This window comes from Hemitrygon akajei, chromosome 30 (genome assembly GCF_048418815.1).
Source record: "Hemitrygon akajei chromosome 30, sHemAka1.3, whole genome shotgun sequence".
NCBI classification, from domain to species: Eukaryota; Metazoa; Chordata; class Chondrichthyes; order Myliobatiformes; family Dasyatidae; genus Hemitrygon; species Hemitrygon akajei.
Window position 1 is genome coordinate 2,268,925 of NC_133153.1, and position 950,933 is coordinate 3,219,857.

Here is a 950,933-nt window from a genome sequence, read left to right on the forward strand (position 1 = left end):
TTGCACTGGTAGCTCATTCCATACTCTCACAACCCTCTGAATGAAGAAGTTTCCCCTCAAGTTCACCTTGAACTTTTCACCTTTCACCCTTAACCAATGACGCATGACCTCTGTTCATAGTCCCACCCAATGTCAGTGCAAAAACCTACTTGTGGTTACCCTATCTATACCCCTCATAATTTTGTATACCTCTATCAAATCTCTGAATCTTCTACATTCCAAGGAATAAAGTCATAACCTATTCAGTCTTTCCTTATCTTGTAACTTAAGTCCTCCAGACCTGGCAATATCATTATAAATTTTCTTTGTACTCTTTCAACCTTATTTATATCTTTCCTGTACATAGGTGACCAAAACTACACAAACTGCAACAAATTAGGCTTCACCAATGTCTTATACAATTTCAATATAACATCCCATCTCCTGTACTCAGTGCATTGATTTATGAAGGCTAATGTGCTAAAAGCTTTCTGTATGACCCTATTTACCTGTGACACCACTTTCGACAACTATGAACCTGTATTTCCAGATCCCTTTGTTCTACCACAGTCGTCAATGCCCTACTATTCACTGTGTGGGAACTACCCTGATTGGTCCTACTGGAAATGCAACACCTTGCACTTGTTTAGATTAAATTCCATCTGCTATTTTTCAGTCCACTTTTCCAGATGGTCCAGATCCCATGCAAGCCATGATAGCTTTCTTATCTGTCTAAAGTTACAGAGAAAGGCTGAACAAGTTAGGTTTTTATTCTTTGGAGTGTAAAAGGTTGAGGGGGGACTTGATAGAGGTATTTTAAATTATGAGGGGGATCGATAGAGTTGACGTGGATAGGCTTTTTCCATTGAGAGTAGGGGAGATTCAAACAAGAGGACATGAGTTGAGGGTTAAGGGGCAAAAGTTTAGGGGTAACACGAGGGGGAACCTCTTTATTCAGAGAGTGGTAGCTGTGTGGAAGGAGCTTCCAGTAGAAGTGGTAGAGGCAGGTTCGGTATTGTCATTTAAAGTAAAATTGGATAGGTATATGGACAGGAAAGGAATGGAGGGTTGTGGGCTGAGTGCAGGTCGGTGGGACTAGGTGAGAGTAAGTGTTCGGCATGGACTAGAGGGGCTGAGATGGCTGTTTCTATGCTGTAATTGTTATATGGTTAAATACAGTCTTGGTGTGATTTGCAAATTTGCAGATTCACTTAATCACATTATCATTAAGACTGTTGATATAGACAACAAACAATAAAGGGCCCAGCACTCCACTAGTTACAGGCCTTCAGTCAGAGAGACAACTATCTACTCCCACTCTCTGGCTTCTCCCACAAAGCCAATGTCTAATGCAATTTACTACCTCCTCTTGAAAGCAGCACGACTGAATTTTCTTGACCAATCTCCCATACAGAAACTTGTCAAATGCCTTGCTAAAGTTCATGTAGACAGCATCCACTGCCTTGCCTTCATCAGCATTCCTGGTAACTTGCTCCAAAAACTCTACAAGATTGGTTAGACATGACCAACTATGCTGACTACCCTTAATCAGTCCATGTCTATCCATATACTCATATATGAGGGAGTTATGAGAAATATAGGGTAGCCAGGAAGGAGCTAAAGAAAGGACTTAGGAGAGCTGAAAGGGGGCATGAGAAGGCCTTGGCATGTAGGATTAAGGAGAACCCCAAGGTGTTCTATGCGTATGTGAAGAATAGGAGGATGACAAGAACGAAGGTGGGACCACTAAAGGATAAAGAGGGCAACATGTGCCTGGAAGCAGAGGAGGTTGGGGAGGTCCTAAATGAATACTTTGCTTCAGTATTCACAAGTGAAAAGGATCTTGATCAGGATGAGATCGAAGTAGAGCGTGCCTGTGTGCTGGACAATGTGGAGATTAAGGAAGAAGAAGTGCTGGATCTTCTTAAAAACATTAAGATTGATAAATCCCCAGGGCCGGATATGATACACCCCAGGTTGTTGTGGGAATTGAGAGAAGAGATCGCAGGAGCATTAGCTATGATCTTTGAATCTTCTTTGGCTGCAGGGGAAGTGCCGAAGGACTGGAGAATGGCAAATGTAGTTCCCTTGTTTAAAAAAGGTAATGGGGAGAAACCTGGGAACTACAGACCGGCGAGTCTTACGTCGGTGGTATGCAAACTACTGGAAAGGATTCTTAAGGGTAGGATCCATGAGCATTTGGAGAAGTACAGTCTACTCATGGATAGTCAACATGGCTTTGTGAAGGGAAGATCATGCCTCATGAGCCTGATTGAGTTTTTTGAAGAGGTAACAAAAGAAATTGATGAGGGTAGGGCAGTGGATGTGGTCTACATGGACTTTAGCAAAACAGTTGACAAGGTCCCTCATGAGAGACTCATTCAGAAAGTCATGAGGCATGGGATAAGTGGAATCTTGGCTGTTTGGATAAAAAGTTGGCTTAAAGGAAGAAAGCAGAGGGTAGTTGTGGAAGGAAAGTATTCTGCCTGAAGGTCGGTGACTAGTGGAGCGTCACAGGGATCTGTCCTGGGACCCCTGCTATTTGTGATTTTTATAAATGACCTGGACGTAGAGGCGGAAGGATGGGTGAGTAAGTTTGCGGATGACATGAAGATTGGAGGAGTTATGGATGGAGCTGTAGGTTGTTGAAGGTTACAAGAGGATATAGACAGGCTGAAGAGTTGGGCAGAAAAACGGCAGATGGAGTTCAATCCGGACAAGTGTGACGTAATGCATTTTGGAAGGACAAACCAGAAGACTGAGTACAGGATTAATGGTCAGTTACTTAAGAGTGTGGATGAACAAAGGGACCTTGGGGTTCAAATCCATACATCCCTCAAGGTCGCTGCGCAGGTTGATAGGGTAGTTAAGAAGGCCTATGGGATGCTAGGCTTCATTAACAGGGGGATTGAGTTCAAGAGTAGAGAGGTTATGTTGCAACTCTACGAATCTCTGGTGAGACTGCACTTAGAGTATTGTTTTCAGTTCTGGTCACCTCATTATAGGAAAGATGTGGAAGCTATGGAGAGGGTGCAGAGGAAATTTAGCAGGATGTTGCCTGGTTTGGAGAACAAGTCATATGAAGCAAGGTTAGCAGAGCTGGGACTTTTCTCTTTGGAGCGTAGAAGAATGATAGAGGTCTACAAGATTATGAGAGGCATAGATAGGGTGGATAGTCAGTACCTGTTTCACAGGGCACCAATAGCAAACACTAGAGGGTATATGTACAAAATTAAGGGAGGGAAGTTTAGGGGAGACATCAGGGGTAAGTTTTTTACACAGAGGGTTGTGAGTGCCTAGAATGACTTGGCAGGGATGGTGGTGGAGGCTAAAACATTAGGGGTATTTAAGAGCCTCTTGGACAGGTACATGTATGAAAGAAAATTGGAGGGTTATGGGGTAGTGTGGGTTTATATAACCATATAACAATTACAGCACAGAAACAGGCCATCTCAGCCCTTCTAGTCTGTGCCGAACGCTTACTCTCACCTAGTCCCACTGACCTGCACTCAGCCCACAACCCTCCATTCCTTTCCTGTCCATATACCTATCCAATTTTACTTTAAATGACAATACCGAACCTGCCTCTACCACTTCTACTGGAAGCTCGTTCCACACAGTTACCACTCTCTGAGTAAAGAAATTCCCCCTCGTGTTACCCTTAAACTTTTGACCCCTAACTCTCAACTCATGTCCTCTTGTTTGAATCTCCCCTACTCTCAATGGAAAAAGCCTATCCACATCAACTCTATCTATCCCCCTCATAATTTTAAATACCTCTATCAAATACTTTTTAGTACTTTTTTTTAAGGATTATATGGGTCAGTGCAACATGGAGGGCTGAAGGGCCTGTACTGTGCAGTAGTGTTCTATGGTTCTATGGTTCTATATCTGGTCCCTTAGAATACTTTCCTATAACATTCTGATATCAGGCTCACCAATCTACAACTTCTTGATTTGTATGTAGAGCCTTTAGTAAACAGCAGAACAACATTGGCTATCCTCCAATCCTCTGGTACCTCACAGATTGCTAAGAATGATTCAAGTATATCTACTAAGACCCTGGCAATTTCTGCACTTCCCTCCTGCAGGATTTGAGGGGAAACGTTGTTTGGCCCTGGGGATTTATCCACCATAATTTGCCTCAGGACAGCAAACACTACCTCCTCTGTAATACGTATAGAGCCCATGAAGTTGATGCCACTTTGCCTCACTTCTATAGACTCTGTGTCCACCTCCTCAGAAAATACAGATAGAAAAATGAACTTAAAAACAGAAGAGAATCTGCAGATGTTGGAAATTCAAAGCAAATTAATTTAAGATCTCCCCCATTTTGTTTGGCTCTATACAAAGATTATAATTCTGATCTTCTAGAGGACCATTTTTGTCCCTTGCAATTCATTTGCTCTTAACATATCTGTAAAATCCCTTAGGATTCTTCTCCACTTTGTCTGCTAAGATAACTTCATGCCTCCTTTTAGCCCTCCTGATTTATTTCTTAAACGTTATGATTTCTTAAGTGTGGTCTTGCATTTCTTATACTCCATAAGCACCCTATTTGTTCCTACCTGCCTACACCTGCACCTCAATATCTCTTAAAAACCAAAGTTCCCTAAATCTGTTTTTTATGCCTTTTACTCTGACAAGCACATACAAGCTTTGTATTCTGAACACTTCACTTTTGGAGGCCTCCCACTAATGAATTACACCTTTGCCAAGAAACAGTCCTGCACTTGCACACAATCCACACTTGCCAGATCCTTTGATACCATCAAAATTGGTCTTTCTCCAATTTAGAATCTCAACCCGCAGACCAGATCTATCTTTTTGCATACTTACTTTGAAATTAATGGCACTGTGATCACTAGATGCAAAGTGTTCTCCTACACCAACTTCTCTCACCTGCTTTGTCTCATTCCCTAATAGCAGATCAAGTATATCACACTCTCTTGTACTGACTAAGGAAACTTTCCTGAACATGTTTGGCAAATTCTTTCCCATCTAGTCCTTTTACAGTATGGGAGTCCCAGTCAATGCTGAAAAGTTAAAATCACCTACTATAACAATGTTATGTTTCTTACAATGGTCTGTAATCTTATTACAAATTCCTCTAAATCCCTCAGACTGTTGGGTAATCTGTAACACAGCTCCATTAATGACGTCATCCATTTCTTATTTCTCAGTTCTACACATAATGCCTCCTAGACAAGTTCTCCAGTTTATTCTGACTGAGCACTGCTGTGACATTTTCCCTGACTGGTAACGCCAGCCCTTCTCCTTTAACTGCTCCTGCTCTGAAACTCCAGAATAATAAGCTGCCCGTCCTGCCCTCCTGAAACCAAGTCTCACTAATGGCTGCAATATCATAACTCCAGGCATTGATCTATGCCCTGAGCTCATCTGCCTTTCCTATGATACTTCTTGCATTGAAATATATGCAGCTCACTGAAGAGCAACACAAGAACCTCCTTACAGCATGGCGGGGAGGGAGATGAATCCCTTTCTCTCTAGTGCCACCTCTTCCTGTACTTTGGTCTATGGGAAAGACCCTGCCAGTAAGTTGTGTTCACTGATCTGCCTCATCAATGGTTACTCCTAAGGCCACTGTGAAAACAGGTTGAGAATGTATAGAAAAACATAGAAACATAGAAAACGTAGAAAACATAGAAAACGTACAGCACAACACAGGCCCTTCGGCCCACAAAGTTGTGCCAAACATGTCCCTACCTTAGAAATTACTAGGCTTACCTACAGCCCTCTATTTTTCTAAGCTCCATGTACCTATCCTAAAGTCTCTTAAAAGACCCTATCGTATCCGCCTCCACCACCATTACTGGCAGACCATTCCACACACTCACACTCTGAGTAAAAAATTTATCCCTGACATCTCCTCTGTACCTACTCCCCAGCACCTTAAACTTGTGTCCTCTTGTGGCAACCATTTCAGCCCTGGGAAAAAGCCTCTGACTATCCACATGATCAATGCCTCTCATCATCTTATACACCTCTATCAGGTCACCTCTCATCCTCCGTTGCTCTGAGGAGAAAAGGCCGAGTTCATTCAACCTATCCTCATAATGCATGCTCCCCAATCCAAGCAACATCCTTGTAAATCTCCTCTTCACCCTTTCTATGGCTTCCACATCCTTCCTGTAGTGAGGTGACCAGAACTGAACACAGTACTCCAAGTGGGGTCCTATATAGCTGCAACATTACCTGTCGGCTCCTAAATTCAATTCCATGATTGATAAAGGCCAATACACCGTATGCCTTCTTAACCACAGAGTCAATCTGCACGGCTGCTTTGAGCATCCTATGGACTTGGACCAGAAGATCCCTCTGAACCTCCACACTGCTGAGAGTCTTACCATTAATACTATATTCTGCCATCATATTTGACCTACCAAAATGAACCACCTCACACTTATCTGGGTTGAACTCCATCTGCCACTTCTCAGCCCAGTTTTGCATCTTATCAATGTCCCGCTGTAACCTCTGACAGCCCTCCACACTATCCACAACACCTTCAACCTTTGTGTCATCAGCAAACTTACTAACCCATCCCTCCACTTCCTCATCCAGGTCATTTATAAAAATCACAAAGAGTAAGGGTCCCAGAACAGATCCCTGAGGCATACCACTGGTGACTGACCTCCAAGCAGAATATGACCTGTCTACAACGGGTAGACGGTATGTTGTCTTGGATGATCAGAGCAATAAGTCTCCAGCTAAATCAACTTTTTTTTGCATCGCAAACATTGCTGATGGCACCTCACCCTACATGCTTAAGACTTGCAGGTGTGTCACTGATGGCTGGGTGAAGAGACAAACCAAGGTAGAACATACAAGGTAAATGGTAGGGCACTGAGGAGTGCAGTAGAACAGAGGGATCTAGGAATACAGATACAAAATTTCCTAAAAGTGGCGTCACAGGTAGATAGGGTAATAAAGAGAGCTTTTGGTACTTTGGCCTTTATAAATCAAAGTATTGAGTATAAGAGTTGGAATGTTATGGTGAGGTTGTATAAGGCATTGGTGAGGCCAAATTTGGAGTATTGTGTACAGTTTTGGTCACCGAATTATAGGAAGGGTATTAATAAGGTTGAAAGAGTGCAGAGAAGGTTTATAAGGATGTTGCCATGACTTGAGAAACTGAGTTACAGAGAAAGATTGAATAGGTTAGGACTTTATTCCCTGGAGTGTAGAAGAGTGAGGGGAGACTTGATAGAGGTATATAAAATTATGATGGGTATAGACAGAGTGAATGCAAGCAGGCTTTTTCCACTGAGGCTGGGGGAGAAAAAAAAAACAGAGGACATGAGTTAAGGGTGAAGGGGGAAAAGTTTAAAGGGAACATTGGGGGAGGGGGCTTCTTCACATAGAGAGTGGTGGGAGTGTGGAATGAGCTGCCTGATGAAGTGGTAAATGTGGGCTCACTTTTAACATTTAAGAAAACCTTGGACAGGTTCATGGATGAGATGTGTATAGAGGGATATGGGCCAGGTGCATTTCAGTAGGACTAGGTAGAAAAATGGTACGGCACAGCCAAAAAACCTGTTTCTGTGTTGTGTTGTAAAGTTCCAAGAATAAGAGGTTTTATTTTCGATCTGTTGATGAAAAGACTCGTTTAGCTCTCCTCCTGCTTACTGAGTGTGACAAACCTCCAGACAACAGGAAGGAAATCTAGAAGCAGTGATTCACCACTCTCACCTCAAGTCCCTAGCCATCACTCGAACCACGTGTGCTTGGAATGGATTTATCCATCTGTCTAGCTTGAGAAAATGGGGAAAGCTCTTGAGCATGAGCAGAATGTAGAGGTTGATCGGTTTTTGATTAGTAAGGGTGTGAAAGGTTACAGGGAGACGGGAGAAGAATGTATTTGAGAGGGAAAATGAATCAGTCATGTTCAAATGTCAGAACAGACTTGATGGGGCTTAATTCTGCACTTGTCTTGTGATCTGATGGTCTTATTCATTGCATGTTTGTTTTCACAAATAAAAATGATCTGTTGATGCCTTCTCCCTATCTATGAAACCATTTCAGCTGCAGCGAATAATTACTATGTTACAGCTTAATAGAATACTGCTCTTCAATGCTTTTATGTGCTATGTAGCAGCTTTTACAGCTGGCTAGTTTTACAATGAATCCTCCTGAGCTGATACCATGAATGCAGATCTAGTCAATTTCCAACTGAATTAGTGTTCCATTTAGTGAATGTTAAACCAGAATGACAAACGCTGTTGTACCATTTTGGTTTGGAAGTTTTTTACCAAATAAAATTCATTTTGGTGCAAAGCATCTGCAGGAAACTACGAGAGCAGGGAACGAAAGATAATCTGGGTGCATCAATACCAACTTCCTTTCATAAACTCTTTTTTTGATATTAGGAGATAGAAAATTTTCAATGCAAAATACTTCATGCTTTGACAAAGCATACTGTTAGAGAATATCCTTGCTTTTATCCAGACACATTTTTACTGTCCAAAATCTCTGTTTCTTTAACTGCATGTTTCCAATACCAGTGCATTATAAAAGCAGCAATATAGTCACATAAAAACAGCAAGGGCTACTTTGATGTATTTGAAGTTGAACTCATTCTTTGGCAATCTCATGGAGACAAACTCTTAAATGTTAATAATGAAAGTGACTAAGTGCTGAGACACAGTATGAACTTAAGCAGATTGTAGTCTCTCACAATGAGACACATTAGATAGACCTGAGGGTACCTATGCCATAAACTTCTATAATTCAATTCACTTCCTCTGCAAGTTGCTCCCAATCCTGATGTGGTAATATAATCTGAGTTTCTTCACGAGTGGAATGAAATCAAAGAATACCCTACCAAACTGCACTGGGGGCGGGTTGGGGTGGGGGGGGGGGGAGGAGAGAACCTCAACATGGGGTGCAGGAGTTCAGCCAGAGCATTGAAACATGGCCAGGAAATGCTGGCTCTTTCAATCGTGGATGCCAACAGTCAATCAACAATTTAAAACCGTTGTCCTTTTGGGTATATGGCACCTTAAGGTCTAATCAATTTTATCCCATAGGAGAGTGAAAAGAAATTTGGTATAATTTCAACAACAATATTGACAATTTTAGAGAGAAGTTGCCAATCTGTCCAAAAGCATTAATAAATTATAGACTGAAATCCATAATTAAATAAGATTAAGACTCATATAAATGCTAGAAAACAGTAAAAATTATTTAAGGGGTGAAGGGAGCTGTTTATGGAACCCATGCAAAACAGGAACAGCCCCATTGGCCCACAATATTTGTATCAACTCTGATGCCAAATTAAACAAATCACACCTGCTTGCACTGCCTGTTCATGGGTCAAAGAGTTGTTAAAATGTTGCTATTATATCCGCTTCCGCTATGCTCGCTGGCGGCACTTTCTGGGCACCGGCCACTCTGTGGGTAAACAGATTTGTTGATACAAGGACTACCACTTAGTGATAATGATTTCTTGGGCACAGAGAGAATTTGTATTTATTGGCTAGTTCACAAGCATGTGAATTTACACAACTGAATACCTGTGTACACACCTACCAAGTCTCCCTGACCTACCATGAACAGTCAAAGAATAGAAAAGGTAATACTCGGCAAAAAGTCTATCTTGGCCAGGTATTCCTCATGGCCCCAAAATGATCTCCACGTGTCCAACGTGGGGTCCTCCACATCCATGATGGTTGGTCTCCAGAGAGCTGTTGCTGCCTGTGCTCCCGAATTCCTTCCCTTATCAGATCAATCTCTGATGTTTCAGTTTTGTTGGAACAAGATCATCTCATTCTCATTAGATGTGGCCTAGGGCTACAAGCAATATTGTTTTATGGCCTTTGCCTTCAATTTTGTGCCTGGGGTGACTTCTTTAGTTCGATTCAACTCTGACTGATTCAAACTGGTCACCCAGACACTGGGCCCAAATGATGAGATTACTTCTGGAAACCTTCCATTTTACACAATAAACAGCTTCTTGTCTGAGAATGGTCTCAGGTTTAGTGGATCATTTGTAGAAACTTCTTGTGTCCAGGTACAATAGTTCTGATTAAGTTATTGCAGAGCAAGAATCAGTTCATCAAACAGTTCACAAAATGGCAGCTGCAAGTGCAGTCTCACAAAATGGCTGCATCCATTCCTATTCACTGATTGTGGTTCCTTCTAGCCGACATCTACCTCCACTTGATCCAAAGATATTTCATTATCCTCTTTTCATTCTGTTGACTGCCATGGACCCCCAATAGGTGTGCTACACTCACATCATACAAGTGTAAAAGCAACATTTTGTTGATGATGAGAGGCATTGATCATGTCAGAGTCTTTTTCCCAGGGCTGAAATGGTTGCCACAAGAGGACACAGGTTTAAGGTGCTGGGGACTAGGTACAGAGGAGATGTCAAGGATAAGTTTTTTACTCAGAGAGTGGTGAGTACGTGGAATGCAGACATCCCAACTCTCCTGGAAGTTCCAGGAATCTCCCACATATTGATAGTGGCTCCCTGACGCCCGCAAGTTATATACAATATCCCGGAAATCAATTTTTTTGAGAGCGAGAGAGAGAGAGAGAGAGTGAACAAGTGAGAGAGAGAGCGAGAGAGAGAGAGAGAGACAGACAGACAGACAGAGAGAGTGAACAAGTGAGAGAGAGAGCGAGACATGGCAAGAGTGTTCCAAAAAAAGAAAATATAAAATGTACTTCACCCCAGACTACACTAAAGTGTACCCCTGCCTAATAGGGGTCAAAAATAATGACAGTGTTACTCGCTCCACTGATTGCAACAGTGACTTTTCTATTGCCCATGGTGGGTTAAAATGTAAAAGACATGTTGAGGTGAGTTTAACAGCTGTCATTCATCATTAGCATAGCTAATGTTATTTAAACTAGCTGGCTAGCTGCTAAGGAGCTACTCTATTCCAGACATCCCACCTCTCCCGGGAGTCTCCCACAAATTGATGGTGCTACCTCCCTGAAATGAGTTTTTGCAGGGTGGGATGGGTGGGATGTCTGGAATGGGCTGCCAGCAGCAGTGGTGGAGGGCCTTTTAAGAGACTTTTAGATAGGTGCATGGAGCTTAGTAAAATAGAGGGCTATAGGTAAGCCTAGTAATTTCTAAGGTAGGGACATGTTCCACACAACTTTGTGGGCAAAGGGCCTGTATTGTGCTGTGGGTTTTCTATGTTTCTACTGAATTCACACACTTATCTCTTCCGTTTTATGAGAGCGTCATCCTCTAACTTTCACATAATTTAAGCCTTCCACCTTTTAAGTTGATATACATTAAGCATTGCAGTTATCAACATACATAAAATTAGAAAGCAGTACTAATCTCATTCCTGGATGCATTTGAACACTTGATCCCCAATTCCAAAACTTAGTCCAAAAATCTGAGTCACTCAATACTTCATTTGCCTTACCAGCATGTGTTTTAATTACATTAATGTGTTTCGTCCAGTGATGCCTCTCTCATGCCTCCTTCATGGAGCGTGTCATCTGCAGTCAAGTGAGGAATCAGTGTCAACTCAGTAACAACATAGCCCCACAAATATTTATCCATTTCAGTGTGTAGGATCATGGGGTTCTCCTTCATTACTGTGTCTGCTGCTATCTGAGACAAAGTTCATCCTCCAGTAGCCAGATCTAAAGTCACGTGTCTAATTGTGACAGTGACTTCCCAAAAGGAACTGATTCCATCCCTTGGTATAATTCATGGCCACTGTTGCTATGTAATATGTATGCCCCACCAATGCATATCGCAAGAAAGACTGATTATTCACTGGCAAAAAAAGACGATGCATAATTTCTCTAAGTACAGAAAGCCCAATTCATATGTTTCTGTCTTGTCAGTTCTTCTGGGTCTCAGTGGTCTCTCCCTTGATGGCATCTTGATCAATCTATCCTTTTCCGAGTACCATTCATAACAATAGCATGTGTTGCTGCGTTACTTAAGAATATCCAAGTCTTTTCATGCTTGCCCACACTGTGAACCCTTCTCACTCTACTCCCCTCGTACAATATTCTCTTGTGTACAATTAAAAATGAGCGAAGCATCCCTTGGAAAATACTTGGTTGTTACTACCCCAATAGATGTATCTCATGTGAATACTCACGAGTGTGATCCCACAGAACTGTAATCTTACCGCAGCCATTACTACCTGATGGCTGCTCAATAATTGGACCAAAAAGCTGACTAATTATTATTCCCTCTTGGATACTTGAATATGTTACCCCTAGAATTTTGTACAAGATCTGTACTTTTGTCCATGCACATCAGACCATTCACACTGGCATAATACAAATTTAAGTCTCTCTCTAGTCCTCCTTTTCTTCACCTTGCATTGCCCAAATCCACTGAGAAAACTTGTTTTTGATCACTAAGTGTTCTCCAAGTAACAACATCACCGTTGACATATTTGTTCACTGTAATGGTTCTGGAACAAAACCGACAACAGGCCCCATTCATTGTTAATTTCATTGCAACAAGATACATCATTACCTTCATTTTGGGTTAAATGTAATCTTGGGTTTAAAGGATAATACTTTTCTTTAGCCCTTCCAGAGCACTTCCAGGTTCCTTCTGCTTACCCCCTTATTATCTTGATACAAGTAGTCCCTTGGGGTCATTTGCTAGTGCATCCTAACCCACCCTCCTCTCCCCCGCCCCCCCCCCCCCCCACCCCCGGTGTGGTTCTCCAGTATGCCAGACATCTGTAAGTGTCAGGGAGCAGGAGTGAGCACCATTGCTATTACAAAGGAAAAAATGCTAGGCAGACTCAAAGGTCTTATGTTGGATAAGTCACTTGGACCAGATGGACTACATTGCAGAGTCCTGAGAGAGGTTGCTGAAGAGATAACGGATGCATCGGTCATGACCTGTCAAGAATCACTTGATTCTGGCATGGTCCTGCAGGACTGGAAGATTGTAAATATCACTCCACTCTTTAAGGAAGGGAGGAAGGGAAAAGAAAGGAAATAATAGGCCAGTTAGCCTAACTTCAGTGGTTAGGAAAGTGTTGGAGTCTATTATTAAGGATGAAGTTTTGGGGTACTTGGAGACTGAGTCAAAGTCGGCATGGTTTTTGTAAAGGGAAATCTTGCCTGACAAATCTGTTAGAACGTTTCAAGGAAGTAACAAGCAGGGTGGACAAAGAAGAGGCAGTGAATATCCTTTACTTAGATTTTCAGAAGACATTTGATAAGGTGCCACACAAGGCAGCTTAACAAGATAAAATCCTATGGCATTACAAGAAAGATACTGGCATGGATAGGTGGAATGGCTGACAGGCAGGAGTGGGAATAAAAGTGGTCTTTCCTGGTTGGCTGCCGGTGACTGGTGATGTTCCTCAGGGGTTAGTATTGGGACCACTACTTTCCACATTGTTTGTCAATGATTTGGATAATGGAATTGATGGCTTTGTGGCAAATTTTGCAGATGACACCAAGATAGGTGGAGGGTTAGGCAGTGCTGAGGAAGCAAAGCGATTATAGCAGGACTTGGACAAAGTGGAAGAATGGGTAAAAAAGTGGCAGATAGAATACAATGTTGGGAAATGCATGATAATGTATTTTGGTAAAAGGAACAATAGTGCAGACTATTATCTAAATGGGGAGAAAGTTCAAACATCAGAGGTGTAGAGGGACTTAGGAGTCCTTGTGCAAGACTCCCAGAAGGCTAATTTCTAGGTTGAGTCTGCAGTAAAGAAGGCAAAAGCGATGGCATTTATTTCAAGGGAACAGAATATAAAAGCAAGGAGATAATGCTGAGACTTTATAAGGCACTAGTCAGGCCTCACTTGGAGTATTCTCAATAGTTTTGTGCCCCATAGCTCAGAAAGGATGTGTTGTCATTAGAGAGAGTCCAGAGGAGGTTCATGAGGATGATTCCAGGAATGAAGGGGTTGACATATGAGGAGCGTTTGACTGCTTTGGGCCTGTACTCACTGTAAGTTAGAGGAATGCATGGGGATCTCATTGAAACCTACCAAATGTTGAAAGCAACCCACCAATTTAACCCTTGCCTAATCACAGGACAAGTTATAGTGACCAATTAACTGGTGCATCTTTGGACTGTGGCTGAAAACTGGAGCACCCAGAGGAAACCCACATGAAGAACATATAAACTTTCATGAGAACACTGAAATTGAACTCTGAACTCTGACTCAGAGCTGTAATAATGTCACGCTAACTGCTATGCTAGCGAGGAGCCCTATCTGCCTCCCGATCTGTTCCTCAGTCTACAGAGTAGTCCCAATAGAGGGATTTCTCCCTTCCTGTTTGACCTCCACCCACACTCAGTAGACAATTCATGATCTCCTCCTTCTTCTGCAGCTGTGATACTATTTCTGATTATTAATGCCATTCCCCACTTCTTACCCCTCCCCCTGTCCTTTTTGTCACCAATTAAGCCCAGAACAATCAGAAGCCATTCCTGCCCTTGTGACAACAAAGGCTTCCTAATTAGCTGCATGAGCACTTTTCTGCTATCTTTACATTCTATAACGGTCTAGTCCCAACTGCTCAACAGACGACACCATCGCCACCACCCTCCACCTGGACAAAAAAGACACTTACGTTCGAATGCTGTTCATAGACTTCAGTTCAGCATTCAACACAATCATTCCTCAGCACCTGATTGGAAAGCTGAGCCTACTGGGCCTGAACACCTCCCTCTGCAGCTGAGTCCTAGACTTCCTGACTGGGAGACCTCAGTCAGTCCGGATCGGGAGCAGCATCTCCAACACCATCACACTGAGCACGGGGGGGTCCCCAGGGTTGTGTGCTCAATCCATTGCTGTTCACTCTGCTGACCCACGACTGTGCAGCAATACACAGCTTGAATCACATTGTCAAGTTTGCCGATGACACGACTGTGGTGGGTCTAATCAGCAAGAATGATGAGTCAGCATACAGAGAGGAGGTGCAGCGGCTAACGGACTGGTGCAGAGCCAGCAACCTGTCTCTGAAAGTAAACAAAAGAGATGGTTGTTGACTTTAGGAGAGCATGGAGTGACCACTCTCCACTGAACATTGACAGCTCCTCCATTGAGATCATTAAGAGCACCAAATTTCTTGGTGTTCACCAGGCAGAGAATCTCACCTGGTCCCTCAACACCAGCTCCATGGCCAAGAAAGCCCAGCAGCGTCTCTACTTTCTACGAAGGCTGAGGAAAGTCCATCTCCCAACCCCCATCCTCATCACATTCTACAGGGGTTGTATTGAGAGCATCCTGAGCAGCTGCATCACTGCATGGTTCAGGAATTGCACCATCTCGGATCGCAAGACCCTGCAGCGGATAGTGAGGTCAGCTGAGAAGATCATCAGGGTCTCTCTTCCCACCATTACAGTCATTTACACCACACGCTGCACCCGCAAAGCTAACAGTATTGTGAAGGACTCCTCCACCCCCGCACCCCTCACACAAACTCTTCTCCCTCCTGCTATTTGGCAAAAGGTACCAAAGCATTTGGGCTCTCATGACCAGACTGTGCAACAGTTTCTTCCACCAAGCCATAGACTCCTCAATACCTAGAGTATTATCATTAATTATTATATTGTAATTTGTCCTCTACTGTGCCTATTGTCTTGTTTATTAATTAATAATTAATGAATTAATGATTGTACTGCCCGACACTATTTTGTGCACTTTATGTAGCCCTGTGCAGGTCTGTAGTCTAGAATAGTTTTTGTGTTGTTTTACGTAGTCTGGTGTAGTCTTGAATTGTCTCACATAGTCTAGTGTAGTTTTGTGTTGTTTCATGTAGCACCAGGGTCCTGGAGGAACGTTGTTTCATCTTTACTGTGTACTGTACCAGCAGTTTATAGTCAAAATGACAATAAAAAGCGACTTGACTTGACTTGATTTTAGCTTCATAAGTGTTACATATGCTTCCCTTTTCTTCCTGACTAAATTCAGGACTCTCAAATCATGCAAGGTTCCCTCACCTTCCTGCTGATCCTGAACTCTGATCACTAAACAACTCCTAAATTCCAACATGGACTTGCTCAACAGCATCAACTGCCAGTCCATGCCCCTGAGCTTCCGTGCTACCTTGTCATAATCTGACTCCCACAAGATCCTTGAGTTATGGTCATGATTCCCAAAATGTTTACCTGCTATCAGCTCTGTCAGCTGCCCTGGCTCATATTCCAAAAGGAGGTCCAGGATGTTCCCTCCTCCAATTGGACTCTTCACATACTGTTTCAAGACCTTCTCTTGGAATCACTGAAGAAATCACATCCCATCTAAGCTTTTCATGTGATGGACAAGTTAAAGATCCCACTACAAAAACCCTGCTGTTTCTGCATATTTTCATAAATTGTCTACATATCTGTTCTACCATCTGTTAGTGACTATTAGGAGAGCTGTAGTATAACCCCATTAGAATAATGGCATCTATCCTGTTTCTGAGCTTCACCCAAATTGCCTGTGTGGATAAGCCCACCAGTAACAAGGGTTATTAAGGACATCCTGAAAGCTAAAAAGAGGGCGTTTAGAGATGGAAATAGGGAGGAGCTGAAGACAATACAGAGGGACCTGAAAGCCAAGATCAGGGAGGCTAAAGACAGGTATAGGAGGAAGCTTGAATGGAAACTCCAGCAGAACAACATGAGAGAGGTCTGGAGTGGGATGAGGACCATCACTGGGTTCCGGCAAACTAGCAACAGAGGAGCTGAAGGCAGTGTGGACAGGGCCAACGAACTTAACCTGTTCTTCAATAGATCTGACACTGTGGCCCCTGCCCATCCCCCACATGATTCATCTGTTGTCGGCCCCCAACCAACACATACTCCACTCCTACCCCTCCTCACAGCCCCCCACACTGCTCTCATGACTACACCCCTCCCTCACCTGAAACCACCACGGTGGGCTTCACAGCTGAACAGTTGAGAAGACAGCTGAAATGTCTCCACCCAAGCAAGGCTGCAGGCCCGGATGGTGTCAGCCCCAGGGTGCTCAGAGCCTGTGGCCCCCAGCTATGTGGAGTACTTCACCATGTCTTCAACCTGAGCCTGAGTCTCCAGAGGGTTCCCGTGCTGTGGAAAATGTCCTGCCTCGTTCCTGTACCGAAGACACCGCGCCCCAGTGGCTCCAATGACTACAGACCAGTGGCATTGACCTCCCACATCATGAAGACCCTGGAGAGACTTGTTCTAGAGCAGCTCCGGCCTATGGTTAGGCCACACTTAGACCCCCTCCAGTTCGCCTACCGGCCCCGACTAGGAGTTGAGGATGCCATCGTCTACCTGCTGAACCGTGTCTACACCCACCTGGACAAGCCGACGAGCACTGTGAGGGTCATGTTTTTTGACTTCTCCAGTGCGTTCAATACCATCCGCCCTGCTCTGCTGGGTGAGAAGCTGACAGTGATGCAGGTAATCCCTGGTGTCATGGATTATTGATTACCTGACTGGCAGACCACAGTACGTGCGCTTGCAACACTGTGTGTCAGACAGAGTGGTCGGCAGCACTGGGGCTCCACAGGGGACTGTCCTGTCTCCCTTTCTCTTCACCATCTACACCTCGGACTTCAGCTACTGCACGGAGTCTTGCCATCTTCAGAAGTTTTCTGATGACTCTGCCATAGTTGGATACATCAGCAATGGAGATGAGGCTGCGTACAGGGCTACGGTGGGAAACTTTGTCACATGGTGTGAGCAGAATCATCTGCAGCTTAATGTGAAAAAGACTAAGGAGCTGGTGGTGGACCTGAGGAGGGCTAAGGCACACCCGGTGACCCCTGTTTCCATCCAAGGGGTCAGTGTGGACATAGTGGAGGATTACAAATACCTGGGGATATGAATGGACAATAAACTGGACTGGTCAAAGAACACTGAGGCTGTCTACAAGAAGGGTCAGAGCCGTCTCTACTTCCTGAGGAGACTGAGGTCCTTTAACATCTGCCGGATGATGCTGAGGATGTTCTACGAGGCTGTGGTGGTCAGTGCTATCATGTTTGCTGTTGTGTGTTGGGGCAGCAGGCTGAGGGTAGCAGACACCAACAGAATCAACAAACTCATTCGTAAGGCCAGTGATGTTGTGGGTGTGGAACTGGACTTTCTGACGGTGGTGTCTGAAAAGAGGATGCTGTCCAAGTTGCATGCCATCTTGGACAATGTCTTCCATCCACTCCATAATGTACTGGTTAGGCACAGGAGTACATTCAGCCAGAGACTCATTCCACCGAGATGTAACACTGAGCATCATAGGAAGTCATTCCTACCCGTGACCATCAAACTTTACAACTCCTCCCTGGGAGTGTCAGACACCCTGAGCCAATAGGCTGGTCCTGGACTTATTTCCACTTGGCATGATTAAGTTATTTTTATTTAATTATTTATGGTTTTATATTGCTATATTTCTACACTATTCTTGGTTGGTGCGGCTGTAGTGAAACCTAATTTCCCTCGGGATCAATAAAGTATGTCTGTCTGTCTGTCAGTATGTTCTCTCTGAGTACTGTTATAAGACCATCAGACATAGGATCTGAATTAGGCCATTCAGCCCATTGAGTCCACTGATCCTTAATCCCATTCAACCCCATACACCTGCCCTCTCAGCAAATCCCTTAATGCTCCGAGCAATCGGGAATCTATTAACTTCCGCTTTGAATATACTCACAGACTTGGCCTCCACCACAGTTTGTGGCAAAGCATTCCAGAGAACCACCATTCTTTGGCTAAAAAAATTCTTCCTTACTGCTGTTCAACAAGGTCACACATCAATATTGAGGCTGTGCTGTCTAGTTCTGAATACTCAAACAAAAGGAAACATCCTCTCCATATTCATCTTATCTAGTTCTTTCAACATTCAGGTGATTTCAATGTGATTCCCACACATTCTTCTAAATTCCATTGAATACAGGCCCAATGCTGCCAAATGCTCCTCATATCTTAATCCTTTCATTCCTGGAATCATCCTCGTGAACCTCCTCTGGACTCTCTCCAATGACAATACAACCTTTCTGAGATATGGGGCCCAAAACTGTTGACAATACTCCAAATGTAGCCTGACTAGTGTCTTATAAAGTTTCAGTATTATCTCCTTGCTTTTATATTCTATTCCTCTTGAAATGAATGTCAAGATCGCATTTGCCTTCTTTACAATAGACTCAACCTGTGAATTAACCTTCTGGGAATCTTGCACAAGATCCTTTGCACTTCAGATGTTTGAATATTCTCCCCATTTAGATAATAGTCTGCACTATTGTTCATATACCATGGAGAACATTCCGACAGGCCGTATCACTGTCTGGTATGGGGGGTGGGGGCTACTGCACAGGACTGAAAGAAGCTGCAGAGGGTTATAAATTTAGTCAGCTCCATCTTGGGTACTAGCCTACAAAATACCCAGGATATCTTTAGGGAGCGGTGTCTCAGAAAGGCAGCGTCCATTATTAAGGATCTCCAGCACCCAGGGCATGCCCTTTTCTCACTGTTACAGACAGACAGACAGACAGACAGACATACTTTATTGATCCCGAGGGAAATTAGGTTTCGTTACAGTCGCACCTACCGAGAATAGAGTAGAAATATAGCAATATAAAACCATAAATAATTAAATAATAATAAGTAAATTATGCCAAGTGGAAATAAGTCTAGGACCAGCCTATTGGCTCAGGGTGTCTGGCACTCCGAGGGAAGAGTTGTAAAGTTTGATGGCCACAGGTAGGAATGACTTCCTATGACGCTCAATGTTACATCTCGGTGGAATGAGTCTCTGGCTAATGAGTACTCCTGTGCCTAACAAGTACATTATGGAGTGGATGGGAGACATTGTCCAAGATGGCATGGAACTTGGACAGCATCCTTTTTTCAGACACCACCGTCAGAGAGTCCAGTTCCACCCCCACAACATCACTGGCCTTACGAATGAGTTTGTTGATTCTGTTGGTGTCTGCTAACCTCAGCCTGCTGCCCCAGCACACAACAGCAATCATGATAGCATTGGCCACCACAGACTCGTAGAACATCCTCAGCATCGTCCGGCAGATGTTAAAGGACCTCAGTCTCCTCAGGAAGTAGAGACGGCTCTGACCCTTCTTGTAGACAGCCTCAGTGTTCTTTAACCAGTCCAGGTTATTGCCCATTCGTATCCCTAGGTATTTGTAATCCTCCACTATGTCCACACTGACCCCTTGGATAGAAACAGGGGTCACCGGTGCCTTAGCCCTCCTCAGGTCCACCACCAGCTCCTTAGTCTTTTTCACATTAAGCTGCAGATAATTCTGCTCGCACCATGTGACAAAGTTTCCCACCGTAGCCCTGTACGCAGCCTCATCTCCATTGCTGATGCATCCAACTATGGCAGAGTCATCAGAAAACTTCTGAAGATGGCAAGACTCTGTGCAGTAGTTGAAGTCCGAGGTGTAGATGGTTACCATCAATTAGGAGGTACAGAAGCCTGAAGGCATACACTCATCGACTCAGGAACAGCTTCTTCCCCTCTGCTATCCGATTCCTAAATGGACATTGAAGCTTTGGACACTACCTCACTTTAAAAATATATATTATTTCTGTTTTTTTCATGATTTTTAATCTATTCAATATACATATAATGTAATTAATTTACTTCATTATTATTTTTTTCTTCTATTGCATTAAACTGCTGCCACTAAGTTAACAAATTTCACGACACATGCTAGTGATAATAAATCTGATTCTGATATTACCAAAATACAATTTCATACGTTTCCCAACACTGTATTCCATCTGCCACTTTTTTACCCATTCTTCTAATTTGTCCAAGTCCTGCTGCAATCTCATTGTTTCCTTTGCACCTCCTACCGCTCTACCTGTCTTTATATCATTTGCAAACTTTACCACAAAGCCATCAATTCCATTATCTAAATTACTGACAAACAATGTGAAAAGTACTGACCTCTGAGGAACACTAGTCACAGGCAGCCAACCAGAAAAGGACTCTATTCCCTCTTGCCGCCTCCTGCCTGTCAACCATTCCTCTATCTATGCCAGTAGATTTCCTGGAACACCATGGGATATTATCTTGTTAAGCAACCTCATGTGAGGTACCTTATGTTATCAAAAGCCTTCTGAAAATCTAGGTGAATGACATCCACCGCCTCTCCTTTGTCCATTCTGCTTGTTACTTCCTTGAAACACTCTTAACAGATTTGTCAGGCAAGATTTCCCTGAACAGAAACCATGCTGACCTTGACTTATCATTAGTCTCCATGTACCTGAAACCTCATCCTTAATAATGAACTCCAAACACATTCCCAACCACTGAGGTGAGATTAACTGGTCTATATTTCCTCTCTTTTGTCTATCCCCTTCTTAAAGGGTGAAGTGACATTTTCATTTTCCAGTCCTCAGAGAACATGCCAAGATCAAGTGATTCTTGAAAGATCATGACCAATGCATCTGTTATATCTTTAGCAACCTCTCTCAGGGCTCCGGGACTGATCCACTTTAAGACCTTTGAGTTTGCCTGGCACATTTTTTCCTTTGCAATAGCAATGCCACTCACTCCTGCTCTCTACATTCACGAACCCCTGGCACACTGCTAGTGTCTTCCACAGGGAAGATTGATGCAAAGTACCTATTAAGTTCATCTGCAATTTCTTTGTTTCCCCTTTAGTACATCACCAGCATCATTTTTCCGGTGGTCCAATATCAACTCTCACCTCACTTTTACTCTATATAAATGAAAACACTTTTCGTATCCTGCTTCATATTATTTGCTAGTTTGCCCTCATATTTCATCTTTACCCTTATAGTTTTTTTAGTTGCCTTTTGTTGGATTTTAAAAGCTTCCAAATCATCTAACTTCCCACTCACTTTTGCTACCATCTTTGTCCTTTCCTTGGCTTTTATGCAGTCCTTAATTTCACTTGTCAGCCATGGTTGCCAACCACTGCAATTTGAGAACTTCTTCTGTGGGACATATCTAACCTGCGCCTTGTGAACTATTCCAAGAAACTTCAGCCACATTTGTTCTGCCGTCATCCCCACAAGTATCCCCTTTCAATCCACCTGAGCAAGTCTCCCATGCCTCTGTAATTCCCTTTATTCCATTGTGATAGTGATACATGTGACTTATGCTTCTCCCTCTCAAATTGCAGTTTGAATTCAATCATATTATGATCACTGCCTCCTAAGGGTTCCTTTACATTAAGCTGACTAATAAAATCTGGATTATTACACAACACCCAATCTAAGATGGCCTTTCCCCTAGTAGGCTCGAAGACAAGCTGTTCTAAAAAGCCATCTCGTAGGCATTCAATCAATTCCCTCTCTTGTGATCCAACACCAACTTGATTTTCCCAAACCCCTTGCATATTGAAGTCCCCCATTACTATTGCAACATTACCCTTATTATATGCCCTTTGGTTCCCTTTGCAATCTCAACCCCACATCTTGGCTACTATTTGGAGGTCTACATATGATTCCCATAATGTTTTTTTAACCCTTGCAGTTTCTTAACTCCGTCCACAAAGGTTCAACATTCTCTGACCCTATGTCACCTCTTTCTAAAGATGTAATTCCATCTCTTTAGAACCAACAGAACCACACCACTGCCTATCCCTTCATGCCTGTCCTTTCGATACAAAGAATATCCTTTGATGTTAAACTCCCACCTATGACTGTGGTGAGCCATGGCTCAGTGATGTTCACAAAGTCATACCAACCAATCTCTAATTGCACCACAAGTTCATCTACCTTATTCTGAGTGCTAATTACATTTAAATACAGCATCTTCAGTCCTGCCCATCATCATGTTACACCCATCATCTACTTGTAAACCTGCTCACTCATCCTCAGCTCTATCATACTGGTTCCCATCCTCCTGCCATATTAGTTTATACCATTCCCAACAACTCATCAGCAAACCTGCCCGCAAGGATGTTGGTCCCCTTCGGATTCAAGTGCAACCCAACCCTTTTGGACAGATCACACCTGCTCCAGAAGAGGTTCTAATGATCGCCTTCTATCTGTAGTGCAATCTCCAACTCCTTTGCCTTAATCTAAACAACAAAAAATCTAAACATTGAACTGCCAGACTTATTTGTCAAATAACCAAAGGCAACAACATCCTAATTCATTGAGGCATATAGTTAAATGACAATAAACTTGACTTGAGTTGACTTGAATTCCATTTATCAATAATATTGATATTTCACTGCTTCTTCAAAACTTCAAATTAGACAGACAAGACCTCCCACCAGCAAAGCCCTGCCTTTCCAAGTATAGATTAACTCTCTTCCTCCATTTTTGTTCTATTAGTGCTCCTCAATTAAACTCACATGCCTGTAATTACCTGGTGAATCCCTTCTGTCGTTCAAAGTTCAAAGGTGAAGTTTAATGTCAGAGAAATGTAAACAATATACTGTACATCCTGAAATGCTTTTTCTTCGCAAAACATCCATGAAAACAGAGAAGTTCCCCAAAGAATGAACGACAGTTAAATGCAAAAACCCCAAAGTCCCCATCTCCCAACGAAACCCACCCCCCCCCCCCCCCCCCCACTGCATCGGTACAGTCACCAAGCCCAAGCATGTGCTAAGCAATAGCAAAGACACAGACCAAAGTTACCCCAAAAGCTTGGCACATCATCCAAATTCGACAACCCACAGGTTCTCTCTCTCCCTGTGTACAGTTCTGGTCACCGAATTATAGGAAAGATATCAATAAATTAGAGAGAGTGCAGAGACGATTTACTAGGATGTTACCTGGGTTTCAGCACTTAAGTTACAGAGAAAGGTTGAACAAGTTAGGTCTCTATTCATTGGAGCGTAGAAGGTTGAGGGGGGATTTGATCGAGGTATTTAAAATGTTGAGAGGGATAGATAGAGTTGACGTGAATAGGCTGTTTCCATTGAGAGTAGGGGAGATTCAAACGAGAGGACATGATTTAAGAGTTAGGGGGCAAAAGTTTAAGGGAAACACGAGGGGGTATTTCTTTACTCAGAGAGTGATAGCTGTGTGGAATGAGCTTCCTGTAGAAGTAGTAGAGGCCAGTTCAGTTGTGTCATTTAAGGTAAAATTGGATAGGTATATGGACAGGAAAGGAGTGGAGGGTTATGAGCTGAGTGCGGGTAGGTGGGACTAGGTGAGATTAAGAGTTCGGCACGGACTAGGAGGGCCGGAATGGCCTGTTTCCGTGCTGTGATTGTTATATGGTTATATGGTTATATGATTTTTACAGAAAGCAGGAGGCATAACAACAACCCGCTGGTTTACGATCTTAAAAGTTTGTTTTGTTGCTTTTTTTGAGCTCTGTGTCCGAAGATTGCAAAGACTTCAGGTCTTTGGGCCCACAGCAAAAGATTTTCTGGCCTCCCTGACGTCACTTGAGTCTCCGGCCGTGACACCGACCCTCGATCCGCCCGTCTCCAGAGCACCGAGATCTTAGGCTTCCAAACACGATTGAGATTCTCAGGCCAAACCCTTGGCATGTCGAATAGCGGTCAGTCATGGAACCCTGAGAATGGGTCCCGTTCCTGCAAAGAACCGAAGCCTGCGTGTAACTCCAGGTCAGGGTCTTCAAAAGAACCCTGAAAGGAAAAAAATAAAGATATTAAAAGTAGAAATAGAGCTGTTTCCAAAGATGCAAGCAAAGGAAAACCTGAAAAAATCACATTTTTTGTTGCCCAGTCACCTGGCATCTCCCCTGTTGTCAAAGACTTCAAATTTTCTGTGGTGGCCATAATACATAGCAGAATTAGGCCATAATGGCAGAATTTTTATTTATTCCTCTTAACCTCATTCAGAATCAGAATTAGGTGTATTATCATTGACATGTGTCGTGAAATTTGTTAACTTAGCAGCAGCTCAGGGGTGTCAAACTCATTTTAGGTCACGGGCCGGATTGAGCAAAATGCAGCTTCATGCGGGCCGGATCAGTCGGACGCGTGTGAACGCAGCTTTCGTTGCCTCCGTTTTTTCAGCCTGCTCTCATGTGTCTCAGTCTCTGCTATAACTACAAAGTGTTTCACTTTACAAATTCCGTTTCTTATGAAGAAGACTGCCGAGCAAGACTGCCGAATAAACACTAAAAACCCTGAAAACCTGGTACCGGAATAAACTCAGCATTAGCCATATCATACGCCATAGGCGCTTCGATTACTGGGGCCAGCTTTAATAGTAATTAGATATTATCTTGCGGGCCAAAGATAATTCCACTGCGGGCCGTATTTGGCCCGCGGGCCTTGAGTTTGACATATATGCAATACATAATCTAGAACGAATAAATAAATAAATAAATCTATCGATCACAGTATACATTTATTGAACAGATTAAAAAAATTGCAAGAACAGAAATACTCACGTTTGAACACGGGACAGTGGGATGATGTAATGGTCTTGTGAGTGGGATGATGAAATTGTCTCATGACCGTGGGGTGATGTTATGTCACATGTTGGCATGTTCCAAACAGTATTTATACCAGGCCACGGTCTGTGATGCAGTTCTCATTTTTATTTTTGTGCAACGTTGTTGTTGCCAGTCGGAGGTGTGGATGCTCCACTGGCTTTGTATGTTGCACGTTTATTTTTCCCTTACAGTCCAGTATCGGGGAGTGAAGGCATTACTGGAGTTATCCGAGTTCAAAGGATTGGATAAAGTTAATGTTGTTCAGCATTTTGGGGAATGATGGACCTTTGTGGTTTCATTCAGGAATTGTGGCATGCACATTTGAGTTAAACCCCTGCAAAGTTGGGAAGGTTTGTGCAGTGACCACCCTCCAGTCAAAAGATCAGTTCCTTTTATTTCCTCGTGACTTCTTCGAACAAGGCATCTCTGGGCAGATTGTCGTTACTTCAAAGGAATCATTGTTTTGGGGAAGTCCCTCCTTACTGACTGTATAAATCACATGGACTTTTTGAATTTATCTCTTTAAGTCTGTGCTTGGATGAGAACTCGTTAAGAACAGTTTTTAAGTTTGACTGTTTGTTAGATATTGCTGCCTAACTGTTACTTCCAGTTAAGTTAGTCGTTTGTTTACTTTTCTAAGTTTTAAGCAGAGGTTAATAAATCTCGGGATTTGTTTATAAACCTTGTCTCAGATTCATATTCATTGCTGCTGCATTCGTAACAATATATTAAAAAAAAGTGAGATAGTGTTCACGGGTTCAATGTCCATTTAGGAATCAGATGGCAGAGGGGAAGAAGCTGTTCCTGAATCACTGAGTGTGTGCCTTCAGGCTTCTATACCTCCTACCTGATGGTAACAGTGAGAAAAGGAAATGCCCTGGGTGCCCGAGGTCCTTAATAATGGACACTGTCTTTCTGAGACACCACTCCTTGAAGATGTCCTGGATACTTTGTAGGCTAGTACCCAAGATAGAGCTGACTAAATTCACAACCCTCTGCAGCCTCTTTCGGTCCTGTGCAGTAGCCCCCCATCACCCCCCATACCAGACAGTGATGCAGCTTGTCAGAATGCTCTCTCTGTCTTGCCTTCTTTATAACTGCATCGATACGTTAAGTCCTCAGAGATCCTGACACCCAGGAACTTGAAACTGCTCACTCTCTCCACCTCTGATCCCTCTATAAGGATTGGTATGTGTTCCTTCCTGAAGTCCACAACGTCTTATTGAAATTGAGTGCAAGGTTGTTGCTGCGTCACCACTTCACGAGTTGGCATATCTTGCACCTGTATGCCCTCTCATCTCCATCTGAGATTCTACCAACAATGATAGTATCATCAGCAAATTTATAGATGGTATTTGAGCTATGCCTAGCCACACAGTCATAGGTATAGAGAGAGTAGAGCAGTGGACTAAGCACACACCCCTGAGGTGCACCAGCGTTGATCATCAGCGAGGAGGAGATATCCTCTGGCCTTTTCTCTGTAACCCTTGACACCTTTACTAATCAGGAACCTATCAAACGTCATTTTAAATATATCCAATGATTTAGCCTCTATAACAGTATGCGGTAATGAATTCCTCAGATTCACCACTCTCAACCTAAACAAATTCCTCATCTTTGTTTGAAAGGAACATCTCTCTGTTCTAAGGCTGCACCCTTTGTTCTGAGACTCACCCTCTCCATCTATGCCTTTCAATAATTGATAGGTTTCAATGAGATCCCCACTTATTCTTCTAAACTCCAGAGAGTACAGAGCTAGAGTATTCAAATACTCCTCATACATTAACCTTTTCATTCCCAAAATTACTTTCATGAACCTCCTCTGGGCCTTCTCAATGTCAGCACATCTGAGATAGCGGGCCCAAAATGCCCAAGTGTGGTCATTATAAAGCCTCAGCATTACATCCTTGCTTTATATTCTTGTTCTCTGAAATGATTGTAAATGAATGCTAACATTGCATTTGTCTTCCTTACCAGCAACTGCAAGTTGACCAGGAAACATGCATAAGGACTCCCTTTGCACCTGTTTTCTTAATTTTATCCCCATTTATGGAGTACAAGAAATACAAGAGAACATTTAAGAAAGAAATCAGGAGGGTTAAAATAAGGTACAAGGTTGCTTGAGAAGACAAAGTGAAGGAGAGTCCAAAGGGATTCTACAGATATGTTAAGAGCACAAGCAGAGAGAGAGTGACAAATTCTGGTAGATCAGAATGATAATCTATTTATGGAGCCAAAAGAGATAGGGGAAATCTTAAATGGGTTTTTGCATCTGTATTTACTCAGAACATGGATACAGAGTGTAGTGTTCTCGTACAGGTGTAGGAACTCTGAACTAAACACCGAGGTAAACCGTAGTCAATGAGGGCACGATCACAGTAAGATTTACCATTTACTGTTCACTCTTCCACATTAACGTATGGTGAAAACTGTTGATAAAACAATACAAAATATATACAGTATTTGTTTCCTTCTTGGCATCACATTTACATCATAAGTACTTGTAAAAGTAAAACTACAACAAACTATATTACATTAGAGTCTCATTAAAGTACAACATACAGTCAGAATCTACCTACGCCATCAACTGGCTTTAAATACACTTCACACAAACTATCCAACAACGCTTTCAATAGCACAAGAAAATAAACTTTATCAACCGTCATTACTTTTAACAGAATCAGCATTAACGTTTTTACTTCAACATATCCTATGAACTTACGGTATTGCTTCTATGATGTTTCTTAGTGCATAGAATGAAAACTTTTCTCGCGCTGATCCTGCACATACAAGCCCCCTCCTTCCCGTTTCTCCAAACCGGTATTTCCCACAAGACGTGGCGAAACCAGGTGTGATGTCTTCGCATGCCGCGTTACATCCCAGATAATGAATTTACTTTCAACAACATTAACTTTAACTAGAAAACAATTACAAACGAATTACTAAAGCGAAAATGTAATACTAAACAAATGCCTTAAGGCAACACACAGGGACCTGGGTTTCAGACCGAAATGTCAACTTTTCTTTCTCCAGTCCTGATGAAGGGTTTCAGCCTGAAATGTCCTTCCTTCCATAGGTGCTGCCTGATCTGCTGAGCTCCACCAGCATTTTGTGTCTGTTGCTCAGATTTTTAGTATCTCCAAATTTTCTGCTGTTTGTGAACAGATTATAGAGGAGGTGTTTTCTGCTGTGAGGCAAATTAAGGTGGCTAAATCCCCAGGGCCAGATAGGGTGTTTCCCTGGACCCCGTGGGAGTCAAGTGCAGAAATTGCAGGGGCCCTAGCACAGATATTTAAGTCATCCTTAGCAACAGATGAGGTACCAGAAGATTGGAGTGTTGTTTAAGAAAGGCCCTAAAAATTAACCAGGAAATTATAGGCTGGTGAGCCTGACATCAGTAATGGGAAAGTTATTGGAAGGTATTCTGAGTGACTGAATATATGAGTATTAAGATGCATGTGAACTGATTAGGGATATTCAGTATGGGTTTATGCATGGTAGATTGTGTCTAACCAATCTTATGAATTTTTCAAAGAAGTTACCAGGAAAGTTGATGAAGGCAAGGCAGTGTCTACATGGACTTTAGAAAAGCATTTGACAAGGTTCCACATGGGACATTGGTTAAGAAGTTTCAGTTGCTTGGCATTCAAAATGAGGTAGCAAATTGGCCTTGTGGGAGAAGCTAGATAATGGTAGTAGATGGTTGCCTTTCTGACTGGAGGCCCATGATGAGTGGAATGCCACAGGGATTGTTGCTGAGTCCATTGTTGTTTGTCATCTATATCAACGATGTGGGTGATAATAAGACATAGGAGCAGAATTCAGCCATTTGGTGGATTGAGTCTGCTCCACCATTCAATCATTCTCCACCCCAGCCTTCTCCCCATAACTGGTAAAGCTGTGTCCAATCAAGAACCTATCAATCTCCACCTTAAATACACCCAATGACCTGGCCTCCACAACTGCCTGTGGTAACAAATTCCACAAATTCATCACCCTCTGGCTGAAGAAATTTCTCTGTTTTAAGTGGACGTCACTCTATCCTGAAGCTATGCTCTTTTGTCTCAAACTCCCCAACCATGGGTAATATCTTTTCTACATCTACTCTGTCTCGGCCCTTCAACATTCAAAAGGTTTCAATGAGATCCCCCTCATCCTTCTAAATTCCAGTGAGTATAGGCCCAGAGCCATCAAATGTTACTCATATGATAACCCTTCAGTTCTGGGAATCATCCTTGTGAACCTCTACTGAACCCTCTCCAATGCCAACACATTTTCTTAGATACAGAGTCCAAAACTGTTCACAATACTCAAGGTAAGGCCTCACCAGTGCCTTCTAAAGTATCACATCCCTGCTCTTACCTTATAGGCGTCTTGAAATGAATTTTCCAACATTGTTTCCTTTGCCACTTTCTTGCCCATTCTAGAGTCTTCCTGTTTCCTCAGCTCTACCTGCACCTCCACCAATCTTCATATCATCTGAAAACTTGGCAACAAAGCCATCTATTCCATCATCTAAATCATTGATATACAACATAAAAGAAGCGGTCCCAACACCGATCCCTGCGGAACACCACCAGACACTGGCAGCCAACCAGAAAGGATTCTTTTAGTCCCAGTCACTGCTTCCTACTAATCAGCCAATGCTCTAACCATGCTAGTAACTTTCCTGTAATACCATGGGCTCTTACCTTGGTAAGCAGCCTCGTGTGTCACCTTGTCAAAAGCCTTCTGCAAGTCCAAATATACAACATTCACTGCATTCCCTTTACCTATCCTATTGTAACCTCCTCAAAGAATTCCAACAGGTTCCCCAGGTAGGATTTTCCATTAAGGAACCCATGCTGACTTTGTCCTACGTCACCAAGTACTCCTTAACCTCATCCTTAACAATTGACTCCAACATCTTCCTGACCATTGTGATCAGGCTAACTGGTCTATAATTTCCTTTCTGCTTCCTTTCTTAAAGAGCGGGGTGACATTTGCAATTTTCCAGACCTCTGGCACCATGCCAAAGCCCAATGATCTTGAAGGATCATTACTAATGCCTCCACAATCTCTACTACTACCTCTTTCAGAACCCTAGGATACAGTTCCTCTGGTCTGGGTGACTAGGATACAGTTCCTTTAGGTCTTTCAGCTTTTTGAGCAACTTCTGCCTTGTAGTAGTAACTGCGCTCACTTCTCATCCCTCACACCCTTCAATATCTGGCACACTGCTAGTGTCTTCCACAGCGAAGACTGACGCAGAATACTCATTTGGTTTACTTGTCATCTCCTTGGCCCCCGTTGTTATTTCTTGAGCCTCATTTTCTAGTGGCCCTATATCCATTCTCAATTCTATATATATACACATGGTTTTTTCTATCCACCATGATGTTGTTTGCTAGCTTGCTTTCACATTTTATCTTTTCCCTCCTAATCATTATTTTAGTTGTTTTCTGCAGGTTTTAAAAGTTTCCCAATCCCTCTCTTCCCACTCATTTTTGCTTTGTTGTATGCCCTCTTTTGCTTTTACATTAGCTTTGACTTCCCTTTTGAGGCATGGTTGTACTATTTTTCCAATTTAGTATTTCTTAGTTTTTGGAATACATCTATCCTGCACATTCCTCACTGCTTTGCTGTCATCACTGCCAGCATTTCCTTCCAATTTATTTTGGTCCACTCCTCTTTCATACCACTGTAATTTCCTTTACTCAACTGAAATACTGTAACATCAGACTGAACTTTCTCCATATCAAATTTCAAGTTGAACTCAATCATATTGTGGTCACTGCCTCCAAAGGGTTCTTTTACCTTAAGCTCCCTATTTGCCTCTGGTTCATTACATAACACCGGATCTAGTATAGCTGATCCCCTAGTAGGCTCAGACAAACTGCTCTAAAAAGCCACCTTGTAGGCATTCAACAAATTCATGCTGAGATCAATTACCAACCTGATTTTCCATATCTACTTGCATTTTAAAATCTGCCATGACTATCATAACATTGCCCTTTTAGTCTCCTTGGGAGCAACTCATCCCTTTTGTAGCTCTCCCCAGAAGAGATGAGATCCCAATGGTCCAAGAACCTGAAACCCTGCCCCCTGCGCCAACTTCTCAGCAACACATTTATCTAATGTGGTAACGTGGTTAACCAGATCAGCAATTCTGTGGATGACACCAAGATTAGGGGTGTAGTGGACAGTGAGGAAGACTCAAATTGGAGCGAGATCTGGATCTGTTGGAAAAATGGTCTGAAAATGGCAGATGGAATTTAATGCAGATATGTGTGGGGTGTTGCACGTCAGTAGGACCAAGCAGGGTAGGTCTGACACAGAACAGTAGGTCACTGAGGTGTGCTGGAAAACAAAATGATCTGGGAATACAGGTCCATAATTAATTGAAAATGGAATCACAGGTAGATAGAGGTGCAAAGAAAGCTTTTGGCACACTGGTCTTCATAAATCAAAGCACTGAGCAAAGGAGATGAATGTTAAAAAAAGTAGTAAAAAGAAAGGGAAAGAAAGGGAAGATCATGTCTCACGAGCCTGATAGAGTTTTTTGAAGAGGTAACAAAATAAATTGATGAGGGTAGGGCAGTGGATGTGGTCTACATGGACTTTAGCAAAACATTTGACAGGGTCCCTCATAAGAGACTCATCCAGAAAGTCTTGAGGCATAGGATAAGTGGAGCCTTGGCTGTTTGGATAAAAAATTGGCTTAAAGGAAGAAAGCAGAGGGTAGTTGTGGAAGGAAAGTATTCTGCCTGGAGGTAGGTGACTAGTGGAGTGCCACAGGGATCTGTCCTGGGACCCATGCTATTTGTGATTTTTATAAATGACCTCGATGTAGAGGCAGAAGGATGGCTGAGTAAGTTTGCAGATGACACGAAGATTGGAGGAGTTGTGGATGGAGCTGTAGGTTGTTGAAGGTTACAAGAGGATATAGACAGGCTGCAGAGTTGGGCAGAAAAATGGCAGATGGAGTTCAATCTGAACAAGTGTGAGGTGATGCATTTTGGAAGGACAAACCAGAAGACTGAGTACAGGATTAATGGTGTGGATGAACAAAGAGACCTTGGGGTTCAAATCCATACATCCCTCAAGGTCGCTGCACAGGTTGATAGGGTAGTTAAGAAGGCCTATGGGATGCTAGGCTTCATTAACAGGGGGATTGAGTTCAAGAGTAGAGAGGACATGTTGCAACTCTACAAATCTCTGGTGAGACTGCACTTAGAGTATTGTGTTCAATTCTGGTCACCTCATTATAGGAAGGACGTGGAAGTTATGGAGAGGGTGCAGAGGAGATTTAGCAGGATGTTGCCTAGTTTGGAGAACAAGTCATATGAAGCAAGGTTAGCAGAGCTTGGAGTTTTCTCTTTGGAGTGTAGAAGAATGAGAGGGGACTTGATGAGAGGCATAGATAGGGTGGATAGTCAGTACCTGTTTCACAGGGCACCAATAGCAAACACCAGAGGGCATATGTACAAAATTAAGGGAGGGAAGTTTAGGGGAGACATCAGGGGTAAGTTTCTTACACAGAGGATTGTGAGTGCCTGGAATGACTTGCCAGGGATGGTGGTGGAGGCTAAAACATTAAGGGTATTTAAAAGCCTCTTGGACAGGCACATGGATGAAAGAAAAATGGAGGGTTATGTGGTATTGTGGGTTTAGTACTGTTTTTTTAAGGATTATATGGGTCGGCACAACATGTAGGGCTGAAGGACCTGTACTGTGCTGTAGTGTTCTATGGTTATGTTGAAGTTGTACAAAGCAGGCTTAATGTGGAGTATTATGTGCGACTTTGGTCAGCTATCTATAAAAAAGATGTAAAAATGTTGAAAGAGTACAGAGAAAATTTACAATGATGTTGCTGGGACTGAAGGAACTGACTTGGAAGGAAGGTTTGTTAGGTTTGGACTTTTTACCTTCTTATGTAGAAGATTGAGAGTAGGTATACAAAAATATGTGAGGTATAGATACAGTAAATGCAAGCAGGCTTTTTCCACTGAGGTTGGGTGGGACTACCACTAGAGGTAATTGGTTAAGCGTAAAAGGTGAAAGGTTTAAGGGGAACATGAGGGAAAACTTCTTCACACAGAGGGTTTACGAGCTTAAGGAACAAACTGCCAGTGCAAGTGGTGCATGCAAGCTTAATTTTAACATTCAAGAGAAGTTTAGGTCAGTATATGGATGGTAAAGGGTATGGAGAGCTGTGGTCTCGCTGCAGGTCAATGTGAGTGGGCAATTTAAGTGGTTTGGCACAGACTAGATGAGTTGAATGGCCTGTTTTGTGCTGAACTTTTACATGACTATTTTGAAAATAGTCTGCACTTTTATTCTGCTACCAATGAGCCTGACTTTACACTTCCCTACACTGTATTTCACCTGCCACTTCCTTGCCCATTATTCTAATCTGTTTAAGTCCTTCTGCAGCCTGTTTCTTCAACACTGCCACCCCGCCATCCATGATGGTCACCAAATCATCAATTTCCTCATCCAAATTACTGGCATATAACCTGAAAAAAACAATCCCAATGTGGACCCCCATGGAAAAATCACCAGTCACCGGCAGCCAATCAGAAAAGACCCCCTTTATTCCCCCCTCTACCTCCTGCCAGTCAATATTCTGTCATAAGAGCATGGGCTCTTATGTTATTTAGCAGTCTCATGTGCAGCACTTTATCAAAGATCTTCTGAAAATCTAAGTAAACAATATCTACTGACTTTCCTTTGTCCATCCTGCCTGTTACTTTCTCAGTGAATTTTAACATATTTGTCAGATTTATCTTAAAGAAACCATGCTGACTTTGGTCTATCTGTCTCCAAGTACCCCTAAACCTCATGGTCCCATGGTAACTTAGAAGTTAGCATGATACTATTGCAGATTGTGGTTTTGGAGTTCAATTCCAGTGCCATTTTGTAAGGAGTTTGTCTGTTCTCCCTGTGTATAGTTTCCAGCAGGTGCTGTGGTTTACTCCCACAGTCCAAAGATGTACCGAATTGGTCATTATAACGTGGCCTGTGATTAGACTAGGGATCATTGGTGGGTTGCTGGGCAGCATTGCTCATTGGGCCGGAAGGGCCTGTTCCACACTATATCTCTAAATAAAAAAAAGAGTCCCAACATCTTCCCAGCCACTGAACAGGCTAATTGGCCTATCATTTCCTTTCTTTTATGTCCCACCCTTAAAGTGTGGTGTGGCATTTGCAAAATTTCAGTTCTCCTGTGAATCCAAAGTTTTGAAAGATCTCTACTAATGCCTTCACAATCTTTTGAGCTACCTCTTTCAGAACCCTGGAGTGTAGTCCTTCTGGTCCAGTTGACTTACCTTCAGACCTTTTAGGTTCCTAAGCACCTTTTCCTTAGTAATAGCAATATACGCACACTTCTGCCCAACACTTTTAAATCATTGTCACAGTGCTGACACAAAATACTCAAGTTCATACACCATTTCGTTGTCCCCCATTACTCCCTCTTCAGCATCATTTTCTGGTGGTCCGATACCTCCCACCTCTCTTTTACAGTTTATATATCTAAAAAAACTTTGCTATCCTTTTTGATATTATTGGCTAGCACAGCCACATTTCATCTTTTGTCTCCTGTTGCTTTTTTGTTTCCTTCTGTTCATTTTTAAAAATCTTCTCAATCCTTTAACCACCAACTAATTTTTGCTGCATTATGTACACTCATTTCCTTTTATGCTGTTTTTGACTTTCCTTCTCAGCCATGGTTGCTTTGCCCTCCCACTAGAATACTACTCCTTGAAGATCTATTTGTCCTACACCTTTCAAATTGCTCCCAGAAATGCCAGCAGTTGCTGTTTTGCCATCATCCCTACTAGTGTCCACTTCCAATCAACTTTGGCCGGCAATTCTCTCATGCCTCTATAATTCCCTTTACTCCACTCTAAAGCTGATAAATCTGTTCTAGATTCTTTCTCTCAAACTGCAGGGAGAATTCTATCATATTATGATCACTGCCTCTAAAGGGTTCCTTGATCTTAAGTTCTCTAATCAAATCAGATTCAGTACATAACACCCAATCCAGAATTGCCTTTTCCCTAGTGGGTTCAACCACAAGCTACTCTAAAAAGCCATCTTGTAGGCATTCTACAAATTCCCTCTCTTGGAATCCAGCACCAACATGATTTTCCAAATCTGTCTGCATATTGAAATCCCATGACTATCATAATATTGCCCTTTTGACATGCCTTTTCCATCTCCCACAGTAATTTGTACCTTATTTCCTGTCTACTGTTTTGAAGCCTATATACAACTCACAAGTTTCTTAACTCTACCAACAAGTATTCTACAGCTTCTGATCCAGTTACCTCTTTCTAAGGATTTGATTTAATTTTTTACCAACAGAGCCACGCTCTGCTTGTCCTTTTGATACATTGTGCACTTTTGGATGTTAAGCTCCCAACCATAAGCCATGACTCAGTGATGTCCACATCATCATTTCTGCCCATCTTTAACGGCACTATATGATGCTAAGTCCCAGCATCTCATTCCTCATCTCTCACAGCAACTTGGAGATGCATCCCACAAATCCCCTCGTGTCATCTAATATCTCCTTTGTATACATGGTCTAGAATATCCAAATGCTCCAACATGCAGAGTGACTTAGCCATTTACTGTATATTCAGAATTAGCTTGCCTATAGAAAACAGAGTGTTAATGGGACTTATTCTGGCTGGAGGCCTGTGACTCATGCTGTTTTGTAGGGACCCCAAAATGATTTGGAAGAAAATGTGGATGCCTGGGTTAGCAAATTCATTAAGACATAAGGTTGGTGGTATTATGGATATGGTAGGGTCTGAAATAATTGGGGAAGTTGAAATATGCTGTTACTATAATCCCTATAACTCTTACATTTCTAATTTGCCCCTCTTATCTCCTGATGGATCTTGAGCCACTAGCAGTATATAGAACATATCTCAGCAGTGACCATCCAATATTTCTCCACATCTGTGCTCATTGAAGAGTTGTCAAAACCCTCATTACTGATGGTCTCCAAAAATCAATATTACAACATCCCCACCTCCTCAGCAAGACACAAAGTGCCAGAGGAACTCAACAGGTCAGGCAGCATCTATGGAGGAAAATGCAGTCGATGCTTCAGGTTGAGATTCATTTGAGCTGGACCCTTTATCAGTCTTGGCCTAAAACGTTGACTTTCCATCCCCCCCCAATAAAAACACGCCTGACCCACTGAGTTCCTTCTACAGTTTGTGGGTTGCTCATGATTCCAGCATCTGCAGTCTCATGTCTCTTTTACATCCTCCCCTATCAAACATTAAGTGCCCTCACCATTGCATTCTGAGTTGTTACTACTCCCTTTTTGGAATTACCTTCCTCAATCTGGTGGAAGCATAATCTTTGAACGTTATAAAGCACAAGGAGATACTACTATTTTTTGACAGTAGATTGGAAAACAAAGTAATATGTTATAAATTTTCATCTTTGTTATTTTGTTTTCCAATCTATTATAAAACTATAAAAGCAAGCTGATTTGATAGAGTAATTGTACCTCAGGAGTAATTCATATTTATCCAGGCACACAAAAATAAATGTTCTGTAACCAAAGTTCAAAACAAATCTTAGACATCAGAGTCAATTTTTCAAAGCTGAATGTCCAAATAAAATTGGTAATGAATTACACAAAGCAAGGAAAATTTTATAATCAGTAAGTTTATTAGATACAGAAGGAAAAATTCTGATATTTACATAGTGCAAGTATAACATGTTAATTATGGAATTATGTACATTAAATGAAATGACATATGCTGGTCACACAAGCAAAAATACACATTATCCTTCATATTTCCAATTATCAAATTTCTGCAATTGCCTATTTTGAATTAGATTCCAAATGAAAACAATAAAATAGAAATCAAACTAGCATACAGGAAGAGGCACATTAAAGAATATTAACAGTCTGTTTTCAGAGCCTCTCAGGAGAAAATACAAATGTACAATTTAGCCTACAGCATAGATCAGACAAATGTTACGATTTTCATTCTTTATAAATCAAGGATCAGGTCACTTTACACAGTTGGACACATTTGGAATTCATGTAGTACTGAGTGCTAGAAGTCTAATAAATCCTATACTCACCCAACATAAGCTGTCCCAGGAATTTAACCAAACAGAAACATATCCTTTGCTATTCAAAATAAGATCAATGTACATGAAAAAAACTGGTTCCTACTAAGTGATAACAGCAACAATCACAAAGCTATCAACACTATTAGTACAATACAGCCTGAAATACAATGAATATTATGTTAGCTTTTTACCACCAACTTGATGGACCATCTTTGTTTATGTGTTAATACAAAGTTGAACCTAAACCCGCTCAGGGCACCTGCTTACAATAGAAAGGTGTTAAATTATAAACTAAGATAACAATCTTTGAAAGTCTTTTTGCATAATATATTATTCTTTATCATGAATTAAATACTAAAGATTATTTGAAAGTTGCCATTGTTCTGTATATGAATAGTTCTATTTTGGGTAAAAATTTACAAATGGAATTATGAAACAAAAAAGATAAGTATGTGAACTCTATAAAGATTAAAAAATAATTTCTTAAAGTTTTCTAGCACCAGATGTTGCTATATAGATCAAGTTGTGCACAACCTACTGGTGCCACAAGGAAGTACCAACTTCTGAACATCAAAATAATGCATTACTGTGGAATATTAAATATTGTATAACATCACCATACACCAGCAGAGTTCTTCCATCATTTCCATGAAGCAACAAAGTTTTCATTGTGAAAGTATTTTAAGTTTTTGCATATGAGAGTAGGTGAAAAATTCTCCCGTCAAAGTCCTGTACCATTTTGAATGAGATGTATTCTTCCATTTAATTTGGTTTCTATAAGCCACTATAAAAGTTTGTTCAAATGTGCAAGTTTTAGTGCTGCACAGTCTGTCAAAGGAAAACACTTTTAGACACCACCTGTCATTAAAGAAAACTTGCATTTAGTTGATGTGCATGACATAAATCCTGAAACTTCAATTTGAGCAAAAAATGCAAACAAAATTTAATTTCTTTACACCTAGACTTGCAACTAAAAGGTTTACTTTGTCAGTGTACAGATAGAGCTGAAGGTCTGATCTTAAAATGATTTTTATGACATATTTAAACTACTTTGCCCCTATATATTTGTATTTTATGACATCAACCTGCAACCAATATAGCACAACACAGATTTCCCATCACAATCATGATGCAATTAAAAGGATAGAGGTCTCATTTGCATTATCAAGTGCAGCTGATGAACACATTTAAGCTTAGGTGGATCTGTCTATGTTACCTTTGAACATTGGACCAATTTACAACTTAAAAATATACAAAAGAATCCCATTGCCTTTATTACCATGAAGAAGCTGCATTGAAGGAATAATTTACTGCTGTAAGCAACAGTGCAAGTAAAGTTTATAACTATGCAAATAGTCAAAAATGGTATTTAAAGAATACCTATCATGCAATCCAGAATTGCAAGCCTGATGCTACATAAAGGAACCATAATTAAGACAGAACAGCTATTGTACACTTGATGTTGTGTAAATGTGTTGTACAAGGTAACAAAATTTCACCTGTTCATGTCAATTAAAATGAACTAGTTTCTAGTATATCCCATGCACACACATGGCCAGCTGTCATATTATTTTCCAGGTTCCAGTCCAAAACATTTTGGATGGCAGCAAAGTAGTAATATCCATATAGAAAAGGCCAATAAAGAGCTGTATAACATCCATTTTATCAACTTTCCCTGAAATCAATTATACAATGCTGATATAAGGAAATTCATATTAGGTCCAAGAAATGCTTTTAAAAAACACAAGTAACATTAATTTCATTAGATAGAGGTATGGTTACATGCATCCATCAATTAGGTGCCACATATTGCACAATGCAGATCACAAATCACAGTTGTGCAATGAGTATATCTCTTAGAAACATCACCATTTTGCTGTTTAAATTGTGTAGAGATTTTTTTAAAAATATCAGTCAAATTATTTTCTGATATAAAACTACTGTCACACAAGAGACTGGATTTCTTGTAAACAAAACTGCTGGCTTTTTCCTCCTGTCAACATATTTTACATTTTCTCCAAAGATTCAGAAAAAACTTTCATAAACCATCTAGAAAAACATTTCATGTTTGACAAAGACACTGAGGTTAGGGTCAGTAGAGGACAGATTTTGAAAAGACAGAATTTTTCAATATGTGACTTTATGATCTATCCGTACAAGTGAAATTGAATTAAGTTATAAACAGCAGACTTTTACTATTTGTTCCTATACATGTTCCTGAGGTCAGTGATGTTTTGTTTACAGTAACTGGGATAGACTCAATGATTGCTCAAAAAAACTACAGTTAGGTATTAATATTAATGATCATCTTTATAATTTGATCCAATTAAGTGCTAACAATGGTTAAGTTGGTAGGTGGGGATATATATATTTACCAAGTCCAAAGGAGAAATAAATCCAACAGAAAATGCCAAATATTGAAGAATATTTTTAAGCATTTTATGTCTAATGCCTTTGGTTTCTAAATTTGCACATCATATTCTTACTGTTTGAAATAAATTTATACTTTCCACTACATTTGAACCCATTTTAAACAAAGCATTACCATTAGTGGGATTAAAATACTTTTAACAGTTACATTTGCTTGTGTATTTTTGTAATTTCATGAGTTTACCAGAAAACAACCAATCTGCTGGTCTGGGGCTGCAATTATTAGATGTCTCTCTCTGCTTCTCCAGGTTGAGAGCCCTCACTCTCTGCGATCGCATCTGCTTGCTCCACCATTTCGTGTTCTTCTGCATCACATTGCCCACTGTGATCTTCCTCTGTACCATCAATATTTTTGCTAAGCTGCAAAGTTTCCAGTGTCTTCTGTGCTTCTGATACCCAATCATCAATTCTACTGCTAAGTGTTACCACAATAGCAACAGGTTCAGGGATATCATCTTCTTCCTCCTCGTCCTCCTCATCCTCCTCTTCATCATCATCTCCCTCCTCCTCAAGCATGTCTGGTACAAGAGTACTTGTGGTGCTAATCATGGAGGAATTAAGAACATCCCTGCAGCTGCCATCAAGTGACCCAGTCTCAGTACTTTGCTGAGAGGCCCACTCTAACATATCATCAGCTTTTCCATCTTCCTTGTCTGAACCAGTGGGCTTTGTTGGATGAGATATCTGACCCATAGAGGAAGTACTTGCTGTTCCCAAGACAGTTTTGTTAGCATTGTGAGAAACTGCCGGAAAACCTGTGGACTTCTGCAGGACGATAGTTGCACTTGGTATGGTTTTCTCTATCTCAGAACCATCAGCTGCATCAGTAGCCTCCACCATGTTCCGCCAGTTTGTTTCTTAAAAACAAATACATTTTATGATTAAAGATTAACATTAGATAACAAAACGAAAAATACAAGTCCCAAATGTAGAGAAATAAATAATTTTAGAATTAGATCAATCTTTAGATTATGTAGCTTTAACGTACAGTCCATCAGGGACAAACAGGTTGCTCTATGGATGCTGTGGATAGTGGGATATAGATCAGTTGTAGATATGGGTAAAGAAATGGCAGATGGAATTTAACCAGTCAAATGTGAAGTGTTGCACTTTAGTCAAACAAATGTAAAGAAACAGTACACTGTTAAGGGGAAGGCCTTAACAACATTGATGAGCAGAGGGACATTGGGAAAGAAGCTTATAGCTCCCTGAAAGTAGTTACACAGGTTGATAGGGTGGTTAATAAGGCATATGACATGCTTATCTTTATTAGTTGAGGCATTGAGTTCAAAGTCAGTAAGTTTTTTGCAGTTTCATAAAACTCTAGTTAGGCTACATCTAGTGTACTGCATACAGTTCTGGCCACCTAGTATAGGAAGGTTCTTAAGGCTTTGGAGATGGTGCAGAAGAGGGTTACCAAGATGCTGCTTGGATTAGAGGGCAGGTGCTGTACTTGAATAGGGGCCATCACATTGGCTATCTCATTGCACAAGAGTTTTGCTAATACTTCCAAGTTGGCAAAATAATCTGAAGAGTAGTCACTCACCATATTCCTTCTCGTTTACTTCGGAAATAGGCTCAGATATCACACTACAAAATGAAATGGCACTCGCTGCAGAAGGGTTACGAGAATGGCCCATGTGTGGAACTTTCCTGGTGTGCTTCAGTGCCTCCTCAGCTTGTTCCTGCTCCAAGGCTGTTACCATATCACGGTAAGCTTTACGGGCCTCCTCTGTTAATGCCACCAGTTTATTAAACAAATTCTAAGCAAAAAAAAAATCACACAATTGTTCATTTGAAATTGCAATAATAATGCTTACTGATAAAAGTGGTAACAGGAAAATAAGTAGGATATATCAAACCAATGTCCTTGGCTGCTGTACTGTCTGTGTACAAAATGTGCTCTGATGGCTGAAGATGGTATTTATGGAAGCTTTATATCAGAAGTACTGGAGGCTCAAAAGTTAATACAGGTCAGCAAAGACAGCAATTAACAGGTGTGTGGAGTTACTGAAGGACAATATACATCCAAACTTATGGATGAAGATACAAGGGGGAAATTGTAGTAAAAGTTTAACATACAAAATTACAGCACAGTACAAGCCCTTCTGTCCATGATGTTGCTCAACCTTTTAACCAACTAAGATCAATCTAACCCTATAATCTTACATGCCCCTTCATTTTCCTATTGCCCATGTATCTATCTTAAGAGTCTCTTAAGTGTCCCTTATATATCTGCCTCCACCACCACCTGTGGCAGAATGTTCCATGTACCCACTGCTCTAAGTGTAAAGGACTTGGGTCTGACATCCACCACCTTAAAATGATGCATCCTTGTATTAGCCATCTCTTCCCAGGGAAAAAGTCTGGATCTATGAGTCCTATCATATTATATGCCTCTATCGAGTCTCCTTTCATCCACCTTCAATCCAGAGAGAAAAGTCCTAGCTCATGTAGCCTATCCTCATTTGACATGCCCTCTAATCCAGGTAGTATTCTGGTTAAATCTTTTCTGCACCCTCTCTAAAAGCTTCCAACATTCTTCCTATAATGAGGAGATCAGGACTGAATGTAATATTCCAAGTGTGGTCTAACTTTTACAGACCTGTATAACATTATCTCGTAGTACTTGAACTTAAGTCCCTGACTAATGAAGGCCAACACATCATATGCCTTTCTCAACAACCCTATCAACTTGCCAGGTAACTTTGAGGGATCTATGGACATGGAACCCAAGATCCCTCCGTTCCTCCACACTGCCAAGCAGCCTGCCTTTAACTCTGTATTCTGCCAAATTTGACCTTCTAAAGTGAATCACTTCACACTTTCCTGGGTTGAACACCATGTGCCACTTCTCAGCCTAGCTCTGCATCCTATCAATGTCCCGTTGTAACCCACGACAGCTCTCCACGCTGTTCACAACTCCACCAACTGTTGTGTCATCTGCAAACTTCACTGGGCAAACCAATTCTGAATCCACACAGTCAAGTTTCCTGGATCCCATGCCTCCTGACTTTCTGAATAAGCCCACCATGGGGAACCTTACTAACGACTTACTAAAATTAATATACACCATATCCACTGCTCCACCTTCAATGTGCTTTTTCACATACTCAAATGATTCAGTCAGACTCAGGAGACATGACCTGTCCCTCACAAAGCCATGGTGTCTATCCCTACACACTCAATGCTTAAAAACAACTTATTTCCCTCTGCCACCAGATTTCAGAGTGGACAATGAATCGGTGTACACTACCTCACAATTATTTTTTACTCTCTTTGTAAAGTACTATTTAATACACATTTTTATTGTATGGATTTTTATGTTTTGTACTGCACTGTTGGTACATGACACATTTATTATATTTTTCATTTAGCGATACAGAGCAGAATAGGCCCTCCTGGCCCTTCACGCTGACCGCCCAAAAACCCCGATTAATCCCAACTTAATCATGGGATAATTTACCTACCCCGTATGTCTTTGGACTATGGGAGGAAATTGGAGGACCTGTAGAAAACCCACACATTCCACAGAGTGGACGTACAGAGTCTCCTGACAGAGGATGCCAGGACTGAACTCTGAATTCTGATGCCCCGAGCTCCAATAGCATCACGCTAACTACCATGGCACTTTACATTTCAGTGACATTAACTTGATTCTGCTTCCTCATCAGACTACGCTTCACCAAATACTGAAAAATCCTGTCTCTTAAGATTCTCTTCCAATTCTCCACCATTGAAGTAAGACACAATGGTTTATAATTCCCATGGTTATCCCAACTCCCTTTCTAACATATAAACGTAGAAAGCCCACAGCACAATACAGGCCCTTTGGCCCACAATACTGTACCGAACATGTACTTACTTTAGAAATTACCAATGGTTACCCATAGCGCTTTATTTTTCTAAGCTCGATGTACCTATCCAGAAGTCTATTAAAAGACTCTTTCGTATCTGTCTCCACCACTGTCGCTGGCAGCCCATTCCATGCACTCGCCACTCTCTACGTAAAAAACTTACCCCTGACATCTCCTCTGTACCTACTTCTAAAAGCACCTTAAAATTGTGTCCTCTCATGCTAGCCATTTCAGCTCTAGGAAAATGCCAATTTCCCTTGGGATCAATAAAGTATGTCTGTCTGTCTGCCTGTGACTATCCACACGATCAATGCCTCTCATCATCTTATATGCCTCTAACAGGTCACTTCTCATCCTCCGTCGCTCCAAGGAGAAAAGGTCGGGTTCATTCAACTTATTCTCATAAGGCATGCTCCCCAATCCAGGCTACATCCTTGTAAATCTCCTCTGCACCCTTTCTATAGTTTTCACATCTTTCCTATAGTGAGGTGACCAGAACTGAGCACAATACTTCAAGTGGGGTCTGACCAGGGTCCTATACAACTGTAACATTACCTCTCGGCTCTTAAACTCAATCCCAATGCATCGTATGTCTTCTTAACCAGAGTCAACCTGCACAGTAGCTTTGAGTGTCCTATGAACTTGGACCCCAAGATCCCTCTGATCCTCCACACTGCCAAGAGTCTTACTTTTAATACTATATTCTGCCATCATATTTGACCTACCAAAATGAACCACTTCACACTTATCTGGGTTGAACTCCATCTGCCACTTCTCAGCCCAGTTTTGCATCCTATCAATGTCCTGCTGTAACCTCTGACAGCCCTCCACACAATGCCCAACCTTTGTGTCATCAGCAAATTTACTAACCCATCCCCCCACTTTCTCATCCAGGACATTTATAAAAATCACAAAGAGAAGGGGGTCTCAGAACAGATCCCTGAGGCATACCACTAGTTACCGACCTCCATGTAGAAAATAACCCATCTACAACCACTGTTTGCCTTCTGTGAGCAAGCCAGTTCTGGATCCACAAAGCAAGGTCCCCTTGGATCCCATGCCTCCTTACTCTCTCAGTAAGTCTTGCATGGCATGTCTTGCTGAAATCCATATACACTACATCTACTGCTCTTCCTTCATCAATGTGTTTAGTCACATCCTCAAAAAATCCAATCAGGCTCGTAAGGCACTACCTGCCTTTGACAAAGCCATGCTGACTATTCCTAATCATAGTATGCCTCTCCAAATGTTCATAAATCCTGCCTCTCAGGTTCTTCTCCATCAACTGCCAACCACTGAAGTAAGACTCAGTGGTGTATAATTTCCTGGGTTATCTCTACTCCCTTTCTTGAATAAGGGAACAACATCTGTAACTCTCCAATCCTCTAGAACCTCTCCCATCCCCTTTGATGATGCAAAGTTCATTGCTAGAGGCTCAGCAATCTCCTTCCTCACTTCCCACAGTAGCCTGGGGTACATCCCGTCCAGTCCCAGTGACTTATCCAACTTGATGCTTTCCAAAAGCTCCAGCACATCACCTTTCTTAATGTCTATATGCTCAAGCTTTTCAATGCACTGTAAATCATCTCTACAATCGCTAAGATCCTTTGCCATAGTGAATACTGAAGCAAAACATTCATCAAGTACCTCTGCTATCTTTCCGGTTCCATACACACTTTTCCACTGTCACACTTGATTGGTCCTATTCTCTCACATCTTATCCTCTTGCTCTTCACATACTTGAAGAATATCTTGGGGTTTTCTTTAATCCTGCTCCCAAAGGCCTTCTCATTGTCCCTTCTGGCTCTCCTAATTTCATTTTATTCTCCTTCCTGCTAGCCTTATCATCTTCTCTATCTATCATTACATAGTTTGTTGAACCTTTCGTAAGCTTTTCTTTTCTTCTTGTCTAGATTTTCAACAGCCTTTGTACACCATGGTTCCTTTACCCTACTATCCTTTCCCGTCTCATTGGAACGTACCTAGGCAGAACGCTACGCAAATATCCCCTTAACTTCTGCCACATTTATAACCATATAACAATTACAGCACGGAAACAGGCCATCTCTGCCCTTCTAGTCCGTGCCGAACGCTTGCTCTCACCTAATCCCACTGACCCACACTCAGCCCATAACCCTCCATTCCTTTCCTGTCCATATACCTATCCAATTTTGCTTTAAATGACAATACTGAACCTGCCTCTACCACTTCTACTGGAAGCTCATTCCACACAACTACCACTCTGAGTAAAGAAATTTCCCCTCATATTACCCTTAAACTTTTGCCCCCTAAGTCTCAACTCACTTCTTGTTTGACTCTCCCCTACTCTCAATGGAAAAAGCCTATCCACGTCAACTCTATCTATCCCCCTCATAATTTTAAATACCTTGATCAGGTCCCCCCTCAACCCTCTGTGCTCCAAAGAATAAAGACCTAACTTGTTCAATCCTTCCCTGTAACTTAGGTGCTGAAACCTAGGTAACATTATAGTAAATCTTCACTGTACTCTCTCTATTTTGTTGACATCTTTCCTATAATTCGGTGACCAGAACTGTACACAATACTCCAAATTCGGCCTTAGCAATGCCTTGTACAATTTTAACATTATATCCCAACTCCTATACTCAATGCTCTGATTTATAAAGGCCAACATACCAAAAGCTTTCTTCTCCACCCTATCCACATGAGATTCCACCTTCAGGGAACTATGCACCATTATTCCTAGATCATTCTGTTCTACTGCATTCTTCAATGCCCTACCATTTACCATGTATGTCCTATTTGGATTATTCCTACCAAAATGTAGCACCTCACATTTATCAGCATTAAACTCCATCTGCCATTGTTCAGCCCACTCTTCTAACTGGCCTAAATCTCTCTGCAAACTTTGAAAACCTACTTCATTATCCATAACGCCACCTACCTTAGTATCATCTGCATACTTACTAATCCAATTTCTGCCATATGTTCTGCCTGAGAACATCTGTCCCCAATTTATGCTTCCAAGTTCCTGCCTGATAGCTTCATATTTCCCCTTACTCCAATTACAGTTGGCCCTCCTTATCCGCAGATTCAACCAACCAAGAATCGCAAAAACCCGGAAGTGCTCTTCCAGCACTTGTTGTTCGAGCATGTACAGACTTTTTTCCTTGTCGCTATTCCCTAAACAATGCAGTATAACAACCATTTTACATAGCATTTACATTGTATTAGGTATTATAAGTAATCTAGAGATGATATAAAATATATGGGAGGATGTGCATGGGTTATCGTGCATCAGGATCGAAAAAAAATGGAAGTTCTCTTACTAAGTAAGTCAGAACAGGTACATCTGGTATTATTTAGCGTCAGTTTAGTCCAATGTTTGTCTTAGTATATAATATATATTTTACCTTTCTATGCATACTAAACACTTAAGAACGTATACTTCAGCGCCAGGCTCGGGAACGGAAGTTCTCGGGACTCGGGACAGATCGCTCCTGAGTGCGCTCTCCACCGTGCCGGGTTGATGTGGAGGATCAAACACCCAAAACCCAATAATTAAACCACTGCATTGCTTAGTAATAATTGTAGCTTTCATCTGGGCAGAGCCTTTCTCGCTTTATCCTTTAAAATTGTTCCGATCGTTGACCAATGTAGCCTAACGCTTTTCCAGTGACTGATGGCATTTCACCTCTTTCCGATCGTTTTATTATTTCCGCTTTATTTTCAATCGTGATCGTGATTATTTTCATGAACAGAAACACTGCGCATTCATAGCTCTGGCACCAGGTCCTAATGTCCACAGCATTGAGCAGGTTAAATAAGGTCTGGGGTTCCACTGGGTCCTAAGGTCCACCGCATTAAGACAGGTTGAATAAGGGACTTGAGCATCTGCAAATTTTGGTATACGCGAGGGGTCCCGGAACCAATCCCCCGCGGATAAGGAGGGCCAACTGTAAATGCTTTCACGACTTGTCTGTTCCTATCCCTCTCCAAAGCGATGGTAAAGGAGACAGAATTGTGATCACTCTCTTCAAAATGCTCTCCCATTGAGAGATCTGACACCTGACCAGGTTCATTTCCGAATACCAGATCAAGCACAGCCTCTCCTCTTGTAGGCTTATCTACAGATTGCGTCAGGAAACTTTTCTGAACACACCTACCAAACTCCACCTCCTCTAAACCCCTAAGCTCTAGGGAGATGCCAATCAATATTTGGGAAACTAAAATCTCCCACAACAACCCTGTTGTTATTATTATACCTATCCAGAATCTGTCCCCCTATCTGCTCCTTGATTTCCCTGTTACTATTGGGTGGTCTATAAAAAACACCCAGTAGAGTTATTTACCCCTTCCTGTTTCTAAGTTCCACCCACAGAGACTCAGTAGATAATTCCTCCATGACTTTCTCCTTTTCTGCAGCCATGACACCATCTCTGATCAGCAGTGCCACACCCCCAGCTCTTCCGCCTCCTTCCCTGTCCTTTCTGAAACATTCAAAGCCTGGCACTCTAAGTAACCATTCCTGCCCCTGAGTCATCCAAGTCTCTGATTTCAAGGTCACAACATAATAGCTTCTAGTACTGATCTGCGCTTTAAGCTTATCTGCTTTGTTTATGATGCTTCTTGTGTTAAGACACATCTCAAACCATCGGTCTGAGCACATCCCTTCTCTATCACCTGCCTATCTTCCCTCTTGCACTGTCTCCGAGCTTCCTCTATTTGTGAGCCAACTGCTCCTTCCTCTGTCTCTGCAGTTCATTTCCCACCCCACAGCAATTCTAGATTAAACTCTCCCCAGTAGCCTTAGCAAACCTCCCTGCCAGGATATTGGTCCCCCTCAGATTCAAGTGCAACCCATCCTTTTTGTAAAGGTCACACCTGCCGCAGAAGAGGTCCCAATGATCCAGAAATCTGAATCCCTGCCCACTGCTCCAATCCCTCAGCCACGCATTTATCCTCCACCTAACTCTATTCCTATACTCACTGTCATGTGGCACAGGCAGTAATCCTGAGATTACTACCTTGATGTCCTGCTTCTCAACTTCCTTCCTAACTCCCGATATTGTGTTTTCAGGACCTCCAATCTTTTCTTCCTATGTCCTTGCTACCAATATGTACCATGACCTCTGGCTGTTCACCTTCTGCTTCAGGATATCAGAAACATCCCGGACCCTAGCACATGGGAGGCAAACTACCATCTGTGTTTCTTTCCTGTGTCCACAGAATCACCTGTCTGACCCTCTAATTAGAGAGTCCCCTATCACTACTGACTTATTCTTTTCCCTACCCTGAGCCACAGGGTCAGACTGCGCCAGAGGCACGGCCAATGTTGCTTCCCCCAGGTAGGCTGTTCCCCACCCCCCCCACCCCATCAGGACTCAAACAGGAATACTTATTGTTAAGGGGGACAGGCACAGGGGTATTCTCTAGTATCTGTTACCCACTTATCTGTCTCCCAAGTCTCCTTGAAAACTACTTGCCTATAGCTCCTCTCTAGCACCTCCTCATTTTCCATGACCAGACAAAGGTCATTGAGCTGCACCTCCAGTTCCCAAACCTGTTCCCCAAGGAGCTGCAGCTTGACGCACCTAGTGCAGATGTAGCCGTCTGGAAGGCTCGGAGTCTCCTGGACTTCCCATATCTGACACCCAGTACAGACATTCTGTACTTCATGTTTCTATTCCTCACTGGAAATTTACCTCGCTTTGACCCCTTATCACCAAAGTCCGAATGAGCCAAAGCCCTACTACTCTGCCACAGAGCACTCCGTCGATGACCGCTTCACTAGGCAGTGTCTCCCTTTTATGCCCGAACATTCCCTGCTATTTAACTCATGATTGGTGCTCCGGTTAAAGCCGCTTTAGAAATTGTAGAGAAAATAAACTTCCAAATATGTTTCCGTACAGAACACAACCAAAACATATGCATCAATGTAGCTGTCTCGGTTTTACATCTGTCACACTAACAACATTAGAAAACATTTCAGACAGTCTCTCCTTTGTTAAATAGTAACGATGTACAATTTTAAATTGAATTAGAGTGATTGGCACAGATTGAAGAAGAGTTAACCAACTTCAAAATCCGCAACCAATCTTTTGTTATCAGGGTCATGTTAAGCTCTCTCTCCCAACCTTGTTTTATTTGGTATAGTCCCTCAATATATTCATGGTATTTCTCCATCAGACCAACATGTAATTGCATTTGTTACATTATTGGCCAGAAGGGCTATTTTGTTGAAATGGAGATATTTCTGCTCCTACTTTGATACAATGGCTCTCTCAGGTGATGTTATGCCTTAATTCAGAGAAAATCAGAAGATGAATTTTCAATCCTCGATTTGATTTTGAGAAAAGGTGGGGTTCATTCGCCCGCTACTTCCATTTGATTTGAGTTTAATATGGTTTCCTTCCAATTTTTTTTGTGGATTTGAGTTGGCGGATTGATTTTTTTTTTCTGTGGAAGCTTGTAAGATGTATAGGGGTTGTGCTCCCATTGGATTTTTTTTTTTGTTTTCTTTCCAGTTAGTAGGGGTATTTTTTGATTAGTAAGAGGGGTTCTTTTTTTTTCCTTCTTTTTCTTTCCAAAAAAAAATTAACACTTTATTTTCTCTATTATTGACATATTGCTTAGGTTTGTTAATCAATTATTTGCTAATTTAATTCTTTATTGTATATAATGACATATTGACTTAATGTATCTTTTTTGTTAATCTCCAAAAATAATTAATAAGAAGATTTTAAAATGAAAATGAAATCCTTCTTGGTAAAGTTCATGTTGACGCCACTGATAGACAACATACAATGGATTTCTTAATTTTTTGAACAATCATCTGGTTCTATTCCTGTGGTCAGTGAGGACACAAAGATCACAGCAATTTTTTCCCCTCATCCAGAACTCTCAAAATCACGGATGATAAAAATTTTGGCAAAATTACAAGTGGAGTCTGGAGAGATTACGAAAATAACTTTGTTATTTGTTTCTTTCTTTACTGGATGAAATAGTTTTGCTCCAAAGTAGAGAGGGTTGGATTGTATAATACAGGAACATTATCCTGAGAATTAGTTTATTAGCCCTTGGGAAACAGCAATACATTGGAAAAAAATTCAAATATTTTCAAGTTTTGATAGGTATTCCAGCCTAATGAGAACCAAGTTGCAAATTTGGAATGGCAGTAGTATCACAGTCGATGACTATTTCAAGTCAAGTCACTTTTATTGTCATTTCGACCATAACTGCTGGTACAGTACATAGTAAAAATGAGACAATGTTTTTCAGGACCATGATGTTACATGACACAGTACAAAAACTAGACTGAACTATGTAAAAAAAAACAACACAGAGAAAGCTACACTAGACTACAGACCTACACAGCACTGCATAAAGTGCACAAAAACAGTGCAGGCATTACAATAAATAATAAACAGGTCAATAGGACAAGGTGTCAGGCCAGGCTTCGGGTATTGAGGAGTCTGATAGCCTGGGGGAAGAAACTGTTACACAGTCTGGTCGTGAGAGCCCGAATGCTTTGGAGCCTTTTCACAGACGGCAGGAGGGAGAAGAGATTGCATGAGAGGGGTGCATGGGGTCCTTCATAATGCTGTTTCCTTTGCGGATGCAGCGTGTAGTGTAAATGTCCGTGATGGCAGGAAGAGAGACCCCGATGATCTTCTCAGCTGACCTCACTATCCGCTGCAGGGTCTTGCGATCCGAGATGGTGCAATTTCTGAACCAGGCAGTGATGCAGCTGCTCAGGATGCTCTCAATACAACCCCTGTAGAATGTGATGAGGATGGGGGGTGGGAGATGGATTTTCCTCAGCCTTCGCAGAAAGTAGAGATACTGCTGGGCTTTCTTTGCTATGGAGCTGGTGTTGAGGGACCAGGTGAGATTCTCCGTCAGGTGAACACCAAGAAACTTGGTGCTCTTTACCATCTCTACTGAGGAGCCGTCAATGTTCAGTGGGGAGTGGTCGCTCCGTGCCCTCCTGAAGTCAACAACCATTTCTTTTGTTTTGTTCACATTAAGAGACAGGTTGTTGGCTCTGTACCAGTCCGTTAGCCGCTGCACCTCCTCTTTGTAAGCTGACTCGCTCTTGCTGATGAGACCCACCATGGTCGTGTCATCGGCGTACTTGATGATATGGTTTGAGCTGTGTGTTGCAGTACAATGATGGGTCAGCAGAGTGAACAGCAGTGGACTGAGCACGCAGTCTTGGGGAGGCCCCGTGCTCAATGTGATGGTGTTGGAGATGCTGCTCCCGATCCGGACTGACTGAGGTCTCCCAGTCAGGAAGTCTAGGATCCAGTTGCAGAGGGAGGTGTTCAGGCCCAATAGGCTCAGCTTTCCAATCAGTTTCTGAGGGATGATTGTGTTGAATGCTGAACTGAAGTCTATGAACAGCAATCGAACGTACGTGTCTTTTTTGTCCAGGTGGGTTAGGGCCAGGTGGAGGGTGGTGGCAATGGCGTCATCTGTTCACAAACTGCAGGGGGTCCAGTGAGGGTGGCAGCAGGGTCTTGATATGCCTCATGACGAGTCTCTCGAAACACTTCATGATGATGGATGTAAGTGCAACGGGATGGTAGTCATTTAGGCAGGACGCTGAAGACTTCTTCGGCACGGGGACGACAGTGGCGGCCTTGAAGCATGTTGGAATGTGCATTTTAATAATTAATTTGGAAACTAGAGTTAAAGGAATGAGAAATTGGCTAAAGAAGAAACTGTATATTGATAAATGTTGACAGCTGAAGGGAGACAAGAGAGGAAGTGGATGGTTTTTGGCCAGTATACAATCAGTGGCTGAGGGCCAGTTTGTGTGTTTAAGTGGCCTGAAAAAAATGTTAAGTACCTTCCATGATCTACACTGTTAACCACTTTTATGTTTCATTCTATCTTCAAACACTAACATCAGAAATGTATTTCTATCACCCTTGATCCTTTTCATGGCTCGAAAAAACCTTCATGAAATGTCAAAACCTTACTGGGAGTACAATGAGAATGGCAGATCAAAAGCCAATTCTCCAATTGTAGGCAACCTCTGGAACTATTCTTAATGAAAGTGAATCGTCAAGATAACAGAAAAACTTCAGATTAGAGAAATGTTCAAGCAGATGTTTTAAACAATGTGCATTTCAATATAGTTAAATATTCATGTTTCAATATTCTGAATATTCATTTAGTTACACTAAAAAACTTCAATGACTTTTTCTCTCCCCTACTGGGGCAGTCTTTTTTTACCTCCTTTGCATGCTTCAGTAATTTACTGTGAAGTGTTTCACAGCATTATTAATAGAAGAAATCAGATCAAGAAATCATTTTTTATGTTTTACAAAGAATTTGTTACACACAATACAGTGTTACTGAAGATAAAGGAAAGCAATTTGTAAGACTGTTGAGGGGAACTGCGATAGCCTACCTTGATAAAATGGTCTCGTGGCCTTGTTCCTATTTTTGTCCCTTTTAAATGTGATCTTACTTATTGCTGAGTGCACCTGGTACAACTGAGCTTCTCATTTTATAATCAACTATTGGAATTATGAGAAAAGATAAAATCATGGAAACCCAACAATCCCATTGCTCCACACCATGGAATTGACTCACCTGATTCCAGGATTGAATGGCTTGTAATATGAGCAGCATTTGATAGCTCCGGAACTGCATTCACTAGAATTCAAAAGAATGAGGGCTGACCTAATTGAAACCTATCAAATGGTGAAAGGCCTTGATAAGGGTGGATGTGGAGAGGATGTTCCCTATAGTGGGAGAGTCCAAGACCAGAGGACACAGCCTCAGAATAGAGGGGTGTCCTTTTAGAATGGAGATGAGGAGGAATTTCTTTAGCCAGAAAATGGTGAATCTGTGGAATTCACTGCCACAGGCAGCAGTTGTGGCCTAGTCTTTATGTATATTTAATGCAGAGGTTGATAGGTTCTTGATTGGTCGAGGCATGAATGGATAAGGGGGGAACGATAGGAGATTGGGGCTGAGAGGAAAAATGGATCAGCCATGACAGAATGGCAGAGCAGATTCGATGGGCCAAATGGCCTAATTCTGCTCCTACATCTTATGGTCTGGAAAAAGGACATGGCACTTTGTTGTTTTACTTTCAGCCACTTAAGTGGGCACTGCTTACATCAGGAGACATCAAGGGCAGCACAGTGGTGCAGTTAGTGGAGCTGCTGCCTCAAAGTACCAGAGACCCAGGAATAATCCTGGTATCAGGTGCTGTCGATGTCCTTGTTAACCATGTGGTTTTTGTCCAGATGCTCTGGCTTCCTCTCACATCCCAAAGATGTGGGCTAGTGGGTTCGTTAATTGCTGCAAGATGTTGTCACTAGGTAGGTAAACTTTGACAGGAAATTGGAGTAGGTGGTTTACAGGTACAGGCATGTCTGGCAAGTAGGAGCTTTTCCAAAAGCAAGATCGTGTTCAAGATCGACACGTTCCTGTTAAAGGGAAGGGCAAGGCTGGAAGGAATGCAAAACCTTGGATGCTCCTGTCAGAGGGGGAAAAAAAAGAGGCATGGGTCAGGTACAGGCAGCTTGGTTCAAATGAATCCCAGGAGTACCGGGGACACGCGAGAACAGAGGATGCACGAGTATTTATCACGGAGGAAATCAGAAGCGCAAAAAGTAGACACGAGATAACTCTGGCAGAGAAGACCATGAAGAAACTTCAGAAGAGATTGTTGTACATTAAAGGAAAAGAACAACTGGAGAGAGAATGAGACCCCTCAGAGACCAAAGTGGTAATATGCATGTGGAGTCATAGGAAATAGACAAGGTCCTCAATGAACACAAACAAAATGCTGGTGGAACACAGCAGGCCAGGCAGCATCTATAAGAAGCACTGTCGACGTTTCGGGCCGAGACCCTTTGTCAGGACTAACTGAAAGGCGAGATACCAATGAAGGTCCTCAATGAATATTTCTCCTCTATTCTTATGGAAGAAATTCATAATTCTTATGGATTAAAGGCAAGCCGACTTTGGAATATGACATGGTTGATTGGGGAGATCTTGGGGATAGTTAGCACTAAGCTGAGGAGGTGCTGGATGTAAGATTAGATAAATCTTCAGGGCCTGAGCAGGTATATCATAGTCCTGTAGCAGGGACTATGGGAAGCTAGAGAAGAAATTGGGGGAGCTCTGGCTGAGATATACGCATCATCTTCAGTCACAGGAGAGGTACCACAAACCTGGAGAATGTCAAATGTAGTGTCTTTATTAAAGTGCAACAAAGAAAAATCTGGTAAATACTAATCAAGTCTAACATCTGTAGCACATAAGTTATTGGATGGCATTCTGAGAGATTAGAAATATTAAAAGATGGGCTGATTAGGGATAGACAGTTTGGCTGTGGGTGGGATATCACGACTCATGAATAAGGAAGTCTTTTTTTACTTAAGTAATCAAGGTCATTGACAATAGGGCAGTAGATAATGTCCATATGGACTTCAGTAAGGCCTTTGATAAGGTTACAGATGGTAGGCTGCTATGGAAAGTTAGAGCGCATGGGATTGTTCCTTTTGGTAAAAGGAACAATAGTGCGGACTATTATGTGAATGCGGAGAAGGTTCAAACTTCAGTGCTGCAGAGGGACATAGGAGTCCTTGTGCAAGACTCCCAGAAGATTGATTTACAGTTTGAGTTTGTGGTAAAGGCGGCAAATGGAGTGGTGACATTTATTTATTTCAAGGGGAACAGAATATAAAAGCAAGGATATAATGCTGAGGCTTTATAAGACAGGCCGCACTTAACAACAGTTGTCAACGGTTTTGGGCCCCATACCTCAGAAAAGATGAGTTGTCATTGGAGAGAGTCCAGAGGAGGTTCACAAGAATGATTCCAGGAATGAAGAGGTTAACATTTGTTAAACCCTGGGAAAGGTTTCAGTACTATTATAATGGTCTTTCTGTAGAAACAATATTTGGGTTATGGTTAGAGATAGCAGATGCTTTGAAATGTGAGCTGGTCTGTTGTTTGGGGGAGATGATGAGAGAAGACGCTGGAGAGAACTGGTTGGCGAGATTGACTGAGGATCGGTGAATTGGGCTCCAACTGGTGTATATTTGACTGGTTAATTATAATGGGCTCTTTTTGGTTTTTTTTTCTTTTCTAACCTTTAATTAAGATTCATAAATAAGATTCTTCTAATTGTATGCAGTGTGCTGTCTGTTGTTTCTTGGCACTGAGTTGTAATAGAGTTGCAAATTACACAGCATCCACACAAACCAGGGCTTGGGTGGGAGAGCTGTCTCAATCTCAAGGGTTTGGTGGGGCTGGAGTGTGTCTTCCTTAGACTTACGCAGCCAAGGAAACCAGCGGGGTTTAACATATGAGGAGTGTTTGGTAGCTTTGGGCTTGTACTCACTGGAATTTAGAACACGTGGGGATCTCATTGAAATCTACCAAGTGTTGAAAGGACTAGGTAGGCTGGTGGTGGAGACTGTTTCCTATGGTGGGGATATCCAGAACTAGAGGGCATCGCCTCAAAATTGAAGGGGTGACCTTTCAGAACAGAGGAGGAATTTTTTTTTTGCCAGAGAGTAATCTGTGGAATGCTCTGCCATAGACTGTGGTGGAGGCCAAGTCCTTGAGTATACATAAGGTGGAAGTTGATAGTTTCCTGATCGGTTCAAGTTGTATTATTTATCATCTTATATCAATAATTTGAATGAGAATGCACAAGGTATAATTAAGTAGCTTTTCAGTATGTTTTAGGATTATAATATATGGGTCTCTGACAACGGTGCCAGAGGTAGACAGAGGTGAGGGCAGCATTTGGCACGCTGGCCTTCAGCTGAGTGAAGCTGGGACGTTGCAGTTACAGAAGATATTGGTAAATAGCATTTGGTTTACAGGTTTCCCCCACTATCCAAAGTTAAAGCTTTCCTATGAAACTGTTTGTAAGCCGAAATGTCGTAAAGCGAAGAAGCAATTACCATTAATTTATATGGGAAAATTTTTTGAGCATTCCCAGTTCCAAAAAATAACCTACCAAATCATACCAAATAACACATAAAACCTAAAATTACACTAACATATAGTAAAAGCAGGAATTATATGATAAATATACAGCCTATATAAAGTAGAAATATTGTATGTACGGTGTAGTTTCACTTATCAAAATCGGGAAAGTCCTGACGAAGGGTCTCCGCCAGAAATGTTGACAGTGCTTCTTCCTATAGATGCTGTCTGGCCTGCTGCGTTTCACCAGCATTTTGTGTGTGTTGCTTGAATTTCCAGCATCTGCAGATTTCCTTGTGACAGTGAGCCAAAATCGATTTGGAGAGAAAAAAAAAATCTGCACGTACACGCATGTGCACGCAACTGCCCGCACAAGGCTTCACGGTCATGGTAGTCTTTCTCAGGGTAAACACACGTATAAAACGGGCGTCTTTTTTTTGTAAAAGCAAAAATCCTCTTTGGTTAGCGAAAATGGGTACTAATGTAGGTTTTTGTGACAGCGAGCTATCGTAAAGCGAAAGTTCGAAAAACGGGGGCCACCTGTATTGTGTTCTTTTTGCTCACCATGCTACAAGAATGATTGAATTATGCTGGGAAGAATGCAAATTAGGATGCTGCCAAGATTTGAAGGACTGAGTGATGGAGAATGACCAAGCAGGCTAGGACTTATCTCTTTGTTGCTGAGAAGAATGAGGACTGATCTTGTAGAGGTGCATGGATAGGGTGAATGCACAGAGTCTTTCTCTCAGGCTTTGGAAATCCAGAATTAGAGGGTACAAGTTTAAGGTAAGAGGGGACAGATTCAATAGGAACCAGAGTGGCATGCTTTCACCCAGAGTTGGTCTGTTTCTGAAATGAGGTGACACAAGCAATGATAAGGCAAGTACATAAACATTTAAAAGGCACTTTGACAAGTACAAAAGTCTAAAGGGATATAGTTAAGACCAAACATAGACAAATGCAACTAACTTGATGGGCATCTTGGTTGGCATGGACTAGTTGGGTCAAAAGCCCCATCTCCACACTATATACCTTAATAAGAGGAGTAGAGTAAGGATATCTGAGGTGCAAGTTTTCTACAGAGAGTAGTGATTATCTGGAACAAGATGCAGAGGAGAAAAAAATAATGTTTTAAAGGCATGTGACAAATACTCAGAATGACCGAGAGACAGGCACATGGGATTAGAGTAGATAGGCATCACAGTTGGCATGTACGAGATGGGCTAAAGGAGGTGGTTTTGCAATGAATATATAATTCTGTATTTTAACCTAATATACAATTAAAAAAATTAGTAACTTACTGATCATTCCAAATATTGATAAAAAAAATACATGAAAACAATGCTATTTTAACTTAGTGTATAGTCTGCTAATTCTACTGCTGTTTCACAGTAAATATAATTTTTCCGTTTAACTGTTCAATTAGTAGAAGCATGCTGCAACACTGATACATAAATGGCAATTATCAAGCACTAGGTTGCCATCCATTAGAACTGAGGTGCATTGCATATACAGTATTTTATGTCCATATTGAAATGGAAATCTATGGGACCAAGTCCAACAACATACCTCAGCACCACTGTAGTTGAAAATCCCCACAACACTAACAGGAACAAGTTTATTCACGCAACGACCAAGAGCTTTACGTCCAAGAGCAAAGACAAAAGGAATTTCCTGTTCCCGTGCCATAGCAATCACATTGTATAAAGCTTCATCCAGTCCACCTGAAAGAAGAATGGGACCATGAATTAAGCGAAGTGTTACTCCAGTTAGCAGCTGTAATGACTGTGAAACTGAGAGCAAATGCCAATATTATTCTGTAAAATCTGCATTAATTTCTGACATCTGAATGCAGGCAATGAAGCACAGAAATTCACTAATTGCTGTCAGTAATATCCTGTTCCTCCACAGACTTCATTATTCAACAAACTGACTTGCCCAGAACTTAAGGTTTTCATGTATTCACATTTAAAACTACAGAAAATATTTAGCCTTACTAAATGAGATGAAACTTTTTAAACAGCTTACTTAAGACAATTATTTCTTCATTATCCATGTTCCAGAAAATTTTAACGTGCCAATTTACTTCGAACATTTGCAAGTTCCAGTAACATACTTTTCTCTACATTTGTTTTTTTACTTTCCACCAGTGTGTACACTTAAACTATTTACTTCCTTACTTGCTGTCCAAGAATCACATTTGTTACAAAGCCAGTTTGATAGCAAAACCTACGCTCTATGCTATGGATATCCAGGCTGAAAATCAGATACCTAGGCCCCATACTGTGGACATCTAGACTGAAAACCAGATACCACAGAACCCACTTAATATTTATGGGCAGATCTTGATGTTGCTAACTGAAAATTCCCAGTCTTTATTTCAGCATTAGATAATTACAACACCAAAAAAGAAAATACAATTGATCAAAAATGCTGGTAAAAGTCAGGTCAGGCAGCATCTCTGGAAAGAGAAACATTGAATGTTTCAAGCCCAGGACTTGTAGTTTTATCTATAACATGATTTAATGATGTCTCATATACCTTTAGACTGAATTTTCTCACAATTTGGAGAGATGATTACACACTTAATCTTTTTTAGTTTCATGTGCTTGGTTACTTCTCGTAGACCCATGACAAGTCTTCTCTTCATTTTAGCTTTGATTGGATCTTTCTGGTAAACACGTTCTTGAAAGCGAACAAGTTCTTGCAGTAGCAAAGTCACACATTCGTCGATATCTTTACTGAGCACTTGATTACAATATCTGGTGCAGGGAAAAATTTAAACAGTGTAAAAGAAAGGTATTTTTTGCCATAATTAAAAAAAAAATTGATAGCATGGCTACTTAGAAAACATAACCAAGTAACTTTGGGATACGATAGTTTACTCTGTAATACTGAAATTAATATGTATTTAATATCCAGAATCATCCAATGTTTGCGCCTTTGGATTCAGCTGGTAGTCTAATTGAACAGAATCATTAAAACACTGCAACAAGGCAACAGGTCTTTTAGCCACTTAGTCCATGTCGAACTATTATTCTTTCTAGTCACATTGACCTGCACCTGGACCATAGCCCTCCATACCCCTCCCATCCATGTACTTATCCAATGAGCCTTCTGATTCTCTGTTGGCCATCAAAATCTATATTTGACCATTTATTCATTCTCATCAAAAGTTAGTAATAAAAATGACTGTTTTAGTTGGAAGAAGATCAAACATACACATCTTCATTTGATCCCACTGGTCATCAATAAGTAACCCGATACACTACAAATTATTTTGTAAGGAAACTACCTTTGCCCATAATTATTTTCAATTAGCTTTCTTGTGAAACAAATATTCAACTAAACAGAGTACTATGCACCAGACTAGACATGCCCAGGCATTATCCCTGAAGAAGATGGCAGATTTTGCTATTGACATTTTTTTTTGGGGAGAAGGAAGTCGGAGGATCAGAACGGGAGTGCAGCGGGAGCCATTTTGATTTTTTTTTCTTCTTCTCATTGGAGTTAAGAGAGTCGGGACTGCGCAGGCGTGTGACGTTGGGCAGTGAAGCGGGGAAGATTTAAAAAAGACACAGTCTTATACAGCGGGCAGCGGAGTGAGCCGGGAGCAGAGTGTAGGCTTAAGGGTTTTGGCTCAACGGGCTTAGATGGAAGCGGGCGAGGCAAGGTAGGTTTAGGTTTCAGTTGTTCCAGTTATTTGAGGAAAGGGGAAGTATGAGTGTGAGGGCAGCTTGTTGTTCTCGGTGTCAGATGTGGGAGGTCCTGGAGTCTCCTAGCCTCCTGGACGTCCATATCTGAGCCAGGTGTGCCGAGCTGCAGCTCCTAAGGGACCGTGTTAGGGAACTGGAGCTACAGCTCCATGACCTTCGTCTGGTCAGGGAGAGTGAGGAGTTACAGGCAGGTGGTCACACCGGGGCCATGGGAGGCAGACAGGTGGGTCACGGTTAGGAGGGGGAAGGGGAAGAGTCAGGTACTAGAGAGTACTCCAGTGGCTGTACCCCTTGACAATAAGTACCCCTGTTTGAGTACTGCTGGGGGGGGGGGGGGGGGGGGGGGGAGAGAGAGAGAGAACAGCCTACCTGGGGGAAGCAACGTGGCCGTGCCTCTGGCACAGACTCCGGCCCTGTAGCTCGGAAGGGTAGAGAAAGGAAGAAAAAGGCAGTAGTAATAGGGGACTCGATAGTTAGGCGATTCTGTGGGCGCAATCAGGAGACCGGACGGTAGTTTGCCTCCCTGGTGCCAGGGTCCGGGATGTTTCTGATCGCATCCAAGATATCCTGAAGTGGAAGGGTGAGGAGCCAGAGGTCGTGGTACATATAGGTACCAATGACATAGGTAGAAAAAGGAAAGCGGTCCTGAAAGAATTTAGGGAGTTAGGAAGGCAGCTGAGCAGGACCGCAAAGGTAGTAATCTCGGGATTACTGCCTGTGCCACGTGACAGTGAGAGTAGGAATGGAATGAGGTGGAGGATAAATGCGTGGCTGAGGGATTGGAGCAGGGGGCAGGGATTCAAGTTTCTGGATCATTGGGACCTCTTTTAGGGCAGATGTGACCTCTACAAAAAGGACGGGTTACATTTGAATCCTAGGGGGACCAATATCCTGGCGGGAAGGTTAAATAGAGCTGTTAGGGAGGGTTTAAACTAATTTGGCAGGGGGATGGGAACCGGAATGAAATAGATCTAAGGTAGTGAGCAGTAAGGATGTCAGGAAGGACAGGCAGGCGATGGAGCAAATTTGCAGCCATTGGGATGAGTTGCAGTGTAATCAATGCAAAAAGTACCAAATACTGGACTTAAGATGTTATACTTAAATGCACGCAGCATAAGGAATAAGGTGGATGATCTTGTCGTACAGCTACAGATTAGCAGGTATGATATTGTGGCCATCACTGAGACGTGGCTAAAGGATGAGTGTATCTGGGATCTGAACATCCAAGGATACACGGTGTATTGGAAGGATAGGCAGGTAGGTAGAGGGGGTGGCGTGTCTTTAATGGTAAGAAATGATATTAAATCATTAGAAAGAATTGACATAGGATCGGAAGGTACAGAATCTTTATGGGTTGAGCTAAAAAATTGCAGGGGTAAAAAGACCCTGATGGCAGTTACCTACAGGCCTCCAAACAGTTGCAGTGATGTGGACTACAAATTACAACAGGAAATAGAAAAGGCTTGCCAGAAGGGCAGTGTTATGATAATTGTAGGGGATTTTAACATGCAAGTGGATTGGGAAAATCAGGTCGGCACTGGATCTCAGGAGAGAGAATTTGTAGAATGTCTACGAGATGGCTTTTTAGAACAGCTTGTCGTTGAGCCCACTAGGGGATCGGCTGTACTGGATTGGGTATTGTGTAATGAACCAGAGATGATTAGAGAGATGGAAGTGAAGGAATCCTTAGGAGGTAGTGATCATAACATGATTGAGTTAATTGTGAAATTTGAGAAAGAGAAGCTGAAATCCAATGTCGGTATTTCAGTGGAGTAATGGAAATTACAGTGGCATGAGAGAGGAACTGGCCAAGGTTGACTGGAAACGGACACTAGCAGGAAGGACGGCACAGCAGCAGTGGCTGGAGTTTATGCAAGAAGTGAGGAAGGTGCAAGACAGATATATTCCAAAGAAGAAGAAATTTTCGAATGGAAAAAGGATACAACCGTGGCTGACAAGAGAAGTCAAAGCCAAAGTAAAAGCAAAGCAGAGGGCATACAAGGAAGCAAAAATTAGTGGGAAGACAGAGGATTGGGAAGTTTTTAAAAGCTTACAAAAGGAAACTAAGAAGGTCATTAAGAGGGAAAAGATGAACTATGAAAGGAAGCTAGCAAATAATATCAAAGAGGATACTAAAAGCTTTTTCAAGTATATAAAGAGTAAAAGACAGGTGAGAGTAGATATAGAACCGATAGAAAATGATGCCGGAGAAATTGTAATAGGAGATAAGGAGATGGCAGAGGAACTGAACGAGTATTTTGCATCAGTCTTCGCTGAGGAAGACTTCAACAATATACCGGATATTCAAGGGTGTCAGGGAAGAGAAATATGAGCAATCACAATTACGACAGAGAAAGTACTCAGGAAGCTGAATAGTCTAAGGGTAGATAAATCTCCTGGACCAGATGGAATGCACCCTTGTGTTCTGAAGGAAGTAGCTGTGGAGATTGCGGAGGCATTAACAATGATCTTTCAAAAGTCGATAGATTCTGGCCTGGTTCCGGAGGACTGGAAGATTGCAAATGTCACTCCGCTATTTAAGAAGGGGGCAAGGAAGCAAAAAGGAAATTATAGACCTGTTAGTTTGACATTGGTGGTTGGGAAGTTGTTGGAGTCGATTGTCAAGGATGAGGTTAGAGAGTACCTGGAGGAATATGACAAGATAGGCAGAACTCAGCATGGTTTCCTTAAAGGAAAATCCTGCCTGACAAACCCAGTGCAATTTTTTGAGGAAATTACAAGTAGGCTAGACAAGGGAGATGCAGTAGATGTTGTGTATTTGGATTTTCAGAAGGCCTTTGACAAGGTGCCGCACATGAGGCTGCTAAACAAGATAAGAGCCCATGGAATTACAGGAAAGTTACATACGTGGATAGAGCGTTGGTTGATTGGCAGGAAACAGAGAGTGGGAATAAAGGGATCCCATTCTGGTTGGCTGCCGGTTACCAGCCGCTTCTTTTTACGTTGTATATCAACGATTTGTATTATGGAATAGATGGCTTTGTGGCTAAGTTTGCTGATGATACAAAGATAAGTGGAGGGGTTGGTAGTGCTGAGGAAACAGTCTGCAGAGAGGCTTGGATAGATTGGGGGAATGGGCAAAGAAGTGGCAAATGAATTACAATGTCGGAAAGTGTACAGTCATGCACTTTGGTAGAAGAAATAAACGTGCAGACTATTATTTTAAATGGGGAGAGAATTCAAAGTTCTGAGATGCAACGGGACTTTGATAGATAGGTAACTGAGTATTCAGGGCATCACAGGTTATGGTGAGAAGGCGGGGGAATGGGCCTAAAGGGGAGATTGGATCAGCTCATGATGAAATGGCAGAGCAGACTCGATGGGCCGAATGGCTGACTTCTGCTCCTTTGTCTTATGGAAATGTCAGTTAAATTTGATTACAGCACCCAGCTGGAAGCCCGAGAAGAGTTTATTCGTCATATATACTGGTAAAGTACTGGATCCTTTTTTAAGGTACATATAATTATTAAGTTTACAGATTACACAAAAACTGGTGTTATGCATAGTGAGGAGGGCTGTCTAAAGCTTCACAGGATAAAGATCAGTTGGAAATTTGGGAGGAGCACTAACATACAAAAGAGAGTTGATATATTTGGGAAGTCAAATAAATTTAAGACATTATTTTTGAACAGAAATCTGAAAATCAAAGTCCATAGATTCCTACAACTGGCAACAGGAAGATAAGGTTGTGGAGGTGTATGGCATAGGTCAGGGCTGAAGAGAGAAGTTTTGGCTATCCTACTATCACTGGTTAGAACACATGGAGGATTGTGCAGAGTTCTGGCCACCACACTATTGAAATAATGTGATTGTGATGGAGTGTGCAAGGGAGATTCATCAGGACATTGTCTAGGCTGGAGGACTTCAGTCATGGGGAAGAAAGTGGATCAGTGGGCTTGTTTTCCCTGGAGTGAAGGGAAATTCAAAGGTGATCTGACAGAAGTTTACAAAGATTACGAAAGGCATGGGCAGGAAAGATGGTCAGAACCTTTTGCTCACTGTGGAGTTATCAAAACTAGAAGTATGGATTTAAGGTGAAATTTTAGGGCCAAGGTTCTTTTTTAAACACAGAATAGCTGACAGATGGAAGATTCTGTCTGGGGTGGTGGTGGAGTCAGGTAAATTCACCAGACTTTAAAGGCATTTAACAGACACTTAAATAGACAAGTCATAGAAGGATATGGTCCTAATGAATTTCATTATACTACAAACTAATCATTTTTCAGTCCAGTAGTTCAATTTATGACAAGGCTCCGTAATAGGCTTAGATGCAGCAGAAGTGTTATCTGTAACGTACCACCTCTGCAAGCAGTTATGATTCTAAAATACAACTCATTCCAGTATCATTGATATCCACCCTACGATTTAAGATACCTAAGCACGTAGCACAGAACAGAGCTACATTTCCATTCCAGATTTGTGAATTACAACTCCAATCACTTGAGGTGAACCCAAAAAGAATATAAATAATCAACATATCCAATGATTAAATGAGATTTTCACTTTTCTATATGGTTCTCTCTATCTCTCCCATCCATGCCTTTCATAGTCTATACATCCTTCTGTCTGATCACCATTCAGTCCTGCTCCCAAGGAAAAACAAGATGGAGGGCCTTAACCAGAAACATTGACTGTCTACTTCCTCCCACAGATGCTGCCTCACCTGCTGAGTTCCTCTAGAGTTTTTTTCACTCAGCCTCCTTATTTTAAGATAAATCCAAGTTTTCATAACATTTCAAATAAGAGACAATTTTGATAAATTCTTCTGAAATACTTACTCTCGAAAGCGCCTACTATGAATTTTTGTGATTGTTGAAGATGCCATTGGACTGCCAACTCCAGAACTGACTGGGGAGCCTTGTGAAACTGGTGTCATACTGTACGGAGAATTCTGGCTTGCAGGAGACAGAGATGTATCACTGGTAACACTCAAACCAATATCTAGAAATAAGAATATTTAAATACAACATTTAAGTTCATCACAAAGTTCAATTCAGCAATAGGCCTATTATGCTTCTTGTTCACAGATTAGTACCTGGGTACATAGACATCCACACCCAGTTTTGAAAATAACTGTGAATGTCAAGTTTTTGCCTATAGTTAGGAGGTTACTTTGACATTAATTTCAAAGTGTACTACTGAACTGATCTTTCATTCAGGCTTTTCATCTAAAAGGATTATTTACCGATACCTTGTGGATTTATTCTTTAATGGCCAAGACTAATTAAGCTATTGAACTTCATGCTACAACATACAATCAGTTATGCCCTCAACCTTGACTTAAAAGTATAGGTCATTAAATGAACAATTGTACAATAGTTTGGGCAGTAGAAATGGTTCTTAAGGCTGCCACCTCACTGGCTTGCCATCATTTTTGGAGAGAAAGGTTCATTTTCTTTATTTTGGAAGTTATCTTTACAATTCTGTGATCCAGCTCTCAAATTTATTGCCAGATGAAAAGGACTTCTTTTCTACGTTGGAGTCAAAGCCTGTATGGAGACCAATTATTCTTATTTAATAATGAATAGTTAATGACAGACCAAGAACTGAACATATGATGTGAGCTTTTATTTATTTTGAAGTAAAATAAAAATAAGTGGAATCCAAAATTAAGTCTTGTATTTATGCACTACTGCAGAGAAAGATCACTTTACAAAATATGGTTCAAATTCCAACCAATTACCAGGTTTAGAGAATGAAGTGATTTTCCTTTTAATTTCAATGACTGACTGAAGCAATTCTTCAGAAAAGTTATCGGAAAATATTAAGTTTTTAATAGGCTACCAGATGGATAAAAGTTTCTTTATAGAAAAAGTTAAAATTTGGTTTAGTTATTTTTTTAAACCAAACAAAATAACTTTCAAAGATTCAATGGCGTAGCAACTGCTAATAAAAACCTCCTTCACATCTACTCATCAGGCATATATATGTGAACCAATCAGACAAGTGCAACATCATTCAATAATAATTGCTGTTGGTCAAAATGTTTATTTGAGGACAGCTTAAGAAAAAAATAATGTAGCACCATTATAAAATTTCCTATTGCCTAGACATAGCATTCAATAATTGAACAGCTCTCAATTCAGTTTGCCTGACTGCAAAGAGATGAGCCAGATTCAGATTTTTTTTCTGATTCAGATTTATTTATCGTATGAACATGAAAACAGAATAAAAAGTGTTGTTTGCATTAATGGCACCCTGAAGTCCAGGCTCGAACTTCAGGTGCACTGACTCACTGACCCTCTTGCCTCCTGCTTTCATGGATTTCTAATCCTGGGACCCTCTGAACTGTGACAGACCAACATCCAAGGATGTCCTTTGTCACCCATTCACACCGTTCTCCTTTGAGTGCAGAGCTGATGCATAGACTCCAGATATCCTTCATCCTAACCATAGAATTACAGAGGAGATTTACTAGCATGTTGCCTGGATTGGGGAGCATGCCTTATGAGAATAGGTTGAGTGAACTCAGCCATTTCTCCCTGGAGTGGCGGAGGATGAGAGGTGACCTGATAGAGATGTAGAAGATAATGAGAGGCATTGATCTTATCAGAGGCTTTTTCCCAGGGCTGAAATGGCTAGCATGAGAGGGCACAGTTTTAAGGTGCTTGCAAGCAGATACAGATGAGATTTTATTTTTACATGGAGAGTGGAATGGGCTGCCGGCGGCAGTGGTGGAGGCAGGAACGATAGGGTCTTTTAAGAGACTCCTGGATAGGTACATGGAGCTTAGAAAAATAGAGGGCTATGGGCAAGCCTAGGTAGTTCTAAAGGAAGGACATGTTTGGCGCAGCTTTGTGGGCCAAAGGGCCTGTATTGTGCTGTAGGTTTTCTATGTTTCTATCCCACCATTGTTGGCCTTCGAATGTGGGGTGGAGGCTCGGCTCCAGATTGTCCTTCAACAGCCGTTCACATCATTGGCTTTCGAGCACGGAGCAGAAACCTAAACCCCTGATGTCCTTTGACTCAAGCTTCTGGTCAAAATGTGAACATTGGACAATTTCTAACACTCAAAAAGCAACTACATATTGTGGAAGGCATTTAAATACCAGTAAAAATGGCAGTGGTGCATGGAAATGTACCCAAAGAGATATCTAACCACAAAAAAGCAAAAGATCAAAGAAAATATTAATTCACTCCATTTGTAAGGACTTGCCTTCTTGAGAAACCACTTCCTGTGTTAATTTTGGTTCCTCCTGAAAACTTAGCTGCACATCACCTTGTTCTTCTGACCCCACAATTGTTGGCTCTATCGAAAATCTGTTTTTCTTTTCCTCTCTTTCCTTCAGTATAATCTGTGTGCAGTGAAATAAAAAGAATTTTATCATGCTGTTTGGAAAATGAAGCAGAACTGCAATTTAAAATTGCAGTATTAAATAGGGAACTAAAACATTTATTTATCACTATTTTAAACACATAAATTCATTTAAAAAAGTTTTGCATTTTTCTATTTAAACCTTTGCATTTGTTTGTTGAAACAAAGGATGGCCAAGCCTTCACTGAAAGCTACAGCTTAGTCAAAAATGGAATTTGTACTGGTTTGTCTTGGACTTTACTTCCCTCAGAAAGATGGGTCACTCAGTTTTCATAAGCCATCTCAAAAATACACTAATCTGCAGATCCATATTCAAACATTATTTAAGGAAAATATATAACTAGTAATTAGTAAATATATAAATATTTAGGAGTCAGCCAATATAACTCTCATTCATAACAGTGTTTGTCTTTATTTATCAAAGCCAAATTACATTAAAAACTTAAGGTGGAATTGATGCTGCTGGTGATGGTGCTTGAGTTAATTTTTCATCCTCAATTTTATGAAATCTGTTCCAGATTATGGTTACACTTCACCAAAACTAAAATTTCCAAAGTCAAGACTAAGACTTAATTCTTTCACCATGCATTAATTATACAGGAATACTATTTTTTCTAAAGCGTAGTTTCCTCAAAATTTTGTTGTGATTATCATAGACCACTTGAAGCTGAACACAAATATAATGCATTTAATTGCATAATATTGCTGTCACTTGGGAATAGCTCAACTAAGCTAAAAATGTTTTTTTTGATGGTTTTTATTTGTACTCAATGTCTGAGACTTTTTGCTTAGGTGTCCAACAATAATCAGCCAGCACTGATGGATTCCAGTTGCCTTGATGCTCCATGACTGCAATGTTCTGGTGAAACTTTTCATCATGCTTGTCAATGAGAGCATCAAGATTTGCAGGAAAAGTCTAAATGGGAATGCAACAAAAGCCCAGGCTTTGTCTTGGTCACTAATTTTACACACTAAGTAGAGCTCATAGGCTTTCTTAATAATGCTCTGTCTTTGAGATTTAAGCGTACACTCACCACTAATAACAGAAAATATCATGGCTGTTGCAACATTGGCAAGACATTTTGCTATTACAAATATTCCTAAAAACACAACTATTTTATTATAATGAGTACACACAATATGCTATGCACAGAGCATTAGTGTGCATCAATGTGACTGAAAACCAATATACATGTAAATGTTCTGCATAGAACAGTGCATGCATGATGCTTCAAAGGCCTGTCCTCCCATGCAGCATCCGCCCTGCCTAGGCATACCTGGACAAGATACAAAACACTTCAGCTTACACTGTGGACATTTCATTTGACTTGAAATTTGAAGTAAGGAAAAGAAGCAATTACAACAAAATAGTGCATAATTGGAAAATTTCATGGTGATTTTCACCATCAGTAGCCCAAAATCCACAAGAGACATGCAAAAGTATTCAGGAAGCAAAACCTTTGTTGTCTTGTGTTATCTGATCAAGTAGCTACCTTTTTAAGAGCAGTTGGACGTTTTGTTTTTGGAATCTCCCTTTCTTTTCCTCTTTTTATCCTTGGGGCACCAGAATCCAATGGATTATGAAATCCAATAAATTGCTGATTAGGTAAATTTTTCATGCTTCCACAATCTTTGACAGAAAGAAGTGCTGTTGTACCAACTGCAAAATGAAGAATAAAACTTTTATTAGCAGAATATTAGCAGGGCACCATGGTAGTGCAGCAGTTAGAGAAATGCTATTGGGCCATTAGAATTGGCAGTTCAGTTCTGGTACTGGCTATAAGGAGTTTGTATGTTCTTCCTGTGACTGCGTGGGATTGCTCCGGCTGCTCCGGTTTCCTCCCACATTCCAAAGACATACCAATTAGTAGGTTAACTGGTCATTGTAAATTGTCCTGTGATTTAGGGTTAGGGTCAGCTCATTAGGCTGGAAGGACCTCTTCTGTGCTGTATCTCTAAATAAATGAATGTATCAATGCTAAGAATTAGGAGAGAGATCTCAGGACTGAAAGATCAATATCTGTGAAATGATTTTATCAAATATTTAGGAAAACGATCGTAAAACAATGGAAGTTAAGATACCTGGGAATGTGATTCAGTTAAAAGTCAGCACAATGTCACGGGCCGAAGGGTCCTATGTTCTATGTGACCGAAGGGTACTGTGCTGTAATGTTCTATGTGATCTGTTACCTGGACCTTATGGCTTTCAATCTGGTCCTTTCTTACATCATTTACACCAATTGATATTGGATACTGATACTGGCTCACTAGAACTCCTTAATTTTTGTAATGACAGCTGAGAAACATGGTTAGGGTTTATTCTAGATCTAATTTATGTCAAGGGTAGTGGAAGTGTTCATTCCCTATCAAGGTATTTGACTGTCATCAGCAGTAACATCAATAATATATCCAGTTTACAGGCAAAATTGGCACACAAGTAGTACAACAATGAAGTTTACCTGAGTATGTCAGTGGTTTTGTATTAGTCATTTGCCTGGCTTTCATGGCTTGTTGCTGCTTCTCTAGTGCAGCTAACATGTCACCAAGATCCAGCTGCACAGGAGCTTTACTCTTTCTCCCTGCTGCCTTATTCAGAGCCTCCTTGAGAAAATGCAAAACATGAAAAAGACCACAGCATAAAATACCTCTGACATTAAATGAATGCTTTGGGATACACAAATGTATTATTTCTTTCATGAAGTTAATGAGGTAATTTAAAAAAAATATATACAACCTTAATATGAGCTCCATCACAGTGCAAGACATTTATAACCACAAAGTTAATCCAGCAGAGTGATATGAGTTACCTGATTCAAGTTACCTAATCAAATGGGATTAAGTTATGGGTGCCAAAATTTATCCAATTAAGTAAATCATGAGCTGCATTTCAATGTTTTCTAACTTAAGCTTTGGCTGTTGCATCATTTAAAACATCCGAGTAAGTATACCTTCAACCTTTAAAGAAACTTCTAAAAAGTTACTGACCTGGAGTTTTTTTTGCTCCATGCTAATCTCTGAATACTCCCGAGCAGTGGCGAGCGCTGCAGCCAATGCTTTTTTCCTTTGACTTTTAGCACGTTTTGGAATAGCTGTAGTTATTGGAATTGGTGTCTGCACTATATTGATTGGAGAGGTTTCTGGGAGATCACCCAACTAGGGAAATGCAAAATTAACAAACAATAATAAACATCAAAATTCCTCATTTATTTCATGGATTAGAAAGCAGTAAAATACCATCACCAATCTTCTACAAAATGGTAGATGTTTCTGCCCCACTTTGATTTCAGAATCAGAATCAGCATGTGTCGTGAAATTTGTTAGTTTAGCAGCAGTAGCACAATGCAATATACAATATAGAAAGAAAAAAAAGTAAATCAGTTACAGGACACGTACACAGCAAGTTACAGTAAATATGCCTATTGAATAGATTAAAATAGTGCAAATACAGAAATAACACAGTATATTTAAAAAAAAAGTGAGGTAGTGCTCATGGGTTTAATGTCTATTAAGGAATCATATGGCAGAGGGGAAGAAGCTGTTTCTGAATCACTGAGCCTTCAGGCTTCTGTACCTCCTTCCTGAGAGTAGCAATGAGAAGAGGGCATGCCCTGGGTGAAGGGAATCTTATTAAGGAGGCTAGTACCCAGGATGGAGCTGACGAATTTTACAACTTTTTGTAGCTTATTTCGGTGCTATGCAATATTGCCCCCATACCAGACAGTGATGCATCCTGTCAGAATGCTCTCCACAGTACATCTAAAGAAGCTTTTGAGGGTCTTAGGTGACAAACCAATCTCTTCAAACTGCTAATGAAATATAACTACTGCCTTGCCTTCTTTATAGATGTATCAGTACGTTAGGACCAGGTTAGATCCTCAGAGATCTTGACACCCAGGAACTTAAAACTGTTCACTCTTTCCGCCTCTGATCCCTCTATTAGGATTGGTGTGTGGTGTGCTCCCTCACCTTACTCTTCCTGAAGCCCACAATCAACTCTTCTGTCTTACTGATTTTGAGTGCAAGGTTGTTGCTGCGAAACCACTCTATTAGTTGGCATAACTTGTTCCTGTATGCTCTCTCATCTCCATCTGAGGTTCTACCAACAATGGTTGTATCAGCAAATTGATAGATGGTATTTGAGCTATGCCTAGCTGCACGATCATGGGTACAGAGGAAGTAGAGCAGCAGGCTAAGCACACATCCCTGAGATGCGTCAATATTGACTGTCAGCGAGGAAGAGATATTACCACCAATCAGTACAAATTGTGGTCTTCCAGTTAGGAAGTCGAGGATCCAAGTGCAGAGGGAGATAGAGGCCCAGGTTCAACAAACAGGACTGTGGGAATGGTATTAAACACTGAGCTATAGTCAATGAACAGCATTCTGATATGGGGGTATGTATTGTCCAGGTGATCCAAGGCTGCGTGAAGAGTCATTGAGATGGCGTATGCCATAGACCTACTGTGGCGATTGGCAAATTGCAGTGGGTCCTTGCTGAGGCAGTTCATTCTAGCCATGACCAACCTCTCAAAGCATTTCATCACCAATGCTACTGGGTGATCATCATTAAGGCAGCTCATACTACTCTTTTTAGGCACTGGTATACCTGTTGCCTTTTTGAAGACATTCAAATTTTAGTGAAGACATATAAATATTCCAATTTAATATTTGCTGAATATAATGGGAAACAGATCTAAACCATAAACTCACCCCCAATGGCTTTTTAGTGAGTTGACAAACGGAAGAGCTTTTATTCTGAGCATTATCAAGGCCAACAGTTTTGCCTTTAGAAACCCCAGCTCCACTAATCAACTCTGGAAACTCACTGTCATCCTATTGAGAAAAGTTAAAGACCATGAATATAAATCATGGTACTAGAGGCAGTTAATGAACAGTAATCATTTGATATTTCTCCAAGCATTGTTTTATGTTGTTTTTCACAACAGCATATTTGTCTGACATTATATTATTTAATAGAAACCCTGTAGAGCAAGCCAAATGACAATATCAGACTACACAACATACAGAAGGTTTTTTGAACATTGAAAAACTTCTTTTGGATTCAATTACATATGAAAACAGGCTGCTTCAAGGTATTACAAACCAATACCTCTCTCCACATCAATTCACCAGGACTAATCAGTACCTTTAATTGAAGACATCAATCCTTGTACCAGGCCAGGAACTGAAACTTGCTTTACATAGCAAATAACCACACCACAAAGCATTACATTTAATATGCTGCCAAAATTGTAATTCTAACAAAAATAATCAAACTTATTTAGCTGCATTAATGCAATTATGTACAAAACTTAGAATACCTTAAAATATAATGAGTCAGGATTCTGATCAGCTCTGGTCTTTTGCCCATTGGCGAACTGCAGTGTTTCAGGAGACTGTCTGGCAGTCCAATCGCAATTCTTCTGATGGGTTGGTGTTCTCTCTGATGACAGATCCTGCACCCTTCCTCTGAAGCAATCCTGCATATCAAAACTTATCAACTTGTAAACAGCTCACATTTCCCAAAGGTTCATAATTTGTAGGATTATTCAAATTCAAGTAGTTCCAGAAATTCTGTTGTAACCGACTGTACTACATTTGGGCCATGCCAACATTTCCTGTTCTGCTTTGACCACTCATAATAAAATTTACCTTCACTGAGCACCATTTCCCAAAAGTGTTGACAACAACATCTGGCAACTCACTGCCTTCACTAAAACCTGAAAATAAGGAAGCTATCTCATTTCCAAGGTTCAGCATGCAAAATTAAGAACCATTCAATATTTTCTATATACAAGAGACTTGGTGCCAAAGTACAGTAACATGTTCCAAACTAAGCGTCTATACTAATGCCATTTATCAGCACTTGATTTATGACCTACTGCACCTTGGTGATTTAGGAGCTTGGCTACATGCTTTTTGAATGTTTTAAGACTAGCTGCCAGTAATAGTCCTACATGTAAGGAATTGCACATTCCTTAAAGATTAACTTAATTTGTCATGTGTACATCTAAACCTACATTAATATGTGTTGTTTGCATCACATGTGCTGGGGGTAGCCCCCAAGTGTCGCCATACTTGTGCCAACATAGTATGCTGCCAAACTACTAACCGATATGTCCTTTTGGAAGGTGGGATGAAACCCATATAGTCATGAGGAGAAAGTACAAACTCCTTACAGATGGTGGCATGAACAAAACCGTTTCATCTGATCACTGTTGCTATAAAGCCATAATGCCCACACACTCCGTTAAAAGTTCCTCAGATCTCATTTAATCTGCTTCTCTCTTCCATAATGGATATGGACCAAATACAAATGAGCTAGGATAGGTATTGTAGGCTTAATTAGTTCAATACAACATTATGAGGCAAAGGGCCTGTTGATGTGCTGTACCGTCTCATGTTTCCCTGAAATAGTTCCCCACACTTCTGCTGTGGGAGAAAAAAATATTATTTATACCCTTGAAAATTTTCCACATCTGTAATTAGTTTTCTTCTCAGTATCCTCCAAGGAAAACCAATACAACCTGTAGCCTAACATGCAAGCTCCATAACTGAGAAAATTTATTGGGAGGGATGGAAAAGATGAAAAAGGGCAAGGAAAAATGCTGCAGCCTCCATCTCTTATACTGAGCAACATGTGCAAGAGCTAAGCACAACTTAAAAAAAATATTGCACTTTGCAAACGGAAAATTGAAGATGAATGTAGAAGTATTTGAACAGATAAGAATTTGAATAGATATGATCTTTTTATGATGCCTCCATTTCTCTAATTCTTAAAAAAGATAAAGACCCCACTGAATGTGCATCCTATCGGCCTATATCCTTGCTGAATATGGATTCCAAGATTTTTACAAAAATTTTGGCCACTAGATTAGAAAATATTACCTCAAATTATCTCTGAAGACCAGACCGGATTTATTAAAAACCATTATTTATCTTTTAACATTAGAAAATTAATTAATATAATTTATATTCCTTCATCTAAAATACCAGAATGTGTCATTTCCTTAGATGCTGAAAAAGCATTCGATAGAGTTGAATGGCCATATTTATTTAATACGTTGCAGAATTTTAATTTTAGCTTGAAATTTATATCATGGATTAAATTAATATATTATAAACCTTTGGCTTCGGCTCTTACCAATAATCAGAGATCTCCTTTTTTGCTTTGGAACCTTCAGCCATTGCCATTCGTGAATCACCTAATATTTTTGGTATTACCCGTAGGGAAGGGACTTACAAGTTATCATTACACGCTGATGATTTGTTACTATACATATCTGACCCTAAGAGATCTATTCCTGCTATTTTATCCTAACTTGCTCAGTTTAGTAACTTTTCTGGCTACAAATTGAATTTTAATAAGAGTGAACTATTTCCATTAAATATGCAAGTTTCAATCTATAAACACTTACCATTTAAAGTTGTCACAGATCATTTTACTTATTTGGGTATTAAAATTACCAAGAAACATAAGGATTTATTTAAAGTTAATTTTTTTTTTACCTTTAATTGACCAAATCAAGCAACTTGTTACCAGGTGGTCCCCATTATCTTTGTCATTGGTTGGTCGAATTAATGCTATCAAGGTGATAGTATTACCCAAATTTTTATATTTATTCCAAGCATTACCAATTTTTATTCCTAAATTTTTTTTTATATTATTGACTCCAAAATATCCTCGTATGTGTGGCAGAATAAAAATCCTAGATTAAGTAAAAAATATTTACAGTAGCCTAAGAAGGAAGGAGGTTTGGCTTTGCCAAACCTAAGATTTTACTATTGGGCAGTTAATATTCGATATTTAATATTTTGGACACAAGAATCGATTATAGCACCTTGCCCACAATGGGTAAATTTGGAATGTAAATCTGTACAAGACTTCTCATTGTTTTCTACTTTAGGATCTTCGCTTCCTTTTGCTTTATCTAAATTGAATAAACAAATAACTAATCCTATAGTTAAACATACATTACGAATATGGTTTCAATTTCGTAAATTCTTCGGCTTGAATAAGTTTATCTTATCAAGCCCTATTATATCTAATGTTTTTTTTCAGCCCTCTTTTTATGAATCAAGCCTTTGTATTATGGAAAACAAAAGGTATAACATGTTTTCGTTACCTATTTTTAGATAACAGTTTTATGTCCTTTGAACAGCTATCCAATAAATATAATTTGCCTAAAACTCATTTTTTTTAGATACTGGCAAGTTAGAAATTTCTTGAATAATATGTTACAGTCTTTTCCGAAATTATGTCCAATGGACATTACGGAAATTTTTTTAGCTCTGAATCCTTGCCAGTAGCTATCATTTATAATATGATCATGAAAATACAGCCAGGAGTATCAGAAAAAATTAAGAAGGAATGGGAAAAAGAACTTCACTGTCTTATACCCACTGAGCAGTGGGAGAAAATTTTACAATTAGTCAATTCTTCTTCTATTTGTGCTAAACGTGCCCTAATACAATTTAAGGTTGTACATAGGGCTCACATGTCCAAGGATAAACTCGCTCGATTTTATTCTCATGTTAATCGAACCTGTGACAGATGTCATTCTGAAGTTGCTTCACTGACCCATATGTTTTGGTCTTGCCCCGTTTGGAAAATTATTGGAAAGGTATTTTCGGTACTATTTCAACAGTTCTGAATATCAAATTGCAACCGCATCCTATTACTACAATTTTTGGTTTACCAATGGTGGATAATAGTTGTTTATCCCCCTCAGCCTGGCGGATGATTGCACTTGTTACATTGATGGCTAGAAGATCTATCCTATTGAACTGGAAAGAAATTAATCCTCCAACTATATTTCAGTGGTTTTCTCAAACTATTTCTTTTTTGAGTTTAGAAAAAATTAGAAGTGTTGTCTTTGACCCTTCAGTTAAATTTGAAGAGACCATTTATTCAACATTTTCATATGAGCTAAACTGACTTTTCCTAAGCTTTACTTTTATTATCTTTAATTATTTGGATGGAGGTGCGGAGTTATTGACGCTACTGTGTATATTTGACATAATGCAATGGACCATGTTGGTTAGGTTTTTTTCTTTTTTGGGGGGGGGGGGTTTCTTATTTACTCCATTTTTTGTAACTACTATGAGTTTGGGAGGTTATTATATATGGATTATCATCTATTTGTATTTATACCTTAACTTATTAATTATGTACCCTCAAGCTCTTTGTATTCATGTTTCATTTATGTTTGTTTAAAATTAATAAAAATATTTAAAAAGAAGAAAGAATAGATAAACATAGAACATAGAATAGTACAGCACATTACAGGCCCTTTGGACCACAATGTTGTGCTGACCCTTAAACCCTGCCTCCCACATAACCCCCCACCTTAACTTCCTTTATATACCTGCCCAGGAATTTCCCCATGGGGATGAATAAAGTATCTATCTATCTATCTATCTATCTATCAGTAGTCTCTTAAATTTCACTAGTGTATCTGCCTCCACCAGACTCAGGCAGTGCATTCCACACACCAATCACTCTCTGAGTAAAAAACGTTCCTCTAATATCCCTCTTAAACTTCCCTCCCCTTACCTTAAAGCCATGTCCTTTTGTACTGAGCAGTGGTGCCCTGAGGATGAGGCACTGGCTATCCACTCTATCTGTTCCTCTTAATATCTGTCATGTCTCCTCTCATCTTCCTCCTCTCCAGAGAGTAAAGCCCTAGCTCCCTTAATGACTGTTTAAATAGATTACTAAGAGATGAAGTGTTGATCTTTTTCTCCCTTCCCAAATACTGTTTGACCTGCTGAGTATTGCCAGTATTTTATGTTTATCATAAGATTTGCTCTTGTGAAAGTTTTCTTTAATCCTTGTTTAACTTTTTAATAAAACAAACAAAATCCAATCTCAATTTACATAAGAATAAATATCTGAAAGAACTTGGTTCCAATGGCATTGGAGATCTTATATTTAATGCAGCACTGAACTCATGTCAGTACAGATTTTGCATATTACATGAAGTGTACAATTTTCCAAATATTAGTGTAACATTTTAAACTTGGATGAATCAAATTCAGAACAACTGTTAAAAAGTTCAAGTTTAAAGTAAATTGTATTATTAAAGTACATATATGTCCACATAACCCTGAGAGTCGTCTTCTTGTGGCATACACAGTGAATCTATAGAATAGTAACTATAACAGGATCATCAACATCAACCACAGTGTAGAAGACAACAAACTATGCAAAGGCAAATATAAATAAATAACAATAAAACACAAGAACATGAGATAAGGAGATAAAGAATTCTTAAAAATGATATCATTGGTTGTGTGAACGATTTCAATGATGGTGCAAGTGTAGTTATCCCCTTCTATTTAAGCGCCAAATGGTTGAGGGGGTACTAAACTATTGTTAAGCCTGATGGTGTGAGTCTTGAGATTCTTGTACCTTCTACCTGAAGACAGCAGTGAGGAGAGAGCATGTCCTGGATGGTGGGGATCTCTGATGATGGATGCTGCTTTCTCATGACAGCATTTCAACTGTTAGGAGGGCTTTAGCCGTGCTGATTGTGAATTTACATACGTACCTGTGTGTTTCGAGGATCTGCTGCCCTTCCACTTCTGCAAGAAATGGTCTGGAATCTGTCCATCCCAAACCGCTGTGGTGCTTGGGAAGCTATACTTGCCCAGCTGGGGCTTCCTGAAGAAAAGACCATTCCATTTCTATTAACAACTGCCATAGTACTTCACTTAAATGACGAACACATCAACATAAACACCTATTAACTGACATGTATAGGAACTCTCAGAGGAAGTACCTAAGTTCAAACTTAGCTTCACACAAATAGAAAGGAGAAAAGTTGACTTCAATATTAAGTGCAACTGCCAAAGTCTGAACACAAACCTAAGTAGGCTATATTGTGAGCCAAGTAGGCAACATTGTGACATCTTATCAAATATTCCTTTACCGAAAAATGTAATCCACATTCCATTCACGTTGCTGAAACAAATTAAGATTTGTTTTGGTATTCAACTGGCCCAAATAAAGTGGAGCAGTAATCAAAAGCTGGAAGTCATTTAATACAATTTGCTCACAGAGATGGGTCCGATCACCTTGTCAAATCAAATGTATCAGAGCAATAAATGCAGTCCTGTCAGTATCAATTACCCAAGAACAAAGTTTGAAAAACCTGTAACATCATGCTCTGCCCAAACAACATCATGTTTCTAATCCTGATTATCAGTAGGGTTTACAAAGCCAAGTTAAACCACTGTGTCTGTTAGTGTCAGTTCTTTCTTCTTGTTGATCTGTCAGTACAAATTGTTTGACAATGAAGGATCAAGGGATACAAGGCAGGAGACGATCACCTTTGGACTTAATAAAAGATACAAGCAAGAGTCTGCAAGGCATACTATTGTTTTTACATTAGTGACAGAATGGTAGCATCGTGAACAGTTCTGGTCACTGAATTATAGGAAAGATGTCAACAAAATAGAGAGTACAGAGATTTACTAGAATGTTACCTGGGTTTCAGCACCTAAGTTACAGGGAAAGGTTGAACAAGTTAGGTCTTTATTCTTTGGAGCGTAGAAGGTTGAGGGGGGGCTTGATTGAGGTATTTAAAATTATGAGGGGGATAGGTAGAATTGACGTGGATAGGCTTTTTCCATTGAGAGTAGAGGAGATTCAAACAAGAGAACATGAATTGAGAGTTAAGGGGCAAAAGTTTAGGGGTAACACGAAGGGGAACTTCTTTACTCAGTGGTAGTTGTGTGGAACGAACTTCCAGTAGAAGTGGTAGAGGCAGGTTCGATATTGTCATTTAAAAAAAAATTGGATAGGTATATAGACAGGAAAGGAATGGAGGGTTATGGGCTGAGTGCAGGTCAGTGGGACTAGGTAAGAATAAGCGTTCGACATGGACTAGAAGGGCTGAGATGGCCTGTTTCCGTGCTGTGGTTGTTATATGGTTATATTAAATGAGTTTTATTCATAAGATGTACATAAAAACATACAGTGAAATGCATCACTTGTGTCAAAAATGTGGTAAGCCTATGCTTACAACAAAAATCTACTGCAATCAAAAGTAATTACCTGTGATCCCTGTTGAATCTTCTGCCTGAAATTAGAAAAAAATAATTTAACAAAACTCTGCATATCTAGATTTACCATCTTCTGGTAGAATATAATTCATATTCTTGGTTCAGATGAGAAGTGTTCAACCCGAAATATTAACAGCTACTCTCCTGAATTTGCTGTCTGACCTGCTGAGTTTTCATTATTTGATTTTATATGCTTTTAAATTTTTGCAAACTGATCTTTGGCTTCATGCACATAACAGATTTTCCTATAATTAGTGGAGACAGAAGCCAGATCTATGTGCTACTCATCCTTTCTATATATTTCAGCTTATCATACTGTTACAGCTTTACAAATCAAATGAACAGTGATCTCAGATGAACTGTATTCAACTACTTTCACCTTGAAAAATGTACATTCCCTCTGGGTAGAAAAGCATCTCAATTATCTCATCAGACAAATTGTACTTGCCAATTTAACTACAGCTAGAGATGTAGCCATAGACATAGCTGGAATCAGAGTGCAGATTCTTTTCAATTTAATTTTCAGCTTGGAAAGTGGGAAGACAAGTGTCTTAAATATTTTAAAGCTAACAAACTCATTAAAAATATTAAATGTTTTTACATCAGAGGCATGTGATATCTAAAACTGGCTGGCTTATAGACTTTGACACAAAGTAAAATTCTGACCAAACTTTGCCTTTAGTCAAAGGCTAAATGTTCTGGGGTAAGATCTCAAGAATACACACCAAAGCCCTGGGACACATGGCCATTCAACTATGGGATGTGAAGAGTGATTAAGGCCAGCTGTCCATAAATGGCACAGGCACAGCAGTGGGCTTTCATCGGTGTGATTCATCCCAACATTTTAAACCATCCATGCAGTACATTCTTTCTCCACCTCACAATCCCTCATGAAATCTGTAATCTTAATCATTTTGATATCTACCCTGATGATTGGTGTTCAGCAAGGAATGTATAAGATGTATATGTATAATGTATAAGACCTCCAATGTATATCAATGATTTGAACAGTAGATGTGTAGATTAGCAAGTTTGCAGATGACTCCAAGATTGGTGAAGTTATGGAGGGTATAAAGGGCAATCAAGGCAGGATATAGATCAGTTTCACATATGGACTGAGAAGTGGCAGAGTGCGGCAAGCATAAGCTAAGAAAAAAGATGAGGTCCTGAAATGAGCAAGGTAGGAAGTGAGAAAAACAGGACCTCAAGGGTAGTAACCTCTGAATTGCTGCCTGCGACACGCACCAGTAAGATGATTTGGCAGATGCACGTATAGTTGAGGAATTGGTGTAGAGGACCTGGCTCAGGGTTTCATATCTCTGGATCATTGGCACCTAGTTTGGTAGGAAATGGGCACCAGACTGATAACTCAGAGAATGGCGCAGTTGGTGTCCAGGTAGATGCAGCTTGTAAACAGATTGTGAGGAAGTTTATAGGGCAAAATTGCAGTCAGTCAGATGAGATGAATTATGTCTATTTTAATGCAAGTAGTATCATGAACAAGACTACTGAACTTAGAGCATGGCTCAGTACACGGTACTACAAAGTTGTGGCTATGACTGAGCAATGGTTGCCACAAAGGCCAGAATAGTTGCTGGAAGTTTCAGGGTTTAAATGTTTCAAAAGGGTAAAAGAGGTGGGGGAGTAGTATTGCTAATTAGTCTAAGCATCATAGCTGCACTAAGGATGCTGTGAACGGATTGTCTTCTGAGTCACTGTGGAAGGAAGACAGAAACAGGAAGAGAGTAATCCTTTCATTGGGAGTATTCTGTAGACACCCCATTAGCAACAGAGACACTGAGGAACAGACTGGAAGGCAGAATGTGGAAAGATGCAAAAATACAGGGCTGTTGTCATGGTTGACTTCAATTTCCCTAATAAATGATTAGTACCTCCTTAGTGCAAAAGGTTTAAATGAGCCAGAATTTATTTGGTGTGTACAGGAAGAACTCCCAACACAATATGAAGACAGGTTGACTAGAGGAGAGGCTATACTGGTCAGGTGACAGATCACAAAGTGGGAGAGTATTCTGCAGAAAATCACAACTCCCTGACTACTACCATAGCCTCGGAGAGGAATATGAGCAAACTGTATAGGAAAATATTTAACATGGATTGGGAAATTATGATGCCTTATCAGGAACTTGTGAAACATCAGTTAAGAGGAAAATAGAAACTTACATAAGGTTTAGGAAGCACAGATCAGACAGAATTCTAGAGTTACCAGTAAGGAGCTTAAGAATGAACTCAAGGAGCAAGGCAACATGAAAAGGCGTTGATGACCTAGGAAAATCTCAAAGTGTTCCACACATATGGCAAGAGTGAGGATGGCCGATCAGTATAGCAGAGGAAACGTGCCTGGAGTCAGAAAATGTAGGGGAGATCTGTAATGAATACTTTGCTTCAACATTCATTGGTGAGAGGGACCTTGATGTTTCTAAGGACAGCATAAAACAGGCTGATATGTTGATGTTAAGAAAGAGGATGTGCTAGAATTCTTGAAAAATTAGGATAGACAATTTCCTGGGGCAGGACAGGGGATACCACAAGTTACTATGGGAAGCAAGGGGAAAGATTGCTGCCCCTTTGGCTCTGATCTTTGCATCTTCACTGGCTACAGGAGTAGTACCAGATGACTGGAGGGCGAGTCTTCATTTGATGCAACTTTTGGGTGTATCTTACGGATTTTTGGCTGCTGATCGTGAAAGTCACCATGAAATCCTATCACACAGCTTTTTTTTTTTAAAAATAGCCAATATTTCTTATTTCAATTCATAATTCATCAGAGTAAGTGATGCCAAGATTAAGGAAGTGCAGTTTTACTGGTCCACAATTCAAACAGGTCATCAATGACAGGCAATTCGAAGAACTTCTTATGGGATCAGAGAAAATTACATGTATTTTGCATGGATGTTTCAGAGAAAATCCAAGAATGTTAATGAAAATTTCCTTGGCAACTACAGAGCACCAAATTACATGCAGCTAGTTGACAACACGTTTCAGGAATACAAAACCATAAAATGCAACATGCCATAAAAGATTTGTTTTCTACATTTCCATTTAGACTTATTCCCTGCAAATCCTGGCGCTGTCAGTGATGAGCATGGTGAAAGCTTTCACCAGGACACTAAGGTCATGGAGAAACTATCAGGGCAACTGGAATCCTCAATGCCAGCTGATTATTGTTGGGACTCAAGCGAGAAGCTTCAGACACAAACTACAAATGAAAATCATCAACAAAACATTTTAACTTAGTTGAACCAAGTGTCAGCACTATATTGCAATTAAACATTTTCAATAGAAGTTAATTCTTTGTTTCTCCAGATTCTTATGTGATACAAGAGCAAGAGTATAAGACGTGAGAGAATAGGACCATTCAACTGCAACAGTAGAAAAGTGTGTATGGAACTGGAGAAGATAGCAGAGGTACTTAATGAATATTTTGCTTCAGTATTCACTACGAGAAAGGATCTTGGCGATTGCAGGGATGACTTATAGCAGATTGAAAAACTGAAATACAGACATTAAAAAAAGGATGTGCTAGAGCTTTTGGAAAGGATCAAGTTGGATAAGTCTCCAGGACCAGATGAGATGTACCCAGGGCTACTGTGGGAGGTGAGGGAGGAGATTGCTAAGCCTCTGATGATGATCTTTGCATCATCAATGAGGACGGGAGAGCTTTCAGAGGATTGGAGGGTGCAGATGTTGCTCCCTTATTCAAGAAAGGGAGTAGAATTAGTCCAGGAAATTATAGACCAGTGAGTCTTCAGTGGTTGGTAAGTTGATGGAAAAGATCCTGAGAGGCAGGATTTATAAACATTTGGAGAGGTATAATATGATTAGGAATAGTCAGCATGGCTTTGTAAAGGTGCCTTACCCAGCCTGACTGAATTTTTTGAGGATGTGACTAAACACATTGATAAAGGTAGAGCAGTAGATGTAGTGTATATGAATTTCAGCATGGCACTTGATAAGGTACCCCATGCAAGTTTTATTGAGAAAGTAAGGAGGCATGGGATCCAAGGGGAACTTGCTTTATGGATCCAGAATTGGCTTGCTCTCAGAAGGCAAAGGGTGGTTGTAGACAGGTCATATTCTGCATGGAGGTCAGTGACCAGTGGAGTGTCTCAGGGATCTGTTCTGGGACCCTATTCTTCGTGATTTTTATAAATGACCTGGATGAGGAAGTGGAGGGATGGGTTAGTAAATGTGTTGATGACACAAAAGTTGGGGGTGTTGTGGATAGTGTGGAGGGCTGTCAGAGGTTACAGTGGGACATTGATACGATGCAAAACTGGGTTGAGAAGTGGCAGATGGAGTTCAACCCAGATAAGTGTGAAGTGGTTCATTTTGGTAGGTCAAATATGATGGTAGAATATAGTATTAATGGTAAGATTCTTGGCAGTGTGGAGGTTCAGAGGGATCTTGGGGTCGGAGTCAATAGGATGCTCAAAGCAGCTGTGCAAGTTGACTATATGATTAAGAAGGCATACGGTGCATTTTATTTCATCAACTTTGGGATTGAGTTTAAGAGCCGAGAGGTAATGTTACCGCTACATAGGACTCTGGTCAGACCCCACTTGGGAGTACTGTGCTCAGTTCTGGTCACCTCACCGCAGGAAGGATGCGTACACAGGAGATGGTACACAGAAATGGTACACAGGAGATTTACAAGGATGTTGCCTGGATTGGGGAGCATGCCTTACAAGAATAGGTTGAGTGAACTTGGCCTTTTCTCCTTGAAGTGACAGAGGTGATAGAGGTGTATAAGATGATGAGATGCACTGATTGTGTGGATAGTTCCAGGGTGTTAGTGGTTAACACGATAGGACACAGTTTTAAGGTGCTTGGAAGTAGGTACAGAGGAAATGTCAGAGGTAAGTTGTTTTTTTTCACGCAGAGAGTGGTGAATGTGTGGAATGGGCTACTGGCTCTGTGTAACCCTAGGTAATTTCTAAGGTAAGGACAGATCTGGCATAGCGTTGTGGGCTGAAGGGCCTGTATTGTGCTGTAGTTTTTCTATGTTTCTATACAAATTATATTTGTGTTCAGCTTCAATCAGTCTAGCATGACCACAAAAAAACTTCTGAGGAAGCAACACTTCTGGAAAAAAAAACTTGTCCAGTGTTATTGGAGAAGACTCTCAAAGACGTGGCTTTGTGAGGGGCAGGTCACACACGTCACTGAATTCTTTGAGGATGTGTCAAAACACAGTGATAAATGTAGAGCAGTGTCCGTGGTGTATCGTATGGTGTTTGATAAGGTTCCCAGTTGCTGGCTCATTCAGAAAGTCAGAAAGCATGGGATCCAGGGAAACTGGACTATGTACATACACAATTAACTTGCCTATAGAAGGCAGAGGGTGGTTGGAGATGGAGTGTATTCTGCCGGGAGGTTGGGACCAATGGCATTCTGAACGGATCTTTTCTGGGATACCTGGTAAGTTTGCAGACGACATGAAGGTGGAATTATGGATAGGTCAAGGATGTTGCAGGTGGTAGCGGGATATTAACAGAATGCAATACTGGGTTTAGCAGTGGCAGATGAAGTTTTACCCAGAAAAGTGTGAAGTGATTCACTTTGGAAGGTCCAATCTGAAGGCAGAATACAGGATTAAGAGGAGGATTCTTAGGAGTGTGGAGGAAAGGGGAATCTTGGGTTTCACACCCATAGATCCCTCAAGGTTGCCCTGCAAGATGACAGGATTATTAAGGAGCTACCTTCGTTAGTCTCATGATTGAGTTCAAGAGTTGGAGGTAATGTTGCAGCTCTACAAAATGCTGCTTAGACCACACTTGGAATGTTGTGTTCAGTTCTGGTTGTTTCATTGTAGAAAGGATATGGAAGCTTCAGAGAAGTTGCAGTGGAAATTTACCAGGATACTTCTGGACAATGGAACAAGTCTTATGCAGGCAGTTGAGCAAACAAAGTGAACTCTTTGCAGTGAACTAGGATGAGAGGTGACTTGATAGAAGTGTATATGTGTTGCCCTTAAGGCATTTGTTTAGCTTTATTACATTTTCGCTTTAGTAATTCATTTGTAATTATTTTCTAGTTAAAGTTAAGGTCGTTGTAAGTAAATTCGTTGTCTGTGATGTATCGCGACATGCGATGATGTCACACCCGGTTTTGCCGCGTCTTGTGGGAAAATACTGGTTTGGAGAAACGGGAAGGCGGGGGCTTGTGTGTGCAGGATCAGTGCGAGAAAAGTTTTCATTCTATGCACAGAAGTAACGCCGTAAGTTCTTAAGATAATCGATATGTTGAAGTAAAAATGTTAACGCTGATTCTGTTAAAAGTAATGATGGTTGATAAAGTTTATTTTCTTGTGCTATTGAAAGCATTGTTGGATAGTTTGTGTGAAGTGTACTTAAAGCCAGTTGATGGCATAGGTAGATTCTGACTGTATGTTATACTTTAATGAGGCTTTAATGTAATATAGTTTGTTGTAGTTTTACTTTTACAAGTATTTATGATGTAAATGTGATGCCAAGAAGGAAACAAATACTGTATATATTTTGTATTGTTTTATCAACAATTTTCACCATACATTAATGTGGAAGAGTGAACAGTAAAAGATTAATCTTACTGCGATTGTGCCCTCATTGACTACGGTTTACCCTGATGTTTAGTTCAGAGTTCCTACACCTGCACGAGAACATTACATTGAAAAAGCAGCATTACCAGGTGCTTCGACAAGTGGTATGATGGTATCGCGATACGGCGTCAAGTCATTGCCATCCAGCGCCAGGAGCAGTAGGGCATCAGTAAATAAGGCTGCCCTCGCAAGAGCTAAAGCAGAAACCGCCAAGGTGTCAAGGTGTCATCATACGTCGAACAGGAAGCAAAATTGAAAATTGAAAACCAAAGGGAAGAGGCTGCCAGAGAAGCTGAAAACCAGTTGGCAAAGGTAAGGATAGAAACAGAGTTAGAAGTGCTGGCGCTATGCCGAGAAGCTGATGCTGCCAGGGTGGAAGCAGAAATATTAGAAAGTGCTGAAGAAATGCACGTTCTAGATGAAGTAAACTCTACTTCAGAAAGGACCAGACTGGAACGCACTAACGAATACGCCCGATCTCAAATGGACCCGAAGATTTGTTCTTCCTCTCCATACTTATTTTCTAACGTCCCATTTCATGAGGAGTCAAAGGGAAGTCCAAATGCATCGCATCCATCTGAGGAAGACAATCTACGCTTGCAACTTTGCAATGACATTGAGAATGAAAGGGCTGACGACAAATACTTCTCGACACCAAACTTGCCAGATTTGGTGAGAGAAGAGGCAAAAGCTGAAGTCAGAACAGCAAATCCCATAAAGAACGTACACGCTCAGTCATATGCCCGCCAACATATTCCCCCAGCCAGTATGCCACTGGCAGTTGAACCCATGGCACAGTATTTAGCACGACGAGATCTCGTCACTTCAGGACTATATCAGTTTGATGATAAGCCTAAAAATTACCGTGCATGGTACTCCTTATTCGCCAACGCTATCGGCGGAGTCCAGCTCAAAGCAACGCAAGAGGTGGATCGTATGACAAAATGGCTGAGAAAAGAATCATGTGAACAGGTGAGATGCATACGTTCAGTGTACATCAACAACCCCAAGCTAGCGCTATTTCGATGGCTGGAAAATTTTCCTAGGGTGTCAGCCAAGGACCACACTAAATTAAGAGAACTCGGAGATTTACTCATGGAGATTGAAGGCACTAAAGAAGATGGCTATTTAACTGGCCTGTCATATCTAGATACTTCATACGGAATTAGACCAATCGTGGATAAACTTCCATTTGGGCTGCAGGAAAGGTGGGTGTCTGTTGGCTCAGAGTACAAGAAAGAGAACGGTGGTTGATTTCCTCCCTTTAAGTATTTCACTAGGTTTGTGTGCAAGGAGGTGAAGAAGCGAAACGACCCTAGCTTCATGAGTCAAGGTAGCAGTACAATTCACACCAAGTCAGTCAAATCCACTTCGAATAATTTTAACATCAATAAACCTGTCTCAGTGCGTAAAACTGAAGTCTCAACAACAATGACCCTAGCAAGAATTGTCCATTGCACAACAAACCCCACCCCCTCAAAAAATGCAGAACGTTTAGAAAAAAACCCTTTGATGAGAGAATGGCCCTTCTCAAGGAGAAAAAAGTATGTTTTAAATGCTGTTCCTCTACCTCTCACCTCGCTAGAGAGTGCAAATTCCCCGTGAAGTGCTTGGAATGCAACAACACTAATCACGATGGGGCATCCCGGCCCGTAACCGCAAACCGACAAAGCTCCTTCACCCTCACAAGAGGACGGCGGGGAGGGAGAGGATCATTCCAAGACAACTGTTGTCAGCTTGAGCTGCACAGAAGTTTGCAGTCAAGGTCAGTCATGCCATTCTTGATCTGCCTCACTAAGGTATACCCTAAGGGAGCCAAAGACAAGGCCATCAAAGCCTATGTAATTCTGGACGACCAGAGCAATTGCTCACTAGTCAGACCAGAGTTCTTTGACTTGTTCAACGTATTCAGTACCCATACTACCTTAGAACTTGCTCAGGCAGCGTAGAAACATACGGCAGGCAGGAAGGCAGAAGACTTAATAAACACAAAGTACACTGCAGATGCTGTGGTCAAATCAAGACATACAAAAAAGCTGGATGAACTCAGCAGGACTGGCAGCATCCGTTGAAAGAAGCAGTCAACGTTTCGGGTCAAGAACCTTCGTCAGGACACAAGGGTCCTGACGACGGGTCTCGACCCGAAACATTGACTGCTTCTTTCAACAGATGCTGCCTGACCTGCTGAGTTCAACCAGCTTTTTTGTAAGGCAGAAGGCTTCCAGCTCGAGTCGCTGGATGGTAAAGTTGTCATCTGTCTCCCTCCACTCGTAGAGTGCAATGAAATTTTGAATAACCGCATCGAGATTCCGACGCTAAGCGCTGTGCTACACCAGCTGCACCTCCACCACATTGCCAAGCACATCCCAGAACTAGATCCAAAAGCAGAAATACTCGGAAGAGACGTTTCTCAGGGTGCACAAGGTCAGGCAGCAGGTCAATGGGCCACACGACGCCCCCTTTGCCCAACGCCTGGATCTGGGCTGGGTGGTGATAGGAGAGGTATGCCTTGGCAAAGTACACAAACCAACAGTTAACACACTCAAGACCAACGTGCTAGAGAGTGCCCGCCATTTAATTTTTCAACCTTGCACAAGCTTCATGTGTATCAAGGAAGCACGACAAGGCTTCAACAAGTGTAGTAAAGTAACCGACAAGACACTGGGACAGTCAGTCTTTGCTCAAACTGAGCATGATAATAAACTTGCTCCATCAGCACAAGACGCCATCTTCTTAAAAATAATGGACACCAAGGTCTTCAGAGACGAAGCAAGTAACTGGGTTGCCCCACTACCTTTCAGAGAACCACACCAGCGCTTGCCAAACAACAAAGAGCAGGTAGTCAAGCGGTTCACGTCTTTGCAATGAACCCTGAAAAGGAAACCCGAGATGCAGCAACAATACGTAGCATTCATGGAGAAGATCTTCGCTAATGGATACGCTGAAGTAGCACCTCCACTGAGAGAAGGCAAGGAGTGCTGGTACCTCCCAACGTTTGGGGTTTACCACCCTCAAAAGCCCAATCAGATCAGGGTGGTCTTTGACTCTAGTGCTGAGTGCGCTGGTATCTCCCCTCAATGACATGCTTCTCACAGGCCCTGACCTTAACAATATCCTCCTCGGGGTCCTGCTGCGCTTCTGGAAAGAGAAGGTCGCAATCCTAGCGGACATCCAGCAGATGTTCCATTGCTTCTTAGTACAGGAAGACCATCGCAACTTCCTCCGTTTCTTATGGCATAAGGACAATGACATCAACAAGGAGGTCATTGAGTACCAGATGAAAGTCCATGTTTTCAGCAATAGTCCATCACCTGTCGTGGCCATCTATGGGCTGCCAAGAGCCATCAGGAGCACGGTGATGACATCGTTAAGTTTGTGGAAAGGCGCTTCTACATCGATGACGGCTTTATATCGCTACAGAAAGAAGACGAAGCAATCGACCTGCTCTGATGAACACAAGCCTCACTCGCTGAGTCAAACCTCTGCATGCACAAGTTCGCATCAAACTGTCAGGCAGTCATGGAAGCCTTTCCACACAATGACTGTGCTCCGGCAATCAAGGACCAAGATCTAGATGGAGAAACCATACCCACGAAAAGGAGCTTGGGCCTCCTTTGGAAGATTACAACTGACACATTCACGTTCTCCGTGCCAACAGTGATCAAGCCATTCACCCGCCTTGGAGTTCTCTCCACTGTCAACAGTGTTTTCGATCCCTTGGGTCTACTGGCGCCGGTTACGATCCAGGGAAGAACCCTTCTCAGGGAACTTACCTCTGAGCCCTCTGACTGGGATACTCCTCTACCAGAACACAAACTAAGCAGATGGGAGGCTTGGAGAGATTCACTTCAAAACAGCTTCATATCCCACATAGGTACACTGCAACCTCACTCACCGAGGCTGCGCACAGAGAATTGTGCGTGTTTTTGGATGCATCAACCAAGGCCATCGATGCTGTGGCTTACTTGAAAGTAATTGAGAAGGATAGTCAAGTTGAAGTAGGATTTGTAACTGGTAAGGCGAAGCTCGCTCCTCAGTTCAAGCCAACAATCCCAAGGATTGAACTGTGCGCAGCTGTCCTAGCTGTGGAAGTGGCGGATCTTATCCAGGATGAGCTAGAGCTGGATGACACCAAGTTCTACATAGATAGCAAAGTAGTGCTTGGTTATATTTATAATGAATCTAAACGTTTCTATGTGTATGTTCATAATAGAGTTCAACGTATCCGCCTGTCTTCAAAGCCTGAACAATGGCATTGTGTACGTACAGAGGATAACCCTGCAGACAATACATCGAGATCCTTACCTGCATCCCGTCTGGCACAGACTTCCTGGTTCACCGGACCCCCCTTCCTGTTTCAGACACCAACGGAAAAAACTCAAACGAGTGAGACATTTGAGCTGATTGAACCCAAAAGAGACTCGGAAATTCGGCCGCAAATACAAACAGGAGTCACCTACCTCGAAGAATCAATCTGTACCACTGAACGCTTTAAGCGGTTCTCCACTTTGAATTCCTTAGTGAGAGGACTTGTGTTCCTCATTCACATGGCCAGATTCCACAAACACTCATCCTGAAATAGTAAATGGAAGGGATGGCACAAATGTAACTTACCTCGCACTGCAGACGAATTGGCCCAGGCAAAGGACATCATCCTTAAAGCAACTCAAAGAGCAGCTTTTGCAAGGGAGTTTTTGGCCCTCCAAGCTAATAAGCCAATTCCAAAGGACAGCCCTTTGAGGAAACTCAACCCGATCCTGAAGAACGATCTCATTTGCATTGGAGGCCGGTTAATACACTCTCACCTTTCAGCTGCAGAAAAGAGCCCAGTAATCCTGCCCAAAGACAGCCACGTGTTCTTACTGCTCACGCGCCATCACCATGAACAGGTAAGGCATCAGGGCCATCACCTGACAGAGGGAGCAATAAGGGCAGCGAGACTGTGGATCTTGGGAGGCAAAACACTGATCAATTCAGTACTCCACACATGTGTAACCTGCAAGAAACTGCGAGGGAAGCTGGAAGTTCAATGTATGGCGGACCTCCCACCAGAACGCCTCAATGCCTGCCCTCCTTTTACATATGTGGGGCTCGATGTATTTGGTCCCTGGACTATCATCACTAGACATACCAGAGGACAGGCAGAGAGCAAACGGTGGGCCATCATGTTCAGCTGCATGAGTTCAAGAGCGGTGCACATTGAGGTCATCGAATCTTTGGATACATCCAGCTGCATTAATGCTCTCAGGCGCTTCTTTGCACTAAGAGGCCCTGCAAAACAGTTAAGGTCTGATTGCGGCACAAACTTCGTTGGAGCTCAGGATGGACAAAACTGTGCAAAGGTACCTCAGTGAGCAGGGATGCAACTGGGAGTTCAACACACCACACGCCTCTCACACGCAAGGCTCATGGGAGCGGATGATTGGTATCGCCAGAACGATCCTTGATTCAATGTTTCTGCAGCAACGCACCTGACTGACCCACGAAGTACTGTGTACACTAATGGCAGAGGTCACAGCCATTATAAATGGACGACCACTCCTACCTGTCTCTTCTGACCTGGAAAGCCCCTTCATACTCTCGCCATCAATGCTCCTTACGCAGAAGGCAGGAGCTCCCCCTCCACCTGGGGACTTCTTGGACAAAGACTTGTACACAAAGCAATGGAGACAGGTTCAGGCTCTCGCAAATCAGTTCTAGTCCCGTTGGAGACATGAATATCTATTTTTGTTGCAACACAGACAAAAGTGGACAGAACCTCGCAGGAATCTTCAAGTTGGAGATTTAGTCCTGCTTAGGGACAAGCAGATCGCCCGCAACTGCTGGCTAATGGCCAGAATCACTGCCACATTCCCTGGTAGGGATGGACATGTCAGGAAGGTTGAGTTGAAAACTTCTGACCAAAGTGATGTGAAAACTTACCAAAGGCCAGTTGCAGAAGTCATTCTACTTCTACCTAAAGACTGATTTAGAGACTGAAGTTTTGTATCACGTTCATAGTGACCTTACAAAGGTCAGGCGGGGAGTGTGTTGCCCTTAAGGCATTTGTTTAGCTTTATTACATTTTCATTTTAGTAATTCATTTGTAATTATTTTCTAGTTAAAAGTTGTTGAAAGTAAATTTGTTGTCTGTGATGTACGATGACGTCACACCTGGTTTCGCCGCGTCTTGTGGGAAAATACCGGTTTGGAGAAACAGGAAGGCGGGGGCTTGTGTGTGCAAGATCAGTGAGAAAAAAAGATTTCATTTTACACACTAAGAAACATCATAGAAGCAATGCCGTAAGTTCCTAAGATAATCGATATGTTGAAGTAAAAATGTTAACGCTGATTCTGTTAAAAGTAATGACGGTTGATAAAGTTTATTTTCTTGTGCTATTGAAAGTGTTGTTGGATAGTTTGTGTGAAGTGTATTTAAAGCCAGTTGATGGCGTAGGTAGATTCTGACTGTATGTTATACTTTAATGAGGCTTTAATGTAATATAGTTTGTTGTAGTTTTACTTTTACAAGTATTTATGATGTAAATGTGATGCCAAGAAGGAAACAAATACTGATGTATTTTGTATTGTTTTATCAACAGTTTTCACCATACGTTAATGTGGAAGAGTGAACAGTAAATGGTAAATCTTACTGTGATCGTGCCCTCATTGACTACGGTTTACCTCGGTGTTTAGTTCAGAGTTCCTACACCTGCACAAGAACACTACAGTACAAGACAATAAGGAACATAGACTGAGTAGATAGCCAGACATTTTCTCGTCAGGGCAAAAATTACAAATACAAGGGGGCATAATTTTAAGGTGATTTGAGAAAAATATCTGGGATGTCAGAGCTAAGTTTTTTAAAAAATACAGCGGTGAGCACGTGGAATTATGGTAGAGGCAGATACATTAGGCACATGGATGATAGAAAATGTGCGCCTATATAGGAAGGAAGGGCTAGACTGATCTTAGAGCAGAATCAGAATCAGGTTTATTATCACTGGCATGTGATGCGAAATTTGTTAACTTAGCAGTTGTTCAATGCAATACATAATATAGAAGAAAAAAAATGATAATAAGTAAGTAAATTCTGCATAAGTCATACTCTGCATGGAGGTCGGACACCAGTGGTGTGCCTCAGTGATCTGTTCTGGAACCCTTATTCTTCGTGATTTTTGTAAATGACCTGGATGAGGAAGTGGAGGGATGGGTTAGTAAGTTTGCTGATGACACAAAGGTTGGAGGTGTTGAGAATAGTGTGGAGGGCTGTCAGAGGTTACAGTGGGACATTGATAGGATGCAAAACTGGGCTGAGAAGTGGCAGATGGAGTTCAATCCAGGTAAGTGTGAAGTAGTTCATTTTGGTAGGTCAAATATGATGGCAGAATATAGTATTAATGGTAAGACTCTTGGCAGTGTGGAAGATCAGAAGGATCTTGGGGTCCGAGTCCACAGGACATTCAAAGCTGTTGTGCAGATTGACTCTGTGGTTAAGAAGGCGTATGGTGTATTGGCCTTCATCAATCGTGGAATTGAATTTAGGAGCCGAGAGGTAATGTTGCAGCTATATAGGAACCTGGTCAGAGCCCACTTGGAGTACTGTGCTCAGTTCTGGTTTCCTCACTACAGGAAGGATGTGGAAGCCATAGAAAGGGTGCAGAGGAGATTTACAAGGATGTGGCCTGGATTGGGGAGCATGCCTTATGAGAATAGGTTGAGTGAACTCGGCCTTTTCTCCTCGGAGCGACAGAAGATGAGAGGTGACTTGATAGATGTGTATAAGATGATGACAGGCATTGATCGTGTGGGTAGTCAGAGGCTTTTTCCCAGCTGAAATGGTTACCACAAGAGGACACAGGTTTAAAGTGCTGAGGAATAGGTACAGAGGAGATGTCAGGGGTAAGTTTTTTTACTCAGAGTGGTGAGTGCGTGGAATGGGCTGCCGGCAACGGTAGTGGAGGTGGATACAATAGGGTCTTTTAAGAGACTTTTGGATAGGTACATGGAGCTTAGAAAATTAAAGGGCTATAGGTAGGACTAGTAATTCCTAAGGTAGGGACACATTTGGCACAACTTTGTGGGCTGTAGGTTTTCTATGTTTCTATGTAAATCATCTACAGTACATGTATATTGAATAGATTAAAAATCATGCAAAAACAGAAAACAGTGTATATTTAAAAAAGTGAGATAGTGTCCAAGGGTTCAATTCCCATTTAGGAATCAGATGGCAGAGGGGAATAAGCTGTTCCTGAATTGCTGAGTGTATGCCTTCAGGCTTCTGTACCTCCTTCTTGATGGTAACAGTGAGAAAAGGACATGCTCTGGGTGCTGGAGGTCCTTAATAATGGACGCTGCCTTTCTGAGACACCACTCCTTGAAAATGTCCTGGGTACTTTGCAGAGGGTTGTAAATTTAGTCAGCTCCATCTTGGGTACCAGCCTACAGCTTCTTTCAGTCCTGTGCAGTAGCCCCTCCCCCCATACCAGACAATGATGCAGCCTGTCAGAATACTCTCAACAATACATCTATATAAGTTTTTGAGTGCATCTGTTGACATACCAAATCTCTTCAAACTCCTAATGAAGTACAGTCACTGTCTTGCCTTCTTTATAACTGCATCAATACGTTGGGACCAGGTTAGATCCTCAGAGATGTTGACATGCAGGAACTTGAAACTGCTCACTCTCTCCACTTCTGATCCCTCTATGAGGTTTATTTTAGCATAACATGGTGGTGTGAAGGGCCTGTACTATGCTGCAATGTTCAACCCTCCCCAACAGCTGTAGCAAGCCTGTCTGCAAGGACATTGGTCCCCTTCAAATTCAGGTGTAACCAACCATTTGGAAAGGTCATACTTTCCCCATAAGAGATCTCAGTGATAAATCATAAACCCTGCCCCTTGCTTCAATTCCTCAGTGACATGTTCATCTACCAAATCGTCCTTTTTATTTCCAAACAAGAGAAAATTTGCGGATGTCGGAAATCCAAGCAACACACACAAAATGCTGGAGGGTGCTTGTCTTCCTGAAGGGTTTCGGCCCAAAACGTTGACAGTGTTCTTATCCAAGATGCTGCCTGGAGTTCCTCCAGCATTTTGTATTTTGCATCTTTTTTCATTTATTGATATACCGCATAGAATAGGCCCTTCTGACCCTTCGAGCTGGGTCTGCCCAGCAATCCCTGTTTTAATCCTAGCCCAATCATGGGACAACTTACAATGTCCAATTAACCTACCAACCTGTATGTCTTTGGACTGTGGGAGGAAACCAGATCTTCAGATGTCTCTTTCACATCCACAGAATCTCATGTCTGCTCCATTAACTATTGAATCCCTAATCACCCTGAACCACATAGGCAGACTCAGCACCAGAGACCTGTGGCTTTCCCCGGTAGGTCATCCTCCACAACAGTATCCCAAGCAGTATACTAGTTATTCAGGCAAACCACCACAGGCTGCAGTATTTTCCTGTACCCGTTTCCTCACCTGACAGTCACACAGCTACTTGCCTTCTGCAACTTATTAGTGACTTTCTCTCGAGATCTCATCTATCTCCTTCTCATTCTCTCCCATGAGCCATAGGTCATTCAGCTGCAACTTGTTCTGGAAGGAGCAGCAAGCAGATCCCAGATTCACACCACTGATCGTGGACCTGTTCTCACTATATTAGCTACTTACTAATAGGCAAAGAATGAAAGAAACTTACCAAAAACCCAACTTATTATTTGTCTCTTTTCACTGAAGCTGCTAAGAGCCAAAGCCTCAAACCCTCCACTCTAATATGTTCTATGTACACTCTGAGTGTCGTGTTCAGTTCCAGTCACCCCATTAGAGGAAGGATGTGAAGATTGTGGAATAGATGCAGCAGTTTACTAGGATGCTGCCTGGATCAGAGGGCATGAGCTTTTAGGACAGCTTGAACAAACTTGGGCTGTTCTCTTTTGAGCATAAGAGGCTCTGAGGGGAAGTGATAGAGGTTTATAAAATAATAATAGGAATAGATAGGGTAGACAGTCAGAATCTGCTCCTCTGGGTTGGAACATCAAACACCACAGGAAATGCTTTTAAGATTTTGTGGGTGCTGGGATATGGAGAAAGAGGGGATGAGGCATTTAATAGTGACATGAGGGGAAGGCTTTTTTGACAAATGCAGAGTGGTATGGTAGCAGTTGAACCAGGTAGCTTGGTGCAGTTTAAGAAACTAATAGATATGTAGATGTATGAATATTAGAGGAATGGAAGGATATCGATGATACAGGAAGAGGATAACATTTAGTATAAATCGCTTCAAGGTACAAACAATATCATGGGCCAAATGGCCTGTCCAATGGTGTACTGTTCTAAGTTACAGAAAACCTCCTATTTATTCAATTACAATTTTATCTGGTGAGTTTTGACCACAATCGACCTGAGCCTTTTCACCTTTTTGCCTCACTTAGTTTTTTTGTTCCCAAGCTCAAATCCTACTCTGACCATTCTTGCATCCTTATCTTTGGTATCTCAAGTACCTTCAGCCCTCTCCCATCTCCTTTCAATGTAAAGCCTTTACATTGTTATCCAAAAGCAGTGCATCAGCTTCCACATACAGAAAACAACCAACTCCACCTCAACCTTCCTCTGGAGTATTGTACTGTTTCACTGCTGAACAAGTAGAAGTTTCTTCCAGTTCTCTTGGGAACAAAGTTCCATCCTTTATATACCAGAACTATTTTTCATTTTTTCTACTTTTGTAAAATGGAAGTTATTTAACCTCCAGTATCTATGTCTGAACTTGCCCACCACACCCATTATCCCCTTGTATCCCCCAACACTGACTATGGTGAATCAATTTTAAATTTTCACATTTTTATTTTCAAATCTCTCCAACCACTCGCCATCTCATCCTTAAATGTGCTTTAACTCTACAAACCGAGCTATCAACATTCCTTTAGGTTTCTTGACCATTTTGCTGTAGACCATGTGCCAGGTACCAAGCTCTGAAAATGTTCTCTCTAAATACTTTTAAACACCCCACTTTGATCAAAGATCAGAACTAAACAGATCCATGTCAAATTCTGTTTCATAAGCTTCCATGGAATACTTGGTCACTTTACAAGATAAAGATGGTATAGATATAGAATATAGCACAATTATCACATCAATGGAGCAAGTATAAATGGAATTTACTATTTTCCCCCATTCAACCTTTAGTCTTTTCTCCAGCAAACTTTTGATGTCTTATTGAACACAAAAGCTTTAGCACCACTTATTCCCCCCTTAGTTGCTATTTCACATTTCATGTAATTATATAATTAATATAGAATTATATTGCAATATTATAATACTGTAATTATATTACATTGCTGTTTTGTAAAGTCATATCAAGAAATGTAACCAGTCATACCAAAACAGTATTAAGAAAATCTAAATGGCAATTCCTCAAACAATTTTTCATCTCCTTTTTGATCCATCAAGCATGTGATACAAACTGTTATTAGCACTTTCTACTCTAACACATTTCAATGTAAGTTCATTTTGACTAACAATATAGATTGACATACTTTAATGTTGTTGCCTTCTGTATTCCGAGTTGTAGCTGTTGTAGTCTGACTGTGACTGTGCTTGGGACTGCAATAGCCACTATCACTGTCAATATCAGCTTCACTCGCTCCTTGCTCACTTGAAGACTCAGCAGCAGGGTGAGATGCTCTTCTTCTTCTGACTTTAGATTTCCAGAGCAAGGGGCTGGCCCTCTCAGAGAGAGACTTATTAGCTACATCTCCAGGGAAGTCTTTGAACGACAGAATGAAATTAAAAAAAAACATATTTAACTGTAAATAATTAAGATATAAATTATAACTATCAAATGCTACAAATTCCAATAGCATTTATTACACACACACAAAGGGATTTGTGAGTCCTCGTGTAAGATTCCTTAAAGATTAACTTGCAGGTCGAGTTGGTGGTAATGAAGGCAAATGCAATGTCAACATTCAGTTCGAGAGGACTAAAATATAAAAGCAAGGATGTAATGCTGAGGCTTTATAAGGCGTTCGTCAGACCACAATTGGAGTATTGTGAGCAGTCTTGTGCCCCTTATCTAAGAAAAGATGTGCTGGCATTGAAGAGGGTCCAGAAGAGGTTCACAAGAATGGTACTGGAAATGAAAGTGTTAACATACATGGAGCATTTGATGCCTCTGGGCCTCTACTCACTGGAGTTTTGAAGAACGGTGGTGGTGGGGGAAATCGTACTGAAACTTAACAAATGTTGAAAGACCGAGATAGAGTGCATGTGGAAGGGACATTTCCTATAGTGGAGGAGTGCAGAACCCGAGGACCCAGCCTCAGAATAGAGGGACGTCCATTTAGAACTGAGATAAGGAAGAATTTATTTAGTCGGAAGGTAGTGAATCTGTGAAATTCATTGCCACAGAAGGCTATGGAGGCAATGTGGCCCATCAAGTCCACTCTGTCATTTTATCATGGCTGATCCATTTTGCTTCTCGGCCCCAATCTCCTGCCTTGTCCCTGTATCCCTACATGCCCTGACTAATCAACCTCTGCCAGAAATATCCCCAATGACCTGGCCTCCACAGCTGCCTGTGGCAACAAATTCTACAGAGATACCATTTCCTGGCTAAAGAAATTCCTCATCTCCATCTAAAAGGGTGCCTCTCTATCCTGAGGCTGTGTCTCTTATCCAAGACTCCCCCACCATATGAAACGTCTTCTCCCAAGAGGTCTTTTACCTTAAGCTCTCCAATCAATCTGGTTCATTACACAACACCCAATCCAGAACAGCTGATCCCCAAGCAGGTTCAATCATGAGCTGGTCGAAAAGGCCATCTTGTAGGCACTCTAGAAATTTCCCCTCTTGGGATCCAGCACCGACCTGATTTTCCCAATCTATCTGCATATTGAAATCCCCCATGACTATTGTAACACTGCACTTTTGGAATGAATTTTCAATCTCCTGTTGTAATTTGTACACCATATCCTGACCACTGTTTGGGGCTCTGTATGTAACTCCTAATAGGAATTTTTTTTTAATCCTTGGAGTTCCTTAGCTCTTCCTATAATGACACAGCAGCTTCCAACCATAAGTAATGACTTTCTATCTATCTATCTATCTATCTATCTATCTATCTATTTATTTATTTATTTATTGCCAACAGAGCCATGCCACCCCCACTGCTGACCTCTCTATCCTTTTGATACAATATGCATCCTTGGATGTTAAGCTCTCAGTTACAATCTTCTTTTAGCCACGATTCAGTGATACCCTCAAGGTCATACCTGCCAATTTGTAACTGTGCCACAAGATCACCTACTTTATTCGGCATACAGTGCCTAGTCAAATATTAACACCTTTAGTCCTGGATTGGGCAGTATATATTTAAAGTGGAGGTTGAAGGTCAGGATGCTAAAGGTTATGGAGAGAATGCAGGAAAATGCAGTTGAGAGGAATTAAAAGTCAGCCATGATGAAATGGTGGTGCAGAGTCGATAGGTAAATGGTCTAATTCTGCTCACATCTTGTGGACCTAAAACTATACTTGGGAAGGATGAATGCACATTTGTCTTAATTCAGCACTGACAATAAGGTTTGTTCTTCCACTAAGACTTACACAATAAACATCCAAATACCCCTCAATGAATTTATTTAAGCATCCACAAATAAAAATAACTGACAAAGGATGTGAAGGACTGCATAAAAGCCAAGGAAAGGGCATATAGTAAGCAGAAGTGAGTGGGAAGCTTTTAAAATCCACCAAAAGGAAACTAAGGAAATTATAAGGGAAAAGATGAAATATAGGGCAGATGAGCCAATAATACAAAGCAGGATTCCAAACGTGTTTATTCCAGTTATATAATGAGTAACACGGAGGACCATTGGAAAATGATGTTGGTGAGGTAGTAGTGGGGGTAAAGAACTAGCAGATGAACTTAATAGGTACTTTGCATCTGTCTTCACTATGGAAGACACTACCAGTGTGCCAGAGGTCCCTGAGTGTCAGGGAGCAGGAGTGAGTGCCATTGCTCTTACAAAAGGAAAAAGTGCTAGGCAAACTGAAAGGGCTGAAGGTGGATAAGTCACCTGGACCAGATGGACAACATCCCAGAGTCCTGAGAGAGGTTGCTGAAGAGATAACTGATGCATTGGTCATGATCTTTCAAGAAGCATTTGATTTTAGCATGGCCATTGAGGATGGAAGATTGCAACTGTCACTCCAGTCGAAGAGGGAGGAAGGCAAAAGAAAGTTAATTATAAGCCAGTTAGCCTAACCTCAGTGGTTGGGAAAGTGTTGGAGTCTACATTAAGGATGAGATTTCATGGTACTTGGAGATGAATGACAAAATACGTCAAAGTCAGCATGGCTTTTGTCTGACAAATCTGTTAAGAGTTCTTTGAGGAAGTAAAAGACAAAGTGGACTAAGGAGAGGCAGTGGATGTCAATTATTTGGATTTTCAGAAGCCGTTCGATAAGGTGTCACACGAGGTTGCTGAACAAGGTAAAATCCTATTGCTTTACAGTTAAGATAGAAGCATGGATGGGTGGAATGGCTGACAGGCAGGAGGCAGCAAGCAAGAATAAAAGGGGGCATTTTCTGGTTAGCAGCCAGTGAATATTGATGCTCCTCAGGGGTCAGTATTGGGACCGCTGCTTTTCATATTGTTTATCAATGATTCAGATAATGGAATTAATTGCTTTGAGGCAAAGTTTGCAGATGATTCAAAGATAGGTGGAAGGGTGGGTAATGCTGAGGAAGCAATGTGATTGCAGCAGGACTTAGAAAAATTAGAAAAATGGGCAAAAAAGTGGCTGATGAAATACAGTGTTGGGAAATGCATGATAATGCAATTTTGGTAAAAGGAACAATAATGCAGACTATTATCTAAATGTGGAGAAGCTTCAAACATCAGGTGAAGAGGGACTGAGGAGTCCTCGTGCAAGACTCCCAGAAGATCAATTTACAGATTGAGCCTGTGGTAAAGACAACAAATGCAACGTTAGAAACATAGAAAACCTACAGCACAATGCAGGCCCTTCGGCCCACCTATCCAGGATTCTCTTAAAAGAATCTATCTTATTCGCCTCCACCACCATTACTGGCAGCCCATTCCACGCACTCACGACTCTGAGTAAAAAACTTACCCGACATCTCCTCTGTACCTACTTCCAAGCACCTTAAACCTGTGCCCTCTTGTGGCAGCCATTTCAGCCCTGGGGAAAAAGCCTCTGACTATCCACACAATCAATGCCTCTCATCATCTTATACACCTCTATCAGGTCACCTCCCATCCTCTGTCACTCCAAGGAGAAAAGGCCGAGTTCACTCAACCTGCTTTCATAAGGCTTGCTCCCAACCCAGGCAAAATCCTTGTAAATCTCCTATGTCACAGCGGCTTTGAGCATCCTATTTACTCCGACCCCAAGATCCCTCTGATCCACCACACTGCCAAGTAATATTATTTTCTGCCAACATACTTGACCTACCAAAATGAACCACTTCATGCTTATCTGGGTTGAACTCTATCTGCCAATTCTCAGCCCAGTTTTGCATCCTATCAGTGTCCTTCTGTAACCTCTGACAGCCCTCCACACTATCCACAACACCTCCAACCTTTGTGTCATCAGCAAACTTACTAACCCATTCCTCCATTTCGTCATCCAGGTCATTTATAAAAATCATGAAGAGTAAGGGTCCCAGAACATATTCTTGAGGCACACCACTGGTCACTGACCTCCATGCAGAATATGACCTACCAACAACCACTTTTTGCTTTCTGTGGGCAAGCCAATTCTGGATCCACAAAGCAATGTCCCCTTGGATCCCATGCCTCCTTACTTTCTCAATAAGTCTTGCATGGGGTACCTTATCAATTGCCTTGCTGAAATCCATATACATCTACTGTGCTACCTCTATCAATATGTTTAGTCCCATCCTCAAAAAATTCAATCAGGCTCATAATACATGAACTGCCTTTGCCAAAGCCACGCTGACTATTCCTAATCATATTATGCCTCTCCAAATGTCCATAAATCCTGCCTCTCAGGATCTTCTCCATCAACTTACCAACCACTGAGGTAAGAGTCACTGGTCTATAATTTCCTGGGCTATCTCTACTCCCTTTCTTGAGTAAGGGAACAACATCTGCAAACCTCCAATCCTCTGGAACCTCTCCCGTCCCCTTTGATGATGCAATGATCATTGCCAGAGGCTCAGCAATCTCCTCCCTTGCCTCCCACAGTAGCCTGGGGTACATCACATCCGGTCTCGGTGACTTATCCAACTTGATGCTTTCCAAAAGCTCCAGCACATCCTTTCTTAATATCTACTTGCTCAAGCTTTTCAGTCCGCTGCAAGTCAGCACTACAATCACCAAGATCCTTTTCATATAACCATATAACAATTACAGCACAGAAAAAGGCCATCTCGGCCCTTCTAGTCCGTGCCGAATGCTTACTCTCACCTAGTCCTACTTGACCTGCACTCAGCCCATAACCCTCCATTCCTTTCCTGTCCATATACCTATCCGATTTTACTTTAAATGACAATACCGAACCTGCCTCTACCACTTCTACTGGAAGCTCGTTCCACACAGCTACCACTCTCTGAGTAAAGAAATTCCCCCTCGTGTTACCCTTAAACTTTTGCCCAACTCTCAACTCATGTCCTCTTGTTTGAATCTCCCCTACTCTCAAAGGCCTTACTGAAGTCCATACAGACAACATCCACTGCTTTACCCTCGTCAACTTTCCTCGTAATCTCTTCAAAATTTTCAATAAGATTTGTCAAACATGACCTTCCACGCACAAATCCATGTTGACTGTTCCTAATCAGACCCTGCCTATCCAGATAATTATATATACCATCTCTAAGAATACCTTCCATTAATTTACTGACAGGCCTATAATTGATAGGTTTACTCTGAGAACCCTTTTTAAACAATGGAACCACATGAGCAATACGCCAATCCTCCGGCACCATACCCGTTTCTAATGACATTTGAAATATTTCTGTCAGAGCCCCTGCTATTTCTACACTAACCTCCCTCAAGGTCCTAGGGAATATCCTGTCAGGACCTGGAGATTTATCCACTTTTATATTCCTTAAAAACGCCAGTACTTCTTCCTCTTTAATTGTCAATAGTTTCCATAACTTCCCTACTTGTTTCCTTTATCTTACAGAATTCAATATCCTTCTCTTTAGTTAATACCGAAGAAAAGAAATTGTTCAAAATCTCCCCCATCTCTTTCGGCTCCACACATAGCTGTTCACTCTGATTCGCTAAGAGACTAATTTTATCCCCCACTATCCTTTTACTATTAATATAACTGTAGAAACCCTTCGGATTTATTTTCACCTTACTTGCCAAAGCAACCTTGCATCTTCTTTTAGCTTTTCTAATTTCTTTCTTAAGATTCTTCTTACATTTTTTATATTCCTTGAGCAGCTCATTTACTCCATGCTGCCTATATTTATTGTAGATATCTCTCTTTTTTCTAACCAAGTTTCCAATATCCCTTGAAAACCATGGTTCTCTCAAACTTTTAACCTTTCCTTTCAACCTAACAGGAACATAAAGATTCTGTACCCTCAAAATTTCACCTTTAAATGACCTCCATTTCTCTATTACATCCTTCCCATAAAATAAATTGTCCCAATCCACTCCAAAATCCTTTCACATCTCCTGAAAGTTAACCCTTCTCCAATCAAAAATCTCAACCCTGGGTCCAGTCCTACCCTTCTCCATAATTATATTGGAACTAATGGCATTGTGATCACTGGACCCGAAGTACTCCCCAACACATACCTCCGTCACCTGACCTATCTCATTCCCTAACAGGATATCCAACACTGCCCCTTCTCTAGTCGGTACCTCTATGTATTGCTGCAAAAAACTATCCTGCACACATTTTACAAACTCCAAACCATCCATCCCTTTTACAGTACGGGCTTCCCATCTAAGTGTGGAAAATTAAAATCTCCCACAATCACAACCCTGTGCCTACTACAAATATCTATCTCCTTGCAAATTTGCTCCTCCACTTCTCGCTCCCCATTAGGTGGTCTATAATATACCCCTATAAGTGTTACTACAGCTTTCCCATTCCTCAATTCCACTCAAATAGCCTCCCTAGACGAGCCCTCTAATCTATCCTGCCTGAGCACTGCTGTAATATTTTCTCTGACAAGCAAAGCAACACCTCCCCCTCTTGTCCCTCCAATTCTATCTCACCTGAAGCACTGAAATCCAGGAATATTTAGTTGCCAATCACACCCCTCCTGCAACCATGTTTCACTAATAGCTACAACATCATATTTCCAGGTATCAATCCACGCTCTAAGCTCATCCACCTTTCTTACATTGCTCCTAGCATTAAAGTAAATGCATTTAAAAAAATTTCCACCTCTTCCTCTCTGTTTATCTCTAACAGTACAAAAAACTTTACTGTCTTCTTTCTCTTCCTTCTCCCATACATCTGTTCCTATACTCTGGTTCCCCTCCCCCCTCATATCTAGTTTAAATCCACTGGAGCCTCTCTAGCAAACCTACCTGCAAGAGTATTTGTCCCCCTCCAGTTCAGATGTAAACTGTCCTGCCGGAACAGGTCCCATCTTCCCTGGAAAACTGCTCAATTATCTATAAATCTGAAGCCCTCCCTCCTGCACCATGTCTTCAGCCACGTGTTGATCTGCACTATCTTACTATTTCTAAACCCACCTGCACATGGCACTGGTAGCAATCCTGAGATTGCTATCCTGGAGGTCCTGTCCTTTAACTTGGCACTTAGCTCCCTAAACTCACCTTTCAGGACCTCCTCACTCTTCCTACCCACATCATTGGTCCCTACATGGACCACGGCATCCGGCTGCTCACCCTTCCTCTTGAGAATACTGAGAACTCGATCCGAGATATCGCGGACCCTGGCACCAGGGAGGCAACAGACCATCCAGGATTCTCGATCTCTTCCACAGAACCTCCTATCTGTCCCCCCTATCGAATCCCCTATCACTACTGCTCTCCTCTTTTCCCTCTTTCCCTTCTGAGCTGAGGGTCTGTAACCAGAGAGCTGTGCCTGTCCCATGACAGCACTTTCCTCACCTGGTCAGAGGTCACACCACCTGCCAGGCAACATCCCAACTAATCAATGCACACCTAACCATTTGCCACCTTAATTGGATTAACCTGTCTAGCACCAAACCGTTGGCCCCCTGACCTATAGAAGGTGCTACATGTGCTTGACTCGCTCTCTTTTGCCATCCTCGAAGGACCACCCTGCTTTACTCCAGGTAAGGTGTGCACTGAATAGGGTTGTGGGAGCGTTTATTGTTGTCCCTTTAGCAAAGAGCCGTGCTTGCCCAAAGCCGGGGGCGGGGGGGGGGGGGGGGGGCCAAGTATTGTAGTTACTTTTCCCGCTTGTATGTGTACCTGTACTCCGTTCCCATACTGTTTTCCCGTGTATTGTACTGTAGACCCAACTTTTCCCACACTCCTCTATTCTAAGCGCGTTTGTACTGTAGCTGCTTGTGTTGTTCCCAAGTTTTTTCTCCCCTTGTAAATAAACTCCTTATTGTTAAAACTGTGTGTCCAGAGCTCTTGCCTTGAGACCCAAAGAACCTTTCTCATTTCCATCACAACAGGGTCCAGTCTCGGTGCCAGAGACACAACCACTGTAACTTGTCCCTGGTAGGTCGTCCCCACCAACAGTATACAAAACAGTATACTTATTATTGATGGGAATGGCCACAGGGGTGCTCTGCTCTTCCCGTCTACTCCCTTCCGTCTCCTGACAGTCACCCAACTATCTGTCTCCTGATTCCTAGGGGTGACTATCTCCCTGAAACTCCTGTCTATTTCTGCCTCTGCCTCCCGAATGATCTGAAGTTCATCCAGCTCCAGTTCCCTAACACGGTTTGTCAGGAGCTGCAGCTGGATGCACCTATTGCAGGTGTAGTCATCAGGGACAGCTGTGCTCGCCCTGACTTCCCACATACTGCAAACGGAGCACTCAACTGCCCTAACTGCTGCCTCCATTACCTACTCCTACTCTAATTAGATTAATTAAAGGAGCTTACCCGGCCTTACCTCACCTGGAGTGAAGCTCGTACTCAGCCTCTGCTCGCTTTTTAAATTCTCCCGCTGCCTCACGCGCTTGCGCAGTCTAGCCTCTTTGCCGCGATCAGTTAAAAACAAACAGCTTCTCTCCTAGCTTCTTTTACCTCTTCCCTCTCCGCCTTTTGCTGCAACTTTTCCATAGTGAATACTGGAGCAAAGTACCTCTGCTATTTCCTCTGGTTCCATACACACTTTCCCACTATCACATTTGATTGGTCCTATTCTTTCATGTCTTATCCTCTTGCTTTTCAGATAATTGTAGAACGCCTTGGGGTTTTTCTTAATCCTGCCTGCCATGGCCCCTTCTTGGTCTCCTAATTTCCTTCTTAAGCTCCTTCCTGTTAGCCTTATAATCTAATGTTAGATCTCTAACATTACCTAGCTCTCTGAACTTATTGTAAGCTTGACTAGATTTACTACAGCCCTTGTACACCACGGTTTCTGTACCCTACCATAACCTCCCTGTATCATTGGAACGTACCTATTCAGAACTCCACACAAATATCCCCTGAACATTTGCCATATTTCTTCCGTACCTTTCCCTGAGAACATCTGTGTCCAATTTAAGCTTCCAATTCCCTTTACTCCAATAAAATGCTTTTCTAACTTGTCTGTTGCTATCTCTCTCCAACGCTATTGTAAAGGAGATACAATTCTGATCACTATCTCCAAAATGCTCTCCACTGAGAGACTGGACACCTGACCAGGCTCATTTCCCAATACCTGATCAAGTACAGTCTCTCCTCTTGTAGGCTTATCTACGTATTGTGTCAAGAAACCTTCCTGAACACACCTAACAAACTCCACCACATCTAAACCCCTTGCTCTAGGGGTTTAATCGATATTTGGGAAATTAAAATCTCCCATCACGACAACTCTTATTATTACATCTTTCCAGGATCTGTTTCCCTATGCCCATCTGCTCCTTGATATCCTTGTTACTATTGGGCAGCCTAAAAAAACACCCAGTAGAGCATTTCAGGATGTATACTGTACACATTAACTTGTACTTTTGGAACTTTGAACTTTTGTCATTGGAGAGAGTCCAGAAGAGGCTCACGAGGATGATTCTGGGAATCAGTAGTTTAACATAGGAGGAGTGCTTGGCAACTCTGGAATTTAGAAGAATGTGGGGGGGATCTCATTGCAACCTACTGAATGTTGAAAGGACGAGATAAAGTGGATGTGGAGAAGATTTTTCCTATGGTAAGGTATCCAGAACTCGAGGGCACAGCTTCAAAATTGAGGGGTGACCTTTTAGAACAGAGGTAAGGAGGATTTTTTTTTGCTAGAGTGTAGTGAATCTGGAATACTCTGTCACAGACTGCAGTGGAGGCAAAGTCTGTGCGTATATTTAAGGCGGAAGTTGATCGTTTCTTGATCAGTCAGGGCATCAAAGGATATGACGAAAAGGCAGGTGTATGGGTTTCTGCGGGATCTAGGATCAGCCATGATGGAATGGTGGAGCATATTCGATGGGCTGAATGGCCTAATTCTGCTCCTAAGTCTTATGGTCTTATGTGCAAAACTGCACAGAGTATTTCATGCATTTATTAGCAAAAAGAAACAATTTGACAAATGAATTTATGGAATTGTAACTAAAATCATAATTGATAATTTAACAGATGTATATTACTGCTAGACTATATCAGAAATACACTAACACACCAGTATGTTCTACAGTTTGATTTGGTAATGTCATTTATAATACCTGGCAAACAAAATGTAACTTGAAATACTGTACTAACAGCTAAATAGCAATGTTTAAATCAAAACTTAGTTTGATATACAAATTCGTTTGCCATGATATCTTGGTAAATGGTTGGAAGCAGCGGTGAAGGGTGGTGCTGATCGCTACTCCAATTCCAACCAACTTCATTGCATGGGGATTCTTGGAATCAAAGTCCAATTCAGGTTACTTTATGAGATTCTAAAAGACCATTATATAGTATTAAAAATATTAAAACTGTATTAATAGCATTTACACTCAAGACCAAAAAGACCCTGTTCTGTTCTGTTAAACATACTACCAAAACTTAAAGTTTCATTCAAAATTAGCTACACATTGGAAAAAGCTGCCCTCCATAAACAGATTTACAACAGTATCCAGGATAAAGGCATTTTGATGCAATCCAAATAAATCAAAACAAAAAATTCAAAGCAAGAACACTTGAAGGAAATTTCAATTTGGTTAAATTGTTTAGAGCCTGGTATTCTAGAAATAATACAATTTTGTTTGAAATTATAATAACTAGACAGTACCTGTCTGCTGGCTGGCGTCAACCAGCAAAACAATTTTTGATCTATTTTCAGGACCAGAGGCACTGCTTTCCTTCTGAACAGCCACACTTCTAACCAGAGGTTTGCTGGTTCGCAAAATCTGTACAAATATAAGAAATGGGAAGTACTGGCATCTTTGTAAGTAGAAAGACAATCATTTAGCTACCCAACAATAATTTTATTGTTCAAATGTCTAAATTACACAGTTTAGGACAATGCTAGTTAGAATCTGAAATCTATCAAAGATGAGATAACCTTAGATGGATTTGAAGTAGAATCCTACAAATGGTAATATCCAAAATTAAGGGAGGGATGCAAAAACTATAATGGTGTATATGTTTAATATACATCATTTTGGCCTCGTGTAAAACTACACATACAACTAAAAATACAAGCAGAGCCTTTCAAAACTCTGTAGCAGGCTTGAGATATCACAGGTCGTTAGACATTTGGTAAAGCTCAATGAAAATGAGTGAGGTTTGAATGGAGTGGGCTGGGCAGGGACGTGTATTGAGCCAGGCTCTCTGGCTTGAAAGTGGAGTGGGGTTGAAGAAAGAGAAGAGAGCAGTGGTAATAAGGAATTCAATAACAGGGCACAGACGTGAAATTCTGTGGACCTGAGACACCCAGATGGTATGTTGCCTCTGAAGTTGCCAGGGTCAGCAACATCTCAGATCGAGTCTACAGCATTTTAAAGGGAGAAAATGAGCAGCCAGAATTTGTGGTATTATCTTGGTACTAATGATATAGGTAGAAAAAACAATGGAGTTCTAAAGAGTTATTGGGAGTTAGGTAGGAAGCAAAAAGGACCTCAAGGGTAGTTTTTTTCTGCATTGCTGCCTGTGCCCATACCATGTGTCAGGGCTAGTATCGCACAATTTGGCAGATGTATGTGTGGCTGAGGAATTGATGTGGAGAGGGGCAATTTTCTAGTGATCTAGATTTCTAGATCACTGGAATCTCTTCTGGAAAGGTATTAACTGCACATAAAGGACAGGTTACATCTGAACTTGAAAGGGACCAATGTCCTAGCAGGGAGGATTTAAATTAGTTTGGCAGGTCAATGGGAATCAGACAGATAGATCAGAGGATGAGGCTGTTAGCATGCAGGTAAATATAGTATGAAAAGAGACTGAGAGATGGGACAGCAAGGCAAAATTGCAGTCTGTAGGAAGGTTGACTGAAATGTGTCCATTTTCATGCAAGTATCAGGAACAAGGGTGGTGAATTTAGAGAACAGGAATGAAAATATTATATAGTGGCCATTACAGAGACTTGGCCTTCACAAGGGCAGGAATGGCTGTTTTTCATGTTTTGGGGAGTAAATGTGGCTAAGGAGTTTGTGTAGGAAGGAGGGCATAAGATATTTGGATCACTGGGCTCACTTTCAAGGAAGGTGGGACCTGTACAGAACGGACAGTTTGCACTCAAACTGGCGGTGGACAAATATTCTGACAGGAAGGTCAGTTAATGTTGCACGGTGGGGTTTAAACTAGAGTTGCAGGGTGATGGGAACTGGAGTGCCAGAATAGTTAGTGGAGAGATTCTGGAGGCAGATTTAGGAAGACCTCAAAGTTAAGAATCAAAAGATTGAGCATGGTGCGACTAGAGTCCCAAGCTACTTATATTTCAATGCAAGGTATTGTTGGAAAGGCGGATACTAGTGCTGAAGATGAGGTAGCTGATTTACAAACAGAGGAAATGTGTAGTGAGGAGAGGCTGTTGATAAGGCAAAATTGCAGTCAACAGGATGAGTTGCAATGTAAAAGGTAGACAAAATTAAGAACATAGAATAGTAAAGCACATTACAAGCCCTTCAGCCCACAATGTTGTGCCAACCCTCAAACCCTGCCTCCTATATAACCCCTCACCTTAAATCCCTCCATATTCCTGTCTAGTAGTCTCTCAAACTTCTCTAGTGTATCTGCCTCCACTACTGACTCAGGCAGTGCATTCCACACACCAACCACTCTGCGTGAAAAACCTTCCTTTAATATCCCCCTTGAACTTCCCTCCCCTTACCTTAAAGCCACGTCCTCTTGTACTGAGCAGTGGTGCCCTGAGGAAGAGGCGCTGCCTGTCCACTGTCTGTTCCTCTTAATATCTTGTACACCTTTATCATGTCTCCTCTCATCATCCTCCTCTCCAAAGAGTAAAGCCCTAGCTCCCTTAATCTCTGATCATAATCCATACTCTCTAAACCAGGCAGCATCCTGGTAAATCTCCTCTGTACCCTTTCCAGTGCTTCCACATCCTTCCTATAGTGAGGCGACCAGAACTGGACACAGTACTCCAAGTGTGGCTTAACCAGAGTTTAATAGCGCTGTATCATTACATCGCGTCTCTTAAACCCTATCCCTCAACTTATGAAAACTAACACCCCATAAGCTTTCTTAACTACCCTATCTGCCTGTGAGGCAACTTTCAGGGATCTGTGGACATGTACCCCCAGATCCCTCTGCTCCTCCACACTACCAAGTATCCTGCCATTTTACTTTATACATTTTTACTTTAAGGGTGAATACAGGACTAAAAGGTGTTGGGCTTGAATACACGCTGTATACGGAATAAGGTAGATGAATTTGCAGAACAGTTGCAGATTGGCAGATATGATGTTGGAGGCATCACTGCATCATGGCCGAAAGATTATAGTTGGGAGCTTAATGTCCAAGGATACACATTACTAAAAGGACAAGCAGGAAGGCATAGGGAGTGGTATTGCTCTGTTGGTAAAAAATGAAATTAAATTATTAGAAGAGGTGACATAGGGTCAGAAGGTGTTGAATCATTGTGAATAGAGCAAAGAAACTGCAAAGGTAAAAAGCCCCTTATGGAAGTTGTATACAGATCCCCAAATGGTAGTAAGGACGTGGCCAACAAGTTATAACAAGAGATAGAAAATGCATGCCAAAAGGGCAATGTTATACTAGTCAGATAGATTAGGAAAATCAGGTTGGTAGTGGATTCCAGGAAGGGGAATCTCTGGAGTGCCTACAAGATGGTTTTCTTTAAGAGCAGCTCATGGTTGAGCCCACTAGAAGATCAGCTATTTTGGATTGGGTGTTATGCAATGAACCAAAATTGATTAAAGAGCTTAGCATTAAAGAACCCTTGTGGGAAAGTGATTCACCTTGAAATTTGAGCAGAAGCTAAAGTCAGATGCATCAGTATTAGAACATAGAAAATCTACAGTACATTACAGGCTCTTTTGGTCCACAATGTTGTGCGGACAATGTAACCTACTCTAGAAGCTACCTAGAATTACCCGACTGCGTAGCCCTCTATTTTTCTGAGCTCTATATACTATCGGAGACTCTTAAGAGGCCCTACTGTATCCGCCTCTAGCATCTTTGCTGGCAGTATATTCCATGCACTCACCACTCTGCTTGAATTATAATGTTAAGTATTAGAATGGGTAAAGGGAATCTCAGAGGCATGAGAGAGGTGTTGGCCAGAATTGATTGGAAACAAACACTGGCAGGATGATGGCAGAGATTTCTGGAAGCAATTCAAAAGGCACAGGATATATACATCCCAAGGAAGAACTCTGATGGGAAGATGACACAACTCTGGCTAATAAGAGAAATCAAAGCCAACATAAAAGCCAAAGAGGGGGCAAAAACTAGTGGGAAGTTAGAGGATTAGGAAGCTTTTAAAAACCAGTGAGCAACTAAAAGTTATTAAGGTAAAGATGAAAAACAAAAGTAAGCCAGCCAATAATATTAAAGTGGATACCAGAAGTTTGTTCAGATACATAATGGACACCAAACCACTGGAAAACCATGCTGGACAGGTAGTCATGGGGAACATCGAGATGGTGGATGAACTGAATTTGTATTTTGCATCAGTCTTCACTGTGGAAGACATTAGCTGTGTGGTGGAAGTTCCAGGTACCAGGGGTCATGAAGTGTGTGAAGTTACCATTATTAGAGAAAAGGTTCCTGGGAAACTGAATCTGAAGGTAGATAAGTTACCTGGACCAGACGGTGTACACCCCAGAGTTCTGAAAGAGGTGCCTGAAGAGATCCAGAGGCATGATCTTTCAAGAATCACTAGATTGTGGAGTGAGGCGAGGGAGGCAGAAGGAAAAAAACTATAGGCCTTTTAGTCTGACCTCAGCAGTTGGGAAGATGTTGGAGTCGATTGTTAAGGATACTTGGAGGCACATGATAAAATAGGCCACAATCAGCATGGTTTCCTCAAGCGAAAAATCTTGCCTGATAAATGTGTTGAAATTCTTTGAAAAAATAATAATAAGCAGGATAGACAAAAGGGAAATTGGTTAATGCTGTGTCCTTGGATTTTCAGAAGACCTTTGATTAGGTGTCATATATGAAGCTGCTTAACAAGCTACGAGTTCTTGGTATTACAAAAAAGATTCTAGCATGGATAAAGCAGTAGTTGATTGACAGGAGGCGAACAGTGGGAATAAAGGGAGCCTTTTCTGGTTGACTGCCAGTGACTAGTGGGGTTCCACAGGGGTCTGTGTTGGGACCAATTCTTTTCACGTCATATGTCAATTATCTGGATGATAGAATTAATGGCTTTGTTGCAAAGTTTGCAGATGATATGAAGATAGGCAGAGGGGCAGGTAGTTTTGAGGAAGTAGAGAAGCTACAGAAGGACAGATTAGGAGAATGGACAAAGAAATGGCAGAATAGTGTCAGGAAGTGTATGGTCATGCACTTTGGTAGAAGAAATCAAAGGTTTGACAACTTTCTAAATGGAGAGAAAGTACTAAAAACTGAGGCGCAAAGAGACTTGAAAGTCCTTGTGAAGTTTGAGTCTGGTGAGGAAGGCAAATGAACTGTCAGCATCCATTTTAAGAGGACTAGAATATAAAAGCAAGGATGTAATGTTGAGACTTTATTAAGTACTGGTGAGGCTTCACTTGGGAGCATTGTGAGCCATTATGGGCCCCTTATCTTAGAAAGGATGTGCTGAAATTGGAGAATGTTCAACTGAGGTTCACGAAAATGATTCCAAGATTTTTGTGCACTTTATGCAGTCCAGTGTAGATCTGTAGTCTAGTGTAGCTTTCTCTGTGTTGTTTTTTTTTATTACGTAGTTCAGTCTAGTTTTTTGTAGTGTCATGTGTCATGACCCCAGCCCCCTCCTTTGTGAGAATCGCAAGAGCCCTAGTCAAGGGGGGGGTCAAATGACCCAAGAGGGGGAGAGACGTGCTGGAGAGACACAGGAAAATGGGAGAGAGAGGGAGACGTGTGGAAGACCACGTTCCCCCGGGAAGCAGAATAAAGTGACTCTGACTATTGTCTCATGAATACCACGTGTAAAGCCCTCGGGCAAAGTGGGCTGGTTGAGAGAGAGATTGACACAGGCGATCCCGTGAGGAAGTATAAAGGAGGGTCTGGGGGGGGAGGACCCCTTCAGACGCACCAGAAGACACGCTAGAGATCCTGTGACAGCGTTTTGATAGCGACAGCCGGTGGTGGGGTTCGTGTGCGTCTTTTCCTTGCCTGGGATTGGCGACCCCACAACGGAAGAACGGCTTAGCTACAGGGGAGGCCACCGATGAGCGTTCATTCCCCCAACGAGGCTCCGACAAACCGAACTCCTCCAGGTTGGAAAACTGGTCAGGTAACTCTTTCATCCCCCCTCTCTCTCTCTTTCTAACAAAAGTGCATCAACGCGACACCACAACGACGGCAGCTGGTGGAACTGCAGTGACCGCAAAAGACTTTTAGATATCCAGTAAACAATATATATCTACATTACCCCTAGACAACGATAGAGCTTATTTCTGATTGATTATTACTATACCTGTGCTTTAGATTGAGTTGTGACGACGTATATGATCTGAATGTTTTGTATTAACCATACGTTTGTGCCTCTTTATAAATAAAAACGAATGAAAATAGTAGCATCAGGCTTCAGTGGACCCATCTATCTTTGCTGGTAAATTACCCGGTTACTGGGGAACGTAACAAGTGGGTTGCTCGTCCCGGATTTGAAACAAAAGGGGAGGGTCAGTGAATCGGGCTGTAAGTCCAAACTTAAATCTGGTTACGCAGGTAGCCAGACAGGAAACCAGCAAAGATGGATGTGGGTGAATTTATGAGAAATCCGACTGTAGAGGCGCTAGGGACGGCTACCAAATCAGACTTGGTAAATCTGGCAAAGGGGTTAGGCCTCGCAGAGGTGAGGTCATCAATGAAAAAGCAGGAAGTGCGAGGGGTCATAAATCAGTATTACATTGAAAAGGAGGTGTTTGCAGCTGAGGATTTGGAAAATATCCCCGAAAAGAGATTAGCGAGTGGGACAGATCAGGTAGAGTTGGAGAAAGTAAGGTTGGACCATGATCTTAAAGTAAAGCAGCTAGAAGCAGCTGAAAAGGCTGAGGAAAGAGCTGAAAGGGAAAAGGAACGAGTTGCAAAAGAAAAGGCTGAGGAAAGGGAGCAGGTGTTCAAACTAAAGGAATTAGAGATGAAACGGGGTCATGAGCTCCAGCTAAAGCAGCTAGAAGCAGAAGCAGAAGAGAAAGAGAAACAAAGGAGCCATGAATTGGAGCTGGACAGGTGAAAGCAAGAGTGAAGAGCTCAAGGGCAAGAGAGAGAGGAGGGGTTTGATGTTAGTCCGGCGTTGAGGTTGGTCCCCCCCTTCGAGGAGACGGATGTTGATAGTTATTTCTTGCTTTTTGAAAAGGTGGCAGTGAATCAGAAGTGGCCCAGAGAGCAGTGGGTGGCATTGTTACAAAGTGTGTTACGAGGGAAAGCACAGCGGGCATATGCCGCGTTGCCCCCAGAAGGGGAAGGGAATTATGATCAAGTAAAGGAGGCCATTCTCCGACGTTACGAGTTAGTACCTGAGGCGTATAGACAAAGGTTCCGAAATTTAAGAAAAGGATGGAATCAAACGTGTACCGAGCTAGCCCATGAGAAGGGTGTGCTCTTGGACCGTTGGTGCACCGCGGAAAAGGTGGCCGAGAATTATGGGCACCTCAGGGTTTTTGATTGAGGAATTTAAAGGTTGTGTTCCGGAAGAGATCCGGATGTATTTGAATGAGAGGTCGAATCAGTCCATCTCAGAAATTGCTAGGTTCGCAGATGAATATGCCCTAAACCACAAGACAAAGTTTTCCTTGCCAAAAAGTTACCAGAGAGACCGTGGGAACGGTAGAGAAAGCCCGCCGGCTGAGGCGGAGATCCCGCTGGGAGCTAGTGGTAAAATTGAGGAGGAGAGGCAAGACAGCAGGAGAGGTCCTGGCTTGACCTGTTTTAATTGTGGAAAGGTGGGTCATATTGCATCTAAATGCTTTGCTCCGAGAAAGGAGCCAGAGAGAGGGAAAGCAGCGATCCCTATCGGGTGTGCAGTGGTAATCAGAAAATCGACAAGAGGGTCCCAGGGGAGCAGAGAGCGCGAGGGGTCGGAGATTTATATGTCACACGGAACCGTGTCTGTGAGGAAGGGGGACCCGCCGATTCCCGTACGGATTTGGAGAGACAAGGGGGCGGAGCTATCATTAATTAGCCGTAACGTATTACAATTCGGATCTCCGACGGGCGAGGTAGCCCTGAGAGGAATAGGAAAAGGGACAGAAAGGGTGTCTTTGCGTAGGGTCATTTTGGATTGTGAGCTGGTGTATGGATCAGTTGAAATGGGGGGTGCCATCAGAATTCCCGAGAACGGACGTGGATGTCCTCCCTGGGAACGATTTAGCAGGAGGAAAAGTTTGGTCGGCCATGACTATGACCCGCCGACCGGTGCGTGTTGAGGCCCCGCCCATAGAGTCCCCGAGCTATCCCGCATGCGCGGACACTCGCAGCCTGTCGAGAGCGGCAGCTGAGAACGGGAGCAGTTTAAAATTGGCCAGTTTTGATTTGGCCCAGACGTCTTTACCGACCCTGTGCCACGAGGGTTTCGAGGGTGGTAAAACGAGGAATAGTAACGTAAAAGGGGGTAAGGGAGAGAAGGTAGATCTTCCCTTAATGAAGAAAAAGGTCCTAGAGGTAGGAAATAAAGATGAGAAACAGATAAAGCTGTTAAAAGGTCCAGGGTTGGACATGGATGATCTGTCTGGTTTGGCAGGACTGTTTGAAGAAGTTGAAAATTCTAAAGGTGTTCCCGATAATGAAATGAGGGCAGTCCTAGATGAAAAGGATGCCATTACCTTGAAGAAGTCTGCTGGGTTGGCAGATGGGGTTGTTTCAGCCCGCGGGGTTGAGTTTACTCCGGAAGTGAGTTGCCCAGAGAGTAACTGGGAGGATCAGGGGAATTTAGAATTTGAAAAGGGTACGGGTATTGAAAGCCTGGAAGAGGCCAATGCCCCATTTGAGTGTGTCCAAGATGGGGATGCACGTGGACCTGAACCTAGTCACGGAGCTCAGAAAAAGTCTGAGGTATTTGACTCAGCTGGACGAGACGGTCGTCCTTTTGGAGCAGATAGACTTGGTTCGGAAAAAAAAGGGTTAACCTTGGGAAGTGTGAGTTCCCAGATGGTTGTGCTGAAGGGGGTGTTCAGAGTTAATGTGGAGTTTACGAATGGGGAGATAACTGTTGTTGTGGAGGAGAACGGTAAATCTGTAGTTCCCAAATTGAATGAAAAAAAGTTAAAGTCTAGATTGATGCCTGCGCATCGATTACAGGTTGATTTGGAATGTAAGGGTGCCTCACACGCTATTGTTATTCAAGAAAGCGCTGTGAAGAAGCCAAAATTTAAATGCGGCCGGAGAAAAAAGTTCGAACCGAAACACATCAGCCTGCATGGTCTTGACAAAAGGGTTAACTACCTGTGTAGCATTAAAGAATTGGGTGGAAATTCCCATGATGGACTAGGTTGGGGACACGGAGTTAAGAGAATAACCCTCGTGGAAAGGAAAGGTGGGACAGTACCTCGCCAAATTACTCAAGTTCCCCACGGGGAGACTCTCCGGAAAAGAGGCGATGGTTAATAGAAAATGCCATTTTTAAACAGCAATGCCAGTTGTACGGGTTTGCGCCAAAGCCTGTGAATAATAAAGACAACCCCTTTGGAGACCTGCCGGTGAAATAACACGACTGAAACGATTAGTATTTGTATAAACTTTTGTAGATGCACCTAAGCTAAGATCACACCTCCTTAGTTTTGTTGCTGAAGAAAATAAATAAATAGGTGGTTATTGAGCTGAAGTTTGATGCTACCAGACTTTAGTACGGTACGCGATGTTAAGATATTAAAGAAAGGGACACTGTAATTGTTACCTGTTTAGATACTGACTTGAATGTATAACGGTAGTACTCTGTGAAGAGAGGAGCTTGTGTATTGTGTTAGAAAAAAAAATCCTATAAGACTCTGTACCAACTTGTTTTTAACCGCTGGTAAAAAACTTTTAAGAGGGGAGGTGTCATGACCCCAGCCCCCTCCTTTGTGAGAATTGCAAGAGCCCTAGTCAAGGGGGGGTCAAATGACCCAAGAGGGGGAGAGACGTGCTGGAGAGACACAGGAAAATGGGAGAGAGAGGGAGACGTGCGGAAGACCACGTTCCCCCGGGAAGCAGAATAAAGTGACTCTGACTATTGTCTCATGAAGACCACGTGTAAAGCCCTTGGGCAAAGTGGGCTGGTTGAGAGAGAGAGATTGACACCGGCGATCCCGTGAGGAAGTATAAAGGAGGGTCTGGGGGGGAGGACCCCTTCAGATGCACCAGAAGACACGCTAGAGATCCTGTGACAGCGTTTTGATAGCGACAGCCGGTGGTGGGGTTCGTGTGCGTCTTTTCCTTGCCTGGGATTGGCGACCCCACAACGGAAGAACGGCTTAGCTACAGGGGAGGCCACCGATGAGCGTTCATTCCCCCAACGAGGCTCCGACAAACCGAACTCCTCCAGGTTGGAAAACCGGTCGGGTAACTCTTTCATCCCCCCCCCTCTCTTTCTAACAGAAGTGCACCAACGCAACACCACAACGACGGCAGCTGGTGGAACTGCAGTGACCACAAAAGACTTTTAGATATCCAGTTAACAATATATATCTACATTACCCCTAGACAACGATAGAGCTTATTTCTGATTGATTATTACTATACCTGTGCTTTAGATTGAGTTGTGACGACGTATATGATCTGAATGTTTTGTATTAACCATACGTTTATGCCCCTTTATAAATAAAAACATTTGAAAATAGTAGCATCAGGCTTCAGTGAACCCATCTATCTTTGCTGGTAAATTACCCGGTTACTGGGGAACGTAACACATGTAACACCATGGTCCTGAAAAACTTTGTCTCAATTTTACTATGCACTGTGCCAGCAGTTATGGTCGAAATGACAATAAAAGTTGACTTGACTTGAATGGTTTGTTATATGAAGAGTGTTTGATGGTTCTAAGCCTACATTCACTGGAATTCAGAAGAATGAGGGGTGACCTCATTGAAACCTATCGAATGGTGAAAGAAATTGATCAAGTGGATGTGGAGAGGATGTTTCCTGTGCTGGGAGAATCTAAGGCCAGAGGACACAGCCTCAGAATAGAGGGAAAGTCCTTCTAGAATGGAGGAGAAATTTCTTTAGCCAGAGACTGATGAATCTGGAATTCTTTGCCACAGGTAGCTGGGGAGGCTAAGTGTTTATATTTAAGGGAGAAGTTGATAGATTCTTTACTGGTCAGGGCATGAAGAGATACAGGGAGAAGGTATAAAATTGGGGCTGAGAGGGAAGTTGGATCAGCCCTGATGAAATGGCTGAACGATGGGCCAAATGGCATAATTCTGCTCCAATAGCTTATGGTCTTCTGGTTTCAATGGAGACAGAAGGAGGTAAAAAAGTGCAGAGGTGTCATTGATAATCAGGGATAGTATTACAGCTGCAGAAAGTGAAGACATCCTGGAGGGACTGTCTACTTAGTCAGTGTAGATGGAAGTTTGAAACAAGAAGGGAGCTATCACTATCAGGAGTATTCTATAGACACCCCAAGAACAACAGGGCTGCTGAATGGGTGATTTCAAAATTTCGAACATTGATTAGCATATCCTCAGTGCAAAAGTTATAGATAAGGTGAATTTGTTAGGTATGTTCGAAGAGAATTGCTGACTCAATATGTTGACAGGCCGACTGGAAGAGAGGCCATATTGGATCTAGTGCAAGGTCAGATGAGTGAGCATTTCAGAGACAGTGACCACAAATCCTTGACCTTTACCAGAGATGGCCTTAGAGAGATAGGAGCAGATGGTATGGGTAAGTATTAATTAAGGAAGGGTGAATTACAACACAATTAAACGGGAACCTGGAAGCTTAAATTGGGAATGGATGCACAATAGGAATGTGGAGGTTGTTTTGGGAGCACTTGCACAAGTTCTGGGTAGGTCTGTCTCATGAAGGCAGGGAAAGGATGGCATGGTAAAGGAAACATGGTTGATTAGAGATATGGAACATCTTAGCAAGAGAAAGAAGCGAAGCATACTTAAGCTTGAGGAAGCAGAGATCAGACAGCTCTCTGGATAGTTACAACGTAACCAAGAAGCAGAGTTAGGAGAGCTTGAGGAGGGCACAAGAAGGGTTTTGGCAAGTAGAATCAAGGAAAACCAAGGTGTTCTATATTTAAAGTACAGGAAGACGACGAGAGTGAGGGTAGGACTGATCAGGGATAATAGAGGAAACATGAATGTCGAATCAGATAGTTAAGGAGGTCCTTAAGGTAAACTTTGCTTCAGTATTCACCACTGAGAGGGCCCTTGATGTTTGTGAGGACGTGTAAAACAGCCTGATATGTTAGAGTATATTGACATTAAGTGAATGCACTGGCGCTTTTGAAAAACATTAGGATAGGCAAGTCTGAGGCCAGATGGGAAATACCCCAGGTTACTAAGGGAAGTGAATGCTGCACTTCAGGCAATGATCAATGTGTCCTCACAGACCACATGAATAGCACCAGATGATTGGAGGGGACAGATGTTAATCTTTTGCTCACAAAATGAGTATGGATAACCCTGAAGATTTATAAACCAATGAATCTTATTTCAGTGGCGGCCAAATTATTGGAGAAGATTCTTAGAGACAGGATTTACGAGCATTGGGAGAAGCATAACATGATTAGGGATAGCCAACATGACTTTGAGAGGGGTGGGTCATGCATCACAAGCCTGATTGAGGATGCGACAACACACATTGATGAAGGCAGAACAGTAGATTTGGTGTACATTAATTTTAGTAAGACGCCTGAACAGGTTCCCCATTGTAGGTTCATTCAGAAAGTCAGGAGGCATGAAATCCAGTAAAACCAGGCTGTGGATTCAGAATTGGCTTGCCCATAGAAAGCAGAGGATGGTTACTGGTGTAGCATATACTGCTCGGCAGTCAATGACTGGTGGTGTTCTGCAGACGTGTTCTGCGACCACTCACTTTGGGATATTTATAAATGACTTGGATGAGGAAGTGGAAAGGCAAGTTAGCAATTTTATAGATGACACTGTTGATCCTACTGTTTAATTTTAATTGTCATTTTTCTGCAGTTCACCAATTAACTGTTTGTATTTTAAGTAGCCTTTATATATGCATGGTAATTTAACATGCCTCTACTTCCTGTACAAAGTGTAATTTTAAAAGCTTCTCTGTACTTCAGTAGGAGAATAACTGTTTGCTCATTGGTTAATTTTACTGCAATACTGAATAAGTATATTCAGTTAAGTATAGTGGTTGCCTCTTATCTATGGACTTGAACGGAATAATCTTATCTCTGGGTACAAAAGTAGTTATTTTATGTTAGGCGCCATCTTTAGTTCCTCTCTTCAAGTAGAAAGACCCCTGTCACTGTTATATTCTGTTTGTTCTAACAATTTCTAATAAAATGATCATGAAGCAACAAGTTTCATGACTCGCTCCTGACTTCTAAAAGACCATCGGATTTAAGCACCAGAATCCAACATGAAGGTTAGTGGTGTTATGGATACTGTAGAAAGTTGTCATTGGATACAATTGACAGGATGCAGACCTGGGCTGAGAAGTGACAGATGAAATGAATTGAATTGACTTTATTTCTTGCATCCTTCACATACACCAGGAGTAAAAATATTTACATTACATCTCCATCTAAATGTGCAATATGCAATCATAATTTATCATAAATAGAACAGTCAATGTAACATAGAAATGCATTCAAATCAGCATGAGTTAATCAGTCTGATGGCCCGGTGGAAGAAGCTGTCCTGGAGCCTCTTGGTCCTGGGCTTTCATGCTGCTATACTGTTTCCCGGATGGTAGCAGCTGGAGTAGAGTAGATTGTGGTTTGGTTAACTCGGGCCCCCAAGGATCCTTCGGACCCTTTTTTCACACCTGTCTCTGTAAATGTCCTGAATCATGGAAAGTCAACAACTACAGATGTGCTGGTTGTCCACATCACTCTCTGCAGAATCCTGCTATTAAGGGAGGCACAGTTCCCAAACCAGGCAGTGATGCAGCCAGCCAAGATGCTCTCAATTGTGCCCCTGTAGAAATAGGATTTGGGGGACCATACCAAATTTCCTCAACCATCTGAAGTAAAAGAGACACTGTTGTGCTTTCTTCACCACACAGCCGGTATGTACAGATCACGTGAGGTCCTCGGTGATGTGAATGCCGACAAACTTGAAAGCTGTTCATCCTCTCAACCCCAAATCCATTGATGTCAAAAGGACTGTCTCCACTCCTCCTGTAGTCCAAAACCAGCTCCTTTGTTTTCGTGACATTGAGGGAGAGGTTGTTTTCTTGACAACACTGTCAGGGTGAAGACTTCTTCTCTGTAGGCTGCCTCTTTATTAACTGAGATGAGGAGAGGCTGAACAAAGGATAAGAGATGACTTGATAAAGGCATAGACTGAGTGGAGAGCCAGAGACTCCACTCCACCCCAAGGTCATATTGGAGGAGAGTCTTGGGGGGTGGGGGGGATGTCAGAGTTGTATTTTTTTTTAAAAACAGAGCACTTGGTAGTGAAATGCCCTGCTGGGAGTGCTGGTAGAGAAGTGAATGATAGGAAAATGGAGGGCTATGTAGGAGATCTTAGAGTAGATTAAAAAGTCAGTACAAGATTATGAGCTAAAAGGCCTGTACTGTTCTGTAATGTTCTATGTTCCATATGGCAAGAAAGGCTTAGAATTGGCATGGTGTTTTGTTCCTTGATCAGATAACTTTGTCAAAAGTTCATAAACAAAAGACATTTGAGTACTTACAAACTATTAAGTAGCAAGTGAACAACTAGGGACAAAAAGATGAAGTAGCTTTTGAACAATGTATGCAAAACATAAATGGAAGCACTGTCATTTTGGCCTGTTGAAAATGGAAGTTAGGTGTTTGTTGATAATTTGAGATGTCCACCTATGTACTTACAGAAGCCATGTAATTTTTCTCATTTTTCTAACTCACTCAAGAACATGCAATAGAACCACTTGAGCTATTTTTCTTCTCAAAATCTAAGGAAAATAGTTAACATTTCCCAGAGTGATGACAAATAAATGCTACAAGACGGACATAAACATAATGCCTTGTTGCCCACCATGACACTGAACCCTGCTTCCACTGTTTCTGTCTCACAGTTTACTTCTTTGGCAAGGAGTCTCCACCCCATACCGATGACCCCTTCTCCCGTCTTCAGCCCTCTTCCTGGACACCCCACGCTGGTCTTCCGTCTGCTCTGGACTTTTTCAGTCCCAACTGCTGATGAGACGTCAATTGTTTTGACTTCAGCACTCCACTCTCCAATTCTGACCTCAATCCTACTGAATGCTGTGCTCTCCATTCCCTCCGCACTAACTGTAACATCACTGTCAAACCCGCAGATAAAGGGGAGGGGGGGGGATGTAGTAGACTGGCAGACTGACTGCTGCCTTGCTGAGGCCCAGAGACAACTCTCACACACCTGCTTGAACAGGATCCCACTAAAGAACACCAGGCCATTGTCTTCTACACCATCACTGACCTTATTAGCTCTGGCCATCTCCATCCACTGCCACCAACCTCATAGTTCCAACACCCTTCACCTCCCATTTCAACCTCCTACCCAAGATCCACAATGCTGCTTGTCCAGGTAGATACATTGATTCAGCTTCTTTCTGTCCCACTGAACTCATAACTGCATACCTCAACTTTGTTTTATCCCCCCCAGTTCAGTCCCTTCCCACCGACATCCATAATACCTCACACGCTCTTGATCTTTCAATAATGTTGAGTTTCCTGACCCTCACCATTTTATTCTCACTATGGATATCCAGTCCCTATACACCTCCATCCCCACTAGGAAGGCCTCAAAGCACTGTTTCTTTCTGGATACCAGACCCAACCAGTTCCCCTCCACCACCACTCTCTTCCGTCCACTGGAACTTGGCCTCACTCTCAATAATTTCTCCTTTGGCTCCTTCCATTTCCTTCAAACAAAAGGTGTAGCCATGGGCACTCACGTGGGTCCCAGCTGTGCCTGCCTTTTTGTCAGCTATGTGAAACAGTGTATGTTCCAAGCCTGCACTGTTCTCTGTCCCCCCATTTTCCCTATGCTACACTGACGACAGCATTGCTGCTGCTTCCTGCACCCATGTGGAGCTCACTGACTTCATCAACTTTCCCTCCAACTTCCACCCTGTCCTCAAAATTAGCTGGTCCATTTCCCTTTCTGAATCTCACTGTCTCCATCTCTGAAGACAGCTTAACCCACGGACTCTCACAGTTACCTGGAGAATACCAGGTAGGAAGTTCAATTGTTAGGTATTAATATTGAAGTAGTAAAATGGATTCAGCAGTGGCTGGATGGGAGATGCCAGAGAGTAGTGGTGGATAACTGTTTGTCAGGTTGGAGGCCAGTGACTAGTGGTGTGCCTCAGGGATCTGTACTGGGTCCAATGTTGTTTGTCATATACATTAATGATCTGGATGATGGGGTGGTAAATTGGATTAGTAAGTATGCAGATGATACTAAGGTATGTGGCGTTGTGGATAATGAAGTAGGTTTTCAAAGCTTGCAGAGAGATTTAGGCCAGTGAGAAGAGTGGGCTGAACAATGGCAGATGGAGTTTACTGCTGATAAGTGTGAGGTGCTACATTTTGGTAGGAATAATCCAAATAGGACATACATGGTAAATGGTAGGGCACTGAAGAATGCAGTGGAACAGAGTGATCTAGGAATAATGGTGTATAGTTCCCTGAAAGTGGAATCTCATGTGGATAGGGTGGTGAAGAAAGCTTTTGGTATGTTGGCCTTTATAAATCAGAGCATTGAGTATAGGAGTTGGGATGTAATGTTAAAATTGTAACAGGCATTGGTAAGGCCGAATTTGGAGTATTGTGTACAGTTCTGGTCACCGAATTATAGGAAAGATGTCAACAAAATAGAGAGAGTACAGAGAAGATTTACTAGAATGTTACCTGGGTTTCAGCACCTAAGTTACAGGAAAAGGTTAAACAAGTTAGGTCTTTATTCTTTGGAGCGTAGAAGGTCGAGGGGGGACTTGATAGAGGTATTTAAAATTATGAGGGGGATAGATAGAGTCAACGTGGATAGGCTTTTTCCATTGACAGTAGGGGAGATTCAAACAAGAGGACATGAGTTGAGAGTTAGGGGGCAAAACTTTAAGAGTAACATGAGGGGGAATTTCTTTACTCAGAGAGTGGTAGCTATGTGGAACGAGCTTCCAGTAGAAGTGGTAGAGGCAGGTTCGGTATTGTCATTTAAAGTAAAATTGGATAGGTATATGGACAGGAAAGGAATGGAGGGCTATGGGCTGAGTGCGGGTCAGTGGGACTAGGTGAGAGAAAGCGTTCAGCACGGACTAGGAGGGCCGAGATGGCCTGTTTCCATGCTGTAATTGTTATATGGTTAATACCTCCTCCAGCCCTGTTACTTGTAAAAACACCGTCCCCTTCTCTCAATTCTTCAGCCCTGTATATCTTTCACCAATTAACTTCCCAGCTCTTTACTCCATCCCTCCCCCTCCTGGTTTCACCTAAACCTTGTGTTTCTCTCTCCCTTCCCCCCAACTTTTAAATCTACTTATCTTCTTTTCTCCAGTCCTACTAAAGGGTCTTGACCCAAAATGTCGACTGCTTTTTCCACGGTTGCTGCTCGGCCTGCTGAGTTCCTCCAGCATTTTGTGCGAATTGCTTGGATATCCAGCATTTGCAGATTTTCTCTTATCTGTGATTTGTTTATATATTAAAGAAAATCGTATTTTAGTAAAGTGACGAGAAAATCTGCGGATGCTGGAAATCCAAGCAACACACACACACACAAAATGCTGGATGAGCTCAGCAGGCCAGGCAGCATGTTTGGAAAAGAATAAACAGTTGACATTTCAGGCCAACCCTTCATCAGGACTGGGGAAAAAAGATGAGAAGTTAAAGCAAGGAGGTGGGGGAGGAGGTAAATTGCACTACTTAGTATGTTACATACCCCGTGGGTATCTTGTGACTGTCTTATGACCATGATGTAATTGAGTATCTGGTGAGCACGATGTAGTGGTCTTGTGATGATGGGGTGATGTAATTTCCTGCCAGTGAGAGGTCATGTGATGGCCTGTTCCCACAGGTATAAAACGGGAAAGCCTTGCTGTGACGCAGGTCAGTTTGTTGTTTGATTCGTCAGTTACTCTGTTATGCTGCGTATTCGTCTCATGACGCAGTTTCGTTTTAAAGCGGAGTTTTACTTTCTATTGTAAGTTGTGCCGGCAGTTTTTAAAACCACTGCCAGTTGTGATTTGGTTTCTACCTTTGCAATTCAGTTGGAGAGTGAAGATTTACCGAAGTGCGGGAACCCGAAGGATCGAGTAAAGTTGGTGTCATCGGCAGTAATACAGGATCGACCTTATTGAATCCTCGTTCAGAAGGTAGTAACCTGCATTGTGAAAGCAGAAAGGGCTGGGCGCAGCGTTGTTCACCAAGGAAAAGGTCAGTTCCTTTAAGCCGTTTTTATTTCCTTCGTCATAAATCCTTCAGGCAAGGCATATTTCGGTCGGGATCAGTAGTAACGTCACGTCGTCAAGGAATTCGTTACTTCAGGAAAGTCTCTCCTAATTGACTGTGTAAATCATTTGGACTTTTGCATTTACCACTTTCAAGAACTGTGTTCGCATTTATCACTTTAAGAACTGTTTGAGTTGCCGTATAGCAGTTAACTTCCGGTTAAGTTAGCCGTTTGTTTACTTTTCATTAGTTGTTGAGCTGAGTTTAAATAAATGTTTCTTTGTTTATAGAAAACCTGTCTCAATTCTATATTCATTGTTGCCGTATCATAACAAGTAAAATGATACAATTTTGAGAAAATCTGTTAGAATTATTAAATTATGGATTACTCATTCTCAATCCAATAGAAACGTCAGTTCAATATCTTTATCATGGCTGCTACAAATTTTAAGTGATGTTAACAAGCCACGATAATCACAAATGTAATATGTATATCAAATTATTTTATTAGAAACACAAGTTTCTAATGGAACTGTGTCCTTGTCATTTTTAATCAGCATTTACACAAATTCAATTGCTGGGATGCAAAAGGGAAAAGAGTTATATACATGGATTTTTAATGTATTCCACCTTTGTTCATTCATCACATAAAGCACATATTTTTATTGTTTTGATTCCACACAATGCTAATAAGCACACAGCAGAACAAGGAAACGAAAGAGCCAATGCGTCAGGTTACGGGTGTCAACTCAAGTAGAATGGAGCAAAGAAAAATGCAGAGGTTATGTCTGTGAGAGGGTACAGACCAAAGATAATTACTGATTCAGAAGCAAACATTCAGAGTCTGAACAGGGAAGTTAAATAAATTGAAACAAACAAGTGCAAACACATTTGACATGAAAACAAAAAGGAAAATCAACTGATTTTTAAAAAAAAATCAACACTAAACCAGTATTGGTTACTACACTATAGGACAGGGTAGAGCAGGTGCAGAGAAGATTCAGAGTATGTTGCCTGGAATGGAGTATTTCAGTTACAAGGAGAGACAGGGGTAGAGAAGGTGGAGATCATGGTTGAAGTATTCAAAGTAATGAGTATAGACCAGAAGGTAACTTGCCCCCTTCAAGGTAGATAAAATGGGAGAACACAAATTTAGGGAAAGAACAAAATATTGAAAGGGAATCTAAGGATTACATTTTTTCCACCAAAGAGTGACCACAAGATCAGGCCACTAGTGCTATTGAGTCAGCTCTGCCGTTCCTTAATGGCTGATTTATTATTCCTCTCAACCCCATTCTTAGGCCTTCTCCCATAACCTTTGATTCCCTGACTAATCAAGAACTCATCAACTCCTGCTTTAAATATACTTAATGACGAGGCCTCCACAGCCATTCATGTCAATGAATTCTGCAAAGTGGGAATCTATGTTTTTTTTTAAGAACATAGATGACCATATTATAAATACTGAGCCAGTTATTCTGTTGCTTTATCGGGAAATACGAACCATCCAGGAAGATAGTAAGGAATGAGGTAAATGGACAGGTATTACAAATCGTTCAGCGAGAAAGGTGGAGATGGAAGATAGACTGGGGTGCTAGAAACAGATTAGTCCTTTTGGAATGCACAATCTGCATGTCTAGTTGTGGAATCTCATTCAGTTCAGCAGAAATTATGGTGAATAGTCTGTTTGGGTGGTAAGGTGGTGATACATACCTACAAAAGGTGGTGTAAGGCATTCCTTCTTCTCTGTTGGCCTGCAGGTCACCCTTGTGCAAGGTGTAACACCTGCTTAAGCCCATCTCATCACCACCCCCCCCCCCCGCCAAACCTCGATCAGGGTCACTTGAAGCCATGGGAGCAAGTGGTAGGTATGCAGCCACTGATACCAGCCAGACAATCTCTGAAGAGTATTGACAATGGCTGGGATCACCCATCTTGTAAAGACACTGCCCAGAAGGCAACGACAAGCCAATTCTGAGAAAAATTTGCCAAGAACAATCATGGAAAGACATATGTCATATGACACGACACACAATCAACAAATGGCTCAAAGACAAGAGAAACTATCTTTGTTTAGGTTTGGAGAGGGGATGAGGACAAATGCAGGAATCATACAGAGTGACAGTGAGAACCCCATTAACAATAAAGGAAACAGGAATACATCTTAAATGTTCTGGTATGGAAATCATCATAGCAGATGCAATAGAGAAACTGCGAGTACAGAATCTGAAGAAAGAAGTTATGGTTGAGATAGCTTTGGAAGTTGTTGCGCTCAGGTTATTACCATATTCAAGACCAAGAGCACAAGAAAAAGGAAAGTCTAAGAGGGACAATGGGGAAGAACAGAGTGGAAATTAGTAAAAGGTCATGAAAAGGAAGTTCAGAGTCCGAATAAATATCACTGCCATATATTGTGAAATTTATTGTTTGCAGTCACACATTGTAAAATATAATAATGAAAACTATAAATCTCAGTAATCTTACTTCACTAAGATCCTGAGAGGCATGATTTATGAACATTTGGAGAAGCATAATATGATTAGGAATAGTCAGCATGGCTTTGTCAAAGGCAGGTCATGCCTTACGAGCCTGATTGAATTTTTTGAGGATGTGACTAAACACATTGATGAAAGTAGAGCAGTAGATTTCAGATTCAGTAGAGCATATAGATTTCAGCAAGGCATTTGATAAGGTACACCATGCAAGGCTTATTGAGAAAGTAAGGAGGCATGGGATCCAAGGGGACATTGCTTTATGGATCCAGAACTGGCTTGCCAACCTAAGGCAAAGAGTGGGTGCAGATAGTCATATTCTACAAGGAGGTCGGTAAACAGTGGTGTGCCTCAGGTATCTGTTCTGAGACCCCTTCTCTTTGTGCTTTTTATAATTGACCTGGATGAGAAAGTGGAGGGATGGGTTAGTAAATTTGCTGATGACACAAAGGTTGGGGGTGTTGTGGGGCTGTCAGATTACAGCAGGACATCGATAGGATGCAAAAGTGGGCTGAGAAGTGGCAGATGGAGTTCAACCCAGACAAGTGTGAGGTGGTTCATATTTGTAGGTCAAATATGATGGCAAAATATAGTATTAATGGTAAGACTCTTGACAGTGTGGAAGATCAGAGGGATCTTGGGGTCTGAGTCCATAGGACACTCAAAGCTGCTGTGCAGGTTGACTCTGTGGTTAAGAAGGAATACAGTGCATTGGCCTTCATCAATCATGGAATTGAGTTTAGGAGCCGAGAGGTAATGTTGCAGCTATATAGGACCCTGGTCAGTCTGCACTTGGAGTACTGTGCTCAGTTCTGGTCACCTCACTACAGGAAAGATGCATTAACTATAGAAAGAGTGCAGAGGAGATTTGCAAAGATGTTGCCTGGATTGGGAGGCATGCCTTAGAAGAATAGGCTGAATGAAGTTGGCCTTTTCTCCTTGGAGCGATGGACGTTGAGAGGTGACCTGATAGAGGGTATAAGAGTATGAGAGGCATTGATTGTGTTGATAGTCAGATCCTTTTTTCCCAGGGCTGAAATGGCTAGCACGAGAGGGCACAGTTTTAAGGTGCTTGGAAGTAGGTACAGAGGAGATGTAAGGGGTAAATTTTTTACTCAGAGAGTAGTGAGTGCGTAGAATGGGTTGCCGGCGACGGTGGTGGAGGCAGATACGATAGGCTCTTTTAACAGACTCTTAGATCGGTACGTGGACCTTAGAAAAATAGAGGGTGATGTGTAATCCTAGGTAATTTCTAAGCGAAGGACATATTCGGCACAGCCCTGTGGGCCAAAGAGCCTGTATTGTGCTGTGGTTTTCCAAGTTCAGTTGCAGGAAAAAGTTCGGTATTCTGTCTTATAAAAGTCATAAAGTACTCATATAACATGGTCTGACCTGCATCCAAGTCACTATGATAGACAATCACTATCTGACTAATAACACTTGTAACAATTGTACATCTTCACGTCAATACTGAGTAGACCATTTAAACAATCAGTCTGGGTTCGCAGAAGTATGTAAACCTCTGTGGTAGTGCCTTCTACAAGAGCTATTTGGAGTCATGTATTCCAATGAAATGAGATTAGAGGTGTGGGTTGTCGAGTTGCCCTTCCCTATATAAAAAAGACACACAAAGTCAGGTTACCGACAGAGCCAGCTCTTCACAAGAAAGATCATTTTATGTGCACCATGTCTTGATCAAAACAACTTCAGAGGACCTTAGAATACGAATTGTAGAGATGCAGTGCGGCATTTCGGAAAACCTGAGTTTTCAGCAGTCCACAGCAAGAGCAATTCTCTACAAATGGAGAAAATTCAGTACTGTTGCTACTTTCCCTAGGAGTAGGCATGGTGCAAACATCACAACAAGAGTACAATGTGCAATGCTGAAGGAGGTGGAAAAAGAACCCAAGGCTAACAACCAAAGACCTGCAGAAATCTCGAGAGCATGAAGTCTCTGCTCATGTGTCCATTATAAGAAAATCTAAACAAGAATGGTTTTTATGGAAAAACACCACAGAGGAAACCACTACACTTCAAAAAAAAACATCGCTGCACATCTCAAGTTTGCAAAAGACCACCTGATCTGGCACAATGCTTCTGGGACAATGTTCTGTGGACGGATGAGACAAAAGTTGAACTTTTTGGCAGAAATGCACGCCATGTTTGGAGGAAAAAGGACACTGCCCATCATTACCAAAGCCTCATCCTAAAAGTGAAGCATGGTAGAAGGAGCATCATGGTTTAAAAATAAGAAAATTTCTGCTTTGGAATAGCCAAGTCAGAGTCCAGACCTTAACTCAATTGAGATGCTGTGGCGTGACCTGAAGAGGGCTGCTCATGCAAGGTAGCCCAAAAATATTAATGAACTGAAACTGTTTTGTATGGCTGAATGTTCTAAAATTCCTCCTCACCATTGTGCAAGTCTGATCAGCAGCTACAGGAGGTTATTGGTGGAGGTTATTGCTGTGGAGGTTCTACCAGTTATTAAATATAAGGGTTCACATACTTTTTCCAGCCTGGGCAGTGAATGACTAAACAATGTGTTTAATAAAGAAATGAAAAATACAATTGTTTGTGTTATTAGTTCAGGTAGATTGTGTCTATATTGTAACTTAGATGAAGATCAGACCACATTTTATGAGTAACTCATAATGCAGAAAAGAAGATTATAAAGGATCCACAAGCTTTCTCAACTGTTTATAAATACAGAAAAATCAAATTAAATAAACAGTACAAAAAAGGGGGAAAAAGTACTGAAATAGTGTTAATAGTTCATTGTCCATTCAGAAATCTGATGGTGGATGGGAAGAAGCCGTTTCTGGAATGTTGAGTGTGTCTCTTCAGGCTCCTGTACCACCTCTTTCATGGTAGCAATGAGAAAAGTTCATGTCCTGGCTGATGGGAGTCCTTAATGATAGATGCTGCCATTTTGAGGCATTGCCTTTTGAAGATGACCTCGATGCTGGGGAAGCTAGTGCCCGTGATTTCCTGATGAAGGGTCTCAGCCCGAAACGTTGGCTACTCTTTTCTCATGGATGCTGCCTGACCTGCTGAGTTCTTCCAGCATTGTGTACGTATTCTAGTGCCCGTGATGCAGCTTGCTAAGTTTACAACCTGCTGTAGATTTTCCCATTCCTGTGCAGGTGCCCCTCCATACCTGTTAAAATACATTCCACTGTACGTCTATGGAAACAAGCTAGTGTTTTTGGTGACATACCAATTGTCCTTAAACTCCAAATTAAATACAGCTGCCATTGTGCCTTCTTTGCAATTGCATCAATATGTTGGGCCCAGGAAAGATCTTCAGAGATGCTGACACTCAGGAGCTTGAAACTGTTCACACTTTCCACTGCAGATCCCTCTACTTCCCCCCCCCTTCCCGAAGTCCACATCAATTCCTTGCATAGTCACTAATGTAGGAGAAAATAAGGGGTTGCTGAAATGGGTATATATTGTGTCGAATAAAGAGCAGCCATAGCTTGATCTAGAAGACTTATCACAACTATACCAGTGGCTTGGAAAAATTGAATGGTTAAGTTATTCAATGTATAAATGCTTTTAGCTAGAGTGGCAGTGGAGGAGAACAAGCCAGTTAAGTAATGAAGGTCATAGTGTAGGATGGTCGTATAAAGGGACTGGATGAAGGCGAGGGTGTGGGGCTGGGACGAGACTGGAAACTGTCAGAAGCAGAAGACATCAGCGATGTCATGGTTCACAGTGCAAAGGTACTGGAAGAAAGGAGGTAGAAGTCAAGAGAGGAAGAAACAAGTCATACAATGGTGCTAGAAAATTTGTAAACCCTTAAGAATATTCTCTATTTCTGCATAAATATAAAGTAAAATATGATCAGATCTTCACATGGCCTAAAACTAGATAAAGCGAACCCAATTAAATAACACAAAACACACACGAAATGCTGGTGGAACACAGCAGGCCAGGCAGCATCTATAGGGAGAAGCACTGTCGACGTTTCGGGCTGAGACCCTTTGTCAGGACCACTGTCGATGTTTTGGGCCGAGACCCTTCTTCAGGTAAATTACACAAAAAACAATATACTTGTTCATTTATTTATTAAGAAAAATGATCCAATATTACTTATATTTGTTGGAAAAGGTATGTGATTCTCTGGTGTAATGCCTTCTGCAAAGCTATTTGGAGTCAGGTGTTCCAATCAGTGAGATGAGATTGGAGGTGAGGGTTGTATAGGTACCCTGCCCTATATTATACCGCGCACGCACACGTTATTGACACGATTATTGCTCTTCAAGAAAAATCTGTTTGCATGCACCATCCCTTGATCAAAACAACTTTGAGGGCCTAAGAAGAAGAATTGTAGAGATGCACGAAGCTGGAAAAGGCTACAGAAGCATTTCTAAAGACCTGAGTTTTCATCTGTCTACAATAAGAAAAATTGTCTACAAATTAGAGATATTCAGTACTGTTGCTACTCTCCCTAGGAGTGGACATCCTGCAAAGATCACACCAAAAGCACAACATGCAATGCTGAAGGAGGTGCAAAAGACAAATCTCTTGAATTATCTTAAGTCTCTGCTCATGTGTAAGAAAAATGCTGAACAATAATGGGGCTCATGGAATGACACCACAGAGGAAATTACTGCTGTCCAAAAAAAAATTGATGCACATCTTAAGTTTGTAAAGACCATCAGGAGGATGTTCAACAATGCTTCTGGAACAATGGTCTGTGGACAGATGAGACAAAAGTTTAAATTTTTGGCAGAAATGCACACCACTATGTCTGGAGGAAAATGGGCATTGTACACCAACATCAAACCTCATCCCAATTGTGAAACAGAGTGGAAACATGATTTTGGGTTGCTTTGCTGCCTTAAGACCCAGACAGTTTGCAATTGTTGAGGGAGTAATGAATTAAAAATTGTATCAAGACATTTTACAGGAAAACGTCAGGCTAGAAGTCCGTCACCTGAAGCTTAATAGAAGTCCGATAACGCAACAACCAAAAATCTGAAAGACGAGAGTAAATCAACAACAGATTGGTTTAAAAAGAAGAAAATTCATGTTTTGGAATGGCCGAGTTAAAGTTTTGACCTCAATCCTATAGAAATGTTGTGGAAGGACATGATGCAAGTAGTTCATTCAAGGAAGCCCACCAACCAGAGTTGAAGCAGTTTTTTAAGGAGGAATGACCTAAAATTCCTCCAAGTTGATCTGTAGGACAAATCAACAGCTACCGGAAATGTTTGGTTGAAGTTATTGCTATACAAGGGGGTCACACCAGTAACTGAAACCAAAAGTTCGCTTGTTTTTTCCAACAAATATGTGACATTGGATAATTTTACCTCAATAAATAAATGAACAAGTATAATATTTTTGTGTTATTTCATTGGGTTCTCTTTTTCTAGTTTTAGGACTTGTGTGAAGATCTGATCACATTTTACATCATATTTATGCAGAAATAAGAGAAAATTCTTCAGGGTTCACGAACTTTCTAGCATCACTGTTGCTTTGAACCCAGACAGGAAACATTTCTATTGAAGCAAAAGTTGAAATCAGCAGGGCAGATGGAATGAACTGATGTTGACAGAAGACGGTGGTACTGAGATGAACAAAGTCTCCACAAATATGCCTGTACCTTTGTGTTAACTTCTTTCATTGCTTCTATTTCCCCCCTTATAACAATTATTTAAAACTTTGCCAGTTATCTAGACAACTCGTTTCAACATGATCCCTCCATTCTCTCCAGCCCTCTCCCTCCCTGCAATTTAGTTTCTTTGTTTTTCAGTCCACCATGTACGAATGTCATTTCTGTTCATCTCTCCATAGTTAGGTGCCTTATCTGCAGTGTTTCCAGCATTTATTGAATTCTTGGTGATTTCTAGCACCTGGGATATTTCCATCCTCCAGAGAGCTGCATTACTGCAGATACAGTGCTCAGTTATACAAGTCAACAACAACAAGATCCTCAAAACATTGTGTCACAACAGGTCTTTCAACAAAGAAATCAAATCTTTTAGAATAAACCCACACTATTTTGAAATGGAACAATTAATATGATTGACTCAGTAAATATTAAAAGCTAGAAATGCTGCACATCCCTACCTTTGGCAAAGACCCTCTGTTGACTCTGCTTCTTTGAGTTGTAGTTGGGCAGACAGGTCCAGCAGGAACAGATCTTTCACTACATTCAGATACTGAATTCACCATATTGGTTGGCTGGAAGGATGCAGCATATGGAGTTGGAAAAGGATAAAACCCCATCATTGGTGTACATGGTGCTGGCATGAACTGATAGTAAGCATAATCCGTAGAAACAGGAGGCTGTGGAGTTGGCAATATTGGATAAGCAAAGTATGATCCTGTTGAGCTTGGATTTGCTTGAGGCCATCGAATATCACCATTATACACAGGCAACTGCCTGTCAAAAAAAAAACATTAGAAGTTTATAAATATCTGAGAAGACTTCTCCAATCAGCCCACCCCACTTCTGACTAACGCGAGTCCTGACGAAGGGTCTCCGTCTGAAACGTTGACAGTGCTTCTCCCTATAGATGCTGCATGGCCTGCTGTGTTCCACCAGCACTTTGTGTGTGTTGCTTGAATTTCCAACATCTACAGGTTTCCTCGTTTGCTTTTTAACCCCACTTCTGCCTAGTGTTCAGTGAATTGTTTCAGCAAAGTATATAATTTTACAATAACTTCATGAAACTACAATTACCAAACAGCTATCAGTTCATCCCCAAGTGCAAGACCAGTACAGCTGCTGCCTCAAAAACCCTAGTATTTGGGTTAAGCAATGACCTCTCTGTGATTGTATGGATTCCTGTTATGTTCATTTCCTACTGCTCCAGTTTCCACTCACATAAAGAACAAACAAACTGGAAACACAAGGAAATCTGCAGATGCTGGAAATTCAAACAACACACACAAAATGCTGGTGGAACACAGCAGGCCAGGCAGCATCTATAAGGAGAAGCACTGTCGACGTTTCGGGCTGAGACCCTTCGTCAGGACTAACTGAAAGGAAAGATAGTAAGAGATTTGAAAGTAGTTGGGGGAGGGGGAAAAGCAAAATGATAGAAGACCGGAGGGGGTGGGATGAAGCTAAGAGCTGGAAAAGGAAAAGGATCATGGGACGGGAAGCCTCGGGAGAAAGAAAGGGGGAGGGGGGAGCACAAGAGGGAGATGGAGAACAGGCAGAGCAATGGGCAGAGAGAGAGGGAAAAAAACAAACAACTAAATATGTCAGGGATGGGGTAAGAAGGGGAGGAGGGGCATTAATGGAAGTTAGGGAAGTCAATGTTCATGCCATCAGGTTGGAGGCTACCCAGCCGTTGTTCTTCCAACCTGAGTTTGGATTCATTTTGACAGTAGAGGAGGCCATGGATAGACATATCAGAATGGGAATGGGATGTGGAATTAAAATGTGTGGCCACTGGGAGATCCTGCTTTCTCTGGCAGACCAAGCTTAGGTGTTCAGCGAAATGGTCTTCCAGTCTGCGTCGGGTCTCACCAATATATAAAAGGCCACACCAGGAGAACCGGATGCAGTATACCACACCAGCCGACTCACAGGTGAAGTGTCGCCTCACCTGGAAGGACTGTCTGGGGCCCTGAATGGTGGTGAGGGAGGAAGTGTAAGGGCAGGTGTAGCACTTGTTCCGCGTACAAGGATAAGTGCCAGGAGGGAGATCAGTGAGAAGGGATGGGGGGGACGAGTGGACAAGGGAGTCGCGTAAGGGAGCGATCTCTACGGAAAGCAGAAGGGGGGGGGGGGGAGGGAAAGATGTGTTTGGTAGTGGGATCCTGTTGGAGCTGGTGTAAGTTACGGAGAATTATACGTTGGACCTGGAGGCTGGTGAGGTGGTAGGTAAGGACAAGGGGAACCCTATCCCGAGTGGGGTGGCGAGCGGATGGGGTGAGGGCAGATGAGCGGGAAATGGGAGAGATGCGATTGAGAGCAGGGTTGATGGCGGAAAAAGGGAAGCCCCTTTGTTTAAAAAAGGAAGACATCTCCTTCGTCCTGGAATGAAAAGCCTCCTGGAAAGTTCAGTGACCACAGTAAATTCCCCCATGTGTAGATCAATGATAGCAGGTGATGAGTAGGACTATGAGAATGGCACTTCCAAATGTCACAGTATAGAAACAAGCCCATCACACCAACCACTGGGAACCTATCAGTACTAATCCCATCCTAATATTGACACCCATACTTGTGTCTTAGCAATTCAAGTACTTTTCTTGATATTACTTAAATGCAAACTGCAATACAGCTTCCTCCAGTCTCTCCAACAGTGAGGCCCAGATGCAACTCTCTGGGTGGGAAAAAATCCCCCTCAGGTTCCCTCCAAATCTCTCAACCTTTACCTTAAATCTAAGTCCTCTAGCTTATTTTCCTTTACTAAGGGGAAATGTTTGCTGCACTCTATGCTTTTGAACTTTGCACACCACAAACACATCCCCACTTAACCACCATCGCTCCAGTGAGAAATTGCTCCATCCCAGGCAACATCCTGATGAATTTCTTCTCTACATATCCTTCCTCGAGTATGATAACTAGAAATGTGCTCAGTACTCCAGCAGAGATCTAACCAAGGCAAGATTAGTTAAAAAACAAAATGGTGATTGTGGTTGCCATGAACTCACTAGGTGTTAGAGCCTATTTCCTTGTGGTAATGAGGACGATTTCTCTATTCTTTCTTATTATCTTATCCAAACTCGAAGTGGGGTGGGGGGGGGGGGGTACCTAAAATCAGAGCACCTTCGCTTTTTGCTTGCCTACGCAAGGTAATCAATGACTTGCTGCACTTCATCGGTCAAATCCAGATGTTGCACAGTTCAAATATGTCACTACCACATAATGATGCTTGAACTTTTAAGAAACTCCACTTATGCTCTAAGTCACCTATTCTTCATTTCAATTGCTCCCTTATTGCTATTCTTGAAGGATGTTGTTATACAGATCAACTTTGGAGCTTTAACAAAATTCACGAGTCTACCACTAACCTACAGTCCATTTCAATTCAATAAGGAACAATTGGAACACAACAAATGCCACCTTCCTCGCAGAAAACATAGGTTGGTAATATCCTGCAGTCAATGGGAACTGGAAGGATTAAGTGCACAAATTAGATTCTGAGGTTATAGAAAAATGTGACACAGAAACAGGACAGCTCAGCTCATCGAGTCCACACCACACTTACACAATAAAACACTGCAAATGCAATGTTAGCATTGATTTCAAGAGGAATAGAACATAAAAACAAGGAGATAATGCTGAGCTTTAATAAAACTAGTCAGCATGTCTCTGTTTTGATTCTACGGATCTATGTTTACATTTTTGCTCCCAGACTGTTATTGTATTGCTTGATTTTTTATATGCCTGCAACCTTCTATGCGCTAACAATTGATAATGGTTAATTCACTTAAATTTGTGAGCTGGAATGTAAAGGGATTGAATCATCCTGTTAAAAGAAGGAAGGTCTTCTTGCATATTAAACAACTCAAAGCTGACAGTGCTTTCCTTCAAGAAACTCATATTCGTAGTTTTGATAATTCTCGGCTTCTGTCAAAGTGGGCAGGTCAGCATTTTCATTCATCCTTTGCTGCCAAAGCTAGGGGGGGGTCTCCATCCTTATTAATTCAAATATTCCTTTTGAACTCCATAATAAGATATCTGATACAAATGGCCATTTTATTATTGTTTCTGGTAAATTATACAATACTAAAGTTGTACTAGCAAACCTGTATGCTCCCAATTTCGATGATGTTAATTTTTTTGAACGTTTTTTCTCCTCACTACCAGATTTAAACTCATACTCTCTCATACTGGGTGGCGATTTCAATTGCTGGTTAGATCCTAATTTGGATCGATCGTCCTCTGTTACTAGACTACTTACTAAATCTGCCTTAGCTATTCACTCTTTTCTCTCTAACTATGGTATCTCTGATATATGGCGTTTCCTTCATCCTACTGAGAGACTATTCTTTTTTTTCACATGTTCACCATACCTTTACTAGAATTGACTACTTTTTACTCGATAATCAACTTATCCCATTTGTCTATTCTTGTGACTATCAGAGTATACTCATTTCTGACCATGCCCCAATTACTTTGTCTTTAAATTTTCCTGGTCTCCCTCAGAGGAATAAACACTGGCGTTTTGACTTGACTTTATTATCGGATGATGATTTTCTAAAATTTATTAAGGATCAGATAACCTTTTATTTTAACACCAATACATCATCTGAAATGTCATCCCAGATTGTCTGGGATGCCATGAAAGCATATTTGAGGGGTCAAATAATCTCCTATACAGCAAATCTTAATAGAAAGTCCTGTGCAGATCGATTAGACCTCATTAATCAGATTAAAGAATTGGATCAACTGTATGCTCAAACTAAGAATCCTGAATTATATAAGAAGCGTGTAGAACTTCAAACTAAATTTAATCTTCTGTCTACTCAACCTGTCGAACGCCAACTTCTTGAAAGTAAGAGTTGCTTCTATATTCATGGTGACAAATCTGGTAAATTTCTAGCCAATCAGCTGAGACGTTCCAAAGCCAAACAACATATTACAAAGATCCGGAAGGAGAATGGAGACTTTACATCGGATCACTTAGAAATCAATGACGCATTTAAAAATTTCTATTCTCGACTTTATTCCTCTGAATCTTTGAATGGCAATATCTCTGTTGATCATTTTTTAAATAATCTGAATATTCCTTCGCTTTCATCTGATTTTAAAGCCAAACTTAATGCGCCTATATCATCAGAAGAAATATCTTTTGCAATTTCTGCATTGTCTTCAGGGAAATGTCCTGGACCTGATGGGTTCCCCGTAGAATTTTATAAATCATTCTCTTCACTTCTTTCTCCTCAGTTATTCTCAGTATTATCTGACTCGTTTAATTACGGTAAATTGCCACCCTCTTTTAATGAGGCATCTATTATTCTTTTATTAAAAAAGGGTAAAGACCCAACAGAGTGTTCCTCGTATAGGCCGATCTCTTTGCTTAATGTTGATGTTAAAATCTTGGCCAAAGTTTTGGCTTATAGATTAGAAACTGTTATTCCCTCTATTATTTCTGATGATCAAACTGGTTTTATTAAAAACCGTCTCCCTTTTTTAAACATTCGGCATTTATTTAACATTTTATATTCACCTTCAACTGGGATTCCTGAATGTGTTATTTCCCTCGATGCGGAGAAAGCATTTGATCGTATAGAGTGGAACTACCTTTTTGGAGTTTTAGAAAAATTTGACTTCGGTCAAAGTTTTATCTCTTGGATCAAATTGCTGTATTTGTGTCCTACTGCCTCTGTTTTGACTAATTTTCAGAAATCCCAGTTATTTAACCTCAAACATGGCACCCGCCAGGGATGCCCTTTAAGTCCCTTTCTCTTTGATTTGGCTATAGAACCTTTGGCGATAGCATTCCGAAATTGTCCTGAATTGACCGGGATTTGGAGAGGGGGTGTTGAGCATACAGTTTCTCTTTATGCTGATGACTTATTACTTTTTCTTTCAAATCCGTCTACATCCTTACCTCCAATGTTTTCACTTCTTGATCAGTTTAGCCAGTTCTCTGGCTATAAACTTAATCTACATAAGAGCGAACTTTTCCCAATTAATAAAGAAGCACAAGAATTAACATTTCGTGATCTCCCTTTTAAAGTAGTTCATAATCAATTTACTTATCTTGGGATTACAGTCACAAGGAAGTTTAAAGATCTCTTTCGTGAAAATTTTGACAATCTTTCATATACTATAAAACAGAGTCTGTTACAATGGTCACCTCTATCTATGTCTTTGGTAGGTCGTATCAATGTTGTTAAAATGTATGTTCTCCCTAAACTCTTATATTTATTTCAATCAATCCCAATTTTTATTCCTAAATTTTTTTTTGATTCCTTAGACTCTATTATTTTGTCATATCTGTGGAAGAATAAGCGCTCTAGAATTAATAAAGTTTATCTCCAAAAATCTAAAAAAGAGGGTGGCATGGCTTTACCTAACTTTTGTTTATATTATTGGGCAGCCAATATACGTTGTGCTACCTTTTGGTCTTTTTTCCACGGCCAACCCGAGTGCCCTAATTGGGTGGCAATGGAGTTGAGTTCCACTAAAGATTTATCTATCTCTGCACTTCTTGGCTCTGTACTCCCTAGTAGTTTGTCCAGATTAATTGTTAATCCTCTTGTTAGACACACTTTGCGTATATGGGCTCAGTTTAGGAAGTTTTATGGTTTCCATGGTTTTTCCTTTTCTAGCCCTATCTTACATAATCACCTTTTTTTACCTACTACGTATGATTCAGCATTCCATGATTGGTATAGGAAGGGCATTAGACATTTTGAAGATCTTATTGATAATCGCTTCGCATCTTTTCAACAGCTCTCTGCTAAGTTTAATCTGCCCAATGCTCATTTTTTTAGATATCTCCAAATTAGACACTTTATTAATCCTTTAATTCCTAACTTCCCTGAAATGCCTGAGAAAAATGTTATGGATTTCTTTCTTTCTATTGATCCAATAGGTAAAGGTTTTATATCATTTATTCGCGATAAATTAGCATCTTTACGGCGTGCCCCTGTGGATAAAATTAGAATGGCTTGGGAGCATGATTTAAATATCTCCTTATCTGATGAGACTTGGGACTCGATTCTCAAATCGGTTAATTCAACTTCTCTTTGTGCTCGCCATTGCCTTTTACAGTTTAAGATTGTTCATAGAGCCCATATGTCTAAATCTAAACTATCTCGATTTTACCCTAACATTAGTCCTCTCTGTGATAAATGCAAAAGGGGCGAGGCCTCTCTCATTCATATGTACTGGTTTTGTCCTAGCTTGGAGAAATTTTGGAAAGATGTCTTCATAACGTTATCTTATATTCTGAATCACCACCTAGAACCTAACCCTTTAATTGCTTTGTTCGGTTTTTTGGGTGAGACAGATTTACGTCTGAGTTCGACTAAGTGTCGAATATTATCTTTTGCATCTCTCCTGGCTAGACGTTTAATCCTCCTTAGATAGAGGGATGTTGCCCCGCCCACGCATGCTCAATGGCTTAATGATATTATGTCCTGCTTAGACCTTGAAAAAATTCATTATTCAGTTCTTAATTCGGATACAAAGTTCCATAAGGTCTGGGGACCTTTTATTGAGTACTTTCATAACCTTCCTCTTAACTAAGGTTTTGTTTTCAGTCCCTTGCTTTCAGCTCCTTTTCTGTTGGTAGTAGGCATTAATATCTTCTGTTGCTAAGTGTATTTACAGTTTTGGGGGTTTGAATGTCCTGATTTATACTCTCTAGATTGTGTTGTGGTTGGTCTGGAGTTCTTTTTTGTTGCGGGGCTTGGGGAGGATACTAATTTTCCATATCTTCAATTTGGGTGCTTTCTCAATTATCTTCTTTTGTATTATATTATTGTATGTTTATTTTTGCACTGCATTAATGTTCTTCATTTTGATCTGGGTTTTTTTTCATCTGTAGCGATGTAGAAAATGTATAAAAAAACTAATAAAAATAAATAAATAAAACTAGTCAGGTCACACTTGAGAGTATTATCAACAGTTTTGGGCTCCATATTTCAGAAAGCATGTGTTGTCATTGGAAAGTCCAGAGGAAGTTCAAGAGGATGATTCTGGGAAAGAAGAGGTCAACATATGAGGAGCGCTTGGCAGCTTTGGGCCTGTACTCATAGAACACGGAAATCTAGGGCACATTACAGGCCCTTTGGCCCACAATGTTGTGCCAACCATGTAATCTACACCAGAAACTGCCTAGAATTTCCCTACCACATAGTCTAGTATTTTTCTAAGCTCCATGTCTCTTAAAAGATCCTGTTGCATCCACCTCTACCACTGTCACTAGAAGTGCATTCCACACATTCACCACTCCGAATGAAAATCTTACCTCTGACATCCCCCCCCGTACCTACTTCCAAGCGTCTTAAAACTATCTTCCTCATGTTAGCCATTTCAGCCTTGGAAAAAGCCTGTGGCTATCCACATGATCAATGCCTCTCATCATCTCATACACCTCTATCTGGTCACCTCTCATCCTACGATGCTACAAGGAGAAAAGGCCAACTTCACTCAACCTATTCTCATGAGGCTTGCTCTCCAGTCCAGGCAACACCCTTGTAAATCTCCTCTGCATGTTCTCTATAGTATGCACATTCTTCCTGTAGTGAGGTGACTAGAACTGGACACAGTATTCCAAGTGGGGAGTAACTAAGGTCTTGTATAGCTGTGACACTACCTCTCAGCTCCTCAACTCAATTCCATAGTTGATGAATGCCAACACATCATATGCCTTCTTAAGAACACTGTCAACCTATACGGTAGCTTTGAGTGTCCTATGGACATGAACCTCCCTGACCTACCAAAATGAACCTCTTCACACTTATCTGGGTTGAACTGCATCTGTCACTTCTCAGCCCAGTTTTTAAAATTTTTTATTATCAGTCTGGTTCCAATTCACTAGAATTTAGAAGAATGCACTGGGATTTCATTGAAACCTACCGAATTTTGAAAGGACTAGATAAGGTGGATGTGGAGAGGATGTTTCCTGTGGTGGGGGTATCCAGAATGAGAGGGCACAACCTCAAAACTGAGTGGTTTTTAGCCAGAGAATAGTGAATCTGTGGAATGCTCTGGCACAGACTGCGGTTGAGGCCAAATCCATGGGTATATTTAAGCCAGAAGTTGATTGTTTCTTGATCAGTCAGGGCATCAAAAGATATGGCGAGAAGGCAGATGGATGGTGTTGAGTGGGATCTGGCATCAGCCATGATAGAATGGTGGAGCAGACTCAATGGGTTGAATTGCCTAATTCTGCTCCTTTGTCTTGTAGTCTTATAACCATATAACACAGAACAATTACAGCACGGAAACAGGCCATCTCGGCCCTTCTAGTCCATGCCGAACGCTTACTCTCACCTAGTCCCACCTACCTGCACTCAGCCCATAACCCTCCATTCCTTTCCTGTCCATATACCTATCCAGTAGTCTAAATTAAACCATAGGAGCAGAATTAGGCCATCTGGTCCATCAAGTCTGTTCCACCATCCCATCATGGATGATTTATTATACTTCTCAATGCTATTCTGCTACCTTCTCCCTGTAAGCTTTGACGCTGACTAATCAAGAACCTATCAACCTCTGCTTTATATATACTTAATAACATTAATGCATTCTTTCTCATTTCTATGAGCCCTTCCTTTTTTTAACCACTCAACACACATTAGGGGGAATTTATGAGTACTAATTAACCTCCTAAACCACACCCCTTGTGTAAGGAAACCAAAACACAGGAAACTAAATCGCAGTGGTCTCAGGAAGCACTGAAAATTTCACACTAACACACTGGAATTCATAAATGCAACCAGGTTACTGAAGTTGAGGCAACCACCGCAACACTGTGCTGCCCAAACTAGTGCAGATTCAGAAGTATTAGCAACCACCAGTTCTCCTGCCTGGGTTCTCACCTCCTTGTTTGGTACCTTTTTTATCTGCATTTCAGGCAGAGATTTTGGAAATTACCATTCACTATGTTTTGGTTCCAAATCCACAATGGCTCAAAAATTGTCATATACAATGACAACTTAAAACATAGTTAATGCTTCCCCTAAAATAAGCCTGCTATTGCATACACGACTATACAGGAATATCAAATTACAGATGCAGTTGAAGGCTAAAAATAAAGCACAGTGGATAATTGCAAACAAATCTATTTGTTGGGCCTATTGTAAAAACAAGCCGTGCCAATCCAGCTCCCCATCTTAAACACCTTTAAAATATTTACATAACATTTTAAAAAGAACCCCATTTCATTTCTTAAGGACACATTGAAAACAGTTTAAAATCAAACTACAAGCAAGAATTACACATACAAGTTACAGATTAATTGGTGATTAAGTTCAGGTTAAATTGGGGTTATTGGGTTGCAGGGCAGTGCGGCTCAAAAGGCTGACAAGGCTTCGCCGTACTGTTTCTCTAAATAAAAAATGAATAAATAAAGCAAGAAAAATACTGAGGAGAGGTGCAGCCAAGAAATCAATACTCTACATTGAATCATAATTACCACAAAATAACTTGTATACTGCTTTACTTTGTGAAGACTAAAATTTTAGGTAAATCCAGTTTATGAAACTTACTGCAGCAGATCACCAACCATGAGAAAACATGAACCTCCCCGCATATAGTACAGCCTGCTGCCCAGACTGCAAGTTCTGAAGAACTTAAAATAAGCATTCCCAACCATTGTCTGGGGATGGTAGAAGAGCAGTGGAGCTCATGATAGCAAATGCGGATAATTCCCAAGGAATTTCACAGAGGAAAATTGCTGATTAGAAAGCCACGATAAGCTAGTTTGATTAAGGTTTGAAAAATGGAAGCCAAGAGAACAAGAGGGAGCAGCTGCACCTCATTTACCATCTCTCCCACTCCACTGTACACCACCCAAACACCCTCAGACTCACCATCTCACCTTTTCAATATCTCTTACCATCTCCCCCACACAATGTCCTGGTTTTGCTCCTTCCCAGCCTCTCATCTGCCTCATTCCTCCCCCCCCCACACCCAACTGCTCTTCCTCTTATCATCCTTCATTAATCAATTTTCTCTCCCACTCCATCTTTCAATTTTGCTCACATTATCAAAAAGCCACAAGAAACAAGAGGTCTGAGGTAATATGGGGACCAAAATGGAGCTCATGTTGATGTTGGGGGCCAACATCAAGATTTACTGATATGCACACCAGTTGGTAAATTCAACTCAAAAATGGCTTAACAGTAAGAGATAGGGGGTTGTTTCTAGGGTTAGATGCAAGTGACAAGAAGCGCTGCATAGAGAACAATGCTGGGACCTAGAGTTATTTGTAATGTACGATAGAAAGATAAGCAAGCTTGTTGACTGAGATATATAAATCTATGACGGGTAGTGTAGAAAGAAAGAAAGAAACTTTTTTGAACATCAGTTAGACAAAATTGAAGAATATAGATTTAGGAGTTACACAGCAAAGAGGGGATCTTTGGGGGGGGGGGGGGGGCAGTGTGGTCCTTTTTTACCAAGAGAGCTAAATATACCTTGAATACACTGCATGAGTGGTGGTAGCAAAGTATTTAAATATATGAGAACACTTATTTCAGAAGCTGTGGGCAAAACTCTGGAAGAAGAAATTTATGAAGAGCCTACAGCCTACTGATTAGTGGGACAGGGCGGGCTGAATGGTCTGTTTCTATGCTGTATAACATCACAAATGACTCAAGATATCTAAATGTAGCCATCCTTGCCTTCAGAAGCCAACACATCGCCTGCAATTCCCTATTTGGGGTGGGTATCTTAACTACAGAATATAATCCTCTTCAGTTTGCGTATAAGGAGAAGGTGGGAGTGGAGGATGCTATCACGTATTTGCTGCACAAATCCCTCTCTCACCTGGATGGGGTCAGTGGTGCTGTGAGGATTACATTCCTGGACTTCTCTAGTGCCTTTAACACCATCCAGCCCAAAATCTTAAGGCACAAACTAACGGAGATGGGAGTAGACTCTCACATGGTGGATTGGATAGTGGACTACTTGACAGATAGACCTCAGTATGTGCGGTTGGGAGACTGTAGGTCTGACACGGTGGTCAGCAGCACAGGAGCGCCACAGGGGACCGTGCTCTCTCCGGTCCTGTTCACCCTGTACACATCAGACTTCCAATATAACTCAGAGTCCTGCCATGTGCAGAAGTTCGCTGATGACACGGCCATAGTGGGGTGTGTCAGGAATGGACAGGAGGAAGAGTATAGGAAACTGATACAGGACTTTGTGATATGGTGCAACTCAAACTACCTGCGTCTCAATATCACCAAGACCAAGAAGATGGTGGTGGACTTTAGGAGATCTAGGCCTCATATGGAGCCAGTGATCATTAATGGAGAATGTGTGGAGCAGGTTAAGACCTACAAGTATCTGGGAGTACAGTTAGACGAGAAGCTAGACTGGACTGCCAACACAGATGCCTTGTGCAGGAAGGCACAGAGTCGACTGTACTTCCTTAGAAGGTTGGCGTCATTCAATGTTTGTAGTGAGATGCTGAAGATGTTCTATAGGTCAGTTGTGGAGAGCGCCCTCTTCTTTGTGGTGGCGTGTTGGGGAGGCAGCATTAAGAAGAGGGACGCCTCACGTCTTAATAAGCTGGTAAGGAAGGCTCTGTCGTGGGCAAAGTACTGGAGAGTATTACATCGGTAGCAGAGCGAAGGGCGCTGAGTAGGCTACGGTCAATTATGGAAAACCCTGAACATCCTCTACATAGCACCATCCGGAGACAGAGAAGCAGTTTCAGCGACAGGTTGCTATCGATGCAATGCTCCTCAGACAGGATGAAGAGATCAATACTCCCCAATGCCATTCGGCTTTACAATTCAACCGCCAGGAGTAAGATAGGTTAAAGTGCCGGGGTTAGGACTCAATGTATTTAAGTAAACTACTTAAGAACTTTTTAAAAGCTATTATTAATGCTTTTTGAGAGGGTGATTTTAGATGCATATCATATTTTTACTGAGTTAAGTATTGTATGTAATTAGTTTTGCTACAATAAGTGTATGGGACATTGGAAAAAATGTTGAATTTCCCCATGGGGATGAATAAAGTATCTATCTATCTATCTAATGAAGTTACTCTAAATAAAGGAGCAGCAATATTATTGAATCACAGAAACAAGAGCAATGGGCCCTTCAAGCTCATTGTCTTTTTGCCTGCCTAATTACCCCATTTGCCTACTATACATTAGGTCTGTATCCTTCTACGATTATCTATTTCAGTGCAAGTCTAAGTGCTTCCAAAACATAACTGTATCTGATTCCACCAGTGCCTGACTGTGAATTCCAGATTTGAACCTCTCCTCCTCCAGGTCCCCCTTAAATCATTTTCCACTCACCTTAAACTTAGGTCCTTTTGTTTTTGATATTCCTACCATGGGAAAAGGACATTTCTGCCTCATAATCTGATAACTTGATCTGGTTACCCCCTTAGTCTCCTTTGCTCCACAGAAAATGAGCTGAATTAATCCAATATTGGGAATTAGAATTTGCTGGGATGAGATACTGCTTAAATAGGATTTTAAGATGCAGCTGCTTCAGCTCTCTGTGGCGCATGTAAATGGTACAAGCTGATCAACTTCAAGAAACTGAACTACATTCAGGTGTGGGCAGCAATACATTTAGAGACAATTTTATCTCTGAAGGCTCCTTTCATGAATGCAGGCTCAGATCCAAGCATTCTAATGGGGGGGGGGGGGGGGGGGGGTGGTAAACAGCCAGACGTTATGGTATCTATACTGGTACCGATGACATAGATAAGAAAAGGAATAAGGTCCTGAAGAAGAAGTATAGGGAGCTAGATTGAAGATGTTTCAAAAGGGTTTGGGAAGAAGGTAGATGAGGTGGGGAAAATGGAATTGCAAATCACGGATTATATCACAATTGCAAAAAAGGGGGGATATTGTGGAGGGATTGTCTGCTGAGTCAATGTGGATGGAAGTCAGAAACAGGCAGCAATCTCTCTGTTGGTAGTGGTCCGACAACACCTTGACCTCATAGCAAAAGAGACATTGAAGAACAGATCAAGAGGCAACTAAAAAAGTTGTTCCCATGGGGAATTTCATCTTACTTAATTCTGATTGGCAACTCCTACATGCAGAAGGTCCAGATGGGGCAGAGTTTGTTAGGTATATCCAGGAAGGATCTCTGACTCAATATGTAGACAGGCTGACTGGAGGAGAAGCCCTACTGGATTTGGTGCAAGGCAATAAACCTGATCAGGTGTCATATCTCTCAGTGGGAAAGTGTTTTGGAGACAGTGAATACAACTACCTGATCTTTTGTATAGCATTGGAAAAGGATAGGAGCAGACATTATGGAAACATTTTAATTAAAGAGGGAAATTATGCTTTTAGGCAGGAACTTGGGAGCATAATTTAGGTATGGATACACTCAGGTATATGTAAATGTAGAACATTGTTTAAAGAGCATGTGGCTCTGGAAAGGTTTGTCACATTGATGCGGGGAAAGGAGGGTGAAGGAACCACGGTTGACAAGAAATATGAAACATCTAGTCAAGAGGAAAAAAGTTTATTTCAAGTACAGGAAACAAGGATCAGACAGAGCTCTAGAGAGTTACAAGGTAGCCAGGAAGGGGCTGAAGAATGGACAAGAAGGGGGCATGGAAAGGCCCTGAAGAATAGGATTAAGAAAAACCTGAAGGCTTTCTACATAAAGGTGACAAACAGGAGGATGACTTGAGTGAGGGAAGGACTCAGGATCATGGAAAAAGAGGAAACGTGTTTGCAGATGGAGGAGGCAAGGGAGGTCCTAAAATGAAGTCTTTGCTTCAATATTCACCACTGAGAGGATCCTGGATGCTTATGAAGACAGCATAAAACAGACCAATGTGCTCGAACTTGTTGACGTCAAGAGAGAGGATGTGCTGGAACTTTTGAAAAACATTAGATCACAAGACCACGAGACACAGGATCATTCAGCACAAAGTCTGCTCTGCCATTTGATCATGGCTGATTTATTGTCCTTCTCAACCCCATTTTCCTGCCTTCTCCCTGTAACCTTTCATCCCCTTACTAATCAAAAAAACAATCAATTACTGCTTAAAAATACCAATGCCTTGGTCTGCATGGACATCTCTAGCAATGAATTCCACAGATTCATCACCTTCTGGCTAATAGAATTCCTCATCACTGTTTTAAAGAGATGTTCTTGTTTTCTGAGGCTGTGCCTTCTGTTCTTTGACACCCCACTATTGGGATCACCCTCTCAACATCCACTCAAGGACTTTCAACAGGTTTCAATAAGACCCCTCCCCATTATTCTAAACTCCTGCGAGTACAGGACCAGAGCCCCATAAATCACTCCTCAAACATCAACATTTTCATTCCCGGGATCATTCTTGTGAATCTCCCCGAATCCTCTCAAATTCTTTATTAGACAAGGGGCCAAACTGCTAAAAATACTCCAGATGTGGTCAGATCAATACTTAACAAAGCCTCAGCTTATATATCTTTGCTTTTATACAATCATAATCAGAGAAAAATACAGCACAGGCCCTTCGACCCACCTAGTCTGTGCTAAAACATTTAAACTGCCTACCCTTATCAACCTGCACCAAGACCAGAGCCCTCCATACCTCTGCCATTTATGCACCTATTCAAACATTTCTTAAATGTTGAAATTGAACTTGCCTGCACCACTTGCGCTGACAGCTCGTTCCACACTCACAATCCTGAAAGTTTCCTCTCATGTTCCCCATAAACTTTTCACTTTCAACCTAAACCTATGACCTCAAGTTTCCTCAGTGGAAAATGTCTGCTTGCATTTACCTGATCTATACCACTCAATTTTACATATCTTTATCAAATCTTCCCTCAATCTTCCACATTCCAAAAAATAAAGTCCTAACCTATTCAATGTTTCCTTATAACTTGGGTCTCTCAGTCCTGGCAATGTCCTTGTAAATTTTCTCTGTACTCATTCAACCTTATTTTCATCTTTCAGTTTAAGATGGCATTACTGAAGGTGAGTGACAGCTTACTGGTAGGCCAAAAGGCAACAAATTTAATGAAAAATATTATTAACAACATCTTTTCTGAAAAATTGTAGTAAACCATCACCACAAACAATGAAGAAGTGAGCTAAGATGAAGCTGGTTGGAGAGGTGAGCCATGTTGGCACATTGCAAACCCCAACATGCTCACAGATGGAGTTAGAGTGAGTAATTTGGAGAGGAGTAGTCAAGGCAGAGGTATTTCGATGCCCATCCAACTAACCCTGATGCAAAGTTGATCATTCTAAGTGCCAAGCCAATTTGGCGAGGTTGAGAATGGCTTCCAGCTGGGTGGCAAGGTCTAGGGCCAGACTGTTTCGCTGCAGCAGGGCCAGGGTCCTAATGCGATGGATGAGCCACTGGTTGGAGAACTTAAACACCAGCCCAGATAGACTGGAAATGCAGGGTGTCAAGACCAGAGGTGAGGGTCGGGCCAATTCCGCACATTGGCTGTGGCTGCCCCAGCTGCTGTGCTTTGTGGCTGCAAGCTTCGCAGCAATTTACCCCACAAATATGATGCTTTGGGCCTACCCAGGGAATTTGGATCAAAGGACTCAATTTGATTCGGAATGCTGTTGCTCACTTCCATTGCTTGCACGATTTGTGTTTGTTTCTCTTTCCCTGTGCATTTGGGGGTGTTGAACTTTACTTTTTTTTTAAATTGGGTTCTTCCGAGTTTCTTGCTTTGTGGGTGCCTGTAAGCAGACAATTCTCAAGGTTTATAATTGATAAATACATTGATAATAAATGTACCTTGAATCTTTCCTGCAGGTAGGTGACCAAAACTGCACACAAAACTCCAAATTAGGCCTCACCAATGTCTAATAACACTTCAACATAACATTCTAATCTTCTACGCTCAAATTATGAAGGCCAAAAGCTTTCTTTACTACACTATCCACCTGTGTTGTCACTCTCAATGAATTAGGGACCAATATTCCCAGATTCCTTGGTTTGACAGCACTCCTCTGTCCCATTATTCACTGTCCAAGACCTAACCTGGTTGGTCCTACCTAAGTGCAACACTTCACACTTGTCTACATTAGATTCACTGAGCTTATTTCAGAAGGCAAAACTGCAGTCAATAAACAATAGTCTGACATAGGTATTTTTACTATCCAGCTGCCCTGGAGATGAGTGTGGGGCCAGGGAGATGGTGTCTGCAGCAGACCTTTTCTGGCAATAGGCAAATTACACTGGATTGAGGTTGTATGAAAAGCTGGAGTTGAGGCATATCATGACCAGTCTCACCAAGCATTTCATGATGGTAAATGTCAGAACCACTGGGCGATAGACATCAAGGAACTTTATTTTGTTTCTTTTGTGTACTGGGATAATTAGCGTCTTCTTAAAGCAGGAGGGAACAACAGCTGGAAATAGGGAGAGATTAAAAATATCCCAAGAAAATCAAAGGTCACTGGCCTCAATGACTTCAGGCCAGTTGCAGTCACATCAGCCAAAGACTTTTGAAAGGCTGGTCAAGTCATTTCTCAAATCCATAACTCAAAATTGTCTAGATCTGCTATGGTTCACCTACAAAGCCAACAGGTCCACTGATGAAGTACAGACAATGGTCCGGACTCCTTGCTACAGTATAGATTACAAGCAGTTAATCTGATCAAACCCCTCCCAACCCTCCTCCACCCCCCAACATGAGGTTGTTTTGAGAGTCTTGGCAAGCACATCCCACTCAGCACTGGAGTGCCAAAGGGGCATGTTCTCTCCCCTCTCCTATTTTAGCTATACAACAATGATTGTGTCACCAATGATCCACCAGTTAAATGGATAAATTTATGGATAACACCACTGTCAAGGGACTAATCACTAGGGGTGATGGATAAAAGAACCACCAGGAAGTAAATAAACAAGTGTCGTGGTGCAATCACAACAACTTGGAGCTGAATGCCCTTAAAACTGAGGTGATGCATATCGATTTCAGGAGAAATGTACCTCCATGCAATCCACTCATTACCAACACTATGGTGAGCACCATTTCAGCAATCAGGGTTCCGGGCATCATTATTTCACAGGACCCCACATGGGAGAACCAGATCACCTCTATTAATAATAAGGTTTGGTACAGGATGTACTTCTCGCAGCAGTTGCTAAAATTCCATCTTGTCCAGAACATACAGGTGTAATTCTACTCAACCATCATAGAGAGCATCTTCACATCAGCCATTACAGTCTTGTTTTTTGCAAAATACTCTCAGTAAACTGGAATGTATCTCAGCATCATTCCGTCTTCCTCAAAAAAAAACAGGAGCCACCCCAGTTCCTCTGCCCAACTGCCAAGACGTTCAATACAATGTGCATCCTTAAATGTTGAGCTCCCACCTTTTCCCATAAAGTCTTGCTAAGGTTTATCTGCCAGATTTTCTTTCCATTAAGAAACACAACTTACTACTGATAAAGTCAAAACACATTGATAACTGAATGCAAATAATCTTGGGCTTGGTCAGTGAAAATGACATTTAAAACTGGCAATATACAGAAGGAGATGTAAAGTGGTTTATTATCCTCAAATGTACTGAGGTAAAGTGAAAGACTTATATTCCATAGAACCATAGAACATTACAGCACAGAAACAGGCCTTTTGGCTCTTCTTGGCTGTGCTGAACCATTTTTCTGCTTAGTCCCACTGACCTGCACCTGGCCCATATTCCTCCATACACCTCTCATCCATGTACCTGTCCAAGTTTTCCTTAAATGTTAAAAGTGAGCTCACATTTACTACTTCATCTGGCAGCTTATTCCACACTCGCACCACTCTGTGTGAAAAAGCCCCCCCCCCCCAATGTTCCCTTTAAACTTTTCCCCCTTCACCCTTAACGTGTGTCCTCTCGTTTTTTTTTCTCCCTTAGCCTCAGTGGAAAAAGCCTGCTTGCATTCACTCTATCTATACCCATCATAATTTTATATACCTCTATCAAGTCTCCCCTCATTCTTCTACACTCTAGGGAATAAAGTCCTAACCTAACCTATTCCTAACCTAAGTAAATGGCAGGATACTTGGTAGCGTGAAGGAGCAGAGAGATCTGGGGATACATGTCCACAGATCCCTGAAATTTGCCTCAAAGGTAGATAGGGTAGTTAAGAAAGATTATGGGGTGTTAGCTTTCATAAGTCAAGGGATAGAGTTTAAGAGACGCGATGTAATGATGCAGCTCTATAAAACTCTAGTTAGGCCATACTTGGAGTACTGTGTCCAGTGCTGGTCACCTCAGTATAGGAAGGATGTGGAAGCATTGGAAAGGGTACAGAGGAGATTTACCAGGATGCTGCCTGGTTTAGAGAGTATGGATTATGATCAGAGATTAAGGGAGCTAGGGCTTTACTCTCTGGAGAGGAGGAGGATGAGAGGAGACATGATAGAGGTGTACAAGATATTGAGGAATAAACAGCCAGCACCTCTTCCCCCGGGGCACCACTGCTCAGTACATGGCTTTAAGGTAAGGGGAGGGAAGTTCAAGGGGGATATTAGATTAAGGTTATTCACTCAGAGAGTGGTTGGTGCGTGGAATGCACTGCCTGAGTCAGTGGTGGAGGCAGATACACTAGTGAAATTTAAGAGACTACTAGACAGGTATATGGAGGAATTTAAGGTGGGGGGTTATATGGGAGGCAGGGTTTGAGGGTCGGCACAACATTGTGGGCCGAAGAGCCTGTAATGTGCTGTACTATTCCATGTTCTAGTCAACCTTTCTCTGTAACTCAGCTTCTCAAGTCCCGGCAGCATCCTTGTAAACCTTCTCTGCACTCGTTCAACCTTATTAATATCCTTCCTGTAATTCGGTGACCAAAACTGCACACAATACTCCAAATTCGGCCTCATCAATGCCTTATACAACCTCACCATAACATTCCAACACTTATACTCAGTACTTTGATTTATAAAGGCCAATGCACCAAAAGCTCTCTTTACTACCTGTGACTCCACTTTTAGGGAATTTTGTATCAGTATTCCTAGATTCCTCTGTTCTACTGCGCTCCTCAGTGCCCTACCATTTACCTTGAATGTTCTACCTTCGTTTTTCCTTCCAAAGTGCAATACCTCACACTTGTCTGTATTAAACTCCATCTGCCTTTTTTCAGCCCATTTTTCCAGCTGGTCCAGAACCCTCTGCAAGCTTTGAAAACCTTCCTCACTGTCCACTACACCTCCAATCTTTGTATCATCAGCAAATTTGCTGATCCAATTTACCACATCAACATCCAGATCATTAATATAGATGACAAATAATAATGGACCCAGCACTGATCCCTGTGGCACACCACTAGTCACAGGCCTCCACTCAGAGAAGCAATCCTCCACTACCACTCTCTGACTTCTCCCATTGAGCCAACGTCCAATCCAATTTACCACATCACTATGTGTACTTAGCGACTGAATCTTCCTAACCTCCCATGCGGGACCTTGTCAAAGGCCTTACTGAAGTCCATGTAGACAACATCTACTGCCTTCCCTTCATCCACTTTCCTTGTAACCTCCTCGAAAAACTCTTAATAGATTTGTTAAACATGACCTACCACAAACAAAGCTATGTTGACTCTCCCTGTCTATCCAAATACTTGTAGATTCCATCTCTTAGGACTCCTTCCAATATTTACCTACTACCGACGTCAAACTTACTGGCCTATAATTTCCCGGATTACTTTTAGAATCTTTTTTAAACAATGGAACAACATGAGCTATCCTCCAATCCTCCGGGACCTCACCCGTAGATACTGACATTTTAAATATATCTGCCAGGGCCCCTACAACTTCAACACTAGTCTCCTTCAAGGTCCGAGGGAATACCCTGTCAGGTCCAGGGGATTCATCTACTCTGATTTGCCTCAAGACAGCAAGCACCTCCTCCTCTTCAAACTGTATAGGTTCCATGACCTCACTACTTGTTTGCCTTATTTCCATGCCAGTTTCCTTAGTAAATACAGATGCAAAAAACCCATTTAAGATCTCCCCCTTTTATTTTGGTTCCATACATAGCCTACCACTCTGATCTTCAAGAGGACCAATTTTATCCCTTACTATCCTTTTCCATGTGATTCATACTGCACATCTCCTTATAATACATTCCAGTAATACAAGAGAAAACAATAAAAATTCAGAGTAAAATGTTACAATAAGAGAATGTACAGTACAGGTAGAAAATAAAGTGCATGGCCATTTTGTCAAATCTTTGCTGAGAAACATCATGGACTCCATCTCTGAGAAAAATCGGTCACTGAAGATAATATGTATGGGATTGTTCACGTCAGATTGAATTTGCTAGGAAATCCTCAATTCAGCTGAACCACACAAAAAAAAATCAAATGACTATGGTTATCTCAAAAACTATTATTTTAGATGATTATATGCCACTAATATATTCCAAAAGAACTGCCACAACCATAAAAATCCAATTTTCATTGGGTCCACAGCCCTGGGGTTGCATGATATACATTTTTTCAAACCTCAGCAAACTGAGTTAGCTTCACAGCCTGATATCCCTTCTCAACTCCCTTTTACAATGGCATAACAGTGGCATTTTCTGATGCTTTTTTTAAAAAAAAATGCTGGCCAGTTTAGAGAACCAAGTTACATTTATTCAAATGGGTTCATATGAATCTTTCAATTTGTTTGGACTTTGGCTATCTATAGTTTTCTAAATGATGCATCACAATCAAGGTATAATGCTGCAAAGAAACTGACTTTTCAACTCGAGTTTTTTGATCAGCAATTCTTAATGAAAATTCACAAGTGTATTGGATCCCAACTCACCTATTATTAACTTGATTTTCTTGAACAAAGGGATAGCAGGTTATCAAGTAGCTTGGAATAGGTGGACCTTCAACACCACAACCACTTCCATCACTTTGGAGTGCCATAGAAACAGTCGCCTCAATACCCTTCTTTTGGGGTATGAATGGCTCTACCTCTGCTGACAGCTGGATATCCTAAATGAAATGGTAAAAAAAAGCCATTATTTTTACAAATACAATATTAAAGACATGCACACATACTATAGAAGCTAATTCCATATAATACATTCTACTTTTCAAATAAAATTTATAATAGTATTATATTTTGTTATATAAAACAATCAAATATATTACAGCCTTCATATGAAAATCATTAGCAGACAGTAAACAAAGTAGTATTCAACTCTATGAATATTCCCTGCAGGCACATCAATCTGCAAGATTAAGGTATCTTAAAAAAAAAGTTTTGTATCTGTCATAGGTTAGTTTAATTGAAGGTTGACCATAAAATGCAGTAAAGCATTTAGAAAAACAGACTTGCAGAAGATAAACCATTCGATTGACTCAGGTGATGTCACAAATATCTGCAATTTGATCTTCATTCCTTCTAGTTAGATGAAAATCAGATATGTTCACAAGACAAACGACAAATTCAGAATCAGAATTAGGTTTAATATTAAAAAAAAAGTATGAGGTAGTGATCATGGGTTCAATGCCCGTTCAGAAATCTGAAGACAAAGGGGAAGAAGCTGCTCCTAAAATCATTGAGTGCGTCTTACGGCTCCTGAATCTCTTCCCTGATAACAATGAGAAAAGGGCATGTCCTGAGTGATGCACGTCTTTAATGATAGAAGCCACCTCCTTGAAGCATCACTCCTTGAAAAAGTCCTGGATGCTGGAGAAGCTAGTGCCCACAATGGAGTAAAATGAGTTCATAACTTTCCGCAGCTGATTTCAATCCTGTGCAGTGACGCAGTGACACCCTCATACCAGATGGTGATGCAACCAGTTAGAATGCTCTCCATGGTACATCTGTAGAAATTTGAAATAAATTGAATTGACTTTATTTCTTACAACCTTCATACATGAGTAGATCCTTACATTACGTCTCCGTCTGAAAGTGCAATTTAGAGCAATTTTTAATAAACAGTATGTACAACAGGACAGTCAATATAGATAGAAATACAATTTTATCAGCCTGATGGAAGCTGTCTCGGAGCACGTTGCTCCTGGCTTTTATGCTGTTGGTATCGTTTCTCGGATAGAAGCAGCTGGAATAAATTGTGTTTGGGGTGACTCGGTTCCCCAATGATCCTTCGGGCCCTTTTTACACACCTGTCTGTAAATGTCCTGAACAGTGGGGAGTTCACATCTACAGATGCACTGGGCTGCTCACACCAATCTCTGCAGAGTCCTGCACTTGAGGGAAGTACAGTTCCCATACCAGGCAGTGGTGCAGCCAGCCAGGATGCCCCCAATTGTGCCCCTGTAGAAAGTCCTTAGGATTTGGGTATTCATGCCAAACTTCTTCAACCATCTGAGGTGAAAGAGGTGCTGTTGTGCTTTCACCATATATGGACCACGTGAGATCCACGGTGATGTGAATGCCAAGGAACTTAAAGCCGTTCGCCTTCTGAACCCCAGAAGTCAATAGGGGTTAGCCTGTCTCCATTCCTCCTGTAGTGTACAATCGGTTCCTTTATTTTTGCAACAATGAGGGAGAGGTTGTTCTCTTGACACATCTGTGTCACAATGATGACTTCTTCCCTGTTTGCTGCCTCATTATTATTTGCTTATACAAACATCCCCAACATGTACCAGGCAGAGCCCCGCCCCCACCTCAGTTACTCAGACCACATCTCTGTTATGCTAATCCCAGCATACACACTGCTTGTCAGGCACTCCAGACCAGTTCAGAAGCAGGTGAAACCCTGGCCAGCAGGAGCCATCTCTGCTCTTCAAGACTGCCTTGAGCACACTGACTGACATATGTTCAGGGAGGCTGCAATCGATGGCGACTCTACCAACTTCGAGAGTACACAATCAGTGACCAGCTAAATCAGCAAGTGCATTGATTATGTTACTCTGTCCAAGACACGCGCTAACCAGAAGCCATGGATGACCGCAGAGGAGCGTGCACTGCTGAGGACCTGCGACTCCGCCTTCAGAGCAGGTGACAAGGCAGCTCTAACAACAGCGAGGGCCAAACTGTCCCGAGTCATCAGAGGGGCAAAGCGTGCACACGCCCAGCTAATCCAGGACAGCAGCGACACATGGCACATGTGGAAGGGCATCCAGGACATCAATTATAGGATAACATCACCTCACTGTGCAGGTGATGCCTCCCTTCCCAATGCACTGAATAACTTCTACACCCAGTTTGAGGCGAAAAATGACGTGGTGGTGAGGAAGTCCACCCCTCCAACAAATGACCAGGTGCTGTATCTCACCGTGGATAATGTGAGAAGAACCCTGTGCAGTGTCAACCCACGGAAGGCTGCTGGACCAGACAACATCCCTGGTAAGAGTGTTCAGAAGATGTGCAGACCAGCTAGCAGATGTTCTCACTGACATCTTTAACATCTCCCTGAGCAGCACCACTGTTCCAATGTGCTTCAAGGCCGTCACCATCGTCCCCATGCCGAAGAAGTCTTCAGTGTCCTGCCTAAATGACTACCGTCCCGTTGCACTTACATCCATCATCATGAAGTGTTTCAAGAGGCTCATCATGAGGCATATCAAGACCCTCCTCACTGGACCCCCTGCAGTTTGTGTACCGTCCCAACCGCTCACCATTGCCACCACCCTCCACCTGGCCCTAACCCACCTAGACAAATCAGATACATACGTTCGGATGTTATTCATACAGTTCAGTTCAGCATTCAACACAATAATCCCTCAGAAACTGATTGGAAAGCTGAGCCTATTGGGCTTGAACACCTCCCTCTGCAACTGGATCCTAGACTTCCTGACTGGGAGACCTCAGTCAGTCCAGATCGGGAGCAGCAGCTCCAACACCATCACACTGAGCACGGGGCTCCCCAGGGCTGCGTGCTCAGTCCACTGCTGTTCACTCTGCTGACCCACGACTGTGCTGCAACACACAGCTCGAACCACGTCATCAAATTTGCCAATGACATGACCGTGGTGGGTCTCATCAGCAAGAACGACAAGTCAGCTTACAGATAGGAGGTGCAGCGGCTAACGGACTGGTGCAGAGCCAACAACCTGTCTCTTAATGTGAACAAAAGAGATGGTTGTTGACTTTAGGAGGGCATGGAGCGACCACTCCCCGCTGAACATAGACAGCTCCTCGGTAGAGATCGTTAAGAGCACCAAATTTCTTGGTGTTCACCTGGCGGAGAAACTCACCTTGTCCCTTAACACCAGCTCCATAGCAAAGAAAGCCCAGCAGCGTCTCTACTTTTTGCGAAGGCTGAGGAAAGTCCATCTCCCACTCCCCCATCCTCATCACAATCTACAAGGGTTGTATTGAGAGCATCCTGAGCAGCTGCATCACTGCCTGGTTTGGAATTGCACCATCTCGGATTGCAAGACCCTGCGGTGAATGGTGAGGTCAGCTGAGATCATCATCGGGGTCTCTCTTCCCACCATCACGGAAATTTACACTACACGCTGCATCCGCAAAGGAAACAGCATTATGAAGGACCCCACGCACCCCTCATACAATCTCTTCTCCCTCCTGCTGTCTGGGAAAGGGCTCCGAAGCATTCGGGCTTTGACGACCAGACTATGTAACAGTTTCTTCCTCCAAGCTATCAGACTCCTCAATACCCAGAGCCTGGACTGACATCTTGCCCTATTGTCCTGTTTATTATTTATTGTAATGCCTGCACTGTTTTTGTGCACTTTACGCAGTCCTGTGTAGGTCTGTAGTCTAGTGTAGATTTTTCTGTTTTTTTTTTAATGTAGTTCAGTCTAGTTTTTGTACTGTGTTATGTAACACCAAGTTCCTGAAAAACGTTGTCTCTTTTTTCTTTCTTTTTCAATCTTTTTATTAGTATTAAAAATATTATGAACAAAATACAGTTAATATATTAATAAAGGGATTACAAACATACAAATTCCCATTACACAAGGAATACATAAGCAATGAATACAGTATAAATAAGTTTTCCCAAAACATGAACCATATAGTATATATATGAACAAGGTAAATCTAGATATTTCATAATATATAATATACAAAAAAAAGAAAAAGAAAAAAAAATATGCAAAGTTACTAACCTACTAATCTAATATCTAAGGAAAAAAAGAAAGCAAAAAAAAACTAAAGAAAAAGAGAAAAAAAAAAGGCTGTTTATAGTATCTCACAAGAATACATAAACATCAATGTCGTCAACTCCGATCCTCTCAACATACATACAATTAAAGCTGAAAAAACCAATAAGCTTGGCACAGGGCCATATTACATCATATGAAAATATTGAATAAATGGTCTCCATATCTTTTCAAATTTAATATAAGTATCAAATACAGCACTTCTAATTTTTTCTAAATTTAGACATAACATAGTTTGAGAAAGCCAATGAAATACCGTGGGAGGATTAATTTCCTTCCAATTCAACAAAATAGATCTTCTAGCCATCAAAGTGAGAAAAGCAATCATTCGACAGGCGGAAGGAGATAAATGGAGTGAGTCCATCATCGGTAAACCAAAAATTGCGGTAATAGGATGGGGTTGTAAATCAATGTTCAGTACCACAGAGATAATATCAAAAATATCTTTCCAATATTTTTTCAAAAGCGGACAGGACCAAAACATATGAGTTAAAGACGCGATTTCTAATTGACATCTGTCACAAATAGGGTTTATATAAGAATAAAAATGAGCTAATTTATCCTTGGACATATGGGCCCTATGTACAACCTTAAATTGTATTAATGAATGTTTGGCACATATAGATGATGTATTAACTAATTGAAGAATTCTATCCCAATTCTCAATAGGAATAATAAGATTGAGCTCTCTTTCCCAATCATTTTTGGTCTTATCAAAGGGCACTGAACGTATCTTCATAATTATATTACAAAGTTTTGATATAAGCCCTTTTTGAAAAGGGTTTAATTCAAACAAACTCTCCAAAATATCTGAAGACACAAAATTTGGAAACGTAGGAAGTACCGTACTTAAAAAATGCCTAACCTGTAAGTATCTAAAAAAATGAAATCTAGGCAAATTATATTTATTAGATAATTGCTCAAAAGACATAAAACAATTGTCCAAAAATAAGTCGGAAAATCTTAATAAACCCTTAGTTTTCCAAGCCGAAAAAGCTTGATCTATAATTGAGGGGTGGAAAAAACAATTAGCTACAATAGGACTATTTAAAACAAATTGAGTCAACCCAAAAAATTTCCGAAATTGAAACCATATACGTAAGGTATATTTAACTATCAGGTTGTCAATTCGTTTCGGCAATTTAGAAAGAGCAAAAGGGAGAGATGTCCCTAAAATAGAACCCAGAGCATAACCTGATACCGATTTAGTTTCCAAACTCACCCAATGAGGGCCAAAAGGACCATCCCATTCTTTCAACCAACATAACAAATATCTAATATTAACTGCCCAATAATAAAATCTGAAATTGGGTAATGCCAACCCACCTTCCTTCTTTGTCTTCTGTAAGTATGTTTTACCTAACCTGGGATTTTTATTCTGCCATATATATGAGGAAATTTTTGAATCAACATTAGTAAAAAAGGATTTCGGAATAAAAATTGGTACCGCTTGAAAAATATATAAAAATTTAGGTAAAATAACCATCTTAATAGCATTAATCCTACCTATCAGAGATAAAGATAATGGTGACCACTTAGTAAACAAGCCTTTAATCTGATCAATTAAGGGTAGAAAATTAAACCCAAATAATTCTTTATGGTTTTTTGTGATTTTAATCCCTAAGTAAGTAAAAGAATCATTAACTAATTTAAAAGGTAAAATACCATAGCTTGGGACCTGTCTATTCAAAGGAAACAATTCACTCTTATTAAGATTTAACTTATACCCAGAAAAGTCACTAAATTGAGCCAACAATGATAAGACTGCTGGAATAGATTTCTCAGGGTTAGAGATGAATAATAATAAATCAACTGCGTACAAAGATACCTTATGAATATCTGTTCCACGATTAATACCCAAAATATCCTGTGATTCTCTGATGGCATTTGCCAAAGGTTCTAAAGCGATGTTAAATAGTAATGGACTAAGAGGACAACCTTGTCTAGTGCCCCGAAATAAACGAAAAAATGGAGATCTTTGATTATTAGTAAACACTGAGGCTACTGGAGTTTGATAAATCAGTTTAATCCAAGAAATAAAGGTCGGACTGAAATTAAACTTCTCCAGCACATAAAATAAGTAAGGCCATTCAACTCTATCAAATGCTTTCTCCGCATCTAATGAAATAACACATTCTGAAGTGTTATGTGAAGGAGTATAAACAATATTCAGTAATCTCCTAACATTGAAAAAAGAATAGCGATTTTTAATAAAACCGGTTTGGTCTTCCGAAATAATTTGGGGTAATACCTTCTCCAACCTGGAAGCCAGTAACTTGGAAAAGATCTTAGAATCCACATTCAATAAAGATATTGGTCTATAAGATGCACAGTCAGTAGGGTCTTTATCTTTCTTCAATATTAAGGAAATGGAAGCTCTATAAAAAGATTGTGGCAAATTCCCCAATCTAATTGCTTCTTCAAAAACCTTGCATAGCCAAGGAGAGAGAGTAGCAGAAAAACATTTTAAAAATTCTACTGTATACCCATCTGGACCTGGTGCTTTCCCAGAATTCATTGAGGAAATAACCCCTTTAATTTCCGCATCCGTGAACGGAGTATCTAATACTGAAAGATCATCGGATGATAATTTTGGAAAATTCAATTTCCCAAGAAAATCACACATGGTATTATGATCCTGAGGGAATTCAGATTGATACAGGGAGGTATAAAAGTCTTGAAAAGACTTATTTATCTCATCATGGTTAACTGTCAAATCCCCATTCTGCTGACGAACCTTAGTGATTTGACGTTTAACCCAAACATTCTTCAGCTGACCAGCTAACAGTTTTCCCGATTTATCACTATGTATATAGAAATCAGATCTGGTTTTCATTAATTGATTTTCAATCGAAGATGTAAGTAATAAACTATGTTCCATTTGAAGTTCAACCCTTTGTTTGTAAAGCTCCCTACTAGGAGCAGTCGAATATTTCTTGTCAATCTCTTTAATTTTATCAACCAATAAAAGAGTTTCCTTCTTAATGCGTTTTCTCAGACCATCAGAGTAAGAGATAATCTGTCCACGTATATACGCTTTAAAGGTGTCCCAAAGTATTCTGCAAGAAATATCTTCCGTGGAATTAGTTGAAAAGAAGAAATCGATCTGCTCCTTCATAAATTTAATAAAGTCCGGCTCTTGCAATAAGGTAGAGTCAAATCGCCATTGTCTAGCACTTAAAGCTGTATCCGTAAAATTAATAGAAAGTTTTAATGGAGCATGGTCAGAAATAGCTATAATATCATAATTACAACCAATTACCGATGGAATAAAACAAGAGTCAATAAAAAAATAATCAATTCTCGAATAGGAGTGATAAACATGTGAGAAAAAGGAAAACTTCTTATCATTAGGATGACGAAATCTCCAGATATCAAAAACTCCATTATCAGTCAAAAAGGAGTTAATACAAGTGGCCGACTTATTGGGTAAAGTCTGAATAGATGTAGATTTGTCCATCAAAGGATTTAGACAACAATTAAAGTCACCACCCATTATTAACTTATATTCATTTAAATTAGGTAAAGAAGTAAATAAGGACTTAAAAAAGTCAGGACAATCCACATTTGGAGCATAAACATTAACCATAGCAACCTTTTTATTACAAAGTAAACCCGTAATTAACAAAAATCTACCATTCGGATCCGAAAGGATATCATGTTGAACAAATGCAATAGAGGAGTCAATAAAAATTGAAACTCCCTTAACTTTGGCATTCGAATTCGAATGATACTGTTGACCCCGCCAAGACCTAAAAAAGCGATATTTGTCCTCCTTCCTCACATGAGTTTCTTGTACAAAAATGATATGAGCATTAAGTCTTTGGAATACTTTGAAAATCTTCTTTCATTTAATCGGATGGTTTAAACCATTAGTATTCCAAGACACAAAGTTAATGGTTTGAGCCATGGTTCTAAAGTCATCCCTTTGGTATAGAAAGGGTTAACCATATTATAAACTCATGCACCCGGAAGAGGAACAAAAATAAAGAGCGGACCCGGAAGTGACGACATCGTAGACATATCTGTAGTTCAAGAACAGCCCGAGTGAAAAAACTAAAACAAATAGATAAAAGAAAAAGAAAAAAGGAAAACAGACCAACCCCCACCCCCACATGAAAAAGAAAAAAAAGCCAAAATATGGCTAAAAAAAGGAAAAAATGAGACTAAATCTACCCCCATATCAGCGGCAGATCACTCCGTGTTTAAAGGATATATGAAAAAAAAACCACCCCAACTTTAAGAATTATGATCGCAATACTAAAATCTGCGCTTCTTAATATGCTTAGTTGCAAAAAAAAAAAGAGTATAATCACTAAAAGTTTATAAATCGGGTTATAACCCAAACAAATCAAGAAGTATTTAAACTATGATAAGCGATGCATTATAGGAAGAAGACGAAAAAAGAAACAATAACGCCATCTTAAACAAAACCAAGAATATTTTGCAAAAAACTACCATCTTGATAATTAAAAAAAATTCCCTTTGAAAGGTTAAAAATATACCTTCAAGGGAACAAAAATAGTAGTCAAAAATATAGTATAGTGGTTAAAGTGTATGAGACAGAGCGATTAATATAACGAAAGCACACTTTAACTTAAATATGAAGTATAGGATAACCCTACACCAATAGCCAGAGACTAACCCTGGTTTAAGGAATCGAAAACCATCTTTCACGATCAGAATCACTCATTTATTAGAGAGTAGTGTCTATATCAGTAGGGAAGTTCTCCTCCAAATACTTTTTCGCTTCAAAAGTAGAAAGGAAAACCTGGCGAGGAGCGTTCGGCGGGGAGATCCTGAGCTTCGCCGGGTATAAGAGCGCAGGTTTTAGATTTTTCTCATAACATTCAGACATCAGAAGTTTAAAAAGAAGCCTTTTCTTCATAATTTCAGAACTAAAATCTTCCACCAAACGGAAATAGTAATTTTGAAATTTAATCATCCCAGCCCTCCGAGCCTCACGAATGAGTTGTTCTTTGTCATGTACGTAGTGAAACCGGACAATTACCACCGGGGGTTTGGCTGAAGCACTCGATGAACGACTCCAAATTCTATGTGCTCGGTCAAGTACCGGGGGGTTCTCTGGAAAGGCCGACGGAAATGCATCTTTTAAAAATTGAGCAAACTATTTCGAAGGATCGCCTTTTTCTATGCCATCTGGGAGACCAAGTATGCGTAGGTTCTGTCTTCTGGACCGATTCTCCAAATCGACACTCTTGGCTTTAAGTGTTTCCACCAGTTTAATGGTCGAAATTAAATCCTGTTGCAATTTTTCAATTGTCAAATCTCGTTTCCGAGCTTCTTCTTGCAGAGACGCGATAAGAACTTGTTGCTGGTTAATTACTGAATCCGTCTTAACCATATAATCTTGAAAAGCCTTTATATCTTGTTTAAAAGCTTGATGTTGTTCATCAAATTTTCTATCCAAAACCTCCATAAGCAGTTCATAAGTTAACTCAGTGCGTTGCGGTTGAGCTTGCTTCTTTCCATTACCGTTCGGGTTACGCCCCGGTTCTCGTCCTTTGGATCTAAGAGCCATTTCTGTTTGCATATCTTCAAGAATTCACAATAAAATCTTAACGATAAGCCCGAGAAAGTAGCAAGAATCTTTTGGTGTAGGTAACAATAAGTTGAATAAGGGTGATCAAAGGTTAAAAAAAGTAAAGGTTATGGAGCGGATCTGAAACAGTACTCACTCCATGAGCGTCTCCCGCTGACCCGTCTCATTTTTACTATGTACTGTACCAGCAGTTATGGTCGAAATGACAATAAAAGTGACTTGACTTGAGATTAGGCCAATCAGTGTAGCATTGTCAGCAAATTTAATTAACAGATTGGAGCTGTGGGTGGCGACACAGTGATGGGTTTACAGAGTAAAGGAGGGGGCTTAGGACACAGCCCAGAAGGGTACCTGTGTTGAGTGTCTGAGGGGCAGAGGTGAGGGAGCCCATTCTTACCACCTGCTGGCAATTTGATAGGACACAGCTGCACAAGGCAGGGTGAAGGCAGAGGTCTCTGAGCTTCTTGTCAAGCCTGGAGGGAATTATGGTGTTGAATGCTGAACTGTAGTTCAAGAACAGCATTCATATACAAGCATCCCTCTTCTCCAGATGTGTAAGGACAGTGTGTAGAATTGTGGCTACTGAATCATCTGTTGATCTCTTGTTTCAGTGGGCAAGTTGATGGGGGTCCAGTGTGGGTAGTAGCTTGCTGCAGATGTAGTCCTTGACCAGCCTCTCAAAGCATTTGCTTATTATTGAGGTGAGTGCGACAGAATGCCAGTTATTCAGATGTTACCTTGGTCTTTTTAGGTACAGGGACAATGGTGGATGTTTTGAAGCAGGAGAGCACTCTACCCTGGGAGAGGGAGAAATTAAAAATGTCAGTAAACACACCTGCCAATTGTGCCGCGCACATCCTGAGTACGCGCCCTGGGATGCCATCCGGTCCTACAGCTTTGCAACTGTCCACTCGTCAGAAACAGCTGCGTACCTCAGCCTCAGATGACCAAGGTGCAGGTCGCTTTGGCGGCTCTTCTCAGGGGCTCAGTGTTGGTGACATTGAGTGTAAAAAAAGATTTAGCTCATCTGGGAGAGAGGCAGCGATGTTAGCAGCAATATTGCACTTAGCTTTGAAGTCTGCGATGGTGTGCAGAACTTGCAATAAGCTGCGTGTCTTGTTGGTGGAAAGTCGTGTCTGGATCTTGTCCCTGTAAGGTCCTTTAGTGACAAACCAAATCTCCTCAAACTCCAAATGAAATATAACTGCTGTCATTCCTTCTTTGTAACTGCATCTGTTGAGCCCAGGATAGATACTCAGATGCCGACACCCAGGAAATTGAAATTCCTCACCAATTCCACTTCTGATCCCTTGATTAGGTCTGGTGAGTGTTCCTTCATCTTACTCTTTCTGAAGTCCCACTCAATTCTTTGGTCTTAGTGACATTAAGTGTAAAGTTGCTGTTATAACACCACCCAACTAGCTGATCTATCTTGCTCCTGTGCGCCTTCTAGTCACCATCTGAAATTCTGCCAACAACAATTGTGTCATCAACAAATTTATGGATGGCATCTAAGCTGTGCTTAGCCACACAGCCATGGGTGTAGAGTAGAGCAGAGCAGTGGGAGAAAAACACATCCTTGAGGTGCGCGAGTGTTGATTATCAGCAACATGACAACATGTTATTTCCAATCTCCACAGACAGATCTTCCAGTGAGGAAGTACAAGATCTAATTACAAAGAGAGGTACAGAGACCCAGGTTTTGGAGCCTTTTGACCAGAACCGTAGAAATGATTGTGTTAAGTGCTAAGCTGTAATCAATAAACAGCAGCTTGATGCAAGTATTAGTATTGTCCAGGTGATCCAAAACCAAAGCCCGCATCTGCTGTGGACCTACTGTGGTAACAGGCAAATTGTCGTGGGTCCAGGTCACTGCATAGGCAGGAATTGATTCTAGGGCTGACCAACTTCTCAAAGCACTTCATCGCCATAGATGTGAATGCTTTGAGAAGTTGGTTATGGGTAGAATTAACTCCTGCCTAAGGAGTTCAAATATCACAAATATACTAAAATATCACAAATTTGTTTTTAATTTGTTTAAAAAATCTGAAACACCAAGATAACTATACACTACCTCTTTTACTTCTTTAAATGAGAGAACATTCTCAAGTTCCCAGCCCAATAAGCCAACACTCAATAATGCCCAGAAATACTCCATGTATGCACAAGCAGATGCATCTCCAACACAATATTTACAGAACTCAACTCAATCTCATCTTGATGATCTTACCAACTAATGTCAATTAAGGTCTAATTGCATCCTTCAAAATTCAAACAGTTCTACAAGTTCCATCTAAAATGGCATTAAAGACACCAATGCAGGGCATGCAATTGATATCCTGCTACTTTTAACCCACTATGAAGCCCTGTTCAACATTAATTATCAGAGATGATGACATGTTCTACACCAGAATTAAGGACTTCAAAGTATTAAGACTACATTGATAATTTCCTCCTGACCATGTGCCACCAACTCAGATTGCTGTTTTCTGCAAGTTAGCCAGGGGATAACCACAAGACAGTAGCAGAATTAAGACACTTGACCCATCGATTCTGCTCCACCATTCCATCATAGTTGATCCAATTTTCTTCCCAGCCCCAATCACCTGACTTCTCCCATATCCCTTCATATCCTGACCAATTAAGAATCTATCAACCTCTGCCTTAAAAATACATGAAGACTTAGCCTCCACAGCTGCCTGTGGCAAAGAATTCCACAGATTCACCACTTTGGCTAAAGAAATTTCTCCTCATCTCCGTTCTAAAGGATGTCCTTAATCTGAGGCTCTGGTCTTACACTCTCCCATCACTGGAAACATCCTCTCCACAGCAGCTATCAAGACCTTTCACCATTTGATAGGTTTCAATGAAGTCAACATTCATTCTTCTGAATTCTGGTGAATAAAGGCACACAGCCATCAACTGCTCTTCATGTGACGAGCCATTGAATCCTGGAATCATTTTCGCAAACCTCATGTTGAGCATAGAAAAACAAGAAATTTGACAGCTATCTTACACCTTTGCAATGTGGGAGCAAAGTACAGCACTTGGAGGAAACCCACACATTCAGAAATAATATAAAAAAATTCTGGCAGCAGCAGGAGGAATTGAAACTGATCTCACAGCTGGCATGATATTAACTGCTTCGCTAATGTGCTGCCATGATGACCAAGTCATGATTCAAACTCTTGAAGGTTTAAGCAGAGATCCAGCCTATCACCTGGATTGCCAATTACTCCTGTTCTCCATCAATGAATTCCCACAGCAATCAACTGGTATGGCATGAATATCTGCAGACTTCAAGCTCTCCATTGCACCAATGCCAGACTAAACATGGCACACATATGCCCATCCAAATAAATGTAACACATGAAGTTGAAGAGGGTATATACATCAAGAGCTTGATGAAGTACAATGTAATAATGTCATCACAATTGAAGGCCATGGAATTAAAGGGGTTGCAGCAGTATAAACAGCAAACAGAGTGATAACAAATTGCTGTTGATCAGACTGGAAGCTATTGTACAATGAAGAGCTCAGAAATGGGACATACTAATGACCTGATGTATAGGACACAATTTCCAAATCTGCAGAAAACACCAAACATGGAAGCATAATGAGAGGATAATAAGACACTTGAAGATATAAGCAGGCTGTCAATACGTAGCAGAAAAATATAATGCCGAGAAATGCAAATCATTACATTTTGGTATGAAGAATAAAATACAATAATAATTTAGGAAACAATTCCAAAATTAGTGGAAGAACAGAAAGACCATGGTACATAGTCTGAGAGTTGCATGGCAGATAGAAAACCAAATGCAATACACTGCAGTTTATTAACAGATAGAGATACACAGGCAAGGAAGCTTGATAAAACACTGCTTCAGTAACAACTGCATTTGTATGACCAGTTCTGGAAATGACATATTGGAAAAGATGTAAATGGCTCTAGTCTAGATGGCACAGTAGACATTTACTATGTATTCAAAGATGTGCGACTTCAATAATACACATAAAAAGCTGCAGGTCATTAGACTTTGAACAGAAATAGTTCAGAAGATCATATCAAGATATTAAGACAATGAAGAGACTAACAATAGGTGAAGAAAAGTATTCCTATGGCAGTGAGGTCAAGAACAAGAGGACAAAATGAAAGTGATTAGTGCAAGAATCAAAATAAGTGAGTTGCGCTTTTTTTTAAAAAAGAGAGCACAGCAAGTAGTGAAGATCTGAAATGCAGTGAGGTAGATTAAACTAGAATTCAAAAGGGAATTGGATAATTACCTGAATTGGAAAATTCTACTTGGCAATGGGGAGAGGCGGGAGATTGTTTTGACTCAGTGAAACAATCCTCCTTCCATGCTGCAACCTCTAATTCTGTGAAATCAGGTTTGGGAAAAAAGGCAAGTGATTGTTCTTAGAGTTTTAAAATTGATTTTAAGATAGAAAGACAGTATTTATTATGCAAAATATATTTATGCATTATGTTTTGTTAGAAAGGGTTCTTGTTTTCAAACAGTAACAGTGACAGCTTTGTTAAGGTTATATGAGTACAACAGACTGCTTGTTGAGAATCCACTTACTCACTCCCACCACTACTCTGCATTCAACCATACCATAGTGCTGATAACCCAGCTCTCAAGACTGCACCCAGTACAGAACTGGAAAATGTGGTTCTGGACCAGATGATCAATGAAGACATGCTCCATTATTTGTAAACATACAGTTCCAAGAAGAATTCTGTGAACTCTTTGCTATTACCTGGCTTTCTGCATTAATTACTCATAAAATGTGGACTGATCTTCATCCAAAGTATAATAATAGACAAACACAATCTGCTTAAACTAGTAACACAAACAACTTTACTTTTCATGTAGCTTTATTGAAGCGTTGTGCAACATCCATGTGGTCTTTTGCAAACTTGAGACATGCAGCAAATGTTTTTTGGGAGACCAGTGGTTTCCTCTGTGGTGTGCTTCCATGAACACCATTCTTGTTCAGTGTTTTTCTTATGGTGGACACATGAATAGAGACTTCAGCCAGTGCTAGAGATATCTGCAGGTCTTTTGCCGTTACCCTTGGGTTCTTTTTTCACCTCCTTCAGCATTGCACATTGTGTTCTTGTGATCTTTGCAGGACACTACTCCTAAGGAGAACAGCAACAGTACTGAATTTTCTCCATTTGTATACAATTTCTCTTACTGTGGACTGATGAAAACTCCGGTCTTTAGAAATGTGTTTGTAGCCTTTTCCAGCTTCACGCATGTCTACAATTCTTCTTCAAAGGTCCAGTGAGGTTGTTTTGATCAAGGCATGGTGTGCATAAACAGGTATTTCTTGAGAACAGCAGGCTCTATCAGTAACGTGACTTAGTGTGTCATTTTTTTTTAAAAATCGGGCACTGCACCTCTACAACCTTCTCTTCCGATCTCTCCTCATTGATTGCAACTGACTTCAAACAGTGTTTTTAGAAAGACAACATCTGAGGTTCACATACTTTAGTTTGCATACGAAAGAAACAAAAAGTGCATTGAACACAAATTCGGACATGAGAGATTCTAGTTTTATTCAAGCCAGAAAATCTGCCAAAATTGCAAATCGTAAAATAAGAGATCAGAAACAGGCCATTTGGCCCAACTGGTCCATGTTGACTAAGATGCCCCATTCAATCTAATCTCATAAGTGTGGTATTGTAGCATTGCTGTTAACACAACTCTCTACAGTGCCAGCAACCAGAATATTGATCAGTTCCCATCATTGTCTGCAAGCAGTTTGCATATTCTCCCCATCATTGCATGGGTTTCCTCCTACATTAGGCACTGTACCACATGGCAGCAGGGATTGGTACTGGTTTCTTTACTGTTTGCTATATGCATTTACTAGATATTAATGTACAGGTACTATTTGAGTTTACAGATGACAAAAATTGGTAACATTCTGCATCATGTGAAGGATCGTGTCAGGCTTCAGAAACATAGTCATCAGCTGGGGAAAAAAAAAGAAATCACACAAAGCAATGGTGAACTGAACCAAATTCTGTTAAATATCATGTTCCATTTTGGGAAATCATACACAGCCCCAGGGAATACTAATAAACAGAAAGGACTAGATTTGCATCCACAGATCTCTGAAGACAGCATGACAGGTAGATTGGCTAGAAAATATTGCATTTGGGATGCCAGCTTTCATTGCATGGTGTATGAAACAAGAAAGATGTGGTGTATTTGTATAATATTAGCAAGGCAGTTTTATTCACCACAGCATAGAAATGATGCTACTGCTCTGAACAAAGGATGTCCTTTGATATTAACCATGTGTATTGGTGCCCTAAGGAAAAGGCACTAGCTGTCTGCTGCATCTATCACTCTCAGAATTTTATTGACCTCTATCAAGTCACCTCTCATTCTCCTTCACTCCAAAGAGAAAAGACCTAGCTCACGCAACCTTGCCATACCAGAAGTAATTTGAGTCTGAAATACACAGTTTGAGAGGGTGGTTGAGGCAGAAGTGCTGAACGTTTAAGAAACATCTGGATGTGAAGACATTGAAGGCTGTTGACCAGTCTTTCTCAACCTTTTTGCCCTGGAGAAACCCTTGAAAGAATTGTCAGGTCTCAGGGAACCCCTGTGTAACAATTATTATATCTACAGCTCACAGTACATTAGTGTGATCAGTAGTTTGTCAATATAATAATCCCAAAATAATTGTCAATGTTCCTTTGAGTAGAGAATAAATTTTTAGCCAACCTTTCTTGAAAAAACAGGTAGTTAAGCTTTACTTCCCTTTCTTGAAATTAATCTTTCTTTCCCTTTCATAAATTTTAAATCATAAGGCAAACATAATAAATTTCTGTGAAATAATTAGGTTAAGCCAAAATGGGATTTATTTTTTCCAGGTCTGCTTGTAGATTTAATTTAAAATAAAGGTTGTAAATTGATTTTAATTAATGCTACATGAAAATTTATTGACAAAGTTACTAAAAACCATAAACCAATGCAATATGAACAAAATATAGCTCAAGACAATTCTATACAAGACTTTAAAAAAAAAATTCTGACTAAGTGACATAATCAGGCTCAAATATAGGCTTGGCATGTAAAACCCGTGCTTTTTTTTAACTGCACAGATATTCAATTCTCGGTCAAACTTGGGATAAGCACACATGGATTCCAACTTCAACTGAAATAAGACTATTTCTAACCTCGCTCTTGATGCTTGTTAAACTGCAAAAATTTACGAAAAATATGTAAACTACAATACAATTCACTTCCAAACTACACAATCCATCTTGTGTAATATTTATAACAACAGCAAAGTAGCACGCCAGCATGCGTAAAAGTCGTGGCATGTAGAATGAAAATTTTCCCTCCAATATAACCATATAACAATTACAGCATGGAAATAGGCCATCTCGGCCCTTCTAGTCCGTGCCGAACGCTTACTCTCACTGACCTACACTCAGCCCCTAACCCTCCATTCCTTTTCTGTCCATATACCTATCCAATTTTACTTTAAATGACAAAATCGAACCTGCCTCTACCACTTCTACTGGAAGCTCATTCCACACAGCTACCACTCTCTGAGTAAAGAAATTCCCCCTCACATTACCCCTAAACTTTTGCCCCCTAACTCTCAAATCATGTCCTCTTGTTCGAATCTCTCCTACTCTCAATGGAAAAAGCCTATCCGCGTCAACTCTATCTATCCCCCTCATAATTTTAAATACCTCTATCAAGTACCCCCTCAACCTTCTATGCTCCAAAGAATAAAGACCTAACTTGTTCAACCTTTCCCTGTAACTTAGGTGCTGAAACCTAGGTAACATTCTAGTAAATCTCCTCTGTACTCTCTCTATTTTGTTGACATCTTTCCTATAATTCGTTGACCAGAACTGTATACAATACTCCAAATTCGGCCTTACCAATGCCTTGTACAATTTTAACATTACATCCCAACTCCTATACTCAATGCTCTGATTTATAAAGGCCAGCATACCAAAAGCTTTCTTCACCACTCTATCCACATGAGATTCCACCTTCAGGGAACTATGCACCATTATTCCCTAGATCATTCTGTTCTACTGCATTCTTCAATGCCCTACCATAGGCATTCCTCAATGCCTAACTACATTGGTAGTTTGTTTGCTCACATTTGTCAGTCGGCAGCATGCAAGGGGAGGTTGATGAAGTAATTTGGGAGGACAGGCCGATATCATAACCCAAGTTGGGCAAGTCCATTCAGTGCTTGGAAAATGCAGTTCATTCTCCCCATCAGCCTACCATCCTCCACTCTGTACAGTGTAGTTCTTACCAATTATCAATGGCCTCCGCTATCTCACATCAAATAATTGAGAATAGGCTCAACCAAATACAGTCCTACTGCACACTCCCATACTGGGCTGAGAGACCCCCTACGAGATTACGAATGGGGCTGCTCAATCACCGTCTACCATTGCAAGCACTAGCATTGTGCGAAGTTCAAAAAACTATATTTTTAAAAATTATGATCCCTCACAGAACCCCTGGTGACCTCTCATGGAACCCTAGGGGTCTGCAGAACCCGAGTGAGAAATGCTGTTATAGACCAGTGCTGGGCAATGGTATTGGTGTAGGTGGCTACATGAATAGCATGTACAGAGTGGGCTGAATGATCTGCAATGTGCTGCATGACTGATTTTTAAGTGCAACCCACTTCCCAACAACGAGTGGAAAAACAAAGTTTATCTGTTGTTCTATTTTAATAACTATAATTTGTTCTTGCGGCATTAACTGCAACAAAAGAGTATTCAAAAGAAACATTAGAGTGAGCTGCAGCTGCCAAAAAACAATGACTAGTTCATAAATTACAAAGTGAGCAAATTTTCAAACATCTTTACAAAGTTTGATTATAGACAAAAAAAGGCACAAATGTAGTGAATAAATAATGAAAATTATTTTTGAAAATTACAATTTCTATGTCGTTTATGTGTGTCCCATGCAAAAAGAACCACAGATAAAATTAGCATTTTAAGTCATTAGCTGTTCCAACAGCAGCCTTCACACAAATTCCATTCAACAATCCATCCGATCTGTTTTTCCCTATATTTCCTGCGGAACTAGAACAGATCCACATTTCCTTCTGAAATTATTTCAGGCTAACATTCACTAATCAACAAGTACATTGAAAAAAATCTTGCTTTCTCAGTGAAAGCCCATACATTCGTGTTTCTACTGAATATTAAATTAACACAAGAGTATTCATTAGAGTTCAGTTTTTTTAAACCTGAAATAGTGGGCTTTCATTGAAAATCTTTAATGAAAATAGTGAAAAAATCCTATCAATCAGGAAAGTAAAATCAAGCAGCAGTGGCATTTTAAAGCATTTCTATGGGAACCATCACAACCAACATGAGTAAGAACATTTCTTCAGAATAATGGAGCTGCTGCACTTCGTTGGATCTATTCACTGTTTCAGTCATTCACTGTTGAATGAAGATATGTTTATCCAACAGAAATTGACAATGATCTCAAAAATCATTCTCCAAACTAACTTCAGACATTAGATAATTTTAGATTTAAGAATCTGAGACCTATGATGTTACCGTTTCAATTCTGACGGTAAATTTTAGCCATCTGCCATTAAATGCAGGTGTCTAGTGCAAAAATATTCAAATTCAGAATCTCAGATGGAGACGAGAGGGTGCACAGGAGTAAGATATACAAGCTAGTAGAGTGGCGTCGCAGCAACAACCCTGCACTCAACGTCAGTAGGACCAAAGAGTTGATTGTGGACTTCAGAAAGGGTAGAACAAGGGAACACAAACCAATCCTCAGAGGATCAGAATTAGAGTGAACAACTTCAAGATCTAGGGCATACATGTCAAACTCAAGGCCTGCGGGCCAAATCCGGCCTGCTGTGGAATTATCTTTGGCCCATGAGATAATATCTAATTACTATTAAAGCTGGCCCCAGTAATCGAAGCGCCTATGGCGTATGATATGGCTAATGCTGAGTTTATTCCGGTACCAGGTTTTCAGGGTTTTTAGTGTTTATTTGGCAGTCTTGCTCGGCAGTCTTCTTCATAAGAAACGGAATTTGTAAAGTGAAACACTTTGTAGTTATAGCAGAGACTGAGACACATGAGAGCAGGCTGAAAAAACGGAGGCAACGAAAGCTGCGTTCACACGCGTCCGACTGATCCGGCCCGCATGAAGCTGCATTTTGCTCAATCCGGCCCGTGACCTAAAATGAGTTTGACACCCCTGATCTAGGGTGTCAAGATCTCTGAGGATCTAACATGGTCCCAATGTATCGATACACCAATAAAGGCAAGACGGTGCTTGTATTTCATTCGGAGCTTGAGGAGATTTGCTTTGTCACCTAAGACACTTGAAAACTTCTACAGATGTACCATGGAGAACATTCTGACTGGCTGCATCACTGTCTGGTGTGGGGGGCAGGGGCTGCTGCACAGGATCAATAGAAGCTAAAGGAAGTTGTAAAATTAGTCAGCTCCATCATGAGTACTAGCCTCCGTAGTATCCAAGACATCAAGGATCAGTGCCTCTGAAAGGCAGCGCCCATTATCAAGTACCCTCATCACCCAGGAGGGAGGTACAGTCGCCTGAAGCCTCAATGATTCAGGAACAGCTTCTGCCCCACTGCCACCCAATTTCTAAATGGACATTGAGCTATTGTTCATGGGTTCACTTTGTTTAATAGATATACACACATTTTTTTATTCATGTGTGTGTATGTATGTGTGTGTATATATATATATATATATATATATACACACACACACACACACACACACACACACACACACACACACACAAAAATACAAATAGATTTAACCTTTTTCCTATATTATCATATATTGCATTGTACTGTTATCAGTAAGGTAACAAATTTCACGACATACGCCAATGATATTAACCCCATTCTGAATCTAATTTATGTGCATTGATCTAAGTTGCAAATTACTTATTTCCCGCAGTAAAATCTATTTTGTGTTGTAAAGTTAAAAAAAGAGTAACAAACAAAACCAATCAAACACACCAAGGTTACCAAAAAGGCAACATATCAACAATGTTATGTACTTTTCAGTTAAAATGAAATTCAATGAGATCTTTCATTAACTATTATAAATGGAACAATTCAATACTTTTGCATAAACTGTTGATTTCTTAGGAGCAAATAGAATATTATGAACAAACAGGTGACAATGTCTAGGGGGAACTAAATATTATTTTACCTGCTATTTACAAAACAATCCTTCCAGTTTCCTATTAAAGTTGGCTAATTCACTATATTCTAGCACATGCTGGCACACTGGAATACTAGTTTCTGTAAATGAAACAAAACAAAAAGAAAAACATTAGTGCTTTCTGAGATGATAGTTTGGCACTTATACAAAGTAACTTGTAATTTAAAATCTCTTCAAAATTTCAGTTTCTAGAAAAAACCTTATTTTCTGCACAGTAATCTCTGGCAATTATTAATGAATATTTGAGATAATTTAGATAACTTGATGGGCCAAATGTCTTAATTCTGCTCCAATCTCAGTCTTATAATTTAAAATATTGATTTTTGGAAAAATTTCTTCGCCAGAGAGTGAACCTGGGGAGTTCTCATCCACAAAAGGCTGGAGACCAGTATCATAAAATAGATTGAAGTACACTGGACTGTGGTTAATTGGTACACATGGGGAACCAAGGCAGCTGTCCTAATTAGTCAAAGTTAAAAAGGTACAAGACTGTTAACTGAGTGACATTGTGTATTTAAATAAAATACTGAACAAATTAGAACACTACCAATGCTATAAAACTGTTACTTTTAGAGGAATTCATCCAGTGAACACCGCTGTGTTCTTCTGATTGACTGTAAATGAACAAAATCAATGCAGCCACGAACAACTGCCTTCGTTGATTGCATTCTCCAGATCTTCATTTGTATTATAACATCCAAAATGACTGTTGATACCTTCAAATTCTTTGTAGTTCCTAACCTGAAGTGGTGAAATCGTTTCATTTTAACTTCTGCGTTTCTGGCATCTCCAAGCCTGGACACTTGAAACCATAATGAGGAAAAGAGTTTGGAATTGCCTAACTTCTCATTACTTGCCAACTATCATGACAAAAGTCATTGGTTTTTGAATACAAACATATGCAACTGACACTATTTAAAAACTGCTCACTCCGAGCACAGCGTCATGTCGAACAGCCAAACAAGTTCACGCAACTCGTCAGAAAGTGTTCAGCAACAGTCTCCTGTCCTAATTAAGTAGCACAGTGCCCCAAATAATCCAAGGGAATCCAGTTATTTTCTCAATTAGATTTTATTCTTTAAGACTTGTCCCAAATAAGCAGATGCCTCAATAAACCAGAATTCACTGTATTTGTTAATACTTGACGGATTAGGAGTGACACCAAGGTTGCTGCTGAAGTTGATGATCAGCCAGGATTACATTGAACAATGGTGAGGTCTACTCTTGCTCCCATTTCCTACATTTCTATGTCACACACAGGATTTTTTTTAAAATCATGCTTTTGAAATAGCAATTCACAACAGTATTTTCGAGCAAAATTAAGATGCTCTAACTATACATTTTACACAATGGACACTGAACCCTTGGACACTACCTCATTTTAAAAAAATATAGTATTTCTGCTTTTTTGCATGATTTTAATATACTCAATATACATATACCGAATAAGATTTATGTATTTATTATTTTTTAGGCCTGTTAAATTAAGCTAATCTCATCTGTCCATATCCCTCTATTCATGTGCCTATTTAATGAATATTAAACATCACTATCATAATTAATATTTCAGATATGTATGTAAAAAAACTTAACTGCACATCCCCTTTGAACTGTTTCCCCTTTCACAGTAAAACCGCATCCCCTCGTGTTTGACATTTTTACCTGGGGAAAAATGCTGTCTACAGCCCTCTCGTAGTTTTATATATCTCTACTCAGCCTTTTGAGGATTTTGAGTAAATAATTAAAGTTTTACCATCCTCATTACTCTTGAGCCAGGCAACATCCTGGAAAACCTCCTGTGCACCATCTCCAAAGCTTACATATCTTTCCAGGAACAAGAAAAAAATTGAACACAATGCTCCAAACACAACTGAGCCAAAGTATTAGCATACACCCTATCCTCGTTATATGCGTCTTAGACTATGCGGAGCACCGCTTTCCCGCCAATACAAGTCAGGTACGCACGCCTCACAGTCTCACTCCCGCCAGTCTCACATTGGTTTTGGCAAGGTGTAGATCTTGCACTCTTAAACTGCTGTTGGTTTTACCTACGATGCAGTGATTTTGTGCTTGAAATAATTAACAATGCCTCCTAAGTGTCTGATGTCATGTCCTGGGCCATCAGCCAAGTGGCAGAGAACCGCTTTAACACTTGGAAAAAAAAATTGGAAATTATAAACAGTGCAGCATCAGCTGAAGGTAACACAGCTCTGGGACACTATCACCGGGAACAGAATCTTGCCTTTAAAGTTCTTTTGTTGCTTGACAATGTGCCAGCCCACCCTAAACATTTAGATAACATTCATCCTAACATAACAGTGTGTTTCCTGCCACCTAACAAAACATCGCTGATTCAGCTACTCGACCAAGGTGTGATCCATATTCAAGGGGTATTTTGTTTAATGGCGAACTATCTCTCAGATGCTGCAAGCAACAGATGATTTTGAAAATCACGGGAGTTTGAAAATCAACGGTGAGGGAATGTTGAAGTTGGAACACTTGCCACAAATGGCGATGGACATGGACCCAAATTTAGAATGGAGTCAGCATTTCAGTCGTTCTCCGCCATCAACCCTTCTTCCTTACAAGCAAACTTATGCTGAAAAACAAAATGCTGCCAAGCAAACAACCCTCACCACTTTATTCAAACCGGCGTCATTTCCTGCTGCCGGCAGTTCTAAGAGTTCTGTGAGTCTTCCTTCACCCTTTGCTGTGCTTGATATGATCCTGACACCACAACACCCACTCATCTCCCAGAGCGAACACACCTGCCACTGTCAGTGAGTACTGTACACCCTAGTATGTTAACTTTCAACTTACACTGAATATTATTATTACTTTATTGTCGCTAAACAATTGATACTAGAGTGTACAATCGTCACAGTGATATTTGATTCTGCGCTTCATGCTCCCTGGAGTACAAATCAATAATAAATATAATAAAAATTTAAATTATAAGTCATAAATAGAAAATAGAAAAGGGAAAGAAAGGTAGTGCAAAAAAAAACCCGAGAGACAGGTCCAGATATTTGGAAGGTATGGCTCAGATGAGGGTCAGGATCCATTCAGCAGTCTTATCACAGTTGTAAAGAAGCTGTTCCCAAATCTGGCCGTACGAGTCTTCAAGCTCCTGAACCTTCTCCCAGAGGGAAGTGGGACAAAAAGTGTGTTGGTTGGGTGGGTTGTGTCCTTGATTATCCTGGCAGCACTGCTCCGACAGCATGCAGTGTAAAGTGAGTCCAAGGACGGAAGATTGGTTTGTGTGATGTGCTGGGCTATGTTCACAATCTTCTGCAGCTTCTTCCAGTCTTGGACAAGACAACTTCCATACCAGGTTGTGATGCACCCCAGAAGAATGCTTTATATGGTGCATCTATAAAAATTAGTGAGGGTTTTAGGGGACATTACCTTAAATTGATAAAATATAATATAAATGCTGCCTTGTGGTACTGCTTTTGTGTCGTACTGGTATGAAAATGTGAATAAATTACAGATAAAACATATTTAGGAAGTCCTCTGGAACATACCCCTAGTTTCTCTATTTAAATAATTATTCACATTATGCGTCGACTGCAAGAAACGTACCCCCCACATATAGCGAGGATAGGGTGTAGCTGCAAAGTATCCTGGTGACTGATACTCAACGCCCAGACTGATGAAAGCAAGCCAAATGTCCTCTTTACAACTCTACCTACATTATTTTCTTTCAGGGAGTGATGGTTTTTGCACACCAAGATGCCTTGTGCAACAAAAATCTTGGGTGAATTATGTTGTTCAAAGCAGTCTTCAGGAGGACTTCAGAGAATGGCTTTCTAGACTTCAGAGAATGGCTTTCTAGAACATAAAAAGAACGTCCTGTGCACTGAGAGATAAAATTAGTGATCATGTAGTTAGGGATCATCCTGGAAAGAGTTTCTCATACAAATGGAGGGTGCAATAGTTTGATTGAAAACTAGTGTATTATGCCGAAACAATGGAGACTACAATGGGTGAGGGAGGATTTGGATAGGGTCGACTGGGAACACAGGCTATAAGGTGGGACGATTGAGGTACAGTGGAAGACTTGCAAAGAAGTTTTTCACGATCCTCAAAAGTATATTCCAGTTAAAAGGACAGTAAGGGTGGGCATAGCTAGCCTTGGATAACTAAGGAAATAAAAGGCGGCATCAAACTAAAAGCTTGTTCACACAAAGTGGCCAAGAGCAGCAGGATTCTGGAAGATTGGGAAAATTTTTAAAAAGCAATAAAGAATCATTAAGCGAGCAATAAAGAAAGTGAAGCTAGATTATGAAAATAAACTACCATAAAATTTAAAAATGGGTAGTAATGTTTTTATAGTTACATAAAACAGAAAAGGGTAGCTAAAGTGAACATCGGTCCCTTGGAGTTCGAGAAGGGGGAATTGATATTGGGTAACGAGGAAAAGGCAGTGGCTTTGAATGACTATTTTGTGTTTAACTTCAGTGGTTCAAGGTATAGTATAGTTATAGTAGAAACTTTGGCGATAATTTACCAAAATTCTCTTGATTCTGGGCAGGTTCCAGAAGATTGGAAGATGACAAATGTCACACCACTGCTCATAAAAGCATGTATGCAAAAGGCAGGTAACTGTCGTCATTGGAGACTCTATAGTCAGGGGAGAAGACAGGAAATTTTGTGGACATGAGAAGGACACCTGCATGATTTGTTGCGTCCCAAGTGCCAGGGAGTCTCTGACTTGGTGCATGACATCCTGGTACGAGAGGGAAAGCAACCAGAAGTCATAATACATGTTGGTACCAATGACATAGGCAGGAAGAGGGATGAGGTCCTGAAGTGAGTTTTGGGAACTAGGCAGAAGGCTGAAGAACAGGACCTCAAGGGTGGCGTTCTCAGTATTGCTGCCAGTACTACGTGATAGTGATGGTAGTGTGTGGAATGAGCTTCCAGTAGAAGTAGTAGAGGCAGGTTCGGTATTGTCATTTAAAGCAAAATTGAATAGGTTTATGGACAGGAAAGGAATGGAGGGTTATGGGCTGAGTGCGGGTCAGTGAGACTAGGTGGGAGTAAGCACTCGGCACGGACTAGAAGGGCCGAGATGTCCTGCTTCTGTGCTGTAATTGTTATATGGTTATGTAACAAGTGCAGTAGACAGAGGAGAACAGAGGGACGTTATTTACTTGGATTTCCAGAAGGTGTTCGATAAGGTGCTGCATAAATGAATTACCCACGTTAAGAATGCATAGAGTTGGGGGTGATGTATTAGTATGGATAGAGGATTGGTTAACTAATAGGAAGCAGAGAGTTGGGATACACAGGTGTTACTCTAGTTGGCAATCAGTGTACCGCAGGGATTGGTGCTGGGCCAGCAACTGTTCATGATATACATTAACGATCCAGAAAAGGGGACCAAATGTAGTGTATCCAAGGTTGCTGATGATACTAAATTGAGTGGAAATGCAAATTTGCAGAAGATACACAGAGTCTGCAGAGAGATGTATATAGGTTACATGAGTGGGCAAGGGTCTGGCAGATGGAGTACAATGTTGGTAAATGTGAGGGCATCCATTCTGGATTGTGGAGCGCAATCAGGGCACAGTGAGACACGTAGGACACTGCATCCCGATTTATCTCCAGCCATCTCGACTCCGTCTTGCAACTGGATACAGATAGGTCGGGACGAGAGAGTGAGGCTGACGATTTGCGCAACTCTCCCTCACTTTAATCCAAGTCAAGCGCAAGTCACGACTCCAAACCCATTCCGCTAAAAAGCTTCAAGTCCTGTAGCGATGGGCGAATGGCAAAGCAGCAGGTGTGGATGCACTGGAAGCTGTAGTCACAAACCTGCACACAGGTGGCCCAGGGCATTGGGTCGTTCTCCGCTGGAATGCAGCGGCAGTGGAGCTCGGCAGCCCCCTGGGTGTCTGAGCAGTCCTCTTTAGGAATCACTCTGCTCACCTCCATGGAGGAAGGGGCTAGAAAAGGTGCCTCAAACTGGCAGGGATCCCACTCAGCGGTCTAACTACAAAGAAGACAAAAGTGAAGGTGCTCAACCTTAGCACGTGGAACGTGCGAACTCTGCTTGACATCACTAAGGCTGTCAGACCAGAAAGAAGAACAGCACTGTTCACCAAAGAACTCGCCCGCTATAACGTGGACATTGCAGCACTTAGCAAAACACGCCTAGCAGACAAAGGCCAGCTTACAGAACGTGGTGGTGGGTACACCTTCTTCTGGAGCGGTTGCAGCAGCACTGAACGACGAGAGGCTGGCGTTGGATTTGCCATCCGATCCCACCTCGCTCATAAACTTGCCAAGCTTCCAGAGGGCATCAACGATCGCCTGATGACGCTTCGGCTCCCACTTGACAATAAGAGGAGTGCAACGCTGATCAGCGCATATGCCCCAACAATGACCAACCCAGATGACATCAAAGATAAGTTCTATGAAGAACTTGACGCCCTCATAGCAGCAGTCCCACAGTCAGAGCTTATTGTCCTCGGGGACTTTAACACCAGAGTGGGGACAGATTACCAGACCTGGGAAGGGATTCTTGGAAGACATGGTATTGGCAAGTGTAACAGCAATGGCCTGCTGCTCCTCAAGACATGCGCTACGCATGACCTTGTCATCACCAACACCCTATTCCGCCTCCCTACCCGTAACAAGACATCTTGGATGCATCCACGCTCTAGGCACTGGCATCTGATCGACTATGTCATCACCAGAAAGAGGGACTGGCAAGACGTGAGAGTGACAAAGGCCATGTGTGGTGCCGACTGCTGGACGGATCGTCGACTCAGTGTCCAAGTTTAAACTTCGCATCCTGCCTGTGAGAAGATCCCAAGGTCAGAAGACTGCAAAGAGGCTCAATGTCTCCAAGCTGAAGAGCAGCGTAGTTGCAGAAGAATTTCATGAAGACCTAGATAGGAGGCTGCTTGACACACCCCGGGATGACCACACCAGCATTGAAGAGCAGTGGACGGCTTTCAGAGATGCAGTCTACTCTATCGCTCTCGAACACCTCGGACCAGCAATCCGTAGACATCAAGACTGGTTCGATGAGAACGATGAGGAGATACAGGCACTGTTGTCAGAGAAACACCAACTGTTCAGAGCGCACCAGAACGATCCCACATCACAAGCAAAGATAGATGCCTTCGCCAGTGCAAGACGGAAAGTGCAGAAGAAACTCCGTGAGATGCAGGATGTCTGGTTCAGCAATAAGGCCGATGAGATCCAGCGCTATGCAGACAGTCACGACACCAAGCATTTCTACAACGCTTTGTAAGGCTATGTATGGACCTCAGTCCTCCGGCTCCCCCCCCCTCCTCAGTGCAATTGGGTCTCGGCTGCTGACAGAGAAAAAGCGGATTTTGGAGAGAAGGGCTGAACACTTCAACCAGGTCCTCAACCGCCCTGTCGAAATCAATGATGAGGCCATTGCTCGCCTACCTCAGGTGGAGATCAACCTGGACCTTGACAACCTCCCCACAGAAGTAGTAGTCAGAAAAGCCATCAGGCAACTTTCTTGTAGCAAAGCACCAGGATCAGATGCAATCCCTGCTGAAGTCTACAAAGCAGGAGGCCCATTCATGATGCAGAAGGTGACTGAGCTCTTCCAGTCTATGTGGAACGAAGGAAAGGTCCCGCAACAGTTGAAAGATGCCAGCATAGTCCACATCTACAAGAGGAAAGGCAACCGCCAGTCTTGTGACAATCACTGAGGTATCTCCCTCCTGTCCATAGCTGGGAAGATCTTGGCTCGCGTCCTGCTTAATCGCCTTCTTCAACACCTTGAGCAAGGTCTCCTCCCAGAAAGCCAATGTGGCTTCCGTGCAGAGTGTGGAACTGTCGACATGATATTTGCTGCACGCCAACTCCTGGAAAAATGTCAAGAGCAGCACAGCGACCTCTTCATGACTTTCATCGATCTGACCAAGGCATTTGATACGGTCAGCAGAGATGGCTTATGGAAGATAATGGAGAAGTTTGGCTGCCCTAGCAGATTCATCACGATGGTTCAGCAGTTCCACGATGGCATGATGGTGACGAATCAGAAGCCTTCCCAGTGACGAACGGTGTGAAGCAAGGATGCATTCTCGCCCCTACACTCTTTAGCATGGTCTTCTCTGCTATGCTGAATGATGCCTTCCGCGATTGTCAGGATGGTATACACGTCAGATACAGGACTGGCGGTGGGCTATTCAACCTCAGGCGTCTACAAGCTGTTACAAAGGTAAAGGAGACCATCGTCAGAGACCTCTTATTCGCTGATGACTGCGCCCTCAACGCCAGCACAGAGCAGAAGATGCAGCGAGAAATGGACTGCTTCTCACGAGCCTGTGACAACTTTGAACTTACAATCAGCACCAAAAAGACCGAAGTTATGTACCAGCCCACACCCGGAAAGCCCTACCAGGAACCACACATCACAGTAAAGGCACAGAAGCTACTCGCAGTCGACAGCTTTACTTATCTGGGCAGTACTCTATCACGAGCTGTGAACATAGATGCAGAGATCAGCAACAGAATTGCCAAAGCCAGTGCCACCTTTGGGAGACTCTGTGAGAATATATGGGAGCGGAGAGGACTCAGCCTTACTACCAAGCTGAAGGTCTACCAAGCAGTGGTTCTCACCACCCTCCTCTATGCCAGCGAGACCTGGACTGTCTACAGCAGACATGCTAAACAGCTCAACCACTTCCACTTGAGCTGCCTCTGCAGACTTCTCCACTTACGATGGCAGGACAAAGTCCCATACATGGAGGTTCTGGAGCGGGCTAGCACCCACAGCGCCTACACCCTCCTACAGAAAGCCCAAGCCAGATGGGCTGACCATGTCGTCAGGATGTCTGACAGTCGACTACCAAAACAGCTGCTATATGGAGAGCTGAGCCAGGGCAAGCGCTCAGTTGGAGGGCAGAAGAAACGTTTCAAAGACTGCCTCAAAGTGTCCCTCAAAGACCTCAACATCGATCCCAGTAGCTGGGAATCGCTTGCTCTGGACCACCCAACCTGGTGGAGCAGGGCCACTAAAGGAGCGTATGTAGCAGAAATCAGACGTACTGCAGAGGTTCAAAGGAAATGCGCCGCATGCAAGGCTTGAGCTACCTCCACTTCCACTGCAGCACCTACCCTCATGGGTCTCACATGTGGGCAAGCTTTCAGGGTCCGGATTGGCCTCACCAGTCACCTCCGGACCCACAGTCACAAACCCTCCACCTGACAGAAGTCGTGGTCGTCTTTGACTCCGAAGGACGAACAACAACATTCTCTGCGGGTCAGAATTGGTCAAAGACCTCCACTCAGAATAACACCTCCACATCTCAACTGTCTTTTATGGAAAAGCCAATTTAAAATCCAATCTACCAAGTGACAATGGATCCCATGATCAAAATCTTTTGGATCAGCCTACAATGAAGGACTTTTTAAAAAAATGCCTTGCTCGTCACTCAACAACATCAACTACCGTATCTTCAATTATCCTCATACTTCTTTAAAATACTCAATTTTATAAGTGATGATCTGGCCCACTCAAAATATGTTCTTCCAACTTTAAAGCATTTACTACAGCAAGTTTTCCTCAGAACTGATTCTAACTGACAAAGTCCTCTGATATTAACACCAACTGCTAACTAGTTTAGTTGCAGTGGCAGCCAATCGACATTTATCCCACAAAACACTCTGTAAATAATTTAAATGATCATTTAAGCGAAGCTTGGAAGAGTTTATGATATCATATAATATTTCACAAGCTCTAAATTCTGCTGTTTCCTGGCAAAAACTTTTCTCTCTTCCTGTTTCAAACTTGGATCAATCAGTTATGAATTCAAGCTGCAGAATGAAATTCTGATCCTATACCCTAGTTTCAATGTCCTACTGGGAGAGTGACACATTGACTGATACAAGAAAAATCTAGGACATTTGTAGGTGTCGCAGAAGCTAGAAAGTGGAAGTAGATGGTTGCCTCTCTTGACTGGAGGCCTGACTAGTGGTGTGCTACAGGGATCAAAGCTCAGTTCATTGTTGTTTGTCATCTATAATCAACAACCTGAATGATGTGGTAAACTGGATCAGCAAATTTGCAGGTGTCACCAAGACTGGGGACAGCAAGGAAGATCACCAAGCTTGTCGTGGAATCTGAACCCGCTAGAAAATTTGAATGAAAAATAGCAGAAGGAATTTAATGCAGACATGTCAAGCATTGTACTCTGGGGGGAACAAACCAGGATAGCATTTACAGTAGAGCACTCAAAGTGCATTAGCACAGAGGGATATGGAAATACAGGTCCATAGTTCCTTGAAAGTAGCATCAGAAGATCGTAAAAAAAGCTTTTGGCACATTGGCCTTCAAATGTCAATGCATTGCGTAGAAACTTCTTCACTCAGAGCATCATGAGTGTGGAATGAGCTGAAATGGTGGAATGCAAGTTCACTTTCAATATTCAAAAGAAATTTGGATAGGTACATGGATGGGAGGGCTTTGGTTCAGGTGCAAGTCAATGGTACAAGGCAGATTAACAGTTCAGGATAGACAAGGTTCTGTGCTGCAGTGTCAACACTACAGGCTCTAAGAAAAGGTGTATATTCCCAAGAAGATGAATGGATTTTGCCTGGTAAATAAATAGCTTTCAATCAATATAATTACAACAAATTACCTGATAATTTATCTCAACACCATCTCAAAAGACCTGAACAGCAATAAATAAAGTAGGGACATATGAGCTGAATTGGCTAGAGCAGATTGGGGAAAAAATGGACTATAACATCTGCCAGCAGATGAACAATTTCAAATATTTCAAGACTTCAATATTTTCAATGAGATATACTATGTAAAATCTCACATTTGTACCTAACTGGTGCGGTCAAAGGTAAAATTAGATCATTTGACAATTCTGCTCAAAGTAAATAGACTTGCATGATGTGAAAGCGATATTCAAATATCACGACAAAACTAAAATACAAAACTGTTACAGCCTGAGTAACGAGGACCACAAGCATAGCAATATCAAAACATTTAACTACGGAAGCATTCTTCAACAGAGGCACTGATTGTAGCAGTCTTCAAAGACACCAATTCCAACGTGGAGTGCAGCAATAAACATGGCAGCATGATACAAGAGATTTAACAGACAATGGACATCATAGAATCATTACAAAGTACAGCACAGAAACCGGTTCTTTCAGCCAGCTTCATTCATGCCGATTGTGATGCACATCCATGCTAATGCCAGTTGCCAGAATTAGGTCTGCTTTCCTCAAAACTTCACAGGCAGAATCCTCACCATCTAGGGAATGCTCCCTTCTCATTACTACTGGTGAGGAGATATTCAGAAACTGCTTTTTTTTCCTATTCCGATGTAGTACACATTTGGTAGTGCCAATACTTTTGTTATTCGTAGGGTTTTTTTGCACTATACTGCCACAAAACAACAAATTTCACACTATAAAAGACAGTGACAAGTCTGATTCTGAAACTTTGCGGTAGAATCTGCCTCCACATCCTCCTCCAACAGCTCATTTCAGTTATTCATCACCTTACAAAAAAAAACTTACCCCACAGATCCTCACATCCTTCCTGTGAGGTGGAGGCCATGTGCCTTCTTCATCATCCTATTTATTTGTGTTACTACTTTCAGGGAGATATTTACTTGAACCCAAGACACCTCAGTACACCAGTCCAGTCAGTTACTATGTATTTTCTTGCATCTGAACCCACACCCCCACCCAAAGTTCAACACTTGACACTCATCTAGATTGAACTCTCAACAATTACTTCTCCACCTGACTTTGCAAGTGTGCTGCAACCTTTGGCAACTTCCCCAATATCTACAAATCTGCCAGTTTTTTCTTATTGCCTACAAATCAGCCCACCTACATTTTCATCCATATCATTCATACGCATTCACAAACAGCAGAAGTCCAAACACTGATCCTGGCAGAACATCATAGACCAGTTCTGAGATCTTTCATTAATAATTTAGCATCAGGACACTGAGGAAAAACTATGATTAGTTTATCAGTTTTGTGAAGAGGAAATGTTTACAAATGCAATGTGTCTAGCGACAGCAGAAATCACCATGCCTCTAGCCAAGCAGGACCAAAAACCAGCCGTTAAAACACTGACCGCAAAACTCCAGCAGATGGTTGTCAAAATCCACAAGGTTCACTAACACCACTTAGGAAAAGGAAATCTGCTGTCCTAATCTGGTTCTCATAGTTTGACACTTAAATGCACTCTGAAATCAATACCAAAGCAACGCTGTCTAAATTCAAAACAATTTAAAAAAACTATTAACATCAGCACAGTTCCAATACTGACATCTACCCAGTAAAGTGGAAATCTGCCCAGGGTACTTCCAGTTGGCAAAAAGCAGAATAAATTCATTCCAACAAATTACCAATTAGTCTCCTCCCAAAAATCAAAGCAATGGAAGATGCTGGCAACAGCCAAACAACATAGTATAACAGTACAGCATAGGAACAAGCCCTTCACAATGTTGAGCCAAACTATTTAAATCGAATAAATAAATGCCTACCTACAACTAATCCATTCTAACTATACAACACCCATATCCTTCCATTCTCTCCACATTCATGTGCCGATCCAAGAGCCTCTTAAACCTCTATTCCACAGGTCTGTCAGGTGTTCCCTCACTCAGGAAACAGACCAAGCCAACCCATCCTCTTCCCATGACCACTAATCCAAAGAGCATGATAAAACTCATCATACTCTCTCCAAAACACTAACATCCTTCCCATAATGGGGTGACCAAAACTGAATGCAATCAGCCAAGTCAGTTTTACAATGCTACAACCACATTTCCTGACTCTTGAACTCAATGCCTCTTGGACTATGGATAGAGTCCAAGATCCCTCTGTAAGTGAACACTTATTAACTCTATACTGTCTCTTTATATTTGCTCTCACCAAGTGCAACACCTCACACTTGGCCAGATTAAGCTCAATTTGCCATTTCTTAACCCATATCTGCAAGTCAACTATATTCTGTTCTGCCTTTTTTCACAAACTTATGAACTATCCACAATATCACTATATCTTTGTATCATTTGTGAAATTAACAAGTCACCTATCTACATAAGACCATAAGACATAGGAGCTACTGGCCCATCGAGTCTGCTCCACCATTCAATCATGGCCGATCCTTTATCTAAACCTCCTCCTCAAACCCCAGTAACTAGACTTCTCCCCATAACCTTTGATGGCATGTCCACTCAAGAACCTATCAATCTCTGCCTTAAATACACCTAAAGACTTGGCCTCCACACCTGCATATGGTAATAAATTCCACAAATTCACCACCCTTTGGCTAAAGAAATTTCTCCAAATCTGTTTTGAAAGGACGCCCCTCTGTCCTGAGGCTGTGCTCTTTAGTCCTAGACTCTCTTACCATGGGAAACCTCCTTTCCACATCTGCTCTATCTATCTAGTCCTTTCAACATTCTAAAAGTTTCAATAAGATCCCCCCTCATCCTTCTGAATTCCAGCAAGTACAGACCCAGAGCCATCATCCTGGAATCATCCTTGTGAACCTTCTCTGGACCCTCTCCAATGCCAGCACATCTTTTCCAAAATGAGGGGCCCAAAACTGTTCACAATCCTCAAGGTGAGGTCTCACCAGTGCCTTATAAAGCCTCAGCATCACATTCATGCTCTTGTATTCTAAACCTCTTGAAATAAATGCTAACATGGCATTTGTGTTCCTCACCATTGACTCAACCTGCAAGTTAACCTTTAGGGTGTTCTAGATAATGACTCCCAAGTCCCTCTGCATCCCAGATTCCTGGATTTTCTCCCCATTTAGAAAATAGTCCACATACTTATTTCTACTACCAAAGTGCATGACCATGCATTTTCCAACATTATAATTTATTTTGCTATTTTATACAGATGAGGGTAGTGCAGTGGATGTGATCTACATGGATTTTAGTAAGGCATTTGACAAGGTTCTACACGGTAGGCTTATTCAGAAAGTCAGAAGGCATGGGATCCAGGGAAGTTTGGCCAGGTGGATTCAGAATTGGCTTGCCTGCAGAAGGCAGAGGGTTGTGGTGGAGGGAGTATATTCAGATTGGAAGGTTGTGACTAGTGGTGTCCCACAAGGATCTGTTCTGGGACCTCTACTTTTTGTGATTTTTTATTAATGACCTGGATGTAGGGGTAGAAGGGTGGGTTGGCAAGTTTGCAGGTGACAAAGGTTGGTGGTGTTGTAGATAGTGTAGAGGATTGTCAAAGATTGCAGAGAGAGACATTGATAGGATGCAGAAGTGGGCTGAGAAGTGGCAGATGGAGTTCAACCCCGAGAAGTGTAAGGTGGTACACTTTGAAAGGACAAACTCCAAGGAAGAGTACAAAGTAAATGGCAGGATACTTGGTAGTGTGGAGGAGCAGAGAGATCTGGGGGTACATGTCCACAGATCCCTGAAAGTTACCTCACAGGTAGATCGGGTGATTAAGAAAGCTTATGGGGTGTTAGCTTTCATAAGTCGAGGGATAGAGTTTAAGAGTCTCGGGGTAATGATGCAGCCCTATTAAAAAAACTCGAGTTAGCCACACTTGGAGTACTGTGTCCAGTTCTGGCCGCCTCACTATAGGAAGGATGTGGAAGCATTGGAAAGGGTACAGAGGAGATTTACCAGGATGCTGCCTGGTTTAGAGAGTATACATTATGATCAGAGATTAAGGGAGCTAGGGCTTTACTCTTTGGAGAGAAGGAGGATGAGAGGAGACATGATAGAGGTATACAAGATGTTAAGAGGAATAGACAGAGTGGACAGCTAGCACCTCTTCCCCAGGGCACCACTGGACATGGTACAAGAGGACATTGCTTTAAGGTAAGGGAAGTTCAAGGGGGATATTAGAGGAAGGTTATTCACTCAGAGAGTGGTTGGTGCGTGGAATGCACTGCCTGAGTCAGTGGTGGAGGCAGATACACTAGTGAAATTTAAGAGACTACTAGACAGGTATATGGAGGAATTTAAGGTGGGGGGTTATATGGGAGGCAGGGTTTGAGGGTCGGCACAACATTGTGGGCCGAAGGGCCTGTAATGTGCTGTACTATGTTCTATGTTCCATTTTCTTGCCCATTCTCCTAATCTGTTTAAGTCCTTCTGCATCTTACCTGTTTCCTACACTGTGCCCCTCCACCAATCTTCGTATCATCTGCAAACTTGGCAACAAAGCCATCTGTTCCATCATCTAAATCATTTATATACAGCATAAAAAGAAGTGGCCCCAACACTGATCCCTGCAGAACACCACTTGCCACTGGCAGTCAACCAGAAAAGGATCTTTTTTCCCCCCACTCACCACCTCCTACCTGCCAATGTTCAAACCACATTACTTTCCTGTAATACCATGGGCTCTTAACTTGGTAAGCAGCCTCATGTGTGGCATCTTGTCAAAGCCCTTCTGAAAGTCTAAATATACAACATCCACTGCATCCCCTTTCTCTATCCTACTTGTAATCTCCTCAAAGAATTCCATCAGGTTCGTCAGGCAAAATTTTCACTTAAGGAAACCACACTGACTTTGTCGTATCTTGACCTGTGTCACCAAGTATTCCATAACCCCGTCCTTAACAATTGACTCCAACATCTTCCCAACCACAGAGGTAAGGCTAATTGGTCTATAATTTCCTTTCTGCTGCCTTCCTCCTTTCTTAAAGAGTGGAGTAACATTTGCAATTTTCCAGTCCTCCGGCATTATGCCAGAGTCCAATGATTTTTGAAAGATCATTTCTAATGCTACCATAATCTCTACTGCTAATTCTTTCAGAAACCTAGGTTGCAGTTCCTCTGGTCCAGGTGACTTAAGTACCTTCAGGTCTTCCAGCATTTTGAGCACCTTCTCTCTTGTAACAGTAACTGCACACACTTCTCTTCCTTCACACACTACAACATCAGGCATACTGCTAGTGTTTTCCACAGTGAACACTGATGCAAAACACTCAATTAGTTCATCAGCCATCTCCTTGTTCCCGTTATTACTTCTCCTTTTCTAGCAGTCCTATATCCATTCTTATTTCTCTTATTTCTAAACACATTTGAAAAACTTCTACGATCCACTTTGATATTATTTGCTAGCTTGCCTTCATATTTCATCCTTTCCCTTCAAATGATTTTTTTTAGTCATTTTCTGTAGGTGTTTAAAAACTTCCCAATCCTCTATCTTCCCACTAATTTCTGCTTTGTTGTATGCCCTTTCTTTTGCTTTTACAGTTGCTTTGACTTCCCTTGTCACCAACGGTTGTGCTATTTTACCATGAGTATTTCTTCATTTTTGGAATACGCATGCCCTGCACCTTCCTCGTTTTCCCCAGAAACGCAAGCTATTGCTGCTCTGCTGACATCCCAGCCAGCAGCTCCTTCCAACTTGCTTTGGCCAACTCCTCTCTCATACCACTGTAATTTCCTTTACTCCACTGAAATACTTTACTTTCTCCCTATCAAATTTCAAGCTGAACTCAATCATATTGTGATCACTGGTTCCTAAAGGGTTCTTTTACCTTAAACTCTCTAATCGCCTCTGGTTCATTACATAACACTTTATCCAGTATAGCTGATCCCCTTGTAGGCTCAACGAGAAACTGCTCTAAAAAGTTATCTCTTGGGCATTCAACAAACTCACTCTCTTGAGATCAATTACCAACCTGATTTTCCCCAATCGACCTGCATGTTAAAATCTCCCATGATTACCATAACATTGTCCTTTCAACATGCCTTTTCTATTTCTTCTTGTAACTCGTAATCCACCTTCCAGCCACCGTTGGGAGGCCTGTATACAACTGCCATCAACGTCCTTTTACCTTTACAGTTTTTTAACTCTGCTCACAAGGATTCAACATCTTCCAATCCTAAGTCACATCTTTCTACTGATTAGATGCCATCCTTTACCAGTACAGCCACACCAACCCAATCTGCCTACCTTCCTATCCCTCCGATATAATATGTAACCTTGGACATTCAGCTCCCAACTACAACCATCCTTCAGCCACGATTCAGTGATGGCCACAACATCACACCTGGCAATCTGTAATACCGCAACAAGATCATCCACTTTATTTCTTATACCACGCACATTTAGATAGAACACCTCGAGTACCATATTTGCTATCCTTTCTGATTCTGCATCCATAATGATCTGACATTCAGCAACTATGTCCCATCACCTTCCTGACAAGTCTGACTGCATACTATCCTTACTTTTTTTTACCATTTGTCCTATCCTGAGTCCCTTTACCTCAGTGTCCACCCCCTGCCAAGTTAGTTTAAACCCTCCCCAACAGCTCTAACAAACCTGCCTGCAAGAATATTGGTTCCCCTCGGGTTCAGGTCCAACCTGTCATTTTTGAACAGGGCAAAGCTCCCCCAAAAGAGATCCCAATTATCCAGAACTTGAAGCCCTGCCCGCTGCACCAGCTTCTCAGCCACACATTTATCTGCCAAATCATCCTGTTTTTACCTTGCAAACAAGGAAATCTGCAGATGCTGATTTCACACACACAAAACACTGGTGGAACACAGCAGGCCAGGCAGTATCTATAGGGAGAAGCACTGTCGACGTTTCGGGCCAAGACCCTTTGTCAGGACAGACGAAGCTAATGTAACATACTTGCACTAAGGAGATTCCAGTCTGTAATAGAGAAATTGATGTCACCCATAACAATTATCCCGCTGTTTTTGCACCTTTTTCTAATCTGCCTGTAAATATTCCTCAATATCTCAGTGGTTATTGGCGGGGGGGGGGGGAAGAAGAGCTGTATCATCACAGTGACTACACTTATTTTTGAATTCTACCATAGACTCAGTGAATGGGAACCCTATCATGTCTTGAGTACAGCTGTAAGATTGTTCCTGATTAGTTGTGCACCTCCTTTCCCTTTTTACCTTCTTCCCCTTCTCTTCTAAAATACTGAATCCCTGGAAAATTAGACAGCCAGTTCTACCCTCCCTCCCCCATACCACACCTCACTTTTATGCATGCTCACCGTGCATATCTTAGTGAAATTCATGGTCTGGTACTAGAAAGTTAAAGCAAGCTAATGAATAGAAACATAGAAACATAAAAATTACGTGCAAGAGTAGGCCCTTCGGCCCTTCGAGCCTGCACCGCCATTCAGTATGATCATGGCTGATCATCCAACTCAGAACCCTGTACCTGCTTTCTCTCCATACCCCCTGATCCCTTTAGCCACAAGGGCCATATCTAACTCCCTCTTAAATATAGCCAATGAACCGGCCTCAAATGTTTCCTGTGGCAGAGAATTCCACAGATTTACCACTCTCTGTGTGAAGATGTTTTTCCTCATCTCAGTCCCAAAAGGCTTCCTCTTTATCCTTAAACTGTGACCCCTTGTTCCGGACTTCCCCAACATCGGTAACAATCTTCCTGCATCTAGCCTGTCCAATCCCTTTAGAATTTTATACATTTCAATAAGATCCCCCCTCAATCTTCTAAATTCCAGTGAGTATGTCTAGTCGATCCAGTCTTTCTTCATATGAAAGTCCTGCCATCCCAGGAATCAATCTGGTGAACCTTCCTTGTACTCCCTCTATGGCAAGAATGTCTTTCCTCAGATTAGGGGACCAAAACTGCACACAATACTCTAGGTGCTGTCTCACCAAGGCCTTGTACAACTGCAGCAGAACCTCCCTGCTCCTGTACTCGAATCCTCTTGCTATGAATGCCAACATACCATTTGCTTTTTTCACCGCCTGCTGTACCTGCATGCCCACCTTCAATGACTGGTGTACAATGACACCCAGGTCTCGTTGCACTTCCCCTTTTCTTAATCGGCCACCATTCAGATAATAATCTGTTTTCCTGTTCTTGCAACCAAAGTGGATAACCTCACATTTATCCACATTAAATTGCATCTGCCATGAATTTGCCCACTCACCTAACCTATCCAAGTCACCCTGCATCCTCTTAGCATCCTTCTCACAGTTAACACCGCCGCCCAGCTTCGTGTCATCCGCAAACTTGGAGATGCTGCATTTAATTCCCTCGTCTAAATCATTAATATATATTGTAAACAACTGGGGTCCCAGCACTGAGCCTTGCGGTACCCCACTAGTCACTGCCTGCCATTCTGAAAAGGTCCCGTTTTCTCCCACTCTTTGCTTCCTGCCTGCCAAAGAGTGGGAGTAAACGGGATCTATCTTGGTTTCTAGGTTTCTGGCCCATTCAATCAGGAAATGTACAATAGCAAACGAAGAATGATGCCATCACTACAAATCAAATGATTTCATTGTAGCTCACTTTCTGCTCAAAACTTAAAATTCATAAAGTTTAAAATATCTTGAACTTTAGAATGAATGCAGTATTAGCCCACTCACCAGTGGGGGCTACAGATAGTGATATTCTATTATTTCTTTTTTATCCCCCAATGGAATAAATTCCACATCTAATGTACAATTTGCCTCCTACTTGTTTCAAATACAGACAATTTCAGAAATTAGCTTTCTTTGAAATAAGTTATTGAAATCAAAATCAAAACTAGTGTACAAACAGAACAAGACTGATGAGAGGCATTCAAAGTTATCACCCTTGAAAGAACTAGCTTTTCATCTGATGCTGGGAGCTGGAACAATGAACAATCTGCAGGAGGAACTCAGTGGGTCAAGCAGCAACTGATGGGATGGTCAACATTTCAGGTCAAGAACCTGCACAAGGAGTGCAGTGGCAAAAAAGCCAGTATAAGGAATACGGGCAGATCTACAAATGCTAGAAAGCCAAAGCAACACAAACACAAAATGCTGGAGGAACTCAGCAGGCCAGGTAACATCTATGGAAAAGAGTAAACAGTTGACATCTTAGGCCGAGACCCTTCATCAGGACAGTACAAAGGAGTTGAGATGGAGGGGTGATTAAAGCTTGTAAGTGATAGGTGAAGCCAGGTGAGATGGGGGGGGGGGGGGGGTGATAGGTAAATAGAACCAGACTCTGGGGAGCATGTGATAAATGTGAGATGGATAGGTTTTTAATTATTGTTTTGAAGATCTAATTTTAAAAGTAGAACATAGCAAAAACTACACGGATGCATCATTTTGATTAACAGACAGACCTACTTTATTGATCCCGAGGGAAATCGGGTTTTGTTACAGCCGCACCAATCAAGAATAGTGAAGAAATATAGCAATATAAAACCATAAATAATTAAATAAAAATAAGTTAATCATGCCAAGTGGAAATAAGTCCAGGACCAGCCTATTGGCTCAGGGTGTCTGACACTCCTAGGGAGGAGTTGTAAAGTTTGATGGCCACAGGCAGGAATGACTTCCTATGACGTTCAGTGTTACATCTCGGTGGAATGAGTCTCTGGCTGAACGTACTCCTGTGCCTAACCAGTACATTATGGAGTGGATGGGAGTCATTGTCCAAGATGGCATGCAACTTGGACAGCATCCTCTTTTCAGACACCACCGTCAGAGAGTCCAGTTCCACCCCCACAACATCACTGGCCTTACGAATGAGTTTGTTGATTCTGTTGGTGTCTGCTATCCTCAGCCTGCTGCCCCAGCACACAACAGCAAACATGATAGCACTGGCCACCACAGCCTCGTAGAACATCCTCAGCATCGTCCGGCAGATGTTAAAGGACCTCAGTCTCCTCAGGAAGTAGAGACGGCTCTGACCCTTCTTGTAGACAGCCTCAGTGTTCTTTAACCAGTCCAGGTTATTGCCCATTCATATCTCCAGGTATTTGTAATCCTCCACTATGTCCACACTGACCCCTTGGATAGAAACAGGGGTCACTGGTGCCTTGGCCCTCCTCAGGTCCACCAGCAGCTCCTTATCTTTTTCACATTAAGCTGCAGATGATTCTGCTCACACCATGTGACAAAGTTTCCCACCATAGCCCTGTACTCAGCCTCATCTCCCTTGCTGATGGATCCAACTATGGCACAGTCATCAGAAAACTTCTGAAGATGGCAAGACTCCGTGCAGTAGCTGAAGTCCGAGGTGTAGATGGTGAAGAGAAAGGGAGACAGGACAGTCCCCTGTGGAGCCCCAGTGCTGCTGACCACTCTGTCTGACTAAACGGTGTTGCAAGTGCACGTACTGTGGTCTGCCAGTCAGGTAATCAATAATCCATGACACCAGGGAAGCATCCACCTGCATCACTGTCAGCTTCTCACCCAGCAGAGCAGGGCGGATGGTGTTGAACACACTGGAGAAGTCAAAAAACATGACCCTCACAGTGCTCGCCAGCTTGTCCAGGTGGGTGTAGACACGGATCAGCAGGTAGACGATGGCATCCTCAACTCCTAGTCGGGGCTGATAGGCAAACTGGAGGGGGTCTAAGTGTGGCCTAACCATAGGTCGGAGCTGCTCTAGAACAAGTCTCTCCAGGGTCTTCATGATGTGGGAGGTCAATGCCACCGGTCTGTAGTCATTGGAGCCACTGGGGCGCAGCGTCTTCGGTACAGGGACGAGGCAGGACATCTTCCACAGCACGGGAACCGTCTGGAGACTCAGGCTCCGGTTGAAGACATGGTGAACTACTCCACATAGCTGGGGGGCACAGGCTTTGAGCACCCTGGGCTGATACCATCCGGGCCTGTAGCCTTGCTTGGGTGGAAACGTTTCAGTTGTCTTCTCACCTGTTCAGCTGATAAGCCCACTGTGGTGGTTTCAGGTGAGGGAGGGGTGTAGTCACGAGAGCAGGGTGGGGGGCTGTGAGGAGGGGTAGGAGGGGAGAGTGGAGTATGTGTTGGTTGGGGGCCAACAACAGAAGAATCATGTGGGGGATGGACAGGGGCCATTAAAAACATTGATTTAATTTTCAGGACATATACATTTTATACAGAATAAAATAATGTAACAGATTATAACACAATACATGCCCATCAGCCCACAGTGTTGTACAGCTTTTTAGTCTATGCTAAATTAATAACTGCTTCAAAGCCCTCCATTTTTCTCTCAGCCATGTGCCAATCTAAGACTTCCTTAAATCTCCCTTGTATATCAAAATTTAAAGTACTGTGGCAGCCCGCACACATGGGACTCAAACCGCCATCGGGAGCCTAGCACGTTTGGAACTACCCGCTCCAGGCAGACCTTCCGGGGACAGTCTGACGTCACGTCCTTCCCGCGGGTCGCAGGGGCCCATGAGAGGGGGGATTTAAGCACGCGATTTTGAATCAGTAAAGGCATTCTGAGTTTAGCTCTGTCTGCCTCCGTGTGTAGCGCGTTGCGCGCGACTACATTGGTGACCCCGATGTTCCAGACAGCATCTGGAGCCGGCGACTCAGCGACCAGCCATGAGTTCGAGCAACTCGCACAGCGCGGTCTCTCTGAAGCTCCCGACTTTCCGGGCCACTCAGCCCCACGTTTGGTTCAAGCAGGCTGAGGCCCAGCTCAATATCAGAGACATTACAGCCGACACCACGCGGAACTACTACGTGGTCAGCACACTCGACCAGGAGATGGCAGGCCGGATCATCGACTTCCTACACCAGCCACCAACGGAGGACAGGTACACTAAGCTTAAGGTACTCCTGATCTGTACCTTCGGACTCTCCCGCCGTGAACGGGCCACACAGCTCCTACACACGGACGGCCCGGGCGACCGTACACCATCCGAGCTCATGAACGATATGCTGGCGCTCATGGATGTCCATAAGCTGTACCTTTTATTTGAATAGTTGTTCCCCGAGCAAATGCCAGAGGACATTCGCCTCCTCCTCGTGAATGAGGATTTCAGCAACCCATGCAGGGTCGCGGCTAAAGCAAACGTCCTTTGGCAGAGCAAGCAACATGGAGCAGCTTCCATTGGCCTAGCCACCATCGTGCACCCCAAAACCCCGCAACCAAAGCCGTCGAGACCCACGGAGGAAAAAGACTAAAGTTCGGAACAATGGTGTTTCTATCAACAAAGTTGGGGCCCAGGCGCGCGCCGCTGCCGTCCACCATGTGCTTTTCTGGGAAACACTGGGACCAGCCGTCACTAATGGCTATGATGGCTGGCCACTGAGACAGTCTCCTGTACATCTGGGACCGCCACTCCGGGCAGCACTTCCTGGTAGAAGTCAGCATATTCTCCCCCCTCCTCAAACATGGACACTCATAACGTGGTCTCAGGCCCTGAACTCACCGTTACAAATGGCACCAATATTTGGACGAACTATCTCACTGCATTTCAGGTCCAGCCGTTTCACTTGGACTTTCACATTGGCAGCGGTGTCACAGCCACTATCTAGGGGCAGATTTCCTACGAGCCAACTGCCTCCTGGTCAACCTAAAAGGCCGGCGTTTGGTCCATGATGAGACGTGCTAGACTTCCCAGCTCGGAAAAGCAAAGCTACCGGCCCTCCACCTGGGCCTGCAGGAGTTTGTAGGGATGATCAATTTTTATCATCAGTTCATGCTGGTGGCGGCCCGCATCATGAGACCCTTGTTCAGCCTGATGGCCGGCAAGGCCAAAGTGGCATGGGATGCGGAGTCCACGGAGGTGCTCGAGCTGGCAAAGGCTGCCCTCCTAGTGCACCTGAAAGTCAATGTACCCAAGGCACTCACAGCCGACGCTTCCAAAATGGCAGTCGGTGGAGTCCTGGAGCAGCTCGTCAAGGACCAGTGGCGACCACTCACTTTCTTCAGCTGGCATCTACGGCCACCAGAGGTGAAGTACAGCGCTTTTGACAGAGAGTTGCTAGCGCACTACCTGGCTGTCCGGTACTTCAAGGGAAGGGAGTTCACCGTGTATACGGACCACAAGCCCCTCACTGGCCAAGGTATCGGACCCATGGTCAGCTCGGCATGCACAGGTCACCTCTTTTTCGAGGATGTAACCAGAAAGTTAGACGGGGGAGATCCAGTGTATGTCGTGTACCTCGATTTCCAGAAGGCATTTGATAAGGTCCCACATCGAAGATTGGTGGGTAAAATCAAAGCTCAGGGCATCGGGAGGAAGGCACTGACATGGATAGAAAACTGGTTGGCAGATAGAAAGCAAAGGGTAGCGGTGAATGGGTGTTTCTCGGAATGGCAGGTGGTGACTAGTGGGGTGCCACAGGGCTCGGTATTGGGACCACAGCTGTTTACCATTTACGTTAACGATTTGGACGAAGGCATTGAGAATAACATCAGCAAATTTGCTGATGATACTAAGCTGGGTGGCAGTGTGACATGTGATGAGGATGTCAGGAGAATTCAGGGTGACTTGGGATAGGCTGGGTGAGTGGGCAGATACTTGGCAGATGGCGTTTAATGTGAATAAGTGTGAGGTTATCCACTTTGGGAGTAAGAACAGGAAGGCAGATTATTATCTGAACAGCGTAGAGTTGGGTAAGGGAGAAATACAAAGAGATCTCGGAGTCCTTGTTCATCAGTCACTGAAGGTGAATGAGCAAGTGCAGCAGGCAGTGAAGAAGGCTAATGGAATGTTGGGTCTTTATTACAAAGGGAATTGAGTACAAGAGCAAGGAAATCCTCTTGCATTTGTACAGAGCCCTGGTGAGACCACACCTGGAGTATTGTGTACAGTTTTGGTCTCCAGGGTTAAGGAAGGACATCCTGGCTGTAGAGGAAGTGCAGCGTAGATTCACGAGGTTAATTCCTGGGATGTCTGGACTGTCTTACGCAGACAGGTTAGAGAGACTGGGCTTGTACACGCTGGAATTAAGGAGATTGAGAGGGGATCTGATTGAAACATATAAGATTATTAAGGGATTGGACAAGATAGAGGCAGGAAATATGTTCCAGATGCTGGGAGAGTCCAGTACCAGAGGGCATGGTTTGAGAATAAGGGGTAGGTCATTTAGGACAGAGTTAAGGAAAAACTTCTTCTCCCAGAGAGTTGTGGGGGTCTGGAATGCACTGCCTCGGAAGGTAGTGGAGGCCAATTCTGTGGATGCTTTCAAGAAGGAGCTGGATAGGTATCTTATGGATAGGGAAATCAAGGAATATGGGGACAAGGCAGGAACCAGGTATTGATAGTAATTGATCAGCCATGATCTCAAAATGGCAGTGCAGGCTCGAAGGGCCAAATGGTCTACTTCTGCACCTATTGTCTATTGTCCATTGTCTATTGTGGCTGTACAAGGGACCCTTCAAGGTGATCCGGCACAACGGAACCACGTGTGTCGTGGAGGTGGGTGGCCGGGAAGAGACTTTTACAGCGGACTGTCTCAAACCAGCGCACTTGGACATTGAGCAACCAGTGAAGGTACCCGCACTGTGCCGGCATGGCTGGCCACCCAGGCAAGCCACACAGACTGGGGGCTCTACTCCCCTGATAGTCGCTTCGGGGGGGGTGGCGCGCTGCACGTACAGGACTCGAACCGCCATCAGGAGCTGCAGGCAGACACACGGTAGCACGTTTGGAACTACCGCTCGGGGCGGACCTTCCGGGGAGTCTGACGTCACGTCCGCCCCGCTGGTCACAGGGGCCCATGGGAGGGGAGATTTAAACGCGCAATTTTGAATCAGTAAGGGCATTCTGTAAAAGATGTGGAAGCATTGGAAAGGGTACAGAGGAGATTTACCAGGATGCTGCCTGGTTTAGAGAGTATGGATTATGATCAGAGATTAAGGGAGCTAGGGCTTTACTCTTTGGAGAGAAGGAGGATGAGAGGAGACATGATAGAGGTGTACAAGATATTAGAGGAATAGACAGAGTGGATAGCCAGCGTCTCTTCCCCAGGGCACCACTGCTCAGTACAAGAGGACATGGCTTTAAGTTAAAGGGAGGGGGGGGGGAAGTTGAAGGGGGATATTAGAGGAGGGTTTTTCACTCAGAGAGTGGTTGGTGCATGGAATGCACTGCCCAAGTCAGTGGTGGAGGCATACACACTAGTGAAGTTTAAGAGACTACTAGACAAGTATATGGAGGAATTTAAGGTGGGGGGGGGTTATATGTGAGGCAGGGTTTGAGGGTCAGCACAACATTGTGGGCTGAAGGGCTTATAATGTGCTGTACTATTCAACGATTCTATGATACTATGATTCTGAGTTCAGCTCTCTCTGTCTCCGTGTGTTTCTTTAGTAGCTCGTTGCGCGCGACTATCGAAGTACATATGCCACCATATACTACACTGAAATTTGTTTTCTTGCAGGCATTCACAATACAAAGAAACACAGTAGAATCAATGAAAAACTGCACACAAGGACTAACAACTTGTATGCAAAAGACCATAAGATAAAGGAGCAGAAGTCGGCCATTAGGTCCATCGATCTGCTCCGCCATTTTATAAGCTGATCCATTCTCCCATTTAGTTCCATTCCCCCACCTTCTCACTGTAAAAGACAGTAAACTACAAATACAAGAAAAAAGTAATAACAATAAATAAACAATAAATGTCAAGAACATGAGTTGCAGAATCCTTAAAAGTGAGTCCTTAGGTTGTGGAATCAGTTCATGCTGGGGTGTGTGAAGTTTTACACTCTGGCTCAAGAGCCTGATGGTTGAGGGGTAATAACTGTTCCTGACTGAGGCTCCTGTATATCCTTCCTGATGGCAGCAGCAAGAAGAGAGTATGGCCGGATGAAAAGGGTCCTTGATGATGGATGTTGCTTTCCTGCGACAGTGTTTCTTGTAAATGTGCCCTATAGTGGGGATGGCTTTACCGGTGATGGACTGGGCTGCATTCACTACTTTTCCTTTTAAGAGTATTGCTATTCCAACACCAGGCTATGATGCAGCCAGTCTGGATACTCTCCACTGCACATACATTGAAGTTTGCTCAAGTTCCAAATGACATGCTGAATCTGCGCAAACATCTAAGTCAGTAGACGCACTGCCGTACCTTCATTGTAATGGCACTAATGGGATGGACCTGGAACAAAGCCTCTGAAATGATGAGAAATTTAAAGTTGGTGACTCTCCACCCCTCCCACCCCCGTAATTAATAATAGCTCATTGGTTTTGCTGACATTGAGGGAGATGTTGTGGTACCATTCAGAGAGATTTTCAATCACCCTCCTATGTACTTATTTGGCCAACAATGGTGTCATCAGCAGACTTAAATTCGGCATTTATAAAGAGAGTACACAGAAACTAAGCACACAGCCTGGTGGTGCACCAGTGATGATTGCGTTTATGGAGAAATGCTGTTGCCAATCAAAACTGACTAGTGTCTGCAAATGAGAACATAGAAGATCCAGTTTCTCAAGTTGGTATTGAGGTTCAGGTCTTAGAGGTTATTGATTCATTTTGAAGAGATGATAGCATTGAATGAAGAGCATCCTGATGTATGCATCTTCACTGTCCAGATGTTCCAGGGTTGAGAGAAGAGCCAAAGAAATGGCATATTGTTGATGACCTGTTGTGATATTAGGCAAATTGGAGTAGACCCAAGTCATACCTCAGGCAGTTGATATGCTTCATCACCAGCCTTTCAAAACGCGTCATCATAGTGGATGCAATTGCTACTGAACAATAGTCATTGAGCAATGTTCTTCTTGGACACTGTTTGCTTGAAACAGGTGGATATCTCAGACTGCCAGAGCGAAAGGTTAAAGATCTAGTGAACAGCTGATCAGCACTGGTCTTCAGTAGTTTGTCTGGGCCAGATGCTTTCCGTAGTTCACCATTCTGAAGGATGCTCTCACGTCAGCCTCAGAGACTGAAATCACAGGGTCACTGGAGGTTGTGGGAATTTGTGAATGTGCCTCCATGCTTTGTTGGTAAGTGTGAGCATAAAAGGCATTGAGTTCATTTGGAAGCAAAACCTTGTTGTCACACATGTTGCTTGGTTTTACACTGTTGGAGGCGTCAGTATTTCAAGCCCTGCCACAGCTTTCACACATCTTTCAAAGATTCTAGTTTGGTCTAGAACTGCCACTTCTCATGTGAGATGGCTCTCAAGAGGCCATATCTGGATCTCTTTACTTTACATGTACAAGAGCCAGACCTAGATGCCATTGTATATTCCAGATCCTCTGATGTGATCTTAAACATAGCCATATCCACAAACTCTAAGCAGTCCTGTTGCTGCATTTCTACCTCCCACAACCACCTCTTTGTTGTCCTAATCTCTGGAGATTTGTTCTTTATCTTCTGCCTATATGCAGATAGGTCAACAGTCAGATAGACAGATTTCTTGACAGTCTAGGGATCAAATGGTAGGCATTCTTTATATTAGTAAAGTAGTAGTCAAGTGCGTTGGGATTCCTGGTGCTGCAGGTGACATGTTGATAATAATTGAGCAATATTTCGTCAAGCAAGCCTGATTTAACACCCCCAGCAATGATTTAAAAGATGTCAGGGTTGGCAATTTCTGGTTTGTGAATCGTGGCACTCAATACATCGAGTGCTTGCTCAACATCTGCCTTTGGACAGTATGCAAGCTGTAGAAAGGATGACAGAAGAGAACTATCAATAAAGGGACTTAAATCATTATACAGCATGTTCCAGAACTACCAATAGAGGACTTAAATCATTATACAGTATGTTCCAGATTTGGAAAACAAAAGTACAACAGACCACTGCACCCAAGCACCGCAAAGAATTTATCATGGAACGCAGACCCTCATCTCTTGCCTGCTTTAATCCGGCATTTTGGTCCTCTTGGTGTGATAGTTGTACTGGGTGTGTCTGAGCTATGTCTCCATGAAACAAAATGCAGCAATCCCTCATTTCCCTCCAATTCAGTAATATTGCCCTTAGTTTTCCAGTGACGGAACACATGCTCTTTTCTCATTGTTACCATCAAACAGGAGGTACAGAAGCCTGAAGGCACACACAGCAATTCAGGAACAGCTTCTTCCCTCTGCCATCCGATTCCTGAATCCATTCACACTACTTCACTTTTTCAATAGATATTATTCTGTTTTTGCACAATTTTTAACCTTTTCAATATACATATACTTCAATTGATTTATTTGTTTACTTGTCTACATTATGTTTTACATTGAACTACTGCTGCTATGTTAACATTTCACAAGCCCTGCCGGTGAAAATAAACCTGATTCTGATCTGCTGACAAGATACTGGATCAAACAAGTTTTACACACCATCATTTTAGTCTGGCTTGGAGTCTTTTCCTCCTTTCTCTCTTCCAGCCAGAGTCCCAGCACATCCTTTCTTAGTGTCAACATGTTCTGGCATAGCAGCCTGTTTCAAACATTAACTAGTCCTTTTAAACTGCAGAATACTGACAAAAAGTATTCATTAAGGACCTCTCTTAACTCCTCTGACTCCAGTATATTTTCTCTTCTATCCCTGATCTGGGACCTAGTCATGCTCCTGTTCTTCACATACCTAGAATGCCTTGGTTTTTCCTTAATCCTTCTCACCAAGTTCATTCTGAAATGCCTTCCTGGCTATCTTGAAATTATGTAACCCCCCCCCCACCTGATCCTTGCTCCTAAACCTTGGGTAGGATTCTTTAGTTACTTATTTAGGGACACAGTGCCAAACAGGCCCTTTCAGCCCAATGAGACACACTGCCTAGCAACCCACCTAATTAACCCTAGCCTAAACAGAGAACAGTTTACAATGACTGATTAGTCTTTGGACCCTTGGAGGGACTGTGAGAGCTCAGAGGAAATCCACTTGTTCATGGGGAGGACATTCAAACTCCCTACAGAGGATGTCAGAAATGAACTCTGATGCTCTGAGCTGTAATAGCGTCATGCAAAATGCTACACTACCATGGTGCCCTTCTTTCTTCCTCTTGACTAGATGTTCCACATTTCTTAACAAAGAAGATCTTCAACTTCCACACTGCCCTCAAATTTACCTGATCTGACCTCCCTTCCCTTTCTCAACCTTAGCATCTCTATCTCTGGAGATAGCTTATCTACTGTGTTTATTATAAACCCACAGACACCTGGACTATACCGCTTCCTACCCTGTTACCTGTAAAAACGCCATCCCCTTCTCTAAATTCAAGCTTCTCCGCCACAACTGCTCTCAAGATGAGGCTTTTCATTCCAGAACGAAGATGTACTCCTGGTTCAAAGAAAGGAGATACCCTTCCTCCACCATCAACACTGCCCTCACACCATCCTCCCACCACCCCAAGAAACTCCGCAACCAATACATAATTCTCTGAACTTCCGCCATCTCCAACTGAATCCCAGCACCTAGCACTTTCTGCCTTCCGCAGGGATCTCTCCCTAAGCCACTCCCTTGTCCATTCGTCCCTCCCCACTGATCACCCTCCTGGCACTTGCAAGCGGAACAAGTGCTACACCTGTGAGTCTGTTGGGGTCATATACTGTGCTCTTGGCGTGGCCTCCTGTAGATTCACCGAGCATCTATGCTCCATCCGTCAGGAGAAGCAGGATCTCCCATTTCTCAAACTTCTGTAATGCCACCTGCCTTCACCATTCCCCATCTCCTTTTTCCTCCTCTCTCATTTTATCTCTTTCCCTGCCTCCCTCTGGTGCTCCTCCCCCTTTTGCTTTCTTCCACAGATGCTGGGGTCAAAGCAACACACACAACATGCTGGAGGAATTCAGCAGGTCAGGCAGCATCCGTGGAAACGAGAAGTCAACGTTTCGGGCTAAGTCCCTTCATCAGGACTGAAGGGGGAGGGGGCAGGGGCCCTATAAAGTTGGGGGGAGGGTGGGAAGGAGAAGGCTGTTAGGTGCCAGGTGAAAAACCAATCAGAGGAAAGATCAAGGGGTGGGGGAGGGGATAGGCAGGAAAGGTGAAGAAGAAATGTAAGGGGAAAGCACTGTGGGTAGTAGTAGAAGGTGAAACCATGAGGGAGGTGATAGGCAGCTGGAGGAGGAGGCGGCAGAGGCAGAGTGAAACTGGGACAGGGGGAGGGAATTATCGGAAGTTGGAGAATTCAATGTTCACGCCAAGGGGCTGGAGACTACCCAGACAGTATATGAGGTGCTGCTCATCCAACCTGAGTTTGGTCTCATCATGGCAGTAGAGGAGGCCATGTATGGACATATCCAAATGGGAACGTGAAGCAGAGTTGAAGTGGGTGACAACTGGGAGATCCACCTCTCTCCTGTTCCAACCTCACTCCCTCTGAATGCACTGCCCTCCACTCTCTCTGCACTAATCCTAACCTCACCATCAAACCCATAGACAAAGGTGGTGCTGTAGTAGTCCAGCGTAGACCGTGCTGGTCATTGTAAATTGTCCCCTGATTACCGTAGATGTCGGATTATAAGCCGCTACTTTTTCCCCACATTTTGAACAGCTTTGAACACTGCGGCCTTTACTACGGTGCGGCTAATGCATGGTTTTTTTTCATGCCGCCAAAAACATTTTGCCTCGTAACAGTAGACCAATAAAATTGATGAGTAGTTCACAGAGGTCCAATGAAATTGTACGATAAATCAAGCGCACTTTCACAATTAAATTATTGTAAATCAGTCATTTGTACTCACCCTCATCAACATGGAAAACACTCGAAGAAAAGCATTGTGCTGCCTTTATGGCAGTTATTTAGTTTATAATATTTTCGCTTAGTAATTCATTTGTTAGTATTTTCTAGTTAAAGTTAAAAGTGTTAAGTATATTTGTTTTCTGTCGGGATACTATGACGTCACATCCGGTTTCGCTGCGTCTTGTGGGAAAAGCCGGTTTGCGATAAATGGGAAGGTGGGGGGGAGCAGCATTAGACCCGATCGAACGCTGCTTTTAAGTTAAAGGCGATCAATAACTTTTCCTGGTAGGCTGCAGTATATATTTTTTTTACCAGTCCTAAGGAGATATTGGAATGTTGTTCGTGCACTGTTCAGTAAAAAAGTATACGCAACGTAATTTGTGTGTTACCGATACGTATGTATATTTAAAAGTAGCCGTGTTAGAGGCACGGTTCGAAAAAAAGCATTTGCAATATGTACTTGTTTATGTTACCATATGGATTTAATTAAAAGTTAAAAAAATCCTCACATGTAGTATCTTTCTGTGTAAATATCTTGTATTACAACGTGGGACACCTGCGGCCTAAAATCCGGTGCGGCTTGTACAAGTACAAAATTGATTTTCTTTCTAAAATTAGAGCCAGCGGCTTTTAATCAGGTGCGCTCTGTAGTGCGAAATCTACGGTAGGTTTGGGTTAAATCAGGGCTGTCGGGGGTTGCTTGGTGGTATGGCTCAAAGGGCCACACTGCATCAATAAATGAAAATAAAAAATAACCTCTACATTTCCATTGTGTCCAAATGTTAACCCGAAATGTTATGATTGAAGCCAGTTATATCCTATTATATTACCTGGAATACTGTTACTGAAATTCACAGAAAATTCTCAAGCACTTACTTTACAGCAACCATTTCATGTAAAATGAAAGTTGAAAATGCACAATTGTACTGGGAGATATTTTGCACAGAAGACACTGGCAAATGAACAGACAAAAATAAAAGAAAAAGAACAATGGGGGAAGACAAGCCTCTTCATTTCATGAAATCTCCTATGTTAATTAATGACCATACTGTTGAAGAAAGGCACACTTGTGCCATAGTGAATCATTATTGTGGGACCAATAAGGAAAGCGAGGGTGAATGAGAAACTGGGGCCAGGGAGTGCAATGACGAACCAAGTACCATCATGAAACAACGACGTGTTTATTTTCACATTCATGCAAGATGAAACGAAAGCAGGAAGAAACACTGCAATCAAAAACTGAGGGCAAAACAGTGGTAAACTTTACTTAACAAATAAATTATGCAGGATCTTGACCCAAAATCTCAACTAAGCGCCCTTTGCCTCTACAGACGCTGCCTGACCAAGTGAGCTCCTGCAGCAGTTTGTTTGCTGGGCATACAAAATTCTAAATTTTCGAGCCTCACCAAACAACTTGAATGAATAGTAATATTTAAATAACATGACTATCAATTGAAATTCAGTTTAAAATGCAAGCAAGCCCAAGCTAATATCATGGATCTGCTGACCAAATGTCTTTATTGCTTGCCATTCTTTATCCTTTTGAAATTCTCTCATTGGCAGTTAATCTAACAACTCCTTACATTTTTGGAAACAGTTCTATTTCTAGCTTTGATAACTTTTTTCCCCTTAAGACCCTGACGTGAGGTTACATGCTGACTTCGGTTCTTTGCGGAAATGGGATCCGCTCTCGGGGCCTCACAACCGGCCACTTTTCAGTATGCCAAGAATGCAGCCTGGAAGACAGATTTTCGTGGCTCTGGAGCTGGGCAGACTTGAGGCTGGTACCACAGCCTGATGCATCGTGGGAGATGGAAGATCATAAACAGCGAGCTGGCTGCTAGTTATGCACCCAGACACCCAAGTTCTTTGGGCACAGGGCTCAGAAAAAGTGACCACAAATCAGCAACTTGTTTGCTATGTCTCCCCTCTCGCTGTGAAATGGGGACACCTCTTTCTCCCTTATTAGGGGACAGGGCAGGGTGGTATGTTGAATACCAGGTGAAGAAGTAGACTTTGGGGTACTGCAAGTCTGTGTCTTTATTGATACTTTGCTGCATGCTTGAGTACTTGGTTTGAGGTGCCGATGGTTTTCTTGCTGGTGGGGGGGGGGGGGAGAGAGATTGTTGCTTGCTGCTGCTTATGCTTGGGAGGGGGATCTGGAGGGGGCTTTAAGGTTCTACATTTAACTGTCATTCATTCTTTGGGGCACCTCTGTTTTTGTGGATGTTGGTGAAGAAAAAGAATTTCAGCATGTGTATTGTATACATTTCTGACATTAAATGTACCTATTGATTCAAACACAACAGAGCCTGCAAGGTGCACTCTTAACCAGGCTGGAGTATTATAAGATTGAAGGCTGCACATCTAAATTTGAAATTGAATCTTCAAGGAAAAAACCTGAAGTAATGCATATATGTGATCCATTAACCACCTGTATATAAATTTTAAATTCGTACAGCCAATTGGAATGATTTCATAATATATTATAATTAGCCTGAAGGCAGTGTTTACTTTAAATCTGAAGGAAAAAACTATTTTGAATACTTGCACATCGAAACACTATTCATCTTCAACCTTCCTCCTCTACCTGGTCATCCCACCCTGGTCTTCTGCCTGCTCTGGACCTTCTCATTGCCAACTGTTGACAAGACATCAACCATCTCGACTTCACCACTCCTCTCTCCAATTCCAACCTCATTCCTTCTGAACTGCTCTCCACTCCTTCCTGACTAACCCAAACCTCACCATCAAACCTAGAGATAAGAGGAGTGCTGTAGTACGTTGGCATACTGACCTCTACCTTGCTGATGCCCAGTGACAGCTCTTATACACCTTCTCTTACCTACCCCTCAGACAGGACCCTACTAGAGAACACCAGGCCATTGTCTTCCACACCATCGCTGGCCTTATTACCTCTGGGGATCTCCATCCACTACCACCAAACTCACAGTTCCTGGTGCTCCACACCTCCCATTTCTACTACCCAAGATCCACAAACCTGCCTGTCCAGCTAGACCCATCGTTTCAGTTTCTTCCTGTTCCAGTGAACTCATATTTGCATACCTCGACTCTGTTTCATCCCCTCCTAGTTAAGTCCCTTCCCACCGACATCCATGAAACTTCACACACACTGGATCATTTCGATGATTTCAAGTTCCCTGACCCTCATCATTTTATTTTCACTATGGATGTCCAGTCCCTATACACCTTCATTCCCCATCAGGAAGGCCTCAAAGCTCTCAGTTTCTTTCTGGACACCAGACCCAACCAGTTCCCCTCCACCCCCACTCTCCTCTGTTCAGTGGAACTTGGCCTCACTCTCAATAATTTCTACTTGGCTCCTCGCACTTCCTTCAAACAAAAGGTGTAGCCATAGGCACTCACACGGGTCCTAGCTGTGCCTGCCTTTTTGTCAGCTACGTGGAACAGTCTATATTCAACCTCCACTGGTTCCTGTCCCCCACTTTTCCTACGCTACATCGACAACTGCATTGGTGTTGCTTCCTGCACCAATGTGCAGCTCCTTGACTTCATCAACTTTGCCTCCAACTTCCACCTTGCCCTCAAATTTATCTGGTCCATTTCTGACACCTCCCTCCCCTCTCTCAATCTCACCGTCTCCAACTTTGGAGACAGCTTATCTGCTGATGTCCATTATAAACCCACAGACTCGCACAGCTACCCTAACTATACTTCTGTTACTTGTAAAAACGCCATCCCCTTCTCGCAATTCCTCCATCTCGGCTGTATCTCAGGATGAGGCTTTTCATTCCAGAACGAAGATGATGTCCTCCTTTTTCAAAGAAAGGGTCTTCCCTTCCTCTACCATCAATGCTGCCTTCAATATTTCTCCTCCATTTCACACACATCTACTCTTACTCCATCCTCCTATTAGGGAGAGGGTTTGCCCTTGTCCTCATCTACCACCCCACAGGCCTCTGGAGCTTACGACATCTCCAACAGGATCCCATCACCAAGCACATCTTTCTCTCCCCCCTCCAACTTTCTGTTTGGATCGTTCCCTAAGCAACCCCCTTGTCCATTTGTTCCTCCCCACTGATCTCTCTCCTGGCATTTATCTTTGCAAGCGGAACAAGTGCGACATCTCCTCCCTCACTACCGTTCAAAGCTCCAAACGGTCCTTCCAGGTAAAGCGACACTTCACCTGGGAGTCTGTTAGGGTCATTTACTGTGTCTGTTGTTCCCAGTTTGACATCCTGTACATCGGTGAAACCCAATGTAGATTATAAACCTCTTCACTGAGCATCTACGCTCCATCTGCCAGAACGAGTGGGATCTCCCAGTGGCTACCCATTTTAATTCCATTTCCCATTCTGATATGTCAATCCATGGCCTCCTTTACTGCCCCGAAAAGGTCACTACTGTGGTAACATTTGCAGTAGAAAGGCACTGTGTCGCAAGCAGGATTGAGTATAGGTTGCTGGGGGGGGGGGGGGGGGGCAGCAAGGCCAATGTTCTGCTGGCGGAGACCCAATGCTGCACAAAAGTGAAATAGAAGATTTGTTGTTCCTTCAGCTCACATTTGGGCTGCTTTGTGTAAGATGCCAAAGATAGAGTAGGAGAGAAATGGAAAATTAAAGAGGTAGGGACCTAGCAATGAACTAGGTTCATTCTTGTGGACTGTAGAGAAGTTTTCTGTAAAGCAGTCACCCAATTTGTGTTTTGTTGCTCCACACAGTGAGGAGAATTTATACAACAAATGCAACTTGAGCTTTACTCAGAAGGAGCACTTGGCTACCTGGATAGTGCAAGAGCATAGTTGCAACATTTCAGTTTCCACAGAAACACTCTGCAAGGGAAGTGGCTAGAGTGGGCCAGGGAGTCTGAAAAGGAAGAACAAAATGGCAAACCATCTCCAATCAGTCCGTAAGAATTACCCTGAACTTCCAGCTGCCTAATTTTCCATCTCACTATCTTTGCCCACTTAGGCTACACCAACAATGTCCAACTTAAGTTCCAGGAACTAAACATCTTCTACCTGAATATTTCCAACCCTCAGAAACCGGTGCTGAACTTAACAATTTCAGATTGTACAATTTCCAGTTTATACAATTACCAGGCATTTTGATTCAAGATTATCAAACCAATTGGCTCAGTTTCCTTCTCTCCATTGACAAAGTTGACTTGAGTTTTACAGCATTATTTCATTTCAGATTTCCAACATCTGCTGTTTTATATCTCACAGTTCCTGCACATTTTTCCTACCTGCTCATTCTGGCCATAATCAAGTTGGATATATGGAAGACAGGTTTTTTTTTCCTGCTTGTACCTAGCAAAATGGACAAGATTAATGTGCATTTTGACTTTCAGGGGGCCTTCAATATGGTGCCACACACCAGATTATTTAACAAAATTGCGACACATCGCAGTAAACTGGTACAGGAGGCCTCAACAAAACCAGGAGTGAGAGATTTTAAAAAGAGAGCTTTTGTGGAACTTTGGCTTTTTTTCAGTCATGATTCATTAGCAGGGGCAAATAAAATATGACAGGGACAAAGAGTGGCCAGTGTTAATAGGAAGGAGGCTTTGGCGAGAACAGGCTTGGGAGAAGTAATATCTGACAAGTCTTTCCCCATTTTCTCCATTCTTTGTCTGTTAGTGCACAGTTCCAGCACTAAGAATGGCTCCAGTGCTGCACTGTGTTCTGTGTGTGAGACGTGGGAATTCTGGATAACCATATCTGCATCAGATGCACCAAGTTGCAGCTCCTCAGAGAACATGTCAAGAAAATGGAGCTGCAGCTTGATGACCTTTGGCTCATACAGGAAACTGAGGTAATAGACAGAAGCTACAGGGAGGTAGTCACCCTAAGTTGCAGGAATCAGGTAATGGTTGACTATCAGGAGAGGGAAGAGAAATGGGCAGCCAGTATAGAGTACTCATGTAGCCGTTCCCCTCAATAATAAGTATACTGTTTTGGGGAGACGACCCATGTGGGGGGGGAGGGACGAGGGGAAAGAGGCTGCAGTATCCAGGTTTCTGGCACGGAGGCTGGAGATGTGGCCCAGAAGGAAGGGGGGGGGGGGTAAGAAACGAAGAGGACTGCAGTAGACATGAGATTCAGTGGACATGATAGAGACACCAGGATGGTATGCTGCCTCCAAAGTACCAAAGTCAGGGACATTTCACAACATTCTAAACAGTGAGAATGAGCATATTGGCACCAATGACATAGGTAGGAAAAGCGAGGTGGTCCTGAAGTGAGAATTTAGGAATCTCAGGAATCAATATCCTTGTGGACAGGTTGCTAGGGTTATTGGGTAAAGTTGAAACTAATTTGGCAGCAGATGGAAACCAGAACGATAGGATTGTTGGTTTACAAGCAGAGGCAGTGTGCAGTGAGGCTGTCAGGAAGGACAGGAACATGATACGGCAAAATTGCAGTCACTCAGAAATTTGAGAGTGTCAGGAGGGCAGTAGTAGTTGCTATTGCTAAGGAGAAGATGCTTGGGAAGCTGAAAGGTCTGAAGGTAAATAAGCCACATGGACCAGATGGACTACATCCCAGAGTTCTGAAGACATAGTTGAAAATATTGTGGAACCATCAGTAATGATTTTTCAAGAATCTTGGTCTCAAGATGGCGCTCATGGAGTAAACCGTTTCTAGGCTTTGCTCCAAACCTTTTACGTCTTTTTAACCTACAAACACCCCTTAAACTTATTCTAAAGGGGTCTAAACATACAGAATTTTTCTTTTTAAACTATTTGAATTATTCTCAACTTGCTGAAATGTCTAAAGCAAAAGAACCGAAACAGACGAAAGAACCGATAACTTTAGAAACAGTTGTGAAGCTTATAGAAGTCAAATTTGAAGAACTGGAGAGAAAAATATTCGTAAAGTTTTTACAGTATGACAAACGTTTGAAATCACTTGAAGAAAAGTTCCAGACCCTTTCATTGGAATCACAAAAACAACAAGCAAGTATTTTGGCTCTTGAAGAAGCCGCTCTTAAGAAAGATCGTATAATCGAAAAAATACAAGAAGAGCAAACTTCGACGTCCCAACAGATGGATCGCTATAAAGTTAAAATTACTGATTTGGAAAATCGCTCTCGAAGACAAAATCTTCGGCTAATTGGGATTCCGGAAAAATTTGAAAGCGGTGATCTTACCGTTTTCTTCTCTAAATTTCTAATGGATGTCCTGGGCTCAGAGGTACTGGATATTCCCCCGGTAATCGATCAGGCACATCGGGTTTCCCGATTTCAGGCGGATTCAAGTCTGAAACCACGACACGTAATTCTCCGGATTCATTATCCCCATATCAAAGAACGTTTGATTCGGGCAGCTCGTAAAAAAGGCATGATAACCCATCAAGGTTTCAAATTTCGCATTTTGGAAGATTATAGCCCTGAGGTTTTACGGGCTAGGCTGGCTTTTAGATCGGTTATGTCGAATTTTCACCAGAAAGGCTACAAGCAAGCGCTGTTATTTCCAGCACACTTGAGAGTCACTCTTCAGGATGGATCTTTTCGGCTGTTTAAATCGCCAGCGGATGCTCAAGGTTTCCTGGAACAATGACATTCTATCGGGCTGACCAATGTAATCTAGCCTATAGATTTGGATCTGTTATAGATTGACGTTTGGGTTTTTTTTGGATACGGTTTACATGTATTTCTTACATACGGTTAAAGCTTTTTTTTGTGCTGGGTTTATTTTGACTTTATATTTTTTCATATTATTAATCTATTAGCGTTGAAAATAACTTATTAGGGTTTTTTCTTCCTTTTTGCTTTTCTTTTTTTAAATCGATATACGCTCTCTTTTATACTTTTAACATTTGAATATTAAGATTGGGAAAAAAATAAAATGGCGTTTCTTCTTCCCGACAGACTCCAGTGTTTGGAGCGTCATAACTGTTTTGATGTGTTTGAAAGTTTTAAACTTTCATTTATTGTTTTAATTCTTTTTTTAACCCTTTTGTTTATATACATTTATAACACTAATTTTATATTTTAACTTTTGTTATATCAACCCTTTTTTATAATGTGGGTTGTTTGTATTTTTTTAAACTTTGTTACGTTCGAGTTGCCGTCTTGAGACAAGGGGGTAATTTTAGTATTAGATCGCTCGCTTGCCTCTTTTTGGCTTTTTTCCTGGGGTTTTGAGGGTGGTGGGAGGGGGATTTTTCTTTTTTCTCTTTTTTTCGCTTAGTTTTATTTCATGGGCTTATATGAAACTACAAAAATGGCTGCAGTGCTGTGACTTCCGGTTTCCCCTTGAACTTACTTCCTTCTTCCGGGTTCATGAGTTCACTTTTCTTTCAAACTTGTGTTAACTGTAATATATATTGTCAATATGGATAAGACTATTAACTTTGTTTCTTGGAATACTAATGGTTTAAATCATCCGATCAAACGGAAAAAAACATTCAAAGTATTCCATAGAATGAATGCTAATGTTATTTTTGTACAAGAGACTCATGTAAGGAAGGTGGATAGTCAGCGGTTGTTTAGGTTTTGGAAGGGCCAACAGTATCACTCAAATTCGCAAGCCAAAGTGAGAGGTGTTTCTATTTTTATAGACTCATCAACTGCTTTTATACATCATGAAACAATTTCAGATCCGCAAGGTAGATTTTTGCTTATTACTGGTTTACTTTTTAATCAAAAAGTTGTTTTAGTTAATGTTTATGCTCCAAATACTGACTGTCCTGAATTTTTTAAATGCTTATTTACATCCTTTCCCAATCTGAATCAATATAGATTGATAATGGGCGGGGATTTTAATTGTTGTCTAAACCCTTTGATGGATAGATCCAAGCCCACTCAAACTTTTCCGAATAAATCGGCTTCTCTTATTAATTCTTTTATGATTGATTCAGCTATTTGTGAAATTTGGCGTTTTTTTTACACACCCTAATGACAAAGAGTTCTCATACTTTTCCCATGTGTATCATAATTACTCAAGAATTGATTACTTTTTCATTGATCAGCATTTCCTTACAGATGTTATGGATTGTAAATATGACTCTATTACTATATCTGATCATGCACCTTTGAAGTTATCTATTAAGGTGACGGATTCATATATTAGTACTAAAGGTTGGAGGTTTAATCCTGTTTTACTGCAGGACTCTGACTTGGTCAGCTTTATTAAACAGCAAATTGATTTGTTTTTCTCAATAAATTCTACAGCAGAGATCTCTAGTGGAATTTTGTGGGATACTTTTAAGGCATATATTTGTGGACAGATTATTTCATATTCTGCTGGAGTTAGGAAACGAACTAATTCTAAAATATTAACATTAGTTGATAAAATTAAGGCAATTGACAAGATCTACTCAATGACCCCTAGTAAAGAACTTTATAAAGAAAGGGTGGAACTTCAAATGGAGCATAGTTTATTATTATCCTCCTCGATTGAAAGTCAGTTAATTAAATCGAAAGCTCAATTCTATACATATGGAGATAAGTCTGGTAAATTACTAGCTAACCAATTGAAAATTGCTTCAGATAAGCGACAGATTACTAGGATTCGCAAACAAGATGGTACTTTGACAATTGATCATAAAGAGATAAATAAAGCCTTTCAAGATTTTTATAATTCCTTATATCAATCAGAATGTACTAAGGACTCTTCTATAATGAATGAATTTTTAAGGGAATTGAATATTCCAAAAGTAACTGTTGAGGATAGTGTATTTTTGGATACACCTATTACGGAGTCTGAAATAGAAAAGGCTATTTTTTCAATGAACTCGGGTAAAGCTTCGGGTCCAGATGGTTTTTCTGCAGAATTTTTTAAATCCTTTTCTTCCATACTTTCTCCTTGGCTTTGTAAAATTTTTAAAGATGCATTAAGTATAGGCAAACTACCACAATCTTTTTATGAAACTTCTATTTCTTTAATTCTTAAAAAAGATAAAGACCCTACTGAATGTGCAACCTATCAGCCTATATCTTTGCTGAATACGGATTTTAAGATTTTTAGTAAAATTTTGGCTATTAGATTAGAAAATATATTGCCTCGGATTATTTCTGAGGATCAGACTGGATTTATTAAAAATTGCTATTCATCTTTTAACATTAGAAAATTAATTAATATTGTTTATACCTCTTCATCTAAAATCCCAGAATGTGTCATTTCTTTAGATGCCGAAAAAGCATTTGATAGAGTCGAATGGTCATATTTATTTAATACATTGCAACATTTTAATTTTAGTTCAAAATTTATATCATGGATTAAATTAATATATCATAAACCTTTAGCTTTAGTCTTTACCAATAATCAAAGATCCCCTTTTTTTCAATTATTTCGGGGTACAAGGCAAGGTTGTCCTTTAAGCCCTTTATTATTTGACATTGCTTTAGAACCCTTGGCTATAGCCATTCGTGAATCACCCAATATTTTAGGTATTACCCGTGGGGAGACGATGTATAAGGTATCATTATATGCAGATGACTTGTTATTATATATATCTGACCCTGAAAGATCTATCCCTGCTATTTCTTCTTTGCTTGCTCAATTTAGTAATTTTTCTGGATATAAATTGAATTTTAATAAGAGTGAACTTTTTCCATTAAATATGCATATTTCAATTTATAATCATGTACCATATAGAGTTGTTACAGATTATTTTACTTATTTAGGTATTAAAATTACTAAAAAACATAAAGATTTATTTAAAACTAATTTTTTACCTTTAATAGATCAAATTAAGCAACTTGCTAATAGGTGGTCCCCACTATCTTTGTCTTTGGTAGGCAGAGTTAATGCCATTAAGATAATGATACTACCTAAATTTCTATATCTATTTCAAGCATTACCAATTTTTATTCCTAAATCTTTTTTTGATATGGTTGACTCTAAAATATCTTCGTATTTGTGGCAGAACAAAAATCCTAGGCTGGGTAAAAAATATTTACAGAAGCCTAAGAAGGAGGGCGGCTTGGCTCTAGCAAATTTAAGATTTTACTATTGGGCAGTTAATATACGGTATTTGATATTTTGGACACAAGAATCGACTACAGTTGCTGGCCCACAATGGGTAAATTTGGAATGTAAATCTGTGCAAGATTTCTCATTGATCTCAATCTTAGGATCTTCACTTCCTTTTTCGTTACTCAAAATGAATAAACAGATAACTAATCCCATAGTCAAGAATACATTACGAATCTGGTTTCAATTTCGTAAATTTTTTGGTTTGAATAAGTTTATGCTGTTAAGTCCTATAATATCTAACTACTTCTTCCGACCATCATCTATAGATCAAGCTTTTCTTTTATGGAAAACAAAAGGTATAACATGTTTTCGTGATCTGTTTTTGGATGATAACATTATGTCCTTTGAACAGTTATCTAATAAATATAATTTATCTAAAACCCATTTTTTTAGATATTTGCAAGTTAGAAATTTTCTATATAATGAATTAAAGTCTTTTTCGAAAGAATGTCCATTGGACATTACAGAAAGAATTTTGGCTCTCAATCCTTGTCAAAAGGGTTTAGTAGCTATCATTTATAATATGATTATGAATGTACAGCCAGATATATCAGAAAAAATTAAGAAGGAATGGCAGGAAGAATTGCATTGCCCTATATCTACTGAGCAATGGGAAAAATTTTTATCATTGGTAAACTCATCCTCTATCTGTGCTAAACATGCTCTAATACAATTTAAGGTTGTACATAGAGCTCACACGTCTAAAGATAAACTTGCTCGATTTTATTCTTATGTTAATCCAACCTGTGATAGATGTCATTCTGATGTTGCTTCATTGACCCATATGTTTTGGTCTTGTCCTTGTTACAAAACTATTGAAAAGATATTTTTAATATTATTTCAAGAGTTTTAAATATTAATTTCCAACCACATCCTTTTACCGCAATTTTTGGTCTACCAATGATAGATAATAAGCGTTTATCCGCTTCATCCCAACGAATGATTGCATTTGTTACATTAATGGCTAGAAGATCTATTTTACTGAATTGGAAAGAAATTAACCCTCCAACTGTATTTCAGTGGTTTTCTCAAACTATTTCCTGTTTGAGTTTAGAAAAAATTAGAAGTGTGGTTTTTGATTCTTCAGTTAAATTTGAGGAAACTTGGAGACCATTTATTCAACATTTTCATATGAATTAAATGGTCTGATCCTGAACCTTATTGCTACTATCCTGAATTGTGTGGATGGAGGTTCTGAGTCATCGGCACTACTGTATGTATTTAACATTATGCAATTGCCCATGTTGGTTAGTTTTTTTTATTAGTTTTTTTTTAATTCTTTTAGTTTTTTTGGGGGGGGGGTTCTCCTTTTTCTCTTTTTCTTAATTCCTTTACATTAATACTATGAGTTTGGGAGACTTTATATATTGATTAATACATATCTGATTGTTAATTAATCTATTAATTGTGTACTCTCAAATGTTTTGTACTCATATTTTACTTATGTTTTTCTTAAAATTAATAAAAAGATTTGAAAAGAAAGAAAGAAAAAAGAATCTTGGGTACCAGCCTACAAAGTATCCAAGACATCTTCAAAGAGCAGTGTCTCAGAAAGGCAGCGTTCATTATTAAGGACATCCCAGCACCCAGGGCATGCCCTTTTCTCACTGTTACCATCAGATAGGAGGTACAGAAGCCTGAAGGCACACACTCAATGATTCAGGAACAGCTTCTTCCCCTCTGTCACCCAATTCCTAAATGGACATTGAACCCTTGGACACTACCTCACTTTTTTAATATACATTATTTCTGATTTTTTGCACATTTTTATATCTATTCAATATACATACACTGTAATTGATTTCTTTATTACATTTTGTTTTTTCTTCTATATTATGTATTGCATTGAATGCTGCTGCTAAGTAAACAAATTTCACGTCACTTATCAGTGTAAACCTGATTCTGATCAATAGATTCTAGCATGGTTCCAGCAGACTGAAAAATTGCAACATCACTCCATTCTTTAAGGAAGGCAGGCAGGCAAAAGAAAGGAAATTATAGGCCAGTTAGTGTGGCCTCAGTAGTTGGGAAAATGCTGGAATCAATTGTTAAAGATGTGGTTTCAGAGTACTTGGAAGTACAATGGGCCAAAGTCAGCATGGTTTCCTTAAGGGTAATCTTGCCTGATAAATCCACTGGAACTCTAAGGAAATAGCAAGCACGATAGACAAAGGAGAATTAGCAGATGTGTACTTGGATTTTCAAAAGGCATTTGACAACGTGCTGCATGCGAGGGTGCTTAACGAGCCCATGGTATTACAGGAAACATACTGGCATTGATTAGAACATTGGCTAATAAACAGGAGGCAAATATAATAAAAAGGGAGCCTTTTCTGATTGGCTCTTGCTAAGTAGTGGTGTTCCACAGGGGTTGCCACTGGAACTGCTTTTTACATTGTATGTCAATGATTTGGAGGACAGAATTGATGGCTTTGTGTACTCTACAAAGACAGGACAGGTAGTGTTGAAGCAGCAAGAGGTTGCAGGAGGATTTGAATTTCAAGAATAGGCAATGTGGCAGATGGAAAAAGTCAGGAAGTCTATGGTCATGCCCTTTGATAAAGGAATAAAAACACAGACTGTGAAATGAATGCAATGTTGGCATTCATTTTGAGAGGAATAGAATATAACCATATAACAATCACAGCACGGAAACAGGCCATCTCGGCCCTCCTAGTCCGTGCCGAACTCTTAATCTCACCTAGTCCCACCTACCCGCACTCAGCCCATAACCCTCCACTCCTTTCCTGTCCATATACCTATCCAATTTTACCTTAAATGACACAACTGAACTGGCCTCTACTACTTCTACAGGAAGCTCATTCCACACAGCTATCACTCTCTGAGTAAAGAAATACCCCCTCGTGTTTCCCTTAAACTTTTGCCCCCTAACTCTCAAATCATGTCCTCTCGTTTGAATCTCCCCTACTCTCAATGGAAACAGCCTATTCACGTCAACTCTATCTATCCTTCTCAAAATTTTAAATACCTCGATCAAATCTCCCCTCAACCTTCTACGCTCCAATGAATAGAGACCTAACTTGTTCAACCTTTCTCTGTAACTTAAGTGCTGAAACCCAGGTAACATCCTAGTAAATCGTCTCTGCACTCTCTCTAATTTATTGATATCTTTCCTATAATTCGGTGACCAGAACTGTACACAATATTCCAAATTTGGCCTTACCAATGCCTTGTACAATTTTAACATTACATCCCAACTTCTGTACTCAATGCTCTGATTTATAAAGGCCAGCGTTCCAAAAGCCTTCTTCACCACCCTATCTACATGAGACTCCACCTTCAGGGAACTATACACTGTTATTCCTAGATCTCTCTGTTCCACTGCATTCCTCAATGCCCTACCATTTACCCTGTATGTTCTATTTGGATTATTCCTGCCAAAATGTAGAACCTCACACTTCTCAGCATTAAACTCCATCTGCCAACGTTCAGCCCATTCTTCTAACCGGCATAAATCTCCCTGCAAGCTTTGAAAACCCACCTCATTATCCACAACACCTCCTACCTTAGTATCATCGGCATACTTAGTAATCCAATTTACCACCCCATCATCCAGATCATTTATGTATATTACAAACAACATTGGGCCCAAAACAGATCCCTGAGGCACCCCGCTAGTCACCGGCCTCCATCCCGATAAACAATTATCCACCACTACTCTCTGGCAAGGATATATAAAGGCAATATAAAGGCAAGGATGCAATGCTGAGGTGTTACCAGACTGTACCTCAACGTTTTTTCCTGTCTGCATAGTTACCCAAGCACCTTTTAAATGTGGATAATGTCAGTGGGCTACTCTGCCTTGGCAATTCCACTGCTCGCCTAAGTGCTCCTTAAAATGTTGAGAATACCAGCTTCCATCAGGCAGTGCAATTTAGACTGCAATCACCCTCTGGATGAAACAATTTGTCTTCAGATCAACCCCGAATGCCGAACCTCAGAATGATCCTCTATCCGTTAACCTATGCTCTCTGGTCTTAGACACAATTTACCACCTGCTCAAAGGTTCATTTATTATTGGAACATGTATCCATATACAAATCTTTAGTTTGTATACTTTAAAGAGCCACAAAACAAAGAATATGAAAGTCGTTCAGAGAGAAACAGCAAACCCACTCCCCCCATACCAAAAAGAACAGCATCCAATCAGCAATCCTCCAAAACTCCCTGCACAAAATGGAACATGAACATAGACCCCCAAAAGCCCCTCCCTGCACAAAAAACTAACAGAAAATAATAGAACATCAACCCCCCCCCCCCCCCAAACACCCTCCCGTCACACAAACCTACTCTCTCTGGTCTTAGATACAACTTGCCATCTAACCTCTCAATGCTTTCCACAGCAAGGAAAACAAACCCAGCCAGCAAACCTCTTGCACTTCATCCCAACGCCCTCTCCACCTGCTGCACCACAATCGTGTCCTATAGTGCGACAACCAGAACTCTACACATGTTCCTGCTACAACCTAACAAATGTTTATCTTCGATTCAACTATTCTTCACCTCTATTAACCTAACCAAATCCACTGACAATCTATTAAACTGGAAGGCTGGCTCATCCTCTAGTGCTTCAGCTACCCACCATTCTACTTCTAATTACCACTGTACTACTGTTCAGTAGAAGACATGATCACCTCTATCCTTAGTGGAAGATATGATCTGAACACACTGCTTCTATAAGTGTCAAAAGTTCCTCCTTAAGAGCACAAGCAAATCTGTTGCTAGGTGGCAGTGTGATCTACAAGAAGGATACAGAGGTGATAATGATAGGCAAAATGAATAGGTAAAGATATTGCTGATGGAATGCAGGCAATACTTTGGTAGAAGAAAAAGGCAGAAGTCTTCTTAAAATGATTTTTGCATCATCAATAGGAATGGGAGAAGTACCAGAGGATTGAAAAGTTACCAACATTGTTCCCTTGTTCAAGAAAGGGAGTAAAGATAACTCAGGTAATGACAGACCAATGAGTCTTACTTCAGTGGTGGGAAAGTTGTTGGAAAAGATCCTGAGAGACAGGATTTATGAGCATTTGGAGAGGCTTAATCTGATTAGGAATCGTCAGCATAGCTTTGTAAAGGGCCTCACTGGAATTCTTTGAGGATACAACAAAACACATTGATAAAGGTAGAGCAGTGGATGTAGTGTATATGGATTTCAGTAAGGCACTTGATAAGGTTTCCAATGAGGCAAGGGATCCAAGGAGACCTTGCTTTGTGGATTCAGAATTGGGTTGCCCACAGACTGCAAATGGTGGTTGGAGATGGTTCCTATTCTGCATGGAGGTCAGTGAACAGTGGTGTTCCACAGGGATCTGTTCTAAGACCTCTCCACTTTGTGAGTTTTTATAAATGACCTGGATGAGGAACTAGAAAGGTGGGCTAGTAAGTTTGCTGATGACACAAAAGTTGGGCATGTTGTGGATAGTCTGGAGGTTTGTCAGAGGTTATAGTGGGACATCAACAGGATGCAAAACTGGGCTGAGAAGTGGCAGATGGAGTTCAACCCAGATAAGTTTGAGGTGGTTCATTTTGGTAGGTCAAATACGATGTCGAATATAGTATTAATGGTAAGACTCTTGGCAGTGTGGAGGATCAATGAGATCTTGGGGTCCGTGTCCATAGGACACTCAAAACTGCTGCACAGGTTGACTGTGTTATTAAGGCGGCATATGATGTGTGGGCACTCATCAACCATGGGATTGAGTTCAACAGTTGAGGCAGTGTTGCAGCTACACAAGACCCCACTTGGAGTACTGTGTTCAGTTCTGGTCACCTCACTACTGGAAAGATGTGGATACTATTAAGAGAGTGCAGAGGAGATTCACAAGGTTGCCTGAATTGGACAGCATGCCTTATGAGAATAGGTTGAGTGAACTTGGCCTTTTCTCCTTGGAGTGACAGAGGAGGAGAGGTGACCTGATAGAGGTGCATAAAATGATGCGAGGCATTGATCGTGTCGATAGCCACAGGCTTTTTTCCAGGGCTAACACGAGGGAGCATACTTTTAAGATGCTTAGGTACAAGGGGCATGTCAGAGGCAAGTTTTTCCACAGAGTAGTGAGTGCGTGGAATGCACTGCTAGCAATGGCGATAGAGGTGGATACAATCAGAGGCGGAGACTCTTAGATAGGTACATGGAGCTTAGAAAAATAGAGGGCTATGCACTAGGGAAATTCTAGACAATTTCTTGAGTAGGTTAACAGTCGGCACAACATTGAGGGCTCAAAAGGGCCTGTAATGTGCTGTAGATTTTACTTCTAAGTTTCGTGAGATCTGAGTGTTCATGAAAGATAAAGTATTCAAAGAACTATGCAGCTCAGAAACAGGCTCTTTGGCCCATCTCGTCCATGCCAAACCAAACAAAAATGAAACTTACATTTGCAAAGACGTACCCCAACATTTGGATATTAAAACCTGCTTTAACATTTCAGTAACAATTGCAAAGACTTTTAAACAAGTAATCTTTGGGGCATGACAGTTTAGTAGTCACAGAAAAAGTTTAATTTGAGGAATATGAATCTGTATTAAAATGAAGGATGGACACACACATTTGATTCCTTGGAGAGTCTGCAGCATGGGCACAATCTGAAAGAGGGTTCTTTGCCATATTGTTCAAGGGTATTCTATGGATCAATTAAGAAACAGCAACAAAAGCTGTATATTACTATTCAAGATTAAGATACTTAAATGGCAGGATAGAATGAATTAAGGCTTAAAATATCAAATTTTAAAAATTGCCTTCAACTGCTTTGAAAAGGATGGATTTATTTAAATTCACTGTCAATCTTCAATCTGAGATTATGATCCCCCATTTTAAACTGCTGCTTCACACCTATTGATACAATTTTTAGTAAATTATAGTAATTTTTGTTTTGCACTGTACCACCTGTAGCAAACAACAAATTTCAGGGCACACATCAGTGATAATAAACCGATTTCTGATTATATTCTATGTTCTAGACATTAGCTTGGTGTGGTGGAAGTTGGGGGACAACAATTCCAGATGGGAGGGCTGAACCAACAGGATCGAACTGCACTATTTAAAAAAAAATGTAAACACAATGTTCAATTGGTATTTTACACCTGAAGAAATTCTAAGACGAGTAGTGACTTCTCTGGTAGTTTTGGGAGCACAACATTTGAATATCATTGGGGAACTTTAAAATACAGTGGACAGAAAAAGAAGTCTGTTTCTCATGACCACAACAGTGTTGTAGAATGGAGCTGCTCATAAAAGCCCTACAGTACCAGAGACTTGGGTACAATCCCAGTTTTGGGTGCTGTCTGTGTGCATTCTTCCTGTGAATGCACACGTTTCTGTTGGGTGCTCCAACTTCCTTATATGTCACAAAATAGTCTGGGTTAATTTCCCCACTGTAAACTGCTCCAAGTGTGAGTGAATGGCAGAATCTGATAGCGATTAATGGGGGTAGGGAAAAGGATTAGACTTTGGGGAAAACAAAACAGGGGTTAACAAGAATTAACGGCTGGTTAATGGTCTGAGCACGCTTTGTGGGCCGAAGGGCCTATTTTGGTCTTCTATCTTTCCATTGACTCCAATTTAATTAACATTTCAGAGGTGCCCATAACCTATGTTGAAGATTAAACCTAGGGATTTGGTTTCAGATTTTTCTTTAGTTTTGTTTCCATGCCACCCAAGCAATGGACAAGCTGGGCTGAGACTGTTTGTTAAAATCACCTTGAAAGGTGGGCTTGTCAGTCCAGAAGGGAAACAAACTTAGAAGAGGAGGAGAACAATGAGTAATTAGTTCCAACTTCTGAGGTCTGATTTTCCACTTTTTAATCCAAAACTAGAATGAATAACCTTTGAACCCACCTTAACTTTGCTCTCCACCATATACAAAAGATTAGTTAGGAACAATCTATAGTGTCATCATGAAGACACACAGGCAGCTCAGCCAAACCTGCCCAAACTGACAATGGTACTCACCACAAGTTAGCCCACATCTGGCCTGTATCCCCATAAACCTTTCCTAACCATATATCCAAATATATTTGAAATGTCATTATTGTATCGATCTCAACTATGGCAGCACATTCCATTCAAGAACAGGCCATTCAGACTATGAAGCTGTGCCAAATTGATTAAACCAATCTCTTCTACCTGCACAATGTTCATATCCCTCCATTCTCTGCACAATCATGTTCCCATCTGAGAGTTTCTTGAAGACCTGTGTTGTTTATGCCTTGATCTCAGATTCAGATTCAGTTTAATGTCATTTAGAAACCACAAACGCAATGCAGTTAAAAAATGAGACAACCTTCCTCCAGAATGATATCACAAAAACACATGACAAAACAGACACCACCAGAAAATCCACATAACATTTAACAATCCCCAATCCAGAGTCTGGAGAGGCTGCTGCGTATTAATATCGCGCTACCATCTTAGCACGTTCCCCGGAAAGGAGCTCCAATCCCACCAAACAAGTCCAGAAAAGGCTGTAAGTTCTAAAGAAACCACCACACTGTTTCCATAAGTCCTCAGGGTCCCCGACTGACTCGTCATCCCACGCCAGCGGCAGAAGGGAATACCTCCACTATGGACTTCCACGGCGCCGCCCGACTCAGCCTCGCAGACGCAGCACACAATGAAAGCGCCGCCCAACTCAGCCTCGCAGACGCAGCGCACACCGAAAGCGACCTGACCGCAGCGGACTCTGAGTCCGTTGAACCTCCGAGCCTCTGACCATCCCCTCCAGCACAGCTCCTCCGAGCACCATCCTCTGCCGAGTGTATTAAGACGGCCCTGCCACCGGCAACGCGACCCCAAGGACTGGGGGCCTGTTCTTCCCAGCAGAGACCTGGACCTCACAGCAGCAGCAGCAATGACGAACGTCTTCTGAAGCCCATTCTAGGCATTCACCCACTGTGTGGAAAAAAATTGCCATGCACACTTCTTCTCATCTTACCCACACTCACCTCAAATACAAATCCTCTGGTGTTAGATATGAGGTTGAGTGGGATCCGGGATCAGCCATGACGGAATGGCAAAGCAGACTCAATGGGCTGAATGGCCTAATTCTGTTCCTATGTCTTATCGTCTAACCATAGAAAACAGATACTGAGTGCCTAGCTTATTTATGCCTGTCATAACTTACATACTTTTCAGGTTTCCCCTCAATCTTCACAGCTCCAGAGAAAACAGTCTCAGCTTGTATGATCTCTCCTGACAGCGTAGGCCCTTCAATCCAGGCAGCATGCTGGTAAATCTCTTCTGCACCTTCTTTAAAACCTCCACATCCTTCCTCTAATTGAATGCAACACTCTAGGTACAGCCTAGAGTTTTATGAAACTGCAACACAACTTCATAAAACTCAACACCATGACTAATACAGCTAAACATGTCACAAGCCTCCTTTGCCACCGTATCAACTTGTTCAGCCATTTTCAAGGAGCAATGGACTTAGACCTCAATATCCCACTGTACATGAACTCTAGGAGTACATTAACTTGCACTATTCCTTTGCAAGTGCAACACATGACACTGGCCATTTCTCTGCCATATCTGGAACAGATCTATTATCTGTAGTATCCTTTAGCAATCTACTACCTATCCACAATGCCACCAGTGTTTGTATTGTTTGCTAACTTACTAACCCACCTATCCACATTGGTATGCAACTCAAACAGTTAAGATTCAGTTAAGTACTCTGCAAAGCAACTCCAATCACAGAATTCAAGAGAAAGTCCCATTGACCACTACCCTGCCTTATATGGGCAAGCCAATTCTGGATTCAAAAAGCTATGTCACTGTGGACCCCTTGCACCTTAATCTTCTAGATCACACTCCCATGAGGGACCTTGTCAACATCTTCCTAAAATCCATTCAGACAATGTCCATGGATCTACCTTCTTAAAAAATGAATCAAATTAGTAAGAAATGACAAACTTCTCAATTTATTAAAAGTACAAAGCCAAATTGGGCCAATCGTTTGAATAGTTTTTTTTTCAAATACTCCTAAATCCTATTCCTCAGAATTACCTACAACTGAAGTGAGACTTACTGGATGATTGGTAACATCGGTACATTTCGCCTCTTTAACATCAGCTACGCACTAGCCCTTTGGAACCTCACTTTTAGCTAGAAAGGAGACTAAGATATTGGTCAAGGCCCCAGCAAGCTCATCTCTTGCTTCTCTCAATAACCTGCAGTATATCACATCAGGCCCTGGGGACATCATCTCGGGCTCTATCATTTTCCATTCTGATAAACAATTAAGGTCCCAGCAGTATCACAGTAGTTATAGACTTCCAGTTAAAAACAACCTTCCACCACTGCCTTCCACCTCAAATCAACAAGCCAGGTTTAGATCCAATTTACAAACACACAAATTACAGGCCCTTTCACTTTCTTTACCAGCCTACTACGCACTATTCTGCTTGGGACAGCCTTCGCACTATTCCCAATCTTGGCACCATCCACAAATTTGCTGATCCAGTTTAACAATTATCATTGATACAGATGAAATAAAAATAGATGCACCACTGAGCCCTGTGGCACACTGCCACTCATAGGCCTCCAGTCAGAGAAACTCTCTGGCTTCTCCTGCAAAGCCAACGTTGAATCCAATTTGTTAACTCATCCTGAATTCTAAGCAACTGAACCTTCTGGATCAGCCTCCCACGCAGAAGTTTATCTTACAAAAGCCAATGTCGACAATATCCACTGCCTTTTCTTCACCGACTTTCCTGGTAACTTGCTCGAAAAAAACTAAGATTGGTTTGGCGTGACTTGGCATACACAAAGCCATATTAATTTTTCATAATCCACCCCCCATCTATACAAATACGTACATACTGCAAACCTTAAGTACCTTCAAATTTACATAGGAGCAGAATTAAGCTATTCAGTCTATAGAGTCTGCTCCAGTGAAAGATTTTCCTTCATATACATTACTAAATTGATTTTAAAATTCTTAAAAACTTCAGCAAACCACCACTCAACTCTCAATCGTGCAGAAAAAGGCAGCCTGGTTAAGTTAACATTTCCTTACATCAGACATTAAAATCCTGGTAAGATTCTGCTACTGTACTGCTAGCCAACACATTATTCAGGAGAATGCACATCACTGATGTACCTGTAATTCTAAATCTAATCTAGCTAGTGGTCTGATCACCTGTATCACACACCTCTTTAAATTTCCATCTGTTCTGTGCCAACTGCTATATTGCAGTGACCTTTATAACATTTGAAAAATGCAAGCATTCTCCTTACAGGTTTAAAATAAATGACCTCACATTTAAACCTACATTGAAATCTGGTGCCAATATATTTCCTCAATTATCTTTATCAACCATTTTAATTCCCTCTCAATATTTGACAACAATTTTAAAATGATATTTTACCTTTCCATTAACTATAACAATAAATGTAATGAACATCTGAAAACCTAATGGAAATTCCTAATGGGCACTACCCATAACTCAGTTCTAATTACCCCTGCTCTCTATCACCTAATACCTAACTAATCGATTACGTGGCTCAATAAGGACGCAAGAGGCTGAAAACTCTGGAATCTGCAGCAACAAAAACAATCTACTGGAAGAAATTAGGCTCTCTTTCCATTTCCTTAGTGTAGTATGTTCAGTCCTTCATCCACTCCTTCACATCAGAAATAGTTTCTTCTTGAAGTTCAGTGAAGATGGACAGAATCTGCTAATGATCTGCCACTATCATTTGCTATTTTACAGAATTCATATTACCCTTTATGTTTTCCTCTATTGTAACAATATTGCTATCCTGATAGTCTAAGATTTTAATCCCTTACTACATTTTATTCTTTGACCATATATAATAGGCCTTGTATTACTCAATAGTCTCTAGATTTGCTTTTCTGTTTCAAATCTTCTGTGATATAGAACTAGCTTATTTGGTTAAAAAAAAAAAGAGCTGACAATCCTTTATTAAATTAAATTCCTTTTAATTGCATGTCAATGCCCATTTCTAGCTTGTTAACCAGGTATCACCAGTCTTGTTCTTATCCTTGTAAAATGAGCATGATCATTATGTAGAATTCCAATTATACTGCTTTACAAAACCAGTGATGAATTTATCACTTGTTGAGTCTGCACTTCCTTATTCTTTGATTAATAACTGTGGTTCACGACTTATATATTGAATGTCAAGTTTAGAAAAAATTGCTTCAGGAACCTACCTTAAATGTATTCAAGGAATTCTAAAGCTTTCTGACAAGCTTCTCTGTTCATCCTAATTCATATGAAAAATACTTGTCCTTTAGCGATAGTGGAGGAGTGCAATAGTTTTACTGTCAATGAGACAAATTGAGCAAGGAGCAAATGATGCTATGAAACAAAAGGTTAATTATTGCAAAGTAACATTTCAAACACAGCTCTTGTGTTGAGCATAATAGCCAAGTAGGCTGGATCCGTGGTAAAGAAAAGACTGGCTTTATTGTTCCCAAAACAGACAATTCTGGCTCAGAGATCACAGAAAGAACCTTTTTTGCTACAAGAGAGATAAAACTAGATTGTGTTCACAGAACAATTCGAAGTTGACCCTGTACCTATTTGAAACATGTTCAAAACACCATGCCAAGGAGCAAGATCAAGAAAAGACTTAATTGTCTCTCACATTCTAAAAAGTAATTTGTGGCATGGGAAGAAATTTTACTGAAAATGCTCAGGTTGCATGGGGATCAGCAGGCGCAAGAGATTTACATTAACAGTTATTTCAAAGTTCACATCCAAATTGAATACCAGAATATTATGTGTAATATTTTATAAAGGATTTCATTCAAAATTTTGACCAGTATGGTCTGGGGTAGAATGTTGCAAGAAAACCAAAGTAAATTTCCAGTACAAATTTGAGATACCAATGATGCCAAAAGTTGCAGATAAAATTGCTCATCTACAGTGCTCAGATATTAATTCCTTAAAGCAATATCCATGTATCCATGTTCTCAACTTAAAATTAATTCAGTAAGTACAGGAAACATTCTGAACCATGCGAAAATTTCACAAGGTTACTACGCTAACCTTGTGAAATTGAACCTTGTGAATTGAATTGGTTAATTCACTTGAATTGCACTTTATTTTGAAACATACTGTACATTTACAATTATGGATTTGTTTCAATTATATTCCTCAAACTATTGCTTGCAAACCAAAATAAAGTGATACCCAAAGGTGCATGAAAATTAAGACATCTTCAAAAAGCTTTTCAAAAGAAGACACTTCAACATTCTACTTAACATACAACTGGCCACCATATATTAAAGTTTGATCAAATCTGTTAAAAACCCCAAAAATTGAAAAACATTGCAAAATTAATAGTGTTAATAAATGAATAACTACATCCAGTTTTAGATCAAAGTATAGTAGCAGTGCCTAACTTATACATCAGGAAATAATCTGATTGCAATCTCACCTTAGAATTTGTTTCAAATTACAATATTCAGTGGAATTAATAATGCCTGATAAATTAACTTGAATACAGCAAATATATTAAATTGAACAGCAAACAGTGTAAGGACATGAATATGCAATGAAAGCAATTCAAACAAAAATTAAGTAGCATAACAAGGGCACATTGTTTTTCCAAATGAATCTCAGGAGTATTTTTAAAGTGCTCTCAGGTTAACGAAATGAAAATCACTCTGGTATTTGCAGTCATGATTTAGGAATTAAAAACATCGCCAACTTAAAGTTTTGTAATTAAATCCGGTTCATTACACACTAGCTCCATTACGCCCTAACTTTGAATTAGTTCCACAGCATTCTACAGTTTTCATTCTTTGGTCAATTTCCTCATGACATAGTTCTTGTAGCACAGGTTATGCTACATTCTTTGAATGCTATGAACGAAGTCTCCCAAGGCAAAAAACTATAATCTCGTTTAGATCATTAAAAGACATAAATAGTATTCAAACTCAACCGGACAAGTCAAAGAGAATGAAACACACGCAAATCTTGCGTTAACATTGGAACTGAAAATATGCCTGACGACGAATAGTGCTGACAGTTTTCTTTAACTTATCATCCAAATGGAACCAGCTCTGGCTCAAGAACCATAACTCATCTCGTCACTACCATCAGGCAAGAAATGCCGGAGCCCTTAGATCCAACGATTTATGAACAGCTTCTTACTCTCCGCCGACAGATTTCTGAACACCACATGAACACGAACTACTTCGTTCTTTTTTATATTATTGAGTTATTGTATCGCAAATTATTGTTTACATGTACCAAAACAAAATGACGCCCTAAAGTGGTTGAGAATTGGTATTTTGAAAAGCTTTTCAAAAGAAAAATCACTTCAACGTGTACATATAGGATTTAGTTTATATCTTTGCACTGTAGTGCTGTCGCAAAACAACAAATTTCACATTAATCAGTGATAATAAACCTGAGCCTAAGCTACTGCTAAGCGATTAATGAAAACTGGAAGAGGTTTCAGCAGACCTTACTGCGCAAAAACTGACCAAAGTACTATCCGGATATAAAAATAGTGACGAGGCGGGTGGAGACGGCGCAGGAACAGGACACATCAGCTAGCCAGTCCGGGAGAGGGAGGCCAGTAGGGCATTTGGAGGAAGCGGAATCCGGGGGAAATTATCCTAACGAACCCAGGCCTTTTGCTTCGCAGCTCACCACCCACCTATTTACCCCACCTCCGTGCCCAAGTACCGGCCACTCCCCACCTCCAGCCCGGCGGGCGACACCTTGTGCGATAACGGTACCTTGGCCTCGCACTTCTCCATGCCCACTGCCAGGCACCGTCAGACCGAGAGGCTGCAAACAACCACCGGCACCCGCTCCATGTCGCCGCTGGGCCTTCGCTCGATGTACGGCGCATAAACACGTCGCGTCCGCCCCGCCCCGCCTGGGACGGCGGCTGCGCGGTTGTGCGCACCAAACGCAACCGCTCACTCCTTCCCTCGAAACAAGCACTGCCTCTCAGGAGCCGAGAACTTCCCCAGGGCCTGGAAACTTTCTAACCAGAGCCCTCTCCCGAATACCCGGAAACCTTCCTCCAAGGGACCTTTCTGGGAGCAGGAAACCTGCATTTGTCATTCGAAATCCGTTATTAGTAAACAGTCCTGATGTAATGTGAGCAGCTAAAATGGCGAGAGGCCCAGTTTGAACAGTGAGTGAAGATAATTTAATCAAATTGGATTCTTGCAGAGTCACAGAAAACGGAAGTCCCTTCAGCCCCATTGGTCGATGTCGAGCAAGATTCCCATCTAGACTAATCCCGTTTGGTCTTAATTAGCCTAAATCCCTCTAGACCATTCCTAACTGTCCAAATACTTTTTCAATGTTGTTAACGGACTCACAGAGTAATACGTGACGGAAACGGGCCCTTACCGACCGCAGCATCCTCCCTTCTAGTTGCAGTTGCCTACATTCAGCCCAAAACCCTGAAAACTCCTCCTCTCCTATATTTCATTACATAGAACATAAAATAGTACAGCACATTACAGGCCCTTCGGCCCACAATGTTGTGCCGACCCTCAAACCCTGTTACAAGTTTGAAGAGATTTGCTTTGTCACCTAAAACACTTGAAAACTTCTATAGATATACTGTGGAGAGCATTCTTTCAGGCTACATCACTGTCTGGTAATGGGGTGTGTCAGAAACGAGTCACGCTCCCGAATAATGGCTTCAAGACAAATTCAAGGAAACAAAGTTTATTAACAGTTCTGCAGAGCTGGGTGCCTTCAGAGAAGGGAACCCTGAACCTTACAGGGCAGCAGGTTTTATCCTTCTTCCTTACCCCTCCCCTCCCTGACTCGGGAGGTACACAGTGTTTTCCCATTCCATATTTGGAGTTGTTTTTTTACACATTTCTGTAAAACAATAGTCCATATCTCAGGACTTCAATGATTCCACAAGCAGTTAATTTGTCAGGCGCTTCTGCATTCCTGCTTATCAGACATAATTAAATCACATTTGTTTTCTGACTTTAACCCAGACATAATTAAATCACATTTGTTTTACTGCACCGACCCCCCCAACCTCTTTCAGAAACGCACATCTTAATTTTCTTCGGCTCTCACAATTGCGTGCTACTGCACAGGGTTGAAAGAAGCTACAGAAATGCTATTGTAAAGTTAGTCTATAAAGACACTAGCCTCTGTAGCATCCAAGACATCTGCAAGGTGTGGTGCCTCAGAAAGGCGGCATCCATTATTAAGGATGCCCTCACCCCCCCCCCCAATCACCCAGAACATTCCCTCTTATAGACAATAGGTGCAGAAGTAGACCATTCAGCCCTTCAAGCCTGCACCGCCATTCTGAGATCATGGCTGATCATCTACTATCAATACCCGGTTCCTGCCTTGTCCCCATATCCCTTGATTCCCCTATCCATAAGATACCTATCTAGCTCCTTCTTGAAAGCATCGGCCTCCACTACCTTCCAAGGCAGTGCATTCCAGACCCCCACAACTCTCTGGGAGAAGAAGTTTTTCCTTAACTCTGTCCTAAATGACCTACCCCTTATTCTCAAACCATGCCCTCTGGTGCTGGACTCTCCCAGCATCTGGAACATATTTCCCGCCTCTATCTTGTCCAATCCCTTAATAATCTTATATGTTTCAATCAGATCCCCTCTCAATCTCCTTAATTCCAGCGGGTACAAGCCCAGTTTCTCTAACCTGTCTGCGTAAGACAGTCCAGACATCCCAGGAATTAATCTCGTGAATCTACGCTGCACTTCCTCTACAGCCAGGATGTCCTTCCTTAACCCTGGAGATCAAAACTGTACACAATACTCCAGGTGTGGTCTCACCAGGGCTCTGTACAAATGCAAGAGGATTTCCTTGCTCTTGTACTCAATTCCCTTTGTAATAAAGGCCAACATTCCATTAGCCTTCTTCACTACCTGCTGCACTTGCTCATTCACCTTCAGTGACTGATGAACAAGGACTCCTAGATCTCTTTGTATTTCTCCCTTACCTAACTCTACACTGTTCAGATAATAATCTGCCTTCCTTTTCTTACTCCCAAAATGGATAACCTCACACTTATTCACATTGATCGTCATCTGCCAAGTATCTGCCCACTCACCCAGCCTATCCAAGTCACCCTGAATTCTCCTAACATCCTCATCATATGTCACACTGCCACCCAGCTTAGTATCATCAGCAAATTTGCTGATGTTATTCTCAATGCTTTCATCTAAATCGTTGACATAAATTGTAAACAGCTGTGGTCCCAATACTGAGCCCTGTGGCACCCCACTAGTCACCACCTGCCAGTAAGGAAGAAGGTTCTGAAGCCTGAGGGCACACACTCAGCGATTCTCTTCTGCCATATGATTCCTAAATGGCCACTACCTCACTTTTTATGTGTATTATTTCAGTTTTGCGCTATTTTTAATCTAGCTATTTAATATATAATTAATATTTAATTTGCCTATCGCACCAATGGGTCAACAGAGAACGCTATCTCCACGGCAATTCACTCTGCCCTGACCCACCTGGACAACCCCAATTCTTACGTCAGAATGCTGTTCAATGACTTTAGTTCGGCATTCAATACTGTGATCCCTTACAAGCTGATCGCCAAACTTCGCCAGTTTGTTATCAGCTCATCCCTCCGCAATTGGACCTTGGATTTTCTGACTAACAGACACCACTCCTCCATTCTTACCCTGAATACCGGTGTGCCTCAAAGCTGTGTGCTGAGCCCTCTTCTGTTCTCCCTTTTCACCTATGACTGCGTTCCTGTACATGGTTCTAACTCCATAATCAAGTTTGCAGACGACACAATGGTGGTTGGCCTGATCAGAGGGGATGACGAGACGGCCTACAGGGATGTGGTCCAGCACCTGGCCACGTGGTGTGCCGACAACAACCTGGCCCTTAACACCCAGAAGAACAAGGAGATCATTGTGGACTTCAGGCATGCTAGGAGCCACACTCACGTCCCCATCTACATCAAAGGAGCTGTAGCGGAGCGTGTATCAAGCTTCAAAATCCTTGGTATCCACATTTCCGAGGATCTCACCTGATCCCTGAACTCCATCCTGATCAAAAAGATGCAACAGTGCCTTTATTTCCTGCAGAGCATCAAGAAAGCTCACCTCTGTCCCAGGATACTGATAGACTTTTACCGCTGTACCACTGAGAGCATACTCACCAACTGCAACTCATTGTGGTATGGCAATTGTCCCGTATCGGACCACAAAACACTCCAGCGTGTGGTAAAAACTGCCCAGCGGATTATTGGCACCCAATTGCCCACCATTGAGAACATCTACCATAAATACTGTCTGGGCAGGGCGAAAAGCATTATCAAGGATGCATTTCACCCTAACCATGGACTTTTTACTCTCCTCCCATCTGGTAGGCGCTACGGGAGCCTCCGCTCCCACACCAGCAGGCACAGGAAGAGCTTCTTCCCTGAGGCTGTGACCCTGCTGAACCTCACATCACAGCGCTCAGCAGTATTGCACCCATATTGGACTGTCTCAATACTTTTATATTTGTATGCTGCAGCACTTACTTTTTATTTGCAATTATTTTGTAAATAACACTGTTGTTTTGCACTTCTGGTTAGATGCTAGTTGCATTTCATTGGCTTTGTATCTGTACTCGGCACAATGACAATAAAGTTGAATCTAATGCATATATACTGACTAATTGACTTATTTTTTTCTTTCTATATTATCATGCATTGCATTGAACTGCTGCTACTGAATTAACAAATTTTACGACACACACATGTGGGTGATAATAAACCGGATTCTAATTCTGACTCTCCGTGTGGCAATTGCCACTTTAATATCGCAGTTGAACCAGCTTTGACCACTTCCTCTGACAACTCATACAAAACTGAAATAATATACATAAAAAAGTGAGGTAGTGTCCATTCACTAACTTCTATGTTACCTTTCGGGACTCTTGAATCTCTTTCTTCTTTTATCTGTGCCCTCAAGTTTTGGACTCCCAATCCTGTTGAAAAGACTGACCATCCACCTTATCCATACCCTTTCTGATTTTATGAACTTTTATTAAGTAGCCCCTCATTCTCCTGTGCTCCAGAAAATAATGATCTAACGTGGCTAACTTCTCCCCAGTTAAATCATGCATTCAAATTCAGACAACATCCTTTTCTGCACCTCTCCAGCTTGACAATGACAGGGTGACCAAAACTGTAAACAAAGTCACTCAATAATGCAGCTTCACCAGTGACTTGTATAACTTCAACATCATAGCCCTGATCTGATCTGATACCCGACCTGTAAAGGGCAATGTGCTACCCACCTGCTTCCCATCCTGTCTACTTGTGTGACTGTTTTCAGTGAATTGTGCACTTGTGCTGTGCCACAACACTCAGCAGTGCCCTGCCATTCACTGTGTCTGTCCAACATGCATCAACTCACACTTATCTAAGTTGAAATCCATTTGCCCATCTCTGAAAGTGATCAAGATTTTTTTGCATTTCACTGTAACCTGCTTCACTATGAACAAGACCCCCCTAATTTAGTATCATCAGCAAAATTGCTAACTGTGCCACGAATATTCACATACAAATCATTTACATAATGAACAACAGTGTCCCAGCACTGGCCCCTGGAGCACGCCACCAGTCACAGACCTCCAACCATCAGTCTGTTTCCTGTCATCAAGCCAATTCTGAATTAACCTTGCGAGGTCACCCTGAGTTCCGTGCAACTTAACCTTCCAGATCAGCCTGCCTTGTCGAACCTTGTCAATGGCCGAGCTATTTATTATCAAAGTACATTTATGTCACCACACAGTATACTCACCTGATATTCACAGTAAATACATAGAAACATAGAAAATAGGTTCAGGAGTAGGCCATTCGGCCCTTTGAGCCTGCACCGCCATTCAGTATGATCATGGCTGATCATCCAACTCAGAACCCTGTACCTGCTTTCTCTCCATACCCCCTGATCCCTTTAGCCACAAGGGCCATATCTAACTCCCTCTTAAATATAGCCAATGAACCAGCCTCAACTGTTTCCTGTGGCAGAGAATTCCACAGATTCACCACTCTGTGTGAAGTTTTTCCTCATCTCGGTCCTAAAAGGCTTCCCCTTTATCTTTAATCTGTGACCCCTCGTTCTGGACTTCCCCATCATCGGAAACAATATTCCTGCATCTAGCCTGTCCAATCCCTTTAGAATTTTATATGTTTCAATAAGATCCCCCCTCAATCTTCTAAATTCCAGTGAGTATAAGCCTAGTTGATCCAGTCTTTCTTCATATGAAAGTCCTGCCATCCCAGGACCTTCTTTGTACTCCCTCTATGGCAAGAATGTCTTTTCTCAGATTAGGGGACCAAAACTGCACACAATACTCTAGGTGCGGTCTCACCAAGGCCTTGTACAACTGCAGTAGAACCTCCCTGCTCCTGTACTCAAATCCTTTTGTTATGAATGCCAACATACCATTTGCCTTTTTCACTGCCTGCTGTACCTGCATGCCCACCTTCAATGACTGGTGTACAATGACACCCAGGTCTCGTTGCATCTCCCCTTTTCCTAATCGGCCACCGTTCAGATAATAATCTGTTTTCCTGTTCTTGCAACCAAAGTGGATAACCTCACATTTATCCACATTAAATTGCATCTGCCATGAATTTGCCCACTCACCTAACCTATCCAAGTCACCCTGCATCCTCTTAGCATCCTCCTCACAGCTAACACCGCCGCCCAGCTTCGTGTCATCCGCAAATGTGGAGATGCTGCATTTAATTCCCTCGTCTAAATCATTAATATATATTGTAAACAACTGGGGTTCCAGCACTGAGCCTTGCGGTACCCCACTAGTCACTGCCTGCCATTCTGAAAAGGTCCCGTTTACTCCCACTCTTTGCTTCCTGTCTGCCAACCAATTCTCTATCCACATCAATACCATACCCCCAATACCGTGTGCTTTAAGTTTGCACACTAATCTCCTGTGTGGGACCTTGTCAAAAGCCTTTTGAAAATCTAAATATACCACATCCACTGGCTCTCCCCTATCCACTTTACTAGTTACATCTTCAAAAAATTCTATAAGATTCGTCAGACATGATTTTCCTTTCACAAATCCATGCTGACTTTGTCCGATGATTTCACCTCTTTCCAAATGTGCTGTTATCACATCTTTGATAACCGACTCTAGCATTTTCCCCACCATCGATGTCAGACTAACTGGTCTATAATTCCCCGGTTTTTCTCTCCCTCCTTTTTTAAAAAGTGGGGTTACATTAGCCACCCTCCAATCCTCAGGAACTAATCCAGAATCTAAGGAGTTTTGAAAAATTATCACTAATGCATCCACTATTTCTTGGGCTACTTCCTTCAGCGCTCTGAGATGCAGACCATCTGGCCCTGGGGATTTATCTGCCTTTAATCCCTTCAATTTACCCAACACCACTTCCCTACTAATATGTATTTCCCTCAGTTCCTCCATCTCACTAGACCCTCAGTCCCCTACTATTTCCGGAAGATTATTTTGGTTCTGTCCTTAGTAAAGACAGAACCAAAGTAGTTATTCAATTAGTCTGCCATGTCCTTGTTCCCTATGATCAATTCACCTGTTTGTGACTGTTAAGGGACCTACATTTGTCTTGACCAATCTTTTTCTTTTCACATATCTATAAAAGCTTTTACAGTCAGTTTTTATGTTCCCTGCCAGCTTTCTCTCATAATCTTTTTTCCCTTTCCTAATTAAGCCCTTTGTCCTCCTCTGCTGGTCTCTGAATTTCTCCCAGTCCCCAGGTGTGCCGCTTTTTTTTTGCTCATTTATATGTTTCTTCTTTAGATTTGATACCATCTCTAATTTTCCTTGTCAGCCACCGGTGCAGTACCTTCCGTGGTTTATTCTTTTGCCAAACTGGGATGAACAATTGTTGTAGTTCATCCATGTGATCTTTAAATGCTTGCCATTGCATATCCACCGTCAACCCTTTAAGTATCATTTACCAGTCTATCTTAGTTAATTCACGTCTCATACCTTCAAAGTTACCCTTCTTTTAAGTTCAGAATCTTTGTTTCTGAATTAACGATGTCACTCTCCATCTTAATGAAGAATTCCACCATATTATGGTCACTCTTACCCAAGGGGTAAGATTGCACGACAAGATTACTAAGTAACCCTTCCTCATTGCTCAATACCCAATCTAGAATGGCCTGCTCTCTAGTTGGTTCCTGGACATGTTGGTTCAGAAAATCATCCCGCATACATTCCAAGAAATCCTCTTCCTCAGCATTCTTACCAATTTGGTTCACCCAATCTATATGTAGATTGAAGTCACCCATTATAACTACTGTTCCTTTATTGCACGCATTTCTAAATTCCTGTTTAATGCCATCCCCAACCTCACTACTACTGTTAGGTGGCCTGTACACAACTCCCATCAGCGTTTTCTGCCCCTTAGTGTTATGCAGCTCTACCCATATCGATTCCACATCCTCCATGCTAACGTCCTTCCTTTCTATCGCGTTAATCTCCTCTCTAACCAGCAATGCTACCCCACCTCCTTTTCTTTCCAGTCTATCCCTCCTGAATATTGAATATCCCTGGATGTTGAGCTCCCATCCTTGGTCACCCTGGAGCCATGTCTCTGTGATCCCAACTATATCATATTCATTAATAATTATCTGCACATTCAATTCATCCACCTTATTACGAATGCTCCTCGCATTGACACACAAAGCCTTCAGGCTTGTTTTTACAACACTCTTAGCCCTTACACAATTATGTTGAAAAGTGGCCCTTTTTGCTTTTTGCCCTGGATTTGCCTGCCTGCCACTTTTACTTTTCACCTTACTACTTTTTACTTCTACCCTCATTTTACACCCCTCTGTCTCTCTGCACTTGTTCCCATCCCCCTGCCACATTAGTTTAAATCCTCCTGAACAGCAGTAGCAAACGCTCCACTAGGACATTGGTTCCAGTCCAGCCCAGGTGCAGACCGTCCTGTTTATACCGGTCCCACCTCCTCCAGAACTGGTTCCAATGCCCCAGAAATTTGAATCCCTCCCCCTTGCATCATTTTTCAAGCCACGTATTCATCTGAAATATCCTCCTATTTCTACTCTGACTAGCATGTGGCACTGGTAGTAATCCAGAGATTATTACCTTTGTGGTCCTACTTTTTAGTTTATCTCCTAACTCCCTAAATTCACCTTGTAGGACCTCATCCCGTTTTTTACCTTTATCGTTGGTACCTATGTGCACCATGACCACTGGCTGTTCACCCTCCTATTACAGAATGTCCTGCAGCTGCTCAGAAACATCCTTGACCCTTGCACCAGGGAGGCAACATACCATCCTGGAGTCTAGTTTGCAGCCGCAGAAACGCCTATCTATTCCCCTTACAATCGAATCCCCTATCACTATAGCTCTCCCACTCCTTTTCCTTCCCTCCTGTGCCGCAGAGCCACCCATGGTGCAATGAACTCGGCTGCTGCTTCCCTTCCCTGATGAGACATCTCCCCCAACAGTATCCAAAACAGTATATCTGTTTAGGAGGGAGATGACCTCAGGGGACTCCTGCACTACCTGCCTACTGCTATGCTGTCTAGTGGCCATCCCTTCCCTTTCTGCCTGTGTAGCTTTTACCTGCGGTGTGGCCAACTCACTGAACGTGCTATTCATGACTTTCTCAGCATCACGGATGCTCCAGTATGAATCCAATGGCAGCTCCAGACGCTCAATGCGGTCTGCCAGAAGCTGCAGCTGGACACACTTCCTGCACACATAGTCGTCAGGGACCCTGATTTCCCACATGCTGCAGGATGAACAAACCACGGGGCCGATCTCAGCTGCCATGACCTACCCAATACTTGTCTCAATACAAAGTAATACAATTGAATCAATGGAAGGCTAGACACAAACAAAGATGAACAAATAACCAAAGTGCAAATGACAATAACACCAGGAATTTAAAGTCGCGACCTTGACCCTCTCCATTTCCTATCCGGTTTCCTCCTCTGTTATTAATAATAAGCTCTTAGGTTCTGCTGATGATGAGTGAGAGGCTGTTGTTGCAGCACCATTCAGCCAGATTCTCAATCTCCCTCCTAAAAGCTGATCTGTCACAGGCATTGATTTACCCAGTAACACTGGGTTCATCTGCACACTTAAATATGGCATTAGAACTGTGCTGAGCCTCACAGTCATAAGTTTAAAGCGAGTGTAGCAGGAGGCCACGTACACAGCCTTGTGGTGCAGTTGTGTTGATGGTGATTGTGGAGGAGATGTTGCCAATCCAAACTGAATGGGATCTGCAACTGAGGATCCATTTGCACAAGGCAGTTTTGAGGCTTATCTTATTGATTAGTTTTGATGGGATGACAGTGTTGCATGCAGAGCTATAGTCTTTGAAGCACATCCTGATGTATGCAACTTCACTGTCCAGGTGTTCCAGGGCTGCGTGAAGAGCCAATAAAAAGGCATCTGCTATTGGACTGCTGTAAAGGTAGGCAAATTTTGGAGTGGATCCAATTCGCTCCTCAGGCAACAGTTGATATGTTTCATCAGTAACCTCTTAAAGCACTTCCTCACAGTGGACAATAGTCATTGAGGCAGCTTACCACATTCTTCTTGGGCACCAGCATGATTGAAGCCAAAGCCAGAGATTAACGATATCCGTAAAAGCTCCAGCCTGTTGATTAGCACTGGTCTTCGGAACCTGGTCTGGGCCAGCTGCTTTTTGTGGGTTTATCCTCCTGAAGGATGCTCTCATATTGGCCTCAGAGACTAAAATCACAGGGTAATCTGGTGGTGCAGGAGTACGTGAAGATGCCTACATATTATGTCGGTCAAATTAAGCAAAGGAGGTATTGAGTTCTTTGGGAACGAAACCTTGTCACTTATATTGTTTCATTTTAGTTTATAGGAGGTGATAGCATTCAAGCCCTACCATATTTGCCAAGCATCCTTCTGTGATTCAAGTTTGGTCTGGAATTGCCACTTTGCCTGTGAGATGGCTTTCCTAAGGTCGTGCCTGGACCTCTTGTGCTTTCCTTGGTCATCGTATCTAAATTCCACTGATCTAACCCTCAGCAGATTACAGATTTCTTGGTTCATTGAGGGCTTCTGATTGGGAAAGACCCTGAATGATTTTGAGCGGACGCACTTATTCATGGACAGCCCTGCCCAAACTGCATTTCGTGATTTCTTTTCAATTCAATTTAAGTTTAATTGCCATGCTTGAATATTCACAAATACAATCAAACAAGACAGCATTACTCTAGGGTCAAGGTGCAAAACAGTCACACAAACAGCAAGCATAAATGGTATCACAATCAGGCAATAAAAGAGACCCAAAACTTGTGCCACAATACTCAACCACAATAGTGTTTCCAGCCTGGATGCTGAGCTATGCTGCCCCCCTGGTGGACTGCACTGGTCCCAATGCCCATCTGACAACATTGTGGCCTGAGGCCCAGTCCTCACAATATCAATAAAGTACAACCACGTAAAATGTATATGTATATAGTCCAGACCCTTCAGTCCATTGAAACCTCCAGTTGACCACAGATGTGCCACACCTCTCCCCTGGCGGCTGTAAAGCAGGCAACTCTGTGCCTTGAGTGCACTGAGTGCTGCTAAAATCTGCAGTTGATCACAACAGAGCTTGACTTCTGCCGAGCAAAGCCCTGGGAAAGCAGGACTGACTTTGCTGCAGACACTGTGCCACATGGCTCCCAGTGGAGTGCATCAGCTTCAACCCTTCACTCCTGATGGCTGCAAACAGGCTCAAGGCCTAGTCTTCATTACAACCCAAGCCACGCAACCACCCCGCTCTCCATCCCTGTTCTCAGCCAATAAATCAGTGAATTGAACTTGCACAATACCAGATTAACAATGTCCAAAGGGGTCTTATGATCATAAGAAAAGTGATCATGATGGCCACTTGCTTTTAGACTGCACACCTCCATCAACTCAGGCAGCAGCATGTTGCACAGCTCCTTCATTCTCTCTGCCAGCGAGCAACTCGATGATGGTGTAAACCTATTGTACTTTGTTCTTAATGTACCGCAGGATCTTGCGATCATCAGAAATACATTTAAATAGAGGTTCTGATTAAAATAGGTGCATTTATTTCTTTGTTATTCATATATTTTAGTAATATTTGATTAAAACAGTAAACTTAACATGCCTATTCAGAAACTCTTATGACCCCCAGTTTCTTGTTTTTCATTTGTGGTCCCTATGAAAACCAGTATGGCTCACTGGTTATATGGCTCACACTAAGAATTCCTAGAGTTGAGAGTTTATGGCAAGTGGTGAGAAAAATAAATACATCCAGTGAATGGCCTTGTTAATGAGAGGTCAGAGGAGAATGGTCAGACTGGTTCAAGCTGACAGGAAGGCAGTAATAACTCAGGTAACAACGCATTACAACAATAGACCATAAGACCATAAGACAAAGGAGCAGAAGTCAGCCATTTGGCCCATCGAGTCTGCTCCGCCATTTCATCATGAGCTGATCCAATCTCCCCTTTAAGCCCATTCCCCCGCCTCTTCACTATAGATCGATAGATAGATAGATCGATACTTTATTCATCCCCATGGGGAAATTCAACTTTTTTTTCCAATGTCCCATACACTTGTTGTAGCAAAACTAATTACATACAATACTTAACTCAGTAAAAAATATGATATGCATCTAAATCACTATCTCAAAAAGCATTAATAATAGCTTTTAAAAAGTTCTTAAGTCCTGGCGGTTGAATTGTAAAGCCTAATGGCATTGGGGAGTATTGACCTCTTCATCCTGTCTGAGGAGCATTGCATCGATAGTAACCTGTCGCTGAAACTGCTTCTCTGTCTCTGGATGGTGCTATGTAGAGGATGTTCAGAGTTTTCCATAATTGACCGTAGCCTACTCAGCGCCCTTCGCTCAGCTACCGATGTTAAACTCTCCAGTACTTTGCCCACGACAGAGCCCGCCTTCCTTACCAGCTTATTAAGACGTGAGGCGTCCCTCTTCTTAATGCTTCCTCCCCAACACGCCACCACAAAGAAGAGGGCGCTCTCCACAACTGACCTATAGAACATCTTCAGCATCTCACTACAGACATTGAATGACGCCAACCTTCTAAGGAAGTACAGTCGACTCTGTGCCTTCCTGCACAAGGCATCTGTGTTGGCAGTCCAGTCTAGCTTCTCGTCTAACTGTACTCCCAGATACTTGTAGGTCTTAACCTGCTCCACACATTCTCCATTAATGATCACTGGCTCCATATGAGGCCTAGATCTCCTAAAGTCCACCACCATCTCCTTGGTCTTGGTGATATTGAGACGCAGGTAGTTTGAGTTGCACCATATCACAAAGTCCTGTATCAGTTTCCTATACTCCTCCTCCTGTCCATTCCTGACACACCCCACTATGGCCGTGTCATCAGCGAACTTCTGCACATGGCAGGACTTTGCATAACCTTTGATGCCCTGAGTGCTCAGATACCTATCAATCTCTGCCTTAAATACACCCAATGACTTGGCTTCCACTGCCGCCCGTGGCAACAAATTCCATAGATTTACCACCCTCTGGCTAAAAAAATTATTTTGCATCGCTGTTCTGAATGGGCACCCTGCAATCCTCAAGTCATGTCCTCTCGTACTAGACTCCCCCACCATGGGAAACAACTTTGCCATATCCACTCTGTTCATGCCTTTCAACATTTGAAATGTTTCTATGAGGTCCCCCCTCATTCGTCTAAGCTCCAAGGAGTACAGACCAAGAGTGGTCAAACGTTCCTCATATGTTAACCCTCTCATTCCCGGAATCATTCTAGTGAATCTTCTCTGAACCCTCTCCAATGTCAGTACATCCTTTCTTAATTAAGGAGCCCAAAACTGCACACAGTATTCCAAGTGAGGTCTTACCAGTGCCTTATAGAGCCTCAACATCACATCCCTGCTCCTATACTCTATTCCTCTAGAAATGACTGCCAACATTGCATTCGCCTTCTTCACCACTGACTCAACCTGGTGGTTAACCTTAAGGGTATCCTGCATGAGGACTCCCAAGTCCCGTTGCATCTCAGAACTTTGAATTCTCTCCCCATTTAAATAATAATCTGCCTATTTATTTCTTCTACCAAGGTGCATGACTGTACACTTTCCGACATTGTAATTCATTTGCCACTTCTTTGCCCATTCCCCTAATCTATCCAAGTCTCTCTGCAGACTGTTTCCTCAGCACTACCGGCCCCTCCACCTATCTTTGTATCATCTGCAAAATAGTGTGCAGAAGAGCATCTCTGAATGAAGTTGATAGATTTCAGAAGCAGAAGACCATGGGCATACCCTCAGTAGCCTCTTTAAAGTGACCACTGAGTATATGACCTCTTGTTACAGTAAACTGAAAAAGCCATCACCTATTCATCAGTTGACAACCAATCCCAGGCTAACTTTCAATAATTGTTCATTGTTCCAATCAACGTCTGGAATGTTCTTAGGTAAACCTTTAAAATAGTTGTGCTTTGAGATGTAGTTGAGTTTTGAGATTTTGAAGCAGCCCAGCTGAAGTTAATCAAAATGTTGACCAGCAGGTCAACAGCATCGGTGTGAAACACTGAACAGATCTCATGTGAGTCAGTTGTTGTGTCCGTTACCAACTTCCAGTTTGATGCTTCTTCGGGAGTTACATTTGAATTATGGTTTAAACATTACAAAGACATATTCCAGGTCGAGTTCACCAGTAAAAATGACTAGTGGAAGACTTGCACTTTGCTCCGAAAATTGGGAACTGCTGAACGCATAATTTCAACTTCATCCTGTCTAAGAACCCATGTCACCTATCATTTGATGGAACTGTCTGGCAGCTAACAAGCATTTTTGGAGAGCAATCATCCCTTTAGTGTTTGCAACCAATGCCAAAAATTCATTAACATGACGCCAATTACTTCATCACGGATGCCTGTTTCGTCAATCACAAACATGAAAAGATCAAGCCAGATAAGCCTGAATCATAGTTAAAATGTCTGATATTTCTTTGCAAACTTCAGACTTTTGTGACAGACACTGGTGTGGGTCGAGGTCTTTTTTGGCAGGAGCTGGGAGAAGACAGGAGGGAAGCTGGCTGAGGATGCCATTCCTGTTGCACAAGGTGCTTTGTGCAGATGAATGGCTTCAAGGAAGAAGGTCTAATATTCCCACGGGGGAGCCTGTTTGTTTGAGATGGATTTCGAGCAACAGTCAGAAGGAGATGTGTGCTTTCATGCAGAACGTGGGTCCAGCACGTGAGTTAAAGACAACTTCAAGATGAGCTCTAATTTATGTGAACATTTGGACTGAGTTAACTGTCATGGGCCCTTTTAATTTTTTTCCTTTTCTTTTTCCTACTGACTGTTTGATATAGATGAAATTTGTAAACATGCATTCTTTATAATTGTATGCAGTGTGTTATCTGTTATTTCTTGCCAACGGCTAATTGCATGGGGCAGTATTTACACAGTATTCATTCAGATTGGGGTGTGGTTGGTTGAAACATCCCAGCCTCTAATCTACACTGTAGCAAGAAGTCCAGACCATTGTCTGCACTTCATCTATAGATCTGTTGGCTTTGTAGGTGAACTATGGCAGATCTAGACAATTTTGAGCTATGGATTTGAGAAATGACTTGACCAGCCTTTCAAAAGTCTTTATGACTGATGTGAGTGCAACTGGCTTGAAGTCATTGAGGCCAGTGACCTTTGATTTTCTTGGGACATTTTTAATCTCTTGTGATATTTTCAACCTCTCCCTATTTCCAGCTGTGGTTTCCTCTTGCTCTAAGAAGACCCTAATCATCCCAGTACACAAAAAAAACAAAATAAGGTGCCCTAATATCTATCGCCCAGTGGTTCTGACACTTACCATCATGAAATGTTTAATGAGGCTGGTCATGACATACCTCAACTCCAACTTTTCATACAACCTCAACCCAGTGTAATTTGCCTATTGCCAGAACAGGTCTGCTGCAGATGCCAGCTCCCTGGCCCTACACTCGTCTCCGGAGCAGCTGGATAGTAAAAATACCTATGTCAGACTATTGTTTATTGACTGCAGTTTTGCCTTCAATACAATTATTCCAAGCAAACTCATCACCAAACACTGGACTGTGAGAGAGTATGCATCCCTTTGCAAATGGATCCTTGACTTTCTGAATAGACTGCAGTAAGAATAAACAGCAACACCTCCATGGTGGATGATTCTAAAAGCTGTGCTCCACAAGTTTACATTCTCAGCTTCCTGTTCACTCATAGCTACAAAGCTAGATTCTGCTCTAACTACATCTACAAGCCTGCAGTTGATTCCACTGTAGTGAGCCACATCTTAAATAATGGTGATTTGGAGTGCAGAAGGAAGGTAGTTTAGTGACATGGTGTTTTGACAACAGGGCATGACTTCATCAGGACATCCTGACAAAAGGTGTCAGCCTGAAACATTGACTGTTTATTCCTGCCCATAGATGCTGCCTGACTTGCTGAACATTATTGTGTGTGTTGCTCAAGATTTCCAGCATCTACAGAATCTTTTGTTTTTATGATCCCGTCCATGTACTCTGTCTATACTTCTCGCTGCTTCAGTGAAGCAGACAGAATAATTAAAGATCCTGTGGTGACCCACTTTCTGTGCAGGTGAACCGGCTCACAAATAGCCAGCACGCAGGGGGAGACTTTGGTAATGCACCTCTGATGTCATTTCCGCCCAGAGAGGGCGGGCGCTAGGGATTTAAATGCCAGCGCCGCGAAGTTTGAAAAAACTAGTCTCGAAACGACTTACCAACTGCATGTCGTTATTTCAGCGCTGTGTGTAGCACACTGCTACATTGGTGACCCCGACGGTCCAAATGGGATTTGGACCAAAGGTGACCGACTCTTCATCTGTTCATGCAGTTTCGCTAAAACTGCCGACTTTCTGGATGGTTTAGTGTGGTTTAGTCAAGGAGAAGCCCAGTTCCAGATTTGGCAGATATCCTCTGATTCCACGCGTTACTACCACATGGTGAGCACCCTTGACCAGGAGATGGCCGCCCAGGTTGTAGATTTCATACAGTTGCCCCCGGAAGAAGGCAAATATGAAGCATTCAAGGCGCTGCTCATTGGGACCTTTGGCCTCTCACGGCATGAGCGGGGTGCCCGCCTGCTTCACCTGGAAGGTTTGGGAGACAGACTGCCGTCAGCATTGATGAACGAGATGCTGTCCCTGGCTGATGGACACAAGCCCTGCCTCATGTTCGAGCAAGCGTTCCTAGAGCAACTGCCCGAGGACATACATCTGCTGCTGGCCGACGCAGATTTCAGCGACCCCTGGAAGGTGGCAGCCCGGGCAGACGTGCTGTGGAAAGCCAAGAGGGAGAGCGTGGCGTCTGTCAGTCAGATTACCAGGCCATGCGCCCAACAGTGGACCAGACCAGGCCCGGCAGGGGGGTGCACACAACACAGGGGCAGGAGTGAGGAGGCCAGTGAACAGTGGTGTTTCTACCACCAGCGGTGGGGCACAAAAGCCCACCATTGTTGCCTGCCCTGCAAGGGCCAGGGCCAGCTGCCGCTAATGACTATGGCGGCTGGCCACCAGGATAGCCTCTTGTACGTCTGGGACAAACAGTCGGGATGCTGCTTCTTGGTCGACACCGGAGCGGAGATCAGCGTCTTGCCCCCGATCGGGTACGACACCCACAACAGGAAGCCAGGACCCACCCTGAGGGCTGCAAATGTCAGCACGATACGGACCTACGGCACCCGCACAGTGCAGCTGCAGTTCGGTGCCAGCCGGTTCACATGGGACTTCACACTGGCCATGGTGGCACAACCACTCCTGGGGGCGGACTTCTTGCAAGCTCACAGCCTGCTGGTCGACTTGCAAGGGAAAAGACCGGTACATGCCGAGACTTTCCAGACATTCTCCCTGGGTGAAGCCAAGTTGCTGGCCCCACACTTGGACTCCATAACGCTGTCGGACAACGAATTCACCAGAATCCTGGCGGACTTTCCATCGATTCTGGCACCGCAGTTCATGGCAGCCATGCCCAGACAGGGGGTACAGCACCACATTCTGACCCAGGGACCACCCCTCCACGCCCATGCACGAAGGCTCCCCCCGGAAAAGCTCCGCCTGGCGAAGGAGGAGTTCAAGAGGATGGAGGAATTGGGGATCGTATGGAAGTCCAACATGCCCAAAGCAACCGGGGGTTGGAGACCATGCGGCGACTACCGCAGACTGAATGAGGCTACCACTCCAGACCGCTACCCCGTGCTGCACATACAGGACTTTGCAGCAAACCTGCACGGGGCAAGAATCTTTTCCAAAGTAGACCTCGTCCGGGGATACCATCAAATCCCAGTGCACCCTGAAGACATCCCCAAAACAGCACTCATCACCCCGTTCGGCCTGTTCGAGTTCCTCTGAATGCCGTTCGGCCTGAAGAATGCCACACAGATGTTCCAGCGGCTAATGGACGTGGTGGGACGCGACCTGGACTTTGCGTTCATCTATTTGGACGACATCCTTATAGCCAGTAGTTGTCGTCAGGAGCATCTGTCCCACTTCCGCCAGCTCTACTCCCGCCTGAGTAATTTCGGCCTCATGATCAACCCGGCCAAATGCCAGTTCGGTCTCGATACCATCGACTTCCTGGGCCACAGGATTACCAAAGACAGGGCAACACCTCTGCCCCCCAAGGTAGACGCGATCCGCCACTTTGCCCGGCCTAACACTGTCAAAGGCCTGCAGGAGTTCGTTGGTATGGTGAACTTCTACCACCGTTTCCTCCCCTCAGCAGTCCGTATCATGCACCTTTTGTACATCCTGATGTCAGGTAAAGACAAGGACATTACTTGGGACGAGGAGGCCGCGGCCACTTTCATTAAAGCCAAGGAAGCCTTGGCAGATGCCGCGATGCTGGTGCACCCCAGAACGGACGTTCCGACCGCCCTCACGGTGGACGCATCCGACACAGCAGTCGGTGGGGTGCTGGAGCTGCTCATTGAGGGGCACTGGCAACCCCTAGCGTACTTCAGCAAGCACCTATGACCACCCGAACTCAAGTACAGTGCTTTCGACCGGGAGCTGTTGGCACTGTATCTGGCAATCCGGCATTTCAGGTACTTCTTAGAAGGCAGGCCGTTCACCGTGTTCACGGACCACAAACCATTGACCTTCGTGTTCACGAAGGTGTCCGATCCCTGGTCGGCTCGCCAGCAGCAACATCTGTCCTACATCTCCGAGTACACGACAGACATCCAGCATGTCTCGGGAAAGGACAATGTCGTGGCGGACGCACTTTCCAGACCAGCTGTCCAGGCTCTGTCCCTGGGGGTGGACGATGCAGCACTGGCGGAGGCGCAGCAGGCAGACGATGAGATGCCCAGCTACAGGACCGCAGTCTCGTGTTTGCAGCTGCAGGACTTTCTCATAGGCCCAGGTGAGAGGACCCTCCTGTGTGACGTGGCTACCGGCCAACCTCACCCCATCGTCCCGGCAGCTTGGAGGCGGTGAGTTTTCGACTCCATACACGGTTTGGCACACCCATCTATCAGGACAACCGTCCGGCTGGTCTCCAGCAAGTTTGTGTGGCATGGACTTCGCAAGCAGGTCAGTGAATGGGCCAGAACGTGCACACAGTGCCAAACAGCCAAGATGCAGTGGCACATTAAAGCCCCGCCGCAGCAGTTCAAACCCACCCACCGGAAGTTTGACCACATTCATGTGGATATCGTGGGTCCCCTACCAGTGTCCCGAGGAGCACGGTACCTCCTAACTATGGTAGACTGGTTCACGAGGTGGCCAGAGGCGGTCCCGCTCACCGACGCATCAGCCGATTCCTGTGCCCAAGCACTGATCGCAACCTGGGTAGTACGCTTCGGGGTACCGGCCCACATTACCTCCGACAGAGGCCTGTCGGCTGTTCACCTCCAGCCTGTGGTCGGCTGTGGCCAGCCTGTTGGGAATGCAGCTGCACCACACAACTGCCTACCACCCACAGTCGAACGGACTGGTGGAACGCTTCCACCGTCACTTGAAGTTGGCTCTCATGGCCCGCCTGAGAGGACCTAACTGGGTGGACGAGCTTCCCTGGGTCCTGCTTGTGTTACGTATTCAGGCAACAATAAATATATATGAGTTAGGCAAGGGTTTTTATAACAAATAACACGTTTATTAAACACTGAAAATCAACCCCCCAAAAGTAAACAAACATTAGCTTAAACGGAACTCAGCTGCTGTGCGGCAGATTCACAGTTCTTAATAGCGTTGCAGTCCAAACAGTCTTTAAAGCGGTATTGAAAAAAAAAAGTTCTTTAAAACGGTATGCCGAAAGTTCAAAAGCTCACAGTCCTTTTAAAAGGAGAGACTTTTTAAAACGATTTAAATTCTCTTCCACGTCGATGTCCTTCGATTCCCCGGCGTCGAACTTTCCCACGAAGAATTTTATAAAACGTAATGGTTTAATGGCACTAACCTCTTCTTCCACACTCTGTCCTCAATCTCCCGCTATCCCAGCGGAGATTAACACGAGAACAGTCAACGAAATCCTTCCAAATGAGGATCACACAGGGTCGAAACCAATCCACCTTCGAAAATCGATTCTCCTCAATTTTTATCTTCCAAACTTTTATCTTCACTCTCCACCAGCAAAGAAACTACTGGCAATGACCTTTTAAACTTTAGGCATTATATAAAACTTCATTTTTAACTAAACTGCGTCATCACATTAAATCACGCAGGGACATGAAGTCAGCTTGGCAAATCCCACCACGAACTGCCCCACCTGACAGGGTGGGTCTTCCTTTTATACCCTGTAAAAAAAAACCTGTCACATGACCTCTACTGGCGGGAAAATGACATCACTCCACCATCACAAGACCATTACCTCAAGTCCAGTATAACTTCAACCCCAGTCACGTGACAAGGGTACCACTGTCACGTGTCACGGGTACATAACACTTGGAATTCGTATAGCGCCCAAAGAGGATCTGCACGCCTCGTCGGCCGAGTTGGTCATCCCGGGAGAATTCATACCAGCCCCAAGGGGGGAAGAGGAAGAACCCGCAGCAGTCCTGTACAGGCTATGCGAAAGGCTCGGCAACCTGGCCCCCGTATCAACTTCACAGCATGGATGGACCCTGACCCATGTACCCAAAGACCTGCAGAACTGTAAGTTTGTGTTTGTACGAAGGGGCGGACACCGGGCACCGCTACAGTGGCTGTACGAGGGGCCATTCAAGGTGATCAACAACAACGGGTCCACGTACGTTCTGGACATTGGGGGGAGGTTTCACGGTGGACTGACTCAAACCAGCCCATGTGGACTTGGCGCAGCCGGTCGAGGTTCAGGCACCGCGGCGCAGAGGCAGACCTCCCAAACAGAGGCTGATCCAGACTGTGGACATTGGGGGGTGTATCGCCGGTTCTGGGTGGGGGGGGGGGGTTATGTGGCGACCCACTTTCTGCGCAGGTGAACCGGCTCACAAATAGCCAGCGCATGGGGGGAGACTTTGATAACGCACCTCTGACGTCATTTCCGCCTGGAGAGGGCGGGCGCTAGGGATTTAAATGCCAGCGCCGCGAAGTTTGAGTAAGCTAGTCTCGAAACGACTTACCGACTGCGTGTCGTTATTTCAGCGCTGTGTGTAGCACATCGCTACAATCCCATCAAAACTAGGGATGAGTAGCAATGTGTCTGGATTTCTGGAAAAATCCTCCGGGACCTCCTGGAAAACTCCTTCTGGTTTTCCAAGTTTCACTAAGATTGAAGTGGCATTCTTAAGATTCATTATGCATTCTCAGAAGGCCTTGCATGACTAAGTAATTTTAAAGGGCATTTCTGTAGTCTTGGTTAGTTCACTGCGAGGCTGCTGAATTAATGTGAAGAGTACAGGGGTGATGTGTGGACAGTGTGTTCAGCCAAGATGTTGGACTTGCAGTGGTGCACCTCTAGGCAGTATTCATAGTGACATCAGCAAGTCAAGTACAGTTACTGCTTCATAAGATCCTCAGCTACAGAGTATGCATCATCCTGAAGCTGATGCTCCTCAGCTTCTACTTTCTGGATGAAGTCAACCCTTATCTTCATCTTGGCAGTATCCTTAGTTACAAAATGGCTTGTGGCTTCTGAGTTCATCCCAGAGTTATTATTAATCAATCTGAAACAGATCGGCATCTGTAGAGTGAGTGAGTGAGTGTGTGTGTGTGTGTGTGTGTGTGTGTGTGTGTGTGTGTGTGTGTGTGTGTGTGTGTGTGTGTGTGTGTGTGTGTGTGTGTGTGTGTGTGTGTGTGTGTGTGTGTGTGTGTGTGTGTGTGTGTGTGTGTGTGTGTGTGTGTGTGTGTGTGTTTGTGTTTAACACATCCCTTAAAACCCATTAACAGTTCCAGCCCTCAGCACAGGTCTGCAGATAATATCATTAAATGATTAACAGCTCTCCAATGAACTGTTCAGGAACAGTTATTACTCTGCAACCATCATGTTCCTGAACCAGTGTAAATAATTTCAGTCTCCCCAACACTGAATTGATTCTACAACCTATGGACTCATTTCAAGAACTCTACAGTTCATGTCCTCAGCATTATTTATTTATTTATCTATCTATCTATTTATTTATTCATTCATTTGTTTATTTATTTATAATGGTTATTACTTGTTTTGTTTTCTATTTGTACAGTTTTTTTTCTTTTGCACATTAGTTGTCAGTCTTTCAGTGCAGTTTTTCATTGATTCTGTTGCATTTATTTGTGAATACATACAAGAAAACAAATCTCAGGTGACATATACATACTTCGATAATAATTTTACTTTGAACTTTGAAAATCATTCCCAGGATAGTTCAACCAGTAAAGACCTCATGTTGCTTCATTAAGCAGCTGCTTCTGCCCAGATTTAGTCTTAATGTGTTCAGTGATCTCAGCTGCAGTAGCCACACATCAGTGTAAATTGTTGTCCTTATTACTCCCCATGGTCCCGGATGCCAGCTGAGTCCTTGAACCAATTAACTCTTCCTCGAATCAATTGTCAGCACTCATCATCTGGATTTGTATGTGAATATTCTCTGATTAAAGGTACTGGCGTTTACAGAACCATTGTCTATAGGAAAGAAAGGAACCAAAAGACAATAAGACCATGAGACATAGGAGCAGGAGACCATGGAGTCCGCTCCACCATTCCATCATGGCTGATCCTGGATCCCAATCAACCCCATACACCGGCCTTCTCGCCATATTCTTTGATGTCCTGACTAATCAGGGAACTATCAACTCCTACTTTAAACATTCCCACTGACTGGCCTCCACCGCAGTCTGTGGCAGAGCATTTCACAGATTCACTACTCCCTGGCTAAAAAAATTCCTCCTTACCTCTGTTCTAAAAGGTCACCCCTCAATTTTGAGGCTGTGCCCTCTAGTCCTGGATACCCCCACCACAGGAAACATCCTCTCCACATCCAGCCCATCTGGTCCTTTCAGCATTTGGTAGGTTTCACTGAGATCCCCCCGCATTCTTCTACATTCCAGCTAGTACAAGACTAGAGCTGCCAAACACTCCTCTTATGTTAACCTAAGCAACAATTGGCATTTTGGCCTGAAACATCGACTGTCCTCTTTTCATAGATGCTGCCTGGCCTGCTGAGTTCCTCCAGCATTTTGTGTGTGTTGCTCAGATTTCCAGAATCTGCAGATTTTCTCTTGTTTGTCATATGTTAATCTTTTCATTCCTGGAATCATCCTCGTGAACCTCCTCTGGACTCTCTCCAATGATAATACTGTAGCGGTGTGCTACACGCAGCGCTAAAATAACGACACGGAGTCGGTAAACTGCAGTCAAGGATAAAGTTTATTCCAACTTAACAGTCTTGCTTTAAACTCTCGCTCCCCCGCTGGATGCCTCGAGAGGCACGTAACTGAAACCCCCTCAGGCTTTCTGCCTTTGTCTCGGACCTAGCCTTTGTGCCTGCACACTGGCAGCTGGTTCGAGTGTGCTAGTAATTGGGTCACCATATAACCCCCCCCCCCCCCCCAGAACCGGCGATACACCCCCCAATGTCCACAGTTTGGGCCGGACCCTGTTTGGGAGGTCGGCCTCTGCGCCGCGGTGCCGGAAACTCGACTGGTTGCACCAAGTCCACATGGGCCGGTTTGAGTCGGTCCATCGTGAAAACCTCCTCTCTCCCCCCAATGTCCAGCACGAACGTGGACCTGTCGTTTCTGATCACCGTAAACGGCCCCTCGTAGTGCCGTTGCAGCGGTGGCCGATGCCCGCCCCGTCGTACAAACACAAACTTACAGTTCTGCAGGTCTTTGGGTACGCAGGTCGGGTGCTGCCCATGCTGCGAAGTGGGTATGGGGGCCAGGGCCTCTCGCGTAGTCTGCCCAGGACTGCTGCGGGTTCTTCCTCTTGCCCCCTTGGGGCTGGTATGAACTCCCCGGGAACGACCAGGGGTGCACCGTACACCAACTCGGCCGACGAAGCGTGCAGATCGTCCTTGGGCGCCGTGCGGATGCCGAGTAGGACCCAGGGAAGCTCGTCCGCCCAGTTAGCTCCTCGCAGTCGGGCCATGAGAGCCGACTTCAGGTGACGGTGTAAACGCTCCACCAGTCCGTTCGACTGTGGGTGGTAGGCAGTAGTGTGGTGCAGCTGAGTCCCCAACAGGCTGGCCATCGCTGACCACAGGCTGGAGGTGAACTGGGCGCCTCTGTCGGAGGTAATGTGGGCCGGTACACCAAAGCGGGACACCCAGGTGGCGATCAGTGCCCAGGCGCAAGATTCAGAGGTGGTGTCGGTGAGCGGGACTGCCTCTGGCCATCTTGTGAACCGGTCCACGATAATCAGGAGGTGCCGCGCTCTGCGCGACACTGGCAGGGGGCCCACGATATCCACATGAATGTGGTCGAAACGCCGGCGGGTGGGGTGGAACTGCTGCGGCGGGGCCTTGGTGTGTCGCTGCACCTTGGCTGTTTGGCAGTGCATGCACGTTCTGGCCCATTCACGGACCTGCTTGCGGAGTCCGTGCCAAACAAACCTGCTGGAGACCATCCGGACGGTAGTGCGGATGGAGGGGTGCGCCAAGTTATGAATAGAGTCGAAAACACGTCGTTGCCAAGGTGGCGGGACGACGGGATGGGGCTGGCCGGTGGCGACGTCACAGAGTAGGGTCCTCTCACCTGGGCCTACGGGGAGGTCCTGGAGCTGCAAACCGGAGACTGCAGTTCTGTAACTAGGGATCTCCTCATCTGCCTGCTGTGCCTCTGCCAGCGCCTCAAAGTCTATCCCTTGGGAAAGGGCGTGAATGTTAGGGCGAGAGAGCGTATCCGCCACGACACTGTCCTTACCCGAGACGTGCCGGACATCCGTCGTGTATTCAGAGATGTAGGACAGATGGCACTGCTGGCGGGACGACCAGGGATCGGACACCTTTGTGAATGTAAAGGTAAGCGGTTTGTGGTCTGTGAACGCGGTGAAGGGCCTACCTTCTAAGAAGTACCTGAAATGCCAGATTGCCAGGTATAGCGCCAACAGCTCCCGGTCGAAAGCACTGTATTTGAGCTCGGGTGGCTGCAGGTGTTTGCTGAAAAACGCCAGGGGTTGCCAGCGGCCCGCGATAAGCTGCTCCAGTACCCCACCGACTGCCATATTAGATGCGTCCACTGTGAGGGCGGTAGGAACGTCCATTCTGGGGTGCACTAGCATCGCGGCGTTCGCCAAGGCATCCTTCGTTTGAATGAAAGCGGTGGCGGACTCCTCGTCCCAGGTAATGTCCTTGCCCGGACCGGACAGCAAGGCGAACAGGGGGCGCATGATCCGGGCAGCTGAAGGGAGGAAGCGGTGGTAGAAATTGACCATACCTACGAATTCCTGAAGGCCTTTGATCGTGGTGGGCCGGGGGAAATGGCGGACCGCATCTACCTTAGCGGGCAGAGGGGTTGCCCCGTCTGTGGTAATCCTGTGGCCCAGGAAGTCAATGGTGTCGAGCCCGAACTGGCATTTGGCCAGGTTGATTGTTAGACTGTAGTCACTCAGCCGGGCATAGAGTTGTCGGAGGTGGGACAGATGCTCCTGACGACTGCTGCTGGCTATGGGGATGTCGTCCAAATAGATGAATGCGAAGTCCAGGTCGCGTCCCACCGCGTCCATCAACCGCTGGAACGTCTGTGCGGCATTCTTCAGGCCGAACGGCATGCGGAGGAACTCAAAAAGGCCGAACGGGGTGATGAGAGCCGTTTTGGGGACGTCGTCCAGATGCATCAGGATTTGATGGTATCCGCGGATGAGGTCTACCTTGGAGAAGATCCGTGCGCCGTGCAGGTTTGCTGCAAAGTCCTGAATGTGCGGCACAGGGTAGCGGTCCGGTGTTGTAGCCTTGTTCAGCCTGCGGTAGTCGCCGCACGGTCTCCAGCCCCCTGTCGCTTTGGGCACCATGTGCAGGGGGGAGGCCCATGGGCTGTCGGACCGCCGGATGATCCCCAATTCCTCCATCCTCTTGCACTCCTCTTTTGCCAGTCGGAGCTTGTCCGGGGGAAGCCGCCGAGCGCGGGCGTGGAGGGGTGGTCCCTGGGTCAGGATGTGGTGCTGTACGCCGTGTCGGGGCATGGCTGCCGTGAACTGCGGTGCCAGAACCGATGGGAAATCCGCCAGGACCCTGGTGAAGTCATTGTTGGACAGCGTGATGGAGCCGAAGTGAGGGGCTGGCAACTGGGCTGCACCCAGGGAGAATGTCTGAAAGGTCTCGGCGTGAACCAGTCTCTTCCTGGGCAGGTCGACCAGTAGGCTGTGAGCCCGCAAGAAATCTGCACCCAGAAGCGGTTGGGCTACGGCGGCCAGTGTGAAGTCCCATGTGAACTGGCTGGAGCCGAACCGTAGCTGCACCGGACGGGTGCCATAAGTCCTTATTGTGCTGCCGTTCGCGGCCCGCAGGGGGGGACCCGGCGCCCTGCTGCGGGTGTCATAACTCGTCGGAGGTAAGACGCTGATCTCGGCACCGGTGTCGACCAAAAACCGGCGTCCCGACCTGCTGTCCCACACATACAGGAGGCTATCCCGATGGCCAGCTGTCGTAGCCATCAGCGACGGCTGGCCCTGGCGTTTCCCAGGAACTGGCAGGGCGGGCGACAACGGCGGGCTTCTGCGCCCCACCGCTGGTGGGAGAAACACCATTGTTCGTTGGGCTCCACACCCTGGCCTCTGGGTTTAGCGGGCTCTGCGGCCGGGCCTGGACTGGTTTGCTGCTGGGAGCATGGCCGGGTGATCAGTGAGATGGACGCCCCACTCCCCTTCTTGGCGTTCCACAACAAGTCCGCCCGGGCTGCCACCTTCCGGGGGTCACTGAAATCCGCGTCGGACAGCAGCAGGCGTATGTCCTCGGGCAGCTGCTCCAGGAATGCCTGCTCAAACATGAGGCAGGGTGTGTGTCCGTCGGCCAGAGACAACATCTCATTCATTAAAGCCGATGGCGGTCTGTCTCCCAAACCATTCAGGTGCAGTAAACAGGCAGCTCGCTCGCGGCGGGAGAGCCCGAAAGTCCTTATGAGCAGGGCTTTGAATTCCGTGTACTTGCCGTCCGCCGGGGGAGACTGTACGAACTCTGTGACCTGGGCCGCTGTGTCCTGGTCGAGGGAGCTCACCACGTAGTAGTAACGGGTGTCCTCTGAGAATATCTGCCGAACGTGGAATTGGGCTTCTGCTTGCTGAAACAATAGGTGAGGTTGTAGCGTCCAGAAGCTTGGCAGTTTCAAGGAAACCGCATTAACAGATGCGGCGTCGTTCATCTCCGGTCGAAAAACGTTTGGACCGTCAGGGTCACCAATTGTAGCGGTGTGCTACACGCAGCGCTAAAATAACGACATGGAGTCGGTAAACTGCAGTCAAGGATAAAGTTTATTCCAACTTAACAGTCTTGCTTTAAACTCTCGCTCCCCCGCCGGATGCCTCAAGAGGCACATAACTGAAACCCCCTCAGGCTTTCTGCCTTTGTCTCAGACCTAGCCTTTGTGCCTGCACGTTGGCTAATTGTCAGCCGGTTCGAGTGTGCTAGCAATTGGGTCGCCACAATACATTCTTTCTGAGATATGGGGCCCAAAACAGTTGATAACACTCCAAGTGTGGCCTGACTAGTGTCTTATAAAGGCTCTGCATTATCTCCTTGCTTTTCTATTCCCCTTGAAATAAATGCCAACATTGCATTTGCCTTCTTTATCACAGACTCAACCTGTAAGTTAACCTTCTGGAAGTCTTGCAAGAGGACTTCTAAGTCCCTTTGCAGCTCTGATGTTTGAATTTTATCCCCGTTTAGTTAATAGTCTGCTTTATTGTTCCTTTTACCAAAATGCGTTATCATACATTTCCCAACACTGTATTCCATTTGCTGCTTTTTTGCAGATTCTCCCTATGAAGTGGACAAAGAGAACATATAGACAACAGGTGAATAGTTAATATTGTTAATAGTTAATAACAAACAGGGATAATACTGGAAAATATAGAGCACAAACATAAGAGATTCTGCAGATGCTGGAATGGAATTGGTAATTTTGACTGTTTATTCCTCTCCACAGATGCTGCCTGAGCTGCTGGCTTCCTCCAACATCTTGTGTGTGTTGACTGCAGACCAGTTATCTCATGCCGGTAGTAGGGAAATTACCAGAGATGATTCTCAGGAATAGGATTTATTAATATTTGAAAAGCCATGGTCTACTTTGGGACAATTACTATGGCTTTGTGCAAGGCAAGTCGTATCTTTCAAACCATGGAGTTTTTTTTTGAGGAGACTGATGAAGGTGTTTGATGAAGATAGAGCTATGGATGTTGTCTACATGTATTTTAGTAAGGTGTTTGATAGGGTTTGTCATGGGAAGCACATTCAGAATATTATGGTGCATGGGATCTATGGTGAATTGGTTGTTTGGATCCAGAATTAGAATGCCTATAGAAGACAATGTGTAATGGTTGATGGGAATTTTTCTGGGTGGAGTTGCATGATTGCTGTTTCTGCACAGAGATCTGTACTGGGTCTTCAGGTTCTCCCATCATTATTGTTGTCACACTCGAACTGTTTTTAATTTGCATCCTTTACAGAATCCAAGAATAGTTACAGCAAAGGGCATAACCATTTGGTCTATCAATCTGTGCCATCTTTCGGCCAGAACAACTCAATAGTTTCACACCAGCCCTTTGTCCATAGCCTTGCAGATCTTTCCTCAACATATATTTATCCATTTCCTGCTGTGGAATCACCCAATTCATCTAGATGGTGAAACATGCCTACACCATATCTGCAAGCAGCGCATTGCATTTTGGATTTCAACCAAAAGCTGCGTGAAAAAGTTGGTCCACTTAATTTTCTTACTCTAATACCCATGACCTCAGGCCTCAACCCATCCACCAATGGGGGCAGCCTCCCTCTGTGCTGATCCCATGATCTCAGGCCTCAATCCCTTCACCAATGGGAACAGCCCCACTCTGTGCTGACCCCGTGACCTCAGGCCATCACCTGTCCACCAATGAGAACAGCCCCATTCTGTGTTGACCCTGTGACCTCAGGCTTCAACCCCTCCACCCATAGCAGACATCCCACCCTGCAAAAAACTCATTTCAGGGAGGTAACACCACCACCCCCCGCCCCCTGCAACCCCACATCCCCCCTCTGCAACCCCATATCCCCCCTTGTCCCGGTTGACCTCCAAGGATGTATGTATACAGGATGTTTGATTATGAAAGAATACAACAATTTATTTGATCACATATTGAAACTACACACACACACACACACACACACACACACACACACACACACACACACACACACACACACACACACACACACACACACACACACTCACTCCTTGTTGAGTATTTCATTGGCAGTCTCAATGCTAATTGCTAAATGCTAATGCAAATAGCTTTCTATTTCTTTTGCAAACTTTCCTGGTACTGTGATGTACTTGGCAGATTTGAGCATTTTGCCGGAAGTCTTAACCTCATTGCAGTCTGTGTCAATGAATTTGTTAATTTTGCAAGACATCAGATTCACATGTGTTTTGTGAGACAGTTGACTTCTGAATTCTGTCTTAATGTGATGCACCGGGTTTTATATTTTCTTTTTTTGGAACACTCTGCCACAGTGCTGCAGGACACTAAACTGAACTGATAGGCAATGAAAGAGATGAAAGAGAGAGAGAGGTTGACTGTAAAGCCTGCCCACAGAGAAAACTGATAGGTCGACTTAGCACAAAGAGAGACCAATCAAGATGCTCCCTCTGTCTCTGTCTCTCCCCCTCTCGCTCGCTCGCTCTCAAAAAATGGATTTCCGGGATATTGTATATAATTTGCGGGTGTCAAGGAGCTGCTATCAATATGTGGGAGACTCGCGAAACTTCCAGGAGAGGTGGGATATCTGCCATGGTGACAGCCCCACTCTGTGCAGATCCCGTGACCTCAGGCCTTAACCCGTCCACCAATGGGACAGCCCCACTCCGTGCAGACACTTTGTCACTTTATATACTTTTATTCAGATCTCCCTTTTCACCACCAATCTATCCATTTAATTATCGTCCCTCAATCCAGGAACATTCACTTTTCTAGACCTTCTCTAGCATTTTCATGTGAAACAGCCAGAACTGAACAGAATACCTGGTGTCAGAGCCTGAAGATGGTTCAGGAACTGATTCTTCCCTCTGTCGTCAGATATCTGAGCAGTCCATGAACAATATATCTCTATTCTGCTCTTACACTATTTATTTACTTTATTTCTTATTGTAACAGCAGCAGACTTAAAAAAGACTCTGTAGAAAATCAACGCCCGTAGTGGATGGGCCAGACAACATCCCAGTCTGAGTACTCAGGGAACGTACACACTACCTCACTGATGTTTTCATGGATATCTTCAATATATTACTCATCTGGGTTGCTGTTCTTACATGCTTCAAATCAGACACCATCATTCCTCTACTAAAGCATCCAACACCTTCAAAACGAGATGATTACTGCCCAGTGGCACTGATGCCAGTCATCATGAAGTGTTTTGAATGGCTGGTAAAGGCACATACCAAATCTCCATTCTGGCCACATTGGACACTTACCAATTATGCATACTTACAGAACCATTCTACAACTAATCTCATAGTATCTGTCACACTCCTGGCCCTGACACACCAAGAAAACAAGGACACTTATTTCAGAATGCTCTTTCTGGATTTCAGTTTGGCATTCAACACTATTGTTTCACAGACCTTAGTGAACAAATTCCTACTCCTCGGTCAAAGTACACCACTGTACAACTGCTTATTAGACTTCTGAACCAACAGGCCTCAGAGTGTCTGGTGCACAACTCCTCCTCCCTCCCTATCATCCTCAATATGGGCACCCTCAAGGGCTGAGTGGTGAGCCCATTACATACACATTGTCCAACCATGATTGCATGGCCAAACACCAGAGTAATCACATTGTCAAGTTCGCCAATGGCACAACAGTGGTGGGGCTCATCACGAACAACGATGAGACAGCTTACAGAGAGGAGGCGGAAAAGTTTGAGACCTGGTGCCAGGGAAATAACCTCTTCCTCAATGTCAACAAGACAAAGGAGATGGTATTCGACCTAAGGAGAACCCACACCTCTCTTAACATTGGCAGCACAGCAGTGTAATCTGCAAGCAGTTAAAAAGTCCTGGGAGCGCACATCTCACACAACCTCTCATGGTCTCAGAACACATTGTACATGTAGCATCCGTGCCTCCAATTTACCCTCGTTTGCCTAGGGTGAACCGCCGTCAGTAGTGCGATACTTCAGTGTAAATACGGTGTAATGCCCCCCCCCCCCACTACACGCTCGCAACACAAATACCAGACAATACACCAAGACAAGTAAATAATTGCAACTTTACAGTTATTTCTTAGTGATGGGTTAGTAGAACCAGATAACCTAAAGGTGCCAAATCAGTAAGTTTATCAGTTTGTGCACATAATATTTTAATACGTTGGAGCTCACACCTCCGGTTCCATCCACAACGACCTTCTGAGCCTTCGGCCACTGTCTGAACCACCGACATCCAGTATCCACCACCCGGGAACCGCTGTTCACTCCTCACACGTCCGTCCTCCTCGCTCGCCTCCCGAAAAAGACCGCAAACTCCCGCTCAGCTCACACATACAAAATAGCATAACAATTCTTCATTGGTTAGTTTCCCCTTATCTGCAGTTATAACCCAAACATTCCAAATACAGAAACCCATAACAGCATTAAGTAACATTACAGGGAAGCCATTTCATTATAACAACACAGAGAAGCCATTTTGTTAGCCTTTACATCACAGTTTCTGGTACTGAGAGCCCTACATAGACAATTAGGAAAGCTCAGTATCACCTCTACTTTCTGAGGAGGCAGAAGAAAGCTGGACTATGCACATCTATATTCATGCCATTCTGGAGATGCACAACAGAGAGCATTCTAACAAGCTACATCACTGCATGATTAAGACAGGAAGGCTCCACAATAGGTAGTCAAAACTGGCCAATGCATCACCGGTACCAGCCTGCCTGCTGCCAAGGATGTATATACAGAAGGGTTCCAGAAAAGGGCCAGTAATATTATAAAGGATCCCAACCACCTGGCTCATGGACTCTTTTTCCCTCTCCCATCGGAGAGGAGGCAATGTTGCATCCATGCCAGGACCACCAGACTCATAAACAGTTACTTTCCCCAAGTAGTAAGGCTGATCAACACCTCCACCCACTCACCCACACTACCACACCCCCAACCACCACTACTTTGTCACTTCTTGTCAGTAATCTTATATACAGACAACCTTGTGCCTCCCATCACTTCATTGACATACGAACAATCTAAGCTATTTTGTCTTTTTATTTATTATGTATTTTTGTGTTCATTATCTTATGGTTTTTTTGTGCTATATCAGATCCAGAGTAACAATTATTTCATTCTCCTTTATACCATGTACTGGAAATTACATTAAACAAATTATTTTAATCACAAATTTTTATTGCGACACCAACAAATTACATTCAATACAACCAGTTGCTGATTACATTTTGACTGCTTTACCCAACCACCCCCAACTCTCATCCCCATCCCTCTCTCCACCCCTCCCTCTCCCCCCCAACCTCTCCACCAACTAACTGAATAGTAGTGCATACACAGACAGAGCATTGCTATTTTAACAGAAGATCTTTTAAGTTAGATATCAAATTTGTCCATATTAAGATTGTGTTTGGTCGTGCATCATTTACTCTTGCTGATGATAATTCCAGGTAAGAAATGTCCAAAAAGCTCCGAAGCCAGTGGGTACTTGAAATATCATGGGGAGGTTTCCAACGCTGGACTTCAATCTTCTCAGCTGCAGTCAGGCCTGCCAGCCAGATTTTGCATGTTTTTTCTGTAAGGGAAAGGTGGGAGTCATCATTTAGAAGATGTACAGTGGGGTCCATTGGTAATTGTACCTCCGTTAGTTCTGTAAGAGTACATTAAACAATCTTGAATCTTATCATAAATTTTGTCTTTCATTGTACTGTTGTTGCAAAACAACTAATTTCACAACATACTTCAGAGACAATAGTTCTGATTCTAATTAGACTAGTCATTATCAGTGACTTCATACTTAAAAGACATTCAGTGACTTTTAACACTTTATAAATGTGCTCCTCATTTGACACAACCACATCCCTTTCCCCTTCCTGCCGACAAACACCACAGTGTTACTGTTAGCGAGTGATAGTGCTATTAGTGAGTGGTACAGTTACAATGTTAGTGAGTGATAAGGTTAGTGAGTGGTACAGTTAGTGAGTGATGCAGTTACTGTGTTAGTGAGTGTTACAGATAGTGAGTAGTACTGTTAGTGAGCAACAGTCTCAGACCTCTCTCAAGCTGCATTTATATGGTCTCCCTATTTTTGCCTAGTGCTCCAGTTTCTTCTCATACACTAAGGATGTGTGGGTTGGTTGCCCGCTATAAATTACGCCTCATGCATTGGTGAACAGTAAAATCTGCAGGGGTTGAAGGGAATGTCAGGAGAATTTTTAAAAATGAGATAAGTGTGTGACAGTCAGCATGGTCTCATTGGTCTGAATGGCCTGCCTCTATGCTATATGTCTCACTGGCTCTGACTCTACAGGCATTATTTCAACGTCTTTCTTCCATATCATATTTCCCAGCAGGTTCAGTCGTCGGGCTCAGATCAGCCCCATTCTAACTGTAACAAGCAACTTCCTATCTGCCTTTAAAATAGAAGTTCAAAATGCACAGATCCCTTTTGGTGCATCCTTTTCCCAGAAATATCACATTTTCATCAATATTTTCCTTTGAAACAAGTGATATTGGCTCCAAAATTGACAGTGTGTCGCACATTTGCCTTTGTTCCCATCCCTACCACTCTCAATACAGGTTAGCACTGTTTGTGTTTCTGAAGACATCCTGTGATTCTGGGCACTTGATTCTCACCTTTCTAAATTGGGTTCTGGCTTCTAAACCTTGGGAACTGCTGTAGAGACTTGTCCACAAGTGAATCTTCTAAGTTTGTAATCATGACATTGTGATCAATGACATCGGCTTTGCTGACTATTTCAAGTACCACCTTCCTGGTATTATCAGTATAGAACACCATTAATATATTTTTGACCACCATACATGATTCAAAGTTGCTAAATGCAAAGTACTAATTAATACACATTATTCGATATACCTTCTAGTCTTGTTTCTTTGTAGGTGATTACTTCATTTTTATGGATCTTCATATTATCAATGCAATATTTTGGTTGAATATTTCATCATTGAATTATAGACAATGTTGTATTTGAACATTCACTTCCCTCCTTATCCTGATCATAGAACATAGAACAGGCCATTCAGTTCACCACATCTGTACCAATCTGGATGCTAATGTAAACTAATCCCATCTGCCAACATGTGGTCTTTATCCCTCTCTACCATGCCTATCCCTGTGTCTGTCTCAATGCCACTTGAACACCACTTTTGTATCAGGTTCCACCAATTCCCTTGGCAATATGTTCTAGCAACATTGCACCCTAACAAAAAAAAAAGCATTCCTTGCTTTAAACTTTCCCTCATCTTAAATCTACGTCCTCCGATATTTGAGATTTCTACCCTGTGAAAAAACAAGATTCTATCTACCCTATTCATGCCTCTTATAATTTTGTAAACTTCTATCCAATCTCTTCTCAGCTTCTGACGTACTAAAGGAAAGAACCTCAGTTTGTCCAACCTCTCCTTATAGTTCATGCACTCCAATCCAGGCAGCATCATGATAAACATCATCTACATCCTCTCCAATGCCTCCACATCTGTATCAAACATCAACTGTGCATTTGCTTAAGAAAACTATTTTTTGAGCTGTACGCCAGTAGCCGGTATAAGTAACAGTTGTGCTGTTCACCCATTCACTTCCCCTCCACTTTCCACAGAAACAATGCAAATGACAATCTCTTCTTGTACTTTTGAATTTGCCTGAATTATTTTGACAGAGGCTCCAAATATCCTTCGAGACACTTGGCTGGAATCAGGGCAGGAATGGATTCTCAATATTCCTGGATTTCAGTGCTTTAAAAGGAATAGAGAGGGGCGAAAAGGGCAGGAGGGGGTGGCATTACTGGTTAGGGATACTATTACAGCTACAGATAGGGTGGGTAATGTCGCAGGATCCTCTTTTTAGTCAGTATGGGTGGAAGTCAGGAACAGGAAGGGAGCAATTACTCGATTAAGAGTACTCCTATAGGCCCCCTGGTAGCAGCAGAGATACCGAGGAGCAGATTGGGAGGCAGATTTTGGAAAGATGCAAAAATAACATGGTTGTTATCATGGGTGACTTTAAATTCCCTAATACTGATTGGCACCTGATTAGTTCCAATGGTTTAGATGGGCAGAGTTTGTTACATGTGTCAAGGACGGATTCCTGTCACAGTATGTTGACAGGCCGACTAGGGGGAATGCCATACTAGATCTAGTATTAGGTAATGAACTGGGTCAGGTCACAGATCTGTCAGTGGGTGAGCATCTGGAGGACAGTGATCACCGCTCCCTGGCCTTTAGCATTATCATGGAAAAGGATAGAATCAGAGAGGACAGGAACATTTTTAATTGGGGAAGAACAAATTATGAGGCTATAAGGCTAGAATTTGCTGATGTGAATTGGGATGATGCTTTTGCAGGGAAATGTACTATGGACATGTGGTCAATGCTTAGGGATCTCTTGCAGGATGTTGGGGATAAATTTGTCCCAGTGAGGAAGATAGAGAGTGGTAGAGTGAAGGAACCATGGGTGACAAGTGAAGAGGAAAATCTAATCAGGTGGAAGAAGGCAGCATACATGAGGTTTAGGGAGCAAGGATCAGACGGGTATATTGAGGAATATAGGGTAGCAAGAAAAGAGCTTAAGAAGGGGCTGAGGAGAGCAAGAAGAGGGCATGAGAAGGCCTTGGTGAGTAGGGTAAAGGAAAATCCCAAGGCATTCTTCAATTATGTGAAGAACAAGAGGATGACAGGAGTGAAGATAGGACCGATTGGCGATAAAGGTGGGAAGATGTGCCTGGAGGCTGTGAAAGTGAGCGAGGTCCTCAGTGAATACATCTCTTCGGTATTCACCAAAGAGAGGGAACTTGATGATGGTGAGGACAATATGAGTGAGGTTGATGTTCTGGAGCATGTTGATATTATGGGAGAGGAGGTGTTGGAGTTGTTAAAATACATTAGGACGGATAAGTCCCCGGGGCCTGACAGAATATTCCCTAGGCTTCTCCACGAGGTGAGGGAAGAGATTGCTGAGCCTCTGGCTAGGATCTTTATGTCCTCGTTGTCCACGGGAATGGTACCGGAGGATTGGAGGGAGGCGAATGTTGTCCCCCTGTTCAAAAAAACTAGTAGGGATAGTCCAGGTAATTATTGACCAGTGAGCCTTATGTCTATGGTGGGAAAGCTGTTGGAAAAGATTCTTAGAGATAGGATCTATGGCCATTTAGAGAATCATGGTCTGATCAGGGACAGTCAGCATGGCTTTGTAAAGGGCAAATTGTGTCTAACAAACCTGATAGAGTTCTTTGAGGAGGTGACAAGGCATATCTACATGGACTTTAGAAAGGCATTTGATAAGGTTCAACACGATAGGCCTATTCAAAATGTCAGAAGGCGTGGGATCCAGGGAAGTTTGGCCAGGTGGATTCAGATTTGGCTTGCCTGCAGAAGGCAGAGGGTTGTGGTGGAGGGAGTACATTCGGATTGGAGGGTTGTGACTAGTGGTGTCCTACAAGGATTGGTTCTGGGACCCCTACTTTTCATGATTTTTATTAATGACCTGGATGTGGGGGTAGAAGGGTGAGTTGGCAAGTTTGCAGATGACACAAAGGTTAGTGATGTTGTGGATAGTGTAGAGGATTGTCGAAGATTGCAGAGAGACATTGATAGGATGCAGAAGTGTACTGAGAAGTGGCAGATGGAGTTCAACTTGGAGAAGTGTGAGGTGGTACACTTTGGAAGGACAGACTCCAAGGCAGAGTACAAAGTAAATGGCAGGATACTTGGTAGTGTGGAGGAGCAGAGGGATCTGGGGGTACATGTCCACAGATCCCTGAAAGTTGCCTCACAGATAGATAGAGTAGTTAAGAAGGCTTATGAGGTGTTAGCTTTCATAAGTCGAGGGATAGAGTTAAAGAGTCACAAGGTAATGATGCAGCTCTATAAAACTGGTTAGGCCACACTTGGAGTACTGTGTCCAGTTCTGGTCGCCTCACTATAGGAAGGATGTGAAAGCATTGGAAAGGGTACAGAGGAGATTTACCAGGATGCTGCCTGGTTTAGAGAGTATGCATTATGATCAGAGATTAAGGGAGCTAGGGCTTTACTCTTTGGAGAGGAGGAGGATGAGAGGAGACATGATAGAGGTGTACAAGATATTAAGAGGAATAGACAGAGTGGACAGCCAGCACCTCTTCCCAAGGGCACCCCTGTTCAATACAAGAGGACATGGCTTTAAAGTAAAGGGAGGGAAGTTCAAGGGGGATATTAGAGGAAGGTTTTTTACTCAGAGACTGGTTGTTGCGTGGAATGCACTGCCTGAATCAATGGTGGAGGCAGATACCCTAGAGAAATTTAAGAGACTACTAGACAGGTAATTGGAGGAATTTAAGGTGGGGTTTATATGGGAGGCTGGGTTTAAGGGTTGGCATAACATTGTGGGCTGAAGGGCCTGTACTGTACTGTACTATTCTATGTTCAATGTTCTGTGTAGCATAAGAAAGCGTCCTCCCATTGACTGTGGTTGTGGAACCTGGAGGACTCATTTGAAATTGGCCAAAAATACACATCAGTGTTGTATCGGTCTATGACTCAATACATGAACCATAATTAATTTGTGTTTTTCCTGTTCCCTGCTTCATTTGCTTGGTCACTTCAACTCTAACTGAAAGGGCAAAAATGGCAAAGGTAACCACTGTTGTCGAAAATGCGTCGTGACCACAGCTAGAAGGTGCACTACTCTCAATCTTCATCCAAGGTCCCCACTGCCATCAGATTCTGAGTCAGCTCAGTCTGTTAGTGACACAACTCTCTCCTCCATTCTTACCTTCAGCTTTTTGCATTGTGTCAATATGTTTCAACTCAAACCTTACAAATGGGGGGCCTGCATCTGAGACCACAAGATATACAAGCAGAATTAGGGCACCTGTCCCATCAAGACAGTTCTGCCAATTCATCATGGTTGATCCAATGTCCTCTTGGCCCCAATCTCCTGCTTTCCCCTCCCCCCTCCCCCATACCGACTTCATCTGCACCAGTTGCGCCAAGCTGCAGCTCCTAAGGGACCGAGTTAGGGAACCAGAGATACAGCTCGATGACCTTCATCTGGTCAGGGAGAGTGAGGAGGTGATTGAAAGAAGTTATAGACAGGTGGTCACACCAGGGCCACAGGAGACAGTCAAGTGAGTCACAGTCAGGAGAGTGAAGGTGAAGAGTCAGGTACTAGAGAGTACCCCTGTGGCTGTACCCCTTGACAATAAGTACTCCTGTTTGAGTATTGTTGGGGGGAGGATACCCTACATGGGGGAAGCCACAGTGGCCGTGCCTCTGGCACAGATTCTGGCCCTGTGGCTCAGAAGGGTAGGTAAAGGAAGAGGAAGGGAGTAGTGATAGGGGACTCTCTTGTTAGGGGTCAGACAGGCGATTCTGTGGATGCAGGAAAGAAACTCGGATGGTAGTTTGCCTCCCAGGTGCCAGAGTCCAGGATGTTTCAGATCGTGTCCATGATATCCTGCGGTGGGAGGGAGAACAGCCAGAGGTCGTGGTACATATTGGTACCAATGACATAGGTAGGAAAGGGGAAGAGGTCCTGAAAAAAAGACTACAGGGAGTTAGGAAGGAAGTTGAGAAGCAGGATCGCAAAGGTAGTAATCTCGGGCTTACTGCCTGTGCCACGTGACAGCGAGAATAGGAATAGAATGAGGTGGAAGATAAATACGTGGCTGAGGGATTGGAGTGGGGGCAGGGATTCAGATTTCTGGATCATTGGAAACTTTTTTGGGGCAGGTGTGACCTCTACAAAAAGGACGGGTTGCACTTGAATCCCAGCAGAACCAATATCCTGGCGGGGAGGTTTGCTAAGGCTACTGGGGAGAGTTTAAACTATAATTGTTGTGGGGTGGGAACTAAACTGAAAGAGACTGGGGAAGAGGAGGTTAGCTCACAAATAGAGAAAGCTTGTAGACAGTGCGAGAGGGAGGATAGGCAGGTGATAGAGAAGGGACGTGCTCAGACTGAAGGTTTGAAATGTGTCTATTTTAACGCAAGGAGTATTGTGAACAAAGCGGATGAGCTTAGAGCGTGGATCAGTACTTGGAGATATGATGTGGTGCCCATTACAGAGACTTGGATGGCTCAAGGACAGGAATGGTTACTTCAAGTGCTGGTTTTAGATGTTTCAGAAAGGACAGGGAGGGAGGCAAAAGAGGTGGGGGTGTGGTACTGTTGATCAGAGACAGTGTCACGGCTGCAGAAAAGGTGAATGCCATGGAGGGATTGTCTATGGAGTCTCTGTGGGTGGAGGTTAGGAACAGGAAGGGGTCAATAACTTTACTGGGTGTTTTTTATAGGCCGCCAATAGTAACAGGGATATCGAAGAGCAGATAGGGATGCAGATCCTGGAAAGTTGTAATAATAACAGAGTTGTCATGATGGGAGATTTGAATTTCCCAAATATCAATTGGCATCTCCCGAGAGTAAAATGTTTAGATGGGGTGGAGTTTGTTAGTTGTGTTCAGGAGGGTTTCTTGACACAATATGTAGATAAGGCTACAAGAGGAGAGGCTGTACTTGATTTGGTACTGGGAAATGAACTTGGTCAGGTGTCAGATCTCTCAGTGGGAGAGCATTTTGCAGATAGTGATCAGAATTCTATCTCCTTTACAATAGCATTGGAGAGAGATAGGAACAGACAAGTTAGAAATGCGTTTAATTGGAGTAAGGGGAATTATGAGGCTATCATGCAGGAAATTGGAGGCTTAAATTGGAAACAGGTGTTCTCAGGGAACAGTACGGAAGAAATGTGGCAAATATTCAGAGGATATTTGTGTAGAGGACTGTATAGGTACATTCCAATGAGGCAGGGAAGTTATGATAGGGTACAGGAACCGTGGTGTACAAAGGCTGTAATAAATCTAGTTTAGAGAGTGAGGTAACGTTAGAGATCTAGAAGATTATAAGGCTAATAGGAAGGAACTTAAGAAGGAAATTAGGAGAGCCAGAAGGGGCCATGAGAAGGCCTTGGTGGGCAGGATTAAGGAAAACACCAAGGCATTCTGCAAGTATGTGAAGAGCAAGAGGTTAAGACGTGAAAGAATAGGACCTATCAAGTGTGACAGTGGGAAAGTGTGTATGGAACCAGAGGAAATAGCAGAGGTACTTAATGAATACTTTACTTCAGTATTCACTATGGAAAAGGATCTTGGTGATTGTAGTGATGACTTGCAGCAGACTGAAAAGCTTGAGCATGTAGATACTAAGAAAGAGGATGTGCTGGAGTTTTTGCAAAGCATCAATTGGATAAGTGGCAAGGACCGGACAAAATGTACCCCAGGCTACCGTGGGAGGTGAGGGAGGAGATTGCTGAGCGATAATCTTTGCATCATCAATGGGGACGGAAGAGATTCCACAGGTTTGGAGGGTTGCGGATGTTGTTCCTTTATTCAAGAAAGGGAGTAGAGATAGCCCAGGAAATTTTAGACCAGTGAGTCTTACCTCAGTGGTTGGCAGGTTGATGGGGAAGATCCTGAGAGGCAGGATTTATGAAGATTTGGAGAGGTATAATATGATTAGGAATGGTCAGCATTGCTTTGGCAAGGTCAGGTCGTGCCTTACGAGACTGATTGAATTTTTTGAGGATGTGACTAAAAACATTGATGAAGGAAGAGTAGTAGATGTAGTGTATATAGAATTCAACAGTGCATTTAAGAAAGTAAGGAGGCATGGGATCCAAGGGGACATTGCAATGTGGATCCAAAACTAGCTTGCCCACAGAAGGCAAAGAGTGGTTGTAGATGGGTCATATTCTGCATGGAGGTCGGTCACCAGTGGAGTGCCTCAGGGATCTGTTCTGGGCCCCTTACTCTTCATGATTTTTATAAATGACCTGGATGAGAAAGTGGAGGGATGGGTTAGTAAGTTTGTTGATGACACAAAGATTGGCAGTGTTGTGGATAGTCTGGAGGGCTGTCAGAGGTTACAGCGGGACATTGATAGGATGCAAAAGTGGGCTAAGAAGTGGCAGATGGAGTTCAAATCAGATAAGTGTGAAGTGGTTCATTTTGGTAGATCAAATATGATGGCAGAATATAGTATTCATGGTAAGTATCTTGGCAGTGTGGGGGATCAAAGGGATCTTGGGTTCTGAGTCCATAGGATGCTCAAAGCAGCTGCGCAGGTTGACTCTGTGGTTAAGAAGGCGTACGGTATATTGGCCTTCATCAATCATGGAATTGAATTTAGGCGCCGAGAGGTAATGTTGCAGCTATATAGGACCCTGGTCAGACCCCACTTGGAGTACTGTGCTCAGTTCTGGTTGCCTCACTACAGGAAGGATATGGAGGCCATAGAAAGGGTGCAGAGGAGATTTGCAAGGATGTTGCCTGAATTGGGGAGCATGCCTTATGAGAATAGGTTGAGTGAACTCGGCCTTTTCTCCTTGGAGTGACAGAGGATAAGAGGTGACCTGATAGAGGTGTACAAGATGATGAGAGGCATTGATCGTATGGATAATCAGAGGCTTTTTCCCAGGGCTGAAATGTTTGCCACAAGAGGACACAGGTTTAAGTTGCTGGGGAGTAGGTACAGAGGAGACGTCAGGGGTAAACTTTTTACTCAGAGTGGTGACTGCGTGGAATGGGCCACCGGCAACGGTGGTGGAGGCAGATACGATAGGGTCTTTTAAGAGACTTTTGGATCGGTACATGGAGCTTAGAAAAATAGAGGGTTATAGGTAAGCCTAGTAATTTCTCGGGTAGGGGCATGTTCGTCACAACTCTGTGGGCTGAAGGGCCTGTATTGTGCTGTAGGTTTTCTATGTTTCATGCCCTGACCATTCAACCTCTGCCTTAAATATACATAAAGACTTGGCCTCCATACCTGCCGGTGGCAATGAATTCCACAGATTCTCCACACTCTGGCTAAAGAAATTCCTCCTCATCTCCATTCTGAAAGGATACCTCTCTATTCTGAGGCTGTATTCTCTGGCCTTGGACTCTCCCACCACTGGAAACATCCTTCTCCACATCCACTCTATCAAGGCCTTTTACCATTCAATAGGTTCCCCCTTATTCTTCTGAATTCCAGTAGAATACAGGCTCGGAGCTGTCAAGTGTTCTTCATATGACAAGCCATTCAAGGCTTGGAGTAATTTTCGTGAACCTCCTTCGAATCCTCTTTCATCTCATCCGTTCCAAGATAAGGGGCCCAAATCTGCTCACAATACTCCAAGTGAGGCCTCAGCAGTGCTTTATGAAGTCTCAACATTACATCCTTGCTTTTCTTTTCCTGGTCCTCTTGAAATGAATGCTAACATTGCAGTTGTCTTCCTCAGCACAGACTCAGCCTGCAAATTAACTTTGAGGGAATCCTGCCCAAGGACACCCAAGTCCCGTTGCATCTCAGTTTTTTGTACTTTCTCTCTGTTTATAAAATAGTCAGCCCTTTCACTTCTTCAAATGTCAGGATGAATTCAGTTAAATTATGATCATTTTCCCCGAGAGGAAGTCATTTTCCCCTTACCTTAAGCTCTTGAAACAATTCTGCTTCATTGCACAACACCCAATCCAGAATATCTGATCCCCCAGTGGCCTCAATCATGAGCTGCTCTAAAACACCATCTCATAGACACTCCTGAAATTCAGTAGCAATCTGATTTCCCCAATCTGCATATTGAAATCCCCCATGACTTTTGTAACATTACCAAAAAGATTTAAAATTCTTACCAATTGTCAAGGCTGAAGGTTGAGAAATTAAAGATAGTCTACTGTTTTTGTGGTGATTCTTTTGGAAAACCAGAAGTCTGCTGAATGGAATTGTGTAAAGCTACTCCACCAGATGTTCCAGCAGTGACCAAGGAGCAGCAGGGGTTTCCTGGTAACATACAGTGGGGAAGTAGGTCATCAAGTTTAGCAACCCACAGTGAAAGGATAAAGTTAAAAGTTCAAAAATTTAAGCCTGATACAAAATACCCTCAATTCAATAAGTTATTTTGGGTGGTGTAGCTGGGAGAGCTGCTGCTCACAGCTTGAGAGATCCACATTTGACACTGAATTTGGATGCTGTCTGTGTAGAGTTCTTTCTCAGACTATGTTCCAGTATCTACACACATCCCAAAACATATGGGTTGGTACTAAGGTTTTCTTTAGTGTGTGGATGTATGGTAGAATGTGGAACTGAGCTCTTGGGAATGTGGGGAGTATAAAATGGGTTAGGTAGGATTAGTGTAAAACTGTGTATCATAACCTCAGTGTGCTAAAGGGCTTGTGTCTGTGTAGTACTCTTTGTGGCTCAAAAGACCTCTCTGACTCAGTAATAAACATGTAAAATACCTACTATTAAATGCATTTACAGTTTTCAAAAGTTATATGTGAAAAATACTATTTCTAATATGGATTTTAAATATTATATATTTGAATTTTTCTTTGGAGATGTTTCTGCTCATAATATCTCAAAACATACATGAGTGTTGTATCTTTTGCCACTAGTAATCAATGGATTTGGTGTATGTTGAGGTTTTAATCTCATATTGTTAAATTGTTGTGGATTTTTTGTTGTGCTAACAATGCCATTTGTTGGATGAAATAAATAACAAAAATAATTATAGTTCTGCTGAGTTAATTTATTGACAAGTTAGATTGCTGCTTTTAGTTTCAGTGGCCCAGGCTTGGGACAGAGAAGTTAACCAATGTTATCTGTCCTGATCGCTAATGACTGCTCCTCACTGTGAAAGTGCATTTGTTGATATTCAGCAATAATTGGAGTAAGCTGATCTTGGGTTCTCAGTGTTTCAACAGTTTACCAATATGCAATGACTCACCTCAGACAAGAAGAAAGATTCAGCAATTGTGTGGAAGTGGATCCAGTCAGGGTCAGCAGTTTGAAGAAGACATAATAAGAACAATGGAGTTATCAATGGAATTTAACAGTATTGTCCATAATCTTTGACCAGCCAATAACCATATAACCATATAACAATCACAGCACGGAAACAGGCCATTCCGGCCCTCCTAGTCAGTGCCGAACTCTTAATCTCACCTAGTCCCACCTACCCGCACTCAGCCCATAACCCTCCACTCCTTTCCTGTCCATATATCTATCCAATTTTACCTTAAATGACACAACTGAACTGGCCTCTACTACTTCTACAGGAAGCTCATTCCACACAGCTATCACTCTCTGAGTAAAGAAATACCCCCTCGTGTTTCCCTTAAACTTTTGCCCCCTAACTCTCAAATCATGTCCTCTCGTTTGAATCTCCCCTACTCTCAATGGAAACAGCCTATTCACGTCAACTCTATCTATCCCTCTCAACATTTTAAATACCTCGATCAAATTCCCCCTCAACCTTCTACGCTCCAATGAATAGAGACCTAACTTGTTCAACCTTTCTCTGTAACTTAAGTGCTGAAGCCCAGGTAACATCCTAGTAAATCGTCTCTGCACTCTCTCTAATTTATTGATATCTTTCCTATAATTCGGTGACCAGAACTGTACACAATATTCCAAATTTGGCCTTACCAATGCCTTGTACAATTTTAACATTACATCCCAACTACTGTACTCAATGCTCTGATTTATAAAGGCCAGCGTTCCAAAAGCCTTCTTCACCACCCTATCTACATGAGACTCCACCTTCAGGGAACTATGCACTGTTATTCCTAGATCTCTCTGTTCCACTGCATTCCTCAATGCCCTACCATTTACCCTGTATGTTCTATTTGGATTATTCCTGCCAAAATGTAGAACCTCACACTTCTCAGCATTAAACTCCATCTGCCAACGTTCAGCCCATTCTTCTAACCGGCATAAATCTCCCTGCAAGCTTTGAAAACCCACCTCATTATCCACAACACCTCCTACCTTAGTATCATCAGCATACTTACTAATCCAATTTACCACCCCATCATCCAGATCATTTATGTATATTACAAACAACATTGGGCCCAAAACAGATCCCTGAGGCACCCCGCTAGTCACCGGCCTCCATCCCGATAAACAATTATCCACCACTACTCTCTGGCATCTCCCATCTAGCCACTGTTGAATCCATTTTATTACTCCAGCGTTAATACCTAACGACTGAACCTTCTTAACTAACCTTCCATGTGGAACTTTGTCAAAGGCCTTGCTGAAGTCCATATAGACTACATCCACTGCCTTACCCTCGTCAACATTCCTCGTAACTACTTCAAAAAATTCAATAAGGTTTGTCAAACATGACCTTCCACGCACAAATCCATGCTGGCTACTCCTAATCAGATCCTGTCTATCCAGATAATTATAAATACTATCTCTAAGAATACTTTCCATTAATTTACCCACCACTGATGTCAAACTGACAGGTCTATAATTGCCAGGCTTACTTCTAGAACCCTTTTTAAACAATGGAACCACATGAGCAATACGCCAATCCTCCGGCACAATCCCCGTTTCTAATGACATCTGAAAGATCTCCGTCAGAGCTCCTGCTATCTCTACACAAACTTCCCTCAAGGTCCTGGGGAATATCCGGTCAGGACCCGGAGATTTATCCACTTTTAACTTTCTTAAAAGCACCAGTACTTCCACCTCTTTAATTGTCATAGGTTCCATAACTTCCTTACTTGTTTCCCACACCTTACACCATTCAATATCCTTCTCCTTAGTGAATACCGAAGAGAAGAAATCGTTCAAAATCTCTCCCATCTCCCTTGGCTCCACACATAGCTGACCACCCTGATTCTCTAAGGGACCAATTTTATCCCTCACTATCCTCTTGCTTTTAATATAACTGTAGAAGCCTTTCGGATTTACTTCCACCTTATTTGCCAAACCAAACTCGTAACTTCTTTTAGCTGTAACCCCTGGGTCGCCTCAGGCATCGCTCAAACTCGTTCTAGTCTAGGGGGAGCAGCCTTCGGCCCCGCCAAACTGGGTAATCAGCTGGTGTGGATGCTGTGTGATGTCCCCGCCTTGCCCAACAAACAGACAGTACACCTTATGCGATTAAATGAGTACAATTTATAAAGATTACTATAACTAAGCGATTACTAACGATACAGTATATATGAATAAGAAAAAAAAAGAAAAGGCGCCAAACTTATCAAAGTCCAAACCACTTCGTGCACAACCGTTGGAGCTCAATTACTTATGTCTTCTGGCATTCGATCCCCTCCGAACTCCTTGACCCGCCTCCTGGGACCCCCACGGTGGTCGACCAGACGCTCCACACTCCTCTGTCTCCGTCTCCTCTCCTCACCGAAAACCTTGGGCCGGGGACCCCCCGCTCGGGGTCCGTTCTGTCGCCCAGCTTCCAGCATCCCATCCTCTCTCTCACTCCATCGCGCCGACTCCCCAAAATCCCCGCCAACAATCAGTTTACAGTCCCAAACAAGCTTCCAGCACTTATCATAACAAAGACGCTAGCATTCCTACTATTAACACAGGCGCCAGCATTCCTACTTTTAACAAAACAAAGAGGCCATTTTGATTACATACACAGTAACAAAGAAAAAGAAACCCCCCATTACATAGCTTTTCTAATCTCTTTCTTAAGTTTCCTTTTACATTCTTTATATTCCTCGAGCAATTCCATTACTCCATGCTGCCTATATCTATTGTAGACATCCCTCTTTTTTCGAACCAAGTTTCTAATATCCCTTGAAAACCATGGCGCTTTCAAACCTTTAACCTTTCCTTTCAACCGAATAGGAACATAAAGATTCTGTACCCTCATAATTTCACCCTTAAATGACCTCCATTTCTCTATTACATCCTTCCCATAAAACAACTTGACCCAATCCACTCTCTCTAAATCCCTGCGCATCTCCTCAAAGTTAGCCTTTCTCCAATCAAAAATCTCAACTCTAGGTCCAGTCCTGTCCTTCTCCATAATTATATTGAAGCTAATGCTATTGTGATCACTGGACCCGAAGTGCTCCCCAACACATACATCTGTCAGCTGACCTATCGCATTCCCTAACAGGAGATCCAACACTGCCCCATCTCTTGTCTGTACTTCTATGTATTGTTGCAAAAAACTATCCTGCACACATTTCACAAACTCTAAACCATCCAGCCCTTTTACAGAATGAGCTTCCCAATCTATGTGTGGAAAATTAAAATCTCCCACAATCACCACCTTGTGTTTACTACAAATATCTGCTATCTCCTTACACATTTGCTCTTCCAACTCACGCTCCCCATTAGGTGGCCTATAATACACTCCTATCAGTGTAACTACACCTTTCCCATTCCTCAATTACACCCAAATAGCCTTCCTAGAGGAGCTCTCTAATCTATCCTTCCAAAGCACCGCCATAAGATTTTCTCGGACAAGCAATGCAACACATCCTCCTCTGGCCCCTCCTACTCTATCACACCTGAAGCAACTAAATCCAGGAATATTTAGTTGCCAATCACATCCTTCCTGCAACCATGTTTCACTAATAGCTACAACATCATAATTCCAGGTATCAATCCACGCTTTAAGCTCATCCACCTTTCTTACAATGCTCCTAGCATTAAAATAGATACATTTAAGATACTCTCCACCTCCTCCTCTCTTTTCATCCCTAGCAATGCATTCAAATTTATTATCCTTTTCTTTCTTCTCCCCTACATCTTCGGGCTGAGCGCATCCCTTCTCCATCACCTGCCTTTCCTCCCTCACACACTGTCTACTTACTTGCTCTACTGGTGAACTAACCTCCTCTCCCATAGTTTCCTCAAATTGATTTCTGCCCCCCCATCTTACTAGTTTAAAGTCTGCCCTGTAGCCCTAGCACACCTCCCCGCTAGGATATTGGTCCCCCCAGGATTCAAGTGTAACCCGTCCTTCTTGAACAGGTCACGCCTGCCCCAGAAGAGGTCCCAATGATCCAGAAACTTGAATCCCTGCCCCCTGCTCCAATCCCTCAGCCACGCATTCATCCTCCACCTAATTCCATTCCTACTCTCACTGTCGCGTGGCACAGGCAGTAATCCCGAGATTACTACCTTTGCAGTCCTTCTTCTTAACTGCCTTCCTAACTCCCTGTACTCACGTTTCAGGACCTCTTCCCCTTTCCTACCTATGTCATTGGTACCTACATGTACCACGACCTCTGGCTCCTCACCCTCCCACTTCAGGATATCTTGGACGCGATCAGAAACGTCCCGGACCCTGGCACCAGGGAGGCAAACTACCATCCGGGACTCCCGATCACCTCCACAGAACCGCCTGTCTGAACCCCTGACTATCGAGTCCCCTATTACTATGGTCCTCTTTCTTCTATCCCTACCCTTCTGAGCTACAGGGCCGCCCTCTGTGCCGGAGGCCCGGCTACTGTCACTTCCTCCAGGTAGGCTGTCCCCCCCAACAGTACTCAAACATGAGTACTTATTGTCAAGGGGTACAGCCACTGGGGTACTCTCTAGTACCTGCCCCTTCCCCTTCCTGACCGTGACCCACCTATCTGCCTCCCGTGGCCCCGGAGTGACCACCTGCCTATAACTCCTCTCTATCACCTCCTCACTCTCCCTGACCAAGCGAAGGTCATCGAGCTGCAGCTCCAGTTCCCTAACTCGGTCCCTCAGGAGCTGCAGTTTGACGCACCTGGCGCAGATGTGGACGTCCGGGAGGCTCGGAGACTCCAGGATCTCCCACATCCGACACCGAGAACAACAAGCTGCCCTCACACTCATACTTCCCGAATAACTGAAAATAACAAGGAGAACTAAAAGATACGCCTACTGTGCCCTCTTCCGCCTAAGCCCTCAATGTCAAGCTCTGTCACAATGTCTGACCTGTTGATGTCCTGATGTGGAGTGGCCCTGTGCCAGTAAATGGCTCCTTGAAAGCCAAACACACAATGTTGGAGGATTCTGTGTGTGTTGCTTGGATTTCCAGTATCTGCAGATTTTCTCTTCCTCGAAAGCCAAATGTTACGTGGATTATTGCCATTGTTGTGTAAATAACCTGGTGATGCTTGACAGAAGCAGCAGACAGCTTGACCTTTGGACTGAGGTCAGCATATCCAGGTTGTGCTCAGGAAGTGTAGGTGTTTATTCAGTGAGATTTACGTCTGGAATCTTGACTTGAAATCCAGTTGCAATTTGGATTGTATGAGTATGAATTCTATTAAACAGCTGCATTAAAGCATCATATGAGCAATTGACCAAGATGAAAAACTTGAATATTGGAAAGGTGAAGTAATATTCATTTTAGGAAACCTCAACTAACTTGTTTTGTTCAATTCCTTCTGCAGAGCTCCTCCTAATGGCTTTGTTCAGTCAGTGCAAAGTCAGAATCAGAATCGGAATCAGGTGTAATATCATTGGCATATGTTGTGAAATAGATGTGAACCAGAAGGTGTGAAGTTTGCATGTAGTTTCAAAGGAAGCATTATTTTTACTTTCTAAATATGGAATTGTCCTTTGTGCTTAGCACGTAAAATACTAAATAAGTGTATTGTGGATTCAATTTGGAACAACGGATTCCTAAAAGCCCAGTCCAGAAGCTGCTGGCATCTGTGGGATTGATGCGAATCAGGAGGTGTGAAGTTTGTATATAGCTTTAAAAGAAAACATTGTCTATACTTTGTAAATATGAATTGTCCTTTGTGTTTAGCAAATAAATATTGAGCCCCACATTGGGCCGGCAGACCTTTCCACGGAAAGCGTCTCGGTATGATATGATGCCTTGTTTTGTCAAATAAAGAAGCTGCTTTGTATCTACCAGTAACTCTCTCCAGTGATTTCATTCACGCAACAACATTTGGTGTCAGGAGTGGCATACCTTCCTGACCCATCGTGTGGCCAGCAATCTTAGCAGTCTAAGTGGGTGAGTATTTTCTAAAATAGCACTCACACTTGGATCTGTTCGGGTCGGTTGTACACGGGATCATGAGGTATCACGAATGCGGAGAGCTGAACTGGTAGATATAAAAGTGGTGTGTGCGCGTGCATGCCAGTGAGATAGACCGAAGAAAGTGCAAGAGAGATCATAAAGTGGCTATAGTGTTTTGTTTGCCGGCAACCAGGGCATGAAGTGAGGAAATGCTGGAATAGATGTGGGAGGGTAAAGGAGTTGATATGCTACAGGTGTGACCTATTGGGACATGTTTGGAGGCAGTGTCCAGAACAGAGGAAAGAAAAACAGGTGAACGTCACAGCAGACACACAATCTCTCACCCCATTGGTGCCCAGTCTGACCAATCTGACTGTTGATCAGATCACAGAGCGAGTAAAGACGGCTCCTAGGTCAGAAACAGATGTGGCAGTGGGCCTCACTGCCAGTACTGGTGAATCACGGATGTACGCAACAGCATATATATGTAGGACTGCTCCTGTGGCTCCTCCCACAGACCCCGGTATAAAGGCGATTGAGGCCTGAGCCCTGCCCTCAATCTCCAGGATGTAGCATGGTGGTCAATTGCTGCTTGTTCTTTCTTCCAGTCAATAAAAGCGTCTCAGATGGGCATCAACCGCCCTTAAGACCACGCCGAGATTGCATCCCATAGTGGCGGGCCCTGCAACAATCCTGAATGGCCTGTCTCCAGAACATAAAGTTTTCCCAGTCCCTCCGAGGGCAGACATTACTGCGAATAAGGCAGCAGGGGAACAAGAGGCAATTGAAATTGCAAGTGTGCAGGAAGAAATGAGAAAAGCCAGTTTAATAAAATTATATGAAGAGGTAGAGGCAGAAGAGAAGGAAAAATGGAGGAGAAAAGGGGCAAAGGAGGGACCAGACAGGTGCTGGACACACAGGGAGGAGAGAGTCACTGTGGTGGCCCCACCATGTATTAGGCAGATATTACAGAAGATATATCATGGGGTGATGCATCAGGGAAGGCAGAGCATGATCACAACCCTCCAGCCGGACTGGTGGTGGCCAGGGATGGGCAGGGATGTTGAGAAATTCTGCCACCGTTGTATCATTTGTGCCCAGTATAACCCTAGTATGGGCAGAAAGCTACAGCTGGCAAATCAGCCTCGGCCGAGGTGACCATGGGAAAACATCCAGATAGACTTCACAGGGCCCCTGCCAAAAAGCAGGGGGAAAAGCTATTGTCTAGTAATTATGGATCACTTCACCCAGTGGGTAGAAGCTTTCCCAACAAGGGACGGCACTGCCAGCACTGCTGCATGGATCCTAGTTCAGGAAATCTTCCCAAGGTGGGGAACCCCAGTCCAGGTGGATTCAGATCAGGGAGCACATTTCATGGGGAAGGTGATGAAGGAAATGTGCTGACTGCTAGGGATTCGACAATGGTTCCATGTACCCTATCACCCCCAGAGTTCAGGGATGGTAGAAAGGATGAACCAAACAATCAAGAATGCGTTAGCCAAAGCTATAGCCGAGACAGGAAAGACATGGGTTGATGTATTACCAGGAATCCTGATGAGATTGCGCGCAACCCTGAATTAGCCCCTATGAATTATTGATGGGGCGAGCAATGCAACTCCCCTATGGGGTAATTACGGGTTGCGGGGAACCTGGGGCTTATAGGGATAGAATGACACAATGTGTGAAAGACCTTTGTAACCAACTTAAAGTGTTGAAGGACCGAGGGAAACAACAGCAGCGAGTCGCTGATCAGAGAGAGTCAGAGGGAAAGGAGATAGTCCTTCCAGAGCCCAGCAACCAAGTCATGGTGAGGGTGCTGCCAGAAAGGCCGGGGTTTGCCCCCAGGTGGATAGGACCACAGATGGTACTCTTAACCAATGATACTTGTGTCTGTGTGCAGACTCGGCGAGCCAGCCAGTGGAAACACTGGACTCAGGTTAAAGCATACGACTCACCCTCTTGTTGCTCCCACAGACAGAGCGGGGGATCAAGTGTACCCAGTAACCATGTAATTACAGAGAGCTATCTTTACACTGTTCAATGGTATATTGGAGCAAACACCACACACTTAGAATCAAACAACATGGAGAGAGGCCGTTCAGTCACCAAGGCTGTACTAACTGTTGACCACCCATTTACATCTAATCCAATGTCAGCCCCAGTTTACCCTACCAGATTTTACCAATTAACTACAAATAAGGGATAAATTACGGTTGCTAATAAATGTGCCTTTGGGATGAGCTGGAGCCACTCCATGTGGTCATGTGAAAACTTTGTGCAGACAGCACTGAATGTAGGGCTGCCAGCAGCTCTATCCCACCTGCAAAAATAGCAAATGATCGAAGCAGCTTATGGCGGGATCTGCACACCATCTGAGAGGGGAACGGAACTGGCACTTCAGGTCAAGCATCCACCATCAGAACTGGAAAAGTAAGAAAACAAGTTGCTGAGAGGAAGAGGAGTGGAGATAACCAAGCAAATGTATTTAAGCTAACGTAGTAAATGGATTCATTTAATGCCAGCAGTCAAGGAGGAAAACAGTGTTTAAGGGGAAAGTTAGATCTGTGGAGAGTTAAGAAAGAAAAGATGATCAGCTGAAATTTTTAGTTACTATATATTGAGTTGCTACAAGCGGTTCAGGTATAATCTGAAAACCATCTCATGGGCGAAGTGGAGATATTGGACTAAACCAATAAGGGATGCTCGCCAGCTGTGGCAGGGTTTGAATACTATCACCTCCTACAAAGTGAAATCAAGTAACAGGGGAGACACCAGAGCTTCACTTCCAGATGAGATCAATGCATTCTGTGCTCACTTTGACCATCAGAACATGGAAGAACCATTGCGAACCCCACATCTCCCAGTAATCCTTTGATCTCAGTATCTGAAGTTGATGTGCGGGCTGCCTTAAGGAGCGTGAATCCCAGGAAAGCATCCAGACCGGATGGAATACCTAGTCAAGTACTAAAGACCTGTGCTGACCAAGTAACAGTGAGATCCTTAACCTCTGATTTAGGCAATGTGTGGTACCCACCTGGTTCAAGCAGGCTTCAATTTTATCGGCTTCCCAAGAAAAGCGTGATGACCTCCCTCACTGACTGTTGCCCAGTTGCACTGACATTCACAGTGGTGAAACATAGGCTCCTGCCTCACAGGTGACTTGGATCCACTCCAATTTGCCTACTTAGAGCACCAGGTCCACAGCAGATGCCATCTTACTGGCTCTTCACAACCCTGGAACATCTGGACTGCAAAGATGCATACATCAGGGTTTTATTTTTAATCGATTACCCCTCAAAACTATTCAATAAGCTCCAAGGCCTCAATACCTCCTTGTGGCATTGGATCCTGGATTTCCTCACTTGCAGACCCTAGTAATTTCAGATGGGCAACAACATGTCCTCCAAGGTCTCCATCAGTGCAATTGCACCATAGGGCTGTGTGGTTAGCACCATCCTTTACTCGCTTTACACCTATGACTGTGGTTAAACACAGCTACAATGCCATATTCAAGTTTACTGATGATACCACTGTTGTGGGCTGTATCAAAGATAGTGATGAATCTTGAAGGAGGAAGATTGAAAATTTGGTTGAGTGGTGTCATAACAAGAACCTATCACTCAATGCCAGCACGACCAACAAACTGATTATAGACTTCAGGAGAGGGAAACCAGAGGTCCATGAGCCAGTTCTCATCAGAGGATCAGAGGTGGATAGGGTTAACAACTTTAAATTCCTGGGTGTTACTATTTCAGAGGACCGGTCCTGGACCGAGCACATGGTGTAATTGTGAAGAAAGCTCTGGAGCACTTTTACTTCCTTAGGAGACTGTGGTGATTTGGCATGACATCTAAAACTTTGACAAACTTCAATAGATGTGTACTAGAGAGTGTATTGACTGGTTGTATCATGTCCTCGCATGGAATGCCTATGAATGGAAAATCCTACAAAAGGTAATGGATTCAGCCCAGTACATCACCAGTAAGGCCATCCCAACCATTGAGCACATCTACATGAAACACTGTCATAGAAAAGCAGCATCCATTAGCAGAGGTCCCCACCACTCAGGCCTAGCTCTTTTCTTGTTGCTGTCATTAGGAAGAAGGTACAACAGTCTCAGGACTCACACCACCAGGTTCAAGAACTCAGAGTTGAACTGCACGTGCATGTAACAAGAGCTGTATAACTCATCTCCTTCTACCTTAGGCCACAAACTTATCAATCACCCCTGCTGTGGACCACTTCTACAAAGAAGGGATCCGTATGCTCCACGACCGCTGAACTAAGTGTGTATGTGTAGGAGGGCCTCATTCTTCTACGCCCCAAGGAGAAAAGTCCCAGCTCTGCTAACCTTGCTTCATATGACTTGTTCTCCGAACCAGGCAACAGCCTGGTAAAACTCCTCTGCACCCTCTCCGTAGCTTCCACATCCTTCCTATAATGAGGTGACCAGAATTGAACACAATACTCTAAGTGCGGTCTCACCAGAGATTTGTAGAGTTGCAACATGACTTCTCTACTCTTGAACTCAATCCCCTGTTAATGAAGCCTAGCATCCCATAGGCCTTCTTAACTACCCTATCAACCTGCGCAGCGTCCTTGAGGGATGTATGGATTTGAACCCCAAGGTCCCTTTGTTCATCCACACTCTTAAGTAACTGACCATTGATCCTGTACCATTAAGTCTTCTGGTTTGTCCTTCCAAAATGCATCACCTCACACTTGTCCAGATTGAACTCCATCTGCCATTTTTCTGCCCAACTCTGCAGCCTGTCTATATCCTCTTGTAACCTTCGACAACCTGCAGCTCCATCCATAACTCCTCCAATCTTCGTGTCATCCGCAGACTTACTCACCCATCCTTCCGCCTCTACATCCAGGTCATTTATAAAAATCACAAATAGCATGGGACCCAGGACAGATCCCTGCAGCACTCTACTAGTCACCGACCTCCAGGCAGAATACTTTCCTTCCACAACTACCCTGTGCTTTCTTCCTTTAAGCCAATTTTTTATCCAAAAAACAGGAGCAAGATATGCCAACTAGTTGAGTGATCTCACAGCAACAACCTAGCACTCAACATCAGTAAGACAAAAAAGCTGATTGTGGACTTCAGGAAGAGTAATACAAAGGAACAATGAATGCAAGCAAGCTTTTTCCACTGAGGCCAGGGGAGAAAACAACCAGAGGACATGGGTTAAGGGTGAAGGGGGAAAAATTTAAAGGGAACATTGGTGGGGGGGGGGGCTTCTTCACACAGAGAGTGGTGGGAGTGTGGAATGAGCTGCCAGATGAAGTGGTAAATGTGGGCTCGCTTTTAACATTTAAGAAAAACTTGGACAGGTACATGGATGAGAGGTGTATGGAGGGATATAGTCCAGGTGCAGGTCAGTGGGACTAGGCAGAAAAATGGTTTGGCACAGCCAAGAAGGGCCAAAAGGCCTGTTTCTGTGCTGTAATGTTCTATGGTTCTATGTTCTATGGTAACACATACCAATCCTCACGGAGGGCTCAGAAGTGGAGAGAGTGAGCAGTTTCAAGTTCCTGGGTGTCAAGATCTCTGAGGACCTAACTTGGTCCCAACATATTGATGCAGTTATAAAGAAGGCAAGACAATGACGATATTTCATTAGAAGTTTGAAGGGATTTGGTATGTCAACAAATACACTCAAGAACTTCTACAGATGTACTGTGGAGAGCATTCTGACAGGCCTCATCACTGTCTGGTATGGGGGGGGGGGGGGTGGGGGAGGGCGGCTACTGCACAGGACCGAAAGAAGCTGCAGAAGGTTGTAAATTTAGTTGACTCCATCTTGGGTGCTAGCCTACAAAGTACCCAGGAGATCTTCAAGGAGAGGTGTCTTGGAGAGGCAGCTTCCATTATAAAGGACCTCCACTACCCAGCATGTCCTTTTCTCACTGTTACCATCAAGTAGGAGGCCATGGAAGAAAGAAAAAAGGGGAGGAGCACCAGAGGGAGGTGATGGGCAGCTAAGGAGATAAGGTGAGAGAGGGAAAAGGGAATGGAGAATGGTGAAGGAGAGTGGACTGACCGCTATCTTGCTGAGTCACAGTGACAACCGTCAGACTTACTTACTCTTACTTATCACTTGACTAGGATCCCACTAAGGAGCACCAGGCAATTGGCTCCCATACCATTACCAATCTTATTAACTCTGGGGATCTCCCATCCACTGCTATTAACCTCATAGTTCCCTCACCCCACACTTCCCATTTCTACCTCCTATTCAAGATCCACAAACCTGTCTGTGCAGATAGGCTCATTGTTTCTGTTTGTTCCTCTCACACTGAACTCATATCTATATATTGTAATCCCCCATTATGATTGTAACATTGCCTGTTTGGCATGCTTTTTCTATCTCATAGACTCCATTCTAATTATTATTTGGCATTCTGTGTACAACTCCCATCAGGGTCTTTTTACACTTAGCTCTATCCACAACAATTCTACAACTATGTCACCTCTTTCTAATGAATTGATTTCATTTTAACCTGCAGAGTAACGCTGCCACTTCTGCTTTCCTGCCTGTCATTTCAATACAACATGTATCCTTGGACATTAACCTCACAGCTATAATCTTCTTTCAGCCATGTTTCACATCCACCACTTCTGCTGGCAGCTCATTCCACACTCTCACAACCTTCTGAGTGAAGAAGTTCCCCCTCATGTTCCCCCTAAGCATTTCACCTTTCACCCTTAACCCATGACCTCTAGTTCTAGTCTCATTGAACCTCTGGAAAAAGCCTGCTTGCATTTACCCTCTCTAATTTTGTATGGCCCTGTTAAATTTCCCCTCATTCTCATGTGCTCCAGGGAATAAAGTTCTGACCTATTTAACCTTTCTCTATAGCTCAGGTTCTCAAGTCCCAGCAACGTCTTTGTAAATTTTCTCTGCACCCTTTCAATCTTATTGATTTCTTTCCTGTAGCTAGGTGACCAGAACCACACACAATACTCTAAATTAGGTCTTTCCAGCACCTTATACAACGTCAATATACCAGCCCAACTCCTATACACAGTACTATACCTCTGTCACTCACTCGCTGGGCCCTCGGTCAATGAGTAAGCACACTCCACTTTCTGAAGTGTCAAGTTAGGAAAAGGGGAAGTACGAGATGTAGGTGTTCTTGTACATCAGTCACTGAAAGTAAGCATGCAGGTACAGCAGGCAGAGAAGAAAGCTAATGGCACGTTGGCCTTCATTACAAGGGGAGTTGAGTATAGGACCAAAGAGGTCCTTCTGCAGTTGTACAGGGTCCTGGTGAGACCACACCTGGAGTATTGTGTTCAGTTTTGGTCTCCAAATTTGAGGAAGGACATTCTTGCTATTGAGGAAGTGCAGTGTAGGTTCACAAGGTTAATTCCCGGGTTGGCAGGACTGTCATATGTTGAAAGATTGGAGCGACTAGGCTTGTATACACTGGAATTTAGAAGGATGAGAGAGGATCTGATTGAAACATATAAGATTATTAAGGGATGTTTTGCTTTGACCACAGCATCTGCAGTGTACTTTGAGTTTTCTATCCCACCTCCTTCCCTTTGTGCCATTACCCACTGTCCTCTCCTAATCAGATTCCATCTTTTTCAGATCTTTGTCAACTCCAACAATCATTTCCAAGATTCTTCCATCATTCTCACTCCCCTCCAGCTTTTACCTTGATCCCTGCTAGTTCTTGCTCCATCTTCTTCCCTCTTTATTATACCGGCTGTCCTTCTTTCCAGGCCTGGTGGAGGTCTCTATCTGAAACGTCATCTGTCCATTTCCCTTGGCAACAGCTCCTTGACCTCCTGTTGCTCCATATGCATAGTATCTGCAGTCTGCTGTGTCTCTATTGTATTTACATTATTGTTTACTGCAGTGAATAAACTAATGCATAACTTGCAGCAAAATACAGTCAATGTAGCTATTCAGTGATTACTTAATTTTCCTTCACACACCCAGTTTTAAGGAACAATCCTTCAGTGTCCCAGCTGTACCCCATCACTGTTTGTGTTGCTTTTCACTTAAAAATATTGTCATCTCCATCAGTATGCAATAACCAGAACTTCTGAAAATCAAAGGTTCTCAAAGACTTTCCATCATGACTGTGAATCAGAATCAGGTTTACTATCACTGACGTGTCATGAGCTTTGTTGCTGTGTGCAATGCATAAATAATTACTGTAAGTTACAACAAGAATCTATGAAATAAATAAATAATGCTAAAAATCAGCAAAATATTTGGTAGGTTTCATGTGTTCATGGACCATTCAGATATCTAATGGCAGAGGGGCAGATACTGTTCTTAAACAAAATCTGCATCTTCAGGTCCTTGTACCTCCTCCCCGATGGTAGTAATGTAAAGAGTATCCAATATTTTCCAACTGTTATGAGGAAACATTGCCTTTGTCCATGTTACAGAACAACAACAGTGCTTAATCTTCACTGGTCCCTTTGGTACAAAGAGTAATCTGCAGCAGTCTAAACATCACAACCTTTGTTTCAACAACCCAAATGTCTACTTTAAAATGCTCTTGCCTCCCTCATGTGTCTCATTAGATGCAGTTTCCTCCAGGGAACAAGGCTTGCAAAGTGAAGTCAACAACCAGAATTTCAGCTGGCATGCCGTGTCTCTGAGGTAAACAATTGGTACCTTCCAAAGGGTTGGATGGGGTGGGGAGTCAAGGCAAGAGAATGAACTGACAAAAAGCAAAGTCAATAGGAGCACTTAGACAATGTTTTGACTTAATCTCTTATTGATTGTTTGGTCACACAGCAGATGAATGTAAAGCAAATAATATTTATATGAAATTTAATACTATTTCTTTCTACCTATTTCTTGTAGGTTATGAGGAGGAGGTAGTGGAATGGAGTTGAGAGGGAGAATAGATCGGTCATAATGGAAAGGTGGAGCAGACTCAATATGCTGAATGGCCTAATTCTGCTCCTATGTCTTATGGTCTTACGAAAAATTAGCAATCTGCAGAGGTACAGAAGATGACATGTGAATGCTGGTGAAACTCAGCCCCTGAGGATGTTAGAGTCGTTGAAGCAAAAAGTTTTTTTCCAAAAGCATTGCAGACTGACTGAGGTAAAGGTAGAGACTGGTGACTTCAGAGGGAAAGGCTTGGTGAAGGCAAAGCATTGAGTTAAAATTGGTTGTGAACTTAGTCCTTCAGCCTGGGACAGTGGCTAGGAGGGAAACCTAACTGAAATTTTTTTGGGGTGGGTTGCAATGATGTGGGTGTCATTGGTCATAGGAGATAACCTGCAATACCTCTATCTCACATTTGTTTCTGCAGGACAAATTTGCCCTAAACTGGTAAATTGGCTTATGTACAGTGGAAACTTGTCTAAACAGGTCATTTCAATACAACAATGCATTGATGTAAAAAAAACAAAAACAGAGTGCAGAATTAAGTGTTACAGTTACAGAGAAAGTGCAGTGCAGGCAGACATAAGGTGAAAGAGCAGGACACGGTAGATCAGGAGATCAAGAGTCCATTTTATCATACATTAGGAATCATTCAGTAGTCCTGTAATAACAGGATAGAAGCTGTCCTTGAGCCTGGTTTGTATGTACTTTTAGATTTTTGTATCTTCTACCTGATGGAAGAGGGAAAATAAAGAATGACTGCTGGCTGCTTTACAGAGGCAGTAAGATATAAAGACAGTTATTGGATGGGAGGCAGGTTTCCACGATGTGTCCACAACTCTGATGTTTCTTGTGGTCACGGGCAGAACAGTTGCCATACCAAGGTGTGATGCATTCAGCTAGGATGTTTTCTCAGATCTAAAGCCGCTCCACCGCTCGACCCCCTCCTTCCCGTTTATCGCAAACCGGTATCCCACAAGACGCGGCGAAACCGGGTGTGACGTCATAGCATCCCGCGATGTAGTACAGAAAACAAATATAGTTAAAACTCTTCTAACTTTAACTAGAAAATGAATTACTAAGCGAAAATATTATAAACTAAATAACTGCCATAAAGGCAGCACAATGCTTTTCTTCGAGTGCTTTCCATGTTGATGAGGGTGAGTACAAATGACTGATTTACAATAATTTAATTGTGAAAGTGCGCTTGATTTATCGTACAATTTCATTGGACCTCTGTGAACTACTCATCAATTTTATTGGTCTACTGTTACGAGGCAAAATGTTTACGAGGCGGCATGAAAAAAAATCATGTATTAGCCGCTCCGTTTTAAAGGCCGCAAAGTTCAAAGCTGTTCAAAATGTGGGAAAAAAGTAGCGGCTTAAAATCCGGAATCTACGGTAGATGTTATAGGACTTGACAGCATAAACTTATTCAAACCAAAAAATTTACGAAATTGAAACCAGATTCGTAATGTATACTTGACTATAGGATTAGTTATCTGTTTATTCGTTTTGAATAACGAGAAAGGAAGTGAAGATCCTAAGATTGAGATCAATGAAAAATCTTGCACAGATTTACATTCCAAATTTACCCATTGTGGGCCAGCAACTGTAGTCGATTCTTGTATCCAAAATATCAAATACCGTATATTAACTGCCCAATAGTAAAATCTTAAATTTGGTAGAGCCAAACCGCCCTCCTTCTTAGGCTTCTGTAAATATTTTTTACCTAACCTAGGATTTTTGTTCTGCCACAAATACGAAGATATTTTAGAATCAACTATATCAAAAAAAGATTTAGGAATAAAAATTGGTAATGCTTGAAATAGATATAGAAATTTAGGTAGTATCATCATCTTAATGGCATTAATTCTACCTACCAAAGACAAAGATAGTGGGGACCACCTATTAGCAAGTTGCTTAATTTGATCTATTAAAGGCAAAAAATTAGTTTTAAATAAATCTTTATGTTTTTTAGTAATTTTAATACCTAAATAAGTAAAATAGTCTGTAACAATTCTATATGGTACCTGATTATAAATTGAAGTATGCATATTTAATGGAAAAAGTTCACTCTTATTAAAATTCAATTTATATCCAGAAAAATTACTAAATTGAGCAAGCAAAGAAGAAATAGCAGGAATAGATCTTTCAGGGTCAGATATATATAATAACAAATCATCCGCATATAATGATACCTTATACATCGTCTCCCCACGGGTAATACCTAAAATATTGGGTGATTCACGAATAGCTATAGCCAAGGGTTCCAAAGCAATGTCAAATAATAAAGGGCTTAAAGGACAACCTTGCCTTGTACCCCGAAATAACTGAAAAAAAGGGGATCTTTGATTATTAGTGAAGACCGAAGCTAAAGGTTTCTGATATATTAATTTAATCCATGATATAAATTTTGAACTAAAATTAAAATGTTGCAAAGTATTAAATAAATATGACCATTCGACTCTATCAGATGCTTTTTCGGCATCTAAGGAAATGACACATTCTGGGATTTTAGATGAAGAGGTATAAGCAATATTAATTAATTTTCTAATGTTAAAAGATGAATAGCGATTTTTAATAAATCCAGTCTGATCCTCAGAAATAATCCGAGGCAATATATTTTCTAATCTAATAGCCAAAATTTTACTAAAAATCTTAAAATCCGTATTCAGCAAAGATATAGGCCGATAGGATGCACATTCAGTGGGGTCTTAATCTTTTTTAAGAATTAAGGAAATAGAAGCTTCATAAAAAGATTGTGGTAGTTTACCTATACTTAATGCATCTTTAAAAATTTTACAAAGCCAAGGAGAAAGTATAGAAGAAAAGGATTTAAAAAATTCTGCAGAAAAACCATCTGGACCCGAAGCTTTACCCGAGTTCATTAAGAAAATAGCCTTTTCTATTTCAGACTCCGTAATAGGTGTGTCCAAAAATGCACTATCCTCAACAGTTACTTTTGGAATATTCAATTTCCTTAAGAATTCACTCATTATAGAAGAGTCTTTAGTACATTCTGATTGATATAAAGAATTATAAAAATCTTGGAAGGCTTTATTTATCTCTTTATGATCAATCGTCAAAGTACCATCTTGTTTGCGAATCTTAGTAATTTGTCGCTTATCCGAAACAATTTTCAATTGGTTAGCTAGTAGTTTACCAGACTTATCTCCATATGTATAAAATTGAGCTTTCGATTTAATTAACTGACTTTCAATCGAGGAGGTTAATAATAAACTATGCTCCATTTGAAGTTCCACCCTTTCTTTATAAAGTTCTTTACTAGGGGTCAATGAGTAAATCTTATCAATTGCCTTAATTTTATCAACTAATGTTAATATTTTAGAATTAGTTCGTTTCCTAACTCCGGCAGAATATGAAATAATCTGTCCACGAATATATGCCTTAAAAGTATCCCACAGAATTCCACTAGAGATGTCTGCTGTAGAATTTATTGAGAAAAACAAATCAATTTGCTGTTTAATAAAGTTAACAAAGTCAGAGTCCTGCAGTAAAACAGGATTAAACCTCCAACCTTTAGTACTAATATATGAATCCGTCACCTTAATAGATAACTTCAAAGGTGCATGATCAGATATAGCAATAGAGTCATATTTGCAATCCATAACGTCTATAAGTAAATGCTGATCAATGAAAAAGTAATCAATTCTTGAGTAATTATGATGCACATGGGAAAAATATGAGAACTCTTTGTCATTAGGGTGTAAAAAACACCAAATTTCACAAATAGCTGAATCAATCATAAAAGAATTAATAAGAGAAGCCGATTTGTTCGGAAAAGTTTGAGTGGGCTTGGATCTATCCATCAAAGGGTTTAGACAACAATTAAAATCCCCGCCCATTATCAATCTATATTGATTCAGATTAGGAAAGGATGTAAATAAGCATTTAAAAAATTCAGGACAGTCAATATTTGGAGCATAAACATTAACTAAAACAACTTTTTGATTAAAAAGTAAACCAGTAATAAGCAAAAATCTACCTTGCGGATCTGAAATTGTTTCATGATGTATAAAAGCAGTTGATGAGTCTATAAAAATAGAAACACCTCTCACTTTGGCTTGCGAATTTGAGTGATACTGTTGGCCCTTCCAAAACCTAAACAACCTCTGACTATCCACCTTCCTTACATGAGTCTCTTGTACAAAAATAAGACTTTACCCTTATGACTATGATGTTAAACACAGCTCCAATTAATATTTAAATTTGCTGATGACACCACTGTCATTGGCTGAATCAAAGTTACTGATAAATCAGCAAATAGGAGGGAGATTGAAAATCTGGCTGAGTGATGCTACAGCAACAACCTTTCACTCAATGTCAGCAAGACCAAAGAGCTGATTACTGACTACAGGAGGAGGAAACTGGAACTCCATGAGCTAATTCTCATCAGGGATCAGAGGTGGAGAGGGTCTTTATATTCTTCAGTGTTCTCATTTCAGAGTACTGTCCTTGGTCCAGCATATACTGTGAGTGTCATTATGAAGAAAGCACAACAGTGCTTCTACTTCCTCAGAAGTTTGTGAAGATTCAGCATGTCATCTAAAACTTTGAAAAACTTCTGTAGATGTATGGTGGAGAGTATATTGACTGATTGGATCATAGCCTGATATGGAAACACCAATGTCAATGAATGGAAAACCCAACAAAAAGTAATGGATACAGCCCAGTCCACCATAAGTAAAGTCCTCCCCATCATTGAATGCATCCACATGGAATGCTGTCTCAGGAAAGCAGCATCCATTATCAAGGACCCCCACCACCCAGGCCATGCTTTCTTCTCACTGTTGTCATCAGGAAGAAGGTACAGGAGTCTCAGGACCCACACCACCAGTTTCAGGAACAGTTATTATCCCTCAACCATTAGGCTCTTAAACCAGAGTGGAGGATCAGAGGAATCTTGGGGTCCGAGTCCATAGGATGCTCAAAGCAGCTGCGCAGGTTGTCTCTGTGGTTAAGAAGGCATATGGTGTATTGGCCTTCATCAATCTTGGAATTGAATTTAGGAGCTGAGAAGTAATGTTGTAGCTATATAGGACCCTGGTCAGACCCCACTTGGAGTACTGTGCTCAGTTCTGATCGCCTCACTACAGGAAGGATGTGGAAACCATAGAAAGGGTGCAGAGGAGATTTACAAAGATGTTGCCTGGATTTGGGAGCATGCCTTATGAGAATATGTTGATTTGATAGAAATATACAAAATTATGAGTGGTATAGGTAGGGGAAACAAAAGCAGGCTTTTCCACTGAGGTTGGGTGAGACTACAACTATGGGTTAAGGGTGAAAGGGTAAAACTGTGCTTGTGGTCAACTAGAAGCACAAATTGTGGAAAAGGTGGTTTCATTATTAACCAGAAAATCTATTATTTTGTTTACAGTCGGGGATTAACAGGTTCATAAATCAGATAGAATTGTATTGTATAAGTTTTTCAGTACATTTTGAGAAAGGACTATTTAAAGCAAACTGCAAAGTCTAAGGTGATTTGGTGGTGAAGATGGAAGCTGTTAGCAAAGTTGCCTTGGCACTAAGGGTTTCTTCAAGCCCAGTGGCCAGGTTGTTCACTAGCAAAACACATTCCTCATGGACATCCCCATCGTTTACTCCTTCTGTGCCCACCACTGCATCTCCATGTTTGTTGACGTGAATCAAAGGAGTGTAAAAAATATACATTGAGAATAACTATCTTATTAGTAAGCAATGTGGTTCAAAACAAATATAACACCCATTGCAAGTGGGTCAAGTTAGTCAAATGCATATAAAGTAGGTAATGTTTTCAGTGAAATAGCAAGCAGAATGATGAGCCAAAACTTGTCCATTGTAATTTTGGTTAAATATAAAAGAGTACTATAAGTTAAAATAATACTCACATTTTGTAGAACAGCTGTCGCAATATTTTTAAAACAGTATGGACAATATTTTGTCCCCATCTCCCTAAGCAGGTTTAACTCTCTGATGGTTTAACTAGTTCTAGTGATGTTGCCAAACAATCATAATTCTACTTAACTCTTCTCATCCCATGCCTGTAACAGCAGACATTTTCCTTAACCTAGGTTGCAACCCATTTACAATAATATGCATTAAGATGGGTATTGGAACATATCCCTGAAAAGGTACCAGCTATTGGGGCGGTTCAGTTAGAGTTGGAAAAATTAAGGTTGGAACAGAAGAAAAGGGAGTATGAGCTCCAGTTACAGGAGAAAGAGAAGAAAAGGGAGCATGAACTTAGGTTAAAGACCTGCCTCTTGGGGTGATCTGCAATATTTCTAAAATGTAGCTTGCAGACATTCTATTGTTATGAAGGATGAACAACTCTGATGGGCAGAAGGGTGCAGAGTCGCCCATGCCCCCCTCCCCTTTTGGATAATCGCAAATCGCTACTATTTCGATGCTGTTATCAAGGAAGTAAGAGAGACAAAGGAAATCTGCCAAGGCAGTTGTTATTGATAACAGCTCATGAAAGTTAATGAGAGAGACACACACAGCTAAGAGTACCCAATGTGGATCGTCTCCTAGTGACAAAAGAAGAGATTTACTGCTATTGTCTTTTGGAGAAGGATTGTTTACTTGGTACTGTTCTATTCATTGAAACCCCTCAGGGGACAACCAGAGTGGGCTGGTTTGATGGGTTCCATCATCCCAACCTGATTGACACCTGAGACCCTGTGAGTGGGGATAAAAGTGAGGTCTGGGGTAACACCCCTCAGACGCACCAGGAGAAATGCTAGTGAGCATCAGAACCCCCACGAGACAGGGTGGGAGATCGGAGACCGAACGAAGGGTCGGTAAATTTTAACTCACAGTGTTTTGTAGCGAGACCGGTGGGGGCTTGTGTGTGTCCACCCTTGCCTGGGTGACGAGTCCACCACGGAAGAACGGTCTAGCTAAAGGACGGAGGGGTCATACGTGAATGGCCACAACAACAATGCATCGATGGATCAAAAATCATAAAGGAAGGTTGGCAAGATAATAGCTGTTACTGTTCACACGTTTTCTCTCTCTCTCTCTCCAACAATTGCAACACATCGACAAACAACTACCGCAGCCTGCATGAACTGAACTGAACTTTATAGTTCCATCTGACAGTTCATTATCCCCTAGACAATGATAGAGCTTGTTTCATTAGTGATTATTATTATACCCACACTTTTAGGTCTAGTATTGCTAATGTATATTCTCTGTATATTCGCATTGATATTATTTTGTATATTTTTGCTAATAAATATTGCTGAAAATAGTATCACCAGACTCCAACAGACAATTCTATCTTGCTGGTAAGACACCCAGTTACGGGGTTTGTAACAAATTGGGGGCTCATCTGGGATTTGATACCAAATTGGAGGGCCAGTGAATTGGGCTATAAGTCCAGATTTGGAACTGGTTGCATGGGTAACCAGACGGGAAACCAGAAAAGATGGATGTAGATGAATTTACACAAAACCCAACTTTGAAGGCGCTAGAGGATGCCACAAAGACGGACTTGGTAAATATTGCGAAAGGATTAAATCTCACAGAGGTGAAGTCATCAATGAAAAAGTGGGAGATACAGAGGGCCATAGCTCAGTATTATATTGAGAAGGATGTGTTTTCGGCTGAGGTATTGGAACATATCCCTGAAAAGGTACCAGCTATTGGGGCGGTTCAGTTAGAGTTGGAAAAATTAAGGTTGGAACAGAAGAAAAGGGAGTATGAGCTCCAGTTACAGGAGAAAGAGAAGAAACGGGAGCATGAACTTAGGTTAAAACAGCTGGAAGCAGAGGAAAGTTAGAAGGAAAGAGCTGAAAAACAGAGGGAGTATGAGGAGAAGAAGAAACAGAGGCAGCATGAGCTGGAAATGGAGAAGTTAAAGCAAGAGAAAAGAGTCCAAGGGGCAGCCCGAGAGGAGAAGTTTAATGTTAGTAGGGAGTTTAGGTTAGTACCTCCGTTTGAGGAGACAGATGTTGATAGTTATTTCTTGCATTTTGAAAAGGTGGCAGTGAATCAGAAGTGGCCCAGAGATCAGTGGGTGGCATTGTTACAAAGTGTGTTAAAAGGGAAGGCACAATGGGCATATGCGGCGTTGTCTGTGGAGAAGTCTGAGAATTATGAGGAAGTAAAACAGGCTATCCTTCGGGCCTACGAGTTGGTACCTGAGGCATATTGATAGAAGTTCAGAGATTTAAAGAAAGTGTCGAATCAGACGTATGCAGAGTTTGCCTATGAGAAGGGTGTGCTCTTGGATCGTTGGTGTGCGGCAGAAAGGGTGGAGGTGGATTTCCATCGTTTCAGAGAGTTAATTCTGATTGAGGAATTTAAAGGTTGTGTTTCGGATGATATCCGGATGTATTTGAAAGAGAAGCCGAATAAGTCTATATCAGAATTTGCCAGGTTCGCAGTTGAATATGCCCTAACCCACAAGACAAAGTTTTCCTCGAATAAGAGTTACCAGAAAGACCGTAGGGACGGTAGAGAAAGCCCGCCGGCTGAGGTAGAAAATAAGCCGGGAGCTTGTGGTAAAGGTAAGGAGGAAGAAAGGCAAGACGGCAGGAGGGGTCCTGGCTTGACCTGTTTTAATTGTGGAAAGGTTGGTCATATTGCATCTAAGTGCTTTGCTCCGAGGAAGGAGACAGAAAAAGGGAAAGCAGCAGTCCCTACAGGGTGTATTGAGTCGATCAGCAAATCGATGAGAAAGGCCAAGGTAGATAAAATACGAGAGGGGCGTGAGAAATTTATTTCAGAAAGGTCCGTGTCTGTGAAAGAGGGAGAAGCCCCAGTTCCAGTGAGGATCTGGAGAGATACTGGAGCTGATCAGTCATTGATTCTTAGTAAGGTACTAGATTTTGGTCCTGAGACTGGAGAGGTAGTTTTGAGAGGCATAGGAAAAGGGACAGAAGCTGTACCTTTGCATGGGATCATTATAAATTGTGATCTGGTATCTGGACCAGTTGAAATAGGGGTGCGGTCAGAATTACCGAGAGACGGCGTGGACGTCCTTCTTGGTAATGATTTAGCAGGTGGTGAGGTGTGTTCAGCCATGAAGCTGACGAGCAAGCCTGTAAGTGTTGAGGACCCGCCCCTAGGTTCCAAGATCTATCCCGCATGCGCGATCACTCGCAGCATGTCGAGAAAGGCAGCTGAGAAAGAGACCAGTTTAAATCAGTCCAGTGTTGATTTGGCTGAGACGTTTTTACCGACCCTGTACCAAGAGGGGTTAGAGGATGGTAAAACAGAGAATAGGGAGGTGAAAGAGAGTAAAAGAGAGGAGGTAGACCTACCCTTAGCAAGAAGAGAATTTATAAAAGAGCAGGGACGTGACGAGGAGCTGGTAGCTTTGAGAGAGTCAGTTCTTTCCGAGACAGAGATTGAGAAAGAGCCAGAGGGTTACTACCTGAAGGAGGGTGTGTTGATGAGGAAGTGGAGGCCCACCACGGTGCTGGTCGATGAGGATTGGGCGGCGGTACATCAGGTAGTAGTTCCGAAGGTGTATCGGGACGAAATTTTAAACTTAGCTCATAAGGGATCTTTAGGTGGACATTTGGGAGTAAGGAAGACAGTGGATAGGGTTATGAAAGATTTATATTGGCCAAACATGAGAAAAGATATTGCTGAGTATTGTAAAAGGTGCCATACATGTCAGGTGGTAGGAAAGCCGAACCAAGTTATCCCTAAGGCACCTCTCCGACCAATACCCGCTTGTGAGGAGCCTTTCTCCCGAGTCATTATGGATTTTGTGGGTCCTTTACCTAAAACTGCGAGTGGGCGACAGTACGTCATGACCATGATGTGTGCCGCTACACGATTTCCAGAGGCTGTGCCTCTGGGGAATATTAGGACCCCTGCGGTGGTGAAGGCACTCATTAAATTCTTTACCACAGTGGGGCTACCTAAGGAAATACAGTCGGATCAGGGGAGTACATTTACATCCAGAGCATTTCAGCAAATGATGACCCAGATGGGAGTCAAACAAATTTTAGCTTCTGCATACCATCCGGAATCCCAAGGAGCGTTGGAAAGATTCCACGCTACACTAAAGACCATGATTAAAACTTATTGTCAGGAAAACGTTTGAGACTGGGATGATGCATTACCACTTCTGTTATTTGCATAAGGGATACAGTTCAGGGATCTCTGGGGTTCAGTCCGTTTGAGCTCATTTTTGGTTACAGGCCCAGAGGACCTTTAACCCTACTTAAAGAGAAGTGGTCTAGTCCGAACGTTCAAGTCAGTGTGATTGACTATGTTTTAAAATTCCGGGAAAGGCTTCATAAGGTATGCACCTTGGCAAGAGAAAATCTTAAAGACTCCCAGACCAAAATGAAACAATGGTATGACAAACGAACGAGAGAGCAAGAGTTTCACGTGGGCGATAAGGTTTTGGTCCTATTTCCTGTAGTTACCAACCCCTTACAGGCAAGGTTTCAAGGACTGTATAAAGTGATTAAGAAAATAGACTCATTGAATTATGTGATTGAAACACCTGATAGATGAAAGCCGAACCAGTTGGTTCACGTGAACATGATGAAAGGTTATCATGAGACAACCCCCATGGTGGTCGGTGCAGTCATGAAAACTGATGAGGCAGAAAGGAGTGTTGAGGAGGAACCAGAGCGGTTTGAAAAGATAAATATAGTACCCACCAGACTAGAGAACTCTGTTATTTTAGCAAGCCTTGCTGATAGAGTCAATCACTTAGAGCCTGAACAGAGGGAGCAGGTAACACAGCTCATTAAACGGCATACAGATTTATGTCCAGATGTTCCAAGGAGGTGTACAGGAACAGAGCATGATGTGATTGTTATCTCGACACAGAATATTAAACAATCTCCTTATCGGATGAATTTGGAAAAGAGCAAGCTAGTAGGAAAAGAGATTGAGCATATGCTAGCTGCTGGTATAATCCGCGAATCCTCTTCTGCTTGGGCCTTTCCCTGCATGGTCGTCCCAAAACCGGACGGTACCATAAGATTCTGTACCGATTACAGAAAGGTGAATGCTGTCACGCAGACAGATGCTTACCCTATCCCTAGGGTGGACGATTGCATTGATAAAATGGGGAAGGCGAGCTACATCACTAAAATTGACTTGTTAAAGGGGTACTGGTGCGTTCCTTTAATGGACAGGGCTCGAGAAATTTCAGCCTTTGTCACCCCGTCCGAGTTTTACGAGTACAATGTTATGCTGTTCGGAATGAAAAATGCACCAGGGACATTCCAGAGGATGATCGACACAGTGATAAAAGGGTTAACTAACACCAAGGCTTATGTGGCAGTTTGGAGTGACACCTGGGAGGAGCACATTGAGGCTGTAGAAAATCTGTTTAAAAGAATGTCTGCAGCCCAACTTACAGTGAACCTTACAAAGAGTGAATTTGGTCATGCCACAATCACGTACTTGGGGTATGTGGTAAGAAAGGGGCAGTACTGTGCAAGCAAAAGTACAGGCTATTTCTGAGGTTCTTGTACCCACCAATAAAAGGGCACTGAGAAGGTTTTTGGGTACAGTGGGATACTATCGAAAATTCTGTAAAAATTTTGCGGATATTGCTCTCCCACTTACAAAACTCCTACGGAAGGAGGAAAAATTTGAATGGAGCAATTCTTGTCAGAATGCTTTTGAAAAGTTAAAAACCATGTTGTGCCATCACTCTGTGTTAAAGACACCTGATTTGTTAGAACCCTTCTCCCTGGCGACTGATGCAAGTGATGAGGCTGCAGGAGCAGTCCTATTGCAGAAAGCAGGGGATGGAGTGGAACACCCGGTAGCATATTTCTCTCGGAAGTTCAATGTGCACCAGAGGAATTACTCTACTGTGGAAAAGGAATTGTTGGCATTTGTTTTGGCAATACAACATTTTGAAGTGTACATTTGTCCAGCGCAAAAACCCTTAATTGTTTATACAGATCACAACCCGTTGGTATTCCTGGCTAACATGAAAAATAAAAACAGGAGGTTATTAAGTTGGAGTCTGATGCTGCAAGAATTTGATATTAAGATACAGCATATTAAAGGAAGTGATAATGTACTTGCTGACTGCTTATCTAGATGCTAAGTTGAATGTATATCTGTATTACTCTGTAGTTAAAAACTCTTTTGTATTGTGTTAGATTCTGTAATTCTGTAAGACTCTGTATTAGTTAATTTTCCCCTGTGGTGAAAATTCTTAGAAGGATGGGGGTGTTATGAAGGATGAACAACTCTGATGGGCAGAAGGGTGCAGAGTCGCCCATGCCCCCCCCCCCTCCTCTTTTGGAGAATCACAAATCGCTACTATTTCGATGCTGTTATCAAGGAAGTAAGAGAGACAAAGGAAATCTGCCAGGGCAGTTGTTATTGATAACAGCTCATGAAAGTTAATGAGAGAGAGACACACAGCTAAGAGTACCCAGGGTGGATCGTCTCCTAGTGACAAAAGAAGAGATTTACTGCAATTGTCTTTTGGAGAAGGATTGTTTACTTGGTACTGTTCTATTCATTGAAACCCCTCAGGGGACAACCAGAGTGGGCTGGTTTGATGGGTTCCATCATCCCAACCTGATTGACACCTGAGACCCTGTGAGTGGGGATAAAAGTGAGGTCTGGGGTAACACCCCTCAGACACACCAGGAGAAATGCTAGTGAGCATCAGAACCCCCACGAGACAGGGTGGGAGATCGGAGACCGAACGAAGGGTCTGTAAATTTTAACTCACAGTGTTTTGTAGCGAGACCGGTGGGGGCTTGTGTGTGTGTCCACCCTTGCCTGGGTGATGAGTCCACCATGGAAGAACGGTCTAGCTAAAGGACAGAGGGGTCATATGTGAATGGCCACAACAACAACGCATCGATGGATCAAAAATCATAAAGGAAGGTTGGCAAGATAATAGCTGTTACTGTTCACACGTTTTCTCTCTCTCTCTCTCTCCAACAATTGCAACATATTGACAAACAACTACCGCAGCCTGCATGAACTGAACTGAACTTTATATTTCCATCTGACAATTCATTATCCCCTAGACAATGATAGAGCTTATTTCATTAGTGATTATTATTATACCCGCACATTCTCTGTATATTCGCATTGATATTATTTTGTATATTTTTGCTAATAAATATTGTTGAAAATAGTATCACCAGACTCCAGCAGACACTTCTATCTTTGCTGGTAAGACACCCAGTTACGGGGTTCGTAACACTATGCATTCAATGACATCATCACCTGTCTTTTGTGTGACGCTCTATTTTCTGTCAATCTACAGTGTGAAGGAAACATTTTCTTAAAGTTTCCATTCGATTAATTCAGGGTACAATTAAATTCTGCTGTGGTTAAATGCAGACCACCCTACAGTTTCCATTCACTCCTCGACATATTTAACATTGGTACACATGCTCTTCACCAGAATCCCACAAGGGATCTGGGGCAGGGGACTCTCATACTACCATCCAGGCATTCACAGTTATCTACACTTTGGAATTCCTTTTCTTATTCATACTCATACATAGAAAAGAAAAAGTAAAGACTCTTACCCTCTACCACTACCTCCCTTTTTTTTGTTTTTATCTCTCTTCATGGGGCCCAGCAGCCACAGATGTGCTCTCAGGGAAATAAAACTGCCCGAGACACCTTTTTTAAAATCTTTTTTTCCTTTTCCCTTTGTGGGACTTGGCCCACAGGTGCACTCACACCACCTTATCCCTGCCTGAGACACCTCAGATGAACTCACAAGGACTTGAATATTGCCTGAGACACCTTTGTACTCTTGTGGAACCAAAACCTGGTCCGAGATACTGCTACAGCTTCAAAATTCAAAAGTTCAAAGTACATTTATTATCAAAGTATGTATACAGATTAAGGTGTATACAACCTTAAGATTCATCCTCTTGCAGGCAGCCACAAAGCAAGGAAACACAATCGAACCTGTTCAAAGAAAATCTCCCTCACAAGATCATTTGACACTCAATGTGCGAAAGAAAGGACAAATTGTGTAAACAATAAAAAATAAACAAGTAGCATTAACTGCAGAGTCCCCAAAAATGAGTCCTGAATACTTTGCTGATGGTAGTCATCAGTGCTGTGTTGATGGCCGCAGGCCACAGCTCTAGATTTAGTTCAGCACTGTAGTGCCCTGATCAAATCACAGAAATAATACAAAACAAAGAAAACAAAAAAAAACCCCACAAAGACCATGAACTGTAGAATCCCTGAAATGATTCCAAAACTGCAGAGCATGTTCATAGCTGAGGTGAGTCTATGCAGAAGACCAATGGCTGCAGGCAACAGTCACTCCGAACCTAGCGGCGTGGGGCCCAACACTCCGGCACCTTCTGGCCCTTGGCAACAGCGAGAGAGACTGGTCAAATGCAGATAGATTGTGCTGAACATCTTTTTTGTTTTCTGCTCTTGTCCTTGACAATTTTAATCTTGCTTGACGCTTTAATCAGCGTGAGATAACGGAGCCGACCACAAGTTTGTGCTCTGCAATTAGGAATTGACACAGAATCCTATCCACACCAAATCCCCCAGGAAATTGCAGAAACATAGAAACATAGAAAATAGGTGCAGGAGTAGGCCATTCAGCCCTTCGAGCCTGCACCGCCATTCAGTATGATCATGGCTGATCATCCAACTCAGAACCATGTACCTGCTTTTTCTCCATACCCCCTGATCCCTTTAGCCGCAAGGGCCATATCTAACTTCCTCTTAAGTATAGCCAATGAACCAGCCTCAACTGTTTTCTGTGGCAGAGAATTCCACAGATTCACCACTCTCCATGTGAAGAAGTTTTTCCTCATCTCGGTCCTAAAAGGCTTCCCTTTTATCCTTAAACTGTGACCCCTCGTTCTGGACTTCCCCAACATCGGAAACAATCTTCCTGCATCTAGCCTGTCCAATCCCTTTAGAAGTTTATACGTTTCAATAGATCCCCCTTCAATCTTCTAAATTCCAGTGAGTATAAGCCTAGTCGATCCAGTCTTTCTTCATATGAAAGTCCTGCCATCCCAGGACCTTCTTCGTACTCCCTCTATGGCAAGAATGTTTTTCCTCAGATTAGGGGACCAAAACTGCACACAATACTCTAGGTGCGATCTCACCGAGGCCTTGTACAACTGCAGTAGAACCTCCCTGCTCCTGTACTCAAATCCTTTTGCTATGAATGTCAACATACCATTTGCCTTTTCAGATGATTCAGTCAGCCCAACAGTACAATCTTAAAAGGGAAATTACAGGCTGCAATTGATTGTTGGTAAGAAGAAGAAGAAAAAGAAGTATATTTAGAAGAAGAAGAAGAGTATCCAGTAGTTTTGTAAGCTGTCTGCATGATGTTGCCACTGGCACCATCTTAATGGAAGCTTTCCTCCACTAACTCCCATTTCTCAATATGTTACTGACTAATGTGATGGCATACTTTAACAATACCACACAGCAGAAATTTTGTGTTCCAACAGCAGATGCAGTCTTTTGATCAAATATGAGCTGCCTAGGACTTGGGACTGATCAGCTACCAGGACTCGATTTCATTCTCCTGTATGTAATGCCCTGGTTCATATTTTTTTACTAACCCTAACCCTACCCTAATGCAAGAGTTTTAAAAAAATTTAAGTTTGGTGATAAATTCATCAATATAATTCAACCACTGCATGCTAATCCTTCAGCCCAGGCATGTGTGGGAGGGGGTTTCTCAGAGTGATTTGACATAGGATGGGGCACACAAGGGGACCCTCTGTCTTCTTTATTTTTTACTATATCTATTGAACTGCTTGCATATTTAATTAGAAACCCTCCTCAGATCTCCCCTGTTACAATAGGTATAACAGCACATTTGATATCACTTTACGTAGACGACACACTAGTTTATATGGCAAATATTCAACAAACTCTCCCCTATGTTTTAAAAACACTGGAGCAGTTTGGATTTCTTTCAGGATACAAAGTTTATTTGTCAAAATCAGCACTGATGCTGATTAATACAGATAAAAGTAAAGTGACTCTCCCTCCCCAGATTAAGGTTACAAAAAAAGTCCTCTACTTGGGTATTAAAGTTAATACTTGCCTGTCATCTGTGGCTAAAACAAATTACTCTTTAATTTTGAAAATAATCGAAGATATTAATAGATGGAGACACCTGCCAGCATCAGTCCCAGCCCGTATCTCGGTCATTAAAATGAACATCTAAACCTGCATTCATTCTATCAGCTCAGTGATCCCACTTGTGCCTCCAGCAGGATATTGGCAAAAACTGGACTCCTTACAACGATGCTATGATTGGAATGGTGAATGACCCAATATAAAGTGGTCAGCTCTACAATTCAAAAAGTCAGATGGGGGATTGGCATGTCCAGATTTTAAATTGTATCACTGGGCTTTTGTATGAAAAAGTCTTAGCTATTGGATGGAGGAGGATAAAGTTTCATCATGGAAAAATATAGAACAAGAGCTAATAACACCAATGAGGTTGAAGGACTTTCTCCTTATAGGTACGTCTACCAAAAATTGTGATTTGTATTACGGTCCAATTTTAACCCATATGCCTCAAGTGTTTAGAGCAACAGAAAAATTCCTAAAATTTAAAAGCTTATGGTGCAAATCATCTCCATTATGGAACAATAATCATTTTCTGTCTGGGGGGAAACCATTCACTAACAGAACTTGGGAGGATAAAGGTATTACTACTCTTCAAGATACTAATGGAGCAAGTACTATTCTTAACTTTCAAGAACTGGTATCTTGATATAATATTGATAAACACTTTCTTTTCTTCACAACGAAAGCCCAGCAGCATCTCTACTTTCTGTGAAGGCTGAGGAAATCCATCTCCCACTCCCCATCCTCAACACATTCTACAGGGGTTGTATTGACATTTCTTCTCTTGTATTGAGGTCAGGGGTTGTATTGAGAATACTTCTCTTCGGTATTCACCAGTGAGAGGGAACTTGATGACGGTGAGGACAATATGAGTGATGTTGATGTTCTGGAGCATGTTGATATTAAGGGAGAGGAGGTGTTGGAGTTGTTAAAATACATTAGGATGGATAGGTCCCTGGGGCTTGACAGAATATTTCCCAGGATGCTCCACGAGGTGAGGGAAGAGATTGCTGAGCCTTTGGCTAGGATCTTTATGTCCTCGTTGTCCACGGGAATGATACCGGAGGATTGGAGGGAGGTGGATGTTGTCCCCTTGTTCAAAAAAGGTAGTAGGGATAGTCTGGGTAATTATAGACCAGTGAGCCTTATGTCTGTGGTGGGAAAGCTGTTGGAAAAGATTCTTAGAGATAGGATCTATGGGCATTTAGAGAATCACGGTCTGATCAGGGACAGTCAGCATGGCTTTGTGAAGGGCAGGTCGTCCCTAACAAGCCTGATAGAGTTCTTTGAGGAGGTGACCAGGCATATAGATGATGGTAGTGCAGTGGACGTGATCTACATGGATTTTAGTAAGGCATTTGACAAGGTTCCACATGGTAGGCTTATTCAGAAAGTCAGAAGGCATGGGATCCAGGAAAGTTTGGCCAGATGGATTCAGAATTGGCTTGCCTTCAGAAGGCAGAGGGTTGTGGTGGAGGGAGTACATTCGGATTGGAGGGTTGTGACGAGTGGTGTCCCACAAGGATCTGTTCTGGGACCTCTACATTTTGTGATTTTTATTAACTACCTGGATGTGGGGGTAGAAGGGTGGGTTGGTAAGTTTGCAGACGACACAAAGGTTAGTGGTGTTGTAGATGGTGTAGAGGATTGTCAAAGATTGCAGAGAGAAATTGATAGGATGCAGAAGTGGGCTGAGAAGTGGCAGATGGAGTTCAACCTGGAGAAGTATGAGGTGGTACACTTTGGAAGGATAAACTCCAAGGCAGAGTACAAAGTAAATGGCAGGATACTTGGTAGTGTGGAGGAGCAGAGAGATCTGGGGATACATGTCCACAGATCCCTGAAAGTTGCCTCACAGGTAGAAAGGGTAGTTAAGAAGGCTTTTATAAGTTGAGGGATAGAGTTTAAGAGTCATGACGTAATGATGCAGCTCTATAAAACTCTGGTTAGGCCACGCTTGGAGTACTGTAAACACGAGGAAATCTGCAGATGCTGGAAATTCAAGCAACACACACAAAATGCTGGTGGAACGCAGCATTTATAGGGAGAAACACTGTCGACGTTTCAGGCCGAGACCCTTCTCCCTGCGTTCCGCCAGCATTTTGTGTGTGTTGCTTGGAGTACTGTGTCCAGTTCTGGTCGCCTCACTATAGGAAGGATGTGGAAGCATTGGAAAGGGTACAGAGGAGATTTACCAGGATGCTGCCTGGTTAAGAGAGTATGGATTATGATCAGAGATTAAGGGAGCTAGGGCTTTACTCTTTGGAGAGAAGGAGGATGAGAGGAGACATGATAGAAGTGTACAAGATATTACAAGAGGACATGGCTTTAAGGTAAGGGGAGGGAAGTTCAAGGGGGATATTAGAGGAAGGTTTTTTACTCAGAGAGTGGTTGGTGCGTGGAATGCACTGCCTGAGTCAGTGGTGGAAGCAGATACACTAGTGAAGTTTAAGAGACTACTAGACAGGTATATGGAGGAATTTAAGGTGGGGGGTTATATGGGAGGCTGTGTTTGAGGGTCGGCGTAAGCCGAAGAGCCTGTAATGTGCTGTAGTATTCTATGTTCTATGTTCTATCCTGAGCAGCTGCATCACTGCCTGGTTCGGAAATTGCACCATCTTGGATCGCAAGACCCTGCAGCGGATAGTGAGGTCAGCTGAGAAGATCATCGGGGTCTCTCTTCCCGCCATTACAGACATTTACACTACACGCTGCATCTGCAAAGCCAACAGCATTATGAAGGACCCCACGTGTCCCTCATACAAACTCTTCTCCCTCCTGCCATCTGGAAAAAGGCTCCAAAGCATTCGGGCTCTCACGACCCGCCTATGTAACAGTTTCTTCCCACAAGCCATCAGACTCCTCAATACCCAGAGCCTGGACTGACACCAACCTACTGCCCTCTACTATGTCTATTGTCTTGTTTATTATTTATTGTAATGCCTGCACTGTTTTGTGCTCTTTATACAGTCCTGGGTAGGTCTGTAGTCTAGTGTAGTTTTTTCTTGTGTTGTTCTTACATAGTTCAGTGTAGTTTTTGTACTGTTTTATGTAGCACCATGGTCCTGAAAAACATTGTCTCATTTTTACTGTGGAGTGTACCAGCAGTTATGGTCGAAATAACAATAAAAAGTGACTTGACTTGACTACTTTAGAGTAAGATCAGCTTGTAAAGTGTACGGGGTTCCCTGGGGGTCAGACTTAAAGGACCATCCCATTTTAAGTTGGATGCAGAGTGCTCCAAGACAGATAGTGTAATTTAATTTATCTATGATGAATTAAACTCCCAGAAATATATGCCCACATCAGGAATGAAAGCCTGGGATAGGGACATATCTGAATTGGGACAAGATTTAGACTGGGATGCAATTCGAGTAATGCTGCTGGTGCTTTGAAAAACCCAAAGTCATCAGTATATACACTTGAAATTTTGTCATAGAGCATATCTAACACCGAGAATTAGACATCAAATGGGACTGGTTCCTGACCCATATCGCTTGTTTTGCCCACACAGAACCATTGGCTCTTTTATACATGTTGTATGGGAATGTCCAGGGGTTTTTGGTTTGTGGGGGAAGATTATCAGTACTCTTACAGAACTAACGGAGGTACAATTACCAATGGACTCCACTGTACATCTCCTAAATGATGACTCCCACCTTTCCCTTATGGAAAAAACACGCAAAATCTGGCTGGCAGGCCTGACTGCAGCTGAGAAGATTGTAGTCCAGCGTTGGAAACCTCCCCATGATATTTCAAGTACCCACTGGCTTCGGAGCTTTTTGGACATTTCTTACCTGGAATTATCATCAGCAAGAGTAAATGATGCACGACCAAACACAATCTTAATGTGGACAAATCTGAGATCTAACTTAAAAGAACTTCTGTTAAAATAGGAATGCTCTGTCTGTGTATGAACTACTATTCAGTTGGTTGGTGGAGGGGAGAGGGTTGGGGTGGAGAGAGAGGGGTGGGGATGAGGGTTGAGGGGTGGCTAGGTTAAACAGTCAAAATATAATCGGCAACTGGTTGTATTGAATGAAATTTTTTGGCGTTGCAATAAAAACTAGTGATAATAAATAAATAAATGAATCAGACATACAAAGTGACTTACAAAGGAAGTCCCTGTGCAGAACACCCTGAAGATTAACTTGCAGGCTGAGTCAGTGGTGAGGATGGCAAATGCAATGTTAGCATTCATTTCGAGAGGACTTGAAATATGAAAGCAAGGATGTAATGCTGAGGTTTTTTGGATATTGGTAAGATTGCATTTGGAGTATTGTGAGCAGTTTTGGGGCACTTATCTTAGAAACGATATTCTGGCATTGGAAAGGGTCAAGAGGAGTCACAAGAATGATTCTGGGAATGGAAGTGTTGATGTATGAGGTGTGTTTGATGGTCTGTGTCTGTACTCTCTGGAACTTAGAGGAATGGGGGGGGGGTGCGATTTCATTGAAGCCTATGTACTATTGAAATACTGAGAAAGAGTGGATATGGAGAGGATGCTTCCTATCGTGGTTGGGTCTGGGACCAATGGGCAGAGCCTCAGAACATAGAAACCCTAAAGCACAATACAGGCCCTTCAGCCCACAAAGTTGTGCCAAACACGTCCCTACCTTAGAATTACTAGACTTACCTCTAGCCCTCTATTTTACTAAGCTCCATGTACCTATCTAAAAGCCTTTTAAAAGACCCTATCATATCCGCCTCCACCACCATTGCTGGCAGCCCATTCCACGCTTTCACCGCGCTCTGAGTAAAAAACTTACCCCTGACATCTTCTCTGTACCTACTCCCCAGCACCTTAAACCTGTGTCCTCTTGTAGCAACCATTTTAGCTGGGAAAAAGCCTCTGACTATCCACACGATCAATGCCTCTCATCATCTTGTACACCTCTATCAGGTCACCTCTCATCCTCCTTCACTCTAAGGAGAACCATAGAACCATAGAATACTACGGCACAGTACAGGCCCTTCAGCCCTCCATGTTGTGCCGACCCATATAATCCTTAAAAAAAAGTACAAGTACATGCTAGATAGAGCATATAATTCAGATAATGGTAGTAGAATCATTTCAAGCATGTATAAGGGGTTGTCAAATCTTAAAACACATTCGACTTCATACATTAAAACAAAATGGGAGAAGGAAGGAGGGATAATTATATCTGAGGAAGAATGGACAACAGTATGGAGATATCAATGAAAGTGTACCAATTCACAGAAATGGAGGGAGTTTGGATGGAAAAACTTGATAAGATATTTTATTACACCCTCTCAGAAATCCCATTATGATAGTAAGCTCCCTGTTTGCTGGAAAAATTGTGGAAATCAAAATGCAAATCATTATCATATTTTTTTGGGACTGCCCTGTTATCAAAGACTATTGGAGGGGATACACAATGCCCTACAAGACATCTTTAAATATGAAATACCCTTAGAGAGTAAGACCATATAGTTTGGATATATACCTCAAGAATGGTTGAAAAGAGATAAATATTTAATGAACATACTGTTGGTGGCTGGTAAAAAGACTCTTACTAGAAAATGGTTATCACAGGAGAGCCCAACTTTAAATACATGGATGGAAATTACAATGGACATTTACAAAATGGAGAAGATAACAGCATCTGTTAATCATAAGCTGGAACAATTTGATTCATACTGGGAAAAATGGTTTAACTACATAATGCCTCATAAGCCTGATTTTATTCTCACAAATCAATGAATATGTTTTAAAAAAAAGATCACTCTCTACTTGTACATAGTTCTTTCCTTCTGCTGGTTTTTCCTTTCCACTCTTTTCTATAAGTGTATACCTCAGATAAATACTTTGTGGAGATTTGTGATATATATGATTATATTGTGGCGACTCACTTTCTGCGCAGGCGAACCAGCTCACAAGTAGCCACCCCGCAGGGAGAGTCTTTGGTAATGCACCTCTGACGTCATTTCCGCCCGGAGAGGGCAGGCACTAGGGATTAAATGCCAGCGCCACAACGTTTGAATAAACTAGAAAGAGTGATCAAGGTGATCAACAACAATGGGTCCACATACGTTCTGGACATTGGGGGGAAAGAGGAGGTTTTCACGGTGGACCGACTCAAACCAGCCCATGTGGACTTGGCGCAGCCGGTCGAGGTTCAGGCCCCACAGCGCAGAGGCAGACCTCCCAAACAGAGGCTGATCCAGACTGTGGACATTGGGGGATGTATCGCCGGTTCTGGTGGGGGGGGGGGGGGGGGGTTATGTGGCGACCCACTTTCTGCGCAGGCGAACTGGCTCACAAATAGCCAGCACGTGGGGAGAGACTTTGGTAATGCACCTCTGATGTCATTTCTGCCCGGAGAGGGTGGGTGCTAGGGATTAAATGCCAGCGCCGCAAAGTTTGAATAAACTCGTCTCGAAACGACTTACTGTGTGTCGTTGTCTCTAGCTCTGTAAATAGCATACTGCTACAATATGATATATATGTACAATGTCTGAAATACATCTTATGGAAATGTTTGTTTGATGATGAACTTCAATAAAAAATAAATTAGAAAAAAAAGTGCTAAATCTACACTACCCCATAACCCTCCATTTTTCTTTCATCCATGTATCTGTCCAAGAGGCTCTTAAATACCCCTAGTGTTTTAGCCTCCACCGCCATCCCCAACAAGTCATTGCAGGCACTCAGAACCCTCTGTGTAAAGAACTTACCCCTGCTGTCTCTTCTAAACTTCCGTCCCTTAATTTTGTACGTATGCCCTCTGGTGTTTGCTATTGGTGCCCTGGGAAACAGGTACTGGCTATCCAACCTATCTATGCCTCTCATAATCTTGTAGAGAAAAGGCCGAGTTCACTCAACCTATTCTCATAAGGCATGCTCCCCAATCCAGGCAACATCCTTGTAAATCTCCTCTGCACCCTTTCTATGGCTTCCATATCCTTCCTGTAGTGAGGCGACCAGAACTGAGCACAGTAGTCCAAGTGGGGTCTGACCAGGGTCCTATATTGCTGCAATATTACCTCTCGGCTCCTAAATTCAGTTCCATGATTGAAGGCCAATACACTATACACCTTCTTTACCACAGTGTCAATCTGTGCAGCTGCTTTGAGCATCCTATGGACTTGAACCCCAAGATCCTTCTGATCCTCCACACTGCCAAGAGTCTTACCATTAATACTATATTCTGCCATCATATTTGATCTACCAAAATGAACCACTTCACACTTATCTGAGTTGAACTCCATCTGTCACTTCTCAGCCCAGTTATGCATCCTATCAGTGTCCCACTGTAACCTCTGACAGCCCTCCACACTATCCACAACACCTCCAACCTTTGTGTCATCAGCAAATTTACTAAACCATCCCTCCACTTGCTCATCCAGGTCATTTATAAAAATCACGAAGAGTAAGGTTCCCAGAACAGATCCCTGAGGCACACAACTGGAGACCGACCTCCATGCAGAATATGACCCGTCTACAACCACTCTTTGCCTTCTGTGGGCAAGACAGCTCTGGATCCACAACGCAATGTCCCCTTGGATCCCATGCCTCCTTACTTTCTGAATAAGCCTTGCATGGGGTACCTTATCAAATGCCTTGATGAAATCCATATACACTACATCTACTGCTCTACCTTCATTAATGTGTTTAGTCACATCCTCAAAAAATTCAATCAGGCTCGTAAGGTAAAATCTACCATTAACAAAGCCATGCTGACTACTCCTAATCATAGTATACCTCTCCAAATGTTCAGAAATCCTGCCTCTCAGGATCTTCTCCATCAACTTAACAACCACTGAAGTAAGACACACTGGTCTATAATTTCATAGGCTATCTCTACTTCCTTTCTTGAATAAAGGAATAACATCCGCAACCCTCCAATCCTCCAGAACCTTTCCCATCCTCATTGATGATGCAAAGATCATCACTAGAGGCTCAACAATCTCCTCCCTCGCCTCCCACAGTAGCCTGGGGTACATTTCGTTCGGTCCCGGTGACTTATCCAACTTGATACTTTCCAAAAGCTCCAGCACATCCTCTTTTTTAATATCTGCATACTCAAGCTTTTCAGTCTGCTGCAAGTCATCACTACAGTCACGAAGATCTTTTCCACAGTGAATACTGAAGCAAAGTATTCATTAAGTACCTCTGATATTTCCTCTGGTTCCATACACATTTTCCCACTGTCACGTTTGACAGGTCCTATTCTTTCACGTCTTATCCTCTTGCCTTTCACATACTTGTAGAATGCCTTGGGGTTTTCCTTAATTCTGCCCACCAAGGCCTTCTCATGGCCCCTTCTGGCTTTCCTAATTTCCTTTTTAAGCTTCTTCCTATTAGCCTTATAATCTTCTAGATCTCTAACGTTACCTAGCTCTCTGAACCTTTTGTATGCTTTTCTTTTCTTCTTGACTAGATTTATTACAGCCTTTGTACACCATGGTTCCTGTACCCTTCCATAACTTCCCTGTCTCATTGGAACGTACCTACACAGAGCTCTACACAATTATTCTCTGAATATTTGACACATCTCTTCCGTACTTTTCCCTGAGAACAACTGTTTCCAATTTAAGCCTCCAATTTCCTGCATGATAGCCTCATAATTCCCCTTACTCCAATTAAACACTTTTCTAATTTGTCTGTTCCTATCTCTCTCCAATGGTATTGTAAAGGAGATAGAATTCTGATCACTATCTCCAAAATGCTCTCCCACTGAGAGATCTGACAACTGACCAGGTTCATTTCCCAATACCAAATCAAGTACAGCCTCTCCTCTCGTAGGCTTATCTACATACTGTATCAAGAAACCCTCCTGAACACAACTAACAAACTCCACCCAATCTAAACCCCTCGCTCTAGGGAGATGCCGATCGATATTTGGGAAATTAGAATCTCCCATCACGACAACTCTGTTATTATTACACCTTTCCAGGATCTGTTTCCCTATCTGCTCCTCGATATCCCTGTTACTATTAGGTGGCCTATAAAAAACACCCAGTAAATTTATTGACTTCTTCCTGTTCCTAACCTCCACCCACAGAGACTCCGTAGACAATCCCTCCATGGCATCCACCTTTTCTGCAGCTGTGACACTATCTCTGATCAACAGTGCCACACCCCCACCTCTTTTGCCTCCCTCCCTGTCCTTTCTGAAACATCTAAAACCCGGCACTTGAAGTAACCATTCCTGTCCCTGAGCCATCCAAGTCTCTGTAATGGCCACCACATCATATCTCCAAGTACTGATCCACACTCTAAGCTCATCTGCTTTGTTCACAACACTCCTTGCATTAAAATAGACGCATCTCAAAGCTTCAGTCTGAGCACGTCCCTTCTCTATCACCTGCCTATCCTCCCTCTCACACAGTCTACAAGTTTTCTCTATTTGTGAGCTAACCTCCTCTTCCCCAGTTTCTTCAGTTCGGTTTCCACTCCCCAACAATTGTAGTTTAAACTCTCCCCAGTAGCTTTAGCAAACCTTCCCGCCAGGATATTGGTCCTCCTGGGATTCAAGTGCAACCCATCCTCTTTGTACAGGTCACGCCTGCCCCAAAAGAGGTCCCAATGATCCAGAAATCTGAATCCCTGCCCCCTGCTCCAATCCCTCAGCCACGCATTTATCCTCCACCTCATTCTATTCCTATTCTCACTATCGCGTGGCACAGGCAGTAATCCTGAGATTACTACCTTTGCGGTCCTGTTTCTCAACTTCCTTCCTAACTCCCTGTAGTCTTTTTTCAGGACCTCTTCCCTTTTCCTACCTATGTCATTGGTACCAATATGTACCATGACCTCTGGCTGTTCTCCCTCCACTGCAGGATATCTTGGATGCGATCCGAAACATTCCGGACCCTGGCACCAGGGAGGCCAACTACTATCCAAGTTTCTTTCCTGCATCCACAGAAGCGCCTGTCTGAACCCCTGACTATAGTCCCCTATCACTACTGCCTTCCTCTTCCTTTCCCTACCCTTCTGACCCACAGGGCCAGACTCTGTGCCAGAGGCATGACCACTCGCTTCCTCCAGGTAGGTTGCTCCCCCCAACAGTACTCAAACAGGAGTACTTATTGTCAAGGGGTACAGCCACTGGGGTACTCTCTCGTTCCTGATTCTTCCCCTTCCCCCTCCTGACTGTGATTCACTTGTCCGTCTGCCATGGCCCCGGTGTGACCACCGGCCTGTAACTCCTCTCTATCACCTCTTCACTGTCCCTGACTAGGCGAAGGTCATCGAGCTGCATCTCCAGTTCCCTAACTTAGTCCCTCAGGAGCTGCAACTCGACACACCGGATGCAGAAATGCTGTCCGGGAGGCTGGGAGACTCCAGGACCTCCCACATCTGACCCTGAGCACAGAAAACTGGCCTTACACACATACTTTGTACCTCGCATCGTCCTGTTACCGCCTAAGCCCATTGAGCCAAGGTCCTACCACACTGCTGCCTCTCACTCTGCTGCCCGCTGGATATGGCTGCTTTCTTTTTAAACCTTTTGCACTCTACTGGCTGACGTCACGTGCCTGCGCAGTCTCCCCTCTCTTTAACCCGAGTAGTAAAACTCCCTTCGCTCCAAAAAATCAGCAGTTCACTCACAAGATTACAAGACAAAGGAGCAGAAGTAGGCCATTCGGCCCATCGTGTCACCTGGACAACTGGAACACATATTTCAGGCTGTTGCTCATTGACATCTTTGTTGCTCAGTATTCAAGATTGAAGATTCAGATTTATTTATCATGTGTTCTGTACATTGAAAGATAGGGAAATATGGTATTTTGTATTTTGTATCCTGCATTAGGACTCCCAAGTCCCTTTGCACTTCCGATTTTTGAATAGTAGTTGGAACTCCAATAATTTTCCAACTCACAGCCTTCTTGCTCAGAACAGCGAGACATCTGTTTAGAACAGAGATGAGGAGGCATTTCTTTAGCCAGAGAGTGGTGAATCCGTGGAATTCATTGCACAGACAGCTGTCCAAAGCATTGGGTATATTTAAGGCAGAGATTGATAGGTTACAGGGAGAAGGCAGGAGAGTGGAGTTCAGAGAAATAATAACTCAGTCGTGATGGAATGGGAGAGCAGCCTTGATGGCCTGAATGGCCTAATTCTGCTCCTATATCTAAGATCTTACGGTCGGAAATGGCAGTGAGATAAGAGAGGTGCATTGAACTGATTTTTCTTTCTTTTCTTGGAAAGATATCATGCAAATTCTCTCCAGTGCAATCCAAACGCTTCAATGATATGGGGATAGTTTGAAGAAAGACATCTGAAGGAAAGTTTTTGTCTTTTAGCTGTGCTACATTTCCTGGAGCTGGAGATAAGAATGCTGCAGTATAGAAGCTAGCCACTCTGCCCAACCTATCCATCAGGAGGTTAACTTTCGCAAGGTGTCACGCACTGACAATGTACTTGGTCAAAGGCTAAGCATCAACTGGCTGGATTGTTCAGTGACTCTTTCAATCCCTCGCTTCTGCTGGACAAGGTTCCCACCTGCATCAGAATACAGAGTGCAGAGTACAAAGTAAATGACAGGATGCTTGGTAGTGTGGAGGAGCAGAGGGATCTGGGGTTACATGTCCACAGATCCCTGAAAGTTGCCTCACAGGTAGATAGTGTAGTTAAGAAAGCTTATAGGGTGTTAGCTTTCATAAGTCGAAGGATAGAGTTTAAGAGTCGCAAGGTAATGATGCAGCTCTATAAAAAGCAAACCCGAGGAAATCTGCAGATGCTGGAAATTCAAACAACAACACACACAAAATGCTGGTGGAACACAGCAGGCCAGGCAGCATCTCGACATTTCAGGCCGAGACCCTTCGTCAGGACTAACCGAAAGGAAAGATAGTAAGAGATTTGAAAGTAGTGGGGGAGGGGGAAATGCGAAATGATAGGAGAAGACCAGATGGGGTGGGATGAAGCTAAGAGCTGGAAAGGTGATTGGCGAAAGTGATACAGAGCTGGAGAAGGGAAAGGATCGTGGGACGGGAGGCCTCGGGAGAAAGAAAGTTGGGGGGGGAAGCACCAGAGGGAGATGGGGAACAGGCAAACAACTAAATATGTCATGGATGGGGTAAGAAGGCAAGGAGGGGCATTAACGGAAGTTAGAGAAGTCAATGTTCATGCCATCAGGTTGGAGGCTACCCAGCCGGTATATAAGGTGTTGTTCCTCCAACCTGAGTTTGGATTCATTTTGACAGTAGAGGAGGCCATGGATAGACATATCAGAGTGGGAATGGGACGTGGAATTAAAATGTGTGGCCACTGGGAGATCCTGCTTTCTCTGGTGGACCGAGCGTAGGTGTTCAGCGAAACAGTCTCCCAGTTTGCGTTGGGTCTCACCAATATATAAAAGGCCACACCGGGAGCACCGGATGCAGTATACCACACCAGCCGACTCACAGGTGAAGTGTCGCCTCACCTGGAAGGACTGTCTGGGGCCCTGAATGGTGATGAGGGAGGAAGTGTAAGGGCAGGTGTAGCACTTGTTCCGTTTACAAGGATAAGTGCCAGGAGGGAGATCGGTGGGAAAAGGATGGGGGGGGGACGTGTGGACAAGGGAGTCGCGTAGGGAGTGATCCCTGTGAAAAGCAGAAAGAGGGGGGAGGAAAAGATGTGCTTGGTAGTGGGATCCCGTTGGAGGTGGCGGAAGTTACGGTGAATTATACGTTGGACCTGGAGGCTGGTGGGGTGGTAGGTGAGGACAAGGGGAACCCTATCCCGAGTGGGGTGTCAGGTGGATGGGGTGAGGGCAGATGTGCGGGAAATGGGAGAGATGCTTTTGAGAGCAGAGTTGATGGTGGATGAAGGGAGGCCCCTTTGTTTAAAAAAGGAAGACATCTCCTTCATCCTGGAATGAAAAGCCTCATCCTGAGAGCAGATGCGGCGGAGACGGAGGAATTGTGAGAAGGGGATAGCATTTTTGCAAGAGACAGGGTGGGAAGAGGAATAGTCCAGGTAGCTGTGAGAGTCTGTGGTCTTATAGTAGATATCAGCAGATAGGCAGTCTCCAGAGATGGAGACAGAAAGATCAAGAAAGGGGAGGGAGGTGTCGGAAATGGACCAGGTAAATTTGAGGGCAGGGTGAAAGTTGGAGGCAAAGATAATGAAGTCGACGAGCTCAGCATGCGTGCAAGAGGCAGCGCCAATGCAGTTGTTGATGTAGCGAAGGAAAAGAGGGGGATGGGTCCCTGTATAGACTTGGAACATGGACTGTTCCACAAAGCCAACAAAATGGCAGGCATAACTGGGACCCATACGGGTCCCCATGGCTGCACCCTTGGTTTGGAGGAAGTGGGAGGAGCCAAAGGAGAAATTATTGAGAGTAAGAACTAATTCCGCTAGACGGAGGAGAGTGGTGGTAGAGGGGAATCAGTTAGGTCTGGATCTCCTCTTCATGGACACCCCGCTCTGGTCTTCTGCCTGCTCTGGATCTCTTTATTGCTAATTGCCAATGGGACATCAACCGTCTCGACTTCACCACACCCTGTTCCAATTCCAACCTCACTCCTTCTGAATGCTCTGCTCTCCGCTCCCTCTGCACCAATCCCACCCTCACTATAAAACCTGCTGATAAGGGGGGAGCTGTTGTTGTCTGGCGTACTGACCTCTACCTGGCTGAGGCACAGTGACAACTCTCTGATACCTCCTCTTATTTACCCCTTGATCATGACCCTACTAAGGAGCACCAGGCCAGTGTTTCCCATACCATCACCAACCTTATCAGCTCTGGGGATCTCCCATCCACTGCCACCAACCTCATAGTTCCCACACCCTGCACTTCCCGTTTCTACCTCCTACCCAAGATCCACAAACCTGCCTGTCCAGGTAGACCTATTGTCTCAGCTTGCTCCTGCTCCACCGAACTCATTTCTGCATACCTTGACACTCCCCTTGTTCAGTCTCTTCCCACCTATATTCATGACACTTCTCATGCTTTGAATTTTTTCAATGATTTTAAGTTCCTTGTCCCCCACCGCCTTATTTTCACCATGGACGTCCAGTCCCTATATACCTCTATCCCCCACTGAGATGGTCTTGAAGCTCTTCACTTCTTTTTGGATTCCAGACCTAACCAATTCCCCTCTACCACCACTCTCCTTTCTTTCTCCGGAGGCCTCCCGTCCCATGATCCTTTCCCTTCTCCAGCTCTGTATCACTTTCGCCAATCACCTTTCCAGCTCTTAGCTTCATCCCACCCCCTCCGGTCTTCTCCTATCATTTCACATTTCCCCCTCCCCCCACTACTTTCAAATCTCTTACTATCTTTCCTTTCAGTTAGTCCTGACGAAGGGTCTCAGCCCGAAATGTCGACAGTACTTCTCCTATAGATGCTGCCTGGCCTGCTGTATTCCAGGCAGCATTTTGTGTGTGCAGCTCTATAAAACTCTGGTTAGTCCACACTTGGAGTACTGTGTCCAGTTCTGGTCGCCTCACTATTGGAAGGATGTGGAAGCATTGGAAAGGGTACAGAGAAGATTTACCAGGATGTTGCCTGGTTTAGAGAGTATGCATTATGATCAGAGATTAAGGAAGCTAGGGCTTTACTCTTTGGAGAGAAGGAGGATGAGAGGAGACATAATAGAGGTATACAAGATATTAAGAGGAATAGATAGAGTGGACAGCCAGCGCCTCTTCCCCAGAGCACCACTGCTCAATACAAGAGGACATGGCTTTAAGGTAAGGGATGGGAATTTCAAGAGGGATATTAGATGAAGTATTTTTACTCAGAGTGGTTGGTGCATGGAATGCACTGCCTGAGTCTGTGGTGGAGGCAGATACACTAGTGAAATTTAGGAGACTACTAAACAGGTATAAGGAAGAATTTAAGATGGGGGGGTTATATGGGAGGCAGGGTTTAAGGGTCAGCACAACATTGTGGGCCGAAGGACCTGTACTGTGCTGTACTATTGTATGTTCTATGTTCAAGACAACATCAATTTCCTAATCTCCAAAAAAGAGCAGGGTGACCTGGCACAAATATTGCCATTCAGTAGTCCTTATATCTATTTTAATTCATTGCTTTAAGAGGTTGATCATGGCTTGAATCAACTCCAGTCTCAGTTAAGGTCCTGGACACCCTCAGTCACCTATTGCCACAACAGGTCTGCAGCTACCACTGGTCCTCCATTGCTCTGGAGCACCTGGACAACTGGAACACATATTTCAGGCTGTTGCTCATTGACATCTTTGTTGCTCAGTATTCAAGATTGAAGATTCAGATTTATTTATCATGTGTTCTGTACATTGAAAGATAGGGAAATATGGTATTTTGTATTAACAGCTATCACACTCGAGGGTGTGCTGAAGGCAGCCCACAAATGTCACCATACTTTCTGGTGCCAAGATAGCATGCCCAGAATGCATGGCAGAATGCCTGGCAGAACAACACAGAACACAACAAGCAATGAAACAACAACAGAAAAACAAGCCCCATTCCTCCCTCTTACTGACACATACAGACAATCCTCTATCTCTAAGGCAAGTGGTCTTCTTCAGCCTCCAGCCTTGGATTCGAGCCCAGACACGCAGAAATTGGGCCTTCAGCTACCTAATGGACTCATAGTAAATTGTAAACCCAGGGCTCTGGTGAAGGTACATCTCTCCAACATTTAAAATATCTCAGGAATCTATATGCATTAATAAGGACCCCACCATCCAGCCATGCCTATTCTTGATGCTGCCATCAGAAAGGAGCCTGATCACCTACGCCTCCAAGCTCAATGACAGTTCCTTCCTGACTGTCACCAGGTTCTTGAACTGACCTGAAAATCCTCAGTTCTACCTCAGACTGTATTTCCCTCAACTTATTTTTAGTATGTTATGTATAACTTATGTCAATTTAAATTCATATAATATGTTTTGCAATTAGCTGATGCTACAAAATGCTAATAGATGTCAATAACAATAAACTTGAACTTGTGTTCCACCTTTAAGTTCTATAGGCTTGTCGTCTGAGGTTTTGTAAAACCCAACCATTCACCATGGAAAAGGGGTAAATTCAAAGGAGATGTGTGGGACAAGTTGTTTCAGAATCAGAATCAGGTTTATTATCACCGGCATGTGATGAGAAATTTGTTAACTTAGTAGCAGCAGTTCAATGCAATAAATAATATAGAAGAAAAATAAATAAATATTATTCAGCATACAGTACTTTATACAATATATGTATATTGAATAGACTAAAATCGTGCAGAAAACAGAAACACTATATATTTAAAAAAGTGAGGCAGTGTCCATTGGTTCAATGTCCATTTAGGAATTGGATGGCAGAGGGGAAGAAGCTGTTAAGCTGTTTCTGAATCGCTGAGTGTGTGCCTTCAGGCTTCTGTACCTCCTACCTGATGGTAACAGTGAGAAAAAGGCATGCCCTGGGTGCAGGAGGTCCTTAATAATGGATGCTGCCTTTCTGAGAGACACCGCTCCTTGAAGATGTCCTGGGTACTTTGTAGGCTTGTACCAAGATGGTGCTGACTAGATTTACAACCTTCTGAAGCTTCTTTCGGTTCCCCCCGCCACACCATACAGTGATGCAGCCTGTCAGAATGCTCTCCACAGTACATCTGGAGTAGTTTTTGAGTGTATTTGTTGACATACCGAATCTCTTCAAATTCCTAATAAAGTATTGCCACTGTCTTGCCTTCTTTATAACTGTATCAATATGTTGGGACCAGTTTAGGTCCTCAGAGATCTAGACACGCAGGAATTTGAAGCTTCTCATTCTCTCCACTTCTGATCCCTCTATAAGGATTGGTGTGTGTTCGTTTGTCTTACCCTTCCAGAAGTCCACCCACAATCAGCTCTTTCGTCTTATTGACGTTGAGTGCAAGGTTGTTGCTGTGGCACCACTCCACTAGTTGGCATATCTCACTCTTGTACGCCCTCTCGTCACACCTGAGATTTTACCAACAATGATTGTACCTTTAGCAAATTTGTAGATGGTATTTGTGCCATGCCTAGCCACACAGTCATGTGTATATAGAGAGTAGAGCAGTGGGCTAAGCACACACCCCTGAGGTGCACCAGGGTTGATCGTCAGTGAGGAGGAGATGTTATCGCCAGTCTGCATAGATTGTGGTCTTTCAGTTAGGAAATCGAGGATCCTGGAATGTACTGTCTGTGGTGGTGCAGGCATTTTTAAGAGGCTCTTAATAGGGACATGAATATGCAGAGAATGGAAGTACATGAATGTTGTGTAGGCAGAAGAGATTTTTGTGTGCTTTAATCACTGGTTAATTAGTTCAATACAACATCATGAGCTGAAGGGCCTGTTCCTCTTCTGTACTGTTCTACGTTCTATGTGTCCATCTCTTTGTCTCAATGCCTTTGAAATGTTGGAATTAATCCTGCCTCACAGTCTCACTACACACTGCATCAACTTGTATACAAGGCCCTTTCACTGCAGTTCCCATCCCCTGCCAACTTAGTTTAAACTATCCCCAGCAGCTTGAGCAAACCTGGCCACAAGGATGTTGCTCCCCCTTGGTCTCTGCTGTAACCCTTACTCCCTTCTCCTCGTGGTCTTTCATCTACTATCTGAAGCCTGCATTCTGGTTGTGACCGTCTCAGTAAAATTCTCATCTCTGAAGTTTTCAGCCTCGTAGATGGTCCTCAGTACATCCAGCTCTAGCTTTAGTTCTTTGATCTTGTCAGTCAGGAGCTAAATTTGGGTGCACTTCCTGTAGATGTAGTCATCAGGGAGACCATTAGGTAACCTGAAATCACACATCTTACAAGAGGAACATTCTACTGCCTGACCGACCGTACTGCCTACACTTGTTAGACTCCAATTTCTCTAATTTAAGTTCTAACCTGCTCCTGTTTCCACCCAAGCCCATTGAGCTAACATCTTTTACACTGACTACTCCCCCAATGTCACTTTACTTAAACCTCACTTATATTTTAAAATCGGCCCTTGCTAAGTTACTATCAACCAAAGCAATCTCCCATTTGCTTTTTAAAACTGGTGCATAAAAGTCCACAAGGAATAGTCTCCAACTCACTCTGTGATCTCTCACTTTGTAGACAAGTACTGATCGTTCCTGTTGACCTTCCTAAACAAGGAGCTGTCACTCAAGACATTGTGAGGTACTGCACTTTGGGAGTTCAAACCAGGGTAGGACTGACACAGTGAGCAGTAGTGCACTGAGGAGTGCAGTAGGACAGAGGGATCTGGGAATACAGATCCTTAATTCTTTGAAAGTGGTGTTAAGGGTTGTAAAGAGAGCTTTTGACACATAGGCTTTCATAAAGCAAAATATTGTTTTTAGGAGTAGGGATATTAGGTTGAAGTTGTAAAGGCATTGATAAGGCCTAATTTGGAGTGTTGTGTGTAATTCTAGTCACCTACCTACAAGAAAGATAAAAATAAGCCTGAAAGAATACTGAGATATTGTACTCTCAGCATATTGCTGGTCCTGCTGGATATGGGTTAGAGGGAAATGTTGAACGGGTTTGGACTTTATTCCTGTGAGTGTAGGAGAATGAGGGGAGATTTGATTGAGGTATACAAAATTACGAGGGGTCTAGATAGGTTAATGCAGGCAGGCTTTTCCCACTGAGATCGAACGAAATTAAAACAAGAGGTCATAGGTTAAAGGTGAAAAGTGAAGTATTTAAGAGGAACCTGAGGGGGAATTTCTTCATGCAGAGGGTGGTGAGAGTGTGGACTGGGTGAGTATTTCTTAGCTATAGTGCTCTTATTACTCTACGATCCATGCTCTAAGTAGCATGTTTATTTTAAATCACCCTCCCTTTGTATACCCACATTCCTTTTCCCAACTGACATCTGATTCGAAATAATGGAAATATTTACCAAAACTTCAATAGGCCTTGTACGTACTTTATTTACTTTTACAAGTTTCGCAGTACCCGTGAGTCCCAACTGTTGTTTCCTTCTTTGACAAATAAAGCTATAAGATTACAGTGTAATAATTTGGTGGGTATAATTATGTTTCACCCTGCGTTGGTATCCAAGACGGACAAATCACAACAGTAGCCAGATGGAGGCTAATGTTAGTGTAGGACATCAGTGAGACAAGTGTAGCAGGCACCAGAAAAATAGAGTTTGTGAATATAGTTGGGGAGTTCAGCTCTATTGTGCTAAAGAATTAGATGGTGAGGAATTTGTGTTCAGGAAAGCTTCCTCATGCCTTAACAGCAGGAGGGCAATGCTTGATCTGCTCTTGGGATGTAGGGCAGGATAAGTAACTGAAGTGTCAGTAAACAAACAGTTTGGAACCAGTTTTAAATCAATTATGGTACGGTAAATACCTAAACCACAATTTAAAGCTCTATATTGGGACAAGGCTAATTTTGGCAGTATTAAACAGGAACTTGCAAAAATTGATTGGAGTAGGTTGTTTGCTGGAGAAGGGATGCCCAGGGAGTGGGAGGCTTATATAAGTGAGATGTTGAGAAGTCAAAGGGCAAGGTTGGCAGGAGTAAGAAACCCTGGATAATGAGGGATATTGAGGCTCTGGTTAGCATAAAGGAGGGTCAGGCACATGCTGCTGGGATAAAACAAATCCCTGGAGGGGTGCACTCAAGAATGAAATCATGAAGGGGAAAAGGGACCATAAGACAGCTTTTGCAGAGAAGATCAAGAAGAATTCAAAGAGATTTTAAAATTGTATTAAAGGAAAAAGGTTAACTATAGAGAGAATTGGGACACTCAAGAACCAAAGTGGACATCTTTGTGTGGAGCTGCAAGAGAGAGAGATAAGGTTGTCAATAAGTATTTTTCCTCTGGTTTTATGATGGAGGAAGACAAAGATTTCAGATCTTGGCATAGTTAATGAGAGGTCTGAGGGTAGTTTGCTTTGCAGTGCATATGTGTTAAAATTTATGAAGTTAAATTAATCTTCACTGCTTGATGAGAATACCATCAAGAGAAGAAATTGTAGGAGCTGTGGCTGAGATATACAGTGTATACATCATTAGTAGTGATACTTTGAAGTTCTGTAAGATTGGAGGGCAGTTAATTTTGTACCTTTATTTAAGAAGGAAAAAGGAAGCATATGTTAGATATAAGAAGCAGGAAGTCGGAGGGGCTCATGAGAAATATAGGGTAGCAAGGAAGGAGCTAAAGAAAGGACTTAAGAGAGCTTGAAGGGGGCAATGAGAAGGCCTTGGCATGTAGGATTAAGGAGAACCCCAAGGCGTTCTATGCATATGTGAAGAACAGGAGGATAACGAGAACAAAGGTGGGACCACTAAAGGATAAAGAGGGCAACATGTGCCTGAAGGTGGAGGAGGTTGGGGAGGTCCTAAATGAATACTTTGCTTCAGTATTCACAAGTGAAAAGGATCTTGATCAGGGTGAGGTCGAAATAGAGCAGGCCTGTGTGCTGGACAATGTGGAGATTACGGAAGAAGTGCTGGATCTTCTTAAAAACATCAAGATTGATAAATCCCCAGGGCTGGATATGATACACCCCAGGTTGTTGTGGGAATTGAGAGAAGAGATTGCTGGAGCATTAGCTATAATCTTTGAATCCTCTTTGGCTACAGGGGAAGTGTCAGAGGACTGGAGAATAGCAAATGTAGTTCCCTTGTTTAAAAAAGGTAATAGGGAGAAACCTGGGTACTATAGACTGGTGAGTCTTACGTCAGTGGTCTGCAAACTACTGGAAAGGATTCTTAACGATAGGATCTACGAGCATTTGGAGAAGTACAGTCTACTCATGGATAGTCAACATGGCTTTGTGAAGGGAAGATCGTGCCTCACGAGCCTGATTGAGTTTTTTGAAGAGGTAACAAAAGAAACTGATGAGGATAGGGCAGTGGATGTAGTCTACATGGACTTTAGCAAATCATTTGACAAGGTCTCTCATGAGAGACTTATCCAGAAAGTCATGAGGCATGGGATAAGTGGAACCTTGGCTGTTCGAATAAAAAATTGGCTTAAAGGAAGAAAGCAGAGGATAGTTGTGGAAGGAAAGTATTCTGCCTGAAGGTTGGTGACTAGTGGAGCGCCACAGAGATCTGTCCTGGGACCCTGCTATTTGTGATTTTTATAAATGACCTGGATAGGCAGAGGGATAGGTGAGTAATTTTGCGGATGACACGAAGATTGGAGGAGTTGTGGATGGAGCTGAAGGTTGTCGAAGGTTACAAGAGGATATAGACAGGCTGCAGAGTTGGGCAGAAAAATGGCAGATGGAGTTCAATCCGGACAAGTGTGAGGTGATGCATTTTGGAAGGACAAACCAAAAGACTGAATACAGGATTAATGGTCAATTACTTAAGAGTGTGGATGAACAAAGGGACCTTGGGGTTCAAATCCATACATCCCTCAAGGTCGCTGCACAGTTTGATAGGGCAGTTAAGAAGGCCTATGGGATGCTAGGCTTCATTAACAGGGGGATTGAGTTCAGATTTACCAGGATGCTGCCTGGTTTAGAGAGTATGGATTATGATCAGAGATTAAGGGAGCTAGGGCTTTACTCTTTGGAGAGAAGGAGGATGAGAGGAGACATGATAGAGGTGTACAAGATATTAAGAGGAATAGACAGAGTGGACAGCCAGCGCCTCTTCCCCAGGGTACTTCTGCTCAGTACAAGAGGGTATAGCTTTAAGGTAAGGGGAGGGAAGTTCAAGGGGGGATATTAGAGGAAGGTTTTTCACTCAGAGAGTGGTTGGTGTGTGGAATGCACTGCCTGAGTCAGTGGTGGAGGCAGATACACTAGTGAAGTTTAAGAGACTACTAGACAGGTATATGGAGGAATTTAAGGTGGGGGGGGGCTATATGGGAGGCAGGGTTTGAGGGTTGGCACAACATTGTGGGCCGAAGAGCCTGTAATGTGCTGTAGTGTTCTATGTTAACAGTGTGTTAGATCCATTGCTACATGTTGTAATAATCTTGACATGAATGTGTAAGGCATGCTTCTTAACTTTGCAGATGACACTAGAATAGGTGGCATTATTGACAGTGAAGATGTCTTTCAGAATTTACAGAGGGATCTTGATTTGCTGGATAAGTGGGCCAAGGAATGGAGTTTAATTCAGATAATTGTGAGTTGTTTAAGACAAGTCAGAAAAGGACTTGCTCAGTAAAAAGAAGGGTCTTGAGAGTGCTGTAGAACACTGCAAGTACACATACATGGTGCCCTGAAAGCGACGTCACAGGTAGGCAGGGGTGATGACTAACGCTTTCAGCACACTAGCCTTTATTAGTCAGGGCACTGAGTATCGAAGCTGAGATGTTTCAAGTTGAGTATGATGTTCCTCTAAAGGGTTTTCTATTGGTGGATCCTTGGGTGATTGTAGAGGCTAATCTGGGATCCACATATCTTAATCTAGACATTAGGGTGGAATTCCTTAATGCCTGTATGTGACTTTGTTTAACGTGAGGAGGCTGATGCACAGGCAGCCACCCTAAGGTCCATGTCAGATTGGGGTCAGAGGCTAATGGCTTGGAATGCAAGATGACTAGGGTTCCTTCACTCTGCCTTCATGCATTGTCATCTTCAATCAACTCCATTATTCCTTTAGTTGTTATCCACAACCATATTCATCCTCTGGGTTTGTTTTCTGTGACAAAAAAACCTGCTGGAGGGACTCAGCAGTTCAGGTGGTGTCTGTGGAGGCAGAGGAATGAACAATGCTTCAGGTCGAGACCCTGCATCAGGGCTGAGAGCAAAGGGAAGAGGGCTGGTATTGAAGGGAGAGGGCAGGGACAGGGGCCGAGGAAGGAAATAGTGGGCAGGTGGAGCCGTATGAGGGTAGTGAGAGGGGAGGAATTGGAAGACAGTGGCTGGTGCATGTTAGGTGGAGACAGCTAAAGAAAGAGCAAGAAATGGGAAGGTGAAAACAAAGTGAGGTAGGAGGGTGGGTGGAGGTAGAGACCGAGGCTGAAAGGTGAGAAGATGTAGTTTGTGGGTGACAGGAAGATGGACCATTGGGTCTGAACGAGTGACAGAAGGTGGGTGGGTGGGAGGGAGGGTGTTGAGGATGGAGACCAGAAGAAGAGAGACAAGGGCACTGGGAGTGAGAAATACTTGTGGTTGGAAAATTCAGAGTGTACAAGATTGGGCTGTAGACTGGCTAGGCAAAATATGAAATGTTGTTCCTCTCGTTTGGCCTCTTCCTTACATTGGAGAACCTAACCAGCCACTGTCTCCTGACTCCACCTCTGCCATCATCTTTCCTCCTCACCTGGTTCCACCTGTCACCTGCCAGCCTCTCTCTTACCCTCTCCCCTTTTCATACTGACTATCTCCCCTTCTTATTTCTTATGGTTTCAAATCCCTTTGCTTCACAGATTCTGCTCAAACAACTACTTTTTCCTCAGCCGTTTGTTCTCGCTCCAACATCAGCAGTCTCTTGGGTCTCTTTGTTTCCAGCCTTCCTGTATAATAGGAAACGCTAGACCTGAACTCAAAGCAATGTTTTCCAAATGTTGGTGCTGTTGAGGGAAAACTTAAGTAGAGTAATTTTTGTAATTATTTATGTTGAATAAACTTGTAATGTATTGATAACTGCACTATGGACTCAAAAGCATCAATATTGACAGAGTAATATGTGTAGTTCAATCTCAAGAAAAATGTACATGGTCTTAAATATGTTATTCCCTATACTTCAATTTTGTTGAAATATTTTTGAAGATTTTAATTCCAGATGTTCATTACACTTAACAATCTAATGTTCAGTTTACGTATCACAGCTTTCTGAAATTATTTTCTGTTTCTCATTGTACTTTTCATCAAAAATTCAGCTTGATATTAAATTCATATGTTTTTCACAACACAGGTTTCCCTCGCTGTCCAATGGTAGAGCGTTCCTATGAAACCTTTCGTAAGCTGAAATGGCATAAAGCGAAGAAGCAATTACCATTAATTTATATGGGAAAAATTTTTGAGTGTTCTCAGACCCAAAAAATAACCTACCAAATCATACCAAATAACACAGAAAACCTAAAATACCACTAACATATAGTAAAAACAGGAATGATATGATAAATTCACAGCCTATATAAAGTAGAAATAATGCATGTACAGTGTAGTTTCACTTACCAGACAAAGACAAAGTACCAGACACTGAAGTTCTCTCTAGAGTAAGTCCACCATTCGTCCACACACTGCTGATGAGAGCACAGTCCCGGTGGGCAGGTCATGTCATCCGTATGCCGGATGAGTGCATACTCAAGCAGCTCCTTTTTGGGGAACTCGTTTGACCGCTCTTGGACTGTACTCCTTGGAGTTTAGAAGAATGAGGGGGGACCTCATAGAAACATTTCGAATGTTGAAAGGCATGGACAGAGTGGATGTGGCAAAGTTGTTTCCCATGGTGGGGGAGTCTAGTATGAGAGGACATGACTTGAGGATTGCAGGGCACCCATTCAGAACAGCGATGCAAAAAAATTTTTTAGCCAGAGGGCGGTGAATCTGTGGAATTTGTTGACACAGACGGCAGTGGAGGCCAAGTCATTGGGTATATTTAAGGCAGAGATTGATAGGTATCTGAGTAGTCAGGGCATCAAAGGTTATGGTGAGAAGGCGGGGGAATGGGACTAAAGGGGAGATTGGATCAGCTCATGATGAAATGGCGGAGCAGACTCGATGGGCCGAATGGCCGACTTCTGCTCCTTTGTCTTATGGTTTTATGGTCATGGAGGGCAGAAGAAACGTTACAAAGACACACTAAAGGCCGCCCTGAAGTCGCTTGACATAGACACAACCACCTGGGAAATGCTGGCACAAAACCGCCCTACCTGGCCCGGCCTCATCCACAAGGGCTGTCAAGTTTACGAAGCAAGGTGTACTGCTGAAGCACAACATAAGCGCGAACTGTGCAAGTCCAGAGCCACCAGCGCAACAACTGCAGTGCCTGCACATGTCTGCCCAACATGTGCCAGGGCATTCCGTGCCTGAATTGGCTTGACACATCGCATCCAGTCTCAAAGTGACTAATGGTGTCGAGGTCTTCATCGACAATGACGATGGACGAACACTTACCAGAATCGGGAAGATAGCAAGCACACTGGAAGGCTGAGAAGTTGAAGGTTGAGAACCTGCCCTAAAGCTACATGCCCTTTCAAAATTAAAGACATACTTTTCTGCAATCATTGCAGCACTGTCAATCATAGTGAAAATCTCACACAAGTGCTTCATGTTCAGTTCTTGGACAACTTCACTTTCGGGTTGTTCGCCATTGCGTTCGGTTTTGATTTGTATCCTTTCCTCTTGCAATTGCATCAGTATCGATGAAATTGATGCAATCAATAATTGCATCAATTTCAACAAAAGAACTAACATATCCACTCATGTACTCAGAAAAAATCACTTGGGTATTCCAACCGCTTGGAATGTGAACGAAACACATCAGGAAGTGTACACCACGATCAAAATGCTTAATTACGTCCAGTTTTAAGCTAAGCGAAACACCCTTACGAGCTCTCTTAGGCTTTTCTGATTCCTTAGGACACATCTTGCTAATGGATGCACAAAATAAATCGAGATAAAGCACAGATGCTCACAGACACAGTTCAAAGCTATGCGGCTCGCTGCAAAACAAAGGTTGAACGCTATTTTCGCTTTTTGCCTTTTTTCGTAAAAGCAGAAATCCTCTTCGGATTTCTTTCGGTTAGTGAAATTTGGTACTAATGTAGGTCTTTCGTAAAAATGAAGTGGCGTAAAGCGAACTTTCGAAAAGCGGGGGGATACCTGTAATCGACAATTACTGATCTTTTTCTATTGAACTATGGTCCAATTAATGTTAAAGAATTCACTTTTGTTTAAACTTAAGTTTGTATCTTGAAAACATTTGTCTTAGTGTATCTTTTTGATGCTAATACTGGAATATTTAGTCTTTCATTACTGGATAAAAGACCCCTTCATAATTACTAATTTCATTATTGTTAAAATTTAATCAGTGCAGCTGCCAAAGGAAGCATAGATATCCGCAAATGTGAAGATTGTCTGGTAGTAGATTAACTACACCACTGCAGTGGAAAAACCAATTGATGTGTCAATAGTTTCAGAAAAATTCATAAGTTGTCAACAAAGTCCAAAAAGGAAATAAAAATTAATATGATAAAATGCCATATATGGTGCATAACAAAAATAGATTCAGTTCTCCTGCCCTGATCTTTAAGTACTGTAAATGATCACAGTCTTACTGGGATCCACTTCAACAACTATTGAAGGAGGAAAGGGGAAAACAGGGATCTGTCAACCTACTGACTTGACAGTTAGTAGGTTAAGTTTTCCAATTTATCATTAAGGAACTGTAAAGATGCTCCTGGAATGGGCAGTGTGAATGTAAGTTTATGAAAAAGAAATCATGTTTCATTGAATTATTGGAATTTTTTTTGAGGTTGCAACAAATAGAATAGATGAAGTTAAACCAGTTCCTAATGTGTATTTGGACTTTCAGACTATCAGTAAAACACCAAGCAGGAGCTTATAGAGTCCCAGTGTCATACAGCAAAGAAGAAGGCCTCTTGGCACATCATTTGCATGCCGACCTTGTTGCCTATTTATACTGGTCCCATTTAGCTGCATTAGTACTATCTCCTTCTATGCATTGCATTAGATTTACTGTCTGTTCGAAGTGTCTCAAACATTGAGCTTATATCTGATTCCAGCACCTTCTTTATCAGTAAGTTACAGATAGCAAACACTCTCCATGTAAAAGAAAATGCTGCAAATCCCCTTTAAAACTCATTCTTATTTTATTCTACTTACACAGGAAAAAAGATTTTGACTAACTACTCCAACTATGCCTTTCATAATCTTGTATACTTCTATCGGGTCACCTTTTGCTCCAAGGAAAACAAACTCAGTCTGTTCAATGTCTTAGTGAATCCAGGTAACATCTTGGTGAACTTCCTCTGCAGTGCAACCACATCATTCCAAACTGTGGTGATTAGAATGCAACACAATATTCCAAGTGCAGTGTTTTGTAAAGTTGTGGCAAATGTGCTATCTTTTATATTCTATGCCCTGCCTTATGAAGGCAAGATTGATGATGCATTCTTCACTACCTTTCCACCAGTTTTACCACTTTCAGGAAACAATAGATTGGACTACAAGGTTCCAGGATAGTGGTGTTTACGAGGGTTATAGACAGACACACGAGTATGCAGGGAGTGGATCATATGCTGGCAGAAGAGATTTAGTATAATGTTCAGTGTAGACATTGTGGGTCCAAGTGCCTGTCCCACACTGCACTGTTCTATGATTCCTCTGTTTATCAATACCTCTTCATGTCCTACCATTCATGTATTAGTGCTTCCCTTATGGACTTGCTAAAATGCATCACCTTGTACTGTTGGGATTAAATTCCACCTGCCACCAGCCCCTTCTCTGGTTAGGTCTCTGACGTATTGTCTCAAAAAACTACCCCGGATGCACTTGACAAATTCCACCCCATCTAAACCCCAACGTAGATGGGGGGAACCGCCCTGTCAAACATCTTCACTTTGTCAAGCAAATAGGATTTCCCAGTAGCCAACCATTTTAATTCCAATTCCCATTCCAACATGTCAGTCTATGGCCTCCTCTATTGCCACAATGAGGCTGGAGGAGCAACACCTTGTATTCTACCTGGTTGGCTTCTAACCTGATGGCATGAACATCGATTTCTCTAAATTCCAGTAACTTTTTCCCTCTCCCTTCCCTCTTCTTCCATTCACTTCTCTGGCTCACCTCTTATTTCTTCTCTGCTCCTTACCTCCCCCTGGAACTCCACCTCTTTCCCTTTCTCCCATGGTCCACTCTCCTCTCTTCTCCAACCCTTTAGCTTTTCTAGCCACACCTACCAGCTTCTCACTTCATCCCCCTCCACATCTACTTACCTTCCCTTCATCTTCTAGCTTGTACTTCTTCCCTTCCCCCACCTTCTTATCCTGGCTTTTCTCCATTTCCTTTCCAGTCCTGATAAAGGTGTCATGGTTCCGATCGTTAATTCCCTATCTTGCTCCTAATTTTCTTTGATTATCTTCTTCTTCTTCCTTGAGTTTTTACGGCAGTTGGCATCCACACTGTTGCATTACTGCCATCTTCAGGATTTATTGTCCCTCATTGTCCATTTACTTGACTGCCTAAAGTTGTCTTTCCAGTCCCATTGCCCTTAAAAAACTAAACAACCATTTCCTCCCCTGATCACTCTCCCCACATTCCAATAAACCTTTAACACTGTTCTCTACCAGTCCTATTTTGCGCATTTGTTGTCTTTCCTGTGCAAATTTCCTGCATGAAATAAGGATATGCTCTACTGTTTCAGTCTCCTGAAACAGATCGCAAAAACCTGTTGGATGTTTATTTATGATGGCCAGAGTACCATTAAGGTTGCTGTGCCCAATTCTCAGTCTACTTATAATTACTTGCTCCTTCTGCTTTACTCCCCTACTCCTTCCCATATCTACTCTGTTCCGAATTGAATGTAAATGTCTTCCTTTTATTGCTCTATCCCAATGCTGCTGCCACTGTTGATTTATCCTTCTCCACACTATGCTCTTCCCCTCTGATTTTGATAGTTTAATATTGACCTCTACAGATCCTTTTTTGTTTGCTGCTTTGGCCAGCCTATCTGCTGTCTCATTTCCCATAATATCCGAATGTGCTGGAACCCACATGAATGTGATATTTTTGCCTTGTCTCGCCAGGCTTGAATTTGCAAACAGGACTTCATAAAGCAGATCCTGGTGTCCTCTAGCTGTACCCGCCTTAATGCTTGCAAGGGCCGATACAGAATCACTACATATCACAATATCATTACAATCAACCTGCTCACTCCATTCTAGTGCTAACAATATGGCAAACATTTCAACTGCATAAACACTCAAGCAATTCAGCGTTCTCTTGCTAATTTCCACTTGATAACTTGGCACAACAATTGCAGACCCTGTTGCACCCGTTTCTGGATCCTTTGATCCATCCGTAAAAATCTGTATGTCTTTATATTTACATTCCCTATACCTATGATATTCACTGAGTATATCAGCCATTTTACTACTGCATTTAATCTTAAGCAATTCCAAATCTACAGAGGGATTTTCTAATACCCAGAAAGGCCTGACAGGCCACACCACACTTGGATAAAACTCTTTATCATATCCACATATTATATACACTTTTGCTGTTTGCTCTCCTGTCCAGCCAAAACTTTCTTTTTGTGTCCTCCCAGCATGTCTGCAACACCCTTTTTGTAGGATGGCTATCACCATGCCCCCTTAAGTTAATCCAGTAATTGGCTTCCAGCTGTTTACGTCGCAGCCCCAATGGCATTTCATTTGCTTCAACTTGGAGTGCACATACTGGGGAAGTTCTAACCACTCCCAAGCACACCCTTAGAGCCCGAGCTTGCACGATATCGAGTTCTGCTAACACAGATTTTGCTGCTGACGTGTATACAATACTTCCATAATCTAATCTTGATCTTATTAATGTTACATAAGTATGCTTCAGTGATGCAAAATCAGCACCCCATTCCAAACCAGCAAGACACCTCATGACACTTATCACATTTTTACATTTAGTACCGACATATCTAACATGTTCTCTCCATGTTAATCTCAAGTCAAAGTGCACTCCCAAAAACTGAAAACTTTCAACTCTCTCCAGGTTACTTCCATACAGAGTCAGATTAAGTCTCCTGAGCTTTTTCCTTGTAAAGAACATGGATTTTGTCTTCTCCACTGAAAATTTAACACACCACTTTGTCCCCCACTCTTCAACTTGATTAATTCCATCTTGCATTTTCTTAACTATATGTTCAATATTTCTCCCTCTTTTCCACAAAGCCCCGTCATCTGCAAACAAAGACCTCCACACTTCCATTGGTATATTTACAAATATATCATTTATCAAAATGGAGAATAAAGTTGGACTCACTACACTCCCCTGAGGCGTCCCGTTTTCTACAACATACTGGCTTGATCAGAATCAGAATCAGAATCAGACTTTAATCGCCAAGTACCTATGCACATACAAGGAATTTGCTTCCGGCAGATGTTGTCTCTCTGCTCATAACAATAATAATGATAAATATAAATGAAAACTCTGATAGCTCTGATCCTATCTTCACCTGAATAGTTCTCTAATTTAAAAAGTCCTTAACCCAATTGAACATTGCCCCTCCGCCCCGATTCCCATTAAATGCAGCTTGATTAGGAGCCCCTCCTTCCATAACATATCATAAGCTTTCTCAACATCAAAAAAAACTGCAACTACTGTCTCTTTATTTACTTGTGCTTTTCTTATTTCATCCTCTGGACACACCACTGGATCCATAGTATTCCTTCCTTTCCTGAACCGAACCCGCTTTGATATGCAGCCATCATACCTCTACTTTCCAGAAAGTACACTAACCTCTCATTTATCATATGTTCCATAAATTTACATACGTGAAACGTCAAGGCAATTGGCCTGTAATTTCCTGGCCTGCTGGCATCTTTTCCAGGTTTCCTTATTGGAATAATTATTGCCTCTTTCCAGCTCCCTGGTATTCTCCCTTCCTCCCAGACTTTGTTATACAGAAGCAGTAGTTTCTCCAGACTTCCTTCCTTCCTTCACTCAGGTGTTTTATCATACTATAGCATATTTCATCTTTACCTGGTGCAGTCTTTCCTGTTCTATCTAGTGCCTTTCTTAATTCTCCCATGCTGAAAGGAACATCTTGCACACCGTCAAGGTTAGTTTTCCTACATAAAACCTCCTTATTTTCAGCTTTTGTTCTCTCTCTACCCCTTCTTCCCTTCTCAGACAAATTATCAAAACTATGTACCATAACAAAAGTACTTGCCAACAACTCTGCCTTTTCCTTATTTGTTACTGCAGTCACATTTCCATCCACCAGAATTAGGTACCTCCACTCTCTCCTGTCCCCTCCCATCCTTTTTATCATCCCCCACACTTCTCCTACTTGGGTTGTGTTTCCGATTGAATCACAATACTTTTTCCAGTGCGTCCTTTTAGCATGTCTTATTGTCCTCCTTACTACTGCCTGAGCATGTTTGTACTGAATCATATGTTGGAAGTTATGAGTTCTTTAAACCAATTTAAAAACCTTATTTCTATTTCTCACTGTTTCCTTACAATTATCATCGCACCATGGCATTACTCTCTTCTTTGTTCCTCCTTTACTTTTAGGAATGGATTCTAATGCAGCTGATATTATGCCTTGTTTTAATATGCTGTCAAGTGTTTCTATGTCCATCTCATCACTGACTTGACTTAGATATCTATCACTTTTTTCCAGAATCTTCTCCCAATTGGCTTTCTCAAGGATCCATTTCCCACCTATATTCTCTGTGACTAATGAGGCAGAAATATTTATCTTGCACCAGATTGGGTAATGATCACGCCCTACAGTTCCTTCTTGGCACACTAACCACTCACATACTGATGCAATAGAGTTTGATACTAATGTAAGATCAAGCTCAGATTGTTTACCTGTATTAACATCAATTCTAGTACTACTGCCATCATTTAGGCACACTAAATACTTCTCTTCTAGCAACTCCTCTATTACTTGACCATTGATGTCTGTTCTGTCGCTCCCCCATAATACATTATATCCATTAAAATCACCATACCAAACAATGTTACTACTATTCTGCCCTTCTGTCTTCTCAAGCTTGTTTAACTCTAGACTTTTGCATGGATTATAATAATTCGCAATCACCAACTCTTTCCTTTCAGCCCATACTTTTACTGGCACATACTCTTGTTCACTTCCTATACCTAGTATTCTATAAGGAATACCTTGCTTTACACAAGTTGTACATCCTCCCTCTCCCCCCTTTCTCCTGTCTCGCTTTACTGCCTCATAACCATATAAAACAAAATCTAAATTAGGTTTTAACCAGGTCTCCTGGATACACACAACATCTGACTTTTCTCTCCTACTAGCTATAAACTGCTTGAAATCTTGTCCATTACCAATCAGGCTTCTTGCATTCCATTGAAGAAGTAGCATTATTAGTAATATCAACCCACTGTCTCTTGACTTGACTGTACCCTAAGTTCATCATTTACCTCTTCGCATTTTAATCCTATCATACCCAAATGGTGCTCTGCAGCTTTCACAATAATCTGAATCCTTTCAGTTTTAGATTTGATCTCATAAGTTTATACCACTCCTGCTATAAAGGTCACCAATTTCTTCTTTTTTATCCATGCATTCTTCTTATCTTGCCTTTATTTAGCTGCCACTTGCTCTTTGCTACATCCTCCCTCATTCATTTTCTTCTGTCCTGCCAACTTAACTGCCTCAGCATATGAGACTTTTTCCTTCATCCTTTTCTGCTGCACCTCCACCTCTTTTCACCACTTCACTTTCCTAATACGCTACACTATGGTTTCCTCCACAATTTGGTCCCACTCTCTCTCTACATTTTCCATATTCATGTTCCCCACCACACCTTGCACATCTTCTCTTTCCTGTGCACACTTCAGCCACATGCCCAAATTCCAGGCAATTGAAACACCTCATAGGTTTTGGTATATATTCTCTTACATTGTATCTCAGAAATCCAAAATATAACTCTTTGGAGGCACCTTATCCTCAAATTCTACCAGAACAGTTTCAGTCTCCCTTTTCACTGCTCCCCTTGTCATTCTTTTCACATTCTTCACTGAACTATTCCTCACCCTTAAGTTCTCCATTAGCTCCTTCATATTAACACTAAGGGAACCCCGGAGATCACCCCCTTGCAACCATTAACCCTTTGTGCTTCAACTCTTACAACCCTGGACACTTTGACTTTCCCAACATTATTCACTTTCATTGCCTTCTCCATCTGCTCTTTAGTTTTACATTCTGTCAGCAGGTTTCCATCTCCTAGAATTCTCGCATGGCTCATTTCCCCTACTTGCCCTTTGATGATTTCTGTTAGATTAAACGGATTGATTTTCTTTACTCCCCCTTTCCACTCAAATCTTACCACCACATTTAGCAATTTTGCCCTTGGGCCCTTCCCCTCAACTTCTCTTCCCTCATTTTCTGATCCACCTACACTAGACCCACCTCCTTTCTTTCTCTTCCAACCCATCACCTTCCTATTCTTAGTCCCTCTCCCCACCTTTTCCCACTCAAACTCCGTGCTGCTGCTGTCACCATTAGTCTCCCTCCCTGCCATCCTATCGGAGCTTGCAAGGAACCGTGTGCGAATATCGTTCTGGACCTATACAGGCCATTTGGTCAATATTCCCATAGAATGTCCCCCACAACACCCTGGCAGTTCCAAATCCAGTTCCGTACAGAGAGCTATGACAACACTGTTCAACCAAGGAGCAGACCCACTTTCTTTGATAATGCCATGGTCCCAATCATTAATTTCCCTAATTGCTTCCAATTCTCTTCAATGATGGCACACCTGGTTTCCATCAAAGACTCAGTATAAGAACCCCTATGTCACAACCACAAGTCAGTTTGTTGGTCTTTTTCCTGTGAGATAATTATGTTTCTTAACCACTGAAAACCAGTTGTTCTAAGTCTAGCTCCTGTTTTTAGGTTTACCTATGAGACCCTGTCTCTCTGAGTCAAGGTTCCATATCAGGGCTCTGTGTCAAGATTCCTCCTGTTTTGGTGTTTATGCCTGTGTAAGCATCCAGACTCAATCTCTGTGCCGGTGTCCTACACTTGCATTTGCTTCCCAAGCTCTTGTAACAGAAGAGTCCCATCCAAAATATTGACTTTTTATTCCTTTCTATAGATGCTGAATGACCTGTTGAGTTTTGCCCTCTGTGTTACACGGATGCTAAAATGACATGCAACAAGAAGTCCAAGATGCCCACTGTGGATTGTGCACAGGTGCTGCACAAATTGGTTACCCAATCTATCTCGAACCTAAAGGAGGGCATATTGTGAGTATCAAATGCAATAATCAGGTTGGAGGAGGGGTAGGTGAACCTTTGCCTCACCTGTTTTGATATCTGGATGGTGGTGAGGGAGAAAGTGAAGGAACAGATGTTACATCTCCTATAGTTGCAAAGAAAGAGCCTGTAAAGGAAGTGTGTGCAGATGGATGAATGGACCAGAGTGTCACAGAGAATTGTTCCAGTGAAAAGTAGACAGCTGGAGAGAGGGGAAGTTGTGGCTGGTGGTAGGATCATGTTCAAGTTGGCAGAAATGCCTAATGTTGAATGAAAATGCTGGTGGGTTGAAAGGTGAGGACTCTTTGACCTGTGGAGAGGGTGGGGAGAAGTGATATGTAGGGAATAAAGGAAATGCTTATAAGGGCTCTGTCAACTATGGCAGGAGGAAGCTATAGTTTCCAGAAGAAGGCTTTTCAAAATTTCATTTTAGAAGCTCTGATGCAGATGGCCTTGTCTTGAGAGTAGATGCAACAGAGGCAGAGAACTTGGGAATGGCATCCAGGAGGCATGATAGGAGGAGGTGTAGATAAGTGTGTCTGTCCTGACAAACAGCTGAACCCAGCTGTAGGCAGACTGCTATGTAGAGACAGAAACACTAGTTAATTCATAGGAATTCCAACAGAACATCCGTGGCTTGACCGAGCAACTCTGCAAGCCAAATCATTCTCAAAACACAAGGACCACATGATCTGAGCTAATTGGGACCCACTTTAATTAAGCACAATGTGCTGAAAGCCCATGTCAGTCAAAATAAATCTGACAAGATTAAGTAGCGAGCACAAGGGCTTATCAACTTGAGTTAAGACAACAATTAACAAATACAGGTGCAAGGCAGAAGGGATCCTGACAGAAAGACGCAAGAGCCGGTAGTTTTATAGAAAACATCAATGGCAGTCTGACTCCTGACATAGGCAGAGGAAGATGGGGAGGGAGTGGGAGAAAGACAAGTTCTCTATGCAGACAAGAGTGTCAGTGGAAGGGAATTGTTTAAGTCTTTGTTGAAGAAAGTGCACAAAGACATGTGACCTTCCAGATGGGATTAGAGGTTCTAATGGTTCTGTTTATTATCATACTGAAAGGGGAGATGAACAGTTGTTGCAATATTATAGGCTGTGGCGTCAATTTTTATTCTGAGATTCTCCAACTTGAGAATTGGCAGTAAGCTCTCCCCACCATCAAGAGAGCGAGTGCAATTGCCCAACTACAGAGACCTCCATCCACTTACCCACCACATTGAAATCCTAATGTTTCTTCTCCTGTGATACCTTAGTCTGCAACACCGGTCTGGAATCAGTTGTCCTCCGCGCTCCATCCTGGAGGCACCATCTTCCAAGCCGTGCCTGGAGAATGTTGGAAAATGGTCAGCTGGCGAGCTTGCAGAGTGAGAAACTCATCCACTGTTATAAAAAAAAGAAAAAAGTTTGAGTGCCATTGAAGATCAGGATGTTGATAAAACCCAGCCACCTTGAAAAGGAAAAAAGATATTAAAGAAAGGAATTTAAGCTGTTTCCATGATGAGCTTGGAGAGGCTCCATCTTGCCTCCATGCATGGTGTTTAGGGTATCAAGTCTGGATCTCCATGGTAAAGATTAGGACCAGGGAATTATTGAAATGATGGCGAGCATGAAGGGTGTTCCCAGTGTAAGTGGGAAGGACAGAACAGATATGTAGAAATGAGTACAGTGGAGATAGAGGGGAAAACAATCAATAGATCTGCCAGGACAACCCTTCTTTCATTTCTAGGTTCTACCCATGTTGCTCAATTGGACAATTTCTTCAGGATATCCCCTCTACTGCTGTAATTTCCTTTTTCAGTAGTATGTCTCTATTTCCCCCTTTGCACCCCCTAGAGGCACACCTGAATCTCCCTTACTTTTAAACATAAAGCTTCTGGTGCAGCTCTTCACTCGACTATATTTCCATGACTGCATGATTGCAATAACCTTGTATTTCTGAGTATTGATCCAAGCTCATCTCACTTCCTGTGAGGCTCCTTTGTGTTAGCATAAATGCATTTGAGCCTATCAGACCCCTGACATTCTCTCTAAATGGCCTTTTTCAGCTTTGCCTACTATATGGGTGCTTCATCGATCCTCAACATTTAGGCAATCTTCCCACCTGTCACATGAATACTGAATTTCCCATTCCTCTGACAGATTAGTTTAAACCCTCCTGAGTGCTGTGAACAAACTTCTTCACAGGGATATTGGTCCTCCTCACTCCTTCATTTTAGGTAGAACCCATGCTTCATACATAGGTCTCAACTGGTTCAAAGACAATTCCAATAATTAATGTACTTAAAGCATTCCTTCCTGCATCAGCTCTTCACTAACACTTTCATCTAACTCTTGGCACCTGATTAGTTCCAATAGTTTAGATGGGGCAGAGTTTGTAAAGTGTGTCCAGGATGGATTCCTGTCACAGTATGTTGACAGGCTGACGAGGGGGAATGACATATTGGATCTAGTATTAGGTAACAAACCGGGTCAGGTCACAGATCTCTCAGTGGGTGAGCATCTGGGGGACAGTGACCACCACTCCCTGGTCTTCAGCATTATCATGGAAAAGGATAGAATCAGAGAGGACAAGAAAACTTTAACTGGGGAAGGGCAAATTATGAAGCTATAAGGCTAGAACTTGCAGGTGTGAATTGGGATGATGTTTTTGCAGGGAAATGTACTATGGGCATGTGGTCGATGTTTCCGGATCTCTTATAGGATGTTAGGGATAAATTTGTTCCGGTGAGGAAGATAAAGAATGGTAGGGTGAAGGAACCATGATTTACAACTGAGGTGGAAAATCTAGTCAGGTGGAAGAAGGCAGCATACATGAGATTTCGGAAGCAAGGATCAGATGGGTCTATTGAGGAATATAGGGCAGCAAGAAAGGAGCTTAAGAAGGGGCTGAGGAAAGCAAGAAGGGGGCATGAAAAGGCCTTGGCGAGTAGGGTAAAGAAAAACCCCAGGGCATTCTTCAATTATGTGAAGAACAAAAGGTTGACAGAAGTGCAGGTAGGATCGATTAGAGATAAAGGTGGGAGGATGTGCCTGGAGGCTGTGGAAGTGAGCGAGGTCCTCAATGAATACTTCTCTTCGGTATTCACCAATGAGCGGGAACATGATGACGGTGAGGACAATATGAGTGAGGTTGATGTCCTGGAGCATATTGATATTAAGGGAGAGGAGGTGTTGGAGTTGTTAAAATACATTAGGGCGGATAAGTCCCTGGGGCATGACGGAAAATTCCCCAGGCTGCTCCACAAGGTGAGGGAAGAGATTTCTGAGCCTCTGGCTAGGATCTTTATGTCCTCGTTGTCCACGAGAATGGTACCAGTGGAATGGTGGGAGGCGAATGTTGTCCCCTTGTTCAAAAAAAGGTAGCAAGGATAGTCCGGGTAATTATAGACCAGTGAGCCTTACGTCTGTGGTGGGCTCACTGGAAAAGATTCTTAGAGATAGGATCTATGGGCATTTAGAGAATCATGGTCTGATCAGGGACTGTCAGCATGGCTTTGTGAAGGACAGATCATGTCTAACAAGCCTGATAGAGTTCTTTGAGGAGGTGACCAGGCATATAGATGAGGGTAGTGCAGTGGATGTGATCTACATGGATTTTAGTTAGGCATTTGATAAGGTTCCGCACAGTAGGTTTATTCAGAAAGTCAGAAGGCATGGGATCCAGGGAAGTTTGGCCAGATGGATTCAGAATTGGCTTGCCTGCAGAAAGCAGGTGGAGGGAGCATATTCAGATTGGAGGGTTGTGACTAGTGGTGTCCCACAAGGATAGGTTCTGAGACCTCTACTTTTTGTGATTTTAATTAAAGACCTGGATGTGGGGGGTAGAAACATAGAAACATAGAAAATAGGTGCAGGAGTAGGCCATTCGGCCCTTCGAGCCTGCACCGCCATTCAGTATGATCATGGCTGATCATCCAACTCAGAACCCTGTACCTGCTTTCTCTCCATACCCCCTGATCCCTTTAGCCACAAGGGTCATATCTAACTTCCTCTTAAATATAGCCAATGAACCAGCCTCAACTGTTTCCTGTGGCAGAGAATTCCACAGATTCACCACTCTGTGTGAAGAAGTTTTTCCTCATCTCGGTCCTAAATGGCTTCCCCACTATCCTTAAACTGTGACCCCTCGTTCTGGACTTCCCCAACATCAGAAACAATCTTCCTGCATCTAGCCTGTCCAATCCCTATAGAATTTTATACGTTTCAATAAGATCCCCCCTCAATCTTCTAAATTCCAGTGAGTATAAGCCTAGTCAAACCAGTCTTTCTTCATATGAAAGTCCTGCCATCCCAAGAATCAATCTGGTGAACCTTCATTGTACTCCCTCGATGGCAAGAATGTCTTTCCTCAGATTAGGGGACCAAAACTGCACACAATACTCTAGGTGTGGTCTCACCAAGGCCTTGTACAACTACAGTAGAACCTACCTGCTCCTGTACTCAAATCCTTTTGCTATGAATGCCAACATACCATTTGCCTTTTTCACCACTTGCTGTACCTGCATGCCCACCTTCAATGACTGGTGTACAATGACACTCAGGTCTTGTTGCATCTCCCCTTTTCCTAATCAGCCACTGTTCAGATAATCTGTTTTCCTCTTCTTGCAACCGAAGTGGATAAACTCACATTTATCCATATTAAATTGCATCTACCATGAATTTGCCCACTCACCGAACTTATCCAAGTCACCCTGCATCCTCTTAGCATCCTCCTCACAGCTAACACCGCCGCCCAGCTTCGTGTCATCCGCAAACTTGGAGATGCTGCATTTAATTCCCTCATCTAAATCATTAATATATATTGTAAACAACTGGGGTCCCAGCACTGAGCCTTGCGGTACCCCACTAGTCACTGCCTGCCATTCTGAAAAGGTCCCGTTTACTCCCACACTTTGCTTCCTGTCTGCCAACCAATTCTCTATTCACATCAATACCATACCCCCAATACCGTGTGCTTAAAGTTTGCACACTAATCTCCTGTGTGGGACCTTGTCAAAAGCCTTTTGAAAATCTAAATATACCACATCCACTGGCTCTCCCCTATCCACTTTGTTAGTTACATCTTCAAAAAATTCTATAAGATTCGTCAGACATGATTTTCCTTTCACAAATCCATGCTGACTTTGTTCGATGATTTCACCTCTTTCCAAATGTGCTGTTATCACATCTTTGATAACCGACTCTAGCATTTTCCCCACCACCGATGTCAGACTAACAGGTCTATAATTCCCCGGTTTCTCTATCCTTCCTTTTTTTTTAAAGTGGGGTTACATTAGCCACCCTCCAATCCTCAGGAAGTAATCCAGAATCTAAGGAGTTTTGAAAAATTATCACTAATGCATCCACTATTTCTTGGGCTACTTCCTTAAGCACTCTGGGATGCAGACCATCTGGCCCTGGGGATTTATCTGCCTTTAATCCCTTCAATTTACCTAACACCACTTCCCTACTAACATGTATTTCCCTCAGTTCCTCCATCTCACTAGACCCTCAGTCCCTTACTATTTCCGGAAGATTATTTATGTACTCCTCAGTGAAGTCAGAACCAAAGTAGTTATTCAATTGGTCTGCCATGTCTTTGTTCCCTATGATCAATTCACCTGTTTCTGACTGTAAAGGACCTACATTTGTCTTGACCAATCTTTTTCTTTTCACGTATCTATAAAAGCTTTTACAGTCAGTTTTTATGTTCCCTGCCAGTTTTCTCTCATAATCTTTTTCCCCTTTCCTAATTAAGCCCTTTGTCCTCCTCTGCTGGACTCTGAATTTCTCCCAGTCCTCAGGTGTGCTGCTTTTTTTTGCTAATTTATGTTTCTTCTTTGGACTTGATACTATCCCTAATTTCCCTGGTCAGCCACGGGTGCACTACCTTCCCTGGTTTATTCTTTTGCCAAACTGGGATGAACAATTGTTGTAGTTCATCCATGTGATCTTTAAATGCTTGCCATTGCATGCCCACCGTCAACCCTTTAAGTATCATTTGCCAGTCTATCTTAGCTAATTCACGTCTCATACCTTCAAATCTCATACCCTTCTTTAAGTTCAGAACCTTTGTTTCTGAATTAACTATGTCACTCTCCATCTTAATGAAGAATTCCACCATATTATGGTCACTCTTACCCAAGGGGCCTCGCATGACAAGATTGCTAACTAACCCTTCCTCATTGCTCAATACCCAATCTGGATTGGCCTGCTCTCTAGTTGGTTCCTTGACATGTTGGTTCAGAAAACCATCCCACATACATTCCAAGAAATCCACTTCCTCAGCACCCTTACCAATTTGGTTCACCCAATCTATATGTAGATTGAAGTCACCCATTATAACTACTGTTCCTTTATTGCACACATTTTTAATTTCCTGTTTAATGCCATCCCCAACCTCACTACTACTGTTAGGTGGCCTGTACACAACTCCCACCAGCGTTTTCTGCCCCTTAGTGTTATGCAGCTCTACCCATATCGATTTCACATCCTCCAGGCTAATGTCCTACCTTTCTATTGCATTAATCTCCTCTCTAACCAGCAATGCTACCCCACCTCCTTTTCTTTCCTGTCTATCCCTTCTGAATATTGAATATCCCTGGATGTTGAGCTCCCATCCTTGGTCACCCTGGAGCCATGTCTCTGTGATCATATTCATTAATAACTATCTGCACATTCAATTCATTCAAAAGGGTGAGTTGGCAAGTTTGCAGACGACACAAAGGTTGGTGGTGTTGTGGATAGTGTAGAGGATCATCAAAGATTGCAGAGAGATATTAATAGGATGCAGGAGTGGGCTGAGAAGTGGCAGATGGAATTCAACCCAGAGAAGTGTGAGGTGATACACTTTGGAAGGACAGACTCCAAGGTAAATGGCAGGATACTTGGTAGTGTAGAGGAGCAGAGGGATCTGTGGGTACATGTCTACAGATCCCTGAAAGTTGCCTCACAGGTAGATAGGGTAGTTAAGAAAACTTATGGAGTGTTAGCTTTCATTAGTCGAGGGATGGAGTTTAAGAGTCGCGAGGTAATGATGCAGCTCTATAAAGCTCTGGTTAGGCCACACTTGGAGTATTGTGTCCAGTTCTGGTTGCCTCACTATGGGAAGGATGTGGACGCATTGGAAAGGGTACAGAGGAGATTTGCTAGGATGCTGCCTGGTTTAGAGAGTATGCATTATGATCAAAGATTAAGGGAACTAGGGCTTTACTCTTTGGGGAGAAGGAGGATGAGAGGAGACATGATGGAGGTATACAAGATATTAAGAGGAATATATAGAGTGGACAGCCAGTGCCTCTTCCCCAGGGCACCACTGCTCAATACAAGAAGACATGGCTTTAAGGTAAGGGGAGGGAAGTTCAAGGGGGATATTAGAGGAAGGTTTTTCACTCAGAGAGTGGTTGGTGCATGGAATGGACTGCCTGAGTCCATTGGACTGCGTGGAGGTAGATACACTAGTGAAATTTAAGAGACTACCAGACAGGTATATGGAGGAATTTAAGGTGGGGGGATATATGGGAGGCAGGGTTTAAGGGTTGGTACAATATTGTGAGCCGAAGGGCCTGTACTGTGCTGTACTATTCTATGCTCTATGTTCTCTTAAACAAGACAAAATGTTGAGGAGGAAATAGATTTGGTTAATAGGCAGAAAACAGATCTAGAAATAACAAGTTAATTTTGGGTCTGTTGTGGTGCTAGCCCCCAGTACATCAAAATCTTGCTCAATAATTTCAGTAAGGGATCAGGTGTGGTATATCTGAGTCTGCAGATGATTCAAAGCACTGTGGTGTGAAAAGGAACAGAAAGGCTTCAGGGAGATAGACAAGCCAAGAGAATGGGTGAAGATGTAGAAGTTGCAATATGAGATATTAAAATGAGGACATCCATTTCAGTAGAAAAAAACAGTGGCGGAGTACTTTGTAAATTATTAGATGCTGATACTCAGAGGGATATGGATGTCCTTCTGCAAGAACCACTGAAAGTTGACATGCAAGTTCAGCAAGCAATTCAGAAGGTAAATAGTTTACTGTCCTCTGAGAGAAGCGGATTCAGGTCCAAGAAAATAAACTGCCTGCTCCAATTATACAGAGCTCTGATGAGACTAGATCTTGAGTATTTTGTACAAGTCTGGGCTCCCTTTTCAAACCAACAGAGAGAGCACAGCTAATGTTCACCAGGGTTTTATTTTCTCGTCTAGTGGTAGTGAATCAATCGAGGGCTCAGTCATCAAGTATATTCAAAATGCTGTACATCAAACAATCCTGATAGCGTTCAATGGATTGTCAAATACAGCATTCAGAATCAGAATTAGATACTTTGTAGTTGTCGCTGCTTGGCCTTAACACTGCCATGTGTTGCTGGATTCTGGATTTCTTGACAGAGAGACCACAGTCAGTCTGTGTTGGCAGGAACATCTCTGACTCCATCACACTGAGCACTGGATCCCCACAAGGCTGTGTGCTTAGCCCATTGCTGTTTACACTGCTAACACATGACTGTGCAGCCAGATTCAAGGGGAACCTGATCATTAAGTTTGCTGATGATACCACAGTGGTGGGACTCATCAGCAAAAATGATGAAACAATGTACAGGGAGGAGGTCAAACACCTCGAGAGCTGGTGCAGTGACAACAACTTGATGCTTAATGTCACCAAAACCAAGGAGATGATTGTTGATTTCAGACGGTCTCAGCCTGAGCACACACCCCTCAGCATCAGCAGCTCCACAGTGGAGAGAGTGGAAAACACCGAGTTCCTTGGGGTGCAGATCTCAGACAATCTCACCTGGTCCAGGAACACCACTGGGATTGTGAAATGGGCCCAGCAGAGATTGCACTTTCTGAGGAAACTTAAACAAGCATCACTCCCCACTAACATCTTAACTACATTCTACAGAGGTGTGGTTGAGAATGTGCTGACCTTTTGCATCACAACCTGTACTCCAGCTGCAGTGCTGCCAACAAAAAAGCCTTGCAGAGGGTGGTTAGGGGAGCAGAGAAGGTTACTAGGGTCTCCCTACCTTCTATCCAAGACCTCTTTCAGAGTCGATGCCTCCAGAAGATATTAAAGACCCCTCACACCCTCTCCATAAACTGTTTGTTTTTCTGCCATCAGGCAAACGTTACAGGAGCATTAAAACTAAAACCACAAGGCTACTAAACAGCTTCCTCCCACAGGCAGTCAGACTGCTAAATAGTTGCTCTACCTGACTCTGCTTTGGATACTTTTAACTTGCACTGGACAGTTATAACTTGATTTTAACCGACATGTGGCTGTTGTGTTTTACTATTTATTGTTGCGTTTGTTTTGTTATGATTGCACTTGCCCCTGGGAAATGCTGTCTCATTCTGCCCTGCAGAGCTGATGTATGGTTGGAATGACAATAAAGTTTTTGAATCTTGAATCTTCTTGTGAACTTCATTGGTGGCTAACAACGAAGCAATATCTTCATAAAGACCTCTATAATTTCTTCTCAGCCCTCTCGCAAACTGCAAGATGTACTCCATTTGGCCCTAGGTACTTATCCATCGTAATGCTGCAAGTATGTTCTCCCAGGTCATATGGATGCTCTTCAATTGGTAATTGGGAGGCCTTCAAAGGAGAAATTCTGAGAGTGCAGAGTTTGTACGTTCCTGTCAGGATTAAAGGCAACGTGAATAAGAATAAGGAACCTTGGTTCTCTAGGGATATTGGAACTCTGATAAAGAAGAAGTGAGAGATGTATGACATGTATAGGCAACAGGGAGCAAATAAGGTACTTGATGAGTATAAAAGTGCAAAAAAAAATACTTAAGAAAGAAATCAGGAGGGTTAAAAGAAGACATGAGGTAGCTTTGGCAGTCAAGGTGAAGGATAATCCAAAGTGCTTTTACAGGTATATTAAGAGCAAAAGAATAAATGGATAAAATTGGTCCTCTTGAAGATCAGAGTGGTTGGCTATATATGAAACCAAAAGGAATGGGGGAGATCTTAAATGGGTTTTTTGTGTCTGTATTTATCAAGGAAATTGGCATGGAGACAATGGAAGTAAGGCAAACAATTAGTGAGGTCATGGAGCCTATAGAGATTGAAGAGGAGGAGGTGCTTGCTATCTTGAGGAAAATCAGAGTAGATAAATCCCCAGAACCTGACAGGGTATTCCCTCGGACCTTGAAGGAGACTAGTGTTGAAATTGCAGGGGCCCTGGCAGATATATTTAAAATGTTGGTATCTACGGGTGAATTGCAGGAAGATTGCTCATGTTGTTCCGTTGTTTAAAAAAGGCTCAAAAAGTAATCTGGGAAATTATAGTTTGATGTCGGTAGTAGGTAAATTTTTGGAAGGAGTACTAAGAAATGGAATCTACAAGTATTTGGATGGACAGGGACTTATTAGGGAGAGTCAGCACGGCTTTGTTTGTGGTAGGTCATGTTTAACAAATCTATTAGAGTTTTTCGAGGAGGTTACAAGGAAAATGGATGAAGGGAAGGCAGTGGATGTTGTCTACATGGACTTCAGTAAGGCCTTTAACAAGGTCCTGCATGGGAGGTTAGGAAAGTTCATTTACTAGGTAATGCATGGTGAGGTAGTAAACTGGATTAGACATTGGCTCAATGGGAGAAGTCAGAGAGTGGTAGTGGAGGATTGCTTCTCTGAGTGGAGGCCTGTGACTAGTGGTGTGCCACAGGGATCAGTGCTGGGTCCATTGTTATTTGTCATCCATATCAATGATCTGGATGATAATGTGGTAAATTGGATCAGCAAATTTGCTGATGATACAAAGATTGGAGGTGTAGTGGACAGTGAGGAAGGTTTTCAAAGTTTGCAGAGGATATCTGGACCATAGAACATAGAATAGTACAGCACATTACAGGCCCTTTGGCCCACATCCTTCCTATAGTGAGGTGACCAGAACTGGGCACAGTACTCCAAGTGTGGCCTAACCAGTGTTTTATAGAGCTGCATCATTACCCCACGACTCTTAAACTCTATCCCTCGACTTATGAAAGCTAACACCCCATAAGCTTTCTTAACTACCCTATCTACCTGTGAGGCAACTTTCAGGGATCTGTGGACATGTATCCCCAGATCCTTCTGCTCCTCCACACTGCCAAGTATCCTGCCACTTACTTTGTACTCTGCCTTGGAGTTTGTCCTTCCAAAGTGTACCACCTCACACTTCTCTGGGTTGAACTCCATCTGCCACTTCTCAGCCCACTTCTGCATCCTATCAATGTCTCTCTGCAATCTTCGACAATTCTCTACACTATCTACAACACCACCAACCTTTGTGTCATCTGCAAACTTGCCAACCCACCCTTCTACCCCTACATCCAGGTCGTTAATAAAAATCACAAAAAGTAGAGGTTCCAGAACAGATCCTTGTGGGACACCACTTGTCACAACCCTCCAATTGGAATGTACTCCCTCCACCACGACCCTCTGCCTTCTGCAGGCAAGCCAATTCTGAATCCACCTGGCCAAACTTTCCTGGATCCCATGCCTTCTGACTTTCTGAATAAGCCTACCGTGTGGAACCTTGTCAAATGCCTTACAAAAATCCATGCAGATCACATCCACTGCACTACCCTCATCTATATGCCTGGTCACCTCCTCAAAGAACTCTATCAGGCTTGTTAGACAGGATCTGCCCTTCACAAAGCCATGCTCACTGTCCCTGATCAGACCATGATTCTCTAAATGCCCATAGATCCTATCTCTAAGAATCTTTTCCAACAGCTTTCCCACCATAGATGTAAGTCTCACTGGTCTATAATTACTCGGATTATCCTTACTACCTTTTTTGAACAAGGGGACAACATTCACCTCCCTCCAATCCTCTGGTATCATTCCCATGGACAACGAGGAATAAAGATCCTGGCCAGAGGCTCAGCAATCTCTTCCCTCGCCTCGTGGAGCAGCCTGGGGAATTTTCCTTCACGCCCCAGGGACTTATCCGTCCTAATGTATTTTAACAACTCCAACACCTCCTCTCCCTTAATATCAACATGCTCCAGAACATCAACCTCACTCATATTGTCCTCACCGTCATCAAATTCCCTCTCATTGGTGAATACTGAAGAGAAGTGTTCATTGAGGACCTCGCTCACTTCCACAGCCTCCAGGCACATCTTCCCACTTTTATGTCTGGAAAAATGGGCTGAAAAATGGCAGATGGTGTTTAATACAGACAAGTGTGAGGTATTGCACTTTGGAAGGTCAAACCAAGGTAGAACATACAAAGTAAATGGTAGGACACTGAGGAGTGCAGTAGAACAGAGGGATCTAGGATACAGATACAGAATTCCCTAAAAGTGACATCACAGGTAGATAGGGTAGTAAAGAGAGCTTTTGGTACATTGGCCTTTATAAATTAAGGTATTGAGTATAAGAGTTGGAATGTTATGGTGAGGTTGTGTAGGGCATTGGTGAGGCTGAATTTGGAGTATTGTGTGCAGTTTTGGTCACCAAATTACAGGAAAGATATTAATGAGTTTGAAAGAATGCAGAGAATGTTTACAGGGATGTTGCCAGGACTGGAGAAACTGAGTTACAGAGAAAGGTTGAATAGGTTTAGGACTTTATTCTCTGGAGCGTAGAAGAATGAAGGAAGACTTGATAGAGGTTTCTAAAATTATGATGGGTATAGACAGAGTGAATGCAAGCAGGCTTTTTCCACTGAGGCTAGGGGAGAAAAAAAACCAGAGGACATGGGTTAAGGGTAAAGGGGGAAAAGTTTAAAGGGAATATTAGGGGGTGCTTCTTCACACAGAGAGTGGTGGGAGTGTAGAATGAGCTGCCAGATGAAGTTGTAAATGCGGGCTCACTTTTAACATTTAAGGAAAACTTGGACACGGATGAGAGGTGTATGGAGGGATATGGGCCAGATGCAGGTCAGTGGGACTAGGCAGAAAAATGGTTTGGCACAGCCAATAAGGGCCAAAAGGCCTGTTTCTGTGATGTAATGTTCTACGGTTCAAAACATCTCCACTTGTTTCTCTGATCTCTTGCTATCCTTGCTGATTTTCTACTGAATTAACACTGTGAAGAAATATTACTTAAAATGCCACCCATCTCTTGTGTTTCAAGGCTTCTCTGCTGGCGTCTCTGCTGATCTGTCTAATGTCTCTAATCAATGCCTCGAATAATTTTATACTCCTATCAAGTCTCTCCTAATCATCTGATGTCCCAGAGAAAATAATCAAAGCATGTCCAACCTCTCCTAACAACTAATATTCTCTTATCCAAGCAAGATTCTGATGAACTTTGGCATTCTCTCCAGTGCATTCTCATCATTACTGCAATGTGGTAACCAGAATTACACACAACAATTTAAATTCAACCGAAAAAAGGTCATGCAACATGACTTCTCAACTTTTATATTTAATACACTGGCCAATGAAGAAAAGCGTCCTGTACAAATTCTTGACTACCCTATCTCCTCATGTTGCCACTTGAGGATTGTTGTAGAAAGAGGTTTAACTAGTGAGCTTGTATTTTCTGTGGTTTGAAGAATGAGATGTGATCTTACTGCAATGTATAAACTTAAGGAGCTTGAAGAGCTTATCACTTCCTGTGGCTCAGCTATCTTGAATAATTGATCAACCATTGAGGACAAGAAATGATAAGATCCACTTATTCTCACCTCGTGGTAGTGAATCAATCGAGGGCTCAGTCATCAAGTATATTCAAAATGCTGTACATCAAACAATCCTGATAGTGTTCAATGGATTGTCAAATACAGCATTCAGAATCAGGTTTATTATCACTGGCATGTGTTGTAAAATTTGTTAACTTAGCAGCAACAGTTCAGTGCAATACATAATATAAAAGAAAAAAAATAATAGTAATAAATAAGTAAATCAATTACAGTATACCATTATTGAATAGATTAAAAATCATGTAAAAAAAGAAATAATATATATTAAAAAGTGAGGTAGTGTTCAAGGGTTCAATGTCCATTTAGGAATCGGATGGCAGAGGGGAAGAAGCTGTTCCTGAATCACTGAGTGTGTGCCTTCAGGCTTCTGTACCTTCTACTTGATGGTAACAGTGAGAAAAGGGCATGCCCTGGGTGCTTGGAGTCATTTATAATGGATGCTGCCTTTCTGAGACACCATTCCTTGAATATGTCCTGGGTACTTTGTATGCTAGTACCCAAGATGGAGCTGACTAAATTTACAACCCTCTGCAGCTTCTTTTGGTTCTGTGCATTAGACCCCCCATTCCAGACAGTGATGCAGCTTGTCAGAAGGCTCTCCACGGTACATCAAAAGAAGTTTTTAAGTGTATTTGTTGACATACCAAATCTCTTCAAACACCTAATGAAGTATAGTTGCTATCTTGTCTTTTATAACTGCATTGATATGTTGGGACCAGGTTAGGTCCTCAGAGATCTTGACACCCAGGAACTTGAAACTGCTCACTCTCTCCACTTCTGATCCCTCTATGAGGATTGGTACGTGTTCCTTTGTCTTACCCTTCCTGAAGTCCACAATCAGCTCTTTCATCTTACTGACGTTGAATGCCAGGTTGTTGCTGCAATACCACTCCACTAGTTGGCATATCTTGCTCCTGTACACCCTCTCGTCACCATCTGAGATTCTACCAACAATGGTTGTATCATCAGCAAATTTATAGATGGCATTTGAGCGATACTTAGCCACACAGTCATGGGTATAGAGAGAGTAGAGCAGTGGGCTAACCACACACCCCTGAGGTGCACCAGTGTTGATTGTTAGCGAGGAGGAGATATTATCACCAGTCTGCATAGATTGTGGTCTTCCAGTTAGGAAGTCGAGGATCCAATTGCAGAGGGAGGTACAGAGGCCCAGGTTCTGTAACTTCTCAATCAGGATTGTGGGAATGATGGTATTAATTGCTGAGCTATAGTTGATGAACAGCATCCTGACATCGGTGTTTGTGTTGTCCAGTTGGTCTGAAGCCGTGTGAAGAGCCGTTGAGATTGTATCTGCCATTGACATATTGTGGTAATAGGCAAATTGCAATGGGTCCAGGTCCTTGCTGAGGCAAGAGTTCAGTCTAGTCATGATTAACCTTTCAAAGCATTTCATCACTGTTGATGTGAGTGCTACTGGGCGATAGTCATTAAGGCAGCTCACATTATTTTTCTTAGGCTCTGGTATAATTGTTGCCTTTTTGAAGCAAGTGGGAACTTACACCCGTAGCAGTGAGAGTTTGCAGATGTCCTTGAATACTCCTGCCGCTTGGTTGGCACAGGTTTTCAAAGCCTTACCAATTACTCCAACAGGACCTTCCGCCTTGTGAATGTTCACTCTCTTTCAAGACAGCCGAATATCGGCCTCTGGTAAGACACAGAGTCATCAGGTGCAGCAGGGATCTTCACAGCTGTAGTTGTGTTTTCCCTTTCAAAGCAGGCATAGAAGGTGTTGAGTTCATCTGGTAGTGAAGCATCGCTCCCATTCATGCTGTTGGATTCAATAACCTCTTTAATAACCTGATCAATAAACTCTTCAGCATATTTGAATAATTAGTTTACATACTATATTTCAATTTACTCATATGCATTTTCAGATCATTATTTTAATACCTAATAAATCTGGAGGATCACAATACACAAATGAAGGAAATAAATAATACACTTTTCTGAAATTCTTTTTTTCTGAACAAGAATTGAAGCTTCTCTTAGCCATTGTATACAAATTGTAACTCAGATTGAAAACAGAAAGCACTGATTTTGAAGTGAACAAATAGTCTGTAGTATGTTCAATTACATCAGGCATGTAAATCTTAATTCCCCAGGACCTTCCCTTGGTGTGCTTTTCCATCCCAATTGACTCTTTTCCCAAGTGATTTTAAACACCTAACAATTGCTGCACCTGCTTCTTAGTGAATTTTGGTGTTTTATATTTCTTGGATTTTAAAATGTAAAAATATCTTGTTGAGGCATTTTTAACCAGTTATTGCTTCAGGGGTTAGTACACTTTATAATTTCATTCCACAAATTAGTATTAAGGTCTGATCGCTAGACTACTACCTCTGGAATTAAATTCTGCAGGTGAAGTATGTAATGAGGCAGAATACACTGAAGCTGACGCAGCATAATGAAACATTCACTTGGTAGACATGATCCAAGCTATTTTAATGTAGTTGATCTATTATTATGGTCCAAAATTGTCCTTTAAAAGTTTACCACTTTTAGGTACTTTACAAATATAATACAAGAAAAGGCGTCAAGACCTGAGGATTAAATTAGGACAACTTGGCTAACAACAGTAGGGATTTCATAATCCAGGTGTAGGTTTTATTAAATCTGAAAATACCAAGTCTTTCTTAACTAAACAATGTTCCAAAATTTTTATGCTCTTTGCTTATTTGCTTCACATTCTAATTCATCATTCTAATTAGATAGCTAGACACAGTCCCCAGGCCAGAGTAGTCTGTCTGGGTATCAATGATGGTTAGCATGTTGTCAGTAGGCACAGTTGGAAAATAGAATGGCCCTTTGGGCACTCGTCCAAGCATCCTGCATCAGCAAACAAGGGCCCTGGCGGACTGGAACTCGACCATTGGTTTCACCACGGGGAACAATGGGGCTGAGTAGCTATGAAGCACATCAAAGGGTGACATACCACAGCAGAAAGGCTGTGTAGATTGTGGGACAGTTTGGACCAAAGTAGATACTTCTTCCATGTGGAAGGGTTAGAAATGGCAATACATCACAGAAACCTCTGCACTTGCTGATTAGCTCTTTCTGACTGGCTGTTGGTCTGCAGATGACAGCTGGGAGACCAACTCACTGAGGTGCGGAGCAAGGTGCAGAAGGTTAGCCAGTAGCAGTGGTCAAAATGTGGGCCTCAGTCCAACAAAATGGTGTGAGGGAAACAGCCCAGGCAAACTACTGTACATGTTGGAGAACCAGGTCACTGTCTTAATGGCTGATGGAAGGCTGGGGAGGAGAATGAAACAAGCTGCTTTGGAGAACCGGTCCACCACTGTCATAATTACCATGGCTCCACTGGAAGGTGGCAAATCTATGATGAAATCCATAGAACCACAGGCATCAGAGGACCAGTAGGGGCCGTGGGAAGCCAGAGGGTCTCGAGCTGGAGGAGTTGGACAGAGCACATTGAGGATAGGCAGCGACAAACTGACATACATCTGCAATCATGGTGGGCTACCAGAACCCATATTGCAGAAAATCTAGAGTTTGTCTTCCACTCACCTCGCTGGCAGATGCAGATAAGGTTGTATGTGCTCCATAGATCCAGTTTTGTGAAGATACGGGTCTCGTAGAGTGTTTCATCAAGGGGAGAGGGCAGCGGTTCTTAATGGTGACTTCGTTGAGTCCACGGTAGTTGATGCAGGGACTAAGATCCCCATCTTTCTTTTTGACAAGGAAGAATCTTGCACCTGCTGCGGACTTGTCATGGGCCCTCTGGGCCTTTGTAGCTTGTCATAGAATGTTGGGCTTCAAGGTTTCGAGCACCCATATTTGCTCAATGTTATAGTTGTAAGCCCTGGTGCTTCCTTGTCAAATTAGTTGTGACTGGCATGTGTTTCCTGCATTAAAGGGGACTCTTGTTTAGCACGGTAGCGGAGTCCTTGTGCGTTTGTGGAGAATGATTAGTCTGGCGGTGTCGCTTGATTGTGCCTCTGTTGGTATTCCTTCGTCTAACCTCATTTCCTTTTCTGCATGATAGGCTGCTGTTCTTCTGCACATGAGTCGAGTCATTGCCAGTGCCCACTGTGACAGAGTCTGCAGTTCCTCTGCACTTGGGTCCAACTCCTGTCAGCGTGCACCATGATGTGGTTGAACGAAGCTTGTGTCTCAGGGGGAGAGAGGGAGAACAGACAGCCCTGGGAAGGAGGTCAATCATGCAGTCATCTGCTCTGTGAGGTGGCAGGTTGCTATCTTCCTTTTATTAAAGATGATCACCAAGTCATGGTATTCCTGTGGGAGTTTGAGAGTTTCCTCTGTCTCCACAGATTTGCGGGGTGAAGTCAGCTAAGGTTGCAGGCAGGAGGTCCAGCACATGGGTCCCCAGCTCAGCAGTGAACTGGAAGCCCAAGCAAAGTGGAGAGCCAGGGATAACCCAGCATAAGAGCAGTGTTGGGCAAGTCAATCAGGAGGAGGTTGTTGGACTCACAGAGCTCTCTGATGCTCATGTGCATGTTCTGACAGTCCCAGATCCCTAGGGATGTCAATCAATGGCCCTGATGCAAAAGATGTTAGAGATAGGCTTGATAGGAAGTCCAAGCTGCCTGTTCAAAATGTTCCCTGTTGTGCTATAATACTCCAGAGCCTCCTGTGTGAATGTGGAGGCGGGCAGAGAGAGTGAGTCGGACTATGGTACTGGAATGAGGGGCTGGGGGAAGCTTAACAGATAGAAGCCCCCTTGTCTTTATCTGGTGAGCATTTGATGTGTGGATAACAGACAGCTCTGCAGTAAGTGCTCAAAGTTGTTTCTCCACCATTGCTTACGCTCTTGGATGATAAGGGTCTTGCAGTCTGAAATAGTTCTGGCAATGTTCTCGCTGATGGTCTGAGAGTCATTCCATAAGACACTTGTCAATTCCGAGGGCCAGAATGACAAGGCTTTCAAGGTCAATGGGCATCTCCTGAGAATACAGCTCATCTTTCAAGTGCTCTGAGAGGCCATGATGGTAATGGACTAGCAGCACTTCTGTATTCCAGCTGCACTACACTGTAAACATACTGAATTCCCCAGTGTAATTCAGCACTAAGCTTGAGCCTTGATGCAAGTGAAATACTGATCCACTGCCACCTTTCCACTTCCTGGCTGGTCAAAAACCTAGCACATCTCAGTGGTGAGTTCCTCAAATTTATTAAAAATGGTGGTTCTATTGCCTCAATTAGTAGCAGCTCAAATCAGAACTCCTTCAGTCAGGGGAGAGAAGACAAAGGTAATCTTGGCTTGGTCCATAGATTACAGAGATGGCTGGAGCTCAAAGAGCACACCGGAACAGGACGTTGCAGCATTGGGCTGGGGCATCCATCAGACTGTTCAAGCTCTGGAATCCAAGGCTCCAAGGAAAGAGGTTCATTGGTGCAGGGTGGCTGTTGATTGAGAGTGGTGTACAATAGTTTCCTGCTGCTTCAGGATTGTGTGCTCCTGTCAACAGATGACTTCCTTCATGTGAGTGTACTCTTCTGTATCAATTATTGGTTCACTCATCCTGTCAGGAGCCTTGATCCAAGAGCAGAACCATAGAGACAATTTAACAGTAAACACTGTTTTGCTAATAAACTGCAAAATAACAAGCCACAAGGGGCACGAAGCAAGAGAGACAGATATTTAAAACACAAGGCAATACCTGAACCGAAAGCTAGAAGTAACTGGTTCAGGTCAGCTGGTTTGAAGAGTGAATAAGGGCTGAGATAAGAGCTGGGTTTCAATGGGCTGTAGCAATAAGTTGGAAACAGGTGGCAGGAGATTCCTTTAGCTGGGTGGAGAATGGGAAGAGCCTTTCGGTGCTGTAAACAGATTTAATCTGAGCAATCACCTTAGATATGTAGAATTCAACAATAAAGGAATGTTTGTGACAGGGTATTTTGAGCATGTGAGTGAATCAATTTAGCAAGAATCACAGCACTTTATTTGTTATTTACATGAAAAAGTTTGTGTGAAATCCCATCTTAAATGCAATTCTTGGTCACAACATAACAGCAATAAAGTTTCATATGAGAATGTCTTCAGAGAAGTCACAGTTAAATACTCCTATGGATTTAGTGACTAAGTGATTACATTATACTGATAGACTCAGTAATTTAAATCATTATCGAAAATAAACCTCACTGTCTGTCTTTATGAAACTATAAACGAAATAATGGAAGGAGTAGAAATACTCCTGCCGTTTTAAAGGGCCGAAACCAAAGCTATTTCATATCTTCAAAGGCGCTGGACCTTCAGGTTCCTGATAAACTGGAAAGACTCCATGGACTCCGCCCACAGATGGAAGTGATTGGTGAAAGGGAATAATTTGTTCCGACAGCTACGGATGATTGGCTGTTCTTGCTGTCAATCATTGAGAGACCGATTCTCCAGCCGGTCAGGGAGAGTGCAAGCAGTTGAACAGCGCGAGCTGAACGCACCAACATGTTCCTGTTGTGTGTGAAAGGTAATTGTGCAGAGCTGGCGACAGGCGGACTGGTTTTTTGTGTGTCTGGTAAAGGGTGTACCAGGTCCTTTATATGTTACTGCACCGGGTTTGTATTGGAACTGCTGTGAGTGGAAATGATAATTCTTCACAAAGTTTGGATGCCGTGTGTTCATTTTGTGCTTTTTGAAATCAGTTCCACTCCTTCAGCCCGGTTCGTACCCCTGTTGGTGAAGTGAGTCCGGTAGGGATGAAGGGTCAGACAAACCCCGGGACATGCAGTGCATTTTGCCTGGTCCGGGGTCGGATGAGGAGGGTGTATCCCTATCGACGCGGAAAGGGGTTTTTGAACACAGGTGGCTCGCCTTTTCAGGCGTGTACAGTGTCATTGGCACAGACATCAACGGTGGAGCTTAATGTTGTGTCAGTTGTACAGTTAACTTGTAGTAAATAAAGCTAGCTTTTGCTTTTTTTTAAAAGTAAAATATTGCATTTATATTTCAAATACCGTGATTTCAGAAATCTCCAAAGTACTCATTGTCCAGGGTAGGAATGTACGAAACATGAATTCTGCAAAAAGTATTTAAATGTTTTGTTAAATTGTAATGTAACTGTAATGTTAAAATTGTACAAGGCATTGGTAAGTCCAAATTTGGAATATTGTGTACAGTTCTGGTCACCGAATTATAGGAAAGATATCAATAAATTAGAGAGAGTGCAGAGACGATTTACTAGGATGTTACCTGGGTTTCAGCACTTAAGTTACAGAGAAAGGTTGAACAAGTTAGGTCTCTATTCATTGGAGCGTAGAAGATTGAGGGGGGATTTGATCGAGGTATTTAAAATGTTGAGAGGGATAGATAGAGTTGACGTGAATAGGCTGTTTCCATTGAGAGTAGGGGAGATTCAAACGAGAGGACATGATTTGAGAGTTAGGGGGCAAAAGTTTAAGGGAAACACGAGGGGGTATTTCTTTACTCAGAGAGTGATAGCTGTGTGGAATGAGCTTCCTGTAGAAGTAGTAGAGGCCAGTTCAGTTGTGTCATTTAAGGTAAAATTGGATAGGTATATGGACAGGAAAAGAGTGGAGGGTTATGGGCTGAGTGCGGGTAGGTGGGACTAGGTGAGATTAAGAGTTCGGCACGGTCTAGGAGGGCCGGAATGGCCTGTTTCCGTGCTGTGATTGTTATATGGTTATAAGTGATCTGAAGAACATTTTTGGTCATGGTAGTCTAGAGACAGATATTGACCAGGAGTATGGGGAGAATCCCCTGCTCATTAAGAACTACATAATATAATCTTTTATCTACTTAAGACTGCAGAGTGTGTCTCAGTTTGATGTTCTATCAGGTGGTTAAATACCCCTCAGAATTGTGTAGAGTGCAGGAAGGGATTATTGCCTTGGTAAATTACCAGTTTTAATTCATTCCCCAACAATAATGCTGCTTACATGATATGATCTGCCATGGAAATATGTTGTTATGGTCATTATTGGTGCAAATTACTAAATGTATGTGCTCAGAAGTGAGCCAGGAACCTACAAAGACTTGGGGTAAATCTAGTACTAGTAGACCACAGAAGTAACATGATTGTATGTTCTTCTCTTCCCCCCCCCCCCCCAGTTTTTCTACTTATTTGGGTGTTTTACTGATCCAAATGGAAAAATATTGTAGAGGGTCATACAAAATGCATTACATTATGGTATAGAAACAGGTTTTGTATTTTATCAGCAAACCTATACCATTTGCTCATGTTGCTCTAAACCTTTCCTAAGCAAATATTTTCTACATTTAATTGTTCCTGCTTCCATTTCCTCTGGCATTCATTCCATATCATCTTAGGAGAAAAACTCCCCCTCAGGTCACCTTGAAATCTTTACCCTCACACCTTTTTATGCCTGTCTTCTAGATTTATATAACCTTTAGGAGGAAGACTGTGACTATCTACCCTGTCTATGCTCCTCATGATTTTATAAACCTCTATAAGGTCACCCCTCTGCCTCCTTGTAACTCAAGCCATTGAGTCCTTGACATACCTTTGTGAATCTTTTCGCTTAATCACATCTTTGGTTCTTTATAATGACAATATGCTTCAAATTAGACCCCTTGCAGGTCTCCATAGAGCATAGTACAACACAACAACAGGCCCTTCAGCCCCACAATATTGTGCTGAACTAATTAGATTTGTAATCAAGTGGCTAACTGAGTTAATCTCATCTACCTATACCATATCTATATCCTCTCATTTTGCTCAGATTCATGTGCCCATCTGAAAAGCCTAATGTTTCTGCCTTGATTACCAGAGCATTTCAGGCACCCACCAGTCTGTCTTTAAAAAAACACAACACCCATCATATCTCCATTGAAATTACCACCTCATCTTAAATTTCAACCTTTGGAAAAAGATGATGTATATCCATTTATGTCTCATAATATTATAAACCTCCATCAAATCTCCACTCAGCCTCCACTGCTCCAGAGAAAATGTGGAGCAACTTTTTACAATGGCTCAATCACATAATTTTATGAATTCACAATTTGTCATGATGATTGAGATCCTGTATCATTATCAAATTTTCAGATTATTGGGTCCAAACAGTGGCCAGATACAACAGAGTAGAATGATGATGAATTAAAGTGAAACAGCAGCATCCAAAATAGTATGTGAAAATATTACTTTGAATCTAAAAAATTATCCAAAAAAACATCCAGGAAAGTGGAGAGAATTAAAATAATAAACTTGGAATGTGGAAGAGCTGGAAGATTTTGTTAATCCTCTCAGGTTTAAATAAATCAGATAACAGAAGTTGTGGGCAGGTATGAGGAGTTTGACGGTGGAACACCTGCTTTTCCCTGACTTCGTCTTCCTCCCATTAATTGCTAAAGAATTGCTGGTGCCAAGCAACAACAATGCCTTTAATTATTAGGCTGAGTAGCTAGTCTTTTGAAGAATTGATATAGCACAAGCCAGGAAGCAAAGGGCTTACTTGCATGATGAAGCAGAAATAGTGCTGGTAAACATTTGGAAAGTCAGTTACAAAACCTTCAATGCTCTGAAACTTTGAAATGAAAGAATTACCATGCATTGTTTTCATTTCAGGTTTTCATTACTAGATAGTTTTGCAGGCAACAATAATTACTTGTTTCCATGTAACCCTGCATACCCAAACACTCACCAGCAATTTGTACAGATAGAACATGATTTCCCAGCTCTTGTGCTTAGTAAACTGACTGATGAATGCAAGTGTGCCAGATGTCACCTTCACCAGCCTGTCTACCTTTGTCACCACTTTAATTATGTGTGTACCTGTGCCCGTGATTTTCTCTGTTCTATAGCACTTTACAGGGTCCTACCATTTACTAAACAAGTTTTCCCTGGTTTAACTTGCCAAAGTTCAAGATGTCATACTTGTCTGTATTAAAATGTTTTTGTGATACTCCAATCTACTTCCCAATCTGGTCTGGAACTACCTGTAAACTAAGGTATGCCACTATGCCACTGTCCACAATGCCACCAATTTTTGTGTTGCCTGCAAACCTACTAACACATTGTCATTTATAATGTAATATAGATGACAAAACAACAATGAATTCCTCATTGTTACCATCAGGAAAGAGATTCAGAAGCCTGAAGGCAAATGCTCAATGATTCAGGAACAGCTTCTTCCCCTCTGCCATCCATCCAATTTTTAAACGGACATTGAACCCATGAACATTACCTCACTACTTTTTAATTCCTATTTTTTGTGCTACTTATTAAACTATTTAATATACCGTAGATTCCGGATTTTAAGCCGCTACTTTTTTCCCACATTTTGATCAGCTTTGAACACTGCGGCCTTTACTACGGTGCGGCTAATGCATGATTTTTTTTCATGCCGCCAAAAACATTTTGCCTCGTAACAGTAGACCAATAAAATTGATGAGTAGTTCACAGAGGTCCAATGAAATTGTACGATAAATCAAGCGCACTTTCACAATTAAATTATTGTAAATCAGTCATTTGTACTCACCCTCATCAACATGGAAAACACTCGAAGAAAAGCATTGTGCTGCCTTTATGGCAGTTATTTAGTTTATAATATTTTCGCTTAGTAATTCATTTGTTAGTATGTTTTCTGTACTACAGCCCGGAATGCTAGACGTTACATCCGGTTTCGCCGCGTCTTGTGGGAAATACCGGTTTGCGATAAATGGGAAGGTGGGAGGGGGGAGCGGCGGAGCCAAAACGCTGCTTTTAAGTTAAAGGCGATCAATAACTTTTCCTGGTAGGCTGCAGTATATATATTTTTACCAGTCGCTAGGAGATATTGGAATATATATACAACGTAATTTGTGTGTTACTGATACGTATGTATATTTAAAAGTAGCCGTATTACAGGCACGGTTCGAAAAAAAGCATTTGCAATATGTATTTGTTTGTTACCATATGGATTTAATTAAAAGTTAAAAAATCCTCACGTGTAATATCTTTCTGTGTAAATATCTCATATTACAACGTGGGACACCTGCGGCCTAAAATCCGGTGCGGCCTGTACAAGTACAAAATTGATTTTCTTTCTAAAATTAGAGCCAGCGGCTTTTAATCAGGTGCGCTCTGTAGTGCGAAATCTACGGTATATGTACAACACACACAAAATGCTGGTGGAACACAGTAGGCCAGGCAGCATCTATAGGGAGAAGCACTGTCGACGTTTCGGGCCGAGACCCTTAGTCAGGACTGACTTCATCCTGATGAAGGGTCTTGGCCCGAAACGTCGACAGTGTTTCTCCCTATAGATGCTGCCTGGCCTGCTGTGTTCCACCAGCATTTTGTGTGTGTTGTTTGAATTTACATCATCTGCAGATTTCCTCATGTTTGCTTAATATATATGTACAAATGTATTTTAATTCAGTTTTTTCCTCTATTATCATGTATTGCATTGTTTGCAACATGTATTGCTGCTGCAAAGTTAACAAATTTCACAACATATGCTGGAGATATTAAACCTGATTCTGTTTCTTGCTCCTTTCTGGAAAAGAGAACCCTCCATGACCACCCTGCCTCCTTTCACTAAGCGAATTTTACATCCAGCTGCCTAATTCACCCTGGGTTCCATGTAATCTCAGCTCCCAGATCACGGGTAGAGGAGTCCGATATTATTCCGTAATATTTTAAAACAAATAGATTTATTTTAAAATTAATGTTTGTGGACTTGGGGAGTCAAGTAATTCTTGGAGAAAGCTGCAGATCAGCCAGCAAGAGGAATGCTGTAATATTGATTTTGGGAAATTTTGGGATTTGTGTTAAAACTGGCATACAAAGATATAATGTAAAATTGTCAGTTTATTGTGTAACAGTGAATGCTATTGTCATCGAGAACGTCCCTTTTTTTTAAAAAAAAAGATGGCTATTTAAGTTTTATGCTGAACTAATAGACTCAAGTAATTCTACTGTAGATCATAGAGAAAGTAATACAAAAAGAAATAAAAATAACTTGTCACACTTTGAGAAGGCATGCAGCAGACTGGTTTGTATTGCATAGTTAAGATCCTGCCCTTTTCATCTGAAATATGTTACTGCTAGTGGTGGTGATGGGCAACATTCGGAATGTTGATTTATCAGCTGATGGATAGATAGCACTGAAGTACAGAGCACCAGCATCTGTACTTTCTTAGAAGCTTGAGATTAGCATATCACTGAAGACTCTTGACAGACTTCTGCAGATGTACAGTCGAAAGTATTCTGACTGGCTGCATTATGAGTACAGGAGTGCAAGAGGCTATATAGGGTAGTGAACCTGGTCATTTCCATAAGATCTTAAGACATAGATGTAGAATTAGGCCATATTACATGATCCAGTTTGCAGTCTGCTCTGTCATGGCCCCTTAATCAAATAACCCTCTTAATCCCATTCTCCTGCCTTTTCCCTGAAACTTTGCCCTTACAAATCAAGAACCTATTAAACTCCACTTTAAATATATCCAATGAATTAGTCTCAACAGCCATCTGCAGCAATGAATTCCAAATATTTCACACCTTCTGGCTAAAGAAATTCTTCCTTCTCTGTTCTAAAGGGATGTCTTTCTCTTCTGAGGCTATGCCCTCTGGTCCTTGACTCCCACACAATATGATGTATCTTCTCCACGTCCACTGTATCTAGTTATTTCAATATTCGATAGTTTTCAGTGAGCCCCCCCCCCCCCAATGTTTTAAACTCTGGTGAATACAGACCCAGAGCCATCAAGTACTCCTCACATGTTAATCCTTTCATTCATGGGTTTTTCTTGTGAATCTCCTCTGGGCCCTCTCCAATGCCAGCACATGCTCTCTGAAATTCCCATCATTCTTCTAAATTCCAGCGAATACAGACCTAGAACCATCAAACACTCCCTATATGATAACCCTTTCATTCCTGGAATCGTGGTCATGAACTTCCTTGGAATCTTTCCAAAGGTAAACACATTCTTTCTCAGATAAGGTGCCCAAAACTGCTCACAATATTCCAAGTGAGACCTCACCAGTGCCTTAAAAAGCCTCAGATTTACATCCTTGCTTTTATTCAAGCTATTCAAAGTACATTTATTATCAAAGAATGTATAAATTATATTAGCAAACACGAGGAAATCTGCAGATGCTGGAAATTCAAGCAACACGCACAAAATGCTGGTGGAACACAGCAGGCCCGGCAGCATCTATAGGGAAAAGGACTGTTGACGTTTCGGGCTGACAGTCCTTCTCCCTATAGATGCTGTCTGGCCTGCTGTGTTCCACCAGCATTTTGTGTATGAATTATATTACTCATACAGACAGTCACAAAGCATGGAACCCGAAAGAACCCAGTTTAAAAAAAGATTGAAGACCAACTCCCAATATGCACAGAGAAAGAGCAAAAAACAAATCAGGCAAACAATAGAAGTGAGCAACAAAAACAAGATTCCAAACCAAGTTGAGTCCTTAGATCCAAGTTCCCAGAGCAGTGCAGAGCTGGCCCAAAGGCGCAGTACTCAGTTCATCGTATTAGTGGGGCAAGTTGCATCAAATTACACAGACACAAAGCACTGCAGCTGGGATTGTCTCACAACCTTAGATCATGTAGAGAGGAGCCCTTGGTCTATTTGGGTAAGTGTTTAAGTTGTCTTAACCTCGCACTAGAATCCGAGCCCTGCCATGGTGAATTGCTCTGGGCCTAGATTTTGCTGCTGAAGAAATAAAGCTGCTGGCGAGGGTCAGGCTGGTTCTGCTCACTGCTCCATAACATTTACTTGGTTCTGTGCTGAAGTGAGACTGAGGTCGTGACCTGCTTTGTGTCAAGGGCTTCACCACATTTACTTGGCTCTGTGCTGAACAGAGGCTGTAGCCTGCTCCTGTTGCTCTGGACTTGGTGTCTATGGAGTCACTTTCGTTCTGAATGCGATATGCTTTTATTGTTTGCATGATTTTTTTTTCCTCTGCACAAAGGATGTTTGGTCTTATAATTGGGTTCTTTTGGGTTTCTTTGTTTTGTGCCTTCCTGTAAGGGACAAATCTCAAGGTTGTATAATGTACACTTACTGTGATAATAAATGTACTTTGAACTTATGTGAAAAGACATGGTCCCAACACTGAACTCTGCTGAGCACCCCTTTATTCCCACTCTTTGCCTCCTGCTAGTCAGTCAATTTTTAATCTTTACTAGTATTTTTCTTGTACTACCATGGGCTCTTGTTTAGCAGCTTTGTGTGCTACACCTTCTGAAAATTCAGATAAATAACATCCACTGGTTCTTCTTTGTCTATCCTACCTGTCTATTTCCTTAAATTCCAACAAATTTGTCAGGCATGATTTCCCCTGAAGGAAACCATGCTGACTGGCCTGTTTTATCACATTCTTCTAAGTGCTCCAAAACATCCTTAATAATTGACTGCAATATCTTACCAACCACTGAGTTCAGGTGAACTGCCCTATAGTTTTGTTGCCTCCCTCCCTTTTAAAGAGTGACATTTGCAATTTTCCACTTTGGAACCTTTCTGAAATCTGGTGATGTTTGAAAGATAATTATGAATGACTTTGCAATCTATTCTGCTATCTCTTTCAAAACCATGTGGTGAAGTCTGTCTGGGCCTGGTGACTTAACTACCTTTAGATCTTTCAACTTCCCAAGCACCTTCGCCTCTGCCCCACGACACTCAAATTTCTGATATGCTACTGGTGTCTTCCATAGTGAAAACTAATGCAAAATACTTATTGAGTTCATCTGCCTTTTGTTTGTTTCCCTGTTACTACCTCTCCAGCATTATTTTAGCAGAGATAGTAGCAGAGATAATTTAAGATTTCAAAATGGTGGTAGGGTATTCATTAGTCTTTCATCATAAAGCTTTACCCAGTCTGGCAATTGTAATTATGATGCATGATGCTCCTGTACCTCCTCCCTGATGGTGGTGGGTCAACGAGATCGTGGAATGGGTGGTAGGGATCCTCAAAAGTGCTATGGGCCCTTCGTATGCAACGTTCCCAGTAAATGTCACAAATCAGGCGGAGTGAGACCCCAGCGATCCTTTTGGCGGTTTTAACTCCCCTCGATAGGATTTTGTGGTCTGATGCCTTCCCATGACTCAGGAAGACAGATATTTCTTGTCAACCCACTCTTAATCACAGTTGTAATTTGCACCATGAATAGAGACATAGAAAACCTACAGCGCAATACAGGCCCTTCGGCCCACAAAGTTGTGCCGAACATGTCCCTACCTTAGAAATTACTAGGCTTACCCTTAGCCCTCTACTTTTCTAAGCTCCATGTACCTATCCAAAAGTCTCTTTAAAGACCCTATCGTATCTGCCTCCACCACCGTTGCCGGCTGTCCATTCCACGCACTCACCACTCTCTGAGTGAAAAAAACTTACCCTGATATCTGATATCTCCTCTGTACCTACTCCCCAGCACCTTAAACCTGTGTCCTCTTGTGGCAACCATTTCAGCCCTGGGAAAAAGCCTCTGACTGTCCACATGACCAATGCCTCTCATCATTTTACACACCTCTATCAGGTCACCTCTCATCGTCCATCACTCCAAGGAGAAAAGGCCAAGTTCACTCAACCTATTCTCATAAGGCATGCTCCTCAGTCTAGGCAACGTTCTTGTAGATCTCCTCTGTACCCTTTCTATGGCTTCCACATCCTTCCTGTAGTGAGGCGACCAGAACTGAGCACAGTACTCCAAGTGGGGTCTGACCAGGGTCCTATATTGCTGCAACATTACCTCTCGGCTCCTAACTTCAATTCCAGGATTGATGAAGGCCAATGCACCGTATACCCTTCTTAACCACAGAGTCAACCTGTGCAGCTGCTTTGAGTGTCCTATGGACTTGGACCCCAAGATCCTTCTGATCCTCCACACTGCTAAGAGTCTTACCATTAATACTATATTCTGCCATTATATTTGACCTACCAAAATGAACCACTTCACACTTATCTGGGTTGAACTCCATCTGCCACTTCTCAGCCCAGTTTTGCATCCTATCAATGTCAATGAATATTATCTAGGAAAGAGTAAAATATTAGGAGGAGGCCACAGAGGGAAAGGCAGAAGAACCTTGCATAACAACATCTCCTTGAAACTGCATTTAATGCCAGAAAGTGTGCTCCCAGCCTCAAGCTCTGCGCTCATTTCTGCTTCCCAGATTTGCAAGTGAATAGGACTTTAATTCTGAACTTGGTGCCTGAGTAGTCAGTATATTCTTTAGCTGCTCAGATACTCCATGTTAGCATTTGCTTCAGGGCTGTGAGAGGAGCTACTTGATGTCACTGTCACTGACTTTTAAAGAGTTGTGACTATCCAGGAAATTCCTGGCCTTGCCCTGACGCTTTCGTATATCCTTTCAGATATGGAAAGTTCAGAAAATCACAGCATGTTTGCCAACAGTGCTATTTATCAAGTGTGCAAGATCTGGCTTGCTGCAAACTACAGTATTATTTCTTGTGCAGCTGTTTTTTTTTGGTCATTTACCCTGCTTGAGTCCCACAGCAGTCTTCCTGTAGCAGGTAGGAAAAGGATCCATGCTGTCTAGCACACTGATGGGGTAGACTTGCAGTACTTGAAGTTCTTAATGTCTAACATCATCTTGCAATCAGAAAAATAGCCTTATTTTTAAAAAAAAAGACCAAAACACTTCTAGTTGGCCTACCACTGCATCCAAGATCTTAAGGCACAAACTAACGGAGATGGGAGTAGACTCTCACATGGTGGATTGGATAGTGGACTACTTGACAGATAGACCTCAGTATGTGCGGTTGGGAGACTGTAGGTCTGACACGGTGGTCAGCAGCACAGGGGCGCCGCAGGGAACCGTACTCTCTCCGGTCCTGTTCACCCTGTACACATCAGACTTCCAATATAACTCAGAGTCCTGCCATGTGCAGAAGTTCGCTGATGACACGGCCATAGTGGGGTGTGTCAGGAATGGACAGGAGGAGGAGTATAGGAAACTGATACAGGACTTTGTGATATGGTGCAACTCAAACTACCTGCGTCTCAATATCACCAAGACCAAGGAGATGGTAGTGGACTTTAGGAGATCTAGGCCTCATATGGAGCCAGTGATCATTAATGGAGAATGTGTGGAGCAGGTTAAGACCTACAAGTATCTGGGAGTACAGTTAGACGAGAAGCTAGACTGGACTGCCAACACAGATGCCTTGTGCAGGAAGGCACAGAGTCGACTGTACTTCCTAAGAAGGTTGGCGTCATTCAATGTCTGTAGTGAGATGCTGAAGATGTTCTATAGGTCAGTTGTGGAGAGCGCCCTCTTCTTTGTGGTGGCGTGTTGGGGAGGAAGCATTAAGAAGAGGGACGCCTCACGTCTTAATAAGCTGGTAAGGAAGGCGGGCTCTGTCGTGGGCAAAGTACTGGAGAGTTTAACATCGGTAGCTGAGCGAAGGGCGCTGAGTAGGCTACGGTCAATTATGGATAACTCTGAACATCCTCTACATAGCACCATCCTGAGACAGAGAAGCAGTTTCAGCGACAGGTTACTATCGATCCAATGCTCCTCAGACAGAATGAAGAGGTCAATACTCCCCAATGCCATTAGGCTTTACAATTCTACCGCCAGGACTTAAGAACTTTTTAAAGCTATTATTAATGCTTTTTGAGATGGTGATTTAGATGCATATCACATTTTTTTTTTACTGAGTTAAGTATTGTATGTAATTAGTTTTGCTACAACAAGTGTATGGGACATTGGAAAAAAGTTGAATTTCCCCATGGGGATGAATAAAGTATCTATCTATCTATCTAAACACATTGCCATCTTATTACCTCTTGCCGGTTGCCAGTACTTGCGTTCAAAATGCAGTGATATTTGGGGATTGGAAAGAAAAAAACAACTCAGAGCTGTCTTGCTCACTGCAGTTTAAAGCATTCAGGCTTGGAAATGCCAGAGAGGCTGGGAGTGAAAGTGAAACTATTTCACTACTTATGTACAAAATTGTACAAGGCATTGATGAGGCCAAATTTGGAGTATTGTGTACAGTTCTGTGTTATATTGTGTTAACACATATTGTGTTATATGGTTATATGTTTAGAACTATCTCACAGGTAGATAGGATAGTTAAGAAAGCTTATGGAGTGTTAGCTTTCATAAGTTGGGATAGATTTTAAGAGTTGTGGGGTAATGATGCAGCTCTATAAAACTCTGGTATGCACAAAGTATACGAATTAAGATAGGTGAACTTCTAGCACATTGCAGACTGGTATGCATGATGTTGTGGGCATTACTAAATTGTGGCTTAAAGAAGATTAGAGTTGGGAGATTATCATCCAAGTATGCACATTGTATCAAAAAGACAGAGGGGTATACAGAGGGGGTGGTGTGGATCTGTTGGTAAAAAAGATAAATCAAATCCTTAGAAAGAGGTGACATTGAATTGGAAGGTGTTGAATTGTTGTGGGAAGAGCCAAGGTAAAAAGACCCTGGTGGGAGTTGTATACAGACCCCCAAACTGTAGTAAAGGTGTGGTCTACCAATTACAATGGGAGATCAAAAATGAATGTCAAAAGGACAATGTTACAATAGCACTGGGGGTTTCAATATGCAGGTAAATTGGGAAAATCAAGTTGGTGCTGGATCCCAAAAGGGGTATTTTCTAGAAATTGGAAGTTTACATTGGAAACAGATGTTCTCAGAGAAAAGTATGGAAGAAATGTGGCAAATGTTCAGGGGATATTTGTGTGGAGTTCTGCATAGGTACGTTCCAATGAGACAAAGAAGTTATGGTAGGGTACAGGAGCCATGGTGTACAAAAGCTGTAATAAATCTAGTCAAGAAGAAAAGGAAAGCTTACAAAAGGTTCAGAGAGCTAGGTAATGTTAGAGATCTAGAAGATTATAAGGCTAACAGGAAGGAGCTTCAGAAGGAAATTAGGAGAGCCAGAAGGGGCCATGAGAAGGCCTTGGCGTGCCGGATTAAGAAAAACCCCAAGGCATTCTACAAGTATGTGAAGAGCATGAGATTAAGACATGGACCTATCAAGTGTGACAGTGGGAAAGTGTGTATGGAACCGGAGGAAAAAGCAGAGGAACTTAATGAATACTTTACTTCAGTATTCACTATGGAAAAGGATCTTGGTGATCGTAGTGATGACTTGCAGCAGACTGAAAAGCTTGAGCATGTAGATATTAAGAAAGAGGATGTGCTGGAGCTTTTGGAAAGCATCAAATTGGATAAGTCACTGGGACCGGATGAGATGTACCTCAGGCTACTTGGGTACGAGGGAGGAGATTGCTGAGCCTCTGGCGATGATCTTTGCATCATCATAGGGACAGGAGAGGTTCCGAATGATTGGAGGGTTGCGGACGTTGTTCCTTTATTCAAGAAGGGAGTAGAGATAGCCCAGGAAATTATAGACCAGTGAGTCTTTCCTCAGTGGTTGGTAAGTTGATGGAGAGGATCCTGAGAGGCAGGATTTATGGAGTGGTATAATATGATTAGGAATAGTCACCATGGTTTTTTCAAGGGCAGGTCCTGCCTTACAAGCATGATTGAATTTTTTGAGGATGTGACTAAACACATTGATGAAGGAAGAGCAGTAGATGTAGTGTAATGGATTTTAGCAAGGCATTTGATAAGGTACTCCATGCAAGGCTTATTGAGAAAGTAAAGAGGCATGGGATCCAAGGGGACATTGCTTTGTGGATCCAGAACTGGCTTGCCCACAGAAGGCAAAGAGTGATTGTAGACAGGTCATATTCTGCATGGAGGTCGGTAACCAGTGGTGTGCTTCAGGGATCTGTTCTGGGACCCTTACTCTTCATGATTTTTATAAATGACCTGGATAAGGAAGTGGAGGGATAGGATAGCAAGTTTGCTGATGGCACAAAAGTTGGAGGTGTGGATAGTTGGAGGCTGTCAGAGGTTACAGCGGGACATTGATAGGATGCAAAACTGGGCTGAGAAGTGGCAGATGGAGTTCAACCCAGATAAGTGTGAGGTGGTTCATTTTGGTAGGTCAAATATGATGGCAGAATATAGTATTAATGGTAAGACTCTTGGCAGTGTGGAGGATCAGAGGGATCTTGGGGTCCAGCTCCACAGGATACACAAAGCAGCTGCACAGGTTGACTCTGTGGTAAAGAGGGTGTATAGTGTATTGGCCTTCAATTGTGGAAACAAATTTAGGAGCTGAGAGGTAATGTTGCAGCTATATAGGACCCTGGTCAGACCCCACTTGGAGTACTGTGCTCAGTTCTGGTCGCCTCACTACAGGAAGGATGTGGAGGCCATAGAAAGGGTACAGAGGAGATTTACAAGAATGTTGCCTTGAATGAGGAGCATGCCTTATGAGAATAGGTTGAGTGAACTTATCCTCCATAGCTCCAAGAAGAAAAGGCTGAGGGGTGGCCTGATAGAGGTGTACAAGATGATGAGAGGAATTGATAGTCAGAGGCATTTTCCCAGGGCTGAAATGGTTGCCATAGAGGACACAGGTGGTTGTAGGTGCTGGGGAGCAATTACAGAGGAGATGCCAGGTGTAAGTTTTTTTACTCAGAGTGGTGAGTGTGTGAAATGGGCTGCCGGGCAACAGTAGTGGAGGCAGATATGATAGGGTCTTTTAAAAGACTTTTGGATAGGTACATGGAGCTTAGAAAAATAGAGAGCTATGGGTAAACCTAGTAATTTCTGAGGTTGGGACATGTTTGGCAGAACTTTGTGGGCCAAAGGGCCTGTATTGTGCTGTTGGTTTTCTATGTTTCTAATGCCTATGAAATGGCTGTTTAAAGAGCAGCTTGTGGTTGAGCCCATGAGGGGAGCAGCTACTCTGGATTGGGTTTTGTGCAATGAACCATAAATGATGAGGACTTAAAGTAAAAGAACCCTTTGGGGAAAGTGGTCATAATATGATGGAAAGCACCCCGCAATTTCAGAAGGAGAAGCTGATGTCAGAAATAACAGTATTACAGTGGAGTAAAGGGAATTACAGAGCCATGAGAAAGGAGTCAGAATTGATTGGAAAAGAACACCAGCAGGGATGACAGCAGAGCAGCAATGGCTAGAATTTCTGGGAACAATTCAGAAGGTACAGGATATATACATACCAAAGGGAAGAAGGGTTCTAAAGGCAGGACAAAACAATTGTGGCTAACAAGAAGAGAAGTCAAAACCAACATAAAAGCCTAAGAGAAGGCATACAATAGAGCAAAAAAAAAATTGGGAAGTTAGAGGAACACATAAAATGCTTGTGGAACTCAGCATTATGATGCTGCCTGGCCTGCTGAGTTCTTCCAGCAGTTTGAATGTTGGATTTCCAGCATCTGCAGATTTTCTCTGGTTTGTGATTGGGAAGTTATAGCATTGGAACACTTTTAAAACTGACCATAAGGCAACTAAAAAAAGTCATAAAGAAAGAAAAGATGGTAGACAAAGGTAAGCTAGCCACTAATATTAAAGAGAATACCAAAAGTTTTGTCAGATATATGAAATGTAAAAGAGAAGTAAAATTAGACATCAGATTGCTGAAAAATTACGCTAGAGAAGTAGTAATGGGGTACTATGAACCAAATAAGTATTTTGTGTCAGTCTTCAGTGTGGAATACACCAGCATAATGCCGGAAGTTCAAGAATGTCAATGGTCATAAGTGTGTGAAGTTGCCATTGCTCGAGAGAAGGTTCATGGGAAACTGAAAAATCTAAAAGTTAGCTACGTTACCTCAACCAGATGTTATTCATCCCAGGGTTCTGAAAGAGGAGGCTGAAGAGATTGTTAATCATCTTTGAAGAATCAATTGATTCTGCCATAGCTCTAAAGGAGTAGAAAATTGAAAATGTCACTCCACTCTTCAAGGGAGAGAGGCAGAAGAAAGGAAATCATAGGCCAGTTCGTCTGACCTCTGTTAGATGGAGTGAATTGTTATGGATGTGGTTTAGGGGTACAAAAAAGTAGTAGGAAGTATGGTTTTCTCAAGGGAAAATCCTGCCTGAATCTGTTGGAATTCTTTGAAGAAATAACAAGCAGGAAAGACAAAGGAAATTCAGTGGATGCTGTATACTTCGATTTTCGAAAGGCCTTTGATAAGGTGTCATACATGCGGCTGCTTAACAAGCTATGAGCCCATGGTATTACAGGAAGATATTAGCATGGATAGAGCATTGGCTGATTGGCATGAAACAGAGTGGGAATAAAGGAAGCCTTCTCTGGTTGGCTGCCGGTGACTTGTGGTGTCGACAAGGGTCTGTGTTAGGAGAGATACTTTTTAAGTTATATGTCAATGATTTGGATGATGGAATTGAAAGCTTTGTGGCCACGTTGGCAGATGATATAAAAATAGGTGGAGAGACAGGTAGTTTTGAGGAAATAGAGAGACTACAGAAGGACTTGGATTAGGAGAATGGGCAAAGAAATGGCAGATGTAATACAGCATCAGGAAGTGTATGGTCATACATTTTGATAGAAGGAATAAAAGGGTTGACTATTTTCTAAATGGAGAGAAAATTTAAAAATCTGAGGTGCAAAGTGACTTGGAAGTCCTTGTGCAAGATTCCCTAGATGTTCATTTGTAGGTTGAGTCAGTGGTGAGGAAGGCAAATGCAATATTAGCATTCATTTCAAGAGGACTAAATTATACAAGGATTTATTGTTGGGGCTTTCTAAAGTACCAATGAAGTCTCACTTGGAGTATTGTGAGCAGTTTTGGGCCCCTTATCTAAAAAAGATGTGCTGACATTGGAGAGGGTTCAAAGGACGTTCACAAAAATGATTCTAGGATTGAAAGATTTGTCGTGGGAATGGTTTGATAAACCTGGGCCTGTACTCACTGGAATTCAGAAGAACGAGGAGGGATCTCATTGAAACTTTATGAATATTGAAATGCCTCGATAGTGTGGATGAAAAAAAATACTCTTAACAAATTTCAACAGTATGGTTAAAAGCATTCTGAGTGATTGCGTCCCCAGCAGGTCTGGAGGCTCCAATGCAGTGGATTAAATCAACACATTGCAGAGGGTTGTAATCTCAGCCAGTTACGTAACAGGTGAAATTAGAAGAATTAAACCATTTTATATCTTATTTGGTTATTTGATGGTTATTTGTATCGTGCTTAGATATTTTTACAAGTGACTTCGAGATGCTGTTACATAATCTACGTGACATTTGGTTCTGGACCAATGATATTGAAAGGAAATGAGAGGATGGCAGTGGTCATATGGACCTATTATTTTCACTTGCCCATATCAATAATCCATTTTGCCTTTATACATCTGTGTAAATTCAGTTATTATAGTTCCTTCCATTCAGAATTATCATTTTAAAGTACCTGACATGTTACTGGAGTATCTTTCACAATTTTATAACACTTGAAGCAAATCGGAAATGAGTTTTGTGTCTGAGGTCCCAAGCTAGCACCAGTATAAAAAGATAAAATAATGTTTGAAACTGGATTAAGGCTCCCTCAATTCTAATTGAATGTAAAACATAATGATTGTATAATTTTTAAAAATCTTACTAATATGCACTGATATCTGAATTCTAGTGGAAAGTTACTACGAATGAATGTTTATCCATTTATTTTCATTAGAATGAATAAATCAATGTGTATGTTCAGTGTGTTTAGCCCACTAACAGTTTTGTTTACTTTTGTTTAGTTAAACAAGGAAAACTGAATGGACCATCAGGTAAGATCTTGCTTTATCCATCTTTCTCAAGTGACTTTTTTTTAAAAATGTGGATTTTTACTGTTTGTTGAAAACCCAAATTCATTGCATTTCCCAATGTAAGTTTTATCTGTGTGATATAAGTGGTCTAATGATTTTAAAATAATCAGCATTTAACTGGAGTGGTATCATACAAAGAGAAGCTGACATAAACATTATTCAGGAAATGATTTATTTGAAATATGAAAACACAAAGTATACTGCAGATGCTGTGGTCAAATCAACACGTACAAACAAGCTGGATGAACTCAGCAGGTCAGGTCATCCGTTGAAATGAGCAGTCAATGTTTCGGGCCAAGACACTTCGTCAGGACTGAAGAAGGAGGGGGCAGGGGCCCCATAAAGAAGGTGGGGGGAGGGTGGAAAACCAATCAGAGGAAAGATCAAGGGGTGAGGGAGGGGATAGACAGGAGAGGTGAAGAAGGAATCTAAGGGTAGGCACTATGGGTAGGAGAAGAAGGCAGAATCATGAGAGAGGTGATAGGCAGCTGGAAGAGGAGACAGAGTGAAAGTGGGAGAGGGAGGGAATTACTGGAAGTTGGAGAATTCGATATTTATACCAAGGGGCTGGAGACTACCCAGACGGTATATGAGGTGTTGCTCCTCCAACCTGAGTTTGGCATCATCATAGCAGTAGAGGAGGCCATGTATGGACATAACTGAATGGGAATGTGAAGCAGAGTTGAAGTGGGTGGAAACTGGGAGATTCTGTCTGTTGTGGTGGACGGAGCGGAGGTGCTCAACAAAGCGGTCCCCCAATCTGCGTCAAGTCTCGCCGATGTAGAGGAGGCCGCACCGGGAGCACCGGATGCAATAGATTACCCCAACAGACTCACAAGTGAAGTGTTGCCTCACCTGGAATTAAAATTGCATATTAATCATGTTATTAACCACATTTTCTTTCATTTAAGGAACTTTGCAAGAGTTCAATTTCTTAAAACAGCTCAAGATGCAGAAAAATTGATGCGCAGTTTTGCTTTTAGCTGATTAAGACTACTGCAATTTACTTTTCAGGACTGTCTTAGAAAGACTATGTAGATAGTAAAGGAGCAAAATAAGAACTGTTTAACTGTTTTTAAAAAGAAAAAGGCGCCATTATTATTAACCTGCTTGTGCACACATTGTTGGAGCTCTTATAGAACCGGCTCCTTCTTCCTCCAGTAGATGTCCTCTGAACTCCGCCAACCCTCGAATGGGACCACCCTCGGTGATCGACCGAACGCTCTACTCGAGTTTGTCCGTGTCTCCTCTCCTCGTCGAAGACCCTGGGCCTCGGACTCCCGCTTGGGGTCCGATCCTCGCCCAGCTTACAACATCTCTCGGGTCGCTTCTCCTCTCTCTGTCCCCATTGTGCCTTCTGCCCAAAGCCCGCGAAAAGCAATAGCTTTCACACACAAGAAAGAATAACATCTATCCCAATTGGTTAGCAAATGAATACAATTCCAGTTATCAGTAATTATAACCCAAACAAGCTGCTATAGAGAACCACTGACTCAGCAGTTAACAGTACAGATAAGCCATTTTATTATAGCAAAGAAGACACAGCAGTAACATAAAAGAAGAAGCCCCTACACAAGTTTCATGATGAGTGATTATAAAACTGATTCTGATATGGTCTCTGTTGTGGACTGAGAGTGGGAAGGGTCAGGGAGAGGGGAACACCAGAGAGACATTATGTAGTGATCAATAAGCCACTTGTTTGGAATTAAATGAGCTTGCCTGGTGTCTCAGGGCTGTATGTATCTTCACCCGCACCATCACCCACTCCGTCACTCCTTATCTGCTGCCACACCCCTCCCATGGTGCTCCATCCTCATCGTTCCCAACATCCTTTGCTCCCACCAGCTTTACAAACTCGCTCTCTGCTCCACGTTGACAAATGCAGTACCATGCAAGTTTTTGCCACCTTAGGACTTTTGCACAGTACTGCAGCTTTTGCCATGTGGGAAATGCTGATTTCAAGGACAGACTTCAGTTTTGGTGCCTACCGTTATTCCACCCACTCCTTCATTCTGTGCCACTTAAACTTTGTGTTTTCTTCATTGCATCTATTTTGCTTTCAGTTATTCAGCCCAGCCTGTCCGTGTCACCAAATTGCCTACTTGAGTTGATCCTGTTTCCTTGCATTTGGCCCATGTTCCTCTAATCCTTTCCTATCCGTGAACCTAATTAAACATATTTTAAATGCTGCATTTGTACCTTTTTCTAACACTTCTTCTGGCAGCTTTTTCCACATAACCACTACCTTTTGTTGGAATATCTTGCCCTGGAGAAGAGGTTATGATCTTTGACCTTATCTATGCCCCTCATGATTTTAAAAATATGTATAAGATCACCTGTCAGACTCCTTCACACCGGGGCAACCAGCCCAATATATTCATTCTTTCCTTACAAACTCAAGACACTCAGTTCCGTTAACGTCCTTGTGAATATTTCGTATACACTTTGCTGCTTCACTACATCCTTCCTATAGCTAAGTGACCAGGTTTGGTCTCTGTTATCTTAAGCAGCTGTAACATGGAGTGCCAACTCTTGTACTGAGTGTTATGTACTTTGAAGGCAAGCATAAAAACCACCTTTGTCACTGTGACCACTTTCGAGTAACTGTATGTGTATCTCCACATGTGCGCCAGGACTTAAGAACTTTTTAAAAGCTATTATTAATGCTTTTTGAGATAGTGATTTAGATGCATATCATATTTTTTACTGAGTTAAGTATTGTATGTAATTAGTTTTGCTACAACAAGTGTATGGGACATTGGAAAAAAAGTTGAATTTCCCCATGGGGATGAATAAAGTATGTATCTATCTATCTATCTCCAAGTCTCTGTGTTGAGGAACAGAGACATTTATGGGTAACCATATAACAATCACAGCACGGAAACAGGCCATCTCAGCCCTCCTAGTCCATGCCGAACTCTTAATCTCACCTAGTCCCACCTACCCGCACTCAGCCCATAACTCTCCACTCCTTTCCTGTCCATGTACCTATCCAATTTTACCTTAAATGACACAACTGAACTGGCCTCTACTACTTCTACAGGAAGCTCATTCCACACAGCTATCACTCTCTGAGTAAAGAAATACCCCCTCGTGTTTCCCTTAAACTTTTGCCCCCTAACTCTCAAATCATGTCCTCTCGTTTGAATCTCCCCTACTCTCAATGGAAACAGCCTATTCACGTCAACTCTATCTATCCCTCTCAAAATTTTAAATACCTCGATCAAATCCCCCCTCAACCTTCTACGCTGCAGTGAATAGAGACCTAACTTGTTCAACCTTTCTCTGTAACTTAAGTGCTGAAACCCAGGTAACATCCTAGTAAATCGTCTCTGCACTCTCTCTAATTTATTGATATCTTTCCTATAATTCGGTGACCAGAACTGTACACAATATTCCAAATTTGGCCTTACCAATGCCTTGTACAATTTTAACATTACATCCCAACTTCTGTACTCAATGCTCTGATTTATAAAGGCCAGCGTTCCAAAAGCCTTCTTCACCACCCTATCTACATGAGACTCCACCTTCAGGGAACTATGCACTGTTATTCCTAGATCTCTCTGTTCCACTGCATTCCTCAATGCCCTACCATTTATCCTGTATGTTCTATTTGGATTATTCCTGCCAAAATGTAGAACCTCACACTTCTCAGCATTAAACTCCATCTGCCAACGTTCAGCCCATTCTTCTAACCGGCATAAATCTCCCTGCAAGCTTTGAAAACCCACCTCATTATCCACAACACCTCCTACCTTAGTATCATCGGCATACTTAGTAATCCAATTTACCACCCCATCATCCAGATCATTTATGTATATTACAAACAACATTGGGCCCAAAACAGATCCCTGAGGCACCCCGCTAGTCACCGGCGTCCATCCCGATAAACTATTATCCACCACTACTCTCTGGCATCTCCCATCTAGCCACTGTTGAATCCATTTTATTACTCCAGCATTAATACCTAATGACTGAACCTTCTTAACTAACCTTCCATGTGGAACTTTGTCAAAGGCCTTGCTGAAGTCCATATAAACTACATCCACTGCCTTACCCTCGTCAACATTCCTCGTAACTACTTCAAAAAATTCAATAAGGTTTGTCAAACATGACCTTCCACGCACAAATCCATGCTGGCTACTCCTAATCAGATCCTGTCTATCCAGATAATTATAAATACTATCTTTAAGAATACTTTCCATTAATTTACCCACCACTGATGTCAAACTGACAGGTCTATAATTGCTAGGCTTACTTCTAGAACCCTTTTTAAACAATGGAACCACATGAGCAATACGCCAATCCTCCGGCACAATCCCCGTTTCTAATGACATCTGAAAGATCTCCGTCAGTACTAAGTACTTAGTTCCCTGAAAGTGGCTACACACCTTCTACGACCCTGCCACTTACCATGAAAGTCCTGTTCTGGGAGAGCATCATACTTGTCCAAGTTAAATTACATATGCCACTTTGGCCCATTTTCCCACGATCTACATGCTGCTGTAAACTTACAAAATCTTCACTGTTTTGATCTCATCCACAAACTTTATGCCACCTACATTTCATCCAAATTATTTATATAGGTGTGAAACCATCGGGGACCCAGTACATGTCTTCTGGTCCCAGGCATTCTATTTGAAAACAATTCTTCTCCTTCCCCTTGCACTTTCCCCTGCAAATAACACCTATTCTTAAAACTCCTAAGAGGAGTAATAGCTATCCCTAAACATCTTCCTCAGCCACTATCCAGGGCCATAAAGAACCTTATTCATTGCATCTGATGCTCCTGATGTAGACTTCTGATGAGATACATGTGCTTTGTCTGCTGTGGCTATCTGATGCTTTGAGCTGCTAGCCATTTTAATTCCTCTCCTCATTCCCACACCAGCATATCACGTGTACTACCATGGTGAGGCTAAGCAAAAATGAGAGGAACAGCATTTTATATTCTCCCCGGGTAGTCTACAGCCTAACAGCAAGAACATTGTGTTCTCCAGCATTTAGTAAATTGCTACCCCTCTGTTCCTTTTCCTTCTGTTACTGATCTATCTAATTCTTGTTATACTCTAGCCCCCATCACCCTTCTATCCATTTCATCTGCTCATCACCCACACTCTTCTCCTATTGGTTCCCCTTCCCCACTATTCTCATTTGCCCACTCTTCTTCTCCCCCTTGATTCCACACTCCACCTTCCTGTACCCAATTCCATTTTTATTAGCATTTTACTTCCATTTAGTAACTCCCAGCTTTAGTTGCCATTTCCACTCTTCCCTTCTCCTTTTGCCTGTCACACTTCTTCATTTGGAATTCGGAACAAGAAGGCAGCGGAAGAGCACCTAAGGATTTCCAGCTGGAAGACATTTTGAGTTCTCGGAGAGAGAGAGGCCAGACTGCACAGCCAGTTGAGCGCAAACAGTTTTAAAAAGAAGGCAGCCATATCCAGCAGGCAGCGTAGGGAGCGGGCAGCAGAGTGAAAGGGCTTTGGCATAACGGGCTTCTGTGTTAACGGAATGAGGCAAGGCAGTTGTTGATTGCAAAAGGAAGTAGTATGTGTGTGAAGCCGGTTTTCTGTGGTCGGTGTCAGATGTGGGAGGTCCTGGAGTCTCCCGGCATCCCAGATGGCCACATCTGCACCCGGTGCATCGAGATGCAACTCCTGAGGGACTGTGTTAGGGAACTGGAGATGCAGCTCGATGACCTTCGTCTGGTCAGGGAGAGTGAAAAGGTGATAGAAAGGAATTACAGGCAGGTGGTCACTCCGGGGCCACGGGGACTCTATAGTCAGAGGGTCAGACAGGCGATTCTGTGGACGCAGGAAAGAAACTCGGATGGTAGTTTTCCTCCCAGGTGCCAGGGTCCAGGATGTTACTGTTTGTGTCCAAGATATCCTGTGGTGGGAGGGAGAACAGCCAGAGGTCGTGGTACATATTGTTACCAATGACATAGGTAGGAAAAGGGAAGAGGTCCTGAAAGAAGACTACAGGGAGTTTGGAAGGAAGTTGAAAAGCAGGACCTCAGATTAGGGGAGGGTTTAAACTAGTTTGGCAGGGGGGTGGGAATCAGAATGTGAGTGCAGGGATTAAGGGAGAAGGACAAGGGCATGATGCTAAGAGTTCTGAGTTGATGAGGAAGGACAGACAGGGGATGAAACATAATTGTAGCCAGTTAAAGGAGTTGAAATGTGTCTATTTCAATGTTAGGGAGTATTAGGAACAAGGAGGATGAAATTAGAGCATGGATTAGTACGTGGAACTACGATGTTGTGGCCGTTACTGAAACTTGGTTGGAGGAAGGGCAGGATTGGGTGACACAGGTCCCGGGGTTCAGGTGTTTTAAAAGGAATAAGATGGGAGGAAGAAAAGGGGGGGGGAGTGGCATTGCTGGTCAGGGATAGTATCACGGCTATAGAAAGGGAGGACACTGCAGAGGGAGTGTCCACTGAGACGGTCTGGGTGGAAGTCAGAAATAGGAAGGGATCAATCACTGTGCTGGGAGTAGTCTGTAGGCCCCTAAATAGCCGTCGTGACACTGAGGAGCAGATAAGTAGGCAGATTTTAGAATGGTGCACAAAATACAGGGTAGTAGTTATGGGTGATTTCAACTTCCCTCATATTGACTGGCACCTCCTGAGTGCAAGGGGGATAGATGAGGCTGAATTTGTCAGGTGTGTTCAAGAAGGATTCCTGACACAGTATGTGGACCAGCTGACGAGAGGAGAGGCTATACTGGATCTAGTTTTGGGTAATGAACCTGGTCAGGTGACAGACCTCTTGGTGGGGGAGCATTTTGGTGAGAGTGACCACAACTCCCTTAGCTTCAGCATAGCTATGGAAAGGGATAAAATCAGACGAAATGGTAAAGTGCTTAACTGGGCAAGGGCTAACTTTAAAGGGATGAGGCAGGAACTAGCGAGAGTAAATTGGAAACAGATGTTCAAAAGGGAAAGCACAGAAGTAATGTGGGAGAAGTTTAGGGACCACTTGAGCTGGGTTCAGGATAGGTTTGTCCCACTGAGGCAAGGAAAAAATGGTAGAAAAAGGGAACCATGGCTGCTGAAACATGTGAGGCAACTCGTCAAGAGGAAAAAGGAAGCATATGTTAGATATAAGAAGCAGGAAGTAGGAGGGGCTCATGAGAAATATAAGGTAGCCAGGAAGGAGCTAAAGAAAAGACTTGGGAGAGCTCAAAGGGGGCATGAGAAGGCCTTGGCATGTAGGATTAAGGAGAAACCTAAGACGTTCTATGCGTATGTGAAGAACAGGAGATTGACGAGAGTGAAGGTGGGACTGCTAAACGATAAAGGGGGCAACATGTGCCTGAAGGCAGAGGAGGTTGGGGAGGTCCTAAATGAATACTTTGCTTCAATATCCACAAGTGAAAAGGATCTTGATCAGGGTGAGGTTGAAATAGAGCAGGCCTGTGTGCTGGACAATGTGGAGATTAGAAACATAGAAACATAGAAAATAGGTGCAGGAGTAGGCCATTTGGCCCTTCAAGCCTGCACCACCATTCAGTATGATCATGGCTGATCATCCAACTCAGAACCCTGTACCTGCTTCCTCTCCATACCCCCTGATCCCTTTACCCACAAGGGCCATATCTAACTTCCTCTTAAATATAGCCAATGAACCGGCCTCAACTGTTTCCTGTGGCAGAGAATTCCACAGATTCACCACTCTCTGTGTGAAAAGGTTTTTCCTCATCTTGGTCCTAAAAGGCTTCCCCTTTATCCTTAAACTGTGACCCCTCGTTCTGGACTTCCACAACATCGGAAACAATCTTCCTGCATCTAGCCTGTCCAATCCCTTTGGAATTTTATACGTTTCAATAAGATCCCCCCTCATGAGATTACGGAAGAAGTGGTGCTGGATCTTAAAAACATCAAGATTGATAAATCCTCTGGGCTGGATATGATACACCCCAGGTTGTTGTGGGAATTGAGAGAAGAGATCGCAGGAGCATTAGTTATGATCTTTGAATCCTCTTTGGCTTCAGGGGAAGTGCTGGAGGACTGGAGAATGGCATATGTAGTTCCCTTGTTTAAAAAAGGTAATAGGGAGAAACCTGGGAACTATAGACCGGTGAGTCTTATGTCAGTGGTCTGCAAACTACTGGAAAGAATTCTTAAGGATAGGATCTACGAGCATTTGGAGAAGTACAGTCTACTCATGGATAGTCAACATGGCTTTGTGAAGGGAAGATCGTGCCTCACGAGCCTGATTGAGTTTTTTGAAGAGGTAACAAAAGAAATTGATGAGGGTAGGGCAGTGGATGTGGTCTACATGGACTTTAGCAAAACAGTTGACAAGGTCCCTCATGAGAGACTCATTCAGAAAGTCATGAGGCATGGGATAAGTGGAATCTTGGCTGTTTGGATAAAAAGTTGGCTTAAAGGAAGAAAGCAGAGGGTAGTTGTGGAAGGAAAGTATTCTGCCTGAAGGTCGGTGACTAGTGGAGCGTCACAGGGATCTGTCCTGGGACCCCTGCTATTTGTGATTTTTATAAATGACCTGGACGTAGAGGCGGAAGGATGGGTGAGTAAGTTTGCGGATGACACGAAGATTCAGGAGTTGTGGATGGAGCTGCAGGTTGTCGAAGGTTACAAGAGGATATAGACAGGCTGCAGAGTTGGGCAGAAAAATGGCAGATGGAGTTCGATCTGGACAAGTGTGAGATGATGCATTTTGGAAGGCCAAACCGGAAGATTGAGTACAGGATTAATGGTGTGGATGTGGATGAAGAGATAAAGAGTGTGGATGAACAAAGGGACCTTGGGGTTCAAATCCATACATCCCTCAAGGTCGCTGCGCAGATTAATAGGGTAGTTAAGAAGGCCTATGGGATGCTAGGCTTCATTAACAGGGGGATTGAGTTTAAGAGTAGAGAGGTCATGTTGCAACTCTACAAATCTCTGGTGAGACCGCACTTAGAGTATTGTGTTCAGTTCTGGTCACCTCATTATAGGAAGAATGTTGAAGCTATGGAGAGGGTGCAGAGTAGATTTACCAGGATGTTGCCTGGATTGGAGAACAAGTCATATGAAGCAAGGTTAGCAGAGCTGGGACTTTTCTCTTTGGAGTGTAGAAGAATGAGAGAGGACTTGATGGAGGTCTACAAGATTGTGAGAGGCATAGATAGGGTGAATAGTCATTACCTGTTTCCCAGGGCACCAATAGCAAACACCAGAGGGTATATGTACAAAATTAAGGGAGGGAAGTTTAGGGGAGACATCACGGGTAAGTTTTTTTTACACAGAGGGTTGTGAGTGCCTGGAATGACTTGCCAGGGATGGTGGTGGAGGCTAAAACATTAGGGGTATTTGAGAGCCTCTTGGACAGGCACATGGATGAAAGAAAAATTGAGGGTTATGGGGTAGTGTGGGTTTAGTACTTTTTTTTAAGGATTATATGGGTCGGCACAACATGGAGGGCTGAAGGGCCTGTACTGTGCCGTAATGTTACCTGGCTCCACATATTACTTGCTACTTGATCCACTGAATAGGTCAGGGAGAGAAAGGGACAGAGGGGTAGCAATTTACTAATTTAGCTTGGCAGAATATGAAGTGGTGTTCTAATTTGTGTTTAGCCTCACCACTTTATACTGGTTTCTTCTCTTTCAGACTAGAGATGAAGAGGTTGAACCTGAATCATTTGTCCATTTTCCTCCATGGATGCTGCCTGACCTTCTGAAATCTTCCAGCATCTTGTGTACTGCTCCACTTTTACTCACTGACTTAGTTTTGTTTTTATTCTTTAACTTGCCCTTTTGGCTTTCTCCTTTATCCCTCTGCTCTCCTCAGCCATGAGCACAAGCCCCACTTAATTCAATAATCTACTTTAAAAAAAAAGTGCTTCCATCTTTCAAACCTCCATGTACAGGAAACCACTTTGGTAGTGGATAATGCAGTAAACGGTCTAATGATTCCCATGAAATCTCTCCCTTGTGTTCTCTCTCATGGATAGTCTTTTTTAAGATTTGAGTAATCATAACTCTTTAATTCAGTTTTTTGGGTTCTAAAGTATAAACTAATGAGATAAAAGCAAGGCTTGAGCTCAACCCTTTTTTTGGAGGTTTTGGAATAACCTTTGTTCATCTCGATTAATATTTTCTGCTGCCTCTAGTTCAGACTCTTGACTTCTGGTGGTTTTACAGTAGTCACTGTTTAGTGAAATACAATTTGGTCTCTGCAGCTGATTGTTTGAAGCCTTGTGTTTTCCCATTATTTTAATGCTGTCCATGTGGATGAAATTATTTCATAAACTAGCAAATATTCTTGTCTCATAATTTACATCACAGAGATGGGTCCTTCGGCCAACCTAGACAATGCTGAATCATTACTTTCCCTACTCCCATTCGACTGCATCTGGATGAAAGCTTGCCATACGTCGCCTATTCATATACTTATCCAACTTTTTCTTAAATGTTGCAATCAAAACCTCATCTGTCAGTTCCACTGGCAGCTCATTCTATACTCTTACCACCCTCTGAGTGAAGAAGCTCCCCCTCATGGTCTCCTTGCACATTTCACCTTTTTACCTTTAACACAAGACCTCTAGTTCTAGTTTCAGATAATATTTGGAGGCCTATATATGATTCCCATAATAGTTGTTTTACCCATGTAGTTTCCTAACTCCACCCACAAAGGTTCAACATTCTCTGACCCTATGTCACCACTTTCTAAAGATGCAAGACCATCTCTTGCCACACCATCTCCCTGCCATCCTGTCTGCCCTTTCAATACAAATATATGCTTTGATGTTTAGCTCCCAACTATGACCGCCTTTTGGCCACGACTCAGTGATGCCCACAACATCATATCGCCTAATTTCCAATTGCACCATGAGTTTGTCCACCTTACTCTAAATGCTACCTGCATTTAAATACAGCACCTTCAGTACTACATTCTTTGCCCTTTTGAATTTTGCTTCTGTGGTATAATTTAACTCAGCTCTGCATTTGTACCCAGTAATTGGCTTGTCTTTCCTCACATTCATATTGCATCCATCATCTACTTGTAAACCTGTTGGCTCATCCTCAATTCTATCATACTGGTTCCCATCTCCCACCATATTAGTTTAACCTACTCCCAACAGCTCTAGTAAACCTGCCTGCAAAAATATTGGTCCCCCTTGGATTCAAGTGCAATCCCTCCCCTTTGTACAGGTCCCACCTGCTGCAGAAGAGGTCCCAATTATCTAGAAATCTGAATCCCTACGCCCTGCTCCAGTTCTTCAGTCTTGCATTTATCTGTCACCTCATTCTATTCCTGTCCTCAATGTCATGTGGCACAGGCAGCAATCCAGAGATTACTGCCTTTGAGATCCTGCTTCTCAGCTTCCTTCCTAACTCCCTGTATTCTGTTTTCAGGACCTCCTCCCTTTTTCTACCTTTTTTTTGGTATCAATATATACCATGACTTCTAACTGCTCACCCTCCCTTTTCAGGATATTGTGGACACGTTCAGAAACATCACCGACCCTGGCACCTAGGAGGCTTTTTTGTGTCCACTAAATCACTCATTTGTTCTCCAAACTATAGAGTCCACTATTACTGCTGACATCCTCTCATGTTCCCTACTCTTCTGAGCTACACAGCTGAACCCAGTGCCAGAGGCATGGTTGCTGTTACTTCCCCCAGGTTAGTCATTTCTTCCTTTCCCACCCTCAACAGTACTCGAAATGGAGTATTTATTCTTGAGAGGGATGGCCACGGGTGCTCTCCTCTATCTGATGTTCTCCATTCCGTCTCTTGGCAGTCACCCATTTATATGTCTCCTACAGCCTTGGGGTGATGACCTCCCAGTAGGTCCTGTCTATCATGCTTCACTTTACCTAACAAGCCGAAGGTCAACGAGCTGCAACTCCAGTTCCTTAACATGAAGGATGAGGTTTTGGGGTACTTAGAGGACCATGATAAAATAGGCCGAAGTCAGCATAGTTTTTTTAAAGGTGAAATTTTGCTTGACAAATCTGTTGAAATTCTTTGATGCAGGATAGACAAAGGAAAGAGTGGATTTTCAGAAGGCCTTTGACAAGGTGCCACACATGAAGCTGTTAAATGAGATGAGAGCCTGTGGCATTACAGGGAAGATATTTGCATGGATAGAAGACTGGCTGACTGGCAGGAGGCAAAGAATGGCAATAAAGGCAGCCTTTTCTGATTAGCTCTCAGTGAATAGTGGTGTTTGACATGATTCTGTTTTAGGACTGCTTCATGTTGTATGTCAATAATTTGGATGACAGAATTGATAGCTTTGTGGTCAATTTTGCAAATGGTATGAAGATGGATAGAGGGTCGGGTAGTATTGAGGAAGCAGGGAGACTGCAAAGAAGTGTTACTTTATGGAAGTGTATGCTCATGCACTTTGTTAGGAATAAAGGCAATAGAATATAAAAGCAAGGATGTAATGAGGCATTGATAATTTAAAAAGCATTGGTTATACCACACTTGGAGTATTGTGAGCAGTTTTGGACCTGTTATCTACGAAAAGATGTTCTGGCATTGGAGAGAGTCCAGAGGAGGTGCCATGAGAATGATTCCAGGAATGAAAGGGTTAATGTATGATGCGTGTTTGTCTCTGGGCCTATACTTGCTGGAGCTCAGATGAATTGTGGGGGGATGGGGGTTGGTCTCAATGAAACCTATTGAATACTGAAAGGTCATGGAGAAGATATTCCCTCAAGTGGGAGAGTCTAGGACCAGAGGACACAGTCTTGGATCAGAAGGACAACCCTTCAGACCAGAAGAAATTTGTTTAACCAGAGGGTTATGAATTGTAGAATACATTACCACAGACAGTTGTGGAGACCAACTCATTGGGTATATTTAAAGTGGATATTGATAAGTTCTTAATTAGTCAGGATATTGAAATTTACGGGGAGAAGGCATAATAATGGGGCTGAGAGGAGTAATCAGCTAGACTTGAATGACAGACTTGATGGGCTGAATGACAGACTTAATCTGCTCCTATGTCTCATGGTAAAGTTCTGGTAACTTTCTTTGCTTGTTTGTTTCTGATTGTGCAATTAGAACAGTGGGAGTGGACAGGATAGCGGACTGGCTCCACACACAAAATGCTGGAGGAACTCAGCAGGTAGCATCTATAGAAAAGAGCACAGTCAATCTTTTGGGCCAAGACCCTTCAGCAGGTCTGGAGAGAAAAAAAGATGCAGAGAGTTACTTTTTAACTCCACTCCTTATCTTTTTTTCTGCAGTCCAGTTGAAGGGTTTCGGGCCGAAACGTTGACTGTACTCTTTTCCATAGATGCTGCCTGGCCTGCTGAGTTCCTCCAGCATTTGGAGTGTGTTGCTTGGATTTCCCGTATCTGCAGGTTTTCTCTTGTTCATAGTGGACAAGCTCCTTTATATTTATTTAGTGATTCAGCATGGTTCTAACTCTTCTGGGATGTGGGAAGACGGGGAGACCTCCAGTGACCCTGACAGCTACATCTGCAAAGAGTGCATCCATTTGAAGCTTCTTAAAGATTCCTGGAGCTGGATGAATTCTGGGGCATTTGGGAGGTTGATTGACAGCAATCAACTGTACTTGCACATAATGTGCAAGACACTGGAGGTAGTTACACATAAGGTGCAGGACACAGCTATTTAGTTATGGCCAGGAGAGCAAAAGGGGATAAAAGATCAATGCGGGGTATCCTTGTGACCATTCCCTTCAATAACAAGTATACCTCTTAGGATACTGTTGGAAGGTATAACCTAGCCGAGAAAAGATGCAGCTGTCAGGTCTCTGGCATTTAGTCTGGCTCTGTTATTCAGAAAGCTGGAAGAAGAGGTGAGCTGTACTGAGGGAGATGAATGTTGGAAAATAGAATGTTGCCTCTCAGGTGCCAAAGTGAGGGACATTTTGGATCAGTGCACATCTTAAGGGGGAGGGTGAGCAGCTAGAGGTTGTGCTCTATGTCAGTACCAATCACATGGGGAGGAAGAGTGAGAAGGTCCTACAGAATGTAATTAGGATGGTTGCATTCTGCAGGATGAGGGAATTTCAGAATTGTGTTCTCAGGATTGCTCCCCATGCCCAGTGTGGGTGAGGCCAGAAATAATAATGATAATACAGTTTAACACTAAGGAGTGGCTGAGTGAGGGATTTGGATTCATGGATTATTGGGCTCTGCCAGGGAAGGAAGGACTGTACAATTTGTACCTGAAATGTTGAGGGACTAATGTTCTTGCGGGAAGGTTTGCTAATGCTGCTCCAGGTGGGGTTTTGTGTGGTGGTTTAAACTAGAGTTGCAGAGGATGGAAACCAATGTGCCAGTGCAGATGAGTGGTTGTGGGGAAAGATATTGCAAGCCTACATACAAGGACAGGAATCGAAAGATTGAGCATGGTGGGAATAATGTTTTGAGTTGCATGTACTTCAGGCAGTTGAGGGAGCATGGATCAGTACGTGGAATTATGACATTGTCATCTTTAGTGAGGGTGGGTCTGGTAATTTAATGTTCTGGCGTTTCATTCTGTTACCTCAATCAGTCCGGATCGGGAGCAGCATTTCCAACACCATCATACTGAGCACGGGGGGCCCCCCAGGGCTGTGTGCTCAGTCCACTGCTGTTCACTCTGCTGACCCACGACTGTGCAGCAATACACAGCTTGAATCACATAATCAAGTTCGCTGATGACACGACTGTTGTGGGTCTCATCAGCAAGAATGACGAGTCAGCATACAGAGAGGTGGTGCAGCAGCTAGCAGACTGGTGCAGAGCTAATAACCTGTCTCTGAATGTGAGCAAAACAAAAGAGATGGTTGTTGACTTCAGGAGAGCATGGAGCAACCACTCTCCACTGAACATTGATGGCTCCTCCGTTGAGATCGTTAAGAACACCAAATTTCTTGGTGTTCACCTGGTGGAGAATCTCACCTGGTCCCACAACACCAGCTCCATAGCCAAGAAAGCCCAGTAGATTCTCTACTTTCTGCGAAGGCTGAGGAAAGTCCATCTCCCACCCGCCCCCCCCCCCCCCATCCTCACCACATTCCACAGAGGATGTATCGAGAGCATCCTGAGCAGCTGTATCACTGTCTGATTCGGAAATTGCACAGTCTCCAATTACAAGACCCTGCAGTGGATAGTGAGGTCAGCTGAGAAGATCATTGGGATCTCTCTTCCCACTATTACAGACATTTTCACCACACGCTGCACCCGCAAAGCTAGCAGTATTGTGAAGTACTCCACGTATCCTTCACACAAACTCTTCTCCCTCCTGCCATCTGGCAAAAAGTACCGAAGCATTTGGGCTCTCACAACCAGACTGTGCAACAGTTTCTTCCCCTAAGCCATCAGACTCCTCAATACCCAGAGTCTAGACTGACATCTACATCATTTATTATTGTAATTTGTCCTCTGTGCCTATTGTCTTGTTTATATAAATATTGTACTGCCCTGCACTGTTTTGTGCACTTTATGTAGTCCTGTGCAGGTTTGTAGTCTAGTGCAGTTTTTTATGTTGTTTTATGTAGTTTAGTCTAGCCTTGTGCTGTCTAGTGTAGTTTTGTGTTTCATGTAGCACCAGGGTCCTGGAGGAATGTTCTTTAATTTTTACTGTGTACCAGCAGTTTATGGTCGAAATGACAATAGACTTGAATTATACATGAGAGAATAGGACAGATTAAAGGGTGAGTGGTGGCATTAATAGTCAGGGAAAATGTCACAGTAGTACTCAGGCAGGACAGACTGCAGGGCTCATCTACTGAGGCTATATGGGTGGAACTGAGGGATAAGAAAGAGATGACCCCAGTAATGGAATTATATTATAGAACACCCAAAAGTCAATGGGATTTAGAAACGCAAATTTGACACAGAAGTTGTCATGGTCATCCACTGCAACCAAGTTTGTGATGACTATTTGTACCACTGGACCTGGACTTCATAATCCAGAGTGGTTTTGTTCCAGTGCAATGGCTTTTCAACTTTAAAAGCACACGCACAGGCATAACTATCATCATTGGATAAGGTGGACAGCCAAGATGTTGCCATCTTCTTTTGATTGACTGTAAATGAACAAAATTAGTGCAGACACATAGTGTAGGTAATGTACTGCCTTTATACAGTGCTTTCAAAGATTGCATGTTCCAAGTCTTCAATTTAATTGTAACATTCAAGATGATTGTTGATGTCTTCAATTCTTCATACCTATAACTTGTTGAGTTAATGAAATTGTTTCATTTTCATTTCTGGCCATTTCTGACATCTCCAAGCATGAACACTTGAAACTATACTGAGTAACACAATTCTAAATTCTTTTACTGTTTATTTCTCACCAACTCTGTGACAAAAATCACTGCTTTTTCAAAACAAACACATGCAACTGATATTTAAAAACTGTTTGCTCTAAACATTGTGTTGTGTCTAATGGATGCATGAGTTCACCCAACTGACACTAGTTAGAAACTGTTAAGCTATCCGAATTAAGCACCATAGTGTCCCAAATAAATAAAGGGAATCCTGGTTATTTTCTTGATTGGTTTTTGTTCTTTAGGAATTAGAAATTGTAGGCTGGTGAGCCTGATGTCAGTAGTAGGAAAGCTATTGAAGGTATTCTGAGGGTATGGATATATAAATATATGGATAAGCAGGGACTGATTAGGGACAGTCAATATAGCTTTGTGCATGATAGGTCATGTCTAACCAATCTTATAGAATTTTTCAAGGCAGTTACCAGGAAAATTGAAGAAGGCAAGGCAGTGGATGTTGTCTACATGGACTACAGCAAGGCCTTTGACAAGGTCCCACATGAGAGGTTAGTCAATAAGGTTCAGTCACTTGGCACTCAAGATGAGGGAGTAAACTGGATTAGATCTTGACTTTGTGGGAGGAGTTAGAGAGTGGTTGTTAATGGTTGCCTATCTGACTGGAGGCCTGTGACTAGTGGAGTACTGCAGGGATCAGTACTGGGTTTGTTTGTCATCTACAGTATTTCAGTGATCTGGATGATATGGTGAACTGGATTGACAAATTTGTGGATGACACAGAATTAAGGGTATCGTGGACAGCAAGGAAGACTATCAAAACTTGCAATAGGATATGGACTAGCCATAAAAATGATTTGAAAAATGGCAGATTGAATTTAATGCAGACAAATGTGAGGCACTGAGGAGTGCTTTAGAACAGAGGGATCTGGGATACAGATCCATTATTCTTTGAAGCCAGACGGTGATAGTAGATGGTTTCCTCTCAGACTGGAGGTCTGTGACTCGTGTGCAGCACGGGTGAGTGCTAGGTCTGCTGTTATTTGTCATCTGTATGATAATGTGCTAAACCAGTCAGTAAATGTGTGGCTTAGTGGAGACTGAGGAAGGCTCGTAGTGGGATCTGGATCAGCTGGGAAAACTGGACTGAGAAATGGCAGGTAGAATTTTACGCGGACAACTGAGGTTTTGTACTTTGGAAGGACAAACTACGATAGAACTTGCACAGTGAAAGGTAGGGTACTGAGGAGTGTGGCAGAACAGAAGGATCTGGAAATACAAATCCATAGTTCCTTGAAAGTGACATCACAGATAGATGGCCTTGGGTCATGAAGAGAGTTTTGGGCACTTTGGCCTTGATAAATCAAGGTATTGAGTACAGAAATTGATATGTTCAAGTTGTATAAGATGTTGGTGAGGCTTACTTTGGAGTATTATATGCAGTTCTGTTCACCTATGTGCCTTGAAGATATCAATAAGATTGAAAGAATGCCAAGAAAATTTACAGGGATGTTGTCAGGATTACAGAACTTGAGTTAAAGAGAAACATTGAACAGGTTTAGAACTTCATTCCAGGAGCATGAGGAAATGAAGCTTTTTTATTGGGGGAGGGGTGAGACAACAGCTAGAGGTCATAGATTAAGGGTGTAATATTAAGGTGAACATGAGGGAGAACTTCACTCGGAGAGTAAAGTGCAAACATGGAATGAGCTGGTAACAGAAATGGTAGATATGGGTGTGATTTCAATATTTGAGAGGTTGGATAGGTAAATGGGAAAGATGTAGAGGGTTATGGTTGAGGTATTGGTTGAAGGGACAGGGTAGAATATCAAACATGAGGAAATCTGCAGATGCTGGAAATTCAAACAACGCACACAAAATGTTGGTGGAACACAGCAGGCCAGGCAGCATCTATAAGGAGAAGCACTGTCGACGTTTCGGGCCGAGACCCTTCGTCAGGGTAGAATATCAGTTTGGCATTGATGAGATAGGCTGAATGGCCTGTTTCTGTTTTGTGGTCTGCTACGACTGTTACTTGGGTCATGGATGTACATACGGGACAGGAATAAAATGGCTCTTAAAGAAACATGGTTGAGGGAGGGGCAAGATTGGCCAATCAGTGTTTTAGGTTCAGATGCTACAGGTTCAAAGTAAATCTATTATCAAAGTACACTATATGCAACCCAGAGATTCATTTTTTGTGGAATACTCAATAAATCCATAATAGAATAATAAGCAGAATAAAATCAATGAAGGACTATACCAACTTGGGCATTCAACCAGTGTGCAAAAGACAAAATGTGCTAGTACATAAAGAAAGAAATGATAATTAAAAAAGCAATAACTATCGAGAACATGAGATGAAGAGTCCTTGAAAATGTGTCCATAGCTTGTGAGAACACTTCAGTAAAGGGGCAAGTGAAGTTATCCCCTTAGGTTTAAGAGCCCGATGGGATAATTGTTCCTGAACCTGGTGGTGTGAGTACTGAAGTTCCTGTACCTTATTCCTGATGGTGAGAAGAGAGCATGACCTAGATGGTGGGGATCCTTGATGATGGATGCTGCTTTCCTACAACAATTTTTGTGCAGATGGGCTCAGTGGTGGGAGGGCAGCATACATTACTTTTTGTAGGATTTTCTGTTCAAGGGCATTGTTGTTTTCATTTCAGTTAGTGATGCAGCCTGTCGATGTACTCTCAATTGCACATCTATCAAAGCTTGTCAAAGTTTTTGATGTCATGCAGAATCTTTGAAAGCTGCTAAGAAATTAGAGGTGCTGCTGTGCTTTCTTCATAATTGCATGTATGTGCTAGGCCCAGGGCAGGTTCTCCAAGATCATAATTTTGAGGAATTTAAAGTTGCTGATGCTCTCCACCTGTGATCCTCCAATGAGGACTGGCTCATGGACCTCTGGTTTCCTTCTCCAGAAGACAATTGTCAGCTCCTTGGACTTGCTGATATTGAGCAAGGGGTTGTGGATGCAGGTGTGATATACGTTGATGTTAGACAGCTGAAGGAGGGTGGCACATGTTATTCCTTTGTTCAAGAAAGGGAGTAAGAATTGTAGAGTTTTTCTTCAGTAGGGGCAAATTACTCTGAGAAAATTCTTGGAGGCATTTACAGGCCTTTGGAGATTGCATACAGTTACAGCCTAAAAAGCAAGTCTCCAGAGATCAATACAACTAAGAGGTGATCATGGGAGGCAGAGGAATGGTTACAGTATTGCCTTGAGTCAATGGACTGGGGTGTGTTCATTAACTGATCTGAAGACCTGAATGACATCACCAGGTTCATAACAGACTTTATTAAAACAGCTGTGGATGAGTGTGACCCCGTTAAATCATTCAGGGTTTATCCCAATCAGAAGCCCCAGCTGAACCATGAAATCTGGAACTTGCTGAGAGCCAGATCAGAGGAATTCAAGTATAGAGATCAAGAATGCTACAAGGGGTGCAGATATTCTCATAAGGCATACTTCCCAATCCAGGCAACATCCTTGTAAATCTCTGCTGCACCCTTTCTATGGCTCCCACATCCTTCCTGTAGTGAGGTGACCAGAACTGAGCACAGTACCCCAAGTGGGGTCTGACCGGGGTCCTATATAGCTGCGACATTACCTCTCGGCTCCTAAATTCATTTCCACGATTGAAGGCCAATACACTATACACCTTCTTTACCACAGAGTCAACCTGTGCAGCTGCTTTGTGCGTCCTATGGACTCAGACCCCAAGATCCCTCTGATCCTCCACACTGCCAAGAGTCTTACCATTAATACTATATTCTGCCATTATATTTGACCTACCAAAATGAACCACTTCAGTTTATTGTCATTTATAAACCACAAATACAATGCAGTTAAAAAATGAGACAACGTTCTCCGGAATGATATCACGAAAAAGCACAAAACAGACTACACAAGAAAAACCACATAACATTTGGTAATCCCCAGTCCAGAGTCCGGAGAGGCTGCTGCGTATCGATATCACGCTACCGTCTTAGCACGTTCCCTGGAAAGGAACCCATCAGACAAAACTAAAGCTACAAGACCTACACAAAACCACGTAGTTATATATAGTTATAGTTAACATATCGTTTCAACAGTACAGACAATACCATAATTGATAAAAGACTAACTGACAAAGACCACATAATTATAACTCATAGTTTCAACAGTGCAAAGCAATACTGTAATCTGATAAAGAGCAGTCCATGGCACGGTTTAAAAGAAAGTCTCGAAAGTCCCAACAGCCCATCATCTCATGCAGATGGTAGAAAGAAGAAAAACTCTTCCTGCCATGAACCTCCAGCGCTGCAGCTTGCTGATACAGCACTCTGGGAGCCCCGACCACAGCCAATTCTGAGTCTGTCTGAAAACTTCGAGCCTCCGACCAGTCCTTCGGCACCGAGCACTATCTCTGCCGAGCGCTTCAACACCGGCACCGGCCGCCAAGCAACAGGCAAAGTCGAGGGTTGTGACTAGTGATGTCCCACAAGAATCAGTTCTGGGACCTCTACTCTTCATGATTTTTTATTAACGACCTGGATGTGGGGGTAGAAGGGTGGGTTGGCAAGTTTGCAGATGACAAAAAGGTTGGTGGTGCTTGAGCCTTGGAGCACACTTTCTGGCATTAAATGCAGTTTCAAGGAGATGTTGTAATGCAAGGTTCTTCTGCCTTTCCATCCTTCTGTGGCCTCCTGATATTTTACTCTTTCCTAGATAATATTCATTGACATTGATAGGATGCAAAACTGGGCTGAGAAGTGGCAGATGGAGTTCATCCCAGATAAGTGTGAAGTGGTTCATTTTGGTAGGTCAAATATGATAGCAGAATATAGTATTAATGGTAAGACTCCTAGCAGTGTGGAGGATCAGAGGGATCTTGGGGTCGGAGTCCATAGGATGCTCAAAGCAGCTGCGCAGGTTGACTCTGGTTAAGAAGGCGTACAGTGTATTGGCCTATGGTGTATTAAGAGGAACAGCTAGAGTGGACAGCCAGCGCCTCTTTCCCAGGGCACCCCTGTTCAGTACAAGAGGACATGGCTTTTATTTTTTTTTAACATTTTTTAATTAGTTTTTCACAACATTTTACAAATTAAAAACCCCAAATCCCAATGAGAAGCATTAATACAGTGCAAAATTAAGCATACAATAACAATATGCTACAAAGGAAGAGAATTTAACAAAAAAGCACCTAAATTAAAGACAAGTAAGCTTAGTGTCCTCCCAAACCCCACAACACAAGAAAAAAAACAACTCCAGTCCGACCACAACACAATATAAAGAGTATAGGTCAGGACAGTCAAACTCCCAGACTGTGAATACACTTAGCAACAGAGGATAATAATGCCTACTACCAGAAAAAAAAGGGAGCTGAAAGCAAGGGACCGAAAAGAAGAAGAAAAAAAAGAAAAAAAACCCTAGTCAAGAGGAAGGTTATGAAAGTACTCAATAAAAGGTCCCCAGACCTTATGGAACTTTAGATCCGAATTAAGAACTGAATAATGAATTTTTTCGAGGTCCAAGCAGGCCATAATGTCATTAAGCCATTGCGCATGAGTGGGCGGGGCAACATCTCTCCATCTAAGGAGGATCAAGCATCTAGCCAGGAGAGAGGCAAAGGATAGCATTCGGCATTTGGTCGGACCCAGACATAAATCTGTCTCGCCCCAAAAACCGAACAGAGCAATTAAGGGGTTTGGTTCTAGGTGCTGATTCAGAATACCCGATAATGTAGTGAAGACATCTTTCCAGAATTTCTCCAAGCTAGGACAGAACCAGTACATATGGATGAGAGAGGCCACGCCACTCTTGCATTTATCACAGAGCGGACTAATGCCAGGGTAGAATTGAGATAGTTTAGATTTGGACATATGGGCTCTATGAACAATCTTAAACTGTAAAAGGCAATGGCGAGCACAAAGAGAGGTTGAGTTAACCGATTTGAGAACTGAGTCCCAGTTTTCCTCGGATAAGGAGATATTTAAATCCTGCTCCCAGGCCATTTTAATTTTATCCACAGGGGCCCGTCGTAAGGCTGCTAGTTTATCTCGGATAATTGATATTAAACCTTTACCTAGTGGATTAATGGAAAGAAATAGGTCCATAGCATTTTTCGCAGGCATTTCAGGAAAGTTAGGAATTAAAGGAGCAATAAAGTGTCGGATTTGGAGATATCTGAAAAAGTGAGCGTTAAGCAGGTTGAACTTAACAGAGAGCTGCTGAAAAGAAGCGAAGCGATTATCAATGAAGAGATCTTCAAAATGTCTAATGCCCTTCCTATACCAAACATGGAATGTTGAATCGTAGGTAGTAGGTAGAAAAAGGTGATTATGTGCGACAGGGCTAGAAACGGAAAACCCCTGGAAACTATAGCATTTCCTGAACTGAGCCCATATACGCAAAGTGTGTCTAACAAGAGGATTAGCTATTGATCTCGGCAGACTGGTAGGGAGTGCAGAGCCAAGAAGTGCAGATATAGATAATTCTTTAGTGCAGCTCAACTCCATTGCCACCTAGTTAGGGCACTCGGGTTGGCCGTGGAAGAAAGACCAGAAGGTAGCACAACGTATATTAGCTGCACAGTAATATAAGCGAAAGTTAGGTAAAGCCATGCCACCCTCTTTTTTAGATTTTTGGAGGTGGATTTTATTAATTCTAGAGCGCTTATTCTGCCACAGATATATGACAAAATAATAGAGTCTAAGGAATCAAAAAAAGATTTAGGAATAAAAATTGGGATAGATTGAAATAAGTATAAAAATTTGGGGAGAACATACATTTTAACAGCATTAATACGACCTACCAAAGACATAGATAGAGGTGACCATTGTACCAGACTCTGTTTTATAGCATATGAAAGATTGACAAAGTTTTCACGAAAGAGATCTTTAAACTTCCTTGTGACTGTAATTCCAAGATAAGTAAATTGATTATGGACTACTTTAAAAGGGAGATCACGAAATATTAGTTCTTGTGCTTTATTAATTGGGAAAAGTTCACTCTTATGTAAATTAAGTTTATAGCCAGAGATCTGGCTAAACTGATCAAGAAGTGAAAACATTAGAGGTAAGGATGTAGATGGATTTGAGAGAAAGAGTAATAAGTCATCAGCATAGAGAGAAACTTTATGCTCAACACCCCCTCTCCAAATCCCGGTCAATTCAGGACAGTATCGAAATGCTATCGCCAGAGGTTCTATAGCCAAATCAAAGAGAAAGGGACTTAAGGGGCATCCCTGACGGGTGCCACGTTTGAGATTAAATACTTGGGATTTCTGAAAATTAGTTAAAACAGAAGCAGTAGGACACAGGTACAGCAATTGGATCCAAGAGATGAAACTTTGGCCGAGGTCAAATTTTTCTAAGACTGCAAAAAGGTAGTTCCACTCTATACGATCAAATGCTTTCTCCGCATCGAGGGAAATAACACATTCAGGAGTCCCAGTTGGAGCTGAGTATAAAATATTAAATAGACGCCGAATGTTAAAAAAAGGGAGACGGTTTTTAATAAAGCCTGTTTGGTCATCAGAGATAATGGAGGGAATAACGGTTTCTAATCTATGAGCCAACACTTTAACTTAGATCTTTACATCAACATTGAGCGGAGAGATCGGCCTATACGAGGAACACTCTGTTGGGTCTTTGCCCTTTTTTAAAAGAAGAATAATAGATGCCTCATTGAAAGAGGGTGGCAATTTACCGTAATTAAACGAGTCAGATAATACTGAGAGTAACTGAGGAGAAAGAAGTGAAGAGAATGATTTATAAAATTCCACAGGGAACCCATCAGGTCCAGGAGATTTCCCTGAGGACAGTGCAGAAATTGCAAAAGATATTTCTTCTGATGATATAGGCGCATTGAGTTTGGCTTTGAAATCAGATGAGAGTGAGGGGATATTCAGATTCTGTAAAAATTGATCAACAGAGATATTGTCATTCAGAGATTCAGAGGAATAAAGCCGAGAATTAAAATTTTTAAATGCGTCATTGATTTCTAAGTGATCCGATGTAAAGTCTCCGTTCTCCTTCCGGATCTTTGTAATATGTTGTTTGGCTTTGGAATGCCTCAGCTGATTAGCTAGGAATTTACCAGACTTATCCCCATGAATGTAAAAGCGGCTCTTGCTTTCGAGAAGTTGGCGTTCGACAGGTTGAGTGGACAGAAGGTTAAATTTAGTTTGGAGTTCAACGCGCTTCTTGTATAATTCAGGGTTCTTAGTTTGGGCATATATTTGATCCAAATCTTTAATCTGGTTAATGAGGTCTGATCGATCTGCACGGGATCTTCTGTTGAGATTTGCTGTGTAAGAGATTATTTGACCCCTCAGATATGCTTTCATGGCATCCCAGACAATCTGGGATGGCACTTCAGGTGATGAATTAGTGTTAAAATAAAAGGTTATCTGATCCTTAATAAATTTTACAAAATCATCATCCGATAATAAAGTTGAGTCAAATCGCCAGTGTTTATTCCTCTGAGGGAGACCAGGAAAGTTCAGAGAGAGGGTAATTGGGGCATGGTCAGAAATCAGTATACTCTGATAGTCACAAGAGTGGGCAAATGGGATAAGTTGGTTATCGAGTAAGAAATAGTCAATTCTAGTGAAGGTATGGTGAACATGTGAGAAAAAAGAATAATCTCTCTCCGTAGGATGGAGGAAACGCCATATATCAGAGATACCAAAATTAGAGAGAAACGATTGGATAGCTAAGGCAGATTTAGTAGGTGATCTGGTAACAGAGGACGATCGATCCAGTTTAGGATCCAACCAACAGTTGAAGTCACCACCCAGTATAAGAGAGTATGAGTTTAAGTCTGGTAGTGAGGAAAAAAACCGTTCAAAAAAGTTAACATCATCAAAGTTGGGGGCATACAGGTTTGCTAGTGCAACTTTAGTGTTATATAGTTTACCAGAAACAATAATAAAACGGCCATTTGTATCAGATAGTTTATTATGGAGTTCAAAAGGAATATTTGAGTTAATAAGAATGGAGACTCTCCTAGCTTTAGTGGCAAAGTATGAATGAAAATGCTGACCCGCCCACTTTGACAGAAGCCGGGAGTTATCAAAACAACGAATATGAGTTTCTTGAAGGAAAGCAATGTCAGCTTTGAGTTGTTTGATATGTGAGAATACCTTCCTCCTTTTAACAGGGTGGTTCAGTCCCTTTACATTCCAGCTCACGAATTTAAGTGCACTAGCCATTATCAATTACTAATGCATAAAAGGCAGCAGGCATATAAAAAGTCAAGCAGTACAATAGCAGTCTGGGAGCAGAGATGTAAACATAGATTCGTAAAATCAAAACATATACATGTCCTGAGCAATAAAGAGAAACAATAAATACAGTGAGTGATGTTGGAACTGGAAAACCCACCTCACTCACACAACCCAAAACTAGACGGCTACCAAAACAAGTAGCTAGCTCTACTAAAAAAATTAACCCAAATACAACTTCCAGATCTGTGTCATTGACAACAGTTCCGTATAAATACTATAGCAAATAGTAACTAGTTTATGCACTAGAAAACATAACTACAGATTAGAACACCTTCTGCAGAAATATAAAACTTAATACAGAGAAAATCTTTAGGAGATCTAGGCCTCATATGGAGCCAGTGATCATTAATGGAGAATGTGTGGAGCAGGTTAAGACCTACAAGTATCTGGGAGTACAGTTAGACGAGAAGCTAGACTGGACTGCCAACACAGATGCCTTGTGCAGGAAGGCACAGAGTCGACTGTACTTCCTTAGAAGGTTGGCGTCATTCAATGTCTGTAGTGAGATGCTGAAGATGTTCTATAGGTCAGTTGTGGAGAGCGCCCTCTTCTTTGTGGTGGCGTGTTGGGGAGGAAGCATTAAGAAGAGGGACGCCTCACGTCTTAATAAGCTGGTAAGGAAGGCGGGCTCTGTTGTGGGCAAAGTGCTGGAGAGTTTAACATCGGTAGCTGAGCGAAGGGCGCTGAGTAGGCTACGGTCAATTATGGAAAACTCTGAACATCCTCTACATAGCACCATCCAGAGACAGAGAAGCAGTTTCAGCGACAGGTTACTATCGATGCAATGCTCCTCAGACAGGATGAAGAGGTCAATACTCCCCAATGCCATTAGGCTTTACAATTCAACCGCCAGGACTTAAGAACTTTTTAAAAGCTATTATTAATGCTTTTTGAGATAGTGATTTAGATGCATATCATATTTTTTACAGAGTTAAGTATTGTATGTAATTAGTTTTGCTACAACAAGTGTATGGGACATTGGAAAAAAAAAGTTGAATTTCCCCATGGGGATGAATAAAGTATCTATCTATCTATCTATCTAAAACCAAAACTAACCTACCCGTGAAAAATTATAGAAGAATAAAGTAAGAGAAAGGGAAAAAAAAGGTAAAAAAAAAGGAGAGGAAGGGGAAAATTATAAATTCAAGATGAGTATTTATCAACCATTTACAGAGAGGAGAGAAAAAAATTCAGAGATTAGAAAAAAGGGGTGAAGAAAGGAAAAAAAAAGATAAAATAAATAAATATAAAAAAAGGGAAAAATAAATCAGCAATTAAACTGTGAACCAACAAACAGGGAGGCCTTCACTAAAGACTTCGAACCTCCAAAACAAGTTAGAGTCAGTTGTAAAACTCTGTAGATAAGGTTATACAAGAGTAAAAATAGATTACACACACACCAAATCCCGGGAGAGATTGTCAACAGCCCTTAAAGTTTCAATGAATAATGTCTGAGTGATTCAAGTGAAGTCTGAGTCCAGAAAAAGTAGTTTTACTACGAGGAGTACTTATCCACCATTTTAGGAGGTCCGATCAGATTCCGAAGATGACTGGATAAGGACATGGCTTTAAGGTAAGTGGTGGGAAGTTCAAGGGGGATATTAGAGGAAGGTTTTTCACTCAGAGAGTGGTTGGTGCGTGGAATGCACTGCCTGAGTCAGTGGTGGAGGCAGATACACTAGTGAAACTTAAGAGACTACTAGACAGGTATATGGAGGAATTTAAGGTGGGGGGTTATATGGGAAGCATGTTTTAAGGGTCGGCGCAACATTGTGGGCCGAAGGGCTTGTACTCTGCTGTACCATTCTATGATATCCAATTTGATGCTTTCCAAAAGCTCCAGCACATCCTCTTTCTTAAAATCTACATGCTCGCTTTTCAGTCTGCTGAAAGTCATCACTACAATCACCAAGATCCTTTTCCATAGTGAATACTGAAGTAGAGTATTCATTAAGTTCCTCTGCTCTTTCCTCTGGTTGCATACACACTTTCCAACTGTCACACTTGATTTCAAGGGTGAAATGGAGATTCTGGACTTGACTGGAATCAACGAAGATGTTCGGCAGCTGTGACAGGGTTTGAATGCCATAACCACCTCCAAATTTAAATCTTGTGACATTGGGGACGGCAGAGCTACACTTCTAGATGAGCTCAATGCCTTCTGTGCTCACTTTGATCACTAGAACAGAGATGAACTATCGTGTACCCCCATGTCACCGGATGATACTTATGTCGCAGTATCTGAAGATGACGTGTAGGCTGCCTTCAAGAGAGTGAATCGAAGGAAAGCACCAGTCTGAATGGAGTACCTGGTGAAGTATTGAAGACCTGTGCTGACCAGCTGGCTCGTGCTTTTATGGAACCTCTCACTCCGGCAGTGTGTGGCATCCACCTGCTTCAAGCAGGCTTCAGTCATACTGGTGTTCAAGAGGAGTACGCAACCTACCGCAATGACTATCGCCCAGAGGCACTTGCCTGCATGGTGATGAAGTGTTTTGAGAGGTTGGTGTTGAAGCATATTGGCTCCTGTCTGAATGGTGACTTGGATCCTCTCCAATTTGCCTACTGGCACAACAGGTCTACAGCAGATGCCATCTCATTGGCTTTTCAGACAACTTTGGACTACCTAGACAGCAAAGGTGCATACATCAGGATGCTCTTTAACGATTACAGCTCAGCATTTAATATCATCCTCTCAAAACCAATCGCAAACTCCAGGACCTGGGCCTCAATACCCCCTTGTGCAATTGGATCCTGGATTTCCTCATTTGCAGACCCCAGTTAGTTTAGATTGGCTAAAACGTCTCCACAATCTCCATCAGCACAAGAGCACCATAGGGATGTGTGCTTTGCCCCCTGTTTTACTAAAGTTACACCAATGATTGCGTGGCTGTACAGCTCCAACACCACATACAGGTTTGCTGATAATACCACTGTTGTGAGCCATATCAAAAGTGGTGTTGAGTCAGCATACAGGAGGGAGATTGGACTTGGCTGGTGGTGTCATAACAATAACCTCTCACTCAATGTCAACAAGACCAAGGAACTGATTGTCAACTTCATGAGAAGGAAACCAGAGATCAATGAACCAGTAATCATCAGAGGTAGAGAAGGTTAGTAACTTCAAATTCCTGCGTGTCACTATCTCAGAGGACCTGTCCTGGACCCATCATATGAATACAATTGCAAAGAAAGTAAGAAAATGATTCTTCTTCAGGAGTCTGCGGAGATTTGGCATGTTATCAAAAACCTTAGATAGATATGTGGTGGAAACTGTACTGAATGGCTATCTGTCGACCTGGTATTGGAACACCAATGCCTTTGAGTTGAGCATCCTACACAAGGTAGTGGATTCAGCCCAGCACACCATGGGTAAAGCCCTCCCAACCATTGAGCACATCTCTATGAAATGTTGCTGCAGAAAAGCAGCATCCATCATCAAAGATCCTCACTGCCCAGGGCATGCTCTTTCTCATTGCTGCCATCAGGTAGAAGATACAAGTGCCTCAGGAGTCAAACCACCAGGTACAAAAACAGTTATAACCCCTCAACCATCAGGCGCTTGAACAAAAGGGGATAATTGCACTCATTCTATTTCTGGTGATCCTACAACCGATGGTCTTACTTTAAGGACTCTATATTTTGTTGTTTCATGTTCTCATTTCATGATATTTCATACTTGTTATTTATTACAATTTATTTATATTTGGATTTGGACAGTTTGTTCATTGATCCTGTTTACAATTACTGTTCTATAGATTTGCTAAGTATGCCTGCAGGAAAGAGAGTCACAGGGTTGCCTGTGGTGACATGCAGTGCTCTGATAATAAATGTTTTTTTGAACTTTGTTTTTTTTCTCCCTGAAGGTTGGTGACTAGTAGTGTTCCTCAGGGACTTGTTCTGGGATCCCTACTCATTGTGATTTTTATAAATATCTTGGATGAGGACATGGAATGGTGTTTTAGTAATGGCACAAAGATTTAGTGGAATTGTGGTTAGGGTAGAATGTTGTCGTAGGTTACAACAGGTGATTGACAGGGTGCAGTGCCGGCTGGGCTGAGAAGTGGCAGATGGCATGTAACCTGAGGTGTGAAGAGATTGACTTTGGAAGTTGGAATTTTAAGACAGCTAACAGAGTTGATGGCAGGAATCTTAGTATTGTGGAGGAACTGAGGGATCTTGTAGTCCTTGTTCTTTGATTCCCTCAAAGTTGCTGTGCAAGTTGATAGGTTGTTGAGAAGGTTTATGGTGTGTTGCCCTTCGTTAGTTGGTGCATTGACTTCAAGAGCCATGAGGTAATGTTGCAGGTCTTTAAAACCCTGGTTAGCCCACACTCAGACTATTCTGTTCAGTTCTATTCAACTCATTCTAGGAAGAATGTGGAAGCTTTAGAGAGGGTGTAGGGAGATTTACCAGGGTGCTGTCTGGATTACAGAACATATCTTATGAGGATAAGTTGAGCGAGCTATGCCTTTTCTTATTGGTGCAAAGGAAGATAAGTGATTTGATGGCCGTGTACAAGATGATGAGTCATAGATAATGTGGATAGCCAAAGGCTTTTTCCCATATTGGAAATGGTTAATATGAGGGTCCTTAGTTTTAAGATGATTGGAATGCCTTACTTGGGGTGATTGTAGAGGCAGATATATTAGAGACATTTAAGAAGCTATTAGATATGTACATGGAGGGCTATGTAGGAGGGAGCGGTTAGGGTTTAGATTTATCTTGGTCAATATTCTTGATTATAAGGTCAGCTCTTAACATGGCCAAAAGAATCTGCACAGTGCTGTAGTGTTTTTATGTTCTAAGTACTTCATCCTATTATTAGGCAAGTTTAAGGAAGCTTATCCAGTTAAGTGTTTATATTTTAACCTAACAATATTACGAGGGAAAGTGTATGGTTTTCATATTTCTAACTGTGGAATCTTGGTCTGCATAAATCAGTTCTTGAATTTCTGCTACTTAAAAATAATCACAATTTACAGGTAGTTTGTTCTAATCATGTTGAAGTGACTTGAGGCGGTGATATGTCAAGTAAAAGCTGGACTTAATTATATTGAATCTATTGAACATTCATCCCATTAACAAGTTCACATTTATGAATCTGATTGGCGTGTGGGCCAAAATATGACTCCACATCCACCAACATGGTTGTTGCTGAGCTAGCTCAAGGGCAATTAGAACTGGATAATAAATAAACACATTGCTGTCAGCAAACTGAAATGAAATTATTAGCATAAAAATACTATTTTTCCTTTTTGTTTCCTGCTATATTTTAACTCTTATCACATTCTTCTAACTTAAAAACAGAAGTACTGGAAATACTCAGCAAGTCAGACCACATCTTTGTGAAGTGAAATAGAGTCGTCATTTCATTTGGAGGGCCTTTTGTCAGAATTGAGAAGGAGACAAAAGAAGAGAAAAACTGCAGTGGGGGAGGGGAAGGTCTCTGATTGGTAAAACCAGGGTAACCTTGGTAATAAATTACAAACAAATACATTCATAGGAGCACCCTGAAAGAGTACAAAATCTAAAGAAGCAAGAACAGAGAATGAAGGAATTCACAACTCTTCTGACAAGTTAATGTTGTTCTTTTCACTGACATAGCCAGATCTGAGTATTTCCAAGCATTTTTTGTTTTATTTTAATTTTCTAGCATCTTTTTTCCATTTTTCATTTATTCTGATACTGGACAATTTAGTTTATTTGTAATTTTGAAGTTACAAAACTGCCATTTATATTTATTTCAGCATTTAGGAGGGGGACAACATATTTTTCTAAAATGGCTGTTAGAGGCCATATTACAAAGATGGCTAACTTTGAAGCATTGACATAGTCCAGTTAATTTATGATAGTACACTATAGTTAAGCCAGCTACCAAAATATCTATTCATTAGCAGCTCCACAACTTTGATATCATATCGTCTGTAAATCTGAAACTTTAACTGGGGTTTCTACCTCACCCTAAAATAGTCTTTCATCATTTTGGTCTTTGTCTAGTATACCACAGTAAAATAATGGTGAGTGCGATCAATTGTCATATAGTGTTAAGGGGCGTGAAAAGCTTTTTTTCGTTTTGAAATGCATAATTTTGTTTGCACACCTTTGATCAAAAGCATTTTATGTTCAATTTTTACACCACACATTAACCAAGAGAGTAATGCTGGTGATAGCAGTGCTGGATCGTAACACTGATATATCATAATAAAATATAGATATAAGTACATGAAAGAAGCTTGTAAAATCAAATGAAGCTGAATATTATGCAGACTTTTTGCAAAATGTGAACTGCTGACATGATGCAGTTTATTTGCTTCTAAGTGTATTGGCCATTGAAATAAAACTCTACACTCCATTGAACATTGTAATTTTTATATTCTGTATTCGTCTAGTTCCTTGTTTTCACTGACTTTGTTTAAGCAGTGAAAGACAGCTGTTCATATGATTCTTTACAAAAGAATGTATCAGATGTGACTGCTTCACACTAAACCTAGCTCATGAATGCTATCTTGTATCACAAGCATAAACTGCTAATTCTTGAAGGAAATTAAGAAAACTGATTTGAAGGATTTCTCCCTTGTGTACATTTGGTGGTGCTGTTGCAGTTCTCCCATACAAAATCCAGTTAAGATGGCACTACCAAACGTGAGCAACTGCTCATTGATAATTAAGAAGTAAAGAAATCTGACTGAAAACATCACTAAAAATATCTTTACTGAGGTAAATTGTGTTAAATTATCGCCACAAACTGTGAAGGAGCGAGCAATGCGAAGCAAGTTCAGAGGATGAGTCAAGATGGAGTGTTGCAGAATTGTTGCAGATGGAGTTTGGATGTATGTACAACTGGCCCAGTTACGAGGTTGGATCACTCTGGGTACTGAGATGATCTGAAGAGCTTGAGAGCGGCTTCAGATTGGGCAGTGAAATCTGGGTTTGGAGTGAGTTGCTGGGAGTCATGATCTAGGTGCGGAGCCTATGCTACAGCTGGGTAGCTCATGCGAGGTACAAACTGCTGTTTAGACAATTTAAACACCAGCTCAGATCAGAGGCGAGAGTCTATTTTACTTGCAACGTTCACTCATCTTTCCAGGGCATTGGACCCTTTCACTGTTCCATTTGGTCAATTTAATCGCTGGCCTAGATAGACTGAAAAGACAGGGTGTCGGGATCCAGTGAGAGCTGATTTGGCTCGTTCTCCACAATGGTCACTCCTTTCTCCATGGCTATGAAGACTGCCACAGCTGCTGCGCTCTGTGCCTGCAAATTTGATGAACTGATCAAATGGAATTCTCCACAGCAGCGCCTCTTTCACCTCAGACAATTTGGTATAGGCCCCTAAATCCTAAGAACTTTCTACAGGGGCACAATTGCGAGCATCCTAACTGGCTGCATCACTGCCTGGTATGGGAACTGTATTTCCCTCAGTTGCAGGAGTCTACAGAGAGTGGTGCGGACAGCCCAGCGCACCTATAAATGTGAATTTGCCCCTATTCAGGACATTGGCCTGAAGGATGATTGGGGACCCGAGTCACCCCAACCACAAACTGTTCCAGCTGCTACCATCTGGGAAATGGTACCGCAGCATTAAAGCTAGGACCAACGGGCTCCAGGACAGCTTCTGCCACCAGGCCATCAGACTGATTAATTCATGCTAACACAACTATATTTCTATATTATATTGACTGTTCTGTTGTACATACTACTTATTATAAATTACTATTGAAGCACCCTGCTTTCCTTGGCTGTGTGGGTCTAGGGAAGACGACCACTGGCGTCGCCAAACTCATGAAATTGAGGTGTGCTCGATTCCACTCCAAATCCTGGTAGATGCTGTGTCATTTGCTACGCTATAACGAATTAATGCCACGAAATAATAGACAGTACACTGTATATGATTAAAAGAATTATATTAATGGATCTTAACTAAAGGGTTAGTAAAGAAAAACGAAAAGAAAAGGACCCATTCTAATTAAACAGTCAAATACGCACAAGTTGGAGCTCATCTTGAACTTCTCTGTCACTCACCGTCAACGTGGAAGTGCACACCACCTTCCAACCGTTGCTCGCAATCCATCTCTAACAACCGGGTCTCCCACCAGATCGTATGCTACAACTGGTTTTCCCCTGGGTCTTCTCTCTTCGTCTCCTCTTGAACAATGGCTCCAAGCCCAACCTTAATGTCCCTCACCAGAGAAACTTCCCCTTAATCAGACCATCCTAAATGGATGGCACACATTTCTCCTCTCTTCAACAATAATCTAAACATAAGCTGAAAACAGCTTGCACAGAACAGCACAAAACAAAATACATACAGCATAACAGTAAAAAATATGAACCAGGGCATGAAGGATGTAAGTAATAAAGTCAATCCAATTTAAAGCTTCTGGGCTTACTCTGGGATTCAACTCTGAGGAGTTTGGTTCTGAAGCTTGTTGTTCACCTCAGTTGTTTGTATGATGTGAGTTTTATTTTCTTTCTCTCAGGTGTTGGTCTTTTATCTGTATTTTTATTTTTCTTGAATTAGGTTCTTTTGGGTTTCTTTATGGCTACCTGTGAGCAAACAAATCTCAGTTGAATCATGGATGCTGTTGCCAGCAAGGGATGGGGAAAGGATATTTTCAGTAGAATCATTCGGATTTGTTTTTGAACAAATAAATTGGATTTAGGTGATTTTAAGAGGAAAAGTTAAACAGAGTTTGGATAAATGAGGAATGACACACTTGAAATATACAGGATTTTGATGAGGTGTATGTATATGGAGAGGATGTTGGAGAGTATGATGACAATTTTGTTTTATATTAAAAAAAAAGATGCAATCCTTAAAGACAGATGAATTGAAGTTGTTCCTCTGAGGATTGAGAGTTTTTGAGTGTCTTTCTTCAAGGATGGTGGAAGAAGTCATAAAGTTATACAGCATGGAAACTGGCCCCTCAGACCATGTCTTCTGTTTACCTGATCTAGTCTCATTTACAGGCATTTAGCCATATCAGTCCAAATTCTTCATATCCATGAACATATATAAATGTCCTTTAATTTATAACCATATAACTATTATAGCACGGAAACAGGACATCTTGGCCCTTCTAGTCCGTGCCAAATGCTTACTCTCACCTAGTTCCACTGACCTGCACTCAGCCCATAACCCTCCATTCCTTTCCTGTTCATATACCTATCCAATTTTACTTTAAGTGACAATATCAAACCTGCCTCTACTACTTCAACTTAAAGTTCGTTCCACACAGCTACCACTCTCTGAGTAAAGAAGTTCCCCCTTGTGTTACCCCTAAACTTTTGCCCCCTAACTCTCAACTCATGTCCTCTTGTTTGAATCTCCCCTATTCTCAATGGAAAAAGCCTATCCACATCAACTCTATACCCCTCGTAATTTTGAATACCTCTATCAAGTCCCCCCTCAACCTTCTACGCTCCAAAGAATAAAGACCTAACTTGTTCAACCTTTCTCTGTAACTTAGGTGCTGAAACCCAGTTAACATTCTAGTAAATCTTCTCTGTACTCTCTCTGTTTTGTTGACATCTTTCCTATAATTCTGACACCAGAACTGTACACAATACTCCAAATTTGGCCTTACCAATGCCTTGTACAATTTTAACATTAAATCCCAATTCCTGTACTCAATGCTTTGATTTATAAAGGCCAGCATACCAAAAGCTTTCTTCACCACCCTACCCACATGAGATTCTACCTTCAAGAAACTATGTACCATTATTCCTAGATCACTCTGTTCTACTGCATTCTTCAATGCCCTACCATTTACCATGTATGTCCTATTTGGATTATTCCTACCAAAATGTAGCACCTCACACTTATCAGCATTAAACTACATCTGCCATCTTTCAGCCCACTCTTCTAACTGGCCTAAATCTCTCTGAAAGCTTTGAAAACCTACTTCATTATCCACAACACCACATATCTTAGTATCATCTGCATACTTACTAATCTAGTTTACCACCCCATCATCCAGATCATTAATGTATATGACAAACAATATTGGACCCAGTACAGATCCCTGAGGCACACCAGTAGTCATCGGCCTCCGACCTGACAAACGGTTATCCACCACTACTCTCTGGCATCTCTCATCCAGCCACTGTTGAATCCATTTTACTATTTCAATATTAATACCTAACGATTGAACCTTCCTAACTAACCTTCCGTATGGAACCTTGTCAAAGGCCTTACTGAAGTCCATATAGATAACATCCTCTGCTTTACCCCTCGTCAACTTTCCTCGTAACCTCTTCAAAAAATTCAGTGAGATTTGTCAAACATGACCTTCCATGCACAAATCCATGTTGACTGTTCTTAATCAGACCCTGTCCATCCAGATAATTATATATACCATCTCTAAGAATACTTTCCATTAATTTACCCACCACTGATGTCAAAATGACAGGCCTATAATTGCTAGGTTTACTCTTAGAACCCTTTTTAAACAATGGAACAACATGAGCAATAAGCCAATCCTCCGGCACCATCCCTGTTTCTAATGACATTTTAAATATTTCTGTCAGAGCCCCTGCTATTTCTACACTAACTTCCCTCAAAGTCCTGGGGAATATCCTGTCAGGACCCGGAGACTTATCCACTTTTATATTCCTTAAAAGCGCCAGGACCACCTCTTTAATCATCATAGTTTCCAGAACTTCCCTACTTGTTTCCCTTATCTTACACAATTCAATATCTTTCTCCTTAGTGAATACTGAAGAAAAAAAATTGTTCAAAATCTCCCCCATCTCTTTTGGCTCCACACATAGATGTCCACTCTGATTCTCTAAGGGACCAATTTTATCCTTCACTATCCTTTTGCTATTAATATAACTGTAGAAACCCTTTGAATTTATTTTCACCTGACTTGCCAAAACAGCCTCGTATCTTCTTTTAGCTTTTCTAATTTCTTAAGATTCTTTTTACATTCTTTATATTCCTCGAGCACCTCATTTACTCCATGCTGTCTATCTTTATTGTAGATCTCCCTCTTTTTTCCAAACCAAGTTTCCAATATACCTTGAAACCATGGCTTTCTCAAATTTTTAACCTTTCCTTTCAACCTAACAGGAACATAAAGATTCTGTACCCTCAAAATTTCACCTTTAAATGACCTCCATTTCTCTATTACATTCTTCCCATAAAGCAAATTGTCCTAATCCACTCCTCCTAAATCCTTTTGCATCTCCTCAAAGTTAGCCTTTCTTAATCAAAAATTTCAACCCTGGGTCCAGTCCTATCCTTCTCCATAATTATATTGAAACTAATGGCATTGTGATCACTGGACCTGAAGTACTCCCCAACACATACGTCCGTCACCCGACCTATCTCATTCCCTAACAGGAGATCCAACACTGCCCCTTCTCTAGTTGGTACCTCTATGTATTGCTGCAAAAAACTATCCTGCACACATTTTACAAACTCCAAACCATCCAGTCCTTTTACAGAATGGGCTTTCCAGTCTATGTGTGGAAAATTAAAATCTCCCACAATCACAACCTTGTGCTTACTACAAATATCTGCTATCTTCTTACAAATTTGCTCCTCCAATTCTCGCTTGCCATTAGGTGGTCTATAATACACCCCTATAACCTTTCCCATTCCTCAATTCCACCCAAATAGCCACCCTAGATGAGCCCTCTAATCTATTCTGCCAGAGCACCGTTGTAATATTTTCTCTGACAAGCAATGCAACACCTCTCCCTCTTGTCCCTCTGATTCTATCACACCTGAAGCAACGAAATCCAGGAGTATTTAGTTGCCAATCACACCCCTCCTGAAACTATGTTTCACTAATAGCTGCAACATCATATTTCCAGGTATCAATCCATGCTCTAAGCTCATCCACCTTTCAAATTTATTGTACTAAGTTCTCCTGCAGCTTGTTCCATATACCCACCTTTGTCTGTTTGGCAAAGATAATGGTATATGGGACAAGCTGCCAGGTCCTTGATAGATCCAATATTCTGGACCCTTTAAAATCTCTTCCTTCTCCCCAGGGTGGAGGAGTCCAAAACCTGAAAGCATGGGTTTAAGGCGAGAAGGGCTGTGACAATCTATAAACCTTGGTATGGTTATTTTTCGGCCTGTGGTGCTGCTGTTGCAGAATACCTGGAATCTGAAAACTCACACTCGTTCCTCAATCACACTATTTATTTGTGCACAAGGAGAATAGCATGACCACTGTCACTGCACTGTTCTGAAGTATGAACAAAGAAATGCATTTTTGTATTGCAATTGACTAGTGAATAGGATACTGACTATTTGGTGACCTGGTGCATGTTCAGATTCCTTATTTGCATAATCAATCACCAATCACACTTTGAGTGTACAGGTATTAGTAACCAATAGAATCTCCATGTTAAAGGCCATTAATACTTCAGAATTAGTAAAGTGACTGACCAATATGAAGTAGCATCCTAGAATCCTTAGTTTGCATCCTTATCTTGTCTTTGTATGCCATATAGTTCTGTTCTCCTGCTGTACAAAGATATTATCTGAACCTTAACCATGATGAAAATTTCTACACACAAAACCATGCTGAATATCCCTAATCATTCCTTGCTTTTCTGAATGCAGATTGATCTTGTCTCTCAGAATCCCCTCCAATAATTTTCCCCCCTGAGGTTATGCTCACCTCTCTGATTTGTTCTTTATTAAAAGGGTAGCATGAGCAACCTTTCAGTGTTCTGTTATCTCACCCTTGACTATGGAAGCTACAAAAAAAGGTGTCTGCAAGGGTCCCAACAGCTTCTTGTTTCCCACATCTTAAGATACATTTGTTTAGTTTCTTTGATACGCATGAAAACTGCCACCATCTCCTCTTTCATTCATTATGTTTCAGAATTCCCTAGCTTCCTTGACCTTCACCACATAAGTACATCTTTGAATATTTTGGTGGAGACGAGCAATAGGATAAGACATTACTGAAGATAAGATGGAATATGGAGTTTAAGTTGTAAACAATGTGTTTTTATGTAATTTAGAAATGAACGTAGAAAAAAAATCAAAATTCTGGTGGAACTTAGCAGGCCACATAACATCTGTGGATGGGAAATGGATAGGTGACATTTTGGGTTGAGATGCTTCAATCTCTACTGAAAAGTGGAGGCGAGAGGCTGGAGTGGGAGTTTGGAGAAAGAAGTGATGACTTTGGAACTGAAAGTTAATGAGGAGGTCTTGGGATATTATGCATTACAGCAGAAGTGCTGGATGTTTAAAATGTATGAAAGACAAATCTACAACTCCTGATCAGGTACGGTATATCAAAAATACTATGGGAGGTTAGAAGAACAAATTGTGTTACTCTGATTGAGATATTTTCATCATTAACCATAGGTGAGATGCTGGTAGACTGGAAGGTATCAAATGTGTCGATATTTAAGAAGAGCTGCAATGGAAAAACCTGGGGATAACAAACCAGTAGGCTAAACATCTGTGGTAGTCAAGTTTCTAGATAGGATTCTCAAATATAACATGTACGTGCTTCTGGAAAGACAGGGATTCATTAGTGGTTCTCAAAATGGTTTAGTAAATTGGAGAAGCTTGATTGAATTTTTGATAATGTGCCCAAGAAGGCTGAAGAGGACAGGGAAGTAGATATGTCCTAAATGTACAATAGTAAGGCCTTTGATAACATTTCATGTGGTAAGAAACCAGGAGAACTGGCTAATTGGATACACAATTGGCTTGATGATATGAAGCGAAGGGTGATGGTGGAAGATCGTTACTTGAACTGGGGCCCTGTGATAAGTGATGTGTCTCACAGATTGGTTCAAGGTCCATTGTTCCTCATCCAAATTGTTAATATAGATGACAAAATACAAGGTATGGTATGGTCAGATGGCACTAAAATAGCTTGTGATGTGTACAATGGCAAAGGTCATCAAAAATGATAGAATGTTGGGTGTTTTTGAACAGCTGGGTAAGTGAGCCAAAGAATGGTAAATGAAATTTAATTCAGTTAAGTGTGAGGTTTTGCTTTTTGGGGTAGTTAAATATAGGTAGGTCTTTCATAGTAAATGGCAGGGCCCTACAGAGTGTTGTGTTACTGAAGGATCTGAGAGTTCAGGTACATGGTTCGCTGAAATTGGAATTGCAGGTGTACAGGGTGGTGAAGAACATCAGAGCATGAGAAATAGGAGCAGGGGTGGGTCATCTGGCCCAACAAGCCTGCTCTGCCATTCATTAAAATCATGACAGATCTGGCCATGTACTTAACGCCACCTACCTGCCTTTTCCCCATAACCCTTAATTCCCCTACTATGTAAAAATCTATCCAACCTTAAATATATTTACTGAGGTAGCCTCCATTGTTTCATTGGGCAGAGAATCCACAGATTCACCAATCTCTGGGGAAAAGCACTTTCTCCTCATCTCCATCTCAAATCTACTCCCCTGAATCTTGAGGCTATGTGCCCTAGTTCTAGTCCCACCTACAAGTGGAAACATCTTTTCTGCCTCTATCTTATCTATTACTTTCATAATGTTCCCTATCTATCCCTGTTCCCTTATCTATCTCTTTCATAAGTTCTCTCATTCATCTGAATTCCAGTAAGTACAGTCCCAGGCATCTCAATCTCTCCTCATAGCCTAGCCCCACTCTATCTAGGCACTTCAATATTCGATAGCTTTCAGTGAGATTTCTTCCTCCTTGCACCCCCCCCACCCCCAGCACTCATCCATTCATTCTTCTAAACCCCAGCGAGTACAGGCCCAGAGCTGTCAAATGCAGGACATAAGAGCATAAGAAACAGGAGCAGGAATAGGTCATCTGGACAGTTGAGCCTGCTCTACCATTCAATGAGATCATGGCTGATCTGGCCATGGACTCATCTCCAACTACCTGCTTAATTCCCCTACTCTGCAAAAATCTATCCAACCTTATCCTATAGATTTACCGAGGTATCCTCCACTGCTTCATTGGGCAGAGAATTCCACAGATTTACCACTTAGGGAAAAGCAGTTTCTTCTCACCTCCATCCCAGATCTACTCCCCTCTATCTTTAAACTATGTCCCCTAGTTCTAGTCTCACCTACCAGTGGAAACAACTTTCCTACCTCTATCTATCCCTTTCATAACTTTATGCTTTTATAAAATCTCTCATTCTTTGGAATTCCAGCGAGTACAGTCCCAGGTGATTCAATCTCTACTTGTAGTCTGAACCCCTCATCTCTGAGATCAACCAGGTGAACCTCCTCTGTACCACTTCCAAAGCCAGTTTATCATTCCTTAAGCAAGGAGACCAGAACTGCGCACAGTACTACAGGTGCGGCCTCACCAGTGTGCTGTACAGTTGCAGCATAACCTCCCTGCTGTTAAATTCAATCACTCTAGCATTGAAAGCCAACATTCCGTTTGCCTTCTTGTTAGCCTGCTGCACCTGCAAACTAACCTTGTGTGATTCATGCACAAGCACTCCCAAGTCCCTCTGCACAGCAGCATGCTTCAATTTTATACTATTTAAATAATGATCTGCTTTCATTTTTTCTTCCAGAATGGATGCCCTCACATTTACCAACATTGTACTCCATCTGCCAGACCCTTGCCTGCTCATGTAACCTACCTATCTCTCTGCAGACTCTCCATGTCTTCTGGACAATTTGCTTTTCCACTCAATTTCGTATCATCAGCAACCTTGGATACACTGCATTGGGTCCCCTCTTCTGGATCGTTAATGTATATCATGAACAGTTGGGGCCCAGCACCGACCCCTGCGGTACACCGCTCACCACTGATTGCCAACCAGAATAACACCCATGTATCCCAACTCTCTGTTTTCTATTAGTTAACCAATCGTCTATCCATACTAATACATCACCCCCAATTCTATGCATCCTTGTCTTATGGATAATTCTTCTATGCAGCACCTTATCGAACGCCTTCTGGAAATCCAAGTAAATAACGTCCATCTGTTCCCCTCTATCTACTGTGCTCATTATATCCTCAAAGGACTTCAGTAAGATGATCAAACAGGACTTGCTTTTGCTGAATCCATACTCTGTCTACCTGGTGGATCCACTTATTTCCAGATGCCTCACAATTTCATCTTTAATGATAGCTTCAAGCATTTTCCCCAACTATAGATGTTAAACTAACTGGCCTATAGTTACCTGCCTTTTGCCTACATCCTTTTTTGAACAGTGGCATGCCATTCACTGCCTTCCAATCTGCTGGGACCGGCCCAGAGTCCAGAGAATTTTGGTAACTTATCACCAAAGTCTCTGCTATAATTCTGCCATTTCTTTCAGTATGCTGAGATGCATTCTATCAGCACCAGGGGACTTATCTATCTTCAGGCCCATGAGTTTGTTCAGCACTACCTCATTAGTGATTGTTATTGTATCCAGGTCCTCACCTCCCTTCACATCCATGACATCTCTCTTTGGCATGTTAGAGGTGTCCTCCACTGTGAAGACTGACACAAAATAGTCATTCAAAGCCTCTTCCATTTCCTCATTACCCAATGTCAATTCCCCCTTCTCGTCTTCCAAGAAACCTACTATAACTTTATCCACCCTTTTCCACTTTATATAATTATAAAAACTTCTACTATCCATTTTTATATTTTGTGCTAGTTTATTTTCATAATCTATCTTCCCTTTCCTTATTGTTCAGTTTGTGGTTCCTTGTTGCTTTTTAAAACTTACCCAATCTTCCAGTTTCCCACTAATCTTGGCGACTTTGTACGCACGAACTTTTAATTTGATGCTTTCTTTTATTTCGTTAGCTGCCCAAGGCTGGCTCTTCCCACCCTTATTGTCCTTGCTTTTAACTGGATTATACTTTTGATGAGCACCATGAAAAATCTTGAAGATCTTTCACTGTTCCTCAACTGTCCCACCCTATAGCCTGTGTTCCCAGTCTACAACAGTCAAATCCTCCTCCATCTCATCATAGTCTCCATTGATTAAGCATAATACACTGGTTTTCGATCAAACTATTGCACCCTCCATATGTATGAGAAAGTCAATCATACTGTGATCACTCTTTGCAAGAGGATCCCAAAATACAAAATCACTGATTTACCTGTTTCATTGCTGTTGCCCTGCTGGTCTTCATCAGTCAGGGCACTGAGTATAGGAGCTGGGAGGTGATGGTGCAGCTGCACAAGGTGCTGGTAAGGTGACACTTGGAGTTTTGGTCATGCTGCTGCGGTAAAGCTGTAATTAAACTGAGAAGAGTAGAGAAAAAACATACAACAATGGTGCCAGCACTCAAGAAATTAAGTTGTTGGGGGAGGTTGGACAGACTAAGACTTCAATTCCTGAGAGGTGATCTTACAGAGGTGTATGAAATCATATGGACCATTGATAGGATGAATGCACGGGGTCTTTTTCTCAGTGTAGGGAAATAAAGAGCCTTTGGGCACATGTTTAAGATTGGAGGGAGAAGACTGAATAGGAACTTGTGAGCCAATGTTCTATACAGAGGGTGGTACGTTGGGGAGCCATGGTAGGGTAGCGGTTAGTGCAATGCTGTAACAGCTTGGGGTGTCGGGAGTTCAAGTATGATGCTGTCTGGAAGGACTGTATGCATCTTCCCCATGGAATGTGTGCTTGTTTTTTGGGTGCTCTGGATTCCACTTGCAGTCCAATGATTTGATTAGTAGTGTTATGTGTGATGAGCAAACCGTGGGGAGATGGGGTCCAGAGTTGATCCCCCTATGAACTATGCTGATAACGAGAGAGAGAGAGAGATAAAGAGGGAGAGAGGCACCATGCTGCACATGCTGATAATGAGAGAGAGAAACAAGCATTTATAGTTATGGCTTCTTCGCTAATTGTTGACTTTAGCGCCAAGGACATTTGGCCTGTTTGTGTGGATCCCTGCTGACACAGCAAGGAGGAGCCAGGTGATGAACAGTTGATGGATGGCTGGTACCCCGGTAGGGGAGATAAAAGATGAGTCTGCTGAGACACTGGGAGACATGCCACAGGACACTGAAAGAGTGTTGTGCACCCACAGGAAGGTGGGGGCTTGGAGGATCAATTCGGGGGAATCGGTCAGAGGCTCACAGTGTGTGAAGGCAGATCTTGTGTGTGTGTCCACCCTCGCCTGGGTGATGAGCCCATCACTGAAGAACGGTCTGGCTTGGAACGGAAGGGTCATAATCGGTGACCACAATGGTACAACAGAACAAGAAGACAACGGAAGGTTTGCCTGCTGCAGCTGCTCATCTCTTGCTCGCTCTCTCCCTCTCCAGCATTATAACAGCAACTATTTCAACCCAAACTGAACTGAACTTCGCATTATCTTAAGACTATTCATTTACCTCTAGACTTTGATAGAGCTTGGTTTTGATTTATATTTCCACACTTCTGTATATATCATTGCTAATCTGTTTTATATGTATATTTGCATTTTTGATACTGTATTACTTAGTTTACTAATAAACACTTTTAGTTACAGTACCACTAGACTCCAACGTATCATTCTATTTCTGCTGGTTTAGTAACCCAGTCACGGGGTACGTGACAGCAGGTTAATTGTAAAGTGCCACGTGATTAGGCTAGGATTAAGTCGGGTTGCTGGATAATGTGGCTTGAAGGGATGGAAGGAACTATGCCACAGTATATTTCTATAAATGAATATGTGCAATGAGTTACCGGAAGAAGCAGGTGCAGTATATTAACAATACGTTGGCAGGTACATGAATATGAACTGTTTTGAAGGCTATAGGCCAAATACTGACAAATGGGACTAGTTTGAATGGGCTTGAATGGGCATCTTTGTTGACATTGAGGAGTTGTACCACAGGATCTGTTTCTGTTCTGTATGAGTGTATGAGTAGAGCTAGTGGGTAACAGCTGGATCTTGGTGAGAGGAGTAGAAATAGCAACGGAGCATGATTAGTGGAGAAAAAGAAATGATAGAAGAAACTACTACTGTGGCAAATTATATATTCAGCAGCAAAGCAACCTATGACTAAATATCCTGGTGTGAAATTTGATTCTGTACTGCTCCTATTGGTGTCACAATTGTGAATTGTGAATCACAATTCACATCAAAGTTGTTGCATGAAATCTGAGGGACTGATTACAGGAGAGTAGAATTCGGTTCCTCTTTTAATAGAGAGTAGGGGACATGACAAACTCATGTTCATCAGCATTGCAGCCCCTGTAACCATATGCAAATCAAGGAAATCTAAAATGATTGCTGCTTAGTGCCTTCTGTCCCTGGATGTGCAGAAGGTGTGTGACCATATTCAGTATCATTTTGAGCACTGTCTAGGTTGTAATTACAAAATTTTTGGTCATGTTGCACTGTGGTGACCCTTTCTTTGAGACATAGACCTGACTGGATCTTCAATTTCCTCACTTGGCAAAATCATCTTCACAATCTCCATTAGCACAGGTGCACCACAAGCTGTGCTTGGCCTCCTGCACTAATCGCTTGAGACTTGTGACTCTTGGGCTAAGCACAGTTCCAATGCCATATTTTAAGTTTGCTGATGACAACACTAACATTGGCTAAAATAAAGATGGTAACAAATCAGCATATAGGAGGGAGATTGAAAATCTGGCTGAGTGGTACCACAACAACCATCTCTCAACTAATGTCAACAAGAGCAAGGAGGTGATTATTGACTTCAGGAGGAGGAAACCGGAAGTCCAGGAGTCCGTCTTCATTGGAGGATAAGAGGTGGAGAGAGTCATCAACTTTAAATTCCTCAGTGTTATCATTTCAGAGCATCTGTCCTGGATCCAGGTCATAAGTGTTATTACGAAGAAAGCATGACAGTGTCTCTATTTTCTGAGAAGTTTCTGATGATTTGGCATGTCATCTAAAACTTTGACAAACTTCTATAGATGTGTGGTGGAGACTAAATTGACTGGTTGCATCACAGGCTGATTTGGAAACAAAATGCCCTTGAATGAAGAAGCCTACAAAGATAATGGATACAACCTGGCCCATCACAGGTTAAAACACTCCCCACCACTGAACACATCTACATGGAGTGCTATCGCATGAAAGCAGCATCCATCATCCCCACCATCCAGGCCACACTCTCTTCTTGCTGCTAGTATCAGGAAGAAAGTTCAGGAGCCTTAGGACCAATACCATGAGGTTTACCAATCAGAGCAGATAACTTTACTTGCCCCATCACTGAACTATTCCCACAACATATGGACTTACTTTCAAGGATTCTGAGTCATGGCTGAAGGAAGATCATAGTAACATCCAAGGATATACATTGTATTGAAAGTACAGGCAAGTAGGCAGAGGGATTGACGTGGTTCTATTGGTAAAAAGAGAAATAAAATCCTTAAGAGGTGCCATGGGATTGGAATATGTGAATTTTTATGGATGGAGTTAAGGAACAGCAAAGGTCAAAAGACTCTGATGGGAGTTATATACAAGCTTCTGAACAGTAGATAAAAATGCATGTCAAAAGAGCAATGTTATGATGGTCGTAGGAAATTTCAATATGTAGTTATATTGGGAAAATCAGTTCGGTGCTGATTTTAGAGAGAATTCGTGAAATGCCTACAAGACAGCTTTTCAGAGCAGCTTATAGTTGAGCCCAATAGGGGATCAGCTATTCTAAATTGGGTTTTGTGTAATATACTGAACTTCTTTTTGGAGATTTAAGGTAAAGGAATACTTGGGAGACAATGATCATAAAATTATAGTATTCACCAACAGTTTACGAGTGAGAAGCTAAATTCAGATGTATTGTTATTACAGAGGAGTAACTGGAATTAAGGGTATGAGAGAGGAGCTGACCAAAGTTGACTGGAAAGGGACATTAACAAGGATGATGGCAGAGCAGCAATGGCTGGAGTTTCGATGAGCGATTTGGAAGATGCAGGATAGATACATCCTAAAGAAGTATTCTAAAGGTAGAATGAGGCAACTGTGGCTGACGAGGGAAGTCAAAGTCAACATAAAAGAAAAAGAGAGGGTATATAATAGAGTAAAAATTAGTGGGAAGTTAGAGGACTGGAAAGCTTGTTTTTAAAAAAAAACAAAAGGCAACTAAAAATCTTTAAGAAGGGAAAGATGAAATACAAAGGTAAGCAAGCCAATAATATCAAAGAGGAGCAACACACAAAATGCTAGACAAACTCTGCAGGCCAGCCAGCATATATGGGGAGAAAAAAAGTGAATGTTTTGGGCTGAGATCATTGGGCAGAACTGTTTTACTATAGATGCAGCCTGGTCTGCCGAGTTCCTCCAGCATTTTGTGTGTGTTGCTTGGATTTCCAGCATCTGCTGATTTTCTCTAGTTTGTAATATCAAGGATATCGTAAGTTTTTTTTCAGATATATAAAGAGTTAAAGAGAGGCAAGAGTAGATATCTGACTACTAGAAAATGTCTCTGGAGAGCTAGTAATGAAGGGGTAAAGGGAATGGTAGATGAATTGAATAAGTATTTTGCATCTGTCTTTACTGTATGCCAGAAGTTTGAGAATGTCAGGGGGCAGAAGTGTGTGCAGTTGCAATTAGTAGGGAAAAGGTGCTTGGGAAAGTGAAAGGTCTATTGGTAGATAAGTCACCTGGACCTGATGAACTATGTTTTGAAAGAGGGTGTGTAGGAATTAGTAATGATCTTTCAAGAATCACCAGATTCTGGAATGGTTCTGTAGGACTAGAAAATTGCAAATGTCACTCGACTCTTCAAGAAAGGAGAGAGGCAGAAAAAAGGAAATTATAGGCCAGTTGGTCTGACCCCAGTGATTGGGAAGATGTTGGAGAGATTGTTAAGGGTGAGGATTCAGGGTATTTAGAAACACATGATAAAATAGGTCAAAGTCAGCACGGATTTCCTTAAGAGAAAATCTTGACAAATGTCTTTGAAGGTTTTCAGACGTCCAGGTCATTGTATATCAAGCGGTAGTAAATCAAGGCAACTGGATTTCTTGTGTTACCTAGAAGACATTTTGCCACTTATCTGAGAGTCGTCTTCTGTTCTGAACCATGGTGGGTAGTTTTTGGCTTGTAAACTCTGAGTTGTTTGAAGGTATAGCAATCACCTGAGGATCATTAAGAGTTGTAGATGTAATGAGAGGGTCATAAGTTATCTTTGCATGAATGGAGAAATGAACTTTTCTGGAAACACCAGGGTAGAGATGTTAGGACTGTGTTGTAAGGGGTGTCCATAAGACTTGGGAGCACAATTAGGCCATCTGGTACATCGAGTGCTCTGTCATTCAATCATGGCTGACCGTTTTTTTTCCCTTCTCCTCAACCCCAGTTCCCGGCCTTCTCCCTGTAACCTTTGATGCCATGTCCAATCAAGAACCTATCAACCTCTGTCTTAGATACACCCAATGACCTGGCCTCCACAGCTGCATGTGGCAACAAATTCACCACCCTTTGGCTAAAGAAATTTCTCCGCATCTCTGTTTTGAAAGAGTGCCCCTCATACCCCATCCCCTGCATTCAGGGATGGATTTTCCGGTTTGCCTGACAAACCTATTGGAATTCTTTGAGACAATAACAAGCAGAGTAGATGAAGGAGAATTGGTGGATGTTATGTACTTGGATTTTCAGAAGGTCTTTGACAAGATGCTGCATGCGAGGCTGCTTAGCAAGATAAGAGCCCATGGTATTGCAGGATGCTAGCATGGATAAAACAATGGCTGGTTGACAGGAAGGGAAGATTGGGAATAAAGGCACCTTTTCTGATTGGCTGGTGGTGTTCTGCAGGGGTCAGTGTTGCTGCTACTTGTAACATTGTAAGTCAGTGATTTGGATAATGGAATTGTGGGCTTTGTGGCCAAGTTTGTGGTGATATGAAGATAGAAGGAGGGGCAGGTAGTGTTGAGGAAGCAGGGAGGCTGCAGAAGGACTTGGACAGATAGGGAGAATAGGCACAAAAGTGGCAGATGGAAGACAGGGATGGGACTTTGGTAGAAAAACTAAAAATGTAGACTATTTTCTAAACAGGGAGAAAATTCAAAATCCAAGGTGGAAAGGGACTTGAGAGTCTTCATGCAGGATTCCCTGACGTTTAACTTGCAGGTTGAGTTGGTGGTGAAGAAGGCAAATGTAACGTTAGCGTTCATTTTGAGAGGACTAGAATATAACAACAAGGATATAATGCTGAGGCTTTATAAGGCACTAGTGAGACCTCACTTGGACAAGAGAAAGTCTGCAGATGCTGGAAATCTAAGTAACACATAAAATGCTGGAGGACCTCAGCAGACCAGGCAGCATTCACAGAAAGGACTACAGTCATCGTTTCGGGCTGAGACCCTTCAGCAGAACTGGAGAAAAAAAGATGAGTTGGAATTAGATGGTGGGAATAGGGGAGGGAGAAACACAAGGTGTGATGGGTGAATCCAGGAAGGGTGGGGGGGTGAAGTAAAGAGTTGGGAAGTTGGTGAAAGAGATGCCGGTCTGGAGAAGGGGGAATCTAGGAGGAGAGGGCAGAAGGCTATGGAAGAAAGGTAAAATGTCACCTCACCTGGAAGGATGGTTTGGGGCCCTGAATGGTAGTGAGGGAGGAGGTGTGGGGACAGGTGTAGCACTTGTTCCGCTTACAAGGATAGGTGCCGGGAGGGATGAATGCACAAGGCAGTTGAGTAGGGAGAGATCCTCGCTGAAAGCAGGATGTGGGGGGTAGGGAATTATATGTTTGGTGGGATCCTGTTGCAGATGACGTCAGAACATCTTTCAAGAGGGTGAACCGCTCAAAGCATCTGGTAATGATGACGTACCTGGAATGCTACTGAAAATCTATGCAAACTAACTGGTGGGAGTGTTTCAGGATATCTTCAACTTTTCACTGTTGCAGTTGAAGGTTCCCACTTGTTTCAAAAGGTTGACAATCATGCCAGTGCCCAAGAAGTACAGGATGAGCTGTCACAATGACTCTCACTGAGTTATACTCATACCTTCTGCAATGAAGTTCTTTTAGAGCTTGGTCATGGCCAGACCTAGAGCAGCTGCAAATGGCTTATCGCCACAATAGGTCTGTCTGGCTGGTTGACTGGCTCCCCACTCAGTCCTGGATCACCTGGACAATAGCAATACCAACATCAAGCTGTCTTTTATTGATTGCAGCTCAATATTCAACACAATCCTACGCTTAGTTCGAATTAACAGACAGACATACTTTATTGATCCCGAGGGAAATTGGGTTTTGTTACAGCCGCACCAACCAAGAATAGTGAAGAAATATAGCAATATAAAACCATAAATAATTAAATAATAATAAGTTAATCATGTAATCATGCCAAGTGGAAATAAGTCCAGGACCAGCCTGTTGGCTCAGGGTGTCTGACACTCCAAGGGAGGAGTTGTAAACTTTGATGGCCACAGGTAGGAATGACTTCCTATGACGCTCAGTGTTACATCTCGGTGGAATGAGTCTCTGGCTGAATGTACTCCTGTGCCCAACCAGTACATTATGGAGTGGATGGAAGACATTGTCCAAGATGGCATGCAACTTGGACAGCATCCTCTTTTCAGACACCACCGTCAGAGAGTCTAGTTCCACCCCCACAACATCAGTGGCCTTACGAATGGGTTTGTTGATTCTGTTGGTGTCTGCTACCCTCAGCCTGCTGCCCCAACACACAACAGCAAACATGATAGCACTGGCCACCACAGACTTGTAAAACATCCTCAGCATCGTCCGGCAGATGTTAAAGGACCTCAGTCTCCTCAGGAAATAGAGACGGCTCTGACCCTTGTAGACAGCCTCAGTGTTCTTTGACCAGTCCAGTTTATTGTCCATTCGTATCCCCAGGTATTTGTAATCCTCCACCATGTCCACACTGACCCCTTGGATGGAAACAACTCCGGAACCTGGGCCTTTGTACCTTCCTCTGCAACTGGATCCTTGACTTCCTCACCAGGAGACCATAGTCAAGGCTGATCAGAAAATTTAGCTCCTCTCCATTGACAAACTACACTGGCATACCTTAAGGATGGATGCTTAGTCCACTGCTCTACACTACATCTATGACTGTGTGGCTAGGCATAGCTCAAATGCCATCTAGAAATTTGCCAATTACACAACTATTGTTGGCAAATTTAAGATGATGAGGAGGCGTACAGGAGCAAGATAGATCAACTTGCTGAGTGGCGTCACAACAACTACTTTGTACTCAATGTCATTGAAACTATGGAATTGATTGTGGACAGCAATAAAGGGGAGTCGAGAGAATACACACGTGATCAGCAGTGGAAAGGGTGAGCAGTTTCAAGGCCCTGGGTGTCAACATCTCTGAATATCTATTCTCGGCCCAACATATGCAATTACAAAGAAGGCATGACTGGCTGTATTTCATGAGGAGTTTGAGGGGAATTAGTATGTCACCAAAGACTGACAGATTTCTACAGATGTACTGTGGAGAGCATACAAAATAGTTGCATCACCATCTGGTATGGAGGGGCTACTGTACAGAATTGGAAAAAGCTGCATAACATTGCAAACTCAGCCAGCTTCATCATGGGCAGTAGCCTCCCTTTCATCGAGGGTACACTCAAAAGGTGATCCGTCAAAAAGGCAGCATTCATCATTGAGGGCTCCAATTACCCAGGGCATGCCCTCTTCTTGTTTCTACCATCAAGGTGTAGGTACAGGAGCCTGAAGGCTCTCACTCAAAATTTCACGAATAGTTTCTTTCCACAACCTCCCCCCCGCCCCCACCATCAGGTTTCTGAATGGCCAATGAAACCATGTATACTACCTCATTTCCCCCTTTTTTTTGCTCTCTTTTTGCACTAATTTAATTTATATATTTTGTATTTTATAGATTTTTTAACAAATTTTTATTATGCATTGCAATGGACTGCCATAACACAAGAAATTTCATGACATTCTATATGCCATTGATATTAAACATGATTCTGACATACTTGTGAATATTTTTGCAACTGATGATTTTTTTATATTTTGCAGACAAATTTAATACCTATGTAATTCTAAAAGTTCAAAATCTGAGAAGCACCACTGTGGCAAGACGAGGAAATCAACCCATTTGGGAACAGGATTACATGTTGTAAGTTCATGGTTATTCACTATGTTGTATAGAAATGGAAGCAAGGCTGCAGTTAGTGTAAGAAAGTAGATTCAGTTGATACAATGATTGTACCTTGCATTATGTCTGCAAGAGTTTGCACCTTTAGAATGGATTTGCTTTTATTTTAAGATGAATTAAAAGCACTGGACTGAAAGACATGGTGAGCAGTCAACTTTGTACCTGGCTCCTTGGTTTTATTGCCAGTCAGTGGTGGTGTATCTGGACTAACCACCTTGATATGACCTTCATTAACAAGGTATACGAGACTAAAAAGTTATTTTTTCTTTATTTTTGTTTCCATTTTTAATTTAGTTTGAAGTGTTTGGTTCACAGAGGTGTCATGGCCAAAGGGTCTATTCCTGTGCTCTGCTGTTTTATTTAAACTTTGGCTTTTTCTCAGATCTCTGATTTTCTTTCAGGTTAAATTGTTAAGTAGTCAGTTGCTGTCAGAGCAATACTAGGAAAGCCATTTTTGTAAATTGGGGCTTGAGGTTGTTGGGAACTGGGGCGGGGCTCTGAAATGTTTGTGTTGCCTAGGTTTAGTATGGGATTCAACAGCTGATAGAGGATTGGCCCAGCATGATCTGATTTATTGGAGTTTTGTGAAGTGGGAAGGCCACCCAAGCATGTTTTAAGATCTAATCTCAGCAACACTATTATACAGATCTTGATCAGAGGCTAAAGCTGTATGATATGACTCCACATTTCTGAACTCAGTCAGCAGTAATGTATTATCAGATTATATTGGAAAAGGCAATGACTTCTCTTTGCATTTGAAGCATTCTCTGAGTGAGTGATTCAAAATAGTAGTGAAATTTCATCCTGCAGAATGACTGCAGTGGTTTAATAAATATGTTGCATCAGGATTTTGCCTATAGCATTTGCCAAGAGAGAGAGAAGGATAAATATAGATCTTGTGGCCAAGTACTAAATTAGGGGAGGGCAAATCCAAGAGTTTTAGGCAGCAATAAGGGAGAGTTAATTGGGAACAACTATGTGAGGGCATCCTCATCTGGCATGTGGAGCTTGTTTAAAGATCAAATGTCCATCTGCACAGAATTGAGAATCAGGTTTAATATCATTGTCACATGTCATGAAATTGAAGGATGTTCCAGTATGAAGGAACAACAAGGGTGGCAATCAAGCTCTGGGAACCTTGGATAATGAGAGAAGTTGTGAAATTAGTCAAAGGAAAAGGAAGCATATGTTAAGTTTAAAAAGCTAAAATCGAACAGGATTCTTGAGGAATATCAAGAAGCCAGAATTGAATTGAAGGGGACTTCAAGTCAAGTCAAGTCGCTTTTTATTGTCATTTCGACCATAAACTGCTGGTACAGAATACAGTAAAAACGAAACAACGTTCCTCCAGGACCATGGTGCTACATGAAACACAAAACTACACTAGACTATGTGAGACAACTCAAGGCTACACTAGACTACAGACCTACACAGGACTACATAAAGTGCACAAATCAATGCAGGGCAGTACAATAATTAATTACATAATTAATAAACAAGACAATAGGCACAGCAGAGGACAAATTTCAATATAATAATGAATGATCTAGATGTCAGTCTAGACTCTGGGTATTGAGGAATCTGATGGCTTGGGAGAAGAAACTGTTGCACAGTCTGGTTGTGAGAGCCCAAATGCTTCAGTACCTTTTGCCAGATGGCAGGAGGGAGAAGAGTTTGTATGAGGGGTGTGTGGGGTCCTTCACAATGCTGTTACCTTTACGGGTGCAGCGTGAAGTGTAAATGTCTGTAATGGCGGAAGGAGAGGCCCTGATGATCTTCTCAGCTGACCTCACTATCTGCTTCAGAGTCTTGCGATCCGAGACGGTGCAATTCCCAAATCAGGCAGTGATGCAGCTACTTGGGATGCTCTTGATACATCCTCTGTAGAATGTGGTGAGGGTAGGGGGTGGGAGATGGACTTTTCTCAGCCTTCGCAGAAAGTAGAGACACTGCTGATCTCAATGGAGGAGCCGTCAATGTTCAGTGGAGAGTGGTCACTCCATGTTCTCCTGAAGTCAACAACTATCTCTTTTGTTTGTTCACATTCAAAGACCGGTTTTTGTCTCTGAACCAGTCCATTACTGCTGCACCTCCTCTAACTTGGAGAGATAGGAGGGGGCAAGGAAAGTCTTTGGCAATTTGGATTAAAGAGAATCCCAAGGCATTCTCGATACAGTTTGTAAATCTAAAAACAAATTGAAAGAAAAACACATGAGGGGAAATGGGTCTGCTTAGTTTTACATAAGTTGCATTGGCCTTAATCAATTGTGGGATTGAGTTTAAGAGCTGCGAGGTAATGTTGCAGCTGTATAGGACCTTGGTGAGACCTCACTTAGAATACTGCGCTCAGTTCTGGTTGCCTCACTACAGGAAGGAGGTGGAAACCATAGAAAGGGTGCAGATTTATAAGCATGTAGCCTGGATTGGGAAGCATGCCTTATGAGAATAGGGTTGAATGAACTTGTCCTTTTCTCCTTGAAGCGACGGAGGATGAGAGGTGACCTGATAGAGGTGTACAAGATAATGAGAGGCATTGATCGTGTGGATATTCAGAGGCTTTTCCCAGGGCTGAAATGGCTAGCACAAGAGGGCATAATTTTCAGGTGCTTGGAAGTAGGTACAGAGGAGATGTCAGGGGTAAGTTTTTTTTTACACAGAGAGTGGTGAGTATGTGGACTGGGCTGCCGACAGCGGTGGTGGAGGCGGAAATGATAGCGTCTTCTAAGAGATTCCTGGGTGGTTACATGGAGCTTAGAAAAATAGAGGGCTATGGGTAAAGCCTAGGTAGTTCTAAGGAAGGGACATGTTCGGCACAGCTTTGTGGTCCGAAGGGCCTGAATTGTGCTGTAGGTTTTCTATGTTTCTTTGGTTTTGTTTCCTTTTCTTTAGTGAGGTGCTTACATATGACTTCATGGCATAATGACGTATGCCATTCATGTACTTATAACACATAATGAATTATGTAACAATGCCTAAACAGTATTACTCAAATTTTACAATATTACTCAAATATTACGAAAATATCAAATACACTGCACTTCTCCCTGCTTAGCTATAAACTTCATGTTGATGCAGAATGCAGAATATATTTGTGTGTTTGTGTGTGTATGGGGTCATGGATTGAATTGAAACATCTGCATAATTCACAACAATGAGTGGGGTTCATTTTAAGACGGTCTGATGTGATGTAATTCCGTTAAGCTTTTTACTGCACTTTGTTTTGTTTAGTTCACAACAAAGGAGTTCTTATGGTTTCCCTTAAAATGCCTCTGCTGTATATTTATGAAAACCCACGTTTGTGACATTGATGCTCTCGGACAATTCCAGAGTTATTGAACATGTTGACCACTTTGAAACTACTGGACATTTGGGAGCAAAATGCCTCACTTGGTTTGTACAAGCCTAGGTCCAATTCATGCTGCAAGAAATCTCTGTGGATGATACCAGATATAACTATGTAGTAGCATTACTCAGCAGTTATGTGGCAGCACAGTGGTGAGTCTATTTGAACAGCCACCTGAACATGATGAGTATTGATCACTGGCAAACTCACATTTTACAGACTTTTGGACTATCAGAGTCTGAGCGTGCCAGACAGTTGCTGTCCTTGCTGGCCTGGGAAAATGTGACGCCTACGGAGCTAATGGACCGCATGCTATTTCTTCTGGGAAATTACCGTTCTTTTTATTTATTTTTAAAGATCTCTTCATGCAGCAAATGCCTGTTGCAGTTCTCATAACACTTGCTAATGCACCCATGAAGGACTATAGGGAGCTTGCTAAAATGGTTGATAGCCCACACTCAGCCAGGCAGAGATGCAGAATTTCTCCTCCTTTCCCTGTCTCAATAAGCCCAGTCAGCAGGCCTCCAACATAAGCATGCCAATAGTTGCGAACAAGATAAAGCTACATCTGTGCTTTTACCATGCTCGCCTTCGTACGAACGCCAGGAAGTGCTGCCAGCCTTGCAGCTTTGACAGTGCTGGCGCATCTGGACATCAGAGGTCTATGAACATCATGGGTTCTAGCTGCCAGGGTCATCCAGTGTTTATTATGGACACTCTTACAGGGCATGCTCCTTATGTGAAACAGGTTCCAGCATTGCCTATTGACTAGAAGGCAAAGAGTGGCAAAACTTTGCTGGAGGCTGAATTGCGGGACATGACGAGTTTTGCTCTGCTTCAGTGGGCGATGTTACACTTGGGACTTTGTCATGGCTGAAGTGACTGGAACTCTGCTCGGTGCAGATTTCCTATGTGCCCAAGTACTGTCAGTTGATCTTAAGAACTACTGGTTCGTTGATGTCAAAGAATCAGGGTTGTTCCTCTGTTCCCTCAGTAAGTTACCCACACCTACTCTATCAAGCTCATGCACCACTGCCTGTGAGTTCACTGAACTGTTGGGTGAATTCGCAGACCACATCAAGCTTACATTCTCCCCTATACTCAAAATAAAACACATTCCCACAACTGGCCTGCTGGTCCATGCCTGTATGCGTAGGTTGGTTCCAGAAAAGCTGCCAACTGCGAAGCCTGAGTTTGCCCACTTGGAAAGACTTGACATTGTAGACAGGTTGAATAGCCCCTGGGCTTTGCCCCTCCATACAGCCCCTAAGTCTGATGGTGGCTGACACCCATGTAGCGATTACTGACGCCTTAATGAGGTCACCACCTCTGATCATTACCTGGTCCTACACATCCAAGACTTTTTGACATGTTTAGCCTTAAAGTTAATTCTTTTTTCTAAAGTTGTCTTGGGGGCTACCATCAAGTGCCTGTGCCTCTCAGTTTCTGTGCATGCTGTTTGGACTGAAAATTGCAGCACAGAATTTCCAGCAGCTGATGGACTTTGTATTAAAAGACTGTTATGAAACCAGTAACTGGTTTCACTTACCAGCAAAGATAGATATGTCAGTTGAAGTCCAATGGTACTATTTTCAAAAGTTTTATTAATAAAGGGGCACAAAAATTAAGGTTAATACAAGCATTCAGATAACATGCGTCAATACTCAATCTAAAACGCAGGTACATTAATAATCACTCAGAAATAAGCTCTTTCGTTGTCTAGGGTATAATACTGAGTCCAATTGGAAATATAAAGAGTCACTCTGAAGTCTGCAGGCTTTTCCCTTTTGGTTTCACGTGTTGGAGAGAGAGAGAGATAAACGGAAAAACTTGCCCAAAACATCCATGGAATCAGGGGAGCGATCTTCCCCGTTGTTAGTTAAAAGCGATCTTCCGTTGGTTCTAGCCACAAACCCCGCATTCGGAATTTAACGCACGTGGCTTACTTCAAAATGGCTTCCCGTTCCCACGGGAAGCGTTATCGTTCTTCTTGGTGTCTCCTTGGTGCGTCTGAGGGTCGTCCTCTTTCAGACCCTTCTTTATACTGTCTCACGGGATCTCAGGTGTCAATCAGGTTGCAGGTGATGCAATCTCTCTCAACCAGCCCACTTTGCCCGAGGGCTTTACAATGTCCCTGCGAGTTGGCACGTCTGCAGTTCCCAGGTGTCTCCTGAGAACAATGCCACAGTCGCCAGCTTTTGTCCCAGTGGAATGCGGTATCCAGCACGTCGCTGTCTTTCCATTTCCTGTGTCCATTCAGCCTGTCTCTCTCTCTCTCTTGCTCTCTCTCTCTCGGGTCATTGACCCCCCTTTCACTAGGGCTCTTGCAATTCTCACAAAGGAGGGGGCTGGTATCATAACACCTCCCCTCTTAAAAAGGTTTTTACCAGCGGTTAAAACCCAGAGTGGTACAGTCTTACAGAAATTTTGAATCTAATACAATACAGAAGCTTTTCTTTTCACTACAGAGTAATACAGTTATACATTCAAGTCAGCATCTAAACAGTTAACAAGTACAGTGCCCCTTTCCTTTAATACCTTAACCTCACGTGCCATGCTAACGCCTGGCAGCATCAGACTTCAGCTCAATAACCAGCTTATTTATTTGCTTTCTTCAGCAACATAACTAAGGAGGTGTGATCTTAGCTTAGGTGCATCTACAAGTTTATGCGAATACTAATCGTTTCGGTCGGTTTACTTCGCCGGCAGGTCTCCAAAGGTGTCTTTATTATTCACAGGCTTTGGCGCAACCCGTAAAACCTGCTTTGCTGTTTAAAAAAAATGGCATCCCCATTAACCGTCACCTCTTTTCTGGCGAGTCCCCCCGTTGGGACTTTGAGTAATTTGGCGTGGTGAACTCCCGCCCGCCTCGTTCATCGGGGCTATTTTTTCAACACCATGCCCCAAACTGTCAAGACCCTTCAGGCTATTTGTTTTTAATTCCAACTCCTCTTTCAGGTAGCATTTCGAATGCAACCTCTTCACACCCCACCCTGGCGTAACAATAGAGTGGGGGGCCCCGCTATTTCCCGACTCACTCTGTGAGCGATCTGCCAGGTTTAAAATTTCTTCCTTCGACTTGGGAACTACAGACTTTCCGTTTCCTTCAATAACAATCCTCATTCCCCCCTTAAATTCGGCATTAACCTTGGCCCCACTCTCGAATACAAACACCGTGGAACTCACACTTCCCACGGTTACCAAGGTTAACCCTTTTCCTACTGAACCAACCCTATCTGATCCACAAAGACGGCCGCCCCGTTCCCCTGAATCAAACACCTCAGACTTCCCCTGAGCTCTGTTACCAGGTTCAGCACCACGTGCGCCCCCATCTTGGACACACTCAAACGGGTCATTGGCCCCTTCCAGGCTTTCAATACCCGTACCTTTTTCAAATTCTAACGTCCCCCGATCCTTCCAGTTACTCTCTAGGCAGCCCCCCGTTGGGGAAGGCGCAACCCTGCGAGCTGAAACAACCTCCTCGGCCATTTCAGCTGACTTCTCCACAGCAAGGATACCCTTCCTCTCTAAGACTGCCCTCATTTCACTCTCGGGACCATCGAGAACACCTTTAGAACTCTGAACTTCTTCAAACAATTCTGCCAAACCAGACAGATTAACCATGTCCAACTCTGGACATTTTAACAACTTTATCCGTTTCTCAACTTTAGTTCCTACCTCTAGGACCTTTCTCTTCACTAAGGGCAGGGCTATTTCCTCTCCCTTACCCCCTTTTACTTTACTGCTTTCTGTTTTACCACCCTCGGAACCCTCATGGTACAGGGTCGGTAAAAACATCTTGGCCAGATTACTGCTGGCCCGATTTAAACTGCTCACTGCTTTTCTGGACAGGCTGCGTGTGACCGCGCATGCGCGATAGCTTTGGGTCTCTAGGGGCGGGGCCACCGCACTCGCCAGTCTGCGGGTCGGCATCATAGCTGCCACCGTTTCAAAAAACAAGAAATAACTATCAACATCCGTCTCTTCGAACGGAGGTACTACTCTCAGCTCCCGACTAACATTAAACCGCTCTCTCCTTAGCTCCTCCCTCTCTCTTTCTCTCCCCGCTGCCGCTCTCTCGGCTGCTGCTAACTCTCTGATCCGAATTTCATGCTGTCTTTGCCTCTCAGCTTGATCCTGCTCGTTTTCCACCTCTAACCCCTTCGCCAAATTTAACAAGTCTGATTTGGTGCTCATAAATTCACACACGTCCATCTTTGCTGGTTTTTCTGTCTGGCTACCTGCGTACCAGATCCAAATTTTTTTTTTGACTTACAATCCCGATTGACTGACCTCCCCCTTTTGGTTTCAAATCCCGAGACGAGAACCCCACTTGTTATGAAACCAGTAACTGGTTTCACTTACCAGCAAAGATAGATATGTCAGTTGAAGTCCAATGGTACTATTTTCAAAAGTTTTATTAATAAAGGGGCACAAAAATTAAGGTTAATACAAGCATTCAGATAACATGCGTCAATACTCAATCTAAAACGCAGGTACATTAATAATCACTCAGAAATAAGCTCTTTCGTTGTCTAGGGTATAATACTGAGTCCAATTGGAAATATAAAGAGTCACTCTGAAGTCTGCAGGCTTTTCCCTTTTGGTTTCACGTGTTGGAGAGAGAGAGAGATAAACGGAAAAACTTGCCCAAAACATCCATGGAATCAGGGGAGCGATCTTCCCCGTTGTTAGTTAAAAGCGATCTTCCATTGGTTCTAGCCACAAACCCCGCATTCGGAATTTAACGCACGTGGCTTACTTCAAAATGGCTTCCCGTTCCCACGGGAAGCGTTATCGTTCTTCTTGGTGTCTCCTTGGTGCGTCTGAGGGTCGTCCTCTTTCAGACCCTTCTTTATACTGTCTCACGGGATCTCAGGTGTCAATCAGGTTGCAGGTGATGCAATCTCTCTCAACCAGCCCACTTTGCCCGAGGGCTTTACAATGTCCCTGCGAGTTGGCACGTCTGCAGTTCCCAGGTGTCTCCTGAGAACAATGCCACAGTCGCCAGCTTTTGTCCCAGTGGAATGCAGTATCCAGCACGTCGCTGTCTTTCCATTTCCTGTGTCCATTCAGCCTGTCTCTCTCTCTCTCTTGCTCTCTCTCTCTCGGGTCATTGACCCCCCTTTCACTAGGGCTCTTGCAATTCTCACAAAGGAGGGGGCTGGTATCATAACAAGACTTAGATTTTCTTTTTGTTTATGTGGATGACATCCCTGTCACCAGTACATCCAAATTCATACACTTATCACATCTCTGCACACTTGTCAAGTGCTTCAGCCAATACAGGTTGATTATTAATCCTGCAAAGTGCCTCTCTGGCGACCATTGACTTTCTTAGCCATCGCATCTCTGCAAAAGGCACAAACCTCTCCCATTAAAAATAGCTGTTATTATGGATCTCCTGACACCATGCAGTAATAAAAACATAATCAAAAGAAAATCTGCAGATGCTGGAAATCCAAGCAACACACACAAATGCTGGAGGATCTCGGCAATCCAGGCAGCATTTATTGATCCATAGATGCTGTCTGACCTGCTGAGATCCTCCAGCATTTTGTGTGTGTTACATAGAAACATAGAAAACCTACAGCACAATAGAAGGTTTCCACATCCTTCCTGTAGTGAGGGTACTAGAACTGAACATAATACTCCAAGTGGGGTCTGACCAGGGTCCTATATAGCTGCAACATTACCTCTCTGCTCCTAAACTTTGGCCCACAAAGCTGTGCCAAGCATGTCCTTAGAAATTCCCAAGGGTTACCCATAGCCCTCTATTTTTTTGAGCTCCATGTACCTGTCCAGGAGTCTCTTAAGAGACCCTATCGTATCCACCTCCATGGCCGGCAGTCCATTCCATGCAGTCATCACTCTCTGCATTTTTTTAAAAAAAAACTTACTCCTGACATCTCCTCTGTACCTACTGCCAAGCACCTTAAAACAGTGCTCTCTCATGCTAGACATTTCAGCCCTGTGAAAAAGCCTCTGACTATCCACATGATCAATGCCTCTCATTATCTTGTGCACCTCTATCAGGTCCTCTTATCCTCCTAAACTCAATCCCACGAATGATGAAGGCCAATGCACTGTATGCCTTTTTAACCACAGAGTCAACCTGCACTGCTGCTTTGAGCACCCTATGGACTCGGACCCCAAGATCCCTCTGATCCTCCACACTGCCAAGAGTCTTACCAATAATACTGAGGGGTTGTCTATGCAGAATCTGTGGGTGAAAGTTAGGAATAGGAAGGGGTCAGTAACTCTACTGGGTGTTTTTTTTTATAGACCATCCAATAGTAACAGGGACATCGAGGAGCAGATAGGGAGACAGATTCTGCAAAGGAATAATTACAGGGTTCTTGTGGTGGGAGATTTTAATTTCCCAAATATTGATTGGGATCTCCCTACAGTGAGGGGTTTAGATGGGCTGGAGTTTGTTAGGTGTGTTCAGGAAGGTTTCTTAACACTATGTAGATAAGTCTACAAAAAGAGAGGCTGCACTTCATCTGGTATTGGGAAATGAATCTGGTCATGTGTCAGGTCTCTCAATGGGAGAACATTTTGGAGATAGTGATCACAATTCTATCTCCTTTACTATAGCATTGGAGAGGGATAGGAACAGACAAGTTAGGAAAGCATTTAATTGGAGTAAGGGAACATATGAGGCTATCAGGCAGGAACTTGAAAGCATAAATTGGAAACAGATGTTCTTGGAAACGTACGGAAAAAATGTGGCAAATGTTCAGGGGATATTTACATGACATTCTGCGTACATACGTTCCAATGAGATGGAAAGGATGGTAGGATAAAGGAACTGTGGTGTACAAAAGCTGTTGAAAATCTAGTCAAGAAGAAAAGAAGAGCTTACGAAAGGTTCAGAAAACTAGGTAAAGATAAAGATCTAGAAGATTATAAGGCTAGCAGGAAGGAGCTTAAGAATGAAATTAGGAGAACCAGAAGGGGCCATGAGAAGGCCATGGTGGACAAGATTAGGGAAAACCCCAAGCATTCTACAAGAATGTGAAGAGCAAGAGGATTAGACATGAGAGAATAGGACCAATCAAGTGTGACAGTGGAAAAGTGTGTATGGAGCCAGAGGAGATGGCAAAGGTACTTAATGAATACTTTGCTTCAGTATTCACTACAAAAAGGATCTTGGTGATTGTAGGGATGACTTGCAGCGGACAGAAAATCTTGAGAATGTAGATATATTGAGGAAGAGGATGTGCTGGAACTTTTGGAAAGCATCAAGTTGGATAATGCACTGGGACCGGATGGATGCACCTCAGGCTACTGTGGGAAGTGAGGGAGGAGATTGCTGAGCCTCTGGCGATGATCTTTGCATCATCAATGAGGACAGGAGAGGTTCTGGAGGATTGGAGGGTTGTGGATGTTGTTCCCTTATTCAAGAAAAGGAGTAGGGATAGCCCAGGAAATTATAGACCAGTGAGTCATACTTCAGTGGTTGGTAAGCTGTTGGAGAAGATCCTGAGAGGCAGGATTTATGAACATTTGGAGAGGCATTATATGATTAGGAATAGTCAGCATGGCTTTGTCAAAGGCAGGTCGTGCCTTACGAGCCTGATTGAATTTTTTGAGGATGTGGCTAAACACATTGATAAAAGTAGAGCCGTAGATCTAGTGTATATGGATTTCAGCAAGGCATTTGATAAGGTACCCCATGAAATTGAGAAAGTAAGGAGACATGGGATCCAAGGGGACATTGCTTTGTGGATTTGGTTTGCCCATAGAAGGCAAAGAGTGGTTGTAGATGGGTCATATCCTGCATGGAGGCCGGTGACTAGTGGTATGCCTCAGGGATCTGTTCTGGGACCCCCTACTCTTTGTGATTTTTATAAATGACCTGGATGAGGAAGTGGAGGGATGGGTTAGTAAGTTTGCTGATGACACGAAGGTTGAGGGTGTTGTAGGTAGTCTGGAGGCCTGTTGGAGGTTACAGCAGGACATTGATGAGATGGAAAACTGGGCTGAGAAGTGGCAGATGGAGTTCAACCCAGATAAGTGTGAGGTGGTTCACTTTGGATGGCAGAATATAGCATTAATGGCAAGACTCTTGGCAGCATGGAGGATCAGTGGGATCTTGGGGCCGAGCCCATAGGACACACAAAGCTGCTACGCAGGTTAACTCTGTGGTTAAGAAGGCATAAAGGCATACAGTACATTGGCCTTCATCAATCGTAGGATTGAGTATAAGAGCTGAGAGGTAAAGTTCCAGCTATATAGGACCCTGGTCAGACCCCACTTAGAGTACAAGGTTGCCTCACTACAGAAAGGTTGTGGAAGCCAAAGAAAGGGTGCAGAGGAGATTTACAAGGATGTTGCCTGGATTGGGGAACTTGCCTTATGAGAATAGGTTGAATGAATTCAGCCTTTACTCCTTGGTGCGACGAAGGATGAGAGGTGATCTGATAGAGGTGTACAAGATAATAAGAGGCGTTGATAGTCCGAAGCTTTTTCCCAGAGCTGAAATGGCTAGCATGAGAGGGCATAGTTTTCAGGTGTTAGGAAGAAGGTACAGAGGAGATGTCAGGGGTAGGTTTTTTACGCAGAGAGTGGTGAGTGCATGGAATGGGCTGCTGGCGGTGGTGGTGGAGGTGGAAATGATAGGGTCTTTTAAGAGACTCCTGGATGGATACATGGAGCTTAGAAAAATAGAGGGCTTTGGTTAAGCCTAGGTAGTTCTAAGTTACGGACATGATCGACACCGCTTTATGGGCCGAAGGGCCTGTATTGTGCTGTAGATTTTCTATGTTTCTACTGATTTTTTTTTCCCATTTCTTCCCACCCGAAACATGGAATACACATGCAGCAAAAAATGGATCAGGCGTGTCCATTTCAGGGCTGATACTTATGCATGTATTTGATTGGAGGAACCAGACATAGATTTCTGCCCTAAAGTGTTCCAAAGAAGTCTGATGATTGCTTGATAATTATAAATATGATCTGCATATGTACATGCAATTTAATTAACAACTTATTTCTCTTACAGTGAAATTAATGATTTAGGAAAAGGTCTTGTTGTTGAAGTATGGGACAAAGGCTTGATTTGGGATGTTCTTCTGGGCACTGTATGGATTCCTCTCAGAACAATTAAACATGCAACTGAGGTAAGTGATTTTAAAATCAAAGTGATGAAAATTAGTATTTTGATGCAAGAGATTTCTGCTCATCGGAAATGTTCAGCAAAGATGTATCTAATTAGATGCAGTGCTGTATCTAAAAGCATAGAAACATAGAAAACTTACAGCACAATACAGACCCTTCGGCCCACAAAGTTGTGCTGAGCATTTCCCTACCTTAGAAATTACAAGGTTTATCCATAGCACTGTATTTTTCTAAGCTCCAAGTATCCATCCAGGAGTCTCTTAAAAGACTATCATATCCGCCTCCACCACCATTGCTGGCAGCCCATTCCACTCTCTGCTTAAAAAAAACTTACCCCTGACATCTCCTTTGTACCTGCTTCCCAGCACTCTAAACCTGTGTCCTCTTGTGGCAACCATTTTGGCCCTGGGAAAAAGCCTCTGACTACTCACACAATCAATGCCTCTCATCATCTTATACACCTCTATCAGATCACCTCTCATCGTCCGTTGCTCCAAGGAGAAAAGGCCAAGTTTGAAATTTGAAAAAGAATTCTTTATCATTTATCCTAAAGTTTACAATATAAGCAAGAAGAACATTATTATATCGCAGCCAACTTAGCTGTTTATTTTACATCGTGATGAAATTGGCAGTAATATATTGAATAAAATTGCATAGAATTAATTAATTAATTAATTTGAAATTCTGCTGGTTTCAGTTTGTGAAATTACTTTCTTGATAAAATATATTTTTGGTAAACTTCCATAAAACTCTACTGAGGTGTGATTAATGGTGATTAAATGACTGACTCCAATGATACTTAGAGATGTGGGAAGAAAATGGAGCACTGTTAGCAAAGATACCATGCGAGTTCCACCGTGACAGCAATGGTGTCATAATCAAACCAAGACCACAGGATCTATAAAGTAACCATCCTGCCTCAATGCAAATTATTCTGTTCACCAGTTTCTTTCCAATCAAAAGTACCTTTCTGCTCATTAAAAGATAATTATTCATTACTTTAAATTTAACAATCCCTTTGGGGGTAATGTGTATCAATCCCTTCAGAACTCTTTGGTCATATGTGATTCTACGTCTTCACTTTGTCACAGCGTGTAAACATGACAGCCTCATATCTTTGCATTAAACTGTATTTGTTTTCTGTGTGCTAGTTTAGCTGATTATACCTGTGTTGCTTATGCTTTTACTGTGTGCTTAATCTTCTCAAATTTTATTTGTAAGCAAATTTAAGTATTGTCCTTTCTGAGTGCCAAATTCAATTTATTGTACACAGTGGGCATGAGTCGTGAGGCAAGGGGTTAGCCCCTGGTTTCTCTCCTTCCTGGATGAAGGATGGTAGTTGTGGGACTGTTGTCTGGGCATTGAGAGGCCTGGCATTGGTGGTTACTCTCTTACACTCAAGTTTAGCTGCCAAACACTTGGTTGTGTTGCCAGGTGTATCTGCCTTGTATTAGGCTGGTCTTGCAACTAACCAAGATGTGCTTGAGGGATGCCAGAACTGCGCACAGAGGACAGGCCGGTCCTCTCCCAGCCAAAGATTTAGGTCTGTAGGAGAGGGCAGGACATCATGTGTTGCTCTGATGATGAAGCTCAATCTGTTTGACTCCATGCTTCACAGCTCACTCTTTGTGATTTTCCTGCTCTCAACACCCTCCCACCTCATCCAGCAGCCTTGCTTGGCTTGGGATATTACTTTGGCACATCTGGCTGCTTCTTCTTGGTGGCAGTTATAGTAGCCTTTTGCCATGTAGGTTTCATCACTCCAATGCAAAAGCCTCCTCTGCCCTGTTGGACATAGCCCACTATGTCCCAGTGTCGCATGATGGCTTCTGCATCTAGTACTCCTGCGGCTCTGGTCCATTTCTTCCTTGTTGCTTCCAGGAGCAATGCCTCTTATGATTGGGTCCCAAGATTTTGTGTCTTGCTTTGACACATTTATATTCTTCCACCAGGCTAGAAATTGGCAGAGAAAGGGCTCTGTTCCCGTAAAGTCCTATGCTGCTAAGGCATCTCAGTAGCCCAAGCCACCTCCTCACATGTGAGTTCACCAGCCTCTCCAGCCGATTTGCATGAGACATAGTGACCTCATGGATGGTAATTGGCCACATAAGTCACGGCAGCAGTCCAAACTGAAAGCACCAAAGCTTCAACCTCCGTGGGAGAGCCATGTTGTTGATTAGCTTGAGGCCACTGATTGTATCCTGCCTTAGTTGTTCCACCTGCTCGGTGTCTCTGAGGTCTGTGTTGTACCAACGTCCAAGGCTATTGATGGGCTTCTCCAGGACAGTTGGTATTGGCTCAGCATTGATACAAAACCTTATGTCAGTGAGCTGGCCTTTGACAATTGAGATACTGCGAGACTTACTGGGTTTGACCTCCATTCATGCCCATTTGATGTTTCCCTGGAGCTTATCCAGTAGGCGTTTGGTGCATGCTTTTGTTGTTGTTATTGTAGTCATGTCATCCATGTGCACCCCAATTGGAGGAAGACACAGCCCATTCTTCAAGAGTTTCCTCTCAACCACACATTGTGATACTCAGATAATGAGCTGAATTGCCATGATAAATGCCAGAGGAGAGACAGTACAACCTGCCATTATACCTATTTCAAGGTGGTGCCATGTGGTGCTGTTATCTTGTGTTGTGACACAGAACTGCAGATCCTGGAAGTATGTTTTGACCAGCTTTGTGATGCCCTCTGGAATCTGGAAAAAGTTGAGCTGCCCACAGAGTCTCGTGAAGCACCGACCCAAAAGCATTGGCAAGGTCTAGGAAGACCACATGCAGGTCTTTCTTTTCTTGGCAGTTTGTATCTGGTGCCAGATGACATTTGTGTGTTCCAGACATCCTGGGAAACCATGAATTCTTGCTTTCTGCACTGATGTGTCGACAAAGTTGTTGCTTTGCAAAAAGGCTGAGAATCTTTGAGCTACAACGCCAAAGAAGGTCTTTCCTTCCACATTCAGGAGACTGATGTCAAGGATCTGACTGATTGTTGAGGAATTCTTTTCTTTGGGGACTAGTATCCCTCCTGCCCTTCACAATGCCTTAGGTATAACTCCTTTCCCCCATGTCACCTTCATTAGGTTCCAGAGGTATTTCAGGGCACCAGGGGTGTTCTTATAGAGCCTGTAAGGGATGCCATTGGGCCCTGGAGCTGATGCTGATCTTGCTCATTTAACTTTACATTCCACTTCCCTCCATGTAGTGGGCTTTATGTCCATCTGGTGCTCAGTTGGGTGGATTGGTGGCATGTCATTCAGAATGGTGACTGGCTTGTGCTTCTGGTTGTCAGAGTGGGTCTTTCTCAGGTGCTCCTTCAGTTCCCTCACAGGTACTCGAAGGACTCCGCTCTTCTCCTTGCCAAAGAGGCTTTTGACGAATTTGTAAGGGTCTCTGTCGAAGCTTGCCATTGCCTGTTCTTTCCTTTTATGCTGTTTCCTCAAACATTCTGCTGTTTGCAGCTTTGTCAAGCGCTGCTTTATTTCTGCTTGTAATACTGCGAGTCCTTTCCTTACCCCTTCTATGGACTTCCTCCACTGTTTCCTCAGCTGCCTCCTTTCTTTCACCTGTCTTTCGATTTCCTGCTGTCTCCTAGATTTAGGTTGGACTGAAGGTTCCCTTTGTGTCCTCTGGTTTTTCACTCCAAATCTCTCTACCCCATAGCTGTATATGGTGTCTCCCCACTTCTCCAGTTTTCTTTCCACACTTCCCTTCAGTCCTTCTAGAAGATGGACTAGGTGTGTGTTGATGATCTCCCACTCATTCTTCTGGCAGGCTTTGGCCGCAAGATTTGGGGCTTCCATCCTTCCATCTTCCTTTCTGCTGTTGGCTGTGGCTGGTTGGGCTCTGGACTCCTGTCCGTTGGTGGATCTGTGCTTGGCTGAGCTTCGCCAGGGGTGCTGATACCCTGTGGACTGTGGTGTTCTGTCACTCGGCTTCACTTGACTGATTTAATCTACCTCTTAGAAGGTAATGGTCAATGGGAGGCCCCTCGCCGAACTCCCTCAGGCACTTTTTCCTGCCCTAGTGGATCTTAAGACCCTTCTCTGATGTTACCTTTGTCCAGCCACAGATGCAGCATTGTAGTTTGTGTCCTACCGGCACTGCTGCTCTGTCAAATGCTGTGCTAGTTGTCTGTTTTGTCGTCATTTCCATTCCTAGGTCTGTTACTGTGTAGTCTGTCAGTGAGTCACTTTGTGCCCCGCTCTCGCAGACTCAAGGGGTATTCTTCGTCTTGAAGTTTTCGTAGGAATAAATGGGTGGATCTAATACGCTATCTAGCAATGGATCCTGCTGGCTCGAGTAGCTAGCCCATGCCAACCCGATGGGATCTGTTCCCTCCTGTCAGCAGTCTCTCCTGGCCATCACCAGGTATTTCCCTGGATGTCAGCTACCCTTTTGCAGCGGTCACTGGTTTATTCCAGATATTCAGTTTGATTAATAGGACTGGATGTTACAATCCCTAAAGTTTCTGCACTGCACTTGACTTGGGTAGAAGTAGTTCTTAAAGATGACCACTAGATGATGTTACACTTTTCTTGTAATGACTCTGTACTTGCCTATTCCTTCTGATGCATTATTCCAGCTTGCTGACAACAAAACAGCTAATGGCTATGACTAAAAAATGATGTCTTGAACTTTGAAGCTGAAATGCTGTTATTGAATTTAATTCATTTCAGAAAAAAAATACAAATAAAATCAGTGATGCTAGCTGCAGTTTTCCAGATAGCCAGTATATTGTAGTTTCTTATTGTAAATTAGAGTAAAAAGCTGGTTTGGGAGATTGTCATGGCCGTTTATATGTGGAGCTGAGTGAGATATTTCTCAGGTTTCAGTGTGGAGAAAAAGATAGATGCTTAAGAAATGAGGGAACTGAATGATGATGTCTTAGACTGCATACAGGGCCTGATCAAATGGAGACCCCTTGCAACTTGTTGGAAGCTAGGGAAGAAAGTGCAGGGGCCCTTGCAGAAGACTTACGGCTACTTTAGCCACAGATGACGTTCTGGAGGACTGAAAGATGGGTAATACATACTACTAATTAAGAAGGGCAGCTAGGGAGTTGTAGACTAATGAGTTTGACATCAGTGTTTGACATAAGTTACTGAATGGTGTTCTGAGGAATACAATTTACCAGTATTTGGTTAGACATGGTTTGATCAGAGACAGTCTGCATGGCTCGGGCATGGGGCATTGTGTCTGACAAATCTGAGTTTTTCAATGAAGTAAGAGGATAGATGAAGGTGAGGCAGTGGACATAGTCTTTTTGGACTTTAACAAGGTCCTCATGGCAGGCTAGCTTGGAAGGTCACATTGCATGGAATCTGGGGAGAGATAGCAAATTGAATTAAATGGTAGTTGTAACGCTTTATTCCTTGGAATGCTTAAGATTGAGGATTTTCTTGGAGATGAGAAAAGTTGTAATGAAGAGCATCACCAAATGGCAACATTGTTTCAAACTATACCTTTCCCCCTGAAATGTGTAAAATTTAATTGTTTTCAATATGAGGATCCCTTCCTCTTGGATGTTTAGATGTCTGGTACTTTTTAGCTCAGGATTCAAGAACTACTTTCCTACTCAATCCAGCAGCATATGTTACTACTCTGTTACTAAATTTAATATACAGTATTTCAATATGCTGGCCAGTTACCCGAGGACTTATATCAAAGATATTTGCGTGGAAGTAAAATATGAATATATCGTTCAAATATTGGACGGTTTGTATACATATTGCAAACTATGCCCAACATAGTTGTCCTGTGCCCAACACAGACGCAATCACAAGGAAGACACACCAGCATCTTTACTTTCTCACAGGATGATTGAGATCAGGCATGTCACTAAAAACATACTCAAGGGTCTAAAGCTCTACAATTTGAAGTATCCTGACTGGTTGCATCATGGCATGGTATGGCAGTTCAAATACAGTACAGAAGTTATAAGAGTCTGCAGAGAGTTGTGGACTCGGTCCTATGCACCAGTGGCATATCCCCTCCACCATTTGTGGTATTTTCATGAGGCACTGCTTCAAGAAGGTGGCATCTGTCATCGTGGACCCCTATTATCCAGGCAATGCCGTCTTCTTGTAGCGGCCTTCAGGCAGGAGGTATTGAAGCCTGAAGTCCCACACCACCAAGTAGACAAGAATGGCTACTTTGTTTCAACCACTCTGTTCTGTGGCGGCGGGGGTGGCTGTGGTTTTTGATAAGGTCTTTGTAGTGCTTGGATATAGTGGTCTTTTCACACTCTTTTTCTCCTGACTTGGAACATCTAACATTTATGGGCTAGCCATTCTATAGTACTTACCAAGATAGTTTGGTATGTAGGAGGGAGATAAAAAAATGTGGTTGAGTGATGCCACAGCAACAATCTCTCACTCAATAATAGCAAAACCAAAGATCTGATTATTGACTACAGATGGAAGAAACCAGTGGTCCATGATCTAATGCTCATTAGGGGAACTGAGGTGGACAGGGTCAGTAACTTTAAATTCCTGGGTGATATCAGAGGATCACACCTGGGACCGGCACACAAGAGCCATTACAAAGAAGGCACAACAGCATCTTATGTTCTTAGAAGTTAATGCAGATTCAGCATGTAATTATAAAACATTGACAAACTTTAATGGATGCACATTGGAGAGTACCATTGAGTGCATCTACAAAGAGCACTGCTATGAGGAAGCAGCATTCATCATCAAGGGATCCCCACCACCTAGGCCCTGCTCTCTTGTTGCTGCCATCGTAAAGGAGGGACAGGAGCCTAACAGCAATATGACACTACAATGCATGGGAATAATGATGAATAAGCTATTGCCAATAAATAAACAGGTATAGGTTAGATATGATTTGGGTGAACATGAAAAAACCTAAAAGTTTGTCTTATTTTCCCATGGAAAAATTCAGTCACCTGTATGAATACTGACAGACACCCATGCAAATTTAAGGTATACCAGGAAGCAATAATTCAGCTCACACTAGTATGAACTTTGATTGAAATTGTATAATCAAACCAGTTGACTTTAGTTCATTTACTGACAGTATCAGGACAGTTCTGCACTGAAGAACCGGTCAAGGCAAAACAAAGAATCCACACAACATCTAAGGAAAGGCACCATACGTCCCCTCACCCTTTCTCAAACGTGAACTACTGAAAGATATCTTCTTGACTGAGGAGATAAAGCCCTGGGTATTAATTCCCCTCGCTCTTTCTCAAAAGTGAACTACTGAAAGATATCTTCTTGATTGAGGAGATAAAGCCCTGGGTATTAATTCCCCTCGCTCTTTCTCAAAAGTGAACTACTGAAAGATGACTGAGGAGATAAAGCCCTGGGTATTAATTCCCCTTGCTCTTTCTCAAAAGTGAACTACTGAAAGATATCTTCTTGACTGAGGAGATAAAGCCCTGGGTATTAATTCCCCTCGCTCTTTCTCAAAAGTGAACTACTGAAAGATATCTTCTTGACTGAGGAGATAAAGCCCTGGGTATTAATTTCTTCAATGTCAAACGCACGACTGCTATTCGCCATCAGTTTCTGTCTTCCCATAGATGAAATAATGTATTATAGCCAACAATTCCTTTATACTGCACACAATTTCCCCCCCATCTTTTCTCTCCTTATTTCTTGAAACTTCTTCTAACACCCTCCCACAGCCCCCCCCCCCCCCACCACTCTCTAGTATGGCTATGCCTTTCCCTTTCTTTTTCCCCCCGAGCACCTTATTGGCCAAAATATTAATAAGATAAATCCTATTGGCTAATTCAACAGGCCAGTTATTAATCGACTGAATTTTTATTCTAAACAGCAAAAATTAACTGCTCAATTGAAACTTTACATTATTATGTGCAATGTCATTAAAGGGACACTTATTTTGTATAGATTGGCATTTTGATCAGATCTTCAGAAAATAAAATTCCCTACTGCGTATTTGTATTAATAAAACATAGACCAGAGAAAATCTGCAGATGCTGGAAATCCGAGCAACACACACAAAATGCTGAAGGAACTCAGCAGGCCAGGCAGCATCTATGGAAAAAAGTTCAGTTGATGTTTCAGGCCAAAACCTTTTGGTAGGACTGGAGGAAAAAAAAGCTGAGGAACAGATTTGAAAGGTGGGAGAGGGGAGAGAGAAACGGCAGGCGATAGGTGAAACTAGGAGGGGGTGGGATGATGCAAAGAGTCAGAAAGTTGATTGGTGAAAGAGACAGAGGACAATGGAAGAAAGAAATGAGGGGAAGAACACCAGAGGGAAGCGAGGGGTGGTCGAGGAGAGAGGGATGATAGGGTGGGAAATGATGACAGAGGAGGGGGAGCGTTTTTTACAAGTAGCAGGGTGGGACGAGGTATAGTCCAATTAGCTGTGACTGTCTGTTGATTTATAATAGACATCGGTGGATACGCTGTCTCCGGAGATAGACAGTGAGATCGAGAAAGGGAATGGAAGTGTCGGAAAAGGACCAGGTGGAAGTTGAAGGCAAAGTGGATGAAATCGACAAGTTCATTATGGGCGCAGGAAGTGGCACCAGTGCAGTCGTCAATGTAGTGTAGGAAAAGTGTGGATGGTCACCAGTGTAGGCTTGGAACATAGACGGTTCCAGATAGCCGACAAACAGGCAGGCATAGCTGGGACCCATGTGAGTACCCCTGGCTACCCCTTTAGTTTGAAGGAAGTGGGAGGACCCAAAGGAGAAATTATTTAGAGTGAGGACAAGTTCCGCTAAGCGGAGGTGAGTGGTGGTGGTGGGGAACTGGTTGGGTCATCCCCTTCTCTTAGTTCCTCCATCTAGGCCACATCTGCTTTCGGGATGAGGCTTTTCATTCTAGAACGAAGGAGAAGTCCTCCTTTTACAAAGAAAGGGGCTTCCCTTCCTCCACCATCAATGCTGCCCTCAATCCCATCTCTTACATTTCAGGCAAATTTGCTCTTACCCCATCCTTCCACCACGCTTCCAAGGGTAGGGTTCCTCTTGTCCTCACCTACCACCCCACCAGCCTCTGCGTCCAGCACATAATTCTCCAAAACTTCTGCCACCTCCAACTGGACTTCACCACCAAACATATTTCCCCCCAACTTTTGGCTTTCCGCAGCGATCACTCCCTACTTGACTCCCTTATCTGTTCGTCCCACCCCACTGATCTCCCTCCTGGCACTTATCCTAGTAAGTGGAACAAGTGCTACACCTGCCCCGACAATTCCTCCCTCGCTATCATTCTGGGCCCCAAACAGTCCTTCCAGGTGAGGTGACTTCCCCTGTGAGTCTGTTGGGGTCATATACTGTGTTGGCTGCTCCTGGTGTGACCTCTTATATATCGGCAAGACCCAACATTGATTGGAAGACTGCTTCGTCGAGTATCTACGCTCTGTCTGCCAGAACAAGTGGGATCTCCCACTGGCCACCCTTTTTAATTCCACTTCCCATTCCCATTCCGAGTTGGCCATCCATGGACTCCTCCACTGTTAGGATAAGGCCACACTTTGGTTGGAGAAACAACCATATAACAATTACAGCACGGAAACAGGCCATCTCGACCCTTCTAGTCCGTGCCGAACAATTACTCTCACCTAGTCCCACTGACCCGCACTCAGCCCATAACCCTCCATTCCTTTCCTGTCCACATACCTATCCAATTTTACCTTAAATGACACAACTGAACTGGCCTCTACTACTTCTACAGGAAGCTCATTCCACACAGCTATCACTCTCTGAGTAAAGAAATACCCCCTCGTGTTTCCCTTAAACTTTTGCCCCCTAACTCTCAACTCATGTCCTCTTGTTTGAATCTCCCCTACCCCAATGGAAAAAGCCTATTCACATCAACTCTATCTATCCCCCTCATAATTTTAAATACCTCTATCAAGTCCCCCCTCAACTTTCTATGCTCCAAAGAATAAAGACCTAACTTGTTCAACCTATCTCTGTATCTTAGGTGCTGAAACCCAGGTAACATTCTAGTAAATCTCCTCTGTACACTCTCTATTTTGTTGACATCTTTCCTATAATTCAGTGACCAGAACTGTACACAATACTCCAAATTTGGCCTTACCAATGCCTTGTACAATTTTAACATTACATCCCAACTCCTATACTCAATGCTCTGATTTATAAAGGCCAGCATACCAAAAACTTTCTTCACCCACCCTATCCACATGAGATTCCACCTTCAGGGAACTATGCACCATTATTCTTAGGTCACTCTGTTCTACTGCATTCCTCAATGCTCTACCATTTACAGAGGAGATTTACCAGAATGTTACCTGGGATTCAGCATCTAAGTTACAGAGGAAGATTGAACAAGTTAGGTCTTTATTCTTTGGAGCGTAGAAGGTTAAGGGGGGACTTGATAGAGGTATTTAAAATAATGAGGGGGATAGATAGAGTTGACGTGGATAGGCTTTTTCCATTGAGAGTAGGGGAGATTCAAACAAGAGGGCATGAGTTGAGAGTTAAGGGGCAAAAGTTTAGGGCTAACATGAGGGGGAACTTCGTTACTCAGAGAGTGGTAGCTGTGTGGAACAAGCTTCCAGTAGAAGTGGTAGAGGCAGGTTCGATTTTGTCATTTAAAATAAAAATAAAAAAATTGGGTAGGTATATGGACAGGAAAGGAATGGAGGGTTATGGGCTGAGTGCAGGTCGGTGGGACTAGAGTAAGCGTTCGGCACAGACTAGAAGGGCTGAGATGGCCTGTTTCCGTGCTGTAATTGTTATATGGTTATATGTTATATTTACTATGTATGTTCTATTCTGATTAGTTCTACTAAAATGTAGCACCTCACACTTATATTTACACTTATACCTCACCTTGTATTCAGCCTCCAACCTGATGGCATGAACGTTGATTTCTCAAACTTCTGGTAATGCCTCCTACTGTCACCAAATTCCCATCCCCTTGTCCCTCTCTCACCTTATCTCCGTGCCTGCCCATGGCCTCCCTCTGGTGCTCCTTCCCCCTTTTCTTTCTTCCATAGCCTTCTGTCTCTTACCAATCAACTCCTAGCTCTTTGCTTCATATCTCCTGGCGCTTCCCCCCACCTTTGAAATCTACTCCTTTTTTTTCCTCTCCAGTCCTGCCAAAGGGCTTCGGCCTGAAACGTTGACTGTACTTTTTCCCATAGATGTTGCCTGGCTTTCTGAGTTCCTCCAGCATTTTGTGTGTGTGTGTTGCTTAATAAAATTTGGTTGGCTCTCCTTATCCGCGGGTTCCGCATGCGCGGATTCAACCAACTGCGGATCGAGAAAACCCTGAAGTTAAGCATTGTTTGCCTCATGTCTCGTTCATTCTCTACTTGTGTTGTGAGCAAGAGGAAGGAGTTTAAGGCTAGCAAGGGATGGCTAGCGAGCTATTTAAAATGCTACAGCCTCAAGAACTTAAAGATCACGGGAGAATCGAGATTGGCTGATGCCGAGGTGGCATCAGCATTCCCAGAAGAGCTTGATGTTTGTGTCTACTGAACATGTACAGACCTTTTTTCTTGTCACTATTCCCTAAACAATACTGTATAACAACTATTTACATAGCATTTACATTGTATTAGGTATTATAAGTAATCTAGAGATGACTTAACGTATACGGGAGGAAGTGTGTAGGTTATATGCAAATACTACGCCATTTTATATATGGGACTTGAGCATCCACATTTTTTGGTATCCGCGTGGGGTCCCTGAACCAATCCCACGGATAAGGAGAGCCAACTGTATAGCATGGTGTCAAACCAAAGTATTAAATGTTCTTACTATAATACTGAATGTACAAATGAATCATGTGGTCTTTCTGCTTGATACAATTCTTAGCTGCTAGAGAACACCTGCAAGTTTATAATAATTTATATAATTTAGTAGAGTTTGAATATTTTTGTTACTCTTCCAATTCTTAATTTTTAAAACATCTTCAATCTTTCTAAATGTAGTGACATTCATATTTCTTCACAGGTTTGACAGCTAGGAAAAGCTGCACATATGAATCAGCTGGCTATAATGGAAAAAAATCAGCTGATTCATAGGGGAAGATCATTTTGAACCACTCACATCATGCACCAGACCCCTCTACTGTGCAGGGTAGTTAGCATTTGTTAGATTTAAACAGCAAACAGGCGGATGTGAAATGAAGTACAATTTTATGCCCTTACAGGTTAAGCAGTACAGAACACTCTGATGCATTCTTGTACTAGTAGAACTGGCTTCTCTGCTGTTAACTGGAAAAACATTCATTAAGTATTACACAAAATATTTCAACATGCTATCGTAAAAGTTCACGAGCAGTGTTAAAGTGTAATACCTTTGAAGTAAATTAATACATCTTTGAATTGAATGCTTTAGTCAGTTTTTAAAGTCTTCACACTGAGGATGGTGGTTTTCCTTAATAATTGCTGAAGAATTAGAATTTTAGTTTTTACATCCATCTCACAACATGGTGTAGAACTCTTATGTTGCATCTCCCTTGCTATGTACAAGCAATAAGGAAGGGAAATATGAGAGGATATTGCCCAAATACTATGATGTTTTGTACACATGGATGTACAGTCAGATATGCAATCAGATCAATCTGTATTGATAAATCTGATGGCCTGGTGGAAGAAGCTGTCCTGTAGCTGGTTGGTTTTGTCCTTAATACTGCAGTTCTGTTTGGCAGATGGAAGCAGCTAAAACAGTTTGTGGTTGGGGTGACTGGAATCCCTGATGATCCTCCGGGCTTTTTGTACACCTGCTGTAACTGTCCTGAATAGAGGTCAGTTCCCATCACAGATGTGCTGAGCTGTCCATACCACTCTCTGCAGTGCTCTGTGATTGATGGTAATGTGGCGACCCACTTTCTGCGCGGGCAAACTGGCTCACAAATAGCCAGCGCGCGGGGAGAGACTTTGGTAATGCACCTCTGACGTCATTTCCGTCCAGAGAGGGTGGAAACTAGGGATTAAAAGCCAGTGCCACGAAGTTTGAATAAACTAGTCTCGAAATGACTTACCGACTGCGTGTCATTGTTTCTAGCTCTGTATGTAGTACGTCGCTACGTTGGTGACCCTGACAGTCCAAACGGGATTTGGACCAAAGGTGACCGACTCTTCATCTGTTCACGCAGTTTCGCTGAAACTGCCGACTTTCTGGACGCTGCGACCACGCATGTGGTTTAGCCAAGCAGAAGCCCAGTTCCAGATTTGGCAGATATCTTCTGATTCCATGTGTTACTACCACGTGGTGAGCGCCCTTGAAGATGGCCACCCAGGTTGCAGATTTCATACAGTCGCCCTCGGAAGAAGGCAAATATGAAGCATTCAAAGTGCTGCTCATTGGGACCTTTGGCCTCTCACAGCGTGAGCGAGGTGCCCGCCTGCTTCACCTGGATGGTTTGGGAGACAGACTGCCGTCAGCTTTGATGAACGAGATGCTGGCCCTGGCTGACGGACACAAGCCCTGCCTCATGTTTGAGCAAGCGTTCCTAGAGCAACTGCCCAAGGACATACATCTGCTGCTGGCCGATGCAGATTTCAGCGACCCCCGGAAGGTGGCAGCATGGGCAGACGTGCTGTGGAAAGCCAAGCCAAGTCCGTCGGTCAGATTATCAGGCCACGCGCCCAACAGCAGACCAGACCAGACCTGGCCTGGCAGACAACACAGAGGCAGGAGTGAGGAGGCCAGTGAAAAGTGGTGTTTCTACCACCAGCGGTGGGGCACAGAAGCCCGCCGTTGTCGCCCGCCCTGCAAGGGCCAGGGCCAGGTGCCGCTAATGACTATGGCGGTTGGCCACCAGGACAGCCCCTTGTACGTCTGGGACAAGCAGTCGGGACGCCATTCTTGGTTGACACCGGAGCGGAAATCAGCGTCTTGCCCCTGATGGGGTATGATACCCGCAACAGGAAGCCAGGACCCACCCTGAGGGCCGCAAATGGCAGCACAATATGGACCTATGGCACACACACAGTGCAGCTGCAGTTCGGCACAAGCTGGTTCACGTGGGACTTCACACTGGCCACCGTGGCCCAACCACTCCTGGGGGCGGATTTCTTGTGAGCTCACAGCCTGCTGGTCGACTTGCAAGGAAAAAGACTGGTACATGCCGAGACTTTCCAGACGTTCTCCCTGGGTGAAGCCCAGTTGCCAGCCCCACACCTGGACTCCATCACGCTGTCGGACAACGAATTCACCAGAATCCTGGCGGATTTTCCATCGATTCTGGCACCGCAGTTCACGGCAGCCATGCCCAGACACGGAGTATAGCACCACATCCCGACCCAGGGACCACCTCTCCACGCCCGTGCATGAAGGCTCCCCCCGGAAAAGCTCCACCTGGCGAAGGAGGAGTTCAAGAGGACAGAGGGATTGGGGATCCGAGGTCTGACAGCCCATGGGCCTCCCCCCTGCTCATGGTGCCCAAAGCAGCCGGGGGCTGGAGACCATGTGGCGACTACCGCAGACTGAATGAGGCTTCAACTCCAGACCGCTACCCCGTGCCGCACATACAGGACTTTGCAGCAAACCTGTAGGGGGCAAGAATCTTTTCCAAAGTAGACCTCATCTGGGGATACCATCAAATCCCGGTACACCCTGAAGACATCCCCAAAACAGCACTCATCACCCCGTTCGGCCTGTACGAATTCCTCCAAATGCCTTTTGGTCTGAAGAATGCCACCCAGATGTTCCAGCGGCTAATGGACGCAGTAGGACGCAACCTGGACTTTGCGTTCCTCTATTTGAATGACATCCTCATAGTCAGCAGTAGTCATCAGGAGCATCTGTCCCACCTCCGCCAGCTCTACTCCTGCCTGAGTGATTTCGGCCTCACGATCAACCCGGCCAAATGCCAGTTCGGTCTGGACACCATTGACTTCCTGGGCCACAGGATTACCAAAGATGGGGGCAACACCTCTGCCCACCAAGGTAGACACGATCCGCCACTTTGCCCGGCCCAACACGGTCAAAGGCCTGTAGGAGTTCGTTGGTATGGTGAACTTCTACAACCGTTTCCTCCCCTCAGCAGCCCATATCATGCGCCCTTTGTACACCATGATGTCAGGTAAAGGCAAGGAGATTACTTGGGACGAAGAGGCCACGGCCGCTTTCGTTAAAGCCAAGGAAGCCTTGACAGATGCCACGATGCTGGTGCACCCCAGAATGGACGTTCCGACCGCCCTCACAGTGGACGCATCCGACACAGCAGTCAGTGGGGTGCTGGAGCATCTCATCGAGGGATGCTGGCAACCCCTGGCGTTCTTCAGCAAGCACCTACGATCACCCGAACTCAAGTACAGTGCCTTCGACCGGGAGCTGTTGGCACTGTATCTGGCAATCCGGCATTTCAGGTACTTCTTAGAAGGCAGTGTTCACGGACCACAAACTGTTGACCTTAGCATTCACGAAAGTGTCCGATCCCTGGTTGGCTCGCCAGCAGTGACATCTGTCCTACATCTCCGAGTACAAGACGGACATCCGGCATGTCTCGGGAAAGGACAACTTAGTGGCGGATACACTCTCCAGACCAGCTGTCCAGGCCCTGTCCCTGGGGGTGGACTGTGCAGCACTGGGAGAGGCGCATCAGGCAGACGACAAGATGCCCAGCTACAGGACCGCAGTCTCGGGTTTGCAGCTGCAGGACTTTCTCATAGACCCAGGTGATAGGACCCTCCTGTGCGACGTGGCTACCGGCCAACCTCGCCCCATTGTCCCGGCAGCCTGGAGGCGGCGAGTTTTCAACTCCATATACGGTTTGGCGCACCCATCTATCAGGACAACCATCCGGCTGGTCTCCAGCAAGTTTGCGTGGCACGGACTTCGCAAACAGGTCAGCGAATGGGCCAGAAACGTGCGCGCAGTGCCAAGCAGCCAAGGTGCAGTGGCACACTAAAGCCCCGACGCAGCAGTTTGAACCCACCCGCCGGAGGTTCGACCACATTCATGTGGATATCGTGGGCCCCCTACCAGTGTCATGAGGAGCACGGTACCTCCCAACTCTGGTAGACGGTTCACGAGATGGCCAGAGGTGGTCCCGCTCACCGACACATCTGCTGATTCCTGCGCCTGAACACTGATTGCAACCTGGGTAGCACGCTTCGGGATACCGGCCCACATTACCTCCGACAGAGGCGCCCAGTTCACCTCCAGCCAGTGGTCAGCTGTGGCCAGCCTGTTGGGAACGCAGCTACACCACACTACTGCCTACCACCCACAGTCGAACGGACTAGTGGAATGCTTCCACCGTCACTTGATGTCGGCTCTCACGGAGAGGACCTGAGAGGACCTAACTGGCTGGACGAGCTTCCCTGGGTCCTGCTTGGAACTCACACAGTGCCCAAAGAGGATCTGCACACCTCGTCGGCCGAGTTAGTGTACGGCGCACCCCTGGTCATCCCAGGAGAATTCATACCAGCCCCAAGGGGGCAAGAGAAAGAACCCGCAGCAGTCCTGGACAGACTACGCGAAAGGTTCGGCAACCTGGTCTCCGTACCGACTTCACAGCATGGACAGACCCTGACCTACGTACCCAGAGACCTGCAGAACTGTAAGTTTGTGCTTGTACGAAGGGGCGGATACTGGGCACCGCTACAGCGGCCGTATGAGGGGCTGTTCAAGGTGATCAACAACAACGGGTCCACGTATGTTCTGGACATTGGGGGGAAAGAGGTTTTCATGGTGGACCGACTCAAACCAGCCTATGTGGACTTGGCGCAGCCGGTCGAGGTTCAGGCACTGTGTCGCAGAGGCAGTCAGCCAAACAGAGACTGATCCAGACTATGGACATTGGGGGGTGTATCGCCAGTTCTTGGTGGGGGGGGGGGGTGGTTATGTGGCGACCCACTTTCTGCGCAGGCGAACCGGCTCACAAATAGCCTGTGCGTGGGGAGAGACTTTGGTAATGCACCTCTGACGTCATTTCCACCCGGAGAAGGCGGAAACTAGGGATTAAAAGCCAGCGCTGCGAAGTTTGAATAAACTATTCTTGAAACGACTTATGGACTACGTGTCGTTTCTAGCTCTGTATGTAGTACATCGCTACAGTAATACAGTTCCCATACCAGGTGGTGACACAGCCAGTCAAGGTGCTCTCAATTGTGTCCCTGTAGAAAGTCCTGAGGATCTGGGGACTCATGCCAAATTTGATTTGGCTGAGGTGAAAGAGATGCTGTTGTGTTTCTTCACCACACAGCCAGAATGTACTTGCCCAGGTGAGATCTTTGATGATGTGTTTGATGACTGGCTTTAACATTTTTGAGACTGTGGCACTTAAGTTGATATCATTTTGCTGTGTGTTCCTGCAAAAACTTCCAAAGAGTCTGCTTGGACTGATGAAAATGTGTTGTATAGTAGGACCCAGAGGCTGGGGAGAGCAATGTTGATTTTTGCATCCACCAAGTTTAACTGGCTCATGAGTAGTACTGGGGGAACATCATTGCTCCAACAGGAAGCATTGCCAGGTATGACTAAGTTTATGAACAATTCAGTTTGAATATCAAATAAATGAACATATTCTTTAAAGTGAACAATCTCATGGAGATTGAAGAAGATATTGTGAAATCCCAAAAGAATCTGGTATCTTTAAAGAAAAGCAAGACTCTTGGCAAGGGGTGAAACAGAAGCAAATAGCATATGAATTTCAACCAAAGTATGCACTGAGACTGTAGGTAATCTTATGAACTTGAATCTTCACTCAAGGCTTTTAAGGCCAAGATGGGTAAAATCTGCCCTGATGAAGGGTCTCAGTCCGAAACGTCGACAGTGTTTCTTCCTATAGATGCTACCTGGCCTGCTGCGTTCCACCAGCATTTTGTGTGTGTTGCTTGAATTTCCAGCATCTGCAGATTTCCTTGTGTTGGGTAAAATCTTACAACTTTTACATGATCATTGCTCATATAACAAGCAATGTAATACCTTTTGCTCATCTCATGAGTTAAGGTAATACCTTTGTCATAACAGTACAATTTTCAACTTTTAGGAGCAAGGAAGAGTGAGCTGAGTTTTATTTCTGAGGCATTATCTGATTTTGTGTCTGTGTCTTTTTGGAATGTCAAATATGTTCTGTAATACTTCATGAATGTGTTTCCAGTTAACAGCAGAGAAGCCAGTTCTACTAGTATTTTGCATCAGTGTTTTGTACTGCTTAACCTGTAAGGGCATAAAATTGTACTTCACTTCACATCCACCTGTTTGCTGCTTAAATCTATCAAATGCTAACTACCCTGCACAGTAGAGGGGTCTGGTGCATGATGTGAGTGGTTCAAAATGATCTTCGCCTGTGTATCAGCTGATTTTTTTTTTCATTATAACCAGCTGATTCATATGTGCAGCTTTTCCTAGTCAAACCTGTGAAGAAATATGAATGTCCCTACATTTAGAAAGATTGAAGATTTTTTAAAAGTAAAGAATTGAAAGAGTAACAAAAATATTTAAACTCTACTAAATTATATAAATTAACAGGTACCGGATTTTTCTATCCCACAACAGTTCCTCTCTTTTGAAATTGATAGCCCATTACTCGCAAGCTTGTGAGGAAAGCCTTGACTTGGTGACAGTGTAAGGAAGGATAGGCACCAGATAGTGGACATAACCAATGTGACAGGTGGGTTGAGTTGTGTTTATTTCAATGCAGTGAGTTAGGGTGATGAACTTTGAACATGGAACAGTTCTTGGAATTGTGGTGTTTGACAAATACTGGGATTTGTTTGAGAGAATGTCAAAGCTGGCTGCCTAATATTCCAGGGTTTCAATGTTTTAGAAGAGATAGGGAATGAATTAAAAAAGGGGGAAGGTTTGCATTACTAGACACTGAGTCCACCTATTGACCTGAAAATACATTTGACTTGGTAATGACAAAAGCCTCTGTCTTTTATCACCATCTTTGATCATTTTGTATAGTTTTTGATGCCCTCCAGCCAGTAATGAAGATCACAAAAGAAATTAGTTCCTTAATGCTGTAACACAACCTAAATTCTCTGAACTGGCTAGTTTATCTGACCTATGTGACCTATGCTGCTCAGTAAATGATTGATTCTTTCAACAATAACTAAAATATATTGAACACAGAGGGGCCACTTAGGGTTAAGAAGAGATCACTGAGTAAATTGCCGCCATGGTTAAAAAATCCTGTTGTCAAACTCAAAAGATTGTGTAGAGTAGCTGAGAGAAAATGGAGGAAACTGGGCTAGAAGTCTACTCTATTATTTTCAAGGAAAACTACCGTAGATTCCGGACTACAGAGCGCACCTGATTAAAAGCCGCTGGCTCTAATTTTAGAAATAAAATCAATTTTTTACTTGTACAGGCCGCACCGGATTTTAGGCCGCACCGGATTTTCGGCCGCAGGTGTCCCACGTTGTAATATGAGATATTTACACAGAAAGATATTACACGTGAGGATTTTTTAACTTTTAATTAAATCCATATGGTAACATAAACAAATACATATTGCAAATGCTTTTTTTCGAACCGTGCCTGTAACGCGGCTACTTTTAAATATACGTTGCGTATACTTCTTTACTGAACAACATTCCAATATCTCCTAACGACTGGTAAAAAATATATATACTGCAGCCTACCAGGAAAAGTTATTGATCGCCTTTAACTTAAAAGCAGCGTTTTCGCTCCGCCGCTCCCCCCGCCGTCCCGTTTATCGCAAACCGGTATCCCACAAGACGCGGCGAAACCGGGTGTGACGTCATAGCATCCCGCGATGTAGTACAGAAAACAAACATAGTTAAAACAGTTCTAACTTTAACTAACAAATGAATTACTAAGCGAAAATATTATAAACTAAATAACTGCCATAAAGGCAGCACAATGCTTTTCTTCGAGTGTTTTCCATGTTGATGAGGGTGAGTACAAATGACTGATTTACAATAATTTAATTGTGAAAGTGCGCTTGATTTATCGTACAATTTCATTGGACCTCTGTGAACTACTCATCAATTTTATTGGTCTACTGTTACGAGGCAAAATGTTTTTGGCGGCATGAAAAAAAATAATACATTAGCCGCACCGTATTAAAGGCCGCAGAGTTCAAAGCTGTTCAAAATGTGGGAAAAAAGTAGCGGCTTAAAATCCGGAATCTACGGTACCTCCTTTGAACACTTATATATATTGTGGAGGAAGAGCCCATTTTCTCAAGATTATTGCAGAGAGTAGCAGCAAATCAAGAATATTATTCTCAATTATTAACTGACTATTGAACCCTGTCCCAACCTCTGATGTCTTCGCTCTAACATCTGCACAAAATGTGAGGCATTTCCAATATCTTTTTATCAATTAAATACTTTCATTAGTGAATAGCTACATATATTGGAAACTTCAATAGCCAACTTTGTAAAACAATAACAATGATGTCAAAATTTATGAGTAATTCTGATTCAGAACGCCAAGGTTGTAACAAAGAATGAAATCTATTTCAGTGGTTTTCAATTTTTTTTTGATTTACATACACTTTGCTCCCAGACCATACCATTGCTCCTCTTTCTCTTTCTGGCCATCTTGATCTTTTCCCACAGTTCAGGATAGTGTTCAGAGACCTTTCTACAAACAAAAGTCTTGATCTGATTTTTCTTATTTTTGAACGTTTGCTTCAGCTCAAAGTCATTTTGCACCGAGATCAATTCTTACTCCATCCTTCCTATTAATTACTTATTACAAGTATTCGGGATTGGATTTATAATCCAATCTGGAATTTGGATTGAGAGAAGATCCCAAAGATCTTGACATGTCTTTATAGAGCTTACCAAGGTGGGCACAGTATACTTGAAAATTATCATCTGGTATCTTACATTCTCTTCCAACTCAGAGAGGCTTGGAAATTGGAAAAGGTTAGAATGACCAGTGCTGCACTTAAATAGGGTTAACTTGGATAGAAATCTGGAGATGATTGATTTGACTTTGATAAGATTCATTTGAAGATAGATTTCATTAAACATTGTGAATAATTGTGGCGAATAAGCAATGTCATGTCTCATTCTTGAGTTGATTCCGTGTTCTGGACACTTATAACTTGTTTTTAACTGACACGTGGCTGTTGTGTTTTACTATTTATTGTTATGTTTATTATTTAGTGTTGCGTTTGTTATGTTATGATTGCACTGCTCCTGGGAAACGCTGTCTCATTCCGCCCTGCAGAGCTGATGTACGGTTAGAATGACAATAAAGTTTTTGAATCTTGAATGAAACATTCAAGTCTAGAAAGAATTTTATCAGTTTCAAAAAAGTGCATAGAAATGTCTCAGGAAGTTTTATTTTGATAGCCACCTGACTTCTGTGTTCAACACAAGCATTCAAACAGTTCATTTTCAAAATTAGTCAAGTATTGAGAGCATGGGGCTTGATTTTATTTACAGCTGTGATAACAGTATTTAATAATTTATTCAGCCAATTACCTTAAGTTTTTTTAAAACAAGATGCTATCTGTGAGTTATACAGTGAATGGTAAATATGTTAGATACAGCTTTTTTTGAGAATATAATAACCCCACGGTGGCATCTTGTCATTGATGATGCCCCATCTATTGCATAAGCAAGCATGTTGGTGAGTAGAATGTCCTTCTCTTGGAAAAATTGCTCAACAACCCGAATATTGACTCCCCCTTTGTATCTGTTTCTAGTCCACTTGCAATTAACAACTCTTGAACCACGCTTTCCGCTTTTCTGAAATGAACATAACCAAGAAACAAAATTTTGTTGCCTGGTGAGGTTGACTCATCCAGAGCAAATTTTGTTGTCCTAAGTATGTTGCACAAATCACTTCTTCTCCAATTGTATGGGACTTTCCAGATTAAATAATGAGCATGACATGTTGTGTGAAGTGGAAAGTGGAGAGGTAGTGTCAGGTTTAGTGGTAGGATCTCTTTGGAGATGCTGGAAGTCGTGGAGGCAGTGGATAGGGTGGTAGGTAACGACAAGAGTAGCTCTGTAACTGTTAAGGTAGCAGGAAGATGGGGTGATTGCAGAGGTTTGGGAAATGGAGGAGATGTGGGTGAGGGCAGCATCAATAATGGATGAAGGGAAGCCCTGTTCTTTAAAGAAGGAAGATGTCTTTGATGTTCTGGAAAGGAAGGATACATTTTGGGAACAGATGTGACAGAGGCGAAGGATCTGAGAAAAGGGAATAGCACTTTTACAAGAGACAGGTGGGGAGAGATATAGTCAAGATAATTGTGGGAATCAGTACCTTCATAAAAGATATCGGTTGATAGTTTTCTCCAGAGGTGGAGACAGAGCTCAAGAAAGGGAAGGGAGGTGTCAGAAATGGACCAAGAGAATTTAAGAGTAGTATGGAGGTTTGAGGGAAAGTTGATTAAAAATTGAGAGCTCAGCGTGGGTGTATGAAGCAGCATCAATGCAGTCATCAAAGTAGTGGAGGAAGAAGTGGGCAAGGTTTCAAACATGGACTGTTCTATGTAGCCAACAAGGAGGCAGAATAACTGGGGCCCATGCGAGTGCCCATGGCTACCCCTTGTGGCCAGTGAAAGTGGGAGGAGCTGACAGAAATACTGTCGAAGGTGAGGACCAGTTCTGTTGGATAGAGGAGGGTGGTGGTGGAGAGGAATTGGTTCTTTTTTCAGAAAAAAGTGGAGAGCTTTGAGGCCTTTTTGATTGGGGGGTGGATGGAAGTATATAGGGACTGACATTGTTCAGGGCTAGGGAACTGAAAGTTACTGAGGAGATCGAGAATATGCGAAGTGGGGGGGGGGGGGGGGGGAGGACTGAACCAGGGTGGATAGAAGGAGATTGAGGTATGAGGACATGAATTTAGTGGGACATGAGCAGGCAGAGACAATAGGCCGACCCGGAGAGTTGGGTTTATGGAGGTGGAAGTGAGCAGCGCAGGGTAAGGGAAGTATGAGCTTGGAGGCAGTGGATGAGAGATCTTCAGAGTTGATGAGGTCAGTGATGGTGTCAGAGAGCGTTTTCTGATGATTTACTACAATGCTATGCAAAAGTCTTAGGCACACATCTATGTAGCTAGGGTGCCCAAGAATTTTGCACAGTGCTGTAAGTGCTGCCTTTGACAAAATGGACCACAACATTCTCCTAGATCTCCCTGAGAACTCTCTGGTGATACCCAAAATAGGTTTTGCTCATATATCTTAGAGAATTTTTTTTTTTTTGTCTGTCTTAGAGACCAGCTTTTTAAGAGAGATGATGTACTCTTTGGTGTTCCTCAGGGAAGCTGTCTTGGTCTTCAGTCCTGCTCCCTGTACATGATTCCCTTGGGAGACATAATTACAGTGCATAATCTTGATTTCCAGAGTTATGTAGATGACGCACAATTGACAAATGAGAGAATCTGCAGATGCTGGAAATCCAAGCAACACAATCAAAATACTGGAGGAACTCAACGTGAAAAAACTAGACCTGCTTGAAGGGTCTCGGCCCAAAATATCATCTGTACTTTTTTCCATAGATACTGCCTGGCTTGCCGAGTTCCTCCAGCATTTTGTGTCTGTTGCTTGACACACAATTATCTCGTTTGAGCCTGATGATAACATGTTATCTTCTCTGACTTTTGGTATGACTACAATAAATAAATGAATGGCTAATAATTTCCTAAAACTAAATGAAGATAAAACTGAAATACTTTTGTGTGGTTTTAAAACCACAAGAGAGAATCTTCTTGATATGCTTGGGAACTTGGCGTTGCTCTTGTTTCAGATTAGAATTTCAAATCCCACATTAAGAAAGTGACCAGAGCAGAATTTCTACACTTAAGAAATATTGCAAAGGTATGTCGGTTTCTGTCACTTAATGACACTGAAAAATTAATTTCACCTTGTTTTTAACTATCATCTGTTATCATTGACAAACAATGTGAAAAATAGTGGTCCCAATGCTCACCCCTGAGGAACACCACTAGTCACCGACAGCTAATCAGAAAATGCCCCTTTTATTCCCACTTGCTGCCTCCTGCCTGTCAGTCATTTTGCTTGATAAAGGAGTTAGAAGGAAATAGCTGGAAGGGATAATAAAATGTCTACAGTCGGATTAAAGGGAATGTCAAAGCAGTCTAAATCTATATCAAGAGCAAGAGGATTACTTGGGATGGGTATGATCATTCCAAGGATAAAGGATGAAATGTGCTGAGAGGTAGACAATGTGGATGACATACTAAATAAATATTTTATGTTGGTATTTATTGAGAAGATAGTGAGTTCAAAATGGAGCGTTGCTAATGTCCCAGGGCATTTTGAGATTAACAGTGAAGTAGTAGTAGGTCTCTTGGAAAATTAAGGTATATAAATCCCCAGGACCTGATTGGATGTACCCCAGGTATTGAGAGCAGCAAGAGATGAAATTATTGGGACCTAAACCATGACCTTTCTATCTTGGCATTGCTTATAAACTTACTCACCCACTATACCACATTTTCATCTAGCTAAGTTTGGGTGAAGGATGTAGCAGGATATAGATCACTTGCAGTATTTGGTGAAGTGACAGATGAAGTTACATCTGGGCAAGTGTGACGTGTTACACCTTGTGAGATCCAACATAAAGGAAAAGCTTAGGGAGAGAAAGGAAGTTGCCATTACACAGTTAATGGCAACATCCTTAACAGGCTGATGAACGGAGGCATCTTGGATTCAGGTACATCTCTCTCTACATGTGGCTACACAGGTTGGTAGAGAAGGCATTTGAGGTACTTGACTTTATTAGATGAGATTTGCCTTCCAGTTTAAGATGGTGCTGTTGAAACACAGTAATGCCTTAATGGCGGCAAGCAAAACTACTAAATACTTTATTAATAATTTTTTTTCTGCTAGAAGATACTTCAATCAATAGCCTATAACTTTACTTTCAGAGTTGAGGTTTCGAACCGCTTGTGTCATCTGGCATTTCTGTGGTGTGAAGAATTGAAGGTACAGGACAGGTGTGGTATGTGTGGGTCGAATTGAGGCGTGGAGTGGACTTGGAGCTGATTCGAAGCAGCTTATCTGAGCCAGGGCAGTCAGGACAGTGGGGCCCAGGCTTGACACTGAGGGCCAATTTGATGTTTGGTTGATTTAAGCACCAGGCCAGATTGAGAAGGTCAGGATGTCTCAGAGCTAGAGGCAAAGGTATGAGCCAGTGTTCAGCTTGCTGATTGGTTGAGGTTTACTTGTCTCTGCACTGAGCTGAGGCTGTGGCCTGCAATGAATGGGCTTGTGAACTAGCTGCAGTGATGACTGGCTTCGTGGCTGTGAACTCAGTTTTCTGAAATTTGGTTCTGAATATTATTTGCTTACTTTTGCATGATTTGTTTTTTAACACATTGGCTGTGTAATGGTCTTTTTTATGGGTTCTGTTGGGTTTGCTTGCTTTGTGGCTGCCTGTAAGGAGATGAATCTTAAGGTTGTATTTAGTATGCATACGTTGATAATAAATGTACTTTGAGCTTTTAGATGGCATCGATAAGTGGGACTCCTTGCGTACAGCTCTGATGGGAATCATCAAATATTCCCTTTTAGGACTACTACAAATGAAATGCACAGTCATAGCCACGGGTACTTCAGTAAGCAACATCGTTTCAAGATGTTTAAGAAATCTATTGATCCTCAAAATCCATTGTCGCTGGACAGCAGGATCAAGAAGGTTTGTGCAAGGGAGGTGGAGGAGCACCGACAAGACTGTACCTGAGTTGGTGAACAGGACAATATTCAGAGATTGATCTTTGAGTCTGATTGAATATGCCACAGTTGTCACCAATGTTATCATGACCTGTGTGGATGAGTATGTACCTTCAAGAACATATCAGACATGCCCAAACCAAAAGCAGTGGGTGAGCAAAGAGATTATATTAAGAATGGAAAAAAATTCTGATTGAAATTGGAGATGGAATTGGATGCACTTCAGCTGTGGCAGGGTTTACAGGTCATTACTTCCGACAGGGCAAAATCTAAAGTCATGGAAGGCTGTGATGCATCACTCCCAGGAGAGCAAACTGCTTTTCATACATGCTTTGAGAAGAATAAAACCACACCTGTGTGAATCCCTGCAGCATCTGGTGACCCTCTAATTTGTTTTGGAAGCTGATATGAAAACATTTTTCATGAGGGTGAACCTTTGCTAGGCATCAGGCCTATTGGGCACTGAAACCCTGTGCCAACCAACCAGTGGGAGTATTCAAATACATCTTCAATCTCTCACTGCTGCAGTTGAAGGTTTTCACCTGCTTTGGAAGGTGAACTATCATACCGGTGCCCAAGAAGGGGCAGTGTGAGCTGCCTCAATGACTGTCACTGAGTTGCAGTCACATCTACTGTGATAAATTACTTTGAGAGGTTGGTCATGGCCAGAAACAAGAAAGGGTTTGGACCCATTGCAATTTGCCTACCACAAAAGGTCTACAGCTGATGCAATCTTGCTGTCTCTCCACTCAGCTTTGGATCACCTGTACAATAGCAATGCCTATGATAGGCTGCTGTTTATTGATTACAGCTCAGCGTTCAACACGATCATACCCTCAGTACTAATCAAGCTCCAAAACCTGGCTTCTGTACTTCCCTCTGCAACTGGGTCCTTGACGACTTCATCGGGAGACTGCAGTCAGTGCAGATCAGAAGTAACATCTCCTCACTGACAACCAACACTAAAGTACCTCAAGTGCTTAGCCCACTGCTTTGCTCTCTCTACACTAATGAATTTGTGGCTAGGCACAACTGAAATACCATCTATAAATTTTCCAGTGACATAACTATCATTGGCAGAATTTCAGATGTTGATGAGGTTGTATACAGGAGTGAGATCAGTTAGTTGAGTAGTGCCACAACAACAGATTTGCACTCAGCATCAGTAAGACCAAGGAATTGATTGTGGATGTCAGGAAGGTCAAGTTGAGTCCTTATAGAGGGATCAGCAATGGAAAGGGTGACTAGTTTCAAGTTCGCTGAAGTGTAACATCTCTGAAGATCTATCCTAGGCCCACCATATTGTTACAATTACATAGAAGACACAACAGAGGCTATATTTCATTAGGATTCTGTGGGGACATGGAGACTCTTACAAATTTCTACAAATGTACCATGGTGCCTTCTAACTGGTTGCATCACCGTTTGTATGGAGGGACCACTGTGTATCATCATAAAAAGCTGCAGAAAGTTGCAAACCTAGCTAGCTCCAGAATCAAGCAGCACTTGTCGGTAAGGATCCCTGTCACCCAGGAAATGCTCTCTTCCTATTGCTACCGTCAAGGAGGAGATACAGGAGTCTGAAGCCACAGATTCAACATTTTCAGAACAGCTTCTTACCCACTGCCATCAGATTTCTGAATAGACAGTGAACCCATGTACCCGACCTCAGATTTTTTTTCTATTTTTGCACCGTATTTAATTAAATTATCTAATATGTATTTATATATCTATCTGAATATGGAAGGATGTTTCCTGTGGTGGGAGAGTCTTAGAACAGGGGACAAAGCCTCAGAATAGGGGGGTGTCCATTTAGAAAGGAGATGAGAAATTTCTTCAGCCAGAGTGGTGAATCTGTGGAATTCTTTGCCACATGCAGCTGTGGTGTCCAAGTCTTCGTATATATTTAATATTCAAGATTCATTTATTAACAAATAATGTGTAAATTATAAAACCTTGAAATTTACTGCAGATAGATAGCCACAAAGCAAGAAATCTGAAATAACCTAATTGAAGGAAAAAAAGAGAACAATAATAAAAGGCCAACTCTTAATGTGAAAGAGAAAGAAAAAAAATCATGCAAATGGCATCCAGTTAAGATGGTGGCACTGTATGGGTGCAGCATCTTCTGGTAGTCAAAAAGCTAAGAAATCTGAATGAAAAACATCACTAAAAATACCTTTTCTGAGACAAATTGTGTTAAATTATTGATGCAAGCAGTAAAGGGGCTAGCGATGGTGAGGATGAGACAAAATGATGTTTGGGAGAATTGTTGCAGCTGGAGGTACGATGCCTACATGACTGGTCTGGGAGTGAGGCTGGATTGCTTTGGGTGCCGGGAGGAGATGTTGGGGTCCTGGTAGAGAACAATTGGTGCTCACTCAATTGGCTCAGGAGTGAGGATGGAACAACCTGGGTTCGAAGCTGATCTGAAGAGCTTGAGAGTGGCTTTGGGTTGGACGACAGAATTTGGGCCCAGAGTGAGTTGATGGGCAGTGTGGTCTTGTCTTGGGGAGTTTATATACAATTTCTTGCTGTAATTCATAGTTTTTAAAATTATGTATTGCAATGTACTGCTGCTGCAAAGCAAAATATTTCACGACATATTCCAGTGATATTAAATCTGATCCTAATGAGGTGAGCTTGAGCCAAGAGGTTATGTTACAACTTTATAAAACTCTGATTGGGGCACATCAATCCTGGTAGCTCTGTATTCGGAAGGATGTGGAGACTCTTTGGAGGTTGCTTAGGAGAATGCAACCTGGGTGGAGGATCTGTGCTATGAGGACGGTTGCTTTCTTGAGAGTAGTGGAGACTAAGGAGGCAATTAGTATAAGTTTATAAAATTATTCAAGACTTGGATGGAGTAGATAGCCAGCATCCTTTTCCAGGGATTGCAGTGTCTAATGCTAGAGTGTACATGTTTAAAGTGAGATAGGTTAAGTACAAAGGATATATGTGAGGGAAGTGTTTTTTTTACACACTGCCTGGGTGGTTGTAGAAGCCTACAGCATAGGAAAATCTAATAGATTCTTTTATATGCACAGGAAGATGCAGAGAAGGGAAGGATATGTGCAGTTAAGAGGGATTAGATCAACTAATTGGTTTAATTAATTCAGCACAACACTGGGCTTAAAAGCATGAACTGTTTTGCTGTTCCGTGTTCTTCTAGTATGATGATCTGATCTTGGTCTCTTCTTCTATTTTGTATCCATTCCTGCAACTTTTGATTTCCTTGTGGATAAACAATCTTAATGTAGTTATAAAGCTGTGCTTTAACTTGTTCTTGTTTAATATATCCTTGAGATTTGGATGTCACTGATAAGGCAAGCATTTATTTCACATACCTAATGGATATTTCATTGATTCTAAAGGAAATTACAGTGTCACAGTAGCATTACAAGTGCACAGATATGCAAATATATAAATATTAGAAGAGTAGTAGGAATAAAATTGAGTTAACAATCTGATGGGGGGGGGGGTCATCACTTCCCTAGCTACAAGTTGACTCATACAGCCTAATGGCTGAGGGTAAGAATGACTTTGGAGCAGCACAGTTGTCTTGGTCTATGACTAAAAGTGCTCCTTTGTTCAGCCAGGGTAGCATGCAGAGGGTGATGAACATTGTGCAGAATTGCCCGGATTTTCCATTGGGGCCCTTTATTCTACTGCTGCATCCAGTGTGTCCAGTTTGACACCTATAACAGTGCCAGCCTTTCTAATCAGTTTATTGAGCCTGTTGGCATCACCCATGTTGATGCCATTGCCCCAGCACACCACTGCATAGAAGTTTGTGTGACAACAGACTGGTACAGCATGTGAAAGAGAGGCCTGTGTACTCCAAAGGACCTCGGTCTCCTCAGGAAGTTGCCCCTGAGAAAGCAGCACACAAAATGTTGGAGCAAAGAGTGGGAATAAACGGGACCTTTTCAGAATGGCAGGCAGTGACTAGTGGGGTACCGCAAGGCTCAGTGCTGGGACCCCAGTTGTTTACAATATATATTAATGATTTAGACGAGGGAATTAAATGCAGCATCTCCAAGTTTGCGGATGACACGAAGCTGGGCGGCGGTGTTAACTGTGAGAAGGATGCTAAGAGGATGCAGGGTGACTTGGATAGGTTAGGTGAGTGGGCAAATTCATGGCAGATGCAATTTAATGTGGATAAATGTGAGGTTATCCACTTTGGTTGCAAGAACAGGAAAACAGATTATTATCTGAATGGTGGACGATTAGGAAAAGGGGAGATGCAACGAGACCTGGGTGTCATTGTACACCAGTCATTGAAGGTGGGCATGCAGGTACAGCAGGCAGTTAAGAAGGTGAATGGTATGTTTGCATTCATAGCAAGAGGATTTGAGTACAGGAGCAGGGAGGTTCTACTACAGTTGTACAAGGCCTTGGTGAGATCACACCTGGAATATTGTGTGCAGTTTTGGTCCCCTAATCTGAGGAAAGGCATTCTTGCCATAGAGGGAGTACAAGGAAGGTTCACCAGATTGATTCCTGGGATGGCAGGACTTTCATATGAAGAAAGACTGGATCAACTAGGCTTATACTCGCTGGAAGTTAGAAGATTGAGGGGGGATCTTACTGAAACGTATACAATTCTAAAGGGATTGGACAGGCTAGATGCAGGGAGATTGTTTCCGATGTTGGGGAAGTCCAGAACGAGGGGTCACAGTTTAAGGATAAAGGGGAAGCCTTTTAGGACCAAGATGAGGAAAAACTTCTTTACACAGAGAGTGGTGAATCTGTGGAATTCTCTGCCACAGGAAACAGTTGAGGCTGGTTCATTGGTTATATTTAAGAGGAAGTTAGATATGGCCCTTGTGGCTAAAGGGATCAGGGGGTATGGAGAGAAAGCAGGTACAGGGTTCTGAATGGCGGTGCAGGCTTGAAGGGCTGAATGGGGAACTCATTAGGAAACTCCTGCACCTATTTTCTATGTTTCTATGTAACTCAGCTGCAGCAGTCCTCCAGGTGAATGTGCTCCTGCAGTGCTGTTGGGTGGTGATGAGGTGTTGCCAGAATATAGACCTACTGTTGGAGGATGACAAATGATTACATTTACAAGTCTTGGTTGTAAGAATGCCCAGAAAATGCAACTTGGTTGTAAGAATGCCTGGAAAATGCAATTTTTGTCTGTTTGAACTTTTTATCCTCTGCAGCTTTAAGTTGGAACATTTTTAGGAATGACTGGTACTACTTTTGGCAAAAACTTTTGCCTTCCCCATTGAACCAGAGTAGGTCGTCTGGTAATATAAAGTAAGAAAACTACCACGCTATGAGCTTCCAGCACAAGAGAAGTTACCATTTGTTTTTATTGTCCAGAGCAAGCATCAGTGAAACAAATATGAACTTTCTCTCAATAGAATATAGAGTCAGCGAGCCCTTCAGCTTAAATGTTTTGTGCTGACTAAGCTGCTCATCTAAGCTAGTATTATTTTCCAGAATTTGACCAATAATTTTCTAAACTTTTTCTCTCCTGTACATCTGTCTTTTAAAAGTCATTATTGTAACTGACAGATACTTCCTCTTGCAGTACATTTCACATACATACCAGTTTTTTGTATTTATATTTTAAAATTATCCAAATTCCTGTTAATTCTTCCCCTTTCAATTTAAACCTATGTCCTTTAGTTCTTGGTTCTCATGGAACAGAGATCGCATTTGCTCTGTACCTCTAGGTGATCACTTCTTGGTTTCTTATACTCTAACGAATAGTCCTAGCCAGTCCAACGTCACCCTTCAGTTCAGTCACTCAAGTCTTGGCAAGTACTTGTAAATCTTTTCTGTACTCATTCTAATTTAATAATATCTATCTTATTGTACGATGATCAAAACTAAACACAATACTCTTCGTTCAGCCTTGCGAAACTGCACCACACCTTCCTAATGTTTGAACTACAGATGACTTTGTAATTTTTCATATGATGTATGTAAAGATGCTTTTTAAGCATCCAGAATGACAGAGAGTAAGTACTTGTAGATATATACTACTGAGATAAGGTGTGCACATAATAATTTGAATATTTGCAGCAATTTATTGTGTCTGCTTTATTCTGGTTCTCTTCCCAAAAAGTCTTTTATTCAAAAACTTGGCAATAATCGACTGGTTTGTATAGCTTTTTTTTTGCACATTTTTATCAGGAAGGAGCTGGAAATTGGTGGAATTTGAATTCTGAAGTTCTGACAAATGGGAATGAAATTTATGGTGCAAAAAATCCAATGTCTCATGAAATTCTATTGGATACTTACTTTGAACTACCTGCTGGTAAGTACGAATGGTTTTATTTCATTCTCTGTAAAATAAATTGGACTCACTGCTTACTTGAGCCATTTCTTGGAATCATATAGTTATTACAGCTGGATATTACACTTCATGTTTCTCGATAGTCCCTCTCTTGCTAGCAGGACCTACCACTATGCAAAGAGCTAGAGTGGTATTTGTTTAGGCGGGTAGGAATCTTCGATTCCAATACACGGTCTCTTTCTGTACCTTGGCAAGGAAACATCAATGTCCTGCTGTTTCTCAATGAATGAGATAAACTCCGCTGGCAAACACAAGGGGACTAGGTATTCGGGATTAGTGGCAGAAATCTGTCAGAGATTTACTTTACAGAAATAAAATGTACTGAGCAACCATTGTTAAAATTGCAGTAGTGGATATTTAAATAAAGTATCTCTATTCCCATTTATCTTCATTTTAGTAGTTACAGTACTTACATAATATGGTGGATTCCATTTATAATTGGGCCATTTTTGTAACTAGCATCAGTTGAGCGCACTTGTGGGATTATATAACCATATGACAATTACAGCACGGAAACAGGCTATCTCAGCCCTTCTAGTCCGTGCTGAATGCTTACTCTCACCTAGTCCTACTGACCTGCATTCAGCCCATAACCCTCCATTCCTTTCCTGTCTATATACCTATCCAATTTTACTTCAAATGACAATATCGAACCTGCCTCGACCACTACTACTGGAAGCTCATTCCACACAGCTACCACTCTCTGAGTAAAGAAATTCCCCCTCATGTTACCCCTAAACTTTTGCCCCCTAACTCTCAACTCATGTCCTCTTGTTTGAATCTGCCCTACTCTCAATGGAAAAAGCCTATCCACGTCAACTCTATCTATCCCTCTCATAATTTTAAATACCTCTATCAAGTCCCCCCTCAACCTTCTATGCTCCAAAGAATAAAGACCTGACTTGTTCAACCTTTCCCTGTAACTTAGGTACTGAAACCCAGGTAACATTCTAGTAAACCTTCTCTGTACTCTCTCTGTTTTGTTGACATCTTTCCTATAATTCGGTAACCAGAACTGTACACAATACTCCAAATTCGGCCTTACCAATGCCTTGTACAATTTTAACATTACATCCCAATTCCTATACTCAATGCTCTGATTTATAAAGGCCAACATACCAAAAGCTTTCTTCTCCACCCTATCCACATGAGATTCCACCTTCAGGGAACTATGCACCATTATTCCTAGATCACTCTGTTCTACTGCATTCTTCAATGCTTACCATTTGATTAGTCCTACCAAAATGATGGGAAAATGGGGGTGATGGTAATGATTATCAGGCTGGTAATGATTATCAGCCCATTGAGATGGGCTTTATAGTCTTTTCTTTCCAGAAAATATTGCATTTACTTTGTGCCTTTCGTGACTTTGGCCAAAGTATTGAACTTTGACACTGGACAAGTCAATACAGGATGTGTAGATAATTTATTTTTCAAGGAATTTTGAAAGAAATATTCTCAGAGATTTGCACAACATTTGGGCTGAATAGCCTGTCCAGTATTATACTGTTCTGTTGTATGAGGAGATGTCATGAACTACCTTCAGCTCTTTTGAGAACTTGAAAGATGGCAGTTCGTGCCTTAGCTCCCACAAGAGATCATGCAAAGCACAAGCTGCACTTCATTGACGTTGAATTGGCATGTCACAATCCCAGAACAGGACAGCACAGATGGACCTGTGGTACAGACTTTGGTCCATTTAGTCTGTGCTGAATTTTTATGCTGCCTCGTCGCATTGAACTACAACTGTACCATTGCCCTCCATGTCCCTCCCATCCATATACCTATTTAAGTTGAATTCTCATCCACCAGTTCCACTGGCAGCTTGTTCTACAGTCTCACCACCCTCTGAGTGATGAAGTTCCCCCTTGTGTTCCCTCTTAAACATTTCAAGCTTAACTCATTACCTCTAGTTCTTTTTCTGTCTCACACAAACTCAAATGCTTGCACTTACCCTGTCTCTTCCTCTCTTAATTTTGTATACTTCTATCAAATCACCCCGTTATCTTATGCTCCGGTAAATAAAGTCCTAACCTAATCAACCTTCTCCTGTAACTCAGATCCTCAATTCCTGACAAATACCTTGTCAATATTCTCTGCACTATATCAATCTTATATCTTTCCTGCAGGTAGATGACCAGAATTTCATAGAATATTCAAAAATAGCCCTCACCACCAGCTTGTACAATTTAAATGTAACATCCCCAAAAAACCAAAAAGAGCCCATTATAATTATTCAGTCAAATGTGCACAAGTTGGAGCTCATCTTGAACTTGTCTATCACTCGTGTGCTGGGCTCTCGGTCTGTGTGAAAGCACTCACTGCCTTCCGAACGTTGCTCACAATCTATCTTGAAGAAGTGGGTCTCCCACTGGGACGTATCCTATGGCCAGTTCTCCCCAGCATCTTCTCTCTTCATCTCTCATCGAACAAAAGAATCCAGCTCACACCAGTGTCAGGTTGGCAGCATAAAAACAAACATCCTCATTGGATGGCACACGTTCCATAGTACCCATAATCTCTAAGTATAACCCAAACACTGCTTCGACAGAAAGACCATTACTTTAGCAGTGAAAACTTTCCCAGGGTGTTAGTGTCCCCCCCCCACCAAAATTAATCATGTCCTCATGACGTGATAATTTGTTAACCCTTCATACAAAGCACAAAGTCCAACCCAGGTGTAAATAGCAGTGACATAGCTCACCAAGGGGATAGGTGCCACACTCTGTTCCCCGGGTGTGACATAGGCCAGTCTGTCTGGGGGCCTGCTGACTCTCTGTGACCTCCTTACTCCATCATCTACTTCTTCAGCTTCAGACCCTCCCTGGGCTTTTTCTGTCTACTCAGGGAGGCCCCTCCCTGTCCATTACTCGTGCCTACCAACAGCTCAGGTCCCCTCGTCACTTGGCTGAGCTTGCCTTCATACCCAGTTACTTTAGAGTCTAGCCTCCCGACGCTTTCTAACCACTGCTCGTTCCCTCCCATTTCACCTGCCTCAATGGAGAAGGGTTGGGAATCTCTGCAAGGGGCAGCATATACCACACCCCTATTTCCTCATTCTCCGAGTCTGTATCACTTACAGGGGTGGGGCCCGGTCTAATTCTTCCCACTGCTGGTCCTTTCGTTCCCCCACAGCACCACAGAGTCCTCTTACTAGGTGTAGGATCCAGGTCAGACTCTGGGTCAACACGTACGTCTTGTCCCAGAAGTAGAAGGTGGAGAATCCTTGACCAGCCCATTTCCATCTTGTTTCACCTGGAAAACTGATACGTTTGTCACCTGACTCTCTGCTAGATGGGGTGTAGCCGCCCAGCAGTCAGCCAGCTTGTGCTCCCCAGGCAGCCCCTAATTTTTTTATGAGGACTCTGTCTCCAGGCATCGGTTGGGGGAACTGAACCTTTTGATCATAGCTCTTCTTATTTCCTTGATTCAGTCATAGTTCCAGTTGGCTGTTTCCCTTTAACGCTCCTTTCTCCCTGATTATGCTCGAACTTCAGTCATTTGAGCTCCAATTGCTGCTAGTTTACTCAATTACAGTACACCTGGTTTTCATCAGAGACTGAAATAAATACGATGATGTCACCTATCACAGGGTGCCAGTTTGTTGGTCTATTCCCATGTGATAACTTCATTTCTCGACTGCTTAGAACCGTTTGTTTTAAGTTCAGCTCCAGTTTCAAGATATTCCATGAAAACTCAGTCTCCGTGTCAAGATTCCACCGGTTTGCTGTTCACGTTCACATCTGCACCAGCCTCTCCAACTCAATCTCCGTGCCGGTGTCCTGCACTTGGGTTCTCCTCATTCGCTCCGTGCAACAGAACAAACTGGCCATAATGAACCTAGCGGACACAAATTCCCTGCAACAAGCCCTCGCCAGCCAGGGCTCCCTACTGGGCTCGCACGATCTTCTGCTCCGGGAAGTCGTGGAGAACCTCCGTTCCCTGTCAGTGGATGTAAGAAAGGTCAGTGAGCAGGTCGATTGAGTATCCGCCCATCTTACCCCGTCGACTCCGGGAACTCTGTCTGACCAGCCCAGACAGCCTGTAGTGGCGACGCCCGATGCGCCAACAACACGTCCGCTAAAAGAGCTGTACGTACCTGAACCAGAATCCTACGCCGGAGATCTGGGGAAGTGCCGGGCATTTCTACTGCAATGCTTCTTGGTGTTCGAGCAGTAGCCATCCACATATGCCACGGACAGATCAAAAATAGCTTTCATTATGGGGTTGTTGCGAGGAAATGCCTTAGCATGGGCCACTGCGATGTGGGATAATCAGCTAGAGACCTGCTCTTCCTTCCCCACTTTCGTCTCAGAAATAAGGAAGATTTTTGACCATCCCGTCAGCGGTAAAGATGCCGCTAAGTGTCTACTCACCCTTCATCGGGGCTCATGCAGTGTTGCCGAATACTCTGGAGTTCTGGATGCTAGCGGCCGACTCAGGCTGGAATAATGAGGCACTCCAGGAGGTATTCCGGCAAGGCATCTGCGACAAGGTAAAGGACAAGTTGGCAGCTAGGGCTGACAATAACAGCCTGGATTCATTGATCTCCCCAGCTACCAGGCTGGACAACTGACTCCGAGAACGTCAGAGAGAGAGAACCGGTCATCCTACTCCTTTGCCCACCCCACAATACGCTTTACCATCTACTCCCAACCCTAACCTCTCTCCTCCTCCCGTTCCTAGAATAGTGCCCGGCCTGGCTGTTTCCACCACCCTGGGAGAGGAACCAATGTAGCTGGGACGGAGCCGTCTTTCTCCCACAGAGCGACTCCGGAGATTCAGAGCCGGGGATTGTCTCTATTGTGGTCAGTCTGGCCATTTTCGTGCTACCTGTTCCCTTCGGCCAAAATGGGAGGGCTCACCAGTAGAAAGGGGGACCCTGGTGAGTCAGACAACATTCCTTTCTGTTCCCCAATCCCGGATGCAGATCCAAGCTACTGTAAGCTACAACCAACAGTCCCTGTCCTTGTCTAACACAAAATATACTACAGATGCTGTGGTCAAATCAACACGTACAACAAGCTGGAGGAACTCAGCAGGTCAGGCAGCATCCGTTGAAACGAGCAGTCAACGTTTCGGGCCGAGACCCTTCGTCAGGACTGAAGGGCCTGAAACTTTGATTGCTCATTTCAACGGATGCTGCCCGATCTGCTGAGTTCCTCCAGCTTGCTTGTACATGTTGCCCTGTCCTTGTATGCCTTGATAGACTCCGGTGCTGAGGGGAATCTACTGGATGTAAACATAGCTTCCCAGGCTGGAATTCCTTGGGAGCCGTTGAGTACCCCTCTGGAAGCCTGGGCACTGGATGGAAGACTTCTGGCCCGAGTCACTCACCATACACCACCACTGTCTTTGATCCTCTCTGGGAACCATTGGGAGCAGGTACAATTTAACCTAATTCCCTCTCCTCAAGCTCCGATAGTTCTTGGGTGTCCCTGGATAAGCCGCCATAATCCTTACATTGATTGATCCAATGGGAAGATAGTCAGCTGGAATCTGTTTTGTCACTCCACTTGTCTGTAGTCGGCCCTTTCCTCTTTAAGAACCACCACGACCTCATCTGCTGTTGAACCCCTCCACCCACCGAGTTGTCCAGGATTCCAGCAGAATACCACGGCCTGGGACAAGTGTTTAGTAAACAACGGGCCCTTTCCCTGCCTCCACACCGACCATACGATTGTGCTATCGACTTTCTCCCCGGAGCTCCTCTACCCACCAGTTGGCTGTATAACTTGTCCCGGCCAGAGAGGGAAGCAATGGAGGGTTACATCAGTGAATCTCTTGCGGCGGGCATTATCCGACCCTCATCCTCCCCGGTGGGTGCAGGGTTCTTCTTTGTGGGGAAGAAGGATGGCTCTGTCCATCTCTGCATCTACTACTGAGGCCTAAATCATATAACCATAAAGAACAATTACCCACTGCCTCTTATAAGTTCTGCGTTTGAACCACTTCACGGAGCCACCATCTTCTCGAAGCTGGATCTACGAAGCACCTACCATTTGGTCCGAATAAGGGAGGAAGATGAGTGGAAGATGGCATTCAATACCCCTTTAGGCCACTTTGAGTACTTGGTCATGCCTTTTGGCCTCACCAATGCCCCCGCAGTTTTGCAAGCCTTGATTAACGATGTACTAGGAGGCTTTATTAACCGCTTTGTGTTTGTCTACCTGGATGACATCCTAATCTTTTCCAGCAGTCCCCAGCAACACGTGCATCACATTCGTCAAGTCCTGCTGAGGCTGGGGGGAGAATAAATTATTCATAATGGTGGAGAAATGCAAATTCCACGTCCCCTCAGTCAGCTTCCTAGGTTATGTCATCGAGAGCAGACAGGTGAGAGCTGATCCCGAGAAGATCTGGGCCGTGGTGGAGTGGCCCAAACCCATGGAAGCAAGCAACTCCAACGGTTCCCGGGGTTTGCAAACTTCTATCGCTGGTTCATCAGAAACGACAGTCAGGTGGCGGCTCCCCTCACCCGACTTACCTCGCCTGTCACACCTTTCCTTTGGAATTCCGAGGCGGACTCAGCATTCGTGGAACTAAAGAGGCATTTCACGTCTGTTCCTGTTCTGATTCAACTGGACCCCTCCTGTCAATTCATTGTGGAGGTTGATGCCTCCGACTCCAGGGTGGGAGCGGTACTGTCCTAATGTTCAGGCCCAGATCAGAAACTACATCCCTGTGCCTTCTTCTCTCGCCGACTGTCTCCCGCTGAATGAAACTACGACGTGGGGAACTGGGAGCTACTGGCGGTCAAACTGGCGCTGGAAGAATGGAGGCACTGGTTGGAGGGGGCGGAACACCCGTTCATTGTCTGGACAGACCACACGAACTTTGAATATATCAAGACCGCCAAATGTCTGAATTCCTGCCAGGCCCATTGGGCATTATTTTTTGGCTGGTTCAGGTTCACCCTCATCTATCATCCGGGGTCCAAGAACAGGAAACCCGATGCTCTCTCCTGTCAATACATTTCCGAGGAGGACCTTCCCAACCCCGAGACCGTCCTTCCACCATCCTGTGTAGTGGCTGCCCTCACCTGGGAGATTGAGTCCAGAGTCAAAGGGGCCCAACGGACTCAACCTGACCCAGGCATCGGACCTCCCAGTCGCCTCTTTGTACCCGATTCTGTTCCATCGCAGGTTCTCCAGTGGTGGCACACTTCTTGTTTTGCCTGTCATCCTGGAATTGATCGGACCCTGACCCTCCTGAAGAGACATTTCTGGTGGCCCTCCATGGACGCTGACACTCATTCCTGTCTCTGTATGTTCTGTCTGCACCTGTGGAAAAGCCTCCCATTGGCCACCTGCAGGATTACTTCATCCCCTACCTGTCCCTGGTCATCCCTGGACCCACATCGCTCTAGATTTCGTCACCAGTCTACCCCCTTCACATGGAAACACTACCATACTCACTGTGGTGGACCGTTTATCCAAGTCGGTACATTTTGTAGCCCTCCCGAAACTACCTTCCGTGCAGGAGACCGCAGACCTTCCGTCACCCACGTTTTCCGACTTCACGGAATACCTTCGGATATTGTCTCCGACCGGGGACCTCAATTCATTTTGCAAGTTTGGAGATTCTTTTGTTGAGCCCTTGGTGCCTCAATTAGCCTGTCGTCCAGGTTTCACCCACAGACGAACGGGCAAACGGAACGTGTCAACCAGGAGTTGGAGGCGGCGTTATGTTGTATGACAGCCAACAACCCATCTACCTGAAGCAACCATCTTGCCCACAACTCTCTTGTCAGCACCGTTACTGGAAAATCTCCTTTTGAATGCTTTCTTGGTTACCAAACCCCTCTGTTTCCCACCCAAGAAGAGGAGATTGCGGTGCCGTCAGTTCAGGCCCATATACACAGATGCTGAAAAATCTGGGAAGTCACACGCACGGCCCTGCTTCGCTTAGCTAACTGTAATTAAAAAATTGCCGACCGCCATTGTACCGCTGCTCCTGAGTATCGACCTGGATAGATGGTGTGGCTCTCGTCTAGAGACATTCCTCTCAAGAACGAGCGCAAGAAGCTCACACCCCTCTTCCTGGGACCCTTCGAGGTTGAGAGAATTATTAATCCCACGGCAATCCGGTTCAAACTACCTATGTCTATGAAGATCCATCTGACATTTCACGTCTCTCAGTTAAAACCGGTTTCTGTCAGCCCCTTGTGCCCTCCGACTGAACCCCCTCCACCTCCCCCCCCCCCCCCCCCCCCCCGATTCATCAATGACTGTCCGGTGGTTATTGGATGCTCGGCGTCTGGGCAGGGGTCTCCAGTACCTGGTCGACTCGGAGGGGTATGGCCCATAAGAACGTTCCTGGATTCCCCGCTCCTTCATCCTGGACCCTTCTCTCAACCGGGATTTCCATCGGGACCATCCAGACAAGCCTGGGGGTTGCCTGGAGGCTCCCGTTGAGGGAGAACATGCTGAGCCTACAATAACTGGGACTTTGCACCTGGGCACTTTTCCATTTATTCGCCAGGGAGGTGATGGCCGCTACCAACTCAGAATGCTCACCCCTTGCTGGAGGACCGATTAAACCTTCCACATCAGACCACTCCTTCCCCTCACTCCGCAAAAATGAGAGCAACTTGTCTTTATAGTCTCTGCTCCCAGCTGTGGGAAACTTCTGATTTGGCATGCTTGCCTTCACTACCGTCCTCTCAGAAAGTATGGATAGCCCATGGACCCCCTTCTCCTGGGGCCCCAATAGTACCAGGCAGCTCCATTACCATTACATCAGCACTAGCCTGAACTAAAACAAAGTCTTCTCCTGCCATTTTGTCAAACCTCCACTCCATGATCGTAGCTGTTCCTATGTACTATGGACATGTACTACACATGTACAATGGACATGTGGTCAATGTTTAGGGATCTCTTGCAGGATGTTAGGGATAAATTTGTCCAGGTGAGGAAGATAAAGAATGGTAGGGTGAAGGAACCATGGGTGACAAGTGAAGTGGAAAATCTAGTCAGCTGGAAGAAGGCAGCATATGTGAGATTTAGGAAGCAAGGATCAGATGAGTCTATTGAGGAATATAGGGTAGCAAGAAAGGAGATTAAGAAGGGGCTGAGGAGAGCAAGATGGAGGCATGACAAGGCCTTGGCGAGTAGGGTAAAGGAAAACCCCAAGGCATTCTTCAATTATGTGAAGAACAAAAGATTGACAGGACTGAGGATAGGACCGATTACAGATAGATGTGGGAAGATGTGCCTGGAGGCTGTGGAAGTGAGCGAGGTCCTCAATGAATACTTCTCTTTGGTATTCACCAATGAGAGGGAACTTGACAATGATGAGGACAACATGAGTGAGGTTGATGTTCTGGAGCATGTAGATATTAAGGGAGAGGAGGTGTTGGATTTGTTAAAATACATTAGGACGGATAAGTCCCCGGGGCCTGACGGAATATTCCCCAGGCTGCTCCACGTGGCGAGGGAAGAGATTGCTGAGCCTCTGGATGGGATGTTTATGTCCTCGTCCATGGGAATGGTACCGGAGGATTGGAGAGAGGTAAATATTGTCCCATTGTTCAAAAAAGGTAGTAGGGATAGTCCGGGTAATTACGGACCAGTGAGCCTTATGTCTGTGGTGGGAAAAGATTCTTAGAGACAGAATCTGTGGGCATTTAGAGAATACTGGAATGATCAAGGATGGTCAGCATGGCTTTGTGAAGGGCAAATCATGTCTAACAAGCCTGATAGAGTTATTTGAGGAGGTGACCAGGTATATAGATGAGGGTAGTGCAGTGGATGTGATCTACATGGATTTTAGTAAGGCATTTGACAAGGTTCCACACGGTAGGCTTATTCAGAAAGTCGGAAGGCATGGGATCTAGGGAAATTTGTCCAGGTAGATTCAGAATTGGCTTGCCTGCAGAAAGCAGAGGGTCATGGTGGAGGGAGTACATTCGGATTGGAGGGTTGTGACTAGTGGTGTCCCACAAGGATCGGTTCTGGGACCTCTACTTTTCATGATTTTTATTAATGACCTGGATGTGGGGGTAGAAGGGTGGGTTGGCAAGTTAGCAGATGACACAAAGGTTAGTGGTGTTGTAGATAGTGTAGAGGATTGTCAAAGATTGCAGAGAGACATTGATAGGATGCAGAAGTGGGCTGAGAAGTGGCAGATGGAGTTCAACTTGGAGAAGTGTGAGGTGGTACACTTTGGAAGGACAAACTCCAAGGCAGAGTACAAAGTAAATTGCAGGATACTTGGTAGTGTGGAGAAACAGAGGGATCTGGGGATACATGTCCACAGATCCCTGAAAGTTGCCTCAAAGGTAGATAGGGTAGTTAAGAAAGCTTATGGAGTGCTAGCTTTCATAAGTCGAGGGATAGAATTTAAGAGTCACAAGGTAATGATGCTGCTCTATAAAACTCTAGTTAGGCCACACTTGGAGTGTTGTGTCCAGTTCTGGTCACCTCACTATAGAAAGGATGTGGAAGCATTGGAAAGGGTACAGAGGAGATTTACCAGGATGCTGCCTGGTTTAGAGAGTATGCATTATGATCAGAGATTAAGGGAGCTAGGGCTTTACTCTCTAGAGAGAAGGAGGATGAGAAGAGACATGATAGAGGTATACAAGATATTAAGAGGAATAGATAGAGTGGACAGCCAGCATCTCTTCCCCAGGACACCACTGCTCAATATAAGAGGACATGGCTTTAAGGTAAGGGGTGGAAAGTTCAAGGGGGATATTAGAGGAAGGTTATTCACTCAGAGAGTGGTTGGTGCGTGGAATGCACTGCCTGAGTCAGTGGCGGAGGCAGATATACTTGTGAAATTTAAGAGACTACTAGACAGGTATATGGAGGAATTTAAGGTGGAGGGTTATATGGGAGGCAGGGTTTAAGGGTCGGCACAACATTGTGGGCCAAAGGGCCTGTACTGTGCTGTATTGTTCTATGTAATTTTCCACATTCTTTGGGGATCACGTACCACAAAAGGGCTAGATAGGATAGACCTTGTTAAATGTGGTCATGAAAGTTTCGTTAATCAGTAGTTAGAGGTTCCAATTAGAGGGGCTTTAATACTTGAATGTCCCATTGGAGCATGAGACAGGGCATGTAACAGCAAAGTGTACAGGGAAACACTTTGAATTTAGTGATCGTAATGCCATTAATTTCAAGAATATATTATAGAGAAAGATAGGTCTAGTCATAGGATGAGATTCTAAATTGGAGAAAGGCCAGTTTTGATATCAGAATGGATATGGCAAGTTTGGGTTGGGAGAGGTTATTTTTGGCAAAGGTGTGCTTGCTAAATGGGAGGCTTTCAAAAGTGAAATTTTGAAAGTATATGTATAAACCACTTAGTGGTGGAGTTAGCATCATGCAGGAGGGATTCTGCAGCAAGGACTGGAAATCTGGTCAGGATTGATAGGAAGATGAATGCTGCTAAATACAGAGAGATCATGGATTAAAAACTTAGCCCCTGCCAGGAAGCCTAATCTGGGGAGGAGGTTTATCTTTTAGCTGGACAATGATCCAAAACACACTGACAGAGCAACCATGGAGTGGCTTCAAATGAAGAAAATTTTTGGCAGCTTCACTGTTAATCTCATCATACACAAATTTATCTGACTTGACTTCCTCCTCGGCTTGTTACACATTTGTACTTGGTCCACCTTCAGATTCTAACAAACTTGTAGCAGGTGCCGGCGACTCCATGGAACGTGTTGAACTACTTGTTCCAGGCTTTTCAAAGAAGGGCATGAGGAACTTGCTCGACTTCTTGGCTTCCTCCGCCTCCAACTTTTGTCTCTTCTGTCCTTCAGCTCCACTTTCCTCCTCCTTCGTGAAGAAACCTAGTGCTTCTCACCCATGATAATCAAAGACAGATCATACATATGAAGAAAATTCTTTTTTCATTATCCAAGGATGGCTTGTCTGACTTTAATTGAAACTGCTAAGGTGCCCCCCTTCAAGTGGCGCCCAGGGCACATGCCACACCTGCCATATCTTAGATACGCCCTGCTATCCTGCGCTTTTTGAATTGTTCCTAGAAACTCCGGCCATCCCTGTTGTTATGCCATCATCCCTGCTAGTGTCCTCTTCCAATCAAGTTTGGCCAGCTCTTTTCTCATCACCACACACAAAATGCTGAAGGAACTCAGCAGGCCAGGCACATCTATGGAAAAGAGTACAGTTGACATTTCAGGCCGAAACCCTAAACGTTGACTATACTCTTTTCCATAGATGCTGCCTGGCCTGCTAAGCTCCTCCAGCATTTTGTGTGTGTTGCTTGGATTTCCAGCGTCTGCAGATTTTTCTCTGGATTGTGATTGAGCTCCTTTCTTATGCCTCTGTATTTCCCTTTACTCCATGGTAATACTAATATATCTGACTTCACCTTATCTCTGTTAAACTGCAGGGTAAATTAATCACGTTATGATCACTGCCTCCTATGGTTTCCTAATCAAATCCGATTTATTACACAACACCCAGACCAGAATTGCCTTTCCCTCAGTGGGCTCAACCCCAAACTGCTCTAAAAAAGGCATCTTGTTGACATTGTATAAATTCCCCTCTTGGAATCCAGTACCAACGTGATTTTCCCAATGTACCTGCATGATTGTCAGAACATTACACTTATTACATGCCTTTTCTATTTCCCTTTGAAATTTATATCCCCTATCCTGGCGACTGTTCAGAGGCCTATGTTTGACTGCTGTCGGTCTTTTTACCTTTGCAGTTTCTTAACTCTACACACAAGGATTCTACATCTTCCAAGCTTGTGTAACATAATTCTAAGGTTTTGATTTCATTTTTTTATCATCAGAGCCATCCCACCCCTTCTACCGACCTGCCTGACCTTTTGATGCAAGGTGTTTACTTGATGTTAAGCTCCCAGCTGTGATCTTCTTTCAGTCATGCCCACAACATCACACCTGCCAATCTCTGACTGCGCTATTTCATATACTGCATGGCCAGGTATACAGTGGATTCTGGTTAATTGGGACACCCTGAGACCAGAATGCTCTGGCCCAATTAAGCGGCTGCTCCAATAATCGTAGTGTCATGGAAGTAATTTAAAAAGCTATGACATAGACAAATTATCATTTAACTGAGAAACAAATCTTGTCTTTAAATGAAAAACAGAACAAATGAGAACACTACCAATGCTACTACAGAAAGATAGAACTGTATTATTTCCTACTAGTTGTTGATGATGGATCCATTCATCCAGTGTACACTGCTATGTATGGGGGGGGGGGGGGTGGTGTTCAGGAGGTTTAGCCCTTCTGGTGTCATATGCATTCTGGGGCAGCTCACTCACTTTGGTCCCCACTGGACACTCAGTTCTCACCTGTTTCTCCAAATAGCTGTTTGCATGTGTCAGCAGGCACACCCTGGTACACCACTTGGACAGGTGGGCTAAACCAGGTACAGGTAGCTGGCAGGGCCTCATACACTAGTGAAATTGACACGTCTGTCCTCGCATGTAAAGTCAGCTCCACAGACTGGGTGGATGAGATCAACAGTGGGACCCAACACCCTTGAAATTGGTTCTGCAATGCTTCATGGACACAGAAGTAGTCATGTTTATCCACTGTAGCCAAGTCCCCAATTTGTGATGACTACTCGTACCGCTGGATGAGGACTTCTGATGTTGAATGAGTGGCACTGTCCCAGTGAAGAAACTTTTCCACTTAAACAAAAACTCTCCTGCACGTTTCACTGTCATTGTCATATACAATGGACAACCAAATGTTGCCCTGTTCTTTTGTTTAACTGTAAATGAATAAAATTAACACGGACACCTTGTGCAGATAATGGACTGCCTTTAAAGAATGATTTTGATGTCTGCATTCATTTTTATTGTAATGCTCAATGATGGTCAAAACTGTCAAATTCTTCAAAGTTACCAACTTGTTGAAGTAGCAAAATTGTTTCATTTTCAGTTCTGGCCATTTCTGCCATCTCCAAGCTGGATGCTTGACACCACAGTGAACAAAACAATTCTGAATTGTTTTACTGCTGATTTCTCATCAGATATTAGTGACAAAAATCACTGCTTTTTCAACATGTAACTGATAATGCAGGTTGAGTACCATTATCCAAAATTCTAAAATCTGTAAGCCTTTGAAATCCAATTTTTTTTTGAGCACTGACATGATGTTGCAAATAGAAGATTCTACAAAATGCTGGGAATGTTCCCTGGCGATGTGCGGGTCTGTGTTCACCACAGACATTTCGGAGAAGTGACCTCACATATGTAATGATCATAAGCTAATGAAAAATAGCAAAACACTGCATAAAGTGAAAAATGGAGTTCTCGATCATGTATCATCAGCATCGGAGTGAACTTGCACCACTTCACGTATGCTGAACATGAAACAAGTAAAGATCTATCACGAAGAACAGAAAATTGAATTGTGAATATTGAGTAGGCTGATTACAGAAATTTAAGAAAAGGCATGCAGTAAAATTTTCAAACATCTGATCACAAATCTCTGAAGCTGATTTGTTTATATACTTAAAACCTTTGAAGTAAAATACAAATGCAGTGTAGTGTAACCTTTTAATTAAAACATGACATGGTAGGTGGAGAATGAAAACCTATTGTAGTTCAAGAGCTGTTTCAGTATTCTTCTGATGCTACTGAGCTGCTTTTGTTACTTTGCACACATTATCTTTTCATTGCGTTAATGGTCCATTTATGTAATAATTTTTTACTATTGTTACGAACCTCGTAACTGGGTCACTTACCAGCAAAGATAGAGAGGTCCGTTGAAGTCTGATGGTACTATTTTTAAACGTTTTTATTTATAAAGGAGCACAAAAGTAAGGTTAATACAAACATTCAGATAATATACGTCGTCAATACTCAATCTAAAGCGCGGGTATAGTAATAATCATCAATAAGAAGTAGCTCTATCGTTTTGTCTAGGGGTAAAAATATTGTCCGATGGAAATATAAAGTCTTTCAAGTTCATGCAGGCTTTTAGCCTTTTGGGGACCGCTGGGTTTCACTTGGTGGAGAGAGAGAGATTTTTGGTGGGAAAAGAAACTTGCCAGTCTTTTGGGCGCAAACCGTTGAATCGGGAACGTGGGTTCCCCGTTGTCAGTTCGAAGTCCTTTTCGGTGTTATCAGCCACCCGTTCCCCAGGCAAGGGGAAACGAACCACACGTGGCTTCCGAATAGCTTCCCGTTATCACGGGAGCGATGGTGTCTCCTTCTGGTGCGGTTGCTAGGGGACTGCCTCCTGCAGCCCCTCTTTTATCTTGACTTTCAGAGTTGTAGCTGTCAATCAGGGTGGGGTGATACAATCCCCACCCCACATTGCCCGAGGGTGTACACGTAGCCCTGATAGCTGGCATGTAGCATAGGGTCGCAATCCACAAAGGTGTCTCCAAGAAACAACGGTCAAATCCGTTGCGTTGTCTTTCTGAGGATTCTCTCTCATTTCCTGGGTCCAAGACCCGAATTAATAGCGATTTTGCAATTCTCAGGAAGGAGGGGGCTGGGATCATAACACTATGTATGATAAGCAAATGTAGGATAAAGGCTGTTTACTGGTAGCACCTAAATTCAAAGTCGGAAATTACAGTGGCCCCAAGCTATTTCATCATAAATTCCAAAATCTGAAAAAAAAAGAAAAATACAAAACGCTTTCAGCCCAAAACATTTCAGTTAAGGGGTACTCAACCTGTATTTTAAAACTGTTTGCTCTAAGCATGAGGTCATGTCTAATGGCTGCACAATGTCACACGATTGATATGAGTTAGAAACTGTTCAGCAACAATCTTCTGTCCTAGTTAAGTGGCCTAGAGATCCAAATAAACGAAGGGAATCCCAGCTAAAGTTCTATGACTCTTGGCCATTTGAGATGATGAAGTGGGCAGTATTGGGTCTCTTAAAGTACATTAAGGTGAATAAATTCTTGAGGGAATGATGGGATATACCCTAGGTTATTGACAAAGAAAAGAGAAGAGGTTGTTGGGGTCTTGATCAAGAACTAGATCTTGTGAAAGGCAAGGTCCTGGAGGACAGGTGAGTGGCAAATGCTGTTCCATTGTTCAGGATAGGAAATGTAGATAATCCTGGAAACTAAAGACCGTTGAGTTTCATGTCAGTGGTAGGGAAGTTAATGAAGAGGATTTATGGGGTGTTTATGAGCATCTGGAAAACTGTGGCCTACATTAGGGATAGTCAGTATGGCTTTGTGTGGAGCATATCATATCTAACTTGGTTGTATATTTTGTTGAGGTGCTGAAGGTAGAGCTGTGGATATTGTCTACCTGGATTTTAGTAAGGTATTTAACAAGGTTCCTCATGGTAGTCTTATGCAGGAAGTATGAAAGCCATGGTGAGTTGGCTTGCCTATTGAAGACAGGACAGTAGTTGAAGGCACTTGTTTTAGTGAAGGTCTGTGACTAGTGATTTTCTGAAGGAATCCACATTCCTTTTGTTTGTGATGTACTGTATCTATAAATGATGTGGATGAAAATGTAGCTAGATGGGTTATTAAGTTTGCAGACTATAGTGGGGGTATTCAGAACTAGAGGTCACAGCCACAAAATTGAGGGATGACCTTTTAGAACAGAAGTAAGGAGAAATTTCTTTTGCCGGAGAGTAGTGAATCTGTGGAATGCTCTGCCACAGTCAGTGGTGGAGGCCAAGTCCGTGGGTATATTTAAGGCTGAAGTTGATCATTTCTGATTGGTCAGGGCATCAAAGGATATGGCGAGAAGGCAGGTGTATGGGGTTGAGTGGGATCCGGGATCAGCCAAGATGGAATGGTGGAGCAGATTTGATGGGCAGAATGGCTAAATTATTGTCTGATGATACAAAGATCGTTAATGTTATGTATAGTATAGAGATTGTCAAAAGATATAACATATCCTGATTGCAGATATGGGCGGAGAAATGGCAGATGGCTTTTAATCTAGCTAATTTTTTGAACATATGAGGGGTGATTGATAAGTTCATGGCCTAAGGTAGAAGGAGTCAATTTTAGAAAGCTTAGCACATTTATTTTTCAACATAGTCCCCTCCTACATTTACACATTTAATCCAGCAGTCATGGAGCATACAGATCTTGGACCACCAGAAAGTGTCCACAGATGGGGGATTGATAGGTTTGTGGCCTAAGGTGGAAGGAGATGAGTTATACAGCTCTCGTTACATGCACATGCAGTTCAACTCTTTGAGTGATTATGCAGAAAGTTTGAAGTTAATAACTCATCTCCTTCTATCCTAGGCCATGAAACTATCAATCACCCATCTGTGGACACTTTCTGGAGGTCCAAGATCCGTATGCTCCATGACTGCTGGATTAAATGTGTAAATGTAGGCAGGGACCATGTTGAAAAATAAATGTGCTAGGTTTTCTAAAATTGACTCCTTCTACCTTAGGCCATGAACTTATCAATCACTGCTTGAAGAATGCTACAGCACAGTACAGACCATTATAGTACGGACGTCCACATCTGCGCCAGATGCGCCAAGCTGCAGCTCCTGAGGGACCGTGTTAGGGAACTGGAGCTGCAGCTCGATGACCTTCGTCTGGTCAGGGAGAGTGAGGAGTTGATAGAGAGGAGTTACAAGCAGGTGTTCACACAGGGGCCACGGGAGACAGACAAGTGGGTTACAGTCAGGAGAGGGAAGGGAAAGAGTCAGGTACTAGAGAGTCCCCAGTGGCTGTACCCCTTGACAATAAGTACTCCTGTTTGAGTACTGTTGGGGGTCAGCCTACCTGGGGGAAACAACAGTGGTCGTGCCTCCGGCACAGAGTCCGGCCCTGTAGCTCAGAAGGGTAGGGAAAGGAAGAGGAAGGCAGTAGTAATAGGGGACTCGATAGTTAGGTGGTCAGACAGGCGATTCTGTGGACGCAGTCAGGAGACCCGGATGGTAGTTTGCCTCCCTGGTGTCAGGGTCCGGGATGTTTCTGATTGCGTCCAAGATATCCTGAAGTGGGAGGGTGAGGAGCCAGAGGTTGTGGTACATATAGGTACCAATGACATAGGTAGGGAAAGGGAAGAGGTCCTGAAAGGAGAATATAGGGAGTTAGGAAGAGATTTGAGAAGAAGGACCGCAAAGGTAGTAATCTTGGGAGTACTGCCTGTGCCACACGACAGTGAGAGTAGGAAGGGAATGAGGTGGAGGATAAATGCGTGGCTGAGGGATTGGAGCAGGGGGCAGGGATTCAGGTTTCTGGATCATTGGGACCTCTTTTGGGGCAGGTGTGACCTGTACAAAAAGGACAGATTGCACTTGAATCCAAGGGAGACCAATATCCTGGCGGGGAGAATTACTGAGCCTACTGGGGAGACTTTAAACTAGAATTGTTGGGGGGTGGGAATCAAATTGAAAAGACTAGGAGAGAGGAGGTTAGTTCACAAATAGAGAAAGCTGGTAGACAGTGTGTGAGGGACGATAGGCAGGTGATAGAGAAGATGTAGGGGAGAAGGAAGAAAAAGATAATAGTTATTTGCACTGTTAGGGATAAACAGAGAATAAGAGGTGGAGAATTTCATAACTGCATCTATTTTAATGCTAGGAGCATTGCAAGAAAGGTGGATGAGCTTAGAACATGGATTGATACCTGGAAATATGATGTAGCTATTAGTGAAACATGGTTGCAGGAGGGGTGTGATTGGCAACTAAATATTCCTGGATTTCATTGCTTCAGGTGTGATAGAATCGGAGGGGCAAGAGGAGGAGGTGTTGCATTGCTTGTCAGAGAAAATATTACAGTGGTGCTCTGGCAGGATAAATTAGAGGGCTCATCTAGGTAGGCTATTTGGATGGAATTGAAGAACGGGAAAGGTGTAGTAACACTTATAAGGGTGTATTATAGACCACCTAATGGGGAGCGAGAATTGGAGGAGCAAATTTGTAAGGAGATAGCAGATATTTGTAGTAAGCACAAGGTTGTGATTGTGGGAGATTTTAATTTTCCACACATAGACTGGGAAGCACATTCTGTAAAAGGGCTGGATGGTTTGGAGTTTGTAAAATGTGTGCAGGATAGTTTTTTGCAGCAATACATAGAGGTACCGACTAGAGAAGGGGCAGTGTTGGATCTCCTGTCAGGGAATGAGATAGGTCAGGTTACGGAGGTATGTGTTGGGGAGCACTTCAGGTCCAGTGATCACAATGCCATTAGTATCAATATAATTATGGAGACGGATAGGACTGGACCCAGGGTTGGGATTTTTGATTGGAGAAAGGCTAACTTTGAGGCGATGTGAAAGGATTTAGAAGGAGTGGATTGGGACGATTTGTTTTATGGGAAGGATGTAATAGAGAAATGGCAGTCATTTAAAGGTGAAATTTTGAGGGTACAGAATCTTTATGTTCCTGTTAGGTTGAAAGGAAAGGTTAAAAGTTTGACAGAGCCATGGTTTTCAAGGGATATTGGAAACTTGGTTCAGAGAAAGAGAGATATCTACAATAAATATAGGCAGCATGGAGTAAATGAGGTGCTCAAAGAATGTAAAAGGAATCTTAAGAAAGTAATTAGAAAAGCTAAAAGAAGATACGAGGTTGCTTTGACAAGTAAGATGAAAATAAATCCAAAGGGTTTCTACAGTTATATTAATTGCAAAAGGATAGTGAGGGATAAAATTGGTCCCTTAGAGAATCAGAGTGGACAGCTATATGTGGAGCCAAAAGAGATGGGGGAGATTTTGAACAATTTCTTTTCTTCAGTATTCACTAAGGAGAAGGATATTGAATTGTGTAAGGTAAGGGAAACAAGTAGGGTAGTTATGGAAACTATGATGATTAAAGTAGAGGAAATACTGGCATTTTTAAGGAATATAAAAGTGGATAAGTCTCCTGGTCCTGACAGGATATTCCCTAGGACCTTGAGGGAAGTTACTGTAGAAATAGCAGGGGCTCTGACAGAAATATTTCAAATGTCATTAAAAACGGGCTGGTGCTGGAGGATTAGCGTATTGCTCATGTGGTTCCTTTGTTTAAAAATGGTTCTAAGAGTAAACCTAGCAATTATTGGCCTGTAATTTCGATGTCAGTGGTAGGTAAATTAATGGAAGGTATTCTTAGAGATGGTATATATAATTATCTGGATTGACAGGGTCTGATTAAGATCAGTCAACATGAATTTGTGTGTGGAAGGTCATGTTTGACAAATCTTATTGAATTTTTTAACGAGGTTACCAGGAAATTTAACAGGGGTAAAGCAGTGGATGTTGTCTATATGGACTTCAGTAAGGCCTTTGACAATCTTCCACATGGAAGGTTCAATCATTGGGTATTAATATTGAAGTAGTAAAATGGATTCAACAGTGGCTGGATAGGAGATGCCAGAGAATAATGGTGGATAACTGTTTGTCAGGTTGGAGGCCGATAACTAGTGGTGTGCCTCAGGTATCTGTACTGGGTCTAATGTTGTTTGTCATATACATTAAAGATCTGGATGATGGATGATCAGTAAGTATGCAGATGAAACGAAGATGGGTGGTGTTGTGGATAATGAAGTAGGTTTTTAAAGCTTGCGGAGAGATTTAGGCCAGTTAGAAGAGTGGGCTGAATGATGGCAGATGGAGTTTAATGCTGATAAGTGTGAGGTGCTACATTTTGGTAGGAATAATCCAAATAGGACATACATGGTAAATGGTAGGGCATTGAAGTAGAACAGAGTGATCTAGGAATAATGGTGCATAGTTCCCTGAAGGTGGAATCTCATGTGGATAGGGTGGTGAAGAACATTTTTGGTATGCTGGCCTTTATAAATCAGAGCATTGAGTATAGGAGTTGGGAAGTAATGTTAAAATTGTACAAGGCATTGGTAAGGCCAAATTTGGAGTATTATGTTGAGTTCTGGTCACCGAATTATAGGAAAGATGTCAACAAAATAGAGGGAGTACAGAGAAGATTTACTAGAATGTTACCTGGGTTTCAGCACCTAAGTTACAGAGGAAGGTGGAACAAGTTAGGTCTTTATTCTTTGGAGCATAGAAGGTTGAGGGGGCACTTGATAGAGGTATTTAAAATTATGAAGGGGATAGATAGAGTTGACGTGGATAAGCTTTTTCCATTGAGAGTAGGGGAGATTCAAACAAGAGGACATGAGTTGAGAGTTGGGGGCAAAAGTTTAGGGGTAACACGAGGGGGAACTTCCTTACTCAGAGAGTGGTAGTTGTGTGGAACGAGCTTCCAGTAGAAGTGGTAGAGGCAGGCTGGATATTGTCATTTTAAAAAAATGGACAGGAAAGGAATGGAGGGTTATGGGTTCAGTGCAGGTCGGTGGGACGAGGTGAGAGTAAGTGTTCGGCACTGATTAGAAGGGCTGAGATGGCCTGTTTCCGTGTTGTAATTTTTATATGGTTATATTTGGCACACAATGTTGTGTTAAACTTATAACTTCCTGTACATTTCGTCTAAGCCTTCCGTCGTACATAGTCCACTACGTTTCTGTCATTTCTGTGCCTAAGCGTATTTTAAATGGCCATAATGTATTTGCCTCTAGCACTCCACCTGCCAGGGTGTTCCACACACCCTCCACTCTCTGTAATAGAAAACCTTAGCTCTGATATCCTCATATAGTTTCCTCCAATCACCTCAAAACTATACCCCTTCATATTAGGTATTTCTGCCTTGGAAAAAGTTTCTGGCTATCCTCTCAATCTATGCCTTTTATTATCTTGTACACCTCTATCAAATCATCTTCCTTGGCTCCAAAGAAAAAACCTCTAACTTGCTCAACCTATCCTCATAATACATGCCCTGTAATCCAGGCGGCATGCTGGTAAATCTCTGCACCCTCTTTAAAGCTTCTATATCCTTCCTATAAAAAGGTGACCAGGACTGAACACAATATTCCAAGTGTGGTCTAACCAGGTTCTGCAGAGCTGCAATATTATCTCATGGCTCTTGAACTCAATCCCCTGACTAATGAAGTCCAACACACCATAAGCCCTCTTAAGAACCCTCTCAACTTGAGCACAACTTTGAGAGATTTATGAACATAAACCTCTGATCCCACTGTTCCTCCACTCTGCCAGGAATCCTGCCATTAACTCCATATTCTGCCTTCAAGTTTGAGTGGTTGCATTTTGGACTATCAAATGTAAACATAGAACATAGAAATCTACAACACATCATCATCCCTTTGGCCCTCAATCTTGTGCTGACCATGTAACCTACTCGAGAATCTGTCTAGAATTACCTTATTGCATCACCCTCTAATTTTCTAAGCTTAAAGGGGCAGTTCACTTTTAGTGTGAACACCCTAACAGTGTTGATGTGTTGAGGGATCTTGGGGTTCAAGTACACTGATGCCGTCTGTGCAAGTTGATGGGATTATAAAGAAGGGTTATTGCATGTTTGGCTTTGAGTTGAGGTACTGAGTTCAAGAGTCAGGACGTTATATAGCAGCCTTGTAAAACTCTAGTTCAGCTGAATCTGGAGTATTGCATTCAATTCTGGTTGCCTCATTGTGGGGAAAAGTGTCAAGGCTTTGAAGAGGGTACAGAAGAGATTTACCAGAATGGTACTTGAATTAGAGCGTATGTCTTATTTGTAGAGGGTAGACAATCTGTTTTCAAGACCTGTGCAGGGGAAGACTTTTTACACAGTGAGTGCTGGGTACCTGGAGTTCACTGCCAGGGGTGGTGGTCAAGGCAAATATGACTGTGGCGTTTAAGATGCTCCAGCATAGTCAACCGAATGTGCATGGAATGGAGGGATATGAACATGATGTAGGCAAATAGGGTTAGTTTAGTGTGGCATTTAATTGCTGGATTAATTAGTTCAGCACATCATGTGCTGAAGGCCTTTTCCTGTTCTGCCCTGTACTGAGTTCCACTGTATATGCTGACTTAATTGAATAAATTGTGGAAGCCATAAAAAACTAATAGTTTAAATTGGCTGTAAAATAACCACTGTTTGAAGTCCTTTAAAGGTACACCACTGAACATGATTTTGATGTTGCTACCTGTCACCAATTGAAAATAACTGTTTTAGATTTTTGTGATTGTTCAGCAAAAATAAATACAATTCATGTTTTACTTTCCAGAAATCCCAAAGGATGAGGCACAGTATTTAGTGGAGCATCTGTGCAGTCTAAATGCTCAACTTGAACAGGTATGCATCTTCCATTCTGAATAGTACTCCGATTACTTCAAACACAGAAGTTTGTATGTGTTTATGTTGGTGTATCTGTGCATGTATGTGTGCGCTATTATGTACCCCGTAACTGGGTTTACAGACCAGCAGACATAGAAGAATCCGTTGGAGTCTGGTACAGAAAACTAAAGGTGTTTATTAGTAAACTACACAATACAGTATCAAAAATGCAAATATACATATAAAACAGGTTACACATATAAAACAGGTTAGCAATAATAAACATAGAAGTGTAGGAATAATAATCAACAATAATAAACAAGCTCTATCAATGTCTAGGGGTAAATAAATTGTCATTGAAGAATAGAGAGTTCAGTTCAGTTCATGTGTGCTGAGGTAGTTATGATTGTGTTGCAATCGTTGGAGAGAGAGAGCGAGCGAGATATTGAGCAGCTGCAGCCAGCAAACCTTCTGTTGTATTCTGATTCCGTTGTACCGTTGTGATCATTCGGTTATGACCCCTCCGTTCTCAGCTAGACCATTCTTCTGTGGTGGACTCGTCACTCTGGCATGAGTGGACACACACACAAGTCCCCACCAGCCCTGCCGTCACACTGCGAGCTTTGTTGACCGATCTCCTGATTCGGTCCACGAAGCCCCCACCTTCCTGTGGGTGCACAACACTCGGTCAGTGTCCACTGGTGTGTCTGAGGGGTGTCTCCCCACACCTGTCTTTTATCCCCACTGATGGGGTATCAGCCATCCATCAACTCAAAATGACCATGTCCATCAAATCAGGCCACTCCTACTGTCTCCTTAGGAATGTTAACGAGCAAAGTAACGTCCTTGCAGTGAAAGGTAAACAATCCAGGAAGAAGCCATAATACATAAATCAAATGTGTGTGTGTCTCTCTCTCTTATCTGTAGCAGATGTCCCTGCCTCTGTGCTTCATCTCTCTCTCTCAGTAGCAGCATAGCAATAACAATAGTTCATAGTTCTCAAAAGGGGTGGGGGGAATGGTTAACTCTTCACCCCATTTGCATCAGGTCTGTTCAGCACTCATAACAGCGCACATGTGTAGGTATGTATGTGCATGCATGTATGTGTCTGTGTATATAATGTGTATGTGTGGATATTTGTCTCTCTGTCCATCTTCCTCTTGAAAACCCCTCTCCCTCTTCATTTTCATTTTTAGAATCTTTTTATTGGTACATAATCTTCTACAGCTATAAAATGATACAAAACTTCAACAAATTGATATATATACAATTAATAAAGCTGAAGAGAAAAAAGCTGATCGTGATATATGAAAATAAAAAAAAGTTTTTTTCTATAAGGAAAAGAAGGAAAAAAAAGGGAGCCCCAACTAACTAAAAAAAACCCACTAACTACAAAAAAGGGAAAAAAATCCATTAGGAATCAACCCCTGGAGCAATACGTCTTACCATCATCTATATATATAGAAAAAGAATCATCAGCCGTCAATTCATGTTTATATAGAATAAGACTGGAAGGAAACCAAATAAATTAATTCAAATTAAATGATAATATTTGACAAAAGAGCCCCATCTTCTCTCAAAATCAAATCGAGGATCAAAAGTTCTACTTCTAATTTTTTCCAAACTAAGACATAACATTACTTGAGAAAACCATTGAATTAATGTAAGGACAGAGGTATCTTTCCATTTCAGTGAAATAGCCCTTTTTGCCAACAATGTAACAAATGCAATTACATGTTGGTCTGAAGATGAAATACCCTGAATATGATGTGTAACTATTCCAAATAGAACAGTCAATGTATTAGGTTGTAAATTAACTTTCAAAGCTTTAGAAATTGTTGAAAATAAAGGTTTCCAAAAAGATTTTAATGAAGAACATGACCAGAACATATGTGACAAAGTGGCTACTTCAGTTTTACATCTATCACAATAATTGTCTATGTTAGGAAATATTTTGGAAAGTCTGTCCTTTGTTAAATAATAACAGTGAACAATTTTAAATTGAATTAAACAGTGATTGGCACGTATCGAAGAAGAATTGACCATTTTCAAAACTAGCAACCAATCTTTATTAACAAAGGTCATGTTAAAGTTCTGTCTCCCAATCTTGTTTAATCTTTAGTGAGAGGTTATCTTTTTGTAGTAAAAATAAATTATAAATTCTACAGTGGAGCCTCTTACTAAAGGATTCATATTCAAAATAGTATCCAACAAATCAGATACTTGCATATATGGAAACTTAGGTATTTTTGTAAAAAATATGTAACCTGAAAATATTGCAGAAAGTGTGTATGAGAGAGAGAGAATATTTGCTAATTAACTCTTCAAAAGTCATCAATCAACCATCACAAAATAAATCTGCAAAAAATCAGATCTCCTTATTTCTCCCTAAGAGAAAAATGGGATCGGTTATTGAAAGTTTAAATAAAAAATTCCGATATAAAGAGCTAGACAATTTAAATTGTTTAAAACTAAAAAAATTGAGAAACTGAAACCAAATCTGTAAGGACTGTTTAATAACAGGGTAGAAATTTTAATTTGGAATTTTAGAGAGTTGTAAAGGTAATGGAGCTCCTAATAATGAGGTTAAATGAAATTGTATGATAGTTTTTAATTCCAAATCAATCCAAGCTGGCTTTTGGCTCTTATCGAGCCAATATAGCCAAAAACATAATTGTTGAATATTAACAGCCCAATAATACAATCTTAAATTAGGAAGTGCAAGTCCACCATCTTTTTTAGATTTTTGTAAATGATACTTATTAATTCTTGGTCTTTTATTGTTGCCAATAAACGATGAAATAATAGAGTCAATTCAATCAAAATTTTTTAGTTAAAAAAATAGGTATATTTTGAAAAATATATAAAAATCATCATTTTCATGGCATGGATATGACCTATTAAAGAAAGTGTAAGTGGGTTCCATTTAGAAAATAATTGTTTCATAGAGTCCATTAAAGGAACTACATTAGCTTTATAAAGATCTTTATATTTTTTAGTGATTATAATACCTAAATATTTAAAAAAAATTAACAATTCTAAATGGAGTAGCGTTTTATATAAAAAGAGGAGCAATTTAATGGAAACAATTCACTTTTATTTAAGTTAAATTTATATCCTGAAAATTTTCCAAAATCATTTAGTATTTCCAAAAGATTAGGAGTAGATTCTTCAGGGTTGGAAATATAAACCAAAAGATCATCTGCATAAAGAGAAATCTTATGTATGGTCCCATTTATAGAGATACCATGAATATTTTTAGCTTCACAGAGTGTTATGGCCAAAGGCTCCAGTACAAGATTAAATAATAAAGGGCTTAATGGACATCCCTGTCAGGTACCTCGTGAAAGTGGGAAAAAAAGAGGACCAGAGATTATTAGTAATAAAGTAACAGTAGGATTCTTACATATCATTTGAATCCCCCTATTGAAATTATTACCAAAGCCAAATTTTTCTAATACCTTAAACAGATATGTCCATTCAACTCTATCAAATGCCTTTTCTGTGTCAAGACAGATAACACATTGGGGTATCTTAGATAGTAATGAATATATAATGTTCATCAATCTCCAAACATTGGAGAAAGAATAACGGCCTTTAATAAAGCCTGTTTGATCCTTAGAGATGATTTTAGTTAAAATATTTTCCAAACAGTTAGCCATTATCTTAGAGAGAATTTTTGCATCCACACTTAATAATGAACTAGGTCTATATGATGAACATTCAGTAGGATCTTTATCTTTCTTAAGGATTAAGGAACAAAAGCTTAATAAAAAGAAGGTAGATTACCCTTCTCAAAAGATTCATGAAATATTTCCAAAAAATAGGGAGAAAGTAATTTTTCAAATTTTTTGTAAAATCCTACCGAATAACCATCAAGTCCAAGAGCTTTACCTGATTGCATTGACAACATAGCTTTCTGAATTTCATGCTCAGAAATTGGAACATCAAGCATCTTTTGATCTTCAACAGTAATTTGAGGAAATTTAATCTTATGTGAAAAAGCCTTCATTTTGGAGGAAAGTCTTATCAGCTTTTTTAAGTTTACCGTCGCCACCTTCAGGATTTCTTTTGGTACTTTCTTAGGTTCGACATAATTATAACTGTCGCTCTGCAGGATCTGACTGAATAAAGTTAAAATTTCAAAGTTTAAGTCGGGAAAGGGAGAGATTAAAGGCTGACAGAAAGAAACTGTGTCTTGCATGTCCACAGGCGGAAGCCATCTCACCTTCTTGTATTTTCTCTCTGTTTAGAAAATAGTCAACCCTTTCTTTTGTTTAGAAATAGTGCATGACCATACACTTCCCGACACTATATTCCATCTGCCTCTTCTTTGCCCATTCTCCAAAGCTGTCTAAGTCATTCTGTAGCCTCTCTACTTATTCAAAACTATCTGCCCCTCCACTTACCTTCATAGTATCTGCACTCTTTGCAACAAAGCCATAAATTCCATAATCCAAATCATTGACATATAACGTAAGGATAATTGGAATCTGCAGGAAATTGAGATTTATAAAGATCAGAATAAAAATACTGAAAAATATTATTAATGTCTTCATGGTTACTTATCTTTATGAATCTTTAAAATTTGTCTTTTAGCTCTAGCTGCCCTTAGTTGGGAAGCTAAGAGCTTATTATTTTTATCCCCAAAAATATAAAACTGACTTTTCAATTTAAGCAACTATCCTTCAATAGGATAAGTTAATAATAAATTATATTGTGATTGTAATTCCACTCTTTTAAACAAATCAATATTTGGAGAGGTTGCATTGATGTTATCTAAATCTTTAATTTGTTTAGAAATTTTATCTAATTCCATTCTTGTCTGTTTCTTCAGCTTAGCTATATACGAAATAATCTGACCACGTAAAAAAGCTTTTAATGTATCCCAAATTACTAACTTTGAGACATTTCCTGTATTATTAAAGAGAAAAAACTCTTTTATCTGAGTTTCAATAAACTCAACAAATTCTGAGGTTTGTAACAAATGTTCTGGAAAACGCCAAAGTGGTCTTGTATAGCATATAAACCATATAACAATTACAGCACAGAAACAGGCCATCTCGGCCCTTCTAGTCTGTGCCGAACACTTACTCTCACCTAGTCCCACTGGCCTGCACTCAGCCCATAACCCTCCATTCCTTTCCTGTCCATATACCTATCCAATTTTTTTTAAAATAACAATATCAAACCTTTAAATGACAATATCGAACATAGAAGCAACATCTTTCAGTTCAAGTATTAGGTTTAAGGGAGTGTGATCAGAAATAACAATTGCATCATATTCACATTTCTGAACATTAAATAGAAGTTGAGGGTCGACTATAAAATAGTCAATTCTCGAATACTTGTTATGAACATGTGAGAAAAAGGAATTTTCTCTATCACTAGGATGCATATGTCTCCAAATTTCAATTAAGCCATAATCAATTAAAAAGGAATTAATAAGTGATGCAGAACGATTAGGGAGTTGATGTTTGGATGATGACTTATCTATTAAAGGATTTAAACAAGTATTAAAATCACCATCCATTAATAACATATATTCATTTAGATCATATAATACAGCAAAAACAGCTTTAAAGAATGAGGGGATCATCAACATTTGGTCCATTTATATAAACCAAAACCATTTTCCTGTTGTAAATTGTTCCTTTAACTATCAAAGATCTACCATTAGTATCAGCTATAATATCCTCCTGGTTAAAAGGAATATTGGAATCAATAAAAATGGAAGCACCTCTAATTATACTTTGAGAATTTTCATGAAACTGAGGATCCTTCCAAAATTTAAAAAATTGATTTTTATCACATCAGCTGATATGCGTTTCTTGTGCAAAGATTATATCAGGTTGGAATCAGTTAATAGTTTTAAATGTTTTCTTACGCTTAGTAGGATGATTCCAACCACAGACATTTCAACTTAAAACATTTAACTGTTTAAATATCATCATGAGACTTTGTATCTAAAAAAAGTAGTTAGATGCATGTCAGGATAAGGTAGTCGAGAATGGCAGAGATAAACAACAATAATAATAATTTGCGTACGCTCTGAAATTCCATAATGGGGATAAAAAATAAGAAAAGAAAAAAGAAAAAAACCCACCCAACCTACAAAGCCCGGAAATAAGTCAATATCGATTGACGCAAGCCCCAATGAATGCATGAAAATCAATTATAAACTCCACCTTCCTGAATAGAAGATAAAAATGAAAAGAGTAATCTCTGTCTCCCTCTTCCGGATATACATCTCATTACAGTCGACATATAGCTCATTACAATTGAGTTGAAAAAAACTGTTGTTAGAAACGACCTACAGTTTTGAAAATAACCTTCATAATATTAGATAAGGAAAAAGAACACGTCCAAAAAAATTCTTGAAATATTTGCTGAGAAGAAAAACAATCGTCATCTTTAAATTATCAAATCTATCTTTAAAATGTAAAGAAACCCGGATAATTCCTTAAAAGTTCTTAACAAAAACATACGAAGCAAAAAAGCAATTAGTTCATTTAAATGGTGCAAACAGAAAAAAATTCTAGATGGTTCAAAGTTTTCTGCAGTCTTTCGACAGTTCCCTCGCTATGTCCTCTGAGGTTAAAACCATCCAAACCAGTCTATTTCAGAGATAAAAGTACATTTTAAGGTAAAGACTTTCTATATCTATCAAATCTTCCAATTTCATCACTCCTTATGTCGCGAGACAAATAGTTGTAAATGATTCAAACTTCAGATTCGTCAGGGAGAGAAATAATAAAACATAATGCTTCAGCTGGGTCCTCAAAAATACGAACCCCAGAATTTTTGACGAAAAGCCTTAATTTAGCTGGGTATTGAAAAGATGGATGCAACTGTCTTTGGTAAGCCGTACGCATTACAGCAGCAAATCCAGAACATTTCTGAACAATTAACGTGGAAAATCTTCGAAGAAGCGAATCTCAGAGCTTTGAAATTGAAACAACCTTTGTTTCCTTGCAAGCTTAATAACGCAGTCTTTGTCTCTAAAATGAAGAAAATGCACAACAATATGCCTGTTTTTATCTTGATCTGAGAATTTTAAAGCACCAACTCTATAAGCCATTTTAATCTCTGGCAGTTGTAGGCAAGCCTCCGGAAATAAAGATCGAAACATTTTAACAAAATAATCCAGTGTATCGGTGGATTCTGATTTCTCTTTTAATCCAGCAATTCGAATATTGTTCCGAAGAGAGCGAGCCTCCAAATCCACAATCCATTGTTGAGCCTTGTCCAAATGAGAAGAATTATCAGCTGCATTTTGACTAACCTTTTTAAGATCGAGGCTCAAAGAGTCAATTTTTTTCCTCCAAGGGGAAAAATCTTTCTTTTGAGTTAATTCAGCAATGATATAGCCAATTTGAGTCTCTAATCTATTTACCCAGGGTGGCTCCTCTTGAAATCTCATCAGCTTTTTTAAACTTACTGTTGCCTGCTTCAGGATTTCTTTTGGTACTTTCTTAGGTTCGACATAATTATAACTGTCACTCTACAGGATCCGACTGAATAAAGTTAAAATTTCAAAGTTTAAGTCAGGAAAGGGGGAGATTAAAGGTGGATAGAAATAAACTGTCTTGCATGTCCACAGGCGGAAGGCATCTCACCACCTTGTATTTTCTCTCCGTTTAGAAAATAGTCAACCCTTTCTTTTGTTTAGAAATAGTGCATGACCATACACTTCCCGACACTATATTCCATCTGCCTCTTCTTTGCCCATTCTCCAAAGCTGTCTAAGTCATTCTGTAGCCTCTCTACTTACTCAAAACTACTTGCCCCTCCACCTACCTTCATTGTATCTGCACTCTTTGCAACAAAGCCATAAATTCCATCATCCAAATCATTGACATGTAACGTAAAGATAATTGGTCCCACTAGTCACTGGCAGCCAACCAGAAATGGCTCTCTTTATTCCCACTCTTTGCCTCCTGCTAATCAACCACTGCTTTATTAATGTTAGAATCTTTCCTGTAATACCATGAACTTGTTTATTAAACAGCCTTGTGTGCCTAAAAATTCAAGTACACAACATGAACTGATACTCCTTTGTCTATCCTACTTGTTATTTCTTCAATGAATTCCAACAGATTTTTCCGACAAGAATTTTCCTTGAGGAAACTATGCTGATAACAGCCTATTTTACCATGTGCTTCTAAGTACCCTGAATCCTCATCCTTAATAATTGACTCCAACGTATTCCCAACCACTGAGGTCAGACTAACTGGCCTATAGTTTCCTTTCTACTGCTCTCTTCCTTCTTGAAGAGTGGAGTGACATTTGCGATTTCCAGTATTCCAGAATCTAGTGATTCTTGAAAGGTCATTACAAATGCCTCCACAATCTCTTCAGCCACCTCTTTCAGAACGCATGGGTATACACCATCTAGTCTAGTCAGTTTCCCTAGAATCTTCTCTTTAGTAATGTTAACAATACTTCATGACTCCTGGCATCTGGAACTTCCTCCAAACCTGCTAGGGTCTTCCACAGTGAAGACTGATGCAAAATACCTCATCAATTTGTCTGTCATTTCCTTGTCCATAGACATAAGGAAGCCCCCTTCCTATAGTATTTATAATGCTCTTGTTGAGCATGATATTGAATTTCTTCCAAGTGTGTTTAAACATAGAGGAAAGCTAATTTAGTTGCTCAGCAGTAGATTGGCAATCAGCATGTTCTCTTGCCCATGAGATTCCAAATATGCAGTCAAGACTGAATACTACTCAGGCTGCCCCTTCAGATGTTACTGTTGGTTGTTGGTGGGACAGAGCATGCTCGTGATGATGATGGGGTTATTGAGGATATTGGAGGTGAAGAATGATAGTTTTGAGTATGATTGTAGGTTATTTGACAGTTTGTGGCATGAATCCCTCAGTTTTTATACAAGCTCATAAGTGCGTATGAGGTGGAATTTGCAGTATTTGTTGTGACTTTTGTCTTAATCAATTCAAGTGCATTGTAATTTGTCTGGTTTCATTCTGGCATTGTTTGTAATGATTGACTGTAATTGAGTAGCATACTAGATAACTAGGTAGCTGTTAATAGTAAAACATGTTGTATGAATCTTATGCAATCCACATTGAGTAGCATGCAGACAATTATTTAAGGATAGAAACATTATATTTGTTCAAGACCAGACTGTCAAATGGGACTTGTCACGAACTCTTTGAAAAGATGGTGCTGGTGAACCACTGTGATGTTCTTTGGGCTGCAGACAATACTTCTAAATATAGCTCTTTGGTCACAAAGCTTTATTTTGAGAGGAATAGAATATAAAAGCAAGGATGTAATGCTGAGGCTTTATAAGGCAGTGCTGAGGCCTCACTTGGGATATTGTGCACAGTTCTGTGCTCCTTATCAAAGAAAAGATGTGCTGACATTGGAGAGGGTTCCATGGAGGTTCATGAAAATCATTACCCAGTGAGGTAGGGCCGGGTAAGCTCCTTTAATAACTCTAATTAGCTTAGAAGCAGGTAATGGAGGCAGCAATTAGAGCAGTTGAGTGCTCCATTTGCAGTATGTGGGAAGTCAGGGTGAGCAGAATTGTTCCTGATGACTACACTTGTAAAAGTTGCATCCAGCTGCAGCTCCTGACAAACCGAGTTAGGGAACTGGAGCTGGAGCTGGATGAACTTCGGGTCATTCATGAGGCAGAGGCAGAAATAAACAGGAGTTACAGGGAGATAGTCACCCCTAAGAGGCAGGAAACAGGTAGCTGGGTGACTGTCAGGAGAGGGAAGGGGAATAGACAGAATGAACAGAGCACCCCTGTGGCCGTTCCCATCAATAATAAGTATACCATTTTGTATACTGTTGGTGGGGCCGACCTACCAGGGACAAGTTGCAGTGGTTGTGTCTCTGGCACCGAGACTGGACCCTCAGCTCAGAAGGGAAGGAGGGAAAAGAGGACAGCAGCAGTGATAGGGGATTCGATAGTTAGGGAGGCAGATAAGATGTTCTGTGGAAGAGATTGAGAATCCCAGATGGTCTGTTGCCTCCCTGGTGCCTGGGCCCGTGATATCTCGGATCGAGTTCTTAGTATTCTCAAGAGGGAGGGCGAGCAGCCAGATGTTGTGGTCCATGTAGAGACCAATGACGTGGATAGGAAGAAGGAGGTGGTCCTGCAAAGAGAATTTAGGGAGTTGGGTGCAAAGTTGAAGGACAGGACTTCAGGGTTGCAATCTCAGGATTGCTACCCATGCCACATGTTAGTGAGACTAGAAATAGGAAGATAATGCAGCTAAATACATGGCTAAGGAGATGGTGCAGGAGGGAGGGCTTCATGTTTCTGGACAATTGGGCCTTGTTCCCGGGAAGGTGGGGCCTGTTCCGACGGGACGGGTTACACCTGAAATGGAGGGAGACTAACATCCTTGCAGGAAGGTTTGCTAGTGCTGCTCTGGGAGGTTTAAACTAGATTTACAGGGGGAGGGGAACCAGAGTGTTAGAGCAGATGGTGAGGTGGAGGAGGATAAAGGTCATGCGAGAGCTGCAAGTATAGTGCATGGAGTAAAGCCAGATCTAACATATAGGGAGGGTTTGAGGAAAGAGAAACAGAATAAAGGGTGTGAAGGCAGTAAGGTAGAAGGGCTAAAGTGCATGTACTTCAATGCAAGAAGCATCAGGAACAAAGGTGATGAACTGAGAGCTTTGATACATACATGGAATTATGATGTAGTGGCCATTACGGAGACTTGGCTGGCACCAGGGCAGGAATGGATTCTCAATATTCCTGGATTTCAGTGCTTTAAAAGGGATAGAGAGGGGGGGAAAGGGGAGGAAGGGTGGCATTACTGGTCAGGGATACTATTACAGCTACAGAAAGGGTGGGTAATGTAGCAGGATCCTCTTTTGAGTCAGTATGGGTGGAAGTCAGGAACAGGAAGGGAGCAGTTACTCTATTGGGGGTATTCTATAGGCCCCCTGGTAGCAGCAGAGATACCAAGGAGCAGATCGGGAGGCAGATTTTGGAAAGGTGCAAAAATAACAGGGTTATTTTCATGGGTGACTTTAACTTCCCTAATATTGATTAGCACCTGATCAGTTTGGATTAGATATGGCAAAGTTATTTCCCATGGTAGGGGAGTCTTGGACAACAGGGCATGACTTCAGGATTGTAGGACATCCATTTGTAACAGAGATGCGGAGAATTTACTTTAGTCAGAGTAAATCTGTAGACTTACTTTAGTAAATCTGTAGAATTTACTGCCACGAGCATCTGTGGTGGCCAAGTCATTGGTGCATTTAAGGCAGAGATGGATAGGTTCTTGATTTGCCAGGGCATCAAAGGGTAAGGGAAGCAGGCAGGGAAGTTGGGATGACTGGATGAATGTTATGGTCTTTATATTCCAGATTTATTTAATTAAGTTCCTCAACTGGGTTCTGAGATTTGATCTCTTGTTGACGTATTGTTATACTTTAATCTACTAATCAGATGAGAAAACCACAGTGCTATCTTGCATATAATCATTGATACATCTCCCTGATATCTTTAAATTATGTAGTTATTTTTTCCACTCTGGACTCCTGCATGTGGAGATGATTCTGTGATCATGAGCAAAGGACTGTGAATTTAGCAATATTTCAACTATTGTTGAATGGCTGCAAAGCAGCTGTTGGAAATCTTTAACTTCACATTGTCGAGTCTTTAAAGTTTGTCTGAAATGGTTTGGTATTGCATTGTAGAATTTCTCAGAGAAATGGTAGATTATGGGCTATGTAGGAGAGAAGGGTTAGTCAGTTTGTAGAGCAGGTTAAAAGGTAGGTACAATATTGTGTGTCTAAGAGCCTGTATTGTGCTACACTGTTTTATGCTTTTAACTGACAAGCTATTAGCTTAATGCTTGTGTCCAAGCAGAATCAGTCCCACAGTCAATTCAGTATACTTAAATATGTTTACTTTTTTTGTATTGATGGATTTGTTCAAATGCAATTGGCAACTTTTCATCAGTTGGCTTGCTTGAAGTAGGTTTCAGCATTTATTGTGTGTAGAGAATGTTAGACTGCTTTCTCAATTGCCCTTACTTGTGATTCTAAACTACTAATTGGAGTTATTGTGTTCTTGATTCTTTTTCATGTATTTGGATGCAGTGAATCTTTTCCCTTTCTGTTTTTACATTTTTACCTGTTGGTGATGATAATCTGCTTTTATTTGAAAAATAACTGAAGAAATAAATGCATGCAAGTGGTTTGCTATTAAAACTATATCTTGCAAAATACACTTTTTAATATCTTCCAATTTCATTCTGTAGAATCATAAGTGACCAGGCTGACATATTCCAGACCATCACAAAGTCCATTCATTTGTGTCCCTTGTGAAATCACCTTGCTTTAAACTTAGTGATACAATATACATATGCACTTTTATCCCCCATTGAAATCTATTCTTTATTTTTATTTAGAAATATAACGTGGTACAGGCCCTTCGGGCCCAATGAGCAACAACCCAGCCACCCACTTACTTTATCCTCACCTAATTGCAGGAAAGTTTGGTGACCAATTAACCTATTAACTGGTACATCTCTGGAATGTGGGAGGAAACAGGAGCACCCGGAGGAAACACACATATTCACAGGGAGAGCATAGAAACTCCTTACAGACACCATTGGAATTGAACTCCCAACTCTGCCACCAGCTGTAATAGTGTTACACCAGCACTATGCTACCATCGTGCACTTACATATGTCAAGCCTGATGTTGATGTATTGAACAAATGTAGAATTGCAATTCCACATGAACTATGTATGAAGCTAAATTCACAATGAGTACACATTAGATGAGTCTTATGTTTTAGTTTTGCAGGGATAAATTATATTTTGCTGGAGTTTTCCTTAATCTTGTTCGCTCTGCTTCACAGCCTTAGAATCAATTGTGCAGTAGTACATGATGAATTAGTTTGTGTTTACACTTCATTGCTAAATTCTCCAGTTTAAGTTTGTGTGAATAAATAGTTTAAGTAAGTTTACGGCAGTTTTTAGCATTTATTTTATTTAATGTTGGACTGCTTTTTCCATTTTTGCTTTTCTTGTTACCCTAATAAATGATTGCACATGTAGACAATTAAAGCAATGTAACATCTTGACTTCATTGAACCATTATTTCTTGATTCTTATACAATTATTATTATACATTATCTTTGTCAACCTTCATATATTGTATTTTTGCTTATCTCTTGCATTGTTTTGTAGCTAGCACTCAGCAATTACAGTATAGCAGGTCTAATTAAGCACGAGGCTTGGCTGCTCTGGGCATCCCAAGAGAGATGGGAGGCTGCTGGCTGCAAATAGATCTCATCTGAGTCCAATTTGACACCATGCCTTAAATACCCTGATGGACTTCTGACAGTGTGGTGCCAAAGCCAATTTTAACTTTAATTATCAGAGAACATTTTAGTAGGGACATTTAAAAGTGATACTTGTAACTTGGTCCCACATGATAGGTTAATGCAGGTGGTCAGATTTATGGGAATCCAGGATGAGGTGGTCATTTCAAAGTCAGTTTCATTTATCATGTACATCAACACAATACAGAAAATATCTTGTTTGCATTAGGAGCAAGCACAGCCAAAGGATTTGACGAGGGCAGCCTGGAAGTGTTTAAAGTTCAAAGTAAATTTACTATAAAAATGCACGTGTCACCACATACAACCGTGAGATTCATTTTCTTGCAGGCATACTCAATAAGTCCATAATAGATTAATAACCATAATAGAATCAATGAAAGACCACACCAACTGCCCTTCTACCTGTATGCAAAAAACAACAAACTGTGCAAATGCAAAAAGAAAGAAAGAAAAATAATAAATAAGTATAATAAATAAGTATTGCATGAAGTGTCCTTGAAAATGAGTCCATAGATTGTGGAACCATTTTAGTGATGGAGTTTGTGATGGTTCCTCCATGTTTTGATTATTAAAGTGAGCTTGGAAGGCATTGAGCTCATCTGGAACCAAAGCCGTGCTGTCACCGATGCTGCTTGATTTTGCTTTATGGTGATAGCATTCAAGTCCTGCCACAGCTGTTATGCATCTCTCATTGATTCCTGTTTTAGTCTGGAATTGTTACTTCGCCCATGAGATCGTACCTGGATCTCTTGTAACCTTCTTGGTCACCAGACTTGAATTTCTCAGCAGATTGTGAATTTTGTGACTTCTGGTTGGGGAAGTCTCTGAATGATTTTGTGAGGAAATACTCTTCTAAAACTGTTTTTATAAAGTCTGTTACAACCATGGTTGTAATGTGGCCTTTGATCTGCCACAGAGATCAGTGCTGAGTCCTCTATTGTTCATAAAAACATAAGAAATCAGAGCAGGAGTAGGCCATCTGGCCTGTCGAGCCTGCTCCGCCATTAAATAAGATCATGGCTGATCTGGCCATGGACTCACCCCCACCTACCTGGATTTTTCCCATAACCCTTAATTTCCCTACTATGTAAAAATCTATCCAACCTTACCTATAATAAATTTACTGAGGTCACCTCCATTGCTCATTAGGCAAAGAATTCCACAGATTCACCACTCTCTGGGAAAAATAGTTACTCCTCATCTCTGTCCAAAATCTACTCCCTCAAATCTTGAGGCAATGTCCGAATTCTTGAGGTTTGTCATATAAAGGATTTGTAGCGGGTAGATGGTGGATGAGTTTGTGGTGTATTTAATATTTCAGTAATATTGTAAGGATACTGTTTACATAATTCATTACAGGTTATCTGTAAGTACGTGAATGGCATATGTCATTATGCCACCATGTCATATGTGCACGCTTTACTAAAGAAAATAAACTACGTACATGAGTATCCCTGGGCTCCTGTGTTTTTCTTTTAATTAATTTCTGGAGTTACAAAACTTGAGGTTGCACAAAGTCACAACAGGGTTTAGATCAACTTTAAATGTGGGTCAAAAAATGACATGGAGTTTAACTCAGACAAGTGCTTTGTTTTGGGGAGTTAAATGGTGAAATGAGAGGACATTGAGGAGTTTGTAGAATGAGAGTTTTAGTAATAGAAGTGCATTGTTCCCTGAAAGTAGATATGGTGTTGAATAAGGTGCACTGCAAGTTTGACTTCATTAGATGGGGCATTGAATTAATAGCAAACCAATAAAGATGCTCTGCTTTCATTAGCTGCCCTGGTATGAAGCCAAAGGGTTGAGTGAGGGCTTGTAGCATATATTTTAGGCTTTACACACAAGTGGAAGTTAGAGATGTGCTGACTTAAGATGAATGTTGCAATCTTCACTTCTGCAAATATTTGCTTTTGTGCAAGAATTTTTCCAGTTTATGTGGATACTGTGTGATCTTGCTGATATATTTCTTAGCTTGTTTGATGGTGAGAGATGATACAGGGATGCCTTGTTATGACAGACCTGTCTAAGTTGTTCTCATCTGTCTTGAGATCACATTGTGAATTGACATGCTTTCATAGCTTATTCTGGAATTACTTTATTAAAGAGGAGATTCTCAGAGCTGCTTAAAATGGTGGAGGAATTTATGATAAATGCACAGTATATTGTCATTCTGCAGTGTAATTTGTAGTCATTTACTGAGTGTGGTATACTACAAGAATATTTAACACGGGATAAGTTTCATTTGTGGTTTGTGCATATATAAAGGTTTGGATTTTTAAAATTTACACTTTTTCATTTCCAGGACACCATTGGTAATGCAATCCATTCAAAAATTCATTCAAACCAGGTTGAAACATCATCGTCTGTTCAAAGTAGTGAGTATGCTTCAGTCAACTTTGGTAATCTTGATACCAAGATTTTCTGATTTTAAAAAAAAAAGTACCTTTTGGAATATTGTGCCCTCATTTTTTTAAAATATAAATATTGAAATTTGTTACTGAAATGTGTATTACTGTCTAAAAAGATTTTATTGCCTTTGAGTAACAAGCCTTTGAACCTAAGGTAACCTTCCAAACTTGTTTGTGTGTTTCCCCTCATGTCAATGTACTGAAGGAACATTGTAGTTCTTTGAAGTTCCAGTGTAGAGCAGGGAAACACTCTAGTGCCTTTAACACCATCCAGCCCAAGATCTTAAGGCACAAACTAACGGAGATGGGAGTAGACTCTCACATGGTGGATTGGATAGTGGACTACTTGACAGATAGACCTCAGTATGTGCGGTTGGGAGACTGTAGGTCTGACACGGTGGTCAGCAGCACAGGGGCACCGCAGGGAACCGTACTCTGTCCGGTCCTGTTCACCCTGTACACATCAGACTTCCAATATAACTCAGAGTCCTGCCATGTGCAGAAGTTCGCTGATGACACAGCCATAGTGGGGTGTGTCAGGAATGGACAGGAGGAGGAGTATAGGAAACTGATACAGGACTTTGTGATATGGTGCAACTCAAACTACCTGCGTCTCAATATCACCAAGACCAAGGAGATGGTGGTGGACTTTAGGAGATCTAGGCCCCATATGGAGCCAGTGATCATTAATGGAGAACGTGTGGAGCAGGTTAAGACCTACAAGTATCTGGGAGTACAGTTAGACGAGAAGCTTGACTGGACTGCCAACACAGATGCCTTGTGCAGGAAGGCACAGAGTCGAATGTACTTCCCAAGAAGGTTGGCGTCATTCAATGTCTGTAGTGAGATGCTGAAGATGTTCTATAGGTCAGTTGTGGAGAGCGCCCTCTTCTTTGTGGTGGCGTTTTGGGGAGGAAGCATTAAGAAGAGGGACGCCTCACGTCTTAATAAGCTGGTAAGGAAGGCGGGCTCTGTCGTGGGCAAAGTACTGGAGAGTTTAACATCGGTAGCTGAGCGAAGGGCGCTGAGTAGGCTACGGTCAATTATGGATAACTCTGAACATCCTCTACATAGCACCATCCAGAGACAGAGAAGCAGTTTCAGTGACAGGTTACTATCGATGCAATGCTCCTCAGACAGGATGAAGAGGTCAATACTCCCCAATGCCATTAGGCTTTACAATTCTACCGCCAGGACTTAAGAACTTTTTAAAAGCTATTATTAATGCTTTTTGAGATGGTGATTTAGATGCATATCATATTTTTTTACTGAGTTAAGTATTGTATGTAATTAGTTTTGCTACAACAAGTGTATGGGACATTGGAAAAAAAGTTGAATTTCCCCATGGGGATGAATAAAGTATCTATCTATCTATCTATCTATCTATCTATCTATCTATCTATCTATCTAGAACATGGAACAGTACAGCACAGGAGCACGCTCTTTGATATTTGGCTGAACTAGTAAAGCTAATGCCATCTAATCATTTCTGTCTGCACTTGGTCAATATCCATCCATTGTCTGGACTAATGAAAGATTTCGACCCTAAATGTTCACTGTCCATTTGCCTCCAGAGATACTACTGTACCTGCTCTGCTGAACTCCCCCAGTGTTTTGTGTGTTACTCCAGATTCCAGCATCTGAAGACTTCTGTGTCTCTGAATCCAAACTATCTGGTCAATTGATTTATTAAATTGTCTGGATAAGCCTGCCATGAGGGACCTTATTAGTTGCCTTACTAAAATCCATCAACTGCCCCACCCTCAACAAATGCCTCCTCAAAAAACTGAATCAAATTTATAAGGCATTACCTTCCCTGCACAAAACTATGCTGTCACTCATCAGACTGTTGCTAACTATGCTGCCTCTCACTTTGAATTGTGCCCATCAAGACATACAACATCACAGAACAGTAAGGGCCCTTTGGACCACAATGTTGCATCAACCTGTACAAACATACTCCACGATCAATCTAACCCTTCCCATTCATAAACATTCAGTTTTCTTACACCCATGTCTCTTTAAACGTGTCTTTTAAATGTCCCTATTGTATTGGCCTTTTTACCCATTGTATTCACCCATGGTAGATGTGGACGAGAAATATTCATTTAAGATGTCCTTTTCGTTTCCTGTGGCTCGACACATAGATTATGAAGCTGATCCTTAAGGACAACTAACATCTCCCTAATTTTTAATATACTGATAGAATCTTTTTCAGATTCTACATATCTTATCTATCAGGCTGGCTCATGACTGCTAATTTCCTCTTCGTTTACTTCTATCTTCCTTACACTTGTCCTCAGTCCCAGCTGCCTAAACATGACAGAGCAGTGGTCCCCAACCATTGGGCCACCGACCGGTTTGGGGCCGTAAAGCATGTGCTACGGGGCCGCGAGGAAACAATATAATTTGGCAGTATGAAGTGATATGATTCAGCTGCACTGCAGTGGTTGGGGACCACTGACACAGAGTATGCCTCCTTTTCCAGATCAGATTCACAATATCCCTCATCAATCTAGGTTCCCTCCTTTTGTCAGCATTACTCTTCTAATCTCACTTTTAAAAGTCTCACTTGCCTGGTGTCCCCTTACATATGAAAAGCTCCTCCCATTCAAATCCTGAGAGTTCTTGTCTGTTGCCATTGTAATTAGCTTTGTCTCAATTTAGGACTTGTAGACCAGTCCAATGTCCAATCCTTTTTTTGTGACTAGTTTAGGATTTCTAGTCCCAAGGTGCTGCCTTGCTGATCAATATTCCCTCTAATTTGTAATGACTGATGTGCACAAAAATCTTGTGATGTGCGATCTCTTACCCACTGACAACAACGTGTGCACTGAATTTTTAGTGGAAGTAAACCTGAAGCTATTCTAAGGATAATAAACTACCAAGTCCAGTGTATTGTTCATTGTTTAAAAGAAATAAAATAATATACATCTATGAGTTTTATTTCTCATATGCTATACGACAGCATGGAATAATATCAATCTTTTCATATGTTATTAAAGTTGTTTGAAACGGTCATTAAGCCGTCCTGCTTTAAATAAACTAGTAGTTCTTTATCGCTTCATGCCCTTTGCTTCTTTGGAATTCAACGTTCAATAAAAACAGTATAATCCTGTTCTAAAATCTCTAGACAAATCATTACAGACTCCATGTTGTCAAGAAACCAGAAAAAAATGCAATTGTGTATGATTGTGAAACATACTTAACATGCCAACGAGGTAGAGGGTGATGACCTTCTGTGCACAGTTAGTTCCTTAGTGCACTAGCAGCAAAAGATGTGTGTGCACGTACACCTTAGAGGGAACATTGCTGCTGACTCATTGGTCGTTTATCCACCCTGATTTCCTAAAGAGCTGGTTAAGATCAAGTGTAGCCCCTTATTTCAATATTATCCTTGTAAACGGAACAAGTGCAGATTTCCTCGTGTAGCCTCTTATTTAGTTGGGCCATATATAATCCCTGGTCATACTGAACCAATCTTCATAGAGGGATCAGAAGTGGAGAGAGTGAGCAGTTTCAAGTTCCTGGGTGTCAAGATCTGAGGATCTAACCTGGTCCCAACATATCGATGCAGTTATAAAGAAGGCAAGGCAGCGGCTATACTTCATTAGGAGTTTGAAGAGATTTGGCATGTCAACAATTACACTGAAAAACTTCTGCAGATGTACCGTGGAGAACACTCTGACAGGCTGCATCATTATCTGGCATTGGGGGTGGGGGTAGGGGGGCAGCTACTGCACAGGACCCAAAGAAGCTACATAGGGTTATAAATCTAGTCAGCTCCATCTTGGGTACTAGCCTACAAAGTACCCAGGACATCTTTAGGGAGCGATGTCTCAGAGAGGCAGCATCCATTACTAAGGATCTCCAGCATCCAGGGCATGCCTTTTTCTCACTGTTACCATCAGTTAGGAGGTACAGAAACTTGAAGGCATGCACTCAGTGATTCAGGAACAGCTTCCCCTCTTCCATCCGATTCCTAAATGGACATTGAACCCTTGGACACTACCTCACTTTTTTTTAATACACAGTATTTCTGGTTTTTTTCCTACGATTTTTTAATCTATTGAATATATGTATACTGTAATTGATTAATTTATCTATTATCATTATTTTTATTTAATTACTTTTTTCTTCTATATTAAGTATTGCATTGAACTGCTGCTGCTAAGTTAACAAATTTCACATCACATTCCGGTGATTCTGATTCCTTTATCTGATCATCTCCATGAAGCTCACATCTGTTACACTTTCTTCCCCTCCTGGATGCTTCTCAGTGAGTTTAACTACATTCCAACTGATTCATGGAATCTGAGAGGAATTGCACTTCCTGCAAATTTAGTTGCCAGGAACCATGACTATTCCCTGATTCCATATCTCACAGGAAGATCATGCCACTCCATTGACTGCCATTTATACTTGTGAAGATCAAAATGCCTTAAAATATGAAAAGGGTAATAACTTCTCTTTTCACAAAGATAGCTATATGGTATAGGTCTCAGATCAGCTATTTATTTTTCTGATGGCAGAATGGTTTCCAGGCACGAAAGGAATTGACCAGTTTCTATGTTTTATGATATTTCTTCAGATCAAAATTTGAAACAGTTTTCAGTGTTTACATTTTAATGGTCATAATTCACATTCACTCTTTTCTAATTCTTTATTATGTGGCCCATAGATAGTACTTGGGAAGATTATGATTCACAAAGTGCTCCTAATAATCCATCAAAGAAACTTGGAAATGGAGAACTGAAGCATCTTTCTGACTTGACTGACATGAACATCAAAACCAAGGAGACAGCAGAGGAAGAATTAAGGTAGAATGTACATTTATAAGTACAACTGTTATGTGTAACAAGATATTAAATTGAAAAGGAGATGATCTGTTCTTAACCATGTGTGGTTGATTCTCAGATTTTGCAAAACTGTCTAGCTCAAAAATGTACTTGAGTTAATCACTGAACCAAAATTTACTTGTTTTTTGTGAACTATCTTCAAGTAAGATCTCTAGGACTAATATTTTAAAAGTGCCTCATGTGGAAGTTACAATCAAATGCACATTAGATTGAATTCTAGGCAACTTTTGTGGAGTGATCAGTGTTATTACTTACAAGTTTGCTTTAGCAGTATCTCTGCCTTTTTTCAAATTTCCTCTTTAGCCACAGACCAATTAACTTTTCTAGACTGAAATAGCTTTCTTTATGCCCTTTCCTAACTCATTATAACTCTGCAGCTTTTGTAAACCTGATGAGATTAACAATGCAGAAACACAAGTGATCCCAATTGAAGTTAAGATTGGAGCCTGAGCTTAACTTTAAAATTTGCAAGCAGTTCCTCAGTTATGAATACCTGACTTATGGATACCAATACAGAATGAGTGTCAGAACCAGGTTTATTATCTCTGGCATGATAATATAGAACAAAAATAAATAAAATGATTATAGTAAATATATAATAGATTAAAAATAGTGCAGAAACAGAAATAATATGTATTTTAAAAAAGTGAGCCTGTGTTCATGGGTTCAATGTCCATCTAGGAATTATATGGCAGAGGGAAAGAAACTGTTCCTGAATCATTGAGTGTGTGTCTTCAGGCTTCTGTACCTCCTTCCTGATGGTAACAATGAGAAGAGGGCATGCCCTGGGTGGTGGAGGTCCTTAATAATGGATGTTGCCTTTCAGAGGCACTGCTCCTTGAAGATGTCTTGGGTATGTCTATGTCTATGGAGCGTAGTACTCAAGATGGAGTTGAGTAATTTTACAACTTGCTGTAGCTTCTTTTGGTCCTGAGCAGTAGCCTCCCCTCCCCCTATACCAGAGGGTGTTGCAGCTTGTCAGAATAGCTGCTGCCTTGCCTCCTTTATAGCTGCATCGATATGTTGAGACCAGGTTAGATTCTCAGCGATCTTGATATCAAGGAACTTGATATTGCTCACTTTCTTCTGCTTTGATCCCTCTGAGGATTGGTGTGTGTTCCCTCATCTTAACTCTTTCTGAAGTCCACAATAAGCTCTTTAGTCTTACTGACATTGAGTGCAAGGTTGTTGCACTCAACTAGCTGGTATATCTCGCTCTTTCATTTGATCTATGTCTAGCCACATAGTCATGGATATAGAGAGAGTGGAGTAGTGGGCTAAGCACACATCCCTGAGGTGTACCAGTACTGATCGTCAGTGAGGAGGTGATGTTACTACCAATCCACACAGATTGTGGTCTTCTGGTTAGGAAGTTGAGGATCCAGTTTCAGAGGGAGGTACAGAGACCGAACTTCTGTAGCTTTTCGATCAGGACTGCAGGAATGATGGTGTTAAACACTGAGCTATAGTCAATGAACAGCATGCTGACTTAGGTGTTTGTATTGTCCAGGTGATCTAAGGCCGCGTGAAGAGCCATTGAGATTTCTTCTGCTTTAGACCTATTGTGGTGATTAACAAATTGCAGTGGGTCCAGGTCCTGGCTGAGGCAGGATTTGAATCTAGCCATGGCCAACCTCTCAAAGCATTTCATCACTGTAGTTGTTATGGTAGCTCCCACTACTCTTGTTGGGCATTGGCATAAATTGTAGTCCTTTTGAAGCAGGTAGGGACTTCTGACCATAGCAGTAGGAGGTGGAAAATGTCTTTGAATACACCCACAAGTGCATTGGCACAAGTTTTAGGGTGTCTTGTCGGGGTCTGCCACCTCCAAAGGGTTCATCCTCCTGACATTGGCCTCTGAGACAGAGATCACAGTGCCACTGGGTGCAGCAGGGATTGGCACAGCTTTAGTTATAGTCTCCCTTTCAAAGTATGCAAAAATGGCATTGAGCTTGTCTGGTAGTGAAGCATTACTGCCATTCATGATGTTGGGTTTTGATTTGTAGGATGTAATATCCTACAAATCCTGCCAGAGTTGCCGTGCATTCAATATTGCCTCCAACCTCTCTCAGAATTGTTTCTATAGTCTTGAAATAGCTCTCTGCAAGTCATACATGGTTTTTTTGTACAGACCTGGGTTGCCAGGCTTAAATCTCACAGATCCAGCCCTCAGCAGGTGACGAACCTCCTGGTTCATTCACAGCTTTTGGTTTGGGAATGTACAGCAAGTTTCTGTAGGCGCACACACTCATCCACGTAGGTTATAATGAAGTTGGTAACAACTGCAGCATACTCATCCAGATTCGAAGATGAATCCCTGAATACGTACAAATGAACTCCCATGATATTTTTAAATTCAAATGTTTGACATATGTGGCTATGATCTTTGTTATGGATAGTAGAACTAGTTTCCTCTCTCTGTACTTTTAGTAGTTGTTCTTTCTTCTGGTGCTGTAGTCCATCCACTTCAGGGTTTAATGCGTTGTGCATTCAGATGCTCTTCTGTACACCACTCTGGAAACTTGTGGTTATTGGAGTTATTGTTGCCTTCCTGTCAGTTTGAATCAGTCTGACCATTTGTCTCTGACTTTTCTCATTAACAAGGCATTTTTGCCTACAAAACTGCTTCTTATTAGATTTAGTTTTTCGGATCATCTTCTGTAAACTCCAGAAGCTGTTGTGCGTGAAAATCCCAGGAGATCAGCAGTTTCTGAGATACTCAAACCACCCTGCCTGGCATCAACAATCATTCCATGGTCAAAGTCACTTAGATCACTTTTCCTCCACATTCTGGTGTTTAGTTTGAACAACAACTGAACCCCTGAACCATATATGCACACTTTTGTGCATTGAATTGCTGCCATATAATTTGCTGACTTGACATTAACCAGCAGTTGTATAAATGCACCTAATAAACTGGCCATTGAATGCATAAAAGTTTTAATAGGCAGCACTTGGAGTGTGTTGTGTGCAATTATACTCATTCCATTATTGGAAGGATGTGGAGACTTTGGGGAGGAAGTTTGCCAGAATGCTGCCCAGATTAAATGGTATGAGATATAAGGAAAGTTTGGACAAACCTAGATTATCTTTGGAGCTTTGGAGACTGAGGGGAAGACCTGAAAGAAGTTTATAAAATTATAGGATAGATAGATAGGGTAGACAGCCAAAGATTTTTTGCCCCAGGGTAGAAATATCAATATTAGAAAACGTGCATTTAATGTTTGAAAGGGATTATTTAAAGGATTTTTGTAGGAAAGTTTTTACACAGAGTGGTGGGTGCTTTGAATGGGCTGTCAGAAGTGGAAGCATATCTGAAAATGAAGTTTAATAAGCGTTTAGATAGACACATGTATAGGTACAGATTGGAAAGATATAGTCTCAGTGTAGGCAGGAGAGATTTGCTTTAATTTAGCATCATGTTTGGCACAGACATCGTGGGCTGAAAGGCTTGTTCCTGTGCTATAGTAGTGTTCTACACTTTAAGTTATTAACCATGGCAAATGCTGCTGTGATGTAGGCAGTGGACCAGAATTCTCTTCTCTGATCTTCATCCTGGCTGTTACACCATGCAATTTCTGCAATTGGGGTTCAAAGTCTAGCCTGTCCTCTACTGCTCTTGTCAAACAGCTAGGTTGGGTTTCATGCTTTAGGAATAATAAAAATATTTCCAATTAACAAATGTTAATTTATTTTGACTGAGGTATCACACTTTAACTATCAACTCATTTGCAAAAAATGATAACATAACAGAACCTGAAGTTACAATTGGAAGTAAACAGAATTCTTGTTCTTTGGGCGCCAATGAGAATGGAGGTGGATGAGGGAAACCTTACTGAAGTTTATAAAATTAAGAGGGTCATAGATAAAGTAGATAGATAGATAGATAGATACTTTATTCATCCCCATGGGGAAATTCAACTTTTTTTCCAATGTCCCATACACTTGTTGTAGCAAAACTAATTACATACAATACTTAACTCAGTAAAAAAATATGATATGCATCTAAATCACCGTCTCAAAAAGCATTAATAATAGCTTTTAAAAAGTTCTTAAGTCCTGGCGGTAGAATTGTAAAGCCTAATGGCATTGGGGAGTATTGACCTCTTCATCCTGTCTGAGGAGCATTGCATCGATAGTAACCTGTCACTGAAACTGCTTCTCTGTCTCTGGATGGTGCTATGTAGAGGATGTTCAGAGATAGTCATGGTTCTTTTCTGAGGTTAGGGGAGAGTAAATGAGGAGGGGATATGAGAGGGGAAAGATTTAAAGGTGATCTTTCACACACAAGGAGGTGGGTGTGTGGACAAGATAACAGAGGAACCTCTAGAGAATGGTACAATTAGATAGATAGATAGATAGATACTTTATTCATCCCCATGGGGAAATTCAACATTTTTTCCAATGTCCCATACACTTGTTGTAGCAAAACTAATTACATACAATACTTAACTCAGTAAAAATATGATATGCATCTAAATCACTCTCTCAAAAAGCATTAATAATAGCTTTTAAAAAGTTCTTAAGTAGTTTACTTAAATACATTAAATTGTAATGTTTAAAAGGCATTTGGACAGGTCCATAGATAGTAAAGATCTAGACTTCTCATAGGAAGATGTATGTAGGTCATACACTGTAGGTACGTGGTTTGCATGGAAGTGTTTTATTGAAGGGCCAGTTTCCTTGCTGTATTTCTCTATCGTCTATGTGATTCAACTGTTTAGAGATTTGAAATGAGTTAAATGAGTTAAATCTTCACCATTCTAAATTTTAATCAATAATTTAATGCAAGGTCTTTGTTGTTAGAATCAAGAGTTAAGAGACATGAGGGGTATGTTTTTCACACAGAGTAGTTGATATCGGGACTGAACTGTCAAAGAAGGTGATTGATGCAGGAAAAACAACAACATTTAAGAGGCATTTGGAGAGATGCTTGAATGAATAGAGCATAAAGAGTTACAGAGAGGTGGTTGGCATAGACGTGGTGGGCTGAAGAGCCTGCTCCTGTGTTTCATGAACAAGATAATTGGAACACTATGCCATAGTTGTGATGAGACACCTTTCTTTCAAATGTTGGTTTGTGAACATTAACAACTGGGGAAAATTCTTGGAAGAAAAATGTAAAAAGGAGTGTTTGCTTGTTAACCAACAACAGAAAATTAAAATACTGGAGTTTATTGTCTTTTTTAGGCATCAATTTTATTTCAATTTCCCCAGAGCTGATGCTTTGTGATTTCCGCCTTGAAGGAATTGGCAAAATGAGTATGAGATTCCAGTATGAGATTGCATGCTCTGTTCCTATCCCTGAAGGGATTGGGTCCATTTTGAGTAGCGAGGGGCATACTGTAGCAATATTCCTTGAGACAATGGTGAAAAGAATAGCTTTCAGTACTTGTAGCCTTAACTTCTCTTTGTCAAATGTTTTGATAAAATAACATCTGACAATCTTTCTTACAGTTCAGAAGTACCAGCCAAAATCTTAATCTGAGGTGATGGTGGGTGATGCTGAGTCCTACACGTGATTTTTGAGTGCTTGTTTAGATTAACATTGTCTCATAGATAAAAACTACATGGCAAAACAAATTGAGAGGTCGCACTAAGTTTTCAATGATAGACTTGTGCCAGTAACATTCTGCAAAACTATCTGTTAAACCTGGTAATTTTCTGAGGACCCAAACTGATAGAATAATAAGAGAAAATATAAGGCTATATAGCACCCATGTGATCGAATTAGCTCAAGCTCCATATACACACACACCAAATCCCACCATCATCTACAGCCATGTTGCCTCAAATTGCTGCATGATTCTTGACTTCTGTTCATTCTGAAATTCCCTGCTGAGTTGTGAAATGAAATACCTCAGCTTGGCAGAGAGTTTTTGCCTGTTGGTTTGAATTTGTAACCTTTTGTTCTTCACTCCTGAACTATCCAAATTTTACCAAATGTTGAATTCTGGAGTGTAAAGCTTGTGTTGTTCCAGTTTTCTTCATTACTTGGCACTCTTACTCTACATGCTTTCCAGCATTTAAACTGCTCTCCATTCATTAAGAATTGGGCATGAGATGTAGGTGACATCTAATCAGAGAACTGCACAATTTCTTCATGAGAATCTCTAAAGTGAAGTTATGCTGTGACTGTTGTGTTTCTGACTGTATTAATACTGAATGAAGACCCCATCTCTTCCATCAGGTAGATGTAAAAGATGTTGGGATAGAATTTGAAGAAGACTAGGGAGTAAGAATTTCATCTATCAGTGTTTCACCATCTTTACAGACTGGTGAATAAATGCATAAGTGGTTGGGAAATTAATGGAGATAATTAGAGATTCTAAAGGGCAAGATTTATGTACATTTAGAAAAGCAAGTATTAATAGGGATACTTAGCAGGGCTTTGTGCAGAGGATATAATGCCTAACTAATTTGAATGAGTGTTTGGAGAAGCTAAGAAGATGTACTTGGCATTGTCAAGGTGGACTTTGGTAAGTCAAATTGGCTTGGTGATGAGAGGCAGAGTGTATGGCAGAAGGATACTTTTCTGATTGGAAGTCTGTGTCCAGTGGTGGACCATGGGATTCATACTGAGACCCTTTTTTTGAGTAATATGAATGTAGGAATTATGGTTAGTAAGACTGCAAATGACATTAAAACTAGTGGTGTTGTGATGAGCAAGGAATGTTGTTTATGACTAGAAAAGGAGAGAGTTCAGATAAAAAGTTGGGAAGGGTATTGGCAAATGGAATTTAATCCTGGGAAGTGAGAGGTGATGCATTTTGAAAAGTCATATAGGGTAGGACATGTACAGGAAATGGTTGGGCACTAAGAAATGTTGGTGAACAGGGACCTGGGGTTCAAGTCCATAGGTCCTTGAAACTGGTGACATATGTGGATAAGGCGGTGAAGAAGGCATTTGTCATGCTTGCCTTTATTGATTGAGGTATTACAGTTGGGGTGTTATATCACAACCGTTCAACACTAGTATGACTGCACTTGGTGTTTGTGTGCAGTTCTGGTTGGCACATTATAGGAAGGATGGTAAGAAAAACAAGGTCTTGCTTGGATTTGAGGACTTTTGATTATAGGAAAAGGCATGATCAGCTGGGTTCTTCTCACCCTCCTCCTACCCTCTTCCTCCTCCGCTTAACCCCTTCCCCTACCCTCTTCCTCCTCTTTGCATTATCAACCCCAAAAGGTGGTATTGATGCCTGCATTTCATTTATTTCAGCCTTTATATGCTTCACACTGTAATAGTATATGTATATTTAACTGTTTCATAATGACAAAACCTACACAACCTAGAATGATGTTTTCCGACAAGAGATAAGAAATAATTAACCATAGTATGCCAAGTTTTAAGTCATGTCAAAATAATTCCTTTCCTTTTTTCCCCCTTCTCCCATAAACCCAACAGTTTTATGTATTCTTAAAAAGGTGTCTCCCTTTTTGCCCATTATCCCACAAGTTTTGCCATAACCCCCAGATTCTTAACCAACCCCTCAGCTTCTGATTTGCTAAGTGGAAGGCCTATATCCACTATTGAATTTTTAACAGCTTTCTTTGCTAAACAATAACCCACTCATTCCTCTCAGCACTTCTATGTGCAGGGACCCATCAGAAGTAAACCACTACTGTGTATACAAAATAATATTTGATGAGCTTTCAACAGTAAATCTGACCGACTGCTAGAATGATCTGTTTTAAGACTCATCAAAGCTGAAAAGGAATCTGAACAAGTTACAATTTTACATAGGCAGATTTCCGCCATCCAATGTAAGCCAAAAATAATGGCAACCAATTCTGCTGTATATACTGATAAATGCTTAGTAAGTCGTTTCTTTATCATTGCCTGTAACTTTGGCACACAGACAGCTACACCAACATTCCCAGCTAAATTATCCTTTGATCCATCTGCAGTGAAGAGGGTTGAAGGGTGATATGATATACTCCCTAAATTTAAGAGACATTCAAATAGAATTATATAGGCAAGGCATAGAAAGAAATGGTCCTAATATGGCCAAATGAATTTAGTGCAGATGGACAAAAAAGTTGAGATGGAGACAACTCTGTACCTATGATTTTTTTTTACCACAGGACTTTTTACAAGCATATGTTAGACCAAAACACATAGAATTAGGTCATTCAGCCCATCAAGTTTGCTCCTCCATAACTTCATGACTAACTTATTATCCCTCTCAACCTTGTTCTCTGTCTTCTCTCCGTAACCTTTGACAACCTTATTAATAAAGAACCTATCAAACTCTGCTTAAATATACCCAACGACATGGCCTCCACTGACATCTGTGGCAATAAATTCTGCAGATTCACTACCTTCTGGCAAATGAAATTCCTCCTCATCACTGTTCTAAATGACATGTCTTGATTCTGAGACTGCCATCTGGTCCTAGACTCCCTTACTATAGGAAACATCATTTCCACATCCACTCTATCTGTGTCCTCTGGTCCTAGACTCCCCCACTATAGGAAACATCTTTTCCACATCTACTCTAAGCCTTTCAATATTTGTAAGTTTTTAATGAGATCCACTCTCATTCTTCTAAACTCCAGAGAGTGCAGTCCTAGAGCCATCAGATGCTCATCATATGTTAACCCTTTCATTCTTGGAATCATTCTCATGACCCTCCTCTGAACCCTCTACAATGCCAGCACTTTTTTTTTTGATAACGGGCACAAAACTGTTCACAATACACCAGTGTAATCTGACCAATGCCTCGTAAAGCCACACCCTGGCTTTTATATTCTAGACCTCTTGAAATGAATGCTAACATTGCATTTGCCTTCTTGCATTAACTTAACTTGCAAATTAACCTTGAGGGAATCCTGCAGGAGTGCCAACTACCTTTACTCTGATTTTTTAATTTCCTTCCTGTTTAGAAAATAGTTACGCCCTTATTCTTTCCTCCAAAATGCATGACCATACACTTCCTGACTCTGTATTCCATCTGCCACTTCTTTGGCCACTCTCCCAATCTGTCCAAATCCTTCTGTAGACTCCCTACTTCCTCAACACTACCTGCCCCTGCACTTAGCTTCATATCATCTGCAAACTAGACCACAAAGCTATTAATTTTGTCATCCAAATCATTGACATATAATGTGAACATACGTGTTCCCAGCACTGATCCCTGGACTCACCACCAATCAACAGCAGCCAACCAGAATAGGCCTCCTTTATTCCAACTCTTTGCCGTCTGCCAGGCAGCCAATCTTCTATCAATTCTAGTATATTCCTGTAATAGCATGGGCCTTTGTTAAGTAGTCTTGTAGTGGCATCTTGCTGTAGGCCTTCTGAAAATACAAGAAAACAACATCCACTACTGACTCACCTTTGTCTATCATGTTTGTATTTTCCTCAGAGAATTCCAATAGATTTGTCAGACAAGATTGTCACTTAAGGAAACCATGCTGACTTTGATCTATTACCATGTGTTTCTGAGCAATTTGCAATGACTGATGTGTGTAAAAATCTTGTGCTGTGCAATTTTTGCCTAGTGGCAACAACATGTGTGCACTGAATTTTTAAGTGAATGTTAACCTGAAGCTATTCTTAGGATAATAAACTACCAAGTCCAGTTTGTTATTCATTGTTTACAAGAAATAAAATAATACACATCAGTGAGTCTTATTTCTCATATATGACATGTAATAATATCAATCTTTCCGCATGTTATTAAATTTGGTTGAAATGGTCATTAAGCCGTCTTGCTTTAAGTGAGCTAACAGTTCTTTTGAGCTTCATGCCCTTTGCTTCTTTGGAATTCAACATAGTGCATCAATGATTTCTTCAATAAAACAATACAAAAACACCATGCTCGTCAGAGACTAGAAAAGGAAATGTGATCACATATGATCGTGAAATATGCCAAATAGGTTGAGGGTGACAACCTTTTGTGCACAGTTCAGATTCCTTTGTGTGCAGTTCAAATTCATTTGTGCACTTGTAACAAAAGATGTGTGTGTCTCAGAGGGAACATTGCTTCTAAGTACCCCGAAGTGGACTCCAACAACTTTCCAACCACTGAGGTCAGCATAACTGGCCTATAACTTACTTTCATAGAGTCATAGAAAAGTACAGTGCAGAAACAGGCCCCTTGGCCCATCTAAACTGTGTCCAACCTTTAAAGCTGCCTACTTCCATCAACCTGCACTGGGGTCATAGCCTTCCATACCCCTACCATCCATGTACCTATCGAAACTTATAAATGCTGAGAACAAGCTTGCATGCACCACTTGTGCTGGCAGCCCATTCCACTTTCTTATGACCCTCTGTGTGAAGGAATTTCCCGTGGTGATCCCCTTAAACTTTGTGCCTTTCATTCTTAACTCATGACCTATATTTATAGTCCGAAATAACCTCAGTGGAAAAAGCCTGCTTGCATTTATCCTTTCTATGCCCTTCGTAATTTTGTATAGCTCTATCAATCTCCTTTCAATCTTCTAAGTTCCAAGGCATAAATTCCTAACCCATTCAGTCTTCCCTTTTAACTCAAGTTCTCCAGATGTGCCAACATCTTTGTAAGTTTTCTCTGCACTCTTTCAGCCTTATTTACATTATTCCTGTAAGTAGGTGACCGAAACTGCACACATTACTCCAAATTAGGCCTCACCAATATCTTATACAACTTCAACATATCATCCTATATCCTATATTCAGTCCTTTGATTTATGAAGGCCAGTGTGTCAAAAGCTTTCTTTACGATCTTATCTTCCTGTGACGCAACTTTCAATGAATAATGGATCTGTATTCCCAGATCCCTTTGTTCTACCAGACTTCCCAATGCCCTACCCTGGTGGGTCCTACTGAAGTGCAATACCTTGCATATGTCTTCATTAAGTTCCATCTGTCATTTTTCAGCTCATTTTTTCAGCTGGTCCAGATCTCCTGCAAACCATGCTAGTATTTCTGACTGTCCATTATACTTCCAATCTTGGTGCCATCCGCAAATTTGCTAATCCAGTAAACCACATTATCATACAGATTGCTGATATAGATGGCAAACAATAATGGACCCAGCACCGTTCCTTTTTTCACTTCATTTGACACAGGCCTCCAATCAGAGAGGCAACTGTCTACTACCAGACTCTGGCTTTTCCCACAAAGCCGGTGTCTAATCCAATTTACTACCTCATCTTGAATGCCGAGCAACTGAATCTTCTCGACCAACCCCACATGTGGGACCTTGTCAAATGCCTTGCTAAAGTCCATGTACAAACCCCATTTCCAGAAAAGTTGGGATATTTTCCAAAATGCAATAAAAACAAAAATCTGTGATATGTTAATTCACGTGAACCTTTTTTTAACTGACAAAAGTACAAAGAAAAGATTTCCAATAGTTTTACTGACCAACTTAATTGTATTTTGTAAATATGCACAAATTTAGAATTTGATGGCAGCAACACACTCAACAAAAGTTGGGACAGAGTTAAAATAAGATTGAAAAATGCACAGAATAATCAAGTAACACTGGTTTGGAAGACTCCACATTAAACAGGCTAATTGGTAGCAGGTGAGGTATCATGACTGGGTATAAAAATAGCGTCCATCAAAGGCTCAGTCTTTGCAAGCAAGGATGGGTCGTGGCTCACCCCTTTGTGCCAAAATTAGTGAGAAAATTGTTAGTCAGTTCAAAAGGAACATTTCCCAACGCAAGATTGCAGAGAATTTAGGTCTTTCAACATCTACAGTACATAATATTGTGAAAAGATTCAGAGAATTCAGAGACATTTCAGTGCGTAAAAGGCAAGGTCAGAAACCACTGTTGAATGCGCGTGTTCTTCGAGCCCTCCAGCGGCACTGCCTAAGAAACCATCATGCTACTGTGACAATTATAGCCACCTGGGCTCGAGAGTACTTCGGAAAACCATTGTCACTTAACACAGTCTGTCGCTGCATCCAGAAATGCAACTTGAAACTGTATTACGCAAGGAGGAAGCCATACATCAACTCTATGCAGAAACGCCAGCGAGTTCTCTGGGCCCGAGCTCATCTCAGATGGACTGAAAGACTGTGGAACCATGTGCTGTAGTCAGATGAGTCCACATTTCAGCTAGTTTTCGGAAAAAATGGGCGTCGAGTTCTCCGTGCCAAAGATGAAAATGACCATCCTGATTGTTATCAGCGAAAGATGCAAAAACCAGCATCTGTGATGGTATGGGGGTGCATCAGTGCCCACAGCATGGGTGAGTTGCATGTATGTGAAGGTACCATTGACTCTGAGGCGTATATTAGGATTTTAGAGAGACATATGTTGCCATCAAGGCGACATCTCTTCCCGGGACGTCCATGCTTATTTCAGCAAGACAATGCCAGACCACATTCTGCATGGGCTACAACAGCGTTGCTTTGTAGACACAGAGTGCGTGTGCTTGACTGGCCTGCTGCCAGTCCAGATCTATCTCCTATTGAAAATGTATGGCGCATCATGAAGAGGAGAATCAGACAATGGAGACCACGGACTGTTGAGTAGCTGAAGTCTTATATCAAGCAAGAATGGACAAAATTTCCAATTGCAAATCTACTACAATTAGTATCCACAGTTCCAAAATGATTAAAAAGTGTTATTAAAAGGAAAGGTGATGTAACATAATGATAAACATGCCTCTGTCCCAACTTTTGTTGAGTGTGTTGCAGCCATCAAATTCTAAATTTGTGTATATTTACAAAATACAATTAAGTTGGTCAGTAAAACTATCGAAAATCTTTTCTTTGTACTTCTGTCAGTTAAATAAAGGTTCACGTGAATTAACATATCACAGATTTTTGTTTTTATTGCATTTTGGAAAATATCCCAACTTTTCTGGAAATGGGATTTGTAGATGACATCCACTGCCTTACCTTCATCAACCTTCCTAGTAACATCCTTGAAAAACTATGAGGTTGGTTAGACATGACCTACCATGGACAAAGCCATAGACTATCCTTAATTAGTCCATTTCTATCCAAATATTCATATATCTGATCCCTTAGAATACCTTCCATTAACTATCCACTACTGATATCAGGCTCATTGGCCTATAATTTCCTAGCTTATTTTTAGGTCCTCAAATAGCAGAGCAACATTGCCTATCCTCCAACTCTCTGGTAGCTCACTGTCATTGAAGGTGATTTAAATATCTCTGTTTGGGCAGGTTCAGAGCTCTGTGTCAGACATGGCTATAAGCAGCACTAGGGCTACATAGGGGACTGTATTGGCTCCCTTCCTGTTTCTCTTTATAACTCGGACCTTAGATACAACATTGAATCATGTCATTTGCAGAAATTCTCTGATGACGCAGCAATAGTTGGGTGCGTGATGGGAGGATGAATACAAGGCCCCGGTGGAGGACTTTATCAAATGGTGCAAACTGAAATCATCTGCAGCTCAATAGGAGGATGGGAAGGAGAAAACAGAAATAAATCAAAGATAGCATACAACAGAGATGATAGATAGGCCAGACAGGAGATGAGGCATAATCACAGCTAGTGGGGTGAGTTACAGGGCAATAGAGGCACGGTGCAGTTAAAACAGAAAGCAACAAATACTGCACTGAAAATGTTATATATGAATGCACTCAGCATAAGAAATAAAATGGACGATCTTGAAATTCAGTTACAGATTGGTAATTATGACGTTGTGGCTACCTCTGAAACTTGGCTAAAGGATGGCTGCCATTGGGAGCTGGATGTCCAAGGATATACAGCGTATTGGAAAGATAGGTTAGTCGACAGAGGGGTTGGTGTAGCCCTGTGCGTAAGAAATAATATTAAATCATTAGAAAGGAATGACATAGGATTGGAAGGTGTAGAGACTCTATGGGTTGAGTTAAGAAATAGCAAGGGTAAAAGGACCCTGATGGCAGTTGTATACAAGTCTCCAAACAGCAGCTGGGATGTGGATTACAGATTACAGCAGGAGATAGAAAAGGCATGTCAGAAGGGCCATGTCATGATAAGCATTGGGAATTTTAACATGAAAGTGGATTGGGAAAACCAGGCCAGTACTGAAGCTCAAGAGAGAGAACTTGTAGAATGTCGTAAGGAATGGGTTTTTAGAACAGCTTGTTGTTGAGGCCACTAGGAGATTGGCTGTGCTGGATTGGGTGTTGCGCAATAATCCAGAGGTGATAAGCGAGCTTAAGGTTAAAGAACCCTTAGGGAACAGTGATCACAATATGATCGAGTTCACTTTGAAATTTGAGAAGAAGAAACTAAATTCCAATGTGTCGGTATTTCAGTGGAATAAAGGAAATTACAATGGCATGAGAGGACAAATGGCCAAAATTGACTGGAAAGGAACACTAGCAGGAAGGACAGCAGAGCAGCAATGGCTGGAGTTTCTGCGAAAAATGAGGGAAATACAAGACAGATATATTCCAAATAAGAAGAAATATTTGAATGGAAGGACACTATTGTGGCTGACAAATGAAGTCAGAGCCAAAGTAAAAGCAAATGAGAGGGCATTCAAGGAAGCCAAAGCTAGTGGCAAAATAGAGGATTGGGAAGCTTTAAAAATTTGCAGAAGGAAACTAAGACAGTCATTCGGAAGGAAAAGATGAATTACGAAAGGAAGCTGGTGACTAATATCAAAGAAGGGTAAAAGAGTTGAGGGTAGATAGAGGACCAATAGAAAATGACGCTGAAGATATTGTAATGAGAGATGCAGAGGTGGCAGAGGAAGTGAATGCGTATTTTGCATTAGTCTTCACAGTGGACGACATCTGCAGTACACCTGACATTCAAGAGTGTCAGAGAAGTGAAGTTTGTGCAGTGAAAATTACGAGTGAGGAATTTTAATGGTCTGAGGGTGGATAAATCTCCTGGACCTGATGGAATGCACCCTCAGGTTCCCAAGGAAGAAGCTGGAGAGATTGTGGAGGCATTAATAATGATCTTTCAAGAATCGATAGAATCAGTCCTGATGAAGGGTCACAGCTGGAAATGTCAACAGTGCTTCTCCCTATTGATGCTGCCTGGCCTGCTGTGTTCCACCAGCATTTTGTGTGTGTTGTTGTTTGAATTTCCAGCATCTGCAGATTTCCTCATGTTTGATTGATAGATTCTAGTATTTTACCGGATCACTGGAAAATTGCAAATGTTTCTCCACTATTTAAGAAGGGTGGGAGGCAGCAGAAAGGAAACTATAGACCTGTTAGCCTGATATCAGTGCAGGGGAAGTTGGTGGAATTGATTGTTAGGAAAGAGATTACGGAATGCCTGGAGGCACATGACAAGATAGGCCAAAGCCAGCATGGTTTCCTGAAAGGAAAGTCCTGCCTGACAAACCTACTGCAATTCTTTGAGGAAATTTAAAGCTGGGTAGACAAAGGAGATGTAGTAGATGTGGTGTACTTAGATTTTCAGAAGGTATTTGATAAGGTGCAGCACGTGAGGCTGCTTAGCAAGTTAAGAGCCCATGGAATTACAGGGAAGTTATTAGCATGGGTGGAGTATTGGCTGATCGGCAGAAAGCAGTGTGTGTGAATAAAGGGATCCTATTCGGGATGGATTTGTGGCTAAATTTGCCAATGATACAAAGATAGGTGGAGGAGCGGGTAGTGTTGAGGAAACAGAGAGCCTGTAGAAAGATTTAGATAGTTTAGAGGAATGGGCAAAGAAATGGCAAATGAAATAAATGTTGGAAAGTGTATGGTCATGAACTTTGGTGGAAGAAATAAATGGGCAGACTATTATATAAGCAACACACACAAAATGCTGGTGGAACGCAGTAGATCAGGGAGCATCTATAGGAAGAAGCGCTGTCGGCGTTTCGGGCCGAGACCCTTCGTCAGGACTAACTGAAAGAAAAGGACGCCTAGGGAGAAAGAAAGGAGGAGGGGAGCACCAGAGGGAGATGAAGAACAGGCAAAGAGTGATGGGCAGAGAGAGAAAAAAAAGTGGAAAAGTGGCGGGGGGGGAATAAATAAATTAGGGATGGGGAAAGAAGGGGAGGAGAGGCACGAATGTGGACCCGTTGTTTCTGATCACCGTAAACGGCCCCTCGTAGGGCCGTTGTAGTGGTGTCCGGTGTCCGCCCCGTCGTTCAAAAACAAACTTACAGTTCTGCAGGTCTTTGGGTATGCAGATTGGGTTCTGCCCATGCTGTGACGTGGGTATGGGGGCCAGGTTACCGAGCCTTTTGCGTAGTCTGTCTAGGACTGCTGCAGGGTCTTTCTCTTGCCCCCCTGGGGCTGGTATGAACTCTCCTGGGACGACCAGGGGTGTGCTGTACACCAACTCGGCCGACGAGGCATGCAGATCCTCTTTGAGTGCCATGCGGATTCCGAGCAGGACCCAGGGAAGCTCGTCCACCCAGTTAGGCCCTGTGAGGCGGGCCATGAGAGCTGACTTCAGGTGACGGTGGAAACGCTCCACTAGTCCGTTTGCCTGTGGGTGGTAGGCAGTTGTGTGGTGCAACTGTGTCCCCAAAAGGCTGGCCATAGCTGACCACAGGCTGGAGGTGAACTGGGCACCTCTGTCAGAGGTAATGTGGGCCGGTACGCCAAAGCAAGATACACAGGTGGCGATCAGTGCCCGGGCGCAAGATTCGGAGGTGGTGTTGGTGAGTGGGACCACCTCTGGCCATCTTGTGAACCGGTCCACGATAGTCAGGAGGTGCCGCACTCCTCGCGACACTGACAGGGGGCCCACGATATTCACATGAATGTGGTCGAAACGCCGGCGGGTGGGGTGGAACTGCTGTGGCAGGGCTTTGGTGTGCCGCAGCACCTTGGCTGTTTGGCAGTGCATGCATGTTTTGGCCCATTCACTGACCTGCTTGCGGAGTCCGTGCCAAACAAACCTGTTGGAGACCATCCGGATGGTTGTCCTGACGGAGGGGTGCGCTAAGTTGTGAATGGAGTTGAAAACGCGCCGCTGCCAGGCTGCCGGAACGACGGGGCGGGGTTGGCCGGTGGTGACGTCACAGAGTAGGGACCTCTCACCTGGACCTACGGGGAGGTCCTGGAGCTGCAAACCGGAGTCTGTGGTTCTGTAACTAGGGCTCTCCTCGTCTGCCTGCTGCGCCTCTGCCAGCACTTCATAGTCTACCCCCTGGGACAGGGTTTCGATGTTAGGGCGGGAGAGGGCGTCCGGCACGACATTGTCCTTTCCCGAGACATGCCGGACATCCGTCATGTATTCAGAGATGTAGGACAGATGTTGCTGCTGGCGGGACGACCGGGGGGGTCGGATGCTTTCGTGAACGCAAAGGTAAGTGGTTTGTGGTCCGTGAACGCAGTGAAGGGCCTACCTTCTAAGAAGTACCTGAAATGCCGGATTGCCAGGTATAGCGCCAACAGTTCCCAGTCGAAAGCACTGTATTTGAGCTCGGGTGGTCGTAGATGTTTGCTGAAAAATGCCAGGGGTTGCCAGCGACCCTCGATGAGTTGTTCCAGCACTCCACCGACTGCCGTGTTAGATGCGTCCACTGTGAGGGCGGTAGGGACGTCTGTTCTGGGGTGCACTAGCATCACAGCGTTTGCCAAGGCTTCTTTGGTTTTAACCAAAGTGGCGGACTCCTTGTCCCAGGTAATGTCCTTGCCCTTACCCGACATCAGGGCGAACAGGGGGCGCATGATTCGGGCTGCTGAGGGGAGGAGGTGGTGGTAGAAATTCACCATACCCACAAATTCCTGAAGGCCTTTGATTGTGTTGGGTCAGGGGAAATGGCGGACCGTGTCTACCTTGGCAGGTTGCCCCGACTTTAGTAATCCTGTGGCCCAGGAAGTCGATGGTGTCGAGCCCGAACTGGCATTTGGCCGGGTTGATTGTCAGGCCGTATTCACTCAATCGGGCGTAGAGTTGACGGAGGTGGGGCAGATGCTCCTGACGACTACTGCTGGCTATGAGGATGTCATCCAAATAGATGAAAGCGAAGTCCAGGTCGCGTCCCACCGCGTCCATTAACCGCTGGAACATCTGTGCGGCACTCTTTAGGCCGAACGGCATGCGGAGGAACTCGAAAAGGCCGAAAGGGATGATGAGTGCCATTTTTGGGACATTGTCCGGATGCATTGGGATTTGATGGTATCCGCGGATGAGGTCTACCTTGGAGAAGATCCGTGCGCCATGCAGGTTTGCTGCAAAGTCCTGAATGTGCGGCACAGCAGGCGTATGTTCTTGGGCAGCTGCTCCAGGAACGCCTGCTGAAACATGAGGCAGGGCTTGTGTCCTCCGGCCAGGGACAGCATCTCGTTCATCAAAGCCGACGGCGGCTTGTCTCCCAAACCATCTAGGTGCAGTACGCGGGCAGCTCGCTCGCGCTGTGAGAGTCCGAAAGTCCTTATGAGCAGGGCTTTGAATTCTGTGTATTTGCCGTCCTCCGGGGGTGACTGTATGAACTCCTCAAACTTGGTGGCCGTCTCCTGGTCGAGGGAGCTCACCACGTAGTAGTAACGTGTGGCATCCGAGGTTATCTGTCGAATGTGGAATTGGGCTTCTGCTTGCTGGAACCATAGGTGAGGTCACAGCGTCCAGAAGCTTGGCAGTTTTAACAAAACTGCATGAATAGATGCGGCATCGTTCATCTCTGGCCCAAATATCGTTTGGGCCATCGGAGTCACCAATTGTAGCGGTGTGCTACATGCAGCGCTGAAATAACGACACGCAGTTGGTGAGTTGCAGTTGCAAAAGAGATTTATTCAAACTTCGCGGGCTCGCTTTAAAGCCTTTCTGTTCCCGTCCTCCCCAGGCGGGAATGCTGTAGGGGGCGCGTAGTCACAGTCCTGTCCCGCGCGCAGGCTTTTCCCCTTGCTGGTGAAGCAGGCTTGGCGCCCTTTTTAGGACCGGCCTCAATGCAGGCGCGCGCCACTTTGTGAGCCGGTTCGAGTGCGCTGGGAAGTGGGTCGCCACAATACCCTCCCAAACGGCTTTAGCAAACGTGCCTACAAGGATATTGGTCCCCCTTGGGATTAGGTGTAACTCGTCCATTACATGTCATTACCTTCCCTGGAAGAGATCCCAATGATCCAGAAATCTGAAACCTTGCTCATGCATCAGTTTCTCAGTCATACATTCATCTGCCAAATCATCCTATTCTTACCTGCACTGGCACGTGGCTCAAGCAGTAATCCAGAGATTGCTACCCTGGAGGTCCTGCTTTACAGCTTTCTACCTAGCTCCCTAAATTCTGTCCTGGATGTCCTCGCTTTTCCTACCTATGTCATTGGTTCCAATATGTGCCAAGATGCCTCTGACCCTGGGACCTGGGAGGCAACTTACCATTTGGTTTCTCTGTCATGTCCACAGAATCTTGTGTCTACTTCTTTAACTATGGAATCTCTATCGTGACTACAGTGCTTTTCTCCCCTTCCTGCTGAGCCGCTGCATCAGACTCCATACCAGAGACCTGTTTACTGCAGTTACCTTGCAACCCCAGTCGGTCGTCCTCCTTAACAGTATCCAAAATGGTATACTTATCAGTTAGAGGAGCGGCCACATGGGTACTCTACATGGCTGCCCATTTCCCTTTTCTCTTCTGCCAGTCATTCAATTTTCTGCCTCCTCTCAGAGGAGCTGCAGCTTAGTGTAACTGGTTGGATAGGAAGCTGAAGATCTCCCAGAATTCCTACAGCTCATACAATGCACACAACACAACCCTAGAGCCATTCTCACTGCTCTAACTGTGTACTAACAAACAAAGAATGAAGAAGAAACTTACCAGATAAGTACCTCAATGCAGCTTGTTCAAGCTGAAGCTTGATGAGCAGCATGGTAGTGTAGTGGTTAGCACAATGCTTTACGAACGATCCAGGTTCAATTTCTGCTGTTGTCTCTAAGGAGTTTGTATGTTCTTCCCATGGCCATGTGTGTTTCCTCTGGGTTCTCTGGCTTCCTCCCACAGTTTGAAGATGGTAGGTTAATTGGTCGTTGTAAATTGTTCCATGATTATGCTGGAGTTAAATCAGGGGTTGCTGGGCATCATGGCTTGAAGGCTGGAAGGGACTACTCCATGCTGTATCTCAATAAACAAAAAGAAACATACCAGATACCTGGGTGCAGTTTATCATCAGGTTTATAATTTCTGGAAAAAACAGGGTTGCTCAACCCTTGTATTTCCGGTTCACAGATGGAAGAATAAGCTGCAATCAAGTTGTTAGGCATAAAACATTCTGAAGAAGTAATTTTGTATCACTGAGTTTAAACATGTATTTCTTGATTGATATTGGCTGTCATCACATTTGAAAACATCGACATCGTGATTGCATGCTGACAAGAAGTAGTTGCCGGGAGAGTTAAAGGCAAATGGAATATGACATCTTCTGTCATGATTGATCCAGAATGTTTCAGAGTTGTGCACTACAGCTGAAAATAAAGTGGGAGGAAGAGAAAGAATGCAGTAGTAAAAACAACAGTTCATAATAGAATGTCTCAGTGAGAGTAACTGTCATGTATTTTTATTGGATCTTCAGCTGGAGGCAGGTATCTAGTCATTGACAGTCAAATTGATTTGATCAGTTTTAGAGTGGTTGAGCTCTACTACCAAACAGAATCTGGTTAGGTTTGCTCTGGAGCTGTCATAATTTGTTCTTATAAGACCATAAGAGACAGGAACAGAATTAGTCCAGTGAGTCTGCTCCATCGTTTCATCATGGCTGATCCATTTTCTTTCTCAACCCCCTTCTCCTGCCTTCTCCCCATAACCTTTCATGCTCTGACTAATCAAGAATCTATCAATCTCCACCCAATGAACTGGCCAGTACAGCCACTTGGGGCAATGAATTCCAGAGATTCACCACCCTCTGGCTGAAGAAATTCCTCCTCATTTCTGTTCTAAATGGACAACCCTCTAGTCCTAGACTTTACCACCCTACCCTCCACATCCACTCTATCTATGCCTTTCAACAACCAATAGGTTTCAATGAGATCCCCCTCAGTCTTCTAAGCTCCAGAAAGTACTGGCCCAGAGTCATCAAACGCTTCTCATATGATAACTCTTTAATTCCCAGAATCATTCTTATGCACCTCCTCTGAACCCTCTCTGATGCCAAGACTTCCTTTCTTAGATCAGGGGCCTAAAACTGTTCAGAATCCTCTAAGTGAACCTCAACATTACTTTTATACTCTAGTTCTCATGAAATGAATGCTAGCATTGCATTTGCCTTCCTGAACATTGATTGAACCTTCAGGTTAACCTTTAGGGAATCGTAAACACAAAGTATACTGCAGATGCTGGGGTCAAAGCAACACGTACAACAAGCTGGAGGAACTCAGCAGGTCGGGCAGCATCCATGGACACAAGCAGTCGTTTTGGGCCGAGACCCTTTGTCAGGACTGAAGAGGGAGGGGGCAGGGGCCCTATAAAGATGGTGGGGGGAGGGTGGTGAGGAGAAGGCTGGTAGGTGCCAGGTGAAAAATCAGTAAGAGGAAAGATCAAGAGGTAGGGGAGGGGAAGCAGGGAGGGGATAGGCTGGAAAGGTGAAGAAGGAATGTAAGGGGAAAGCACTGTGGGTAGTAGAAGAAGGCAGAATCATGAGAAAGGTGATAGGCAGCTGGAGGAGGAGGCAGAGTGAAACTGGGATGGGGGAAGGGAGAGGGAGGGAATTACCGGAAGTTGGAGAATTCAATGTTTATGCCAAGGGGCTGGAGACTACCCAGACAGTATATGAGGTGTTGCTCCTCCAACCTGAGTTTGGCCTCATCATGGAAGTAGAGGAAGCCATTTATGGACATATCCGAATGGGAATGTGAAGCAGAGTGGAAGTGAGTGGCAACTGGGAGATTCTGTCTGTTGTGGCAGACGGAGCGGAGGTGCTCGACGAAGTAGTCTCCCAATCTGCATCGGGTCTCGCTGATGTAGAGGAGGCTGCACCGGGAGCACCGGATGCAATAGGTGACTCCAATAGACTCACAAATGAACTGTTGCCTCACCTGGAAGGACTGTTTGGGGCCCTGAATGATGGTAAGAGATGAGGTGTAGGGAGACGTGTAGCACTTACACTTGCAGGGATAAGTGCCAGGTGGGAGATCTGTGCGGAGGGATGTGTGAACCAAGCAGTCGTGGAGGGAACGATCCCTGCGAAAAGCGGAGAGGGGTAGAGAGGGAAAGATGTGCTTAGTGGTGGGGTCCTGTTGAAGGTGGTGGAAGTTGTGGAGGATAATATGCTGGATCAGAACCTTTAGGAAATGTTGCATGAGGACTCCTAAGTCCCTTTCTGCCTCTGAGTTGTAAATTTTCCGCTGGTTTAGAAAATAGTCTATACTTTTATTTCTTTGGCTAAAGTGCATGACCATGCACTTCCCAACTCTGTAGTCCATCTGCCACTTCTTTGCCCATTCTCCTAAAATGTTTTAAGTCCACTGCAATCTTCCTGCTCCCTCAACCTATCTTCACATCATCTGCAAACTTGGCCACAAAGCTATCAATTCCATCATCCAAATCATTGACATATAATGTAAAATGAAGTGGTCCCTACAATGATCCCTGTGGAACGCCACAAGTCACAGGCAGCCAACCAGAAAAGACTCTCTTTATTCCCATTCTTTGCCTCCTGTCATTCAGCCAGTCCTCTATCCATGCTAGTATCTTTCTTGTAATACCATGGGCTCTTGTCCTGTTAAGCAGCCTCATGTAGGGCACCTTGTCCAAGGCCTCTGAAAATCCAAGTACACAACATCCATTGGCTTTGTCTGTCCTGCTTGTTATTTCTTCAAATAATTCCCACAGATTTGCTAGGTAAGATTTTCCCTGAAGGAAACCATGCTGACTTTTGCCAATTTTATCATGTTCCTCTAAGTATCCTGAGATGTTATCCTTAACCATTGACTCCAGCAACTTGAAAAGCATTAAGGTAAAGCTAATTGGCCTATAATTTCCTTTCTCCTGTCTCTCAACCTTCTTGAAGAGTGGAGTGACATTTGCAATTTTCTAGTCTTCCAGAACCATGTCAGAATCTTGTGATTCTTGAAAGATAATTACGAGTGCTTCCACAATCTCCCCAGTTACCTCTTTCAGAATTCTGGGGTGTAGTCCATCTGATCCAGGTGACTTATCCACCTTCAGACCTTTACGCTTCCCAAGCACTTTCTTCCTAGTAATAACAACAGCACACACTGCTTCCTCTGACTCTCAAACTTCCAGCATACTGCAAATGTCTTCCACAGTGAAGATGGATACAAGATACTTACTTAATTCATCCACCATTACCTTGTTCCCTATTACTACCTCTCCAGCATCATATTCCAGTGTTCCGATATCCATCCTCCTCCCCCTCCCTCTCCCCCTCCCTCTCCCCCTCCCTCTCCCCCTCCCTCTCCCCCTCCCTCTCCCCCTCCCTCTCCCCCTCCCTCTCCCCCTCCCTCTCCCCCTCCCCCTCCCCCTCCCCCTCTATCATCATGATCACTGCCTCCTAAGGGGTCCTTTATCTTAAGTTCCCTAATCAAATCTGGTTCAATACATAACACTCAGTCTAGAGTAGCTGATCCCCGGTGGGCTCAACCACAATCTGCTCTGAAATGCCATTTTGAAAGGCATTTTACAAATTCTCTCCTTTGGGATTCAAAATCAGCACTAATCTGATTAACCCAATCTACCTGCATATTGAAATCCCCTGTGATTATCATAACATTGTCCTTTTAACATGCCTTTCTTTACCCCTTTGAAATTTGTATTTCTCATCCTGGCTACTGTTCAGAGGTTTATATAACTTCCATCAGGGTCTTTTTCCCCTTGCTGTTTCTTAACTCATCCCACAAGTACCCTACACCTTCTGAAAAAATGTCACCACTTTCTAAAGATTTGATTTAATTTTTTATCAGTAGAGCCAACCCATCTGCTTGTAATTTCAATACAATGTATATCCTTGGATATTAAGGTCCCAACTATGATTTTTTTCTTTCAGCCATGACTCAGTGATGCCCACAGTGATGTCAGTCTCTAACTGTGCTACAAGATCACCTGCCTTATTCCGTATACTGAGTGTATTAACATATAATATCTTCATACTGTATTTGTCACCCTTTTTGATTTTGTCCCCACGTTACATCCGGTCTGCAATTTTGCCCTATCATGTCCCTGTAGTTCCTGACAGTCTCACTGCATACTATACCTAATTGTATAGCCCATCCTCAGCCCTATCACTCTGGTTCCCATCCTCATGACAAATTAGTTATACCCTCCCCAACAGCTCTATCAACCTGTCCACAAGGATATTGGGCCCTCTTGGGTTCAGATGTAACCTGTTTACTTTAGGTGTAAACACGAGGAAAACTGCAGATGCTGGAAATTCAAACAACACACACAAAATGCTGGTGGAACACAGCAGGCCAGGCAGCATCTACAGGGAGAAGCACTATCGACGTTTCGGGCCGAGACCCTTCGTCCTGATGTGCTGTGTTCCACCAACATTTTATGTGTGTTACTTTAGGTGTAACTTGTGTTTAGCAGAGCTGACTTGCCCAGTTCAGGTTTGCTTCTGAGCTAGGATGTTTTGCCACTGAATAGGAATGGTTTGCGAGTTTGGGAATTGATTTGCCAGCTGAGAATGATCAGTTTTCTTGGTTCTGGGGAATAATATAGGCATCAGGGATTAATAGATAGATAGATAGATAGATAGATACTTTATTCATCCCCATGGGGAAATTCAACATTTTTTCCAATGTCCCATACACTTGTTGTAGCAAAAACTCAACAATGTAAAAGGTGATATCAAATATGAGTGATTTGTGTTTCATGTGGCAGGATTGCTTCCAAAGGTACTGTTAAATTTTAGTTATTGGAATGAAAAATATAGTTGGAATGGCTGGAAGAAATTATGACAGGACCAGGAAGCAGAATGAAACACAAATAGCAGATTGCTCTGGCCTCTCAGTGTCAGATAATCTTAATTAAGCATGGTTTACATTTGAGCTCTCAGACATTAATATGAAGTGCTGAAAGCATTAAAGGCACTATGTTACAGAAAATGTACTCAAAAAGGGGAAGTTGTTCATTATTCTTGCATGATCATACATGATGCTGTCAGGCTGTCTGAATACACAAAATACAGTCTATTTGAATACTCAGTGAATGAGATAAGCTGTGATTGAAAATTCCAGAGAATCATAATCCTCAGGAATTTCTTCCCATCTCAATCCCCCTGATAATAAAGACGAGGAATGTGAAATTGCTAATTCCTCATTGCTTTCAGGACCTGCTTGTTAATTTGTATTTTATACATTGACAAACTCAGGCACCCTGATGGAACAGCAGTTGCTCGTTTCCCACCATTGAAATATTCTGTTTGCAAATTTCTCTATCAATTGAATGACCTTTTGTTTTCTACCATCTTCTTGCATCTCATACATTTCTTCATCACGATATAGGCCCAATAGGTTGAATGGCCTCCTGAACAGCTCTTGGAGTATTCTGATCATTCTCATTCCCTCAATGACCTTTGGCTCATAAAGGAGACTGAAGCAGTAATAGATAGGAGCTACAGGGAGTTAGCCACCTCTAGGCTGCAGGAGTCAGGTAACTGTAAGGAGAAGAAAGTGAAATAGGCATCCAGTACAAAGTACCCCTGTGGTTGTTTCCCTCAATAAGTATACTGCTTTGGATACTGTTGAGGGGAATGACCCGTTCGGGGGAGCCGCAGCTTCTGGGTGTCTGGCACTGAGTCTGACACTCTGGCTCAGAAAAGAAGAGAGGTGAAGAGGACTGCAGTACTGATAAGAGATTTCATAGGTAGTGGACTAGAGACGTGATAAAGACATCTGGATGGAACGTTGCCTCCCAGGTGCCAGGGTCAAGGATGTCTCAGGTAGGGTTTTCAACATTTTAGAGGGGGAAGGGTGAACAGCCAGATGTCTTGGTACATATTGGCATTACCATGACAAAGGTAGGAAAGGTGAGGAGGTCCTGAAGAAAGATTTTAGGGAGGTAGATAGAAAGCTGAAAATCAGAACCTCCAGGTGGTAATCTCTGTATTGCTGCCTGTACCACATGCCATTGAGGGCAAGAGTAGGAGCTTTTGGCAGATAAATGTGTGGCTGAGGAACTGGTGCATGAGTTCAGATTTCTGGATCATTGGGATCTCTTCAGGGGAAGGTACAAACTGTACAAAAGGGTTGGGTTACACATTAACCTGACGGTGACCAATATCTTTGTTAGCAGATTTGAAAGAGCTGTTCGGTAGGGTATAAGCTAATTTGGAAGGGGGATGGGAACCAGAATGATAGTGCTGAGGATGGTGCAGTTGGTTTAGAAACAGAGGTAGTGTAGTGAGACTGCCAGCAAAGACAGACTGATGACAGGGCAAAATTACAGTCAGCAGCGTGAATTGCAATGTTAAAGGGGAATAAAGTCGAAAAAAATAATGAATACAAGACTGAGGGAGTTGGATTTGAATGCATGCAGAATACTGAATAAAGTAGATGAACTTGTAGCACAGTTAGAGATTGGCTGGTTTGCCTGTTCGATATGTGAGTTATGACCAAAGAAGAAAAAAAGGCTGGAGTCACTTAGCCCTTTAGTGCAAGGGTGTTTATTAGTTGCATCAAAAATCAAACTTAGAAGAATTAGCAAAAATAGTAAAAAGAAAACTGTCAAAATTTATTACAGATACAGTGCCTATAGAAAGTATTTACCCTGCCCTGCCACTCAGAGGTTTTCAGGATTTTTTGTTTTATAACATTGAATCGTAATAGATTTAATTTGGCTTTTTTGCCACTGATCAGCAGAAAAAGACTTTTTAGTATCAAATTGAAAACAGATGATCTACAAAGTGATCTAAATTAATTAGAAATATAAAACAAAAAATAATTAATTGCATAAGTATTCACCCCCTTCAAGTCTGTATTTTGTAGATGCATGTTTGGCAGCAATTGCAGCCATAAGACCATAAGACATAGGAGCAGAATTAGACTATTTGGCCCGTCGAGTCTGCTGTACCATTCAATCATGGCTGATCCTTTTTCTCCCCTCCTCAACCCTACTCCCTGGCCTTCTCCCCATAATCTTTGATGCCATGTCCAATCAAGAACTTGTCAAGCTCTGTGTTAAATACACTCAATGACCTGGCCTCCACTGTTGCCTATGATAAGGTATTCCACAAATTCACACCCTCTGGCTGAAGAAATTTCTCTGTGTCTCTGTTTTAAATGGACACCCCTCTATTCTGAGGTTGTGCTCTCTCATTCTACACTCACCCACCATAAGAAACATTCTTTCCACATCTACTCTTTCTAGGCCTTTCAACATTCAAAAGGTTTCAATGAGATCCCCCCTCATTCTTTTAAGTTCCAATGAGTGCAGGTCCATCAAATGTTCTACATATGAGAACCTTTTCATACTCAGAATTGACCTTTGTGAACCTTGTGATGCAGAGAAGACCATATTGGAGAACTGGATGCCAGGGGATTTTTTGGTGAATATCTGCCTCATTTGAAATATCTTTTTAGGGCAATTGATGGTATGGTAGAGGAGGTGTAGGAACAGGAAAATTGCCTGTGGAGGGGTGGGATGGGTAGAGTGGAAGGAACCGACTGAAGTCACAGAGAGACTGATCCCTGTGGAAAGCAGAAAGTGATTGGGAGGAAAAGCTGTGGATGGTGTTGGGATCACATTGCGGATGATGGAAGTTGCAAAAGATTATGTGGTGGCTACATCAGCAAGTGGTGTATAGGTGAGAACTGGAGACCCTATCCCTGATCTATCTGGGGATGGTGGTGTAAGAGTAGAAGTAAGTGAAATAGAGGACATCCAGATGAAGGCTCCATCAAAGTCAGAGCCAAATTTTTTGAAAAAGAGGGACATTTTTGATGTTTGAAATGGCAGTACATAGAATAGTATAGCACAGCACAGCCCTTCGGCCCATAATGTTGTGCCGACCCTTAAACCCTGCCTTGCATATATACCCCCACCTTGGATTCCTCCATATACCTGTCCAGCAGTCTCTTCAACTTCACTAGTGTATCTGCCTCCAACCACTGACTCAGGCAGTGCATTCCACGCACCATCCACTCTCTGAGTAAAAAAAAACCTTCCTCTAATATCCCCCTTGAACTTCCCACCCCTTACCTTAAAGCCATGTCCTCTTGTATTGAGCAGTGGTGCCCCAGGGAAGAGGCGCTGGCTGTCCACTCTATCTATTCCTCTTAGTATCTTGTATACCTCTATCATGTCTCCTCTCATCCTCCTTCTCTCCAAAGAGTAAAGCCCTAGCTCCCTTAATCTCCAATCATAATGCATACTCTCTAAACCAGGCAGCATCCTGGTAAATCTCCTCTGTACCTTTCCAATGCTTCCACATCCTTCCTATAGTGAGGCAACCAGAACTGGGCATAGTAATCCAAGTGTGGCCTAACCAGAGTTTTATAGAGCTGCATCATTACCTCGCGACTCTTAAACTCTATCCCTCGACTTATGAAAGCTAACACCCCATAAGCTTGCTTAACTACCCTATCTACCTGTGAGGCAACTTTCAGGGATCTGTGGACATGTACCCCCAGATTCCTCTGCCTTGGAGTTTGTCTTTCCAAAGTGTACCACCTCACACTTCTCCGAGTTGAACTCCATCTGCCACTTCTCAGCCCACTTCTGCATCCTATCAATATCTCTCTGCAATCTTTGACAATCCTCTATACTATCTACAACACCACCAACCTTTGTGTCATCTGCAAACTTGCCAACCCACCCTTCTACCCCCACATCCAGGTCGTTAATAAAAATCACGAACAGTAGAGATCCCAGAGCCAAACCTTGTGGGACACGACTAGACACAGCCCTCCAATCCTTTCTTTTTCAATCTTCTTATTAAGTTTCAAATGAATAAACATAGCAATAATGATAATAATACATAAAGATCGTGATTACATTAATAACGGTTAACATGTACAAACACAGATTCCAAGTAACAAATGGAGTTTAGCCCCCAATCTCTTAGTTAACTAACCATGAAAAAGATACTTTATAAAGAGGAAAAAAACCTCTAAACTAAAAAAAACAAAGATTGGGCTGCCATATTTCATCAGTTAAAATTGTAATTTGTCGTTAACTCCACTGCTCTATGCATGAGCAAAAAGTTACTAAAATAGGATTCAGAAAGGATCAACTTACATCATATGAAAATATTGAATAAATGGCCTCCAAGTTTCTTCAAATTTAATGGAAGCGTCCTAATTTTTTTCCAAGTTTAAATATGCTATCGTTTGGGAAAACCATTAAAATGTGGTAGGAGGATTGGAATCTTTCCATTTAAGTAAAAGGGATCTTCTGGTTATTAATATAACAAATGTAATTGGATGACAAGCTGATAAGGATAAATGATTGGAGTCTATCACTGGTAGTCCAAAAATTGCAGTAATAGGATGAGATTGTAAATCAACATGCAGAACTACTGAAATAATATCAAAAATATCTTTCCAATATTTTCATAGAAGAGGGCATGACCAGAACATATGTGTCAAGGAAGCAGAGCTGACTGGAAGCTCCTTTGATATAATTCTGACATCACCGATTTAAAATGCAGTCTTTCCTGCATTACCTCAGGACAATAATCTTCAACCAGACGAAACTTAAGATTTTGATGTTCAATAATTCCTTTCGGATGAGCAATTCGAATTAAGTGCTCCTTAGTACTCACATAGTGAAATCGAAGGGTTTTAACTCTTTCGACGGTTTTGGCCTTAATGCCCAATGCACACAGTTGAGTACCGGAGGAGAGGTAAAGATCTTCAAGCCAAAGACTTCTATTGAGAATTAAGAATAAGGTCCCCACTCTCAACGTCTTCACTGAGTCCTATTATTCGCAAATCCTGTCTGCGACTATGACACTCCAAATCAATAATCTTTATACTGCTCCAATGTACGAGTAGTCGAATTTAATTTCTTTTCCAAAGAATTCAATCTGGAATCTCTCTGTTTCCCAGCTTCAGTAAGCTCTGAAATTAAGGCAGCTCTGCAATTAAGTAAGCTCTGCTGTTGCTGTTTTTCGTTCTCTTTTTCAAGTACTATCAGTTTACCTTTGTTTTCCTTCAGCATTACTTGAAATGCAGCGAATCTCTTGTCAAGTTTATCATCCAATAAATTCGAGGTATTGCAAAGCGAGCTGAGGCTGTATAGGCTGATCTACTTTCTTCCCGTTTCCATTACCTGTTTCCTTACTTTCGGCTAATGCCTTTCTTGTTCTGGAAGTCATTTCTGTCGATTAAAATTCAGAATTCAAATATATAAAGGTGTTAAAGACACTTTGATATATATAAGGGTGAAAAGGAAATTGAAAAATGACTGGAGCAGATCCAAAATGTCTCTTACTCCATCTAGTGTCGCCAAGAGAGCCCACAACCCTCCAATCCAAATGGACTCCCTCCACCATGACCCTCTGCTTTCTGCAGGCAAGCCAATTCTGAATCCATCTGGCCAAACTTCCCTGGATCCCATGCCTTCTGACTTTCTGAATAAGCCTACCGTGTGGAACCTTGTCAAATGCCTTACTAAACTCCATGTAGATCACATCCACTGCACTACCCGCATCTATATGCCTGGTCACCTCCTCAAAGAACTCTATCAGGCTTGTTAGACACAATCTGCCCTTCACAAAGCCATGCTGACTGTCCCTGATCAGACCATGATTCTCTAAATGCCCATAGATCCTATCTCTAAGAATCTTTTCCAACAACTTTCCCACCACAGACATTAGGCTCACTGGTCTGTAATTACCTGGACTATCCCTACTACCTTTTTTGAACAAGGGGACAACATTCGCCTCCCTCCAATCCTCCTGTACCATTCCTATGGACAATGAGGACCTTAAGATCCTAGCCAGAGGCTCAGCAATCTTTTCCCTCGCCTCATGGAGCAGCCTGGGGAATATTCCGTCAGGCCCCGGGGACTTATCCGTCCTAATGTATTTTAACAACTTCAACACCTCCTCTCCCTTAATATCAACATGCTCCAGAACATCAACCTCACTCATGTTGTCCTCACTGTCATCAAGTTCTCTCTCATTGGTGAATACCAAAGAGAAGTATTCATTGAGGACCTCGCTTACTTCCACAGCCTCCAGGCACATCTTCCCACCTTTATCACTAATCGGTCCTATCCTCACTCCTGTCAACCTTTTGTTCTTCATATAATTGAAGAATGCCTTGGGGTTTTCTTTTACCCTACTCGCCAAGGCCTTCTCATGCCCCCATCTTGCTCTTCTCAGCCCCTTCTTAATCTCCTTTCTTGCTACTCTGTATTCCTCAATAGACTCATCTGATCCTTGCTTCCTAAACCTCATGTATGCTGCCTTCTTCCACCTGACTAGATTTTCCACCTCACTTGTCACCTATGGTTCCTTCACCCTACCATTCTTTATCTTCCTCACCGGGATAAATTTATCTCTAACATCCTGCAAGAGATGCCTGAATATCGATCACATGTCCATAGTACATTTCCCTGCAAAAATATTATCCCAATTCACACCAGCAAGTTCCAGCCTTATAGTTTCATAATTTGCCCTTCCCCAATTAAAGCTTTTCCTGTCCTCTCTGATTCTGTCCTTTTCCATGATAATGCTAAAGGCTTGGGAGCGGTGATCACTGTCCCCCAGATGTTCACCCATTGAGAGATCTGTGACCTGACCCGGTTCGTTACCTAATAATAGATCTAGTATGGCATTCTCCCTAGTCGGCCTGTCAACATACTATGACAGGAATCCCTCCTGGACACACTCAGCAAACTCTGCCCCGTCTAAGCCATTGGAACTAATCAGGTGCCAATCAATATTAGGGAAGTTAAAGTCACCCATGATAACAACCCTGTTATTTTTGCACCTTTCCAAAATCTGCCTCCCAATTTGCTTCTCCCAGGAGGCCTCTGCTGCTACCAGGGGGCCCAGAGGAATACTCCCAATAGAGTAACTGCTCCCTTCCTGTTCCTGACTGCCACCCATACTGACTCAAAAGAGGATACTGCTGCATTACCCACCCTTTCTGTAGCTGTAATAGTATGCCTGACCAGTAATGCCACCCCTCCTCCCCTTTCCACCACCCCTCTATCCTCTTTAAAGCACTGAAATCCAGGAATATTGAGAATCCATTCCTGCCTTGGTGCCAGGGAAGCCTCTGTACTGGCCACTACATCATAACTCGGTGTATGTATCCAAGCTCTCAGTTCATCACCTTTGTTCCCGATGCTTCTTGCATTGAAGGGCTTCTTTAGCCCTTCTACCTTACTACCTTTACACACTTTATTCTGCTTATCTTTCCTCAAAACCTCTCTATATGTTAGATCTGCAACTGCAGGAAACAGAAAGTTGTGATTGTAGGGGATTTTAATTTTTCACACATTGATTGGGACTCCCATACTGTTAAAGGTCTAGATGGGTTAGAGTTTGTAAAATGTGTTCAGGAAAGTTTTCTAAATCAATACATTGATGTACCAACTAGGGAGGATGCAATATATTAGATCTCCTATTAGGAAATGAGTTAGGGCAGGTGACGGAAGTGTGTGTAGGGGAACACTTTGGTTCCAGTGATCGTAACGCCTTTAGTTTCAACTTGATCATGGATAAAGATAGATCTGGTCCTCAGGTTGAATTTCTAAACTGGAAAAAGGCCAAATTTATAGAAATGAGAAAGGATCTAAAAAGCGTAGATTGGGACAGGTTGTTCTCTGGCAAGGATGTGATTGGTAGTGGGAGGCCTTCAAATGAGAAATTTTGAGAGTGCAGAGTTTGTATGTTCCTGTCAGTGTTAAAGGCAAAATGAATAAGAATAAGGAACCTTGGTTCTCGAGGGATATTGGAACTCTGATAAGGAAGAAGAGATATATATATATATATATTTATATAAAACATGTATAAGCAACAGGGTAGAAATAAGATGCTTGAGGAGTATAAAAAGAGTAAGAAAATACTTAAGAAAGAAATTGGGGAAGCTAAAAGAAGACATGAGGTTGCTTTGGCAGTCAGGGTGAAGGATAATCCTAAGAGCTTCTACAGGTATGCTAAGAGCAAAAGGATAGTAAGGGATAAAATTGGTCCTCTTGAAGATCAGAGTGGTCGGCTATGTATAGAGCCAAAAGAAATGGGAGAGATATTAAATGGGTTTTTTGCATCTGTATTTACTAAGGAAACTGGAATGGAGTCTATGGAAACAAGGCAAACAAGTAGGGAGGTCATGGAACTTATAGAGATTAAAGGGGAGGAGGTGCTTGCTGTCTTGAGGCAAATCAGAGTAGATAAATCCCCAGGACCTGACAGGATATTCCCTTGGACCTTGAAGGAGACTAGTGTTGAAATTGCAGGGGCCCTGGCAGAAATATTTAAAATATCGATATCCACGGGTCAGGTGCCTGAGGATTGGAGGATAGCTCATGTAGTTCTGTTGTTTAAAAAAGGCTCAAAAAGTAATCTGGGAAATTGTAGGCCGGTAAGTTTGACATCGGTAGTAGGTAAATTATTGGAAAGAATACTGAGAGATAGGATCTACAAGTATTTGGATAGACAGAGACAGGGACTTAGAAAACGTCAGCATGGCTTTGTGTGTGGTAGGTCATGTTTAACCAATCTATTAGAGTTTTTCAAGGAAGTTACCAGGAAAGTGGATGAAGGGAAGGCAGTGGATATTGTCTACATGGACTTCAGTAAGGCCTTTGACAAGGTCCTGCATGGGAGGTCAGTTAGGAAGTTTCAGTCACTAGGTACACATGGAGGGGTAGTAAATTGGATTAGACATTGGCTCAATGGAAGAAGCCAGAGAGTGGTAGTGGAGGATTGCTGCTCTGAGTGGAGGCCTATGACTAGTGGTGTGCCACAGGGATCAGTGCTGGGTCCATTGTTATTTGTCATCTATATCAATGATCTGGATGAAAATGTGGCAAATTGGATCAGCAAATTTGCTGATGATATGAAGATTGGAGGTGTAGTAGACAGTGAGGAAGGTTTTCAAAACTTGCAGAGGGATTTGGACCAGTTGGAGGAATGGGCTGAAAAATGGCAGATCGATTTTAATGCAAACAAGTGTGAGGTATTGCACTTTGGAAGGTCAAACCAAGGTAGAACATACAAGGTAAATGGTAGGACACTGAGGAGTGCAGTAGAGCAGAGGGATATGGGAGTACAGATACATAATTCCCTAAAAGTGGCGTCACAGGTGGATAGGGTCATAAAGAGAGCTTTTAGTACATTGGCCTTTATAAATCAAAGTATTGAGTATAAGAGTTGAAATGTAATGGTGAGGTTGTATAAGACATTGGTGAGACCGAATTTGGAGTATTGTGTGCACTTTTGGTTACCTAATTACAGGAAAGATATTAATAAGGTTGAAAGAGTGCAGAGAAGAGTTACAAGGATGTTGCTGTGACTTGAGAAACTGAGTTACAGAGAAAGGTTGAATAGGTTAGGACTTTATTCCCTGGAGCGTAGGAGAATGAGGGGTGATTTGATAGAGATGTATGTTCAAGAAAAATTGTTGGTTCCCATTAAACATGAAAACTTTCTCTACAACCACAGGTTCCTTTTATGTTGGGATTGTGAAAGACAAATTCACTTGCAAATTTATTTTCTGTGTAGTCCATTTCTGTTCCTAGGAATGTCAACTGTGCTTTCTTGTCAATGAATGTTCGAACACCATCCTGGATTACTTCTTCATCTGAATCTCTAGGGAGATTCAGGGAGACTGAGAGTAGGGGAGATTCAAACAAGAGGACATGAGTTGAGACTTAGGGGGCAAAAGTTTAAGGGTAATGTGAGGCGGAATTTCTTTACTCAGACAGTGGTAGCTGTGTGGAATGAGCTTCCAGTGGAAGTGGTAGAGGCAGGTTCGGTATTGTCATTTAAAGCAAAATTGGAGAGGTATATGGACAGGAAAGGAATGGAGGGTTACGGGCTGAGTGTGGGTCAGTGGGATTAGGTGAGAGTAAGTGTTCGGCATGGACTAGAAGGGCCGAGATGGCCTGTTTCTGTGCTGTAATTGTTATATGGTTATATGTATAAAATTATGATGGGTATAGATAGAGTGAATGCAAGCAGGCTTTTTCCACTGAGGCTAGGGGAGAAAAAAATCAGAGGTCATAGGTTAAGGGTGAAGGGGAAAGTTTAAAGGGAACATTCTTCACGCAGAGAGTGGTGGGAGTGTGGAATGAGCTGCCAGATGAAGTGGTGAATGCGGGCTCACCTTTGACATTTAAGAAAAACTTGGACAGGTGTATGGATGAGAGGTGTATGGAGGGATATGGCCCAGGTGCAGGTCAGTGGGACTAGGCAGAAAAATGGTTCGACACAGCCAAGAAGGGCCAAAAGGCCTGTTTCTGTGCTGTAATGTTCTATGGTTCTATCTGGTTTTCCTCCATGCACTTCTTCTACTGCTCTATCACTCCAGGTCCCATCCCCCTTGTAAATTAGTTTAAACCCTCCAGAACCATGCTAGCAAACCTACCTGCAAGGATATTGCTCACCCTCGAGTTCATGTGCAATCCATCCAATCTGTACAGGTCCCAATTTCCCCAGAAGAGATCCCAATGATCCAAAAATCTAAAACCCTGCTCCCTGCACCAAATCCTCAGCCATGCATTCAACTGCAATCTCCTGCAATTCTTACCATCACCATCACGTAGTACTGGCAGCAATCCTGAGAATGCCACCCTTGAGGTCCTGTTCTTCAGCCTTCTGCCTAGTTCCTGAAAGTCACACTTCAGGACCTCATTTCTCTTCTTGCCTATATCATTGGTACCAACATGTATCATGACTTCTGGTTACTTTTCCTCTCGAACCAAGATGTTGTGCACTCGGTCAGAGACATCCCGGACCCTGGCACCCGGGAGGCAACAAACCATGTGGGTGTCCTTCTCATGTCCACAAAACCTCTTATCTGCTCCCCTGACTATAGAGTCCCCAATGACGACAGTTCTCCTCTTCTCCGTCCCACCCTTCTGCACCACAGGGTCAGACTCAGTGCTGGAGGCCCTGCCACCATGGGTCACCCCTGGTCGGTCATCCCTGCCAATAGTATCCAGGTTGGTATTCAGGGGAATGGCTACAGGTAAGGCCTAATCTCAAACTGTGGTAAAGTAATGGCATCGTTACAAGTGATCAGGTGTAGACTATGTATTTGTGGGGAGTTGGTGAGTGTGTAATAAATGTTGGTGGATAATCCATGTCCTGAGATGGAGACAGAGAGATCAAGAAAGAGGAGATAGGTGTCAGCACTAATGCAGTTATTGATGTAGTGAAGAAAGTGTTGAGGAGTAATAGGTTTGGAACATGGATCGCTTAACATAGCCAACAAAAAGGCTTGTGCACTTGGGTTCCATGCAACTGTACCTCCATTTTAGTCTGTTTTCACTCAGATGTTTCATTCAATATTAGAAGTAAAAGATTTAAATCAGTCCACCTGGTTGAACTTCCTGTAGTACATAATGCAATATTTTTTTTCATTCTTCAGTGTCCACACACAATTTTAAAGGGCGTTCTGAAGGTGAAACTGGTGGATATAGTCATGCTGGTTTTGCACATAGCATTGATTGCTGCCTGATGGATGGGGCAAATAACCCCTAATTTTACTACTTTTGGTAGTGGGAAGATAATATTGCTATAAGCGGTAGTAAAATTCTTATTGGTCTAAAATGAAGTGTTTTATGACTGATATAAATGTAGGTTTATTATTAAAGGAAAACTTTCTAGAAATCATTGACTAAACACATTGATGAAGGAAGAGCTGTAGATGTAGTGTATATGGATTTCAGCAAGGCATTTGATAAGGTACCCCATGCAAGGCTTATTGAGAAAGTAAAGAGGCATGGGATCCAAGGGAACATTACTTTGTGGATCCAGAACTGGCTTGCCCACAAAAGGCAAAGAGTGGTTGTAAACAGGTCATATTCTGCATGGAAGTTGGTCACCAGTGGGGTGCCTCAGGGTTCTGTTCTGGGACCCTTACTCTTTGTGATTTTTATAAACCACCTGGATGAGGAAGTGGAGGGATGGGTTAGTAAGTTTGCTGATGACACAAAGGTTGGTGATGTTGGATAGTGTGGAGGGCTGTCAGAGGTTACAGTGGGACATTGATAGGATGCAAAACTGTGCTGAGAAGTGGCAGATGGAGTTCAACCTAGACAAGTGTGAAGTGATTCATTTTGATAGGTCAAATATGATGGCAGAATACAGTATAATGGTAAGACTGTTAGCAGTGTGGAGGATCTGAGGGATCTTAGGGTCCGAGTCTGAGTCCAGGTTGACTTTGTGGTTAAGAAGGTGTACGGTGTATTGGCCTTCATCAATCGTGGAATTGAATTTTAGGAGCTGAGTGGTTCTGGTGACGTCATCGCCCAGAATGACAGCTTAAGTCAATGGCTCCTCTGGAAAAATGCATATTTTGCCCTGTTAACCCATCAAATATAAGATCTTTAGAAAATATCTGAATTGATAAGGGGGGCAAGAATGGAGATAAAAGAAGCATCACTGCGGAGCCTGTGGATGAGAGGCGTGCAGTGAGCATCTCTCCTACTTGAACGCGTGGTAGCGAGGCTGATGATGGGCCTCATTCAGGCGAAGCAGCAAAAGTTCTGGAAGAGAGACAGGAGTTCCAAAAAGATATAAAACAGCAACTAAATGATATCAAGTTAGAGCTTGCCAACGTCAATCAAAAAATAGCGGTGACAGAGACACGAATTGAGAAGGTGGAAGATTGTGTGCAAAACGTGGAACAGATACTAAGTAAGACAATAAAAATATTAAATCAACAAGAAAGTAAACTGACCTGGAGGGAAGATCATGGCGGAAAAATGCCAGGATATACAATGTTCCCGAAGGAGCAGAGGGTTTGTCTATGATGAAGTTCGTACAAAAGTTGCTGCGGGATGCGCTGGAGCTCCCCTCGACTCTGGAGCTTGAGAGGGCGCATCATGCGCTTGCACCGCCGCCTACTTGGAGACGGAGAAGATAAGCCACGCTCAATAGTAATTAGATTCCTTCAATACCATACCAAGGCGGAGATTCTACGAAGGGCCTGGGGTAAGAAGAGGGTGTTTTTGGACGGTAAGTTAAGATATTTCGATCAAGATCACCCCCCGGCGGTCCTACAGAGATGTAAAGAATACTCTGAACTAAAGCAAATATTAAAACAATGAAAGATTAGATTCCAAACCCCTTACCCTGCTAAACTGCGGCTGTTTTATGGAGATGGGATCCAACTGTATCAGACAGTGGAAGAGACAACTACAGACATGAAGGCCAGAGGGTTGCCCATCAGCGTGATCAAACCAAGGGAAAGCTTGGCTGAGCAGTTATCCCACTCTGCTTGGGAAATAGTGTGAGAATCGAGAAAGCAGGGGACGGGAGGAGGGCGAGAGAAATATATCAGCAAGAGACTGTGAATTTTCCAAAGACAGCCCCCACCCCCTCCAGAAGAGCCATAAGGTTTGGCTAACTTTAAAAGTGTTGAGAAGCTAAACGGAAACAAAAATAGACAGTGATATACCCATCTCAAGAAATACTTATTATAATGTGGATTTTATATTACTCAATTATTCTTTTTTATTCATTCATTCACTCCTTTTTCCCCACCTAAATGAGAATATGTATATGGGAGGAATACACAGGGAAATATTTTCTGTGTAATGGATATAGATTTGTTTACTTACTTTTATGGGTACTGCAGTGGGGGCCCTCAACTCACAGGTAGTAGGGGCTATCCCCCACAGCTAGATATTTCCTCTGGCTCAACCCAGGGTCATCTACTAGAGACCTCAGTCTTGGAATCACACCTTTGTTGCCTTTTTTGTTATTATTCATGTTTCTTGGTTCTTAGTTGTTCAGGGAGTAGATCGATTAAGCTTTATTCTGCTAATTTCAATGATATATTGACAGATATATTGACAGATAATTTCAATGATATATTGACAGACACATGGCTAAGGACAAAGTAAAATCCATTTCTTTTAATGTCAATGGGCTGTTAAATCCAATCAAACATAATAAAATTCTATCCAAAATGAAATAAGAACAAGCGCATGTAGTATATTTACAGGAAACTCACTTAAGTGATAATGAGCATGGAAAACTAAAGAGAATAGACAATAGGTGCAGAAGTAGACTATTCGGCCCTTCGAGCCTGCACTGCCATTTTGAGATCATGGCTGATGAACTACTATCAATACCCGGTTCCTGCCTTGTCTCCATACCTCTTGATTCCCCTATCCATAAGATACCTATCTAGCTCCTTCTTGAAAGCATCCAGAGAATTGGCCTCCACTACCTTCTGAGGCAGTGCATTCCAGAACCCCACAACTCTCTGGGAGAAGAAGTTTTTCCTTAACTCTGTCCTAAATGACCTACCCCTTATTCTCAAACCATGCCCTCTGGTACTGGACTCTCCAAGCATCTGGAACGTATTTCCTGCCTCTATCTTGTCCAATCCCTTAATAATCTTATATGTTTCAATCAGATCCCCTCTCAATCTCCTTAATTCCAGCGTGTACAAGCCCAGTCTCTCTAACCTCTCTGCGTAAGACAGTCCAGACATCCCAGGAATTAACCTGGTGAATCTACGCTGCACTTCCTCTACAGCCAGGATGTCCTTCCTTAACCCTGGAGACCAAAACTGTACACAATACTCCAGGTGTGGTCTCACCAGGGCTCTGTACTCAATTCCCTTTGTAATAAAGGCCAACATTCCATTAGCCTTCTTTACTGCCTGCTGCACTTGCTCATTCACCTTCAGTGACTGATGAACAAGGACTCCTAGATCTCTTTGTATTTCTCCCTTACCTAACTTTACGCCGTTCAGATAATAATCTGCCTTCCTGTTCTTACTCCCAAAGTGAATAACCTCACACTTATTCACATTAAACGTCATCTGCCAAGTATCTGCCCACTCACCCAGCCTATCCAAGTCACCCTGAATTCTCCTAACATCCTCATCACATGTCACACTGTTTTCTATCCATGTCAATGTCTTCCCCCTGATGCCCTGAGCTTTGATTTTACCCACCAATCTCCTATGTGGGACCTTATCAAATGCCTTCTGAAAATCGAGGTACACTACATCCACTGGATCTCCCCCGTCTAACTTCCTGGTTACATCCTCGAAAAACTCCAACAGATTAGTCAAGCATGATTTACCCTTGGTAAATCCATGCTGGCTCGGCCTAATCCTATCACTGCTATCTAAATATGCCACTATTTCATCCTTAATAATGGACTCTAGCATCTTCCCCACCACCAATGTCAGGCTGACAAGTCGATAGTTCTCTGTTTTCTCCCTCCCTCCTTTCTTAAAAAGTGGGATAACATTAGCCATTCTCCAATCCGCAGGAACTGATCCTGAATGTGCTTCACTAATTTGTTTTTCTCCTCATATAAATCAGGACATAGGAGAGGGGTTGCTATTTTATCTCAAACAAGCTAAATTTTGAAAAAGTAGTCGAAATGGGAGATAAAGAGGACAGATATATTCTGGTAAGGGGGAATATAGACAGAAATTGAACATATATGCACCCCCAGGAAGTGATATTGGTTTCTTTCAGAAAATTACTAATATTATGGTAACAGAAATAAAAGGTCTCCTGATATGTGGGGGAAGACTTAAATTTACAATTACAACCAAAGTTAGACTCTTCTAATAGAAAAACCTATGAAACAAAATCCTTACATAAGAAAGTTAATACACTTTTTGAGGATGTTGGTCTAATTGATAATATGGAGAAACCTTTTCCCCAACAGAAGGCATTCCACTCATTATTCTTCCCCCCCAATTCTATATATACAAGAGTAGACTATTTCATAACATTTGGAAAAGACAAAGACAATAGACAGTAGACCATTCGGCCCTTCTAGCCATGGCTGATCATACACAATCAGTACCCCGTTCCTGCCCTCTCCCTGTATCCCTTGACCCTGCTAACTATAAAAGCTCTACCTAACTCTCTCTTGAATGCATCCAGAGACTTGGCCTCCACTGCCTTCTGGGGCAGAGCATTCCACATATCCACCACTCTCTGGGTGAAAAAGTTTTTCCGCATCTCTGTTCTAAATGGCCTACCCCTTATTCTTAAACTGTGGCCTCTAGTTCTGAACTCACCCATCAGCGGGAACATGCTTCCTGCCTCCAGCGTGTCCAATCCCTTAATAATCTTATATGTTTCAATCAGATCCCCTCTCATCCTTCTAAATTCCAGTGTATACAAGCCCAGTCTCTCCAATCTTTCAACATATGACAGTCCCGCCATTCTGGGAATTAACCTTGTGAACCTACGCTGCACTCCCTCAATAGCAAGAATGTCCTTCCTCAAATTTGGAGACCAAATCTGCACACAATACTCCAGGTGGGGTCTCACCAGGGCCCTGTACAGCTGCAGAAGGACCTCTTTACTCCTATACTCAATTCCTCTTGTTATAAAGGCCAGCATGCCATTAGCTTTCTTCACTGCCTGCTGTACCTGCATGCTTGCTTTCATTGACTGATGTACAAGAACACCTAGATCTCGTTGTACTTCCCCTTTTCCTAACTTGACTCCATTTAGATAGTAATCTGCCTTCTTGTTCTTGCCACCAAAGTGGATAACCTCACATTTATCCACATTAAACTGCATCTGCCATACATTTGCCCACTCACCCAACCTGTCCAAGTCACCCTGCATTCTCATAACATCCTCCTGACATTTCACACTGCCACCCAGCTTTGTGTCATCGGCAAATTTGCTAATGTTACTTTTAATCCCTTCATCTAAATCATTAAAGTATATTGTAAACTGCTGCGGTCCCAGCACCGAACCTTGCAGTACCCCACTGGTCACAGCCTGCCATTCCGAAAGGGACCCGTTAATTGCTACTCTTTGTTTCCTGTCAGCCAGCCAATTTTCAATCCATGTCAGTACTCTGCCCCCAATACCATGTGCCCTAATTTTGCCCACTAATTTCCTATGTGGGACTTTATCAAAAGCTTTCTGGAAGTCCAGGTACACTACATCCACTGGCTCTCCCTTATCCATTTTCATAGTTACATCCTCAAAAAACTCCAGAAGATTAGTCAAGCATGATTTTCCCTTCATAAATCCATGCTGACTCGGACTGATCCTTCTACTGCTATCCAAATGTGTCGTAATTTCCTCTTTTATAATTGACTCCAGCATCTTTCCCACCACTGATGTCAGGCTAACCGGTCTATAATTCCCTGTTTTCTCTCTCCCTCCTTTCTTGAAAAGTGGGACAACATTAGCCACCCTCCAATCAGCAGGAACTGTTCCTGAATCTATAGAACATTGGAAAATGATTACCAATGCGTCCACGATTTCTAGAGCCACCTCTTTAAGTACCCTGGGATGCAGACCATCAGGTCCCGGAGACTTATCAGCCTTCAGACTCAACAGTCTATCCAACACTGTTTCTTGCCTAATATAAATTTCCTTCAGTTCATCCTTTACCCTAGTTCCTTTGGCCACTATTACATCTGGGAGATTGTTTGTGTCTTCCCTAGTGAAGACAGATCCAAAGTACCTGTTCAACTCGTCTGCCATTTCCTTATTCCCCATAATAAATTCACCCGTTTCTGTCTTCAATAGCCCAATTTTGGTCTTAACTATTTTTTTGCTATTCACATACCTAAAGAAGCTTTTACTATCCTCCTTTATATTCTTGGTTAGTTTACCTTCGTACCTCATTTTTTCTTGGCGTATTGTCTTTTTTGTTATCTTCTGTTGCTCTTTAAAAGCTTCCCAGTCCTCCGGTTTCCCGCTCATCTTTGCTATGTTATACTTCTCTTTTATTTTTATACTGCCCTTTACTTCCCTCATCAGCCACGGCCGCCCCTTACTCCCCTTAGGATCCTACTTTCTCTTTGGAATGAACAAAATAAACACCTGTGGAATTGGGACAATAGATGTAAGTGACCATGCATCTATATATTTATTTGTTGATTTTTGACCTACAACCAAAGAATACTATTTGGAAACTAAATTCAAGTCTACTCAATGATCCCTACTTTAAGGAACAAATTAATAAAGAAATTGGTCTTTACTTAGAATTCAATGATAATGGAGAGGTTTCACCTCCCATTCTATGGGATTCCCTAAAGGCTGTTTTAAGAGGGAAAATTATAGTGATATCTTCATATAAGAAAAAAATAAGGAATAAAACATTAGAGAAATTACAAAATAGGCTGAAGGAACTAGAAAAAAAAAACATAAATTAAATTTGGCACAGGATACATTAGAGAAAATTTTAAAAATTAGGTATGAAATTAGTTTAGCTACGCAAGAAATCAGGAAAATTTTCATGTTTCTGAAACAGAGACATTATGAAAGTGGATCTAAGTCTATGAAAATACTGGCATGGAAACTGAAAAAAAATAGCAGAAAATACAATTCATAGAATTAGGAATCTGAGAACAAAAATGATTTAAAAAAAGCTAAGTGAAATTCAAGAAGCTTTTGAAGTGTTTTACAAAACTCCATATTCCAAAGTTCCAGGGGGGAGCATAACCCAAATTGACACCTTCCTGAATACTCTAGAGTTACCCACTTTAAGTGAAGAACAAAATAGAACGATGACTGCTGACATAACTGAAATTGAACTAAAAGCTGCAATTAGTAGTCTTAAATTAAGCAAGTCACCAGGATCAGATGGGTGTACGGCAGAGTGGTACAAAGAATTTAAAAATGAGTTCATTCCTGTTTTACTCCCCACAATGAACTGGGCTGTTTTAAAAAAAAACACAAATGCCACCCAGCTGGAAGGAAGCGATAATCTGAGCTATACCGAAAGAAGGCAAGGATAAAATGTGGGTCATTTAGACCAATATCTGCTCTTAATGTAGATTATAGATTATTTACCTCCATCATGGCCAAATGATTAGAAGTGTTTCTACCCATACTGATACATAACGATCAGACAAGTTTTATACAACAATGCCAAACACAAGACAATATACGAAGGACACTTCACATATGGATCATATACAAAAAAATAAAATCGAGGCAATAGTGATAAGCGTTGAAGCTGAAAAGGCATTTGAATCGGTTAATTGGAATTTTCTTTACAGAGTTTTACATAGATTTGGTCTCCATGACACAATTATTAAAACTATGCAGGCACTATATGACAGCCCTACTGCTAGGATTTAAATCAATGGATATTTATCAAATAGTCTTAACCTAGAAAGGGGCACGAGACAGGGTTGTGGATGGTCACTGCTACTCTTCACGTTATATCTGGAACCATTAGCGAAACACGAGGGGGTATTTCTTTACTCAGAGAGTGATAGCTGTGTGGAATGAGCTTCCTGTAGAAGTAGTAGAGGCCAGTTCAGTTGTGTCATTTAAGGTAAAATTGGATAGGTATATGGACAGGAAAAGAGTGGAGGGTTATGGGCTGAGTGCGGGTAGGTGGGACTAGGTGAGATTAAGAGTTCGGCACGGACTAGGAGGGCCGAGATGGCCTGTTTCCGTGCTGTGATTGTTATATGATTATATATGATTATAAAATGAAAATATCAGGGGAATTAATATTAAAGGGACAGAGCATAAATTGGCTTGTTATGTGGATGACATTTTGTTCTATCAAGGGCAACCAACATTCTCTTTACCTAAATTGATGTCATCCTTTGAACAATATGGTCAATTATCAGAATACAAGATCAACATAGATAAAACTCAATTACTTACATATTCTGTAGCCCACCAAGAGAAATTGAAAGTAGATATTCCTGGGCATGGCAAACAGAGTCTTTCAAATATTTGGGCATCATTATGCCAAACGATGTGGCAAAATGATCAGAATGCAATTATCAGCCTATATATTAAAAAAAATTAAGGAAAATATAACAAGATGGAACCTAATTCCTTTCTTTAGTTTTGGTTCAAGGATTTAATCTATTAAAATGAATATACTTCCCAGACTGTTATATCTCTTTCAAACCCTGCCAAAAGAGATTAATCAAAATCAATTCAATGAATGGAACAAGATATATTTGGCAAGGTAAAAGGCCCAGAGTTCATCTCAAAACTATGCAATTAGCCAAGGAAAAGGGGGGATGGGGTCTACTTTCTCTTAGAGATATTATTTCGCAGCACAGTTGAGAGCTGTGATGTGTTGGTGCAACCCATCATATGACGCTCAATGGAAAAACATTGAGGAGCGGGTACTTCCCATCCCCATACAAGCAATTTTGGCTGATAACAACCTACAAAGGTACATAAATACTATTGATAACCCATGGGTGAAATGGACTCTTAAAATATGGAAAACTATTATAAAAGAATATAAACTAGAGGGAGATATTGCAATTCTTAAATGGTGTGCGTGTGACTCGGATTTTACGCCGAATAAACTCGATGCTAGATTTAAGGACTGGACAGCTAAAGGAATAACAGTTCTTTGCAATATAATGAAAGAAGGAACACCGTTCAGTTTTGAAATGGTTAAATGAAACATTTATTAGAAAAACAAGACTTTTATTAGGTATTTATAGATATGAAAATATGTTAATAGGATGGTTAAAAATGTAACCAAGGCAAGAACATTTTTGATAGTTATTTAGAAAAGCATATAATTCGGATAATGGTAGTAGAATCATTTCAAGCGTGTATAAGGGTTTGTCAAATCTTAAAACACGTTCGACTTCATATATTAAAACAAAATGGGAGAAGGAAGGAGGGATAATTATATCTGAGGAAGAATGGACAATAATATGGAGGTATCAATGGAAGTATATCAGTCAACAGAAATGGAGGGAGTTCGGATGGAAAAACTTGATAAGATATTTTATTACACCCTCTCAGAAGTCCTATTATGATAGTAACCTCCCTGTTTGCTGGAGAAATTGTGGAAATCAAAATGCAAATCATTATCATATTTTTTGGGACTGCCCTGCTATCAAAGACTATTGGAGGGGGATACACAATGCCCTACAAGACATCTTTAAATGTGAAATACCCTTAGAAAGTCAGAGCATATATTTTGGGTATATACCTCAAGAATGGTTGAAAAGAGATAAATATTTAATGAATGTATTGCTGGTGGCTGGTAAAAAGACTCTTACTAGGAAATGGTTATCACAGGAGAGCCCAACTTTAAATGCATGGATGGAAATTACAATGGACATGTACATAATGGAGAAGATAACAGCATCTGTTAATCATAACAGATTATGATTATTTTTGATTTTGATTATGATTATTTTTGCAAGGAAATGTACTATGGACATGTGGTCGATGTTTAGGGATATCTTGCAGGATGTTAGGGATAAATTTGTCCCGGTGAGGAAGATAAAGAATGGTAGGGTGAAGAAACCATGGGTGACAAGTGAAGTGGAAAATCTAGTCAGGTGGAAGAAGGCAGCATACATGAGGTTTAGGAAGCAAGGATCAGATGGGTCTATTGAGGAATATAGGGTAACAAGAAAGGAGCTTAAGAAGGAGCTGAGAAGAGCAACAAGGGGTCATGAGAAGGCCTTGGCGAGTAGGGTAAAGGAAAACCCCAAGGCATTCTTCAATTATGTGAAGAACAAAAGGATGACAGGATTGAAGGTAGGACCGATTAGAGATAAAAGTGGGAAGATGTGCCTGGAGGCTGTGGAAGTGAGCGAGGTCCTCAATGAATACTTCTCTTTGGTATTCACCAATGAGAGAGAACTTGAGGACAATATGAGTGAGGTTGATGTTCTGGAGCATGTTGATATTAAGGGAGAGGAGGTGTTGGAGTTGTTAAAATACATTAGGAGGGATATGTCCCTGGGGCCTGACGGAATATTCCCCAGGCAACTCCACGAGGCAAGGGAAGTGATTGCTGAGCCTCTGGCTAGGATCTTTATGTCCTCCTTGTCCGCAGGAATGGTACCGGAGGATTGGAGGGAGGCGAATGTTGTCCCCTTGTTCAAAAAAGGTAGTAGGGATAGTCCAGGTAATTATAGACCAGTGAGCCTTACATCTGTGGTGGGAAAGTTGTTGGAAAAGATTCTTAGAGATAGGATCTATGGGCATTTAGAGAATCACGGTCTGATCAGGGACAGTCAGCATGGCTTTGTGAAGGGCAGATCATGCCCAGCAAGCCCGATAGAGTTCTTTGAGGAGGTGACCAGGCATATAGATGAGGGTAGTGCAGTGGATGTGATCTACATGGAGTTTAGTAAGGTATTTGACAAGGTTCCAAACGGTAGGCTTATTCAGAATGTCAGAAGGCATGGGATCCAGGGAAGTTTGGCCAGGTGGATTCAGAATTGGCTTGCCTGCAGAAGGCAGAGGGTTGTGGTGGAGGGAGTACATTCAGATTGGAGGGTTGTGACTAGTGGTGTCCCAGAAGGATCTGTTTTAGGACCTCTACTTTTCATGACTTTTATTAACGACTTGGATGTGTGGGTAGAAGGGTGGGTTGGCAAGTTTGCAGACGACACAAAGATTGGTGGTGTTGTAGATAGTGTAGAGTATTGTCAAAGATTGCAGAGAGACATTGATAGGATGCAGAAGTGGGCTGAGAAGTGGCAGATGGAGTTCAACCTGGAGAAGTATGAGGTGGTACACTTTGGAAGGACAAACTCAAAAGCAGAGTACAAAGTAAATGGCAGGATACTTGATAGGGTGGAGGAGCAGAGGGATCTGGGGGTACATGTCCATGGATCCCTGAAAGTTGCCTCACAGGTAGATAGGGTAGTTAAGAAAGCTTATGGGGTGTTAGCTTTCATAAGTCAAGGGATAGAGTTTAAGAGATGCGACGTAATGATGCAGCTCTATAAAAACTCTAGTTAGGCCACACTTGGAGTACTGTGTCCAGTTCTGGTTGCCTCACTATAGGAAGGAGGTGGAAGCATTAGAAAGGGTACAGAGGAGATTTTACCAGGATGCTGTCTGGTTTAGAGAGTATACGTTATGATCAGAGATTAAGGGAGCTAGGGCTTTACTCTCTGGAGAGAAAGAGGTTAAGAGGAGACATGATAGAGGTGTACAAGATATTAAGAGGAATAGACAGAGTGGACAGGCAGCGCCTCTTCCCCGGGGCACCACTGCTCAGTACAAGTGACATGGCTTTAAGTTAACTGGAGGGAAGTTCAAGGGGGATATTAGAAGAAGGTTTTTCACTCAGAGAGTGGTTGGTGCGTGGAATGCACTGCCTGAGTCAGTGGTGGAGGCAGACACACTAGTGAAGTTTAAGAGACTACTAGACAAGTATATGGAGGAATTTAAGGTGGGGGGTTATATGTGAGGCAGGGTTTGAGGGTTAGCACAACATTGTGGGCCGAAGGGCCTGTAATGTTCTATAAGTTGGAACAATTTGATTCATACTGGGAAAAAATGGTTTAACTACGTAATGCCTCATAGGCCTGATTTTATTCTCACAAATCAATGAATATGTTGTAAAAAAAACAGATGACTCCCTACTTGTATATAGTTTTCTCCTTTCACTTGTTCTTTCTTTCCTCTCTTTTCTATAAGTGTATACCTCAGATAAATATTATGTGGAGATTTTTGCCTGTATGATTATATGATGTGCAATATCTGAAATACATCTTATGGAAATGTTTGTTTGATGATGAACTTCAAGAAAAAAATAAATTCCAAAAAAAATGAATTTAGGAGCCGAGAGATAATGTTGCAGCTATATAGGACCCTGGTTAGACCCCACTTCGAGTACTGTGCTCAGTTCTGGTCGCCTCACTACAGGAAGGATGTGGAAGCTATAGAAAGGGTGCAGAGGAGATTTACAAGGATGTTGCCTGGATTGGGGAGCATGCCTTATGAGAATAGGTTGAATGAACTCGGCCTTTCCTCCTTGGAGCGACGGAGGATGAGAGGTGACCTGATAGAGGTGTACAAGATGATAGATAGATACTTTATTCATCCCCATGGGGAAATTCAACATTTTTTCCAATGTCCCATACACTTATTGTAGCAAAACTAATTACATACAATACTTAACTCAGTAAAAATATGACATGCATCTAAAATCACCCTCTCAAAAAGCATTAATAATAGCTTTTAAAAAGTTCTTAAGCAGTTTACTTAAATACATTGAGTCCTAACCCCAGCACTTTAACATATCTTACTCCTGGCGGTTGAATTGTAAAACTGAATGGCATTGGGGAGTATTGATCTCTTCATCCTGTCTGAGGAGCATTGCATCGATAGCAACCTGTCGCTGAAACTGCTTCTCTGTCTCTGGATGGTGCTATGTAGAGGATGTTCAGGGTTTTCCATAATTGACCGTAGCCTACTCAGCGCCCTTCGCTCTGCTACCGATGTTATACTCTCCAGTACTTTGCCCTCGACAGAGATAGATAGATAGATAGATAGATACTTTATTCATCCCCATGGGGAAATTCAACTTTTTTCCAATGTCCCATACACTTGTTGTAGCAAAACTAATTACATTCAATACTTAACTCAGTAAAAAATATGATATGCATCTAAATCACTATCTCATAAAGCATTAATAATAGCTTTTAAAAAGTTCTTAAGTCCTGGCGGTAGAATTGTAAAGCCTAATGGCATAGGGGAGTATTGACCTCTTCATCCTGTCTGAGGAGCATTGTATCGATAGTAACCTGTCGCTGAAACTGCTTCTCTGTCTCTGGATGGTGCTATGTAGAGGATGTTCAGAGTTATCCATAATTGACCGTAGCCTACTCAGCGCCCTTCGCTCAGCTACCAATGTTAAACTCTCCAGTACTTTGCCCACGACAGAGCCCGCCTTCCTTACCAGCTTATTAAGATGTGAGGCGTCCCTCTTCTTAATGCTGCCTCCCCAACACGCCACCACAAAGAAGAGGGCGCTCTCCACAACTGACCTATAGAACATCTTCAGCATCTCACTACAAACATTGAATGACGCCAACCTTCTAAGGAAGTACAGTCGACTCTGTGCCTTCCTGCACAAGGCATCTGTGTTGGCAGTCCAGTCTAGCTTCTCGTCTAACTGTACTCCCAGATACTTGTAGGTCTTAACCTGCTCCACACATTCTCCATTAATGATCACTGGCTCCATATGAGGCCTAGATCTCCTAAAGTCCACCACCATCTCCTTGGTCTTGGTGATATTGAGACGCAGGTAGTTTGAGTTGCACCATATCACAAAGTCCTGTATCAGTTTCCTATACTCTTCCTCCTGTCCATTCCTGACATACCCCACTATGGCCGTGTCATCAGCGAACTTCTGCACATGACGGGACTCAGAGTTATATTGGAAGTCTGATGTGTACAGGGTGAACAGGACCGGAGAGAGCACGGTCCCCTGTGGCACTCCTGTGCTGCTAACCACCGTGTCAGACCTACAGTCTCCCAACCGCACATACTGAGGTCTATCTGTCAAGTACCACCATGTGAGAGTCTACTCCCATCTCCGTTAGTTTGTGCCTTAAGATCTTGGGCTGGATGGTGTTAAAGGCACTAGAGAAGTCCAGGAATGTAATCCTCACAGCACCACTGACCCCATCCAGGTGAGAGAGGGATTTTTGCAGCAAATACGTGATAGCATCCTCCACTCCCACCTTCTCCTTATACGCAAATTGAAGAGGATCCCGGGCGTGCCTGGTTTGTGGCCTCAGATTCTGTATTATCAGCCGCTCCATGGTCTTCATCACGTGCGACATCAAGGCAACAGGTCTGAAGTCATTCAACTCCTTTGGTTGTGGTTTCTTCGGTACCGGGACAATACAGGATGTTTTCCACTGTCTGGGTACTCTTCTCTGCTCCAGGCTCATGTTGAAGATGCGCTGTAGTGGTTCTCCCAGCTCAGTCGCACAGGCCCTCAGTAATCGTGGGGATACTCCATCCGGTCCAGCCGCCTTGCTGGTACAGATCTTCCTCAGTTGACCTTCCACCTGTGCAGCCGTAATCCTGGGCGTGGGCAAGGTCTCCTGTGATTTTTCCTGTGAGGGAAGTAAGAGGGAGGACGAGTAGAAAGACAAGCCTGGTGTGGTGTTCTGCGGTGAAGATGAGATTGTGCTGTTGAACCTATTGAAGAAGTTGTTCAGCTGGTTCGCTTTCTCCACATCTCCACTTATGTTTGCCCCCCGCTTTGCACTGCATCCGGTGATGATCTTCATCCCATCCCACACCTCCTTCATGCTTTTTTTCTGCAGCTTTTGTTCTAGCTTCCTCCTATACTGCTCCTTTGCCCCCCTTATCTGTACTCTGAGTTCCTTCTGAACTCTTTTAAGCATTGATCATGTGAATAGTCAGAGGCTTTTTTCTCAGGGTTGAAACGGTTGCCACAAGAGGACACAGGTTTAAGGTGCTGGGGAGTAGGTACAGAGGAGATGTCAGTGGTAGGTATCTGCCTCCACCACTGACTCAGGCAGTGCATTCCACACCCCAACCACTCCCTGAGTAAAAAACCTTCCTCAAATATCCCCCTTGAACTTTCCACACCTTGTCTTAAAGCCATGTCCACTTGTATTGAGCAGTGGTGCCCTGGAGAAGAGGCGCTGGCTGTCCACTCTATCTATTCCTCTTAATATCTTGTATACCTCTATCATGTCTCCTCTCATCCTCTTTCTCTCCAGAGAGTAAAGCCCTAGCTCCCTTAATCTCTGATCATAATGTATACTCTCTAAACCAGGCAGCATCCTGGTAAATCTCCTCTGTACCCTTTCCAATGCTTCCACATCCTTCCTATAGTGAGGCGACCAGAACTGGACACAGTACTCCAAATGTGGCCTAACTCGAGTTTTATAGAGCTGCATCATTACCCCGCGACTCTTAAACTCTATCCCTCGACTTATGAAAGCTAGCACTCCATGTGCTTTCTTAACTACCTATCTACCTGTGAGGCAACTTTCAGGGATCTGTGGACATGTACCCCCAGATCCCTCTGCTCCTCCACACTCCCAAGTATCCTGCTATTTACTTTGTACTCTGCCTTGGAGTTTGTCCTTCCAAAGTGTCCTGATGTCCAGGAACATGTCAACATTACGAAGAGGAGGTTTTGTTTGACCAGAGGTACATGAAGGTGAATAAATCTCCAGGAAATTATTGGAGATCTGGCATAGATTTCTGCTTCTTTCTTAGCTGTGGATGAGATGTCAGAAGGCCAAGCCAGGGAACTATAGGCCAAAGAGTAATGAGTAATGGGAAAGATACTGGAGAGACAGGATTTATCTGCATTTGGAAAGGCAAACATGGATTAGGGATATTCAGTTATCAAGGACAAAATAGTCTACATGGACTTTAGTGAGGCCTTTTTAGAGGGCACACTTTTAAGGTGCTTGGAAGTAGGTACAGAGGAGATGTTAGGGCTAAGTTTTTTTACACAGAGGGAGGTGAGTGTGTGAATTAAGAGACTCCTGGATAGGTACATGGAGCTTAGAAAAATAGAAGGCTATGGGTAACCTAGGTAATTTCTAAAGTAAATACATGTTCAGCACAGCATTGTGGGCCAAAGGGCCTGTATTGTGCTGTAGGTTTTCTATGTTCTTTGACAACAAAGTCCTTTGTGGAGATTAAATCAGATAGAATCCAGGGTGATGGAGCATATGGTTACAAAATTGGCTTGATAGAACGACTCAGAGAGTGTTAGTAGGGGGTTGTCTTTTGGATTGGACACCTGTGGCCAAAGGTGTGCTGCAGGGATTGGTGCTGAATCCTTTGATTTTTTTATTCATATATACGGGTATTAATAATTTGGATGAGAATATTGGTGACATGGCTAGTAAGACTGCAGATGGCACCAAAATTGGTGCTGTAGTAGACAATGAAGAAGGTGGCCTAAGATTATAGTAGGAGATTGATCAGCTGGGAAAGTGGGCATGGGAATGGCAGGTGAAATTTAAATCCAATTAATGGCAGGGCTCTGGGGAGTGTTGCAGGACAGAGACAACTTGGCATACAGTACATAGTTCCCTGAAAGTAGGAACAAAATTATACAGGGTGGTGAACAGAGCATATGGGATGTTTGCTTTCGTTGATCTGGGAATTGAGTGCAATAGTTGGTCTATTAGTTTACAGCTGTTGTGGGGCTTTAGTAAGATTGCATTTTAAGTATTGTGTGCATTTCTGATCTCTATACTAGAGGAAGGTTATGCTTAAACTAGAGTGTGCAGACAAGATTTTAAAAAATCATAAGCAAGTTGCATAGGCATGACAGGCAGAAGACTGGCCAGGAGTGAGTAAAGTCTATCGGATAAAATTGCATTGATTTCAGTTCAAGGGATCTTACAGGTCAGGTGGATGATTCTAGAACTGGAACAGTTCTGTGGGTCTAAGATATTAGAGCCATTGTGGAAATACGGCTAAGGGAAGGATAGGACTTTATGTTTTGGGGTAGAGGTGCTATAGGCAGGATAGTGGTGGATGAAATGATTTCTAGCATTGTTTTGTGAGAACAGTACAGTACAAGGCATAAAACATTACTATAAGTTGCTCTATGTTTCTATGATTTTAATATTTGTTAAAAGGAATGATTAGAAATGAATGATTAGGAATGAAAGGATACCTCCTTTTCCAACCTTTCCTCCCAAATGGGTACATGCACTCTTTTATCCAGACCACTTCAACTATATGTGGTCAGTGGTACTTGGTGGTTTGGATTTTCCAGCTAAACCACAAGTCCTTTTGTAAGATCACCACTCGCAGAATATTTGAATTCCTTTTGGAGTCAGGCTGAACTACAGAGAATGGGCAGAAAGTCTGTCCCCAGCACACATAACAGGCAGGCCCACCAGTGTGTGGACAAGCCTAGGTGCTTGGGAACCAGATTCAAATATTCAAATCAGTAACTCTCACTTCAGCAAGTGACTTAATATAGGGGGTGATAGCCCCCGGCCTGGCCAAACTTAAGAAATCTCGTTTGGGTGGATGCTGCACGATGTGTCCCCTGTTATAAATCAGTACCCCGAAATAACAAACAGTACACAATATGTGATTAAACGATTAAGCTTTATAATTCTTACTTTGACTATATGGTTCGTAAAGAAACGAAAAGAAGAGAAAAAGGGCCCAATCTTATTAAACAGTCTATTGCGCAAGGTTGGAGCTCACTGATAAGCCGATCATCCACCATCGACCTCCTCTGATCATCGCTGCCCTACGGACCCTCGCTCCAAGTCCACCGCGTCCGGTGGTCTACGAACTCCCTCCATTTGCGTCTTCTCTCCTCATCTCTCCCCGGCAAGAGACTGCGAAAATCTTTCTTCCAGTTCACAAGAAAGAACAACAGCATTCCAAACCCCATTATCTCTGGTCATAACCCAAACATTGCTGCTACAGAGAAACCATTACATTATCAGTGAAACAGCAGTGAAACCCTACAACATGTTACACATTTAAAATGTAAATAAAAGAAGAAAAAAATCATGCATCTGAATTTTCCATTCTAATCAAGGTAGGCACCTCTATTAAAATGCATGCTACTAGGGTAAATCTGATGATGTTGAGGAAAAGTACCCCATTGTTGGATGGCTGTGAGCCCATAGCAAAACTAGAAATAGGCTGCAAAAACATCTGACTCCTGCATTTCAATTTGTAGGCCTGGCAATTAGAATTGAGGTAACTTGTGAGGAGGATAGTGCCATTGTATTTCAGATACAATTGAGATATGCTGGAAAGGCCAATGGCTGTTAAAGTGATTAGGCAACTTCTCAAGTGGTGATTGCATTACTGATCTTGGGTTCTATGTTATAGTGTTGGGGTCAGTGACATTGCTCATTGGAGGTCCTAGGAATGAATGGTTTCATGTAGGAATTACACTTTACCATTAAATTCGAAAATTTGAGTGATGACTCTGGAAGTAGTGGATTTTGTAGAGCAGCTTATTTTGCACATTTGATGAACTAAAGAAAACTTGGAAGTGTTTTAAGGAGGCAGAAAGGGCAAACAAGGGGATAACAGAGAATGAGCAAGATTAGATTTGAGAAAAGAATTCCTTTGCTGTCTCACTTAGTTAATTGAAATTCAAACATTCCTGTTACTGCCACCTCTCAATCCCTCACTGTCTCAGCATGCTTCTATTATCTGTAGAGATCTGGCTGTATTATTACTATAAAATTAGAATGAATTATTCAGTATAATATAGAATACCTGTTCAGCATTTCTATATTTGTTTTTATTTTAGATTTCCTATATTATCGTTTCATTCCTAATTACCCATTACTGAAATATTACACTGACGTTCATGTCCTAATCCACATCTTATACTACTTAAACTAATTCAGTGCTTGCTATTCTGTATTTATCACTGGTCCATCAATACCTCGGATCTGAAAATTTAATGTTCAGATCTTTGTGCGGAAGAGGTAATGTCTTTATAAAACTGATATAGTTTTTTGAGGAGATGATGAAGGTGTCAGATAAGCGCAAGACAATAGATGTTGTCTACATGACCTTCAGCGGAGCATTTGACAAAGTCTGTCTTGATAGGCTAATCCAGAAGACAAATGATGAATTCATAGATTTATTCAAGCTTGGGTTTGAAGTGCTGGACGGCAATTGTTTTGACTAGAATTTTGTGATATTCCACAGCAGTCAGTGCTGGTATCTCCATTGTTAGTGACATATATAAGTCATTTGGATGAAAATATATGTGGGAGGATTGCTAAGTTCGCAGATAACACAAAAAAAATGGTAAAGTTCTGGATAGTGGGAAGGATACTACAGGATATAGATAAGTTGGAAATGTGAGCAGAAAACTGGCAGATGATGTTTAATCCAGACAAGTGTGAGGTCTGTACACACTGGCTGTGTGGTGAAAAAGGCACAACAGTGCCTCTTCCACCTCAGCCGGTTGAGGAAGTTTGGTATGCGCCCCCAAATCCTAAGAACTTCTATAGGGGCACAGTTGAGAGCATCCTGCTGACTGCATCACTGCCTGGTATGGGAACTGTACCTCCCTTAACCACAAGACTCTGCAGAGAGTGCTGTGGACAGCAAAGCACATCTGTAGTTGTGAACTTCCCATGATTCAGGGCATTTACAAAGACAGGTGTGTAGAAAGGGCCCATAGGAACATTGGGGACTCAAGTCACCCCAACCACAATCTATTCCAGCTGCGACCATCCAGGAAATGGTATCACAGCATAAAAGCCAGGACAGCATGTTCCACCAGGCTATCAGATTTGAGTGTACTCTATTTTACATTGTTCTATTTCTTATAAATTATTATAAATTGCTATGATTGCACATTTGGATGGAGATGTAACGTAAAGATTTTTACTCATTTATGTGAAGGATGTAAGAAATAAATTCAATTCAATTCAGGTGTTGCACTTTGAGAAGTCAACTGTAAGAGGGAATTATACAGTAAATGGCAAGACTCTCAGGAGTATTGATGTTCAAGGGGATCTTGGGATGCAAGTCCATAGCTTTCTGAAAGTGAATAGCGTGGTGAGGAAGGTATCCTCACCTTCATTGGTTGGGACGCTAAGTACAAAATGAGTGGGGCCTGACTGGACCTGGCATTTGGAAGAGAGTCTGGCCAGGTGACTGCCCTCTTAGTGGGAGAACAGTGAGGGAGCAATGAAAGGAGCTCCTTAAATTTTAAGATAGTTTAGGTAAGAATAAATATGGAGCTTGCATATTTGGAGAAGGGCAAACTATGAGAACTAGGGCAGGAACTAGGGAGAGTTAATTGGAACAACTGGCTTTGGGCAACTCAATATCTGTCATATAGAGGGTGTTTAAAGACCAACAGCACAGAGTACAAGAGGGGTATGTTTTATTAAGAAGGAAGGACAAAGATGGTAAGGTCATGGGATAATGAGAATACAGTGAACTTAGTCAAGAAAAGAAAGGCCACATATATAAAGTATAGGAGGCTAAATTCAAACAGAGCTCTTAAGAAATATAGACTAATTAGAGACAGTCTGCATGGGTTTGGGCCTTACTAATTTGCAATACACACAAAATGCTGGAGGAGCTCAGCGGGCCAGCTAGTATCTATACAAAGGAGTGAACATTCAATGCTGTGAGCCAAGACTCTTCATTATGAGTCCTGATGAAGGGTTTCGGCCCGAAGTGTCGACTGTTTACTGCTTTCCATAGAAGCATTTTGTGTGTGTTACTTGGATTTCCAGCATCTGCAGATTTTCTCATCTTTGTCTTACTAACTTGACTGAGTTTTTTTGAGGAGGTGATTTATATATTTAGATGATTTAGAGATATATCGTGGAATAGGCCCTTCCAGCCCTTTAAGTTTCACCTCCCAGCAACCCCTGACAAACCCAATGTAACCCTAATCTAATCACTGACAATTTACAATAACCAATTAACCTGGTATGTCTTTGGACTATGAGAGGAAACTGGATGACCTGGAAAGAGCCTACGCATTCCACAGTCAGGACGTATGGAGACTCCTTACAGAGGAAACCGGGGTTGGACTCTGAACTCCGCTGCCCTGAGGTGTTATAGCATTGTGCTAACTGCTATGCTATTGTGGCACATGATGAAGGTAGATCTGTGGATATTGCCTATATGGATTTTAGTTAGGCATTTAATAAGGCCCTACATGGTAGTCTCATGCAGAGATGAATATGTATGGGATCCACAGTTATTTGATCCTTCATATTCAGAATTGGTTTGCTTATAGAAGACAGAGGGAGGTGGGTGATGGGATTTATTCTGACTGAAGATCTGTGGCTGATAGTGTTTCACAGGGATCTGTACTGGAACCTCTGCTGTTTGTGATAGATGAAAATAATGCAGATGAAAATGTGGATGGATGGGTACTTAAGTTTGGAGACAATACAAAGATTGGATGTGGATGGTATTGAAGGTGCCAAAGGATACAGCAGGTTGTAGATCAGTTGCAGATATGGGCAGAGAAATAGCGGATGCAGTTTAGTCCAGCCAAGTTTGGGGTGTTGCACTTTGGGAGATCAAATATGAAGGGTTAGTACGCTGTTAACGGTAACTAACATGTTTAACAGTGATGGTGTACATAGGGATCTTGGAGTCCAAGTCTATAGCTCCATGAAAGATTAACAGGGTGGTTAGAAAAGGCATATGGCATGCTTTCCTTCATTAGCCAAGGCATTTTAATTTCAAGAGTCAGGAAGTTATGTTAAAGCTTTATAAAATTCTGATTAGTCCGTTGCTGGAGTATTGCATTCATCTCTGGTTGCCCTATTATAGGAAGGATGAGGAGGCTTTGGAGGTTGAACTTAAGAGGTTTACCAGTATGCTGCCTGGACAACGAAGTACGTGTTGTAAAGAGTTCAGACACACAATGTTTTTTCTGCAGTGGTGGAGGCTGAGGGGAGATCTGCTAGAAATTTAAAAGGTTATGAGAACATGATTAGAAAAGATAACCAGTATCTTTTCCCTGGAGTCAAAATGTCTAATCCAGAGAGCATGTCAGGTCTGCACAGGCAGGAAACTTCCAGTTTCTGCCCAGCTAACGAATTACCTGCCATTAATTTTCAACTCATCAGCGGCAGCCTATTTAAACCCAGCTCTCAACCACAACCCTCGCTCACTCATACGAATCAGTTACTCCTATCTTTCAGTTACCCTGTTGCCTTGTCATGTAAAGTATCTGCTTTCTCTTATTTTGTGGCCCCTGGTGTCTTGTTATTTTGAAGTTTGAGTGAAGTATTGTTTACTGCTAAATTGTCTCCACTGCTCTGCTTTTGGGTCAGGCCTCCTGTACAGTTCCCAACAGAATGAGAGAACCAATGATTGACTCAGTGGAGTATGCTTGCTTAAAGGAAGTGCCTGAACAGTTTGAAGGATCCCCAACCGGATGCCACAACTTCCTGTCCCAATGCATCTTACACTTGGAGCTCCAGTCATTTCTGTATTCTATAGACCGAGTCAAGATTGCCTTTATCACTCGATACCACTGCTAACTGGAACAATATAACCACCATTTTCCTTAAGTATGCAGGAATCCACCACTGAGATGTGCTGGGTTTTTGACCATCTAGGAACTGCAAAGGGGCAGTGGATCAAATACTTCACCTGTGTAAAGGCTCACACTCAGATCTGGATTATACTGGACTTATCTATCTGAGCTATGCCCACCAACCCTGAATGTCTCTTCACTGCCCCTCCAAATGGACAAGCGACTTATGGAATGACCTTCTAGGTCATCAGCCAGAACCCCAGTTCTGTTCCCAAAACTATTTGAGGCTGAAGACCCTCATCATCAATGCCTCCAGAACCCTGGAAGGCAAGGAGAGCTCCCAAGAGCATGAAGAAACAACTTGTGTATTTACTGTGGAACTGCCGATTGCCCATGAGTCCGGCAAAACAGTACCGCCAGGAAGACACGAGGGGTCTTCTAGCTAGTAAGTTCCCGATACCCCCCCCCCAATCTCATTTTAGCATTATTCCAGCATTATAGCCCTGATTCAGTCTCTCTGTCAGTAGGGAGTCCAAGCTCTCAGCCCTACTACATCAAGGGATGTCATTTGGGGTTTGGGATGGGCAGAGTGTGCAAACAGCCTGAGCTCTTGAGCACAGAAGAGCATTGCAAGTCCTTCCAATTTCTCCTTATTGACTCACTCAACCCTCCTCTCATGTTGGGTTGCCCCTGACTCTCCACTCATACCTTCATTTTGCCTGGTCATCCGGTTCATTGCTGAGTTGCGGACCCATATGCCATACCACCTGCCTGCAACCTGTGCTGACTTCACCCCTTAAATCTGTCAAGATGGAAGAAGCTCTCGACCTCACCAAACTCCCAAAGGAATGTCATGACCTAACCATCACCTTCAGTAAAAAGGAAGCCAACACTCTGCCACCTGTCAGGCTATGCAGTCAACCTCCTCAAAGGCAACACATCTCTCTGAGGTCAATTGTCTTCCCTTTCTCCTCCTGAGACACGAGCCATGTGAGACTACATTGCCAAAGTGCAACAGCATGGCTTCATTCGACCATTGCAGTCCTAGCTGGTGCAGGATTCTTCTTTGTCAGAAAGGAAGTTGGGGGTCACCATTAAGAACCACTACCCTCTTCCCTTGATGGATAGTGCATTTGAAACAGTCTGCGGGGCCTGGATCATTACCAAACTGGATCTACAGAGTACAGACAACCTGATCCACATCTACCAAGGGGATGAGTGGATAACACCCACTGGCCACTACGAATACTCGGTGATGCCTTTCAGACTTTCAGACAGTCCAGCCATTTTCTAAGCCTTCATCTACGTGATCCTCCAAGACATGTTACATAGTTCATATACCTTGACAACGTCCTCATCTTCTCCAGGGACCCCCAAGATCACGTATGTCGTGTCCATTCAGTCCTTTATATTTCTTTGAAAAACAGGTATACAGCAATTTAGAAAAATACCATTTCCACACCCAGTCATTTCCTTCCTGGGCTATGTCCTTTCACCCCAAAGCTTAACTATGGAGCCAATGAAAGAGCGTGCCATTGTTGAATCACCCTGACTGCTCCCTCAAACAGCTACAGCATTTCTTGCATCCAGCTTGTACTGTCGATTCATCAGGAACTACAGCCAAATTGCCACTCCTCTCACCACATTCACCAAATCACCTACCTCATGGATAACTTGGTCTGTTGCTACAGGCCATGCTTTACAGGAGTTCAAGAAATTGGGATCCAGCACCAACCTGATTTTCCCAATCCACTTACATATTGATATCCCCCATTACTATCGTAATGTTGACCTTTCAACATGGATTTCCTATCTCCTGTTTAATTTATAGACCACACAAAATGCTGGAGGAACTCAGCAAGCCAGGCGGCATCTATGGAAAAGTGCATACAGTTGATGTTTTGGGCCTAGGCTCTTCGTGGGTCCTGATGAAGGGTCTTGGTCTGAACTGCTTGTTCTTTTCCATAGATGATGCCTGACCTTCTGTGTTCCTCCAGCATTTTGCATGTGTTGCTTTGATTTCCAGCATCTGCATTTTTTCATGTTTGTAATTTGTAGCCCTCATCTTTGCTACCGTTCAGAGGTCTGTATATAACTCCCATCAGGGTCTTTTTAATCCTTGCTCTACCCACAATGATTTTATATCTTTTGATCCTATGCCACCACTTTCTAAGGATTTGATTTCATCTTTTGCCAACAGCTACATCACCCCCCTCTGCTTGCCTGCCTGTGCTTTTCATACAATGTGTATCCTTCGATGTTAAGCTATAACCTTCTTTCAGCCACAAATCAGTGACACCCACAAAGTCATGCATGTCAATCTGTACCTGTGCTACAGGTTCATCTACCTTACTCTGTATACTACATGCATTCAAATATAACACATTCAGTCCTCTATTCATCACTCTTTTCGATTTTATCCCTCTTTTACATTGCAACTCACCTTGTTGACTGCAATCAGCCTGTCCTTGCGAGAAGTCTTACTATACACTGCCTCTTATTTGTAAACCAACTACCCCATTCTCAGCCCTATCACTCCAGTTTCCATCTCTCTGCCAAATTAGTTTAAATCATCCCAAATAGCTCTAGCAAACCAGTCCGCAAAGATATTGGTCCCCCTCAGGTTCAGGTGTGTAACCTGTCCTTTTTGTGTAGGTTGTGCCTTCTGCAGAAGAGAGCCCAATGATCCAGAAATCTGATCCTCTCAGCCATGCACTTATCTGCCAAATGCCCCTACTCTTACCCTCAATGGCACGTGGCACAGGCAGCAATCCAAAGATTACCACCCCGGCGATCCTGCTTTTCAGGTTTCTATTTAGCTCCCTAAGATCTCTCATCAGAACATCCTTACTGTTCCGACTGTTATTGGTTCAAATATGTACCAAGACTTAGAAACATAGAAAACCTACAGCACAATACAGGCCCTTCGGCCCATGAAGTTGTGCCGAGCATGTCCCTACCTTAGAAATTACTAGGGTTACCCATAGCCCTCTGTTTTTCTAAGCTCCATGTACCTATCCAAAAGTCTCTTAAAAGACCCTTCTGGCTGCTCTCTCTCTCCAAGACATTCCCGACCCTGGCAACAGCAACATACTATCGGGGTGTCTCTGTTGCATCTGCAGAATCTCATCTCTATTCTTCTAACTATGGAATCTCCTATCATTACTGCAGTCTTCTTCACTTCTCTTCTTTTCTGAGCTGCAACATCAGATTCAGCACTAGACACCCAGTTGCTGTGGCTCACCATCCCACCCTGGTAAGTCTTCTTCCACAACAGTATCCAAAATAGTATGCTTATTATTGAGGGGAACAGCCACAGGGATACTATCCACTGGCTACCCATTTTCCTTTCTTCTTTTGACAGTCACCCAGTTATCCGCCTCTTGCAACCTAGGGGTGACTGCCTCCCTGTTGGTCCAATTTATCACCTACTCAGTCTCCTGTATGAGCTGAAGGTCAATGAGTTCCTTCACTGCGGAGCTGTAGCTCAGTGCTCCTGGTGCATATGTGGTTATCTGGGAGGCTGGTGGTCTCCCAGAATTCCAACATCTCACTCAAAGAACACAGGACATCCTGTGGAGGGATTCTCCATGTACTCAGTGTGCTCTAACAGATGAGGAATGATGATAATGAAGAAGAAACTTAGCAGATACTTAACTCGCCCAAGCCTGATGAGCCACTCTAACACTGGCCCACTCACACAATGGCTGCTCTGTCTGCCGCTGCCTTATTTATATTCACTCTTTCTAATGAATCCTGTTCACTGATTGGATGCAGCCCAGACTCTGAAAACTTCTGTTGAAGGGTCTCTGCCTGAAACGCTGACTGTTTACTCTTTTCCATAGATGCTACATGGCCTAGGGAGTTCCTCCAGCATTTTGTGTGTGTTGCTAGGAAAGGCTTCAGGATGATTTGGGGTTTAGATGTTTAAAAAGGGATAGGCAGGGAAGTAAAAGAGTTGGATAATTGCCATTGATAATTAAGGATAGTATACAGAAAGGGAGGATATCCTGGAGGGACTATGTACTTAGTCAGCGTGGGTGGAAGTAACTAGAGGGAGCAATCTCCCAATATTAACAGAGACTCTGAGGAGCAGATCAGAATTGAATTGAATTGACTTCACTGCACAGCAGGTATGTACAGACCACATGAGATCCTTGGTGATGTTTATACTGAGGAATTTAAAGCTGTTCACCCTCTCAACCTCAGATCCATTGATGTCAATAGGGGTTAGCCTGTCTCCATTCCTCCGGTTGTCCACAACCATCATGTTCATTTTTGTGACATTGAGGGAGAGGTTGTTCTCTTGACACCATTGTACCGGGGTGATGGTTTCTTCTCTGTAGGCTGCCTTGTTATTATTTGAGATAAGGCAATGTAGTATCATCTGTAAATTTAATTAACAGATTGGAGCTGTGGGTGGCGACACAGTCCTGGGTATACAGAGAGTGACAGAGGGGGCTTAGGACACAGCCCTGAGGGCACCTGTGTTGAGGGTCAGAGAGGCAGAGGTGAGGGAACCCACTCTTATCACCTGCTGGCAATCTGACAGGAAGTCCAGGATCCACCAGCACAAGACTTAGGAAACGTACAAAAATAAGAGTTGTTGTCATGAGTGACTTCAACTTCCCTAGTATTAATTCACACCTTGGTAGGACAAATGTTTAGAAGGGGCATAATTTGTTAGGTATGTCACCCTCTTGTGATCTGCCTACTTATTTGTTCTATTTCCTAGTGATGATTAGGCGGTCTGTAGTATAATCTCATTAAGGTTATCTCCCCTTTCTTCTTCTTAAATTCTACATGTACAGCATCATTATCCTGGATTATCCCTTCAGGATATCCTCTCTGCTGCAAAGTTCTCCCTGATCAACAGTGCGAAACCCCTTTCCTTACTGCACCCATCTCAGTCACATCAGAAATATTTGTATTTAGTTTATAAACTTAATATATGGAAGTATTTTCCTAATTTTATCATTCAAATAATAAATTCTTAGTTTTTCAATACTTTAATTGCAGATAGTAAGCATCCAATTTTTGTGTCTTGTTATCTTCTCCACATAAGTTATTACAATGAACCAGGAATATCTATTGTTTGCACAAATGAGGTTTGCATGAAAATTTTGTTTACCTGGAGACAAGATATTTGCAGAATAGATAATTCCTATTGTGATGTGGTAGATTTATTTGTGATTTCTGCAGTGCATCTACAGTATGGAAAGTAGACATCAGTCATCTACAATTTCCTGTAATGGTGACTCCCTGCCATGTTGATCAGAAGGAAGTGAGTGTGATGTGATAACTTAAACACAAGAGATTCTGCAGATGCTAGAAATCCAGAGCAACACACATAAAATGCTGGAGGAACACTGCAGGGCAGGCAACCTATGAAAGTAAATAAAGAGTTGACATTTCAGGTGGAGATCCTTCATCAGTACTGGAAAGGAAGGGGGAAGATGCCAGAATAAGGTGGGGGGAGGGGAAGGAGTACAAACTAGAAGATGATAAGTGAAGTAAAGTAGGTGGGGGAGGATGGATGAAATAAAAAGTTGGAAGGTGATACTGTATGTGGAGAAGGTAAAGGGATGGAGAAGAAGGAATCTGATAGAGGAGAGTGGATCATGAGAGAAAGGGAAAGAGGTGCACCAGGTGATTGCAGGAGAGGAGAAGAAAGTTGGGGAGCAGAGTGGACAATTGAAGAAAGGGAAGGGGAGGAGGTTTCTGGAAGTTGGAGAAATCAACATTCATGCCATCAGGTTGGAGGCTATATAGAAAGAATATGAGGCCTTTCTCCTCCAATCTGATAGTGGCCTCATCGTGGCAGAAGAGGAGGGCATGGACTGACAGGTTGGAAATGGGAAAGGGGATTAGAATTAAATCATTTGGCCACTAGCAAATCCTGCTCTTTATATGTAACCGGGTGACTATCGAATGCTATTCAGTATCGCTAAAAGTGTACTTAGGCATTCATCTGGGTAATGTTAGAATAGGTGTCTGTGCCTTTAAATGGAGATGGTGACGTCATTATGCACGCGTGGGATAGCAGGGAGACCATTTTGCTTTCTGCTGCAGGAGCTGGTGGGGCTTTGGAATCAAGATCCCCCATGGTTCTGTATTAGTACTGTATTAGCTTTGTGCGATTTTCTTTGTATTTTTATACTGCATACGCAACTGGTGGACACACAAGTGTGTGGATCGAATGCTAAACGGAGATTGTAACGGCGGGATCTGATTGTAAAGTTGTTTGTTTTGTTTTAAGACCCTCTTCTGGCACTTAAACATCTAAAACAGATAAAGGAATTAAAACCCAAAAAAGTAGTTGTTGTCTCGCATGTGTACTTTTCCCCGGGCTACATAAAGATGGAGTGAAGGTGCTCAACGAAGTAATTCCCCAGTCTATGTTGGGTCTCACCAATGTAGAGGAGGGCACATCGGGAGCACAGATACAATAGACAACCCCAATAGTTTTGCAGGTGAAAAACTTTTTGGAGCCCCAAATGAGGATGAGGATGAGGGAGGAGGTGAATGGCCAGGTGTAGCTCTTCTTCGAATTGCAGGGATAAATGCCAGGAAGAAGATTAGTGGGGAGGGATGCATGGACAAGGGAATCACAGAGGATGTGATCTGTTGAGGTAAGAAAGAAATCCTATGTCCATGGTGTTTCCTTAACTCCCCTGCCCATGTATGTAAACTAAAAAAAACATCAAATTTTGTAACTCCTACCAAAATATTTGAACAGATAAGGGGACCTCTATGACAGGGGTTCCGAACCTTTTTTATGCCATGGACCAGTACCATTAAGTAAGGTGTCCATGGACCCGAGTTTGGGAAGCCCTGCTCTATATGGAGGTACTTCTCTTAGCCAGGGCCAGCAATTTACTGAGAATATCAAGAAAAAAAATAATTGAGCAATTGTCACATGTTTGTTGGGGATGAGACTGATAGACAATTATTATGAGCTGTAGATTTCTTTGTGCAATAACCTATGTGTTGATAAATGTGTGGTAGGGCACATAAATTCAGCCAGATATTCATTGACCCCATCCACCTCTTGCTTCTCCATTCTCCTATTGAGCAGAAGGTACAAAAGCCTGAAAGCGTGTCACCAAGCTCAAGGACAGCTTCTACACTGCTATCACAGTTAAATAGTTCCCTAGTATGATAAAGATGGATTCTTGACCTCATAGTTTCCTATGTTTTGATTTTGCACCTTATTGTGCACCTGCACAATAAGAAACAGTTAGTTTCTCTGTAACTGTGGTACATTATCCTGTGTTCTGATGTTGTTTTACCTAGTATACCTCAATGCACTGTGAGATGATTTGATCTGTATGAACTGTAATGCAAGACAAGCTTTTAACTGCACCTTGGTACATGTGACAATAGCAAACCAATTCCAATTCCAATATTGGCCTAGATATTACAGAACCCCCCACTGCAGTTCAGCAATGAACTGTTGGCTAGCAATATTTCATTGTTCTCCTTTCCATGATGACATCTCCATTCTCTCTTCTCTCCTGGATGTAAGATAGTTAAAAAAATGTTGAAAAGAATTTTAATGAAACTTTTCATTCTAAGAAATTGTCCAGTCTTAATTTTTTAGCTTTTCCCTTTTGATTTGGAGAAACAAAACAACTTCAATAATATTTGTTTTCAAGTTCTATGGATAAATTCCTTAAGGATTACTTAATTTTTATATTTAATCAGCATTTGTATTGAAAAATATCAATTTCATTATTTTTCAGAAGGAAGTAATTACTAGGTTTTTACATTTTCCTATTTTTGCTCAAATTAAGTTCTTTGTAATAAATGTAATAAAATTTATTCTGTGTACTGATAACAGGGAGCCTAATCGGGTTCCTTTGAAAGTTCATCAGCTGTTGTTACTTTGTTTTGAGTTCAAGTATCTTCAGTCAAATATCTTGACATTGTGCATAGACAGGCAACTGTTGAATATAGATTCCATTGACAATCTTGCCCAAAGTTTTCCAGTTTAGAAGATTAGCGTTATTTGTCACCTGTACATTGAAAAATACATATAGAGAAATGCATTGCTTTGTGTAAATCACCAATGCAGTCCAAGGATGTGCTGGGGGTAGCCTGCAAGTGTTACCATGTTTCCAGCACCACCCTAGCATGCCCACAACTTATTAACCCTAAATCATACATCTTTGAAATGTGGGAGTTCTTCTCATCAGGCTCCTTCTTTAAACCTAAAGGGTTGGGATGCTCCTGTCCATACTTGTGTAGTTTGGTCAATCATTATTGACGTACAAAATTCATGACATCTTTTTCAGTTGCTGCAGGGGAACAAATGATTTTGATGTTGTTTCAGTAACATAATTGAATTTTGGCTTGGTGCAATTGATGAATTTTTATAGTTATAAATTGGCCTGTAATTAAACTTTCTCAGAGAAATGTAACACAGGAAGAGTTATGCATGTGAAGTAAGTACTGTTACTCAATTGTTAGTATATTGTGCACATTTTTAAGATATTAGTAACTTTTCCATTGTGCGTGGCAAATAAAGAATTTATAACAATGTTAGATATGTCCTGGAGGTGCCAGTAAATAGAATTTCATCAGTGGTCAGTGCTCAAACCCCGAGAAGTTAATGTTGTTATGTACCCCATAACTGGGTTTACAGACCAGCAGAAATAGAAGAATCCTTTGGAGTCTGGTGGTACCACAAACTAAAGGTGTTTATTAGTAAACTACACAATACAGTATCAAAAATGCAAATATACATATAAAACAGGTTAGCATTAATAAACATAGAAGTTTAGGAATAAACAAGCTCTATCAATGTCTAGGGGTAAATGAATTGTCATTGAAGAATAGAGTTCAGTTCAGTTCATGTGTGCTGAGGTAGTTATGGTTGTATTGTAATTCGTTGGAGAGAGAGAGAGAGCGAGCGAGATATTGAGCAGCTGCAGCCAGCAAACCTTCTGTTGTATTCTGATTCCCTTGTACCGTTGTAGTCATTCGGTTATGACCCCTCCGTTCTCGGCCAGACCGTTCTTCTGTGGTGGACTTGTCACTCTGGCATGAGTGGACACACACACAAGTCCCCACCGGCCCTGCCGTCACACTGCGAGCTTTATTGACCGATCTCCTGATTCGGTCCTGGAAGCCCCCACCTTCCTGTGGGTGCACAACACTCGGTCAGTGTCCACTGGTGTGTCTGAGGGGTGTCTCCCCACACCTGTCTTTTATCCCCACTGACGGGGTATCAGCCATCCATCAACTCAAAATGACCATGTCCATCAAATCAGGCCACTCCTGCTGTCTCCTTAGGAATGTTAACGAGCAAAGTAACGTCCTTGCAGTGAAAGGTAAACAATCCAGGAAGAAGCCATAATACATAAATCAAATGTGTGTGTCTCTCTCTGTCTCTTATCTGTAGCAGATGCCTTTACCTCTGCTCTGCATCTCTCTCTCTCTCATTAGCAGCATAGTTCCGGGGGGGGGGTGGGGGGGGGGACCCCATTTCTATCTGGTTTGTTCAGCACACATAACAATGTTCTTAGCACTGGTATATTTAATGACCCTCAGTATATTTTCTACTTAAAATGATTTTTTTTATTGATTAGCATAGTTTCCTGGCTGGTCAATTTTTCTTTCTGTATGGCAGCCATGATAAATCTTTTTGATGATGTATGATGGTATCATTAGTCATTTATAACTCATCAAATTCTACAGGCATTGCGCTCTTGAGATGTCCTTATCTACTTAGTGAAGACCTTTCATTTCTAAGTATTGCCATGTTCAGCTGCTGAATATGGAACGAGCTACTTAAATTGTTGAATATTCGAACAGCTCTGGGCTTAATGCAATGTTGGAAGTTAGAAATTTCATCACTTCTTTTCTAATACCAGGAACATGTTTGCTTATCCCTTGGTTTTGAATTTCATACTTGAAATATTGACCTGCCTCCCCTTTGTAAAGGTGCAAATTGATGTGTGGCATGATTTTTGTGCTTCATGAATGGTGCTGGATATATTAGTTATGCAGCTTAAACCATGTGAGCTTTTATGCAGGGATTTTTGACTTTTTAGCATTTTCTCAAAAAGATGAAGTTCTATCCTGGTTCCAGATTGTGTTAACAAGTTACATATTATTGTTTGGGTTTTCTGACTTTATGAATTGGCAAAAAACATTTAGTTAAGATTAATTTTTGTTTTAATAAAATTTAATATGTGTCTTATATCTCTAAAGACTTTCTTGCAAATCTACAGTGCCTATAAAAAGATAGAGTTTTTTTCTTCCTCACACAGTTTATTGTTTTTCCTTCTTTATAGTTGCTCAATTAGGAACAGTAGAGGTGCCAGGCAGGATTGTGGAATACTCTCTTGCGGGATGTGGGAAGGCAAGGATCCTCCCTGATGACTACACCTGTGAGAAGTGCATCCAGCTGCAGATTCTAACACTCCACTTTAAAGAGTTGGATCTGGAACTGGATGAACTCTGGATCATTCAGAAGGCTGAGAGGTGATAAATAGGACATAAAGAGAGGTAGTTATACCCGAGGTGCACAACATAGGAAACTGTGTGACAGGAAAGGCAAAGGGGGTTAAATTACTAGTGTAGAGTACCCCTGTGGCCATCTCCATCAACAACAGGAAACTGTTGTTTGTATCCACTTTGGATACTATTGGGGGGTGGGTGTTATGACCTAGCAGAGGAAAGTCACAGTGGTCTGGTCTTTGGCACTGAGTCTGGCTCTGTATTTCAGAAGGGAAGGGGAAAGAAGAGGCAAGATGTTGTTAACACCTCAGACAAATTGAGGCATCAAAAGATTGAGCATAGTGCATTTAATGTCCTGAGCTGCGTATATTTCAATGCAAGAAGTAATATAGGAAAGGCAGATGTGCTCAGGGCTCAGGAATTATGATATTGTAGCAATTAGTGAGACAGTTGCAGGACTGGCAGCTCAATATTCTGGGGTTCTGTTGTTTTAGATGTGATGGAGTGGGATGGATTAAAGGAGGAGGGGTGTTGTTACTAGTCAAGGAAAACATTGTGGCAATGCTCGGTCAGGACAGACTGGAGAACTCATCTAGTGAGGTACAGTATTATGAGTGGGATTGAGTAATAAGAGAGGTATGACCTTGTTAATGGGGATATATTACAGACCACCAAGGGATTTAGAGAAACAAATTTTCAGAGAGATTGTAGACAGTGATTTTAATTTTCCACATATTGACTGGGACTCCCATACTGTAAAAGGACTAGATGGGATAGAGATTGTCAAATATGTTCAGGAAAGTTTTCTTAATCAGTACATAGAAGTCTCAATGAGAGAGTGCTTAATACTTGATCTGCTATTAGGGAATGAGACAAGGTAGATGACAGAAGTTTGTGTAGGGGAACACTTTGCATCTATTAATCACTATGTGATTAATTTCAAAGTAAATATGCAAAATGATAGGTCTGGTCTACGGGTTGAAATTCTAAATTGGAGAAAGGGCAATTTAAAGGATCTGGCAAGTGTGGATTGGGACAGTCTCTTTTCTGGCAAAGGTGTTCTTGGTAAGTGGGAGGTCTTCAAAGGTGAAATATTTAGAGTGCAAAACTTGTATGTGCCTGTCAGAAAATAGAGGTAACGAGGTAGAGTGATATTGAAGCACTGGTTAAAAAAAGGGGGGCGCAAAGTAGGTATAGGCAGGTAGGAATAAATGAGGTGCTTAAGGAGTATAAGAAGTGCAAGAGAACACTTAAGAAAGAAATCAAGAGGGCTAAAAGCAGGCATTAGTTTGCCATAGCAGATAAGGTAGAGGAGAATCCTAAGGGATACTACAGATATGTTAAGAGCAAAAGGATTGCAAGGGAGAAAATTGATTGTCTGGAAAATCCATGCATGGAGCCAAAAGAGATGGTGTAGGTCTTAAATGAATTCTTCTGCATCTGTATTTACTCAGGAGATGGACACCAGAGTCTGTAGAAGTGAGGCAAAGTGGCATCAACTTCATGGTTTGCATACAGATTACAGAGGAGGAGGTGTTTGCTGTCTGAGGCAAATTAAGGTGGTTCTCTACATGGATTTTAGTAAGGCATTTGACAAAGTCCCACATGGGAGGTTAGTCAAGAAGGTACAGTTGCTCAATATTCAAGATGAGGTAGTAAATTGGATTAGATATTGGCTTTGTGGGAGAAGCCAGAGTGATAGTAGATGGTTGCCTGTGACTAGTAACATGCACAACATGCTGGAGGAACTCAGCAGGTCAGGCAGCATCTGTGGAAACGAACAGTCAATGTTTTGGGCTGAGACCCTTCGTCAGGAAGAGTTGACTGTTTGTTTCCATGGATGCTGCCCGACCTACTGAGTTCCTCCAGTGTGTTGTGTGTGTTGCTTTGACCACAGCATCTGCAGAGTATTTTGTGATGCCTGTGACTAGTGGTGTGCCACGGGGATCGGTGCTAGATCCATTGATGCTTATCATCTAGATCACTGATCTGGATGATAATATGGTTAACTGGATCAGCATATTTGCAGATAACACCAAGGTTGGGGGTGTAGTGGACAGTGAGGAAGACTATCATGGCTTGCAGCAGGATCTGGACCAGCTTTAACAGTTGGACTTTAATTTGGACAAATTTGAAGTGGTGCATTTTGGGAAGCTAAATGGGGTGGGATTTATACAATAAATTGCATGACACTAGGGTTTGTTGATGAGACAAGAGGCCTTGGGGTTCAAAATCTGAAATAGACAGCACAGATCAGAATCAGGTTTATTTTCACCGGCATGTGCCACGAAATTTGTTAACTTAGCAGCAGCAGTTCAATGCAATACATAATATAGAAGAAAAAAAAGATTAATAAATAAATAATCAATTATAGTATACATATATTGAATAGATTAAAAATCGTGCAAAAAACAGAAATAATATATATTAAAAAACTGAGGTAGTGTTCAAGGGTTCAATGTCCATTTAGAAATCAGATGCCAGAGGGGAAGAAATTGTTCTTGAATCGCTGAAAATGCACCTTCAGGCTTCTGTACCTCCTTCCTGATGGTAACAGTGAGAAAAGAGCATGCTCCGGCTGCTGCAGATCCTTAATAATGGAAGCTGCCTTTCTGAGACACCGCTCCTTGAAGTTGTCCTGGATACTCTGTAGGCTAGTACCCAAGACGGAGCCGACTAAATTTATAACCCTCTGCAGCTTCTTTCGGTCCTGTGTAGTAGCCCCCCCCACCCCCTACCCCCCCCATGCCAAACTGTGATGCAGCCTGTCAGAATGCTTTCCACGATACACCTATTGAAGTTTTTGAGTGTATTTGTTGACACACCAAATCTCTTTAGACTCCTAATGAAGTATAGTCGCTGTCTTGCCTTCTTTATAACTGCATCAATATTTTGGGACCAGGTTAGATCCTCAGAGATCTTGATACCCAGGAACTTGAAACTGCTCAATCTCTCCACTTCTGATCCCTCTGCGAGGATTGGTCTGTGTTCCTTTGTCTTATCCTTCCTAAAGTTCACAATTCGCTCTTCCGTCTTATTGACGTTGAATGCCAAGTTGTTGCTGCATTAACTCTCCACTAATTGGCATATCTCACTCCTGTATGCCCTCTCGTCACCATCTGAGATTCTACCAAATATGGTAGTATCATCAGCAAATTTATAGATGGTATTTGAACTATGCCTAGCCACACAGTCATGGGTATAGAGAGAGTAGAGCAGTGGGCTAAGCACATACGTCTGAGGTGCACCAGTATTAATCATAAGCAAGGAGGAGATGTTATCACCAATCTGCACAGATTGTGCTCTTCCGGTTAAGAAGTCAAAGATCCAATTGCAGAGGGAGGTACAGAGGCCCAGGTTCCATAACTTCTCAATCAGGATTGTGGGAATGATGGTATTGAGTGCTGAGCTATAGTCAATGAACAGCATCCTGACGTAGGTGTTTGTGTTGTCCGGGTGGTTTAAAGCTGTGTGAAGAGCCATTGAGATTGAATCTGCCATTGACCTATTGTGGTGAGAGGCAGATTGCAATGGGTCCAGGTCTTTACTGAGGCAGGAGTTTAGTCTAGTCATGATCAACCTCTCAAAGCATTTCATCATTGTCAGTGTGAGTGCTACCGGGTGATAACTATTAAGGCAGCTCACATTATTCTTCTTAGGCACTGGTATAATTGTTGCCTTTTTGAAGAAAGTGGGAACTTCTGCTCATAGCAGTGTGAGGTTGAAAATGTCCTTGAATACCTCTGCCAGTTTGTTGGCCCAGGTTTTCAGAACCTTACCAGGTACTCCATCGGGACCTTCTGTCTTGCAAGGGTACACTCTCTTTAAAGACAGCCTAATATTGGCCTCTAAGATAGAGATCACAGGGTCATCAGGTGCAGCAGGGATCTTCACAGCTGTAGTTGTGTTCTTTCTTTCAAAGCGTGCATAGAAGTCGTTGAGTTCATCTGGTAGTGAAGCCATTCATGCTATTGGGTTTCGCTTTGTAAAAGGTAATGTCTTGCAAACTCTGCCAGAGTTGTACATCTGATATCGCCTCCAACCTTATTCGAAATTGTCTCTTGGCCCTTGAAATAGCCATCTGCAAATCGCACTTAGTTTTCTGGTACAGGCCTGGGTCACCAGATTTGAATGCCACAGATCTAACCTTCATCAGACAACATACCACTTGGTTCATCCACGACTTCTGGTTTGGTCGATATAGTAGTGAAGAATGTACATGACATGCTTGCCTGCGTTGGTCAGGACATAATGTAGAAGAATTGGGACCTTGTGTTGTAACTTTACGAACAGTGGTTAGGCTGTGGTCGGAGTATTGTATCCAGTTCTGGTCACTGTCATATTATAATGAATTGTGCTGGTGAAAGGATATAAAAGATTCTAGGATGTTGCCTGTTTGGAAGACTTTAGTTGTGATGATAGTGGTGCCACAACAACCTCTCACTCAACATCAGCAAAACATGAGGTGATCGTTGACTGCAGGAGGAAAAAACCAGAGATCCATGAGCCAGTCCTCATAAGGTGTCAGTATCTTTAAATTCCTTGGCGTTATATCAGAGAACAGGGCGCCATCATGCCATAGTGATTAGCTCAACACTATTACAGCTCAGGTCATCGGAGTTCAGAATACAGTTCCAGCATCATCTCTAAGAAGTCTCTGTATGTCCTGCTTTTGGAATTCATGTGTTTTCCTCAGGTGCTCTGGTTTTCTCCCAGCATGCAAACATATACAGGAGAGGCTAATTGGTCATTGTAAATTATCCCTCGATTAGATTATGGTTAATCATGGTTTACTGAGGTGGTGTGGTTCATTGGGCTGGAAGGGCCTACTCTGCGCTATCTTGCTAAATAAATAAAGATAAATAGTCATGGCGTGAAACCAGCACAGAAGTGTCATTCCAAAAAAGGCACGGCAGTGCCTTCACTTCCTTAGAAGTTTGTGCAGATTTGACAAACTTCTATAGATGCACAGTGGAGTGTGTCCTGACCCAGGTTCAATTCCCACTGTTTTGATAAGGAGTATATATGTTCGACCCGTGACTGTGTGGGTTTCCTCCGGGTGTTCAGGACATATGAATGAGTAGGTCAGTTGGTACAAGAGTGTAATTGGGCAGTGCAGACTCTTTGGGCATGATGGGCTTGTTACTGTGCTGTATCACTAAATGAATAAATAAATCTTCTGTGATGCTTACTTTCATTTAGATTAAGAAGTATGGCAGCCAATCAGTTCTGGTCCTATTATGCACAGGAACTGGTGGTACTCACTCCCACTTTTCAAACTCCCCTCAAAGGAAAAGAGCATTTCAGGGGATTTTGCTTTGAAATTTGTGCTTTCTGTGTGACTGTAAGTAATATGTGGTGCAGAAGGCATAAAATGCATTACATCATAAACAAAAAGAAGTCAGTTCTGTGATCCCTATGGAACTGGATGCTCCTGTTTTAGCATCATATTTTCTACTTCATCAGGCTAGTTAGTCTTGAATTTATATAGCTTGACTAATAGCAGAAAAAATGTAATTTAAGTTGTGGCTGAAAGAACATTATAGTTGGGAGCTTAGTATCAAAGGATACACAGTGCATTGAAAGGACAGGCAGGTAGGCTGAGGGTGTGGGGTAAAAATGAAATCAGATCAGTAGAAAGGAGAATCACAGGATCAGAGGTGTAGAGTTGTTGTGGGTAGATCTAAGAAACTGCAAAGGTAAAAAGACCCTGGTGAGAGTTATCTGCAAACCCCCCCAAACAGTAGTAAAGATGTGATCTACAAATTGCAATGGGAGGTAGAAAATGCATGTCAAAAGGGAAATGTTACTATAGTCGTGGGGGATTTAAATATGCAGGTCGATTGGGAAAATCAGGTTGGTGTTGGATCCCAAAAAGGGGAGCTTCTTGAATGCCTATGATATGGCTTTTTAGAGCAGCTCTGGTTGAGCCCACTAGGGGATCAGTTATTATCTATTGGGTGCTGTGCAATGAACCGGATTTGTTTAGAGAGCTTAAAGTAAAGGAACCCTTAGGGGATCGTGATCATATGGTAGAATTCACCCTGCAATTTGAGAAGGAGAAGCTAAATTCAGATATATCAGTATACAGTTGAGTAAAAGGAATTTCAGAGGCATGAGAGGGGAGCTGGCCAAAATTGATTAGAAGAGAACACTAGCAGAGATAACGGCAGAATAATAATAGCTGGAATTTCAGGAGCAAGCCCAAAGAAGTAGTAGTATTCTAAAGGCAGGATGACACATCCATGGCTGACAAGAGAAGTGAAAGCCAATATAAAATCTAAAGATAGAGCATGTAATAGAGCAAAAATTAGTAGGAAGTTAGAGGATTTGGAAGCTTTTCAAATCAACAGAAGACAATTAAAAATTGATAAAGGAGGAAAGGATGGATTACAAAAGTAAGCTAGCCAATAATACTAAAGAGGGCCAGAAAATGGCAAATGCTGTTCCACTCTTCAAGGAGGAAGAGAGACAGAAGAAAGGAAATTTTAGGCCATTTAGTCTGACCTCAGTGGTTGAAAAGAGGTTGGAGTTGATTATTAAGGATGAGGTTTCAACATATTTGGAGGAACATGATAAAATAGGCCATAGCCAACATAGTTTCTTTCAGGAAAAATCTTGCCTGATAAATTTGTTGGAATTCTTTGAAGAAATAGCAAGTAGAATAGACAAAGGAGAATTGGTGGATGATTTGACCTTGGATTTTGAATGAATGAAATTAACGAATTCATTCATTTCATTCATTCAAAATCCAAGTACAAATCATCCACCAATCCTCCTCTGTCTATTCTACTTGTTTTCAGAAGGCCTTTGACAAGATACCACACTTGAGGCTGCTTAACAAGTTAAGAGTGCATAGTATTACAGGATAGATACTAGCATGATAGGAGGCAGATTGGTAGGAGGCAAAGATTGGGGATAAAAGTAGCCTATTCTGGTTAGCTGCTGGTGACTAATGGTGTTCCATAGGGATCTGTGCTTGGACTGCTTTTTACATTATTTGGTGATGATTAGGATGACAGGATTGATGGCTTTGTGGCCAGGTTTTGCAGATGGTAAATTGACCACAAAGTGAGATAGGTGGAGGGACAGGTAGTTTTGAGGAAGCAGAGAGGCTACAGAAAGGACGTGGGCAAATAAGTGGCAGAAGTGTATGGACATGAACTTTGGTAGAAGACTATTTTCTAAATGGAGAGAAAATTAAAAAAACTGAGGTGGAAGGGACTTGGGAGCCCTCATGGAGGTTTCCCTGAAGGTTCATTTGCAGTTTGAGTTAATGGTGATGAAGGCAAATGAGATGATAGTATTGATTTTGAGTGGACTAGAATATAAAACCAGGGATGTAATATTGAGGCTTTATAAGGCACTGGTAAGGTGTCACTTGGAGCATTGTGAACAGTTTTGGTCCCCTTATCTAAGAAATTAAATGCTGACATTGGAGAGGGTTTAAAGGACATTCACGAAAATGATTCTGGGATTGAAATGCCTGACAGATGAGTGTTTGATAGTTCTGTGCCTATACTTACTGGAATTCTGAGGAATGATGAGTGACCTCATTGAAATCTATCAAATGTTGAAAGGCCTTGATAAAGTGGATGTGGAGAGGATGTTACCTATAGAACAGTATGCCTCTGCCTGTTCTTGGTAGGAGACCTATTTCTAACATGCAGATGAAAACTGTGTCAATGCATTTCTGTAGTTTCTAGAAGAGGAGACTCCTGTCTATTTGATTTTGTGAATGTTGTTGAGAGAAGTTTTACCAGTTTTGAATGAATATTTGGGATGATTAGTTATTTGTGCATGTTTACAAGAAATATATTGCTTGAAAATAAATCCCTTGACAATGTATTTTTATTAGTACACAGACCCAAAATATCTTTTTCAGTTGGTTATGCATCTCTTTAGTCAGTGTCAGAGTTTTGCTCCCAGAACAGTGGTGTTCTTTTTCTGTGGTTAATAATTTCACATTAATAAAGACTTGAAGTGTCCAATGAGTTTGAAGCCAGTGAGATATTGAGTGAATGCAAATATTTTGCAACATTTTATTGATTTACCGCTGCTTGAATAATCCAAACGCACATTGTCGTTTCATGGATATGGTAGTAATTATGCTTGTGTTCATTTTAAGAGGTGAATATTGGGGCCATGAATTCATTTTAATGAGTGCACTGCATCTCCCAACTACTATCTTACTGTCATTCCTTCTCTTTTAGAATAATGTCAGGACTCATTGATTATTAATAATGACAGAATCATATTTATATTCAAAGAACTGAGCATGAGTCAGCATAATAACTTGACTAGAATTAATATTAAGCCGTCAATATACTTGCAGATTTGTGCCACATGCAGTTCTGTTAGATCTAGCAGGTGCAGCTCGTTTCTCTATCTTCACATAGTGCTTTTGGCATTGGAAAATCCTTGTGAAAAATGAACATGTAGAATCTTGGGTTTGATAAATTCATTCTTTTGAAGATTAAACATGTAGAGAATTGGGTTTGCATTCTGCCTCACTCTGTAATGAGAAAATCTTGTAAGAATCTTAAAAAGTTCACCACATTCTTTTCTATCACCTCATGTTCTCTTTAGAAAAACAGTTCACTGAAGTAAAGTAATTTTAGTGCCTTTTACAGCAGGAGTGAGACTTACAGAAGCTCTTTCAGTCCTGACCAGCTTGATCAGCAAAATCTGTGATGGTTGTTATAATATTTGATGCCTTCTTCTTCACCAAAATAACAATCTTTGGCTCAGATTAGATATGAAAAAGAATAATGAGGTATTCATGGACTTTTCAAAATGTGATGACAGATCTTGTCAAAAGCCTCACCAAATTCCATGTTTCCTGAGCTGCCCTCTTGCTTCTAATATACATGAGACATTTTGTTTTTTATCCAACTTGCCAAGGTTATTCATACGTTCTATAAATCTTGAAGTCTTTACAGGAATATGTTGATTGTTAACTATTAGTATCTTGCTTTTAAATCCTTTTCACTTACCAGATGTTGTTTTCCTGTCCAGTAGTTGCTTCTCACCTACTTCCATCAGGTATTGTTTTCCAGTCCACCTTCCTCCAGATTAGGCGCATATCTCGACAACCAAATTTATCTTTTCCATGACTATTTTGAGCTCACCAAGTGATAGCCACTGTTCCCAAATGGTTCTTCCACAGAAACTTCAGTAGCTTGTCCATCCTCTGTCATTGCACACCTGTCCTATGAGGAATCTCCTTATACTTTGTGATATGGTGCAACTCAAACTACCTGCGTCTCAATATCACCAAGACCAAGGAGATGGTGGTGGACTTTAGGAGATCTAGGCCTCATATGGAGCCAGTGATCATTAATGGAGAATGTGTGGAGCAGGTTAAGACCTACAAGTATCTGGGAGTACAGTTAGACGAGAAGCTAGACTGGACTGCCAACACAGATGCCTTGTGCAGGAAGGCACAGAGTAGACTGTACTTCCTTAGAAGGTTGGCGTCATTCAATGTCTGTAGTGAGATGCTGAAGATGTTCTATAGGTCAGTTGTGGAGAGCGCCCTCTTCTTTGTGGTGGCGTGTTGGGGAGGAAGCATTAAGAAGAGGGACGCCTCACGTCTTAATAAGCTGGTAAGGAAGGCGGGCTCTGTCGTGGGCAAAGTACTGGAGAGTTTAACATCGGTAGCTGAGCGAAGGGCGCTGAGTAGGCTACGGTCAATTATGGAAAACTCTGAACATCCTCTACATAGCACCATCCAGAGACAGAGAAACAGTTTCAGCGACAGGTTACTATCGATGCAATGCTCCTCAGACAGGATGAAGAGGTCAATACTCCCCAATGCCATTAGGCTTTACAATTCAACTGCCAGGACTTAAGAACTTTTTAAAAGCTATTATTAATGCTTTTTGAGATAGTGATTTAGATGCATATCATATTTTTTACTGAGTTAAGTATTGTATGTAATTAGTTTTGCTACAACAAGTGTATGGGACATTGGGAAAAAAAAGTTGAATTTCCCCATGGGGATGAATAAAGTATCTATCTATCTATCTACTTTTAAAGAAAAATCCTCCTGGATTAGTTTTATGAAATTTGCACCATCTAAGCCTTTGTACTTCAGCAGTTCCCAATCACTATTGGGAAAGTTAAATCCCCACTACTAGAATTCTATTGTATTTACATTTTTCTGCAATCTGCCTGCATCTCTATTCTTCTAATTATTGTTGACTGTTGGAAGGACTATGAGTAGTCTCTTTTTATTCCTTTGTTCTATTCCCATAGCTGATCCCTCCACAATATCCTTCGTGAGTACTACTGTAATGCTCTATGTGATCAGTAGTATAACAAGACACACCCAACCACGCCAGCTTCTGGGGCTTAGACGCTCTTAACTTTCCAGAGTATGGGTAGCTGCTACCACACGTTTAAGGGTTCAGGACTTTCCTGCTAATTGGCAATCATGTTTTGGCACCAAAAATTCTGTATTTAAAGAGTACCTGAATGGAGCCTCAGTGCTCAATTGTAAGCTCAACTAGAGATATCGTCTAGTGTTTTGTTTTGTGCTCAGATATCATTCCAGTTTCATACCATGTCTCGATCCTTGTCTCAGATACTTCAGCATTTGTGTCCTCACCATCCTTGTCAGGGTCTCTCATCACAAGTAGTTCAACACTTTCTCGCTTTTTGCAATACCCCTGTCACATACCTGAAACATCTGTAGCCCATGACATTGAGCAATCAGTCTGGCATTCTGTCAGCCATGTTTCCATGATTACAACTATATCACAATCTCATGTGGTGATTCACACTCTCCGCTTCTCCATTGCCTTGTGAAGCTCCTAGCATTAAGTTAATGTAGTTTTGCTGAATGGGCCTCTCATTCTTCTCTGTTTGTCTCAGAAGATTGAACAGTACAGCACAGGAACAGCCCATTTGACTCACAGTGTTGTACAGAACCAGCCGAAAAGCAAATCAAAAACACCCAAACGGTAATCCCTTCTACCTACACCATGTCCGTATCCCTCCATTTTCCTTATATCTATGTGCCTATCTAAATGTTTCTGAAAAGCCTGTAATGTAAAAGCCTATAATGTATGTTATAATGTAATATAATGTACCAGGCAGCGCATTCCAGGCATCCATGACTCTCTGAGTAACAATCTTGCCTCTGGCATCCCCCTTGAATCTACCCCCACTCACTTCTGGTAGTAGACATTTCAACCCTCTCTGTCCACTCTATCTATGCCTCTCAACACCTCACATTTATTTGGGTTAAATTCCATCTGCCATTCCTCAACCTATATCTGCATCTGATCTGTATCCGACTGTATTCTTTACCAGCCTTCTACACCATCCATATCTCCACCAATCTTGGTATAATCTGCAAATTTACTAACCCACCTAGCTACATTTTCATCTAGATTATTTATATACATTACAAATAATAGAGGTTCCAGCACAGATCCCTGTGGAACGTCACTAATTGTAGATCTTTAGCTCAAATACCTTCTGTCTTCTATGTGCAAGTCAGTTCTGAATCCAAACAGCCTATTCGCCACAGACCCCATGCATCTTCTGGATTAGCCTCCCATGAGAGACATTGTTCAAACACCTTACTAAAATCCATGTAGACAATATCCACTGCCTTATATTCTCCAATATCTACTGTCACATTGTTAAAAAACTCAATCATGTCGGTAAGGCATGGCCTGCCATACACAAAGCCATGCTAGCTTTCCCTTATGAGGCCATGGGTTTCCAAGTGCTCATATATCTTATCCCTAAGAATTTTCTCCAACAATTTCCCTATGCCTGATGTGAAACTCACTGGTCTATCATTCCCAGGATTTTCCCTTCTCTTCTTTAGTAGAGATGCAACATTACCCACTTGCCAGTCCTCTGGGATGACTGCCGTCAGTGTAGCAAAGGAAAAGTTGGGGAGCAGTACCAGTATAGATTTGGAGCATAGACTGTTCCACATAACCAACAAAGAGGCAGGCATAGCTGGGGCCCATGCGAATGCCCATAGCTACATCCAGTGCCCATCCGGTGCGGCCTCCTCTACATTGGTGAGACCCGATGCAGATTGGGGGACCGCTTCGTTGAGCACCTCTGTTCCGTCCGCCACAACAGACAGGATCTTCCGGTTGCCACCCACTTCAACTCTGCTTCACATTCCCATTTGGATATGTCCATACATGGCCTCCTCTACTGCCAAGATGAGGCCAAACTCAGGTTGGAGGAGCAACACCTCATATACCGTCTAGGTAGTCTCCAGCCCCTTGGTATGATCATTGAATTCTCCAACTTCCGGTAATTCCCTCCCTCTTCCTTCCCCCATCCCACTTTCACTCTGCTTCCTCTTCCAGCTGCCTATCACCTCTCTCATGATTCTGCCTTCTTCTACTACCCATAGTGCTTTCCCCTTCACCTCTCCTGCCTATCCCCTCCCTGCTTCCCCTCCCCCACCCCTTGATCTTTCCTCTGATTGCTTTTTCACCTGCACCTTCCACCCTCCCCCCACTTTCTTTATAGGGCCCCTGCCCCCTCCTTCTTCAGTCCTGATGAAGGGTCTCGGTCCAAAATGTTGACTGCTCATTTCAATGGATGCTGCCCGACCTGCTGAATTCATCCAGCTTGTTTGTACGTACTCATTAAGTACCTCACCTACATTATCCATATCCAAGCAAATGTTCTCCCCTTTATTCTAGAATGGTCCCACCCTCCATAATTATTTGTCTGCTCTGTTCACTAGATTGGCCTCTTCCATTTTCTAAAGAGGAGTTGGGCTCTCTAGCCACTGCAATATAATTTTAGGTTCCAATCCTCCACCTAATTTGTTTATACCCTTCTAAGCAACCCTAGCAAACCTCCTTGCAAGAATATTGGTTCCATTCTAGTCCATATGTAGTCCACTGTTGTACAGGTCACCCAGCCCAGAAGAGCAAATCAATAGCAGCCCTCCGCTATGCACCAGCTCTTTAGCTATACACTCATCTGTTCTATTTTCCAATTTCTATGCTCACTGGCATGTTCAAAGGGAGTAATCCCAAGATTACAACCCTAGAAGTACTGCTTTATAAATTGTAACAAAGTCCTTAAATTTCCTTTGCAGGATGTCTTCTCTCATCTTACCATTGTTCTAGGTGCTCTGGCTGTTCACCATCCCCTTTCCGAATGTTCTGTATGGGCTTCAAGACATCCTTGACCTTGGCACCATGAAGGCAACATATCATCCTGGAGTCTCGCTCATGCCCACAGAAATGCCTGACTGTTACCCTGACTAAAGAATCCTCTATCGCTATTGTTTGTATGAACTTTGTCTTTTCTCGCAGCGCTGCAAAGCCAGTTATGGTGCGACTGATTTGGTTACTGTTGCTTTTCCTGAAAGGCCGATCCCAATATTAGTATCAAAAGTAGTTGGTCTCCTTGAAAAGGCATTAGCTACAGGGAGCTCCTACACTTCCTGCCCATTTCCCTGGCAGTAATCATCTATGCTCTGCATCAGGTTTAAAAGACAACTAGGGCCTGACTGGACTTGTCAGCAGAGCGCTAGATGGCAGAGTGAGTTGAAAGTAGTTTCTTGTGGTCTTTATGTGCCAGGTTTAAAAAGCGACTGGAGTCTGTCAGTCTTGTCTACGGAGTGGGTATGGCTTGGGTTATTAGTAACTTAGCAAAGGCCAATAAAAAGAAGCAAGGTGCAAATGGAGTGGCCATTGTGGAACTGGCCATTGTTGGAGTGGGCCAGTGTTAGAGTGGTCAAGCTTTGGCGCAGTGCACTTGGGCAAGAATAGGCGCAAGTTTGAAGTTAAGCTTGAAAAGTTAGAGGCACAACAAGGGTAGGCAGGATGGTAGTTCAGGCAGTGGAATGCTCCTCTGGTGAGATGCAGAATTTCAGGGTACCTGACTGTATCCCTAAAGACTACATCTCCGGGAAGTGTATGCAACTGCATCTCCTGACTGACAAGGTCAAGTAGCTGAAGCTGAATGTACTCAGGACCATCCAGGAGGCTGAAAATGTCATAGATGAGACCTTTACTGAGGTGATCACACCCAGAGCACAGGCTTCAGATAGTAAGTAGATGGATGATCTCCAGAAGTAAAGGAAGTAAGCAGTCAGTGCAGGGTTCCCTTGTGGCTATTCCCCTCAGCAAAAAGTATACCCCTTTGGATACTTGTATCTGGTCACAGCAGCAACTGCCAGTTCTGATGCTCAGCAGGGAAGGGTAAAGTCAGGCAGAGCAATGGTGATAAGAGGTTGGTAGTTAAGGGGCAGACAAGAGATTTTGTGGCTGCAAAAAAGACACTTGAGTGGTGTGTTGCTCCCTGTAGCTAGTATCCAGGATGTCTCAGCTGCAGAAGATTCTCGAGGTGCAGGGGCGTAGTCAGCAGCCAGAGATTGTGGTGCACATTGGCACCAATGTTATAGATAGGAAGGGGGAAGAGGTTCTGTGCAGTGAATTAGGGAAGTGGCTAAAGATCAAAACCTCCAAGGTAACAATCTCTGGATTACTCCCAGTACCATGTGCTATTCAGGGCAGGAAGAGAATAAGAGTACAGATGAATGAGTCGCAGATGTGGTGCAGGGTTTCGGATTTCTGGATCACTCCTGGGGGAGGTATAACCTGTAGAAAAATTACAGGTTATTCCTGAACCTGAGGGGCACCCATTATCCTTGCAGGGAGGTTTACTAGAGCTGTAGAGGATGGTTTAAACTAGTTTGGCAAGGGGATGGTAACCAAAGTGATAGGACTGAAGATGGGGCAGTTCAAGTTCTACATACAAGTTGATGCATTGAATAGTGAGACTTGGGAGCAAGTACAGGCAAGTTATAGGGAAAAATTGCTGTCAGTGGGATGATTTGAAGTGTAACATTCAAAGTTCAAAGTACTTTTATTATCCAAGATGCATGCAGTCTACAACCCTGAAATTCATCTTCCCACAGGCAGCCATGAAACAAAGAAACACCATGAAATCCATTCAAAGAAAGACATCAAACACCCAACGTGCAAAAAAATAAGAATAAATTGTGCAAACGGCAAAAAATGAGCAAAAAGCACAGACAAAAAACATCATAAATTAATTGAAATGGTCTAGGAATGCTCATGAGGTAATATTCAACAGGGTAACAGATACTGGACTTATATTTGAATGCACATAGTATACAGAATAAGCTAGATGATCTTGTAGCACAGTTGAGGTAGGAAGTTATGATATTGTGGGCATTACTGAGCTGTGGCTAAAAGAGGTAATAATTGGGAGCAATACATGTTGTATTGAAAGGCCAGGTAAGTAAGAGAGTGGTAGTGGAGGATTGCTTCTCTGAGTGGAGGACTGTGACTAGTAGTGTGCCACAGGGACACCTTTGTTCATTGTTATTTGTCATCTATATCAATGATCTGGATGACAATGTGGTAAATTGGATCAACAAATCAGCAAAGATTGGAGGTGTAGTGGACAGTGAGGAAGGTTTTCAAAGCTTACAGAGGGATTTGGACCAGCTGGAAAAATGGGCTGAAAAATGGCAGATGGAGTTTAATACAGACAAGTGTGAGATATTGCACTTTGGAAGGAAAAACCAAGGTAGAACATACAAGGTAAATGGTAGGGCACTGAGGAGTGCAGTAGAACAGAGGGATCTGGGAATACAGATACAAAATTCCCTAAAAGTGGTGTCACAGGTAGATAGGGTTGTAAAGAGAGCTTTTGGTACATTAGCCTATATAAATCAAAGTATTGAGTGTAAGAGTTGGAATGTTATGGTGAGGTTGTATAAGGCATTGGTGAGGCCGAATTTGGAGTATTGTGTGCAGTTTTGGTCACTGAATTACAGGAGGGATATTAATAATGTTGAAAGAGTGCAGAGAAGGTTTACAAGGATATTGCCGGGACTTGAGAAGCTGAGTTACAGAGAAAGGTTGAATAGATTAGGACTTTATTCCCTGGAGCATAAAGAATGAGGGGAGATTTGATAGAGGTATATAAGATTATGATGGGTATAGATAGAGTGAGTGCAAGCAGGCTTTTTCCACTGAGGCCAGGGGAGAAAAAATCCAGAGAACATGGGTTAAGGGTGAAGGGGAAAACGTTTAAAGGGAACATGGGGGGGGGGGGGGGCTTCTTCACGCAGAGAGTGGTGGAAGTGTAGAATGAGCTGCTAGATGAAGTGGTGAATGCAGGCTCACTTTTGACATTTAATAAACACTTGGACAGGTACATGGATGAGAGGGGTTTGGAGCGATATGGCCCAGGTGCAGGTCAGTGGGAATAGGCAGAAAAATGGTTCGGCACAGCCAAGAAGGGCCACAAAAGGCCTGTTTCTGTGCTGTAATGTTCTATGGTTCTATGGTTCTAAGTAGGCAGAGGAGATGGGGTTGCTCAGTTGGTAAAAAATGAAATCATATCTTTAGAAAGAGGTGACATAGGATTGGAACATATAGAATCCTTGTGGGTAGAGTTAAGAAAATGCAAGGGTAAAAAGGTTCTGTTGGGAGTTATATGCAAGCCTCTGAACAGTGGCAGGAATGTGGGATATAAATGCCAAAGGAAGAAAGGAAGAACATGTATTTAATTCCCTCGTCTAAATCATTAATATATATTGTAAACAACTGGGGTCCCAGCATTGAGCCTTGCGGTACCCCACTAGTCACTGCCTGCCATTCTGAAAAGGTCCAGTTTACTCCCACTCTTTGCTTCCCGTCTGCCAACCAATTCTCTATCCGCATCAATACCATGCCCACAATACCGTGTGCTTTAAGTTTGCCCACTAATCTCCTGTGTGGGACCTTGTCAAAAGCCTTTTGAAAATCCAAATATACCACATCCACTAGCTGTCCCCTATCCACTCTACTAGTTACATCTTTAAAAAATTCTATAACATATAACATATAACAATCACAGCATGGAAACAGGCCATCTCGGCCCTCCTAGTCCGTGCCGAACTCTTAATCTCACCTAGTCCCACCTACCCGCACTCAGCCCATAACCCTCCACTCCTTTCCTGTCCATATACCTATCCAATTTTACCTTAAATGACACAACTGAACTGGCCCCTACTACTTCTACAGGAAGCTCATTCCACACAGCTATCACTCTCTGAGTAAAGAAATACCCCCTCGTGTTTCCCTTAAACTTTTGCCCCCTAACTCTCAAATCATGTCCTCTCGTTTGAATCTCCCCTACTCTCAATGGAAACAGCCTATTCACGTCAACTCTATCTATCCTTCTCAAAATTTTAAATACCTCGATCAAATCTCCCCTCAACCTTCTACGCTCCAATGAATAGAGACCTAACTTGTTCAACCTTTCTCTGTAACTTAAGTGCTGAAACCCAGGTAACATCCTAGTAAATCGTCTCTGCACTCTCTCTAATTTATTGATATCTTTCCTATAATTCGGTGACCAGAACTGTACACAATATTCCAAATTTGGCCTTACCAATGCCTTGTACAATTTTAACATTACATCCCAACTTCTGTACTCAATGCTCTGATTTATAAAGGCCAGTGTTCCAAAAGCCTTCTTCACCACCCTATCTACATGAGACTCCACCTTCAGGGAACTATGCACTGTTATTCCTAGATCTCTCTGTTCCACTGCATTCCTCAATGCCCTACCATTTACCCTGTATGTTCTATTTGGATTATTCCTGCCAAAATGTAGAACCTCACACTTCTCAGCATTAAACTCCATCTGCCAACGTTCAGCCCATTCTTCTAACCGGCATAAATCTCCCTGCAAGCTTTGAAAACCCACCTCATTATCCACAACACCTCCTACCTTAGTATCATCAGCATACTTACTAATCCAATTTACCACCCCATCATCCAGATCATTTATGTATATTACAAACAACATTGGGCCCAAAACAGATCCCTGAGGCACCCCGCTAGTCACCGGCCTCCATCCCGATAAACAATTATCCACCACTACTCTCTGGCATCTCCCATCTAGCCACTGTTGAATCCATTTTATTACTCCAGCATTAATACCTAATGACTGAACCTTCTTAACTAACCTTCCATGTGGAACTTTGTCAAAGGCCTTGCTGAAGTCCATATAGACTACATCCACTGCCTTACCCTCATCAACATTCCTCATAACTTCTTCAAAAAATTCAATAAGGTTTGTCAAACATGACTTTCCACGCACAAATCCATGCTGGCTACTCCTAATCAGATCCTGTCTATCCAGATAATTATAAATACTATCTCTAAGAATACTTTCCATTAATTTACCCACCACTGATGTCAAACTGACAGGTCTATAATTGCCAGGCTTACTTCTAGAACCCTTTTTAAACAATGGAACCACATGAGCAATACGCCAATCCTCCGGCACAATCCCCGTTTCTAATGACATCTGAAAGATCTCCGTCAGAGCTCCTGCTATCTCTACACAAACTTCCCTCAAGGTCCTGGGGAATATCCTGTCAGGACCCGGAGATTTATCCACTTTTAAATTTCTTAAAAGCGCCAGTTCTTCCACCTCTTTAATTGTCATAGGTTCCATAACTTCCTTACTTGTTTCCCACACCTTACACCATTCGATATCCTTTTCCTTAGTGAATACTGAAGAGAAGAAATAAGATTCGTCAGACATGATTTTCCTTTCACAAATCCATGCTGACTTTGTCCGATGATTTCTCTGCTTTCCAAATGTGCTGTTATCACATCTTTGATAACCGACTCAAGCATTTTCCCCACCACCGATGTCAGGCTAACCGGTCTGTTAGTCCTGATGAAGGGTCTCAGCCCGAAACGTCGACAGTGCTTCTCCCTATAGATACTGCCTGGCCTGCTGTGTTCCACCAGCATTGTGTGTGTGTTGTCCAGTCTATAATTCCCTGGTTTTTCTCTCCCTCCTTTTTTTAAAAAGTGGGGTTACATTAGCCACTCTCCAATCCTCAGGAACTAATCCAGAATCTAAGGAGTTTTGAAAAATTATCACTAATGCATCCACTATTACTTGGGCTACTTCCTTAAGCACTCTGGGATGAAGACCATCTAGCCCTGGGGATTTATCTGCCTTTAATCCCTTCAGTTTACCTAACACCACTTCCCTACTAACATGTATTTCCCTCAGTTCCTCCATCTCAATAGACTCTCGGTCCCCTACTGTTTCTGGAAGATTATTTATGTCCTCCTTAGTGAAGACAGAACCAAAGTAGTTATTCAATTGGTCTGCCATGTCCTAGAACCCCATGATTAATTCACCTGTTTCTGACTGTAAGGGATGTACATTTGTCTTAATCAGTCTTTTTCTTTTCACATATCTATAAAAGCTTTTACAGTTAGTTTTTATGTTCCCTGCCAGCTTTCTCTCTCAATCTTTTTTTCCCTTTCCTAATTAAGTCTTTTGTCCTCCTCTGCTGAACTCTGAATTTCTCCCAGTCCTCAGGTGTGCCGCTTTATCTGGCTAATTTGTATGTTTCTTCTTTGGACTTGATACTATCCCTAATTTCCCTTGTCAGCCATGGGTGCACTACCTTCCCTGGTTTATTTTTTTGCCAAACTGGGATGAACAATTGTTGTAGTTCATCCATGCGATCTTTAAATGCTTGCCATTGCATATCCACCGTCAACCCTTTAAGTTTTTGCCAGTCTATCTTCTAATTCAAGTCTCATACCTTCAAAGTTACCCTTCTTTAAGTTCAGAACCTTTGTTTCTGAATTAACTATGTCACTCTCCATCTTAATGAAGAATTCCACCATGTTATGGTCACTCTTACCCAAGGGGCCTCACATCTATTGCCTTGCCTTCATCAACTTTCTGCGTAACTTCATCAAAAAACTCCATGACATTAGTTTGACATGCCCTACCACGCATAAAGCTATACTGACTATCCCAAATCAGTCCCTGTCTATCGATATACTTTTATATTCAGTCCCTCAGAATACCTTCCAATAACTTTCCCACTACTGACATCAGGTTCACTGGCCGATAATTTCCTGGTTTATTTTTAGAGCCTTTCTGGAACAGCTGAACAACATCAGCTAACCTCCAAGCCTCTGGTACCTCACCTGTTGCTAAGGATGATATAAATACCTTTGCTAGGGTTCTGGCAATTTCTGCACTTGCGTCCCATAATGTCTGAGGGAGCACCTTGTCAGGCCCTGGGGGTTTATCCACCCTAATTTGCCTCAAGACAGCCTCTGAAGTCTCTATAGGATCCATGAAGTTGATGCCGCTTTGCCTCGCTTCTATAGACTCTGTGTCCATCTCTTGAGTAAATACAGACACAAAACATTTATTTAAGATCTCCCCCATCTCTTTTGGCTCCATGCATGGATTACCATTCTGATCTTCCAGTGGACCACATTTGTCCCTTGCAATCCATTTTGCTCTTAACATATCTGTAGAAACCCTTAGGATTCTCCTTCAATTTGTTTGCTAGGGCAACCTCATGCCACCTTTTAGCCCTCCTGATTTGTTTTTTTAAGTGTTCGACCTGCCTATACCTGCTCCTTTTTTTCCTTAACCAAGGCCTCAATATCTCTTGAAAACCAGAGTTCCCTACACCTGTTATTTTTAGCTTTTATTCTGACAGGCACCGCCACCCTTTATACTCTCAAAATTTCACGTTTGAAGGCCTCCCACTTACCAAGTACACTTTTGCCAGAAAATAGCCTGTCCTAATCTGGATTTGCCAGATACCTTCTAATGGCATAAAAACTGGCCTTTCTCTAATTTAGAATCTCAACCCACAGACCAGAGCTATCTTTTTGTGTATTTACTTTGAAACTAATTGCTTGTAAACACTAGATGCAAAGTGTTCCCCTACACCAACTTCTCTCCCCTGCCTTTTCTCATTCTCTAATAGCAGTCCTTTGACAGTATGGGAGACCCAATTACAATAGACAATAGGTGCAGAAGTAGACCATTCGGCCCTTCGAGCCTGCACCGCCATTTTGAGATCATGGCTGATCAATTACTATCAATACCCGGTTCCTGCCTTGTCCCCATATCCCTTGATTCCCCTATCCATAAGATACCTATCTAGCTCCTTCTTGAGAGCATCCAGAGAATTGGCCTCCACTACCTTCCAAGGCAGTGCATTCCAGACCCCCACAACTCTCTGGGAGAAGAATTTTTTCCTTAACTCTGTCCTAAATGACCTACCCCTTATTCTCAAACCATGCCCTCTGGTACTGGACTCTCCCAGCATCTGGAACATATTTCCTGCCTCTATCTTGTCCAATCCCTTAATAATCTTATATGTTTCAATCAGATCCCCTCTCAATCTCCTTAATTCCAGCGTGTACAAGCCCAGTCTCTCTAACCTCTCTGTGTAAGACAGTCCAGACATCCCAGGAATTAACCTCGTGAATCTACGCTGCACTTCCTCTACAGCCAGGATGTCCTTCCTTAACCCTGAAGACCAAAACTGTACACAGTACTCCAGGTGTGGTCTCACCATGGCTCTGTACAAATGCAAGAGGATTTCCTTGCTCTTGTACTCAATTCCCTTTGTAATAAAGGCCAACATTCCATTAGCCTTCTTCACTGCCTGTTGCACTTGCTCATTCACCTTCAGTGACTGATGAACAAGGACTCCGAGATTTTGTATTTCTCCCTTACCCAACTCTACACCGTTCAGATAATAATCTGCCTTCCTGTTCTTACTCCCAAAGTGGCAAAGTGGATAACCTCACACTTATTCACATTAAACGCCATCTGCCAAGTATCTGCCCACTCACCCAGCCTATCCAAGTCACCCTGAATTCTCCTATCATCCTCATCACATGTCACCCTGCCACCCAGCTTAGTATCATCAGCAAATTTGCTGATGTTATTTTCAATGCCTTCATCCAAATCGTTGACATAAATGGTAAACTGCTGTGGTCCCAATACCAAGCCCTGTGGCACCCCACTAGTCACCACCTGCCATTCCGAGAAACACCCATTCACCGCTACCCTTTGCTTTCTATCTGCCAACCAGTTTTCTATCCATGTCAATGTCTTCCCCCCGATGCCCTGAGCTTTGATTTTACCCACCAATCTTCTATGTGGGACCTTATCAAATGCCTTCTGAAAATCGAGGTACACTACATCCACTGGCTCTCCCCCATCTAACTTCCTGGTTACATCCTATTACCTACTATAACACACTATGTTTCTTGCAACAGGGTGCTATCTCTCTACAAATTTGTTCCCCTAAATCTCTCAGATGTTTGAGTGGTGTAATAAAGCCCCATTAATGTGCTCATAACTTTCTTATTTCTCAGTTCCACCCATTATACCTCACAACACAAGTATTCCAATCTATCCCGACTGAGCACTGTCATGACATTTTCCCTTGATTAGTAAAGCCACCCTTCCTCTTTCAATCCTTCTTGCTGTGTTGTGTCTGAAACAACAGAACCTCAAAGTATTGAGCTGCCAGTCCTACTCCTCCAGCAACCAAGTCTCACTAATGGCTACAAATTAAATTTCAGATGTTGATCCATGTTTTGAGATCATCTGCCTTTCCTACTATACTTCTTGCATTGAGTCCTTGCAGCTGAGGACATTAATCACCACATGCTGAACCTTTTGATCCTTGACTTTGCCTGAGGTCTTAACATTTGTCTCCACAACTTCTCCACTAACTCTTCTGGCACTCTGCTTCCTATCCCCCTGCAACTCTATTTTAAACCCTAGTACAGCACTGGCAAACCTTCCCTCTAGGATAGTTGTCCCTTTCCAGTTCATGTGCAAACAGAGTCCTCTGTGCAGGCCCCACATTCCCTGGAAGAGAGCCCGATGATCCAAAAATCGTATGCTCTCCTTTCTACACCAACTCCTTAGCCACAACTGCATAATCTTCCTATTTCTGGCCTCATTAGCATATTGCATGGGTAGCAATTCTGAGATCACAACCCTGGAGATCCTGCTACTTAGCAGCTATTTCCCTGAGCCCACTTTGTAGAACTGCATCACCCTTCCTTCTGATGTCTTTTGTACCTACATGGACAATGACTTCTGGCTGTTCAGCCTCTCTGTTAAGAATGCTAAGGACTCGCTCTGAAATGTCCTGGACGTGGCACTCAGGAGACAACATACCATTGGGGAATCTTGTTCTCATCCACAGAACTTCCTTTCTGTTCTCCTAACTAGCGAAACCCCTTTCACTACAGCGCACATTTCACTTCTCCCCCATTTTCTTCTGAGTTACAGTCAGACTCAGGGCCAGAGACCTGACTGCCTTGACTTCCCTCTGCTAGGTCTCCCGCCACCCTCCCACCCCCCCACCCCCCCACACAGCACCCCAACAGTGACTAAAGTGTTGTTGAAGGTGATGGCCACAAGGGTGCGCTGCACTAGCTGTTTAACCCCTTTCCCCATCCTGACTGTCATCCAATGACCTGCACCTTGGATGTAACTAAATGTCCTAACTATCACCCTCTTAGCCTCCGGAATGATCCAGAGTTCATCCCATTCCAGCTCCAACTCCTTAACGCAGAGTGTTAGAAACTGCAGCTGGATGTACTTATTTCAGGTGTAGTCATATAATTCCAGTTCTAAAGCTATTTGCTTACTTTTATTGTATGGATGACTTTTTCTCTATCTCTCTGTGCACTGGGTGTTTGATGGTCTTTTTTTTTAATGGGTTCTTTTGGAGTTTATTTGTTTTGTGGCTGCCTGTAAGGAGATGAATCTCAGGATTGTATAATGTATACATTATAATTGTAAGGATACAAGTTGTGTGCCTTGCTCCTGAGTTCTAAAAGAGCCTTGGATTTAAACACCAGAATCCAACAGTACAGTCGGTACCTTGATGAGAAGGAAATGATATAACATTGGTTCTCAAATAATAATCATGACTTTAGGTTATGCATTTTCTTGTCTTAATCTTAACAATATATGCTTTAACCAGAACTGCATTTCATTACCCAGATTTAAACTGTAAATACAAATTCATTGAAGTTAGACCATAAAACCATAAAACATACAAGCAGAAATAGGCCATTTGGCCCATTGAGTTTGCTCTGGCATTCAATTGTGGCTGACCTTTTTTTTCCCTCCTCAGCCCCACTCCCTGGCCTTATCCCCATAGCCTTTGATACTGTGTCCAATCAAGAACCTATCAATCTCTGCTTTAAGTACATCCATCCACCTGGCCTCCACAACTGCCTGCAGTAAATAATTCCACAAATTCACCATCTCTGGTGAAAGAAATGTGTCTGCATCTCTCTTTCAAATGGACGCCCCTCTATCCTGAGGTTGTGCCCTCTTATCATAGACTCCCCCACCATGGGAAACATCCTTTCCACATCTACTCTGTCTAGGCCTTTCAATGTTTTTCTTCTAAATTCCAGCGAGTGCAGACGCAGAGCCATCAAATGTTTTTCATATAATAACCCTTTCATTCCTGGAATCATCCTTGTGAACCATCTCTGGACCTTCTTCAATGCCAGCACATCTTTTCTTAGATAAGGAACCCAAAACTATTCACAATACTCAAGGTGAGGCCTCACAAGTGCCTTAAAAAGTCTCAGCATCACATCCCTGCTCTTATATTCTAGACCTCTTGAAATAAATGCTAACATTGCATTTGCCTTCCTCACCACTGACTGAACCTGCAAGTTAACTTTTAGTGTGTTCTGAACAAGGACTTCCAAGTCTCTTTGCATCTCAGATATTTAGATTTTCTCCCTTGTTTCTACTACCTAAGTCCATGACCATGCATTTTCCAACATTGTATTTCATTTGCCACTCTCTTGCCCATTTTCCTAATCTGTCTAAGTCCTTTTGCAGCTTACCTGTTTCCTCAACACTACCTGCCCCTCCACTAATCTTCATATCATCTGCAAACTTGGCAATAAAGCCATCTAATCCATCATCTAAATCATTTATATACAGCATAAAAGAAGCATCACAACACTGACTCATGTGGAACACCACTAGTCACTGGCAGCCAACCAGAAACGGATCCTTTTTTTCCGACTTAATTCTCCTACCAATCACTCAATACTCTTACAGTGCCAGTAACTTTCCTGTAAAACCATTGGCTCTTAACTTGGTAAGCAACCTCATGTGTGGCACCTTGTCAAAGGCCTTCTGAAAGCCCAAATATACAACATCCATTGCATCCCCTTTATCTATCCTACTTGTAATCTCCTCAAAGAATTTCAGCAGGTTTGTCAGGCAAGATTTTCCCTTAAGGGAAACAATACTGACTTTGTCCTATCTTGTCCTGTGTCAGCAAGTATTCCATAAAGCCATCCTTAACAATTGACTCAACATCTTCACAACCACTGAGGTCAGGCTAACTGGTCTATAATTTCCTTTCTTCTGCCTTTCTCCTTTCTTAAAGAGTGGAGTGACATTTGCTATTTTCAAGTCCTCTGGCACCATGCCGGAATCCAATAATTTTTGAAAGATTATTTCTAATGCCTCCACAAATTCTACTGCTATCTCTTTCAGAACCCTAAGGTTCATCTAGTCTGGGTAACTTGTGTACCCTTATGTCTTTTAGCTTTTTGAGCATCTTCTCCCTTGCAATTGTAACTTCACTCACTTCTCTTCCCTCACACCCTTCCACACCTGGCACACTGTGAATCAGTGAAGACTGGTACAAAATACTCATTTAGTTCATCTTGCATCTCCTTGTCCACTATTATTATTTCTCTGGCTTCATTTTCCAGCGGTCCTATATCTGTTCTTATCTTCCTTTTATTTTTTACATACTTGAATAAGCTTTGACTATCCACTTTGATATTATTTGCTAGCTTGCTTTCATGTTTTATCTCTTCCTGCCTAATAATACTTTAAGTTGCTGTCTGTAGGTTTTTAAATGCTTCCAAATCCTCTGTCTTCCTGCTAATTTTTGCTTTGTTGTATGGCCTCTCAAATGCTTTTACATGAGCTTTGACTTCCTTTGTCAGCCATGGTTGTACTGTTTGGCCACTTGAGTATTATTTCATTTTTTGGGATACAACTGTCCTGCACCTTCCGCATGTTTCCCAGAAACTTATACTATTGCTGCTCTGCTGTCATCTCTGCCAGCATCGGCTTCCAATTTACTTTGGCTAACTTCTCTCTCGTAGCATTGTAATTTCCTTTACTCCACTGAAATGCTGCTCTATCAGATTTTACTTTATCCCTTTCAAATCTAAGTTGAACTCAATCATATTGTGATCACTGCCTCCTAAGGGTTTATTGCATTGGAGCAATTGCTCAACCCATCCTGACTCCTCAACTTTGCAGTGTAAATTAGATTCAAATCTGATTTGAATATTGAAGTTATTTCTTTCGCAGTCACTTCTGCCAAAGATTTACAAATCTTTTTGAAATTATTTTCCTTGCTGTAAATCTTCTTTATTGTTATGGAACTGGTGACTACCAAACAAAGCTTGCTTTTACCTGACTTTACCTTCCTTTCTTAATTTTAGACATATCAGTCATGCTCTTTTATGCTCAAGTAGTTAGGATAAAAATATTTTTACTATGATCTTGGGATTTGGTCATCTGAGTAATATTCTCTTTCACATAGAAAGAGGCCTTTCAGCCTATTAAGCCAATACCAAATGTTTTATCAATCCAGTAAATCCCATACACTCCCTTACCCTTCACATCCCTATTACTCCACCTTGATTTTCCTCTACCTACCTCTTCCTGGAATAACTTTCAATACTCATTAAGCCTGCAAAACCAGTATACAGGAGCACCTTGAGGGAACCTACATTGTCATGAGTGAGCCTGCAACCTCCACACTGACAGCACCAAAGGTCAGGATCATATTCAACTCAGCTGATCGGTGATGCGGAAGCATTATCTCCTTAATTGTAGTGATGAATTAGTTTACTAACCAATTATTATCAAATGCACATTATCAGTGTTTTGAATCTCAATACTATGAACATGTTCCTAAAACTGAGAATAATTCTCATGACAGAAAAAATGTAATTTTCTTTCAGAAATGAAGAGGTAGTTTGTACCAGAAGTATTTCAAGGTCAAGATGGAGAAAAGTTGTTGAAAAAGTAAGACTCAGTCTTTTAAAATCTTTTCCATTCAGAATATTTGATTATTTTGGAACTTATGAGTTCACAATCTGTAAATAGTCAGAATGGCAAATTGAAAGTAAGCAATACTTTTTCCTTGATTAGGAATGAAAATTCCATGTTGCATTCAGGAAAAAAATATAGTTATGTTTTTGATTAAATATTAAAAAGTATGTGAATATTTAATGAAAAAATGAAGTAATATTGTGAAGTTTATGTAAATGTGCAGGATTTGGCTCGGGTGGATTTCTCACACACAGCTATACTTTTCAATGAGTTTCAGAATGAAGTTGTGGATTTTTCGGGGTGGGTGGGTTTCAACTTACTGAAGGTTCATTAAACTGATGATTTTGGTGATTTTGATGAAGTAACTTATAATAGAGTTTCACGGTATTTCATATCCATTCAAAAGAACATTGGGTGGTTTCAAAAACTGATGCCTGACACTCAACAGTGATTTTGTGTTTTGTTAAATTCAAAATTTAATCCTTAATAATCTTGCAATATGAAACAAAACTTGTAAAATATTAATAGCAACATTTTTTTCAAATGTTAAGTATTTCAACTGTGAAGAGTAACTGGTGAGAATTTTAGTTTGTGAACATTGATCAATGGCATCGTGATTAACAAGATTAAAATTCAAGTAGTTTCTAGATACAGTGGTGCTAAGGTGCTAGAAAGTTTGTGAACCCTGTAGAATTTTCTCTATTTCTGCATAAATATGACCTAAAATGTGATCAAATCTTCACGTCTTAAAACTAGATTTAAAAAATCCAATTTTCTGGAAAAAGTATGTGAACCTTCGCTTCCAGTAACTGATGTGACCCACTTGTACAGCAATAACTTCCAACTAAACGTTTTCAGAAACTGCACATTGGCTTGGAGGAATTTTAGGCCATTCCTCCTTACAAAACTCTGGGATGTTGGTGGGTTTCCTTGCATGAACTACTTGCTTCAGGTCTTTGTACAACATTTCTATAGGAGTCAGGACTTTGACTCCTGTCTTTCAGATCATTGTCTTGTTGCACTATTCCAACTTAAATTAAGCTACCCTGACATTCTCCTGTAAAATGTCTTGATATAATTTTGAATTCATTGTTCCCTCAACGATTGCAAGCTGGCCAGGCCCTGAGGCCAGCCCCAAACCATGATGCTCCTTCCACCATGTTTCACAGTTAGGATGAAATTTTGCTGTTGGTGTGCAGTGCCGTTTTTCCTCCAACCATAGTAATGTGCATTTCTGCCAAAAAATTCAACTTTTGTCTCACCTGTCCATAGAACATTGTCCCAGAAGCATTGTAGAACAGCCAAGTGGTCTTTTGCAAGCTTGATACGTGCAGCAGTGTTTTTTTTGGAGAGCAGTGGTTTCCTCTGTGTTGTCCTTCCATGAACACCATTCTTGTTCAGTGTTTTTCTATTAGTGGATGCATGAACAGATGCATGCAAGTTCTAGAGATTTATGAATGTAATTTGCTGTTACGCCTGGGTTCTTTTACACCTCCTTCAGCGTAGCACATTGTGGTCTTGGTGTGATCTTTGACCACTCTAGGGAGAGTAGGAACAGCACTGAATTTCCTCCATTTGTAGACAATTTCTCTTACTGTGGACTGATGAACACTCAGGTCTTTAGAAATGCTCTCGTAGCCTTTTCCAGTTTCATGCATCTTTACAATTCTTCTTCTAAGGTCCTCTGGAAGTTGTTTTGATGAAGATATGGTGCACATAAATAGACCTTTCTTCAGAAGAACAGGCTCTGTTAGTAACCTGATTTTATGTGTTTTTATAGGGCAGTGCACCTGTACAACCCACATCCCCAATCTCATCTCATTGATTGGAACACCTGACTCCAAATAGCTTTTGTAGAAGACAATATCCCAGAAGTTCACATTCCTTTTCTAACAAATACGTAATATTGGATCAGTTTTCTCAATAAATAAATGAACAAGTAAAATATTTTTGTGTTGTTTATTTAATTGGGTTCTCTTTATCTAGTTCTAGGACAGTGAAAATCAGATCACATTTTAGGTCATATTTATGTAGAAATAGAAAAAAAATCTACAGCATTCACAAACTTACATGAATTGCTTCAGAAATATGCTGTTTTAAATGTTTGTTGAAGATGTTTTGGTAGGTTTATACAGTTGAGCAATAAGAATTTAATATGTTCTTGATTACCAAACTGTTCTCCTTCAAGGCTTATGAATATTACAGTTGAGTTTAATGCTGAAGGGAAAGCACAGACTGTTCATGATCTGAACTTTGCTCGGACACGCTTAGAGTTCCATGCTGAACTGCTGCCATTTAAAGGATGGGCATGCCCAATGCCAATCCAAGCCTATATTTCTCAAGTTGATAGATTGTTGTAAAAAAAACCCTCTTCCTTGCCAAACTAGAGCCTGATAGTTGTTCAATATCTTGTCTGTAATAGGGAAATTACAGGCATTGTATGTTTGAACCTTTGAACCTTTAAATCAATGTGTAACCAAACTGCTGTTATGTTTTTGATGTAGATTGTCTGAATGAGCTATTCCATCCTATGACATGACAAGTTTCTTCCATCATGACTTTCTAAATATCATTTTTGGGACATCCATGCTCATTAGAAGGAACATGTTCCCTTTTATGAATTATTAAAACAAGACACTTGGGCAAATTGGGCAGCATAATGTTAACAATGAATTTAGTTGCTTTTCTAAGAGCGTAAACTGATTGCAAATTTTTTTATTTACATGTAAATCTGTAGCAGTACAACTTCTTATTTGGCAAATCGCATGGTAATTAAAAAATATATATAGTCAGCATTTGTGTTGAGCATTTTTATTTAAATGTACAGCACAATGGCTGAGCGGTTCAGCGTAATGCCAATATAGCACGAGTGACCTAGGTTTAATTCCACTGCTGTCTGTAAGGAATTTGTACATTGTCCCCATAACTGCATGGTTTCCTCTGAGTGTTCTGGTTTCCTTCCACGTTCCAACAACATGCAGGTTGGTGGGTTAATTGGTCACATGATGCAATTGCATGGCGCTGGCTCATTTGGCAGGAAAGGCATGTTACCATGCTGTTTCTCTAAATAAAAGAATAAACAGATGAAAAAATTAAAATAAGTGTAGGGAGTGAGGTGTATTTAAATTTATTAGGAATATTACAATGGGTTAATTATTAGGATTTTCAGAGTTTTAGTTCAGAAAATTGACAAGTTTATTTTTTTTGTTTTGTTTGTTGATGAACTTACATTCTAATTCATATTACTGAAGGAATTAATTTCGCCAATCAGTATTAACAATACATAATTTTTCAGATTGCTACAAAATGCAAAATTATTTTTGCACAAAAGCTCTATTTAATATACAATTGTTTATTGTGTACGGATGCAATAAAGCATATAAGAATGTTGAGAAAAGATGCTGCTTATCTTTTGCTTAAAAGAAATAAATTGGATTAGGCCTCAAGATAAATAAAATTTAAAAAGTGATCATGCAAAACAAGCTTTATCTAAAATTTGTATTTAGGTTACATGGTTACAAACTCCTTTTCCAAATACATATTAATTTAACATGTTCAATTATGAGTTATACAATATTTATGTCACTTAAAATTATCATTAAATTTTGATGATTTATTTTGCAGTAATTGACACTAAGATCTTCTTTCTTAATCATGTTTCATAATGGAAGCAGCCTGATCCTTTGAATGCTTTTTTTTTGAGTGTCATTGAATAAATTGTCTTCTTGGGTACAGTGTCATAAATTAATATCCAAAACCTTCTACAAATTAAAACGCTATATTTTAAAGATTAAAATGCCTGAATTTAAAGATAAAATTAAATAGTTTAATAAAAAGCAGTTTTTAGCCAAACATTTTATGCTATAATCTGCTATTATTGAACATAGAGGTTTTCTCTACTTGAATCTTTCAATGCAATATAGTTAAATAATACGAAGCTGTAAATAGACAATAGACAATAGGTGCAGAAGTAGACCATTCGGCCCTTCGAGCCTGCACCGCCATTTTGAGATCATGGCTGATCAACTACTATCAATACCCGGTTCCTGCCTTGTCCCCATATCTCTAGATTCCCCTATCCATAAGATACCTATCTAGCTCCTTCTTGAAAGCATCCAGAGAATTGGCCTCCACTACCTTCCAAGGCAGTGCATTCCAGACCCCCACAACTCTCTGGGAGAAGAATTTTTTCCCTAACTCTGTCCTAAATGACCTACCCCTTATTCTCAAACCATGCCCTCTGGTACTGGACTCTCCCAGCATCTGGAACATATTTCCTGCCTCTATCTTGTCCAATCCCTTAATAATCTTATATGTTTCAATCAGATCCCCTCTCAATCTCCTTAATTCCAGCGTGTACAAGCCCAGTCTCTCTAACCTCTCTGTGTAAGACAGTCCAGACATCCCAGGAATTAACCTCGTGAATCTACGCTGCACTTCCTCTACAGCCAGGATGTCCTTCCTTAACCCTGGAGACCAAAACTGTACACAGTACTCCAGGTGTGGTCTCACCAGGGCTCTGTACAAATGCAAGAGGATTTCCTTGCTCTTGTACTCAATTCCCTTTGTAATAAAGGCCAACATTCCATTAGCCTTCTTCACTGCCTGTTGCACTTGCTCATTCACCTTCAGTGACTGATGAACAAGGACTCCGAGATTTTGTATTTCTCCCTTACCCAACTCTACACCGTTCAGATAATAATCTGCCTTCCTGTTCTTACTCCCAAAGTGGATAACCTCACACTTATTCACATTAAACGCCATCTGCCAAGTATCTGCCCACTCACCCAGCCTATCCAAGTCACCCTGAATTCTCCTATCATCCTCATCACATGTCACCCTGCCACCCAGCTTAGTATCATCAGCAAATTTGCTGATGTTATTTTCAATGCCTTCATCCAAATCGTTGACATAAATGGTAAACTGCTGTGGTCCCAATACCAAGCCCTGTGGCACCCCACTAGTCACCACCTGCCATTCCGAGAAACACCCATTCACCGCTACCCTTTGCTTTCTATCTGCCAACCAGTTTTCTATCCATGTCAATGTCTTCCCCCCGATGCCCTGAGCTTTGATTTTACCCACCAATCTTCTATGTGGGACCTTATCAAATGCCTTCTGAAAATCGAGGTACACTACATCCACTGGCTCTCCCCCATCTAACTTCCTGGTTACATCCTATTACCTACTATAACACACTATGTTTCTTGCAACAGGGTGCTATCTCTCTACAAATTTGTTCCCCTAAATCTCTCAGATGTTTGAGTGGTGTAATAAAGCCCCGTTAATGTGCTCATAACTTTCTTATTTCTCAGTTCCACCCATTATACCTCACAACACAAGTATTCCAATCTATCCCGACTGAGCACTGTCATGACATTTTCCCTTGATTAGTAAAGCCACCCTTCCTCTTTCAATCCTTCTTGCTGTGTTGTGTCTGAAACAACAGAACCTCAAAGTATTGAGCTGCCAGTCCTACTCCTCCAGCAACCAAGTCTCACTAATGGCTACAAATTAAATTTCAGATGTTGATCCATGTTTTGAGATCATCTGCCTTTCCTACTATACTTCTTGCATTGAGTCCTTGCAGCTGAGGACATTAATCACCACATGCTGAACCTTTTGATCCTTGACTTTGCCTGAGGTCTTAACATTTGTCTCCACAATTTCTCCACTAACTCTTCTGGCACTCTGCTTCCTATCCCCCTGCAACTCTATTTTAAACCCTAGTACAGCACTGGCAAACCTTCCCTCTAGGATAGTTGTCCCTTTCCAGTTCATGTGCAAACAGAGTCCTCTGTGCAGGCCCCACATTCCCTGGAAGAGAGCCCGATGATCCAAAAATCGTATGCTCTCCTTTCTACACCAACTCCTTAGCCACAACTGCATAATCTTCCTATTTCTGGCCTCACTAGCATATTGCATGGGTAGCAATTCTGAGATCACAACCCTGGAGATCCTGCTACTTAGCAGCTATTTCCCTGAGCCCACTTTGTAGAACTGCATCACTCTTGGTTACATCCTGGTAACTTCCTGGTTACATCCTCGAAAAACTCCAACATGTTCTCCATCATCTTCTTGTAAAAAATCTTCAGAGCATTTTTCCATAAAAAATCTAAAGTTTAATGTGATAATCTAATCCTGATTGCAATTTACTCCCTATGTTTGCCTTGTCTTTCTTTATATATGTAGGGCTTTCATTGTGCTGCTTTACCTACTTTGATTTTCTCTTTCTTCAAACTGATTTTGAATAGAAGTTGGAAGTTTCTTTATTTTGCAGACTGCTCGGATACAAATTTTGAATTTTGCATTAAATCATGTCATGCTCCTGCACTGTTTTGTGCACTTCATGCAGTCCTGGGTAGGTCAGTAGTCTAGTATTTTTTTCCTGTGTTTTTTTTACGTAGTTCAGTCTAGTTTTTGTAATGTGTCATGTAATACCATATCTAATTTTTACTATGTACTGTACCAGCAGTTATGGTCAAAAGGACAATAAAAGTAACTTGACTTATTAAATTTAAATCTTGTTGTTTGGCCTTAGCAGCTTATTGCTCACAACAGGGCAAAATGCTTAAATCACCTTCTGGGCCAGATTTGTTAGAAACAGCATAAATAATTAAATATCCACATAAATAGCTTTTGTACCACATTTAAATGGATTTATTACAGCTTGCTCAAATATTGTATTAAAGGTATTGTACATTGTTAATATATAGATATGTTGACATTTAAGTGATAATGGACTAAAACACAAGTTCAATGTTTATAGTAAATTCATTATCCCAGTAAATAAATTTCAAGAGTCTGATGGTTGTGTGGAACCTGAGGTTCCTGCACCTGATGGCAGCAGCAAGAAGAGAGTATGGCCTGGATAGCAGGGATCATTGATGATGGATGCTGCTTTCCTGCAACAACATTCCTTGTAAACATGCTCAATGGTGGGGAGGGCTTTATCTGCGATGGACTGGGCTGAGTTTTGTATCCACTACTTTTGGTAGGTTTTTCCATTGAAGGGCATTGGTGTTCCCATGCCAGGCTGTAATGCAATAAGTCAGTATAACCTCCACTGCGCATTTATAGAAGTTTATCAAAGTTTTAGATGACATACCAAATCTGCACAAACTTCTAAGAAAGTAGAGAGACTGCTGTGCCTTCATTGTAATGGCAGTTACGTGCTGGATCCAGGACAGATCCTCTGAAACAACAACAGGGAGGAATTTAAAGTCACTGATCTTCTCCACCTCTGATCCCCTGATGAGGCCAGGCTCAGGGAACTGCAGTTTCCTCCTCTTGTAGTCAATAATCAGCTCTTTGGCTTTGCTGACATTGAGTGAGACGTTGTTGCCGTGATACTATTCAGCCAGATTTTCAATTTCCCTCCTACTGTACAGTAGTGTACAATGTACTGTGTATGTAATCAAAATGGCTTCTTTAGTTTGCTAGAGTAGGAATGCTTTTATGTCTAATAAGTGTTTTTTTCTCGTAGTTGTTTAGCTTTGGACTTGCTGATATGGGGATTGTATTCATTTGTTAACCAATGGGGAATGTTATTTTGTCTTGTGGGGCTGGGAGCTTGGGGGGTTTCGCAGTCTTTTGAGGGGAGGCAGGAAGGAGACGCTGAGGAAGGTGGACGTGCGCTGCACTGCTCGGTCGACCACCGGGGTGGCCCCAGGTGCGAGGACTTGGAGGTCGGAGGCAAGCGAAGAAGGGTCAAATGGTTCGATGGTTGAGCTCCAACGATGTGCACTACACTGACTGAACTTTGATAAGTTAGCGCCTTTTGCTTTATTTTCTTTTCCTTCATATATATTGTATTGCATAGTACTCTTTTAGTTTTAGTAAAATCTTTAAAGTGTATTCTGTAACAGTATCTGGTGTGAGTTTGATATTGTGTGGTACGCGCGGCATAAACTTGATTCTCACAGTACCTGCGTGTATGGAAGGTGGGGTTGGTGAGTGGCTGGATCTCGTTTTCCCCTAGACATATACCAGCCTGTTGGGTAAGTGTTACATTTGTGGGGGCTCATCTGGGATTGGATTGTCAGGGGCTGTGGAATCGCGCAGGCAGCAGTGCGGAGATGGACAGAGATAAGTTTGTTAACTGGTGTGAGTTGGAAGATGTACCGGTGCAGTATGCCTGTGTAGTGAGTGGAGTGGATTTTTGAGTTTCGGGAGATGCGTTAGTGCGGGGGTTAAGTTTGGTAAAAGGTATTGGCAGGTAGAATTGGTAGCTAGATGGTGTGGTAAAGAGGTGGAGTCTAGCTGGGTGTTGGTTCGTACAAGTGCTGACATCATGATGTTGGAACTGCCGGCGACGGTCAGTGTTCTGGGGGAGGTGGGGACTCTACACTCTCTCCGAGGGTGAGGATGACGAGATACCGGAGAGGTGCCCGTCTCTAGTAAAGGGGGGTCGGAGGAGGAAGGCGTGACTAGGCCCCACCCCCCAGGTAGGGTGGAAGCCTTGGAGCTGGCGGCTGCACTTAACTCTCTGGCGGGAGTGGCCGAGAGGCCACGGCCGAAGCTGGGGGTGTTCTCCGGAGCCAAGCCTACCCCAGATGGGGAGGTGGACTATGAGACTTGGATTGAGCATATGTCCTTGATGTTAGAGGAGTGGCCAGGCTCGGAGGAGGAGAAGAGGCGGTGATTGGTGGGAAGTTTGAGGGGTTTGGCAGCCAAAACAGTCCGGGAGTTGAAAGCTGGAAAGCCTGGGGCCTCAGTGGAGGAATGCATAGAGGTTTTGGAGGGAGCGTTTGGGTTGTCAGGGGAACCCTGGCTGCTTTTAGCAGAGTTTCAACACCTGGAACAACAGAGAGGGGAAAAACTCTCTGAGTACATGTTTCAGATGGAGGAGATGCTTACGGGGTTGCGGCACTGGGGGGTGGTGAAGGCGCCTGACGTGGCTAGTGTGAGGATGAGTCAGATATTCAGTGGCTCTCTGGAGGAGGACAAGGTGGCGTGGACTATCCGGCAGGCTTATAGGAAAGGCCCCCCTCCATCCTTCAGGCAACTAATCAGAGAGGTGCGGGAGGAAGAGAGAGCGTTGGGGCGGAAAAGGGGCTCGGGCCTACGGGAGCGATCCTCAGCTATACAGGAAGTGGTGGCTGGGTGGAGGACTGAAAACCCCCAGGGGAGTAGGGACCCCCCTCTGGAGGGGAAGGACAGGGAAGGTACCCACTCCCGGGGGCGGCCCGTGCAGTGGGTTGGGAGCGGGGGCTGTCCTGGAGGAGGAGGGGCGGTGGGCAGTGTGTGCTTTAACTGTGGGAAAGAGGGGCATTTCAGGCGGGACTGTGGGCGGCCAAGGGTGTGCTATAGCTGTGGAGAAGAGGGACACTTACGGTGGGATTGTGAGAGACAAGGAGCCCCGAGGAGGGCAAGCCCCTCTGCGACTAAGAAGGGAGAGGTGTCGGGAAACTTAGTGAGGGAACGGACTGGAGCCTCTGGAGGAACAAGTTCCCAGAGATCAGCCAGGGGACCACCGGGTGCCCACGCCTCTATTCCGGATGGGCTGGTAGGACCCCATGCCAGTGTGTGTCTACGGATAGAGGGAGTTTACGCAAAAGCTGTTCTTGATACAGGATCGCAGGTGACCTTGTTGTACCGGTCTTTCTACAACCAATATCTAAAGCATTTGCCCGTAACCCCATTTGACACCCTGCAGATTTGGGGTGTGAGCGACGGTGACTATCCGTACGATGGGTACCTATCGGTGAGATTGGAGTTCTCGGAGGGCGATGTGGGAGTGTCCGAAGCTATTGAGACGTTGGTGTTGGTGTGTCCTGACCCGGTGGAAACCGGTGGTGCTGCCCTCCTGGTGGGGACTAACTCCCCCATTGTGCGACGGCTCCTGGGAGCTTGTAAGGAGAAAGGGGGGGAACACTTTCTGGAGACCCTCTCGGTGCATCCAGTGTTTTGAGCGGTATTCGAAGAAGGGGTTGCCTCCCAAGGGCTGGACCCGGAGTGTAAACAAGGGACGGTGTGGTGTACGCAGGTGAGGCCCAAGGTGATCCGACCAGGGGAGGTAGCAGTCGTGATGGGGACCCCCAGATTCCCCGGAGTGCCGATGGGCAAAGCCCTGTTAGTAGACGCCCCAGACGATCTTGAAGGGGAGACACGATTTCCGGCGGGGGCGCTGGTGAGACCCGAAGTGCAGAGACCAGGGGTGGTACATGCGAGGCGTATAGCTATAAGTGTCAGGATCACTACGGCCAGAGGAATCACCTTTGAGAGGGGAATGCCGCTAGCGCATCTGTTCCCGGTGACGGTAATGTCTAGCACACCAGTGAGGACCCCTAACGGGGAAGGATTGGAGCATGGAAGGGAGCTGACCGCTGAAGCCTTTAACTTCAGTGATTCTCCAGTGTCGCCGGAGTGGAAACGCAGGCTGGTGGAGAAGAAGCTGAAGATGGAAGCTCTTTTTTCTCGGGGCGAGTTTGATGTGGGCTGCTCCAAAAGCACTCGCCACACCATCCGGGTGACGGAGGACACCCCGTTCCGAGAGAGATCCCGGCGGCTGGCCCCAGCAGATGTTGAGGATGTGCGGCAGCACTTGTGCAAGTTGAAGGAAGCCGGAATCATAGCTGAGTCTCGAAGTCCCTATGCGTCCCCAATAGTGGTGGCACGGAAGAAGAATGGGAGGGTGCGCATGTGTGTTGACTACAGGAGTTTGAATCGGTGAACTGTCCCTGATCAATATACTGTCCCGAGGGTCGAGGACGCGTTGGCCTGCCTGAGCGGAGCGAAGTGGTTCAGTGTGCTGGACTTAAGAAGTGGGTATTACCAGATCCTGATGAGTGAGGGCGATAAAGAGAAGACAGCCTTTATCTGCCCGCTGGGGTTCTTCCAGTTCGAATGAATGCCTCGGGGCATATCGGGGGCTCATGGAGAGGACTGTGGGGGATATGAATCTGTTGGAGGTGCTGGTGTACTTAGACGATTTGATAGTGTTTGGATCGACTTTGGAGGAACATGAAGAGCGGCTGTTAAAGGTATTAGGCCGGCTTAAGGAGGAAGGGCTGAAGCTTTCCCTGGAAAAATGCCAGTTCTGCAAGTTGTTAGTCAGCTACGTTGGTCATATCATTTTGCAAGAGGGAGTGGCTACGGATCCAGCCAAGAGAGTGGCCGTGACCACCTGGCAGAGACCACAGAAAGTGAGCGCTCTGCGCTCATTTTTGGGGTTCTGTGGGTATTACCGCCGATTCGTGAAAGGATATGCCAGAATGTGTCACCCGTTGACTCAGCTGTTGTGTGGCTATCCCCCGGTGGGAAAGAAAAGGAAGGGGGACCAGAGGCAAGACGCTGGAGGATACTGGAACCCGGTGGAAACTTTTGGCTCGAGATGGGATGATCGATGTAAAGAGGCGTTCCAATCTTTGAAAAGGGCGCTGACCCAGGCCCCGGTGTTGGCTTTTGCCGATCCCGAAAAGCCATATGTGCTGCACACGGATGCCAGCCGAGAGGGTCTAGGGGCTGTTCTGTACCAGGAGCATGGCAAAGCATTGAGACCGGTAGCCTTTGTCAGCCGAAGCTTGTCACCATCTGAGAGAAACTATCCCACTCACAAGTTGGAGTTCCTGGCGCTGAAGTGGGCGGTGGTGGACAAGCTGAGCGATTACCTGTACAGAGCCAAGTTTGAGGTGAGAACGGATAATAATCCTCACACTTATATCCTGACTTCGGCTAAGCTGGATGCCACAGGACATCGGTGGCTGGCAGCCTTGTCGGTATATGATTTCAGCCTGAAGTACAGCCCAGGAAGCAGGAATGTCGATGCGGATGCTTTGTCACGTTGGGAGCCGGGGGAACCGGAGAGTGACGAGGAGTGGGAGAGTGTCCCTGCCCCTGGAGTGAAGGCCATGTGTCAGTTTGCTATCACCGTGAAGACCGAGGGAAGAGGAAGGCTGGAGCGAGCCGTGGACCATTTAGGGGTTTTTGACGACGCCATACCCCTAGCTTACTGTGACCTGACCGCACTGCGGACTAAACAGTTGCCAGAACTGAGTCCGGGGGAAGTGGCAGCTGCTCAGCAAAATGACCTGGGTCTTGGCACTGTGTGGAGAGCGGTAGAGAAGGGGGATGTGGCGTTGGCAGAGAAGGCAAAACACCCGTCCGTGCCTCTGTTATTGAAGGAGTGGCCTCGGTTAAAGTTAAAGAACCAAGTCTTGTACCGGGTCACGACACCTCAGGACCAACCCTGGCATTGGCAACTGGTCATGCCGGAGAAGTATCGGCAGACTGTACTCCAGGCCTTGCATGATGATTCCGGACACTTGGGGGTGGAAAAGACCTATGGATTACTCAAAGACCGGTTCTACTGGCCCCGGATGAGCTATTTACTCGTTTAGCTATTCACAGTAACAGAAATTTTGACCAGGGATGGCCGAACTTTTGCATGCCACTGTATATGCTGATTCATTACTGCCTTTGATTTGACCTACAACAGTGGTGTCATCAGCAAACTTAAATGTGGCATTGAAGCTACAGTATACTTAGCCTCATGGTCATAAGTATAAAGAGGTTAGAGCAAGGGGCTAAGCCCACAGTCTTGTGATAGACCTGTGCTGATGGTGGTTGTGGAGAAGATGTTATTGGCAATCTGAGCTAACTGGCGTCTGCAAGTGAGGAAGTTGAGGATCCAGCTGCACAAAGAGGTATTGATGTCTAGGTCTTGAAGCTTATTGGTTAGTTTTGATGGGCTGATAGTATTGAATGCAGAGCTGTAGTCAATGAAGAGTATTCTGATATATGCATCTTCACTGTCCAGATGTTGCAGAGTTGAGAGAAGAGCCAAAATGGCATCTGCTGTTGACCTGTTGAGATGATAGGCAAATTGGAATGTATCCAAATCGCTCTTCAGGCAGCACTTGATGTGCTTCATCACCTTATCGAAAATATCACCACAAATGTTGCAAATAATTGAACATTTTTGCCTACTGCTGGATGTAATATCTCGAAGATTCTGGAAATCCAGAGCAACAAACTCAAAGTAATGGAGGGACTCAACATGGTGAAGAATAAACACTCGACGTTTCAGGCTGAAACCCTTCATCAGGATTAGAAAGGAAGGGATGAGACACCAGAATAAGAAGGTGGGTGGAGGGGAAGGAGTACAAGCTGGAAAGTGATAGGGGAAACCAAGTGAAGGAGAAGGAAGATAGATAGATAGATAGATAGATACTTTATTCATCCCCATGGGGAAATTCAACTTTTTTTCCAATGTCCCATACACTTGTTGTAGCAAAACTAATTACATACAATACTTAACTCAGTTAAAAATATGATATGCATCTAAATCACTATCTCAAAAAGCATTAATAATAGCTTTTAAAAAGTTCTTAAGTCCTGGCGGTAGAATTGTAAAGCCTAATGGCATTGGGGAGTATTGACCTCTTCATCCTGTCTGAGGAGCATTGTATCGATAGTAACCTGTCGCTGAAACTGCTTCTCTGTCTCTGGATGGTGCTATGTAGAGGATGTTCAGAGTTATCCATAATTGACCGTAGCCTACTCAGCGCCCTTCGCTCAGCTACCAATGTTAAACTCTCCAGTACTTTGCCCACGACAGAGCCCGCCTTCCTTACCAGCTTATTAAGACGTGAGGCGTCCCTCTTCTTAATGCTTCCTCCCCAACACGCCACCACAAAGAAGAGGGCGCTCTCCACAACTGACCTATAGAACATCTTCAGCATCTCACTACAGACATTGAATGACGCCAACCTTCTTAGGATGAAGATGAAGGAATCTAATAGGAGAGGAGAGTCGATCATGAGAGAAAATGGAGGAGGGACACTAGAGGGAGATGATGGGCAGGTGAGTAGAAGAGATAAGAGGGGTGCCAGAATGGTGAATGGAAAAAGAGTGAAGTGGGAGGGGAGAGAAATTATCAAAAGTTAGAGAAATCAATGTTCACACCATCAGGTTGGAGGCTATCGAGATAGAATATGATACGTTTCTCCTCCAGCCTGAGTGTGGCCTCATCGTGACAGTAAAGGAGGCCATGGACTAATATGTTGGAATTGGATTGGGAAGTGCAATTAAATTGGATAGCTACCAGGAAAGTTCAAAGTATATTTCTTACCGAAGTGTGTATATATTATACAATCTTGAGATTTGTCTCCTAACAGGCAGCCATGAAACAAAGAAACCCCAAAATGCCATAAAAAAGAAGACTGTCAAGCAACTAATGACAGACAGACAGACATACTTTATTGATTCCGAGGGAAATTGGGTTTCGTTACAGCCGCACCAACCAAGAATAGTGTAGAAATATAGCAATATAAATTCATAAATAATTAAATAATAATAAGTTAATCATGCCAAGTGGAAATAAGTCCAGGACCAGCCTATTGGCTCAGGGTGTCTGACACTCCGAGGGAGGAGTTGTAAAGTTTGATGGCCACAGGCAGGAATGACTTTCTATGACGCTCAGTGTTACATCTCGGTGGAATGAGTCTCTGGCTGAATGTACTCCTGTGCCTAACCAGTACATTATGGAGTGGATGGGAGTCATTGTCCAAGATGGCATGCAACTCAGTCAGCATCTCTTTTCAGACACCACCGTCAGAGAGTCCAGTTCCACCTCCACAACATCACTGGTCTTACGAATGAGTTTGTTGATTCTGTTGGTGTCTGCTACCCTCAGCCTGCTGCCCCAGCACACAACAGCAAACATGATAGCACTGGCCACCACAGCCTCGTAGAACATCCTCAGCATCGTCCGGCAGATGTTAAAGGACCTCAGTCTCCTCCGGAGATAGAGATGGCTCTGACGCTTCTTGTAGACAGCCTCAGTGTTCTTTGACCAGTCCAGTTTATTGTTAATTCGTATCCCCAGGTATTTGTAATCCTCCACCATGTCTACACTAATCCCTTGGATGGAAACAGGGGTCACCGGTGCCTTAACCCTCCTCAGGTCCACCACCAGCTCCTTAGTCTTTTTCACATTAAGGTGCAGATGATTCTGCTTGCACCATGTGACAAAGTTTCCCACCGTAGCCCTGTACTCCGCCTCATCTCCCTTGCTGATGCATCCAACTATGGCAGAGTCATCAGAAGACTCCGTGCAGTAGCTGAAGTCCGAGGTGTAGATGGTGAAGAGAAAGGGAAACAGGACAGTCCCCTGTGGAGCCCCAGTGCTGCTGACCACTCTGTCTGACACACAGTGTTGCAAGCGCACGTACTGTGATCTGCCAGTCAGGTAATCAATAATCCAAGACACAGGGAAGCATCCACCTGCATCACTGTCAGCTTCTCACCCAGCAGAGCAGGGCGGATGGTGTTGAACGCATTGGAGAAGTAAAAAAACATGACCCTCACAGTGCTCACCGGCTTGTCCAGGTGGGTGTAGTAATGTGCAGAGAGAAAAAAAACCAGATCATGCAAACAATAAATGCAAGCAAATAGCGTTCTGAACTGGAGTCCACAGAGAGTCTGTAACCAAAGCTTGACATTTGTAGTGGACTGAGCAAAGGCATTTGCCAAAGCAGTCCCCCAGTCTCTGTCTGGTCTCACTGATGTAGCGGAGGCTGCATTGGGAGCACGGGATCCAGTAAACAACCCTGGCAGACTCACAGGTAAAGTGCTGCTTCAGCTGGAAGGAGTGTTTGAAACCCTGAATGGTGGTGAGGGGGGTTGTTTGGGGCATCTGTAGCACCGTCCTTCTTTCAGGGCTAAGTGCCAGGAGTGAGATCAGTGGGGCAGGACAAGTTACAAGGGGATGTGTAGAGAGTGATCCCTGAGGAAGGTTGAGAATGGGGTGTATGGAAAGGTGTATTTAGTGGTAGGATCTCATTGAAGATAGTGGAAATTACTGAGAATGTGGTGGGTGCAGAGGCTTATAGGGTGGGTGCATAAGGACAAGAGGAACTCTATTCTTGTTATGGCAACAGGAAGATGGGATGAGGCAAATATCCCTGAAATGGAAGGGATGTGGATGAGGGAAACATGATTAGTAATGAAAGGGAAACTCCAGTACCTTAAAGAGGAGGACATCTCAGATGTTCTGAAATGAAAAGCCTCACCTTGAGAACAGATGCAGAGGAGCCAGATGAACTGAGAGAAGGGAATAGCATATTTTACAAGTGACAGAGTGAAAAGTGGTATAGTCAAGACAGCTGTAAGAGTCAGTAGGTTTATAAATGATAGCAATAGACAGTCTGTGGAGATCAAGAAAGGGTGAGAGATGTCTGATGTGGACCAAGTAAATTTCAGGGTAGGGTAGAAGATGCATATAAAGTTGATAAAATTGATGAACACCACATGAGTGCAGCAAGTAGCACCAATGCAGTCATTGATGTAGTGCAGAAAGAGTTGGGGCATGTTTCCAGTGGCAGCTTAGAACATGGGCAGTTCCATGTAGCTAAACAAAAAGGCAAGTCTAGCTGATGCACATGGGGTAACCATGACTATATCTTAGGTGTGGAGAAAGTGGGAGGAGCTGAATGAGAAATTGTTGGGAGTGAGGATCAATTCTGTCAGACAGAGAAGGGCAGTGTTTGAGGGGAACTGGTTTGGTCTGTTGTTTAGAACAAGGCAGAGAGCTTTAAGGCCTTCCTGATGGGGGATAGAGGTGTATAGAGAAATGTCACAGATATAGGTGGGAAGAGACTGAACCAAGGAAGGCAAAATTGAGTTGAGGTATATGGACACGAGTTCAATGGTACAAGAGCAGGCAGAAACAATTGGCCTGCCCGGTCAATCAGGTTTATGGATCTGAGGTGGGAGGTAGGAATAGGCTGTGTTATATAAGGGAACTATGAAATTAGTGGCAGTGGATGAGAGATCTCCAAAGTCATTGAGGCTGGCGATGATGGAGGAGACAATGGCCTGATGCTCCTGAGTGGAGTGTTTTTCATGGAGATGTCTGAGAGCTTCCACCTGGCCTTAGCAAGGTAGGAGTCAGTTCACCAGACTGCAACCTCCTTATCTATGGTTGGGATTGGTGTAGAGAGAGTGGAGGGCAGTGCACTTAGAGAGCCTGAGGTTCCAATAGAAGTGAGGAGTGCTGAAGTCAAGATGGTTGATGATTTGTTGGCTATTCGAGATGAAAAGATCCAGAGTAGGCAGAGTGGGTGTCCAAGAAGAAGAGGGTTCAAGATGGGAGAAGGGCTCATTGGTGTGGGGTGGGAAATTTTTGCATCGAAGTAGGCTTAGAGACAGAGTGATGGAAAAAGGAGTTCCACATCCTGGTGGGCATGGAATTCCCTGAGGTGCAGGCACAGGGGGACAAAGCTGAAGCCCTTGCTGAGGATAGAATGTACCATGTCAAAGAGAACAGTGTGGACAAGACAGGAATTAGAACTAGTGCCAGAAGTGGGTAGCAAATTGGCAGGTCAGGGGAGAGAGGAGGTTTGGATTTTGAGGGAAAATAGGGTGGGAGGAAGATGGGGGTTCAGAGGAAAGATGAGGGGTAGAGGGAAGCCTGAGAGACCTGGAGTTGGTGGTGAGTAGTGATGGAAGAGAAGCCTTCTCGACCTGGAGATCAAGGCGGCTGAGGTTGGAGCCAAAGCTGGAGCTGGCACATTGATAATTTTGTGTTCTTGATTGTTGAATCTTCATACATTTTTTTCTCTGCCTGCTGTAAATGTTTTGTTCCTTGGATTGAGTCTGTAATGCTGCCTTTAAGTAACTAAGTACAAAATAGCATACACTGTTTTGAAAGCAAACATTAGAGTCTTCTCTTCAGGGAGTGAGGAGCAATGAAAGACCTTGACATTCTATGCATAGAACACAACTTCTTCAGGCACAGCTGGCAGTGGTCCAGGAACCGGTTACTTTCACTACCCCTCAGCATGATGGTAGAAAATGGGAAGGAGCAAGGAAACTGCTTGAAAATAGACATACAACAATAAGCATTGTAAGTTTGGATGAGGAAATTTAACCAAATAACTTGTTAGGTGTTGATCTAGGTTCTTAATGTGATAGCACAATTGACAATATTCAAACAGAAAAGCTTTGCAAGACAACATTATAAAATTGAACAAGGTTTCAGAAAATGAAATCCTAAATGAGCTGGAATTGTACCAAAGAAGGAGCTGGCAGGAGTTTCTTAGAACAATACTGTCATTGTCCCATGTTCCCTTTACTCACCAGGACTTCGGCTCCCATATTCCCTTCCCATTCAATGGGGGTCCTGATTCCTCCAATATCTTTAAACCAATGGTTTGGCACCTCTTTTGATTAGGATGATAAATTATGAGGCCATGTATTGCTCAGTTTTCATGAAGCGTGTGTTAGATGTGGTGAATGCTGGCAATTCTGTACAGTTATTAAAGAATTTAACATGAATTGCTCAAGGGAAAGAGAAGGTAGAACTTCAACTGTAAATAAATGGCTGGCATAAGTTGTGGCCTGCCTTGATCTTTGATTATGCACCAGAAGAAAAGTTTGAAAATGATTTCACAGGATTTCATGTACTAAAGGAGAAGCTAGTTGTTCATGATTTGCTTGTGTATGCAAGAAGTGTTACAGGACCTGCCTTCAAAGACATAGTAAGTAGTCTTAATGAAGAAAGTCTACATGAGCAGGTGATTGTCAGTGAAGAAACACCTGTTCTGGATCACCTTACAAACCTGGAAATTATAGACTGTGTCCTGAATGCTGATAAAAACTCTGCAAGTGATGAAGATGGCAGCAATGATGATGAAATGTATGAAACTAAAAGATTTACTGTTGCCAAGTTAATTGAGTTGCTGGGTGATTTTATCAAAGGGTGACGGAACAAGAGCTAACAAATTTTTATTTGATTTTATCAAATCATGCCAGAACAAGAGCTAACAAATTTTTATTTGATGCAAGAAAAATTACACAAAATGATAACCGAAGCAACATTCTTTGTAAACACAGTAATTAATAAATTCACATTTAATTTTTCTTCAATTAATAATGCTTTTTAAGCTTTTACAGTCCATTTTTGCCAATATTATTGCATGACCTCTGTTAATCCAGCATGGCTTGGGACTGAGGGTGCCAGAAAATTGGTGTCAACTAGTATTTCTTGATTCAGTATTAATATTTAAGGAGAACATGGATAAATTCAGGATGTAGCAGAAGTAGTCCCGAGTAATGAACTGGCATGGGCTCATTGGGCAGAGTGGCTATTACTGTTTGAATTCATGATGTTATTGGGTTGCATAGATTCTTTGGTTGAAGAGCACATTTAACAGGGAATGACTGAATTCCTCTTCAGTCTTGGAAGTTTACCTGCCTATTTACTCATCACATTTTGATACAACTTTCTCTGGGTATATCTGAGTGTTAGGATTACAAGATTAATGAAGAGAGTCTGTAACAATTACCACTATCAAAATTAATTATCTGTATACTTACGAAATGAGCACCTAGATCAAGAATTGTCTAAGTCCCCTCACATCACTGGAAACATCTGTATAAGCTTATTTTGAGGAAATTCTTTTATTGTTCCTAATTAGCTATGACACACTGCCTATCTAAGATTATGTTTTCTTTTGAGTATATCTCTCAAATTGTATGGTCTTTACACATAGCACTTAACTAAATTTCTGTGAAGAAATTAAAGTCTGCCATTTCATATTCAAGCCTTGAGGGATATGAATGATTCACACTTTTCACCACTGAAATTGGCCAGTGTTACGGATTCAAGCAACAATAAATATATGAGTTAGGCAAGGGTTTTTATAACAAACAACACATTTATTAAACACTGAAAACAAACCCCCCAAAAGTAAACAAATCACTGACGTAACCGGAAGTCAGCTGCTGTGCGGCAGCTTAAACAGTTCTTAAAGCAATGAAGCTTAAACAGTTCTTAAAGCGATGTTGCAAAAACAGTTCTTCAAAGTAGTATTGCAGAAGTTCAAAATGCTCACAGTCCACTTAAGGGAGAGACTTTTTAAGACGATTTAACTTCTCTTTCACGTCGTGTTGCTTCGGTTCCCAAATCGAACTTTTCCCACGAAGAATTTACGAAACGAAACGGCTTAAAGGCACTGACCTTTCCTTTACAGAATTGTTCCCAATCCTTTCTGCTATTTCACAGGGATTAACACAAGAACAGTCAACGAATTCCTTCCAAATGAGGATCAAACAAGGTCGAACCTGTTTCACAGTCGAAATCGATTCTCCTTGATCTTTTAACTCCCGAACTCCGATCTTCACTCTCCACTGATTCTCAATTAGCAGTGTTATAAAGAAACTGCTGGCAATGACCTTTTAAACTTTAGGCATTAGTTAAAACTTCATCTTTCAACTAAACTGTGTCATAACATTAAATCACGCAGTGGCATGAAATCAACATGGCAAATCCAGCCACAAACTGCCCCTCCTCACAGGGAGGGGTCCTCCTTGTCACATGACCTCTACTGGCGGGAAAATGACATCACTCCACCATCACAAGACCATTACCTCAAGTTCAGTATAGCTTCAACCTCAGTCACGTGTCACGTGTACGTAACACCAGGTTGAGGTTGGCTACTGCTGATATCTTTGGCATGAGACCAGATCTGGAAGTGGAATAAAAAGGTGGACGATGTTAAAAGGTTGAGAAGAAAGGGGTAGATTAGAGGACACAAGTGAATAGGAGCAGGAATAGTCCACTGAGTCCCTGAGATTCAGTATGATTCTACCATTCAATATGGTCATGGTTGTTGCTCCAGGGCTCAGTTACTCCTCAGTGCCAAATCACCATGATCATTAAAAAATAAGACAGTTTTGTAAAGGAGAATGGGGAAACATTGCAGTGTCCAGATGTGCAAAGCTGATAGAGACCTAGTCACATAGACTCAAGGTTGTAATTACTGCTGAAGGTGCATCTACAAAATACCGACTTGAAGGGGGTGAATAATTATGCAATCAATTATTTTGTGTTTAATAATTGTAGTGAATTTAGACCAATTTGTAGAAATTCATTTTCACTGACATGAAAGAGTCTTTTCAGGGTCAAAGGAGGCAAATTAAGTCCACTGTGATTCATTGTTGTAAAACAATAAAACATGAAGACTTCTAAGGGAGGATGAATACTTTTTATAGGCACTGTATTTCATTTGCTGTTTAAGGAGACTTGGTATGTCACCAAAGGCTCTAGCACATTACTACAGAAATACCTTGAGAGTATTCTGATTGGTTGCATCATCCTCTGGAATGGAGGACCATTAAAATGGATCAGAAAAAAGCTGCAGAAGGTTTCAAACTCAGCTGGCTCCATCACAGGCACCAGCGAGGACAGCTTCAAAATGGCAAAGCCTCAAAATGCCATCATTAAGGATCCTGTCTGTGCCCCCTCTCTCATTACTATCATCAGCGAGGAGATACAGAAGCCCTAAGACACACACTCAGTGTTTTATGACCAGCTATTTCCCCTCTGCCATCAGATTAATGAATGGTTAATGAACACATTAAGGCTATCTCACCATTTTTGCACTAGTTATTTAATTTTTTATATATTTCTTATTGTAATTTATAGTATATTTTATGTATTTGCACTGTACTGAGCCTTAAAAAGCATAAACTTCACAACATATTGTACTGTGCAAAAGTTTTAGACACATATACAGTATATATGTAGGATGCTGTAGTACTGTAGTAATTTTACATATTGCATAAAAACATACATTAATGATCATAAACCTGATTCTGCTAAGGGTCTCAATTATAAGAACATAAGAAATAAGAAATAGGAGCAGGAGTAGGCCATCTGACTCATCGAGCCTGCTCCGCCATTCAATAAGATCATGGTTGATCTGGCCATGGAATCATATCCACCTCCCTGCCATTTCCCTATAATCCCTAATTCCCCTACTATGCAAAAATCTATCCAACCTTGTCTTAAATATATTTACTGAGGTAGCCTCCACTGCTTCATTGGATAGAGAATTCCACAGATTCACCACTCTCTGGGAAAAGCAGTTCCTCTTCATCTCCATCCGAAATCTACTGCCCTAAATCTTGAGGCTATGTTCCCTAATTCTAGTCTCACCTACCAGTGGAAACAACTTTCCTGCCTCTATTTTATCTATCCCTTTCATAATTTTATATGTTTCTGTAAGATCTCCTCTCATTCTTCTGAATTCCGGCAAGTACATTACCAGGCAACTCAATCTCTCCTCATAGTATAACCCCCTCATCTTTGGAATCAATCTGGTGAACCTCCCATGCACTGCCTCCGAAGTCAGTATATTCTTCCTTGAGTAAAGTGACCAGAGCGGCACACAGTACTCAATCATCAGTCATGCTAATACATCACCCCCAACTCTATGCTTTCTTATAAACACCTTCTGGAAATTCAAGTAAATAACATCCATCTGTTCCCCTCTATCCACTGTGCTCATTATATCTTCAAAGAACTTCAATAAGATGATCAAACAGGACCTGCCTTCACTGAATCTATGCTGCGTCTGCCTGATGGATTAACTTCTTTCCAGATGTCTCGCTATTTCTTCTTTAGTGATAGCTTCAAACATTTTCCCAACTACAGATGTTCAACTAACTGGCCTATAGTTACCTGCCTTTTGCCTACATCGTTTTTTGAACAGTGGTGTGACATTCATCTTCTTCCAATCCACTGGGATCTGCCCAGAATCCAGAGAGCTTTGGTAATTCATCACCAAAGCCTCTATTATAACTTCTGCCATTTCTTTCAGTACCCTGTGATGCATTCCATCAAGACCAGGGGACTTAACTATCCTCAGATCCACAAGTTTGCTCAGCACTAACTCTTTAGTGATATCGATGTCCTCACTTCCTATTGCATCCATGACATCTCTCTATGGCATGTTAGACGTGTCCTCCACTGTGAAGACTGACACAAAATAGTTATTCAAAGCCTTTGCCATTTCCTCATTACCCCCTTTTCGTCCTCCAAGGGACCTACCTTCACTTTAGCCACTCTTTTCTGCTTTATGTAATTATAAAAACTTACTGTCTGTTTTTATATTTTGTGCTGGTTTATTTTCATCATCTATCTTCACTTTCTTTATTGTTTGCTTTATGGTTCTTTGTTGCTTTTTCAGGTCTTCCCAGTCTTCCAGTTTCCCATTCTCTTGGCAACTTTATACGCATGAGCTTTTAGTTTAATGCCTTCTTTTATTTCCTTAGTTATCCAAGGCTGGCTCTCCCCACCCTTACTGTCCTTGCTTTTAACTGGAATATACTTTTGCTGAGCACTGTGAAAAATCTCTTTGAAAGTCTTCCGCTGTTCCTCAACCATCCCACCATCTAGTCTGTGTTCTCAGTCTACACTAACAAAATCCTTCCTCATCCCATTGTAGTCTCCATTGTTTAGGCATAATATACTGGTTTTTGATCAAACTATTGCACCCTCCATTTGTATGAGAAATTCAATTATACTGTGATCATTCTTTCCGAGAGGATCCCTAACTATAAGATCACTAATTTTGCCTGTCTCATTGCACAGGACCAGATCTAAGATAGCACATTCCCTGGCAGCATCTATAGGAAGAAGCACAGTCGACGTCTCGGCCCGAAACATCGACTGTACTTCTTCCTATAGATGCTGCCTGGCCTGCTGCATTCCACTAGCATTTTGTGTGTGTTGCTTGAATTTCCAGCATCTGCATATTTCCTTGTGTTTGCATTAGCACATTCCCTTGAAGGTTCAGTAATGTGCTATTCAAGAAAGCCATCATGGATACATTCTATGTAGTCCGCCTCAAGACTGCCTCGACCAACTTGATTCACTCAATCTATGTGCAAGTTAATGCCTCCCACGATCACTGCTGTTCCATTCTTACATGCCTCAGATGTTTTGTTGTTTGTTGCCTGTGCCACTGTAATGTTATTATTTGGAGGCTGATAGACAACTCCCATCAGTGATATTTTCCTTTTTCTCTTCCTAATCTCGACCCAGATGGATTTAACATTCTGCTCCTTAGATCTTATATTGTCTCTCACTGTTGTCCTGATCTCATCCTTAATTAAGAATGCTATTCCACCTCCCTTATCTTCCTGCCTATCCTTTTGTATTACCTGATATAGTTGGATATTTAATACCCAATTGTGTCCACCCTGCGGCTGTGTTTCTGTAATGGCCACGAAATCATACCCATTTATATTGATTTGTGCCACAAGTTCATTGCCCTTATTTAGAATACTACAGGCATTCAGATAAAGGGCCCTTACACTCATTGTGCTTTTAAAATCTTGTTGTGGCGACCCACTTTCCAGCGCACTCGAACCGGCTCACAAAACGGTGCGTGCTGGCAGGGAGGCCGGCCCCAAAAAGGGCGCCAGGCCTTCTTCACCAGCAAGGGGAAAAGCCCGTGCGCAGGAAAGAACTGTGAATATACAGTATTCCCGCCCGGGGAGGGTGGAAACAGGAAGGCTTAAAAGCGAGGCTGCGAAATTTGAATAAAGTTTTAACTGCAACTCACCGCCTGCGTGTTGTTATTCCAGCGCTGTGTGTAGCACACTGCTATATTGTAATCTTTTTCTCTTTTGTACTTGACTTTTCTTTATTCCACTCTTTCTTTTCTCTTCATCTTTTGCTTTTTCTTTATCCACACTTTTCTCTTTTACGTTATCCATACTTCTTCGATCTGTTGAACCCACCCCCCTATTACTTAGTTTAAAGCCCTGTCCACAGCCCTAGTTATGTGATTCGCTGGTATGCAGGTCCCATCATGGTTCAGGTGGACTGAGAGTAATAATAGGCATCCGTTAGTCTCATGAGACCATGGATTTGCGCCTTGAAAGGTCCAGGGCGCAGGCCTGGGCAGAGTTGTATGGGAGACTGGCAGTTGCCCAAGTTGCAAGTCTTCCACGCCACCTATCTTGTCCAAGGGGCACTAGGACCCAAGCAGCTTAGCACCGGTGTCGTCGCAGAGCAATGTGTTGTTAGTGCCTTGCTCAAGGACACAAACACGCTGCCTCAGCTGAGGCTCGAACCAGTCACTAGAACATCGGTCACTAGACCAATGCCTTATCCACTTGGCCACGCGCCAACACAGACTGAGACTGGGTAGAGGGGAATCATGGTTGGGGAGAGGGGTGGGAGTGGGAAGCACCAGAGAGACATTCTGTAATGATCAATAAACCGATTGTTTGGAATCAAATGACCTTGCCTGGTGACTCAGGGCTGGGAGTGTCTGCACCGGTGCCACTCCCAGCACTGATAACTCTTCTCTGCCATCTGTCCCACATCCCTTTGTCATTCCCAACATCCTTTCCTCCTGCCAAATTAATGAACTTGTTTTCCATTCCACGTTAACAAACACAGTACTATGTAAATGTATTAGGGACCCCAGCTGTATCTACAATACTGTGCAGAAGTCTTAGGCACATATACTGTATATAGCTAGGATGCCCAAGACTTTGGCACCGTACTGTATTTCAGTGATGATAAACCTGATTCTGGTATTTAGTGAAATGGGCAGAGAAATGTCAGTTTAGACCATAAGACGAAGGAGCAGAAGCCGGCCATTCGGCCCATTGAGCCTGCTCCGCCATTTCATCATGAGCTGATCCAATCTCCCCTTTAGTCTCATTCCCCCGCTTTCTCACCATAACTTTTGATGCCCTGACTACTCAGATACCTATCAAATTCTGCATTAAATACACCCAATGACTTGGCCTCCACTGCTGCCCGTGGCAACAAATTCCATAGATTCACCACCCTCTGGCTAAAAATTTTTTTTTCGCATCTCTGTTCTGAATGGGCACCCTGCAATCCTCAAGTCATGTCCTCTCGTACTAGACTCCCCCACCATGGGAAACAACTTTGCCATATCCACTCTGTCCATGCCTTTCAACATTCGAAATGTTTCTATGAGGTCCCCCCTCATTCTTCCAAACTCCAAGGAGTACAGTCCAAGAGCGGTTAAACGTTCCTCATATGTTATCCCTCTCATTCCCAGAATCATTCTAGTGAATCTTCTCTGAACCCTCTCCAATCCTTTTTTAAATAAGGAGCCCAAAACTGCACACAGTATTCCAAGTGAGGTCTTACCAGTGCCTTATAGAGCCTCAACATCACATCCCTGCTCCTATACTCTATTCCTCTAGAAATGAATGCCAACATTGCAGTCACCTTCTTTACCACCGACTCAACCTGGAGGTTAACCTTAAGGGTATCCTGCATGAGGACTCCCAAGTCCCATTGCATCTCAGAACTTTGAATTCTCTCCCCATTTAAATAATAGTCAGCACGTTTATTTCTTCCACCAAAGTGCATGACCGTACACTTTCCGACATTGTAATTCATTTGCCACTTCTTTGCCCATTCCCCCAATCTATCCAAGTCTCTCTGCAGACTCTGTTTCCTCAGCACTACCGGCCCCTCCACCTATCTTTGTATCATCAGCAAACTTAGCCACAAAGCCATCTATTCCATAATCGAAATCATTGATATACAACATAAAAAGAAGTGTCCCCAACACGGACCCCTGTGGAACACCACTGGTAACCGGCAGCCAACCAGAACGGGGTCCCTTTATTCTCGCCGTCTGTTTCCTGCCAATCAACCAATGCTCTATCCACGTATGTAACTTTCCTGTAATTCCATGGGCTCTTATCTTGTTTAGCAGCCTCATGTGCGGCACCTTGTCAAAGGCCTTCTGAAAATCCAAATACACAACATCCACTACATCTCCCTTGTCTAGCCTACTTGTAATTTCCTCAAAAGAACATAGACCACTATTGCACAGTAAAGCCACTTAGACCCACAATATTCTGCTGACCTTTTAACCTACCCGAACCCTTCCCTCTTACATAACCTTTCAGTTTTCTACCATGCATGTGCCTATCAGTAAATTCAGAAATCCAAGGTGCAAAGGGACTTGGAAGTCCTCATGCAGATTGAGTCAGTGGTAAGGAAGATAAATGCAATGTTAACACAAAACCAGGTTCAGCAGGCATCATACGGATGGAGACACTTTCGGTGGAAAGGTCTGCTGGCCCTGTGATGGGGCTTGATATTTATTTGCTAAACACAAAGGACAATTCATATTTACAAGTATAGACAATGCTTTCTTTTGAAGCTTTCACACCTTTTGATTAACTCCGTTCCACCAGCGCCAGCAGCATTCGGGCTGGTATTCAGGAATCCATTGTTCCAAACTGAATCCACAATGCATTTATTTGGTATTTTACATGCTAACATAAAGGATAATTCATATTTACGAAGTATAGATAATGCTGTCTTCGAAATTACCTGTAAACTTCACACTTCCATCTGCAGCATCTGGGCTAGTATTCCGGTATTCACAGCTTTTAGGAAATGAATTGTTATGGACTCAATCCACAGTACTTTGTCAAAGAGCAGAAGACTGGTGGCCAAAGTCATTTAAGTGTAAATGAATCTTCTACCCAAAAACTCACTCTAACAGATGTAATGCTGATGATCAATAAGCCATTGATTGGACTGCATGGAGTATAGGGAGTAGTTTTCTTATCTTTCTTATCTAAGAAAGGATGTGTTGGCATTGGAGAGTATTTACAGGAGGTTTACAAAATGATCCTGAAGATCATTTAATAACTCTGGGCCTATATTTACTGGATTAAGATAAATGAAGGAGGATCACATTGAAACTTGTGAAATACTGAAAGGCCTAGGTAGAGTGGATTTGTGGTGGATGTTTCCTATAGTGGAGGAGTACGGAGGTCATTGCATCAGAATAGAAAATGTCTCTTTGGAGCAGAGATGAGGAGGAATTTCTTTAGCCAGAGGGTAGTGAATCTGTAGAGTTTATTACCACAGATGGCTGTGGAGGCGGCATTGGGTGTATTCAAAACGGTGGTTGATAAGTTCATAATTATGAAGGGTGTCAAAAGTTACTGGGGGAAGGCAGAAGGAGATTGAAAGGGATAATACATCAGTCATGATGGAATTAAAGGAGCAGACTTAAAGGTTGAATGGTCTAATTCTGTTCCTGTCTTATGGTCTTGTAGTCTAATGAAGGCCAGTATCAGATATATCTTCTTAACTATATTTTCTATGTATACTGCCACCTCAGGAATCTTCAGACTTGCACGCTAAGGTCCATTTGTTGCTTAGTTCTCAGTAGGATCCAACTGTTGATGATATATATCCAAGCCTCATTATTACTCCCAAAGGCTATTGCATTGTATTTATCAGACTCATTGATCTTAGGGGAAGGTATGACTTTTAAAAAAAACAACGATGAGTTGCACCTGAATTTGAGGGGGACTAATATCCTTCAGGCAGGATTAGTTTGACAGTGGGCTGGAAACCAGAGTGATCGGGCAGCAGATGGTGCAGTTGGTATACAAGTACAGTACAGTACTGTGCAAAACTGGTAGGAACTCTAGCTCTATATATACCTAAGACTCTTACAGAGTACTGTAAATCTAGCTTCATATATTCCTAATTTCATATGAATCTGAAATTTAATCATCTTCAGTTTGCTGCATGAAGTCCTGCAATATTTTTCTGGTTCGTTCTCAGGTTTACTCAATTATGTGTGTGTGTGCTGCCCAGATAGAGCACCCAGAGCTGCCATGTTCCATTGAGTGGAGATTGGCTTACTGCTGAATTGTGTACTTCCTGCTTCACACATTAGAAGAGCAGTACAGTAATAAAGACAGGACACAGCTGACCAAACAGCATATGAACAGTCGAGAGCAGTGAATATTAAGCATGATGGATGAGAAGAATGCAAAGCACAGAACACCAGTGGAAAAAGAAAGCTCACTGGACAAAGCATCTGACAACAGTTCTCACCGCAGTACGTTGTGATCATGCAGATCATCAGCTGGTGCTGCAGCAGAACAAGCCAGAATGAGGCTGGAGGCTGCATGAGTATGTGCTGCATAAAACAGACTAAGTGTTGCTAGTTGCTAACTTGAAGCCCTGCATCTTGAAAAAGAGGCTGTCGTTGCTATTGCCCAGGCATCGACATTGGAGGCAGTAGCAGAGCAAGAGAGTGAGGAGTAGATAAATCCACCGATCAACAATACAGGGCATATATGAGTGTGTGAGTGATTATGTCAGAGACCAAGCCAAATGTCTTAGATGGCAGTCTGAGTCTGCCTTCCACACAACAAAAGATCAGCAGTCGCAACACTCCTTCAATTTAGCTCACACATGTCACATAACCTTTTGGAAAAAGGTAGCAATTAGCGCACTGTACCCAATGGTCACCCCTAAGTAAGTTGCTTACAGCAAAGCTCAGAAATACTTAATTCTTTCTCATATGTTACACAACTCTCTTACTTATCTGTCCATCAACAAACAAGGAATTCCCCTATGGTTAAGACAGAGGAGACAATGCCAAGACTTGACAGTAACAATCTACATCAAAAGCCAAGGTTTAACATGCCTCATTGCAACAATGGTTTAACAGAAGGTCGTATAGAGTCTTCAGTCATGATGAACATGGTAAAGTGTCTGGCACGCAAAGACTCTTGAGCTCTGGCTTATCAAGCTTTGATGACTGTCTAGAAAGTTATGGAGCATGGAAGTCATGTTTTAATAATACAATCTGGATCCTACTGCTGGTGAGGAATTGGACCCACAGTGTCTTGGTAAGGAATCCTCAGACTATGTTAGGTGCTTTAGAGCAGTTTGTATAAGTGACTCAGCTGCATCTTTAAGAATGATCAAGGAGAGGCTCGACAAATGCTCGACAATAATAGAAAGTGCACTTTTCAAGAAGCTGAAGGCTTTCCAAGGATTTCAAATAAGGATAACTTAAAGTTAAAAGAACTTGAGGATCTGTTAATGGAGCTGTATTCAGCAAAAGACGATGGTTCTCTGTCTGGCTTGCTTATTTAAACACTCCCCATGGCATTAGTCCTAGTTTTGGAAAGCTGCAACATTCTTTGCAAGCAAAATTGATTTTTCAAGGTTCATGGTATAACGATGAGAATGGAGTCACATCGTGACTCCCCTTTTCTTTTTTCACTGATGCTGTCTGTCATCAAGCTAAAATAGGAAATTACCTTAGCTTCGCTCTTCCCAGCCATGGCTCATCTTGGAGCGAGAAGCCTCCTCGGAAGCATACAAACATTAGAACTCCAATGTCAGTACATAAGACCAAAGTCTCCCAACCTTCAGCTCAGAGGGAATCCGTACTTAAAGATGACCCAGCAGAACATTTTCCAACATAATAAACATCACTTGTTGTGAAAAGACCATGTTTATAGGTTAAAAACCATTGAGGAATAAAAGGCTTATCTGAAAGAACAAGGACTTATAACCATATAACCATATAACAATCACAGCACGGAAACAGGCCATTACGGCCCTCCTAGTCCGTGCCGAACTCTTAATCTCACCTAGTCCCACCTACCCGCACTCAGCCCATAACCCTCCACTCCTTTCCTGTCCATATACCTATCCAATTTTACCTTAAATGACACAACTGAACTGGCCCCTACTACTTCTACAGGAAGCTCATTCCACACAGCTATCACTCTCTGAGTAAAGAAATACCCCCTCGTGTTTCCCTTAAACTTTTGCCCCCTAACTCTCAAATCATGTCCTCTCGTTTGAATCTCCCCTACTCTAAATGGAAACAGCCTATTCACGTCAACTCTATCTATCCCTCTCAACATTTTAAATACCTCGATCAAATCCCCCCTCAACCTTCTACGCTCCAATGAATAGAAACCTAACTTGTTTAACCTTTCTCTGTAACTTAAGTGCCGAAACCCAGGTAACATCCTAGTAAATCATCTCTGCACTCTCTCTAATTTATTGATATCTTTCCTATAATTCGGTGACCAGAACTGTACACAATATTCCAAATTTGGCCTTACCAATGCCTTGTACAATTTTAACATTACATCCCAACTTCTGTACTCAATGCTCTGATTTATAAAGGCCAGCGTTCCAAAAGCCTTCTTCACCACCCTATCTACATGAGACTCCACCTTCAGGGAACTATGCACTGTTATTCCTAGATCTCTCTGTTCCACTGCATTCCTCAATGCCCTACCATTTACCCTGTATGTTCTATTTGGATTATTCCTGCCAAAATGTAGAACCTCACACTTCTCAGCATTTGTAGAACCTCACACTTCTCAACATATGTGCAGAAGGCAGAGATGCTGGCTTTATCTAGCTGCTTGAAACACACAAGTATAATTTGGCATCAAATACAAACTGCTAAATGGGGAGGATGGGACTTCCATGTCTTGTTCTTGGATCTAGCCAATACCCTGCGTCAGTCTCATATAATCTCCTGTGGCCTTCATTTGAATTCTTCAGTGTACCAGAATGTGTTACATTTTTGACTACTTTTGAGATCTCCTGTTCTCATTGCTAACCACGGAGTACAACACAGCCTGGCAGACTGTGGAGATAGGCTGCACCAGGTTGCACAATCTCTCTGCTGGCCTTTACCATGGCAATGGAAATAATCATTAGAGCTTCTAAATGGGTAGTAGGAGGGACTGAAGTCAGGTCTACACCTATCACTAATCCAGTCATTTATGGATGATTTAACCATCCTGACAGCTGCGATTCTGCGTACCAAACAGTTGCTTGAGGAGCTCCATTCAAACATCAAATGGGCCTGAATGACGATTAAAACAAAGAAGTCTAGGAGCATTTCATTAGTTAAGGGAAGGCTAGTTGACTATAAGTTCCACGTGGATTGGAAAGTAATTCCTACTGTGTCAGAAATGCCATTTAAAAGCTTGGGGCATTGGTATGATGTAAATCTCAATGATACAAATCAAAAGAAACTGCTGAGAGAAGAAACCATCAAGGGCTTAAAGCCATTGATAAGACCTTGCTACCAGGAAACCTCAAGCTCTGATGCCTTCACTTTGGATTGTTCCCTCGGATGTTGTGGCTACTGACTCTGTATGAAGTCCCCATCACTCATGTTGAAAAGATGGAGAGGACAGTTAATTCCTTCATTAAGAAGTGGATGGGCCTACCAAGTAACATCTGCCTGTATGGCAAAGGAGCTCTGGAGTTGCCTGTTGCAGCTGACTGTAGAGTTCAAGTGTGCCAAGGTGAGGCTTGAGATGACTCTCTCAGAATCTCATGATGGTGTGGTCCAGGATACTGCACTCAGGACCTTAACAGGGAGAAAATGGTGTCCAGCGGAGTCAGTAAAACAGGCAAAAACAGCACTCAGGTTTGCAGACATGGCGGGCTAAGTGCAAACTGGAAGAGGGGGCCTTGACATAGGCTCGAATAGGCCCATTTGGCAAAAGGCAACAACATAAAAGCAAAGGCGAGCTATGGTGGTGGAGGAAGTATGGTGGCAGGAAGAGCAGATGAGGTATGCAAGAGCAGTGTCTCAGGCAAAACAGGGACTGTAGACGGTGGGAAAACATTGAGTAAAGGAAGTTCAGCTGGAAAGAACAATGGAAAAGGCAGGAAGATTAGCTTCCTTATAAGAGCTGTTTATGAACCAGTGGCTCGGTGAAGACCAGCTTGTCCATGCCATGGGAGAACAGCAAACCTCAGGCACATCCTTTCATCTTGCAAAGTAAGCCTCACTCAAGGGAGATACACAAAGGAGGCACAACCAGGTCCTCAGATGTTTGGGATCCATTGGGGATAAGCAAAGACTGAATAACAACTCGAAGCCCCTGTCCCCTTTGTCCAGCAAGGACAGATAGTGTCAATCTTAGTGACATGGTTGGTATCAGGTATACTGGAGCCTGCTTGTGACTAGAACTTGGCTGTCGACCTTGACTGAAGGCTAATATTTCCCCTGGAGATGGCCACTAGCACCCTCAGACCAGATTTGGTCTTGTGGTCCAGCAGACTGAAGGCTGTAGTAATTTCAGAGCTCACAGTGCCCTGGGAAGATGCAGTCTGCAAGGCATATGAATGGAAACATGTAAGATACGCTGAGCTGGCCGCAGATGCTAAGCAACATGGATGGAAGGTGCAGATCTTCTCAGTAGAGGTTGGCTGCAGAGGATTTGTGACTACTTCTGTGGTCAGATTGCTGAAGGGATTTGGAGTCCAAGGCCAAGGTCAGTGGCAAGCTATATATCTCTTGGAGGTAGCTGAGTGAAGCAGCCACTGGTTGTGATTGAAGAGGAGTGATGCAAGCTGGGCCTAAAATAATACATGGGTGGCCAGTTGTGAAGGGGGCTGCACCTGGGATGCCGGGTCACACAGTTGACTCTAGAGATGCAGTGGGCTTAAACTGATGAAGCATCTAAGATCGGGGGTGCCCAGCTGATGACCCCTGGGAAGCATCTGCCAGCCACCAGGCCACACCTGAAGATCTCTATGCTATGACCCGAGTTAGGATCTGCTTATCAAAAGGATTGAAACATCTCGTCCTATGAAAATGCTTCAGGTACTTTTCTTCATCATCACATCTCGCTTGTAATTGCAAGGCCACATTAAAGTGTGATTACTGCAATGATAACAGTCATGTTACCACTCTACAACCTGGTCCTCCTTTGTGGGTATCCAAGGTTTCAGACTGCATTTCAGAGCATGATGGGGAGGGAGAGGAAGAAACTTTGCTGTCTATGAACTCTTTGTGTAGAGATTTGTAATAGCAGTCTGTCCACTAAATCTTGTCCCAAGAAATGCTTAGTGTATCATAAAGGGCAATGAGAGAATGTTTTCAAGATGTATGCTATGCTCAATTACCAGAGCAACAGATCTTTGGAGTTCTTTGATCAGTTTGGCGTCCATGGCAATTCATCATCTTGCATCTTGAAGACCAATGCTGGTGTAATGAATCTTCTTTTCTAATTATTTAACTTGTCCATATCATTTCTCAGAATCTGAATTCCCCAACATTGCTTCCTTTCTTATTAGTTCATCATGAGATGTGTAATTATTGCAGATCTCCTAATCAAATTTATTAATATGAATTGTAAACTACTGAAGACGAAGTTGTTGTAGCACAGCATGCCTTTTTGCCTGTTACCCAAATCTTGATCCATATTGATATATTATTCCAAGTACTAGATTCATTAATTCCAAACTTTGCAACATTATTTTATGTGTTGGACCTTGATAAAAAGCCTTCTGAAAACTGGTTTATTATTGTCACATGTACCAAGATACAGTGAAAATTTTGTTCTGTATACAGAACAAAATATCAGATGAGAGGGGGGAAAGAAAGGATGTCTAAGCTGGGTCAGATCTTTCGTCTGTTGGCTACTTTTCTGAGGCAGTGAGAAATTAGATAGAGTCCATGGAAGAGAGGTTGATTTTCATGATGTGCTGAGCTGTGTGCACAACTTGTTGCAATTTCTTGTGATCTTGGGCAGAGCAGTTGCCATATGGATGCTTTCTATGGTGCACCTTATAAAAGTGGGTGAGGATTGAAGGGGACATTCCACATTTCCTTTGTTTCCTTAGGAAGTGTCTCCTTGTTTCCAATGAGACCTTAGTGCACTATTTTGGCCATGGAGTCTGCTTGGTTGGACCAGGACTAGGAACTTGAAATTCCTAATCATATCCACCTCAGTGCTGTTGATGTAAACATTGTTCATTGAAGTCAATGACTAGCTCTGTTGTTTTGCTGACATTGAGGGAAAGGTTATTGTCATATAACACCATGCTGCTTGGCTTTCAAACACTTTCCTGTACTTCAACTCATCATTATTTCAGATTTGGCTCACTATGATTGTGTCATTTCCAAACTTGTAGATAGAGTTAAAGCACAATCTGCCCACACAATTATGAGTGTATGGGGAGTTGAGTAGGGAGCTGAGGCCGTTGTCTTGTTCAGCACCAATGTTGAGGCTAGTGGTGGTGGTGTTACTGCCTGTCCTTACTGATTGCAGTCTGTTTGGTGAGGAAGTCGAGCATCTCCACACACTTGCTGATAAAATGTTTGATAGTGGCAGCATACAAAAATTGTTGAGTTTTTGAATATGGATCAATATACCAACCCAAAACTGTTGTGCAGAAGCTTATTTCCCTTCAGAATCTCTATTGTTAATGCATAGAAGCTCATCTTTTTCCTCAGGCAAGCACTGTATGACCTTCTGTACTGGATCCTCACACTTCAGGTTCTGTTTTTAAATAGGGAGCACAATCTGGTGCTCTGATTTCCCAATGATTGGGCATGGGATGGGTTCATACACATCTTTAATGGTTATGTAGCAAATGAAAAAGATTGTTTGAGCCCCTAGTGGGACAGGAGACATGTTGGTAGTATTTTGGTAAAACACTCTTGAAACTGGCCTGATTTAAGTCACTGGCGATTGTGAACAGAATTCAATGTATTCTTTTTCAAAGAAGTTTATCATGAAGTGCAGACTTCATGTCCACTTGAAGTGGATGTAGACTTCAGGAAAGATGAAGTGAACTCCCATGGCAGGTAATATGGTTTGCACTTGACTGTCAGATATTTCAAATCACAGGACCTCACTAAGTTTGTCAAATCCGAGGGAGCATAAGGAGTTGTATAGTAAGCAGACCCCTCTACCTCTTACTTTGCCCATTACTCCTCATCTATTTTGTTAGTTGCACTTTCATCAATTAAAATTTATTTCCTAAGCAAGATTTTCCTTTGTATCTTTCTAATCACATTATGGTTGCCTAAGTGCCAGGTCATTGCTAACACTTCTCTTACTTCTCATATCAGGCAATTCCCCTTTCTATTTTCTCGTATCCTCTTTCAAGCCATTTTTTCATTTGTTACCTCTTCATCTACTGGAACAGTTCTTGAGTCAAGGGAATTCTTTCTTAAAATTCCAGTGCTTAACTTATCTACTCCTTTGGCTGCTTTTAATCTTATTAATATCTCCTGGATATTTTCTGTACTAATTTTATTGCTGTAATTATTCTAATTGCGGCCATCTTGAAAACTGATGTACAGTATATTACTTCTTTATTTCCTCATATTTTTCTGCTTCCACCAGTATGCTTTGGAGGTTTTCAGTTTATATCCCCTCAGTTAAAACGCACTATTAAAGAATTATTCCCACATATCAGGCTGCATTGTCCAAAAGGAAACAGGCAGCGCCAAAAGGAGAAGTTAGGTCCTGGGCAGAGGAGATTCGGTGCTTGTACAACCGGCCCGGGTGCAAAATTGGATCGCTCTGGGCACCAAACAGATTTAAAGAGCTTAAAAATGGCCTTGGGCTGGGAGGCAAAATCTGGACCAGGAACAGGTCACTTGGCAGCGTGGTCTAAGCCCAGAGCCTTTCACAACAGCGGTACCCGGGTCCTAGTGCAAGGTATGATACACTCTTTAGAAATTTTAAATGCCGACCTAGATCGTAGGTGAGGGCCAATTTTGCTTTCACTCCATGATCTTCTCTCCTCTCTCTATTGCACCGAAACCTTTCACTGTTCTGTTATTCAGTCAGTTTAAATGCCGGCCCAGATAGACTGAAAAGACAGGGTGTTGGGATCCAAGGCAAAAGCTAATTTTTGCTCATTCTCTGTAACGGTCACTGCTCGCCCTCTATGGCGCCAAGGCTATGAAGACTGTCTGGCTGTTGTGCTTCATGCCTGTCAATATAATGATTTGATAAGTGAGGCTTTGGGCCTACTCTGGGCTTCTCCTAGGTTTGAATTTGAAGACTCAGTTTTTGGTTTAGATTGTTGTTATTCGTTTCGATTGTTTGCATGATTTATGCCTTTTTTTCTTTAACCTTGTATCGGGTGTTGGTCTTTTATTTTTACTTTCATTCTTTAATCGGGTTTCTTACTGTGTGGCTAACTGAACAAACCTCAAGGTTGCACAATTTATATATTCTTTGATAGTAAATGTGCTTTGAAATGTGAACATTTCCTCTGTGTTAAGACTTATATCAAGGGGAATTTTATTTGTTGTAGTTATTAATTACTGCCCTTATCTAACTTAGATACCAAATAAAATCTTAACTACTTGCAAACAAAATCATACTTTGCATTTGTTTGTGTGTGATTTAACTTCATTAAGCTTGGCAGGCTGAAAAGAAATATTTTGCAACATTAATGATGCATCTATATTAATTTTTATCTTATCTATTGATCATTTTAAAATAAAGCTTAATTTTCATATGTAATATGCACAATTTTGTTCTCCAACATAATTAGCATGTTAATTATTAATATTATTAATATTGATTTCTTTTAATGTTCTTGCAGAAAAATTAAATTCAATAATTTTTGAATCTGTTCTATCAAAGTCAGAAATGAAAAGAATGAGCATAGTCTGACTAATGTCTTGAACTGCAGATGTTTCAATGCAAGAAGTGTCATAGGAAGGCAGATAAACTCAGGACATGGATCAACACATGGGATTATGATATTGCAGCCATTAGTGAGACTTGGTTGCAGGAGGGGCAGGACTGGCAGCTCAGTATTCTGGGGTTCCATTGTTTTAGATGTGACAGAACAGGAGGGATTAAAGGGGTAGGGGTTGTATTATTAGTTAGGGAAATGTCCAGTGATCAGTCAGGACAGACTGGAGAACTCATTGTGTGGCATTATGGGTGGAACTGAGGAATAAGATACAGACCACCCAACAGTCTACAGGATTTAGAGGAATAAATTTGTAGGGCGATCACAGACTGCTGCAAGAAACATAAGGTTATTATAGTAGGCAATTTTAACTTTCCACATATTGACTAGGAATCTCATATGGTAAAAGGACTGTAGATGAGATAGAGTTTGTCAAGTGTGTTCAGGAAAGTTTCCGCAATCACTGTTCAGAAGCAGTGAGAGAGAGTGCAATACTTGATCTTCTGTTAGGGAATGAGTTTGTGTAGGTGAACACTTTGCATCTAGTAATCATAATACCATCAGTTTCAAATAAAATATTGGAAAATATAAGTCTGGCCTGCAAGTTGAGATTCTAAATTGGAGAAAGGCCGGTTTTGATGGTATCAGAAAGGATCCGGCAAGTGTGGATTGGGATTGGCAAGCCTGGTTCTGTGGTGCAGAAGGGAAAGAGGAAGATCAGGAATGCAGTAGTCATAGGAGATTCCATAGTGAGGGGAACAGACAGGCGGTTCTGTCAGCCTGATAGAGATACCCACATGGTGTGTTGCCTCCCAGGTGCCAAGGTACGGGATGCCTTGGATCGGGTGCAGAGTATTCTGAAGGGAGAGGGTGAACAGCCAGAAGTCTTGGTACACGTTGGTGCCAATAACATAGGTAGAAAAAGGGAGGAGGTTTAGAAGAGCGATTTCAGGGAGTTAGGTAGGAAGCTGAAAGGCAGGACCTCTTGGTTAGTAATCTTGGGATTGCTGCCTGTGCCACGTGCTAGCAAGTGCAAGAAGAGCATGATCAGGCATATTAATGCGTGGTTGAGAGACTGGTATAGTGGCCAGGAATTCAGATTCCTGGATCATTAGGGCCTCTTCTGGGGGAGGTACGATCTGTACAAAAAGGATGGGTTACACCTGAACCCAAAGCGGTCCAATATCCTAGCGGGCACATTTAATAGAACTGTTAGGGAGGGTTTAAACTAACTTGGCAGGGGGATGGGAGCCAGAGTGACAGGGCTGAGGAAAGGGAAAACAGAAATAAATCAAAGATATTGTGCAACAGAGATTATAGAAAGAACAGGCAGGAGATGAGGCATAATCACAGCCAGTGGGATGAATTACAGGGCAATAGAGGCATGGTCCAGTTAAAACAGAAAGCTACAAATACTCGACTGAAAGTATTATATTTGAATGCAAGCACCATAAGGAATAAAATGGACGATCTTGAAATTCAGCTACAGATCGGCAAATATGACATTGTGGCCATCTCTGAAACTTGGCTAAAGGATGGCTGCCATTGGGAGCTGAAAGTCCAAGGATATACTGTACAGGTTTCCCCCGCTATCCGAAGGCAGAACGTCCCTATGAAACTGTTTATAAGCTGAAATGTTGTAAAATGAAGAAGCAATTACCATTAATTTATATGGGAAAAAATTTTGAGCATTCCCAGACCCAAAAAATAACCTACCAAATCATGCCACATAGCACATAAAACCTAAAATAACTTGAACATATAGTAAAAGCAGGAATGATATGATAAAGACACAGCTATATAAAGTAGAAATAGTCTATGTACGATGTTGTTTCACTTATCAAAATCAGGAAGACAGGGAACCAATATCGATTTGGAGAAGAAAAATCGACACATACGTGCATGCGCATGTACATGCCTACGCACATGCATGCATTCGCACGTACACGCATGCGCACACAACTGCCCGCACAAGGTTTCACAGTCATGGTAGTCTTTCTCGGGGTAAACACACATATAAAGTGGGCGTCTTTTCTTTGTAAAAGCGAAAATCCCTCTTTGGTTAGCTAAAACAGGTACTAATGTAGGTCTTTTGTAACAGCGAGCTGTCGTAAAGCGAACGTTTGAAAAACGGGGGCCACCTGTATATTAGAAAGATAGGTTAGTTAGGTACAGGTGGTGTTTATTCATTTATTCTACGTATAAGAAGTAATATTAAATCATTGGAAAGAGATGACATAGGATTGGAAGGTTGAATTAAGAAATGGCAAGGGTAAAAGGACCCTAATGGCAGTTGTATACAGGCCTCCAAACAGCAGCCGGGATGTGGATTACAAATTACAGCAGGAGATAGAAAAATCATGTCAGAAAGACAATGTCATGATAATCGTTGGGGATTTTAACATGAAAGTGGATTGGGAAAACTAGGTCAGTACTGGACCACGACAGAGAATTTGTTGAATGTCTAAGGGATGGCTTTTTAGAACAGCTTTTTGTTGAGCCCACTAGAGGATCAGCTGTGTTGGATTGGGTGTTGTACAATGATCTGGAGGTGATAGAAGAGCTTAAGGTTAAGGAACCCTTAGGGAACAGTGATCACAGTATGATTGAGTTCACATTGAAATTTGAGAGGGAAAAAGTAAAATCCAATGTGTCATTATTTCAGTGGAATAAAGGAAACTACAATGGCATGAGAGGGGAACTGGCCGAAGTTCACTGGAAAGGTACATTTGGAGGAAAGACTGCAGAGCAGCAATGGCTGGAGATTCTGTGAAAAATGGGGGAAGTGCAAGACAGATATATTCCAAATAAGAAGAAATTTTCAAAGGGAAGAAGGACACTACTGTGGCTGTCAAGTGAAGTCAGAGCCAAAGTAAAAGCAAAAGAGAAGGCATATGAGGAATTCAGAGCTAGTGGGAAGATAGAGGATTGGGGAGCTTTTAAAAACTTGCAGAAGGAAACGAAGCAGGTCATTCGGAAGGAAAAAATTAATTATGAGAGGAAGTTGGCGACTAATATCAAAGAAGTTACTAAAAGCTTTTTAATGTATATAAAGGGTAAAAGAAAGTCGAGGATAGATATAGGACCAATAGAAAGTGATGCTGGTGATATTGTTATCATATCTCCAGCAGAGATGCAGAGATGGCAGAGGAACTGAATGCATATTTTGCATCAGTCTTCACAGTGGAAGATGTCTGCAGTATACCGGACATTCAAGAGTGTCAGGGAAGTGAAGTTTGTGCAGTGAAAATAATGACTGAGAAGGTGCTCAGGAAGCTTAATTGTCTGAGGGTGGATAAATCTCCTGGACCTAATGGAATGCACCCTTGGGTTCTGAACGAAGTAGCTAGAGAGATTGCAGAGGCATTAATAACGTTCTTTCAAGAATCAATAGATTCTGACATTGTATTGGATGACTGGAAAATTGCAAAGGTTACTCCGAAGTTAAGAAGGGTGGGAGGCAGCAGAAAGGAAACTATAGACCTGAAAGCCTGATATCAGTAGTTGGGAAGTTGTTGGAATCGATTATTAGGGATGAGATTATGGAGTACCAGGAAGCACATGACAAGATAGGCCAAAGCCAGCATGGTTTCCTGAAAGGAAAATCCTGACTGAATCACCTACTGCAATTTTTTGAGGAAATTACAAGCAGGATAGACAAAGAAGATGCAGTAGATGTGGTGTACTTACATTTTCAGAAGGCTTTTGACAAGGTGCTGCACATGAGGCTGCTTAGCAAGATAAGAGTCCATGGAATTATGGGGAAGTTACTAGCGTAGGTGGAGCATTGGCTGAGTGACAGAAAACAGAGAGTGGGAATAAAGGGATCCTATTCTGGCAAGTTGCTGGTTACCAGTGGAGTTCCACAGGGGTGTTGGGACTGCTGCTTTTATTGATGTATATCAATGATTTGGACTAGGGTGTGAATGAATTTGTGGCTAAATTTGTCGATGATACAAAGATAGGTGGAGGAGTAGGTAGTATTTAGGAAACAGAGAGACTTAGATAGTTTAATGGAATGGGTAAAGAAGTGGCAAATGAAATACAATGTTGGAAAGTGTATGGTTATGCACTTTAGTAGAAGAAGTAAATGGGCAGACTATTATTTAGATGTGGAGCGAATTCAAAATACAGAGATGCAAAGGGATTTGGGAGTCCTTGTGTAAGATACCCGAAAGGTTAACCTCCAGATTGAGTCAGTCGTGAAGAAGGTGAATGCAATGTTGGCATTCATTTCTAGAAGTATAGAATATAAGAGCAGGGATGTGATGTGAAGGCTCTCTAAGGCACTGGTGAGACCACACGGAGTATTGTGTGCAGTTGTGGCTCTTTATTTTGGAAAGGATATACTGACATTGGAGAGGGTTCAGAGAAGATTCACAAGAATGATTCCAGGAATGAAAGGGTTACCGTATGAGGAACATCTGGCAGCTCTTGGGCTGTATTTCCTGGTGTTCAGGAGAATGAGGAGGGGGATCTTATAAAAACATTCAGAATGTTAAAAAAAACCTGAACAGATTAGATATGGCAAAGTTATTTCCCATGGTAGGGGATTCTTGACTTCAGGATTGAAGGACAATCCTTTTAGAACCGAGATGCGGAGAAATTTTCTTTAGTCAGAGTGTGGTAAATCTGTGGAATTTGTTCCATGAATAGCTGTGGAGACCAAGTCAATGGGTGTATTTAAGGCAGAAATAGATAGGATCTTGATTAGCCAGGACATCAAAGGGTATGGGGTGAAAGCAGGGGAGTGGGGATGACGGGAAGAATTGGATCAGCCCATGAAATGAATGGCGGAGCAGACTCGATAGTCCGAATGGCCTACTTCTGCTCCTATATCTTATGGTCTTATGTGATAGACTGTTTTCTGGCAAAGGTGTACTTGGAAAGTGGGAGGCCTTCAAAAATGGAATTTTAAGAGTATAAAGCTTGCATAAAATGCATAGATAATGGGTTTAGGGAACTTTGGTTTTCAAGGAATATTGAGGCCATGGTTAAGAAAAAAAAGAGGTGCATAGCAGGTATAGGCAGGTAGGAACAAATGAGGTACTTATGGAGTATAAAAGATGCATGAGAGCACTTCAGAAAGAAATCAGGAGGGCTAAAAGAAGGCATGAGGTTGTCCTAACAGACAAGGGGAAGGAGAATCCTAAAGGATTCTGTAGATATATTAAGAGCAAAAAGATTGGTCCTCTGAAGATCAGAATGGTAGAGCCAAAAGAGAGGTGTGGGAGATCTTAAATGGAATTTTTTTTTTGCATCTGTATTTACTCAGGAGATGGACACAAAGTCTATTGACTTCATGGACCTGATACAGATTACAGAGGAGGGGGTGTTTGCTGTCTTGAGGCAAATTTAGGTGATAAATCCCTATGGCCTGACAAAGTGATCCCTCGGACCTGTGGGAGGCAAGTACTGAAATTGCAGGGGCCCTAGCAGAGATCTTTTAATCATCCTGCGGTACTGTAGAATTGGAGGACAAATAATGTTATTCTGTTGTGTAAGAAAGGCTCCAAAAATGAACCAAGAAGTTATTGGTTGGTGAGCCTGACATCAGTAGTGGGGAAGTTATTGGAAGGTATTCTAAGAGACCGGATATATAAGTATTTGGATAAACAGGGACTGATTAGGGAGGGTCAGCATGGCTTTGTGTATGGTAGGTCGTGTCTATCCAATCTTGTAGAGTTTTCCAAGAAAGTTACAAGGAAAGTTGATGAAGGCAAGGCAGTGGATGTTGTCTACATGGACTTTAGCCAGGCATTCACAAGGTCCTGCATGGGAGATTGGTCAAGAAGTTCAGTTGGTCAGTTGCTTGGCATTCAAGATGAGGTAGTAAATTGGATGAGACATTGGCTTTGAGGGAAAATCCAGAGAGTGGTAGTAGTTGGTTGCCTCTCCGACTGGAGGCCTGTGACTAATGGAGTGCAGGAGGGATCGGTGCTAGGTCCATTGTTGTTTGTCATCTATATGAACAATCTGGATAATAATGTGGTTAACTGGATCAGCAAATTTGCAGATGACAACAAAATTAGGGGAATGGTGGACATTGAGGAAGACTATCAAAGCTTGCAGTGGAATTTGGACCAGCTGAAAAAATGGCAGATGGAATTTAATGCATACAAATATGAGGTGTTAGACTTTGTTAGGACCAAACAGGGTAGGTCTTACATAATGAATGTTAGGCCTTGAGGGGTGCTGTAGAGCAATGAAATCTGGGGATACAGATCCATAATTCCTTGAAAGTGGAGTCACAAGTGGATAGGGTTGTAAAGAAAGCTTTTGGCACATTGGCCTCATGAATCAATGTATTGAGTGCAGGTGATGGGACGGTACGTTGAAGTTGTATAAGACACTGGTGAGGCTTAATTTGAGTATTGTGTGCAGATTTGGTTACCTACCTACAGGAAAGATGTAAATATAGTTGAAAGAGTACGGAAAAAATATGCAATGATGTTGCTGGGACTGGAGAACTTGAGTTATAAGGAATGATTGACTAAGTTAGGACTTTATTATGTGGAATGTAGAAGATTAGCAGGAGATTTGATAGACGTATAGAAAGACTATAAGGGGTATAGATGGGGTAAATGCAAGCATGCTTTTTCCACTGAGGTTGGGTGGAACTAAAACTGAAGGTCACAGGTTAAGGGTGAAAGGTGAAAAGTTTAAGGGGAACATGAGGGGAAACTTCCTTCATTCAGAGTGGGAATGAGCTGCAAGTGGAGTATGCAAACTCGATTTCAATGTATAACAGAAGTTTGGACAGGTACATGGATGGTAGGGGTATGGAGGTGCAGAAGGCAGTTTAAATAGTTTGGTAGGGTCTAGATGGCCATAGATCTGTTTCTGTGCTGTACTTTTCTGTGACTCTATTCCTCTATCTTAATCTTTGTACAATAGTTCTCGAATGAAGCCAATTATAGGATATTAAGTGACATCTTGTGCAAGTTAAGTTCCATCAGAATTTGCTGGATACAATCAGTAACCACTTTATTAGGTACCTCCTGTACCGAATAAAGTGGCCACTAATTGTCTGTCCATGCTCTTCCGTTGTTTTAGCCTATTAACTTCAAGGTTTGACATGTTCTGCATTCAGAGATGTCTTCTGCACACCACCATTGTGACATGTGGTTGCTTTTCTATCCATTGACTTATCTTCTCTGAGGCCATTGTCCTCTGACTTATCTCATTAGCAAGGAATTTTCACCTACAGGACTGCCGATCATTGCATGTTTTTTTGTTTTCCATACCAGTGTGTTGTGCGTGGAAATCTCAGATCAGTAGTTTTGCAGTTACTCATCCACCCTGTCTGGCACTGACAATTATTACACAGTCAAAGTCACTTGGATCATATTTTCTCCCATTCTGATGTTTAGTCTGAACAACAGCTGAGCCTCTTGACCATGTCTGCATACTCTTATGCATTTAGTTGCTGCCACATGATTATCTGTTTATATATTTGCATTAATAAGTAGGTGTACTGGTGTAGCTAATAAAGTGGCTGCTGAGTATATTAAAACATAGAAATATAGAAAACCTACTGCACTATCAGGCTCTTCGGCCCACAAAGTTGTGCCGAACGTGTCCCTACCTTAGAAATTACTGGGGTTACCCATAGCCCTCTATTTTTCTGAGCTCCATGTGCCTATCCAGGAGTCTCTTAAAGACCCTATCGTATCCCCCTCCACCACCGTTGCCGGCTGTCCATTCCACGCACTCACCACTCTCTGAGTCAAAAACTTACCCCTGACATCTCCTCTGTACCTACTCCCCAGCATCTTGAACCTGTGTCCTCGTGTGGCAACCATTTCAGACCTGGGAAAAAGCCTCTGACTGTCCATATGATCAATGCCTCTAGATTTGAAATATATGCAGATATAAAATATGTATAGATAAATATGTGCAGATATAAAATATGTCCAGATTTAAAACTTGATCTACAAATGCTTTCTGGAGTTTCTGCATTGAGGAACTGTTCCAATGGGTTAGTTATTCCTCTCCGCGCCTTGAGTGGCAACCTTGTTATTACTTCAGAATTTTGTTTGTTTTTACAAGGCCGTGTTGCTGATCAACACTCAACCCAGCATTAATGGAAAGTGCGCAAGCAGCTGGCAGATTCAATCCTGCAATCACTCGCCTTGCAGTCCAGCGCTGATGCACTAGAGCACTGTCCAGTGCCAGTGGGTTGAAAGGTTTGGAAGGTTGAAAGTGCAGCCACACAGCTTAAGGAGTGGGAATAAACTGGGAATTCTATGCCTATGTTTGATGTAAGCAATGGAGGTGACGTACAACAAGTATGGTGTAAAGTAACAGGTGGAAGAAAGGTGAAGGAATTGCACCATGTTTTGTAGGTATGCCCATTTGTATAGTGGTGAGACTTTGCTTTGGCTAAAATATATCATAGTTTCTATATTCTTATGAGGACGCCAGAGTTGAAGATCCATTCAATGATAAGTTATGATTGCGTGGGTAAAGATGCACGATGTCAGAATTTTTACTTTTTTCTGCAGACAATGAAATTCTGACAATTATGCTGTTTTTCCATTCTTAAAATACTGGACATACAGGGGAGGTAGTTACAGCCAAGGTGCAGGGCACACGTATGGGTGACCATAAGGATGGGGGAAGTTGATAGACGGACAGTGTAGAGTACTCCAGTGGCTGTTCCCCTCAACAACAGTTATAATTCTTTAGATATTGTTTGGGGTGGGGGGGGGGGGGGGGTTGGTATGACCTATCAGAGGAAAGCCACAGCAGCCATGTTTCTGGCACTGAGTCAGGCTCTGTAACTCAGAAGGGAAATGGGGAGAAGAGGTGAGCTGCAGTGAGGGAAGATTCATTTTTCAGGGGAATGTAAAGGAGATTCTGAGGACGAGAACTAGATTCCTGGATGATATGTTGCCTTTGAGTGCCAGGGTCAGGGATTTCTTGGATTGAGTCCACAGCATTCTTAAATGGGAGGATATGCAGTCAAAGGTTGTGGTCCATGTCAGTACCATGACCTGTGCAAGAGGTGTGTTCAGGTCCTGTAGAGATGTCAACAGAATACAGAGAGTACAGAGAAGACTTACTAGAATGTTACCTGGGTTTCAGCACCTAAGTTACAGGGAAAGGTTGAACAAGTTAGGTCTTTATTCTTTGGAGCGTAGAAGGTTGAGGGGGGAACTTGATAGAGGTATTTAAAATTATGAGGGGGATAGATAGAGTTGATGTGGATAGGCTTTTTCCATTGAGAGTAGGGGAGATTCAAACAAGAGGACATGAGTTGAGAGTTATGGGGCAAAAGTTTAAGGGTAACACGAAGGGGAATTTCTTTACTCAGAGAGTGGTAGCTGTGTGGAACAAGCTTCCAGTAGAAGTAGTAGAGGCAGGTTCGGTATTGTCATTTAAAGTAAAATTGGATAGGTATATGGGCCAGTGGGACTAGGTGAGAGTAAGCATTCGGCACGGACTAGAAGGGCCGAGACCACCTGTTTCCGTGCTGTAATTGTTAAATGGTTATATGGTTAAAGTGAGTTCAGGAAGTTAGGTCCTAATTTAAAAGATGGCACATCCAAGACTGTCATCATAGGATTGCTACCCCTGCCATGTGCTAGTGAGGCCAGAAATAGGAAGAACATACAGGTTAACACATAGCTGAGGAAATGGTGTAGGAGGAAGGGCTTCAGATTTTTGTGTCATTGGGCTCTCTTCCAGGGAAGATGGGACCTGTACAGAGGGGATGGTTTGGACCTGAGTTGGAGGGCAACTAATATCCTAGCAGGGAAGTTTACCAGTGTTGCATGGGGTGTGTTTAAACTAGAGTTCTGGGGGATGAGAGCTAGAATGTCAGAACAAATAGTGGAGTGGTTGTGAAGAAAAATTTTGTTAAGTCAAGGTATAGAATTGGGAATCAAAATGTTGAGCATGGTGGGACTAATGTTCTGAGCTGCATATATTTCAGAGCAATGTAGGAAAGGTAGATGAGAGGGCATGGACCTACATATGGATTTGTGACATTGTAGCCACCAGTGAGATTTGATTGCAGGAGGGCCAGAGCTTGCAGCTCATTGTTCTGGGGTTCCATAGTTTTAGATGCGATAGAGCAGGAGGGATTTAAGGGGGAGAGGTGGAATCCCTTCGCATTCTTCTAAATTCCAGTGAGTACAGGCCCAAAGCTGCCAACGTTCTTCATATGTTAGCCTCTTCATACCCGGAATCATCCTCATGAACCTCCTCTGGACTCTCTCCAATGACAACCCAGCCTTTCTGAGATAGGGGCCCAAAAGTGTGACAATTCCCCAAGTGTAAATTCTCTTATACTGTTTTATAAAGCCTCAGCATTATCTCCTAGTTTTTATAATCTATGCTCCTTGAAATAAATGCCAACATTGCATTTGCCTTCTTTTCCACAGACTGAACCTGTAAATTAACCTTCAAGGAGGCTTGCACAAGGATTCCTAAGTCCCTTTTCAACTCTGATGTTTGAATTTTCTCCCCATTTAGATAATAATCTGCACATATTGACTGAGACTCCCATGCTATAAAAGGACTGGATGGGAAAAGTTCGTCAACTTCAGGAAAGCTCCCTTAATCAGTACATAGAAATTCCAATGAGAGAGAGTGTGGTGCTTTGGTCTCCTATCAGGGAATGAAATGGAGCAGGTGAATTAAGTTTGTGTAGGGGAACAATTTGCATCTAGTGATCATAATGCCATTAGTTTCAAGGTAATTATGGAAAAAGATAGTTCTGGTCCCCAGATTGAGATTCTAAACTGGAGAAAGGTCAATTTGGATTATGCAGGCCTCTCCTTCACATGTTCTACCAGTCTGTTGTTTCCAATACGATCTCCTGTGCGGTGATGTGATGGGGCAATGGCATCACTGATTAGAAACTGATTAGAAAGACTGGCTCTTTTATAGGAGTCAAACTGGACACACTGGGGGCTATGGTAGACAAAGGACCCTTTGGAAAATCCTGGCAATTCTGGATAATGTTTCTCACCCTCTGCATGCCACCTTGGCTGAACAGAGGAGCACTTTTAGTATTAGACGAAGACAACTGCACTGCTTCAAAGATGAGGTCATTCTTACCCTTGGCCATTAGGCTCTATAATGAGTCAACCTATAGCCGGGGAAGTGATGACCCCTCCTGTTAGACTGTTTTAGGTAACTTATTTTTTATTCTTTCTTACTTCTTATATTTGTATATCTGTGCACTTGAAATGCTAACGTGACAATGTTAGATCAATAAATTATCTACCTATCTATCAATTATTTTGTTCTCCTTTACACTTGCACACATGAAATGACACGAAACAATCTTGAATCTTGGCGACTTGCTGCCTAGCATATGTTTTGGTGTACATGTAATAAATAAATTTGAATTTGCCCAGATGGTCCATAAATCCCACATAAAGGAAAGAAACATATGTCAGATTAAAGTTTTTCTGAGCCCATAACCCATAATTTGGTTGCTTTGTATTTGGAACGCTGCAAACTCATGTCTTTGTAGTCATCTCTTTCCAATTGATTTCCAGTGTAATGTGTTGTGCTTTTCTTTACCTGAGGAATTCTAATACTTGTATTTTTGGGCATATATACAGTGTATATAGCAGTCTGGATTATCATTGAAGATTTGTTTTTTTTAATTGATGAGTTGGTTTGGAAGCAATTTGTAAAAGTAGCCATAAAGCTAAATTGTTAGAATTGCATCTATTTTCCAGGGATTGAACAGAACAATCTCATTTAAAGTGGGACACCTATGGATTTTGCAGTTGATTGAGTAATACAATTAACCAGAAGAGACAAATTTAGTAGAAGCTGCAGGATGAGATGTACAAGATGTTGCTTGGAGCTATTCATTTTGTAAGACTACTCTTTAATTTTAGTACATAATTCTTTCTTGCTCCTTTTTTTTATCTTTATTTCAGCCATAGATGACGGGTGAGGTGGCTGGGAGGTGAGTTACACCACCCACCAGTATAGGAATTTAGAGAAGGTCTGCATCCCCATGAAAACATATTATCATTGTAATAGTATCTTATATTTTGACTGCTTTTATAATTTATTTTCCTTAAACAAGTTCAGATTATCTAATGAGGCTATGAGATACTTAAATCTATTTTAATCATTATAAATGTGTAGCAATAAAGGTTGATACCAAATCTTTAAAAACTTTACAAAACATGGAAATTTTTTCACCTGAGTTCCAAAGTGCTCGTTTTGTTATAGGTATTGATCATACTTTCCAAAAATATTATTTCATGTGAATAATCAAATGTGAATTCCTTAATAACTGCAAGAAAGTTTTAAAGACGTAACAATTTATCAAATAACAACTCTGCAGACTCAGATTTCTACAAGTAAACACATAGATCTGATAAAGCTTCATATTTATCAATGCTAATCTTTGCTTCCTTGTGCCATGTTCTACCTCTGCTGCTCTCTCTTGACTCCCCCTCCAGTACCTTTGAGCAGTCTCAACAATTTGTCCAAACTCCACCTTTAGATGGAGTTTTACGTGTTGCAGCTAAACGTTAAAAATGCTGAACCAGTCTTCACTGCGAATTATCAACATTAGCTACTGATGCAATAAGTAGCACCATCTATACTTTGTTACTTGTATTCATTTATTTTCTGAGGTGAGCTTCTAACATCAATTTCTCTGTAAAACTGTCACAACAACTGGACAATCACCTGCCATTTTTGCCTTACACCTTCAGTTGTTTGCGAGGTGAGGCTGGACAAACTTGTATTGCTTTCTCTGGAACGACAGAGGTTGAGGGGAGGCTGATAGAGATCTGTAAGTCTATATGATGCATAGAGTAGGCAATCAGTATCTATTTCCCAGGGTCAAAATGTCTAATACTAGAGGGTGTGCATTTAAGTTGAGAGGGAAAGAGATCAAAGGTGATACATGGGCAAGTTTTTTATACATAAAAAGTACTGGGTGCTGGAATGTGCATCTAGGGTAACAGTGGAAGAAAATATATAAAGGTGTTTAAGAGGCTCTTGTATAGGCAAATGAATGTGCAGAGATTGGAAGGATATGGACAATGTGTAGGGAAAAGGAAATTGTTTAGTTAGGCATTTTGAATCAGGTTTGCTATTATCACTGACATGTTGTGAAACTTGTTATTTTGCAGCAACAGCACAGAAATATACATAAAATGCACAATAAATAAAAAATTACTATAAACTACAATGAGAATACATTAAAAAGAAAAATAAATAAATCATGGAAAACAGTAAGACAATATTCATGTGTTCATGGACCATTCATAAATATTCAGTAGAGTGTCTTAAGGATCCTGGACTTCCTCATTGATGGCATTAATGAGAAGAGGGCGTGTCCTAGATGGTGAAGGTCCTATATGAACGCTGCCCTCTTGAGAATCGCCTTTCATAATGTCCTTGAATGTAGGGAAGCTCTTATGCCCATGATGGAGCTGGCTGAAATTACAAACTCCTGCTGTTTTTTCCAGTCCTCTGCATTGGTACCTGTATACCAGATGGTGATGCAACCATTTTGAATGCTTTCTATGGTACATCTGTAAATATTTGCTAGTCTTTAGATATGTACAAAATGTCCTATAGCTGCTGTTGTGCCTTCTTCTTAACTACATCAATATATTGAGTCCAGGATAGATCTTAAGAGATGTTGACACCCAAGAACATGAAGCTGATCACTCTTTCCACTTCTGATTCCTCGATGAGAACTGCTGTGTGTTTTCCTTATTTCCCCTTCTTGGTCCACAATCAGTTTCTTAGGCCTGTTGATGCTGAATGCAAAGTTGCTGTTTCACATCACTCAATCAGCTGATCTATCTCACTCCTGGATGACTCCTCATCTGAGTTTCTGCCAACTGTAGTTGTGTTATCAGTGAACAATATGAGAAAGAAAAGCTAAAATTAGATGTATCAGTATTACAGTGGAGTAAATGGAATTACAGAGGCATGAGAGAGGAGCTGGCCAAAGTTGTTTGGAAGGGGCACGAGCAGGGATGATGGGAGAACAGCAGTGGCTGGAGTTTCTGGGAGCATTAAGAAGGTTCAGGATAGATACATCCCAGAGAAGAAACATTTTAAAGGCAGGATGACGCAACCCTGGTTGACAAGGTAAATCAAGACAACAAAAAGCAAAAGAGAGGGCATATATTAATGCAAAAATTAGTGGGAAGTTAGCAAAGCTTTTAACAACCAACAGAAAGCAACAGAAGGGGAAAGATGAAATAGGAAAGCAAGCTAGCCAATGATATCAAAGAAGTTACCAAAAGTTTTTATTTCAGACATATAAATACTGACCTACCTAGGTGCAGCACTTAACATTTGGCTGGGTTAAACTTCATCTACCATTTATCTGCAAATGATCTATATTCTGCTGTATTCTTTGACAGTCATTTATGCTATCAACAATACCACCAATCTTTATATTATCTGCAAAATTACTTTGGGATTCTCCTTAATCCTATTTGCCAAAGACTTTTCATGAACCTTCCTAGCTTCCTTAATTCAATTTTTGAGTTATTTTCTGGCTTTTTTTCCTCAGGGGCTCTGTTTGATCAGGCTTCCTTAGATTTTCATTCTTTTCTTTTTTCTTCTTGACTAAATTTATCATCTCCCTTGACATCTCAGATTCTCTTAACCTTGCCATCCTTCTCTTTCAAGTCAAGTCAAGTCACTTTTATTGTCATTTCGACCATAACTGCTGGTACAGTACATAGTAAAAATAAGACAATGTTTTACAGGACCATGGTGTTACATGACACAGTACAAAAACTCAACTGAACTACGTAAAAAAAACAACAGAGAAAGCTACACTAGGCTACAGACCTACACAGGACTGCATAAAGTGCACAAAAACAGTGCAGGCATTACAATAAATAATAAACAGGACAATAGGGCAAGGTGTCGGTCCAGGCTTCGGGTATTTAGGAGTCTGATAGTTTGGGGGAAGAAACTGTTATAGTCTGGTCATGCGAGCCCGAATGCTTCGGAGCCCTTTCCCAGATGGCAGGAGGGAGAAGATTGTATGAGGGATGCATGGGTCCTTCATAATGCTGTTTCCTCTGTGGATGCAGCGTGTAGTGTAAATGTCCATGATGGCAGGAAGAGAGACCCCGATGATCTTCTCAGCTGACCTCACTATCTGCTGCAGGGTCTTGCAATCTGAGATGGTGCAATTTCCGAACCAGGCAGTGATGCAGCTGCTCAGGATGCTCTCAATACAACCCTTGTAGATTGTGATGAGGATGGGGGAGTGGGAGATGGACTTTCCTCAGCCTTCGCAAAAAGTAGAGACGCTGCTGGGCTTTCTTTGCTATGGAGCTGGTGTTGAGTGACCAGGTGAGATTCTCGACCAGGTGAACACCAAGAAATTTGGTGCTCTTTACGATCTCTAATGAGGAGCCGTCGATGTTCAGCGGGGGGTGGTCACTCCATGCCCTCCTGAAGTCAACAACCATCTCTTTTGTTTTGTTCACATTAAGAGACAGGTTGTTGGCTCTGCACCAGTCCGTTAGCCGCTGCACCTCCTCTCTGTAAGCTGACTCGTCGTTCTTGCTGATGAGACCCACCACGGTCGTGTCATCGGCGTACTTGATGATATGGTTCGAGCTGTGTGTTGCAGCACAGTCGTGGGTCAGCAGAGTGAACAGCAGTGGACTGAGCACACAACCCTGGGGACCCCCCATGCTCAGTGTGATGGTGTTGGAGATGCTGCTCCCGATCCGGACTGACTGAGGTCTCCCAGTCAGGAAGTCTAGGATCCAGTTGCAGAGGGAGGTGTTCAGGCCCAGTAGGCTCAGCTTTCCAATCAGTTTCTGAGGGATGATTGTGTTGAATGCTGAACTGAAGTCTATGAACAGCATCTGAACATATGTGTCTTTTTTGTCCAGGTGGGTTAGGGCCAGGTGGAGGGTGGTGGCAATGGTGTCATCTGTTGAGCGGTTGGGATGGTACACAAATTGCAGGGGGTCCAGTGAGGAGGGCAGCAGGGTCTTGATATGCCTCATGACGAGCCTCTTGAAACACTTCATGATGATGGATGTAAGTGCAATGGGACGGTAGTCATTTAGGCAGGACACTGAAGATTTCTTCGGCACGGGGATGATGGTGGCAGCCTTGAAGCATGTTGGAATGGTGGCACTGCTCAGGGAGATGTTGAAGATGTCAGTGAGAACATCTGCTAGCTGGTCTGCACATCCTCTGAGCACTCTACCAGGGATTTTGTCTGGTCCAGCAGCCTTCCGTGGGTTGACCCTGCACAGGGTTCTTCTCACGTTGGCCACGGTGAGACACAGCACCCGGTCATTTGTAGGAGGAATGGACTTCCTTGCCGCCACGTCATTTTCCACCTCAAACCGGGCGTAGAAGTTATTCAGCGCATCTGGGAGGGAGGCATCACCTGCACAGTCAGGTGATGTTGTCCTGTAATTGATGATTTCCTTCTGACTAGAACATACTATACCTGTCCTGTACACTCTTGTAAATGAAATAATTTATTAAATTCTGCAGACTTGATTTGATTTTCATTCTCTGGATGTTAGTGATGCTGGTATATATTTTCTGTGCTATAAAACTGGTAGTGGACTGTGTGGCATCCGTTAGTCTTGTGAGACCATGGATCTGTGCCCTCTCCAGGGCGCAGGTGTAAGCAAGGTTATATTGAAGACCGGCAGTTGCCCATGCAGTGAGTCTCCCCTCTCCACATCACTGATGTTGTCCAAGGGAAGGGCAACGGCCAATACAGCTTGGCACCAGTGTCGTCGCAGGAGTTGCCAGGATGAGGTTGAAGGCAATGTTGGACTTCCTTAGGGACTCCAGCTCCAGAATTGTCCTCAGGGTTTACTCCCTAAGCCTTTTCCATGAGTGGGTATGGCCACAAGGCAGCGGAGTTTGAAATCAGAGTTTTCCCTCTCTTAGATGGGCTGCCTTCCCAGGCTGATGAGCTCCATCTACCCGAAACACTGGTTTTAAGGCACCAGGACCCGCCTTTGCCCCTTCTCCTGTCAGTAGAAACAGTTCCGCCGGGCCTAGAGGCTAAGCCACATGAGAAGGCCAGGAGTTGGACTTGGTTGTCAGAGGCTATTTGAGACGCACGCCGTGAGGAGCATTTTTAGGGTAGTGGGAGCTTGTTCCTACTACCACTCCTCGGCTTGACAACCTTGGAACTGGTAGTGGACTAGTGTCTCGAAATTAGTGATAATTTTTGTAGCTAACTACCTTCTCACAATTGTTGTTGTTGTACTTTTTCACATCTTGTAGCAAATTTGGTTGCAACCTTGCTGTTTCTTTAGCATTTTGTCTGTTTTTTCACAAGGCCAAGTCACTAGCTTGACACTCAACCTGGCACTAGACTTCGACACTACACACCTGCCAGCTTAGCTTCCCGCAAAGGATCCAGGATATTAGAAATAAACTAAGTAAACATAAATATAATCAAGGTTTGTGTAAATATTAACTATATATAAACATGGAAATTGTATCAGATGTGGATGGCAGGCTTCATTGTCTGAAGAATACAAATGGATGAGTTAGATTTTTACAATTTGTCATGTGACTAGACTTAAAAAATTTTGTGGTTACTTTTATAATGCTCATTAACAAGTTCCTGGATATTTTGATGACCCAAGTTGCTGTGCTGCGATGTCAAAAGGCCAATTCAGTACCCTTCAGTTATAGTTAAGCAAGATCAGAAAGTGTAGGAAATCATTAAATGCAAAGTAGTGAGAACATACAGACATCCTGATGGTTTGATATTCATTGGAATTGAGGTGGGTGGTGAATGAGACCAGGATTTACATGAATTAGTAACATTGTCTGAACATCTGGAGGTTGCCTGCAAGAACAAGATTGCCATGGTACTAGCCAAATAATAGAAAAAAATGTTAAATTTGTCTATGGTTCAGAATTAGGGGCTGTGCAACTCTGCCAACAATTGATACTCCGATCCATCTAGTCACCGGAACACATCTTTTTCTCAAAGTTCTTAATTTACAATATATATTAAACATTGTCCTGCACTCCTACATAGGAATCAAATCAAGTTTAATTGTCATTCAAACCATACATGGGTACTGCCAAAGGAGACAGCATTCTCTGGGGCCAAGGTGGGAAAGCATGCACTCACACTCAAAATAAGACCATAAGGCATAGGAGCAGAATTAGGCTGTCTGGCCCATCAATCATGCTGCACCATTCAATCATGGCTGATATTTTATTCTCTCCCCCTCAACCCCTGTTCCCTGTGACCTTTGATGCCATGTCCAAATAGTGAGAAAGGCATAACAAAAAGAATCTAGCCATGTAAGAAAACTCATTCCTAGTCCAAGACCCTAAGCAACAAGTTCTGCAAATTAATGGTAATTCCACCAATCCAACACTGTAGGGCAGCACTGACAGGAGAGGCCACCCCCAACCAGGCCCAGACACCACACTACAATGCAAGCCCGCTAGAAGCCTGGTCCTCAACAAGGAAAGCAGGCCTGCAGCACTCAATATCCAACAGGGTCTTGCAATCACAAAAGAAATCTCCAAGACAGCCACTCATGGTTTCACTACACGCCACCTTCACACCATCCTGAAGGCACTAACTCCGGTGCCTTCTCTGAGCAGGCAGCAGCTCTTCTGAACCCAATCTGGCTCCTCCTGCGACTCAATGGCCCGACTTGAGTTCCCCGGCTTGAATTGAATCCTTTGGTCTGACAATCCGACTAGAATCTCTTGGCCCAATGGGCCAACTGCTTTTCCTTGGCCCGACCCGACTTCCTCTGCCCAACTGCTCGAACAGCTTCCTCGGCCCGAACAACCTTCCCCGGCCCGACAGCCCAACCCGACTTCCTCTGCCCAACGGCTTGAACAGCTTCCTCGGCCCGAACCACCTTCCCTGGTCCGACAGCCTGACTCGACTTCCTCTGCCCAACTGCTCGAACAGCTTCCCCGGCCCGACAGCCTGACTCGACTTCCTCTGCCCAACTGCTCGAACAGCTTCCTCGGCCCGAACCACCTTCCCCGGCCCGACAGCCCAACCCGACTTCCTCTGCCCAACTGCTCGAACAACTTCCTCTGCCTGAATCACCTTCCCCGGTCCGACAGCCTGACTCGACTTCCTCTGCCCAACTGCTCGAACAGCTTCCTCTGCCTGAATCACCTTCCCCGGTCCGACAGCCCAACCCGACTTCCTCTGCCCGACTGCTCGAACAGCTTCCTCTGCCTGAATCACCTTCCCCGGTCCGACAGCCCAACCCGACTTCCTCTGCCCAACTGCTCGAACAGCTTCCTCGGCCCGAACCACTTTCCCCGGCCCGACAGCCCAACCCGACTTCCTCTGCCTGACGGACGGACTCATCTTCCTTGGTCTGACCGCTCAACCTGACTGTGCCGACGTGCTGACTCTTCTCTGAACCCACAGTCAGCTACTCGGAGTAATGAGCAGCTCTCTGGTGCGGTAGACCTGTTGTACATGTAGTTAGTTATTGAAATCAAGAATACTCTTACTATGTATAAAAACACATTTAGCAAAGGGACTTTAGTGCACAGGTATTTAATTTAAATTTATAATGCACTGAAATTACCAAACTTAAAAAAATCGTGAAAGGTATCCTATTTTTGTCATTAATGTAATTCTAAAATTTCTGATGAATAATGTTTGCTGTGATTTTTGATAGGCATTTCATTACATTATGTGAAATGAAAGTAAAATCCAAATACACAAAACAGTGCTAACAGTTCTCTCGAAAGAGAGGGGAACAGTTCTATCATTGCAGAATATTCCTTGCTGATTATCAGGACAATTAGTTAAGGGATTTGAGGTTTAAGTAATTATGTCTTGATAGAAATGATACTGCAGAAATTGTCCTTCACTATTAGCAGCACTGCAGATAATGATCATGTTAAATTGTCAGTCAAAATCTCTATGGAAGTAAAATTCAAATCATCTTGTGGAAATTATCTGCAATACAAATATGTTAGATATATTTGTAAGTTTGCATATATTGATGCAATGGAAGTTTCAGATAAGACGACAGCAATGCATTATATTGAAATATGTTTGGATTACATCAAAATTGCCTTTTGGTGTATGTATGGTGTTCTTCATTGTGAGTATAAAGGAAACTCAAGAACGGGAGCAGGCCTCTTTTTTTTTTGTCAGACCAGTTAGTGCAGTTAATGAAATCTTGTAAGTGTAAAGCAGGACCTTGAGGGTGGTAATCTCAGGATTGCTACTTGTGCCACGTGCCAGTGAGGATAAGAATAGGATGCTTTGAAGGATGAACACATGGCTGAGGAACTGGTGTAGGGGGCAGGATTTCAGATTTTGGGATCATTGGGACCTCTTCGGGGGCAGGTGAGACCTATACAGAGAGATGGGTTACACCTGAACCAATATCCTTGCAGGGAGGTTTGTTAGTGCTATTGGAGGGGGGTTTAAACTAGATTTGCAGGGGGATGGGAACCAGAGTGCCAGAGTAGATAGTGGAGCAGGGTTGAAAATAAATGATGTTAAAGTTTCATGCAAAGTCACAAATGGAAGGCTTATGTGTGGTGGTAATAATCTTCTGAGGTGTGTCTATTTCAATGTGAGGAGTATTGTGGGGAAGGCTGACGAGCTGAGGGTGTGGATTGACATGTGGAATTACGACATTGTAGCCATTAGTGAAACTTGGCTACAGGAGGGGCAAGACTGGCAGCTTAATGTTCCGGGGTTCCGATGTTTCAGATGTGATAGAGGCAGAGGAATGAAGGGTGGAGGTGTGGCATTGCTAGTCAGGGAAAATGTTACAGCAGTGCTCAGGCAGGACAGATTAGAGGGCTTGTCTACCGAGGCCATATGGGTGGAGCTGAGAAACAGGAAAGGTAAGACCACATTAATGGGGTTGTATTATAGTCAGCGAGAATTGAAGGAGCAAATCTGCAGAGAGATAGCAGACAACTGCAGGAAACGTAAAGTTGTGGTAGTAAGGGATTTTAATTTTCCACGTATTGATTGGGACTCCCATACTGTTAAAGGTCTAGATGGGTTAGAGTTTGTAAAATGTGTTCAGGAAAGTTTTCTAAATCAATGTACCGACTAGAGAGGATGCAATATTAGATCTCCTATTAGGAAATGAGTTAGGACAGGTGACGGAAGTGTGTGTTGGGGAACACTTTGGTTTCAGTGATCATAACACCATTAGTTTTAACTTGATCATGGATAAAGATAGATTTGGTCCTCGGGTTGAGGTTCTAAATTGGAAAAAGACCAATTTTGAAGAAATGAGGAAGAATCTAAAAAGCGTGGATTGGGACAGGTTGTTCTCTGGCAAGGATGTGATTGGTAAGTGGGAGACCTTCAAAGGAGAAATTTTGAGAGTGCAGAGATTGTATTTTCCTGTCAGGATTAAAGGCAAAGTGAATAAGGATAAGGAACCTTGGTTCTCTAGAGATATTGGAACTCTGATAAAGAAGAAGAGAGAGATGTATGACATGTATAGGCAACAGGGAGCAAATAAGGTACTTGAAGAGTATGAAACGTGCAAAAAATACTTAAGCAAGAAATCAGGAGGGCTAAAAGAAGACATGAGGTAGCTTTGGCAGTCAAGGTGAAGGATAATCCAAAGAGCTTCTACAGGTATATTAAGAAGAAAAGGATAGTGAAGGATAAACTTGGTCCTCTTGAAGATCAGAGTGGTCGGCAATGTATGGAACCGAAAGAAATGGGGGAGATCTCAAATGGGTTTTTTGGGTCTGTCTTTACTAAGGAAACTGGCATGGAGTCAATGGAAATAAGGCAAACAGGTAGTGAGGTCACGGAACCTATACAGATTGAAGAGGAAGAGGTACTTGCTATCCTGAGGCAAATCAGAGTAGATAAATCCCCAGGACCTGACAGTATTCCCAAGGACCTTGAAGGAGACTATTGTTGAAATTGCAGGGGCCCTGGCAGATATATTTAAAATGTCGGTATCTATGGGTGAGGTGCCGGAGGATTGAAGGATAGCTCATGTTGTTCCGTTGTTTAAAAAAGGCTCAAAAAATAATCCGGGAAATTATAGGCCGGTAAATTTGAAGTCAGTAGTAGGTAAGTTATTTGAAGGACTACTAAGAGACTGGATCTACAAGTATTTGGATAGACAGGGACTTATTAGGGAGAGTCAACACGGATTTGTGCATGGTAGGTTATGTTTAACAAATCTATTAGAGTTTACAAGGAATTTATGAGGAGTTTACGAGGAGGTTACAAGGAAAGTGAATGAAGGGAAGGCAGTGGACGTTGTCTACATGGACTTCCGAAAGGCCTTTGACAAGGTCCCACATGGGAGGTTAGTTAGGAAGGTTCAGTCGCTAGGTATACATGGTGAAGTAGTAAATTGGATTAGACATTGGCTCAATAGGAGAAGTCAGAGAGTGGTAGTGGAGGACTGCTTCTCTGAGTGGAGGACTGTGACTAGTGGTGTGCCACAGGGATCAGTGCTGGGTCCATTATTATTTGTCATGTATATCAATGATCTGGATGATAATGTGGTAAATTGGATCAGCAAATTTGCTGATGATACAAAGATTGGAGGTGTAGTGGACAGTGAGGAAGGTTTTCAAAGCTTGCAGAGGGATCTGGACCAGCTGTAAAAATGGGCTGGAAAATGGCAGATGGAGTTTAATACAGACAAGTGTGAGGTATTGCACTTTGGAAGGAAAAACCAAGGTCAAACATACAAGGTAAATGGTAGGACACTGAGGAGTGCAGTAGAACAGAGGGATCTAAGAATACAGATACAAAATTCCATAAAGTGGCGTCACAGGTAGATAGGGTAGTAAAGAGAGCTTTTGGTACATTGGCCTTTATAAATCAAAGTATTGAGTATAAGAGTTGTAATGGTGAAGTTGTATAAGGCATTGGTGAGGCCGAATTTGGAGTATTGTGTGTAGTTTTGGTCACTGAATTACAGGAAGGATATTAATAAGGTTGAAAGAGTGCAGAGAAGGTTTACAAGGATGTTGCCAGGACATGAGAAACTGAGTTACAGTGGAAGGTTGAATAGGTTAGGACTTTATTCCCTGGAGTTTAGAAGCATAAGGGGAGATTTGACAGAGGTATATAAAATTATGATGGGTATAGATAGAGTGAATGCAAGCAGGCTTTTTCCACTGAGGCTACGGGAGAAAAAAACCAGAGGACATGGTTTAAGGGTGAAGGGGGAAAAGTTTAAAGGGAACATTGGGGGGGCTTCTTCACACAGTGAGTGGTGGGAGTGTGGAATGCGCTGCCAGATGAAGTTGTAAATGCGGGCTCACTTTTAACATTTAAGAAAAACTTGGACAGGTACATGGATGAGAGGTGTATTGAGGGATATGGGCCAGGTGCAGGTCAGTTGGACTAGGTGTAAAAATGGTTCGGCACAGCCAATAAGGGCCAAAAGGCCTGTTTCTGTGCTGTAATGTTCTATGGTTCTAATGTTGGCTTATTTTAACTTGTAATGACCAGACTGGGTTTTGTATCATGTCATACAAAGTTATATGCTGAATCATAAGATTTTGTAACATACAAAAGCACTACATCTTTGGAAAATTTAAAAGTTGCATGACCTATTATTGAGGACAGAATATACTAATCTATTGATTTGGAGCCAGGTTTCAAATTCTGTCTAAGCTACCAAACCTTTTACAAGCTATCTCTAAGGAATTATGTAATGTATTAAGGTCTGAAGAATTACCATAAGCCTGCATCATTTATGTTTGTAGACTATGAGTGATTGGAATGAAGACATCCTTCCCTCATTTATATTCTCAAGAGTTGTGTTTTGTTTGCTATTTGTCTATGATGGCAAGAATTTTTGGCAATGGATAAAATAAAAAAAAACTGATCTTACTATTAGATTTAATTCAAATTTTTTTTATTCTTGTAAATTTTTTGTAATTTATTTTTTATTGAAGTTCATCATCAAACAAACATTTCCATAAGATGTATTTCAGACATTGTACATATATATCATATAATCATATATATCACAAATCTCCACAAAGTATTTATCTGAGGTATACACTTATAGAAAAGAGTGGAAAGAAAAAACAAGCAGAAGGAAAAAACTATGTACAAGTAGGAAGTGATCTTTTTTTTTACAACATATTCATTGATTTGTGAGAATAAAATCAGGCCTATGAGGCATTACATAGTTAAACCATTTTTCCCAGTAAGAATCAAATTGTTCCAACTTCTCCATTTTGTAAATGTCCATTGTTCCAAAATCTTCTCCATTTTGTAAATGTCCATTGTAATTTCCATCCATGTATTTAAAGTTGGGCTCTCCTGTGATAACCATTTCCTATTAAGAGTCTTTTTACCAGCCACCAACAGTATATTTATTAAATATTTATCTCTTTTCAACCATTCTTGAGGTATATATCCAAAATATATGTTCTTACTCTCTAAGGGTATTTCACATTTAAAGATGTCTTGTAGGGCATTGTGTATCCCCCTCCAATAGTTTTTGATAACAGGGCAATCCCAAGAAATATGATAATGATTTGCATTTTGATTTCCACAATTTCTCCAGCAAACAGGGAGGTTACTATCATAATGGGATTTCTGAGAGGGTGTAATAAAATATCTTATCAAGTTTTTCCATCCAAACTCCCTCCATTTCTGTGAGCTGGTACACTTCCATTGATACTTCCATATTATTGTCCATTCTTCCTCAGATATAATTATCCCTCCTTCCTTCTCCCATTTTGTTTTAATGTATGAAGTCGAATGTGTTTTAAGATTTGGTAACCCCTTATACATGTTTGAAATGATTCTACTACCATTTTCTGAATTATATGCTTTTCTAAATAGCTCTATCAAGCATGTACTTGCCTTGGTTACATTTTTAAGCGTCTTATTAACATATTGTCACATCTGTAAATACCGATAAAAATCTTGTTTTTCTAATGTGTTTCTCTTTAAGCATTTCAAAACTGAACAGTGTTCCTTCTTTCATTATGTTGCAAAGAACTGTTATTCCTTTAGCCGTCCAGTCCTTAAATCTAGCATCCAATTTATTTGGTGTAAAATCTGAGTCACATGCACACCATTTAAGAATTGCAATATCTCCCTCTAGATTATATTCTTTTATAGTGGTTTTCAATATTTTAAGAGTCAATTTCATCCATGGGTTATCAATAATATTTATGTACCTTTGCAGGTTGTTATCAGCCAAAATTGCTTGTATGGGGATGGGAAGTACCCGCTCCTCAAGGTTTTTCCATTGAGTGTCATATGATGGGTTGCACCAACATATCACAGCTCTCAACTGTGCTGCAAAATAGTAATCTCTAAGAGAAGGTATGCCCCACCCCCCCTTTTCCTTTGCTAATTGCAAAGTTTTGAGATGAACTCTAGGCGTTTTACACTGCCAAATACACCTTGATAACATCTTGTTCCATTCATTGAATTGATTTTGATTCATCTCTATTGGTAGTGTCTGAGAGAGATATAACAGTCTGGGCAGTATATTCATTTTAATAGACTCAATCCTTGAACTGAGACTGAAAAAAGGAATTAGGTTCCATCTTGCCATATCTTCCTTAATTTTTTTTATATAAAGGCTGATAATTACATTCTGATAATTTTGCCAAATCTTTTGGCATAATGATGCCCAACTATTTGATAGACTTTGTATGCCATGCCCAGGGATATCTAATTTCAATTTCTCGGTGGGCTATTTTAATATGAAAGTAATTGGGTTTTATCTATGTTAATCTTGTATACTGATAATTGACCATATTGTTCAAAGGATTGCATCAATTTAGGTAAAGAGTATGTTGGTTGCCCTAGATAGACCAAAATGTCATCTGCATAACAAGCCAATTTATGCTCTGTCCCTTTAATAGTAATTCCCCTGATATCTTCATTTTGTCTGATGTATTGAGTTAATGGTTTCAGATATGACGCGAAGAGTAGCGGTGACCATGCACAACCCTGTCTCATGCCCCTTTCTAGGGTAAGACTATTTGATAAATATCCATTGATTTTAATCCTAGCAGTAGGATTGTCATATAGTGTCTGTATAGTTTTAATAATTACGTCTTGGAAACCAAATCTATATAAAACTCTGTAAAGAAAATTCCAATTAACCAAATCAAATGCCTTTTCAACGTCCACGCTTATCACTATTGCTTTCATTTTATTTTTTTGTATATGATCCATAATGTGAATTGTCCTTGGTATATTGTCTTGTGTCTGGCATTGTCGTATAAAACCTGTCTGATCGTTACGTATCAGTATGGGTAGAAACTCCTCTAATCGTTTGGCCATGATGGAGGTAAATAATCTATAATCTACATTAAGAACAGATATTGGTCTAAATGACCCACATTCCATTTTATCATTGCCTTCTTTCGGTATAGCCGAGATTATCGCTTCCTTCCAGCTGGGTGGCATTTGTGTTTTTTTTAAAACAGCCCAGTTCATTGCGGGGAGTAAAACAGGAATGAACTCATTTTTAAATTCTTTGTACCACTCTGCCGTATACCCATCTGATCCCGGTAACTTGCTTAATTTAAGCCTACTAATTGCAGCTTTTAATTCAACTTCAGTTATGTCAGCAGTCATCATTCTATTTTGTTCCTCGCTTAAAGTGGGCAACTCTAGAGAATTCAAGGTGGTGTCAATTTGGATTCTGCTTCCCCCTGGAACTTTGGAATATAGAGTTTTGTAAAACACTTCAAAAGCTTCTTGAATTTCACTTAGCTTATATTTTATCATTTTCTTTCTTGGGTCCCTAATCCTATGAATTGTATTTTCTGCTATCTTTTTTTTTCAGTTTCCACGCCAGTATTTTCATAGATTTTGATCCACTTCCATAATGTCTCTGTTTCAGAAACATAAAGTTTTTCCTGATTTCTTGCATAGCCAAACTATTAATTTCATTCCTAATTCTTTTAATTTCCCCTAATGTATCCTGTGCCAAATTCAATTTGTGTTTTTCTCTAGTTCCTTCTGTCTATTTTGTAATTCCTCCAATGTTTTATTCCTTATTTTTTCTTATATGAAGATATCACTATATTTTTCTCTCTTAAGACAGCCTTCAGAGTATCCCATAAAATGGGAGGTGAAACCTCTCCATTATCATTAAATTCTAAGTAGAGACCAATTTCTTTTTTATTTCCACAGGTGTTTATTTTGTCTTTGTCTTTTCCAAATGTTGTGAAATAGTCTTTTCTTGTATATACAGAATGTGGAGCAGAATAATGAGTGTAATCCTTTCTGTCAGGGAAAAGGTCCCTCCATATATCAATTAAACCAACATCCTCAAAAAGTGTATTAACTTTCTTATGTAAAGATTTTGTTTCATAAGTTTTTCTATTGGAAGAGTCTAAGTTTGGTTGTAATTGTAAATTTAAGTCTCCCCCACATATCAGAAGACCTTCTGTTTCAGTTACCATAATATCAGTAATTTTCTGAAAGAAACCATTATCACTTCCCGGGGGTGCGTATATATTCAACAGAGTAACTGAATTGCCATCTATATTCCTGCTTACCAGAATATATCTGTCCTCTTTATCTCCCATTTTGAATACTTTTTCAAAATTTAGCTTACTTGAGATAAGAATAGCAACTCCTCTCCCATGTCCTGATTTATGTGAGGAGAAAAACAGATTAGTAAGCCCATTCTCTTTAGTTTTTTGTGCTCATTATACTTAAATGAGTTTCCTGTTAATATACTACATGGGCTTGTTCTTTTTTCATTTTGGATAAAATTCTATTATGTTTGATTGGTTTTAATAGCCCATTTACATTAAAAGAAATGAATTTTACCTTGTCCTTAGCTATCTGTATTTATCTGTCAATGTATCATTGAATTTAGCAGAATAAAACTTAATCAATCTACTCCTTGAACAAATAAGGACCATGAAACGCAAATAATAGCGAAAATGACAACGAACGTGTGATTCCAAGGCTGAGGTCTGTAGTAGATGACCCTGTGTTGAGCTAGAGAAAATGTCTACCTGTGGGGGATAACCCCTCCTACTTGTGAGTTGAGGGCCCCCATTGCAGTATTCATAAAAGTCAGTGAACAAATCCATTACACAAAACAGATTTCCCTGTGTACTCCTACATATATATACACACATATACACACACATATACACACACACACACACACACACACACACACACACACACACACACATATATATATATACACATATATGCACACATATATATATATTCTCATTTTGGTGGGGAAAAAGGAGTAAGTGAGCAAATACAGAATAACAACTAAGTAATAAAAAATCCACATTATAATAAGTATTTCTCGAGATAGGTATATCACCGTCTACTTTTGCTTCCATTTAGCTTCTCAGCATTTTTAAAGTTAGTCAAACCTTATGGCTCTTCTGGAGGGGGTGAGGACTGTCTTTGGAAAAATCCTGGTCTCTTTCTGATATACTTCTTTCGGCCTCCTCCCGTCTCCTGCCTTCTTGATTCTCTCACTATTTCCCAAGCGGAGCGGGATAATTCCTCTGCCAGGCTTTCCCTCGGTTTGATCATGCTGACGGGCAACCCTCTGGCCTTCATGTCTGTAGTCGCCTCTTCCACTGTCTGGTACAACCGCGTCCCGTCTTCATAAAACACACGAAGTTTAGCAGGGTATGGAGTTTGAAATCTAATCCTTTTTTGCTTTAGTACTCACTTTACTTCAGAGTATTCTTTACATTCCTGCAGGACTGCGGCGGGGGTAATCTTGATTGAAATATATTAATTTATTGCCTAAAAACACCCTCTTCTTACCCCAGGCCCTTCGTAGAATCTCCGCCTTGGTACTGTACCGAAGGGATTTAATTATTATTGAGCGTGGCTTATCCCGGGTACGTTTCGGGACTAGCACGTGATGCGTACTCTCGATTTCCAGCTCCATAGTCGTGGGAAGCTCCAGCGCTTTCCGCAGCAACTTTCCGACAAACTCCATCATAGACAAGCCTTCCGCTGCTTCGGGAACATTGTATATTCTGATATTTTTCCGCTGTGATCTTCCCTCCAGGTCAAGCAGTTTACCTTCTTGGTGATTTAATATTTTTATTGTCTTACTCAGTATTTGTTCAACGTTTTGAACGCGATCTTCCATCTTCTCAATTCGAGTCTCTGCCACCACTATTTTTTGATTGACTTTGGTGAGCTCTGACTTAATATCATGTAGCTGCTGCTTTATATCTTTCTGGAACTCCGTATCTCTTTCACAATTTTGATCATATTCGCTGCTTCGCCTGAACGAGGCCCAGCGTCCGCCTCGCTAGCACACGGTCGAGTAGGAGAGCCGCTCGCTGCACTCCTCTCAGCTGCAGGCTCTGCAGTGTAGCATTTTTTATTTCCATTCCTTTTCCCCATTCTTGCCCCTCTTTTCAGTTCAAATATTTTTCAAAAAATACTATATTAGATGGGTTAATGGGGCTTAATATGTATTTTTCGGGAGGAGCTAGTGACTTAAGCTGCCATTCTTGACGATGACGTCACCAGAAACCATCGTTATTCTTCTAAATTAATAATGATTCTTTATAAGTTTTGCAAGGAAGAGGTATCTGCAATTTCAGCCAGAGTTATTAAGTGTCCAGCTGCATCCATACATAAAGTTCTTTGATCAGTGTCCTATACTCGGAGATACTCCGTTATTTGCGTGATTAGCTACAGTATTTCTTCATATTGCTGCAGAGGGACAACCATGGAATAAGCATCCTTCAACAGTACCAACTGTATGACATGAGTTACTTCAAGTAGAGCCTTTTGCCATATTTTGTTTAATATATCTCCAGGGGGAGCAATTTGTAACTTATTTTTGGAATGGAACAAACATGTTTTAACAAGCTTCAGATTGGGAATGACCAAGTTACCTCTGTAATGATCCTGATAGTCTTAGATTTACTTAACAGGATGATTGAAGGACAGCTGGAGTGATCTGGGAATCTTGTCAGTATGGCTGCTTTGACTAACACTTGCTTTGTGCTGTGTTTCTATCTGCTTGTTGGACTTTACACTGATGTTTGACATGTATTTGTTTCATAATGGGGCAGAGCCTAGTACTGACTTTTAATGGGTAAAATGTTATTTCCTGCTGCCAGCTTATAGGAAAGCATGTCTACGCTGGTTAAATAGTGGTCCCTTGCTGACTAGTATATGCGTTCCATGAGTAATTTGATTAGCAATATGAGCTTCTACTAATGGGCATAAAATAATAACATTGTGTTTCCTGTATTGGGTATGAAATACAGATAAATTTGACTTTGATCCTTAAAAACTAGAAAAAGAACGAAGGTTGTATGTAATAAAGCTGGAAGGGAAATGACTGTAATGTAATAGCTCCACAACAATAAAGAGTTTTTTAAAGCTATGGTTGAGGTAAGTGATTTACACTCTGTTGCATTTTATTAGGTAGAGGAGTGGAATCCGGTGTGGCCTTCTGCTACTATAGCCCATCCACTCCAAGGTTAGATACATTCGGCATGGTTATTTGAATTATTGTCAACTTCCTGTCAGCTTAAACCAGTCTGGCCATTCTCCTCTGACCTCTCTCATTAACAAGGCATTTCCACTCACAGAACTGCCACTCACTGGACATTTTTGATACCAACAATCATTTGTCGGTCTCAGTCACTTAGATCACATTTCTTCTCTATTCTGATATTTGGTCTGAACAATAACTGAACCTCTTGACCATGTCTCCATGTTTTTATGTATTGAGTTGCTGCCACATGATTGGCTGATTAGATATTTGCATTAATAAGCAGGTTAACACTGAGTATATATTTTGCTTATGTTTCTTCACAATAGTGAACGTTTGCCTTCGGACTCTAGAGTAAATGTCATCTGGAAACAAGGTAATGGGCAATGGTGAAGATTTTACTCCTTGGGCACAACAAAGAATTTAAGTACAAACATGGTATTGTTCCTCATCTTTGTTCTGAATATGTATGCAGATAACCTTTGCTTTCACTTTCCCCCCTCTGACTGTAATTAATGACCTGCTTCCGGCAGCCTAGGTGTGACTACCTCCCTGTAGCTCTCATCTATGACTGCCTCATTCTCCCTTATGAGTCGAAGGTCATCCAGCTGCTGCTCCAGATTCCTCACACGGTCTTCCAGATCGCCCAGCCACATGCACTTCTGGCAGATGTGACTCTGCGGGAGAGGGGAGTTCCCCCAAGACTGCCACATCTCACAGGAGAGGCACATCACCGTCTCAGGAGGCATTGTAAAGACCAACTGGGAACAAACTCGTCCTCCACCTCTTCTCGTCGAAGCCTCTCAAGTCAAAGCCTCAAATCTCCACTCCTTCACTGGCCGCTTTCCACAGGCCACCCTGCTTGAGCTACCCCTCTATTTATTTGTTCGAGCTTTTCAAACTGCTTGGTCACCTGACCTCGATTGCCTAATCAGCTGCTTTCTGCTGAGTCTGAGGTATTCAAATCTTGATTGTCTAATCAACAGCTTTCTGCTGAGCTATTCAAATCTTGATTGACTTGATTGCACAGTCCAACTGCCAAAACTGCCAGAATCTCTCGAGTCAAAGCCTCAAATCTCCACTCCTTCACTGGCCTACTCAATCACTGGCCGCTTTTCCTCACTGGCTGCACTCCCACTAGCAGGATCCTCTTTTGAGTCAGTATGGGTGGAAGTCAGGAACAGGAAGGGAGCAGTTACTCTGTTGGGGGTATTCTATAGGTCCCCTGGTAGCAGCAGAGATACCGAGGAGCAGATTGGAGGCAGATTTTGGAAAGGTGCAAAAATAACAGGGTTGTTATCATGGGTGACTTTAACTTCCCTAATATTGATTGGCACCTGATTAGTTCCAAGGGTTTAGATGGGGCAGAGTTTGTTAAGTGTGTCCAGGAGAGATTCCTGTCACAGTATGTTGACAGGCCGACTAGGGGGAATGCCATACTAGATCTAGTATTAGGTAATGAACCGGGTCAGGTCACAGATCTGTCAGTGGGTGAGCATCTGGGGGACAGTGATCACCGCTCCCTGGCCTTTAGCATTATCATGGAAAAGGATAGAATCAGAGAGGACAGGAAAATTTTTAATTGGGGAAGGGCAAATTATGAGGCTATAAGGCTAGAACTTGCGGGTGTGAATTGGGATGATGTTTTTGCAGGGAAATGTACTATGGACATGTGGTCGATATTTAAAGATCTCTTGCAGGATGTTAGGGATAAATTTGTCCCGGTAAGGAAGATAAAGAATAGTAGGGTGAAGGAACCATGGGTGACAAGTGAGAAGGAAAATCTAGTCAGGTGGAAGAAGACAGCTTACATGAGGTTTAGGAAGCAAGGATCAGATGGGTCTATTGAGAAATATAGGGTAGCAAGAAAGGAACTTAAGAAGGGGCTGAGAAGAGCAAGAAGGGGGCATGAAAAGGCCTTGGCGAGTAGGGTAAAGGAAAACCCCAAGGCATTCTTCAATTATGTGAAGAACAAGAGGATGACAGGAGTGAAGGTAGGACCGATTAGAGATAAAAGTGGGAAGATGTGCCTGGAGGCTGTGGAAGTGAGTGAGGTCCTCAATGAACACTTCTGTTCGGTATTCACCAATGAGAGGGAACTTGATGATGGTGAGGACAATATGAGTGAGGTTGATGTTCTGGAGCATGTAGATATTAAGGGAGAGGATGTGTTGGAGATGTTAAAATACATTAGGATGGATAAGTCCCCGGGGCCTGACAGAATATTCCTCAGGCTGCTCCACGTGGTGAGGGAAGAGATTGCTGAGCCTCTGGCTAGGATCTTCATGTCCTTGTTGTCCACGGGAATGGTACCGGAGGATTGGAGGGAGGTGAATGTTGTCCCCTTGTTCAAAAAAGGTAGTAGGGATAGTCCAGGTAATTATAGACCAGTGAGCCTTACGTCTGTGGTGAAAAAGCTGTTGGAAAAGATTCTTAGAGATCTATGGGCATTTAGAGAATCGTGGTCTGATCAGGGACAGTCAGCATGGCTTTGTGAAGGGCAGATTGTGCCTAACAAGCCTAATAGAGTTTTTTGAGGAGGTGACCAGGCATACAGATGAGGGTAGTGTAGTGGATGTGATCTGCATGGATTTTAGTAAGGCATTTGACAAGGTTCCACACGGTAGGCTTATTCAGAAAGTCAGAAGGCATGGGATCCAGGGAAGTTTGGCCAGGTGGATTCAGAATTGGCTTGCCTGCAGAAGGCAGAGGGTTGTGGTGGAAGGAGTACATTCAGATTGGAGGGTTGTGACTAGTGGTGTCCCACAAGGATCTCTTCTGGGACCTCTACTTTTCGTGATTTTTATTAACGACCTGGATGTGGGGGTAGAAGGGTGGGCTGGCAAGTTTGCAGATGACACAAAGGTTGGTGGTGTTGTAGATAGTGTAGAGGATTGTTGAAGATTGCAGAGAGACATTGATAGGATGCAGAGGTGGGCTGAAAAGTGGCAGATGGAGTTCAACCTGGAGAAGTGTGAGGTGGTACACTTCGGAAGGACAAACTCCAAGGCAGAGTACAAAGTAAATGGCAGGATACTTGGTAGTGTGGAGGAGCAGAGGGATCTGGGGGTACATGTCCACAGATCCCTGAAAGTTGCCTCACAGGTAGATAGGGTAGTTAAGAAAGCTTATAGGGTGTTAGCTTTCATAAGTCGAGGGATAGAGTTTAAGAGACGCGATGTAATGATGCAGCTCTATAAAACTCTGGTTAGGCCACACTTGGAGTACTGTGTCCAGTTCTGGTTGCCTCACTATAGGAAGGATTGGAAAGGGTACAGAGGAGATTTACCAGGATGCTGCCTGGTTTAGAGAGTATGGATTATGATCAGAGATTAAGGGAGCTAGGGCTTTACTCTTTGGAGAGAAGGAGGATGAGAGCAGATATGATAGAGGTGTATAAGATATTAAGAGGAATAGACAGAGTGGACAGCCAGTGCCTCTTCCCCAGGGCGCCACTGCTCAGTACAAAAGGACATGACTTTAAGGTAAGGGGAGGGAAGTTCAAGGGAGATATTAGAGGAAGGTTTTTCACTCAGAGAGTGGTTGGTGCATGGAATGCACTGCCTGAGTCAGTGGTGGAGGCAGATACACTAGTGAAGTTTAAGAGACTACTAGACAGGTATATGGAGGAATTTAAGGTGGGGGTTATATGGGAGGCAGGGTTTGAGGGTTGGCACAACATTGTGGGCCGAAGGGCCTGTAATGTGCTGTACTATTCTATGTTCTCTATGTTCTATATTGTGTACTTGGATATCAGGAACGTGAGTGACAGCAGTGCTATTGATGTGTATGAATGTAATAGCACGGAAAGCATTGACTATGAATGTAAAGAATGAAAAGTCATTGAATGGTTTATTCCTGTAAACATTTTTTGAAGTCAAAGTTCAAAGTAAACATTATTATCTAAGTGCATATGTTTCACCACATATAACCCTGAGATTAATTTTCCTGCTGGCATATTCAGCAAATCTATTGAATGATAGCTATTACAGGATCAATGAAAAATCAACTAGAGTGCCAAAGACAACAAACTGTGTAAATGCAAATATAAATAAATAATGATCCGTAACGAGAATATAAAATAAAAAGATATGGTGAGTTCATTGGTGTGGGAACACCTCAATGGATGGGCAAGTGACTGTTCCTGAACTTGGCGGTGCGAGTCTTGAAGCTCTTGTACCTTCTACCTGATGACAGCATTGAGAAGGAAACATGGCCTGGTTGGTGTGAATCTCTGATGATGGATTCTGCTTTCTTATGACAGCTTTACATATGGATGTCCTCAATGGTTGGGAAGGCTTTACCGTGATGTACTGAATCCACTACCTTTTGTAGGATTTTCCATTCAAAAACATTGGTGTTTCCATACCAGGTCATGATGCCATCAGTCAATACACTCTGTCAAAGTTTTAGATGTCACGCTAAATCTCTGCAGACTCCTAAGGAAGTAGAGGTGCTGCCATGCTTTCTTTGCAATTACACTTAGAGTATGTGCTGGGTCCAGGACAGGTCCTTTGAAATAGTAAGACCCAGGAATTTAAAGTGGCTAACCCTTTCCATCTCTGACTCTCTGATGAGGACTGTCTCATATTTAAAAAAAATCAGGAAAGTAGTCTTGAAATATAATGACAACGCAAAGGCAAATCTGGTAAACTGTATTTGAGTATTTAGGCAAGCTGGCAGACTGGGTTAGACAGGCGGGATGGAGAGGTGTGGAGAAGCAGTTTCAGCGACAGGTTACTATCGATGCAATGCTCCTCAGACAGGATGAAGAGGTCAATACTCCCCAATGCCATTAGGCTTTCAATTCAACCGCCAGGACTTAAGAACTTTTTAAAAGCTATTATTAATGCTTTTTGAGATAGTGATTTAGATGCATATCATATTTTTTTTTTACTGAGTTAAGTATTGTATGTAATTAGTTTTGCTACAACAAGTGTATGGGACATTGGAAAAAAAAGTTGAATTTCCCCATGGGGATGAATAAAGTATCTATCTATCTATCTATCTATCTATCTAGTATGTTTTGAATGGAAACATGTAGGTTGAGGTGGATGGATCCTTAGAGTATTCCTTAAAAGTAGTTCAGGTGCAAAAAGCCAAGTGATGTTGTGATGTTCAGATGTTGTAAAAAAAATTCACATACAGCATGTAAATTAATAAGAAAAACTTGAAAGAATATTGAAAATATGTAATGTTAGCAGTCTGTTAAAGAATAAACATGACAAACCAGGGTGATTCAGCAATGGGAAAATTGTTTGCAAATGGAAATTTGTGGTTTGGTGCCAATGTTCACTGCAACAGAGAAGGTTAGCGACAGATTTATTATTTATACTCTTTATCACTTCCTCTGGCTGGCAGCTCGTTCCAAGTACCCACTATTTACTGAATGAAAAGGTTGCCCCTCACATACATTTAATACTTTTTCTCTCGCGCCTTGAACTTTTAACTTTGAACTGCTCTACCCTGGGAAAAAGTACTGTGATGATTCATCCTATTTGGTCTCCCTATGACTTTATATACCACTGTAACGTCACACTCAGCCTTCTACGCTGCAAGGAAGAGAAGTCCCAGTGTATTGAATCTTTACTTTTTAGTTGCAGAGGGCCTCCTGTGGGGGTATTGGGGGGGAAAGGTCAAAGAGTTATAGAACAATTCAACATGGATGCAGGCCCTTCAGTCCAACCAGTCCATGCCAACCACAGGGCCCAACCAGCTAATCACAACTTTCTGCATTCAGCCCACATCTATCCAAGTTCCACCCCTTCATGCACCTATCCAAGAACTTCTTAAATGATACGATTGTACCTGCCTCAACCACTCCCTTTGGCAAGGAGTTCCAGATGCTCACCACCCTCTGCCTGAAACATTTGCTCCTTAGATCCCTTTCAAATTTTCCCCTCTTGCCTAAATCTGTATCCCCTAGTTTTGGATTATTTTGCCAAAAGACTGCACTATCTATGCCACTCGCAATTTTAAACAAATTTTATTTAGAGATCAGCATAGATACAGGCCCTTCCAACCCAACAAGCCAACGCAGCCCGTGTGACCAATTAACCTACTAACCCGTACTTATTTGAAACGTGGGAGGAAACTGGAGCACCCAGAGGAGGCATATGCGATCACTGGGTTGTATTTGTCATACTGTCAAGACATAATCTTGACCAACTTGTTTCATTAATTTTAATATTCAAATCAGTTTCCCATTTTTGTCTTGACTTATGAATTCCTTGTTTAATTGCCTGTTTTTGAATCAAATTATACATACCAGAAATATTTTTTTTCCTTTATGAATTAAAGTTTCTATTTCATTAGGTTTCGGCAATAACATTGTTTGACCCAGTTTATCTCTTAAATAAACCCTTAATTGGAAATAACAGAAAAGAGTGTTATTTGATATTTTGTATTTATTCTTTAATTGGCCAAATGATATTAATATACCTCCTTCAAAACAGTCTCCTATATATCTAATCCCTTTGTGAAACCAGTTATATAAAAGTTGATTATCCATTGTAAAAGGAATAAGTTTATTTTGAATTAAAGGTCTCTTTGCTAATAAATATTTCTTTATTTCATCATCAACATTTATCTTATTCCATAAATCAATCAAATGTTTTAGTATAGGAGATTCTTTCTTTTCCTGTATCTATTTAGATTCCCATTTATATATAAAATCTTCTGGTATATGTTCTCCTATTTTATCTAATTCTATTCTAATCCATGTTGGTTTACCTTCATCAAAAAAAGATGCAATAAATCTAATAATAAATCTCCTTTAGTAAGGGGTAGAATTTCACTTTTATCCCAATTTATTTTGTACCCTGATATTTTCCCATATTCTTCCAATCTAGAAGATAATTTACACAACGAATGCAATGGGTTAGTTAGATAAATCAGAACATCATCAGTAAATAAGTTAATCTTATATTCCTCTTGATTAACTCTGAAACCCATAATATCTGAGTCAGTTCTAATTAATTCAGCTAATGGTTCTATCGCCAACACAAATAAAGCAGGTGATAATGGACAACCTTGTCTAGTTGACCTTGTTAACTGAAATGATGTTGAAATTTGGCCATTTGTCACCACTTTAGCTTTGGGGCTAGTATTTAAGGTTTTAATCCATTTTATAAAAGATACTCGTAATCCATATTTTTCCAATACCTTAAATAAAAAATCCCATTCCAATCTATCAAATGCTTTTTCTGCATCCAAAGCAACTGCCACACTCATTTCTTCCCTCTTTTGTGCCAAATGAATTATGCTAAGTAACCGAGTTGCATTATCTGCCGATTGTCTATTTTTAATAAATCCTGTTTGATCCATGTGTATTAATTTTAGTAAGTATTTAGATAATCTGTTAGATAAAATCTTTGCTATTATTTTATAGTCCTTGTTCAACAAAGAAATAGGTCTATATGATGTTGGCTTTAAAAGATCTCTGTCTTTTTTTGGCAATACTATTAAAATAGCTGTCGAAAAAGATTCTGGAAGTTTATGCGTTCTTTCCGCTTGGTGTATTAGCTCCATAAAAGGAGGAATTAATAAATCTTTGAACTTTTTGTAAAATTCAGGCGGAAAACCATCTTCTCCTGGAGATTTATTACTCTGAAGTGATCCTAGAGCTTCTACGACCTCTTTTAATGTAAAAGGCACATCTAATCCCTTCTGTTCTTCCGAATTTAATTTTAGGAGAGTTATTTGTGATAAAAACCTTTCTATCTCAACAATATCATTTTGTGATTCTGATTGATACAGTTCAGAAAATTTGGTTTTAAAAGTTTCATTGATTTCTAAAGGTTTATAAGTAATTTTATTTACACTTGTTCTAATTGCATTTATCGTTTTGGAAGCCTGGTCTGTTTTTAACTGCCAAGCAAGAATCTTGTGTGATCTTTCATCTAGTTCGTAATATCTCTGTTTTGTTCTCATAATTGCTTTTTCTGTTCGGTATGTCTGAAGTGTATTATATTGTAGCTTCTTATTAACAAGTTGTCTTTGTTTTTCTTCTGTCATATATCTTTGAGATTCTTTTTCTAATTTTGTAATCTCTTTTTCCAATTGATCTATTTCTACCATATGTTCCTTCTTAATTTTAGAAGTATAACTTATTATCTGGCCTCTGAAATATGCCTTCATCGCTTCCCATAATATAAATTTATCATCAACTGAATGTGAATTTGTATCTGAAAAAAACTGAATCTGTTTTTTCATAAAATCACAAAAATCTTGACGTTTTAATAATATTGAATTAAATCTCCATCTGTAAATTGATTTCTCCATCATTATCATTGTCATTATCAAGGAGGAATGATCTGACAATATTCTTGCTTTATATTCCATATTGTTCACTCTGTCTTGAATATTCGTTGATAGTAGGAAAAAATCTATCCTTGAATAAGTTTTATGTCTATTTGAATAAAATGAATAATCTCTTTCTCTTGGGTTAATTCTTCTCCATATGTCAATCAAATTTAAACCTTTCATCAATGATAAAGTTAATTTTGCTACTTTTGGTTTTGTAACAACCTTTGTTGACCTATCTAAAACTGGGTCTAGACAAAAGTTAGTCTCCACCTATTAATATTTTATCTTGTGCGTCAGCCAAATTCAAAAAGGCCTCTAGTATAAATTTTACATCGTTTTCATTTGGTGCATAAATATTCATAAGAGTCCATAGTTCTGAAAAGATTTGACAATGTATAATTACATATCTTCCCGCAGAATCAATTAATACATTTTGTATTTTAATTGGTAAAGTTTTGTTAACCCAAAATTGCAACTCCCCTCGCTTTTGAATTAAATGAAGCTGCAATAACATTTCCGACCCAATCTCTCTTTAATTTCTGATGTTCTATCTCTGTTAAATGTGTTTCTTGTATAAAAGCTATATCTATTTTCATTTTCTTAATGTATGTTAAAATTCTTTTTCTTTTCACAGGTCCATTAAGCCCATTAACATTAAAACTTAAAAAATTCAGTAAATTAGTCATTATTTTTAACGGAGTTACTCCAATCTATAATAATACATAATATTTCAACTCTTGTAGTACCTTGGGGAATTATTTTAAAATTCTCCATGTTGCTTTGTGTCTCCCCTCTGATCATCCAGGCAAAGAAAGAAAGATAAAAGAAAAATAGATTATAAAGAAAAAAAAACAAAATACCCCCGCTAATGTTGTGAATGAAAAAAAACACATTACCCCCCTCCGTTGTGCGGGTCATGGCAAACGCCATGATTACACACATGAATGCCATAGCAATCGATCCGAAGTTCTCCCAGCTCTCCCGTAGCATGAAAAAAGTATATGTAAGAGAAGAAAAAATAATATCACTACTCTCAATTAATATTTCTCAAATTTTTACCTTTTTCCCCCTGTATCATATAATTAAAAGTATATTTAAATATTCTTCTGTCCTTAATGTCCATCAACTCACTTCACTGTCCCCGTCTTCATCTTTAATCTGTTTCACTTTTAAATCTTTACTGTGTCTAGCGAATATTTGGGAGTTCCTGTGCAAACTCCTCTGCATCCCGATGATCAGTAAAAAATCTTCTTTTTCCGTCATCCAAAAAAATTATCAGTGTTGCCGGGTGGCGCAATATAAATTTATAACCCTTTTCCCATAAAACTTTTTTCGCTGGATTAAATTCCTTCTTTCTCGTCAAAAGGTCATAACTTATATCAGGATAGAAAAGAACTGCTTTCCCTTCTATCATCAATGGCTCATTTCTCTTTCTGGCACATTGGGCAGCCGCCTTCAGGATCTTTTCTTTATCTTGATATCTTAAGCATTTTATCAAGATTGGTCGTGGGTTTTGATCAGGTTGAGGTTTTGGTCTTAAGGCTCTGTGGGCCCTTTTGATTTCAATCAACTGGGTTCCCTCTTACATTTCCAAATTTTCCGGGATCCATTTTTGAAAAAGTTTTATTGGATCCTCTCCCTCTATCCCTTCTTTAAGACCAATAATTTTAATATTATTTCGTTCGCTAAAATTTTCAAGCACGTCTATTTTTTCCAACAGTCATTTTCTTTCTGATGTCCAGGCAAGAATATTATCTTCCATTTTATTCACTCTATCAATAGTGTCTCCCATTATTTCTTCCAACTTTTTAACTTTCTTGTCCATTTTCTCCTGTTTTTTCACCATTTTATCAAACATAGTCTTCATATTTTAATATCTTTTATTATTTTTAATGTTTTTAATTCTTTTATTTCATGCATTATTTGCACCAAAGCTTTTCTTATGTCTCCAGAAGATCTTCCACCTCCAACCTCTTCCTATTGTTCTTCTTTTGGCTCCTCATCTTCATCTGTATGTTCCAGAGAATCCGAATCCACCTCAGATTCATTTTCACTTCCACTTCCAATTGTAGCTGGGATTTGTAGTTCAAATTGCTTGTGTTTGCGCATGCCCCTTCCTTCGCGCACGCACAGTTCCTGTTGCTCCTTCTTGGAGACTGTTGATGTTGCTGCCGATTCCTGTTCTGTATCACCGGAGGTGAGATGCACTTGAGTCCGAGGCTCCTTCATGGTGGCCGGCCCAACTTGTACTGTCTTCAAAGTAGTAGTTTTCTTCTGCGTCTGTTTAGGAGGCATATCTAAGGAAAATCCTGAGTAGTTTAGACGTAGTTTTTAGAAAATATTTACTAACTTTTCTTCACTTAAACATTAATTTATTAGTTTTTTATGGGAGAGCTGGATTTCCACGTCTGGATCCTACATCATCACATGATGCCCCCCTTCCACATCTATTTTGTCTAGGCTTTTCAATATTCAAGAAGTTTCAATGAAATTCCGCCCTCATCCTCTAAACTCCAGTGAGTACAGACCGCAGCAACCAAATATTCCTCATATGATAACCCTTCTATTCCCGGAAACATCCTTATAAACCTCCTCTGAACAATCTTCAATGCCAGTACATCTTTTCTTAGATAAGGAGCCCAAAAGTCTTCACAATACTCAAGGTGAGACCTTATAAAGCCTCAGCATCACATCTCTGTATTCTAGATCTCTTGAAATGAATGCCTTCCTCAACATCGACTCTACCCGTAAGTTAACCATTAGGGTGTTTTGCACAAGGTCTCCCAAGTCCCTTTGCATCTCAGAGTTTTGGATTTCCTCCCTGTTTAGAAAATAGTCTGCACATTTATTTATACTAGCAAAGTGCATGACCATGCATTTTCCAACATTATATTTCACTTGCACACTCTTGCCAATTTTCCTAATCTGTCTAAGTCCTTCTGCAGCCTACCTGTTTCCTCAGCACAACCTGCCACTCTACTAATCTTTGTAACATCTGCAAACTTGGAACAAAGCCATCTATTTCATCATCTAAGTCATTGATATACAGCATAAAAAGAAGTGGTCCCAACACTGATCCTTGCAGAACACCATTACTCACTGGCAGCCAACCAGAGAAGAATACTTTATTCCCACTCACTGCCTCCTACCAATCAGCCAATGCTCTAACTATGCCAGTAATCTCCTAATTCTGTTCCTATTTCTTATGCTCTTATGGGAGTGTTTGGAAATATGTATGAGAGAGGAAAGACTACGCTAAGCAAGACTAGGATGCTGATATTAGATTTTCAAACTAAGCACCATTATCTTTTGGAGCAAAACTATCTATGAACAGAATGATCAGTTGTCTCCTGAAATTATTTATTAATTCAACACATCATGGTGGTGATTGTTTAGAGTGGAGAATTGTTATTTTTCTTGTGGTTTAACTTCCCTTTGCTTCTATTTTTATATAAACACCTGTCTACATGTAATTATATTGGTGATTATATTTTATATTTTGGTGAATTTTCCAGTTTATTTTGGTACATTTGCTTCTATTTTTCTCTAGAAACATCCTAGTTTTTAGTAGCAGGATTCAAACTACTTGGATTTGGCTGTTTGATAGGTTAATTAGCACTGAATATTTGGTAATCTCTAGTCTGAGTATGAGATAACAATACAAGCCAGGCAGCATCTGTGGAAAAGAATACAGCTGACATCTTGGGCTGAGACTCTTCATTAGGAATAGAGAAAAAAAGATGAGGAGTCAGAGTTAGAAGGTGGGGAGAGGTGAGTCTGCTCACCGAATTATAGGAAAGATGTCAACAAAATAGAGAGAGTACAGAGAAGATTTACTAGAATGTTACCTGGGTTTCAGCACCTAAGTTACAGGGAAAGATTGAACAAGTTAGGTCTTTATTCTTTGAAGCGTAGAAGGTTGAAGGGGGACTTGATAGAGGTATTTAAAATTATGAGGGGGATAGATAGAGTTGACGTGGAAAGGCTTTTTCCATTGAGAGTAGGGGAGATTCAAACAACAGGACATGAGTTGAGACTTAGGGAGCAAAAGTTTAAGGGTAACATGAGGGGGAATTTCTTTACTCAGAGAGTGGTAGCTGTGTGGAATGAGCTTCCAGTAGAAGTGGTAGAGGCAAGTTTGGTATTGTCATTTAAAGCAAAATTGGATAGGTATATGGACAGGAAAGGAATGGAGGGTTATGGGCTGAGTGCGGGTCAGTGGGACTAGGTGAGAGTAAGCGTTCGGCACGGACTAGAAGGGCCGAGATGGCGTGTTTCCATGCTGTAATTGTTATATGATTATATGGTTATATGGAGGAAGAAACACGAGGTGACAGGCGAAACCGGGGGGGGGGGGGGGGGAAGAGGGAGGGGTGACCTAAAGAACTGGGAAAGTTGCTGAAAGAGATACAGGGCTGGAGAAGGGGGAATCTGATAGGAGAGGACAGAAGGCCATGGAAGAAAGAAAAGGGCTAGGAGCACCAGAGGGAGGTGATAGGCACTGAGATAAGGTAAAAGAGAGAAATGGGAATGGGTGAAAGAAGGGTCATTACCAGAAGTTCAAGAAATTGGTATTCATGCCATCAGGGTTGGAGGCGACCCAGATGGAATATAAGGTGTTGATCCTCCACCCTGAGTATGGGCCTCATTGTGACAGTAGAGGAGGCCATGGACTGACATATCAGTCCCTCCAATAGCAAACAGAAACATTGAGGAACAGGTTGGGAGCCAGATTTTGAAAAGTATTGTCATGGATGATTTCAACTACCAGAATATTGATAGGCTCCTCGCAATGGTTTAGATTAGATGAGCCCGTAAGGCAGGGGTGTCAAACTCATTTTAGGTCACGGGCCGGATTGAGCAAAATGCAGCTTCATGCGGGCCGGATCAGTCGGACGCGTGGGAACGCAACTTTCGTTGCCTCCGTTTTTTCAGCCTGCTCTCATGTGTCTCAGTCTCTGCTATAACTACAAAGTGTTTCACTTTACAAATTCCGTTTCTTATGAAGAAGACTGCCGAATAAACACTAAAAACCCTGAAAACCCGGTACCTGAATAAACTCAGCATTAGCCATATCATACGCCACAGGCGCTTCGATTACTGGGGCCAGCTTTAATAGTAATTAGATATTATCTTGCGGGCCAAAGATAATTCCACCGCGGGCCGGATTTGGCCCGCGGGCCTTGAGTTTGACATATATGCCATAAGGGGTCAAGCAACAGTTTATGCAGGTCAAAGATGACCTGGGATTCAGGTTGGTTGACGTTTATAGGATTCCCTGTAAATGCAGAGCAGTGTATGTCGGCCAGATGGGACGCACGGTGGAAGCCCACATTGAGCAGCACGGGAGGTGTATCCATTTACCCAGATAAATTGGATTTCGCAAGGGCCATAGGATTAATTTTGATGGCACTAAACTACTTTTGGGACCACCTGGTAAGATGAAAGTTTAGCTCTAAGTAAGAACTGAAATTCGATTGTAAACAAGATGGGAACGGAAACCTGATCGGATGAGGACTAACCAATCAGGAGGGATGAACTATGGGGGTATAAATACCACTAAACTAGACATGCCCAGGCATCATCCTGATGAAGATAGCGGAGTTTGTCATTGAAACATTGGTTATAATCAATACCTATATCCGGCAGGATGCCTGACAAGTGTTTTCTTGTAATACAAATACTTTAACCATGTAGGTGCTGCAGTAATAATAAGTCCGTATCAGGATTTTAAAAAAGGTGACCAAAATTGGGCTGGATAAGTGTATTCTGCTAAACCTACCCCCGTGGGGCCAGATAAGTATGGATCTATTTATGGAATGAACAATTAAAGACTGGGATCCAGTATCTTTAGATTCTCACCCTTACCCACTGCAGTCACTATGCATTAAGGCTACTGGTTGGAATCTGGATTATACTGCCTTTGAATGTGGAGCTGGTAGCTTCAATTGTACCATTCATGAGGGAATTTAATAACAATGTGAAAAAAAAAATTTGAAAGGCTGTAAGAAAGATTTCAGCAGTGGAGCTGCTAAGTTGTTCTTGTAGATAGCTAGTGCAGATATGTTGGAATAGGAATATCAGGGTAAGGTGACAGAAAGTCACAAGAGCATTCACCATCAAATCAAATCAAATTTCCACCAAGCTGATTTGTCATAAGTCTAATATAGACCGGAACATCCTTAGTTCAAGAGATTCAGATGGGGCAGAATCTGCTAGATGCATCCAGAAGGGTTTCTTAGATCAATACATAGATTTTCGATGAAGAGGAGGATCCATACTGGATGTGGCTTGAGAAATGAGACAGGCCAGGTGACTGACCTTTCAGTAGGAGAACAATCAGGCAACAGTGACCACAACTCCACATGTTTTATGATAGCTATGGTTGATGTTTGTCTGGAAATTGTGAGAGAGTATTAAGCTGGAGCAGGGCAAGTTATGGGAATAGTAAAAAGGAACTGGGAAGAGTTGACTGGAAACAGCTGGTTTGGGGCACATCCATATCTGGCATGTGGACTGTGTTTAAAATCCAATTTACAGAGTATAGGATAGATATATTCCAAGAAGTTGAGAAGGAGGAAAAGGATGGCAAGGTGGTGAACCTTGGATTTGAGAGAAGTGGGGAATTTAGTCAAGAAAGAAAGGGAAGTTGTGAGGTTTAGGAAGCTAAAATCAAACAGACTACTTGCTCTGTTGATGAGGAATGATATTCAGTCCCTTGCGAGGGGGGACATAGAATCAGGGGATGTAGAGTCAGTATGGATAGAACTGAGAAATTCTAAGGGTAGAAAGACCCTAATGGGAGTTACCTACAGGCCCCCAAACAGTAGTCTGGTTGTAGGGTGTAAGTTGAATGAAGAGTTAAAATTGGCATGTTGAATTGTCATAGGAGATTTCAACATGCAGGTAGACTGGGAGAATCAGAATGGTACTGGACCCCAAGAAAGGGAGTTTGTGGAGTGCCTCCGAGATGGATTCTTAGAACAGCTTGTACTGGAGCCTACCAGGGGGAAGGCAATTCTAGATTTAGTGTTGTGCAATGAACCAGATTTGATCAGGGACTTTGAGGCAAAGGAGCTATTAGGAGGTAGTGACCATAATATATGTTTTAACCTACAGTTTGAGAAGGAGAAGGGAAAATCGGATGTGTCAGTATTACAGTTGAACTTGAACAAAGGGAACTATGGAGCTATGAGGGAGGAGCTGGCCAAAGTTCAATGGAACAATACCCTAGCAGGGAAGACAGTGGAACAACAATGGCAGGTATTTCTGGGAATAATGCAGAAGGTGCAGGATCGGTTCATTCCAAAGAGGAAGAAAGATCCTAAGGGGTGGCTGTGGCTGACGAGGGAAGTAAAGGACAGTATTAAAATAAAAGAGAAGAAGTATAACATAGCAAAGATGAGTGAGAAGCCAGAAGACTGGGAAGCTTTTAAAGAGCAACAGAAGATAACAAAAAAGGCAATACGCCAAGAAAAAATGAGGTACGAAGGTAAACTAGCCAAGAATATAAAGGACAATTGTAAAAGCTTCTTTAGGTATGTGAATAGCAAAAAAATAGTTTAGACCAAAATTGGGCCATTGAAGACAGAAACGGGTGAATTTATTATGGGGAACAAGGAAATGGCAGATGAGTTGAACAGGTACTTTGGATCTGTCTTCACTAGCGAAGACGCAAACTATCTCCCAGATGTAACAGTGGCCAAAGGAACTAGGGTAATGGATGAACTGAATGAAATTTATATTAGGCAAGAAATGGTGTTGGATAGACTGTTGGGTCTGAAGGCTGATAAGTCCCCGGGACCTAATGGTCTGCATCCCAGGGTACTTAAGGAGGTGGCTCTAGAAATCGTGGCTGCACTGGTAATCATTTTCCAATGTTCTATAGATTCAGGATCAGTTCCTGTGGATTGGAGGGTGGCTAATATTGTCTCACTTTTCAAGAAAGGAGGGAGAGAGAAAACAGGGAATTATAGACCAGTTAGCCTGACGGCAGTAGTGAGAAAGATGCTGGGGTCAATTATAAAAGAGGAAATTATGACACATTTGGATAACAGTAGAAGGATCAGTCCAGGTCAGCATGGATTTACGGAGGGAAAATCATGCTTGACTAATCTTCTGGAGTTTTTTGAGGATGTAACTATAAAAATGGACAAGGGAGAGCCAGTGGATATAGTGTACCTGGACTTTCAGAAAGCCTTTGATAACGTCCCACATAGGAGATTAGTGGGCAAAATTAGGGCACATGGTATTGGGGGCAGAGTACTGTCAAGGATTGAAAATTAGCTGGCTGACAGGAAGCAAAGAGTAGCAATTAACGGGTCCCTTTCGGAATGGCAGGCTGTGACCAGTGGGGTACCGCAAGGTTCGGTCCTGGGACCGCAGCTCTTTACAATATACATTAATGATTTAGATGAAGGGATTAAAAGTAACATTAGCAAATTTGCTGATGACACAAAGCTGGGTAGCAGTGTGAAATGTCAGGAGGATGTTATGAGAATGCAGGGTGACTTGGACAGGCTAGGTGAGTGGGCAAATGTATGGCAGATGCAGTTCAATGTGGATAAATGTGAGGTTATCCACTTTGGTGGCAAGAACAGGAAGGTAGAGTACTATCTAAATGGAGTCAAGTTAGGAAAAGGGGAAGTACAATGAGATCTAGGTGTTCTTGTACATCAGTCAATGAAAGCAAGCATGCAGGTACAGCAAGCAGTGAAGAAAGCTAATTACATGCTGGCCTTTATAACAAGAGGAATTGAGTATAGGAGTAAAGAGGTCCTCCTGCAGCTGTACAGAGCCCTGGTGAGACTCACCTGGAGTATTGTGTGCAGTTTTGGTCTCCAAATTTAAGGAAGGACATTCTTGCTATTGAGGAAGTGCAGTGTAGGTTCACAACCCGGAATGGTGGGACTGTCATATGTTGAAAGATTGGAGCGATTCGGGTTGTATACACTGGAATTTAGAAGGATAAGAGAGGATCTGATTGAAACATATCAGATTATTAAGGGATTGGACACACTGGAGCAGGAAGCATGTTCCCGCTGATGGGTGAGTCCAGAACTAGAGGCCACAGTTTAAGAATAAGGGGTAGGCCATTTAAAACAGAGCTGCAGAAAAACTTTTTCACCCAGAGAGTGGTGGATATGTGGAATGCTCTGGAGGCCAAGTCTCTGGATGCTTTCAAGAGAGAGTTAGATAGAGCTCTTATAGATAGCGGGGTCAAGGGATATGGGAAGAGTGCAGGAACTGGGTACTGATTGTGTATGATCAGCCATGATCACAGTGAATGGTGGTGCTGGCTAGAAGGGCCGAATGGCCTACTCCTGCATCTACTGTCTATTGTCTATTGAGACAAGAAATGAACTTGAAGGAAATTTGGAAATCCGGGAAAGGCCATAAAAAGACTTAGGTATGTAGGATTAAGGAAAATCGTATGGAATTCTATACATCCATCAAGAGCAAGAGGATAACTAGAGAGCAGTTCAGGCAACTCAGGAATAAAGGAGGGAATATATGTTTGGAGGTGGAAGATGTAGGTGATGTCCTAAGTGAGTATAGTACCTTACTCAGTGTTTACCAAGGAGAAGGATAGGGAGATCAGTGTGGAGTGTGGTAATATGCTAGGGCATGTTGAAAGAAGAAAGGACTCTAAAAGGTGGGATATACCACAGGTTATTGAGAGAGGCAAGAGGGGACAAGACAGATACTCTCCTAATACTCTTGTAACTTGCCCTGCTCCAATTTTTCCAATATATCAAATATATTATACCAGAGGGTATGTATTTAAGATGAGGGTAAATCCAAAGGTGATGTGCTGGCCAATTTTTTTTTATACATAGAGAATGGTAAGTGCCTGGAAGGTACTACCAGTGGTAGTGGTGGAGGCATTAGAGGCAGTTAAGAGAGACATTAGTGTAGAGGAAATGGAAGGATAGAATGTGCTTTGATGAAAAAAGTACTAAGGATCTTTCATGTAAAACAAATATTGTATTTATAGATACAACAAAAGTTGAACTGAAGTAGAAATGTGTCCTGAATTTGTCCTCATGTAACTCCTGATAGACCCAGAATACTTCCAACATAGAAGATACTAATTTCCAGTCTTTGTTCCTTAGGATGGCTATGCTGAAGTTGCAATGTTATTTTTTTAATGTATGAATTTGGATATAAATTGAGGGATTGCAATCTTGATTTTGCAGTAAGTTAAGATGGTGTAGTTCAGATTTGGAAAGTTCTTCCTTTTGTTTTGATCTAAAATATACTTCAAAATGTTCTTATTACATTTTTTTGTGTTATGCAATGAACCAGACATAGAATTTGGTCCTCAGCAGTGCTTAAATATTGCAAAACTACTCTCCCTGCTTGAGATATTATAGTCTTACATTGTTATGAATTTACTCAATTATTTCAGAATTTCATTGCCTATTTATAGTTCCTCTTTTTGGTGAGTAATAGTACACATACAATGGCAATGGTAGTGTTGTTGATTGTAAGTAATTCTTTACTGCATAGTTTGCTGGTGTTTGCTTTTACCTGTCTGTTTAATTGTTCATTACTTCACAAATGTTTGGCACCTCTGTCATTTACTTCTTTATATGACATTAAAATTGAAGGAGATAGGTTCATGTGATGCTCAAGATACTACCTACGTGTGCCTATATTTATTACTATACAGACAGACAAATGCAAGTTTAATTCCCCAACTGCAGACACCTTTATAATGCACTGAGCTTGGAAATCACCAAGGGGTATGTTAAAATAATGAAGAAATATATACCAAAATTATTCTTATAAAATTACCAATGACGGAAATGATTCCTCAGGTTTATAAGGTACAAGGGATTGAGGAGCATGGCAAATGGGTTATGTGGTGCCGCCAGTATCACAGAAGCCCTACAAAGCATTGAGCTTCTTGTTTTGTCATACAGGATGCTATGTCTAGAATCTTATTTCTGACCTTATTGGGAATTATCCTATTGCCCTTAGTGTTATGTTTATTCTTTAACAAAGACAAGCTCTGCATGGGTTTTCAAACACCAGAACATATTTTATTTGCAGATTTACCGAATATTACAGTCATGGCTTCAGTTCGACTACACTTTTGCTCTGGGCCTTTCAGCCCATCAAATGTCTGTCACTTCCAGTTCCAGGTGAACTGCCCACACTGTACACTGGGAACTGATGTTCTTTACTAGGTACAGACATAATAATGCAACTTCCCCCTTTAAAGAAAAGCAAACACAAACCTGCATAAACCTGCAAGAAACAATACTCTCCAACAAAGATATTAACATTCGTGTCCATTGTAATGAGCTTCCCAACACAGATATTTACATTAACTTCAATTATAATGAGCAAGTGTTGTTCATTATTCACTCAGCCACCTTTGTGGTGGTTTAATGATCGGATTTGGTCTGCTGTTTGTTTCCACAGATGTGTAGATTTAATTTGCTGTGTTCAATGTCTGTTCTTGTTCTTCTTGTGTTACCATAATTCATTCCACTTTCTTCATAACGGAGCCGTGGACGACATTCATGTGATCAGTGAGTCTTTGCACATGTTCCAACTGATTAACCATATAACCATATAACAATTACTGCACAGAAACAGGCCATCTCAGCCCTTCTAGTCCGTGCCGAACGCTTACTCTTACCTAGTCCCACCGACCTGCAGTCAACCCATATTGACTTCTCTAACTTCCGTTAATGCCCCTTCTCCCCTTCTTATCCCATCCCTGATATATTTAGCTTTCTCCCCCCTCCTCTTTTTTATTCCCTCTCGGCCCATCACTCTGCCTATTCTCCATCTCCCTCTGGTGCACCCCTCCCCCTTTCTTTCTCCCTAAGCCTCCCGTCCCATGATCCTTTCCCTTCTCCAGCTCTGTATCCCTTTTGCCAATCACCTTTCCAGCTCTCAGCTTCACCCCACCCCCTCTGGTCTTCTCCTATCATTTCGCATTTCCAACTCCCCCTCCTACTTTCAGATCTCTTACTATCTTTCCTTTCAGTTAGTCCTGACGAAGGGTCTCGGCCCGAAACATCATCAGTGCTTCTCCCTATAGATGCTGCCAGGCCTGCTGCGTTCCATCAGCATTTTGTGTGTGTTGTTTGAATTTCCAGCATCTGCAGATTTCCTCGTGTTTGCTTTTTAAACTATAGGCCAGTTAGTCTGACTTCAGTGCTTGGGAAGATGTTGGAGTCGATTATTAAGGATGCGGTCTCAGGAGGCACATGATAAAGTAAGCCATAGTCAGCATGGTTTTCTCAAGGAAAATCTTACCTGAAAAATCTGTTGGAATTCTTTGAAGAAATAACAAGTAGGATAGACAAAAGAGAATCCATTGATATTATGTACTTGGATTTTCAGAAGGCCTTTGACAAGGTGCCACACATGTGGCTACTTAACAAGCTACGAGCCCATGATATTATAGGAACAATTCTAACATATAAAAAACAGTGGCAGGGGGCAAAGAGTGAGAATGGAGGGAGCAACACACATAAAATGCTCAAGGAACTCAGCAGGCCAGGCAGCACCTATGGGGAAAAATACAGTCAACGTTTCGGGCCATAACCCTTCAGCAGGACTGGAGAAAAAAAACTGAGGAGTAGATTTTAAAGGTGGGGAGAGGGAAGAGAGAACTACTAGGTGATAGTTGAAACCTAACAGAGATGAGGTGAGAGAGGGAAAAGGGATCGTAAATGGAGAATTGGAGGGGATGTTTGGGGATCATTACTGGAAGTTTGAGAAATCGATGTTCATGCCATCAGGTTGGAGGCTACCCAAGTGGAATACAAGGTGCTGTTCCTTCAACCTAAGTGTGCCCTCATCACTACAGTGGAGGAGTTCCACCAACCTAAGGATGACCTCATCACGACAGTGGAGGATGGTTGAAATGCCTCCAAACCACCCCCCCCCTTCATTTCCCATCCCCTTCTCTCACCTCATCTCCTTGTCTTCCCATCACCTCCCTCTGGTGCTCCTTTCCCCTTTTTCTTTCTTCCATGGCCTTCTGTCTCTTCATCAATCAACTTCCGAGACTTTTTACTTCATCCCTTCCCTTCCAGGTGTCAACTATCACCTGGTGTTACTTTCACCCCTCCCCCACCTTTTAAATCTACTCCTCAGCTTTTTTCTCCAGTCCTGCCAAAGGGTTTCAGCCCAAAATGTCGACTGTACTTTTTTCCATAGATGCTGCCTGGCCTGCTGAATTCCTCCAGCATTTTGGGTGTGTTGCTCAGATTTCCAGTATCTGCAGATTTTCTCTTGTCTGGGAATAAAGGGAGCCCTTTCTGGCTGGCTACCAGTGACTAGTGATGTTCCACAGGGGTCTGTGTTCGAGCTGATTTGTGTTACATTATATGTCAATAATTTGGATGATGGAATTGATGGCTTTATTGTAAAGTTTTCAGACAAAATGAAGATAGGTGGAGGGGCAAGTAGTTTTGAGAAAGTAGAGAGGCTACTGAAGGACTTAGATTAGGAGAAAAGGAAAAGAAATGGAAGATAGAATATAGTGTCAGGAAGTATATGGTCATGCACTTTGGTAGAAGAAATTAAAGGGTTGACTATTTTCTAAATGGAGAGAAAATACAAAAAACAGAGTTGTAAAGAGTCTTGGGAGTCCTTGTGCAGGATTCCCTAAAGGTTAATTTGCAGGTTGTGTGTGTGGTGAGGAAGGCAAATGCAATGTTAGCATTCATTTCAAGAGTTAGCATTCATTTCAACACTATAGAAAATAAAAGCAAGGATGTAATATTGAGACCTTGTAAAGCACTGGTGAGGCTTCACTTGGAATATTGTCACATGAAAAGTGTCTGATGGCTCTGAGCCTGTATTCACTGCAATTCAGAAGAATGAAGAATAAGCTTATTGAAACCTATTGAATGGTGAAAGGCCTTGATAGAGTGAATGTGGAGAGGATGGTTCCTTTGGTCAAGACCAAAGAACACAGCCTCAGAGTAGAGGGGCATCATTTTAGAAAGGAGATGAGGAGGAATTTCTTTAACCAGTGTTACGTGACCACAGTTTCGATTCTTGTGGATGTCACATGATATTAATTTCGTTTACTAAGTGTGGTGTATCTATAGTCCTGTTTTGCTGGAAGCTTGTAGTTTCAATTCCTGGGGGCGTCACGTGGTTTGCTGGGAATCTGTAGTTTTGTTTCTGTAAGCTTCACTTGATGACGTACACCAACGGTATAAAAAGAGAAGCACAGACCTATTTCCAGAAATCGGGAGTCACTTGGTAAGGAGTCGTTAAAGAAATCGATGTGAAGAGAGAGTGAGAGTGAAGATTGCAGGCTTCAAATGAACCCAAAGGATTGGGTTAGCCGGCAGCATTCTGTGCATTTCAAATGTGACTGACATTTTGCATAATCCATATGTGGATTGTGGCACACACTTTTGGTTAACCCCTGCATGGTCTTGGGTGTTGTGTGGTGACCATTTCGGCGAAAGGGACATTCCCTGTCAGTTACTCTGTGATATCTTGTACTTCTTGGACTCTTCAGAAAAGGTACTCTGTGGCTGCAAACTATGTTAACTGTTTCTTCGTCTCTGCAAAATCGCTTCTCCGCTGTATTGTGAATCTCCAAGATCGTCTCTTCGTTGCATCGTGAATGTACAAGACTCTCCTCTCGCTTATTTCATGTATCACCTGGACTTTCTAAACTGCCACTCTAAGATTGTGCTTGAGTAAGACTTTGTTAAGAACTGTTTCTAAGTTTGACTGTCTGGGATCCTTAGACTCATAACACTGTTAACTTCTGTTTAAGTTAGTTGTTTGTTTAATTTTCTATATTCCTGCGTAAATGTTATTGCAGTTGTTTTGCAATAATTCCCTGACTCCATTCTACATCTATTGTTGCTGGTCCCTAACAACCAGAGCATGGTGAATCTGTGGAATTCTTTGCCATAGGCAGCTGTGATGGCTAAATCTTTGTAAATTTAAGGCAGAGCTTGATAAATTGTTGATTGGTCAGGGCATGAAGGGATAAGGGGAGGAGGCAGGAGATTGGGTCTGAGTGGAAAATTGGAGCAGATTTGATGGGCCAATTGGCCTAATTCTGTTCCTTTGTTCTTATGGTCTAAATCCTTTTCAGGGAGCAATCTTTCTCTGCGAACATTGTCTGGGATTCCACAAACTATTTTGTCTCATAAATCTCCAAACTCACAGGACGTAGTGTGTGAAGCTCAGTTAAGTATTAGTCAAAGATGACACTTCATTTCTGGTTACAGGAGAAGAACTTCTCTCTCTCAAATGTGACATTTTTATTTGGGACAAAATATTCCTCAAATTTTATTATCGAGTACCTAATGTTGAGGCTGTTCTATCAATTTGAAAGCAATTGTAGACGTTCAAAACATCTTCATCAATTACATGTAGAAAGATAGATGCTTTTAATTTTTCCTCCACCCTGCCAGCTCTGCTCACACTAAGGAATCGCTGTTTGAAGCATTTCCAATTGTCAGCTAAATTTCTGGTATACTGCATAGGTGTGGGAAGATTTAGGTTATCCATTACAGAATTTTCAGGTTCTCATCTGGTATTCTCTTCATGAATCTAGTGAACTTCTACAGCTTCAAGACAAAACCTGCTCTCTGGGCAGCAGCTTCTCTCTAGTGGAACGTAGCATCCCTTTCTTAATTGCTCGCGGTAATCAGTTACACTTAGACCTCAAGTGGACTTCTGACACCATGTTATGTTTGTTCTTTAATAAAGACAAAATTGTGTGAGACACAAAGGCTAGAACTGTTCTATTTACAGTTTTACAGAATATCTTCAGCTTGATTTGCACTGGCCTTTCCAGCTTGTCAACAGTCTGTCTATTTACGTCTGTGACCCTTTCACTAACATCGCTTCCAGTTCCGAGTGAACTGCCTGCATTGCGCTCAGGGAAATAAAGTTCTTAATTATGTACAGACATAATAACACATTTAGTTCATTGTATTTCCAGAAAATGAACAGTCATAGCTGGGCCCTGGACTTTATTGGGGTTAATTTCCCATTTTCTCGATTAAATGTGATCAATCAAAGTATTAAGGGCTTCAGAAACCTCTTCAAAGGATCCTCCCACTAGCACATCATTTATATAGTGCAAGATAGGATACTTTTACGCAAATTCCATGTCATTACACTATAGCAAATAGTAGATCTGTGATTGTATCGTTGTAGAAGTAGTAAAGGTGTACTGTGGAAGCAGTAGAGGACCCTAGTCATGAGACAATATACAGTGACCTACTAACTAGTATGTCTTTAGATTGTGGGAAGAAAGGGAGGCACCCGGAGGAAAACCATGTGGTTACAGGGAGAACATACAAACTACTTATGGTGAGAATTGAACTGGTACTGTAAAAGAATGTGCTAACCACAATGCTATTGTGTTGTCAGCAAACATAAATATGGCATTGGAACGGTACTTAGCCTCACAGTCATAAGTGTAAAGTCAGTAGAGCAAAGGACTAAGCACACAGGCTTGTATTGTACTTGTTCCGATAGTGTTTGTTCAGAGGTTTAAAAGGTACAATTTAATGTCAGAGAAATATATATATCCAATATACATCCTGAAATGCTTTTTCTTCGCAACCATCCACAAAAGCAGAGGAGTGCCCCAAGGAATGAATGGCAGTTAAATGTTAGAACCCCAAAGCTCCCCCCCCCCAGCTCCCTTCCCTCCCGTGCATAAATGGCAGCAAGCAACAATCCCCCCTCCCCCACCAACAAAAAAAAATCTTCGGTACCCACCACCGAGCACTCAAGCGTGAGCAAAGCAATAGCAAAGACACAGACTTTCAGTTACCCCAAAGACTTCGTGTTTCACCCCATAGACGACATAATAAGGGAGAAAGAGGTATCTGTGTTATCCCAGTGAGTGGGGAGACATAACTAACAACTGGCTGGTTTATGATGTTAAAAGTCCATTATGTTGCTTTTTTTGAGTTCTGTGCCCAAAGATCTCAAAGATCGTGGGTCTCTGGGCACACAGCCATAGGTATTCCAACTCCCCCAATGACACATAGGTCTCCTGCCATGACACTGACCTTCGATCTGCCTGTCTTCAGAGCCCCAAGATCCTAGGTTTCCAATCTGAGCCGGACTCTTAGGCCGAGCCCTTGGTGTGCCTTATGAAATGCTGAAAGCGGGTCCCATTTCCGCAAAGAATCGAAGTCAGCGAGTAACTCCAGGTCAGGGTCTTCAAAAGAACCCTGAAAAAAAAAAATATATTGAAGAAATAGAGCTGTTTCCGAAGATGCAAGCAAAGGAGTCACCGTTTTTTAAATTATTTTTTAAATTATTTTTCTTAGGGTCTGCAGGTGAGGAAATGGAAAATTCAGTCACACAAGGAGGAATCAAGATTTAGGTCTTGGAGCTTATGGATGAGTTTTGAGGCAATGATAATGTTGCATGCTGAGCTGTAGTCAATGAGGAGCATCCTTTTGTATGCATCTTCACTTTCCAGGCGTTCCAGAGCTGAGTGAAGAATGAATGAAGTGGCATCTGCTGTTGACCTGTTATGACAGTAGGCAAATTGGAGCAGATGCAGTTCACACCTCAGGTAGGAGTGGATATGCTTCATGACCAGTCTCTCAAAGCAATTCATCACAGTGGATTTAAGTGCTACTCGACATACCAAGCTGTTTCCAACTTTACCTTCTCCTCCACTGCTGGGCTCCATTGACGCTTTTGACTGCTTCCACATATTATCCACCTGCCTCTGTCACTCAACTCCACGCCACACCCTCTCCCACCCAGTTCTATCATCCTTCAGCCTTTCATGATCCCCCAACATCCAGAGCTGTGTGTCTCTTTCTTATTTTTTCTCATTATGCTGGCTGTCTTCTCCCTCCACTGTGATGCAAGTTTTGAAAGGACATTGACATTTCCTTTCTGTCACATTTGTTCCTTAATCTGTTGAATTCCTCTCATAGATTGTTTGGTGCATTTGAATAGTTACTTATTTCCTAAATTGAAAGGAATCTTTCACTGAGAGACTGGTCTGAATTGGGTGCTATTACAACAGTGAGCTTGACATTCTTTGATATGAAAGAGATGAAAATGTGAATTGATAATAAAAAGATTGATAAGGAAAGAAAATGTGAACTGAGTTCAGCTTCAATAGTCTGTGAGTAGTCTGCTTCAGCTTTAGTTCATAGCCAGGACTGGCATGCTAACAGGAACTTTTTCCCCTCAGAAGTTGTGGAATGTCTCCTCTCAGAAGTGGAGTTACTGAATATATTTAAACTGGAGATTAACAGATGGTTAAATTACTAGGAGGTCAAAGGATATTGGTAGAGACACGAAAGTGGTGTTGAGGCCAGATTAAATCTGCCATGGTTTTATTAAACAGTGGATTGCATTTATCTGCTCCTGTGGCACCAATGAGCATGTTATTTTACATAGATCCGACCTGCTGAGTTGGAGGAATTTAGAGCTGACCACCATAGATTCTGATTCCACCTCATTTGGCAGCTGTTTCTTATGTGTCTGAGATGAGAACACCATCCATGGAGGGTCTAGAAAAGGCTGTAGACAGTTGTGTGGGACAATATCACTCAATACATGGAAGCTGAGTCAACAGAGGAGAAAAGAAGGTGTCTGGATATTAGAATCACTTTTGTATTAAAACCCGTTTAAATGCCACCCATGGGTTAAGGACTTTAGAGTGGTCTTCCACAGCATGTTATTTGCAGAACTATGTAGAAACATCTGATTAGATATCTTGGAATCCAGGAAAAGCTAGCTAATTGGATAATAATTAAATTGATGATAGAAAGCACAGTATGATAGTGAATGATAGCTTTTCGGATTGGGAGACCTATTACTAGGGGTTTGCCTCAGGGGTCAGTCAGTGCTGGGCCCATTGTTATTTGTCATCTCTAGCAAAAGGTTGATGAAAATGCTCAAGGCATTGTTAGTAAGTTTTCAGATGAATATGTGATGTCATTGATAGTGAGTGGTTATTGAAAAGTATAGCAAGATCTTAAACTGTTTGGTAATTAAGCTGAGGAATAGTAAGTAGAGCTTAGTTCAGTTAAGTGCCAAGTGTTACATTTTGGGAAGACATTTCAGGGTGGGAGTTTCACAGTGATCTTTAGGGCCCTGCAGAGTGTAACAGCACAAAGGATCCTAGGAGTACAAGTGCGTGGCTCCTTGAAAGTGGCATCACTGGTAGGCAGGGTTGCAAAGAAGGCTTGTGGCATTCCAGCTTTCATTAGTTAGGGAACTGAGTAAAGGAGTTGATATAACACATACAAAACGCTGGTGGAACACAGCAGGCCAGACAGCATCTATAAGGAGAAGCAGTGTCGACGTTTCGGGCCGAGACCCTTCGTCAGGACTAACTGAAAGGAAAGATACTAATGTAACCCCCTGGGGTCGCCTCAGGCTCGCTCAGCTCATTCTTGTCTAGAGGAAGCAGCCTTCGGCCCCACCAAACTGGGTAACCAGCTGGTGTGGATGCTGTGTGATGTCCCCGCCTCGCCAAGGGGATCTGTCAAGGGGATCAGCTCATCCCTCAGTTATTCAGTTGATGCGAGAGACTGCTGGAAGCTTGTTTGGGTTAAAATTTACTGATAACGAGAATTGTACTCCTTTGTAAACCAATTGGGATTAATGTTGTTCTTTCTTCTGAGTCTGTAAGCTATTGTTGGCGGGCTTTTGGGGAGATCGGCGCGAGGGGGTGAGAGAGAGAGGACGCGATGCTGTAAACTGGGTGAGGAATGGACCCCAAGCGGGGTTCTGAGGCCAGGAGGTACCCCGAGGAGAGATGAAGATAGATGTGCTTGGTTGACCACTTCGGGAGGTCCTGAGCTGCAAGTCAAGGAGTTCGGAGGGGATTGAATGGTGGCCAGAAGACTTTGGTAATTGAGCTCCAACGGTTGTGCACGAAGTGGTTTGGACTTTGATAAGTTGGCGCCTTTTCTTTATTTTATTTTCTTCATATATACTGTATCATTATTAATCATTTAGTTATAGTAATTTTTATAAATTGTACTCATTTAATCGCATATGGTGTTCTGTCTGTTTTTGGGTGAGGTGGGGACATCACACAGCATCCACACCAGCTAATTACCCAGTTTGGTGGGGCCGAAGGCTGCTCCCCCTAGACGAAAACGAGCTGAGCGAGCCTGAGGCGACCCCAGGGGGTTACGGATGGATGGAAGTCAAGTTAAAGTCATCCTCGGCACCGGGGCGCCGGTTAAGTTGCTGTACAATTTGTTTTATAACCGTTATTGGAAGCATTTACCCTTGACGACATTGAGGGCACTGGAGATTTGGGGTACCAGTGCTGGTGATTATCCCGGATGAGCCCCCAGAATGTAACCCCCTGGGGTCACCTCAGGCTCGCTCAGCTCGATCTCGTCTAGGGGGAGCAGCCTTCGGCCCCACCAAACTGGGTAATCAGCTGGTGTGGATGCTGTGTGATATCCCCACCTCACCCAAAAACAGACAGAACACCATATGCGATTAAATGAGTACAATTTATAAAGATTACTATAACTAAATGATTAATAACGATACAGTATATATGGAGGAAAAGAAAATAAAGAAAAGGCGCCAAACTTATCGAAGTCCAAACCACTTCATGCACAACCGTTGGAGCTCAATTACTGAAGTCTTCTGGCCACCATTTGATCCCCTCCGAACTCCTCGACTTGCAGCTCAGGACCTCCTGAAGTGGTCAACCAAGCACATCTATCTTCATCTCCTCTCCTCGGGGTACCTCCTGACCTTGGACCCGCGCTTGGGGTCCGTTCCTCGCCCAGTTTACAGCATCGTGTCCTCTCTCTCTCACCCCCTCGCACTGATCTCCTCAAAAGCTCGCCAACAATAGCTTACAGACTCAGATGAAAGAACAACATTAATCACAATTGGTTTACAAAGGAATACAATTCTCGTTATCAGTAAATTTTAACCCAAACAAGCTTCCAGCACTCTCTTGCAACAAAGAAGCATTCCTACTTTTAACAAAACAAAGAAGCCATTTTGATTAACATACACAGTAACAAAGAAAAAGAAGAAACCCCTTTTACACTAAGAGATTTGAAAGTAGTGGGGGGAGGGGGAAATGTAAAATGATAGGAGAAGACCGGAGGGGATGGGATGAAGCTAAGAGCTGGAAAGGTGATTGGCGAAAGTGATACAGAGCTGGAGAAGGGAAAGGATCATGGGATGGGAGGCCTCAGGAGAAAGAAAGGGGAAGGGGTGCACCAGAGGGAGATGGAGAACAGGCAGAGTGATGGGCAGAGAGAGAGAAAAAAAACAAACAACTAAATATGTCAGGGATGGGGTAAGAAGGGGAGGAGGGGCATTAACAGAAGTTAGAGAAGTCAATGTTCATGCCATCAGGTAGGAGGCTACCCAGCCGGTATATAAGGTGTTGTTCCTCCAACCTGAGTTTCATCTTGACAGTAGAGGAGGCCATGGATAGACATATCAGCATGGGAATGGTATGTGGAATTAAAATGCGTGGCCACCAGGAGATCCTGCTTTCTCTGGCAGACAGAGCGTAGGTGTTCAGCGAAACAGTCTCCCAGTCTGCGTCGGGTCTCACCAATATATAAAAGGCCACACCGGGAGCACCGGATGCAGTATACCACACCAGCCGACTCACAGGTGAAGTGTCGCATCACCTGGAAGGACTGTCTGGGGCCCTGAATGGTGGTGAGGGAGGAAGTGTAAGGGCAGGTGTAGCACTTGTTCCGTTTACGAGGATAAGTGCCGGGAGGGAGATAGGTGGGAAGGGATGGGGGGGGACGAGTGGACAAGGGAGTCGCGTAGGCAGCGATCCCTGCAGAAAGCAGAAAGTGGGGGGAGGGAAAGATGTGCTATGTAGTGGGATCCTGTTGGAGCTGGCGGAAGTTACGGAGAATTATACGTTGGACCTGGAGGCTGGTGGGGTGGTAGGTGAGGACAAGGGGAACCCTATCCCGAGTGGGGTGGCAGGTGGATGGGGTGAGGGCAGATCTGTGGGAAATGGGAGAGATGCGTTTGAGAGCAGAGTTGACGGTGGAAGAAGGGAAGCCCGGTTGTTTAAAAAAGGAAGACATCTCCTTCATCCTGGAATGAAAAGCCTCATCCTGAGAGCAGATGCGGCAGAGACGGAGGAATTGTGAGAAGGGGATAGCATTTTTGCAAGAGACAGGGTGGGAAGAGGAGTAGTCCAGGTAGCTGTGAGAGTCTGTAGGCTTATAGTAGATATCAGTAGATAAGCCGTCTCCAGAGATGGAGACAGAAAGATCAAGAAAGGGGAGGGAGGTGTCGGAAATGGATCAGGTAAATTTGAGGGCAGGGTGAAAGTTGGAGGCAAAGTTAATGAAGTCAACGAGCTCAGCATGCGTGCAGGAGGCAGCGCCAATGCAGTCGTCGATGTAGCGAAGGAAAAGAGGGGGACAGATACTCGTATAGACTTGGAACATGGACTGTTCCAGAAAGCCAACAAAAAGGCAGGCATAACTGGGACCCATGCGGGTGCCCACGGCTACACACTTGGTTTGGAGGAAGTGGGAGGAGCCAAAGGAGAAATTATTGAGAGTAAGAACTAATTCCACTAGACAGAGGAGAGTGGTGGTAGAGGGGAATTGGTTAGGTCTGGAATCCAAAAAGAAGCGAAGAGCTTTGGGACCATCCAGGAGGGGGATGGAGGTATATAAGGACTGGACATCCATGGTGAAAATAAGGTGGTGGGGGCCAGGGAACTTAAAATCATTAAAAAAATTCAAAGCATGAGAAGTGTCACGAACATAGGTGGGAAGAGATTGAACAAGGGGAGATAAGACAGTGTCAAGGTATGCAGAAATGAGTTCGGTGGGGCAGGAGCAAGCTGAGACAATAGGTCTACCTGGACAGGCAGGTTTGTGGATTTTGGGTAGGAGGTAGAAACAGGAAGTGCAGGGTGTGGGAGCCTTGAGGTTGGTGGCAGTGGATGGGAGATCCCCAGAGCTGATAAGGTTGGTGATGGTATAGGAGACAGTGGCCTGGTTCTCCTTAGTGGGGTCATGATCAAGGGGTAGATAAGAGGAGGTATCAGAGAGCTGTCGCTGTGCCTCGGCCAGGTAGAGGTCAGTACGCTAGACACCAATAGCTCCCCCCTTATCAGCAGGTTTTATAGTGAGGTTGGGATTGGTGCGGAGGGAGCAGAGAGCAGAGCGTTCGGAAGGAGTGAGGTTGGAATTGGAACAGGGTGTGGTGAAGTCGAGACGGTTGATGTCCCATTGGCAATTAGCAATAAGGAGATCCAGAGCAGAAAGGAGTTGATATGTTTTGTTGCAGATGTACAAAATATCATTGAAGCTAGTTAATTGGAACACATCGGAATCAGTATGTTTTGGCGCAATTAAGCAGCTGCCCCAATTAGCCAAAGTTTCATGGAAATATTTAAATAATAAAAAAGACAACCAACCATTTAAGTGAGTAACAAATTATATATTTCGAAGAAATAGAGAACAAAATAGAACACTACCAATCTTACTAAACTATTATAAAATTGTATATTAATTTGTAATAGTTATCGACAGAGGAATTCATGGAGTGTACGCTGCCACATTCCTTTGACTGTAAATGAACAAAAACAGTGCAGACTTCTAGTGAAGATAATAGACTGGCTTCATTGCCTTTCTGCATGAAATGGTGTCATAAGCTATCGATAAATTTTGTGACATCCTGTGTCATCGGCTAGTGTCAGATCTTTTTGTGACATCTTGGCAAGGGTCTAAAATGTTTAAAATTCAAAATTTTAAAAAAATATCAAAAATGACTGACTTTAGAATCAGTATCTGTCAGCCCAAATGGATAACATAACACAAACACACGCAACTGATGCTATTTAAAAACTATTCACTCTGAGCTCGATATGGTGTCTAATGGCCACACAAGTGTGCCCGACTGACACCCGTTAGAAAGTGTATGGCAACAGTCTCCTGTCCTAATTAAGGGGAATAGTGATCCAAATAAATAAAGAGAATCCAGGCTATTTTCTCAATTAACTGACGGCCCAATTAACAGAAATCTACTAAATTTGTTCCACCAGTTGTAGAAAAGATGCTGTAAAGTTATAGAGAGAGGTTGAGTAGATAATCTGTGACTATTCACTGGAGTGTAGAAGGCCGAGAGGTGATCTTATAGAGTTGTATAAAATCATGATAGTCATAGAAAGGTTGAAAGTGCACAGCTGTTTTCCTAGGATTAGGGAATCAAGAGATAGATTACATAGGTTTATGGTAAGAAGAGAGAAAATGAGGGACAACTTCTTCACCCGGAGGGTGGTCACTGCATGTAATGTCCCAGAGGCAGGGACATTAACAACATTTCAAAACCAATTGGAAAGGCTGGATAGAAAAGATTTTGAGGATTATGAGCCAAAAGCAGGCAAATATGACTAGCTTAGATGGGCATCTTGGTTAGCGTGGACTAGCTGGGCCTAAGGGCCCATTTCTGTGCTGTATGAATTTATGACTCTAAAACTCTATAATTAAAAATGTGAGTTGAGAATGGGTAGGAGATTTGTCAGTCCTTTCGGAAATATTTCACATATTCTGACAGCAGGTTGCTTGCAGCATTGGAGGAAGTGTGTTAGCTTGGATTAAGAGCAGGTAATCACACAGTCAGAATAAATTGGGTCTTTTTCAGTCTGGATGTCTGTAACTGGTGTAGTGGCATTAATTATTTACCCTTTATAATATTAAGCTAGAGAAGAAGCAGAGTATAAGTTAGTCAATTTAGCCGATGACACAAAAATAAACCAGAAAACATGTCGCTTTGAGGACATTGTGACTCTGCAACATAAAGTTGAGAAAATATATTCAGAATAAAAAGGTAGATTATTATCTAAAAGTTGAAAAATTCTTTCAAATTTCTTGAATCCACATTATTTGAAGTTTGTATTTGTATCATCTTTGACTGGTTAGTGATGCCTTGATCCTGTGGCAGTAGAGTAGAGATAATAGGACTTGATGTTTCAATCCCTACGATAAGTCGGCATTCTCGATGTTGGCAGTGGGCTTGGAGTGGTGACAAGGGGGGTAGGTACCTCATCGGGGTCATCAGGTGGGCACCCTCCTTCTTTGACATTTCGTTGATAAGCCCATGAGGTCTCCAGAGGGCTCAACGGTGCTGCCTGGCGTCCCAGGTACACTCCCCTCAGTTCCATACCCTCCTGTCTTCATCTTGCAGCCCAGTTGTTGTCTTTCCTTTTAATCCAAATCCAATTATTGCTTTCTTCTGCTGCATTTGACAAGGATTTGATTGCTTGTTGGAGTGAATAACCCCTCACCCCCATCTTCTTCAATAGGAGGGTAGGAGGTCATAAGTGGCTCTGATGACAAAACTTAGCGGAGATCCCTCCATCTCCCAGATGTCACACCAGCTGAGTTTCCTCTTTTCCAGGCTCTCCCAATTAGTCCATTAGCCCTGCTTGGCCATTGAGATGGCCCTGGCGTGTCGCTTTGCCTCCTCCTGTCTTCTCATCTCCTCCACCACGAGCCGTTTCTTCTGCACTGATGTTGCCTCGTGCCATTGAGGAGCTTTTGGGACGAGCCCGAGCCCGGCTCTCCCAAGTTGGACTTGGCCAACCACATCCATGAAGCGAAGAACAGACTTAGCACTCTGAATGGCTTCAGATGGGGTCCACTTCCTCCCCGTTGCCACATGGGGGGCTGCTGTTCGAATAACAGTATCTTCAGATTCAGTGAGGGTCATGACCAACCTTGCTTTGCTGCATTTGTATTCTTCCACAAGACTTGTAATTGGTAATTCTGATTTGCCGTTCCCGTACAGTCCAACAGGACTTAAGCATTGTGGAAGTCTAAGCCACTGTTTCACATGTGTGTTGATCACTCTTTCAAGCTTTTCCACCTTGTTGATGGGGATTTTATATACTGTTAAAGGCCAGATGAGTCTTGGGAGTATATCAAACTGGAAGCACCACAGGCTGAGTTTTCCTGGCAGCAAGGTCTTGTTGATGTAAGCTATGTACATGATGGTATCCTTTTTGAGCTGTTTAAACTGCTTAGTGTCCTTGAGCTTAGCATCATACCATCGGCCCAAGCTCTTCACTGGCATTTCTGACACAGTTGGGACAGGTGTTTGGTCAATATGAAATCTTTGATCAGTGAGTTGACCTTTGACAATGGAGATGCTTCTGCACTTGCTGGGCTTGATCTTCATCCTCTTCCATGTGATGTTTTGATGAAGCTTTTCCAGAAGTCTCTTGGTGTGGGGGACAATTGTCATCAGTATTGTCCATATAGGCTCGTATCGGTGGTAACCGTTGACCAAACTGTAGCTGTTTTCCTCTCGCAACTCATTTTGAGGCTCTGAAAATGAACTCCATTGCCACAGTGAAGGCCAATGGGGAGATGGTGCACCCCGCCATGATGCCTACTTCCAGTGGTTGCCAAGCTGTGGTGAAGTTTGATGTTGTGACACAAACTTGCAGGTCCTGGAAGTAGTGCTTTACAGACTTGTTATTGTTGCAGGCACCTGAAAGAATTCAAAAACAGTCCACAGCAGGGAATGAGGAACTGATCCATAGGCATTGGCCAGGTCGAGGAACAAGACATGCAGACCCTTTCCTTCTTTCTTAGCCATCTGGATTTGATGCCATATGACGCTGGTATATTCAAGGCATCCCAAGAAGCCTGTTATGCCAGCCTTTTGGATTGATGTGTCAATGAAATGGTTTTGTTTCAGATAAGTTCTAAGTCTTTGTGCCAACACACTGAAAAAGATCTTGCCTTCTATGTTCAGAAGGTTTATTTGGCAAAACTGTTCGATGGTGGACAAATTCTTTACTTTTGGGATCAAAACTCCCCCCGCTCTTCTCCAGGCTTTGGGGATTACTTGCTTTTCCCACGCAACCCTCATGTTTCTCCAGAGAAATTTCAGAATATCAGGGGTGTTCTTGTAGACACAATATGGAAAACCATTAGGGCCTGGCGCTGATGCCAATCTTGCCTTCTTCACTGCCTCTTTCACCTCACTCAGCTTGGGAAGGTGAGATTTAAACTGATGTTGTGAAGGTGAGATTGGTGGAATGTCAGCTGGGACAAGTATCGGTTCATCGTTTAGCTCATCAGTGTGGATGGTTCTGAGATGCCTTTCAACCTCTTCTTTTGATACTTTCAAGGATCTGCTTTTCTCTTTTATGAAAATGCTTTTCACATATTTAAAGGGATCTTTGTGGAAGTCTGCTCTTGCTTTTTCCTTCTTTTTGCGTCATTTCCTTAAATACTCTGCTCTGCGCAGCTTCAGGCTCACAGCTGCATTGATGGTTTCCCACTCCTTGCTGTTAGACTTTGGCCATTTCACCAACGGCTTACACCCTTGCATGTTCTCCACTTCACAATGTGCCTGGCTGTGTCTTGGACTACTACTTGTGCCTGAAACAACTTCCACATCTCGTAGGGTGCTGATACTCTGCAGACTGTGGGTTTCTTCCTGCCGCTGAGTTTCATCCGACTGATTTGACCTTCCTGTTAACAGAATCTGGCCAATGCGGGGCCCTGGGTTGGAGATGTTCAAGCATTTCTTCCATCCTTGATGAATTTTAAGACCACGAGTTGATGTTACTTTAGTCCAGCCACACCTACAGGTCTGAAGAACATGTCCAGCTGCTGGTTTCTCAAGAGAAGTCTGTTAGGATCCTTTTAGAATTGTGTGAGATGAGAATAAATGAGGGATGACAATGTCCAAGCTTTTCGAGGATGAAGGGAACATCAATGTAAAGTGCTCCTTGTAAGAAAGAAGGTCAAGGGCAATGTGAAGAGATTGGGTGCTTACGAGTTCTCAACGAGTGAAATTTTCATGTTGTCATCAAGAAAAGTTCAGCTTTTATTAGCTAGAGTTCACATCTATTGGGCAAGATGTGCTTGAAAAGAGCAAATGGTGTAAGTAAGGAATAAACATTCCGAACTAAAGTTGGACGGAAACAGGTCCTTCAGCTGACTGCGTTCACACTGACTATCAAACATCTATTTGTAATTAGTCCTACTCTTATCCACTTTATTATCTCCACATTCCCAACTACTCTCCATAGACTCTACCACTCCTTCCCACAATAATAGGCATTCACAGTGGCCAATTAACTTAACAACCTGCAAGCCTTTCAGATATTGATGGAAACTGAAGCAAGCAGACAGAAGCAACAGATGTAGTTACTGGGAGGATGTGCAAATTCCACTCAGACAGCATTAGAGGTCACGATTGAACCCAGGTCACTGGATCTGTGAGGTACCAGCTAAACTAATTTTTCCAATATACAGCTATTGGAACTGCTGGCATAGGAATATACTGTATGTGATGAATGTGGTCCCATGAAATCAGGCACTGGATAGCTAATGCAGGTGTTTGCCAAAGGCGATTACACCTACCTTCTTATTGCTGAGGAAGCAAAGATATAGGAATAAAAATCATGATATGAAAGTGTGAAAGTTCAGAGTTTCAATGGCAGATGTGAATGTGTGGTTGCTACAATTGAAGTCTGTAGAAATATTATGGTAGATGTACATTCATATAAAATCAGATTCTGAATCAAGAAATAGGTTTAAAATCACTTACATGTCGTGAAGGTCTCGCTGTAAGTAAAAACTGGAATTCAATTGTAAACAAGGTAGGACAGTGGAAACCTGATTGAATGAGTGCTAACCAATCAGAAGGGATGGGCGACAGGGGTATATATACCTCCAGACTTGACATGCCTAGAGAATTTATTTGTCATGGATACCGGGAAAACACTAGAACCTTTTTATATAATTAAATAAGTAATGCAAAAATAAAAATTAAAAAGTAATGAGCTAGTGTTCGTGGCTTCAAGGTCCATTCAAAAATTGGAGGGGAAGAAGCTGTTCCTGAGTCATTGAGTGTGTGCCTTTAGGCTTCTGTACCTCTTTCCTGATGGTAACAATGAGAATGGCGTGCCCTGGTTGATAGGGGTCCTTAATGATGGATGCTGCCTTTTTGGGGCATTACTCCTTGAAGATGTTTTGGATACTATGGAGGCTAGTGCCCATGATAGGGCTGACTGAGTTCACAATTTTCTGCAGCTGCTTTTGATCCTGTGCAGTAGCCCCCCCACCCCCCCATTCCAGATGGTGATACAGCCAGTTAGATGTACTATACAGTACATCTGAAGAAATTTACAAATGTCTTTGGTGATAGGCCAATTCTTCTCAGACTCCTAATGAAATATAATTGCTGACATGCCTTCTTTGTAGCTGCATTGATAGGTTGGACTCAGGATAGATCCTCAGAGATATTGACTCCACCATCTGAAATTCTGTCAACAATAGTTGTATCGTCATCAAATTTATAGATGATAGTTGAGCTGTGCCTAGCCATACAGTCATGGGTGTAGAGAGAGTAGATCAGAGGACTAAGCACACAGTCCTGAGGTGTGCTAGTGTTGATTGTCAGTAATGTAGAGATGGTATTTCTGATCTGCCACAGTTTGTGGTCTCCCTTTGACGAAGATGAAGATTCAGTTGCAGAGAGAGGCATAGAGGCCCAGGTTCTGTATCCTTTTGCTCAGAACTGCAGGAATGATTGTGTTAAATACCAAGATGTAGTTAATAGCAACATCCTGACAGAGTATTTGTACTGTTCAGGTGATCCAAGGCCACATGAAGAGTGAAGAGATTGCATTCACCTATTGTGACGATAGGCAAATTAAAGTGGGTCCAGGTCCTTGCCGAGACAGGAGTTAATTCTAGCCATTACCAACCTCTCAAAGCAGTTCATCATGGCAGATGTGAGTGCTACCGGACAATAGTCATTAAGACAGCTCACCCTGCTCTTCTTGGGCACTGGTATAATTGTTGCCCTTTTGAAGCAGTTGGGAACTTCCGAATGTAGCAATGAGAGATTGAAATTGTCTTTGAACACCCCCGTCAGTTGATTGGCACAGGTTTCCAGAGCCCTACAGGGTACTCCATTGGGGCCTGCCGCCTTGCAAGGGTTCACCCTCTTGAAGGGCAGGCTGATGTTGGCCTCTGAGACAGAGATCACAGGGTCATCAGGTACTGCAGGGATCTTCATTGAATTGAATTTCAGTTTATTGTCATTTAGAAACCACAACTGCAATGCAGTTAAAAAATGAAACAACGTTCCTCCGGAATGATATCACAAAAGCACACAACAAAACAGACTACACCAGAAAATCCACATAATGTTCGGCAATCCCCAAATCCAGAGTCCAGAGAGGTTGCTGCGTATTAATATCGCGCTACTGTCTTAGTGCGTTCCCCAGAAAGGAGCTCCAACGCACCAGACAAAACAAGACTACCCAGACACACCAAGTCAGGAGACCAACTCTACCACGCAACAAACCAAAAACTAAAGCTATAAGACCTACACAAAACCACATAGTTACAACAGTGCAAACAATACAATAATTGATAAAAAAAAAAACCAGACCATGGGCACAGTAAAAATAGTCCAAAGATGTTAAAAGACTATAAATTCAAATGAAACCACAGTACAGTTTCCACAAGTCCTCAGGGTCCCGATAGACTTGTCATCCCACGCAGGTGGCAGAAGGGAATACCCCTGCTATAGACTTCCATGGCGCCGCCAGACTCAGCCTCACAGACGCAAAACACAGTGAAAGCGCCCTGACCGCAGCAGACTCCGAATCCGCTGAGCCTCCAACCATTCCCTCCAGCACAGCCTCTCTGAGTACCATCCTCTGCCAACCTCACTACGATGCCACCGGCCACTGGCAACACGGCCCTGAGGACTGGGGGCCTGTTCTTCCCAGCAGAGACCTGGACCTCAGAACAGCAGCAGCAATGAAGAAAGCCTTCCTGGCAATTTCCAGATGTTCCTCCGTGCTCCCATGTCCGTTTTTCATCAGATTAGGATTGTGCATGGCACCCCGCTTGACAAATAACAGATATCAACTCCGGAGAGGCTGCTGCAAGCTGCGTCACACCGCCATCTTGGCATATAGTGTCAAAGCAAGCATAAAAGGTGGTGAGTTCACCTGACTTGCTGAAGGCTATCTCAATAGCAAAGGAAAAATTCCGAATGAAGTTGGAGGCAGAATTGGATGTATGTCAATTCTGGCAGGGTTTGCAAGCTATTACTTCCCACAAAGTGAAATCTAACATCATGAATGGCAGTGATATGTCACTCCCAAAATGCTGGAGGAAGTCAGCAGATTAGGCAGCATCTATGGAAAAAAGTGATCAGTCCTGATGAAGGGTCTTGGCCCAAAATGTCGACTCTTTACTCATTTCCATAGCTGCTGTCTGGCATGCTGAGTTCCTCCAGCATTTTGTGTGTATTACTTTGATGACCAGCATCTACAGATTTTCTCTTGTTTATGTTTCACTCTCGGATGAAGCATAGTAACATAGAAATCTACTGCACATTACAGGTCCTTTGGCCCACAACGTTCTGAGGACCATGTAACCTACTCTAGAAGCTGCCAAGAATTTCCCCACTGCATAGCCCTCTATTTTTCTAAGCTTCATGTACCTATCTAAGAGTCTCTTAACATACCCTATTGTATCCATCTCTATCACCTTCACTGGCAGTGCATGATTAATATAACCATATAGCAATTACAGCATGGAAACAGGCCATCTCGGCCCTTCTAGTCCATGCCGACACTTACACTCACCTAGTCCCACTGGACCGCACTCAGCCCATAATCCTCCATTCCTTTCCTGTCCATATACCTATCCAATTTTACTTTAAATGACCATACTGAACCTGCCTCTACCACTTCTACTGGAAGCTCATTCCACACAGCTACCACTCTCTGAGTAAAGAAATTCCCCCTCATGTTACCCTTAAACTTTTGCCCCCTAACTCTCAACTCATGTCCTCTTGTTTGAATCTCCCCTACTCTCAGTGGAAAAAGCCTATCCACATCAACTCGATCTATCCTCCTCATTATTTTAAATACCTCTATCAAGTCCTCCCTCAACCTTCTACACTGAAAAGAATAAAGACCTAACTTGTTCAGCCTTTCCCTGTAACTTAAGTGCTGAAACCCAGGTAACATTCTAGTAAATCTTCTCTGTACTCTATTTTGTTGATATATTTCCTATAATTCAGTGATCAGAACTGTACACAATACTCCAAATTCAGCCTTACCAATGCCTTGTACAATTTTAACATTACATCCCAACTCCTATACTCAATGCTCTGATTTCTAAAAGCCAGCATACCAAAAGCTTTCTTCTTCACCCTATCCACATGAGATTCCACTTTCAGGGAACTATGCACCATTTTTCTTAGATCACTCTGTTCTACTGCATTCTTCAATGCCCTACCATTTACCATGTCTGTCCTATTTGGATTATTCCTACCAAAATGTAGCACCTCACACTTATCAGCATTAAACTCCATCTGCCATCGTTCAGCCCACTCTTCTAACTGGCCTAAATCTCTCTGCAAGCTTTGAAAACCTACTTCATTATCCACAATGCCACCTACCTTAGTATCATCTGCATACTTACTAATCCAATTTACTACCCCATCATCCAGATCATTAATGTACATGACAAACAACATTGGACCCAATACAGATCCCTGAAGCACACCACTAGTCACCGGCCTCAAACCTGACAAACAGTTATCCACCACTACTCTCTGCCATCTCCCATCGAGCCACTGTTGAATCCATTTTACTACTTCAATATTAATACCTAACGATTGAACCTTCCTAACTAACCTTCCATGCGGAATCTTGTCAAAGGCCTTACTGAAGTCCACTGCTTTACCCTCGTCAACTTTCCTCGTAACCTCTTCAAAAAATTCAATAAGATTTGTCAAACATGACCTTCCATGCACAAATCCATGCTGACTATTCCTAATCAGACCCTCTCTATCCAGATAATTATATATACCATCTCTAAGAATACTTTCCATTAATTTACCCACCACTGACGTCAAACTGACAGGCCTATAATTGCTAGGTTTACTCTTAGAACCCTTTTTAAACAATGGAACCACATGAGCAATACTCCAATCCTCTGGCACCATCACCGTTTCTAATGACATTTGAAATATTTCTGTCAGAGCCCCTGCTATTTCTACACCAACTTCCCTCAAGGTCCTAGGGAAAATCCTGTCAGGACCTGGAGATTTATCCACTTTTATATTCCTTAAAAGTGCCAGTACTTCCTCCTCTTTAATTGTCATAGTTTCCATAACTTCCCTACATTTTTCCCTTACCTTACACAATTCAATATCCTTCTCCTTAGTGAATACTGAAGAAATTGTTCAAAATCTCCTGCATCTCTTTTGGTTCCACACACAGCTGTCCACTCTGATTCTCTTTTATCTCTCTCTATCCTTCTGCTATTAATATAACTGTAGAAACCCTTCGGATTTATTTTCACCTTACTTGCCAAAGCAACCTTGTATCTTAACCATATAACCATATAACAATCACAGCACGGAAACAGGCCATTCTGGCCCTCCTAGTCCATGCTGAACTCTTAATCTCACCTAGTCCCACCTACCCGCACTCAGCCCATAACCCTCCACTCCTTTCCTGTCCATGTACTTATCCAATTTTACCTTAAATGACACAACTGAACTGGCCTCTACTACTTCTACAGGAAGCTCATTCCACACAGCTATCACTCTCTGAGTAAAGAAATACCCCCTCGTGTTTCCCTTAAACTTTTGCCCCTAACTCTCAAATCATGTCCTCTCGTTTGAATCTCCCCTACTCTCAATGGAAACAGCCTATTCACGTCAACTCTATCTATCCCTCTCAACATTTTAAATACCTCGATCAAATCCCCCCTCAACCTTCTACGCTCCAATGAATAGAGACCTAACTTGTTCAACCTTTCTCTGTAACTTAAGTGCTGAAACCCAGGTAACATCCTAGTAAATCGTCTCTGCACTCTCTCTAATTTATTGATATCTTTCCTATAATTCGGTGACCAGAACTGTACACAATATTCCAAATTTGGCCTTACCAATGCCTTGTACAATTTTAACATTACATCCCAACTTCTGTACTCAATGCTCTGATTTATAAAGGCCAGCATTCCAAAAGCCTTCTTCACCACCCTATCTACATGAGACTCCACCTTCAGGGAACTATGCACTGTTATTCCTAGATCTCTCTGTTCCACTGCATTCCTCAATGCCCTACCATTTACCCTGTATGTTCTATTTGGATTATTCCTGCCAAAATGTGGAACCTCACACTTCTCAGCATTAAACTCCATCTGCCAACATTCAGCCCATTCTTCTAACCGGCATAAATCTCCCTGCAAGCTTTGAAAACCCACCTCATTATCCACAACACCTCCTACCTTAGTATCATCAGCATACTTACTAATCCAATTTACCACCCTATCATCCAGATCATTTATGTATATTACAAACAACATTGGGCCCAAAATAGATCCCTGAGGCACCCCGCTAGTCACCGGCCTCCATCCCGATAAACAATTATCCACCACTACTCTCTGGCATCTCCCATCTAGCCACTGTTGAATCCATTTTATTACTCCAGCACTAATACCTAACGACTGAACCTTCTTAACTAACCTTCCATGTGGAATTTTGTCAAAGGCCTTGCTGAAGTCCATATAGACTACATCCACTGCCTTACCCTCGTCAACATTCCTCGTAACTACTTCAAAAAATTCAATAAGGTTTGTCAAACATGACCTTCCACGCACAAATCCATGCTGGCTACTCCTAATCAGATCCTGTCTATCCAGATAATTATAAATACTATCTCTAAGAATACTTTCCATTAATTTACCCACCACTGATGTCAAACTGACAGGTCTATAATTGCCAGGCTTACTTCTAGAACCCTTTTTAAACAATGGAACCACATGAGCAATACGCCAATCCTCCGGCACAATCCCCGTTTCTAATGACATCTGAAAGATCTCCGTCAGAGCTCCTGCTATCTCAATACACAAACTTCCCTCAAGGTCCTGGGGAATATCCTGTCAGGACCCGGAGATTTAACCACTTTTAAATTTCTTAAAAGCGCCAGTACTTCCACCTCTTTAATTGTCATAGGTTCCATAACTTCCTTACTTGTTTCCCACACCTTACACCATTCAATATCCTTCTCCTTAGTGAACACCGAAGAGAAGAAATCGTTCAAAATCTCTCCCATCTCCCTCGGCTCCACACATAGCTGACCACCCTGATTCTCTAAGGGACCAATTTTATCCCTCACTATCCTCTTGCTTTTAATATAACTGTAGAAGCCTTTCAGATTTACTTCCACCTTATTTGCCAAACCAAACTCATAACTTCTTTTAGCTTTTCTAATTTCTTTCTTAAGATTCCTTTTACATTCTTCATATTCCTTGAGCACCTCATTTACTCCATGCTGCTTAATAATTATATTATATCTATATTTATTATAGATCTCCCTCTTTTTCTGAACCAGGTTTCCAATATCCCTTGAAAACCATGGCTCTCTCAAACTTTTAACCTTTCCTTTCAACCTAACAGGAACATAAAGATTCTGTACCCTCAAAATTTCACCTTTAAATGACCTCCATTTCTCTATTACATCCTTCCCATAAAACAAATTGTCCCAATCCACTCTTTCTAAGTCCTTTCGCATCTCCTCAAAGTTAGCCTTTCTTCAATCAAAAATCTCAACCCTGGGTCCAGTATTATCCTTCTCCATAATTATATTGAAACTAATGGTATTGTGATCACTGGACCCAAAGTGCTCCCCAACACATACGTCCGTCACCTGACCTATCTCATTCCCTGACAGGAGATCCAACACTGCCCCTTCTCTAGTCGGTACCTCTATGTATTGCTGCAAAAAACTATCCTGCACACATTTTACAAACTCCAAACCATCCAGCCCTTTTACAGAATGGGCTTCCCAGTCTATGTGTGGAAAATTAAAATCTCCCACAATCACAACCTTGTGCTTACTACAAATATCTGCTATCTCCTTACAAATTTGCTCCTCATGCTCCTCATATATTACATGGAAATTGTTAGTGTTGTGTAAGTAAGGTTGTCGAAGGCTATAGTAGGATATAGATCATTGGCTGATGGAATTTAATCTTAACAACTGTGAGGTGGTGCATTTTGGGAAGTTGTGTGGCTAGGCTTAGCTCAAGTGCTATCTGTAAATTTGCTGATGATATAACCATTGGTGGTAGAATCTCAGATGGTGATTACAGGGTGTACAGGAGTACAGGAATATGCCAACTCGTGGAGTGGTGTCACAGCAACAACCTTGCACTCAACATCAGTAAGACAGAAGAGCTGTTTGTGGTCTTCAAGAAGGGTAAAACAAAGGAACGCATACCAATCCTCATAGAGGGATCAGAAATGGAGAGAGTGAGCAGTTTCAAGTTCCTGGGTGTCAAGATCTTTGAGGACCTAACCTGATCCCAACATATCAATGCAGCTGTAAAGAAGGCAAGACAGCAACTATACCTCATTAGGAGTTTGGTATGTCAACAAAAATGCTGAAAAACTTCTATAGATGTACTGTGGAAAGCATTCTGAGAGACTGCATCACTGTCTGGTATGGGGGGGTCTACTGCACAGGACCTACAGAAGCTACAGAGGGTTGTAAATTTAGTCGGCTCCATCTTGGGTACTAGCCTACAGAGTATCCAGGACAACTTCAAGGAGCGGTGTCTCAGAAAGGCAGCTTCCATTATTAAGGATCTGCAGCAGCCAGGGCATGCCCTTTCCTCATTAGATAGGAGGTACAGAAGCCTGAAGGCACACATTCAGCAATTTAGGAACAACTTCTTCCCCTCTGCCATCTGCTTCTGAAATGGACATTTAACCCGTGAACACCACCTCACTTTTTAAATATGTATTTCTGTTTTTGCACAATTTTTAATCTATTCAATATTTGTATTGTTACGGACTCCGTAACTGGGTCACTTACCAACAAAGATAGAGACGTCCGTTGAAGTCTGATGATACTATTTTTAACAGTATTTATTAGTAAAAATACACAAAAATAATATCAATGCAAATATACAGATAATATACGTCGTCAATACTAAATCTAAAAGTGCGGGTATAATAATAATCAATAAGAAATAAGCTCTATCGTTGTCCAGGGGATAATGTATTGTCTGATGGAAATATAAAGTTCACTCAGTTCATGCAGGCTGCAGCTGTTGGGGACTGCTGTGTTGCAATGGTTGGAGAGAGAGAGAGAGATCCATCAGGTGTCTCGTTGCCGTGGCCGTTCAATTGTGACCTCTCCTTTAGCTAAACCGTTCTTCCGTGGTGAGCCCGCCACCCTGGCAAGGGAGGACGCACACGAGCCCCCACTGGCTTTTGCTATAAAACGCTGTCACGGGATTTCTAGCGTTTCTCCTGGTGCGTCTAAAGGGGTTGTTCCCCAGACCCCTCTTTTATCCTCACTCACGGGGTCTCAGATGACAATCAGGTTGCGATGATGCAATCCCTCAACCAGACCACTCTGGTTGTCCCCGAGGGGTTTCAATGAATAGTACAGTACTCAATACACAAGTCCTTCTCCAAGAGACAATGGCCGTTATCAGTGGTTCCGTTCCACTGAAGTCAGGACACATTCCAACCCTTGTGTATTCTGGATGTCTCTCTCTCATTTCCTGGGTCTCAGACCCAAAATAATAGCGATCTTGCGATTCTCAAAAAGGAGGGGGTGACTTTGTACCCTTCGGCCCCTCAGAGTTGCTTCACATTTGTAACACCCCCTTCCTTCGAGGATTTTTGCCACAGGTAAAAATTAATTAATATAGAGTCTTACAGGATTTCAGAATCTAACACAATAACAAAGAGTTTTTTTCACTACAGAGTAATAGTTGTACATTCAATTCAGCATCTAAACAGTTAGCGATTACACTGTCACTTCCTTTAATATCTTAATATCTTGTACCTTAATAAATTCTTGTAGCATCAGACTCCAATTTAATAACCACCTTTTTTTAATTCCTTTTCTTCAGCAAACAAAAACTAAAGAGTTGTGATCTAAAGAAGTTCGCTGATGACACGGCCATAGTGGGGTGTGTCAGGAATGGACAGGAGGAGGAGTATAGGAAACTGATACAGGACTTTGTGATATGGTGCAACTCAAACTACCTGCGTCTCAATATCACCAAGACCAAGGAGATGGTGGTGGACTTTAGGAGATCTAGGCCTCATATGGAGCCAGTGATCATTAATGGAGAATGTGTGGAGCAGGTTAAGACCTACAAGTATCTGGGAGTACAGTTAGACGAGAAGCTAGACTGGACTGCCAACACAGATGCCTTGTGCAGGAAGGCACAGAGTCGACTGTACTTCCTTGGAAGGTTGGCGTCATTCAATGTCTGTAGTGAGATGCTGAAGATGTTCTATAGGTCAGTTGTGGAGAGCGCCCTCTTCTTTGTGGTGGCGTGTTGGGGAGGAAGCATTAAGAAGAGGGACGCCTCACGTCTTAATAAGCTGGTAAGGAAGGCGGGCTCTGTCGTGGGCAAAGTACTGGAGAGTTTAACATCGGTAGCTGAGCGAAGGGCGCTGAGTAGGCTACGGTCAATTATGGAAAACTCTGAACATCCTCTACATAGCACCATCCAGAGACAGAGAAGCAGTTTCAGCGACAGGTTACTATCGATGCAATGCTCCTCAGACAGGATGAAGAGGTCAATACTCCCCAATGCCATTAGGCTTTACAATTCAACCGCCAGGACTTAAGAACTTTTAAAAAGCTATTATTAATGCTTTTTGAGATAGTGATTTAGATGCATATCATATTTTTTTACTGAGTTAAGTATTGTATGTAATTAGTTTTGCTACAACAAGTGTATGGGACATTGGAAAAAAAGTTGAATTTCCCCATGGGGATGAATAAAGTATCTATCTATCTATCTTAGCTTACGTGTATATTACAAAAGTTCATGCAAATACTAATCTTTATTTTACTTTCAAACTTAACAGTCAATCTTCTATGGGGTTGTCTTTATTAGTTACATGCTTTGTCAAAATCCCTTAAAACCGGATCCTGTTATTTAAAGTGGCATCCCGTCAACCCTCACCCCTTTTCCAGTTAACTCCTACGTGGTTAGCTTGTATACCAGTGTAGAATAGGCTTTTGCATGCTCCTTTCATAGGAGTTATGTTATCAACAATGTTTTCCAAACTTAGCCCATTGGCTGAATTTCCACACAATTCTTTATTTTTAAGCAAGTCATTAGTTTTATCTTCAGGACCCTTCATTCTATTGGTTTTCAGTTTAAAATCTGCAAGCAATCCCTCTTTGTCCAAACAGCATTTCAAATTCTGCCTCTTCACAGCACACTCTTGAATAACAATAGCGCGTGGGGCACCTTTACATTCCAAATCAACCTGTAATTGATTCGCAGGCACTGTGTTAACAAGCCATTGTCCCCTCAGCCTGGTTACTGCTTCTGACACCAATCCAGACTTTAAATTTTCTTCATTCAATTTAGGAACTACACTTTTCCCTTTCCCTTCAATAATAATATTCACCTCACCACCTTTCATCTCCTCACTAACTTTTAACACACCTTCGAACACAAACAACTGGGAATTCTCACTTCCCACTAGTACCAAGGTTAACACTTTCTTCACTGAACCAAGTCCATCTGACCCACAAGGACTGCATTCCTTTTCAACTGAATCAAATACCTCAGACTTTTCCTGAGTTCCATTACTAGGTTCAGTACCACATGCATCCACATCTTGACACACTCAAACGGGACATCTGCCTCTTCCAGGCTTTCAATACCCGTACCCTTTTCAAATTCTAAGTTCCCCTGATCCTCCCAGTTACTCTCTGGGCAACTCCCTTCCGGAGTAAACTCAACCCTGCAGGCTGAAACAACCTCATCTGCCAACCCAGCAGACTTCTTCAAGGTAATGGCATCCTTTTCAACTAGGACTGCCCTCATTTCATTATCGGGAACACCTTTAAAATTTTCAACTTCTTCAAACAGTTCTGTCAAGCCAGACAGATCATCCATGTCCAACCCTGGACCTTCTAACAGCCTTATCTGTTTCTCATTTTTACTCCGTGCCTTTATAAATTTCCTCCTGGCTAAGGGTAGGTCTACCTCCTCTCTTTTACTCTCTTTCACCCCCCTATTCTCTGTTTTACCGCCCTCTAACCCCTCTTGGTACAGGGTCAGTAAAAACGTCTCAGCCAAATTGATACTGGCCTCTTTCTCAGCTGCCTTTCTCGACATGCTGCGAGTGGTCGTGCATGTGGGAGAGATCTTGGAATCTAGGGGCGGGTCCTCAACACTTACAGGCTGGCTCATCAGCTCCATGGCCGACCAAACCTCACCACCAGCTAAATCGTTACCCAGAAGGATGTCTATGTCAGTTCTCAGAAATTCTGATCGCACCCCTATTTCAACTGGTCCAGATACCAGCTCACAATTTATAATGATCCTATGCAAAGGCACAGCTTCTGTCCCTTTTCCTATGCCTCTCAAAGCCACCTCTCCAGTCTCGGGACCAAAATCTAGTACCTTACTGCGAATCAATGACAGCTCAGCTCCAGTGTCTCTCCAGATCCGCACTGGAACTGGTGTGTCTCCCTCTTTCACAGACACGGTTCCTTCTGAAATAAATTTCTCAGGCCCCTCTCGTATTCTGTCTACCTGGGGCTTTCTCGTCGATTTACTGATCACCACAATACATCCTGTAGGGACTGCTGCTTTCCCTTTTCCTGTCTCCTTCCTCTGAGCAAGGCACTTAGATGCAATATGACCCACCTTTCCACAATTAAAACAGGTCAAGCCAGGACCCCTCCTGCCGTCTTGCCTTTCCTCTTCCTTATTTTTACCACTAGCTCCCGGCTGGATCTCTGCCTCAGCCGGCAGGCTTTCTCTACCGTTCCCATGGTCTTTCTGGTAACTCTTATTCAAGGAAAACTTTGTCTTGTGGGTTAGGGCATATTCATCTGCGAACCTAGCAAATTCGGATTTGGACTTATTCGGCTTCTCGTTCAAATACATCTGGATATCATCCGAAACACAACCTTTAAATTCCTCAATCAGAATTAACTCCCTTAAACGCTGAAAATCTTCTTCCACCATTTCTGCTGCACACCAGCGATCCAAGAGCACACCCTTCTCATAGGCAAACTCTGCATACGTCTGATTCCACACTTTCTTTAAATTTCTGAACTTTTGTCTATAGGCCTCAGGTACCAATTCATAGGCCCGAAGAATGGCCTCTTTTACTTTTTCATAATTCTCAGACTCCTCCTCCTCCATGGACAACGCCGCATATGCCCGTTGTGCCTTCCCTTTTAACACACTTTGTAACACCACCACCCACTGATCTCTGGGCCACTTCTGACTCACTGCCACCTTTTCAAAATGCAAGAAATAACTATCAACATCCGTCTCCTCAAACGGAGGTACTAACCTAAACTCCCTACTAACATTAAATTGCTCCTCTCGGTCTGGCCCTTGAGCTCTTCGCTCTTGCCTAAACTTCTCCATATCCAACTCATGTTGCCTCTGTTTCTCCTTCTCCTCATACTCCCTCTGCTTTTCAGCTCTTTCCTGCTCTTTTTCAGCTCTTTCCTTCTCCCTTTTCACCTCTAACTCCTTTAGCTGGAGATCATACTCCCTTTGCTTTTCGTCTCTTTCTTTTTCCTTTTCAGCTGCTTCCAGCTGTTTTAACTTAATTTCATGTTCCAACCTTAATTTCTCCAACTCTAACTGAGTCGTCCCACTAGCTGGTGCCTTTTCAGGGATATTTTCCAATTCCTCAGCCGAAAACACATTCTTGACAATATAATACTGAGTTATGGCCCTCCGCACCTCCGGCTTTTTCATTGACAACCTCACCTCTGTGAGATTTAGTCCTTTCACAATATTTATCAAGTCCGACTTTGTGGCAGCCTCTAGCGCCTTCAGAGTCGGGTTTTCTATGAATTTGTCTACGTCCATCTTTGCTAGTTTCCCGTCTGGTTACCCGCGCAACCAGATCCAAGTTTGGACTTAAAAGCCCGATTCACTGGCCCTCCAATTTGGTATCAAATCCCAGACGAGCCCTCACGTTGTTACGAACCCCATAACTGGGTCACTTACCAGCAAAGATAGAGACGTCTGTTGAAGTCTGATGATACTATTTTTAACAGTATTTATTAGTAAAAATACACAAAAATAATATCAATGCAATATACATCGTCAATACTAAATCTAAAAGTGCGGGTATAATAATAATCAATAAGAAATAAGCTCTATCGTTGTCTAGGGGATAATGTATTGTCCGATGGAAATATAAAGTTCACTCAGTTCATGCAGGCTGTAGCCGTTGGAGACCGCTGTGTTGCAATGGTTGGAGAGAGAGAGAGAGATAGGATGGGAACAGTTACCGCTACAGGTTTTTTTCCAACCTTCCTTTATGATTTTGATCCGTCAGGTGTCTCGTTGCCGTGGCCGTTCAATTGTGACCTCTCCTTTAGCTAAACCGTTCTTCCGTGGTGAGCCCACCACCCTGGCAAGGGAGGACGCACACGAGCCCCCACCGGCTTTTGCTATAAAACACTGTCACGGGATTTCTAGCGTTTCTGCTGGTGCATCTAAAGGGGTTGTTCCCCAGACCCCTCTTTTATCCTCACTCACGGGGTCTCAGATGTCAATCTGGTTGGGATGATGCAATCCCTCAACCAGACCACTCTGGTTGTCCCCGAGGGGTTTCAATGAATAGTACAGTACTCAATACACAAGTCCTTCTCCAAGAGACAATGGCCGTTATCAGTGGTTCTGTTCCACTGAAGTCAGGACACATTCCAAACCTGTGTATTCTGGATGTCTCTCTCTCATTTCCTGGGTCTCAGACCCGAAATAATAGCGATCTTGCGATTCTCAAAAAGGAGGTGGAGACTTTGTATCCTTTGTACTCAGAGTTGCTTCACATTCGTAACAGAATACTGTTATTTATATATTTTTCTCTCTATTATGTATTGCATTGAACTGCTGCTACTAAGTTAACAAATTTCACGACACATGCCAGTGATAATAAACCTGATTCTGTTTCCGATTCTAAATAAGGGTAGGGCAATTATGTCAAATGATAATGCACTAAGCAATACTGATGAACAGTGAGATTTAGTTACATAAACTTGATAACAAACAGATCAGATGGTATAAAAAGTGTGTGGCATGCTTGTCTTTTTAGATCAGGGCATGAACGATAAATGTTGGGATGTTATGTTGCAATTCTACAAAATTTGGGGTATTCTGGTTGCCACATTATTGGAAGCATGTGGCTGTGTTGAAGAGAGTGCAGAGAATATTCACCATCCTGGCTAGGAGCGTTTCAGTTACAGGGACAGATTGGATAGGCTGGGCTTGTTATCCTAAAGCAGAAGAGATCATGAGGCTTTGATAGAATAGTTTTACCCCTGCCGGAGAGTGTATCAGAGCGGTAGGGCACAAGTCCGAGAGCGAGGAGCGACCTGATCAGAATACATGAGGCTTTGATAGAACAGTTTTTTTCCCATTGTAGGTGTATATAAAACAAGATGTTTAAGGTTAGTGGTGAGTATTAAAAAGGCCTGTACATTTTTTATACTGGATGCTTGATAACAGAAACTCACTGGCAGAGGAAGTGGTGAAATTAGCAACACACACAAAATGCTGGTGGAACACAGCAGGCCAGGCAGCATCTTTAGGAAGAAGTACAGTCGACGGTTCGGGCCAAGACCCTTCGTCAAGACTAACTGAGAGAAGAGATAGTAAGAGATTTGAGAGGGGGAAGGGGAGATCTGAAATGATAGGAGAAGACAGGAGGGGGAGGGATGAAGCTAAGAGCTGGAAAGTTGATTGGCAAAAGGGATACACAGGGCAAAAGGGGGAAAATAATAAATAAATAAATAAATAAATAAATAAGGGATGGGGGCATTAACGGAAGTTAGAGAAATCAATGTTCATGCCATCAGGTTGGAGGCTACCCAGCCGGTATATAAGGTGTTGTTTCTCCAACCTGAGTGTGGATTCATCTTGACAGTAGAGGAGGCCATGGATAGACATATCAGCATGGGAATGGTATGTCGAATTAAAATGCGTGGCCACCGGGAGATCCTGCTTTCTCTGGCAGACAGAGCGTAGGTGTTCAGCGAAACAGTCTCCCAGTCTGCGTTGGGTCTCACCAATATATAAAAGGCCACACCAGGAGCACCGGACGCAGTATACCACACCAGCCGATTCACAGGTGAAGTGTCGCCTCACCTGGAAGGACTGTCTGGGGCCCTGAATGGTGGTGAAGGAGGAAGTGTAAGGGCAGATGTAGCACTTGTTCTGCTTACAAGGATAAGTGCCAGGAGGGAGATCGGTAGGAAGGGATGGGGGGGGGGGGGGGGGGGCGAATGGAGAAGGGAGTCTGCGGAAAGCAGAAAGTGGGGGGAGGGAAAGATGTGTTTGGTGGTGGGATCCTGTTAGAGGTGGCAGAAGTTATGGAGAATTATATGTTGGACATGGAGGCTGGTGGGTTGGTTCTAATTCCGCTAGACGGTGGAGGATGGTGGTAGAGCGAAACTGGTTAGGTTTGGAATCCAAAAAGAAGTGGTGAGCTTTGAGACCTTCCTGGTGGGGGATGGAGGTAGATAGGGACTGGACAACCATGGTGAAAAGAAGGTGGTGGGGGCCAGGGAACTTAAAATCATTGAAAAAATACAAAGCGTGAGAAGTGTCACGAACATAGCTGGGAAGGGATTGAACAAGGGGGGATAAAACAGTGTTGAGGTATGCAGAAATGACCTAACCAGTCCTAACCAGTTCCCTCTGTTATCACTCTCCTCAGGCCCTGACACGTCGATATGCTCTGAGCCTGGACACTGCTACCACATTTCAGCCTGTACCTGACCTTTCCAAGTTGGCCCAGTGCTTAGATCAATCAAACCTTGCTCTAGGTTTAAAATGGACAGGCCCGAATCTGCCCCTCCTGCTCCGAATTTGCTCTACTCCGCTTGCCTTGACTGTGCCTCAAATATGCTTCAACCTCCCCTTGACTTTGCCTCGAACATGACTCAAACTTGCCCTGACCGCCTTGCACCCACTCAGCTTGGCTCGGCCTTTTCTTCGCTCTTCCCTTCTCTTCACTCGCCTCTTCATTGTTTGCTGGGATTGTTTACCATAATTCTTTACAGAAAGTGTTATTAATAAAGTATTTAGTTGTACTCTGTGTTTTGCCAACCGTCAGTAAGTAGTCACTCACTTTCAGCAGTGCCCTCTTAAAACAGAAATCTCAAACATTCTAATATAACCATATAACAATTACAGCATGGAAACAGGCCATCTCGGCTCTTCTAGTCCGTGCCGACGCTTACACTCACCTAGTCCCACTGGACCGCACTCAGCCCATAATCCTCTATTCCTTTCCTGTCCATATACCTATCCAATTTTACTTTAAATGCTAATATCGAACCTGGCTCTACCACTTCTACTGGAAGCTCATTCCACACAGCTACCACTCTCTGAGTAAAGAAATTCCCCCTCGTGTTACCCTTAAACTTTTGCCCCCTAACTCTCAAATCATGTCCTCTTGTTTGAATCTCCCCTCCACTCAATGGAAAAAGCCTATCCACGTCAACTTGATCTATCCCCCTCATTATTTTAAATACCTCCATCAAGTTCCCCCTCAACCTTCTACGCTCCAAAGAATAAAGACCTAACTTGTTCGATCTTTCCCTGTAACTTAGGTGCTGAAACCCAGGTAACATTCTAGTAAATCTTCTCTGTACTCTCTCTATTTTGTTGATATCTTTCCTATAATTCAGTGACCAGAACTGTACACAGTACTCCAAATTTAGCCTTACCAATACCTTGTACAATTTTAAAATTACATCCCAACTCCTATACTCAATGCTCTGATTTATAAAGGCCAACATACCAAAAGCTTTCTTCACCACCCTATCCACATGAGATTCCACCTTCAGGGAACTATGCACCATTATTCCCAGATCACTCTGTTCTACTGTATTCTTCAATGCCCTACCATTTACCATGTATGTCCTATTTGGATTATTCCTACCAAAATATATCACCTCACATTTATCAGCATTAAACTCCATCTGCCAATAATAAGCCAATGAGTATGACGAATAGGTAGAGGAGGACAGTAAATGTCAGCTGTGAATGGAAAAAGAAAGTTAAATGCATGAATAGTTGCTGAACATTATTCATACCTAATTACTGTCCCTGTTAGTGATAAAAATCAAGCTGCTATTATGATACTGGATAATGTAAAGCCAACTTAAGTGAGAAAGATCAGATATTGTCCACTAAAAACTGGGGATATCTGTAAATGAGCAAAAGATAACAGGGGGATATACATAAATTAAAGTTACCATAAAGCAGAACCAACCCTTTTTCCCAAAAAGAATAGCATGCACGTGCGAAGAGGTAAGGAACAACATAAAAATTGCAAGGAAACACATTTATAATCCTGGCAATCAGTATGGACCTTTTAAAAATTGCTGGTGGAGAAACTATAAATAAAACAGAAATAAGTTGCATTTAAAATAGGGAAAGAGGACAGCCTACTGGTTGCCACAAGGAATTGGATTCTGGAACAGGGATGGAAATTAAATGGCCTGGTAATTGAATAGCCTAGTGCAAATATAGTCTGATTTTTATTAGAATTTAATAAAATCAGTACTTATTACACCAGTAACATAATTTCCAGATTTGTTCTGTGTCCTTTACGTGCAGCTGGCCATGTTCACCTTCTATGCTGTTAGTTATTCGTATTAAGTTGTTCTACACAGATGACTGTGATTGTTGGTTTAGGCCTCACCTTCTGAAGCAGGCCTTAACTGGAGGTTATGCTTATGTGTCTCATTCTGGCTCTTGCTTCACAACACTGATAAACAAAACATTATGTATTATGAGAATCAGGTTGGTGCTGGACCACAGGATAGGGAGTTTGTAGAGTGCCTATGGGATGCATTCTTGGAACAGCTTGTACGAGAGCTGACCAGGGACAAGACTATTCTGGATTTAGTGTTATGTAATGAACAGGATTTGATAAGCGATCTTGCAGTAAAGGAGCCATTAGGAGGTAGTGATCACAATATGATAAGCTTTTATCTGCAATTTGAGAAGGATAAGGGCAGCTCGGAGGTGTCAGTGTTGCAGATGAACAGGGGAAACTATGGAGCCATGAGGGAGGAGCTGGCCAAAGTTGACTGGACGGATAGCCTAGCAGAAAAGACAGTGGAACAGCAATGGCAGGTATTCTTGGGAATAATGCACAAGGTGCAAAATCAGTTCATCCCCCAGAGAAGGAAGGATTCAAAGGGGGAAAAGGGGCCACAGTGGTTGACAAAGGAAGTCAGAGATTGCATAGCATTAAAAAAAAGGAAATATGACAGAGCTAAGGTGAGTGGGAGGACAGATGATTGGGAAGTGTTTAAGGAACAACAGAACTTAACTAAAAAAACAATACGGGGAGAAAATGAGGTACGAACGCAAGCTAGCCAGGAATATAAAGGAAGATAGCAAAAGCTTTTTTAGGTATGTGAAGAGAAAGAAGATAGTTAAGAACAACGTTGGGCCCTTGAAGAATGAATTGGGTGAAATTGTTATGGGAAACAGAGAAATGGCAGAAGAATTTAATGAGTACTTTAGATCTGTTTTCACTAAGGAAGACACAAGCAATCTCCCAGATGTATGGATGGGCCAAGGACATAGGGTAACAGAGGAAATGAAACAGATTGACATTTGGAAGGAAACGGTGATGAGAAGACTGATGGGACTGAAGGCTGACAAATCCCCAGGTCCAGATGGTCTGCACCCTAGGGTACTAAAGGAGGTGGCCCTGGAAATTGCGGATGCATTGGTAATCATTTTCCAATGTTCCTTAGATTTAGGATCAGTCCCTGAGGATTGGAGAATGGCTAATGTTATCCCACTTTTTAAGAAAGGAGGGAGGGAGAAAACAGAGAACTATCGACCTGTCAGCCTGACATTGGTGGTGGGAAAGATGCTAGAGTCCGTTATTAAAGATGAAATAGTGGCATATCTAGATAGCAGTGATAGGATCGGGCCGAGCCAGCATGGATTTACCAAGGGTAAATCATGCTTGACTAATCTGTTGGGAGTTTTTCCAGGATGTAACCAGGAAGTTAGACGGGGGAGATCCAGTGGATGTAGTGTACCTTGATTTTCAGAAGGCATTTGATAAGGTCCCACATAGGAGATTGGTGGGTAAAATCAAAGCTCAGGGCATCGGGGCGAAGGCATTGACATGGATAGAAAACTGATTGGCAGATAGAAAGCAAAGGGTAGCGGTGAATGGGTGTTTCTCGGAATGGCAGGTGGTGACTAGTGGGGTGCCACAGGGCTCTGTATTGGGACCACAGCTGTTTACCATTTGCGTTAACGATTTGGATGAAGGCATAGAAAATAACATCAGCAAATTTGCTGATGATACGAAGCTGGGTGGCAGTGTGACATGTGATGAGGATGTTAGGAGAATTCAGGGTGACTTGGATAGTGGGCAGATACTTGGCAGATGGCGTTTAATGTGAATAAGTGTGAGGTTATCCACTTTGGGAGTAAGAACAGGAAGGCAGATTATTATCTGAACGGTGTAGTTAGGTAAGGGAGAAATACAAAGAGATCTAGAAGTCCTTGTTCATCAGTCACTGAAAGTGAATGAGCAAGTGCAGCAGGCAGTGAAGAAGGCTAATGGAATGTTGGCCTTTATTACAAAGGGAATTGAGTACAAGAGCAAGGAAATCCTCTTGCATTTGTACAGAGCCCTGGTGAGACCACACCTGGAGTACTGTGTACAGTTTTGGTCTCCAGGGTTAAGGAAGGACATCGTGGCTGTAGAGGAAGTGCAGTGTAGATTCACGAGGTTAATTCCTGGGATGTCTGGACTGTCTTATGCAGAGAGGTTAGAGAGACTGGGCTTGTACACGCTGGAATTAAGGAGATTGAGAGGGGATCTGATTGAAACATATAAGATTATTAAGGGATTGGACAAGATAGAGGCAGGAAATATGTTCCAGATGCTGGGAGAGTCCAGTACCAGAGGGCATGGTTTGAGAATAAGGGGTAGGTCATTTAGGACAGAGTTAAGGAAAAACTTCTTCTCCCAGAGAGTTGTGGGGGTCTGGAATGCACTGCCTCAGAAGGTAGTGGAGGCCAATTCTCTGGATGCTTTCAAGAAGGAGCTAGATAGGTATCTTATGGATAGGGGAATCAAGGGATATGGGGACAAGGCAGGAACCGGGTATTGATAGTAATTGATCAGCCATGATCTCAAAATGGCGGTGCAGGCTCTAAGGGCTGAATGGTCTACTTCTGCACCTATTGTCTATTGTCTATGTATGAATCTGCCTCTACATGAAGTCCTGCTTTTAGACCACTCCTGTGGTATGAAATTTATTTCTAAGCACCATGTTGTAGAAAGAAGAGCAGTGTAGAATGATTTCAACAGTTAAATCAAAAGGACTGATTGCACAATATAGGGTATTATTTCTGTCTTGGGTTAGGAGAAGAAAACCACGCTTAGAAATAATTGCCATCTTCTTCTGATCATCTCAAGTTCAACACGGGATGCTGGAAATTTAGAGCTGAGTTCTGTGAAAGGCAATTGATATGAGGCAGTAATCCAATGTGTAGTGCATTTAATATTTCAGTAATACTAAAGAAAAGCTGTGTAGACACATTTTTCCAGGCTTCTGTGATTTCTTTTTAATAAGTTTCTGGAGTTGCTATCTTGAAGAGTGGCGGCAAGTAAGTTTTAAAAGAAATCCAAGATGACCATCTACCTCTTGAAACACAGCACATTTTTTTCTTTGTAAGGGGAGAAAGATGTTCAAGTTAAGAAAAAGGCAGAAAATGAATGAAATCTATAGGCTCATAAACAGTGAATACTAGGTGATAATAATAATACATTTTAAAATAAAAGCAGAAGTAGCTGGCTATGTTGGGAAAGTAGACACATTTGATTGCTCAACAGATAGCTGGAGGATTTATACTAAATAAATTGAGCACTATTTTAAAGCAAATGAAACAGCAAGTGAAAATCGAGCGCCAGTGTTACTGAGTGTAACATGTGGAACAACATAGTTTGCTTAGAAGTGCAAAGTGGAATGACAAGTAAGAAAAAGTGCATCAGGTGTAGAATCAGTCGAGTTAAAAAAAAACACAGCATGTGTTCTTCGAAAGGGATGACAAGACTGAGTTTTAAAAAAGGTCAAAAAATGGAATAATTCATGGATTCTTCAAGAGTGGGTACTGGGAGATAATAATCATTAAAAAATGGAAATGGCTGGTTACATCGGAAAAAATAACATGTTTGATTATACAACAGGTAACTGGCTCATGCATACTGAGCTAATTGAACAGTATTTTGAAGCAATTGAAATAGTCAATGAGAAATAAATACGAGTGTATTGGGTATAAAGGCATATAGTTTGCTTTGAAACTTACTGCTCCAATCAAACCAGCAGAAATAAGCTTTGCTGATATCGTGAAAGTAATGCAGGAACGTTTAGAACTGAAGCCATTGTTGATTGCAGAACACTTTGGGCTTCATAAGTGGAATAAAAAGGAAGAGAAGTCCATTTCAACTTACATGGCAGAGTTGAAGAAATTGTCCGAACATTGTCAGTTTGGTGATGGGCTTAAGTTTGTGAAATCTTACACAAAAGCATTCAAAAATAGCTCCTAACTCAAGCACAACATATATTTAAAAGAGCAGTTGAAATCACTGTATCGGTTGAAACTGCACAAGAGATGCACTGGCGTTGCAGTCAGGAATGAAAGTGAGTGTGAACAAAATTGCCCCGTCTAAGCAGAAACCTGCCTGGCTAAACAAATTGTGTTACCTTTGTGGTAGGGGCTCAGATAAATCAGACAAATGCTGGTCTAAAGGTGGAACTCACATTAACTTCATCAGCCCACAGAACTTGTTTCCAAAATGCATCAGGCTTGTTTATATCTTCCTTTGAACCTTTTGAATAGAACTTTTTGGCCGTAATGAGCAAAGGTATGCTTGGAGAAAAAAGGGTGCAAAATTTCATGAAAAGAACCCCTCTCCAACTGTTAAGCATGGGGGTGGATCGATCATGCTTTGGGCTTGTGTTGCAGCCAGTGGCACGGGGAACATTTACTGGTAGAGGGAAGAATTAATTCAATTAAACACCAGCAAATTCTGGAAGCAAATAAAAGAGCCAAAGATGAAAAGAGGATGGCTTCTACAACAGCCTAAACACACCTCAAAATCCACAATGGACTACCTCAAGAGGTGGAAGCTGAAGGTTTTGCCATGGCCCTCACAGTCTCCTGACCTAAACATCATCGAGAATCTGTGGATAGACCTCAAAAGAGCAGTGCATGCAAGACGGCCCAAGAATCTCACAGAACTAGAAGCTTTTTGCAAGGAAGAATGGGCAAATATCCTCCAAACAAGAATTGAAAGACTCTTAGCTGGCCACAAAAAGCGTTTACAAGCTGTATACTTGCCAAAGGGGGCGTTACTAAGTACTGCCATGCAGGGTGCCCAAACTTTTGCTCCGGGCCCTTTTCCTTTCTTGTTATTTTGAAACTGTAAAAGGTGGAAATAAAAAAAGTTTTCTTGCTTAAAATGTTAAAGAAATGTGTCATCTCTAACTTTATGCCTTTTGGAAATCAGTTCATCTTTTACTCACTTAGCTATTCACAATACAGGTTTCCCTCGTTATTCAAAAGTAGAGTGTTCCTATGAAATGGTTCGTAGCAATGTCGTAAAGTGAAGAAGAAATTACCATTTATTTATGTGGGAAAAATTTGTGAGCATTTGCAAACCCAAAAAATAACCTACCAAATCATGCCAAATAACACATAAAACCTAAAATAACAGTAACATATAGTAAAAGCAGGAATGATCTGATAAATATACAGCCTATATAATGTAGGAATACTTTTCTGCAATTATTGCAGCACTGTCCACTGCAGTGAAAATCTCTCGCAAGTGTTCTCGGCAGCACTCGCGGCAAAAACTCATGGCGCAAGTGCTCCCAGCAGAAACACTCTTTCCAGTAACCTTTAAGCTATGAAGCTACCAAATAACACATAAAAATACACAGACTATATGTAGTCCCCTGGTAAGCTTCCGGCTCGCTCAGCTTGCTTTCAATAGACAATAGGTGCAGAAGTAGACCATTTGGCCCTTCGAGCCTGCAACGCCATTTTGAGATCATGGCTGATCATCTACTATCAATACCCGGTTCCTGCCTTGTCCCCATATCCCTTGATTCCCCTATCCATAAGATACCTATCTAGCTCCTTCTTGAAAGCATCCAGAGAATTGGCGCAGCCTTCGGCCCCACCAAACTGGGTAATCAGCCCGTGTAGATGCTGTGTGATGCCCCCACCATGCCAAATAACAGACAGTACACCATATGCGATTAAATGATTACACTTTATAGATCGTACTGGAACTAGGTACTTAATAGAGATACAATATAAGAGGAAAAGTAAAAGGTGCCAAACATATCAAAGTCCAACCACTTCATGCACAACTGTTGGAGCTCAGTTAACAAAGTCTTCTTGCCACCATTCGATCCCCTCCGACCTCCTCGACCTGTCGCCTGGGACCAACCCTGGTGGTCGATCAGACTCTCCACATGAATCTGTCCTCGTCTCTTCTCCTCGCCGAAAACCCTGGGCCTCAGACCCCCGCTCAGGGTCCGTTCCATCGCCCAGCTTACAACATCGCGTCTTCTCCCTCTAACCCCCTCGCGCCATCTCCCCAAAACCCCGTGCAACACTAGCTTACAGATCCACAAGAAAGAATAAGATCTATCCTAATTGGTTAACAAATGAATACAATTCTCGTTATCAGTAATTATAACCCAAACAAGCTGCGAGAGAAAGCACTCTCTCACCAGTTAACATAACAAAGATGCTATTTTATTAGCCTTAGCAGTAACATAAATGAAGAAACCCCTTATATATATAAAGTAGAAACAATGTATGTACAGTGTCGTTTCACTTACCGGAATCGGGAAGTCAGTGAGCACACTGATGATGGTGTGTTAGGCTGAGTCGTCGGAGGTTGGGGTGGTGGGAGGTAGAGGAGACTGGGGTGTCATCTCATCGTCGTCTGTTTCCATCAGGGCAGGCAGGTCACCTTCTTCTATGTCTGCCTGCCTCGATGTCGAAGGTTGAGGTTCGTCATCTGCTGTGGCTGATGTGGAAGGCTTGAGAAACGATAGTATGCTTGACTGTTTAGCCTCGCGCATTTTTCTATCATACAGTTCTTTGTAAGCATTCAAACCATCCTGCAAATATGCCCTAAACCTACGTACCCTTTCAAAATTAGTCATACTTTTCTACAATCATTGCAGCATTGTCAATCGCAGCGAAAATCTCACGCAATTGCTTCCTGTTCAGTTCCTGGACGTCTTCACTTTTGGGCCGTTCGCTACTGCGTTCGGCTTCAATTGTTATCCTTTCCTCTTCATCAGCTCTTCATCTGTCAGTTCTTGGTCATGGGATGCCAAAACCTCTTCAACATTATCTTTGTCCATTTCCACAAACCCTTAGCTCAACTCACTATATCCTTACTTCGTTCACCACGATCGAAACGCTTTATTGTGTCTAGTTTTACGCTAAGTGTAACACCCTTACGCGCCCTTTTAGGCTTTTCCGATACCTTAGAACTCATCTTGCTAACGGATGCACAAAATAGATCGACATAAAGTACAGATGCTCACAGGCATGTGTTTAAGCAATGGCGGCTAGAATGCAGTTCTGGGGGAGGAGCTTGGCTGCTCGGCGCGCGTGCTGTCTTTTTTCGTAACAGTGAAAACACTTCTGTTAGCGAAAACAGGTAACTAATGTAGGTCTTTCATAACAGCGAGGTGTTGGAAAGCAAATGTTCGAGAAACAGGGGACACCTGTAACAGAAATTTTGACCAGGGGTGCCCAAACTTTTGCATGCCACTGTACACGGGTGAATTGAAGAAATTGTCTGAGCTTTGTCAGTTCAGTAATGGGCTTAATGTAGCACTGAAAGATGATTTAGTTTTATGGAATTTTACAGGAGAGCAAATGGCTTCAAAGATGGCTCCGAACTGAAGCACAGCTCACATTTAAAGAGCAATTAAAACTGCTCTATCAATGGAAACAGCAGCCAGAGTTGCTGTTGAGTTGCAGTCAGGAATAAAATTGAGTGTGAACAAAATAGCGACATCTAAACTGAAACCTACTGAACAAATTGTGTTACCATTGTGGCAGGGGTTTACCTACAGCAGACAAGTGCAGACTTAAAGACAAAGCATGCAGAAAATGCAGCAAAGTAGGTCACATACAAAGATAGATAGATACTTTATTCATCCCCATGGGGAAATTCAACATTTTTTCCAATGTCCCATACACTTGTTGTAGCAAAAACTCATTACATACAATACTTAACTCAGTAATAATATGATATGCATCTAAATCACTAACTCAAAAAGCATTAATAATAGCTTTAAAAAAGTTCTTAAGTCCTGGCAGTTGAATTTGTAAAGCCTAATGGCATTGGGGAGTATTGACCTCTTCATCCTGTCTGAGGAGCATTGCATCGACAGTAACCTGTCGCTGAAACTGCTTCTCTGTCTCTGAATGGTGCTATGTAGAGGATGTTCAGGGTTTTCCATAATTGACCGTAGCCTACTCAGCGCCCTTCGCTCAGCTACCGATGTTAAACTCTCCAGTACTTTGCCCACGACAGAGCCCGCCTTCCTTATCAGCTTATTAAGACGTGAGGCGTCCTTCTTCTTAATGCTTCCTCCCCAACACGCCACCACAAAGAAGAGGGCGCTCTCAACAACTGACCTATAGAACATCTTCAGCATCTCACTGCAGACAAAAATAAATGAACTGCACAGGGAAGAGAAAAATGAGAAATCTGATAATGATGGGAGTGACACAGGACTGACTAGCTTTGAGATTTACAATGTGAAAATTAAAGGAGACTGTGTGTTTTTTATAGGCTACCCCATAGTAACAGGGATATTGAGGAGCAGATAGGGAAACAGATCTTGGAAAGGTGTAATAATAACAGAATTGTCATGATGGGAGATTTCAATTTCCCATTATCGACTGGCATCTCCCTACAGCAAAGGGTTTAGATGTAGAGTTTGTTAGGTGTGTTCAGGAAGGTTCTTGACACAATATGTAGATAAGCTTACAAGAGGAGAGGCTGTACTTGATTTGGTATTGGGAATTGAACCTGGTCAGATGTCAGATCTCTCAGTGGGAGAGCATTTTGGAGATAATGATCATAATTCTATCTCCTTTACAATAGAGACAAGTTAGAAAAGAGTTTAATTGGAGTAAGGGGAATTATGAGGCTGTTGGGCAGGAAATTGGAGGCTTAAATTAGAAACAGATGTTCTCAGGGAAAAGTATGGAAGAAATGTGACAAATGTTCAGGGGATATTTGAGTGGAGTTCTGCATAGGTACGTTCCAATGTGACACAGTAGTTATGGTAGGGTACAGGAACCGTGGTATACAAAGACTGTAATAAATCTAGTCAAGAAGAAAAGAAAAGCTTACAAAAGGTTCAGAGAGCTAGGTAATGTTAGAGATCTAGAAGATTAAAAGGCTAATAGGAAGGAGCTTAAGAAGGAAATTAGGAGAGCCAGAAGGGGCCACGAGAAAGCCTTGGCGGACAGGATTAAGGAAAACCCCAAGGCATTCTACAAGTATATGAAGAACAAGAGGATAAGACGTGAAAGTGTGACTGTGTGAAAGTGTGTATGGAAGTGGAGGAGATGGCAGAGGTACTTAATGAATACTTCAGTATCACTATGGAAAAGGATCTTGGTGATCGTAGTGATGACTTACAGCAGACTGAAAAGCTTGAGCATGTAGATATTAAGAAAGCTTTTGGAAAGCATCAAGTTGGATAAGTTGCCAGGACCGGATGAGATGTGTGGGAGGTGAGGGAGGAGATTGCTGAGCCTCTGGCGATGATCTTTGCATCATCATAGGGATGGGAGAGGTTCCAGATGATTGGAGGGTTGCGGACGTTGTTCCTTTATTCAAGAAAGGGAGTAGAGATAGCTCAGGAAATGATGGACCAGTGAGTTTTACCTCGGTGGGTGTTAAGTTGATGGAGAAGATCCTGAGAGGCAGGATTTATGAACATTTGGAGAGGTATAATATGATTAGGAGTAGTCAACATGGTTTTGTCAAATGCAGGTTGTGGCTTATGAGCCTGATTGAATTTTTTGAGGATATGTCTAAACACATTGATGAAGGAAGAGCAGTAGATGTAGTGTATATGGATTTCAGCAAGACATTTGATAAGGTACCCCAAGTAAGGCTTATTGAGAAAGTAAAGAGGCATGGGATTCAAGGGGATATTGCTTTGTGGATCCAGAACTGGCTTGCCCACAGAAGGCAAAGAGTGGTTGCAGATGGGTCATATTCTGCATGGAGGTTGGTGACCAGTGGTGTGCCTCAGGGATCTGTTCTGGGACCCTTACTCTTCGTGATTTTTATAAATGACCTGGATGAGGAAGTGGACGGATGGGTTAGTAAGTTTGCTGATGACACTAAGGTTGGAAGTGTTGTGGATAGTGTGGAGGGCTGAGAAGTGGCAGATGGAGTTCAACCCAGTTAAGTGTGAGGTGGTTCATTCTGGTAGGTCAAATATGATGGCAGAATATAGTATTAATGGTAAGACTCTTGGCAGTGTGGAGGGTCAGAGGGATCTTGGAGTCCAAGTCCATAGGATGCTCAAAGCAGCTGCGCAGGTTGACTCTGTGGTCAAGAAGACGTAAGGTGTATTGGCCTTCATCAATCGTGGAATTGAATTTAGGAGCCGAGAGGTAATGTTGCAGCTATATAGGACCCTGATCAGACCCCACTTGGAGTACTGTGCTCAGTTCTGGTCACCACACTACAGGAAGGATGTGGAAGCCATAGAAAGTGTGCAGAGGATATTTACAAGGATGTTGCCTAGATTGAGGAGTGTGCTTTATGAGAATAGGTTGAGTGAACTCAGCCTTTTCTCCTTGGAGTGATGGAGGATGAGATGTGTCCTGATAGAGGCATATAAGATGATGAGAGGCATTGACTGTGTGGATAGTCAGAGGCTTTTTCCCCAGGGCTGATATGGTTGCCACAAGAGGACACAGGTTTAAGGTGCTTGGGAGTAGGTACAGAGGAGATGTCAGGGGTAAGTTTTTTACTCAGAAGTGGTGGGTGCGTGAAATGGGCAGGTGGCAACGGTGGTGGAGGCAGATCCAATAGGGTCTTTTTAAGAGACTTTTAGATCAGGACATGGAGCTTAGTAAAACAGAGAGCTATAGGTAAGTCTAGTAATTTCTAATGTAGGGACATGTTCGGCACAACTTTGTGGGCCGGAGGGCCTGTATTGTGCTGTAGGTTTTCTATGTTTCTTTGTTTCTGACAAGCAATATGGTTTACACTAGAAGTGAATTGCAAGTTACTTAAAATGGAATTAAATACTGGCTTGGCTGTTTTTATCATTCCAAATATGAGTTAGAATGGCATTTTAAAGATACTAAACTGAAGCCTGCAGATAAAAAACACAAAATGCTGGCAGAACTCAGCAGGGCAGACAGCATCTATGGGAGGAGGTAATAATGACGTTTCAGGCCGAAACCCTTCATCAGGAGTGAAGTAACATGGGATGGTCGAGGGGGGATAAGAAGTGGGGGGAGGGATGAAGTAGAGAGCTGGGAAGTGATAGGCTGGAGGGAAATGGGCTGGGGAAGGTGGAGAATTATGGGAAATAAAAGAGAAAGAAAGGTAGGGCTGGGGGGGGGGGGAGATTATAGTGAGGGGGGAAAAAGAGAGAGAAAGAGAACCAGACTAAAATTATAGATAGGGATGGAGTAAGGGGGGGCAGGGGTATCAATGGAGGTCTGTGAGTTGGATGTTCATGCCGGCAGGTAGGAGGCTACCTAGGCGGGAGATAAGGTATTGCTCCATTGACCTGCGTGTGGCCTCATTTTGACGGTAGAGGAGGCCATGGACAGATATATCGGAGTGGGAGTGGTCTGTGGAATTGAAGTGTGTGGCCATAGGGAGATCCCGCCACTGCTGGAGGACTGAGCGCCGGTGTTCGGCGAAACTGTCTCCCAGTCTGCGGTGGGTCTCCCCAATGTATAAATGGCCACATCGGGAGCACCGGATACAGTATATCACCCCAGTTAACTCGCAGGTGAAGTGGTGCATCACCTGAAAGGACTGTCGGGGGCCTAGGATGGTGGTGAAGGAAGAAGTGTGGGGGCAGGTGTAGCACTTCTTCCGTTTGCAGGGATATGTGCCTGGAGGGAGTTTCAATGGAAGAAGTGCTACACCTTCTCCACCTTCCCCCTAGCCCATTTCCCTCTAGCCTATCACTTCCCAGCTCTCTACTTCATCCCTCCCCCCACTTCTTATCCCCTCTCCACCATCCCATGTTACTTCAGTCCTGATGAAGGGTTTCGGCCTGAAACGTCGTCACTACCTCCTCCCATAGATGCTGTCTGGCCTGCTGAGTTCTGCCAGCATTTTGTGTTTTTTATTTATTTCCAACATCTGCAGATTCACTTGTGTTGCCTTTGAAGCCTGTAGATATTGGCATCTCAGGACATATATTGGAAAAAAGATAATTCTTCTGGAAGTGTTATTCTTAACAGTGAAGTACAACAGCCAACAAGCCAATTTTGTCTTTTATGTGGTAAAGTCAGCAGGGCCAGCATTGTATAGCCATGATTGGTGGAGAGAACTACAACCTGATTGGAAATCCAGCCACCATTTGCATGCTAGATCCACTGCTTTAGAGTCAATTGAAAGCAAGGTAAGTAAGGTATTGGATGATGCCACGCCAGTATTCAGGGATGGCATTGGAAAACTAAAAGATATCAAGGGTAAAATAGCACCACACCAAGTTTTAAAAGCCTTTCTTGTTCCTTGTACCATCCGTGATAAAGTAGCCAATGAGCTAGATTGCATGGAGGTTGAAGGAATTCTTTCTAAGCTTGAGTGGAGCATATAGGCAATGCCAGTGTTCCCAATAGCTAAGAGAAATGGGTCTGGCAGGATCTGTGATGATTTTAAGGTCAGCATCAACCCAGTAATGAATCAATACCCTCTGCAAACCGATAGATTGCAAACCTTTCTGGGGGAAAACACTTCAGCGAAGTGAACTGAGGCCTTCCTACAGATGGCGATGGAAGAAGAATCCAAAGTGTTTCTCACCATAAACCTTCACAAAGGGTCTTATCCATATAATAAACTTATTTCTGGAGTAGCATCTGCACCTGCACTCTGGCAGAAGGCTATGGGTCAGGTGCTGTAAGGCTGTCCATGCACTCAGTTTTACCTGGATGACATCATTGTTAAAGGTGAGGATGACAAGAAACATCCTCAAAATCTCAAGACTGTGTTAAAAAGATTAGAAGATTTTGGGCGCAGAGCGGATGCATTTTTTAAAAATTCTTTAAACCAAGCATCATTTTCTGTAGTTACACCATTGATGCACAAATATTTACACAAGTTTGCTGAGAAAATTCAAGCAGCGGAGGATGCCCCAGTGCCAAATGATGTTTCACAATCGTGGTCTATATTAAGATTGCTGAATTACTGGAACAGGTTCCTGCTAAACCTGGCTACTGTGCTCCACCCATTGAACTCCTTTCTATAGATAGGAAGAAATGGTAATGGACAAAGCAATGTGGGTCTTCTTTCCAATAAGCAAAGGAAATGGTGATGGCAGGCAGTGTACTCACACATTATGATCCATATCGTTTACTAATGTGTGTCTGTGATGCTTCGCCTTACTGTATAGGTGCAGTCACATGACATGAGTGATGGAAGTGAACCTTTGCACCACATTCCCTTACTGCTGCAGAGATAAATTATGCAGGTAATGCACAAAGAGGCTTTGAGTCTCGTTTCGGGTGTAAAATGTTTCAACCAGTACTGGTGTGGCAGAGTGTTTACCCCATCAACCACTCGTGTCCATTTTCAACCTACAAAACAGAGTTCCACCGACAGCAGCAGCAAGAGTGCAGAGATAGACTTTTCTTGGAGTGTATAACTAACCATGGAAATGCTGATAGATTGCCCTGTTTATCCTTGGAAAAGGAAATATCTGAAAAATTGACATATCAATAATATGTCCTCTGGACATATTGTCCCTAATGCACATCAAAAGTCTCCCTATCATGACAGAGATAATTCAAAGGAAAACAAGAAAAGACCACACACTGTCTTGTCTAGATGACCACCTAAAATGGTTTGATTGTGCAGCAGAAATTCATTCCCAAATTTCACTGGGATGAACTTGCTCTTGTCGGGGTTGCCTTATGTGGGGATTGAAAGATGTTGTATCATTCAAGATGAATGCTAAATTGTTGGAGTGCTAAAGTTCTTTGCATTAATTATTTTAACTTAACTATTTAATAGATATACACAATGCCTATACAAGTATTCACCCCCCCCCCCATAGAAGTTTTCATGTTTTATTGTTTTACAACATTGAATCACAGTGGATTTAGTTTGGCTCTTTTGACACTGATCAAGAGAAGATTTGTGTCAAAGTGAAAACAAATTTCTAGAAACTTGTCTAAATTTATTACAATTATTAAACATAAAATAAGTGATTAATTAATTACTCACCCCCTTCAAGTCAGTATTTAGTAGATGCACTTTTGGCAGCCTTGAGTCATTTAGAGAGGTCTCTATCAGATTTACACATCTGGACACTACAATTTTTCTCCATTCTTTCGGTTTGCATGGCGATCGTGGATGAAGAGCCCTTTCCAAGTCCAGCCACAAATTCTTAATTGGATTGACATCTGGACTCTGACATGGCAACTCCAGGACATTAACTTTTCTGTTTTTAAGCCTTTAAGTGTAGCTTTGACTTTATGCTTGGGGTCATTGTCTTGCAGGAAAACTAATTGTCTCTTAAGTCGCAGTTCTCTTGCAGACTGCATCAGATTTTCCTCCAGATTTCCCTGTATTTCGGCTGCATTCCTTTTACCCTGTACCTTCACATGCTTTCCAGGGCCTGCTGCAGTGAAGCATATCCCCCAACATGATGCACCACTACTATGCTTCATGGTAGTGATGGTGTGGTTTTGATGATGTGCGGTGTTCGTCTTACGCCAAACATTGCATTTAGGATGCTGTCTGAAAAGCTTAATTTTTGTTTCATCAGACCATAGAACCTTTTTCCAGCTGACTTCAGAGTCTCCCACATGCCTTCTGGCAAACTCTAGCCAAGATTTCATGTGAGTTTTTTTTTTCAACAGTGACTTTCTCTTTGCCACTCTCCCATAAAGCTGTGACTGGTGAAGCACCTAGGCAATAGTTTTTGGATATGCCGTTGCTCCCATCTCAGCCACTGAAGCTTGTAAGTCCTAGGTCTTTGTCATAGGTCTTTTGGTGGCCTCCCTCACTAATCCCCTTCTTGCACAGTCACGCAGGATTTGAGGCTGGCCTACTGTAGTCAGATTTACAGCTGTCCAATGTTCTTTCCATTTCTTGATGATTGACTTAACTGTACTCCATGGGATATTGAGTGACTTGGAAATGCTCTTGTGTCCATCTCCTGACTTGTGCGTTTCAATAACCTTTTATCTTCATGGTGCAGCAGATGGACCTTCTAGGTACAGGTGTAATTTTACTACAATCAATTGAAACACCTTGGCTGCACACGTTCATATACAGCTAGGACACCTTAACTAATTATGTTACTTCTAGAACCAAAAAGGCTGCACCAGTGATGATTTGGCATGCCATATTAAAGGTGGTGAATACTTATGCAATGAATTATTTTGTGTTTTATATTTGTAATTAATTTAGATAATTTTATAGAGATCTGTTTTCACTTTGACACGAAAAAGTCTTTTTCTGTTGATCTGTGTCAAAAAAGCCAAATTAAATCCACTGTGATTCAATGTTGTAAAACAATAAAACATGAAAACTTCTGGGGGAAGGGGTAGTGAACACTTTTTGTAGACACTGTAAATAAACATTCTTTAGTCTGTCAGCCACTGTGTGTGTGTGTGTGTGTGTGTGTGTGTGTGTGTGTGTGTGTGTGTGTGTGTGTGTGTGTGTGTGTGTGTGTGTGTGTGTGTGTGTGAGTGAGTGAGTGTGTGTGTGTGTGTGTGTGTGTGTATTTAATTATTTTTAAAAATGTTTATATTTCCCTCAATATCAATCTCGGGTCCTCTATTTTCAGAGGTCTGGGAGCTTGAGGGTTCAGCGCAGTATCCTTGCTATTTCTAGTAGTGCGCTCTCTGGACTGAGGTCTCATGTTTTCCCCTGGCGTTTGTTGGAGTCATCACTGAAATTACTCTGGCTTTAACCTTCCACATCCTTTCTATCTGCTCTTTCATGCCCTGGTATTTCTCCAGCTTCTCATATTCTTTCTTTCTGATGTTACTGCCATTCTATTATTATTGCTTTCTTCTGTTCCTTGTCTAGTATTACTATGAATGGTTGGTTGGCCAGTACCTGCTTATCAGTCTGTATTTACCTTCTTTTCAGACTGTAAATGCTATAGGATCTTAGCTCTGTTATTCTCCACGACCTTTTCGGGTATTTCCTCTTGGACTTGGGAGTGTCCAATCCGTACTCAGTGCAGATGTTCCTGTACAGAGTTCCTGCAGCTTGGTTGTTCCATTCAGTGGATGCTGTCCCTGCCTGCATTTTGCTGGATGGTTTCAGCAGATCCCTTGCGCAGTCTGCATGGTGGGTCTTGTCTGGTGTGACAGACCCTGCTTCTATTGCTCTTGTGCTCAGCACAGGTTTTTGTGCAGCCATGAGCAGTGCTTCTGTGCTGTCCCTCAGCCCTGTCATTTCCAGCCATTGGTCAGACTCAGCCACCTCTGATATTTGGTGATGGTACATCCTGTGCAGTGTCTTCTCCTGCCATGGCCTCTGGTCCTCTGGCTCTGCTTCACTCACTTCCATTTCCAGATCTGTTGTCTGAGGTGTTGCCTGTTGTCTGAGGTGTTCTAACAAGAGGTACTTAAGGGCCATTTTCCTGAGATATTCCTGGATGTTTTGCATTTCTTCCAGGACTGTTGGGAAATATATGATCATGCATTTTGGATAAAGGAACAATAGTGCAGATTATTATCTAAATGAGGAGAAAATTAAAACTCAGAAGTGCAGGAGGACATAGGACCTTGTGCAACACTCCCAGAAAGTTAATTCACAGGTGTTACGTATTCAGGCAACAATAAATATATGTGAGTTAGGCAAGGGTTTTAATAACAAATAACACGTTTATTAAACACTGAAAGCAAACCCCCCAAAAGTAAACAAACACTAACGTAACCGGAAAACAGCTGCTGTGCGGCAGCTTAACAGTTCTTAAAGCGATGCAGCTCAAACAGTTCTTAAAGCGATGCAGCAAAAACAGTTGTTTAAAGAGATATTGCCAAAAGTTCAAAATGCTCAGTCCATTTAAAAGGAGAGACTTTTTAAGACGATTTAAATTCTCTTTCACGTCGGTTTTCTTCAGTCTCCAAAGTCGAACTCTTCCCACGGAGAATTTTATGAAACGTAATGGCTTAAAGGCACGGACCTTTCCTTTATCACACTGTCCTCAATCTTCTGCTATCCCGCAGAGATTAACACGAGAACAGTCAACGAAATCCTTCCGAATGAGGATCACACAAGGTCGAACCCATTCCACCGTCGAAATTCGATTCTCCTCGATCTTTAACTCCCGAACTCTTATCTTCACTCTCCACTAATTCTTAACTAGCAGTATTGTAAAGAAACTGCTGCCAATGACCTTTTAAATTTTAGGCATTAGATAAAACTTCATCTTTCAACTAAACTGCGTCATCACATTAAATCACGCAGTGGCATGAAGTCAACATGGCAAATCCAGCCACAAACTGCCCCACCCCACAGTAAGGGGTCCTCCTCTTATACCCTGTAAAAAAAACCTGTCGCATGATCTCTACTGGCGGGAAAATGACGTCACTCCACCATCACAAGACCATTACCTCAAGTCCAGTATAGCTTCAACCCCAGTCACGTGACAAGGGTATCACTGTCACGTGTCACGAGTACGTAACACAGGCTGAGTCTGAGGTAAAGAAGACTAATGCATTGTTGGCATTTATTTCAAGGGGAATAGAATATAAAATGAATGCTGAAGCTTTAGAAGACACTTGTCAGGCTGCACTTATGAGTATTGTGAACAGTTTTGGGCCCGGTATCTCAAAGGATGTATTGTCATTGGATTGAGTCCAGAGGAGGCAGAGGAGGTTCACAAGGATGATTCTGGGAATGAAGGGGTTAGCATAGGAGCATCTGGCAGCTTTGGGCCTGTACTCACTGGAATCTAGAAAAATGCGCGGGGATCTCATTGAAACCTACTAAATGTTGAAAAAACTAGATAGAGTGGATCTGAAGAGGATGTTTCCTGTGGTAGGGGTATACAGAACTAGAGAACAAAGCCTCAAAATTGAGGGTCAATCTTTTAGAACAGAAGTAAGGAGGAAATTTTTTTAGGCAGGAAGTAGTGAATCTGTGGAATGCTCTACCACAGATTGCAGTGGAAGCCAAGTCTGTGGGTATGTTTAAGGTGTAAGTTGTTGGAAATGATAGAAAAATAAACAAAAAAATGCAGAACTCAAGGTTACAGTAAAAACGGTGCATTCTATTTTTCCTGCTAAAATTAAGTATTACATTTTAAGTCCAATTCATTTGATTTCAAAATTTATCCAAGTCATCTTTGAGCTATACAAATTTACTATGAAGAATTGTGAACACAGGGCCATGCATTCTAAATGGAAGTAACTGATTTTAAAGTTAGGAATTATATTTGTGCTAATTCAGCTCAAACAGAAACTAGTCAAGATAATTTTACAAATTTAAAACATAAAAATATACGATTACGTGTTTCCATCAAAAAGCTCTAATTCCATAAGACTTAATTTGTTCCACCTTAATCTGATACTTAATGCTTATTTTAGTCGATCCTTATTAGCTTATAGGAATTTAGTTGCATTTTAATTTCGGATGAGATTACATTTCAAACAATGCACAATCACTGCCATAGTTTTTTGTACCGTCTGTCACAAGTAAAACAATTATAGAATAGTTTTTAAAATTTTTAAAGTTTTTAAAATTAAAAAACAATTATAGAATAGTTTTTAAAATTAAAAAATTAAAAATAGTTTTTAAAATTAAAAATTTCTTACAACTATAAGTAAACTCTGAAACAAATTTTATTTTTAAAATAATGAATCATAACGTCACCCTGCAATGTGATCATGTCACCACTAGAGGGACACAGCTGCTTCTTTTTCCTATGTTTTCGACAATTGAACTTTGTAGACAAGTAAAAAAATTTCTTTATTAGCTCAGGAGGAAGTTCACTCTTCCATTGAAGCTTGATTTTATTAGTCACTAGGGTAAGCCTTACATTCCTGATACTTGGGTGGACAGGTATGAAGCTTGCTGGCAGGAACAGGTAGACCTTACATCCTTGCATATTGTTCTCATATACAGAGCTAATGTGTGCCTGCATACTTTTTGTCTTGGCTTGTAAGCACAGCAGTTAATAAGCTGGACCATTTCAATAAACCTTTAGTAGGGTTAATTTACGATTGATGGAATTTCTGTTTTTAACATAAGGTCATTATTTAGTTTAAATTCTACTTTGCTTTGGACAGATTCTAAAAGAATTGAAGAATTGAAGAATTTACAATGCATTGCCAAGAGTCGTTAAAAGATTATCAAATTCAGAGCAATATGTTACATTTAATATGAGACAGTGTTAGGAATTGTTTATGTGATGCTTTCCATTTATTCTAGCATTCAGTTTTATTGTGGCTAATCAATCTTTGACTTTGACCCTATCTTGACGCTATTCTCTATAACCAATGAGTCCCTTATAACCTGCAGCCTGTTTATATAGGCCTTGAACAAATTCAGTTAATGCTGTGTGAGAATACTGAAGGTTGATGACTCTGTGATAGAAGAAGATTTTGTCAGCTCTGTGTCAAGTGGATGACCTCTCATTCTGAAACTGTAGCCTTCCGGTTCTAAATTAAAATATAACAGGAAAATGTCCTCTCAGCATCTGTTTTGCCAATTCACCTTTGAATCTTAAGAATAAGGTCACCTCTGTTTCTTAAATCTACCATCTTTATTAAGTATATGTCTGACCTGCTTAGCATTTCTTCATATGACAGCCTTTCATCAAAACAGTCAACCTAGTGAAACTTATCTAATGTTTCACCAATGTAATTATATCCCTCCATAAATAAAGCCAAAGTCCAAGTGGGGTCTCATCAACACTTGTTCAATTGTAGCAATTGACGGGGAAAATATTCCAAACTACTCAGATGGATCACTACATTAGAAAACATCTGGAAATTGTATATAACAGTCAGAAAACTATGTTGAAATTCTTGAATCCGAATGTTGATGTTAGTTATTAATTAAAACTACTTTGAACTATGTTTAAATTTAGGACTATAACCAAATGGTGATCTCTAGTTGCCATCCAATGACTCAGTCAATGTCTTACATCAGCTACATTGGATGATGAAAGCAACTTTAGGTGATCAGATGATCCATTCAATATTTGTTCAAAAACAGACTGGTACTGAGATGAGAACAAAGGTTTTGTCTGTCTCTTGATGATTCTGCACTTGTGAATAAATGGAACTACTTTGAGACTTTGTTGGAATTTTGCTCAGATCAAGATTGTGATCAGTGTCTGGGACTAAGGGGTGGCTTCACTAGTCGGAATTCAGAGATCCCCATGACTAGGAATTGTGAGGTTTATTTGTGCTATCTACTTTATGCCTAGTTAGATCTTTTCATGCCAGGTAAGTTGTCAAAGCATTAATGTTCAGGATATTCTAAGGATAGATTCCCTGTTGAGAATTTCTTGACCATTGCGCACAGTTGACATCCTTGTTGGTAAAATGCATTAAGATTCTACAGTGTTTAAACAAGCTGTAATGCTTGACTCACCTAGTTTTGCTTCCCATTAAAGGTGATATTTAATAAAATGAATAACATATAGCCAATTGCTTCTTCTTATGTTAGAATTTACCCATGTTGAATTTACCACCAGAATCTTTTTAAATAAACAGCACATGTGTCCATTAACACAGTCTCATAAATGAATTAGACATTTTAATAGTCACTCCTTGTTATCTCAATCCTTAACCTCACAATGTCTGTGATACACAATATTCCTTGACCTTGCACGGTATGTTAATGTTTACAGATAAGCAATTACCCAAAAATTCTGAAAGAATCCAGCTATTACTCCCACTTGATAGATATTCGCGTTAATTGACCTACAGACTTTATTCTACAGACCCCACATGCTCAGAGTTCAGAAAGAGTTGTCACCTGACCTGACAGATATTCAGTCATTGTCTTACAAATTCCATATACTACACCATGTTAATACCCCTCAACCGTCAGGCTCTTGGACCAAAGGGGATAGCTTATTTTGCTCCATCACTGAAATGTTCCCACACCCTACGGACTCACTTTCAAGGAGTGGGAACCATCCACAAAAGGACAGAATAAACATGCCAAGCCATCTGAAGCAATGCTACCAAAACCTCCTGTATCCAGATGTTCTATGGAAGAAAGCTCCTTTGAGGTCAATGTTATCCCCATTTGCAGATAAATTGCTATTCTGAATGGATCCAGTTACTGGAATCCCCTGTTCAATAGCATTGTCAGACTACTTTTGTCATAAGGACAGGAAGATTCAGGAAGATTTCTTACCAGAACTTTTTCAAGGGAACTAGAAATGAGTAATAAAATACGTGTGTGGCCTGAAACACACCAGTCCTGTAATTCAGTTAAAATTTGAGAGGGTGAGGTAATAAAGGTTTGGATCTCAACATACTAATAAATTATTGTCATGCCTTTTTTCAATATTTTTATTGATTTCTTACAAAAAGAATACAGAGTGCAGGAGGATGTGTATCATATATCAATTACAATATATGTGAATCACACTTATAGTTTCATTTCCCCATATTCATGTAAATTCAATCAAATCATATGTCATGCCTTTTAAATTGATCTTTTTAAGATGTATGATCTCCATTTTTAGCCTTCTTTTAAGATCTTAACTAAATAACCTCATTGAAGTGCCAAATAATGAGTTAGATTTGAAAGAAAATAGCTTGCATAATTTAATGGACACCTAATTTCTATCAATGGAGGTCGAAAACATTATTGTGGTTTCTTTCATCTTCAGGCTCTTGGTGGTTTTTCTCATGGAATAGAGATCAGGCCATGAGAGAGCTACTTCTTAGTCAACTATATGAAAGATGAAGCCATCCATACAAGGTGGCCTCTGGCCACCTACTCACCTGCCATTTGCTTTAGCAGCACACTACCTTGTGTGTATGTATTGTTTAAAGGTCATGTAGCTCCATCCCAAATCCAGACTTTGCTGCATGTGCTGGTGATTCAAATTCTTTGCTTTTACTCATATTCATCTATCAGGACAGTAATGGTGCACAAGACAATCTTTGCCCAGTCTGTCTGCTGTGGTTGCCTGTTGGCAGACTGCCAGCATTCCTAAACAAGTGTCTAGCAGTCAGGTGAGACATCTGCATCATTAACCTATAATTTAGCATGATAATAGTGTGATTTGCATCTAGAATTTGATTGGGAAACATCTGCGTTACACCTTTTTCCCTGTAGATATAGTCATTGCTAGTGTTCAGTAGACTACACTGCAGGTTTATTTTCATACTTGTACATATGCCAACGCAAGCAAGATTTCTGTTCAATTAATTTTTAGGTTACTCATTTAGAGTGAGATCCTAAAACAAGAATGACCAAGTTCTATCCTGCTCTTTGTTTATTATCACAGGCATCTGTGGAAACAAGTTATTGGCTACATTTAAAGCAGGCGTTGATAGGTTCTTGATTAGTCAAGGCGTCAAAGGTTATGGGAGAAGGCTGGAGAATGGGGATGAGAGGAATAATAAATCAGGCATGATGGAATGGCAGAGCCAACTTGATGGGCCAAATGGATTAGTTCTGCTTGTATTGATAACAAATATTTAATCAAGCAAGTGAGCTTAAAATCTCTACCCGAAGTAATTCCTTCTCATATCTGTTTTAAAAGGATGCCTCTCTATTCTGAGGCTGCAGCCTCTGGTCTTTGACACTCCCACCATAGGAAACATCCTCTCCGCATCCACTCTAGTGAATACAGGCCCAGAGCCATCAGATACTCTTCATATGACAAGCCATTCAATCCTGGAATCATTGTTGTGGACTTGCTTTGAATCCTCTACAGTTTCAGCTCATCCTTTCTACGACAAGGGGCCCAAAACTGCTCACAATACTCCAAGTGAGGCCTCACCAGTGTTTATAAAGTCTCAATATCACATCCTTGCTTTTATATTCTAGTCCTCTTGAAATGAATCTTAACATCATATTTGCCTTCCTCACGACAGACTGAACAAGCAAGTTGCCCTTTAAGGAATTCTACACAAAGACCTAAGGTCCCTTTGCACCTCTGATTTATTTTGCATTTTATCTTCATTTAGAAAATAGTCAAAACAAAGTGCATGACCTTACACTTCCTGGCACTGTATTGGCTGATTGGCAGGAGGCAAAGAGTACGAATAAAGGGAGCCTTTTCTGGTTGGCTGCCAGTGACTAGTGGTATTTCACAGGGGCTGTGTTGGGTCCGATTCTTTTTACATTGTATGTCAATGACTTGATGGCTTTGGTGCAAAGTTTGCAGATAATTCTTTTTGCCCATTTTCCTAATTTGTTTGTCCTTTTGTAGTCTCTCAACTTCCTCAAAACCACCTTCCCCATCTACCTATCTTAATATTTTCTGCAAACTTTGCAACAAAGCCATCAATTCCATTATCCAAATCACTGACAGATGATGTAAAAAGGATCAGTCCCAACACAGACCACTGCTAATCACCACTAGTCACTGGTAGCCAACCAGAAAAGTCTCCCTTTATTCCCACTCTTTGCCTCCTGCCAGTCAGCCAGTGCTTTATCCATGTTAGAATCTTGCCTGTCATACCATAGACTCGTAGCTTGTTAAGCAGCTTCATATGTGGCACCTTCTAAAAATCCAAGTACACAACATCAACCAATTCTCCTTTGTCTATCCTACTTACTATTTCATCAAAGAATTCCAACAGATTTGTCAGGCAAGATTTGTAAGGCCTTTGACAAGGTTCCGCATGGAAGGTTAATTAGGAAAGTTCAATCGTTAGGTATTAATATTGAAGTAGTAAAATGGATTCAACAGTGGCTGGATGGGAGATGCCAGAGAGAAGTGGTGGATAACTGTCAGGTTGGAGGCCGGTGACTAGTGGTGTGCCTCAGGGATCTGTACTGGGTCCAATGTTGTTTGTCATTTACATTAATGATCTGGATGATGGGGTGGTAAATTAGATTAGTAAGTATGCAGATGATACTAAGGTAGGTGGCGTTGTGGATAATGAAGTAGGTTTTCAAAGCTTGCAGAGAGATTTAGGCCAGTTAGAAAAGTGGGCTGAGCAATGGCAGATGGAGTTTAATGCTGATAACTGTGAGGTGCTACATTTTGGTAGGAATAATCCAAATAGGACATACATGGTAAATGGTAGGGCATTGAAGAATGCAGTAGAACAGAGTGATCTAGGAATAATGGTGCATAGTTCCCTGAAGGTGGAATCTCATGTGGATAGGGTGGTGAAGAAAGCTTTTGGTATGCTGGCCTTTATAAATCAGAGCATTGAGTATAGGAGTTGGGATGTAATGTTAAAATTGTACAAGGCATTGGTAAGGCCGAATTTGGAGTATTGTGTACAGTTCTGGTCACCAAATTATAGGAAAGATATCAACAAAATAGAGAGAGTACAGAGAAGATTTCCTTGAATGTTACCTGGGTTTCAGCACTTAAGTTACAGGGAAAGGTTGAACAAGTTAGGTCTTTATTCTTTGGAGTGTAGAAGGTTGAGGGGGGACTTGATAGAGGTATTTAAAATTATGAGGGGGATAGATAGAGTTGACGTGGATAGGGTTTTTCCATTGAGAGTAGGGGAGATTCAAACAAGAGGACATGAGTTGAGAGTTGGGGGCAAAAGTTTAAGGGTAACATGAGGGGGAATTTCTTTACTCAGAGTGGTAGCTGTGTGGAATGAGTTTCCAGTAGAAGTAGTAGAGGCAGGTTTGGTATTGTCATTTAAAGTAAAATTGGATAGGTATATGAACAGGAAAGGAATGGAGGGTTATGGGGTGAGTGCGGGTCAGTGGGACTAGGTGAGAGTAAGCGTTCGGCACAGACTAGAAGGGCCGAGATGGCCTGTTTCCGTGCTGTAATTGTTATATGGTTATAAGATTTTCTTTTGAGGAAACCATGCTGACTATGGCCTATTTTATCATGTGCCTCTAAATACCCTGATGCCTCAACCTTAATAATCGACTCCAACATCTTCCCGACCACTGGCTTCAGACTAACTGGCCTATAGTTTCTTTTCTTTCTATAATTTCATTTCTATAACATCTCCTCCTTGCTGATAGTCAACACTGGTGCACCTCAAGGATGTGTGCTTAGCCCACTACTTCACTTCCTCTACACCCTGGACTGTGTTGTTAGGCACAGCTCTGATGCCATCCATAAATTTGCTGATGACACAACTATTCTTGGCAGAATATCTAATGGTGTTGAGAAGGGATGCAGAAGTGAGATAGGTCAGCTGGTTGAGTGGTGTCTTAACAGCAACCTTGTACTCAATCAGAAGCTGAAGAATTGATTATGGACTTCAGGAAGGGGAAGTCGAGAGAACTCACACCAGTCCTCATTGAGGGATCAACATGGAAAGGGTAAACAGTTTCAAGTTCCTGGGTGTCAACATCTCTGAAGATCTATCTTGAGCCCAACATATTGATGCAAATACAAAGAAGGCATGACAGGAGGTATATTTCTTTAGGAGTTTGAGGAGAATTGTATGTCACCAAAGACTCTAGCAAATTTTCACAGATGTACCCTGAAGTGGATTCAATCTGACTGCATCACCCTCTGGAGTTGAGGAGCCACTGCACAGGATCGGGAAAAGCAGCAGTAAGTTGCAAACTCAATTAGTTCTATCATGGGCACTAGCCTCTCCTGTAGTAAGGACGTCTTCAAATGGTAATGCCTCATCCATCACTGAGGACCATCATCACCCAGAACATGCTGTCTTCTCTTTGTTACCATCAGGGAGGAGCTATAGGAGCTTGATGACACGCACTTCACATCTCAGGAACAGCCTTTTCCCTTCTGGCATCAAAGTTCTGAATGGACAGTGAACCCTTACATTACCTTTCCTTCCTTTTCTTGCTCTCTTTTTGCAATGCTTATTTATATATGTTTTTTCTGATAATTTATTTTTTAATATTATGTATTGCAATGTACTACTGCTGCAAAGCAACAAATTTCACAACATATGCCAGTGATATTCAACTGTATTCTGATATCAAGTTTGTTATCTGTAATAATCAGACATCTCTAATTATTGTATTAATGACGAATCTTGTTGGCATGCAAACATTTTAGTAAGTAAAATTAATGAACAGAATCAGGGATTAAGAGAATTGCAAATTTCTGGAAGATGCTGATTCATTATTACCATTCCTCCAATAGCATCTTACGCTTATCTTTTCCGTAACTTTTAGGATCTTGTTATATACTATATGCACAATAAATTTTACCAGTAACCTCAGCATAGAAAGTGAAATATGGTCATTAAGAAGTTTTACTTTTATTGTCCATTTCCCTTAAAGTTGTTTGTTTGCTTGCCATAGCACGTTAAAAGTACACATGGCATAACTTCCATTGTAATAAAAAATGTTTGCTGATATCTGCAAAACAAATTCATAATAATTCTTTGGCCACATTCCACGTTGAACGTTTGGGAGATATAAATTTCTCAAAGAACTGATGCATTGGATAATAATTTAAAAAATCATACTCTTGAATATACTCTTGAAATAATTGTGTTCATATGACTGTGTAAATACGTAGTTTTTTGTTGCTGTGCATTTTAATTACTTCTTTCTTTATGGTTTACACCATTGGTGAAAAAAATGAAATTGAATTCTGCTGTACTTTTGTAATTTTTTGGTAAATTCAAAAGATTTCCTGGAATAGAGTTGTTTGTTATTTGAGTTAAAACTATTCTGATATTAAAGTACAAAAATATTTTAATTTCTTTAATCTATTTGGAACAACCATTCAATCAATACCTGAATGATAATCTAGCATAAACAGTCCTCTATTATGGAAAATGGTTATGTAGTTGTCACAATAGGTCACGTTGAGCTGATAAATGAAAGGTCAGGTGCAGCACAACCCTGACTGTTTTCCTTACCGATCCTAAGGAAGAGCTTCACACTGTTATCAGTATTGCAGCTTGCATTGCATCTGCTGTCGGCTGTGGTTCTGTTACAGCATTGCATGTGTAAAATCTGTGAGCAGGGTTTGTTTTTTTTTCTGTGGTGAGCTCATTTCACACCATCTCTAAGCAGGAAGACACGTTACTATAGTGGAGAAAGACTACTGGTCATACTGTTCAGGATGTGGCCAGAAGAGTACAAAGCTGTGGTATAAAGCAGGTTGCTATGTTGCTAAGTTCAAGCTGATGACCGAAATGATAGGAATGTCTGTAGTGGTTTTTGAAAGCTGTACCAATTCAATAGTTGTCAGGGGCACTGACTTAATCCCATGCTAAAGCTACGTCAAAGCAGCGTGAAAGGAAGAGAAAAGGATTGTACTTCAAGTGATGCTTTCGAATAGTGTCAGCAATTTACTCCATGTAGCAAGTTGTAAAGAATGCAGTTAATGCTGCTTAGCGAAACCTCTGGAATTTAGAGAAATATATAACATTGCAGGGCACCAGTCTGCTTGATTGCACTTGAGTTGAAGCACTGTGGATCGGCTGTGCTGTCTGTTGTAGCATTTTCTCTTTTCATTAAGCATGGGAGATCAAATGTGTGCCTTTTGCTTTGTATTTCTGCACTGAAGAAAAATTCTCATGTGTCCCTTTGTTTGGTGGGTAGTTTCATTCATTGCAAATCTGAAAATATCCAGGTATGTTCTTTCCAGTTTCTTATCTCTGAAATGTGTAAATTATTTAATTTTGTGTTTATTTTTATAACTCTTTTTAAAATGCTTTAAATAATTTTCCTGACACTTAAATTAATTTTATTGTAGCTTATGTTGTGTCTTGTTGTTCTGCTTAAATCAAGTGTTATGCAGAAAGCATGGATTAATAATGTAAGTAAATCCCATTTTATACCTCAGAGCATTAAATTTCAGTTTCACTGCCTGGGGTTTAAGAATGTAGTTCAATGCGTAGCTGAAGAACCTATTATTTCTTTGGTGCGACCATGTTGATGTTACATTTTGCTGTGTGATACAGCAAATCTAAGTCATTTTTTACAAATAGGAATGAACATGCTTAATTCCTTCTGTTTTGTGCATCCCCTTATCCTGATTAATCTTTCAGTATGAACAGACTGCAAAATTGTCACAACATACAACCTGTTTAAAATGTATGCATGTTCTGTTTATCAGTAGTGCTACCAGGATGGCCAGCAGTTGTCCTCACAGTTACTACCTGTTCTTTCAAATTGGTTTTGAAGGTTTCTTAATTTTATATCTAAAATGATTTTAATTATCATTATCTCTTTTATTCTTAACACATTCTTTAAATGAGGCTTAAATAGAAGATATATCATGGAAATCACAATGTTAACCATTGTCACACCCTGAAATCTTACTATGAAAAAGTATATGTACTTCATATATACTACTAAGGAGTTTGGGAACTAAGACCAGAGTCCATATATAAACTGTCTAGTGTAAGTTACATGTGGAATACCAAGAATCAGGTTTATTATCACCAGCAAGTGTTGTGAAATTTGTTAACTTAGAATATCTAAGTTATATCAAAATGTTTAATCTATTGCATTACATAATTTCACAAGCATCTTCATCTGCTGATCTAAGAGGCTTCCCCCTAAAATAGATAATTTCCATCTTTTAAGGGGCCATTATGAACACAGGGAGTTTTTAGGCAGACATATGCCTAAATGTACTGTATTCACTGCTGGAGGAAGTTCCCATGGCACTAGATGTTACATTCATTCTCCAGCAGGAGAATGAACTTTGATAATATGGTTAGGCAGTTTAATTAATTTACCAATTTTCCCCACCAAACATGTACAGGGTTTAAGCAAATTACACAATGGGCAACAAATGAAAATATTATGTCACTATCTCAACATCGTGCTGCATATTTCTTTATTGCATATGGTTGAAAGTAAGGATTGGAACTTTTTTTAAAGTCTTTTCAAGCATCTCTTGGTTAGATAATAAAAGCAAACAGAATAATTCATATTCTTGATAAAATAAAGGTCATTATTAAATAAAAATGTACAAGTACATTCCTCACCACTTTGCCAAAGCATTAGCCATTCTTTTAGAGAAGCAGGTTGGTTTTAATCCATTTGAAATCAATGGAATAGCAATTAGGCTTATTCCATAAAGTGAAGGCCACTGGCTCCATTAGATGATAGCCAATGAAATGGCAGGACTTCCAAATCTAAAAAATTAAACCAGGATCAGTTATAGTTAAAGTACTCAACATGTACCTTAAACTTGTTTCATATATTTTCAGACAACAGTAACTTCAAGAACAAACTGGATCACAGGTTAGGATAGAAATACTGAAGTTTAAATTCAGTTTTTTGGATTGGAATTGTATCCTCATAAATACAACAATTTCAAACTACCTTTACAGTTAATCTGATAGTTATGTTGCAGACACTGGCTTGTGAAGAAGGAAGATTTATTGATCTCAGATTTCGTTATAAGTACGCAGTCCTTATCAGGCTCTTTCTTCAATGCATTTTTGGAAGAGGGGGGTTTGAGAGAAAGAGATGTTTCAATCTTATTTGCCTATTTCTGTGCCATCATCAAGATCTTTTTTTTCTGCATAATCTGTTTCTTCTGAGATAATGGCCAGATATAAGAAGGGTTATTTCTGCCAGCCAAGATGGCTATTATCCTAGGAGAGCATGTGATACCTCCCATTTGAACTTCGGAGACTGAAAACAGATTGAGCTAGAAAGGCTGGGGTAGATCTGATGAAGTATCTTAGCCCAAAATGACCACTGTTTCCCTCTATAGATGCTGCCTAGCCTGCTGAGTTCCTCCAAGATGTGTTGCATGAGGTAGAAATCAGGCATAGGCAGAATTAAATTTCAATAGAACTTGAACTCCTAGCCATGAGGCTATGAAATAAACCTAAGTACTGTGCTTGCCTAAAACAGAAATAGAAAATGCTGGAACTCTTAGCAAGTCTGGCTGCATCTGTGTGAAGAGAAATAGAGTTGACTTTCCCTGGTGGGTTCAACCACAAGCTGCACTAAAAAAGCCATCTCAAGCATTCTATGAATTCCCTCTCTTGGGATCCAACACCAGCCTGTTTTTCCCAGTCTACCTGCATATTGAAATCCACCATCACTATCATCACATTGCCCTTTGTACGTGCTTTTTCTATCTGGCATTGTAATTTGTATTCCACATTCTAGCTACAGTTTGGAGGCCTGTCTTTTTACCCTGGCAGCTTTTTAACCCTACCTACAAGGATTTTACATTTTCCAATTATATGTCAACTATTTCTAAGGATTTGCTTCCATTTATCACCAAAAGAGCCACCCAACCCGTCTGCCTTTTTGACATAAAGTAATTTAAATTTATGGTGTACAAATTGCCAGAGAAGGCTAAGTAAAAAAAAAGTGATGCAGTAATCATAGGTGCAGCTTAGTTAAATTGCAATAGAACTATTTCTTTCAAAGCAGCTTTTAAAGTACATTGAAGTAATTCTAAAATGAAATTTACTTAGCACAAAAGCAATTTAATCCTATTGGGACTTCCATGCAAAGCAACATAGGTATTTTAAGAAAGTCTGCAATTATTAAAAATACGCACTATTGAGATTTTTATATATAAATAGTTATTTTCTAATACAAATGTTTTCCTATTTCTTTTAAGAACAATATGAATGCTGCAATGTTCAGCACTGGATTTCAATGGTTTCAACTTTAATGGAATTACCTTGTATTTTGTTCCTGCCTGTAGCCCGTGCATGCCACAGCAGTGAGATGTGTTACTATGCAGTAGAAGAAACTGCCAATACTGATTCTGTAGCAGAGATGTAATCTTTTCCCTTAGCTGTTCATACAGCAGCATTAACAACCTTCAAAAAAATCTCAAGTCCATGTGCATATTGGAATGCAGAAGTGATGTGCATTTTCTTTCAGTATTTAGCAATCCCTGACCAATTTGAATATTAAAACAATACCAAGTACAAGCATATTACATTGCCCACTTCTTCAAAATATCAATGACATCATGATCAAAAGAATGACACAGTTCCCACACATAAGAATCTGATTTTCGTACATTTGTATTCAATTGTCAATTGAACAGCTTACTGAAGTGCTATGTTTATACAATAAAATCAACCTATTATCCTTCTTTCCTCTGAATACAATTGCAAATTATGTCACATTCAGACTAGTACTTTCAATGAAACAAAATTATATTTTCATGCACTGTTTCTGTTGGTGCTATTGATATTATTATCTGTTACTTCTGCTGCGGTGCCAAAGAACAGTACTATTAACTGGTTAATAAGGGAACTTAATTCATTGCTTAAGTTATGAATTTTGATATTTTGGTTGTGGATTCCATTTTGGTATTGAGCATATACATTATTCTACTAATAAGAGTTTCGACTTTCAATGTTTCAACATCCCGTTCTTCAAAGTTTTCTGGGAACTCAATTAATTGCAGGCAGACATTCATTAGATATTTCATTTAAAATTTGGATTTTTTTTCATGCAGTGGATGTTAATATTTTACCAAATTCTAAATGTAATAGGATTTCTGTCAACTGATGAACAGGCTGTGCTATACTTAAAATAAATCTTTTCTCACAATGTAAAGATTCTATGAATATGTCTTTAGTTTTAGCGTCAGTTAGCCCCTTCTGTACCAGGTGCCGTCATTTAGGACTGGGATAATTTCAATTATCAAAAGTTTGCATGGTTACATCTAGAATGTTTACAGTGTTGAGTTTATTGAAGAAAACATGTAACTTGAGTTCCCTATCAGCTTCGAATATTTTCTTTCTGGAATTGCTTTTACAAAACCAAACTGCACGCTGAGTGATGGAAGAAAGAGAAATAAACAATTAAAATTGATTCATCTATTCTTCTTAATGATGGTGTGTCTAGAAATTAATTGTTGCTCAGTGGTGACTTCAGTGAACTGAAACTCTGAGGCAGAATATGAATCTACAATTGAGTTGTTTAGTGCTACTGGCTGGAGTTGAATATCTAGATAATCATGTTAAAATTAAAGTTGGTATAAATGGGAGTGATAGTATCAATAACAAAATACATTTTGTTGAATTATGTAATTAAATATTTGGTTTTGCAATTTAAAATGTTCACTTTTATCAAATTGGACTTGATCTTTAAACAGCCTTTTTACTGAAACAATAGTTTGTTCCAAATTGAGATCAAGCAAAGCAGCAAATGTTACAAATTTTGCCATGTTGAATATTTTGAACTCTGTAAGTTAACTAAAAAAAGAAACTTTGACTGATGTATGCTCATCTTCCATACCACAAACTAAAACATATTTATAATCTCCCCCACAGTGCTGTGATGGTTAGAAACATATCTTTATTAATAAATGCTCTTTTCAAAGGCTGACCATAACTTGCATTCATTCACAGATTCACCCTTTGTCATCATATAATCAATAATACACAATCATTAGCAATGGTTAAGAAAAAAAGTTTTCTTGCATGGTGAGGCACAGAATATCGTTTAAAAAGTAAAAAACAAAAAATCCTAAAGATTGGATTGCATATTTTCATGTCTTCATTAACTGCATGATTTAATTTTAATGAAAAAAATCCTTAAATGAATCTTGGAGACTTAATGCAAATTTCATAAAATATACATAATTTCTTCCAATTTACTAACATGCCTGGCACACTAATGCTGGAGGAATCTATGTGCACACAGCAAAATCCAATAGCATGCAATGTGCACTGGATGGCAGTTTTGTAATTTTCATTCACACAAATACAGAACTTCAAATGTGTGGTTTGCTTAAAACCTGCATGATCCTTGGCTGTCAAACTTTGCGCTAGGAACCCACCTGTCATAGTTCTCCTTTAATATACATGTCTATCTCTTCTTAGGGATTCCAGTCCCCCTGGCCTTTCAACTGACCCCATGTCTCGACCTCTGTACATACCAATCAGACTAGATTCCTCACCCCAAACCAGTTTCTCTGTAAAGTCCTAGATTCAGACATGATGAGAACTTCAGTTGTGATGGAGTTCATTAAGAGAAGGGTTTGAATTGTCTAAGGCTGTAAGGCGCCAAACCACTCTGCGTACGATATTTCCTAGTGCTGTGTCTATGAACAAAACTTTGGTTGGTCTGTGGTGAACTGACTGATTATCATCTCTGAACAAATGCCAGTCAATTTACAAGCTATAGAAACTTCAGGTGTTTTATTTATTTTGCTTTTGAGGAGAATATGGTCGTAACATTTTGTTTAGATTTGAAATCTGGAGCAGTCAGCAGAAAAGACACTGATAGGAATTAAAAATGTGAATTGATGTAACAAAATACACAGTTAAAATGTTAAAATTCACTGCAGCATTCTGTGTAAATAATTTTATGTAAAACTTAATCAGCTCTTATACATAGTTTGTCTCAGTAGCTCTTCATACACTGCTTCTTCCTACAGCTTTTTCACTGCTGTTTTGGAATTCTTTGCAAAGCTTTGCGGTTGAAATTGATATCAAAAATGCTTTTGGTATTATGATACCATTTGCAAGTTGTAAGTGATACAGGGTGTAAAGATTTTTGAAGTTCATAAATGCTTTGCTTATTTCAGCAAATGGATTGTTATATTCAATGAGCCACAGAGTTGCTTTAAAATGAGCTGCCTGTCCACTTGATGTCAAATGGCAAAGGTGGTATGCAGCTGAGATTCATTAATGAAATATTACTGTGCCATAAGATGATTTCCTATTAGAGTTCAGAACAATTTTTGTATAAGCTATATTGTACATATTTCTTAAAGCCCTAGAGTCTGCTATTGCAAGATAGTGGCAGAAAAATTATTTTATCAATCATAATATGTTGATATATTTAGCTTTTTATACTGTACATTGATGGTTTGCTGGAATAATATGATAGTCATGTTAACAAAAAGTTGAATGTTATATGTAGTTTGATGCTAATGTATTTTTTTTCTGTAACAGGCAGACATGGGATACTCAGCTGGTTCAGTGGTATTGCTCTTCTTCCAGGACTTATAGCTGTTCCTGTCAGATACAAACACACCATGTCTCATTTTTGGCAGTTACCTGCTTAAATAATTAATAACATAAATGTCATCTATTTGCTAAGATGTAGGACATATGCAATTGTCTTGTGCAAAAAGTTATATGCAAATGTGTAATTTGCTTGATCGCAGTTTCACACCACTTGACTGAAATTGGTAATACTGGCTGACCCTCCTAATGGTTCATTCCTTTTTGAAGAATCTACTCCAGGCCCACGTTGCAAAGCTTTAGAAAGGAATGTTTACTAGGAAACAAGTGAATACAACAAGAAAAAAAGAAAGCAATAGTGACCTAAAGCTACAAAGACACTCACAAGCAAATCAGGCACAAAATCAAAAATTTTCTGTAAATTTGAAGACCACTGTCAAAAGATTAGCAAAATGCCAGTCTGCTCATAATTTATCTGTGGATGAAGAGGAAAGAAGAGTAGAGTATTCACTTTCTCCAACATTGAGTTACAGGGTAGCCATAGCTAATGGACTGAAAAGGAAACTAAGTTCATCAAATAATGACAACCTTTTTCCAGTTCTATGGTCTATTGATAGTGCTACTTCTGAATCATTGAATGAAGTCCGCCTTTGTCAGAAGGTAAAGGAGCAAAAATCACACACTATGCCAGTAAGAAGAAATAGGAAAAGTGTCAGTAGTCTTGCTGCATCTGATGGAGGTTCAGATGCGGATCGCACATTGTTACGACTAGGTGCATTACGTAAACTTCGCAAATGGAAAAAAAGTCAAGAGTGTATTTCCTCAGAGACAGAAATGAGTACCTGGAAGAAGTCTCTTGGTTTCAGGAGCAAATCATTGGACAGAACTGGCCGCACGCAGCAGAAGAGTGGACTCGAACCCACATTCAGTTCAAGTGGCTGCATCAGTCAGACTCATAATGTCATGGAAATGATTTTTAAAGAACTTCAAGGAATAAGTCAAATAGAAACAGAGCTTTGTGAGCTGCGTGGACATGTAAATGCCCTGAAACAGTCTATTGATGAAATTTCCACAAGTGTGGAAGTAGTGCAAACTGAAATTGAACAATTACGTTCTGGATTTGTACAGTCCAGGAGAGAAACCAGAGATATTCATGACTATATTAGACAAATTAACTATCAAGGAAACAGTGTAAGCCTAAGATTTATTAATGTACCAGAAGAAATGCATGAGAATACTGAAAGTTTAATTTATACGATTATAGAAGAGAAGTTAGGACTAACAGATGCAAGAAAAACTGTTCAGATTGAACTTGCCCATAGACTTGGGCAGCGGCGAGACTGTATCAGTGCTAAGCCCCGCCCTATTCTTGTCTATTTTGACAGTCCACAGAACAGAGATTTAATTCTTAAAAAATGTTATAAATTGAAAGGTTCTGGTATTGGAATTTCCACAGAGATCTTTTATGACCCAAATGACAGAAAGGAATTTTCACTTCCACCAAAATCACAGACTTATGAAAGTATGAATATGAAACTAACAACAACTGAAGAAGAACCCAGAGGCAGTGAGTTGGCATCATCAAAATCGAGTGACAAAGACCTGGAAGAAGAAAATAGCCATTGTTTTGAAATCAGTTCAAAAGCGGTTTTTGAGAAAGTACTTGTCTCTCCAAAATTGGGTGCAGAATCACACAATGTTGTTAACATTGACAGAACTATTTTTTGTAGCTCATATCCAAATTCCATGCAGTTATGTACTGATGATAATTTTCATTCCCCTCTATTTGAAGGCACCCAAAAACTGACAGAGCCTTATTACAATGAGCTGACGTCCACGTGGCTGCAGAATGATTACACTGCAGCTAAGCTCAGTCGTTCAGAGTCTGACTTTTCGAAGCTCTGCCAGTCAGTATCTTACTCAGAAGATTTTTCGGACAATCAGTACTTCATCAGAGCAGATGGTGCCTCAGTTGTGTCATCATCAGAGAAGGATCTTTGGTTTCGGGGTAAAGAAGAAGTTGCAACCTCATGGGTTAACACCGGTAATCAGCAGTATGATTATGAGGACCAGCAATACATTGAACATACAGAAGCAGAAAAGATGGAAACAGCTGATAGTGGTATGAGCAATGGGTTAATTTGTGCATCAGGTGATAGAAGCCATTACAGTGATTCTCAGTTGTCTTTGCAATGTGACCTCTCAACGTGGCAAGAATGGCAGCATCTGGAACAAGGCACAGACTCTGGTCTAGACACTTCACAGCATGTTTTTGCTTCTGAAGTAAATAGTCCATCTGAGCAAAATGTCTTAAGCTACACTACAGATTTTGATGAAAGGTACCAGGCTGCTGACCAAGACTATAAGGAGGAAATGTATGACACAACACTAGACACATCAGAAAGTATTGGTTTTGATGGGAAATCTCAAAATGAATGGGAAAATATATATGACTCCTATCATGACACTTATTCTACTGATCATTATCAGTATCAAAACAGATCGCCACTAAGATGTCACAGCCAGAGTGAGCTACCTAGTGATAGTGACACAGTGGAAGCACCTGCTAAATCTTGGCATAGTCGCCTGAGTATTGATCTCTCAGATACTGGATTCAGCTTCCAAAAATTTGGATCCTCTCTTCAACGTGCTAAATCTGCCTTAGAGGTTGTTTGGAGTAAAATGGACTCTAGAAGTACCCAGAGTCTGAGTGAAAATGAAGTAAGAGGCAATTTTATGGGTCGTTTCAGGACTTTTTCGCAATCTACAGCAGATGAATCGAGCACCACCCTTGATTCTGATATGTACTGTGAGCCCTACTATTACAGAGCTGAGGAAGATGAGTCCAGTGAACAAGAAGGAGAAAATGGAATGGATTATGTTGAAGTGATGGAGGAGGTTCTTGCAAAACTGGAAAATAAAACCTTTCCTAAAGAAAGTAATGAGCAAACTTTAGCATCGGAGTCTTTGGAAGAGTATGCCATTCCAGTCTTAGCTGTAGAGAGTGAAGGAGTCTCTTATGATATCAACAGTGTTAATGAAGTTATAGAGTCTGCAACTGAAATCTTTGAAGAGGTAGATGCAGCTGAAAATCATACTGTTTCAGAAGAATGTTCAGAAGTTCATGAAAATCAGACTGCTCCGGAGGAAAATCCTGAAGTTGAAATGAAAGTTAGAATAAGACCCACCTTCAAACAAGCTGCTTACAAAGCATATAGACAACAAATAACAGGTACAAATATCAGATCTGTAATGTTCAGATAATGTTTGCTTAAAAACAATGAGGAAATTTAACATCAGAAATTAAATACAATGTGTGTGATTTTGGCTACTGAATAATAAGGTTCAGATTTGAACTTTTCTCCTCCTGAGTTTTGATTTCAGATGTACTGTGATTTAATTTTTTGGTGCACATTTAACAATTAAGATTAGAATGCACTGAAAATGAATATATAGATTTGTCTGAAATCCTGCACTTATTTATTGTAGTGTGGATTTGATTGGACTTTTTTCCTGAATGCATTCCTTTTTATTCTCATTTAGTGAAAGCTTTCTGTCATGTCATGTTATTATATTTTATAAATTACCTTTGTTAAAGATGTAGGCAATAATTGTTACCTTGACTAAAACCAGCTCTTGGGTATGTTCACTTAAATTGGAAATGACAATTTTAAATATTAATTACTCCATAATATTTATTTTTGCTAAAGGTTCTTCACTTAAACAAATGAAGAGTCTTATTAGTTTATGCATCTGTAGGGAATCAAAATTAAGTTTCACATAATTAATGATTTGATTGTTGTGGTGAATATTGTGAGTTTTACATCCTGTTAGATTTTGTTTCAGTTTTGTGGATTCAGTTTTCTGATCTTACTTGATCAGAAATACAAACTACATGATGAGATGTGTTGTTATTAGAAATTATTAGAAATATATAAAATCAAACATGACATATAGTATATCTTTTATTTAGTAGACTAGACTGAGATAGGTTCCTTAAGGTTGCCATTGTTGGGGGAAGTAGTGGGAGTAAGTTCCTACTACCTATTGAATGCATCTGAAATAGCCTCTGACAACTAAGTCCAACTCCTGGTCTTCATGTGTGGCTGAGATACTAAGCCTGGCAGAAATGTTTCTTCTGACAGAAAGGGCAAAGGTGGGTTACTGGCTCCTTAAAACCAGTTACTTCGGGCGGATGGGCTTTGTCAGCCATGGTTGGCAGCTTATCTAAGAAAAGGAAAGCTCTGATTTCAAATCTCTGCTGCCTTGCAGCTATACCCAGCCATGGGGAAGGTTTCAGGAGTAAACCCCAAGAAAAAATACAGAGCTGGAGTCCCTTTGGGCAGTCCTAAGTTGAGTTCATTGCTGACTGGCAACTCTTGAGATGCTGCTGGTGCCAAACTGCATCAGTCTCTCCTATTCCTTTAGATTCATTAGCTCAAGGGACAGGGGGAGCCCGCTGCATGGGCAACAACGTGCTCTCAATATTGTGCTGCCCTGGATTGCGTATTAGATCTCAGAACATAGAAGGGTATAGCATAGATTTTGCCTTCCAATACTTTTCCGGACATCTACCTTCTGGTCCGATCCTTCTCTAACTGACCTGGGCTCCAGTTCCCAGCCTCTTGCAAAACTAGTTTAAACTGTCCCAGTTATCCTCAGGAAACCTCCCAGCCAGAATATTGGTGTCCCTCAGTTTGGGTGAAACATAGAAACATCGAAAATAGGTGCAGGAGTAGGCCATTCGGCCCTTCAAGGCCCTACTTGTCCCTCTTGTACAGGTCACCCCTTCCCCAGAAAAGGTTCTAATGATCCAAGAACTTGAACCCCTGCCCCTTGTCTCTCATTCATCTATGCTGTCACTCCATTTGTACCTGCCCATAGCACAGGGAGTAATCTGGAGATTACAGCCTTGAGGTCCTTTTCTTCAGCCTCTTTGCTAACTCTATATACTCACTGTGTAGGATCTCATCCCCTTTTCTGCCTATGCCAGCAGTGCCAATATGCTCCACAACCTCTGGCTGTTCCCCCTCCCCCTTGAGAATATCCTGTACCCACTCCAATACATCATGGTCTCCACTGATATGTGTAGATAGCTAACACACAACATCCATGGTCAACGCTGATTAACAGAACATTTAAGAATTAAACAAGAAAATCAGTGCTTGCCTCTGAATATGGCAATTGTTGACTCAGAATCAAATCACTTTTATTATCATTGACACGTTATGAAACTTGTTGTTTTACACAACAGTACAATGCAAGACAAAATTTACTGTTAAGATAGAAAATAAATAAATAATGCAGGACGATAGATATGTGAGGTAGTCTTCAGGGATTCATGGACCATTCAGAAAATCTGATGGTGAAGAAGAAGTAGTTCCTAAATCATTGAGTGTGTGTCTTCAGGCTTCTGTACCTCCTCCCCAAGGTAGGAATGAGAAAAAAGCATGTCCTAGATGGTGAGTGTCCTTAATGTTGCACCTTTCTTGAGGAATCGCCTCTTGAAGGTGTCCTCAGTAGGTATGTATGTATTTAATTAATTAATTATTTAGCAATACAACATGGCACAGGCACTTTCAGCCCGCCGAGCCGTGATGGCCAGCAACCCACTAATTTAACCTTAGCCTAATCATAGAACAATTTACAATGATCTGCTAACCTACTGGCCATTATGTCTTTGGACTGAGGGAGGAAACCAGAGCACCCAAAGGAAAGCAGGAGGAGTAGTGGGGAAGATTGTGCCTGTGATGGAGATGGCTGAGTCTATAACCCTCTGTGCCATCTTGTAATCTTATGCTATGAAGGCTCCATACTAGAATGCTTTCCACTATACATCTGTATAAATTTGCAAGAGTCTTCACTCTCAGGCTCCTAATGAAGTAGAGCTACGTTTTTTGTGATTACATGAGCCCAGGATAGATCTTCTGTAGTGCTGACATCTGTGAAATTGAAACTGCTCATTCTTTCCACCAATGATTCAACAGTTAGCACTGGAGATTATTCTCCTCTCTTCTCATCTTGAACTCCACAAGCAATTCTTTGGTCTTGCTGACATTTAGTGTGAGGTTGTTGTTGCAATACCATTCAATCAATTAAGGAGGCACAGGATCCAAGGGGACATTGCTTCGTGGATCCAGAACTGGCTTGCCCACAGAAGGCAAAGGTCATATTCTGCATGGAGGTCGGTCGCCAGTGGAGTGCCTCAGGGATCTGTTCTGGGACCCTTACTCTTCGTGATTTTTATAAATGTAGAAAGTGGAGGGATGGGTTAATAAGTTTGCTGATGACACAAAGGTTGGAGGTGTTATGGATAGTTTGGAGGGCTGTCAAAGGTTACAGAGGGACATTGATAAGATGCAAAACTGGGCTGAAAAGTGGCAGATGGAGTTCAACCCAGATAAGTGTGAGGCTGTTCATTTTGGTAGGTCAAATATGATGACAGAATATTGTATTAATGGGAAGACTCTTGGCAGTGTGGAGGATCAGAGGGATCATGGGGTTCGAGTCCATAGGACATTCAAAGCTGCTGCACAGGTTGACTCTGTGGTTAAGAAAGTATATGGTGCATTGGCCTTCATCAGTTGTGGGATTGAGTTTAGGAGCCAAGAGGTAACGATGCAGCTCTATATGGATCCCGGTCAGACCCCACTTGGAGTACTGTGTTCAGTTCTGGTCGCCTCACTATGGGAAGGATTTGGAAACCATAGAAAGAGTGCAGGGGAGGTTTACAAGGATGTTGCCTGGATTGGTGAGCATGCCTTATGAGAATAGGTTGAGTGAACTTGGCCTTTTTTCCTTTGAGTGGCGGAGGATGAGAGGTGACCTGATAGAGGTGTATAAGATGATGAGAAGAATTGGTTGTGTGGATAGTCAGAGGCTTTTTCCCAGGGCTGAAATGGCTCACACTAGAGGGCACAGTTTTAAGGTGCTTGGAAGCAGGTATAGAGGAGATGTCAGGGGTAAGTTTTTATGCAGAGTGGTGAGTGCATGGAATGGGCTGCTGGCGACGGTGGTGGAGGCGGTTAAGATTGGTCTTTTAAGAGACTCCTGGACAGGTATATGGAGCTCAGAAAAATAGAGGGCTATGGGTAACCCTTGGTAATGTCTCAGGTAAGGACATGTTTAGCACAGCTTTTGGGCTGAAAGGCCTGTATTGTGTTGTAGGTTTTCTATGTTTCTAACCTGATGATCTATCTCACTTCTGTTTGCCTCCTTATCTGCATTTTCTTCTTTTGCTCTGGACTAATATTACAGCCACTCCTGATGAAGGGCCTCAACCTAAAACATCAATGGTTCATGTCCCTCCGTAGGTGTAGCCTGAGCCATTGAGTTCTTCCAGCATTTTGTGTGCTGTTCTATTTCCTCTTACTGAGTCCCAATTCCTTCCGCAATATTAAGAGCAATCACATTTGCCTCTCCACTAGAACTCAGGCCTTAGGCCCAAGGTAGTGATGAGAACAATGTTCAAAAGTAAATTTATTATCAAGGTACATGTATGATACTATGTACTACATTAAGATTCATTTTCTTGCGGGTAATTACAAGGGGAAATAAAGGGATACAATAGAATTGTATGAGTAGACAACAAGACTAACAAACACCAATGAGCAAAAGAAGACTAACTGTTCAAGTACAAATAATACTGAGAACATGACTTGTAAAGAATTTAGAATGAAATTGCCTGGCTGAAACTCAAATTGAGCATTGAAAGTATTCTTAATTACACCGTCTGTCATTTTCCTGATGATGAAGTGCAGACTGATTGATCAGTGATTAGCCAGACTGGATTTATCCTGCTTTTTGTTGATTGGACATATGTGGCAATTTTCCATGTTGTTGAATAGTTTGTAGTGTTGTAACTGTGTGGATTGGCTTGGCTAGGAGCCACCTTTGATTGCAATCTTATTTTTAAGAATGTCACCTGTTTCATTGTTTAAAAAGGGTTCTAGAAGTAAGCCTGGCAATTATAGACCTGTCAGTTTGACATCAGTGGTGGGTAAATTAATGGAAAGTATTCTTAGAGATAGTATTTATAATTATCTGGATAGACAGGATCTGATTAGGAGTAGCCAGCATGGATTTGTGCGTGGAAGGTCATGTTTGACAAACCTTATTGAATTTTTTGAAGTAGTTACGAGGAATGTTGACGAGGGTAAGGCAGTGGATGTAGTCTATATGGACTTCAGCAAGGCCTTTGACAAAGTTCCACATGGAAGGTTAGTTAAGAAGGTTCAGTCGTTAGGTATTAATGCTGGAGTAATAAAATGGATTCAACAGTGGCTAGATGGGAGATGCCAGAGAGTAGTGGTGGATAATTGTTTATCGGGATGGAGGCCGGTGACTAGCGGGGTGCCTCAGGGATCTGTTTTGGGCCCAATGTTGTTTGTAATATACATAAATGATCTGGATGATGGGGTGGTAAATTGGATTAGTAAGTATGCTGATGATACTAAGGTAGGAGGTGTTGTGGATAATGAGGTGGGTTTTCAAAGCTTGCAGGGAGATTTATGCCGGTTAGAAGAATGGGCTGAACGTTGGCAGATGGAGTTTAATGCTGAGAAGTGTGAGGTTCTACATTTTGGCAGGAATAATCCAAATAGAACATACAGGGTAAATGGTAGGGCATTGAGGAATGCAGTGGAACAGAGAGATCTAGGAATAACAGTGCATAGTTCCCTGAAGGTGGAGTCTCATGTAGATAGGGTGGTGAAGAAGGCTTTTGGAACGCTGGCCTTTATAAATCAGAGCATTGAGTACAGAAGTTGGGATGTAATGTTAAAATTGTACAAGGCATTGGTAAGGCCAAATTTGGAATATTGTGTACAGTTCTGGTCACCGAATTATAGGAAAGATATCAATAAATTAGAGAGAGTGCAGAGACGATTTACTAGGATGTTACCAGGGTTTCAGCACTTAAGTTACAGAGAAAGGTTGAACAAGTTAGGTCTCTATTCATTGGAGCGTAGAAGGTTGAGGGGGGATTTGATCGAGGTATTTAAAATGTTGAGAGGGATAGATAGAGTTGACGTGAATAGGCTGTTTCCATTGAGAGTAGGGGAGATTCAAACGAGAGGACATGATTTGAGAGTTAGGGGGCAAAAGTTTAAGGGAAACACGAGGGGGTATTTCTTTACTCAGAGAGTGATAGCTGTGTGGAATGAGCTTCCTGTAGAAGTAGTAGAGGCCAGATCAGTTGTGTCATTTAAGGTAAAATTGGATAGGTATATGGATAGGAAAGGAGTGGAGGGTTATGGGCTGAGTGCGGGTAGGTGGGACTAGGTGAGATTAAGAGTTCGGCACGGACTAGGAGGGCCGGAATGGCCTGTTTCCGTGCTGTGATTGTTATATGGTTATATGGTTATATTATCCACTGTCTTGATAGAGAGAATTTACAATTTCTTCTGTCTTTTGAATTTTTGAAATTGTGCTTTGTGATTTGACTTATACAATTAAAAAATGTACATTGTACACTTTTATAAAGAAAGTATATTTACAAATATCAGCTTTTCAAACAGTAAGGGAAAGAAGTAAAAAACTAAAAAGGGCTCATTATGGTTGACCCAGTGCAAATGTGCAGATAAGTTGGATCTCATCTTAAAGTTGTCTTTAACTTATGCACTATACCCATGGTCTGCATGAAAGCACACACCACCTCAAAATACCACTCAAAATCTATCTTTATCAAAAGCTTCTCCATGGCGGTATTGGTCCTTCCTCCTTGAAACCGTTCATCTACACAAAGTGCCTTCTGCAACGGGGAAGATGCTTCAGCCATCTTCCCTCTTGTCTTTTCCCAGTTCCCGACAAATGAGCTCAACACTCACCAGTGTCTGTCACAAAAGCATCTCCGTCCAGCGTTCACTAGAACCTCCTCCCAATTCCACTATCCTTATTGGCTGACACAGCACTCCTACGTTGAACAACATAGCCTCTTTAGCTCAAACCCAAATATGCTAAAAGCAGAACAGACTGCTCTTACAGAACTGCTAAAATGAAATAACTACAGCATAGCATTAAAAAATTTAACCAGAGTGTTACACCAGTGATGTGATAGTCTTTTTGAACTCCAAATAGATATTGAACTGAACTGAATAAAATATTAAATACCAGTGGATGCACGTAGTTACACAATAAAATAGATGACTAAAATATATCAAGTATAGAGCATAAAGCAATCTGAAAGCATGTAAATTGTTAATGTGTAAATATGATTGCATATCATGTTACTGGTATTAGGTATACAGTACATCAACATGGGATGACTTCTGGCAAGGATAATGTCTAAATAATGTTATACATATAGTTTAGTACAGATGCAGTGATGCACACCTTTTTTGTGGGAATGACTTCAATAATAATCTAAATCATTTCTGAGGAATTTAAGTCCAGATTTCCAGATAGGCTCATGGCCACTGTCTTTCTGACCGAACTCTGACACTGGACTCCTCATGGACACCAATATTCAGCAATTCCCCACTGAAGTTGTATTTATTTGTTTCAAACTTTTGTTATTGTTTTAATTAATTGAATTCTTGAGAATATTAATTATATATTTGTTTTATTTACATTGGTACATTTCATTTACAATTTGTGATTTTATATTTATTGCAGTAAAAGCCATTTGATAGCTTTCATGACATCCATCATATGTAGAATAAGATTTAAACTAGAAGTGCCTTCTGAAAATACAGAGCAAGTAATAAAAAATTGAAACCTTACTCATTTTATACATGATTCTCCCTCCTCTAAATGATAATGTTACATTTGTAGTGTATTGATTCAGTACAAAATCTTTTTGATGTAAAATACTTGCAAAATTGGAAATAAACATTATTTTTTCTTCTATTGATATCTCTAGCAACTTGGGAATATTGAACTCTGGGACAGTTGGGGAATTTTAAAAAACTGTTTAAAGGTCAAATTTAATATACAATTGTTTGTAAACTTTAAGGAAAAGTTTAAGTTTAATTGTCATTCAGCATACGGGAATACCTATGAACACAGCCAAATGAAATAGCTTTACTCCAGGGCCAATGTGAGGAACACAATACCAACAGTCATATGCAGCACAATGGGGGAGACAGCATCAACTACAGCATGGACATCACACCACACCATCTCCAGTACTCTAGTGAAGCACCCAACTCCAACGCCGCTCCCTGACTGGCTGCAAAAAGATGACATCACAACTTGAGGCCTAGTCCTCGCTACGACCAAGGTCACATGGCTTCCTGTTGTTTACCAATAAACCAATGAATTGAACTTGCAGCATTCCACACCACCAGTACCCAACTGGTCTTGTGATTACAAGAAAAGCAAATAAGATGATCACTCGCTGCTAGACTATGCCCCTCCTTCATGCATTGATGCCTCTCTGTTACAGGCAGCATCATAGTCCACATCAAGTCCAACTCCTTCAGTTTTTCCGCCAATGAGAAACTCACTGATGTGGTAGGCCTGCAGTACTTTAGGTTCTTAATGTCCAGCAAGGTCTTGCAATCATAAGAAATACATTTGAAAAAGACAATCATATCTTTGGTTGCCCCTGTAGAAGCTGCCGTGTCTGAGCATCCTGCGATCTTACCGGAATGTCAAAATGTCAATCTAGGCAAAGTTGGTGTATAAAATTAGCATCACAGCCTGACCATTGAATTCTGCAGCCAATTCGAGCAATACGGTACAGAAATTGGTCCTTTGACTCATTTAGTCCATGTGAACTATTACTCTCCCTAGTCCAATTGACCTGTACTTGGACCATACCCTCCATACCCTTTCTGTCCATGTACTTATCCAAACTGTTGAAAAAAAATCTGCATCCATCCCTTCTGCTGGCTGCTCTTTCCACATTCTTACCATGTTCTGAGTGTTCTGCTTAAACATTTTACCATTCAGCTTTTAGAGAGATTGAGGCCTGATGCCAAGCAAATGGCCTCTTCCTTAATGACAAAGGAGGTGGTTATCAACTTATGGAGAACTCACACCACTCATAGTCCCCTTTACATCATCAGCAGAGCAGTGGAAACTGCAAGCAGTTTCAAACTCCTGGGAGTGCACATCACACCCATCCTCTCATGGCCTTAGAATATACCCTACACAGTGAAGAGTGCTTGCTCATACTCACGTAATTCTACAGATGCACAGTACTGAGCATCCTGACAAGCTGCATCACTGCTTGGTATGGAACCTGCACTGCAACAAAAAGGGAGGCTAAACTACCCAACGCATTACCGGCATCAGCCTACCCTTCATCAATGACATATATACAGAATGGTGCCAGAAAAAGGTCCGAAACTTCATGAAGGGTTCCACCCATCCTGCACAAGGTCCATTCCCATCAGGGAAGATGCTATGTAGCATCCACAAAAGGATCACCAGACTCAAAAATTCATGAGAATTTTTCCAGGAATGAAAGGGTTCCTGTATGAGGAACATCTTGCAGCTCTTGAGATGTATTCCCTGGAGTCCAGGAGAATGAGGGGGGATCTCATAGAAACATTCTGAATGTTAAAAGGCCTGAACAGATTAGATATGGCAAAGTTATTTCCGATGGTAGGGGAGTCTAGGACAAGAGGGCACAACTTCATGATTTAGAACAGCGATGCAGAGAAATTACTTTAGTCAGAGGGTGGTAAATCTGCAGAATTTGTTGCCACAAGTGACTATGGAGGTCAAGTCATTGGGTGCATTTAAGGCAGAGATAGATAGGTTCTTGATTAGTCAGGGCATCGCAGGGGAATGGGGATGACTGAAAGAATTGGATCAGCCCATGGTTGAATGGCAGAGAAAACTTGATGGGCTGAACGGCCTACTTCTGCTCCTATATCTTATATCTTATAATCTTATGGTCTTTTATATATGTCTATATATATATATATATATATATATATATATATATAGAGAGAGAGAGAGAGAGAGAGAGAGAGCTTATATATATATATATATACACACACACATTTATATAAATATATATTTTAAGTATTTATATTTATTGGGATTTATTTTTAATTATTATTGTGTTCCTTATCTTATTTGTTTTTTTGTGCTGCGTGGGATCTAGAAAAACACCCTTTCCCATATTTATACTACTAATTTTATATTTGATTATCAAATGTCCTTTCATTCTCCTATCCTCCAGGGAATAAAGTGCTAACCTATTGAACCTTTCTCCATAACTCAGGTTCTTAATTTCCAGCAACATTCTTGTAAATTTTCTCTGTACTCTTTCAATCTTACTGATAACTTTCCTGTAGGTAGGTGGCCAGATCTGCACAAAATACTCCAAATTCAGCCTCACCCACTCCTTATACTTCAACATAACATCCCAACTCCAGTACTCAATGCTTTGACGAGATGGCCAATGTGCCTTTACAGCCCTATCTACCCTGTGAAGCCACTTTTGGGGAAATATATATTTTTATTCTCAGATCCCTCTTTTCTACTGCACTCTTCAGTGCCCTACCATTCAGATGAAGTTCAATGCTAAAGCAGTGTTTAACTTTCTTAAGATGAGGTGCCAAGGATGTTTTGTTAAAAAAAAATGCAATAGATGTTGGAGTCCAAAACTGAATAAAAAGTGCTGGAAATTCTCAGAGGTCAGGTAGTACTTGTGGTGAGTGAAACAGGGCAGAGAGCCATTGGAAGTAGAAAAGTGAGAAAATATATATGTTTTAAATTGCAGAGAGAGTGAGAACAGAAGGAATTAAATATCTTAGTCATAACTTCTGAAAGGCAAAATGGTAATTGGTGTTAGAAAAGGAAATAGAAATAAATGAAAACAGGAAGTCTCAGTTCTGTAGTGATGTGAATGATTAAGTGCCAACTCCAACGGGATCCCACTACCAAGCACAGCTTTCCCTCCCCCCCACTTTCTGCTTTCCGCAGAGATCACTCCCTACGTGACTCCCTTGTCCACTCGTCCCCCCCCATCCCTTCCCACCTATCTCCCTCCCGGCACTTATCCTTGTAAGCAGAACAAGTACTACACCTGCCCTTACACTTCCTCTCTCACCACCATTCAGGGCCCCAGACAGTCCTTCCAGGTGAGGCGATACTTCACCTGTGAGTCGGCTGGTGTGACATACTGCATCCGGTTGTCCCGGTACGGCCTCCTATATATTGGTGAGACCCGATGCAGACTGGGAGACTATTTCGGTGAACACCTACGCTCTGTCCGCCAGAGAAAGCAGCATCTCCCAGTGACCACACATTTTAATTCCACGTCTCATTCCCATTCTGATATGTCTATCCATGACCTCCTCTACTGTCAAGGTGAAGCCACACTCAGGTTGGAGGAACAACACCTTATATTCCGTCTGGGTAGCCTCCAACCTGATGGCATGAACATTGATTTCTCTAACTTCCGTTCATGCACCCCTCCCCTTCTTACCCCATCCCTTATTTATTATTTTCCCCCTTTTTTCTTATTTTCTCTCTCTTTTTCTCTCTCTGTCCCTCTCATAATCACTCCTTACCTGCTCTCCATCTCCCTCGGGTGCTCCCCTCTCCCTTTCTTTCTCCCTAGGCCTCCCGTCCCATGATCCTCTCTCTTCTCCAGCTGTGTATCCCTTTTGCCAATCAACTTTCCAGCTCTTAGCTTCATCCCCCTCCCCCTCCTGTCTTCTACTATCACTTCAGATCACCCCCTCCCCCTCCCACTTTCAAATCTCTTACTATCTCTTCTTTCAGTTAGTCCTGACGAAAGGTCTCGGCCCGAAACGTCGACTGTACTTCTTCCTATAGATGCTGCCTGGCCTGCTGCATTCCACCAGTATTTTGTGTGTGTTGCTTGAGTGATTAAGAAATATAGTCTTGGGCTACAGGACAGGTGGTGCACAAGAGATTCACCAGGATGTTCCCTAAGATTGAGTGTCTCAGTTTTGAGGAGAGATTGTGAGGCTGGGTTTGTTTACCTTCCAATGGAGGAGACAGAGGGGGGAATTAAAAGAAGTGTATAAAATTATGAGATGCGTAGACAAGGTAGGTGATAAGAAACTTTCCTTGGGGTGGGGGGAGTACTGAGGTTTAAAGTGAGGGCTAGGAATTTGAAATGGGATCTGAAGGGAAGGAAGTTCAGGGTGGAAGTGAATTGAAGTGATTCACAACTGAACTGGTGTGTGTGTTTGGTTTATCCAATGTAGTGTAAACCACATTGAACGTTGACTGCAGTACCTTTAATTTGAAGCAAGTGAATTGCTTCTTTATCTGGAAGGTCTATTTCAACATGTTTAAGTTAAAGATAATGTAATTTACATTAAAAAAAACACAAATACAGAATAGGTGACCAATTTATAGAAAAGCTCCCTTCAATTTACAAGGTAACCTGTCCTTTTAATGTGCCCTGATGAAGCGTCCCAGCCCAAAATACCAAATATTTATTTCCCTCCATAGATGGTGCTTGACTTGCTGAGTTCCTTCAACAGGAAGGAACAATCTTGTGTGTATCTCAAGATTTCCAGCATCTGCAGAATCTCTTATCTCTTTAATGCTCTGTCCTGTTCTTGCTTTGATTGGCTGTCTTTAGTCCCCTATCTTACTCTGACAATGTACAACATCAGCTCGAGGAATAGCATCTCATCTTCTCTCTGTATATATTGCAGCCAAAGTCAAGTTTCTTGTCATTTTCACAATACATGTATGTAGAGGTGCAATGAAAAGTTTCCGTGCAACCCACACAGTAGCATTCACAGTACAACATAAATTAAACAAGTTGTACACATTCCTTATAGGGAAGAACACAATTAGGATAAAAAAACAAAGTCCATTTAATGAAAAATGGTCTAAGTGATTGTTGTGTTGTTAAACTGTGGTGATTAGTGTTCTGTCAGTTATTCCTCACAGACAGGACCCAGGCTGTAAAAATAGGGGACAAGCTCTCCTCTACGATCACTCTTGAGCATCGGTGCCCCACAAGGCTGTGTACTCAGCCCCCTGCTGTACTCACTGTACACCATGATTGTGTAGCCAAGTTTCCATTGAACTCAATGTATAAGTTTGCTGATAACACCACAATTATAGGCCGTATCTTGGGTAATGATGAGTCTGCGTACAGAGAGGAAATTAAGAACCTGGTGGCATGGTGTGAAGACAATAACCTATCCCTCAATGTCAGCAAGACGAAGGAATTGGTTATTGACTTCAGAAGGAGTAGTGGACCACACGACCCCATCTACATCAGTGGTGCGCAGGTGGAACAGGTCAAAAGCTTTAAGTTCCTCGGAGTGAATATCACAAATGACCTGACTTGGTCTAACCAAGCAGAGTCCAATGCCAAGAAGGCCCACCAACGCCTTTACTTCCTGAGAAAGCTGAAGAAATTTGGCCTGCCCCCTAAAACCCTCAGTAATTTTTATAGGTGCACTGTAGAAAGCATTCTTCTGGAGTGTATCACAACCTGGTATGGAAGTTGTCCTGTCCAAGACAGGAAGAAGCTGCAGAAGATCATGAACATAGCCCAGCACATCACACAAACCAATCTTCCATCCTTGGACTCACTTTACACCACACGCTGTTGGAGCAGTGCTGCCAGGATAATCAAGGACACGACCCACCCAGCCAACACACTTTTTGTCCCACTTCCCTCCGGGAGAAGGTTCAGGAGCTTGGAGATTCATACAGCCAGATTTGGGAACAGCTTCTTTCCAACTGTGATAAGACTGCTCAACAGATCCTGACCTGAATCTGGGCCGTACCTTCCAAATATCCGGACCTGACTTACACTACCTTACTTTCCCTTTTCTATTTTCTAATTATGATTTATAATTTAAATTTTTATTATATTTACTTTGATTTGTACTTCAGGGAGCGCGAAGTGCAGAATCAAATATCACTGTGATGATCGTAGCTCTTAGTATCAATTGTTTGGTGACAATAAAGTAAAGTGTAAAGTATTTCAATTACTGAATAGTTGAAGACCAGTGGCTCTTCTTGAAACAGGTGCTATGAGGCTACAGGCTTCAGTACCTTCTGTACCTCCTGCTTGATGATGACTGTGAGAAGTTAGCATGGGCTGGATGGTAGGGATCTCTGACCTTCTTGAGGCAGAACCTTCTATAAATATTCCCAATGGTGGATAGGGATGTGCTTGTGATGTTTTGGGCAGAGTCCAGTAATCTTTGCAGATTAGTTCCAGTGCATTTGAATTGTCATATCAGATCATGATGCAACCAGTCAAGATACTTCCAACAGTATATATGCACAAGTATGTGAAAGTATTATCAGCCATCAGAATTTCACGTTTAGTTTAGCTTTAGCAGGTAACCAATTCTTTTGAACTACAGAGTGCTTCCACTCCAAATGATAAATGATCAAACAACACACACAAGATGCTGGTGGAACACAGCAGGCCAGGCAGAAGCATAAGGAGATGCACTTTTGATTTTTCGGGCCAAGACCCTTCATCAGGACTGTATATAAGGAGAAGCACTGTCGACGTTTCGGGCCGAGACCTGACAAAGGGTCTTGGCCCGAAACGTCGACAGTGCTTCTCCTTATAGATGCTGCGTGGCCAGCTGTGTTCCACCAGCATTTTGTGTGTGTTGTTTGAATTTCCAGCATCTGCAGATTTCCTCGTGTTTGCTTGATAAATGATCAAATCTGGGAATTGTAGATTCTTCCTAAGATTGACAGGAAGTACCTGATGGCATGAGTGGCTTGCTCCGTCTGTTGTTTACACAAGTCCTCTGTGTCCTTCTTGTGCATTCTGCTGAGGTTCTCTATGCTATTCCAATACCACATCTATAATACATTTGGAGACTACTCCATTTTAAACTGTCAACAGCCAGAGTTTCCCAGAGTCAGTGGGGATGTTGCAATTCATCAAGTAAGTTTTGAACACATTCATGATGTTTTCCACTGTCAATCTGGTAAGCTGTTTCTTGACTGAGTTCAGAATAATGCATTGATTTTTGGAGAATGTGAGTGATGTGGTCTGCTCAACACAGTAAACTGGATTTGACCCAGGAACAGACACTGCTGTTGGTTCATTTATTCTTCTAGCGTATTTGGCGAATTTTGCAATAATGGTATTTTTTTCAGTATTGAAGTGTATTCATAATCTGATTTAGTAGCAAAATAATGTTCCATTTGTATTTAACATTTGACATTAATGCATTATAGTATTTTTGTTGGAGCAATGCCAGTTGTTCAGTATAATTCTGCAGATCATACAGAAATTTTTCACTTCAGTATCCATGCTAGAGGTTGCTGGAGGAAGTAATCTCATCCCTGTAGTGCCAATCCTCAATACTCAACAAAGAAAGTGTATTTCTAATTTTTTCCTGATTGAAAAGGTATAATTCTCATTTTTTTGCAGTACTTTCTGCCTTTTAAAGATATCTCCAGGAATTAAATGAAAGTTATGTAGGAATGCAACGCTGCAATGCCTAATTAGAGAACAACTTCGGGAAGCAGTGTAACTGCCCTAGGCCATAAACATCTTCAAAGTATTTAATTATCAAACAAGTGGAGTGCATAGGTTATTGCCATAGCTGATCCAGTTTTTTCATTTAACTTGTATCATTACAAACCTCTTTAACATCCTAAGAAATCTGGAGAAAATTTAAGTCTTTTTTTCAGTTGGTATTTTGATGCACATTGGTAGGGCCTGAACGTTTCATATCCCTTTAAGGAAGTTTCCTGACTGATCTTAAGACTCATTCAACTCTGTTGAGATATCGCCATTAATTATAAATTAAAGTAGTTTATGTTTCTGTCTTTAGCTTTTAATATATTTGGCAAATCTTCTGGCCTTCACAAGAGCCTCAATGTTCAGCATGTCTGGTGTCAGTTTTATGTCTGCACCTTTGGTACCTTGAGGTTACAGAAGAATTGAATCAGCTAGCTCTCTTTACTGTTTTCAGTGGAAGTGATTCTTGGGTGGTTTAATGTGCCATTCACTTCAGGTCTGCCCACAGTTAAACTGAGTGCCTCTGTTGAAATATGAAATGAGCTCAGGTGTTAATTATTTTGTGGTTGATGATGTAAAATTCTGATGATAAAATAATCATTATAGGGTAGTAATCTCAGGATTGCTGTCTGTGCCGCATGTTAATAAGTGCAAGAATAGTATGGTCAGGCATATTAATACGTGGCTGAGAGACTGGTGTAGGGGGCAGGGCTTTAGATTCCTGGATCATTCAGGGCCACTTCTGGAGGAGGTATGACCAGAACAAAAAGGATGAGTTATACCTGAACCCAAAGGGGTCCAATATCCTAGCAGCCAGGTTTAATAGAGCTGGTAGGGAGGGTTTAAACTAATTTGGCAGGGGGATGGAAACCGGGCTGAGGATAGGGAAAACAGAAATAAATCAAAGATAGTGTGCAACAGAGATGATAGAAAGGACAAACAGGAGATGAGGCATAGTCACAGCCAGTGGGATGAGTTACAGGACAATAGAGGCATAGTGCGGTTAAAACAGAAAGCAACAAATAGAGTCATGGTGCAGTTAAAACACAAAGCAGCAAGAATAGATTGTGATTGGGGTGACTTGGATCCCCAATGATCCTTCGGGCCCTTTTTGCACACCTGTCTTTGTAAATGTCCTGAATCTTGGGAAGTTCACAACTACGGATGTGTTGGGCTGTCCACACCACTCTCTGCAGGATCCTGTGATTAATGGAGGTACAACTCCCATACCAGGCAGTGATGCAGCCAGTCAGGATGCTCCCAATTGTGCCCCTGTAGAAAGTTCTTAAGATATGGGGGCCCATACCAAACTTCCTAAACTGTCTCAGGTGAAAGAGGTGCCGTTGTGCCTTTTTCACCACGCAGCTGGTGTGTACAGACCATGTGAGGTTTTTGGTAATGTGGATACCGAGGAACTTAAAGCTATTTACCCTCTCAACTCCAGATCCATTGATGTCAAAAGGGGTTAGCCCATCTCCATTCCCCCTGTAATCCACAACCAGCTCCTTTGTTTTTGTGACATTGAAGGAGATGTTGTTTTCTTGACACCACTGTGTCAGAGAGATGACTTCTCCCCTGTAGGCCACCTCATCATTATTTGAGATTAGGCCAATCAATGTAGTGTTGTTGGCAAATTTAATTAGCAGATTAGAGCTGTGGGTGGCAACATAGTCATGGGTATACAGGGAGTAAAGGAGGAGACTTAGTACACAGCCCTGAGGGGCTCTCTGTATTGAGAATCAGAGGGGTGGAGGTGAGGGAACCCACACAGGAAGTCCAGGATTCAGCTGCACAAGCAGGGTCAAGGCCAAGGTCTCTGAGCTGGATGTTGGATGGAATTATGGTGTTGAATGTTGAACTGTAGTCCAAGAACAGCATTCTCACATAAGCATCCTTCTTCTCCAGATATGTAAGAATGGTATGTAAAGCAGTGGCTATTGTGTCATCTGTTGATCGGTTGTGTTGGTAGATGAATTGTACGGGGTCCAGTGTGGGTGCTAGCAAGCTGTAGGTGTAGTCCATGACCAGCCTCTCAAAGCATTTGCTTATTATTGAAGTGAGTGCGACAGAACGGCAGTTGTTCAAGCATGTTACCTTGGTCTTTTTTTAGTATAAGGACAATGGTGGATAATTTGAAGCAGGAGGGCACTCTACACTGGGAGAGGGAGAGATTTAAAATGTCAGTAAACACACCTGCTAGTTGCGCTGTGCACATCCTGAGTACTTGCCCTGGGATATTGTGCAGTCCCGCAACCTTGCATCTGTCCACTCGTTGGAAACATCTGCGCACTTCAACCTCAGAGCTGACCAGATTACAGGTTGTAGCTGTGGCTTTCGTCAGAGGCTCAGAGTTAGTGACATTGGACCGAGCGTAAAAGTGATTGATCTCATCTGGGAGAGAGGCCACGATGTTGGACCATAACGTTTGTGTTTGAAGTCTGCGATTGTATGCTAAGTGTCATGTGTGCTATTCATTGTGAATCTTGACTCAATCTTGTCCCTGTCAAGGTTGTTTCACAGCCTCGATAGCTTTGCGCAGATCATAGCTGCTTTTCTCGAGCTCTAGCTGATTGCCAGCAACGTAAGCTCTGTTATGTCACACGGTAAGTGCTGCTTTTAAAGTGAAGCTTTTAAAAACTTGCAGAAGGAAACTAAGAAGGTCATTAGGAAGGAAAAGATGAATTATGAAAGGAAGCTGGCGACTAATATCAAAGAAGATACTAAAAGCTTCTTTTAGTATATAAAGGGTAAAAGAGAGTTGAGGGTATATATAGGATCAATAGAAAATGACACTGGAGATATTGTAATGAGAGACACAGAGATGGCAGACAAACTGAATGCATATTTTGCATCAGTCTTCACAGTGGAAGATACCTGCAGTATACCTGACATTCAAGAGTGTCAGGGAAGTGAAGTATGTGCAGTGAAAGTTATGAATGAGAAGGTGCTCAGGAAGTTTTATGGTCTGAAGGTGGAGAAATCTCCTTGACCTGATGGAATGCACCCTCGGGTTCTGAAGGAAGTAGCTAGAGAGATTGCAGAGGCATTAACAATGTTCTTTCAAGAATCATTAGATTCTGGCATTGTACCGGATGACTGGAAAATTGCAAATGTTACTCTGAAGTTAAGAAGGGTGGGAGGCAGCAGAAAGGAAACTATAGACCTGTTAGCCTGACATCAGTGGTTGGGAAGTTGATGGAATCCGAGTACCTGGAGGCACATGACAAGACAGGCCAAAGCCAGCATGGTTTCCTAAAAGGAAAGTCCTTACTGAATAACCTACTGCAATTTTTTGAGGAAATTACAGGCAGGATAGACAAGGAAGATGCAGTAGATGTGGTGTACTTGGATTTTCAGAAGGCCACACATGAGGCTGCTTGCAAGTTAAGAGCCCATGGAATTACAGGGAAGTTATTAGCATGGGTGGAGCATTGGCTGATCAGCAGAAAACAGAGAGTGGGAATAAAGGGATCCTATTCTGTCTGGCTGCCGGTTACCAGTGGAGTTCCACAGGGGTTGGTGTTGGGACCGCTGCTTTTTATGATGCATGTCAACGATTTGGACTATGGGTTAATGGATTTGTGGCTACATTTGCCGATGATACAAAGATAGGTGGAGGAGTGGGTAGTGTTGAGGAAACAGAGAGCCTGCCGAGACTTAGGTAGTTTAGGGGAATGGACAAAGAAGTGGCAAATGAAATACAATGTTAGAAAGTGTATGGTCATACACTTTGGTGGAAGAACTAAATGGGCAGACTATTTTTAGATGTGGAGAGAATTCAAAATGCAGTCCTTTGCAGGATACCCGAAAGGTTAACCTCCAGGTTGAGCCAGTGGTGAAGAAGGCAAATGCAATGTTGGCATTCATTTCCAGAGGTATAGACTATAAGAGCAGGGATGTGATGTTGAGGCTCTATAAGGAACTTGTGAGACCAGACTTGGAGTATTGTGTGCAGATTTGGGCTCCTTATTTAGAAAGAATATACTGACATTGAAGATGGTTCAGAGAAGATTCACGAGCAATATTCCGGGAATAAAAGGGTTACCATATGAGGAACATCTGGCAGCTCTTGGGCTGTATTTGCTAGAGTTCAGGAGAATGAGGTGGGGTCTCATAGAAACATTCCGAATGTTAAAAGGCCTGAACAGATTAGATATGGCAAAATTATTTCCTATGGTAGTGGAGTCTAGGACAAGAGGGCACAACTCAGGTTTTAGAACAGAAATGCGGAGAAATTACTTTAGTCAGAGGGTGATAAATCTGTGGAATTTGCTGCCATGAGCTGCTGTGGAGGCCAAGTCATTGGGTGCATTTAAGGCAGAGATAGATAGTTTCTTGATTAGCCAGGGCATCAAAGGGAGAAGGCAGGGGAGTGGGGATGACTGGAAGAATTGGATCAGTCCATGAATGAATGGTGGAGCAGACCAGATGGGCTGAATAGCCTACTTCTGCATCTATATCTTATAGTATTATGATCTTATAGTTCTTAATCCATAGAATGAATGATTTCTCCCAGTTCTTAATATTTGTATTTAGTTGCAGGGATTTATTTTACTTTTTTGATTTCAGTACTTAGCACTATAAATCTCTTAGAGTACTCTGAAAGAGAAAGTTAGTCAAGTGTTGAAGACCGAGAGAGGTCCTCAGTTGGACACAAGCGATTAGTGAAGTTAAGGCAACACTAGGAAAGCAGTGTACCAAGGTGAATTGCAGATATGGCAGAACCAAAATATTAGTTGGTTGTATAACCTAGGGACTCTGACGTTTGTGGCACGCTGTTGTAATTAAACCTATTTAACTATGAATGTTAGAGGCTATTTAACACCCTGCAAAAACATGTGGTAGTGGGTGATTGAGATGTAATTACACTCAAAATTCAGCTCCTTCTTAGAACCATTTCTTCCACAACTTTCTGCTCAAAATATTGACGTGTTGTTGAACGTAAATACTAAACTAGAATAATCATAAAAAGAAAGGGTTTTAAATATTCTTTGATATATTTATGTGAGCAGTTTGGCTGACCCTAGTCAGCTTGGATTGACAACAATATTTCTGCAGTGTTCTTAGTCCCCTGCTCTACTCGATTTATACTTAAGACTGTGAGGGTAAACACAATTCCAATGTCATATTTAAGTTTGGTGACAACGTCACTGCCATTGGCCAAATCAAAGGTGGTGACATATAGGAGGGAGATTGAATATTTGGTTGACTGGTGTCACAACAACAATCTCTCACCAATATTAGCAAGATCAAGAAACTGATCATTGACTGTAGGGGGAGGAAACTTGAGGTCCATGAGCCAATCCTCACTGGGTGCTCAGAGGTGGGGAGGGTCAGCAACTTTAATCTCCTTGATGTTATTAGCTCAGAAGATCTGTCCTGGGTGTAGCCCTCAAGCGCAATTACAAAGAAAGCGCAGTAGCACCTCTACTTCCTAGAAGTTTGCGAAAATTCAGCATGCCATCTAAAACATTGACAAACTTCTATGGATGTGTGGTGGAGAGTATATTGACTGATTGCATCATGGCCTGCAATGCCCTGCAATGGAAATCTGACAAAATGCAGTGGATACGGCCCAGTCCCTCACCACCATCCCTATTGAGAAAACGAATCTCATAGTGACATCTATGTACTTTCTTAGTAATTTACTTTGAACTTTGAATCCAATTGTTTATTGGTTTGTCAAGTCTGCTGCTGGTGATTATCCAGATTTTATGTAATTGAAAATGTATTGTTAAGAACCTACAAGTAGCCATTTCATTAAAGCTTAATCAACATCTGAGAAAATAAGAAATTAAAAATTTAAAATGTGTTCATTATTGTTTTTGTAACTTAAAAAGAAGGCTTACTTCAAGAGACTCTGAAGAGCTGCAAATGGTATGAGCAGTAGTAACCTGCAATATGCAGGAATAACCGGCTCCTGCACAGAGGATTGCAGATTTGGTTTTCATTGAGCTGTACAGCTCAGAAATGGGATCTTTGACCCATCACATCCATGCCAACTAACTTTGGACCCCAAGATCAAACTGCACATAAGTGCGGTTAAGGGTCTTGCCATTAATTGTATACTTTTCCCTACCTTTCAGTGATTAATATCTCCCCTTGAATAAAAGGACAACACTGGCTATGCTTCAGTCTTCCGGAAGTCACGATGCAAAGATCTTTGTCAATGCCCCATAACCTCCTTTCAATAATCTGGGAATTTTTTCCTCAGGCTCTGGGGGTTTATCTATCTTGATACTCTTCCAAAGACCTCCTCATTTATATGAAAATGCACAGCATATTAGTATACCCCATAGTACCACTTTACACCGCACGCTGTCAGAGCAGTGCTGCCAGGATAATCAAGGACATGACCCACCCAGCCAACACATTGGGGAACAGCTTCTTTCCAACTGTGATAAGACTGCTGAACGGATCCTGACCCGGATCTGGGCCGTACCTTCCAAATATCTGGACCTGACTTGCACTACCTTACTTTCCCTTTTCTATTTTCTAATTATGATTTATAATTTAAATTTTTTATTATATTTACTTCGACTTGTACTTCAGGGAGCATGAAGTGCAGAATCAAATATCACTGTGATGATTGTACGCTCTAGTATCAATTGTTTGGTGACAATAAAGTAAGGTATATAGTATAAAGTATCAGACTATCCTCAATGCCTTTCTCTTTGCTGAATACTGATGCAAAGTGTTTATTTAGTACATAGGTTGATATTCAGCCTGGATTCACTGGGGTGAAGGTGCTGTGTCTGTATGTGTGTTTCTCTTGTGTTGTACCTACCTATAAACTTAATGATTTCATGACTCTTTGTATCATTTTGTTTTATTGTCAACACCAGTAATCACTCCCTAATGCCTGAACTTTTCAGTAAATCCACACAAATTGGGTAACTTCCAAAGGTTAGATATTTTTGACCATTGTTCTATAGTGAAGAAGAGAAAAATGACCTTAAGTACCCTGCTGTAGCATTGTTTTAGAAACAGTGTAGTCAAGGACTACGCTTTGGACAGTAAGTGGGGCAGATTTTACTTGTTAAACAAAACTGAAAATAATAGACACCTTTGCCTGTGTTTTATAGGCACCAGACACTATTGTGTTGAAATGATTTTCATCAAGTATTTTTTTTTAACAATAATATATTTAAATATACTTCTTGGTTGATTATTTATTTATTTATTGAGAATTCTGTCCCTTCGAGCCACACTGTCTAGTAATTTGCTGGTTTAATCCTGGCCTAATCACGGGACACTTCACAATGGCCAATTAACTGGCCCACTCGTATGGTCTTTGCACTGTGGAGGAAACCAGAGCATTTGGAGGAGACGCACACTGTCACAGAGAGAATGTACAAACTCCTTACAGGCAGCGGCAGGAATTGAACCAGGGTCGCCTGTACTATAAACAGTTCTGCTAACCACTACGCTACCATTATTAGTTTAACTCACCCTGCTTATAGCTGTTGCTCTCTATATGTGTTACTCTGGAAAAGGCAGTTTCATAACTGAAACAGATTTTCATCTCATTTAAACTTGATCAGTTTTCAGAGATTGAAGAAGTACACCTGTGGAAATAAATATCTGGGTCACTTAGGAATGCAATTGATGCATCCATATCATGCGGCTATGCAAATATAAGGCGGTAGCACAAGGCAACACCCATTGATTGAAGATTTTCAGACTGGTTGTAGAAGTACATGATTTTCTTCTTCACGTCTAGCTCTGTTTTCCAACATTCAGATCCAGCCCTCTTCCTTGTATACATTTGCCGTCATAAGCTTTTATAAAATAATTTGGAACGGTATAGTTAAAATGGTTTGAGCAGATGATTGGACACCATCAAATAATAAATGGTGAGAAATTAATTATAAAGCAGAATACATCCTGGACTTTGTTGAACTTATTTTATCTTACTTAAATTTAACTGCTTTCATCACATTCTTCCCACGAAAATCTTTCAATTTTCGCAAAGCTTTTGACTCCATTCACCGAGGTAAAATGTTGAAGATCCTGAAAGCTTACAGAGTGCCAGACTGAGAGAAATAGAGTCCAGCTATACCAAGACCATGGCAAAAGTTGTATCACCAGACAGAGTAACAGCAGTGTTCAGACTCCTAGCTGGTGTGCTGCACGGAGACACTCTGGCACCTTTATAATCGTCCTTGATTATGCTCTATGTCAAGCTGCCAAAGATCATGACAAGCTTGGTTTTACCATAAAACCAGGATGAACCAAAAGGGTCTGACCAGTTACGCTCACAGATCTCGATTTTGTAGATGACATAGTCCTGCTCTCTGACCAGATGGAGGAAGCACAGCAGCTACTGACAAAAGTGGAAATTGAGTGCAACAAAGTTGGACTTCACCTAAACGCTAAAAAGACAGAGTACATGGTGTTCAACTGCAACAAAGGTACTTTCAAGACCGTAAAGAATGATACCATTAAGGAAGTCTTAGACTACAAGTGCCTCAGGTCAAGAATGATGAGTTCAGAGAAGGACATAAAGATATGGAACGCGCTGGCGTGGAGGGCTATGAACGACATGAAGGAAATCTCGAGGTCAAACCTGACCAGAGGGCTCAAAAAGAGGATCTCCATAGCAGTCATAGAGTCCATTGTCACGTATGGATGCGAGGCGAGGACACTCACCTAGACCATGCGAAAGTCACTGGATGGTTGCTATACACAAATGCTCTGGATGGCTCTTGACGTGAGTTGGCAACAACACATGACGAACATCAAGCTCTATGACAACCTACCGATGCTCACTACTAAAATTGAGGCAAGAAGACCTCAACTAGTGGGCACTGTCTATGCCACCCTGAGCTAACTGCCAGCCTAGTCATCACATTGGAGCCCAAACATGAGAGGATGAGCCCTGGGCGCCCTCCCAAGACTATGGTCAACACGCTCCTAGAAGACAGCGGCGTGGCTAATGTAGATGAACTGAACACACTGATGAGGGAGAGAGAGGAGTGGAGAGTCCGTCATTATGCCTGACGCCAGCCCCCTAGGCCTGAGTCGACGTAGTAGTAGTAGTAGTAGTAGTAGTAGTAACCATTCTTCCCTGTCCTTTTTGTCTACTTCTTGTCCATGCGCTACTGATCTAAACAAGCCTAGAGATTTACAAATGTTCAAGCTTTAAAACTCTCATTCTTGTTTCATATATCTTCATGGCTTCACTCCTCTCTCCTCCATCCTTAAAGCCTCTGAAGTCTGTGCACTCAGCTAGTATGTAGTAATCTGCATTCCAACTTTCATCACTCCACTACAGGCAATCTATACCGATATCAGAAAAAAAAGATTGATTCATCATCTAGTCACCTGCTATTTAGTGGGATTTTATGAGCATAAACTGGAAGGCTTACTGCCCACATAATGATAATAACTGCTCAATGAGCACTGACATACCACTAAGTATGTTAACACACTTATATAGAGGTCATGAAACCACATGTCAGTGAGAATGTTAGGAATTAAATAGCTACCTATAACCTTTAGCTATCTATAACCTAAACTCTGGAATTCTCTTCCCTCTCTTCCCTACTTTCCTTCCCTCTAACTTCTTTGTTTCCATTAATGGAACTTGCATGTCAACAATGCTTTGTTCCTTTAAAATATATTGAGCACCTTCAAGTCTCTGCAGCACTGAAGGCATCTAGCTAAAAGTACTATTCCTTTCCAATATTATGTAAATAGTCCAGTGATCTCTGAACCTGGTAAGTATTATAAACCAGATTTAAAATTCTGCCTCTTACATATTGTTAACATTTTACAAAATTTTATGCATACTCATTGTTGGGTGAAAATTCATATTTTTGAATACTGGGATTATATGAATGGACCTTTTGATTCTCTGCGGGGTTCTTCTATTTGTGGAGCTCACAAAAATACAAGTAAATCCTATTATCTCATTCATTTCTGATAGAATCTGTAGAGCACACCATCTTGACCAGATGCCCTGTAGCTATTTAATTAATAAGATTCTTTCTGACACATGGTTTCATGCCCTCTACATATGTTATGGTAAACTTAGCCAAAAATTACAGTGTCCAATATTCATCCACTTCCTTCCTTCATTGGAAATAGCTACCATTTTCCAATGCTATATAGATGTAATCGTGCCTCCTGAATATGTTTAAGTGTTCTTTACAATATTATGTCGGTGTTCAAGGAGCAGTTACTGTCATTATGTGGGTAGCAAGCCTTCCAGTTTGTGCTGATAAGATCCCACAAAATAGCAGATGAGTGGATAATGAATTGATTTTATTTGCTGATATAGGTACAAACATTTAGCCCATCCAAGGAATTCCCACAGTTGCCATTTCTGTGCATTTCTCCTGTCTTGCATTTCTATTGCTTTAACTTTTTGAAACTGTTTCTAATGCTTTCCTTCTAGTTGTTTACAAATATACTGCAGGCTTTCCTATGTCCTTTTAACATTCTTTGAACTTTTCTTCCTTGACTTGGTTATCATTGGCTAATAAATTCTGTTTTCTTGTCCTTAATTTTACTAATTTCTGCAGCCTTCCCTCATCTGCTTGATTACCCTTGACAGCTGTTATCTTTCTGCAGCATTTTATCCATGCATGCTTGTATGAACAACTTAGTTTGGTATGTAGGTGTAATGAAATTTATTTCAAAATGTGCTTGGTGTTCTTTTCTTATCCAGTTCAGAGTATTTGCAAATATATTCACCAAGAAAGGAGACACTGCATATGCATTAACTCACAAAAAACTTTATTAGAACTGGTACAAATGAAATGCAGAAAGGGAAAACAAATGTATACAGTAGTAGCAGTATAGAGATTAAAATAATACTTTTCATCTTCATGTCTCTCTTCCTCTCTCCCTATCCCTTCCTCCCTCTCCCTCACCCTTTCCCTCTCAATATACTTGTCCCTATCTTCTTCGCACGAGCATTGATGGTGCTAATTTTTAGCCTAAGACTAAAATTCTTCCACCCAGCACCATGAAAGTAACCTTTTTATACCTTTCAAAACCCCCTACACTAGTACTTTTCCATCCCAGCTGCTTATTTCTTATGACCTCCAGCTCAGACAAACGTTTTTCATAATTTTCCACTATTCTGGCTGCAGATCTGCACATTCTTGACTTTCTCAAATCATTGCTGTAGACTTCTTCTCTTGTACTTTCTCTAAACAATCCCTCTAATTCCATACTGATACTAATACCAATCTAAGCTAATACCATTTTGTCTAACAGACTTCCATTTTATTTTAGCATATAACAAGGAGGAATCACATTTAACTCTTTCCTTACAGTAGGGCAAAATTAAAGAGGGAATTACAGAATTTTCTCCTTTTAGAACTATCTGGCCACCAGCATAATTTTGTTTTTATTTTCAGCAGCCCCATAGTTTCTTAATTTTTCTTTACAATACCACTGTCACCATTCTATGGCTTGGAGCAGTTGTATATTCAAACTCATAAATACTATGACCAAAAATGTGTGTTGCCACTTGATCTCGATTGTTACCTGGGGTGCTCATCTAGAATATCATTTCAGTTGTAATCTGTATTGACAGAAGAGTGGGCTGTCATAATTTCTTCCAAGCACTGTTTCTTTTACTAAAGATTCCAGTTTCTGAGCCATAAGCTAACAATACAAGTTTCACAAATTTAGCTTTCTTATTCCTTTAGATCACGTTGAATCAAACTTATACAGTTTTTTAAGAAAGTTACCAGGAAAGTTGATGAAGGCATGGCAGTGTATGTTGTCTAGGTGGACTTCAGCAAGGCATTTGACAAGGTCCTGCAAGGGAGATTGGTCAAGAAAGTTTAGTCACTCAGCATTCAAGATGAGGTAGTAAATTGGATTAGATATTGGCTTGGTAGAAGCCGGAGAGTGGTTGGTGATGGTTGCCTCTCTGACTGGAGGCCTGTGACTAGTGGCGTGCCACTGGGATCGGTTAGGGTTGTTTTTTAGGGTCTTTTCTATCAACAATCTCCATGATAATGTGGTTAACTGGATCAGCAAATTTGCAGATCACACTAAAATTGGGAGTGTAGGGGACAACATGGTATGCTATCATGGCTTGCAGCGGGATCTGGATCAGCTGGAAAAATGGGCTGCAAAATGTCAGATGGATTTTAATGCAGTCAAGTGTGAGGTGTGGTATTACACAGTGAATGGCAAGGCACTTTGGAGAGTACGGTAGAACAAAAGGATCTGGGCAGATATGTCCATAATTCTTTGAAGTGGCATCACAGGTTGATAGGGTTGTAATGAAAGCTTTTGATACATTAGCCTTCATAAATCAAAGTACAGGATGGGATGTTATGTTGAAGTTGTATAAGACATCGGTTCAAAGTTCAAAGTAAATTTATTATCAAAGTACATATATATCTCCATATAGAATCCTGAGATTCATTTTCCTGCAGGCATATTCAGCAAAACTATGGAATTGTAACCAAAACACGATCAATGTAAGGTCAGCTGGAGTGCAGAAGACAACAAACTGTCCAAATGCAAAAAAATAAATAAATAACAATAACAAGATAAAGAGTCCTTAAAGGGAGGCCTTGGAGTATTGTGTGCAGTTCTGGTCACCTAACTAAAGGAAAAATGTAAAAAAAAGTTTGAAGAAGTACAGAGAACATTTACAAGAATGATGCTGGGTTTGGTGGACCTGAGTTATAAGGAAAGATTGAATAGGTTGGGACTTTATTCCTTGGAACATAGAAGAGGAGATTTGATCGGGGTATTATGAGGAGTATAGATAGGGTAAATGCAAGTAGGCTTTTTTCACTGAGGTTGGGTAGGACTACAACCAGGGACATGTAGGTTATGGGTTATGGATGAAAAATTTAAGGGGAGCATGAGGGGGAAACTTCTTCAGTCTGAGGGTAATGAGAGTGTGGAATGAGCTGTCAGCACAAGTGGTGAATGCATGTTTGATTTCAACGTTTAAGAGAAGCTTGGATAGGTGCAATAATGGTAGGGGTATAGGAGGCAATGATTTGGCACAAACTAGATGGGCTGAAGGGCCTGTTTCTGTGCTGTACTATTCTATGACATTATGACTGTGCATGCTTGACACTCTCAACCAGATATTATCCTAAGGGTACAGTGTCCCAGTTAAATTATGTTAACGGGATGATCATACAAAGCTTTGACTAATCATCAGGCAACATTCAGAATTCACCTGGAGAATTTGAGTTTATATATTAATAAATCTAGACTTTAAAAGATAAAGCTGACAGTTTGTAATGCTGACCATATAGTTACTTGATTATAATTTAAAGTTTCATACGGTCTTCATGGGAGAGAAATCACTCATCTCCACCATTAGTTCCTTATGACTCAGAAAGTCTATCAGTGTGGTTAACTGTCATCTGGGATGGCAGAATGGTGCATCTAGTGGAGCTACTACCAATTCCAGAGTCCTGAGTTTGATCTTGAACTCCACCATGGCTGGGTCTCTGTGGAGTTTGTACATTCTCTCTTGACCATATGGGTTCCCCTTTGTGCCTTGATTACCTCCACATCCCAAAGATATATGGTTTGGTAGGTTAGGTAACCACTGTAAATTGCCTCTGGTGTATTGGTTAGCATTGAAATCTGAGAATTTTTTCCCAGATTTGTGGATTTTAAGGGGAATAAATATTGCGATTAATATATGGTTAGTGGAAATGGGCACTTAATGGTTGGCACAGACTTGGGGGCCAGAAGTGCCATTTTACAGCTTGGTAAGTCTGTGACTATTCTCTGGAATGGCCCAGCAAACTACTCAAAAATGTGGATGGCTAATTAATACAGCACTTGCAAGTGATACCTATATTCATGAATGAACATGAATATAATAGCCAACAGATTTACCTGACTTGCATCTTATATTCATTGCCAAATGTTGATATGAGTATGGAAGCTGATGGGTTAAAATGAAAATAATTTATTCAGAAAAGGGTTGGCAATCAGTTCGACTTGACAGGTAGAAAATTCTGCAATTTAAAGATTCTGCTGAACCGATGATTTAGAACTGGGTCAGTTGTAGTTTCAGGGACAGTTTTAATCCTGTGGAGATTTGGGATTTGAATAACCTCGTATATGAGCCATTTGTAAAGTCTGAGATGCATTTCCATTCTCCTGACATTGAATTACAATTTTATTTACTTAAAGTCCAACTGTCTTTTCTAAGTGGCCATACTTCAACAATGACCATTTGTGTAGATATAGGACTAGGATATTGGGATTTTATATCATTCATTTGTACATAAAATTTGGTAAATTTGAACTATGTGGAAAACATCATGTCCCAGTACTCAAGAAGGGCCAACCAGAAGTCTACAATGACTAACATCCAGTGGCCCTGACCTCACATATTATGAGAGGCTGGTCCTGGGTCACCTCCAACCTCTGATCAGATCAGACCTCGATCCCCTGCAGTTTGCCTACCAGGAGTACATTGGAGTCATTGGAGTCGATGATGCTGTCATCCACCAGCTGAAGAGAGCCCACTTCCAGTTGGATAAGCAAAGCAGCACTGTGAGGATCATGTTTTTTTTTCATTTCTTGAGTGATTTCCATACATACAGCTCCCACTGTGGCGGGAAATGCTCTTTCCAATGCTGATTGGAGCTTCCACTGTATCCTGGATAAACTGACAGACCACTGTTTGTGTGGCTTCAAAGTTGTGTGTAAGGCATGGCTATAATCAACACTAGGGCCCCACAGGGCTCCCTTCCTGTTTACCCTGTATACCTCGGACCTTAGATACAACACTGAGTCATGTCATCTGCAGAAATTCTCTGAAGACTCTGCAATAGTTGGGTATATAAAGGAAGGATGGAAGGATGAATACAAGGCCCTGGTGGAGGACTTTGTCAAATGGTGCAAGCTGAATCATCTGCAGCTCAACATCAGTAAGACAAAGGAGATGGACTTTAAGAAGACTAAGCCTGCACTGCTTCCTGTTTCTATTGATGGTGAGGAGGTTGATGTGGTGAGGACTTACAAGTACCTGGGGGTGCACCTGGATGACAGTCTTGAGTGGAGCACCAACATAGAGGCTGCGTACAAGAAGGGCCAGAGTTGCCTCTACCTCCTGAGGAGACTGAGGTCCTTTGGAGTATGCAGGCCTCTCCTTCACCTGTTCTACCAGTCTGTTGCCACCAGTACAATCTTCTATGCAGTGGTTTGCTGGAGCAATGGTATCAACATGGGTGATACCAACAGGTTCAATAAACTGATTAGAAAGGCTGGCTCTGTTATAGGAGTCAAACTGGACACAGTGGAGGCTGTGGTAGAACAAAGGACCTTATGGAAAATCCTGGCAATTCTGGACAATGTTTCTCACCCTCTGCATGCCACTTTGGCTGAAAAGAGGAGTACTTTTAGTAATAGACTAAGAGAACTGCACTGCACCAAAGAGTGCTATATCAGGTCATTCTTACCCTCGGCCATTAGGCTGAGTCAACCTGTAGCCAGGGCAGTGATAACCCTCTGTTAGAGGTAGCTTATTCTTTCTTATTTCTCTTATAATATTTGTATAACTGTGCTCTTGTGACATTGTAATTTACTTTGGGATCAATAAAGCATCTATCTATCTGTTCCTGACTGGTTGAATAATAAATTGGCAAATTGAGGAGACGTATATTTTTTTGTTTTCTTTGCTGCATCAATTGGGTGAAAGAAAAGAATTCCTCCCATTTGATGCAAAATATTGATCTAAATACATCATGAATCTGTGAATTGTCAATGTGGTGGTGATTGCTTAGTAATGAGGCTGCCCAATACAAAATCAGCAAAAAGAAACCTCAGAAAACTTGTATATAATTCTTCTAATGGTTTTAGGATGGTTTAACAATTGCTCAATAAAACTTTTATAAAATATAAGGTTTAACTGGAAACACAAATGCATGCTTTTGGTCAACTGTGGGAAATTTGAGGTTCATTTGCCAGGTTAAAGGAAAGGCTTGAGTTCAAGTTCCCTCTCCCTGCTGATCCTTTCCTATCTCTGGGTCTGCTCCTTAACCAACATCCTTCCTTTTGCCCATTGTACTTTTCCGACAAAAATCTTCTTTCACATTTTCTGGATCTTCACTTGTTTTCTGCAGTTTTTTTCTGTAATTAATGCATCATAGTGGCTTAGTTGGTAGTGCTGCTGCTTCATGCCTTCAGAGATCTGTGTTCAATACCAACCTCTAGTCGTTTGCATGTGTAGAGTTTGCACTGTATTCCTGTGACTGTGTGGGTTTCTTCCCACATTGTAAAGACATGCACCATTGACAGACTAATTGGGACCAGATCCCTAAATGAGTGCCAGATTCAGGGGAGAATAAAATATGATTAGTGCAGAATGAGTGTAATTAGCTCAACAAGGCTCAGCTCAGCTCAATCCGTGGTCTTTGTTTTCTAGCTTGGCATCGGCAGTTGGTGGCACTGGCTGTGAATGGTGTGGGGATGTTGGGAAGTAGTGCAGGGGAGGATCTGGAAAAGGAACCAGAAATAGAAGGTTCAGCTGGGTGCGGGTTGGTGGGAGGAGTTTCGAATGAAGTTGAGTCTAGATCTGGAAAATGGAAAAAGAAAAATAATATTGGAGTGATTTCAAGTGATGGAGAGGAAGGGCAGGATATTTGCAAAAAAAAAAGAAAAGAAGACTTCAAGGTGTTGTTGAAATTTGACCCAGAACAGCCTTCTCGTATCAATCCCATTGAATTACCGGTAACTACAGAGTTGAAACCTGTTACGGGAATATAGATTGTGAATATAGATAGACTATAAGATGAGGTGATGTGTTAATCATTTGTATGGATAAGAAACAGTGAGAGAGGCATTACATTTGAAGACTTCATTTGGCAAAAAAATAGTATCATTAGTCATAAGACATAGGAGTAGAATTAGGCCATTCAGCCCATTGAGTCTGCCCTGCCATTCCATCATGGCTGATCCCAGATCTCATTCAACCCCAAACACCTACCTTTTCGCCATAACATTTGATGCCCTGACCAATCAGGAAACTATCAATTTTTGCATTAAATATACTCACAGTCTTGGCCCACATAGCTGTCTGTAGCAGAGCATTCCACAGATTCACTACTATTTGGCTATAAAAAGTATCTCTTTTAACCTCTGTTCTGAAGGGTTGTGGCAATTTTGAGGCTGTGCCCTCTAGTTCTGGGCATCGCCACCACTGGAAACATCCTCTCCACAACCACCTTATTTAGTCCTTTCGACATTTGGTAGGTTTCAATGAGATCCCCTGCATTCTTCTAAATTCCAGTGAGTACAGACCCAAAATGTCAAACACTCTTCATCTGGTCTTCCTAGAGTCATCCTCATGAATTTCCTCTGGACTCTCTCCAATGACAACACATCCTTTTGAGATATGGAGCCCAAAACTGTTGCCGAAACTCCAAGTGTGGCCTGACCAGTGGGCTATAAAGCCTCAACATTATCTCTTTGTTTTTGTATTCTATTCCCCTTGAAATAAATGCCAACATTGCATTTGCCTTCTTTACCACAGACTCAACCTGTAAATTAACCTTCTGGGAGTCCTGCATGAAGACTCCTAAGTCCCTTTGCACCTCTGATGTTTGAATTTAGATAATAGTCTGAACTTTTGTTCCTTTTACCAAAATGCATTATCATACATTTCCCAACACTGTATTCCATCTGTGACTTTTTTTGCCTATTGTTCCAATTTGTCTAAGTCCTGCTGCAATCGCATTGCTTCCTCAGCACTACCCACCCCTCCATCTACCTTAGTATCATCTGGAAACTTTGCCACAAATCCATCAATTCCATTATCTAAATCATTAACAAACTATGTGAAAAGTAGCAGTCTTAATCCTGACTCCTGAGGAACACCATTAGTTACTGGCAGCCAACCAGAAAAAGCTCCCTTTATTTCCACTCACTGCCTCCTGCCTATCAACCATTCCTCTATCCATGCCAGTATCTTTCCTGTAACGCCATAGGATTTTATCTTGTTAAGCAGCCACATGTGTGGCACCTTATCAAATAACTTGTGAAAATTCAAGTAAATGACATCCACTGCCTCTCTTTTGTCCACGGTGCTTATTACTTCTTTGAAGAACTTTTAACAGATTTGTCAGGCAAGCTTTCCCTTAACAGAAATCATGCTAACTTTATTTTATCATCAGTCTCCAGGTACACTGAAGCCTCATCCTTAATGCGCTCTAGCACATCCCAAGCACTGAGATCAGGCTAACTGGCCTATAATGTTCTTTCTTTTGCCTTCCTCCCTTCTTAAAGAGTGGAGTGACATCTACAATTTTCCAATCCTCTGTGACCATGCCAGAATCAAGTGATCCTTAAAAGATCATAACAGATGCATGTGCTACCTCTTCAGGAATCTCTTTCAGAACTCTGGGATGAAGTCCATCTGGTCCAGGTGATTTATCCACCTTAAGACCTTTGAATTTGCCTAGCACTTTTTCCTTTGTAATGGCAATGGCACTCACTCCTGCTCCCTGACACTCTTGGACCTTTGGCACACTGTAGAGTTTTCCACAATGAAGACTGATGCAAAGTACCCATTAAGTTCAGCTGCTATTTCTTTGACCCCTATTACTACCTCACCAGCATCATTTTCCAGTGGTCCAATATCATCTCTCACCTCCCTTTTACCTCTTTATATAACTAAAAATATCTTCTAATATCTTGCTTTATATTATTGGCTTGTTTTCCCATCTTATGCCTTTTTTAGTTCCTTCTTGTTGGATTTTAAACATTTCCCAATCATCCAACTTCCCACTCACTTTTGCTACATTATGTGCTCTTTCCTTGGTTTTTATGCAGTCCTTAACTTCCCTTGTCAGCCACAGTTGCCTTCCCCTGTTATTTGAGAACATCTTGTTTTGTGGAACATGTCTATCCTGCCCCTTATGAACTATTCCCAGTATGTCTGCTCTGCTGTCATCCCACCAGTATCCCCTTACTATCCACCTAGGCAAGTTACTCTCTCATGCCTCTGTAATTTCTTATATTCCATTGAGATACCGATAATCTGCCATGCTTCTCCCTCTCTAATTGCAGTATGAACTCAATCATATTATGATCACTGCCTCTGGATTATCACAAAAAACCCAATCTAAGATTACCCTTCCCCAAATAGGTTCAAGCGCAAGCTGCTCTAAAAAGCCATCTCATAGGCGTTCATGAAATTCTGTCTCTTGTGATCTGACACCAACCTGATTTTCCCAATCCCCTTGCATATTGAAGTCCCCCATTACAATTGTGTCATTACCCTTATTACATGCCCTTTCCAGCTCCCTTTATAATTTCAACCCCACATCTTGGCTACTATTTGGCGGTCTATATATGCTTCCCATAATGGTTTTTTTACCCTTGCAGTTTTTAAACTCCACCCACAAATATTTGACATTCTCTGATCCTATGTCACCTCTTTCTAAAGATGTAATTCCATCTCTTACCAACAGAGCCACACCACCGTCTATGCCTTCCTCCCTGTCCTCTCGATACAAAGTATATCCTTTGATATTAAGCTGCCAGCTATGATCTTCTTTCAGCCACAACTCAATGATACCCACAAAGTCATACCGACAAATCTCGAATTGCGCCAGGAGTTCATCAACCTTATTCTGAATACTAGGTGCATTTAAATACAGCACCTTCTGTCCTGCATTCTTTGTCCTTTTGAATTTTGCCTCTGTGGTATCATTTAACTCTTTGCCCTGACTGCATTTCTGCCCAGTCATTGGCTTGTCCTTCCTTACATTCATGTTACACTCATCATCTACTTGTAAACCTGCTGGCTTATCCTTTGCTCTGTCATAATGGTTCCCATCCACCTGTCATATTAGTTCAGACCCCTCCCAATGGTTTTGGCAAACCTGCCCGCAAAGATATTGGTTCCCCTCAGATTCAAGTGCAACTCTTCCCTTTTGTACAGGTCATACTTGCCCCAGAAGAGCTCCCAGTGATCCAAAAATCTGAATCCCTGCCTCCTGTTCCAATTCTTTAACCACACATTTATCTGCCACCTTATTCTATTCCTATCCTCACTGTCGTGTGGCACAGACAGCAATCTCGAGATCACCACCCTTTTCCTGCTTCTCAACTTCCTTCCTAACTCCCTGTGTTCTTTTTACAGGACTTCTTTCCTTTTCTACCAATGTCATTGGTATCAATCTGTACTACAACTTCTGGCTGCTCCTCCTCCCTTTTCAGGTTATTATGGATGCGTTCAGAAACATTGTGGACCCTGGCACCTAGGACCTAGCACCTATCATCCGTGTGTCTTTTATGTGTCTGCAGAATCACCTATCTGTCTCCCTAACTATAGAGACCCCTATTACTGCTGTCATCCTCTTCAGTTCCCTACTACCCTTCAGTGCCAGAGGCTGCTGTTGCTTCCCCCAGGTAGTACTCAAAATTGAGTACTTATTGTTAAGGGGTACAGCCACAGAGGTATTTTCCACTTTCTGATGTTTTCCCTTCCCTTTCTTGACTGTCACCCATTTATCTATCTCCTGTAGCCTCCCTGTAGCTCCTGTCTTACCACTCTGACTCAGACCACTTCGACGATGACCGCTCCAATAGACAGTACCTCTCTTTTAAGGAGACTGGGTTTTTCAAGCTCTGCTTTGGACCAGTGCGGGAATGTTTCTCACACAAAATGCTGGTGGAACGCAGCAGGCCAGGTAGCATCTATAGGGAGAAGCGCTGTCGACGTTTCAGGCCGAGACCCTTTGCCAGTTCTGATGAAGGGTCTCGGCCCAAAACGTCGACAGTGCTTCTCCCTATAGATGCTGCCTGGCCTGCTGCGTTCCACCAGCATTTTGTGTGTGTTGCTTGAATTTCCAGCATTTGCAGATTTCCTCGTGTTGGTGGGAATATTTCTACTGTGCCTGTGCTGCTGTCCAGTGAAAGGCAGGTATCCATGTTACCTAATGAAAATAGAGGTATTAGGGGGTGTTGTAATGTGTGATCTGGTGGAGATTTTGATAGAGAAGGTTAAATCTCATTTATTGGAAGGCAAAGTTAAGGAGGTAAAGAGTTTGCAAGTAGTCAGAAATGGGTAAACGACGGATAGTTTATCTGTATTGATACATTTTCTTGAGGTGGGGTTCTCTGATAAACATAGTTAGGGGTATGTTAGTTATAATCTATGAGTTTATATTCCACCTCTGCTTAGATTTTACAAATGTCAGAGATTTGGACATGTTGCGTCTGTATGTCATGGGAAACTAAGGTGTAGTAAGTGTGGTAGGGAACATAAGTATGAAGATTGTGAAGAAGGTGCAAAGTTTACTTGTAATTGCAGAGGAGAACATAGTTCAGCTTATGGAGGATGTGAAGTGCTTAGAAAGGCAGCTGAAGTTCAACAGGTTAAAGTCCGGTTAGGTGTATTTTATGCAGAATGTTAAACTGAATATTGATAAAGTATTGACAGTCAGAGAACAGAATGTGAAGTCAGCGGCTATATGTCAGCATCACAGTTTCTTACTAAAGATAATTTATTAGTTGATAAAATGAAGTTTGTGATGTCTATAACAGATGTGGTGAATTGTACTGCTCAGGCATCCAGTCGTACTGAGAAAATTAAAATTATTGTGAAAAGTATCTTGGTATAACTGGTGTTATGTGGGAAGCTATAAATGAAGCTCTTATAGATGGGGTATCTGTATATCATTCTCATTGTGAAAGTACATAATGGGATTAAGAAAATTGCAGTGGAATGCGAGAAGCCTAATTTCTAATGGTCAAGACTTTAAGAAGTTTATTTCTGATTTATCAAATCCACCCGATATTATACATATTCAGGGAACCTAGTTGTTACATTTAAGATTTTCTTTGCAGGATTATATTGTAATAGGGGTGATAGGTTAGTTGGTAGAGGGGGTGGTGTTGCAAATTTGACAAGGAAAGGGATAGGATATAGCATTGCAAATGTAAATGAAGTGTATGAGGTACTTGTAGAAATATTTGATTCAACAGTATTAAAATGTTAAATTTTTAAAATAAATTGTGAAAAGCTTTCGATTGATTTGTTAGAAAATATATGTAGCTCTAGCTCATTAAGTGTTGTGTAGGGACTTTAATGCACAATGTTCACTGCAGGGTTGTTCACAGAATGATGGTAATGGTTTGATTGTAGAGAAATTTTGAGATAGTTCTCATCTTGTGTGTCTTAATGATGGAAGGGGTATGATATTTAATGTTCATAATAGTTCTGAAACTGCTATAGATTTAACTTTAGTTTGGAACATTCTGGCTGGAGTGAGTGAGTGGGATGTCGTGGGAGATGAAACATCGGTGAGTTATCTTTTTCCTATGTTTATAAGCTTGGATTCGGATTTATAAAGCGGACAGAACCATATAACCATATAACAATTACAGCACGGAAACGGGCCATCTCGGCCCTTCTAGTCCATGCCGACGCTTACACTCACCTAGTCCCACTAGCCCACACTCAGCCCATAACCCTCCATTCCTTTCCTGTCCATATACCTATCCAATTTTACTTTAAATGACAATACCGAACCTGCCTCTGCCTCTTCTACTGGAAGCTCATTCCACACAGCTACCACTCTCTGAGTAGAGAAATTCCCCCTCGTGTTACCCTTAAACTTTTGCCCCCTAACTCTCAAATCATGTCCTCTTGTTTGAATCTCCCCTACTCTCAGTGCAAAAAGCCTATCCACGTCAACTCGATCTATCCCTCTCATTATTTTAAATACCTCTATCAAGTCCCCCCTCAACCAGAAGGCCACTTTTAGGAGGTGGAATTCTGGTAAAGCAATTTGGGAGAAGTTTAAGGTTTTATCTGATGACTATCTGTCAGGCCTGAATGTTGAGGATGATGTGGATTTCTGCAGTGAAAGGTTATGTTGCATTATTCACCAAACTGCGGTGGAATTGATTCCTATGAAGAAGGGCATTAATAGGAGAAAGGCTGTACCATGGAGCGAGGAGTGTGCAGAGGCAATTAGAGAGAGAAATAAGTTGTTCAGGAAAGTTAAGAGGTGACCTTATTAAGTATAAAAGGGTACAAGACGTGGTGAGGAATGTGGTGAAGTTTGTGAAAAATGTTTACTGGAGGTCATACTGTGATAGTATTGGAAGGGATATTAAACTTGAAGATGTTTGGAGTATGATTAAGATAATGGGGGATTCATAAGGTTAATAACAGTCTCATATTGATTGAAGAAGGTAATATGATGTTACTGAAATAGAGAAGGTTGAGTTACTGGCTTGGTCATTTGCTGCAATTCATAATCAAGATAATTTCAGTGAAGAGGCTAAACAATGTCAGGATAAGGATTTCAGTGAATATCATGAGATGTTGGAAGCCAGCTGTAACAATGATAGTATTAGTGAGGAAGAGTTCTCTTTTTGTGAATTCAAGAAAGCTTTTAATAAGACAGGTCAGATGGCTCCAGGAAAGGATGATATATGTTATTGTATGTTTAAACATATGGATGACAACTCTTTTGAGATAATATCAAATGTTTAAATTATATTTGAACTTTTGGCCATTTTCCCTCTTCATGGAAAATAGCAGTAGTCGTGCCTATTCTAAAACCTGGGAAACCCCTGTTGAATCCTTCTAGTTATGGACCAATATCATTAATCCAAATTATGTGAACTTATGGAATGTATGGTAATAGAGTGGTTGAATTATATTTTGGAAAAGAGAGGTGATAAAGCGTTTTAATATAGCGGATTTTGGAAAGGTTTGGAAAGTACAGGTAAATAAAGAAGTTGTAATAGCAATATTTTTGATGCTGAAAAAGCATATGATATTTCATGGAAAGAAAGTCTTTTGTTTAAATTGTGGAAATTAGAAGTCAGAAGAAGGCAATGTAGTTTTTTTTCTGAGATTTTTATTTGGACAGTCTATGCAGGTAAGGGTAGGTAAGGTATATTCGGCTTCTATGAGATAGAGAATAGGACCCCACAAGGCAGTATTTGTAGCCCTGTGTTGTTTAATATTATGATTAATGATATTTTCTCTGAGATAGGTATTGAGGTGGGTAAATTACTTTTTGCAGATGATGGAGCTTTATAGATTAGATGTAAAAATTTCAATTTAACCGTATATAAGATGCAATTAGCAATTAATAAGGTTGAACAGTGGACAAATAGATGGGGTTTTAAGCTTTCAGTAGCTAAAACACAAGTTGTGTGTTTTACAAAGGGTGCAGTGACTAGTGGGGTACCGCAAGGCTCAGTGCTGGGACCCCAGTTGTTTACAATATATATTAATGATTTAGACGAGGGAATTAAATGCAGCATCTCCAAGTTTGCGGATGACACGAAGCTGGGCGGTGGTGTTAGCTGTGAGGAGGATGCTAAGAGGATGCAGGGTGACTTGGATAGGTTAGGTGAGTGGGCAAATTCAAGGCAGATGCAATTTAATGTGGATAAATGTGAGGTTATCCACTTTGGTTGCAAGAACAGGAAAACAGATTATTATCTGAACGGTGGCCGATTAGGAAAAGGGGAGATGCAACGAGACCTGGGTGTCATTGTACACCAGTCATTGAAGGTGGGCATGCAGGTACAGCAAGCAGTGAAAAAGGCAAATGGTATGTTGGCATTCATAGCAAAAGGATTTGAGTACAGGAGCAGGTAGGTTCTACTGCAGTTGTACAAGGCCTTGGTGAGACCGCACCTAGAATATTGTGTGCAGTTTTGGTCCCCTAATCTGAGGAAAGACATTCTTGCCATAGAGGGAGTACAGAGAAGGTTCACCAGATTGATTCCTGGGATGGCAGGACTTTCATATGAAGAAAGACTGGATTGACTAGGCTTATATTCACTGGAATTTAGAAGATTGAGGGGGGATCTTATTGAAACATATAAAATTCTAAAGGGATTGGACAGGCTAGATGCAGGAAGATTGTTTCCGATGTCGGGGAAGTCCAGAACGAGGGGTCACAGTTTAAGGATAAAGGTGTACAGTTCTGGTCACCGAAAAATAGGAAAGATATCAATAAATTAGAGAGAGTGCAGAGACGATTTACTAGGATGTTACCTGGGTTTCAGCACTTAAGTTACAGAGAAAGGTTGAACAAGTTAGGTCTCTATTCATTGGAGCGTAGAAGGTTGAGGGGGGATTTGATCGAGGTATTTAAAACGTTGAGAGGGATAGATAGAGTTGACGTGAATAGGCTGTTTCCATTGAGAGTAGGGGAGATTCAAACGAGAGGACATGATTTGAGAGTTAGGGGGCAAAAGTTTAAGGGAAACACGAGGGGGTATTTCTTTACTCAGAGAGTGATAGCTGTGTGGAATGAGCTTCCTGTAGAAGTAGTAGAGGCCAGTTCAGTTGTGTCATTTAAGGTAAAATTGGATAGGTATATGGACAGGGAAGGAGTGGAGGGTTATGGGCTGAGTGCGGGTAGGTGGGACTAGGTGAGATTAAGAGTTCGGCACGGACTAGGAGGGCCGGAATGGCCTGTTTCCGTGCTGTGATTGTTATATGTTATATGGTTATATGGGAAGCCTTTTAGGACCGAGATAAGGAAAAACTTCTTCACACAGAGAGTGGTGAATCTGTGGAATTCTCTGCCACAGGAATCAGTTGAGGCTGGTTCATTGGCTATATTTAAGAGGAAGTTAGATATGGCCCTTGTGGCTAAAGGGATCGGGGGTATGGCGAGAAAGCAGGTACAGGGTTCTGAGTTGGATAATCAGCCATGATCATACTGAATGGCGGTGCAGGCTCAAACGGCCGAATGGCCTATTCCTGCACCTATTTTCTATGTTTCTATGTTTCAATTGACCTGCACTTGATTTGAAATTATGCAATCAAACTCTTGAAGAAGTGTCACTGGTAAGATTTCTCACTATGTGGCTGGTTAAAATCTGACATGGAAACACCATATCAGTAAAATAATTGGTAGATGTATAGTAACATTAAATATCCTCAGGTGTCTATGTGGTTATTCTCAGAGTGCTACATGAAAATCACTGTTGACCATTTATAATTGTTTAATCTGTACTTGATTAAGTCTGTGAGGCTTATGGATCAGCTTCATATTCAAATTTAAAATGTTTGGATGTGAAACATGCACAGGCTTTAAGACTGTGAGGTAGTTCAGTGAGATTGTGTTTCGGCTTTACTGGTTGAAATGAGACAATTACCCTCACAGATTTGGAGGTTGAAGTTGATGTTAATGTACTGGATTCATTTGAAGAACAGAGAACTGATCACCCTATTAAAAGTGTGTTAGAAGACTGTTGGGAACAACACAAGAAGAGTGTTTTTAGTTTTGGGTGGCTGGGTTCATATCATTCTAGGAAAATGGGTGTACTGGTTTATGCAGTATGCCCCACTGTAGCTTTCCCAGTAACCCCACCTTGGTTTTTTCAATGACTTTAGTTGATTTTAGGTTACATTATTTTTTTTGAAGTATAAGGATCCTGATATGTTGGTTCATCAATATGTTAAGGAAAATTATTATGATATGCTAGCCATTTTTACTGATGGATTAAATAATAATGGGAATGTTGGTATGGTTGTTTTTGTGACTGAATTGCAGATAACAATAAAGAAACAACTTACTAATGATTTATCAGAATATACAACAGGATTGGTTGACATCGTTTTGGGCTTACAGTGGGTGGAGGGAATTTTTCCTTGCAAAGTTGTAATTTGTTCAAATTAATTTTTGGGTTTGATTAGTCTTAAAACAGGTGATTCTAACAGTGGGTCAGATTTACTGCTAGAAGCTCTTAGACTTCATTTCATATTCAAAGTTGCCATAATCCCTTAATTCTTAACCCCACCAATCCCCTAGCTTCTGATTTGCTAAGTGGAACGTCTATATCCACAGTTGAACTTTTAACAGATTTTTTTGCCAATCAACCTGCTCATTCCCCTCTATGTGCAGAGATCTGCAAGAAGTAGACATGTAAACCAATACTTTGAATATGAAATGAAGTTTAAAGAGCTTCTAGCAGTAAATTTGACTCACTGTTAGAAAGCAGGCTTCACTACCACCTTTGGGGGTTGATAAATTTCATTAAAAAAATTTATTAAGTTATGGAAGTGACTTTAATTTAGTTCACAATATTGTCTTTCCTTATTTACAATCTATAAGGCATTTTGGGTATTTAGTTTTCACTTGATAAAGAACTAGTAGGGTTTTATTTCCCAAATCTGTGCACCACACTCCAGTCCAGTTGGCAGAGGTAATGCACCTTTAAGTTGGATTGCCAACTGTCATTAAAAGTCAGAAAAAGAAGAAGACAATGAGTGCAATTAGGTGCTTGGCTGTCAATGTGGACTTGGGAGACCAAAGGGCCTGTTCCATTTTCTATAACTATGACTCCAAGGGTGAAATGGGAAAGGAATAAGACAGCACAGCTTCTTAAAAAAGTATTTATTGAAATTGGCATCAGTCCATTGTACAATGTATTTGAGATTACCTCCACTGAAGCCCAATGTGATGATGCTACTTTACAGCATGTTTTAGTGATTTGTAGGTGTCGGAACATAACATATAGCAGTAGAAGAATCATGTTAGTAAGCTACTAATAACAATCGATGGTCTGTTTTTCTTGATATCAGAGGATTTCTTCATTGCATTGTTCTGTAACCTGGAACTTCCCTTTTAAAAAAGATAATGCAATAGCTGAGGCTAATTTGATATATATCTTGTCTATGGAGCATAAAATATTTAATTATTGTGTGCACTTCCTTTTCCACAAACTATTTGATTTTATTAGGAGAGGGAGAACTCCGATTTCAAACCTCCACTGCCTTGTTGCTATACCCGATCACGGGAAAGGCTTTGGGAGTAAACCCTGAGGAAAAATCCGGAGTTGGAGTCCCAAAGGCGGCTGACTCCTGCAATGCTGCTGGCACCAAACCGTACCAATTTATGTCGTTCCTTTGGACCTGTCATCAGCATGGAGAGTGGGGGGGGGGGGGGGGTCCCACTGCATGGGCAACAGACGGATCTCCATATCACTCTGCCCTGGCTTGCGCCCTGGAGAAGCCTCTCCCAGTGACTACCAGAGGCACAGTACCCATGGTCAACTATGACCGACGGAGGCCACCACCACCTATTTGATTTTATTGTTTGTCAATATTTAATTGGTTTACACTGGCAACATTCTCAGAGAATTGTATACCAGCTCTCCTATATCAACTTAATGAGGAATCTGACTGTTGAGAAATATGTGCCAAAATTACTTTTGCTGGAATTCACATGGTTCAGATTTCAAGATGGAAGCTATTTTAATAGTGTGTTAACTATTGGTGCAAAGAAGATGTCATGGTAATCAGCACAGGAAGAAATAAGTACAAGTAGTTACCTGAGCTGGGTGTATGTTGCTAGCCAACAATTACATACTTGTAACATTTAATTAGAATTCATTATGTAGAGCAACAGCCATGTAAAGCATTAATTTAAAAAAATCATTATAACCAGCATTTATTATCCATTGCCAGTTGTTCTTAAGAAGGTAGTAGTGAACCATCTCTTTGAGGCTCTGTAGTCCGCCTGCTGAAAATATTCCCACTGTGCTGCTGAATAGGTAATTACAGGATTTAGATCCAGTGTTGATAAAAGAATGATAATATATTTCCAAGTTAGAAGGTTGTATGACTGAAGGTTGCCCTGCAATGTTGCAGCTTTCTGGCATGTGTTACCTAAACAGCCCATACACATACTCCATCCCCCCAACCACTGACACTAGAGCAGGTAAATATTTGAGGTGACTTTTTTTTCTTCACCTTTGTGAGCACTTTTCTCCTACTGAGGTACATTTATCTAGCCATCTTGTTTGGTTCCTCTGCTGTAGAGTGTTTATGTGCTAGAAAACACATAATCTGGAATCTGCTGAAAGCCAGATCAAAGGCATTCAAGTCTAGAGATCGATAATGCTACAAGGGGTGCAGGTATGATCTACAGAAAGCCATCTCATGGGCAAAATAGGGATTCCAGACTAGACTGGAATCAACAAGGGGTGTTCAACTGCCGTGGCAGACTTTGAATGCCATTATCTCCAACAAAGTTCAATCTTGTGTCATAGGGCACAGCAAAGCTTCATTTCCAGATAAGCTCAATACTTTCTATGATCACCAGAACAGGGAGGAACCATCGTGTACCCCCATGTTTCCCAGTGATCCTTTGGTCTTTGTATCTGAAGTTGACATGCAGGCTGCCTTCAAGACAGTGAATTCCATTGACAGTGGATGGAGTACCTGGCTGAGTACTGAAGACCTGTACTGACCAACTAGCTGGTGTATTCACGGATATCTTCCACCTCTTGCTCTGGCAGTGTGTGGTACCCCACCTGTTTCAAGCAGGCTTCAATCATACCAGTGCCCGAGAAGAGCATAGTCACCTGTCTAAATACTATTGCCCAGTGGCACTTACATTGGAGAGTTGGAGCATTGGAGAGAGATAGGAACAGACATGTTAGAAAAACATTTAATTAGTGTAAGGGAAATTATGAGGCTAACAGGTAGGAAGTTGGAGGCTTAAATTGGAAACAGATATTCTCAGCAAAAAGTACAGAAGAAATGTAGCAAATATTCAGGGGATATTTGTGTGGAATTCTGTATAGGTACGTTCCAATGAGACAGGGAAGTTATGTTAGGGTACAGGAACCGTAGTGTACAAAGGCTGTAATAAGTCTAGTCAAAAAGAAAAGCTTACAAAAGGCTCAGAGAGCTAGGTATTGTTAGAGATCTAGGAGATTATAAGGCTACTAGGAAGGAGCTTAAGAAGGAAATTAGGAGAGCCAGAAGGGGCCATGAAAAGGCCTTGGTGGGCAGAATTAAGGAAAACCCCAAGGCATTCAACAAGTATGTGAAGAGCAAGAGGATAAGACATGAAACAATAGGACCTATCAAGTGTGACAGTGGGAAAATGTGTATGGAACCGGAGGAAATAGCAGAGATACTTAATGAATACTTTGCTTCAGTAGTCACTATGGAAAAGGATCTTGGTTATTGTAATGATGACTTGCAGCAGACTGAAAAGCTTGAGCATGTAGATATTAAGAAAGAGGATGTGCTGCAAGCTTTTGGAAAGCATTAAGTTGGATAAGTTGCCGGGACTGGACTGAATGTACCCCAGGCTGCTGTGGGAGGCAAGGGAGGAGATTGCTGAGCCACTGGCGATGATCTTTGCATCATAAATGGGGATGGGAGATGTTCCAGAGGATTGGAGGGTTGCGAATGTTGTTCCTTTATTCAAGAAAGGGAGTAGAGATAGCCCAGGAAATTATAGACCAGTGAGTCTTACTTCAGTGGCTGGTAAGTTGATGGAGAAGATCCTGAGAGGCAGGATTTATTAACAGTTGGAGAGATATAATATGATTAGGAGTAGTCAGCATGGCTTTGTAAAGTGCAGGTCATGCCATACGAGCCTGATTGAATTTTTTGAGGATGTAACTAAACACATTGATAATGGAAGAGCAGTAGATGTAGTGTATATGGATTTCAGCAAGGCATTTGATAAGGTACCCCATGCAAGGCTTACTGAGAAAGTATGGAGGCATGGGACCCAAGAGGACATTGCTTTGTGTATCTGGAACTGGCTTGCCCACAGAAGGCAAAGAGTGGTTGTAGATGGGTCATATTCTGCATGGAGGTCGGTGACCAGTGGAGTGCCTCAGGGATCTGTTCTGGGACCCTTACTCTTCGTGATGTTTATAAATGACCTGGATGAGGAAGTGGAAGGATGGGTTAGTAAGTTTGCTGATGACACAAAGGTTGGAGGTGTTGTGGATAGTGTGGAGGGCTGTTAGAGGTTACAGAGGGACATTGATAGGAAGCAAAACTAGCCTGAGAAGTGGCAGATGGTGTTCAACCCAGATAAGTGTGAGGTGGTTTATTTTTGTAGTTCAAATATGATGGCAGAATATAGTATTAATGGTAAGACTCTAGGCATTGTGGAGGATCAGAGGGATCTTGGGGTCCGAGTCTATAAAACGCTCAAAGCAGCTGCACAGGTTGACTCTGTGGTTAAGAATGCGTATGGTGTATTGGCCTTCATCAATCGTGGTATTGAATTTAGGAGCCGAGAGGTAACGATACAGCTATATAGGACCCTGGTCAGAGCCCACTTGGAGTACTGTGCTCAGTTCTGGTCGCCTCACTATATAGGAAGGATGTGGAAGCCAAAGAAAGGGTGCAGAGGAGATTTACAAGGATTTTGCCTGGATTGGGGAGCATGCCTTATGAGAATATGTTGAGTATACATGACCTTTTCTCCTTGGAGCGATGGTGGATGAGAGGTGACCTGACAGAGGTGTACAAGATGATGAGAGGCATTGATTGTGTGGATAGTCAGAGGCTTTTTCCCAGGGCTGAGATGGTTGCCACAAGAGGACACAGGTTTAAGGTGCTGGGAAGTTGGTACAGAGGAGATGTCAGGGATAAGTTTTATCATATCAGCCTTCTATTCCCTAAACTTTCATGTGTCAAAAGACTTTTAAATACTACTGTTGTATCTAGTTCTACCACAATCACTGACACACATTCCAGGCACCCACCACTCTGTATTAAAAAAAGCTTGCCTTTCACGTATTTTTAAATTTACTCCTCTCACTTTAAATCCGTGCCCTAGTATTTAATATTTCTATCTTGGGAAAAAGATTCTGACTCTCTACCCTGTCTCTATCAGGTCACCCCTAAGCCTTCGATGCCCCATTTGTTAAACCTTTCCTTGTAGCTCATTCATTAAGTATCTAGCAGCTGCCATCACACGGCCCACGGCCCACTGACTGAGACTATGCAAATGAAATAAGATGCATTTAAGATCTCTCAAAACTCCTGCGTGGTAATTCACTGTGCCTTGCTGGTTCCATCATCTGATCCCCTATGTTCTTCCAAGCAATTTTCAACTTTCCAGCTCGGATGCTGAAGCTAGTTGTAGCATTTCTACTAAGGAGTTAATTGAGCATCCAGTGGATTGAACTTGCCCTTGCTCCAAACTTCCAGGTACAGTCGGCCCTCCTTAACCGCGAGTTCCGCATGCGCGAATTCAACCAACCGCGAATCGAGAAAATCCGGAAGTGCTGTTCCAGCATTTCTTGTTCGAGCATGTACAGAGTTTTTTTTCTTGTCATTATTCCCTTAACAATGCAGTATAACAACTACTTTACATAGCATTTACATTGTATTAGGTATTGTACGTAATCTAGAGGTGATTTAAAGTATACGGGAGGATGTGCATAGGTTATCGTGGATCGGGATCGAAAAAAGGTCGGAAGTTCTCTTACTAAGTAAGTCAGAACAGGTACATCCAGTATTATTTAGTGCCAGTTAGTCAAATGTTTGTCTTAGTATATAGTATATATTTTACCTTTCTATGCACTTAAGAACGTATGTTTTAGCGCTGTGCTCGGGAACAGAAGTTCCCGAGTTCGATCCAGTGACAGATCGCTCCCGAGCACGCTCTCCATCCGTGCCTGGTTGATGTGGAGGATCAAAAACCCAAAACCCCAAAACCCAATAATTAAACCACTGCGTTGCTTAGTAATTATTTTAGCAATAATCGGGGCAGGGCTTTTCTTACTTTATCCTTTAAAATTGTTCTGCTTGTTGTTCTGCTGTAATAAGTGAGGTGCAGTGTCTGTTATATTGTCGGCAACTAAATTTCCACTAAAAATAGGCATTCGGCTATTGAGAGAATTCATAATTTATAGAGCTGATGGAGTAACAGATAATCGCAGTAACAAATGCTAAACAAATTTGAAGTCAGGGATCAGCTGGAGGAAATAGACTGGGCTAAGTAGAATGACTTGGAAGAATACTTAAAAAGTAAAGGTGGAGTGCTATTCTCAAGAGCATAAGTCTGAAAATTCATTGTTTGGTGATTTATTTTCTGTTAGTTCAAGATGTACCAAATTAATTTCTTCTACAGTGGAACAAGTGGAAGAAGACTAAAATGATTCTTAGATAGAATCTGCTCTGAAACTTGATGCATTACACAGTAGCTATTAATCTCCACCCAGATTTTCTATCTCCTTCCTACATGCTGATTTATTACCACCTTTGATTCTGCCTACGATAGTGGTCTCATCAGCAAACTTGCCATGCCATGTGCAGAAGTTCGCTGATGACACGGCCATAGTGGGGTGTGTCAGGAATGGACAGGAGGAGGAGTATAGGAAACTGATACAGGACTTTGTGATATGGTGCAACTCAAACTACCTGCGTCTCAATATCACCAAGACCAAGGAGATGGTGGTGGACTTTAGGAGATCTAGGCCTCATATGGAGCCAGTGATCATTAATGGAGAATGTGTGGAGCAGGTTAAGACCTACAAGTATCTGGGAGTACAGTTAGACGAGAAGCTAGACTGGACTGCCAACACAGATGCCTTGTGCAGGAAGGCACAGAGGCGACTGTACTTCCTAAGAAGGTTGGTGTCATTCAATGTCTGTGGTGAGATGCTGAAGATGTTCTATAGGTCAGTTGTGGAGAGCGCCCTCTTCTTTGTGGTGGCGTGTTGGGGAGGAAGCATTAAGAAGAGGGACGCCTCACGTCTTAATAAGCTGGTAAGGAAGGCGGGCTCTGTCGTGGGCAAAGTACTGGAGAGTTTAACATCGGTAGCTGAGCGAAGGGCGCTGAGTAGGCTACGGTCAATTATGAATAACTCTGAACATCCTCTACATAGCACCATCCAGAGACAGAGAAGCAGTTTCAGTGACAGGTTACTATCGATGCAATGCTCCTCAGACAGGATGAAGAGGTCAATACTCCCCAATGCCATTAGGCTTTACAATTCTACCGCCAGGACTTAAGAACTTTTTAAAAGCTATTATTAATGCTTTTGAGATAGTGATTTAGATGCATATCTTATTTTTTTTTACTGAGTTAAGTATTGTATGTAATTAGTTTTGCTACAACAAGTGTATGGGACATTGGAAAAAAGTTGGAATTTCCCCATGGGGATGAATAAAGTATCTATCTATCTATCTATCTAAACTTAAATATGGCATTGGAGCTGTTCTTAACCACACAATCATAAGTGTAAATTTCTGCAGTAACATATGAATTACAGTATAAAATGGTATCAAGTGTCTTTAAGTGTTCAAAGATACTTTAAATGTTTAAGTGACAAGTGGAATACAGTGTTGGGAAATGTATGATAATGCATTTTGATAACAGAACAAAAGTGCAGACCATTATCTAAATAGGGAGAAAATTCAAACAGCAGAAGTGCAAAGGGACTTGAAGTCCTCCTGCAAGAGTCCCAGAAAGTAATTTACAGGTTGAGTCTATGGTAAAGAAAGCAAATATAATGTTGGCATTCATTTCAAGGGGGGATAGAATAAAAAAACAAGGTGATAATGCTGAGGCTTTATAAGATACTAGTCAGGCCAAACTTGGAGTATCGTCAACAGTTTGGGGCTCCATATCTCAGAAGCATGTGTTGTCAATGGATCGAGTCCAGAGGAGATTCACGAGGATGATTCTGGGAATGGAGGGGGTTAACATATGAAAGCCTTTGGCAATTTAGAAGAATGCAGGGGTATCTCATTGAAACCTACCAAATGTTGAAAGGACTAGGTAAGGTGCATGTGAAGAGGATGGGTGGAGCAGACTCAATGGGCCAACTAGCCTACTTCTGCTCCTATATCTTATATCGTGTCCAGAACTAGAGGGCACGGCCTCAAATCTCACCACTCAATTTACAACCTCCTGAAAACTTAAACAGAATATGTGGCTTATTTAAAACTTGTGGCACTCAATGCAAATCACTTAATATTAAATTCATTTTAATGTCCTCCTTTGCCAACTATACAATTTCTATCAAACTATTGCATTGTAGAATTTAACGGGCACTGTTTTATAACCAGTAACCTTGCATGACAGTAATTAATTTGAGTAAGATGCACTAATTGAATTAAGGAAAGAATTATCAAAAATAGTAACCAGTAAATAGTGGCAGGTTAACACTCAGTGATGTTGTGTATCCCTGGATTTAGCTACAGTAGCTCCATGCCATAATATGTTAAGATGATTGACAGGGCAAATAGTAGTTTGTGTCATGTTATAACCACCATACTTTTGCCAGCTAGATACTGGCACATCTCTGGGTACTGATACTAATGCACAGCAGTAGTCTCTTGATGTTATTAGTGCATACATTTAGCATCAAGTTTCTGGAGAACTTTTTTATACAATGTCAGGACCAACTGATATTGTACAGCATAAAGAACAGGATTGGATGGTTTCAACTGGTGCATACCTTCAGAATATGCAATCAGCAAACAAGTTTAAACCAGAGTTTGATGTCAAGGTGACAAATATTGCAAGTTTCCTTATTAATAAGGGGTTTGTCTTTAATGCTATGATAGAAAGTAACCATCCACAGAAGCAACTGACTTTGTACCAAATCTCAGGTTAAGTGGTATACTACAAGAAGTTTTCTTTTTTCAGAGATAAAAATTGAAGACATTATCATGTATTTATTTCACTATTTGACTCTGCAATGACTGAAGTGAATGTTGAAATGACACTTAAATAATTATCTGTGATTATGCATGCACCATGCCAATAGTAGCTATTTATGTAGGAATTTGCAAAGGTATAATTCACTTTTTCACAAGCTTTACAATGCTTGTAGTTATTTTTCACTTGGTTTAAATTAAATTTGATTACTTAAGATTCCATTCAGGAAGGTATTAACGCTTAGACTCATGAGTCTGATAACTGAGGTACTTATTCACTTTATCATGTATGAATGGACAAGCAAAATATAATTAATATAATAATTTAGAATATCTAATATCTAATATTTTATTTCCTCTTCTCCTTGGTTCTTTTTCAGATAACAGTTCAGTGGATCAACAGGTTCTAACTTGATGTGTTTCATCTTCCATGAACTATCATTTAAATTTTGTTGTATTGTTATGTGTTTCTGTAGTAAAGATGTTTATTTCCCATCCTGTTGTCTTGCATGGAACTCACCTTTGCAAATTGAATTTCTCTTGTCTTCATACATTCAATATATGGTGCATTTGTAAACAGGACATTTGTCACTGAAAATAAACTTTCACAAACATACTTCTTCATAATATATTTCACAAAAAAGCAAAAAGAAAAGATGTGGAATGTCTCATGAAGATACATATTCATCTTTTAGGTCTTAATAATGTTGTTCTTTATTAAAGGCTCAGCTCTCAAGTGGAAATGTTTTTGATGCGTCTAGCCTTTCTGGCCTCAAGACCCCAGGGGGGTGAGTAAAAATTATACTCAATGGATTTCTAAAATAGATCTCACATAAAAATTGTTGTTGTTAATTAAAAAGAAAATTGTTATCTCTTTATCTTGAATCATCTACTTAGAGAATGCAAGTATTAAAAGCACGACAAATTATTGTTAAGGTGGAGACTGATCGTGGAGACTGAATGGCAGACCTGTAAGCAGAACAATATTGGAGGTGTTCTGGAAATATGAATTAGCATCATGAAAAGGTTTTGTGTAACATGTGTTTCTACATTGGTGCAAGTTCTTATTTTATATTTTACATATTGCTGAAAATCAGTATTTAGAAATGTTTCGGTTATCCCAGAATGAGGCTCCTTTATGCAGAATAATAAGAGTGATTTTTTGCAGAGGATATCATGACTTACAAAACTGAATGAGATTTTTTAGGAGTTAATTTAGAAAATTGATGAAGGCAGAGCAGTAGTCATTGAAAATGTGGATTTTAGTAAGTTTTTGACAAGGTCTCATGTGGTAGGTTGGTCCAGCACGTTAAGGCATGAGGGATCTGAGGCATTTTGGCAAACAGTATCCTAAACGGCTTGCTGATGGAAGATAGAGGATAGTAATGGATGGGAGTTTCTTTTACTGGAAGTCTGTAACAAGTGGTGAATGTTGGTTGCATTATACATCTGTGACATATGAGAATGTAGATGGTCTGATACTAAGCTTGCAGATGACATGAAAATTGATGAAGTCATAGATAGCAAAGAAGGTTGCTGGCATATGGAATTTAATTCAGACACATGTGAGGCAATGCACTTTGGGAAGTTAAATTCTAGTGGAAACATGTTGAGTAACTAACAGAAATCTCACAAGTGTTAACAGACAGAGAGAATTTGAGGTGCCAACTCATAATTCCCTGAAATGGAGACAGGTCTACACAGGGGAGTGAAGATTTCATTTGCTATGCTTGCTTTCATTGGTCAAGGCATTGAGTATAAGAGTCACAACATCAGTTGTCAACTGCAAAAAGCATTGCTTAGACTATATATAGTGCAATGTGTACAACTCTTTTCACTACTCTACAAGAAGGATGTGGTAGCAATAGAGGAAGTGCAGAAGCGATTCACCAGGTTGTTGCCTGGAATAGAGGGCAGTCGTTATAAGCAGAGACTGGATAGCTTGGATTTATTCTCATTGAAATGTAGGAGGCTGAGGGGGTCACCTTTTAGAGATCTGTAAAGTTATGAGGAGCATAGCTAGGACAGATAGAGTAGTTTACACTAGAGTAGAGTGGACAGGTTTAAGGTGAGAAATCTGAGGGTTAAGTTATAAATATGTATTGCCCTGCTTCACATGGTTCATATTTTTTCTACGCTTTTACGTTCTCAATGTAAGCTGCTTGTTTGGGTTACTGTTGAAAATAAGAGTTAGGAGAAATGTGTGTCATCTATTGGAGATGAACAGATTCAGAGGAGGTTTCTCTGGTGAGGGACACTAAGGCTGGGCTTGGGGCTTTTGAGAAGAGAGAAAAGAGAAGATGCCAGAGTGAAGAGGCTGGTGGAGTCGACCCAGAGTGGGGCCGGGATTCGACTAAGCCCATGGAGATTGAAGGAGGATCGGTGAAGGGGAAACCATGAGCTCCAATTTGTGCACATTAGGCTGTTTCATTTTAAGTGGCTCTTTTCTTTTTTTGCTTTTCCTTTAGTCAAATTAAGAATTATAAAGCTACATCTTTTAATTGTATGTGGTGTACTGTCTGTTAATTCTTGGTACTTATTTGTAACAGGGTAACAAATCACGCAGCATCCATACAAACGGGGATTTGGGAGTTCTGCATTTCAGTCTCCCAAATTTGGTGTCTTCCCTAGACTTAGACAGCCGATGAAACCAGAGTGTTACAAATACAAGAGATTCTGCATCTTCAGCCATGATAGATTCTGTCATCTTCAGAGCAGACTTGATGGGCTGAATTGCCTAATTCTTCTCTTATGTCTTATGGTCTTTGCCTTATGATCAACACACAAAAGGCGAGAGTAATTCAGTAAGTCAGGAAGCATATGTAGAGGGAAATAAACAGTCAAAATTTCTGCTCAAGACCCTTCTTCTGGAAAGGAGGGGGCAGAAAGCAGAATGAGAAGTTAGGGGATGGGAAGGTGTGATAGGTGAAGCTAGGTGAGAGGGAGGGTTGCTGGAGAGGGTGGATGAAGTGAAAAGCTAGGAGGTGTTGGGTGGAAAAAGCAATGGGCTTAAGAAGAAGGAATCAATTAGGAGAGGAGAGCGGGTCCTTTTTCAGTAAAGGAGTAGAGGGATACAGCGCTAATGTGAGGAAAATTGGAATTGTGGGGATAGGCAACATGATCGTGTAGATATGGTTGACTGAAAAGATCCATTTCTGTGTTGTACAATTCCATGAATTCAGTGCTCTTGATTGATTTTTTTTTGCAGAGAATGCCCTGCACTTAATGGAAATCTGAAATAAATAAGAAATTTTTGGAAGTACAATAACCAGACAGTATCTTTGCCAAGAAAGAGTTGTGCTTAGAAATTGAATTGGTTTGTGCTTTAATTTTTTCCAACCTTATGTGATTGTTTGAAAATCAGTTTCTCCCGAAGAAAACTGAACTCACATCCATTTTCATCATTATGCTCAAGTTCAAATCTATCGCCATCTGATTGTACAACCAAACAAAACGACATTTCTCTGGACTACGGTGCACCCACAAAAATATATATCATACACAGCGCATAAAACAAAATATTACCATAAATTAATTAATAAAATATAATTCAAAATGTATGTAGAGTGCAGCTCAGGTAAACAGTTGACAATAAATAGCAAATGGTACTGTGGACAGTATGCAGTCATACCTGTCAGGAGTTCTGAGGCACCCTTGCAGTCCTACATCAGAAGGGATATGTGATGATGTTATTTCCTGTGCAACACCCTTTTAGGCATTGTCCTAAGTGTTGCTGTCATTGGGACCATGTTGTTGTAATTGCATTGTGACAGCCTGGGAGATATGCAGGGAAGTAAAGTGCCTGAACCATTTGGCCCTTCCACTCCTTCATTGCACCAATGCATCAATGATATCACTCAATCTTGGATGGCAGTCCTCATAGGTTTCCTATGGAGTGTATGTGTTGATGCTGATTTGAGGTCCTCTGACTTCAAGAGGCAACATTAGCAAAGATACAGGCTGGTGCAAACATGGAGAAGTGGCCAAGTTCTATCTTTTTCTTTTGATCTTTCTAGGAGCTCAAGGTTCACAAATTTCACTACATTTCACATTCCACAAGTGCACTTAATGTTTCCTTGTTTATTTTTTAATCAATGTTTCATTTACAAACATTTTTATTGTTAAATAAGAAGTTCTTTTATGTAGCATTACGTAATTTAGTATGTACCAAGATGTACAGTACGTATTTAAAATAATTTTTCTTGTTGAAGACAGTTTTATTTATTTCAATTGTCAGTAAACTCAGCAGAACACAAGGCAGAGATATTAGATTACTCTAAATCTGTATCCACTGAAGGTCATAGTTAAGAGGTAATAGTTAAAAGTGCGAGAAGCATTTTTAAAATTTAATTAGAAGAGAAACTTTACAAATTGGAAGGTACACAAGTTTCAAATACCAGCATTGAAACCGGAAGGGTTCTAATATTTGAAAAGCAACAAATTGCAGATGCTACAAATTCTAAATAAAACACCAGAAAATGTCAGTAGGTCAGGTGAAACAGTGAAACAAACAGAACATTTTGGGTAGATGACCTTTCAACAGAAAAGTTAATTTCCTAGTTCTGTTGAAAGTTGCTGGCCTGAAGCAGTAATCCTGTGTCTCTTTATGTTCTCTTGCCTGCTGAATATTTCCAGCATTTAAATTTGGCTTAGATCTGTTAAATAATTTTGCAATTAGAATGCACTTTGTTTGATCATTCAAAGATTAATTAGGAACTCTTAACTTTGGAATGTACTGTATAATTCTTGAAGGCTTTCAATCAGCTGACCAGAACATTTTTGTTGTTTTTTTTGAAATGCAGATAATTTCTCCACTATATATATATAAAAGTGTACTTTTATATAATTTGTAAAGGTATACTGTACCTCAATTTATTTGTGCTGTCATGTCAATTAGTAAATAACATTGTAATTATTGGTTTTAATTATCTTAATCAAGGCTTCTCTATCTCAGAGTTGCAAAGATAAATTTAGATAGTGGGTAATTTTGGTGAGGTGTACGTTGAAAGAATGTGTATTTCTCTTTTATGGGGTGCCTTTTAGAGAGGTTCCTGCCTGAAGGCACCTGCTGCCCCTTTCATCAGACTAAAGCCTACAAAGAGATAAATGCATCAGGGAGGTGACTGAAAGCACGGGAGGGGTGGTGGATGATCAAACAGGTGACCTCCATTGCCAGATTGAGGGCTGTACCATGCAGTGGTTGTACTGGTGGAATCATCTGATGGGTAGATTGGATTCAGCATTGTTCCAAACAGTGGGTACGGATAGATTTAGTGAGCTGCTTGCTGTGTTTGAAGAAGCACTCCTGCTCCTCTTTGCAATGGTATAAAATCATCCAAATCCTTCAAGCTGACATTTATTCATTGTTCATTATTATCCCTGAACAGAGGAGCATGATAATCTGCCTCCGATAGTTAGACAGTATGAATCATCATCTGCCTAGATCTCCTTCATTGAAGGATTTAAAGAACATAGGGATTTTTATGACAGTGGTTTTGTGGTTGCTCTTATGATGATGATGAATGTACCCATTCTTGAATCCTAAAATTCAGTCAAGACCTTAAGTCTTATCAGTTATGTGTCTACTAGTACCCTCATTTAGGGAGATTTCCCTGTACCCACATATTTCAAAGACTAAATTACTTAATAACTGGAGAGTGAGCAATAAGAACCTAGTTATTGATAAGCAACTTGAACCTTGGACAATTTCTTCTGTTGTGCTGAAAAGCTGAGGTTGATAATAAACATTCTGGATACCATTGCAAAAAGGAGCAGGAGTGCTTCTTCAAACACAGCAAGCAGCTCACTAAATCTATCCATACCCACTGTTTGGAACAATGCTGAATCCAATCTACCCATCAGTGATTATTCATCACTGTTACTGATACTAGCTTCTTATTACTGATTCACTTCATTACTTATATTTGAATTCCCCAGATGTTATGGTGGCAGAGTGTACTGGAGGATTGGTGTTCTTTTTTCAATTTGAAGACTGTATCAATTGATGTACAATGGAGATCACTAATGGAACCTTTGTTCTTTGCAACAAATATATAAATGACTTGAATGAGAATGTAGTTAATCTGTTTAACAGGTTTGTAGACAACACGACGATAGAGCCGTTAATAGCGAAGAAGGTGGTCTAAGGCTACTGTGGGATATAGCTCAGCTGCAAAGCTGGGTGGAACAGTGGAAGATGGAATTTAATTCATTCAAGTGCAAGGTGATACAGTTTGGGAAGTTCAGATTGAGGTAGGAGTGTTGGATGTACAGAAGGACCTTGGGATGCAAATCTGTAGCTGACTGAAAGTGGTGACACAGGTGGATAGAGTCTGCTTGGCTTCTTAGGCTGAGGCATTGAGTATAAGAGTAGAGTTGACATGTTGCTGCTGTAGAAAACATTGCTTAACTTTAAGTTCAAATTTAATTGCCATTCAGCCATACATGAATATAGCCATATGCCACAACATTATTCCGGGGCTAAGGTGCCAACTATCTTGCAGCACAACTAAGACAGAGAACACATATAAGATGTCAATAAAATACAGTCACACAATAAAAATATAGTCCAAGAGCCTGAGTACATGAAGGTTGCAGAACTCTGCAGTCAAACACAATATAGCTTGTCTTTTCTCCAACAATCTCCAAAACACAATCAAGCCAAAAAGAACAAGCAGAAGATGTAGAAAAGGAGAAATAATTGAAGATATTGGCTAGCTGAAAGATGTCGCTCGAGGAATCATTAATCACTGGCACCATCTTGACCTGCAGGAGCTTGCAAACGGAAAAGTTTTATTTAAAAAGGATAGCAACATCTTTGGTTGACCCCATAGAAGTCGTTGGAATCAAACATGCCGCTGTCTTATTGAAAGACTGCATTTGGAGCATTATGTACAGTTCTGTTCATTACACTAATGGAAGAATGGGGTTATAATAATGGGAGTGCAGAAGTGATTCACCAGAATGTTGTCTGGAATGGAGAGCTGTAGTTATAAAGAGAGATCTGATGCATAAGGATTTCAAACAGAGATGAAGGTTTTCTCGAAATAGTAAACACTGATATAGCACTTAGAAGGTGCTAGGACAGATACTTAGACATAGAGGAACATGGGCCTAATGTAGATAAATGAGATTAGCATAGATAGTCATTGTGGTTGGAATGGCCTAAAGGATCCCATTTCTGTACTGTACAATTCTATGAATCTACTGTTCTATATGATTCCAGATCAATGGCTCAGGCCTTAGTCTGATAACAACCACTGTTCTACTGTACCTCTTGGACTGAGCATTTCTTGTCTCCTTTCAGCCCAGAAGCTGGTTGCTCTTTGTTTATAATAAATTGTCTGTTAAGATGAAGATTGACAACGTTATAATATTCAGGTGAATGAAGCATCTTGTGTTTCTGGTGAAACTGGAAGTGGATGGCTTTAAAATCAGTTTGATTCTGATTCTAGATTTTTGCACTTTGGCCTTAAGCCATGTCCTAATCAATCCATTTTTGAAAGCTGAGCTTTTGGCCTGAGTCTAATGTCAAGGGAAAGATAGATGCACTGTAGAAGTATTCTGGATTCTGTGTACATCAAACTAAGGAATATTATTGTGAACTGTGCACTTAAACCAAACACAGCCCTGTGCCATTCTTAAAATTCAAAATCTACTCTCTTATGTTTCTAAGAAATTGTCATTGCAATGCGATGTTGAAAATTAAGGTTTTACAAAGGAGACAGGATTGATACAGCATCTTGTCAATCATAATTCACGTTAGATCCCAGAGACAAAAGCATAATCATGTTGGAAGCTTTGGTGAGAAAGGAAAAGCAGCTGCTCCTTAGGAGAGCCAGAGGAATGATGAGTGGAAATATAGTCCGTGAAGGCATGTCAGCCTATAACAGATGAAAATCAGAAAATTAAGGTCAGACAGCATCTGGGGAAAGAGAAACAGAGCTACTGTTTTGGTCTGAGATTCCTCATTAGAAGGGCAATACATACCTGAGTGGTAACCAATGAGGAATAGTGGGATAAACTTAAGGAGTCCGGCAAAGAGAGGATGGTGGGGTATGCAGATAATTACAGCTAATAATACTGAAGTAGTACAATTTGGTTAGAGGAATGAAGAGAGACAATATAATTTTGCTAGCACAATTCTTGCAGGGCCTGAAACACCCTGAGTGTATAAATCTTTGATGGTGCCAGGGCAGGTGAAGAAAACTGGTGAAACGTGCATGGGATCGTGGGCACAAACACCTCCTGAAGTGCTAAATCGAAACAAGTGCAAGTTCTGAAAGCAGTGGATCAGCCTTCACTGGAGAAGAATATGTGGTTCAGGGCACTGAATTCTGGGAATGAAGTTAAAGAAGGTACAGAAGGGATTTCCTGGAAACGCTGCCATAGAAGGAGGACTTGAGTTACATTGTGCCTATTGCACTTATCCTCAACATTTACTATCCTTATGTCTATATGTATCAGAAGTTTTCCTCAGAAGTCAAATAGTCTGAGCTATTTGACAGAAGTGTAGCAAAACTTGAAACTTTTACTGTTTCTTCCAGAAGCTCCACAATTATCACTATACAAATCATCTGCTAGAGTAGCTCAGCAGATCATGCAGCATCTATAGCAGAAAATAAACAGTCAATATTTCAGGCCAAGACCATTCATCAGGACTGGAAATTAAGAGAGAAGGATTCAAAATAAAAGGTTGGGAGAATGGGAGGAGCATGAGCTGTTGGGTGCTAAATGAACCCAGGTGAGCAGGGTAAGATAGGTGGTTTGGGTGGGAGTGTGTGAGAAGTTGGGATGCGGAAGGGCCTAATAGTTGAAGAATGAACCCAGGTGAGCGGGGTAAGATAGGTGGTTTGGGTGGGAGTATGTGAGAAGCTGGGATGCGGAAGGGCCTAATGGTTGAAGAATGAACCCAGGTGAGCAGGGTAAGATAGGTGGTTTGGGTGGGAGTGTGTGAGAAGCTGGGAGGCGGAAGGGCCTAATGGCTGAAGAATGAACCCAGGTGAGCGGGGTAAGATAGGTGGTTTGGGTGGGAGTGTGTGAGAAGCTGGGAGGCGGAAGGGCCTAATGGCTGAAGAATGAACCCAGATGAGCGGGGTAAGATAGGTGGTTTGGGTGGGAGTGTGTGAGAAGCTGGGAGGCGGAAGAAGATGGAATCGGATAGAAGAAGACTGTGGACCGTGGAATAAAGGGAAGGAAGTGGGGAGCCACATGGAGGAGGGTGTTGGTGTTTGTCAGGGCAGGGGAAGGAAAGGAAAAGGAGTAAAGGGACCAGAGGGATAAGGCAAAATAAATTGGTGGTGGGTAGAGACAGTAGGGAGTGGTAACCAGAAGTCAGAGAAATCAGTGATAATACCATCAGGTTGGGGACTACAAAGATGGAATATGAGATGTTATTCTTCTATATGTGTCTAGCTTCAACTTCGCAGTGGTATTAAAATCATTGTCCACTGGGATATCCTGGCTGTTATGATTCAAATTTCAAGGTAAATTTATTATCAAAGTACATATATGTTATCATAGACAACCCTGAAATTTGTTTTCTTGTGGGCATACACAGTAAATCAAGAACATGACATGAAGAGAGTGGAAAGGTTGTGGAGGCAGATGTTGGTAAGACCTCAGACAAAGTCAGCAATCAAAAAGTTGAGCATGGTAATCATAACAGGTAATACTGTCCTGAGCTGCAGACATTTCAATGCAAGAAGTATCGTAGGAAAGGCAGATGTGCTCAGGGCATGGATCAACGCCTGGAATAATGTCGTTGCAGCAAATAGTGAGACTTGGTTGCAGGAGGAGCAGGACTGGCAGCTCGATATTCCAGGATGCTGTTGTTTTAGACACAACTGAGAGGAAGGATTGGGGGGGTGGGTGGTGTTATTAGTCAGGGAAAATGTTATGGCAGTGCTCAGTCAGGACAGATTGGAGAACTCACTCTGGGTGGAACTGAGTAATAATAAAGGTATCATCTCATTAATGGGGCGATATTACAGACCACCCTGCTGACCAAGGGATTTAGACATTTGTACAGAGATTGCGGACTGTTACATGAAACAACAAGAATGTTGTAGTAGGTGATTTTTGCTTTCCACATATTGACTGGGATTGCCATATTTAAAAAATAGTAGATGGGATAGAGTTTGTCAAATGTTTCCAAGAATGTTTCCTTAATCTTTACAGATGTCCCAATGAGAGAGTGTGCAATATTAGGGAATGAGACAGGGCAGGTGACAGAAGTTTGTGTAGGGGAACACTTTACATCCAGTGACCACAATGACATTTGTTTCAAGGTAAATATGCAAAACAATAGGTCTGCTCCATGGGTTGAGATTCTAAATTGGAAAAAGCCCAATTTTGATGGTATCAGAAATGTGTAGATTGGGACAGGCTGTTTTCTGGCAAAGGTGTACATGGTTAGTGGGAGGCCTTCAAAAGTGAAATTTTGAGAGTTCAGAATCAGAATCAAGTTTATTATCACTGGCATGTGTCATGAAATATAGTGATGAAATGTTTTGAACGGCTTGTCAAGCCTCATATCACAGCCAGCCTCCCCTCATCGCTGGATTCTCTACAGTTTGCTTATCGTCCAAATAGCTCTACGGAGGACGCAATATCCACCACTCTGCACACAGTTCTCTCTCACTTGGACAACAAAGACACTTATGCCAGAATCCTGTACATTGATTTCAGTTCAGCGTTCAATACCATCATCCCGCAGAGACTAGTGGAGAAACTGTCGCTGCTTGGCCTTAACACTGCCATGTGTCGCTGGATTCTGGATTTCTTGACAGAGAGACCACAGTTAGTCCATGTTGCTAGGAACATCTCTGACTCCATCACACTGAGCACTGGATCCCCACAAGGCTGTGTGCTCAGCCCACTGCTGTTTACACTGCTAGCACATGACTGTGCAGCCAAATTCAAGGGGAACCTAATAATTAAATTTGCTGATGATACCACAGTGGTGGGGCTCATCAGCAAAAATGATGAAACAATGTACAGGGAGGAGGTCAAACACCTAGAGAGCTGGTGCAATGACAACAACTTGATGTCACTGCTTAATGTCACCAAAACCACGGAGATTATCGTCGATTTCAGACGGTCTCAGCCTGAGCACACACCCCTCAGTATCAGCGGCTCCACAGTGGAGAGAGTAGAAAACATCAAGTTCCTTGGGGTGCAGATCTCGGACAATCTCACCTGGTCCAGGAACACCACTGGGATTGTGAAACGAGCCCAGCAGAGATTGCACTTTCTGAGGAAGCTTAAATAAGCATCACTCCCCACTAACATCTTAACTACATTCTACAGAGGAGTGGTTGAGAGTGTGCTGACCTTTTGCATCACAACCTGGTACTCCAGCTGCAATGCTGCTGACAAAAAAGCCTTGCAGAGGGTGGTTAAGGGAGCAGAGAAGGTTATTGGGGTCTCCCTACCTTCTGTCCAAGACCTCTTTCAGCCTCTCCATGAACTGTTTGTTCTTCTGCCATCAGGTAAAGGTTACAGGAGCATCAAAACTAAAACCACAAGGCTACTAAACAGCTTCCTCCCACAGGCAGTCAGACTGCTAAATAGCTGCTCTACCTGACTCTGCTTTGGACACTTTTAACTTGCACTGGACACTTATAACTTGTTTTTAACTGACATGTGGCTGTTGTGTTTTACTATTTATTGTTATGTTTATTATTTAGTGATGCATTTGTTATGTTATGATTGCACTGCTCCTGGGAAACACTGTCTCATTCTGCCCTGCAGAGCTGATGTATGGTTAGAATGACAATAAAGTTTTTGAATCTTGAATCTTGAAATTTGTTAAGTTAGCAGCAGTTCAATGCAATGCATCAATCAATTATAATAAATATATGATAGATTAAAATAGTGCAAAAACAGAAATAATATATATATATATTTTTTTAAAGTGAGGTAGCGTTCATGGGTTCAATGTCCATTTAGGAATCATATGATGGGGGGAGGAAGCTGTTCCTGAATTGCTGGATATGTGTCTTCAAGCGTATGTACCCCCTTCTTGACAGTAACAATGAGAAGAGGATATGCCCTGGGTCCTTAATAATGGATGTCGCCTTTCTGAGGCACTGCTCTTTGAGAAGTTGAAAATGTCCGTGAATTCTCCCACCAGTTGGGTTGGCACAACTTTTCAGAGCCTTACCAGGTACGCCATCGGGGTCTGCTGCCTTGCTACCTAGACAGCCTGACATCAGCCTCCAAGACAGAGATCACAGGACCACCTGTGCAGCAGGGATCTTCACGGATATAGTTATCTTTCAAACTGAGCATAGAAGGTGTTGAGCTCATCTGGCAGTGAAGCATTGCTGCCAGTCATGCTGTTGGGTTTTGTTTTGTAGGAAGTAATGTATTGCAAACCCTACCAGAGCTTGTATATGCCTGTTAGAATAAAAGGTAAAGATATCAAGTGCAGGGAGCCTTTTCTCAAGAGATATTGAGGCCGTGGTTCAGGGAAAAAAAGAGGTACATAGCAAATAAGGGCAGGTAAGGACAAATGAGATGCTTATGGAGTATAAAAATACAAGAGAACATTTAAGAAGGAAATCTGGAAGGATAAAAGAAGGTAATGAAGGTAATGAACCTGGCCAGGTGACAGACCTCTTGGTGGGGGAGCATTTTGGTGAGTGACCATAATTCCCTTAGCTTCATCGTAGCTATGGAAAGGATAAAATCAGACAAAATGGTAAAGTGCTTAACTGGGGAAGGGCTAACTTTGAAGGGATGAGGCAGGAACTAGCGAGAGTAAATTGGAAACAGATGTTCAAAGGGGAAAGCATAGAAGTAATGTGGGAGAAGTTTAGGGACCACGAGCTGGGTTCAGGATAGGTTTGTCCCACTGAGGCAAGGAAAAAATAGTAGGAAAAGGGAACCATGGCTGATGAAACATGTGAGGCAACTTGTCAAGAGGAAAACGGAAGCATATATTAGATATAAGAAGCAGGAGGTATGAAAAATATAGGGTAGCCAGGAAGGAGTTAAAGAAAGGACTTAGGAGAGCTTGAAGGGGGCATGAGAAGGCCTTGGCATGTAGGATTAAGGAGAACCCCAAAGGCATTCTATGCGTATGTGAAGAACAGGAGGATAACAAGAACGAAGGATAAAGAGGGCAACATGTGCCTGGAGGTGGAGGAGCTTGGGGAGGTCCTAAATGAATACTTTGCTTCAGTATTCACAAGTGAAAAGGATCTTGATCAGGATGAGGTCAAAGTAGAGCAGGCCTGTGTGCTGGACAGTGTGGAGATTAAGGAAGAAGAAGTGCTGGACCTTCTTAAAAACATTAAGATTGATAAATCCCCAGGGCCGGATGTGATACACCCCAGGTTGTTGTGGGAATTGAGAGAAGAGTTTGCAGGAGCATTAGCCATGATCTTTCAATCCTCTTTGGCTGCAGGGGAAGTGCCGTAGGACTGGAGAATGGCAAATGTAGTTCCCTTGTTTAAAAAAGGTAATAGGGAGAAACCTGGGAACTATAGACCGGTGAGTCTTATGTCAGTGGTATGCAAACTACTGGAAAGGATTCTTAAGGATAGGATCTACGAGAATTTGGAGAAGTACAGTCTACTCATGGATAGTCAACATGGCTGTGTGAAGGGAAGATCGGGCCTCACGAGCCTGATTGAGTTTTTTGAAGAGGTAACAAAAGAAATTGATGAGGGTAGGGCAGTGGATGTGGTCTACATGGACTTTAGCAAGGCATTTGCCAAGGTCCCTCATGAGAGACTTATCCAGAAAGTCATGAGGCATGGGATAAGTGGAAGCTTGGCTGTTTGGATAAAAAATTGGCTTAAAGGAAGAAAGCAGAGGGTAGTTGTGGAAGGAAAGTATTCTGCCTGGAGGTTGGCTTCATTAACAGGGGGATTGAGTTCAAGAGTAGAGAGGTCATGTTGCAACTCTACAAATCTCTGGTGAGACCGCACTTAGAGTATTGTGTTCAATTCTGGTCACCTCATTATAGGAAGGATGTGGAAGCTATGGAAAGGGTGCAGAGGAGATTTACCAGGATGTTACCTGGATTGGAGAACAAGTCATATGAAGCAAGGTTAGCAGAGCTGGGACTTTTCTCTTTGGAGCGTAGAAGAATGAGAGGGAACTTGATAGAGGTCTACAAGATTATGAAAGGCATAGATAGGGTGGATAGTTAGTACCTGTTTCCCAGGGCACCAATCGCAAACACCAGAGGGCATATGTACAAAATTAAGGGAGGAAAGTTTAGGGGAGACATCGGGGTAAGTTTTTTACACAGAGGGTTGTGAGTGCCTGGAATGACTTGCCAGGGATGGTGGTGGAGGCTAAAACATTAGGGGTATTTAAGAGCCTCTTGGACAGGCACATGGATGAAAGAAAAATGGAAGATTATGGGATAGTGTGGGTTTAGTACTTTTTTTAAGGATTATATGGGTCGGCACAACATGGAGGGCTGAAGGGCCTGTACTGTGCTGTAGTGTTCTATGGTTCTATGGTTCTAAGGCATGAATTGGCCCTAGCAGACAGGATGAAGGAGAATCCCAATCTATATGTATTCTGGAGACAGAGACAGAGTCTATACAAATAAGGCAAAGGTATTACTGAGGAGGAGGTGTTTGCTGTCAGGAGGTAAATCAGGGTGGGCAAATCCACTGGAGTTGACAAGGTGTTCCCTTGGACCTGTCGGGGGCAAGTACAGAAATTGCTAGGGCCTAGCAGAGATGTTTAAATTATCCTTATTGACAGGTGAGGGATTGGAGGATAACCAGTGTTGTTCCGTTGTTTAAGAAGGGCTCCAAATATAAGCTAGTGAATTATAGGCATCAGTTGTGGGAAAGTTATTGGAAGCTATTCTAAGGGACTGAATAGATAAGTATTTGGATAGACATGGACTGATTAAGGGTGGTCAGCATGGCTTTGGGCATGGTAGTTTATGTTTAACCAATCGTAAAGAGCTTTTCAAGGAATTTACCAGAAAATGGATGAAGGCAAGGCAGTGGATATTTTCTACATGGACTTTAGCAAGGCCTTTGTCAAGGTCCTGCATGGGAGGTTGGTCAAGAAGGTTCAGTCGCTCGGCATTGAAAATGAGGTAATAAGTTGGATTAGGTATTAGCCTTGTGGGAGAAGCCAGAGAGTAGTCATAGATGTTTGTGTTTCTGACTGGAGGCCTGTGACTAGTGGGATCAGATCAGTCCATTGTTATATGAATTCTATATCAATGATTTGAATGATCATTGGTTAACTGGATAAGTAAATTTGTGGATGACAGCAAGATTGGGGGTGTAGTGGACAGTGAGGAGGGCTAACATGGATTGCAAAAGGATTTGGATCGGCTTGAAAAATGGGCTGAAAAATGGTAGATGGAATTTAATGCAAATAAGTGTGTGGTTGTACTTCAGTATGAACAACCAGTGTAGGTCTTACACAATGAACAATGGGGCCCATTGGAGTGTTTTAGAACAAAGGGATCTGGGAATACAGGTCCATCGTTCATTGAAAGTGGCGGCACAGGTTGATCGGGTCATAAAGAAAGCTTTGAGCACATTGTCTTGTTTTGTCCATACTGCACCAACCGCTGCCACTGGGCTATAAACGTGCATAAATTTGGCCTTCATAAATCAAAGTATCTGAGTACATGAGATGGGATGTTATGTTGAAGTTGTATAGGATGTTAGCGAGACCTAATTTGGTGTATTGCACACAGTTTTGGTCAGCCACTTACAGTAAAGATGTAAGTAAGGTTGAAAGAGTACAGAGAAAATTTACAAGGATGTTGCCATTGGGAAAGATTGAATAGATTAGGATTTTATCCCTTAGAATGTTGAAGATTGAAAGGAATTTTGATGGAGGTAGACAAAATTATGAGGGTACAGACAGGGTAAATTCAAGCAGGCTTTGTCCACTGAAGTTGGTTGGGCTCATGGGTTAAGGGTGAAAGGTGAAAAATTTAAGGGGAACATGAGGGGAAAGATCTTCCCTCAGAGGGTCATGAAAGTGTGGAACGCACTGCTAATATAAATGTGAGCTTGATTTCAATGTTTAAGCGAAGTTTGGATAGGTTCATGGATGATAGGGGTACGAAGGGCTATGGCCCTTGAAGGGCAGGGCAGGGTGACAGGAGTAGGCAGTTGAAATGGTTTTGGCATTGGCCTGATGGGGCTTATGGCCCATTTTTGTGCTGTACCTTTCTATCTAAGAGCCCTTGAAAGTGAAGCTATCAGATGTGGGACCATTTGAGTGATGGAGCGAGTGAAGTTAAGTGAAGTTATGTCCTCTGGTTCAAGTGATTGAGGGGTAGTAACTGTTTCTGAACCTGGTGGTGTGAGTGCTGATGCTCCTGTATTTCTTTCTGATGGCAGCAGCGAGAAGACAGCCTGGCCTGGGTAGTGAGGGTCCTTGATGATGGATGCTGCTTGCCTGCAACAGCGCTCTGTATAGATGTGTTCAATGGTGGAGAAGTCTTTACCTGTGATGGACTGGGTGTTAGCCACTACTTTTTGTAGGATTTTCCATTCAAGAGTATTGGTATTTCCATACCAGGCCATGATGCAGCCAGTCAATATACTCTCCACCACATGTATATAGAAATCTGTCAAAATTTTTGATGTCATACCAAATATTTTCAAACTACTGAGGAAGTAGAGGTGCTGCCATGCTTTTTCATAATTGCACTTAAATGCTGGGCCAAGGACAGATTCCCTGAAATAATAACACTGAGGAATTTGAAGTTGCTAACCCTCACCACCTCTGATTCCCTGATGAGGACTGGCTCATGGACCTCTGGTTTTCTCCTCCTGAAGTCAATATCAGCTCCTTGATCTAGCTGACCCAAATTAAGTTGAAGTCTCTGCCTCATGACTCTTCGACAGTCTTCAAAGTTCCGATCATACCTTAATCTGTTTTAACAGAACAAATTTAATTTGTCTGTGTACCCTTGAGATAGTGAATGAGAGAATGTGCACACAGTGCTGATATTTATGAAGTCATATATTTTGATGAGTACTGATAAACTGCTACTATTACAGCCAGAAGATGGAAGGTCTATAGTTTAATACCTCTGACTGTTTACCTAAATTAAAATAAAGGCATGTTGACATTGAGTGGACTCAACATGAGAAAAATAAAACAAATTTTCAAAAATTCTAGTCCAGTGAAAAAGGGGAACTAAAAGAAATTTGAGTTTTGGAATTAATGAGAGAATAGCATTAGAGAAATGCTCGTCAACCATGGTTGGCAGTTCATCTAGGAGAAGGAAAACTCTGATCTCAAACCTCCACTGTCTTCTCCTAGATGAACTGCCAATCATGGCTGATGGGTCTCATCTGCCTGAAGTGATTGGTTTTAAGGTGCCAGTAACCCATCCTTGCACCTTCTCCTCTCAGTGGAAATGGTTCTGCCAAGCTTAGTAGCTAAGCCAGACATGAAGGGCAAGAGCTCGACGATTGTCAGAGGCTATTTGAGGCACATGCTGTTGAGAGCATTTAGTAGGTAGTGGGAGCTTATTCGCACTACCTCCGCCAGATGTATACACGTTTAAATGCACTGAATACTCTTAAAACACATTTAAAACTCACAGAGGATTTCTATCTTAAACATTTACAAATTACAAATTATTTTTAAAACACAAAGCATTTCTTAAACATAAAAGACAAAGGATTTCCAAAACACAGATACAATTCCTCTAGGCTAAAAAGACAAACCCATGAGTTGCAAACAAACAAATCATCCATTGCAGGAAACGAAGGTAGAGGAATGGATTCTAATTTACCTAATATTTCTTCCATTGCTTCTTGATGTTCTTTACCCCATTCCTATTAAGCCTGAACTGGCTTTTATATCCCTCATACCCTTTTCTCTTCACACACATATGATATTTCCTCAGATACTCTTTTAAGAGCAACAGTGTAAAAGTATTTTGGAGTCATAGTTCCACAATTAATACTTGAGTATATAAACCTTCCAACAGATAGAATGCTGGAGGAACTCAGCAGGTGAATGGCATCTATGAAGGGGAATTAAAATTACTTGATATGCTAAATGACATTATCCATCTGGTCTGCAAGTTCCCTTGAGCTGAGCAACGTAGACTCAACTTGTCTGTTTTGAGTCAACACAAATTAAACAGCCCATTGTCTTATATACACCTCGAGCAGTAATACTCCAGCTGTAGTTTCTTAATATAGACAGAGCATCTGTGAAATACAGAACTTGTTTGCAGAACAGTTCAATGGACAGTACTTGTTTTAACTTCAAACTAATTGCTGCTTGCCGTTTACATTAAGAACTGAAGACTGAGTCCCATTTATGACCAGAAACTAAACAATGTACATTAGTTGAAAGTTTACTTACAACTGTTTGTTCTTACAAGTGGTAGCTGTTGTGTTTAGAAAGCTACGATTAGCAAACATGGGACGCAAACTGAATATCCTTCACAACCCATCATGCTAGGCAAAAATTCCTAACCTAGCTACTTCTTACCGACATCAGCTTTGAGATCAAGACTCCTCTTAGGTGCAGACTCCTCCAATTGTTCCAGTAGGTTACCAGTGCTAGAAAGGTTCGCTTCAATCCAATACTCAAAACACTTATTGAGTACTTCCCAATGTAGGAGTTTCTGTGTGACTTTATCTTTAGAGTATTCACTGCCTCAATTTCAGCTACATGCACTTCCCAAACCTCAAAGGAATGCCATCATTATATTCTTCTTCCATAAACACACAACAATACATTAATGTCCATATTATGTCCATTTCAATCCATTTTTAAGATATTCTTCCTCACAAACAGTCCTTGTCATTTCCCGGATGCAACTCTGTGTTGCTGTTAGCTCACCAGGTCAGCTGGCAATGTCTCTCACTGAGCTGAGGATAGTTCATCTTTTTCACAGGGGCGTTCACATTGCTTTCAATGCAATGCACGACTTTATCCAGGTTTCCTGAAAAAAGTTTTGTAAACAAGTTACTGATTGTTTATTGATTTCTTCTTTTTCCTGAGGATTAGCAACTTCACCAGTGAGCTTTAAAAAATTATATCCATCAGCGACATAGTTTCACATATATAATAATATGCATAAAAATGAAACATTTACAAGAGTAAGGAGCGATACAGTCCCTCTGTTAGGGATTCTGTATATGCCTTTAATTTTAAGCTCCCAGACAAAAAAGATGTCTCAACATAGGGGTTGCTTATCCCTCTCCCGTAATAGTGAACACCCATTGGAGTGCGATAACTTAACATTTTGACAGCAACCATCTGCATAAATTGCTCTCGATTTTAGTGATTCTGGACTCTGGGTATAATTGTACTCCCCCCCCCCCCCCCTTCCCACTTTACTTTATCAAGGATTGGGCCTAACTGTGAATAATTGACACATCTTCCCAACCTCCCTTTTTACCCAGAAAACTTCAATTGAGCAAGAGCTGCTCAGTCTGTTCTGTCAAACCATGGGATTTTATCAAACAAATATACAAATTATTCTTGTAACAGTAAATATAACATGAATAGCACTGTTGATAGGCTTAGTGGTCCTACTTGTTGCATTGTAGGAATACTATATACACAATGTATGCTTATACCCAAATAATAATCAAATAGCAACACATGCAACTAGTTCTACTTTGTGACATGTAATGCTTTGTAGGCCGTGGAGGCCTTAGCATTACATTACCATTCCTAAAGGAGTCACAACAGAATAGGTAAAAGGGTTATCAGGAATATAGCATTCCTCAGGAGTAATTATCTTTCTCCTTCTGGCAAGTATTTTACCATACATAACACACAAAGTATAGTAATATAGATAATTTCAAAAGTCAAAGGTGTAACCCGTGATAGAATAGTATCATCATTAGTAGTGAACAACGCATTTACAAAGTACATTATATAAAATCTTAAGAACCATAAATATAAAAAGTTACCCATGTTAGAAAGTGAATATGCAATATCCAAATAGGCCATTAAAAAATAATGTTTGTTGACTGATCTTCCTGTGGGAATGTGTTAAGAGACCAATTATTTGCAACATCCCGACTCCCCTCAAGATGAGTTGAGAAGCATGAACATCATTAGTCATCAAGGCTAGGAGAAGGAGTGGAGCAAGGATAATATGATCAGCTATTCCATGCTCTTTGCTCTTCCAGGGTTGAGGACGAACTAGGGGACAGGTAAAGAAGTGAGTACGAGTCATTGTATAGCAAAGCAGACATACATGAGACGTGCAGGTCAGGTATTGGAATTAAATGTCTTAGATATGGAGCTACTATAAAAGCAAAGCAGAAGTCACGAAATTTCCATCCTTGAAGTCTTCAGCATCTCAATAAAAAGAGCACTACATAAACAATAATTCCAATGGCTAGGGGAATTGTTCTTCAGAAAACTGCAAAAAAATTTGTAACCCAATTTAATTAGAGTTCCTTCTAGCCATTGTTGACAAATATCAAGTCCTTTTAGAACATTCTTTGTTACATCCCTTAAAATTGGACTTGTGTTTCTGTCCTTAGATATGCAATGTATATCATTAAATTATTCAAGAATCATTTCCTTTATAAACCTTAAAAAGTGGGTATCCTCAGTAAGTCTGAACAACTTTTGTCATAAAGGATCACATCAGAGCTATATTGAGAGTGGGCATTGTCACTGCATGGCTGTACAGTCAGTTTTATTATTTTTTTAAATCATGAAAATTGTTTTGGGCTGAATATTCTTTTCTCCGCCTGTTGATAATAACACAATGCAACTGAATACGCAGTTATAACTGAAGATTTGTTTGTGTATCTAACATTGTCCATTTTGGAAGTAATTTTATCTGTGTAACACCAACATTTAGCATTATCAATTGGTGTCCAATAGCAAAATTTTTCATTGGCTTCTTTTCCCTTGTTCAAATTGTAGTCGAAATATTGAATTTGTAAAAACACTAATAATTCTGAATTGATTTACATTGTAAGGTACTGTTCACACCACAGCACAAATAATTCATGACTGTTTGATTAAGGAAAAATCAGAAATTTGAGCAGATGCGATAATTTATGGGACTAAAATCTCTAAAAAGCTTATTGGACTTAACAATTTCTGTTGATTATGGAGGAAAACATTATCGTTTTATCTCAGCTTCGGCTTCAGTGCATCTTTCCATCTTATCTTCCCATACAAAAACCTGGATGCTGAACCATTTAGAACATAACACAGAAATGCACAAAAATGTCCTGTTACCTTGACATTTAATAATGGAGTGAAATAGGGGCTATAATTGGAGAAATGGAAACATCTAAAATCTTCGTAGTATTCATGGAGATGCTAGCTATAAAGAGAAAGTGCAATAAGATATCTATCTAATGTACAAGTCTTCATTTAAGTAAGTTATTTCACAATGCTCTAGTCTAATTAATTCAATATCGCTTTAACATGAGTGGGATCACTCAGTGACGTATCAGTGTCTATACTCTCTGATAAGGAGATGGCAGTTGAATGTGTGGCTGAGGAGTTAGTGCAGGGCGCAGGGTTTTAGATTTTTGGATCATTGGGATCTCTTCTGGGGAAGGAAGGACCTGTACAGATTGGATGGGTTGCACCTGAACTCGAGGGGGAGAAATATCCTTGCAGGTAGGTTTGCCAGCATGGTTTGGGAGGGTTTAAATTAATTTGCAAGGGGGATGGGACCCAGAGCGATAGAGCAGTGAAAGAAGTGCATGGAGTAAAGCCAGATGTAACATATAGAGAGGCTTTGATGAAAAAGCAGAATAAAGAGTGTAAAGGTAGTAAGGTAGAAAGGCTAAAGTGTGTGTACTTCAATGCAAGAAGCATCAGGAACAAAGGTGATGAACTGACAGCTTGGATACATACATGGAATTATGATGTAGTGGCCATTATGGAGATCTGGCTGGCATCAGGGCAGGAATGGATTCTCAATATTCCTGGATTTCAGTGCTTTAAAAGAGATGGGGGGGGGGGGGGGGGGAAGGGGAGGGGGTGGCATTACCGGTCAAGGATACTATTACAGCTGCAGAAAGGGTGGATAATGTAGCAGGATCCTCTTTTGAGTCAGTATGGGTGGAAGTCAGGAACAGGAAGGGAGCATTTACTCTACTGGGGGTATTCTATAGGCCCCCTGATAGCAGCAGAGATACCGAGGAGCAGATTGGGAGGCAGATTTTGGAAAGGTGCAAAAATAACAGGGTTGTTATCATGGGTGACTTTAACTTCCCTAATATTGATTGGCACTTGTTTAGTTCCAAGGGTTTAGATGGGGCAGAGTTTGTTAAATGTGTCCAGTATGGATTCCTGTCACAGTATGTTGACAGGCCGACTAAAGGGAATGCCATACTAGATGTAGTATTAGGTAACGAACTGGGTCAGGTCACAGATCAGTCAGTGGGTGAGCATCTGGGGGACAGTGATACCGCTCCCTGGCCTTTAGCATTATCATGGAAAAGGATAGAATCAGAGAGGACAGGAAAATTTTTAACTGGGGAAGGGCAAATTATGAGGCTATAAGGCTGGAACTTGTGGGTGTGAATTGGGATGAGGTTTTCGCAGGGAAATGTACTATGGACATGGGGTTGATGTTTAAGGATCTTTTGCAGGATGTTAGGGATAAATTTGTCCCAGTGAGGAAGATAAAGAATGGTAGGATGAAGGAACCATGGGTGACAAGTGGTGAAAAATCTAGTCAGGTGGAAGAAGGCAGCATACATGAGGTTTAGATAGATAGATACTTTATTCATCCCCATGGGGAAATTCAACTTTTTTTTCCAATGTCCCATACACTTGTTGTAGCAAAACTAATTACATACAATACTTAACTCAGTAAAAAATATGATATGCATCTAAATCACTATCTCAAAAAGCATTAATAATAGCTTTTAAAAAGTTCTTAAGTCCTGGCGGTAGAATTGTAAAGCCTAATGGCATTGGGGAGTATTGACCTCTTCATCCTGTCTGAGGAGCATTGCATCGATAGTAACCTGTCGCTGAAACTGCTTCTCTGTCTCTGGATGGTGCTATGTAGAGGATGTTCAGAGTTATCCATAATTGACCGTAGCCTACTCAGCGCCCTTCGCTCAGCTACCGATGTTAAACTCTCCAGTACTTTGCCCACGACAGAGCCCGCCTTCCTTACCAGCTTATTAAGACATGAGGCGTCCCTCTTCTTAATGCTTCCTCCCCAACACGCCACCACAAAGAAGAGGGCGCTCTCCACAAGGATCAGATGAGTCTATTGAGGAATATAAGGTAGCAAGAAAGGAGCTTAAGAAGGGGCTGAGAAGAGCAAGAAGGGGGCATGAGAAGGCCTTGGCGAGTAGGGTAAAGGAAAACCCCAAGGCATTCTTCAATTATGTGAAGAACAAAAGGATGACAGGAGTAAAGGTAGGACCGATTAGAGATAAAAGTGGGAAGATGTGCCTGGAGGCTGAGGAAGTGAGCGAGGTCCTCAATGAATACTTCTCTTCGGTATTCACCAATGAGAGAGAACTTGATGACGGTGAGGACAATATGAGTGAGGTTGATGTTCTGGAGCATGTTGATATTAAGGGAGAGGAGGTGTTGAAGTTGTTAAAATACATTAGGACCGATAAGTCCCTGGGGCCTGACGGAATATTCCCCAGGCTGCTCCACAAGGCGAGGGAAGAGATTGCTGAGCCTCTGACTAGGATCTTTATGTCCTCGTTGTCCACGGGAATGGTACCGGAGGATTGGAGGGAGGCAAATGTTGTCCCCTTGTTCAAAAAAGGTAGTAGGGATAGTCCAGGTAATTATAGACCAGTGAGCCTTACGTCTGTGGTGGGAAAGCTGTTGGAAAAGATTCTTAGAAATAGGAACTATGGATATTTAGAGAATCATGGTCTGATCAGGGACAGTCAGCATGGCTTTGTGAAGGGCAGATCGTGCCTAACAAGCCTGATAAGAGTTCTTTGAGGAGGTGACCAGGCATATAGATGAGGGTAGTGCAATGGATGTGATCTACATGGATTTTAGTAAGGCATTTGACAAGGTTCCACATGGTAGGCTTATTCGAAAGTCAGAAGGTATGGGATCCAGGAAAGTTTGGCCAGGTGGATTCAGAATTGGCTTGCCTGCAGAAGGCAGAGGGTTGTGGTGGAGGGAGTACATTCAGATTGGAGGGTTGTGACTAGTGGTGTCCCACAAGGATCTGTTCTGGGACCTCTACTTTTCATGATTTTTATTAATGACCTGGATGTGAGGGTAGAAGGGTGGGTTGGCAAGTTTGCAGAGAACACAAAGGTTGGTGGTGTTGTAGATAGTGTAGAGGATTGTTGAAGATTGCAGAGACATTGATAGGATGCAGAAGTGGACTGAGCAGTGGTAGATGGTGTTCAACCCGGAGAAGTGTGAGATGGTACACTTTGGAAGGACAAACTCCAAGGCAGAGTACAAAGTAAATGGCAGGATACTTGGTAGTGTGGAGGAGCAAAGGGATCTGGGGGTACATGTCCACAGATCGCTGAAAGTTGCCTCACAGGTAGATAGGGTAGTTCAGAAAGTTTATGGGGTGTTAGCTTTCATAAGTCGAGGGATAGAGTTTAAGAGATGCGATGTAATGATGCAGCTCTATAAAACTCTGGTTAGGCCACACCTGGAGTACTGTGTCCAGTTCTGGTCACCTCACTATAGGAAGGATGTGGAAACATTGGAAAGGGTACAGAGGAGATTTACCAGGATGCTGCCTGGTTTTGAGAGTATGCATTATGATCAGAGATTAAGGGAGCTAGGGCTTTACTCTTTGGAGAGGAGGATGAGAGGAGACATGATAGAGGTGTACAAGATATTAAGAGGAATAGACAAAGTGGACAGCCAGCGCCTCTTCCCCAGGGCACCACTGCTCAATACAAGAGGACATGGCTTTAAGTCAAGGTGAGGGAAGTTCAAGGGGGATATTAGAGGAAGGTTTTTCACTCAGAGTGGTTGGTGCATGGAATGCACTGCCTGAGTCAAGGGTGGGGGCAGACACACTAGTGAAGTTTAAGAAACTACTAGACAGGTATTTGGAGGAATTTAAGGTCTGGGGTTATATGTGAGGCAGGGTTTGAGGGTTAGCACAACATTGTGGGCCGAAGGGCCTATAATGAGCTGTATTATTCTATGTTCTATGTTCTATATTATTATAAGGACAAATATTAAAAGTAAAATACACCAAAAGTAACATTTCTTCCTGGAGTTGGAGTCTGTCTCACTTCGAAAACAATAGTGCTTTCTGGTTGTAATATCCCTGGGCAATGTATCTGTGCAATCTTCCTCAAGTCAACAGGAAAATCAAGCGGGTCAGGTGGGTTGCTCACTGCAAGAAATTTTGAAGACTAACGATATATATCCCCTATCACAAGAATATATTTATTAGATTTCCAGTAAGATGGGATGTCATGAGATGTCAGAGATAATCAATTTCCACACTTTCATTAGTGAAGTTGGTTTTGTTTGTCTTATAGAAAGGAAGTGCTCTTGTGACTGCTCCTTTCTTATAGAGCAGACATCCTTTACTTTTTGCAATAAATCACTTACAATCACTCAACATGTAAGGCCACTAGTATAATATGGATAATTCCACATGAATGGCTTGTCCACCACTATGATTGTATCCAAATCCTTCGTGGACCTCTCGAATCAGTGCTTCCTACTTGTGGGCAGGAGGTATTTGTTTCTTATCTTTTTTAGGGCAGGAAACCCAAAACCTTACCTTCACCATCAGTTTCATATTTACATCTTGGTCAAAATCCTTTTGAATTGGTTTAGTAGTATCGAGGAGAATTCTTAAAACATCATCCTGATTATTTCTTATTTGTCACTACCAAACCCTGGCCTCCCTAACTGTAGGAAGGTCCATCCTGACAGCGTGCTTTACTTGTTTATTCCTTGGTTTGTTACCATAGCTGTGTCAGGAGCCTGCAGTATGTCCTGGGATGTGTAACATTTTATTAACGGTCTAGTCCTTTTTGGTAGAGTTGATCTAAGAGTTGGAATGTAATGGTGAGGTTGTATAAGACATTGGTGAGACCGAATTTGGAGTATTGTGTGCAGTTTTGGTCACCTAATTACAGGAAGGATATTAATAAGGTTGAAAGAGTGCAGAGAAAGTTTACAAGGATGTTGCTGGGACTTGAGAAACTGAGTTACAGAGAAAGGTTGAATAGGTTAGAACTTTATTCCCTGGAGCGTAGGAGAATGAGGGGTGATTTGATAGAGGTGTATAAAATTATGATGGGTATAGATAGAGTGAATGCAAGCAGGCTTTTTCCACTGAGGCCAGGGGAGAAAAAAACCAGAGGCCATGGGTTAAGGGTGAAGGGGGAAAGTTTAAAGGGAACATTGGGGGGGGGGCTTCTTCACACAGAGAGTGGTGGGAGTGTAGAATGAGCTGCTAGATGAAGTGGTGAATGCAGGCTCACTTTTGACATTTAAGAAAAACTTGGACAGGTGTATGGATGAGAGGGGTTTGGAGGGATATGGTCCAGCTGCAGATCAGTGGGACTAGGAAGAAAAATGGTTCGGCACAGCCAATAAGGGCCAAAAGGCCTGTTTCTGTACTGTAATGTTCTATGGTTCTAGTCAATAATACATAAATATTCTTCCACGTTAGCAAATGTGGAAGCAGTTTACCTCTGTGCGTGCTCCATCTAGTAGTTGACCCTTTATATCTTCGACTGGGGTGACTTCACACACATATGATATTTCCTCAGATACCCTTTTAACACAGTCTAAGTGCATCTTGGAAAAATATTGCCACAATTAATGCCGTAAAACATTCCCCGTGTACATAAAACATTCACCATTAACAGGTCTGCTATTTGATCTGCTAACTGGTCTGCAAGCTTCTTTGAACTATGCATCTTAGTTGCGGCTTGACTGTTTTAAAACAACCCATTGCTTTAGTCCTTAAGACCATCAGACATAGGAACAGAATTAAGCTATTCAGCCCATTGAGTCTGCTCTGCCATTCCATCATGTTTGATCCTGGATCCCACTCGATCGCATACATGTGCCTTCTCGCCATATCCTTTGATACCCTGACTTAACAGGAAACTATCAACTTCCACCTTAAATATACCCATGGACCTGGCCTCCACCACAGTCTGTGGCAGAGCATTCCACAGATTCACTAGTCGGCTAAAAAAAATTCCTCCTTACCTCTGTTCTGAAAGGTCACCCCTCTATTTTGAGGCTGTGGCCTATAGTTCTGGATACCCCCACCATAGGAAACATCCACATCCACCATATCTAGTGTTTCAACATTCGGTAGGTTTCAATGAGATCCCCTGAATACAGTGAGTACAAGCCCAAAGCTGCCAAACGCTCCTCATATGTCAACCCCTTCATTCCAGAATCATTCTCTTGAACCTGCTCTGGATTCTCTCCAATGATAACACATCCCTTCTGAGGTATGGGGCACAAAACTGTTGTCAGTATTCCAAGGGCAGCCTGACTAGTGTTTTGAAAGCTTCAGCATTATCTCCTTACTCTAATATTCCACTCCCCTTGAAATAAATGGCAACATTCCCTTCATTACCACAGACTCAACCTGTAAATTAACCTTCTTGGAGTCTTGCACGAGGACTGCTAAGTCCCTCAGCACCCATGATGTTTGAAACTTCTCCCATTTAGATAACAGTCTGCACTATTGTATCTTTTACCAAAATGCATCATTGTACATTTCCCAGCACTGTATTCCAGCTGCAACTTTTTTGCCCATTCTTCCAATTTGTCTGAAGTCGTGCTGCAATTCCATTGCTTCTTCAGCACTATCCACCCCTCCACCTGTCTTCCTATCATCCACACACCTTGCTAGGAAGCCATCAATTCCATTATCCAAATCACTCTCAAACAATGTGAAAAGTAGCAATCCCAATCCTGACCCCTGAGGAACAGCACTAGTCACTGGCAGCCAATCAGAAAAACCCTCCTTTATTCACACACATTGCCACCTGCCTGTCAGCCATTCCCCTATCCACGCCAGTATCTTTCCTGTAGTACCATAGGATTTTATCTTGTTAAATAGCCTCATGTGTGGCACCTTATCAAATGCCTTCTGAAAATCCAAGTAAATGACATCCACTACCTCTCATTTGTCGACCCTGCTTGTTAGTTCCTCGATGAATTCTAACAGATTTGTCAGGCAAGATTTCCCTTCACAAAAACCTTGCTGACTTTGACTCATTTTATCATTAGTCTCCAAGTATCCTGAAACCTCATCCTTAATAATAGACTTCAACACTTTCCCAACCATTGAGATTAGGATGACTAGCCTATAATTTCCTTTCTTTTGCCTTTCTCTCTTCTTAAAGAGTGGAGTGACATTTGCAATTATCCAGTCCTCTGTGTCCATGCCAGAATCAAGTGATTCTTGAAAGATTATGAGAAATGCATCTGTGACCTCTTCAGCAACCTCATTCAGGAGTCTGGGTTGTAGTCCATCTGGTCCAGGTGACTTTTGAGTTTACCTAGTACTTTTTCCTTTGTAATAGCAATGGCAATAACCTGCTCCCCGACATGCATGAATGTCTGGCACACTGCTAATGTGTTCCACAGTGAAGACTGATGCAAAGAAACCATTAAGTTCATCTGCCATTTCTTTGTCCCCCATTACTACCTCACCAACATCATTTTCCAGTGTTCCAATATCAACTCTCACCTCCTGCTTTATATTCTTGGCTAGTTTGCCCTCATATTTCATCTTTTCACTTCTTATAGCCTTTTTTAATTGCCTTTTGTTTGATTTTAAAAAGCTTCCCAATCATCCTACTTCCCACTCACTTTCACTACTTTATATGCCCTTTCCTTGGCTTTAATGCAGTCCCTAACTTCACTTGTCAGCACGGTTGCCTACCCTTGCCATTTGAGAACTACTGCTTCTGTGGGATATATCTATCCTGTGCTTTGTGAACTATTCCCAGAAACTTCAGCCATCACTGTTCTGCCATCATTCCCACCAGTATCCTGCTCCAATTCATCTGGGTAAGCTCCTCTCTCATGCCTCTGTAATTCCCTTTATTCCATTACGATACTGATACATGTGACTTATGCTCCTCCCTCCCAAATTGCAGTATGAATTCAATCATATTATGATCACTGCCTCCTAAGGGTTCCTTTACATTAAGCTCCCTAATAAGATCTGGATTATTACACGGCCTCTAATCTAAGATAGCCTTTTCCTGAGCAGGCTCAAGCTGCTCTGAAAAGCCACCTAGGAGGCATTCAACAAATGCTCTCTTTTGTGATCTGACACCAATCTGATTTTCCCAATTCCCTTGCATACTGATGTCCCAGATTACAATTGTGTCATTATCCTTATTACATGCCTTTTCTAGCTCCCTTTGCAATATCAACCCTACATCTTGTCTACTATTTGGAGGCCTACATGATTCCCATAATGGTTTTTTACCTTTGCAGTTTCTTATAGGCATCCGTTAGTCTTGTGAGATCATGGATTTGTGCCTTGGAAGGTTTCCAGGGCGCAGGCCTGGGCACAGTTGTATGGGAGACCAGTTGCCCAAGCTGCAAGCTTTCCCCTCTCCATGCTACCGATGTTGTCCAAGGGAAGGGCCCAAGCAGGACCCAAGCAGCTTGGCACCGGTGTCGTCGCAGAGCAATGTGTTGTTAAGTGCCTTGCTCAAGGACACAAACACGCTGCCTCAGCTGAGGCTCAAACCAGTGACCTTCAGATCACTAGACCGATGCCTTATCCGCTAGGCCACGTGCCGACACATTTATGGTTTATTAAATCCACCCATAACAGATACCTCGCACAGTGATAACACTTGATATAGTTACTTCCTAGAGTGGCTGCCATATACAGAGCTTGTTTGCAAAGCTGTTCTATGGGCAGTTCTTGTCTTAACTTCAAACTGATTGCTGCTTGCTATTTATATTTTAAGAACTGTAGACTGACAGCCATTTACAACCAGAGACTAAACAATGTATGCTACTTTGGAAGTTTACTTACAACCGCTTGATCTTATCAGTGGTAGTTGATGTGTTTAGAAAGCCACAAATAGAAAACATGAGACAAGAAGTGAGTATCCATCACATGATATGACTGAACTTGAGAGGCAGAGATATGTCTCTTGGGTGCATTATATTGTATGATCATCTTAAGTTGTCACAATGTGTTCTAGTGACTGCTGCTCTCTAGATATTTGTTGATCAAGTATATTATGACATTAAAATATTGCTGTAAGAAAACACTAATGGATTTTATTTCATGACAAATACAAAAGTTGTAGTAAAATATTTTCTTTCATAGTTATTTTATATAGCTGCACTTTGTTATGCAGGAGGAAAGAGATACATTTAGATAGCCTCTTTACCTCTCTTTCAGGAAATTCTAAAGGGGCAGCAGGTAGTTTTAAGGAAATTGAGAAGCTACTGAAGGACAGGGACAGATTAGGAGAAAAGGCAAAGAAGTGGCAAATGGAATACAGTGTCGGGAAGTGTACTTTGGTGGAAGAAGGTGTAGACTATTTTGTAAATGGAGAGAAAATTCAAAATTCTGAGATGTAAAGGGACTTGGGTGTCCTCGAGCAGGATTACCTAAAGGTTAATTTGCAGGTTGAGTTGGTTGGGAGGAAGGCAAATATGATGTTCACATTAATTTTGAGAGAACTAGAATATAAAAACAAGGATGTAATGTTGCAAAGATGTAATGTTGAGGCTTTATAAAATACTGGTGAAGCCTCACCTGGAGTTCTATGAGTATCTTTGGGCCTCTTATCTAAGAACAGAGGTGCTGACATTGAGAATGTTCAAAGGAGGTTTACGAAAATGATTTTGGGTTTGAAAGGCTTGTCATATGAGGATTGTTTGATGGCTTTGGGGCTGTATTCACTGGAATTCAGAAAAATAAGGAATGACCTCATTGAAACCTATCCAATGTTGAAAGGCCTTGATAGAGTGGATGTGGAAAGGCTGTTTCCCATGGTGGAGGAGTCTAATACCAGAGGACACAGCCTCAAAAAAGAGGGGAGTTCTTTTAGAGTGGAGATAAGGAGGAATTTCTTTAGCCAAAGTGTGGTGAATCTGTGAAATTTGTTTCCATAGGTGGTTGTAGAGGCAAAGATTGATAGATTCTTGATTAGTCAGGGCATGAAGGAATACAGGGAGAAGGAAGGAGAATGTTGTTGAGAGGGAAAATGGATCAGCCATGATGAAATGGCAAATCAGACTCAATGGGCCAAATGGCCTAATTTTGCTCCTATATCTTATGGTCAGTGCAGCCAATGCTTCTTGTAATGCAATACAATGCTCCAGTAAAACTTATAGTATTCTATGGAGCTATTCCAACATTGCTGTGCATTTTGGAGGTAGAGTAGGAAATACAGCCACTATTCTAAGCACATTGAAGCCACTCATTGGGGATGTATTCAGTCTTGAACTGTAGGATGATCAGAATGTGAGAAGCTAATGTATTTCTGTGCACCACTGCTAGATTTTGTTATTTCGGGATAATTGCTTTCACTTTATTCTGTGCTGTACAACTCAATAATAAGATATTTCAAACAGCAGTTCATCTGGCGACCAGGGTAACTTCATCCATTGGAGATTGTTCACTTTAAATGCGCAGAAGGATTAGAATTCGACATGAGCTGCTTTTGACAAATTTTGGTACTTCAGTATTAAAGTTACAGCTTAGAAAGACTACAAGTCAACAGCTGATATAGAACTGCTTTTTCTCAAAGTCAGAATTTTTTTTAAAGAAACTGCTTTGGATAAAAATAAACAGGGTATGTTACTGAGGTTAGTTTTGAAGCTGGCTACTCTGAATCAGCTGAAAGTATAAATACAATTATTTAGGAATGATTTTAGGGATGTCATTAAATTCCAGCAAAAAACATTGCAGCCAAAGTGATCTGAGTGATAAGTTTTTCACAAAGAGGGTGGTGACTATCTAGAATGTACTGTGAATGGATGTGGTAGATACAATTGCAATGTTTAAAATGCATTTGGTTCAATATATCATAGAAGCTGGCTGGCCCTTTGACTGAACTGGTCAACTTGGGATGTCAGAAATAATCTATTTTCACTCTTTCATTAGTGAAGTTTTTCCAACTCAACTTGGGGGTGTCAATTCCGGCACAATTCTGTAAGGAGTCTCTATACATCTGTAACACTTACCCAACAGGCTGGTATATGTCTAGGGGAAAAGGAGATCCAGCCACACACCAACTCACCTCCCGTACACGCAGGTGCTGTGAGAATCGAGTTTATGCCTCGCGCTGCTCACCGTATCAACTTCACACCAAATACCGATATGACATACACTTTATAGAATTTACTAACATTAACTAAAGAAGTATTAGGCAATACAATATATATATACAAGGAAAGAAAAAAACAAAAGGCGCCAACTTATCAAAGTTCAGTCAGTGTAGTGCACATCGTAGGAGCTCAATCAACGGAATCATCCGACAGCCACGTCGTCACCCCTGGGACCACCCGGTGGTCTTACGAGCCGTCTAGAGCCAGTCGCGGTGGTCCTACGAGCCGTCCAGCGCCCGTCCACCTTCCTCGTCCGTCTCTCCTGCCGACTCCCTTCACTCCCAAGCCCGCGCAACCCCTCCCCCAAGTTCCCAGCCTCACAAAACACAATAACATTCCCCATTGATTAACAAATGAATACAATTACCATATCAGCCATTCTAAAGCAAAACAACGGCGAGAGAAACATTTAACAGACAAAGAAACATTCCTACTCGTAACAAACCAAAGAAGCCCTTTTTAGTAACATACACCGGACATTGTACACATCCTCCCTGTGGAATGCATGTATTATTCACAGGTGCTCCTGCTTTCTCCCACAGTCCAAAGACCTACTAGGTAGGCTAATTCGTCATTGTAAATTGTCCCTGATAGGTTAGGGTTAGTCAGGGTTGTGGGGTTGCTGGGGTGGCATGGTGCTAAGACCCAGCAAGACCTATTCTGCACTGTATTGCTAAATAAATTTGCCTCTATTTGGCCCATATCCCTTTAAACCTTTCCTATCCGTATCCCTGTTCGAGTAGCTTTTAAATGTTGGTAAAAATTTACCTGCTTCAACCACTTCCTGTGGCAGCTCATTCCACATCTGGCACTATCCTTTGGGTGAATAAGTTGCTCCTGGGGTTCCTATTAAATTTCTCTCCTCCTACTCAAACCTATTTCTTCTAACTCTTGACTTCCAACCCTGGGAAAAGCCTCCATGCATGCTCTCTATGCCCTCACGATTTTATACTTCTCTCTAAGTTCATATCTCATTCTCCTACATTCCATAGAATAAAGTCCTAGCCTGTACAACCTCTCTCCATAATTCAGTCCCTCAAATCCCCAGCAACATTCTCTTTAATCTCTTATGTACATCTTCCAGCCTAATAATATCTATTTTTTGTAGGGTAGCCAAAAAAACCACAATATTCTAAATGTGGCCTGAGCACTATCTTGTGTAAATGCAACATAACATCCCTGTTTTCGTACTCAGTGCTCTAACTAATGAAGCCAGCATGCCAAAATCTTTCTTCAGCACCCTGTCTATTTGTGATGCCACTTTCAGGAAACCATTTACTTGTATTCTTAGTTCCCTCTATACTTGAGCATTTCTCAGGGGCTGGGGTACTTGAATGGGAAAAGAATCAAGGCATATAGGCTTAATGTCAGCAAATGGGGTTAGCATAGAATGGTGTCATGGTCAACTTGGCGAGGTGGGCTGCAAGTGCCTACTTCTGCACTGTCTATTATTGTATCTATTATTCTATGATTTTAGATAAGCAGGACTTCCTTATGTAGACTAAGCATGCATGCTACCCCAATTCCTTTCATAAACAGCAATGCCAGAAAATGTGCTCAGTTACTAAACTTGACTGAATGAAATTGGTTTTATTGATTTTGTTTAAGTGCATCCACAAAAGCCACAGGGTTCTGCTTCTATCCAGCACCAAAAATAATTGCAAATAAGGAAAGAATTGTTTGTCTGAATTGCTAATTTAGATAGTTTGAGCATGGACAGTAAGTTTGCTGGTTGTGCTAGGGTTAAAAATGTAGAGCATTGCAAACAGAAAGGTATTGAGGTGCAACCTCATTGGGCCACAACAAAGCAAATGCTTTAATTTGATGCTGTTCTCGGGACAATGAATACTCAAAGACTAAGTAATTACATGATGTTAGATATGTTGTAATATTTCACTGAAGTGACTGTAAAACAAAATTAGAGATTTATATTGGGGTCCACGAAGCCCAAGATTTGCAGGAGCAGTTCTCCTCCATTATACAGAGTCATAAGGTATTTAAACACTAACCTCAAGTGTTAATTATCTCACATGGTAGTGAAGCCTTATAACGAAAAGCTCTGGCAATGTGGAAGCTCAGCAGCCTCTGCCACACTTCTTTTGGTCTTTGAAAGCATTCCTCCATCTTGAGCCTGTTCTTTTCCACTAACAAACCTCCTCCTCCTGCCCCCCTTACTCTTTTCCTTTTCTTGGTGGGCTTTATTATGGAGCAGTGAAGATTTGATAGGCTGGGCTTTTGTTCCCTGAGATGAAGGGGACTTAGGGATGATCTGATAGAGATTTATAAAATGCTCAGAGGCAAAGATAGAAAAGATAATCAGAATCTTTTTTTTCTTATAGTGAAACTAATAAAACAAGTGGGTATAGGATTAAGATGAGGGATGAGGAGATCAGAGGTTGGGCTGAAGAACCCATTTCTGTGCTATACAAATCTGACTCTATGAGAAGCATATTGATTTTAATTGGGGCTAGTTATCAGATAGGTGTTCTGCAATTAAATCATCTCTAGGAAAAACAATGGTTGTTTCTATGTACTCAATAATGCTAACTCCCCTTGTTATAGGCCTATACCTGCATTTAAGATACATACAATTTTAGGCCTTTTTGACTGGCATTTAATTTTACACACACACACACACACACACACACACACACACACACACACACACACACACACACACACACACACACACACACACACACACACACACACACACACACACACACACACACACACACACACACAAAACACGCGAATTCCGCATGCGCAAATTCAACCAACCGCGAATTGCAAAAACCCGGAAGTGCTCTTCCAGCACTTGTTGTTCGAGCATGTACAGACATTTTATCTTGTCATTATTCCCTAAACAATGTAGTATTACAACTATTTTACATAGCATTTACATTGTATTAGGTATTATAAGTAATCTAGAGATGAATTAAAGTGTATGGGAGGATGTGTGTGGGTTATCATGGATCGGGATCGAAAAAAATCGGAAGTTCTCTTACTAAGTAAGTCGAAACAGGTACATCTGGTATTATTTAGTGTCAATTAGTCAAACGTTTGTTTTCGTATATAGTATATATTTTACCTTTCTATGCATATAAAACACTTAAGAGTGTATGTTTCAGTGCTGGGCTGGGAACTGAAGTTCCCCAGTTGGATCTAGTGACAGATCGCTCCCGAATGCGCTCTCCACTGTGCCGGGTTGATGTGCAGGATCAAAAACCCCAAACCCCAAAACCATTGCTTAGTAATAATTGTAGCTTTCATCGGGGCACAGCCTTTCTCACTTTATCCTTTAAAATTGTTCCGATTGTTGACCGACGTAGCCTAATGCTTTTCCAATGGCCGATGGTGTTTCACCTCTTTCTGATCGCTTTATTATTTCCACTTTATTTTCAATCGTTATCGTGATTATTCGGATTCATATCTCTGCTGCTGGGTCCTAATGTCCACCACACTGAGACAGGTTAAATAAGGTCTGGGGTTCTGCTGGGTCCTAAGGTCCACCGCATTGATACAGGTTGAATAAGGGACTTGAGCATCCGCGAATTTTGGTATCTGCAAGGGGTCCCGGAACCAATCTCTCGCGGACAAGGAGGGCCGACTGTATATAGATGTGAATCTATATGGTGGTACAAATTAGTACACAGGGTATGATTTAGAGGCCTGATAGATAAATCCCCAGTTTACTATAGGAAGAGAGGAAAGAGATTGCTGCGCCATTGGCGATGATCTTTGCATCCTCACTGACCACAGGAGTACTACCAGAAGTTCGGAGGATGGCAAGTTGTGTATGTGACCAGTTACACAACAAAACTATAAATAAAAACACTAGAGACTGGAGCTAAGTTAACAGGGGTTTTTACTTACGTAACCCGAACTAAACACATATATACAGATCAATACGTGCCTAATAGCGCATGCTCAATAATGTGTTACTATGACATAAAGTAGTCCCATATTATACAGTAGGCTATATGGTACACAGGTGTTATTCATTTGTTCAAGAAAGTTAATGCTAATCCTGGGAATTATATAGACCAATGAGTCTTAAATCAGTGGTGGATAATTATTGAAGAGGATTCTTAGAGACAGGATTTCTGAGCATTTGGACATATTTGTGTGGAGATCTGCATTGGTATGTTCCAATGAGACAGGGAAGTTACAGTAGGGTACAGGAACCGTGGTGTACAAAGGCTGTAGTAAATCTAATCAAGAAGAAAAGAAAAGCTTACAAAAGGTTCGGGGAGCTAGGTAATGTTAGAGATCTAGAAGATCATAAGGCTAACAGGAAGGAGCTTAAGAGAGCCAGAAGGGACCATGAGAAGGCCTTGGCGGGCAGGATTAAGGAAAACCCCAAGGTATTCTACAGGTATGTGAAGATCAAGAGGATAAGATGTGAAAGAATAGGACCAATAAAGTGTGACAATGGGAAAGTTTGTATGGAACTGGAGGAAATAGCAGAGGTACTTAATGAATACTTTACTTCAGTATTCACGATGGAAAAGGATCTTGGTGATTGTAGTGATGACTTGCAGCAGACTGAAAAGCTTGAGCATGTAGATATTAAGAAAGAGGATGTGCTGGAGGTTTTGGAAAGCATCAAGTTGGATAAGTCACCAGGACTGGATGAGATGTACCCCAGGCTACTGAGGGAGGTGAGGGAGGAGATTGCTGAGCCTCTGGTGATGATCTTTGCATCATCAATGGGGATGGGAGAGGTTCTGGAGTATTGGAGGGTTGCGGATGTTGTGCCCTTATTCAAAAAAGGGAGTAGAGATAGCCCAGGAAATTATAGACCAGTGAGTCTTACCTCAGTGGTTGTTAAGTTGATGGAGAAGATCCTGAGAGGCAGGATTTATTAACACTTGGAGAGGTATAATATGATTAGGATTAGTCAGCATGGCTTTGTCAAGGGTAAGTCGTGCCTTATGAGCCTGATTGAATTTTTCGAAGATGTGACTAAACACATTGATGAAGGAAGAGCAGTAGATACATTGTTAATAGAATTCAACAGGGCATTTGATAAGGTATCCCATGCAAGGCTTATTGATAAAGTAAGGAGGCATGGGATCCAAGGGGATGTTGATTTGTGGATCCAGAACTGGCTTGCCCACGGAAGGCAAACAGTGGTTGTAGACGGGTAATAATCTGCATGGAGGTTGGTGACCATTGGTGTGCCTTAGGGATCTGTTCTGCGACTCTTACTCTTCGTGATTTTTATAAATGACCTGGATGAGGGAGTAGAGGAATGGGTTAGTAAGTTTGCTGATGACACAAATGTTGGAGGTGTTGTAGATAGTGTGAAGGGCTGTCAGAGGTTACAGCGGGACATTGATAGGATGCAAAACTGGGCTGAGAGGTGGCAGATGGAGTTCAACCCAGATAAGTGTGAAATGGTTCATTTTGGTAGGTCAAATATGATAGCAGAATATAGTATTAATGGTAAGACTCTTGCCAATGTGGAGGATCAGAGGGATCTTGGGGGTCAGAGTCCATAGGACGCTCAAAGCAGCTGCGTAGGTTGACTCTGTAATTAAGAAGGCATACATCATGTATTGGCTTTCATCAATTGTGGAATTGAATTTAGGAGCCAAGAGGTAATGTTGCAGCTATATAGGACCCCGGTCAGACTCCACTTGGAGTACTGTGCTCAGTTCTGGTCACCACACTACAGGAAGGATGTGGAAGCCATAGAAAGTGTGCAGAGGATAATTACAAGGATGTTGCCTAGATTGGGGAGCATGCCTTATGAAAACAGGTTGAGTGAACTCAGCCTTTTCTCCTTGGAGCGACGGAGAATGAGAGGTAACCTGATAGAGGTGTATAAGATGATGAGAATTTTGATCGTGTGGATAGTCAGAGGCTTTTTCTCAGGGCTGAAATGGTTGCCACAAGAACGCACAGGTTTAAAGTGCTTGAGAGTAGGTGCAGAGGAGATGTCAGGGGTAAGTTTTTTACGCAGAGAGTGATGAGTGCGTGGAATGGGCTGCCGGCAGCTGTGGTGGAGGCGGGTACAATAGGATCTTTTAAGAGACTTTTGGATAGATACAGGGAGCTTAGAAGAATAGAGGGCTATGGTTAACCCTAGTAATTTCTAAGGTAGGGACATGTTCGGCACAACTTTGAGCTGAAGGGCCTGTATTGTGCTGTAAGTTTTCTATAGTTCTATGTTTCAACTATAGTCCAATTAGGGATAGTTAACATCTTTTTGTGAGGGGCAAATTGTGCTGCAGGTGCCTGATTGACTTTTTGCAGGAAGTGAACAACAAATTGATGAAGGTAGGGCAGTGGATTTTCATAAGGTTTTCGACAAGGTTCCCTGTGGTATAGGCTCACTTAGGAAGTCAGGAGCAATGGAATCCATGGAAATTTGGCTGTGTGGATTCAGAATTGGCTTTCACCCTGAAGCTAATAGGCTGGGGTTAAAGAGCAAGGCACTAGAAGTAAGGATAATGAAGAAGTGGTCATGGGAGGCAAAGGAGGGACTTTGGGGTTGCCTTGAGTTGGTGGAATGGGCCATGTTCAAGGACTTATCAGAAGATCAGAATGAATGCACTATGGTTATCATGGACTTTACAAAAAACTGTTTTAGAAGACTATGACCCCAAAGGAGTCTTCCCCACCAGAAGCCCTGGATGAACCATGAGATTGCAATCTGCTGAGGACCAGATCAGTGGCATTCAGGTCTGGCAAACAAGCAAAAATACAACTGGGTCCAGTTCCGGAAAGCTATCTTAAGTGCAAAGTGGCAAGTTTGCACCAAACTTGAATCACTGAAGGATGCTCAACTGCTATGGCAGGACTTAAATGCTATCACCTTCTACAAAGTTAAACCAAGCAACATACTGTAGGTGACATCATGTAGGAACTGCTTAAGATGTTTTTATGTGCTTTTTGAAACTGTGATAAAATTATTTGAAGATACGAATGCTTCATTCAATATCCAACTCAAGAATATGAAACATGACATTGCTTATTTGTCAGAATTATTTGCAGAGTTTAATGAAATCAGTCTTCAATTGCAAGGAACTTGTGTGAATCTTATCAAAGTCAAATTAGTTGTCTCAACATTTCTAGCCAAGTTAACCCTATTTAAGTGCAACATTGGTCATCACAGCCTTTTTCAATTTCTGAGCCTCTCTGAGTTGAAAGAGAAAGAAAGAATACCAGATGATGCTCTTGTATGTGCGGTTGGGAGACTGTAGGTCTGACACGGTGGTAAGCAGCACAGGGGCGCCGCAGGGAACCGTACTCTCTCCGGTCCTGTTCACCCTGTACACATCAGACTTCCAATATAACTCGGAGTCCTGCCATGTGCAGAAGTTCGCTGATGACACGGCCATAGTGGGGTGTGTCAGGAATGGACAGGAGGAGGAGTATAGGAAACTGATACAGGACTTTGTGATATGGTGCAACTCAAACTACCTGCGTCTCAATATCACCAAGACCAAGGAGATGGTGGTGGACTTTAGGAGATCTAGGCCTCATATGGAGCCAGTGATCATTAATGGAGAATGTGTGGAGCAGGTTAAGACCTACAAGTATCTGGGAGTACAGTTAGACGAGAAGCTAGACTGGACTGCCAACACAGATGCCTTGTGCAGGAAGGCACAGAGTCGACTGTACTTCCTAAGAAGGTTGGCGTCATTCAATGTCTGTAGTGAGATGCTGAAGATGTTCTATAGGTCAGTTGTGGAGAGCGCCCTCTTCTTTGTGGTGGCGTGTTGGGGAGGAAGCATTAAGAAGAGGGACGCCTCACGTCTTAATAAGCTGGTAAGGAAGGCGGGCTCTGTCGTGGGCAAAGTACTGGAGAGTTTAACATCGGTAGCTGAGCGAAGGGCGCTGAGTAGGCTACGGTCAATTATGGATAACTCTGAACATCCTCTACATAGCACCATCCAGAGACAGAGAAGCAGTTTCAGTGACAGGTTACTATCGATGCAATGCTCCTCAGACAGGATGAAGAGGTCAATACTCCCCAATGCCATTAGGCTTTACAATTCTACCGCCAGGACTTAAGAACTTTTTAAAAGCTATTATTAATGCTTTTTGAGATAGTGATTTAGATGCATATCATATTTTTTTGTTACTGAGTTAAGTATTGTATGTAATTAGTTTTGCTACAACAAGTGTATGGGACATTGGAAAAATGTTGAATTTCCCCATGGGGATGAATAAAGTATCTATCTATCTATCTATCTATCTATCTATCTATCTATCTATCTATCTATACTGTGCTGCATAAAGACATGTCAGAGAGATTTCAGAATCTTCACTCAGTCCAAATTTCAGATACTCATTCCTGAACACTCATAATGAGGAACTAACAGGAAGGAAGAATTAATCTGACTACAAAATGATTGTGATCTGAAGCAGAAGTTCAAAAAATCACATTAAGACTTTTGGTTACAGAAAGTAATCTGAATGCTATCCTGTGCTGTTGAAAATGGTCAAACTATTCTTTATTGCTTTACCATCATCATATGTAGTGGAGTCTGGTTTCAGTGCAGTTGTCCAACTTCTTTCAAAGCAATGAAACAGTCCAAAAATTATTGAACGTGGGGATCTGAGATTCTTTTGAGTGACATTCCATCTGATGTTGAGAAGCTGATATTACTGCATCAAGCCCATCCATCACATTGAAAAGAGAAAAAGCAATGAAGTAGTGAATAGTTGGAGTGCTAATGTATATTCTAACAGCACACACAAAATGCGAAATGATAGGAGAAGACTGAAAGGGGTGGGATGAAGCTAAGAGCTGGAAAGGTGATTGGCAAAAGTGATACAGAGCTGGAGAAGGAAAAAGATCATGGGACGGGAGGCCTCGGGGGAAAGAAAGGGGGAGGGGGGGAAGTCTCCTATCATTTTGCATTTCCCCCTCCCCCCACTACTTTCATATCCCTTACTATCTTTCCTTTCAGTTAGTCCTGACGAAGGGTCTCGGCCCGAAACGTCAACAGTGCTTCTCCTTATAGATGCTGCCTGGCCTATTGTGTTCCACCAGCATTTTGTGTGTGTTGTTTGAATTTCCAGCTTCTGCAGATTTCCTCGTGTTTGCCATGTATATTCTAAAATGGTTTTTACTGTAATTAAATAATTGTATTTGTAGCTCTAAATAGATTTGAATAATTCTTGTAATTATTTGTCACTGCTTTGAATTTGCAGTTTCTATTTTCTTTCACTGTGCATCGTAAATCAAAATTCTTTATAGTTTTATGTAATGGCCAGAAAGGGAGAGGGGGTGCTGGAGATATGGTCTGGGAGCCAAAGGGGCAGTAAGCCAAAAATGAGCAGTTGACATTTTGGGCTGAAACCCTTTGGTAGGACTCATCGATGTTTCAGGCCAAAACGTTGACTGTACTTTTTTCAGATACTGCCTGGCCTGTTGAGTTCATCCAGCATTTTGTGTGTGTTGCTCTGCTCTCGATCTATTGTTGTGTTAGGCAAATCGGAGTGGATCCAAGACAATGGACCACTGTTACACCACCAGCAAGAATGCCTACCGTGTTATTCCACACCCACACTTTGGAAAGTCTGATCACCTGGCTGTACTTCTACTCCCTGAGTATAGGCAGAGACTGAAAACTGCAGCACCAGTAGTAAGGTACGGACAAGGGAAGCACAGGAGCACTTACAGGGCTGCTTTGAATCAGTGGACAGGACTGCATTCAAGGTTTCATCTTTGAATCTGGACGAGTATGCCGCAGTTGTTAACGACTTCATGAAAACCTACATGGATCAGTGTGTGCAATAAAAAACTTTCTGTACATTCCCAAACCAAAAGCCATTGATGAACCAGGAGGTTTGTCATCCACTCTGGGGCCAGATCTGTGGCATTTAAGTCTTATGACCCAGGACTGTACTACAAAACTAGGTATGACTTGCAGAGGGCTATTTCAAGGGAGAAGAAAAAATTCTGAGTGAGCTTGGAGACAATAACAGATGCACATCAACTCTGGCAGGGTTTGTAAGACATTACTTCCCACAAAGTGAAACCCAATAGCATAAATGGTAGCGATGCATCACTACCAGATGAGTGCAGTGCCTTCTGTGCCCGCTTTGAAAGGGAGAGTATAATTACAGCTGCAAAGATCCCTGCTGCACCCAGTGACCCTGTGATCTCTGTCCCGGAGGCCGATGTCAGGCTGTCTTTCAGAAGGGTGAACCCTTGCAAGGCAACAGGTCCCAATTGAGTACTGGTAAGGCTCTGAAAACTTGTGCTAACCAGCTGGCGGGAGTATTCAAGGATACCTTCAACTTCTCACTGGTACAGTCAGAACTTCCCACCTGCTTCAAAAAAGCAACAATTATGCCAGTGCCAAAGGAGAGTAATGTGACTGCCTTAATGACTATCGCCCAGTAGCACTCATATCTATGGTGATGAAGTGCTTTGAGAGGTTGGTCATAGGTAGAGTGAACTCCTGCTTCAGTAAGGACCTAGATGCACTGCAATTTAACTATTGCCACAATAAGTCTACAGCAGGCACAATAACAATGAGTTTTCAAACAGCCTTAGATCACCTGGACAATATAAACACCTATGTCAGGATACTGCTCATTGTCTATAGCACAGCGTTTAAAACCATCATTCCTACAATTCTGATTGATAAACTACAGGATCTGGGCTTTCGTACCTTCCTTTGCAATTGGAACCTTGACTTCCTAACTGGAAAACCACAACTTGTGCAGATTGGTAATAATATCTCCTCCTCACTGACTATCAACAATGGTGAACCTTGGGTGTGTGCTTAGCCTACTGCTATACTCCCTGTATACCCATGACAGTGTGGCTAGGTTTAGATGAAATGTCATTTGCTGATGATACAGTCACTGTTGATAGAACCTCTGATGGAGATGAGAGGGCGTACAGGAGTGAGATGTATCAACTAGTTAAATGGTGTCACAGCATCTACCTTGCACTCAACATCAGTAAAATGAAAGAGCTGATTATGGTCTTCAGGAAGGGTAAGGGAAAATGAAGCAATCTGATCAGAATTGGGATCAGAAGTGGAGAGATTGTGCAATTTCAAGTTCCTGGGTGTCAAAATCTCTGAGGATCTAACCTGGTCCCAATCTATCAATGCAGATAGAAAGAAGGCAAGACAGCGGCCATATTTCATAAGGAGTTTGAAGAAATTTGGTTTGTCACCTAAAACACTCGAAAACTACTATATAGGTGTACCATGGAGAACATTTTGACAGGCTACATCACTGTCTGGTATGGCGGGCGGTGGTGATTGTACTGCACAGGACTGAAAGAAGCTGCAGAAAGTTGTAAAATTAGTCAGGTCCATCTTGGATACTAACCTCTGTATATCCAAGACATCTTCAAGGAGCGGTGCTTCAGAAAAGCGGTATCCAAATTAAGGACCCCTGTCACCCAGGACATACTCTCATCGTGTTGTTACCATCAGAAAGGAGGTACAGAAGCTTGAAGATACAAACTCAGCGATTCAGGAAAAGCTTCTTCCCCTCTGCTATATGTACTTCTGTTTTGAATTATTTTAAATCCAACTATTTAATACACACACACACACACACACACACACACACACACACACACACACACACACACACACACACACACACACACACACACACACACACACACACACACACACACACACATATCTTATCTTATGGTATAAGATATAGGAGCAGAATTGGGCTATTTAGCCCATTGAGTCTGTTCCATCATTTCATCATGGCTGATTGAATTTTCCTCTCAGTCGCAATCTCCTGCTTTCTCCCTGTATCCCTTCATGCACTGTCCAACAAAGAATATGTCAGCCTCTGCCTTAAATATACAAAAAGACTTGGCAAATAATTCCATAGATTCATCACTCTTGTGGAAATAAATGATAAATAATTATAGAGAGCAAAACTGAATTATAGTAAAAAAAAAGTGCAAAAACATCAGAAATTTTAAAAAGTAGTGAGGTAGTGTTCATGGGTTCAACATCCATTGAGAAATCGGATGGCTGAGGGGAAGAAACTGTTCCTGAATTGCTGAATGCGTGCCTTCAGGCATCTGTACCCCCTCCCGAACAGTAACGATGAGAAGAGGACATGTCCTGGGTGATGGGGGTCCTTAATAATGGACACTGCCTTCCTAAGGAACCGTTCCTGAAAGATGTCTTGGATACTACAGTGGCTAATACTCTTGATGGAGATAACTGATTTTACAAATTTCTACAACTTACTTTGTTCTTGTACAGTAACCCCATACCAGAGGGCTATACTTGGAGACAAATGATAAAATAAGTCAAAGTCAGCATGGTTTCTGTAAAGGGAAATCTTACCTAACAAATCTGTTTTCTGAGGATGTAACAAGTAGGGTGGACAAAGGAGAAGCAGTGGATGTCATTTACATGGATTTTCAGAAAGCATTTAATAATATGCCACACATGAGACTGCTTAACAAGATAAAATCTTATGGCATACATGAAAAATACTGGTATGGATAGAGGAATTGTTGACAGGCAGGAGGCTGTGAATGGGAGTAAAGGGGGTCTTTTCTGGGTGGCTGCCAGTGACTAGTGGTATTCCTCAAGGGTCAATATTGGGATTGCTACTTTTCATATTGTTTGTCAATGATTTGGATAATGAAATTGATAGCTTTGCAGCAAAGTTTGCGGATCATACAAAGATTGGTGGAGTAGTAGGTGGTGCTATGGAAGCAATGAAGCAAGACTTGGACAAATTGGAAGAATGGGCAAAAAAGTGGCAGGTGGAGTACAGTGTTGGGAAATGTATGATGATACATTTTGGTAAAAGAAACAATAGTATGCACTATTATCCAAATGGGGGGGGAAGGTTCAAACATCAAAGGTGCAGAGGGGTCCTCGTGTAAGCCTCCCAGCAGCTTAATGTAAAGGCTGAGTCTGTGGTAAAGAAGGCAAATGCAATGTTGGTATTTATTTCAAAGGGAATAGAATATAAAGGCAAGGAGACAATGCTGAAGCTTTATAAGACACTAGTCAGGCTGAATTTGGAGTATTGTCAACATCTTTGGGCCCAACATCTCAGAAAGGATGTGCTGTTATTGGAGAGAGTCCAGACTCGGTTCAAAAAGATAATTCCAGGAATGAAGGGGTTAACATATGAGGAGCATTTGGCAGCTTTTGGCCTGTACTCACCGGAATTTAGAAGAATGCGGGGGGATCTCATTGAAACCTACCAAATGTTGAAAGAACTATTTAAGGTGGATGTGGAGAAAATGTTTCCTATGGTGGGGGTATCCAGAACTATAGGGCAAAGCCTCAAAATTAAGGGATGACCTTTTAGAACAGAGGTAAGGAGGATTTTTTTTAGCCAGAGTAGTGAATCTGTGGAATGCTCTGCCACAGACTACGGTGGAGGCCAAGTTCATGCGTATATTTAAGGCGGAAGTTATAGTTTTCTGATCGGTCAGGGCATCAAATGATTTGGCGAGAAGGCGGACGTATGGGGTTGAGTGGGATCTGGGATCAGCCATGATGGAATGGTGGAGCAGGCTCAATGGGCTGAATAACCTAATCATGCTCCTATGTCTTATGGTCTTATGATCTTGCTTTCTTTATAGCTGCATTGATATGTTGCTTCCAGTTTTTGGATTATCCCTATTTCCATTCCAGAGCAATGGCACAACATTACCGTACTCTTTATTTTGCTTATTGTTTATTGAACCTCTGCCACCACCCCTGGCAATGTGTTCCAAACACATACAACTCTCTAATTAAAGAAGCCCTGTGTCTTGACATCCTCCTGTTACTTTCCTGACAGCATCTTAAACTTATGCCTCCTTGTATTAGCCATTAGTGCCCCAGGAAATAGTTTCTAACTGTCCACTTGATCTATGCCTCTTATCATCTTTAACACCTCTATCAAGTAACCTCTTTTCCAAAGTGAAAAGTCCTAACTCACTCAGCCAAGGAAATAAAGGTGTTGTAGAAACCCAAACTCATTCTTGTAATAATAGAACCAACATATTAAAAGCCCATAAAAATTGTAAACTCATACTTGGATCCAAAATATTTGTGATTAAATTTATTTTGGGCCCCTCTCAATCATCTGTTGTAATTAAATAGAAATCAGTTCGAACTCCGTCAAAGTGACGAATGATATCAATCTGTTTATTGTCCATTCTTAAACTCATTCGTGGCTACTCTCTAGCATTTTGTCTGATCCTTTCTTCCTAAACCTTAAGTAAACTTCTTTCTTTCTCTTGACTAGATGTTCTCTTGCCAACTTCAGTCCGCCATCCTTTCCCTGCCTCAATAGGACAAACCTATCCAGAACCCCATGCATGTGCTCCCTAAACAGCTTCCACATTTCTGCTGTACATTTTTTCCCAATTTATGTTCCCATGGTCCTGCCTAATAATGTTATAATAGCCCCATTCACCAATGAAATATTTCCCATACTGTCTGCTGCTATCCCTTTCCAAGGCTATGGCCATTGTCTCTGAGATGCATGTCCACCAAGAGATCTGACACCTGACCAGATTCATTGCCTAACACCAGATCTCACCTCATTAGTCTGTCTACATATTATATAGAAACATAGAAAACCTACAGCACAATACAGGCCCTTTGGCCCACAAAGCTGTGCCGAACATGTCCTTACCTGAGATATTACCTAGGGTTACACATAGCCCTCTATTTTTCTGAGCTCCATGTACCTGTCCAGGAGTCTCTTAAAAGACCCTATTGTATCCACCTCCACCATCATCGCTGGCAGCCCATTTCACACACTCATCGCTCTCTGCATAAAAAAAACTTACCCCTGACATCTCCTCTATACCTCCTTGTAACAGGAATCCTTCCAGGACACACCTACCAAATTCCACTGCATCTAAAACTTTTGCACTAAGGTGGTGCCAATCAATATTAATTTGAATGACAACAACCCTACTTTTTTTTACCTTTCAAAATTTCCCATCAGATCTGTTTCTTACTGTTTGTGTTGCTATTTGGCAGACTATAGAATACTCCCAATCGAATTATTGTTTCCTTCCTGTTTCTTGCTGCCACTCATGCTGACTCAGTAGACTATCCCTCCATGCTTTCTACAGGTATGATACTATCCCAGATTAGCAATGCCACTTCCCCGCCTTGTTTACCTCCAGTGCTGTCCCCTTTGAAGTATCTAAACCTATGAACTCACTTGCAAGGACTCTTCATCTCATGTCTCAATATTTATTTATTATTTATTTTCTTTCTTTTGTATTTGCATAGTTTGTTGTTTTTTGCACGTTAGCTGCATGGACAGAGGATTGACTGATTGGTAGAAGGCAGAGTGGGAATAAATGGGGCTTTTTTAGGTTGTCTGCCAGTGACTAGTGGGGCTCCACAGGCCACTTCTTTTCACATTGTATGTCAATGATTTGGAGATGGAATTGATGGCTTTGTAGCCAAGTTTGCAGACAATGCAAAGAAAGATGGAGGGGCAGGTAGTGTTGAGGAAGCAGGGAGTTTGCAGAAGGACTTGGATAGATTGGGAGAATAGGCAGATGGAATATAGTGTAGGGAAGTGTGTGGCTGTGCACGTTGGTAGAATGAATAGACTATTTTCTAAATGGGGAGAAAATTCAAAAATCAGAGGTGCCAAGTGACTTAGGAGACCTTGTGCAAGATTCCCGAAAGGTTAACGTGCTGGTTGAGTTGGTGATAAGGAAAGTAAATGCAATGTTAGCATACATTTCAAGAGGACTAGATTAAAATCAAAGGTGTAATGCAAAGGCATTGATCAGACTGCACTTGGGAGTGTTGTAAGCAGTTTTGGGCTCCTTATCTAAGAAAAGATATGCTAGCAATGAAGAAGGTCATAAGGAGGTTTGCAAGAATGATTCTGGAAATGAAAGGGTTAATATATGAGGAGCGTTTGATTGCTCTGGGCCTGTACTTGCTTGACTTTAGAAGAAAGAGTGGGAATCTCATTGAAACCTATTGAATATCAATTCAAAGATTTAAAGGTTCAAAGTACATTTATTATGAAAGTATGTATGTAGTATACAACCCTGAAATTCGTCTTCCCCACAGACAGCCACAAAACAAAGAAGAACCATGGAACCAACCTGTTCAAAGAAAAACATCAAACATCAGCCACCCCTCCCCACGCCCATGCACAAACAAGTCGCGCAAATGGCAGCAAAAAAGCAAGTGAAAACACAATATAAAACACAAAATCAAAAGGCATGTTTCAGTGCAGTCTGGCTCAGTGTTCATTTCTGGCATGTTGCACCAATTCAAAAATCACCCAAGAGTAGTAACAAAAAAGATCGACCAAGAACTAGAAACTAGAAGACATCATAAACCTGAATTAGAGTCCAACTCTACAATCCTCATTGATTAAACCATGTTCCAGCTCCATCCGCCAACAGCACTGAGGAAGAGAGAGAGACTATTTGGATGCAAGGACCTTCCCTTGGGAGCAGGAAGCGAGAGAGCGCCATATGCAGCCACATTGTCTGGCAACAGCAAGTGAGAGGCTGGTAGACGACGCTTACCTTCTGCATCCACCTCACTGGTTTCATTCTTCCTCTGCGCTTTAATCGGTGAGAGATGATCGTGGGCCTGGACAGAGTGGATGTGGAGAGGATGTTTCCTATAGTGGGTGAGTCTAGGACCAGAGTGCACAACCTCAGAATAGAGGGATGTACTTTTGGAACAGAGCTGAGAAGGAATTTCTTTAGCCAGAGACTGCCACAGATGGCTGTGGAGGCAAGTCACTGAGTAAATTTAAAACAGAGTTTGATAGGTTCTTGGTTATTCAGGGCATCAATGGTTACAGGGAGAATGGGGTTGAGAGAGATAATAAATCAGACATGATGAAATAGCAGAGCAGACTTGATGGACAGAGTATCCTAATTTTGCTCCTATGTCTTATGGTCTTATGGACATACACAGTGAACAGTAGGGCACTGAGGAGTGTGGAAGAACAGAGAATCTTTGAATAGAGATCCATAATTCCTTGAAAGTAGTAGGAAGAGGTAGATAGTTAGACAGGTAGATATAGTCATAAAGAGAGCTTCTGGGACACTGGCTGTCATAAATCAGAATATTGAGTATACGAGTTGGGATTTTATGTTGAAGTTGTATAAGGCTTTGGTGAGGCTAAATTTGAAGGATTGTTTGCAGTTAATCAATAAGATTGAAAGAATACAGAGAAAATTTGCAAGGATGTTGCCAGAACTTAAGGACTTGAGTTACAGGGAAAGGTTTAATAAAATTTAAATCGAAGCAAGAGGCAGAGAGGGAAGAGGTAAAAGAAGCTCGGAGAGAAGCTGTTTTTTTTTAACTGTTCGGGGCAAAGAGGCTAGACTGTGCAGGCATGTGACGTAGCGCGCCAAAGGTTTAAAAGAAAGACCGCCATATACAGCGGCCATTGTCGGAGTGGACTGAGGCAGAGTGGGACGGCTTTGGCTCAATCAGGCTTTGGTGGAACAGGCAGAGGTGAGGTTGAACAGGGCACGACTGCGCAAGTGCATGAAAGTCAGCCCCTGAGATCAGCAGGGGAATTTAAAAAGCGAGCAGAGGCTGAGTATGAGCTTCACTCCAGGTGAGGTAAGGCCGGGTAAGTTCCTTTAATTAATCTAATTAGCTTAGGAGTAGGTAATGGAGACAGCAGTTAGGGCAGTTGAGTGCTCCGTTTGCAGTATGTGGGAAGTCAGGGTGAGCACTGCTATCCCAGATGACTACACCTGCAAAAGGTGCATCCAGCTGCAGCTCCTGACAAACAGTGTTGGGGAACTGGAGCTGGAGCTGGATGAACTTCAGATCATTGGGGAGGCAGAGGCAGAAATAGATAGGAGTTTCAGGGAGATAGTGACCCCTAGGAGTCAGGAGACAGGTAGTTGGGTGACTGTCAGGAGAGGGAAGGGGAATAGACAGGAAGAGCAGAGCACCCCTATGGCCGTTCCCATCAACAATAAGTAAACCGTTTTGGATACTGTTGGTGAGGATGACCTACCAGGGACAAGTTGCAGTGGTTGCGTCTCTGGCACCGAGATTGGACCCTCAGCTCAGAAGGGAAGGAGGGAAAAGAGGAGAGCAGTAGTGATAGGGGATTCGATAGTTAGGGGGACAGATAGGAGGTTCTGTGGAAGAGATCGAGAATCCCGGATGGCCTGTTGCCTCCCTGGTGCCAGGGTCCGTGATATCTGGGATTGAGTTCTCAGTATTCTCAAGAGGGAGGGTGAGCAGCCGGATGTCGTGGTCCATGTAGGCACCAATGACGTGGGTAGGAAGAGTGAGGAGGTCTTGAAAGGAGAGTTTAGGGAGCTAGGTGCCAAGTTAAAGGACAGGACCTCCAGGATAGCAATCTCAGGATTGCTACCAGTGCCACGTGCAGGTGGGTTTAGAAATAGTAAGATAGTGCAGATCAACACGTGGCTGAAGACATGGTGCAGGAGGGAGGGCTTCAGATTTATAGATAATTGGGCAGTTTTCCAGGGAAGGTGGGACCTGTTCCGGCGGGATGGTTTACATCTAAACTGGAGGGGGACAAATATTCTTGCGGGTAGGTTTGCTAGAGAGGCTCCAGTGTATTTAAACTAGATACGAGGGGGGAGTGGAACCAGAGTGTAGGAACAGATGTATGAGAGAAGGAAGAAAAAGAAGACAGTAAAGTTATTTGTACTGTTAGAGATAAACAGGGAGGAAGAGGTGGAGAATTTCTTAAATGCATTTATTTTAATGCCAGGAGCATTGTAAGAAAGGTGGATGAGCTTAGCGCATGGATTGATACCTGGAAATATAATGTTGTAGCAATTAGTGAAACATGGTTGCAGGAGGGGTGTGATTGGCAACTAAATATTCCTGGATTTTGTTGCTTCAGGTGTGATAGAATCGGAGGGGCAAGAGGGGGAGGTGTTGCATTGCTTGTCAGAGAAAATATTACAGCAGTGCTCTGGCAGGATAGATTAGAGGCTTCATCTAAGGAGACTATTTGGGTGGAATTGAGGAATGGGAAAGGTGTAGTAACACTTACAGGGGTGTATTATAGACCACCTAATGGGGAGCGAAAATTGGAGGAGCAAATTTGCAAGGAGATAGCAGATATTTGTAGTAAGCACAGGGTTGTGATTGTGGGAGATTTAAATTTTCCACACATAGACTGGGAAGCCCATCCTGTAAAAGGGATGGATGGTTTGGAGTTTGTAAAATGTGTGCAGGATAGTTTTTTTGCAGCAATATATAGAGGTACCAACTAGAGAAAGGGCAGTGTTGGATCTTCTGTTAGGGAATGAAATAGGTCAGGTTACAGAGGTATGTGTTGGGGAGCACTTCAGGTCCAATGATCACAATGCCATTAGTTTCAATATAATTATGGAGAAGGATAGGACTGGACCCAAGGTTGAGATTTTTGATTGAAGAAAGGCTAACTTTGAGGAGATGTGAAAGGATTTAGAAGGAGTGGATTGGGACAATTTGTTTTATGGGAAGAATGTAATAGAGAAATGGAAGTCATTTAAAGGTGAAATTTTGAGGGTACAGAATCTTTATGTTAGGATGAAAGGAAAGGTTAAAAGTTTGAGAGAGCCATGGTTTTCAAGGGATATTGGAAACTTGGTTAGGAAAAAGAGAAATATCTACAATAAATATAGGCAGCATGGAGTAAATGAAGTGCTCAAGGAATATAAAAAATGTAAGAAGAATCTTAAGAAAGAAATTAGAAAATCTAAAAGAAGATACGAGGTTGCTTTGGCAAGTAAGGTGAAAATAAATCCAAAAGGTTTCTACAATTATATTAATAGCAAAAGGATAGTAAGGGATAAAATTGGTCCCTTAGAGAATCAGAGTGGACAGCTATGTGTGCAGCCGAAAGAGATGGGGGAGATTTTGAACAATTTCATTTCTTCGGTATTCACTAAGGAGAAGGATATTGAATTGAGTAAGGTAAAGGAAACAAGTAGGGAAGTTATGGAAACTATGACGAATTAAAGGGGGAAGTACTGGCGCTTTTAAGGAATATAAAAGTGGATAAATCTCCAGGTCCTGACAGGATATTCCCTAGGACCTTGAGGGAGGTTAGTGTAGAAATAGGAGGGGCTCTGACAGAAATATTTCAAATGTCATTAGAAACGGGGATGGTGCTGGAGGATTGGTGTATTGCTCATGTGGTTCCATTGTTTAAAAAGTGTTCTAAGAGTAAACCTAGCAATTATAGGCCTGTCAGTTTGACATCAGTGGTGGGTAAATTAATGGAAAGTATTCTTAGAGATGGTATATATAATTATCTGGATGGACAGGGTCTGATTAGGAACAGTCCGCATAGATTTGTGCATGGAAAAGGTCATGTTTGACAAATCTTATGGAATTTTTTGAAGAGGTTACGAGGAAAGTTGACGAGCGTAAAGCAGTGGATGTTGTCTATATGGACTTCAGTAAGGCCTTTGACAAGGTTCCGCACGGAAGGTTAGTTAGGAAGTTTCAATCGTTAGGTATTAATACTGAAGTAGTAAAATGGATTCAACAGTGGCTGGATGGGAGATGCCAGAGGGTAGTGATGGATAACTGTTTGTCAGGTTGGAGGCCGGTGACTAGTGGTGTGCCTCAGGGATCTGTACTGGGTCCAATGTTGTTTGTCATTTACATTAATGATCTGGATGATGGGGTGGTAAATTGGATTAGTAAGTATGCAGATGATGCTAAGGTAGGTGGCGTTGTGGATAATGAAGTAGATTTTCAAAGCTTGCAGAGAGATTTAGGCCAGTTAGAAGAGTGGGCTGAACGATGGCAGATGGAGTTTAATGCTGATAAGTGTGAGGTGCTACATTTTGGTAGGAATAATCCAAATAGGACATACATGGTAAATGGTAGGGCATTGAAGAATGCAGTAAAACAGAGTGATCTAGGAATAATTGTGCATAGTTCCCTGAGGGTGGAATCTCATGTGGATAGGGTGGTGAAGAAAGCTTTTGGTATGTTGGCTTTCATAAATCAGAGCATTGAGTATAGGAGTTGGGATGTAATGTTAAAATTGTACAAGGCATTGGTAAGGCCGAATTTGGAGTATTGTGTACAATTCTGGTCACCAAATTATAGGAAAGATGTCAACAATATAGAGAGAGTACAGAGATTTACTAGAATGTTACCTGGGTTTCAGCACCTAAGTTACAAAGAAAGGTTGAACAAGTTAGGTCTTTATTCTTTGGAGCATAGAAGGTTGAGGGGGGACTTGATAGAGGTATTTAAAATTATGAGGGGGATAGATAGAATTTACATGGATAGGCTTTTTCCATTGAGAGTAGGGGAGATTCAAAGAAGAGGACATGAGTTGAGAGTTAGGGGACAGAAGTTTAAGAGTAACACGAGGGGGAATTTCTTTACTCAGAGAGTGGTAGCAGTGTGGAACGAACTTCCAGTAAAAGTGGTAGAGGCAGGTTTGGTAATGTCATTTAAAGTAAAATTAGATCGGTATTTGGACAGAAAAGGAATGGAGCATTATGGGCTGAGTGCGGGCCAGTGGGACTAGGTGAGAGTTAGCATTCGGCAGGGACTAGAAGGGCCAAGATGGCCTGTTTCCGTGCTGTTGTTGTTATATGGTTATATGGTAAAATAGGACTTTATTCTCTGGATCGTAGTATAATAAGGGGAGATTTTTTAGAGTTATACAAAACTATGAGAGTTACAGCTAAGGGAAATGCAAGCAGGTTTTTTTTTCACTGAGGTTGAGGGAGGTTAGAACTAGAGGTCATAGTTACATGTGAAAGTTGAAATTTTTAAGGGAACCTGAGGGAGATTTTCTTCATGCAGAGGGTAGTGCAAGTGTGGAACGAGCTGCCAGTGGAAGTGGTGGATGAAGGTTTGATTGCATTATTTAAGAGAACTTTGGATAGATATATGGATGGGAGGAGTATGGTTGATTTTGGGCTAAGTGCATGTCATTGGTAGAATAACAGTTCAAAGTTCAAAGTAAATTTATTTCAAAGTACATATATGTCATCATATACAAACGTGAGATTATTTTTCTTATGTGATACTCAATAAACCCATAATAGAATCCATGAAAGAACACACCAACTTGGGCATTCAACCAGTGTGCAAAAGAAAACAAACTATGCAAATACAAAAAGAAAGAAATAATAATAATAAATAAATAAGCAATAAGTATTGAGAACATTTGATGAAGAGTCCTTGAAACTTCCCATAGGTTATGGGAACAGTTCAATGATGGGGCAAGTGAAGTTGAGTGAATTTATCCCCTTTGACTCAGGGGCCTGATGTTGAGTGGTAATAACTGTTCCTGAACCTGGTGGTGTGAATCTTGAGGCTCCTGTTCCCTCTTCCTGATGGCAGCAGTGAGAAGGGTGCATGCCCTGGGTAGTGGGGGTTCCTGATGATGGATGCTGCTTTCCTGCAACATTGGTTCATGAAGAGATGCTCAGTGCTGGCGAGGGCTTTACCCATGATGAACTGGGCTATATCCACTACTTGTTGTAGGATTTTCCTTAAAAGGCTGTGATGCAGTCAGTCACTATACTCTCTACCACACATTTATAGAAGTTTGTCAAAGTTTTAGATGTTATGTTGAACCTCCAATTACTCCTAAGAAAGTAGAGGTGCTACTGTGCTTCCTGTGTACTTGCACTTATGTGCTAGTTCAGATCAGGTCCTCTGAAATAAAAACACTGAGGAATTTAAAGTTGCTGACCCTCTCCACCACTGATCCTCAAATGAAAACTGACTCAAGGACCTCTGATTTCCTCCTTCTGAAGTCAATAATCAACTCCTTGGTGTTGCTAACATTAGATGTTATTGTGGCACCACTCAGCCGGATTTTCAGTCTTTTTCCAATATGCTGATTCATCAGCCTCTTTGATTCAGCCTACAACTATGATGTTGTCAGCAAACTTGAATATGGCATTGGAGCTGTGCTTAGTAACTCATCAGAAGAGTAAAACAAGTAGAGGAGGGGGTTAAGCACACAACGATGTGATACACCTGTGGAGGGGCTGTTGTCAATCTGAACTGACTGGGGTTTGCATGTGAGGAAATTGAGGATCCAATTATACAAGGAGGTATAGCGGGTTCAAATTTGAAGATTATTGATTAGTTTTGAATGCTGAGCTGTAGTCGATAAAGAGCATCCTGATGTGTGCATCTTTGCTGTGCAGATATTCCAGGGTTGAGTGAAGACAGCATGGACTAGATGGGTCAAAGGGCTTGTTCTGTACTGTCATGCTCTATGACTCCATGACAAATATAAAACAAAGTTTTGAAAACCATCTCTATTTGATTTATCTTTTGATAAATCAGAGGATAAAATAGATGCTTCCTGAGAACCACTGGAGGTATTTACTCTCGTGTGGTGTGGGTCACTGTAACTGGAAAACAGTAATGTTTTCCACCATGGATTACATCTGGTCCTTGGGGAAAAGACCATTTTAAATTATTCTGACATCAAATTCAAATATTTCAACACTTGGACTGTATTGCATCATCAGGGAACAGCATAATCAGAATCAGCTTTTTATCACTGACCTATGTTGCGAAATTTCTGTTTTTGTGGCAGTAGTACAGTGCAATCTATAAAAAATTATCATACATAACAATAAAAACGTATAAAAAATAAATGAAAGATTGTCAAGCTGTAGGCAAATGGATTAAATTCTTCAGTTATTCTGTGTTTGCACAACTAAAATTATATATTGTTGTGGACAATAGCTGTAAGTTTGCTCGTTAGATTCCAGACAATACTGAGGTAAAATGCGATTGATGAGAATGTAAAGAGCATAAAGCATAGGATTAGTGTAGGATTGGTGTAAATGGGTAGATGGTCCGTGTAGACTGTGAGCCAAAGAGTCTGTTTCAATGCTACTGTATATCTCTGTATGTGTTTATGACTCTTATCTTTTTTTTTACAAGTTTCACACAAAATGCTGTAGATGTTGTAAATCTGAAATGAAAAAAATGCTGAAAATGCTCAATAGATCAGGCAGCCTTGATGCAGGGAGCAAAGGAGAATTATCTGAAACATTAAGCCTCTTCTTTACAGGTTCTGACATGCTGAGTATGAGATGTTGAGAATCTCCTGCATGTGGAGTTTTTAGATAATTCGTGAATGGCATTCCTGGACGCCCACCCTGGTAAAAATTCAACAACCCCCAATGAAAGAAATTTTTCAGACAAGGCAAAAATTTTTACCCAAGCTTAGCGTTTAATTTTTGTGGGAGTTGCAATGCGGAGTGAGCCTCAGTGCCGTGGCTCTTCCACAATTGTGAATAGTGGCAGAAACATTTGCTTCCCTCTCAGAAAGCTTTCCCTTTAGTTCTAGTGTTTGTTATGATTTAAGAGAAATTAAGTTGAAATAAACATAAAATATACCAATATCAATTGATAGAGTTAGTAATATATTAATATTGATTAAAATTCAAAAAAGCCATTGGCCTTTGCCTACCTTTAGTTAGATGAATGGGGCTATGTAGTTATGGTTTGTGTAGAGTGAAAGGCCAAGTACAAAGTGTGTCATAGGTTTAGGAGTTGTTGCTGGAATCAAAGCAGAGTGCAACAGCAGAGCAGACCAGATCCGACCCACAGTGCAGCCCAGTGCTTTGGGGCTGTTGTCACTTTTGTGTGGAATTGCTGGCCAGTACAATCAGATCAGTGGCAGATGGAATATAATCCAAACGGGAGTGGATTGTCAGATGTTGGCAGGACATATACATCAACTCATTATTCCTCAGGTGCTGCCTGATCTGCTAGGTTACTCAAATATTTTGTGTGTGTTACTCTGGGCATATATAGTGTCAGGGGCCTGAGCAGTGTTAATGTATGGAGAGGCTTTGGTGTGCAAGTTGATTGTTCCCTGCAAATGGTGGATAGGGTAGTGAAGATGCCAATTGCCTTCATAGGCTGGGGTATTGCGAATAAGAGTTGTGTATCATGTTGCAGCTGTACAAAACTTTGGTTAGAACAGATTTGGAGGATATTATCCATTCTGGTTAGCACACAACAAGAAGGATGTGATAACATTAGAAAGAGTGCATAGGAGCCTTTCCAAATGTTGCAGAAATTTATGTTGCCTTACGTCAGGAGAATGAATGTGGTTGAGAGGGAAAATAAACCACCTCTGATAGAATCATGGAGTAGACTCAATGGGCCAAATGGCCTAATTCTGCTCTTATGTCTTATGGCCTTATAAAATTGAGGGCCTTGGGTACCAGAGAGATTGGGTAGTCTGAATTGTTATCACTGGGAGTTAGTAAGATGACCTATAGAAACTTATAAAATTAAGAGAGGCACAGATAAAGCAGTTAGAGTTTGTTTTTATCTCTCAGGACAAGCAAGTCTAGTACTTGAGGACAATGACTTAAGGTAAGAAGGAAAAAATTTAAAGAAGATCTGAAGTCATGTTTTTAACACAGAGGATCATGGTTATATAGAACAATTTCCTAGAGGTAGCAGAGGTGGGTACAATTGTAACACGTATAAAACATTTCAGCAGGTACGTGGAAAGGAAGGAGTTTGAGAATTATGGTCCAAATACAGATGTCATGCTTGGCATGGACAAAGTAGACCAAAAGGACCTAATTCTGTTTTACTTAACTCTGTGACTCTGTGCATGAGACACAAATAAGCAACGTTTACAAAGCTATAAAAAATATGATGATATAATGTAATTCCATTAAGTTTTGCAAACACATATCAATACCACTCTTTCACGTGCATTAATAAACCATATTGATGTTCTTAGGGTTGGAAGTGTGCTGTATGGCATTGACAGCATGCCAGATCTACGGCGGATGAAGACGATGCCTATTGTTCGAGATGTGGTGAGTCACAATTTGAGTTATGGTTTGACTTTCTTTGAAAATTGTGTTTTATTCTGGGGAGGTTGTGCCTCTGAGATGAAAGAGAGGGTATTACACTTCATTGTAAGGGAGGGTGTTACATTTGAAGTTCAGACTTACTTCCTGCCTTTAGTTGTGAGCAGCATATTGTTTGATTCAGTTATCCTATACTGACTTCTGTGAAACTGTCTGAGCTCCAGGCCATGTCCTGAACACTTATTGAGGTTTGTGTAGCCATTTGTAGCTGATACCGTATTAATGATGGGTTTGCTGCGTGCACAGCTAGTGCCCACCAGACCTATGCAGAGAAGCAGATTGCAAAATCAGTCAGGTTGAAATGCAACAGAGCCACTTTGGAGCTTGATGTTACAGCAAACACAAAGTAAGCAAGAGAAAGGTCCCCTACAGTGTGACTGAAACCATATCTATCACTGATTGCAAATTGGCTGCAAGTTGATTTCTTCTAGTAGTGGCTTGTTGCAGATGTTTGAAATTGCAAAGGTTCACAGCAAGAAAGTCACAAGACTAGTGCTGAAGGACCTTTTGCAAAGGTTTCTATGTTACACTGATGCTAGAATGTTTGTAAACCCTGTAGAATTTTTTCTATTTCTGCATAAATTTGACCCAAAATGTGATCAAATCTTCATGCAAGTCCAAAAACTAGATAAAGAGAACCCAATTAAATAAATAACACACAAATATTATACTTGTTCATTTATTTATTGAGAAAAATGATCCAATATCACATATAATTTTGCTGATGACACAAAGGTTGGAGGTGTTGTGGATAGTGTGGAGGGCTGTCAGAGGTTACAGCAGGACATTGATGGGATGCAAAACTGGGCTGAGAAGTGACAGATGGAGTTCAACCCAGATAAGCGTGAGGAGGTTCATTTTGGTAGGTCAAATATGATGGCAGAATATAGTATTAATGCTAAGACTCTTGGCAGTGTGGAGCATCAGAGGGATCATGGGGTCCGAGTCCATAGGACGCTCAAAGCAGCTGCACAAGTTGACTCTGTGGTTAAGAAGGTGTATTGGCCTTCATCAATTGTGGAATTGAATTTAGGAGCCACGAAATAATGTTGCAGCTATATAGGACCCTGGTCAGACCCCACTTAGAGTACTGTGCTCAGTTCTCGTCACCTCACTACAGGAAGAATGTGGAAGCCATAGAAAGGGTGCAGAGGAGATTTACAAGGATGTTGCCTGGATTGGGGAGCATGCCTTATGAGAATAAGTTAAGTGACCTTGGCCTTTTCTCCTTGGAGTGACGGAGGATGAGAGGTGACCTGATAGAGGTGTACAAGATGATGAGAGGCATTGATCGTGTGGATAGAGGCTTTTTCCCAGGGCTGAACTGGTTGCCACAAGAGGACACAGGTTTAAGGTGCTGGGGAGTAGGTACAGAGGAGTTGTCAGGGGTAAGTTTTTGACTCAGAGAGTGGTGAGTGCATGGAATGGGCTGCTGACAATGGTGGTGGAGGCGGATACGATAGGGTCTTTTAAGAGGCTTTTTGATAGGTACATGGAGCTTAGTAAAATAGAGGGCTATAGGTAGCCTAGTAATTTCTAAGGTAGGGACATGTTCGGCACAACTTTGTGGGCCGAAGGGCCTGTACTGTGCTGTAGGTTTTCTATGTTTCTATAAATTTGTTGGAAAAAGAATGTGAACCTCTGTGGTAATTCCTTCTACAAAAGCTATTTAGAATCAGGTCTTCCAATCAATGAGATGAGATTGGAGGTGTGGGTTGTACAGGTGACTTGCCCTATAAAAAAAAAACACACAATGTCAGGTTACTGAGAGAGCCTGCTCTTCTCAAGAAAGATCTGTTTATGTGCACCATGTCTCAATCAAACCAACTTTCAGAGGATCTTAGAAGAAGAATTGTAGAAATGCATGAAGCTGGAAGCAGCTAAAAGGCATTTCTAAAGACCTGAGTGTCCATTAGTCCACAGTAAGAGAAATTATCTATAAATGGAGGAAACTCAGTACTGTTGCTACTCTGCTAGGAGTCGGCATCCTGCAAAGATCACACTAAGAGCACAATGTGCAATGCTGAGGGAGGTGAAAAAAACAAGGGTAACAGTTAAAGACTTGCAGAAATCTCTCAAACTTGCTAAAATCTCTGTTCAGGTGTCCATTATAAGAAAAACTGAACAAGAATAGTTTTCATGGAAGGACACTGCAGAGGAAACCTCTACTCTCCAAAAAAAAAACCTTTTGCACACCTCAAGTTTGCAAAAGACCACCTGGATGTTCTACAATGCTTTTGTGCCAATGTTCTGTGGCCAGATGAGGCAAAAGTTGAACTTTTTGGAAGAAGTGCACATTGCTATGTTTGGAGGAAAAAGGGCACTGCATACCAAAATGAAAACCTCATCCCAGTTGTGAAGCATGGTGGAAGAAGCATCATGGCTTGGGCTGCTTTGCTGCCTCAGGGCCTGGACAGCTTGCAATTGTTGAGGAAACAATGAATTAAAAATTGTATCAAGACATTTTGCAGGAGAAGGTCAGGGTAGCAGTCCGTCACCTGAAGCTTAATAAAAGTTGGATGGCGCAACAAGATAATGATCTGAGAAACAAGAGTAACTAAACAACAGAACATCCTCGGCATCGTCCGGCAGATGTTAAAGGACCTCAATCTCCTCAGGAAATAGAGACGGCTCTGACCCTCACCTGAAGCTTAATAAAAGTTGGATGGCGCAACAAGATCATGATCTGACAAACAACAGTAACTCAACAACAGAACGTTTTAAAAAGAAGAAAATACATGTTTTGGAATGTCCAAGTCCAAGTCCTGACCTTAATTCTATAAAAATGATGAGGAAGGACCGGAAACAAGTGGTTCATGTGAGGAAGCCACCAACATCCCAGAGTTGAAGCATTTTTGTATGGAGGAATTCCTCCAAACTGATGTGCAGGACTGATCAACAGTTACTGGAAACTTCTGGATGAAGTTATTGCTGTACAAGGGAGTCACACCAGTTATTGAAAACAAAGGTCCACATTCTTTTTCCAACAAATACATGTAATATTGGATCATTTTAAATGAACAAGTATAATGTTTTGTGTTAATTTTTAAATTGGGGTTTCTTTAGTTTTAGAACTTACGTAAAGATCTGATCACATTTTAGGCCATATTTATGCAGAAATAGAGGAACTTCTACAGGGTTCACAAACTTTCTAGCATCACTGTAGGTGTTACTTTCAGATGTGGATACATCATAAACAATTCACATCCGAACCAAGTTGGAGTAGCGAAGAGGGTGTAAGATCTGAACAAAAATCTCCCTCTACACTCAGGAAGCAATACTTTCCCTGAATATAGAAAAGACTCAGATGCTAGAATCTGAAGCAAAAAACAAGTTGCCAGAAGAAGTCTATGGATTATGGGGAGACAAAGGGGTAATCAACACTTCATGCCAAGATCTTGTATCAGGACAGATTGAACTCAGCAAGAAACAATTAGTGCATTCATAAGCAATATGCTGCAGTCTAACCACAACCATCACAGTCTTCTTTGTTGTGGTTGCCAGGGTGACTGCAGTACTAAATGTTTACACGTGTATTCTTGCACCCAGAACCTGAGATATATACAACTCTTCACAGTTTGCTGACCTTCTCTTGCAAATGGATTTCATGTTCGTCATGGGATAAACCCACGAAAGGAGAGCACCTGTGATTTTGCTAGGTTGTAAGCTTCCACTTTGGCTGTGTGCTTGGTATCCTACGCCAACATATCTTTGAAACCTTAGTATTTGGTATTTTAGCAAAGGTAATGAGTCATGCCAGTCCCGGCTGCAACCATATCTTCATTCTACAGCAGTCTGCATCGAACCACTGTGGCAAACCAGTGGATGGTTACTGACTGGACAGAAAAATACTTTGGTCACCTGGCTGAGAACTCTTAACAGCCACCATGCACCGCCGGCATTCTGCATACAAAAGGATGCTTTGCTGTCAGACTTAATGTGAGGAAACAGATCACCAAGTGTTAAAAATATTTGGCTGTCCAAACCCTGTTCAGGAGAGTAATGCTGAGATATGGGGTGCTGTGCTGTGTGTTGCACGACTATGTGATGATGAGGCCACAGACCTTCCTATTACTTATACCATGAGAGTGAAAACAAAATCACCTGAGCACCATTTTTGTAACACAACCAGCTCCTTCTCTCTGGCTATCACACCCTTTAACTGATTCATCAAGTTCACTAATGATACAACAGTGGCTGGCCTCATCAGCGACAATGATGAGTGGGCATACAGAGAGGAGGTGGAGAGGCTTGTCAAATGGTGTGGGAACAACAACCTGAGTCTCAATGGGGACTAGACAAAACAGAAAATTGTGGACTTTGGGAAGGCGCAGTTTGATCACTCACCATTGCACATCAATGGCTCTGCCGTGGACAGAGTGAAGGGCATGAAGTTCTTTGTCGTGCACATAAAGGCACAACAGCATCTATACTTTCTGAGGAGATGAAGCATGCAAGGCTCCCCACCCCAATTCTTACAACTTTCTACAGGAGTACTGTCGAGAGTGTCCATGGCTGGAATGGCTGTTTGAATGTATGGTACAGAACCTGCTAGGCATCAAACTGCAAGACCCTACAGAGGATAGTAAAACCTGCCAAAAGGAGTGCTGGGGTTTCTATCCTCCCTATTTGTGACATTTACCGGGAGTATTGTATATGAAGGGCCTGAAGCATTGACAGGATCCCTACTACCTATCCCACAATCTCTTTAACCCGCTACCATCAGGAAGAAGGTACAGGAGCATCAAGACTAGTACTGCCAGATTGGATAACATCCTCTTTCCCCTGACTGTGACACTAATGAATACCTTGCCACCTCTGAGGTTTAGTTGCCAGGACAGCGAGCTGTTTATTGTACTGTTCACTGTTTACCTGCACTGCGCACTGTTCTCTTTTATCACCTAATCTAGGTAAGACAATTGACTACACAACTCCTAATTAATCAAAGCTAGCATTTTATTGTCTCTGCAAAACCATCAACATAACTATGTTGATTGCAAGCCAAACATGAATTCTACTAGGAGATATAGAAGCCTGAAGCGAAACACACAGCGATTCAGGAACAGCTTCTTCCCCTCTCCCATCCGATCCTAAATGGACACTGATCCCTTGGACACTACCTGACTTTCTTTTAATATACAGTATTTCTGTTTTTGCACATTTTTAAAAAGTCTATTCAATACACCTAATTGATTTACTTGTTTATTTATTATTATGTGTTATTTTATTATTATTTTTTCTCTCTCTGCTAGATTATGTGTTGCATTGAACTGCTGCTGCTAAGTTAACAAATTTCACATCACATGCCGGTGATAATAAACCTGATTCTGCTCCCTGTGTACCAATACTCACTCACAGCACTTCCCCAATTTATTACATTGACATAGGGGATCTTCCATTGGCCAGATGATTGATCCTTTCTCTTGCTGCCCCTGGCATAGAGTTCTTCCTAGCAATAGTTAGACTCCAGAGTACTTGTCATTTTGCATTTGAAGCCCCTTGTCTTTATAACCTTTCCTTGTCAGTTCAAATGTTATGTTTCAATCTCATTGTCTTGGCGTAATCTGAATGACCTGTGTCAGACTCCCATTGGATGTAGTCCAATATATTGCCCTTCTGGAAGTAACCACTTGTAATTAATATCTCTTTGTTCTGAATCAGCCAGCTACTAGGCTCAAATTATTCAGGTCAGACACAGGTTTCACTACTCATAAGCCTGCATGTTCTATCGTACTAAAGTACACCTCACAGATAAGCTCTTATTTGGAAATTATTGCTAATTCAGCAGATTATCAAGAGAATCGCTGTGTGAGCTTTAAAGTTATTTGATACAACTCTTACTGAGCAAAAACAGTTCACAAGATAGCTCACAAAATGGAGGTTACAGAGCAGCTTCACAGAATGGCAGCTTCCATTCCTTCAAGCAAATTGCAAGAACAAAGACAATTACAAAGACAATTAGTTTGCTTACTTCCACTGTCCTTGACTCATTTGAGTTCAATGTTTTTTCCATATTTTAATTCCTTTATGGCCAACAGCACTACATGTATTTTGAATTTTATTTTATTAATTTATTTGTGGTAATATTGTGTTTTATGTGCTGTGTATGATATATGTATTGTGGGTGCACCATGAAGCATTGTTTTGTTTGGTTGTATGTACAGTATGTACAATCAGATGACAATAAACTGGAACTTATTGTCCACAGAGCAAAAGCTACCATATTCAAGCCTAGATTTGTAATTGAAGTTACCACAGTTCAAATGGAAGACAGTGTCATTCTTCCTGTGCTGGCTTGAGTACTACCATGCAATACAACTTCTGTAAAGAGAATTTAGATGACATTGGAAGGCTGAGCTGGAGTCTGTGCCGTCTCTGTCTTGACAGCAGCAGCACCGCAGGCTACCTGAGAGGCAACAGAATGCACAGCAGTGGGAGAACAAATGCTGTCCCATATTTTACAGCAGGTTGCTGCTCCATGAAACCTCTGCCAACTCCTTGGATGGCATCTTGACAATAACAGAAATCCACCGGATGAGGGATTACTGGATATTTCTAATAATCTTGCAGCCTCTTCACTACTGCAGTCTACAGCCACAGTGTTGGTGGTCAATCCTGACACAGCAGTAAGCTGAGCACTGCTCATGTATCCGTGTGTGTTTTGGATGGGTATCCAGTGCTCCATATGGTCCCTTCAACAAGTAGAATAGGTCTTTTATTTCTCAACTTTCCAGAAAAGCATCGAGTCCAGTATCTGAAGATCACCGAACACTTGTTTTATACCATTCCGCATTGTTTCCCAGATCAGATTGATTTTGCAGAATACCTGCCACCCACTGATCCAATCACATAGACCTTTCCTTTAAGTAGTATAGTTTAGCCTTAAATGGTATTACCACCCAGTTTTGGCCCTGCTGGCATGCCTAGCCAGGGGTTAGCATTGTCTGGGACTACAATTATTAGATTAGATTAGATTAGATTCAACTTTATTGTCATTGTGCCGAGGACAGATACAAAGTCAAATGAAATGCAGTTAGCATCTAACCAGAAATGCAAAGAATAGTGTTATTTACAAAATAACTGTGAATAAAAAGTAAGTGCTTTAGCACACAAATATAAAAGTACTAAGACAGTACAATATGGGTGCAATACTACTTAGCGCTGTGATGTGAGGTTCAGCAGGGTCACAGACTCAGGGAAGAAGCTCTTCCTGGCCTGCCGGTGCAGGAGCGGAGGCTCCTGTAGCACCTAACGGGTGGGAGTAAGTAAAAAGTCCATGGTTAGGGTGAGATGCATCCTTGATAATGCTTTTTGCCCTGCCCAGGCAGCGTTTATGGTAGATGTTCTCAATGGTGGGCAATTGGGTGCCGATTATCTGCTGGGTAGTTTTCACCGCATGCTGGAGTGCTTTCTGGTCCGATACGGGACAATTGCCATACCACACTGAGATGCAGTTGGTGAGTATGCTCTCAATGGGGCAGCACTATGCTTGCTGCATTATTATAATGGAGGAATTATGATTCCTGCCTTCAGTTATCCGATGAAGTGGCCTGTGAACTTTGTCCCCCACCCTACCATTTTATCCTTGTATAAATAGCCTTTTCTGAAATGAGATCTATCTCCATATTTTAGCTGTATTAGTCTTTCAGTAACTAGCTACTAGAGGGTGTGTGAAGCTGTTAATGATCATTTTGCTCTTTAGTTTGTAATTCTGGCTAGCCTAATCGAAATTAAGTATTGTTTATGAAGAATGTTTAAGTGAATTTCTGAAATCTGCAGAATAGTTCAATGAACTGATCACTTAATGACACTGACATAGAAACTCATTTAGATGTTAACCTTATTGCAATTTATCAGTGTGACTGCTTTAACAATTCATTTCTTTTTACAACTGCAAATAGTGAAATTAACAGGTAATTTATTTTCCTTCCATGCTACCTGGATTAAACAGGCAATGGTATGTGCTTTCCAAATATATAAATCATGTCTATTTTGTAACATGCTGCAGCAGAAGGAGTAGTACCAATTAATTAAATAGAAAACAATGTAAACTTAGCCCAGTCAAACACAATTTAATATTTATCAAAATATAACTAGTATTGCTTGCTCTTCATTGTCATGATGCCGCACATGAAGCTGCTTAGCCAGATAAGAGCCTAAGGCGTTACAGGAAAAATCATGGATAAATCATTGGCTGATTGGCAGGAGGCAAAGTGTGGGAGTAAAGGGAACATTTTCTGGTTAGCTGCCGATGACTAGTGGAGTTTTGCAGAGGTCAGAGTTGGAACCAATTCTTTTTATGTTATATGCCAATAATTTGGGTGACATAATTGATTACTTTAACTCTATATAACCATATAACAATTACAGCACGGAAACAGGCCATCTCGGCCCTTCTAGTCCGTGCTGAATGCTTATTTTATGGCATAGGTTGCAGGCAATTCTAAAATAGGTGGAGGGGACTGTATTAAGGAAGCAGTGAGGCTGCAGAAGGACTTAGACAGATTAGGAGAATAGGGAAAGAAGTGGCAGATGGATACAGTGTTGAGAAGTGTATGGTCGTGCATTTTGGTAGAAGGAATTCCTTTTTACTAAATGGGAAGAAAATTCAAAAATCTGAGGTTCAAAAGGACTTAGAAGTCCTCCTGCAGGATTCCCTAAAGGTTAATTTGTAGGTTGAGTCAGTGGTGAGGAGGGTAAATGTAATGATAACATTCATTTCAAGAAGAATCGAATGTAAAAGCAAGGATGTAATGCTGAGGCTTTATAAGGCACAGGTGGAGCTTCATATGTAGTATAGTGATCAGTTCTAAGAAAGGATGTGTTGACTTTGGAGAGGATTCAAAGGAAGTTCATGAGTATGATTGTGGAAATGAAAGGTTTGTCTTTTGAGGAGTGTTTGATTGCTCTGGAATTTGGAAGAATAGGATGGGGGTGGGGATATATCACTGGAACCTAATGAATGTTTAAAGGCTAGATAGAGTGGATGTGGAGAGAATGTTCCCCATAGCGGGGGAGTTTAGGACTAGAGATTACAGCCTCAGAATAGAAAGACATCCCTTTAAGATGGAGATAAGCAGAAATTTCTTCAGAGTTTGGTGAAGCCATGGAATTGTAGCCACAGGCAGCTGCGGAGGAAATTGCGCAGCAGACTCTGGGTTGAATGGCCTAATTCTGCTCCTATGTCTTTTGGTCATATGGTCATCAGTAACTTGGTATTGAAAAGGGATTTTCAAGATGAATAAGGAATAGCTCCTTCATCAAGCTGATATATGTGCAATTCATAGTTCAATGCGTTGTTCTCCCTATTAACAAAAATGGGGCAAAGTCACGGCTTCACACACGTTTGTGGGTTGTGACAGAATGGTAGAATTTGACAATGCCATTGAAGCAGTAAAACTAACTCAGAGAGGAGAAACTGGTGGATAGCAGTCATGGCAACACTGACATTTCACTTGTTAAGTACTGACAGAATACTTACAATTAAATTAGACAAGTTCCAAGTTACCTTTCTTAATTCATTGGCATAAAATTTGATAATTGACATTATAGAGTCATAGAGTAATATAGCATAATACAAGCCCTCAATCTGACCATGTCTGTGGTGACCATCCTGCCTATCTATTAGTTTTATCCAGTTTTAAATTTAGTTTTAGGCGCAACTACCATGGGAAATGGATACCAGTTATCTACCCTACCTATACCTTTTATTTGTATTTAACTGTCATGTCATCACGCAGCCTCCTTCACTCCCGTGAAAACAGACCCAGTCTACTTAATCTCTATTGTAAGTCAAGCTCTCCAATCCAGCAAATATCCTCATGGGTTTTTTCTGCATCATCTCTACTTTAATCTTGTCCTCTCTATCGGGTGGTGAGCAGAAAAGCACAAAATGCTCAAGGACTGCCTAACCAATGTGACATCCATCTCTTAGAGTTGGTGTCTCAATTGAGGACTGCAACCATGTAATTTGTCTGCCTGTGTTCGATTATTTAGGGATCTATGCCTTTAAGCCTCAAGGCTAGTCTGTTTAACAATGTTCGCCAAAGCTTTGACATTCACTGTGTATTTCCCGCCCTGGGTTAACTTTCCCAACAGCATTATTTCACATTTGTCTGAGTTAAGTTCCATCTGGCATCCCCTTGCACACATTCTAGTCATGTTATAAAATAGAGAACCTTCTTTACAGTCCACTACGTCAGCAATTTCAGTGTCATCTGCAAACTTACTTATCATGCCACCCACATATAGGTGTTCCCCCCCCCCCTTACAAGGGTAGAGCATTCCTATAAAACCCTTCTTAAGCCAAAGTGGCATAAAGCGAACATTCGTAAAGCAGCAGACACCTGTACTCACCTAGGCTTACTGTCATTTTGTATCCAGTTTACAAATTCACCCTGGATTCCATATGACCTCACCTTCCTGACCAGTTTACCATGCAGAACCTTCTCAAAGGCTTTCCTGAAGTCTCTTTGGATGAGAGGTACAGTGGCATGCAAAAGTTTGGATATCCTTGGTGAAAATTTCTGTTACTGTAAATAGCTAAGCGAGAAAAAGATGAACAGATTTCTAAAAGGCATAAGGTTAAAGATGACACATTTCTTTAATATCTTAAGCAAGATTACTTTTTTATTTCCATCTTTTACAGTTTCAAAATAACAAAAAAGGAAAAGGGCCCGAAGCTAAAGTTTGGGCACCCTGCATGGTCAGTACTTAGAAACACCCCCTTTGGCAAGTATCACAGCTTGTAAACGCTTTCTGTAGCAAGCTAAGAGTCTTTCAATTCTTGTTTGAGGGATTTTCGCCCATTCTTCCTTGCAAAAGGCTTCTAGTTCTGTGAGATTCTTGGGCCGTCTTGCATGCACTGCTCTTTTGAGGTCTACCCACAGATTTTCGATGATGTTTAGGTTGGGGGACTGTGAGGGCCATGGCAAAACCTTCAGCTTGTGCCTCTTGAAGTAGTCCATTGTGGATATTAAGGTGTGTTTAGGATCATTATCCTGTTGTAGAAGCCATCCTCTTTACATCTTCAGCTTTTTTACAGACGGTGTGATGTTTGCTTCCAGAATTTGCTGGTATTTAATTGAATTCATTCTTTCCTCTACCAGAGAAATGTTCCCTGTGCCACTGGCTGCAACACAAGCCCAAAGCATGATCGATCCACCCCTGTGCTTAACAATTGAAGAGGTGTTCTTTTCATGAAATTCTGCATCCTTTTTTCTCCAAACATACCTTTGCTCATTGTGGCCAAAAAGTTCTATTTTAACTTCATCAGTCCACAGAACTTGTTTCCAAAATGCATCAGGCTTGTTTAGATGTTCCTTTGCAAACTACTGATGCTGAATTTTGTGGTGAGGTCGCAGGAAAGGTTTTCTTCTGATGACTCTTCCATGAAGGTCATATTTGTGCAGGTGTCGCTGCACAGTAGAACAGTGCACCATCACTCCAGAGTCTGCTAAATCTTCCTGAAGGTCTTTTGCAGTCAAACGGGGGTTTTGATTTGCTTTTCTAGCAATCCTATGAGTAGTTCTCTCGGAAAGTTTTCTTGGTTTTCCAGACCTCAACTTGACCTCCACCATTCCTGTTAACTACCGTTTCTTAATTACATTATAAACTGAGGAAATGGCTACCTGAAAACACTTCGCTATCTTCTTATAGCCTTCTCCTGCTTTGTGGGCATCATTTATTTTCATTGACTGAGTGCTAGGCAGCTGCTTAGAGGAGCCCATGGCTGCTGATTGTTGGGACAAGGTTTGAGCAGTCAGGTATTTATAAAACTTTGAAATTTGCATCACCTGGCCTTTCCTAATGATGACTGTGAACAAGCCATAGCCTTAACAAGCTAATTAAGGTCTGAGACCTTGGTAAAAGTTATCTGAGAGCTCAAATCTCTTGAGGTGCCCAAACTTTTGCATGGTGCTCCTTTCCTTTTTTTCACTCTAAAATTGTACAAAACAAAAATAATACTAATCTTGCTTAAAATGTTGAAAAGAATGTTTCATCTTTAACTTTATGACTTTTGGAGATCAGTTAATCTTCTACTCACTTAACTATTCACAGTAACAGAAATTTTGACCAGGGGTGCCCAAACTTTTGCATGCCACTACATAAGTTGACTAGAAGGAAATAACAAATGGGAGTAGTTATTTTACTTATAAGTACATGATTTTTATGTTTATTTGTGTTATTTTAATACATCTTACTTTTAAATAAATATTGCACTGTGGATAAAACTCAATTATCCTCAATGCAATACATGTTTTTACACTGTTCTCTAGACATCCACTGAAGGTTTCGCTGTATCTTATATAGACATCTAGAGTTACTTTAACTGAACCTCTAAAGCTAATTTTCAGACAAACTGGTTTGCAATTACACACATTAGAATTAGTCTAATTTTATTCAAAGTAAAATATGATAGATTTTGACAAGTAATTAAAATATTCAAAACAAACTGATTATATGTTTTGCCTAAGAGATATCAGTTTGTTTTTTTCTATTTTGGCATCGTCTGCAGTAATTTCAAGTTTTATATTCAAATGAAAGCTTCCTAATTTACCAGTATTTCCGGTCTGCTTCCTTAAGATAAGGTATAGACTTGTGCAAGTTTAGCAAGCCTATTACTATACAGAGGATAGGACTGTCTTAGGTAAATCTTCAACATGTTAAGAAAAATTATTTCTAAGCTACTTACCAAAATGTACGGTACCTTAAATTACTGAATACTTAATAGTAACTTTGTTTACATGTTGTTCTGGTATCCAGAGCATTTATTTTTCAATAACCTTTTCAAATGCCTGTGAATCTGAATCCTCTTTATTGCAATTTCTTCAATCTAGCAAGTAACGTACCAAAAGTATTAATGGTTTTCTCTGAGGATATTTATTTATTCCATCCCTAATTTTGGGTGTGCTTCCTTATTGACACTTAGGTCAGAGATGGGACACTTTAGGACTGTTTTTATAATCTCATGTTGTGTCACTCATTGAAAGAACCATTTTTGATTCACATGTAGAATGTTTGTGTCAAGGCCAAAATTATAATTTGTTGTCCCATTCCAAATTGCCCTTGAAATATGTGAATATTTGAATTCAATAATGATTTGATTAAGTATGTATTTTTGCTGACCGTATTATTTTTGTTGTGGTGCAATGTTACTCATTCCTGAGTTGAAAGTTGCCTTCCTCCAATTCAAGGATCTTCTGCAGTTCACTACATTTTCTCATGGCAAGTGGTCTGTGCCTGTGGTTCTCCGCACAGTATTTCAAGTATCTCACTGCTGATCGTGTCATGTTCAAGCATCTCACTGTTTTAATTATGGGTTTTGTCTGATTATTGACATTTGATTATTGCCGTAGCTTCCTTTTGCTTTCTTTTCCTGGAGAGCAAAGAACAATTCTGAGCCCAACATGACAAAGCCAAAGAAGTAGAAGACCCAGCAAGTCCTGAACTATAGCCACCAAACCCTAGTCGTGGGCCAGCCCAACTTCTGGCCAAAAATAAAATCTCATTCGATTATTAAAATCAACAGATTTTTCAACTTAAATTAATTAGTTTTTGTAGCTTCGTCAAGTAGAATTTCCTTCGGAAATTTTTTTGAAATTTCGAAACATTTAATTCACGTATTTCTTATTACAGCAATTTCTAATACAAAATGCCTTCTCATCACTTACTGTGAATATTTTAACCCATCTCAACAGACCTTTGCTGCTAGAAAAGCAGGTATATCTTTTGCCATGGTTGCTAGAACCTCGATAAACGATCAAGAATTGGTAAGTGTGTTTCTTTAACAGCTTTGTGATTGTTCAGTTGATGAATAGCTTTTATGCGGTGAGAATATGGGTGTCAGTAGAAGCCATTTGAAAGTGCTGCTTACAAGTCATAGTAGTTTTTCCACAGTTACACCCAACTGGTTATATTCAGGAGTTAAAGATGAAAAGTTTCCATTCAAAATACCTTTTGTTATGGAAACAAAAATAAATTAAGATACTCATGACAATAGGACTTTCAGTAGAAAACTTGTATTTCCGGAGCATTCAATAGTTTATAGGTTTTTTCATGGTTCAATTGAATCAGAGGTTATAATGTAGACACTGATAATGTCAGTATAAAACAGTTAACTGTTAACAGTCAAAAATTACACTAATAAGTAGATTCAAACTAATTTATTTTAAAATTTTATACACATGTTAGTTTCATGAGTTCAAGTCTGACCCACCAGTTCAAAGGTCACCAGTTGAAGAATGGTCAATAAAGGAAAATATTAATTTTGAAAAACTGATATTATGGAGAATCAATATAAGGCATTATTTGAGTTTATTCAAGATTAGAGCCTTTTCTCAGTTCCTTCATCTCTGCCGTATCTGTTCCTAGGATGAGGCTTTTCTTTTCAGGGCATCAGTGACGTCGTCCCTCCTCAAGGAGCAAGGTTTTCATTCATCCACCATTGATGCTGCCCTCACCTGCATCTCCTCTATTTCTGTGAAATCCATACAGAACCCAGCTTCCCTTTGCCTTAACAGGGATAGAGTTCCTCTTGTCATCACTTATCACCCCATGATCCTCAGCACCCAACACATCATTCTCCACAAACTCCATCTTCACTGGGACCCTACAACCAAAGACATATTTAACTCTGCTTTCCACAGAAATTGCTCATTCCATGATTCCTTTGTTCATCATCCCTCCTCACTAATGTAGTCTGGGGAAAAGTACACATTCAGGACAACAAATACTTTTTGGGGTTTTAATTCCTTTATCTGTTTTAGATGTTTAAGTGCCAGAAGAGGGTCTTAAAGCAAAACGAATGACTTTACAATCAGGTCCTGCTGTTTAACCTTCGATCCACACACTTGTGTATCGACAAGTTGCACATGCAGTATAAAAATACGTAAAGAAAATCGCACAAAACTAATACAGTACTAATACGGTAGTGGCAATTGTACTTGGCTGGTAAGGAACTTTGCACAAGCCGTGCTATCCAGTGTCGAGTCCCTTACTCGTGAAAATCTTTCCTCACCATGCCCAGCATCTCTGGAAGGAACTAAATTCCAAAGCCCCACCAGCTTCTTCGGCAGAAAACAAAATGGTCTCCCCACTATCCCGCGCGTCCGTAATGATGTCACCATCTCCACTTACAGGCACAGACAACTATTCTCGCATTATCCAGAGTACACTTTTTAACGATAATGAATAGCATTCAATGGTCACCCAGTTACATTACTCCCTGCATTCAAGTAAACGTCCTCAATTACTCGCGCACTACAAGGGTACTTTTAAATTCCTTAACTGCTTCTCTAAAGAGAACTAAGACTAGCCAGTATCTCCGACACTGCTGCTGGACTGATGGAGGCCTCATCAAGGACTGACCTTGGTTCGCGATGTGGGTTAGGGTGCTGTCCAGAATTTACTCAATTACTCCTGTGGGGTGCTGCCCCAGGAGGGCTACCAATCCCCGCCCCTGCATTAGCAGTCGTCGGCTCCCCAGTCTCAGTGTCAGAAAGTGTCATATTTTTGGAAGAAATGCTGTCTAGGCTCAGGTCAAGGCTCTGTACACCCTGCCTGACATACTTCTACCACTATCACACCATTTTCTGAATCCTCAGAATCTGATTCATGCCCCAGGGGTGATCTGGCCTGAGTTACTGGAGTTTGGAGTCTCCTTCGAGTAGCTGGAGTGGGATGGTTCTCACAGAGCCTGATGTCTACCCTGTTCACCCTCTTGCTAGGCCCACCCTCCCAAGGTTCCACAGTGTTTGTGCTGCCCAGTACCTCTACCACCCTGTAGACGGTTGGGTTCCAAGCATCCTGGATCTTCTTATGGCCTAATGGTAAGTTCCTCAAGTAAGCCAGTGCGTTCACATCAACTTTGGGACAGTAAACTTTGTCCTCCTGCCAGGCAATGCGTTCTGCCGCCTTCTGTTCAGAGTATTCTTTTGCTATGGCATGCGCATCCCTCAGTCGGCTCTGATGTACAGCTAGCCAGTCATGTTTTGGTCCACAGTCTGTTCTTGCCCCAACAGAGTATCCACGGGCAAGTGGGGATCCAGCCCAAACAACAAATAGTAAGGTGAATACCTGGTGGTTGCAGGAGGTGTCGCATTATCTGCGTACACAAACTCGGGTAGATGTTCTAGTCATCTGCGCTGCTTTCCTGGAGGCAACGTACGCAACAAATCATGCACCGTCTGGTTGAAACACTGGCACTGCACGTTGCCAGTAGAATGATGAGGTGTGGTACAGCTTTTCTTTACCCCGTACAGTTTGCAAAGTCCAGCTATGACCTCACCTTTGAAGTTACGGCCCTGGTCAGAATGCAATCTCTTCACGAACCATTCCCTCAAGAGCACCCTTGCTGTGGTATCCGCCTTTAGATCCCGAGTCGGAAATGCTTGGGTGAATTTAGTGAAAATTGTCTGTGACTACTAAGACATTCTCACGCCCGTCAGTTGCCAGCTCCAACACAGTGAAATCTACAGCTACAACTTCAAGCGGCCTAGAAGCCAGAAATGACTTCATGGGGGGACGAATCCTAGGCTGCGGCATCTTAGTTAGCACACAACGTGGACAATTTCTGATCCACCGTGCCACATCCTCGTGTATGCTCACCCAAGAGCATCGGCTTCTCAACAACTGCAGAGTCTGTTCTATACCTTAATGGCCCATGGAGTCAGGTACGTACTCTAACACTTTCTCCCAGAGTACGTTCTCTGTCTTAATGGCCCATAGAGTCAGGTACGTACTCTAACACTTTCTCCCAGAGTACGTTCTCTGCCTTAATGGCCCATGGAGTCAGGTACGTACTCTAACACTTTCTCCCAGAGTACGTTCTCTGCCTTAATGGCCCATGGAGTCAGGTACGTACTCTAACACTTTCTCCCAGAGTACGTTCTCTGCCTTAATGGCCCATGGAGTCAGGTACGTACTCTAACACTTTCTCCCAGAGTACGTTCTCTGCCTTAATGGCCCATGGAGTCAGGTACGTACTCTAACACTTTCTCCCAGAGTACGTTCTCTGCCTTAATGGCCCATAGAGTCAGGTACGTACTCTAACACTTTCTCCCAGAGTACGTTCTCTGTCTTAATGGCCCATAGAGTCAGGTACGTACTCTAACACTTTCTCCCAGAGTACGTTCTATGCCTTAATGGCCCATAGAGTCACATACGTACTCTAACACTTTCTCCCAGAGTACGTTCTATGCCTTAATGGCCCATAGAGTCAGGTACGTACTCTAACACTTTCTCCTCAAGCTGGTAACACTCCCCAAGCTTCTCATCCTCAACTACCCTATACAATAACCCTTTACACTCCCTGATACTGTCCCAGTGCTTTAACAGAGACAAAACAGGTTTAGGCAGAGTTTTACACTCCTGGCCACTCAGCTTTCTTTTCTGATCCCATAAGTCTCTTAGGACACTTAATACAGTCTTGTTGCTGAAAAGTATGCAAGTCCCCATTAGAATAACCTGGGAGGCTTGGAGTGTTCCTTTGCATTGGACCACTTACATCACTAGTACCAGCTTCCCAGGCTCGAATTTGCTTAACCCTACAGCTTTTGAGACCAGCGGTAATCGGTGCCGGGTCAAGAGCAGTGCCGCGATTGATCAAACTACAGATCGCCACAGACCCATCAAACTCCGCATCCTCTGAGACAGGCTCAGGCTCCTCTGAAAATGGCTGCCTAGAGAGTGCATCAGCCACGGTATTGCTCTAACCTGGATGATACTGGACATCGAAGTCAAACACTGACAACTGTGAGAGCCATCTTTGCTCCACTTCTCCCAACTTGGTAGTTTTCAAGTGGGATGGGGGGTTATTGTCAGTGATTACAGATCCAGCAGGTATGTGCTCAGTATCTTTTCCCAATACTTGGACTACTTTTTTTTTCCAGTAGTGTGCAACTGCACTTTCTGGAAAACATCTCTCCAATCAGAATCCAGCTTCCCTTCTAGGGCGGTGTCAAACTCTGCGTAGACAAGCTGCCTACACTGGCTGGTAATGTTCATGCCTACAATACATGGGATAGGTGGTTCATTGCCAACAGGATCCCTGACTACTAGAAAGCTACAATTTGGTATCTTTATGCCCATTGCTTGAACCTTTAGCTCTAGATACCCAAGGTAAGGAATATCAAGACTATTTGCAGCTGTTAGCCAAAGCCAGCCAGCAGTAGACGACATATCCTCGTCCTCTCCTTTCCAGTGTTCTCGAAAGAACTGCTTGGTCAGGGTGCTTACTTGACTACCTGTGTCCAACAGACAACGGACCGTGACACCTGATATTTCAAGCTCAACAACTGGACATGTTCCTACGGCCTGTTGCAGCAATTGGTCACAAGATAGCTGTACATTATCTGTATCTATGAGATTCCACCGAATTGCTCGACTTCCAGCCTCTTGAGGGCAGGAGGATGCAGACTGCACTTCCCTTGCACCCCGCTTCTGTGGGCAATTCTTGGCCAAATGCCCTCTCACCTGACACTTGAAACATATTTTGCCCATCTTCTGTGAACCTAGGCTGTAAATTACGTCTGCTGATAGTAGTGCGTGTATAATCCCTCTGTACAGTGAGATCTTTCACTGCTTGAGTCAATTCACAAGGGCTTTGCTCTGCAACTACTTTCAGGATGTCACCTAGTGTGACAGATTCAGATTCCCGAGCTTTAACAATCGAGCACCGTGCCTGGCTACTGCTACACTTTGACTTTCCAGACTTTGTATTTCCCAGGGGCTCCTCTGCGAGCCGCAGACGAGCCTCCTCTCGCACTTCTATCATTGAGGACTCGGTGGTTCCGCACGAATCTGTGGAGCTCCCTTCATGAGGGAAGGATCCCTGATCCCCTCTATAAATTGATCTCTTAGTACCACCCTCTTATTGGTCACAGCATCAGGGGAGTGCTTCAGTAGCAAGTTAAGAGCTTGGGCTAGGGCATGTGAAAACTCTCATACTTCTTCCCCCACAAGCTGGTTGCGATGGTAGAAGCTATGCCACAGCTGGGGTGCGCTACACTTGTCTCTAAAAGCTTCCCTGAAATAGGTGAACAGTCATCAGCCCAGTCTTCCCCAGCATCACTGCGCATACGTGCTTCCTCTAAGGCTGCACCCCTGAGCAGGGACATGACAAAGTCATACTGATCCCGGTTAGATTGATTTCTACTATGAAGTGCACGTTGTACTTCTTCAATGAAGTCATCAACAGACCTCCCATCTTTCTCAACATCCCCCGTAAATGGAACAATATGTCTTTCCCTTGGGACATATACATAGGACCTTTTGCTTAATTTATCTATGGTTGCCATGGTTTCAACATGCCTACCATGCAATTCCCTACTTTGTTCATTCAAATCAAGTTCAACTGGTGTATCCTCTGAGCGTGACATAGTAAAAGCTCAAATCATTGAAGTTTTCACAACCTGCAAAAGGAGTTGCTGCCGTCCTTTGCTGCAAACGCGTTGGCTTCACAGCCTGCAGTTCCCTGGATCCACGTCACCGTTCTGGATCCTGACGTCAGTCGCTGACGTCCCGGCCCAGACCCGAGGCTCCACTGTGCTCTCCATGAGGTAACAGGCGCTCTCTCCTTCTGTCCAACGGGAACACGGTCCTGTCTTCACCACTACCGTATTAGGGATTGTAGATTATACTGCATACAACAATCAGAGACCCTCTAAACTGGCTTGGAATTAGCCCCACTCCTGGTACCAAATTTTGTAGCCTGGGGAAAAGTACACACTCAGGACAACAAATACTTTATCGGGTTTTAATTCCTTTATCTGTTTTGGATGTTTAAGTGCCAGAAGAGGGTCTTAAAGCAAAACGAACGACTTTACAATCAGGTCCTGCCATTACAATCTCCATTTAACCTTCAATCCGCACACTGGTGTATCGACGAATTGCATATCTAGTATAAAAATACATAAAGAAAACTGCACAAAACTAATACAGTACTAATACAGTAGTGGCAATTCTACTTGGCTAAGTAACTTTGCACAAGCCACGCTATCCAGCGTCGAGTCCTTTACTGGTGAAAACCTTTCCTCACCATGCCCAGAATCTCTAGGAGGGACTCAATTCCAAAGCCCCACCAGCTTCTTCAGCAGAAAACAAAATGGTCTCCCCACTATCCTGCATGTGCGTAATGACATCACCATCTCCACTTAAAGGCACAGACAACTATTCTAGCATTACCCAGATAGATGCCTGAGTACACTTTTTAACGATAATGAATAGCATTCGATGGTCACCTGGTTACTCTAATCTCCCTCTTGGCTATTATCCCTGCAAGCAACGGAAGTCCTACACCAGTCCATTCACTTCCTCCCTCACCTCCATTCAGGGACCCAAATAGTCCTTCCAGGTGAGGCAACACTTCCCATGCAGATTGGTTGGGGTTGTCTACCATATTTGATGGTCCTCCTCTATATTGGTGAGACCTGTCGTAAAGTGGGGGACTACTTTGTGGACCACTTTCGCTCTTTTCGCAAGAAGTGGAATTTCCCAGTGGCCAATTATTTTAATTCCTATACCCATTCCCTTTCTGACATTTCAGTCCATGGCTTCATCCTCTGCCATGAATAGGCCACTTTCAGGTTGCAGGAGCAACACCTCATATTCTGTCTGGGTAGTTTCCAACCTGATGGTATGTACATGGATTTATCCAACTTCTGGTAGTGTTTTCTCCTCCCCTTTCCATCTTCTTTTTTCCCTCGCCCTGGCCTCTTACCTCTTCCCACATGTCTATCAGCTTCTCCGGTGCCCCTCCTCCTTTCCTTTCTCCCATGATCCACTTTCCTCTCTCATCAAATGACTTCTTCTCCTGCCTTTGCCTTTTTCACTTATCTCCTCCCAACATCTTACTTCACCCCCCACTCCCACACACCAGGTTGCACCTATCACCCTCTGGCTTGTTTTCTTCTCCCTCTCACACCTTCTTATTCTGGTTTTTCCTCCCTTTCTTTCCAGTCCTGATGAAGGATCTCGGCCTAAAACATCAAATATTTTTTTAGTTCCAGAGATGCTGCCTGACCTGCTGAGTTCCGCCAGCATTTTGTGTATGTGATTAAAGATGATTAAACTTCCCATTAGCATGTGTTCTACTCCTTTAAAACAACTGGTGAATACTCTAAGGATATGAATTCCTCTCATTGATGATCATATTACAAGAGAGCTTAAAATGTGTTCTTGAGTTGCAAATAAAATTGATTTGATAGGATAAGTTGTGCTGTTTTGTCAGTTTATTCATATGTCATCAAATATTGAAATAATTTTAAATTAAATAAGAACTTTAATTTAATGAATCGTACTGTGATTTGTTCATTAGAGGTTAAGAAAACAGTATGTACAGTATATTCTGGAACATTTTCTCCAATCTATCCATATGGCTTAAATCCCTTATCTCTGGTATTGGTCTTATTTTATCTTGCACCTTCTGTTAAGCAGTGTGGTAGTGCTGCTGCTTCAAGGGAGAGAGAAGAGGGTATACAGTGCTTTATGAGATTGCTTTATTGGATAGTACAAGGTCTTCATAGGTTGAATAGCCTCCGTTGCAATGAGTAAGTGTATGGACAAAACTAGACATAATATTACAAGTTTGATCAAACCCATGTTTTGTAAGCATCAAAACATATGGATGGTGGAATCAAAAGCAGGAATGTTAGAAATGTTAGAAAAACTCAGCAGGTCAGGCAGCATCTGTGGAAGGATAAATAGTTAACATTTAAGGTCAAAGCCCCTTCATCGGAAGTGAGGACGGTAGAAGGCAAGTTAATTGTAGCCACAGACAAAGTGGGGGAGGGCATTTGTTGAAGCTAAGTTGATTCACAACATTAGCACTTCATTATACGGATAAAGGTGCTTAATCGACCGTTTAATAGTTACTTCATTTTCCACCCAATTATTCGCATTCCCTATTCAATGCAATGCCAAAATATGACCAGAAGAAAACCATAATATCATAAGACATAGGAGCAGAAATTGATCATTTGGCCCATTGAGTCTGCTCCGTCCTTCCATTATGGCTAATTTATTATCTCCCTCAAACCCCTCCTTTACATTGACCCCATAAGTTTTGACACCCTTACTAATCAAGAATCTATTAACCTCTGCTTTAAATGCATTGGCCTCCAGAGCTATCTGTGGCAAGGAGTTCCACAGATTCACCATTCTAGCTAAAGAAATTCATCCTCATCTCTGTTCTAAATGTCAAAATGCTCAGATATGGCCCAAGTGTGGAGACTCAGAGACACTGAGCAGGTTAAATCTGCACTGACTTTAACGGTATTGTTGCAGAATTTAAAGGAAAAGAAAAACAATAAACAGTAGGCCAACTGGACCACTAACTATTAACTGAAAGTTAAAAACCAACTCCACGACTGGAAGGAATAACTAAAATTTGAATGCAGTGAGTGTAATCGTTGCTGTATTTTTGGTCATATCTTGACGGGACTAGAACAAAAATAAGGGAGTTAAATGCCACCACAATGAAACAGCATTAGCTAGAACATGTGTATTGACGAGCGTAGTTGTTGAACTGTTGCACAGCCCGCCTGCGGGATGTATTGCAGCAAGAGTCCGTGATTGTGACAGGCCCCCCCCTCCCTAGCCATAACTCCTGAGGTGCCAAAGAACTGTACATGCTCGAAGTCCTGGATGAGAGATTTGTCCAAGATGTCGTTAGCTGGAATCCAAGATCATTCCTCAGGACTATACCCCTCACAATCCACAAGGTACTGGTGAAGGGTTTCTGCCCGAAATGTTGACTGTTTGTTTCCACAGATGCTACCCGTCCTGCTGAGTTCCTCCAGCATGTTGTACGTGTTGCTTTGACCCCAGCATCTGCAGAGTATTTGTGTTCACAAGGTACTGGACCTTGACCTGCACCTGGCAAGATGCCAGGAGGTACTGCACAGTGTAGAACAGATCATCATCCACCAAGGGGGGAGAAGGAGAAGGTGGGGTGACTGAAGCTGGGGGGAGGCAATAACCAGCTTGAGCAGGGAAACATGGAAATCTTCATTGATGCAGGTAAGTGCAATCTGTACAAGACCATCTTTTCACTACAGATGGTCCCATGTAACGTGGGGCGAACTCACAGCTCTTGACTTCCAGGGGAAGATCCCCTGATGCAAACCAGACTTTCTCTCCTGGCTTGAGAGGCCACACCTCTGAGGGGAGCTAATCAGCCTGCTGGTCATGTTGTTTCTGAATGCACAGCAGAAAAGTCCTGACTCATCTCCACACACACTTCTAGTGTTGGATCAACTGTACAGCAGCAGGAACTCCCACATCAGTCTCTTGGTCAGGGAAGAGAAGTGGCTGCAATCTCTCTGGCATTCATTGGGAAACATGCCATTGGAGAATGACTGGAGGTCATTGTGGGAAATTTCTGCCCAAACCAATTGGGAGCTCCTGGACATGGGGTTGGAAGAGACAAGGCAGCATGATGTTATCTCCTACTGTCTCCTACTCTCTCAGATCTGGCCATCAGATTGTGGGTGGAAACCAGATGAAAGGCTGGCTGTGGCTCTCACAGAGAATAGAAAGCCTTCCAAAAATGGATGTGAATTGTGGTCCTCGAACAGATACAATATCCTGAGGAAAGCTGTGCATTCTGAACACATGTTGAACCATGAAGGTGGTAGCGTCATGAGCTAATGGGAGCTTAGGGAGAGCAATGAATTGGACAGCCTTGGAGAGTCGATCCACAATGACCAAAATGGTAGTGTTTTCATTAGATGGGAGTGGGGCGGACCAGTGATGAAATCCACCAAGAGGTTGACAAGGGGCAGTGGACATGTCACATAGGCACCCTGTGGTTCTGAACACCGGTTGAGACAGGCAGAGACAACGTCGTGGATATCCTGGGACATAGATGACCACCAAAGCCCATGATAAACTCCTGGGTCTGTTGAATACCCAGATGGTCAATCAGACAGATGGCATGACCCCATTCCAACACATTGGAGTACAACCATAGCAGGCACAAGCAGGTGGTTGGGAGGTCGGGCCTGGATGCAACTATTCCGCAGCCCTCACCTCTGCTTCTGTTTCCCAAATCACTGAGGCAGTAATGCATGAACAAGGAAGGAGGGGTTCTGGATGGCATTGTCCTCAGACCCATCAAACTGCCAGGAGAGAGCATCAGCCTTGGTATTCTTGCTGCTGGGTTGACAGGTGAGGATGGAATTAAACCAGGTTGATGGCGGTTGAGTTTTTTAGCATCCTGAAGGTAGGAAAAGTTTTTGTGATCTGACTGAACTAAAAAGGGATGCACTGCCCCCGTCAGCCAGTGTCGCCATTCTTGCAGGGCCTCCTTGACAGCCAGAAGTTTTTCATTCCTGACATCTCAGCCAGAGTGAAGTGACAGGTGAGAAAGGCACAGGGTGTAGCTGGCTGTCTGCAGAGGAACACAGAGAGTACAACCCAGTGCCAACATCTGATGCATCCAACTTGATGATGAATAGATGGGATGAGCCTAGCTGTTCCAGCATCAGAGCAATGGTGAAGTGTTGATTTAGTTCCAAGAATGCTTGGTCTCCTTCGTTTGTCCAATGGAATCCTGCAGAGGTCTTCCTGGTGAGTGTATTTATGTGGATGCTGAAATTTCAGATGAAGCAGCGATAAAAATTTACAAACCCCACACCTCTTTGACCAAAGATGGTTTGAGCCAATCTGTGACAGCCTGAACTTTAGTTGGGTCTATTTGAAAGCTGGAAGGTGTAAGTATATAGCCCAAAATCAGTACTTGGGCTTTATGAAATTCACCTCTCTGGCCTGCAGACAGGTTATTCTTGAGGGCAAACACAAAGTACACTGCAGATGCTGTGGTCAAATCAAGATGTACAAAAAAGCTGGATGAACTCAGCAGGTCGGGCAGCATCCGTTGAAAGAAGCAGTCAAAGTTTCGGGTCGAGACCCTTCGTGAGTCCTGACTGCTTCTTTCAATGGATGCTGCCCGACCTGCTGAGTTCATCTAGCTTTTTTGTACGTCTTATTCTTGAGGGGTTGTCTGAGAACCCTCCAGAAACGCTCGACATATAGTGAGAGTGGGAATAGATCAGAATGTTGTCCAAATACCCAAAAATGAACTGAACATATCATTGACCAGGGCCTGCGAAACAATCGACCAGACCAAGGGCATCACAAGATACTCATAATGGCCAGCAGAGGTATTGAAAGCTGTCTTCCACTTGTTCCCTTATCTGATATGAACAAGATTATAACCATTGCGCAGATCTCTCTTGGAAAATATGATTGCCCCCTGGAGTTGTTTGATTGCAGAGGCAAGCAGAGGAGTAGCAGTTCTTAACAGTAATATTATTTGGGGGCTAATCATCAATGCATGGATGGAACTTGCCATCCTTCTTGCTCACAAAAAGTAATTTTTGTCCCTGCTGGCAAGGTTGACAGACTGATAAAACCCAAGGCCAATGCCTCCTTGATGTACTCTTCCATGGCTATCATTTCTGGATGAGAGAGGGAAAAGAACTAGCCCCAGGGAGGACTAGTACCAGTTAAGAGGTCAGTGGCACAGTTTTATGGCCAGTGTGGAGGCAGGGAGGTGGTTTTCTTTTTACTGAACACCTCAAGAAGGTCAGCATATTCAGCCAGAATGCCAGACAGGACCACATCAGTATTGACACAGAAGTGGACTCGGGGACCAGAGCTTGAGCTGGACAGACATGCCAGTCCCCACTCTTAGAATGTTTTAAGGGAGCAATTAATCCAGGGGTTATGTCAGGATAGCCGAGGGAGACCTAGCACCAGTGGCAGTTCAGGCAAATCACCCAGACAGAAGGAGAGTTGTTCCTAATGATTGCCTTCCAGCACAAGTTGGAGGGGTTCAGTGGAAAAGTGGATCTAACCAGTGTCCAAAGGTCAGAGCCTTGATGTTGATCTTTTCTCTCAATTTCTGAGTTGGAACTCCTTATCTTTGAGCCAGAGAGATGTGCATGAGATTCCCGGCTGCTCTGGAGTAGATAAATGCCTGAAGTTCGTAGGTCCGAGACCCCCAAAAAACTGGGACCATCACACAATTGAGGGTGACCTGTCAGAACTCCTCTTCCTACTGGATACTAGGGACATGACACTCGGTAATGACCTGAATCACCATAATAGAGGCAGGAACCTCTTCTCCTGTGCCGATCTTGTTCCTCCGGAGATAGACACATGTGCCTCATTTGCATAGGCTCCTCCTTGGACTAGGTGCTGGGTGATGAGGGAAAGAGTGAAGTCATCCAAGGAGTAGGAAGCTCAAGGCTTTCTTTCCCTATGCCACTCAGTTACCTGGTTATCAACTTGAATGGCCAGATTAATCAGGTCTTCCAGACTATCCTGCTTGTCCCAAACCGCAGTCTTGTGCCGGATTCCTGCATTCCGTCTGCACTGGAAGGCAGTGATAAGGAATATCTCATTCCATTCCGTCTCCACTGCAAGCATGTAGAATTTTACTGCATAGTTCCTCACTGTCCTTCTACCTTGGCACAGGTCCAGAAGTCAATGGACAGTTTCTTAACTCTGTACTGGAAGATTAGAAAATCTTCTTAATCGGCAACAAAATGTCGAAATTACTGGGCAGCAGGGAAACCTTGCTCCTGTAGAGCATTGAAAAGGATGATTGGAGGTCCATGCAGGAGACTTACCATGTATTCCAGTTTATGTGTATCATTATTAAACCAATTAGGCTTGACTTGGAAAGTCAACTCGCAACTGGGTAATGAAATTACTGCAGTCATTGAGATCACCGGAGTTATCTGCCCAGTGGAAGATTACTAAGTTCAGGTATGGACACAGGAGTTGGTTCTAGTCCAGAGGTGGAAGTCAGGGCATTAGTTGCTGAGGTTTTTTGGGTAGCAGAAAATGAGGATCTGTGAGATGCTTGGAGTGGGACCAACATGGCCAAATACTGCTGATGAATGCCAAATTCTGTCAGCTGACACTGTCTGTAGCCTCGAAGTTCATGGATTGTGGCTGTAAGAGTGTAAATGGCAGCCACCTGATTCTAATTGTGGTGAGCTGCTGAACTGCTGCTGGGAGGGATGATACCTGTTCCTCCAGCTGAGACCGGGCTTGTTGAATGAAGATGATCTATCACATTGCTTCGGTTACTTCTCCAATACAGGTTCCACTGCCTGTAACTTCTACCCTACCTGGGCAATGAATCTCAGGGCCAAGGTCAGTGTGTCTCTCTCTGCTGGGTCCATTTTCATGCTTGAGACTTGCTGCCAAAATGTTCGGATGTGGCTCAAGTGTCGGGGGGGGGGGGGGGGTGGTGGGGGAGGGAGAGGGAGACTAAAGTGGGTCAACGGTTCACTGACTTCAAAGAGAATTATTGCAGCACTTAAAGGAAAAGGAAAACAACAAATGCTTGGCAACTGGGCCATTAATTAAAACTCTCAACTGACATTTAAATGCCATTACCATGGATGGAAGCAATAACTAAATACTAAATGAATACTGCTCCTTTACAGTGTTGAAATGGTAATCCACTTTCCCGGTCAAGGATGAGGCTAAACAGGGAGTATAAATGTTGCCGTGCTTTTGGTCAGGTTGCAACAAAACTAGGATGAAAAGAAAGGAGTTAAATACCGCCATATTTACTGCAAAGTGCATACTCATGAGCGCCATTGTTGAACCTATTGTATAGCCCACCTGTGCAGGCAAGTAGACACTGCAACAGAGTCAGTGCTTGTGACACTAAAGAGATGCCCTTGTATTCTGAGTCTGTGCCATCTAGTCCAAGACACCCCTACCACAGGAAACATCCTCTCCACATCCACTCTATCTAGGCCTTACAATATTCAAAAGGTTTCAATGAGATTTCCCTCCCCCCACCCCGGTCATTCTGCTAAACATCAGCAAGTACAAGTCCAGAGCCATTAAACTCTCCTCATACATTAATCTTTTCCTTCCTGGGATCATTCCCATGAACCTCCTCCAGACTATCTCCAATATCAGTGCATCCTTTCTTAGATAAGGGGCTTAATATTGCTCACAATACTCCAAGCATGGTCATCAATGCCTTATATAACCTCAGCATTACATCCTTGCTTTTATATTTTAGTCCTCTTGAAAGGAATGCTAACATTGGATTTGCTTTCCTTTCTCAACGTGCAAGTTAATCTTCAGTGAATCCTGCACACAAACTCCCAAGACCCTTTGCACCTCTGATTTATGATTTTCTCTCTATTTAGAACATAGTCTGCACCTTCGTTCCTTTGTCCAAAGTGCAAGAGCATACACTTCTGTACATTATGTTCAATCTGCCACTTCTAATTTCCTAATTCTCTTCATTCTCCTAATCTGTGGACATTTCATGCTGAGTCCTTTCATTAGGACTGGAAAAGAAGGAGGCAGAAGCCAAAATAAGATTAGGGGTGGAAAAGGGTACAAGCTAGCAGCTGCTTCACTGAAAAGCCTTTTTGAGGTATGCTTAGTCTGAAGAGGTTTAAATCTTTTCTTTAATGGGAGTTCAGTGAGACCCTCTCTCACTGTTCCCCTTCTGTGTTCACTACTGCCCTCCACCTCTTCAACTATCACCCAGATTCACCATTACCCTACCACCTTCCTTTTCTTCCAACTTCCATGGTCCACTGTCCTCTCCTACTAGATTCCTTCTTCAGCCCTTTAATTCTTCCACCTATCACCTTTGAGCTTCTGACTTCATCCCCTCTCCATCACCCACCTGCAGGATGAGTAAAGATGAATGAAACACAGAGTCAAACATTTATGCCTCAGTGCAAAGTTTTCCCCTTAATAGATGTAAAGTGCATCACCTCCTGTAAAAACTGGTCCACTAGTGTGTCTAGGGAACTGTCAATATCAACTAAACCTTCTCAAATAGATGTTAAAACAATGAAAACTCTTCACTTTAGTTGCAATTTCCTCTGGTGGCAATCACAAAATCCTCAACTGGAAAGGGGAAGTCAATCATCAGCATAGAAGCTGTCCCAGCAGCCAATCATATCCATGTCAAGCGTGAGTTATATAAAATAAAATAATGAATTATTTATTGGTAGGGCATATCTACCAACAACTGTGATTAACAATAAAGTGGATTGCAGCCTGTCTCTGGGTTCCAACTTGATCCTTACCCATTAAACATGAGCAGCACTTGGTCCCATTCGGTGTGAGTGTGATGCCATCAGACTCCAAAGCATCCCATAACGACTGTGGGCAACAAGTTTCTCATAACTCCAGACTTATGGAAAGTTAAGCCACATGCTTCCCATACCACTGAAGCCCAGAACTATTTCCTATTGCAACCAAGTCACAGGACCATCCCATGTTAACATCAGAATCAAGTTTAATATCACCAGCATATGTCATGAAATTTGTTAACTTTACAGCAGCAGTAAGTTAAATACATGATAAATAAATATAGAGAAAAAGACTGAATTTCAGTAAGTATATACAGCACCTATAAAAATGTTTCACTCCCCCTTGGAAGTTTTCATGTTTTATTGTTTTACAACATTGAATCACAATGGATTTAATTTGGGTTTTTTTACACTGATCTGCAGATAAAGACTTCTGTGTTGAAGTAAAAACAAATCTCTACAAAGTGATCTAAGTTAATTACAAAATAATTGATTGCAAAAGTATTCACCCCCTTCGAGTCAGCATTTAGTACATGAACCTTTGACAGCAATTACAGCCTTGAGTCTGTATGGATAGATCTCTATCAGCTTTGCACATCTGGACACTGTAATTCTTCCCCATTCTTCCACAAAACTGCTCAAGCTCTGTTAGATTGCATGGAGATTGTGAGTGAACAGCCCTTTTCAAGTCCAGCCACAAATTCTCAATGGATTGAGGTCTGGACTCTGACCTGGCCCCTCCAGGACATTAACTTTGTTGTTTTTAAGCCTTCCTGTGTAGCTTTGACTTTATGCTTTGGGTCATTGTCATACTGGAAAACAAATCTTCTCCCAACTCACAATTCTCCTGCAGATTGCATCAGGTGATGATTTGGTTAAAGGCACGGGGGAGGATAAATACTTAAGCAATCAATTACTTCGTGTTTTATATTTGTAATTAATTTAGATCACTTTGTAGAGATCTGTTTTAACTTTGACAAGAAATAATCTTTTTCTGTTGATCAGTGTCAAGAAAACCAAATTAAATCTACTATGATTCAATGTTGTAAAAAGCAATAAAACATGAAAACTTCAAAGAGGGTGAATACTTTTATAGACACTGTGTATATCTATTAAATAGTTAAAATAAGTAGTGCAAAAAAAGCAAGTAAAAAAGTAGTGAGGTAGTGTTCATGGGTTCAATATCCATTTAGAAATTGGATGCCAGAGGAGAAGAAGCTGTTCCTGAATCACTGAGTGTGTGCCTTCAGGCTTTGTACCTCCTTCCTGACGGTAACAGTGAGAACTGGGCATGTCCTGGGTGGTTGGGTTCCTTAATGATGGATGCCGCCTATTCATCCTTCTAATAATGCTGCAGGCAGTGCAGCTGTCTCACAGCACAGTGCACCAAGTTCAATCCTCATCTTTGGTGCAGAATGCATGGAATTCAAAAAGTTTTATGATGATTTCATACACTCTCCCTGGATATCTCTGTTTTCATCTATATTTCAGACACTTGATGGTCAGTTTTCTAACTGACCATTTCAATTACCACTAGCTTAAGTCAGAGATACACAGCGCAGTGGTAGATGAAGGAGATATGGTATAAATTAGGACACAGTATGAGGAGTTTTGGATGGTTTCAGGTTTGTGTAGGGTAGAAAATAGGAGGCTGGATGGTTTTGCTTTGGAATAGTTGAATGTAAACATATCATTAAGCTTAGATGAGGCTTTCAACAGTAGAGGAGCCATTGCATGTGCAAAGTCGAGAGGTGTTGCAAAGGAGGCAAGCTGTCATAGTGAAGAATGCTTATATTTAATTTCTAAACATAAATAGTTATGCTCAGTTTCAAGGAATGGAATGGTGGAAAAGGAGATAATAGCATGAATAAAGTATTAGTGTAAACATGAAAACCAGTAAAAATAGAAAACTAATATGGAGGAGAGGAGAAAGAGAGACATGGGAATAATGAAATTGTGTTTGGTCCTGATTTACATGTTCATACATGAGATTTTAATCTTTGTTAAATTCTATAAATAAATTAATTTTGAACTAGTTTTGATCATCAAAATTAACTTAAAGTAATTTACTGTTAACTAATTTATCCAAAGAAAGGCAAGAAATCACAATTATTTAGGCTACCAGAAATAATGCCTTGCCAATGATCCTGTGACTTTGGATTAGAAACTTAAAGCTTACAATTGAGAATCAGACCCAGATTATCTAAGAATAGTACCACTGAAAATTTGGATTGTCTACATAAAATCAGAATTTGCACTCACAAACCTGAGGAACACAAACACAATACATAGAATGAATGTTGTAAACTTCTACTTGGTTAAGAATTTTAAAGCAGTGCTTAAGATTACCAACTTCAGGAATTTCTCAACCCTATTTTCAACAGAAATTACATGTTTACAAGAAAACATTACAGGCCTTAATCTACCCAATATCATCAACTACGCCGCACAACTTTGAGGTATGGACAGCAACAACTCCAACTTACTGCTACGAATGTGAAGGGCTGCTCTGGGGCATTGCAAGACAAGGCATGCGATGTAGTGAGTGTGGTGTCAAATGCCATGAGAAGTGTCAAGACCTTCTCAATGCTGACTGTTTGCAACGTGAGTATTTTTGCTCTTGTGCATTTGTGTAATCTGTTTAATGGCAAGATTTTGCATTGACTTGAGTACAACTTATGGTCATGGCATGAAAATTAAAGAAAACTTCAGTTGTTGGAAATGGAAAATAAAAACAGGAAAGACTAGAAACAAAGTGCATGAGTGGCAGTCTCTACAAAAGAAACCAGAATTAGCAACTGAGGTCATAGACCTTAGATTGATCAGAACTCTTTTGATGAAAGGTTATGATTGCATTGAACATGAAGAGATTGAGAGGAATTTGAGCACAATGGTCTCCAATAGAAATTTTACATCAAGCACAAAATCATTAGGTTCACTTCAACCAATCAGTTGAAGTTTCCTCATATAAATCTATAAATTGATTGATAAGTCATTAAACAGTTGCTGTGCAGCACACTAATCAACACTTTGACCATAGGCCCAAGGTGTCAAAAGACCATTCCTTTGTCAATCTCTGCCATTGTGGTGCTGCAAGATAAATCCAGTCAGTCCTGGTTGGGTTTAGGGACTGAAAGGAGAATGGCCCAGGGGGTCTGCACAGTGCTTATCAGTGATGAGAATGGTTAGGGCAAAAACTGTGAAGGAGGTTAGGGTGAGAACAACTTGGGACTTGTGGTTGGAGCCAGTTGATAAGGGATTGGCAGTGGCACAAGTGGTAGTTTGGAAGCAGGCTCTAGTTGTCAAGGACATGTTGGTTGTGAAAGGGCGAGTGTCCAGAAGGACAGCAGATCATTGCCTGAGGTGGTTTGAGCAAAGTCACAGACTTAGGCTGGAATCTGAGGGAAGAACTAAGCAAACGGGTCCTTGCAGTGTTGGTGACTCAGTATGAGCCTGTCTCCCCATTCCTTTTCTAGATCTCTTGTCAGCCACTCCATCTTCCACATGATATATCATCCATTCGATTTAAAGCAATGCCCAGGGGTTGAGTACATTGACAGAAAAACATTTTGTGGAGCCATGATAGCAAATCATTAAAGGTTTAGAAAGTGATTAGAAAAATGCTTATATTGCTCTTAAATTTGTCTGCAGAAAATTCTGATATTGTTTTTTGGGCTTTTTATCATATTTATCTGAGATGCCATTTTCAAAAAGTGAAAAATATTAAACTGAAATTAACATCTTGACCGGGCCTAATTTTGTCATTTACAAAAATGTCAAGAATCAATCATGTGCTGTAAGTGCTCGGAATACATTCAACAATTTCACCAGTTAAATAATCTTGGTCTAGACTCAGACACAAAACTTCTATAGTACTGGAATTTATAATTTCCAAAAAAAATAATGAATTTACAAGAAGAAAAAACCATAAGACCATAAGATATAGAAGAAGAATGAGTCCACTTGGCCGAGCATGCCTGCTCCATCATTTCATCATAGCTGATTTAGTATCCCTCTCAACCCCATTACCCTGTCTTCTTCCTGTAACCTTTGATTTCCCTTTCTTATCAAGAACCTATCGAACTGCATTTAAAATATACCCAATGATTTAGCCTCCACAGCTGTTTATGAGAATAAATTCCACAGATCCACTATAGGAAACATCCTCTCCACATCCACTCTATCCAGGCCTTTCAATATTCAATAGGTTACGATAAGATCCCCACTTATTCTTCTAAACTCCAGCGAAAGAAGGCCTAGTGCCATCAAATGCTCCTGATACATTAACAATTCACACCCGTAATTATTCTTGTCAACCTCCTCTGGACCCTCTCCAATGCCAGCACATTAGTTTTCAGATAATGAACCCAAAACTGCTCACAATTCTCCATGTGGTCTAACCAATGCCTTATAAAGCCTCAGCATTATATCCTTGTTTTTATATTCTAGTCCTCTCAAAATGAATGCTAACGTTGTACTTGTTTTCCTTACCATCGACTCAAACTGCAAGTCAATCTTTAAGGAATTCTGCATGAGGACTCACAAGTTCCTATGCATCTCTGATTTTTTAAATTTCTTCCCATTTAAAAAATAATCTACACCTTTATTTCTTCTACCAAAGTGCATGATCATACACTTCCCTTCACTATATTCCATCTGTCACTTCTTTGCTCATTCTCCCAATCTAAGTCCTTCTGCAGACTTCCTGCTTCCTCAGCACTATTTGTCACTCCACCTATCTCTGTGTCATCTGTAAACCTGGTGGCTATAAAGCCCATATTGGCCCTCACTTCTCTTTACTCTTCATATATCTGAAAAATCTTTTGGTATCCTCTTTTGTGTCGCTTAACTTCATATGTCATCATTTCTCGCCTTATAGCTTTTTAGTTGCTTTATGGTGGCTTTAAACACTTACCAATCCTCTAAGTTCCCACTATTTTTTGCTATATTATACCTGTATATCCCCCTCCCACTATTCCTTTGGTGCTTTCTTTCACTTCTTTTGTCAGTCACAGTTCGCTCACCCTCCCGTTAGAATACTTCTCCATATCTTGGATGTACAGTGACAATAAAAACTATTCACCTCCTTGTATGTTTTCATGTTTTATTGTTTTACAATTGAATAACAATTACAGTAGATGTAATTTGGTTTTTTTGACACTGATCAACAGAAAAAGACTTTCATGTCAAAATGAAAATAAATCTCTACAAAGTGATCTAAATTAATTTGAAATATAAAACACAAAAATAATTGATTGCTTAAGTATTCACCCCCATGAAATGTGGTGCAGCCAATTGGTTTTAAAAGTCACAAAATTAGTTAAGGTGTCCTAGCTATATATAAATATGTGTGCAGTCAAGGTGTTCCAATTGATTATACTAAAAATACACCAGTATCTGGTGAGTCGGTATTCTGACAGAAACAGCACCATAAAGACAAAAGAACACCCCAGGCAAGTCTGTGAAAACATTTTTGAAAAGCACAAGTCAATAAATGAAAACAAGAAAAATTCCAAGTCACTAAATATCCCTTGGAGTACAGCTAAATCAATCATCAAAGAAACGGAAAGAATATGGCACAGCTGTAAATCTGCCTAGAGCAGGTCGTCCTCAAAAACTGAGTGACCGTGCAAGAATTGGACTAGTGAGGGACCTATGCAAATTCTGGAGGAGTTTCAAGCTGCAGTGGCTGAGATGCGAGACACTCCAGTTAGAACAGCTGTTGCCCGGATGCTTCACCAGTCACAGTTTTATGGGAGAGTGGCAAAGAGAAAGCCACTATTGAAAAAAACTCATATGAAATCTTGACTAGAGTTTGCCAGAAGGCATGTGGAAGACTCTGAAGTCAGCTGGCAGAAAGTTGTATGGTCTGATGAAACCAAAATTAAGCTTTTTGACCATCAGACTAAACACTACGTTTAGCATAACCAAACATCACCATCCCTACCATGAAGTATGATGGTGGATACATCATGCTGTGAGGATGCTTCACTGCAGCAGGCCCTGAAAGGCTTATGAAGGTAAAGGGTAAAATGAATGCAGCAAAATCCAGGGAAATCCAGGAAGAAAACCTGATGCAGACTGCAAGAGAAATGCACCTTGAGAGAATTTGTTTTGCAGCAAGACAATGACCCCAAGTATAAAGCTAAAGCTATACAGGAATGGCTTCAAAACAACAAAGTTAATATCCTGCAGTGGCCAAGTCAGAGTTCAGACCTCAATCCAATTGAGAATTTGTGGCTGGACTTGAAAAGGGCTATTCGCTTATGATCCCCATGCAATTTGACAGAGCTTGAGCAGTTTTGTAAAGAAGAATGGAGAAAAATTGTATGTCCAGATGTGCAAAGCTGATAGACCTGTGATTGCTGCCAAAGGCGCATCTATTAAATACTGACTAGAAGGGGGTGAATACTTAAGCATACAATTATTCTGTGCTTATTACTTGTAATAAATTTGGACCAATTTGTCAATATTTGTTTTCACTTTGGCATGAAAGAATCTTGTCTGTTGATCATTGTCAAAAAAGCCAAATTAAATCCACTGTGATTCAATGTTGTAAGACAATAACACATGAAAACTTCAAAGAGGGTGAATACTTTTTATAGGCACTAAATCTATCCTGTGCCTTCTGAATTTCCCCCAGAAACTCCAGCCATTGCCATTCTGCCATCATCCCTGCTAGTGTCCCCTTCCAATCAAATTTGGCAAACTCCTCTCTCATGCCTCTGTAATTCCCTTAACTCCACTGATTTATCTGACTTTATCTTCTCTCTTAAAGTGCAGGTGGATTCTATCATATTATGATCACACCTTCCTAAAAGTTTATTTACCAATCAAATCTGGTTCAATACATAATAACCAATCCAGAATTGTCTATCCCCTAGTGAGCTCAACCAGAAGCCTCTCTAAAAAGCCATCTTGTGGGCATTTTACCAATTCCCTCTCTTGGGATTCAGCACCAAAATGATTTTCCCAACCTACTGCATATTGAAAACTGTGTGGCAATGCAACATTGCCCTTTTTATATGTGTTTTCTATCCCCCATTGTAATTTATATTCCACAATCTGGCTCTGTTCAGACATCTGTATATGACTCCCGTCAGGGTCTTTTTTACCCTTGAAGTTTCTTAATTGGATTCAATATCTTCTGATCCTATGTCATCTCTTTCTAAGCATTTGATTTTTTTTTAACCAACAGAGCCTCCCATCCCCTCTCCCTACCTGCCTGTCCTTTGTGTCTCTTTGGATGTTAAGCTCCCAACTATGTGATGCCCACATCAGACCTGCTAAACTCTAACTGTGCTACAAGATCATCTACCTTATTCCACGTAACACCTTTAATCCTGTATTCAACACCCTTTTCAATTTTGCCCTTATGCTCATCCCACTGTAATCTGCCCTGTCTTGCCCTGTAATCAGCTTGTCCATCCTCACATTCTGACTACACACTGCATCTACTTGTACACCAAATGCCCTTCCTCACTTTGGTTCCAAACCCCCTGGCAAATTAGTTTAAACCCTCCCCTATAGCTCTAGCAAACCTGTCTGCAAGGTAATTGGTCCCCCTTGGGTTCAGGTGTAACCCATCCTTTTTGTACAGGTCATACCTTCCCCAGAATAGATCCCAATGATCCCAAAATCTGAAGCCATGCCCCCTGCATCAGAATATTTGATTTTCTTTCAGAGCTGAATCTGGTTGAATGGATTCAGATACAGAGAAAATAAACTGATTTAACATGGATTGTACCAACTGTGCCAAGTCTGCAGATCCTTTTAATGTTGTTTCAACTTCACAAATCTAGTTTATTTGAAATTCTAGATGATGATGCACTTTGACATTTTCAATTTCAGGAGCAGCAGAGAAAAGCTCAAAGCATGGTGCAGAGGACAAAACACAAAACATTATTGCAGCCATGAAGGAAAGAATGAAAATCAGAGAGAGAAACAAGCCTGAGATCTTTGAGTTGATCCAAGCACAATTTGAAGTGTCTAAGGAAGACCATGCACAGCATCTGAAGGCAGCAAAGCAGAATGTGTTGGAGGGAACATCTAAATGGTCAGCAAAGATAAAAATAACAGGTCAGACTACCCAAAGTATATTTATCTTAACAATGCAAATTACGATAGCCAGTGTATGAATATTTGGATGTTTATAGTAATGTTTATAATAATAGTTTATTCTGAGTTTTCATTTACTTTCAAAATTAAGGCCTTCTCAAAAATGTTCAAGTCTTAAAAATAATTTACTATATCAGAACTGGGTATTAGTTGTTATCCCACTATAAGACAATGGCCTTGTTGGTGAAATGATCACCGAGCTAATTTTTCTCTAACATCCTAGGCTAATGAAAGTTAAGAAGTCTTTTGTGTTGCTACAAGCACCTTATGTAAAATAAATAAAAATTAGCTTAATTTGACACAAGTTATAATGATTTTTGTTGCACAAGCTGTCGGGTAGCTTGTGTGAGAAGTGGAGATGGTATAGCAACATTTCTGAAACATTTACATTTCATATATGCCCATTTGACACCACTGGTCCGTATTTCTATCTTGGAGAATTTGTTTATGTTACAAATAATGAAATGTGCTCCATTCCATTCCACTTATAATATTATTCCTGGGTGCAACTTCCCTACTTCATAAACCATCCTGAAATTCTAATTCCCTGTAATCTGCATTAAGAGATATTGAATGTAATGTATATGAGTCAAGCAAGCAAGTAATTGCATCAATCCTTCAACCAGACTGCCTAACTCAAGCTGTATTTTACCATTTCCCTTTACAACCCATCTCTTATTCTTCAAATTATTCCATGATCAGATTCAACTAGTTACTTTCAAGTTAGTTTATTTTAGATCTTTTAAGATAGGAATAGCTTCCAGATTGTAGTCGGAACCCATCTGGTTCACTAATCTCCATTTTCAGGCCATCTATACCTGTGAGTCTGTACTTTCACAATACCAAGCTGCCCAATGAAAAGGCTCAAAAAGCCATTGTTCATGAATATTTTGGGATGGGTAAAAAATGCAGGCCTAGCCTGTAACATCTGTGTCTTGTGAATAGATCAGTTAAATAAATTTGACTCTGTGCAAATCCACCAAACAGATTCTTGACTAAGGTTTTGAAACAACTTGCCTATGCTGCTCTGTCTTTTTCAACAATGCATTACAAGGTTGTCCCCTGTCTTAATTCCTCACATAGCATCTGAATCCGATCAAAAGGAGCATCTAACACAATTTAGAATGTGCAGGAATACATTTTAAAAATCTTTTGTCTTTTGAGAACACTAATTTATAGAAGTTAATAGAGTTAATCTTATTTTAAAAATAAGATGCATTATGAAACTAATTAATTTTGAGAAGTGTATAATTGGGTACACCTCCTATAATGTGCCAATTTTGTAAAGATGTTTTACATTCCATAGCAGCGCTATTAACCTACACAGTTGTCAGGAAGTTCTAGGGTGTTTGAGATATAAATCAAAATTTGCTTTCAGAGGAAACTTCGCTTGAATGTTTCCACCAATTTATTTTTCATAAATTTATGATTAAAATCAAAAAGTTTTGAAGTTGGATAGTCTAAATTTATAAAGCAATGAAGTCCATCCTCTTTTACTTCTAATAATCCTGCTGAGTTTGACGAGTGAGGATCTCCAATTATCAAATCCTACTTTGTGTTCTGAAAAAGAAACTCACCAATCAGCCCCAGTTCAGCTTAAACTGAATTTAATGTTAAAAAATGTTGACTGGTCAGCCAACCAATATTTCCTTGAAGGTTTCCAAATTTGGCATAAATTAGAGCTAACACAGAATAACATTTATAAAAACTGACATTGGAAATACCTCAGAACAAATTCCTCACTCCTTAAGCATTGCCATTACCAAAGCCAATGACCAAGTTCTGCAGTTGTTGTATTCCAGCTCCATGTCCATTTCTTTTCTAGAAACTAGTATAACTTGTTATTGGACTGACAGGATCATCAGTATAATGATTCATATTATTTTCCTAAAAATTTTGTCTATTTATTGTCTTACGTAATTCTCCTGCCCCAATCTGTCAAAATTACCAAAGTAATGAACATTGAACAGTACCTCACAGTAATAGGATATTCATCCCACCATATGTATGCCAAATATGATGCCAATTTAAACTAATACAATCTGCCTGCACATCATTTATAACCCTTCATTCACCGCCTCTTTATGGGTAGTCTAAGTGCCTCTTAAATGTTATTATCACATTCATAAGACATAGGAGCAGAATTAGGCAATTAGGCCCATTGATCTGCTCTGCCATTCCATCATGGCCGATTTATTGATTTATTTATTTATTTGTTTACTTACTTTCTGATACAGCGTGGAATAGATCTTTCTGGCCCTTCAAGCTATGTCAGTCCAGCAAACCACAAGCTTGATTAGCCCAAATCTAATATCTAATTAACCTAGCACAGGGCCTTTGGACCATGGGAGGAAACTGGAGCACCAGGGAACAACCACAAACATTCCATAAGCAGGGTATACAGAGACTCCTTACAGAATTGAAGTCCAAACTCTGGAATGCCCTAAGCTGTAATAAACATCATGCTTACCACTACACTGCAATGGCTGAAGATTTATTATCTTTCTTAACCCCATTCCCCTCCCTTCTTCCTTTAACCTGTAATGTTCTTACTAATAAAAAAAATCAGTTTCTGCTATAAATATACTCAATTACAGCCTCCACAGCCATCTGTGGCAATGAATTCCATAGATTCACCATGATCTTGCTAAAGAAATTCCTCTTCATCTCTGTTCTAAATGTCCTTCTAAGACATTATGTGCCTTGGTACTAGATACCCCCACTATAAGAAACATCCTTTTCATGTCCACTCTATCTAGGCCTTTCATTATTCAGTTGGTTTAAATGAGATCCCCTTATTCTTCTTAACCACAGCAAGTACAGGCCCAGAGCCTTCAAAAGTTCATTATACATTGAACCTTTCATTCATCAGATCATTCTCATAAATCTCCCCTGAACCTTCTCCTAAGCCAGCACATCCTTTCTTAGATAAAGGGCCCAAAACTGCTCTCAATACTCCATAAATAGTCTAGCCAATACATTATAAAGCCTCAGCTTGTAATCTTGCTTTTATATTCTAGTCCTCTCAAAATGAACGTTAACATTGCATTTGCCTTCCTGACTATCATCTGAATCTGCAAGCTAATGTTTAGGGAATCCTGCATTATAATTCAGTTCCCTGTATTTAAATGTAACCTTATTTATTTATGTATCTACTATCTATCATTTATCCATCCATTTATTTATTTATTTATTTGTTTGTTTGTTTCTTATGTATTTATCTACGTATGTATGGGATACAGCATGGTAATAGGAAACAGGAGCATCTGGCGGAAACCCACCTGGTCACAAGGAGAACATGCAAACCCCTCACAGACAGCAGTAGGAATTGAACCCGGGTCACTGGCTCTGTAAAGCATTATGCTAACTACTACGCTACCATGCCATGCCAAATTTCTGGACTGGAATTCTGTGGATAGGCACCACTATATTCTATGTTTAGTTTGTGTGATGAAGGAAGGAACTCTACTCTTCTATAGCACTCACTTTTGTGATTCAAGCAGATTTTGACTGGTGTTCTCCATTGACCAGGGAAAATACCCTAGCATTCACATGTTAGTATTGGTAAATACTAAAAGTTGCCAGTGTATATTTCATCATAATTAAGTTTTGCCTATATGATTAAAAGTATGTATTAAACATTCCAATCTTTCCTTGTACATACAGTGCTCTGTGCTCAGGGTTTACAAGCAAAAGATAAGACTGGCTCAAGTGACCCTTATGTCACAGTGCAAGTGGGTAAAACCAAAAGGAGGACTAAAACCATTTTTGGGAATCTCAACCCAAGCTGGGATGAAACTTTTCACTTGTAAGTACTGGATTATAGTTTTTAAATATTTACTGTAGATGATCGAATTGGGAAATTTTATAGTTTGCTTCCAAGTAGGATTTGCTAATATGCAATATACTTGCAATATATTTTTACAATCACCGAATTCATACTTTCAAAGGTTACTGGTAAAAAGTAAGAACTGATTTCAAGTGAAAGCAGTAAATGCTTGGTGTTATCAAAATAATAATCCTGAATTTTAACACAGTACAAATAATGGCATAAGAAGTCAGTGTCATTCAGTAATTTTCTACATCAGAATCAGGTTTAATGCCACTGACGTACAGTAAGTCATGATTTTTTTTTTGTATTGTGGCGGCACTACACTACAATACATAAAATCACTTTAAATTACAATAAGAAATATATATAAAAATTAAAACACTAGTGCGAAAGAGAGCAAATAGACTGAGGTAGTGCTTATGGGTTGCTTCATTGTTTGCTTAGAAATTTGATGGTAGAGGAGTAGAAGATGTTTTAAAAATGTTGAGTATCTGTTGTACCTCCTTCCTGATGATAGTAATATGAAGAGAGCCCGTCCTGTGTGATGTCGTCAAGTCACTTTTATTGTCATTTCGACCATAACTGCTGGTATAGTACATAGTAAAAATGAGACAATGTTTTTCAGGACCATGGTGTTACATGATACAGTACAAAAACTAGACTGAACTATGTAAAAAAAAAACACAGAGAAAAAAAAAACACACAACAACTACACTACACTACAGACCTACCCAGGACTGCATAAAGTGCAGGCATTACAATAAATAATAAACAGGTCAATAGGACAAGGTGTCAGGCCAGGTGCTGGGTATTGAGGAGTCTGATAGCTTGGGGGAAGAAACTGTTACATAGTATGGTTGTAAGAGCCCAAATGCTTCGGAGCCTTTTCACAGATGGCAGGAGGGAGAAGAGGTTGTATAAGGGGTGCATGGGGTCCTTCATAATGCTGTTTGCTTTGTGGATGCAGTGTGTAGTGTAAATGTTCATAATGGCAGGAAGAGAGACCCCGATGATCTCAGCTGACCTCACTATCCGCTGCAGGGTCTTGCGATCTGAGATGGTGCAATTTCCAAACCAGGCAGTGATGCAGCTGCTCAGGATGCTCTCAATACAACCCCTGTAGAATGTGATGAGGATGGGGGTGGGAGATGGACTTTCCTCAGCCTTCACAGAAAGTAGAGACGCTGCTGGGCTTTCTTTGCTATGGAGCTGGTGTTGAGGGACCAGGTGAGATTCTCTGCCAGGTGAACACCAAGAAATTTGGTGCTCTTAACGATCTCTACCGAGGAGCCGTCGATGTTCAGCGGGGAGTAGTCGTTCCATGCCCTTCTGAAGTCAACAACCATCTCTTTTGTTTTGTTCACATTAAGTGACAGGTTGTTGGCTCTGCGCCAGTCCATTAGCCACTACACCTCCTCTCTGTAAGCTGACTTGTCATTCTTGCTGATGAGACCCACCACGGTCGTGTCATCGGCGTACTTGATGACATGGTTCGAGCTGTGTGTTGCAGCACAGTCGTGGGTCAGCAGAGTGAACAGCAGTGGACTGAACACATAGTCCTGGGGGGCTCCTGTGCTCAGTGTGATGGTGTTGGAGATGCTGCTCCCGATCCGGACTGACTGAGGTCTCCCAGTCAGGAAGTCTAATTGCAGAGGGAGGTGTTCAGGCCCAGTAGGCTCAGCTTTCCAATCAGTTTCTGAGGGATGATTGTGTTGAATGCTGAACTGAAGTCTATGAACAGCATCCGAACGTACGTGTCTTTTTTGTCCAGGTGGGTTAGGGCCAGGTGGAGGGTGGTGGCAATGGCATCGTCTGTTGAGCGGTTGGGACGGTACGCAAACTGCAGGGGGTCCAGTGAGGGGGGCAGCAGGGTCTTGATATGCCTCATGATGAGCCTCTCGAAACACTTCATGATGATGGATGTGAGTGCAATGGGACGTTAGTCATTTAGGCAGGACACTGAAGACTTCTTCGGCACGGGGCTGTGCATCTTTAATGATGGATGCCACCTTTTGAAATGTCCCGGATGGTGGTTAGGCCAGTGCATATGATGGAGCTGGCTGAGTGTGCAACCCAGGGTAGCTTTTTGTAATTCCTTGCAGTGGCCCCTCCATACCAGCTGGTGATGCAACCAGTTAGAATGCTCTCCATTATATATCTGTAGCTGTTTGCTAGTCTTTGGTGACATACCAGATCCGAGTCCTAAACGACTTTGTTTTAAAACAAAAATAAATCATGTGTGTGTGTATATGTGAGAGAGAGAAAGAGGGAAGATGCTGAAGATGTTTTGAATCATAGAACATAGATATAGAACAGAACAGCGCAGGAATGGGTCCTTCAGCCCATGATGTACCGAACTAATTAAACAAGTAATTAACTAAACTAATCCCTCCTCCCTACAAAATATCCATATTGCTCCATTTTTGCATCTTCAATTGCCTATCTAAGAGCCCCTTAAATGCCTTTTTCATACAGGTGTTCCCCACTTTACGAATGTTCGCTTTACGCCACTTCACTTTTACAAAACACCTACATTAGTAACCTGCTTTCGCATTACAAAGAGGATTTTCACTTTTATGAAAATTTTTCCCATATAAATTAATGGTTCTTTGCTTTATGCCATTTCAGCTTAAGAAAGGTTTCATAGGAACACTCTACCTTTGTAAAGGGGGGGGAAACTCCTGTATTTGTCTCCACTGCTACCCCTGGTAGTGCATTAGTGCATTTCAGGCATTGAATATACTCTAATTATAGTGCTCTTTCCCTTTGGGGGGTGGATGAAGTTTCCGTCATACAGGTTGCTTTGCCTGTATGACCCATCAAGTCTTCTTATATTATTTAGAAGCCATATAAACCAAAGCATTCTCTGAATTAAATATAGTTAAGTTTTCAGCTTTTCCTAGCTTTTTCTCCATGACTAAATCCTTATTGAGCAACAAGCTCTGATTACTGAATCTGTCCCATTTCTTGTTTCACTGTGGAAAATCTAGTTTTCTATCTAGAAAATCCAGAGCAAATCTGGTTTAACCACATGAATAGTTTAAAAAATCAGATTTGAATTGAAATGTAGTGTAGGTCCTTAATTATCATGAGGTTTCAACTATTCTTGTTTAAGTCATTATGGAACTGATCACTGTTTGTTGCAAAATTACATCAGATGCCTGTTTGGTGCTGGTAATGGTAAACAGAGAAATCAAACTTTTTCCATTATTTAGTATCCTGAGCCTTCTTGCCTTACCTGTATCCAAACTAGGGAGTTGGAAAAATAATTTAAACAGATTAGAACAATAAGTAAAGAAATGACAGATGGAATATAGTGTAGCAAAATATATGGTCATACAAGTTAGTAAAAGGAATAAAGGTGTAGTAGGCTTTCAAAATGGAGAAAATTCAGAAATCCAAGGGACAAAGGGACTTGGAAGTCCTTGTATAAGATTCCCTAAAAGTTAACTTGCAGATTAAATCAGTGGTAAGGACGGCAAATGCAATGTTAGCGTTCGTTTTGAGAGGACTAGAATATGAACTCAAAGATGTCATGCTGAGGTTTTATATATAGCCTTGGTGAGAGACTGTACTTGGAGTATTGTGAGCAGTTTTGGGCCCTAATCTAAGAGAAGATGTGCTGGCATAGGAGAGGGTCCAGAGGAGTTTCACAAGAATGATTCCAAAAATGAAAGGATTAACCTATGAAGAGTGTTTGATGGCTCTGGGCCTATACTTGCTGGAATTCAGAAGAGTGGGGGGGGGGGGGGGTCTCATTGAAACATATCGAATATTAAAAGGCTTAGGTAGAGTGGATGTGGAGAGGATTTTTCCTTTAGTGGGATCTAGGCCCAGATGTCACAGCCTCAGATAAAGGGACTGATTTAGAACAGAGATGAAACATAGAAAACCTAGAGCACAATACAGGCCCTTCAGTCCACAAAGTTGTGCCGAACATGTCCCTACCTTAGAAATTACTAGGTTTACCCATAGCCCTCTATTTTTCTAAGTTCCATATACTGAGGAGGAATTTCTTTAGCTAGAGGATGGTGAATCTGTGGAATTCATTGCCACAGATAGCTGTGGAGGCCAAATTATTTGGTATAGTTAAAGTAGAGGCCGCAAGGTTCTTGATTAGTCAGGACATCAAAGTTTACAGAGAGATCAGGAGAATGGGGTTGAGAGTGTGATGTGAGTCCTTGACAAGGATAGTTTGGACCCAAGTGCTGAAGTATCCAAAGCAAGGATCAAGACACGGTATCAAACCAGATCAAGAATTGAGCACAAACAAATGCTAGATGATATCACTAGTTGGGCTTATGATTGAGCACCAAAGCTCAGTTCAGGTGCTCTTTAAGTACTCAATTCTTGGTGCCCTAAACATGATTGTCAATTAGCAGGACCACCCTGAAACTTTAAAGGGGGTCACTCCAGCTATCTACAAAGAGCTCGAATGGCTAAATCCCAGAAGCTAGAGCATCTTGTAACAGAGAGAGGTATAGTAAGTGGGGTGGCGGTTTGTCTGGTCTGTGCTATATCTCTAAATGATTAAATAAATATAATTGTTCATGATGGTTTGGCAGAGTAGACTCAATGGTTGAATGGTCTAATGGCCTTGTGTTCTTATGATATCCATTTTAAAAGAGGATTTGTTCTAGTCTTGTCCTTGCTTACCTGATTCATTTTTGGTTATACTGTAAGGTACAATACAATAGAGTTCCTTCTTATTTCCTGCCCTAAATTTGTAGAAAAATTAATAGCTATTGGAACTATAGATGGAATCAGATTTCTAAATTTGTTAGCATTTGAGTGACCAATGTAGGTTAGCTGAAGATGTTAACCAGAGATATACAGATTTTCGTCCATTGGTAGAATCAGTGATTGTAAATCCTCACCTAAATCTCTGTTTAGCAGCTGTTCCCAGTGTAATGAAAAAAGTAACCATCTAAACACAGTAAAAAGCATTGTAATATAATGTTCACAAGATATAGAAAACATATAATGCCCCAAATCAGCTCTAGGCCCATAATTATACAATTTATTCACAAAGGGTCAATATTGGACCCACATTATTCTTTCCTGTTCCCTGAAACTGCTGCTCCCTAAAATCAGTGTACAGATGGCAGCAGAGAAAGGTGAATGAGCTGCATTAAATTTTCATGGCGATGAATGAATTCATGTTCAGCATGTTCATTGCTTTGTTTTGAGTGCTTAGCATTTTGATCTTTATTCATCAGTGTTGCTATAATTGTAATTTCTAGTGTGCTACAGGCTTTGATTCCATTGACCTCAACATCTTCAAATGTCATCAACGGAAAGGTGTTAAGGAGCTAGGTGAAGCAGAAGTGATAGCCAGCAGGAGTAGCATCCCTGGGTTCATTATATGATATTTTGAACTTTCTCATCTGACATCAGCTGAGTCACAGAAAATGAGACCTGATAATCTTGAGCATCTTGTTTAAAGAGACTGCTCTCTGCATGAGGATGAATGTATGCCAAATATGGCCCACAGCAGTTACTAAGTAAGTGAACGTCAGGAAGGGCTTCCAAGGTGAAAGGGGAAAGGTTATGAGATCTTGGGTCGAATTAAGTTATGGCAACACCAAGTATTTTTCCAGGTTCAAATAATAACACATGGATGTCTAGAAACTCTTCCCCAGGTAGTATACTACATAATTACATCAGCTAATAAATTAAATGAAAGCAGATTCCAACACACAGATGCTAATTTATTGTCTTCAACATGTTTGCTGATAATAAAATTTGAAAGAGATATGTTTTTCCAGGCTGGGCATTGGAGGCCTGAAATAAAGGTATCATTTAAAAATGCAATGCAAGGTAAATTTTAGGGTGCTCCTAGTAGGATGGGTCAGTTGGATTTACATAAACTTCCTGCTTTTGAAAAAGATATCTTTTCTCATTTGAGTGTATTCCAATTGTACATAGATCAAACTCCAATTGAGATTTAACCTTCTTAGATAATAACAAATTAGAGAAGTAAAAAATATATAGGAAAAGGCTGAAACTAGCTGCCAGTGATTTAATCATAGACATGTCAGCCATAAAGAATCAAGTGCTGAGTGTTTTAATTGGTTGCACTGAGCAACCAATTACCTTTCTGGTAGGAGAAGAGCAGAGCACCAGTAATCCTGACCAGCTAAAATGAATACCATGGAATTTATTAAAATATAAACTATTTCTAATTGTCTATTCCAAAAAAAACAATTATTCATGCCTTCTCATCTTTGGCAAAATACAAGAAGAAAGTGTCAGTTATTCTAAGATCACCATTTTGAAATATCACGCATTCTTATTGAATGCATCTCTTTATGGTGGAATTAATTGAAGTGGCAAGTTCAAAAGGTTAGACATTTCTAATTGCCTATATATGCAGTGCACCAAAATCTGGCAGGATGATTTGCAAGTTTAGTTTTCTCAAACTATTCCCTGCTAACCATACAGAGTAAATTGAGAATAACTGGTGAAATTTCATGTGTGAACGATTGAGGTAAAATTCAGGAATGGAAAGAATTCAAGGCAGCAGTGATGCATTCATCTTAGGGGAATGGCTTAGGGTCTGTGTAGGGGCCCAAGTTCTGTATTTAAGTTAAGGTGGGCCCATATTCCATCACATTGCATGCTTGTACAGTTACTGGTGATTTCTGGTTTCCAATAGCAAATGCTGTAGTAAGTGGGTCAGCTGCCATAGTGGTTACATCAGTTTGAGGAAGGTTTAGTGATTTGCCATACCAGCTAACAATTGAAATGAGATTGAAGAGAATTAAAACTGACGTGAGATTCCAGGTCTAGACTTGGTAGCTGCATTTCCTCAGTCAGGTCTACCTCAACTTCCGCAACATAGTCTTCATATGATGTGAATGTCGCCTTTGGTACAAATGGCCTGTGCTACCCACACGCACACCAGATGTAACTTTTGGATGTAATGTCCAAATCTTCAGTACATGTAATTGGACCCCACTGCTCAGAACTGGTCACCTTATTGTTTGGTAAACGTTTGGTAGGAAAAGGAGTTGTGATCTTACATCAAATCTCTGATATGTATTTATCAAATGCTTTTCCAGAGAAACTCAATGATATAACAGATATGAACAATATGTGGATTACGCCTGCCTCACCTGGAAGTGCCATTCAGCATGAAAGCTCAGTTCACTGGATAGACCTTATGTCATCCTCAGACAAAGTAAAAGGAGTATGCTTCTTACTCAACACCTTGTGGTGCTCGAATACGATGATTCCTGCTCACCTAACTTGGAATATCTATTATACCGTAAGACCATAAGACAGAGGGAGCAGAATTAGGCCATTTACCCATCGAGTCTGCTCCTCCATTCAATCATGGACAATTCTTTTTACCCCTCCTCAGCCACACTCCCTGGCATTCTCCCTGTAACTTTTGATGTTGTGACTAATCAAGAGCCTATCAATCTCTGCTTTAAATGCGCCCAACAACCTGACCTCCACAGCTATCTGTGGTAACAAATTCCACAAATTAACCACCCACTGGCTAAAGAAATTTCTCCGCATCTCTGTCTTAAATTGATGCCTCTCTCTCCTGAGACTGTGCCATCTTGTCCCAGACTCCCCCACTATGGGGAACATCCTTTCCACATTTACTCCATCTAGGCCTTTCAATATTTGAAAGGTTTCAATGAGACGTTCCTCATTCCCGGATTCATTCCCGGAATCATCATTGTCAACCTCATCTGAACCCTTTCCATGCCAGCAGATCTTTTCTTAGATAAGGAACCCAAAACTGTTCACAATACTCAAGATGAGGCCTCACCAGTACCTTATAAAGCCTTAGCATCACATCCTTGCTCTTGTATTCTAAAATGCTCGAAATGAATACTAACAATGCATTTGCCTTCCTCACCATGGACTCAATCTGCAAAATAACTTTTAGGGTGTTCTGCACGATGACTCCCAAGTCCCTTTGCATCTAAGATTTTTTGAATCTCTCCCTGTTTAGAAAATAGTCTGCACATTTATTTCTTCTATCAAAGTGCATGACCATGCATTGTCGAACATTGTACTTCATTTGCAACTTTCTTGCCCATTCTGCTAATCTGTTTGCAGCCTTTCTGTTTCCTTAACACACATGCCCCTCCACCAATCTTTGTATCATCTGTAAACTTAGCAACAAAGTACTAATCCATCATTCCATCATCTAAATCATTGATATACAACATAAAAAGAAGTGGTCCCAACACCGCTCCCTGTGGAACATCACTAGTCACTGGCAGCCAACCAGAAAAGGATTCTTTTATTCACACTCACTGCCTCCTACCAATCAGCCAATGATCTAACCATGTTATTATATCTCCTGTAATAACATGGGCTCTTAGCTTGGTAGGCAGCCTCATGTGTGGGCACTTTGTCAAAGGCCTTCTCAAAATCCAAATATTCAACATCCACAGCATCTCCTTTATCTATCGTACTTGTAATCTCCTCAAAAGATTCCAACAGGTTCATTAGGCAACATTTTCCCTTAAGGAAACCATGCTGACTTTATCCTATCTTGCCCTGTTTCATCCTTAACAATTGACTCTAACATCTTTCCAACCACTGAGGTCAGGCTAACTGGTCTATAATTTCCTTTCTGCTGCCTCCCTCCTTTCTTAAAGAGAGGAGTGATATTTGCAGTTTTCCAGTCCTCCGGAACCATGCCAGAGTCCAATGGTTTTTGAAAGATCATTACTAATGCCTCCACAAACTCTACCACTATGTCTTTCAGCTTTTTTGAGCACCTTCTCCCTTGTAATAGTAATTGCACTTCTCTTTCCACACACCCTTCACACCTGGGACACTGCTAGTGATTTCCACAGTGAAGACTGATGCAAAATACTCATTTAGTTCATCTGCCATCTCCTTGTCCCCTATTGTTATTTCTCCAGCCTCTTTTTCTGGTGGTCCTATATCCACTTTCATCTATTGTTGATTTTCTATATACTTGAAAAAGCTTTTTCAACCTTGATATTGTTTGCCAGCTTTCATTCATATTTCATCTTTTCCTTCTGAATGATTCCTTTAGTTGCTTTCTGTAAGTTTTTAAAAGCTTCCCAATCCTCTACCTTTCAGCTATTTTTTGCTTTGTTGTATGTACTCTTTTTTAATTATGTCATAAGTAATATGAATGAGAGGAAGGCAAGCTAATGATTGGGTACAACTGCAGACAGAGAAGGTTAGGTTGTACCACAGAGGCAAAGTTCATAAGGGCGAAGAATGCAGGACTGAAAATGCTGTATTTAAATGCACGTAGCATTCGGAATAAGGTGGCGCAATTAGAGATTGTTTGGTATTGTGGGCATCACTGAGTTGAGGCTGAAAAAATGTCATAGTTGGGAGATTAATATCAAAGGATATCGAAAGGACTGGCAGGAAGGCATAGATAGTGATGTGGCTTTGTTGGTAAGGGATCAAACTACATCTTTAGAAAGAGGGGACATAAGGTCAGAGAATGTCAAATCTTTGTGGGTGGAGTTAAGGAAGTGCAAGGGTAAAATAGCCATTATGGGAATGATATATAGGACTCCAAATAGTAGCCAAGATGAGGGGATAGATTGCAAAGGGAACTGGCATGTAATGCTAAGAAGGCATAATGCATAATCCTTAAGAAGGTCATATAGAAAAGGACCTTGGCAATTGTAGGGATGATTTACAGTGGACAGAAAAGCTTGAGCATATAGGCATTAAGAGAGAGGATGTGTTGGAACTTTTGGAAAGCATCAAGTTGAATAAGTCACTGGGACCAGACAAGATAGACCTCTGGCTACTGTGGGAAGTGAAGGAGGAGATTGCTGAGTCTCTGATGATGATCTTTGCATCATCAATGGGGACAGGAGAGGTTCCGGAGGATTATAGGGTTGCAAATACTGTTCCCTTATTCAAGAAAGGGAGTAGAGATAACCCAAGAAATTATAGACCAGTGAGTCATACTTCAGTGGTTGGTAAGTTGATGGGGAAGATCCTGAGAGGCAGGATTTATGAATATTTGGAGAGGCATAATATGATAAGGAATAGTCAACATGGCTTTGTTAAAGGCAGGTCGTGCCTTACAAGCCTGATTGAATTTTTTGAAGATGTGACTAAACACATTGATGAAGTTACAGCAGTAAATGTAGTGCATATGGATTTCAGCAAGGCATTTGATAAGGTACTCCATGCAAGGCTTATTGATAAAGTAAGGAGGCATGGGATCCAAGGGGACGTTGCTTTGTGGATCCAGAACTGGCTTGCACACAGAAGGCAGAAAGTGATCGTAGATGGGTCATATTCTGCATGAAGGTTGGTGACCAGTGGTGTGCCTCAGGGATCTGTTCTGGGACCCCTTCTCTGATTTTTATAAATGACCTGGATGAGGAAGTGTAGGGATGGGTTAGTAAATTTGCTGATGACACAAAGGTTGTGGATAGTGTGGAGGGCTGTCAGAGGTTACAGCAGGGCATTGTTAGGATACAAAACTGGGCTGAGAAGTGGCAAATGGAGTTCAACCCAGATAAGTGTGAGGTGGTTCATTTTGGTAGGTCAAATATGATGGCAGAATATAGTAAGACACTTGGCAGTGTGGAGGATCAGAAGGATCTTGGGGTCCGAGTCCATAGGACACTCAAAGCTGCTGCATAGGTTGGCTGTGTAGTTAAGAAGGTATACGGTGTATTGGTCTTCATCAACCATGGGATTAAGTGCAAGAGCCGAGAGGTAATGTTACAGATATATAGGACCCTGGTCAGACCCTACTTGGAGTACTGTGATCAGTTCTGATCACCTCACTACAGGAAGGATGTGGAAAATATAGAAAAGGTGCAGAGGATATTTACAAGGATGCTGCCTGGATTGGCGAGCATGCCTTATGAGAACAGGTTGAGTAAACTCGGCCTTTTTCCCTTGGAGCCATGGAGGATGAGAGGTGACCTGATAGAGGTGTATAAGATGATGAGAGGCATTGATCGTGTGGATAGTCAGAGGCTTTTTCCCAGGGCTGAAATGGCTAGCACGAGAGGGCTCAGTTTTAAGGTGCTTGGAAATAGATACAGAGGAGATGTCAAAAGTAAGTTTTTTATGCAGAGAGTGGTGAGTGCATGGAATGGTCTGCCAGTAACGGTAGTGGAGGCGGATATAAGAGACTCCTGGATAGGTACATGGAGCTTAGAAAAATAGAGGGCTATGGGTAACCCAAGGTAATTTCTAAAGTAAGTACATGTTCGGCACAGCATTGTGAGCTGAAGGGCCTGTATTGTGCTGTAGGTTTTTCTATGTTTCTATGTTTCTGATAAGGATAATGTCACAATTGTAATAGGGTCTTCAATATGCAAGGGGATTGGGAAAGTCAGGTTGGATTGCAGCAGAGGGAATTTGTTGAATGCCTACAAGATGGCTTTTTAGAGCAGCTTATGGTTGAACCTAATTGGGGAAAGGCTATCTTAGATTGGGTGTTGTGTGGTAACCCAGATTTTATGAGTCAGCATAACGTAAAGGAATCATTAGGAGGCAGTGATCATAATATGATTGAATTCAAACTGCAATTTGAGAGAGAGAAGCACAAGTCACATGTATCAGGATGGCAACAGAATAAAGGGAATTACAGAAGCATGAGAGAGAAGCTTGCCCAGGTGGATTGGAGGAGGATTCTGGCAGAACAAAGATGGCTAAAGTTTCTGGGAACCGTTCACAAGGTACAAGATATACAGTATATATGTCACAGAGGAAGTTGTTCACAAATGGCAGGGCTAGGTAACTGTGGCTGACAAGTGAAGTTAAGGACCGCATAAAAGTGAAGGAAAGGAAAGGAAAAGTGAGTAAGAAGTTGGATGATTGGAAGTTTTTAAAAAATCCAACAAAAGGCAACTAAAAGAGCTGTAAGAAAGCAAAAGATGAAATATTAGGGCAGACTAGTCAATAATATAAAGCAGAATACCAGAAGTTTTTTTCAGTTATAATAAGAGTGAAAGGGAGGTGAGAGTTGATACTGGACCATTGGAAAATGATGCAGGTTAGGTAATAATGGCGGGCAAAGAAATGGCAGATGAATTTAATAAGCACTTTGCTATAATACAGCTAGTAAGACACTAGCTGTATTCCAGGGGTCCATGAGAGTCAGGGAGCAAGAGTGAGTATCATTGCTATTACAAAAGAAAAAGTGCTAGGGAAACTCAAATGTCTACCTGGACCAGATGGACTACATCCCAGAGTCCTGAGAGAGGTTGCTGAAGAGATAACAGATGTATAACAGATCAAGAATTAGTTGATTCCGGCATTGTACCTGAGAACAGGAAAATTGCAAAAGGGAGGACGACAAAAAAGAGGAAAAACAGTGTTGGAGTCCATTATTAAGGAGGAGGTTTGGGGGTACTTGGAGACTAATGATAAAATAATTCAAAGTCAAAATGATTTCCATAAAGGGAAATCTTGCCTGACAAATCTGTTAGAATTCTTCAAGGAATTAACAAGCAGCGTGAATGAAGGAGAGGCAGTGGCTGCTGAACAAGATAAAATCCTATGGTGTTACAGAAAATATACTGATATGGATAGACTGACAGGCAGGGGGCCTTTTCTGGTTGGCTACCACTGACTAGTGGTGTTCCTCAGGTGTCAGATTTGGAACAGCTACTTCTCACATTGTTTGTCAGTGATTTAGATAGTGGAATTAGACAACAGACAATTAGACAATGCAGGAGTCGGCCATTCAACCCTTCGAGCCAGCACTGCCATTCACTGTGATCATGGCTGATGATCCACAATCAGTACCCCATTCCTGCCTTCTCCCCATATCCCTTGACTCCACTATCTTTAAGAGCTCTGTCTAACTCTTTCTTGAAAGCATCCAGAGAACTGGCTTCCACTGCCTTCTGAGGCAGCATTGATGGCTTTATGGCCAAGTTTCCAGATGACACAAAGACAGGTGGAGGGGTAGGTAGTGCTGAGGAAGCAAGGTGATTGCAGCAGGACTTGGACAAATTAGAAGAATAGGTATAAAAGTGGCAGATGGAATACAGTGTTGAGAAATGTATGATAATACATTTTGGTAAACAGGACAATTGTGCAGACTATTATCTAACTGGGGAGAAAATTCAAATATCAGAGGTGTAAGGAGTCCTTGTGTAAGACTCCCAGAAGATAATTCACAGGTTGAGTCTGTGGTAAAGAAGGGAAATGCAATGTTGGCATTTATTTCAAGGGGAATAGAATATGAAAACAAGGAGATAATGCAGAAACTTTGTAAGACACTAGTCAGGCCACACTTGGAGTATTGTCAACAGTTTTGGGCCCCATATATCAGAAAGGATATATTCTCCTTGGAGAGACTCCAGAGGAGATTCATGAAGATGATTCTGGGAATGAAGGCATTCCCAGAGGAGCATCTGACAGCTTTGGGCCTGTACTCGCAGGAATTTAGAAGAATACCGGTGGGGGGGGGGGGGGGGATCTCATTGAAACCTACCCAATATTGAAAGGACTAGATAAGATGGATGTGGAGAGGATGCTTCCTCTGGTATGAACATTCAGAATTAGAGGACACAGCCTGAGAACTGGGGGGGAGGGGCGACCTTTTAGAACAAAAGTAAAGCAGAACTCTTTTAGCCAAAGAGTGGTGAATCTGTGGAATACTCTGCCGCAGACTGCAGTGGAGGCCATGTCCTTGGGTATATTTGAAGCGGAAGTTGATAGATTCCTGAATGATCAGGGAATCAAGGGATGTGGTGAGAAGGCAGATGTATAGGGTTGAATAGGATCTGGGATCAGTCATGATGAAATGGGGACTCGATGGACTGAATGGTGTAATTCTGCTCCTATGTCTAATGGTCTTACGGTTTTTTTGTTTTTACATTAGCTTTGAATTACTTCATTAGCTGTGGTTACACTATTTTGCCATTTGAGTATTTCTTTGTTTTTGGAATACATCTAGCCTGCACTTTACTCATTTTCCCCAGAAACTCAAGCTATTACTGCTCTGCTGCTATCCCTGTCAGCATCTCCTTCCAAGTTACTTTGGCCAACTCCTCTCTCATACCACTATAATTTCCTTTACTCCACTGAAATACTGGTATGTCAAAACTTTACTTTTTCCCATCAAATTTCAAGTTAAGCTCAGTTATGTTGGGATCACTGCCTCCTAACCATCCCTTGCCCTTAAGCTCCCTAATTGCCTTCAGTTCATTACACAACACCCAATCCAGTACAGTTGATCCCCTAGTAGGCTCAATGACAAACTGCTCTAAAAAGCTATCTCTTAGGCATTTAACAAATTCATACTCTTAAGATCCATTACCAATATGATTTTCCCAATCTACCTGCATATTAAAATCTCCCATGACTAGCATAACATTGCCCTTATTGACACACCTTTTCTATATCCCATTCTAATCATTAGTCCACATCCGAGCTACCATTTGGAAGGCCGTAAATAACTGTGATCAGGGTCCTTCCTTTTACCCTTGCAGTTTCTTAACTCAACCCACAAGGAGACAACATTTTCCAATCCTATGTCACATCTTTCTAATTATTTAATTCTATTCTTTACCAGCAGAGCTATGCCAACTCTACCTACCTTCCTATCCCTTCAATATAATGTGTAACCTTGGACATTCAGCTCCCATCTACAACCATCCTATAGCCACAATGCAATGATGCCACAATATCATACCCGACAATCTGTTAAAGTGCAACAAGGTCATCCACCTTATTTCTTATGCTCCATGCATTGAGACATAACACGTTGAGTATTTTATTTACTACCTGTATTGATTTTGAATCCCTAATTCACTGATACTCACCCTGCTGGCTGCAATTTTGTCCTATCATTTGCCTGCCCTTCCTGATAGTCTGACTGCATTCTATCTTTGTTTTTTTTTCCCTCCATCTTATCCTGAGTGCCTTCACTCCGGTTTCTATCCCCCTGCCAACATAGTTTAATTCCTCCCCAATAGCTCTAGCAAACTTGCCCATGAGAATATTGTTTGCCTTTGGGTTCAGGTGCAACCCGCTCCCTTTGTACTGGTCGTACCTCTCCCACATCATGGCATGCAGTGTCACCCTTACTACCTGATACCAGAGTTCACTTCAACTATCCTAATGGCAGTCTACATTCCACCTCTGACAAACATGAAGCCTGTACTCTGTGGTCAACAACCTTCAAACAGGATGCTCTAAAATATCACTTAACACATTGTATGCACGTTTTGAACAGAAGAGCTGTTCTGTTACTACACACACTGATGACCTCTAATGCACTTGAACTTATAGTCACCACTGTAGACTTCAGAGACTGAGCCAATGGAAAGCATCTGGCCCAGAAAGTATCCCTGGGCATGTCCTTAGATTCTGTGTGGATCAACCTCCTCTCCTTGGACTGTGTATTTATTTCTCATTGCTTTTGGTAAAGCAGCCTGCATAATCAATGACTCCACCCACCCCGGGCATTCTCTTTTCTCCCCTCTTGCATTAGGCAAAAGGTACAGAAACCTGAAAGCATCTACCACTAGGCACTAGAACACCTTCACCCCACTGTTGTAAGACTATTGAATGGTTCCTTCGTACAAGGAGGATTCTTGACTTCATGTTATAATCTTGTACCTTATTGTCTACCTGCACTGCAATTTATCTGTAACTGTTGCACTTTGTTCTGCATTCTGTTATTGTTTCTGACACTATTACTGACCTCATCAACTCTTGAGAACTCCCATCCACTGCCACCAAACTTATAGTTCCCTTACCTCACACCGCTCACTTCTACATCCTACCCAAGGCTCACAAACCTGACTGTCCAGGTAGGCCAATTGTCTCTGCCTGCTCCTGCCCCACTGAACTTGTGTCCTTCTACCTCAATTCCATTCTACCCCCCTTGGTTCAGTCCCTTGCCACCTATATCCACAACACTTCTCAAGTTCTTGATCTCCTTTGTAACTTTCAATTCCCTGGCCCTGACCACCTCAATTTCACCATGGATGTTCAGTCACTGTACACTTCTATTCCCCCATCAACAAGGCTTCAAAGCTCTCCACTTATTTCTCAATAAAAGAACCAACCAGTTCTCCACCACCACCATCCTTCTCCGTCCGTCAGAACTGGTCCACACCCTCAACAATTTTTTCTTTGCTTCCTCCCACTTTCACCAGACTGAAGGGGTAGCCATGGGCAACTGCACCATCCCTAGCTATGCTTGCCTCTTGGCTAATTACGTAGAACAGTCCTTGTTCCAAGTATTCCCCAGTAATGCTCCTTAGCTCTTCCTCTGCTACATTGACGACTGAATTGGTGCTGCTACAGGCACGCATGCTGAGCTCATCAATTTAATCAACTCTGCCTCTCACTTCCACCCTGGCCTTAAATTCACTTGTTATATTTCTGACACTTCCCTGCCTTTTCTTGATCTCTCTGTCTCTATCATTTCCCACAATTATCTTGACTATGCCTCTTCCCACCCTATCTCCTGTAAGAATGCTATTCCCTTTTTCCTTCAACACCATCACATCTGTTCACAGCATACACTTTCCTTTCCAGAACATTAGAGATGTCTACCTTTTACAAATAATGGATTTTCCCTTCCTCCACTACTGTTGCTGCCCTTATCCACATCTCCATTTCTCAAACATCTGCGCTTACTGCATCTTTCTGCCACCTTAATAGCGATAGAGTTCCTCTTGTTCTTATCTACCACCCTGTGAGCCTCCACATCGGATACATCATCCATTGCAATATCTACCATCTCCAAAGGGATCCTACCACTAAGCATATCTTTACCTCCCCCCTCCCCATTTTCTGCAGGGGTCGCTCCCTCTGAGATTGGCTTGTTCATTCATCCCTCTCGGCACTTATCCCTGCAAGCAAATTGTAAGTGCTACACCTTCCCATTCACCACCTCCCTCACCTCCATTCAGGGCCACAAACAGTCCTTCCAGCTGAGGCAACAGTTTACCTGTGAATCTGCTGGGGTCCTTTATTGTGTCTGGTGGTCCTGATGCGGCCTCCTGTACATCGGTGAGATCTGTTGTAAATTGGGAACCACTTCGTTGAGCACCTCTGCTCCATTGGTCAAAAGTGAAACTTCCCAGTGGCCAATCAAGAGTAATCTGCAGATGCTGGTACTCCTCTACCCACCCTGTTTCTTGTAAAAACACCAACCCCTTCTCTCAATTCCTCCATCTCTGTCGCATCTGCTCTCAAGATGAGGCTTTTCATTCTAGAACGAAGGAGATGTCCTCCTTTTTCAAAGAAAGGGGCTTCCCTTCCTCTACCATCGTCGCTGCCCTCAACCACATCTCTTCCATTTCATGCATCTCTGCTCTTACCCTATCCTCCCACCACCCTATCAGGGATAGGGTTCCTCTTGTCCTCACCACCCCCCCCCCCCCCAGCCTCTGTGTCCAGCACATAAATCTCTGGGACTTCTGCCATCTCCAACATGATGCCACCACCAAGCACATCATTCTCTCTCTCCCCCACATTCTGTCCCTGTTGGGATCACTCCCTACATGATTCCCTTGTCCGTTCATCCCTCTCTACTGATTCCCTCTTGGCACTTATCCTTGCAAATAGAACAAGTGCTACACCTGCCCCTACACCACCTCCCTTACTAACATTCAGTGCCCAAACAGTCTTTCAAGATGAGGTGACACCACCTGTGGGTCTGTTGGGGTCCTATGCTGTGTCCAGTCCTCCCGGAGTAGCCTCTTGTATATAGGCGAGACCCGACGTAGATTGAGAGACGGTTTCACCAAGCACCTATGCTCTATCTGCCAGAAGAAGGATCTCCCAGTGGCCACCCATTTTAATTCCACTTCCCATTTCCGTTCCACTATGTTAATATAACAACACCTTATATTCCGTCTGGGTAGTCTCCAACCTGAAGGCATGAACATCGATTTCTCAAACTTACAGTAATGCCCCCCCCCTTTCACCATTCCCTTTTCCCTCTCTCACCTTATCTCCTTGCCTGCCCAATGCTTCCCTCTGGTGCTACTGCCTCCTTTTCTTTCTTCGATGACCTTATGTTCTCTTCTGCTGAACTCCAACTTGTCCAGCCCTGTACCTCTTTCACCAATCAACTTCCCAGTTCTTTATTTCATTCCTCCCCCTCCTGGTTTCACCTATCACCTTCTCTTTCTCTCTCCCTTTTAAATCTACTCCTTGTCTTTTTTTCTCCAGCCCTGCCAAAGGGTCTCGGCCTGAAATATTGACTCTACTTTTTTCCTTAAGTGCTGCCTGGCCTGCTGATTTCCCAGTGGCCAAACAGTTTAATTCCGATTTCCATTCCTGTTCTGACATGTCAGTCCTTGGCTATTGCTTCTGCCAAGATGAGGTCACTCACGGGGTGGAGAAGCAACACCTTATATTTTGTCTAGGTAGCTTCCAAACTGATGGCATGAATATTGATTTCTGCTTCTGGTTAAAAAAAAATCCACACCCCCTCCCCTCTTCTTCTATTCCCCACTCAGGCATCTTACCTCTTCTCTTTTGCCTATCATTTCCCCTTAGGACTTCTCCTCTTTCCCTTTCTCCTATGGTCCACTCTCCTCTCCTATCAGATTCCTTATCTTTCCAACCCATCTGACCTCACCTGTCAGCTTCCAGCTAACTGCTTTCTCCTCTCCCCACCCTTTTATTCTGGTGTCTTTTCCCTTCCTTTTCATCTTGAAGAAGGGTCTTTGCTCAAAAAGTTGACTGTTTGTTTGCACAGATGCTGTCTGACCTGCTGAGTTCCTCTAAGTATTTTGTTGTGTATTGCTTTGGATTTTCAACAACCGCAGACTTTCTTGTGTTTATGATTTGCTGTTATTGTTTTGTCTCAATGGTCTGTGAAATGAATTGCTCTGCATGAACAGTATGCAAGACAAGCTTTTCACTGTACATTGGTACATGATAACAATAAGCCAATTGCATTTCCAGGCTTTTGAAATATGATCTGTAAATGTACCTCATCATTATTTAACACATACATAATTTAAAAACCATAAATTTCAATAAGAAATATAATTTTATATATATATATAATGCAAATTGAGAACAAAAAAAAAGTGCAGTCGTGTAAATTGTCCATTAAGAAATCTTTGGTGGTGGGGTAGAAGCTATTCCTAAAACGTTGAATGGGTGTCTTCAATCTTCTGTACCTCCTCCTTGATGGTAGCAATGAGAAGAAGGCAGGCCCTGGGTGATGGAGCTCTTCATGATGGATACCACCTTGTGAAGATGTCCTTAATGCTAAGGAGTCTAATACCCATGATGGAGCAGGCTAGCTTACAACTTTCTGCAGCTTTTTCCAATCCTGTGCAGTGACCCTTCATACCAGATGGTAATGCAACCAGTTTGAAAGCTCTCCACAGTACACCTGTAGAAATTTGTAAGAGTCTTTGGTGTCATACCAAGTCTCCTCACACTCCTAATGAAATATAGCCGCTGTCAGTGAGATTGAGAGCTAGTGAGAGATAGTGAGATTGCATCCACTGTAGACCTATTGCAACAGGTCCAGGTCCTTGCCTGGCCATGACCAACCTCTCAAAGCAATTCATCACAGTTGACATGAATGCAACTGGATGGTTATCACTGAGGCAGCTCACGATGATCTTCTTGGGTACTGGAATGATTGTATCCCTTTTGAGCAGGTGAGAACTTCCGACTACAGCAGTGTGAGATTGAAGATGTCCTTAAGTACTCCAGCCAACTGTTTGGCACAAGCTTTCCATGCCCTTCCATGTACACCAGCAGAGCCTAATGAAAGCTGCTCTGATGTCAGCCTCTGAGACAGAGATTACAGGGTCACCAGGTGCTGCAGGGATACACAAACGTGTAGTTTTATTCTTCCTTTCAAAGCGTGCATAAAATGCTCCCAGCTCATCTGGGAGTGAAGCATCACAGCCATTCATGATATTAAGTTTTGCCTTGTAGGAAGTAATGGCCTGCAAACCCTGCCAGAGCTGAACTACACCCAATTCTGTCTCTAACTACAGCTGAAATTGTTTTTTTTTTCACTTTGAAAATTACCTTTAATCCTGGCCTATACGTTGGGAGTAGCAGAGCAGCTTGATGGCACAGTAAACGAGAAATTCTGCAAATGCTGGAAATCTGAGCAACACAAACAAAATGCTGGAGGAACTCAGCAGGCCTGCCTGGCTTCTCTGGTTCCACAGGTGAATACCTGTTTTATACAGTATACAGTACAGGACCGAATTGCATAAGGCAGATAAGGAAACTAAACAAATTATTGCAAATTCAAAATACTGCTAATACTGGAAATTTTTGGAAATAGGTAGCAGGCAGACATCATCTATAGAGAGAGTAAGAGGAAGCTAACTGGTTCTTCCTACACAAACAACATGAGAGAAATAAGTTACTCATTTATAAAGCCAATATAATCATCCGGCATTTTCAATATTATTCTAGCACAATGATTTCATCATTCTTCCAACTGCAGAGATGGATAATGATTTAAACATTGTAAACAAAACAATAGTGATTCCACTAAGCCTCAATATTCAATAACTCACTTGAAAAAGATTACATCACAAATCAACCGAGATTGTTATTGTTGTAATCAAAAAACATTTTCTTCTCAGCACGGTCATGTGAATGCCTAGTTGAGGCAATAACACCTTCCAGAGATGAAAGAGACTGGAGCTCTGTTGTTGATAAAAGTGAAAAATGTCTATACAAACTGCCCATTGGAAATAATTCAATATACCTCTTGGTAAAACCTATAAACTTTTATTGAAATGTGTCAATTAGCTGGTAATATGCAATAGATAATTTTTTTAAAGTTTTGTTACATTTTCCGTGTCACTTTGTTTATAGACTATACAAAGTACTCATTTTTGAATAAAGTATTAGATTTAGTTTTTCCTAATACAGCCATATTTAACGTGTTTCTTATACTTCATTTTCTGCTTTTCCAGTTTATTAATCCTTCAGCCTACATTCTTGAGAAGGAGCAATACTGAACCAGGCAGGTTAAGTAACTGAAGTGGCAGTTGGGGAGTATTTTGGGTCCAGTGATTACAATTTGGTTGTTTTCAAACAGTTATAGAACAGATAGTACAGGTCCCAAGTTTGAAGTCCTGAAATAGAGAAAAGCTAATTTTGAAGGCTTTAGACAGATATTAGTGACTCTCTTTAAGGACAAAGGAACAGTTGGCAAGTGGGAAACTTTTAAAAGGGCCATATCAATAGTCCAGGGGCAGCATATTCCTGTTATGGTAAGGGATAGACATACCATGTTCGTGAACCCTGGCTGATGAGAGATATCAAGGCTCTGGGCAGGGAAAAGAAATAAGTATATATTGCTTTTAGGCAACTGGATACAAATGAATCAAAAGGTTTAAGAGCATGCTTAACAGAGTGAGATGGATTTTACAGGCAGGGTTAAAGATAATCCCAGGAGATTCTTCAGTTATATTAACAGTAAAAAAGTGACCAGGTAGAGCCTAGGTTCTCTTTAAATCAATCAGGGCTACCGGTGGGTGGATCCATAGAAGATGACCAAAATTTCTAATGTCTATTTTTCTTTCATGTTTACTAAGGAGAATATAATAGATGCCACAGAAATGAGGGCAATAAGCAGTGAGATCTTGGAACATATGCATATCATGAGGAAGGAGGTATTTGCAGAATTGTAGCACATTAATATGGGCAAATCTCTAGGGCCTGACCAAGAGTATTCCCATATCTTTTGAAAAGCCAGCGAATAAATCATGGAGCCCCTTATGGAGATATCTAGTTTGTCATTAACTGCTGGTGAAGTCTCAGAAGACTGCAGGGTGGCTGATGTTGTTCCATTGTTGAAGATGGATAGCAAGTACAGGCCACCAAACTAGAGGTTGATTAGCCTGACTTCAGTTGTAGGGAAGTTATTAGAGGGTATTCTGAGGAAAAGGTCTAGCATTACTTAGATAGTCAAGGCCTGATTAAGAATAGTCAGAAAGATTTTGTGCATGGGAGGTCATGGCTGATAATTCTTTTCAAGTTTCTTGGAAGAGGTAATTACGGGAATATCTGAATATAGGGCAGTGGATATTGTCTGTAGATTTTAGAAAGGCCTTTGACAAGGTCCTAGGACCAGCACATAAGTGTATCACAAAGAAAGCAAAAAATCACTTTTACTTGTTTAGAGTTTGCATTGATTCGGCATGTCACCAAAACCTTTGAGAACTTAAGACAATGGGGCGTATACTAACCTAGACTGATATGGAAGCACCAATGCCCAGGAACAGAAAAGGTTACAGAAAGTGAGGATTCAGCCCAGTCCATCACAGGCGAAGCCATCCCTACCATTGGGTGCATTTACATGAAACGCTGCCACAAGAAAACAACATCATCATCAAAACATCCATCATCAAAATCCCCACCATCTAAACCATGCCTTCTTGCTACTATCATTCGTCAGGAGGTACAGAATCCCTAAGTCCCACAACACTTTGTTCAGGGACAGGGACAGGGACCTTTTACAACTCATTTTCTCATATTATTTTTATTTGCACAATTTCTCTTTCTGCACATTGATAGCTTTCAGTCTTTGTTTATGTATAGTTTTTCATAAAATTCTATGATATTTCTTTTGTTCCAGCAAATGTCCTCAGGAAAATGATTCTCAAGATAGCATATACATACTTTGATAATAAATTGACTTTGAAGGTCCTGAACGGCAGGCTGATCTACAAGATTAGGTCACATGGGATTCAGGGTGAGCCAACAGGTTCAGAATTGGCTCAATAATAGGAAGCAGAAGGTGATGGTTGAAGGTCAATTGCTGAATGGTGGTCTGTAACTAGTGAGGTGCTTCAGGGATCAGTGTTAGGATCTCTGTTATTCATTAATTATGTAAATTATTTGGATGTGAATGTACATGAGTTGATTAGCAAGTTTGTTGATGATATTAAATTAGGAGATCTTGTTGATAGTAAAGCAGGTTACAGGGAATCGCAGGGAGATCCTGATCACTTTGGGAGATAGTCTGATGAATGGAAGATAGATTTCAACATATGTATGAGGTAATGCTTTTTGAATTTTAAACCAGGGTAGAACCAATACAGTGAATGGCAGGACATTGATAAGTATTGTGGAACAGAGCAACCTGGAGCTATAAGTGCACAGTTTGATGGTCTCCATGCTACAGGACTGCTTTGATGATGTCAACTGGAATGTCTTTCATGATGAGGATGTCTCCGAGTTCACAGAAAGGGTCACAAGTTTCATCCAGAAGTGCTTCGAGGATGTTGTCCTCCAGAAATCAGTCACAGTCTACCCAAACCAGAAATCCTGGGTTAACAGTTCCATGTGTGCTGCACTTACCACACGACACAGAGCTTACGTTGCTGGCAATCAGCAGGAGCTCAAGAAATGCAGCTATGATCTGCGCAAAGTTATCAAGGTAGCGAAATGACAATACAGAGACTGGATTCAGACACAACTCTTCATCAACAACACACACAACTTATGGGAAGTTCTGCACACCATCACAGACTTCAAAGCTAAGTGCAATGGTGCTGCCAACATCACTGCCTCTCTCCCAGATGAGCTAAATCTTTTTTACGCTCAGTTCGATATCGGCAACACTGAGCCCCCGAGGAGAGCTGCTGAAGCACCTGCAACCTTGGTCATCTGAGGCTGAAGTACACAGGTGTTTCCAGCCACAAGGCTGCGGGACCGGATGGCATCCCAGGGCGAGTACTCAGGATGTGCACGGCACAACTGGCATGTGTGTTTACTGACATTTTTAATCTTGCCCTCTCCCAGTGTAGAGTGCCCTCCTGCTTCAAAACATTCACCATTGTCCCTGTACCTAAAAAGACCAATGTAGCATGTCTGAACGACTGGCATCCTGATGCACTCACCTCAATAATGCTTTGTGAGGCTGGTCAAGGGCTACATCTGCAGCATGCTGCCACCCACACTGGACCCCCTGCAATTCACCTACTAACACAACTGATCAACAGATGACGCAATAGCCACAGATCTACACACTGTCGTTACAGATCTAGAGAAGAAGTAAGAATGCTGTCCGTGGACTACAGTTCAGCATTCAACACCATAGTTCCCTCCAGGCTCCATATGAAGCTCAAAAACCTTGGCCTTGACCCTGCCTTGTGCAGCTGGATCCTGGACTTCCTGTCAGGTCATCGGCAGGTGGTAAGAGTGGGCTCCCTAACCTCTGCCTCTCTGACCCTCAACACAGATGCCCCTCAGGGCTGTGGCCTAAGCCCCCTCCTTTACTCTCTGTATAGCCATGACTGTGTCGCCACCCACAGAGCCAAGCTGCTAATTAAATTTGCTAATGATATTAGATGTATTGGCCTAATCTCAAATAAAACGAGGCAGCCTACAGAGAAGAAGTCATCACCCTGACACAGTGTTGTCAAGAAAACAACTTCTCCCTCAATGTCACAAAAATAAAGGGACTGGTTGTGGACTACAAGAAGAATGGAGACAGGCTAACCCCTATTGACATCAGGGGATCTGGGGTTGAGAGGATGAACAGCTTTAGGTTCCTTGGCATCCACATCACTAAGGATCTCACGTGGTCTATACATACCGGCTGTGTGGTGACAACCTCAGACAGTTGAAGAAGTTTGGTATGGGCCTCCAAATCCTAAGAACTTTCTACAGGGGCACAATTGGGAGCAGCCTGACTGGCTGCATCACTGCCTGGTATGGGAACTGCAGGACTCGGCAGAGAGTGGTGTGGACAGCCCAGCGTATCTGTAGATGTACATTGACCACTACTTGGGACCTTTACAAAGACAGGTGTGTAAAAAGAGTCTGAAGGATCATTGGGAACCTGAGTAACCCAAATTACAAACTGTTCCAGCTGCTACCATCTGGGAAGTGGTACCACAGCATAAAAGCCAGGACCAACAGGCTCTGGGACAGCTTCTTCCACCAGCCCATCAGACTGATTAATTCACACTGATACAATTCTATTTTTATGTTATATTGATTGCCCTATTATTATAAATGATTATAAATTGCACATTTAGACAGAGATGTAACGTAAAGATTTTTACTCCTCATGTATGTGAAGGATGTAGGTAATAAAGTCAGTTCATTTCAAGTGCCCATGGTGGCGGAAAAGGTATTTGGCTCATCAGTCAGAGTAGGAATGGAAACATGACACTGTTGTGATACAATCATCGGTGAGATTATTGTGTACAGTTTTGTGTACAGTTCTGGTCACCCTGTAATAGAAAGGGCATTGTCAAGCTGGAGATTGTGCAGAACAGGTTTACAAGGATGCTGTGAGGACTGGAAAACCTGAGTTATAGGTAAAGGTTGGCCACACTGATTTTCATTTCCTGGAGCATAGGAGAATGAAAGTCACCTCACAGAAATTTATACTGTTATGTGTGATGAGCAAACCATGGGGAGATGGGGTCCAGAGTTGACCCCCCGTGAACTATACTGCTAACGAGAGAGAGAGATAAAGAGGGAGAGAGGCACCATGCTGCACATGCTGATAATGAGAGAGAGAAACAAGCATTTATAGTTATGGCTTCTTCGCTAATTGTTGACTTTACTTCCAAGGACTTTGCCTGCTTGTGTGAATCCCTGCTGACACAGCAGAGTGATGCCAGGTGCCTGCTGAGACAGCAAGGAGTGGCCCAGTTTGATGGACATGGTCAGTTAATGGATGGCTGGTATCCCGACAGGGGAGATAAAAGACGAGTCTGCTGAGACACCGGGAGACATGCCACAGGACACTGAGCGAGTGTTGTGCACCCACAGGAAGGTGGGGGCTTGGAGGATCAATTCCGGGAAATTGGTCAGAGGCTCACAGTGTGTGAAGGCAGGCCAGTGGGGTCTTGTGTGTGTGCCCACGCTCACCTGGGTGACAAGCTCATCACTGAACAACGGTCTGGCTTGGAACAGAGGGGTCATAATCGGTGACCACAACGGTACAATGGAACAAGAAGACAACGGAAGGTTTTCCTGCTGCAGCTGCTCATCTCTCGCTCTCTCTCTCTCTCTCTCTCTCTCTCTCTCTCTCTCTCTCTCTCTCTCTCTCTCTCCCTCTCCAACGTTACAACAGCAACTATCTCAAACCAAACTGAACTGAACTG

The 950,933-nt window shown here is 41.9% G+C and overlaps 2 protein-coding genes across 8 annotated transcripts; one reads left to right on the top strand and one right to left on the bottom strand.

Moving 5' to 3' along the window:
* Nucleotides 1–36,965: 36,965 nt before the first annotated feature.
* Nucleotides 36,966–234,664, bottom strand: secisbp2l (SECIS binding protein 2-like). Of its 7 annotated transcripts, XM_073032861.1 has the most exons (20): nt 234,534–234,664; nt 177,506–177,597; nt 170,554–170,646; nt 156,421–156,596; nt 135,146–135,461; nt 108,708–108,825; nt 97,878–98,107; nt 79,752–79,776; nt 78,244–78,356; nt 73,012–73,170; nt 72,401–72,523; nt 70,676–70,843; nt 70,150–70,291; nt 69,184–69,350; nt 67,532–67,670; nt 65,154–65,316; nt 59,180–59,400; nt 58,208–58,362; nt 41,377–41,593; nt 36,966–40,687 (listed from the first exon to the last, which is right to left on the bottom strand). In XM_073032861.1, the coding sequence occupies exons 4-20, from the start codon at nt 156,525–156,527 to the stop codon at nt 40,053–40,055; spliced, it is 3,198 nt and encodes a 1,065-aa protein (XP_072888962.1). In that variant the 5' UTR covers nt 156,528–156,596; nt 170,554–170,646; nt 177,506–177,597; nt 234,534–234,664; the 3' UTR covers nt 36,966–40,052. The 7 variants fall into 7 exon arrangements, with proteins under 7 accessions (XP_072888962.1, XP_072888959.1, XP_072888961.1 ...); XM_073032858.1 differs by lacking the exons at nt 170,554–170,646; nt 177,506–177,597 and having other exon boundaries at nt 36,966–38,258; nt 40,015–40,687; XM_073032860.1 differs by lacking the exon at nt 170,554–170,646.
* Nucleotides 234,665–363,066: 128,402 nt separating this feature from the next.
* LOC140718657 (protein unc-13 homolog B) lies at nt 363,067–924,871 on the top strand. The gene is made up of 15 exons (XM_073032679.1): nt 363,067–363,132; nt 380,205–380,234; nt 431,638–431,737; nt 444,130–444,247; nt 475,967–476,090; nt 499,123–499,190; nt 514,826–514,898; nt 519,613–519,751; nt 615,793–615,856; nt 826,500–826,564; nt 883,716–883,794; nt 897,549–897,620; nt 915,326–915,545; nt 920,793–921,020; nt 924,726–924,871. The coding sequence occupies exons 1-15, from the start codon at nt 363,111–363,113 to the stop codon at nt 924,869–924,871; spliced, it is 1,548 nt and encodes a 515-aa protein (XP_072888780.1). The 5' UTR covers nt 363,067–363,110.
* Nucleotides 924,872–950,933: the final 26,062 nt, after the last annotated feature.

What these genes read in the sequence shown, in the direction of transcription:
- secisbp2l (XM_073032858.1), bottom strand. Translation starts at nt 234,554, where the DNA reads ATGGAGAAGTGCGAGGCCAAG. An exon ending in TGGAGAAGTGCGAGGCCAAG is followed by an intron (nt 156,597 to 234,533) that starts GTACCGTTATCG and finishes CATTTCATTTAG; the next exon opens with GATATCCAGCTGTCAGCAGA. An exon ending in CAGATCCTCGAAACACACAG is followed by an intron (nt 73,171 to 78,243) that starts GTACGTATGTAA and finishes TTTGATATGCAG; the next exon opens with GATTGCTTCAGAGGAAGGGT.
- LOC140718657 (XM_073032679.1), top strand. Translation starts at nt 363,111, where the DNA reads ATGTTCCTGTTGTGTGTGAAAG. An exon ending in GTTCCTGTTGTGTGTGAAAG is followed by an intron (nt 363,133 to 380,204) that starts GTAATTGTGCAG and finishes ACTTTTGTTTAG; the next exon opens with TTAAACAAGGAAAACTGAAT. An exon ending in CGATAAACGATCAAGAATTG is followed by an intron (nt 897,621 to 915,325) that starts GTAAGTGTGTTT and finishes TATTTTCAACAG; the next exon opens with AAATTACATGTTTACAAGAA.